Here is a 1153433-nt window from a genome sequence, read left to right on the forward strand (position 1 = left end):
TAATACTTGGAAGGTTCTCAATTTTAGCATTTTAGACCATGGAAGCACATGTTTAAAGAACAGTGCTCATAATGGTCTTTCCTCACCTCCAAAATATTTGTAAATTGTGACCATTCAAGACTGCAGCTAGTGCTGAATATAAGCTCCAAGCTTTATGCACATGAAAGCTGGTGATGTCTTTATGCCACAAGTTTCACTTGCCACTGTTCAGTAAGTGTAGTGTAAGGTTCCACTTTTAATAAAAATAAAGCTGGCTGTTTTACCTCATGCTGCATTGGAAGAGGTAGGTCTTCTGACCACTCCATGAAGAAGGCATGGAGAAGGATTCCTTCCCCCTTACTAGGCGCCAGTCTCAGCTGCATCCTGCTGGGCAAGGATGAAGAAGTTTGTTACCTTCTTTCTTTGTGTTGTATAGTGTTTATGGTGATTTTTGGGTGGTGGGTTAGAAGGGTTGTTACCTTTTTTTAATTCCTGATTCAGGAAAGCACCAAAACCTATGGTTAAATCCATCTCTCTTTCATGAATGCTTAAGCAAAGTACTAAGTCCCACTGACTTCCAAAAGATTTAATCACATATTTAATTGAAATTACGTGAAATTACGTATTTTGTTGAATCGGAACCATAATCATGTTCAGGTGCTTTTATTTGTTGATGGAACATTGTTGCTCATTCAACAATTTCATGTCAACTTTAGTATTGTGCTGGACTCAGAATCCTCAGAGTTAATGTAATAATAAATAAAAATAACTTTGTCAGTGTCTGTAGGTAGATAGCAGATCTGGTTGAATATAATCCACCATTTTCTGTTCATGAGTTCTTTCTGTGAGCAGGTTATGGTTTTGTAAAACATCAGTCATTCTCAGAATATTCTGTCATGCGTAACTCATTCATTCACAAGCAGTCTACTGTGAGTGTGAAATTTCAGCTGTGTGGAAGGTTACCTATATTCCATGCTATATTTCTGTTCTCCGTTCTGGAAGAATGCACCTCTTAGAATCAGGGCAAATGCTGCCTGACAGCAAATAGAGGCCACAATCCTGCAAAGGCTCAGGCAGGGGTTTTTACAATGTTAGAAACCACATGTGAGTTATCATCATGCAAGAACACACCTTTTTCCTGAGTAGAGACAAGACCTAGGTCAACTGTCTATACTCAACAGAAGGCTCTTTGAATCACAATGCAATAACATCCTATTACATGTTATCTTGGGCTAGGTATATGCCATTGAGCTCTGCTAAATTTAAATTCAGCTGTGCATTCTTTTAAATCAAATGTCATACATGGTGTTCTTGTAACTGTAGCACCCTCCTGGCCAAGGTGGAATCTGCTGTGCGGGCAGCTCTGACCAAGAGAACGCATGTGCAGGAACACAGCAGGAAAGTCCCTTCCACCCCAATGGCACCTGTTCCAACCCCCCCCTCCCTCCAAACGGAGTGAACACACACACACCACAATAGTTTAATGAATATAGGAAAGGGAAATATTTATTCACAGAGGGATGAATGGAGAAAAACAACAGGGAGGAAGATGGGGGAGAGGTAAAACAGGGTTACATGGTAAAACAGGCCCAGTGGTACCACAGTCTGAAAGGGCAGACACCAAGCAACACATCTGCACTCAGAATTCAGGACAAAGTTCCAGTCTGGGGGCGAGTCTTGGATGCACCGGGTTGTCTTTGGACCAGTAAACTTCCCCCAAAATCCCCTCTGATGCCCTCTTCTGCTGCTCTCTGCAAACACACACAGAGAGACATCCTCCCCGCTTAGCTAGCTACAGGCTCCTTCCTTATTCCCAATGCAAGATCACAAGCCCCAGTACTCGTGGCCCCATACATCTCTGGGCAGCAGTGATAGTGGGTCCAGCTCCAGTTGCTCCTTCTCAGGTGATTCCTCCCTGACACAGTTCTCCTGGCTGCTGTCCTTGGGCATCCCTGGTTGGCCACTCTGTCCCTCCTACATTTTGGGCAGGTTCTTGGCTGCTTTGCTATGTAAGGACCTGCTCGCGGTAGCCCTTCTGTCTGGAGCTCCAGACATACCAACCCTGTCACTCTCTGTCACTCCAGACACCCCCACCCCCAAAAACAACAATTCCTCTTCCTGGAACAATCAGCTTCCTCCACTCAGGAAAAAGATATAAAGGGTCCATGCTCTCTAAACCCCCAAAGGGGTTAAATAACTTTTAGAGAAAGCTTTCGAAATTTCAGAGAACATATCTAAAAAGCTCTACGGGAGGCGTGTCTTGTCACCATCTGAGAGAGATTTCTGCTTGAAGATGATCCGGGGTCAGTTAGGAAGGTGGGAGCTCTTTTCCGATATTTGTTTTTTAATTTCATCTGAAGATGTGAAGTGTAGAATTGCTTTAATGCCAGAGTACACCTATTTTCCATAATACCTGCTGGTATTTCTCACTGTGCCCTTCAGTTACGTGTATGCATGTTAAACTAGAGTTATTTAAACAGCAGGCCTCATTTCTCAGTAAAATCTACCTTATGATTTCAAAGACCTGTTATATCACAACTATAAATCTGCCCATTCTCAGTTTTCATTCCACAGAGTTGTCTTGTATATAATTTACAAATATTGCCTGTGAAAGTTTCAAGAAGTCAAAACAAACATAATATTTAACCTAGGTTCCAAATACATTTATTTTTCTCAGATGCTATTACATCTCAACATTTAAGAATCATAATAAACATCACAATGTATTAGGCAAACAAGGGCTGGTTCAGATTTGGAATAAACCTTGTCATACAGGTTTTACTTCTGCAAAACCAAAAGCTGGAGTGATTTGAATCTAGATCCATTTTATCCAAATGCCGTGGTTCAAAGCAAGAGAAGTGGGGATAGAAGAGAAGAACGTTCAGATAAATGGCCTGGCAACTGACTCATCTCTAATATTATTTTCACACTAATAAATGTATTATTTTGATAGAAATAAAACTGGTTTAAAATAAAGTGTCACATAAACCTAAGGGCCCTACCCCTGCATGCAGATCCATGTAGGTGAACTTTTATTCCCGTGTGAAACCCCCCTGTAGTCAGTGGACTCCTTAGTAGTGGCAGGCTCTGTTTGCACAACTTGCAGGAACAGAACCACAAATATTTGATTAAGTCCGGAAAGGAATGGAAATGGCTACTTCCACCTCTTCTGTAATAGCTTCTGTGGGAAGGGACTAATGGAAAGGAAAGCTCTATGAGGAGCCCATCAAAGTTTCTCCCCGGTCAGTCTGTCTGGAGGCAAGGTTCGTTTCCTGTAGAATGACCTACTGGGTCTGCCCTCAACCCCACAGATGCCCTGTGTGCCCCCAAACTGTCTGTCTCTGGTAGAACTCTTCCCTCCCCACCACCGGTTGTTACTTTGTAGGGAGCTTCCCACAACTCAGCAATGTAAGGGGGCAAGAAAGCTAATATAGCTAGTACCTTTACTATGTAAACTCCACTGGACCAGATAATTTTTTGACCTACAATATGTACAGTTATATATCCCAATATATGCTTAAAATATCCTGCTTCAGAGCACCAGCTGATCAACACAGGGGTCAGTAAGGAATGTTTTCACTCTCATAAAACGTTACACAGTTGACCAGGTGCATTAAGGCTGGTTTTTGCCTTCCTGTGAAGTATCCACTGTTAGATGTAGGATACACAAGTTGGTCATAACTCCCGATCTGTATGTAGAAGGGGATATGATACATGTTAACTTATTTTACTACAGGAGGGGTTGATCAAGTCCCATTGTCTTCAGGATTTTGAAGCATGGAAGGTATTTTTAGAGGTAAAAGTAAAATGTAGACAGCGGTAAAAAAATGTAAGTGGTCAGGCACGTGGATAGATATATTTCACCACAGCATGTGTTAGAGGGCCATCCGCTCTGTTATACAAATCTGCTGCAGATGCTATGCTTTTCAAATTCAGAATATTTATTGCAGACACACAAAATACACAGAGTTTGAGTCAGAATGCTCACACTAAACAGCAACCTCATTACTTTGGAGTAAATATTATGGTTCAAATTTATCCCTTGTAAAGCTCCAGTGAAATCAATGAAATTACACCGGGGATGAATTTAGTCATATTTGTCTACCAAAAAATTTTCCACCTATGTTGCTAAGATACTCAATTAATCCCAGTAGTGCCTATTCCATTGTTCAAACTAGTTTGCTACTCTAAAAATTAAGCATGAATTTGTTCTTAATGTATCATTGCTATATTACTGGTGATCCCAAACTGGATGTCACATAGTTAGTCAGCCAATCAAATTTGTTTTTTCTCATTTTATTTTGTAATTGGAGTTTATGTTGTTTTCAGAAGAAACAAATAGTGCATTTCAAAAGCATACCCTTCAGTGTATTGAGCTGTTCCTTTGTAAAGTCACAAACAAATTGAGTTTTCAGCTCTTTCTTCTCTCCAGATTTGTTTTGTTTACACTAGGGAAATTTTAAAATAAATTTACCATTGCTATTTCCAGTTCAGCTCTGTTGGTAGAAGCAATTTTGGTGTAGACAGAACACTGGTGTATTAAGCCAAATGCAATCTCTTCCTCCAGCAGACATGGACAAATGCCTTAGTGACTTTGGTGCCTAAATTCCATTGTAAATCAATGGAAATTAGGCCTCTAACTCACTTAAGGGCATCAGAAAATTTTACTCACACGGTACTTACAATGCTGGTGGATTATGTTCACCGGATTCCCAATGTTGCTACCCCTGATGGAACTGAACTAGCATAAATAATAGTGGTTTTGCAATAGTGTTTTGCAAAATTTCCCTAGTATAAACCAGGCTTAAATGTCAAGGGACAGATTACTGCCACGTGCCCATTCCTCAAGGAAGAGAGTAAAGAAACAAGTTACATCATTCTTGAATGAATCCCTGTGGTTGATCCTCAGAATTCTCATGTTTCTGTCTTTATGTCCACCAAAGTGAGCAATAACTAGGTCTCCTTGGCTGGCAGGAGGGTTGCTTTGATGGGAGGCTTTTTGGAAATGTTGACTGTGGGGAGAAAAAAAGAAGAGGAAATGAGAATTTGAGGCAACCTTACAAGCAAATTATCTGCAGGCTGAAATCAACTATGATATAAAATAATGAAAAATTGCTACAAATTGAGGGAGGCAGGGAGCCTAAAGATTCTAAACCAGTAGGCCAGATTGGCAGTTGGAAATAGGTTTTACTGCCATTAATTCTAAAACAACAAACCCCTTTGAAATCCACTAAGTAGGATGAGGATACTTTAAGAGTTTCCTTGTGTGGCTGAAACAGTTTAGAACTTTTGAGATGAGGCACAGCTTGTCTTGGACTTTGTTTCCTGTTCTCAGGGGAAGTCACAGGGTACTGATGAATGATACTGCTCATTTAGGCTGTAATTCAGTAAATTTACTTACCCTATTGGGGCCTAGCACAATGGGGTGCTGAGGTTGCCGGGTGCTACCATAATACAAATAAATAAATTAATAACAATTAACTTTGGGGGAAATATTGAGTAAGTCCCCATCATGGAAATTAGAATTCAAGCCATGATGAAATCTGATTTGTGATGACTAAACTACTCTTCTAATCCAAATCTTCTAAATAAATAAGGATTTTTTAGTTGGGTTGTTTTTCTGTGGGTGGGGAGGGGGAGGAATTACTGTTCTTCAGACCCTTTGACTGCCTTGCTGTTGCTATTTTTTCCTTTTCCTGGGTATTCTATGCTGTTCTCTTATATGTGAAGTTACAACCATCATCAAATCCACCACCACTTTGCGAGTTCTTACATTATTGCCAGAGTCTGAGTTCCTCGATTGTGACAAAATAATCCAATGCAGAATGACATTTCAAGGAAAGTAAGGTCCTTCATAATGTTGAATGATCTTCATTTTATTGCCATGGCCTTGAGACCAGTGATGTTCCCTTTTTGTGATAGCTAAATCTGCATTGGCTCTTGTCAGACATCCAAGGAGTCAGATTCATGTCTATCTTTATATTTCCTTTTTAAAATTGATTTTTGTATCCAAAATACCTGCAAGTAGAGACTTAATTTTCCACCCCCGATAGAGTCTATCCACCTTAAAATTTTCTTTAGCATGGTTTACTCACCCTCTGAAGATTTGCAAAGGGGTTTGGATGTCACTGGGAACGGTGCAGAAGGATAACATGAAGTTTATCAGTTGTGGGGTTAGGGATGCAGACTGGGCTTGTTTGTCATTAAGGAGGGCATGTGGAAAGTTCTGGAACCTAAGAAAGGAAAACCTGAGTCAGTTGCATCTCTAAGTCATAATTTTAGCACAGGCACCATATCCAAGTACCACTCAGGAGTCTACAGGTTTCCCCCTAAGAAATGGTTAGAATCTAATGTTGGTGATTTACAATATTGTTGCATTTTAGAACACACAATCTAAAAAAACCCACTATCTATTAAGAATTTCATGGAAATAACTTGTTTATAGAAAATTAATGAGTGCCTATGTTGCCATGGAATGGGGGCTTGGTATGGTCTGATCTTCCTTTCATCCTTGTACAGCCATAAATTAAGGGTACTTCTGAACATGCTCTTTGATGTGATAAAGTCACTGCGGCTTTAGCGTTTCATACTAGAAGGAGCATGAACTATGCAACCTGGGCACTAGAACTGCCCCAGTCTACATCTGAAAGTGCTAATTTGACAGCTGTGATCTGGAATGAAAGTCTTTCTATTTTGATCATTTTTTCCTGTAAGGGGTGGAGATGGGAGAGGTTCAATGCTCTAATAGGAAAATAACCACCATATGATGCATTGTCACTGGAAGATGTGGGGGGATTTAGCTACTAGGGAGAGGGTCAGGCTGAGAACTTGTAAAAAAGAGGATTTCTGGGGTGGGTGGACTGCTCCCTCATCCTTAGGAGAGTGCTAATTAGTAATCGATATCCTGGAAGACAGTTTTTTTACAGCCAGATAGCCTGGAGTTTTTAGTGAGAACAAGGAAATTGCACATGTTCTGATTCTAGTCATTTTCATTTGTATCACTGCAGACCTGGACTCTATTGTTTGGTCTCGTTACTGTCCTGTGAGGCAACATATTTTATTGCATGCAATAAGTTAATTATCACTGACCTGCCCCTATCACTGAGGAAGCTAGAACTCTGGCGCTTTTTTATATTTTGTAGGGCTCTTGTGAGAAAGCTGCACTAGTATCCTGCTTAATAATACTTACTAACTGGAACAAATGCTGAAAATGGGACCATTTTGTATTCCCTTTAGCACTAAATTTAACATAGATTTTTCAGAACTAGTGTGACATTTAGAAATGGGAATTCATGGTTCATTTGTGGATTTGCATATTATATCAAATGTAGATTACATTCCCTCCATCCCCATTTTCTAGCTCTGCAGATTAAAACTGTGCTTTATAATACTGTATTTCAAAGATGCATATGAAAGCAAGCTGCTGTGGAAGTAAATGCTAAAAGCTCAGATCTAAATTTGGAAAGAATTAGCTTTTGTTGCTATGGAAACCTACTGTACTTCTCTCACCCTTAAAGTATATAAATTACAAAGTGATAAAAAAGTAACACTATTAGTCCACTTGGTGGGGCAGGAGGCTCTAGAAATAGCTGTGTAATCTGCCTATGTGAGATTACTGTGTTTACAACATAAGAAACTGATGAGAAGCTTTTTCAGTATAATTATTTCATCCTTAATCATTTTTCCCATAGGTTCACATTTGTTTGCTTTGTAAAAATCAACAATTCCACATAAATAAGAGGTTTAGAAATTATGTTCCTTTTCTTAGCCATCAGTTAGGCTGTGAATTAATCTGTAGAATGTTATCTTTATTTCTTTGCCTTTCTAAAGTTTTAAATGAAACTCACATCTCCACATTTTCAGTCATATGGCTTAGAGAAGTGGAACTGTATGTTGCATTAGATGGTATTCTGAGCTTCTGTCAGGGGCTGAAAATCAGCTTTGCTGGGATGTCCATCCATTTTTTACTTCATGGTAAAGTACGTTGTTTAAAGAATAAGGTGTACCATATCTGAAGAAAGTGATTGTAACATGCTTAACAATTAGGCTCGCCTTACTTGAGGAATAAGGCCTAGGGAAGGAGAGAGAGTGTTTTTGTTTAATTTCTTCATAAAGCATCTAACTAACCCTCTAATATGCTTTTGGCAGCCTGAATCTGTCTTTAGGGTATTAGGTGGAAAAATACATGGCTACTTAAGTCTTTGAATTGATGTTCTAAATGTAAGCAAAAATACTATCCTCAGCTCTTTACTTATGATGATTTTAATTGTGACTACCATGCTGCCTTCCAAATGAAACACAGGTAGAGATATGCAGAACTGCACTTTCATTTTGTAGGGGTTTGTGCTGACCTTTTTGTCAGTTTCAATGTACATGGATTTGCACGTAAACTATGTTTGGCGTTTCAGGCTGAAATGAATATAAAAATTTAAAGTGAAAACTACAGTTTCACTTGATTTGCCAGGGAAGCTATACAAAATTGCACATTTCATATCATTTTGAAGTAAACCCATGAGTCAGTCCACCAGGCCAGTTTGAAAACTTCATAAACATTAATTATTATTAGGATTAGGATTATTCAGATGCTGATGTTCTCGGCCCTAATAAAAAAAAATAAATAAAAAAAAGGATCCCTGCCCTGGACAGAGAATAAGAGAGAGCTCACGAAGAGACCAGGCTAGCATCGTAATTTGAAGTGTTGGGAGCGGGTGTTCTCGCACATCATCACCAAACGATCATTGGGCTGAAGAGGGCATTTCACTGATGTGGGTAAGTGCTCATCATCTTTCTGAAAAACTTAGTCTGCCTTCCGAGTTTCTGAGGAAACCAGCCTAGTTTGAGGTTGGTTTCTAATTTCATTGTAAAGGGTTAGCACAGCCCGTGTTGCAGTATCACCATCGATGGTCTCATCCGGTTCTTTCAGAAAGCACCTTTTTCAAGAGACAAATAAGGAAGATGGTATGGCTATGACTAACTTCATAGCTATGGGACTGTGAAGCAGAGGCCCCAATTCCTATAGTAATGTCATAAGATGTTCTGATGCATTCCCCTCGTGTTGTCTTTTTAAAGGTTCACATTTGAGCTGCTCTGCACCCGTTTTGCTTAACTCTCCACCAAAGAAATAATACACTGTCTGTATAGCACAATGGAGCTCTCATCCTAGATTAGGGTTCCTAGCTATCAATATCATATAAATAATAACAAGGTTGGTGCTCAGATATTACAGTAATTGGCACTCTAAATATCCCATGTCTAAACTTTCTAAAAAGGAGGAAGTTGCAGGATGCAGAGACCATGAGGAAAGGAGGAGTGGCTATGTCAGAGTTTGTCAATTTGCTCCTTGAGAAAGTCAGGAAAGCCCTGTACAGAGGGGAGTGGGCTTGAGAAGGGAGTTAGATGTGATGAAAAGGTCAGAAGATGTTCTCACATATACATCATTTCAAGGAACATCACTCATTTTGAGAGTATTCCCTGTGCTCCACACCAAATGGGGATGCCCTCCCTTTCATTACTGAAAATAGTTTCATGAGTCTTTATTACTGATGTAAATAGAGGTTATAGGAAAAAAACCTGTTTCCACTAAAGAAATGGATCCCCCAGCCTTTGAAGTTTCCTGCATGAACAATATTTTGTCCCTCCATTTTAGGTCTACTGACACACATTTCACCCCAAATTAGGGCCCAGAGCAGATTGAAAGGTCTGACAGTAGGCACGTGCATGAGATAGGAGAAGAGAAATTTGCACAGTTTCTGATATTGTTGTAATGATACCTCCAGGTGTAATTGGTCTGGAAGGGAATATGTTCGTCATTACTTAAAAAAAGAAGGATTTATTTTAAAATCTTTTGCATAAAATTGCAGGGACTTTCTGTTCAAAAGGTCATAGCTTTAAGGGAAAACTCATCCCTTCTCTTCACAATATGAAATGTCAAAGGCCTCACAAAATTATCTTTGTGCAGTTGCCCACAACAGTAACTCTTGGAGGAAATGCTACTTTCATAAATTCTTAGTGGAAATGTGCTCGAACAGACTGAGGACTAGACCAGCAGTAAAATTGCTCTTGAGGATGTGCATGTTTTGAATGGCCAAATAAGCTGCTCTAGCCAAGGGCTGCCTTTTCAGTGTCTGTCATGTCACATAGCTCTGGTAAAGCTCCCTCTGCTGGACCTTCACTTGACTGCTGTTTGAGTTGTACCTCATTTGGCCCTGTATGCTTTAGGTTTTCTGAGTCTGAGCAGAGTCCAGGCACTGCCTCTGGTTGGTAATTTCTGTGTATACTCTCAGGGGTATAGAGCCTCTGTTAACAGCCCCTTTTAAGAGTTGAAACTTCACAGTCCACCTGCCTCAGCCCTGGGACTAGTGCTGATCCCCCAATAGCTCAAGAATGTACTCTTGGTTTACTCTTTGCATCATTAGACACATGATAGTCGTAGTACATAACACACACACAAGCTTTGCAAAGCTTTCCAAACACAAGTATTTGAGAGAGCGCAAAAATACAGATTCAGACCAAAATAATAGAGCATCTATATGTGTTGTCTCTCCTTGTCTCTGTTTCCTTACCACGCTGGAACATTCTTTGGGCTTAGGTCAAAGTGTCCTGAATCCCCTTTCAAGAAACTCCATTAATCATGGAGTCTCTTGCAACCCTGCTTGCTCTCCCACAAAGTGACCTTCTATGATCTCCTGTCCTTACTGTCAGGTGACCCTCTGATCCGCCTCATCAGTTGATCAGGGTCCCTTATCAGGTGATCCTTTGCTTAGTTAACTGTCTCCTGGAATTCAAACTTGAAAAACTGGTGTGCCCTCTGTGGCCGCCCAGGGTACACCATTTGAATGGACGATTGTCAAAGTTTAAAGATTCTCCAGTCTAAATCTGCAGATACTTAGAAAGTCCCCAATATCAACCCGAATTCATTAACTATACATAGACAGATTCCCCCACATCTTTAGTCACCAATCTCTCTCTCTCAATATACAACATAAGCATTCCATGTATGTTGGTATGGTGTCCATGTGGTAAATTGCAAAGCCATCTGATAAAAGCCATATATGTGTCTTAGACAAATAATAGACGAGATGGTCAATATGTTTATGACTTATTCTGACATTGACATTACATGCCAATAAAAGGATTCCATAACACTGATGATGAATACACTGCAAGTTTACAAGAATGGGGGGAGTGATTAGGGGGCAGTCTTCACGTAACTTAAATGAACCTTCAGGCATTTACAGAAGTGCTGAGCACCTGTGGCATTTAAAGTGCCCTAGAAATTTGAGCCTCCCCAAATCACTAGACACTAATGAAAATCTTGGCCTTTGGAAACACATTAATTATTAATAATAGTAATATATATTGTGCTAGTTCTGATGAGATCCAGTCATGAAGCAGGACCCCATTATGCTGGACACTATACAAACACTGAACAAAGACAGCCACTTCCCTGAAGTGTTTACAATTAAGGTTAACCCTGCAGTGTTACCTGCAGCATTTCCTGACTTTTGAGCACTTCACTTAAGTCTTAGAGTCACTTATTAACTCAGATGTTTTGATAGAATAGAATGTACTGTGCATGTACATACATAAGTCAAATACCATCACTAACATATTTTCCAGGTAATACGACCATGAACTAGTGAGATCACTGCAGCCTCAGAGCTGTAGTAGGACATACAAATATAATGTATTAACTCAAGTAGGGAATAGAGGAGAGTGACTTGAGCACTTGGATAGTGGCAGATGCACCATCCTTCCACCCTCAAAGTCAGTCTATGGCCAGAGTGCCCTTGTAGATTTCTGCTTTGTGGTACATGTCTCCTCACAACCCAGGCAGGTTCCTGGATTGCCAGACCCCTGTCAAACAGAACCACACATTTTAGGGGATGAGTGTGCAGTATTTGCTCCAATGTTAATTAAATCAAGCACAATTTTTTTTGTTATACAAACATAACAAGAATATGTAGCATCTAGGAAAACCTAGATGCTTTGTCTTCTCTCCACTCTTTTTGTACCTTCTGCAAAAAATCTATAAGAAACTGAATTCCTGCCTGTGGAAAAACTGTTATTTTATCATGGCTGCATATGTATTAGATTTTATTGAAGCAGATCTTCTAATAACAAAATCACTTCCGTCTTGTCCTACTCAACAGCTACCAAATTATTATGGTCTGCTATTTTGACAGCCAGAACCATTTATGATTATTGTACTGTCAAAAGAAAATACAGAAGCAATTACATTATCAAAAAATTCAGTGTCTGCAAAATAAGTCAGGTAAGTAGATGAAGGAAAAACTAAGATAATTTCCATTTTCATTAATGTTGGGAAGGCTTACATCTACAGAGTGAATATCGTCTATAGTGCCATTTGTAACTTCTTGAAAAGATAATTGTTAATTTCATGTTTACATAACTATCCTTTCCTGAGCAGAGAGAGGTGAATTATTCACAGCAAATAAATTATTTGATATAATTTAACCTTTTCTTTCTATTTAAGAATATCTATTAAAGAGATCTTGATTTTTGCTATTTTTGTTTGGCTGTGGATTGCTTTCAAACTACTCTTCATGATTATTATGGCCTTTAAATAGACATTTTATGGAGATGGAACTATATAAGTGGATAAATACTTAATCATACAGCACAAATAGTAAATCATTGGTCACCTAAGTCAAATAGGAACATTTCTGATCCCAAATCCTCAAATTTTTAGGGTTACCACATGAAAGCTTCTGGCATGAATACCTCAAGTATTTTGTGACTTTCTTTCCATAAGCATTTCTGCAAAAAAAAATCTACTTCTGTGGATGGTTGTGGACAGTGAATAAAAGGGGTAGCAAATACCACAGAACTGAATTTGTAGGTTTCATTCCAACAAATGTTCTTGAATGCCTTTTTGCAGTGTTCAATTAGCTCTATTCCTGAGTAACATAAGGTTTGTGGTTTTCTGATTTTTATTCTGCAAAACATATTGATAATGAGAACATCCAAAATTACAGAGTAATAAGAATTAAAAAACTAAGAGTTTTGAAAGAGATGTAAACCACCAGGCTTCAGCGCATATGCCAGCCTTTAACTTGCAGCAGTTAGGCAAAAGCTTTCCCAGTTGGCAGACTAGTCCATTAAACTACTTACTAGACTTACTAGCGTGGCAATTCCTATGACCTCTTCAAAGAAATAACAAAGGGAGTTAAAAATTCTCCGTTGTTGAGTTCAACTACTGTACCATATATATTGACTAACACAAGGTCTTAATTTAGTCTTGTATCTATAATTGTGTCTATAATAGGAGATGGTTTCACTTAAAAATGACAACAGATATCCAGATAATGAGGATACAGTAATAAAAAAAAGGATGAGGTGGCAAAATCTGAAGAAACATGAAACAGTATGTCCATCTTCACTTTTCTCCAATAACCTGATATTATTATTTCCATCCAACCTCTGTGATATAAAATTCCTACATCTTACATACACTCTGTGTTGCAGTAACAAATAATCTCTTCACAATACTGGGCTGGATCCTCAGATGGTTTAAATCAACTTAGCTCTATAGATTTCAATGAAACTATGTTGATGTACATTTATTAATCTGATATTTTCAGAGGGAAAGCCAAGACATCTCAAAGCAGCCTACTGTGGCTTAGAACACTGCCTGATCATCAGTGTTTCAGACCGGTTATTTTTGGTGAAGAACATTTCTTTATCCTAACTTGCAAAGGAATATAGGTAATATTAAAGGTGTTTCCTTCCCTACCCCCCCCCCCCACCCCACCCCCAAAAAAAAAGGTAATGAGAAAAAAGTTGACTTACCATAATACTGGGCTCCAAACAGTTTCAGGAAATATTTTATTCCTCTTACATACAGTAACAGGTTAGTGTTGGAAAACTCAAGGAGTCCAATGAGAGCTATGGCAGAGTAATTTAAATTTCCAGATATCTGTTCTTCTCATTTATATCTTCAATCTAAACGGATTTATCAGGTTTCTTTGTGTTACTCTGTCTTTGTACATGGGATATTAAATGGACTTCAAATGATTTGCAAGCAACAAGTTAATGAGAAAATGCATCTACAGCAATGGCTTGTTTTCTCTGAGCTAAAGAAATTTATCTTCTTTTTAATCTATTTACAGGAGTTTATGAAATAGTTCAAAGCTGAATTAGGTCCACAAGGCCATTCTTCCAAGACAGTTTGAGCAGTTCACATGGCATTTTAAATCCCTTCAAAAAGATCTCTGTTGGCACTCTGAATGAACTTGAGTGTTACTGCTTACTTTGAACTTCTTGGGCTTGTTTATATCCTGGGTAAGGGAAACTGAAGCGGGGTTCACCTGCAGTGCCTATGCCTGACCACAGGGTTGCACCCAGGTGGCCTCCACACCATTACAAAGTTTTAGAAAGAAAAGTAATCTTCATTGTATGAGATGAATGTCAGGCAAGAGTTTGATACTTGGTGGAGGGGTCTGTGGGCTTTCACTATGAAAGGAGAAACCAACACGTTGCTTTTTAGAGGTGTGTCTGTTTATATAGTACCTTCCCAAAGAATGTCATAAATATAACTGACATACAAACTGCTGTATATAAAATGATTTCCACTTCCTTCTATCACTGAAATACTATTACCTCTGTGCTGGAATGTAACAGCTGCTTAACAACACTTAGCACACTATGCAACAGTTTAGACAGGAGGCAAAGAATACCATATTCAGATGAAACTGTAGGGGAAGATTAGGTACTGCAAACAGAATGTAATTACTAAAATTGGAATTTGTCCAAGTCATCTGGATTAGCATCCCACAACAATGTTAATGACCATAAGTGGTCGTTACCAGTTGTGTTTCTTATCTGAAAGAAAGCATCTTCTGCAGCACAGTGCTCCCTAACATCAAACTTGCTGTTTAGTCTAAATTTTGTCATGTTGCTTTGAGGTCTAAATAGAAGTTTGTTTTATGAACCAGTTAAATGTTTATCTAATAAGTGACATTAACTACATAACTATCACAAATATTTTCTCTTCTATTAGAAAAGATGTTTCTGAAAGGTGCAGAAAAGAATTTTGGCAAATTTTGATATTTTCTATGTAAAAAGTCCTGTGTCAAATCAGAACTGATTTAACTCTTTTCTTTCTTTTCACTGTTTAACTCTAAAATATTGAACTGCCTGTTTAATGTCAAGACTGTTTTAAATCCTGGATGTAACTACTGCAGATGTTGCATATCAAAGTGGGGTCATGCATTAAGAGTTGAAGTATGTCTTCGGCAAAGGTCTACAAGTTGACAAATTCAGTACTTGAGTAAAATGAAGTTTAGGATATTTCCTTACTTCCTATCATTCTTCAATATGTACCTTAAGAATGGATTCATGTTACTACATCTTTGCTAGTGTTCCAATCTTTTGTTACTCGAATGGGAAATCCACACTTTTAACCTTCAAATATCCTGTGAAAACTAAATATACTGGACTATGCTGACCTTTTCGGTATACTATATGTTGATTGGTTAGCCATTCCACCTCTCCCCCACAGGTTAATGAGGCTGTAAATAGGAAGAACTGAAATGGCAAGCCAATCAAAAAGGTCAAAGTAGTACAGCACACCACTACAGCTGACAAAATATATGAGGCATTAAAATTTGGATACTTCATTCTTAGTGACAAAGACTGTAATGAGAACAGAAAAGGGAGCCCCATGAATCCATTCACATCAAAAAGAATATAATGTGGATGGGAAATGATGCAAGCTTGGGCCAATTGTATTCTAGGATTAAAATTTAAGCCCTTATGATACTTTTCAGGTACCCTCCTATAGAAAAGTTAGGTTTTAGACTATGTTTCTAGCTCTGGTAGTACATGTTTTTTATGTTCTTGTCATGAACCCACAATTACATCAGTTCATATTACTGTAAATATTAAAGGGGGAGGGAACCTGCTCAGGTTTTATTAGAGAGAATGAATATGTGCTCCAAAACAATGCTAAAGGATACTCTGTCAAATAACATAACTGAACAGAATACCCCCAAGTGGTGCTGGTGTGGTATTTGCAAACACATTCATTCAATCTCACTGTTAAGTGACTAAAAAGATTAGTTATAAAGCACGCAGAAATACAGTGAGATTATTGTTCAATATAACTGTTTATCAATTCAAGGCTTGCTATAGCTGTACTCAAACCATTGTTAATTACAATTGCATCACCAAATTTTGTCACTGGATATGACCATAAAATTATGTTACTCCACAGAAAGCAAATGGGGTCATCAAAGCAAAGATTAAGTCTGATACTTTTATTTCTGTCCTGTAATAACCACACCATTCTCTGACTGTTCATTATTGAATCTTATATTGTAGGGATACTTGCTGGCAGTGTGGATATTACTGAAGTGTTGTAATCCTCCTTACTGCAACGCCTTGTCTGTGTTCAGTTCAGCTACCTGCTCCAGTTTAATAGTGCAGACAGTTAGTTTTTAACCTATATTCCCAAGTAATTTAAAATATATTCAGATGAACCATGGTGGTTCGTTCAGTGGTTCCCAACTTGTGGCCCAGGGGCCAAAAGTGGCCCGCAGGGTCTTTCAAAGTGGCCCACTGCTCCCCTCCCACTGGCTGCAGAAGGGAGCTGCTACCTAAGGAGTGCATTGAGCAGAGTGCATTGTCGCCGAGCTACAAGACTGGTGCAGGCTCCTTGATGCAGCCAAGGGGATGGGAGATCAGCGCTCCCCCTCTCCCCCCGGCTGTAGCTGGGAGCACAGCAAAGCGCTCTGCCTGGGTCCCTAGGTACTGGGGTTCCTGCTGGAGCCAGAGGGAGGGGAGGACTGATCTCCCACCCCCCCTGGCTGCAGAAGAGAGCCACTCCCTAGGGACCCAGGTGAAGTGCACAGGGCTACAGGATGCATGCGGTTTCCCTGCTGCAGCCAGAGGAACAGGAGATCAGTGAGGAGGCAGCCTCCTCTCTGAACTCCTTCTGTCTGACTGCGGTGCAGGGGACAGCTGCTGGAGGACACTTTGCTAACAAGGTCAGTAGAAGGAAGCAGGAGGGGGAAATTTAATTCTATAGGCCTTAAAAACAATAGTGAGAGAACACGCTGAGTGATCTCTTCAGTATAGCCATCTCCTATGTCTGTGTGCACTGCTGCGACTTTTTGGGGTGTGAAACTTTCCTATAAAAACAAAAACAAAAAACACTGTTCACCCAAGAATAACTTAGAGTAGCTTTCACCATTGCTGTGACTTATTTATATTAGATGCATTGCTCTGTGCTTACTGCATGGGTACAAAGCTGAATGTTGTTGCGATAAATGACATATCTGCTCTTTATCCTGAAGCAGCACGACAGTTCAAAACCTGCTAAAACATGTCTTCCACTGGAATTCCTCACTGAAAGGGATGAGTTATAGGGAAACGTGCCAAGAGGTGCCTTCTGCTTCACTTTATCACTGCCTATAATCCAACTGTCTGAAACTGTGCCAAGCTAATTAGCTAGTTCAGTGCTTGTTATATGAAGAGCCCAAATAAGCCAAGAGGTCACACTTAGTATCAGGGAAAAGCCTTTTCATCTGTCTATCTGTTCTTGGGGCCCCAACACAACTCCCGTGTGGGCCAAATCCTAATTAATGCCTCTACTTAAACTTGTACAACAAACCTTTTGGAATGTCCACCATTTAAAACCTGCCTTTTTAAAATAGTTTTGGTTAGAACACCAGTGAAGTATATGCAGAGAGTAGCTCTGCTTGACATGGGTTTTATTTGCTTTTGTTTTTATGAAGAGCATCTATGAGTTATATAGTTTAGAAAAGTCCTAGCTTGGTTTTGCTTGATATTTGAGGGCAGAGAAAAACCTATTAAAATAGAATCATAACATTACTATATTCTTATTTATTATCTGAGGCACAAATCCTAGTCAGGATGTGTTAAGTGCTGCAAAAATACTTAGGAAGATATTTAAAATCTTTTTAAAGCCCAGATGCAACAAGTGAGTGTAACAAACAATAGGAAGGAAAGAGGCACGTGGTAATCATGATAAGAGGAAGGAAGGAGGACAGTAATAGTAATATGATTATTCTATATACAGTTGGACAGGCTAATATTTTACATTTGACTGCAGCTTAACATTGTGGATAATTCTGGCTCACGTGCATGTTCTAATATTTAGATTTAATAGCTTTTGCTATTTCTATTGTTTAACTCTTTAATATTAAGTTAATATCAGGTCATTTGTGTGGGGGGAGGAGGAAGAGGAAGGATTATGGGGTTTGGACTCAATGGAAAAATGAGAGGTAAGAAAGGAGGGATGGAGTGGGTAAAAGAGCAGGAGGCATAGTGAGGAAGAGTAAGTTATATATCAGCAAAGGTCAATAAAGTTGAGAACTGCAGCTGGAGGAATCTAGGTGCTGAGGGAAATTCATGTTCTGACATTTGGAGAAATGTCCATTCTGCAGAGTGCAAAGGAGTCCCTCCTGCCATCTTCTCAGTGCTAGCAGCCATATGGGGAAGGCACTTGCTGATGGAGGTGACAATGCACTGGAAGCTGGTGTGCTTGAATGGACTCCCCATGCATTTAGTTGATGTAATGGTGGCAGAATGAGGAAGCCCTTCTTTTCCTGCCTCCCCTGTTGGGGCTTTTAGAGTGCTGGGGACTTTTGACCTGTACTCCATAGGCTTGGTGCTGGTGGCCACATTGGGGTAGAAACGGGGGGGGGGGGGGGTTACCAGTGGTGTGAGTATGCAGAGGGGGTGCTAGCCCATTGGAGGCCTTGAGCGGGAATATTTTGTGGGCTCCCCTCCACACAACACATACTAAAAAAGTGAATAGGGGGATCCCTTGAGCTGCTCAGGGTCCTAAGCAATTGTTTAGTCTGCTTATGCCTAGTGCCAGCCCTGCCAATATGAAGTGTAAGGATGTGAATGAGATAGTCTGGATGCTCTTGCCTCTCCTGTCACACGTGCTGCTGAGGATGGGGCATGAGGAAATAGGAACACATAGAATGCCAGGTAGAGTATTACATAGTAACATGGAGCAGTCTATTAAGGTATTGCATCTCTGCTTCTGTCTAAATCTAGCTCCTGTATTGCATCTTTTTTGCTTCTCAATCACAGCACAATGAGACTATTTCCTTCTCCTCCTGCATTGTATGCTGCCACCTGGCTTCCATTCATTTTATTTATAGATACATTAGCCTCTTCCCTTGGCTCTACATTGTTTCATGATATATAAGGTGTTAACAGAAGTATTGATGGAGAGTCAGGATACTGGGAACCAAGGACAAATAGAATTATATCCAAAATAATCCACAGAGGCATGCAAATTTTAGGGACTGAGTCATTTAAATGTCATAATTTCCTACCACCCTTATGGATCAAAAAAGTGGGAAAATATCAGAATGCTTCTAAGCCCTGTGTGTGTTAAAATAGACAAAAGGAAGGAAACAAACATTTAAATCTCTCTCTGGTGACCTTGCAATGCACCTGCTATGCTGTTCCTCAGTTAACATGCCATTAAAATCCATGGATATAAGAACATATCTGTCCATTTCAGCTGGAGTTATCAGAGGTTTTAAGCAGCACTCAGTAGTTATCTTGCCTTTTTGTGCTTACATAGTCAAATTCCCATCATGGATGAGATTTCTCTAGCATCTGCAATAAACAAAACAACAGAGTAAAAAGCACAATATGGAGTTATGGATTTTCTTTTTGGTAGTTTATGTCATAATCTTTTTAACTAAGTTATTTTTTTAATTTTTGCTGAAGAAAAAAACAATTAGAAATGCAAAGGCCATCTCTTTAATTTCCTCCATTTGCTTTGATTTCAGTTCTCTTCATTTCTGTCAAGACTCTTTAGGATGTACCAAAGTTCGGTTAACTCCAGATCAATGTAGGATGTATTGAAAAAAAGAGACCTCAATTGATGAAAAATACTGTGCTTTTGACGTATGATGTATTATCAGTAGGCCCATAGGAGCAATTAAATTCCTTCATGGCCATTGCCATCGAAGTGTTTTAGAATACATATGAAAAACAGGGTGCATTTGTAGTTTTTGACAGCTTGGTTTGTTATCTATACGCATTTATAGCATATATACTGAAATGTGTCACTGAAATATATCAGTACATCATTACGTATTGCTATTAGCAATCTCTTGCAATGGCAACTTAAAAAGTCCTTTTAACTTTACCACTGTCAGGCCACCATAAAATGTTATGTATAATAAAACTTAATGATGGAGCAAAGCTTGCTCAGAGACCAGATGGGTTTGTAATTAAAACTGTTCAAAATATTTACAATGAAATGCAAAACAATTTTTAAAAATGAAAATACTCTTCTGGTTAAGAACTCTAAAATGCGCCAAATTTTATAGATAGCTTTGGTAAGATAAGCACACTTTTAACAAAAATGGGCTCATTTCTGTGCAAAAATGGGTGAGTAGTGAATTGATGCAAAAATCATGTGTTTCAGTTTTGTGGGTGAGCTAAATAATGGGCAATGAAATGGCAAAAACATTATTGCAAAATTCTGTTTGATTTCTGGTTTTGTTTGTTGTTTTTTGCTATTGAGAATTTTCAAAGCTTTTAAAACTGGCCTGCATTACTTGCTTGAACACATGTATATGCAAGTTGGCCTGTGTTCATTCTATCTACTTTTCTTGGGTGACCAATGTGAAAGTAAATACCAACACTGGATACTTCTAATACAATTCATTGACTGCCACTTATTCTCTGATACAAATATTTTTGAGTATTGAATAGGTTTAGAAATAACTGGTTCATGCAGGTGTTGAGAAACCAAAAAATAAGCCACAGTTCATTATAGGTGTCATTATAGGGAGGCAGTGATGCTCTAAGGATAAGTACTGGACCAGGAACCTAGACAACTGAATTCTACTCCCAGATCTGCCACCAGTTTGCTGGCTGACAATGGGTAAGTTCCATAACTTGAACCTCAATGTCCCCATTTGTAAAATGGGGATAACTCCTCTTTCAGAAGTGTCTTACCTCCTTTCATTTATAGCTGAAAGGCATTACATAGAAGCCAAGTATAGCAACATTAGTATAATAAAAGCCTTACCCAAAACCCACTGAAGTCCTTAAGCAGGCTCTGGATTTTGTATAGGCATGTGCTATTTTATGAGCTCTAATTGTGACTTTAAAATAGCTGTCTTTGTCATGAACCTTGGAAAAGCTCAGAACAAAAGATTTAAAACTTTCCTAAGAAAGCCCTAACAATCGGTTTTTTTACTACAAAGTACAAGGCACTTCTGCTGGATTGAGATTGCTTCAGATAAGTGGCTTTGGAAGTCTCATTATTTAGGGCATTTGAATACCTCATTCCTATTTAAAATGAATGAGAATTGGATGTACAGATCTCCTAGGTGGCTTTGAAAATCTCATCTAAAGTCTTTTACTTCCTCTTGGAAAAGTGAGACTTCTGTCTAGAATATGGATTTTTGCCACTCACCTCTGCTTTGAGGCTTTCTCCAGAAGCCTCTAATACAGCAGAAGATAATGTAATCAGTACCAGAGTGTGCATTCTGCTGATCATGGAGACAAGGAAATGAATCATCTTTTTTCTGAGCGGCAAATTTGGAGACTTCACTGGGCAAACTCAAAAGATTAAAGTATAAATATAGAGCTAGATTTAAGAGGGCTAGTAAAACACTGAGGTGGGGTGGGGCAGGGTGAGGGAACTGGTTACAGTGGAAATGGAGCTGTTGCAATATGAAGTAAATGGGAAGACCCAAGTATGTGGGACTGTCTTGCTGAAACCTACTCTGTGTTGAAACATTAAATTGTGGAGAAGGAAGGTAGTTTTCACCTAGAAACATGTTAATCGAAAGGAGGCTCAAAGAAATGATGAGTTTGTTGTAACTAAAAACTGCTGACAATGGGTTTTCTTGGCTTCTTGTGAGATTACAGAAGTATCAAAACAGACCAGAACCATTTTAAAAATGAAAGAAGCGGTCCATATATGAAACATATCTATCTTGCACTGGACAGTTTGGGATTGCCGTCCTCTTTTTGGCTGTATCTTTTCTGGATGCAGTTATCAATTCAGTCAGCACTAGTGCTGGTCAAAAACTTTCAAACAACATTTTTCTGTTGGAAAACACGTTTTGACAAAACCATAATGTTCCACGGGAATCTGATTTTGAAAGTTTTGGTTTTTGGGGAAAAAAGCATTTCAATAAATCAAAATGGAACATTTAAATATTTTCAGAACAGAATGGTTTATTTCAAAATTATGTTTTGTTTTAAATTTGTTTTCTATTCTCCAAAATTTAAAGTCAAAATCAAAACACAGTTTTGACCAGAATTATTATTTTCATGTTTCATTTCATGGAAAATTTCAAAAATCTTTGTGTTCACTCCAATTCAGAATTAAAAATTTCAAAATTGCAGAACTTCTCACAAAATGAGAATTCTGGTTCTGATTTAGTCAGCATGGCAGGGGTCACCTTCAGCAGCATGATATCCAGCCTTACTCTTGTGGTCAGCAAAACAAGTACTAGGTATTAAGACCCAGAAATCCATCATCACACCTCTTTTCCTGATACTATAAAATTTTCTGACCAAACCAGAAAGGAAAGAGAACTACTAACATTATAGTTTTCATGGCTGTGTTCTGAATGAGAAGTATGAACCCACGGTTCCTTCTATTTTTTCCCTCCCTAAACAAATCTGGGTGAGAGAAATGAAAATCAATTTCCATGAACAGTTGCCCAAATGAAACATTGCTCTCAGGAAAATTCTCAAAGCTAATAGAAGAGGTGCAAGAACAGTCAAAATGGAACTCTATTCAAGAATTACTTAAATGTTTGCAAATTTGTCAGTATTCATCCAATTCCTTATAGAGAACTTTCATGGAAAATATCGGCCCAAAGGGAATTTTTAATAAGTCCCAAGGGGTGGTTTTCTAGTTGAGTCTAAGATGTATTCTTGGCTATGCTGTATATAATTGTGCCCCTGTGATTAGCATCTTATGAGTATTAGGAAAGCAAGGATTGTTCGGGAACAAGCCCAGACAATGATATAAAGTAGTATTTTACATAACCAAATATCTACAGGTTTCAGAGAAAATGTAATGTTTTTAATTACAAACACAGACTAAAATATATGTTTTTTTAAAAATGCAATAATAGAAGCTTCGTAGTGGACTGACTCTGTAAAGGAGTCAAAAGCAAACTAATTTGATTATTAGCATGTGCAAGAGGTGATCCTGCTCCACTCATTCAGAAAATAGGAATTAAGCTGATTTGACAGCCCTCCAATTTTGCTTTCAATGCTATTGATTCCTCTCATCAAGGCTGTGCTTTTCTGTGCTCGATCTTGCAAAAAGGACTGATGGGTACACTCACTCTAATCACATTTCATTATACTTTCTCTGTATGTAATAATAATCTTGACTATCCCGATCAATTTTGGCCCAGTTTCCTCTCACAGGATGCAACTCAATGATTGCTGTCTATTTTTTTTTTTAAGGTACATTATTTGATCCATTTTTTCCAAAGAAAAAATCTGTCAAATGTAGTAAGCTTTGCTGCCTTCCCATATTTTTGTTTAGCTTCTTTTACTAAAATGCTATGCTTGATCTTCATAGTCTGTGGTTATTACATGGTGTATAATGAGGGAGTTTTTTGCAATGGCACTCAAAGCACTTAATGTGTTTGAGAAGCCTTCTTGAGTGAACAGTTAAATACAAATATCTCCATATTGTGTACTGTTCAACATAACAGGCAAATGAAAAGAGCTGATTGCATAATTTTGTTGGGCAATATTGCCGTGTATCTGAATATTTTCTGTAATGATCTTATAAAAGGATCATTACTTAACAGAGAACTTTGTAGATGAGATTAATACCTCCTTTTGTATTTGTTCATAGAAATTAGAAATGAAAAAAGTCAACCGGCCCATTCTCTGCTGGTGCTGTTTTTATGCCTGTTCATCTATTTCAAAGCCCAGGGGTGTGGCAATATTGAACCTGCCTATATAGTAGATTTTATTGTACACTCCTTACCTGAGTCTCAACCCATTGAAGTCAATAGTGTATCTCTCACAGACTTTATCTGTGCAGGATAACGGCTGCAATCCTTGGAGGGGGAAGGGAGACAAGATCAAACCAAGAAGCTGTTAACTCTGTGGTCAGATTTCTCATGTTGATGTATGTACATAATAATGTCTCTGTGGAGCTGATAGAGTTGGTCCAGGATTAAAGAGCTGAGACTTACAACTAAGATTCGTTTAGCATACAATGAAATAACTCTCAAATGACATGCATGTGTTAAGTAACTTAAATCCATTAATACAGTTGTTAAGTGAAGTCTAATTAAACATATTGATGGTGTAAACATGAGAACAGGAGTCGACTCATCTAGGGCATTTGTGCATTGGGAGAAAACTTATTTTACTGGGCAGACAAACGTTACCATGTCTAAGTGCAAGAGAACTATACTCCTATTTATCTTCAAAATGAAATACTTATAGTTTGACCAGAAAAAAATAACAGTTGAATAATTCCTTACCTCCCAGAAAATATACTTTGTCTGTACCAAAATATTAAAGCCAAGATTTTGAGGTTCTGGCAGCTTATGCTGTCTTCAGGGACATGAAAACTGGACGTATTATTTACTGAATTTCCCCAGACATAGACAGCACAATAGAAAGGAGAGAGGGAGGAGGTCAGAATCATTCCTTCATAGGATTTATAGTTTTGCTCTTAACCATTTGTATGTTAATAAACAGTAAAATAAGGTATTCTAAATACTCATGACAAAGTCCTAAAAGTCCCCTAAATGTTTTTCATAAGCAAGTTAATATAAATTCACTTCTTTAGGGGCCAATCTAGGTTCAGTTTCAGCCTCCTTAATTCCATTACACCTGGCTTTCTTCTAATTGTGCTGAGAAAGGAATTTGGTTCATTGTCTTTAATGGTACTTGTGGGGCTGAATCACTGTCTACAAATACAAAGATAAGTTTTAAAAGCCTGTCTGTAGTTTTTATTTGTAGGTTTTCTTCTGAAAGGCAATTAGAGACTTAGCTAGATGTGATATCAGGTTAAAAGGCCTTGCAAAAAAAACCATTGACTGCATAGTGCAACTTGCAATAGGTTCCCTAGGTGCCTAGTACAAATTATAATCAAGAAGACATGTCTGCTACATGTGACCAAAGTAATAAATACTACTTATTGATCCAGGGCAAAAATGTCTTAGGCCCAGACTTTTAAAGATATTTCGGTGTTGCTGCACTCAGCATTGCAATACCTACCTGATTTAAGAGTCTAAATTTCATTTACAAAAGTGATTTAGGCACTAAGGAGCCAAATTCCATTGGACTGTAGGCATTTAGCCGCCCTGAGTCCCACTGAATGTCAATGGGACTTAAGCTCCTAAATGCCTAAAGTAACTTTTGAAAATCATGCTTTTTGTTCTTATAAATAGAGCTGGCTTTAAAAAAAAGTGGAAAATGTCCTTTTTGTTCTTCAAATAACATTAATTTTAAAAAATCAGCCTGGATTTTTTTTTTTGAAAAATCAAAATCTGGAAAAATTTAACTATTTCTACTTATTAGTGTCTTTTCTTTCTTTCAGCTCAGTGAGGAACCAGTAAGCAGTTCTAGTATTGCTAATGACATCTCAAGGGGTTGTGGAGTGTCAACAGCCTGGAAAAGCAAGCTTGTTTTTGATAGAGGGTTTGAAAATATTCACTAAGCTGTAATGAAAGCTATAAACTATAATGAAACTAGCTTGGCAAACCAATCCAGTGATGAGCCACCTTCTCTGGATTTAAATGTATTTCAGTGCTGCTATTCATTTATCTACTGAATGTGGGGCACCCTTCATAGTCTGACAGATATCCTGTCCTTGCCAGGTAGCTGTTGCTTTTAGGCATTAGCTGCCAAAACAATTAATAGATTAATGAGAAAACATTCATAAATTAAAGTAAAGCCTTTCCATTTGCACTGAAAATGCAACATCTCTGAGATGTTTAAATGCTGTAAATGTCTTTATTTGTTCAAACACTTGCACAATTATTGATACAGACAGATGCATAATACACAGACTACAAGCATCTAAGTTAGCTTTAAGGGAAATGAATACAAGAAACTCAAAAAGTATTCCCAAGGAGTAAATTAGTGTGACACTTTATTATGACTTCAGCAAAAGATTACCAAATGTGTCTTTAATATTACATTTGGAAAACCGTAAAATAGATAGAGATAATGGATAGTGTAAGCAGAGGGAAATGGAAACCATAGACCTGTTTTGCTCGTAAGGATTCCCAAGTTAAGAAAACACTTGTCACCATGAATAAATCATTAAATATATTGTTTTTTCAACATATTAATTACAGTTGGCATTCGTGAGTCTAATGCTGGAGGCAGCCATCTTGCTAAAGAACACTGTCTCTTTTGACACTCTCAGTGGGGAAGCTCAGCAGAATTTACTGTAGGCCAGTTTCCAACCTGCTCCAAAATGCTTTGCGGGGTGCAGGAGAGGGACCCTTTATGGTTATATATTTAAAAAGTTAAACATTTATGTCCAGATTCACTTTAACTGGCCCAGGGGGATTGTAAATTATGCGTCCCTGTTCAGTCTGGTCCTCTATGCATCAGCGGGATTTACTCCAGGACAGGGAAGGTGGATCTCTGCTGCTGGTCTCTCATGGCTGGCTTAGTTTACAACTAGAGATTCTGTCAGCAGAGGTAGGTGAGGGGACTTGCTGGATAAGTATGCTCCCCCAGTCTTTGTGTCCATGTCTCTTGCCAGGTCAACACTGCTCACTACTTTGGATGCTTTGGGTACCTATGACTCACCTGTAGGAAGAGGTTCTTGCCACTGCAATCTCATCTTCTGCTGAACTTTTGCATGAAGGGGCATTATTGTGAATGGATGTGTGCTAGCAGAAGCCAATGTAAAACTTGACTATATTTACTCCTTTGTTACTGTCAAGCCGTTCTTTGTGCAGATGGGAACTTCATTTACAGTCCCTTCCACAGAGCTGTCAAATGACATCTCTCATCACTAAGATGACTCCCTCTAACTCTAGGCTCAGATATGCCACTTGTAATTAAAAATCCTTTTTGGTGATAACTGAACTGAAAATCATGGTGATAACTGAACATCTTCTTACTTAATGACTTGTTAGATGGCTTGAGAAGTGGATGTGGTTCTCTTTAAACTTAAGAGCCCCTCAAAATCAAGAGGAAAAAGATAACTGTACTTTTCAGGAATTTGTTGTTGTGTTGAGCATGATCTTTAAACAAAATGTATATGAGAATAGGTTCATACAGAATAGAGTGAATTATATCAGTATACTGTTTTTTAAAATATTAAAACATCAACCTTGTACATATATTTTAAAACTAGAAAGATTTGTCTTATTCTTTGGTTATAATAATCTCTTTCCTTGTGATAACACTAGTGAATCATCATCCAATAGGGATATTCCACTTAAAACATTGATCTTTAACTACCTCCCATTTTACACAATAAACAAACTGCATTTAGTTTTCTGCTACTCTCCTTTATTTAAAGTAGCAAATTAGGGTTGATTGGATATATTTGTAACTTCTTAGAAAAACTACAGGAAAAGATCCACACCTTCTTGGCATTGTGCTGTCCGTTATTAAGGTTTTATTGACTTAATTTCTTTATTTACATTTGCTAACTTTCAAAACATTCATATAATATATTTAAAACAAGAAAGTAATAACCATAAACAGAATTTCCATAACATATTGGAAGCATATGAGACTTATACATGGCTTATTACACTGTGGGGAACAATGGGACAAAAGGATCATGGTAGAAAATGCTGATAGGCTCCTTAAGGATTATTAAAGTTAAATTAAACATTTGTTATTAATTATCTAGAACCAACATCAGGAGAAAACCAAATATTGCTTTACTCTAAGCAGTTGTACACAGTATATATTTTGCCATTAGAACTCTTGTCATTCTGAACAACTTAAAAAATAGCACATCTGAACTGTCCTTTTTAGCCTTGACACTTAAAAGAAAAGAATAACCTAATATTCTACTGAACATTGTATTTGAAAACCAATTTTAATTTTACCATCAGTGTTTCTTCTTTGTCTCCATCAAAGCCTGGTGGACTCCTCATAATTAACCGATTTTTCCCCTCCTTCATGCCCATCAACCTCAAAGCCACACATCACAGCCACCACCTTACTAGATAATGAGACCAACATGAGTCTTGTCTCTTTTGCATGTCAACACCATTCTTCAAAAATTCTCCTCCTTTAGAGGATGCATTCCTTGCAGACCTAAGAACAAAAGCCTAAGAGCAAAAAAAAAAAAAAAAAAATCAAACTAGTGTATTAGACCTACATCAGCTGGCCCCAACATTTCAACTGTTCTTTTTTGTGTATTCTTTGGTCATGAGGCTATATATTAGCAGAATTTCATTTGAGTGTTCCATTATGTCACCACTTCCTTTATGGTTAAGTTTAATTAGTACCACAAAGTAATTGCTGTCAGATGCTGCCAACTTTTGTTTCCCACAGAAGTACTCTTTGTAAACTTTTCTAAATTATACTATGTGGTGAGCATGGGATTAAGTGGACCCTCGTGAATCCTTCTGCTAACTGATAGAAACAAGTTAAATTCTAGTTAGCCAGCAAATTGTCACTTGTTGGTCTCACACTATTATCATATGGTCTTTTCAAGTGGGGGGGGGAGTTGTTAAAAATAGAATCATACATGTAAGAAATGGGTCATCAAATTTATTCCTTTGCCAATGCAAGGTTGTTACCTACTTGCAGCATCCAATGCACTATTTAGTAACATATCTATTTCTCGGCATATCAACCTGTAGCTTAAATCAGTTTTCTTTAGAATGTTTATCTGAGGTATGAGTCATCTGTGTGTAGTGTGCAAGGTATAGAGTTAAGCGCTACTGCGTTAGCGATATCTGACCATCAGTTTAGGAAGGGCTGATTGTCTTTAAAGGCTCCGAGTTCCACAGCTCATTCTGACATGGACCTAGAAATGTTTATTTTAAAATAGACTGTCAAAACTTTAAGGGAGGTTTTCAAATCATGTCAACAAATGAGAAGAGGGGGAAAACATACAAAAAAAAAAAAAAAAAAAAAAGACAGGCTAAGTTGTGCAACCTAAATCCATTGCACTGGAACACCATTAAAGAGAGCTAGAGGTGGAAGGTGGGCTACATGCTGACAGGTAATAAAGGAATAGCACATTTTATGAATGAAGAGATTAATAATATAATAGCTGATTATTATGAAAGGTTATCAGCTGTATCTAAGGGGATACTTGCCCCAGATATCAAACAGTACAGACATGGACAACTCTATTTTCCCCATGATTTAAAATATTGAAAGTAACCTTTGGAAAAACAAATCTCTAAATATAAAATAGAGTTTGGAAAATGCAGCTATTAACTAAAAGTGTGCATATTGATTTTTGGAAAGAGATTGTTTTACCTTCACCCCTGCTAAAGTTATTCATGAGTTTGGCAGTGGACCTGATCAGAAGTTCAGCAGGGAATCCCAAGTTAAGCAGTGGAAATCACCTTTGGCATTTCAGGTTTATTTACTGATTATTTTCCCTAGTGTAATTAAAATAAAACATGAAGTAGTGAAGTCTTTGGACACATTCCCTTCATGCATATTAACACTCTCTGTAAATATATGTGTCTCCAAAGTGAACAACACTGATAGAGGACACACTCAAACAATATATCCCCCAAAGAAAATAATATAAATAAGGCAGCTCTTCTGCCTCCATAGCTCCCTGTCTTGTCTTAATAGGGGCACACTCAGCCCAGCTCAGGAACTGATGCAGAAATGGAAGGGAAGGACCTTTCACCTAACATATTCAGCGACTGCCAAATCTGCTGGTTCATCACTAGATCAGGCAAAGACAGCCTTGAGGATGCCCTAACTTACATCACGATCAAGTGTTCCCTATAAAGTTTGAATTGCCAGAGAGCAGATGCTCCTCAGCTGACCACCATAATAGCCCTCTATTTTCACTCCAAACTTGCTCTGCCCTGGAATGTTCCCTGTGCAGGGGTGTGAGTTCACCTCTTTAGGAAATAATCACTGGCTTGGTGCCTTTTGCACAAATGTCCTGTGTCAGTGTTGTTCACTTTGGAGAGACACTTTCCTAATAGGCACAAAGGGAAAGTAGTGTAAAGATTAATCAGGTTCCTAGTCCACAAACTTTATCTGTGGGATTTTCCCTCTAAAAGGAGCCCGGCTCTTCCTTTAAGGTTTGAATCAGTATAGGCTCAGTTGGGCCAGATTATTTCAAGGAGCTGAGATGTAACTCCCAAATCATTCTCAGTAGGCGTCCTACTACGAGCACTGCTGATTAGATTACATCATAGCTGTGAGGGACCACATTCCCCAATGATCAGTACAAACCATTATACTGAGAATATCCTGTAATACCATCTTGAGATATGTTTTTCTAGTAAAATATGACTCTGAGAAAATGACCATTTATTCTGCAATTGGGTTTTATTCTGATTTAACAATTTCTTACCTTTTTTCATGAATATTGGTTAAAAACTGGAAAAAAACAAAATTAGTGTTATCAGTAAGGAATGTTTGACTCATTATTATGCACGAAAAAAGAGATGGCAGCCTAACTTAAAATCTTCAGCTTTGCTTCTTATCCTAGTCAATGGCATGTAAGCTCCTTTATTCAGAATTCATGTAACAAAATATCACATGCCTGTTCAGTAGAAGACAAGGAAATCCTGTGAGGGATAAAATAGGGGTCAGTTTAGATGATATCAGGGTCACATCACTAGTTGGTTTCTTATAATGAGGCATTAGAGCCACTTTAGTTTATCCCTGTTTAAAAAACATCTGGACATGATTGATGATAAAACCTTAAACATGTAGTTTTTCAGGAAGAATACACTAAACGGTTAAACAAAAATGCCCTGCCCTTTGAGGTTACCGTTATTGACAGTTCACTTTTAATTTGGCCTCCAGCTGAAGAAAATCTTTTGGAAGTAAAATCAGTTCATACATCAGTAGGTTTATTGATACCATATAATTCTCCATTGGTAACAGGTTTCTATTGAGTTGAAGTGTAAAGGTGACTTTCACACTACTTAGTGGCTCTGAGTAACAGCCATCATTTTAATTAGAAATGGGTCCTAACCAGAACCATATCTTCCCACCCCCACAAACTGATGCAGATCATTTCAAAATCTGGATCTGAATTTTATGGCTCAGATCCATCTCTAACTTTTTACATTGCTTGTAAATATTAGCACAAACAGATCACATATGTACAATCAAGATGAAAACTGATGGTGGTAAGGATGAAAGGCCTATCAAAATTGCCTGCATATAATTGTGTACACAAATATGCTTGCAATTGCACGTACCAGTATTTATTTCCACATACAAACTGATTGATTGCACATCACTGGCCATGTGTGCACACAATCACAGTCACTGTACTCACTGTTTTGAAAATCAGGCCCTGTGTTTCTGATTTTAAAGAAGCAAAGAATCTGAAAGCATCTTAAAATAGATACAAAGTATGAAAGAATCTGTCATATACCATTGATCATATTTGAAGGAGAAGGGGTCATTAACAGAACAATTGTAAATCTATCTTTTTCCACAGTTAAGTATGTTACTAACATTGTGTGTATGTAAATGTATAACACCTTAAGAATAATCTGTGTACATATCCATCCTATGGAAAAAGTCTGTAAAAGTCAATACAGATGAAACCAAAATAGCTGTAGAAATGTAATAGGATTTTATAGAAATAATGCTAACCCACAATAATATTTAATTTTGTTTTTTGAACCCTATTATAAAATTCTATACCAAGGACAGAACAAGGACACTTTCAATGTAATATGATTACAGTTGGTTGGAATTCCCACCCCGCCCTCCCCCCATGGAAAAGTTAAACTAAAACTAAAAACAGAAAAATATCAATCAAAAGCTTTCAGCTGAAAACCAAAATTTTGATTTGGAACTGGTACTGCAGTGCATAATGGAGAACTGGAGTTTGGGTGCCTCATGCTCCCATTGTCCTCTATGGGCTGGGCTCCCTAGCCGGACTACATCTCAGTGATGCCCTATCGTCTCCCCTCTTATGGCATCACACTGCTTTGTGAGAGTCTCTGGTCATTTTGCATCAGTTTTTTGTTTTTCAGTGAAGTCACAGTTTTCTACAGGAAGCAGACACTTTTCACACAAAAAAGTATTTATCAAAAATACAATTTTCCATTAAAACAATCTTGGTGGAAAATGTTTTACTAGTCCTAAGTATGGTTTTTAAAATGGAGATTATATTTTTAAAAAAACTTAAAATCTATAATCTTTGTCATAAAGGACAAGCATTCCTGAGATACAGTGTGTGTGTGTGTGTGTGGAGGGGGTGAGTGTGTGTGTGTGTGCTCTGTTTTGACTGGTGCCTCCCCAGAAATCTGAATGTGAACTAGAGGGTGACTTTCTTCCAAATCACCACCACCTCCACTCTCTAATTCTCCTGACTCTTCCTGGCTGATATAGGCACCACTGCCAGTGGTCACACACCTCCATAGCTTGGTCTGCAACAGAAACTTTATTGTCAGCTTCCTGTCTTTCACTTAACAGGTAGATTCACTTAACAAGCTTAAAAAAGGTCCAGAACAGCCTCTTCTAGTCCACAGTTTCCTGTCCGATAGACAGAATGTTGCTGTAACATCCCCAAGCTGGCTGTTCTACTGTACTACTCAAACCTGTATCCATCTACTACTTTTATGCACGTTACATTCAGATGTTATATAAATGTTGAAGTTTGTAGTCTCATCTTTCATATCTAGGCAACACGGCAAGCCACTAGTGCTGATCTGTAATATATTCAAAGACTGAGTTTGCAAGGAGAAAAGCCTAGCACCTGTCTTATTCACTACTAGCCTGGCCAGAAGGAAGCTCTTCTTTGACTCACCTAATAGAGCCATTTCCTAAAAGCCCTGAAAGTTCTACTTTGTGTGTGTCAGCTTTGGTAATATACAAAATGCATGAAGAGTGAGGTCAACTGGATGGGGTTTCACAGGCAAGAAGATGATCAGTGTCGTACCGAAGGAGGGGCAAGGTGAGGCCAGGCCCCCGGGCGCCGGCCTGCGTGGGGCGCCAGCTGATCCTTCATGACACTCAGGAGGCAGGGGGTGCTTCCTGCGCTCCACATGCATTGTGAAGGGCTGGCCTGATGCTCTCCCCACAGCCAGAGGGTGAGGCCGTCCAGCCTGAGCCAGCGCTGGGCTGTGGGCTGCAGCAGGAGATCACTGAGGACAACTTAGCTGTTTTAAGTATATTCCTCTGTAATGTAAAAGGTGTAGTACTCTTTGAATGAACATTACTTGCACACCTGTGTTCACCAGTTGCCACACTCATTCTGTTTCTACACTCAGGGTATGTCTACACTGACGGCGGCAAAATCGCCACTGTCAGATCAACCTTTCAGGATCGATTGAGCGGTCAGTGAAGATCTGCTCAATCGATCCAGAAGTCGAAGCAGTAAAATCACCCACTGAAGTGGCATAGTGCTGCATCAGTGGGAACATGGTTCCCATCGGTACAGTTCAGTGAAGACATTGTGCAGAATGGAAGCACAGCAGTCTGCATAGTTTGCGTAATTCCCGTTGACTGCCGCCGAATCGCCAGGTAAGTGTAGACCAGGCCTGAGACAGCTGGTGGGTTGCATATCTTTTCTACACCTTGAGTGTAGATCACTTACTCAGGCATGTGCATTCTTCCTTCTTTGAGAGGAACAATGGGGCGGGGCTTCTAATTAAGCACCAGAAAGCTGAAAGTATATGAGAAGGTTCAGCTATCTTAAATTAAAAAATTAGGAGACAAAGGCTCTGGGCCTCCTTTTATTCTGATTCACATCTGGGTTTAATAATTGCAATCAATCATGAGATATCACAATCAGGACCCTGTATTCCATCCCCTAACCACCAACACACATAGCTCAATACAATCTCTTGAACAAAGATTATGGTCAGAATATCGCAACATAGAATTTTAACTAGTGAATGTTTTGTTGCTTTTTTTTTAACCATTAGGCTCTGTTTTTTATTTTAAGATAATTACTTTTTGTAAGCCTGACTCATTATTGCTCTTCTTGTCTCTAAGTACTTACCCCTCAATTTTATTAAACGAGCAAATTTATATTTCCTTTCCTTTAACCTGTAGTTACTGTTCTTAAGCTTCAGAAAACAATCACTGGGACAATGGGAGAAGATATTAAATATAATGCAGCCACTTTCTAAATATGCTGAAATAAAACAACTTAGGAAGAACATAAGTCACCCTTAGTACTTGCTGCTATACAAGAAAAATATAAAGGTTAATTTACAGCCAGTGACTCCAGAGTTCTACTTATTATGCTGCACCTTCAATAAGGAAAAGGGTGTGTTCTTACCTCCAATTAGCTAACTAGAGGTAAAATTCTAGTCAAGACCAAGTTTGTAGTCTGCTTTATTAGACAAATTTCAACTAACCCGAGGTAAACCCTTAATTTGAGATAAGAAAATACCTTTGTTTGGCCATGCTAAAAGAAAGACAGGAAATGATGGCTGTGGTTTAATTAACCACAACTTTATTTGCTTAAAATATCTGAGAGTATCCAGCAATAAATTGTACAGTGCATGTCATCATTATTTCCTTAACTGTTTCCACCTCTGGAGGGGGGTGGGTACTATCAGCCATCCCTCTTCACAACTGGTCCTAGCCAGTTTCCCCTTGTATGAGGATTAAGGAGGCTGGAAAAGGAGGGAGGTTAGCTCCCTGCTGTACCAGATGTTAGAAGCCCAAGCCCCTCTTCCTCAGCTCTCTTAATGGATGCTTTCCTCCAAATCCCCTTTCAATATATTTTATCTGATCACTGTATCCTTTCTGTCATCAGTACCTGCACTGGACATCTGCTTTTTGTTTGTTTGTTTGTTTGTTAGTTGGGACATTTTAACTTAATGCCCCCTGCACACCCCACTGGGTCCCTGACTTGCTGTGGGGAAGGTGAAACAACTCACCATACCTTCGCCAATCTGGGAGTGAGGGAAAAAAATCTTTCCCCACCCTCAAGGAAAATAGGTGACTAGTATAATGCCCACAGTGAATCACGAAGAAATTCCAAGAGTCTGTGTTGCCAGTCCAATCCCAGTGTGAGAGGACTATTCTGAAATTGCTGAGGGTATAACCTCTCCATTCCTGGTCATGTAAAGGTCTCCACCTTAAACTTTCACCAGATGTCCTGATTTTACAGGGATAGTCCCAATATTCAGGACTTTTTCTTATATGGGCACCTATTACTCCCCAACCATCCCAATTTTTCACACTTGCTATCTGGTCACCCTAACTTTCAGATGGAATTTTCTTAAGAAACTGTTTATTTGGAAATGGCTACTGAGTTGACTCTGTTTACCTTTAGGGTTGAGTCTGTGGCTTTTTCCTGGTTATTAGTTCTCTGATCATTATATTAAACATTGTGATTTGTATGTACTCCATGTTACTGTTCAAGCAGAGACTATCCTTGCCAGAATCACAACCCCCACAGTGCAGCCACAGTGCTATCCGATTGGATGACACTTTCTTAGGCAACCTGCCATTGCTTGTACTCGATTATCCAGAAGGTTGATGCTGAGTGCTGTGAAGCAACCTCCATTTCTCTGACCTGGTGTCACAGTCATTAACTTTCTTCTTGCTGTGAAAATGAATTATTTTTCCTTCTTCCTATACATCCTCTGCCACAACAGTCAACTGTTGGATAACTAAAGTATGCAAACAGGTGCACCTAAATTCCAGATAAGCAGAGCTCTGTGTGCAGCTGCTGATCATTTTCTAGAGTATGCTGGCAGGTTTATCGAATTAACGTGAATTGGGAGAACAATCCATTAGAAAAAGTGTCCACGACATAATTAAGAAGCATTTTTCCTCACTATCTCTTCTCTTCCATCCATGTTTGCGTTTTGCTTTCATGTTATATCTCTGGTTCGAATGATAAATGTTTAATGGGATAAGAGGGAAGGTCCTCTCCTGGATCTGTAACTGGTTAAAAGATAAGAAACAAACGGTAGGAATAAATGGTCAATTTTCAAAATGGAGAGAGGTATATTTGTAATGCTGTCCCCCAGGGGTCTGTACTGGGATCAGTACTGTTCAACATATTCATAAATTATCTGGAAAAATGGGTAAATAGTGAGGTGGCAAAATTTGCAGATGATACAAAACTACTTAAGATAGTTAAGTCCAAAGTAGACGCACATTGTTACAAAGGGATCTCACAAAACTGAGTGATTGGGCCACAAAATGGCAAATGAAACTCAATGTTGATAAATGCAAAGTAATGCACATTAGAAAACATAATTCCAACTATACATATAAAATGATGGGCTCTCAATTAGCTGTTACCATTCAAGAAAGAGATCTTGGAGTCGCTGTGGATAGTTCTCTGAAAATATTCACTCAATGTGCAGGGGGAGTCAAAAAAGAATGTTGAGAATCATTAAGAAGTGGCTAGATAATAAAATAGAAAATATGTATCGCCTCTTTATAAATCCCTTGATTTATAAATCTTGAATACTGCGTGCAGATCTGGATGCCCCATCTCAATAAAGATATATTGGAATTGGGAAAGGTACAGAAAATGGCAACTAAAATGATTAGGGGTAAGGAAAAGCTTCCATATGAGGCGAGATTAATCAGACTGGGACTTTTCAGCTTGGAAAGAGATGATTAAGGGGGGGATATGATAGAGGTCTCTAAAATCATGAATGGTGTGGAGAAAATAAATAAGGAAGTTTTATTTACTCTTTTTCATAACACAAGAAATAGGGGTCACCAAATGAAATTAATAGGCAGCAGGTTTAAAACGAACAAGAGGAAGTATTTTTTCACACAATGGACAGTCAACCTGTGGAACTCATTGCCAGGCCATTGTGAAGGCCAAGATTATAGCAGGATTCCAAAAAGAACCAAAACAGTTCATGGAGGATAGGTCCATCAGTGGCTATTAGCCAGGATAGGCAGAGATTGCTGTTTGCAAGAGGATGGGAATGGCCAACGGAATGGATCACTTGATTATTACCTGTCCTGTTCATTCCCTCTAAAGGCCTTGGCATTGGCCACTGTCAGAAGACAGGATATTGGCTAGAGGGATCATTGGTCTAACTGAGTATTGGCCGTTCTTAGGTTTTAATCCACCGATCAGACAGGTGCAAGTATTGTCAGTTTACCTTCTGTTAAATAAGGCAATGAACCATTTGAATGTATTTGTGCAGGTACCTAGGTTAAGTTTCATTAGAGTACCTGACTAGCTCAGAAAAGGAAGATGTTTATTAGATTTATTTGTATTAAAACTTATTTGGCTTTATTTAGCTGTCATTCTGCCTCTCCTGATATGTTAAGGCTCTTAAAAATACTGCACTTTCTGGATTGGAGAGTCATTAGAAGAATATTTATGTGAAATCATAAAGCACAGCTCATGAAAAACCCTTTGAGAACTGACCTCTAATGTTTCTGCTTTAGCAGGTACAGGTTGAAAAGTCTCAGATTAAACTATAAGCAGGTATAATAAAATAAAACCTCATGTAACTTAAATCTGAAAACATTTTTAAAAGGGTAACGGTGCTAAAGTCAATATAGCTTAATTTCTGATCATTTCTAAAATAAAAGTCGCCAGTTCTAACCATCTGCTTCTAAGTACAAAAAGAAGCACATGATGGGAGAGGAGGAGGAGGATACAACTAAATGCTAAGTCATTTTGAAAAAATATTATGGGCTATACTTTCTGTTGTTGTTGTAAGTGGGGCACAATTACATTGATGTCCCCTTTTTAAAGAGGGAAAATACTGTTTAAAGATGCTCAGACTTGACAAAAATTGGGGTCAATCTGTCTAGACACAAAGCTTGGTGACTTTACATTCATAACAATGAAAGATATTATGCTTATCTCTTCAAAATATTTGAAAATATAATCCTCTTAAAATTTAAAGTAACTGGAAAAGGAGGATCCAAGCATTAGAAGCACAATACTTCTAATCCTTTTCTGGAAGCTGGAAAGATACTTTTCTAATAATTAAACATTTTCATAAATTAACCAGTAATATAATTTTAATGATATGCTTAATTTTTAAATAGAGCAGATGTGTTCTGACATTTACTGGAACCATTGTTCTTTACAGAGAGTTTAGTTATTAACAGCAGTTTGCTTATGATCTGTGTCTGCCTTTGCCAATAGCATTTTAATGTTTCTAAAGAAAGAAATTGACATCTGAATCTGTTCTCATATTTAGGATTTTCTTCATTTTGGGTTGTATGATTTTTAATTAAATGTTTCCAGGAGACCTTTAAATATTTCAGCATTTTTAATGAAATTACCCCCCAAAATCTGGAAAAATAGTGAGGTGTGAGGGGTTTTTTTTATTTTGTTTTGCCAAGGATCAGACTCTTTGTGAATGAGCCATTTCCCAATTTGAGGTCACTGCCAATGGCATATTTGTCATTGAGGCCAGACTCCGATCTTGTTTCTACCTGTAAACAATCCAAAGTTGCTCACTGGTAGTAATTGCTTTCTATGAAGAGGTGACTGGCTCTGTGGATGTGGAGAAAGTGGTGGACATGATATACCTTGACTTTAGCAAAGCTTTTGATACGGTCTCTCACAGTATTCTTATCAGCAAGTTAAAGAAGTATGGGTTGGATGAATGGTGTATAAAATGGATAGAGAACTGGCTAGAGCATAGGGCTCAACGAGTAATGATCAATGGCTCAATGTCTAGCTGGCAGCCAGTCACAAGCGGAGTGCCCCAGGGGTCGGTCCTGGGTCCAGTTTTGTTTCATATTTTCATTAATGATCTGGAGGATAGGGTAGATTGCACCCTCAGCAAGTTTGCAGATGACACTAAGCTGGGGGGAGTGGTAGATACCCTGGAAGGTAGGGATAGGATACAGAAGGATCTAAACAAACTGGAGGATTGGGCCAAAAGAAATCTAATGAGGTTCAATAAGGACAAGTGCAGAGTCCTGCACTTAGGACGGAGGAATCCCATGCACAGCTACAGACTGGGGACTGACGAGCTAGGCAGCAGTTCTGCAGAAACGGACCTGGGAGTAACAGTGGATAAGAAGCTGGATATGAGTCAGCAGTGTGCCCTGGTTGCCAAGAAGGTTAATAACATATTGGGCTGCATTAGTAGGAGCATTGCCAGCAGATCGCGGGAAGTGATTATTCCCTTCTATTTGGCATTGGTGAGGCTGCATTTGGAGTATTTGTCCAGTTTTGGGCCCCCACTACAAAAAGGATGTGGAGAAGTTGAAGAGAGTCCAGCAGAGGGCAACAAAAATGATTAGGGGGCTGAAGCACAATACTTATGAAGAGAGGCTAAGGAAACTGGGCTTGTTTAGTCTGCAGAAGAGCAGAATGAGGGGGGATTTGATAGCAGCCTTTAACTACCTGAAAGGGGGTTCCAGGGAGGATGGAGCTAGGCTGTTCTCAGTGGTGGCAGATGACAGAACAAGGAGCAACGGTCTCAAGTTGCAGTGTGGGAGGTCTAGGTTGGACATTAGGAAAAAGTTTTTCACTAGGAGGGTGGTGAAGCACTGGAATGGGTTACCTAGGGAGGTGGTGGAATCTCCATCTTTAGAGGTTTTTAAGATGTGGCTTGACAAAACCCTCGCTGGGATTATTTAGCTGAGGTTAGTCCTTCTTTGAGCAGGGGGTTGGACTAGATGACCTCCTGAGGTCCCTTCCAACTCTATGATTCTATGAATAGCTTGGAATTTACCCTGGCATTACACAGGTCAGAACCTGACCCATGATTAAAATAGTTAAACTGTGTTACAGAAAATGTCCAGCTGCTCTGCACTCTGATGAATGTAAGTAGTTTATGGTGTTGGTGGCTAATACACTACTCAAAAAGCTAAAAGAATCAGCATTCTTTGTGTGCCCACGTCATTAGTCATTCAAAATTATGGCACAGGAAAAAAAAAAAAGGAAAAGATGTCACAGGGTCAAATCTGCCTGGCTCAACCATGTGCTGCTCCTTAGAAAAGTCTTCTGTCCAAATTCAGTAATTATATAAATAATAGTGTGTGTTTCCCAACAGTTGTCAATGATGAAAAATGGACATGATTAGTTGGGTATATCTTGCACCAAATTAACAGGCAGTGGGAATGCCTAGCAAGTATATCTTTATGTCCTCATCTTTGAAAGACTTATGCATGTGCTTAGCTGTATGTGCTGTGAGTAGTCTTCTTGGCAGACTATTCACAGTGAATAAAGTTAGGCACATGTGTAAGTCTTTGAAGGGTTGGTTTCTTACCCAGGATAAATAATCAGTTATGTAAGTATTACTGTATTGTTTTTTAACTAAAACTTTCAGAGGTTTTTGCTTTGTTTTTAATGAGCACACGATAGGTTCAATAAATAAATAAAAATAAGTCAGAGTAACATTGCTCCCTGGTGTTAACAGCATCTCAGGGCTGCGTAAAGAAAGAAATTTGATTTGAGATGCAGGCCAAATTCTTTCTATGTCTAGAGAACTTGATTAACTGCAAACTGATCTGGTGGGATGATGGTTTTCTCTGCCTTGTCAGATTAGTTGAGCCTAGGGACTGGATGGCCTGGCGGATTAGTAATAAAATATAGATCTTTTCACTTCTAGGTTACCAGTTAAAGTATAGCCCCTGTTTGTAATGACAAACACTTGTTAGTCTCTGGGATGTAGAAAAGGAGAAATTCTTACCTTTTGGTGAACCTTGGACAATCTGTAATTGAATTTAAAAGCAACTTCGCTCACACTCCCCCAAAGTGCGGGATTATTTTCTCCTCTCGTATACAGTGATCAGTCATCCACTAGACATTCTGAATCACAGGGGAAAAAATGTATTTCCCTTTTCTGCATCTTGGCTTTGTTTCTCTCTGCAAGCAGGTTTCTCTTCATGCTGGGGACTGGCAGATACTGGGCAAAGCTGACTTTCATTAATTCCAGTCCAACAATGAATTTACTATTTACAGTCAGGAGCCAGACATTTCATTTTCCTCATTTGAATTTTTGAGGAGGATAAATGTACCCACATACAACATAAAAACAGTGGTGGTTTGCGCTGGTGGACATCACACCCCCTACCTGGATATTGATATTCCCAAATAAGAAAGACTGACAGATACAGAAATTGGGTTCTGAATACCATATTCTTGGAAGGAAGTATATTGGCATACAGACCATGAAACTCTGAACTAGGAGAAGCACCATTCCATTGCTTCCCTCTGCGGTGCTTTTCTCTCTGTCTTATCCCTCATTCCTCTATTGGCTTTTCCCTCTGACTTACAACAACCAGTTGTAATGAAGTTTATAAAAAAAATAAAGAGTTCTGTAGCACTTTAAAGACTAACAAATTTAATTTCTGCAGGCATAAACTTTCGTGGTTGTAGACAAACACCTACAGGATCTCCATAAAACATTCTTAATACTACAATATCCACCTGGAGAGGTGAAGAAACAAATTGACAGAGCCAGATGTGTACCCAGATGTCACCTACTACAGGACAGACCCAACAAAGAAAACAACAGAACATCACTGGTCATCACCTACAGCCCCCAGCTAAAATCTGTCCAATACATCATTAAGGATCTACAATCTATCCTAGCAGATGATCCCTCACTGCTCAAGCTGTGAGAGGCAGACCTATCCTTGCTTACAGACAACCCCCCAACCTGAAGCAAATACTCACCAGCAACCGTGCAACATATAAGAAGATCACTAACCCAGGAACATACCTGTGCAACAAAACCCGTTGCCAGCTCTGCCCCGACATTGACTCTAGTGACACCATCACAGGTCCTAACCACATTAGCCACACCATAAGGAGCTCATTCACCTGCACATCTACTAATGTTATATATGCCATCATATGCCAGCAATGCCACGCTGCCATGTACATTGGCCAAACCGGACTGTCACTACGCAAAAGACTAAATGGACACAAATCAGACATAAAAAATGTACATAACATCCATAAACCAGTCAGAGAACACTTCAATCTCCCAGGACACTCTGTAGCTGATTTGAAAGTTGCTATACTTCTACAAAAAAAACTTCAAAAAGAGACTTCAAAGAGAAACTGCAGAATTGGAACTCATCTGCAAACTTGACACAATCAAACTGGGTCTAAATAGGGACTTGGAATGGTTATCTCATTACAAGAAGTAATTGTCACTGTTCACATACTCTCACCACCTAATCAATGGTTGTGAATAGGCCTCATCTACTCTAACTGAACGGACTTTGCTAACACCTACCCTCCCCATTGTTGTTCCTTACCCTTGGATGTATATATATACATCTTACCTGTGATTTCCACTTCATGCATCTGACGAAGTGGGTTGCAGCCCACGAAAGCTTATGCCTGCAGAAATTAAATTTGTTAGTCTTTAACGTGCTACAGAACTCTCGTTGTTTTTGCTGTATACAGACTAACATGACCACCCCTCTGGAACTTTTCACAATGGAGTTTATGGCTCCTTGTTAGTCAGACTTTCATGACTGTCTTTTATAGTTACCTGTCCCATATAATTTGAGTATGAATAGGTTGAAGGCATTCTAGCTAATGTCTCTTATGCAAATACCCTTCACAAACAAGAATGAGGCCACAGAAGATCAGTAAAATAAATGCAAAATTACCCAGAATTATTGTAGCCCAATACACAATCTGGAGTTTCAAGCTACTTTAGCCCTTTTTTTTTCTGCCTCAGTGCATATGGATAAGACATTTGTTAGCCATGCAATCCTGTATTTTAAAATGGACAATTGTAAGTGTTTTAAGAAAGAGATTATATTTTTTGTTGTCTGTACAGTGACTGGCACAATGCGGTTTTGATCCATGACTGGGGCTCCTGGGTGCTTTCACTTGGTTGCTGTTGTCTGGGAAACTCTCTCTCTTATTTCTAAGGACTTGCCTACATGAACATTAGTTCATGGCAAGCTGGGATGTGACTGCCACACACTAGCCTGCTGTGGAGAAATTGTCCAGGTGGATCCTGCTGATGTGCCTTGACAGTTCATTAATACGCTTTGATCTAGTCCTGTTTCAAAGAGGACTAGATCATAGCACATTAATGAACTATCAATCAAGGCACATTAGCAGGATCCACAGGGACAGTTACTCCACAGCAGGCTCCTTGGGGTAGATTCACACCTCAGCTTGGCATGAACTACTGTTTATATAGGCAAGCCCTTAATCAATGGTGCAAACCAGTATCACATGGTCTGGAAGCAAAATTGTGATAAGTTACTGGATGGGAAAGGAGTCAAAACTGAGGAAGATGAAGAAATATTGCTACAGAATATGCAGTTTTCTGAATATATACCAAATCCAACAGACTTGATATTTTTCCAGTGTTATGTTACTTCAATGAGTGGATACTGAGGTCAGTGGCTGTCTTGGACTGTGTAACTAACTAGGTCAGAAATTCAAGAAACTATTTTAATTCCATCATTATATTACACTATTCATATAGTTTTGATCTGTCAGACTATGGTGCAGAGAGAGAGAGAGTCTTATACAGGCAGTTTCTTTGTTTTCACTCAGTATGACTATTAAAAAATGAATGAAGGAGTTTACCCTGAGAAACTACTAAACAATACAGAAGGGACATTTTTAACATGCTTGTTGTCAGGAGGATGTTTGCAGTGGGAGCTTGCGTGCTCCAGCAAAGAATCTGAAAGACACATCAATGGTACCCCCTCCAAGATTACATTCAGTTGTTATTACTTTGATTCCTTTGTTCAGCTCACACTCACCGATGACTTTTTCATTCTCTTAAATTCTCATTTCAAAATGTTATGAACATCTAGGGACACTTTCTAATCTAAATGACTTCCCTCTGTAAGCTCTTTTTTGCCATATTTACTAATTCTTGAAGCTGTTTGTTTTTGAGCAGTGCTTGTTCCTTGTCAGTCTGTTTCTTCCTCTTCAATTCTGCACCAAAGCACAAAATACTGAATCTGTGACAGTCGTTTCCATGGCCACACAGATGTCACCAACACCAAATGATGCCTTTGCTGCATGTTGAAGCAGAAGGAATAGTTGGGTTGTGATTGTCAGGGATCAGGGCCTGCTGCAGTCACTCTCCGGGGAACCCAGCAAGTACAGCTGGCTTGCAGCAGGTCGGGATGTAAAAATTAGTTTAATTAAATATCCGTTTAAACGTTTTAAAAATAGAACGTTTAAACGGTTAAACGCATGGCGGAGGAGCCCTGCTGGGCTCGGCTCCTCACTGCCAAGTGAGAGCTGCCCAGCTGTGGCTCCCCTCCACTGTGCTTGCAGAGCCGCAGCTGGGCAGCTCTCACTCACTGGGAGCTGAGCCGCGCCCAGCTGTGGCTATCTCTTCCCCCTCCCCCGGCACTGTGTTCCACGACTCCCCGCCAGCAAGAGTTGCCCAGCTGCTCTCGCTTGTGGGAGCTGAGCCCAGCTGCCACTCCCTTCTCCCCCCAGTTTAAATGGTAATTAGCTGTTTAAAATGTTTAAACAGCTGATTAACGTTTAAACGGTTACACTTTTACATCCCTAGCAGCTGGCTACCTAATTGCCTTTACCATCTGACTGGTCAGGAAAAGCAGGTAGCTGGCTTTTAAGCCCAGCAGCAGCAGCTCTCTGGATGCTCAACATGTTCATGCCTGCAGCTGCAATCCACCCAGTGTATGCTGCTTTTTGCGTTGCTGCATCCCTGCTAGTACTTCTGTTCCTCCCTTGTTCCCACACCTTGCTCCTGCTCATTACCTGCTACCTCACATTTTTCCTGGTTGGCTTCTTCATCCTGCTTCTGGTTCCTGATCCCAGCTCTGACTCCTGGCATGGCTACTGATTCCTGGTTCTGGCTCTGACCTTTGGTTTGGATCTACTACCTCATTCTTGCTCTGACCACAGACTGGTCTCTAACAGTGATGGAGAAAAGCTGTAATCTTCAAACACAAATATTTGTGAAAGGAATATAGAAAAACTAATGGAAATTTCCATGTGAAGAAATATGTGAAAGGAGTGTTGAAATTATTGACACTGAAGTAATATGTCAAATCCAAGATTGAGTGTAGGTCTGTGGAAAACTGCCTGACTGTGTAATATTGCATGGCCTTTCATGCCTAATGGTCTAGGGAGCTCGTGACCAATCATGCCAGCATTCTGAAAGAGCAAATTATATGATGGGATACTGACCAGGGAAAATTCATACATATAAATGTTCACCTTTATGTTTTTGGTTCTTGAGTGAGATTACCAATTTAACATACAACAATACACTCATGCTCAGTGTTTATATTTTGAGTTCTGCACCTGGATGTGTTCTGAAAAACACTTGAAATTCCAGATCTGTGCGATGTCCTGTTACTAGTACAAAACCACTTATTAGAGAGATGCATGTTGTTGTTACAATACCTACTGCTATATGGTTCACCTTGCCTCTACTACAATATAAGTGTTTAAAAAGGACAATTCATATTTATCCTTCATGTTTTTACCCTACTAATGTATCATGTTCCCATGCCAATTAGATGATGGAGAGGGGCATTTGAGCTAAAAACTTTTCATGATATATACAGTTTTTCTTAGGATAGGAAAGGGGAATGCTTCTTTGCTGCTTTGTGGAAAAGTACATGCAAGTACCAGGCTCAAAGAAAATCACCAAAACCCCATCTCTCTAGTGGAGTTCAGGAAAGGGGTTTTCTCTCCATTTTCATTACATATCCTAACCTCCTTGGCTGTCTATCAAGGTGCTCCACAGCATTCTTTCAGTCAGTGGTCTGACCAGGAGTGTTCAGTGTACTGTGCAATGTAAACCTAATAAGATTCATGATACAGCATCAAACAAAAGTGATTTTGGAAAAAGCTGGTTTATTGGCCTAGGCCTCAGGTCTGATAAACCCAAAGTCTCTGAAACCATAGGACTGACTCAGTTCTTCTTAAATTTACAAACTAGATTGCATGGAATTTATGGTCTGAGTTTTGTGGGTAAGAGCTCTTTGTGGACATTAAGTAAAGTGCCATGGCATTCTGAATAGTGCAGAAGCTTATGTCTGTGGGCTTGACCAAACATTTCTCTCCCAGCAACTTCCTGTGTGCCAAGTGCATGCCTGACACCTGTTCTCACATTGCAGAAGTGACTGAATTTCAGGTTACTGCATGTATGCAGTTTGTGAAGCACCTTGGGATTCTTTGGGATGAAGGATACCACCAGTAACATTTTACAAAACAAAGCCCTCACTCCTATTACTCACTGGCACAGTGCTAACTAGAACAACAGTATAGGACATAGAAATAAATCCCATTTTAAAGATAAAATAGAACACAACGGTAAGTTAGCAGTGCACATTGGGGAATACGTAACATCTTCTTCCCAGGACCACCTCCTCCAGAAAGGAAGGTTTTGCTTTCTTTTTGTTCCAGCTGTTATCCTACAAGGTCTGCACGTTATGTTTATTTACCTTTTCAGGAAGGCTGAGGATATTTGATGTTCGTAAACTGTAGCAAAATGGTTGTTACCAAATTCTATCTTAGCACAACACCACTGACTTTAGAGCGGAGCCAGTAGAGAATTTGACCCTAAACAAAATTTTTGCAAGTTGCAAGTACATAAACACTTGCCTGTATTCATTCACAACAATAAACTAGAATTGTAAGATAAGGAAATGCTTTATCTGTGAGCCTCAAGTGCCTTATAGGTGACTAGAGACCCAAAATCAGATTATTAAGATGTACTGTAATGTCTCTTCTGAATCTCTGGCAAACTCCTCTGCCTTTCTGAGAAAGTCACTAACTTGCCATCCAGCTGGCACCAGGGCTTTATTACTTTAAAAAAAAAGAGCCTCTGATCCTATTATTAACATGCAAATTCAATGGAGATTGAATGGGTTGTTCACTTCCAAACAATAGGAGGTAGGTAAATTAAAGTTTTAGAACTGTAACAGCATCTCTCTTTGTGCTGTCTAGTTCAGCAATATGAACCTTGCAATACTTGACATCCATCACAACATTTCCTGAAGTTGCTGCTCTGCTACTTAGACCAAACCACAAATTCAGGCCTGCAGACTGTAATTTGGAGATGTTAAATGACTATAATGTGGAACATATCTGATGATGTATTGTGCTTTAGAATAATAAAACTACTGAAAATTGCAGCCCGGAGAACTGTAGCAAATCTATAATTATCTGTGTTTGCAGGATTTGCTCTAAGAACATTATGTTGTTTAATCCATGCCTTCCTTTCCCTTTGTTTCCTTACTTGGGTTCTTAGAAAAAAGGATGAAGCATTCAGTGATGTTTTTGCACTTAGTCCCACTCCCACCTGGTTGCTTGCTTTTTCCTTCTCACTGTCACATAACAAATCTCCTGGCCTTGGTTTCGCCTCATATTCAGCAGCAACAACGGAGATCTTGATGCAGAGCCCTAATTTTGAGTGTTCCATTGTTCTGTTCCATTGTTCCATTTCATTAGCTGCAGTTCTTGTCCTGGGAGTAGCCAGAATACCCTCCTGGGTTGGTGGCAAAAGACTTGCTGCCTTTATTTATGTATTTATTTTTGGTAATAGGTTGGTCTTCATAGTTAAATGGGAATGATCCAGTTTCAAGAATAAGCATTCTGGTGGAATGGAAGGAGCTTGCTGGCACACATTTGTGGTTCCTTTTTATTATTTTCTTTTTTACCAGAGGAATGCCATGCTCTTTTGGGATCAATGAGGATTTTTTTTCCCTTGCTATTTTCCATTTCACAGAGTATCTTATCCTCCAACTCATTGTCAGTTCATTGGTTGTTTTCCGGAATCATCTGAAAGAGACTTTCTGCAGAGTGATTCAAGACACAATTTCCCCTGACTTTCAAAGACTGCTTTTCTTCAGGGTCTTTTCAGCCCAAGGACTCCTGAGACAAGTTAAGGACGAACCTTCAAAGTTTCAGAACTTGAGTTGCTCCAGATAAGCAGCCGAAAGCTTGGGGGCTTTTCTGAACCTCCTGAGTCTGTAGAATTGATCTGGAAATCTCACAACAACAGGTTTCCTTGTGAGATTACAGGCACTTCTCCTCCTGGGTCCAGCAGGGAATTAACACAAGAGCACTTATCATAGGATTCTGACACTTCCCGTTTCCCAGAAAAGCACACGATTATAGGGGTTGTCAAATTAGTCTAACATTCCAGAATCTCAACAAAGGCTGAGTTTGTTACATTCTGAAAAGTTTCCTTATTTTAATCATTTATTCCCAGACATGGGACAAAGAATTAAAGCCAGGTGTCTAGTTCAGTATTTATTTTTGTATGTCAAAGGCTGTCCTAGAAGGAATACATTTTTAGCCAGAAGCTACTGGGTGTTGAGTTCTTTTGAAAATCTGGCCCTTTAGGCACAACAGAAGTTGTGTAGGTTGCTCAGTGTCTTTACATCATTTTAATCTGTGGTGATCCTCAAATTAGAATTTGAACATACAGCTCATCTGAATAAAAAAGCATGTATTTCTGAATAGTCCTAATAACTCAGGAGGTAATAGAAGTAAACATTTATAGATAGATATTCCTTTCTGAGATCTTTTGATTTGTACAAGATGCTATTTCATGGATGCTTGCATTAAGGCTGCACACTTGCTGTAAGTGAAATGTAGGTTGACAGATGTTAGTGGCAAGGTAACAAAAGCCACACATTATGGTCTGTCTCTATTTGAGAACTGAAAGCCATTGCCTAGCACATTTTAGTCACTTTTATTGAAAACATATTTTACTAGCAGTTCGCTTGGAGATGAGTGTTCTTTGAAGTGACACAGACTATTTGACTTAACACAGATGGACTCTAGCAAAGCATGAACAGACTTTCTGAACTTTAGTTCCTTTTAGGTCTTTGCTGTATTACCTGTCTTTCATTGGAGCGGAAGTTACAATTGCTTATATATTTTAGATGTCTTAATAATACACACAGAAACAAAAAGTTCAGTGTGCTGAAATTCCTTTAGCCTCTATCTGTATTGTATATAGTAATTTGACTGTGAACTATCAAAATGGAAACTAAGTATAGGAAAGCTCATAATACAGACTTTCCTTTTTGATAAAACTCTTCCAACGTAAGCAGAACTTTACGAAAAAAAAAAAAAATCCTGCTCCAAGCAGAGCTTCCTGTAACCTGAGAAGGAAAAGAGGCTGAAGACATGAAGGCCATGAAATCAGTGAGGATCCTTGCTATGCAAATTTCAATTTTGCTGGGTGGTGCTCAGGTAGTAGAGTGGAAATTGTTAGGAAGACCTAAGATCGTTGAAGACATTGGCTGTCACTACTCAGATTCTGCAACCTGTGATTTTATCCACATGGCTATGGATGGAACTGTGAACAAATGTAGGAGTTTGTATGTTGACCAGTTGCATTAAAAAGTACTTTATTGTTTGATGGTAAGGGAAGTGGTTAAGTCTAAGCTCAATTCTACAAGCACTGACATTAAAGGAAGGGGTGGGGGAGAAACATAATGGTGTATCTAGTCTTAAACCAGTGATGTGATTCTCCTCACTTCATTACATACATTAAGGAACTCTATACACACAGGTTGATGTAGGCCTGTACATTTTGGGGGCTTTTCAAGCTCTGGGGAATCCTTCCATGCTCATCTGTGATAGCAGACCCTGTGGCCATGTACTCTCTTTCCACGGTGAAGGATTGCTAGTAGCTACCGCTGCTCCTCCAGTCCCCAAAGGCCAGAGTAGACTTTGCATTGCTACTCAATAGCTTGCAGAGGGTGTACACCACTCAAATGGTGTCCCCAAATCCTGACATCTTTTCAGAAGTGGAGCTGCACCAGCTCTGCTGGGTCAGGGCCCTCAACATTATGTCTAGACTGCAGCTGGGAGCAAGTCTCCAAGCCCAGATAGACAGACTTGCTCTAGCGCAGCTTGGGCTATCACATTAATAGCATTCAGCTGACAACTTGAAAAGACATGCAGGAGCAAGCAAAATTTGCTGTGAAGTTGTCAGTTACTGCTGATGTACAGAACTGGGCAAAGTTTTTCAGACAACTTTTTTGGCGAAAAATGCAGATTCAGTGATACCGAATGATTTGTGAATTCATGTCAGGCTCACTTAATTGTTTTGCTCTAATTTTTTAAAAAACAAAATCCAAATGTTTCACTTCAACATTTTCAAAACAAAAACCTTTTGATGTTTCAGTTTGAAATGAGTTGGTTCAAAGTTTTCTTTAATTTTATTTTTAAAAAAGCATTCAAATGCTCTATATCAAAACAAAACATTTTCTTTGACCCAAAATGATTTTTTGTTCTGGTTGGCTGAATGATGAGAAAAAATCCATTTTTGGTTCAATCCCAAATAACTTTTTAATTTTTTTTTTCATAAATTGCCAGCAAACCCAACCATTCATTTTTCCACAGTTCCACTTATGTACATACGATTTCATGTTACCAGGTTGTTGGGGTTTTGACACTATTTTTTTACTTATTTTTGACACTACCATCATTTTGTCCTAACTGGTGAAAGCAAATCTCACTGATATACAATTTCCAAGGCAAAAAGACAGATTGCCAATAGGCATCGGGAGAACTTCTGGAATTCATACCAAAGTATTTCTCTTTGTTCTGTCAGTCTTTCCTCTTCCACCAGTCGTACCCAGAACTGTAATATTTGGTGCTGGTCAGAGAGTCATAAAAAATAGAGATGGAAAAGACCGATTAGATCAACCGTTATATATTGTTTCAAATACAGGATTTGTTTGCTACATTCCCCTCTAGTCTTCTGTCCTAGAAACCTCCCATGATATAGGGCTCCAGCACTTTCCTTAGGATATTATTGCACAAAAAGCTAGACCTCACTGTCAAGAAGTCTTTTTTTTTATTATTGTTCATATTATGATACTGCTATAGTTCCCAACTAAAACTAGGATATGATTTATTTCAGCCTTAATTTTCCATTCAAAAATTAAATCTTCCCATTGCTACTACTTAGACCTCAGTTCTATGGCGGAGGAGGGAATGATCTGCACAATTTGAATTGCACATCATCTCCAGTAATAAAGATGGAATCAGAATTTGGTTGGTAGTTTCACTGGTGATCCCAGGATCTGTGCACCTCCTGAGGGATGCTAAGTACCCTCAGTTGCCTCAAGTCTCAGCAATTTGCAGGATTGGGACCTACATAATTCTTCTCTCTCTCTAAGAAGCTAACACCCTTAAAATATGTATAGACTGTCTTTTAACAAATATTTGAATTGTGCCTAACACAATGAGGCCCCACTTCCTTACAAAAAATAATCTTGATTTATTCTGGATCTACCTTTCTTAAATTAGATTTTAACATGCCAGCATGCAAGAACATTTTATAAATATCAACATGCCAGTGGAATGTTTTATACATTATCAGCTTTTAAAGCCCTAGTATCCTGACAGCTTGTCAGAATATTACAGTAGCTGATAATTATTCACAAGCAGTTAAGCAGGTTATTGCCTAGAGCACTAAAGGAGAAAATAACACTTAACTTAGCCCAACATCTATCTCATCCCAACATCCAGATCATCACTTTGTGTATGAGCATTAACCCATTCAGTTCTACAGACTTCCAACACAGGGTCACTCAGAGAGCTTCCTGGTCAGTTGCTCTGCTGTTTTGGTCACATTATCGTAGAATATTACTGCTGTTCCCAGCCAGGAAGACTGTAATTAATGGCCCAAATATACACACATTTTCTTCTCCTGAGTAATCCCATTGTCATCATATGAGGCTATGTATGTGAGCGGAGGTTTTCAGGGTTGGGGTCTATATGAAAATAAACAAGAGAAGTTAATTCAGTACATAGTGCTTGCTTCAATACTGAACTTATGTTCTGCTGTGAAAGCAAGGTCCTGCAACTGCAGATATGTTTCATGCCTGAAGTGTAAACCCAAGTTCCTGACAGCCTGTGGACATTAAGGGCCAATTTCTGCATCCCCACCCCCCACACTGAAAGCAGTGGAAGAACTCAAGAAGTAAGACACTACTCAGTGTAAGTGTGGCAAAATCTAGCTCTTCATTCCAGGCATGGGGAACTTCATTAGTCCTCATTAAATTCCTACTCTAGTTTTAATTATATACATAATTGCTCTTCATTTCATATATGAAACGGTTGTGTAGTGTTTCTGGGTGCAGCATAACAGCCATAATCCTTCCCCCCAAAGCACAGCTGCATTTAACTGGCATGTGACTTGAGCCTTATATATAAAGTTTGAAGAAGACTGTAGCTAACTAAGGAGAAAAGATAACATTGTAAGAAGGCAAGAATAAATAAATGCTGAGGCTTCCAGAGAGCCTCTCCTAGAAATTTTGTCATATGTCATTTCATGCATTTTTGCAGGTTCTAAGGCATTAAATACAATTTCTTCTTCATTTACCCACACATCATAGAGTCATTGTTCCATCTTCTCAGTCATACACAAACTACTGTAACCAAATCCATATAAACCTCAGCAGTAGACACACGGTTTGGGTCACTCCAACCAGACCCTGCACCTGGCTCTGCAACCTTGTCTATACCATCCAGGACTCCCTTTACAATAGACCTCCCATCATCTAACACCAACCTGGCTACCTACTCCCTGGATATAAGTGCCCAGTTCAACCAGCAAACTGTTCCCCCAGTTCAAAACTACTCTTGCTCCTTCCATAACCCACTTTTCAGCTACTTCCAAATGCCCAGACAATTGAACATGTCCCCCCAGGCATCCTCCAGCAAACTTTTCCTCTACAATTCTGGCTCCTTCATCAGGTTGTCACCATATGACCTTCCCCACTTCAGCTAAGAAACCCAATCCTTCTGGCTCTTTCCAGCACATTCTAGCTCCCTCCACTGCTTCCTTCTTTTGAACTTATTGGCTTCCTTCACCAACAATATAATTCCCCATCAGACATGCACAAGCACAAAAACCAACAGACCCACCTATCTTATGCTGCCTACAACGCTTTCTCCTCCTGTCTGTTCCAAGCTGACCTCAGTATCCCTGACCTGAATATAAACTTCTCCAATCGGATTTCTTCAGCGCCAGGCTCAGTATCTACTCTGAATTTCTCACATGTCCCCTTTAGATCAGTTCTCTCCAATACCCACCCCCAGCTCAGCAAACCGAGCATAGCTCTGCTCCCTTAAAATAAATATGCCACTTCCCTCCAGCCTGATTTCTTTCCCCATCACTTGCATTTCCCTCGTTGACCAAGAGCAGAGGTGGGTAAAAGGGACACTTGGAGAGGCCACGGGTCAATGAAGTTTTAGGGGAAAGGAAAGTAGTATATGTAAATGCAGGAGTCTGGAGAGAGTGGGAAGAGGCACTTAGGGGCAGTAGCTGCTGAAGGGAGGGAGCAGCTTAGAGACACTGGATGGGGTGGAACAGGTTAGCAGGGAGGCAAAGAAGAGTGTTTTGGAGGTGCTGTTGTCTGGAGCATTGCCAACACTTGCAATTTCATTGCTAGTCTTGCAATATTTGGTGTTTTTCTTTAAGCCCCAATTCTCAGATTCATGTGATTGCATGAGAATCCCAGCTTTCTTACTTTTTTTTAAGTTTCTATCCCTCATATTTGCTTGAATACCTGACCTAAGTGCATACTACAGTCTCAGAAACCAGAAGGCAAGTATATATTTTTCATTTCATGATTAAGCAAAGCTCATGATTTTCTGGGAACTAACTCATTGTTTTTGAAGGTTTAGGGTCAGTAATTGTCTGTACAAGGAGGGTTGGGTTGTGCATAGAGGTCAGGGGATCAGAGTACAGAGCAGTGCTTCACCAAGACAGATGGCAGTGCTGCTCTGCATAACTGTAGGCTTGAGTAGTTGACAGGGTAAGGCAGTTGGAGGTGGAGTGGGAAGGCAACGTCTCCAACTCCCTGCCCCCCTCCCCAGCAACCGGCCTAGGTTGAATACATATTTAAATTTATAAAGTATTCTAGGATCCTTGGTGATGAAAGGTGCTATATAAATGCATGCTATTATTGACCATATACAACTATCTCTGATGTTATATATTTACTACTTTACTTTCAAATACTATTAGGACTTTGGCTGGAATCACAGCATAGCATAGAGTCAACCATTCTCTGCTCCTCACCTCCCACCCCACCAAAAAAACCCTTTGATATTCACTATCTAACCCTTATTCAGAATAATTTAGTAGTGGAAAATACCAGTGCTATCAGCAAATATTATATGTACACTCAGTACAAAGATTCAGATAAATTTCTTAGCCATAGGCTAAGAAGAGAGTCATAAATATTGGAGATTACAATCTCAGTAGCTATTGATGATATAAAAAATGAGCATTGTCTGTGTGTATATGGGTGCTGCCCTGAAACTTTATTTTACTGTGAAAGTCTTTTTTTTTTAAACACTGTATAAAAGCAGAAAAAACTCCTTGATCAGGAAGAAGAGGAGCTTAGTGCTAGATCATACATACATAGAGCATCACATTTTGTGTTGGCCTTGCTCAACTGAGCAAGAGTGAAGGGATTTGCAAACAGGCAAGAAAGGGTCAGGACCATGACTCTCTGTCCCACCTCTGCATCACCATGCAGGGTGAGGCTAGTGGGATTGGTTCAGACAAAGTACTCATGTATATTTCCTATGTACAGGAAGCAGCACCAGAGGTGAGTGTATCTCAGGCATGCTCTATTAGTTCATCTCTAGGGAAGAGGTGGCTCTGCACTGCTCCCTATCCAGGGCTGCTTCTTCAAGTAGTGTCCCTATAGGTGCTCCACTGTAGGTGTCTTTGTGTCCCTGCACCTAAGATGAGAGATTTTTAGTAGCAGTTTCCGTCTGGGCCGCACATGTGCTCTCCCCATTTCTCCACAATTTAGTCAGTTGGTTTGGCTATTGTTAGGGTTTAAGTCTGATTCAAGCCTTGGTTTTGTGTTTGCATTTGGATTCAATGGCAAAACATCCTGAAAAATTTTCTTAGATCAAAATCTTATGAGATCAGCTGTTCTTACAAGTTTTCTGCTATCATGAATGTTGAAAAGGATTCCCCCTTATTGTGGATTTGACCTGGAACAAGAATAGTAGAGTTGGGGTCATAGCTGGAGATTCGAAGGAGATGAGCATCCCTATTTGGCCTGTCCCCAAGACACACTACATTGTGTGGGAGTGAATAGTAGGAATCTCCATGCCATGGTAAATTATGCAAATTGGTGGTGGTGCACATCAGTGAAATAGTCAATAAAGAGAACCTCTAAAGAATCCCTTATTCTGGAGAGATCCAGTAATTACTGGAGACATCTGTGACAGTAACATTAAAATAATTTGTCTAAACATCAAAATATAGAAGGCTCCGATTAACTGGAACAATAATCTATTGTGCATCTGACAAGCAACTTGAAAAAGAAGCCTATACACAAATATGTTGAGAAACACATTAGAAAGTGTCCCCCTCTATACTGCTTATGATATAATGATCAGATCCTTTGCTTGTTTGACATGATCATTTGGTAATCAGTTCTGATGATGAGTTTCAGCTACATGCAGGCACTTACCCAGTAAAGCATCTCAATGCCTAGCTCCAACAAATAAAACTAAGTTTGAAAATAAGGGAGGCAATCCTAAATACAGCTAGCCATTGTTGTGGCTTTAAAGTAGCACCCCCCAAGATTAGAGGAAAGAAACTTGAACAGGTAGAAAGTGTTGATAAAATTATATGATCTGAAGCTTAAAAGATTAAATGTATTAATTCCAACTTGGGTATTTAAATGATTGCACAGAAATAGTGTTGCAGGATGGCTTCCGATTCTTGTCCATCCTCTGATTGCAAATGCCAGGTGTATGTCATAAATTAGTAATTGCTAGGCTTAAAATGAATTTTAGTTTACAAAAAATCTGTTATTTGAATTCAAAATGTAACTGGAAAGAGAAAATATTGATAGTGGTAAAGACTTAAATGTGTGCTGTTCTCTTGACCTGTAGCGTTCATGGATTTTAAACTCTAACTTCTGTAATATGGGTAACAGTAAAGAGTCCCTGGATCCACTGCTGATCCATGTATAAAGTAAATGATTCACTAACTGCCGTAGAGGGCCAGGTTTTGCCCTTTATTCACACACATGTGTGATGTAAGATGCTACTTAATCTGATTAAGGGTGGCAGAATCTGTCCAACGTAAAATGTAGTATGATAAGAATGACACTTCTTATGTGTGCCCTGACACATCTCATGATAAGACCCTTATGACTTTACCAAACTTTAGAAGTCCAGGCTAAGATTTCTCATGCTGGGTGTCTGCATCAGAAATGTTTTGTTTTGAAAGTTTCAAGAAAAAATGGTTCAGCATTTTCTAAAACGAGGTTAGTGGAAAAATACGCTTTGCCCCTGTTAACTCTTTTTTCTTTATAGCTGTTTCATTGAGAATCTCTATTCCCCTATTCTTTGGAACAAGGGCTTGAAATTTGGCAGGGAGGGAGTGGTGTCCCAGCATCACAGATGTGCCTTTTGCTGTTCCCGTGAAAAAACATCCACCCCTGACCAAGTTACGAGCCTTTGAAAAATGTCAGTTCACACACACTCAGTAGAAACATGTTGTACAGTTTGGCAGTTACATTCTGAAGATTCCATCTGTGCGAAGATTCTGAAGATTCCATCTGGGCTCCAAGGGCCAAGTGCTTCTCTATTCTGCTGTGGGCCAGACTCAAACGCAAAGGGGGCAAGGGCTGGATTTGTGGGGGAAGGAGGCAGTAGCATGGAGGGAGTAAGTTTTTGATGGGGAGACTGGGACTGAGAGCCGGAGTGGGTGGTACCAGTGGCAAAGAGATAGTAGAAGCCAGTTTGGGAGAAACTGCGGGCTAGATGAGGAGACTGAGATCAGAAACTCAGAATGGGAGACTGGGATTGGCTGGGTAAAGAAACTACTTCCTACATTAGAGAATTCTGATTTATTCCCAGAGCACCATCCATCCTATGCACTGAATGAGGCAGGGGTCCTGTGGAAAAATAAAATGTGATTGTGTAATTAAAAATGATATCATAATGCATAATTCAAGGATGCCAAATTAAGGTCACTGGGGCAACTTCAATTCCAGCATTTCCTAACTTCTGAGTGTGTGACTTGACACTCAGAGGGTTCTTTTAATGTCATTGTTAATGTCTGTAATATATAAGACAGCCAGATAAAGAATATTAATGTCTTAGGCCTCAATTCTGCGAGTTGCAACATGTGCACAGACAGTTGCACTTGTATGGAGTTCCATTGACTTTATTTAGTCTCCATCCTGTCACAGTATTCCATGCTGTTGTCAGTTAAAAGATTTGGCCCTTATTTTCTACTTTCAAGTTGTTTTTTGATCCCATGACAAGGCAAATAAATGTAAACCAGTGTAGCTGAACACCATATTCAAATTTAATTGTAAGCATCTATTTTATCTTTCTATGGTATATAATCCTGATTTCTTTCTTGCAGTTACTACTGGCTAATTTTTAATAATTGCTTAATGAACAGGATGCTCCACTATAAAAAGTTTTCTCTAGTTGTCATGACATTCAGGCTTGCCTTTGTCTTTTTCAGCTCTTCTGCAGCACTTTTTCATTCCTCATATTTCATAAAGGACCTAGACTTGTGTGAAAAGACTCATCAAATGTATTGCAATTTGTCTTTCATCTTACTGTTTCACATTACTCATATAAGTGATGCACGCTGGCAAGTCTTGACCGCTTACTCTTTAATATTTCTTATTTCTATGATGCAGAGAGCTCTGCGATAGACTCAAAGTCGTCATTATGATACATTTATCTGCATTGAACTGTCTTTGCCATCTATTAATCTTTTAAATGTTCAGAGTCTTTCTGTATCTGATTATAGACTTCTCCATTATTTACTGTTAAATATCCTCTTTATTTGATTAGCATTACTCTTGCCTTGTTTTTGCTACCATCTATCTTTTATCTTTTGAGACAAATCTCTAGGTATTCCTTGATTCTAATAGTTTGGGTCACTGGAATTAACTTCAAATAGAACACTTTTACTTTAAAAACCACTGATGAAGTTTATCACATTAGAAATTGTGCATCTGTTTTTTTTTACCACACACATTCTTTTTATTGTCAATCAGGATCACAAGAATGGATACTAATATTAATTTACATCCTGCTGACAATCCACCAAAATCAGCCTTTTATCTTTCTAACGGGGTTTATTTGGGGATAAGTAATTTCTCAGAAATACCTTTGGAAGTGTATTATCCAAGAAAATGTGCAGTTATTTTTTGCGACTTATTTGTATATTTCATCATCAAACAAGAATATCAAGCTAGTGGAAATGTTTATCCCACTGAGAGCCCTAGCAGCTGCAGTTTTGGGTTGGGTAATTTGTTTAGATACTAAAATCCAAAGCCAAAAGTGGTTGCTTCAAGTTAGGCTCTTAAATTCATATTCATGTATTCTAGTGAACGAGGTGTGATTTTTTTTCTTGAGACTTCTCATGGCTAAAACAAAGAACTCCAAATCATCCATCAGGCAGCTGTGTTTTTGCAGTAAAGGTGAGTCAGATTTACTGTTAATGTTATCTAGCTAAAAATAATGTAAGATTTAATTAGGGATAAGTGTGAGGTGGGGAATTCTAAGGAAGGAATCTTAAGCAAAAGCCTGTAGCTCAGGATGAAAGGTTAGATGTCTGATGTGTATTCCAGCCAGGATTAGATGTAGCATCCAATCCTGAGAATGGGAACTTGGTTTAGTAGTCTGTCTCTGAAAAGGGTAATAAGTAGAAGAAGCCAGCTGTTACAACATTGTCTGCTGCTAGTCAATGGCCAACTTTTGTGGTAGAAATCTGTCTGCTCTTCATATTCTTTGCAGTGAGGCCCCCAAAGTGGAGTGTTCCTGATAACAGAAAATGAAAACAGAAGACCCCAAAAAGATGAATGAAAGCCCTGCCAGTGATGTCATTACATCAGCAACTATCTTGGGAATATAACATTTACAAGAGTGGTCAAAGTTGCCTTTTCAAATGTAAATTTCTTTTCCCCTCCATTTCTCCTCCAAAACATGTGTTCTAATAACACATAACATTTACAAGAGTGGTCAAAGTTGCCTTTTCAAATGTAAATTTCTTTTCCCCTCCATTTCTCCTCCAAAACATGTGTTCTAATAACAAACTAAACACTGGTCATGAATTCCTACCTATTTTATACTTGACATAATACCACAGTGTATGATAAGTGCATTCAAGTGTAAATGGAACTCTTCACTAGGATCAATAACTATTGCTGTTAACCATGGCAGGACTTAAGATGCAGTGTCTACAATCTTAGTGCAGTGACTTAATTTCTCCGAAGGGAGCCTTGTGTTTATGCTTGCACAGATTTGCAGTGGCCTCAGTTCAAATGACTCTGTTGATGGATCAGGACCTTAATTTAATTTGGGAATATAGGAACTAACTTAATGCCTACTAAAGCCAATTGGAAGATCCCCGTCAAGTTCAATGAGCATGAATCAACAACAGAAATGCCAGATAAATATGGCATCTCTGATACTCCAGTCCATTTCATCCAGAAACTAGTAATTGCATTGTCCTATTTTATACTGTAGATCATTTTAGTAAGTAGCAAATTGACTGGCACTAGTCATAGTTCATTACAATAGACACAATTTGGGGATACAAATGTATATATCCCACAGGGCAGATTGTCAGCTGGTGTAAATTGTCAGATCTCCACTGAAGCCCATGGCATTACGACAATGTACACCAGCTGAGGATTTGCCCCTATATCTTCAGTTTCCAACTCCCTTGTGTGCTCTCCCTAGTATGCTAGTTGCTGCTGGCTTCCCTTATAACAAAGAAATGTATTGAAAAAAGAAACTTATATTATCAGGAGAGCTGGATGAATATTATTCATTGAATTTTTTGTTTTTAAAATAACTTATCTGACAATTGTTTTGTCATTATTCATCAAGCTTCATAGTGCTGGTAGTTTATTTTTCACAAATATCTTAACTGAATAAATTAATTAATGAATTTCACAGTCTGTTGAATACAAAACCAGACAAATAATTTTCTGTTAGTTACTTTGCTCTAATCATGTTGAAAGTTATGCTGTCATGATTATGAACTTGGTAGCCAGGCACAATGGTTCCTGACACAATGCCTAGATGCATATTCTGAAAATGTCCTTGTGCCTCAGTCATCTAATTAACACAGTCCTCCGGTCAGAAGATGATTATTTACCAAGTGACAATTTAGGAGGCTAGAAACACTTGTTTGTACTAAAACTAGAACTGGAGCCCTTCTGCTTTAGTTTTAGGGGTAAACAATGCTCTTAAACTCATGTCTGGTGACTTTTCTGTAGACGCTTTGTCTTAGTTGAAAAAACAGTGTTCTCTAATGTCAGATGTTTCATCATGCATTGTATGTTGTTGCGTTATGAGAATGTTTTTTTCATAAAGGCCTCACAAGCATGCCTAATCTTTATTGTACAGTACATATATTAACCAAAGTAGCCCTGAAGAAAATACATTTAGAGAAGAACAGAATGAACCAAAATCACTAAGAATGGACAGAAGAATATAAATTTGTGCTTCATAGTATAATGGAAAACTGGGGAAGAGGAGCAAAAGCTAACTGATGTGCTAAAAACATGACTAAATCATGTATCATTTTAAAAACCATATATACATGCACTAGCATGCTTTACTATTATACTATATATATATATATATATATATATATATATGCACTAGCATGCTTTACTATTGCAGTCCTATACAGAGTAGCAAGAGAAGAATATAGAATAATTTTAAACCAAAGGAATGCATTGTCCTTGAGATTCTTTCCTTTAAAATACTACTTCAAGTTTTTATATATAATAGATCACTTGTTTTTAAAAACCAGATCCTTCAGAATTGTCAGATGTTAGCACTGAGCTACCTAGATTAATATGTATCTGTCTATATTACAGTCCTTCCAGTATGTAGCAGGATCTTCAGATCGACAGCAGAGACCTGGATCATATGAGGTAAAGGAGGAATTCCACATGCTAACAGCTGTAGTAAACTGTTATCCTCCAAATATATAAATCTTTTAATATATATATATATAAATCTTTAAAACAAGTACTTTTATTAGGAGGAAAAACTTGAAGTAGTATTTTTAAAGAAAAGAATCTCAAGTATAATGAATTCTGGTGACCTCCTTTTGCTTAAATTATTCCATATTCTTCTCTTGCTACTCTGCATAGGATTGCAATAATAATGCTTGCTGCTGCTGTTGAGGTGGGGGCAGAAAGAAACCGAGGCTGGGCTATTTATTGGATTCCACAGAATCTTAGGCAATTTTGCATGATCTAGGTCCAAATGCTCTGAAATATTGAGTGTTTAATGTAAAGCCCGATTATGTACCATAAATATTTGTGGAAATGAATAGTCAAAGTCTGCAATCTAGATTTTTGTTGATATACAAGATATGGGCATTGACAGAACTATGTACACAGTATTACACAGGAATATTTATTGCTGTGTGTTTCATCCACGTAAGTTAGGAGTGAAGAGACTGAACAAAGTATTATTTTGTTTTCAAGGAGAATAAATATAAATGTCTTACTACAGAGTAAATTATAGTGTGGGAAGCTGCAGCATTGTCTTCATTTGTTACATTATCCTTTGAGGTGTTTTACTCAGGTTAAGGAGTGGATCCATATTAATGATAAAATAGAGTACATATCCATTGTTACATTGCATAATTTCATGTTTTAATGGCATACTTTCTGTTCATTATGAGATAAGAATGTGTAAAAGGTATAGCAAAGATGGCTTTTGCAATGATTTGCAAAGCTTAATACTTCAATTTTGATATAAAGGACTTTTAAATCTTCTGGACAGATACTTGAAAACTAAGATAGAAGGCTTTTGTGTAACTCACCATGGTCAGTGGAGGGGCAATGAATTTATATTAATAAAGAAATTTGCTCCAGTTTTCAGTTTAGAGATTTAAATAAATGCATACTTCTCACAGAAGAAAGCAACAGTTTACTTTAACTGCTTTACTGCATCCAAATGCTAGTTTAGACATTAAAACTTAGTCTCTGAATAACCTTTGAAAGCATAACCAGTACAAGTTTTCACTAGTATTGGCAGGCAGTAAGGTGATGTTATACTGCCAAACTATGGCAGCTGAAGTTTAATGTAGCCAGGCTGTTTTGACTAACATAAGAGGAATAAACTGCAGAAATCACAATTGTGATATCTTGGCTTTATTGTGTTTTTCTCCTTTCATGCCAAAGACAGCGTGTAATCAGTGTTTATTTTTCTAAAATTGTAGTTTGTTGATGTTCATGTCTTCAGTATCAAAGTACAATTTATGGTACAACCCAGGGCTGTGCTCCTGCAATTGATGGTGCAGGCAAAGATCAGCAGCCGCACGTATCCCTGCTAAAGTAATTGAGGAGCCAGATGGGTGGTGAGTTCCGACGATATTTATTGCAGGGTCAGGGCCCTAGTAAGTTTAGTTTGAGGACTTACAGTATACATGAAACAGTGTCTTCTACCGTCTGTCATTTACTAGTACTGTTTTATAATTATACCTATCACTGCTGTAATTGGGAATCTTCATTTATTTTAAACCCACAATTTTGAGACTTTATAAATTAGTTACAATATACTGGGAAAATTCTAAGATGAAACTCTAAATGCTGCAGTATATTTTTTTCATACTGTTTTCCCCTAAAACCTTTTGATGAAGTTTACAGACATAATTCATAAACATAAGTTCATCAGTTTCAGAGACTTTTTGCTCTTTTGTTAGAATTTTTTTTTAAAAACATTGATAAGGTAATAATGCATAACAAACTTAATGCTTAGATTTTGAAATTATAAAATAACTTTAAAATTTTCTGGCAATCTAGTTAGGATAAATTTAAATGTAAAGCTATTTACAAGGCTGTTGTAAACTGTCAATTTTTAAAATTTCCATCAGGTGTGTGTAGGGGCAGGGGTGGTAATACAAAAAGTATACAGTGGTCACACTTAACATTTGTCCAGTTGTTAGTGACGTTACTGGTTCTTTCAAATGGAACAAACTTTAAATGTTTCCACAAACCAGGAGCTGTTGTTTGTATCTGTGGTTACAATGATATCTAAATGGCCTTCACACTTAACTGGGGGCCAGTTGGTATTCACCTGTCTTAGCCCAGAGTATTCAATGTCCTCTTGGCTTGTTAACATTCTTAATTCAAAGGTGTCCACATCATAAAAAGGGTACTTGGCACCATCACTGATCATCTCTGCCCAAAGGCTAATATAATTTTGGAAACTGACTGTACTCTGATCACTATAGGTTGTCCCTAACTCAGGGTTGAGAAGCATGAACAGGACAGTGTTGGGAAGCTTGGACTGCAACTGCCTTCTATTGCATGTGTTCTGTGTAGATAGGTATAGGCACACATTGCAGTATTCAAACTTGGATCCAGACTTACCCAAAATTCAGGTGGTGTTTTAGATCCAGGGTTTTGGTTCAGGTCAACTTCTGGTTGTGTGAACAAGTAGATAAATAGTTTTGTTGATATTAAACTGGCATTTTCAACAGTTGTTTAGTTTTTCCATATAGTAGTTGTGGAATTAAGCTAAAGATACATTGTGTACATAGATTCTGAAAGTAAGTAAATAGTGTTGGATATTCTGTCAACTCACATGTCTCATCTTCAATTACTATATGACTGAATAATTCTTGACATACATATGCTAGCTGTGATAACATAATCTTTCCCTCTTTTATCTTTCAAAGATTTAGGATGTGCTTATTTATAATTTAGGGTAGCATTCTGTATCCTAAACACAATTCTTTGTGTTTTACAGTTGTATCCTATTCAATAGTATCTTCTAAACAGTAAATGGTAATTTAAAATCTGTGAGGCAGAAACTAGAAGTAATATTTCACAGATATAGGCTACTCTGTCCTTGCTTTATGTGCCTTTCTAGGCCTTTATGTACCAATTTATTGGAAATGAGTAGGATCCTGAACAATGCTTAGGAAAAATGGTCCAATGAGTTAGCTAATAAATATTCACGTCAAGTTTTCTTATAGTTGTAATTAAGACTGCTATTCATATTACATAGAATAGTTTACTAGCTGAAACCTGGGCATCATTATTTTTCAGACAGTGGAAGATTTTTCCCTGTCTGGAAGATGGCATTTGAGTCACTACATGATTATTAGCTTGTTATTAAAATTGGTTCATAGGACTGGATCTTCAATTGGTGCCCAGTGGCATCGATTCCATTATAGTCAGGGGAGCTACATATGTTTAAACCAACTAAGGTCTGAGCCCATCATGTATAGTTTTCTATTCCCGTTACTTACGAAAAATAATGAAGTTCTTAATATTTCACATATTATTTGAAAGAAAAGAATAGAATACACAGTATTACTTTGACCTTTACAATACTTTGTAATTTGATTTGCTGAGTGCCCATTGTCAACTTCCACAGATTCAGCCACCTGCATGATAGCAGAGAACAGGGACAGTGCCCCAAAGTACAGAATGTTTAAAGGATACCGTAATACAATCTGCACTACAGCTTTCAGGGTATATCACAAGCAGTTTCTAGCCATAGCAGTTCTGAGGATTCATTCTTTTGCCAATACTGAATATGTATAGCACACCATGTATCCATTTTTCCTGGACTTAACAGCAATGAGAAATTTTATGAACTTAACCCTTTCCTATTCTCCGTTGGGATTTTTTCCTAATAAGAGAAATGCAAGCATGTTGTTACAGCACAGACAGAAATGTATGCCCTCACATGCAATCATAGCAGTGCTTTTTCAAGAAATGTGCATTCACTTATCTAGGTAGGCTCTCAGCCTTGTTGATGCTATGAGGTATTTTATGTTTTGAGGGGAGGGTAATGGTGAGCTACCTTGAAAAGCTTACGTGGACAAAGGCTGCTCACCTAAGGGCTTATTTGTGGCCTTAGTATTGTAGCAGTTTTATTAGTAGTAGTATTTATTATTGTAATACACAACTTTTGAGGCCCACTATGCTTGGCACTGTAGAGTCGCATAATAAGGGACAGTCTCTGCCCGTAAAGGCTTAGAATTTAAATCAGTTGTGTCAAGCATATGGTTTGCAAGACAGATCCAGTCCCCCAAGGGTTCTTTGCTCCATAGTCCCCACCTCATCTCGTGCACCAGGAAGTTTCTGCTTTGCAGCTCAAGGGGCAGGAGGAACAGGACCTAGAGCTGGCACTAAGGAGGGTGCTCATATCTGGGAACAGGGAACTTACTGGCAGCAGGAAACTTAGGAGCAACCGGTGCCCCACAAAATAATATTACAGCCATGGTTCAGGAGAGGCTGCTTCACAGCATCATTTCCCCACCTCCCTGCTACCGTCAATGCTGAGCCTGAAGAACCGGACCCCTGTTCTGTGCTCATCTTTTGCTGTAGCTGCTGGGGTTTATATACGAGATTAAAGGGCGCTGCTCCTTCTAGACAGAAACCCCACTCATGAATGCCCAGAGCCCATGGCGCAGAAGGGGGACATATTTTTCCTTGCTCACGCCCAAACGTGGTATAGAAATCACTTTGGGGAAGGATCCTTGCTTGGGAAATTTCCATCGTTTGGGAAAGTTATGAGTGACTTAGAACAGACACATGCATATTTCAAAGTAAGGAATTGGAACCATTGTGTAACCAGCATTTATTACCCTATTTGGGGTAGATCCTCAGCTGGTGTAAACTGCAGTAACTCCACAAACTTCCATGCCAAGGAGCTGTCCTGGTTTTTCCTTTTCATTTAAGGAACCTACAAAATGTTCAAACAAAAGAATAGCGACTGGCTCTCATTCAAAGCCCACTACTCCACCTCAAACATAAATGTAAAGGCTTTTTTTTTCTTGGAGGAGTAGGTTTACGCAGGAAGCATTTAATTATAAAGTAACAGGGTGAATACAAGCCAAGTAAGATTCCTGTCATTTATTTAATAAAATATTTGTACAAAGTACATTAAGGAACAGATGACTTTGACATTAATGTACCCAATGCACTAATAGAGGAGGCTGCCTTTATAAGAATATTCTTGGTAGTCAGGGAATTGAAAGTGTTCTAGGAAGAAATTACACTATAGTGAATTTTAACTGAACAGTTCAGTACATCACATATAGAAATATTAGTTTATAGAGATATAAGGATATAGTCTTATTTCACTTTTGTTGGATTTACAAGTGTCTCTTACTGTGTACTGAGATAAGAATAGCAAAATAATACAGCACAGGATTTTAAAGGTTTCCAATAAAAATGATTTAATACCAAAGAGCTTTTATATAAAGTGAGGGCTGCCCAGTTTTAAAAGAAATGTTTATATGAATAAAGTCCTTATACTGACAAGTATAATAGCTTGACAAATTAATGCACTGAAAAACTTCACTTGCATTCCCAGGGCTACTAGTTGAGCTTGATATTGTTGGCTAATTCAAGGAGTGGAAAACCTGGCAGTTTAGAGAAATCACAACTAGCTAATGCTGCAAAATATGTGTCTAATATTTAAAAAAGTAAGAACCTGCACTTGGGCTCCTAAATCTGTATTTGACTTTCCAGATGTTGAGCACTCAATAACTCCTATTGATCTCACTGGGTGTACTCTGCACTTTTGAAAATTAGGCCACTTATTTAGGATTGAAATATAAACTCAGTTTAACTTTAGGCTCTTCTTTTTTTGAAAATCATGGTCTGTATCAATAAAAAGCTTTGCGGGTTAGTGATCTAAGGAAGATCACCATAGCAGTGATGTCTTAATTAGTTCCTAATAATATCTCTGCCAATGATCACACCAAACAGGATGGGTATGAAAAAAAAAAAGAATTTTGGAGACCACCTACTCCAACACTGCTTAGACTGACTGAATTAATGCAAGCCAACAACCAGTTCTTTGGTGATGCAACAAGGACTTAAATGGAAGAAGCAAAGGCAGGACCACGATGAGGACTACGGCTACACTAGAGAGTTTGCAGCAGCTGCGCCACTGTAAACTCTCTAATGTAACCGGTCTAAGCTGATGGGAGGGAGCTCTTCTGTTGACTTTGCTTGCAGGGCTGGAGTAGTTAGGCCAATGGGAGAGCTCTCTCCTGTTGGTTACATTAGAGAGTTTACAGTGGGACAGCTGCATCACTGCAGTTCCACTGCTGTAAACCGTCTAGTGTAGCCATAGCCCTCGATACCATCTACGCCCCAAACCCTCGAAGGCTCTGAGCATCCTCAGCTCTCAATGATTTCCATTGGAATGGAGCACTCAACATCTAAAAAAACCAAGCTTCAATGCTTCACTTTATCCATATGTAAATAGGTGAGGTATTTACTTACTTCACATGGATGGTGACTCTTTAATTGTACTGTGAGGTGATATGCAATCCTCAGATGAAGGTGACATAAAGGTGTCAAATATTATAACCAGTTATTATTAAGTTATTATTCCTCACAGAGGGAAGGGCAAAAGGATTCAGAAGTCAGCTAACTCCTAGAGATTAGGCTGAAGAGTGTCTACTTGAGTTACTGATTATTTGATGGGAGCCCTGTAACCTTGCATTGGGCCCAATTAAATGCCTAGTTGTCAGGGGGACAGGTGGACACTGCTCCTTATCATTGTTAAGCTAATAAAGTTGAAGCCTTATATCCTTATATCCACCCGTGTCTATCTTGCATTCACCTCCATGTCCTGATCAGTTTAGTGTATTTATATGAGCAAGTATTAATAAATAAATTGTTTATGGCATGTCTGTTCATATGTAAAATCAAAGTCATCTGAAAACTATCCTATAAAATCAAAATGACTGTTTCTAGGAAACTATGCCACATGGCTGAACATAAAATGGGCTAATATAGGTGCATTTTATTATGCATCCTTTTTATTACCAGCACACAGCAGGTATTATCCTCCTTTATATTGCATGAGTGTCTCACTTATTGCTTGTATAATAATGACTGCTATAATGAATAGGTGAGAATAACAGTGCCATCTGCTGGTTTTGTTAATGGAATTACGTCTCCCAGTCACCTGGTTAATCTGCCGCCCTTAAATCAAAAGATCACAGCATCATACATTTCCATATTGTTGTTCTTCGAGTGCTTGCTCATGTCAATTCCAAGCAGGTGTGCGCGCCGCATCCACAGTCGTCGGAAGGTTTTTCCCCCAGCGGTACCCATCGGGTCAGTGCAGGCGCCCTTGGGAGCGGCACCTCCATGGTGCTCTATATATGGGTCCGCCAACCCGCTGCCTCTCCAGTTATTTCTTACTGCCCATGGAGAAAAAGAGAGGCGGGGGTCATCAGGGCCCACCACCAAAAGTGAAGGAGCCTAAAAGACTAAACCTGTTCAGGAGGAAGGTCTACTCCACTGGGGGCCTGCAGCTGAGAATCACCAACCAACAGGTGATCCTCAGCCGATGTAACTTCAACTCATGGGACATGATGGCGAAGTTTAAAGACCACCTTCCGGCAGAGTCCAAAACAGAATTTGGTGCCATGGTGGAGTAGGGAAAAGCTGTAGCCAGGACATCATTACAGGCTGCACTAGATGCCGCTGACTCTTCAGCAAGGACTATGACTTCAGGATTGGCTATGAGAAGAAGTTCTTGGCTGCAGGTGTTAGGCCTCCCACCTGAAGTCCAGTCCACTTTCCAGGACCTTCCCTTTAAAGGAGCAGGGTTATTTTCGGAGAAAACAGACTCCAAGCTCCACAGCTTCAAGGACTCTAGGGTGACCCTGAAATCCTTGGAACTGCATATGCCCTCCATTCAGAGGAAGCACTTTAAGCCCCAGTCTGGGCAAAGGTTTTATCCTCAGCATCCTCAGCAGGACTTCTCCAGGTGGAGGGGAAAGAACAATGGGCATAGGACTCCATAGCTGCCAAACCCTGGCAAAGGCGCAGAGAAGCAGCCGCCAGGGCCAAAACAAAACTTTTGAAGGTGTGCCCAAGGACAGTTACCGGAGCCTCCCCCTCTTTCCGCAACAGATTATCCCATTTCTACTGGGCCTGGGCCTGAATAACATCGGACAGATGGGTATTGTACACAGCAGAGGTTGGATGCTTCCTCCAGTTTTGTTCTACCCCACCTTCCCACCCCCTTTCCAAGTCCCTCTTCAGGGATCCCTCTCATGAGCAACTTCTCATAGGAGAGGTGCAGGAACTGCTTTGCACTAGAGCGGTAGAAGAGGTCCCTCAGGAGCTCAGGGGAAAGGGGTTTTACTTCAGATATTTCCTAATCCCAAAGGCAAAAGGAGGACTCAGGCCTATTTTCAATCTGCGGAATCTCAACAAGTTCGTAAGGAAGCTGAAATTCCGCATGGTCTCCCTAGCCTCGATATTTCCCTCTTTGGTTCTGGGGACTGGTATGCTGCCCTCAACATAAAAGATGCTTATTTCCATATCTCAATAATACCCTCCCACAGGAGGTTTCTCAGGTTCATAGTAGGACACAATCACTACCAAGTCGCTGTGCTCCCGTTCTGCTTATTGGTGGCTCTGAGAGTCTTTACAAAATGCATGACCATGGTCGCCGCATTCCCGAGGAGACATGGTGTCCAGGTATATCCGGGCAATCAGGTTGGCATGCCATGTGTTCCAGTCTTGCATCATGGGCAAAGAGATGTCAGTATTCACGGACAACGCAATGGCGATGTTCTATATGAACAGACAGGGAGGAGCACGTTCCTCTCGCCTGTGTAGGGAAGCCATCAAACTCTGAGACTTTTGCATCACCTGCTCCATAAACTTGGAGGCGTCCTACCTTCCCGGGGCCCAGAACGAGCTGGCGGATCACCTCAGCCACTCCTTCAACACCCACGAGTGGTCTCTCCATGCAATATCCTGAGAACTATTTTCCCCAAGTAGACCTATTTGTGACGCAGTCCAACAGGAAGTACCACCAATTTTGCTGCTACTGGGGGCACAGCCCGGGTTCCATGGCAGATGCATTCCTCCTTCCCTGGGTTCACCGCCTGCTTTACACATTCCCGCCATTTCCTCTCATCCACAAAGTCCTCCTGAAAACCAGGAGAGATGGGGCCTCAGTTATTCTTATAGCCCCAGCATGGCCGAGGCAACACTGGTACAAAACACTGCTGTAGCTCTCTGTAGACACCCTGATAACTGTGCTGCTGGTTTCAGACCTAATTACACAAAACCATGGTCGGTTGTGTCACCCCAGCCTAGAGTAATTTCACCTCATGGCATGGAAGCTGCATGGTTGAGCCTGAGGGAGTCAGAGTGCTCGGAGCAGGTGCAGGAGGTCCTCCTTGGTAGTCTGGAATCTACCAGAGCGGCGTACTTGGCTAAATGTTGGAAGATGTTCTCGGTATGGTCACTACAAAAGGGCACTCCTCCAATGTAGGCGTTGCTGTCTCTTGTACTAGACTACTGCTGCACCTAAAGCAGTCAGGTTTGGCAGTTGCATCTGTGAAGGTGCACTTGGCAGCTATCTCCACCTTCCACCCGGGAGAAAGGGGCCGTTCGATATTTGCCAACCCTGTGGTGTCCCGTTTCCTCAAGGGCTTAGAAAGACTTTACCCTCAAGTACGTCGTCCAGTTCTGTTATGGGACTTTAACCTGGTGCTCAATAAGTTGATGGGCCCCCCTTTTGAGCCCCTAGCTTTGTGTTCTCTGTTGTACCTCTCATGGAAGGCTGCCGCCTTTGTCGCTATGTAGCAAGGAGAGTGTCTGAACTCAAGGCGTTGACCTCAGAGCCCCCGTATACAGTATTCCATAAGGACAAGGTGCAGTTGCACCCGCATCCAGCTTTCCTGTCCAAAGTGGTCTCTCAATTTCATGCTAGTCAGGAGATTTTCTTGCCAGTGTTCTTTCCAAAGCCACATGCCAACAGGAGGGAATGTAGTCTCCACTCCTTGGATGTCAGATGGGCGCTGGCTTTTTACATTGAGAGAACTAAAACCTTTAATAAATCGAATCAGTTCTTCATTGCTGTAGCAGAAAGGATGATAGGACTTCCAGTGTCCTCTCAGAGGATTTCATCCTGGATTACCTCATGTATAAGGGCATGTTATGAACTAGCCAAGGTGCCAGCCCCGTTTCTCATGGCACACTCCACAACAGATCTATAGGACCACAAACTGGTCTTCTATTACACATATTTACTTTGCATTATGCTATTACCCAGCATGCCAGGAATGATGTGGCATTTGTTAGAGCAGTGCTCCAGTCTGCAATCTCGTGAGCTCTGACACCCCCCCCCCCCCCCCCCCCCCCCCCCCGTTGGTCTGCTTGGAAATCACCTGCTTGGAATCAATGTGAGCAAGCACTCGAAGAAGAAAAAGTGGTTACTTACCTTCTGGAACTGTTATTCTTCAAGATGTTTGTTTGAGATGTAATGTCCATTCCAAGACCCACCCGCCTACCCCTCTTGTTGGAGATGATTGGCAAGAAGGAACTGGAGAGGCAGTAGATCAGTGGCCCCTATATATATCGCCATGGAGGCGCCAATCCAGGGGGCACCTGCACTGACCCAACAGGTACCGCTGGGGGGGGGAACCTTCCGATGACTGTGCACACAGCGTGCGCACACCTGGTTGGAATAGACATGAGCAACACATCTCGAAGAATAACAGTTACAGAAGGTAAGTAACCATTTATTTATTGTATAATTAGAATAGTCTTGAGTTACGGCATCACTTTTTTCATTAGTAGTATTAATGTCATACCTGTGATCTTTACTATTAAATGCTCGAACATATTAATTCCAATTCTGCAAACATACACATGTTTAACTTTATTGTACAGTACTACTACTCAGGGTAGTAAATTAAATGTGCACATTTTTAGGATTGGATCATAATGCATAAAAACAGTCTTTATGCTTTTTTAAAACAATATAATGAGCTATTTTTTACCTACAGCTGTGACTATAGTAATAAAAAATTAAACCCTAATCCTACAAAGATTTAAGTACGTGTTTAACTCTGTATACACTGTGCATAGTTTCACTGTAGTCAATGAATAACCATAGATTATTTTATTTACTGTAGCTGTTTTCTATATTTATATTCCTGTGTAAAAGCACACTATCTTTAAAGATTCAGAAACCACATGTACAGAGTTAAACTTACCTCCCTTTAATAATCTTACCAAAATGATGCAATTTTTAATTGAATTGTGGTTTTAAAAAACTTTTCTTAATACTGAAATTCAATAAGCTTTATTGTTTTACTGATCAAAAATCAGAAAAATGCGGTTACATCCAAACCAAAACTTCCCATAAGAAGTGTCGTTTTGAACATAACTTCATTTTGGAAAAAAAAAAATATTGAAAGAATGTGTATTGGTATCATTGAAACATTCAGTTTTTTGGCATTTTTGGAATGCAGTGTTCATATTTTGTTTGAAAAAGACTTTGTCTTGCAATCTTATTTTATAAGAATTAAAAAATTTAAAGTGTCAGATTCTGCACAATGTTTTGATTGACGCAAAATAAAATAAAAAATAAATCAAAGTTCATTTTGTGGGAAATTTCTAAATTTTTTGTCATTCTGATTTGTCAAAATCAGACTTTCCCATGAACATAAGAATGGCCATGCTGAGTCAGACCAATGGTCCATCTAGCCCAGTATCCCTGTCTTCCGACAGTAGCCAACACCAGGTGCTTCAGAGGGAATGAATTAGAACAGGTAATCAAGTGATCCAACCCGTCAGCCATTCCCAGCCTCTGGCAAACATCAATTCCTGCTATCGGACATTGGAATTATGGTTCCCACACAGCTCCAATGTGTGAAGTAACTGTTCCAGGGCAAAGTTTCAACAGTAGCCTTTTGAGTGCCACACCATTTGGATGCCAAATGGAGGACATTGGGAGTCTGATTTTCAGAAATGCTGAGCACTCACAATTCCCATTGGAAGTCATTTGGAGTACTGTTTAGATCTTTGAAAAATACCAATCCAAGTATTTTCCATAATAAAGTACATTTAAAAAATGGTTTTGTTTTTCAACATATGTTGTTTATTGAGATGTGAAATTCACCCTGTGCCTGAAGTTTTATTAAAACCCAAAGTCTCAAAGATTTTTAGAAAGCCTATGGCTTTTTTTCTTTCAGTTTTAATTGACATTTATGTGTCTGATGGCCAACTGACAAGATGCTTGAAAAAGATTAGCTACTTAGCTATCAGGAACATCATGTTTCTACACATTTCATTGCTTCAGCACACTCCAGTCATTTTAATGAGACACATTCTTTAGAATTGGCAAGCAGTACTCCAGGACCCAGAGCCTCACTCTGAGGTATTTTCATAATGTCACAGAGTTTTGTTATAATCCTTGCTAGCTGGCACCATTTGGCACATGCTTCCCTGCAGGCTATTTCTAATCCCATTACTGTGGAAGTGACTCAGTTTGTAGCCTTTTTAGCACATTTGAGGGAACATCTGAGAGACACTTTGGTCTCCATCAGAAATGTCTGCATTTATCTACCGTTTCCAGCTGTGTTTTGCTCAAATCCAGTGAGGAAAATTCAATTTTAAAGGTAAAGGGAGATAAAGCAAATTAAACATGTCCACCTTGATAATTAGGAATGCAATAGCTGAGGGAAAGCTATTCCATAGTTTTCAAACGTTAGTGTAGATTTTGTTTTAATCCATGAAATTTGTTTTTAAATCTAGCATTTAAAAAGAAATCTAATGGATTCTGTTAAAACTCCAAAAGCCCCTTGCAATATTAACTCCACATTTTGTTGAAAGTTATAATTGATGTATCCTTGTCACTGTTTATAATGTTTTTTTACAAATATTAGGTCACTTCAGTATTTATTTAAATTAATTAGAGAGAGAAATTGAAATCCCAAAACGTTCCCAAACTCTAGGGAAGTGTGTATTAGGATCCAAACTTTGTAGGTTGGGCCCATCTCTAATTTTAGAGCATGAGATTTTATCAGTCTAAGATAACTAATAAAAAGCAGTCTGTATTTTTATGGTCTTGCTGTTCACACCCAACCAATGGAATAATTAGAGTCCAACAGGAGAATTATTCAGTTTTTTGTTCACCTCACTTTCATTCCTGTGTGTCAGTGGATCACACTATATTTTTAATTCCTGATTATATTTACTCTGTAAAATGGTGCTGTGTGAAGGATAGAAATACAAGGGCAAACAAACTACAAATCACACGGATATTCTTAAATCCTTAGAATCAAGGATGGGTCACAGATCCAGTCAAAGAAGTAGAGGATTACAGCATCACCTGTGCAGGGACAGGGCTTCTTAGAAATGCCAGTCTGCTGTGGAAAGGTGGCACTTCAAATATGGGTGCCGGGAACATGATGCAGCACTGGGGTTATGGGAGAGGAAGATTGTTGGAGAAGGAGGGTTTTCTGAACTTTAACTCACCTGTAGCTATTGTGAATCAAACCCTGCAGGGTCTGTATTGTTTAACCCACACATCCAGAAGCCTCTTCTTTCTGTGCTACAAACTTATTGCAAAATCCATATCAGGGCTTGTGTGTCTTTACTCCTGAACAAAAGAGCACAATGTTCCAAGTTTCTTTTCATAGCATAGAGTAAGAGAAGTGCCTCATGACAGACTGCCCATGTTGATCAATATTCTGCTGCATTTAGCACTAAAAGCTGTCTGTCATATCATGTGCTAACAATGCATAGCATATTCAGATGGATGACAAGAAGTGACCCTCTATCCCTTCCGTCCCACGCCACACACAGTCCGTTACTTCAAAGAACAGAATCTCAATTGCTTGTTGGTGTTCACTGGAAATCACTGAGCAGTACATGCTTTCTTTTGGCAATAGGGTTTTAGAGAGATCCCATATAAGTACATGCGTTTGGGACATGATCCCCATACTGCACTAGGACTCAGTTGTACACTAATGAGTAACATGGGAAATCAAAGCTGTGCAGGCCTTTTATTTGCATTGACTCCATAAATGACTTGATAATAAAAACCTTTCTAGAACAAAAATTCCTGATCTACATGGAAAGCCTAATTGTAACTAATGTATACTAGGAGAGACATTGTTCCAGAACAGTTAAACCTAGTGCAAACATGACACAGAGGAGTCTGGCAAATTAAGTTTATAGTATTAGCCTGATTTGCAGCACTTTTTAACAGAGTAAGCACAAGTTTTCACTCATTCAAGTAGGGCTAATCACTGCAGATTTATGCTTGTTTTTTGGTGCTATAGCATTTTCCAGGAAATGACAGCAGCAGCACTCCGAAATGGATTCAAATTACAGAATTCTAGTAGTGTCCAAAATAGTATTACCAGTCAGCACATTGTTCTTTATTGTGCTTCACTTCACAGACACTTCCAAAAGCCTTCTTTGCAAACACTTGGTCTTAGAAAATTGATATCTATGGTAACTTACAACACAGGGATCATTGCATCCACAATTGGAATGCAGCACTTCCTGAGCTAAACACAACATATTGTTTAACAGTCCACAGTAACTACATATTACAGTGTGTGTCACAGAATGAAAAAAATGGTATTGAGCTGAAACATTTGGGGGAGTTTAGGCAGGCAGAATGAAATCTTTCCCATCGAAGTACAGACCTGGCTTATCCCTGTTTAGCTTTTATTTGTGGCTATTAATTATATCACACCTATCATGGTAATCGCATGTATAAGCATGATATCTAATGGCATCAGGGCACGAAGTTATGTGGCTGCAGATTCACATATATAATCAGTTTAAATCTTAGGAGGACAATTATCTTTTAAGTCTCTGTATATTATCCTTAAAAAGACTAGACAGTTCAAATTTGTGAATAAAACACAAAAGGGATATTGGAGGTTCAAATGGGAGGAGAGAGAAGTGGTACATAATGCTCAAGAAATATTGTACACTAATGTAAATAGACTTTTTTGAGTTAATTGGGCGTTTTACACATAACTGGTTTAACACCAGGGCTGTTTTTTATTTCTACTGCTCTGTCTCTTTAAGGCTTAGACCTCAATTGAGGGGACGGCAGCACATAGATCTGGTGAGGAAAATATGGTCACAATAAGGATTTGAGCTTCTTGCAGGTAATTCAACAGTGGAGTGTAAGCTAAGTTGTTACAAACATTTCACTAAAATGTTCCTGGTTTACACGTCCCTGTTGTCTAGCAGTGTAACAGGTTACACGCCTAATAAGGATCACATGATCCTATTCTCAGCATGGCACCCAATCACCACATCCGTTCTTTCCTCAGGATAGCTCCTCCTCATGGTTTTTTGGGTGGTAGATGAAGGGTTTGCCAGTAATTAGTAGGAAATTTTCTGGGGGGAAAAAGTGTGGATTCTTTCATTGGAAAATGCTGATTTGCTGAAATCTAAACATTTTTTGGGAATGTTGTAGCTATTTCAACAAAACTTCCAATGGAAATCTGCCTCATTTCCTGCCAGCACACCCACCTGTCTCACTAGGCTCTACAGCTTCCCAGCAGCCTGCCTGGATGGCTTCCAGGGGCCAAGCTCCATGGGATCCCTGTGGGTGCAAACTAAAAGGTTCCTAGTTCGCATTAACATAGTCCTCTCCAAACAGGACTACATTCATGTGAAGCAGGACTCTTTTCATTCACTTCCACAGTGTCTACATGCGGGAGTAATAGTGCAGCACTTTGGCGTGCACAGCTACTCACATCCCTGTAGTCCAAACCGCAGGGCCATGTCCTCAATTGTTTTGTCACACAATCTCAGAAAAAAATGTGCAACGTGGGTGCCAAGACTCCTGCCCAACTGATCAGGGATTAAAAATTGTTCCTATCTGATGCAAGTTTGGTAGGCCCTATGGGTATCACTGCACAGCAATCCCAGGTGTGATTGCAGCACGGGTAGACATATGCTAGTTTTACCCACAATACCTTAGCTCCAACTATCACTGTAGATGTAGCAGCATGGGATTTAGCACAGAAGTATAAGCATTTGAGACCCTCAATACATATGTTGCTAGCCCATGCCACCATGTCTACACTGCTATTTGAATATTTTCCCAAATATGAGAGGGTGTTCACCCCCACTGGCTAGGAAAGGGTTAATATCTATTGAGATGAGTCACAGCTGAGAGGAATCAGGTGGTTAAGTAACCCCCTAACAGTGAGGGACCTCCGCTGTGGAGGAAGTTGCTGGGCTGGATGTATAAAGAATGGAAACTGGAAGCAGAAATTGCTGGGAAAGTTTGTAATCACACCCCAGGAGAAAGAAGGAGTGTTTGGCGGCTCTCTTCAGTTTGCCCCCCCGAAGCAGAGGGAATTGAGAGGCTTGTGAACACAGAAAGTGGGGAGAGCCAGCAAGGTACAAAAGGCAATAATAGTTAGAAGGGAAGAGACCTTGGCTACGGACTAGAGAGTCCCTGAGTCAGAATGCAGAGGAGGGGGTGTGTTGGGGTTCCCCTGAGGATGTGCGGTATTAAGTGAGGAGACTGCTGAAGACTGAGAAAGTGGCAGTGAGGCAATGATTGAGAAGAATGCCCAAGATGGCTGAAAACATGAATAACCACCTGTCTGGAAGGCTGAATCATGAAGAGGTGGCTGTGGATAGAGAGAAAGAGAAACTGCATGCAACCATGACCCTGGTGAAGCTAATCCCTACCTAGAAGGACTAGGAGGAGGTGCACCTGCGGTGAGTAGCGCACCCTGTCACACGAGGCTGTAATCACACCTTAAATGAAAGGACTTTGGTGAATCTGAGTTCCAGCTCCCAACTCGCAGTATAAGCTCTTTAAGGCAGGGCCTGTCTCTTACTATATATTTTCAGTGCCCCCAATGGGGACTTGATCTCAGTGGGGACCCCTAATAAGAGCTTTAGTATTGGGGACCAAAACTGCCTCACTATACATTTTGTGAGAGATTCAATGCTGTGTCTCATCTTTAAGAGTGAGCTGCATGAGGTGAAAAATCAAAGGACTGATTAAATAGATATATTTAAAAATTTGTGTGTGTCTACAAATAATTAATGCTCTCTGAGCTAATTCATGGGTTTTGTGATCTGATTTGATTTCTGAACTCCTGTAATTGGCAATACAGTAGTAATGCTAGTGTTAGTTTTGAAAGAGGCATTCTATTCTTAACCCCCTATTTTTCCCTCCCTTAACTTTTCTAAAATGTGAGTGTCATTCCTCATGCTTAGCTAAGCTTGTACCCAAGGGGGGTGGTTTTTTGTTATCCTGATATTTAGTTTTCCCATGTACATACAAAGTGCTCTTATTGCTACTGCCTATTTTATATCTGGTTTGTGGATACATTAAGGCATTTAGTGTAATATTAGGCAATGGAGTTAGTGGATACTCCCCTGCCATGTGACATGAGTTTTAATCTCTGTCACCCTGATACACATCATATGACTGGGGCCAGGAAACAGTCTCTCTTTCTTTTTCTTTTCTTTTTTTTTTAAAACTATCATGCCTCTGTGTCACACCTTGATGGGAGTGTGGTAAAAGAAATCTGAATCTCTTAAAGAATGAACCAAATGCAGCCTCTCAAATCCCTCATTCTTGAAGGGAACCTAGCAGAAAACTGGAAAAGGTGTCTGAGGGGCTTCCAAATTCCCCGTGGAAGCAGGTGGCAATGTAGAGAAATTGACGAGGTAAAATGTTTGCCACTTCTGTACGTGGCACAAGTCTAGAGGCATTCAGGTTCTACAAAATGGTATATGAGGATCATCAAGGGGACTGACAACAACCCAATAAATAAATAAAATTAAAACCACTCTGGTACATGAAAGAAGGGCACTCACAAAACACACAATCTTGCAAGCTACTGGCTGTCTAGTTTGAGCAGTATGTTACCGAATAAAGCTGAACAAAGTGTACTTGTCCAGTTAACAGATGGACTATCTGGGGACAGAATTAGGGTGTGTCTACATGATAGGGTAATGGGCTTTATGGGGTGTGATTTCTAAAATATACTAATGTGTGTTAACTTGTCTGTGTAGACCCTACTGCTGCTTGTTAAAAATTCACTCATGCACTAATCCCTATAATGAGCTTTATATAAGAATGCCACTAATGATGCATTACACATTGTTTTGAGATTAAGCCTAACAAACAAGATAACTACTAAAAGAGAAATGTTCACAGCTTCTAAAAAGGAAAATGTATCAAGCTTAAAGATGCTGTCAGTACTATGTGCTCTCTAACTTTGTTTAGAATGTTTAGTCAAATTTTTCTGTTTAAATGCAGAAATGCTTTCTTTTTTTCACATTGCTTTTTAAAGACACCTTATCATAAAAATTAAGAATGTGAGGTAAAAGTGGTTGCAATAAAAGCTTGTGAATCTGATTTAACATCAGCTGATTCTTTCTAGAAGAGTATGAAATAGAAACTAGGTTATTGGGAAAAGGTGCAAAGAAAATATCAGCTATGAATATGGTAATGAGTGCTGCTATTTATAGAGCATAAAAAAGGTGTCACAGTAAATCTAGAGATCATTCCGGTTTAAGGTGGTTTGCTGAAAGCAGGCATGCTCTAGTGCCTATAACATTAGCAGCAGTGAGAAGGGAGAAATATTCAAACTCTGCCTCAATGACAAAACCCTACCCTTTATGAAAGCTTATTTCACTTCATAGCTTGCTAACAAGCTGTTTTCACTGTACTTTCTCTCATTTGCTTCTCCTTTTAAATTTCTCCCCAAATAAGTTTCCTTGAACACTCTGGCTTTGGTTTCTGTAGTGATACCTTCTCACTCACTGAAAAGCAGTGGACACCCATAAAATGAAGCCTGGTGTCCCCCGTTCATCTACTCTATCCCCATACCAAAGAGACTTCCTGGAGAAAGATGATCGAAAGCAATGGTTTAAGAATCCCTGAACGTCAATATTTAAAAACAGTAATTCCCAGGACATACACATGTTGACGTGTAATGTACAAAGAGAGAAACTGTGTGCAGAATACATGTCAACATTGCATATGTTACACTCAGAGGACATAGGTGTAAGAATTTTTAGAGTATTGGAGCATATGCAAGATTAATAGTTACCTGAATAAATAATTTTAGTTTGAGACAACAGCAGGTGAATTAGCCTAGTTGCTTTTAACCCCTTCTGTGAATACACAGAAAGGCTTTCAAAATGCTTATTGGCTAATTTCAGCAGGGGAAGCCTGGGGCTGCCATTACCATAAGATGCGTCACTGTGGTAGATAACAAAAACGAAGATTGTTCTGTAGCACTTTAAAGACTAACAAATTTAATTACAGCCCACGAAAGCTAAGCCTGCAGAAATTAAATTTGTTAGTCTTTAAAGTGCTACAGAACTCTCGTTGTTTTTGCTGTATACAGACTAACACTGCTACCCCTCTGGAACTTTTCAATGTGGTAGATAGTTTTCTCCACCTGAGTTCAGATTTGTCACATTACAATAATGCAACATCACACATGCATTCAGGGATCAATATGGGACAGTTTTGCCATTGACTTAGAGGGATGCAAGATAGGGCTCTCAAAACTAAATGTGTGTGTGTGTGTGAATACGTTACATAGAAAATATTTTCTAGATCTAAAATATAACTTAGAACATCAGAAAAACAGAAAAGGATTGCATAGTGAAATAGCAGATTTTGCTTCAAGGGAAGAGGTGATAGATGGTAGTTAGGGAGAAATTGTTGTGAAAAGGCAGTTGTATACTTTCAAGGGGGTGTACCTTTTAGGATCCTCTTGATGATGATGCTTAATGAATGTTGTAGTCAAACTGGACTGTCCGTTACACTCATGCAACTGTACTGCGTAAGGACCAGATCAAGCAAAGACTTGAGCTCCTACTAACAATTGCTGAAGGTAGTTGAAAGAACTTGGCTCCTTTATCAAAGACATTTAGCAATTCATAGGTTTGGCACCTTAATACGTTTCTCCGTTATCTTAGTTTATTGAAAAATATATCCCCAATTAGTCAAATATGGTGATGACTATGTAAAATGATAGCGTATCCCTTTAATTAATAATTAATCCTTATATACAGTAGATCCTCAGTTATAAACTGACCAGTCAACCACACACCTAATTGGGAACTGGAAGTATGCAATCAGGCAACAGCAGAGACCAAAAAAAAAAGCAAAAACAGTACAGTACTGTGTTAAAATTGAACTTTTAATAAATAAAGGGAAAGCATCATTTTTCTTCTGCATAGTAAAGTTTCAAAGCTATATTAGGTCATTGTAGAGTTGAACACTTTTGAAAGAACCATAATGTTTTATTCAGAGTTACAAACATTTGAGTTATGAACAACCTCCGTTCCTGAGGGGTTTGTAACTCTGAGGTTCTACTGTAGTGCTTTTCATCAGATGTCAAAGCACTTTACAAAGGAGTTAAGTATCATTATTTCCATTTTGCACATTGGGGAAACTGAGGCCCAAAGGCAAAGAGATATGCCAACCAGCAGATAAATGGTAGAGCTGAGAATAGAACCTAGATATCTTGAGCCCCAGTCAAGTAGTCTATCCATTCAGAAATGCTACCTCACCTATTTGGTTTTAATATAATGCAGTGCTAAGTTTGTGTGTTAAACCACTCTCAACTTTTGACTTTATACCAGCAATCCCAAAGTACTAGTCATTCAGAAATTATGGAAGTCAAGCACTCAGACAGTAAATGGAATCCCCTCCCTTCTGTCACCACACCTCAGTGGGTCACAGGTGAGAATACCAAATTCAGGCCAAGCGGCTGAGAAATAGGGCAGACTCACCCCAAACTAGTGATTCTATCATTAGATTATACCAAGCCAGAAACAAATATGAACTTCTCTCTTCCCACACTGGTTAACAAGGAGTGCAAAATGCAGTCTCCTTAGGCATTCCAGGCCTTGTCTTACCACCCAGACACTGAACTCTGATGAGTGGTTACTGAAAACCAGTTTCATGAAATAAGGTACTTCTAATCCCAAGAGATCCGCCACTTAGCCAAATCAATATAACTCAGATTTTGCCAAATAATCACGTTGATGCCAGTTCTTTAGTAACTAAAATCTAAACGTTTAATAATAAAATGCAAGGAGAGAGTTCATAATTTTTAATAGATCATATGTACAAATAATTGCAAAGTCCTTATGTGTAGCACGGATGGAATAAACTGCTGGCTTGTAAAGTCTCCCTGGTAATTTCCAAAGGATTGGAAGGTCCTCAGTCCATAGTTCAATATGCTCCTTTTAGTTGTAAATCCACTGTCCAGAGAATCAGGGCAGGAAAGAGGTAAAAGGTGGGTATCTGAGGGGTCCTTTATAGCCTCTGCCATGTGCCTGAAAATTTACTGTCTTAAACAAAGCTCACAGCCCAGGAGCATGGAAAATTAGTGGTCCAAGATGGATAACAGGGTCACATGAGCATATCATATGTCCTTATGTGCTTTGACTTACAGGGGCAGCCATTGTCCATGTTCTTGCTGAGGCATCCACAGGAAGAGCTATCTGGATGGAATGAGTTTCTTCTTTGGCCCACTGTGAGAGCTAAGTGTCCCTGATGGGCCATCAATACATACATGTCTCGCCTTAATGTAAATTTTACTTGGCGGGGGGGGGGGGTGTTACCCAGAAATACAACACATGTAAGATACCAGTGCATAGCTAATATTCATAATTTCAGATACAAAGATGATACCTGCATATAAACAGGAATATCCTACTTAGCAAACCCTAACTTTTCCAGTGACGCCTTACATGACTGACTTTGTTCAAGATTTGTTGCAATTGTATAACAGCAACAATTATATGAATGGTCATATTCAATATGCAGCATCACACCTTCAAATACTCATTGAATGGGAATAGTGATGTTCAAAATACTGACTCTCTTTATAGCAGGTAAATCAAGCACTCCTGTCAAGTTGAAGAATCTGACTTCAGGTATAAAAGAGTTAAAAGGGACTTTAAAAAAAAAAAAGTCTGAAAGCAAACACACAATGATAATGACAAGTACTTATGCAAATGAACTGTTAATGCTCATCCAGCCAGAGGTGATTAATTCTTCTTTTGGGTAGCAGGAGATTTCACCCAGCAGGAGCTATTTGGGAGCTAGTAAAAGGCAAAGGCTTAAATAACTTCCTTATGACTTGAGGGGTTACCAGTACTTCTGCTGTAGTTGTCAGACATCTCTATTATCCCTGAGGAGGTCACAGCTTCAGTCACCAGGCAAGTCTTATAACCTGTATGGGCTTTTAAGGTGAATAAGAGCACAGGAATCTCTGAGTGATACGTTGGCATTAAATAGATTGAAATAATGAGAGGACCTAAGGGATCCTCTGGTGTAAAAATACTTAATTAGCTAAACTAGAACCAGGAAGGAAAAAAAAAAAAAAAAAAGGAAACCTAGCTCCTACTAAGTCCTACAGACAGCCTCCTGAATTAGATTGTATTTTATATGCATTATAATTGTATACACGTTATCAAGCATCTTTATAATTTTATTTTAAAAAAAAATAGACAAACAAACAAAAATATACTAAAGCAGTAATAGAATTTAGGCCTAATAAAGGAAAAGGAGAAAAAGGTAAGTGGCTGTTCCTAAATCTTCAGGCACAGTGTCATCTTTCCCCAAACTGCAGAATGGAGGAATCAGACACTGAGATCACTTTTAAACTCTAAAGCAGCAATAGCTCCTCCTACAGTCACAACACTTGATTACTTACAGAATATGTAATTTTTGTTAAAGTGAATGCCATTGGAAGATAATACAAGCAGAAGATGTCACTCACCTTTTCCCCAGCTCTCTCTCATGCCTTGAAAAGCTGCTCCTTGCTAGATGAATCTCTGCCAGTGAGACTTCGAGCTATAGAGGGATTAAAGCAGAACTGTGGCTGAGGGGAGCATTAATGTTTGAGGGGGTATTGGGAAATAGGTTTCATATCATGATGAAATGGCTTGACATTTTTTCCACATGTATTCAGCTCCACTCCTAATTTTAAAGGCATTGTAGATTTTTTCCAGACAAATGATTTTCATTACAAGTTTTACACATACAGTAAACTTCAAAGGAAAATGTCACTGAATTTGTACCCAGTTTATACCATTGTGGCTATGATTCTAAAAACAGTTGTATGGGTAAATTATTTGGAGCTTCAACAGCTTCAGGAAAAAGCCAGTAGTTAACAGGTGTTACCAATCACTGCTCAATCTGCTCTTCATAGCTGGAGAGAACAGGATCCAGCTGTTTGAGGTTTTCTGATGCAACATTTATTCTTAATAAACTCCCAGTCTTATGCTTATACTCAATGTTTTATACTTTTTTTTTTTTTTTTTGTGGGCTTGGGGAAATGAATGGATTAGCAGTATCATCCCTCTGAGTCAGTAAGTTAATTAAAGGCTATGAATTATTTAGTGGATAACAAACATGATATAAAATTCCATTTATTGGTATTCCAAGTCAGTTTTTAATTCGGGAAGGTGTACATTAATATATTCTGGTATTATGTAGAAATAGTAATGTTTATAAACCTGTTAGTTCAATTTCAGGTGAAAATATTTCATGTGTTCTGTGCTTTCCTAAATTGTACCCACCGTCTATTTTTTATATATTTCTGTAACATTGAGAAGTTTTATCTAAATATAAACTCTGTAAGGAGTTAGTATCCAGAACTGCAATGCAGTCAAAGTCTAGAGATACTTGAATTGTAAATTAGAACCTGTTCAAATTTTGCAAATTGCCACTGTCTTCACTATTAAAGCAAACCTAGATTCACCTCCCAAATTTTGTGGAATGTGAATTTTGGCAGCCACCTCCACCAAATGTTTTTGTTTGTTCCTCTGCCAAATTCTGGCTGTGATCTTGCAAGCTGTTGTGTGCAGAACCCTTGTGATGCACAAATCCACACTGACTTCAGCAGAGCTCCATGTGGGCTCATGGGACTACTTATTAGAACACCTTGTCTGACATCCATTCAGTATAAAACAAAATTCAGTACTTATTTGCTGACTCTGGCTTGTGCAACACAAAATTGAAAACTAAATTTGTATTACGGACATGTAGAGTAAAAAATATCAAGTTTCAGTGATACTTAGACACTTGATCACTTAAGTACATACACCCTCTCTCCTCCGAACACCTTTGAGGATTTGGGTTTGATTTGGTGTCTATGCCATGGTGCTGCCTTTGGCCAGGTGTGGCATGGCACCTGATTTCTCAGCCTGGTAGGGCTGTTTATCTATTCCTGGTGCCCAAAGGTCTGAAAACCATCTCTGCTCTTATGTCAATCAGGGGGTTGGTAGGGGAACCCAGGCCTGCCCATTCCACTGTGATCCAGCACTTGGCTTCAAACTAGATAAGCTGAATCAGGATTTGCCAAATCTGGCTGTACCTTGAGCTCCTTCCTACCTCCCCTGGGTTTTTGCAGGCTCTTCAGCTTGCTGGTCTGGTAGTCTCTTTCTAGGGTGGTGCCCCTGAGAAGCTCTTCAGCAGCTTGCTGGCTGGAGGTTTCCTTCTCTAGCCTGCTCACTCATCTGGTAGTTGCCCCATTCCTCTGCTTCCAGTCCTTTGGCAGCCTCACAGTGGCTAGGAGGGTAAATCAGCAATGGCCTGCAGTGCCTGTTAACCCTTTGGTTGTTGGGCTGGTGTAGGGTACATGCTCCTCATGACAAGGTGCCTAGCTTGTCTTGGTTTCAAGGGCTATTAGGTACCTAAATAGCTTTTCACACCTGGAGCCTTCAGTTACTTCTGAAAATATAACACTCTTAATTCACTGAGGTCCTTTTGAAAATTGTATCCTTGAATTTGAGGATTAAAAGAGGCCAGATGTTCGTTATTCTGTTCCAACAATTACTCTTCAATAGGGCTACAGTTATTTTGACTGTGGCTTACATTGCCTACAGTGACCGCTTTTTGGTTGCCCAAATTGAGACATCTTGAAGAGGCAGGCTTTTCAGAAAGACTTAAGCCCAGCCCTCTGAACATTGAGCCTCTCCAGGGTGCCTCAAGCTGGGCACCTGAAATCACTAGTCACTTCTGAAAACATAAGCTTGCTATACCCAAGAATTTTCATGATGCCAAAATGGTTTGAGGTTCTTGGGGTGGAGAGGTGAGTTCCAGAAGCTGGCTGGCCTTTTAAGGCAAGTCAGGCTCAGTGCTTGACTACTCTTAACAGTGCTACAGGTGCACAGCTGTAGCACTTAGTGAAGACACTACCTAAGCTGACTGGAGAGCTTCTCCCATTGGTTTCTGTACTCTGTACTCCCTGAGAGAGAGTAGATATGTTGGCAGGAGAAGACCTCCTGTCGACCTAGCACAGTCTACGCCAGGAGATAGGTTGGTATAAGTGTGGTGCATAGAGATATGGATTTTCTACACCCCTGACCAATGTAGTTATATGGACATAAGTTTGTAATGTAGACCAGAGCTCAGATTTGCCTGTGACCTGGTAGCTATTCCCCAGCTGAACATGTTATGGAGATTTAATTATAGTTGACTGGAAGGATGAGAGTTTACAACACAGAGTGGAGAACTCAGAAGGCAGGAAGTTTTTCTCTCTGGCAAGGGCCTGCCAAAGGCTGGAGAGGGGGGGAAAGGCAGCCTGGAATGGAATGGGGCAAGAGTTTGGAGAACAGCTTCGTGTTAAGCTGTTGCTGCATGAAGGAACATGTAGCCTTTCAGAAAGAAGGAAGCCCTAGGGAGAGTGGAGACACAAGCCCAACCAGTGGTGGGCCCTAAGAGGGTCCGGGAGGATCCCCAAAGGGAAGGTACATGAATGCAGAAAAGACTATGGTAATCACAGATTAGGAGGACAGTATTTTTGAATAACTGTTAGAGGGAAACCGAGGACTGAGCCCAGGAAAAACCACTCTGGTCCTGAAGAGCCATGGGTAAGGGAAAGGGAGTGGAATGAATAAACCAGCAATAGAATTATGTGACATGCTAGAATGTGTTTGTGAGGTAATAACCAGGGAACCATGGAGCCTTTCTGATGAGGGGGGCTGTGGGTGTGTGCTTTGGTCTGCAGAGAATGACCTGGACAGCCTGACATCCTACAGGGGGGTTTGAAAGTAGTTTGATAGGGTATGCTCTAACAAGAGCTCTTTGTGTGGATTTAACAGACCTTTGAAGGATTTTGTATAATTTGTATCTTGGTTGTGTTGTACTTGATAGGAGGAGGTGATATGTTTCCCTCCATGACTAATAATTGAATTCCTAAGTGGATAAATTACTCATAATTTATCCATCCACTTAAGAATTGAAATGGGGGCGGGGGAGTACATCTTCCTATTATCCTCAAATATTTATAGCTCTGATGCATCCTTTTCAGGATAGGCTTGATACTGATTTCTGTTGCTTAAGTGCATTAATTCTCATTGAGTTCTATTCTTCACTCTTTCCCATCTTCTCCAGCTGTAGAATAATTATTTGAGTGACAATAAGTAATGGTTCAGGACTATGGTATTTAAGGGTGTTTTGCTTAGCTGTGATTTTAGTTTTCTGTTCTCTACTTGAGCTCAATGCTCATTTCTATAGGACAGTTTACATTTAGCTGTTTGACCCCTGGATTCTATTTACTTTTGACACCTTTTGTTATAAAACATTTAAAAAAAATAAGTTCCCATATTGTTTAATGCTTAACAATTCATATATAAGCCTTTTTGTGCTAAACCTTATTTCATGTTTGCTGTAGCATCTTATAGTTGCTCTTCTGGCTCTGCTATAGTCTGGTTAGCAGTGTACAGATGCTGAGAGTTAGGCTTTATGGGCCCCATTATTGTATTGTTACACTGATGTAACTCCTGGGAAACACCAGTGGTACTGGGTCATTCATGTAAGTGTTGTGGTTTTTAAGATTCCAAGCCCAGTATTTGGAACTGTGTTTTGCTATAATAGGTTTGTCATTCTTGTTTCAGCCAATAGCAGGTTCATCACCTGCAACTGAAGCAGAAATTGGTGCATTGTGCCAGCTTCATGCCTATTGTAATTCTATTGAATTTAATGGAGTTACACCAGTAATATCAGCCTTGAAACATAAATCAGATTACCTGTTATATGCAAAAGCTACCTTAAGATCTGCACAAATTTTAGTTTTCCTATAAGGAATTACCTCATTACCTTGAAACAACAAATCATGTAAAATGACTGCATAACGCAAGGCATTTTCAAACTGTTTTTTTTTTTAAATGGCTATTTCTGCTCAGAGCTCAGCACTTGCAATAAAAAGATACCCACTATGGCACTATAATGGGTCCAAATGATATAATTTAGACGTTTAATTTCTCAGTCATCTATAATCGGGTAGCTTGATGTCTAAATGCTACCACTGGTCACCAGTTTTGTAATCATAACTGATTGCAAGCCTCCAGGCTTTTGCAGATCCCATTCTTAGGCACCAAATGCTCCACATGTGTAGTGCAGGGAGGCTGAGTGCCTAACCGAGGGTTGTGCATTCTGTTAGGGAGCAAGGCACCTAAAGCTGGGCATTGCAATGATGAGTTTAAATGATCTTTTTTGGGGTCTAGCCATAACCTTAAGTGCTGAGGGAGCCTTCATTTCCAATAGGCATAGAGTAGAACATTTTAGAGGTTAAATCCTTTTCTTGATAGACGTACCTAGAAAAAACAGTCAGGACAGAAATGGGAAGTGCCCTGTTAATCTAAAAGCTTTAATTATGCTGATGGCACTGCTATTTTCAGGATCAAGAAGAGCTTTATTAAATGGTGAACATCTTTAGCAAAGAAAGTTTCTGCCAGACTGAGTAATGTTAAGCATTCTGCATTTATAACCTCTTTGCTTCACAAGCAAAGCTGCATTTCACCTTTATGACCTACAAATATAATTCTTTATTTTTTTGTTCCATGAGGATCTACATTATAGTAGGTTAGCAGTGTTAGCTGCACGATAATATGCTCCAAGTATATCCGGAATACATGGATTGACTCTTGGGTCAGTGCAAGCATATTTGACTGTTGGTTTCAGCTGTAGACAGAACCAAATTCTGCTAATGTTTGACCTCATTAAAAATTCATTGACGTAAGAGAGGAAACCTTGGCTTAGAAATTTCTTTTTAACCATAAATGGGAATACCATTTAACTTAATGCCCTACATACTTCTAAGTGGTTTTTTTGTTTGTTTTTTTTTTCCTGCTGTGACCATGTAGCTATCTTTATTAGATAACATGCAGGAAATGACAGTCTGGCTGCAGAGCCTGGAACTGGTGACAGTGCCCATGCATGGAAGATAAGATCCTGGGTTTTCCTATATCTAGTTGTCTTCTTCGGTAACTCTTCCCCCTACTAACTCCTAGACCAGCAGTTGACTGGGCAAGACATATAACTGCACCACTGAGGTTAGTAGAGTTCTGCACGGGTGTAGTCAAATGTGCGACCAAGATTTTACTTTGGATGTTATGTGGGTAATGCAACTTTATAGTCCAGGTTCTCTTAATTATATGGCTTTTGAAACCTCTAAGCAATTGGACTGCATCTTTCATCCAGGCCATTTGTATAAGTTTCCCCCTCTCAACAATCTTCCCTCTCCTTTTCTAGAATAATGCCTTAAAAAACAAAATTCAAGTTCTAGCATCAGGAAGAAAAAATTGTAATGTAAATAACAAGAGCTGCATAACATGAATTTTTTTGTACAAATTACAGATTGATCTGAGATACACAAAGGCAAGTTAGGGCCGAATAAAGCCTTCAAATGGATGTATTCCCTCCCATATCACCTCTCCAGATAAAGTATCTTGGGGAAAATAGATAATTACAATGCCAATTTTTATTAAAATAGCCAAGAATGTTTATGACCTGATAAATGTTCTTGGTTGGAAATTCTCATTTTGATGATCACCCTAAAATGAGTAATAAAGCACTTCTAATAGCAATAAACCATCTTTCTTTGACATTTCATGATAACTGTAACAACAAATAAAGAGGAGACTTCAAAGATTGCTTACTTCAAAAGCTCTAAAGTCCTTTTGAATAAAATCCATGACTTTCGCATAGGTGATGTTGAAAATGTCATGGAATTAAATTAATGATCTGTTTCTCTTGCTTCATATTGTCTGTTTTATTCATAATTTATTCTACAGCACATACTGCATGTTGTTGATTGAAAGAAATATTAAATCCAGCTGAGCTTTAGGCAATTTTTAAAGGAATGAATATAATTATACATGTTAATAGACTTGAATTTGCCTTTTTTAGTCATGTCTGTCGTATAACAGATCACTAAGCTTTGCCTTTTATATCTCTTAATCTTTCACTAGGATATCAGAAATTACCATTTATTTATTTATATATATATATATATATATATATATATATATACATACATACACACACACACCACTTTTTAGTGCTCCTATAATGCTATTTGAGTCAACCATCAAGACTTAGTGTGAATGTGTACTGGACAACATGCTGTATCACTTTGGTGTTGGTTCCATCTGTTTTCTGCGGAAGTCAAGCTTTTTCTACATAGAAAAATGAACCAATTTTATAGCCCCTCTGGTTATGAAGAAACCCTTCTGAATGAGAACTGATGAAGTCTTGAATCTGAAGCAGTAACTTTGGGAGATGAGCTTTGCGTCCATCAATCTGTTAGGTATTAATTCTGAAATCTAATGACAGTGTAGATGTCAGTGTTGACTATTTCACCACTGTTCATTTTAGCAGAAATATTTAGCTACTCCTGGTTTATGGGTACAATTTGTGGTGATTGGCGCTAGAGTAAAATAACTTTGCTCCCTCCCAGTCTGACTCCAGTCAGCCACAAAACAGAACTAAATTTTCAACTATTTTTCTTTTCTAAACCTACCTTTTACCATAATACCACCTGCTGTTTTAGTGGGAGATTGCCTGAGTGATGATCGAAAGACTTAATCCAACATTCCTTTTTAAAGGAACATACTTTCAGGTATAATATGTTTCTGAGTAACTCGTACTAGCATCTGTTATGTGATAGAACCTTGTGTATTCAAATCATTGTCACATGTAATTTGAATATTTCCCGGTAACTCCTATAAAGAAGCGTACACATTGTTACACTTACAAATTCTTCTATTGATTTGCACTGCACATACGATCTTTGGGCCTATTTCACAAATGGCTGCTACTGAGGTGCAGAGTCCCATTAAATTACACAGCTGTGTAACACTTGGCCCATTCTCCAACGTTGCTGATTCCAACAAAGACATTACCTCACCTTTCCTTGTCCCCTAATGCCACCCCTTCCTGCTCATTCCTCCCTTCACCCAGTACACACACACCCAAATTTCTATTTTTCTCTCCTCTCTTAATTCCCATAGCAATGGCAGCAGACTCTGCAAGTTTGGATAAATGGGATTCCAAAGTTTCAAATCCATGGGGAGGAGGTGAGAAGGGGGTGTTTGAGCTGAGAGTATTGTGGTGGTGAGTGCAGCCTCTTGGGGATTGAATTCTTAGAAGAAAGAGTGTTTGGGGACTGCCTCAGGGAAAGGTTTATCAAGAGTATTGTAGAGTGGAAGATGTGTGAGAGCAGCTTGGCTCTTCCTGTCCAGGCTCATCTTTCTCATGTTCTGTCCCCACCTGCTCCCCCTTCTTTACGTGGCTGTCACACTTAGAGCCTGGGATGAAACTTTCCCCAGAGGACCCAATCTGTGAGGTCACTATAAAATAAAAATGGATCACGGTGGGGAAATGCTATGCATTTATTAGTTGTGACTACTTGTCCGAAAAACCAGTGACTTCACTTTTCTCCAACCCTTAACCAAGTCTTTCTCTGTATCTTGTCTTCCTTCCTCTCATTCCTTGTGGCACGATTTCTTTCTGAGAATTCACCTTGACTAAATTCCTGTACCCAGTTCTCTTAATCGCTATCCCAGGTACTTCTGATTTTAAAGTGTGTAATGGAGAACAATATTTATGCTAGTGGCTGTTTGATTTTATTATCATAACACCTAGAGGCCACAACCAGGAATGAAGCCCCAGTGAGCTAGGTACTATCCACATACATAGAGGCAGTCTGTCTTGTTAAACTGTAAGCTTTTCAAGACAAATGGCAGGGGAAATAGAGGTGAAGTGACTTGCCCAACTTTTGCACCATAGTGTTTAAAGAGAATGCAGTGGGATAAAAGGAATGTTCTCAAGTCTTGCTGCTATCAAGTGGGGCTTTGTAAAGCAGGACCTAATGAGTTGTGTACACAATTTATTTCTTCAACAATTTCACCTATATTCTATCACTTCTGTGAAGTACTGAGCTAATATAAGAAGCTATATGAAATGACTTGACATTCCCTCTGAATATGAGAGTCCTGCTTAATGACTTACCTTAAAATACTCATCCTACTTTGCCTTACTTACATGGATTATGGGACTGAGAATGGGGTGCAATATTTTCAATATTTCAATATCCATTACTAGTTCTCTGAACAAGATCAGCCTTGTAACGTATTCACTAGAAAATAGATTGCCTTATAAGAGTGCACTTATAGTATTATTGCTTACATGATTAGACTCATTAGAGAACAGTTAAGATTTATTAGCCTTTCAAAAGGCATAAATATATTTACCTTTACTGTAAATGCTATTCTGAAAGTTACCTTTTCAGTTTACGCTACTTAATTTTCACTTGCAGTTTAAATTTCTGTACAATTTATTTGCAGTAACAAAAGATATTGAGATGCTTCTAAAGTCCCTAAGTCTTTGTATAGTGGTGCTAAATGGGCTCTCTGTTCCAATACCTACATTTTTCTTTGAGATCACATTGGCTCTTTCATAGAAAAGATCAAGATATTTGAGAGGCACAGAGTAAGAAAGCAGGAATAAAAATGAAGGAAATTAATACCATACCATCAAATACCCTTTTTATTCTAGTGTAACTACTTTAACAGGTGCTAATATGCACCTGTATTTATCTTAATTCCTTAAAGTCAGATATTTGTGAAACTGGAACATTATATACACAATGTACATTAGCAGAGATTCATTTGATGTCCACTATTTAAACTTCCTCTACTGCAGGCCCTCTGCTTCTCATTGAAAAATGTTATTCCTTTGGAAAAATCTGTCAAGTTTTGTTTCAAGTAAGTTGCACTCTGTTGCTTTGGCAATGCCTTCTGGGATGGATTGCATGAACACATTAATAAAATCAGAATATTTTAAGTTCTAAAGACACCTCAAGGTCTCATGCACTTGTTCAAGTCTATCTCTTATGGCAGGTCAACACTACAAGTGCTACATCGATGCAGCTGCACCAATGCAACTGCACCATTGTAGTGTGTCTGGTGAAGACGCTGTATGCCGACAGGAGAATGTTTCCTGCCAACACAGCGCCGGTGTAGACAGTGCTTGGGTCACTGTAATGTATGTCACTCGGGGGGGGGGGGGGAGGGGGGAGGAGTGTCTTTTACACCCCTGAGTGATGTAATTTAGATCGACTTCAGCATTAGTGTAGTCCTGCCCTTACTGTTTTAAAAGCACAAAACCCAAAAATACACTTCAGACTAAATAACAATAATGTAGTTAGCCATACGCTGCTGCTGTTTTTCTGAGGATGCTTTCTTAGGTGGCAGAAGCCATAATTTCTCCTTGAATTTTCATAGTCTCATTGTTTGCTCTTGATTAAGTTGCTAGTAAATATACTTTGGATAAAGGATGTGCGCATGATACCATGGGTAATGGGATACCATTCTTAAAAAGAGGCTTGTTTTGCTTTTTAAAAGAGGTTTTGTCAGCTTATGCATTTATATATATTTGTATTATGCATGTAGGAAAAATTATGTGAGAACTGAGGTTTTTTTCCACCCACTTAAGCAGCCACACTTGAATGCACAATGCAACCAGCTTGTCCTCTTCAGTGCTATGCTATTACCATATCTTCTGTTTGAAACACTGTTATGATAACACAAGGGAACACTCAACTCAGTTGCTGAACTCTCAATTTTACACCTCCAAAGTCTTTATTAATAAGAGTACATTATGTAGAATACATAACTTTGCACCCTACACTCAGTATAAAACTTCTTTATAAAGCAGAGTAGAATACTCCATTGACTGTAGGAGTAACATGGGTGCCTACAGTTGAGTATGTTTACGCTATAAGCTAGGAGTCTGACTTCCAACTTGAATTAGACCTACTTACACTAGCACTCCTCGAGCTATCATGCTAAAAATTGTAGTATAACTCCAGTATCAGTATAACCAGTATAACAGTGGCATGCACTAGCCACCCAATGTACAAACCTCCTGGACCTTGTAGGTACATACTCAGGATGGCTAGTCCATGCTGCCACTACCCATGTTACGGTGGCTACACTACTACTTTTAGCATGCTAGTTCTATAAAAATTAATGTGCGTGTCTTCATGAGCTGAGAGTCGCACCCCTAGCTCCAGGTGTAATCATAGCCTTAGCTAGCCAGTGTTAGGTTTTATGGTTTAAAAACAGCCCCATGTATCAGTTCTTTATATAATTTTAAATGGAAAATAAATAGGAGAAAAATCTTTTTTTTTTTTTTCCCCAATTGCAGCACATTTAGGGTTGTCTGCCAGTTAAAAACATAAGAAAAAGAGGGATGGCTTTTGGAAAAAAGTGGAATATATACATCTTGCACTATCTTCAGTAGGGAAACATTTGTGAAATGAGATCCTAGTCCATGACTCGGGCTCTGAGCATGCTATAAGAAAATTTAGTGGGGGCAGGGGAAAAGAGAAGAGATCTGCAGAGCTGGCAGTTTCCCAAAGACCATATTAACACACAACTGCAAACTATCCTGATGTGAAGAAAAGACAGTAAGAAGAATAGTAAGAAACTAATATGACTCCATCAGGAGCTCTTTAATGACCGTAAATCAAAAAGGAATCCTTCAAAAGTTAGAAAAATTAATAAATTATTGAGGAGTGCAAAAAAACAGCAAAAGGAACAAAATCAGAAATGCCAAAGCACAAAATGAGTTATAGTTAGGAAGGAACATAAAAGGCAATAAGGAGTTGTTTTAAATATAGTAGGAACAAAAGAAAGACAGGAAAGTTTAGGCCCTCTACTTAATGAGGAAAGAGACCTAATGGATGATATCAAGAAAGCTGAGGTGTTTAAAAGCCATCCGCCACAGGAACCTGGACAGGTGGTGCAGGAATTGCCGCTATGAGACCCTGCCCCACGTCCTGTGTAACTGCAAGCCCCACTCCAGAGCCTGACAGCTGTGCCACAATGCCATCCAGGACTGCCTGGTCAGAGTCATCCTGCCACTGACGAAGGGAAGAAGATCACCATGGTAGACGTCATGATCCCCTTTGAAAACAGGGCCCTGGCCTTTTGTGATGCCCGAGCTTGAAAGAAGGAAAAATACACACCCCTAGCCGATACTTTCAGAGCAAAGGACTATGAGGTTCAAATGCATGCGTTGATCATCGGAGCATGAGGAACCCCTGCAATGAGCAAGTGCTGTGGGGGTGCGGAGTCGGTCAGCGTTACACTCTGCTGATGAGGCACCTCGTGGTATCTGACACCATCCTGGAAAGCATCACCAGACATAGGCAATACCTGGAGGAATGAGCCAGGCTGGAAAAGCGATGCAGACAGACCTTTTGATTTGTGGATCGTATTTGCTAAATGGACTACTGATCCTGAACTTACCATTCAATGAAAGACAATCAGCACTCATTGTTATACTTGGTTGCCACTAACCAACCTCAGTATCTCCCTTGTATGAGTGGTTGTGATGTTTATATCTCAACTGTCTGACTAAATGAATAACCCTTAATCTGGGATAATGCAGGTAATGTACTGTATGACTTCCTAACAAAACCCTGTACCTTTTGGATAATATATGAACAGATGTACAGAATCTTGTCCCTTCAAAAACTCTGTATTTGATAATTTTATAACATTAGCTTTAATAAAAAAATTTACATCTATTTTTGCCTCAGTCGTCAGTAAAAAGATGAATGGTGACCAGATACTCAACATTATTAATAATGGGGAAGAATTACAAATCAAAATAGGGAAAACGGGTTAAAGCATATTTAGATAAATTGGATGTATTCAAGTCAGAAGGGCCTGATGAAATTAATCCTAGGGTGCTTAAGGAACTAGTTGATGCAATTTCAGAACCATTCGCATTTGTCTTTTGAGAACTCCTGGAGGACAGGTGAGGTCCCAGAATTCTGGAGAAAAGCAAACATAATACCTATTTCTTAAAAGCAGAATAAAGAGGACCTGGGGAATTACGGACTAGTCATCCTAACTTCAATAATTTGAAAAACAGCAGGACAATTATTAATCAGTTTGTAACTACCTAGAGGATAATAGGGCTGTAAGGAATAGTTGTCATGGATTTATTGAACAAATCATGCCAAACCAACTTAATTCCTTCTTTGACAGAGTTAATGGTCTAATGGATGGGTTTACATGTTGATTATTAGTAAGGCTTTTGACACAGTCCCACATGACTGTCTCATAAGCAAATTAGGGAAAGATGGTCTAGATTTCTTTCCCATAAGGTGTCTGAACAACTAGTTGAAAGAACATATTCAAAGAGTAGTTACCAATGGTTCACTGTCTAACAGCAGGGCATATCTAATGGGTCTTCCAGGGGTCAGTCCTGGGTCTAGTGCTAGTCAATATTTTCATTAATGACTTGCATAATGGAGTGAAGAGTATGTTGTTAAACTTGCATATGACACCAAGGCGGGCAGGGTTGCAAGCATTTTGGAGGACAAGATTTGAATTCAAACTGAACTTTGCAAATTGGAGACTTGATCTGAATTCAACAAAATGAAATTGAATAGACAAGTGAAAAGTACTTAACTTGGGAAGGAAAAAACGTGTGTGTGACTACAAAATGGGGAATAAGTGGCTAGCTGGTAGTAAAGCTGAAAAGGATCTGGAGGCTATAGTGGAGCAAAGATTGAGTCACTATATGATGCAGGTGCAAAGAAGTTTAATATCATTCTGGGATGTATTAAAAGGAGTGTTGTTGTATGTAAGACACAGGAGGTCATTGTCCTACTCTACTCATCAGTGGTGAGGCCACAGATGGAATACTGTGTCCAGTTTTGGACACCACACTGTAGGAAAGATGTGGACCAATTGTCAAGAGTCCAGCAGAGAAGAAGAAATAAAAGGTTTAGAAAATCTAACCTATGAGGAAAGGCTTTATATAAATATAAAAAAACTGGGCATGTGCACTCTTGAGAGAGGGCACCAGATAAGTCTTCAAATACGCTAAAGAGGATGGTAATCTATTCTTCATGTCCACTCTAAGTAGGACAAGAAGAACTGGGCTTAATCTGCTGGAAAGAAGATTTAGATAGGAGATTAGGAAAAACTTCTTAATTATAGGATTGCTAGTCTTTGGAACAGGCTTCCAAGGAAGGCTGTGGGATCCCTGTCATTGCAGGCTTTTAAGAAAAGGTTGGACAAACCTATCTGGGATGATCCAGGTTTACCTGGTCCTGCCAAAGTGTAGGGGTCTGAACTTGACTTCTTGACATCTCTTCCAACCCTACTTTCTATGATAAGACAAATAATAAATAGGCTAATCTTGAATCTGTAACTTTCCATTAGTGGAGATGGTTCCAAAACAGAAGTGGGGGTCATGGTAGATAATCAGCTAAACATGTGCTCCTAGTGTGATACTGTGGTCAAAAAAGCTAATGTGATCCTGGGATGCATAAGCAGAAATCTCCGGAGTAGAGGTTATTTTACCTCTATTTGATGCTGTTGTTACGGCTGCTGGAATACTGTGTCCAGTTCTGGTGTTGTCAATACAAGAACAATGTTGATAAATTGGAGTGGGTTTGGAGAAGAGCCACTAGGATGACTAAAGGCTTAGAACCTACCTCATCATGATAGATTCAAGGAGCTCAATTTATTTAGTTAAACACAAAGAATGTTAAGGGATGACTTGGTTACAGTCTGTAAGTATATACATAGGAAACAAGTATTTAATAATAGGCTCTTCAATCTACTGGAGAAAGGTATAACCTGATCCAATGGCTGTAAGTTGAAGCTAGATAATTGAGAGTAGAAATAAGGTAACTTTTTTAGTGGGAGTAATTAACCATTGGAAGAATTTACCAACCATTCTGGATTCTTCATCACTGATAATTTTTTAAATCAAGATTGGATGTTTTTCTAGGAATTATTTTGGGGGAAGTTCTATGGCCTGTTATACAGGTCAGACTACTAGAGGATCACAATGGTCCCTTCTGGCCTTAGAATTATCAATCTATAAGTGTTTTAGTTTTGTATCCGTGAGTGACTTTTAGTTCATGAAGGAGCCAAACTTCAAGTTCTGTTTTAGTGCAGATGAAATATCACAAGGAGAGATCTCAGCTCAAGTTGAGAGGGATTGAAAATGAAAAGCACATGAGATTCTAGTGATGTCTGTTAGAATTCATGTTTAAAAAAAAAAGAAAACTTATCCCTGAGCTGGATTAATACTGCATCCTCTAGCCACCCATTCACATGGTACAGTAGGGGTGAAATTCACCATTGTGTGGTTAGCCAGCTTTAGGCCTATGCTAATTAAATCCCAGGGAAGACTTCAAAATGCAACTATGCACAGTAGTTAGGTGGTGCAGAGACCGCCTTTGCTGACCTTCTGAACACAGGTGAATTTCAGCCTAGATGCAAAAATGAAAGCTTCCTTTGCTAATTCTTGTCTTGGTGGAGCATTAGTATTTTCTTTCCAAAAATATGAAGTTAGTATCACAAAAATACTAACTGGGTGAATACTGTTAACAGAATAGATACTTCCCCATTTGTAATACCATTGAATACTTCACAAAAAGCTAACAAAATGTTGGGAAGCATTAGGAAAGGGATAGATAATAAGGAAGAAAATATATTGCCTCTTTATAAATCTATGGTATGCCCACATCTTGAATACTTTGTGCTCCATCTCAAAAAAGATGTATTTGAATTGAAAAAGGTACAGAATAGGGCAACAAAAATGATTGGGGGTATCGAACAGCTTCCATATGAGGAGAGAGTAATAAGACTGGGACTTTTCAGCTTGGAAGAGGAGATTAAGGTGGCGGGGGGATATGATAGAGATCTATAAAATCATGACTAGTGTGGAGACAGTAAATAAGGAAGTGTTTGTTACTCCTTCTCATAACACTAGAACTAGGGGGTCACCAAATGAAATTAATAGGCAGCAGATTTAAAACGAAAGGAAGCCTTTCACATAACACACAATCAGCCTGTGGATCTCTTTGCCAGAGAATGTTGCGAAGACAAGAATAATAGGGTTTTAAAAAACAAAACAAAACAAAAAAACTAAAGTTCATGGAGGATAGAGCCATCAAAGGCTATTAGCCAGGATGGACAGGGATGCAAAATCATGCTCTGAAGTGTCCTTAGTCTCTGTTTTCCAGAAGCTGGGGATGGGTCACATCATGATTACCTGATCTGTTCATTCCCTGTGAAGTACATGGCATTGGCCTCTGTTGGAAGAAAGGTTACTGGCTGGATGGACTATTGGTCTGACCCAGTATTGTCGTTCTTATTTCTCACCTGGCTTCTCACTAATTTCAAATGAAACCCAGAATTGGGTTCACAATGAATATAGGAAAATGTTCTTATAAAGGGAAAATGTCTATTGGTCAATTCAAAACTTTAAGGTAATGTAATATATTGAGGTATTTTTTTATTCCAGTTTTTTGGGGGGAAATGAATCTTGCATTTCTAGAACACTTTGATTTTAAGTTATCCTAAAATACAATAATGCCACGAATCATAAATTCCTCTTAATTGAAAAGAATTTTAAAAAGTGGACAGAATTGAAATCAATGTGGGTAAAATATGTTCAATAAAAGACAGCAATGTACAAACAGATCTGCTTCAAAGCTGTACAGCTATACAACTGTATACAGTATGATTTACATGAAAATATATTTTGAGCTCCTTTGTGTTGGGATCATTGTAGGCAGTTGTTATTATTGAGAGAATTATAGGTCTGAATCTTAATGTTGTAGCTACTCTGCAGTGTTTGAAGAGCAGAAGAAGTGGAGTGGTTAACGTCTGCAGTTTACACATTGTAAATGAACTAGGGATGACAAATTATCATTTTAACTCTACTCTGTATATACCATAGGTGGTGTAAATATATAACATGTTGGGATAGTCTAGCTTTTTTTAGCTTGCCTTATGAGAAAAATGGAAACCAAGTAATAAATGGAGATAATTAGCATTGGGAAATTGAAACTGTTTTGCTGTTGTGTATGTGTATAATGTATACATCATTGGCCTCAAAATTTACTACTTTTAAAGGACCCAGACTAGGTGTTCACAACATTATTGGTTCAGTTCAAGTTTTTCAATTTTTTTGAAACTCACTATGTTGGCAAGTGAAGAGTCCTCAGCCTTTATCCACCATAGGTGCTGAAATTCTGACCACTTTGAAATCAATGAATTTTTCCAATTAACGTCACTGAAGCTAGGATCTCGCCCAGAATCTTTAAAAGCTGTTGGTGTAGGACTCTGATGCAAGAAACACTAATGCTAAACCTCTTGCCATACTATATATCCCATACAATGTTATAGCCACCTAAATTCAGTTGGCTATTTTGACTGAAGTTTCCTATAACTTCCATAGGAAGCTTTAATAAGTAAACACCTTCTAACTTACAAGAGTTGTAACATGAAGAAATACTAGAGCTTGATCCTGAAATTCCCCTGCCATGAGCTCTTGGATTGACTGCAACCTGATTGCTTCCCCCCCTCCGCCCCAACTGAACACAAGATTACACTGGTTGAAGGGAATTCACCTATAGGTTTGATTAATATTCACAGGCAACTGTAGTATCAACATAGTTCTACTATACACATTCTAATAAAATTGTTTTTCTGTAATGGCTTATAAAAATATTTAAAAAATCTGAAGGCAATAATCATAAAATATATGCTAATAGGACAGTAGTACAATGCTGAGAGTTATATGTACATTCAAAGAACATAACTCCCCATGTTATGGCAACTTTTCCACCGGCATGTCCCCCCCACTTGTTTTTGGTTTGGGACAATCACTGTATTTGGATTTGGTTATGTATTTATTGTGCGGCTGGATTTTTTTTTTTTTAAATCCCTTTCAGATTTTTTTCACAAGTTTGTAAGGATATAACACAATGCCTTTCTATCGCAATTTGGCATCCCGATCCTTATGGGCAGACCCTTGTACCTGTTTAGTGCCCTACTGGATTTGGTGGGGCTCTGAATGGGGTGTTAGTTTCTACCCACTTGGATCTAATTTCAGGATCAGTGTAATGAACATTTCTACATATGCCTCTTCATTCATTTATTTGTTTTGACTTTCCAGTGGGATACAGTTAGTGACCACAAGGAGTGGGTCTGCAGAAAGAGGATCAAGTTTCAGGAGTGACCTAGTTCGCTATGACATTGGGGCTACATTCACAAAAGAACTTGGATGCCCAAATCCCAGAATCAGGCTTCACTGGGACTCACATGCACCTGAACCCTGTAAGGTCAGTGCATGAACTTTTGCAGTAAAAGTTCCCTAGATAACTGTTTCTGCCTCCAGGCCTGCACATTGCAGTCCCTCACCGGGCCTTAAATACCTATTCTCCAGAATGATGCATGAACCAGGGGAAGAGAGGCATTCCTCCACCTAGCTCAGTTGTGGGACCTAATCCAGTAATCCTAAAGAGACCTTGCCTACTGAATTGGATCCTTATAAGTGAATTTATGCAAAATGGCTGGGGGTGGGAAGAGAGTGTGTGGAAGTATGAGTGACTCTCTAGCCTCAGGGCTAGAGTACTCGGTTGGGAGATCCAGGGTCTAGTTCCCATGCTCCAATGCTTAATTTTTTATCCACAGTTGAATAGTTTCCTCAGAAGAGACTGAGGAGGGAGCCCAACCTCAGAATATCCTATATCCAGTGGCTAGTGCATTCACCTGAGAGGTGGTAGATTCCTGTTCACATCCCTCCTACCCCTCAGGTGGAGGGTGTACTTGAACTGGATGGTCTCCCACATCCTAGATGAGTATCAAAAGCACAGGGCTAAAAGTTATGAGGGAGGTAATCCACTTCCCCTTCACTGTTCCCACACTGTCCTTCCCCACTTCTTGCTAAAACAACCTAGGTGACCAACACTGAGAAAGAGTTGACAGTTGAGAATCCCAGGCAGAGGGAGGTGCCTCCTTGCAGCCTGCATTTAGGCATACATCTCTGAGAGATGTGAGGCTTAGCGCACACCTCTCAACATGGCATCTCCCACATGCAAAGAGCCATACGTTCGCCTTTGTGAATCCCATTCTGAAGCTCCTACCTCCTCCCATTCATTGTCTACGGAGCCTAGGGGTCAAACTCATCCCTTGTGAATCCCAGGGATTTTTTCTAGGCACCTAAAAGTTAGATGTGATGACATTCTATATCACCGTCCCTAAGTTCGTTTTTGAATCTAGCTCTTGAAGGTCAGGAATCCAAGCTTGTGGCAAGGCTGCTACTGGATAAACAGTTTTCTTAGCACATAAAACTGGACTTTATGCATGCTCAATAAAAATTGTTCCTTCAACTTGGTCTGCCTCTTTGCCTGTCTGCTGCACCACTTAATGCTAACAAAGCCGTTGCCATCTTGGCTAGAGATTATCAGGTATAATTTTTTGTGCTGTTCCCTGTTGAACAATAGTTCAAATCTAGTTTTAATCAGGAGACTACTTCTAACCAATCAGATTATTCAAAAAGAACCTCAAAGGGTTCATGCTCATTATTCATCTGTGCACATTACAATATTTCTCAGAAAAGTGAGATCAATCAGATAGTTATGAAAGAAACACCTGCCATATTTCCAAAAACAGGCCTCCTGTGGGTTTGCAACAGTTGAGGAAAGTTTTGAAGGAACATAGGAAATCTGTGAGTAAAGACTTCAACTCACCTTGAATTTTTAAATGACTATTTCTTATGAACACAAGTTATTTTTATAAAGTGCAACATCAACAGATGAAATCTAAAAGACAACCAAAGAGATGGTAAAGATTAAACAGAATCAAGATGATGTATGTAGGAAACAGTGGTTCACTTTGAAAACTCTCAGTGAAAACCAAGTGTAAAATGGTCGCTGCTTTTTTCTTATCTTATTTAGCAAGTGTAGTTCATACTTAGACTGAAGAGATCTCTTCTCTAAGGGCCAAGCAACAGAGAATACAAAACATTAAAAAATAGGAAATATATTGTGTTCACTGTTTCAACTGTTCTTGTAGATGGATCTGTATTTGATCTTTCCTTTGATTCCTCTTTTTCAGTGAAAGATTTCACTGGTATACTGCTTTTCATAATACAATACCTCACTACTGACTCCAGTTAAATCTCAATTGGTGGTATTGCTTTTATTTACCTTTTGACTGTGATATTTTCTACAGACCATTTAAGTTTTTATTTCTTGGGAGTAGAAATGAATGTTCTTGTTAATGTCCTTGTATAACACTATTTAAAATCTCTCTATAATGTGCAATCTGTATACAAATATGAAATAGATCTCCACTATAGTTCTGTTACATTATCTTAAGTGCAACATCATTATCAGCTCCACCTATCACTAAAATAATAAAATCTTGAGGGTTTAGACTAGATGATGACCAGGAGACATTCAGTGTCTCCTCTAAGCCTGCAAAATGTTCTATTTTGCAAACACTGCAGTCTGCTGTGTTGTGAAACAGATGCAGTTTCTGGTTAATGGTCCATATAGGACTGTTTCTAAATCAATCCCAGTCATTGAAATGTCCGTGTTCTTGAATTTCTACAAATCCCAAGTGACTTAAAATCATTAAATTGCATTAGGATAACTTTGGTCTATTTTATCCCCACAGCAGGACGAATACTGCAAAAAAACAAAACAAAACTCCCCTATTAATATTTCACATTTTTAAACTAATTTTTTGGCAACATCTTGTTGGGAAATCTTGCTGAAGGTTAGTGATGGGAGTTCTGTTTTTGTTTGAAATGATTAACAGTAAGTGAATATCTGAGAATATTAATAAAAAATGAATTTTGAATCTGTTTTCCCCATGTTTCCAAATCATACCCTTACAATTAGGGAACAAAAACATACTAACAAATGCAGCTCACGTCACAGTATAATCTACTGTGTGCTATCTATACCCAATTCAAAGTATTCAACAAATACATTTAAGATCATAAGCAAGTTGTATGCAATCTGCAAACACAAGCTTACTGAAAATTTCCCCAAATTGTTGCTGAACCCTAATGTCTCGCACTGAAATTATTTGCAGATATCTTAAAAATAACATTAGATTTGTATTTATCTTGGTAGTAGTATATACTTTTGCACTTCTGAGTGAACTAACTAAACTGACAATCTATTAAAAACTAAGATACAGCAAGAGTGTGATCCAAAGCCTGTTGACATCAAAAGGAGTCTTTCCATTGATTTCATAATGCTGTGGGATGAGACCCCCCCCAATGCTTTCACCTTGCAAATGATGAGACCCCTTTTTGTATGCACATTGAGGAGTGTGCTTACTTTTTAAAGAATGCAGGGGCTTCCTCTGTTCTACATTAGCTAGGTGAATCGCTTTATTATCAAATTCAACATTAACTGCCTATGGTCACTTAATATGGCTGGTGAATGTAGCGATCTGAAACAAATTGATGTTAAAAAAGTGTTTGATCTAAGGCATATGTAAATGCACCAAAAACTTCCCTTTGGCTTTCCACAGATACAGTAAAATGCATTCCCACTTTGACGTATTTTCATAAGTAAGAGAATTGATTCTAGGTTCTATAAACACTCCTTGAAATCAACAGGAGGTTTAGTTGCCCAGTAAATGGAGGGTTGGAACCTTAACCATCAAATCTGTCTTGTAATTGTGGATGGTAAAGGATTTAATGTCCTCATTAGATTACAGTATTAATACCAAATGAGGACAGATGCATTCTGATCTAATAAAACTTAACTTAAAATAACAGGATTGCTTGAAAAATAGTGATCCATTGAAATCACCTTGTTAGATATTAATACTTAATAGTAGCTATTATTGAAATAAAAAGTAGTGGTGGTAAGGTCAAGTGTGAGAAGGAAGGAGTTGAAAGACCATACAGCCCCTTCAACATAACATAGCCTCGTAGAGAAAGTCTCATAAGCTTGATAAATATTCAGGGTTTGTGTGTAATGAGAAATGGAATCTGATGAATGAAATGTCATGGCAAAATCACTTTAATCAATAATGGAATGTGGCATTATTCATACCATAGTAATACGTCTTCCTCTTATTCTTTGCAAGGTGTGTGGCTTTTTTTCCCTCCAAATGGTTTTTTAAAGTTTAACTTGAGATTGGTTATGCAAATGTAACGTAGTGTTGCTATACTTCAATGCAACCTTTCTTATGTGCTGCTAAAAATATTGAATGTGTAATGCTACAATTTTAGATGTAACCCTATGAACATGGATTTAATACTAGAAGTTGCATGCATTTTCACTGGGTAGTTTAGCTGGCAAATTGTACTTGGAGTGAACATTATTCACCCAAATTCTAGGTGCTTTCAAGTACAAAATAAGAACTGGATTTTGTTTAAATGTCAAAGTGGGGAGGAAGGAGGTTGAGAGAGTGAGTGACATTTAACCAAATATTTGTATCATTCATGTCTAATTTTGTATATACAATTAGATGTGTCTGATGGAAAAATATTATGAATGTTTAGGCCTTTTGATACAATTATTTATACCAGACTTTGCTGTGGTATGTGTAAATTATTGCACTGCAAGATTTACTTTAGCAAAAACAATCCAATGGGATATTTATTTTCGCCTATTGTCTTCCTGTGCAGTGCTGATTTTTTCCTGTGGCAATAGAAACATTAATTTGCCTCTCCTATGGAACTTATCTGAGAATTTCGAGGTGCATTGAGAACATCTGAACTTTCAGACCATCATCAAAACAAACTAGGTGTGTTCTGCTGGGTATAAGTATGCTTCAATGAGTGTGGCTTTCTCTTCACCCCACCCCCAGTAGTTCAGTACTTCTAGCCAAAAGAAAGAAGTGCAGGGAGATAGAGTATTAAAGAATAGTGAAAGCTAACCACGCTTTTGGAACCTCACAAAGGTTGGTTTCGTTTCTGGACAAAGGTTTGTCAACTTACAGTATTTCTGAACCCCTTGGCAAGGCTTAGTTTATGCAGTATGAAAACAGTCACACTGTCACTTCATCCAGACATGAAGGAATAATATAAAAATATCTATGCAAACAAAACCCCTGCTGGCCCAGGTTTTTATTTAAAGTCTATATTAACGTATATTCTATGAATATCACATGCTTATTGGGAAGTTTCTGGCAAAGAAAATTCTCCTGCTGTGTGGTATGTTATAAAAAGCAAAACAGTCTAGAAAAGAAATCTTATCTGTGTTTATCTTTGTCTGTTTGCTAGTAGCTTATTGTCTTTGGCAATGCTTGAATTGCTTTTTTACCTCCACAACAAAGCAAAGATTGAATATAGAATTTATTAATATCATGTGTTTATATTTGTTTGGCTTAATTTGACTTAATGCCATCCATATCATTAACATTTTTCAAAAAATATTTGATGCAAGTTATTGATCTTTTGCAGAATCCATTGCATTGAGTGTGTTGATGCTTTATAATTGCTTGGTCATAAATTAGCCTCAACAATTGCTTGATGACATAGCCTAAAAGGCTATGTACAAATGAAAACAAGTAATGGTTGATTGGAGGAAACAGGAGAATGAAACACAGACACAGGGAGGGATTCTAGGCAGAAGACTACAATTTTATTAACTTTACTTGGTGAGCTAATCTCTGGCCCCTCCAAAATACCAGGCATTTCTTTGAGTCCAGTGTGCTGTTAAATGTGTCCCTGCTATATAAACACAATGCAGGACTGGCTCCCTGCAGCTTTATACCTAGGACTCAGCCCACCTCAGAATCCTATCATTTTCCACCTGCGAGGGGGAATGAGGGTGCATGTGATGAGAAGTGCATGTAAAGACTTAAGGTCTCCCCTTCTTTCTCCAGGCTAATGGAGTCTCCTAGTTACCTCTGTTTCATGTTTACCCCTTACAGCCTATTATCTGCATTGTATGCTGGCCAATTGCAAACTCTCACAAAATTACAAACTCATTTACAACCAAAACTAGCCAAAACTCGTGATTTGCATTCGCTAGAAATTTCAGGTTTTCAGAACTTGGGAACATCGGAACAAAACCAAATTTGTTAAATTTCAAAGCAAGTTGAGAACTTTTGATTCAGAGACAGGGAAACAAGGTGTTTCCAAAATGAAATGGACATTCTTGTCTGTCTGAGTGCTGCTGCTTCCTGAGTGGGCAACCCTGACAGCTGATCTCCCAGCAGTCTGCATGGCAGGACTCTGGCTTCTTCCGGTGGTTCTCCAGGCTTTCAGGCTCCTTGCAAAGGGCTGGGAGTTTTACCCCACTAGAGCTGGGGCTTCCAGAGCTTTCAACTCCAAGCAGAGATCTTGGCAAGCCCTCACACACAACTGGTTAGATGAAATGGGGGCATTCTTTGGCATGCCATTTTTACTTATTTATGCAGTTTTGTGTGTTTCAGTAACATGTCATATCACTTAAGCATACACACGAAGTAAAATTCCGTTGTAGAGGTGTACAACACAGGGGCTCTCTGTCATGTTAGCTGGCTAACAGAAAAATGTCGGTATCTGCACCATGGGAAATTAGACAACCATAAATGCTTTGCTCTTAAAACTTGCACTGAGTTTTCTGATTTAGTATGAGCAATTTATGATTTGTATAGATTTTAAAATATAAAGCTTTCTTTGTACGACTTTAGTCTTTAAGGTCTCAGATTACCAGCACTGTAGACTGAAGTCCCCTGCCACAAAAGAGGTACAACAAAAAGCAACACCAGTACAAGCTTCATGACGCTACCTATGTGCCTCAATCCTGACCTGCAGGATTCCCCACCCTAGGGACAAGAGAAGTCTTCTGTCTCCAAACTTGATCCACTCTTTGCTTTCTCTGATGTGACTACTAACAAGTTTAATTTTCATAGATTCCAGGGCTAGAAGGGCCTACTGTGATAATTTAGTCTGACTTCTTGTGATCATGTCTTTCGTGATGAGATTATTTATCCCAGGACAAAGCATTGTTCAAATACCCCTACCCCCCTCATCAATCCACCTGGTGGTGATAACCATATTAACCCACTTCAGTGTCACTTGTCTGTCTTTGGTTAATTCATCAAACATGCATAATCTACTGAGGCCCACTGCACCTGCTAGACTGTTCTTGTGGGGAGGGGACATTACACCAGGCGTCCTGTAGTGAAGTTTCCAGATGTAGATCAATCCTGTGAATCCGCACGTTTCTGGAGAGGTTATGTGTGTGACGCCAGGTAGGTTATGCACCCCTTCATGCATCAGCAAGGCATGTGAGAGACCAGTGTACTCAATATGTTTCTGTCCATTCCGGTGACATGGTGGAAAATCCTGAAATGCCACTTTTTAATACAAGAGATTGAAGGAAGGCCAGATCTGAGACTGATCTTTTGTGTAATGCCAAACCACTTTATGCTCATGACTTGGCTCATAACAACACACATGGAATATGTTTAGCAGCTCCAAGTCTGCCTGTAAGAGGGTCCATGTTTCTGATGCATATAGCAATACAGATAGAATGGAAAGATGGTATTATAGTGTCTGTGTACAAGGGCAAAGGATCTCGCAGCTAGTGTGGCAAGCAACCACAGGCTGATCTCATTGTTACTGGTCCAAGTCTTCACTCACAATGCTGCTTGATAGGATGCAGCCACTTCTTAACAGACTTCATCTTACACAGCAATCGGGTTTCGTTGCTGAATGGTTGACCATTGACACTGTCCTTACTCTTCTGACTGAGCTGCCCTGAGAATCCAACCACCTGTTTCACATGGTGCATATCGACATCAAAGCAGCTTCTGATTCAGTTGACAGGTCAGCACTTTGGCTTGGGCTGAAAGGAGTTGGCATTTCAGATGTTCTGCTCAATCTGGTGAAGGAAGGTGCATATTGGCTCATGGCTTTCGGCTGTGTTTCTACACAATCTCAAGTGTGCGGTAGGCTGCATTCTTACACTGGCACTGTTCTTTCAACTATCAACTGGATATTAGGACTTGCTGCTCTACATGTGGAAAACAAGATTGGTTAAGAAGTGTTCACTAACCAAAGCTACACTGATGATGCTGTCCTGCTTGTGGAAAAGTCAGTATTTCAGCCCTGCACTCACTTCAAAATGCCACCCCCAAATTATGGGTTTGAACATCTTATGGCAGAAGATAAGGTCCACAGCCTGGGAGCTGGGCCACCAGAACCCCCCAGTGCAGGTAGACTCTCCATAGCACCTTGATCCATGAAGAGTTCATCAACCTACAATGCTAGCAAAGTTCAAATGGTCACAGCAAACCAGATGTTTGACAAATGGATCTTGGCCTCCTACAGCATGAAGTCCATGTTTAGCTTAAGGATGCATAAATATCTTTGGGCTGAGACAAGTTCAGGATCTTTTGTTAACTGAGTCCCCCAATGTCTCTCTATAGCTAGTTCATTTGCTGCCAGTTGAAGAATCTTTGCCTACTGAGTTTCATCAGGTAACTGGCTCCCAAAAGGGATTTTGGTTCCTAAGGGATACTTTAGGTACCATGTCCAAAATGTAGAGCCTTAAAACCCTTGCTGAGCTGCTGCTTAATGTTTTAGTTCTCTAAATTTCCTAGGTGCTTAAGTTTCTTCCAGTAAAGTCCCCTAAGCACCTACAAGTGAGCATGACAGCATCTTTCAAAGTCCTGTTGCCCCACACCTAACTTATGCCTAAATTTCAGCAGGACCTCAAACTAGGCATTTCTCCACTTACCTTGCTGGCAGGGACTTATATGACAGGCATTCTTGGAGACCACTTAACAGAGTGGGCCCTGCACAAAACGGAGGGGAAGGTGGTGCCATTCCTTATTATGAAGCTTATACCAGTGATTAAAGCACTTATCCAGGATGTGGGAGTTCAAAACTCCACTCTGCCTGATGTGAGTCAGGGATTTGAACTCATGTCCCCTCTGAGTAACCTATCATCTGAGCTATAGGATGTTCTGGGCTGGGTCTCTATCAGTCTCTGCTATCTAAGCCATTCTAGTATGTATAAACAGTGACTGCACCAGAGAGAGTGAGCGAAAGACTCTACAGACTAGTTGTCAAGGCACTCATCTGGGAGAGGGTTCATGGCTGTGAATCCTGAGCAGCAGGAGGCACCTCCCTCTGGCCCAGACTTAGGGGCCCAATTCCCTTGGAGGGGCAGGGTATTAGGTCATACTCCTCTTTAGCATTTTATATACGCTAACTTTGCTGGTTTTTCCGCTCCAGCGTGCAGGCTTATGTGAATCCGTAGACCAGTGATTCTCAACTGGTGTTCTGGGGAACCCTGGGGTTCCGCGGGAACCCTGTTAGGGTTCCACGAGCAGCTGTTCCCCACGCCACCGAAAAAGGGAAGATGTCCCGGATTTTTCGGCGGAGGGTATGGAGTGTAAATGTAATTGAACTGAAAAACGACCTAGTTGTTTGTGTTAAGAGTTTGGGGGGTTCCACAATTATTCATAGAGTTCAAAAGGGTTCCATGGCCAAATTTAATTGAGAAACACTGCCGCAGACACAAAGATCTTAGGCGCTTAACTCTCCTTGTAGGGAGCCTGGGCGCTCAGCCCGAGGCTGTGGATTCCACTAAGTTGCAGGGCACCTAAGGTTAGAAGTTATAAAACTGTGCCTAACCAGTGTGGCATTGCACACCTCGGGTAAGGACAGCTGGAGAAATTGGTGGTCAGCAGATGAATGGCTGCTGCTCTGGAGTGACTCATCCATTTCTACCAGCTCTTTAGGGACATGAGGTGGCATGTGTAGTGATGGTAAGAAAGCTGACCCCACAGGTCCATCAGAGGGGAGATGGGGCAGACCTTGGTGCAGAATTGCCCACATCAGATATTGCTGGGGTGGATTTTATATTCATGACCTTAAAAAGAACCACCAACTCATTTCACATAGGCTTCATAGAACACCAGCAGATAAAGAGCATGGATCAAAATCCTAACATTTCTTCTTCTGTTAATTTTCTCCTCTTTATTGTGCAGTTCATATGCAATAGGGCAACACCGAAGGGATGTGTGGAGTGAGTTATGACAGTGATCCAGTCAGTACTTTTGAAGAGCAAATTTTCTTCTTTTCTTTCCCTTCCTCCCCCCCATGGTGTTTTAGTGGTGTTACATGATGCTGAAAAATCTAAAGTGCTTCATATGGCCTGTGTGACACCTTCAGATATTGTTCTAGCAGTTCAGTTGTTTCTACTTGAATTGGGTGTATTTTCCTTAGTGTTGCCTGTGAGTCAGTGATGGCGTCTGACTTCCTCTGCTGTGTTATACGTGGGTGGTCTCTGAAGAAATGAAATGATTCTACTTGGATCAGGCTGTGGCACCACAAGATATAATGGCACTCCTTCCCCTGTCATAAAAAAAGTCTGTTAAAAGGATTTTTTTGTCCTGGTGACTTTTTTTAAAAAAAAATGCCACTTTTGCTATGATAAACTGACAGAGTGGTCTCAGTGTTTCTATTGTGCTAACTAAATGGAATACTGTAAATATGGAGGTAACCAATAACTATCTAAGGGGAAAAGTAGCGAATATGAGTGATCATTATAGAACACTGATCAAGTTCTAGTTTCCAATGTCTTTACAACTGTTGAAAGCCAATTTGCTGTCTCACAGTCCGATGAAAAAGAGTAACCCATCTTTAGATAGGAAAGTATTAAATGAACTAAAAGTTCAGGAAAAAGTAGAGCACATAAATAGATTTAAAGAGTCATAGTAATTTTAATTCTATCTCCCCAGTCCAGTGGAAATTTTTCCTCAAAGCAAACTAGAAAAGCAATAATAAAATTCTGATACAAGACAGTTGATTCCAGCTACCTTCCAGGGGTTGCTACTGTGTTCATAAATGTGTTTAAATAGCTTGCTGGCTGACTTCGAGTCAGCCAGCTCAGACTCACAAGTGTTCTGAAATTTTTGCTATTAAAGGTTGATTGTCTTTATTCAACTCGAAGTGGCCGTTCAGATATGCTATTGAACTAGGAATCTTCTAGCCTTACAACAAAGCCCTTAATCTGGAAAGATGTATTACGATTGTCTTCTGTTTTCTAGCTCAAACACAATCAGTCAGCAGTGCATCAGGGCTTTTAATGGAAACTAATGGCACTTTTGGCATAAAATAGCAGACTTAATTAGCCTAAGCAAGGTGTGCAGGATTCTAATGTGTTTAACTGCTAGCCTGCCATTTTACTGATCTGAAATCACACATTTCACAAAGGGCTTATTATGTAGAGGAGTTGAAGACTCTTTTCAAATTCATTGTGTAAGTTATCATCCGCTGTGAAAAGATTGACTTCTTAAGGAGATATTATGGAGTAGAATGATTGCTAACCAGAACTACTGCTAGAATTATTTATGAGATAAGTAATAACTCTAATTCCTTATCCACTGAATAAATTGTTTTAATTTTAAAACACTGGTCAGTTATATATGAAATTTTGCTGAATCTAGGAGAAGTACTAGGTCTGGTTTTGAAGCTGAATAAATATTGAAGTGAAACATGAAGCATAAGTTCATGAATTTATGGTATACCATTGGCAATGAAGTTTTATTTTCCCATATATATTGCTTTTTTTAGGAGCAGAATATGGTCTAAAGCAGAATCATAGAATTGGTTTTGGAGGAAAGATTTGTCACTTAGTACTCAAATATCCTTGTAACATCTTTAAGGAGTAGCAGTGTGTTTGCAAAAATGTTCAATATAGTGTTCATTGTTTGACAGGGGCATGTTTTGTTTGTCAGCCAATCACGTTTAAATCTTAAGGGTTTAATTTCAGTTTTTGACATGATGAAGAGCATGATTGTCTTGGTCAACAATGACCTCAATGTCGTAGTCAGTATTAGGTCATCTAACTCAATTCTCCAAAACACAGGAATATTTATAGCCCTCTTGTGATGGCACCAAGGGGCCTGTGCTAATCATTTTAAGAAAACATAACAAAAGGATGTCCTCTGCCTTAATGTAGACCAGCCTTTAGTCATGTGACTTCAGTGGTATTGTTGCAGCATAAGCAGCCAGTTAATTTGTGTGTTTGGGGGAAATTTTTTTCCCTTCTGGCGGACAAGCAAGTATACTTGTTTTCTTTAACAAAGCCCTGGTTAACATCACACTTTTTTTAAAACAATCCAAGAATAGGTCCATAAGCTGCAGAAGGGTGAATATCCGGCCATATGTTGCTGCTTGCTTCTTTCTGTCTTCTGGAGGGTTAGTGTTTGGACTGCGTTATGAATTAACTGTATGTGGGACCCCAAGAATACACTTAACGCAGCATTGTATCTAACTTAAAGATGCAATGAATGCAGTGTTTTTAGGTGGGGAAAAAAAATAAAGGTATTAAGCCCTGGTTGTTGTAAAGCATCTTGTGTCGACCAAATTGCCAGTGTCTACACTACAGCCTTGCTCCCATTGATGTAAGTGCCCTGCTACACCGACATAACTCCATCTCCATGAGAGGCGTAGGACTATGCCGGTGTAGTTAGGGCAACTACACTGTGGAGCTGCAGGTTACTTACATCAGCTGTTGGCTGTCCTTGTCAATTTCACGGCTGGAGCTGTGAAATTGACCAAAAAAGTCACTCCTACCCCCCCCCCACACACACACTGCCCCTCTAATTCCGTGGCAGCACCCTTGTGAGGCCACACGTTGGTGACGCCATGCACCACTGACAGAAGGAGAGTGGTGTGGACATCAACTACCACAGTAATTACTGTAGTGGCTGTAGGTCGGTCTACACTACAAACTTAAGTCAACATATGTTAGACATGCCGTAAGATTAAATTGGCAATAGCTCTCTTTAAGTGCTACTGGTTTCTTTCTTAATCATCCACTGAATTTGAATTGAATGGGGGGTGGGGATAGGCAAACTTTTTTTTTTTTTTTTTTTCCAAACTGTCTGCCTAAGAGGGCATTTGTGATTAAGGTATGGGATTAGCAGCTAGAATGTAGCGCTGCTTGAAAATAGCTGATCCAAAGGTCAAATTTCAAAATTTGAAAAAAAAAAAACTTTATTAATGAATATTTCCCCACATTTTTCTACCAACAGTAGAACTGTATTTTCAGGTTTTTGGGGGGGAAGTGGGTAACTTAAGGGTGGGGGGGGGGAAGCTTTTCTATTTAGTCTCACGAGCAGAGGTCTTAAATTATTATTATTTTGCAAAACACCTTGAAACACTCAGAAGGTATAAACAGGCATATAGAGCTTTCTTAAACTCTACAGACAACCTCACTGCTTTACTTTCTCCCTCATGTTTTGTTTTATTTTCTCTCATATTTTAATGCACTGATGCTTAATGCTCATGAGACAAAGTTGGGTCCATTCCCTAGTAGTAACTTGTCTGGGTAGGAAACACCCCGGTGGACATGATGTTTGAGGTATGAAGTAAATGTTTGAGGGTTGTGTTGTCTGTTTTGTTTTCACTAATGAATATTTTTGTTCTATTTTATTTTCAGCTTTAGCTAAAAGCCTATATTCTTAGTGTAAGAACAAAATAGAGACTGAGAAATGTTAAAGAATGGGTGCCTTTAGGATTTAAAACAAAGCCAAATGACTGCCTAATGATCTGGAATACCATTATATCAGGAAATGGCTACATAGGCAACTCCCAATTAAACTGCAAGCTCTTCAGAACATTAATAACTGGTTGTAATATTTTGTCTACAGAACTAATCAGTCCAAGATAGAGACATCTTTACTTCCAGAGTGTAGTGCAGACAAAAGCATGCTATCTGTTTGCATTTTATAATCTCATGTCTAGTTCTTACATTTATAGTACAGATGTCCTAATTAGAACCTTTTTCCAGTTTTCAAAAAACTCCAAGTGTGAGTCTTTTGAGAGCTCAACAAAAACATAAACTTATAAATCAGGGAAAATGAGGGCATAAAAAGTGATCTTCAAAATAATCCAGAGGTGGAGTTGGGCTAATAGGAGGAGTAATCCTCCCTTAAATATATGGGGATATAATATTTTCTTAGAATCCTTAGCGGCTTGCACTCTCAAGAAAGGCATATTTGCATTTGGTCACTTGCTCCTGCGTTTTCACATAATAATGGAACATGATATAGAAAGCTACTGCCCTTACCATTTCTGGTAAATTAATGCCCCAACGCTTTAAAATATTCCACCATTTTCCAGATAAGTGTACGTGCTCCCATCATGCTTGCTTTGAAAGATGAGCCTACAAAGAAAATGTAAAAATGCACATGTGTGGAGCTGCTGAAATAAAACACATTCAGGATGACATAAGTGGAACACAAGTTTGGGGGAGAAGCTAGAATCTGAGGGTAGATGAAGGTTCAGAGCTCTAAATACTGAGACAGTGCTTTGTAATTGCTTTTGTGTGGGGCTACTGTATTAGAGTGCACTGGAGAAAGTACAAATGAAGGTACAGAGTATGAGCCATCTAACTTAATCTTTTTTCTTTAAAAATCAAAAACAAACTTGGGGCAGATCCAAAGCTAGTGCAAATTGTCATAGCTCCACTGAAGTCGCTAGGTATTTGATAACTTACATCAGCTGAGGATCTCCCTCATGGTTTTTTTTACTTGAGTTTCTAGTCTAGGAAAACTTCAAAAACCTGTCCTTCCAGACCAAATTGAGCAAAATCTCTCTGCTCTCTTTGTAGATAAAGGATTAGCTACAAAATAATTCCATTTCAGAAAAAATCCAAGGTTTTAAAACTAGTTTTTTAATGAAAAATGTTGCATAAAAAGAGTTGTGACCAGGTTTAGATAATTAAGTCTAGATTTGCAGAGGGTAGATCTACTCAAAACAGACCCTTGTATCATGGGTTTTTTTGAAATTGTAGGCAAATGTGCATAGCAAGTCATCAACTTCTTTACACCAATCTTTTCAGATGGGGGAATATTTGAAATAACGAAGAATCCTGCTCTCTCTGAATGAATCAGACTCTGGCTTTCTCTACTCTTCTAAACCTAGCATGGCCTGGTCACAAGAACAGAGCAGATGATAGAGCCGAAGTGTCAGCTCCACATCTTTTTGTGCTGAAATATACCAAAACTAAATTTGTAGATTTAATCTTAATTGCCCATCTTTAAGATAGTGGGAGAAAATAGATTTTAATTTTAAATGTCTCTCTGGGGAAAACTAAGTACTATCTCAGCCCTGTAAAAATAAAAAAACCTTTGGGAGACTAGAGATGGAAAGAGGAAATCTAAAATTCTTCCCTTTAACTTTAAAGTGCTTCTATTTCCCCGAGGAAATAACATAACACGAGGAGCTATTTACTCCCTAGTTAGTTGGTTAAGAATCATAGAAATGAGATCTGGAAAAGATTTATACATTTAATATCTTTGCCTGATATTGGTTACTTACAGTAACAATGAATTTTTTACTCCACCTCCCAAAATGCTAATTCTATCAGCAGAGGACCTAACAACTAGGACCAATGTGTTTTGTTATTTAAACTTCTGTTCCTTGGACACTTTGTCAAGGCCAGTCAACAATTCCAGTATGTACAACATTGGACAATACAACTCTGAACTGGGACTTGCCACTGAACACTTGATATATCTTCTTGTAGCTCCCCATTTGTTGCTGGGTCCAATTTAAAGCTCTGGTCCTAATCTTCAAGATCTTGGACCAAGCTTTCTTAAAGACTCTTGCTCCATCTGCAGTAACAAAAGACCTTTGTTACTTTGTTACTCACTCACTTGGGCCTCTAAACAAAAGTACGTAAGTGGAAAAATTGGGAGCTGGAGCCTTAGACTTCTCGATGCTGTCCTACACAGCGTAACCATCTACTGAAGGATATCAGAATGAGCTCTAGTCTGGTTGTCTTTAGAACGCAATATAATAGCCACTTTTTGGCAGAAGCCTTCCTAGAATATCTATTACTGACACATTTCTATCTATATATATGCACTTATGACCATTGTATCAGAACACCTCAAACATTAATGGGCCAAGTGAGGTTCAGAAATATTATTCCCTTTTTACCGGTAGGAAAGTAAGCCACAGAAATTAAGAAGTTATTTGCCCAAGATCAGACAAGAAGCCGTTAGTAGAGCCATGGACCGAACTCAGATTTCCTAACTCTCTGTCTAGATTCTGAAACACAAGACCAGGCTTCCTCCAAATGTGTTTTAAGGAAATGCTATGGGGTGGTAGAACTGGAATCCTTTTTGATAATGATGATATGGGTTGGGTTAAAACTTGTTGTTAGGGTTGGGAATTTCTGTGGTCGGGAAGGAATTTCTCCTAGGGCAGATTGGGAGAGGCCTTGGGTTTTTTTGCTTTCCTCTATAGCATGGGGCACAAGTCACTTGCTGGTAAATTTTCTATACCTTGAAGTTTTTTTTAAACCATGATTTGAGGACTTCAATAATTCAGTCATAGCTTAGGGGTCTATTACAGGAGTTGGGTGGGTGAGGCTCTGTGGCCTGCATTGTGCAGGAGGTCAGACTAGATGATCATATTGGTCCCTTCTGACCTTTAAATTTTGAGTCTGCTGTCTTTCGTTCAGAATGAATGCCAAGAAGTGACAAACAATAGCAGTAGCAGCTCAAACAGGGGGCTGCATTTCTGGGCAAAACCAAGGCATATCCAAGGCTACTTAAGAGTTTGAATTATATGGAGAGGGGCTTGCCTGAATATTGTTTGGGTAAGGGTGTGCAAGTGTATGCATATGAGAGTGAGAAGCAATAGTGAGACAGCAGTGGCCATAAAGCCAAGTGCTGGTTGCGACAGATTAACAATATCCTGAGCAAACCTTATGGAATAAAGAAGCTTTATTGAATTAAGTTAAAACCTTACTGAGCTAGGGTTGATACTTTGAGTACATAGTATAAAAATGCAGATGTGTATGGGTATTTGATATTGTATATACCTTCTCTAATAGGGATGGGAGATGCTAATGAACTACTTCTGTTACCAGTATTTGAAGCCAGTCCCCTGAGGTATGCATGTACTAGTTCAAACTGGAATCTCTAAAGACCAACAGAATTTTTTTTTTTTTTTTTTTTTTTTTTTTTTTTTTTAAATAAAAGCCTGGACTTTAAACTGATTTAGGGAGTTCTTCCTGAACCAGCAAATGGACAAAATCCCTGGTCCATAGAGAGTCCCAATCATTAGGATAGGGTTGGAAGGACTGGGCCTACCAGAATCCATGTTAGGGTGAATTCTGCTAAACTTATTAGCATGCATGTAGGTTCTCTTTTATTTTTACTATGTTTTCTGTATTTTTTTTTTACCTGAAGAATAAAGTACACTTGCTTAGAAAACTGCTATAAATTAAATTGGCAGCAGTTCCTCTTGTAAATTTCTGAAGAAAAAACAAGCCACTCTGGTCAGAAGGGAGTGAGACACTTCTCCAGTGAAGAGAGTCAACAGCTATGGAGCTAGACCACTGGGGGGGACACTGGTGGACACTGGAACATGGCCCTGTGAGAGCTTTTTGTGCACAGATTTTTCAAGACAAAGTCAGACTTGAAACAGTGAGCAAAGGAACTGCTTCCTGCTGTTTGATTCCTATTGTGTTCAGAGATACAGGATTCTATATATAATCTTTGTAAATAAACTAGATTGCATCACTACCTGACTATCAATTTCTCCTCCTGAATAGAAACAACCCTCAAGACCACGCATCTGGCTAATTTGGGTCAAAAGGGGTAATATACATATATATATTTGTGCCTCTACATTGTGGTGATTGGCATGGTATAAATACCTGAGGGAAAATACTAGTGTAAATCAGTCAAATAGGGACTTTAATAAACAGTTTACATCTACCAAATGCCTGTTAAGAGAGAGCCTTCCTTTCAAAGATGTACTGTCTGCTAGATATGTCTGTCAAGTCAAACTTTCCTGGAAGCCTGAGTTAAGTTTAATCATTAATAGCAGCTATAACTCTGATTTCTTATAACTACCTTTAATTATTTTACAAGACTATTTTTACAGAAATTTTAAATATCTTATTGTAATACTTTGATATAGTTCTGTCAGAATATACATTAATTCTTAGTTATAGACACGAGCAGGTAGAGATTAAATAAGGAAACTTGCAAAAATGTTTGTTTTTTGGGGGGGTATCAGTTAGCTTTGTTTCTCAGTCTATTTTCATATTTCCCCCTTCTATTTTTGTCCTAAATTATAAGAGGGTACTCTTAGTGTACTACAGCATTTATAGATTCAGATCCTAAAGACAAATAGGTTTATTTCTTGTTCAGATGGGCACTCTTAGAATCTGGATTAGAAAATAGGGAATACTACAGTAGAAGTCTGATTAGCAGCCTGAAGGCTTAGAAATGTTCATGTTCTAAAACTAACTTAGTTTTCATCATTCCTGTTCCAAAACATTTGAACCTACTGCCTTCCTTCCAAAACTGTATCAGGAGATCTCAGGCGCTGTCACCAGTCCATGGACTGGTCATTGAGAAACACTGTCTTAGGCAACCATGCAGATATCCATTGTGCCAAATGGCATATACAAGCGTGAGGAGAGTCCATTGGAAAAGAAATCACACTGTTCACCACAGCAGTTGTACATGGTTTTGTCACAAGCTAAAAGGCAGTTTTTCATTTAAGTACATTCATCACTACTGGGAGAACTAACTGCACTTAAAGGGTAAACGTCACTCATGATGTGCATTTGGTTGCTGAATACATTGAGTACATGTGCATAAGTGCACATATGAAGCAAGCTCTTAAGGACTGAAGAAACTTCCACAGTAGCACATGACCTTCTGTGTAAGAAGCTGCAAATCCTCTTGAAGCTAAAGTTCAAGTAAACAAACACCTGTTATGTGTGAGGGCTAAATGATTGTGAGCCCTTGCAGGCTTTGGAGATGTCAATAGTTTATGTGGACATTTTGTAGTAAACCTTTCAGAAACAGCTGAAAACAAAACTAAAATGTTGAGTGATTTAAAAGTTTTTTCCAAAAATCTAAGATGCGGAGGCCTCATAAGGCTAATGTGAAGGGGGATAATTCTGTTTTTCTCTTTATGGTCTTGATACAACAATATACCCTGTACAGGAAGGCTCTGAAGAACACCCAAGTACCATTGACTTCATTGTGCTTTTGCTGAATGACTGACTTGAGCACATTTAAGTGTTTGCTTAATTGTGGCCTATAAAGGTACATCTAAACAGCAGCTGAGATGTAATTCCCAGCTCGTGTAGATGTACAGGTGTTACCACTACTTGATCGAACACTTAAAAATAACAGTGTGGGTGCAGCAGCATGGACTAGGGTGACCAGCTAGCAAGTGTGAAAAATCCAGTCAGGAAACCATTTTCATTAGAAACACAAAAAGATTTGTCCTCTTTTGGGAGTAGAATTGGTTCAGAATTCAGTATTTCAGGTAAAAACTAGGTGGTATTATCACTGCCAATGATCAGTATATTTCCATGAATTACTTCACATTTCAATGCAAAGGTTTTCCTTTGATGGAATATGCACACAAGCTATAAAATGGCAATTTCTATAATTCATAATTGAAACCCAGTTTAGGCAAATAAAATGTCATGTGAGTTTCATCTTTAAAGAGCAGGAGCTGAATTGTCCCTCTACTTAGGTGTCTATATTCTATGTTTGGGATCTTGATATGCTCTTACCTTTGTTATTTTTGTGCATCAGATCATTCACTCCTATCTCCCGGGTTTACAGATGCCTGAGCATTAAAAGTGTTAACTGAAGTAACATTAAACTCTGTTCTGTTTCTGAATTATAACTTTATAGAACTTTTTACAGAGCTTTAAAATCATCCTCCTTTATTGTCTACAACTTGTACTGATGTGATGTTAGTGGTAAATTATGAGAATCAAACCAGTGTTGCAGCTGTGGGTTTTTTGTTTTTTTGTTTTTTTAGACACATTTATAAATGAAAATAGCAGGCATTCTAGTACATGCTGTCTTGCTGTCTTTTTTTTTTTTTTTTCCTCCGTCATTTGGAAAAAGAGTTGTTTTATGGTGTGATTTGGGGATTCAATGGATATTTATGTATATGCCGAGCAGTCATCTTTTTTATATCGTATTTTCGCTCGGTACTTTAATGTATGGCATGGATCTGCAATTCAGCCCTTACAAAATTTCTCTTGACTAAAGCTTCTGTTTGGAGTAGTCCAAAACTAATCTTCAATCAAGAGAAATGTTTAATGGCTGCATTTTAGATCTTTAGCTACAGTAATCATAAGAGACTTGGAAAGATGTACATGAAAGAAAAATCAATTGGTTATAAGAGTGCAAACAGTTACGAACAATTTCTCACAACTTTGATTTCAATTTCTTCAATAACTGGTCTCATTTTAAAAATGAATGTTTGGAGCTCTTAGAATACAGATATGTTTTTAAAAAAAAAAAAAAAAAAAAAAAAAAAAAAAAAAAAAACCAAACATCTTTTGGGTCTTCGGGGGAGGGAAAAAATGGCCAGCTACTTTTAAGAAACTCACATTTAATTATACTTGAGTGTAAATGTAATGAGGCTTTTAAGCACTTGTGCTTACCAGGCATGCATGGGAGCCAAATTATCCATGGCTTTAGGAGTCCCTTAGTACTCATTTAGTGATAGACCATAATTGCTCTTAGGAGGTATTAAATTGATCAGGTCCAAAATCAACTTCACATGATAAATTTCACACCCCTATGCCAGGCTCTCTTCTTCACCTTGTTTGCTACTGGGTGGGAGGAATAATCACTCTTGTTTCTAGCAAAACTATAATATCCTCAAATTATAGTATCTGCTTGGTCAAAACTTGACATTTCTGTGTCACTTTGCTATCAATCAAAATATTGACTCTCATAACCGCACTCACTCATTACAGAGACCTTGGGAGACAAGAAAGGTAGGATAGCTGCTAGAATAAAGACATAAGAAGGACATAAGAAGATAATGTTCTACAGGCAGCAAATATCTGTGCACCAATACTGTTGGCCTTTAGAGTTCTCTAGCTTTCATTGAGATTCCTTTGAGGTGTGTGGGTTTTTTTTAAGAATAGCATCCTGTTAAACACCATTTTGTGTTATGAGAAAGAAAGTGAAATGGGAAGGGAAGGAGGGGGAAGAGCAGGAGTGTTAAGGTACCCTGAAAAAAATTTGGACTCTAGGAAACGATATAAACTGGTCAAAAGGAGGTTGTTACCAAAGTGCCTAAAATTTCTGCTGGAAATGGAGGGATGAACATTCCTCTTATGACATCATCTACCTGTTCCTTGTTAGACACCTACTAAATATCACTCCTTGGAGGTGCATTCACTCTTACTTCAGCCTGTCTTTTTGGTAGTACCTGGGCTGAGTAATGTCAAAGAAATAAAGGGGCTGTAGGAAGGCGCTGTGGCCTCCCCCGTAGCCTGGACCCGAGGAAGGGCCGCAGTGACCCGGCTGGAAAGGCCGGGGCCCAGCAGACCAGTCTGCCCAGCAACCAAATGACCAGGCTGTGATAGGGCCGCCCGGCCAGCCCAATCAGCAACAGTGGGGCGGAGCCTCTACGGGAAGGGGCAGTATAAAGGACAGGTCCCATAGCTCAGTAGGGAGAAGACTGCTGTTGGAGGCAGATGTGCTGCCCCGCCGGCTGAGGCCTAGGCCAGATTGGAGCCAAGCCAACGCCAGGGCTGCTCGCCTCCCAGAGCCGTGACCCCAGCAGTTCCCCAACTGACCCGGGCCCCGAGACTAGGTAAGGCCTCTGGGCCCCGGTGGTAGGACCTGGCCACCAGGCTCCAGCGACTGGACTGGGCTACCCACCCCTGGGACTGGACCGGGGCCCCTGAACAACCTGGATGGGGGAGACCCCCTGAGGTCGGACGGAACCTGGAAGAGGTGCCCGATGCTGAAGCATCCCAGGAGCCCTGTGACCCACAGAGGAGCTCCCCGCCTTGCCACCGGTGGATGAGGAGGGACTGGTGGGCCTACTATGGACTGAGTACCCCCGCGACCCTGAGGATACAGGTACCTGGGGATACGAGGAGGAAGTGGCCCAGGAACAGCCATAGCCAGTAGCTTAGTCAGGGGCAAAACCCCACCATCAGCGTGTTGCAGTGGGAGCCCTGCTGACTCGGTGGCAAATGTCTTTGCCACTGATAGGGCCCTGGGCTGGGACTCGGTGGAGACGGGTGGGCCTGCATCCCCTTCCCTCCTTTCTTAGCCACCCCGGGAAAGCGAACTCTTCCCTACCGCTACAGATAGCATATCCACTGCCTGCTGGCCTGCCCTGCCTAGGGGCTGGGGCATTGAACTGCCTGCTGGCCCGCCCTGCCTAGGGGCCGGGGCCACAGACTGCTTTCGTGCCTTGCCCCCACCTGGGGTTGGGAGGCTAGAAGTCACAGAACTGTCTGCCCTGCTAGAGGGCTAGAGCTCAGACCCTCGCACAAGCGCTAATTGTACCCCATTTAGGAAGGTGCTGTGGCCTCCCCCAGAGCCTGGACCCAAGGAAGGGCCACAGCAGCCTGGCCGGACAGGACAGCTGTCCAACACGGGCAAACTGTAATACCATTGTAGCTGTCTACAGTGACAAAAACAGAGAGTGAAACAAATAATTGGAATTAGAAGTAGCTTCATGTGGGAAGCTGCCACCATTACTTCACTGAATAGCCTTCTCCTAGGGAAGATCCTTTGCTGGAGGCTTTGACTGTGTGGAATTATGGTCAGGGCTCAGATAGAGGGGGTCTTGGAAGTAGCCTCTCTCTGGGCTGCTTACTCAATGGTCGTCCACTCAAGTGTTTAATTTTCCATCAAGTAAGATTAATGCATGCAGATTGTCTCTATGGTTATTACCGTGAAGCTGAAGTGGGAGACAGCCACTAGTAGCATGGTTCCTCTAGGCAGAGGTGGGGAGCAGTTAAGGTGTTTGTGTGCAGATGGAGGAGGTATGATGCTCAAGGAGGCCTCTTCTCCTTGTAGTGTTTGCCACTGTTTTGGGGTAACTGCCCTTGTATGTCCTCCCTCCCTGATCCATTCCAGGATTGCCCAGCCAGGTTTCCAACTATCACCTGTGGCTGGGCAAGGACCCTTGTGGCACTCCTTTCTGACTGGTATTTTGAGGCTGCCCAGACCCCTGCCATACACTGATATCCCCAGCAAGCCAGTCTGCCTAACAGCCAGTGCCTATATGTTGCTTTCTCTCTAAGGGCTATGAACAGTGTTTTCTCAACCATTACAAGTTACCACAAAGCACTTTCTCGGGAGAATACATTTATTCTTAGTGCAAAAGCTTTATAGAGGAAAATGCAGAAAGGAACTGTCAAAATTCCTATATGCTCACTAAAAACTTACCAGAGGTCACCCCCAACTGTAACCTAGGGATCTGGTAGGTGTCAGCCTTTCAGCAAAGGTGTTCAGCAAAGGTTGGTTCCCTTGGGATGCAAGAGTCTTGTCAGTTTGTTGAATCAAAAGGGAGACCATGAGTCTGTTTTAACTCAGCCTTTTATAACAAAATCCCATTCTTTGCCTGATCTCTAAAAACCCTGGTTTGAACTAGTATATGCAAACCACCCCGGGGGATGGCACTTCTTCGGGGTTGCTTTTACAGTTTCACAGCTAGCTTTAGTCACCCTCTTTCCTCCCCACAGGTTTTAGTTCCTGCTGTGGTAACCCTTCTCCAGGGGTAGAACACAGTCATGCACTGACCTCAAAGACCCTGCATTGGGTTACAATATGTCAATGTTTTTTCCTGTCCCCTCTGTAGGTTTATCCCATATAAGGAGAAGAATATGATTTGAGTTAAATATCAAAAACCATGAACATTTCTCAAACATCAGAAGGAGAATACACCATTGGTTGGCCTTTAAAAATGCAAATGTGCAGATTACCTAGATGTCCATTTCCTGTCCAATACAGAAATAAGTTCAGTCTCTTCATGGATCACGGGGACCAAAGACGTTTTAATAGTATCAGGCCAACAGGAAACACAAGTCAAACGCCCAGATTCTGCCAGCCTTACTCAACACCATAACTTGTTCTGTAGATAGTCCAAATGAGTACTGCACAATAAAAATATTGGAATCTGGGTGACATGATCCACCCAGACCAGTAAGGGGTTTTGTCACCGCCTGTCCTGTAATCGTGGGGTGCTTTGACACTGGTAGCCTGCCCACAAGCACCAGGTCTTACCCTGGTTTCCTTCTAGTTACTCTTTGCAGGGTGACACCAACAGCCCTTCCTGACCTCTTATCAATGAGACACTCTGAATTTTCTCCTCAGGCATGTCACCTCTGAAGGTGTGAAACCACCCCCAAGCTTACTTTGGCCCCCATACTCCACCCAGTTTGCACGACACAAACCTGCTTGGCGTAAAAATAACCAAAAAGTTTATTTAATAGAAAAAAATACAGATTCAAAGATGAAAGAGTAAGACAGAGCAACAGTTTCCTAATATATCCTCCAACTATAGTGGGGATCCAGAATTTCACAGATAGTTTCCCACCTAGAAGCTGTCCCTCAGGGTATGCCTACACTGCAATTAGACATCTGTGCTAGCTGACTCAGGTTCACAGGGCTCAGGGAAGGGGTTGTTTGTTTGTGGTGTAGATGCTCAAATGTCTACATAGCGGAGGCCCCGAGGCCTAAGGTTCCATTCCCTTTCTTTTGAAATGTTTGGGTTTTGTTCCAAATTGGAATTAAACCAAATTTAGAAATATCAAAACTCTCCATGAAACAGAAGTACCTTTCTCCACCCAGCTCTACTCATGATCTTGGTCTTCAGCACCTGAAGGCAACTTTCCTCTCAGAACTATATATTCCACATTATATCATAAGGTATGATATAAGCAATAAGAAAAACAAGAAAAGGTGGAATTTTTGTTAATTTCTAGTGTATTAAAAATTAATCTTTGCAAGATTGCGGTAAACCACAAACCATAAACCAGGAAAACACAAATTTTGAAACTTCAGCCTTATAGATGATGGAGAGCAAAAATAACAGGTGTCATTCAAGAGTTATCAGCACCTGCCTAACTCTGCTGCCACTGAAGTCCATGGGAATATCACTATTGACTTCAATGAGAGCAAAGGTAGGCAATTAAACAGCCTGTTACTCTGAGCTCTTTAGCCAGAGTCAGCTGTCTAATTGTACAGCTGTGGCTGTCTAATTGTAGTGTACATAAACCTTCAGTTTCTAGTTTCTAGATGAGTTTCACCATCCGTTGTAAAAGGTTTTGTGGGTTTTTTCTTCAGTCACTATAGAGATTCAAAGTGAGGAAATCCTCAGTTGTTTCAATGTGTTTCCATTAACTTTAATGGCCCATCCTTCTCTTTTTTTGGTTTGTACAATGGATTATTACTTCAGTCTGGTTTGGTGTAAATACTTGGCTGGGGAGATGCCCCTCCCTGTCTGATGTGGTGCTGTGAGGGGGGCACTGATGACTTGGTAAAGTTGACTGGATGTTTTTTTAAGACCTATCACCTCTAGGGGTTTTTGGTTATCTCATGTGGGTTGAAATAGATTAAAAGTCACTGTTTAATTTTAATGATTTAGTTAAACAAACGCATTTCATCATTTAATCAAATTTATGGATTTTTTTCTTCATTGAGCTCTACAATACAAATATTGAGTTTGAGATAAGGAATTCAATTAGCATTTCAAAGAGGTAAGATTCACAGAACTCACAGAACATTGCTTTTATTTAGTTGGGATGATTGGTAGCCCTTTATGAAACTAGATAGCCTAATGAAATTAAGAGAAATTCTAAAAAGAGAAGTTAATGTCTATTTTAAGGTAAAACACAAGTGCTTCCAACCAATTGTTCATGGATAGGTTTTCTAAAAGTTTCTTGAAAAAATTGGGAAATAGCCCTACTAATTTTTATTTATACTAAAGAAGGCTAAAGAAATAGACCAGTATCCAGAATGATCACTTGTTAGAAAATTGTCCAAATTCAGTAAAGTATCATTGTATTGATATTTGACCTGGTATTTATCTTAGCATTTGCAGAACTCTGGATATTTCTTATAGTATAGGGAAGTAAAGAGTTACTGCAGTAATTTTATTTAAGGTAAAACTGGCAAATTTAAGGGACAGCGAGAAATCTTCCCATGCTTGTGTTTTAATCAATTGTTTCAGTTAGGCTTGTATTTAAAGTAGTGCCTAAAAATTAGCAATCCAAAAAATGATCCGTAGAGCTTTTGGGTGTTTAAAATTCTGGATATCTGAATGTTTGCCACGCATTAGGAAATAGATGAGCAAGGTGTGTGTCGTAGCAGAACATAAGCTTAGAGCCTTTAGCAGCAGTAAGCTGATCTGGGGCTCACTGGTGCACACTTCTTGGTATCTCTGCAAAGGTCAGAAGTGATCACAAAGTTGGTGAAATTGGACAATGGCAGGTGAATCCACACTGGTAAGAAAGGCAGATCCAACATTGTATAACCAGGCAACGTAGGTCCAGAGGATGAGTTACAAATTGCAGTACTTGTGCCTGGGGGGAATGAATCTACCCTCCTGCCTTCTGAATAAGGTGCTAAATAGATGTCTTCTCTGCCTATTTCTAGTTGCTATCCAGGTGGAAGTTAGAACCAATGGCAGCATGGGAAATTTTACTGGTATTTTCACTAGTTTATATCTCAGTAAAGCAAATGTTGACACATCTTATATGAATGACTGGTAAATGCATTGTTTTCCAATGTATAGCTGGTGCCTTGTAAAATAATTCAGAGAAACCCTGGTATCTGAGCCTAGGATGTGTTTCATCCTCCTTAACTCCAGGCTTAATGTTTGGTAAACCAGAATCCTATCCCCTTGAGGCAAAATAATTGATAGAATAGTGTGATCCTTGAGTTGATACAAAAAAAAAAAATTCTGACCCATTTTCATGGATTTCTCTTACTTGGAAATCAAATTTAATACATGCATTTTGTCCAAAATGTGCACGGGCTAAAAGTTTCCTAACCTTACACAGCTACTTTTCATACCAGCTTGTGTAGGGTTTTTTTGGTGACTTGTTTCATTTGTTCCACTTTTCATCTACTGTATGTTGGCTGAGCCCTGCTAAAGGCACTAGGAGGTGATCCTTGCAAAATATTTCCTTTATTCTATTTCTTTGACTCTAAGTCAAATTGAGCTCTTGTGTGAGTGAAACTATTATGGACTTCAAAGATGAATATAGTCCTAAGAACCTCCAAGTGACTGCCAGCTCTATTGTAGGAGTGAGTGTCCCAAATTTACTTCAGACATTTTCTTGAAGGTAGCATGTGTGCTGTTAGAGCCATCTGGCTCCTTCTCTATATAACTTGTACTACTATAAATAATCACATGCATATGGGCTCTTTTAGAACTGTGTGTTCCTCAAGCTATTTAAGGTAAATTATTTTTCTACTTTTACCAAGTGCTTTTGCCATGCATTCCTGTTCTTTTGTTTTAATGTGCTTATGAAATTATTGGAGGAAAAAAGCAACCAGCATAAGCCCTAAGAAGCCCTCTCCCCCACCCCCCAAGAAAGAGAGAGAGATTTGGAAAATTGAAAAATCTCTTCTGAAGTCATTGATTGCATGTGCCTGGGGTGTGTTTGTGTTTTCTTCAGTATGTTTCAACATCTGAAGTAGCCATTTAAAGTCTCACTATGCTGAACTACAGTTTCATACAGTAGTACATCAAAGCACACTACAGAACTTCTAGTTCATGGTAGCATGGTCCACATGGCAGGTTAGTGCTCTGTACATTCACACCCTGGCTTGCTGCTCGCTAAGTCTCCATGTAGACAGGCCCTAAGAAATTGGTTCTGATGGCATAAAAAATGGAATAAATTTAGGACTTGTCTACCCGAACACTTAGTTCATGGCAAGCCAGGGTTTGCATCTCCCCTGCCCTAGTACGCCAAGCACTGTCCACATGGACCCTGTTGGAGTGCACTAAAAGTTCCATAGCACACTTTTGATCTACTCCTGTTTGATCTACTCTGCTTTGAAAGTGAACTACAGAACTTGTAATGTACATCTTCACGCCAGTGTGCAAATGGTAGTGTACTGTACATTGACCCCAGCTTGCCACAAACTAAGTGTTCATGTAGACAAGCCTATAGAATTGGAAGAACTAGGAGCAGCCTTCACCCCAACCTCTTATTTTTCTGGAATTAATTCTTCCAAAGAGGGTCTGATCCCGCAACTCTTGTTCACCTAAATAGTCATTATGTACCAAACAGACCTATTGAGGCTGGGACTAGTCACATAGCCATGACTACTTTGTGAAGAAAGGTTGCTGTGTCAAGTCCTTAATTCTGTTTAATAATGGGGCTGTGCTCAAAGATAGAGAAAATGGGTCATGGTTTTATTTTTTTATGATACATCTTTTTAAAGTTAATTTAGAGCTCTAAGTGAATAATCCAGCATTCAGGGACATCTTTTATACTAGTGACTTTTCATGGAGGATTTTATGTCCATAATAGATGGGTGGCATCTATCCACAGTACACAATAGCCTTTTTATATATGTGACAGCTCTTTCATAGTCAATATTCTTCATCCAAGAAGTACTATACAAATACAATTTCATGCAATATAGGAATATTCTTCAGTTTGTTCAATGTTTTCAGTAGAGATGGGGAAAATCAATGAATATTTCTTACATCTTTTAAGTGAATGGGAACTATATAATTATTACACTTGATGTTTCAATTAAGGAAAAGGCCTCTCCCATTTGTCTTTTAATATGTAACACTGTTGAAAAAGCCAACTTAAGATATACTTCACTGAGACTTCACATGTCTTTTTATAATGGTCATGCTTTGGTTTAGTGTTGAGCTATATATGTAATTTAAAGTTTCAAAATGAATTGTCTTGTCACTTTTAAGCGTGTATTTAAGATCCACCTTTTCATTCATTCCTACATGGAATAGCTGTGAGATCATGGTAAGGATAGATACTGTGATTCCTCAGTTCTTTGTGGTGTTCACATAGGCCCAGTTCAGCAAGGTATTTAAATATATGTCTATTGTCAAGCATGTAAATTGTCCCTTTGACTTCAATAGAACTACTCACATGCTTAAAATTAGGCACATATTTAAGCACTTCAAACTATATTGTGAGATTGATTGGAAATGGTTAAGATAGAAAAAACTCATTTGTTTAGACTAGTATTTCATCCAAAGAGCATTTATTCTTCACAAAATACTAAATTACTATTTTAGTTTGTCGATATCTGGTGTTAGTAGTAGTAATAAAAAATGTCTGTGAAGCCATTCAGATTATAATAGCCAAATGGAAGCTGCTTTAACAAAAAAACCCAACCAAAAACCTAAATAAAAAGCCCTATACCTAAGTAGAAACACATGTATACTCAGTTAAAAAGTCTATAATTACAGAAACCTGGTTTAGAGAGTGCGCGCACGCGCACACACACACACTGTGCCTTCACAGCACAGTTAGCTTGAGTTACAACTAACTCTTATTGCATCCACATGCAAAAATGTCAAGTTCAAGTTAAGTGGTGCCTTAAACTCAAGGTTAGGCTATGGTTACGCTGCAGCTCAAGTCGATACAAATTAGCCACCCATCTGAACTACATAATTTCTGCCAATTTGAGCACTGGTTTAGACAGCTCTCCCACTGACGTAGCTACCACCACTCTCAGGGGCTGGAGAAATTAACCATCGTCTTAGACCAGCTATATTAGAGAACTGACAGCAGAGCAGTTGCCATAGCCTGTGATAGCCTATTGCTGTAGGCATGGGCTGAAACAAGAGCTAGTAATTCATTGGGGAAGCAACAGCTCAAGTGACAGCTCATCCACAGCTAATCCAGTCATTGTGTATAACCTAAATCTTATTTTGAAGTGTGGTCACTCTCAATAGGGCTAGGTTAGCTTGAGTGCTATTCATTTGACTGTGCTAACTTGAACTAATTTTATAGCAAAAGATGTATTGCCAGCATAGCATACTGCTCTCAATCTACTTTTTCAATATGCTTTTGTTAACAAAGATCATTGGTATGATATTTACCTAAAATGTCTTCAATTATAGTACCTTGGTATTTTTCACTTCAGGGCTCAATTAAGTCACCATTCCAAGGCCCCTAGTCTTGCAAAGAATTGTGCATGTGAGTAGTCTCACTGAAGTCAAGTAAAGTTAGTGCATGTATAACTCTTTGCAAGCTCAGGGCCCTAGTTTGTATTTATGGTTTCTCCTTTGCTTTTCATCTTTCCATATCTCTTGAACTTGTGTAAAGTGTCCTATAAAGGACTGAAAATTGTGAAAATAGGATTTTTGTCCAATATGCATGAAGTGTATTTAGCTCTTCTCAATAACTTGTATGAAAATGCTATGCTATGCTGATTGCTGCCAAGGATCTTTGAAGAGGCCCTTCTGTGTCAGAATTTAAAAAAAAAATTATGTTGATTTATGATTTAGCCAAAGAAAGCTGTCTTCAGAAATTTACAAGCCAACACTACTCTAAATGTGTTCTCAGTATCAAAATTTCTGTAACAAAGTAAATCTTCAAATAACAATGATCTTTGTATGACAGTATGTTGGTAGATTTGATCTGAAGTCATGTGTTAGCAATAGTTTATTGTGGAAAGAATGTGAAGTTCAGAATCAGTTTTAATATAATTTAAAAGTCTGGAATTCAGTCTTTTTGGCCTAGGCTTATCTACACAAGTAATATTGTAAATATCTTTATAAATATCTACACTTTAAAAAAAAAATTACTTCTGCCTCTTCTTTTAACTTAGACAGAAGTATCTGAATACTATTCTATATAATTCTACCTGATCTGAGTTAGGGGCAAGTCCTACCCCTACTTCTATGGGCCAAAGGGCCCTGGCAGTATCAAAACCAATGTGATTTTGCTTTGCATGGAGCAAAGGAGGATACGTGAAGCCTGAGATGGGGGGTCCTTGTACTCTGCATGACATGGAATATAGCACCATATAGGCTCTATATTTCCATTATGAAGAGGAAGTTAGATGTATTGAGGAAGGATCTGCAATTAGAAATCCATTTGCTATTCCCTGTGTGTGTGTGGCAATGGTTACCAAGAGGTACATAACCAGAATGAAGGCAACTGCTACAACAAAGTCTTGGTGCATCTCTGCAATCACTTTGTAAAGTGTCCTTTCTGGTTGGTCCTGATGAAGCTTTCCTGAGCACATCTTAGGTACTCATGCTACAGACTGACAAGCCCTGGGCAGCAGGGGGAGAATTCAATTTGTTGATATCTTCAGATATCTTTAACTATGATAAGGCAGTTATTTCTTGCATTTCTGTACTGTTTTCTGCCTGATGTAAATTTTAATGGAGGTTGCTGTAAATGGAATGTCTAAAACCAATTCAGGAGCCTCTTTAGGTACATTGTTGGGCACTTGCATGTTCAAATTTACATCAGAGACCAGTGCTGCAAAATGGTAGATGCTAACTCACAATCCTAGAACATCCGACTCACTTTCTTAGTGTCTTGGGTTTCAGTCCTGCAGGCGTGGTGATTGCCGTCAAGACGCACATAAGGGACTGAACTGGAGACATCCAGAACTAAAACCAGTGGTGTCTACATTTTTAAACTAAACAGACAGACAGCCTCTCAACAGAAGTTTTGGGGGAAGGGATCCTCAAGCTCCCAGCATCCTCTCCATCACTTGATATTGGTAGCAATTGAGGGCACTCAGTGCACTTTGTTGTCTTGTCTGTTTGTTTTTTAAAACAGTATGTCTCAAGTCCTTAGTGGGATTTAGTATGATGTTCCCTGGATGCAGTTGTGCTCACAGCAAGGGATAACTAGAGCTCCACTCTCCACCAGCTCTCATCCCATGGCTCTATGTATTGACGGCAATGTTCATTTTATTTAAATCCTTTGGTTTCTTCCATTAAACATGTGTATACCATTTGTACTTAAAATAAAGAACGTATAGTAAATGCCACCTACCTCCACCACCACCCCATATTTGTTCGTTTGTTCATTCTTTCTTATTACACTGATGTTGAATATTGAGATCTGACTATTTTTTAGTGTGCAGGGGATGGATGTTTTATTTACTTACATTATAAAGACAATAAAATGGCGTATAGGTTTTTCATGTTGGATCATATTTTTAATTACATCCTCATTTCCCCCTGGGACTTTCTTTCTAATTTTCTTAGGAAATGAGCAGTAATAGGCTATTGTATAGCACTGTAATACATCAGTGACCAAAGTGCCATGATGAATCAAAGCAATGACACCTATTAGCCAGGATTAATAAGTATGGCCCTATTTACAAGTCCCTGTCAGGTCCACCAAATTAGTAGCTTTGTCCCAATTTTATTAAATGTCTATTAACTTGCTGGCCATCTGAAGATGCTGCTGGGCAGCTGAGCCTGTGGAAATAACGAGCTGGCTGGAGGCAAGTACATCTCAAGAATCCTCCCCAACCAGAGCTTTTATTTTGTTGTTACCCTGTTCTCTAAATTCCATAATATATGTTAGGTGTCAAAGCCCTCCTGCTGACACCTCTGTTCCCACATACCTACACTGTTCCTGTACGGCTTCACTCCCCACTACCGGTGTCCTGGTCTTTAATTAAAAATACAATGTCAGATCTTCTTTCTGAAACATCGGATATTTGCATCCTAAAAAATTTGTCTCAATAAATATGGTAAAATGTTTTTTAAACTTTCCAAAAGCCCCCAACTTACTTAGCAATATGTATCATGATTGATAGCAATATACCGTGCATCCTATTCATGCTATTTGCCAGCTAATGTCCCCTGTGTGTTGCTGAAGATTCACTCCATATATCAAAAAACATTTCTAGATTCAATTTAAAAAGCTCTTGATTATTAGAAGGAAAAGGATATGCTCTTCTCCATATTCCACATGCCTTGTTGCCATATCAAACACTTCAGCACACTAATTAGTTTGCAATTGAGCATGCTAAATAACTTAATGGAACTTTGTCATTGGAAATTAACAAAAGCACTTAAAGTCCATATATCGATATTTATGTTTTAACTTAGAACAGCTAGTGAAGGATGAGGTAGGTATGCATTGCATCACCTTGAACCTTGCAGAATGCTATATTAATTACTAAAGTGCATGCATGTACACTTAGTCTTTCTCATCCATGAGATAAAATTCATCTTATAGTAAGACAATAGAACTATTGTCTTTGGAGCATATAAATTCACAGAACCCATTAGGATTGTGGCCAGTTTGATTTCCCTCCTGATGGTTTCAGTCACAGGAATGTCTGTACCACAACCTGTTTCATTCCCTAGTTGAAAATGCTCTATTTTTTCCCTATTTTTAACCTTTTTTGCTGGTTTTGATTCAACCTCTTATTCCTGTTACTTCCCAGTTTAATGAACACTTAAATCTATTTCCTTATTGCAAGAGACCACAACAAAGCTCTGCCCATGTGGCACAAGCCTGCTTTTCAGATCAGTTGCGTCTTGTATTAGTTATATGTCAAAATGAAGCAGGCTTAGCCTGGGGGGAGCGGTGGCAATAATATGCTTCTTTTTTTGTTGTTTAGTTCAGTAACCTGTCTTCCTGCTTCTTCTATTTTTGGAGCTTATAATAAATCTATAAGCCAGCTTGTAAAGTGACATTAGCACAAAGAAACATATGGATCATTGTGAAATATCTCCTTGAAATTCTAGGGGTGTGAAGTCATCTAAATTTGTACCAATTCTATGCATTACACAAATGATTCTTCTGTTCAGTGTGAAGTTTAATTTTTAAACAAAGTTTTCCTTTTTTTTGTTTTGTAACTTTTCACCTGCCACTCTCAACTATATGCAGTTCTCTTTGTAAAGAATCCATGCCTTCCTTCTGGTTTTATGGGTGTACTTTGTGTGGGTGGGGAGCACAGTTAAGTACAGCAAAGTATAAGATTATGTGCAAAAAGAAATTTAAGTTGACTACTGGAAAGAAATTATTGTTCCTATTTATAAAATTAATATCTACAATCTAACCTTATATCTTTCAGGCTTTCTTCACTAGCACACACATTTCCACTTTTATGTACACATGCCCTTTTGTCTGTCACTTTAGCTGCTGATTAATTATTGATTTCTCTTTGCACAATTCTCTTGAGTCACAATATTCATGAAGCTGCAAAAGAACAACATTCATTATTTTATTTTTCAAAATGTGTTACTCCTATATAGAGAGTTCCTTTTTCTCCCTGACTTCATCAAAATGATTCTGGACAGGAAAATGACTGTAATTAAGACTATCTGTGGCCTGAGTCCAAATGGACTAGTTTTACAAAACATCAAATAAATCACTGAAGTAAGCAAGAAGAAGCTATGTAGGTGGTAAATTTATTATATAGACGTTTTCTCCTTTAATAATACTAGAGGAGAAATATTTTTAGTAAAATACTTAGTATTTCTGTTAAGCTTTACTTTGCAATCTCAGACAGCCTCACAAAAAGTAATCAGGCCTAGTAAACCTCTTTTGAGCTAAACAGATTATGATCACCTCCATTTTACAAATCTTCATAAATATTTCCAGTTATTCACTGAGCTCCATTTAAAAAAAAAAAAAAAAAGTGAAGTGGAAGAACCAGGGAGAGAACCCAGGAATCTTAGACTGCAATCATGTCTGGTAGTCTCTCATTTAATGTTTTGGAACAAGTCCAAAACTGTAATCTGGGAGATTCATGGGGTTGTGCACAGACAATTGTAGAACTTTCTGTTGGATAGTAAGCCATGATTAGCTTAATTAGCACAAAGAATATATTAATACAGCAATCACCATACTGGATCAAAGCCTGTGGTCCATCTAGTGCAATATCCTGTCTCTGACTGTGACTGATACCAGATGCTTCAGAGGAAGGTTTAAGAATCCCACAGTAGGCAGATGTGGAAAAAATCTCCTCCTGGGTCTCTAAAAGAGTCTGATTGAAGCCCTGAATCATGAGGTTTCATATTCCATCCAAATTTTTGTTGGCACTAATTATGATAACATAGGATATTGTTATCTTTAAATGTCTAATCCCTTTTTTGAATCTTAAATTCTTGACCTCAGCAATTTCCATCATCAATGGATTCCACAGGGTATTTACATGCTGTGTGAAAAACTATTTCTTTCAGTTTTAAATTTACTACTTTTAATTACTTTGTCTTCCTCTTGTCAGTTGACTTTTGTAAGGGAAGTCACCAAAATTCCCTGACTTAAGTCCATTCTCTGTGAACAGTATAAATCCTTATTTCTTCATAGTCTAGGTAATATACAGGCAGGTGTATGAGAAGCTAATGATACGAGACCTGGAAGTGACCTCAGTTAAATGAGAATTGTGGAATAGTTTAAAAAGAAGCTCCTGGATTATTACATGTACTTGATTATGTGAAAATCAAATCCCAGAAAGTCTTATGGACAAGATTTTTAAAAGAGCTTTTTCCCTGAAAGGGAGATACCATTTGATGTCTGGAAATGGAATTTGACTTCTCCCTGCACTGAACTTCATACACGTTTTCACAGAAACCAAATATATTGTTTGACAATCAACTGCATGATGATAAGGAGATTTTAGAGCAAGTTTATTGTGGTGTTTAAACTATAAATAGCATGCAAGCTTCTGAGCTGAAAAAGCTCAGTAGAAATAATTATCATGGGTTGATCACAAATGCTTCAGAAGTAAACCGCATGTTTTTACAGATGGATGATAAATACTGTTTCTTTGGGGAGCACTTATTTTTCTTAATCTTCTACATCAGAAAAAGAATGAGAATTTATATTAAGGCTGTCCTTCCTGTCTCCCTGCCCTCTGTGAATCTGACTCACTTGAGTTTCCTTTTTTGGAAAGTAAAGTGTCTGTTAGGTTTTACACTTCTTATATAGTTAGACTATTTTTTAGCTTTTATATTATGCAGATGTTTGGAAGAGTGACTGTAGATCTGATAATTTGAACCGAAGTGTGGGACTTTACTCACCAATGTGAGCACTTACTCTTACATAGTCTCATGGAATTCATTGAGCTATGCACATGAGTAAGGGCTCACCAATATGAGTGAGTATTCCATAATCAAACCCTTAGATGTAAATTACAAAGTACTTCATAGTTGTGAAGACTGCTCTTTGAGCAACAGCCTTAGCTACGGCCTGTGCAAAATAAGTAACATCCCAAAGTTTAGCACTAGCTTAGTGTGTTCAACTATGTACAGTACAATAAAGCAAAGTTGCATTCCACTGATGAGCCACATGTTGTGAATTTGTACTTAATGAGTTTTCATTCTATGTATCCTGGGTTCATTCAGGGGTTGTTTATACTGGCAGTGTCTTGGAATCTTTCTTAACAGACTTTGTTTAACATAACTTCATCAGGAATCTGTTTATTTTTGGTTATTTCCAGTTTTATGCCTTCTTGATTTCTACTTCATCTGAGCTGATCTGCAGTTTCTCAGTCCCAATTCTGTTCTAATCAAGTTAATTTTTGTTTGAATATGGTTTCAGGGAACAGCCCTCATTGCAAGCAGTGCAGTGGATAGGCATGCTACGAATAAGGAGACTGAGTTAAAAATCAAAACATTATTTCTGTTGGCTATATATGAATTATTTCACTTTTGTGAGGTTTTTTCCTTTCCTCAATTCATATATAAACTAAACTTAAATTAAAATGAGACCAACATGAATTATTTTGAGCTGGAGCTTTACATCTTCAGAGTCCATTTCATTGACACGAAGGGAGCAGTTTGTTGTGACCAACAGAAGATACTTTCTTTACACACACAGTTCTTCAAAAGCCCGATTATGTAGTGGGAGATATTGCTTCAGCATATGCCTGTACCACAAGCTGCTGCTTCATCTTCTTTCCTTTCCTCCAAATGAGTGATCATTTTTCAGGTAGAAGTTCAACAGTGAATGAGGAGGGATTCATCCCTCATGTTACAGAGCAAGTGACATCCAACTGAACCTTTTTTTGTGTTGGAGTTGTGAAGCCTCTTTCCTGGTAACTTGATCAATTGCAATAGTACTGTCTTCAAGATCTTACAGAAAGGTCTGAGGTAGAGCTCTCTGATTTAGAACATACCTAACAGTAGGAGGCATTTCCAGGATTTTGTTATATCCCCTTGTGGAGTAAGGGCACAAGTATAATATTGGAATCCAGATTAAATTATTGAACCAACCACTAATTCTTCACGTGAAACTGAGTCTTTACTGGCAGTGGTGCAAAGTAGTTAGTGGAGATGTTCTCCTTTGTCTTTTGCAATTTAAATGATCCCCACTGTTGCTCTGATTTATGCTACAAACAGTATGTGTGACTTAACTCATAAGGATCACTCACATCTCCATGGCAATTGCTTTGCTTTGGCCAGAGAAGTAATTCAATTGTGGTGCTACTGGGAATAGAGAACAGCCAAATCACTCTTTCCTCTATCACCTCAGTTGAGGACACTAAGCCAATTGCATTAAAGGGAGACTGAAAAGAATGAACTTCAAACAGCCACACTCCTAATAATTCCCTTGCTTCTCCCCTGCCATTCCAAATATTTTCAGCAGCCTGAATACTTTTGAGCGTTCTCTGCTGTGGGAAACAACACTGAAGTGGGAGGTCCTCGCTCAAAGATTCTACAGAGTTACTCTGTTGTTTCTCCTCCTGACCATTAAGACTTGATTCCCTCCTCTGCTCCTCTGTATCCCACCTGAGGCTCATTCTTTCCAGTCAACTTCTTGAGTAGCCACCATTTCACCACCCTCATCCGTTTCAGGTTCTTCTCCGTAAATGGCTGGACCCGCTCACTAGCCTCTCTGATTTTGACACGTGCTTCCCTAGCTGGTCATCTATGGTCCCTATTCTTTGGGCCATATTACCTTTAAGTTTATAAAAGGTAAGTTCTCGGGCAGCAATTGTGAGGTTTTTCAGGTAGATATTCCTAGTAGGCAGGTAGCCAGTGCTGAGCAAACTACATAGCCCATGCTGCACTAGCATAACAACCGGTTATGGCTACTCAGTATTAAATCTTTTCTTTATGTACATGTAATGTGATGGTAGTTGTGGAAGGTGCTAGTGGGTCTGACACTCTTTCTGATGAGTGTGGCTTGATATTGTAAAAGAGTTAGGGACAGCTCCACAAGCTTGATTCTAATGTGTCCCTCTCAGTAGATGGTGCTGCAGAGCAGGTATGGCCGAAGGAAAAATTAACTTATTGTAATGTTTGTTTTATTGGTGACAACAGTGTACATAAATGATAACCTAGGTTAACGTAGGGTTTTATTTATTCTCTCCCTTTAAAATCCTTAAACATTCCTGTCCTCTGGGATATTCCTATCAAATATGGATAATTTTCATTCCACACACTCCGCTGCATTCACTGAACATATCCTCATAGCCTTTCTTTAAAGGATAGGGTAGTGGGTTCTGTCAAAATAGCAACTTAAAATTTTTGTTTTTAACTGTTGCACATATAGAAGAAGCCGCTACACTAGCTATGCTAAACTAGAGACTAAAAGCTCCAGGAGGAATCTCCTTACCTATATCTCCTTCCCATTTATTCAAGTAATTACATTTGTCTTCCATATCAATTTTAATAAGTTTAGTGTACAGTCATGAAATTATGCCTTCAGCACTTCTAGAGTTTATCACCTTGTCAGTCTGAAAGTGGTCTTTTGAAGCCCACTGTTTTCAGAGGGGGTTAAATGTTTTAATTGTATATAATTAAATAATTGGTATATCAATATTGAAAATATTGTGTAATATACATGCATCATCATTTTCTCCCCTTTTAATTGAACAGTTTAGGAGAATGTAGAGAAGGTCCCACCTCTCCTCGTTGTTAAAAGAATTGAGATCAGTGTTGCCAAGAGGAAGCTGGGATTGTATCTAATTGTAATTCTTCTAAAAAGTTAGCCCAGATTTCTATTGGAAGTGTTTTTGTTTTTTTTTTTAATGTAAATTTAGGGGAATATGGTCACTTTCACCCATATGACTCTAGCCATCCAAGTTAGTGATATCATGTCCTTATGAACATATGTAAGTCTTTTTAAATAGGCACGTAATGTGTATCATATCATTGTTGCAAATCGGCAGTAATATGCCCTACTATATATTTTATCAGGTATTTTTGTTCAGCAAAATCTGAGCCAGGTTCTTAACTGGTGTAAACTGGCATAACTGCACTAATCTTTGTGCTTATTTACACCAGCTGAGAAACTATCTCAGTATTTTCACTGTAATTATATTTGGACATTTTGATTGTCCAGTGCTAATATTTGAGATTTTGTTACCATTGACACCAAAAAGCCTGAGACCTTTCATTACATTCATAATATGAAGCCTAGAGACGTGGTGGAGGTCCATAATCTTCATTAAAATCTCCCCCTCCCATTGCACAACTTGCTTCCCCCCCCCTCCCCATCTGCACATATCGAAAGGAGTTGTACAGAACTGAACAGCTGAAGGATTCTAGAAACAGACAGGCTGGACCTTTAAACAGAACAAAGGAAACTTTAAAGAAGCTGGAACCTGGAACAATATGGTCAGTGTCCTGATTTAGTTGCATGACTGGGGGCAAAATCCTGGTTCCCCTGAAGTCATGGGAATTTTTGCCTTTGACTGTAGCAGGCCTTGGATTTCATCCCAGGAATTTCTATTCAGAGATCCTGGGGCTTGATTTGTTAAAACTGTCAACGAAGGAGTTTAATGATATTTACATAAAGCATAATTTATTCCAATATAAAATACCTTGACTTAGAATTCTGTAAATTTATTATTTTCAACTCTCAGGTTCTTTCAGTTTTCAAGTGTGAGATCGATAGCCAAGACTCTAAATTTTTAAAGTTCAAGTTTAAGGTCCTTCATATACTACTGACATTTTGTATTTATTAAATGTGTCCATGTGAGGTAACTGAAACTTAAATCTAAATGCAATAGGTTATAATATGCAAAGGGGCTATTACCATATAGAAATCACTTCCCAGGCATTAAATGAAGGGATTCCAGAAAACTTTTACTACCTCTTAGTGTAGGATTCTGTCCAGGAAAAATACACTGTGGTGCAACATGAGAACTCTCATTCCTGCTGAAATAATTTCCTCTGGTAAGACCGGGAGAAATTTACATCAGGTCAGATACAGAATAAAATGGTTCCCAAAGCAGTTGGAAGAGATGTAATAAGTCACTTTTTTGCCAGAGTCAAATGTTCACATGGTCTATGAATTGGAGAAAATTATTCTTCCCTTAATGTATTCAACTGGATCAGATTTCTCAAATGATATCCATTTTCTGTCTGTAAAATCAGTTGATTATAATCTTAGGTTGATCTTGGCAGACTCCTCCGATTATGAGGATTGGCTCAGCCACTCCAGGCATACAAGAGAAATATCACGTGACTTACCAAGTCTGACTGATCACCACAAAGATTTGAACTCAAATGCCATTGACCTTAAACTGAAAAAGTTCAGTTATCCCGTGAGCAAAATAGTTCAGAAAAGCTATGAGTTGGTTTAGACTTAAAATTGAAGCAAGCTAATACTAATCTAAGGATAGCTCTCATTAAAGTTCAGACTAACTTTGAGTACTATTATTTTTGAGTTACAGCCTATACAGACTCAGCAGTGATGCAGACAATTAGACAAATAGTTGATGTTCATTGATGGATTTACATGTTAAGAGAATGAGGTCATCATAACATCTACACAATCCTATTTAATCTGGCACATCACTTCCTTAAAATGTTTTCTGCCTCAGAATCCTGAAATCTTTTTACTTGTGGTTTTTTGGGGGCAGAACTGAATCTGATAGAATACATTCAACATTGGCATATCTTCTATGAATAAATTGGTCAAATGGCATTGGGCTTATTCTGAGATGGATTTAAGGATTAAGAAAATGTGTGCAGTGGATGGGAGGTGTTGTGGGGGAATGCTATTTTTCACAGTATCTTTTTTGGTAGACAAAAAATCTATGCCTTTGGCATTAGTCTTCAATATACAGCTTAAGAGTCAACCTATATGACTATTGATATAATTTTTAGAGTTGTAGTTAATTCTTCATTATATAAGGATACATTAGGCCTTCTCAGATCTATAAAAATGCACTGGTTAGAAAATTTTAGATTCTCTTGTATTCAGACACATTATTTCAACAGTAGACAGACAAAGCAGGGGATACACAGCATGTGTCAATAGGGTACACAGATTCAGACTTTTAGATGGCAGACACTGTGGAGCATGTTTTCACTGTGTTATGTGGGGAATTAAGTGTCCAGGAGTCACTTATATGGATTGGACACCATCCGTATCTTCTCATGTACCATGGAAAATACATAGCACTCCTGTGTCTTAAGTTAATAAAGTGGATGGGAGATGGGTGCAGGAATGGCATTACACATGGAAGTTTAGCTCATGATAAAAATGAAATAAGGGCTGCTGACCAGGTTTCAAATGGAAACTTTGATAAGCGTCACCATATCTTACCATTATAAAATTTGGCTATCTAGGAACTGGATTCTTGCTGTGTTGCAATCTTAAGGGAAGTGGGTTGTTTTGAGTTTGTTAGAAAAAGAGAAATATTTCTCCACTCTCTCCTTCAGATATGTCTAGAACTGAATTGTCAGTGACTACTTCTCTGAAACCAAAATATGTAAAAAGAAAAAGACGAAAATAATTTCCAGTTGCCATATGTGATCCGGTGTATAAGTTGTTGTTCAGGCATCTTATTGTTAATACAACCCATTTCCTTCATGAACTCTCAAACAGGAAAATCCACTGGAATAACTGATAAAGGATCTTTAATTTCAAGTCAAACTCCATTCTATTATGTCTTCAGCAAGAATGTAGCTTCTCAATTTACAGTAATAAATTAAGAGGTAGATGGTCCCCAAAGGTAGTAAACCAGTGTTTGGAATATATTTGATCTGAAATACAAGTAATATAGGTGGAGCTATTGGTCAGCAAATCAAAATCTTCTACAACTGTGATTTAAGAGAATGTACTGGAGGCCCAACAAGAAAGAAGAATAAAAAAGCAGAAGAAACCCAATATGTTCATCTAAGGGAGAACCTTCCCAATGCTCCCCAACACAGGAACTCATCCCACATATATTTAAATGGAAGAGAAGTATTTCCTTGGTAAAAATGCAATTTTTTTTCTTTGAAAATCCAGTGACAATGTGTCAGTCTAAGTGATGTGCAGTTCTGGGTGAAATTCTATGATGTGATAATGGAGGCCAACCTACATGATCAAAGTGGTCCCAACTTTCCTTTTAAAATTTTAGAGTTGACCCTCTACTTTTGCTGTTCTGATATTCAAGTAACTGTATAAAACACCTGAAATGCAGTGTAAAGTTTTTTTTCATCCATGCCCATGGTGCTGAAATTACAATAAATTAATTTGCTTAACTAAAATTCTTTTTCATAGAGGGAGAATTTCAAGGCTGTTTTACTGTATACTGCCATATTCTCAGTCACTTCTAAAGGTAATATTTCACTTATCTGGATTGGGAAATTTGCTGTAAGTCTTGGTGGGGAAAAAAATGAAATGACTTGTTATATAAAGGTTCTGATAGATCAAAGCCATGGTTTCATTTCTAAAGAGTTGCAGGCAACTGAATATGTGGCATGATCATATCCTATGAATGTACCTTGGATTCTATTCTGATTTAAGTGAAGATACTTGTGTGCTTTGTAGTTCACTCTGCAATAACCATTTTCTCTGAATACAGACTTTGTCAGCAGGTTTACTAGGGCTGTGTTCATATTGCTCTGTCCAGAAGTTCATGCAGCCAATAACTGATCTGCTATTTTTAGAGAATTGTCTACCTTGCTATAGTAAAATCTGTTTTTCCAACTTGTATCTTTACTTTTAAGAATATTTTTGTCTGGTTCTGTTTTCTCCCACTGAAACCATAAATAATAATTCAGGATGGTGGTCTTAATATCTTTTTCTTCCTTCTCTTTTTTTGAATAGGAAATGTTGAAGCTGATTTGTATTTTGACTGCTACTGGAATCCCTATCATTTATAAATTATATCCCTATCATTTATATTCAAAATGTTAATATTATGAATGTGAAGCCAATGTAGTTACCTGAATGGCTGACCATCTTAATGTTTTAGTATTTCTTCTTAAATTTGTTACTTATATTATTTTAATTAAAAAAATGTTTTAAAATAATACAAGGGATTAAATCCTGTTATAGACACGTGCACTTCAAAAACATACAGCTTCATTTTCATGCTGGAAAAATAGCTTTTAACAATCCATGAGTAAACAAGTGTGTAAAACAGGAGTAAAACCTCAGCTGCTGCCTTAAGGTAGCTTTAAATCCTGTTTGCTTTGCTAGGGTCTGAGATCTAGCCTGATATTTTTGGTGGGGTTGTAGATGTGTAAATTCAAACTCTAAATTAAATGATTGAAAACCACAATACACATGCTAAGTGTGTCACTTTGTTTGATGTTATTGGTATTAAAGAATTCAGTCTTCCCCTCTCAATCCTTTTAATTCTAGTTTTCATTTAAAGAACTGCATACTGGAAACCATTAGCAGTGCACAACTCATTCTCTTATTGGTTTTGAAAAAACGTAGGCACAATTATGCATATTCTTGAGTTCCATCTACTGGCTTATTTAATATGAACCATTTACGTATATACAAACATGTCTTTTACAGAGCACTCTTTTAGCAGGACACTTTTATGCCACAAGATGTACCTTTACTATTTATTTATTTAGGAAGTACAAGTCTATAAATCTTTGCCATGTAAATAGCAGAAGCAAAACAATGATCATTGCAACAGTGATCTCTTTTGTTGAAAGAGATACTAACAGGAATATAGTCATCAGATGTGACTTTAACAGAGTTTTACTATGTTAGAGTGCGCACAATTACACCTATGGCAAGTCACTTCTAGTGATTACACATTTAAGAACCCAGGTGTATGTCTATAAAATGTTAAGCCAAAAAATTGGACAGGTGTTCTGGTTTATTTGTCCTCTAACTATTTTGCAGGGTACATAATTGGCATGTCAATTTTTCGAAACACTCCTCTACAGTTGGACTATTTTTTTCTTTTTCCAATGAGATTCAATATAAGCCACCTTTTAAGTGCTGAATGGATGGTGCGAAGAGAAACCTGTATTGGTAATTGGCACTGCTACTGCTAGCTTCCACAAAGTGCATCTTCACCAACTCATGACTGCCTCTCAGGACAAATGAAAGGTATTGTTGCACAAGGCTAGGTCTGTAGAAAAACGCTGGGAACTCAATGTGCATATGTAAGGAGTAGTGTGACATCTTTCAAGTCAATATATCCTCCCCTTCTGTTTGGCAGGATGGCATAAATTGAATGGAGAGACCTGTAGTAGTGTTAGAACACAGCATGCTGTGTGAAGTAACACAGCACCATAATTTAAATATTTAGTGTGCCAGGGCTTGCTTGACACAATAACATGGCTCTTGGCTGAGAAATCAAGTATGATGCTCTCACCCTTCCAGTAAAAGACAAGATAGTCTCCACAGGACAGAGCCTAATTATATAGGAAGTATTATGTTATGCTTAGGCTGGAGATAACAATCCTGCTTCTGTAAGTGTATAAGCTCTTGATTCCTGCAAATTAATGCTGTGGCTAGAGATGAGAAAACCCTGACACATTAGGATTAGCAGCAACAGGAGAGCTTGTTTGCATGACCTATGACTAGCTGCATCCTTTCTATAAACATTATAGAATCCATAAATCCATGGAATATTTACCTTTTGGGATGGCTAGTCAAGCCAATTCTGTTCATATTCTGAATGACCCATTGCTATACCTTTCTATCAGTCTAATCGTAGATCTTTGGGAGGAAAAAATGTTGATCTAAGTTGATTTGTATCATAAACTTACAATGGCTAGACCAGTAATGCTTAGATATTAATGACATATGAAGTGTATAACAGTAAAAGATATTATTTCAACCCAATATGCCACTTACTAGAACTCTTGCTATTACATTCTAGTACTTACAGAAGTAGTAAAGGGCAAAAAAGACATGATGTATTCCAAAATTGGACTAACATTCTGGTTGGAATGTGACAAATGTTAAATATATATCTAGTTCTGACCCTTCACCATTAGAAGTAGAATGGAAAAGACATGTATTTCAATCATAACTTGGAATTGGATAGTTGGTGTAGACAGTATGTTAAACTGGCATGTCTGTCTGATTATTTCTCTTACCTATGTTTTACAGATGTCTTTATAAGGCTCCGCAGTGTAGGATCTGATAGTCTCACAAATAATGGGGCAGATCCTCAGCTGGTGTAAATTGTCATACCTTTATTGAAGTCAGTGGGGCTAAGTCAATTTACACTGGCTCAGGATTTACCACAATGAATTTACTACAATCTCTGTGAGGTAGGGAAGTATTATCTCCATTGTACTGATGGGCAAGTAGAAAAACATGAGGTTGTGGCAACACAGGAGTAGAACTTAGATTCCCAGTCCTGTGCTTTAATGATAAGACCATTTTCCTTCCACAAGAGCATGTTCATTTTTGTCCTCCATGTTGATGATGCACAGAAAGACTTTATTGTGTACGCTATATCATCCTCAACTGGCTCCATTTTAGAGAGACTAAGCTTTAATAACACCTCTCGAGTGAATGTTACAGTTTACAGTAAGACTAGCAACTTTTTTTTCCTAGAAATAAAAATGTAGCCACTTGCTTAGCAAAGGAGATATTATCAGTATAGGTATAATTTTGTCTTACTACCCATGGCAGTAAAAGGTGTGTTTGCTGAAAGATTGTTAATAGGTTTTGCATTTTGTGGTAACTATTTGTAGACCTCTGTTTACACTTCTCCAGCTCAGAAATTTTAGTGTGGTATATATATCTGGCAAATTAAAAGTAATGGTGTTGATTCAATTATTTATTAAGTTTAGATTTTTCAAACAGGTATGTAACTGCACATGTGAAGAGGGTGTACAGGCACAGATGACTGAACTGACCATACATTATAATGCATAAACAAAAAGCACACATGGCTTTTACACAATGGAGTTCAATAGCCTATTATAAGATTGGGCATCCTGCACATTGTCTACTAATTTGGGAATGTGTAATATTTCCCTGACATTGCACTGCCCTTGGGAGTGTAAAACTGTCTTCTACTGGATGGAATGTCAAACCTGCTCAAGCATTTCTTCTTCTTGTCCTTGGCTCTCCCACAAAAAAGATATAATATATAAAATGCTACTAGAGAGATGTTTCCTTGGATTCATAAACTCCCTGAAACCCCATCCGGGCTATAAGTGTGTATAATTTCTTTAATGACCAAGATGTCTGTGCATTTATTATAATCTGACTCAAATATACTGCTTTTGCTTGATTTCCCCTCCCCCCACACACACACACACACACACCGCTCCTCCTTATAAAGTCCATAACTCACTTTACTCCTTGTACAGTCTTGGCCCATCAAAGCTACTTCTGTTTTCCAAGGGTTGTCTTGCAGTTCATAATGAATTCCATTGAATACAAGTGAACTCCTTCCTCTCTTCCCCCCTCCTCACCACCCCCACCACCACAGGGGGGGAAAAAAGTTGCTTTCCTGCAGGATAGGGAAAAGTCTTAAATGACCAGGGCTGTAAATAATTTGGATAATTTTGTTAATATTTTGATTACTTTTAAAATGCACTAATCACAAATCTGTTAATGAATGAACAAAAACTAAAATGGTAAGGGAACAGAAACATACCAGTTGGCTTAAAAGTACAGAAAAGACCACAGTCATCTCCCAAATCTCTCTCAGGAAAGCCTGGGAAAATAAACAGGCTTTGATTTGCATAAAAGGGAGAATTTTTGGATCTTTATCTTGGAAGTCACAATTATAATCAATTATTTCTATTAGTGCTCCATATTTGATATAGGATATGCTTCTTTACACAGACAAAGCAGGTACATAATTTTTTTTTCAAGGAACAATTATAGGTGCTTAAAATTAATTTAGATTGGGTGTAATTTATTGAAGACTTGATCAGCTTTTACAGCTGAATATTTAGAATAGTCAATTTATACACATATAATGTTGAAGATACATTTAATATGTTTAGATGAATGCTCTGTTTAATTTTCCTTTAACCATGGTGCGACTTGCGAGTTGCTTTATTATGCGCTGAGTTTGTTTAGGAAAAAGTACAAGATTAATCACTTTCCCATATGTTGGTATGCTACAATCTCATAATTTGAAAATTCTTATATCTTAAGTAAATGGATTCAGTTTATTTTCTGGCTTGGGGTATGTTATTAGTTTATATAATACAATGAGAAAATTTTGATCTTTCAGTTATATAACACGAGATTTCCAAGAATAAGATGATTTGACCAGTTTTCATAAATCTTCAAGTATAGGTGTACTTGTCTTGGGGTTGGGGAGTGAGCATTTTAACATGGCTTGCTAGCTATATGGAGACTGACATTATTTTAATTTGCCAACCCAATCTACATCCTTACTGATCTCAGGATCTTTCATGTTTTCTCTTAGACGAAGTAAAGAATAGGAATATATGATGGATTAAGGGCAAAGGATCAACTAAAGTGGGGAAAAAAACCTGTTCTAAATCTTCAGAAAAACTAGCAGATGCAGTCAGTGATATGAGTTGAATAGTTGTCCCTTCTGCATGAGAATATGGCAATAGGTGGCTTAGCAGTATATCAAAGTCAAGACTTGTCAAAGCAATATCTGTGGCTAGTCAGGCCATGTCACTCTACCTAGATATCCAACTGTGCTGAGCCGATGGTGAAATTTGACATGTTAACAAGATAATACTCATCTCACTGGTAATATTTTCCTTAAGCTGATAAACTCCTGCTGAGTTTTTCTCCCCCTTCTTTCAACCTCAACTGTATGAGAGTATGACTTAAATGAGAGGAAGCGAGCTCTCAATGTTTGGTAGACGGAAAAGATGGCAGAAGGCAGCCAATTAAAATAAGACTTTTTGTGTCTGGATGGTAGAAAACAGGATTTGGAACATATCTGAAGGCCACTCAAGGATCATCATCCTTGGACATTTGTTCTTGGTAATTTAAATGTCCTCACCATTCTCTGGCCATTTAAAAAAAAATTAAAATGGATATGACCAGCACAGATTCTCACAAACATCTGTAACAAGATGCTTGCTACTTATTAGCCGTGTCTACATAGGGTTTCCACACACAGCAATGAAGGCACTCAATGAAGACGTAACAGTGACATATATGTACATTACATTATAATCCTTTAGACACCCCTATTTTTCTCCCTGAAAGCTTGTACTATGTTTAAAATGCATTTAGGCTCCTCCTGTCCAAACAGATGAATTTTAGAAATAGATCCCTATATCTAAGCCTACATTTTCAAAAGTGACTGAGTTTTATATTCATGTCTCAAGTTTTGGGTGCTCAGCCTGAGACATCTTAAGACTTAAAGGGTCAGGATTTTCTGTGTGTGTGGAATACCCACCGTAAATCATTAATTTGCTTCCAAGTGTGTGGCAGCTGCAAAATCTAGCTATTTTACTTTTTTTTTTTTTTTTTCTCTACCACTATTGCTGGTAGTATTTGAATACAAAAGTGAACCTTGGTGAAGGGTTCATAAGAATGTCTTCCTTTCTTTTGACTGCAACAGTGTGCTGCGTCTGTTCCATTCAGGTTCTTATTCCATACCTGTCCAATGTTTAATCTGAGAATCTTAATGTATGTTGAATACTGTCTGTATGATCACAATATATCTAAGTTACTGCTGCATTTGTATGAATGGTTGGGCATCAGATTAACATTAATAATGCTATGCAGACCATGGTCAGATACATTTTATTTGTCATTAGTTCGTTGAAAAGATTACCAATTACACACCAACACTCTGAACACCTATTTACAGTGCAGTAAATAATAAAAACAATCCCTCTGATATTTGAAATGCATAGAATCAAGAACACATAAGAATAATCATTGTTATTTAACTGTCATCTATACAAATCCATAATTAAATAAAGGCGCTAAGCATCCAAAATAATGTTTAATAATAATGTATTGATTAAAGACTGTCAGAAGAAAAATCAGCATTAAGATAGTTTGTTAGCAAATATTCTTGGAAATCATGAATCCCTGTGAAAATAAGTTTGATTGTCTTGGCATTTTAATAGCTCTAGTAAAATAAGGGATGAAAAGTTGATTTTATCCTAACTTGCTTTCATTCTTACTAATATTTACCTGTCATTTAAGAATAATTGGTTTCAGCCACTGAAACAGAAGAATTTAAGTTTAGAGTTTCTTAACTGGAATAAGAAAGACTTGAAGAGAAATTCCTTCTGAAGGCCCAGCCCAATTCATATTCCAGATGATGGAAAAAGACTGTTGACCTGAATGGGAGTTGGATTGTACCATAAGGGAGGGATAGTGAGAGCCTTCCATTTCTCAATAGTGGTGCCTTGTTAGCTGACTGTAAAGTTCTAAAAAGAATACTAAGCACTGCTTTTGTTTCTGGAAGTCAGCATGGCCTTCTGGAACATTCACTGCTTACGGTCAGACAGAGACACAAAAACAAGTTCAAATAGAAATGTCACTCTTTCCCCCTAGGCATGTTCCCTCCAGGTCACACTTGAGGTGTATTGACAGAACAGCATAAAGACTGTCATCCACACAGCACCTGTCCTGTGGATAGTTGCCAGGGCTGATGACAAAGCACCTATCACCGGCACTAGATTTACTTAAGAGCTCTTTTTACATTTCATTTTAAAAAGCCAATATTTTCTATGTATGTTAGGTAAGAGTTTTCTTTCTAAGACCTAATACAGTTTAAAAAAAAGGTGTACATTTAATGGGAGGGAGAAAACAGGTAAGGTACTTCAGACCTCTGTTTTCATTTTTATCATTTTTTTCCTGCAATGGAAATAAAAAGGACAGTAGTAGTAGTACTAGTAAGATAAAATTCACCCCCTTTGCAGAGGGCCAGCAACAGCAATCAGCTTATTTAATTTTAATGGTCTTTTAAACTGGGAATGTCAATAACCATTTTCTTCTACAAAACTAAATTCACATCCCAATTTCATATCTATTGGCCTGTTTGGTTAGATTTCTTCTGTACCCACTGCCTGCTCTGTTGATCTGCTACTTGTACAATCTTTTCTTAAATCAAACTTCACAATAATTTGCATTTATCATGTTGACTAGCTTTCATAGTATGTGAATACTTTTTTTTCTGTCGTTTTGGAGCCGGGGTGGGGGTGGGGATGACAGAATCGGAAAAGTCAACTGTATTGTCAGAGTTTGATATACACTTAACAAAAACAAGGGACAGCTCACCTTCCCTCAGAAAATGTCCCCTCTTACTGTAAAGAAAAATAGAGGATTTTCAAGTATATTGGTGAATTTGCAAAAAAATTTAAAGGGATGATAGTCAACAAATTTAGTCCTCCTCAAAAAAAGAGTTGTTAAAAGTAGTTTCAAATTCTATGCCTGTCCCTCAATTTCCCTGGCAATATCTGTAGTTTCCTATTTTCTCCAATTATTTTCTCTCCTCTTTTTGCTCATCACCTATGGGTGCAGCATGATTCCCTCCCCCATACAGCCAACCAGGTCTGTTGGGTGTCAATTTATGGAGGAAATGGTTGGTTGGTTGATAGCAAATGCATAAATGGTGTGATAAAGAGGGGGAAAGGTTCAAAAGACAAAATACAAGACAGGAAGGCAAAAAGGCTTAGACATCACACAAGTTTTAGCCAGTCAAAAGATTCAGGGTCAGCAGTATGGAATTAGGAAAATCCTCCTAATAGTCCAGCACAAAAGGAGCAGACATTTTGTAGGTATGCAATGTCCGCAACTGCACAGCAGCTACACTGATTGGGTGTTCCTGAGTCTCCAGGTGTAGTCATTTGCCATATGCCTAACCACCACACAGCTAAAACACTTGAGCTTGTATCAGACAGGGCATGGCAGCACAAAGTCAGGTAGTCTCTCCTCAGGCTAAGTGATGAGGAAACAGTGCCCTATGCCACTCCACTCCACATCCTGTTGTTTGTTGGTGTATGGTGGGGATTACTGGTGTAGCCCTTCAGTGTCTTTGGTGTCCTAGTTGTACTGAACACTGCCAAGGGAGTGTGAGGATCCTTACTCCAAATTATGCCCATACTTGGGTGTAGGCTGAGGAACCAGTCTGGCACTTTTTACTAGGGATTGATTTTTGGACACTTCGCAAATAAAAAGGAAGAGATGAAGTGGTATGAAATGATGATACAGTTCCTGATTGAAGCAGGTAAAAAAACCCAAAAACTTAAAGATAGGAGTTGGCACATTTCCTCCGGTTTCTCTTCCAAAAAGTGGCTGAAAAATCAGTTAACTGTTTTTGCATAGTTTGTTTAGAAAATGAGCACATATGGTATGCATGCTATTTGTATATCATTCTTCTATTTCAGTATATCATTAGTTTCTGTATGTGACAATGCTTGTCTGTATGAAAGTGAAATAAAAATTCAGTGTTAGGTTTCTTTTATAAATCTCTCATGGCTTTGGACACACTTTTGGTAAAGATTTTCAATGGGGATTCTTGGGATAAGTTGAGCTTGAAAATCTTACTGTCTCGTGGCAAATTGATGAACAGTAGCATAAAGAATAAGCATTTAAATGACCAGTGATCTTGACTGTTATGACAAATTGTGATGTTTTCCTATTGCTAAAATCTATTATCATGGAAAATAAATGCTTGTGTTTTAATGTTAAATCATTGTACAGTTACTTAATTTTGTTTAGATGCAAGAATGATCCATTCGTTAAGCTGAGGCCTGAGACCAAGTTTCAATTCCCTATTCTATCACAAGCTTCCAGTATGATCTTGGGCAAGTAAATTAGAGTAAAATTCCAAAGTCAATGTGAATTTTTCCTTTGACTTTTTAATGGGGCCAGATTTCCCCCTTAGTTTCTCTGTTCCTCAATTCTAGAGCTACCTGGGAATATTTCTTGCCTAAACAGGTTTCCATTGAAAAAATGACAATTCACCAACATTTTTGCTGCAAAAAGGGCTGTTTCAATGATACTTCCATCAAAAATGTTTCTCCAGTCCAAGATGAAATTCTTGAGAGAGAGAGAGAGACCAATCCACACCCTCCAAAAGCTTGGTGGCTATGGTGCATACCTGGGATATAAGAGGCATGGGAGGATGTTCCAAGTCTCTGTTCTGCCTGATTCAGTGCTCAGATTTCAATCCAGGTCTTCTACATCCTAGGTGAGTGCCCTAGCTACTGTGCTATTGGCTATTTTGAGGTGGGGAAATCTCTTGGTCTCTCCTGTTGGAGCTCTCCCACTTGGTAAAAATTAAATATTTATTGGGTCTGAAATATCCTGAGTCTATAGCTCAGTTGTTGGGGCACTCCACTGACATCTGGGAGACCAGTGTGCAAGGCCCTGCTCCCATGAATAGTCTTCCTGCTGCAGGACAGGAAACTTTTCAAAATTGTTGCTCTTGCCTTGGGTCATCAGATCAGATTCCCCAACCCTGAGGGCTCACCAAATAAGGCTCATACATTCTTCCTCAGTTCCCCAACCCTGTTCGAATTTGGCTTGTAGCTCGGATATGGTATTTCTATCTCCATAACCTCATTCCCATTAGCCACCCTACCACTATCCCCAAGCTCATCATTAGCCTCATTTAAAATGGAGGCAAAATATTTGTTTAGATATTCGGTCATGCCTAGATTATCCTTAACCTCCACCCCATCCTCAGTGCTTAGCAGTCCCACTTTTTTTTTTTCTTCCTATTTATATGCCTTTAGAACCTTTTTCTATTGGTTTTAATTCCCTTTTCAAGGTTCAACTCTATTTTGGCCTTTCTCACTTTATCTCTACATGTTCTGACCTCTAAGAGCTTTCCTTACTGATCCCTCTCATCTTTCACTCCTTGTAGGCTTTCTGCTTTCTCTTAGAATATTAGGTTTGGAAGGAACCTCAGGAGGTCATCTAGTCCCAAGCTCCCTGCTCAAAGCAGGCCAACCCTAACTAAATCATCTCAGCCAGGGCTTTGTCAAGCTGGGACTTAAAAACCTCTAAGGATGGAGATTCCATCACCTCCCTAGTTAACACATTCCAGTGCTTCAGCACCCTCCTCGTGAATTTTTTTTCTAATATACAATCTAGATCTCCACCACTCTAACTTGAGATCATTGCTCCTAGTTCTGTCATCTGCCACCACTGAGAATAGCCTAGCTCCATCCTTCCTAGAGCCCCCTTTGATGTAGTTGAAGACCACTATGAAATCCCCCCCCCCACTCTTCTGTTCTGCATACTAAACAAGCCTACTTCTCTCAGCCTCTTTCCATAAGTCATGTGCTCCAGCCCCCCAATCATTTTTGTTGCCCTCCACTGAACTCTCTCCAATTTCTCCACATCCTTTCTGTACTGGGAGGGACACAAATGTGGATACAGTACTCCAGATGTGGCCTCACCAGTGCTGAATGGAAGGAAATAATCACTTCCTTCGATCTGCTGGCAATGCTCCTACTAATGCAGCCCAATATGCCGTTAGCCTTCTTGGCAATAAGGACACACTGTTGACTCATATCCAGCTTCTTGTCCACTGTAACCCCCAGGTCCTTTTCTGCAGAACTGCTACCTAGCCAGTCAGTCCCTAGTCTGTAGCAATGGGATTCTTCTATCCTAAGTACAGGACTCTGTACTTGTCCTTGATAAACCTATCAGATTTCTTTTGGCCCAATCTTCCAGTTTTTCTAGGTCACTCTGAATCTTATCCCAACCTTCCAATGTATCTACCACTCCCCCTAGTTTAGTATCATCTGCAAACCTGAGGAAGGTGCAATCCCCTCCATCCTCCAGATCATTAATGAAGATGTTGAGCAAGCCAGCCCCAGGACCGACCCCTGGGGCACTCTGCTTGATATCGGCTGCCAACTAAACATCGAGCCATTGATCACTACCCAGTGAGCATGATCTAGTCAGCTTTCTATCCATCTCATAATCCATTCATCCAACCCATACTACTTTAACTTGCTGGCAAGAATAGTGGCAGCACTGTGGGAGACTGTATCAAAAGCTTTGCTAAAGAAATTATATATTCACCACTTTATCCACATCCATAAAGCCAGTCATCTCCTCTTAGAAGGCAATCTGGTTGGTCAGGCATGACTTGCCCTTGGTGAATCCATGATGACTGTTCCCAATCACCTTCCTCTCTTACAAGTGCTTCAAAAGCGATTCCTTGAGGACCTGTTCCATGATTTTTCCAGGGACTTAGGTGAGGCTGACTGGTCTGTAGTTTCCTGGATCCTCTTCCTTCCCTTTTTTGAAGATGGGCATTATATTTGCCTTTTTTCAATCATCCAGGACCTCTCCCAATCGCCACGAGTTTTCAAAGATCATGGCCAATGGCTCTGCAATCACATCAGCCAACTCCCTCAGCACCCTCTGATGCATTGCATCCAACCTGATGGACTTGTGCATGTCCAGCTTTTCTAAATAGTTCTGAAAGTGTTCTTTCACCACTGAGGGCCGCTCACCCCCTTTACATTCTGTGCTGCCCAGTGCAGTAGTCTGGGAGCTGATTTTGTCTGTGAAGACAGAGGCAAAAAAAACATTGAATACTTCAGCATCTTGTGGTTTATATACTTCAGGTATTTTACTATTTTTCAGATACCCCAAAAAGTCATGCCATGTGTCACATCGGTTACCATTTTTCTTGTGTTCTCTTCTGGGTTGTTGGCAAAAGCCTCTAATGCCTCTCTACAAAACTGAGGAAAATTCTTACAAAATAGGAAAACTGTTTCCTAGCTGTTTACTCAGTTTCCATTTGTAAAATGAGGGAAATAGCATTTCCCTACTTCACAGGGATGTTTTGAGGATAAATGCATAAAAAGATCGTGAGGTACTTGAGTACTATGTTAATGGGGCCTACGTGAGTACCTGAGATGAATTTAGATTGCTGAATAGCTGTTTCAGAATCATGTCAACTTTTGTGATAAAAGATAGAGGGATGATTATTTCATTCCTTCAAATTTTATAAGGTGTTCTCATATAGTAATAAAGGAACCCAGATTTCTTCATCTTCCCCTACATATGTCATTTAAAAAAAAAACCATTTAGCTTAAGAAGCTGCCATGTAAAACCCAAAACATCCCATTTCTTCCTCTAACCTAATGAGAGAAGCAAAAGGTAAGGCAAGTATTCTCTGCTAAGAGCACTTTTGCTACAGGTGCCTTTTGTTGCTAAAAACTGACAGCATTTGGGAAGAAATGTGTTAAATTACCCAGTAGATTGGAGTATACTGTAAAATTGAACTCTGTAAAATGGAAAACAGGCTTAATGAGAGAATAATCAATGAAAGGGTCCGATCTTAATCTGAAAAGCAGAGAAGATGGCAAAAAGATCATTCATAAACCAGTAAATAAGAGAAAATGTCAGTGCAGTCTGTAAGAAATGTGTAATAGGTATATTAAGAATTTTTAAATGTAGCCAGGATGTTCTTCATACATGCTGAATACATTTTAGTATCCCACTCCACGTATGGCACATATGCATAAAGGTGTTTCTTTAAATTTGGTGTGATATATTATGCTTTAATTCCAGGAGAAACTGCTTTTGTTTCTGTAACTCCTTATTAAAAACCTATTTATACAGTGCCTGCAGGAAGCAATTCATGGAGAATATGGGCAGTGGATAAATCAATACTGACTTTAAACTTCGTCAAACAGCATTGCTGTAAAACATTGAGAGAACAATGAGACAGAACTCAGTTTTAATATTTCCCTATTCTTACTCTCTAAATTCAATTGTCCGTTGGTTTCTTTTTGGGGTATCCATTTGGCAGTAAGACTGAAAATCCTGTTCAGGGCAAACAGTTTTTATTTCATCCAAACTAAACTCAGTCAGTCTTCAGCCCACAATAAGATGCAGCTTTTCAGATGTTTTGAAAAAGTTAGTTGATTTTATTTTTTCAAATCATTCCCCTTTTTACACATCTCCAGTATTTGCTGGAGAAAGCTGCCTTTATTGGAAACAAGTATTAACATATAGTTTGCAAAAGGATGTATTTTATTTCCAGTCTATGACCCGAGTCCTGCAAGCTGTTCCATACATGCTGACCCCTATGCACACAGACCCCCTCACTGATTTCAGCTAAGATGAAAGGTCTGTCCAAGTGGATGAACTTACAAGAATTTTGCACTAAGGCTATTAATAGAACCTGGAGAATATTTTGCATTTCATGTATCTTTATAATAAACCATCAAAATGAAAATGTTGGTACCAGTCTTGTGAACACATACCTATATTAATTCAATTTATGCATCATGAATTCTCCCCTTGGAGTCAATGGAACTATTCCTGGTGCAAATAGTGAAGTATTTGCACAAATCTTTGCAAATCTGGGGCCATGGTGATTCTCTGGCATCAATCTGTTAAAATGAATTTTACCATTCGGCCATAATTCTTCTGAGATTCAAATCACAGAATTAGTAGCTCTGCTTCTAATATGCTTTTTAAATTTGGGGGAAGTGATGGTCATAGAGGATAATTGATTAACCCGTCTATGAAATGGGACCCATGCTTTGCTATTTCATGGGGTGGTTGTGAGACTTATTTAAAAGCAGTTTCAGATTCTCAGACTAAGGCCACTTGAGCAGTGGTAAGTATTTTTATTAAAACATTATAATCAAAATCTTTCATCCCAAGCAACAAAAGGCTGTTCTGTAAATTGAGGTTTCCTCTTGTGTTCAAACAACTTAAGAGCAGAGAAGTCCTTAAAGAATTACTCTTGCATGTCATTCTGCCGCAAGGTGGTAATTAGGTAGTTGTGTGCATTGTTTCACATAAACCAGGAATACTACCTACAGTGTGTTGTGTGGAAATAGTGAGTTAAATGCAAAGTCCTGGACAATCTGCATATATAAAACAAATGTTTTCATAATATGAAAAATGAAACCATTCTTTTCTCACAAGATTGCATAATTCCAAGATCATCATCCATCTGTGTGTATCTTCTTTTTTCTTTTTGCTTACGTTAATAGCTTTATATTGCAAGTTAATGTTTTTCTTTTTCTTTCCAGCAGCAGGTGAAAGCATTCATAAATCTGTCACAAACAGTTGCCAATGAATATTCATATTAGAAATATCTGATTGCATTACTTTGATATATTTATTTGATTGTAGCGGGAGAACAAACTTACACTTGCTTCTTGTTTTGTAATGTATTCTAATTGGTACCTCTGCTTTGCACTGCTGGTTAAGTTAGCGTAATTGGTAGCCTCAAACCACTAATTTGAAATATAAGTCACAAGCAATGCACCTTTTTTTTTTTTTTTTTAAAGATGTCTGACAAAATGGCTGAGGGGACCAGATTTCTTTACTCTTAAACTTTATAATGGATAAATTTGGCAAGTAACTAGGAGCAAAGCTCAAATTTCTGGGGTTCAGTAGTGATAAGTGTCCACAAATTTGGAGGCTTTCAGTGGCATCCTCTAACATGCTCAAATTTCCTTGTTCCCTGCAGTTGTCTTAAGTTCCCATCCCACACAGAGAAAGGAAGTTTTTCAGGAGAAGATAGTTGGCCCTCCCTTCACCCTTGCTAAGGAGGATAACCTTCACAAGTGAGATCTGTGGCTCATTCCCACAGTTAATATGGGCCACAGGGTTGAAATGTGGGAGGCACAAGGATGGAGTTGATACCATTCAGTTAAGCCCTATTTGCCATTCCAGCAGTTCTCCCATTCTTCACTGGCCATGCAGTTTCAGTCACCAAAGGGAAAGCAAGGAGACAACAATTAGTAGTTTGTAGAAGGTTATTTTTTCTAGAATCTAGAAGATATGGTGGTTAAGAGCTCAAAGGAGTATTTTTATTTTTAAATGTAATGGGTCACAGACATTGTTTTCATTGGCTTTCTACTATTATTCCTTTTAGCTCCATCCTAGAGGCAAAAAATCCATGTCAATTTTTATTAATATAAGAATCTTTCCTGTGACTTGCTATGAAAATAAGCTTCAGTATTTTAAATTCTCCACCATATGTCTAAAGGCTGACACCATTTTGTTTTTTCTCAGTAAAGAGAACAGAAATAAAGCTGGGACTTACACTTATTATTTACAGTTGAGCTCACAATTAGAGTAAATTTGTAGGCCCAATCACCGCAACAGCCCTTTAGCTTCTGTGAAAATTCATAAGATATCACAATAACCTATAATAAATGTCAATGTGAAAAGGTGTGGGGGGGGAGAGAGAGACTGCATTAATCCAAGCAAAAAGGCCTATTGATATAACTCAAGGACTATGTTAAGAGATCATGTTTGGTAAACAAGAAAAGTGTGGAACCAGAAATCCATGAACCAAAACTGGCTGTAAGAAAGCAGTTGGTCGACAAAATAATGAGGGGATGTGCTATTCCAAAAACTACTCCCTTTTGGGGTCCTTAAGGAGAGATGTTTGGGGAGATATATAAATGGGTCTGTGTAGACCTGCTCAGTCAGAGAGCGCTTTCCAGTTGACTCAATTAGTCCACCTCCCAGAAAGGCAGAAGGCAGTGTTGACGGGAAGGCGTCTCCCATCAACACAGCACTGTGAGGACTCCGTGGTATGTCAACATAAGTATATTGATGGGAGAGTCACAAGCTACATTACATACCTTGCATCCTCTCATCTACTGCTGCCACCAGTGTAGACCATCCCTGAGAAGTGGCAATAAAACCATACCTTTTTGGTTTTTAACTGTGAGGTTCCAAGTGAGAGTCAACACCAGAGACAGAATCTTCATTTTCTATCTTTTGCTGTTCTTTTCTCTTGCCTCCTGTGTGTATTTGTCTCATGTTGTCCTCAGGAAATCTGGATCAGACTTTAATAACAATAGTAGCTCCAGCCCACTTTAACTAACTTCTTCTTTGCCCCAAAAAAGTACAGTAAAGTGCAGCAGTGTATTAGTGAATTAATGCTAAATGTTGAACTTTGCTTATGTCTGAAGTGGGAAAAATCCCTGATATACAGAACTGGAAGTATCCCAGGATTACTGGAAATTAATTGCTGCTAATGTGTGCTTGACCAGTCATAAGGTCCCTAGGAGAAGATACCAAGCTTACTACTTATGACACTGAAAACATAGTAATTCCCATAGATTGTAGGAGTGGGACGACGCAAGCAGCTAGGAATGCTTAAGTTGAGCTACTGAGAGAGATGTCATGATGCTAAAGGATGATCAGCGCTTAAACTGCTTGAGGGGAGAAGGTAGTGTTCTCCCCAGAAAGTCTTTTCCAAAACATCTGAGTTGATGAAAAGACAACTGCTTCTAGCATGATGGAAGAAGGCCTGTTCATATGTAGCTCAGGAAAAAACATGTGAACTTGAACTACTTGATAAACTAAAACACGGCTGATTACAACCTGTCAAATGAAAACTTTTCCCACCAGAAAATGTTTTCATCAATCAATGTTTTCTGGAGGGGGAGGGGAATAAATTTTGATGGAATCGTCCACCATTTAAAATGAAATATTTTGTGTCCAGTTTAGTTGATATTTGTGTCCTCTTGAGCCATCATAATGCCTTAGGGGAGCCATGTCCCTTTATAAGTCTTGTTCCCTGGCCAGACTACATTTCCAGTGCACTGTAGTCTCCTCCTCTGGCTGATGCAATGCACTGCATCATGGTACAAATGCCAAAATACTGACATTTTCTCTGAGATGGAAGTTCGTTATCAAAACTTGATTGAATTCAGCTTGTATTAGGCTTTTAGGAGCAATATCATGTGTTTATACAAATTGGACTAAATTAATCTCTGGTACATCTCAACTGAAAGATGTTTTTGGTTAATTTTCTTGAATATATATAATTTTTTTTTTCTCTCATGGATCTGCAAAAAAGACACTTTGGTCATATTAAAGCTGTCTAGGCCATCTTCAGAGTTTATCTCTAGTTCCAAAGGAAGGCAATGGGGAGTCATGGACCTGGAATGAACTGCTGAGCTGCTAGGTTCAGCCCTGGAGATTGTTCTGATACACACTCTGCGTGGGCTGGGCACAGAAATGAACTTTGACCAAGAAGACAGGAGCAAGTTAAATCCTTGAGTGACTTTTCTATTGTATATCGATCATATTGCATGTGTTAGGATTGTAGTATTCACAGGCTGAGTGGGTCTTTTTCAAAAAGACTCTGCACAGGGAGCCAGTAAAAATACTATAGCCTGAAATGTTAATTTTCAAAGACTGAAACTCCAGAGAATAGCATGAAATCACAGTGCAATATTTGGAACTTCAAATTCTTAAATGAAAAGTGTTGGGGAGATGATCTTCATAACTTGTTAACTGAAATTCTCTGTTGGAAAGCTTTGACCAGTATCTACTGAAGCATGTCAAAGAACAGAAAATGCGATGGGGACAATACTTGTTTGATTTGCTGCTTTTGATTATTTGGGGTTCTGCATTTTATTATGAAAATTATTGCAAATTTAGAAAGTTAATTTAAATGGTTAATTTAAAATTTAAAAGCACCTAATGGAATAGCCTTATTTGCTATTTACTACTCATAATTAATTCTCCATGTGATAGCAGAACAATAATGTGATTTAGGTGGCCAATCAAACAGAACTTAAAAAAATCAAAGTAAAGAGTGCACAAATGATCTAAAAGAGACTAAAATGTGTTGATGAATCATTAGGATACTGATGAATAGCGAATACTTCCACTGAAGCTGGGATTGGTTTGTGAATAGAAACAAGGATTCATATAATCAGATAATCTATTTACAATTAATAATTTGACCAGCTCCACTCCTTTTTACCAGTATAGGCCAAACCTCAGATGATTCAGCTATGTTTAGCTGAGTGATAGGACCTAATTGGGACCTTTCTGCTGTTTGCTGAATTTACAGGTCCTGATCTATTGCCAAATGAGGGTGCATTTTTCTGTCAGAGGATTGGGCCTACTCTAACACAACTTTAATTTCAATAACAAGATTTTACTTATTTTTCCCTGTGCAGTGGACAAATACACAGAAGTCTCTTAACAGATCCTTTCTTTTAAGTTTCTCCAAGTAAATTGCACTGTAATAACTTCTATTTGATCTTTCAGTACCTAAAATTGCCTAGAGGCTACATGTTTCACTCCATTTCATTGGATCAAAGGGTGAGAAGTCTGGGGTTTTCAAAGTGCCTCCAGACTCCAAGTTGTGAAAAGCATTCTTTTGATTTTAATGACCCAGGACTATTAGTGCAGATCTAGTTTGAATCCCATTACTCACTGCACTCCACTCCACTTAATAGTAAATTGTCCTTTCCACAATAGAAGTTATAAATTTGGCATAGAAGTTTCCCTGCTAAAACCCTGTTAGATGCTTAAAAAGAATTGTGCTAAAATAGAGTGAAGCAGATTGGCTTGATTTATATCATGATACAGTCACAAACACTTTCTCAGGATAAAATTGTGTTGTAGCTAGTCAATGCATATGTTACAGTATTTATGATGCTCACAGCCTGGTTGAGTCTGTTACTTAGGGATACTGATTCTTTGCTCTTCTATGTTGTGGTACCAGTGACTTCCCTCCTCCTCCCAATTTCTATACAGGTCTTAAGGAATTAGTGTTGAGAACAGCTCTACCAATTTGTGCAAAACTACTGGAATGAGTATAATTCTGGCACTTTACATTTACAAAAAAGTCTTCAATGATGCCAGGAGTCCTTTAAATAACACATGCTGTCTAGAAAGCGTTTTTAGTTACCTGACTAAAGTCAAATACAATGCGTATCATATCCTAACGAAGGCTGGATTGCATAGGTGAAAAATTCTGTGGTAAACCGGTTTCAGCATATTCAACATATAGTAATTAGAGGGAAAGTTAGGTCAATAAAACTTCTGGAGGCTTTAGGATGAACTTTCTCACAATGCATCAATCATCCCATCCAGTGAGATAAAATTAAGAAAGAGAGAAACTCACTCTGAACATCAGGGGTGGGGGAGTGACTTGAGGGTGAGATCTAATGGGCTCAATAATCTCTTCCTCAGGGAAATTATAAACTTTTAAAACTAAACTGCATGGAACATCAGAAAATAAACTGCAGAAAACATCTCTGCTTTGGCAGGAAGATGACCTGGATGATCTAATACTTATTTTACATTTCTAAGTTAATGAAATTGTCTACAGTGGCCCATTTGGAGTGCATTTATTTGACCTTTCCATAGTTGTTGAATGACACTGTATTCTTCATCTGCTCAAGCGTCATAGCTTCCAAAATTCCTAAGTAACTATGATAACACAATTTGGAAAATCAGGAATGAATGAGGAAAGCAACAGATTTAAACATGTATAATCAAACTGAATGAATGACTGCTAGAAGAGGATAATTTTCATAATCTGTAGAAATCTTGAGTAGTAGCACCTGCACATCTTAACTGCCACTCTCCGATTCCTCAAGAATTTCTCAAGAGTCTGATCTGCTTCACTCATTTAATGAATTCTGTTAATCATTCAGCCATTCCTACTGGTTTTATAGTGCAGAATCATTACATTACTTCAACTGTAACTAATGAACCATCATATTGACACCTAGTTAGTGGTTAAGAATCTACTTGAAAAAACTTCCTTTAAGTGAAGACATTGCTAAGTTCCCAAAGCAAAGCAAGACATGACCCCCTCAAACTTCCATGAATTAGTGTTGTTTGACTACCAAAACACACACATGAGAGAGAAAAACCTTTCAAAGATCCAGATGAAAACTACAGAAGCTCCAGTTTTTATAGATCAGTTTGACACTTCCTTCTCCTTACTTTACCTACGTAGGTAATGCAGCATATGCAATATAAGATCGTGTGCTTATGTGAAAGTTTTGCTGTACTGAGGCACAGTAAAGGGTATTACAAGTATAATGGAGTTGGGCCATCATATTGTAGTGGTATCTTGTACAAATTTCAGATCTCATCTAGAGCCAAACTATCACACATTTCTGGCCTGATCAGTTCTATGATCATTATTTGAGCTTATCTTCACTAAATTAATATTTGAACAATTTTTAAAATGTATGTTATGTGCTTTCTAGATCTTTATAAGTAATATTTTACGTACATATGTTATATGTAGACAAATGTTAAAATACTGAATTGGAGGCTTAAATGGCATAAATCTTCATTGTTCCATTGAAATCAGAGGAACTAGACTGATTTACAAAGATCTGATTGATAATCAGGAGGTATTACGGTCTAGTATGTAATGTGCTAATCTGTGCTATTCATCCACCATAGTCTGTTATGTTTGAACATATTAATTGCTATGGCAAAAATGTTTCTAAAATATGCATGCAGTGAGAGACATTCACTTTTTTCCCCTCAAATATCCAAAGGTCCCAGTCTCTATTATGGGAAAATTAAATTTTCCTTTAAAAACTCACATAAAACTGAACTTCACACCTGTTTATCCCACTCAAGGTAAAACACCCAAATAAACTTAAAATCAGCATCAGGATACTTTTAAAACTGATTTCCTGAAGGTGACCTGGACTCGTTGATTGACTTCTGTTTCTCAACAGCTCCAGCATTTGTGCATGTTTTCTTGGCAATGGCCACCTCTACTTACTGAAGTGATCATAAACAAAAACTCTTAAAGGTTAAAAGAAATACAAAGAACAGAAGATAATATTGGATTTCAAAAAATAAGCGAAAAAAGTTAGTTCTCTTCAGTCTCCTGTTAAATGAAAGCAAATGTGTTTTTTACGGCCTGATCCAAAGACCACTAAGTTCAGTAGGTGTCTTTCCATTGGCTTCAGTGGACTTCAGATCAAGCCCACAGATACCATGGCGAGGGGTGCTAAAGACAGAAGTTTAGACATGCAGAACTGAGGACCAGAAGTTTGAACCTGATGTGGAAGGTCAATGGGTAGCCAATGAAGTAATTTAAAAGGGGAAATGAGCTGGTCAAAGCTCCAAGTAAGCGAAAATATTTTAGCAGCTGAATACTGGGTGGACTGGAAGATGTGAAATTTGGGAGGACAGAAAAGGGAAGTTTGCATTAGCCAAGATGAGACATGGCAGAGATTTAGACAAGGTTTTAGTATAGCCTGGTAAATTTGCAACAGATATTTGTGGAATTAGTTTACGGCATGGGACACCTGTGAGCTGATTGTGATTTCATTGACTTTGAAAAGAAAAGTTGATTTGAAAAAACAACTGTGGGTTGATCATGCAATGTTCACCGTGACTATTGACAGTATTGTGATTAGTCAGCTGAATTGTATGTCATCATTTCTGTTCCCTCCATGGATTAAGCACATAATCTCTTCAGGTGCAAATACATGAGGGCAAAATTAATTTTTTCTGTGACTAGTGGCATACATGACCTTTTAATTGAATTTCCACTAACACATGGGACAGTAAAACTCAATTGTACAAACATACACAGAAAACATCATACAAGTGAGCAGAAGCATGACCAGAACTAACTCATCTAGGGCTTGATCCCATAAAGAGCTGAGCACTCCGGGGAGATGCTGAGTGCCCTTCACTCACTGGGAGTGTCCAGGGGAGCTGAGGACATGCAGGGCTGATTCCTTTTAAAATTTCAGTCATGCTCTTTCGAATATATTTTAATTATTTGATGATCTCTAGGTTTTAATTGAAAGATAAAAAGAAAAGACATCATCCTGCAACTGTTGTATTGATGATAGCTTGGATGTGTGGGGAGAAAAGGAAAGAGTTTTTATATTATTCACGTCTTCAATAAATAAGTTTACTGTTAAACACGCCCAACAATGACAGTATAATGATAGTCAGTAGTGCCACAGTTGTTTAGAAGTGAATAGTGAGACATATCCTAGGGCAGAGATTTTCTCATTGGGTACTGGCCTGGCTTTTTTTCCTGGGTTTTTGTCATTATTGAGTTGGCATGGAATTCACTCAGTAAGGCACTTCAGGAAAAGATGGGCAAAATCCATAAACTGCACTGGTATGAAGTGAGATAATTGGAAGATGAGAACATTGCCTCTCAATGTGTATCTATCTACAGTTTTGTGGTGTGTTTGTCTGGTCATATTTCATGTGAAGTTTGTTTTCTAACTATGACAATACTGCATTTGAAAAGTCCAGCTGTTATGGGGTGTTTATCCATAAGCCAGAGCAGGTTAAGTGAGGTCCTTTAACCTGATATGCTGCTACTAGAGGAGAGCCAGGATTCACTAAAGTCTAAGGGAAGATGAAGTTCAGCTGAGAAGGAACAGGTTGGGCCTGTATAAAAGGATGAAGCTGAAAACAGAAGGGGGATGCAGAGGAAATAGTCTTCAGTCACTCTCTGGGAGAAGGGAGGTTTGTTTGGGGCTACGGAGTCTGGCAAGATGTCAGAGAGGAGAAATAATCTATAGTTACTCCTGGGAGGAGGTGGTTTGGGCCAGTAAACCCCCAGGGATGGCAGCAGAAAATAGACAAGGAAAATAGGAAGAAGTCCAGGGAAATAGCAACAGGAACTGGGAACAAGCAGACCATAGTTGCTGGACATGGGATTCCTGGCTGGAACCTGGAATAGTGGGTGGACTCAGGTTCTCCTATTACCTGTTGGGAAAGTGGCATAAGATCTGGCCTTGGACAGGAAAATTTGTCTGGAACAGCATGTGGACAGCTGAGCCAGTGGCACTTTGATACCCTGGAAGGGGAGGACTATACAATGACCTGGCTGGAGGGCTGAGTCACAAAAAGTGAGAGTGAGGGGGAATGTGGTATCAGAAGGGGGATGTCAGTCCAGAAAGGAGCTAATCCATAGACATGGCCACAAGGAGGTGCCTCAACAATGAGTAGAACCCTGTGACACAAACCTTTGGCTTAAATCTAAACAGGACTGGCCAATTACATTATCACTGGATAGCAGTTACTGCAGATAGCTACAGAAAATCCAATCATGATGGTGGAAATAATGATAGGTCTGCAACCCAGCAGTTTGTCACCATTTTTTTTTCTTAAGCGCTGAGGCTCCAATCTTGCAGCAGAGATGGCAAAAATAATACCAACTGGGTTTTTGTCACAAATGTTATTGAAAGTCATTGCCATAATACAGAGACCTAGGGAGCTTTGTGATTTCCCTATATACTACACAGGCTGTATCTCTTCAATGTCAAAATAATCTAAAAATTGGTATTTATGCTGTAATCAGCAGACCATATTAGATCAGGAGTTCCTGAGATTGTCCTTAATGTCTCTTGCAAACTTGTAAGAACCCAATATGTTCTTTGAATGGGCACATGCATAACTGTCATTTAAGGATATCAGGTTGTCTTTAAAGGGCAAGTCTAGGACAGTGATTTTTTTTTTTCCTGTCAGCATTCTGAAGCATTCCTTTCACTACAGTGAATGCCCTGTTTACCCCCAACCTAGTATTAGAAGTGTAAAATGAGCTAGCTTGGAGTTCTGGTTGCTTGGTTTTTTGGGGGATTTTTTTTTATGGCTCAGGGCAGGAATGTTCTGCTGACATGCTGAGGTTGGTGGAACAATAGTCCTTTTCAAAATAGCCAGAAACCAGTTGCCTGAGGGGCTGCACATGCATGTACCCATTAGAGCATCTCCTGGGGAGCTAGCCAGTGGGGATGGAATAAGAAGAGATCTTTCACTCAGAGGTTGGAAGTAATAAACTCCCAACACCCTCTTCCCTTTCCTGCAACCCCACATGTTCAAAACCCTGCAGGTTGTCCTTGGATTTCCTATATCAGTAGCTTTCATAATCAGACCGAAGCAGCCATAATCTTTCTAACTTCAATGAACAGAGTATGTATTGCCCTAAGCTGTAGGATGGGAGGAGTGTCCATGCTACCCATACCTATGAGTTGCACCCATTTCTCCCTGTCCTTTGTATACATTGTCTATTTAGCTTAAGAACATAAGAACAGCCATGATGGGTCAGACCAATGGTCCATCTAGCCCAGTATTCTGTCTTCAGACAGTGGCTAATGCCAGGTGCTTCAGAGTGAATGAATAGAACAAGTAATCATGAAGTGATCCATCCCATCGGCCATTTCCAAACTCCGGCAAACAGCAATCCCTGCCTATCCTGGCTATTAGCCATTGATGGACCTATCTTCCATCAACTTATCTAGTGCTTTTTTTAATCCCATTATGATCTTGACCTTCACAACATCCTCTCGCAAGGAGTTCCACAGGTTGACTGTGTTGTGTGAAGAAATACTTCCTTTTGTTTGTTTTTAAACCTGCTGCCTATTAATTTCATAGGATGACCCCTAGCTCTTGTATTATGAGAAGTAAATAACACTCCTTATTTACTTTCTCCACACCAGGCATTTTATAGACTATCATATCCCCCCTTTGTCTCTTTTCCAAGCTGAAAAGTCCCAGTCTTATTAATCTCTCCTCATATGGAAGCTTTTCCATACCCCTAATCATCTTAGTTGCCCTTTTCTATACCTTTCCCAATTCCAATATATCTTTTTTGAGATGGGGCGACCACATCTGCACACAATATTCAAGATATGGTCATACCATGGATTTATAAAAAGGCAATATGATATTTTCTGTCACATTATCTCTTTCCGAAGGATTCCAAACATGCTGTTAACTTTTTTTGGTGGCTGCTGCAGCTGGAGTGGATGTTATCAGAGAAATCTCCACAATGACACCAAGATCTTTTATGAATAGTAACAGCTAATTTAGAACTCATCATTTTATATGTATTCTTGGAATTATGTTTTCCAATGTGCATTACTTTGCATTTATCAACATCAAATTTTATCTGCCATTTTGTTGCTCTGTCACCCAGCTATGTGAGACCCACTTGTAATTCTTTGCAGTCTGCTTTGGACTTAACTATCTTGAATAGTTTTGTATCATACAAATTTTGCCACCTCACTGTTTTACCCCTTTTTCCAGATCATTTATGAATATGTTGAAAACAGTACGGGTCCCAGTACAGACTCCTGGGGAACACCTCTATTTAGCCTGTAAGCAGTTTAGGTCAGGGACCTGCCTATACATCTGAAAAACACTCAGTAAATAATAGCTTTTGATGGAATATTGTTACAAGTTTCATCCTTCATTTTGGTGCCCAGAATTGCATTTGTTGCATGCTTAGTAGTTACCAGAATTTAATGACAGAACCATGAAAATGAAGTTTTAGGAAATGTTATATTTGCTAAAGAAATTAATCCTGTTCTTTCAAACATTCTCTCTTCCTATTTTCTTGTTGAAGTTGTGTCTTACTAGTCACACATCTGAAAAGCTGTGATACTACTTCTGGGTCTTGGCAGCTAAAGGACTGTTTTCACCTTAATATTAAAGTTCATAATATCAGTGTAGATTCACATTAAACTGTGTTCTCTTGCCATCCTACTGTAATTAAGGGCTGGTATTAACCCTTCATAGTATTCTGAAAACCCAGGAAATAAATACAGGAGAGCAGTATTCGACCAAGATTATTTGAAATGCACATTAAACATCACAAAGGTTAATTAATGTCATTTGGCAATGGATCAGTCAATATTTAAATCTCTGCTGAGGTAAAGTTCATGCGCAACAGGGCAAGAAAACTTCATAAATATTTTAATTGTTCTCTAAAAATTGATTTATGCTACAGTGAATAGTGTGCAAAGCTTCAAAAGTTCAGGCTTGCATTCAGTAAGGTGTAAGTGGGCTCCAAGAACAACAAATATTTTACTTTTCTCCTCTAACTTAAAAATCTACTAGGTGTTGTAGTAAAGTATGTTTTAGATTTATAATAGGTTGGATGATTTTCCCTGAACAATACAATACTGGTTTATCAAGCAGCATATACAGGGGTTATCCAAACAAGTGGTTGTTTCCCAAAAACCTTTGTTAGCCAATGTAAGTTTCTAGGGTACTATGAGAATTTTGGACTCCATTGTTTTGTATAAGTACATATACTCCTATTCAGGCTTAAGAGATCCAGGTTATAATTTACATAGGTCTGTATAGTAGCTTTATATCCCTAGAAAAGGATGGAGATTTCTGATAATTTACCACTGTTGTAGGCCAACAATGAAACTCAGAAATTATTTAGTTTGGTGTGCATAGTCAGACGATTTACAAAAACCTCTACAACATAGTGGGATAATCTGGCCCATATACATACAGTGACGGGGGAGCAGAGATTCTGGCCAATGTATTCTCATTATAGGTCCTACACGCTAGTGACACACCTCTGGTCAGTCAGAGCACTACACAAGTTAGTGTTACAGGGTACTCCTTGTCTAGCACTTGCTGATGACTGCAATAGATGCTAGTCAACTGTGGGTTCCAAGAGACTGCATATTATTGCTAGCCTTTCCCTTGGTTCTGAGCTGGCATGCTGTATCTTTCTCCTAATGTTCCCTTGATGAAAAAATCCTATCCTCCTACTTGCATTTGGAGGGAGGAGGTTCTCTATGCCATTTCCTTTCCACCTTGATTTGGACATATGGGCAAGACTCTGCCCATTCTTTTCATCTGGGTCTTTCATTTGGTATTACTGATTTGGATCAGAGCCACAATGTTCTCTTGTAAGTATAGAGGGAGAGGGGAAGAGTGAGGGGAGGGGAAAAAAACCAGAAGCAAGAACATTCTGAAATTCCAAGGAAGTGATATGGTAAATGGATGTGTGATACAATAAATACTGGTGACGGTGATGGTAAGATTCCTTCAGAAACCATAGTCCTCTTTGACCTTGAATTTCCTGGGTCACAGTATAAATTACATATGCTATAAATTACTTCCCAAGGCATTAATATCATTCTTATGATATGTACTGTAAATCACAATGTTCCAATGGTAAAATGGAAACAAAGGTCTAAGGCTGCAAGGCATGTGTTCAATTCCTGGTTAAATCACTAGGTGAAGTGGCTTTGCTAGAGGTTTTTTAAAAAAAGTGGGTAGAACTCTCTTGCATAGCTCTGATGTGTCAGTGGCAGGACATACGAGTACACAGCCCTTTCCAAGGCCCTAGGTACTCAGGCAGCTAGGCCAAGTCACCGTCTATGCCGACCCAGCCTCACTATTTTTAGCATGCTAGCTTGAACAGAGCTAGAGTGTGTATGTCTGTCTGAGCTGGAAATCACACCTCCCAAAGTAGACAGCTGAGGCTAAATATTCTCTGGGTTCAGATGTGATCACTGATCTTTGTCCTAAGAGCAGCTGGGGATGGGGAAGCATCTCTAGTGACCTTCCACGTCTCATTTAGCCTTTTTGCATTTCACATGAGAATTCCATGTGAATCACTTGCAGGATCAGTCTCAAAGGCTCTGGCTGTTTTATAGATTAAATGAATATGAGACGCTCCATTACATACTCTTCCTACCATCTTTGTAACCACAGATTAACATTGCAAAAGGATTAGAAGTCGCACAATAATAACATAACAATATCCAGCATCAATCTAGCACTTTTCATGAATACATCTCAAATCACGGTACAAAGGAGATCAGTTTCATTATCTCTATTTTACTGTGGGGCTAATTGAGGCACAGTGGGGTGAAGAGACTTGCCCCAGAACACCCAGCAATAACAGAGCCAAGACTAGAACTCAGGTTTTCTGAGGCCTGGTCTAGTCCAGAGCTCTGCTCACAAAGACCACACTTCCTCTCACAAAAGGATTCATTTGTATTTTGGAAATATTAACATCTTTGTACAGAGTGAGCTGGCTCAGATTACTTCAGCACATGATTCTCCTATCCCTAAGGTACTCACAGCTTGTGCACACAAGAAAATTGGACAGCTGTAATCCCTAAAGCCACTGGACTCAGTGGATGTTATTCCAGCCATATGACAGGGATGGCTTTTTGTAAATCTGATACAAGTCAGGTGACTGGGTTCAGGAGACAAAGATCAGCCTCTTATGCCTTGTGTGCCATACCCCTAAAACCTTTTTAAAATTCTTTATTCTAAATATTAGAAAAATATATAGGTCCATAATGTTTTAAATAACATCTAAATATAACTGGGTGGCACTATACCTACATAATAGTATCGAACAAGCCATATGGTAGAAGTAGGTCTAAATATATTTATTTTGAAATAATTGAACGTGGTTTCTATTTCCTTTCAAGCTGCTCAAATTTGCTCATGTTCCTGCTTAGACTGCCTTCATTATAATTTTATTCTGGCCCTGTTGAGCCATACAATCTTTTGCTGTCCAGACTCCAGATGGGTTTATATATGTCGAAAGAGTTGCTTGTTTTGATTGGTGTTATCCATGAACTTTTATATGCCTTTTATATGTTTGTGTCTATAAAACAGCTCCTTTAAAACATGGAGAATTGGAGGGTCATGATAAGATCAATGTAATTTAGCATTTCTTTCATTCACAATTAATTCATAAACATCATTTATAATAGGACTGTGCGCACGCAGGCAGTGGAGGGAGGAGATAAAGGGGATAGCTGGAGCCCGGCAGTCTGGCTCTCCTTCCCCTCTCCTCCCCCAAATCCCTTACCTGGAGGCAGTGGTAGGGCTCTGGTTGTCAACCCTGGGTACAGAAGTAAGGGTGGCAATGGGACATTAAGTTTACTGTGAAAAGTGATATTGACAAATATCGCTTTTCACATTGCCAACCCATCCTCTACTTCTTCAGAGCTGAGTGCCTGACTAGCAGCGGTTGCTCTGCACTCTGCTGGACAGCAGTATATGTACTTGTGTGTTGGGGTGGGAGGGATGTAAATGACTACAGACACAAAGAAGGGGGGGCACAATCAAATAAGTTTGAGAACCACAGCCCTAAATCATGCCACCTTGGAACTACAAAGCACATTAACAAGTTAGCTGAATGTCACTCAGAAGAAGGTTCATATCCTGCTTTATTATTGTGCAGATGCTTTTGGGAGGAGAAAGCAAGATCCCAGCACCTCTTCCCACCCTGCACCAGTAAAAAAAGAAACAAAAATATTTTTACTGCTTAGCACTGTGTTGGTTTTATGTTGTTCAAACCTTTTACACCTGAACTGAATCAATGGATAGGATATACTTCAACATCAGCTCCTAAGTATCCTGTAAACCATTAACAACCTCCTGCTGAATGGGGGAGAGGGGAATTGAGGAGTACCAGATAGCTTTGATGTCTATTTTTGACAGGGGAAAATTTTGCTGTGGGAAAATTGAAATATTGAAGCAAATTATTTATTCATTAAAAGACAAAGAAAAATAACTGAAGTAGTTTTCAAACTAAATGATTTAGGGGCTGAATTTTGCATGTTTTCCACGGGCCCTTATGCCTATAAATAATTCATGAACCTGTATTCCTGTAATGTTTGAGATTTCTTACCCTGAAAATGTTTTTTTAATGACTAGGTCACATGGCCAGAACAGTCCTTTTATGTATCTTTTTCACTTTATCATTTTTCCATTTTGCTGAGGAATATATTAGCCTTTGCTACTTACCCTCAAAACATCTACTTCAACAGTGAGCTTTGAGAAGAAAATGAATAGTGAAGCACTAATTGCATATTATGTAGTTTGAGGGTAACTATACAAAGACTTGTGAATGAAATCAGTTTCTTTAAGCTTTTATTTTTATATATATAAATAAAATAGCTACATCTCTTCATATTAAAGTAGTGTAATAAGGAGTTTTCTTTTTAGGGTTGACTGTAAAATTGATATATTTATGCATGAATTGACACACCTTTTCTTATTCTTAGAAAAAGAGTTTAGGTTTCAAAGTATTACTCAGGTGACCTTTTTTGTGTTCCTCTGATAATCCCCACAAAGTGGAGCCATTACATTTGTGGGCCAAGGGAACGGCTGTTTTTTGTTCTTCTGGGCAATCACCATCTAGTAGTTTGACCTTTCACTGATCTGATGGGCCCAAATCACTCATGCAAAGCACTGAAGTCCATGCAAACGCCCTAATTGACTTAAAATGGTTTTGGACCAGGACCCTCTCAGCAGCAGCCTTTCAAAATAAAACAGAAACCCCACCATCTTAAAATAAGTGTAACAGTTACTGGGAAAGATGGCCCAAGCCATACATCTTAACCTTTTGGGGTAATTTAAAATAAGAACCTGAATCCAGATCTGAATTTTGGCAGTTCAGGCCCCTCACTAGTTATTCAGTCTGGATCCAGTCTTGCGGTTCTTACTGGAGCAAAACTCCCATTGACATCAATGGAAACTTTGTCTGAATGACTTTCTATAGTATTGGTGTCTTTAGGAAGTAAGAAAATTAAAAGAAATTTGAAGCATTCATATTTTTGAAACTGTGCTCTGTCCTTTCTCCTCCCCTGGGAGAGTTCCTGTATTAATTGCCTCTGTGCTTAGATGCCTCTAATTATTAATCTGCAGGTGTCTCTAATCATGGCATATTCCCACTGGATTTAGGTCAAGGACCATTAGCTCTGATGGTTAAATACAATACACTGCTATAGTTTTTGATCTTTTTAGATGGCTTCACTGACCTCAGAAAATAGCCATTGACAATAATTTCCTACTATTAACCACAGTGCCCTGTACCATCACCACCATGACCATCACCTCCCTGGAGGCAGGTATTTAAACAGTCTCTAGGCTATACCTATAAGCATTATCTAAACATTATTCCAGAGAACCATACATAGAGTGAAATTCAGCTAAGGAATCCAAACACTGTCCATGCTGTCCAAACCTACATAAATCCCATTTTGGAAGACATTCATTGTCTTGCAAAAACTACAGACCTGAGACATTTGAAAATGCAAAGAAGCAATGGATTCTGTATTAATCTGTGTAGGGTTATGATGTAGTCATCAATGAAAGAGCATCTAATTATGTTGGTGCTAGACTGAATCTTTAATTGGTTAATTATAATTCACATGTAGATTAACAGCTTTTAAAGGTCAACCCCTTTTAAATTACACTGAGTACTTATTTTTTCTTTCTCTGTGACATGTAAACCTGGCATTCTATATTTAAGAGGTACATCATGAGTTAGAGTTTTAGAGTATGACAAAAAAAGATTAGCACCTTAATGTGGCCGTGAACAAGAGCATCTTATGCCCCCTCCTAAATCATTTGAATTAGGCCTGAAAGCAGTAGCAGGTTTTGACAATATAAGCAGTTCCAGAAGTAAATAGGCACGGCTTATATGCATTGTACTATTTTACTGAGCTATCACACTACAGTCAAATATTGTTTCTCTAAATTCTTTGACTAGCACAAGCTGCTGATGGGTTTTTAAGCTATGTTTTAAAAAACAAGATACTTACAGATGGAAAATTATTTAACCATATTTAATCAAATATTCCACTGTTTTTCTCTTCCCCTCACTCATTCTCACTATATATTCTATACTTATGCCACCTTGAGACCTCAAAGTGGCTCATACATATTGTTTCCACCTGCTGGAAATATCACTGGTGTTTCCAGCATAGTAACAATATTTATTAAAAATTCCAAGTGACAGATTTTTTTGGAAATAGAAAATAACAAAGGTTTCATTTGTGGCATAAATTAAATACATTTTGTACAATATGAAATTTGCCATTACTTATAAAGGAAAAGACTGCTTAATCTCACCACATTTTAGCTATAGGCAGACTGTGGGAAAGTGGGGATTATTAACAATCATTTTGTGAAATGTCTTGCAGCAATATATCCACTCTTCATTGAGTTATTTTGTAACCCCCTGAAACTTTTTTTGTAGTGGATGAAATTGCAGGACCAAAGATACTGTTCTTATCAAATAATGTGGATGACCACTTTAGCATGACGTTTTGTGTTTTCAATAGTTTGAGTGGGCGCTGGATAGGGTGACCTGATGTTCCGATTTTATAGGGACAGTCCCTCTTCCCCATATTTAGAGCTTTTTTTTATAAAAGCATTTATTACTCAACATCCCCCATCCCAATTTCTCATATTTCCTATCTGATCACCCTATGGATGACTCCCATCTTTCAAACTTTCCTTTTTGTGGGGGGGAAGAGGTGGGGAGGGAGTCAGTGAAAATTACTTGATTTTTTTTTTTTGTGTGTGTGTGCATGAAAAGTTATGCATAGTATTTTTGTGAAGGAGGATAGGAAAAAGGGAATAGGGAGCAGAGTACAGATTCATCTGATGACAGGTAGTGTCATGGATGCTTAAATCTGGATTAGAATTGTGTGTGTGGTGTGAAGGTTTAATCCTTTCAATGTAGAGCGAACATACATATATCCACAAGAAATGTGCATTCCACTTGTATTTGCGTGCTCAGACATATGCTCTACAAAAACAAAAAAGTCTCAAGCCAGATGCCAAGATACATGCATCTGTTCAACAGGGGGAGCAAAGCCACTGTGGGTACTGGAGGTATACTCCACCCAATCCAAATAATTTCTCACATTATTTAATTTCCAGCCAAAGCATTATGAACACAATCTATGCAGGCTGTGCTCATCAGGACTGATGATTAATGAAAGAAACTCAAAATATTAAGCAGGGAGGGTCGGTATATATTGTACCTCCTCAGGGACATGACCTGGAAGACCACCAGGATTTTCTTTTAAGAGATTGATATATCTGCACTGAAAAAAGTTGGCATGAACTCAACGCCTCCACTGAACTCAATGACAAAACTCCCATTGATTCCAATGGAGCCAGAATTTAACCCTTCATTTTTATTTGGCCAACAGGAACAATAATAAATTGAAGTGATAAATGAACAGGAGACCTAGGCACGTTATTTGAGAGAGACCGTGTAGGAGAAGCAGAAACAAGAATGCAGTAGCTGAAGATAAACATAGAAAATGAATTTTAAAATCAACTTTTTTTTTCCAAAATTGGGTTAAGAAATCTGTTTAAATTTTCCTTTAGGGGGGAAAAGCAAACTATTGTAGAAATTTTGCCTCCATAAATTTTTCCACTTTCCACACCTTTCTTTGAAGGATACCATTTTTGGAAACAAAAAGTTAGTATGAAATATTGACAGTTTATGGTAATAATGCACCATTTTTCTTGTAAATTTTTGGTAAATATTTGTTATTTTCACTCCTCCCCCCCCTTTTTTTTCTTCTCTACCCCTTTGTTTCATTTGCTTAATGTCTTTACTGCCTTTTCCTTCAGCCTGAAGAAATGATATCTGAAAGTTGAAGGGCCAGATAACCCTTTAAGGGGCAGACATCAGTGTTGGAGGTGGAGATGCTCTTAAATGGGCAAACATCTCCAAAGTGGCCAGGAGGAAACTGCACGTAAAAATGAGGCATCCTAGGTGGCTAACCAGAATGCCAGTCCAACACCTTTTGAAAGCTTCTCTTCATCTGCAGCTTTGTTTTTCTCCAGAAGTTCTCTTCTCCATCCTGCTTCCTTCTCCACCAACCCAGCCATCTGTGTTTTTTCTTTCTCTTCTTTCTTCCTATTCCATCATTTTCAGAACTGAGTAAGCATATATTGTAGAAACTATCCATAGAGAGAGAATTTGAGGGGAAGCCCCTGTTTATATATTGAGAGGACAAAAGGAAGACAACTTGGCAGGTGCAAGGCAAGTTTCTACAAGTATCCTGTGAAAACTAGAAAAGGCACAATTTCCTTGTGCTCACAAAAAAATCTAGGAGTTGGTCCTTCTAAAGTGTCTAAAGGTGTGTCTACATTGCAATAAATCAGCCACAGCTGCCCTATGTCAACTGATTCAGGACCACGAGGCTCTGTAAAATTGCAGCGTAGACATTCAGGCTCAGGTTGGAGCCTGGGATATCTATATTGTAATCCTATAGCCCTGCAGTCTGAGCCCTGCATGCCTGAATCAGTTGACAAAGGCCAGCCCAGGTGTTTTATTGCAATATAGACATACTCTGAGTGAGTTAAGACCACAAGTCCCATTGGCTTTCAAATACAGTGTATCTACATATCCAATACCTACATACCCAATAACATTCAACCTAGTGTCAGAATGTCTGATAGAAATGGATCCACGCTGCAAAATCTGGATTTGGATTTTCAACAGTCCCAAAGTTCATTTTTTGTTTGATTTGGTGTTATGGAGTGCAACACCCCACGGTGTGGTCTGGAAGCTGTGGAACAGCTGTGCCCCATTTAACTATCCAGCTATGGTGGGCTTCCCACAATGCTTTGCTGGAGACAAACAGCAAGACTCTCTGGACCCTGCTATTACACGGCATGACAACAGATGAAGCCAAACACCCAACTGGATTCCCTGGAATGCTCTCCCTGAGCCACTCCGGAAGCAATCCTGAATAAAGGCATTATCCAGTGCACTCCAGCTCCCTGCTTTTCACCCCAAAGTTGCTTCATCTTGCCCTCATCAGAAGCCTGACCAGGATAAGTTTATTACTCAATCCACTGCCCCCTCAGTGTGGGGAAGGCGTACACCAGCCTTTGTAACTGAGCTGAGATACTCTAAATGCTTCAATTCAGACACTTTGTTTTAGGTAAAATTATAAAAACCAATTTATTCACTACAGAAGAATAAATTTTAAGTGATAAGTAATTGGCTTAAAAGATCATTTAAAAAAAAAGTCTCACCCTTGTTAGCTGGTACAAGCCATTCCTTAAACACAGGCTGGCAGTGCCTTCCCTTCCTGGGGCTCCCTTCCCCCCTTCAAAGTCCATTTGTCCTCCACATGCTCCTTCAGGTGTTCAGTTGTGGGGGAGTGAAGCCAAGTGATGTCACTCCCTTTCTTTTATAACTTTTCCCATCTTGGGAAAGATTTAGGCATGTGATGTGGGAAAAAGGGCTATTCCTTCGCTGTAATCAGTCCGTTAGTGGGTTCTTTCCTTGAATGGGTGAGGGAGAGCCGTTAATGCTGTCTGGCCACTCCATTCTCCTACCTGAAAGCTGGTTTGTGTGTTTTTCCCATCTTACAAAATGTTCTAGTAGCATATACAATGATATTTCACAACTTCACATACAATAGTAGAACCCACACCCACCAGGATACTGTTTAGCAGATGAAGACTTTTAGAATGGGTCCTCACAAGGCATACTTTGTACCGAACATATCACATGGCTGTGGTGAATATGGGGCTTTGGGATGTTGCTTTCAGACAGTGTGTCACAGTTGATTTTGTTTCCTTGTTTTTTGGGGAGGGAGGTGTGGTTTGGAATTCAGCTTTGGGCCATAAAATAAATAAAGATATTAATTTAAAATAATCTAAGTAATATAAACAGATGAAGCAATATCCCTAATGTCATTATTAAATCTTAATCATATTTGGAATCTGGGATTAAATTATGCCAAGATCAGGATATTTAACAGAATGGCAGGGAGACTAATATGTGGTAGATGCCTGTGAACAATAATAAAATATTTAATAAAGTAAAGATTGCACTTCTGTGTATTTGCTCCCCTCTGAGGTATAGAAACATCAATATAAACATGTATATGATTCAGCCACAAAGTGACTACAATTGAATGTTATGTGACTGAATTAAAAAGGTATCCCACCTCTTGCTATTATATTCTTGTACGAAACCAAGGTATTTGTATTAAGTAAACATCAAGGCAAAGCAGACACCATTATTTTTCAGAGCAGGAGACAATTGCTATAAAAAATTAATTCTATCCATATTGTTATCAACCAAGTGATCAATTTTTAAAAGAAACTAGTGCCAGCAAGTTGGCAGAAAAATGAGATTGGGAAAGGGATGTTGAGATTATATATAATATAGTGTTAGTCTTCACTTTCTTTGTATGTAAGGTGCTCCTTTCTGTATTTTCTATTTGATTTTGGCTCTTGCTCAAAGAAGTTCTGAACGGATGTGTAACCTATAAATTGTCAATTTCTCTGGTGGAGGTGGGGACTAGTATTCTTTAGAAAGCTACAGTCATATGATTTGTTATCAGGAAATAGCAGTCAGCCAACAACTTGATTGGTTGATAAGAAGAGATAATACACTCTTCATTTAATAACACTTTGTTATACACCATTTACAGCACACCTATCTTACTCCAACTACAGTACACACAAGAATTCATGTCTTACTATCCAAGTGTGCATAGTTGCACAATTAATTAGTGAAATAAACAAAATAATGTGACTAATGAAATTATTTTCATTTATCAGTAATGTAAATTGTTTAAATATGTAAATGTTACTGTAAACTGGAAGGTTAATTAAAAGCATAAATCATACTTATGATTAAATAAAACTTACCTTTATGGTTGGAAGGCTTCTTACTTTCAGCTCCCAGCAAACTATCTAAATGACAGGAAAATTATGTACCATCAAAATTCTCAGGAACTAAAGTCTCATTTTATATATCAAGCACACGATACTGAGTTGACAGAATTGTCACTCACTTCAATTTAGCATTTCATGTTAGTGGGAAGTTTATAGACAGATGCTGAACCTATTTTACCTGATTTTGCCAGTGGTGGTTTAGTGGGGGAGGCAGGAGGTTCATAGGTTCAGTTGCACTCACAGAAATCATGAAACCAAGGTGTTTAAAAAAAAAAAAAAAAAAAAAAGGCAAACATACACTTCTCCTAGCATTGTGCAGCAGGGAGAGCCCAGCTCTGTCCCTGAGGTGGGTGAACCAAACATTAGTGGCTATGAGACTCTTTTAGCAGGACCCTCTGCTCCAGATCACAACACCAGGAGCAGAGAGCTGGGCCCAGCCCCATGGAACAAAGTCATTGCTGCAGGGTGATTTACAGGATTGGCTCTGTATCCAGGCCTCCCTCCCCGCAGGGCCTCTCCTCTGCACCAGGCTAATATTAGGATTGCAATGCCAAGGTGGAGAGGGGTGCTGCTGCTGGTGGTGGTTGTCCTCTTGGCAGTTTAGCATAGTACACCCCTTGAATCAGGTGGCTACACCTGCCTCCGTGTTTTGAACTACTCGCTATATAAGTCAGATTTTGATGTGTAAGAAAGCTAATCGTCATTCTGTAAATCAGAATGCAGTGGTTGCCATTAAATATTCAACACTTACCAACTTGTGTATGGCAATCTGTTACCTGTGCTAGTTCCCAATCTAAACATTAGAAAATAATATATAATATAGATCAATGTTTCACAAACTCCTGAAAGCTGAGTCCACACTTCAGAAAAATGATAGTAATCATCCTTACCCCACCACCACTACGCCACCTGTGCAACCCTTCCGTGTGTTTAGGCTTGCCTATCTTAGAGTATAGTGTAGATCTTATATATCTCCTCTCTTGGCTAATTCTTCTTGCCTCTACTGGATGGTGTATTTCACACTTTCAGAAATGTTGACATTTTTTTATAATTAATATTACTATGTGCATAGGTAATACTATGATAAAGTCCAAAGACTGAGATGCAATGAATACTGAATATTCTTGAGTTACAGATTTATTGTACTCTCATACTAATTTCTCATACAGATTTATTGTACTATCATACTAATGAGTACTGAAAATGTCTGTGCTATTCATTCTGTTTTTTGGGTTTGTTTTTCTTCCCCTTAACCCTCCAAAAAGGACCTCTTACATTTGGAAAACCACTAGTGATTTTTTTGTGCACCTAACTTGAAAAACCTCAAAGCCTGATTTTCTCCCTCCCCATCACCCCCAAAGTGCTGAGCAACTACACTCTGGAAAATCAGGCCTCTGAGATGTTTCAAGTTTAGCACCCCAATGGAGGCATCCAAAATCACTATTCACTTTTGAAAATGTAGGCCATTAAGATTATAAATTACCAGTCTGAGGACAAGGCGGGTGAGGGAATACCTTTTACTGGACCATCTTCTGTGGGTGAGAAAGAGAGATGAGCTTTCGAGCTCGCTTTAGCTCTTCATCAGGTCTCATTTTAAGCATCAGGTAAGCTATGCTGAGTAGGGTATAACAACACTGCAGTTTGAGGATGGGAAAGGGAAAGCAGGGAGGGAAGGAACGTTAAAATGAGATTTTAGTTCCGCTGTCTCCAATTTTGGACTGGTCATAAGGTTACATATTGACATCACTATATGATGAAATGCAAGCATGTCAGTTATAGTCACAATGCTCCAATATCTCTTCTTCATAAGCAAAGAATTGCTTAGTAACACTTTTTTTAAAAGGTACCACAAAACAACTATAGAAATGCTCCTGCTCTTGGTCCTCTATCTTTTCTATTGCTTTCTTGCCAAGCACAGAGTAAATGGCTCTGCCTTTGTGATTGAGAGCCATCAGTATTATGGTAATATATATTCTGTATCTCTAATGTAAGTACTTCTAAGGAAAGTGTATTATCAAGAAATGCCCTGATGTTGGCTACTAGATTTCCCTTGATTGTATGCATTTCCCATTCAGTTTAATCTCTGAAGTTAAGATAACTTTCATTCTGCTCCATGTGCCAATGGAGCTTCTATCCATGGAAGCTTGCCAGGTGTGAGAGTGTGAGAAATGCATGGCTGATGAGGTAAATATTTTCCTCTGTGAAGTCATAGGCATTTGTATAAATATCTGTACTTTAGCCATTTGCCATGATCAAAAGTTTTCAGTATTGTTGTAGCTGTGTATATGAGAATGTGAATATGAGAGAGACAAGGTGGATGAGGTAATCATCTATTATTGGACCAACTTTTGTTGGCTTTTGAGCTTCTTGGAGTTGATCTTCAGGTCAGAAAAGGTAACCAGAATGTCACAAGATGGGAGAGAGTGTTCAGCATAAAGGAATAACACAAGAAACCACTTAAAATGAAGTAGGCAATTAACTCCTCTGCAGTTATAGCATCATTCTCCTTTGTCTAGCACAAGACAAACTCCTTTCTCAAGCCTTGGGTTGAAATTTGGTGGTTCTGGATGTGCTTCATCAGTCATACTTTATTGTGTTTGTGTGACAAGATTAGATATTAAACAAATGTAAGGGGATGCTAGATAGTTGAGAATATATGCAAATGAGATTTAGATAATTATTTCATATGTTACTTCTGTTGCATATTAATATAGAAATTTTAAAATCACATGTTGAATTGAATTAGTATTTAGACTAATGATGATAGCCCCACAACAAAATAATCTGATTGTCTAAGGCATGGCTGAGTTTTCAAAATGATATCATAAATCTTTACAGTGTGTAAATCACTCTCTGGACCCCTCCCTCTCCCTAGAAAATGCCTTTATCTCATGTTGCTGGAAGAAACATGGCACTAATCAAAATGTGAAACCAAAAATAGAGAAGGATGGTGATTTATTAGCTATTTATCAAGTGTAAATGTTCACACATGTTGCATGCTTAAAATCTTGCCATCTCTGATTGCAGAAACCCTTTAAGTTCATTCTTTCTACCCTTCAATTTCTTCCGACCCTCCAAAAATAAAAGCCTCAAAGGGAAACCCTTATAGCCTTTAACCAGAAAAACTGTCTTTTCTGCTAAAATCAATTTACAACCCTTGCACTATAAATCTAGTGTACATTTTACATTCTTGCATGGTTTTCCTACATAAATGAAGCACTGAAAGTTCTCCTAAACATTGTGCATCCTGTTCTAACAATATTTCTGTGACAGTGATTCCTCTAGTGATTTCAAGACTGTGACCATGTTATAAGCTTCATTACAACAAAGCTTGACTACAGTTGGTCTGTCTAGATTTGGGATTAATTTCATATATACCTGTCTAGAAAGTTTTGCTTAAACCAGCCTGGTACTTTAGAGGTGGAGCATTTCTACAGAGCTGAAAGTACTTGTCATAACTTCAGTATATTTTTACCTTATCTCTGTGAATGGTATCTTTCCTCCTCTTCAAGTTAAATCAGTATCTTCATAAAAAAATTACCTACAAATATGTGCTAACTAGTGACCAGAATCCTAAAATCTTTATTTAGTTTGCCTATAGCACTAATCTAATTCTTTCACTTCATTCCTCCCCTCCCCCAGCCTTTCCCATCCTCAATTTTTTTTTTTGTCCCTTGGAGGAAAAAGAGAGGAAGCATCAGGATTGCACTAGCTTGCATTTTTTCTATTAAAATAAGCATCAGTTAGTGAAAAATGGTGACTACTTTTCTACCATCTGCTTAATGGCCTCGAAGACATACCACCTTGGACTGTGGGCTCAAAAAGTAAGATGTACTGGGTTTAATTAGTTCTTGTCTGAGAAAACGCCAAGTAAAACCCACAGGAACAAACTCTGTTAATCAGTTACATGGGTGTAAGACTGTAGTGCCTCCATTGAAGTTAAAACAGAGCAGCATTATTTCTATGAGGAGGGACTGGCAGAATTTGATTTTTATTTATGCATAATTGTGACAGAAATTGGTGTTTGTTTTTAAGCTTTTTTATCTTTATCAATGTAAATTTTTACAACTGGAGGAAATTGGGCAGGGTTGAAAAATAAGGGGATGTCAGACAATAATTGACAGTGGATGATGAGACTCAAAAAGTTAGCTTTATAACCATTAAAACAAATTGTCAAGATCACATCTCAAAGTATACACAATAAGTATCCTTAAATACAACTTTAAGTTCTCAAGCAGCAATTTTCTTTCTTAGCCTGTGTGTAAAGGTTGATCATCGATGGAAATATTTTTTGACAGTTTCTATGTATACAGTGAAATCGACATTTACTGACATTTACCAATAAATCTAATAATTCTAACCTTACCTATGAGTCAATATACAACCAGCCTCATAGTATTTACATTAAGAAGATGAGCATCCACTTGAGATATAAAGCCTTGTAAAACTTATGGCAATTAAAACTCCCCATTGAAGTTTTTGCCAAGTAAAAAAAAAAAAAAAAAAAAAATTAAAAATAGCCCTAGACTTCTGATCAAATTCCAAGTCAAATATTTCCATTCTTTATACCAGATTCCCTTTTAACTCCAGTTAAAAAGGTTGTTTCTCTTCATAGTAAGGACAAATTCAGTTCTGCTTGTGCAGAATGGCTGTTGCATTTCACTTGCGATTTCATGCTCTCTGTCGGTAGTCCTTTACTCTGTAATCGTTAGGATGTACTTAAATAAATGTGAAGTATCAATTAGTGAAATGTGCTCTTACAGACTCGCTCCTTGCTTACAGACAGTCCCCCAACGTGAAGCAAATACTCACCAGCAACCGTACACCATACAACAGGAACCTATCCCTGCAACAAACCCCGTTGCCAGCTCTGCCCCCACATCGACTCTAGTGACATCATCACAGGTCCTAACCACATCAGGCACACCATCAGGAGCTCATTCACCTGCACATCTACTAATGTGATATATGCCATCATGTTCCAGCAATGCCCCTCTGCCAAGTACATTGGCCAAACCGGACTGTCACTACGCAAAAGACTAAATGGACACAAATCAGACATAAAAAATGGTAACAGCCATAAACCAGTCAGAGAACACTCCAATCTCCCAGGACACTCTGGAGCTGACTTGAAAGTTGCCATACTTCTACAAAAAAAAATTCAAAAACAGACTTCAGCGAGAAACTGCAGAGCTGGAACTCATCTGCAAACTTGACACAATCAAACTGGGTCTGAATGGGGACTCGGAATGGTTCACTCATTACAAGAAGTAATTGTCACTGTTCACACATTCTCACCTTCTAATCAATGGTTGTGAAGAGGCCTCATCTACTCTAACTGAATGGACTTTGCTAACACCTACCCTCCCCATTGTTGTTCCTTACCCTTGGATGTGTATATATATACCTCCTATCTGATTTCTGTTTCTTGCATCTGACGAAGTGGGTTGCAGCCCACAAAAGCTTATGCCCACAGAAATTAAATTGGTTAGTCTTTAAAGTGCTACAGGACTCTCGTTGTTTTTACAGATGAATAGCAGCAACTCTTGTACATGAATCAGCTTGCCTAATCACTTTTCCTGCATCAGGCAAAGAGACATGAGCCCTCAATTAAGTCCCTATAGAAAAGGGGCAAAGAGGCTATTGAAAATAGGGCTAAAGCCAATGTTGCAATAACTGAAGCAACAGCATTTCCCCTCTACTGGAAATGTTGCCATGCTAATAGAAGTGAGGCAGATGTGCACCACCCCATTGGGCTTCATGTTGGGGGATAATCCTAGGGTTTGAACTATGGACTAACCTCTCCATTGGTGTCAGCATTAGAGTAGAGGAAGTTAGTGGTTGGCTTAAGTCCTACAGCATAGCATGGGTGTTTATATTCCTTATGTATGTTTATCCTGTCTCATGTAACTGTGGATATTCCCATTATCCACATAAATCTGGGATTGGGAGCCAGGAGTTCTGCGATCTATTCCCTGTTTTTCTACTGACTCTGTTGGATGACCTTAGGCAAAATGAATAACCGCTCTATACCTCAGTTTTGCCATCTTTAAAATACAAATAATACTTCTCTGCTCTCACTTTACGTTGGGATAACTCTGTATCAACTCAGTGCATGTACTTTAGGTTTATACAAGTGTAACTGAGAGCAGTCTTATCTAGGTTCTTATATTTTGCACATCATTGTGTCAACTGAGCAATTAACTAGCAAAATAAAGACATGCATGCATGTCTGTTTTTATAATGAGGAGTTCTTTCTATATTGATCATGGAATACTTTCCATGGTGCTGTGTGTTATCAGACCTCAGTAGTCAAAACAAAGAGCAGCTTCCTACAAAATGGAGCTTGAGGATTTGAATTTATGGAAGACTTTTTTTTTCTTTAATTCTAGCCTGTTAGTTTAAGCATGTTTGAGATCTTTATATGGGTGGTATTTTTCTACAAGCAGTTTAATCCAATAGAATTTAGAATGAAATTTTAAATGGGAGAAGTCCTGCTCAAAACCTGTTCAGGCAAAATATATGCACAGCAACTGTGACTTGAATTTAATACAGTGATAGATACTCAAAATGTTAACTTTTATATAATGCCAACACATTTTTAGGGATCAATCTTGCAAATTCTTTTTGACCTAAGAACATACCAGTGTACTCATGGTGATCTGGGAGGTTTGAAGGGAGAAGGCCCTAGAATCTAACAGCAGATAATATGAGGAGACTATTGTATATAGAATGAGCTTATTCAGAAGTAAATTAAAAGTTGCAATAAAATACTAAGAATTTTGTTCATTTTGTTTACACACTTTTTCTGTATCAAGCTAGAAAATGTAATGCATATGCATTTGTGTTCATTATAATATTATAGAGTAGTGTACCACATTAGGTAGCAAAATACCTAGCAAATATTCAGAATTTATTGCACTTAATTTGTGATTCATGCCAATAACTGGAAATTTTAGAACACAGCCTTTTGCCTCCATGTGATGTTTCCCCTGTCTAAAGGAGCACAATTCATGGTAACTCCAAAAAGTGCAAGAGGGATAAGTAGGTTCCTGCTGCTACATGTGTTTATCAATGTTCTGTTGCCAGATGTAGGGCATAGGCTGCAAAGGTTTTTCCTTTCCCCAAAAGGAAAAAAACTGAGTTTATTTTTTTCCTTACAGACATGTTAGAATAGCACTGAGACTAAAGAAAGGAAGCTTTTTTTTTTTTTTAAGCTTTGGTACTCAGACCTCTAAAACTGATGCATTTATTTAAATGAAAACTTTGAGAAAGTTTTAATTTTAAATGTGAAAAAATGATTTAAGCTTTGCATGTAGAAAATGAGTGTGAGGGGAGGGGGGATGAAGGGGGAGAGTTAGGTGTCAGGTGGGATTTTCTAAAGTGCCTAGGCACCTATCTGCATCTTTTGACACCCAAATACCTTTTAAAAATCTGGCCTTAGGTCACAGTCCTGGATGACAAGACAGAATTTCAAAAGCATGATACCTGATTTACCATTTTGTATCTGGATAAATGTACTGATCCAAAGCTCTCAATAATCAAACACTTACTCACCTCTGCACAGCTTTCTGTACACCTCAGTCATATCTGGATTAAGTTTGAGTCAGGTTATTTTAAAATTTTATCTACAGGGTTTTTCATGGTGCTCATCACTGTAATATCTAAGTAACTTACAAACTAATTTAGTCCCAGCATCTCTGTGTAGAAGAGAATGTTAGTTGGACAGAAAAATTGAGGCTGAGCAACTAAGACTGCACAAAGTCGGTATCAGATCTTGAAATTTAATTTAAATCTTCTGATTCCTCATCTACTTTTTTTTAAACCACAAAACCATCATCTTTTCCCTTGCCCCCAAGTCCTAATCTTTTCCAGACATGGGAAAAAGAAAAGCAAAGAAACAGCATCGTTTGCATTTTGTGAAAATGAGATCAAATACCATCTAGATAGGCAACAGTTCCCCTTTGTTCCACTCAGCTGTCAGTAGTTTAAAAGTAAACCAAATAAATAAAAAAGGCAGACCTATTAGGGTAACAGTCTGCATATCTCAATAGGTTTAGCAGTTCAGTTCAGATATGCTCCCAAAACTTCAGATATTTAGCAAAGTTTATTCAGATATCTGAGCCTGGGAATTTTAGTAAGGAATTTTGCAGCAAGAGACTCTCATGAGAGTTGGATAGGTGAGGAAACATTAGTGGTGGGTTTTTGTTTTTTCATAATACTGCATTCTAGTACTTAAGTTTAAAGAATTTGGTTAAAGCCATGAAGGAGAGGTGAGTGAAAACATCTCTTGTGTAATACACTAGTCTAGTGTCTGTTCATTGGCCCTAGAAACTACAATTGCTCACCATTTTCTCACAGCTACGGCAATAAATCACTATATTTTTGGTTCTCAAGGTCCTGGGTACTATCCTTCTGAAATGGTCACAGGTTCTGTAAATTGTTACACCTTCTGGTAATCTGATCCACCCAGATAAGAAGGGAATAAATAGATAACTTTAATAGAAATAACTGTACAGAATCCTGTTCAGATTCAAGAACGAGATGGGTTTGAGAGTGGAGGAGGTGCCCGTGCGAGTGAGTGTGCGCACACATGTGAGGAACCTTTCTTTTACATCATATCACATGTTTCTGGAATCTGGGAAGGACACTGAGACAGCGTGAGCGACATGAAAAATGCCACCCACCTACCTCAGTGGTTGGGGGAACCTGATGGGGCTGGCAGTGAAAAGGGACACTCCCATCAGCGAGGGAGGGGACACTCACTAAAGGACACTATATAGCTCCTCCCTCCAGGAGTCTTTAGCACTGATTGACTAGCTATGGGGGAGGGGCCAGAAGGGTGCTGATTGGCCAGTATTCTCCAGTCCCAGGATTTAACCAGGAGTAGAGACCATATGTGCTGTCCTCTTCCAGAGATCATACAAGGCATTTTGGAAACCTCAGTGCCATCTTTGTATTTCAACATTAAATATCACTCTGCAGTAATAGGACTTGCAGTGCTCTAGATAGCTTCCTCAGTACTGTGCATAGAGGTAGTCAAGCATGAAGATGAAACGGTTATTTTTTAAGTGATGTGTAAGAAAAGAGTGGTAAATGGCATGGGGGTGAAAAGAAATAAGCAAGGGAAAGACTAATACAGGGGAGCTAAGGGAGAGTAAGAAAGAAATATTTCTTTCTGTTGATATTCTTGGTAGATACAAAGCACAAAGTAAACTCAATCCTTCTTTCAAGTGGCTGAAAAGCTAGCAGTAGAGCTGATCCAAAAATAGGGTGTGGGTCAGAGATGCTTCATTGAAGTCAGTGGGAGCTTTGCCATTGGCTTCTTTGAGGCAAGGATTTCCCAAGGTAGATGGGCATCAGTGCAACTGAGGGAGTAGAAGATGACAATCCAGTTCTTTGATAGTTGTAGGGTGAAATTTGGGGGACACAAAATCTTCAGTAAAGGGGTATGTAATGTTTCTGATCAGCCATGCACCCCTAGGGTAGGATTTTCAAAAGTTACTGGTGATTTTTAGGTGATTAGGTTATTTTACATTGTATCAAATTTTCTGAGGGTATGTGAGCAGCATTTTTTTTTTTTTTAAATAGGCCCCTATCTGGTGTCTGAAACTGGGCACCCAAACTCTTGGACTAGTTTCTTTATCATTTATTTTTTGCATTACAAAAGGATCTAGAGGCCTCAAGCAATCTGGGGACCACATTGGACTATGTACCGTACAAAGATACAGTAAAAAACAGTCTGTGCCCCAAGGAATTCATAGTATAAATCATCAACACAGACAAAAGGTGTGAAAAAGTATAATCTCCGTTTTACGGATTTAATAGTGAGGCAAAGTCACATTGGAAGTCTGGAAAGTTAGTGTAGGTCTCCTGAGTCATAGTCTAGCACCTTATCACAAAGACCACCTTTCATCGAGGCCTTGAGGACTCATTTCCCAGCACAGTTTGGGCCAATTACCACTCTCCATTGTACTTGAAATAAGGGAACAGTGAAGTTAATTGTGATTATTTTGGGGCTGCTTCTGAACTCCAGAGATATCCAACACCATGACCAAAAGTGGGAAACCTGAGTCCATGATTCCCGGAATTCTATTTACACATTCCTTTCTTTCCTTGACTTTGTCTGCTCCTAATGAAGTGGCTTTTTGTTTTTCTCAGTCAACTGTGATATCCTGGCATTGTCATTAGGAGTGTTGTTTGTGCCTCTGGATCTCGTATGCTATCTCCTGCTATGCTTCAGCTGAGGCTCTGTAGCAGAAGGGTACATCTATGCTGCAAAGGCCTGGGCAATTGCTATCTTGTTTCCAGATCAATAGAAATGTAAGACTACAAAAAGTACTATAGTAAACCCAAGGAATACAAGTCTTGACATTCTTGATATTTCTAAGGGGTGAGTGTATGGGTGTGTGTATTCAGCTTTGCTTTAAATTTTAAAAAGAAACAAAGGGTAAAACTGAATTGTTAGTGGCTTTTTTGTTTTTAAAATACTTTGCAGGTCACATTTTTTTCCTCCCATTGACCTTACATGTGTGGTCCCTACTGTAGTTGCTGACTCTTGTCCCTTCTTCTGGGAGCAAGCTGCTGTGTTTCTGCCTATGTGTACAGTGGTCACCACTTAGTAATTTTCCCACAGGAACAACCATAGTTTCTAAGAAACCATAGATGTTTCTCCATTGCTAAAGTAAGACATAACAGTGATATCTCCAATGCCACTTTGTGCTAAATGTTGATTTTTCAAAAGGTAAGCATTATTTGCATATATCTATAATAATACAGTACATTATCTCAAAATACACTGAATGATCTTGATATACTGACCTGAATATATTTTGTTTGTTCAGAATGAGAAAATTGTATCCTAACTGCACAAAAACCCAAACCACAAAAATTACAATTACTACAAGTCTGAGCACCATTTTTTTAAATTTTGTGTTTTTAGCAGTTCAGTAGTTTTAGTAGTAGTAGAAAATTCCATTTTGTGAATTGTGTGGGGGTTTTTAAGCACAAAAAAAAATCTGTAGAGATTTCTCTTTCAGACATTTCTTCATTTCTCTGTTCATGGTTTGAGTGTTAAAACAAATAGGTAGGAAGCATATTTTAGTATTCTAAACATATTTATTTTAAGGAGTCCTTTGTTTTTTGATCGTTGCCCTATTGATGACCTTTTGTTGACCACCTTGCCTAAAATTTAAAATGTTTTCCTAGTATCCATGTCAGGTACATCCCCTTACTCCCTCTGAGCAGAAATCACCAGCTGTGCAGGTTTGTAACCAATTTCTATGTGTTTTTGTAGTGTGAATGACCATCAATTAGGAACTAAACTGAAACCATCAAACTCATTTTAGTTAAGAACTTTTATTGGATTTATGCCATGATCCCGAGCTCCTTAATACTGTCTTGATCCTTAATACTGTCTTGATTTGCGTGTGTGTTCACGTTCCTTGATATGGTGGAAGAGAAATTCATATACATACTAAAATGTCAGCTGTCCATTATTTAATTCCTGTCATATAACATTCCACTTACACAATGAGGCAGAAAAAGCAATTTTACGTCTCTCATTCTCATTCTATATATTGAATTCCTAATGATATTCAAAGATGCTCCATTCCCAAGGCACATTATCATCTATTACCACAATACAATATAATACACAAAATAATAGAGAATAATAGTAATAACTAATGTGTAATTATCAAGTGAATTCTGTCTTGCACATGTTCTCTAATTTGACAGTGATATCCTCATAATAGGAATGCTTTTCGTGTTGTTTCAAGGTAAAAAAATAGTGTATTTGTTTTTTATTTTTACCTTTGCAATTTATGATTTGCAAATAAAGTACAGTTATCCATAAGGACGTCTCAGAAATGCAACATCGTTTCCCATATAATTTGAAGAAATATGTGGCTATGTAGTAAGAAGGTATGGCGAGGGGCATGTGTGTAAGCATAGATACACAATGGGCTCTAGAATTGCCTTTATATTGAATAGCTCTGAGATCAGTGAACCTTACAAATAGAATTATAGCTCGTGGGATAGCTTTGGAGGCCACACACACACACTCTTTAGAATCCTATGTAAATAGCTTGAGGCTAGAGGAATTAGAGAGAGAAAAATTGACTCTGTGAGGGGCAATAGACAATTCAAATCATCGTGTTGACCCAATGTTACCTAGTACAGTAGTGGGAGAGTAGCCTGGGGACCTTTGTTCAGTCTCCAATTAGGTCATCCAATCAAAACATATTTAAGAACATATTTAACAGGCCAAGTTTCAGGATCTCTCAACCGCTGTCCCTCTTTTATCCTTTGATTACATTTCAATTAACTAGACTATGAACCAAACAAAGATGATATAACTTGGTTGTGGCATCTACTATGTTTATAGTGTAATTATTCCTTCAACTATAAATGTACATTCATGTTGATGTCATGATATTGAATCAAATAAGCAATAAGTTTTATTTGTAAGTGTTGAAATAGATTATTTTCCATGGATCAAGTCCCCCTCCCCTCCACACTACCTGTTACACACATTTCCATGCTTCTATCTTTCTCTTTTTCTAAGTACACTTTGTACTTGTGAAAGATGCCAGATTGACAGCCCTGAAGAGTCAGGTCCTCTATCTTTGGAACAGAATATGGCACAGGCAGTGTCAGTGCAAACTTTTCCATATTGAACCACCAGTAGTCACCCTCTCTGGCAAGAGGAACCATCTTTAGAATGGCTTCATGTCCATTCAATACTTGACACCTTTTCTGAAGGCACAAAGATGGATGTCAGTTTGTTCCAACTGGGGGGTGAGCATGAGAGTGAGTGAAAGATTGATTTTTTTTTTTCCCAGTGGGTGCATGGATCTGGATTCCCATATATAGCCTGATTGTTAGAGGTGGTGAACATACATTGAAGTCCACCTCTTTGAAAACTGGGCCATAATTCCTTTCACACAGGATACTAAATGACTGTCAGAGGTCAGACTCTGAGAGTCACCACTGTCTATGGCTAGATTCAAACTAATGACATAAGAATGAAAAAACCTTATCTGATAGCAAATCCCCAGAGACGTCCAGGAATCCTTATGCAGAAGAAATATGTTTTAAAATCTTGTTGTATAGAATTTTATTTTCATTCCATCTTCTGAAAAAATCCTATATTTGAGTTATTCTATTGTCTGTACCTATATGATCGGATAATTCACTGGATTAAGGTTTTTGAGAAGGCAAAGGACTACATCAGAGCCAAATACGCATCACAGCAAGGGTGGAGCACAGAAGTGTTTTGATTTGACAGTACTGGTTTGGGCCCATATTTAGTAATAAGTGAAAATGAGTTAATCATCTTTTTTCCAAGTAATCAACACCCTAAAACCAGAGCGAAATCTGGCCAAATTTGCAGTCCCTGCTCAAGAGAAATACAGAACTAGGGAAGGAGGCTGTTGCCATCCCTATACAAGTGTACTATGATTGATTGATTGATTGAGGAAACTAATGCAACAACCTTCCTGCACTTCTCATGATTTGAGCTAGGGCTAACTTGTCACTCACTTTCAAATGCTGCAAGTTCATTTAAGAGCAAAAGAAAAGAAAAACATCAACAAACTTGAGCACTGATAGATCTCTATAGAGCATCTTTCAAAAGGATTGTGCTTTAAGCTGCAATCCAAAATTTTCATTGTGCAAATGTTCCATTGTTCCTCTATGCATTGTAGCAGCATGTGATGAACATTGGTCAATCAGATAGCTAGAAATCTCAAAGTTGCTCAGAAAATGTATGCTAACTATATTTATCTATATATCCTGAATTTTAATGAATAAAACTGGTCAAAAGTGTTCAGAATTTTTTCACCTAAATTTAAATTTTTAATGAAAAAATTAAACACTAATACTTAGTTTGAAATTATCTAAAGTTCCAAATATAAAGCATACACGGTCAGAAAACAGCAGATTATAAACTAAAGAATATCATCCAGAGTTACAACAGACAAGATTAAAATACTCAAGAGTCTTGGATGAGATATAAACACTCATTCTTCAGGTGTAAGTCAACATCTAATTAATGGAGATTAGGAAGAAAATCTTCTCTGAAATCTGGTTATCCTTACTGCAGGATTCCTTGAACTTTCTTCTGAAGCATTTGGTTCTTTGAGATAAAATACTGAACTAAATGGAATTTAGGCCTGATCCAATATGGTAATTTCTGATGTAAAAATTTGGAGACAGCAAAAGTTGCTAATTGGAAAACTACATTCCGAATTAAAACTGTCCAGATCAGAATCTAACTCCTATCACCTTCCTAATAGATTTGCTAGACCAGAACTTTAGAATCTTGGAGCACAAACAAACCTTCAATCAAAGCAACACTTCTAACCCAAATGGAAACCTTTCTATTACTGAAACTTTGATTCAGTGGCAGTGACTTTCTCCACTGCTTTAAGAATCCACAATCGAAATAGGGAAATATTATGATATACAACAGAACCCAGTCAGTTAAGTCTACATTCTTTGTACCATGGGAGCTGGGGGAGTCGCATCTGTTGAGTCCAAAGGGTGCACAGAGGCAGCCTCTGAGTAACTCAAATATAAACAGGAAAGAAAACTGATAGAAAAGTCTCAGGCACTGGTCCATGTCAAGGCTAATTACTGCCATATCTTTCATGCAAAGTTCTGAATTAATAAGGTGGGAGGAAAGGACAAAAGAAGGTGGACAATTCTGTTCAAGATTTCCCTTTTCATCTTTTGAATATAGAGTCCTCCTTTTTAGAAGAATTTGTAAGAGCAGGTTTCACAAAATTGGCAGTTTGAAACAGTGTAGAAAGCTGCAATATTGTTTTGTGTTAGCTAGGATTTCACAGTTGTTGCTGTCTTGTATATTTCACAGTGAGACAATGGCAGACCTGATGTGTATAGTGGGTCAAATCTTGTCTGTCTAATGCTATGTAACTTTGAAATATTGTTTCTTCTTAAAGTATCAGTATTTTTAGAGAGATTTGCCTGACTCAGCATTATACAATAATGCGTATAATAATTTTAGTAAAATAACAGCTCGATTGTTTTTGAACTGGTTTAAACATACCTCAGATATTTGTTGATTACTGACAAAGGAAGATGGTTCCTTGGAAAACTTGGCATGACCAGGAAACTTGTACTCAAATTAGTCCTGACTAATTCTACTGGCCCGTTTGAAGCCCAGTGGGACTGTTCTCGTGCATGAGGGCTGCAGAATCTGAACTATAGTACAAGGAAACCCATATTTTCAACATGAGAGGTAAAATTATGGTTCCACTGAAATCAATGGCAAAATTCTTCCATTGACTTCCAGAGGGTCACAGTTTAACCTGAGGTATAGAAATATTTTCATCTTTTTTTTTCCCCCACAAACTGTACACTTTTCTGCTCTCATATGTGTGTTCATCACTAGGGGGAATAAAGGCCTGCAGGTGAGATAAGTGCATTGGGGAAAATATAGAGCTTCCAATTAAATAATACATTTAGTAGCGGAAAAGATTTCACTTGATATATCAGTGAAACGTCACATTAAATGGAGGAGGACTTGGCTTGTCCACTATGTGTGTGTACACATTAATATCTGAAACAACAGTTTTGCAGGTTGGGGAATTCGTTTGCTCATGATGCCTAAGCATGATCCTGGTGTAGATTTTTTTCATGTGACTTTCAGCTCCTTCCTACATGACATTAGTATAGTTTTCATTGTCTATGCATTGGGGGGGAAAAAATTCCTGGCATGAGAAACTTTTCTTCCTATAGGGAAAAAACTGAAGCTACATCAGTGAAAAGCAAAGAGTCCTTTCCCTCCTGAGCTTTTTCATGAAATGCAGAGAAAATTCATTGTAAAATGTACAATTCTTTCAAGAAGTGAGAAGCAGTTTTACTTGCAAATCTATTCCTGTATTTGACTAAAAAGGACATACTTGTATTAACTCTAGAAAAGTCATGGGAACTTTTGGATGATTACCAATTATCTGTTTAATTTTTTCCTTGAACTTTGTGCTGAACAAGTAAGGGTTCCTCAGTTCCACTTTTATTGATTGCTTTAGTCAAAATGGAATGTTAAAAAACCAGAAACTTCAAAGTTGTAATAACTTTGAATAATATGCATGATATCACTTTTTACTTTTTGTAGTTACACTCATGCACTGTATACTGTATATTAATAGCTTGAACCTGCTCTAAGTTGATTTTATATATGCAGACAGGCACACCCTTATGTATTTGAGGTCAGGACTAATCACTAAATGTTCAGTTTTTGAAATATCTGTTGCTTAGAAGTGTTGTTCAGAGTGACATCATACAAGCAATTTCAGCACATTTTTATGGTTAATATGAATTCCACATTTTAGAATTTAGCCAGGCCTCCTGACCTTTTTATGTCGGGCTGAAAATCACCAGAAACTAATTAGACCTTTTAGTTTCAGTGCCATTTACTCTTCCATACAGAAGAGGCAATGTGGTTATTATACAAATTTATACTTTCTAGTCAATGCACAAATTGTGTTTTCAAGGCCAGAAACATTTGACACTTCCAAGCAGCTTAAGAGAAAATTTAACAGCAGAAATACAGTACACAGTATGAAGGCAAAGACAAATCTACAGTTTTGCCAAAGACCATTAAAAACTGTGATTTTTGGCAAACCTATCCATTACTGTGTTAAACTATAACAGAAATATGTTCAGAGAGGAAACAGTATCCCCTTTGTTGGGCCAGGATAAAACATTGTTTCCAAGCTATACTTATAAATTCTTACTAAACTCTTTCAAGTAGTTTGCAAAAACATTAGGCAGTTTTAAGAGAACTCGGGGCTGTAGATTAATTCTTAATAAATTGATAGATATCATCACAAGCAAACGAGCAATCCCTGTGCTCAAATGCCAGTTAAGATCTGTTTATCTGACAGGTTTTTTTTCTATAAATGATGGTTTCATTGTTTTTTAAAAAAAAGTGTGGCACCTACATTAGAAGTCTGCAAGTGCTTACAGTTGGTTCACATTATACCATATGGTGTTAGTGTTATGAAGTAGTCTTTCTATAAATTATCTTGTGGGAGCCAAAGAAATCAGAGCTCTTCAGAGGCAAAGAGCAATTACTTTTCCATGTTTCCGTTTTACATTGTAGCAATGGGTGAGCAATTTAAAGAAACTATTGAAAACTGCCCTGACTTTCAGGTTTCAGACAACTTAAGTCTCTTTTCAATACTTTTTTGAGGTTTCATTTAAAAAATAAAATCTGAGGTAACAGGGTGATTTGCAGCATGTAGCAAACATTCCAAAGTTTGATTAAAAATGGTTGAGAGAGTCCCATTTAGCCTTATTTACATCCCGTGTTCTTTTCTGCTCACTTAATATTACATGCATGTCCTTGTATGGACTAGCAATGATCTCCGATATTATAGCTTACTCCTTGTCTACAGGTTGGGGTAAGTGAATCAGATGTACATTACCCAGACACAGACATGATGTCTTTTCCTCTCTCAACCAGTTTCACATTAAATCCGTTGTTGGGAAGAGGGTGTACAGACCATACCCCTCTCCAAGTAGCCATAGGGAGGACTGGACAGCTTATGCTCATGGCTAACTTTACAATATCTGTCCTGCTGAACGCCCTTTGAATGTTCCCCACTACACCATTTTTTGGAACAAGCCCCCTCCACATCAATTCTCTTTCATCATGTGGAGGGAGAGTTGTTTTTAGCTTGGGGTAGAGAGTACTAGTTCTTAACTTTTGGGATTAGGGGATCTCTGCAGTGACACCCTGGGGACTCCCTCAAATTCTTTCAGAGGTGCACAAATACCCTCTGAATCTGTCATGGCTTCTGCTCTTTGAAGCAACAGAATAGCAGCTGGCTTTTCTTCTCAGGCAGTGTTTTGTGTCCTTCAGGCCGTTTCTGTGGTTAGTCCAGTCTTTTGTGATGATGTAAAATCCTACCAGAGTAATGGGGGTGGCTAATCACTGTTAAAAGTAGAGAGGCACGCCAAAATTACAGATTATATATAATTCTTGGAAGCTGTGCTTGTGCGCGTGTCTGTCCATCAGATATTGACTCCAAATAAAATACATCTGCATTTCAACCAATCTGATCTGGATGCTAATTTGGGGTAGTTACTCACTGGTGACCTAAAGGATAGAGGAAAGTATTCTGGTGTCTTAAGATACATGGCGAAAGGAATAGGTAAGTACTTGGATAGGTAGTGAAGGCTGGTGAGAGCCATTGTGACTGTAGGGCAAACTACACAAAGGACAACAGGCACTGTTAAAATTCTACAGATGAATCCTAATATCACATAAGTTTCCAAAGAAAAGTGTAATGAAATGATATACAGAGTGCACAGCTATAATTGCTTTCAAACTTTTTTCATACTTTTGTAATAGATTTGAATTTGGAAACATTACTAAAACATTAAAGAAGACGATGCAAAATGAAATCTTATTGGGTCTAGCTACACTTGCCTTAGTAGTCGTTGTACTTTCCCAAAGCAAACACCTCATGGAGAGCCATAGAATACTATTTGATTTTTTTTAAAGTGACTTTTTTCCTATTAACTTGGAATTGAGGGTTTTTGTAAATATCGAACAGATAAATGATAGACTAAATGGCTAATTAAAAAAATATTTTTTTCTAAGATGAATCTTGCACATTGAAAGATAGACTGTCTTTTATTCATGATCAGAAATGGAGAAGGTAGAGAAAGAGAAGGTGATAGATAAAATCAATTTTATTTTACCCAAAAGGTGCTTTAACACTCCCTGAAGGACAGGTCTATGGCATATATCAAAATTTTATTAATAAATCAAACTATCATACATTTAAATAAAATGAGAAACAGAAATAAACTGAATCTTTTTTTCTCTGCACTTTAGAAAAAGTGCCATTCTTATAATATTCAGATTTTCTGTTCATAAACCTTTTCACAGACATTGTAATGATGTTGTACTTCTGTTTTAGAGGAATTGTATTTTTTGTAACTTTTTTTCAAACATTTACCAGTTCTTTAAGTTACTAGGCATTTCCTTTTTGAAAATGTTGTTTGGCGACTTATAAACTTGTTTTCAGCATATATTTGTTGACTTTAATGTAATTAAGTCAGTTTATACCAGCTGAGTGCATCAAAGTGTTTTGAGATTAATTTAAATATACTCAGAACTCCCGTATTGAACTTCATCCTGTTTATTTTACATGTAAGCCAACACCCACGTGCATAATAAAACAAGTAGATTAATCAAGATTCCCAGTGACTTGCACATACATATCTGGGATGGAATTTGTCTCTCTGTGCTTTACTTTTCAGTCTATAAAAAATTTGAGTAGTGGAAAAGACAGAGCCTAAACCTCTGGAAGGGAGACAAGGATTCCATTTCAGCTGCAGCTGCATGTGCAGCAGCAAACCTTTGGAATCCTGAGAACTATTGTTACTTTGTGGCATTGGCAGTAAAATATCCCCTGGTGCTAAGAAAATGAGTTGGCTGATAGGAGGGCATGTGTAAAGGCACCGAAACTGAGGCAGGGGTTACAGTGTTAGAAATGGAAAGGAGAGGACTGTGTGGTGGGAAAGAAGATGCAGGGGTAATATAGTGTACATAAAATGACTGTTCATTTTCAATTCTGATGTCAGATAATATTTTTGCAAATAAGATTCTGTGAAGAAGTTGTAAATACAGTTTTGCCTGTGTCTCCCTTTCTAACACTCTTTGGGGGTTATTTCCTATGAATTAATATTAGGACTATTAATTCTATTTTCAAATTTCATGAAGTTGTCCCTTTTGGCTTTATGCTACTAAGACTTATGCTAGTACCTAGGATCGTTTACACAAACTTTTCCCTGACATAATTAAATATATAGATGGTATCACAGAGATATTTCACACAACTGGCTTCTCCCCCTTCCCCACTTCCTCTAAGTCTATCGCAGTCCATGGTAACACTTGGGGGGATGGTGCATACTTAACACACACCTAGCATAACCATGTGAGACAGGTTGGTTAGTCTTGCACCGGGTCAAAATCACTGGGTTTCTGGCACCATATGTTTCCTTTCCAGTCGAGTAAACAATATCAACATGCTGACTTTCTTATGCACATAAACCAAAGCCTCTAAGTAAGCTAAGATACTGAGAGTTTTTGTGTGCACTTTTTCCATTTGCTTTATAGGGCCTAAAATAAGAATAAGATACTGCAAGGGCCTTTTTTATTGTCTTCTCGTAATGTAGTATACTTGATTCCAACTATTATTTTTATGGCAAATTAGCAGTCTCATGACAGATCTAAACTTCCCGATGTTAACATCAGGGACTTCCCTGCAAACTAAATACATCCCACATGGACAGAGAAATCAAAACATAGGCCTCCATTCCATTGAAGAGGGTTAATGTATGCTTAGTTTGTACACAGGCCAGGCTGCCTTGATCATAATCTTTAAATCAGGGTGGAGTAAAGTATCACATCTGGATATATCTTAAATTCTGATCTCATTTACATTTGGATAACAAAGTAAATATATTTTTGACATTAAATAGCTCAGTTAATTAAAAACTCTACTGTGAATGTCACTGTGAAGTGTACTTTCTTCTGAAGAGTTATTTCACCATCATTGTTAATTATCAGAATAATTTAGTGTTAAAGGCAGTGGCTGATTTGACCATTTTCCACTCCACACGAATGCCATTGTGTGTCGCTTTCCTAATTAAACTATTAGTATAATATCAATTTTTTTCACACTAAGTACATTTTGACTTTTTAAGTACTCAGGAATAAACCGTATTCAGGCAACAGCTAAATAAGGTTTTACTATCCAAGCAGAAATAGAGATGTCTAGACTCTAATCTGTACGTCATTACATATCTGAAAGTCTGCTACTGAACATGTGCGTACACTCATCTGCTTTTCAAATAATGAATCTTTCTATTCCACTTTCTTCTCCTTTTCTTGTCTTTTCTAATTAAAAAAATAAACAAATAAAAAACAATTAATTCATGGGAACTTTGCCTCTATTTCACAACACCGTGCTCCACATCCTTTCTTGGACACACAGTCTCTGCTTGTAGACTTGGGACTGCAACATGAGAGGGAAAATGCTGGAGCTTCCTTGGAGCTGAATGTAGTAAAGGATGAAGGGGGAAGGGGGTTGCACAGTGAAAATGGTTTGACTATGCATATCATGCTAGGAAACAGAATTAAAAGACTACATGTAAGCTGATATAAAATGGGAGCACTCTTGTGAAAAACAAAATGAAGAAAGACAAATCTGAGCCAAACAATCTAAACTGAATTTTTAAGTACTTTAGGCATCGGCTCAGGAACAGTAGGGAGCCTGTGATACCTAAATCTTTCTTCAGTTTCCTACAAAATGTGTTTTCAATTGAGACAACATTTTGTCCCTGCTCCACAAAACTAGAAACAAAACCCAGATCCTTAGTTGGTGTAAATTGGAGGTTTCCCTGAGTGGATTTACCCTCATTTGAGATAAAATAGTATATGTCTACACCTCAATAAAAAGCCTGTGTCAGCAAGCCTGAGCCCTGGTCAACTGAGCTAAAAAGAGTAGTGTGGACATTTGGGCAAGGCAAGAAGCTAAGTCTCTAAGACCCGCCTCCATTGCCAGGTTTAAGAGCCTGGGCTCCAACCCAAGCACAAATGTTTGTTTAATTTTAGCCCATAGTGCAAGTTCGAGTCAGTTGATGCTTACTCTAAGACTCACTGCCACAGGTTTTTAATTGTAGTGTAGAATGCCCTGACGATATGGCCTTTTCCATTTAGTAATTTCTCTCTGAAGAAAAGGACCTCTTCCTCACCATCCAGCAACTTCTTGGTATGAAGACTAACTTCCTTCATGTTTCTTACACTGTATGGGTAGTTCTGTGTCGAAAGCAGGTCTAAGGGACTTTTCCTGAGACCCCCTAGAAATACCTATGCATGTATTCAATAATTTTATGCATGAGAGTAGTCCCACTGAATTACAGGATCTGGGACTAAGTTATCTGTGATGATTTATTACAGGATAAATTATCTGGAAGCAGTATTTATAGTTAGTTAAATCACTGATTCCAATGGTTTTGGAATAAGCCTTCTTTTGTGTCAGTTTAATAATAGATTAATCAAGACAACTGGTGGAAAAGTCAGAATCCGAAATCACTGCATTAATGTGAGGAAAAATATATGCTGCTGAAGAAATGAAGATTATTCCCACACTATACATTGAAATATATACAGTATTTGTATAATTAAATCTACAAGCATTAGGTTAGTGTCCCTACCCACTGCTACAAAATACCCGAAGGTATTTGCAATAGCAGATTGTCACTGCTGAGAAAATACATGTGACATGTAATTTGATAACTTGCATTTACATCACTTTTTATAGGGATCTTTGTAGTAATGACCAAGAAAACAATGAAAAAACCCACCTTGAATGTTCCAGTAATACCAGTTAGAAAATTATTGTCTTTTTTCCAAGTGTTTGTCTACTGTAATCACAAATTATGCATTGAAATTAAAAAAGAAGCTATTGGCTTGTGTAAAATAATAAGTAATGTTCTGTGTTTTAGGAGCTCTACCTTATTCCGCACGCAGCTTTTCCTTTTTTCTAGTTTAATTACTTTTTTATTAAATTTAATGTGTTTGAAGGATAACACGCTACCAGCCTTGGGGAAGGAAGTCCTTTTGTTTTGTTCACTGAGTTCTAGCTTGTGCTCTTTGCATCTAGCCTGGGTAAGAGGTAACATGCAATTACATCAGTCCAGGTGGTTCTGCTCCCAAGATGTACTCCTCCTGCTGCTCTGGCAGGAGTAATCTACGTTAGCCTTTCTAGGACACATCTTACTTCCCCACACTCTCTTGATCCTAATCAGCTCTGACAACTGGTGACTCTGGTACACTCCTGCATCTCCCTACCCACTTGCTTATGAGGGAAGGGTGGGAGGAGGGGAGTGCTAGTTCTCTGATTTGCATAAGCATTGTGAGGGAATGAGATGTGATTTACCCCTGCAGGCCCATTTTAGCTTAGTAACAATCTAGTCCTGAACAAGTGAAGTACAGGAAGCAGTAGTGAAAATTTAGCCATGGTCCCTTAACTTGGAGATGACAAGCTCTAGAGGGTAAAGAGTGGATTGGTTCATTTTCAGTTATCATTTGGTCCCTCAAGAGTGACATATTGGTGGTACTTTTGTTACAGGACATCTATGTATTAGGAACAAGACTGAGGCAAACAGTGTCATATTGACTACCAAATAGCAGTCAGACAGTAGCAACTTTTGATCATTACCATCCTGGTCAAGGTTAGAACTAGCAATCACAAAGAAGAATGCTCCCTCCAGCATTCTGCTGAGCCATTCAGTCTTATTCATATTTCTGAGACTTCCTGTTACCATAAAGCCCTCGCTCTTTAGAATTCTTCTTTTCCTGCATTTGTGGAATATTCCTATTGTGCTAGAACGTAGAGGCCCCAAATTGAATCAGAGCCCCATTGTGTGCGGAGTACCATGCACACACAGGTCTATGTTCTGTAGGGGAATTTCCCCTGAAGAACAGAAGGAATTTGAAGGGTCCAGGGCTGCAGTATGCCAGGTTTTATGTGCTAAAGGCATTGCTTTGAAAGTTAACCCTTAAATGTCTGAACATTTCACCCCCAATAGGTATCAAATGATTGGAGGAGGCTTAAAATGATCAGATTTGAATAAAGCTTTATGGATGATGAAGGGGGAAAACTGTTGGTCAATTGTATTTAAAGCTTAAAAGAATCAGGTTCATTTCCATGTTTAGAGTTTAGTATAGATCTACAGTATAACTATAATTTGGTAAGATATACCATATACGGAGGAGTAATTGATTGCTGGTCAGCTGTGATTTGGATTTTGATTAGAATAATTTGCAAAAATCAGCTAAAGTATTTTTTAACACTCTACCAAAAAGCATTTTTGTAAGTTTGCTATGTTTGATTCATACATAATGTATACTCCTTAATGACCTGCATAGCCAAAGGAGGCATTTGAAATTGATGAGGATGATATAGTCATATGCTGAACAATTTAGTTTAAGGACAGATGAAGAATAGATGTGCAGTCTAGCTAGCACGCACTGTTATAATTATAGTGATTATTACAACCACACACTAATACCTCTCAGACATCAGATATCATTAAGTGTCAACATTATGGAGATCTATAAGCCTGCTTCCTCACAAAAATATTATTGTATTACAACAGTTCCATTTGTACCACTCTATCTAGGGTTGTACGAATACTTCCACTAAAAGCATCTATTTTTCAGAGGTTTTCAACTCAGCAGTGGAAACATAATCAAAGTTAAACCTTGGCAGACAAGTTTCCTCCACTTAAAATGGTTTGGGAATCTAGGGTATTAAGTTTTGTTGTTGTGAAAATCATTGAACACAATGAAAATTTCACTTCTATTCATTGGGAGTTAAGGTGAAATTGTTCCTTTTAAGCAGATGAAACTGTCTAAAATGTGTCACTCTTCAAGGACTGACTGACCTAAGCCTTAACAAACTAGGACACAAATCAATAATTACTGGATCTAAGAGCACAATCAGTTAGCATTTGCAATAGTTTAATAAACCAATTCCAAAACTAGCATAGTCAATTAGTTTTTAGATGCCAATAAGCTTTCTTCTATCTGGCTTCCCACATTAGTGGCCATGTTTACAGTGAAGTTCTGGGTGGTAGTCGATACTACTACTACTACCACTTTGACTTTAAGTACTTTATATGACACAAAATATTACTCACTTGTGTAACTTGTAGAATATTATGCACTTTATCTACATAATTTACATGTAAATTAGTCTGATGCAAGGCTTTTCTAAATGAGCCTTACAAATGTCAAAATCTGTCTTCAAAGAAAAATGACAGCTTGCACGATAGAAAAAAGTTAAAATTTCCACTCTAATGCTTTTACAGCATCTCTTTCCTATTGAAGCCAGTGAAATAACTTCCCTCTGTGAGGGATTCACCATAAAACTCTGGAAATGACACTTACCTTGCAGTAGTTGCTACTGAAAAGTCAATATTTGCCTAGAGTTAGCACAATTCTTTCCTATCCTTAAGAGGAAAAACGGGAGTGTCTCAGCAACCAACCACTATAAATGTACACAGACAGTAGTGATGCATCGAAAGTGGTGAAACTGATTAAAGGAATGCAGAGGTATCTCTGAGACACAACTGAGCAGAAAGACAGCCCCTATTGGAAGAGAGAGTGAGTAGAAAATTTTCAGCCAATGAAGTTGAGTTTGCAATATTTGAAGCTTATTTAAAAACAGATGATGCACAAAATGGAACAGAATCTAGATCTCTCTTGAAGCTGTGTTACTTTTGCAGGGCTAATGAGATAAATGAAGTAGAAACTTATTTTTGACTCCTACATACAGAGGAAATTGAGTAAAAAGTGACTTTACACAGTCAATTTGCACCTCCAAAAGATCTCACAATGAATAGCAAGAAACTAGACCCAAATAGTAAGTAAACCTTTGGAGTGTTTCCCTTTTTTTCCTATCCTGCCGGCAATAAGTTATTGATGCCATTCCCAGCTGTTTATTCAGTCATCTCCCAGGAAGTCAGGAAGGTCTGCACTGTTAAGTGCTGCTTTGGTGCCATGGGATTCATGTTCAAAAGATTCCTTTTCGCAATATTGTAACCCCCTTATCTGGAGTTGACATTACACACTACTCATCACTATCTGTGTCAGAAGCTTTATCAGCATCTCTAGCAGCAGCAGAAGCAGCAGCAGAATTTGCTGGTTGAAAAAGTCTGTTTACCATTCCACTCTGTATTCTTAGTATTCGACTTTCCTGTCAGTGAGCAGCAACCTTCCCTGCTGTACCAAGAAATAATACACTCTGAATAAAAGCTGGGAGGAGAATGATCCAAAGCATCTGACAGCAGTAGAAATCAAGGCAAGATGTACTTTTTCATTTCAGAAGCTAATACCTAAAGGGTTTGTCCTATCCTGCTAGTGCTTCATTATCATTTAAGTCAGCTTCCACCCCACAAAATGCTGGCAAGATTATAGTACTGGACTTCAAGACAGGTTTTTTGTTTTTTTACTTTCGGGTAAGAGAGAGAAAGCAATTACACAGAATTTTGGATTTTGGATACAGTGTACATTGTATTTATTTGTTGGTATTTTCATGGTTCCCCCGCAGTGTAATGTAGTGTATGCATACTTTGCAATAATTAAAAAATTAATAAATCTTAATAAATTTAGCCTCACCACATGGGTAGGCAACTGGAGGTATCTCCATTTTACCAAGGCACAGAGACGTTTAGTGACTTACTCAAGATCAGACAGGCAGGAAGTTGGTTTCAATGGCAGGAAAAGCCACGATGACAGCCTGACAACACCACATGATTGATCTTACATCTGGAAGGTGAGGGGGCAGGAGTCCTCCATTGGTCAATTAATCTGGCCTTAAAACAAATCTGCAGACAAGAGAATCTGGCTCTGTGGCTTCAGAGATCTCTTGTCTCTTCTCAAAGGAAGTTGAAAGTCTGTGACCACATTCCTAATCAATCCAATAACCTTATTCCTTAAGGTTTAGTAAATTCTTCTGATTCAGAATTATGTATTGACGTTTTAAGGCTGGGAGGTCAAATTTGACATTGCCTCTTTAAAGTATTCAGTGTATTTTGTGTATAGGATTTAATGTGACCTATAGAAGCATATTTTAATTGATATCACTTTTGGCCTCCTGCAATGGTTGCAGTTGCAAAAACTGCCCATCTCCCCAGGGCTAGGAGAACATATCTCTCTATGTCTCCTATATACCAGAGGCTTCTCTGTCAGCAAGTACAGACTAGGCTGCTGTACCAGGTTTTTCAGGATATGAAACTAAGAATTCAGTTGGATTGTCACTTGCTTCTTTAACTTGTGCAGCAGCAGATTGTTTTCTTCTGCAGTTCTCTACCAATTTTACAGGTCATTATTGGTTGACTAAAATTGGTGCAATTCACTTCTGCCAGCTGATATTTAATAAAAATTGTCATTCCTACTAAGACCGTGCATGAGCAGGTTCTGATAGTATGCAAAACATAGCACATGTGTGAATTTGCTATGTTCCGCTCCTCTGACAATTCATTTAATTGACATTGATTAAAAACCAAGGAGGGAGGGGGTAAACCTTGAGATGAGGTACATATTTGAGACTTTGATGCTACGTTGGCTGCTTTGCTTTTAATTCTCTGTTCAACTCATGTGCTAAAAGTATCCTGTTTCAGGAGCAGAGCTGAGGGCTTGGAGAAAGGACAGCTTCATCTGTTCTGCCAGTTACACTGCCTAACCCTAAATAAAGAACTAACAAGCTACACAATTCATTGTGTGACTGAAATGCAGTATGCTGAGGCAGAAATTGGAGAGAGACTTTTTTTTTTTTTTTTAAACTGGAAAAGTAGAATTTCTGGTTATTAGGGCAGAGGACTGGGAATCAGGACTCCTGGGTATTATTCCCAGCTCACTAATGATTCACTATGTGACTTTGGAGAACCTACATAAACCCACTGTGTCTGCTTACCCATCTGTAAACGAGCTATAATAGTACTTCAGAGGCTTGTTGTGAGACAGTTGATTGTTTGCAAAGTTCTAAATAAAAGGGGACTAAAGAATTTAAAAGGAAACAAACTGTGTGGATGGGTTTTCCCTACCTTCCCTTTTCTATCTAGCTATGTTGGGTGTCTGACAGTTCTCCTTTACTAGTCATTCTGTTCTGTTTGCTATTTCTTGATGCATTTGTTATCCTTTTCTTTGCAGTTTTATTTTGACTCTTTCCTTCAGTCTCACCATCTCCACATAATAAATCACTTCTATCTGGCATTCTAGCTAACTATTCTATATATTTAAGTACATCTTTACTACTTGCTGTATATGTGTTTTGTAGAGCATTAGTCCCTAGTGGATGTGTGGGTTCACACTTATTCTCAACTACTTACACCTGCTGTTGCTTTACTGCTTCATGGTCTGTTGGAGTCAAATCCAGACTGGAAATGTGTGAGAGCTTCAAAGATAGAAAAAGGTCATTTGCCTAATAGGCAGAATTGTGGGGACAGCCAGCCTTCAAAAGGAGCTAGCTTTCTTCAGTTTCCCTTAGAAAAACCAAATGAAAAGCAAATCAGTGATTCAACGTTTAATGGGACTACCCCCTGCAGGGTTGTAATATCTGCATGCTACTTTCTCCCCTCTCTGGTGTAAGAAATACAAGATAGAATACGAGTATATGCTGAGATGAGGGGGAAGAAGGAGAAAATTGGAAAGACAGATCAGTGTACAAAAATCAGGCTTCACAAAACTAGTTTGGATCATGTAGGCCAGCACAATGTGGTGGGTAGGTTTTAGAACTGGCGAGGAGGTTTGAGGTCTCCTAAAAGGACTCTCTGTTTAAAACTGGGCAAAACTTTTTAGACATAGTTTATTCACTGAATGATACAAAGTTTTGGCTGACCCAAAACTGTTCACGAATTCGACACAAATTTATCAAATAATTTGAGACCCATTCTTTTCCAGGCTAAATTCTTAAAGGGGTTAAAAGCTATTCATAAAATGGAGGAGAGACTGTACAGTCTTTGGGATAGACAGTCCAGTGGATCAATCACAAGCAAAACAGGCCCCATAGTATCAAAATACCAATATGTGTGAATGCACATGTAAAGTATGTATAATTACCTAGATGCATGCACATGCAAAATGTACGGCATTTACCAAAAGAAACTCTAAATTAAGTGGTACTTAGAAAGGCATGGAGAAGTATGTTCAATACAAGCAAAAGGTATGTACACTCTTGATCTCATTGAAAATGGGTGAGATGAGAGGAATTTCAATGTCAGACCTAAAATAGCAGGATCCTTACATACATACCTAGTGGATTTATTGCTTCTACAGTAGGAGCTACTTGAATATAAAGCTTTAATTCTCCATACTCATTGTTTTCTTTGTCAGCTACATTCACAGCACAATATACTTGGATAGACCTTCCTCGTCAGTGTGAAAAAATGCAGACTACTGTACTTACCTCATGTTTCCAGCAAAGTCTATGCATTTTCTATAAACTTTCCATTTGAAAAGTGAAAAATATATGTTCATTAAATGACTCAAGTTTTGCCATCAAATTCAAGTGATCTTTACAATAGTATGTCAACATCATTACCCTGATCTTTAGATTTCCCTTATATAGTTTCTCTTCATGCCTGTCACTACCATGGACTGAGAGAAAAAAAGAAAGAACTATATTATTTTATTACAGGACCCTTTTAAAATTTTTATCCAACTTAAGTCTCCTGAGACTTTGGTTGAACTTTTTCTTTTTTAAGCCCTTTCATTGTATACTTATGGCCTTCTCTTGGAACATAAGTTTAATACTTACTCAAAGCTGTTCAATGAGTGCTTTATCTTGGGAATTAACATTCTGGACCAGCTGAGCAAGAGATGCTGTGGTACTTCAAGGTTAATAAAATTGTGTAGTTAATAACCGGAGTTTGCCTTGACTGTAATGTCCTCCATAACATCATGCTGTTGAAGTTCCATCTGCAATACAGCTTAGCTTCCTTTTTCTACCTTCAAAACAATAAAATGAAAATAAATAAAGGATTTCACTGCTTCCTCTAGGTTCAGTCTAAACAAGTGGAAGCAGTTGTTCTGGTGATGAGCTTCCAGAGACACTGTTTCTATTCCTAACTCTACCAATGACTTGTTGTTTGAGCTTACATGTGCCTCTTTCTGTGCCTCTCCCATCTCTACCTTTCATGATGGGGGGAGGGAGGGTATGCTTTTCAGTCATGTTGGTTTAATTGAAAATCCCCAATAAGATGTAGTCTAACATGTTTCAAGCTATGTTATCTGGCTGTGTTTTAGCTTCAGAGGGGGAGAGGGGAATTGATTAAAACATGGCAACTAACATGGCTTCAAAACACATCTTAATAAGCTTGTGAAATGCTGTCAAGATGAAGGCTAACGTGTTTCAAGCTAAGTGTCATATACTCATAGGCCAGAAAGGACCCTCATGGTCATCTAGTCTAACCACCTGTGCATCACAATCCACAGACACTCACCTACTCCCTTACTCCTCCGTTAGGCCCATAACCTCTGCCTGAATGAGTAAAGTCCTCAAATCTTGACTGAAAGACTTCATTAAAGAGAATCCACCATTTACTCAGTCTTGTTTATTTAGATAGTCCATGCCCCCAAATAATTTAGTCACTCACAAGTTGTACATACTTCACATAGCTCAATGGGACCCTAACTTTGGTTAGGGCCTCTTCATAGACTTTAACATTACACAGGTCATAGGACTACATCCAGTCACTCCTGCATTGAGCTCGGTAGCTTGTCTGACTAAGTAGTAGTTCTCAGCGAGGGATACACATACCCCTCAGGCTATGCACATGTACATCAACTCGTCTAGACATTTGCCTAGTTTCACAATAGGCTACATAAAAAGCACTAGTGAAGTTAGTAAAATTAAAGTTTCAAACAGACAATGACTTGTTTATATACTATATACTGAAATGAAGTACAATATTAATATTCCAAATGATTTAGTTTATAATTATATGGTAAAAATGAGACAGTAAACAATTTTTCAGTAAGTGTGCTGTGGCGCTTGTGTTTTTATGTCTGATTTTGTAAGCAAGTAGTTTTTAAGTGAGATGAAACTTTTGGGGGTATGTAAGACAAATCAGACTCTTGAAAGGGGTACATTAATCTGGAAAGGTTGAGAGCCACTGGATTGAAGCATATCATCAAGAAAGGTATTGAGTGTTAGTTTGAAGATATCAGGTGATGGAGAATCACTTGGTAGTTTGTTCCAATGATTTATCTATTTAGAAATGTCACTTTTTATTTTGTTTAGAACACTTTAGGTGCTATTGCAATAGAAATAATGAATAACGCATCTATTTTCTATTTCCTTCCATTTTTCTGGTGCTTAAAAGGGGGGAAAATCCCCAAGAAATTTAAGGATCCGTGCCATGACTCTCCCTTTGCACTACTCCCAAACTTTCATTCTCCCTGATACGCATACCTAGGCTAATGTGAATCCAAGTAAATAAATAAAAACTAGAAAGTTGCTGATCAGAATGACAAGATCAATGATATGGTGATTTCGTTCTGAATCTTGATATCTTATGCAGTGGTGGTGTAGCCATGTGAGTCTGAAGATATTAGAGAGACAAGGGGGTGAGGTAATAACTATGATTGTGAGGCTCACCAACAGAAGTTGGTCCAAACGTTCAAGCTTACACAGAGCTCTTCTTCCGGTCAAAGCGGTGTGTAAGGTCAAAAGCTCATCTCTCACACCAACAGAAGTTGGTCCAATAAAATATATTACCTCACCCACCTCTTCTCTCTACCGTATCTTTAGCTCATATTAGAAGTTCTTTTTTTATGAGCGTGAAATGGTTTGAATTTTTCAGCAACAGCAATTCAGTTGTGCAGTTATAGCACAACATTTAAACTCATACCACATCACTCGCATAACAGGTAAATTGTGGTTTTTACTCAAAGCGTGTGTGCTTAAAAATAATTCCTGGATCTTACAGTATTTTTCATCTATGGATCTGAAAGCTCTTTATAAAAGAGGCGGCGGTATAATTATATAGATGGGAAGAAAGACACAGAGGTGAAGTGGCTTGACTAATGTCATTCGGCAAGTCAGTACTAAAGTGGGGAATAGAACCAAGATTTCCTAAGTCTTTGTACAGTCTTCTATCCACTAGGCCATGCTGCAGTATATGAATTTCATACTGCATTACGTTAGGAAGATCCATTCTAATTACATCAGGACTTAAGAATAGTTCACAAAGAAATTAATCTCCGCATAATCCACCTCCAAGTTTTACACGAAACCCAGGGCATGCTCTGATAAAATTTGGGAGTTTTAGTTCAAGCTTGATTGATGTTCATTCAGTGTGGATGTGTCAATAATGCAGATACGTGCTTCAATAGCTAGACTTCTGGTGAAAATACCCCTTGCATAGAGGGCCAGTACACAGCAGATGCACAACCTAAATCCCAGGCAAACCCAAAACAGCGTTTAAGTGGAGCTTTTAGTGGGTGTAGGCTTTCAGCTAGTCCTTTTCACAGCACTGACTTTCACCCTTTATTCATTTGGGTCCTGGCTTAGAAAAAGCATCCTATTCAGGAAAACACTTAAGCAAGTGCTATTAAATGCCAGAGCATGCTTAAAGTTAAGCATGTGCTTAATCTGTACTCAGGACAACATTTAAGTGCTTTCCTGCATGGGAGGCTGTAATTCAGTAAGAGCTATGTAACCTCAGACACTGCACACATCTACCTACATACAAACAGGCTATTTTTTATCCAGGAAGCTAGTTTGTGCATGTTGCATGTAAAAATAAAAAACGATAATTACAGTATATCACAAAGTATCCAGTATAGCTTTCTGCATCCTTTAATTCCCTATTACCTTTTGTTGTCTTTCCATTTATTGGCTCAATAGATATACTGCTTTTACCCTCTTTTGTACTCTATAAGATTTGTTTTCTCCTTTCTAGGTTTGAATTTTACAATTATCACCATAGCAACATTCGAGCTCTAATAGGAAGATACATCTTCTGAATGGTTGATGAGTTAACATAAACTGTTAGAACATAACATTTTTCATGTTGGAAACATCTGGAATTGGCAACCAGCAAAGATGTGTAAAAATGTTTGTGGCTTTTTAATAATCACCCAAGGCTGTGCTTGCAAGCTTTATTAGGCTGCATTTACAAACATTCCTTATTAACCAAGTATGGAGTGCGATAAAACTAAGCTTTATTTCAACATCCCTTTAAAAAAAACAAACAAAAAAAAGTTCAATTTACATTGCTTAAAAAAGGATTTGAATCACCCTTTGTGAAGAAGGGCTTTGTAAGAGAATTGGGCCATATTCCCTTGCTCTGCTATTAGCAGCCTATTACCTAGTGCACTAATATTGCTATTTACTGGCTGATTATATCCCCTGGCAAGATTTGGGACTGTCGACTTGCCTGCTGCAAACTAATCAGTTTTCAAAATTAGTTATTGATCCAGACCCCTTCTAGAGGACAAATTTAGTGGCTGGTTCATTGAGTACCAACAGTCAGATTGTTTGTTTCTATGAGCTGCATAGATGTGAAAACAAACAAGATATTCAAGCACATGCACATATACACTCATCTAATGTAAGGAGATACAAGACAAGTGCAAATACTATAGCAAGAGAAATCTCTCTATTGAGAGAGGGAGAGAGAGTGAGATGACCAAAGCAAACCTAAAACAGTAATACTTTCAGGTCCTTATTTTCCTTAGCTACATACACAGCTTGCGTTATACACTCCAGCAGGTTTATCTGACAGGTAAGAACGTGAGTCAATTTTTTAGTTACAAGAAGTCATCCTAACTTACTTTGGACTTCACAACTGGAGGGAGACCTTTCTTGAACAAATTGTTAGACATTTATTTGTAATAAGAGTTGCAGTTGGGATTTACCCATAGCTGCATAATATTTGTCAATTTCACTATATCCTTTACCTACCTCTATCCTTCTAACTGCAAAGGGCATTTTCAGTGATTCTGTTGTAGCAGTGTGTCACTACAAAACTGTTCCCTGCATTGTTTTCTGTTCCCAAACAAAAAACTTCCATTTGAACAGTATTGTTAAAGTTAAAAGCATATTTTGTTGGCGTTCCAGCCAGCATGTCTATCTGCTTCTAAAAATGTCATTCTTTAGAAAAGTCAATGACAGGGACACTTCTAATACTTTATGGGCCTTCACCATTTACACTGAGGGAGGAAAAAAACAGTTAATTTCTAAGATTTGTTTCTCAGCTTGTACAAACATCCATTTTCTAGCTCAGAACCATAACGCTCATAACAGCTGCATGTTGATCTACTCCCCCCCCCCCACCCCCCATGGGCTGCTTTATGTGTAAGATCAAATGGTATCTCTTCTGTGATATTTTTTTTAATGTGGTGAGGTCTGTTCCATACTGAATTAGAATTAGCAGAAAAATTCAATGAGACTAGGAATTCACTCAAAAAAATTTAAAAAAAAAATCTTATTTCACTTCACCTACATGAAAATACACTACAGCTGAACAAACATTCTTGTGTATGTGTGTATATATAATTATATATATACTGGCTCTTTGCCTACTTCCAAGGGTCAATCAAATAGAGGGCTTGAGTTTTTGCCTCATTACCCCGAGTCTGTTGTATGTCTGTAAATTCATTGCTAAACCATCATACGGAGTACCTGAATGCTGCACATTCCCATTATGCAGTAGAGCTTTGCCAGGCATTTCTGTGCACTGTGTATTTTTGTTGTGCTGCTCCTGAATTTTGCTTTAATGTTTCTGTTATAATTCACCCAAAACTAGAATGCCAAAACCATTTTTCTCCCTCTTTTCATCCAAAATTGTGTCCATAATTCTCAAAACTTGGCCCAAATTCACCAAAAAGATTCATGAACCTGAACTGAGTTTGGGATTTATAAGAAAACCCTGAGCCAGACATATATTCTTTGGCTTTGCTTGGGTCTTGATAAGTTTCACACCGGTTTTTTTATATGCACACAGCATAAAAGAGGAAAAGTTAGGGATTATATGAGTGGTGGTTAGTGGGTGGTCAGGGGCCTTGGCATATGCTCTCAATGACTAAATATCCTGGTTCTTTGAGTTTCTTGTATCATTACTGGTTCATATCTAATATAAATCAGTAATAACCAAGTGTTTTATTACAAGCTTATTCATTTAAGGGCTCGACCCTGTACTCCTACAGTTTTAAACAGCAACTTTCATGTAAACTATTGCCTAAAAAGCAAATAACATGAGGGTTTAAGATACAGGAGCAAGGCCTGCTTTGCTGTACACTCCCCTCTAACTTCTCTTACACCAATTTGGCATGCAAGACACAGGGCTGGTCTACACTGGTAGCAGCGGTCGAGAGCAACGCAAGCTACATAATGTAGCTTACGTATCTCCTGTCGACATACTTACGTTGACGTATCATGGTGTCTTCCCAGCGCTGCATCGACAGGAGACCTCCTCCTGTTGACACAGTCTTTCTTCTTTTGGGGGGGAGGGTGGTGGTGGGCTAATTGAGTTGACCAGAGAGCCCTCTCCAATCGACTGAGTGGATCTACACAGACCCACTCAATAGATGGCCACAGCAGTGTAGATGTACCCAGGGTTTACACATACTGAATGGCAATTGTGTGTGTTAAGTGCCTTGAACAGCTGTTTCTGACTGATTTGTAGCAAAGGTGTAACTTTTATCTATGCAGAATTTGTTCTAGAGTCTTCTGAATTATGCCAGCTTACATCTGTGACCAATTTTTGCTCTGGAACTCTAGTGTAATCCATTGAAGTCAATGTCGTTTAATTAATGTAGCTGAAAAGAGAATTGGCCTAGGTCTGAAATTTGCCATTGTTCTGCTTTCAGCAGCAGTGAACAAAATCTCTATTATTTTCAGCTGGCACATTGTTATGATGAGTCAGATTTCTGCTGTGCTGTGATAGTTCAGAATGTCATTTCTTAAAGCTACGAATGTGGCACTTGTTCTTTGTTTAGACTAGTAGGGATCTAGGATCACCTTGAGCAACTGGAAAATAAAGGTCAGCTGATATAAATTTTTACAGCTCTATTGACGTCAATAAACCCACTGAGCGTCTGGCCCAAAATCTGCCTGATCATTTTGATTCTTTATATTCATTATTGTCTATAGGGAGAAAATAGTGCAGAATAAGATCTTTAACTTAGATGCCAGCACTTGACTATTTCTCCTGCAACTGTTAGTGACATTGTTTTCAGATTTCTTTTCATACCCTCTACCTTTCAGATCAAAGAGAAGCCATATAGTAAACAGTTCAGATAGAGTTGAATAAATGAACAAAATCTGCATTTTCAAGGAGGGGGAAAATGTATCATTTGATTTTAATTTAGAGAGTGAAAACTGGATTCTAAAGCAGTAGATCTAGTTGTATTTCTGAACCAGTTAATGGAAGAAGAACTTCTTCACAATTGGATCTATACTTTTTGTGTAAGTAAATCAATAAAATACTGTTTTTCTGATCTTCATTTCTTAAGCTATACTGGTCACTGAACCAACCTTTCCTCAAGGGAATTAATTAAATTAAAAAAAATGAAATTACGTACTTATTTTTGGCATCCTTTGTGAACATGAAATAGAGCTGCATTCAGATCCATTGTGAATGCTTCCATTACTACAGACCTGTTATTGAAAGAAGGAATGAGCAGACTTCTGAAATACTAGCTAGCTTCATTCCTAGATCTACTAATTAGTTAATATTGCAGTGAAGAGTGATATGGTTTAAAAAAACTATAAAGGTTTTGCAGGACTCAATTAATATGGGTCACTCAAAATATCTAATATAAAAATGTAAGTTTAAAAAGTTATATATAAAGTATTTTAAAAAATCCCCCATAAAATCTCTATAAAAGGGAAGATACTTTAACCATGTTCTTGATCAGACCTAATTCAAGAAAGCTGAGTACTAATGTCTCAGACACTGTTAGTCCAGGTGCAAGCATGCTGGATGCCAGGACTGAGAACATAAACAATGAAAATGGCAAGAGACTAACTTAAAGAACTGAATGTGCTGGTGGCGTACTGCTTACTACTACACGAGGATATGCATTAATGATTGGAGGCATGCATTATAGTGGGAGATAACCTCAGCTTTTTCTATTGACTTTTAATTGTCTTTGAAATTGATTTTTCTCCCGTGATTTTCATTTTAATAACTTTGTGACTGAGTGCAAATAGGGGGTATTTTTTAACTTGTTCAGTTTTTTCTCTCCATTTGATGATTATAGCAATTCTATATTCTGTCATTTTGTAGTTTTTATTTTTTTAACTTGCCTACCAACTCCCTACTTCATTTAATCATGGAAATGTAGGGCTGGAAGGGATCTCAAGAAATCAAGTCCAGTGCCCTGATCTGAGGCAGGACCATGAAAACCTTGATCGTCCCTAAGAGGTGTTTGTCCAGCCTATTCTTCGCAACCTCCAAGAATGGGGATTCTACATCCTCACTTGGAAGCCTATTCCAGAACTTAGATACCCTTATGGTTAGAAAGCTTTTCCGAATCCCTAACCTAAATCTTCCTTGCTGCAGAGTAAGCCCCTCACTACTTCTCCTATCTTCAGTGGAAATGGACAATAAGTGATTGCACTCCTTTTTAAAACAGCCCTTAATATATTTGAAGACTGTTATCAGGTCCCCACCCCAGTTGTCTTTCCACAAAACTGAGCTGTGTGACTCTGGCTACTTTTCTGATGCTACCCCATTCACATAAACTCCATTAATCAGGAATCAAGGTGTCAGGAAATACTATAACTAAGACAATCATTTATGTGATAGCAATTAAAACGATATGTCTGTCTTCCCTTACCTAACCTGTATACCTCATTCAGTAGCAGGCACAGATGCAGGGCTAAGTCGAGTTCCTACAACCATAAAGACAGACCTAAGCTGAAATAGAACTACAAGAACAGCAAATAATCAGCCCCTTTTGAAATCAGTTTGAGTTGTGTTAAATGAGTCTCAGTTCCAAGCCAGTATATGTTAATGAATCTACTGTCCTTTGGCATTACACATCTAGAAATCCCCAATACACTGAGGGTTGGTGAAATGCCATGCTGTCTTTCTAGTATTTTCTTTAAAGCCTTCAGCAATGCACCAGTTTCCTAATTTTAGTCTGTCCTTTGAGCCAAACAAGTGGCTTTTCAGTCTGGACTGGATTAATCCTTGCTTGGATTTGAACCAAACATGATTGTATCCAAAACCAGTAGTTCTACCTCTTGAGTTAGAGACTCCATTATCTCTTGGTAGTGATTAGCACTAATGTCTTATCTGCAGGCCTCCCCAGTCATTAGACGGTGAGGCTGTTATAAGTGACCTCTTGGAAGTATTGAGCTGCCCAATTTCAGTCCACGAGAAGACTGATAAATCCATTTCTAAGCACTACTAGACTAAAGAAAATCATACTAGTACTCAAGCAGTCTGTGATGCGGCACTTGGCTAGACATCTCATTCAAGATATGTTCAGGCTTTCTTGTGTAGTGCCAGTGAGGTACTGAGTTCTTTAATCTTTAGCAATCTCTATACACATTGAACTGAAGTGGAGCAGGGACTCTGTTTGGGGAAGCCAACCTGCATACCCTCAGAAGAAAGACAGGATAACGTGGGAGATGTTACCTGTTTCCTTATCTTTAATCATTCTTGTGGGAAAAATCTACCCATGATGTCTGCTAGTGAACTGCTAGAGTAATAACTACATTTAATCCAATGTAAGATTTTAAAAGAATATCATAAACCATTAAAAGAATCACAAAGAATTGCATCTATCCTATTTCCACTCTTCCTTCCCATCTCACTTCTTTGTGACCCTCTCTCCTAATGAAAATATGGAATTTTAGGTATTGAATTTGGCTGATGATTTATATGGTGTATGCAATCCAGTCAAGCCAAGCCACAGCATTCTTATCTGCAATATTCAAGTCACAAAGACCTCTAGGAAGTTGAATCATTTTGCAGTTCTGAACAATATGTGTCATTGTTTGTGACTGCCCACATGGACATAGTGGACTATCTCTAAAATACCACTGAAATTTCACTGCAGCACAAATTCTGTATCTGGTTCAAAACCGGTTCAGAAGGCTATGCTGCCTTCGTGGTAAATCAAATCCAGGCTGACATTGAGTGGGGCCTGAGACAAGATAATTGTCATTTTCTCTGTAAACCATGACGCTCGCCACGCATCCTCTGCTATAAATCCCTCACCTGATAAATTTATCTACAATGGGCGCCATGAGAGCAGATGACTATGGGTGGATTAAACAAGTCTTTTATTAATGGTAGATGTGGCATAACATGCAATTTCATCACAACCTTTGCTACGTTTTCCTCTCTGTGAGCACTGGGCAGAGCAATATTGCAGAGAACTGGTAATCATGGTAAAGGAGTAGATTTAAGTGTGCCTGAAATAACACACATGGTGGAATTGAATTCTGCGTCGATCATCTTTGTGTGAGCTGAGCAAGCCCATACTGGAGCGCAGTGGTCTGCCATTGAATAACAGAGGGCCCAGGCTGAAGTGTGTAATGTTTGGGCATTGGCACTCCAGATCATTCCAGCCAGTTTTCCAAGCAGGTGGTGATTTGTTTTGAGCTTAGTCTGTCTTTGTAAGATGGTCATGATGTGTAAGATTTCTATCCAATGTGACACCTAGATAGACTGGGTGTGACTTATGCTTTATTACTGACCATTGAGAACATATTCAGCTCTCTGGTTGATGATAAAAGCAGCCTAAACCTGCCCGTATTTACTTCACAAGGCTTTTTATGTGAATCTTTTCTTGGTTTTGATTTGCATGCAATCAAACAAAACTCAGTCCAAAAAATAGAAAGATGTAGCTTCTGAAAGCAGGAAATGGACGGGAACTAGGAATGGGGTGCTCATGAAATGTACTTGTTGCCATGATATAATTCAGCAGACTGGTCACTAGAGGGAACTGAGCTTTACACGTTTCAATTAATGTGCAGCATGTCTCCTACGATGAGAAAAGGGTAAAGAAAATTATCATTCTTTCCAAGTGGCTGAGGGAAGGATTATGCTATTCTGCAGGTCTGATTTCAGTATATTACTGTCAATAACATCCTCACAAGCTCGGCAGAAATTCACTCCATTGCTGAATTCTGTATTCCCATGCTGAAAGTCATTATAACTTTTATAGAATATAGAGCACTTAATTTTACAGTAATAGACATAAGTATGATAGGCCAACCTGCTTTTTCCGCTACCTAAAAGTTATCTTTTCTTATTCTTATATGCAAATTGCTAGTTAATCTCCTTGAATATAAGTCATAAGTCTCTCCTCCTCAAATAACGTTGATATAATTGTCTGAAACTTTAATAATTTTCCATAAGGTAGAATTCTTTGTGCCACGTAAGTACTTTAGGTGTACAGTGTTTAACAGCAGGGAATGATATGACCCTCATCATATTAAATATACATCATCAGCTGTCTTCTGCTGTCCAGATAGGGTTAATAATTCTAGAAACTCTGTGCTTCAGATTTCACCACAGCACTGTTTGATCCTGGCATGAGCAAAGAAGTGGATTATAAATCACGCACAAACTCTAGCCATATTCCTTAACCGTGTGAGAAATTAATTCAATATGTCCTACTCCTTCTGATTTTAATTTTCTTCTATTTGCTAAGATTTCCCCCCCCCCCCTTTTTTTTTTTTTTTAACTGTCTGCTTAGTCTAATGGGCTCCACATTCAAGCTAGGTTCCCTGGTCCAAGTATTGCCCTTTGTGCAACCCAAACTCCCAGAGTTTGTGAATGTGCAAAGAATACTGCATCAAGCACCAACTTTATAAAAGATGAGTATTCATACACCCAAGTTGTTGGCTTTAAAATGTAAGGTTAGGCTGTTAAAAACACAATGTAGAAGTAGCAAGGAGAAGAGGAAATCTGATGGAGTCAAAGAAGCTAAGGTTTACTACAAGCTAACTTGAGTCACTTTTGTTCATTTTATTCCTGATCTTACTTCTAACTCTTATAACACATTTTGGTGCTTTTTTCTCTTTAAGTTTTGTTTCCCAATTCCCAGCCAGATGCTCTTTCCCAGTTTTGTAAGGCAGCCAGTGCTGACCAGCAGAGAATGCATAATATATAATGTGGATAATATCCTTCCCAAAGAGATTAGCACGCACTATTTTGCACCCTGCTGAGTATGTTATGATTCCCGTATTATGCTTGGCAGTGCAACACATGCCAAATGCACCACTGGGTGGTTTCCTATTTCCTTTAGTTTCTGCCTTAATCACATAGGTTGTCTCCCCCCCCCCCCCCGCCTCCTTGTTCTGCAGTCATCATTAATATAAAACTCTATGTGTAGTGATTGAAGCTACTGAGTGATATTCCAGATACCTTAAAATGTAAATTTGCAAACAACCTTCTAGGAAATTGTTTAATACAGTTTACTGGAAACCCTTAATATTAGCTGAATCACATCAAGCCTGCTCAGCTTCTTGAAAGAATAATCATTTTACATCTTCAATATCTAGAGTATGTTTTGTTTTAATATGAAATATAATAGACAGCTTTGCTTACCTGATTAAGGTCTTCTTGTAAGACTACATCCTACCAGCTTACATAGCCTTCCTCATAAAGTGTGGCGTTTACTAAATTGGAGTACAATAAGGTTAACAATGTATGCTCCACATTATGGCATGTTTGATCTAAGTGATAACTGTCTCTGTGATGGGAATAATCACCTTTGCTAAATCAGCTCAACATGTTTTAATAATGACTGCTGACACAACTAGTAAGTCTGATTTTTTTAAAGACATAAATGAATGGATCAGTATGAAAATAAATCTCAGAAATGTCAATAACTCAGTAACCATGAAACTGTTACTGGTTACAAGATAAATAAGGCGAAAGAGCTCGAGTCAAGTCCGTGTGAGTGGACCCTGAGCCCATGCAGAGTCACAGTGCGATCAATGGGACATAGCACAGGTGCAGGAGCATACGTGCATGGTTCTTACTGTACTATCAGGGCCTAATTGTCTACACTTGAATACTTGTGCATCCTCCATTCTCAGTGAGGTCTCCTGGTGCACAAGGAATTCAGGAACCCATGAAGTCTTGTAACATCATTGACTAAATGTTTACAAGCTTCTAAATGAATCCTTTTATCATACCCAAACTTCAAGAAAAAGATGTGTTCTGCCTGAAAAAAAATTGCTAATAAAAATTGGATAAGGTCTGATCCTAATGAGGTGCTGAGACCTCAACTCCCACAGCTTACCAATGAGGAAAGTCAGAGGCAATACTTTTTTAGGAGGCACTCAGCAGCTTGCTGCATCAAATTTATAGATGTTCCAGGTGTGAAATTCTGGCCTCATTGAAATCAATGACAAAGTTCCCATTTTCTTCAAGGAGGACAGCATTTCAACCCAGGAAACGTTAATTCAGGTTTGTACAAATAGCAGTGGTTCTCATTACCATATATAAAAAAAGAGAGAAATTATGCACATGAAGAGTATCAGGAAGACTGAGCGCTCTCACAGGAGACTGAAGTTTGAGAGAATTGTGCCAAAACCTAATTTGATTAGCTTCAGGGAATGCAAGTCTGCAGTGTCCATTCTGGCTTGTAATGCAGAAATACCAGATTGCCCACAGAAAAAAAAGCTGTTACAGGGAGGACTTTTTGTTGGTTCATAAATTGAATTGAAAAGAAATTTTAAAATATCTGAAGAATATTTAACAGCAATTTCATATCCTTTATAGGCCACATGCTGTTTCCTGCTCGTTCTCTTTATCTCTATCTTTTTCAGTCTTCTCTGCACAGCTCAGTTCAGGTATCTAAAAGAGTATTTTAGTCTCTGATAATGGCTTCCTTTATCTTGCACTCTTTAGTTGCACAGATTATACTGTAAATTATGGAGTATAAACAGATTAACAAGGGTTTCCTGAAGAAAAGTTATCATTAATTATCTATCATTAACACTGTCATAAAAACCTTAGAGCTGATAAATGGCCCATTTAATAAATAGCAAACAATTGATTAAAGCATGTTGAAAGTCTAATATTATTGCCACTGTTTGTTAATTTTCAAACATTTTTAAAGAGATCAGAGGATGCTAATTTAAAGCTCAGAAGCAAGAAGAACTCCTGTATGAATAGTTTTTCCTGGGACAATGCTCTAGATTTACAAAAGAAAAAACAGCCTACCTGGAGCTGAAGAATGGCTTAAATTTCCTGTGAAAATATGCAGATGGCACGCTGACTTGCACAGATCTTAACCAATCAAAAAAAAGAGAGGATCTGTACTGAAATATGTATTAGCTCAAATCCAGGAGAAATGCTGCTGTCCAGGAGCATGTTTTTTGTTCTACATTTTGCAGCCGATCCTGCATTCTGCCATGTAAGAGCTGATATTAGGATTTGGAGCTATATTCATAAATACTTCACTTGTAAACTCTACACTGGTGAAAATGAAACACTTATACAACCTCCATTCTTCAAAATATTAATGGATTGGACTAAAAAAGAATCTAGGTCCAACCTCCACTCTGTTCCTATTTTCACTCAACTAATGCATTTCTGTAAACTTTGAAACCACACCAGGTTTTCATAATCTTTCCGAGATTTTGTGAAGTGCCTACTATGTTTTTGAGTTTTACAAAACAAATAAATGGTGGGACAATGTTGGAGCCAGAATTTTGCAGTGGTGGAGAGGGAACAGTATATTAATTAGCTGCAGCTTTATGAAAGATGGTTGAATACATTGACTCAGATTATTCTTTTGGATGGATTATTGATTACGTTGTTTTTGCAACCGTAGTCAAAGAACTGTGAATTGTAAGAGCCATACTAGATTGTCATCTTGAGTGTACAACAGATACACAGTGCAGTTATGAATGAGTGCTTGAGCTCAATCCATTTATTGCATTTGTTCCTTCAAAAAGCCATAATCACGAGACCACTGAGATCCACTGATATAATTCACATCTCAATCACTATCTTCTCTGCTATACCTCTTCCAGTTCTAGAATTGATTCAGTAAAGTAGAGGAAATCTCTTGATGACATTGTGCAAATAACCAAGAAAAGGATCATTCCTTTATTGCTTTGTCATTTGTTTCATTTTCCAGTTGTTGACTCATCTCCTTTTTCTTCCCAGTATGCTCAGTAAGGTCAATGTCTGTACTCTGCACCTATGGTTCTCCAACTCATTTCTGTTAATAAGTGCTCAGAAGAATCTCATGCAGGGTTCTATCATTCTGAGCAATTAGTCTCTGACTACAAAATAGTGCTTCACAGTATTCCAGAGCAAGTATAGATACTGTACAGGAACGGTCTATTTTTATCCCCCTTATTAAGACTGATTGCATAAGCTGACTGCAAATAACAAATCTTCTATTAATGCCCACCAGGAAATCCTTTGCCAGCTCTTTGTTCTTGGGTCAATTGGTCCGGTTTGTCAGTTGGCCTAGTTGCAAAAATGGATGCTACCGATCCTAAGCATTTCTTAAATGGGTTAGGCTTGCATTTTAGAGGCACTTAATTAGGTGCTATCGGACTCTGAATATGTCAAACTGGAATTTGAAATGAGAGAGAGTCACATGAACCCCAGCCTCTTTCTGTGAAATAAGTAGTTAATAATGTTGACAATTAAATTGTCCTTCAGAATCATTCTTGAGATATAAGGCACCATTGAAATGAACAGGGGAGTTGAGATTTATTTTACAACTATCTGCAGATTCTGGCAGCACAACAGCTGTTACATTCAGAAGGTATTATTTGCAATTGTGATAGCTAGAGATATATTTTTCCAATGAAAATTTAGCTCCTTCAGATTTTAATGAGTAATGGGGAGAATCCACACCTATTTGGAGTTATCAGTGCCTCCCATAAAAATCAAAAGAAGCCATCTGGATGAAGCACCATGTAATTCTTTAAAAATCTGAGTTAGTGTAAAATTTTCTGAAGTGACTGGAATGGGTGGGACAGAGCAAGTGGAGCCTCTGGTTTTCATCTTTGTGTGCACACGAGTGTGTGCACCTTTAAGCCTTGCCTTGTCAGTGCCTCTGCAGCACTCTGTTCGGGCAAAGAAGTTTGGAGTTGTTTGTTTGTTTCAAACAATCCATTGGTCGGTGGAACTGTGGCATGTAAAAAAAAAAAAAATTCTAGTTAGAACAAAGGCTGCTGAGACTTTTAAGTTCTCAGGGGGTTATTTTAGCATGAGTTTGGCCTGGTCTATCTTTCCAATTTGCCTTCATTTCAGCAAACAGTAGCTGCGACCTGTGTAAACACACAAACCCATGATTTCTATTCAGCTTGGTTTCAAGCAAAGGTAAGTTTCACTGGTAGAAATCATTGCTTTCCCTATCTATGTGTGGTGATTTGCCATTAATCCTTGGAATTGGGGAGGGAGGTTGCCAATGGAGAAAAGACAAGTAGCTATTTAATGCACTGTAGAGGACAGATACCGTTAAATGGCAAAGCCAAAGAGGGTAAATATTATCAGAAGAACTACAGCCACTACCAGCTCCCCCCTATTCTTTATGAAATACAGGAAGAGTTAGGCAATGTGGACTGCCTAAATGTCAGCTTTTCTGTCTACTATCATTTTAACCAGCTTAAATCCATAGGATCAAGATAACAGCTAAATGTAAACTGACAGTGACTATTCCTTCCAGGAAGCAAAACTAGCTTGTGCAGCTGATGCATAGCTAATGCAATAAATGTGATGCTTGAATATCTGTTTGAGGAAGAAAAATATATTTATTTTTAACCATTTTTTACATTTCACAGAAGTAGGGATTTTTCACCTCATATGAAAGAGAGAAAATTGCCATAAGTCATCTTTAGTATTTTTGGGTACTTGTTTTTCAGCATAAAAAGATTACAGCTCTGTGCGCTGATATAAAAGGAGAGACTCATGGAAGTAGAGCTTTCCATCTTAAGAAATCCTCTTGTGGTAGCTTCTTGCACTTATATGTTTATAATTTATAAAATGTAATATTCACATAAAATGTTTTATTCACACTGTTGAGCATATTTATTAGCAAACTGTGGAAATTTCATTTAAATAGAGACCATTAGGGGTTTTTTCCTCACTTTCTAAAGTCAGTCTTGTTTGTTTGTGCATCCTGAGGTGTTTTGGAGTCCACATTTAGTTAATTTCTCAAGGGCTTTATAGCTCCTCCTCCTCCCCACCAATCTTCCACGCACAAAAGAACACAGAGGAAAGGCAACAGAGACCGATACTTTCATAAAATGAAAGACAAAAATTACATGTTTAAAGTCCAGAAAAAATATATCAGCAGTTCCAGTCAGAATTTTCAAAGCATAACAAAAAGATCTGACTGCACCTAAACTGATCTATTTAACACTTACATAAACTCTAACTTTATGCTCCTGCCTCAAGTTTAGTCACACAGTGGGCATATGTACTCAGTTAATTAATATGTGGTTTTATATTTGATATGATGCTGTATAACAAAAAGCAAATATATACAAGAGACATATCTGCATTTTCACTCCTGAAATCAGTCGCCGTCTGAACCCCCTTGGACGTTTAATGAGCCAATGTGTAGATATTGTTTCTGAAGTTACTTAATGAACAGTAGCAGCTTTGTTTGATACAGACTTTGATTATTTGGTGATATAAACAACAATTTAGGGAAGCTGACAGGTAGCTATTCCACTTACATTTTTATATTATTTACTGCTCCAAAGGCTGACATATTGGGCATAAAATATTCTATATAAAGGAAGAGAAATTTTTCATTTCTATAACCAGTTAATCTGAAGTTATAAGAAATCATTTTGAAAACACAATTTTAGCTGATTTTCACATGTTCTAAAAGGCTATTTAGAAAGTTACATTGTGATCCACTAGTGAGCAGTGATAACCACAGTACTGACAATCTGTGTCCACAGTGGTGATCTATGCTACCAACTAGCCAAAACCTTTGTGGCTAAAGGATACTCTTGCACTTTGATTTCCTCTCTACTTTGCCTACCCTTTCTGGATACTAAAGGCTCACAGCTTCCTAAGTGTGATTAGTGTAAACTAATCATCAGAACTGAGATTTTTAAGCCAGGAAACAGCAATAAAATCAGGGGTTTCTACATTGTCTCCATGTTATGTTCATCCACCATGTTGTACCCCCATCTTATTCTAAGTAGATTAGATTTATACTTTCCAGCCAAGCACAAGTAACTTCATTGTACTCTGCCTCTCCTTTTATTAGGGTTAGCTCTCTGCTATTCATTCTTCCTTATCTCTTCAGCAACCTGGTGATAAAAGCACACTTCTTCTGGTGGAAGGCATAGTGTAATTTCTGAACTCTAAGATCTGCCCTTGATTAGCTAGATGCATATGAAATAAGGTGGATGTGAAAATAAGACTTTAGGTGACCCGTTCCTCTCAAAGCAAAGGAATGTTCCTTAAAATATTCACCTTAACTGACATTTCTTGAAAATGTTGTAGCACCTCAAATCTGAGAGTAAAACAAGACCTGGGGAATATCCCTGAGATAGCATTGCCCACTCTTTTGAGACCGACATAGTATGACACACATTCATTGTTGTAAACTGGTACTGGGTACACCTCAGTGTCAGTTTTGCCCACCCATTTCCTAATATCACCAGTATCCAACGCTATTGTTGTTCTAATAATTTTCTATATGTCTCTGTGAACATTGCAGGCTTTAAAAGTAAACCCTCAACCAGTAATGCAAATTGGCAACAATAGCATCCTCTTATCGCCCAGTTTTATACATGACATTGGAGAAAATATTTGGTTCTGGCAAAGCAAATCTTTGGCCAAAATGATAAATGTTGTACAAATTCATCTGACATCTTTTATTGATTTTTTCTTTCTCCTTATCTATGTTCTTTTTGGTTTGAAGAATTAGCAGACTCCCTCACTGGTTCCAATGACATTATTCTACCCTATTCAGTTCTTATACCACATTCGTTGTATTTGATGTGGAGTGTCTAGTAAATATATAATAGATGGGTCCAAAATAAAATACAGTACTGGTCCCACTGAAGTCAATATTTCCCTCTGCAAATGAACACCCTTTGCCTCTGGTCAATTTTTGGATATTAAGTTGTAGATCAGACCCATCTCCAAATAATCTAAACCTAACAGCAGAACTTGGTGAATGCTAATATAAATACAAATAATATAAATGCAAATGCTAATGGGAGGGACAAACTTTTGAGCTTTACAGAACTCTTCTTCAGATATTTTGACCTGAAGAAGAGCTCAGTGAAGCTCAAAATCAGGTCCCTTCCACAGCCTGAAGTTGGTACAATAAATATTACCTCACCTACCATGTGTCTCATATCCTTGGACCAATATGACTACAACAACACTGCAGAAAACTTTTTAATTTAAATGACAATATATGTCACAAATTAATTTCAATTTGTGATGATTTTTATGTTGTTGCTTTATTTCTGTCACTTGTCTGACTTGGTTTACCAAAATAACTGCAGGTTATTCTGAAAGGTGAACTTTCATGCTGGAGGGAGATTACTAGTGGAGTTCCTCCCAGATTGGACTTGTGGCCAATCTTATTTAACATTTTTATTAGTGACCTTGGCACAAAAAGTAGGTATGTGTTAATAAAATTTGTGCATGTCACAAAGTTGGGAGGTACTACCAATAGAGAGGAGGAGCGGAATATCATACAAGAAGACTTAGATGACCTTAAAAACTGTAGTAATAGAAATGGGATGAAAGTTAATAGTGCAAAGTGCAAGGTTATGCACTTGTAGACTAACAACAAGAATTTTTGCTTTAAGCTTAGGACTAATCAGTTGGAAGTGACAGGAGGAGGAGAAAGACTTGGCTGTATTGGTTGATCACAGGATGACTATCAGCTGCCAACGTCCTAGGATGCATCAGGTGAGGTACTTCCAGTAGAGAAAGGGAAGTGTTAGTACCATTACACAAAGCACAAGTGCTGTGCAATATTGTGTGCAATTCTGGTCTCCCTTGTTTAAGAAAGATGAATTCAAACTGAAACAGGTGCAGAGAAGGGCTACTAGGATGATCCAAGGAATGGAAAACCTACCTTATGAGAGGAGACTCAAAAAGCTTGACTTGTTTAGCCTAATCAAAAGAATGCTGAGAGGAGATATAATTACTCTCTATAGATACATCAGAGGAATGAATACCAGGGATGGAGACGAGTTATTTAAGTTAAGCACCAGTGTGGACACAAGAACAAATGGATATAAACTGGTCATCAACAAATTTAGGTTTGAAATTAGATCAAGGTTTCTAACAATCAGAGGAGTGAAGCTCTGGAACAGTCCTCCAAGGGGAGCAATGGGGGAAAAAAATCTAACTTGTTTCAAGTCTGAGTTCAATAAGTTTAAGGAGGGGATGGTATGACGAGACTAACTACAATGGCAAGTAACTGATTTTTCTAGCGCAGGGGTGGGCAGACCTTTTGGCCTGAGGGCCACCTCTGGATGTAGAAATTGTACGATGGGCCACTAATGCTCCGGGAGCAGCTCCAGCCAGGCCGCTGTTGGGCCCATGTGGTGAAAGAGGGGCAGGGGGAAGGTGCGGGGCTGGGAGGGGGAGCGGCCACTGCCGTTCCACAGCTTTTTCCACAACCTTTCCATGGACCACCTGAATGGAGCTTGCGGATCACTGGTTGAACTGAAGAACTTGATGAAAAGCTCAGACGGGCTGGATGTAGCCCATGGGCTGTAGTTTCTCCACCCTTGTTTTAGCAGCAAATATCTCCAACTGCTGGTGACGGGAGACTAGATGGAGAGGGTTCTGAGTTGCTACAGATAGTTCTTTCCCAAGTGTCTGGCTGGTGGGTCTTGCCCACATCTTCAAGGTCTAACTGATCACCATATTTGGGGTTGGGAAGGAATTTTCCCCTGGATCAGTTTGGCAGAGATCCTGGGGGATTTTTGCTTTCCTCTACAGGAGGGGCACAAGTCACTTGCTGATTTAAACTAGTGTAAATGGTGGATTCTCTGTAACTTGAAGTCTTTAAATCATGATTTGAGGACTTCAGTAACTCAGCCAGAGGTTATGGGTCTATTTCAGGAGGGAATGGGTGAGGTTCTGTGGCTTTAATGTGCAGGAGGTCAGACTACATGATCGTGATGATCTTTTCTGGCTTCAAAGTCTGAGTCTAACTGGTTTTCCTGCGTCCTATGTACAAACTTCAAACGCCTTTTCATTGCCTTCAGTGCAAGCCATAACTGATTATCACGCACATCCACCTCACCTACAAACTCTCCCTCCCACTATTAAAGGTGACTGGCAATGGGATGGGAATGCCCTCTTCTATATTTTTTACAATATATAAAGATGATTTGAAAGGAGTTTTGATTTTTCTGTCTCTTTTTCATATTTATCTTTGATTGCACAGAGAGGGGCTTTGTTTGCCTAACAGGCATATCAAGTTTTGTTTTTCCTACATTTACTTGAGAGCAACAGTAGGAGGTTTATAATGCCTTAATCATGGAGGTGCTAAGCCCTCAAAGGGACAGGGATGGTTAACAATGAGGGGTTAGCTCCGAAGGGTTTGGCAAGTGGTTGAGTTAAATAAGTTTCAACCAAAAACAAAATAATAACAAAATGGTCTGGATAAATCATCTTTCCTCTCTCAGTTGCTCAGGTTTCAATCTCTTCGTGATGTTGTGTCATTGTTACAATGTCAGTTTTCCAATTATATGTAGCATCCTTTAGGAAATAGAGTAGACAAGGTATTTTATTAATGAAATGAGAAACAAGGAGGAAAAAGACTTTTTTTGAAAAAAATCAAGCCTCCTTTTAAAACATAAACACATTTTCCCCTTTTGCAGGTCATCTTTACAGCTCATTTGTTCAATAACTAATTCCATTTACATTGCCCACCAATCACCATATTTTTGTATCGTATTGTCCTGTTCCTGCATCAGGTCTCAGAACTATTAGCCGTTCAAGGTAGGCAATGTGTCACTTTGTCACTTTTTTGGCACCTCTTCCCTTTGCTTCAGCAACATGAACACTTTACAGTGCTATGTAAATTCTATTAATCAGGAGTAAAAATAATCTCTTAAAATCTTACATTTAATAACAATTGAAACTACTGTGCTGAGGATTTAATTAGATGGGTTAAGGGATTAAGAACCATCTTCAAAGGTGGCCAGTGAGTAATTTGAGGGATTACAGAGATATGTGGCTATATGCAGATAGGGAAATTCAGCTGGTGCCCGGAGGCCTTCTAAATATGTTTTATAGGAAAAAAGTCTAAAATAAAATTTGCTGGAAACTTAATTACCTTAGAAAATCTGGTCTTTGATATAATTTCCTGCCATAAAAATCAGTTCCTTCACTATTGTTTCATCCTTTTCATAAACGCATCAGTAATAGGGAGTTGTAGTGCTACCCCTGTTGCATTTGAATATGCAGGCATGCTCATCTTTGAGTGTTTCCATCTTGTTTGTAATTACAGCTTATATTGCATGTTATTTCCCAGGTGTATAATAGAAAGCTAATCATTTCTGCTCAGAAGAAATAATGTTCAGAGAATCACAGAAAAATATACATTCTGTGCTGCTCTATGTAAGATCCCTATTATAAATAGGATGTTTTTATTTAATAGACAGTGCTGCTTTGTTTTAACATTTTTGAGCATGCCAAAGTACATCTTGGAAGAAATCATTTACTTAAATAGCTTACATGGCAGGGAAGTATATGAGAGTTGATGGAAATCAATACAAAAAGAGACATTATCATTACCAGACTTTTGGGAGAGATGTACAGACAAGGTTGTTAATTGGTTTCAAATGGCATCATTTCAATAGAATTCATAGATATTCAGTAGTAGGTACTTTCAATCTGCTGTAACTCCACTTGCTCTTCCATCTGTTTTCTGTGGTGGATTTAGATGACATTAATATTAATTGTGTAGCAGGCAATTTTTTATAGACCGGATTTTTCTTGATGTCTGCAGATGAGTTAGTTACATAGTGACAAGTTATAAGTGTCACTAAATGTTTTATCATGTCTTTTTATAAGAAATACTTACTGGCCAAATTTTCAGAAATGGCTGGTAATTGTGAGTATATCAGTGTTTGGGTGCTCAACTTGACGCTTGAAAGGTGCTTGATTTTCAGAAGGGGTTGAACAGCTGCCTCTGAAAAATCAGGACCTTTTAAAGACTTTCAAGCTCTAGAAAGTTTAGGCACAAGAAATCACTAGTCATTTTTGAAAATCCTGGGTTTTTAGGCAAAAGTATGCCTAACTGCATTTCCTCCGCTTCTGTTTCTCTGTGTTCCAATCAAATTATTAAACACTGTCTTCAAAGAAAAAAATGGCATGTCTGAAAGCAATTCAGTTTTCTGCAGTTCGGTTGATATGTACTGTACATACAACTTAGTAGCTGAATTGGCAATGGTTCCCTCAGAAAGACCGAACTAAATTAGCACGGAAAATTACACACTTTGCTTCTGCTACAGGGTTCCGCTTGCCTTGAACACAGTTTAAGTGGCGGAACAGTGTAGGAATGCCTGCAGTGTAGCTGCCAACTCTCGGCATGTTAGTTTCACAGCCATTAAACTGACATCCTCATGTGTGTTATTTATAACTACCTGGTAGGATAGCAAATCCGGTATTTAGGTAAACATATTTCATTGGAAGGAATTCTGTAGAAAGGTTTTAGGTATATATGTTGGGAACAAGCTATAGTATTTTAAATCCTAGGATGGGGCAGAGATAAAAACTGCATTAGGAGCCAAAAAGACAATGAAATCTAGAGGAGTGCTTGTTCTCCAATAGCGTGCATTTTAAAAAATGAAGAATAATCACAAGAAATGGACTTTTTATTCCAAAATTGGACATTTGGGATTCATAACCAAAGTAGTTTCTTGATTTTGTCACTTATCCAGTAAGCTTAAAAAATGTGAAGTAGTTCTGGACTTTTAGAATTATATAGATAGATTATATGCAGCAAAATCAATTAAAAAATATTCTGATGGCAAAATTTGCAGATTAATTTTAAAATTATTCAAAAATATTTCATTAAGGTAGAGCATTTATTTACCATGGAAATTTGTCATAGCAAAAGATCAAGTTCTACCCTGCAACTAATAGAGAAAAAAATATATGCAACCATACAAATCTTTAAATCCTGCTTCTGAGAGTAGGAATGCTACCAAGTATCTAATTCAGCACGCCATAAATTACTGGAGCAAGGAGATTTTCTCCTTCTGACAATAAAAAAGGATACTTTGATCTTAACATAACAGGTGGATGAGACAAATAAGTGTGTTGAGGTGGGAGTAGGGAAGATAGGATGACAAATATATGTGCATAATTCTTCACTAGTACGGAGAATTAATTACCAATTGCCACTTCCTTAATCATTATCAGAAAGCAGTTTCCTGTGTGCATTACAGAAGAGGGACTTGAAGAAGATGGTGCCTTAACAGATTTAAACTGAAAGCTTTTTCCACTCGAAAGGGGTGGCGCAGGAGAAAATGCTAAAGCATTTGCCAGGGTAGTAGAGACTCAGGTAGGTGAGGCTGGCGTCTTTATGATCTTATGAGGAGTTCTTCATTTCTCATCCAGAAAGCTAATCATATTACAAATGACTCCTCTTCATGTAATGGTTGCGAGCAAAGTAATGTCCATTGCTCAAATAGGTTTGGATGTTTGTACTTCTTGTTTGGCCCAGGCAGGAATCATCAGTTTGACTTATGACCTTTGTTTTTAATGGGTGGTTTGAATCCCATTCAAATATTGAGGGTTGCTTTGGGGCAGTCTTAACCACGTGAGTTGAACCAAAGTGATTATATTTGTCACCTCACGGAAGAGAGAGCAATATTCTTCACCACCACCACCACCACCACCACCACCAACACCACCACCACCCTTGATACAGATTCTCATGTGGCTTGTGATTGTGAGGTTCCCAAGGTGTTCCTAGAGGCTGCCTCACTGTTTAAATAAATTTTAAAAACCTTTTTTTTTAAACCTATGGGACGTGCAGACATGTGGCTATATGCCTTGCTTGCCTAAACTCATGCAACTCTATTAATTTCAACAAGGTTAAATCTGTTTATGCCACCTGGAAATTTGGCCTAATATAGACAAATAGGTATGTCTCACTTCTCAGTGTTACAGTATATTAAAGGTGATAATACTTTTATGAAAGAGAGATTGTGTTGTGAAAGCCTTGACAATGAGTGCCAGAACCTCAGCTAGTGTAAATCAACACAGCTTCATGGATTTCAATGGAATTACACCGATTTACAACAGATTAAGTTGTGGGCTTTTTTCCTGGACTCTGATTTTTAAACTTCACACACAATCCATCAGTAATACATATTTTTTCCTATAATTATTTCTATCTAAAGGAAAGGAGACATTCTTTGTCCAAAGGCCAATCTTAAAGCCTATCTGTCCTATACAGGGATCCTATGAGGACCTTACCTCACATCTGGTTTTGTGTGTTTAGAAGGAAAGGAAGAAGGTAGTTAGTTTCCACAACACAGCTGTCCATTCTGTCAGCAATTTCTGTGCCCAGTTTCTTCTCCGGAATTGCACAGCTCCAGAGAATACAGTTTTTGTGGGTTTTTTGTTTTTTTTTTCCCTTGGATTGGGCCTATGGTTAAGTATTCATTGCATGTCTTTCAATTTTTATCTTGTATTGATTTTTTAAAAACAAACAATTTACTTGGTAAAAACTTGGGAGTTCTATATATTAACATTCACAGCTCTGCATAGAAATTGCTCTGCTGTTCCATGTCTCCTTTTTGACCAACACACATTCTATGGTCTCGTTACTTTGCTGGAGATAAAGATCTATATGAAAGTGAATTGGCTGAAACTTGATCAAAATAAAACTGGAGCAGTGTTTTCTGACAGAAGTAAGCATTAAGAAGAATTAGTGAAGGCGATCTACATGTCATATATTCAAGCTGACTGACAAGATAGCTTGCAGTGTCTGGATCATTTTAGTTCCATTACTGCTTCAGGATTCCCAGGTAGAAATGGTGGTCCATGGTGCATTTTTTTCCACGTATGACCAGATAATGGGTAGCAATTTCCTTCTTTAATTGAGAAGTTGTAATGGTTCCTTATCACTTTGATTAGACTACTGTAATTCATTCTAAGTAGCAATATCATTTAAAACTATCTGGGAGCTTCAGCTATTGCAAAAATCACTTGCCAACCTTCTTACGCTCTTATGCACATGATACCTCAAAGCTCTATACTAGCTTCCATTTGACTTACAGGTGTAATTCAAGGTATCAGTGACAATCTTTAAAGCCTTGAATTATGTGGGACCTGAAAAACTGACTCTCCTGTTAAAATTACCTATAAACAAAAGTTACACTCTGATGGAATGCTATTGATGTCAGTCCTTGGAATTGCATTCTCTAGCTCTATCCGCAGAGCTCTCTACAACAGCTCTTTTGCCTTTTTAGTTTTGGTCCAACACCATTTGAATAGAGCCCCACTTCCTAAAAGTTATCTCAATAAAGGACTGCATTGCCACAGGAAGTTGATGGACTTTACCTGTAAGGCAGAAGGAATTCTGTGGTGTCAGAATTGTGTGGGCCTTTAAAGCACAAAATAAAACTAATTGGTTTGGTTTATTTGATCTTTTTGCTCCTTGCCGTTTGGCTATATTGTGTATTAAAGCATCAATAGTTGTTTCCGTGCTACTTACCAATAGTAGCATAATATTTAATTTATTTAATTACATATTTTTGTATTTGTGCTTGGATGCTAATGAAATGGGTTCTATAAAAGTTTAACAACATAACTTAATCCAGACTCCTAGATCAGTTGGTGGTGGTTAAACCTCCTCACTACAAGGCAAAAGTATTATACCCCTATGTTCAAAACTCAAATGGAATAAATTCAATATTCACTGTTGACATCAAACCCAGCAAGTTTCTGCTCACACTTGCAAAACAATACCTACTCTTGAGGTAAAGAAAATGTCCTCTTGAAGGTTAGAGTGTGAAAGTTACAAGCAACAGAAAAAATGCCATTATGTTGGAGCTACTTAGGAAGCCTTAACTGTAACTGTCGCTACATGATCCAACTGTAATTCTATTAGCAATAAGACACAGCAGGGAGTTTATTTCCAGGCAATTATTATACTTGGGTGATTAAAGGAATTCTAGATATGACCTTGTCCTTTATAACACCACCAGAGGTGTGTTATAATCGAACAGACGTTCACTCCCTGTTCATCGTATTGATTAATTATAAAGAGCATACAATAAATGTTCCGTAGAGGGGAAATGGAGCATCATGACACAATTTTAGTAGTTGGCTAAAAAAATTAAAAGAAACTATTTTAAAAACTGGTTTATGTCGAATGATCAAATATACAATACTAAAAATTGGAGTTAAATAATCCATAAAATAATGCTCTTTCATTATATACATTCCCTTTTTACATAACAGTTGAGTAAAAATACCTGAAGATATGTACATACATTAAAAACAGCTGTTTTTAGATTAGAATGTTAAGTACAAATCTTTATTATTTACCATAGTAGCTTCTTTCATTTTATATTAAACTACATGAATAAGCCATTGCAGCCACAAATCAATTTTTTTTTTTTTGGAGCCACAGGAGGCAGGAGGGTGATTAGCTAACATAAAAATACACCTTTTCTGTGCTGTGTACTTCTCTTCTTTGTCCATTGCTCAAAGGCCTTTACATTAATGAAATGCATTTTAATCAATAAACTGTGGTCTCTGGCAAAGATTTTTGTTTCGCCTTGTATCAAAATTTAAATCCAATTCAGTGTAGACAAATTACATTCAGACCTCCATTTCTTTAGTAAACCTACTTGAACATTCACAAAACTGAGATCCCTAACTAAAACAAAACAAAAAAATAGAAATATATTGAGGATAGGTTTCCTCTGAGTTTAAGAATATATTCCTTTAGTATTGGAAAATATAAAGAAATGCAGTGAAGAAATATGTGCCCATGAATTGACAAATTGTCCTGTTCTTAGGAACTCTACAGACAGTAAATTACTATGTAGTATTGCGTACAGATTATGTACAAATTGGGACTGATCCAAAAGCCCATTGGCGTCAATGGAGCCATCAATAGTTAATGCATTGTATAAGGTGTATTAATAGACTAATATTATACATAGCATTATGTATAACGAAGTATCTTACAAGATTCTGCAATCATATTTATAGCATCAAAAATATTGCTGGCTATGGCACAAGTTAAACATTAATAATTGAGGCATAGGGCATCTCCTGAGGATTAATGACCAGCATAGAGAGCTGATGGCCTGAGGCAAAGCCCAGGGCCATTCCCCTTAGCCAGTCATGAATTCCCCTGGAATTGCCCTATGCCAAAGTAATTATTGCTATTACAACTTTCTTTTAAAATAATGTTTTGTTTTATTTTATCCTTTACAGTGTTATGGTTTCAAAATGCTGTAAGGAAAATGAGTTCAATAGCATTGGTGCTATTTTGACATCGCTATGGAATTGGGGTCTGAGCCAAAGCCCATGGAAGTCAATGGAAAATCTCCCATTCACTTCAATGGATCAGAATCTTAATGCCCAGTACAGTCTGATTTTAAAAAAAATACTGCCAGGGTTAAGAATGTTTTAATAGAAAATTGAGACATTTACGTTAAGGTAGAGTTACGTTAAGGCTGCTTTTCCCACCATAGTGAACTCCCCCATTTTTTCTTTTCTCTGAAGTTCAAAGTTATAGTAAAGATGTTGTGAATTCTTCTTCAAGTGATGGTCCCTATTGTATTTTACTGAGGGTTTATGCATGTGTACCCTGTGCCCAGAGCTGGAGATTTTGAAAGTAATGTCTGTTTATCCATGCATGCGCCCTTGGTTTGCCTCATGGTTTCATGTGAGGTGATAAAGAGCAGGACGGACCGACTGCATCTCTAGTTCCTTCTCACTGCCACATTGTCTGGATCAGAACTATTGGTGTCCTCTTGCATGTGTCAGACTTCAAAAAATATTTTTACAATTGCACATAGTTCAGTTTTTATCATTTTTATTGTTTGCTAGTTTTAGAAATAAGATTGGGGATCCTTTTTATGAGTTTGTTTCCCCATGAACACTTCCTCCCGCCTGCACATGGAAATATTGGACTATGCTGAAAACCCCTGGCTTTAAAATCTGCGCCTTCAGCCTCAGTCAGCAACAAACATCAACGCTGCCTCTACCGCTTGGGAGAAGCCCACATTTAATCAAGTTGCAGTATCTGCCAGTCCTTCCCAAGCTGTACCTGGGAAGGCCAAGCTCTCTACCTCCAGAAGCACCTTTTGGAAGTCACCATTTGGACTCTGGCTGGGTAACTTCTCCTCTCCTCTACCCCGCCTCCTGTATCTGCTTGAGGCTACCAGGAATGCACCTCCAGCTCCAGAGTCTGAGGCCGGTTCTGGCAGTACCACCATTATGGACTCCACACCAGGGCCTGCACATAAGCATGGCAGTAAGTCTTCCTTTAAACCTAAGAAGGGAAAGACTTACAGACTCTAAGGTCAGAAGGGACCAATATGATCATCTAGTCTGACCTTCTGCACAATGCAGGACACAGAACCTCACCCACCCACTCATGTAATAAACCTTTAACCTATGACTGAGTTATTAAAGTTCTCAGATCATGATTTAAAGACTTTAAGATACAGAGAATCTACCAGCAAGTGAGCCATGCCCCATGCTATAGAGGAAGGAGAAAACCCCCCAGAGCCTTTGCAAATCTGCCCTTCCCGACCCCAGATATGGCAATCAGTTAAACCCTGAGCATGTGGGCAAGACTCACCAGCCAGACACCCAAGAAAGAATTCTCTGTAATAACTCAGGATCTACCCCATCTAACATCCCATCACAAGTCATTGGTATATCTACCACCAGTAGTCAAAGATGAATCAATTGCCAAACTAGACTGTCCCATCATACCATCTCCTCCATATATTTATCAAGCTCAGTTTCGAAGCCAGCTAGGATTTTTGCCCCCCTGCTCCCTCCTACATGAGTTCCAGCCATGAGAACCAAACACTCTTTAAAGCACACAAACATGAGAAGAAGTGCATAAAGTAATGGATCCACCTGTACTGAGTGCAGGCCGCACATACAGTGAACATCAGTACCCCTCAGAGCTAAAGAGCCGTCCACACTGGGGAAGACTATTGCTCCTGTACCGATTCCGGGTACTGAAAAAGTGCCCTTGACTCCAGGGAGGTCAATTGTGTCAATGGTGGCGTTCTATGTTGTGGCAGTATCCTCCACTCCAGGAATCACTTGTTCCCAGTACCATGGAGCCCTCCTCAACACCCTCCAGATAAGTTATGCTGACCCTATTGGGGATCCTGGTCCCAATATCCACCTTCAGAACCTGTCTGTTCTGGTGGTGGCTACCTCAGGTATTTTGGGGTCCTTGTATTCCCCTTTCTTGACAACTGGCTCCTAGGAGAGCGGTCCAGAGATAAAGCCTGGATCTCAACCTCCATGCTGCTCAGATGCTGTTCCTCCCTCAGAGTCAGCATGAATGTCAAAAAAACAACTTTGGATCCCACACAGTCCCTACGCTTCACAGGGGACTCCATCAATTCAGTTATAGCACGAGCTTACCTACCAGGGGACATCCTGGAACTCAGGGCTGTACAAAAGGCATGCCAAGCATTTCTTTTATCCATCCACTCCCATCACATTCTTATCATGTTGGACAACACCACCACTGTTTATTACATCAACAAACAAGGGGGCATGAAGTCAACTGATCTGTGCAAGGAGATGGTCAATCTATGGAATTGGTGTATTGCCCACAAGATCCTGCTGTCTGCAGCATATCTTCCAGGGATCTAGAACATAACTGCAAACTCCCTCAGCAGAAGATTCATCACTAGTCATGAGTGGGAACTTCATGGCACTGTAGTGAGCAATACCTTCAGTCTTAGGGGACTCCAACCAGGGACTTCTTCACTTCCCCCACCAACAACAAATGCAGCATGTTCTGTTTCAGAGGGAGTTTTGGTCTCCACTCTCAGGGCAATGCTGTCATACTTTGCTGGTTAGACCAGATAAACTACGCCTTTCCCCCTCTGCCACTCCTTCTGCAATGAATACTCCACAAGATCAGGCAGGAAAGAGCTATGGTCATCCTGAGCATTCTGGCCCAGGCAGTTCTGATTTCCCAACTTTCTCTGCATGTTAGCCTGTCTCCCACTTCTCCTCTCCACTCTCCCCAAGCTACTAATGCAACACAATGGCAGAATCATACCTCCTGATTCACAGATGCTTCACTTCAGAATGGTATTTGGATGGGTATGTTCATCGGTCATCAGAAGTGCAAAACATCCTCTTGAGCAGCAGGAGAGTTCACAGGCACTCCTACAGGACCAAGTGGAAGTGCTGTCAACTCCTGGGACAACTAGAAAGAGCTTTCCCCAGAAGAGGTGGAGATTCCTCCTCTTTTGGATTACCTCCTGTCTTTGAAAGCATCGAGTGTCACCCCCAACTCTCTCAAGGTTCACTTGGCAGCAATTAGTGCCTTTCAACACCTCCCCCACCCACCCTTTGGAAACACATTCCGTATTTACATACCCGTTGATTGCTAGGTTCTGGAAAGTCTTCCCACCCATACAAACTATCACTCCCCAGTGGGATCTCAACCTAGTTCTACTGGCGCTAATGAAAGACCCCTTTGAACCACTGGCTTTGTGTTCCATGCCCCTCCTTTTCATGAAAGTTGCATTAACTGGGGCTATCATTGCAGCAAGAAGGGTAGGTGAACTCCCATTCACCACATGTCATAAGGAAAAAGTCTCCCTGCGCCTACATCCAAATGGATTTTGGAGTGCATTACACTATGCTATCAGTTGTCAGGACTGCCTCCATCCCCTGGGGTGAGGTCCCATTCTATGAGAGCCTAGATTTCAACCACGGCCACCATCCACAATGTACCATTTCAAAACGTATACAGAGTGGCCATGTGGCGTTTACTACATATCTTCATTATGCATTAGGCCTTGGTGTGGGACTCTGCAACAGATGCCTCATTCGGCACAGTTGTCTTCGGATCAAACGATGCATCCTCATCCTTGCACTCTTCTCCAACTTAGATATTTCATGGACCTAGGGACCTTGAAGAAGAGGAAGTTACTTGCCTGTAACTGGGAGGTTCTTCGAGATGTGTGGTCCTTATCTTTATTCCATTTCCCGCCCTCTTCCCCTCTGCTGTGGTTCTCTTGGATTACAGTGAAGAAGGAATCAGAAACACAGTTTGTCCGGCATACCTTTTATCACCTCTGACAAAACCATGAGGTGAACCAAGGTCACATGCGTGAACCAATGGATGCTACTCAAAATCTCTGGCTTTGGGCGCATGATGCATATGCATAAATACTCAGTGGAACCACACACCTCCCAGTTACAGGGAACTTCCTCTTCCAATAAAGGATTGACCTCACTTCAAGCACTAAAACTTTTGATTTTCTTTCACTCACACACACATGTACACATTGTCAAAGTAACATGAGGGTAAATTTATTTTCAATTTCACGTGAAATCTAATAAAAGAAATATTGGTAATCTGGGCTGGTGGCTATGCCATGCCATTTTTTGAAAAAATCACAGGCCTATGATGGTAAATGAAAATGGCAAATGCCAAAAGAAAAGTTTCAGGAAAATTGTTTTTCAACAACAAAATAAGTGAAATAGCTGCCCTAATCACATGTGTTCATATTCAGGTACCATTGCTTTTTTTTTTTTTTAAAATGAATCTTTAATGCTTTAAGAAATTCTGTAACTATCCATGGAACCTAAATAGAGCAAATGGAAGCAGAAATGCAAAACTAGACTTCCCCATCTATGCAGCAGCCCAGGACATGTATCTTTAATCAGTCAGCTGAAGCTTCCCTAAGTGGAATGGAATCCCAATATGGCTATCTATCTTCAATGCCCTCAGTGTAGGCTGTAGCAAGGAAAAGGAGCAGCGCTAGAAACTTCTGCACTCTGAGGCATGTGTATTTATATTTTTAGGTTAGGTTACTTTAGAACACTTACACACAATTTTTTGATAGCACTGCGTCATTTGACTTATGGTTGGTTGAACTGAGGAAATGTGATCCAGAAGAAAAATGGGAGGTCCATCATGAGTTCTAATGTGAGCTCTATGACTGACTCATTATTTGATCTGTGACTAGAGTAGCCAATTAACTTGTCTGTTCCTTAGTTTCTTCATCTGTAAAATAAGGGCCATCACAGAAATGTTTTTAGGACAAATTAGTTAATATTTCTACAGACCCTTGAACATGGAAGACATTATAACATGGGCTAATTAGTGGTCTTATTGCAGAAATCACTAGTCCTTTCTGATAGTCAGAGGTAGTTATATACAAATCTTTTTGTTAGCAATTTACCTAATCCCCTTCAAAACAAATGAGCTATCGTCATTCTACAAAAGTTAAACATCCTGCTTTTTATTCCACACCATAATAAAATGCAGTTGTGCTATGTGTGCTGAGCTGAGTAATTGGTGCTGTTACATGGTGGGCCAGCCCGTTGCAAGCAAAAGTCTGTTCAAGCCAGTTGTATGTCTTCTGTATAAAGTAAACCTTTATCTTTTAATTGATTTAATTGTGACTGAATACAACATGCAGTGTGGCACAGAATAATAGTGCATATGACTGTGATAAATGTAATCAGTAACCCAGAATCCAGTGCCAAAATAATGCTGAGGAAATTAAATGTTATGTAAAATGAACATGACATTACGGGGGGGAAAAACAGTCACGTTTTATTGTCAATAGGCATTCTGAAAGCATGCATATTAGATTAGACCCAACCTAATTGGGTGATATGGGTGGCTTGAAGTACAGTAATAGAAACTGGTGCTAATTTGTGTCATGATATGCTATGTCACTACCACTTGAAATTCCATTGGGCAATATTAATTCAAACAGAGGTCTTTGCCACTAATAAACGAGGTAAATTGAGTCAATTACTAATTTCATGCTTTTATGATTTTTTGTTTAGATAGATATCTGCAATTTAATACTGTCCTCAAGAGATCTTGACCACTTACAAAGAACATGTGTTATTTGTGCTATTCATTTTGTTAAACATCTCTCCTGTACACCGAGCAACATAAAAGGCCAAAGGAAAGAAAAGAAGCCATTTTTTCCAACTGTTTGCCTTTTCTCCTTGATGAATCTCTTAATCATTGTTTATGGTTGGTGTTATTGTCTTCAAGCAATTTTTCAGTTGTCCCTAGTCATCTCTTGTTCCCTTTTGGTCATGTCGTCGCATAGCAATTTTTGCATTAGCTGCATAAATCAGTACTTTCCAATCTACAGTTTATCACTGACATACAATCAATTCACGTATCCTTCTGTTATTTTAGTAGCTATATTCTGTGTGAACCCAGGGACAAGGAATTAGCAATTTAAAGTCATACTCCTTAGTCATGGCCATTGGAGGCTGATTATGGCCCCCAGCACAGACTGGGAAAAGCCTTGAAGTCTTCTCTAATTAGCACCCTGCCTTGTAAAGAATGTGATGAGTCTGGTGGCAGCTGGGGAACAGGTAGGAAGATGGAATGTGCCTTTTCCTGCCACTCTTCCCCGCCTCACTCCTTGCAATAATTCTGGAAGGGGTTATGAAGGCAATATAGTTGAGGCTGCAGCTCCAGCAGAGACCTCATCCACCGGGGTAGAGATTTTTTTTAATCATTTTTCGACCAGCTGTGCACTAGTGGTGTTCTCCTTGCACCAACATTACACTAAAAATATATAGGTCACTTCCTGAACACCAATCAGGTAGACAGTGTACTTGAATCAGTTCATCACTGCTTCTTCCAGTTAATTTAGTGATGGGAATGGGAGAAAGCAGGTGGAACATTAGATGTAGGATCATGAAGAGAAATTCTAAATATATAAATTAAGCCTGCCGGAGCTAGCATTTCTGCTTTCTCCTATAGAAGGGACTAAGAATTCCTTTTCCCTTTTAACCCTTTACTTCTGAGGCTTATATCTAGAATAACTGTCATCTTGAAATCAATATTGCATGCACAGTTGAGGGGGGGGTCTTAATTTACCAATTTACCTTTTCCTATTGCTTCTCTTTCTTAGCTCCATTACTGTATGGTACAATCCAATTGTGCATGTACCAGAGTTCTCTATCTTCTAAAGACACCGATGTCTTCAGCTCTGAAAGAATCAATACAGATGAACAGGCTAAATTAGATAGGAAAAACTTCTTTTCATATATAAATATTGTGGTAATCATTTCCTATGGAAAAGGAAATTCAGACAAATGTAGATAGCACTTAAATGACAGTTAAATGAGCTGTAGCCAATGTCCGATCTTTCATGGTTCAAAGCTGGTCATGGGCTGAATATTTTATCTTTTTTAACACTGGACTCATTGTCTGAATTTGTAAAATGAGTCTTCATGATTACCTCTCAAGGAGTGGTTTAAATCCCTACACCATGAGAACAGTTATGGCTATGAAGGATACCTATGTATTTCTTTATGACCAGGCCTTACATCTCAGAATTTTTTATGTGGCCATTTCTTGAATGAATATTAGTTTATTCTGAAAAACAGAAGAAGGAATGCACCATCAGAAACAAAACACACAATTCCTTTCTGGAATGCAGACTTCAGATTTGATATGGTTTTAAAAAAGGGATTAATTGTTCCCAGTATCCACATTTTATGTTATAGTTCACATTTGGCACAATCCTCCCGTTGCATCAGTATCTGCTACATGCTTAACCCTGCAAGGTGCTGAGCACTCTGGCCCCAATCCAGTGAAGCATTTAAGCACATACTTAACATTACTCGCATGCCCAAGCTTAAAGTTAAATGCTTAAGAGCTCTCCTGGATTGGGGCCAGAGTGCTCACCACTTTCCAAGATCAAGACCTATCTGCCTGGGCATCCTGTACCCAAGGCATCTGCTTTGACACTCAGAAGATCCACAGATAGATGATGTGTGTATAGTTAAGTAGAGGGATTCAAAGACTGTCTTTGAGAGACAGAGTTTATACTTACACAGCAATTCTTGGGATGTCCAGTTTCATTAAATCAAAGCATTATAGTTCAAAACCAACAACTTCCTCACACAGCCATGACATGATCATCAGGTAATCCATTGATATTAACCCATTTAAAGAAGATCTCTTGATATCAGTTACTATTGTTTCCTATGGTAAAAAAAAGGGGCGGGGGGAATCACCCACTCTCAGGTTATTGCTCTATTTATGTAATGCTCTGCAATATACTTATCTACTATACAACTTCTGTGGAATTCATGGCCACCAACACCAGTTAAAATGGAATCCTGTTGATCTCTTTATATCCTCCACTTAGAGTTTTAGTAAAACATACTTTATAAGTGTATAAATCATGGCTTAGTAATGCTTTAAGTCACTTTATTCCTGGCATCTTTCTGTGCAGTAATGGAAAGCTAAGGAGGAAAAAATAACTTTTCTTAACTCTTGAGTGAAATATTATTGGTCTTAAAATTGAGATAAAAATGAACAGGACAGTTTATTAATATGCAATGTCAACCTATTTGTATGTGTAATATGAGTATCTCAGCAACTACTAATACTCTAAAAGTTGTGGTATCCATTTTTGGTTTATCACTGTTCAAAACACAGGAAGGTTTTAAATACAAGGAAAAAGACAGTGAAACTGAATTGGTTCCCAGCTAGATCTGTATGTTTGTCAGGGTATTAACCCCAGTATGGGAGCTCTGTGCCCCTAATTACACACTCAGATTATTTTCAAAAGCTTTTAATTGGACAGTCACATAGTAGTGAGCATGAAAAATATACAGATAAAAAGGGGCCATGCCTTTGAATTTACATAGGCAAATAGTACTTTCAAGCCTTCAGCAGTGATTTTTTTTCTGTTGACATTGTAGATGTGAAGTTTACGCCATCTAGGTCAATAACCTCCTTGTTTTAAGAAAAATGGCTTCTTTTTCTGCAGTGTTTAACAGACATTGGATGAGATTAAACACAGTCTCTTACATAATCTTTTCATTTATATGTTAAAGAGAGACAGCCGGAAAATGCATATAAAATGGTATTTGTGGAATTTTAACTGGAGCTATCGTTGCAATAGAAATCTGAAAAATAAATTGCTTTCTTATTACAGCCATTCACATTTATTTTAAGTTCAGCAGAGTGAGGGGTTTTCTCAAGCCTGCCCAATGACTTAACAACTTCATGAAAAAGAAAAATACAAAATAAATCTCTTACCATTCAAATCATTGTCCCATCTACTTGATAGAACATATCCCCTTCCCATAGCACCTAGGTAAAAGAAGCTCTACAGGACTCCTAGAGTGAAATTCTGGCCCCACTAAAATCCATGGCAAAACTTCCAGTGACTTCAATGGGTCAGGCTTTCATGCCAATGTCTGCAATCATGGATACTAACCTTAATCTTCAGGATAAATGCTTTAATTTTTTTTCAGCATCTGCAGAGCAGAGCACCACATTAGGTATTCCACACACTTTGATCTCCATCATATCATTATCTCCCTCTGCCCAGTGCTGGACAATGAAATTTGTACTAGAGTCTGCAGTGGGGTGGGTAAGCCACATGTTTTCTACTTCACTACTTTTGTTAGAGGACAACTTCTGTTAGGTGGCCATTTTTTTTATTTATTTTTTTAGTTTCTTGAATGTTCATGTAAAACGGATTTCACAGTGAGTACCAGTCTAAGTGTAAAATTTATCCCCATGCAGAGAACCCCATACAAGGCCTGTGCATCACTTAGATGCTACTTGTTCTGAAATTATATAGGGTTAGTAATATAATATTAGACTATGTTGTTATGAACTGCAAATGTAGATGTATTATCTCATGTTCATGTGTTGGGATTTACAGATTTAATACCCATTAAGCCTTACCCTTCCTCCAGAATCAAGAAAAAAATTACATTAACTGTATTACGGGGAAAGTTTGTACCCCAAATACATTCAGAAATCAAGAAAAAGTCTTTAATATTCTAGGACAAAAAAATTATTTAAAATCTGATGTCATGAAAAAATTGCATTAACTGTTGTGGGGGACTTTTGTCCCCTAAATGCATTCGGAAACTAAGTTTTTTTTAATGTTTTAGGTGAAGAAAAGTCTCACAAATTGAAAGAACTAGCAGGAGTTTTGTTCCGTGTAATCTGATTTGCAATTTTCACACATCCCTGGAGAACCTTTTGGTGACTCTCTCAGCAACCACTGTCACTGCAATGCATTATCAATAAGCATATGCAGTGTCCTAAAGCAACATAACTGGATGGCCATTAGTTCATGAGTTACTGAAACATATATCCTCATTGGGTATAACATTACTCCGCAAATGCATTATCAATTAGCATATGCAAATTATATTTATGTAAAAATAAATAAATAAAGCTGGCTTACTGAGGGAGACAATTATCACTCTTACTAGAAGCAAACATATGCACATAGAACTACTATAAAGGATAACAGTGCAATACATATGGAATACATTTGTACCCCACATAGATTTTCCGGGAAAATGTTTTTCATGTTAAATTTAATTTTTTTTTTGCTGTATTGTGTACATGTGCCTAGGTGACAATGTCCTAAAACTGCATAACAGGAGAGCCAATAATTCATGAGTTATCACAATGTATATACTCTTAGGGTACAACATTACACATATAAAGGTAACAGATCACATCAAGTATGCCTCTCAGTAACATTGTAATGGGCTTCCTCTCCCTGGGGGGGTGTTTGAAAGCGAGTCTAGGGGAACAAGAAACTAAAAGAAAGTGTTCCTGTGGTGAATGGTGCCACCTGTTGCCAGGTCTAGGGGAGGCTGGCACTGGTGTGTGAGGCTTCTGACTGAATTTAGATAATGTGATCATATCCCATTCCTTCAGATACCACTGGTGTAAAAATATATAGTAAAAAAAAGGAATCTGTGCAGCATACTCATTGTTGCCGGCCCATTTCTGCTTTTTTCACCCTGAACAACTAAAATAGGTATCTGTTTTTAAAGCGTTCAGTGTTGTTTTAGCTATGATGGTCCCATTAAAATCAATGGAAACTGGAGAGCAAAACCTCATTTTGTAAATGTAGGGCAGCAGATTCCACTTGTGTGCTTGCAAGTCTTCAGAGATGCTCACAAATTTTGAAAGGGAGAACACTGACTTCATCTCATGTGCACATCACTGTTTGAATGGTTTCATTTAAAAAAACAAAACAAAGAAGAAAAGCAAAAAAAACCTGTATGTGGGTAAAAGGAAAGCAAGAACAGAGTTCTAACTTTGGAAACAATCCCATTCGCCAGCAGAAACCCAGACTGGAATGTTGGACGACGACAGTAGTAACAGAGTTCTGGCTACAAAACAGTCAGTTTATAGACTCATTAATAGTTCATAAAATGGAAAGGATTCTGCTGTTTCTTGTCAATGGTGAACATGCACTCTGAATTTACAATGGGCTCTGTAGCATCATTCCGTAAATACTAAAAATAGTTCTCTGATTATTACAATGGAAATGTTTCAAACCACAGTGGGAACCTGATCTTAAATAAAAGAACAGCATATCCTGTCAGACTTGTTCAAATGAGGCACAACATACCCAGGGCCCAAGCATAATTTTTTCAGGCCCAGTTCAAACGTGTAACACAGGCCCCCTCCCACACACACATCACAATCCCTCATCCCATACATACAATCTCATGAGCCATGAAAATATTTTTTCTTATGGTAATGGGGGTTGCAGCCTAGGCCGGGCCCCGATAAAGTGTACCCTTCCCTCCCCACCAAGTGGAGGCCCTGAGCCTACCCATGGAAAGTCTTCAGGAAGGATTTCTGATCACCCAAAACCTAGAAAGTTTGAGTTTCCTCAGTCTCTCTCATTAATGGGTTTTAATTTAATTTTGATGCTAAAATTATAATTAATTCAAATACTGTAAGAGGAGATTGCTTTGTTGATGAGCACGTTACCATACTATGGTTTCATAAATTTAACACCCAAATACTATAGCTATATTTATAACTATAGGTGTGAATTGTATATATTGTCCACTCCTTTACTGTACTTTTAGTGTGTGCCATGTAGTTACGTACATCACAGTGAACCACAGAAAATGGCATTCCCAGGATATTAAAAATCCTATGTAAAATGATAAACATTTTTATAACGTAAGACAAACTGAGTTAAGGCTTAGGCACCCTCCTTACTAGTGTTTATAATACATGTTACCTACTCAGAGGACCAGATTCTGGTAATCTTATTCATGTTGAATGGTAGTACTCAGTGTAAGTGAGGGAACTGGAATCTGGTGTGTAAGATTTACAGCCCTCTGTCATACCTAAACATTACAATAGGCATTATTAAATAATGGAGTGTACTAATAATTGTGATGTTCCTATCGTGCATGCATATATGCAGTGTAGATGTGCATTTATATAGTTTATAGTGCAGTGTTTGAAGATGTCTGTAATTGAAGCTGAGGTTCCCCTATTTACAATATACCTCATACCAAATTTCTGCCCAAAAGTATGTTTACTGTTAGTCAAGAAGTGAAAGTTTCATAGACAACAGGTCACCTGATTTCAAGCATAGAAAACGTAGAAAGTGCATTTTTTCAACTGTGTGATCTGTTTTTCAAAATCCATAGAGCCTCAGTGATAAGAATATAGGCCAAGATTTTCAAAACTGTGTTTCATTAATGGTCCACCAGTGGTGTATATAGAGGTAATACCAGCTCCCTACTCCTACGCAATATTTATGTTTATATCAGTGGGCTCTGGACAGTGCTCATATAATTAAAGACTGAAATGTAATTCAGACACCACAAGGGGCATGCTTAGCTTTGTCACTTTTTATCTTTGCAGTCCTTTACTTTGCAAACTTAAACAAATTTTAATTATGAGAGTTGATTCAGTAAATCATACTAATTGCTGAAGTATCATACAAATATTTCCAGTTTGTATTATTTACAGGAATGTAATAATTACATCAAAGTGGCTGCAGTCTGTTATATAAATGTAATTTTTAGAGCTTATTTTAGCTATCTGATGGATGAGGTTGTTGGACCTGTTAGATTTTTAATGGAAAAAGACAGATAGTAATAATGGGAATATTATCTGGTTGTGATTCAGACCACTAATGACCAAAATGTGTTAATATGGTGATTGTTTGGTCAGTGTGAAATGAGTGTGTAGTAGACAGGTGTTCTTATTGAAAATCCAATCATAAATGACAACCAGTAGCAGCACTGTTGGCAGGTTAATCTGAGACCAAGGCGCACTCAAACGATAGTGCAGCATAAATTCCTGCAATGGCATCAGTGCACAACTTTCACAAGCACAAAATACTTTAAAAAATATTGTTTAAAAATGTAATGTGAAATATTTATCAGATAACTGGAGTGGTGCACTTGAAGATTACCAAATTCTAGGGATAAGTGCCTCTTTTTATGTATTTTACACATGACAGATTGCAATAATGATTGCATCAGTCTTTGACAAAGTATCACATAACAAACCATAATGGCATTACCATATTCCTGAGTTATGTACATTCAAAAAGCTATGGAGCATGCAGCTCTCCCAACTTCCTTTCATAGCTCTATTTTTAGAAAGCGACTTAGACCTCCCAGCCTCTCACAGCCACTATCTGGTGTAGGGTGACCAGATAGCAAGTATGAAAAATTGGGACAGGGGATCGGAAGCAATAGGCACCTATATAAGAAAAAGCCTCGAATATCAGGATTGGGACTGTCCCTATAAAAATCGGGACATCTGGTTACTCTAGTCTGCTGTTAAACATACATGATATGGTTGCTTAAAGCCTCAAGATCTTTCACCTGGAGAGTGTGTTAGTGAGCCTAGAAGAGTTAGCCAAATGAAGCAAGAGTTCTCTGGTAAACTAGGAGCTTTGTAAAGGCCATCTTTTGCCTTTATGGTTCAAGAGGTCACCCCTCCTCTTGAACACTGTCTGTAAGCAGAGAGAAAAGAGATTATTTCTGTGTTTTTTAGAAGCACCATCTTAGGCCTCGTTTACACTGCCACACTGGGTCAACGTGAGATACGCTAGTTACGTAATGTAACTAGCATATCTTACGTCGACGTACTTACGTCTACGCAGCGCGACGTCTTCACGACTCTACATCAACAGGACAGCATCTCCTGTCGACACTACCTTCCACCTTTTGGGGAGGTGGACTAATTCAGTCGACGGGAGAGCGCTCTCCCATCAACTGAGGGGGTCTGTGTAGATCCGCTCAGTCGATCAAATCCACTGCATCAATGCCTGCTGATATGGCAGTGTAAACATGCCCTTAGTAGTGTGTATGCTCCACATCAGAATATATGCACAGAATTTTTTGTATGAGTTATTCCTTGGCTATTTTTAGTAAAAGTCCCATAGTAAAGCAGAAGTGAATTGCCTTACTGCTTTATATTTAATAGAGCTGGTCAAAAAATTGAATAAATTATTCACAGACATGTAAGCAAAAATGCATCCTGTTCTTTTGTCAAAATTCAAAATTTGTGATGAAAAATGTAGCCAAAAAATGGCTGGAAAACCTTGACCATCTCTAATACATAGTGTCCCAGATCCCACACTGTGCTCAGCACAAGACAAGGTAGGACTGATTCTTTAAGTTGCCCTTGCACTCCTTGATCCTTTGTCTAGCTACTTGCCTGGCTGGTCCTTGCAATAAATGAGAGCATCATGGCTGGCTGGCTGGCAGTGGCTCCAAGCAGCTGTTCTGTCGGTCAAGGACTGATAACGTGCAGGGGACACTAGCACTGCTCCTTTTTCCCTGCGTTGGGGTGGATCAGGAATAAGAATCAGTTGTAAAAGGCATTTTTGCACCAGTCTGCTGCCTGAGGATTCCCCTACAAAACTGTCTAAGCAAGATTGAGGCTCTGGCTAAATATTGTTGACCATATTTTTTATTTTTATCCTAGATCAGTTTTCATTCATTCAACACATTTCTTACCTCACCAGATAGAATGCACTACTAGTCAACAATTGCTCAATGTAAATAATTACCACATCAGTATCAGAATTACATATTACCAATAATTCGATACAGGCTCATTCTTAATCTGCATGCATCTCAGTAAAGGATTGATACTTTTGTTCAAATGATAGCGTCCAACCCTTAAAAGGTATAATTTCGGATTTCCTTAATTCCTTTTTCTGTGATTTGTGCAGTAAAAGTGGCGGCTTTCTTATTCAGCTTGGAGAAGTGGTAGCAAAACACTGGTCCATCAGTCATGAAATTAAGCTTTTACAGAAGCTTGAAGAGATAGTGAGGGTTGGGACTGGAGAGAAGACATGCATTGCAGTAGTTAAAATAAACTGATGCTTTTGATTTGGTGTTTGGATCATACAGTGTCTGCCTCTGGAATCAAAGGAAACAAATAAAAAAAGCAATAGCTCTAATATTACACAAGTCCACACAATGCCACTTAAACCACCTCATTAGTGTTTTATCCAGGAAATGACTCCTTTGCTGAAGTCTAATGTATCGAATGCATTGCAACCTTCTGAGCAGGCTTTCCATGCCAGGCAGACAGACTTCAGCTATATTCCAGTAGAGGCAAGCAGCAGTGATAGGTTAAGGAAGAATATGGAGGAAAGCCTGGCAAAATGAAATCTAAAACATTTAAATAAAAAAAGGTATCATAGTTGATTAGCTATTGAATATTTCACTCCGAAGTTCATTGCAGAGCTTGAGGCTAGTTCTGTTAATAAACTGCAAGGACTGTTGCAAGGCTGTAACCTGGCTCATCATGCCTCAAGCACGCTATTCTTAAACCCAATATCATTATGTGTTGAAAAACTGCTTTCCTGCTAAGCTATCTTTCACTAATAATGAAATATCTGTCCAGGGTTTTTTTTTTCCTCTGAGAAACTGTTATTAGGTGGAATTGGTTGGTAGTTAGGACTAGATAAGAGCTAAACAGGAAAAAAGGGATGTAAACTCCCCTCAAGCATAGCACATATTCCTGTGGAGAGCTCTCACCAATGTACTTAAAGCTGATGTTGAGAGAGAACCCCTGGTAAGAGAACTAAATGCAGAAGCAAGGAGAGTGAAGGCTTAAGTACTAACAAGTAATTTTAGTGTGTATGAAAGTCTGAACACAGCATAAATACAGCACAGGGAGTGGCAGTTAAAACTTACTTATACTTTTTTGCTACTTTATCTTAGCCCTACCCTAGAGAGAGACAAGCTGGGTCAAAATTACTTTTCATAACTTTTTTCCACTGAAAAATGATCTTTTTTTGAAACTGACAACTTTCATGAACACCTTTTTGTTTTCATTTTTGTCAAAATTTTCAAATTATTGGGATTTTAATTTTATTTCCCACATTTCCCTCCCTTCCACCCACAGAATATAACTGAATGAATGATTCTAGAGATATTTACTTCCACTTAAGTTTTTAAAAAAATCCTTTTGAAACAATGTAATTCTTCCAGAGTAGCAAAAAGAATAATGAAACTCTTAATTCCATCACTTTCACTTTTCCAAAGTTGAAGAAGTTTTTAAAAGTCAGAGTAGCCAAAGGGGAAATAATGCAAAACTGGACATCATTAATTTTATTACTTTTAGTGGCAAAACAAGAGAAAGGAGGAGGGGGAACCAACATTTTTTAAAAAAGGTTTTAAAAAGTTTAACACATTTCAATTAAAAAAAAAATGTTGTTGTTCCATTTGGTAGGCAGACAACATGAGTGCTTCTGTTTAAATCTAGAAGTGCATAGTTGATGGTATTTAGTCAATGTATTATATATTAACATGCTTTCAGATCTGTTCAGTGCCACCTTTTATACGTGCTACAAGTGTGCACATTTGTTACCTGGTCTATAGGCACCTTATTTTCAAAATAGAAACTAGAACAGATTTCGGAAGAGGTTTTTAGGCATATGAAATCAATACAAAAGGCAAAAGTAAACCTGTTTTGTTGACTTTAAAAAAAAAAAAAAGTCAGTACCACCAGCTTCTACTCAACAGGTCATCAGCAGCACTAGTATTGTTATTGGAGTGTATTTTCCCCCACAAGTAACTTAGTCTTTTGAAGGAGTTTCTCATGGAGCATGAAAAAAGTGTCATTAGCATTCACTTGGAGCACAGGAACAACTTCTTAATCACTCCACACGCTGGACACACCACACTGAATATATGTTCCACTGGACTGGCTGTTGCTGGTAAACACAAAGAAAACTTCACTTGATACTGCAATATATTTTGAAAAAATATTTAGATTTTTTTATCGATGAGATGGAAAAACTGGGACATTTTCAGTTGTCTTGATGCATAATACCAAGAGGTCACTTTATCTGTGTTACATAAAGGAAGGTGCTGAAGATCACAAAGGAGTTGTATTCATGCAGGAGGGGAAACTCTACCAGGTATCAGTGACCTCTTTTTATAAACTCTTCTTATTGACTATGTTTCAGGTAGTGTCACTAACGCTCATGAAAGTGAATGGGACTGCTGACATGCTTGAAGATGTGCACATGCTTAAATACCTTGCTGAATTGGGGCCTAATCATTTAACAACTAGTAAAAAACATGCAGTAAGAATCAGAAAAAGAAGGGATCCAGGAGAGAGTAAGAATAAAAGGCCACTAAATGATATGTAATACCAAGCCAAAATATTATCTCTAATTTAAAAAAAATGTATAATAGCTTTGTTACATAGAATCATAGAAGTGTAGGACTCAAAGGGACTTCAAGAGGTCTTCTAGTCCAGTCCCTTGTATTCAAGGCAGGACTAAGTATTATCTATCCCATCTCTGGTAGGAGTTTGTCTGAGCTGCTCTTAAAAAATCTCCAGTGACGGAGATTCCAAAACCTCCCTAGGCAATTTAGCTACCCTGACCATTAGAAAGCTTTTCCTAATGTCCAACCTAAACAGTCCTTGCTGCAATTTAAGCCTATTGCTGCTTGTCCTATCCTCAGAGGTTAAAGAAAACAATTTTTCTCCCTCCTCCTTGTAACAACCTTTTACGTACTTGAAAACTGTTATGTCCCCCCTCAATTTTCTCTTCTCCAGATTAAATAAACCCGATTTTTTCCAACCTTCCCTCATAGGTCATGTTTTCTGGACCTTTAATCATTTTTGTTGCTCTCCTCTGCACTTTCTCCAATCTGTCCACATCTTTCTTGAAATGTGGCACCCAGAATTGGACACACTACCTTAGTTGAGGCCTAAGCAGCGTGGAGTAGAGCAGAAGAATTACTTCTTATGTCTTGTTTGCAACACTTAAGCTAAACATGAATCAACTGTGTAATACTGTTGCAAAAAAAGTAAACATCATTCTAGGATGTATTAGCTGGTGATCCACTGTGACCCCCCAAATCCCTTTCCATAGTACTCCTTCCTAGACAGTCATTTCCCATTTTGTATGTGTGCAACTGATTTGTTCCTTCCTAAGTGGAGTATTTGTATTTGTCCTTATTGAATTTCATCCCACTTACTTCAGACCATTTCTCCAGTTTGTCCAGATCATTTTGAATTTTAATCCAATTGTCCAAAGCACTTGTAACCCCCCCAGCTTGGTATCGTCTGCAATCTATATAAGTGTACTCTTCATGCCATTATCTAAATCGTTGATAAAGATATTGAACAGAACCAGACCCAGAACTGATCCCTGTGGGACCCCACTCCATATGTCCTTCCAGCTTGACTCTGAACCACTGTTAACTACTCTGGGAATGGTTTTCCAACCCCTTTACAGTAGCTCCACCTAAGTCGTATTTCCCTAATTTGTTTATGAGGAGGTCATGCGAGACCATATCAAAAGCCTTATTAAAGTCAAGATATACCACATCTATTGCTTCCCCCCATCCACAAGGCTTGTTACCTGTCAAAGAAAGCTATTAGATTGCAACTTATTTGTTTTTCATTCCTGCAGATAAAGTACAGAATAAAGAAAAATAGAAAATTAAAATTACACAAATATCTCATGAACATCACTATATGATGTTAGGTTTCCTAATAACAACTTCTATATAAATTTAGCTTAATCTATCATCTTAGCAATAGCTCAATATTTTACTTCAGTAAGTGCTAGGGGAACAGATTTTTAATATTTAGGTGCCTAAAGATGCAGATAGCCATCTAGTGGGATTTACAAAAGTGCCTAGGTTCCCATGGGAGTTAAGTGCTAGACATTTCATAAATCTCACTAGGTGCCTAGCTGTATCTTCGGGCATCTTTGAAAATCTGGCTCTAAGTACCTGTGACCAAAATGGATGAGATTCCTAATTAAAATGGGAAAACTAGCCAAGTTTTGTTTTTTGTTTTGTTAAGTCCAGCTCACCATGAAAGCTCTAGGGAAATAACTTTTAAAATCAATTAACCAGGAAGGCAAAAATCAATTTACAAAACTTAGTTAATGTTTTACTAAAGCCAATTCTTTCTTTTTTCCTTAAACATGATTAATATTTAGGTGTTTGGTATTGGTGGTGTTACCTTTCTTTCTGTTTCTCTCTCTATAACCAGTTTGCAATGAAGGGCCTTTTGTGTATTTGTCTGGGATTTATGAGTTGCACACATAGAAAGCTAACACTCTATTAGAGATTATATCTCTTCCTTGTCTATGAATGATATATTAACAGTATATTCCATTTTCATTCATAGTCTCCTTGGAACATCTTTTCAAAGGTCATTGAAGGATCAGGCAATATTAAACTTTTTTTATCCATGAATCAAAGCCACACTATGCAAATTTTATTCTTCAGCCCCAAGTCTCAAATGCAGTGTCAGGTGATAATACATTATCAAATGTAGTACTTCTTCCTCCTCTTAGGTAGATATTTCATGTTTAGTTTATTATAGGGAACAAAGGGCAACCAAGTTAAAGGGGAGGAATCTCTCCTCCTGTGGAATCTCAAGTCTGAATTTCCCTTTAACTTCTTTACAGGAAAATTTCCACTCCATGTTTTGGACAATGAAGAAAGATTTAATTTCTTCATCAAAAAGAATATCTAAGAATAATTTAATTTCAATCACATTCTTGAAGAAAAAAATTACAATGATTTATTTTGAAAATTCAACATTCGTTGCCATTAAAGGAATGATCCAACTCCCATTAAAGTCAATAGGAGTCTTTCTACTTCAATGGGGGATGAATCAGGTCCCACACTGGCATATCTTCATTTTAATTAGAACATGAGTTAGCACAATCCTGGCAAATACTAAGGGTCAGATCCTCAGCTAGTGTGTAAATGGTCATAGCTTCACTGAAGCCAATGGACCAGCTGAGGATCTGCCACTGAGTGTTTGTTGCACCCACTGTACATCATCTCTCATATAGTTAAAAAAGTGCTGCTGAGCAAAATTAATACTGATCTATCTGTCTAGTAGGAGTTAATTTGTTGTCTTTGTGGAGAAACTGGTTGAGTTGTTCCCTGTGGCCTAAGGAGTGTCATCTTCTGAATTATTGTCCCCTAATGGAACTGATATACACCACCTCCCACAAGCAGTGATTTGTATTTTGATCAAGGTATGGAGAGAGAGAAATGGGATTTGAACCTCTACTATCTTGATGCTTCTCCTTCATTCTCCTTTTCTGCTTGCTATTTGGAAACTAAAGAATGAAGAAATTAAAGTAAAAAACAAAAGGAATTTATAAGGAAATAAGAGATTACTCCTTTTCAGTGGTATTAAGTGAGCATGGCAATATGGTAATTGAATCTAATTCAGCAGCAAACAAAAAGATATCTTCTTAGACTTGTGTCAGTGACTTCATTTCTGAACTTTCAGAAGAAAGTCATGAAATTGAGGGAAGGATCCAAATAAGTAGCTGGAAAACTATTATTGGTAATATCAATATATTTTATACCACCACTTCTCCTTCCCAGCTCCCTAATCCTCCCCCACTAAAAACAGAACATCTAATGAATGTCAGGATCAAAAGAACTATTTAAGAACCATAAATAGGATGTTGTTTTCTGCTACAAGTCTTCCAGATAAAGTGCTTAGAATTGCAGAAAATATTTGAACAATTTCAGTAGCTTTCAGTTCAAATAGCATAAATAACTCCTGCCTGGTTGAAATGTAAAAGAGGATAGTGTGTGACCATTATATATATATTCTTAATGTTTTAAGAGCATGATTTAAATTTCTAATCATAGTCAAGGAGGTAAAATGACTAACACAATTAAACTTGAGGTATTAATGAATTTGATGAGATGGCAAGGTAGCAAGAGTGTATTTGAGTCAAACAAATGCTCTTCTCTACCATCCAAAATCAAAGCCTATTTTCTTAGAGCAATTGCGCATCATGGGCATAGAAACCTTACACCATACAAATTTATTTGTAAAGCAGCCTTGTGTTCATTGGTACATACAAGTATTAAGTACTACAAGTTTGATGTGCAAGAATCAGCTGAGGACTTGATCTGTGGCAACATGTTATATATCATAGTACCTCAGTGGTTCTCAATCTACCTCTGTCCCAAGGAGACTGGAGGGAGAAAGAAGCAAAATTTACTGTGTTCATTCAGCATTTCAGGTGAATTCCAAACTTCAACTGAGCCTCTGGGGAGGCAAGGGAAACCAAGCTAGCTAATGCTGGTGCATTTTCACATCACTGAAAGGTTAAAACATCAGAGGCATATTGATTACTGCCATTCATTAACAAAATAAATGGTGTTTAGAATGAGCTAGTGAGTGCATCTTCAAAATGCAGGGCATCCGACTGGAAACCCAAAATGGCTGCTTCTTGCTTTGCTCTTCATGAGAGAGAAACCAAGTCAAATTTAATTGTTGATTTAAGGAATTTAGTGAGCTTGCTACTGTGGACTTCAGATGGTACATCAATTTCCAAAAGCTGGGTTCATGCTGCTAAAATCCAGGTGTTATCTCCACCAAGGGCCAGAGCGGTTAGCCAATATTCAGGCCTTGCAGGTTTGTTTTCAGTTAGGATGCAATCCTGCTATCTCCAAGAATGAACACACAATCCTGTCTCTTTGAAGACAACAGAAACAAATAGCAAGCAGTTCCTTGCTCAAAAGTCTCTAAACCTGCCTTTTCAGCACGTTCTGTGTCCAAGGAGCTTTGTCTCTGCTCCCTCTTGAAGCCAGACCTGCTCAAAACTGCTTCTTTCCCTGTCTGCTGGCTTTCTCTGCCCTACCACACACCCACTGCTTGCCAAACCATTATATAGCCCCTGCATTTGCAATCGGGAAACCACTCAGCCCACATGCTTTAACAGCTGATTAAGACTTGCCATATGGTCTATTGCCTTGGATATTGCCTTCTATTGTTTCCACCTATCTCATGTATAAAGGACCTTAATTGCTACTTCCATTTAGCCTGAAAGAATGGTGCTTAGCCCACCCATCAACTTAAAGAGTTTTGTGATTGATGAGATCTAGAACCCATTTGATGGCAGCTAATAATGGTTTCCAGCATAATAGTATTTAGTGACTAAAAATCCAGATAGGCACCAAATCGGAAAGTGCCTAGCTGAGTTAAGTGTGTAACTCCCATTGACTTTCAGTAGGAGTTTGGTATCTAACTTGCATAGGTATTTTTGTAAATCCCATTATACATCTGTCTACATTTTTAGGTGCCTCTTTGCAAATCTGGCTTCAAGGGAATAAGAAAATCACCAGAGACGACAATTTCAAGACCAAACAAAATCTTATACAACATGGGTAAAGCAAACAGTCGTAATGCGAGCTTCAGGTATAACTGAAAACAAAAATGTAACACATTTTAATATATATGGTTTGTGGTAATGTGCAGGATAAAATAACTTAAATGTTGTTTGATAAGGTGATGTACTTAACAGGAAATAGACAGTTTTGCAGCTACAGGTATGAAAAAACAGCATAGACCAAACAGAAATTACTGTGTAATATTGTCAGTCTGAACACCTACAGTAGCAGTGGGTGATTAAGTATCTGAGGGAAGTAGATTAGCATAAATTATAAATGGATTGAAAAAATAGGCAACTAGTATGCTGTAGCGATAACACAAATATAGTAACTCTCAACATCTATCTCTTTAGCTTTAATTTTTCAGAATGTTGTAGAGAGACTCATGAAATGAGCACAGTTCAGATGTCAGACATACAGTAGAGCCTCCCAATGAAACAAAAACCTAATTACAGTTTTAGCAACATTGATTTCCCTTAAAACATTTATTTGGAATTAAAAAAAAAAGAACATTTTCTACTGTAAGTGCCTGAAGTGCATATGACAGAATGCCTACTGCTCAGCTTAATGAGCCTGTCAGTCCAGAATATTAAGCAGACTAATTTAAAATATTCAGATTTGCTTAAAATATGAAGTAGATCTAAAAAGTTAGAGATACAAGAACATACATCTGAAAATGTATTAAAATATAATAAGAAACCTCTTTTCTACACAAAATGCTCTTGTAACTATGGTCTGTATTATTTGGCTCCGTAGATTTTTAAACATATTAGTTTATAAAATATAGTCTCTGCTTTAAAGAATGAGAAGATCTAAATCCAAATTTATCCAGTTTGTTCTAAAACAGTTTCCCTAACTCATTCAGAGCTCCTTTGTACCTCTTGTAATCTGTAATCCTATCCCTTCCATAAGAGATCTCTCTGCTGATGCATATGTGCCATAGCAAAGCTTTGTGTCTCTGCCCTCTCCTCCCATTTGTGTTGGTGGGTACGAGGTGTGGGGAATATCACAGCTCTACTAAGTCCTTGTGTCAGTGACTTGATGTTAGCTTTAAATGGTGTTGGGTTTGCATCCAGCCCTGAGGATCAAGGGAGCTATATCACCCCAACTGTCCTACCCTCACTGACTGGCAGAATTACATTATCAAAAAAATTGCCATTTTTAACAAGGTTTCCTAATATGAAGGGAAAATTGTGTAAAAGGGCCTCTTTGTACAAGTTTACTGACCATTGTTGCTTTCACACTTTGACAGTTGTGAAACTGGAAGCTTTCAGAACTATGATTGTTTAGGATACTTTAATATAAAGTCATTGGAGGGTAAACACTATGGACTGTTGATAGACAATAAATCAGAAACATTCCTTTCAGTAAGCCTCTTTTTGACTTGTAGAAAGTTGCATCTTTTAATTTGTGTTACACTGTTTTATGGTGGCTTGAAGACTAATATGTCACGGAACATATCCAAACTTGATTTAGCTTTTCATGTTTTGAATCATAGTCCGACTTCCAGATTGTATGGCATTAAATTTACTGCAAAGGATAAAAATCAAAGTCAGTGCTCAAGTATATACAAAGTTCCATACTAGGACAGCTATGATTAAATAATCAGCATCATGTTATGTCCTTGCAAACCCATTATAGATCTGTGATGGATGGGGGCAAAATACATCAGAAGTGAAGTTATTCCAAAGAATTTTTACCACTCCCACAGGGAAAATCTGCAGGGTGGCCAAGTGCATTATTTTAATGAGGTTTTCTTCCACAGGATGGTATGATGCTAATGGAAAAACTTTATAGTATGCTCTTGACGTGTGGGGATTTACGTGTGTAAGACCCATTAGCACTCATGGGAGTTACACACACAAATTCCTATACATTTAGATAAGAAACTGGTTAAGTGCTATTTTTAGCATGCACTATTAATTAATTTTTTTAAGTGCCCATAAAAGGGATACATCCAGTACAGACACACCATTTGGAGTTGACCTACATAACTGTAAATATTACCTCTTTTTGTATTTACATTTTTATATGCATTATTGTGCAACCTCCTCTTCTGATTTTAAAAACTACTTAGTGGCTTAGCTCCTTATTTTGGTTTGTCTACTTTGGATTTAACATTTTCATAAAAACTTGAATTGTAAGGCTGCTCTAACTTATGCCAGTTGGCCCTACAATATGGAGAGGTGCAAAGGGGAACAAACTTGCCTCCTCACTTTGTCTCACCCTTCTTTACCCAAATTCAGTGCCTGTACTGAGTGAAGTTCAGAAGAAAAAGAAAACTTACCCTGCCCAATGTCGTCTTTGTAATAAAAATGTAGTCATCCCACCCCATTTCCCTTTATGTGAAAATAAATGTTGTATGTGAGAAAATATAACACCAAATCCTTGAACCTTCCATCTCCACCACCTATCTGTAGCTTTAGGAATAATTTTGTTCTGAATAACATTCTCTGTACTATGAGTACCTGTATTACTGTTTCCATGAAAAAAGCTCAGTGACTTTGTGTATATAATGTTTGGCAGTCAAACTCTTTCATAGTCTTTAATTACGGAATATATAAAATACAGCCACTAAAAGAGTTAGCACGTACGCTTGCTGGTACTTGGATGTTTATTTCTTAATGTATTTATCATTTGCTTAAACATATGAATGAATGAAATAATTTAGTCCCTGACCAGGGTAGCCCCTGAAAATGCCAAGGTCAGGGAAGGCTGTAAAAGGAGAGCGGATTCTCCCAGCAGTGGTGGGTGACACTGAAGTCAGACTTCCCAACCAGCCACAAACTGTGCTTCTGATTCCCCAAACCAGTTATCAAGAAGCCAGTACACAAATACACACAGCCCCCTTTACTGCACTTCAGTCTCTGGCCCCCAATTAGCCACTAGGTTCAGTAAAGAGACCAGTTGTTTAAACTCTATGCTCTTTACCAAAAAGGTTCCTCCTGACCCCAAAGGGTCAGCCACAGTACCAGATCAATATAAGTTTGGATCTTACCCAAAATACCACACTGCCAGCCAATTCTTTAGTAACTAAAACTAAAGGTTTATAATAAAAAAGAAAGAAACAAACTATAAGAGAAATGTTAAAGGATTAAAGCAATCAGATACAAATGATTTGAAAGTCCATATCTATCAAGATTCTAGAAGAATTGTGGAGTTTGCAGGCTTGTATAGTCCCTCTGGTATACATCCAGTACCTGGATGGGTCTCAGTCCTTTATTTTACAGCTTCAGTTCAGTTCAGTTGCAGATGACTTGATCCAGAGGTAGACAGGTGGCTGAAGCTGAACAGGATTGAAGACAAAATGGATCCCGGGGCTCTGCCTTTTATGTCCTCTGGCCCTTGCCATTCTGCTTGTGGAATTTCACAAGAACCAAAATGGAGTCCAGAGTCACATGAGCAAGTCCTAGTGACTCATCAGGTATATCCCTGGCTTCTCCCCCTGGGCCCTTTGCACCTGTGAATGTCTCAATGGGCCATTAAGCAGGCTATTGTTCTGCAGCCATCTTGTCTGATGTGTTACCCAGACAGCACAATTTGAAATATTGATATATCAAACATATCCATAACTTCCATTACACACATAACACATGAACATAAACATTATCATCTTACTTAGCACATTATAGCCTTTCTAACAGTACCTGACATGGCATATCTCACATGAATCACTATGATTTTGACCTATTGATGGTAAATAATATAATAAATGCCCCCCCGCCCCAATCCAGCCATCATGACACCCCCAACGTGAGTTTGGTGTAGAAGGGAGTAATCAGAGCTCCTGAATATACCTCAAGGGCCCCCCTTATCCAGCCAGCGTCACAATCCCTATACTGCTGTTTGGGTTAAACTTTCAGATTGCTCCTCTCTAGGAGAAAGTTTCCTTTAGAAAATTGTTGCAGTCAAGAACGCTTATTTATCATGTATCACGGGGAGCATTTTTTCCAAACCATGGTACAGCAGTGCTTCAGTTTTTTAACAGCATCACATTTAAAAAAAAATCCTACAGCAATATGAAAAATTTAGATAGAAAACTAAATTACATCAGCAGTGAAAAAAAATTTATGACCGAAACATCAATTCTAATTTAAAGGCATTTCTGGAGAAAATGCAAAATGTAATTCTATTGCTGAAGTGAGACAAGGCTATTCTGGGGCAAAACTAATATAGAAGTCTGACAAATAATATTGTTAATAATCCACTTATGTGTGTAACTGATGACAAAAGTGCTGACAACATCATATTGCAAAAAAGAATCATCACTTGATGGGAGCATTACAGCACACCATTAGAACCAGGCAAGAGCCTCTAACGGTGTTATGGCTGCCACCACACTGATGGACCAAGTTCACAGGGATTGACATCTTCATAAACCAGGAGCTGCAGGTATCACACCAAAACCAATGTCTAGGTAATAAATTATTACAATTGAGGACCTTTACCTAGAAGAAATTAGAGTATGCAGTAATATGACCAAGCTGAAGACACCATGGAAGCCAGTGATAACAAAGGCCTGGTCTACACTGGCAATGGAGGTCGACGTAATGCCACTTACATCAACCCCTAAAGTATGCGTCTCCATTGGCACGTAAATTCCATTGATTTAAAGTGTGGTAAAAGTCGACCTAATAAAACCACCTCTGCAAGTGGCGTAGCGCTGAATTCAAATTCCATGGGTCGAATTTGCATCAGTGTAGGTACAGCACAATGTAAATCGATGCCATTGGCCTCTGGGAGGTATCCCATAATGCCCATTGTGACTGCTCTGGATATTCAAGCTCTGCTGTAATGTGGCCATGTATGCAGGAAATACCTCCTCCCCTCAAGCCCCGGGAAATTTTTAATTTCCATTTCCGGTTTAGACAGCGTGGAGAGAGATTTGTAGCTGAACTGCTCATGGTGACTGCACGGCCCAAATGTGCTCCCTCTTGGAGTCAACCAGAGCTCCTGGATCTCATTGGTCGGTGGGGTGAAGAGTCTCTTCTGGCTCAGCTCAGAGCCAGCAAAAGAAATTTAGATATCTGCGAGAAGATATCTCATGGCATGTTGGAGAAGGGGCATAACAGGGATGCGCAGCAGTGCCATGTTAAAATCAAAGAGCTGAGGCAGGCTTATCAGAAAACTAGGGAAGCTAACAGTCGTTCTGGCTCCTCGCCCAAAACATGCCGCTTTTACGAGGAGCTGCATGAAGTTCTTGGCAGTGACCCCACCACTGTGCAACCACGCAGCATTGATACCTCCACTGAATCCCAGTCCAGGATGAATGAGGAGGACTTTGTGGATGATGAGGATGAGGAAAGCAGGGTGCAGGAGAGTGGAGTATCTTTCATTCAGGACCTTTTCATTACCCCAAAGCAGCCCAGCCACACACAGGACAGCGGGACTGGTCGAGAGGCAGAGGAAGGCACATCTGGTGAGTGTGTGGGGCAAATCTTTTTTTTTTCTGTGGTTATGTCCCCAGTCCAGCTTCTTAAAAGGAGTTGTGTTTTTGAGTGGAGGGTCTTTCTGGGTATTGGCAAACTTCAGTGGAAGGTTACTCCTGGAATAGACTATTTATATGCAGAGGTATGCTCCAAGAAGCCTCTATGGATGTCTCAAAGAAACTTTCATGTAGGTAATCTGTTAACCTTTGCAGAAGGTTTCTGGGGAGGGCAGCCTTATTTCTTCCACCACGGTAGGATACTTTTCCCTGCCGCTCTGCTATTAAATGAGCAGGCATCATCATGGAACACAGCATAGCAGCATAAGGGCCAGGTCTGTACCCCAATGCTTGCAGCAAATCTTCCCTTTCTGCCTGTGTTACCCTCAGGAGACTGATATCACACATGGTCACCAAGGGAAGATGGTGCAAGTTTAAAGTACCCGACCAATACAGTCACTTCGTTTTATTCCTCTGCTGTGGATGAGGTCTCTGGATGCCTCTCCAAGACTATTCCTAGTCCTAGTACTGTTGCAATGGGCTTTATGGGTCGGGACACCGGTTGCCCTATGTTTTCTGGTGCTACAATTCACCCGCAGTTCCCCTAATCTTTTCTGCCCACCTCCTCCCATACTGGTCTTTGGCATCTTACAAGGGAGCCCGGTGATCCCTCTCCTTGCTCAAGTATGGATTGTGGATTTTTAGCGCTAATGAAGTGTTTCTCTAACAGATGCAAAGGCCCCTTGCTTACCATATCTATAACTCTAGTCTGACCCTTCCGAGATGTACAGAATGGAATGCAGGTCTGACTTAGCCTTGTGAACATGAAGGGGAGTACTTTTTACATTGTAACATTTCCTTTACTACTTTGAGTTGGCTAACAATGGCAATTTTGTGCTTTGCTTGTCTTATAGTAGACACCTTGGCCTTTGGCCCCCCTTGCAGAACTCCTGCTGAAAGACTTTCCCAGATTAGGAAGCGGAAAAACAAAACACGGAATGACATTCAGCGAACTAATTAACATCTCCACGGCTGCTGACACAGAGCTCAGAGCCTGGAGGATGTCCTTATCTGAAAAACTAGATATGCACAGGAGCAGGAGCATGATGTGCAACAGGAGATATTGTGTATTATGAGGGATCAGTCCAACATGCTGAGGCGTCTGGTAGAGCTCCAGGAAGAGCAGCGGGAGGATAGACTCCCTCTGCAGCCCCTCCAAAATGCTCCATCACCTACCTCTTAATCAGCCCCCATCCCCAAGCTGTCTAGGAGGAGACTGAACAGGGTGCAGTATGTGCTGCACTTCACACCAGTGGAGGCAAGCAGAGGGTCACAATGGCCCTTTTAAGAATTGCATGCAACCACCATTGCTTGCACAGTGACATTTTACAATGTTAAGTTATTCTCCTTTCCCCCCATTATAACGGGTCACAAATAAAACTTTGTAGCATTAAAAAACATCTGTCTTTATTCATTCATGGCATGGGTGGGGAGAGAAGGGGAAGGGGCTGCTGAAGCGAGGGTTGGGTATGGGAAATCGAGGAAGAGCACAGACATACATTACTGCAGCTCATTGCAAAACTGGTTTTTCAATGCTTCCCAAAGCTGAAGTGCTCCATCGTTGGCTCTGAGCATAGCACTGGAATCTGGCTGCTCAAAATTTGCAGCCAGCATATCAGCCTCCATGGCCGAACCCTGGTGGAAATTTTCCTCCTTCTTTTCACACAAATTATGGAGCACACAGAATGCAGATATAACTGATGGGATGTTCTTTTCACTGATGTCAAGCCTAGTAGGCAGACATCTCCATCTGGCTTTTAAACGGCCAAATGCACATTCCACCACCATTCTGCACATTCTGAGCCTGTTGTTGAAATGCTCCTTCTTGCTGTCCAGGTGCCCGGTGTAGGGCTTCATTAGCCAAGGGAGCAAGGGGTAGGCAGGACCTCCCAGGATCACTATTTGCATTTCAACATCCCCAATGTTTATTTTTCGGTCAGGGAAGAAAGTGCTTACCTGCATCTTACTAAACAGACCCAAGTTCCTAAAGATGCGCGTGTCATGCATCTTTCCAGAATACCCCACACTGATGTCGGTGAAACATCCCCTGTGATCCACAAGGGACTGCAACACCATTGAGAAGTATCCCTTCTGGTTTATGTACTCTGCGGCAAGATGGTCAGGTGCAGGAATAGGCATATGCATGCCATCTATTGCCTCCGCCTCCACAGTTTGGGCACCTCATTGCAACAAACCCATTCTCTGTCCTGCACGTTTCCTAAAGTCACTACCCTTCTTAGCAGAAGCCTATTGATGGCCAAACTTGTATCACAGCAGCTCCAATGGTGCATTTCCAACTCTGAAATGATTTGCAACTGATCGGTAGCAATCTGGTATTGCCAGTTTCCCCAGAGTGATGGTCACTTGCTTCTCCACTGTCAGAACTGATCTCAAGTGAGTGTTCACGCGCTTTAGGGCTTGGGGCAGCTCCATGCAAAACTCAAAGGAAGTGGCATTTCGCATACAAAAATTCTGCATCCACTGTTCTCATCATCCCAAACCTTCATAATGATGCGATTCCACCAATCTGTGCTTTTTTCCTGGGACCGGGACCAGAACCAGCACTCCATGGACTGAAGATGATGTGTGACAGCCTGCAGCAAACGGACATTGTTCCGCTCTATGGCTTGTAGCAGGGTGGCCTCAATAACATCGTTATTTTCCGTGCTGCGGCTCCTCTCCCGCCTTTGAAATTACTGCAGGATAAGCCATGAGGTATTTGTGATGCTCACAATGATAGTGCAGAGCTGAGCAGGCTCCATGTCTCTCTGGCAACGGTGTGCATGTGGCGTAGAAAAACAATGCGAAAAAGCGTTTGCAGTTTGTTTGGGACAAGAAGGGAGGGGGAGGGGGAGGGAGCATGTTGCATCATGGGAGGACGACAAGCTTCCCAAAAGCTTCTGCGGCTAGTTCCACTGTGGATAGCTACCCAGGGTGCACTGCTTTGAATGTCGACCCAACTATGGTAAGTGGGGACGCAAGAACTCGGCGCAAGGAGTGTGGTGTGATCACGCTCCTGCGACTTCTAAAATTCAGTGGGTGAGAGTCTATTTAAAATAAATTGACTTCAGTCTGCAGTGTAGACATACCCACAGAGAGTTGGAGGGTGAGAGGCTACTGCACAACAAGTAACTACTCCAAATAATATTATTTCAGAAACCACTTATGGCTAAAAGACCACACTGTACCTGTCATGTTATTTCCAGTACCCATGTTAACAGGAAGGAACTGGATAGTTAATGACATAATAAATCTTGGATTGCCCATATGATTAACATAAACATATTATACTGTCAAGAAGAAATAAACACATATTTCACATTACAGAAACCTCTGACCTATGAAGTATAGATAGATGCATACATACATAAACAAAATAAAAAGATATTGAGAGAAAATTAAATGGTAAATATTATCAGCTAATATGATTAGCAATTGACAATATAATTTTTGATTAAGTTAATAAAATTGCTACTGAGAATGTTGCATATGTAGTTTAATAAGAAAGCGTATAACATTAATAACGTTAGTAATGTTATGTAAGTGTATGTATGGGCTTCACTTTGAGACTTCTTAGTGTGTCAGTGTGTACATATATTTGTCATTCATTAGGTTTTGTGTTTGGCGTTTACTGATGCAAGAATAGCATTTATTTTTGGTCAATATTAAGGTGGTGGTGGTTGTGATGAAATATGCAGTCTTATAAATGTATCCTATTTACAAGGTATCTCTGATGTAGGCAGTGTAAGATTTAATGCCCTTATCCATTTCCCTGATTTTAGATGCTTGGATTTTATGAATGATGTGATGATGATATTGTGGTCACTTGGCAACCTTAGCTTTTTTTCTTTTTTTAAAAATTATGATTATTTGTTCATGTTGGAATTTCACAAATGTATAGGCTTTGTTTGTTTTGTCACAATTTTCATTTTATTTTTATTTTGTAAGTAAATACAGACAGGATAATATTGTTGGTTTTAATTTTTTTTAAATGGGATGAACAGGTCACCAGCGCTTATTACATTAAAAGAATGAAGGAACAGCACAGGCTCAGCTAACAATGGCTCTCATATGCATGTTTGCTCTGATCCAGATTCTGATGCCCTTATTCATGTGGAGTAATGTCTTACTACACAAGTGGTGTCTTTGACTTCAGTGAATTAGGAATGTGAATAAGGATATGTTAGAACCCGTCTCTATGCAGCTAAGTTAGTCAGGCATGTATGCATAGCACAGCTTTCCTTCATGAAAAACATCATTAAAATATACTAACACTTTAGCATATAAAATGAAACTCGGTAGTTGCTGGACACCTAACTCTTACGCAACTTAACAACTCCCAAACTCTCTCCAGTGACACCCCGGGCCTTTATTACACTATCAGAAAATGTATGTAGATCTCAAAGTACTTTACAAAAGTAGAGAGGCATTATTAGCACAATTTTCAGGTGAGCTAATTACAGTAGTGGCAGAAATTTGAAACAATTAGTATAAGCAATACTGAGATCTCATAGAGAAGTCTATGGCCTCACATAGGGGTTCAATTTCCGGCCCCAGTGCAAGTTTCGCAAGTTACCATTGGCAAATCACAAAATTCTGAGTCCTTCTTTTCTGAAGCTTTAAAAATTATTTTGACTTAGACTAGTGTGGTACCTGATTTTCTGCACCCCAGCAAAAGTAGTTCTAGCCTTGCCCCTCATGCATGATTTTCAATGTGCTGTGGAAGAATTAGGGAATCTTTTACCTTTTCTTCAGAGCCGCCTTTTTGATGGAGGCCAAAGCTTCCCATCTAGACTGTGGTTGAGCTTAAATCCAAGAAAATTAAGAGTTTGTCTCACAAACTGAATGTCCACGATTTATTATGCTGCTTGCCTGGTTCAGTCGCTGTAATTGGCATGGGTATATATCAGCGATACTATGACTGTCTTCCCAACTTTACTATTTACTTTCACTTTTCTATGGTATCCTCACATTCTTTTCCATGTAAATAGGTTCTTCTTGAATATTAATTTTCAAAATATTAAGCACTGGTTCATCCAAGAAAGCAAATCAGTACTGTACCTCTTTTGTCTACATGGTATCGTAGAACTTGAACATTTTGGGATCTAAAATATCATCCTGTGTCTTTAATCATGTTCCCCATTGACAAGTTTCTTTGTGACTGTTTGCACTGAAATGCTGTTCTCGTGCATATACATTTTTTTTCATTGAGTGCTTATTTGGCCAAGCAAAATGAAATCCTACAATGCAACTTAATGGCATTTCTCTGTTTGTTTGTCAGTCTGTCAGTTAGGATGTAACACAATAGATAATCTCTGACCCCTGAATTCAGTCAATTCCAAAATTTCAGGGAGTGTTCAAAGGGCAGAACACTATTGATTTTTGGAGTAAATTGGAAAACCAGAAAGGGAAATTCGGAGACATGCAGTCCCTGGCATCTGGTTAGCATAGCCATCAGCTTCAGCCAGGTCTGAAATTGCCTACAGCTGATCAAAAAACTGGTTGATTGCAGCTACTAAGACTTTCCAGGATAACAACCACCCCAAAAAATCTCTGCCCCCTGACCCAATAGAGTTTTAAATGTTGACATCCAAAATGACTGATCTCCCAGACAGAAAAAAAATAATAATGGTAGGGGAGTGGGGGACCCTGGAATGGGGGAAAAGGGGAGAATGAGGGACCATGATAGAAGGGGATAGGTAGGGAAGGGAGAGGAGAATTTGTAGTACATAGAGCTCCTGGCATGGAGAAGAGGAGTGAAAGGGGGAGACACGGAACCCCTGGCTCAAGTGAGGGGAGAAGGGGGATGCAGGGAGGCCCTGAAATAGAGGGGTATGGGAAGGTGGCACACATAGAGCTTGTGGGGAAGAATTAAAGGAGTCCCTGGTGTGTGCAGTGAGCATAATCTACAGAAGTAATGAAGTGTTCAGTTCTCTAGTCTTAAAATCTCTTTGCAGGTTTTCCAGAATAGCTAGTTTAGAAATACCGTCTACTTCGTTTTCTAGTATTGTGAGTATGCCCTATACTGGAAAAGAGTGCAGTTTAGACAGTACCATCTCAAGATTTCACATATAAATTCTCTTGTTTAAAGAAAAAATGGTGGAGGAGGAAGCCTGCAAGGAATTCTTACTTCTAGATATTTAGGGGAAGGTTGGTATTAGGAAACCATTAAGAAACACTCTTTTCCTTTACCTTTGATTATCTGGTTCCCAGTACGAGTAATTAACAAACAAAGCCTCTGGAAATAGCACAAAAAAAATCACTTGTTGCTTAAGTTTGAGAAAAATCAAGCAATTTTTCTGTTGGTAGGTAGCTTATTTGTGTGTGCAGTTATTTCATAAGAATGCAGAAATCAGGATTTTTGTATGCTTAAACAGCTCATTTGTCTTCATGGAAAATTTGATCTTCGATGCTCAACAGAGTTATCTTTATATGGCTTTGCCTTCAACAGTTTATAGTCAATGGGAGCTCAGGATTCTTGAAATATAGTTCTTGTATTTACTATGATGAAAGGTATTGTACCTTCCCTACTGCAGACTATCAATTTTAGCCAGTACTATTGTAGGCTGTGGTTACAAAGTTCTAATGAATGAAATTTGTATTCTGTTGTTGTAAAAATGTTGCTACTTTTGGCAACTCTACCTCAGCAATCTCTAAGGACAGTATATTGCCACCTTTTTCTAAATAGGGAAGTAAACAATTCTTATATGAACACCTTGCTCCTTCCATGCCAATTCTCTCTGTCCCACTACCGCTCCTCTAAAAAAAATCCCCTCTTTTTACATATAATACATTCTTTTACTAAGATTTACTTGTTTCCTAGGACTCTGTCCAACCTGCAAAATCAGAGAATCATAGAAATGTAGGACTGGAAGGGACCTCGACAGATCATCTGGTCCAGTCCCCTGCATGGAGGCAGTACTAAGTATTAACTAGACCATCACTGACAGGTGTTTGTCTCACTTCTTCCTAAAAATCTCCAATGATGGAGATTCCACAACCTCCCTAGGTAATTTGTTCCAGTGCTTAACTACCCTTGCAGTTAGTAAGTTTTTCCTAATGTCTAACCTAAATCTCCCTTGATGCAATTTAAGTCTTATCCACAGTGGCTAAGGAGAAAAATTTATCCTCCTCCTCTTTATAACAACATTTTATATACTTGAAGACTGTTACCATGTCCCCTCCAGTCTTCTCCTTTCCAGACTACACAAACCCAGTTTTTCCAATACTTTTCCTCATAGGTCATATTTTCTAGACCTTTAATTGTTTCTGTTGCTCTCCCCTGCACTTTCTCCCATTTCTCCTCATCTTTCCTGAAATGTGATGCCCATAACTGTACATAACTCCAATTGAGGTCTTATAAGAACTCAGAATAGAGCAGAAGAATTACTTCTTGTCTTCCTTACAACACTCCTACTAATACATCCCAGAATAATATTCATTTTTGCAACAGTGTTACACCATTGATCCATATTTAGTTTGTGACTCACAAAAAGCCTAGATCCCTTTCCGCAATACTCCTTCCTACGCAGTCATTTCCCATTTTTTACTTGTGCAATTAGAATCATAGAAGATTAGGGTTGGAAGGGACCTCAGGAGGTGATCTAGTCCAACCCCCTGCTTAATGCAGGACCAGCCCCAACTAAATCATCCCAGCCAGGGCTTTGTCAAGCCGCACCTTAAAACCTCTAAGTATGGAGATTCCACCTCCTCCCTCGATAACCCATTCCGCTGCTTCACCACTCTCCTAGTGAAAAGGATTTTTCTAATATCCAACCTAAACCTCCTGCACTGTAACTTGAGACCATTGCTCCAAGTTCTGCCATCTACTACCATGGAAAACAGCCTCGCTGGAACCCCCTTTCAGGTAGTTAAAGGCTGCTATCAAATTCCCCCTCATTCTTCTCTTCTGCAGGCTAAACAAGCCTAGTTCCCTCAGCCTCTCCTCGTAAGTCATGAGCTCAGCCTCCTAATCATTTTGTTGTTCATAATAATTGCTTATTCCTTCCTAAGTGTAGTACTCTGCATTTGTCCTTATTGAATTTCATCCTATTTAATTCAGACCATGTCTCCTGTTTGTCTAGATAATTTTGAATTTTTATCCTGTCCTCCAAAATGCTTGCAACCCCTCTCAGCTTGGCATCATCTGCAAACTTTGTGTACTCTTTATGTAAATTATTTATGAAGATATTCAATAGAACCGGACATAGAATAGATCCCTGAGGGACACCACTTGATGTGACCTTTCAGCTTGATTGTGAACAATTGATAACTACTCTCTGAATATGATTTCTAGATAATTGTGCACCCACCTTATAGTAGATTCATCTAGACTATTTTTCTCTAGTTGGTTTAAGAGAAGGTCATGTGAGATAGATAGGCCCATACCATTACATCACTCTTGTTTTTTACCCATTTTATCCTTACCCAGAGACTTTCAACAGGACTGCGTCCACTTCTATCTCAACCTCAGTGCAAGTGTACATCTTTATATACAAGGCAACACCACCTTCCTTTTTTCCCTTTTCTTCCTGAACAAGCCATCCTTTCTATACCAATATTTCAGTCATGTGAATTACTCCACCAAGTCTCTGATGCCAATTATATTGTATTTCTGATTATTCACTAGTATTTCTAGTTCTTCCTGTTTATTCCCCATACCTCTTGTATTAGCATACAGACATATATGATGTTTGTTAGTTTCCCCCTCTATATTCCTTCTTGTCTCTCCTTTACCCATGCTGTGATTTCCCATGTCCTCCCAAGACTCCAACCCTTCACCCAGGTCTCTGTCTTGGACTTATCTGTGGGCTTTTGTCCCCTGCCCCCATTGAGCCTAGTTTAAAGCCTTCCTTTCTAGGTTAGCAAGCCTGTATCCAAAAGTACCCTTCCCCTTCCTTCACAATGAACCCCATCTCTGATCAGGAGTTTTCCTTTGAACAGGATCCTGTGGTTGAGGAAGCCAAAGCCCTCCTTGCAATACCATACGCACAACCATGTATTTACCTCCAACATGTGTGTCTGTGTGTGCCCGGACCCCTACCCTTGACCAGAAGGATCAATGAGAAAATCACCTGTGCCACCAACTCCTTCACCCTCACTCCCAGAGCCTTGTAGTCACTTCTAATCTTCTCAGGGTCATATCTTGCAGTATCATGAGCAGCATCAGGTACTAGTCAGAGGGCTAGATGATCCTTGGCAATCCCTCCGTAATGTGTCCGATATGGGCCACTGGCAGTTAGCACCCCTGCCGGGATGCCAGGTCAGGCCTGCAGATGGATGCCTCCGTTCCCCTTAGAAAGGAGTTACTGATCACCACAACCCTGCATTCCCTCTTGGGAGTGGTGGCCATGATTCTCCTAGCCTGGGGATACATAGCTTCTCCTTCTCCACCTTTGGTGGAAATTCCTCATCCCTCGTTGCCAGGGCAGCATACCATATTTTTATCTCTATGGATAGCGTGTTGTCTGCTACAATCCACCAAGTGTGGCACTGAGGCCAAATTCTTTTACTGACTTGATTGCAGCATATTTTCTTTTGTAAGAAATAAAATCTCTTTTTCTAGGAGATTTATGAATGGTAAGTCCCTAAACAATCCATAGTTGTCCATTATGTTATCAGTCATCTTAATTATTATATCAACACTTGTGCCTATTTGCCTGCTAAAATTTCATTTAGAAAGTAAGCAAATTCAGTATGATTTTGTAAGTAAAATAGTCAAAAATTCTGACGTGTGTTTTATCTTTTAAAGGCTTTTACACAAGTTAATGAACTGTGGCTGCAGAAACTAGAGGTATCATACGCTGTGTGTCAAAAACAGATTAATTCAATATCTTTTCTTTCTTGTCCTGCTACTGCTATATATAGTTAATGCTGGCTAAACATTACTGCACTCTGCCAAAACTAGTAGCCAGTAGATATTTTAACTCATCTACGTCTGTCCCAGCCTACAAGCTAAACAGGGCTGGGCTTGGTCAGTATTTGGATGGGAACATTTTGAGGATAACTCCCATGATTTAGGAAGTGGTGGTGCTGATGAAATAGGTGGTTTTCTACCAAACAAGGGAAACACCTATGAAAGGGAAAGAGAGATCCACAGTTCTTAAGCTTTCATTCCTCAGTCACATCTTCATGCATTGAAGGGTGGAGCCATTTCTGAACTGGATCTGGGAAACTTCATGGTTTGCCAAAACTGTGGAAGCTGGGATTGACAGGGGAAAATGCACTGAACTTTCACCAGAGGAACCCAGCCTCTATACTTATCCTGCCTTCAGCAACATGGCTTCTTTCTGCACTGGGTGCTTAAACACCACACTCACACCCAAACCCACACAGACAGAGATATCCCCTCTCCCTTCTGCTTTTACCACCTTTCCACCCAGTGTCGAAAAGCTACACCAGGAGAATTATTGCTACCTTGAGCAACAGTAATTCATGATGGTAAATAAATTATAAATAATGACTTACCTGTAAGGTGAATGTGCAAAATATAGTTCCTGACATCCCTTTACCAACTTGATGCCCTCAGCTGCATGGAGAGGAGCATCATTGCATTGAAAGATGCCTTTCACCTCTTCTATGCCATACATGTAAAGTGGAGCCTACAGCTCTGAGTCACTAATGAACCAATATTCAGAACATTAGCAGGGGGCAGCATGCAGTTCAATGAGCCATTTTTCAGATGAGACTTAGAGTTATGTCCTGGACACTTGTGGACACTGAAGGTCTCATGCCACTTTCAACAAGAGTGACTTGTGGTGGTGACTCCAGTGTCTTGGACAAATTCCACTTTGGGGAAATACCTACCTCAATTCTCCCCTGTGCTTTCTGCTGGATATCTATCTAAAATACTTATAATCCTTTGGGATGGGGGGATTTCTGTGGAAGGAGAACTGAGTGTGCGCGTTTGCCTAAGGTCACGTGTGCTGTCCTAAACTGCTCTGTAATACTGTACTGTACTGTTAACTAGCCCAACATCAATAGGGGCTGCAATTCAGTACGGGTGAAGAGTCTCTTAAATATAGGACTGGAGTCTGCAAACCTTTACTCATATTACGCAAAAAAACTAGATTCAAAGAGCATTATTATGTGAAGTTGAGCACTCCCAAATTAGGATATGCCAGAATTAAGGTTGAATGTGTATCTTAATTCAGGCTCCTTAAGACAGTCTTTAATTACATGGTCACATCCTATTTTTGCAACATGACTGCTGCTGCATTCAATGCACAGGAGGACCTGCTTTGGGAATGTAGCAGGACAATCTTAATTGTGACATTTCCTAACGTTTTTTTAGTGCTCGACTTGGAAACCTTAATAATGTTCTTTGAACCTATTTTCTCTGTGTGTAATTTCCTAGGTTTTTTAAAAAAGCAAACTGAAAAAAAAAGTAATGAGGTGGTATCATAATGTTACCCACACTGGTTATCAATAGAGTTAGAACCTCTATATCCACTGCACACTTCTGTTACTTTCAACTAACTTTGCTCCATTCAGGCAGTTTCTTCCTCCTCACTGGTTGGGCCCAGCAGGGGGCCATTGAGAGCAAAGGCCCTGCTCTCCCTTCTGGTGCCTTGGACTAGGCCTGGCATGGTTTGGACCAGCCAAGAACTGCAACTGCAGGCAAAATCCTGCTCAGCAGTTTGTAGTCCATGCTGGAGTATATGCCTGGCACAGATGGATTATTTGGGGCAGTGGTTCTCAACCAGGAGTATACAGCGGTCTTCCAGGGGGTACATCAATTCATCTGCATATTTACCTAGTTTTACAACAGGCACTATAAGCACTAGAGAAGTCAGTAAAAACTAAAATTTCATTCAGACAACGACTGCTCTATACAATGACTGTTTATACTGCTCTATAGATATACACTGAAATGTGAGTACAATATTTATATTCCAATTGATTTATGTTATAATTATATGGTAAAAATGAGAAAATAAGCAATTTTTCAGTAATAGTGTGCTGTGACACTTTTTTGTATTTTTATATCTGATTTTGTAAGCAAGTAGTTTTTAAGTGAGGTGAAACTTGGGGGTATACAAGACAAAGCAGATTCCTGAAAGGGGTACAAGAGTTTGGAAAGGTTGTTTGAGAGCCACTGGATTGAATTAACCTGCTAAATCTTAATAAGTCTCTGCTAAGCACAGATTCATAGAAATGTAGGACTGGAAGGTTCCTCAAGAGGTCATCTAGACTGTTCCCCATGCTGAAGCAGGATGGGCAAACTGCAATTTTTTTCAGGGTCTTATAACTTGGCCAAATTTAGATGGATTTTCCCAGGGAAGGCAAAAGGAACAGCCCTGTTACAAAGGCCTCTCCCTGCCAAATTTCAAGTCACTTCTCCAAAGCATAGCCGCAACAGGGCTTTTCAGCAGGTCACCAGGATTTTTTAATATAGGCAAAATGCATTTTTCCTTAGCCCCATTCTCAGAAATTGCTGAACCCTTTTGGCTGAAATTTTCTAAAACAATTCAGACTGAGAGACATCCAGCTTTAAAAATTTCAGCCAAAAAGTTTAAACTTGGACAAAGTTATAAACACCTGAAAACAGGGTCTTATAATGGGACATGTTGGGCAACCTGAATAATAAAGCAGTAGTACCAGTCCCACCTATATTAAGCAGTCCCATTAACTTGAGTGGGAATTTTCATGTGAATAAATATAACCTGTGAGGCTAAGGGTTTGTAAGAATGTACCAACATCTGTAAAGTGATTTGGTATATTTCAAATAAATAACTTAAATTTATTAGAAAAAGCACAAAAAGGATATTTTAGTGCAAGTCCATTTTGATTTAAAATTCTCTATAATAAACAAATAAACTTTAAAATAAACTTTAACTGACAGAATCCTTAATGTCCACTGAAGAGGGAAATATTGTTTAATATTTCATGTTTTGTTCTACATATTGCTGTATGACAGGTGATTGATGGTTTTCCGGTACTGCCAATTTAGAAGTACACTGACAAAGACCATTTTGATCACCTTACCCTAATTATCTTTAATTATAGCCTCCTACACAAAGTCTTTGGATGTATTAAAATATATATTTATCTGCAGGGCATATCAAAGGATAATATTGTTCCCTGATTTACATAAAGAGGTTGGAGTTGGCATACAGTTTTGTACGTAACACTTACAGCTTGTTTAGAGATGGCAATCAATGCACTTTTCAGAATTATATTGTAAACACCTTTACAATGCCATTTTTGATGTTTGTATTATATTTGTGACCTTTTAAAGCTAACTGCAACTAGACTTGGACCTGTCAGTAAAAGATACACTGGAGCTCATTTAAATGAATAGTTGTGAAAGCTATATAGTTTACATAAAGGTAGTGTAGCTTCCTTTAAATGAGGAAGGAACTTACTAAAACAATAAACTTCTACTACATTTAAGAGGAAAATGCAACAGTAAACTGACCTGATAAAGTAAGATATATTCAGAGAACAAATTTACCATACACCAAGCAAAACATACATAAGAAGGTAAGAAAGTTCTTTTGAACAAGACAGCATTGGTAATCTGGGTGAAGAGTAATTCTACCCTTCCTTCCTGCCCACCTTTATCAGGTTTCTATTGCAATTCTTTAAAAGAATCTTGAGCCTCACTATCCCTATTACAAACATAAAAGCTATCTAAACTCAAGATGTGTGTTCATTTCTGCAGTACAATGTTCACAGAAAAATGAATGGAAAGTAATATATTAGTTTCAAGCTCTTGCACAATATGTAAAAGGCTTTCAGTGTACCATGACAATTTAGTACAATTTTCAGTTCTAATTCTTCTTCAGCACTAATATTTTCATTGGGAGTGAGCATATACTACTGTAAGTGGATCTGCATTTCGATTAGTATACAAACATATTCTCTAGTCAGATATGATATACATACATGTCTGTGTAAACAATCTATTATCACGGTAGCTGTGCAGTGGTGTGTGTGTTTGTGTGTGTAAGAGAACATGCTTAGAGTTAGTTATCACAAAAGACCCAAGGCGAAACAAAAGAGAGGATATTCAAGAAGCAAAGAAGAGCTGTTACCTGTAATGTTCCAGTAGGGGGAACTAAAGATTCATGGTCTAGCCTTCCTTTTGGCTCAGGGACCTGTGTGTGTTCCTGTAACCCACTGTCTAATCATCAGTGCAAACATCAAATAGCTACGAGCTAGTCTGTGATCACACGTGGTTTCAACCACACTGTTTACACTAAAGACACTGGAAACACTCAAACCCCTTTGATCTAAATGTGTCTTTACCTGATCACCCTGTGTTCTGCTCCGGTAGATTTTCTAATTTCAGGTTTCTGTCAGTGGTTCGGTTCCTACTTTAATTTGCCTTGTGTGTGTGTTTCCTGGTCTACTGAATGCTATTTTCTGTAGCCCTCCCTTCTCCTCACGTTTTGGTTGAGATGGTCCCGTCCCCTATGCTTTCGTGGGCGAAACGTTTTGGGTTTCATCCCTTTTCCTTCCTTATCTCCACCCTCCCGGGGATGGCATGTAGCTAAACTTTTCCCTCTCCCAGAGGGTTGGTAGAGCAACAGCGAGGTCTTGGGCAGACCTTGGGCCAGGGGTAGTCGGGGGTTTTGTTCTAATGAACAAAGTCCCAGAAGTACACGTCGGCGGGTCAGGCCGGCTTCGTTTTGCGGCGCGGTGCGGTGGGGTGGGGGGGCTATATCTGCGGGGTGGGAACTTCGGGCTTCGCTCACTCCAAGGCTGGGGTGTGCGTGAGAGAGGCGGACTCCTTAGGGAATACTGCCAGGAACTCGTTCACCTGCCCATTAAACAGGACGCAGCGAGGGGCACTCCTGTAAATGCCCGCCGTCCCTAATGCAGCGGGGAAAGGCGGCGGGCGGGGGGTGGAAAAGAAAGGGGCCGAGAGCTGCCTAATTGCGGGGCCACCCCCATCTCCCGAGGAGTGGGTGTGGAGCGCCGCCGTTTAGTCCACACCCCACCTCCTCCCCGTCTCAGGCAGACCGGGAGCCGCTCTCATTCTCCTCCCCTTCTTTGCAAGTCGCTGGGGCGGCCGCCGCAGCCGCCGCCGCCCGAGGAGGAGGAGGAGGACTGGGCCGCCTGGGCGAGCTCTGCAGCGGGAGGGTGCTGCGCTCAGACACCGACTCACGCTGTGCCTGACACATTCTCACCGCCCAGCTCCGCTCTTTCCACGGAGCCCTTCCCATTCACAACAGCGCCGCAGCCGCAGCCGCACAGCGCTCTCACCCGCCTGCAGCAGCCGCCGCCGCACGTTGGAGTTACTAGGCTCAAGCAGTTTGCTCTTTATTTCTAGCCGGGAGGGAGAGTTAGGACTGGGGGGGGGGGGGGCGGTTGTTTTGGGGTGGGGAGGTGGTGCTGAGGGAAGAAATCCCTGCTGCAGAATTTGCCTAAACAGCCCTGAAGGAAGTTAAAGAGAGGAACTCTGCAGATTGAACTGATCTGAGGGGGAGAGGGAGGCAAAATAGCCAAACTCAACCAATGTTTTTCCTGCCAAGTGCTGAGAAGTTTGTGGACCACTTTCTAGGAATCAGGTCCTTTCCCCAAGTATTTTCCTCTTGTCTTCCGAAGAAAGAACTTGGCTTTGGATTGCCATGGATCCTAAGGAGACTCTTAGACACACTTGAATAATTCCTCTGCTTGAGCTGGATTGGTGGGAATTTTGGAGGCAGTGTGCGCAAAGCAGAAGCCTTTGGAGCTCTCTTTGCTAATCTGGATGGATCTAAAAGTGTCATATTCAAGACATTTCCATCTGCGGCTTTTGCTTTCAAGATTGCCCCATTCACTTTAATTAACTGCTAGGAAAGTCTAAACTTTTGGACCTACCTCTTCATATTTTTGGGTACTTTTGGGGGGGTCATTCTGGTGTCTCAAGCAATCTGGATTGCTTTTAATATGTCAAAATGGGTCTGCTGATGCCACTGCTGCTCTTTGGATTTGTATATTTTCAAGTTTATGGTAAGTTCAAGAAAAAAAAATCTCATCACTTTGCAGAATGTCTCTTCATCTGAATCTGATCTGGGACAGCACATGGATGAAATTAGATAGCTTTAATATTACAGGATCTAATTCAAGTTTGTTTCTGGTAAAGAAATAACATTTAAGAAAAAGAAGGGGGAAGCATATATGTTTCCAATAAGCAGTCCTTTCTATCTGCCAACTTAATGGAAAATAGTTCATGAATAGAAAAAATCAGTGTAAACTAGAAAGGAGAGAGAAAAACCCACAGTGGTAAGTGTCTTGGAAGTGCCACTGTGTGTCAACTGCTGTTATTTTGCCTGATCCTCTTTCTGAACTTTTAGGTAGATAATCGACTGATTTAAAATAAGGTAACTTATTTTCCTTAGAGTCAAGTGAGGTGAATTAGAAATTTGTAGCTACCAGTTCCTAAATGATCCATTTGTATCTGATGCAGGCAGGGGAATGCACTCAAGTGTGGAATGTACTAAAGGGTGTGAAATCTGACTGTAAGATGTGGTGTCGGGTGAAACCATCAAAAAAGTAATGTGCAAATGGGTCGTGTGACTAAAGAAAAGTACAGTATTGAAGGCCGGCTGGCTACTGGGAAAAAGCTCTGATTTGAGTGTTCAAAGACAATGAGAATTCTGTTCAGGTGCTGTAGGTGTCTCCCCCTAGTCTGTCAAGGCAAATACTGTTGCTTAGGTTTTTTGTCTTTTGTTCAGCTTCTGTCTCTTTAGCAATTATCCTAGGATAATTTTGTCATTAAACTCAGCAGCATTTTGGAGAAGGTTTCTTTTGGGATTGTGTTACCGTGCTTGTTGTGGTGGTCAAGTAAAGGAAGCTGGGGGTAAAAAAGATTAAATCAGGATTATATGGAAACAGACAGTAACTTAATAGGGCAGAGACCTTGATAAAAGGATAGGACTGAAACACTTAAAAAACCCCGTGGATTGGTGCTATGCTGCACAGTACAGAAATACATAATATGTTACAGTATTTGTATGCACACAATTAGAGATCATATGCATATAACAACCAGTCGTCTTTGTGTGTGTGTGTGTGTGTGTGTGTGTGGGGAGGGGGGTGATAGCCAAACATTTGGTATCAGTCTAATTTTGATCAGTTGGATCTTAACTTTAAACAAGCTTTTGGACACTAGCTCAATTCAGTGTATGAGACACTGGCCATCTGTGGGAGCAAACTTTATTCCAGGAAGCTGCTACTTAAAAACATTTAGTATATCAGAATCAAAGTGAGGCCTCTCTATGAACATAATATCACTTCATTTTACTACTGTAGAAATTGTTTGCCATCATAGGCAGCTCGAATATCTCTGCCCAACAGGAAGCCAGTAGGCAAAACACACAAATCCAAAACTAAGAATAGGAGACATGAAAGTATTGCTTCACATGAGTCAATATTAGATAATGTGCCTTGCAATTGACTTCAATCAGTTTGGTCTGTTGATAAGAAAATAAGTTTCTGCATAAGGTATGTACATCCTAACCAGCAAGCAGCATCTCACAATAAAAGAATTTGATAAAACACCTACCTCTAGCATCATTTGTTACAGGGATGGGATTTTTTCCTATGAAATATACCACAATTCACAAATCTAAGGTAACCAATATTGTGTGTGTGTGTGTGTGTGTGTGTGTGTAACTGTAAAATTGTAAACACCAGCCTGCAGAAATGTAAATATTAGTAAGTGTTTAAAAACTGTCTCTGGTAGAGAATACAATTAAAGTGCTCAGTGGAAGTGACAGAGTGAACCAGAGGAGCTTGGTGCTACAGAATGTAATGCATGTACCAGGCTGTTTGGAGGTATATGAAACAAATGCAATTAACCAGCTTGCTGGAACTACAGAAGCAAGACATAATTTATTCTGTTTTTGTCATGGGGAACACAACTAGAATCTTTGTTTTGATTTAGCATTGTAGGACAAGGTAGCGGGCAGGTGAAGCAGATAACTGAGTCAGCGCTGAACCACTAATGATACAAAATTACCAAAAATAGATGTCTCTCTCTTGTTTCAGAAGACGATACTGCAGGGGCAGTGTCAACATTGCCTACGTTAACGGGCTTTAAAAAAATACTGTTGTGTAATGCTTTGTGGATAGCACATCATGACAAAATGCAGATAAGCCCTTATTGTCAAAATGACTAACAAGTAACTGTGAAGAAACACTGACATTCAATCTTGGCACGTTGTCACTTTTGCCCCCATGGATGCATAGTTGTTATGGTAGCATACTAGGGTAACATGGTGCCACCAGTTGCTTTGAAAAAAGGTATTACACACAACATTAAAGACAATTATAATGAAGCGCACACACATTTGGGGATAATTGATTTGTTGCTTAGAAAAAAAAATAAAAAATTGTTAGAAATAAAACAAAACTTATGTCAGCATCCATTTGGTTGCTAAGGCCATGGTTGTTTTTTCTTCTTTTTCTCCTCCTTAAAGGCTTACTCTTAACTTACTTACTTTCTCCACTTGAAATTCAGGCCAAGAAAGTATCCGGTAGTGGTTGAGACATAATGGCTATTCCTTCCCTTGCTGTGACATTAGTTTTGTTCAGTGGCTTACAGGTAGCATTACACAGTGCTATGATAGGGGTGCAGATTTAGATAGTAATTTTTCTGGTAAAGTTATTTTTTCTTTATGCTTTTGTTATACCTGAAAATTGCAGAGCTCCATGAGAATGGCAGAAAATGTGTGATTTTTATTGTGCTGATGATTTTCCTGCAGTCCTGCCCATATCCTTTTCAGTTTGCTCAGGTAATAACAGTAATTCCCCTTTTTTCCACTTGGCAATCAATGTTGGGTCCAATTCTGAAAGAATGAAATGTATCTTTTACCACAGTGCATACATCCAAAAGTAAACCGGTTGAAGTCAGGGTTAAAACTGCTGATTCTACGTAATTTTCTTTAATTGGTTTCTCTCTTTCAAGCTTCACTAATGATTTGAAAAATAGCAGCAAAGACCAATAGCAATAAAGACCATTCTAGTTTGTAAATAGCTATAATTACACATGAACATTAAGCCCTACACAATATTCTTACTGGGCCACATTGAGCCTTTGTGCAACTCTGCCTCAATGGAAGTTGCAACTTTTCATACCAAGACTAAGTTTAATCCATTGTCCCATTGGAAGCTGCAAGTGGAACACTTTCATTTGATCAATAGTGTTCTATAAACACATGTACAATTAATGCTATACGTGAAGCTCAAGTTTATGTTCCCCTATAATTCTGGAGGTAAATATTTTTAGACATTTAATTTCTAAATAAAGAATATGTATCTAAAATGGAAGTTCAAGCATTCTGCCTCCCTTTTGCCTAATCCTCCTTTTTTTAACAGTAGGGTTAACATCTGTGGCCTCATCCCAATCACACTTGCCCATCAGAAGACACAGATTACATATAAAGCTAGAATATATTCTTCCAATGGGTATTTGTGTTGACAGGGTCTTGATCTCTCGTGGTTTTCCTGTTGATGGATAACCTTTGATTCTGTGGAATGTATGCATTTTAATGCATTAAGAGTAAAGTGCTGTTTAAATATACAGTTTGCATCTTTCTTTCCTCTCAGTGGCTTTTCCTTCCTTAGGCCCAGATTCAGCAAAGCATTTAAGCACATGTTTTAGCTCTATTGATTCAAAGTCCTATTGAAGTTATTAGGATTTAAGCATGTGCTTAAAGGTTTAATTGAATAGGGATGAATTTATGTGCTTGACTGCTTTGCAAAACTGAGAACTTAATATTTTGCTTTCTCTACTTCCTGTACAGAAATTAGCTATCACAGCAGGATACATCCATGTTCAAAGAGGGGAGATGAGAAAATTATCATGTTGCAGTAGCATTTCCAAAAATGAGTGAGAATGTGAGCGTATGTCTGAAAGGCAATGTCTTTTCCTAGGGAATCTGTTTCTTTCCTGTTTTAGATAAACTCATCTTGGTGCACAATAAAAGGATATGGTACAAGCAGTTATTTTTTAAAATTTCTATCCTATTTCTTTTGCAACAGCTCAGTGGATTGCATGTATCATTAGATCAATCCTTGCAGAAGTAGTCTTCTGTGTAGGGAGCTGGCAGTGTTGCTTCTGGAAGTGTCATTTTAGCAATACAACAGATTAATGGATTAATGGGCTGTAACCAAACAAGTTGGCAGGCTTCAAAAATCTATTTAAAAAGTGAGAGAAGCATGAAGGGAAATTCAGGGGAGAAGAGACAGTGCGGGCTTGTTGGGATGCCTTCTGAATAGGCCATCCAGTAACTGTGCTTCTAGGACTCAGTATTCAGGGATGGCAAAGAATTTATATGTAGGGTCACAGCATGGCCCAGAACGTGCTTTGTCCACTGCTGAAATGTTTAGTTTAAATTATTAAAGTGAATGCAGCTTGATGCATTTTATCAATTTATTACCCTGGAATTACTATACAAATGTTGATCTCTGCTAAATATATTACTTAACAGATTCAGCACTTTCCATTTTATCCATCCTAACAGGCACACTGCTGTCAGATTTTTTCTGTTATCTCAACTGACATGGCAGAGGCTGCTCTTCCTTTGGCTACCATCTGGTTTCCCACCTTCCATCCCAAGCTTGTAGATGTGCCATTATTGCAGTTGGCCTATTGCTTAAAAATCATGTTGATTTCTTGACAGCAAGCTAACTTACTGGCGCTCCTTTCTTTTTTTCTATGGGAATCTCTCCATTTTATGTTGCAGAGGAAAGGATTCACACTTGCCAAATAAATAAGTGCTTTATTTCCTCAAGCAGAAATGTTCTTCCTTCTATGTGAGTGTGTGTTGGTGGAAATACATATTTGTTTTTGTGGAAAGCACTGTACACAGTCCTTACGCTTGTGATTTTTCCTCATGCACCCTCAGCATACCTTTAGAATTTGGGGTGTGCAAAGAATGCAGAAATCTGACCTTAAATCCTGACTTAAGCAATAACATTGGGGGGAGGTTTAAAAAGGGCCCAATCCTGCAAACCTTTACTCATGTAATGTGGTTTGCTTGACTTGAATAGGACTATGTACATGAACTAGGATTTGCTAAATCAGGCCTTATTTTTGTCATCCTTGGTCTCAGTCCCAAATCCTGTTCCTTAGTACACGCCATGAAATATCTGCTCTTGTCCAAAAATGAAAGCAAGTTGTAAATTTCTGTCCTTCCCTCCAGACCTTTCTCCAACAAAATAAACCATTCCCCTTCTGTTGTTTATACTTACCATTATTGTATAAAATAAACAAACAAGACCTGTTCCTTTAGGACCTGATTCCTGATCAGAATTTCGCCATTGATACAGTTGCAGCGGGACTTGAAATGGAGCTGGCATCTTGTATCAGTATAAATAAAGCACTGTTTTATTTCTGGATGTGACATCTGTGAATGTGACTTACCTGTTGCTATATCTCTGTAGCCCTGGCAGACGTGTTATCACTTTTCATCTGGTGCTCAGAACAGAGTAAACATAGGGTTCCCAACTGAATAAATAGTATTATGACCTGTAAGACTTGAAACAAGTGCATGAACATGCATTGAAAACTTTGAAACTAATTATCTCTTCCCTCTCCCCCCTTTTCTTTAGCTACTAGTCAGAAAAAATGTCTTCCTTTTATTTTTAATTTTTGGTCCACAGACTTCGTTTGCTGAATTATTTTTCTCATCTACTGTATTATTTTCTCATCTACTGTAAGCAAAGAGTCCAGGTTGAGATTTGAAAGGTTATACATAGTAGTTTAGGACAACAGGGTCTTTATTTTGATATTGCAGTTTTGATGCCAGCTTGACTAAAACCAAGGCATTCAAAGTCAATTTTTGATACTCTGATCGTAATTCACACCAGTGAGAGAAAACAAAAGGCAGAAATGACAGGCTTTTTGCCTTGAGTTCCTCTTCTGAAGCAGAGCTCATTGGAGAAGTGCATACTGTAGTCAGGACTAGATTGGGGCTTTTGCAGCCATTATTGAGTTAGGTGTGCCTTCCCCTCTGAGAGCTGCTGGGGGTACAATACATTTATGGGAAGCATGCTGAGGACCTGCAATGACTACATCCTTTAACAAGTGCAGCATGAACTCCCCATAGTGCTAGTAGTAGCCTCCAAATGTCAGGGGGCGTGATTTACCAGGATAGCCAGGATCCCATCACACCCTCATTACAGGTGTGGAGTACCTTCAGCTTCACCAACTTTCTCTCCCTGGCACTGAGACTGTATAGGCACTCATGTTCTTGATGCCTGCTCTGGGAGGGAGTGCATAAAGCAGGAAAGAGCTTTTTAGTGGCTTCTGTGCTCAACACGCTGGCTGTGCTATCATGCAGTCACATGAGAGCAATCACAATCTTGACTTCATTTTGTAAAATGAATACCTCATACAAATCAGTGTGTGAACAATAACAACACATACACTGCACCAAACTCATGCACACAATTACCTGATGTTGCCTATGTGGAGCCATTATGCTTATTTAGAATCCATGGACCATTGTGATATGACTATGTTAATTTAAAAACGTGCTGGCAAAAATTACTGAATTTCTGCATCTGTTTTCGATTTTGAGCCTTTATTTGGCTGTTTGTTTATCTGGTTAAATGGTTTCTTTGTTGTTATCTACAGCTCTGCACAAGTTAGCAGTTTTGCTTCACCAGGTATTGTTAACTTTCTCTTTGGTTTTGTTCCCAGGTGGATTTGCTAGCATCCTCTCATGAGCAGAGTTTCACTTTGAGTTCAAACAAAGCCCAAAACTTCAAATGCTTAATTCAGTTGAAACCACAGAATTTCACCTGGTTTTGTGGCAGCACGTGTTTTCCGTAGTTCCAACAGGAAAGCATGAATTGGCCTAGGTTTGCTGATAATTGAAGTTCATGAACATAAGAAAATCCTTTGGTCAACCCAGTGTGAGTTTTGACACAAAGCCTGAAACCAAGTGAAATTGTATGCTTTGAGTTTTCACTATGTATATTGTGCACAACTCCTCTGGAATAGTGGAAATGCTAATGCAACTTACAATTGCACTTTACAGCTGCTAGATCACAAAACATTTTCATACACATACCTCAGTATTTGCAGGGCCATGTTGTATTATGCCCCATTTCAAGTTCAGTTTGGAGCAAACTTCATGATGTGTGACACATCTCCCTCCTTGTTAGCGAGACATCATTGTACCTCTTCAGTTCCAGTAGACTTCTGCTACATGGCAATAATAATTTAATAAATACCTGGCTCTTATATAGCAGATTTCCATAGTAGATCTCTAAGTGCTTTACAAAGAAGGTTGGTATCACTATCCCCATTTTACAGATGGGGAAACTGAGGCAAAGAGAGCTGAAATGACTTGACCAAGGTCAACAGGAGGCCAGTGGGAGAGCTGGGATTTGAGCCCAGATTGTCTGAGTCCCAGTCCAATGCTCCGTACCAGTGGCGCTCAGACTTTCCATACTACTGTACCCCTTTCAGGAGTCTGATTTGGCTTGCATACCCCCAAGTTTCACCTCACTTAAAAACTACTTGCTTACAAAATCAAACATAAAAATACAGCAGTGTCTCAGCACACTATTACTGAAAAATTGCTTACTTTCTCATTTTGTCTGTGTGATATTTTAGTTTGTGTTGACTTTGCTAGTGCTTTTTATGTAGCCTGTTGTAAAACTAGGCAAATATGTAGATTACTTGATGTACCCCCTGGAAGACACGTACCCCCTGATTGAGAACCACTGCTCTACACTCAAGGCATTGATCTGGCATAGCATTCTTCCAAATCAGTCAGGGTCATTGTCACCATTCCCCATCTTCATTTCCTAAGATGGGTTTAACTGGAGCAAAAGCTTTCTTGGCCTGAGCTATGGAAATACACTGAAGTACCAAGATTCAAAGTACAATATCTTTTCTTACAGAAAGAAGCAACTACCTACATGATCAAGCCACCATTTCTGTTGTGGCTTACGGTCTTTTACTATGTATTTATGCATTGCCTATGCAACTGCAGCGCAGTGTGCCAACATAAGTAGACTTTATCAGTAATGTGCTTGTCATAAAAGTACATCAGACAAAATAATGGAAAGAATAAATGGCCAGCAGCAAGTTGTATAACACTGTAAGCTCTGTAGTTGACTTCTGTTAATCACTAGCCATTGATTGCAGGAGAAACTGAGTGGAATAAATTTAACCTTTTTAAAACCAAAGTGTCAGGTAACTTACATCAGACAACGTCTTTCTCATGCAAAGTGGACTAGAGGAATCCTTCATTTGGGAGTACCAGAAGTACATTTTTACTGCTGTGAAAATGTCAAGATTAAGTAGTAGTTATGAGAAGTATTTTAATGGTACATAAGCCCTGTAATCATGGATCTTAAAGCTGTAATTCCATACAGTTTTTCAAGGTCCTTATGCTTCTGCAGCCTGTACTACTTCTTCATTGGACAAAGGGAAATAGAAGTTTTAACCTATAGCATTCTATGTTAAATCTGGAGGCGATGTGAGGCTGTAGAGAGTGTGGAAGTTTGCTTTGGAAAGGGGGAGGAGGAAATACTAAACTAGACACAGTGGACCAAATTCTCTGCTACTATAACTCCACTCAAATCAATAGAATTATGCCAGCACAAAAAGTGACTCTGTGTTCTTTTTCATTTTTGCAGGTATACGGTTATATGATACAAATGAATTTCAGTGCATTAACTTACCTTTCAACAACAGGGACAGTCATCAAGTAGTGAACGTTTTGTAAAGAAGTAAATCTTGGAGAAGGAAAAACTATAGGCTATTATTGGACTTTTGCCTCAAACTATTGCATTTGAAACATTTCCAGACTGGAGCTTAAGAAATTTCAAGCCAGTCAATACGATGTGTCTACTCATGTGAATGTATGAACTACAAATTTGTTCTGCACTTTTCTTCTACATGAACTCATTTCATCTTCCTAAGCAGCACAATGTGGCATGCACCTAATAAAACCAGACAGTTTGTTTTTTAAAATTCAGCTCCACACAGGATAAAATCCAAGCTTTTGGAATATGGGGATTTAAAAAAAAAATCAGTGTACAAGCCTACTAGCTATAAAATTCTGCTTTTGAAAATGTGCTTCAAGTATGTATGTGCATGGTTGTGTGAAAGAGAATATCTCTAGAAACATAGGAGAATGTGTGCAATTACAGGCAAAAACTGTAAAAATAATAATGGGGATTGCTGGAGCATTGAATTAAAGGAAAATGAAATGTCTGACAAGTAGATAAATAGATATTTAGTTAATATGGATTGTTAAGATTCACATAAAACGGAATTGTTTAGTGTTTACTGAATCCTTTTTGACAATCGATCAATTTAGGATCAAATGCAATAGAACATGTGTCTGGCTTTGTATGACCCCAAATTCTTCTGTTCCCCCTTTGAGCAGACAACATGCCTTTTTCCCTAAGTGATATTGGTTGCTAGGAGAAGTGCAGTGGTCTGGCCGCCTGTTATCCAGCAGTAAAACCAAAGGGTGTATTGAGGTAGAGAGAGGCGCAAAGCACAGTATGGGCCATGAATCATGAGTTGTCTCTAATAGGTCCACTTTGTTCCCACTTTTTCTTCAAAAACTTTTGTTTTTACCAATACTGCTTCTTTTCAACCATCCTATATAAGCCTTTCAGAGAGGGGGAAAAAGTTGTGCTGCTGAGAGACCACTCAGAGAAACAAAAAAAGGGGTTGAGAGTTATTCATGGGGCCACATTCATGACAATGCACAACTCAATGAATAGCTTCAGTCAGCTGCCTTTTAAGTTGAGTGATTAATACCTTCTGTTTTTGCTGGGGTAAAAGGCACTCAGAAAGGTCTTCATACTGGTTCTGCCAGTTTTCAGCCTAGATTCTGACTGCATACTATGGAACTGTTTGCAAAGAATTTTCTCAAACTGAAACGTAGGTCGCTCTCTTGAGGCATATTTTAAGATTTCAAATAGTGGCATATCCAATTTAGTGAAAACTAAAAGGACAAAATTATTAACATGCTACAGTACAGCCCTTTTTATGCAAAGCCCTTTCAATTCAAAACTCTGTTTTATCTGACTCAGTCCTGTACCCTGGTGTGAATCACTTAACCGGTACCTCCCGAAATGATCTGAAACATATGTTAGCCAAACATTTTTGGATGCCCCTAAAATGTCGTGCCAGGGTTGCACTATATTGTATGGCTATACAGTCAGATGCCTATTAATTGGAAAAATTGATTTAGTAGTCATAATTCTGGCCATTCCCACTTTAAATAGATTGCAGAATGCTTAGACAGTCTGTTTGCTTGGTTTGCATAATGAAAACCTTGTTACAGTTATCTCAAGATTTTTGCGAAGAGAAAGCTACAAAGAGTTTCTCAAGTGCTGTCCTACGAAGAAGAGACCATATGACTACAAACAATTATGAATTGTGCTGCAGAACTGATGACTGACTGGAATTAGAACAGCCCTATGTATAATTTCTTACCAAGAAAGCTAGTAATTGAGGTGCAGAACCATATGCTGGTAAGGGATCTTATTATGAATTTGGAATGTCTTGGTTACTCATTTTAGTGATCATAAAGAAATGTAAGGCCAGTTTCAGTGGTGACATAAGTGATGGTGTAAATGGGAAAACTAGTGTAACTTCTACCAATCTGTTGTTCAGTGCTTGAGCAGAATAGGTACAATTTATCCTTATTTCTGAGGGTACCAGATTACCTCTAGGTAACAGATTCAGTCCTGGCGTAAATCTCTGTGATTTGTGCCTGTTCAGGTCAAGGCTGTATTTGCCCTCTGGAAGAGCTGCAGATGACCCAGATGTAAGTTAAATTAGAGGGAGTTTTTTTCATGTTACACTCTACTGTCAGTGGCTTTTCCTGCTACCCACAGACATTTAGAATGCCATTTACATCACCACTGATTTTACACGGGTACTTCCATGAAGACAGCATATGCTTATGGACGGAATTTGGCCAGGTAAATTGCAGGAGGATCTGTATTGTTTATATGCTCATTTTGCAGTGCAAAAGTAAATCCGGGTAACAATGATTTTGTTTTATTGGTGAGTTATCTTTATAGGTACTAGGACAGTGGTTGGCTGGCAACATTCAGCTGTGAACATTTTGGCTCTGGAGACTGCCCAATATCACCCTATGGACTCTGTGGCAGAGGCAGGGCTAGAATCCAGTTCTCCAGGGCAGCACTGAACTACCTTAACCATGAGATCTTCCTTGCTCTTCCTGCAGTCCCCTCTTATTCACCACACACCTTCCAACTTCCCCAAAAATGAAGCAGAGGTCCTACAGACAGCTGTCTCCTTCACTACACAGTCCTGATTTATCCCCAGAGAGAATTCTTTTCCAGAGTAAATATTAAATAGAGTATGTGATCAAAGACTGTAGCACAAGATAGCCAAATTAATGTTGTGTGGGCAACCTTTAATCCTGGCATTTCATAACTTTCAAGTGCTTTGCCACTTTAATTTTCTTTACCCATATTATTTTGTGTGTAATTTTCTAGATTTTTAAAAAAACCAACTGAAAAAACCACATTCCATTATACTGATACCCACATGGTTCATTAGTAGGCTTGGAACTACTAAATCCATCTCCCAGACCTCTGCCACTTGAGTTATCTCTGTGACTGGTAGCAAGCTCTTATCCTCTTTCCTGGTCAGCTTCTGAAAGGGGATGAGATGCACACTTTTGCTGACTATAGAAAAACGTTGGGACTATGAGTTCGATTCCAGTTTGTGGAGGGGAGTGTGCTGTTTCTATCCCTTCTCCCTCTGTCCCTGTCTGCTAGCATGTCTTTTTCCCATCAGAATGTCCCCTTCTGTTCCATGTCCTCCAGCTCCTGTTGCCACCTCCTGTTATTTTTCTCCTTCACCAGCTTGTGAGTGAGCATGCTCAGTAGAGACAGACTATTGGGAGAATTTTGCTCCCACGCTCTAACAAACATCTTCTGGGCATGTGCAAATGCTGATGTTTCAGAGGTTTATAACTCACCCAAATGGGTATTTTTGCATGGGGATGGCAAAACGTGCATTCCTGGCCCTAGGGTGACCCATTCCAAATTTTAAGTCCCTGCTTTGAAACATAGAGGAGCTAGAGATTCTCAATGAAATAATTCTAATAATTTTTTAACATAGGCAAAAACAATGTATTTTTCCCCTTAATCTTGCTCTGGCAAATGACTGAACCATTTTTGCAGCAGTTTACAAAAATAAAATAAATAAATCGAGGCAGACTCTGGCATAGGAAATTTCAGTTCAAATGGGTTAAAGTTTTTGCAATGTTATAAACAAATGAGTTTAGGATATTCTGATGGAGAGTGTCAGGCAACGTTAGCTACAGACTGACCATTCTGCTTATATAAAAGGAATGCAAGAAAGTACTTAAGTCCAAAACAATCTCCGATATAACTCCATTAAAGTCAATGTCATTACTCCCAAGATGACGTTAGTATATGGAGTTTCTTAAAAGTTTGTACCATTAATATTTTTGGGGCAAATGTTTATAGTTATATAGACTTGAATTTAATATTGATATTTCTAATGCTGATGAATTAGTATTGCTATCAGTAGATTGTAGGTATTGCTTGTAGTCTCTGGCATGATAGTGCTTGAAATCCTGACCCCTTGGAAATCCATGGGAATTTGTCAGTGATTTCATTGGGACCAGGACTTCACCCCGTGAGTGCACGATGTTTCTTTAATGTAGAAGGGCAATGCTGAAAATGGAGTTTGATGTTTGTTTTTTAATTACACAGAGTTTAAGAGATTGACTTAAAATTAAACATACAGCTGTAATCACAAGACTGTTCGATAAAAGAAGATTCACCGGGACTGTGTCCATTTTAATGAAGACAATTGGCAATTAGCTCTAATAGCAATGTAGTTAAAGCTATAGTCAACAGTAGGCAGCATAATATCAACCTGTAAATAGAGCAGCCCTGTGTCTATAACAGCATGAAGACTAAATTTATTTCTCTTTCAAATATAGGCTGACTGTTTCCTTACAAAGAACACTTTATGCCTGTGCTAAGGAGTCTAACTTCTAATATTAGGGAAATGTTTAACTATATATAACAAATATGCATGGAATAATATGCGGAAGCAGAAAATGGGATAGGTCAGACACAGAAGAGCGTTCTCAGTGTTGCCAGCTGATGTTGCTCTTCTGCAGTTTAATCCCACTGTCTTGCCAGGCTGCAGTGTGTTTGCGGACTGCTGACTACAGACAGGAAAAACACCACAGTGGCATTAATCAAACGAGGAATGATTCAGGATTCCATAGTGGCATGAAAGGGACAGAAAAAATCATTATTTAAGAAAAACAGCGAGAGTCCCGTGGCACCTTAAAGACTAACAAATTTATTTGGGCATAAGCTTTCCACTTCGTTGGATGCATTATTTAAGAGTTCACCTACACATTCTGCCTTGGTGATGATTCTGATTTTCTGGGAGGTTCTCTCAGAAGGGATGTGTGGGGGTGTGTAAACAAGGTATTTTGAATGTGTAGGTACGTTTTAGTGTGTGTATTTATATATGTGTGTGTGTATATATTAAAAATATATTGCTTTTATATAATAGTTTTCATTGCAAGGCACTTATCAGTTGACTTCAGTGGAATGACCCCACTAGAAAGCACTGTGCTAGAAGGGTTTGCAGGACTGGGTACTGATATACTAATACTGCTACTTAGGCCATACATAGCACACTCCTTCCAACAGTCCCCTAGTGCTTTACAACCTTTAAGGTCTATATCGTGCTGTTTCCAAGCGCCCAGAGTAGCATGGTGCATAGTTATATTGCCCTGAGGGGAGCCCCTGAAGATGTGCCTGAGAGAGACACAATGCCTTCTGGGCCTCCATTTGGAGCAGGATGGAGGAATAATTTGCAATAGTTCTGTATAGGTACAGCATCCTCCACCTCTCGTGCAGTTGACTCTGTTGGTTGGTACCTTAGGGGGAAGATTTAGAGCCATGGCTCAGTCTATGGTCTGCCCATGCCTCATTCCATTGCTTCCATGGGGGCACTGGGTGTGCAGCCCCTAGAACTGTGATCCAAGTATGTGGCCCTGCAGGCGGGTGAGGAAATTCTTATTCCTTCCTATTCTCCTTGTATGGCCACATAAGAACTAGGGATGATCTAGCCCTAAGAGATTAAATACCAACACGTTCCTGTCAGGCGGATGGTGTAATATTATTTTTATCTACATTGTACAGTTAGGGAAACTGAGGTGCATGGAGGCACTCTGCATTTCTTATTAACTGTTATATGAACCATACACAGCGCTTACTTCTCTTGCCACTAAAATGCAGCCACCTCTGCAGTGGAGGACAGCAAATGTTCAGGAGTGCACAGAAAACTGGCTCACCTGTTCAGAATAGGACATGTAGAATACCATATGTAAGTAGGATTGCAAGGGCAATTTTGGTAGATAAAATGTAGTTCCCAGAATTTGGAATTTGGCTGAGACAGGAATCTGACTACCCATATTTTTTAAATGTCTTTCTGTGTTTAATTACAAGTGGTCCAGAACTTGGTTTAACATTTCAAAGAAACAGCTCTCTGGTCTTTAGTGTGTGTGGTGAAGCTGGGAGGCTGATTTTAGTATTGACCCAGTGGGAAGATTGCTACCTAGTGAATCATTAATACCACATCCGGCAGCATCTTGGGTGTTCTTCCACGGTCTTCTATTCAAGTACGACTGTCCCTGTCTGCTTAGCTTGTCAGAGCTCATAGGTTCATAATAGTACGTCTACATGTGTGTCCTGGAAAAAACATTTAAACGTTGAGTTTTAAACTGGTTAGGGATTTTTAGAGCTAGCTTTGACCAAGTCTATTTGGAAGCGAGTTAGAGTTCAGCAGTGACACAAGAAGTTAAAATACTGGAATGCTAGATCAAAGCTGTTCAACCTGTATGTTGACTACTTGGGGATATAACTTAATCTTCTTTATACAAGCAATTCTTAAAGCTACAGTAAACTAATGGCCAGAGATTTGATCTTTGGTGTGTAGGTCCTAAAACTCACATAGGACTCTAAAGTCAAAAGAGGGTTAAAAAATCTAGGATTATTGTTTTTTAAGTTCTATAATTTTTAAGTTCTATAATGTGTGTACTGATAACACCCCCCCCCCATACTATCTGAGTATTGCAAAAGGGACTTAAGATGAATATGAACTGTGAGGTTTGTGTTTTGCAGTGTGTGTGTTAAAGCATTTTATATTATAACTTGATGGGAGATTGTTGGACTTCCATTGTAATATGACTTAACTAGATTTTTTTAATGCAGAGGTACAAATCAGCCGGCAACTTTAGTGCATATGGCCACAACAGTTATTCTTGAAAACTGCAAACATATTGTATGTTTCTTTTTCTCCCTCCTTTAACATACAAGCCAAACCATTACTTACAATCCTTAAAATAATCCACAGGGTATTTAGGGGTTAGAAAATATTAAGCAAAAAAACTGAACAATCCTGTTAAAATATTTGTGATCCATGTTTAAAGGCTGGGAACAGTAGCTGAGTTGTCAGTGCAAATGACTAAACAATATTATCTTGCCTTCAAAGGAGAGATTATAGAATATGTTTTATAAGCATTTTCCAAATACATGAGGGTATAGTTCAAGGAAGTTATAAAATGTTGGAATAGCAGTTGCAGTAAGAAAAGATCAGCCTGAACAAACTTTAAAGGGCAAAAATCACAGAGTTGAAAAATAAATAGCTATTCCTCAGACATCTCATTGCTTTATTCTACTCCCTTCCAAAAATGTTCAAATGCAGCTATGGTTTTAATAATGTTCTCTTAAAAAGTTGGACTGGCTCCGTCATTTCTCTTTGCCAGTGATGGAAGGAATTTTATTTTGTTAAGGTCTGGTAGGCTTCAGCCACTGATAGCGAAAATAGCAGGGATTAGATAAAAAGAACGGAATTCTTAACTCTGAGTGTGTTGACACTTCTGCTTCCCAGTGCGGGTAGATAGCCTTGTACTAGCTCTGCTCAAGCTAGTGTGCTAAAAACAGTAGTATAGCTGGAGCTAGGGTGGGCGGTGGCTTGGGCTAGCCACCCAGTACGTACCCCTAGGGTTCAGGTTTGTACTGAGGTGGCTATTCTAAGATGCCACCCATGCTGTGCTGCTATTTTTAGTGTGTTAGTTGGAGCAGAGCTAGTGTGTCTGTCCCTGCTCTGGGAAGCATGCTCACAGCTGCAGTGCAGGCATACCCCATGAGTGTACATAGATCAGGTACCCAAGATGATAATATTAATAGCCCTAACCCTCCTTTCCATCAAGGGAAAAAACAAAGATAATGTTTCATGCTTTGCTGTGAGGAGCTAACCAGTTACCTCCTCTTAGAAAACAGACATAGTATTGAAAGACAAAAATGTCAAGTAATGAGCCAGAAGTATCTTTGATGCTGACCAGGATTTTTGAGGTGTTACCTCATTTTATGTCTCATTGGAGTAATTCTGAAACCATTCATCCTTGATAGTATTTTGTGGCAAAATAAAATGTGTAAAGCAACTTGCAATGGCAATAGATTTGGATTCCATTTTTGAAAGCTCCATGGGGAATTGTTCCTTCTAAAACATAGTATTCCTGCCATCTGGCATGCTCTGGCCACTTTTCCTGTAATTCTATGAGATTCTTCAGAGGTAGACAGGAAATTTTTATGAAGCTCGACATGATAGAATCTGGAATACTGTCAACAAAGTAAGTCCTACTTTTTACCAACAGAGAATTAACAGGATGTTTGATGTTTTTTCCTTTATGGTAAGATATTTACTGATTTCAAGTATTATGGATATTAAATATTTGGTTAGGTCAAATACATGACTTATCTGTTCACTTTTAATGCATATATATGTTCATTTTAATCCTTTTCATATGGTCTAAACAAAGTAGATTTGGATAAACCCTGTGATAGTAGCTGCAGAATAATGGCAAATTAGATTATTGAGAAGGATTAATGAGGAAATTGTTCTGCTCAGTTGATTTTGATCAGAGGCTTGAAATTGTTAGACTTCTAAATCTCCTTGTAAGTAATGGAGAGTCTTCAAGTAAAGGTTTTTTTCTTTGTCTTTGTCTGAACCAAGACTTTATGGCCTAAGATAAACCTTTGTAACTATAGGTCAGTAATTCAAAATCACAAATAGAAGTTAAAAAAATAAAGATTCTCAAACCAGTTATAAATTTTAGGTACATTTGGAAAAATACGTATAAAGTTGATTACTTGCATCATAACTTACTTTGCCTTGTAATCTTGGTTAAAAAAAATCTCTGAGTAGAATGGAATCCATATACTACTAATCTTAACGATTAACAAATACGAGTGCTTGGTCATTATCTAAGCATAAGACTCTCCTGAAAGATTTTTAAAACTTCTATTTCATTTTTCACTTCTGTACCACTCACATCTGCAAATGCTAGGATATCATTAATATCTGATAATTACCCTAAATATAAAATTTTAGTTTTAAATAGCATCGTAAGTGTAGAGAGAAATGATAAAAAGCTGTTTTTCCTAAGCCACCAAACAGTGAAAACCCCTATCTTTTCTATGAGGCAAAAGAAGGTTGTCTTGTACGATCATGAACTGAAAGAGGTAAGTTTTCAAATTAATACAACTGGAATCATGACCATGTAGATATGACTGCAGTCTATGTATTGATGTATAAAAAACATAACAAACATAAAATATAAAATTAAAAGAGAGTGCTAAGGGGAGAGGTGGATTCAAGTTATATCTCAACTGCTGAGTTTAAAATTGATATTAGGTCGCAAATAAAAAGTAGGGGATTGATTCTTCAGTCTGGATAAATTACACTCAACACAGAGCCCACTGTTTTTTCTCAAAGCTAAGGTACAAGTTAGAGCCTTAGCAGAGCTTCTCTAACTTGCACTAGTTTATAACAGTACCCAAGTGCTTGTTATGCTGCCTAGCAATTGTCCGAGAGAGACATGCCCACTCCAACTCCCACTCCTTTGTGCTGTGGAGGGGCTGGGGCACAGTGACATAAGATGAACTATACCAGCTCTACAGCATCTGAGCATTATGCCAGATGGGTGGAATCTGCAGCTTCCATGTTAAAGCAGGTTTATACTCCCTTTGTGCCACCCAGCTGTGGGCCAGTCTTTGGCCCTTGTTTTCTAGTCTAGTATATTTATTATTTGCATATATGGCAATATCACTATAGGTATAGGATTTCACAAAGTTCTCAATTTTTAAATAAAAAAGGCCCAAGACTTGAACAAACAATGTTGTGGGCCAGGGTGGCTTGTTAATTGACAGAACTATGTGGAGAAGCTTGCCCCGTGCCTCCTAATAGATGGAGTTCCACTTTGAGTGGGTGTGGTTTGCACAAAGCCAGGTTTGAAGTGGCACTAATATTTTGATGGTGATTTTAAAGTGACCGAGAGTTTTAAATAAAAGTTTGCCTCGAGCTTATTTTTGATAGTTTAATCTAAAATTAATCTTACCTTTTTCTTTTATTCCAGAATCCTTATCCCTAAATGTGCTACAGTGCTACTTTGGTTGGTATATTTAAAAAATGCCCTCAAATTCAGTAAGCATCTAGGCTGCTTTTTTAAATCTGGTGTTGCCGGTTATTATTAGACTATTTGTAAGTAGAAATGGGTGCCTAAGTTGGGGAAGTTCAATCAATTGTCATCATGCCTAATATTGGTTAGGTATTGTCGTTTTAGCAATTGCCCATCTTTATTAAATGTCATACACAATGTTTGGCAAATTTAACCACTGATAAAATAGCACAAATAATCTTTTTTAATACACATGACATATTTCCATACATGTGGGCGTATAACATTACATGGAAATCTATAATTTGTGCGGTAAAAAAAGAGTAGCTCTCTGTAGAAAACATATGTAAAACTGGATGGTTTATATTTATTGCAAATAACACATATGGGTAGATTATTGGATAAAGCAATGGCCTTTCACCTTTGAGGCCATAGTTCAAATTAAGCCTTAGGTCCTAAGTAAATTAAGATGAATGGTTTCAGCTTTGTCCCTGGTGTAAAGTAGTCTATATTACAAAATCACCATACATCTGTTTCTGCAAACTTGGCATAATTGGCATTCTCTTAGGACTGAGATGGCATTGAAAATGAACTATTTCTTACTGCTTAGAAAGACGCTCACTCTGGGTCAGGGTTAAGGTCATTGTCAGGTCTATGAAGAAAATCCAATACTGTCTGTATTTAAAATGATGTCGAAGGCGCTTAAAGCAAGTGATAGGTGCTCTTTTTAATTCCACATTTTTATAATAAAAAATAAATAAATAAGTGAATGAATATAATTCCAGAGTCTTATGTAGTGCCTCATAAGCTTCAAGAGTTCAAATGTTCAGAGACATTAAAGACAGAAACAAAGTAATTTATCATGGCTTAATGACAGTTATCTTAACACTTCCATGATGGTCTTCTGACCTTTATGAGAAGAGAGAGACATGGAGAGAAATGTAGATTAGTACAATTTATATTATTATTTATTAAGGGTGAGATTGAGCTGGAATATGGAGCCGCAGGAGGAGCCCTAGAAATCTCAGTTCCTTCCATGCTCTTCTCTTGCTCCTAGGGGAAAGTAATCTGTGTCACTCCTCCTTTGGAGGATTTCTTCTCTTGTCAGACTTGCTCATGCTGGCTGATGCACTAGGGGTATTGAGCCATGGCTCAACCCGTTCCTTGTCAACTTGCCTGGCGGGTGAGGATACATCCTTACTTCCCTACTTTTTCCCCTCCTCCAGCTTGAGCTGAGGCAGTGCAGGGAGTGGAAAGGAGTCTTTCTATTGTGACTACATTATGACCAAGGCACAGTCTTCTTTACCTTTGTTTAATAGTAGTACCCAGAGGACTCGATCCGATTGAGCCCTCATTATATTAAGTGCTGTTTAACACAAAGCAGAGACTACCCCTTCCCCATGAAGCTACTACCTTAAAAAGACAGGATAAGAGAGAGGCTGAGATTATAGAACACAAGAACCAGAAAAATTGTCAGGGACTATAATACACACACAGATTTTAGTTCTTTTTTTTTAATGTCCCCAACAGAAGCAGCTTACAAAGACAAGGGGAAGATGGAAGCTATCTAAACACAATCAGTTTTTGTATATATTATGTGTGAGCTAATCAGGAGGAAAAATATTCTTATAAAAAAAATTCAAAGACAATAAAATTTTTTGAGTTTCCATCAAAATTTCTTGAGTCGTTGTTGAAAACAGGTTGCGAAAAGAAGAAGAAAAAAAGAAGAAAGGAAAAAGAGTTATTTTTGATTTCAGGGTTTCTGTTTTTGATGAAAACACATTTTTGATGAAAATTTTTGTGAAAATTTCTCTTTGTCATTTTCCCATTTCCCATTGAAAAATGTTTTCATGGAAAATTTTCAATCAGTATAACATATGTTTTTCTGCATGTACATGTTTATAAGGTAAATATGTAACTTCAAAGTGACTAGACAGAGAGAGAGACTACTTTACCTGCATACAATGTTCATGAGTACATAGGACAAAACACTTCTCTGCTATGTTCTCTTGTGCTTAGAAAATGTAGTGAACCTGTCTGTACTTCTAATTATAATGAGGCAGCAAAATAAGCAATTTAGCATGTTTACCTTAAATCTGAATAAATAAAATATTTACAGTAGACACTAGATCAAATGCCATTGTGTATTTGACAACATTCAACTTGAATTTGAGAATTCAGTTTAAAAGAAATATCGCATGATAATGAACTGGCATCCTTCATGATTCACACTGAGTAAACTGTCTAGTTATTTAATTTCTAGCACTAGTTGCTCAATATAATTTTGTGGTAATTATTTATAGGTGAACAGATTTAATAAAATACATATCTTGTACAGGCTGTTACTGTATCATCTGCATAACATATTGGCAGGAATGGGAGATGGGAGCTGTTGTAAGCCCTAAGTAGCTAAAAGGGATTAACTTTACACGGAGGATTTGTTAATAAAGACATCACATGGAAACATTAAAAAATAAAGGAAAAGGAACCTTGGTTGTTGCTCAGAAAATCATTTTGCACATTTGTCCTAATAATTTTTCTTATTATTTTATATCACTTGATTTGTAATTTTAGTAGATGCACTTCTGATATTTTTATCTCATGCTGTAGTTATTGATTGGCTGTTTTTCAGCAGCTGGCACTCGAAGTATGATCACTGGGCAGATAGACATGACAGACGAACAGGCTCTGGGCCCTGATGGCAATCTCTTAAATTGTTGTTTTACCAAAGGATTTTAGTTAAAGAGGGCTAGCTTCTGCCACCTTTCCTCTGCAAACAGGGCCTAAGAAAGTGATGGTGAAGGAAGTTGAACTATTAATTGGACTTTGCAAAAGCTAAATAAATTCAAATGGCCATAGACTTCTGTTGAGAAATTAGAAATGCAAAAACAGTTTTATAGTAGCTGTGAAGCAAATACAAAGTATTCATTCTTAAATGTTTTATTGACTTTGGGCCATGCTTTTCCCTGTCTCCACATTTCTTTCTAGGCACACCAATTACCCTATCATCTGGGTGTCAAACAGTTTCTGAAATGTTGGAAAACTAAGCCAAACTCAAGTAAAAGGACTTTGCTCAGTACTGAAATGTAATGGGGCTAAGGGACAGATTACCCAACCCCAATCAACCTCTTTCAGTGCAACTGGGATGGTGGGGACTGGAGCTGCTGCTACTACTGTTAATTGGGGGAAGAAGGCAGACATGGTGTGTCTTGCTGCTCTCCTCTCATTAGCTTTGTCCTAGAAGATCTATGCTGTGCATGGAACCATTGCCTCCTAATGACCTCCCAACTGTCCCTCTTCAGTCAGCTGCAGTGACTCAGCATAGAGAACTTTGCAGTTAGACCTCACTGCTTAGGGTTTTGACTGTTTTAGTCCTCTGCAGCAAACACACATTTTTTAGCTGCTTTGGACTTTCTCATCTCACATAGCGCACCCTGTGATTTGGCCCATTGACAGAGATCGATGCAACTGTTGTATGCTCTCTCAAATGTACAGTACTGCTGTGTAGTAGAAATCAATGCTCATTGCCTGATATATATATATCATTGTAATTAATGATATCACTGAGGTGCTGTAATTTATAAGTATTATTTTGTCTTTTATGGAAATATAAAGATGTTACTTACAGCAGAGCATATCACCTTGATTGGATCCAATATAAAATTAGACAGGCAGTTAAGTATGTTTAAACAAGTTATGGGTAAAGTTATTGCTCTAACCATAATGTGGTCATTCTAAATACGTAACCTAATAGGAATTGAAAGTCATGTCATATTTTGGTCAAAACTAGTTTCCCTTAGCTTCACAGTAAAGTATTGGATTTGACCTGTGATTTCAGAGTCACAAAATATTAATGATCTCCATATAGGTAATGAACAGGCAAATAGACACAATTATTTTCTAGAGCTGAAATAAGTATTTGTTTACAAGGATAACCCATTAGTACAACTGATTAGTTTCCAAAAATGACTGGCTTACTGTTTATGTACTTGTCTCCTGGGATCACTCTGAAAAGAAGTAACAGAACCATTCATGCAACCTGGACACCTCTACACAGGTCTATGGGGAGACAATCAATACTCTTGGTCAGTGGTATTGGATCTGTCAGCAGCCTTCAAGAGAGTCCCCATGGATATCTGATCTGTCACTGAGATGAAGCAAGATAATTTTAATCTTCATACCATAATCAAGTCTGAAACCTATCTGACGGGGCATCAAAAGAACTTAAAGAATCCAAATGATTCTAGAGTTTTCTTGACAGCCCATCTATAACTTTGTCCAAAAAGGGAAGAGACATGGAGACAGTTCTTGATGTTGAATATCTTACTTTTGATGATAATCTTTTACTTGAGAAGAGTTGGCACACTGGCTTCCCTCAGAAAGGGATTAATAATAGCAGACTCTAAATATCCCTGTTTCATTTTACTAGCAATTAGGGGCAAATATTAAACTCACAGGTACAGTAGCAGTTGCAATAACTCTAAGCCATTAGTGAGTAAAACTGGTTGGCACTCGTACTGAAATGACATGACATGTTCCCACCTGTCATAGGTCTGTGACCACTGATGCAGCCAATTTGGTCCAATTCTTGCTAGTTTTTACTCATGAAAAAAGCAAACCTCTCACAGTGAGGAATATTTCATTCTTCTTTTAAGGCAGCCAGTGGCAACATGGATTCACTAAACCATTTCCCACTGAATCAGTTCCATTTTTATGAGGCTTCCTTGATATGAAGAAAATTTCTTTAGAACAAAATCCCTCTCTATGTCATAATTAATTGTCTGTTCTCTAGCTGGCTGCTACTGGTGCTCTGATGCCTGCTTCCTAAGTTTCAATTGTCTCAAGTTTTATTAAGATGATATAAGAGTTTAATTCATGAGGAGAGAATATCTAATGATCACTACAGTTGTGATGGTCAAAGTCAACAGAATATCTTTCTGTCTTATCATGCCCCCTCAGTAGTGGGCCCTATTCTTGGATCTCCTTGAGATATCTGAAATAGATTTGTGACTATCATTCCATACATATGGATGAATAAAATCGGTTCCCTTCTTCCTCACCACTGTCTTTCATTGGGACTTTAGGCTCTTTATCTGCTAGGCACTTCTGAAAATTTTGTCCATGGTCTGCAATATCAGGAATGGAATGGAATGCAATTCATTTATTTAAAGTTTGCATGTGAAAATTAGAGAGTAAAACTAAATATAGGCTTAGACTTTGGGCCTGATCCTGCACTGTTTGATCAAGTAAACCTTATTGCTTGCTTTAATTGCACTTTTGTCTGAGTAAGGATCAGGCACATGGAGTCTAAATTTAAAACCAAAACAGCAAAATGCTGACAGGCCTCTTGTAAATGGTCTTCTAATATTCTAACTTGTTGAAAGAACATCTTAGGAATACCATGTGTCTACTACAAATGGAATAAGATGTTTGATAACATATGAAACAAACCCCTGAAATGTTGCTTTCCTTGTTGTCATTCCACGAGCAAGTGGCAGTGCAGTGTATAGATTTATACATTCCAGGGCTAGAAGGGACCATTGTGATCATAAAGTCTGACCTCCAATATAACACAGGTCATAAAACCTTCCCAAAATAATTCCTAGAGCAGATCTTTTAGAAAATCATCCAATCTTGATTTAAAAATTGTCAGTGATGGAGAATCCTTGGTAAATTGTTCCAATGGTTAATTACTCCTGCTGTTAACAAAATATTATGCCTTCTTTCTGGTCTGAATTTGTTTAGCTTCAACCTCCAGCCTTTGGATTGTGTTATATCTTTTTCTACAAGATTGAAGAGCAGATTCTTAAACATTTATTCCCCATGTAGATACTTATAGATTGAAATTAAGTCACTCCTTAAACTTCTCTTTCTTAAACTAAAGAGATTGAGCTCCTTGAGTCTATCACAACAAGGAATGTTGTTTGATCCTTTTGTCGTTCTTGTGGCTCTTTTCTGAATTTACTCCAATTTATCAACATCCTCTTTGAACTGTGAGCACTAGAGTTGGACACAGCATTCCAACAACAATCACACCAGTGACAAATTCAGAGAGAAAATAACCTCTCTATTTCTACTCTAGATTTTCTCATTTATGCATCCCAGGATCACATTAGTTTTTTTTGACCACAGCATTACTCTGGGAGCTCATGTTCATCTGATTATCTACCTCAATCCCCAAATGATTTTCAGAGTATTGCTTCACAGGAAAGAGTCCCCCATCCCGTGAGTAAAGCCTATATTTTTTGTTGCTAGACATATACATTTACAATTAGTCATATTAGAACATATATTGATTGCTTGTGCCCAGTTTAGCAAGTGGTCCAGATCACTGTGAATCAGTGACCTGTCCTCTTCATTATTTACCACGCCCCCAATTTATGTATCATCTGGAAACTTTGTCAGAGGTGATTTTGTTTTCTTCCAGGTCATTGATAAAAGTGTTAAATGGCATAGGGCCAAGAACTGATATCTGTGGAATCCCACTGGAAACACACCCACTTGATAACAATTCCTTATTTACAGGAACTTTTTGAGACCTATCAGTTAGCCAGTTTTTAATCCAATTGATATGTGCCATGTTCGTTTTTTATTCTAGTTTTTAATCATAATGTTGTGCGGTACCAAATCAAACATCTTAGAGAAGTCTAAATGTATTATGTCAACATTATAACCTTTATCAACCAAACTTGTAAACTCCTTAAAAAAAACCCTAAACAAATTATTTTATTGGTTCTATTTTCCTTAAACCCACACTGATTTACATAAATTGCATTACCTTCCTTTAATTCTTTAATTGTGTCCTGTATCAGCCACTCCATAATGTTGTCTTGGATTGTTACCCTTTTAAAAAAATGTTGGCACATTATCATCTTTCTTCCAGTCTTCTGGAACTTCCCCAGTGCTCCTAGACTTATTGAAAATCAACATTCAAGGTCTAGTGAACTCTTCAGCCAGCTCTTTTAGAACTCTTGGATGCATGTTATTTGGACCTGCTAATTTTAAAGTGTCTAAATTTAATAGCTTCTATTTAATATCTGTTTAACAGTTATCCAAAAATCTAAAAGTGAACATTCAATGAAAGGGAATCTTACTTAAAACTCACTTAAAAATAAAGTTTCAGCTTTTTTCCCCCCCTTTAAATAATGTTCTTGCTGGTATTGTCTTCATTGTTTGGTCTGTCAAGAGGGCATTCCCCATGTAAGCAATACTTCATTTTTAGTGCTTTCTCAGCACATTGTAGAACAATGTGGAAGATGAGGAAATGGATAGACTAAAAAAAAAAGGCAAAACAGTATCTAGATATAAAAAATGTATGAGTTGTTATAATCTCTGGGGATGCTGTGACTCAGAGTAGGGGAGACTTTATCCTTGGACTTACTATTTGTTAAACAGGAGAGACCATGGGGAAGCACTGATATGAGTGTAGTCTTCCTCCCCCCACCCCGTGAATTACATTTGCTGGGTTTTATTTATCTTAAATCTTAGCTGACAGTAGATTCTTTGTCTCTTTTTTAATCAACTTGTGTAATGTCAAGAGTGCTTTGGGTTTTATTAGATGGCTATTTTTGTTTGTCTGAGAAATAGAGTGGTGACAGTAAATGAACATTTAACTTTGGAGAACAATATTATAGAGGAACTATATGTATTTCTAAAGTCAAACAAACAAACAAACAATATTATAAAGAAATCAACATTCACTATAGAATATCCTACAATATCACTGTGTATACTGAATAGGAAATACTGCAAATACAGTGATAGTGTCTCATAGTGCAACAGAACAAAGGTTGATTTCATAGTGGTGTCCCCTACAGTAGTGTATGAAAGCATTATAGGGTATCAGTTGATCTCTTACCCACTTATAATGTAGGGTAGAGTACCAGTCATTCTATTTGGTGACAAAGGCCTTGCGCTTAGCACCATTTATGTCAGTTGCCAAACTCCTGTTTACCTACATAGGTACAAGAGTAGGACCAAAATTTCCAGAATAACTTTATTACCAACTAAATAACTGATGTGATATCATCAATTTCTTCAACATTCCAAGTGACATAATCTCTCATTTTCTCCATAAACAAAATGAGGGGCACAATGATGAACCTCTGAATCTGATGGAACATTAAAAACCAGATCTTCAGCTGGTGCAAATCCGCATGCCTTCATTGAAACCCATGCTGTTATGCTGATTTACACTAACTAAGAACTGGCTCCATGTTCATTTATGTATAATGGTACTATTGCCACACTATTTTTCTCAGCAATATGATTACTCCATTGTGATAAGTAATTCTGCCTTTGGCCTCACAGGAAGCTTAGGAATACTTGCCCTTCAAGTGAAGCGATTCCAACAAAAAAGTCTAAAAATTAGAGAAAAAACCATTAAAATGATGACTGAATATTGAGTGGGAAAAGAGAATTAAAAACTATGATTGGAAACAAATGGTTGGAAGAGAGTGTCTGGTATGCTGAGCTAAAAAGAAAATGTATTTTGTGCTTTCTAGTCCTTCTGTAGTCAGTAAAGTTGGGCCTAAGCTGAACAATTTGGATATGGATCTTGAACATCCAAAGAGAGTGACTTATTTCAGGCATAGTTAATAAGACAAGGAAGTGATCTGTGAATTTTCATTACATATATTCTAGAAACAGTTGTTAAAAATGTGAAATCTCCTTTTAGATATGTGCTGCTACTTTTGAAATAGCACTAGAAACCTAAATCATGGAAAACAGATTTAAGTGATATCTCAGCTATTTTTGTAGTGAGAAGAATAGAGGTCAGAGGTAGCAGATTAAAAACTCAGGGCTAAATCCAGCACATATCTGTGTGGGAATATGAGGAGAAAAAGTGTGTAAACAGCCCAAATTTTGTTGCAAATGTCAATGCATGCAAGATAGACAGCCTGATGATATTCTGCTAAAATGCATGAGAGTGCACTAGCTGATGCACATTGTTAATGTACCCTGGTGACAGGAACATGGCGTGAAGGCAAAGGAGTTTGTCTGACCCCAAAATCCAGCTGTCATGGTGTCTAATATCTGGATCACAACTGAGAGTGTCAATCTTAAGGCAGACTGGTAGAAAACAGGGTAGAAACCTCAAACTGGTGGTATATTATATAATTAGGTTCCATCAAGCCAGCAACAAATGTGTACTCCTGTACTACTACGTTAGTCTCACCATGGAGCCACTCTCAGTCCCTGTAGGTTCTCCAGAGCATCTTGCCACTCAGACAAGTTAGACTTTTGTAATGAAAGGTTATTAAAACCAAAAATCACCACACATTAGGTTACTCCCAGCCCCAAAGGACCAGTCATTTACACCAGGTCTATGGGTGCTCTGGATCGCACACCAAAAACAACACTGATAGTCAATCCTTTAGTAAACTAACTAAAGATTTATTAGCTAAGAAAAATAAATCAAAATTATTGAGAGGTTAAAGCAGGTAAAATACATAACAAGTGAATCAGAGTTGGTAAGTCCAATTGGTAGCCGTGATGTAAAGTCTGTTAGTTTCAATAAGTCTCTCAGGGTTGCCCAAAATGGCATTGGAGACTTCCACCCTGACAGCATCGAAATAGATCAGAGATGCAGAATTGCTCCTCCTTATAGTTCTCAGGGTTCCTTCTTATAGTTGAAAACAGTCTGGAAGGTGCTTCCAGCACAGCCTGGGCTCTCCCACTGTTGACTAAATGCAAACAAAGTTTGTGGATCTTGCATTGTTGCTTAATGGCCCTTTCTTTGAAGTTAACAATATTTTCATTTCCATTTCCAATCTCCAGTGGGTAAACATATGTAAACACAATGTGATAAGCAGAAACAATCCTTCATTAGTTTTCATGCAGTTTTACACATCAGGTAAATTCACATCTAAACACTAACACACATTATTGTTCTAGGGTTAATTAAGTACAAGGATAGCAAGTGCAGGAAACTTACAAGTGGACACAGTAATGTTAGTATTTCCTTTTGATATATATTATCAAGTGAATTGGCTTGAACACACTGTGACCTTTTAGCATTTCTTTGGTATTCACACACAAGTGAATTGATCAATTACTCTAATCTGAGCTGGTCTGCCAGCATCAGAGAGCTAGTAACCTGTTAGACAGCATCACACGAGCAAGTGCATGTGTTGCCATCAACAGGAAGAGAAAGATGGCTACATAAATGAAGCGCCCATAGCTTGTATGCATTCAGCTGTCCTCATCTATGATAGCCTTTCTAGAAGTGACAGGATTTCTCGTTCCTTGTGTGCATCTGATAGCATATGTGAGTTTGTGTTATTCAGACTATGCAGTATCTTAAGTGTATAACCCAAGGATTTGGCTCTGTACTAAAATACATCTTAATTAAACTTAAAGAACAAACACAAGAAAGATTGATGAAAACAATATCTAACAACAGTTTTAATGTGAAAATGTTGCCAGATGGAATCTTGTAAACAATATAAAATATCAAGGAGGTTATACCGCCTGTAACTCCAGCAAAATACCAAGATCCATTTTATGTTCCCCAGTAATTGGATTTCTTTTTAGATAGAAAATCACATGTTCAATTCTAAGGGACCATTTTACCTTTTTCTATTACATTAAAAGCCTTTGGAAATCAGAGTTATCAGTTTTGCTTTGAAAGAACACACTCTGCAGACTGTGATAATATTTCCTAGAGATAGCAGCATCAGGTAGAAGCAGAGGATAATGTTAGTAAATGTGAAAATTTAGACTAAATGACAATGTTCTTTTTAAAGATCATCTCAAACTAAGACCTCTGCACTAAAAGAACAGAGGAAATAATGATGCTAGCTTTCAAAACTCAGGTGAGGACAGTTATGCAGTTAATACAAAGGGGATCTAGAGTAGTTTACAGTATAGCTAGGAAATAAAATGGAATCCAACCCACAATATCAGAAATGAAATATTGTGCTTCAGGAAGAAATCCTCATACCCACTCATGTACAACATATACAAAAATTAGTTAGGTTCGTTTTTTGACTTCTGTAATATTAACACTGCAAGAGGCAGTATAAAAAACAATGGACCGATGGTCTAATCTTACATAACAAATCCTGTGTTCCAAAATGCAAACTAATACAACTGAGGAAAAATAATCCATAACAGATTTTCAGGGGGATGGAGTTAAAATGAGACTTGAATTGTGCACAGTCTTTATGCACTCTGCAAAGGGGTGAGTTTTAGTCTTGTAATACAAGTGCATTTCTAGTGTCAGAAAGATGCTCACAAGCTAGAGATAAGTCAGAGAAGACAACAAGAAAGGAATGAGGATTTGTAAGGTTTGTGAGAAAAGGTGAATGTGTTATAGACTAGTTAAATGAAATGGTAAAGTTGATAGAACTATTGCTGCTAGGTGAGTACTTATCTCAAGAATTTAGGTTGCTTCTTCAGTATTCCTAGACAAAAAACTGTGTTGAAATCAGGTAAGGTTGATAGTACATATCAGTATTTTAGGGGAAAATAAAATTACAGTGATGCTGCACCAATTTTATTTTAAAAAAAGCATTACAAATTTAAGAAATTCAGAACTGAGTTAAATTTAAATGAAATTGAAACCTGTTAGGGCATGGAATGCCACACTTAAAATGCAAATGTAAAAGACCTATAAGTGTCTACAAGTCTTTCAAGGGTGTAGATATTGTAGCAAGAAGAGATACTATTTAGGATGGTAAAATTGGGTATAATGAGGTGAAATTTAAGCAGATGAAAATTTAGTCCGGAATTCAGTGAGGTCTATTAAACTGTGGAATAATCTCCCAAGGGAAAGGGGTTGTCATTCTTTGAGTCATTCAACAGTAGACTGGATAAAGCCATATGATCCAGTGTTTGCAGATTGATGGATAAAAAGACATAATAGGCATTTAAAAAAAAAAAAAAATCTCTAATTTCTATAATCCATGGCAATTAATCCTTTTCTTTATAGCCAGCCACACCCAATATATTCTGGAAAATTATTTTGGGAAGAATATTTTAGATAGTAATATATCCAAGTGAGAATAATACTGCACAGTAATCACAATGATGGCCAGGTTCCCAGGCCCTAAGGTAGGTAGAGATTGCAATAGATTGTCTTTAGAGCTGTTGCTTTTAGGAAAGAAAAATTAGACTGGATTTCTGAACATTGGCTGGATTTTTTTTTTAAATGGGGCTAGGTGATTTTATAACCATAAATAACATCTGTTGCTACATAGGTTAAAATGTGGAAAGGTTAATCAAAACTCATGTTTTGGGATGTAAGCCGACCACCTGCAGGTGATTATGAGAAATCGTTTGCCCATGGTACAGCATTGTACAGCTACTGTATGTCTTCCCCCTCTTCCTCCATCTCTCCCTCTCTCCATCTAAGCATGATGCCAAACTAGATGGAAGTGTGGTCTGATCCAGGATGGCAAATCCTCTGTTCCTTTAGATTTTTCTAGAATAATTTGACTCTATTAAGTAGCCAGGTATTCCATGCTAATCAGTGTGCTGCTCATTGTGGGGAAAAACAACATATATTCTATATACATTTTCTGACTTCAATTTAAACACTTGTTAAGGTGGGAGAGAACATTCAAAGATGACAAAGGTAGTTTTAATAAAATAACCTGAAATAAATAAACTCTATGAATTGAAAGGATTTAAGAAATTGTTGATGGCAAATTATTTGGAATTTTCCTTAATTGCTATAAAGCATACATATTTTATTAACAATTTTACTTACTTACCTGGTGTATGAAACACTATGATCCATTGTTTTTTGACAGAGAGAGAGACAGAGAAAGAACAGGGTAAAATTAACATAAAGGTGACACTTCTACTTTCAGAAGGATAATTGTATGGCACTGCAACACCAGAATTGTGAGGTGAAAATGCTAGGTGATGCCCTTTTACTATAGACCTTCCCCCCCGCCCCCTCCAATAGAATTGAAATTTAATTAAAACAGATTCCTTTATCCTATAAGCAGAAAAAAGGTTCAGAATAACACATTCAGGAATGGAAAGACCAAGGAAACAGCATGATTAATCTGAAGTAAAAGTAAGGAAGTCTTTCATTATTCATCAGTTAATGACAGTTAGGAGCAAGCTGCAATGTTTCGATAAATGAGAGATGTAAAATGCTACTGTGAAGCAGCCGTCTTTCCCTCAAACTAGAACACAGGACTCAACTGAGCTCCTGAATGAAAATGCTAATTCCACATGATTAATCCTTTCTTCTTTTCTGTCAACATGAATATTAAGTAACTTCCTCTCTGGTGTCACTGTTAACTTGTACTTCGTTTATTTCAGGCTGTTCTCTTGGGAATATACAGCTTGACCTCAACACTTAGGATGACCTTATTGTGTCTGGTTTGAGCCCATTTGAATTGCACTTTTCTTTTTTCAGTATTTTACATCACATAAAAGAAAAAAGAATTGGTGTACTGAATTGAGCATGGGGTTTCATCCACTGGTTTACAATCTGCAAGGAGGCTAACCAATGAACGAAGCAAAAAGGAAAATGTTTCTATTTTAGCACAACAAATTTTCAAATGTTTGTGCCTAAGATGTGCACACCAAAAGTTACCACATTGGCAAACATTTACCGTGATCCTGATCTAATTTACACTGGTGTAAATTAGAAGTAGCTCCACTGAAGTCAGAGTTAAATCATTGTAGACTGATGTAGGCATTAGAATCAAACTGTGTGTCTGTGTGTGAGGATGGGTGACCTAACCTGATTTGTATATGTAAGTACCTCTTTGGCATTTCTTATGGTGCACAATAGATGTCCATATTTGAAAATTTGTCTATATGGGTCTAAATATTAAGGGTATTCCCAAATGAGACAGTCACTCACTCTGTCTCCCGTTTCTACTTTTGTGTAAGTATTAAGAATTGCACAGTAGTTAATGAGACCATACATTTCTGTACATTGATATTTAGGCATATTGATTTAAAAGTGCAATTTTGTTTTTACTTTATTTTGTGCCAAGTTATTTGCGTTTCAGACAATAGAAATCTGTACGTAAGCATATTTATCAATACTGCTGGTCAGGTGACAAATGTTTCCTTTATCATGTAATGAAAGGCTGATAAAACCAATTCATTTAAATAAAATGTCACCTACTTTGAATCAATCTCAGTTTATACATCCTCTGTCCCTAAAAGAAATTAGTTCTAGTCTAACAACTCAAAGTCTTCGACACAGTTCTTCATAGTGTGTAGAACATATCTATAAACTAGAAATATTAGATCAGTACAAATATGTCTATTATTTTTAAAAAAGCAATTAAACAGTCATGACATATGTGCAATGCATGTGCTTCAGATCATTTTTCCCTATTTTTCCAGCCAAGGGTTATGAATACCTGTTCTCCCACCCACCCCCAATATCCCTGGTTGTAGCTGTGGCGAACAAGCAGGATAGGCAAGTTCGACGCCTTAGAACAAGGATGCTAAGAAGTTGGACTTGTCTGGAAGAAAGATTTATTCCACAGCCAGTCTGCTTCTCAGACTCTCCAACCAGCAGGCATTGCTGGGGAGATACAATTATAACATTTGGGACTCTGTAGCCAAATTCAAGAACTCTCTGTCACAGGACACCAGGCAAGAGTTTGCGTCCATCTTGAAGGAGGGCAAGACGGTGCCTACAGCCTCCCTCCAAACAGCGCTGGACACTGCCATTTCCATAGCCAGGCCAATGGCTTCGGCGGTATCCATGTGACAGTGTTCCTGGCTGCAATTCTTGGAATTGTATCAGGAAGTCAGCAATCTATGCAAGCCCTCCCATTTGAGGGGAATGCTCTATTTTTGGAGCAGACGGATACCAGGCTTCATGGCCTAAAAGATTCCAGAGCCAATTTACGATCGCTTGGCCTGTATACACCATAGACGTCTAGGATACAGTTCCAGCCACGACAGCCACTGCCTAGATATTGGGTCAGCTGTGACAAGGAACCTATAAGAAAAGGGATAAAGATAAGGGGTTTAAGTGCCGTTGTCCCACTTCTTCCTCCTCTGCCGCCCAATCAAGTCCTGTGCACCATCAGCGAGGCCCGCAACAGGCATTTTGAGGGTGTGCCCAAGGACGGTATCCTAGACTGGCCTCAGGCTCCATCCACCATTTATTTTTTAACTGACTGTTCCCCTTCCTTTTTCTATGGGCCCAGATTACATCAGACCATTGGGTCCTCAATGCCATAACAGATGGCTACATCCCACAGTTTTCTTCAGTACCCTGCCTCCATCCTCCCTCCCCGTCCCTCTTCAGGGACCCTTCTCACAAGCAACTTCTCATTCTGGAGGTGGAAACCCTCCTACAGATGGGGCTGTGGAGGAAGTTCTGCAAGATATGAGAGGGAAAGGGTTTTATTCTCGATACTTTCTTATACTGAAGACAAAGGAGGCCTCAAACCCCATCTTGGACCTGCATCAGCTCAACAGATATCTCAAGAAGTTGAAGTTCTGCATGGTCACCCTAGCCTCCATCATTCTTTCTCTGGATCCAGGACACTGGACTTAACGGATGAATATTTCCATATTTCCATTTTCTAAGGCCACAGGCGATTCCTCCAGATTGTGGTGGACCAACGACACTACCAAGTCATGGCTCTGCCTTTCAGCGCCTCTTCCATGACAACGGTTTTCATAAAATGTATGGCAGTAGGGACTGCTTACCTGAGGCATCGGGGGGTGCAAATTTACCCACATGTCGATGACTGGCTCATCAAGGGCAAGTCGCAATCTCAGGTCCAGTGCAGCCTCAGTCTCGTGAGATCCACTTGTCAAAATCTGGGCCTGCTCTTGAATGAACAAAAGTTGACTCTGTCCCCTTTTCAACAGATAGAATTTATAGGGGTGATTCTTGACTCCACACAGGTTAAGGTCTTTCTTCCAGAGATCTGATTCCAAGTCATGGTGGGTCTCATTACAGACATACAATTCTGCCTTATCACGAATGCTTGGTCATGCTTCAGACTGCTGGAACACATGACAGCCTGCACATATGTGCTCCAGCATGCTCATCTATGTCTTTGAGCCATACAGTCATAGCTAACGTTGGTCTACTCTTCCAGCAGGCACGATCTGGACCTTGTGATCACAGTTCCACTGTATGTCTGGTCATCCCTAACTTGGTGGACTAATGCTCGCTAAGTGTTACAGGGAATGCCCTTCAAAAGGCTTTCCCCACTTGGTGATGCTGCTCTCCAATGCTTTGGATATGAGGTGGGGAGGCCACTTCAACCACCTCAGCGCAAAGAGACTCATGATGCAGGAGGACTGGTCCCTCCACATAAATATCAGGGAGCTCAAAGCGATACACCTGGCTTGTCAGGCATTCCTTCCCTACCTGGCTGGCAAGGTAGTCCAAATTCTGATGGACCATACCACTACAATGTTTTACATCAACAAACAAGGCGGTGCTCAGTTGTTTCCCCTGTGTCAAGAGGCTGTCTGCTTATGGGAAAACACCAGTCACAGTGTAGCTTCACATCTCCAGCAGACCTCTTAAGTAGGTCCTTTTTGCCTCATCATGAGTGGTCACTCAACCCAAAGGTTGCCAGCATGATTTTATGAAGGTGAGGGACTCCCCAAGTGGATCTGTTCGTGTCCTGAAAAAACAGGAAGTGCCACCAGTTCTTCTTCATCCACAGGCTCATCAGAGGCTCTCTGTCCAATGCCTACCTGCTGTCCTGGGCCGGGGTGCTGCTATACACCTTTCTGCTGGTAACACTGGTCTACAGGGTCCTGTTGAAGATCAAGCGGGACAGGGTGAACATGATACTGATAGCCCCGGCGTGGCTTGACCGCACTTGTTCAGCACACTGCTGGAACTCTCAACAGCAACCCCACTAGAATTGCCACTTTGGCCAGACCTTTTGTCCCAGGAGCATGGCCGTCTGTTGCATCTGGACCTAGCATCCCTATACCTGACAGCGTGTATGTTGCGTAGCTGAATGCAGAGGAGCAGGCTTGCTCAGCGCAAGTTCAGCAGGTGCTCATGGGCAGCAGAAAGCCTTCTACCAGAGCAACATACCTGGCCAAATGGAAGAGGTTTTCCTGTGGGCTTCAGACTGGAAACTTTCTCCTCACCAAACCTCAATAAAGTCTATATTGGACTACCTGTTACATCTCAAGCATCAAGGTTAAGCCCTCTCGTCACTTAAGGGTCACCTGATGGCTATTTCAGCCTTTCATCGGTCCAAGGTAGATCAGTTTTCTCTCATGACATGACGATCAGGTTCTTAAAATGCCTGTAGAGACTTTTACCCACAAGCCAGATATCCTGTTCCTACCTGGGACCTGAATGTAGTCCTTTCAAGGCTCAGCCTGCCCTCCCCCCCTTCGAGCCGTTAGCATCTTGCTCTCTGCTTCTCCTGTCTTGGAAGGTTTTCTTCCTGGTAGTGATCACCTCAGCACAAAGGGTTTCCAAGATCAGAGTACTCACCTCGGAATCCCCTTACACTGTGTTTTATAAGGAAAAAGTCCAGCTGTGACCCTACCCAGCCTTTTTACCAAAGGTAGTGTCACAGGTCCACAATAACCAGGATGTATTCCTGCCTGTGTTCTTCCTGAAACTGCACAGATCCAGTGAGGATAGTAGGTTGCACACCCTAGCTGTTAGACAGGCGTTGGCCTTCTACATCGCAAGGACTAAACCTTTCTGAAGGTTGACACAGCTCTTCGTCGTAGTGGTAGAAAGCATGAAACGTCTGTCGGTCTCCTCCTACAGGATCTCCTTGGGATAACCTCCAATATATATACATAAACACATACACACACACACACGTTTTCTTTGTTCTGTGTTTGTACGCACCTAGTAGTATGGGGTCCTGGTCCATTATTGGGTCTCCTAGGTGGTATCACAATACAAATAACTATAAGCAACAACAACAATGGATTGCTTTCCATCCTTTGCGTCACACTTAGAAGTCAAGATTTGTAGTCAGATCCACAGTAGCATATATATGGAGCCCTGTGTTATGTATTGTCTTTTCTGCCAGTCCTTTTATTCTGCATGGAATGTTTTCTCAGGCTACTCATTGTAGATACTAGTGCTGAAGTGAGGCTGAATGGCATTGTTTACCTTTTCTCCTTATATGGTTCCTACCAAAGGATGTTTTCTTCAGGAATGAAACTGTATATTAAGTCCCTGTTACATTAGTGCTTGAAGATACAAATAAAATTGCAACCTTGATATACAGTCATTGCAATGAGGAGGTACATTATTCCTCAATATTCTTATTTCTCTGCTGAATAAAATTGTGATGTCATCAAAACTACCTGACTCAGAGCTTCACTCTTATTTGCCATCAATTTTAAGGAATAAAAATAGCTTTTCTTTCTGCAGCCTTCCTACACAGTTCCCTCTATTGCTAATCCCTCACTTCAGGGCCAATTTAGAAAACTGTTAAACACATTAAATCTATCCCCATATTGCTTCTTCTAATGACTCTGCTACCCCCTGCCAGAGTTTGACTGACTGGTTCTGGGTTGTGTCACGAGAAGTGCTCACAGATGATGATGTGGATGTTTCCTGACTTGCATTCAGCAGTGAGGCTGACTATACTGAGTTTACTGCTGGGGAGTAGCAGGTGGAACTGGAGAAACAAAAAGAGATTAGATATTCTTTCATGACAATAACTAAGTGGCTAAAAGTAATGCAATATATGGTAGGCTGGGATCTGTAAAGGAGCTGAGAAGAGTTAAGCATCTAGTAACATACATTCATTTGATACAGAGTACTACACAATATTAGTTCGAAAACTAAGGCAGAGTGTCTTGGGATATCAGTGCTATCACATGGACCAACAACTGGTGGAAGGACTGCAATTAAAAGGTAGTGATAACATAGGTGCTGCCGCATCCCCTAGCTTGAAGTGATTTCCATTATGTACAGAGTTTACAGTTTGGTTCAATGGCTGGCAGCAACCCCACTATAAAAATTGTTCCAGCACTGCTGCATGATAGACAGCAACCTACTGATTTGGAGGATGGTGTTGGTTGGTTTGCCGCAGGGATTATTTTTTGGTCTGTGTCTTGTTAACATCTTTGTTAATAACCTGAAGGAGTGGGTAAACTGCATGCTAATTAAATTCACAGATGACACTAAATGGGGAGGTGTTGCAAACATAAGGTTTCCAGATTTTCTCGGTGAAAATCTGGACCACCTGTCATGGCAGGCACACCAAGGGAGGTTTTAGTAGGTATCAGGGAGAGGATAAGCCCAGAAATACTTGACAGATTGTTGGAAGGGGAAAAAGGCTGCCTACTCTTCCCCCTCTTTAACTTCCTCTCCCTCTCCAACATCCTGTGGCTCTAACCCTCTGTATCTACAGTATTCCCTATTCTCAGGTCATGAAAAATTCACTAGCTACCTAGCAGATGGAAGGTTAAACCTACCAGACAGTACTGGAGGAAGCAAAAAGGATTCCAGAATCATCTTTGCATTCCCCCCTATATGTGCTGAATTCTGCTTCAGCACAGCTGGGGATTGAGCTCTATATATTGAATTTACACAGTACATAAAACCCCTAGCTAATACTTGATACCGTTCCTGTCTTCACTTTTTCTTTTGTTGCTTGTTTTTAGCAGTGTGGGTTAGTGGATAGAGAGCTGAGTTGAGTCTTAGGAGATGGGGGTTCTATTCCTGGCTCTGCTGGATGACCTTTGACAAGTCAGTTTACTGCTTTGTGCCTCAGTTTCCACATCTGTAAAATGGAAATAATTATACTGACCTCCTCTGTAAAGAGTTTTGTGAATTACTGATGAAAAGCACTATATAAATTTAGGTATTATTATTATTTAGTAAATGCTGTCCCTGCTATTATCAGCTAAAATCACTGTCCAATTTATATATAAGGGGAAGTCTTAAATTACTGAATCCATTACACGTGATGATTGAGCTCCCCACAGAAGTGAAACTAGTGGGTGAGCGGCTACTTGGTTTATCACTTGTGTAATAGAGAACAACATCCAGTCATGAAAATGTTGTGTATTTGTTTTGAAAATGTAGCTTTGAGATATTTTTTCCAAAGAAATCTAGAGCTGTGTCCTGCTGCAAATTCAGTGGCAATGACACCAAACATCCTTCTGTCCAATACTGCACACAGATTAGACTTTCGGTATGTATTATCTGTAATCCATCCAGTACCATATTTTTACCCCCAAACAATAGGTGGTGCAAAGTGTAATGCCCATGTGACAAATGATGAGCATGTTGTGCTGTCTTCATGGAGCTTTCCACTCTGGCTTTTGTTTTCTAGGCATCTTCCCTGGCAGTGTTATGCAAATTAACCAATTAATGACAGACAAAATGGCCTTCCTGCATCGCCATGTTTGTAATAAGAAGGGCAACGCTGTAAGTCACGTACCTATTCAGAGTTCTGTAGGCCACTGCTAGGGCATGATTAGCCTGACTGTGGAAGACAATTGCAGAGGCATCTGCTCGGTTAATTTTGAGAGAAAATTTACCAGATGGAGGTTGAAGATTTAAGTGATTAGAAGGTAGTAGATTGGAATACAAATTGGATTAAAAGAAATTAGATTGATATAAATCGAATTGAGTCACAACAGTTTGTGTTGTTCGTACCAAGGGGCAGTGGATTATGGGAGAAGCAGATGCTCCAATGAGATAGGAATTAATGTGGCTTTGACAGTCCATCTGGGAAGGCCTGAATATCGAGTATATCCCTAATCTCTCCCTCCATTTATCAATGCCATAATGTTAATTAGTACTTCATTCATTAAGTTACTTACAGAGGAAAAAATCTCACCCCTAGCCTCTCTCTACTTGAGGATTTGTTACTGTGCCAAGAAATGGAAATCTTTCTCTAGCTGAGCTAGCTACAGTTGACTGTTACATTAAAGCTATGTAATTTTCCTCAAGCATGCTGCTACTTTTGGCATGCATGAAATTTATTGGGCTTTGTTTTGCAATAAATTTCTCTTCATAAATCCAGCAGCATAGTTATTTGAAGTCCTGTCTTGATCCCTAAAGCACATCAATCCCAAGCTACTAGTAATAAGCCCCCTTTTCACATTTTAATAAGGTACTGTATATACTGTACTGCATGTAGTTGTGTAACATTTTGTTTTATGGCCACGATGTTGCTGTGACATTAATGATGAGAGGCAGATTCTTCCTTGAGGGGGAAAACAAGATAGATTTGCGTGTGTGCATGAGCACTCTGTTGGAGAGACTTCTATGGACTGCACCTGAAATGTCTGATGTTAGACTGGTTTGTCCTAAAATCTGGAGAGATTGGCTGACAAGTGCCCTGTTGACTTTTACATAGTTCTGTCATCTAAACAGTATTCTAGGGGATGAATGCTTGCTTTGGACCTGAGACACAGCACAAAAAGATAATTTTGTGTTCTTTAGATTGGGGGGGGGAGAACCCTGAAAAACACTATTTCAAAATGAGAAATACACACACACACATAACACCTTGATGTGATTATAATAATCTTCTAGCCATGCTCTTCCAGTACTGAATACCAGGTGATGAAAAGATTAGCATTCTTAGTAAAGGCACAAAAATCAGTCTTTTTTTTTTTTGTTTTTTTTCTACGTCGCATAAGTATGATGCAGTAAGGTGGGACCATGTCATTTGCATATATTGCTGAATAGATGCTGACACACCAGGGCTGCACACCAGCATGTGAGTGGTCTGAACCCTTTAACATGTCTGTCCTTCTTAATATTTTAAAATAAGTATTTGTCCTATTGTCCTAAAACACAAAAAAGATCTAAATGGACCAGAACAAACTGTAACTATAATTCTAAATGCCCTTTCTTGGATTTGAATTCCTTTGGTAAATGATTCATAAATGAACTAGATTTGAAAATGTCTTCACCTTTACTGATAGAAGCAAGTAAGGCCACAGATCTTTACAAATACATCAAACAGATTAATATATGAAATAATCTTCCACTTTATCATTCAAGACTGTAGTGGATACTCAAAGGTATTTTCTTACTTACAAATAGTTTTGCAGAAGAGAAGACTATTTGTTTCGTCTGAATGTAAGTGATCTGGGAATGTGTGTAAGTGTGTATAGCTACATATGTGTTTACGTGTTTATATTTTTTAAAAACCTTCACATTATCTGTTTTACAAATACACAGTATTGACAGATAAAAAAGGAACCATATAAAATAATCTTCGTTTCCTGAACACTGTAATTTTTAGTGCTAGACAAAGAAAAGCTCTGTAATATTCAGCAACAGTAATGTGACCCACCCTTCTTTAGGTCCAGTTGCATGAAAGTTGAGTGTTGGAAGGTTGAAATATTTTTTTTTCTTTATTACTGCTCAGACAGCATGCATTACATTTATTGAAAATAATGATAATAAGTCAATTAATGTTTATGACCAGAGATGGTACCATCTGCTCCTTTCACTTCTTGTACTACTACTTTTACATCTCACTCACAAATTTATGGCTATGGCAGTAAACAATGTGAGAACTGCTTGCATGTGTGTGTGAGAGAGAAGCCTCTTTGGATATTAGCCTCTCTTATTCTTGTGCCCTTTGTGCAGCAGCTCACAGTGAAACAAAATAGATTAAATAAATCACATATCTTGAAGAAGCTTTTAAAGTAAACATTGTCATAGTTATGCACTCAGCCATTCTAGGACTCTTGCTTGTGGTGGTTTATTGGTAGTGTGTGATGCATTAATGGAATCAACAGAGATCCTATGCCAGTAAAGATATTTAGACAGAAGCATTGACCTACGCTGTACATTAAAAGTACATTCCTTGGAACAATAATTTTTGTTACTACATCAAAGCTAAAATAATGCTGGGACAAGATACTGTATCATGCCTTCTTTTGAAAGACAGAATTCTTCTCAGTTACACGTATGCATTGCATGCATATAACGGAGAACAAAATTTGGTCCAATACATTCATAGAAAGCTCGAGTGAGGCATTGGACTGGTGCCTTCAAGCTGAAGTATTACAAGCGACATCTCTGGTGTCTGTCAGCCTTGGCTATAAATAAATGAAGCAGGAGAGCTAAGGAAAAATCAGTAAGTACTGTCGAAACAAGTGCCAAGAGTTGGCACAATGACTCAGAGTGTTTGTGCTCTGTCATCAGGCCCAAGGGCATTCCATTTAATTCTGGCTGCACAAGATGGAGTTGGAGAATTCCAATTTACAGTTTAACAGGACAAATAACTGGATTACTGCTGGGTGGGGGAGGGAGGATTCACCTTGTAAATGGAAATGAGAGAGAGGTTGTCTTTTTGCTTTGGATCAGATAAAGAAATCATCATCATCTTAGCCAGAGACGTAGTCACTATTTGGTAAATGTGGGAAGATTGACCAATTTTGTTGATTAAATTATGTGAGATGTTTGTGAAGCAAGCGAAAATGATGGGCATAAAAGGATTCTATAGAGTGGAGAAAATCTTCAGAAATGCCTTGTGATTTTTCAGTGTCCCACTTTACAGTGGGTTTCCATAAGCAGGGAGAGTATATGAAAGAGAGATGTCTTTCAGGTATGTCTGCACTTTGAGCTGTAAGGTGTAAATTCCAGCTGAAGGAGACCTAGCTTTGATTGAGCTAGTGTGCTAAAATAGAAGTGTAGCTGTGGCAGCATTAGCAGCAGGACGGGCTAGATGCCTCAGTATGTACCCATCCATGTACTCAGGCATGTACTGAAGGGTAGTTAGTGCAGATATGTCTCCTCAAGATGGAATTTACACCTTCCAGCATGAAGTGTAGCCATACCCTCAAGTGAGGTAATCTGTACTCCAGGTGTACCAGGAGTGGTTAGATCTGGGAAAATTGGAAAACAGGTTCTCTGGAGCACAAATAAATCTTTCTTAAATCTTGTGTTTGGTGCCTAGATACTACAGTGCTCAGTGCTTTCGTTATTGCCATATTCCCCTGTATTTAGAAAAGGAAATAATTATTACCTTAGATGTCACTGTGGTAACCATTGAAATATCTTTATAATGGCAAGTCAGATCATTTTATGAAAGATGCCCTTTTCAGTGAAGTATTTTTTAAGCCATCCTCAGTGTGAGTAGTAACAAATGCTGTTTGAGCTTCATAAGAGAATATTAGTGTAAGAGCTTCTGGTGACCCCAGGGTTTGTAATATCATGTGTTCAACAAACATAACACAGTAGGTGACTATGCTCTCTTGATATGAAAAGGTATTGCTTTGATTTAAGAGCAACTGAATGGGTTCCCAAGTTGCATACAAGCAAAGAGCAAACTCAAGAGCAATATTTACAAATATACAGAGAAACTCACATTGCCTCACGTTTAAAATCCATGGTCTTAATCACTGAATATAATCAGTGTAAATAGCAGGGATGTACAGCTGTCAGGAAGCACATTGTGGAAAATGGTTTTGCCACCCTGGGGGGAAGATGCAGAGGATGCTATCCCTTCCATGACGGTGTGAAGGAGGAGAGGGAGTAGGACCATGGTTCCTTTGAGATGGAGTGATGTTGTGGGAGGGGGCAGACACTGCTGTCAGATTGTATTAGTACTGATTCTTGTGTAAGTGTAGTGAGAAAAGGAAAGCAACTTGTGCCCTTCCCTTGCAAAGCTGTCCAGAGGCCAGTCACAATCTGACTTTTAAAGGGAGCGTGAAGGCTAATGTGCTAGAAGAGCATAAAGCAAAATGTGCATGTAATGAGAGAGGTGATCTAGGCAGGAGCAGAGCTGTACAAAACCTGGATATTGAGGGTGAAGATTTTGTATGTAATGTGAGAGAAACAGCATTTTATGGGAATACAGACCTTTTATATAAACTTAATTCTTTTTATTTCTTCAGTGGGTTTCATCTTGAGAAGTTTTAAAGTAACTCTTCTCTATCAAGATGAAACTTGTAAAGGTAAGCTGTTTATATTTAAGAACTGGGCTGTAAGTCAAAGACTTCTGTAAGTTGTCTTGTTTGGGAGAACAATGAGGATGTGTACATAAGATGTTCAAATTTATTTTAAATTTTATTATGGATGAACATTGACTGGATTGCTGTTGGGTCTTCTTTTCAGTCAGTTTCTGGCCCAAACTTTCCATAAATTGGTGACACATCATCTTCAGACCTTTTTACCCAGAGAAGGCCATGAAAAGCCCTCAAAAGTAAACTTGTGGTTATATATATATATTTTTTTTTGGGGGGGGGGGGCACATGCTTATAGTGTCTGTAATACAAAACATTGAGTATTTTTTAATTGTTGGCTTAATCAAGACTTTTCCATGTTGACGCTAGCTAAGGACGACCAAGTTGCTTGGGTTCAAGATAGGCCTCACACCCTGTCTAAAGTCCATGGAGGAAGGCACTGCAAGATGAAGTAAGCAAAGATCATAAACCATAAAAATCAAGGGTAAGAAAGAGAAGCCTCATCTTCAGGTCAAAAAACCACTTGGGGGGGAAAACTGATGTTCCTGAAACCATAAGTCAAGAGAGAAAGTCAAGACATCGAGAAACAACAGGCTACCTGCCTGACAAACCAGCCTTTGAGCTGCATCAGAGGCGTGCTCACTAGTAAGAAGTGCTGTGCAACTAACATAACTTGTTTCTAGAGTGCAGTTCCAGCTATTAAGCCATCAGAGTCCAAAGGACTCTGGAAGCTAAAGTGTTTGTGAACTTCCTGTTATCTTAAGTGTCTTACTTTTCCTCTTTTCCATTTTTCTGTTTTTGTGCTTTGTCCCAGTATTTTCATTCTATCATTTTAGGATGTGAAAATATGATCGTGTGCATGCATGTTTGTATGAGCACCGATAAAGTGCACAAAGGGAAAGTACCAGAAGGGAAGTTCCTTGGGTTTAAACACCCTTAACCACAGACTTGTAAAAGATGCTCATTAAAGCATGTTGCATGTTGAAAAATCCTAAGAAACTTCAACTGTATGTGCAAAACTTAGTACATAAGAGTTGTCAAACGTCTGCTTGGCAAAGTATTTTGTAAAAGTCTGTACTGTAACATCTCTATTAGGGAGGAAGGGAAGAAAAGGGTTAACCACCCCATAAGAATTCAGATCAGAGGAGGAAGCTTTGTAATTGGCTCTGAGGTTGTTGTCCAGACTTTAAATGATCATTTGTTTTTGGTTTCAAAATACTTAACCTGCTGGGGTTTATAACCAACCTAGTTGGGGTTTACAACCAAACAGGTAGAATCTAAGACGGTGGCTTTCTTAGAATTTATAAGAATGAATTTGTTGTATGAATCTAATGATTTAACTAATTTGGTTATTTGATTCCAATCTAATAGGGAGACTAACTTGATTTATTGCTTTGAACTTGATTTGATAGTTGTTCTTTATTCTTAGTTTAATATGGTTAACAGTAGATTAGCTTTAGTGATAGGATACTCAATTTTATTTTTGCTTAATAGTTCTAATAAAATGTATAAAACTGATACTGTCATACATCTTTCAATAAACGGTGTGGGTCCAGGACCTAGGTGGGTAACGCCTAGCCTGACCAGTTCTCCCTAATTAGCCTTTGATTCTCAGAACGATGTGCAAGGAGATGTGAAGGAGATCACTCTACTGTCTGATAAGAAGCCATTGTTATCATCCTAATGCTGTGATGATATGTTAGTTCTGTAGCAAAGGACGGACTGGGAAAACTTGAAAAGATGTCTGTTGTTCTCCTCCCATCTTTGATCGGAAAAAGATCACAAAGGAGAGGTGCCGAGAGGAGTCAGGAATATACTTAACTTTGCTAAATTCCAGAAATGGCTTTGAGAGAATCTCTAGGGATGAGCTGTTTTGCTTCAGTTGCGCTGGATGAAAAGAGTGAGAAAACACCCATTGTCTTTGTGGTGCTCTTGTTACCTGTGTTTTTTCTCAGATAAGAAGCCCTTTTTTCTGAATTCATATGGCCTTTCATATCTCAGAATGTTCTTTCCCACTATATTTTCATTCTTGAAGTGAATTTATCATGTCATATTGTTGGGACACAGTGGAATATTTATGGAAATCAAACTTAAAAATGAGATTCTATTATTTTAAGCTCAAAAGCAGAAGTCTATAGATAGTAAAGCTTTTCTAACTAAATAAATATGAGTTTTGGAATTAGGTGAATAAGGATAAGTGTCTGTGATCTTCTTTTGATGAGCAAGTGTACAGTATATGATTAATTTCTAAACCAGACTAGCTTGCAAAGATAACATAACAATTAGTTGTCAAGAGAAAACATAGATCTGCGGTAACATTTGAAGGTAAAAATTAGGAAACAAATGAAATCCCTATCGTTTGAATAGATCTGAGTGAAATTCTGTTCAGCCAAACAAAGTTGATTCAATTTTTCTGTGCAATACTGACTTGTACTAATAATAGTATTTTACATCTCGAAGGACATGATTGATTTATAGATAAAGAAACACTGTGGGCTATTTACACCATTTTTGCTGAGGTTGTGAAATTGCACTGACTCCTGATTAGCATTGGTGTGTGTGAGAAATAGTTTTTTGCGCAAGGTTCACTCGTGCACCACTAACATGCAGTGGGCACTCTGGTGTAAATATAGCAAACTTTAAAGACTAATGATACTCTGCAAAAGTATTTTGGAAAAGAAAAAGAAGACCAACTTGCTCCAGTGTAAATCCAGTGGAATATAAATAGCCAGAATGTAATTACCTCACTTGCAATCTGGCCAGGGCTAATACACTTTCTGTGCAAAGTGCTACATGAAAGGGAGGGGCAGTGGCTAATTTGATCTCGAATGCAGTGAGAAATGGTCCATGGAGTATATCTCTCAATTAAGATGTAGCCCATCCTATTAAAAACGTTGAAAACCCCTGAATGGCTGGATCTGTTCCTTTTACTCTGTGCTGGGTATCCCTATTTTTGGCCTACAGGTCAACTGAATTCTCCCTCTACATGTAGTAGGTTTCTGTGTGCAGTAGTTTGTGCGTGAGAAAGTCTATTGAGGGAAATGTGGATTAACAATTTATTAAAATGTTAAATATTTAACTATTTCCCATCAAGGCTCTTAGTACAATGGACTGGCTGCTTATATTACAACTGAGAAATTATTCTTCCCACACTTAAAATGAAGAACAGGTTTGTGTGTTTACAAAATGTTTTTCTCCCATTAAAATTGGTTATATCACACTAATGAGTCAAAATTTTATATAACAGAATCTTAATAAAAATCACTTTTTCCATAATATTTGATTAAACGTTTTTAGTATCACATTTTGATTTTCTCTCCTGGAAGTTTTTGAAGGACTGTTTTATCTTTTTTCCTGAGTCTTAGGGAGACTTCCAGTGCAGGAAAGGTGGCATGTCTTATATAAACAGTTTCCTGAGGAAGGTGGGATGTGCAGCTTAATGGGTTAATTTTGTATTAGGAAAAACTCTCACAAACTTTGTCATAGCTGACACAGCTCACTCTCCGTGGAAACCTTCCCTGAAAACTTATCATCAGAGTCCTTCACTTCTGCCAAGAGTTGCAAAAACTTGCTCAGTATAAAGCTTACAAATGTAATCTTCACTGTGTCACTTTGTCTAGAGGAATGCATCTAGGAGGATCAGTTAGTCTGATGCCACTGTATCAGCTCACACTCCAGTTACATTTTCTCATTATCTTGAATTTTCACACTATCTTTTGTTCAAACTGGAATGTGACTGACTGGATCTCTATTTGAGATCTCTTGCTTTCTTTCAGCCAATTCTCTGGTAAGAGAAAGCAAAGTATTTATTCATTATATCTAGGAAATGAGGATAATAAGTGTGGCTTATAAGTACTTTCTAAGTGGAAATCAACATAGGCATATGAACGTAGGGTAGTGGGCTATAACTGTATGACTATCTTCCAATAAACTTATCCAAGGAGGCCTTTATTATACATTTGTAAATACAAATGTGTTTCCTTTTTCACACATTAATGCTGATCATAAATAGGTGTCATAGGTCCTACATATTAAAGAATAACAGACCATGTGATGGATTCCACATAGTGTAGGATTATATTACATGAATGGATACAATGGTTTCCTGGTCTGATCCACCTCTTACACTATTTCTTCTGCCTCCCCTCATACAGCCCTCCCAAAAGGCATTGCACATAAATAATGAAGTTCTGGGTTCTACAGAGCAACACTGGGAGCTTTCAAAGGGCATTAGCTATATCAGTATTTAATACTAAACAGTCCGTGCACACATGCATGTCACTGCATAGCTTTTATAAGGCCCTGACCTCTTAGTCTCAGTATTTTAGTCTCCAGGACTGTTACTTTGTCAACAATATGTTAACACTTTTTTTGTATTACTGGCTATTACTTCCAGAATCTTAAATATGATCTTTCTTTTTAGAGACTTACAAACATTATCAGGAAAGGTTACTGTTGAAATAGTAATTATTAGTTATAGAGGCATCATCAGCTTCAACCACAAGTAGCTGGTCTATGGGCAGGAATCGTTGAGTGAAATTCCACAGAATTTGATTTATTATGCAGCTGGTCAGACTAGATTAAAAATATAATGGATCCCTTTTGGCCTTAAAATATGACTGTGAATTTTAATTTTAGAAAGCCAGAAATTAATTTGTTTTTTATGTTTAAATATTACAGCCTTATTTTAATTAATAACAAAGGATTTTTCTCGTACCCTCTTGACGTTTTACAAATATCTTTTGGGCATGCCCGAGAGCAACACCAAAGGCACTCTCCTCCCTTTCTGTCTCTACTCACTCCTGCTTGATGCCTTTTCCACTGCAATTGCAACAATACATTTGCTGTGCCTGGGGAAGGACATGCACCATCACAAAACTGATGGTGTCTGCTCAAAATGCTGTCCAATGCCCAAAACGAACTAACCAACTTTCGGATATAGTCGTTTTAGGGGTTACTTTTAACAGTCACAGGCACAAAGTTTCCAAATGGCGTGATTTTAAGTGGACAGCATCTCTTTATCCTGTTTTTTTTATAGCAAAGAATAAATTATGAAGCAGACCTTGCAATACTATCATTTTATACTAAATTTATGCCATCCCTGCTACATCTTAGATCAGAAATATGGACTCCTGAAACTGAACATGTTAAAAATAAAAGGTATTTATCCTGAAGTAATATATCTCATCCTATTTTAAACTGCCTCAATGATTATTATTATTTATTTGCTTTCTTTATATTGGGTCTCTAGACTGCAACAGGTTTTTTTGTTATCTGTGTATGTTGTGATAGCTTCTCAAGTGTGGTAGGAACCATATAAACATAAATTACACCATTTTTGAAAAGCTAACAGTCTGAAAGGTAAGGGAACAGGATACAACCTATCAGCTCAGTAGTAAAGGTGACTGGTAAGCATATTGTAAACTTTTGCTTGTTTGTTTGTTTCTTAATAACTATTCCTGGGATGGGGTGGAACCTCTTCAAGGCCTAGAAGGTGTTAACAACCACATCTACTGCATCTCTGATGTAATGAGTTGCTTCTCAGCCAGCGAGGGCAGGAGTAACAAGTGTCAGGTAACAACTTACTGTACACCTGGGCCTCATAAAAGGCAGAGAGAGAGTTCAGTGTGAGGTAAGGAACCAGGAAAAGACTACTGTGAAATGGGCTTGAGGAGGAGTCTGCAGGAGTACAGTCACTCCAGGAAGACTCAGTCCCCGGGCCAGTGCTCAGTACCAGCACCTGGTAGAAGACTCCAGTGTAGCTGAGAAAGGGGAATGAAGACAGAGCTCAGAGGAAGGTTGAGACACTTTGAGCATCGGTCTGAACTTCTGTTACCCCAAAAGGCATCTGAACTAGTGCTGATTGTACACAAAGGCAGATGGCCTACAGAGAATAGTAGGGTGAGAGAGCCTGTAAAGAGAAGCTTTGATGGTAGGCGGTACTGTTTCGGGTATTACGACCACTTCCAAAACTATTCTTTCATCCAACTGTAATTAGCTAGTCAATGGTTTTTTAGATGCCCTGACAGAAGTCATGGGCTGTGAGTCTTCAGAAGGGATTTGGAAGAGCGGAGAAAGCAATGGCCTTACAGGTCAACTCAGGAAGGGCATTCTGTATGCAGAAGGGCCATGTGCAGGGAAGCTGGGGGATAGGTGAGTAACTAAATGGCATGTCAAGACTGGCATCATTGGTGGAATGGAGGTGGCAAGGGTACGAAGAGGGGACAAGGTCAGATAGGAAAAAAAGTGGCAGAACTACAGAAGGCCTTGACGGCAAGACTGAAAACTGTGCTATGAAGTACTTTCTGCATACGAACTTTTAACACTTCAACTAATATGTTATTGCTGTTTTTCTTTTAAACTGCTCAGTGCTTATAACACAATCAGCATCCTCCCTTGAGTGTAATCTGTGCCCGTCTAATAACTACCATTAGCCCAATAACCAAGAATGGTCTGGTGATTTTAGAAATAAAAATTGGCTATGAACTTAGCCTGGTTATACTACTGCTGTAGTATATCACATATGACAACCTGCTTTCGGAAGTGACTACCAACACGTAGCCAGCTTAATAAATCAAATCCACTTTTGTCTGAAAGTGATAAAATCAGAACTGGAGGAGCATGAAATGGGGGGGAGGGAGAAAGCAGTTTCTCAGGCTGTTAAAAGAAGATGAATTTTTTTTCTCAGACTCAGAACATTGGTATTGGTGAGTTATAAGGCAAATTGCCATAAGTCTTCCTCTGTGCTATATACATTTGTTGTTTCGTGTGAGATAGTGTCGCTACTTAGTTCATTTATAAAGTTCAGTGAAAGCACCTTATACTTCAGAGTACAAGAACGAGTCTCAAATGAGGGGGGTTTATTTACTTCTCTATTTCTTTTTGTGTTTTTCATAGGAAATCTATTGCTTTCATACATGGATGGAAATTATTTTGGTTTACTTGAAAGTCTTGCAAAACCATAATAAGCAGAAAGCAACATATTTTACTTAGTTCATATGCTAGTTCTGGGGCTATACAGTAGGCTAGTGACATGTTTTCTAGGAGACATGCAGGGATGCCAGTGTACCTTACAGCAAAGCTCATACAAAAACACCTTTGCCTTGATTTATCCAAGGGAGAGGATAATTTACAAATCTGAATGAATGTTGTGTCGCTTTTCAAATGTTGAGAGTAGTCATGGAAGTAATGACAGAATTTCTGAGAGATTGCTGGTCTGAGCAGTGGATTGGAAGCCTGGCACACCTGAATTGTAATATAATAATATGCCAGTCCAGGGCGTGCATTAGTAGGCTATTCTGTGGGTACGGGTTGAAGGATGAGTGTCTTCAGCCAATTGAAAAGTGACCAGTAGTCTACTAATGTACATCCTGGAGTGACTTGCTGCCACTGGAATATGCCTCATTCATTTTACATTTAAATGTTTTTTAACTTGTAAAAATACAGTTTTATGGGGATTTATATAAAGTATCCTTACATTATGGAAAGGAGGTTCTAGAATAGAGTTGGGAAGAGATTACAAATAACTATTGTACTATGTTTGTTTGGTTTATTTGATTTATTTCTCTTTACTTTGTTTAGGTTAGGGAATGTATGACTTTTATACCTAGATACAAATGGGAATGGGTATACGAGCCACCATTTGCAGGCATGTAGTGGTGGGAATGCTGCCTCTGCACACCTAGCAGCTAACGACATCATTTTGCTTCTTTGAAATAGAGACCATCCTATTGCAGCTTGACACCATCTCCAGCACAGGGCTGTGCATAACAGGTATGCGGGCCTGATCCAGGGCCTGCTATAGTGCTTGGAGTTCAACTGAAGTTATTAGTAACTATAGAAGAAATGATTTACACCAAGGTCGATACAAATGGACATGAATTGCTTACTCGTACTGTTAAGTGACAGCTTATCATCAATCCACAAATAAATATTGCAAGAACTACAGTATTTTCCATTAGTCATCTCTTAACAAGTTAATATTTCGCGATAGTTATCAGACTATGTAATCTGAATAGTGAAGCGTTGTGGTATAGTCTCTGACTTTTTAAAATGAAGACAACTTTATTCACAAGTAGATGTGTGACTGTGAGGGGGTCTATCAGGTCCTTTCTGCATCCCTGCAGCAGGCATAAGATCTCTGACACCTCCCAACCCCCCACCTAGGAAAAGCCCATTCAGACCTGCAAGATAAAAAAAAAAAAAGATTAAAACAAAAAATCTACAAGTTGAAGCATGAAGTAGCATACGAATGTTTAGCATTTCTGACACACAAATACCTTGCAACACTGGCTACAAAAGTGTCATGCAAACGCCTGTTCTCATGTTCAGATGACATTGTAAATAAGAAACGGGCAGCATCATCTCCCATAGATGTAAGCAAACTTGTTCGTCTTAATGATTGACTAAACAAGAAGTAGGACTGAGCGGACTTGTAGGCTCTAAAGTTTTACATTGTTTTGTTTATGAGTGCAGATATGTGAAAAAAATAATTCTACATTTGTAAATTGCACTTTCACAATAAAGAGCTTGCACTACAGTACTTGTCTGAGGTGAACTGAAACATACTATTTATTTTGTTTCTTTTTACAATGCAAATATTTGTAATAAAAATCATAATAGAAAGTGAGCAGGGTACATTTTGTATTCTATGCTGTAATTGAAATCAACATATTTGAAAATGTAGAAAAACATCCAAAATATTTACAATAAATTTAAATTGGTATTGTTAACAAGTGGTTACATAGTCCACCCTAGGGGTGACTACAAAGCATTGGCCCAGGGTAGCAAAGCATTAGACTAGGGCCAAGGACAGTGCTTGAGTTGTTTTTCTTCTTTCAGTTAATGGATTTGGAAGTGCTGTTTCTGCTGTTTCATGCTGTGATTCTCTGGTGGGCACAGCTCTTGAGTGCTTGGTTTGTCATGTTCACTTACTAGCATGCTATTGTGTGGTGTATTACAGGTTTATAAGATCATAATATATATACCATGGTTGCATACCTAAATACTCAAGCACAGGAGGCAGATGGATCTTTACCCATCTCAAACGGAATCCCCAATAGTTATGTTTCTGGACCCCTCTCTTCTCCATCAGCAAGCACCCTGGAGCAAAGTTCTGCTGGATCCTGGGCATCCTGTCAGATAGGAGTCAGATGAGCAAATCAGCGAGAATTATCCTTAATTTGTCAATTCTTGGAAGAGTCTTGGGAGATTCTAAATTCCTGGGGTCTTCTGGGAATTTTTCCTATCGGCCAGTCTGACCCTGTGGGTGCACTTCAGTGAGGTGTGATGTGATTTCTCTTTATAATTTTCATCAATCACATTATGATGCTTCATGATGAAAATGTTGCATATGAGTAATGATCTTTTTAGATTGTATGCTATTCAGGACGGGGACTGTGGCTTTCTATAGATTTGAATAGCCCCCAACATAGTTTGTCTGCCACTGCAATATAACTAATAATAACAGAAGACACTGTAACAGCCTTAGGAGTCTTTTTAAAATAATACTAGCCCCTTTTAAGCTAGAAAATGAAGAGGCGAAGCTGAAAAATTACCTGCCATGTTGGTTACCCTTCTAGCTTGGTGTGTTCATAAGATATATATGAAACTGTAATTCTGAAGCCCACTAATAAGTGATGATATAGGCACAATGCAACAATTACAATGTACTGTTTTAAATATATATTTAGGGACTTTTCAACAGCCTGCTTTTTCCCAGCTAAACCTTACAGGCATTTTTGGAGTAGCCATCATGGTCCATTGTATAAATTCATTATAGTGGTTTTCTGAAAAGGTGCATTTTGAGTCAGTAGAGTGTAACAGCTAATTTGGAATCATTGCAGTCCATCATAGCAATGAGTATTTAGGATTTCTTAAATCCAGAGGTTATTCAGCCGTTGTACACATACATTCAAAGTCTGGGTGGTGGAAATCCTTTGAGGACAAAACTAATGAAAAGGATCCTGCATGGATAGTTCAGTCCACAAAGTAAACTGCCTTCCTCAGTGAAACAACTTGTACTCTGAAATAGGTTGGAGGCAGAAATAAAATCCACTTCCCCCTCAAAAATAATATCCTAAATGACTCTGTACACTTTATGGACTGCCTGAGTAAATATAGTTAGTGTGCTTTGTTTTTTGTTTTTAAAAATTGGATGGTGTGGGAGTGTGTCTGTGGGAGACTATCATGGAAGTATTGATGCCTTAACTAGGAAAGCCCTAGTGAAGGCCATTGCCATACCTTTTAACGTTCATCATTTTTGAGGATATGATTTGGTCATGGAGGTCATTGATTCCATGACTTTCCAGGACTTCCGTGACTTCTGGGCCATGGCTGGAGCGCCTGTCAGCCCCGGGGCTTCTGTGCAGCTGATTGGCCAGCCCTCTGCTGCACAGCTGATTGGCTCACCTGCTGCTACGCAGCTGCAAGTCTCAGCAGCTCTGTTTTCCCCCTCTTCCGGGGTATTTTTAGTAAAAGCGTTGCGGCGTCTATGAATTTTTGTTTATTGCTTGCGACCAGTCCATGACTTTTACTAAAAATACCCATGACAGAATCTTAACCTTAATCATTTTAAATACCTCAATTTTTTCCAGAGAAAGCAGACAATAGTCTATTTAAATAAAAAAAAAAAAAGTCAGTGTTTTTCAGAATAGCTGCTTCTGTTCAGATCACAAGTGAAAATGTGTATGATACTCTGTGGGTTTTTTTTAATGTTTTCCTGAAAGTGAAATGAATCGGTACTGGATAGATCCAGGTAATATTATGTTCCCGGAAAGCATTGTACAAGCTTACCCACACCCGTCAGCCCTGACCAGCAATACCTGCGTTGCTCAAGTCCTGGATCTTTTTCACCAAAGACTCCTTAATCAGGCCAGAATGAGACAAACAGTATGTTAATTTTCTACACTAATGTGCAGCAGTGTAGAAGAGGATGGAGGTGGTATGAGTATTTCTTATTATGACCTTATGATAGGATTTGAAGTCAGCCTCATGAGGTGAAAGGTTGGAACAAATGCGAGCATCACTGAAACTAAAGGAAAGACTTCAAGAGGGGTTGAGTCAAGCCTTTAATCATGTACATCACTTTACCTTCTGATTTTGGTAGTCCTTTGCAAACGTTAGTGTGTCACAAAACCACCATGTAGTTTGGTACTTACTGCTAGTAATTTTTTTTAATTTAAATCTTAATTACAAAGTTTTGTAAAAAATGTGAGCTTTTAAAATATTTTCACCTAATTTGGTTGAAAAACTTTTTTGATCAAAATTTCAGAAATGCCCAAAATGGTGACTAGTTGTATTGGAAGTCCCCAGTGAATACAGAATTAGTACTGGAAAAACAAGAATTGTTCAGAGGCATTTATGAAATATGTTAACAAAGGTTGTAAGGGGTGTATTATACCAGTTTCTTGCCAATGTTCTTATTCTATGTTTCAGTCCTGTATACTGTATATATGAAATTTATGCTTTTTTATTTTAGTCAATATTTCTAATGCTTTGCATTCCTGTCTTAGCAGAGTATAATGATGCTTTCTAATTACAAATTCTCCAGCTAAATTTTAAATGAAATAAGGAACATTCTTAATATGCTCTTAGCATATCAATCTGGGAAATTCATAATCTGTTTTTGGCCTTTTCAGTGATGAACAGATAGTTCTACTGTATTGGCTAAAGGGCGTTGTGTTGTAGCCACTAAGAAAGCTCAGATTTTCAGCAGCAGTTGAACACATATTGCTAGGGCAAGCCTTAGTGTAACGATCCAGATGCCAGTAAAACAGAATTCAAAAATGGACAAACTTTGTGGTATGTGAAATACAGCCTTATTTCTCATAACTTTTGGGGCAAATGAGGCATAGAAAATATTTTCAAATTTATAATGTCGGAAACGTAGTAATGGTAAATCTTTTTTCTAACTATTATCGCACTGCAAAATCCTTAGTCTGAAAGTTCAAGCATACAAGCTATAACAATCTATGGAAGGTGAAATTGCAAGTCCAAGCAGCTCTGTACAATGGCATTAGATTGGCAGCTCCATTGCAAGGATTTTTAACCTCTTGAACTAGCTAAAGGTATTTGTCCTGGTAATTAGGAAGATTGGTTGCATTTTTCTGAGAAGGGATTTGGACAAAAACTAATGCACTTTTTCAGAATAAAATGGGTTTTACCAATGTACTGTAGATTCTAACTAAAACTGTGGGAAGTATGTATGTATCTAATAGTTGGAGAAGGGAACTAGAAGTCAGGACTTCTGGGTTCTAGAAACAACTTTGCCATTTACTCATCTGCAACATGGTGTGATGAGAGGCTTAACCAACTGATGTTTGTGAACTAAAAATGGGTTATACAAATACAATGCACAACTGACAGATGTAAGTGGTTTTTGTACTGTATAGTTTTCAGGGATTGCATTTCTCTTTGCATCTAACACTCCCTTGGTAAAGATTTCAGGGACAAAAATATGTAGAATGACCCACTGAAGTGTCTAGAGATATATTGATGTCATACAGCACCTCTACAGTAGACTCACGAACAATCCTGGGATCTCATTTATCATATGAAATGCTCAAAGTACAAGAATCAAAGATATGCAAGCCTAAATTACTATATTCAGGACTTAGGTACTACGATGAGAGGTGATCTCTGAATACCACAGGCCAGTTAGAAAGGGCATGCGAGCATGGAGGAGTTCAAGAAAGAAAAAAACCAGAAGAGTTGTAAATTAAGAAGGTAGTAGAAAAAGAACAAGGGAAAGGGACATGGAATCTCCTCTCATAGAGACCAATGTGAGAAATGCCGTTTTAAGCTGTTTTTTATTCATATAGTTTAACTAGGAATTTCTAAAGCTCGTAGTTGAGCTTTCTTTTAAAAAAAAAAAAGAAAGAGAGAGCATGTATGAGTCAGTACTCTTTGAACCCCCAAATCCCCCCAACAATTGTATTAAAATGAGCAAAGGAAGGGATGGCTGTCATGTTTCAGCCTTTGTTTTTTCCACACACTAGTTGTTTGTCTGGTAGGGGTACAAGACATAGTCACATATCTGCAGAGACATATTAACCAATACATCTTGAGGCCCAGGTATAAGATGCTGTTTTTGGGTGTGTCCATTTGTTGATTCAGGCAGGTGAAAGGGCAAGAGATGAGTGGAGTCTGGGAGGGCCTGGGTATCCCAAAGTATGTGTAGTTTAGAAAGATTATTAGACCAAGGAAAAATCCATGTGTATCCCACTGACGAGTGTGTGTGTGTGTGTGTGTGTGTGTGTTACAAGTCCCCCTCTGTGCCTAATCTGCAGAAGATATAATTCCGCTACAGTCTCAGCTACAGAGCCTTGGATTCAGCTGTAGCAGCTCATGCTTTTTAGCTCTGGAGGTCCCTGGTTCAATGTCCGGTGTGTCAGCCAAGATGGCTGCCATCACACATGCTCGATTGTTTGCCAAAGGCTGGGAAAGGCCAACAGGATGGATCACTTGGTGATTATTTGATCTATTCATTCCATCTGAAGCACCTGGCATTGGCCACTGTTGGAAGACAGGATATTGGGCTAGATGGACCATTGGTCTGATCCAGTATGGCCATTTTTATGAATGCTTAAAAACCCTTCTGCTGCGTTAAGAGAGACTAACAATGAGAAACCTCCTACCAAAGGTGAAAGATTTTTAAAAAAACTTCTTGGGTTTTTTTTTTCTATTCTTTGTCTCCAGGATCCCGTCTTCGCCAGGAGGACTTTCCACCCCGGATTGTTGAGCATCCTTCAGATGTGATTGTCTCTAAGGGAGAGCCAACAACTCTGAACTGTAAGGCCGAAGGAAGGCCAACTCCCACTATTGAATGGTACAAAGATGGAGAGCGAGTGGAGACTGACAAAGATGACCCCCGCTCCCACCGTATGCTGCTGCCCAGCGGATCTTTATTTTTCTTACGCATTGTACACGGACGCAGGAGCAAACCTGATGAAGGAAGTTACGTTTGTGTTGCAAGGAACTATCTTGGTGAAGCTGTGAGTCGCAATGCATCACTGGAAGTAGCATGTAAGTAATCAAAAATATGATCACTACCTTCTAAAATTCATGTAAAACTTTGCAGTTTCTTTGATGCTAGTATCTCAGGCAGTACCAAGTTAGCAGATAATAAATGTGGATAAGCATGTTGTTTTATCTTTAACTGATACTCTTAGCCAAGTTATTTCCACAGATATCTATACAGTGGCAATGATCATACAAAATACATGACTTATTCTGAGGTGCTATTCTAGTTTATGTATAATCGTGATTGACACTAGCGTGGAGGAAGACAAATCTTCATTTAAAGCATAATCTAACTTTGAAATTATGGATCAAGTTGGTTATACTGAATCTAATGTGAAAAAGATATCATTTATTATAAGGTGCACTATATTTTTTTCTTTCTCAATTCATCTGCTACTTCTTCAGAACCAGTCAGTTCCAGTCAGGTGACTCATATCCTGTACCGTTGAAAGTCACAGTTCCTTCAGATTGCCCGTCTGCCAAAAATTCAGTGCAGGTCTCATTTATTATGTGAATAGCATGTGAGAATTGTTAACCATTTCTCAAAACATCTAGAACAGTCTTATTGCTATGATCTGCTTTGTGTAACAGAGAAGTCATCACAGATCTTTCAGACAGAGAATCTGAAATTACTGAGACCATTATGCATGAGTGCTCTTCTTCCAAGTGAACAAACTGAAGCAGGGTCATTTTATTTGCATGTTAAAGAAGCTTGTCTTTCACGAAATGTAAAGTTGCTATGTGTTAATTGCCTCTAATAAATTATCTGGGTTGAAAAGGAGATGGGGGAAAAAAAGTAAATTTCAGCATAGAAAATGTGCTGGCTGGGCATTTTCACATAAATGCATTTTTTTAAAATAGTTAAAAAGCAAAAAAAAAAAAAAAAAATTATTAGACTTAATTTTCACCAAAGAGAGGCTCCTAAGCCCTGATTCAGCAAAGCACTTAAGAATGTGTTTAAGTTCAGCCCCAATGACTTCTGTGGGACTTAAGCACGTACTTAAGCACTTATGTGAAGAGGGATGGACTTAAGTATGTACTTAAATGCCTTGCTGACCTCAGACCCAAGCGTTTTGCCTACTTTTTTTTTCTAGGTGGCTAACGTTTTTAATCATCCAATTTCCAAATACTTCATTGTCATATAGCCATCCTTGTATGAGGATAACAGTTACCTTCTCCTTTGGCTGATATCAGCTTATCTTTGAATAAGCTAATGAGGGAAGGAGTTCATATCTGACACCACCAGAAGTAATTGAAGGGTATTGGAAGAACTGCTGCTTCAACTGACTAGTGTATATAATGGTAAATATTAGTTAATCTTGCTGGTTTGTCATTTTCTTCATACATTACAGAAAGGACCTTCCCTTGTACTAATCATCAGATGATGTGAGAGCTAAATAGTAGAGCAGGGCAGGCTAATGCATTACCTTTCACTTCATATAACTTTGTTTTAAATCATAAGTGAAAGGTAGTTTCTGGTTTTTATTCAAGTCCCTAATGGACAGTTGTCCACATCACAAAAAGCATCACGTGGTTTTGCACAATTTAGTAGGCAGTTTTGGACTGAAGAAAAGACCAAAGGTACCATGAGAAATGTTGCAAAGCTATGTGAAGAAACCAGAACTCTGTGTGTTCCTAGCTAACACTATTAGATTATTACTCTTCTGAGCACTTAATTCACATGCCTGATTTTTAAGATCTCTAATGAGAAAAGCTCTGTTGTCTTTATTACAGGTATGAACCTGTTTTGAAATTTTTGGCTTCTTAATTTACAGATTTGCCTAGTACGTGATGTTAAGATTGTCTGGATATTGAATTGAAAAAATGGTGCGGTTGCATCTTGAGTCATCACATCAAAATGATTGGTTGTTTCAAAATAATAGTGTGCTTTTATTGCATCAAATCTCACTGATCTGTACTACAGTGACTGCTATGAGTCTCTAGTTACGAACTGTTCAGTCTCCTGAGTTATGATTTTAACCACTGCAGCTGGTGGCAGGTCATGCATGAACTAAAAGTCAGATAACAGAAGACTGCAAAAATAATAAATCCAGGTTTTATTGTAGATAGTGTTTTGCGGAAGGGTCACAGAACATGAAATCTGAGAGCTGAAACCATAGCTAAAGTTTCTGTAAAGGCATCCTGCACCTGACATCAGATTATTTTACTGTTTTTGTACCTTTGAAGTTTAACTGACTGAATTCTCCAATTAAACTCTTTGAGGATTAAAGGGAACATTCCTGGGCCATTTAAATTAAATGGTGCTTTGTCTTTGCTTGAACTGAAACATAATGGTATGAGGGACTTCATCAAGGATGGAGGAAAAGGTCTTAAACACGTTCATTCTTGATTAAGGGCAAGATTCTGCCATCCTTACTCACTTTGTGAATAGGACCTATTGATTTCACTGGACTATAGACTCAGTAAAATACATTCTTATTTACTTTTTGACATAGACATCTTTTACAGCTCATGCAGCATTGCTTCGAAAGTACATAGTTATGTTGGACATCTGTGTAAAAAGATTGTCACTTGATGCATCTGAGTGGAGACTGATCACAAACCTGCTCAACTCTCCCCAGTTTACTGAGAAAGTTCACATATTTTCTCATTCAAATGCCTATTTTTTTGTTATTCTCTGTGGATATAAAATAAGTTTTCAAATGACTTGTATAGGCAACAGTCATTTTAAGGCTTTTCAAAGAGGAGCTTTGTGTGTCATAAATGTTTATAGGTTGTAGATGATAGGAGATTCCCTAAAAGTCCATCTCCATTAGAGAAATGTTGCTAGTAACAATTGTCAGCAATGTGTGCCCCTGCACCTCTCCAAATGCTGCCTTGAAAACACTTTAGCTGCTAGTGTAGATAGGACAGTACAGCACTGTTAAGCAAAAGTATGATAGGCCATATTCCACCAGGTCTCACTCAAGCTATCTTTAATGGTGTTTAAAACTGCCCTCTCTACATTAGTAAGTAAAAACCATTTTCAGCACCAGATAAAGAAGAACTAGTAGGGTCCTTGCTCAGAATCATTGCCACAGATCATTTTCGTAGTGTAGGTGGACCCTAACTGTAGCAAAAGGGAAAGTGCTGTTTTTCCCAGATCTAAAATACTTGCTTTTCCCAGATCTAAATTACTTGCGTTTTGGTGATTAATCAATAGTGAATTATTTAAATATCCCTATTAAATTGTGTGTCTCTAAAAATGTGAAGATGAACAATCCCTTTGACAAGGGGCACTTTGTAAATAAACATTTGTTTTTTATTAGTCTCACAAGTTACTGTTAGGGAGACTGTGTATGCTTTTGATCTGGGCAGAGATCCAAGTCAACTAACTGGTTAAAACTTGTCTCCTTTTCCTACTATGTTGCATGGGCACATATCACACATACACTATGTTTATAAATCCTTGAACTTATTCACATTCCTGTCTCTAGTTGAAATCCGTAGAATTATAAGGGGCTCTCATTCAAGGAAGCATCCCTCTTTAGAAAAGCACTTAAGTACACGTTTAACATTAAATTAAATTCGTTTCTGGACTGCAGCCTATAGCTGTTGTTTTTGTTTTCCTAAAGAAAACTAACAAAAAATTCCTACTCCTAAAGATTTTTTAAAATATTTGTATCTGAAAGCATAATTCATCATTGATGTGATGCACTTCAATCATGCTTGGACTGATGCTTGGGTTAATATTAGTCAGAACTTTCTACTAACCAGAAAAGTAATTCCAACCTCATTGATAGATCTGATATTTGTGTGGGAATTGTGTTGTGGCTTTTTCCTCATAATTAAACTATTAAATGTAGGCAGTGGGCTCTTAAATCAACAGAAAATGTTGTTTTATTCAAAAGAGAAAAATGTGTTTATCTTGAGTTTGTTTGTTTCAAATACCTCAAATGGAACTTTTATGCAATTTACGGTTGTTATTAGAAGCATCGTAAAAGTAATACCCAAAATTTGCTTGGGAGTGTTTTAAATAATCTGGCATAAAGGTAGGTTTGAAATAATCTGTCCTTTGTGAAATGCCTTCAGTTGTTTTTAAAATGTATTGAAAAGAAAAGCACTATTTTTTCACAAAGCAAAAAAGTGACTTGGCTGAGATGATGGTGCGGAGGTTTCCAATGGGAATGTTGTGAGACACATTTGTGGTAGCTACTGTAGGTAGAAATTCAGTTTCAAGCACTAGAGCGCCATATGTAAGTAACAGAAAGAGCATAAGGGGTCCTCGCACTGACTCAGGCTGTCTCTGATCTAGCCTGAGTCAGTGGCAGCCCCCAGAGATAACAGCTGTAGCCCCAGGTGTTAAATATGTGACAGCAGCTTGATCTATCGACCAGTGTAAGAGGGGGCTCTGGCCTAAATGAAAATTCATGAAAAATTGATGAAGTCCCCAGATTATTTTTTTCCTTTTTCAGTGCTATGCCAATGCAGTAAGGAGAGATTAAATGAGGTGTTGAACGCTTTAGTGGCAAAGAGGTTGTGGTTCAAAGGTTAGGGGTCATGAATAAAAAGATCATCTCCCTCCCCCACCCCTTGCTTTCTTCTAAAACAAAACACAAGGGCTTCTCAGATTAGCCAGGCTTTACTTTGCCTTTGATATAAAAATAAAAAAAGGATAAATGCTCAAAAGCAGGGGGTATTTTTTACCAGAGGGGAAGGAGTGTGGAGGTTGGGGTTGATATAAAAGAGTGAACAAACTCTGATTCATAATTCAACTGGAGAACCAGAAATAGATTGAATTCCAAGACTGCAATATAAATTTTGGCCTCCATCTTTCAGGGTTTGTGCTTAAACTGAAGTCATTAAGAGAAAGAAAAGGTCTTGCATTATTTATAGGTCAGAGATTGCTGGAATAGCAAGCTTTGGAACACTCTCAAAACTTAATGGTCCTGTTTGCGTTAAATCCAAAACTAAATTAATGCTTTATATGTATGAATAAGAGAGGTTACAGCAGTAGACTGAGATTAGCAAGAGGAGTCGCAGGTGTTCTCCAATGTAAGCCAAATTTTTTACAAACAAAATCTAATATTACAGCATGTCTCTCTTTTTTGTAAAATGTGAAGATTAAAAGATGAGAGGCATAAAATATTGACGAAACAATCATCCCTATATTGCAAAAATAATCCCTTCAGATATTCTATGAAGTTTTTGTAGAGGGCAGCTATGTGTTGATGACAATGAAATTAATTACATTCATTAATTGAAATCCAAAGCACCTGCAAAATAATGTAACAGCAACCTGTGCCATATTGTCATGGTAAAGTCCATCGATGACGTAGGTCTAGTCTGTACTGCACACATATTCCCATTTCTTTTAAAAATAATTATTTCGACAGTAGGCACTAAGTCTCAGTGTCAGAAGGGAAACCAAGGGCTCAGTGGTCAAATATCTGATTTGCTCTCTGATGTGTGGAGGACAAATGCTCCACTGCCGTGCACCCTTTTTAGTCACTTATATCTTTGACAAATGACTGGGCAACTCTACCTGTCCGAATGGTAGTTATCTATTCTCACTTGGTAGGGGTGTAAGTGACTACAGAAAGTGGAATGCAGAGGCCAGTGGTCCCTCAAGAACACAGCTGATGCAGAAGAGTAGGGCATTGGAGGAAAGCTGGTACAGTCTTTCCTATACTTCAGTTTTTCTGGGTATAAATATAGTACTCCCCGACTGTCAGCACAACACATTTCATGAATGCCACATTTCCTTTAAAAAGGGACATAAATAACAAAATTGTGATAGATGTGATAAATCACAACCACACATTTAAAGAAAAAATAGTTGAAATGTTTTAAGGAAAAAAAAACAAACTCAAGTGCCTGAATTTCATACTTGAAATGGGATGAAAAATAGACAAATGTGGCATCATCTTGTCTGACTGCTTTTTAGCACTGTTCACTGTCAAAAAATGTAGCTTATGTAGCTTTGCCCTCAGAGTCTCCTCAGTGTGAAATTCCTAATAAAAAACTCTTAGTCATTAACACACATGCACAGCTTCCAGCAACTTCCAGCAATAGGGATGCGAGGTGTATGTTAGTGGGTGCGTGACCTCTGCAGAACCTGTGTATAACATCAACGTTAAAAAAGCCAATGGCTTAAGAATTTTTTTTTTTAAATTCAATCTACATTGTATTTTTATGGTAGGAAACTGGTTATCTGGTATGATCCGCTGGGGGTTACCACTGCAGGAAGTTGCAACATGATAGAGCATTTCAGTAGATACACACACATTTATTTCTACAGTGGAAAGTATGAAGCTAGAGAACCGTACAACTAGCATTGAGTGAAACCACTTTAAATAAATCATTATCTCAATGAAAAAACAGCCCCAATTCCTTTTTGAGGGTTAAAGAAGTTTTCTAATTATTTCATTTGTAATTTAGTATGTATTTATAGTTCTGCTCCTAGTTCCAGAGGACTAGGATTGTGACCTATCTCGAGAGTGGCTGCTGCTGTGCTAGTTTCTATTTCCCCTGCAACCAACGTAGAGTGGAAATGTGATAGAAGAGCCTCTTCTTAATCTGATCTCATATATTTGGATCTCTAGTAAGTTAAGATACATGTCTGGACTTTTTCAATACTTTTCCAAACTGCACCTTCTCTGGTTAACACCTTTCTCACCCTTTGATTCGGATAGTGCTGTAGCTCCCCAGTTCAAATTGTGCAATAACAAGTAGATATTGAACAAAGAAAGTTAACCTATTTCAGTATACCTTTTAATGAGTAAGGTCCTCATCCTCCAATAGTGTTTGTGTGGATGTGGAGCCAACCTCCCAACCAGGTTGTCTCCACATGGGCACCCAGGCCCAGTTGTAGATTCAGGACCTAAAATGTTACCAACTATCCTGCCACTCCGGCTGGAATATGACTAAATGAGGCCTCAATCTATAAAAGTTTCAAGAACCCCTAAACAAAAGATTGTCAGTCATCTCTGGTCTCCTTGATCTTTTTCCTTGTTTCCCCTCCACTCTCTGATCCCCAGACTCCTCTCATAATGGACTCTGATCATCTTCTCAGCTCTTCGTATCTTGGATAGACTATTGGTTTCTCACCCCTTAAAATGTTAGGGGCAAAGCAAATTTCTTTAGGATATCTAGTTTTTCCTCTGAAATTATCTGTTCCGTGCCCAGTATTTTCTCTCGCACAAAGAAAAAGCTGGCATTACATTTTGGAAGCTTTTTGCAAAGCTGTTGATCTGATTCTGCTTTTTTAATAATCTCTTGCACATCACTTCATTTGATTTTGAGGCTTCCTTCTTTTCTTCGCCTTTGATTTTATCAAGCCTGCCGTTTATATAATTTCTGAACATTCTACCTGATAAAAGGTTGAAAGCTAAGCAACTGCCAATGAGTCATGTATTACTTTATTTAAAATCTCCCAGTCTGTGTGGGTTGATCTTCTATTAGTTTGTGTTTCATGTACTCATTCTGTGCTCAACATTTTTCTAATTTTAGTCAGTCCAGGAAATAACATAGCAGATCTAGATAACGCTGCAGCATCAAATTATTTAACACATTTGCATTTCCACACCTCTGCTCCCTTTGCTGAGAAACCTATAAGTGCTATTTGAATATTAATTGAAGTACTGGCTATTGTTGGCATATGCCTCAGACATGTTGTACTACTTTATGATGTCAAATCAGATAAAAAAATATTCATTTGAAGCAACACTCCAGACCTTTCATTTGCAAACACTACATGATCTAAATACTAACAAAGTGCACTATGCTGCTAATTAACAGAAATCATTAGGGTAAAGTTGGTGGATGTTATACATTAATAAGCTTGCATTCAGATCATCACTTTTTTTGTTCATTGAAACTAGAATCTTATTATTCTTCCCTTTTATTTTCAATACTCATTCTTTCTATCTTAATTCACAGAGTTCTGTGTTTCATTTTTCTAGTCTCTAGGCATTACAACTTCACCATGGCTTTTGATGATGATAGCCATATGAAGATGTTTCCACTGGTGTTTTTGATTGGACAATTTGATAATATCTGATGGCTCTTCAAGTGGGAGAAGGGAGAGGAACCAATTCCCAATAGATAGGTATCTGGTTCACATCTTTCAGTGAGCACACATGTGGACTTCTGTGGGTGCTTCTGGAATGACTCTCTCGTGTGTGGGGAGAGTAGTCTTCAAATAAGCATGTGGCATCAACTCACTCCTCAGCAGAATTCTAATATTCTTTTAGTTTCACACCTATATGCAAGTAAACTGTAATTTTCTTCCATCAAAAATATCTGCAGTATTGTACAAAAGGGCATGATTTCTTCTGGTGCTGCTGGGCTCATCCATAATCCTGCATGCCTAGGTAGAGATAGTGGCTTTGTCATTGTCTTCTTCCACCTTCAGTTTTCTGAGAAACTTTGCCCCTTCCATTTGTAATAGGATCTGTTGTTTTTTTTTTAAATTCATTCCGTGTACTGCTAAATGCCAAAGAAATATAGATGTTTCAGCTTGTAGAGAATTTGACAGCTTGTCCTCTCAATGGGCTGAGCCATCATGAGACCATCACCCGTGTGACTCCCATTCTGCTTCCATTACTGATTCAAAGCCCTAGTCTTGCTTTTCAAAGACTTCAACAACTCAGGGTGAAACTTTATTAGTAACTATATGTCCAGCTACGATCCATTACAAAAGATGTGCTTTCTGGAACAATACAGCTTGCAAGACCCAGGATTAAATGTGTGAGAACCAAAGATGAAGCGTTTTGAGGTGAGGGGTGTTAGATTTTTTAAATGATCTTCCGGAGGAATTTAGAATAATCCACAATCTGACTACTTTTAGATCACATTGCAAGGCCAAATTTTCTTATAAAGCTTACTTCCCATAACCAGAAGTGTATGCCTAGCACATCCCCATTTTATATCACCCCCATTTTATAGGTTGGCAGACAAGGGAAGAGAAATTAATTACATTTCTTAAGACTGTAGAAGTCGTCATAATGAGACAAAATTTGAATTTAGGAGTTCCTGTGTTTTGTCCACTAGAACCAAGCCTTCCACCGTGAATGTGTACAATTTCCCAGCCTTTCATTTTATATCAAAGAAATAAAATAGACAGCCTTCAGATTTCTCCTAATAACAAATATGAACTCTTTGTATATTTAAACTGCATAGACATATTTTTGAATAGACAGATTTTTTTTTATGCTAGTGACTGAAACTGCAAAGTTTTGGTATGGATGAGCACACAAAGGTTTTGAACCATATCTATTTTTTTTAGTTTTGAAGAAATGGGCCCCAGTCTCACTAGAAAAGACTTTGGGATGTTTGATCTTGCCCCAGTTGTAGCAGAAACCAGGATGTACAGACACATCAAAAGGGAGGAGGGGACAAATTTCCAAAAAGATTTGGTTCGCAATTTGAACGAAAATTCAGAATGTGTTTTACTTCAGATGAAGTAGTTTCCTGACGCTACTTATTTTCAATGTATTAGTTGGTTAACCTTAAATGAGATTTACTTCTGGTCAGATAAGCACTCAGCTGATTGGCTGTCAGTTTACACTTTATTAAAACTATCCTAAATTACTGGATCATAAAACTGTATTTGAAATCTTGCAGGAAAAAGGTTTCATGTGAGATTTCCACTACCACTTATATCTAGTCCATTGGGGAGGGCGGAAGTACACAAGAAAAGGCTATTAGGGTATTTTAGCACTTCCATGTCTCTTCCTGGCTGGAATCAGAAAAGTGCAGAGATTATGAAAAATAATGGTTAAAAGCATCTGGGTTTGGGTGAAAGATTAGGTCACTCTTAAATTATCTCTGAAACACTTTCCCTATCTTTAACAGAGAGACCATCTTCAGGGGAAAAAAATGTCTGTTTTGCAGAGTTCAGAGATGGAATATTTAATTTTTTTCTTTTGTAGAGAACACGTTGAATTTTTGTTTTCTCAGATTAAAAGTGAACAAACTGGTAATGTAAAACAATATCTGTGCAGTACAAACCAGTATACAAACTAAAAGTTGGTGAATTAAATCAGAAATGGATAGGCCTCCTAGGAAAGAAGCTCCTTCTGCCCCACTTTCAGTGGGTGGAGCTCACAGACATGAGTTGAGATTTAAAAAGGAAGCTTTATATTACACTCTTTTCAACTGCCATCAGTAGGATACTTGCCTTGAGTTGAAGTGACTCTTCTTTCTATCTAAGTATTTATGTAAACCCCATCACTGTAATATCTTAGCACTTCAGAAACATTTAGTAAAATTAACTCAAAGGGCTTTGTAAGGAAAAGGAAGTACTGTTATCCTCACTTTACAGATGAGGCACAGAAAGACTAAGTGAACTGCCCAAAGTCATGTAGGAAGTTGTTGCAGAGCTAGGAATTGACCACAGATCTTCTAAATTTCAGAGTAGTGTCTCTTCCCACTACCTTCCCCTGTTATTAAAAACATAAGAAAAAACAAAATCTGTTTTCACTTCTTTGTTCTCTGACTACACATTTTCTGGCAACATATAATTGTCAAGACAATGGGTAACATAGAGGCTTCCCTTACATTTTGTGTCTTTTACAATGAATTAACTAATTGTGTAAACTCTGTTCACAGTCTTCTTGTGCCAGGGTTATGAGACATTTTTTTTTTCAGTCGGATAGTCAATAGAGAAGTTGTCTCTGGGGGAAAAAATCATTAAAATCCAGGGCAAATGGTTTCCTTTATGTGTGTAGTCTAAATGCCCATATCTACCTTGAAGAATTAGTAGTGTGGAATCCGAGTTTGCATACTCAGGAGTAGAATCCACAGATTATGGACCTGGCTCAGTTCTCTCTCTCACTTGTGGAGATTAGGAGTATCTCCACTGAAGTCCATGGCATTCCACTTGTATAAAACTGGGGAAAATGAGATCAGAATCAGGTCTAATTTTTTCAATCTGGATTTGTCATATTTTCTCCTTATATACCTGTATAGTGAGCCAATGAATATAAGATAAGATGTTACCAAGCCCTTTCACTGTTATTTTTCACTCCAGCAGTGCAATGGTGTTTAAATCCAGGGTTTTCACCCATCTCTTGCAATTGATTTGGCCTTTACAGAATGACTCATCCCAGGCAATAGATCATAATTGAGTCACAGCTAACAGGTACATGAAGGGAGCAGTTTTATTTGAAGTAAGTTTTCGCTGTGAAACCAAGAACAAACAAGCTGTATGATATATCTGAAAATATCATTTATAATTCAAATATCTTTATTTGCCAATGTTATAGGAAAATATGTCCTCAAGTGATAATGAAACTCAGACAGTATTATTTTACAGCACTCTTTATAATATATACATTCTGCATAAATAACTGTTAATACCCTTAAAAGTGCTTATGCAGTGGACCCTGAAAGGAATGCTCATGTAATCTTCAAGATTCTAAATTATCATAAAACTCCTTTGTTAGGAACACAGTGAGCATGATTTAATTTCAGTATAAGATGAATATATTTCCAGCCTAATTAATTTAATTGGGTAAAATCCATTATATAATTTCATCTATAGTATATTTGCTCTATTTACCCTTTCCAGTTAGTCTCATAAATATGAGAATGCTAATAAAAGAAACATAACATAGATTTCCCCCCCAAATTCTGACTTCAAAATTAACGGTACATCCTGATCATGATTTTTCTGATTTAGTGGTCTTCTCTGGCAGCCATACGCTTTTGCTGGAGTATCTGTTACAAAACATTTATATAAATATTTCTGTCACCCAATAGCCCAACATCTTTTGTAGCTTAAGGACAGTATCAGAGCCTACGCTTATTTCCATATGTAGCAACAACCGCAGGAAAAATGTATGCATTTCTGCCAGCCATTTTCCATCATCTATCCCAGAGTCCTCAGTTGAGGTGACCTCTGGAGTGACTGGTGTGGTGAGTGATGTAGTTAATGAGATCCAGCGACATCATGACCCCGACCCCCTCATGGCCCTGGCTCTCCTCATCCATCTTCTTAGCCTCACAGACTGTGAGGCAGCGTGTGGAAACAGGATTAAACAAGTGTGAATAAACAAGTTCAAGAGCTTTCTGTCATGACTGCCATCACAGGACAGCAGCAAAGTGAGAGACTAATAACCTGAAGCTGGGGAGCCAGGTCACTTTACCATAGATGAACTTGGAGAAAGTATGACTTTCTATGTGGTTATTCTTTTTCAAACTTCAGGGAGAGTTTATATAAAACTCCTGTGATATCTGTGAGGTTTTCCTGCCCTTCCTTTTTAGTCACACAGCTGGTGGCACATGTAGTCCAGGGATGGGTAATACATCATTAAAGCCCCATCCAAAAAAGTGCAGAGGACCAACAACACTACCAAGCAATTAGGCCCTTGCCTTGTACTGTGTGCTACTTAAACTTTGATCTCTTCAGAAATAATTGGACTTTTTTAATATAAAAAAAGTAAACTCATTTGCTTACATGAAAAACAATTCAGGATGTAAGATCTATCATAGAAAATAATCATGGCATTTCAGATAGGAGCTCTAGCCTACTGATTTATTTTCTAATATGAAATTTGTTTTCCGTAATATAACTTCACCCTGAGTCTGTTTCTAAACATAAGATTCTGAGATAAGGCATACTTTTACTTTCCTGCTTGTGGCAATGGTTCAGGCAATGTCTGTCCTCAGTTTGTCAAGACCTACTTTTACCCTGTGGCATTTTTTGATAAGTTGACCAGTTGGTGATTAAACATATTTATTTAGTTCAATGGGTCAGAGCTGTTGCGGCAGATAGAAAATTACTGATGGATTATCAGTTTCAGCACCTCTGACATCTGGCCTTAGTGTAGTCCATCATCTGAGAATTCATAACACATTTGCCTGGACAATAACATGCTCAGCTACCTGTGTGATCAAGGATCTTGATATTGGAAGCATTTTGTTCAAATTAATAGGACAGATGTCACAGAAACGAGAAGGGTATCAGCTTTTTATGGTTGCAAAAACACCCATTAGTGTTGACTAGTAAATAGTACTATAGGGTCAGTAAAGAGATTCAGTTGTAGTTCACCAATATTTTAATTGTCTTTCTAGACTGTCAAAAGAAACTAAATGGGAATTTTAGAACTAAAGCAGGTTTGTCTTTCACACTATCACAAACATAGGCTAAGAGGACATTTATGTAAGAGGAAGTATATAACTGTCTGGCGTTTTTCCAGGATGCCTTTTCTATTACACTGTAAAACTGGTAAACTAATATATTTGAGTTAAGATATTTTATTTGTATAAGCATTTAGTCATATCTCGGTTTCTCTATAATCCCTGATGTTACTATTGACTGACATCAGAACCCAGACAATTTGCCTCAGATAAGCTGCCAGAGCCTGATCCTGAAAGATGATGGGTGTCTTTTGCCAAGGACTGAGGGACTCAATTCAGGACAGCACTTCAGCATGTTCTTAAGTGCTCATCCATAAAGGAGTGGTCTCCTGAACTGGGCTTTGTGACAAAGGTGCTATAGAAGCCCCAGTGCAGAAAGGGTTAACAAGGACTCCTGTCCGTTATATGGGTGATTGGAGGTGGGGATATAAAGGAAAAGGGGAAGTAGTTGTCACAGAGCTAGGAATTGACCACAGATCTTCTAAATTTCAGAGTAGTGTCTCAACCGCAGGGCTATCTGTCTTTTTGTTCTTCCTACTACCTTCCCCTGTTGTTAAAAACATAATAAAAAACAAAATCAGCTGGGTAAAGAAGCTGCCAGGGTCTCTGGCAGTTGGGACTCAGTCCTCTGAGTGATTTGGTTTTGTTTGGAATTCTTTGTTTATGAATCATGTGAGATAGTGAGGGCAGAGGGCAGTAGGAGAGTGCAGGAAGGGAGGTATGTGAGCCCAAGAATGCTCAGGGCTCTGTTCCCTGCAGATTAGCTAGGTGCCATTAGGGGGCGATTAGGGGCAGCTGGGGCCAGTGAAGGATCAGCCAGGAGCCTCATAAAAGCCCTCCGCCCCAAACAGTCAGAGCACAAGCAGGAGGAGTGTGCTGTGCTGTGCTGTGCATCGGAGGGACGTGGATCGGATTGAAGTGAAGGGGAGTGGTGAAGTGAAGGTGGAGGAACAGAACGGAGTGCAGAGGCCGGTGGACAAACGGAGGTATCCGGCTCAAGGAGCCAGAAGGAGGGGGAAAAGTAGCCCAGGGGAAGACAGTGCAGCTGGGAACACTGTGCCAGCAGCACATAGCTGCCTCTCCTAGGGCCCCTGGGCTGGGACCCGGAGGAGCGGGTGGGCCCAGGTCCCTACCCCCTCCTTAGGGAAGACGGGGTGACTGGACACGTCTGGCCCACTAGAGACAGTACAAGCGTGGGACCCACCAGAGGGGAGCTGACGGCTGCCACAATCAATAAAAGAATGTCCTCAGGAAAGAGAGTAAAACTGCCACTTATGGATATGCTCTCCGGCTTATAGGGCCTTTCATTCTTATGTGGTATGGCTTAATCATGTATGTTAAGACCTGATGCTACATTGCAAATGGATTTCACTGCATAGCTATTATTTGTTCTTTTGGGATTTGGCTTCTGGCAGCACAGCCATGGGATGTATCCTTCTGTCAAGGAGCTAATCTGTGTAGAGAAGATTTTGGCACAGAGTTTTTCTCCTCCTGGCTCTGCTTCCAAGTTGTTTCCTACCTTCCTCCATAAGGGCAACAGGAGTCTGCCTGCACAGGTTTCTTTACTTGCTTCATCTTACCCTATATAGCCTCTAGACCATTGTAGAGAAGCACTGAAAGCCAAGCATTTGCCTCTCCTGTTCCACTCTGCGGAACCCATGTATAGTGGAGCTAGTCTGTGCTGTGTCCAAGTCTTCTGTATGGTGCAAATGGCCGGCAGTGGGAATGTATGATGCTTTCTTGCTCAGCAGCCTAAAAGGGGACCCTCTGCATCCCTTCACCACCACATCAGCAGCTCCTTCCTCATTCTCCTCCAGTTCTTTGAGCAAGAAGACATTTCTCTTCCTGATGGGTGGCAGTGGTAATGGAGGAGGCAGTGGATTGAGAAATAATAAGATTTGTTGCTCCTTTAAAGAAATAAAAAACATGAGAATTTATAAACTGGGGGTAAATAACCCTTCCCTTCAAACATAGCAGTAAATTGCTTTATAACAAAAATAAAACAAATTCATTAACAATAGACTTATGTTAAGTGATACCAAGTAAAAGGAAAATAAAAAGTTTAAAATTAATCTGGTAAGGTTCAGGCTTTGTTCAAGATCGTTTCTCTCACCAATTCTCCTCCTTTCCAAAACTGGCTGACTTTCTCTCAGTAAGGACATTCCACGTAAGTACAAGATTCTGGCTTCCTTTGTCTTCCTAAGTGAAAGATCTTTGCCAAAACCACATATATTCAGTTCCTAGAGACTTCAACCTCTCCTTGGTTGAAGAACTCATCTTTCTCAGCTCACAAGATCTGTGTTCCTTGTGTCAATCCTTGTGAGGGATGCCAAAGATGGCTTCTCTCTTTGCTTATATCTTCCAAAGTTCAGTTAGCTTGTTTCAAGGGGCTGGATGACCTCATGCTGATTTTCCCTTTCTGTGGGCTTCCCAGCTCCCATATGTAAATGTGACTTCCATTGTTTTGAATATTCCATGCTCAATTTACATAAGAGATAGGACTTTCCCAAACAGGACAGCTATTTACCTGTTTCTTCCTTTGTTGGGACGCAGACTGTGAAGGCTAATATCAGTGAGCATCCATAATTCCTTATATCGTATTAATATGTACATTTTATGGTGTGTCATTAGCTTTCATAAAACACCTCACTCGATAAACTGTTGTTATACAGAACTATTGTACGCAATCAGTTGATTCAATTGCTTCTGACTCCTGTCTTTGTAGCTTAGAAATTTTATTCTCCTCCCCTGCTTGTTAGCTTTGTTTATCTAATATGTAAATGGACCTTCATTGTCTCTTCCTGATGACTAAGCTGGTCAAAAAAGCAAATACACATTACTGTTTCTAGGTCAGACCTGTTTACCAACACTTTCCCCCTTCCCCTCCCCCCTCCCTGACATGCCTGCTATAAACACACTTATAGGCATAATTGCAGCATATGTCCATAACGCTTAATATATTCCTTGTACGTATATCACTCAAGAATACTAATTATCAGTGAGTTAGTAGTTTTTTCAATGATATATTACATGACACTTTTTAGATGGGGGTTATAGCCATAGTGAATTAGGAGTATGAGTCTGTCAGGTCTGATGAGTTGCTGACACAGATAAGTGAACCATCAATGGGCCTCTGAGCCATGATATCCCAAGCACCTGAACCTTCTCTCTTTGAAATGTTCTAATTTGTCTGGCTCTGTCAGGTCCCTTACTCTTGCATTTGTTGTTTTGTCTTTCCATGGAACATGTAGTATCTGCCTCAGACATCTGTGATGGGCAGCTTTCAAACTCTTTTTGTTAGCCACTGCCTTTGGCCAAATATCTGCTTCATACAATACCATACAATCTGACCTTTGGAAGGATGAACAACTTTTGATCAAACTAAAAGTGCTTTTCCTAATCTCATATGAATGTTTTTGTCCCAGCCGCCTTCAAATGTCATCATATTTCCCTGATAGCAGAACTCTTCTACCTGTTCAATTTCCTTTCCATCCACGTACACCTTTCTATCTGTCATCCAGTTTCATACCTTCATCATCTGGTTTTCTCTTTTCTACCTCTGATGCATGGTCAATCATTCTGTTCCATGTAATATTTGTAAAGCAATATCATTGGCAAAGTCAAGGTCATGTAACTCATCTCTGCTAATCCATTTTACACCATCCACGATGCCTTTTGTTGCCTGTTCCATCACCCAATCTGTTGCTAATGCAAAGAAGATTGGTGATAACACACACGCTTGTTTAACTCCAATCACAGTATTGACCCACTCACCCTGGCCTGCATCCCATCTTACTTTGCATCTACTTACATCATATAAACACCTTATTATGTTGATCGGCTTCTCTGGTGTCTCATAATTTCTAACACTATTCCAGGGAGGGTCAACAATATTGAGCGTTTTCTTAAAGTTGGTAAAGTTCGTTTAGATACATTTTTGCCAAGCAGTAGTTTTTTTGATGATCTGTTGAAGAGTTAATATCTGTTCACAGCATGATCTATCTAGTTGGAACTCAGCTTGTCCTTGTAAAATTTCATCTCTGCCTTCTCCATTCTGTTCAGCATTATAGTAGCCAATACTTTGCTTGAGATTGATAGCGGTACAATACCTCTCCAGTTCACACACTGGTTGTGCCAGTCTGTGGCACTTGTTCTGTCACCCATATTTCATTACAGGGTTTTGTTAACTTCTCAGTCAGAATTTCACCTCCAACCTTTGGTACCTCTGCTTGAATCTGTCAACTCAGGACATTTTTCCCTGTTTGAGGCCTTTCATGGCTACTTTAATTTCATTGGGTGTAATTGGTCCCACTTCTGTTTCTAAATTAGTATTGGCATTTTTGTCTAACTTGTGCATCATCATTGGTGCTGAACAGCTTAATGTGGAATGGAAATGTTCTCTCCATCAACTGGCTTGTTCTTCATGCATTAACTAAACATATTAAAACTCATCTGAATTCATTAGGTATCCAACCTGATTTTGGGGGCTTTGAAACAATGTAGTTGCACTGAATTATCTAAGTTCAGGATTCTGTTTGTCTTATAAGTTTGAATTTCCTGGTTTTGGCTGGTACTGCATAAGCCCCAAGCCCTTAAAATTATTTTAATGTATCTTGTGTGTGAATAGATATCCATTCCTGGATGCATACTTTGTAGTCTGGGTAGTGACAGGATAAGAAGTATAGTTTTTCAGAACATTTCATCAGGTGTAATGATCTTTCACTAGTGGAATAAGAAATTAACTTTGGCTAAAGTTACTTCTTCTGAAATGGAACCCAATAAGACCTTAGGTATTTAACAGCTGCACAAAAAGGTGTAATATGAGTGTGCTCAGTGACACTGGAACAATTTTTATAATGGGGGCTTTGAGGGAAGAAACCATATATTTGAGTTGTTATTAATACTTCAAGACAGGGGGTGCAGTGACACCCGTAGTACTCTTAGTTCCAGCACCTACGAGTTTGCTGTCTTGCCTTGCTCTGGCTTAATGAAAACATCTGAAAAACCAAACCTTAATAACATATATCACATTTAGCCCCAGGTATTTTTTATATTGGTGGGTCTTCAGTGCTTCCATATTTAAGACATTTGCTGCATATACATACAAAGGTTAATCATAGAACATACATGTAACAAAAATCTCCATTACCAGAACCCAATCCTGCAAACACACTTGTGCTTCACTTAAACCATGTAGTACTCCTGTTGATTTCAGTGGAACTACTTGTACATGTAAAGTTATTCACGTGCAGGACAGAGACCTTGTTTTGTAATTTTTGCGCGCGCGCACACACAGATACACACAAAAACTAAATATGTCATATATACATGTCATATGTCATTTATACTATGACATAGTATAAAATAAAAAATATCAAACAGACACTGCTATGATTGGTTTAGAAACAAGTTCAGTAAAGTTAAAAAGGTTTTCGAACAGCCATATGTGCAGGGGGGGGGGGGGGAAATTAAGAAGGCCAAAAAAGAAGTGTGCTTCTTGTGGGCTTCGCTATTATTGTTTCTTCCCTTTTAAGTATGTTATGAAGCTAATTTATCCAATGTTTGCTTGGGGTGTCAACCTGAAAGATGGGATTATAATGATCAAGTAGCTGAGGTGGATTCTAATATCCGTAAATAGATTTCAGGTTTATTTATTATTGTTACTATTTATATTGCAGTAGGGTCTACAGGCCTAAACCCAGATCGGGGTTCCATTGTACTAGGCATTGGACAAACATATAGTAAATTGCAGTCTCTGCCCCATTTATCTTTATAAATTAAGATGAAAGGAGGCATTTTAGGTGACGAAGTTAACATTTTCTTTTTTAATATCTTTTTATATGTAGCTGTTTCTGTCAGATCTGCAATCCATTCATTCATGAACAATCTTGACATATATTTCCATTGTCTTAGAAATATATATTTTTAAAGTAGCCATCATCAACCTTGGAGACCCATTTACTATAACACTTCCATAGGAGAAACCATTTAATTCAGAGTCATCTACTAGTATGACATTTGAAACCTTTAATGTCACCTATAGCCAAAGGGGAATAAAGCTTTGGGAGGAGGTGAAATGATTGATTTTTCCAGAGGACTTAACTAAAATTTCATTGCTAGCACTAAAATAAAAGTTGGCACCCAAATGTACAGTTATCCGCAGCCACTGGATATTTATCTATATTTATAAAAATAATATCCTAAATGACTCTGTACACTTTATGGACTGCCTGAGTAAATATAGTTAGTGTGCTTTGTTTTTTGTTTTTAAAAATGGGGGTGTTTGGGAGTGCACTGGATATTTGCAATCTTGGGGTTGTTGCAATAGTCTTAAAATTTGTGGGCCAGGATCCTCAGCTGGTATAAATTGGCACAGTACCATTGACTTCAGGGGGGTTGTATCATTTAGCGGAAGGGAAACATAAGGAATATGCCACTTAAAAGGTTTTTATTTTACAGAATTGAAACTAACATTTATGCTGGCAGCGTGAAAAACTCTTGTACCATACTAACCCAAGACTTTGTTCTGCTATATACACTGCACTGCATTTTGGTAATATTGCAAGCATTCAAGTATTAAAACAATTCTGTCTTGTGTTCTTTCGTCTTGACAGCACAACAGTCCAGTGACATAATGTCACAAACCATGTCTGATAGATTTAAAATTGAATGTGGATGGCCTATATTTCCTTTTTCTTAACACCCCTCCCAACTTACTGCCCCCCTGGGCTAATACAAGCTTTCATTGTTTGCAATCTGTATGTGCTTCATAGACAAATATGAAAACTGCTTGTGGTGGTCTCCGTCAGTAGCCAGAGGAAATTGCTTCCTCAGAACTGTGCTACTTTATTATTAAAGCTGATTGGAGGGGAATCAGCAGCAGAGAATCAAGTGCTGTATCGAGAACATAAACTCTAAGCAGTTTGGTAACAAATAAATTGGCCTATCTTTATAATTGACTAGTTTTAAAAGAAATTTAACCACTTGATTCTTTATGAGCCCCTGTGGAGCTGCTTTTAAGGGAAAAAATGGTAAATTTAAGACATGACACGAATATTGATTTTTAGATCTATTACAGGGTTCTAGTGGGGAAAGATGATAAGCAGTGTATGGAGCAGAAACCTTAATGTAACCTTCATAACTATTTTGCTACTGCACAGCTTTGTTACTGAATCAACTAAGGTTGGTTAATCTTAGGCTATACAATCTGTTTAAGACTGTTTCCTAGATTATTGCTGTAAAAGAGACAGGTATGGAATGATAAACCAGATTAAGTCAAGTGCCCTTTGGTTCATTCTAATACTAGTGCAGGGTGGGCTTTAACAAGTAGTCCATGTTTTTAGCGTACAGCTTGTGAAATGGGCTAAAAGAAGATAAAACAGGCAAATTCATCTCTGGTGTAATAATGTAGTTCCATTGATTTTTTGAATGGTGTTACACCAGGGATCAATTTGTCTGCTGACTATGCCTGTCTCTTCACAATATTTTTATATTATGATTAAGTATATATGTATGTTATACAATGTTATGCATTAGTGAATCTCTGTTTAGTGTGTGTTACACACTATTAGAAAAATACAGTAAAAGATCATTAAGGTTGTAAAGTGAAGTAGTCAGAAAATAACAAAGATATTGCAAGTATTGCACAGAGTAAGAGATTTCTTTTTCTCTTCATAGATTTTTTTTGTGTGGTTCTTATGATCAAAACCACAAATGATGATATATCTTCACCATACCCATGAGAGGTCAAAAAATAGTATCTTTGTTTTACAGATGCAGTGTATAGACACAGAAAGTTGTGACTTGCCAAATGCCAGAGAGAGAGTCTATGGCAGAGGCAGAAAAAAAGATTTTAGTTCCCTTGGTTTCTAGTCTACTGTCTTAACTCAAGAGTATTTTTCCTCTTCCAATCTTACCTGACTCTTCAAACAAAGACTTCTGCACATAATGAGGAAGGCAAATTACTGGTATCTGTTTATTTGGAACATATCATTCACTAAAAGGGGAAGAGGTGCTTTGGATTCCAGACTGATTCTCAACATAGTCCACCCTCAGTCTCTGTCCAACATGCAAAGTAAGGGCCTGATCCAGGAACACACTTAAGTCAAAGAGCTTTGGTTGAGGCCCTGAATGAGCAGAAGTCCTGTAGAAAAAGTAGTATGTGACCATGTAATAAGACAATATAAGAATGTGGTGTTAAAATAGCATAGACAACCTTAATTTTTGTTATTTCCTGACTTCATAGTGCTGCTTTTTAATAGTTTTCTTTCTTGCTTTTTTAATGGAATTCCCTATATTAAAAATTCAGAATGATGAAACAATGAAACATGTTCAGCTATTTGCTAGACTGCAGTAGAATCCCGTGTATTGCATATACCTTTCTATAGCATATCTATGTGTATATCTCTGTGTGTATAAAAAACATAGAAGCAGGACTTCTTCACACCACTGCCTCCCTATATGTTCACCTTCACCTGCATAAAAGGATCTCTCCTGCATTTCTAACTAATCATAGAGAAATCACAATGCCAGCACTGCCCATAAACCTTCCAATGGTAGATAAAAATTGCTATAAAAGACCCATTAATTATTATTATTGTTGTTTGCATTTACATGCACAGCACAAGAAGGTTTGTAGGCTATTAATAGATTACATTAGAGAATCCAGTGAACATACATAGTTCATTTTTGAACCTTTACAACTTTGAGAAATTTTCACTAGAGTACTGATTGGTGCACATCTGTGATGTAGGGACCATCTCCAAATTTCCCCTTTCTGCCATTGACCATGGATGAGCTGTTCAAAATAATGTTGCAACTACTTTAAAATAAAAATAATTCAAAGTGTTTTTACCCCTCCCCATTTTTCATTCTTTAAAATGTCTGAATGCTCAAGCTTTTTAAACAAATATTTATTTCTGGACTGAAAACAAAAAACTTTTCAAATTTCAATCAGAACGGATAAAATGCTGAAGTCCAAAAATGGTCCCTTGAAATGAAAATGCTTGTGCAACCTTAATTATGAAAGACTGATACCTGCACGTGCTCTCTCTCTTTCTGTATGTATGCTGATGTATATGTATTTGTATAAATGATTATATATGTTTATTAACATTTTTGCATATCTTCATCATGTAAATCAGCTGTTAAGAGAAGAAATTCTGGAGACCCCTATAATGCTGAAGCAAGGGTTCATATGTATGCAGCTTCCAGCCATAGAACACATTTGACCCCCAAATGACAGAGTAAATGAAAGCTCTTTTTTAAAGTAATGCAATCAGTTCAAAAATATTGTGCTAATAATGTTATGCATTCTAATTGAAAGATTTATGGCAATCCATTTAGTTGTTACTAGGTTATTTGTGACAGACAGATGCAGAGTAACCTGATTAGAGTCAGCATTGTGATGACTTGTAGCTACAGAGGGGAATAAAGCTTCAAACCATTGTCACAGTCCATTCTCTGAAATGCAATTGGAAGATGATTTAAAGGAAAATATGTGACACACAAGTTTTGCAGCTCCTGCTAGAGGTTTTCACAAGCAAAACACTAAAAGAACTGGAACTCTCTTTTTGGCTGGTTAACTTTTAATTCATTAATCAGGTTTGCAGATTTTTTTTAGAAGACATTTCCAAAAAAACAAAAAACAAACAACCTCTTTCTCCCTCATAAACTCCAAACCAACAATGCTTCTATGCTGATTGCTTTCCATTCATTTTAAATATTGTTCCCTATATTTGAAATAATATATTTGGTAATGGATTTAATGGATGATTATTATAATGGCATTTTTGTTGAACTTGATGAACACAAAAAACTATGTGAAAATAACAGAGATGCTGTTTTATAGATGTATCTTTGAAAAATATACTATTGCTGTTAAGATTTAGATATATAGAATAAATAACAAATTATAGACATGAAAGCTTTAGTAATATTAATATATTATCCGGTATCATAGAATAACGGATGTTGGAAAGGGAATGAACCTATTAGGATAAAGCCCCCGCACATTTAAGAAATATGCATGTGATTAAAAATGAATGTGTTTTCATAAAGATGCAAACATTTTAATTGTTTCTGCTCCAAGTTATTCTGTAAATTAGAATGGTTATTGTGTTGTTTTCTTTGTTGACTCATTGCACAGAAGATAGAGTAACATTATATTTTTAATAACATCGTAATACCATGTGTCATGAAGTACACTGTAGTTCTAATTTCTGTGCACCTGGAGACAGTGTTCCTGAATGCTTCTGGGTGAGTACTGGCTGATAAGAAATAAAATGATCTAAGTTAACTCTCAGTGGTAAATGTTGCTGTAACATTTTCTAATTAATATAGGCCTTTTGTTGTCATGTGTCAATTTGTATCAGATCTAACTGTATTATCAAAGTAGGTGTCAGAGGAGACCAATTTGACAGAGCTTCTGTTTCATTGAGAATTAAATCATTCTGAGGACTAAAACCTTATAAAATGGTACAGTTTGTTTATTGTCATTGATTTAAGCAATACTTCATTGATGCTAGAGGGTAAAAGAAATATTTTTACCTGTATGTCTGAAGACACTGAAGGGTTAATTTAAGGAATCTGCCCAATAGGGTGTTAGTGGATTCCGTATTTATAAAGTGTTTGCTGCAAAATCTCTTTTGGCTATTGACTTTTAAATTCCATGATCTTTATCCTCCAGAGTATGAAGCTTTCTTTAGCAATTTCAAACACTTGGTAAAGAATTACTACTACTGCGATGCTAGGCAGAAAGAATATTTATATACATATATTTTTTAAATCCCTATGGAGGGAGATTGGGACTGAGAGCCAGTGGGGGCTGGGAAATGTGGGTGACTGGAATCCAGGGTGGGAGGGGGCAGATTGGATGAGGAGCGAGGAGAGACAGAAAATGTAACTGGGCTGGCCAATGAAACTGGGAACAGGGTGGAAGGGAACTGGGAAAGGTGGGACAAGGAGTCTGGGCGTGGTAGAGACGCTGTGGTTGTGACAAGAAGACTAGAGGGGTGAGACTACAACTTGGAATGGGATGAGGAACCTGAATAATGGAGACTGGGACTGATTAAATGAGGAAAATGGGACTGGGATGATGAGCCAGGGTGAAAAGAGATAGGCCTGGGACAAGGACAGGTTGGCGGGGTCAAGGCTGAAGGGGTCAAATTTGGGAGGAATAAGCAGAAGAGTCTATGGGCACATTCCCTTTCAGAACTCAAAATTCCTGAGTCTCACTACTGACACTGTCACATCCTGCTATACTGCTGGTCCATGTAAAGGATTACAATCTGCTACTGCTTTTGGGTTATATATATAATGTTGATTCTGGACATTTTGTAATGAGTGTGGATACCAGTGAGACACAGTACGCCCGATTTGCAGATCAATAAGGTGTCATGTGCAAGGTTTTCTATAAATATACTAGTTAGATACAAATCCTAAAATTAACTACAATATATCATACTCACTAGACTTGGAGAACTAAGCAGTCACTCAGAAGGCCGTATACAGGAACGGCTTTCTTCAGGGGTCCCGCCAGGGAGTCAGTGGATCCTCTGGTCCCAACTGGCAGCACCTCCTGCAGAGTCAGGTGTTGATGGAGCGCCCCCTTTTGTCTAAGTGGTGACTACTTATACCCTTCTATAAACAACCTTCACCTAATTATCTCTCATTATCATATATGCTAATTATCTACATTGGATTTCTACCCTTAACTACATTCCATTCTCACCATGATAATTCGGATCATCAAAACAACATCTGGTGATAGGAGGGACGGAGTAAAAATATGCCCCTTGGCAATAAAACAGTGTACCCCCAGATGTTCAAGGATAACTTGTTGTTCCCATCACCATTATCTATGTGCAGCTGCAAGCATACAGTATCTGTATTTTGTCTTATTATGTACCATGGTGTGCAGAAACTGAGACATCTATAAGGTTATTTAGTCTCTGCCAACTGGAAGATGTCATGCTGCAGAGGTCAGAATAGCCAAGCAAGCATCTGAAGCTATGCTAGGCCTGTAAGACAGTGGTCAAGCAACTCAAATTGTACTGGGTCTCCAACATATAATAGCAATAATTTAAGTGGAAGATTTTAAAAGGCACAAATTAAATTTAGACAGCATTGACTTACAGTTGGGGATGGGGGCAGTAGGTGCTTACCTACTATTCATGACTTTAAAATTCTCCCCCTCAAACTATAAAAATCTCTGAACAATCCAGAGCTAGAAGCTGAGAATTTCCCCTTTGACATGGTATAAGGTTCTCTTTTCCAGTCTCCCCAAATCACAAAATTTGGGTCCATAAATCTCCCATTGACCCGAGCTTGAAGATTACCTGTCTTGGGTGTCAGACCAGCGTAATTTGCAGTAGGGGAGAAGTTTGGTGAATTGGCCAGGGAAGGAGAAGAAATAATTTCTTTAAGAATATTTTTAAAGGTGTTTGTTTGAAGCTGTTCAAGGGTTGGAATATTTGAATAATTCCCAAGGTGATGGATTAGTGAGCGCAGAGTAGTTGTGGTGGTCAAAGGTGAATGATAAATGCAATTTATCACATGGATGTTACCGGTGCATCCTCTCTCTTGCTCTCTCTCTGAATAATATCAGCACACTTTAAAAGTTACCAGTTCCACAGATACTTCCTATTTTTTAGAATGGGCAGTTCTATTTATAATTAGTATAATCATTCAAAGTTATGGAACCTTTTAAGGATGTCACTGTGTTTATGTATGTGAAAGCATTAGAATTGTTATCACTCACCAGAAGCACTTATTTTACCCATAGAAATATTGAGGTAGAGATCCTCGGAGCTTGTAAACCATTCAGTATTCACCACAAGCTTGAATATGACCTTTACATTTATAATATAGAACTATGAGTAGCATGCATTGAGCTCCAAAATGTTGAAAATAGACTTTTCAATTATTTGTCCATTGCAAAAATCTCTGTGAAAGAGAAAGATAGGGGCCATGGAATAAACACACAATTATTTTAAATCAACAGGGGCAGGCCCCAAAGAAAATATTCTTAAAAATGTTGATCTTGAGGTCATTGCAAAATTAGTGGGGCAGGATCCTCAGCTGGTGTAAATTGGCACAGTATTATTGACTTCAGTGGAGTTTGTAACACTTTGTTGGTCAGTGTAAATGTTCCCTGGCATGGGCAGAGGGTGGTGGCCCTCCCTCACCTTCAGTCTCTGAGGGAGACCACACCTCCTGGTTGCTATGTCCTGTGGGGAGGCTTAAGCTAGAGGGGGGAAATTAGCAGTTCATGGCCCCTTTGGCCTAGGTGGGAAATCTCACAGTCCTGGGCCCCAACCCTCAGGCAGGGCGATCATGTAGACTGTGGCCCAGACTCTCAGTCAGGTCCGGACTGGCCAGGCAGATAGTTTCTAGCCCTGTGCAGGGTGAGCAAACAGTTCAAAGCCCAGGCCCTCAGGCAGCATGGGGCAGACGGGGTAAATGGGCTGTAGTTCTAGTTAGGGCAAGCAAATAGTCTAAAGCCCAGGCCCTTAGGCAGGGCGGGGCACTAAGCAAATATTCCCTGGCACTGTGTGGGGCGATCACCCCATGGTCAGAGTAGGAAGAGGGGAGCTGGACGCAGACCCACTCGACTCCACTGTGTCCCAAGCCAGAGCCCTGGTAGTGACAGCTGAAATGCGCTGACTCAGCTATAGGCCATAACACAGCTGGATGGGTGTCTGGCTTCCCTGGGCTCCTTCCTTCCCCCCTTTCCCTGGAGTACCTTGTTCCCTGAGTCATCCTCTGTCTCCTCGGAGTACTCTGTCAGGGGGAGGTTCCACAACCCTTCGGAATCATCGATTGGTCACAGGTAGCTCCTTGGGGCCATCAGCGGATGGCAGCTCCTCCATGTCGCCAGGGCAGGTACTTCCTCTAGTCTGCAGGGGTCCTGGATCCTGGTCACAGGGCCTGGGTACTTCATCGGGTACACCAGGCTCAGGTGGCTCCGGCAGATCCTCGGGGCCCCAGCCAGTGGTCAACTCTGGAAGTTTCTCTCCAGGGTAGCGGTCAGGCTCCAGTCCCAGCAGCCAGGGAGAGACGTCCTTCTACCTTGGTTGCTCTCTCCCAACTGAACTGGAAGGCCTGCCCTGTGTACTTCCGCTTCCTGTCCCGCCCCTCTGCCTCTGGTCAGATGGGGAGTGGACTTCTGGGTTCTGCCCCCCAGAGGGGGTTTGGCCTTCCCTTCCTGTCAATCTCCAAGGGATGCCACACCTCCTGGCCGCTAGAGTCTGCCTACATGTGTAAAGCATTGTGCCACTGCCTGCCATACAATTCTGAGTGCCTTAAATGCTAACAATAGCCAGCAAACAAGCATGCAGGTCATACCCTTGCTTCCACCACCCAGTTACTTTTTGCAGAGTGATCTCAATCATCCCAGTCCCAAATTTTCCCAAAACCATCTGCCAATGTGCCAATCAGCTGAGGTTCCCAGAATTGTGTGTTACTATGTTACCCCTCTCAGCCTCAGCTAGTGAGCTTTCCTACTGCTAAGCTGTGTGACAACTCCCTAATACAACAGCTTGTCTGACTTGCCAGCAAACTCTTTAGGATTCAGCAAGTCCAGACCTTGCGTTGAGGTAACTGACAATGAACCCCAACTCCCAAATTCCCTAGAGATGTCTCCCTGGAACGCTTACAGAAGTTGTTTGTTGCTCTTTTAAAGAGACAATACATTGCAGCTCGTTAATTTATCTGGGGTTTGATAAACTGGCAGGTTTCAATCACAACATCTGATTTAGTTTATAATAAAAGTAAAACATATTTAACAAGAAGACTTAGGCTTAAGTGATACCAAGTATAAGGAATAAAAATAGAATGCGTTGCAAACAAACAAAAGCAAAAATACCCCTTCTAATGGCTGAAATCTAACTTAACAAGCTACAGTCTTTGTTCAAGATAGTTTTCTCACCAGTCTTCCTTTTCCAGCAATGGCTGTGATCCACACACAGTCCAAGGCACTGATTTTCCTTGTCTCCTCAGGTTGAAGAGCTTAGGGTTCCTTGCTCCTCTCTTTATAGTCCAGTAGACCTTTGAAAACCATATCTGTCAAAGTTCATTGGCTCTGCTTCAACAGGCATGAAGGCTTCCTGGGGGTGCAGTTTTCATCCCCCATTGAGACTAAGTAAATGCTTTTTCCCTACTTGCACTCCTGATGGCTTTGTCTGCCTGGCAAACAAATGTGCTTTTCTTTGTCTTTGGTCACACCTGGCTCAATGTATATAGGAGACACATTCAAGAAGATGGAACAGCTTCCCTTTGTCTGGGAAAAATAACTGTTTATCAATTCCCCTTTGCATGCCTTGTTTAACTACCTTTTAGTCATAACAACAGCATATCTGTATAATCCTTTGTGCGTTGATCGCACATACATCACATAAGAATATTTATGATTAGTGAGTTACTAGTTTTCCAATGACATGTCACCTTTTGTGTATATATCGTGACAATGGTGTGTTAGGTGTAATGAGTACATCAGGCCGGACAAGCTGCTGGCACAGAATAATGGGCTTCTGTCACAGAGTTATGCCCATATATGTTACTGATGGTTTGGCCTAGTGTTTTAGAAGACACACACAGCCCTATGGTCTAATACTGGAAGTGGCTGAATATTGTCAACTCTTGTTCATTTGAATTGTAGTTGAAGATGCTGGGCACTCTGCAGGAGGTGTTCAACATCTTGGAGAATTAAACAAAGAATATTTCACACACACACAATTCTTCCCTGTTCATTAAAAATTCAGATTCCCTGGTGGGCTGTATTTTGTCTGCATCTTCCAAAATCTAATTTTCAAATGCCAGTGGTCCTCATATCTTAAAATGCCAGCTGCCCAAATCTTAAAAGTAAAACTTACATTTTGATTGGGGAGGGAGACCTATTTGAGGGTCTCTGCTTTGACAGCGTATCTCTTAAGTGCTTTTTCACCATCACTAAAATATTAGAGGTATGGGGAGACAGAAAAAAGGAGGGCCTTAGTGACTACATTCACCAGCCCTGTGACACAGTGGTCACAAAAATTGAATGTTAGCATCTTGTCTTTGTCAAGTTATACAAGCCCCCAAAATTGCACTTGTAAGTGCACATTTTTCTACCATTTACTTTGGCTACATTAAATTCAGAAAAATACAGTAGATTTCTCTTAAATAAAGCATTTCTCACAAGCTGGATTGGCTCAGTTTTAATTTGCAGCCACATTAGATAATGCTCTAAGTGATTAAATGTAACCTCTCTTTGGTGGAGGGGACTCCCAGTTCAGACCTAGAATTGGACAGAGAATTGAATCAGCACCTGACTGAAACCGCTCTGGGAGGGCTTGGGTGTTTGTAGCAGCCCTATGCTATTGCTGTGCTCTTTCAATTATAAACAAAAAACGCTGCAATGGGCATATTGTGAACATTCAAATCTCTACCTGTCAACACTTCTGAAACCTTTTCAGCACTCTGTCTTCTAGTGCTCCTTCTGATCAAAGCATGACTTGCTTACTAAGACTCTCATAAGATAATAATTTAATAACAGCCTTGAGCCAGAAGACAAAGGGAAAGACAGTGTAGGAGGCTTGCTGCTAATTTCTTTCCCAACATAATCAAATCAGTACAGCTATCCAGCCAGGACTCATAACCCTTAATAAGTCACTCTACTCGATTAAGAGAAATTGATTTTCCTCCACCATGGATCATAGTGATTATGATAAATATGGTATCTGCTGCTCACTTCCCTTTCTCCCCTGCCAGTGTCCATTTGTTTGCAGGACCGGCAGGTAAACGAGCTGGAGAGATGACACTATGTCATTAACTGCAGTGGGTGTCAGCACTCTGACAGCTGTGGAATTGAGTGGTTCTATAGATCAGTGCAGAGGCCAGTTGTGAGGGTCTCACACAGCAATTACACACTTCTGACAACTGTACTGACAGCCTTTAAATGCAGGAAACTATGGGGCAGAAATTTGTGATTGCAATTAGTTGAGAAATTTGTAGTTGGTGATGGTGTGGTGGTAGCATGTGGGCCATGGTTTACAGGTTAACCAAAGTGAGAGCAGATGGGAAGAGGGTAGGGAGAGGGGGAAGAGAGGGAGAGTTGGCAAGCTGCAATGTTTTAGAAACAAAAAATGTTGACCTGGTCTTCCATCTGAGGTTAGCCATGCAAATAGTTCTTGACAAGGTTACCTTTTTTTTGTTTTCTCTTTCTACTTTCCCCTTAGCTATACTGGCAGTAGAGTCTTTAATTGGTTTCTTTGTTTGTCAAGCTGGACTTTTGAAGAAAAAAGTAGGATACATTTGCAATGTAATTCAAGATGATTTTTAAAATTTGCCTATTTAAAAAAAATGTATTATAATTCTTGGAGTAATGTAAAAGCAATCAAAAAGTAAAAGAAAACAGTTAATTGTTTTGATTTTTTTCCGCTGTATGATGGCAATATTAACCTATGCCAGTGTATCGCCTATTGCAGAAGTTCTCAAACTGTGGACCATAAACTAGTCCATTGGAAACTAGATGGTTTTGGCTTTTCCTATTTATTTTCAGCTGCTAAGCCACTTTAAAGGATAACTAAAACATGTACTACAGTCAACATTTTCAAAAATAGTTTTCTGAAGTTAGGTTAATTAGGCTAGTTAGGCTAAACCAATATTTAGGAACTTAGGTAAGTGGCTTAATTTTAAAAAGTGCTTAAGTACATTGTAGACGACTACAGGAAACTAAGTGATTTTTCCCCTCTCTGAAAGTCTTTCGACCCTGTGACTGTGGCAATGTTTGTATTATATGTTATAGAAGATATTTGAATAAGCAAAGTCAAAATTCACTAGATCATTATAATCATCTAGTCTGATCTCCTGCATATCCAGGCCATAGAACTTCACCCATTAATTCCTATATTGATCCCAGTAATTTGTGGTTGGATAACAGCACATCTGTGTAAAGATATCCAGTGCAGATTTAGGGCCAGATTATGGTGCTTTTACTAATCTTGAATAGTAGCTTACTCCAAGAGTAGTTACTCAAGGACTGCATGTGAAGTGTTGACCACATCCCTTGGTAAATTGTTTCAATGGATAATTAAAATTTTGCACCCTATTTCCAGTTATTTTTTTTTAAACTTTAGCTTCCAGCTGTTGGCTCTTGTTATGCTTTTGCTAGAATAAAGAGTCTTGAAAAATAAGATGTCTTCTTGCATACATACTTATGAACCACAATCAAGTTGACTCTAAACCATCTCTTTGATGTGTTAAGAACATTGAACTCTTCACTTCTAAGGTGTGTTTTCCATTCTTAAAGCTCTTTAGCATCACACTGGAAGCTCATGTTCACTTGGTTATTTACCATGAACATTTATTTATTCCTAATTCCTTTTCAGAGTCACTGTTTTCCAGGATGCAGTCTCTCATCCTGTAACCGTGACTAGCAACCTATATTTCTAGAAATATGACCTTGCACTGGCTGTATTAAAATGCATGATGTTGTAAGGTGCCCAACTTAATAAACAATTCAGATGACTTTGTACAAATCTTGTATTTTGTCTTTATTTGCCAATGTGTATCATCTGCAAGCTTGTCCAGCAATGATTTTATATTTTCTTCCAGATTACTCATAAAGATATTGAATAATATTGGGGAAATAACCAAACCCTGCAGGACTCCTCTAGAAACATCCTTTCATTGATGATCCCCTTTTAAAGATTTTGTTTTGAGATCTATCTTTTAGGCAGTTTCAAACCAATTCACTATGTGCCATATTGATTTTGCATAGTGCTAATTTTCTAATCAGAATGGTGTGTGGTCAGTTGCCTTACTGAATATTATGTTATGGCCGTTTCCTTTATCAACCAATCTCGTGATCTAATGAGTCTCTTGACAGTTATCAAGTTTTTGGTATCTCTTGAACAAGAGACTCAAAATTTTCATTTTGGATTATTGGACACTCTGGCTTCAGTATAAAAAATCCTCTTGGCAGTGTAGCACTATCTTGGCCCAGAATACTCTTTCTGCTGGCTGCTTTTGAACACATGCTACTCATGTTCCAGTGGGCAAAACACGACTGTCTTCTACAATATGCCAACACTTGATTATGCTACTGAGAGTGTTTTAAATCTCCTTAAAACCCCGTTACTGGCAGGATATGTTGGAGAGAAACAGGAATATTGACATTTTATTAGCTGGGGATGATGGCGCGTATCCTAGATCACTTTAACTGCCTGAAAAACTGTGTACCCTTCAAACTGCTTCCTTTCTCAGTGCCAAGACAGCAGAGTAGTAGTGTAGTAATGATGTATTCCTTATTTAAAAGAATTTGCTGATATTATATTATCATAATGGAAATGGCATTTTGAAAAGAAAATGAAAAACTAAAAAAAAAAAATCTCCTAGGCCAGATTATTATCCCAACCATAATCCCATGGTCCTAAAACATGTATAGACAGCTCTTTGCCACCTGCTTCCCTCTCCAGGCATACAGGGCATTCCTGATCATTGTGGCCATGTTAGCTGGTTTAGCAGACTGCTCTAAATTATGCTAGTAGCTAGTTGGGGCCTTGAACAGCCGCAGGATCAGGGGAGCCCTGTTCTGCGCTGAGTGCAAGTCAGCTGGACCCAGGGATCTGGCTTTCAGAGGGTATCTCTACACTGCAGTTGAAACCCTGGGTTAGTACAATTCGAGTTAGCAGGTCTTGGATTTGTTAACCTAGTGCTTGAGTATCTATATTCATTGGTAACCCAGGTTAGGAATTGTTGAACCCTGGGTCCCATCCTGGAGCTTCAGCATCTGCACGGAATTATGGGGGCCCAAGTCCAACTGCCCATATCCCAGACTTACTAGAGCTTCCAAAATGTGGCCACTCTAGCCCATTGTGCATGGTGCAGAGTGGGAAAACTTGACTGTCCACCAAATGTGACTAAACAGAGGATAAAGAAAGTTGGCTCGTGGGATACTTTTGGCAGATTCCCAGAACACAAATTCAGTGGGGCAGCATCTACACTGCAAAGCAATAGAGCTTGACCCCTGGGTCACAACTTGACTGAGGCTCAGACCCTCCACCCCCATGGAGTCCTGGGACTCTGGGTCTGAGCCTTGGGTGAATGTGATTTGTATATAGATGACAAGAGGGTTAGGCTTGAGACTGAGTTTGAACCTTGGGCTTATATTGCAATGTAGACATACCATGAGTCTAAAGAGGAATTAGACAGAATGAGGTAGAGAGAGGGAGTTTAAAACTCCATCAGCAAAAACAATTGTCCATCCAGGATACCTGCCAGTAATAATACAGATATCAGTTTAGTACATGCGAGTATTAATTTGCACCTTGCCTGATACCATATTTTGTTTACAGCCAAATATGTATATTCATTGTTGAATGTGTCTGCATCAGCTAATGCTTAATAGTTAACAGTACTTGATACTGCAGGGTTGGATGCATTAGAAATGCCAGAGAAAAGTATGAAGATAAATAGGATATTTAAAAGGGTTTTTTCCCCGCTTTGTAAACAAAATATTAAAGTCACTAAGCCGAACCAAGGTCCAATGTTCTATGTGGGACTTCTGTTACTCTAGTGGAAATTCCAATATTGTTATGATCCTTGGATTAGTCTCTTTACTACTGGTATCTCTTACTGTTGGGCATAACTCGTTTTTTTATGGGACGACCCTGGAAATAGTAGACCATTAGATCCCATTTTTCCTCCCAAAACCTAGTTGCCAACTGGAGTCAGTATAAACTAGTTGAAATTTTTCCACTAGAATTTACATTAGGAAGAAGAGAGTGTCATAAAATCATCATTGACAGGACATGACCCTAGAGCATTGATTTTGCTCTTAGATGGACAGGCTTAAGAGCAGGACCAAAGAAGGTACAGACATGTTCAAAGGAGAGAAGAAGCCTGAGTATTTGCATAATTCAGTCTTTGAAATAGTCACTAGTATTTCCATAGTACATGCCACACACAAACACTGAATGCTAACAGTGAAAAATGCAGTAGATCCAACAATGTTTGAAATTGTTTGTTTTCAAAATCTAATTGGAAACTAGGTTGAGAATTTATGTGATAAGTTATAGCGACAGCAAAATATGATGGTTGGATTACAAGCCCTTGAATAATGAGTTCAGAGTGGAAACGCTGATAATCTTCAGTCTAGTGTAGAAAATATTGCTATAGAAATAAGTCACAGACTCAACAAATATGACCACAAAGGAATTTAAGGAATGGATGAAAAGTACAACTCCGTTGAAACCAACAAGATCCTTTCAGACTCACACATTTCCATTAGCTCATTTGACACTGTAAGTCAAGTATAGGAGTCTGGATGGGCGTTTGATGATTATTGAGGTACTTACTGAATTTTGATAAGAAACTATTTGGGATATAATTAATTAAATGTTTGTAAAGTGCTCCATAAATGCTGACTGTTATACAATAAACTGACAGTACGTTTAAGAACAATGGTGCAAGAGTTCTCATTACTGTAAATCATTATATTTACTGACAGAGTTCTGGTTTTTCTTAAAGAGAATTTATTACTGATGAAAGGTGCAACACTGACCAAGGGCCTAAAGTCCTGTATTTATTACAGGTACTAGTCATTAGTGGCAGAAGAAATATAGGCTTCCTATCATAGTGTGCTGTAACCTTGACCTATACAGGGGGCATCTCGAGGTGTGATAAGATAGCTCTATAAATTCTGGCCTCCATGTTTTGACTGCCACCAAAGACACCACTTATTGTCAGCTGTGAGGTTAGTTTTTATTAGTAATAGTAATTATTTTGTATTACAGTAATGCCTGTAGGCCAGGACTCCATTATGTTTGACTCAGTACAGCCATAATAAAGAGACAGTTCCTGCCCCCCAAAAGTTTACAGCCTATGTCATGTGATGGGGACATGTGACCATTCCAAACTAGCCTTGACTATCAATCTTTTCCCATATGGTTCACTGTACAGCCTTCAAATCTACATCTAAGTTGAAGTCCGAATGAGCAATACTGTTATAATAAGTGAATAATGTATTGGTGACATCACAGCAAAACTGCTCTCCAACAGAACAACATTAGTGATCCATAACTGTAAATCTCCAGGTTTGCATGGACATTCTTATTGCAGTGAAGGCTTTGAAAACCATTGCAGTTGGCCCTCTTCCCCGTGAATTTGGACAGCAGCAGCTGCTTTTCTCAAGTCACTTTTGTTCCCTTGTTTTGATAATTATGAACAAAGGTCAATCACTTTCCCATCAAGGCAGATACTGACAGCTTCATGTGTCAGCGAGTAAGCTACAGATGACATGCTTGTCAACATAAAAGAAAAAAATCAAAACCCCTATGATATATCTTGATTTCCTCGTGACCAGCTGAAAGTCAAAACCAAACCAAAAACAAAAGGAAGGTAGTGGAGGGGGCCTCTGTGTACTCCCTTTGTCAGCCACAGATATATAGTGCTAGGGACTATTTCTCATTTTAAGCTCTATGAATGGACAATTACATTCTGCTCGTTAAACGTGTGCTGAGAGTATTCTAAGAGAATGCAAATGCTCTAGTTAAAAAATGCACTTGTAGAGGCCTTCACTTGAAGTGTTGGCTTTATCAAATCATTTTCTAAAATCAGAGGCTATTTTTTCTTTCCAGATAAAGATAAAATATTAACATTTACGCATCATTTTCTAAAATCAGAGGCTAAAAATAATCTTGCCTTAGCAAAAATAGATTGTGTATTAATATTCATTGCTTGTATTAGAGCAGAGCCAGGAAGTTCCAACCAGTTTTGAGACACCATTATGCTAGGTGCTGTACGAACACAATATCAAGAGACAGCCTCTGCCCTGTGCCTCATATGTAATGTTTGATTTTGAAAGGTAAGATTTTAGTTGCCAAAGGTTAATGTAAAAAGGAGATGTATTTTCTCCTTGTTGTGTATCTTATACATATTTCTGTATGAATTACAAGGTTCAGCCTGTCAAGTGCTGCATATGGTAATGCAATAACTCTCCGATGCACCACCTGGAAACAATTCTAGATAGAAAAATGTATTGAGGTGTCAGTAGATTTATTTATTTATTTACTTGCTTACTTATTAAAGTATCACTTATGAGCATCTGGAATTCTGGTTGTCTTTTTTTTTTAAACTGAAGATAGTTAAACTAATACTGAACACAGTGGTTCACAAAAGACCACTCAAATAAAATGAGTGAGAGGGAAAAAATAGGGACAGGCTGATGAAAGAGGGAGGCTTAAATGATCCTAGAGTAAATAGATTATGACTAGCCCTAATATGGCTGTGCAGGGCAGTAAGGCACCTCCTCATGTCTTGCACATCCCCAGTAAGTCTCTTTGCATTGTGGCTCTGGATTCTCAAACAAATGGCTGGAGTGAGGGCAGAGTATTTGCTCCGTCTCCCTCTTCCCTCACCCCCCCTTTTTTTCAATACACTGGTCAACAAAGCTGGTTGTGCATGAGGGGGGAAGGAAGCCTGAGCCCATTGCAGGGCACTCATGGGGATTCTGAGTCAATTCATTCATGTGTTCATCCTGGGGTAGCAAAGCCCCCGTGCCTGTTGTTTACTTAGGAATGAGTTGAAAGACTCAATCTAGCCCACAGATAAGTTCCACCAGGCTGTGACTGGAGCTCCTGAGGGACTCCAAAGCACAAAGTATATATTTTGGGAGAGAGTTTCACAGATGGGGGCCCAAACAAAGCAGGCCTATCCTGAACCAAGTGTGGCTCTGGAACAAATGACCATGAAACCCCATTGAATGAAGGAGGACAAAATGAGAACATGGAAATACAAGTGAAGAAAATATTATCTTTGCATAGCACTTTTCATGTAAAGGGTCCTAGACTGTATTTACCAAATCATTACACACCACTGAAATGTAGCCACCTCTGGAATGAAAAACAGCAACTAGCTGAGCATATACAACAGTACTCAACAAGTTGCCAATCTGAACATTATAGAGAACAGTTTAACAGAAAGCAACAACCAGTATCATAAAACTGTCTCCCCCACACCCCATGGCACTTTGTGCATTTCTCTCATTGATGCACCTCTAATGATGTGAAATTGTAACTTTAATTTTAACTAGTTACATGCCCTAAAATTGGGTGCATGGTTAAAAATAGAACATTGAACTCACTTTCTGAAACTCAGAGACTTGATTCATTTCATTTGCTAGAAGCACATTGACATGCATGCACCTCAGTAAGGTTTTAAAGGGTTGAAGACATCCAATGACTTTGTTGTAGTTATGTGATGAAAACTGTCGTCGTCGTCGTCCCCCCCCCCCCCCCCCCCCCAACCTCTTTGAATATGTACTCCTTGGTGGAAATTAGCTTTTTTTAAAAAATAGGTGAAACCTCAATTTGGAGCAATATACATTTTCAAACTTTCTCTATGCAAATAAATCTGGTTGAGCAACCTTGGTTATCTTCCATTACTATCCATTCCTGTGTTCCTAAAGAACCGTTTTCAATCATTCACCTGTCATGGTGTCCACAGAAATAGAGTAAAAGACTTGCCTGGCAAATACACAGGTATTTTTGTCACTTTTCTCTTTTTTTCCTTCAGTTATTCATTATGGTAATGGTACTTTGTGAAGTGCAATTTCTGGATTTATGACCCTTTCTTGATAAGCGTGAATCCAGCCTGCATGTGCATCTTTGATAAGGTTCTAATTGGATAGCGGTGACCTTTCTGAATGTAATTCTGGGAGGAAGATTAAAAAGCAGTCCAGAAAGTGACAGGTTTGGGACAATAACGTATGAATTCGGCTCCACTGGCAGGCAAGAGATGTAAGCCATGATAAATTAGAGGCAGGCCAAGCAGGCTTGCTGAATGATTGTTCATTTCTTCTACATCCTTGGGTAAAATCTATTGCATGAGTAGTGCCAACAGTGCCATATTTGGCCTCTACACTACATTGTTTGTTTACTAATTGAAGATGCTGGAAAATTATGCAGCTAATATAGTTTCACAAAGCACTGAGAGTCATATGCTGAATTAGCAGCACATACACTTCAGTGATGCAGTCCCATAGTGCACTCAGGGAATTTACCTTCCATATTAAGCAATTGCCAAGAAGACCTTTTTGCTGTCATTTATACAACTGTAAACAAGTAAGCAGCTTCTTCTAGTTGATCCCACGTTGAAACGTTGGTCCTCTCAAACTAGTCAGCCATCCATTTCTGCTGATTCTTCTTGGAAACTAAAAAAGGGAACTGAGAAGCTGATTGCACAGAAAACATTTACAATGTATTCCATACTCTGCTTGGTAAGAATTGATTGGAGGTCTAAGGTAATGGGAAGGAGCTGGAAGAAGGGGAAGATTTCCTTTCAATGTACAGAAAACCTAAATAAAAGTAATAGCTAATTTAGGTCTCAGGTGAAATTCAAATATAAAGGGATGAACTCAAAAGTTGGAAAAAAGGCAGACTCGCTGGAAATAGAATAATCACTTACTACATTTCTAGAAAACTCTTTAGATCTTTGGGTGAGATCCTGGCCCTATGAAAGTCAATGGGAGTTTTTGTTCAATATCTTTTTACTATATAAAATCTTACTTCTTTTTTCACTTTCTGTAGTTGCATATGGATGGGGAGAATGAAAAAAATAGCCAAGCCAAATATCAATACCATTACAGAAGTGTTTACCTACTATAGTATCTTGATTTTAAATTCTGTACGTTTTCCAGCAGTTCTCACTGCCAGTTATTGTGAGGTGACAAAAAACATTAGAGTTCGAAGCCTTTTCAGTGGAGCCAGAAGTGCTATCTATGCTGTGGAAAATCTGAGAAGATCAAAGTGAAGGAAAGATCTTTGTCATTACAGTAAGCCTTTCTATGAATAACCTAGTTTTTAAGCCTTTTAAGCTATCTCTTTTCTGCTTCCTTATTATAAAGAATTCAAATGAACGTTGCTTTAGCTTTCAAGATAAAACATAAGTGAAGAGAAAAAGAAGTTATGAATATAAATGTGGTACTGTAGTTCCAGAGGGGTAGCTGTGTTAGTCTGTACACAGCAAAAACAATGGGAGTCCTTTGGCACCTTAAAGACTAACACATTTCTCTGGGCATAAGCTTTTGTGGGCTGCAACCCACTTCATCAGACGTCAGGACTCTCGTTGTTTTTACTGATGTGTAGATTTCTTTGTTTGAAAGATGCCTCTGACGAAGTGGGTTGCAGCCCACGAAAGCTTATGCCCAGAGAAATGTGTTAGTCTTTAAGGTGCTAAAGGACTCTTGTTAATTTTACTGATGTTTAGATTTCTTTGTTTGAAAGTTAACCCTTTTGGAAGAAAGAACAACCGATTTCTGAATTTGGAAGTCACAAGTTTACAGCAGACATGGATGCTTTGGGCTTTAAATCAAGTCCCCAATGTTAGTGATACTTGTGAGACTGAGATGCAATTATTTATTAATGCCCTAGCTCAATGGAGCATGATGATAAAAATGAGCAGTGGCTACCTCTCTGATCGTTTGTTTTGTCTTATTTTAATCTGTCTCGAAACATTTAAAAAATGGGTCACGGGAAGAAACTGTCAGAGATTATAGCACATTCATCGTTTGCCATTTGCTTTTAAATATTAATAATTTGCATAATGAAGGTACTTAAATGCGAATGGAAAAATAGGAAATATTTATTTGCTTTAATAGTTACAGACCCTAAAATCTACAGGAAACGTTTTAAAATTCAAGGTCAGATTTCAGTTCATCTAGCATGTGTGTGGTAGAGCACAGTGGGTTAACAAGGACTCCTGTCCCCAATCCCCCTATGCACCCAGTACACCTATCCATGAGGCACCTATAATCTAATGTGACCGGCTACACTGGAGACATGGGGAATGTGTGTATGTCAGACCTGAGAGTTCTGTGGGCGCTACTAGTCAGCCCCAGAATATATGTGTCTTGGCAGGGTGAGGGAGGGAGGCGAGCTGTCACACTGTTTGGCAGTGGAGAATGCAGGGTTCATGTTTTCAAAGGTGCAGTGAGAAGACCACACAGCACCCAGGAGGTTTTACATCTTATATAGGCAGATGCCAAAACTTTCAAATGGTGATGCCTAAAGTTAAGCCTCTAATTAAGCAGCCTGATTCTCAGAGATGTGGAGCTCCCACCTCAGTGCCGACTTCTGGGTGCTCAAAAGCTTTGAAAATGAGCACAGTTACGTGTCTCAATATGAATTTAGGTGCTTAGTGTGTTCTGTTTGTAAATTTTTAACATAAAGGGCCTGGTTTTCTGTGTTTTTGAGCATCCACAATATCAATTGAATTGAATGTGTAGAGGTACAGGTGCTCAGAACTTTGGAAAACCAGGATGTCTCCAGGCACCGCTACCCAAACAGGGCATCTACTTCTTCATAACCTGCAAAGATGCATAGTTTAACCCTATATGAAGAGAGGTCTCTGTTGCTTTGTGGGGGGGGGGCGGTGTTGTTTTTTTTTTGTTTTAAATATCAGCATTTGCCAAGTGTTTTGAAAGCTTGATTTTTGAGATCATATTGTATTTCCTATTCTTAGCTGCAGTAACCCTGATATCATTGTATGATAACTTTTGGAAAATGTTGACTTCTCTGTGGGAACCATTGAATGTGTCATGGGAGATCAAATAGAACAATTAATGAAAGTTGTCTAATAACTCTTAACTAAAAATAGCTGATATTCCCTGAATAGGTAAGTAAAAGAAAATAATATATATGATTCAGGAAGAATTCACCCAATTTTAAGGGTCAAACCCCTTGTTGGTGTAAATTTGTGCAGTGCTGTTGAAGACAATAAAGTTACACCAATTTGCACCAGTTGTGAATTTTTCCCTAGATTTTAAGTTACCTTAAGTAACAGTATCATATTTTTTTCGTCCTTAACTCTGGATCCTAACATACTTTGCTCGCATGACTAACCTTGAGCGAACATACACATTGAAAAGAAGACAATGTTGACTCTCTTACTGGTAGCATTTAGGCATCAGCAAGAGCTTTGTAAAACAGCAATGGTACACTTGAGTTTTTATTGCAAAGCGTTTTGGTTAGTAGTTTTCTTTTTTTTAATTTAATTTCACAACTTAAAAAAAAGTGTCTCAAAGGAAAAGAGAGAGAAGGAAGCTTGAAATGAATGTAAACCTGCAATTGTCAGACTGTAAGTGTAGTTAGTCTCTTTTTCATGGGAAAGACAGATTGCATACTATTCTTACCTTATAGATTTTATTATTATAGGATCTCGTTATTCTGCAAGGAAGGCATTCAAATGGAAAACATATAATGTGCACAAAGCCATTTATTTTATTATGAAGTTCCCATTGTTAATCATTTCTCCACTTTCAAAAGAATGAGGGTTTGAGGGCGTGGAGGTAAATACATGCTGATTTGCATTTGCCTTTCCATAGTAAGTAAAATAAGAAATGCAGAATCTGCATCCCAGATGCATCTTGAGTTGCTTGCCCCAATGCTTCAATGTTGTGGGGTGGAAGGACAGCTTTTTCTCCTCAATATGCAAACTCCCATGCTGCTGTTGTGTCAGGAGCCAGAAAAATCAAAGAGCCACCTACTGACCCTACCTATTGTCTGGCCTTGTCGTCTTCTATCAGTAGCGTGCCACAATCAGCAAGATACATATGTACCTCATGCTTGCTTGGGGTTTGGCAGACCCCTGTCCTTGCACCTGTTTGCTTATGCATGAGCTGTGCATGTTTGAATCCAAATAGCTGCTGGGGGAAGAAGGGAGGGGGAGAAGTCACTGTCAGAAGCTTTTCATTATCGTGCGCAGAGGAGCCAAGGCAGAATGATACTGTGGAGGCAAGGGAAGCACTGAGGGGAGTCCACAAGTGTACTATAAAATGGGGATAGATGTGGGCAGTCAATCATGGTATATTAGTTAATAAATTAACTGAACATGTGAGAGAGAAGATTATTTTTTCTGGTTACTTTCATTTGCAGTTTCTTTCTCTTATTGTAATAGATCAAATCATTTTGGACCAGATTCCACCATCCTTACTCATCTTGGGTAACACTTTATCATAAAGTAACGTCATTAGGTGCTGAGTAAAACACTACTCAGTGAGAGTAAGGATGGCAGAATCTAATCTGTTTCCTACTCATCTATCTAGTCTATAGGCCTGATTCTGGTTACTTACAGCAGAGATTGACAGAGTTTCTCCTGCTTTGCACCAGTGTGAGTAAAATTGGTATCTGGCCCTATCTATTTAATATATCTTCTGGTTAATTTTGTTAGTTACATTTCTTGTACAAAAGCCCCCATCACGAGGAACCCGCGAGGGTTCAGGGGCAGAGGGATGAGCACAAAGCTTTCCCATCACCTGGTAGCACTGTGCAGCTGGTGCTCACAGTAGCAGTCCATGTGATTCCAGTTCTCTGTGTCATGCAGGGGATCCTAGTTCTAGCTCCCACCTTCACCCCTTGCCCAGATCAGGACACTGAAAAGAAGACAGCAAGGAAAGAGAGTCATATCCTCAATTCTCCATGCATACTGGGGCCAACTGTGCTTTCCTATGCACAAGGAGCAAGTGTGCCTCTATAAGAACCAGGCTCACCAGTGCTCTGCCTGCAGTGGTGGAACTCTTTCCTGCTGCCCCCACTCAGGTCTGCGGCTTCAAAGCTGTGATCGGGCTCAAATTATTTATTCCAAAGTACTTCACGCCTAATTCTGCCACTTTTATTCACAGAAAGTAGTACTGTGAACTTATTGGACTAAGGTGCTACTCTATGTCAGAATAGCAGAACGGGACCCATAACCACACGAGTAATGCTGCAGGATCAGACTTTGAAGTAGTTTATACAAAATAATGGCTAGTATATAGCAAATACTATAGAAGACAATAGAGCGTAGGCTCGTATGGTGAGTAAACTAAAGCAATATATGGCAAAATTTTCAGACCCTGCCTAAATAGTTTCAGATCGTAAGGCCTGTTTTCAAAAGTGACTCAGGCACTTAGCAACCTAAGTAACAAAAGTCAGTGGGACTTAGGCTATTTAGTGCTTAAATTACTTTTAAAATGGGATTTAAAATCCTAAGTCAGATAGGTGCTTTTGAGAATTTTACACATATTGAGAAGTTCAAGAGGAAGATAGAAATGTTAGGTGTTAACATGCAGCCTTGCCACATATTTAATTGCTGAGCTGTTATGCTCTTCATTTTTTGTGATGCAATCTTTTTAACTAGGTGTGCACCAATGCAAATTGCATAAGATCATAAAATGTTATAAAGGGGTTTAAAATAGAGTATTTATTTCTTTAGGATATGAAATGTGATATTTTAAAAAATGAACTCCTTGTTAATAATAATGGATTCATATTGGTGTTTTAAGTATCACTGTAAAACCTTTTCAGAAAGTAACACTTTCATGCTGTTAAATGTAATTTCAGAAAGAAATTTTAGCATAGTAAAGTAATTTATTTTATATAATTTGTTATTGCTTCATAAAAAGCTCCAATATGTATATGAAATGTGACGGAGCTAATGCTTGCAATGATTGCACTTCATTCTCAATGTGTTTTTTCTCCAGTCCTTTATCTCATATAGCTGTTATCTGACAAAAGGGAAATAAAGAAGGGATAGGACAAATTCCTGTCGTCTGTCCCACACATTCAGCTATGCTGAGAAAGCATGATCTATCATTGTAGTAAGAAGAATAGCATTTGAAGTTTAACAACTATGAATTCAGGTTAAAAATTCCCCCTGAAAAGATACTTAAAGTTGTTGCTATTTCTCTATCCCATGCAGTTTGAGCAAATGAACAGTCTTGAACTTTGTACACAGAGTGTCAGTGCCTGGGCAGAAGGCCGTACATCTGCAGGTCTTTGCATGACTAATTTTGGGTCAGCAACTGATTTTATTACCATTTAAATAAGAATTTATAATAATAGCTGTAAATTTGCCAGATGGCTAAATTGGTAAATTTTAAAGCACATAAGCTTAAAATATTTAACATCCCCGCGCCTCCACATCAGCTACTTTAAATCATGATGAACAACAAGGTTTTAAACTACCTGGTGAAATCTCATTTGCTATATTTGATCCAGTTGTCTTCCAGTGGAAGTGCATGATAGCCATTTCAAAACAGATAGCTAGATTGTTTGTACATTCTAGGACTGCAACAGCAATAAGAAACCTGTCAATGGGTCAACAAGTCAACGGGTGAAATTAATTTTTCATTATGGCCACTTTACAGTGGAACCATTCACCACATAGCCACCATGGGGGGAATTCCCTGGACATAGGGTGAGTCCTAAACAGACCTAGTTTGTACAGCCAGCTCTGCATCAGCCTTGAAGGCATCCCCAGCTCATGCAGCATGTCAGGAAAGACATTGCATATATATCAGTATAAATTTTGGATAAGCTGTCAAAGTAAGAAGATCCTTTTGAACTTTTTAGAATGGACTCTGACTGATCCCTTTTGTTTTATGTATTGTTGACCATTTCAAGTTCTGGGTGTCCATAACATAAGAAAAGATGCACTTATCCTAGCTCTATGTTCTTGACATTGAAATTCAATCTAGGATTTGCCTTTTCCAGAACTCTGTTTTAAACTTCATTGTCTTAAAAGTTTATTCTGTTAGGCTTTACTTGCAGGATCATAGTACAGCTGGGGGCCTGTTCACTTCAGTACTCACATCATTAGTAATCAAGCACATAAATCAAACGTTCTGAACCCCAGTGTATTTTACATATCTTCCGAACATTTTTGTGCAGACAGTTGTATTTAGTATAGATTAGCTATGGTGCCTTTGGGGATTGGTCTCCCTGCACTTGCTGAGCTTTTCTAGTGGTGTCCACGTGCTGAGAATACACACACATGCTTTCCTGGCCTCCAACCTGTAAGAAAATAAATTTATCAAGAGTCCAATACTGGTCACCGGAGGGAGGGGGTGTAAATTCCCACAGGGCAGTGCTGGCTTATACATCTTTTCAAGAGATTTAGATCCTTTTGCTAGCATTACTCAGCCTCAAACATCCCTCTCATCCAATTCACAGCTTGAACTTCCTCACCTACCAATATATGTGTTTGCTGCCTAAAAAGCAAACTGCTGAAGGATTGCTTTAAGAAGGATAGATTATTGGCTTGGTTACATTCAGCCTTGTCACAAACGTGATCTGTATAAAATATTTTGGTGATTGGATTTTTCATTTCTGGTTTCTCTTTTTCCCTCCCGTCCAACTCTTGTGTTTCGACTGTCAGTTAATGTTGTCTTTCTCCCTTTTCTTTTGCATTCTACACATTTACTTCTTAGTTTAATCCCATTTAACTAGGGATGTAGTTAATTTACAAAATAACAGGGAACTATATAAAAAGCAGGAAAGCAAGAGAAAATACTTCCTTACAAAAATGTCAGAATTGTTTGGTTTTTCTCTCCCCCCTCCCCCATTTGATTTTTCCTCTTCACTGCATATATAATTACATCATTGTTTCAGTAATGTGAAACAAAATTAGATGCAGGGGGAAAATATCTAAATGCTTTTTTCTTTTTAAATAAAGAATTTAACTAAACCACTCTAAAGTCCCCTGCTGGGCTCAGGCGAGCTGAAATTAATTCAAGACGGCAGATAAAAATTTTAACCAGCCCAAGTGGAGATGACGGATGTGACAGCTCTCAGTTAAAATGTCTTTTAGTGGCAAATGCATGCGTATTAGTCAAGTGATGTGACATAACTGTCCCGCGTGAGAGACGATGAACCAGTGACCATTTGCATTGAGAACAAAAGAAAATACTTAAAACTAAAACATAGGAAAAGGGGGTAAATAAGTCAGCGTTATACATACAGGTTTTGGTGGATTTTTTTCCCTTTAGTCTACTACTTTAACTACTTTAAAGGGTTTTGAGAGTGACAAAAAATCTTTTATTCTGAAGCTTTTTCTTTTCTTTTTAATAGAAGAACTCAAAAACAAGGACAGATGTAACTTGTTTGAACAGGAAACCAAGGGAACATGTTCATGAAAACCATATTTGTTGTTTTTATTGCACTGAATTAAAAAAAACCCTAAAATGCAATGTGGTGTATGTTAAATAACACGGCTCAACAGAATATGTTCCATGAGCATTTTCTTTTGTGAAGATGGATTTGGCTTCTTCAGTGGTTTCTTAGGATAAGCAAATGTAGAGATGTTATAATTTGAGCTGGGTTTATTCAAGGATCACCCAAGGTTGTAATTCATTGTGAAACAATGCAGCTGCAAAAAAATAACATGAACAGGAATACACTTTTAAGAAGAAAATTATTTGCAAAGAAAATACTTATGAAACTGCAGTCAGTCAGTAAGTGAATTAACCGTGTGAAAGTCATTTTTAATATGCTTTAGGAGCAGATGTTACCAAGTCACAGTAGCTCCCAGTTAGAGCTGCCAGAGTAATTGAGTTTTCAGTATTATTCTGCTTATTTTCCCCATTATAATCAAATTGCGTTCTCATAATTTTATTATTAGGATGCACCTCTTACTGTGAACCTCAATAACATTCAAGGCCGCATATGGAACTTACTATACTTGATTTACTTGGGGTATGAGGAACTAGACTATTTCCTAATACTGTTTCAGTACTTAGAACCACAGTCACAGAAGGAATGCTACAGAAAAATTCACTTGAAGATAAGTCAGGTAAAATTAGTCAGACATTTGGCATGGTATCTAGAGGATTGTGTATATATACTCACAGTTTCCCTTACCTTTCTATATAAGAATGTACATAAATGAATTTTCTGTGCCTGTGTTTTAACAGCTAATCTAGAAATCTGTATTTTGTTTCAATATTCTATAATATTCCATATGCCAGAATACTGCTTCTTTTAAACAAAATACAATATTCATTAAAATGGTTTTAAAATACTGAATAAAGTTCTCTGGGAAAAGGATATAAGAAGGAAAAACTGGAAAATGCTGAACTACTCAAATATATTGAGAGTCAGCAAACTGATAGCAAGTTAGCCATTAACATTTTAACAAGGCTAGCTAATAACACTGCAGGTTTATTAACTATAGTGTGTACATGCACTGTGTTTTTCTATAGCAGTTTCACTTCTATTCCATGACTCTTGTGAAAATAATAATTAAAAAATTAGAAGGCTGAGATGCTGCAAGTTTTTTTTTCTGGAGATACCATCTCTGTCAAAGAACATTAGTATAACTAAAAAATTGTGAGGCAGTTAGCCTTATTATGGGAAGTGCTCAGTCTTCAGAATAATTCACTAGTATCTACCTCAGGACCTCAAAGTTCTGAAACTCACATTGTTTATTGAAATAAATTATCCATACATACGTCAATTCTCCTTCAAAAGATAAGTGTCCTTTTTTCCCACTGTCCCCAGAAAGGTTGGGAGGATAGCCTCGGACTTGGGAAGCCTGGGTTCAGAGTCCAGCTCTGGCACAGAATTCCTGTGTGACCTTTTGGCAAGTCATTGAGTGTTTCCGTGCCTCAGTTCCCCATCTATAAAATGGAAGTAATATCACTTCTGTACCTCCCAAGAGTGTTGTGAAGATAAATGTGTTAAAAACTATTAGGCACTCAGATACTGTGGTATTGGGAATCATATAAGTACTATAGCTAGAAAAATAGCTATACAATGTCTTTATAGGTACTACTCCAACATTATTTGGGCACAAATGATAGGAAGACTACAGAGGCAATTCTAAGACCCTAACTAGGTGGGTCACAGAGCTGTCCCTAGTATCTACCATGGGATTCCTCAGGTCTGGAACCCTGACTACTGGAGAAGAAACATTCAAAACTACACAGATTTCCAATTTTATATAATTTATCAGCTGAACTAAATAACAAAGCAAAAGCATAAAATAAAGTACATATAAATGAACCACATTAGAATGAAGTGGGCTAATCTCAAATGACCAAATTAATCTAATTATCAGGTTGATTAAGAGCTTTATTTAATAATGTGGGAAGATGGCAGTCTTCTTTAGTTTTCATCCCCATAAGTAAAAGATATTATCGGTCTTAGTGCTAATGGAAATACTTATATTCCAGGTGAAGGCTCATACAGGGAAGGACAAATCACTCCCAGGTTTAAATCAATGTTGAGACTACATATCTGATGTGAATTAAGGCACCTTGCCCAATTATAGGTAGTTATATAAAAGCCAATCTCTAGCCCCTGTTCCCCAAGTATAAAGTTATATGAAATATGCCAATACAATACAATCTGACAGCATGGTATTTTAAAATTCAAATGACAAATTTAGGTAAAATAGCATGATTTCTAAGAATTAAAGATACAGCTCCAACGTGTGTGATCTCTTAGAGAATAAGGATGTTTAGCATAGAGTTGTTTTAGGTGTTTGAAGAACTATTTTTATAGGCAGCACTCACAGATAAATTCTGTGGGTTCTCTCCACACCCACGGCTATGCACACACACAAAGGTTTGCTGACCGCCATTTACTGGAGTTAAAAATAAATAAATAAATAAATAAATAAAGGCAGAAACATTAAGGTAGAGACATCCCTATATTAATAAAAGTTGGAAAAATGAGCAGAAGTTAAAAGGTTGATACTTATGTGGGATGGTTGTCATGACTCTTGTGGTTACCTTTGGGAAGCTTGCATATGGTTGGAAAGGTTAGCTGATTGTCTCATCAGCTCAGATATTTTAATAACAGTGGTCTTGCTAGCTGGCTAGAGGTTACTTTCTTGTGTATGTTGAATCCCAGATCTCATATGTTGCAGGACTTCTTCCTCTTAGTGACCAGTTGGGATGATGGAAGCTGACCCCAGGGCCCATTGTCAGGCATATAGTGGTCAGCAGACACAATGACAGCAAGCAGTGGTTTGAAACCAATGACCAGAAACAAGAAATGGTTTTTTTCTTTTCCTTCATATTTTGAAGATGGTGGCTTGTTTCCTCCTGAAGATGGTTTTTCCTCCCTGGGAACTCTTCAGGCGTTTCTTTAGTGAATCAAGAAGGTACACTCATCTTCTGAAGTCATTGGCATCACCACTGTGGTTTGACTAGGTCACCTTTATGCAAAGGTGCATAAGAACCTCCCCATGCCAATAGTTTTTGGCTCAGAAAGTCCACAGATCCTTTCTTTCTTCTCCCACCTCCCCACCCCCGCCCCTCTAAATGGTCAATCAGCAGGTCTGTTAGGTATGTTGAGCTATCTGAAATCATAGGTCAGTCCACAGATGTTATCTCAATCTTTCCACAAAAGTCAATGTCAAAGCTACTAAGGCCTGGTCTACACTGCCCACAGCGGTCAATGGGAGAGGACACAAGCTACATAATGCAGTTTGTGTATCTCCCATTGTTGTACTTATGTTGCTGTACCGTGGTGTCTTCATGGAATTGCGCTGACAGGAAACGCAGCTTTACTCCTTTCAGGGAGGTGGAGTACTGGCGTCGACCAGAGAGCCCATCTGGGATCGATTGAGTGTGTCTCCACTACCCGCTCAATCAATCCTGCTGAATTGATCGCCAAAGAGCCAGCAGTGAAGGCATAACCTAAAAAGTGGGAATGGACATCTGAGGAAAACCCAGATTGCACATATAACTTTGCACACAGAGGAACAGTTCCTATTCTATAGACAGATGCTCATAACATCCCCTTTTATTTTTCTGATACTCAGCATTTCATTTTTGAACAGCATTGTTGATATAAAATTTGTATGAAAAGTTAGACTTTAACTTAGTTAAAGTTTTTTTCCTCTAAATGTATAGTTTTGCAATTTTATATAGAGGCCTATCTGTCTCACAGAAGTTAGGCCCACTCAGCTTTTGTCAGATTTACGGATTTAAAAGGAAAAAAATCCCTTACACAATTGTGATCATTGCAGAAGGTTTGGAACCAATTTAAGGGAGAGAGAGACACACACACACACACAAAAGTCACAAAGTGAGGGACACATGCAAATTCTCATAACAATTGATTAACTGTAAGCATGTGTTTCTCAAACATTGCTTTAAAAATGTATTTGTAAGATGCTTATTAAGATAAATAATATGAGAAAAGATATATACATCATGTTCCATAGTAACATCTGTTTTAAACAAGTGTCTCCAGTTATCTCTGGATTTTTATCTTCTGTGATGATTAGCTAACTGCACATATCAAGCAGAAACATCTATTGAAGTCATGGGTGACAAATAGACTGAATTCAGCAGAAATGCTACAGTCTGTTGTTCAGCACTTTTTATCAGCAGGTGTCATTGCCATTAATGGGGATTCCTAAGGAATGGTTAACCATTCAGAACCTGGAAGCCAAAGGAACCATTTGCCTTAGGCCTTGTCTACACTAGCATTTATGCTGGCAAAACTTTTGTCACTCAGGGGTGTGAAAAAAACACATCCCTGACCAACATAAGTTTTGCTGGCATAAGCGCTCGTCTGGACAGCAGTACGTCGGTGGGAGATGACATATTTTTCTCCAATTTGATTGGAATGCTCTTTGTGAATAGCAGCAGCTGCAGCTTAGTAAGAGAAAACCATGAGTGTTCTATGGTCACGTTTCCAATTCCAGTGTTTACTTTATTTGAGACCTGATCCAACTCTCATTCCGGTCAAGGAGAGTCTTTCATTGACTGAACGAGAGTTGGATCAGGCTTATGATTATTTTAATATTTTTGATTCACAGTATAAGAGGCCATAAAGGTGCATTTATATATAGCTATTGATTTATGGTCTTGCTAACCCAGATATTGACCTTTGATCCATCTCATTTAGTGGATCTTACTTCTGTGTAAGTAAATGAGGCCAAATTCAGGTCAGGTGTGAGGGCATACAGGTACATTGAATTCAGTGGAAGAAACTCTGACAGTTTTAATGAGAGCTGCACTGCACATTTTGAAATTCCACACAGAAGACTTTCCACCTACCAGAAGCATACATTCCCTTTAAACAAATAAAAGGAACACAGCATTAAGATTTACTGTCCGAGATGTATTAAAGTAACAGAAGAAATAAATATGGATGGCACAGTTTTGGAAATAAAGTTGAACAAAACTTGGTGGATTCAGATCAGATATGATGTCCATGTTATTTTGCAAGGAACTATTTCAGGGTACAGGAGGATGAATTGTAAATCTGAGTGGAAAGATTTATTATTGTATCATAGTGAGAAGATGCAGAAGCTGGATTAACATATCTGCAACATCTGTAGAGAAGTTTTCCACATATTTGTGCTGATCTTACAACTGCCAATAATAAAACTAATCAAGCTGTCTGTTGAAGAGAAGAAACAAGACACAATACACAGGTGGCCATCATCCCATGGTGTCCTAAGCTATTTGGAACGAGTTTACAATCCATTCAAGCTTGGTTTTTTTGTTTGGAAAATAAAATGTTTTAATTGCAATAAAGGCGGCACAGGTGGCATTATAATTCATTGAGTGAATTGTCATTTATTCATCATTCATATATACATGTTTAAACTTTGATCATTCTTCTCTTTATTCCATTCTTCAACCAGTCCCATATGGTGGAAAGAGATTTGAGAAAATAAGCCTTGTTTTTACTTGTTCCTGTTTCACAGGGATCAAAGCAATCCTTTCATTCAAAGCAAAGGAGAGCAGTTTCAGTTCCTAAAGCTCAATGAGCCTTGATCTGTTATCTGTAGATTTCTCAATAAAAAAAGAAAGACAGAAAGAAAGTCTTGAAGCTACATATGACTCTAGTTTTAAAAGTACAGTTCTCTCTGAAGTTGTACACTCTTATACTGTCAATTTAACATTAGATTCACATACAGTTTGTTATGTCTGACTTGCACTTACTGAGGTGTTCTCTACTTTTGAAGTGATTTGCTTCCTTAAAAATAATTCAAATGGCAAAAAATATGAAGTCCTAATCATGCTTTGCATTTGCACTAAATACCTTATATATAAAAATCTCAAAGCACTTGTAATTGTGGTTATAGCTCTACTTTATATAGATAGGGAAACTGAGGCAGAGAAACTTATCCAAGATCACAGGCAATTGACGATACAGGCAAGAATAAAACCCAGATTTCCTGAATCTCAGTGCTCTCTAACCACGAGGCAACACTGCCTCCCTTTATGGCAAGAGCTTTGCTGATATAAATTCTTTGAAAGAGAGGTTTTTTTCCCGTGTTACAGCTCTAGGATAGAAGGAAAGGAGATACAAGAATCAGTTTTGACTCCTTGATTCTGAGAGCTGGTCATGACCTTCATACAACTTAGACCAGCTGCTGGGGTGCATTTAAGTTGTGCTATTGGCATAGGGTCATTAATAGAACCCCAGATTGGTAATTTTGTAGACAATCTTTGAATTTAGGGTCTTTGAATTCAGCATCATCATTTTGCCTTTTATTTTTCATTGGGATCAAATCATTTACTAAACTCTTTAAGAAAACCAGATATGCCAGTCTTCATAGTCAATTAATGAGTCATTAAAAGTCCAAGTGAGAATTCTTAAATGTTAGAAGTGATCTGAAATTAGGAATATCAGCAATCCTTGCTAATGTTCAGTTGTTAATTTGGAATGCCTCAGACCGTGAACTCATTAAATTGGTATTGCTCCATTGACATCAATGGAACTATGTCAATTTACACTAGATGAGGATGTGTCCCAGTGCTAAATGTTTATATTCTCGACAGTGCAGTTACATATTAGAACCCATTTTTTTGGCTGTTGAGCATCTCATGGGATGTTTACTGGGATGGGCTGCAGACAACACTTGAAAAATCAAACAAATATTTTGTCATTTTAAGGAGACCTTCACTTTGGGAAAATGTAAGAGATTTAAAAGGTAGAGATTTTATTTCCAAGGTTATTTTAAGAATTAATCTGTTGCATTTATGTGTGTTCTTAAAAAAGTGTGGAAAGCAGAAATGAGGTCTTAAAAAGCTGAAAAAATCCATTGAAATTGGGGAAGCTGAAATGTTTATCGTTTTTACTGCAGTTTTTCATGCCTTGGATGTGTATCTGTTGGCCATTTTAGCCTTTTAAAAATCTTTGATATTATAGCTAAGAGATATAGATTTTCTTACTAAATTCAAATATTGCCCATTGTAGTAGACCTATAAAGGCCACTGATCCAAACATTGCTTCTCTGTTCCACAAAATACTTTTTATGAAGATTTGGGCTACTCCAACAAAAATAAGCTATAGTTTTGGGTTTTTATTTTCCCTGTACTGTATATTTAAAAGCAAACATCTTTGTAGTATTTCTGCTTATAGGGACTAAGGGAAAAAAGAGGGGGCTGACCATAGTAATAAGCAATATTTTATAACCATTGGCACCTGTAGTCACTCTCCAAATGGTTGGTATTGAATTTCTGTGTGATGGATGAGTGCTATTGGCAGGTCAGTTAATACAGGTGTTTCTGTGTTAACTATTTAAAGTGACATTCAAATGATCTCCCTGAAAGCGTTTGTGCCTGCGCATGCATGCACATATATAACACTGCGTAATGCTCAGTAATACGCTGCTGAGAGATAAGCATATATAAAATATTGTGTTATGCTCATTATAACGCTGCTGAGAGATGTTGGGATAAGCGAAAGGTCAGAATGGCAGCCTTAATTCTGTGGTCTGCAATCAGATTCTTAAAATGATTCATACATTTTGCGCCAGATTCTAAGCTGTGGACACCATCAACTTCACTGGAGTTACTCTTCATTTGTACCAGGTTAAGTGAGAGTAGAATCAGGGTCCTTTCTGTTTTGTTGTAATTTCCCTGTTTTATCCACCATTTCTTTTGTTATGAGTCAAATTGATTTTGTTGTGTCATATGTGGCTAAATTAAATTACTGTAGGTTCACGAAAGTAATACGTTCATCTTTCCATTCCCTTTATTTTGCCCTTATACTAATGGTCTTATTACCACCCTCAGAAGAAACCAACTCATTTAAACAGAACTTATATTTTGTTCCTGTGAATGTCACCAGCAATTCTCCTCCATCTGTATATCCTTGTTAAGAAAATCAATATATATCTTAGATTTTGAAGAAAACTGGCGAGAAAAAAACCTTCCTAGAAAGCAGATTCTGCTAAAGTTTTAGGAACTTTTTAAAATGTGGATTACTAGCTATAAATATTACTAAAATATTTTAAATTGTGGATTATTGTGTTCTCCTTTGCAGTCATTCCTTTCTGTACAGCAAATGCCTCCTAACGTAGGTTACAGTGTATTGACCCAATACCACATTGCAGTGACGTTGTCATTCTTTCATTGATATAAATTCTTCCAATGTATCAAATAGCTGTAGATGTAATGATTCCAGTGGATTATGGACACAAAACACCCTTGTAGCCCTTAAATTCTGTCCTGTCACTGGATATTTTAAGAATATCTTGAAATCTGCAAATTACTGACACAGTACATAATATAAGTATTATCACTGGATACCTATTTGAGTCTTTAGTGTGTGGATTATTGTATTGACATCCTTCAGAGCCCTGGTGGTCTATCATGTCAGTGTGTTTTGGAGGGGGCATTTAATCTGCAGATCTTTAGCTTCACAGATCCCTCATAGGAAGCTAAATATCTCAATCGATTTCTTGATTGCTTTGATATCGGGTCTGATCTGCAGACCTGCCTCATTCTGTGCTATTCCATTTAAACTGATAGAACACCAGGATTTGTCAGACCAGTAAATCATGGTAGGTGCGTTCTGTCAGCAATATAATTCTTCAGACGGATTATTTTTATTGTACAGCACCATGTGCCTCTGAGGTGCACCATAATGAACAAAGAAATGAAGAATGAGGTTCTGATTCTGAGCTGCATGTCTCAAAAGCCACACCCTGGAGGGGTGGTGACAATGTGCCACTTCTGCAGCTCCTGAATTCTAGAGGTGGTAGGGAACTGAAGCAGCCACAGCATAAACTAGAGCAGCCCTGAGGAATGCTCCAATGTATGTGGCCTGCATTGGCTCCCAATGAAGCCACTGAGCAGCCCAGGATTCAGGACATGCCTCTTCTTCCTTCCCCCAACAACATACTTTCTCCCTTCCATGGCTGTAGTATTGGCACAATGCTATACCAGATGCTGCATGGGGCCAGAGCACTTCGTAGTTGTTCCACTCCCTGTATTCCACCTGAGAATTCCCTCTAATATCAGAGGGATTTCCGAGGGGAGAAGCTCTGCCATCTTTGTTGCCCCTTAGGCCCTAAGCAATAGCTGCAAGAAGAAATGGCACCCGAAAGGAGGGGTCTAGTGCCCATACAGGATAGAGGTGAAAGCAGTAAGGTCACTTCGGTGGGTAGCTCATACATATCAACAGTTGTGCTGCTGTGCTATATTGGGCCCTCTTCTTGTTATATGAAACTCTAGTTCTCCAAACCTGTTGTTGAAGTGAGTTATTGTGAAAGGACTTAGGTGAAAAGCGTGGATGGGATCAAAGAGGAGTTTTCAGGAGTAACTTGAAAGATGGTGTGGAGTTGGGTCTGGGAGAAGAACATAGGAAGGATTCTACTATATCTAATATGTTAAGTGGCTTACAGAAGTTAAAAAAGAAAAATGAAGGTTGGTCCACAGTATGGATGAGTGTGATGGAGCGCTGCTCAATAGCAGCTGTACTGGCACCCTCATCACCCCAGAGAAAACCTAAGGGGCAAAGCTATACCTAATGATAGATTGGGGAGAGCTACAAGGCTAGTTAACCCATGTGCCCAGAAAGTAGAAAGACACAGGAAGGAAGCACTGGGGATGGGGGAGGAGAAGATGACAACTGAGACTGGCAGGTTTTTGCAAAGTCACAGCCAGGAGAAATCTCTCACGGGGAAGATACCTTCTGTTCCCCTGTCGTTGGCAGAGTGAGCTAAGGAATGTATGCTATTGTAAATGCTATGGTGGGTTTGTGAGGGTTGTGTGGAGAATACTGTAAATAAATTGCACAAGGTATTTGACCAGAAGGTCTCCAAGCGGTCTGTGGCTAGAAAAGAGACAGGAGTTTGCAAATATATGAACATGCATAACTTTAAGCATGTGAGTAGCCCCTTTGACTTCATATGCTTTAAAGTTAAGATCATGTGTATTTGCAGTATCAGCGCCTGATAATTCTCATTTTTCCTCTTCAATCTCCCTTTCCTCCCCTTTTACTTACTAGTCCTTCCATTTGAAGATGTACATCAATGCACATCTCAAGAAAGAACAAAAAAAAAAAAAAAAAGGGCCATGCAAAAGAGAGTGAAGAGCACAAGCTGAATATTATCCATGGCTGATAATGTTTGACATCTTTACAGTGTTGTCTAGAGAATGAGGCATGGAACAAGAAGAAGGGAATCTAATACCAGTTCTGACACTGACTCCTTCTGTAGCCTTGGTTAAGTTACTTTACTTTTCTGATTTAGTTTTCCCATGCTATTCTAGAAAACGGGGTCTGCTTGTGGCCTAAGGAAGCCTAAACATTTCCATGCTCATTGCAACCTTTTCCTGTACCTTTTTGTATATAGAGGAGCATACATGCAACTGCATTAATAGCCAACACTGAAATTTCACATGAGATTGTTCTATACATAGTAGCGTATCCTTCTGTAAAATACTTAGCCTAAGGCTTTTCTGGAGTCTTTTTATGTTAGTTGTCACAGCAGTAAGACTCTACGTGAGGTGATAAAGTTGATGATCTCTAACAACACTGCCCTGTGTTTTTGTTGTTCATATTGTGGTAGTGCCTAGAGGTCCCAGTCAGGGATTGGGGTTTCCTTGTGCTACATGTTGTCCGGACACATAGTGAAAAGATAATTCCTAATCACCATTATCATTGTGCTTCTTGATAAACCTCCCCTTCTAAATACCAGCATACTCATCAATTTTATCATTACTGTTACTTTTAAGCATTTATATAGCACCATAAATATGTATGGCACTCTACAAAACGTAGAAAAATGAGCCTCTTGCTTAAGAACTTCTAATCTAATGCTGACAAGAAAAGTAAGAGGGATCATGGTAGAAAAAGAGAGATGATAGGGAGATGGTTGGTGTAGAGGCCAGCATACAAATGATTAATGTAATAAGTGGGTTTTAAGAGAGGATTTAAAGAAGCAGAGGGAGTATGATTGGCCGACATGAAGTGCGAGATATATCAAGCTTTCTTTTATTTTCTTTTTAGCTTTCAGAAAAAGCATTCTAAAGGATAGATTGTAGGTAGTCAGCTCTGGAAATGGAATTTCCATTTCTGTGAAAAATCATTTGGAACCCATCTGTTTATATTTCACAGAAGCAGCAAGCACATGACAATATAAATGATTGTGTGACTTGCAAAGGGCCAAATGGTGAATGAGGTTGTCTGTTTTGCTTCATTTGGAAAGAGACTTGTATTTTATAATCCGATGCCTAAAAATGCTTACTTCATCTGCTGCCAAAAAATTCATTAGCATTAACACACCCATGGCGCAAATGTGAACAGGGATTTTCGAAGGGGTTTAAGCAAGTTAAGTATCTAAATCCTATTAAAGGTCAGTCGGAGTTGGGCACTTAAGTCCCTTAGGCTTCTTTAAAAATCCCAGTTTTAAATGTTAAGCGCTAGATGATGAATAGTGCTGCCCCAGGTGTGCCTGGCCTGAGGACGGAAGGAAGAGGGAAAGGATAAAAGAAGTCTTGCATCCCTTGTGCTCCTAAGCACGTTCCCAATCCTTGTGCAGAAGGACAGCATGAGGCTAGCACTAACAGCAGTACTAGTCACCCAAAGGGGGTGGAGGAGGAGCAAACCTACAGCCAGGGGCCCATCCCTTGATGCAGACTGTTCCATTCAAAGGGTACAACTGGGATGTCTATGATCCTTTTTTTTTTTTTTTTTTGCTTTCCATGCCTCAGAGACATTGAGCCTGAATCAGAACATTTCCCAAGTTTCCTGCTGTGGTGGTGTGTACCCTCCAACCCTAAGAAGTGGCTCTATAGATCTTTGTCAAAAACAAAGCAATGTATAAATAAATGATAGGGCCTACCCTCAGCTGTTGTAAATGTGCATAGCTCCATTGGCTCTGCAGCTGAACATCTAGCCTGTAATGCTCTGGCTGGTACTTTGCTCTGTTGTTTTTAGGTGTTGCAGAACATGGAGTACTATGTATCACTGGAGCATGGGATTTAACCAGGCAACGTCCCTAAACTTTTTCTTATGGTGTCACGATCTTTCTGTAGTTTTAAACAATCTTGTTCTTTAGCCTGTAAAAAACCTGGTGTCCTATGAAAAAAACAGGAATACCAGCTCAGTTTCAGCGCTGCCCAGGGGAAAAGGGATGAGTGGCTGCATGGGGACACAAAATGACTGAAGACTCATAGGATTTCTATCTGGGGAGCTTCTTGTTTACTTTCTGGTTCTATTAAGTTATTTTTCTTCCTATTATAAGCATTAAACCATAAGGAAAAGACCCCCCCCCCCCTTTTTTTTAAGGTATTGAGTCATTCTATCAGTTTGTACATTATTGGCAAAACAGTGAGATATGGTTCTTTCCAGAATATCCCAAGAATTCATAATAATATCACACTATAATTCAGATAGGACAGTTATTGATTTCAGTCTAATAGTAAAATTTGGTTTGATAGTTCTGAATGCCCAATTCCGTTACAAACTCTGAGTGTCTTCTTACATTGTGCTGATGAAAATTTATTCTTATGAATTTTTGTTGAGGGAGAAGTTGCTGCATAGGCAATGTTTTCTAAATAAAATAACATATTTTTAAACACTATCTCTAAAAATTCAACTTAAAATACAAATAAGGATGCAGAAAAGTTGCCATGAGCACTCCCTCCTTTGTGTGTGGGTGTGTGTGTGTCCTTTTCTCTAGTTTCTACATGACCCAATGAAAATATTTTTTTAAGTTACTGACCAACTAAGATTGTATATACCAGATGACACCATAACAACTTTAATGGAGGAAGGAAGCTACCATTGTATTTAACTTGTTACATGTAGTAAAAAGGAAATACTTTGCATGAAATCAGTTCTGTAGATCAGTGTTTCTCAACCAGGGGTGCGTGTACCCCTGGGGTACACAAAGGTCTTCCAGGGGGCACATAAACTAATCTAGATATTTGCCTAGTTTTACTATAGGCTACATAAAAACACTAATGAAGTCAGTACAAACTAAAATTTCATAGACAATGACTTGTTTATACTGCTCTATATGTTATACACTGAAATGTAAGTACAATATTTATATTCCAAATGATTATTTTATAATTATATAGTAAAAATGAAAAAATAAGCAATTTTTCAGTAACAGAGTGCTGTGACACTTTTGTATTTTTAGGTCTGATCTTGAAAGCAAATAATTTTTAAGTGTTGTGTACCCCAAGTTTCACCTGACAAATCAGACTACTGAAAGGGGTACAATAGTCTGCAAGGGTTGAGAACCACTGCTGTAGATACTAGGCTAAATGATAAAGAATAGGAACATCTTCCTATTTGTGTTAAAACATTTAGATTGGGGGAAAAAATTGCTCATAGTTTAGTTATAAAGTTTATATAAGCTTTAATTACAAGGTTTCAGAAATGTTTATTGAAGGAACACTGGCATTTTTGAGAGAACAGATGTGGGAAAATAGATGCCATATTTCATATTTTTAGCAACACCCTTCTCTGAGTTTCCACTCTCTATTACAGCACTGCACCATAAATAATGCGTTGACCTACTCTTAATTCACTTGCTACTATATTGCTAGCCAGGCTGTAATAGAGTCCAATATAATACATGATCATATCCAGGGGCCAAATTAATGGTTAAGGTGGAGCCAAACACTTACATATTAATTGAGAGTCTCTACGGTTGAATGACTTCATAATGCAAGGTTGCAAGTTGTATTTTTTTCATGGGCAATCATGTCTGGTTGCAGCTCAAGCTATTGACAAAACTACTGCTAAGAGACTGCTACTTATTTTATTGTTCTTTGGGAATACTATTTGATGACAGTTGCTCTGGGTAAACGTCCCAGTAAATTAGCTGTTTTAAGCTGGAAGGAGGTGTGGTCCAGTGTATTGAGCACAGGTCTGGAAGGCTGAGAGTCATGGCCCTGACAATGACTGCCCCTGTGACTTGCCCAAGTCACTCCAAATCTGCCCCAGGGCTTTAATATGGGGAGAGTTGCACTGGTTTAGGGTGACCAGATAGCAAGCATGAAAAATCGGGACAGGAGGGTGGAGGGTAATAGGCGTCTATATAAGAAAAAGCGCTGACTATCAGGACAGTCCCTATAAAATCAGGACACCTGGTTACCCTACCCTGGTTCAACTTAAGATGTGGTTTTTAAATGGATTTAGTTGAGCTAGTGCAAAAAGCTGTGTGGACATGAATGAAATCCTGGCCCCACTGGAAACAGTGTCTTTTTTGCCACTGACTTTAGTGGAATCAGGATTTCATGCACTTATTTTAGTTTAGTTACCAAACTGATGTCACTAAACTAGCACAAGTGTGTATGTTGGCATGGCCTTGGTTTACTCACTTGGAAACTGGGGATAATACTTTCCTGCCTCAAGATATGTTGAAGAGGTTAATTAATGTTTGTAGAGAACTTTGAAATTTAAAAATGCCAAATAAGCACTGATTCATTATCATCATCAACTTTAAGATTTTTCTCCTGTGCTTCAGTGCTCTTCTACTGGTGTTTAACTCTGAGGCCTTGCTACGTGAGAAAGTTGTATTGGTTTAACTTAAATTAGTTTTTAAACCAATTTAGTTAAACTGGTGTAAACCCTTATGTCTTTGCTTAAATTGGTTTATTTGCTTATTTTGGTTTAGATTAAACCACTTCCAGATTGATTTCAGATAGAGAAAAATAATCATGTCCACACAGCCTTTGGCACTGGTTTAATAATATTGGTTAAAATTGGTTTTAAAATCATACTTTTCATTAAAGCATAGAACTTTCTTGTGTAGACAAAGTTTAAGGATTAAAAAAAAGTCTCTCTTAGCCTCACTCTGTATCTCAGTTGAATACTTTGTACTGGTATCCACACGCTCAGCTGTCATCAAGATTTCCATGTGTAAATGAATGGAGAATAAATAACAGAGATCTACAAGGTGGACTGGAGAGAGGAAATTTGCTATAGCTGCATAATAGTAGAGTTGCTAAGAAAGATAGGAAATGTAGAAATATCCAGTCACAGAGTTATTTACTGTACCCATTCACTATTATATACAGCAAAACTGATTACCTCCGCAGTTCGTAGATTTTGAAGGAAGGGTTACTTTAAACAAGATTGAATTATAAAACATTGGATGGATTCTGGAAAATAAGAAAAGATAATATTATTTCATATATTTCATTCTTAATATTTATATCATTGTTTCTTTTATTTGAGAGGATGAAATAAATGTCAGACTATATATATATATATATATATATATATATATATAAAAAGGCAATTTACACTTATATGTTTTGTGTTTATAATTTTGTGTTTAGAATAATCCAGTCTAAAAATAATGATGATGCCCAGGTTGATTTCATAAAGAGGAATTATGTATGTATTTGTAAATCCATATGTGCATGCACATTAATAACTGTAAAAGTAGAAAACTGATTCTATAATGATAATACGCCTAGGACTGATAGCAGAAATGATTTCCAATCATGCAGTCTGCAGACTGGGAGCATCTCCTTTCTAAATGTCTTTTACCTGTACCCCTGATATATCCTACTGATGAAAAGGTATTTGTCATGGCATGTCATATTTTGAGACCCGTTTACATGGCATGTGACACAAATCATGCCATAAAAGCATGATTCTGAGAGAATATGACTAGTAAAAGCCCTTCTGGATTGCTTTAAGATGGCAGTATGTTGAATTCCTTAGCTTAATGGTACTTTTTACATGAATTTATAATGCTTCCTCCTACTTACGGGAAAGCTTACTGATTCTTATTTACTTGCTATACAGATGTGTTTTTTCAGACTGGAGAACTGCTTCAGCTTCACCATGATTCTTAATAAAACCTTGTTCCTATCATCAAACGTTACATCTTGCTAAACTATGAATAAGTGAAATTATCTCCAAGAATTTTTCTCTAACAGAAACTGAACTAAACACACCATGGTTAGTGTCACAACATGTTCTTGTTGTGATGAAAGGTCTGATTGAATTCCACTGGAGAAGAAAATTCAGAATTCAGATTGAAACTCCATCCTTAACTCTCCTAGTTGTGCCTAACTCCCCCTAGGTACTGCTGCTAATATGTCAGATCAGCCACTGTTTGACCTCTGTATTTGAATGCACATTATGTCAATAAACCTATTAAGATTTTGCTGAATTTGTGTATTGTTATTAATATGCCTTTAGCATGCACTCTGACTGCAATAAATGCATATTAACAACTGTACACATTTTCAAATTATGGATCCAGAATGCTATATCGTATGTGAAAAAATCCACAAGCAAAAATTGTCTCTGCACAGAAGGCCCTGGTTTAGACATTGTTTCAGCCATTTTAGATACTCTGGCAGATATTCTGCCGTGAGTGATTCATCTACATTGTAGAATAATAAACTGTTTTGATAGGAAGCAACATTTTTATGGACAAATTATAAACCTCTCTAAAGTGAGGGTTTGCATTAATTACACCATTATACTAAGTATAATTGGGCAATAGCTGTTTTAATGCTAAATCATGTATTTAATTTCATAGAGGTTGCGGGGCAAAAACTTGGGATAAAATGTCCATAGTGCTTAATTTTCACAACTGAGTGAAAGCCCATTGTAGGAGAAACAGGTATGTTGCATAATAGATAATGCATGCTGAGGGACACAGTAAAACTCCCCTAGCTTCTTAGCTGTGAAACTCCATTATAAAGCCCTGGGAATAATCAGCAGATGACACACAGTACCTCTCAGAAGAAAGCAGAAAATCCAATCATCATCACCATCATCAAAAAAAAAAAAAAAAGGATGATAGGAAAATAGAATTTCCATTCATCCTTACGTCATCCTATTTGCATGAAAATAACGATAAAGAAGAGATCACATGATTCTAATGAGAGCGGGAATGTCCCCTCTCAGATTGAAGCCACTTGTGGATGGTAATGAAACTAATCTGCAAATTAGTTTTTAAGGGGTGCAGTACTTTATCACTGGCACTGTTGTCACTGTGCAGGCGGCCTTTCCCTCTCTTTGGAGTGGAATGCGATTAGTTGCAGATTAAGAGTGATGACAGAATCGAGTGCAAAGCACACTCTCCACAGTGTCCACAGGCCTTAATGATAACATAGTACTGCTTTCCTTAAGGAGTTTCATGTCTTATTCAACGTAAATGGTGAAAATGTGGCATTTTAGAACCAATGATGTGTTTTTCTATTGATGCTGTCACAGTAGCCAGCTGCTGAAAGAAGAGCTGTGTGTCAGATCCCATTTTCCTCAGTGATTCATCAAACAGTGGCAGTTCATGCATGCAGGATCAGAATGGGAATAAATAACTTACAGCCATGCATTGAACAAGGTAGTGTTGTATTAAACTGCCACCAACTCTGATGCTATTCAGGGTGTTTGGACAAAGCTTTCTGGGCACATTCATCCAACCTTGTATTTGCTAGCCTGTAAACTAAATGCCTGCTTTCAGGAGGGAACTTGTAGAATAAGAATGTCATCTCATAAGATAGTATGGTTGAGAGAAGAGCAATTCTAGTATGTCTGTTATAAACAATATTATACTCATATCGTAAAAGGTAACCACCAATATAAATCTTTCTCAGGATTAAAAAAAAAATAATTATAGTTTTTTTAAGAAGAAAAACTCCATGCAATAATAGAATGTCTAAGGAGAAGAAATGTCAGGCAGGATGTCCGAGTGTCTCAGAGCTGCATGGCTTGACATAATAGTAGCACAATAGGCATTGGGAAAGCCTGTGTACAGATTGATGAAAAATCTCTATGTGATTGAAGTTGAAAGAAGATGTTTATTCTGGGAAAGGTTCATTGCTGGTGCAAATCAGAGTAGGTCAGTTGAAGTAAATGGAATTATACTATCTTAAACCACGTGAGGATTTGGCCCATAGTTTTAAAGTCAAATTCTGAACTTGGGTATTTGTTTGCAATTCCTATTCAGTTTAGTGAAAGTAGAATGTGGCCTTTAATTTAAAATACTCTTAAGGGATTAATTTAGCTGTAATATATATTGTATCTATCTAGGATATGACACTAAGTAGAGAGCTATAGAGGTAATAAACAAAAAAGTAAAGCAAAAAGGCTTAGACTTTTAAGATTAAGGGCTGATTCTATTAAGGCCTGTGTTGAGATAGTGTAGCCTAGTGGGAACTGAAGGAAACATTGGGTGGGATCCAGAAAGATACCTAGATGCCTAAACCCCAGACTTTGGCATCTAGGTATCATGTTTAGGTTCCTAAGTTCTACATTTTTAAGTTCCACTATCGTTCATTAAACTCCTGCGGAATCTTGTATGCGCCTGAATTCAACGCCCAAGTTTTCAGGGTAAAAGTTTCCTATGTTCCTGCCTCTGGGCATGTGCACTGTTGCTCCCTGTTAGGAAGCTGGATGTCCGTCTCCTGCCTAAGCCTCTGAGCTATTCACAGATAGGGAGAAGGTAGGCATTCGGCATCCTTTGTCACACACAGGATTGGATCTGGCTGGTGAGCTCCAGGGATTAGGCAATTTCTCCTGTTGAAGCTTTTCTACCATTATGAAACATTGACTGAAGCAGAAGTTCTGGACTTGGGTCTCCCATCTCTCTCTGTGGCCCAATGACTGTTCCACTTTGGATAAAGCATTGGGCCAGAGAAAGCGAGAATGACTTTGTAGTCCAACAGTTAGGGCAGCCCCCTATGGAAAATCCAGGGTCCAGTTGCCCTGGTCCAGTCAGTCTTTATTTATCCAGAGAAGAACAGGTTCAACAGGAGAAATTGAGGGAGACCCAACATCACAATATCCATAGCTCAGTGATTCAAATCCTTTCTCACCCTCTGGCAGGGACAAATTGAACCTGGTCTGAAAGTTATACGGTGGGTGGCAGCACCACCAAATCCTCCTCCTCCAGCTGTCTTCTGTGGGACGAAGCAGATGCTTAACTCATTCTCATAAGAAATGCTTTAGGCACTTATGCCACCTGTTTCCCATTCATGGGTTTCTAAAGAGAGACAGTTGCATTCCTGTATTCCAGACATAGGCATCTATCTTTGAGAGAGGCACAGGGCTTAGGATGCACCCCTGTTGCTGGCATCTCCCCTTCATTATCTCATGCAGCAGCTCACCTAGCATGCTGGCTTTTGTGAATCACATTCTAAGGTGCCTCTCTCCCTCCATTCATCATATAGAGGGTCTAGGCACCTAACTCAGGCTTGGTAGATTGCAGTGTTGTTTCTGTGATTTTTTTTCTAGACACCTAAAAATTAGGCGCTGTCAGTGCTCAGTGTTGCAATGCCTGGGTCCCTTTGTGGATCCTACTCAGTGTGCCTATATTGATTATTTAAAAAAAATTCAACCCGCTGTCTAGCTTTCTTTCTCTTTTTTGGTAAAAGTAAAAAAAAAAAAAAAATCAATTAAAGTTTCATTAAAAACTCACATTAATGGTGATCTCCAGCGAAAGGCGGGCATGAGTCCACCTCTTTTCTTCCTCTTCCATTTGAGGTGGCTGGTGTTTCCAGGGATACAAACAGAAAGCAGTTCTTGCACTCATGGGAGCACAAAAGATTCCCAAATTACGAAATTAGTTGAAATAATGACAAAGGGTCAGCAATGGATTAATTTTGTAGCTGTAAATTGTACTAATTTTCTTTGTTGCTCCATAGTAAATCTGATCTGTTCACTTGACAACTTCACAACTCTGTTCCAGTTCCTGTCTTCAGACTGATTGATTGCACAATAGAAATACCTCCACATCTTGTAATCAGAATAAAGCTAAACTGTTTCTTCTTTCTGTGGCAGCAGTCATGTGCTACTGTGATAAAAGCATTATTGTGCGGGAGGATTCTTTGCCTCTCTAGGACAATATTAATAAAATACTGATGATAATAATACAAATATTAGAGCAAAGTCGAAGAAATCAGTGTTTATAAAGGTATGTACTTTGGAAATAACTAATTTTTAAATGTAATATATACCACCAAGGAAAAAAATGTTGCAGTCTGGAATTCTACTAGAGGAAATTTATATTTAAAACAAGATTTGTACTGTTTAGCAGTCAGACCCTTTTCATTCATCTGTGCATAACAGCTCATGTGAATGTTAGGTGTAGGAGGGCTAAAAGCAAGTGTGCAGTCATTTTCAAAACACCTGTAGTAACTGTTGTTAGAAAACTTCCATAAACTTTCTAGCAATGCTTTGGACATAATGGGCTTGATCCTGCTCTATTGAAGTCAATGGGAATCTTTGCCATTCCAACAGAAACAGGATCAAGCTAACAACATCAATTCTTTAGAAGTAAACAGTGCCTTAGTAATATTAAAATACATGTAATACTGACAAGCAAAAAATGGGGATACTAGTGAAAATAATCAGTGCAGAGAAATAAGTTTTCTGAGAAGAAACAAGTGTATATTTGAATAAAATATAGTGCTCAATATAGAATCTGTGTTCTTTTGCTATTGCTTTACTTTAGAACTTGGATAACTATGCATTATTTTAACTGTGTAATTTCACAGTTACTATTTAAGACTATGCAATCTCATAGTCTCAAATTTTCTGGTTCTGTCTTTTAAACTATATCTAGAACATAAGCTCTAACCAATAAATTTTGTACTGTACCTGTAAGTACAGAGACCAAGTAACCTGCAAAAATATTAAATCAGTACTACTGTTTGCATGATATTTACCATGTAATTACAGTGTAGTTACATGTTTTTATAGGCCCTTTGAAATCAAGTGATTCTGCTCTTTCACAGTAGAAACTATAACTTAGACATGAAATTGCATTGGGCTAGAACTGCTATAGTGTGTGCTTTCTCTTCACAACAGTAATTCATATGTATGGGTTTCTTGGTTTTCTGTGAAATTATGAATATGTAAAGTGTTATTAAAGCATCATTTATGATTGAATGGTTAACTGGCTAGACAAATAGGTAAAGGAAAGAGTACTTCAGTGGATTGGAGAAGGCTGGTAATTACAACTCTACTTCAGAAAGCTTCATAGCAGGTGCTCCTAGAAAGATAGAGCCAATGAAGCATGACTGCCTAGGGCATGTATGTCCCAAAGGCTTTGAGTTGTTTATTTAGGTTTTGAGAAAAACATATTATGACCATAATAATAATAATGTATTTTGAATTGGATTTTTACATCCACATCACAAAATTCTATCTTGCATTAAAATGAAGCTTCAGCATAATTTTAGGATGCCTCATTTGCTAATGGAAGCATCATAAAACTATTTGAATACAGGCATCTAATTGACAGGGAATGTTATTACAGTTAATTTAGTAAATATGTTAAGCTTATGAATAATCTTTTTTAAAGAGTATTCATGGTCCATCTCGCCATGTACTCACTGACACATCAACGGTGTTTCACAATTTAGAAATATTTTGAAAGTCAAAGTAAAGTGTTTTCTTCCTCACCCCTTTAGGGAGACAGTATTGTTTAATGGCTAGAGCAAAAGACTGGCAATGAGGAGACCTTGGCTCTTTTCCCTACAGCTGTCACTGACTCCTATTGGGTCCATAGGCTTTATGCTATGCTAATTCAAGCCATTATTCTGTTTGTGACTCACTTTACCTGTCTATAAATGGGGTTCATAAATTCTTAGCCACTCGGGTAAAGTGATTTGATGGAAGGTATGACAAATGTCAAATATGATAATTGTGTGTTTGTATGTCTCACAGGTAGCTAGCTAATATCTTGCAGTCCCTCATTCCTTTGTTTACCTAATGTTGGCATTGACTTCCTTAGTAATGCTTCTGATTTGACAAATCACTTTTAAAACCTAGAAGTCAAAAAGCATACATTTTGCATTAGCAGAAGGTAGCCAAAAGAATTAGATCAGGCAATTCTGGAAATCAATAGCAAAATTCTTGTGACCTATCATTGAATTCTTTTGCCTTTTTCTTATGTATATCTCGGACAGTAAACTGAAAGTATTGGTATAAGAGGAAGGTACCAAGATTTTATTTTAAATGATCATAAAGAATTACGCCATTGCTTATGCAGGGCACAAAATAGTGTAATATAGTTTAAAAAAACACACAATCTCTTGGCTGAAATTGAAATATTCTCTTACTTCTGCAATACATTCTTGAACCCCTGTTCACACAACAGTGCACTCATTATACTGCCTTAGCTCCCCTGCCTCAAATGGATTCAGAGAGAGCAAGTTGAGAGCATAAATAAATCTCTTACAAAATGCATTCAGTGGAAAGAGGTTTGTCTCTCTTCTGAACCATGGCTAGATTGTCCCTGCTGTAAATCCCAAATTGCTGTTGGGAATCCACCCTATTATGAGAGCGAGTGAATGATTTTCTGATCAGATTAACCTTTCTTAATATGGTACATCAATTGGTATTCATATTGGTATTAATATTAATGTAGTCTTAATATTGTCGTGGTAGAGTTTATTTTTCTTGTGCAGGGGTTAGGGTGCAAAGGGAGGATTTACAAAGGGAGAGTGGAGATATTCTTTCTTCATGCTAGCAGTTAAAACTTGCCAGCACACGTTTCATGCTCAATGTTCTGCCTTTGAAAGGCAAACCCACCACTTACATAGTTTTGGGATATACAATGCATATCCACCATAAGGGCAAGAGAATGATGGATATCAAACTTACCAAGGTGCATAAAGGGTTAATAATAGTGGGCAGAAATTTAGATTGATGAATACTGGAACATTTACTTAAAATCCTTTCATATTCTTGACTGCCAAATTCCCCTGTTTTTCATGTCATCTATATTAGCCTCATCTTAAATTATTTGTAATGCGTCCAGACACTTTGTATGTCTTCTAACATACTCTTTGGAAATTAAGAACCTACACAAAGAGCCTCATTAAACTCCCCATTAAAAATCAAACACCCATGAAAATTATCTGAGTGAAAACTGACCATTCCTGCTAGTCAGAAAATATAATAAAACCAACTGATGGCTAAGACAGAGTATTTTCTCCAATTATTAAGCCACCGAGTTGAATGATATAGCAACTATACTGGAACAATGACTTATATTGCAGTGTAATGCCCTAATTAAGCTGTTCATTTTATAATGCCATATATTTTTTTAAAATCTATAATCAATTGTCATTTATCCCCACTGAAATTCTGAATTTGAACAGTCTCATTTATTTCCACTGATGTTTGCTTCCCCGGCAAACTCTCCCTCTTCCCCCCAAACATTAATGTTAAAACAGCCAAAGTTTATTAGTCACAATAGGAGACATTCTTAAATACCTCTTGCTTTGAATTTAAAGTGGGCTGTTCATCTCTTTGAATGTGAAATTAAATTCAAAATTAGTACCCTTGATTATGAAAGAGAGTGAGCAAGCAGTCAAGCATGATTTTTCTTAAATTAAACTTCCTTAATATATTAGGTACGGTACTCAATAGTTACTGACATTGGGATAGGTTGTGATAGGTCCTTAAACATATGCACAAAGCTTGTGTCGAAGGAGTCTCTCTCCCCTATGTTCTCAACACAATCAATTGACTGAGAATTACAGTGCCTACCCTCAGGAGAAAGCAGGGACAGGGACAGCGAGCAGTTGGGGCCATGGGTTCCTCCCACTCCGCAGTAGCCAAAGGAATGGGCTTGACTGAAAACAAAAGGGTGGGGGAAAGTGAGGGGCACTGTCCTAAAAGGTACTGTAAACTCTACATTCTCTTGGCAGTGGACACAATCGAGAATTCAGGGAGGGATTGTCCCAGCTCCCCCTGAAGCAGGTGTGACTGCACATCATTCTTGCTTGAGTCTGTCTTAAAGGGATAGCCTGTTATGATTAACAGTAACATAGCCTTAGTCTTGGGGTTTTCATTAGTTTTTGTATTAACCTTTCAATGTAAATTGGAAATATAAGCTTCCTTCCAAGTTATAGAATCCTTAGGAATTTATTTTTCATTAACAAACTTAAAGCCAGATTTCAATACCTGTACTCTGGTTGCATGTAGCATCTTACCTCATGAGTAGCCTCATTAACTTCACTTGGGCTATGTGATTGTGATGGAGATGGGGGGGTTCTAGGCCTTATGCTGCAACAGTCACCAAGACTAGCTACTTCCCTACTGGATTATTTGACCAGCAACAGCGGGAATGAAAGATGGCAGTGCAGGTACTAGTGAGGGGCTGCTCCCTGGGAACCTGAAGAGGACTCTGCAAATGATGAGGAAGTGGCATAAGGAGCTGGAACTTCCAAGGAGAAAACACTGGAATTAGCTGCTCTTTGAGAGAGGGGCCTGGAGGCAGATGAAGGTAGGAAGTGGACCAGGGAAGTAGCAAGGAGTCTGAAGGAGCAGACATTAGCTGCTTAGTACAGGGTTCTTGGGCTGGAACCCAGAGAAGAGGGAGGGCCTGAGTTCCCATACCTGCTGCCAAAAGAGTGTAAAGCCCTCTTGACAGAAAAGGGGCAAGGACTAATGAGCCCAGTTGAACAGCTGGCACAAACTAATTGAACTGTTTATTTGTTGGACTTTTTATTACCCCAAAAGCAGTGGGATTGTAAATGACCTGTCCAGATAGCTGAGCCTTGAGAAGGGACAAGCCATCACAGGCTGTCAACAGGCAGTGTCAGAGAAAGACTACTACCCCACAGCCGGCTAGGAGGGGGCACACCAGCTGTTGAGTGACCTTTCTATAGGCTCCTTGTGGCATAAGGAATGTATTAAGTGTGAATGAGGGTGTCAGACTCTCAACCACCAGACTTCTAAAATACTGACTGTCTGCACCAATACACTGAATATAGGTTGGAGGGACTGTTATAAGTATTTATTAATATGATTTGCTATGCATATAGCTTCGGGGTAGATATGTCCATAATAAATGCAATATACAAGTACTGTATTTTTTTTTTTAAAGTAAGCCTAGAGCTTCAATATGAGTAGGGGAAAGCTTTTGTAGGATATAGTTATGTTCCAAAGCCTGATCAAGCTTCTAAATACACTGCTATATAAAAATGAGAAAAATGTATCTTTAAACCTTTGAAAAATATTTTAATTAGGAACTTAATTTTCAGTGCGCAGGAGAATGTGGCTGTGTTTGTTCATTAAATGAAATTAAATTAAATAACACATTTTGGTTTTGTAGACTTTGCTTGTGTTGCGACAAGCGTGAATATCTTTCTAATAGGATAGATTAGCCTTTTGGCCTCTTTACTTAATATTTTTGTCATTCTTCTATGGAAGTTTCTGGATGCCTCCCATCAGGGTTATTGGAATTTGAAACCTTATCTGTAATTGTCTACCAATAGGAGTGACATGATGTGTCTCGCTGCATTAACTTTATCGTTCCCTGTAAACATTAGCACAGCAAAAATCTGAGCTTGTAAATGGAAGACCGGTCTTCATCTTGATCAGAGAAATGAAATTTGTAATTTAAATGAGAAAAGTTAATGAACGTAATGCACAGGCCAGAAAAAGTATTGTAATATGCCAATTTGGTACTCATAAGGATGCTTCCAAACATTCCCATTAAGGTATTGATTGTGTCAATTAAGCAAAACGAAGGGGGCAATGAACTCCTAATGGTCTGCACATCACACCATTAGTGTCTAGCCCCCAAAACAAAGGAAGTGACTTAATCATGCTTCTTAAACCCCTAAAATATTGGAATACAAACATAAGTAAGAATACAGATGTTAATGCTGATGTGATTCTTTGGAAGATAAGTAAAGGTTCTTAAGGATACTTGCTGCTAAAATATACAGCCTTTTTTTTGTTGCTAATATGAATGTGTACATCAGGTTTTACCATTATACCTCTGGAAACACAACTGGTAAGCAAGGATCTCTACCTAATTTTAGAGTAATATTCTGCAGAGAGGCGAGATTGTAAAATGACCGAGGGATGTTTTGGAATCAGACTTGCAATTCTATAGTATGGACTTTAGAATATGCTAGTTGTACCTTCAATCACATTTTATTTCCATATTGCAGAACAGTAATTGTCATGTCAGCCATTGTATATGGTAGCTTGTGCTATTATTGCTGTTCCTGATACTCCTCCTGTGTCCTCCACAGCAAGGGTGACCAGATAGCAAGTGTGAAAAATTGGGACAGGACTTGGGGGATAATAGGCATTAATATAAGACAAAGCCCCAAATATCGGGACCATCCCTATAAAATTGGAACATATGATCACCCCATCCACAGCCCTAAATTGTATTGATTTATCAGTCGAAGGATGTTTCTGATAAGATTATCAGGGTATTCATTTTTTCTTATTGTAGATAAAAATCATCCCTGGGAGTTGGTGTGTATATTAAAACTGTTTCAAAAGGTTAGTTTTAGCAATAAGGACAGACTAAGCAGTGTATGTAGGAGACCTGGGTCCAGCAACAGCCTCAAAACTCTTGGACCTTAGGGGGCTAGTGGAGCAAGACTTTGCACCTTATCCCTGACTGAAAATACAGCAGCACATCATTTGGTGAGACTGACACCAGTGCAGCTTTGCAAACTGGGGAATAGGATCTGTCAGGCACATCTTCTGTCTCCAGAGATGAAACATTTTGCGTCCATGAAGTATTCATTCCCCATCAGTGAATTGTGAATAACTTGACTTTCCCAAGCATCCTACATGGCCGCACATTGTTCTGTTACTACAGTACCTGGCTGATCACCCAAATACTTTTAAATTACAACGGTGGTGTATAAACAGATGTGGACTTCATGGTTAACAAATTGCACTGTTTACCCAGACAGCAGCTGCAGAGTGTAAATATAGTGTAGCTCACTTAAACTAAACCCAGTTTGAAAGAGCATGCATTATTTTCTCCACAGCACATCTAAACATAAATGAAAGACTGCAAAGGATATGTAATAAAACACTGTTTGTGTTATTTATTGTCTTTAGTAATGAGATTAAATAATAATATATAAAATTTAATTAAGCAAATAAATCTGCTAAATTTCCCGTAGACTGAAGTAAATATGCCAAATCAATGGGAGAGGGAGGAAAAATGCTTTAAACCATGCTTTATTTTCATTTAAGATGAAAAAGATAGTTAAGTAAAAGAGCCTCAGAAAGTGTTTGAAAGTTAGCCAGTGTTAAATGCACACCTTGAGCAGTGGCATGCTTGAGTGTAGAAGAAGTGAGTTTACTATTGATTGGAGTATGGTGGGATAAATGTGTGGCTTCTGCCCTTAATGGAAGCTGATTGTTCAGGGATGCGCCGGCAAGGCTGGTCGATTCTCTAGCTGTTGTTTACTGGGGAGGACGATATCAATTTTCCAGAGGGATGATTGGTGGGATGTCAAGGCTGTCACCCTTTTCTTCCCGACACTGACAGACAGCTGAGTGACAATTATAGTGATGGGACATTGTCTGCATTGGCATATACACCAGAGGATAAGTGGCAAACAAAAAAAGGCGGCAGTGCTTTAAAAAAGATATAATCAGCAGTTGTCAGGACTAGTTACATATATGATGTCTGAATAACAAGGCCAGACTGTCCTGCCTCAGCCATTGACACACACTGTACTGTGTATGCCTCATCCCATGTAGAAATTAGCCCTGGAAAAGTTATTGGCTCTCTCATCAGTAGTCAGTGAGAATTCTGATTGGGAATTAAATTAAACTCGTTTCCTGTGTGGCTGTTTAAAAATAAAGTAAAATGACAGTTTGTGCAGGATTTGATACATTGAAGGTGTATATTATAAATATTTTAAGTTAGGGACCACGCTCAAGTGGTATACTTAGCACACTATAGGGAATTTTGTATTGGTATGTCTTATGGAAGCCATAGGAAAAAGGTGTTTGCTGATGTATTGTTACAAGTGAGTTAACAGAAGGAGAGTTCTCTGCAAGTTTGTTACTAGTGTTCATCATGTTAGCAGATGTATTTAACATACTGGTAGAATAATCACACACTAGGCTGTATTTTTGTGCTCCTTCGCTAACAAAGATCCTGATAGGTACATATTTTATACTAATAGAGAGATGTGTACACTATCCTAATCTAGTAAACAACTGCTTGTGGACATGAGTCAAATATTTTATTTTAATGGGCGCTATGGGCTCTTTTCTGCTATGGAAGTCACTGATAAAATTCCCATTGATTTTTAATGGTGCATGATTAGGACCTAATGGGCTAATCCTGCAAAATGTTGAGTGCTCTCAACTCCCCACTGAGTTTGGGTGCCATGAGAGCGGAACCATCCCCTGCAAGAGGGAGGTTCAGGAATTACTTGTATTCAGTCATAAGGCACTAGAGATCCAGTGCAAAAAATAAATGGTTTATTCTGTAACATCAGTACCAGGAAAATTGGTTGAAATGAAATGACAGTAAAAAACAGAATTATCAGACACATATATGAACACAATTCATTGGGGAAGAGTCAACATGGATTTTGAAAAGGGAAATCGTGGCTCACCAATTTATTAGAATTCTTTGAAGGGATTGACAAACATATGGACAATGATGTGTGACACACTGCACCTCCCATGATCACCTTAATACTGTAATTATGTATTGTTTAATGCAAAGTATGTCATGTAATATATGTTTCTGGAATGCTCATGACATTCTGAACATTATTGTTATAGTAATATGTTTGTTGCAATGTCACGTGTATGGTTATGAGGCTTCGCTATGTGATATATCCAAAGATGTGTCTCATGGATTAAAACATATCCATGCAAGACTCTCTGAGCAGAGGGGCAGTTCGCACTCCATTAAAGATTGTATAGAACAACCTAACTCATCGTTCCTGGAACAAAGGACTGGCCTAGACGTCAACAAATGAATCCACAAAGGACCACAGTGACTCTGGCATGGAGGGAACCATACAAGGACATTGTTTGTCACTTGATGCTGAAAGGTGAGAGGGAAGAAGCAACATTTTAAAAAGGGGAGACATTTTGCTGCTCTCTCTCTCTTCCACCTCCATCTATAAACACCACCAGGCAACTGAAGTGCTGACTCAGGGGAAGAGGCTGGCTGGAAAAGAATCTTGCCAGCCTGTGGTGAGAATCATCTGCGTTTGTAAGATTGCTGAAAGTGTTAAGCTTAGTTTAGAATGCGTTTGGCTTTCGTTTATTTTGATAAACCTGAGGTGTTTTCCTGTGACTTATAATCATTTAAAATCCTTCTGTAGTTTAATAAATTTGTTTGTTTATTTTACATAAAACAGTGCATTTGCTTTAAGGTGTGTTAGAGACTCCATGTGAAGTGACAAGGCTGGTTCATATCAATTTATTTGATTGACGAACATATGAGCTTGCAGTGTTCAGTGGGCAGCATTGGGTTGCATCTGGGACTGGAAGATACTGACTGGGATCTTACCATTGCATAATCCCAAGAATGGCTAACTAGAGGCACTCATTCAGTGAGCTGGGAGCAATTTACATGCTATAGGCTGTGCATGAGCTACCCAGAAGTCTCACAGCAAAACAGGATAAGATGGGCTCCAAGAGTGAGGGATTGGAGTGACACAACAATTCACCTGTCCAGATTGCACTAGGGGAACGTCTCAGGATGATCCCGTGGATGTAATGTACTTGGACTTTCAAAAAGCCTTTGACCAGGTCGCTCACCAAAGGCTCTTAAGCAAAGCAGGCAGTCCTGGGATAAAAGGAAAGGTGTTCTCATGGATTAGTAACTGGTTAAATGAATGGCAACAAAGGGTAAGGAATAAATGGTCAGTTTTCACGGGGGAGACAGGTAAATAGCAGAATCCCCAAAAGATCTGGACTAGGACCAGTGCTGTTCAACATATTCATAAATGATCTGGAAAAAAGGAATAAACAGTAAGGTGGCAAAGTTTGCAGATGATACAAAATTACACAAGATAGTTAAGTCCAAAGCAGCCTGCAAAGAATTGCAAAGGTGATCTCACAAAACTGGGTGACTGGCAACAAAATGACAGATGAAATTTAATGTTGATCAATGCAAAGCACATTGAAAAACATAATTCAAAATGAACATACAAAATTATAGCATCAGAAGGTTGTTACCACTCAAGAAAGAGGTCTTGGAGTCGTTGTGAATAGTTCTCTGAAAACATTTTGCTCAATGTGCAGCGGCAGTCAAAAATGCTAATAATGTTAGGAACCCTTAGGAAAGGGAATAGATAATAAAACAGGAAAGATCATAATGCCACTGTATAAATAAATAAACTGTGTACAGTTCTGGTCACCCCATATTAAAAAAAAAAGGATATATTAGGATGGGAAAAGTACAGAGAAGTACAAAAATGGTTAGAGGTATGGAACAGCTTCCATATGAGGACCGATTAAAAAAGACTGGGACTGTTCCACTTAGAAAAAAAGGCGACTAAGGGGGATATGATAAAGGTCTATATAATTATGAACAGTGTGGAGAAAGTGAGTAAGGAAGTTGTATTTACTCCTTCACATAACACAAGAACAAGGTGTAACCCAATGAAATTAATAGGCAGCAGGTTTAAAACTAACATAAGGAAGTACTTCATCACACAAAGCAGAGTCAACCTGTGGAACTTGTTGCCAGGGGTTATTGTGAAGGTCAAAAGTATAACAGATCAAAAAATTATTAGATAAGTTCATGGAAGATAGGTCCATCACTGGCTATTAACCAAGATGGTCAGGAATGCAACCCAGGAATGTTCCTAAACTCTGACTGCTAGAAGCTGGGACTGTATGACAGAGAATGGGTCACACGATAACTGCCCTGTTCATTCCCTCTGAAGTAGCTGGTACTGACTACTGTCAGAAGACAGGTTACTGGGTTACATGGACCATTGGTCTGACCCAGTATGGCCATGTTTATGTTCTTATGTTGTTATATACTATTCACATATATATCTTCAAATGTTTTAAACTCTCGCACCTTGTATCTACAGGGAAGATTGCATGTGTGTGTTCTCCCTCAATTTAAATCCATGGTTTTGGTCAAGGGTAGTTTAGTTTAAATATATATATACTAGCAGAAGGACCATCCCATCATCCTATAACCTTGGTTGTTACAATTTGATGCCTTATGAAAAGCACTGTGTAAGAGGTGGTGGTGATTGTTCTATACTAATATATCCTTAACAATTAGAATTAATTTTTCTCTCATTTTTCCATGCTAATTTCTCTTATCTCTATTTTTCACAATATTTTTCATTTTCATTTTTTTCGGCCAACTGAACCCAATAACAATCAAGTGACTCTCAGGGTTAAAGTGGGTTGAAAATTTGGCAAAATGAGTTTTCTCATTCTTTTTGGTCCAATTCACTCCTTAAGTTGCAGGCCCTAATGATAGTAGCTCCATCAGAAAGAGGGACACTGTGGTGGAGGATGGCACCCACTTCCATGTTGGGCCTGGACATGGATGGCATAGCCCCTCAAACAGGACATAACTATCCCAAAATAGTCCTAAGTCAATACTTCTATTGGGCACCCTATGACAGATTGTGAAGGAAACAACGAGTTTAAAATCCCAGGTAGAATACAAATGAGATGGTGGCAGTGGTGCTAATATTGCCTTCAAAGGTGACCAATATCTCTGGTACTGCTGCTCCTTTCGGTGAAGGAGGAGATGCATTTTATACCTCCTGCTTTACTGCATCTGTTTTCCTGTGTTAAGCTTACATCACTTTGCTGGCTATCCTCAATTTTTCTAAGGTCTAAATACATTAGTCTGACTTTGTTTCCCTGTTTTCTAAATTCCTAAATTGTCTTTTTTTTAAATTAAAAAATCAGTGCACTGAAGTCTCAGAAAACTTCACAAATACAGGGCATTGGTTTCCAGAGCTATTGGTTTCCAGGTACACACAAATTTTTACAACAAATAGCACTTTGGGGAGAATTGCCTGCTGCAATGGAGATATATGATGTATTAAATTGGCTGTCTCCCAGCTGCATGGTGGTAGAGAATTACATCAATTAGTTACCTTCTCTTTTTCTGTTCTTTCTGAAAATGTATTTTCTTTGAATAAAACAGCGAGAATTCTTTGAATATTTTGTTTTTATATTACAGCTTTTTTGAGTTAAGTGACTGATGTAAAAGCCTGTGATTTTGATTTCATATTTTCATTTTAAATATGGTTCTCCAGGCTGCCAAATAATACACAAAATAGGTAATTAATATTGAAGTTTATTTTTGATAGGAATCATGAAAATGCCAAACAAAAGTGATTATTAATTTCCTCTTCCAAGACACTAGCTAATTGATTTTGTGCTGTGCTCATTAAAAATAGATATGCTGTCTTCTAGAGGACTGTCTCAGCAACCCAGCGCAGGGCATGACTTCTCAGGGACACCATCAATTGACCATTCCATCAGACGGGAGAGTGGCCACAGTGGTTGTCAGAGCTGAAATATATTTACCTCATCTCTCTGCAGATAAACATTAGCGAGCCAAATAATAAATTAGGCATTAGTCAGAAGAGTGTCTGTGTTTGATGAGCTCTGCATAGAGTGGGGATGTCAGGTAATGAGACAGAGTAAACTGACGTCATGTATTGAGTATGAGGAAATAGCTGCAAGCAGTTCAAAAATCTTTTGTACTCTGTTTTCAAGAGACTTTTACGGAGAAGTAAAAAGACCAAGGACATTTGTAGAGCGGGGATGATACTGGTTTGCAAAATGATTATATTCTTCAGTCTGCCTCCTTGTAATCAAATCTGCACTATTATCATAACATAAACACACCTGAGCTAGAAACACATTCCCAGAGATACGTACATAATAGCCTATTATTACCAATTTAGTCAAGGCATTTCTATGGCATACATTTGCACAGACTTAATGATCCACAGCCGTTTTTAGGTTAAAGTTCAAACATCTTGTTAGCAACGGTTTTTAAATATTATTTTCTAACATACTAATTAAGTATGTCATAAATAAGTGGTGTTCGCAAAACGTACCTGAGGAAAGCAGCAGGGAAAATTCTTCCCTGTTTCACCTAGCTATCCCTTTGAAGTCCAATCATGCATTAATGGCCACTTTTTAAAAAAGTGATAGCTGACTCCAGGTGCTCAACTCCAGAGATTTTGAGCCTTATGTTCAAAATTGCTAAGCATCATCTACAGGAGTTGAAATCAATGGGAGTTCTGGGTGGTAAAAATTAGGGCCAAGGTATGTCTCAAGTTGAGTACCCAATATCAGAGGCAATTCTCTTTCACTTTCTTTCTTAGGTGGTATAAGTAGAGCTGGTTGAAAAATTTTGTTAACTGGTTTTCAATGGAAAATTGGGGTTTTGACTAAATTCATTTTTTAATGAAAATTTATTTTTTCTTTAAAAAACCAAATACCTGAAAACTGAACTATTTCAGCCAATCCTCCCCTCCCCCATATTTTGTCTTGGAAATGCTTCCTGTGTGATGTCCCAGGTCTTGAACTCAGGCCTGTGAGTTCCCAAACAGCTGTAGCGTCCTGGCCTCTGCCCAGTCTCAGCTGAAACCTGCTGGGCTGAGAAACTACAGCCTCAGCCAAAGCATCACCCGTGACAGCCCTGACTGGAGGATTGTCTGGCTCCATTGATTAGTCCAACCACACTGATTAAGATAGAAGGAGGCACAAGAAGTTGTCTGAGCAGCAAGGTGATTTACTTGGGTCCCTGCTTGTGTCTGCACCCATCCCTGTTTCTGATTTCTGCCCTACCCTTGCCTTCACTCTTGCTCCCACCATGCTCCTGCTCTGTTCTTGATCCTTCCTTATCATCTGATTCCTGGCCTTATGCCTCACTTCCAGCCATGTTACCAATCCTGGCTCTGACCCCTACCTTTGAATTCTGACTCTGCCTTGACCCTTGGCTAAGACATTTGGTGTCTGACCCTCTTTGATTCCTGGATCTGACTCTGGCTTGATCCCTAGCTCTGGTAATCGTCAGTTGACTCTGGTGGTGGCCCTTGACTTCATTTCCCAACTGGGATGCCTTCTGTGACCACTAGACCTGACTCCTGCTTTAATTACTAGGCAATACCGTCAACATCCCTGTCCCTAACATGCTGATCATGGCAGCTATAGTGTGGTTGCCTCATGCCCCTATTATCCTCTATGCACTGAATTTCAGGGCTAGATTACATCTCCCAAGATGCACCATGGACAGGGATTCCCATATTGTGCCATCTCTCCTCTCCAACAAGGGAGGCTGTGCTACTGATGGGTAGATGCTGTGCTGCATATTCATTTCTGTGATAACAGAAGGAGTTATTAATTTGAAAAGGAGCTCTGTATGCTGCTTGTATAGTCTTTTTTTTTTAAGTACAGATAGGTAGCCTTTCCTTTCCTTTTTTAATGCTTGGCTGACAGGGAAAACTGCCATCCATTAGCCTTTTACATCTGCCTTTTGGTAATATGGGTCTTCACAGTGCAAACTCTGGCACCCTTAGAATCCCACTGAGACTGCAATTGTGATAGGACACAGTTTGATATAGACAGACCTCCTTCAGGTGTTGATCTCTTCCCTCTCCCCATTTAGGGTGGTGTATTTATAGAGGGATACGAATACACAAATCCAAATATAGTTGCAAGGTTTCAGAATAATGAATACTCAATACCTCTCATTTTCATCTCCACTTATTACCCAAGATAGAGTTTCTACATCTGGAGCTGGGTTTCCTAGAAGGCATAGCTTCTAGAAGGCATAGCTTTTAAATGAATCCTCCCTTATCTGTGTTACTATTCCCTTATAGTCTCCATCTCTTGGCTTTCCTTGACTCATGGAAGACTTTAAATCATTAATTTTAAATTAATACATGGGCAGCTCATTAGCACAGCCTCAAGCAAACACTGCTGTTAAATTCATTTTTAAGAGTAAGCTATTATATGTTTCTAGTTGCTTTTTCACTAAAGTCATAGGTTTAAAAGTAATAGATTACTGATTACTAGTATATTTTTGTATATTGTGCATGTGTGATTCCTAATGAGACTTTGACCATACTGGATACCTTGTCATAGTCATTCATGCTTGAGATAAGAATTATTTTTCTTCACAGTCCTGTAAGTAGGAGAAATCTGTGTAAATTATTTGGTTAGAAAATAACTTCATTCTTTATCAGGATTATATTTTTTTAAAATTACATTCCTGTCACTGATTGCTTCAACAACTTGAGAAGGTAGACTGTACCTTTCTAAAAAGTCTTCATTGTATCGTTAGGAAGCATCATTTCACTGTAGCCGGAAGTTCCACTGCAAGTGAGTGCTTTGGATGGGGAAATGTTTTTCCTTTAATCTCTTTTTTAATTTAAAAAAAAAAAAAAAAAAAAAACAAAACTTGTGCAGTTGTATGCATGGTTTATTTTTAGACAGAGATATGATTAAGTTGATGGTGGCCTGTTAACTCCCAGCCTTAAAAAGGTTTGCAAGTTTCTCAGTCTGCCACACCTCAAAGATGTGGCACTGGAGTTTAAACTGTGTACAAAAGCAGCACAAAAATAACAATAGAAATGTGAGATTATGTTGAAATAGTTCTTTCAACACATGAACATTTTTCATAACCTCAATTTGACGTCATCTTTGATATTCAGTATTCTAGCAGACAGACCTTTAATTTGGGTTCAAAACACCTGAGGTCCTGAAATGAGTCTACAGGCCCTTCATAAATTAAACCTAACTTCCATTACACTGAAAACCATGTAATTAAATATCAAACAGTATTACTTAGAAAATATAGATCATTTCATAACTGACTTCTGAAGGTTTTGTAGCACCTTCCTCTGAAGCAGCTAGTGCTGGCACTGTTAGAGACAGAATGTTGGACTACACGGATCACTGGTCTGATCCAGTATGGCAATTCCTATGTACTCTGTACATGTGGTTATTAATTTTTTTTTCAAAATATTTGGGTAAGTGGCTCTACAAACGACAGAAATGATTCAGGATTGTGGCACTGTAAATTAGCAGATGGAAAAAGCTATTTGCAATTTTGGTTTCATAGTGAGAAATCTTTCTGACTGACCCAAATATTCTCATACCATTTTTCATTAAAAAAATAACTCTTTCTGTCTTCTTGGAATTTGTGCTGTACACTGTAGTTTGAAATAGCACCAAGAAGTAGTAGTCTGCGCACAAGGAAGAATCCAATGTTATATTGCTTTTTAGCACTTGGCATCTTCAGTCATTACAGCCCTGCTGTTTGTTCCTTACATATCTCAGACTGTGTTGTCATAAGCAAGGTTTTGGCATTTTCTGTGATAACAAGTTGCTAAGAAAGAATGGAGTAAATTTTTCAAAAGCACCTAAAATCCCATTTTTAAAAGTGATGTAGGCACTTTGGCTCCTGAGTCCCATTGACATTCAATGAGATTTGTGGTAAAATTTTCAAAAGTGTCTCAGTGATTTAGGAGCCAAAGGCTGGGATTGCTTAACTCCCATTGATTTTAATGGGAATTGGATGCCTAAGTATCTTTGTGAATCCCACCCTAAATCTCATAGAAAATTAGGGAGTTAGGAGCCTATGTCATTTAGGCCCCTTAATAATTTTTACCCTGAATCTTCAGCTGGTGTAAATCAAAATAGCTCCACTGACTTCAATGGAGGTATATTGACTTGCAGCAGCCTGTGGATCTAGTCTGCTACCAAGCGGAAGTCTTTGAAAAGTATACACAGAATAGCAATGTTTTTCCCAGATGTTTTTTTTTTTAATTTTAACATATGCATTGTTTTGTTTCTGAATTTATTATCCTATTATATCATATTATATTATCATATTGGGATTTAATCTTTAATGCCAGGTTATTTGTTATTTATTAGCAATGTATTAAGTGGATAGAAATTAAATGAAATGCATTCTGTAAGTGGCAAAATGACTCCTCAAACCAACAAAAACATGAGGCCTATAGCCTGCTCAAAGCTGAAGTCCAAAGGAGGTTATGAGACATCAAAAACAAGTGACAAGAGAAAGCCTCTGAGATCCAGGGTTTCGTAGACTAGGATGACATGAAAAGCTTCTTTCAAGCAACAGAAGCTATATATGGGCCAACTTCCAAATGCCCAACCCCCTTACATTCACAGAATGGTTCCATCTCCTTAAGGATAATGCAACCATTAAACAATGCTAGAAGAAGCGTTTTGAGAGCCTATTAATCTGCAAAACTATGGTCTCTGAAGACACCATCAAGTTTATTCCAGCGTTCAGCAATGGAGCACTTCGCTGATCCCCCATCTTTTGAGGAAGTCTGACGTGCTATCACTGAGACAAAAAATCACAAGGCATCTGGCCCTGATGGCATCCCAGCTGAGGTTTTAAAGCTGGGGGAACAATGCTTCAGCACAAACTCCACCACCTCCTTGACAAAATCTGGACCTGTGAAGAAATTCCACCTGACCTTAAGAATGCCAACATAGAAGAAGGGACAAATCTTTATGCGAGAATTATAGAGGTATTGATCTCCTCTCCATCACAGGGAAGATTGTTGCCTGGATCCTACTAAACTGCCTTCTTCCCCTTGCCAAGGAATTTCTCCCTGAATTACAGTGTGGCTTCAGGCCATATCCAGGTACAACCAACATGATCTTCATGGCATGACAGATTAAAGAGAAGTGCAGAGAGCAACACCAGTAACTGTTCATGGCATTCATCGACCTAACCAAAGCCTTTGAGTCTATCAGTTGCGATGCCCTATGGAAGGTGCTGTGTAGGCTTGGCTGCCCACAGAAATTCATTTCCATCATTAGACTACTATATGATGGGATGACTGCCATCATTTTGTGCAACAGCTCAGAGACCAAACCATTCATCATTTGCTCTAGTGTAAAGCAAGATTGTGTCATTCTTCAAACACTCCTTTCCACTTACCTTGCTGTGATCCTGATTCTCATCTGAGACCCCCATCCTGATGGAATCAGGATTAAATATTGTATGGACAACAAACTCTTAAATCTCCGACATCTCCAAACAAAATCTAAGATTATGAGAATTGGCATAACCGATTTAATATGCAGATGATTGCATCATATTTGCACACACAAAGGCTGACCTGCAAAGCACCTTAAATCTTTTTGTAGGTGCCTATCACAGCCTGGGTCTCTCAACATTGGAAAAACCAAGGTACTCTACCAACCCTCACCTGCACAAACTAATCTTTGTACTCCACAAATCACCAGTGGCAGAGAACCCCTGAAAAATGTGGACTATTTCCCATACCTTGGCAGCCACCTCTCCCAAACAGCTAGCATTGACACAGAAATCGAATACAGGATCTGCTGTGCCAGCACATCATTTGAAAGACTACTTAAACGAGTCTTCAATCACAATCTGCAAACAGGCACCAAGATCTTGATCTGCAAGGCAGTTGCCATCCCACCCTCCTCTATGGGTGTGAGACCGGGTGAGCTATAGACAACATCTCAAGTGGCTGGAGTGGTTCCAGCGGTGCTGCCTGATGAGGATGCTCTGAATCAGTTGGGAAAACTGACGCAAAAACATCAGCGGTGTAGTGCAGGTCTTGAAACACAACTTCATTAGACTGGCCACCAGGTACATATGATTGACACTCGTCTCCCGAAGCAAGTCCTCTTCTCTTAGTTAAGTCAGGGAAGAAGGGCTTTTGGAGGGCAGCAGAAGCGCTTCAAAGAGATACTGAAAATACACCTTAAAAAGCATGGTATCAGGCCAACAAACTGGGAGGACTTGGCGCAGAAGAGAATGCAGTAGCGTCATTCCATACGTCAAGCTACAGCCCATTTTGAGGAGAACAGACATGATCATGAGATTGAAAAGTGACAGAGGAGGAAAGAAAGGACACAACATTAGCCAACAACTGTGTTTCCTCCAAGATTACACCTGTCACTTCTGGGAAAATCTGCAGGGCACAAATTGGGCTCTTTAGCCACTTAAAAATCCACCAATGAACTCTGTGTGCAAACATCATCCTCTTACTGGGGGATAGCCGAAGAAGATTAAGTGATAAGAGCAGACCACTGGCAGTGAGATATCATAATTATTCTGTGTGGTCTCTGTGAAAAATGACTAATCTGTAGTTAAAAAAATGGCTAATCTCTTATCTTTGCCTAATTTATTCTTGACACTTTAATTTTTGTTTGCATAAGAAAGTTGAATAAGCAGTGTCAGCCCTTGGGAGAAGACAATCACATAGGGGAGGAGACTGATGTATCCTGCATTTGCAGTTTTTAAATTGATCAAAGATAGCCTCTTTTTTGTAGCTTCTTTAATTTCACTAATTACTTCTTAAAGGCTTAAACAATGAGCTGGGGTGAGAGAGATTTTTTTTTTTTTAATTTTGAAATACTTCTTTAACTTTTTTTTCCTAATTAGGATTACAGCCATGCATTGTGGCTAATAGAACATTATAACACATTCAGGCATAAATATAATGCCATATACTTGAGTTACTCAGAAAATGGCATTTAGTTGGCTGAACCCTGATCTTGCATTGGTCATTTTTATTAGCAGATTTAAGATGTTGGTATCTGAGAAACCTTTTCCTTACTCTCTTGTTCTTGCCTTGAAAAGGGATCTTTGCAATTGAGAGATTTGTTAGTAAATGTGAAATTATTTTTATTTGTACAATAATGAAGTAATTTTTACATTAGATAATGAAATAGGAATGTGTCCCAAGAACACGGCCCCTAGTAAGCGATGGTGTTTTGCTGTGCCTCCTGTGTTACCTCCTGGTAACAGCTTCATCATCTCAACTGAGTTGGCTGAGCAATTGCAGGAGCAGGTCGGTCTACCTGTAGGTGTGTAGTTCTCCTATACATTTTTACTGGACGCTTAATTCTGCTGCACGTGGCTTGCCTTGGCTCCTTTCTTTGTTCTATACTTTGTTCTTGTGTCAAAGTCCCCTTGAGCTGCCTGTCAGTTAAACTTTTTACATCTCTTTATTCCCATTCATGTTTCTTCGTATTCTTTCCACTTCAGAAGAGAAACTTTATTATAGCACAGAATGTACCTGAGAGGGATTTTATTTTCCCCATACGACAAATCTAACAACATGACCCCAACTTGAGAAATGGAGAATTTGAGGTCATTGTGCTTTCTGAATTGGAATCTCATCAGTTTGCTTCTGCTCTTCTCACATTAGGATTTTAAAAAAAAAAAAAAAGAACAACTAGCTTTGTCCTCATTTTCTTACACCAATACGCAGCAAAAATAACTTCAATTCTAGATTCACTGTTTTTACTAGGAAAGCTTCAGGGAGAATATTAGCTCCACAGTTTTAGACTACTGGGTAACTTTTTACAGCACAGTAACATTTTAGGCAGTCATTTTCCTTTGCTTTGTCATTGACTAATCTGTTAGTAAGTTTAAAACATTGTAAAAAACCTCAGGAAGAATATTTATTTTTTCCATGTTAACTCAGCTCACCTTTTTTTCTCATTTTTTTTTCTCCACCTGATTTGCCAGTTACAGGTATAGTTGGATTTATCACCAAGAGAATGGAAGAAGCATGTGAGAGAGAATCTTGCTATCCTTTAAAAGACCCCCAGTCCATTCATTAAGAATCTATTTTCCCATCAGTGAGCCCACATAAGTCCCAGTAACTAATGGAAGTTAGATGTATGCATTGAAAGAACATGCCCATAATATTCTTCAGAGGATTTAGACACACATCTTCCATTAAAGTTGTCAAGATCCTTTAGACTATTTTAAGAATATCAGCCTTAATCATTATCTTCATATCTTTTTCTCTGTCAAATAGTTTTGTTTTTCACCGGTTCGCTTCAGTACCAGGAGGCACTGGCAACACACTTGGCTGAAGTGTACGAGACATCATGGTCTAAAGCAAGCCTTGCATGTTTGTTACTTTATATGACATTTGTCTCCCAAGACGGGTAATGCATCACTTTGATGTTTGGCTATACCTGTTTTAGTATATTCATTTCTTGAGCATTGCCAGCAGACTAAGAGCTGCATTGACAGAGGCAGACATATAAATGTTGACCCCTCCTGGAGTCCATTAGTGCTGTTTTATACAAGCCTGTCTCGTGACTCAGTACTGGTTGAGGGAAGCCCTGGAGTGGCTTTGGCCATTTAGACTCTGATGGCTTCAAACCCTGTGTGGTTTGGAACACACACTCTACAGCTGCCTTCAACACCATGCTTTTCTCAGTGCCCCAGACTCTCTCTTCCTCCATGCTCAACCCTCCCAACTTCCTTCCTGACTGCCACAGGCCCCTCCTCAGCTGACCATATTTCATCCATCTCCCCAGGAGTAAAAGAGCAGCCAGAGTCTCTCTTCCAGCAGATTCACCTCTCTACCCTCTGCTGACCCCCCACTGCTCAGCAAACTCCTCACATGTGGTCTCTTCCCCAAGAAACTTAGCATAAGTCAGATGCAGATAGTATCGTTTGATACATTTTAGTAAAACATTTGTCTGGAAGCAAGATCTGTTGGCCGCATCAATTTATACCAGCTGGGGATCTAAGCCTTTCTTTAAAGTACCTGACAATTCTGGTTATTAGCTTTACCCAGAGCATATTAGCAGTAGCAGTTGAATAGCCAAGATGACTGGGTATTTCATTCCCATCCCCGGTTTTGCCTCTGTAATGACCAACTCTTTGCTTATAATATATAAAAACTGTCAAAATGCTGGGTGTTGCCAGTGCTCCTGTATAGTTAACCAGCTGTCTGTTTTCCCTGACATGCCTGCAATGCAGAGTGACTTGTGGTTGTATCTTTGCTTTACAATATACATTCTGTAGCAGCTTTACAATATACATTCTGTAACAGAAATTGCACTGGTCAAAGAGGAAGCAGAGAGAGCTTTTTGAGGAGACAATCCTTGGCAGCTGCAAAAGGATAATATGGATAGGTTAATCTGTAAACTCACACTTGCAGCTGAAGTGGACTGTGTTAAGGAGATAGAGTTTCTTTAGCTGGAGCCAATTTGTAATTAGATAAGGAATACTGACAGGAACAGTGAGTTAGTGACTCCCCTCCAGTGACAGCTATTGACTGAACACTAGGTTGTGCAGGAGATGGTGATGCAGTCAATAAAAGCATCAGGCCCTGTTTGGAGTAACAATCACAATTACTCTGTAATTTGCCTCCTGGAAACGAGCCACAGTCATTTCTGCCCTGTGTTTAGTGTTGATGAGACCCAGAGTTTATGTTCAATCTTGTGCTTACTAGCAAACCACTTGTAATAAGGATACAATACCATTGAAAGAAAACTCTGATGGGGTCTACATCAGTGCAAGCTTTGTACTGGCTGTGCCAGCCAGGTTTGGACTGTTCATTTGGAAAAGTATGGCCCATGACAAAGCTCTAACCCTTTGATGGGGAAGAAATGAATTCCCAAGGATATCTGTTACTCATCTTTTGATTAAAAACAAACAAACAAATTAGAGTCATTTCCCAAACTACGTCTGGGGCTGCTAAGGTCAGAATCCTGTACGCTGCTCTGCATGAGTGGACCAATGCAGAGCCTCACTGGTGGGTTGCGTATGAACGTGCAGGATTGGGCCCTAAAGCAGAGTGTGCTCTCTCTCTGCTTCAGCAGACGCTTAGGCTGTGTTCTGCAAATGTGATCATTTCTTTAGTGTCATTCTCAGGCATGTAAAGATTTCATTTTCTAAAAAAATTGTTATCCAGTGTGTGTCTCAAGGGAGCGTAATGTGAGCACCATGCACCAAAAGGATACAGAACCTAACAGTAATCTACAATTTGTTGCATGCTATGTATACAGGCTAACAATCAGCCCAGATGCAGACTCAAAAGTCCTCTAAGCTTTTTACAGACTCAAAAGTCCTCTAAGCCTGTAAAAGTCCAATGCCAACCACAGGGGAAAAAACAAATATTGGGTTTTTTAGTTCTTAAGTAAGTACTTTTGATTTTGTTTCTCTTTGTAATATGCCTCTGTCCCGCTCTCCCAATACCCACTCTTTTCTAGGCAGCCGGTCTGCTGAAGTATCTCAAAGACAGATGTGCTCTTTCTTCCCACAGCAGTCTGGACAAATGCTATAAAATAGCTTCAATATAAAAATAAATAAAGGGGTCACGTCAACTCAGAAGACTGGCAAGGGAGATATAAAGCTTTTAACCTCTAGGCTGCTTGTTCAGTTCCAGACAGGGTCAGTAGAGTAAGTGACCAAATACTTCTTACTCTGTAATTACTGTTTGGAATCCTGTGTGAAATGCCATTGATGGTCTTACTGCTCCTTCCAAGGGACAAGAATCCATATTTAAAAACGAAAAAACTGAAACAACCAATTTTGAATGGTTCTATTTGGCATCCTTGCTGTTAGCGTTTCAAAAGAGGTCAAACACTTAATGGTCATAGAGATTTAATTCCACCGTTGAATTGACATGGAGACAGTTGCACCTGAAGATCGCCTCCCAAATCAGGGCTGTGGGATGGCATGGGGTCCCTGTGCTGTATTTGTTCTGGGAATGAAAAATTTCAGTTTCCAGTGTTGAACAGTATCTTAAATTAATATTTAAAACAAATTACAGCCTGATCCAAAATGCCCACTGAAGTCAGTGGAAAGATAGTCACTGATTTTTTTTATCAGGCTTTGGATGATGATCCTAAAAATAATTACAACATTGTTTTAAAAATAAAAAGCATTTAAAATTTTAACAATTTATTAAAATTTTTACAGTGTTTTTGGCATAGTTCATTTTTTACCGATGTCACAGATGGAATCAGATGAACAAAAATATCTTTCATTTAAGCCATGAAATCTCATGATTACATTAGGAGGAGCATTGCCAGCAGGTTGCGGGAAGTGATTATTCCCCTCTATTCCCCTCTATTCGGCATTGGTGAGGCTGCATTTAGAGTATTGTGTCCAGTTTTGGGCCCCCCACTACAAAAAGGATGTAGACAAGTTGGAGAGAGTACAGCGGAGGGCAACAAAAATGATTAGGGGGCTGGAGCACAGGACTTATGAGGAGAGGCTAAGGAAACTGGGCTTGTTTAGTGTGCAAAAGAGAAGAATGAGGGGGGATTTGATAGCAGCCTTTAACTACCTGAAAGGGGGTTCTAAAGAGGATGGGGCTAGACTGTTCTTGGTGGTGGCAGATGACAGAACAAGGAGCAATGGTCTCAAGTTGCAGTTGGGGAGGTCTAGGTTGGACATTAGGAAAAAGTTTTTCACTAGGAGGGTGGTGAAGCACTGGAATGGGTTACCTAGGGAGGTGGTGGAATCTCCATCTTTAGAGGTTTTTAAGCTGAGGCTTGACAAAGCCCTGGCTGGGATGATATAGCTGAGGTTAGTCCTTCTTTGAGCAGGGGGTTGGACTAGATGACCTCTGAGGTCCCTTCCAACTCTAATATTCTATGATTCTATGATTAATAATAATAATAATAATAATAATAGTAAAGTTCACATATAGTTCCATATATTTTTTCTGTGCTCTCTGCAAACATAAAGACACATTTCCCACTCTAGAGAATTTACAGTCTAGGGGTCTGAGTTGAAATCTAAAACCTACAAGAAACTAAGCTGAGATCTGCAATCTACGCTGTAAACTCTTAAGCAGATGCATATGCAAAAATATGCACATGCTTAAGTGTTTGCAGCCCCATATGAAAAGACAAATAAGCACACAAGATGGAAGACAGTAGTTGCATGCAAAGGAGGCTGGGGAGAAAAGGAGTGACACAAAAACTGATTTGGTAGTAGTGAGAGACACTTATAACTGGAGTACAGAAGGGTGGACTTGGTGAAGTGTAGGGAGGGGTAAATCAGTCAAAGATAGAGTTGAATGTACAGGCAATGAGAAGAAGGTAGTCAGGAGTTTAGGAAGGAAAGGGTTGGAAAAGCAGAGTCATTGGAGAGACAAAAAGACTGGAGATTATGAAAGGCATAAGTGAGGGGATAGAGTGGAAGAATGAACATGGGGGAAGGAGAAGATGTGCTGATTAGAGAGAAAATCTGTAGACGGGGAATAGAAAGAATGTTTGACAAAGTACTTACCACTTGAAAGAGAGTTGCATTAATATCCTCTATGATTAGATTAGCTGTATTTGATACATCTGCAGTGGGATAAATGTACAAGAATACCTTGTGTACAGAGGACGCGTATCCTTAACATTTCAAAAGCCATTCAGCCTATGTGGGCTTGAGCTATAACATCTCATCTCAGCCTGTGCCATTTGCAGATAATTTAAATTTTTTTCAAATAGAGGATACTCTAACTATTGTTAAACTTGTGCGTTTATATATCTTCTGACTCCCATGATTGCTTTGTCCATTAGCTGGTCTAACTAACCTAATTTATATTTGATATTTGGGTATCAATCACCACAGTAGCTAGGCATCAAATGCATTATTAACATAAAGATTGAGATTAAACAAAACAGAGTCTGCATTGCCATCCAAGGGTTCAGTCTCTTATACCTGGGACTTCCTACCTTCCCTTTTGGTCTTCCCTTTTCTGCAGAAAAAGTAGGTTTTGCACCGGCCTCTGAAGACACTCAGACTAGGTGTCATTATATTCTCCTCCAGTAGTATTTCACAGTTTTAGGACTAGGGCTTGAGAATGCCTTGCTTCAGCACTGGTAGTTTCCCAATAGCTAGTTAATTCTGTCATCTCTGGTAGGTTCCAGGTGGTGAGGCAATCACTAAAGTAGCCTTTTCCCCTACCACCAACAGCCTTAAAAATGAGGATCTGGACTTTGAATTGGAGCCAATGGAGGGGTGTGGAGCATCTCAGGAGCCAGTTCCAGGAGACAAGCTGTCATGTGTTATACAAATTAGACTTTTTGACTGGCCTTACTTGACAGCCTTCAGTAGTCCATTCTTGGGGTGTTAAATGCATAGGTCATAGTTGTTTGGGCCTCTTTCAAAAGAAGTAACTATAGCCTCTTAGTGAGACTAGGTGGAAGAATACACTTTTTGCTATTATCATTAATTGGATATCACGGAACATCGACAGTCATGTATTGTCTGAAGACCACGCTCTGTTTTGCCAAGCAGATGCTATAAATGGAGGTGTGTTGTCAGGGTTTTGGTTTTCCTTGGGTCTTTGGTCTCTGCCAGCATTTCTCTTTCTTTCTTTCTTTCTTTCTTTCTTGGGTTAAGTTTCACCAGCCATTTTTTATCAAGAAGCATCTCTTTCTCACAAACCTGACATCTGTGTAATGACATTGGTCATGTTAGATTAGAAGGTACAGAGCCTGGATGACTTCAAAATCTATTGATGGTAACACATCCCCTCATACTTATGTTGCAAAGAAGATGGGGCATGATTGATTATTGTGGGACCCCATATGCGAGGGCTTTTGAGGATGCAGAACAGCTGTCCATTAAAACTTTCTGGGACTTCTCTGTAAAAGAATGATCACTCCCACTACACTTTGTATGTGGGTCAGTAGAACCCTGTGATAGACTGTTGAAAGCCACAGTCAGGGCAAGCGTGTAAGCATTGAGGTTTGACCTCTGTCTTTAGTCATCCATCAGTACTAATAAAGCTATATCCATGCTGTGGCCCAGACTGAATCGAGATTGTAAATGATTCAGAAAGTCAGGCAGAGATTAGATATTGCTAAAAGCGTGGTCACTGCAACTATTTCAATTACTTTAACTAGGAAAGGGAGGTTAGGGATAGGTGATAATTAATGAGATTATTAGCATCCACTATTGGTTTCCTGCATACATAGGGTTAGGGTCAAGAGATTGCCTTCTCCAAAGGAGGCTGTACCAGGGTGACAGGGCTTTTCTGTTGACCTGCCCTGTTTGAACGTGCAAAGATGATGATTCGTTGTGGCAGATGCAACTTATTACCTCCAAACTGGTAATAAGATAGAAAAGCGATAGAAAAGTGGGATCTAGGACCAGCACTACCATGATGAGTGCCAGTATAAGAGTGCACATAGATAAGAGTGCACATAGGTGGAAAGGACTCTGAAGGGAAAACATCTGACCTTAGGAAGAAAGTTGAAACTAAGAGACGTATGTGGCAAAGGGGGTGAGGGGGAAATAATTTTACACTAAATACAGTATCTTTGGTGTCAAGCAGGAGGGAACTATCACCTGCTTGCAGTGGCATTAATGATTTCAATTGGTCATAGGCTCCGATTTTCACCAGCAATTAGAGAACAGAAACAAACTGAGTTGCATGTAGTGAATTGATGAATCTCTGAGTTTCCAGTGGCCTAAACTGTTGTGGAATTCAACAGGATGCTCCAGGATCTCTTTTCTAGCTTGTTGTCATTCATCCCTCAAAGACTGTTTGGTTAATCTTTCCCAAGAAGTAGTTCTAGAGCTCTTTGCAGCTGGTGACATTTCGATCCAAGGTTTGGCTGATGCAGTATGGGTTTATCAGCTAATTGACTATTCACAATAGGTCAGACAGCTATGCCTTGACATAGTTTATGACAGAGAGGAACAAGACTGTCTTGAATTAGTTAAAAGCTGTGGCCTACTTGTGCAAGGAATCCCCTATGTTGTTGTCAGAGATGATCAGAGGAGGTTTTGTGTCACCAGTCTTCTGGTCTTGCAGTTTTTTGCTTCTTCTGACACCTTTCAGTGGTGAAGCATGGTGGCTTTATGTTGTCAGAGTCAGGAGGAGATGTTCTGGCAGCAAAGTGCCACTGGTTGTGGCTAATATTTGGTTGCATTGTTCCATCAGGCCACAATGGTTTTGTCTTGTATTTGGATGTTTTTCTCTCCTAGTGCATTCTGGAAATTTGTTATACTTCAGAAGACTTCAGTTGGCTTTCATTTCTAAGTTACTATTCTATTGATATATAAATAAACACAGAGTTAGGATGGGATAAATTTCATACTAAATGCCATCTGCCAGTACATCTGTAAGTCTCTTCAGTAACTAACCTTTGAGTATTTGTGATATATATCAGGCAACAAATGTATAAATGTACAGTTTTATTGTGATATTTTACATTTATACATCACTTTTTTTAAATCACAAAATGCTTTACTGGCTATAAATGCACTTCACTCACCACTAACAAACAGACACGTTTAAGGTGGAACACAACAACTCTTGAACATCACCTACACAGCAACTAAAGAAGTGTAGAGTATTAAACTGAAACTTCAGGAGGTCATGTAAGTAGGCAGAATGTAATTAGATAAACTGGAATTTTGTCTGGATATTGAGATTAAGTGTCATGAGCTAGTTAATATCAAGTGAACTTCAGTTGTATATATCATCAAAAGGCAGCACTTCCAGAAACAGTGCTCACTCACACCATCCTGGCTCCATACCAGCATTTGCTCTGATCTATTGCCCATTGAAGTTAATTCAACCCCACCCCCCATTGTCTTCAATGGGCTTTGGATCTGGTCTTTAGAGGGAAAAGTGCCAGCTATTGAATCACCAAACCACTTCCTGCAGCATCTGTGTTTTCCCTGGAGGACACCAAGCCAAGTCCAGACAAAGAATGATCCTGCTCAGTGTGAGACATCTGCAAAGATCAGAGCCCAAGGTGTTATGGCATGAATTGAACAAAACAAACCTCACAAATGCAATCACTGTGCAGTAAGATTTCCTGTGGGAGAATTCTTCAATTTTATGTGGATGGTGGCCCAGCAGGAAGGATGAAAAACACAAATATGGAAAGAGGTTGAATGGAAGTTGAGGATTTTTTGGTCAAGGTTTATGCAAATAATAAATTATCCAGAGCGTACTATAACACTACCAAAACAAATGCAGGGTCTTGTAAAGTGGCTGAACAGACACATTGCTAAAACATTAGATTAATATCATACACTGTCTTAATCTAAGTATTATAAAAGTGATCACCAAATATTAGTCTCTAGCCCAGCCTCTGTCAATTTGTTTGCAGTCCTAAATGATTTTGAGTTTATCCATGGAATAAAGTCTGCTACATTTACTGTATAGTTCTACTTTCTGCAAGCCTGTGATAGCAAACCGTATTAAATCTTTCTAAACCACCTTATACCTAAAATACATATAGATAATTAGGAACCTGTTTGTTAAGATTGCTGTAATGAATAATCACTCTAGAGGCATTCTTATTACTGGACAGCACACCTGCATCTCCAGAGACAATCACATTAATTGTAAAGTGCATATTTTTTCCCTACACAGCTTACATAAGCCTACTTTGCAAAATCTAAAATAAGCAAAGCATTTTAGCTTTATAGCAATGATTTACAGACTGAAAACTGAGTTTATTCATGTTTGGATTAGATTTTATTTAATTTTTGTTAAAAAGCCTTTCTTTTGCAATCCAAGATGAGTGTGAGGTATATGAAGAAGGGAAGAATACATTTAATGGAAACTTCAGGTTTGTTCTTGTCCTCTGCAAACACTGGAGAATATTTCCTGATGTTATGTTTGCATAATGTATGTTAATTGATAGAATTTCAAAGATGTATGGCAATATATTTGGAGTATTTTGTCAATAACAAATAGTGAGCTCCTATATTACATTATCAATGAAACATTGCATCAAAGTAGCAAAAAGTACCATTTAATTATCATTTCCATTACAAATTTATTGTGTTAATCTTAATGTACAAGAAAATAAATAATGCTATCAATCTGAGATACTTATATTGTCAGTTACAATACTAAATCATAGAATAAGCTTGAAACATACAATTGTACTTGTATTCAAAGAGTTCTTTCTCTTAGACCCTCCAGGGTCCTATTTTAATAAATAGATTATTATAATGGCCTGTTCAGTTTAGGATGTACTTCCAATGCATTGCATAATGTTCTGAAGATCACAATGTTCAGATCACATATGCTATTCTAATAATCGATTTGAAATTATTTTCAGATAGCTAATATCATTTCTGCAAATACAGGCATCTATTTTTGCCAACAGTGTTTGTCTAGAATAACAAAAATCAACATGGAAGAGTTTGCATTTGGTGGAATATTATTCAGATTTGACACAGGGCACAAGGAGCCCACTTCCCTGCAGTTCAATAGAAGAAATGTTTTTTTTTTTTTTAACAATAGAATCTAATTTCTAGAAATACCATGTCTAAGAAGCTGCTTTTTTTTTTTTTTAAATACTATGGGATGAGCAGATTGTCCTGTCAAGTTAACAGCAGCTACTTTCATATACAAGGGGGTGCACCAAAAATGTTCCCAGTAACTGACCCTGTTACCAAAGTTCCTATTGAATCAAGAGTGGTAGTGAAGGTGTGGAATTGCATCTTCTTTCAATGCAGTTGTGGATAGCCATAAAATGGGAAAGTCGTAGTGTTCTGCCATTATGTTGCAAACCATGGGGCCAAATCATAAGCTGATGTAATTGATGTAGCATTATTATTTCAGTGGGGATATGCCAATTTACACTGGCTGAGGATCTGGCACTGTGGTACTGAGGTTTCGTATTGTGACTTGTGTCATCATAATCCGTGTATACCATATGATGCAACATTACAATGAAAACACCCCAGAGCATTGTCAGGATAGTGTGCCACGATTATTTCTTGGCTCATTCTGAGTCCAGCCGACACACCTTTCTCTTGCTCCTCTCCACTTCCTGCGTTCTTGTGAGCTAGAAAAGAATCCTGCTACCTACCCCACTTATTAGCATTCCCTCAAATCCTTATATGATAGGTTGCATGGAAGTAGACCTGTGATTGGTTTTATTCATTCTATTTGGCACTAGGCAAAACAAGATAATCTTCACTCATGCTTGTGACTCCATGAGAGCTGCAGTTGGGAATGTTGATTAGATGAAGGTAGCTCTAAATTCTGTGGCTGAATACATGTGGTATTGTTGAGACTGTTTCTTTATAAAGCACCCGTGTCAATATCTTCTAATGGAAATAAGAACTTCTTTTAGTCAGCCTCAGCCTAGGCATTATCCTGCCTTGAGTTCATCCATAGCAGCATTTTGTATGTTCCGCTTGTTCATTTGTCCATTTATTTCCCTTTCTCTTCTTACACAAGGAGGTCTTTATAAATGCATGACAACAAGGGTCATATTAAATGCAGAAGAAAAGGAGTTAAATTAATTACTTGTAGCATGCACCTATATTGAAAGTGAATCTTGCAGTTGATCTAAACAAAGTCCATGGGAAAATCCCAAATCTGCATAACATTTTTTTTACTAAATAGACCTATAGATTGTGTGTGTGTGTGTGTGTGTGTGTGTGTGTGTGTGTGTGTGTGTGTGTGTGTGTGTTTAACTGCCTTTACATTTTTGAAGGGTATTTTATTAATGTGCTCCATGTAACTACACGCACCAGTAAAGTACCAGAGCTTCCCATGAATCTAAGCTATTTCTAGCTGTGACCAATGCAAAAAGGATATAAAATGGAACTGTACTATGCACTGTTATTCTTCACTGTGAAAGCCAAAAGCCAACTGAAGAGGACTAATCCTCAAAACAGAACTGTATCTGATTTCCCCCTCTCATGCTCAACTATAGTATTAATAACCTGAAGGTAAAGCAGTGATATTTGTCAACATACTTCTGACTTTCCCAGAGCATTAATTTAGGTGGTAGTTTTCTTTTATATGCAAAATGGCTTGTCCCAAAATTCTGACACCTGGCTCCACACCGATGCCTCAAAGCAAAGGTGAAGCAACATGCTACTGAGCATGCTATTGCATCACTTACTTGGTTTGACTTAAAAGAGGAAGGCTGTCCTTTCCAATGACACAGGTTCCGCTGTAGAATAAATTCTCAGGTGGAGTTAAGACATTTGATAAAAGCAAAAACTAAAGTAATAATAATAAATAACTCAGCTACATCATCTCACTATTGGAAAGCTATTAATTAAATATCAAGAGCCAGTTAAAAAACCCTAAATGCCAAGATAAACTGTTCATTTGGAATAATTTGTTCAGTATTAATGGAAAAAACTTTTAAAATACATAGAGAATTTTTAATTAATACACAAATATCCAATTATAGTTTAAAGATCCTATCCAAGTTGTCTTTAAACTAAACATTGAGGCATCTCACACATTTGAAGAGCTTACCAGGACACCAAGGCCTTGTCTACACAAAAATGTTGCACTGATTTAACTTGAATTGGTTTTTAAACTGATATTAGTTAAACCAGGCAAACCCCTGTGTGCACACTTTTATTTCATTTTGCGTGGCTTACTTTGGTATATCCTAAATACATTTCTAGTCAACTTAAGCTAAACTGAAATAAGCCTGGTTTAAACTGAAGTAAATGTGCACACAGCCTTTTGCATTGGTTTAACTAGATCTGTTTAAAATCACACTTTTAATTAAATTAATACAACTGTCTTGTGTTGGCAAGGCCTAGCTTAACCAAAAGTTATGGTCTTGATGTGGCCTATGTTATGCAGGTGATCTGACTAGGTGATCATAGTGGTCCCTTCTGGCATAACATAATATTACCATGGTTGATGCCTCAGACCATAGACTGTCAAGGCCTACAGGTACTATCCTGGGCCCATTGAAGTCAATAGGAATTTTGCTATTGATTACAATACACCCTGGATTTCACCCTACAACATACACTATAAGAAAAGATTTCAGTGTACACTACAAGAAAAGACTCGCAGCACTGCTGTGGCTGACCTGGGTCATCTGACTCAGGCTCGCAGGACTCAGGCTGTGGGACTATACAATTGTAGTGTAGACATTTGGGCTTTGGCTGGAGCCCAACTCTGAGACCCCAGACATTCGGAGACTAGGTGCTGTGGGTTTTTTGTTGCAGTGTACAAAAATACCCTTGCTACTAATGGGTACACAGCTCTCCTCCCTGATGAGAATCACTTTTATCCACCCACAGCTCTGCAAACTCCACTAGCTTCCCATTCACTTCAGAAGAGAGTCCAAAGTCCTAGGTACCTCAGAGATAGCCTTGACATCCATCATCTCCCCAGGCAGCTATGCTCCACAGGCATCTAGAAGCTGAATTAGACCCTGGTTCCAACTATCAGGACAGAGCATTCCTTGCTGAGGAATTCCTTTCCAGAAGTGATCAAACTGAATGCAAGTCCAGCAGTGTTCAGGTTAAGGTTTAAAGCTAACCTTCTTAAAAAAAACATTTTCCCAGAATTGATGTTTTTAACTTAAAAAAACCCTGCACACACACATTCACATTCCTCTGCTCTAAGGAACAGAGAGAAATGCATTTTTGTTCTGAGCTTTGTGTCACATATTTTATACTTTGTACATTTTTTTTGTCTAATGTAGAAAAGAACATTTTCTCCATGTCACTGCCTGCTTTCAAATAGAAAGTATTTGTTATATCATCAAGACCACTTGAAAAATAAAGTATCTCCACTACTGGTACTGCAAGTTATTCCATGCTCTTTGCCATCAGATTGGTGAGTGACCTTATGCGCAGAAGTTGTCAGCACAGATGTTGAATTCCTTTTCCTCTTAGTTTAGGGCTTGTCAGTATTGTTTCTCACTGGATGTGTAGTCAATAAATAACTTCAAAGAGCTAATTAATTGTAGAAGAAACACTGAATTCTTATATGCAACAGGACGTGTTCAGAAGGTGATCTTATTCATTTCGCGATTTACATATATTTTAACAGTGGCAGTATTTCATGTACTAACTAAATATCATATAGGAAAAGCTGGACTTTGTCATGACAAGCATTAGAGTCAAGGATTTATACTTTAAAAAAAATCTTATTTCTATTTGTGGATTTTTGTATGAGTGATTGGATTGCTGTGAAGATAACAAATTTCATGGGGGGTCCTGTGAGCAATCTCCTTATTTATTTATTTATTTATTTATTTATTTTTATATTTTTTTGGAGTCATAATGCCTTTCTCCCAAACCACTCCCAAATGGGAAGAAGAATAAAAACAAAAACAAAAAAAACCTGAAAACACTTGAATGTGTCTTTTGAAGTTGGCTCTGGCATGTTGGCTACAGTGTTAAAACATAAGATTATTGTGAGTATAAAATAATGTGCTTGGCTTTTAAAACTAGATGTCCATATATATCCTGCCTCATGACTTTTCCTAAATATCTGTGACAAAAATCACAGTGTTTACCACAAAATATCTATTAGGAAACTGTGCATTGACTTGCATTTGTAAATCTTCTGTGCTTGCAAATAGGTGGAATGGTGCATTCCCTAATATATTTAAGAAGCTAATACAGTGAGGGCTGAGGTTGCCTGTGCTGGAGACTGATTTGGCAATTGTGTCCTTTTATGGGATTGAGTGAAAGAAAGTGAAAAATCTTATAATTTGGAAAACTGTCTTCCCCTACGTATCTGATGGCTGCCTTATGATATGTCTGCAGCAGGTGAAGTAACATGTTAAGTAGTTAGAGTGCCCAGCCATACAATGCTTCACTTAAAGCAAAAAGCTGTGATTTCTAGTCTATTCAACCAGAAATTTCTTAAGACCAGGATAATAGCTCTGAGAGCAAAGTACACAAAACCTGACCTACTAGCCTCCTTTTAGTTTTTATCTCTTGATTCAACTCTTAGAAAAGAATCCTATTTTCTTTTGAGACCAAATGTCATAATTCCTATTTAGACCAGCAGCTGATACATACAGCAAAATTCAGTGTAGTGCACAAAAGTCTATTGTGAGCAAATACTGGGTAGGGAAGGGTTTGTTTCTGGACCTCCTCTTGCCTTTTATTTTTTTTAAACCAATCAGAAAGAAATATAGAAGAAAAACAGAAATAACAGTAGCTGCCTTTCCTCTGTGATTGGCACATACATATCAAGCTGTTCTGAAGTTGTGCTGCAGGGGTGGATGAGGTATGTGGGAACATGCACAAGAAAGATATCTTGAAGTAGCATAGGAGATTATAAAGCAGGCAGCAATCCAATAATTTTGTCATGCTATTCTTCCAGGCAGCAGACATCCTCCTGCATGATGTCTGAAAGCTTTAAGGTGGCCCTTCTAGAGATGAATAGTACTTGTTGGCAAAGAGCAATACTTTCTCTTCTCAGATAAAATGTATTCATAACCTTGGAAAGATGGCTTTTATTGTGAACAATGACAGGTCTTTTACTCTGCTAGGATAAAGTTAATTAGAGAAGCTTTTTCAATCCTTCCAAAATTAGAGAGTAAAGTTTAGATATGAATGAAGATCCCATTTTAAATTTGAAGTTATAAATGTTGTTTAAACATGAAATATTATGTATGCATCTGTATTGAGATGGTCCAAATCCTAGACACAGACTTCTTTATCCCCCAAATACTGGGAAACCCAGGAGAAGAACATCACAGCAAATGTGCGTGTGCCACAGCCAGCTGGTTTCACTGTTCACTGGGAAAAGACACCTCTTGACCAAGACTGAGAATGGTCATATAAATTTATTCCCCAACTCTTGTCCTTAGAGGTTCAGAGTTTTCTTCTCCTTGGGGAGGTCATCATGAAATTACTCATAAAGCAGTAATCTTAATAAAAACAGGATTTAAAAAAAAAAAAAAAAGACAATGGAATTAAAAGAAAATAAACTGTTTGTAATATATCTATAGTCACACCACTGATATGCTAAGTTAAATAAGGCATTATCAATTTAGTTACAGAAAGCATCTTAGTGAATAGTTTATATCCCTTTCAAGGAATATCCTCTCTCTGATCGCTCTTCTGGTTTGTCAGCATCTAATGGTGTCTAGCTTATACCCTCCGTCCCCTTTTCCTGTGCCCATGACTCACTTTTCAAGTCCCTTGTTCGATGTGGATGTTCAGATATGCCCCTCCTGACTGTCTATGCAGCTGTCATTGTATGCAGTGCTGTTGTAGCCATGTCGGTCCCAGGATGTTAGAGGGACAAACTGAGTAATGTAATATCTTTTATGGGGCCAACTTCTGTTAGTGAGAGAGACAAGCTTTCCCGCTACACAAAGCTCTTCTCTAGGTCTAGGAAAGGTACTCTGAGTGTCACAGCTCTCACAGGAAAATGGTAAAAGACAAGAACACCGCATTACCTGTGGATGAACACTTTTCACAAAGCGATAACTCTATATCTGACTCATAAGTCCTAATCCACAAAGAAAACCTGCACAAAAGGCTCAAAAGACAGGTCTGGGAGCTTACATTTACAACTTTGCTGGGCACTAAAAATCACAGTAATAATAAAGCCACTGGATTTATGGCTTATTACAATAGTCTGTAACCCACTAACCCCTCTTTTTGTCCTATGACTACAGGATTATTAATGGGCCACATCATCTTGAATGGTTCCTTAGAATATGTGCTAACTACTTATGCTAAACTACCTTTCTGATCTTGTATTTAGCTGATATACTCTGAGGCAGTGTTTCTTAACCTGGAGTTTTAGAGGGGTCGCAAGTGCAGAGCTGGTATTGGGGGTGGCAAGAAAGGTAATTGCCTGGAGCCACAAGGGCGCCATGAAACTAAGTTACATGCCTCAGCCCCGTAGGGGTGGGACTCAGGCTTCAGGGGTACAGTAGTTTGGAAAGGTTAAGAACCACTGCTCTGAGGCCTGGTCTACGTTGTCGCCAGCAGTCAACAAGAGATATACAAGCTACATAATGTAGCTTGTGTATCTCCCCTCAATTTACCTCCATTGCCATACTACGTCTCCACTGTGCTCCCTTGACGGGAGACAACCTCTGGTCAACGCCGTCTTATTCCTTCCGGGAGGGGGGTGAATTAGTGGTGTCGACCAGAGAGCACTTCTAGGATTGATTGAGAGGGTCTCCACAGCCTATTTAGTCGATCCCGCTGCATCGTTCTATGCAGTCCCGGTGATGCAGACATACCCTGAGTGTCTTTCCTAGAATTAAGGAAGAGCTCTGTGTAGCTGGAAAGCTTGGTCTCTCGCCAACAGAAGTTGGTCCAATAAAAGATATCTCATCCACCTTGTCTCTTCTTAGGGCTTGTCTTCACGTACTGCACTACAGTGGCACAGCTGCCTGTAATTCTTTAATGAAGACACTCCTACACTGACGGGAGAGACCAAAAAGCTCTGCTGATTTCCATTTCTTTGGATGTAGTGTAATGATCAATTTTTGACCTATACTATTGCAGTTCTCTATGGGAGGTCACTCATGCTCCACAGCGGAATACACCCAATTTTCATCAGTGATGAATAGAGAGAGTTTGAGTTTCACTTTTTTTTTTAAAGTCTCTTAATTATCTTACCATAAAACAAATTATTGTCAGACCATAAATCCTCTGTCATAGTGATGAATGAAAACACCCTGTGACTATCCTCAAGTTTTTGAGAAATTTGGACTTAGACCATAATTTTTTGACTGGGTCTTATCTCCTAAATGCGTCCATAGTGGTCTTCCTCACTCAACAGCCATAAGCTCATGAGACCCATAAGCTACAAAACAGGAGAGAAGGGTAGCAGATTCCAATAAATTCATCCTCCAAAGTTCAGCCACAGGCCAAAGCTTCCTATTTGTCATGTTGGCATTATAAATTACAACGGAAAAATGGCACCACACAGAACATCAACAAACATAAATGAGGGTGTATCACATGGGAGGAGTCAGGGGGAAGCTACATATATTTGAGACAGTGGAAACAAACATTGAATGTAGTACAAAAGTCAGCTCAAGTTATGGCTGTACTAGGTTTCTCCTGTTGAGACAATAGTCCAGATTCTGTTCAGGCAGACGTGAAGAGGATTTGTTCAAAGAGTTTTAGATTTTTGAAGGTGTTTTTCCCAGCTCTATTTACACATTTATTTAATTTATTTTCTAACTAGTATATCTACATTTTAATTTGGAAAGGTAGGGACAAGAATGTACCCATGTAAAAATAGCAAATTATTAACCAAAGTTTGCTCTCTATGTATTCTGCATATATACTCTATCTACTTCATGTATTGATTAAAAATAAGTGTTACTACTTCTGTTAGGATTGAAGAATCAGCATAGCTATAAGAGATGAACCTGATTATTGTTTGGTTCATACATTAACAAAAAATCTATTAACTACAGTGATTAAAAAGTTTAACAATGGCTGCCTCAAGGAAGTATCTCAGATGCTGCATTTATTTCCTCTTCTGGATATAATTTCAATATATTTGATCTCTTATTGGTAACTATAGACAAATGTTGATGACTTAATGACAACCACTATAATTTCCTGTTGGAGAATCTTTACCCTCAGATGTACACCTAAACTGACTCTAACTGCTATAACACATCTTATTTGGGTCAGGGTGATATGGTTGATTAAGCCAGGTGGAAAAAAGCTTGACTTCCAGATCCTCAGCCAAGTTTTCAGGGCTGGTTCTGAGGAGGGAAAACATCTTTTACTTGCAAATTTGATATGGACATTTGGAATGAGGTACCTTAGAGATTACACATTGTACATACAGGTGAAATCCTAGCTCCATTGAAGTCGGTAGTAAAACTCCCCTTGATTTCAATGGGGCTAGAATGTCACACACAGAACTAAACAGAAGTAACTGAAAGATAATGAACATAGGCCCCATTGATGCAATTTTCAAAACTCACTTGAAATATAATTTTACATATTTTATTTGGGGGGTGATGTTACCTTACCCGCATTGTCTCCATAATGGATAGACAACTCAGCTCATGTGCCTTAATCCTACCCTGCAACCCACCCCCTATTTCTGTACTGGTCTCAACTTTAATAGAAAGAGCTAATTGTGCAGTTGCTTCATGACATGGCTAAATATCCGCTAGAGATTTAATTGGGATCACCAACCTCTTTTAACTTGTGACCTAGTACAGATATGAACCTTGGTCTCCACAGATAAAATGCTACCACTGTGCCACCTAGCCCTTTTTTTTTTTTTTTGGTCCTTGGTAAAATCTAGGGTTAATTGTACCTTGCAATTAAAATTATTTTTATAGAGATATTTCTCTAGTTCTTGATCAGTAAGGCAAAGAAAATAAAAATAAAAAAAGCTTAACAAAAATAATCAGAATTAAAAACACACCTCTAATTAAAAAACACATAGGGAAACTTACTACTCATTCCCATTTCAGACCATTTAATTTACTCAGAAAAATCTCCCAGGACTCAAGTTGTGAATGATATCTGTTCTAATATGGAAAAAACACTATGCAAGAACAAATCACTGGAATTTCATTGCTGAGCTTTTGAGATAGACAGAAAATGCATCTTTGTTTATTTGAGAATCCTTGTTTCTTACAATAGGGTTTATAGCAGACCTATAAATTCTTCACATTGGGATGTCAATGGGGATCACTTGAAAGAATGTGCTAGCACAGAATGTGTAAGTTATAACTAACATTTCCCCTTAAAATAAAGAAATGGCCTGATGCTATGTGGCATAATCATGAATGAATAAGTCTTTCTATCTGTCTCTTTCTTTGATGGGCACAGGAGATAATAGAATGTTTGCTAAATGACCTTCACAATGTTCAAGCAAAAAATAAACTGCATGTTGAAAATATTTTGGATAGATTATGAAAGAGTTTAGCAAAATATTGTTTAAGATTTGTCTGCCAACAAATGCATGTAGTGTGAAATAACAGCAAAGATTGGTCAGAAGAAGTGAGTAGAGACTAAAAGACCTGTTTCATTTTCTCAGACAATAGATTATGGTTTCTTTTTGTAAAAGTCCTTGCCCATCAGCGTTTTAACCAATATGTATCATAAAGAACTGATTTATAGACTAATGGTTGAGGAAAAATGTTAACTGAAACGGCAGAGTTGAACAAAAAAAAGGCTGGTATATAGTAGCACTGATCGGCTTATGGGGGTGCAGTTTTTTTAAATAATGGAGTCTGACAAAAGAGATGCCAGATTGGGATAGAAGCCTGAAATGCCATATAGGGTGAAATTCACCATGGTGTGGCGAGCCCACACAATTCCTTCCACATCACTTACACCCCACTCTGGGTCTCTGCATAGAAAGAACAGCTGTTGAGGTGGGTCTCTGATCTGATTCTATGGCAGCTCCACCGTGTGCTGCTCATTGCTCGGTTTTTGATAAAGCCACAGTTTAACCCTAAATAAGCGTTATGTCCCATTTTTTAAATATGGATGTCATAGATTTGTGAAAAAGAGTGCTGTGAATTGTGGAAGAGGTTTAAGGTAACTGTTAAGATATTTAAGCTATTAAGTTGACTGAACTGTTCTGTAATATTATAATGTCACTAATCTTCTGGGTCGCTTTTTTTTTAATAAGCATGATTAGCAGTTTGAATCTTAATTTATGATTTATGTATTTGCAGTATCTCTTATGATAGCAGAGAAAATAACCTGATTCAATTTTAAGAGATCTTGAAATTTTCAAAACTTAATGAGAAGGTTTCCAGGATCTTTGACATTTGCCAAATCAAAGTACTTCATCAAACCTGCTGACCATGGAAGGGAAGATTATAGACATTTCATATTTAATGTATAGGTTTTCATATAACTTTAAACATACATTCTTCATTAAAAAGGCCATTGAGATGATGATTTGTTTTCCGCTCCCCCCACCCCATTGTCATCCCCCCCCCCCCACAAAAGGCAGTTTGAATGGATAGTAAATTTTTAGAAAGAAACCTTGGTTTGTTTTCCTCAGGCTGTACATTGGCTTAAAGTTATGAATTTAGAAGAGATTCCTCATGGTTAAGAAGGCACTTTCCTAATGTAAGAGAGAACAATTTATTTCCTTATAAAGATGAGCCCTGATCAGGCTTGTTAGTTTTACTGATGAATCTGTTTTGTTTGTTTGACAACAAAGTGCTTTGAAGTTTGTAAGAACAATTTTATTTAGAATGGTTAGTGAGGTAACATGCCTAAAGTCAGGAAAGCACCTAAGCATATACCTAAATCCATTCTTTCAGGAGAACACACCAAAAACCTGCCTAACTTTAACTCTGTGTTTAAGATTAATTGAAGCAAATGGGATTTAAGGAGAGGCTTAATGTTAAGCACCTGCTTATTTGTCTGAATTGTGATGTAAAGCTCAAGTTGCTCTTGTCAGGTATAACTACCCTGCAAATGAAGGTGTAATGGGTAACAATGGTAGTGAAGGCACCAATTCTGGCCTGGGCTAGCAAAATGGATATGTACCCAGCGTCCTTGGCAGGCTTCTATTAGGGCAGCTAACCCATGCTGAAACCCAGGCTACCAAGTCTTCATTACTATTGTTAGCCATGCTAGCGAGATTAAATCTAGCACAGATATGCCTACCTTCACTTCAGTTACACCTTCTTTTGTGGTGTAGACATACCCTTTGTGAACAACTTCAACATGACACCACAACTGGGATGAGTAGACACTTTGACAAAGCTTCATTTCTTTGTAATGTTATCTTACTGAACAGTATACTTTTGTGTTGCCAATACCTGTGTTGTTTCTATTTACTTATTTTATAAATTTCATTTCACAGCACATTCTCTTCACTTCAATGGATGATTGAAAGGATAACTTATAAGACAGCTATAGCAAGGGGACTCACCCATGCGACTTCATAGTAGTGAGAGACATGTTACTAAATCTCCACAGAGAACACTGAATGATTATTCCTTAGTATCTTCAAAAGTTTAGGAAAAGGTATTTTTAAAATATGATGTGAATTCTATTATTGTAATAAGATCCTGCCTCTCATATGCAAATTAAAATGAATATTTATGATCCCAGGCACAAAATCTACTTGCCCACTTGTTCTGGTAGTGGTGATGATGATGAAACTCTGATGATATTTCCCTTGCCTGTCAAAAAGTTACTTTCCCTGGATGAATTGGCAAAGAGAATTTTTCCAAGGCAGTGCCACACATCATTTGTTCTCTGATTTTCCAGTTGAATAAGAAACTGCCTATCTTTTTTAACAAACACTTTACATAGGAATATTTTGCAGTTCAGAAGAATTTAGGAAAAATATTCACCCTTAGCAATCTTACCTCATCTTAAAGATAACTGAATTAGCTTAAGTGTCATTCACTAAAATCCACTCAACACTGCATTAGCATTGCAAAAGAGACTGGGAGGAAAATACATTTCAGAATTTATTTAAATGTATAATACAAATTCAGTATGTTGTGTTATGTTACCTGCTCCATCCAGGTCTCATTAAGTCAGAATCCTAGAGAGTGTACTGCCTCTTTAAGGCACAGTAGGTATTGTCCTGATGAGTCAGGGGGCAGCCCACCAATTGGCAGACCCATTGGGTGATAAATGTCCAAAGTCCTCCAGGCTGACTACACATTTTTCATCATTAATCCAGCCTATTGTGAACTGGTCCACTCACATTGATTCCAACTAGGGGGCATCATCTGCTGTTAAGAGGGTGATGACTCGCTAAAAATGAAGGCCTGAAACTAATCAAATATAGTTAAAGCCTTTTCTGGCAGCTTACTTGGATAGCTGTAGGATACTAATAGGAAAGCACCAGACATGTGGGCAGATCCCTTCAGGCACTGCTTGGCTTTGTATGGGAATGTGATGATTCCCTTTTGAAAGGACATCATGTGATTATAGCTATTAAGTCAAATGCTGCTATGAGAAATTCTTCTGTCTTTTTATGATTATGTTTTTTCTGGATGCTTTTGCACTATAAAAAAAAACCCAGTGAATTTGGAAATGTCCTGTCAAGTCAAGATCATACTAAATGATTCACTTACAAAGAGAAAAGAATTTCCTGTGCAAAAATCTTTGTCTGCCTGTCTAATTCATCTGCCTCTCAGTCTGTCTTTCTATTTAGCCACTTATTTATCTATTTATCTAAGGACTTCACTTCTTTTGTGTGCAAGTAAGACAAATGAAATACTTGGCTTGATGCCTTTGTACAGTGTTTGCCTTTGGATGGTTATGATTCATGTGTATGTAATAAGTCCAGTTGGAGGTAAAGAGTGAAGATCTGAATAAATCACCTCCTAAAGTGAAATTAGAAATACAGGCTTATCTTGGTCTTCAGCAACCTCCCAATGTTGCAAAGGCGTGGGTTTTCTCCTGTTCTTTTCTTTTCTTTTTTTCACGTTGCTAAGCATGTCCAATTTCTAAAACTTCACATCACTGGAGGTTCCCACTTGAGGAATTAACAGTGCTGAGAGAGATCCTTTTTCAAGAATGTATCCATTGTTGGTGTGAGGTCTTTCAAAGATTTCATATTGCTACAGGGGCCCTTTCTATTCTGAGATTTTTGCTTCTACTGAGAGTTCACATTCAGGAAACAAGGCAGTTTTAATTGGTGGTTGATGCAGCCATCTACTGTTTTTGCCCAGAGTAAAGGGGTGTCAATGTGGTGGCCAGGTCTCTGCTTTCTTTTTGTTTTGGAATGCACAGATTATTCCTGATGATGAATTTTCAGTGTCTAAGGCTGTTACTCTTTTTAAGCATTGATCCAGGCCCCTCAAAATTCATGAATTCAACTTGCAGATTGTTTTTTCATAAAAAGCTATTTGTGTCATCGGTTGAGTCTCCTTTTCTCAGTCAGAACTGCTAAGAGCGCCATATTATATCAGCACTTATACACTCATAGATGAGATAGAAGGGATGACTGTATTGCCCCAAAACCAGAGACAGCTGTTGATGGGCTGGCTGAGAGAGGCAGCAAATTTAAATTTAGCAAAGCTCAGTTGTTTAGTTTTGTTATTAGTAATTATTCTGGTTTTTGTTTTTTTGTTTTTTGGGGAGGGGTGGTGTAATTATTGCCCAAAAGAGCATTGAGGAGCTTTACAGCTATTTAATTTCCTGCCCCAAAGAACTTGCAGTTGAAGGCTATATCTACACTTGGAGCTGGGGTGTGATTCATAGCTCGTGTAGACGTTCTTGCATTAGTTTTCATTGAGCTAGTGTGCAAAAAATAGTAGTGTAGCTACAGTAGCACGGGCTAGCCTCCCCAGTATGTACCTACTCTGGGGCAGCTAAACCATACTGCCACTGTCTGTGCTACTGTTCCTGCACTACAATTTTTAGTACACTAACTTGATGAGAGCTAACGTGAGTATGTCTGCTCGAGCTACAAGTCACACTCCAGCTCCAAGTATAGACATAGCTGTAGGATTTGATTTTCAGAGACCCAAAGGGAGTTAGGAACCCAACTCCCAGTGAAAGCTTGTGGGAGGTAGGTACCTAACACATTTCATCATTTTTAATATTTCACTCTAAAGCCCCAATCCTGCAAACTATGATGCTGCAGTGCATATTGCGTAGATTTCAAATTGTGCAGAAAGAATACCCATTGTGTAGACTGACTTTGTAGACCATATGGACCAGGCAGACAAAATTGAATGCAATGACGCAAAGTCAGTGGGACTACTCACATGTTTAAAGTTAAGCACATGCAACTGCACTTTTCTGAATCAAAACCTTAGTCTCCACAATCTTTCTAATCTATCACTTAAGGACCATTCAGATATACCCATACGTAACTCCAAAAGGAAGGAATTGGGCTACTTCCTTAAATTTCGACAGTACATTTCTTTTCAAAATCCCCAGTATATTTTGATTAAATATGTATTGTTTGCATAATAAATATTTAGATAAAACATATACAACAGTTTCCCCCATTTTGCAAGAAATTAATTATTCAATTTGTTTTCATGGATGTAGTTCATAAATATTATCAGTCCTACACAATCGGTATTTTCATTCTGCACAATTTGGTTAAGTCATTGTCTTAGTTTTTACTTCTAGTTTATCTTGATATAGCATTGTAAATTCTTGTATGTGTATTTTTAAAAATGTTTATGACTTCAGTAATTTAGTTCAGAGATTATATGTAATTCTTGTCTAGTCATCATCTTCAATAAAGTCAGCTTCTTTAATTTCGCCTATACACAAGTAAATGAATGAAATATTACTTCACTCACACATTTAGAGGCCAAGGAAAGATTTTACAAATAATATCAAAGAGGAGAGAAGTCAGCCAACTGTGAAATTACTGATCATCAGGATTTTTGCCCTAGTTTTGACTGCATATACTGAACTGGAATCAACGCATTTTTCTGCAGTGTACAGCACTTCTGCTTCACAGTACTTTATACCAATTTGCTGCAGTTGATTACATGTCCATCTTACTAGAGCACTAGAGGTATGCTAGATGGTTTGTAGCAAATTTTCTGGAGGGACTTCACGGAGGGATAATACAGTTTAAAAAAATATTGTTATCTGCTAATGTGTGACTGCCCTTACCATCCAGTTTAAAAGAAGAAAAATTAGTCTCAAGAAAGGTTAGTTGAATGTTTTTCATCCCAAAAAGTAAAGTTTCTCTCCTCATGGTGTTTTGATAAGAATAATGTAAGCAATTACAGAACACCTGGTTTGAAATTATTCTTTCTTAGAATTTAAGAACTTAGAAGTTCTTTGTGTTGAATTAATTAAATGTTAACTGCAGTTGATCATTTGAAGGATGACATCCTCAAACATGAACGAATAACTGATCCTAAAAGTGATGAGAGTAGAAGGTGTTCTGCATCTCCCCAAAAGAAGCTCAGAGAATTCAGCCCTGCTATAATTGTTAAGCCTGGAAGACTTATTTGGTCTTTGCCCCTCCTTGTTTCACCTGTGGAAATGGATGTCACAAAATATGATTGTTTGGACACTTGATGAAAGGAAAGGTTTCTGAAATGTTTGTGACTCCGACCTTAGAAATTTTTATGCTAATTTTAGGATGATCATTTAATTCTCTCCCCCGCTACCAGCACGTTTATAATGTGATTGGGAGAGGTACTGTGTTATGGCTCCAATTCAGCAAGGCTCTTAAAGCACATGCTTAACTTTAAGGACATAAATTGTTCCATCAAAATTGGTTAGGGACTACATTCACAGGCTTAAAGTTAGGCATGTGCTCTAGTATTTTGCTGAATTGGGGCCCACATCAGCAGCAGTGTAATGGTACTTGAAACAGTAGAAGAAAATGACCTGATGACTAAGGTACCCAATTTTTTGAAAATTAAATTTACACTTAGAAGAGATTTGGCTTTAATTTGTATGTGAATTGCATATGTTACATTTATTTTGGTTTTCTGTTCTAACAGCACTTCATGTACAACATTTAGGCTTCTCTCGCATTTTGCTGCAAGCAATGGGCTAGATCCTTTGCCTTGCTAAGTACCTTTTGTGTTGTTTTGGTGATTCAAAAGGGACTTCTGTTTAGCTTTGAATGGGCAGCTTGAAATTGTCCTTGCATGCAGGGAATCCCCAAGCCCTGTAAAATACTGGCATACCTGGCTGTATGATACCCCCCTCCACTTCTTTGTTGAAGTGGGAAGTGGCACGACTAGCGTGTGCTGCACTCTGTCAATTCCTGCTGATGAGACACGATTTAGAGTGACCTCAGGCTCTAAGCTATCCTTTGGGCTGATTTATACATTGGCAGCCTTGGAGATTGGGGGCAGGGAAGAGGAAAACTACCAATTTTCTCCCCCTTCAGCCATGTGAACCAGATTCTGCACTAGCACATCCTCTGGCCCAGTAGTTCACATTTTAACAGAATCAGCTATATCTTTGCAGCAAGGACTATTTTTTTCAAATAGAAATACCAAAATATGTTGACATGAGGAAAATATGATTTTCTTACCATAGGGCATGTGCCCAGCTTTCACCTTTTGTGTGTGTGTGACCTGCTGGCACAATAGCCAGCGCATGAACACCACAACCAATATTTCCTTCCTCTGAGCTGAATGCTCCCCCTTCCCCCCCAAATGTGAACAGTGTAAAGACTCAAGGACATACCATCCACAGTGTCCAGCTGAAACTGCCCTTCCAGAAGAGAAATTCTAATATCTAGGTAGCCTAATTAGCCAGATCACTGGGCATGAAGGTGGGGATGTGCCAGGACCTCATATGAGCATCTATAGCCTCATATGGTCTTAAACCAGCTTCATAATTTGCACTATTAGAGGAAGCATTTTTCCTGTCTGTGGGGTGTAGGCAGAGAAATATGCTGTTGCTTGCGTTATGGACAGTGACACTAGAGGAAATGGCACATTTCCTTCTAGCTTTACAAAAGACATGCCACATTTGTTGCAGATTGCCTCGAAATGTGACTATTTAAGCTCCTAGCAAGTTTACCACTGACGAAACTGAAACATAAAGAAATACAGTATCATTGCCTTTTCCATCACAATAGCATCAGCGTGTTATTATTACTGTTTGGTTTCAAGAAGGCTATTTATGTACAACATAGTAACACAAGTAGTGTAAAATCATTGTATTTTACTCTGTTGCTGTGTGTTTATAATAGAAGAACAAAAGGTTCTAATGCAATGAAGCTATTCCTAGCACAACATGTGATGGGATGTAATAATTTTCTATTGTGCCAGCAAAGATGTCATAGCAGATGTTTTAATTACATTTTTACATTTACCTGTTAATTACATTTATAGCTGTTGTAGGTAAGCACAGCTTGTGAAAAAAATAATCTTTACAGGAGAAATCATAATGTTCAGTACATGGATACATGGGTAGGGACTGATTCTCCCGCTTGTACCTTGCACAGTTATCTATGCCTCTGTGGAGAATGCAAGGTGGGAATATGTTTGTGAATTCTCACCTGTGCACATAATGCAACTGTTGGAGCTGATTTGTTGACATCCCAATGGAGCCTGTGCTAAAATTAGTAAAGGTGAGAAAAGACAAAGGCTTGGATAGTAATGATAGCACTGCTACTGGTGTGACTGGGACCAATTCCTTGTCTGCTATAAAAGTGACACATGCATCTTGACTACCTTTGTCCTGTAGATTCCAAGGACTGAAGGGACCACTGTGATCATCTAGTTTGATCTCCTGCATAACACAGGCCATAGAACTGACCCAAAATAATTCCTGTTTGAGCTAAAGCATATCTTTTAGAAAAAAAAATATCCTCCATGGTCAGCAAGTGGCCAAGAGAGACCCCTGAGTTGTTTTAAAAAAACTACTAAAACTGGTTGTGCGATATTTACACAGGGCAGGGACACCCATAGGCTGTGTAATGTATCTTCCTTCATATAAATTGCCTTTGGTTAATGACTTCTCTTTAATTAGTGACTGTATCTTCAACATGTGTTTTTGTTAATAACCATTCTTAATTAGTAGCCTTAGCAAAATAAAATAAAAGACCATCCCTCTTGCAAGGAAAGAGCTGAATTATTACGTTTATGAATTAGTTTCTATCCCAAATGTGGGTCAGATTTTCAAACCAATTGTGGCCCCTGGGGTCCAGTCAGGAGACTCAAATGGGGCACGATCTGGAGGGGAACTCACGGGTAGCATAAGTGTGCTGCATCTAAGCCCTGTGCTTGAGATCCCTCCCTGGCATAGTGTCATGTCAGAAATATAGGAGATAAGATGTGACATGCAGGAAAAAATTAGCCCTATATATTTTAACAGTAACAGCAAAAATGTTGCATTCACTAAGGGCAGGTCTACACTTAAAAAGCTTTAGTGAAGATGTTACTACACCAATGAGAGGTTCTCCCATGAGCATAGTTACTCCAACTCTCCGAGAGGCAGTAGCTATGTCGACAGGAGAATAGCACTGTCTACACCGGGGTTAGGTTGGTATAACTGTGTTGCTCGGGTCTGTTTTTTCACACCCCTGAGCAACGTAGTTATACTGACATAAGTTTGGAGCGTAGACCTAGCCTATGCTAGTTATTCATCCATGTAAGGTCTATTCCCTCCCTTCGTTGCTGATAGGTACACCACTGTTTCCTTCAATAGCTACTTCATCAAGGGGATCATAGTTTTTTGAAGTCAGTCTCATTTTAAAACTCCAGAGAAGGATAAATTACATTTAATATAATAATTTGCAACTTCTAAACCAATATATAGAGGCTAAGATTTCAAAAGTGACTAGTAATTTTTGGGTGCTGCTATTTTTGGCTCTCTGACTTGAGGGGCTTGATTTACAGAGGATGGATTCTCAGCATTTTCTGAAAAATCAGGACCTTTTAAAGTGTCTCAAGTTGGGACCAAAAATCACCAGTCACTTTTGAAAATATTGGCCACAATGTATAGTGTAATCCTGATGTCCTTACGACTGTGTAAAATTCATCCTGTGCAGAGACTACATTAGGACTGCATAGCACTTCAGTCTCACTTGAAAACTGTTTTGAGAGCTCAAGTGGAACTTAAGTGGTGCATAGGCTTTATGTGGGCTTTTCTGCAGAGGGGTGAGTTTAACACTAGTAAGATGAAGAGTTTCATAACCAGTTTTTCTATAGCACAAGAACATACATTTAACCCATGACAGGAGCCCACACTGTCTGGTCTATGAACAACAGTTGAAAGGGAGAATATGAATGAATACACCATGTTCTTCCAGATACTACTGTGACTAGAACCATACAATAGTCTGTAGTAAAAATGAATAAATATTGGGTTTGTTTTCTGCTTATTCATAAAAGAAGAACAATTAGTAGGAAGGATTTTTTGGTTTTGCTTTTTTAGTGCACTTGAACCTATTTCATATATGTATTCTGCTTTTTGGTGTAAATGCAAGGTGAGTGCATTTAGGATGATCACACTTTTATTTTAATTTGGAATTATATCAAAGGCTTCCTATTGACCAATAACTGTTACTATTCAACAGCTGTTGGATAGTCTACATGCCATGAGTCCAGTTCCTAGTAGGATGCATGTCCATTTTACAAAATTTACCACCACAATTAATGCCTCGTGGTTGGTGCAGGTCAAGCAATGAATGGGTATGTGAAGAATGACCTTTCTTCTTATATTTAGCTGAGGTTAGTCCTGCTTAGTCCTGCTTTGAGCAGGGGGTTGGACTAGATGACCTCCTGAGGTCCCTTCCAACTCTATGATTCTATGATTATCACAAGGAAATGCTTCTAGAACAAAACACTGGCATGCTGGCTGGTTGGTCTCTATATTGAAATGTGCAGTGTTTCTGTCTCTGCTGTGCCTTTTCTGTGGGTGAGCAGAGGGCTTCAGTTCCCAGTGCTGCCAACCAGACATTTTCAGAGACACTAAAAATTGATTTAGGAATGTTAATTAAAATTGTGTGTATACATATCTGCTGTTTCAAAATTGTACTCTAATAGCCGATGGCAGCCTGATTTTCAGTATTTTGACTCTACTGTGTATAGTAAAACCCTTAGCAGTCAAGAAGCTGATAGTGATGCTCACAGGCACAATGTTACTGAACATATGTTTGCCATATGCATAAAAGCATTCTACTTCTAACAATGAACGGTGTACAGTATAATATCTGCCACCTTTCCACTGGCTCCTGACCTATTAAACATTCCGCTCATGAGAGCCCATTAGTCGTGATCTAATAAATATTAATAGGAAAAAGCTACTTATAATGCAGGTTTAAATGGGTAATCAATCTCATGTTTTGATCCAAACTTTACTGTTTTGTGCCTCACTCTCTGTCGATATTTTCAGTCACCTGAAATTGTTGTTTTAATTTAAAAAAGAAAAGCCTATCGTGTTTGTTTCTTCCAAATTCTGTTATCAGTGCAGTAAGAAAATTGCTGGCTTTGAAACCAACTTTCAGATGTAACTGCAAAGGAGGGTCATGAGGTGTCTGTTCATTTTGTTTTATTTCTCCCCTCTCCATTAAAGAGAAACCACATTTTTCCCCATCATCATTTGGATTCTTACATGATGAATATTCTGGATAAGAGGAAATTACTGATATATTATGCACATCAGATTCTACTGTACACTCATCACTGAATTTCACCACACTTTAACTTCATAGTCATAATCTCTATCAGTGGCATACCCCATTATTTTCGCTCAACCCTGTTCTCTTCCTAGTATTGCCCTTTTGATGTTCATGGTTCTAAATCATATTTTTCTTTGTAAAAAATTAAAGAGCATCAACAGTGCTAAGTATTGAATCCAAGAGCAGAAAGATTTCTAGCTCAGAAATTACTTACAAGCCATTTGCTTCTTTTGGTTGAGTCATTAATTTTAGTCCTTTCTTTCCCCTGCAAGCTTTAAGGATAACATCCAACATTTCATTCTGTGTTTTGCAGCTGTTTTGCATGAAAAATAAATATAAAGAATTGAGAAGCAGTGCAGTAGAGAGCACTGCAGCAGCGAATAGAGAAGAAGAAAAAAGCATCCCAGAATCTGATATTCATTTTGTAATTTCAGTCTCATCAGCTATAGTTCAGTGAAATCCTGTTTTTGCCTGCAGTGGGTGTAACAATCCATTGTCACATGCATATACACACAACAGGGGCTTCAAATGAACCAAATGCATGTCACATGGGGAGTGGAATACATGATTTTCAGCTCCAAAAAACAAAGCTTTTATCAGATAAACTGAAACAGAATCTCCTCTAGCTATGAGTAAAATAAGAGGTTATATCATATGATACATATATTCACAGCCACTAGAGGTCAACATAATTGCAAACACTTTGATCATTTTGATTCAATTCAATGAAATGCAATAATGACTTTGAATATAGACAGTTTTTTGGTCACCAGATAGAAAATCCTAAGTGCCTTAACTTAAAGACAGTCAGAAATTCTGAAAGTGTATAATACCAAAAAGAGGGTTTTTTTAAAACTTGGGGGAGACAGAACCTATTTGTTTTAGATATACAGTAAAGGACAAGACTTCTGTTGCTGTATGACAGACTTCCAAAGTTTCTACTTGTCCACTTCCCCAGAGCAAGTAGATGATTTTGCTGGAACAGTAAAAACTGCTTTTTTTTTCATTTCCCTCTGTCTCATGGTGGAAAGTGAAGAAGGAGATTTTTTGTGCCTAGTCATAACATGACAGTGGTTCTAGGCTGTTTTGTAATATAGTGAAAAAATAATGTATTAAACCTTGAAACTATTTTAACTAACTGTAGAGAATACCCATTTCTACTGACACTTGTTTTTCTCTTCATGTATATTTTGCAAACTATGCTGGAAGAACTGTAACAATATATTGCTTGAGTGAATTGTGTACAGTACAATTAATGCTGTTTATATTCTGAAAGCTTTTGTTCACATACAGGAGATACATTAGAATAGTTTTACTTGAATACAGTGTATGATTAAAAGGACAGTGTCAAGGTAATTTTTCAAATGATTTTTTCCCCTGACTGTTGTTTATAATAGCTCTTTGGAAGATTCATACTTCAGGCATATTCATTTGAAATCAAATAATGTCTGAGAACATTTTCTAACTTAGCTTGGCTAATTTTGGTGAGCTAATGAAGAGAGATTAATATCTGTTTCACCATTAAGACATTAATGAATTTTCAGTCCTGTGCACCCAAGTTACTCATTTGTCTTTTCCTAAAAGACAAATTATTACATACCTTTCAATAATGCTCCTGAGCTTTATTACATGTATAATGAGAATACTTGTTTAAATAGCAGCATTTTTATTATAAATGGCTAAGGTGCATAAGGTGCATATTCAAGCTGAAGAATAAATAACCTTAAAACTTGAGCAGTGAGGAAGTTCTTAATGTATAGCAATTAATGAATGTCTTGAGGTGCACTTATGGCCAAATTCAGCTCTATGAATGTTATTCCTGAATAGGGACGAAGGGTGAAAACTCTAAATTACACTTAATGGAGTTTTCCTTTGTCTCTTCTATGGGGAAAAATGGTTTTACCCACCCCTGGAAGAGGATGGGGGTTTCATCCCTTAAATCCTGAGGGCATTTGCCAGAGGCAAAGTGCATCTGAATAGATGACTCTAAACTGCATCACCCCTAGCTACTGATAGCTCCTGGATAGCATACTTTCTGCTGGAGCCTTGCTGCTCTGGGTTCCTATGAAGTGGCTGCCTCTGGGAAGAGGAGGATAAGGGGACAAGGAGGAATCCCACAGATCTGAATCACTTATTATAAACCGTTTTGGGAAACTAATTGGCTTTTTATATTGTATATGTGTGTACAGTGATTCTTGATGGGGACATCTAGGCGCTAATGCAATGCAAGCAATAATTTGTCACTGCAGACTCTGAAATAACTTACACTGAATTGTGGGCTTGAGGTTAGAAACCAGCTAGCCCAGCAGTACGCCTGCTCATGGAGGGACTTTCATGTGGTTGGAGCTTAAGTGGGTAGATGTATGTGACAGAGCCTCTATTTCCCTTTTTTATGTTCCTCTTGTTGGGATCATTGGACTCAGGCTTTCCTCCAATCATGGAGACAAGGTAGGGAATGTTATCCTTTGGTTTTTTGTTTAAATAAAAAGCTAAACATTTTATCAGTTAGATGTTTCTTTAATGTAGCTTCACTTAATAGTTGAGCATTGATTTGCTATTTTCATTGATTAGCCCCATCCCTTCCTACTGGAATTCTCTTTCATTCCTTGCATAGACAAATATTGTGAGATATAAAAGCAGTGTGGTCAAAACTTAGTTAGTTGTGGAATTGGCATTGATCCCATGCAAAAGTATGGTCAATTCATAAATTTATTTTCTTTTTCTAAATATGAAGGCCCATTAAATTGCGGATCTCTGGTGTTCCGGGCACTTAAAGCTACAGATCCCAAAGAGCTCCTTTCTTCCTGTTTAAATATGCATGAACTGTTGTTTAGGTAATCCACTTCACCCTGTCAAAATAGCATCAAGTATAATACATTTCTGTCCTCCTGGATGTTGAGGAGGACCACACATCTATTTACAGTACATGCTGCACTGGATCTGTAGCATTGCTCATACATTTTAATCTTTATTGAAAAATTTTAAATATTGCATAAATCAGAAAAGTCAGAACAGGTAGCTTAGCTAATAATTTATTTGCATACTCCATTCAATTTGCCACAAAAGTGATGATATATTAACCCTGTGTGATGCACTACAATTTGGATCTTAGGGAAAAAAATAATGTAATTGGACATTTTGTCGTATCCTAAGCTTTAGTGTTTTGGTGGTATCTGAAAAATACCATGCTAAAACTGCAGATGGAAAGAAAGATCGATCTGGAAGACAGTGGGCTACAATCTAAGGTCCAACTAAGTTGCACTCTGTGCAGGACCTGAAAGTAAAGAGGAGAAGCAAAGTGGGTATATATCACTTTCATGTCCTCACCCAGCCAGTCCCAGGATGTGTCTGATTTGGCCCTTGGTATCAGTTACAGAAACCTCAGTACTGATATAAGTTACACTGGGCTCCAACAACCCCCAAGGGTCATTCTGACAGCTGGTGATCTCTGGAGCAAGGCAGCACTTTACCCATGTCCGATTTCCATTGGTCATGTGCCCTACGCCAAGGGATGGTGGGAGGAGGTGACAATATGTCATAGGGCCAGCTATGCTGGTTTTATACCACCCAAGGGTAATCTTGAGGTAGCCAGGTAAGCAAGCTTTGTGGTTGATTTGTGCTATGGACTAGCAAGAAGCAGCCAAATCTAAGGATGGTGTTTCACAGAATTTGTATTGCATTATGGTCCAAATATAAAGGCTTACATAGGTTTGCAGTCAGGCCTGTGGTTTACCTGCCATGTTAACGTACAGCTTTCAGTGGAAATTACTATTTATGTCAAAGGAAATGAATGACGTCTCATTTGTCATGCTCCTAATTTTCTTGTGGATAACTTAGAGGTGACAGTGGCTCATAAGAGCTTTTCTTTTGCTTGTATTAATTTGCTTTGTTTGGGATTATTCAAATTTACACTGGTCAGGGGTTTAAATTTCTGAAGGTGTGATCATCCGCTGGCCTTGATGTACGTGTGGAATTGCTAGACTTTTTATTGGATAAAATACTAGTAACCCTATTACAAGGTCTGTAAAATTAGCAGTGTGTATGATGCTTGCAGTCAGTTATTCCAAGCCTGACCCATAAATATAATGGCTGACTTTACTTATTCTATCATTTTTAACTTTACAGTGAAAAGTATTGCTATAATGATAAATGTGATTTAAAAGATATGGGCATGTCCTCTTGTTGATGAACATATTTTTAATAGGCATTTAATCCTTGGGCAAGGTTCTGGATTGTGACAGCATTTGAAGATTAATTTCTGTATTTATCTGCAAAAGTGGTGCAGCACGGGGGCAGCAGTGCATGCTTCCTCAGCAAATATGCCTGAACCCTGACCTGGAGAGGTCACCTCTAAAGATGAGTCTCTATGCCCACTCAATCCTTGACCTCACTGCTGAGGCTTGCCATCAGGTTTGCCAATTTATGATGTGGACAGCAGACTGAGTACCAGTTAGTGTCATGTCAACTACCAAACTAGCTGTGAATGATAATGACCTGGAGGTGGGTTCAAGCCAGTTGCCTAGAGGCTTTACTGATCACAGGAGCCATCTGCTACTCCCAGTGGACACTTTTTTTTTTTTTTTGGTCTAAGTATTTCTCTTGTGCACGTGCTGTGCTAATGTTTACAAGGTATCCAGTATTGTGTCCCTAAACACAGGACTGAACTCTTCATGGAGCTTAGTTCTACAGCATGATCCTGCACCCACTGGAATAAATGAAAAAGCTCCCATTGTGACTTCAGTTACATAGGTTCAGGCTCTCAGCCTTGCTAGTATTTTCAGTAAGATTTCTTGAGATTTATTTAAGAACTCTGGAACTATTGTTTAGCTCTGCATATAATTCCCCACCCTTCTCCCCATTAGAAGGAACTAGAGCCAACTAATGCATTTTGTGAGATTTTTTTCTTATTCTCCCTTTACTAATTGATTCAAACCCAGCCATTTTTTTGCATGAGCTCTAATGGTGTCAGAGCCCTTTCCCCTCTTTCCCTTTCCAAAGCATTTGAATAACATTGCTCATTTGGAACCTGTCTCAACCTCAGCAATATGTGTAAGCTATTTGAATTCTTGTTCTATTTTTCCTCTTTGTTATTCACTGTACAATTTTTAATGCTGCTTCAGTCATGCATTACCAGTCAACCTTAGATATAAATTCTGTAATAAATTAAATAAAGCTCTGTATGGGTCAGCTTAGACTAGCCCGATTAAAAAATGATTTACCAAAGAGATAGAGGGATAGTAATACGTGCCTCTAAATCAATTATGAGTCCATTCACTGTTGGCCTATTGTGCGTAATAGTGTATTAAAATGCATTTTATATTGTTAAAAAAAAGATTGACTTTTTCATTGAAACTGAATTAACATTTGCAAGCACATAATAGTCTCTGAAAAGCTATAAACATTTAAATTCAGTCCCTCATTGCAAGCTAAGTATATACAACTAGAATTGTAATATCCAGATAAGTCTTTATGTTGTACTCATTTCAGTATTATAGCAAGATGTTCACCATGCTAAAAGGTAAAGCTGGGTCAGCACTTGTTTATATGCCCACAATTTCAATGGGAAAGTGAGGCTGCTGGACTGTGAGAATAAACTTAATCTTGATTTGAAACTTAATATATACAATCTTCCTAACATATGTCAATACATTATTGAAAAATCTTGTTTTTTAATATTCAGTATCTGTGGATGTAGTGTTGTTGTCCCATAAAGTAGCATTGGTTTGGCCATATAGCAGTAGATTAGTAGGTCGCATTCTCTTCCATTGTCTGGCTTCTTTGTGTCATACAGGTATCATAAAGGGGTTGACTTCTAATTACGGATCGCTGGCAGAGAATTTCCTGAGCACAGGGTGACTCCCTGCTGGCACATTTGAGCTGGATCCAGATCTGTACCTCTGTCATTCCATCTCTTCCAGCAACAGGGAGCATGTCACAGGCTGGGAGGGATGTAGTGGAACTCCCCCCACCATGGCAATCCTCCATTTTGTGAAAGCAGTTCAGTTTCAACTCAATTATTGATTTTTCTGTTTTCTGAAAAAAAATTCAAATAAAAATGGAACTAAAATTTTCATTTCTGTTTTAGGGATTTCTTTTCATTCAGCTTTTGTAAAGCCAAATAAACGAAGATTTCTATTTGAAAAAAAATTATTTGGGGTCAATTTTTTTCATAGAAAAGTAAAACATTTCAGCAAAAAATTATGAAGGCAGCTGTTTCTCTCTCATACACACACATACACACACACCGCCTTCAATACACAAATCTAAGCAAAAAGCTTTTTTGTGTTTGAGCAGATCTATTCGAGAATGTGCTTTCTTGTTTAAACATCAAACTACAGTGCAAGAAATCAGATTGTGTTTATAAAATATTAGCCGAGAAAGAACAAGTAATAGACTGTAGCACTGAGTAATGGGGGAAATAAACAATAGGTGCCTTGCATATGGTCTTGTGGCATTTGCTGTTGAAGACCAGTGTTGCCTCAAGTGCATGAGCAGTTCTTCCAGCCTTGTGAGTTTATCTAAATTTGTTCTAAAATAATTTGTGTAATTCAGGTCAACCTGTGGGATGTTTGCAGAAACCTCTGAGAATTATTCTAAATATTTTTGTAAAATCCAAGAGAGGCTCAGGCTTGACCTAACATGGAGACTGAATTATTTCTCGTCCCCTGAAGACATTTACCTTTTCAGGTCTCTGAAACTATCCATTGAGGATCATCAGGTTTTGTTTAGAAACCAACTGGAAGCATATATGTGGTGGGGTGTTCATCCCACACTAGCCTAGTAAAGGTTAATGAAGTTGAGGAGGGGCCAATTAAATGGATAGGCCACTCCTGAGGGGAATTAGGTAGTCTAAGGGTATGTCTATACTGACGGCGGCAAAGTCACCGCCGCCAGATCGATCTTTCTGGATCGATTGAGCGGTCAGTGTAGACCCTCTCAATCAATCAGGAAGTCGACTGAGTAAAACCACCCCCTCAAGTAGGCGGAGTGCAGTGAAGATGGCATGCAGAAGGGAAGCACAGCAGTCGATGAGAGTTACTCAAGCTACTCTGCGTAGTTTGCGTAACTCCTGTCGACTGCCACCGAATCTCCGGGTAAGTGTAGACCAGGCTAAGTAACCCGATTGATGAAGAAGCCCAGTTGAGAAGGAATGGGTGGGGCCACTATAAAGCAAGGGACCTGGCTGCAAAGGAGGGGTGTAGTGAAGGAGCCTATAGGCACTCTTGGGTCATTGGAGATGGAAGAAAAGGAACCTAGGAGGAAAGAGTGTAGGAAAAATCTCAGGGAAATGGCAACAAGATTTAAGAAGGTGCTGATCTTGGTTTCTGATTAGAGGATCCCTGAGCTGAAACCTGGAGTAGAGAGCAGGCCTGGGTTTCCCTACTAGCCAGGCAGTGAATGGGATGATTGACTGAGACGTTTATATGGAGAAACTTTTATACACTGAAAGGGGAAAACAAACAGTGACCTGGCTGGAGGCCAAGCCACAAAGAAAGAGCACCCTGAGTCAGAGAGAGAGATGCAGCAGGGATTACCAATGAGCAACAGAAGAGGACATTGGACCTGGAAGGAGCTAATCCCCAGAGCAGCCAGGGGGAAGTGCCCAGGTGGTGAGTGGACACTGTGACAATGTATCTTTATTCTTTAGATTTTGTAATTTAAAAAAAAAAAAAAAAAAAAAGGATGAGTTCCATCAGATATCAGTCACTGTTTGTGATATAAATTCTTCAACAGACAAACAATTTTGCTATGTTTTCTAGAGGTGGGGGGGGGGGGGGGGGGAGATCTGTGTAATGATGAAACTCTTAAGATGAGTGTAATATTTGAGGGCTCAATTCATGAAAAATATGTTCAGCTTCGAAGATGATTTTCCACGGTTTTGTGACAAGGTGCTAAAGCCCCGATTTTAATTGTTAAATACAAGTCTGAGTTTATTTAATCCCTGAATTTATATGGAGGTTATATTCCAAAAAATTGTAATTTTAGAGATTTGGCAGATGTACAGTTTCACTCCTTATATATTGTTTTTATTCTGCATGCAGAGGGGAGGGAAGGAAAAAAGTTGACAGATTTTGACAAGTTGGCATTTAATTTTTTTTTTCCCCACAAAGTTTGGGTGTTTAACCTCAGTTAGGTTTATAGTCAATGCTTATGGTGTGATTCAGGGACTATCCAAATGAAATAATTGCTTTCTCTGGCAAATAGATGGTCTCATAAGAGGACTGAACTGTATTAAGTGATTTTTTCCCCTGGTGATTGGAAGTATATCTCTCCACTGGTTCAGGTAATTCTAAGGTTGTGCCTTCATTCCTTCATGCTAGACTGCTTTTCCAATAAAATAAAAAATGTAGAACCTGTTACACAAATGTAATATTAACTTAGATTTCTCTGAGGACAAAGGTGAATGCTATAAGGCCTGCCAAAGGCAAAGGGGGAAATGATATTAAAAGAATATTAGTACTAGACTTGGATGCATGGGACTATACAAAAGTGATAGGTGCAGACTGGGTGTATGAATTTTATATTAGTTTACATTTCTATTAGACTCCTTGTGGTCTATTTGAAGCTGAATTGTATCAGATGATTTCTATCAAATATAAATTTGTGGTAATAAATTTCTGGGGGAGAAAAAAACTACTATAGATGGAATAGTAAGCATTAGTCATGTGATGGTAGAGGGAAACAAAGAATTTGAGAGAACATGCTGGTGTAGTATTTTAAGTGCAGTAGTTGGGAATCACTGACAACTGTGTAAGTAAACCCTGATGGTTCAGGGAAACTTGAAGTCATCAAAATTTTAAACGACATATTTTTTTTTATCAGAGGAAACCTAATTTTCAATGTTTTGGTATCAATGTTTTTTTACCAAAATTTTGAAATAGACTACTTGTACAGGGATGCTATTTTATTCCTATTCAATTTAGTGATACCAAGGCATTGTACAATCAGAAATCATATTTATTGTAATCATTGTGGAAAGTCATGAATCTGGAGAGATGTTTGGTTACTGTGGTGATGGGGGCCTCAGAAGTGCTTAGATTAGAATCTTTTGGTATGTTTTGTGTGAAATTATAAGATTTCTCTTCAGTTTTACACAAATTATGAAAAAAATACACATTTTAATATTTTATTAGTGATTAGTATGCCAGGGTATTGTTCTGGCAATATCCTTGAAAGATCTGATTGTATTAAGTTTACGTATTCACCTCTGTAGTGGGGAGATGTGACAGATTTTGCAACTCCATGCAGCATCTTTGGTGTCTATGGTTTTAAATGAATATTTATGTATGATTGTGTTTTAGTGCATTGGGGAGGGCTACCACAGCTCCTCCAGCAACAAGAAGCAGTGGCTGATGATTAAGGCAAATCAGCCTGGCTGAACCTCCATCCCTTTCTCCCTGGAGGGGTACCCCATCTCCTGAGGAGGATTGTATAAACTAGTTCAAATTTTGTATTCTCCAGAGGCTAACAGATAAAGAAAAGACTTTTGGATAATAGCCTAGGTTTAAACTGATTCAGGGCCACTTTTCTGATCCAGCAAACCAACAAGACTTTGTCCAAGAGAAACAATATTTCCATAAGTGTTGGAAATACTGATGGGTGATTTCTGGTAAACTTTGAACATGTATAGGACCTGTTGTTGTTGTTTTCTCTGTAATACTTTTACTTTAAGAATAAGGGTGCTTGCTTAAAGGGAGATCTGTGGCAACCTGTAACTATGGGCAATACACTATTCATAGCCTTCAGAGAGAAAACAAAGTACAAGTTCTGGCCTGTTGAGACAGTCTTGCTGGTTTGGGATATTATGGTGTGGGTCAGGGAGCGATGCAGCCTGAGTCATGGGTCGGTGAGAGACATGGGTCTCTATCTGAGAGGGGGTGGCTGGTAGATGGAAACTTTTAAGCCGGTGCCCTTGAGGTCCATGGAAGGAGACTGCAGGTGCAGTTACCTAAAACTGTGACAATTATGAGTAAATGCATAGCTAGACATCCATAAATTCAGGTCATGCCCCATGACATGGACCCATGCCCACAACTGAGACGCTAGTGCAGTATTCCAGCTTACCACACACTGTAATAGATCCCATTGTTCAGATAGGACATTAAACTAGAGGTCCCATTTATGTTCCAGAATTTCCTTTTTCTAGGGATCCTGACAAAGCTGTGTGAACTGTTGCTTGGTGAATAATGGGTGTTATGCTTGGTGACAAAATCAGAGCTACCAGTAACCTAAAGAATTTGGGGGTCCTTGGTATATGAAAACAGAGAAAAAAATCCAAAGTCCATGTTATTGTGTATGAATAATTTATTTAGAAATAATTTTAAATGATTAGCAAGTAGCGTTACAGGCACCCTTTATAAACCACTATGGAGAAATGCTCTGAAAGATGCAAGGAGAAACTCTTACTAATGCAAGACACTTCGTAAAATTAAATTCTCATTTCAATTGGCAGAGATTAAAAAGGGTCACTGCCTCAACATTTCATGTATCATTTAAGATCAAATAAATTAACAGGAAAACAATGTAACTGAAAAATCCTTGGCTGCTATTGGGTGTGTCTCGCTCCTCCAATCCCTTTCCATTCTTTTGAAGAGAACACTCCTTATGGAGTTCTGAACAAGAAAAATCACATCCCAGATTTCTAAATCCTTTTACCCTGACTGACTATATTGTGGATGTTACTAAATCCTTAACATTTGCTGCATATGGTAGAAACATTTACTGGATATTTAATGCAGAATTTACCAAATCTAAGCATAGATACCAGTGGAGAAACTTTGGCATGGTAAGCATCAAACACCAGTTCCACTGATTCACCTCTTGTCTCAGGTTTGCTGGCAAATCAACAGCGTATCTCAGCAAAAACACTATATCATCCTGTTGGCAGTACAATCAGCTTCCACTTCACTGCTGGGTTATCATTCGATGCTGATTTAAAAAAAAAAAGTTTGCAACTTATAATGGTTTCCACAGTCTGGAATATCATGCAGATGAACCAGGTTTGATCCATAGTTCTTGACAATCAGTGCCTAAGCCAGCAGGGAATTGGGAGCGCTAAACAAGCAGCATGCTGAGTTCCTGCAAGAAGAGTCTGTCTTGTCTGGCTCAAGAATGTGTCCTCTAGCCTAGAAAGGAATACAATTAAGGGACATTAAAGAGAGTCCTATCTAGTGTCTGACAGAAAGTGAAATGATCATAGTACAGAGCCTGGAGGAGAAGGAAATAGAAGCAGGAGGGTGTGTGGAGAGGATGAGGAAAACACCTTTAGAGTTTATGCAGAGATTCAAACCAACAACTTTCTGTGGGAGACCTAAGTCCTTTTTGTGCAGTAAGTCAAAAGGTGTGCAGTGTTCTTACTATTCAGGTTTCAGCACTGCTCCATTTGCAGCAGCTGTTATTGTAACAGGCAGAATTTCTTTGTTTACCACTGTAACACAGACAGTATAATTGATGGAAACCAAGAATATGTGCGTTTTCATTTTCTCTAAACAATGCCAATATTTCAATATGGCAAAAGCACTTATCAGAAGCTTCTATTTTATCAACCTGTTGTAAGAGGAAAACTTCATGGTTTACAGGCTGCCATTCACCATCACAGAAGATGCCGTTGCTCTGTAACCATTACACTTTTATCTATAATTAGCAAAGGTCTGACACTTTTCTAGCCATATGGAAAATGATAAGTTTGCTCCTGTCATAACAGGGCAGGAATTATTGGACAAAGTGTAAATATTTAAATATGATGAATAATGGTTACCTACAGAATCCTCTGCTGGATAAAAGTAGCAACTGCCTTTACTTTTTGGATAGCACACGTGATTAATCTGGAGGCACTGGGCTTCATTTTCAGCTGCACCCTGCATTCACTGGACAAAGGCCAGCCAGGGAGCTTAGCGCAGGAAGGGCATTGGGGGCACTGCCAGAGCTTAATCAAGTGTTTCCAGCTGAAAATTTGGGGGGGTTGGCTGAAAATTTTCAGTTAAAAAAAAAAATTCTTGACGAGTTGAAATTTTCCATGGAAATATGATTTTTTTTGTTTTGTTTTGTTTTGTCAGTTTTCCACAGGCAAAAATAGGAAAATGTTTTGTTTTTTTTTTCCTGCCAGCTCTGTCCAAATACAAAACATGATCACTAGTCCTCCACACCAGTACTTGCACACTCACTTTGAATCCCTGGAATCAGTCAAATACTTTAGAAATACTATAGTTCTAAAATCTGATTTCTAAAGGAAGTGGTGGGTAAGCAGGCATTATGCATCAGAACTTCCTAGCATATCAACCCCCTAAAGGATTCTGGTGTCACTATCTCAGCAATATCCAAAGACATTAATCATTTTTTAACAAAACAGGAATAATGATGACAGATACTTTTTTCTGCATGCATGGGTAAGGGTGAAAGGGGAAAGAGAAAAACTTTCTTAAAATTATTTACATGTTCTTTACTCATTCAGAAAACGATGGTAAAAAGGGCAACAGTTAACTGAAATACGCTTAGTGTTAGCATGTGAAATCTATTGAAACAAATCCAGCTGGCGGTCTCTAGTTTTCTGAAATGTTGTGCAGTGTATATAGAGGAACTGCTTCAGGTCCTATTGAACTTAATGGAAGTCGCACAATTCTGCGAAGTATGCTGACCTTGTTCTGACAAAATCAGCACTGACTTTTAGTGCCCCCTGTGCAACTGCAACGAGGCACAAGTCAATGTACAATTAAGCCCATTTTTTATTTGTTTGCTTACATATATTCTTAAATTTCTTCATGGGAAGGAACCATTTAGGTCAGTACTTTTTTATTTTTTCCTAATAAAAACCTAAGTGCGTACTAAAGATTTTGCAGAGGCCAATTTTTCAAGGAGTAAATACCTATCTAGCTGAGGACCATTAGCTTTCTTGGAGCCTTGGGACTTCACCCCTTTACCTCTGGAAATTAAATATTTAATATTGCTTTGTCTGTGCTTACTTTGAAAAGCAGCATCCCTCATTTGGGTGCCACGTCAACCTACATTGAGAAGCAATAGCTAATGTTGCCTACTGAAATGAAACCTGACCCTCTCACTCCCTTTTCACCCCCAGGGACTCTGTCAGCATTACCATCTCTTCACCCCCTAGGATTGTTGGTGTTAAAATGAAGTGAAATCAGGACCCTGCGAGAAGGCAGTCTGTTATTGTATGGAGAAATCTAGGCAGGAACCTCTTTTATTGTTTTGCTGACAATGAGATTCTTGCTTGAAGAATTGCTCCTGGGTGACAATGTGTATACAGACTAAAAAGAATAACAGTAGGTTAAAAACACAAATTTAATACTTAAAAAAACCATTTTTACAAGCATTGTTTGAAATGAAAGATGCACAAATTTAAAGGTTATCTCACCAATGAAAGGAGTATTTATTTATTTATTTATTTATTTCTCCGAGAAGAGTGGGGATTCTATGTAAGACACAGAATCAGTGAGAGGGGCAGAATGTTTTATTAATATATTTTAAATTATATTGTTGTGATAGTCTCATCTTTATTTTTCTCTCTCTAATTTTTATGTTTGACCGAACTGAGAGCTTTGCCCATGGAGCATCTTTCCTGTCTCAGTGATCAGATGTAGGAAACTTATAGCAAATGGTACATAATGAGTGGAAGATTGGTATATTATGTGATGAAGATTCAATCCATATCTGCATAGAGCTTACCTTATAAAGCTCTAGACTACAAAATGAGGGTGTATTAAATGGGCTCTTCAAATGCTTAGGGGAGTGACCTTAACATGAGCAGAAACAACTGTACCCATGGCATTTCTAGCTGCTGCATCAATTTCAAGTCTTGTTAGGTGATTTTAACATGATGGATTATACATCCTGAGACAGAAACTTATATTTTATGAGAGCTCAATTGTGTGCACAGTATTAAATAAAATATTGACTTTATAAAGATTTTTTTGTTTTGAGTTTGGCACTGTCAGTTCAGAAAATGTTTTTTAAACTGTCACATTTTCATAACAAAACAACTTATCACAGCATTAATTATGATACTGATGGATTGTACTCAGCTGATATACCTAATTACAAATGTTGGTTTTAAGTTTCCATATTTCACTAAACAAATATGAAAAAAAATTGATATGTCAATTGATACGACACTTATAATGAGGCCTCTCCCAAGCCAAGTGTATTTATATGGCATAGAACCCCGCTGGAGAACATGGGTATAAATGTATGTGATAAGCAGACGTTATACACGTCAGTAATTTCTGATTCTCTTAGGTGCCTTTGAAAAGTGTTAAAAGGTCTGGAATATTTTAACTGAAATTTCATGGGACTACAACTTCCTTCAAATATATTAATAAATCCAGCCCTTTATCTGCTTTTTCCATTGAGTTTTGGTAAATATACTTAGTGACCCATTAGGAGACATATTTAAGGAAGACTTGAGGAAACCTGTAATAGTGGAAGGGTAAGATTTTCATGCAGAATACCTGTCTAAATCTGTACTGAGAATTTAACAGTAAGGGCTAGATTGCACCTAATCCAGTGCAGGTGCAGAAGTGGTAGGAAGGCACAAAGATCCCCTTCTGTGTTTAACACATGCACCCCAATTCACGTACGTGGCACAATCCTAGACCTTACGTTATTGTAGCAGAAGGACTGAGGGGAATCTAACATAGACAGGGGGTGGGTAAAGTGCAGAATAACGGCCCCATTGGTCTCCGCCACCAACCAATGGATGTGGTCTGGGGCAAGGCCAGCTGGAATGACTTTCAGAGTCATTCTGCTTTCTTCAGGAAAAAATGCTCTGGGAGGAACCACTGACGCATAGACTTATTCCCTCCTTCCAGAGCATGGGCAGAGGTTTAGACAATGTACAGTGATTTGTTTGAGAATTTGAATTTTCTAAATGAGATTATATACTTTTTTCTCCTTCCTGATTGAAATGTTCACCTTTTGTGTCATATAACTTTTTGTAAAATGATTAATTGAATATTATGAAAGGTGCAGGTACAGTGGCTCTTGAGAATGAAGTCCCGTGTTTATCCACAGGGCAATTATATCATGTCATCAACAGTGCAGGCTGCCATAGAGTAATCTGCCAATGTACCTGAACTCTGTTCTGAAAAGACTATATCTAGGAATGAGAGCGTATTATAACTGCTGTTTCCACACAATTTTGGCCTATCTGCTGTTAGCTATAATTAGTGCTCTTAGTGATATGGCCACTTTCCCATTAGGAACTGGCCTGGGGAGTCCAAACTCAATTGACTGAAAAGTCTTCAGGGGGCAAAAAATTTTTGTTACAGACTCAAAGTATGATTGGATGGAAGGTACCTGGAAAGTCTGAAGAGCTGCTTCCAGCAGTGCAGTGGAGTCACAATAACCTTGATCTTTCTCACTGGAATGTCTTGTTGATCCCTTCACAGTAACAATTGTATGGTGAACCATTGCAACAAATTCAGCTTGAGACAAACAGAAAACAGCCACCCCCAAAACAGCCCACCAGCACTACCTTACGGAACACTTTGGGTCACTGAGATTGCGAAGTTAAGGTTTTCTAGTTCGTTAATATGATGCAAATGAGTAATAACTTGTCAGTTCCTTCTTAGCAAATGCAAAGTGTTATACACAATCTTGTTGGGATTTGAATCTGTCTGGTCCTTCCAGATTGAAGTCTGTCATCAAGTTTGCCATTAGTCTTGATGCATCATAACAGGTGCACCTGTTGCTCACCTAGTGCACCACTGAATGTTTAATGGATGGAGAATTCACTTTGAGAGGGGCAAGGGCCTTGGGTTTAAGACCCTAGAGTGGGAATCAGGAGTACAGCTCATTGGGAATTTTTCAACAAAATGGGTAACATTCCTTTGTCTTGTCTGTTTATATTGTCAGCTCTTTGGGGCAGGGACTATATATGTGTGCTATGTGTGTACACAGTGCTTAGCACAATGGATGTCGGATCTCAGCTGTTGCCAGTAGGTTCTATTGTAATAAAATTTAGATGATTTCAATATACTTTACACAGCCTGAGACACTAACCATTAACCTTACATGCTTTAGTCATCTAGAGAGATGGCAAAACACTTCTATTAACTTGATCTCTCAGCTCAGATTGTGTCTGGTTAGGCTTCTGAAACTATGGATCTGAGTGTGCTCAGAAGCTTAATGTAGGTTTTGGTATAGTCACTTCCATACATTACATCATATCACTAGTATTGTTAATACCATACTAATAGAGATTTGCTTTTATAATGTGCTGTTTACTTACTCACTCTCCCACACAGATGTAAGAGAGCCTAATGAGTCCTTTTTGTCTTATTTTTTTCTTTAAAAAAAAAAAAAAAAAGTGTGAAATGATTCCTTTGGCAATATCTGACACTCACTCCTTTCCTTTCACGCCATCAACTAAATCTATCTGCTTAGCATTACCTATGTAAAAATGCCAACACGTAATATTGTCAGTGCCTTTGACCATTCTAGAGCAATGCCGAAGTGACCACTAACATAGTAATGTGTGTAACAACTAATTAAAGACAGTTACTTTATGAAAAACAAAGCAAACACACTCCTTTTAAGTTACTAGAAAACAAAATGTTCTTAGGGTAGTGTTGCACCATACAGCACTTGTTCTGGGGGTAGTTCAAAAGAGTTGTGCTACAAAATGGAATGTGTTTTTTGTCTGTTCTGGTGTTTCAAATCTACATTACTGTGAATTGATCCCAAATGACAGAACAATGCAACTCTGCTACTAGCATGCCCAACATGTTAGTTGAAAAATAATAGGAAGCAGCTATATTCGATGCATGAAGCCTAGCGCTAGATAGAAAGAAACAGACTCCTTGCCAGCACAGAGCTATCTCTTAGTCTGATCCTCCAAATACTTCGGCAACCACTCATTGGCTGATTAAGTTCCTCAAATTATTGTCCAACCTAATGGAAGAATGGAGGAATCACACAAGTAGTGCCTCAGTATGCAAAAATGAACAATAATTCTGGGACATTTCTAACTTTTAGCTAATCAGGTTAATCTGTCCCTAAGGCAAATGATAATAACCAAACAAAATAAGTGTCAGGAAGAGACTGTACATTTTATCACTGATTAGCATGAAGTACTTTGTGGAACTGTTTTACTAACATTTTGAACATAAGCTCTTTCCTTTAACTTTTTTCTTTGATTATCCCCCACTTACTCCCCTCATTTATAAGATTACACACATTAGCACTGGAATATGTATTACCTTATGGGTTGCAGTTGGCACAAGCTCTGCTAGTGTTGAGCATTTGCACATTTTAAGCAGGACTTGAATCAGTTTATATTTACTGCAGGGGGAAAAAAAGAGTAACATAATCCAAGAAACTAAAAATCAAGTTAAAGTGGCAACAAGATGGTGTTTGTTTGACAAATAAAGATAACAGCATCCATCGCTCTGTTGGAATGGGCTTTTCCCCCCCCCCCCTGTTGATTTGCTTTTAGTGCAAACTCTTGGCAAAGGAAAATGTCACTTTCTGTGCATTATATAACACTTTGGTTACAGTTCCTAAAATAGGATTTGCATGATGGTACATTAAAGAATTGAAACAAACAAACACGGGGAGCTGAAATAAAGATTTGCACTTAAAAAAATGAAGTAATTGCTGTTTCATTTATAGCCCATATTGGCAAAGTTGTGATCACTGGCATTTTGGGGGCAGCTTATGAGCAATGCAAACCCATCATCTTGCTCTGTTAGTACCACAGGAGCAGTGATGCAGCTTGTTTCTGAGAATGAGTTGTCAACATTAAAACTTTCTAATTTTAAATCTTCCTTTTTTTACTTTAAAAATGGTTTGTAGGGAGGCAAAGCTGTAGGAGGCCATGAGTATAAGGGAAATGCAGCAAGTCAGATCTGAAGAACATTTGTATATTATAAAATATAAACAAACTCAAGGAGTTAGGTGGCTCTGTAGATAAGTGCACTGGCTGTAAACCCTTGTGGGGGTGGAGATAGGATGAAGTGGTCACAAATTAGGCGAATAGGAATTATAATGTGTCCACAATTTAAAAGAAGAAAAAAACAATTGGCCATGATTGTCCATCTTTTCTTCAGAGAGGCCTGGGTCTGGGACAATGTTGGAGGTCAACAATGCAGTGCAGTTGTAGAAAAGTGTGGAGATACTTGCACTGTTTTCACTCAATGGATTTACCCAGTCCTACTGTGATTGCATGAGAAATTTTACATAGGAATAAAAGTCACTCATATGGATCCAAATGAAGGATCAGGCATACTTAATCAGCACAAAGGTTATAATGAGAACTTTCTAGCATAGAGAGATAGAAAGAGACCGTTAAGTTGACAACTCAAGCCTCGAACCTGCAAATATTCAGCACACTAATAACTTTACTGACATGACTTTTACTGACATAGGTGGCATCACAGAAACTTGGTGAGATAATATGCATGACTGGAATATTAGTATAGAAGAGTACAGCTCAGGAGGGACAGGCGGGGAAAAAAGGTTGGAGGTGTTCCCTTATATATTAACCTCAGTCCAAGTGTATACATTTTTAAGATGGAAATAGGAGACAAACTTTTTGAAAGTCTCTGGGTAAGGATAAAAGGGGTAAAAAATGAGGGTGAGATCATGGTAAGGGTCTACTACAGACCACCAAACCAGGAAGAAGAGGTGGATGAGGCTTTTTTTAAACAACTAACAAAATCATCCAAAGTACAGGACTTGGTGGTGATGGGGGACTTCAACTACTCTGATATCTGTTGGGAAAATAACACAGCAGGGCACAGACTATCCAACAAGTTCTTGGAATGTATCGGAGAATTTTTTTTTATTTCAGACGGTGGAGAAAGCTATTAGGGGAGAGGCTGTCCTAGATTTTATTTTGACAAACAGGGAGGAACTGTATGAGAATTTGAAAGTGGAAGGCAGCTTGGGCAAAAGCGATCACGAAATGATAGAGTTCATGATTCTAAGGAATGGTAGAAGGGAGAACAGCAAAATAAAGACAATGGATTTCAAGAAGGCAGATTTTAGCAAACTCAGGGAGTTGGTAGGTAGGATCCTATGGGAAGCAAGTCTAAGAGGAAAAACAACTGAAGACAGTTGGCATTATTAAGAGACATTATTAAGGGCAAAAGAGCAAACTATCCCATTGCATAGGAAAGATAGGAAGTATGTCAAGAGACCAACCTGGCTTAACAAGGAGATCTTAAGTGATCTAAAAGTAAAAAAAAAAGAGTCCTACAAAAAGTGGAAACTAGGTCAAATTACAAAGGATGAATATAAACAAATAACACAAGCAGAGACAAAATTAGAAAGGCCAAGGTACAAAACGAGATTAAACTAGCTACAGACAAAAAGGGTAACATGAAAATATTCTACAAATACATTAGAAGGAAGACCAAGGACAGGGTAGGCCCGTTATTCAATGGGGGGGGGGGGGGGAAGGAGAGGGAAACAATAATAGAAAACGTGGAAATGGCAAGGGTGCTAAATGACTTCTTTGTTTCGGTTTTCACCAAGAAGGTTGGTGAAAATTGGATGTCTAACATAGTGAATGCCAGTGAAAAAGAGGCAGGATCAGAAGCTAAAATAGGGAAAGAACAAGTTGAAAATTACTTAGACAAGTTAGATGTCTTCAAGTCACCAGGGCCTGATTAAATGCATCCTAGAATACTCAAGGAGATGACTGAAGAGATATCTGAGCCATTAGCGATTATCTTTGAAAAGTCTTGGAAGACAGGAGAGATTCCAGAAAACTGGAATAGGGCAAATATAGCGCCCATCTACAAAAAGGGAAATAAAGATAACCCGGGGAATTACAGACCGGTCAACTTAACTTCTGTACCTGGAAAGATAATGGAGCAAATAATTAAGCAATCAATTTGCAAACAGCTAGAAGAAAATAAGGTATAGTCAGCATAGATTTGTCAAGAACTAATCATGTCAAACCACCCTGATAGCTTTCGTTGACAGGGTAACAACCTTGTGGATAGAGGGGAGGCCGTACATGTGGTATATCTTGACTTTAGTAAGGCTTTTGATACTGTCCTGCATTACCTTCTCTTAAACAAACTAGGGAAATACAACCTAGATGGAGCTACTATAAGGTGGGTGCAAAACTGGTTGGTAAACCGTTCCCAGAGATTAGTTATCAATGGTTCACAATCATGCTGGAAGGGCATAATGAGTGGGATTCCGCAGGGATCAGTTCTGGGTCCAGTTTTGTTCAATATTTTCATCAATGATTTAGATAATGGCATAGAGAGTACACTTATTAAGTTTGCGGACGATACCAAGCTGGGAGGAGTTGCAAGTGCTTTGGAGGATGTGATTACAATTAAGAATGATCTGGACAAACTGGAGAATTGGTCTGAGGTAAATGGGATGAAATTCAATAAGGACAAATACAAAGTACTTCATTTAGGAAGGAACAATCATTTGCACACGTACAAAATGGGAAATGACTGCATAGGAAGGAGTATTGTGGAAAGGGATCTGGGGGTCATAGTGGACTACAAGCTAAATATGAATCAACAGTGTAATGCTGTTCCAAAATAAGCGAACATAATTCTGGGATGTATTAGCAGGAGTGTTGTAAGTAAGACACGGGTAGTAATTCTTCTGCTCTACTCCATGCTGATTAGGCCTCAACTGGAGTATTGTGTCCAGTTCTGGGTGCCACATTTCAGGAAAGATGTGGACAAACTGGAGAAAGTCCAGAGAAGAGCAACAAAAATGATTAAAGGTCTAGAAAACATGACCTATAAGGCAAGACTGAAAGAACTGTGTTTGTTTAGCCTGGAGAAGAGAAGACTGAGAGGGGACATAACAGCTTTCAAGTACATAAAAGGATGTTACAAGGAGGAGGGAGAAAAATTGTTCTTCTTAACCTCTGAGGACACGACAAGAAACAATGGGCTTAAACTGTAGCAAGGGAGGTTTAGGTTGGACGTTAGGAAAAGCTTCCTAACTGTCCGGGTGATTAATCACTGAAATAAATTACCTAAGGAGGTTGTGGAATCTCCATCATTGGAGATTTTTAAGAGCAGGTAGGACAAACACCTCTCAGGGATGGTTTTAGATATTTCTTAGTCCTGCCTTGAGTGCAGGGGACAGGACTAGATGACCTCTCAAGGTCTCTTCCAGCCCTATGATTCTATGAGTAGTCCATTAAATTTCCTCATGTAAGTACCCCACTGATATCTCTCGGACTACACATGAGTAAGTTAACATATATATTCAAGACTGTGGCCTACTTTAGTTTTGTAATTAAATTGCTTTTCGTGTACACTGCACAAAGAAAGGTTCTGCTGTTCATGTGCATTCAGCAAAGTTGGCCCTCTCTCTATAATATCCATAAGGAAGGTTCTGTTGCTTTTTAAAAAAGCATGTATCATACAGAACTGCTGACAAAATTATTCAAATGCATGCTTAGACATTTTATTTTGTATGTACTCTGTTCTCAGTCAGTTAAGTTATAAATACATCAATAATAAATATATGTATGTTTGTTTATAAATAAACAAGTGATTGTCATTAAAGACTGTTCATGAAATCCTGGCCCCATTATAGTCAATGAGGAACAAATATTTAATAATGGCTCTTTAGTCTAGTAGGGAAAGCTATAACATGCTCCAATGGTTGGAAGTTAAAGATAGACAAATTCAGACAGGAAATAAGGCCTACATTTTTAAATGAGTAAGTAATCATTGAGACAATATGCCAAGGCTCATTCATGGTGGATTCCCCATCACTGACGACTTTTAAATCAAGATTGGATGTTTTTCTAAAAGATATGATCTAGGAATTATTTTGGTGAAGTTCTATGTCCTGTGGTATATAAGAGATCAGATTAGATGATTGTAATGGCCCCTTTGGTGTTAAATTCTAAAAATCTATGAAAATTCCAATTGGTTTAATCAGGACTAGGATTTTATTCTATGGGTGTAATTTTCAAAAGAACCTAAGGCAGTTAAGTACCCAAACCACATCTGAATTCAGTGGAATCTGATTGCTTAACTCCCTTAGGCTTCTTTTGACAATTCCAGCCTGTCTGCTAATTCATACATAGAAAGGAGCAGAGTACGTTTCTACACACAACCTGCACTTTGTCTTTTTTTAAAAATGTTTGACAGCTTTAATTCTTTGATAGCAATAGCTTTGTTTTCCTAGTTTATCTAATCCAAGAATGTGATGTGACCTCCATACTTGTTTGAAGCCCTTTTGACTTCAGCGGGGGGTCTGCATGGGTGCAGCGATGTGCCTACATGCATCACATTGCAAGGTGGGGGCTGTCTCATAGTGTAATCACTGCACAATCATTTGCATAGTAAAAGAGTAAATAAAAAATCATATTTTAATACCTGTGCAACATTTATGAAGGCTTTTGAACTACACAGTTCTTTGAAATAAAATGGATGGACTGTTTTAAACATTATACTGATAAACACCATATTTCCTAAGTGGCTATTTGATTTTTAAAAATGGTGAAACTGACAGCCAAAAATAAAACAAATTAAATTGTATGCATGTTGCATTTTAACAAGTCTGTTGTCTCATTGGAATGCACTGCCTTCTCATACTACATTTTATTTTTGGAATTTAATAAGGCGCCTGTCATATCTGCCTCAAGGCTAAAGGATATCATGGGGGAGAAATCCAAAGTACTGTCATGTTTGACTGACATGAGCCAATTTTGGGTTTTTTAGGGGAGATGGCTAAAATTAACAAGCTGTAGTGCTGAAGATGCATTGCTGTGCCATCTGCTTTAAAGACCTTGTTATGATGATCTGTTAATGACGTTGCCCGGTGACATTTATCAGGTGGATTAACTTCTGAAACTCAGCAGAGGCTTTTAATTAAACAAAATAATTCTGTTCATTTTACGGGGAGACTGTTGTCATGATAGATTCTGGTACAGTGCAATGTGTCTCCAGAATCTAGCTTGTGTGTGTGTGTGTGTTCCCTCAACACACTAATTCATTTAGCTCAAATCTCTACAGATCTAAGTCTATGTGAATATTACTGAGTCTTCAAAGTCATAGGCAAAAGCAATTACGGCTCAGTGGTTATGTAGGCTGGTTTACAAATGGTGGTGATATTTTGAAAATAAATGTCATCAAAAGTTTGAAATTTCAAAAAATATAAGCCAGCTAGATTCAGAAGGATGAAAATTTATGCTTAAAAATTAAGAGCACTGAGAACTGGGTGTGCCCCTGAAGCAATGAATTGGAGATCCATTTATGGGGCATCCCTGGAGGTTTAAAGCATGATATTGATATAAATAAATCATGATTTTTTCAATACTTTAAATTGTATTCAAATGCGTTCATTTTGTGGACTATATTACTTACCAGCTTAAAATTAGAAAAGTAAAACCTGCATGTATAGGAAATGTGGAACTATGAAGAAGCAAAATTGAGTGGATTGGATAGTTCAGAGAATACAGAGTCCTTTCTCCTACTCCTACTCTCCCTATCTGACTCTAGTGCAGTTCAATATAAACTGAGTTATCTTAAGTTATCTTATTTGATGGTTGCATTGGACTTTCTGGAATTAGCTTGTAGCCTTAAATCAATTCTCCATAGGTTGTCAGATCACCACCACCCAAGCTGTCAGTTACTGGCACATTTGTTGACAGTCTCGGGTGAAGGACCAAGGACTAAATGAACATAGAGCATAATCTCATCTCAAGAACTGATCATTTCAGGTCAGGGCTCTGGCATGCTGAAAGAGCAGCAGGGAAGCCACTTCCTGTTTAGTGGACAGAGGGCTTAGGGATTCATTGTATAAGATGCTGTGCATTCTGGCCCTGACAACCATGTAGTGCTTTGCTGCACTTTACATGTGAGAGTAGTCCCATCATTGAAGTCTCTGGTAGGTGCAATTGATGAGCCTCTCAGAATATCAATTTGTAGATCTAGTCAGAAAAGCTTTTTGGTGGGGGGATCCATTGAAAATTAACTATTTTGACAGTGTACATTTTCACAACTCCTCCCTTCCCCAGTTTTTCTGATCCATTTTCTATATGGTCAGATCATCTTGCTTTAATAATTTAATAAATCTTATGAACACTTTCACAGGAAAAAAAATTCAGTTAGCTCTTGTAGTTTGTTACCCAAATGCTATCTTGCAAGTTTAGCCTTCACTAGTAATTTATTAACTGACTTATTTAAAAGTTTCTGTGATTCCACAAATAATTATCACCTTCTCTATAGCAAATTAACACCTGGCTCTGGGACATATATATGAAGGAGAAGGTATCTCACTGATGGCAGCCTTGGAAGAATTAAGTTTGTGACCTATTGAAAGAGGTTCATTTTGGGATATTTCACATAGCATAAAAGTACATTCTTTGATCCATTAATCACCTTAATGCATACCTGCCAGCTGCACTATCCTGCCAAGGTCAGGTGGATCAGATCTTCAAGCAGCTCCTCTAATCAGGTGAACCATGGGTATCATTAATTTGACCTAATTTTAGCTGCTGCTGCTCTATTTCCCATACTCCATTTTACTCCTTACACCAATCTCACCCCCTGCAGCTAATGCAGACCAAAGGAAAATTGTTGTATTGCTGGGAGGGGAAATGGTTTATTGAAAGGTAATATCCTCCTTCAGATGTATCAGATTTCCAAACCAGCTGTTGTCCTCCCCTTCTGAAGTTGAAATGTTTCCGGCCATATACAGGTATTAGCCCTCCTGTTACCTTTGAAGAACACTGGACCCCCTGCTGGTGGTCAAGACAGAGTTGAATAACCGTATGGGCTGCCTGCTGCTGAGCTCAGCTAGCCAGTCACTCAGGACCCTAACAGATGGCTATGCTTCTCAGGCTTACAAGGCAATTTCTCTTTCTCTCCTAACAGTGAATTTGCCAGTGTCTGGAAACTGTTTCACCCCTCCTGCTCCCTACCCTTCTACACCCGCCACCCTCCCGAAAATATCTGGTGCTTGAACATGAGCCCCTCTGAAACAGAATGAAACACAGTTAAATAATAGATGAGCTGCACAGCAGAAGCCTTCATTTAAATATCAGTCTAAAACCCAGGCTGACTTAAACCACAAGAATTTGCTGGCTTCAACAAACATCCATTTGCAGCTCTTGCATGTTCATTTACTTGCCCAGGTTTCAAGGCTCTGCATGATTGTTTCAAGTATGTAGCAGAATTGTGAGAACCTTGTTATGTTGCTTTACAGTAAAGTAAGTTTCAATCTATGAGAGAGCTGCCTTTTTTCCCTTTAATTACCAGCTGCTGGTTGTGAGTGACAAGCCATGTCATACAGTATGTCTTGTTTGCATGGCTCATTCATTTAAAAAGAAAAAAACGGCAGAACTATTTTTGTACCTTTCTTTCCTGATAAAAAGAATAATGCAGATGCCATCTAGAAATTGACATTGTCCAATCTCAAACTTTTACCACAGATGTTAATTCTTCAGCAGTTCATCTCAGCCATACTTCAGTAACTCATACTTTTCATAACAGCAGGGCAGATTGCCTGAAATCCACAGCATGCTGGAACTGGGTTTGTGGACCAGGAGAAAATGACTTTCCTGGCGGGACAAGGTGCTCCCCCTGATAATTTTCTCTGTTCGTTCAGATGAGCAATAGCTGGTTGAGGCCAAATCCCAAAAGGGGGAAAGATTACACCCCGGTAGACAGTGGGTTTGGATTGGTGAAAAGAGAAGAGTTCTAAGGAACATAGATGGCTAACGTTGCTGATGATGAGTCTTCTCAAGAAATCCTGGAAGAAGCTTAAAAGCTAAAACTTACCACCAATCTGTGAAGGATAGCAAAAACCGGTAAATCATTACCACGCCACCTCTGTCTCCTTAAATTGGCCATTCATTACGACATTTCTGTTAAGATATAAGCAAATGGAATGATGGTGCTGAGGAAGAGGGTTGTCTAAATGGCTTGGTGGCCTGCTGTCAGGATCTTAAGCTGCAAGGCGGTAAGTGTGCCATTAATAAATAGTTTGTAGAACAAAGGGAAGAGTGACATTCAGAAATGCTAGCAGCACAGCAGTCTTCATGAGGACATAGAGTGCAGAACAGGAAGCAGCTTGAATAAAATGGAGGAAGCTTCCTAAAAGGGAAGGTCAGAAAAGGAGTTTGAGGTAAAAAGAAAGGGTCTGGTGAATAAGTGATTCTCAACTTCAGTTTCTTTTACTCTAGTGGCAAACAAAGTTCCTGGTGGTCTTGCTATCATGTCAGAGAGAACTAATAAAAACTTGGATGCTGAAGTTTGAGTTTATTAGGTTTTAAATTCATGGGTCTCAGTCATGTTTATTGTTACTTATGTGTAAGTTTCATTCTCTATTTGTCCATTTAGTGTTGTCATTCCCTAATTCTAATTGTGGAACTTTCATGATGTGTGGGTCAAACTGCAACCTTTCTTTTCCAGTAATGGCATGGTGTGACAATAAAGAGGAACAGAGAAGTGTGGCAAAACAGCCAGCTTCACCCTTGTGGGTTTGTGCTTCTACCCTTCGTAGTGGGCCAGGGAGTCGCCAGTTACCTCCTCTCCCCAGGCTGAACAAGTCTTTTATCCTGTGCCCCCAGGGCCGGGGGGGGGGGGGGGGGGGGGCACCTCACTGTGACTCCCTTCTGCCAGCTGGGGCCAAGGGTTGTCTCCTTCTCTGGCTGCAGAGAAGCACCATCTCCTAACCTGGGGGAAGTTTCTCCTCCAGCTGCTACAAGCCTTCTGGCAGCTTCCTTCTCCTATGCTTCCCCCTCTCCCCCCACATTAGGGAAGGCAGGGTTTAAGTACACCTGGACTAGCCCTTCATTGGGTCCAGGTGTCTCTAATTGTTCTGCAATCATCTCTCCTCTGCTTGCAGGAAAAAGGGCTTTTGGCATTCTTGGGCTTACATACTGGCTCTGGTATGCCCTTTTGAGGCCCTCTGGCCTGACTTTATCACAGAAGGCTCTGTTAATATATGTTTAATGGTGGTGGGGGGAGGTGGGAGAAACAATTTATTGGGTTGTGAGAAAGAAGTCAAAAGGGTGGTCACCCAATTCCTAGTGGGCATGAATACAAACACAGTTGCCATTAATTAACACCCTTATCAGCATTTTCAGCAGGAGAGAGAGAGGTTGAATGCGTCATGCATCTCACCCCTACCGGTATCTTTCCATGTTTGAAATTGCTTGCAAGGTCAGTGTTGTTTCCAGTGTGCTGTAGAAATGAGATGTCTGCGTGTGTATCAAAGCCTAAAGCTCTACTCCTCTCTGTTTGTGAACATGGGGAAGAATGGCCACAGAGCTGCTTTATTTGCATAAGCTATTTACCCAGAACATCAGATGGACTAAAGCTCCAGAGGAAAAGAACCTCTCTGTCACTATCTAGTAGTGAATAGAAGGAAGTACAGTTTCATTTGCATAAGCTTTCACCCCAGATTTCCTCCAGAGACATTATGGCAGTCACCATAACTGTGAATCCATAGACACATCCAGAATTCATTGAGCAGTGAACTGAGCAAAGTGAGGAGAGAGAGAGGCTCTTGCCTTACGTCAGGGAGTGCATCTCTGGAGGCAAGGACTCTGCTGAAGAGTCCTATCTGTTACTGGTTCACCTCCACTGCATTATTGGCAGAACTAACTGTTCAGTGAAAGATGACTCAGAAATGGCTGCTCCATGGGGTGCAATGCTGATTAGGCTTTTTGCTGAAGCCTCAGCAGAGCTGAATGGATTCTGGCTAGGTCCCCTTCTGCCCAGCCACTAAATAAAGCTGAAATCACTATAGCGGGGTTATGTGTTTGGGACAAGACCAAGCAGCACTTCCTAAGGGATTGGGGACAGCTCTGTCTGAGTATACTTTAGTACTCTGGGACTACACTACCCGCTGACACCAAACTGTGAATAGGGATCCACAGATGGGGGAGGGGGAAGTGATGTGGTAGTAATATTGCCTATTGGATGTTCACTCTGGTGGGTGGGCAACTGAGTTAATAGACTATTGCCTAAATTACCATGGGGGCGGGGGAAGGGTTTTAGTTAGCGTTCATATAGATTGCTGCTGTGTTTTCCCAAGGTGATGCTTTGTTCCCTCTTTTCCCTAATAAAGTTTTCCTTGTTTTGTACACAGACTCAGTGTGTGCGATTCGGGAAGTATTGACTATTGATACCAGAAGGTTTTCAATGATACCAGAAATTCTGGATTGAAACTGGAGCTAGTGGTGGTTGTTAGTATAAGAGACCCTTAGCTCTTGAATCCATTCCTTGTTGATGCCAGCAACCCCTTGAAGAATGACTATACATGTAAATAGTTAAATATACGGTAGATGGCACTCAGGAATACATAGCACAGTTCCTGGCTTTTGTATGTTCAATAACATTTGTTGTTGGCTCTGTAAATTACTTCCTTTGTGCAGTTCTTTATCTCGGCTCTTAAGTGTGAGGGAATTTGTGGATCTGCTGCTGCTAGGTCTGTCTTTTGTGAGGATAGAGTACTCTAGATCTCTGGCTAGCAGCTCTCATGAACTCTGCATTCACTTTAGTACTTAAATAAAAATTTAAAATGTGGGGAAGCTATCTTTTTCTTATAGTATCTTTATATTTTTTAAATTACTTGAAGCGGGGACACCATTTCTTTTGGTGCCTGCTCAACTTAATCCCTAATCCCCTAGGTATGGGAACAGTGCTAATGTCATTGATGTAGTCAACTAGGCATTATAGACTTAAAACAGCATCATTATAAATAGCTGCAGGATGGGGAGGGTGTGGCCAGTTAAGAACGGGTCTCTTCTTGTTCTGTGTTTTATATGATCCACCAAATGAAATCACTGTTTTATGGAGGAATTCTGCCAGGTAATTATTGCATTGATATTTATATTCCACTGGGGAAACCAGACATTGTTTCACCCTTTTTTAAACATGTAATTTCCTACAACTGCGAGAGTGATTTTCAGATTAAAACAATTTAAATTTCTGGCTTGATTATATTTCAATGTTTAATATACTTAGCACCTTGTGTATTTTTGCAATAGTGATTTGAAGACACTAAAATAATAATTAAAAAAAAACTAATAAATAACTATAGCATGGGCTGTTTGACCTTGGTGGAAAAAAATCTTTGCCTAAAGTCTTCATAAAACTGAAAATGTCTGGGATTAAAAAACAAGATGTGAGTAATCTGCTTCAGACAAACTAAATTCCTTCTCTCTCACCCACCCGTCACACTGACTTTTGTTATCCTTGACTCTTTGCCCACTTTCAGAATCTATCACAAACTGAACCTTTCTTGGGGTTCTGAAATATTTGACATGTTGTTTTTTCCCCTAAATATTTTATCTTGAATTTTCAAATTGTTGAGGTTCTTCAGTCACTATCCAGGACCCATTTGAAATAAACGTATCAGTTTAAAGAATAGGAGCCATTAGAACATCAGGCAATGCTCCTGCATGTCGTTTTAGTGCTATGGAGCGTGTGCAGGAGTCTGAGAATATTAGTCCACACATCAGGAGCCTGGTTCAGAACCTAGTGATGTTAATGGGAGTTTATACATTGACTTTAAATGGTCTTTGGCTTAGGTGCTAGACACGGTTACCAGCAGATTCTCAACAATCTTCTATTTTTTTCTTCATTTTTAATTTTGTCTTTCATTATGACTTGGGTGTATTATCTCCTTGATACACAGACATAACTCCTATTGAGTTATGATACACAGTTATTGATACACAGACATAACTCCATACTGAGAGGAGACTGACAGAAGTAGGCTTTGGAAGCATGAACTTTCCCAGTAGAAAAAATGGCCCCCACTGAGTTTTCATGTCTGCCTTGTGATGTTTTCAGGTGAGCTCTTCTGAAGATAAGACAGGTGCCACCAAACCAGTTCATGAAAGGGCAAACCAAAGTTGAATTGAATGGCTGAAGGACATCTGCCTCCACAGTCCCAATGAAATGTAAATGCATGCAGCACAAATACATTTTTATAATGATGGAATCATTATTTTATAAGAACTATTACACTTATTTGAAATTTCTATGTAATTCTCAATAAACTATTTGTGGTAGAATTTCTCCTATTTTCTGCTGCCTCCTTTCTCTTCTCCTTTGCTGAAGGTGAGTGAAGTGGTAGGATTAGATCTGGTGTATGGAGAGGAAAAATGGAGATGATGGAAAAACTGAACTTAATTTAACTGGTCATTGTTGACAATGCCACGACTTTGCATCTCCTTTAAAATAAGAACATTCCATATTAGATTTTTTTCAAAGGGTCTGCAAGAATATGCCTGCCACATTTGAAGTTGTGCTTATTTGTGTATGCAGAATGGACATGTATGCATATAAGTACTTAGTTTGCACACGTGCACACTTTACAGACACACTTCCACCAGGTGAAAAACCCTGCCCCTAACTTCACTTCATCCATATCCATCAAGCCATTGCTGTCTGGCAAATGGTTACCCAAAATTACTTGTGTTCTTCTGGCCCACACAGACAAGTGTGATTTTCTAAATGACTGTTTCTCTCCCCCACATTCTCCCATAATCCACTTTTTCTTAGACAAGTGGCTTGGAACCACACATGTGACAGTCCGGAAGTGAATGCTGGGCTACTTGATTCCAGCTGCCAAAGAGTAAGCAAGATAAAACCAAGTATCAATACAACACAGCTCTGCAAGAAAGTCACATAGTGAGAGCTACTACTCCTAAAGCACATGTGAGATCTAGGCTCTAGTTTCCCTATTTAAATGGAGGCTGCTTTTGGAAATGGGGATACTGGTGATGCAGATTGAAAAATGGATCTTCCATTTGTAAACCAGGGACATATCTGCTGTTAACAATTCTGACAGCAATGAAGTCACAATACACATGAAAAATTGTCACTTTAAATTTAATTTGGCACTACCACCTTCTATTATTGGGATGGCAAATGTGCTTCTATTTGAGCTCAATCTCTAACTGATCTGCCATCAGAACCAATATTTATGGCCACACATAAGGTGCACCTGGCAGCTGCAAAATCCAGATGCCAAGCTCTGGAATATATTTTTATGGTAGTGCCATCTGGGTCTCTGGCTGGTTTCTTATATTGTCTCTTGGCTGTTTTCACTCCCTGGCTTTACTGGACAGTGGAACAGCCTGTGGGCTGTTTGCTGGGTCAAACCATTTTAGGACTCCTTTGTCATCTTTGATGCTATTTTCCTTTGAATCACACTTAAGTGAGAGCAGTTTAACAGCTTTTATATATCTATAGCACCATTTGAAAGGAATAAAACAGGTGGTCCTCGTATACAGGAAGTCTACTGGGTATATTTTAATATTATAGAAATGTGAATTGCCTTAGATGTTCTGCTCTATAGATCTGTTATGGGTCAGGAATAAAATCCTTAGTCTGAGTGCCAAAGATCATTTGAAATCATAATCATATTCATGTATTTTAGTCTCTTATAGGTTCCATTATACTATTTGTAGATTTTTGCAGATTAATTTACTAACTTGGTTTTATGATACTGTGTATTTTATTTAGTATGTATATTAGGATAATAATAATAGAAGTGGTATCCTGCATGTGTTAGAACATCAGATTATCAATATGTAGTAGAGTGGGTCTGACCTGAATGAGGCAACATACATTCAGGATTCTCCATGTGTAATGTAGTCAATTCTATTTCTTATTGTTTTGCCATTTAAGAATGTGTAGCTTCAATATTTAATAGACTCATGGCACAGACCTATACAACTGCAGGAATTCAATTCTCCTTTTTTTTTGCAGTAGATTCTGAAATGGTTGTTTGTTCAGAACTATTGAAATTGGAAAGGTTGGGTCAAATGGCTAAAAACAGTAATAAAAATCCACACATTAGACCAGACTGTTTTTACTTAGGCCCTAATTCTGCAGATGCACATGCATGTGCTTAACTTTACTCAGTGAGTAGTCCCATTGAAACTACTGCAAAGTTGCATGGTAATGTAAATTAATGTAAAGTTAAGGACGTATTTGCCATATCGCGGCCCTAGTGCGCACCTTGCATTGTAATATACATATAAAATGATGGAGACTAAATTAGCTGTTACCATTCAAGAAAGAAATCTTGGCGCTATTGTGGATAGTTCTCTGAAAACATCCACTCCATGTGCAGTGGTAGTCAAAAAAGCTAACAGAAAGTTGGTAATCATTAGGAAAGGGATAGATAATAAGACAGAATATATAGTATTGCCTCTTTATAAATCCATGGTACATCCACATCTTGAATATTGTGTGCAGATCTTCATGCCCTGTCTCTGAAAAGATATATTGGAATTGGGAAAGGTACAGAAAATGGCAACAAAAATGATTAGGGGTATTAAAAAGCTTCCCTGTGAGGAAAGATTAATAAGACTGGGACTTTTCAGCTTGGAAAAGAGACGACTAAGAGGAGATATGACAGAAGTCTATAAAATCATGAATGGTGTGGAGAAAGTAAATAAGAAAGTGTTATTTACTACTTCTCATAATACAAGGACTAGGGGGTCACCAAACGCAATTAATAAGCAGCAGGTTTAAAACAAACAAAAGAAAGTATTTCTTCACACAACGCACAGTCAACCTGTGGAACTTTTTGCCGGAGGATGTTGTGAAGGCCAAGACTATAACAGGGTTAAAAAAGAGCTAGATAGGTTGATGGACCTATCTTCCATGAACGGCTCTTAGCCAGGATGGGCAGGGATCCAAAACCATGCTCTGAAGTGTCCCTAGCCTCTGTTTGCCAGAATCTGGGAATGGACGACGGGATGGATGACTTGATTACCTGTCCTGTTCATTCCCTCTGAAGCAGCTTGTCGGAAGACAGGATACTGGGCTAAATGGACCATTGGTCTGATCCAGTCTGGCTGTTCTTATGTTCTTATATATGGAACATCCCAAACTACCAAACTGGCTGCTAAGGGCTGCGTGTGTTCAGTCCCTGGGAAGGGAATGGCAGCAGCTGCACTTTATAATGAAGTCATTGGCTAATGCACAGAACAGAGGGAGTAGCTGGGCAAGCCTCTTCACAATGTGCTTCTATCCTGACCTGGAGAGATCACTTTCCAGGGTGAAAGAAAGGACAGTTCATTTTGCAAACTCAACAAGCCATTCAATCCATGGCTTGTTTTCTGTGACTGCCAATTAGTGGCAGCTGTATTGGTGTTTTTTGTGATGTGAACAGCTGACCTGTAGGACCTGAACCAAGACAATCTTCTCATTTCACATAGTATTTCTCCCCCTCTTTTACAATCTTCCTCCCTGGTCATTGGATAGAGCTGATGGCTTTTTTCGTTTGTTTTTTACCACCTTCTGATGCTGCTTATCTTTCTCCATTCAGTTGCTTTATGGGATGATGAACCTTCTTCCATTTGAATCAGGATGAATGCGATCCATCCCTAAGAATGGCTTTGAAGGGCTTCTTGCCTGGAAGCAGAACCATCACAATGTAAAACCCCTGAAGGAGGGAGTTCTGAAGGGGAAAACAGGCAATCCCAGAGAAGTCCCCCAAAAGGAGGAAAACCAAATTTTATTAGTTACTAGGGGAGAAAAATTACTGTATTGTGTGTTTTATTGTGAAATGAGATGATGAGGCGCAAGGCCAGACCCCAGTGGACAGACCACAGGAACAACTACCACAGCTGTCACTCTCTGCAGTATCAGCAAAGCAGCTAAAGACTGCTAAAATGAACTACCCTTCATCCTTTGAGATAGTCCTTCTGGGTAATGGTTGGCAGGGCACCATGGAGAGCCTTGTTCTTCTCCTGTGCCAATTCTGTAAATTAACATAATACTTCATTTTCCAAACACAAAACCTCTAAGGAAAATGAATTCTGTTGGTAAAAAGGTGCTGATGTCCTGATGAAGAAGTTTTTTTTTTTTTTTTTTTCGGAATACAAAGGATGTTTCTTTTTCAAATGCAGCCTTGACAGGAACAAAGGAATCCAGCAGCACAATGCTGTTTTCTAAAATAGTCAGTGGAGGGGAGCTGGGTTTTATTATAGATCAGCTCTTTGTGTTAAAGACTAAGCTTCTACAGCAAGGTAGTTTAACCAGAAACAATGAAAATATTGCTATTTGTATCTTGGCAGCCAACTAGTAAGAGGTAATAAAAAGGTGTATATTATCTCATCTGGAGGAAATGCTATAAACTGTAGCAGTTCCTCTAGGGTTGCTCTGATGCCAAGGAGCACATTTCAGATTTCATCTTGTTCATGAATGAGAGGAGAGAACAGTTTATGGTTTCTCTGAAATTTCCTTACATTGATTGGCACAGTCTCAGCCCCACTGAAAATAATGGCTTGAGGCTGCCCACATAGTAATTTTCACTGTTTCAATTTTGTACAGTCTGTTGCTAGCTGGAAAATAAATATCTTGCAAAACTATTATGGCTACATACAAATGTGTCACTAACTTCTGCAATGAATACAGCAGTTACATCTCTGAAACAAGCTTTGTGTTAGCAAAGAAAATCCAACAAAATAACAATGCTGGCCTGGATAATAACTTCTCAGAGTGACAGAAAACAAGGCGGTACACTTTTGCTCTCTAAAATATTGTTATGTCATAAAGGGTAACACAGAGGAGTGCTGGTAAAAGACTGTTCTTTGTTTCCTGGTCCATAACATATTACATGGATCAGGATTACAAAAGGTTATATCTCTGCCACATGACTGCTCTGACTCCAGTTGCTACTATTATACATTTTATCCTACAACCTTTTTTCTCCTCCTTCACACTGCTTTTCTGTTGAGCCAGTGCTTAAAGTGTGAGTGGGGGGCGGGGGGGGAACCTCAGCAAAAAAAAAAAAATACAAAATCGAACCGGGTGACTAAGGAGTGCACTTTAAGCACTGTTTTACCGGTACTGCTGTTCCCGGATTATGGTAGGATCATCCCCCCAGCACGCACACCCTACACACTTTTTTTTTCAGACCACTTTAAGCATTGCATTGTGCCAAATTCTGTACAGACTTATGGCTTGATCTTGCAAGATGTGATCACTTCAATGAGGTACTGAGCACACTCAATTCCCACTAAACTCAATGTATGGTAAGACTCCTACATAGAGCGGGTCAGCAGTTTTCAAACAAAAAGGAAGGGGGTATATCTCTTTTAAAAAATGACCCTTCTTTAAAGGCAATGTTTTGAGAACATTTTTTGAAAATATCATGAAAGCATCATGACTTTGAGTATTTTTAGAGCTTTTATCAAAAACGTCAAATGGTTATAAAACCATTTTTGTGCACTGAAAACTCAGCTAAATGTTTTTGATAAAAACATTTTTTTAAATAGCTAAAAGAATTCACCACAGAAAAGGGCCTATTTTGAACACTTCAAAATGAAAGCAACTTTGAAACACCAAAATGTTTCACTTAAATGGATTTTGATTTTTCAACCACCAGTAGCCCTCACCACCTCCACAGGAGATAACAGTACCTTGCAGGATCAAGCCTCAAGATACATGTAAGCCCATTGATTTCTGACCATGCATAAGAGGTTAGTCAGTACAGAATATGAACTAGCATGCAAAATGGGAGGAAAAATAAGGCATTTTACTATCTTTTGAACTTATTAGAATCTTCACATTTTAATATTGACCCTTATTTACTTTAATTTTTTTCTTAAGGATAACCTAAACATGAAAATTTAAAAAAAAATGCCTTTTGAAATAAACCCATGTAAATAATAAATAAAACCATGCCCATTTACAGTAGCATAAATCACATTCCTAGTTCTTTTAATCCTAATTTGATTTTAATATACCATGACATATGATTCATATGAAATACTTCTTTGATATTTCCATTTAGACCAAGGGCCAATGACCCATTATGATGCAAATCTTACTGTGCAAGCTCTTGTCTAATTCAAAAGGATTTAGAGTATTGTCCAATCCATATATGTGATATGAAGCATATTTCAGTTTCACATGTAGCACACATCAGACTATTTCTTAAAGAAAAAAAAAAAGTTACTCCTATACATCTCATTTATCTGAACTCAGTAACTTAACAACTTCATGTCCAGTTAGTTTTTGGGCAGGACACAATGAGGCCATTTTGGTTTTTATTTTCAATACCAAATGATATTTTTCTACTTTTTTAATGTGGGTATTGATTGCAGCTAAGTTGAACTGAGTTTTACACTTAAAACAGGAATTCAATGTCTTTGCTATGTGTGAAGATTATGCTATGTGTAATTCACCAAAATTACAGCATTTATTATTTGAGTACTGTATTTTTCCTTTGATCTCTGTATATAAATCCCATTGGTGATAGCAGGAGTGTCATATGAGAATAAAGACAATAGAGTTCCTAGTGCTTACAGAACTTGACTTGTCAATTTGGAGCCTTTATGTTGTGTAGGTGTATAGTAAGTTGTGTGTCTTCCTACAAGATATTTTTGTTTGTTTGATACTCTCTAGATCAACAGAGATTTATTTATTTATTTAGTGCCCAGGAAACGATGCTAGGTTATCATATCAGAAAACTGAGGTCCTGTGTCTGTCCACAATATAGATACATCACAGGAGTCTCAAACCTGACTTGAAGAGATCATCTTTCAGGGTTAAAGGGATTCCATATTTTTACATTTGAGTCCATTCCTGTTCAACTTTCTACTTGGCACAGAGTGTTGATTGATGACAGTCGTGATATTGGAATTTTTTGTGATGTAGAAACAGTTACACCAAGAATTTGGCTGAGACCAGCAACTCATTTTACATAGGACATCATAACCTATGGTCATTATTAAGCTGGGCAGGATTCTGAAACTGAACATGTTAAGCATGAATTACCCCATGTCTCATAGCCAAATCCACAACTTTAAATAATATTTAATATCACTTCAGTCTGTTCAGACACAAATCTACCCTACAGTATACCATATCACAAGACTATCTAGTCACGGCACTATATAAACTTATATAGTTGAGAAACTAGTGTAACTACAATGAAGTAGAAATGTTGATTTTAAAGAAGATCATACATATAGTTGAACGTGCTCTAAAGCAGTATTTCTTAACCTTTTTGATACTAAGGACCAGCTTGCTGCCTTCCTGAACTGCATCGGGAAGATTTCAGGGACCGGGTGCCAGTACATGGGCTAGTTGTTGAGGAAAACTGGTCAAAAGGCTACTGACTTAAGGAGTGTTATTCACTAGCATACAGAATAACTGATTTGCAATAGGTATTGCAATAGGTATTGTGAAAAGTATTGGTTACAGAGTATGTATGGTCTTACTCTTGAGCAAGGCAACTGTTTTGAATGCAACAGTTTCTAAATTCCATGTGGAGAACTCATTGGCGATTAATTATTCTGAATAAGGAAGCTATGGAGAAGTAAAGAGGATTCAGAACAGAGAAATAAGACAAGGTAATATAAAAACACATGCTTTCTGACTTGATCCACCTGATCCTCAGTCTGATCTAAGATATTAGTTTCACACTGAAGGAAAAAAAAAAAACCCAGATGCATGCTGTAAAAGAGTTAAGGTGCTTATTAGTATAGCTGCCCTGCAAGAAAATCCCAGTGTGGAAAAGATAGGTCACTGTGCAAGGGAGAAATGAACAAGAATAAATAAAGCAGTTCATTTGTAAGTGGGGTGATCCCTCTTGCTCATGCATTAGTGCTTGTACTTCAGAAGACTAGTAATTTATTGATGCAGATGGCTATGTAAAGTGCATGCAATTTGTGAGGGGGCTTGACCCTTGACTGATGGGCCATATGTTGCAAAGCCCCTGAGGCATCATCTGACTGAGTTCTCTTCCTCTCTCTGTCTCTGCACCTATGGTCCTTGTTCAATCACCACATATTGAACTATAGACTTACTAACTCTCCCAATAAATCTCTAGCTAATGGCTCACAAAGGCCATAACTTAACCCTTTCCATACAAAAGAGCACATTATTTTGCATCAAGTTTTCACATTCACTGAAATAAATGATAAATATTACATGACCTTACTAGTATAAAAAGCCGGTTGTTGAAAAATACTCTTCCCTGAAGAGTATTCAGAGTTTGGACACACTAAACTTAATTTGAACTCTCTTGAATTCAAATAATACATATTTTATTATTGGCAGTGCACTGCAAATATCATACACCATTGAGGTATAGAACTTAAATGCCATTGTAATGGAACATTTTATATTTTCAATTTAATATCTTTTGTCTTTTACTCCGTTTTTTATATTCTAAGGAGGTTAATACATTCTTCATGGCCAACGCTTATGTCTTTGGTTGACAGAGAGATTAAACAGACACTGTTAGCCTGATGAACAGCCTCCTAATAATCTCTTAAAATCTATCTTTTTTTTTCCCGTACAAAATCACTCGTTAAGCCAAGCTAATATATTCACATACAATATAGTTACCGATACAATTTATTTTATACAGTGTCCTTCATTCCTGATACTAGAAGATGCTTTACACAATGACTCATGCCTAAACTGAATGGATAAAATAGGATTCTAAGGCCTTATCTATATTAATACGTTGCACTTAAACATGTGTATCCTAATGTGGGTACAGTTATATTGCTATAAACATGCTTTATACCAATTATAGCTATTCCTGTACAGGAAGAGGAATAAATTATACTGCTCTAAGGCACTCTTTTATAGCCGTATAACTTCATCCACACTATGTCATGTAGCATTATAACTATTTTGGTAAAAATCACTCTCCTAACTGACATAGTTATACTTCTACAACTTTCAAGTGTTGAGTAGACCATAGTTTCTCGAAGAAAGAGTGTGCCATTGACATGGGAGGAACACAGTTCTGGATCAGTCTTTTCCCCCTCACTCCCTACCCCCTCCCCCGCCCCCAAAAAAAAAAAAAAAAAAAAAAAAAAAGAAAGTAAGGTGAAATTCTGGCCCATTGAAATTTAATGGAATTTTGCCATTGACTTTAAGAGGGCCAGGATTTCACCTGTGGATAGCTGAGTCATGAAAGGACTGACTTCTTTATTTTCCTACAACAATGAACCTTTGTGCAGTAGTTTCAAAAGAAAAGTTTATACTCATTCCTGCAGACCTTATTTAGACAAAACTCAAATTAATGATAAATAGGGGAGTTTCCTGAGTAGGCACTGCAAAATGGGGTGAGGTGACTTGTGTGTTTATCACCAGCAACTTGTGGAAAATATCAAAGGACAACTGAGAAATATCTAAATTTAGAAGAAAAAAAAGTCAGTGCTCTTGTTCCTCAATCTACTTCCTTGATCACATATGATGCAGTCAAGAAGTTAGGTTCTTTCAGCATAAATAATGTATACCCACTTCCCCCACTGTCCTTGTGGACTCTTTTCTGGATTTCAGGTTCTCCCCTCCACTCCCGCCCCACCATTTTTTCAGTATTTCACTTTGGGCCAAAAGTATTCCAAGTAGCCAGAAGTATTGCAATGATAAACATTCTCTTCTGAAGTTATTTCACCATTAAAGAGATGGCACTGAAAACACTGGTGATAGTCGGATTTGCAGGGGAAAGGTCCTTACTATAGCCTACAATCCAGAAAGACTTTACAACATCAGTTTTCAAATTTCTGCACATATTAGTCTTCCTGGAAGAAGGCTGTATGTGGTGTTTGGTCTACATTGGAAAATGAGGTGGATTATTTTATAATGCATTTCATGCATGTCATTGATATGCTCAATATTGACCTATATTTTAACTGGGATTCCCAATTATGTAGATATTATATTGTTTAATTCTGTTTTTATGTTGGCCAGATATACTCATGTTGACTAGTAGTTTACTCCCTGAGTGTGCCCACCAAAATCAATAGGAACATGCAGCGTAAAGTACTATCTGTGTAAATAAGAGGGCAAAATCTGGCCCAGAAGGAGGGGAGAAGAGAAACATATACGCCAAACATATTTATTGTTTTCTAGATAATACAAACTATACACATTAGACTTGTATCAAAGTATTTTAGTATCATGCAGGTAGGTCATGAACCATATAATCATATTTCTGAAAAAAGTTGTCAACCAAAATATAGAAGTGAGAACATGAGGTATTACAATGGAGAAAAAGCTGTTTGTTCCAGCTGATCATAATACAAGTTGTATATAGCTGCCTGTATAAAACTGGGTTAATGATCACGCACACAGATGAATATAGTTATCCTCTTCTGTTCCAGGTGTCAATTTGCATGTCATCACAATCTTTCTACATCTAGTAAATATGATGTCCTTAATGGGTTTAGATTAACTTTCCTACCACGAGCATTCAAGCATTGCTTAAATTGCAGTGCCCAATATTTGGATTTTATAAGCCTCAATTTTTTCAATAAAAATATTGGTAAGCATATTTTTATTTATTTATTTTGGTATACATTAACCATATGACTCGCTGTGGTTAGGTTAGAGAAGAGAAGGATATTTTATTGTATGTAGATTTTAGCCACCTGGAAACTGAGGACAAGGCATAAAAAGGGGGAAAACATTTTTAAAAAAACCCACAATAGCATATTCTTCAGTGGCCCATTTAATGTTTTACATGTTTAGTTGTTGCATAATTAGATATAAATCCAATACTGTGCCAGCACTTAAAATACTGCTTTGAGGGGGTAGCAAGGTCCAATGGATAGAGCACCATATTGTTGAGGTAGTCAGGAACTTTTTGATGAAACAGTTTTAGTCAGCAAATTTGTTGAGTCCTGTATGGAAATTAGAGCGCAAAATAGCCAATAGCTTTTTGGGATATAAGAGATCCAGGTTCAAGTCTGTGCTCTAAATCAAGCAAGCCTTGAACCTAGGTTTCCCACCTCCCAAGTGAGTGCATCTCTTCCTCTCATATCTTTTTTGCGAGATTTCTAAAAGTCTAGTGTTTGTTCCAAATGCAGAACAAGCCCATATGTTGAATTTTTATTCATTTATTTATGCAAAGTGGAATTCTTGTTTTCCAGTCATCCCTACCACACTGGGAGTCTAGAGCTCTGGGCTCTATTTCGTCTTCTGCTAGTGACTTGTTGTGTGTCTATGTGCTAGTCATTACTAATGTGTATTTCTCCATTTTCTCATCTGTGAATTACCTACCTTTAACAATTTGAAATCTATGACTGAACCACAAGTGTGTGGGGAGAGAGAGAACAAACAAAATACGTTACTTACAACTTTGTAAAATTATAGCTAGAGTTGAGTAATGGAGTTACATTTTGAATGGTAAGTTTCTCATAAAATAACAATAAGAATCCCTGATGTGAACACTCTCTCTTTTCATTCTCATCTCATTTCCAAATCATCCCCAGTGACAAGAGAAAACTGCAGTAAAACCCTGTGGTGGTCTTGGAACCGATTCAGTGAAAACAGGTTAGGCTACCTGAAAGTTAATTGATGTTGCAGTGACATTGTAAAATTAGTTTAGGTAAACCATTTTTAAAAATCAGTTTAAAAAGATTCCCAGTGTAGAGAAGCCTTTATTCTGTTGATATGCCATTGTAACGCCTTTAGTACCATTGGCTTAAAACCATTGTAAATTAGATAGATTTAACAGATTATAAAAGCAGAAGGGACCATATGATCATGTAATCTGAGCTCCTATGTAACACAGACGATAGTACCTTAATCAGTAATATTCCTGCATCGAAACCATAACTTCAATTTGAATTAGGTGCTTGAGCTTTATGTTTGCAATAGGGCTAGAATCTTTGTATGTGGCTTCAGTCCTGCCTCCATTGAAACCAGTGGTATAACAGACTTTAGTGGAATCTGGATCAGGTCCTATGTATGGAATAATACATAGATATAAAAATACATTGCAGAGATCCCAGCATCACACAATCTAATTGTTTCCACATCTGTGATTTATTCCTTTCTTGGTTCATCTCTAATTATAGTATAGTCGGAGCAAGCTTTTATCCTGAAGAACAAATAATTGAATTGGTCTTGAAGAGAAAGTTGACACATTTAAAAATAAATAAATAAGAACAACCTATGCACCTAAATGTTTTAGTAATGTATCTGTTGTGACCAAAGGCTCTAAACACATATGACAAGTAAAATTCGGTATGCTACTTCTTTGATCCTAATTTATTGTATCATAATCTTTGTTTTTGATAGAAGCAGAGAAGCTAAGTAATACCTAATAAATCAAGATGTTTGCCATAACCTGGGTTACTGTACTGTATTTTATATTATTTTTTTCCACGGGTACACAATTTAGTACAACTAAGATCTGTTTTACAAAAGTTAGATTTTTGTGTATGTACCTGAGTTCAGTGATGGCAAAAGGTATGGAAAACCAATATTAGTTTCCTTTAACTTACTACTCAGAGGATAAGGATTCTATTGTGTTACTGTAACATTGGTAATGAAACAGTATGACTTCTCTCTGCAAACAAGTCTCTCGCTTATTTAAGCAAATTACCAGTTCTGTGACCTTTGTTTTTCATTTGTTGGCTTGTTCACCATTAAATGAAGTCATTAGGGCATATGTCAAGCAGACAAGGAGCCAAAAAAGATAGCCACCCCTTTGCGAATTGGAAAAAGCACAGAGAAAGGAAACAAATGATTAGGATGATGGAACAGGAGAGAGCAAGACTGGGACTGTTCAACTAAGGAGGGATATGATGCAAGTTTATAAAACCATGAATGGTTGGAGAAAGTGAATAAGGAAGTGTTATTTATCCCTTCACATAGCACAAGAACCAGGGGCACCGAATGAAATTAATAGGTAGCATGTTTAAAACAAACATAAGGAAGTACTACTTCACAGTGTGGAACTCACTTTCAGGAATGTTGTGAAGACTAAAGGTATAATTGCATTCAAAAAGGATTAGATAAATTCATGGAGGATGGGTCCATCAATGACTATTAACCAAGATGGTCATGGAAGCAACCCCATGCTTCGGATGTCCCTAAACATCTGACTGCCAGAAGCTGTGGATGGATCACCAGTAAATTGCTCTGTTATGTTCATTCCCTCTGAAGCATGTGGCACTGGCAATTGTTGGTGGACAGGATACTGGGCTAGATTACCATTAGTCATTCTTATGTTCATGAGACGCTAATAATGATGATGTTAACTATCTTTTTTTCTTTTTTTTTTTTTACTTCTGCCACATCCTTCGTGCAAAAGAAGAGAATCCGATGGACAGAACTGCATATGGGTTATGTTTTTGGGGTTTTTTTGTTCCATACGTAGGACCTGATCCTGATTCCACTGATGTCCATAGGTGCTGGAACGAGGGGTACTGCTGCACACACACACCCAGTCTGAAGTAGTAATAATATGGTTTCCAGCTTCAGTACCCCCACTATAAAAATTGTTCCAGTACCACTGCTGAAATCTGTGATGGTTTGCCATGGATTTCAATGGAAGCAGGACTGAACCCATAATCAGTCATCTTTAATTCCAGAGTTACCTTTTTTTTGCTTACTTTGACAGAAATCAGCATAGCTGACATGGTTGCCAAGGTCCAAAAGAAGTGGGAAAGTTTGCTTTGCTGCATGATTAAAGCAGCTCTCAATGTTTTTTTTTTCCTTGGGTGAAGTATATAATAGAGGTCCTATGTGTATTTGTTTGTATGCCAGTTTCAAAACAGTGCACAATCCCTAGATAGAAATTAACATGTCAGGCATTGCCCCAATGAGTATTTATAAGCAGCAGCTGAAGGATTAAGGGAACACCAGTGTTGTGTAAAGCAAACAAGGATACACAATATGATTAAGTCTCTGCTCAATGTGCTATTCTTAGGCAGTTGTTTGCCTGAGAAATCCACTGATGTCTCCTCAGCTTTTGTGTTGGTTTTGTTTTCTGTGGTTGCATGAAAGGCTAATGATTTTAATAAGCAATGAAAGTCAACACCATAGGAAAACAAAGTAGAGAACTCATTTGTATATTTCAAATCTCTTTCAAGGTTAGCACAATATTGAGCAGGGATGCTGAAGCCTAGAGGATCAAAAAGTGGGTTTTTCCCTTTGGTTGCTGAGTCCAATTTCTCTCATTGTTTCATCATAGCATGAATTTCTTTATGCAGTCTGCTAGGCAAGATGTTTTGAGGGCTTTTAAGACTTCTGAAAAAGTTTATAATGCAAGAGCATGTTGTAGTATTATTTTAGCCTACTTTTATCAATGTCAAATGTAGGAATTTTTTTTTCATTTGGTGAACTAAAAAGCTTCCCTACAGAGAGTCTAAGGAAGCACTTAATTTTGAGCTTTTTATTTTGGCTAGCAGTGGTACAAATATTGGGCAGGTAGCAGGTGGCTATAATTTTACACTGTGTGAGAGAAAATGTTCCATTTATCTAAACTATCTTGTATTTCCAAGTTAAACTAGTGACTGAGGGAGTGCATGAATAAATATTTAAAAATAGTTTCTCAGGCCAGACTAGGAAAGGAGGAGAACCTTGTGATGGAATAATGAAAAGTTTGCTTTTATTTTTCTGACAGAATATTAACCAACTGAATGAAGTGTTATAGCAACAAAGGAATGGGTGCATCATCCTTTCTAGTGTGTAGGAGCAAAGGAAGGAAGAACTAGGGAAGTGGTGTTTAATGTTTTTTGTTTGATTGGTCTCCATATGATCTATACTTATGGAAAGAACATATTTAAAGATTTCAGTGGTAGTTCAGCAATTATTTTTATTTTATTTTATTTTTTAGATTTTCAAGAAAACAGAAAAATGACCCCCAAAAACATTTGAAAGATATAGCTGGAAGAAACGTAACCTCACACTAAAATGATGAAACAAAACATTCCCCTGTTAATGTTATCATTTTCCTGCTGGCTTCACTGATAGTAGACAGGACGTCTTTGGATATTGGAATTAAAAAGCAACCTTGGGGAACCTATGAAAGTTATGCTTTGAGCTGCTGGAAAAATGTCTCTCACATCTGTTTTAAAACACACATGCTCCCACTAATAGACAATGAAGTGCAGTGTTAATAGAATTATCACACATTCTCATGGTGAAGATGAGTAAACTGAGGCACACAGAAGTTATCTTGCCCAAAGTCGCACAAGAAGACAGATGCAGGGTTGGGAATAGAGCTGAGGATACCTATCTGCCAGATCCTTGATGTAACCACTAGGGAATACTCCTGATTGTGTGTGACCAATGATTATATATTTTTATTCCACAAGGTAGGGATGGCTATCCAGCTTGTACATGGCAAAGCAATCAGGTTAGGTCATTCCATCAATTTAAGCTCGCTTCCCACACGTAGGTATGTCTGCATGGCGTAATTATACTACATACTACACTGACCAAAGAGGTTTTTTTTTCTGTCGGTGCCAGAGTATCACCTCCCTGAACAAAATTAGCTATGTTGACAGAAGCTCATTTTCACTGAGATAACCCCCAGTGTAAATGCAGCTATATTGGCCTAGCTACATCTGATACATTGATTCACAGTCATGGCCGAAGTAGCTATGCTGATACAGACTTCACTCACAAACCAAGCTCTGCCAAGTCATGGTCTCAGAATGAGATACCCAGTATGAAGTCTGATTTTTAGCTCATGAGCTGCTCATCCTGGTTTTGGAATCAGTTATATATGTGCCATTCACTCGTTTAGCTCACATCCAGCTTAAGCTAAACATTAAGGTCTGGTTATGTTTCATAGTTAACTAGTGCGTAAATTATTTAAAAGATTTATTTCTGTCAAAATGTTAATGGAGGAGAGTTTGTTTTTACTGTTATGTAATCCATTAGTGATTTATCAGTAAAAAAGAGAACCAAAAAGAGTTTTACCTTATATCTTAATACATTGATTTGAGGGTTAAACTAATCAATGACTGCTGATCACCTATGAGAGGCAAGAGGTGGTTAGGATGCCCAGAAAGGAGGCTAAAGTCATTGCAACAGTGAAGAAGGAGCTGCTGTAGCAGGTAGCTAAAGTCATTCTGAATGGTGGCCTTAGCTGACCTTGATCAATCAGGAAGTAAGAATCACTGTGGTGGCAATTAGAGGCCCCATTTGCTTCTGTGATTAACAGACCTTTCTGGTGGAGCTACATCTCAATAATACACAATTACCTGCATGCATTAGAACCCTCTTTTCTGAAAAATGCTCTTTTTTAGATTACAGTGATTGCTATTAAATAATGGACAAGTATTTTCCACTGGTACCATATAATGCCATCTGAAATGTTATTTCCTGTCCTAAGAACAGAGAAATATGGTGGTATCTCAGATATCAACATGTTGTAACGGTTGGTAAATGGCACCATTTTAATGGGAACCACAATATGTTCCAAAGTGCAAGTCACTTAAATGAAAACTTCCCCTCTATTCAAATAAATTCCTGTTCCATTTGGAATAGTGTGATTATATAGCTTGCATCTCTGGGAAGGATATTGGGTGAAAGTAGAAACATGCAATTTTATATACAGTAAAGATTCAGATTAAGATTAACCTCTTCTTTGAAAGTCTGCATGTTACTTTACATGTGTGAAAGTATTTTAATCTTTGCAGGACAACTTGTATATCTCCCAAATGTTAGCTGCTTTTGAATCACCTATATACCTTTTCCCTTGGAATGTTGGCATACAGAAAATGCTTTGAATAAAACAGTACCTCTCCCCGCTCCCCCACCCAAAAAAACCCTTCACTTTTAAACAATCCTCAGACCTTTAAACTACACTAACTGAGCCAGACTCTGTTGAACATAATTTGAACATGACCAATATTGATTTTTATCAATAATGCAGAGTTGTTTAAACAGCATTGATTGATAGATTGCTTTCTTCACTGATTTGACTGATTGAATTTTGTGTTTAAAAGAGCACTTCAAGTACTGTTGTTTAAGGCTATATTTTGACCTCCCTTATCTTCATATCCTGATATGAACTATCCGACACGTCTTTGCACCTCTAATGTTGAACTTTGTTGGTTTGCAGTATCTGAATGGAAAACAATCTTTTAATGGTCTCACTTTTGTAAAATACTAACTGTGGTGAAAAGAATTTTTCACAATTTAACTATTCCCTTTCTAGCCAAAACAACATGTAGAAATATGAAACTACGTAGCACGCGTCATTATCCCTGGAGAAGCAGAACATAGTTATTGGGGTTGACAAACCTAGTGGTAAATTTTACATGAGTTATGGCAGAAGGCACTGAGATTGAGGTATCATGGGTAAATAAAGGATGAGTCAGGCAATGTCTTTCTCAGTCTATAAAAAGAAAGAACTTGGAGAACAGTTGGGAAGTTATGTGTGTGTTAAGGGGCTGGCAAATAAAATGAAGTCCTAGAAGTAAATAGAGGGAATCTGGAGAGCAAATCAAAGTAGGCTAGAATATCTGTTGTACTGTTGCTCCTGAAGATGCTTCTGTATATCTAAACTGGGCATCTGCTTTCTTGTTTAAAACATTCTGGTTACTTTGATTCTGATAATGTTGGCTTTTGACTGGGAATGAAGTCTCTCCTGTGTACCTGATCTAAATTCCATGTACACAGCCTACTTAAAGCAAAGCTAGCAAAAATTGCAGGCACTCTTTGCTGATTTGAGAAACTGTGCAGATAAGAGAATTCTTCTCATGTACACAGACATGTAGACATGCTCCTCAACCATTAAACCTGCCAGTGTATGACAGAAGCAATCAAATTGTTGCAAATGACTGAAATATATAACACCTGTGTTTTGTTGCATTTCATGCCATAATTGACATATTATAATAGTTTTTAATTATTAAACCTGTTTTTAAGGATGTTGTTTCACTACTTGAGTTAAATAAACCTATTATTTCAGAAAATTGGAAGGAAAAACATCAAGTTCAAGTCACCACTAGCATAGGTTAGTACCAGAGTTTGATCCTTTGACTTTCAGATCTCCAGTACAAACCTTTTACCATTTGAGGTAAAGAACTATTACCCATTATATATAGTCAACAGGGGTGGAAGCAATATGCACACTTTGCTTCTGCTTTACATAGCTCTTTTCTGGTTAGCAGTAGAATGTGGAGGATCAGGATTCTTGGATTCATTCTTGCCCCTGTAAGTGGGGGTCTGAGTTTTGCTGACAGGCTAAGTCACATTCATTCTGAACAGTAGTGTGGTGAAACTGATGAGACTTGCATTTATTTTAATGAAAGGCTGGGATCTGTTCCCATTTTGTCTAGAAATTTCAGCCTCTGGGTTGATTTATTTGTAAAATGAAGAGAATATTTGCCTCTTTCCTTGGAAGGAGTATTGAGGACTTGCTTAGTAGGGGGGTCTTGAAGTGCACAGAAATATAGATAGCATTCAGTGGAAAAGGTAAGTTTAGAACCCATGCCCTTGAAGTTCCTGGTGAAGTGTATCTTCTCCTACTCCTGAAAATAGCTTGAGAAGTTGTCTCTTTCTCCTGCCTGTGAACGTCACTTGACAATACTGTGGAACAGAGGGGATGATTTACCAAAATACAGTACATTCCCCTTAATGCAGGACTCTTTAGAGATACATAGTAGACAAGTGGTCAGATGACAGGCTTACATATGTGGGTGATTGCCCACTGCATCAGCTTTGAAGTGGGGAATTTGGACAAAAAGAAAGAGGGAGGATTAATAGCAGCACCACCCTGGAAAGAAGCTTCAAATATTTTTTTCTTCTCTTTAACATGCAAACCAACCATCTCTCTGAAATTTCAGGAGTATGAAATTACCTTAAATTAAATAGTTAAAAGAATATTGAGCAAAATGTTGTGGAATTTTTTTTATTACTATTATTTCAGATGGTTGGTGTAATTTTTTTTTATAAATTTGCTATTTATATTGTGCCAAAAGATCTCTTCCAATTGTTCAGTGAAGAAAAACTTGGAGAGGTGAACCAGATATTTGATACAATAAACCCTGCAATTAAAAAAGGAAGAAAGAAAGAAAAACACACAGTTATAATTGAGTTTGCCTATAGGACCCTTTTTTTAAAATCCAACACACAATACAGTTGCAAGCCTGAACATAGACACAACTGGGCAGATGTTCTTACTGCAGATCAGACCAAACATTCTGAGATTTAAAAATAGGATTAGTCTATTCAGAAAGATTTCAGAGTACAAGTCAGTGCAATTTGGGGGTTATATGGTCAAAGTGGAAGAGCACGAGACATAAAGCACAAGCATAAATGGGCCCTGTGCCTGTAGGCATCAAAAGCTCTGATTCTAGCAGATATCATATGATTCTCTGTGCTGGAGAGACAGGATGTCAATGGATCCACATCCCCTGCATGTAATGGAGCTGTATTCCATGGGTGGCTCTCTGCCCCAGCATGCAGGGTAAATGGAGAGCTGAGGTCCGGTAGATTCAGGCCTATACAAAATCTGGTGGCCATTTTCCTTGAGTAGGAGGAGTGGCAATGGTACCAGGAGGGGTACTAAGTCTGTGGTAGCAGATCTGGAGACGTTTTCTATCTGAAGGAAAGCATTCCTTCCCTTCATGGCCCTGGTTGAAATATCCAGAAGCACTACCTGTTTACACAAGCTTACTAATATTTATCTTTTACATGCATAGATGTGGCCAGTAATTGCTGTTGCTGTGCACGCCACTCTGAAAATAGAAGCATTTATTACTGTGCAATTTTTCTGGTAGTCAATTGCACAATATTTCTCTGCATAGTTGTAGGGCTGTATACTATTCTTTATCTGAAGGAAGTATTCACTGATGTCAATGAGTTACTTGTGTCATCTGAGAGTATCATACATCCTTTAACTAGGAAGAAGGATTATCAGCTAGGAAGGACTCTGAATGTTTAACTATGAGAAAAAGGGATAGGCATATTCATTTTGCCCAATTTTTAGCCCACTTGAACATAAAAGGATAAAAAAGAACACTACTTTTGGATTAGCTTTGCTCTTAAAATAGACTCGGAGAAGGGGAGGAGCAGGGAGAAAAATGAAAATACAGGGTGAAGTCCTGAGCCCAATTGAAGTCAATGGTAAAACCCCACTTTTTACAATGGGGCCAGGATTTCACCCTAACAAATAAAAGGAAACACAGGGATACAGAGAAAAGTTAATATACCAAAATATTGGATGGGGGTGGGAGGGGATGAGAAGTTCTAATGGAAAAAAAAGACAGCCTGTACAAGTGTAGTATATATAGCCTACAGCCAAGCATTTTTTTTCTCTTGACACACAAAATACAAAGTTCCCTTTAGCTAGAAAAAAAGATGGTTTAAAAATTAATATGTAGTCCCTTGTGAGTTAAAAAAGAGTTTAAATAAAAGGGGAAAATGGTTCATGAACTCAAGCTGGATTTGAAAACCCAGAAAAAGAGATTGAGGTTAAAAAAAAATCAAATTGCAGAAGGTTCATTCTCAGTGTAGGGAAGAGTGTTTATTATTGTTAACAATGTCTCCAATCTACTAAAGTGATTTTTCAGTACTGTACATGCCTCCTTTACAGGTTCTTTCCCTATCTTCCCCTTTAAGAGATTAGTGCACAAGAGATTATGCGTTTGGTTTTTGTTTTCCTTTTCCTAGTAGAGCACCTCAATTTTTTCACTATCATTCAAGGTTTTGTTGTGAATTTGGAATCTGAACAGCATGACTGTTTACTTTTATTTGTACATGTTTTTAATGTACCAAACTCTAAAACCTTATATTATAAATTACAAGGTCATTTTGTGTAACCACCTCTAACATCAGAACACTCCATTTTCTTCCAGTCCTGGTTTCAAGTGGCTTCACATGGCCTGTGCAATCTATTTGGTCCACACATCCTTACGAATATTTCTTGTAAATCAAAACACGCCGGTATCATATTATCTCACTCATTCTTAATCCAGTAACTGGAACTCTCTGATACCAAAGAAATGTGATTCAGTGTTACATATCTTGATTCCTGTGCAATTCTAAATCAAATTAATACATTTGATTGAGCATGAGAAGGACACTCTATTAAGACTGCACAATGAGGTTAATATTTGGATTCAGTCTCTTGGTTCCAAATTTATATTTAAATAGAAATATCTTTTCCGAAGTGTGAAATTCCATTGCCTTCCCTGTGTCTCCTTCACCACACCTCCATCCCTCTATCAAAAGGGGTACTTTTGACCTTTGAGCCTAATAGGCCATGTAAGCTTTTTCATTATGGAGAAGTTGTTTAGAGTTTAATAGGAATGGCTCCAATAGGGTTCTCACAAACTACTTAAAATGATATAGAATTTAATAGAGAGGTACCTTAGAATTCTAGAGATTGATCTATATATTCTATAGGAAAGTTATCAATCTATATTAAAGTATAGAGGACTTTTCCATACCAGTCATAATGGAGATTCCAAAAAGAAATTTACAAAGTCCCAAATCTTCCAAGCAACCTCTACTTCCTATTATCATCTTCTTCATCTTCCCACTCTTATGACCTCTAAAGCTAAATGGCCATACTGAGTCTTTGATGGTGCTTGTCTGGTTACGACCTTATTTTCTACCCTTGGAGTGGGGGGTTTGGAATTGGCAAAGGAAAGTGGGAGGAGGAAACCTCCCTTTCCTACTGTAAATGACTTTACAAACCACAGGACTAAGTCTTGCCTAATATGGCCTAATTTAGTAGTTAGAGAATAGTCAGGTGTATCCTAGCAACCATGTGCTAGGGAATTGACACCCTCTAGTTTCTAACTAGGGAAATTCAAAGGGCTCTTAAGCCAGGACTCGATAAATTTGTTTTGGAGCTAGGAGCCAGCCCAAAAATTAAGGAGCCAGACAACATGGGCTCAGCAGCGGGGCGCCCTGGCTGAAACTCAGCAGCCGCAGCGCTCCCCTCTCCCAGCACTGCCACATGAGTGCAGTGGTGCCCTGGCCCGAGCACGGCGGCCGCTCCCCCCGGAGAAATACCTGGCGCCCAGGGTTTGTCGAGCCCTGTCTTAAACTGCTGTACTGTTACTTATGGGGTGCCACCTGCACCGCAGCTTACCACAGAAGCAGTTGCAAATGGAAAGTGTCTCTTTCCCACTGCCCCATAGGGGTCAGTGTTGTTGTTTCCTTGCTGTTCCCCACAAGAAGACCCTCAGATTCGGCAGAGGGCAATGATCTTGCCAAAGTTCATGTTCAACCCAAATACAGAACAAGTGGAAGGGAGCTGTAGGAGCCAGCAGCTCTTGAAAGCCCAGAGAAAGGGCCACCAGGTCTAAGGTCAATAAATGGGCAGGCAGGCCCTCACTAAAGACAGGGGTCCTGAAGTTTGCTCTGGGTATGAGAGATGACAGGGAGAGATGGCTCATAGTGGGTAGATGGCAGTGGTATTTCCCTTGCAAGTGAAAATGTACAAGCTGGTTCATGGCATGTTCCCCTGCAAAATGAACTGCAATGTTGGTTTCTCAAGAATAAGTGTGTAATGGAATCCTGTTACAAAGCTCTGGCATAGATCCAAAATTTCTCTCCTCAAAATCTTTTCATTTCTTGGTGTGAGTACATCTAGTGCTACATTGCATTGACTGGTGACTACATAACTTTTGATCATATACATTGTTATGGATCCAGGGTATGCTTAGTCTTAATTTAATGGATAGGTAGTACCCTACACAGACACCCACAATCCTTTTGTATACCCTGCCATGTAACTGAGAGAACAATAGCGATTAAGGAAAATAAAATACATGGTATCTTGGGGGGTCAACACACTAATACAGTGAAAGAAAAGAAACTTTAAAAATGTGGTTAAAATCTACACCATGGTCCAGGGTCAAGGCAACTGCATACAGTCAGCTTATTCTTTGTCACTTTGGAAACAAAAGTCCATCTGCCTGGGGGTTGGTCTGTATAATTGTTGCACCAAAGAGCATGTTACTGTTTGCTTCTTTCCCTTGTCTTCCTATCAGACCACCCACGGCTGTCCAGTCTCCTATGTGTTATTTTAAAATACAAGTTGATGTGAAAATTCCAGTTTGAAAAATAAAGGGATGTAATTTCTCTTTTCCCATTTGCACAACTAAGGGTAATTTTACTGCAGACAACTCTTTTAGGATAATTATGTCCAATCAGCACAGAGCATGTTCACAATTAGGCAAGAAGTCTTACTATCCTTTGGTTATCCTAATGCCCTTTTTAATAATACAATTTTGAAGGACATAAGAAGAGTCATAGGCATGTGTAAATAATTTTGAACAGCTTATGTTTCTGGATGTATATAACTTTCTTGCAATGGATACACAGTCACCTATGATTTGACAGTTGTCAGGGCGCTACACCTCATGGCCATTTGGATCTTCACAGCAGGGATAGAACTCCAAACCTGCTTTTTTAAGAAGTACCTACCTACAACCTGAGCTATAGAAGAATCACCATTATGTGTTAGCAGTATAGGGCCTCTAACACCCAGTTGAGCAGGTCTGATGCCAGCAAAGAGAGGACAGTTGAATACATAGCCACTTATTTAGTTCGTTAGAGAATTACAGTATGAAATGTATGATTTATTTCAGATTATTATTAAATTTCTGATCTTATTTGTTAACACAGACAGGGTCATGTTGTTCTTTCTATTCCTTTATTCAACTTATATATTTAGAGTGCAGCTCTAGAATTTTTAATCTGTAATTTTTCCAGCTATCATCCTGATCATTTTAAGAAGTAGTTGTACTGAAATCAGTAACTCTATGTTAAACACGTGTAATGCATGCATTTGTTGAAAGGGAAATGAAAATGTATGAAAATATCTAATTGTGTATACTGTTTGGATAGAGAATTAAAGATGATAACCCCTTTTCACCATTCAACAGAGCGTGAAAGAGATTCAAAAACTTCATTAATTGCTGTGACATGACGTTACAAGCCACCTGCACTTCAAAGAATTTACACTGAAGCAGATGGATTGATGAATATGCCATCAAAGATTTTCTGAATGTTTGTTTTAAAAATAAACTGCTTTCTAAGTCACTGACAATCAAAGCATACAATTTGCAAAGATAACATTGCTCTTTTCCGCCCCACATACATGTAAGGACATAGTCTTTGGGAGTGGAGGCTAAAACTCACAATTCCTGTAAACCGTAATTGCAGTTACATATGAAACACACTGGAGATCATGAGGAGAATATACCCCCTAATGTTTTCATGCATGTTTAATAACCAGGGGCATGAGTGGAATGTCTGTTGTTTTTTAATTTGGATCTGTGTGTCTGGGGGCTCATACAAGTGAGGGATTACTCCCACTGGCTACAGCCAGGAATAGTGTGGCCAGATGCTGTGCAAGCTTCATATAGTTCTGATCTGAAACAACACACTTGTTCTAGTTTTGATTTTTTTTGAGCAGAGCAGAGGCTGCTGCTGCTTGTGCTAGAATATGCTTGTGACTAGATATTCTCTGTAGGGACTAAGATGAGACCACCAGTTTTTGTTTTTTTTTCACTTGTGACCTAATCCAGATTTAAGTGACTGAATTAGCCCATTGTTTTATGAAGTTAATATAATTTAATCCAATGTTTACTCTGTAGGGATCTGCTCCTGTGATCATATCCACATGAGCAGACCCACACTCCATGTGGAGCTTTATCATCTTCAGTTGGGGTGTTATTGCAGGGGATGCAGAAGTCCTCCTGCAATGGTCAGTTTGTAAAATCATGGTCAAGGAATTGACTCCACCCGTTCTGAGTTACATAAGTAGGTTATGGTTTTGAGAGGTGCCAAGCACCTGCAATTCTTTCTCAGATCATTCCCTAATGCAGTTAAGGCTTGATCCAAAGCACATTGTAGATAATGGAAAGACTCCCATTGACTTTTGTAGGCTTTGCAACAGGCCCTTATATAGCACTGTACATGCAAGTATCTCGGTGAGCTTTACAAAATGTAATTATTTAAACCTCCCAATACATGTGTGACATAAATATTATTCTCTTTGTATGGGAGGGGGGTAGATGGAGACATACAGGGATTAAGTAATTTGCCCAAAATCACATATGGAATCAGTGGCAGAGCTGAGGAATAATATTTTGGAATCCTGAATCCACTTTTCCCGCCTCTAATGATTAAACATCATTGCTATCCTTTCCCCACCTTGAGTAAATGCTGTAGTTGCCGAAAGTTTTGTCCATAGTTACTCATCAAAAATTTGCTAACATACCGTTATTGGTTTGGCTTTCAGCTTAAAAAGTCACAGTTAATGTGTTTAGACCCTAACTTTATTATGTTGTATAGGTCCTAAAAAATTATAATTTGACAAGATCTTCAGATTTAAAAATATTTTTTTTAAATGTCTGTGTATTGTTTACTAAATGAAGAGAGGTCAAAAGGAAGAAAAGCAATTTTCAAGCTCGTTTAAAAAAAAAAAAAAGTGTTGCCAGCTCTTGTGATTTGATCATTAGTTTCATGATATTTTGGTGTTTTCCTAAAGTGCCAACTCCTGGAGGCATGTGATTAGGGGAGAATCTCAGCTTTCGTTTAAAAAGAAAAATAAGTTTCTGTGCCTCATGGTTGTGGAGAAAAGTTCGAAGACATGACTAGACTGCCCTCTAAGGCTCACAGGACAAAAAGCAAATAAAAAGTATAAAAATACTAAATGTATTTTAAAAAGTCTCATAATTGTTTTCTGTGGGAAAGGGCAGACTTATGCCTGATATTTGAACATTTGAAGTTGGTAATATTGAAAGGAAAACAATGGACAAGGGACCTGGAATAAAATGTATTTAAAAAAAAAACAACACGACATTTGTCTTTGTCCTATTAATGTTCAGTATGGAAGACATTGTGAACATAAATCCATCTTTCTATTCTGTGACCAAATAGCACACTTGTCTAGACCCACACACTGGCAGAGCATTTTCATTCAAATGTAAAAGGATTGACCTCTCCAAGGATAGCAGGGCAATTTAGTCTTCAGGCTTATTCACTTTCATGCTTCTTTAAAGAAAAAAAAAATACAGATGAAATGTGTCAGCTTCAAGTTTCCCAAGGTTTAAAATATATTATTTCACTGTATCCTGCCAAGTGGCTTCATTTAACCTTCATTGTATGAAATTGTAGTAAATATTTAGTCAATTATGCTTAAGTCTTCACTACAGTGTGGTTAAACAGCACTGATTTTTGGCTTGAATCGCCAAAGGGGGAGCAGGTTGCATACTCTAAAATGCTCCAAGATATTACACAGTGATAGGACTTCACTGGAAAATGGTTTCATTCTTGATGTTGCTTACATGTTTTATTTCAGTGGTTGCAAAAAAAAAAAAAAAAACCCTAAAATAAAATAAGTGTTGTTTATTTTAACTTAATGGAATAAAACTGTCACACACTGCTTACTATTCTTGAGGAAAACACATAGGCTGTGTTTAGGATGCTGCTGCTAACAGGCATCCATTCCCTGGAGAGACTAGTAAAGAACAGAAAGATGCTTACAAAACGGAATTATTGCAAGATTTTTGTACTTGGTGTTTTGCAGTGTACCTCAGCAAATGACTTCTCTCTGCTGTTCTTGCATGAATTACTCTAAGCCTCAGAGACACTAGGTAAAATGCTAATTGTAGTGAAATGTTGCTTTTGTAATTAAAGATAGAGTATATGCAACAATTAAAATCTGTTTGCTATATAATGTGGAATGAGGGAGATAATTTCTTGATCACATGTTGATAGAATAGGCAACAATAATTTCTTCCCCCTAAAAAGGAGAGGAACTGATTTTTTGCTGGATATAAGTCACCAAGTAATTTAGTCTCCTGATGATAGGTCAAATTTGTCATTTTGCACTTGGTTAGGGTCTAGCAAGTTTAAATATTCTTCTCCAGTATATACCATAGTAGCTGTTAAGATGATAGGCACCTTTTTAAAATAGCTGAGATGTAGAGAAGTTCATGGAATAATGGTGTCCAAATAAAGCTTTTGCCTTACCTAGGCTGTTAGCATTTAAAGTGAAAATGCAAATGCAACCATCCTTCAATGGAGTTTAAGGAAATCTGGGGTAACAAAACCTATTGTGATGGAAAAGTATATAGGGAGATTAGAAGGAGGGAAGTAAGGAGGCAAAGGTAGGTAAGTTTTTTTTTTCTCTTGGGAGAGAAGGATTTGCAGAGAGAGCTTCTTTCCAATTGAGACTTTCACAGATTTTGCTATCTTGTCAGTACTTTGGAGTGTCATACTAAAGGATGACTGCAGTTGAGATGTGGTGACTAAGAGCTTTGATGTCTCAGTTTATCCTTTGCAGATAGTAAGCCATTTTTCCCCAGACTACCTCACACGGTGGCATAATTCAGCATAATTTATAGTCAGTGTTCAGAGAAAAGTCTGGTTTAAATTAACATAAAGGTGAACGAAACTGGTTAAGTAATGCTATGCAGTCTGCTTATTTCTTTCTTTCTTTCACAGAGGCTCACTTGAACTGTTGTATATGGAATGGGCTTTTAGTTAAGGTACTGTCATTCCAACATTGAATCTTCCAGAATTAGATTAAAAGTAAATATTTTTATATCTGGTAATTGTTTCCTGACAAGCCATTAACTTCTGTACAATTTGGCACCACTTTAATGTATCGGAAACCTCTTTTAATATATTTTCATGTGTTTTTTTCTTTCTTACAATAATACTAAGATCAAATACCTGACTACAGAACTGGCCAACCATGAAATTGTTTCTACAGTTGTGGGGACTGGTTCAAAAGACAAAGAATCAGAAATATTGTTGGTGTGTGTATGTGTGTGTGTGTGCGCTGTGCTGTGTTATGCAGAAAGTAGTGATAGGATTAAAACATCAGGGTGGCAAATGCACTTGTGTGCTGTTTGGCTGATAAACCAGCACCTTTAATGTGTGCATTTATCGGAAGCCAATGTTTATCTTAGACTATATCTTCGAGGCATAACCACAGGTGGAGGGCTATACCTTATGCTAACTGCCACTGCAAGATAATTAGAGTTCATTATGGCTGTGCTTATGCTATACTAATTAACATGCCTGTTGTGCTGTTTTCCTTGTTTGACCATGTGGCAGCCACTGGTCTGACAACCTCTGTGAACAATCAGCAAAGGAAATGCTAAATGTGGCAGATTTTGTATAGAGTGCGCCCAGACACAAATGTAATCACATCTTCTTCCAAACAATGGTATTAACAAAGTGTGTGTTTTACAAGAATTCCTGTGAATGAATATTAGTGAATTTACAGAAAGATTGAGAGAAGAATCCCTTATGTCCACATAATTATTTAACTCACTGTATTCATCTGTGTCTACAAACATATGATTATAGTGGTGGAGCAGTGCGACATAGCATACACACATTTTGCATAAGGTTTTATAACTTGAGTTGTCATTAAAGTAAACAAAGTGAGCAGTTGATGGGGTTCTGCATCCTATACAAGCTTTCCAATTGACAGACTCTTATAGCTCCATCTTGAGCACCCAGACTACATGGGAAGAAGTCTGCACATTTCCAGAATCCCATGTCTCCTCCAGCAACACAACCAAAAAAAGACATTCAAATCTGATTTTCCCTTTTCTGGTTGCCTGGGACCCCACTTTTGTTTGGGGTCTTGAAAATCATAAAGCTTGTCATGCAAATACTGGAAGTCATTAAGTTTTGATCTCAAATCTTCCCTCTAGTGGGAAGGATATTCTGTCAAATAAACGTCTAGCTTAATATTTTTGTTATACAATCTCAAATTTCTACAAAATTCAGGAGTCTAGCAGGCAGATGTGAGGGAAGAACTGGGAACATTGAACACGTTAGGTGAATGAATGAACGTTATAGGTTTCTGAAGTTTCCTGTGAAGTTTAACATGTTTTATATAAGTCATGATTAAAGCTTGAGACTTGTGTTTTGGATGGTGGTCGTAAATTTTGTTTGAAATTATTTTTTTCTCGGTGTTTGGGTAAAATTGATGTTTATGTAATTCAGGTACTGTGGTATGAGCCAGGTATGACACCGGCAGACAATGCATTAGCTTTCTCAGATAGCTTTACCAATGTATTTATTTCATTGCCGATTGTAAATGCAGAGTCATTCTAATGTGCTAGGCCTTTCCTGAGCAAAGGAATGCACAGACAACTGATCATGACAAATGGTTTAGCAATTTTATGACTGAGATCAAATGTTCACTATGGAATATATTACAGCTAACAAACACATTTTCACTTTAATTTCTGGAAAGGTAAACACTTTTCATTGAGTTCAGGAACTGAACCAAGGGCCTATTGTTATACTGGCTAATGAGGCCATGCTCTCCTCATCTGTTCACTATCATTATTATGCGCAGCTCTGTTTGTGAAGATTGCAGTCACCTAACTTTGTATCTCTTATTTGATTAGTTATCTAGGTGCCATGGCTCTGGCCAGGGGTAATTTTATTAATTAGGTGTGAGGAGCAGGACGAGTTGAGGACCAGTGAAAAGGTACTGCTGGAGAGGGATTACTAGAGTACAATATGCTGCTGCTATCTTACTTCACTAACAGGATCCCATAAGAAAGTACACACACAGTTATGGAGGAGGAAGAAACTCTTTGTTAGTCAGCTGCACTAGTGCAATAAGGGAGGCTGCAGGGCCTGCTAGGAACTATGTAAAATGTGGATAATGGTATTCATCATTTTCTTTCTTCTATCTTTCTCTGACTTGGCTACTTAGATTATAAACTTCAGGTCTGGAATTATTTTTCACTGTGTCTTTGCATGGTGCCAATGCTGCTACTAGCTCTCACGATTTTATCATGAGTCTTGTCTTGTGATATTCTTTGAGGTATTTTATTAATTTTCATGTAATCTCTCTATTCTTGCCTTCCATCATGTGAATTTTTTCCCTTATTCAAAATATTCACCATCTCCCATGACTTTCAATGGAGCTGAAGCCAAGCAAGATGGCCACCATTACCCTACATTGGAAGTGACCTGCCCTTAATGCTATTCAAGACCTATTACTTTCCATGGCATTAAAGTCTGGTTGCCCTCAGGATAAATGGCTGCCACTTTAAGAAGCTGGAGAGCTCACTATGAAGAGATACAGAATGTGAGAATCAGAAAAGAACTAAAGAGGGTCAGGAGGAGACTGAGAGGAGAGGGATGTGGAAGACAGGAGGCAGATGAGTGGGTTGGTAGAATATAGAAGGAAAGAGGAGATGGGGATAAGGTGCAAGAGAGAATGAAGTGAGTGCTGGAGGATGATGGTGGTAGGAGGAGACTGAAGGAGTGTAAGGAAGACAGAGGGTTCAGTGGAATGGGAGGGGGCAGAATACTGGACTGGTGACAGAAGTATTGGCAAAGTAGTGGAATAGCACAAAATGGAGTAGGAGGGAGTCATGGACTTGATCCAGGCAAGAAGAAGAAAAGTATTGGACAAAACACAGGCACAAGGATGTCAGGTTTCGGGAGGTATCCTGTTCCTTTCTTTTGTGATTAATCTGAGCAGAAATAGGTCTGCAGAGGCCAATGTGATGAATTTGCCAAGGGTGAAACTGCTGCTATTGTCTTCCTCCCACAAGAGAGGAGGGTTCTGTGGTACTTGGAAGGCTATTGGGAGAAGCAGGTGACAGACAGGGTACCTGGGGTCCCTGGGAAGTGTGTGGTGATTGCAGGCCGCTAGGGGGTATTGTAGACCTACCTTGTGCTGGAGCTTTAGAACCAAAATCTCTTGGCTGACTGATGCTAATATATTTTGTGCTACCAAGGACCATGAACCATTTCACAATAAAGTGTGGTACCTGCATAACTCTGAGGATCCCATGAGAGTCATTGAAAAGGCTGATACGTGGAGGTGGCTCACATCATTTCATCTCCCTGGCCAATTACTAAGTAGCATCAACTCTGTCTAAAGAATGATATCTTCAGTTCATCATAGTGTGAAGTACTGAGCCTGTGATGTACAGTGGTTAAAAAATTAGGATTGATCCTGAAGGCTCCGGCCAGAGGTTCTCTGGGGAAATAGTCTACATTTATACTGTGATGGGAAATATGCATGAACTTTATGCCCTGTACAGTTCAGTGGAACCAAAGGAGACGTTCAAGCCTACAGATTTCTTGGTGACCTATTGTGGCATCCATCCGTCTGCTAGTGAAAGCGTTGATTCCAACTCCCATCAGATATTGGGCAGTCTTAGTGTAACAGTTTCTAACAGTTGTTTTAAAGTTGAATGAGATTGAAATTTTTGATGAGGATTCTAGTCAAGCACCTTTTGTGTGGTTGGATGCCATGGACAGATGGATAACTTGGAAAGTGTCCATGCAGTCTACCGCCATGGGACTTTAAGGCATTGGGGCACTAGTTTAGATCAAGACATTTCCGAGGCTTTAGAAGGTCTCCGTATGTAGATTAAGATCTGGGGGTTAAGAAAGCCTCACCTGGAAGTTCAAAAATATTAAAATGTTTTAAAATCTGATCCAGAGAAGCTTTAAGACTGCCTGTAACAGAATGAACTTTCAGCTGGTTGTGAAAACATTTTTTAGTATAAAAACACTTATTTCACCATTGAGTTTGACACTTGTTTGGGATCCACTACAAAGAATCACTGATCGTTTGTAATTTTGATGTATTTAGTGTTTGGAGTAGGATGGACTCAGTTCAGGCCATATTTGTGAAGATCAATTAGAAAATAAACCCTTCAACATATGCAAACTATATATATGGCAGTCTAGGCCATCTTTATCTAATATTTCGATAATATGTGGGTGCCCAAAATAATAACTGCAATTAAAATGAAGTTTTTTATTTTACTAACTACTGATATGGACCTCAAAACCCATCGCCTCTGACTGCCTCACAAATATTAATGAATTTATTTTCACAACATCCCTGTGATGCAGCTTGCTCTGGGAGTAGACAAAAAATGGACTTCAAATTTGGTATTTTATTTCCCCCCCTTGCAGCATGTTGGAGAATAACTAGTAAATTTATTAAATGTTCTAATACACAATTAGATGATGGCTGGACCACTTCCAAAGAAACATTTAGATATGTCTATCAAAATCTCATTAAATAACTTAATTCAAGTGTTGATGCATGTATTGTTTTAGAATGTACAGTACTGTGCTGCACAGTGTGTTGTATACTCTATGTCCAGATCAATTGGTTTGCTGAAAAAGAGAAAAATACGTCTGCCATTATTTCCTCACATTCCTTCCTGACCCAACTTTATGTAACATGTCTCTAAGGTGTCCTTCTAGTTAGACCTATAAATAGTGCACCTCATTAAACATAAGGACCAGCAATGGACATATGCCACCAGTGTCCACTGTCCTTCAGAGATTTAGCATGATGAGAAGATAAAAGGTCTGCTTAGCAGATGGAGCTTGTCAGATTAGCAATTGGAGCAGAGTAAATAGCGCTGTCAAATTGGTGTGGGGGGTTTTAAGTACAAAGAACTCCCTTTGTAAAGCATGTGAATATTTTATGGTCTTTAGGAGGGGAGGGGGGAGGGAAGCTCAACAGAAGGTTGGCTTGTGGTTGTTCCACTAGCCGAGTAGCCATTGCCTCCAGGCACTTTCCTGCTTTTTTCATAATAAGGAACATTAGCAACCAGTGGCTCAGGAAAGGCAGAGTCAAATAAGTCTCTTGGGGACAAGCAGGCCACATGAAGTGAGAGCCATTAGACACAGCAATGAGATTACTGTGCCAGAAAGGGTTTACCACATATATTACCACACAGATTTTACAGGGCTGCCAGCTCACTCAACTTACAAATGTCAAACATGATTTAAAAGGTTATTATACTATCAAGAGGGAAAGAGGATGATTTTCCATCATGGAAATTTCTATTTCATTCTGTTGCACATACTGCATCTTGCAGAGTCCAGTGTAGCCAAATAACCTGCTTTTATCTTTAATATGTGTTTTATGGGCTTCAAATTGGAAGAACCATTTTCACTTTATTTGTATTAGAAAATTTGATCTCTGGTCTCATAACAGTATGATAAATATTGCATGTAAGTCTTGTATTGGAAGGTTGAAGATTGTTCTTTTAGGCTGAACATATTCGTGCGTATGTGTGTTGTAGGAAGGGGATGTATATATAAGCAATGTGCAGTTGCAGTTAAGTATTTGAAATACTTTAGTTCTTCAAATATATTAGACGTACTATACTAAATATATATTGTAGTAAATTGTTTAAAGGTTTTACTGTAGCTGATCTTTAAAACATAATTTTGTTTTTCACTTTTGACCCTGCTGGGTAATTTGTCTTGCTGAACAGTGACCCCCTGTTGGGGGATATGTTTAATTGTATTCCATAATTTCAGTTGTATTCCACAAGTTTATTGAAGGCAGTTGCTGCCCAAGAGAAATAAGAGGAGTAGCTTGTCAACAGCGATGAACTACCTTTATTCATAATGATAGCTTCTGTTGTGGTGTCACATTTTGGTTCCCAATTAGAACTCAGACTGAGATCTGTAAAACTTAGCTGGTTTGTACCACATCCAGTTACTTGCTGGCTCACAAAAATGTTACTGTATCGCACTATGCAGTACATTCTTATTTCACATTTTGACCCTTAGAAACCTTTGGAAAGTTAAATAAGAAGAAAGGCTGCAATCTGCGATCTAGATATTTAAAGTGAAATTTTTCTATTGTTTGTTTTCCCTCCCTACCAATGAGGCATCCTTTCCTTATTTTCTTTCAAAAAACGTGATCCCTCTCCCCCACCCTGTGCATAATCTGGTAAAACCAAAGGCTACACACCACTAAATCTTCAGCCAAGCCAAAGTGCAGCAGTTTATCAGGACTCTGAGACACTTCTGTGCTGGTTGGAGTCCTCAGGTGGGAAGTAAAGGACAGTAGGATTTAGTTCATGGTGCTCAGATAATATAGATTTTTTTTCTTATCTCTTAGCCCTTAAGCATTAAGTTTAGAGCTGCGAATTCACATAGATTCATATGTATACTATCAAGATTAAATTAAAGCATATGGCACAAATATTCTGAAAAACTGTAAAGCTCCAGTTCAGCATGAAATTGAACACTGTATTATTTCAAATTCAGCACCTTTATATTGTTTGTCTTCAGTTCCTATTGAGAATTTGGGATTTCTCATGTTACAAGGGGCAAAACTCTCAAGTTGCAAAGGAAGCTATTTTGAAATGTGAAAGTTCACTACACAGCACATGAAGGTAACTTAAGATGTGGAAGCAATAACTCTTCCTCCCCCTGTATTTCCCCCCAAAACTTTTCCTGCCAAAGTTATATACTGCACACTACTGACTTGTAAAATATTAGGAAGAACAGATCCCAAGCCTCTAGAGAGATGTGTATTTTTTCTAAATAGAATGGTTTACATTATATGCAGCGTAGGTCAGCAGGCAAAATCCACATTCTTCATTCTTGCTATAACTTGAAATGAAAACAAAAAAGAACTAGATGCAAATAAATTAGGACCACAGGAATGAGCTAAGTGCACTATTTTACCCTATTCCATTGATGTAGGAATTCAAGTGGTAAAAACATAGAAAACCTATTTAAACAATTGCTTGTAAGGATGTAAATTGCCTGCTTCATTTTGCTCGTGTACATAGAACATTACTTATTGAATAATAATGATACTTTGCACTTATATGGTACTTTTCATCTGAGTATCTCAAAGTGTGTTGCAAACATTGTCAAAATAACCCTCTCAGGTGGGAAAATATTATCCCAATTTTACAGATAGGAAAACTGAGACAAGGATAGGAGGGTATCACGAATGTTTGTTGCAGAGTCTGTGATATAACACAGAAGTCTTGATTCCTCTCCTCTAACCACTAGACAACTGTCCCTCTTATAAAATAATATCAATGTAACTTCCCTCAAATATGTGTGAAAAAATATGTGCAGCATATTGAAGTGTAAAAGTAGCATGTTTCACAGCAAGTAGGCATTTTGCATTGTTTAGATTGCACACCTTTAGCAAAATAATGTTTCTTTTTAAGTGCATATATTTCTCAGAATGCACTGTTACATTTCTGTCATGTTGTTTCAAGGGCAAATGTCTAGTAACAAGCAATTAAAATGGTCTCAGAAAGCCAAAGAGGTCTTTCATGAATTGTTTGTTGGGGAACAAAACACCAGGGCTCAAGCAAAATGTTTTCGGGCCCAGTACAAACTTTTATCATGGGCCCTCTCCCACACTCATACCCAGGGGGGTTGCAGCCTGGTAAAGTGTACCCTTCCCTCAATGTGGGGCCCTGCAAAAAAACACCTGGCTTATTAAACAAGTTCATATTGGCTTGTAAGTGAATTACTAAATGAGATCTTGCTTCTGAGAAAAATGAAAGAAATTAATGCAATCCTTAAAATTAGCATAGTTTAACCTTTCTCTCAGAAACCAATAAAATAGAATTAACTGTGTCATATTTTTAGATTTCCTGCTTGTGGAAATGTATATCACATTTCTACAACACCTTCAATTCATAGGCCTTAAGCCTGACAAAACCCTGTTAGTCAGATACAGTATTACACCAGAGACCATGTTGTACTCTCTGCCCCAATCCCAGAAGATACAGCTGGAGCACACCTCAACTCCCCTAATCATCCCCAGCCAATGATACTTGGGTAGGAATTGGTGATAAAAGCCCCCTTTGCCTGCTCCCCAAAGCCTTCTGGAGTTAGCCTCCCATCACACACAACACCATATGGGGGAGTAGCAAAAGCCACCAACATGGACTGTTTCTGCGGGTCTTCAGGCACTTTCACTAAAATGGGTACCATCTGACTGGCATTCATTTTTGGCCCTCATTTTCTTCAGTGTGGCCATCATGGTAGAAAGGAAGGCACAGTGGGGCAGCATTGAGTTAGCAGGATAGCTGGGCATTGGGACAGAAGAGGAGATGTAATGGGGTGGGTCAATTTAATACATTTTTAACATTTGGTTTGCGTGTTGTCTGTTCTGCCTATTTAGAATGTAAACTCTCTGTACAGGCATGTGGCTTACTGTGTGTTTCTACTGTGCTTGACACAATGGGGTCCTGATCCTGCATGGATTGCTGCAGTATAAATGATGATGATAATGAGGCATTAGATTTTGTTTTTCAGAAATTGTGAATTTAAAGGTCTCTATCAGTTTTTTCAAGGGGTAGATTCTTATGTGAAGAATAATTTCTTCCGGTATTCTGTAATTTTGCTGCACAGGGATTCCTGCAAACAATTTAAATCTCTGAAATTAATATCAACGTTGTATCTAATGATTTACTAAAGTTCAGATACATTAATCTACTACTTTCTAGTCATCCATTATTTTTAATTCATTCTCTCTCTCTCTCAAAACAAAGATTTATTAGGGAAGACCTATATTTTCTAAACTCAATCTAATTATTGGTGATGATTCTTTTATCCTTCCTTAGTTTGGTAATCTCTGCCCTATGTCCCTCCACAACTCCCTCTTCTCCCCAAATCCATGATTTTACTTGAAAAAAACTTAATTATAGGACCGCAAGCACTAGGATCAGTCTTTTTTCCTTTCTCAAATCCAGTACAACATTTGCTTTCGTGCCATCACACTGTTGTGGTGTTTTAGACACAACAAATTCTGCCTCTTAGCAGGGGGTTCGGCTAGTAGGTTACTGGGTGGCAGGTTAGTACTTACGAGCTCCTAAGAGCCCTTTGGACGAGCATTCAAGACCTACAGTCCCTGAAAGTAGGTGAGGTAATATCCTTAGTGCCTTGCAGTACCTTTTACCCTTATGACTCTGAGTCTGTCATCTGGTAAACAATCCACAATTTTCCATGTTTTTTTTTTAATTTATTTATTTTTTTGGGGGGGTGGGGGGTGGGGATAAATAATGGCATAATAAGTTCATCTGCAAATTATTTTCAGTACCTAAAATGAAGTCCTGATCCCTGAAGTAAATGGCAAAACTCTCTCTAACTTCAGTTGGGCCAGGATTCCACTCCTAATATGTATAACTGATTATGTGATTGTTCAAATTTTCCAAATGTTCCCTTTGCTACTCTTTATTAGCGGCCATTACTAGAAGGTCTCTCTCACTTCCGAACTGTGACTAGTAGGGCACCACAGGGATTGTTATTATTTCTAGTGTTTCTTAATACTTTGAATAATGATCTAGAAGACAGAATAAACTAGGTTTTAAGTAAATTCACATATGATACTATATGGGGAGCAGAGGAGTTGCAAACAGCAATGCAGAAAGAAAATAATACAGATTGACCAGTAGAAACATGGACATATAATAACAAAAGATTCTGTTTGGAAAAAATATAAACCAATCCATCTGGAGAAAATTAATCCAAAATGCAAATGTTCAATAGATAAATAAAACATGCTAGCTGTGTATGTGTAAATATACTAAAAGAGCAGTTCTATTCTAAAAAGGTGACTGTATAAAACTACACTGCTTCTTTCGTGTAATCAGAACTTTGCCTGCCTACTTAAATATTTTCTTTCATGTTCATGTTAGAATAGCAGAGTGCACTAGTTGCACGGGCCTGATCCAAAGCCCATTGAAGTCAATGAGGAGATGTCTGGAATGTCTTCAGGCTCTTTGATCATCAATACATTTTTTAACTTACTTTCTATAGGAGAGTCATATTGTATCTTCCTCTAGGAGGATACATTGAAGACAAATAATTACACTTATGCAATCCCATTGGACAGATTGTGGGTTACACCGATATTACTGAGGGTGTAATTTGGCCTGCGGAATCTTTTATTGGTGATGTTGATGCATGAGAAGGAAAGTACATAGCTTGATTTTCAGATCCAAGGTAGAGTCTGCAGGGCTATTAGCTAGGGGAAGATACAGTGAACTGGAGCACATTTGATATGGAAATTAAAGAGAGATAAATATGGAACCTCCATTGCCATTTTGTACTGACTCAGTTCTCAAAGCATAATGAAAATGGACTGCAATTTAGGCATAATAAGGCAGTATAAAAGCCCAATACAGCTTTTGGCTATAGTTGCATTTCATCATGGGATAAGGAAGTAATATTTTCACTCTATACAGCTTTGGTGCAACTGTATGTACAAAACTGTGTTCAGTTTCTGAAAGATATTGACAAATCGGAGAGAGTCAGAAACAGCAACAAAAAGTAAGGTGTCAGAGGGAATGATTGATGAGGAGTGATTGAGTTAAATATGTATAGCTTGGCTAATTGACAAGAGGAACATGATTCCAGTCTACAGCTATCTGAAGTGTGTCAATACCAAGAAAGGAGACTGCATAATTATTTAGCACAGTGGAAGTGGCGAATAAATTAGAAGTAATAGGATTAAATTAATAATGGACAATTGAGGCTAGACTGTCCATCTCCTTTGATTGCTGCACCATCCTTCTGTCTGGCTTCCCTCACACTTATACTTCACCTCCGATCTGTCAGAGATTATGATGCCCTTAGTTAGACCTGACACTTCGCTTTTTCCAGTCCCTCCAGTCGTTTTTTGTTGCCAATGCTAAATTGTAACATTTTTGTTCTTGCCTTCAAAACCCTGCAGAATTCTGCCCTGACCTACATCTCAGAACTTGCTTAGGAGATCTGAAAGTCAAACAGACTTAGGCTCCTAAGCAGCTATGTCACTTTTCAAAATGGGACTTGGGATCCTAAGTCCATTAGCTGCTTTTGAAAATGCTCACCCTTGACTCTCATTGCATCTGCCCTTAGCCCGCCCTTCCACTGATAATGCCAGTCTGAGTGCCCCGTTTGTTTTTTCTCCTTTTTCTGTCTCTGTACTTGTTTTAATATTTCTCCTTATGCATGGAACAGTCCCCCAAGACTCTCACTGGTTCATGGTCTCAGTCAATTCCTTTATAATAATTAATTTCTACAAAACCCTCACTAACAGCCTACACTGGATATCTTCTTCATCGCATCAGCTGTATTGCCAGCCTCAAGCATTCAAAAATCATCATGAGACAAGCCCTCCAAAATCGCAAGTTAGCTTTAAAACACAAGATTTAAAACTATATATATTTGAGGTTCTTTTCATTTGTCCCCTGGTTTTTGAACTTTGGGGATGGACTCAGGTCACATTTTCAAGCTTTCTTCCACAATCACAAGGTGTAGAAACTTAAATAAATAAATGAAAGTGAAGGTCTTCAACTAATCACTAATAACTCCATGTGATGGGACTTTAAGAAATACACCAAATATATGAGACTCATGGGAGCTGGCAACACTGCGTGACTAGAAGAGATCAAAATATAAAAAATAAATCCATCAAAGTTAACTCCCTCCTCTGTGTTTCTAGTGCTTTTTGTTGGCTTCCATCTCTGTGTCTGTCACTCAGAGTGTAAGATCCTTGGAACAGCTATTGTCTTTTTTAGTGCTTTGGACAGCACTGGGCATATTTTGGACACCTCACAAATAACCGGCTCTCTGTTTCAAAAAAATACTGCTGCTAAAACCACCACTTTCACATAATTTCCATCCAAAAAGGAAAAAAAAAATGCCCTAGTTTTGGTAAGGATTCAGACCTCTGCAAATCTTCTGGCAAATCTGGCCCAGTTTCATTATAAAAGTCCTATAATTATCTCATTTACAGTTTTATAATTTCCCCATTTGCAGTTTTCGGCCAAGGCACTGAAGTAATCATTGCATTTTTCTCAGCTAAATAAATGAGAGCCTGTGATATACCAGTATATCTTAGTCTATAAATATTTTAACAATATTTTAAACATACTATGTATCGGTATTTAAAATCAATAAATAACGAGTGTACTATAATTTGTAAATTATTCTTTGGGACAAAGCACCAAATCCTGTGGTGATGGCATTTTTTTAAAGCTTGTGCAGGATAACAAACTTAACCAAAACAGAGGAATCATGGGCCCCAGGAAATGCTCCAAGAAGTACTATTTATGCTCACAAATAATAAAGAAAAATAATGAAAATAAATCAAACTTTTGGCAGAGCCAGGTGAAAGGTTAGTCCTTCTGTTACATGCAACAGGAGAGTTTTAAAACTGGCATCAATGGTGCAGAGGTACATCTGTGTGGATGAGGAGTTGGCTTTATTTAGATGAAAGAAGATAAAAATGCATGGAAAGCCACAGTTGCAATACTTAGCAACCGAAACCTCAACTGAGCATAGTCAGCCATTGCATGTGCAGGTGGGTATTTATGTGCACAGTTAGCTGCTCTATGTGCACAACTGCCCATTTGCAAATAAAAAATCAGGTGTGCGTGTACGTATGTGTACACGGCTAAACTAAGACTTGGTTTAAGCTAGCACATCTCCATTAACCAGGTCTAAATTTGGTCATTTGTATGTCAGGGAGCTGTAAGAGGATGTCAGCTAGATAGCCTAATTGTGATATTTTTTGAACAGTCATGCTGGAGATACTGTTTTGATTCCTAGTCTTGGAATCTGTGCCCCGTGGACAGGAGTGCTGAAGACACGTGCTTGGCTTTTTAGCATGATGAAGTGTCTGTTTGTCCATGGCTTGACAGTTTGCTGTTAATAAACATAAATACTGATGGAGTCGAAAGGAAGTCCCTTTCAGACCTCACTGACAGAAGTTTGATACTTGTGAAATATGTGCTGTATTATGCAATGCTGGTAAGTGCAACCTGAAAAAAAGAGTAAACACAGAGTTATCAGGGCTCATTTTACTATGCCAGATAAGCTTTCGTTGCCCAGGAAGAAACTTAATAAAGAATTAAAACAAGTAGTGGTCTGTGTAAATATGTCAGGTTCATGGTGGCTGGCAAAGGAAAGTTACTTCTTCCCATGTTTCAGCATTTTGGCGTAGCCTGGCCCTAAGAGGTACCCAGGAACTGACCACTTAACTTTGAGTCACGTTCTATAGCACAGTGTTTCTCAACCTTTTAAGTAGCAAGTACCCCCTAATTTCTGAAAATTTTAATAAGTATCCCAACACTCAATTTTCCACTCTGATAAATACAATCTTTTTCCCCTTTACTGCTGGACGACTGTACTTCTCGTAAAGCAGGAGAGTTCTGAGTCCTGCAATGCTGTGTGGCTGTGGTAGATCACAACCCCCATGCTGTTTCTCCCCTCCTTCCTCCTCCCCTTCCTCCATATGGGAGCAAAGGTCAACTTAGAGCAGTGAAATTGACAAGTAAGCCTGTGGGTAGAGCCCAGCTTCAGGAATAGGCAAGCTGCTGGGCTCTCTGCCTGATTTTCTGGGCACCTGGTTTTGAGTCACGAAGGGGAGCTGTCACCTGGGCAAATTGCAGGTGGCTGCCGCCTGGCTGCCAGCCTGGGAGTTGGGTGACTGCCACCTGCTCCGAGCTGGGGTGGAGGAGGCTTCCATGCAGGCTGGGACTTGGGGATGTGGGCGGGGGGCAGGCAGCCTCTGCCCATCTTCAAGCCAGGGTGCGGGAGGCTCTTTCTCAGCTCATAGCCAGGGCACGGGTGGCAGCCACCCAGCTGCGAGCCCAGCTCGCAGGGTGCAGGAGGCTGCCACCAGGCTCCCATCTGGGAGTTGGGACCGGGCGGGACGTGTGGTGGTTGCTGCCCGGCTTTCCTAAAAGCCAGCGGCTGCTGCCCGGTGTCCCAAAAAGCCGGTGGCTGCTGCCCACTTTCCAGGACTGGGGTGGCTGCCGTCTACCTCCCAGCTGGGAGCTGGGATTGGGTGGGAAGTAGGTGGCTGCTGCCTGTCATCCACAGGAGTCAGCAGCTGCTACCCACCTCCCTTCACTGGGTTTTTCACCCCGTACTCCCTGCCTGTATCTCGCGTACTCCAGGGGTACGCGTACCACAGGTTGAGAAACTGTGCTATAGCAGACAAAAATGCAGGGGTAAAGGGCCTATTGACAAAGGCAAGGACTGCAAAGATGAATGAATGTGTTTAGCTTCTGTAGAAGTTTAAGTCTTTGCTGGATAAGGCTTAACTTATGAATATGATTACGTCAGCCAGTGGGGAAACATTTTTCCTTAAGCTTTAGGTATGTAAACTGCTGCCCTTGAGATAGACACTCGTGCTTGATGGATGACTTTGGACGGTCTTGGTAATATTTCTCCTCAGCCAACACTTCACAACTGTTGCCTGTAAAATCAGTCATCATTTGGGTTATAATATTTTGTGAAGATGAAGTGTAAAGTGAAAAACTTTGTAAATTGAAAGAGCAACTCTCAGTAGAATATAGTTTCTGAACTGGATGGCTAGTTAATGCTCAAGGCTGGTTATTTGTTTAAATACAATGGCTAATACTTTTCCCCGCCGCTTCAGCAGGAAAGTGAGGAAATACTCCAAATGCTGTTCTAAATGTTTAATCAGGTTGAATGTCTCAAATGCTTCCTGTAGGCTTGAGCCGAGGCACACTGTGTTACTGTGCTATTATTCATAGTGAAGTATGTATAATGATAACAACAATAATAATAGATAGATTATTGGTTTGTTTGTCTACTCTTAGTATGGTCACTGTGACTGCATGTACTAGATCTGTTTTGTGGACAGATAATTTTATTCTTCATTGTTATCAGTATAGAAGCATCCAAGAGCACCTAAACGGTTAAAAATGTAAGAAGAAAAGTGTCTGAAATATAAGTCCTCTCCATCTTCTCAAAATATGCTGCAGCACAGAGGTACTTTCTGCTGAGGCACATTTCTTTTATATTTAATGATCATTTGACTGTGTATTAGCCACTGGCTATCCAGTCAATATCTTGATTGTTGCCACCAAAACCTGTTGACCTGCCAAATAGGGCAATAGCATCACGCTTTCTTCTAGGTTATGTCGTTGTGAGCCAGCTGAGTTGTTTGACTGTCAAAAGATATAATGTGTGTATGAAAAATACATAAAAAGTGTGTGGAGAAAGAGCAAGTACATGATGGCTTAGGTCTTGTACAACATTTATTTCCTTGAGTGACTACACCACGGTCGTCTTATTCATGGGTGATCAAATGTTTTCTTAGGAGTAAACTGAAATGTTATGTCAGACCTATGCCACCATGCACTTCATTAGATAGCATATAGATCTGAACATAATCTCATACTTGTTTAATGTATTCTGTTTCGGAATTGGAAACAAGTAACACATTGAAAATGTGTTAGTAGGCAGTATATTTTTAAATATGATATCTTGTCCTTTTGTGCAAATGTTGCCACATTATTTTGTCTCTTGCTGTGTGTGTGTATTTTTGTAATTACACGAGAATATGATTTAGTTAGAGAAAGTCATAGATGGTTATATGAGGATTCCCATAAATGTGATCATGTGACTCAGGATACAGAACGTTTCTTCTCACGGTTATTGGTTAAATTATGACTTTTAGATTGTAATATATTTGGGCGAAGGTTCTTTTTTTATGCACATTTGTAAAGACTCTAGCACATAGTTGACACAATATAAATAATAAATAATAGATTGGCAGTACCAAAAGTTATGGTCCCAGGGCTATTAGGGGGCCTAGCTGAAAAAAGTTGGATTTGTCCTTCACGTCTACTGTCAGGTGTCCGTATTTCAAAATATGCCATCACAATTGGTGCCACATGCTGACCATCTCAGCAGACTGAGTCACCCTCTCAATCCTGGAGAGGCTACCTCCAAATGCAAGACATGGTGGTGGAACACTGTAAGGAGCTTTGCTCTGTTGCTGCCAATGCTATTCCTGCTTTTAGGATTCCTGCTTTTAGGATTTTAAGACTCTCAGTGGTACCATTTGCTATAAAAATGTAAACAATGGAAAAAAGTATTGGCTTAAATAAATGCATTTTCTGAAATACACCTAGTTATCAGTGAGAGGACATGAAGTTTCAGCTTAACTGGAAAAAGTGAAGTAACATTTTAAAATATAATAAGAAAAGCTGTCAATGACACAGCAAATGTGAAATAATTTTCAAGATGACAAAATTAAGAAGGTACTTAAAGTTATGTCAGTATTTAACCTAATGGGGAAAAATAGTCTTCAAAAATTACATTTTAAAAGGCAATCATAAACATAGTTGCAAATGTTTTCTGCATATGCACATGCTTTTATATATATATAAATGGTATTTATAAATCTAACTGATAAATAAGTACAGTCCTCATTGATCTTTTATTTTTTCTACAAGTTCTATAGTTACCAAAAGTAGCATTTCATCATTATAATCTCTCCCTCTAAGACTTCCTCATGTAGGTTGATGAAGTCATGTACAGACAGCCCTCCCTCCACTCCTACTCCTGTTCCTGAGGTCCAGACATGCTATGCCTGTCAAGTCTTTCACTTTCTCAGCTGTCAGAAGCTTGCTGGGTTTTGGCAGTGATGCAAGGTTTCCCTGACCACTACAAGTACAATTATTCTTTGACCCCTGTGCTTGCATTAATGCCAGTTAGAGTGGCACTGCTGAGCACATGGGTTGCTGACTCACAGTAAAGTAGGATCTACTTGAGGAAAGAGGTGGCTCAGAGACCGTGTGTTTTTAATCAGAGAAACCAGCAGGCACTTTCATCAGACACTATACAGTGCTTATGGAATTAAAAGAAGGGCAGGGCAGACTGGTTTGTTTAAAATAAGAACTGACTTAAACTTTCTTCCAAAACTTGAATCCAAGTTGGAGCTTTTCTGGGTGGTTTAAAGGATTTTTACTAATTTCATGATAGAACTCTGTCTGTCTGATGATGCCCACCACCATAGTATCCGAGTGCCTTCCAAGTAAAATTGATAGCAATAGTGAAGTACCTTGTGAACTTAATGGTGTCTCTGTTACTTCTCCCTTTTGGGGCTCAAAACTCTGCTTGGAGTAGGTTTTGGGGTTTGGTTGGTTGGTTTTAGAGTTTGTTAATGGTGTTATGGTGTTTGTTGGTTGGGTTTAGGACTAAACAGGATGGTTAGTGTTGTGAGTGCCATTCTTCCACTGGAAAGATCTGAGCTGTAGAGTGTGGGTCCAGATCCAAATTTCACCAGAGTTTGGTTTGGAAATGTTTATATTTGGTGTTCTAGTTGTGCATGTTGTGGAAACAGACCTGTGTTGTGTTGCTGGAGTTGTGGGGGCTGGAGTTGGTAGTCATTCAGTCCCCTGAAGAAATTTCCTAGGCATTTTGGAGAGCAATGCTCTATTTGCTCACCTGGGGCCTGATTGAAATACTACTAAAGACATTTGGGGTCTTTCAATTGACTTCAGTGGACTTTTCATCAGGCTCTTTTCTTTATCAAATGTTCATGAATGGGAAAACTGTCAGTCCTGTGAGCTTGAGGATCTCTGCCTAGTCTGCTTAATCATTAAGTTTCTCACTGATACCAGATGAATTTATGTCAGGCTGCAATCACCTCACCTTTTGAGGGTTATGAAGTGAAATTTCATCAACCCTGATTGTTACCCTAAAGTGTATTTCCTTTCTCTGAACAGGTTTAAAATATAGAGAGCGAGAAATGGTTTAACTGTCTACCACTAGATTTTTCCGTAAGCAAACAGAAAATACATCATTTATGTTTTTGTTTCTTAAAGCTGAAGAGTGCTGAAGACCCCTGAGAGGTGTCAATATACCAGTCAGATGACTTACTATTGCATCCAGAAGACTGACTGATTTCTGTTGCTATGCCACAGTTGAATATTGTCAACATTATGGAATACAACATGCTTTTACTTTAGTACTGCATAGTACTATAATTGATTAAATTAAAACTATGAGCTACTTAACAATATATATATATGATGTATATACATGCATGTATATTTAAACCCCCCATGACAAGCCTTCCTCTTAACTAGGCATCCATCTCTTAAGAGTTTAATACTAGCACAAATAAGGCATCAACTGGACCAATAGTGTTGGACCTTTGTCCTTGCTGTAGTTGAGGGTTTATTAACAGCTTTACCAGTTTTATGTGGCTTTTGGATGTTTATATGTAGCTTGATTCAGGATTCCATCTTTCTTCAGTGCTCATTAGTTGTAGTGGCCTTTCTAAACCTGGTCTTTTGGGAATGAAAATGATTGTGACAGATGGCGAAGGAACAGAATTGAACTGGGACATGGCTTCTCACTCTGTCTCTGCCTCTCTTTTGCCTTCCTTCCTCTTTTTTCAGTATTGATGTCAGATTCCCATGCATTTGCCCCTGGAGAGACACAAATTGCAGTAGTTAGTTATACAGCTCTTCACAGAGCACTTGTAAGAATAACCTCTTGTGTCTCTCCTTTGCCAAATATAAATCATTTGTTGTGTTTTTACTTTTTTAAATTGGATTTCTTTTTTTTTAATTTGCATCTTGTGAAAGATAATGCATGGAGAGTATTAGAAACCAAAGATGTCTTTATAGGAGTGTACCTTTTGTACTACAGCAAAAGCATCTTTCAGCTGCTTTACTAAGGTTTGTGGTTTGAAAGTAGACACTCTAGTGGAGAAAAGTGGTATATTTAATTTTGGCCTCTTAAGAGTCAGGAGTACTTGGGACAATATTTTTGCATCACTGACTGATATTTTGCCTTCAGAAATGACTGCTCAACCCAGAGACACGTGTGGGGGGGAAGACAGCAGGGTGCATGTCCTTTGAACTTGGCAGGGAGTGAGAAAGAAGAGAGTTTAAGTCCTAAGCCATTTATATCCTTTTCTTAAGAAAATGAACATCTTTCAAAGCTTCAGTTTTTTAAGACAGTGCTGATGTGTCCAGGAGATTTTCTTAAGATTCTAAGAAGGCCATGGAATCTCAAGATTGTATAAGAGTGACACCCAACTGTATTTTCTGTATGTTCATACACACGGAAAAAATCAACCACATGCTTCAAAGTGTAAAATACAAACAGATGTAAAACAATGTATCAGTTTTTTTGCCATCTGCATTCTCTATACTTTTAAACTTCATCTGTAGTTACTCATTTCTCTCTCACAAAAACAAAACAGAACAAAATACCCAGTAGCTGGCTCTCCTATACTTTGTCTTAAAAAAATCTAATACAGTTAGGCCTGGATTGTGTATAGTCCTGCAGAGACAGAAAGCTGTCTTCCTCTGTCCACTCCCTTCAGGGATTAGCTATGATCTCAATCCCTTGTGGTTTTTGCACAAAGAGGCTCTCTTCAATTGGCTAGCAGAGCTAAGCTGGCACAGATAGGGGAATGCAAACTGGACCTTTTCACAGAATTCTGAAATCAATTGAATACATCCATAGAAGTTTATGTGATTAGCTCTGATTAGGATCTACAGTATAGGTGGGAATGGATTCTGTGTTCTAGGGAGAACCTTAGAGACATGGAAATAACTCTGTGGTTCAGAGTCAATGCTCCATCAGCCTTGGTATACTCTCTTTTTAGTGCTTTTGGCTGGGGGAGGGAGTTGTGAGGGAAGGAGAGGGGAAATTTAATTTCTTAGTAGTGTCCTTATATCCAAGGGGGGCAACCTTTATCAAAGTTGCTGACTGGCACCATTAGATGAGGATGTTCAACACCATTAAGTTGTCTGTGAAATTACACCATTTTTTCCTGCATTCCTGATATAAAAGATATATGGGCATGGAATGAAATGGCATTCTCTTCTCTGCTTGCAATGTAGGTTATATAATAAGATGTATGGGCATGTGTATAATATTACAAGCTGTAGAAAATGCAACCAGCAATCTTGCTTCATATAGTCATTGTTAATGTGTTCAATTTCCAATCCCTTATGTGAGTGCATAATTCCTGTCTTGACTTCATTACATGCCCAGCTATTTGCAATATGTGTGCTTAATTTCTAGGCAGACTGAATCCTTACTGTAGGATCACAGACAAAATGAGGATACAATTGCTTAAAAAGCTATAGGATCCTTAAGGATGTTGGCACTGTGTTATCCGTTTACTGTAATGGACTGGAACTCTGGACATTGATTTCATTGACTTTGTAACCATGCAACCAACATTATTTTAAGCATTTTTATGTTGTTTGTTAGGTAACCCTAAATTCACTGCACTGAATACGGTATGTAATCAAAACATGGGAAAGTGAAGTAACTTTAAATACGGTAGGTGACGAGTGGAAAAGATTGTGCAAATTATGGAGAATTTAGTGCCCTTTTCTTTTTCTTTTGCTGCTTATAATCATAGAACTTGTTCATAAAAGAAAGATATGAAAGTGCTGTATTTTGCAGACATTTTACTGTAAGAAAAAGAACACTTTCAGACTAAAGGGCAAGGTAATGTTTTTTTATATTAGGACCCTAAAATCTACTCGTTCCATATGTTAAAAACAATCTCTGAACATGTTTTTTTCATTGAAATATGCTTGTAATCAGGTTTTTGCCACTTCTTCAATGGAGGTGGATCTTCTATTATTTGTGTAGTAATGTGTTGCCAAATATGTTCAGTTGAGGCATGTGTTTTGCGTGCCACATTATGGAATTTTAATTTCATGGGAGGCAGCATTTTGGTTTTCTTGTTCTTCACCAGGCCTTTTTATGGACATACTGGTGGAGTCTCCCATCTAATGGCACCCTTTGTGTAACCATCATATTATACATTACGATATGTCTATCTTGGGGGATTATGGGTATAGTGAGAGCAGGGGACTGACAGAGAAGCCAGTGTGTATGTGCACTTTTCAAATTGCTAGCAATGCCCCTGGCTATATTGCACTGTTAAAAATAGTATGCTGATAATATTGAATAGAATAAATGAGGTTGATGGTTATTTTCTTCTTCTTTTCTTCTTATTTGTATATGTTAATGTGCACTATCTACAGTTCTCAGCAAGAGCAGCATACTGAATAATAACCTCTCTATTGTGGAACTGCAGAGTCCAGAGTCACCAAGGCTAGTAACCATTCCTTGAATGCAAAAAGCAATGTTATAGACTTTTCACCTTAAGATTCAGGCAACATGACGAAAGCTTTATGAATTTCATCTTATAGAAGACTAGTTATTAGGGCAGATGCAACCAGGGAGTTGACAACCTCCTATACACATTGACTGGACTGACATTTGCTTAGCGGTAACAAGCTGCCATAGTGTGGTGCCATGGGGGCCTTTGGGCTTGATTTAAGAGTGCTGACACTGACTGCTTGTTGTTTCATATTTTAAAGCTGTCAGGGAAGCAACTTATGTCAGCATAAAATTATTTGATAGCTTTAAATCACAGACAATGTATGAATCTATTGACATCCCAGTCATAAACCAGAATTCAAATTGTTGACCCATTCAGTAGTGAGAAAACTGACAATTGAACAGCACTCCCAGCATAGAGGCATGCACACAAACACATAACAGCTACTCAACATTAAATCATAATTCGCTGTTGTTTATCTCGCATCACATCTGGATTATATCACTCTGTACCTTTAATCACCAAAATATCCGATATTGTCTTTGTTCTATCCATGAGCTGGTCCTGTGCCAGAATGCATTGTGGTTTGTCCTATCTGCAATGAACTTCTATTTGGCTTGTTTGATGGTAGTAATGTTCTCACTGCATATTGTACCTTTGCAGGGGTAATTCTTTATGTCTTCACTAACAGCCTTTCAGAATATTTAACACGGAATGGAGGCTGTTGAAATAGGGAGTATCATAACTAACTGAGGCACATTATAAATACTCTGACAGGCACTGCATATTAACCCCAAAAGCAATAGTAATCACCCTGGAAGTGTCCTAATAAAACATAGGTTGGATTCAGTTCACCACTGCGCTTCTCTAGTTCTATGGTGTAACTCCATTACTTTTTTCAGTGGAGTAACATAGTGAATCAAGCTCATTCTGTGTATGCCAGATTTTAAGCTTCATTTGTGGAATATTAGGCATACAATGGTCTTCAGTGAATGCAAAAACTGGATGTTGGTTTGTGGTAATTTTACTTCAGCCATGTCATTTGTTTGTTTTTCCCTCTCCAAGCCTGTTGCTTGGATCTTGAAGGCTTGTGATTCTCTTATTCTGTCTCAGTGTATATACCAATTGAAAGCATTTAGTTGTGATTAAAGCAGATTGAACGAGATAATCCCTCAGAGTGAGCAGCTTCAAACAGCTCAAACACAGCTCTTTGGGGACGTGAACTAACTCAACAAAAGCTAATTCCTGTAGCATGTCCCTTGTGGTGTGTTATGCACACCACTCTCTTTTTATTTTTGTTTACTGGGCTCCATTAGAATTATTGAATTTTGCAGAAAGCTTCAGCAGTCATATGGCATGGAACCCTACCTCTGCATTTGCCTTTCAATTGTGTAATGAAATGTATTTCACCTTGTTAGAAATCAGAGCAATGAAGTTCCTCATGGCAGCTATGGTGACTTGAGTCATGACCTTCAGGGGAAGGATGATAAGGTGAATTTACTTCAATTTCAACAATATACTATCATGGTTAGTGTGACAGAATGTACCTGGCCCTTCAAGGCCCCCCTGCTGGAGGCCCCATGTCTTACCACACCTCACCCCAGAAAAGGAGCAGCTATGGTGGATTCTCCAGGTCTGCCTAGAAAGGCTGCATAGAAGCAGCTAATCAGAGTGCAGCAGGATGAGATAAAAGGAACTGCTGGGGCTGAGCAGGGCAGTTCCTGGCTGGGACCAGAGGGGTGAGGAAAGGGGCTCTGCCCTGGCCAGAGGAACTTGATGGGATGATTTACTGGCTCTGGGAATGAGAGAGCCTGATGACTGTGATCCTAAGGCAATGGGTGAAAGGAACAGGGAATAGCAGTGAACTGGAGGCAGTAGTATGTGGCTGCTGTTTACAGGGTCCCTGGTTTGGGAGCCAGAGTAGTAGGTGGACCTGAATCCCCCCACCAGCCACTGGGAAAGTGGCCTAAGTCCTGAGAAGTGGACAAAGCGTGGTGAGAACCCAAGTGTTAAAGGGCCCAGAGATAGGTCTGTAGACCCTGGTGAGGGCCAACAATGTGTTGAACTCTTTGCTACCCCTGGAAGGGTTTCACTGTTTGACTTGACCAGAGGGCTGAGCCACTGAAGACCTACCAAGCAAGGCTGACAACCTACAGGCAGTGCCAGAAGTGGGGGGAAAAGATTGTGATAATGCAATAATTTGCACTTTGAATAAAATTATACCAAATCAGAATAGATGTATTTCATATCCGCTTTGCACTCATTTTCAGAGATATACATGACTACAAGAGGGCCAAGGCTGTTGGCTATCAGTGCCTTTATGAGTAAATGGTGTTACCAGTGTTGAACTGGGACAATATGTTGCACCAAAGTCTCTACAGCTGAGATTTACAGAATTCATTCCACTGATGGGCAGTGCCACAAATACTCCCTTTATCCCAATAGGACAAGTACTTAAACATGTGAGCTATTTTACTCTTTATCCTAAAGGCCAAATTCACTCTTGGTATTACCCTGAGGTCAGTAGAATTTGGTCCTAACAAACAACAAAGCAGCCATATATTTTTTCCCATTCCTGACTTGATAGTTGAATTATTTGAAAATCAATTTTGATTCAATATTTTTAATCAGTTGATTTTCTGAGACCTATTTATGTGTATTGATTTTTCCCCTCTGCTTTTGTTCCTTTCATCTCCATCGTGTGTGTGCATGTGTGCGCGCGCGCATTTGTGCTGTTACTGCTGATACACATAAATACATACATATGTATATCCACGACTTCTGTGGTAGTGATATGTACAGCATAAATGTCAGAGCCATGCATTGAGTTTAGGATCTTGCATTATTCACAAGTTATGAAGCCATAAGTGAATTATTCTTGTCATTCCAAGTGAGCACCATTAAAAACTAGATACCACACAGTCACATCTTCTGTATATGCTACATATTTTGGAACAGTTGCCTTAGATAGTACTTAGAAATGTTATTGGTTCTATTGCATGTGTCCCTAGAATGTAAAACCAAAAATGCCGTATTTACCATGAGTCTAAATGTACAGAATAAAATTTAAATGAAAACAGCTTAGAAACCTCAAAAAATCAGGTAAAGTGATTATTGTATACTAGTATATTGTAATTTTTTTAGTCTGATACTCAGGTTTGATATCTCTGGATCCTTGTGGTCTAGAAACAAGTATTATAGATTTCATTAGAAAGTAGGAAATCTTCCCTTTTCAGTGGTATAAAACCACTGTTTCTGGGTCCTAATGAGTTGAGATCAGATCCTCAACTTGTCACTGGTTCAAAAATGAATATTATCTCAGGCTAGAGGATGACTTTGGAGGGAGATGCCATATTAGAGGATGTGTGTTGAACTGGGGAATATCTGTGATTATTTTTATGAATATGTTGCATTTCTTTGTGTGTTTTGTTTATGATGGATTACCAGTCATGGAGTAACATCAAAAGGGATTGTTAAAGAAACCAAGCAGGAAAGATAAAACAATGGCCTTCTTAAGGAGCATCCCAACACTCAAAAACAATAGCCAGGATTGTAGCTGTGAAGAGATGAGCTCCAGGCTAGTGACATAGCCGTTTTGCCAAGGATGAGAAGAAAGATCAAAGGGAATTAAATTATGACAGGACACTGGGACCTAGGAAAGGATGGGGGTTGGGTCAGTTTCTAGAGGCTGCCCTGTGAGTGTCAGCAAAAGCTGACAGGCTGGTGAGGAAATAGAAACGGAGAACATGTTTGGGAGAGGTTGGAAGAGACTGTTTTGTTTCTCTCAGGCAGAGATGGGGGGGTTACCTGGGCTGAGGGAAACTTTAAAGAGCTGGCAAGGCAAGACTAAAGTGTAAGTAAGACCCATGCATATAGGCCTTTTATTGTTTTTACCCTTTGCTCTACATGCTCTGTACCTTCTGGGAGAATGAATGATGAATAACTGCTTTATTTTGAAGGCACTTTTTTGGAGTCATGTTAATCAACTCACTGCTCAGAGCTCCCCAGAGTGAAAGGGCTAACAAGTGCCAAACATAGTTGGACCTGTATCATTGACACAGTTGGCAAACAGGAGGGCTACAACCCAGAGATCCAGTATGAGTGATTAGACCACATGGTTCCACCCCAAGTGCGGTGCAGGAGGCCATGCCTATCACCTAAGGGGTGCACTAGACAGGCAGTAAAAAGGGGATCTCCGGCATAGTTTGTCCTTGTAACTAAGACAAGGGGAAAGAAGAAAACCTCTCCTTGCCTGTTTTAATTCACATTCAGCTTTTGGAGTTCTACAGGTATAAATAAAAAATCAAAACATTTTTCATTTAAAAACAAATTAAATTCACTTCCTTTTACATCCAGCTACAGCAAAAATACATACAGTTGAAATCTGAAACCTTGCATGTAAATTCTGTTTAACAAGGTTAAAAGTTTTGCTAGGTGTGGGTTTAGAGTTGGGTTAGAAGTACAAAATAAAGTTCTAAGCAATTGAAGAGTAACTTAACACATGGTTAACTGGCATTTGCTAAGACATTGTGTTATCTCTGCACAGTCTCTCTTCCCAGCCTGTTTGGCAGAGAGGCAACTGCTGGGACCGTTTGTATGTGGGAGATTGTAAATGTGTTGGTGAAATACCGTACACATCAAAATAAAAGACCTACCTTAACTTTTGTGAGGGGACAAATTCACAGTTATGTTTTGCTGTTGATTGCCACGACACTGAACAAGGGGTGAGTGTGCACAAGTTGACTACTGAGAAGGAAACTTTTATGGGTTTAATATAATAAACATGCATGTGTATGGATGCTGTAAGTTCCCAAATCAGGATATAAGATATTAAAAAGTCCAAAGTACAACTTGCAAATATATAACTGCTGCAGCTGTTGGACTCTTTGATGATCAGTGGATAGTATCTCCATTCCCAGTAATGATCATTTAGGCCATTCCCCTGTGCTGTACAGTGCACACATAGGAAAAAAATGCAGAGGAAAAAAACACAACCACTACTCATTGGTTTAGTGAAGTGGGCAACAGCTGATCTAACCAGCTTGTTCCCCTTGGGATGGGTCACAATTTGTGATGTAAAATGCATCAAAGTTACTGTTGCTGATGTATCCATTCCCCTTCCTTGTTCTTTACACACCCTAGAGTGGGCAAAGGGGCCCTGCTGGTAAAGAGGTCAACAAACAACAGCATCACAGGACAAAATAAATGTGACGAGAGATCCAGGATGTGATCGATAAAGGGGAAGAATACTCGTTATGGGCCTGATCTAGTCTCTATTGAAGTTAATGGGAGTCATGTCATTGACTTCATTGGGCATTAGATCAAACTTTATGTGATCCTGCTCTTGGATCTCTGCTATCCACCACTATTGGTGGGCCCCTCCCTTCCCTGGTCTCTTCTATTCTGCTTTGTGCACAATTTTCCTGCAGGTGAGACAGGCAAAAAGTGGATAAAGGCAGAAGATCTTTAAAGTAAGATCTCCCTTTCCTTATGTTTTTATGCAAGAAGTGGGAGGGAGAGGATTATAAGTTCTAATAAAATACATAAATATTCCTTAGAGAGGGTGAAAAGCAGGTATTGTGGCCACCCCTTAGATCCTTGCTCATTTTGCCTTCAGTAAATAGTTACCTCACTATTGGCAGTATTTTTGGTAAATGGAAACACAATGAATACTGTAAGTATTAAGGTAACTTTATTTGCTGAAGGTAAAATTAGCAACTGAAGTGTCCATAGCACCTGCTTATCATTCTCCTAGGAGGTGTTTTTAATTAAAAATACATTTCCCTTCACACTGCTCCATATAAACATATGGAAGGGGAAGTTTTGCTTTAAAGATCTATACCCCTATCACTTCACTTTACCGATATTTGTATATAGTAAATATGGGGAAGTACAGGAATACTGAAAATACTGAGGTGGTACTGCTTAGTTACATAGGGCAAATGACAGTTTTAAAGGTTTACCAGAAAACATGATCCACAAGTGTCCCCAGTTTGACAAAAGTAGTCTCCATTAAATAGTCACCATTTGTCATCAGTTCCTACGGAATGGTATCTGAGATTTTCATATTTTTCTTATATTTAGAATAGAGTCATCCACATTTAAATATTGACAACTGTTTACTTTTTAGTTGTATGGATTGTAGCTGGTAGGACCAGGAAATGGGAGTAATAACAGATGCATGAAGTTTGCATTCTTTTATCACTGGATAAATATTTCATGATATTACTTAGTAGGAGTCCTGGAACAAAAGCAACATTAAAATTGTTATTCAAAGCAACTGGAAATATGCCTAAGAACTTGCCTAAAACATTGGGTGAAATCCTGGGCACAAATGTGTATGGCTGTTCAATAAGGATTTCATTCTATACGTACGATCCTTGATATCAAATTTGGTGGTACCAGTAGAAACTTTGAACGGGTGGAACCTAACCTGACCTTGTCTAGCCCACTGATGTTCTTCCCCTCCTTCATTTATCTCTATTACACTGAAGAATGTGTGTCACTGAACAGATATCCCTGGGATGTCTGAAAACAGGATTATTGATCAACTACAATTTCTACCCTTTTTTTTTTTTGAGATAATCTCTTTTTAATTTGTCTTAGTGACAGGATCTAAGACACAAAGGTTGCATCAGGATCTCCTTATTCTGTGTAGACAGTTAGTGGAAATTCCATCCCCTTTCATCCCCGAATAGATCTCTGCACACATCCCAATTACTCTGGCTTTGGAAAGGGAGGGTGAATTTCACTCATAATAGAAATATAATTGTTCTGTTTGGGATGATTCATTACATTTTCTTCTGGCTGAAAGAATTTCTATTTAGAGTGTAGTATTTGCTTGGAATCTTTTTCCCCCCATGAATGTTTTATATAACACATAGGAGAATAGGCTTAGTTAAGAGCAACCAGCTAGTTAGACATATTAAAGGAAAATATTAAATGCTCACCAAATTGTCATTGCTGAATAGACTTTAGATATTACCCATATTTACCCAAAGCATCTATCATTCTATAACCAAACTTTATTACTTTATATGTATCAGGTTTCTTGTCTGACAGATCTTGATAAAAGCTGTACATGCATTGTTTAGGAAAAGGGTCCAGTTGGGGCTCCATTAATAATGGATATCATCCATCTGTCTCTTGAAAATGAATTTGCATGATCCCATTGTTTTGAACAATGTGGATAAAGCCCACAGTTCCTGTATATAGGAAGAAGGATTTACCCTACCAGATCAGACCATTGGTTCGTTAAATCGGGAATCCTGCCTCTGCCAGCAACCAATTCTTTGTGTACATTTTAGGTCCCCATTCTGAACACTAGGTATTGAGGAATTTAGTCTAATTTAAATGAAAAAGCACCATGATGGAGCTCTCTCATTTCCCTCTAGGATATTTGGGCACATCCCTGGAATGAGTCAATGACAATGCTGCATGTATCCTAAATCAGGAGAGAGAAACTGGTGAAAGAGCACCAGCCAACACAAACTGTCCAGTTGCATTGATGGTTTTTCTCCATATTTCTCTGAAATCTGTTAATATTGAGTTAGTGAGTAAGTAGCTAGAGCCCTTGAGCAGGTTTAACTTGCATGGCAGCAGTTCAGCAGCAGAACAGATAGCGTGTTACTGATCTTGGCAGCATCACACAAGCCATTTTGTACCTGTATAAAATGTTCTTGAACAATTTCTCAGTTGTGTTAGGCACAAATACTGTTTTATCTACCATCAGATCCATATGTTTCCTTTTTATCGTTAAGGTGGTGAATAGAAGGAAAATCTCCATTCACACTGAGCTAGATTTGTCCTCATTGTCTTTACTACCTTGTTTTAGGAAAGCAACATAATATATGATCTTGTTACTCTCTTGTCATTTTGGAAGGCAGCACTTACAATGCCCTGGAAAGGTCCCTTCTGTACTCTCAACAAGGGATCACATGCTAGCTCTATTGAAATCAATGGTTGCTTTGTTATTGACTTCAGTAGGATCAAGATATGTCCCCAGGATTTTGGCATACGTGAAGCAAGCAAAGTTTTGGAAGAATCCATGACAAGTTTTACAGGAGAATTTGCTTCCAGCAAACAACAAATCGAACCTGAAGAGTATAGTATGCTTCCTAGAGGAATCAGTAGGTCTTTCTGTGACTTCCAGTCCATCAGGATTGATAACTTCTCCTCTGCTCTCAGCTCTCTTCTCCTTGCCCCCTCTTCCCTTTCTTCTGCTGATGTGGTTGTTGATTATCTCCATGCTGCACTCTTCTCCACCATTGTTCTTTTGCCCCTCTCTCCCACTGCAAGGTTTGCTCTGCTATCCTCCAACGCTGGCTCAATATCAACATCCACTTCCTCTGCTCCTAGTTTCATGTCTTCGAGTATCTCTGGCAGCAATTCTGTGACCAGTGTGACATTCTCCTCTACAAATTCATCCTTTTCTTCTTGCTATCTTCCTAGCAAACAACTTTATTTCGCAAATGTATTTGACTCCCATGACCACATATGCATCTGTCTTGTCACTCTGTTTGACTCACTGCTCAAACCCTCTCCTCTTTCTGCCTCCATTTCTCTCTCCACACAGGATCTTGCTGATTTGTTCCAAGAGAAAAATGACAAAATACAGCATAAACTTCCTTGTCCCCTCAGCTCAACTTTCCTTCCTATATCTCTTCCCTCCTCCTTCATTGTCACTAACACAGAAGTTTCCTTTCTGCTCTTCTCATCTCATCTGCTTGCCCCAGTGATTCGATCCCATACCATCCTTGATCTTCCTCACATCCACTCTAATCTTCTCCTTTACTCTTCCAGTCAGACAGGCAAAGACACATTGCTTTGCCTAGAGCAGGCTGGGTTCATGCTCTGCCCTAGATATTTTAAGAACCTATTTCCAGCACACATCTATAATTCCTTGTGCACAACCTGGACATACATCATGCATATATGTATTATATATATTATGAAAACAGTGAGATGGGGCAATGCATGTGTCAGGCCTGCTGTGAGTTACAACATGGGGGGCCCTCTGATAGTTGGCATTAAGGGGCTCCCAGAGTCAAAGATATTAGGCAATTTGTATATATTGTGAATGGAAATCACAGCTGCTTTTCCCTAGAATGCTTACAGTTTTCTAAAGCATCTTAAATTAAGCTTTCATCTTTCAAAGAAAAAAAATATGGAGAGCTGGCTTTTGCTAAGTACTTCTTAAAGAAATGGTTTTTTTACTCCTGCCGAGTTTAAAGTGTGGACTTCTTGGGCTTCTTTACATCTTTAGCTAATGTAAATCAGTGTAGCCCCACTAATTTCAGTAGAGCTATGCTGATTTATAGGATCTGACCATTTAAAGTTATAGGTTTGTTTTGTTTCTTTGTTTCTCTTTGCTCTTCATTGGGTTTTTTAAAGGCAAATTATACTAGATTTATAAAATGTGGTGTTTTTTTTTAATCTAAGTAACAACAAAATGAAACAAAGAGAATATCAACACACCAGGTAATCTATTTAATAGACATATATATATGATTCTCACCATTGCATATCCCATGATGATAACTTAAGTTAGTGCCCAGGTGTCTACAGACCTCCATGATATAAACCGAAGACAGTAATGTAACAAAGATAAGAAAATTACAAAGCAAGGCAATGCACCCTAATGTAACACCAGAGCTAGAGTTGAGGAAGCTGCTTAACAGTAAACAGCTACTGTGAAGGAACGTGTGTGAAGCAGCAAGATGAGGGACATCACTTGCTATGGATCAGAGGGCAGAAAGCATTCCCCGTGTATGCACTTATGTGTGTGATTATCCTAGGAAATAACATTGCAATATGATGTTTCCATTTTTAAACTCTAATTTGCTGTCTTGGTGCTGCAATCGGGTTTAACCTTGAACGTACTCTGCAGTCAGTTGTCAGTTCATGTGTGATGCAGGATTGCTATTTATAGCAGCATTTACTGTTTACAGAATAAACAAATTCTGTTCTTTAACTTCAATAATAAATGAACCACCTGCAGATAATCATAGGCCCTTTTAAATGAAGATTTTATTGAAAAAGAATAATTATAACTCTTGTTTTCACTTTTTTCCCTAGCACCTTGAGACCAATCCTCCTCTCACCACCACTGTTTTTGGAACTGTGTAACTCCATTCACTTGAATGGGGCATCTGCTGATTGACACCAGAGTAAACTGAGAGCAGAATTTGCCTTATTGTGTAGAAACTATCCTATATATTTTCCTTTCTTTCTGTATTCTAATTACAGCTGAATAGGCATTTTTTAAACTGTTCTGTGCATGCTAGCGATTACTCTTTCTTAATATAGTAGGAGACATAAAAACAATCTATTTTTAAAGAAAAGGTAAATCACCAAGTTCATATACGATAGGATTGAGTCTGTCATTCATTGTTTAAAAAAAAACGCTATATGTCCTGTCACATTACTCTTTGCGGTCAGAGCTGACAGGTGAACAGCCCTGAGGACTTCAGGGAGAGTAGCCCTCCAAAAACATTTCAAGGATGCTTACCGGAGAAACTAAAGCATATTATTAAGAATACTTACCTTTTCTTTTATGTTGTTTTCAACATATCAGTAACGAAACACTTTTATGAACATTTATATAAAATCAAAGGATGTTACGTTCCCATGCCTAGGTATGCCTACATGAGTAAATAACATCTGAGGTAGTAGGCAGTTTCAGTTTGTGGTCTGTTGCCTTGGGGAGAGTCTTTAATGAGTTTATGTGAAGCCTTTTACAGTTTATTGTTAGTGACATTTTGAGGACACTTGCAGTTAGTAGAATAAAGAACAATAAAGTTGGGGTATTTTCCTAAATAGGGTTTATATGTCCACCAAGTATCAGGTATGTTCTGACAAATGAAAGAAGTAATATAATTGTTCCTTAGGATAAAAAGATTTACCTTCAGGAAACTATTTTCAGATATGCAGTAATAAATTGGTAGTAATTCAATAGACCGTTATACAGAACCAAGAAGCATGGGATTTTTTTCTGCATTATACATATCTGAATCTCTCCAATTTATCTTCAGTAGCCTCAAGAGTTTCTTTCTTTTTATTTTCCCTTTCCCATTCTCTTCTCAAAATTGTGAAGGCTAAGATGAAGAGATACAGAAGTTATTGAATAAAGATCGCTAACTACCAAAAATCTACCTGTTAATAAATGTTACAAGTACATACTGCAATAATCTGCACATCCTGGATAGCAAGTAGTTAAGTTATTAGGTTCTTATCATGTAGCTGGGTAACTTGATTATTCTGGTTCTTGAAAAATGCAGGTTGGGCGTTTAGCCTGGAGAAGAAAGTGTCAGTAAGTAAGAAAAAGAAGTAAAAAAATAAATAAATAGGAGAGCCACAGGGAGAAGCCATCTTCTTGTGTGATGAAAACTTTTTCTTTTGGGAATTTAGATTTCCTTATCTATCCTAAGCCAAGCCACATGCACATTTTCCATACTGCAACTCAATATACAGCAGCTCAGGTAATGAATTTTGTAAATGCTTGCAGGTCAGTAACAGTCTCCATGTATTGGGTAGCATTATGCACAGGTGAAAGAGAAAGTTGATATCTGGAATTAATTGTTGCATGCATACTTATTTTGATGATGATATCCTACAAACAGCTAGGAAGCATAAGCTCCTTTAACAATCAAGCTACATCAATACACTCCACTACTAGCTGCTAAAGCAATCTTGGCATTTCCAATAGCACACATTTTGTGCCTTTACATTCCATATCTAACTGAAACCCCAGCTCCACACATTGTAGCCATGTGCTGCTAGTCTGCAACAGAGTTCTATCTCAGAAATGTCAAATTTAATGAAAGAGAAACTCACAAAACAGAAGTTTGGCCAGCAAATACACTCCTGTGGGTCTCTACAACCTCAGCAGATTTTTCTGGTTCAGCCACTACACCTGTGTTAGAAGGGCAAGCTACTGCCAGTTCTGTAGCAGCTGCTGCTTCTCTTCTAATGCAAGTAGGGCACCATGCATCAAAGAACACCTCAAAGAATAGCATATCATCAGTGGTAGCTGCCAACCAGTGAAAACCTGTTATGATATTGAACATTACTAAGAGTGTACTGTACCTTCTTCAGAATACACCAGGCAACCTGCTAAATACCAACAGCTATTGTAGAGCTAATTAAAAACACCTTGCATTAAGTTACTAAACATTATAACATGTGCCTGTTCAGTCCCACCCAAAAGGATCCCCTCCCTGGGTGTGGAAATGGGTGCAGAATCTAAGAGTGACAGAATTCATGCTACAAACCTGTTATGAAGAATTTAATTTGCCTGGACCGAACATAAATAAATTAAAAGCCAAAGAAAGCAAGAAAGATAAAAACATTTGTTTTTTGGTCTTGTTGAGCTAGGAAGCTATGTGATTGCTCTGATATTAGTTCAGTTAAAGGGGAACTGAATCTAATGTACCTTGGCAGAAGTTTCGACAAACTGGAGAATAGCAAATAAAAATGATGATCCTAAATTCGATGTAATGCATCACTGTAGTTCACAGGTCTCTGTGAATTTCAAGGTGACATTGAATTTATTTATCAGGCTGGAATATTGCAGCAGCCCCATTTTAGTAACTGCTAATTAAAAGTGTTAACGTTGGGGAAATCTGGTACATTTTAATGCTGCACTTTTATCCAAGGCCACAGTGATGATTTACCGGGCCTAGACACTGACTCCACTACAATGGTGCTACCTTGCATGCCCCCTCATGACCTCACTTTCTCTCCTATAGGGCCCTGATCCTCCCAGCTTCTTTTTTTTATCTTCTTCTTCCTGCCTGATTATGGTCCTGGCCTTCAGTTTTCTTTCAACCTGCCTTTTCCTTAGGTCACAATTTTTTTCTGCCTCTTGTATTCACTGGCCACTTCTTTGCCTTAGTTTTTGATACCCCCTTTAATCCCTACTGCTTATTGCTACCTCCCCTCTGGCTTCCTGGTTTAGCTGCCTCTTCCCACATAGGAACATAGGACTGGAAGGGACCTCCTGGGACATCGATTCCAGTCCCCTGATATAATAGGCAACCCAGTCATATAATCCTGTTAATAAATTTATCAAGCTCCATCTCAAAACTAATTGAATTGTTTGCTCCTATGACTCCTCTTAGGAAACTGTTCCAAAATCTCACTCTTCTGATGGTTAGAAACCTTCTTCTAATTTCCAGGCCAAATATATTCATGGCCAGTTTTATACCCATTTGTTCTTGTGCCAAGATTATTCTTTAGCTTGAATAGGTCTCCCTCCCTGTTGTTTACCTCCCTGATATATTATAAAAAGCCACCAGTTCCGCTCTCAGCCTTCATTTTGCTAGGCTAAATAAAGGAAGGATTTTAGGATGTTTATGCTGCTCACTAAGTTCTGACTCAGGTTTGAGCCCAAGGCCCCCTTCTATCCATCCTCTGTCATCCTGTATAATTTTCCAATCCTCATCTATATTGTCATTTCCTCCCAGCTTTGTCATCAGCAAATTTCATTAGCATATTCCTACTTTATTTATCAAGGTTATTAATGAAAAAATTAAATTAGATAGGTCCCAAGACAGATCTTTGAGGAACTCAAAGATACCCAGTCAAAAAGCTAACAGAATGTTGGGAATCATTAGGAAAGGGATAGATAATAAGACAGAAAATATCATATTGCAGTCGCCCCATCTCAAAAAAGGTATATTAGAATTGGGAAAGGTACAGAAAAGGACAACTAAAACGATTAGGGGTATGGAAAAGCTTTCATATGAGGAGAGATTAATAGGACTGGGACTTTTCAGCTTGGAAAAGAGATGCCAAAGTGGGATATGATAGAGGTCTATAAAAATCATGACAGGTGTGGAGAAAGTAAATGAAGTGTTATTTACTCCTTCTCATAACATAAGAGCTAGGAGTCATCAAATGAAATTAATAGGCAGCAGGTTTAAAACGAAAAAAAAAAGGAAGTATTTCTTTACACAATGCATAGTCAACCTGTGGAACTCCTTGCCAGAGACTGTTGTGAAGGTCAAGACTATAACAGGGCTCAAAGAAGAACTAGGTAAATTCATGGATGATAGGTCCATCAATGGCTATTAGCCAGGATAGGCAGGTATTGCTTGATCGCTTGAGGTCATATTCAGGATTGTCATTTACGGAATTATGAGGGGCCAGATCCTCAGTTGATGTAAAATGCCCTACCTCCATTGACTTCAGTGGAGCTAGGAGGATTTTCACAAGTTGAAGATTTGGCCCAGTGGCTGCCAGGGAGAAACAGGCAAACAGAAAGTTATAAACCTCTTTTTTTTTCTTTTCTTTTTTTTTTTAAAAAGACCTTGTTTCTGTGTGAAAGTCTCCCAAATAATGAAAACTGGGAGAGGAGAGATAAAGAATTGTTGCTGAATAATTATATCAGTGGGACTTTTAAGATTGGTGCAGTACTTGTTGGAATTATTAAACATGCATACACACATGTGCCTACTCAGAGTCATTCACAACATGGGTGAGGGTACCAGGGACAGGAAGAGCATTGTTCTGAATGGCTAGGCCTTCCTGCTTCATGTAAGTCTTGGAATATTTGTATTTCTAAATATCAGATCATTTTCTGATTTGCATCAAAGTACATAGAAATAAAATTGTGTCAGAGTGATTATTTTTCTTTTTATAAAAGGCTGTGAGCGTGTATTTCCCTAAATTAGCAGAATTTTATTAAAAGTTTAGGCAAACAGTAAAGTTATCATCACAATCTGACTTCAGTTCTGCAAGGCACTTTAAGTATGTGCTTAAGCTTTATTGATGTCAATGGGACGTAAGCATGTGGTTAAGTGCTTTGCTGAATTGGGGCCTATAAGAACCTACATAGAATAGAGTGAGATCCAGATTTGAATCCTAAGATTACATCCTTCTACCTGTGAAGTTATATGGAGCTAAGCTTCTGTACTGCAAATGTAGAGGAGAACGACACAACAATACAGGGTCCTGACTTCTCAAACTTGCTATCTGGTCACCCTAACAGTGAGCCACCATTCCCTCCAGCAGCACTCGTGTTTTGACTGATGGATGTTTTGGTGAAATGGAAGGGGGCATACCAGAAACCGTGTTATGTCCCAAATTGTGAGAAACTGTGCATCTATCTGGGGCTAAGGGAGAAAAAAAGGCAATTAGTGTATGTGGGTCCCCTCTCTTCTTAACTTCTCCCCACACACACACACACACACACACTATTGACCATGTGGGCAATGGTCAAACTGAAAGCAGCTGGCATAACAATCTAAAATATATATATATATATGGCTCACATTTTAGATTGTTATATATATATATCCCACTTCGTTCATCCATGGACCTCAGTAGAATTGGAGTGGTGTATATTTGTTTGACAAATTTGAGAAAATTTCTCATAGATTTGCAGTATCTGTGTAGATTGGGTATTTGAAACAGACAAGCTGCAAAACATTATTATGTACTTATTATCATGAAGAAAATAAGTTACTGCTTATCAAGGGATATGTCTGCATTGTAGCTGGGAGTTTGCCTCCCAGCACAGGTAGACAGACACGTGCTACCTCTTCTTGAGCTTGTGTGCTAAAAATACCAGTGTATTTACAGTAGAATGGGCGGTGAGTCGGGCTAGCTAACTGAGTACAAACCTGCTTGGACCCCCTGGTTATGTACTTGAGTGGCTAGCCCAAACTGCCGCCCATGCCACTCCAATTTCACAAATATTTTTAGTGCACTGGCTCAAACAAAGTTAGCATGTGTCGGTCTACCCATGCTGGGAAGTAAGCACACTCCCAGCTGCAGTGCAGACATTCCCAGAGGTGCTGTTTCAAGGTCTGTATTTACCTGCAAAACAATGTTGTTGTTTTTTAAAAAAGGCTGTTAATCCTAATTTCCAATATCCCAAATTTTACTATGTGCTTCCCTGAATAAAAAAACCAGCACTGTTCAACACTGATTACATCATCTCTTTAGAATCACTTGCTATTGGAGGAGGGCACTTCCTTTTTCTTCCATATGCTTGCCATGACCCTGGAAAAGTCAGAGATTTGATAGATGTGCCCAGCCAGACTTGTTGAGTTTTCTAATGCCGGCCCAAATCTAGACAACAGCCTTTCAGTATGTTTGAGTCTGAGAGGAAATCTGATCTGACAACCACTCTGCAGTTCAGGTCATGTCTTAGAAGAGATCAGAGCTCTTCCAAATGCAGGAACTGATTGCAGTCAATATAACTTCAAAGAAGCATTAAAAATGCTCATGAATCTTTCTGAAGTTTTTGAAAGGCATGTCATTTCTATATCCGTTAGAGAGAGATGTCTTTTTCAGTATGCTTTGAGGAATTAAAATGTATATGTATGTGTGAAGCTTGATGAGGAATCATGGGTTTGGGTCATTATACTATATTTCAGAGAAGGGGTTGGAGGAGAAAGACACAGTAGAACAGTTTCTCATCTGGTATGAGGTCAGTGGAGCTACATCAGTTGACACTAGTTTAGGATGTTGCCCATTGTGTACATCTTTATATGGCATTTTTGACCTTCATTTCATTTATTCAAAAACTGTTTTCTTTAACTTGCCCTGCTGTGGCCATTCTATACCAGATAGCAGCTTTCCTTTTTGTTGCTGCACATTATGAATAATAGCTTTATTTGGTGCCAAATTAGATGCCCCAAGTTGTAAGCTTTCCATAAACAAATCTGAATTGTTCAATTTCCTTTTCATTGCATAATTTCCATGTTGGACCTCTTCTTGTTGATATTCAGATAAAGATTTCATTTGAGTCATTTACAAAAATGCTATGATAATGTTCCAATGTAGCCTATTCTCAAAAGTAGCAGTATTGTTCAATTTTTATTTAGGTGTAATAACAAGTACTGTTCCCATTTTTCTTTTAATGGCATTTCCACAACCATCTTGCTGTAATGATTGGCAAAAGTAAAAGTAAAAGAGTACTAGAAGTTAGTTCTCTAAACAAATATACTCCATATTAGAGGCAGAATGTAATCCATGGGCAACATGAATTTATGGTTTATTCTAATACGTTTTTTGTTTTAAGAAAAAAAAACAACGAGCTAACTCTTTCCTTTCCTTTTCTTTCATGTCATTGATGTGGATTTCTAAATTGCTGTCCTTTATCCAAATGACTGGGAATTCATATAACTCCAATAGGTAAGTGAACAAAATTTTATCAGAATTACTGCAGATCTGACATTGACACCTTTATTTTTCATTTTAAGTTTGTCATGTGTATATTAGAATAAGAATGAAAATCCTGTATTTTTTCTGTCAAAGTACTGTTAGTTCTACACTGTAGTGAAGGGTCAGTATCAAAATCTAATACCAAAGCCTCTACTCACAGAGGACAGACTCTTCATAAGTTTGCACAGGTGCTGGAACAATGATTCTTGGGAGTGCTACTGCACCCTCTGGCTTGAAGTAGATTCCATTATATACACGGTTTACAGTTAGGTTCAATGGATCTCAGCACCCCCACTATAAAAGTTGTTCCAGCACCCCTGGATGTTTGGAAAGTCATGGTAAAGGGATGATACTTCTCAGGGCTTGATTGGAGAAACCTCTCAATTCAATACAGAAAAGCTGCCTGACAAACCTTTCCATAGACAGATCTGCACAGAGGAAGTTCTGCAGAGTCTGGCAGAGACACAGCAGGGGCAATGCTGAGTTTTCAAAACATACAGGGAGACCCATTCCAGAAATCTATTATTCTCCTCTGGATTATGTTGATGCACCCAAAAATTGGGCTCATTATGTCCATTGGTGGTGGTAGGAAGGGAGAATGTTTCCCCTTATGATACTGTTAATAAAATGGCAATTAGGTAATGCATGTAATCTTCTTTCAAGTTTCTGGCCACTAAATTACAATATCCTCTTGAGCTACCAATGGGTGTCCTCTTTGACCCACAAGTATGCTGAGCCACTAGGTGTTTAAGATACTAGAAAGATAGGTATGATGTAAATACGTGGATAGAATGATAAGTGCAGTCCTGAGACTGTCATTTCAGTGCTATGAAAGTAAGTTATCTGACACAGAGAACTCATTTCCTAAAATCACACCATGTCATGGGGTGTTTCTCTCCAGTAGGTAAATAGTGACATGAAGTAGCAAAATAGTGACTGCATCATAGGTAGACATCAACCTGGAATCCTCCATGTCTCAAATGCTCCTGAATCATTGTGCTATATAGTAAAGATGATGGGAGAATTTGACACCGCTTCACCCCAAAGTTGTTTTTTTTTTTCCCAACAGAAATGAGGTTTTCTGAAGATTTTCACAATATTTCCCCCTTTTTCCAACCACTTCCAGTATATAGTAATTTACACTGCATGTCATTCTGGGCTAAATTGTACCTGCTAGACACGGCCTCTTTGTAAGTGGCGCCCCACCAAGAGGAGCAATGCTCCCCACGGCTTATTGGCTGTAGTTGGCGGGGCAGTAATTTGCTCCAGTCCTTTATGGGTGCCAACATTCTTACACAAAGACAGCCACCACTTTCCCTCTGCTCCCCTCACCCACCTTTTTCAGAGAGGTGCTCCAATGGGGTGGAGTATACTTTATAGAAGCTAAAGCAGCTCTGATTCTAGGAAGCCTTTAAGTGGGTGGCACAGGACCAACTGTAAACAGTGCTTTATGTGGCATATATTGAAACAGTCCCTTGAACTTTTTAGATGATAGGAATGGACAAACAGAGATAGTGGTTGGTCCAGATGCTGGCCTCAGGTATGCCAATGTATAGATGACCTCACTAGGACTGAGTGAACAGTCCCACTGGTGTAGCAGAAAGCAGAATTTGACACACTGTGCCAAAGTATGCTAGATCAACGGAACAGTTATTAATTAATATTTTGTGGTGTATTTGCCTTTTTTTACTACCTAGTGAGTATTGGGTACATGGATATATCAGTTTGCATTGTTAGCAACTGAAATGTACAAAAGGTGCTAGGAAACAAAGGATATACCACGGAATATTGTGACAGAAAAACTCTCAAGGAATGTGTAAAAACTGTAAGATGTTAAGTAGATGTATTATTTTTCTGGTTTAGACCACTGGGAAATAAAGCTTCTGTCTGTGCATTTGATATATACAGACAGGTAGAGAGAAAAGGCAAGCATACTGTACATATTCCAGTATGGTAGAGTTATTCAGCAGCGTTTTCCAGCCCTTTTTATGAAAATCTGTACCACAGACTGGAGCAGCGGGAATCACCAGGGAAAGAACAGCTGGATACTTTATTAGGTTTTATGTTGTACATAAGGAGGCCATGTTTTCCGCTGTCAGAGTATAAAAGAAAATGAAAGCTCTGGGCATCATTAAAGTCTTGAAAGCGTAGGATGTGTCAGCTCTGTTCCCCCAACACCTGGATTGAAAGCTCAGTGTGAGGTCACGTAGAAAACAAAAGCAGACCATATTCTATGGTTTAGTTTCTATGCATTAAGTTTCTAATATCTTTCTACTAAGACTGGATTAAAAATATTGTCTATGGTATTTCCTTGTACTCTTTTTTTTTGTCAGGGGGGGTGGGGCAAGAGCTGGGCTAGGCAGGGGTGCTGGAACAATTTTTATAGTGGGGGTGCTGAGAGCCATTGAACGAAATTAAACCGTGTACGTAATGGAAACCACTTCAAACCAAGGGGTGCAGCAGCACCCCTAGTTCCAGCACATATGGGTCTAGGGGAGTAACTTGCATACAGCAGGACCTACATCTGAGTAAATTTCTTCCGTATGCTGTGAATTGGAACTGTTGAGAGTTTGGGCTGAAAAATAGATGTTTTGATACAAAAAGTTTAACTTATTTTACATTTTCATGTATTTTGGAATGTGACTCAGGCTGTAACTCTTTAGACACACAATTCCACTCTTAGCAGTAGTTGTGTGCTTCCTTTACTGGACCATGTTAAGTGATGTGAATTGATGTGAGTCCCTTCTGAGACTAGTGATTGTGAAAGGCCACCCTGCCTTCTGAGAATCATCTAACATCAGGATGGAATGGGAGGGAGGGAGGGAGACTGACCTTTAAAAAACATTTTGATGGAGAGGGCAAATGTCATAAAGCTAAGGTCGAATGATGAGATCCCTAATAATACAAATGTTTCAGAAGAAAATCATTTTCCTCATTTTTTCTCTCCTATGACCACAATCCCAGTAGGCCAACTATCACAATCTGATGTATGTATGTTTGTTTGTTTTTCATATAGCAGTTATTTGAATCTATAATATGATACTTTTCAGAAATATTAAATTTTAAAGAACAAATATACAACAAATGTTAGAAACAGGAAATTCAGAGTTAAACTTGCAAGGAACCCGACCCTTTGGAAACATTGAACATAATATTTAAGTTATCTAAACTACTTTAATTTTGCTCCCTTAGAAAATCTAGCCTCCTATCTTTCATATTTGCAGGCAGAATATAAAAAATGTGCACCAGAGAATATTGGTTTCATAATTTGTTTTAAAAATGCATGTTTCTGATGTTAAATATCACTCCTTGTTACCTCACTAATCTTTATTCTGTTCATGGGAGTGCTATAATTTCATGACCAAGGCAATTGCATATATAGAGAGACACTGCTTGAGATTTTTAAAGCTTCCTAAGGGATTTGGATGCTCAGTTCCTATAGGTGGCTGAAAATCTCAGCTACTACTTCTATATATAATAATACTTGAGTCATCTGCATACACTATCATTGTACCAAATATTGTGAGGAGTACATCAAGTCTTGGGAGCTGATCAACACCTTACAAAATCACTCCCTTATTATGAAGTGGGGAGTGAAGCCTTCAATATGCTATTTGTGTAATCTGGAAGTTATAAAATCCCCTCCTCCCCCCTGTAGAGTGAGTGCTGGATTTGGTATATTTGCAGGATTAAGACTAAAACTTTTCATTTTTTGTGTGGGTGATAAAATAAAATAAACTTCTTCACTATTTGACCAGCTTTATAGATGGCTGAACAATCTGAATCAATTGTCATCAAAAGATGTCTATTTTTAAAATATTTAATGGATATTTTTCTGGTATTCAGCTATGCTAGTTATCAATTTACTAAAGTATAATACATCTTTTATCAGAAATATGTAGGAAAAATATTTGAAATGTCACTTAGATAAAGATTAAGGTGATTTTTTTATTGTGCAGAGAAAATGCACGTCAAATAAACTATTTCCCAAAATTGTGTGTAGTGCCATACAGGATAAACAAATGAATCATTAAACATAAATAAACTATTAAGAAGAATGATAAAATACTTCTTCCTCTATGTTTCTGAGCCATATTTATCTTCCTGGATATATGTTACTGCCAATATAGGGCTGTGGAAGAATAGAACCTTAATTTCAGTATTGATATTTGTTTAGGTAGATTACAATGATATGTATATTCTAGGAGCATGCTTAAAACAATGTTGAAATGAGTTTTTGTTGAAAGAGAAAGTTAAAATGGAATGTATATTTCCAAACTGGACCATTTAGGGAGGGAGGGAGGGAACTGTTGATTGTGGCTCCCATCTAACAACAAAAGCACCAGTCTGAGAAGAGGGAGAGAGGGTGGGTGGATGTGGGAAGGGGAAGGAAAGGGGCAAGGAAGTTGACCATGAAAGAAAAAGAGGGAATGGGATTTAGGATCTAGTGAGTGTTTGATTAGGTGATTGGGCCCTTTAAAATCACTAGGGGACTCCTCCTCTTTATTAGAACACTGGTTGAATAACTGGAGAAGCCTGGTTTAAAGGGATTTTATAGAACATTGTGCTCTGTGGAGAAAGGAGAGAGCTACCCATGGAATTTAAGGATCCAGCTGTAGACATGTGAGTGCTTCAGCCTTTATTGCAATAAAGTTCTGATCAGTTTTTCAACAAGGAGTTTGAGCCTGTGTGTTCCTCCCAGCATTCCCTTCCATTCAGAATACAGCACACGGGAAAGTTTCTTTTGCTTGTAATCTGAATGCAAACAGAATGAGAATTTCCATCACTGTCATTACAGTGCACACCGTCTGTTGTCACAGCACAGTCGTTCACTCCAATAATACTTCTGTAATTGAAGCAGAACACATGAGGTCATCGTTCACATGTACAAACTTTTGATTACTGTGACTTTAAACATCAGATGGGAGACCAGTTTTTTTCATTGCTGATTCACGTTCCTTACAGGAGCTTTGAGTTGCACTGTACAATGTGTTCTTATTTGCTGAAACTTCCACGATGCACTCCTTTTTTTATAAATGTCGAGTTAGCTCACTCCTGTGTCTTAATGTTTCTTGACACAGTAACTTATGCATTACAAGAGGCATGTTGAATCCTAGTGTATCATCCAGCACAGAAATGCCAAGAGAGGTACTACTGATTTTTGACTTGCAGTGAGCCCTTTCATCCTGTCTCTCTCTATGCATTTAATTTTGTTTCATTTATTTTTTCAGATGAAAACTTAGATGTATATATTGCATCATTAATAAATAATTCATATATGAGGTACCAGAATAGTCATAAGTAAAAGTGTTGACATCATGGTCAGTCTCAGAATCCTTTCTTGCCAATTTTTTCCAGTGTTCCATAGGATTTACTTGGTCCAACTGTACTCAAAAGCCAATTGCACTCAATTGTGTCTGATGGATTTTGGATTGGAATCCTAGGGCAGGATAAAAGGGTTTCTTACTTTTCTGTATATGGAAAGAAATGCCTCTCTCTGTTTGCCCATGTACTGGATGAAGTGAGGAGTAGTGGTGATAGCTGGGAGGATGGGGTGGTACAGACATAAGTTTGTTAATCTTAGTGATGGGGGAAGCTTTATAAATAATTTTGATAGATCTATCCTATAATGCTTTATTCTGCTTCATTTCTTCCTCATTACTGTGAGATAGTGAGGGCAGAGGGCAGTAGGAGAGTGCAGGAAGGGAGGTATGTGAGCCCAAGAGTGCTCAGGGCCACGGACGAGGCGTGGGTTCGTATCCCACTTCTGACACCACGTGTGGCAGCCGTCAGCTCCCCTCTGGTGGGTCCCACGCTTGTACTGTCTCTAGTGGGCCAGACGTGTCCAGTCACCCCGTCTTCCCTAAGGAGGGGGTGGCGGCTGCCACACGTGGTGTCAGAAGTGGGATACGAACCCACGCCTCCGAAGGCACTGCGTTCAGCTCGCAGTCTCCTCGGAGGCGTGGGTTCGTATCCCACTTCTGACACCACGTGTGGCAGCTGTCAGCTCCCCTCTGGTGGGTCCCACGCTTGTACTGTCTCTAGTGGGCCAGACGTGTCCAGTCACCCCGTCTTCCCTACCCCCCTCCTTAGGGAAGACGGGGTGACTGGACATGTCTGGCCCACTAGAGACAGTACAAGTGTGGGACCCACCAGAGGGGAGCTGACGGCTGCCACATTACTATTTGTATCAGTATAGTGGACCTCTCTAAACTCCCTCTGTCTGGTGTTATTTGTCATGTATTTTATTAATATCTATATTTAAACACTTAATAATTTTTATTATGCTCTCAAGAGTAGTAACAGCAGGTCATCACCATAAAGCAGCTCACTGCCGTTAAAATTTGAGCTATCTTATGTCAACCCACAATAGAGAATTTTAAATGCGATATTGTTTTTCCCCCTTCACCAAACTCGTTCACTTTTTATTTATTCCAAACAGCGTGCATTACAGAAAGCAAACAACTTAATGCTCAAAGACCTTCTTTTGTGAGCCTAAACTAGAGTAGGCTTAAATATCTGGTTCAAATCATCATATGATTTTCTGATTCCACTTGAAATGATGCTGTAAAAAGAGAATGATGAAATTATTTTCTTGATATTAAGTGATGATGAAGCCTTCCACACCAATAAGAAAAAAATGAGAGCATTTACATAATCAACTAGTGTTCATTGAAAGATCACACTGTAGTATTTAAAATAAAAAACATAATCTGGGTTTTATTCTACTCCGAAGATCGAACTACCTTTTCTCTGCTGAAAAAGCTGACTCACCTGGAAAAATCTGAATAAACGGGGTTATGAACTCCCTGGATGCATTTTCATGTTGGTTCTGAGAGCTATTATATTGTGATCGGAATGTGATCAAGTGAAATTCAAAGGATAAAGATAGTTTCAGAAACCTACTGCATAAAAATAACATAAATAAAATAGATGACGTACTTCGATCAAGCAGAAAACATTTGTTTTGGATACAGACTATTGTAAGCTCTGTGTGAGAAATGGAATATATCCATTGCAATGTGCACTGCACCTACAAATGGTGATTTGTTTTAAGAACCATATTTTGAAACTGATAATTTATTTCTCTTAGTATAAAATACACCTTTAATTAATTAATTATTATTGAGGTTCTGCTGTACGATGAAAAATAATTAGAACAATAATACGAAAGTGACTGTGTTTTTTAGTGTCAGATGCTCGAAAGCGACCCAGACTTTCTTTCTTTGTGTAACCAAAACTCCAACTAACATTTGAGAGACCTGTAGCTGAATGAGGAATGCAATGCACAGTCAGGCCCATGTTAACTGCATCCTATATTTAAATTTGAGGAAATTCCTTTTCAGATTCCTATTATTTTTGAGATGGTGATTTACCGTGGCAATATTTAAGTGTGGAGACAAAGAAACAAAATAATAGTATAGGAAGCATATAGTGATAGAGGTTCTAGTTCTTAAAAAGACAGTGGCTTTGGATGTTATGGACTAAAAACAAGAATTTTTGCTATAAGCCGGGGACGTATCAGTTGGAAGTGACAAAGAAGTAGAAAGACTTGGTTTGATCAGAGGATAACTATGAGCCGCCAATGTGTTGCAGCCATGAAAAAAGCTAATGCAGTCCTAGAATGCATCAGGTGAGGTATTTCCAGAGATAGGGAAGTGTTAGTACCATTAGACAAGGCCCTGGTGACATCTCATCTGGAGTACTTTGTGCAATTTTGGTCTCCCATGTTTGAGAAATGAATTTGAACTGAAACAAGTGCGAAGAAGGGCTGCTAGGGATGATCAGAGGAATGGAAAACCTACCTTATGAAAGAAGACTCAAGCAGCTTGGCTTGTTTAGCCTAACCAAACAAAGGCTGAGGGGAGATATGATTGCTCTCTATTAAGACATCAGGGGGATAAAAACCGGGGAGGGAGAGGAGTTATATAAGCTAAGCACCATTGTGATTATAAGAACAAATGACTATAAACAGGCTATCAACAAGTTTTGGCTTGAAATTAGGCAAAGGTTTCTAATCACCAGAGGAATCGAGTTCTGGTACAGTGTTCCAAAGGGAGCAATAAGGGCAAAAAACCTTAACTGGCTTCAAGACTGAACTTGATAAGTTTATGGAGGGGATAATATGATAAGACTGCCTACAATGGCATGTGTCCCATCTGGGACTGCTAATAGCAAATATCCCCAATGGCTGGAGATGGGGTGGGCTTTGAGTTACCATAGAGAATTCTTTCCCAGGAGACTGGCAGGTGGATCTTGCCCACATGCTCAGAGTCTAATTGATTGCCATATTTGGGGTTGGGAAGGAATTTTCCCTTGGATCAGATTGGCAGAGACCCTGAGTGCTTTTCACCTTCCTCTGCAGCATGGGTCACTAGTGAAAATGGTGGATTCTCTATAATTTGACATCTTTAAATTATGATTTGAAGACTTCAGTAACTCAGCCAGAGGTTAGGGGTCTATTACAGGAGTGAGTGGGTGAGGTTGTCTAAGCTACAATGTTCAGGAAGTCAGATTAGACTCTGGCCTTAGAGTCTATAGACAAGCACAAAAATCCTTTTTGAGGGAAGTGTCCATGGGTGCTCAACATATCTGAAATTCAGATCACTTTAGCTGTACACTGATAGATTGCGGTGCCTAACTTTGAGCAGTGGAGTTTGATACTGTTTGGTGAATATCTGTAACTTTCAGCTTCAGCATATTTTGATTAAAACACATTAAAATAATAGGAAAGGTGGTGACAATGGGTGAGATACGTTCAATTTGATCTAAAATGAGGGATGTTCTTTGGCATATGGGGAAGCAGCAATAGAAGTTAGACTGCTGCCTTGCTACAAAACTGCAGCAAATGCAGTGAACACATCTGCTTCTATTCTTGATTTTTTTAACGTCTTCTTGAAGCCATAGGAAGGCATGACAGGCAAATTGTGGTTATTTTTTCTGTACTCCATTATGGCAAAGTACCCAGTAAAAGGTTTTACTGGGGAAAGGGGAGCTGGTTAGAGGGTTTTACTTCTACAGATTAGGAGAGAACCTTACAGTGACACTGTCTGAGATACTCTAGAAACTCATTAAAAAAGGGGGAATGTTTTATAGCAATTGTATTAGATGGTTTCAAGCTTTTGTGTATTTGTTTGTGGCTAAAATACTGAACAGATTTTCAGTACCATATGATTTTGGTACTAATATATACATGCATGTACAGGTATTTTTGTACCACATTATGCTATTCACTAGACTGTTATGTTATGTGATATTAGGACATCTGCACTGTAGATCAACAGCAGTGTCAATAACTGAGGTTCAGTTCAGTTCAGATTCTGATGCTCTTAATTATGTTGCCTTGTACCTTACTCTGTGAGTATTACTATTTATTTTAATGGGAAGTAAGAATAAGAATGGTATCAGAATCTGGACCAGACCTGGCAGAGGTGATGCTTCAGGTGAGTGATAGTGTTAGTCACACACCTGGTCACGACCAGGTAGAGTGGTGATGCAGTCTTGGGAGAATCTATATTCCCTCTTATCTACAACACAAATCCTGTTTGCTTTCAAGTGACCCAGAGTAGAACAGTATGATAATATGTATATTGATATCACTAATTTTAGAGGGGAGGAACTGTCTGTCCCTTTGTATATGTTCTACCAAGGCTAGTTAGGTGCAAATGCACACATGCATGAGATCATCTGGAGACTGGCACAAACCTCTTCCAGCTCTCGCCTCACACTTCTTGGAAAGAAAAAAAGAGATAGTTGATATATAATTATGTATATTGCACCTAGTTGGAGAGTTGGAGCTCAGTATTTTAAACATAGTAATAAACTGGTATGGGCTAATAAGTAATAACTGAGATCCTGGCACCTTTCTTAGATGAGCAATAAAAAAGACATTCAACATGAAAAATTAAAGGTATTAGGGAGATGTTGAAAGTGATTTTCTGTGTCTTACTGAGGGATTATCAGGGTGATGAAGGATTCCAGCCTTTGAGAACAGGAGATAGTAATTTTCTGTAGTTCTGTGGGAGACACTATGCTTAGTAAAGAAACTGTGTGTAATAAAATCTGAGACTGAAATATTACCTCTAGCTTCCCGAACTTTATTCTGTTTATCCTCTCAAAGGAATGCTTCACTCAGGTTAACCATTGGAATACCAAGGCTCACAGTATTTGGTGGTTGGCTACAATATATCATTGTGGGATTGTTTTGGCAGGGGAGTGGGTGCATAGGGAGGAGTGTTTCTTGTCTGTAAATTGAATAATTTGAAATGGATAAGTTGCAACACAGAAAAGTAGTAGTGTGTGCATGTGTTTCATGTATATACATCATATTTTTTTCTCTCTAACATTTAGTTAATTAGACCATTAAATCATGGGTGAGCAGTGTTATTCTTCATCCATGTATATATTCAAGGGTCATACATATGTCAGGCATCTCTACTTGACTTTTGTGATTTTTTATTTGTGTATCAAAACTATTTATAATATATACACTCATATTTTAGCACCTACTAATAGCAGAGGAGCAAGGATCCTGCATGGATGATGTCAGGATCAGGCAGAGGACATGCAAAATGCGTAATGTTTACAAGGCATGACTTTGCATGTTCTCTGCATCATGCTTAGCTAAGGACACATTATATGTCTGATTCACTGGATACATGAAAATAGACTGATTTTAGTTTGAAACAATTATCATGTATGTATTTCTAACTACCACCTTTTCTTCCCCTTCATTTCTTTTCCTTTTTTTCCTCATATTTCCTGTGTCATTTTTCTTTTGTCTCTTTCCTTTGTTAACTTAGTTAGAAATAGTACAAAGGATTTAAAAATAGCATATATTTTTAAGATAAGTTTATTGTAGTAATATTTCACATGTGAGTAATAGCTTTCATTGCAAATGGCACAAAAGCACTTCAGAAGCTGCATTCCTAGCGCACTACTGAAATATAGCTGTCTCTGGTGCACCAAGCATTGCAAATACATCTGAGTTTCAGTGGCCTGATTTAAAGCTTGAACCAGATCTCATTCAACCCTACGGACAGATTTCCATTTACTTCAGTTGCTTTAGATCAATTAAGGACTCCTCGGTAAAGTTCTTCTTGTGTTTTTATGGGTACTTCAGTTAAAGCCTTTCACTTGAATAAGCTACAAGGAACTTGCATCTATGAACTGAAGCAGGACTATGTGGGAAAAAAAGAGATAAAAACAAGTCTTTGGACAAAATACACAGACTTACCAGTTCCTGATCTACTTTCTCCTTCCCAATCAATTGTTTTGATTAATGTCTCAACATTTGTTTTCCCTGGGGGAGAGACAATAACAGAAAACGTGGGAAAATGGCAGAAGTGCTAAATGACATTTTTATGTGTTTTCACCAAAAAGATTAGTAGCAATTGGATGTCTAATATAGTGAATGCCAGTGAAAATGAAGTAGTATCTAAAATAGGGAAAGAACAAATTAAAAATTATTTTGATGAGTTAGATGCCTTCAAGTCAGTAGGGCCTGATAAAATACATCTTAGAATACTCAAGGCTAACTGAGAAGATATCTGAGCCATTAGTGATTATCTCTGAAAACTCATGGAAAACTGGAGAGATTCCAGAGGACTGGAAAAGGGCAAATATAGTGCCAATCTATAAAAAAGGGAAATAAGGATAATCTGGGGAATTATAGACCAGTTAATGGAGATAATGGAGCAAATATTCAAGCAATCAATTTGCAAACACCTAGAAAATAACAAGGTGATAAGTAACACTAAATATGGATTTTTCAAGAGCAAATCATGTCAGACAAACTAATAGATTTATTGGATAAGGGGAAGCAGTAGATGTGGTATATCCTGACTTTAGTCAGGGTTTTGATACTGTCTTGCCCGACCCTCTCATAAACAAATGAGGGAAAAAATAGCCTAGATGGAGCTCCTATAAGGTGGGTGCATAAGCTGGTTGGAAAAACATTCCCAGAGAGTAATTATCAGAGGTTCACAGTCAGGTTGGCAGGGTGTATTGAGTGGGGTACCACAGGGATCTGTCCTGGGTCTGGGTCTGTTTAATATCTTCATAAATTATTTAGATAATGGCATAGAGAGTACACTTATAAAGTTTGCAGATGATATCCATCTGTGAAGGGTTGCAAGTGCTTTGGAGGATAGGATTACAATTCAAAATGATCTGGACAAACTGGAGAAATGGGTCTGAAGTAAATAAGATTAAATTCAATAAGGACAAAAGCTAACTACTCCACATAAAAAGGAACAACCAGTTACACACACACAAAATTGGAATGATTGCCTATGAAGGAGTACTGCACAAAGGAATCTAGGGGTTACAGTGGATCACAAGCTAAATATGAGTCAACAGTATAACAGTGTTGGGAAAAAAAGATATTCTGGGATGTATTAGCTGGAGTGTTGAAAGCAAGACCCTAGACGTAATTCTCCTACTCTACTTGGTGTTTATAAGGCCTCAGCTGGAATATTGTCTCCAGCTCTGGGAGCCACATTTCAGGAAGATGTGGACAAATTGGAGAAAGTTCAGAGGAGAGCGACAAAAATTATTAAATATCTAGAAAACATCACCTAAGAAGAAAGACTGGAAAAAATGTGTTTGTTTAGTCTGGAGAAGAGAAACTAAAGGTGCAAATTATAACAGTTTTCAAGTACATAAAAGGTTGTTACAAGGAACAGGGTGAAAAATCGTTCCCCTTAATTTCTGAGGATAAGACAAGAAGCAATAATCTTAAATTACAGAAAGGGAGGTTTAGGTTGGACATTAGGAAAAACTTCATAACTCAGTCAGGGTAGTTAAGCACTGTAACAACTTGCCTAGGCAGGTTTTGGAATCTCTGTCATTGGATGTTTTTAAGAACACATTAGACAAACACCTGTCAGGAATGTCTAGTTATTATGTAGTCCTTCCTTGAGTACATGGGACTGGACTAGATGACCAACTGAGGTCCCTTCCAGTCCTACATTTCTATGAATCTGTACTACCAAATGAAAAAGATCAGTGCATTCTGTCTGTACAGTCTCGTCTGTCATCACCAGAGTGGTGTGTGAATTCCATTCCTTCAACTCTATTTTCTATAAAATATTCAAAAAAACAAAAAGAAAATGAATGATCTGCTTTGCCTTTGTAGTAGAGGTAGCAGCAGAATGTTCTTCCTTTAGCCTTGGTAATCAGGTTCTGTGGATCCTGTATTTATAGTGAAGGAAGATCCCCTTGTGTACCAAGGAACAATCCGAATCCAAATATTTGCTTGTGTTTTGAGGGAAGAGTGAAAGGAGGGGAGGGGAGAGGAGGGGAGAATAAAAAGTATAGACTATTCCTGTTCCAAATATGAGACGTGTGTATCTAATTGCATTATCAGAAGTAGGTATCTAATTGCATTATCCACAGTAACACTAGTACTGCATTAATGAGGAAGGGTGGGGTGGGGAATATGGTTTTTTTTTGGTTTGGTTTGGTTTTGTTTTTTAAGAAATGAGTCAAGTCAGTCAGCTGAAGAATGAAACATGGTGATAGGAGGAATCTACTGGGCCATATATATATGTATCATTGACTCTTGCTCAGTAGATGTTTTTCCTTTGCTATTCCAGTAGCGATAGGTGTGGATTCTGTACAGAAGTCAAAAGGAAGAGGAAGTATTAGAGATACCACGTGTGGGTAGAGTAGTTCTTAATTTGGGTTGGTCTCAAAGGCATTTCTTTACTCATTGGGAAGATGTGAGATAATTATAGGGAAGGGAAACATTCATTTTGGTTTAAGTCCTTGATAAATGGCATATATTTCCTACATTTAGAAACTGTCTGAATTTAGATTAAGTAGGACTTTTGTACATTATCTTCTGAAATTTAGTTTAAGTGAAAAGGAGATTTCTCCACATTGCTTCTACATATATAGTGTACAGTATTTAAATCATGAGTAGAAGACATGACTTTTTGTTGAAGGGAGCATATAATTAAAGTAATCCCAGAATATCCCTTTAGAAAAAAATGTACTGGTTAGTGTTACTTATAGGCACAAAATATTGAACCCAGCAAATTTACTTTAATTAGACTTTTTCATAGCTATTTCATTAGAACAATTTATTTATACATATGCAATATATTGGTTGATTTCAAACCCTTCAGTTTATATCCTTATTTTGTGGAAATGTTCTTTTTAATTTAAAAATGATCACTGAAGAAGTTTATTTTAGATATAGAATCCTTAAATAGAGCCATATTTTAATGGGTTAATATTTTCATATTACTAGTACCAATTTACAGATGTATTAAGTAATAGCAGATATTTTATTTGATAACAGCATTCAAAGCTAAATTGCAGACAAATATAGAGAACATCAGTCAACTGAATTATTTCTTTCCAGTGCAACTACCCCCTGGAGAAAGGTGGTAGCTGAGAAATGTATATTTTGATTGTGTGTACTCCAGAAATTATAGCTGCCAGCAGTATCTCACTGCAGGGAGAAAATTCACAGCAAGGGAGGAGGAAAAGGTCATGTGACCCACCCGGAGGCCTGTTGTGCCCATTCACAGTGTTAGCAAAGCTTCATCTCCAAAAGGGGTCATTGTACACCAGTTATAGCTCCTTCAGAGAGAGATAAAATGGAAAACAGAATTAAAGAACACCTACAAATTCCATCATCTGTGAAATATGCAATAAGTACTCTGAACACGTGACTTCATAGACTGTACCTATGTATGTACACGTAAAAAGAACACATACACTTTTTAATTTAAAAAGTGAAGAAAACGTGTATGTATTTGATATAGTATAGTACTTGTTTACTTTTTCTGTGTGTGCGTGCACGCGTGTGCACAGAAGTTGGACAGAATTTTTAATCCCTTAATCTGTCCCCATGATCAATTGTAGTAACAAAGGTTTGGAGACTAACTCACGTGATCACCATCTTTAGCAAGGGAAAAAGGTGTAAACCAGGAAACTCTAGGTCTGTCTATCCTTCTACCTTCAATCAAGAGACATTTATGTATACTCTCATTAATGATAGACTAGTGGAATAGGTTGAAGATATATGGTTTATGAATGTGGACGAGCATGATTTTACACAGATTTATTTATAGATGATCTCTTTGTTTTAGGAGTAGAGTAAGGCTACTAAAGAATAGAATGCAGCTGATGAAAAAAAGCATGGTATTTAGACTGGCCAACATGCATGTGGAATCTGTTAAAAATGTATAATGGCATGTCAACATAATTGCAATGAGTAATAAGTATTAGTAGGATACCTCAGTGGTCAGGCTTGGTCAGTTTTGTTTATTAATGATTTTAAGACTAGTTTTGCTTATAGAATAGCAATATTTACTAATGACACAGGCATTGGACATACTGACAGAGGGCAATGAAAGTCTGGCATTCAGATACTTTGGCAGAATCTGTATGATTAGGATTCAAAGGAAAAAATGGACATTTTATTGACTCAAATGTTAGCTTTGTGTGAATGGGATTTGATTCTTAACCAGGGTTGTTGGTTTTTTCCCACCTACACAGGGTGAATTTGATCACTGAATTTAAGATCAGTGACATTTTCCCTTCTAAGGCATATCAGCACCCCTCCCTTTTTTCAAACCTTTCAGTGGAGCATTGAGATGGGGTTATTTGCCTTATCTTGCAGGGGTTCTGTCATTTGTTTTTGCATCTTAGTCATGGTTCTTAGTAAAATACAATAGGTTAAAGAATTTTTTGTTCTCCCAAGGATATTTTCAAATGCTTCTTTATAGAGATAATATGATTGTTCTAGAGCTAGAAACAGATTTTTTAAAAATACAGTAGAACCTCACTTATGAACACCTCAGGAATGGAGATTGTTTGTAACTCTGAAGTGTTCATAATGCTGAACAAAACGTGTTACAGTTGTTCTTTCAAAAGTTTACAACTGAACATTGACTTAATACAGCTTTGAAGTGTTAGAAGGCAGAAAAAAAATGCTACTTTTAACCATCTGAATTTGAATGAAATAAGCACAGAAACAGTTTCTTTACCTTAGCAAATCTTTTTTTAAATGTTCCCTTTATTTTTTTTAGTAGTTTACATTTAACACAGAACTGTGCTACATTTATGCTTTGTGTGTGTGTGTGTGTGTCTCTGCTGCTGCTTGATTGTGCACTTCCGGTTCCAAACGAGGTGTGTGATTGACGGGTTATTCGTAACTCTGATGTTCTACTAAACCTAGTTATGATGCTGAATACACAGTTAAAGTTTTGTAGCTGGAAAGCTGATCCTAGTGCGTTGCTGTGTACAACTTAAGTAGCAACAGTGGATTTGCAACATGCATAGCTAAGAGTTACTGCACATTACGATTCTTGGCAAGAATGTCAGGTCTGTGTGTGCCAAGTGCCTGTTAAAACAAACAGAGGTTATTGAGTTACTGTAGCAGAAGTAAGATATCTGATTTATGTTTGTATATCCATGCTCATAGTAGGAGCAAAGAGATTGTACATTTAGCACTTTTTGAATCTCTTGCTAGCCTTTTGCTACTGGAATATAATTTGGAAACAGAAAATACTACCGTTAGATATTATTGAATTGCTTAATACTGATGGGTAAGAGCACAAACTGTTGCACAGGTACTGAAACTAAGCAGGGTAGAACAAATTAACAGCAACAACAACAACAAAAAATCACTGACACGGCATACTTTTTTTAAGTTGTTGCTATCCCATTCTAAAGTAGTGAAATTCTATCTTTACACAATTTTAAATGACAGGCCAAAATATATTAACATAAATAAATAAATCCCAGTGTATTAAACTTGAAAGAATTGTGATGTTTTTATTTTATTTATTTTATCATATTTTAATTGCCACTTATGGTGTGTGTTGACTATGAAGTCATGTTGCTCAGAATGGAGAATAAAAAAATGATCAGTTAACTTTTTTCCATTTTTCTATCCCTGTGCTGTAAAAACCTGCAATATTTGGGTTGAACATGTCTCAGGGGAAAGATTCTGTTTCTTTCTCATAACTGTTTCCACTGGGATTATTTTAAAGTAATTTAATGGAATCATTTCTCTTGATCCTGGATTTTGTAAAAGCTTGTTTTTACAAAAGGTACATTTTGGGCCAAGTTTGACCTAATGCTGTTCCTGTAACTCTCTATCTTAGGAAAATAGCAGTTTTTATACCAGATCAGACCAGCAGTCTATTTAGGCCAGTTTTGTATGTCTGCTAGCAGCCAGATCCATGTGGAGAGTACAATATGTGTTTTCCTTTGTGCCAGCTCCCTCTGAGGTACCTAACAGCTCACCTGGACCATTGCTATCTAAAAGCCTGGTTTGCCTGAGATAGTAGGCTCTGTGTGACAGTGTTCTTCTATTGATCTAGATGCTGAAACCCTGTACAGAGATGGTGACTTATTCCTGCTGATTCACTATGGCAGGTGTGGCTTGTTAACTCCACCCAGGATATAAGGGAAGTGGGAACAACTCCCTTGTTTTTGGTCAGACAGAACTGGGCTTTTAGGATAGAGAGGTTGTGACCCTTCCGTGCCTGGGGTAGCCACCTGAAAATGCCAAGGTCAGGGCAGGCTGCAAAAGGAGAGCAGATTCTCCCAGCACTGGTGGGTGGCACTGAAGTCAGACTTCCCAACCAGCCACAAACTGTGCTTCTGATTCCCCAAACTGGTTATCAAGAGACCAGTACACAAATACACACAGCCCTCTTTACTGCACTTCAGTCTCTGGCCCCCAATTAGCCACTAGGTTCAGTAAAGAGACTGGTTGTTTAAACTCTATGCTTTTCACCAAAATGGTTCCTCCTGACCCTAAAGGTTCAGCCACAGTACCCGATCAGTATAAGTTTAGATCTTACCCAAAATACCACGCTGCCAGCCAATCCTTTAGTAACTAAAATTAAAGGTTTATTATACAAAGAAATAAGCAAACTATAAGAGAAATGTTAAACGATTAAAGCAGTCAGATACATACAAATGATTTGAAAGTCCATATATATCAGGTTTCTAGAAGAACTGTGGAGTTTGCAGGCTTGTATAGTCCTTCTATATACATCCAGTACCTGGATGGGTCTCAGTCCTTTGTTTCACAGCTTCAGTTGCAGATGACTTGATCCAGAGGAAAATAGGTGGCTGAAGGCTGAACCCAACTGAAGACAAAATGGATCCCGTTGCACCTGCCTTTTATGTCCTCTGGCCCTTGCCATGCTGCTTGTGGAATTTCACAGGAACCCAAATGGAGTCCAGAGACACATGAGCAAGTCCTGGTGACTCATCAGGTATATCCCTGGCTTCTCCCCCGGGGCCCCTTGCACCTGTGAATGTCTCAATGGGCCATTAAGCAGGCTATTGTTCTGCAGCCATCCTGTCTGGAATGTGACCCAGACAGCACAATTTGAAATACAGATTTCTCAAACATGTCCATAACTTCTGTTACACATATGTTATACCAGGCACTGCTGCCTGTCGGTTCTGGATGCCAGGTAAGGAATAAAAACATGCCCACACTGGTTAGGTACACTTATCTTTAATCACGTCTTATGCTCCAAACAGCAGAGGGAGACCCTAGGGCTCTGCGAAGTGGCTGCAGGGGAATGCCAGATACTCCTGGTGAGTTCATGGCGAAGTCTCTGGCATTGCTCGCATTTCAAGCTCTTATACAGCATAACATATTTACTCTAGGGCATAGCGGGGATTGGCTTATTTACAGCAGGTGGTTTGGCTAACACTTTCACTTTCCTTGGCACAGAACACAATTAGATAAATTGGGAGGAAAAATAGGTTATATAACTGTGCTCTGCTCAACCGGTCCTGACCAGACCCGCTGTGTCACTATCTCAAATGCGTCACAACATCTTCCGCAGCCTACACTACAACATATACCACATGAATATAAACATTATCATTCTAACAGTAGCTGACATGGCATATCTTACATGAATTATTATGATTTTGACATACTGATGTCAAACAATATAATAGTAATCAGAGCTCCTGAATACACCTCAAGGGCACCCCCTTACCCAGCCAGTGTGACAGAGGTTTCTGCAGGGAACTCTAGACAACAACCAAATGTGGGAAGAAAATTTAGTCCAAGGTTCATGTTTAGGTTATCTGAGTTACAGATAAAGCCAGACCCCAGGAAAGCAGGAAGTTTGGAATAAATACATGATGTCTAGATGCTGTCTAGATCAGACCTGCAACTCCAGCTGCATAGACTGCCCCTTCTGCAAATGTGCGAGAAGGGCTGGGGATCCACGTGCATACTGACCCCTCACCCCATTCACTGGGCATATGTGCAGGGTTAACAGTAATCTAGCCTTCAATGTTTTGTAACTGAGTGTGGTCACTGAATCTTCAGGTATAGTCATTTGCATTTGTTTGTGTTACCCATTAGGAAGTGTTCTGCAAGACATCTATTTCCAGCTCTCATCTGTAATTCACATATCCAAAACAGATGTATTTTCTTCAACCTACCTAATTTTTATTTATTTTTTTATTTGACTTGCTACTTTTCATCTTTAGAAACTCATAATTCTTTGGGGAGCGGTGCAGATGGGTGCATATGTTTTAGTACTTTAATTTTCATACATGGTTTTAAATGAATAATAAGAGATGTGTCCAAACTGTAAAACTTGTATCACGATTTTCAAGTTCCCCAGTGTTTGGGGGATGTTTAGATCCAGAATTATGATTCTCTTTGAAAGGGTACTTAAACTGGTTAGCAGAACTATGTAGAAAGTCTGTTTCCATGAAGAAACCTTTAGGAGTCAGTTCAGAGAGTTCCCAAGTTTTGATCATTGAGTCTAGAAAACTGGGCTGGAAATATGATAAGAACAAGTTGACTTGCAAGACTTCCAGTAGTCAGCTTTGAGTTGTGCCTCAAATGCAGCAAGAGATATCTCTGTTCTTCCATTCCAGTCCTGGGTGGAACTTGTGAATGCAGAGGTGCCCAAAAATACAAACTAATGGCGAGGAAACAGTTATTCATACCATGTCAATTTCTATCATCCTTATTCATGCTGAGAGTACCTTACTCCACAACCCCATTGAGTTGGGCTGCTCATGGAGTAAGGTACAATTCAGTTTGGGTGAGGATGGTAGAGGGTAGCCCCCTTTTTTTTAAGCTTGTAAACAAAGTACTTTTGGGGTTCAGTTTTGTGCAGGATGTTCTGGCTATTTCTCAATTTATTCCAAATACTTGAGTATAGAAGTAATTTCTACATTAATGTACATTTTAAAAATGGATTAAACACTTTGCACTTGAACACTCTGTCATTGTTCAAGGGGAAGGGTATTGAGAAACTATACCTACAGCTAGGAGAGTTCTTTTTAAACTCCTCAAAGTGTTTTTTGTCAATTTGTTCTATACTTTTCTTTTTTTGCATCCTTCACATTTTGGTTGGCACAAAAATTCAATGCAAAAATCTTCCTTTATCTTGAAATTCCAAATCTAGTAGTATTATGTGGAAGTACCATGACAGCTGTCTTTTGCAGTTTAGGGAGGTGTATTGTAAACAGGAAGAAACAGAATCACACGTTATATTTTATATGACCTGGGCTCCTCTACTCCCTCTGAGAGGACATTACCTTTCATTTCATTACATTTCACCTGAGTGAAAGACTAGCCAGAAAAGGCCCTGACCATTCAAGGGCCTAGCCCCAATACATTCTTTGTGCTCCAACTGGGAGATGCTCTGCCAAAACCCTACCTGACCAAAACCACTAGGTAGCACTGTTGGTGATTGTGCACCTTTTGCAGATGTGTTCGGTGTGCAGGGCCCCACGGACCCACATAGCTCCACAGCGGTATGCCTGTGGCCTCCAAGTCTCCTAGACTGGGCCTTTTGTCATTAGCATCCCCTGTCTCCATGGCTTCCTGCAGCAAATCCAGCCAAGCTAGAGTCCTATAGAAGACTTCCTCCTCCAGGGCGCAATGCTCTCAGTGAGTGTTTATAGTCACACAGGCAGCCTTTTTCATACAAGGTAACCATTTATTAGTCACCTGGCGCACAAAATGTAGATTAGCACATAGGGATGAAGGGTAAAGCATAGTCCCTTTTTATTAGCCCAGAACCACAACCAAGCTGTAGTGAACCCCATGCTCTGGTTCTGGCTCCCCCTTATTATCAGTTTGTCTGTCTCCAGGTGAAAGACCCCAGCTTTGTCCAAAATCCAACATCTTATCTCCCACCTCACACCTTCCAGTCTTTGTTCTCAAGCTGGGGGTCTGTGTCCAGCTTCCCTGCTGAGCGGTGGAGAAATACATCTCCCTCTTGGTCATTGGTTGCTAGGGATCGATGTCCTGATGATTGGGTTTTCCATTGTGTTCTTGGATACTCCATAGATATTGGGTTGGCCTTGACCAGTCCTTTGTTTAATGACACATTCAGGCTCAGAAGCTATATGACACATACCCACCTATCTCTCTTAGCCTGCCCTTAGTCCTCTTCCCCCTCTCCCACCATGGTAACCATACAACATATAGGGGAAACTGAGGCACACATAGGGTCCATAAAAATATTTCAGAAAATTCTCACTTCATCACACCTGGTCCATATCTTGCCAGCAATTTTTCATTGCTTCTTTATTTCAATGAGAGGATCTGTTATGAAGCTGATGGCATGGTATAGCATTGTTTGTTTAATATCTTTCCCATTAAATACAGGTCTGAAATGTATGTAGTAGTTAAGGTTTAATTTTCTTAGAAGAAGGAGAGTCATTGTTTTGGTGAGGGGAGACCGAGAAGAGAGAAACAAGACAAAATGGCCCTGATAACATATAAAACCAGGAACTTTAAATAAAAGAGCACAAAAGAGACAAGATTTGAAAGCAAAAGATGATAAAGAAAAAGCAGCAGATGGGGATTTTTCAGAACCAAAGTACTAACAGAAATAACAGTGCTTTGTTTTCATGTATTGCGTGGCCTTAAAGCTGTGTTAGGCTAAAGTGTCCTTTTTATCAGAGCAATGGGTGTTACAGAGATTATTTCAGTGGCGAGTCTGTACAAAGATGAATGTGCTCTGTTTCCCTCTGCTGATTAACACAGTCCCAAATGGCAAGTGTGATAAACCCTAGCCTTTTGATGCTTCTTTTTTTTCACTTCAACTCAAAGACTTTGAGATCACAGGGTACATTTTTTCTAACAAGACATTGGCGTTTTCCCCTGAATTCTTCGTAAATCAGACATTTAGAATACTTAAAACTCCATCCTTACATTTCCTCTGTTTCCATGGAATCTATAGAAGGTTTAAAGTATTCTAAGATGCCCCGCCAGCCCACAAAACCATTATCAGATTTTCAGTCTCTTGTGCCTCACTTAGATCTTCTGAGGTATATCGCAGAGCTGTTTTCAGCTGAGCAACTCTGCATGAGGAGCTCTTAAATGATGGCTTCTAAACTTCCTATATTCCTTTGATTTCACACTGTCTATTTTTGCATCTTACTGACATTTGTAGCTCCCTTGAGGCAATATTACAGCATCCACACCATCCCCAGTCCCCACAGTTAGATAATCACCAGTTTGGATACCTGTGACTACTCAGAGGCAGAAGTCTGTCTGAAAAAATAGTTTAAGAAAGTGTTCTTGTCAAGCCCAATGGAAAGGCATTACAGGAAAGACTGCCTGGCAGTCATTTTAAATAGGTATTTGTCTGTACACGTACACACACACACACACACACACACTCTGTCCCTGTCTCTCCATTTTTGTTTTTTTTATTAACATTTTCCTCGTCCACCATACCCTTCCTTTTCTCTCAAGCTGTGCAGCCATCTCTGGCTGATTGTGAGCAGTGTAGCATGTTAAGTCACGGGGCTATTACTGATCAGTGCAACTGACACCTGCATTTTACCAGGACTAAGGGAGTCGATGGGAGTTTTGCATTTACTTCAGTGCGGCCAGGATTTGACTCTAAGGATAAATGAGATACAGATCACTGTTAGGTTGTTTGGCACAGCAACACAGCATGATTCAGTCAGTACATTACAATCTTATTGCAAAAAGTTAAACTGAAAACATATTAAACCTTATTCATAGTGGTAATTTTTATTTCGACATATAACATTTTAATTAAGTTAATTATTGTAAGCTTGTTTGTGCGTTGTTTTCCTTTGTCTTTTCTAATGCATTGCACTAAAACAATAACCTGTTCATTTTACCTATTGTGACACAGCACGTATGCTAATGCACTGTGCTATACTAATACAGTCTGAGCCACATTTCTATTTGCTTCACTAACAGGGTTTATTGTGCTAATAGGAAATAAAAAGGTAAATGGGGGATATAGGCCTGCATTGCACTTAACCTTGAATTCAAATGTAGGTCTATGTCACAAGCTGAAACTGTGCTGGAAAAGTAGAGATGTTGCCGTTCAGGATCATGGTGTCTGGCAGAGAGTTAAGAAGACTGTACAACATGAAGTATAGAGAAGACTCTGTTAGGCCAGCCTTTAACTAAAAGTTGAGATACTAGTTAATTTTAGAACGACGTTTGGTTTGATTGTTTCCCTTAGACGGACTAATGCTTTTTAATGGTTTTTCTTCATATTTGTGAACTGTTTTTTATATCTAACTTCTTTTGTACTTTTTGGCTAGAAGTCCTGAGTGCTTCCTAGGAAGTGTTTAGCACTCTCAGCTCCAATGACATCCTCCCAGGATTTGCTCACCACTGTGCAGGATTGGCATCTTTGTTCTGTTTCTCTTTCACTTTGTGTTCCTTTAATAGAGTATTAGTGAGGGGGTTTTTTTTTTGCGCCCCCCCCCCCCATACCCTTCCCAAAGTCCCCATGCATAGAGATGAGCACTTTAATTGTTACATGTGATTCATTTGTACTTTCCTTGCTAATATTTGTAAACATTTAGTGCGTGTGTGGCCTCAAATTGACAGAGCAACATTTTGCAAAGTACAACATTCTAAAAAAACTCCTTTGAAATTCTGGCATCTTAAAACTGCTTAACCTACTGGAGAGTGCCTTTGCCAATCAGATCAAACTGCAACAGCAAGTACAAAGCTACCAGGTGAAGATTAAAATCTTTATCTCACCCATCCTTTTTTCCCCACCCTGCAGTGTTGTGGATATTTTTACATTGGGTTCTTAATATACCTATAACATCTTACATCAGAGTGTCTCAAAGTGCTTTGTACAGACTTACCATTGAAATAATCTCCCAATCGAGACAGATAGGCTAAAGGACTTGAGTGAGGTCAACCATGGAGTCCTGCCTCCCTGTCCCTTCCCTTAAATGCTCTGCCAGTTGTGTCTGATTCTGATTTCCATTATATTTAAATATTTATATTTAGATGAAATTCTATTTTGCATTAGGGTAGCTCCTGAGTTACACAGTCCAAATCTGATCAGAATCAGGCTGGTATTTATAGAGTTAAAAAGCAATAAACTTGTAGTACAACAAAAAACAAATACGTTAGACAATTGATTTGATAAAATAAGAGATCTGTTAAATGAATATCTATATTCTTTGAATGGTAAACCACGTGCAGGTTTCACATCTGAGCAGAAACCTTCTAAATAAGTACTTGTTATAGGGATCAACAAGATTATCCATTTAACAGGGGTAAAATCTTGGCCCCATTGAAGTCAATAGGAGTTTTGCCATTGACTTCGGCGAGGCTAGAATTTCACATCAAGTTTCTTCTGTCTCTAATAATATTCTGTATGTTTGGACACTGACCTAGACCATTCCAGTACGGGAATTAGCTCCTGCTACTTAAACATTTATAACATTTTTCAAGGTCAAACAAGAAATCATTCGTCAACTCTCAATATATATACTGTATGTTACTTAGTTTTATTTTTTTTTCCCAGTTACCAGTGGATTACTGGAAAAGACAGCTATAAAATAAGTCAATTAATCAGTAACAGCATAACCCTCTCTGCAGCGCCCAGCACACGTTTTCTATGCATTTGATATTTTTATAAGGGATGAAATAGGGCTATTTTGTAAAATTGCAGGACACAAGCAGGGTTCCTTTCACGTTTATGGTAGATATATGTTTATAGATGATATTCTGCGCTGTACTGAGAATAAATGCCAAGTTCCAGCTTGAGCTGGGAGGGAATGATGTTTCTTAAGTACTTTATCACAGCTCTTCAATTTGTGGCCTTTTACAACCACTGTAAATTGACTGTAAATCAGGAAAAGACCTTAATATGCCAATGGAAACTGCAAAAATCTGCCTGAAAGAGCAAAGTTCCCTAAAATAACTTAAATGGAAAAGGGATTTAGCATTTTTAAGTTAGTGTTTAAAGTGTGGAATGCAGCGTCAGCTCATGGCTTGGTATTGGCACTTCTTAGAATGATCTGGAAGAACTATATGTTGCTAGGTTTCGAGTTCTTTTCCTGATGATCTCATCAACATTTATCAATTGCACAGCTTTCTCATTGCCTAATTTCTTTCAATGACATTGTTTTATTTCATTCAGACGAATTTTCCAATTTTAGTTTTGCCAAGTGAGCAGTTTTACAACATCTCCAATATAACTTTTATATGAATTCCTCGAAGTACTAGCTTAATTTCAATTGGATACCTCCTTGGTGAAATCTTTCCAGCTCCACAGTTGTTTTTAGAACTCCAGATTGATTATTATGGCCTAGATGTGGTTTTGCAGTGGGGAATATACTACGGGTAGAAAAAAAAAAGGGGTTTGAAAAATTGAGTGTGGGGGCGCTGTCTAATTTGAAGGGATAATATAGAGGACACTCATCTCTTGAGTGCCTCAGAGCAGCAGGGGGTGGTAGCACATTCCTTTTCTTACCTCTGGTAGTCCCTGCAGGCTGCCAGCTAACCTGGGAGGGTCTTCAGGGGCTTGGCCATCTGGCCGAGTCACAAAGTCTGAATGAACTCCTTCCAGGTATTAGAGTCCAATAAATCAACAATCTATTTGCACTCGCTAGGATCTTCACCTCCAACTCTGAGCCTTTTAAATTCAGCTCTTTGTTCAGGCTTCCAGATAAGCTCTGGGTATGTCTATACTGACGGCGGCAAAGTCGCCGCCGCCAGATCGATCTTTCTGGATCGATTGAGCGGTCAGCTAGACCCGCTCAATCAATCAGGAAGTCGACTAAGTAAAACCACCTCCTCAAGAAGCGTAGCGCTGCATCGACGGGAACACTGTTCCCGTCAGCGCAGTGCAGTGAAGACGGTGCACAGAAGGGAAGCACAGTAGTCGACAGGAGTTACACAAGCTACTTTGCGTAGTTTGCGTAACTCCCATTGACTGCCACCAAATCTCCAGATAAGTGTAGACCAGGGCTCTGTCTCCTTCTTGGGGTTTTTGCCACTTTACCTAAGGTCAGAGGCAGAACCTGGGCCCACTCATTACTCTGGGTTCCAACCCAGGGATCCTATAAACAGCATCCACATACTGCTCGATTCAATTTGTTGCTGCTTCTTCCCTGGGCCTCTTCCTAACTGGCCCCTTTAGTTTCACCCTTATCTCAGGATCAGGTTTCTTAGTCCTCTCTCTCTCCCTGCAAACCCAGCAATACAAATGCAGCCAGAAACAAACTCTGGCTATCCCTCAAGTTCCTTTTACGAGAGAGAGGAATGCTGCCTTGCCCCTCTTGTCCCAGCCAGGCACTGACCTGCTAAAGGCAACTCATATAATCTGGGCCAGCAGGGTCCTGAATGGCTAGTGCTAGCTCCTCTAGCCCTTGGAAGACTGGAAACTTGGTGGTTTCCAAAATAGTTGCTGCTCAGACTCTTTTCTAGGCAAGCTTGTAGGACCCACCTTTGCTGCTTTGTTTTTCTCTCAGCCTGCTGCTTTTTGGGGCTTAGTGTAATAGGACTGCAGGGCCTCCAGAAGGGAGCTGCAGAAGTCAAATACACTGTCTCAGGTAGATATAGGGCACAATATTTTTCTTTGCCCTGTCTAATCTATAACGTATAAGAAAGGGAGAAATGGAAAGAAACAGTTTGAAGTCAAATGCAAGATGTCCTGCACTGCAAAAGAATTATTTTTTAAAAAATGTATCAAAATAAAATGAGCTAATAAATCACATATGCTAATATATCTGTAAAACAAAACAAAAACAAAACAAAAAACGAAAGAAGAAAACACTAGTTTCTCCAAAATATGAGTGGAGTAGAGGCACTTGAATCTGTCAGTTTCCCTAGATCTTGTCATCACAAAATTAAATTGGAATAAAAATAAAAAATCCACAGTGTAAAAGGGTACAGATTACTCCTGTAGGGCCAACCTGTTAGTGAGTATTGGAATTCTCCATGGAGATGCTCACTAATTCCTGCTGATTATGACTGAATTGACTCGTTAACTCTAGCCACATTGCAGGGTGATGGGAATGTCTCTTTGAAAAAAGTAGAACTGGGTTTGAAGGGCTACGTTTGGACTCAGTGCAGCAAATATAGATTCTGTTCTGAGTAGTGTGGACCATAGAAACTTGAAAGTCTATATGTATTTTATTAAGCCTGAAGTCTGCCTTGCTCAAACACTTCGATTTAATGAGCTTGGGCATGAAAGCACCATTCAAACTGTCTGTGAAACAGATCATGTTTGTGTGCATGATTTCCAAGTTCACTGCAGAAAGATTTTTGTCCTAATTCAGTGGCTTTGCCAGTTGGGTTCATTCAATGACCTCAACATTTCTATGGTGATTTACATGAGCTTAGAGTCTAGCCCAAATCTTGATACCACTGAATTCATGACAGAGCTTAATCTCTTCCTGGTATATAGTATTAAACATACCATGCAAAAGATAAATTCTGATATTGGTTACTTTCTTGCCACTGTTTCCCGAGGATCTACCAACCCAAAGTTCAGGGTGACTTTACTTGGTGCAAGGTGGTGTCAGGATATAAGTCAAATGGAGACACGGCCATCCAGCCGAAAGATGGACTGGTAGAAACAATGTAACGCACAAATGCTTTTACTACACAGCTATATTTTACTTAGGCTCAAATACAACACAACAGTGTTCTTACTTTAAAGCTATACTTTTACTTAGGCTCAAGCACTTACACACATTTCGCAACAGGTTAGTAAAACACCTCAACCCTTAATAATTACTGAAGTCTGGGGCTGCTTTCAAGTGGAAGCAGCAACAGCTTTCCGATTGGTCTGATCTTCCAGCTGCTGTTGGAGGATCCAGAAACTGTGTCCAAGAAGAGATCCCAAAGAGTCCAAGCCTCTGCCCCCCATTTATCCTTGTTAGTAGACAATAACAGCTCAAGAAATAGAAAAAAAAGTTTTAAAAGCTAGACCTAACATCGCCAGTGTACTTAATTAACTAGATGTGTTCCTATAGAATTTGCATACCTTGAGGACAAACATCTCCTAGAGGACATGCATAAATAAGATTATTGGTCTTTTTCTAAAACACAGAACCCAGCACATCCACCAGAGCATTAGGGAGGGGATGCAGGGTCAGGCAAAGGTTAAGCAAGAGGCTCCCCTCTCCTCCTGGTTTAATTATGTCAAGGCTGCCCAGGCCTGCAAAAAGGCCTACCAAGTTTGGCTGCTGTTCGCAACAAATATAATAATATTACGCTATCATGTGGTCTCTGGCCCTTTTATTCGTCTATCAAAATCTCCCTGTACACCACCTCATTGACTTAATGGTCAAAGTGCATATAACCCATAGTGTTCACTTTCTTCTATCCATTCTTTTTCTCCCCAAAGGACTATTTAAAATCATATACTAGTCAAATACATATATTCCTTCCAACATGGTCTTCAAAAATGGCAAGGCAGATCTAGATGTGTTCTAACATTGCCTGAATGGGTATGGTGAATATATTGTAAAATCACTGCCTTCCATTAAGCCTATGAAGTTTTTTAGGGGTATCTGAGTTACTTCAGGGACTTATCTGACAGTTCTTCTGTGTATCACATTTGTCTGAGTCCACCTAATCATGATTTCCTCTATCTTTCCTTGTGCTGTCCCTTATGATGACTGCTGATGAGGCATGATGTAGCTTGTGATGACTCAACATGTTGTAAATAACCTAGAAATTACACAGGACGTTCAAAAAGTAATAAGTATTTGTCCAGCTACAGATAGATACCTAATTAGTACTATACTGAATGGCCTCCTTCCTTTCTGCTTATTGTCATATGTCACTGGCACATGCTACAAGTTAATCTCTTTCCCTCTGGTCTGTTGCCTGTTTCAAAGCTCCCTTTGTGTGTGTGTCCATTTCCAATTATAATAATACATACATTTTATACACCATTTTAATCACTTGAAAGTCTGCATTAGTCTTTTAATTATTAATAAGGTGAAATCTATTGATTTCTTTCAGTTGTTCGAACATGAGTCTGGCCTAATCCCGCCTCAGGCTTGAAGGGAACTGAGATGAACAGCAAATCCTTGAGCTAAACATTAATTTCATGGGATTTAAAGTGTGCATGTGTGGGTGGTAGTGGGGTGTCTTTTTGTTTCTCCTGAAGCGGTCTTTTCTTTTGCCTTTTTTCTTTCTCAAATTTAAATATATTTTGGAAGTTAAGTTTTGTGTCACCAGAAAGGATGCTGATGAAAATAAGTCAGAATTTTGCAAGAAGGAGACAAAGTAGTTTGAAATCTGCTAAAGTAAATAACTGATTGTTTTAAGCCTACCCGATTTAGGTGCATTTCTCTACATAGCCGATGAAAATAGACTTGTGGTGCATAAGGTTGCACTTCATACAGTTGGTAAACCATTCTGGCTTGGGAGTATACCACAAAATGAAAAATGCAGCAAATAATATGAAAGTTTGATTGTGTTTGTGTGTTATTGTGCGATTAATGTCAGATGTTATCTTTTGTGTGAGGAATCTTGTTCACTAAAGCCGCTGGCTCAGCTGCAAATCAGTGGTTTGATGCAATTGACACAGTTTGTCTTTTTAATTGATCTGATCCTCCTTGTTCTGTACATATGACCCTAATTACTAAAATTTGGCATCCATCCCTCCTACAATTGTCAAATGATTTTGACTGTTCCCCCTTTTCCTTTATCGTTCTAATTTTCTTTGTTGTTAACAGAGGCTCCTTCATGTTGCATTAATAGAAAACCTCCTTTGTGAAATGCATGGTTTGACTCCAATCTTAAAAAACAACAAACAAACAAACAAACAAACAAAAACCTCCAGCAAATCATATCAAATATAAAAACCTGATAAAAATATGTATTAACAAGAAATGTGACATCATTGTTGTGATGCTAATATGATGCCATGCTAGCTGTGTTTCTTGAAATCAGCGTCAGGCCTTTAATCTTTGTTCTGTTCTCTTCAGAATTTCTGTTCTCTCTCTGAACAGATCCTTTCCAACTGCTCAGATTCCCTGGTCTTGGGAACTTAATTTCCAAAGTGATATAACCATTTCAGAAAGCATCCATGAATATAACAGGTTCAAAGTGGCAAGTATCAGCACCTCAGTTGTGCCAAGGAAGACAATATCCATCTTCTCTGAAGAGGAATAGTTTTTTTCCCTGCTCCCACTAAAGGGAAACCTCCTTTGGGACCTTGTTAGATGCTTTCATGTGAAGACCATTTGACCCATTTCTGATTAGTGAGCAGGCTTAGAAGGCAATAGTTGTTGGGGGATGCCTTTGGCTGATATTTTCTCCCTTTATGCAGTAGGAGAAAACTCTCAGTGGAATATATTAAGGATAATAACGGGGTAAAAATGTCAGTTAAAAGGAGGGTGACGGATGGAGCTCCTATTCTTAAAAAAATTCTACAATAGGCATACTTCCTTATTCACTGCAGTGAAAGGAGTATTAGGCATTAGGATAACTTTTCAAATAGTTTCTTTTTTTAACCAATAATATCTGTTCTATCATTTTTGGAAATGCTGTGAATGGCTGACTATCATGGAATACATACATGCAAACTTACTGCATAATGTATCATTGTTTTAACATAATTAAATCCCCTTATTATAATGCAAATGTGTCTATTCCATGAGAGGAAATAAATTAATACATTACAAAAGTTCATTAATTTTGGATGCCTCAGTTTTTGGATTTCCAATGTTAAGATAGCTTGTGTCTGATTTTCAGAGTTGCAGAAGTCTGGTAGCTTCCACTGAAGTCACGTTCTTTGTTAATAACAAAGAAAATTGGATTAATAAATGACAGTGGTGGGCTGGTAAATGCTTCTGAGTAGTGTATATTTCAGCTGTCAGTGGAGAAGATGAAAGGAAAGGCAGCCAGACAGTGTAGAAACCACAACTGGAGCCTAAATAATAATATTTCATAAGCCATACATTTTTAGAACAGTTACTTAATTTCCTCCTGGTTTAGGAGATTACCTAATTGCATTGGTCACATTGATGTTTCTTGGCCAAAATAAAAAATCTAGTACTTTCCCATGCTTATAGTTGTATTCTTTTGACCCGATATATAGTAATTCCTACATTTTCAGGACTGTTCACTAATGGTGGGTGTCTTGGGATTGGGATGCCTAGTTTGACACCTTGTGTCTAAGGTTCAAATGTGTTGAGAATCCACAATAATCCTATCACTTTTTTCCATAACACAGTGAAGCTAAACATCACAGGGCTTTTATGGGTATCAGAATTACCTGATTTCAATATCGTTATGACCTATGTTAGTGAAAACCAATATGGATGTAGCTTTTCTTTTCCTGAACCTGTCTGAATAGGCAACAAAATATACTGTAGCACTTACATGAGTGATATGGGGATACTGGTGGAGCCCTTGTACATAATATACTAGCTGAGCAAGAGGGGTGAGCTACAGATTAAAATATTTAAAGATTTTATCATTCCTTTTGGATTTCCTGAAAAAAATTCACAGTAATCAGAGTAGTGAATTTGAGAATTAACTATTCTAGGGATTTTGGGAAGGATTCTGGCTCCTATTCCAACCTCTATACACCTCTGTGCATATGGACTGTATATAAGAATCAAAAGGGCAAACCCCAGAGCTGCTCAAATTTCGGCCCCTGAGTCAGCCTAAAATCTGAAGGATGTACAAGTGATATAAAGACAACTGTGCCACCACTCCTCTGCGCTTTCCCCTGACCCCCTCTGTGTTCGTCCTTTTAGGAGCTGTAGGAAGGAATGTAGCCGTTTGTGAATATAAAGGGATGCAAAGCTCTAGTACCCCAGCTCCTACTATCCACAAGGAAACCCAGTTAGAAGGTTTTACAGAACACGATTATCAATGACTCAGGAACAAGTGTCAGTTTGGAAGGACTAACGAAATTAAATTAGCCTATTTATAACTACATCAAGCATGAAACAGCTGATCATTTTCCACTTTTCTGCTATATGGGTGGTCTTTAAGGTTACTCATAGTTAACTTCTATGAATTCATACAGAACAATGAACTAATGGTCACATCAAATATGGAGACAAATGGAAAGAACAGTTGGAGAGAGGTTATGAAATTCCTATAACAAACAATAGAAAATCACCTTCAAAAGAGGGAAGCTTATTACACCAGGAAAACTGAGAGAATTTTGCACCTAGAATGCTATTTGAACTTTGAACTCTCTGATCGTATTTGGAGACACAATTTATATTGTAAAAGAAAGAACAGGAAACATGTATAAAAGGTGAAAACCAAAAGAAGAATAGGTGCAAGTGAAGTACTTCACCAGAATCTTCTAATTGCTTGTGGCTGTCTTTCAAATAACAGTGTAGCTGAAATACCAACTCAAAGGGATACAATTTGATCACAGAGGCAAAGCAGAGACGATATCAGGCTTGAAAAATCCAACAGGATGCCAGAGGAAGACATCTGTAGCTGAATACAGACACTGCCTTTAGGAGATTATCCTGGAAATTGATTGCAGCAGCCACCAGAGAGCAGAAGTGCCAGATGCTTCCCCAGCCCACAGGGAACCAGCTATCCATGATGAGTCATCAGAGATGGCAGGGAAAGAAACGGGCATTCATATGGGGTGATTCTACAGCAAATGAAGGTGTGACTGCATCTTTACCTTTACTCTACCTAGTGCAGGTAACAGTCCAAATACAAACCAGGGTCCCTGACAAGCTTGTACTGGGGTAATTAGCCCACACTGAATCCCCTGCTGACACATTAGTCATTAATATCATTTGTGAGATATGTTCAATGCTATTTGAAAAAGTATATATATCTACTGATGTTATGCTTTAAAGTCTGTAACCAAACAAAGAGAGAATCAGTTTTTTTCCAGACAGGAGGGAAGGTACTTCTCTCTCTCAAATGTAAATTGAGGATGGTAAAGCTGACACATAAGAAGCCATATTTGCATGTAGAGTAAACAGGAAAAATAAGTTGAAGGGACAATGTGAACTCAACATGGCGCCAGCACCCTAGAGAACAAGCAGTGAGGGAGAAGAGTCTTATCTGGGGGTGCAAACCCAAAGAATACAGTTAAAAGATTTACTGGGCTATAAAAGGAAAGAAAAAGTACCCCTTTGTTACCCATTTCACTGAGGAAACACCCTTGGAGGAGGAGAATGATTCATGAAAGAATGATCCTGGATTCACTGAATCCATCCAGCAAGCTCTTCAGAAAGACTTGAAGGGTGAGAACCTTCTATAAACAACATCTGTAGTCTATTAACTTAAGTCATATTCTCTAGAAAGAGTGTTATACTTTTGTTGTACTGTAACCATTTGTTTCCATTATTCTTAATCAATACTGACTTGAATCTGTGAATTTCTGTTCTTTGTTAAAAAATTTATATTTGTTTTCACTATAAATAGATTACAGTGCTATGTTGACATAAAGTGTGAAACCTGAGTTGTAACCTTCTAGCTGTGTGTTGTATACTGTCTGTCTGGGAAGCAGCTGGCCTGGTAATTTCTGACTGTCCAGTGACAAGGGTTGGTTGCTACATGGGGATGCTCTTCACAGGGAGCTCAGGGATTGGGGTACAGCCAAGGAAACCAGCAAAGCAAAATAAGACTGGGAGAGTCCTGAGGAGAGAGTTTAAGTGGTTGATAGGCTGGTGCTGTAGAAGAGCTGACATCCAGCTACCACAAGATCAACTCCCTCATACTAAAGGCAGGGGAGTAACAAGGTGACACTCAATTCTGGGCATCCTGAGAAACTGTCATGCTAGGATTTTAGGGTTGAAATATTGTTGTTCTATAAAACATGTTCATATTGATTTGTTAATTGTATATTTTTGTGTATGGGGAGGAGGTTACATATAATGTGCTTTTATATGTTAAAGATGGCACTTTTATAAAGAAGGGATATGTTGCTGGGCCAGATAAAAATGATAATATTTTTGGTATTGATGCTTAAATAAGTACAGTATAGTGATATGAATATCCAAAAAACACATTTTGACATGTTTCATGTTAAGCATTTTGTTCAAACTTAAGTTAACTTGGGTAGTTGTTAGAGTTCCAAACTAGAATATTGGGGAAACTGTTCATTGTAGTTCCTGCCTAGTAACCACTCACTGCTCTGCATTCTCATACTTCCCAGAAAGCTGAACCAGAGTGGGGAAAAGAAGAGAGGCTAGTAAGAGTATGGGAGATGACTTGGCCTTTTATCATGACTGTGGGAATTTTCCCCTTTCCTGGGAAAATGGTTGGGCAGGTAGATAAAATAAATGTATTTAAGTCCAAACAGGATCAGGAGGGCTAATCAAGGTTCAAGACAGTACTCTACAGAAAGGAGCAATCTGGCCAGGGAAGTTAAAGAGGCACCAGGAAAAATTACCACAAATGACTATTTCAGTCCTTTTGCCAGAAAATTCTGTTCAGCTTCTCAAATGAGTTCCCTTGCCTTCAATCTGTGTTTCCCAGCAAAGACAGGTTGCACTAGAACACCTGCTTAGTTTCTCTTCAGAGGTGGATAACAATGTAATTGCTACAGTTGTAAGTTACCACACCGTTCTTTCTAAGCATGCCTACTTTATTTTTAAGGTAAAAAACCATTACAGAAAAAATATATTGAGAACAGTACACGAATTTGAACACATGCTAATAAGCTTTCCAGAATTCATCCCATCTCTCTCATGGGCTCAGGCAAGTGCAGTCTTTTAATCCCCACTCTGCGGTGGGAGGGGCATCTTTATGGTTTCAAGTTCAACAAAGCTTCAGCTCAGAACAGGCACACTCATAACATGTTCAGTTTCCTTTTTATGCAGTTCAGGGGTCTGTTGAGCTGGAGTTTCCAGAAGCAGGTAGATAGTATAAAAAAGGGTTTCTCTCCCTGGGGCATATATTCAAAAGGTTGGCTTTAGTAGCAGAGAATTTTAATTCTCCTCACCTCAAGGTATTTCCTAGGGAAATCCACTTCACACTTATTGTTCCAAAAAGATCTCTGAGCTTCCAGAAATTGCATTAATCTTGTCTTCTACTGAAGTTCCATACAATTTCACAAAAGTACATAAACATTTCCATTTGTAAATACAATGAACTCCAAGGATGTTAACCATAGTTCAATAACATTTAATTTAATTCATTAAGATATCTTAATTCCACAAGGTTTGTTCAGTACATTACAGGATATTATCGGTCTGTCACAATCATGTCCTCTAACAATGCTCTGATTAATGCAAAGATCCGTCCAACCAAAATAAAAAAACAAACAAAAAGCCCAACAAACACATTGCTGATAGCTGCACATTAAATTATACAGAAAAACTAACTGGTGCACTGGTTTCCCCTTCTAGGTCATGGAAATTCTTGGATATTATTATTACATTTTTCAGTTGTCCATTATTGGTGGCTTTGGAAATAACACTGGCGTATGATCAGTGCTTTGGGATGTATGCCAGTAATGCTCCAGTTGGTTAACCACAATCTAGATGACAGGTTTTATTTAGAAAAATGTTGATCCAAAACCTATAAGAAGCATATTTTGTTTTTCTGGACATTCCTAGATGGTGCATCTAAATGATACTGAACTGCTGAAGTTCCCTATGACCATTTTAGCTGTTTTAGTGCATTTTTAATAAGAAAGTTATATAGAAATAAAATTATTTGTTCCATTAACTTTTTGACCTTGTTTATCCTCTTGTGTTATCTCCCTGCAGCACTGATTGAAGCTTGATTTCATTGTTGCTGCAGACTTCCATCTATTATAACTGTAATAATGTCAGTTAATTATTTTGCCATGCAAGTACTGTTTCTGCTATTCAAAATTAACTTATAAACCTATCATCTGTACTGTTCTTCCCATTCAACATGTTGAGATCTCAATTTTAATATCTATCTCAGAGTTCACCACAATGTCATATGTCTTACAGGCAGAGTTTATAGAAGATAACTCATATGTCAGATAATAACATCACCATCCTATCCTGTTGACCTCACCCTTTGACCCTGCTAAGGATAGATTGCTGTCTTGCACAGTCACAGTTGCTCAAATGTTCTGTCCACTGCCAATTAGGATGGATGTTCTGAATTTTCCAACATATACAAAGTACTTTAGCCAATCAGTAAAAGGCTATCGTGCCATTTGTCTTAATCTTGCCAATTTCATTTTACATTGTTAGGCAACCAAGGAAAATTGAAACACTTTCCTGGTCAAGCCATTTCATATTACTATGGAAGCTAAGGGATGAACACCTATGAGGTTATCCTGTCTGTGCAGAGGGTGATAATCAGTTCAATATAATGATGGCAATTCTCAACCTTTAGGATTTAAAAAGAGTGAAGTGATAAACAAATATATGTGTAATTCATTTTAATATAAATATGGTCAGTTAAATCTAAAAGGGAAACATTATATAATTTAACATACAGTGATGTTTTTGAAGAGTTTGAGGAAATGTTGTATGTTTTATTTATTTATTATAGACCCTTGCCATAGTATTTAGGTGCATGATATAGTTTAAATTCTACCTTACGTTACATGAAACTGTCCTCAACAGAAAAGTTTAAGGCCTTTCTGGACTGCACTATATAGCCATAAATAACTAAAAGTCCAAAATTAAGCAAATACTTAACCAAACATATTTGTCTTTCACTACCCTCTGCAATCTATTTCTCGTAACCCACTAGAAAAAGGAATTTCCTGAACCATGGATGCTCAAACTAGAGTACTGATTTTTGTCATCAAGCATGCATATCTATGATTACAGTGCTTGTAAAATTGTTTGTAGCGATTGTAGTCTATACTATGCAATGTTTCATAGATTCGAACAAATACCTGCAATTGCTCCTGGAAGCAGATGGAAAGGCAGTTCATTTCACAGTGCACAGGTGAAATGTCCCCACACCAGCTTTCGCCATTAGATTGTCTGTATACTGCATGTTTCACTAGTTGAAGTTTGAATGAGTTCTAAGGATAGCCCCATGAAGATTCATTGCAGTAAGAGACCTGAGATGACCAAAAAAAAAAAAAAAGGATTATTTTGATGAAGTCCACATCATAGGAGAGAGGCTACAACTTCTTAGCTAAGGGTAGATGGAAATAGCACTATGCGCCATAGCTACTATTCAGGAATCCCACAGTAGTACCCAAAGATTGCAAAGGACCACTCCATCAACCCATTCTATCAATACATGGAGCAGTCAGAACCTTCAGTAACTCCAGATTCCTCCTACCAACTGTTTCTGCCTCTCTCCTTTCTAGACTCTTAGTCTGTGTGATATCTTTTACTACCCTTTACATCTGCAGTTGGCTAAAAGGTTTTATACACAATAAAGTTTTATGGTGCTGTTTGAGATCTGCTGAAAAGGGAATTTAAATCTGGACATTTTTCCTGTACTGCTGGTGTTGCTGATCCAAACATCTTGCAATCATAGCTGCCTTGTACTGAACAAAAGGGGTGTCAGAATGGAATCTCTTGAGACTCCGTATCAGATAGGGTTTAGAGGGGTGATCAGCTACTTTCTGGTAATTAATCCAACTCTGCCAGCTCTCACAGGTGTGTCAGAAGCATTTTATGACCACCTGCATCAAAAGCTACTGATATATCTCATCAAGTGAACATGGACATATGACCTTTATTGATCCTTAGAGACCATTAACGGAGGATAGAAATGCTGTCTCCATACGAAGATATGGGAGTCAAATTTTATCACTGAAATGGCCTTCTATTTATATCAATTTCTGGAGGAAACACTAACTGAGATAAAAGCAATCATAAGGTAGAGATGGAAGAAGAAAAAGATAACTATTAAATCTCCCCTCCCATATCTTTACCAGTGAAGGATCATTCCGTATTGTACTTTTTCCCTTTTTACCCAAACAGTTAGTCAAAGTTTGGGGCCCTGTGGGTGGTCCAGTTGGGATTAGAAATTGGTGGTAGTCAGGTATTTGTTTGCTTATTTATAAAGAATGTACAAAGTCCTATGGAAGTCAGAAAGAATCAAATATCTTCTTTTGTTTACAGAGCACCAACAGCCAAGAGCACTCTTCAGCTTGCACCCTACCTAAAAACCTCTCCACAGCTTTCTTCCAGTATCAGTCAATGTACTCTCAGCTGCGTCTTTCAGCTATTTGTCTGTTTTCAGTTTCTCTCCTCTCCCCTCCCCCAGTCCACCTGTACCCAAAACAATGCATAATAAAAGCTCCTGACCTGGTCCACACACACTTCTTTTGTCTGACATGGGATCTAAGCTATTACTCTTATGCTAAGTGTGAACTCATCCATCAATTATCAACTTCAATCCCATTACAAAGTTTTATTCAATACCCACCATCTCATCTGCCTGTTGTCCTGTGGAGACCTAAAACAGTGAAAGCCAACACCCCAACCCAAACAGAAAGAAAATTAATTTAACAAATTAACAATGATTAAAAATGATACAAGGTTAACTATTTACATATGTATGGTGTCTTTCTGTCACATGACCAACCAAAAAGAATTTTATTCCCACCTATATCTCCTTGGGGCTTTTTTCTCCTTGGGTTTCCTTTCAGTCAGCACCTGATGATCACCTATCAGTATTTGCTGGCTAAGGGAGACCTTGCCCATTTTGTCCTGATCGGAAGTTCACCTCTGTAACACTTTTTTTCAATCTTAACTTCCACAGCTACATTCTCAGATTTGGGGAGCAGCCAAGCTGAAATTCTGTCCCCCAAACTGTAAGCACAAGCATCTGTATCCAATATGAAAGGCGTTTGTTTTGAAACATGATTGGGCCAAGACAGGAGCAGTCTCTAGTTTCTTGTTCAACTCTTAAAATACTAAATCACACCCTACTGAGCACTAAAATAGTTTCTCTTTTTTACTATTTTCTGCTTGTCAGAAACATTTAACAAATGAACAGATCCACAAGAACATTAGCAACTAATATTGCCCTGAATTGCTAGGTGTCAATATAGGTTTAAACATTTTCCTGTCTTTTCTTAGCCGTTATAGTGTTTTTCCCCTGAGGGGCAAGGGGGGATAGGACAATTAGTTCACTGCAAACCAATAACAAACCATTTGTCTCACTTGGGCCATATCTTTTAAGGGAGCTTCCACAGGTTGAATTTGTAAGATGCTTTTCCTGGTATTGATTAAAGAGTTGTTAGATATACTCTCATTATTCTTGTTTAATTGTCCAGATCTAAACAAAAACTGTGGGGCTGATTCTAATACTTCCAAGCTGTGCCCCTACAGCTTGTTGTCCTCCTGTTCCCTGAAGTGGGAGACAGTCTAGAAGCTTGCAACAGTCTGTCTTGGCCTGCCTTAAATTTATAATCTTCTTTTTGTGGCCAGTTTTATCATAGTACCAGCATTTAACTGAACCGTTTTTCCTTTAATTTTTGCATTATTGTCAGTTTCCTTTGTTTTACAAATCAAATTTGTCATTTGTACTAACTGTTCAATATAGTCATGAACCAGATCAGAATCACCTCTTTCATCATACATATTGGATACAGAGCAGTACTTATAAGATTCATGATGATCAACTTCCATGTTTCCCACTAGCATCTGCTTCATATTCTGGTGCGCTGCTGCAAGAACAGATTCAAATTCTGTGGCAAATTCCATAGCCTCTGAGTGTCTTTGAACTCCCCTGGCTGATCTTGATCTGTAAGTCCAATTCTGTCTGAGCATTTATAAATGGTCCGTTGCTCATCTATCTTGGCATGCTTGGCGGTATCTAAGTCTCTGCAGGTCTTCTGCTAGTTCAAGTGGGGTTTCTTCTTTCCCTCTCTTCCTAAAACTTAGCTTCTGCCCTAGCCAGCTCAGTTTGATGGGCAGCTCCAAGCCACATATCAAGGGCGTATATCAGTTCTGGATAACTCTCTTTTTCGGGGTAAATTTCTGTCCATCTTCCCCAGCCACTGATTTGAGCTGTAATGTTTAATTTTGCTAAATTAGCCTCCCAGTTGGTTTCCTCTCAGGGGCTTTGCATCACTGGAGCTGGGACACCTGATCATTCCCCTCTGGGCATCTGAATGTTACAAATGGAGTAAGAAAACTGTTGCAAATGTCCAGTTTTACCCAAATCCTCTGGCTGGCTCAATTCCTCATCCCGGTGGCTGTCTTCCACTGTGATTTGTAATCCTTTGATTTCTTTCTGGAGCTGAATTTTCAGCTCCTTAAGTCCTTGCTGCAGCTCATTTCTGTGAGCAAGTTCCATGTGGACTAAAGCTTGCCTGGTCTCCATTATTTTGTGGCAGAACTTCTGGTCAATGGAAGTCAGGTTGCTGGTCACCTCTGTGATCTGTCCCAATGTTCCAGCCTGGGAGCTTTGCAGCTGGGCTTCCCAACCTCTCTGGACACTTTGTAGTTGTTGCTCCAGCAGAGAATTGACCTCTGCCTGCAAATCAGCCTTTTCTGGAAATCATCCAGATGCTGCTTAAGTTCCTTTTGATAAGCCTCCCAGTCTTGTTTTAAATTTTTTGTGTGAAGCTTCTTGTTTTAAGTTTTGTGTCAGTTCCTTTCAGCCATCACTGATTTCTGCAACCATTGCCTTAATTTGCTCCATCTTAGTTCAACAGGAATACCAGCTCACAATCTCTCTCCTTGGAAACCGGATCTCACTATTTACTTCAGTGCTGCCCCTTTTGACCCGAATGGCTAGTCAATGACTGAGCCCTTTAAGTGTTCCAGTTGGGAGCAGAAATTGGTTAGATAGTCAGGTATTTCTTTGATAGAGTTATGTGTTTGTTTACTATGGCAAACTGCCAGCTCTGTTCCAGTGGGTCTTGTGCTTTTCCTTCTTATGGTGGGTCAGGGTGCCCCGGTTACCCTGTCTCCAAGCATTGGGGCCCCTCCAGTAAGGTCCAGTTGGGAGAGGAGGGGGAAGGGACCCGGGCCCGCCCACTTGTCCAGGTCCTGGCCCAGGGGTCTTATGAATAGCAGCTATGCACTGCTGACAATGTCCGAGGCTGCAATTCTTTCCCCTTAGCTATTTCCCTCTCTGCCCCTTCAACTCCTTGTTCACTGTCCCCGCTCTTCCTGGGCAGGGTCTCGTCTCTCATGCCTCTGTGCCTGGGGTGTTTCCACTCTGCTTGAGCAAGTTTCCCCTCTCCCCCCTCCTAGTCGCTGTGCCTTTCTCAAGGTTCTCTCCAGTCAATAGCAGCACTCCTCCTACTGTACCTCCAACTTGCCCTCTTGCCTGTCTAGAGCGGGGATTTTTATCAAGCACTTGCTGGGCCTTAATTGGCCACAGTTGCTCCCAATTGCCCTGTTGTAATCACTGCTTAGTCTGCAGGGAACAAGGTCCTGATCATTCTAGGGCTTGTATATCTCCCTTCTATCACTCTCCAGCTGCTTCCCTTCTGGTTCCCTCTGTTTGAACCTTTGACCCCCCTCTCCCCATGCTTGTTCCTGTTTTTTTCATTAGTTGATGCGTCAATCAGTTGAGTCCCAGGCTCAGTGACTCCTCCCCTTAGGCTGGGGGAGGGGCCTTTAGCAGTGGGTGGTATGACTCTCCAGCTTCTCGGTAGCCCTGCTGTCTCACATTACAAAGACTGTACAAAGTCATAGAATCACAGAAGATTAGGGTTGGAAGGGACCTGAGAAGGTCACCTAGTCCAACCCCCTGCTCAAAGCAGGACCAACCCCAACTAAATCATCCCAGCCAGGGCTTTGTCAAGCCACACCTTGAAAACCTCTAAGGATGGAGATTCCACCACTTCCCTAGGTAACCCATTCCAGTGCTTCATCACCCTCATAATGAAATAGTTTTCCTAATATCCAACCTGGACCTCCCCCACTGTAACTTGAGACCATGGCTCCTAGTTCTGTCACCTACTACCACTGAGAATAGCCTAGCTCCATCCTCCTTGGGACCCTTTTTCAGGTAGTTAAAGGCTGCTTCTGTTCTGCATATTAAACAGGCTTAGTTCCCTCAGCCTCTCCTCGTAAGTCATGTGCTCAAGCCCCCTAATAATTTTTGTTGCCCTCCGCTGAACTCTTTCCAATTTGTCCACATTCTTTCTGTAATGGGGGACCTAAAACTGGACACAGTACTCCAAATGAGGTCTCACCAATGCTGAATAGAGGGGAATAAACACTTCCCTTGATCTGCTGGCAGTGCCTCTACTAATATGCTGTTAGACTTCTTGTCAATAAAGGAACACTGTTGACTCATCTCCAACTTCTTGTCCACTGTAACCCCCAGGTCCTTTTCTGCCGAATTGCCGGGAACAGTTTTCTTTCTCCAGTAACTTTTCTGCCTAGCCAGTCAGTCCCCAGTCTGTAGCAGTGCATGGGATTCTTTCAGCCTAAGTGCAGAACTCTGCACATATCCTTGCTGAACCTCATCAGATTTCTTTTGGCCCAGTCCTCTAATTTGTCTAAGTCACTCTGTAACCTGTCCCTACCCTCCAGCGTATCACCCAGTCCCCCCAGCTTATTATCATCTACAAACTTGCTGAGGGTGCAATCTACCCCATTCTCCAGATCATTAATAAAGATGTTGAACAAAGCCGGCCCCAGGACCGACCCCATGAGCACTCCGCTTGTGACCGGCTGCCAGCTAGACATGGAGCCATTGATCACTATCTGTTGAGCTCGATGATTTAGCTAGCTTTCTATCCACCTTATAGTCCATTCATCCTACCCATATTTCTTTAACTTGCTGATAAGAATACTGTGGGAGACCGTATCAAATATTTTGCTAACGTCAAGGTATATCACATCCATTGCTTTCCCCACATCCACAGAGCCAGTCATCTCATCATAGAAGGTTGGTCAGACGTGACTTGCCCTTGGTGAATTCAAGCTGACTGTTCCTGATCACCTTCTTTTCTTCCAAGTACATCAAAATGGATTCCTTGAGGACCTGCTCCATGGTTTTTCCAGGGACTGAGGTGAGGCTGACCAGCCTGTAGTTCCCCAGATCTTTCTCCTTCCCTTTTTTTGAAGATAGGCCTCTATTTGCCTTTTTCCAATCATCTGGGCCCTCCCCCAGTCACCACAAGTTTTCAAAGATAATGGCCAATGGCTCTGCAATCACATCAGCCAACTCTCTCATCACCCTCGGATGCGTTGCATCCGGCCCCATGAACTTGTGTATGTTCAGTTTTTCTAAATAGTCCTGAACCTCTTTCTAAAAAGTCCTGCGTCTCTAAATGCAGAAACAATCAAATAGCAGGAAACAACTTCTTTTGCTTGCAGCTCCAAGAGCACTCTCTTTCAGCAGGCACTCCTGATTCCAAAACCTTACATTTTCCAGCATGAGCCTCCATATTTTCAGCTGTTCCTTTTGGTGCACTTCCTTGTATGTTCCTAGTGTCTTTGTGTTCTCCCCTGCATAGTGAACCCAAACCAATACACAGCAAAAGCTCCTGGGCAGGTTCACACACTTTTTATTTTAGATGGGGCTTATGCTTTCAGTTACGTTAATTGACAGATGAGTTCACTCCTATCACCTTCAGTCCCATAACAAGGTTTAACCCTGCCTATCCCACTGCAATACGTTTGCTAGTGATTTGTCCAGGGTCCTTCTAAAAGATTCAGGAACAGGGATTCTACCATTTTCTGAGAGATATTCATCTAGTGTATCTTCCTGTCAGGAAGTTTGGATTCCCCCCACACCCTCCCTTCATATTTAAGACTATTTGGTTTCTTTATTTTATCCTATTACTACTTGTTATATCTTCATGTACTATCCTAATGTGTTCTATGTTACTCTGTGCCTTTGTTGTTTACACCCTTCTGATATTCGCAGATTATCATTTGTAGATATGTGTAGTCACTTAGCCTACTTCTACTACAAACTTGAAAAAAGATTTCTCAGTTTTTCTCTGAACTCCTTCCAATTTATCAATATCTTTATGGTAATATGTTACCCAGAAACGAACAAATTTTCTAAGTGTTGTCCCACCAGAGCTGTACTGAGAGTGAATATTACCACTCTGCTTCACAGCACAATGTGTTTACATACGTGGCCAAAAATTACATTGGCCTTTTCTGAAGCTATATTGCTCAGCAAATGCATATCTAATTTTTTGTGCACTAATGCTTCTCCATCTTATTGTATGTATGTTTTTAATTATTCTCCCTCAGTTGTCCTATTTTGTTTTGCAAGTTGAATTTCAGTTTTTCCTTCTCATGTTTCTAATTATGTAGGATTTTTCTGTCCTCAGTCACCTTCACAACTTTTCCAAATATAAATGGCTTCCATGGATTCCTTCTAGATTTATAATTAAAGAAATTAGGACAAATATAAACATTTTAATATTCAATAGGTAATTTTGCTAGTGTTGAGGCATGCTCTACTATTCTGAGACAGGAACCATCCTTGTGTGATGGTACTTGTATTAAGAATAATATTACCTGTTAAATAGTAATTACAGTCATTATGACCACAGAAAGATTGCCCTCCCACTGCCCCAAAAAATTAACTGTATTCTAGGTCAGTACATTTCAGAGGGGTAGCCGTGTTAGTCTGTATACAGCAAAACCAATGAGAGTCCTGTAGCACTTTAAAGACTAAAAAATTTAATTTCTGCAGGCATAAGAAGTGGGTTGCAACCCATGAAAGCTTATGCCTGCAGAAATTAAATTTGTTAGTCTTTAAAGTGCTACAGGACTCTCGGTTTTTTAGGTCAGTATATGTTTCTTTTCATTTAAACGATGGTGGTAGATGTTCTTATTTATTCTGGTTGTAGTTCTATTGGGAACCCAGGGATAGTTTTTGCTTTAATTCACACTGTGCTTCCCAACGTTCAAATTTGAACCAACATACGTTGTTTCAGTGTTTTGTCTTGTTTTATTTGCTTGCTTGCTATTGCACAATACTAGTGATGTGGTGCACTGTGCTGTCACTAACATTGGTGGATTTCTACTCTAGGGCCCATTTTAAAATGGCACATCACCATGCTGCTTTCCTGATATACATAACAGTCCAAATTTGAATCTTAGATGCAATTTATATGCTGCAAAACCTGTTCAATTTCCACAAATCCATTAGTGCACATGCATTCAAATTGCTGATATTCTCAGCTATGCAATTCGTGCCTCTTAGTTTATACCTGGGGAGATCAACAGGCATAAAGTAGTTTATGAAGACAAAAAATAACTGAAAAATTACATTTCCTATTCAGAAAACTGAAAATCTAGACTCTGACATTCTTATACCTAATTCCACTCAGAGTAGGTAGAACTGGCTTTGTTTGGTTATATTGATCAATATATAATTTCACAGTATCTCAAGGAAATAGCTAGAGTGCAAGTGTATCTGGGTCCAAGTAACAGCCTTGAGAGACCCACTGAACTTGCCTTTGTAATAATAATTTTAAAAAGGCATTATAAGGTCAATGAGGTGATGAAAAGTCCATTCTTGGATGCCTTGTCCTACTCAGTGGCAAATAGAAAATGTGTTTTCTAAAAGTGCATCATAAAACTCATAGAAACTGAGTCTGATGGAGGAACAAGCTTAACTGTGCAAAGAGGGGTAATTTGCTTTTAGAACAAGGACACAAGTTCTTGTTTTGTTATAATACATCCTTTCAAGCTGATGTAAGTTAAGACTCAGATACAGGATCCTCAAACACGAAGTAAAGAAACAAAGAGAAAATATCTGTCTAATCTTGCCATAGGGCCAATTTTTAAAGGTATTTAGGCTCCTAATGGGAAATCAGTGAGTTTCTGGCACCTAGGTGCTCTAGAAAATCATACTAGGTGACTAAATATCTTTGAAAAATCAGTCACTTGTTGTTGTGGTGGTAGTGATAGCACCTAGAAAGCCCCACCAGCATCAGGAACCCATTGAGTTTTGTTCTGAACAAATGCACAGTAAGAGACAAGGTGGAATTTTAATGAATAGTACGTGGAAAATTTAACCTTGTTGCAATTTCAGAAAGCTGTCTGATTTTTAGATGCTTATTTGCTATCACAAAATAAAGAAATAAAATTCCTCAGGATGAAAACACCTTAACCAGAAACATTGAGTACAATCCACATCCTATTGGGAATTTTGCTGTAGACTTCAGTAGGAGCAGAATCAGACCCTAAAACTCTAATCTGAATCATAATAGTTAAAATGAGTAGCTTTATACAATGTGGTACAGTTTGGGGGTTAGACTAGATGACCCTTGCGCTCCCTTCTAACCCTGTGATTCTATAAATGTCTACTGAAGTCTATGAAATTACCCCTTTATCTTATCAGGGAGAGGAGAATCAAGCACATTGTATCAAAGAGGTTCTATGTTTAATACCTAAATGTGGACTTCTGTTCTTTAGTGGATGAAAATCATTATTTTCCTCAATAAATTCACAAAGAGAAGAAAAAATCCTTGTTTTGTGTTTAATTCTGAGCTGATCCTTTCTAAATGTCAGTGCACTATATGAAGATCCTGGATTCATTAAAAATGCTCCATTGAGATCAATGAAGCAGACTGCTAGATATTTTAGAAATGCTCTGTTGGTTTCCAGGTGACTAATGACCTCGGCTGTCAGCTTATCAGATTTCACTAAACGGCATTTTAAATCTGCATTTTGTTTTCTGTTTCTGTTCTTTGAAAGTATTTTCCCTTAAAATAGCAAAGATCTAAGAAAAATAAAAAATGTGATAGAAAATAGCAATAATAAATCTCTAGCCTGTCAACAGGACCAAAATTTTATTTCTAAAGTGTGATTTTTTTTTTTTTTTGGCTTGGTACATCTGAGCAACCAGTTGTCTTGATGAAAATATTTTATTTCCCTCCAATTTTAATCTAAAAGTACTTTTAATAGTAATAGGTAACCCTCAGAGGGTTCAATTTTGGTGTTCACACAAATACTTTTTTTCAAATCTGGTGGGATTGCAAAATTGATGAAGAAAGTTTACAAGAAAAGTCTCTCTTACCTGATTTTCAGTATTTTTCCCCCCTAGACTGCCCTGAACATAAGAACAGCCTCTTTTAATTTATGTCACCACTTCTGCTTTGTTTTCTAATCCAGTACAGAAGAACACAAATTAATAATAATGGAGGAAATGTTTAAACTGAGATATATTTATTCTCCCTCCCGCAACAACACACTGACATCATGCTGGGGTATTGGTTCAATAATGACACTGAAAGAAAAGAGCCAGTTAGTGAATCAGTTTCCCCAATTGCAGTACCCTCTGAGGGTTTGAGAGGTCTCACACTGAAGTATTTTCTTAGCTCCACCCTGCTCATCATGTGACAGCTGATGGGATCATAGCTTGATGTAGTATAAATATAGGTAAAATAGTTTATTTAAAAAGATAAATATAACTCAAGTCATCTTAAATATAAACATATTGTAAAATCACAGCCCTATTTTTATACAGAATAGGATACCTAAGTTCAAAGCAGGCCTGCTTTGCATGTTTAAATGATAAAAATAATTTAAAACAAAACACTTTCCAAAGAATGAATATTACATATGCTCAGTTTTAAAAATATAGATTTGTTTGAAAAGTCTTGAGGCTGTCTTCTTTTTAAAATGTCCTTTTTTGTTTATTTACAATAAGATGAACATGCTTAAATTAATTAAATATGTCACAGATAATTATTTTTAAATGCCCAGATTGCTTATGGAGTAAGAAAAGACTTTCCCAAGTTGCTTATTGTTATGAGAAAAAAGAACACTATTTGAATCTATTCTTTTGGGTGCTTTTTACACATTGTTAACTCTGACTTGCAAACGCAAAGTCTCTCTAGACATTAGTCTAGAGTCTCTCTAGTCAAGAAAACTAAAGGGGATTCAATCTCTTCTGGGAGTAAAAATAGTTTAAACATGCATAAAAAACTTGTTTGTAATTTTTATTTCAATATTAGTCTTATCCAGAGCAAATGTTTTTTTTTTTGTTGTTGGAGAGACACTGATGAAGCTCTACGATGTATTCAATTTTTATTTAATTATCTTCAGAAGCCTTCAGAAGCCTATCTCCAGTAAGCCATTATGAATTTTTGCCCAGAGTGTAAGATGACACCACAAGTGAAATGAAGCAGTGATCCAGAATGGGCACCAGTCACCAGTGAAATTATGCTATCCCTGAATGAATGGCTTTTTGTCAACCATATGAAGAAAGTGAGGTCCCAGGGAAAGTTGTCAGTTCCTTCACATCCAGTGAGTAGGGAAACATCTCTGAGCCTTTTAAACTGGCAATGTAAATATCTTTCTTTCTGAAGTTACTACATGAAGCACGTATATAAGAAGGGTCATTGTGTAGTCATAGTTGCATCTTGGGAAGAGTAAAGGAAATCTGGATCTATCTACTGAACTCAGTTTAATATTGTAAAATGCTGTGTGGGTGCTGTAACTCATAACCTAACAGATCAGTAGCACCGGAATGTTCAAGACATATATTCTAATAATTAAGATTACAGTAAAATCCTATTCACAGAAACACTTTTCATTCACAAACGTCATCAATACTTCATTGTATGGATAAGATCTCAAAATTCTTGAGCTTGAAAGCACACTCAACACTTTAACTGATACAATTCGTTTGCGACTGTTCATCTTTTGATTTAGATATTTTTCTGAACAGTTTCTCAGACCCTGGGCTGACCCACAATTTGTATCCATCTTCTATTTTAGATTATTTAGTGTTTTTTGTTAAATCAACTTTATCTTCCAATGTAAACACATCATATTATTTTTCTTCACTGCATTTGAGTAAAGGGGAATTTTGAGTGTTCATTTTACTTTTAGTAATAAGGAGAAACTATGAAGACTTATTTTTAATGAGTATCCTTTAATATCAGTGGAGGGAGCAGTATTCTATTGTGAACAACCATTTATCAGTTTAACTATACACTGTTTTAAAAAAGGTAGTAATTTTCTGCTTAAATTCTGCTGAATTTCTCAAAGGCCTATGAAGAATAGATGTAAATTGATAAAACAGCAAATAAAAAAGAGTGCTGAAAAAAACGAATTCAGAAACACGGAAACTGATCTCTCTCTTTTTTTTTTTTTTAAATATATCAATATTTTCTGTGCTGGGTAGGGTCTGTCTCTTTTCCTTTGCTCTCCAACCAAAGATGCATACATGAGAGAGTGCCACTCACAATGCAGTAGCAGTTTGGTTCTACTGGATCAGAGTGAAGATCCTTTGTGTATTTCTGTATCCATTCATGTTCACAGTGGCTTTTATTGTGGACGATGTTGTCATAACCAAAGTTAGTTTCTCTTTCTTTGACAATTTGCAAATAAGCAGTGTGCCTCTTCAAGTCTTAACTGTGTATGAAAAAATATGAAAACGATATGTCTATTTTGGATAGCTAATCAATATGCAGTGTGTAGCCTTCAGCTAATCTTTTTGAGGAATTAAAGGAAATTCAAAAGAGAGATTATCATGTGTAAACAATGAAGGCTTAGATATCTTGCCTACTGGCCTAAGGTCTCTGCATAGATCCTGTAGAGTTTACCTTCTGTATCAGTAGTTAATTAAGGTGAAACATGAGGTAATTAGGGCTAATCCCAGTGCTATCCTGCTGGCCTATTGCCTCTCAGGCCATCCCCCAAACCAAACCGTTTTCACAGCTTGAAATGTGAAGTGTTGCCATTCTTAAAGCAAGTTTTAGAAATTGATGTCTATGTTTATTATAGTCATTGTTCCTAATCTTTTAAAGGTGCTACAATGAATGATATCATACTGGAAGGGCAGAAAGGATGGCACCATGGTTTTATTCAGGAGTTAATAAAACTTTACACTAGGATATACCCTGTAATTGACAAGGGATTAGAGGATTAAATTTGTTCTCCATCCTTGTTTCCAACAGTTTGTGGGAAGCTTTTATTATTCTAATGCTTTAGATTTGGTGACGCAGGAAAGGGATGCACACCCTTGGAAGACAAGAATTCTTACATAGATCTGACGATGTAATATAAACTAAAAAGTGTGTAATAGCCCTTGGAAGAGCTGCCATAGAACATCATCACAGGTGTCGTCCCTCAGGATCACGTTAGCCTTTATGAAGCAATAAACAGTACTGCTGTGTTACAACTGATCTTTTTGCTTTAGGATAAATACTTCATTTGAGAGCAGAGTATTTTGGTTGCTCTAAAGAGGTTATTTTATTACAGAAGAAATGGTTTCAGCTACTCATTAAGCTTCTTTATAAAGAAAGTTATGTCTTTTTTATAGGTAGTGTAACTTCTTTATTTAAAACCAATAATATAATAAACATTTGTCTCTAAGATATTTTATTAGACTTAATTTTTCAGTCTAGTTGAATGATCATGAATCACACATCTGACAAAACCACTTAGTTATCCAATTAGCAACTAGTTAGTGGAAATAAAGTATCAAGTAGTAATATTGTATTTTATTCTAACCTGAATCTAGATTGCCATGCAGAAGTCCTGAATTGCATCTTTTTATATTTTGAAAGAGCAGGAACTTTGCGATTCAGATCCCTGTATCAGAACAGGCTTCTATACTTTTGGTTCCAAGTTGAATCCAGAACAAAAAGGACTCTTTTTCTGGCTCAGATTTGAATACAGCCAAAATACAACTCTCAAAAATTTAATGTAGTCAAATTCGAACCTGTTACAAAAGAGTAGCTCTGATTTGGTTTTGAGTCCTAGCGTTTGAGATATGTCCTTCTCTGCTGAATATATTCAGCACTCATCTAGTGAGAACTGATTATTCTTTTCTTATTAGTCCTTATTTTTCCAGCATTTTTCTTTGCTTGGAATATCCACCACGTTATGAAGAGTGCAAAGTCTTTTTTAACTGTACATCTAGTTAGTGCTCCAATTTTATTTGAATGATCTGCTTTGAAAGCTTTTTTTGTACACCAGTTCTAGAAAGCATAATAACCATGAGCATCAGTTGTGTTCATTTTGATATTACTAATCTGACTGCTGCTGTTTCTGAATCTCTGTAGTAGATAGATAAAAGTAGGCTTAAATTTGTGGCCACCCATTTCATTTTCTCATGTGTAATGATTGAAATTTCTGTACCATTCTGTGTCACAATCACTGCATTGTGGAAGAATAGGCAGTAAAATTACAGATTTGAGAATAAAAGGGTCTCTTTCAGATTTATTGTTTGTATTCATTTTATAGCCTTTTTACTTGATTTCAGCTTCTATAACTGGGGGAGAGCATGTCCCGCTGCATAAATGCAAAGAGGATTTGCAGCATGACATTTAGAAGTGTATTGTATGAGGCTTGCTATTGATCCCCCTGGTGGGGATGAGTGCTCAGAGAGTAAATGGGCTGCTTTTATGAGGCTCCTTGTCATCCTGGATTTAGCTGTTTCATTTGCAGATTCCTGTAAATGTTTGCTTGATTCATGGCCAGTAATTTTCATTGGAGAAGGAATCGACATATCGTCAGCAAAGGACTCTATGCCATTAATACTTTCAAGTGGCATCAGAAAACGTTCACACAATTCCATTGATTCATACTGCTCCCTCTGCAGTTCAAAATGTTGTGGTAGTGTGTTGCTGTTGAGTATCTGTGATTGTGAGGGCACATTTAATTAGTAGGGCATAGTACTGCGTCAGAGCACAAACCTTGTGATACAAATGTACTGTGTGTCATGGCACAAGTAGAAAGTTGAGGAAAAGGATTATGTGCAACTTTAGAACTTTACAGTTCCACCCCATAGCGCAAATGATTATCTGTAAAGTAGTTGTGATTACATCTGGTTTTCCAATCCTTGCTTTCTAACTGGCTTACATGGTTAGATATTTATAAACAATATTTACTGATAGAACTGAAAAATCCCTTTTCAAAACAATATACAATATCCTAACCTACATAACAAAATTGGTTTGAAATTGAACAAAACTTTGACTTTTGTCCCTCACTGTAAACAATAAAATAGCTGCTGGGTTCGACTTTAAGAGGCTTGCTGCCTCATCTCTGGTTATGATCACCTCATATGTCATAAGTTAAGTAGTATTGAGTCTTGTCAGTGCTTGGATGGGAGAGGTTTTTTTTAAAGTAGTAGTAGTTCTGTTGGAACTGCTGCTGGTACTTCAGTGGGTGACATATTTCCCTTTAAATCTTTAAACAAAGAGAGGTCTTGGAGATGCTCTTTTGGTTAAACATAAAATAGAGGTTCTGATCATGAACCCAAGATCATAATTTTCATAGAAATAAGGGTTTTAGACTTACTGTCCTGGCCAGGTTCAAATCCAATTAAATATTTTGCCTACCTAAATTGCTCTTGCAATTTCAATGTTCTTCACTTTATAGCCTAAATTGTTAGGAAGTGTTAAACAGCTAATGTGTTCCACCCCAGTGGTGACTGCACTGGTACAGAAATTCATGTTTACATATTGAATTATACCTATAACATGATATTATAATAATATGTTCATTGAAAAAAATAGCAAGAATGCACTGTTACTGTTGAGAAAATAAGCCGTTCAAGGTCTGGCCTTAAAGTAAGATAACTATTACATACTTAGGTGCTTTACTTAAGTTTCTAAAAATAATGTTTAAGTTTGAAAATATTGGCCTGAGTATTCATTTAGGCAGGTACATAAGAGTGTGCATGTGTGGGTGGCAGTTATTTATTATTTTTAACTTACTGCTCATAAGTGGTTTAGCAGTTACTGGTTATTTTCATGTTTCATATTAGTAAGGTCTTCCATGACCAGAATATCCCACACTTTATAATACCTCCTTGGTCAATGTGTTGCAATAATAAATCTGAGAGTGATCAGCAGAGAGTTCAGAAGGGAATCACCTTTCCTTTTTAGTTTTCAGTACCCTCACAAAGAACAGCAATAGACATTAATTTGTATGGGAGAGCCTACTATAAGATTGCTTTGAGTAGTTATTTGTTCGCAAAAGAGTTGAGCCAGGCAATCCCACCAGATATTGTATATGTTTATAGGTGCCAACTGGTGAATTGTGTTGGTGTAGAGTGGTTTCCCACATAGTATAATCTCTGGGATGCTGGATAAAATCTTTGTTGTTGATAATATGTATTGTTATATGTTAGGTACAGAGAGACCTTTTAGGAGCTTGTGTCAATGAGTGTTAACATAGTATAAATACATGGGCATAGGTGTATATTTATGTACATATACATATATATTTAGGTATAAAGTGTTCTGAGATCCTTTGAGATAAAAGGCAGTATCTAATGTACACTAATTTCTTATTTATTGTCCAATATCCATGAGGTGAACACTGAAAACGATTGCCATGAGAAAAATATTTGCGCAGGATACTTTAAATGATGTAGGATTCACATCTTTATCATAAACGTAGCTCATAAATTGAGCTTTATTATTCAACATCTGATATGAATGACATGTGGTACTATAAGTGAGATGATCAGGGAGTGACTGACTCAGGCAGTTAATAATGATACAAGGTCTGATGACTTCTAGGTCATCAGTTTAAATTCAGTTCAGGACTGAAGTCTTTACCAGCTGAAATCTTAAGTTAATGGGATCAGTCTAGTTACTGGAAGATAACTATACAAAATTTGTTTCTAAAATCACTGACATAACCAGCACTCTTTTGATAATCTCAGCAGAAGCCATAATTTGAATATTAGGAAAACAGCTATCCTATTATCTCTGGAAGTGGTCCCTCCAACTCAGGGTGGAGTGTTGGTGGAAGTTTGCATTGTTTGCAAGTGTATGATTGCTACTGCTACTGTGTATGATTTTTTCCTAAATAAAGAGCTTTAGTCTCTATTGCAGTCAATCTGGTACTTTTCACAAACACAAAATGCTTTTTTGTTTTAAAAAACTGTCTTAAAGTGAGGACGCAGATTCACGTAGAAAAGAGGTAAATGGGGGGCATTTCTGGTGATGAGGGATATATTTAGTATTATATGGAATTTGATATAAATGTCTACAGCTCTTCTGTGCATTGAAGACTCCCCTTGTACAACCAAGAGCTATCTCTTAATTAGCCAGAAATTTGCTGCATGTGATCTTTATTATTGAACATCCCCTCTTCTCCACCTCTCTCTCCCTACCATCCCTCAACAAAACAACCTCCGCACCTATCCCTCCTCCCCCTCCCGAAGAAAAAGGATGAGCATCTGGAAGTGAAAAAGAGGATTATTCAGTGTTAGCAATTGTTATACAGAGAAGGGCTAATCAGTTTCAAGACTCCCTGCTCTTTCATATGTTGCAAACTCTCTTACAGTGTCTTAAGCTGCAGCTTTGAGAAACCAAACAACAGCAGTGGGAACTTTAAAAATAAAAGAGACGATAGACTATTAATCAAATAATAAATTATAACCAAAGTCTATATATTTCTATAATGACATGAAAATATGCTTTAGTTTACAATAAGAATTTGGCACTTCTTTAGCACCTTCTATCCAAAAACCTCAATGTACTTTATAAACATTAATGAACGTTCCTGGGAGGAATGTAAGTAGTGTAATCTCGTCCCAACACATGAGAAAATTGAAGAACAAAAGGATTAACAAATCCCTGATTTTCAAAACTATGGAGCATCCACTTCTCTCACTGTAGTTAATAGGATCTATGGGAGCTCAGAATGTGTGACCTTCAGGTTACTAGTGACCTGCCCAAGGTCATATGTCAAGTCAGTGACAGAGCTGGAAATAGAGCTCAGGTCCTTAGTTCTGTGCTCTTATCACTATGTTATGCTACTACACTGTCCAACAATGGGTCTGCATCATATAGGTGTGAAAGCAATTGTCCACATCCAAATTTTACAGTTGGCCCATTTGTCTATAAAGAGTCAAATCAAAACACTGCGTTCAAATACCTATCAACTTTGGGAGAAGATTTAGATTTAGATCTGAATGTTGTAGATCAAGCCCATCTCTCACAATTGTCATCTTTGGTAAGCTGCAGAAGACTGGAAACTTTCATGTTTTTTTCCTAATATTTCCCCAAATACCCTCTGCTCTCAAACACTGAATCAGAATATTTGTTTCACATCAACACTATAAGTGAATCGCACTGTTTGTACCTAAGTAACTTGAAAAGGTGAAGTTGATTATAATCCAATATGCAAGCTTTTGACTGGGTCAGAAGAGGTATGGATGATGAGACCATTCTCCTTGATGTAGAGCCAGTGGTATTGTTTCCTTCCCATATGCCTTACCAGTAAACTAAATAAAACCATTAGTTGGGAATCTGAAGCAAATCACCTCATTTATTTTACAAAAGGTGTATCTTCAATATTTAGGGTTATAGACTGACCTCTGACTATGACAGAGCTCCTATTAATAGTTCGTGAAACAAAAGAGAGAAAAGAGCCATACTTGACTATATTCTGTTATTGTTGATATGGGAATCGTATTTTTGTCTTCTCAATAATTAAGGTTGCCTTTGCAATTGCCTACCATGTCCGCTGCTCACAATTTCTGCTAATGTGTGAAATAAACAAATCATGTGTTGGCTGAAAATAGCGTGGACACACACACTCTTATCATATTGTTTATTGTGGAGGAAATATGTCTGCTTATTTTCAGATAAAGATTAGAAATCTTAGTTTAGCAATATAGCCGTAACACTGCTGCTTAAGAAAAATAATTGGACTGAGTGAGAATACATTGATATCATATGAGTAGGAGGGTAAAATATAAATACATTGAAAGAACAATATCTTTAGTTTAAATGTTAAAAATTAGTCTTATCTTACAGTAAACTTAAGTGTACAGTAGATTAGAGTTAACTTGAGCTTTGGCCAACCCAGTTATAATTAATTAAAAAGAAAAACTAAGGTCATATAGAATTAGGGGTCAAATCTTCACCTTGTCTAAACTGTGTAGCTTTGTGAACTGCAATGTATCTAACCTGATTTATACCACCTGAAGATATGCCATTTCATGTGTAAAAATTTTTGGCAAACTATCTGAGAACCACATCCTGACCTTTGGTTTGTGACAATTAAATGGTTTGTTGAAAGTCTGTAGAGGTGGGTTTTATAACTGGGGCTTTTAAGAAACCCACTGGTATGAACATGTTGAAAGGTAAGGCAGAAACTGTCCATCTGTGGAAGAGAGGTTCATTTTCATGGTTGCATTGTCCAGATAAACCAAGGCCACTCTTGAATGCTGGGCCAGGATTTGGCCCTGAGTTCATTGTGTATGAACAAGTAAGTGCACTGTAAATGGAATGAATGAGCTCTATTGCTGCCACAAAACCATGAGAGTAATGGTGCAATATTTGAACCACATCTATTCTAGAAGTTCACCTATTGCTGGCAGCAATTTTCACCCTGAACAAGTGCTGAAAACAGGTTTCTTGCTAGGGTAGACAATACCATTCTTAATCTCCTTACAGAAAGCTCTTGACTAAGATTTTTCCATGTCTCACCTACATAAGCACCAATTTTTAGCACCAATTCAGGTGACTCGTTGCTGAAATGGAGATAAAGATAAAAAGGGTAGGATTGATCTTGGAATGTGGTTCTGAGGTTCCTCTAGAGTGACCAGGACCTTTTTTAGAACATGGACTACGGATTGGCCCCAAACCTCTGGCTGTCCCCTTCAAAGGTGAGACTTGGACCTGCTTAAAGCTGTTGGAATCATATATGGAATATGGGCCTGCAAATAATGCAAGGTTACTGTGGCCTCCCATTGAAGCATTGGGCTTAAATTACACTAAATCTATTCATAGCCCCTTTGGAGACTGGACTTGGATTATACAAAACCTTCAGTTCAGTCATCTGCCATTGTTCCACCCTGCTCTGCTTGTACCTTTTTCAGTATTTCCTATAGTGTGTTTATTAAAACCCCATTGCTAGTAGTTGTGAAAGATGTTGCATATAGAATCCTTCCAGCTGGAGGGAAATGTTCCATGTTGTCAGTTGGCTACATAGGAGGGGAATAGAGGCTGCTCCAGGATGAAGCTGTGGATGTTGCCTGCAGTTAAGAGCCTGTTGGTGCCCACTGGCAAAAAGAAAAACAGACAAAAAAGCACAGCAGGTTTTTGGATCCATAAAACATCACCTTCCTAACTGTCAGGCTTGCAGTTTCTGCACCTGGTACTGTGCTGAGTGATTTCACCTGAATCATTCAGCCTGCCTAGTTTTGTTTGCAGGGTTTTCTAATTAACTCATAATAAAAGTACTGCATAAAAATGTAAGAAATCAATAACTGTAGTAGATAGGAAAAGCCATTAACTATCCTGTTCGTTAGTTTAGTGAAATTAAGAGACTGAATGCCTGGTTTTATCTATTTTTTACTTGTTTCTTTAAAGTCTACATTTGCAGGGCAGCCAACAAAATAGCTTAGCATAAATTAATGGTCTTGAAACCTTTCAGTTAAACTTCTAAGTACAGAAATCAGGCCAAAAGAATACAGGACTCCTTTTGTTCCTCTAAAGAATCTCCTCATGGCTTAGAACAGGCAATTCGTTTTTTTTCTCAGGTCTCCAGAAATCGTGTGACCTAATTCTTCCGGTGACTAATGTTAAAAGCACTGACATAATTACTTAACTGCAATGTTATATATGATATTGAGTGACATTTTTGTCAGCATTGAGCATTATAATCACAGTCCCAGTATTATTATTATTTTATTTATTATCTATTTTATTTATTATTATTTATTGGTGATACTCTATGCTGTTTAAGTTGCAGTGGTTTTTTTTTTTTTTTTTTTAGTTTTTGGTAGGATTTTTATGGATTATTTTCTTCCTCCAAAGTAGGGATGTCTGTTTGGATGGTTAGTTTGAAATGTGATGATTTTCACTACAGCATGGTGATCTTTGTATTATGAGTAAGTGAATTTTCATCATTGCAAACTCAACATAGTCACGTGTCATCACAAATTTCAGGACACCAGGCGTTTGGCTACCTTGTTCACAAATGGAAAAGACACAAGTGAATTATGTAGGTCACCCGAAACAAGTGTCAACAAAATTTTGGTAATATACCACACCATGTTTTACCATTTTCAAATGTTTCAGTGATTTAACTAATTATATTAGTACTCTTTATATCCTTCCACCTTTAATGCCATAAGTCTCTTTGTTATATGAATCTCAAAGAACAGTTTTCAGAAGGTGAAAATTGTACAACTGTTTTAACTTTGAAAACATCTCTAAAAATTACCTAAAGTTTCTTTTCTGTATAAAATATTCTGATGACTGTAAGGTCCAGTGTTTCCTAGCTCTCCACAGCTAGAAGGAAGTTCTGTGTAACCCATTTAAAAGCTGGGAAACTCCTATTGGCAGTTGGGTAGGTGGGAGATGGTGTGGTGAATGTGGGGAACATAAGAATTGCCATATTGGATCAGACTTGTAGTCCATCTCAAACAGTATCATGGTGTCTCTGTCAATGCCCACTTCCAGATGCTTCTAAAATGTGGGGAAAAAAACCCTGCTGTAGGCAGTTTTGGAATAACCACAAAATAGAGAAAATTACTACTTACTCCCATTATTTAGAGCTTGCTTTATACCCTAAAGCATGTGGGTTTATATCAGTTCCAAAACTTTTTCTTTTTTGGTGAAAGGCTTGTGTGGGAGGAAGTTTATGAGCTATTTAATCCATACAATTATAACTCTAGATGTTTTTGTTCCACATTTAAATATTCAGAACTTGCTTTGAATCCTCTAAGCTCTTGGCTCAGTGATACCTTGTGGCAATGAGTTACACAGCCTATTGTGCATTGTGTGATAAAGCATTTCCTTTAGTCAGTTTTAAATTTACTGCCTTTCAGTTTCATTGAATATCTCCTTGTTTCTTGTCTTATAAATACGATGAACAGAAATCCCTTATCTACCATTCCTTTCTTTCCTTTCTTCCTGCACTCTTAGGTGCGTACGGCATTCATCAGTTTCTGCCATTTATTTCGGTCTTGCGCTGGTGTGTTCAGGCTTCTGGATGTCATGTTGATGGGATTTGACTTCTTTCTCTATTGTCCTGCATAATGTTTCCATAGATCACCCTCTTTTTATCTTTCCAGATGATGTCCATGTTTTCACTTTAAGTGAAAGTAGTATTGGTGGCATCCTTAAAGTGTGTCCTAAATGTGGACCTTCCTTATACTTCTCATTATTTTGTATATCTTTATCACGTCAACTCTTATTTGTCTTTTCTCTGAATTAAACAGTCCCAATTTTTTTAACTTTTGCAATCTTTCCATTCCTCTAATCATTTCCTCTATTTCCACTGTGTTCTTTTTGAGATGAGATGACCAGAACTGAACACAGTATTCAAGGTCACAGGATACTATTGATTTATATAATGATATTATCCTATTTTCAACATTTTTCATTTCTTTCCTTATGCATCCTAGCATTTTGTTTGCTTTTTTTGACCTGTGTTGAACATTTAACAGTGTTGGATTTTTTTTCATTGAGACGTCAATAGGGTTTCACAGATTTTGTCCTGAGTGATTGCCTTTAATTTCTTATCAAATAAGATGTATTAATAGCTCAAATTATTTCTTCCAGTGTGCATTATCTTACATTAAGTAACATCACATACCGTTGCATTGCCCATTCATCTAACTTTGGTAAATCCCCCAATCTTCTCTGGGGACTGAAGGATAGAAAGGGGAGAGAAGAGATTCCACTTTTCATTGAGGGAAACTTTATTTTGTCAGATTGTTTTGTTGCTTTTTATCTCTTTTAAATAGCAGCTGTTTGAACCTGGGCAGAGGTTTCAAATGTTGGAAGTAGCCCCATTGGAGTGAATAGAGTGCTGGCAAAGTGGTCAAAGACGCATGCAAGTATGCAATTGATTGTCTATTATTTACTCTATGATGAGCATTGGCAATATCGACAAGACTGTAGAGAACAAAAAAGAAGGTTTGGGCTCTTCCCTAAAACCCTTTACTGTCTATGGGGTAAATTGGCCATACAGCTCTGCAGTTTCATTGGATGGAATGGCAAAGAATTCCCCTTGTTGTCTTAAACAATTGTATTCCATGACTGCAGTCCTTACATTACCTGGGTTGAATGGACTTTTCTCTTCATGCATCCCCTGGTGCAACAGACACCCTAAAGGAGAAAGGGAGAGATGGGGAGGGCCACAGCGCTAGGCGAGCAGGCTGGGTCTGTTGCAGTTAGCAGGCTTCACAGCATGAAGGTGGTAAGCAGCAGAAGCATCATTTTCCATGAGGGCTGGAGAACTCTGGGAGGAAGAGCTGTACAGACAGCAGCTGTCTACTTCACCCACTGTGGGACTGTTCCTTAAAACCCTAAGTAAGCAAACAAAACAGTGATGCAGATAGCAGAGTGTGTGATCCGTCGCAGAGGGAAGTGGGATCCCAGGGGACTTTTGCTTTTTACTTTTGCTAAAAATGTATTTATTTAATTGTTGAGTGGATCAGGGTTGGTATGCTTCATGGGAGAAGTGTGCTTTAAAAGTTTATATGTGTGATGCATAAACTGGCATATGCAATTCAGATTGACTTACTTTCTCTCTGGCTAGCAGCTTGGGAACTTGTGTTACAGTTTCAGTTCTGAATGCTGACAAATTAAGCTGAATATTGATTAGACACTGTGAGAAGAGGAGTAGAGGTGGGCTAATATATGAAATAAACATTCTTATATTCACAGCTAGAGCTGCATAATTTCCAGATTTAAAAAGAAATGCGAGAACTGCCATGCTGTGCTGCCTGTCTTTCATTAAATCTAGGACATCATATATGTATATACATACACATCTACGCACATCATTTTCACGGGAGAATTTAAAATGAGCTTCTTCCAAAAGTATCTAGTTATGTGACTTCTTGAGCTTTCTGACAGCATGAAAAACAGCAGTCTAAGTAGGATTAAACAAAACCAAAGGGAGTATTTGCATGTGGCATGTTTAAAGACTGGATTTCATGTATGTCATTTCCAAATTTGGAGTTAAAAAATAAAATAAAATAAATTAACTTTTGGCAACCTGTGATGGACAATAGTTTTAAACAGTTAGATCTAAGTGGATCCTAGAGATGAAACGGAAATTTTATAGGTCAGAATATTATGGAATGCAGAGAGCGAGGGAGTAGGGAAGTGCTTGAAAGGAAAGATGTAAGAAATTAATTTCAATTTATCTTATGAGGTCCAAGTGGATATGTTTTCATGCACAGATGCATAGAGTTTTACAGTCTTATCTCTTTTTCCTACTGAAAGATTAGAAATAAAATCAATTAGGTCATTTTCAGTGATGCATGGAACTTTTAAAGCATAACACTGAATGGTAAAAAGCAAGTTGTCTATATTTGATCTATTGTTGTGGCATACAGACTATCTCCAGACAAAAAAAAAAGAGAGGGAAGAACAGCTTTGAAAAATGTGTCACCTTGTTGGCGAATGCTGTGAAAAATAAGTATTTGTAAAACCCACATGTTTTTAATCATGCTGCAGGGGAGGCCTTTAAAATTAATTATTTTCCTAAGGAATGGCAAAGTGTTTAAAAAAAAAAAAAAGTAGAAAAGCAAATATTAAACTTAGAGTGTGCCAGAGGGACTCACAACATCAGCAGGGTATTTACAATTTTCAGATTATTTTTGAATGGAGTACTTGGATTAAAATATTTCCCTTTATCAATTGTGCTAATCTTGTTTTTGTCAGGGCTTTACTTTTATGGCCTTACTATGCGGTTTACTCAGTCAAAACACTTTGAAATCTTTGGCAGTTTTGCCTGAGTAAAGTTTGAGGCCTGTGTGCTCTTCACACACACACCCCCGCCCCTCCCTCCCCAGCACAGAGTATTGTAGAAGAGAACAATGCAATGTCTAAATTTTGCAGTTCCACTGATGTAATGGAATTTAAGCATTTTCCTACCCCATAGTTCACGGGACCAGTAAGTGTTAGTAGGTGGTGGGTCCAAAAAGGTTCTGGAGGGTCAAGGATATGCAACCGTCCCTCACACCCGTCACTATCCAGCTGTGTGAAGAAAAGCTTTATGATCTTCTGCAGCATTAGCTCTGTGGTACCAATAGTCATGCTGCCATTGACTGCCAACCTTTGGATGTCTGTGACTCTTTAGAGTGGAGTCAGATAGAACAAGATTCTGATATCCTTGCTCAGACTGACTAATATCTTACTCCACAAAGATTCCCACTGAAGTCACTAGGAAACACTCATGGATTAAGATACTACTCAGTGTGAGTAAGAGTATTGGAATCTGGACTACAGTGTGCTAAGGAATTAGTGCTGCTTGATGCATTCATAATTCCCATTTGGGCACCATTCAATTGGAGGGGAAAGACAGCTCTGACAGTCTATACTCCTATGTCCACGCCTTTTATAGGACTATGATAAATCCCGTACAAAGTGTCTTGTGAGGTATCATTTGAAAATCCATAATTTGCTGATCATTATTGTTCTGTTAAAATATGTGTGCCAGCATTGTATATAAAGTTATAAGATTTATTGTATGCTATTACTAACAGCAGCCGCAAACCACTTTCTCAGAGACAAAAGGCAAAATGACGCCTCAGTCAGGTGTCAACAAAATCAATTGGACCATCACCTCTTTAAATGGCCATTCTTTGGCAAGGGAAAAGGTGTGAGCGAGAAATTTACATCTTGACAAAGAAACAGCTGGAGGTTCCTATCCCCAAAGACTTTTGTCTCCTGATCCCCAGCTAGAGATGATTCTCAAAGAAGAAAAGTATAAAAATGGGGAACAGATGCTCCAAGTTACTCCTTCCTTTCTCTCTGCCCACGGCTTCAACCACATCTGAAGGACAAGGGAAATAACATTGAATTGGGGGAGGGGTCCTGAGTAAAAGGAATCCATTTAGTAAGATTGCTAGAACATGTGATGAGAGACACCTTTTGCTTTGAGTTCACTTAGCTTGTTAAGTTAGATATTAGTTGCATTTTATTTTTATTTCTTTATAATCAGTTCTGACTTTTATGCCTCATTTCTTATAATCACTTAAGATTTACCTTTCTGTAGTTAATAAACAACTTGTTTTAATGTTTTATCTAAACCAGTGTGTTTTGGGAAATTCCATTTGAGAGAACAGGGTTTGTGTATTTTATTTTCTATTAATGAAATGATGGATTTTATATGAGCTTGTGTTGTCCAGGAGAGGGCAAGGCAGTACAAGATGAACATTTCTGGGGGAAAGTGTGGGACTGGGAATTTGCTGGTGTTGCTCTGCAGTGTAATTCAAGAGTGACCAGCCATAGCACTCCTACAGTATAGCTGAGAACCATTTGCATGTTGGAGAATTGAGGGGGGACAGTTGTTCAGCAGTCCAGATTGTACTTTGGGTAATGTCACAGCAGCTTCCTTTTTTATACATCTCCTCCCACCATCTCCACCCCTGCTGATTTTTCCACCCAGTCCAGGTCTGCATAGACATGATACTGAAGGAGAAAAAAGTAATGGTCACATTCAGCTGTTTCCATGATTTTGTATTGCTATGCTCAGGCAGATGTAGTTACTTTGATAACAGTCTGTTCATATTTTCCAGCTTTTCTTTTCATCCATTAGAATTAGAAACATTTTAAAAAAAGGGAGGAGGGGGTACTCTGACATAATCACAGGACTTAAGAAGATGGGGGCCCTTGACTTGGGTTTAGAGTACTTATGCCTTAATGAAGCCCTGCTTAACTTGAGTAAATATTGCATGATTGAGACCTACATTAAAGTGAGAACTGTGACCTGTATATACCCAGAGTAGCCCATCTGAAAATGCCAAGGTCAGGGCAGGCTGAAAAAAGGAGAGCTAACACTGAAGCTAGATGCCCCAACCTGTCACAAACTGCTCCTGATTCCCCACACTAGTTACTAAGAAGCTAAAAACAAGAAGTTACACAGCCCCCTTTATTGCATTTCAGTCTCTGGCTCCCAATCAGCAACTAGGTCCTGTAAAGAGATAAGTTATTTAAAACTCTGTTCTCTTTACAAAAAGGTCTCCTGATCCCCAAAGGGTCAGCCACCTTACCAGATCAATACTGGTTTGGATCTTACCCAAAGTACCATGCTGCCAGCCAATCCTTTAGTAACTAAAACTAAAGGTTTATTATAAAAGGAAAGAAACAAACAAGATGAGAGATGTTAAATGATCAAAGCATTCAGATACATACAAATGACTTCAAAGTCCTTATATATCAGATTCTTAGCAATGTTGTGGAGTTTGCAGGCTTGTACAGTTCCTCTGGAGTATATCCAGTACCTGGATGGGTCTCAGTCCTTTGTTTCACAGTACTTGATCTGGAAGCAGTAATGAAGACACAGTGGAGATGGTTCAGCTGTCTTTTATGTCCTTTTGCCATGTGGCCTGTTTCAAACATAAGCCGACAGCACATATGCATGGAAAAGCACTTGAAGTTCCCTGTTCACAGGCATGTCTCTACATGTTCTGATGATTCATAGACACCACGTAGCCCCTAGTTTCTCTGCCAGTTTCATCAGCTATCATATAGTTGATGGCCCTTGACTAGCTCTCAATCAGGCTGGACGGTGCTGATGCTAATCTGTTGGGGTGTCATCCAGTAGCATAGCACAAATTTTAGATACAGAAATATCACACACATTCATAGCTTACAATACAAAGATGATATACACACATAGATGAACTTATCAGTAAATTATAACTTTTTGCAATGATATCTTATAAGGCATATTTGCAAGATTTGTTGTAATTTTGCAATATTGATATCAATAATATTAAAAATGGTCACCTCTAATCCAAACAGCATCACAAGAACAAAAAGAAAAGTTCACAGGCATAAGTTAGTTAGGAAGGACAAAGACACATTTTAAAAGCCTCTCCTACAGATGGCATTTAGAAACTAGAGTATGGAGACCTGGTGGAAAGATCAGAAAGAAGGAAGGCTCCAAGCCTCAGAAGCTGTATGAAGGAATGCACAGTGGTTGACATGAGAGGAGAACACAAAGGAAGCAGTCATCTGTGTAGAATGAGCTGAGTGAAGAAAGAAAGCATGCAAAAGGAGATTGGACGCTGGGAGACTAGGTGCCAGCTCATACCAAGGCTCCTGGGCCTCACTGAACGCTGACAAACACATAACTGAAAACTAGTCTGGCTCACCTGTGTGTTAGTGTTGTTAAAATAGATGTTAAGTGTATAAGACTGTGTTTAGGGTTTAGACTTGATAAAATGTTTGTAGGATGTTGCATAGATTGATCTCACTTATAACATCTGTATCCCATGGTATAAAGTTATATTGAGTGTTTGCATGGTAAACCTCTGTAACTATATAACTTACCAAATAGGCAAGAAGTATTAATTAATATAAATTGCTGGTCCTGCACACAAGAAGGCCAAATGAAACCAAATGAGCCATTCATTGTGAAGAATCAAAGGACAAAAACTGTTGATTGCCCCCTCTCCACACCCATGAAGAGGAGACAAATGCCAACACTTTCCCATCATTTTGATCTCTGATGGAAGAGAATAAAAATCCCTGAGGAGAAGAATCTTATCGCTATGCTACTTGGAATTTGAACAGGGCAATGTTTCTAAGCATAAGCAAGGGCTCCCCAGGCTGCTTAGCTTGGATTAGCTCTAGAGGACATGGAAAGTTTGCATACAATAGCAGTTTCTATTACCTTTTGAAAGCTAAGATTATAACCCATTTATCTGCTTTAACGTTGTAAATAACTTTCATTTCTTTTTCTTAGTTAATAAATCTATAGTTAGTTTATTAGAGGATTGGCTACAAGCTTTGTCTTTAGTGAGAGATCTAAGGCAGCAGTTCTCAACTGGGGGTCTGCAGCCTCCTGGGGGGGTGTGTGAGCCATTTCAGGGGGTCCCTGAGTCCTGGTATGCCACAGGACAGCTGTTGGGAGCCCAGCACCCTGTGGGGCTAAAGTCCCAAGCCCCCATGCCCCACAGGGCTAAGCCAGGAGCCCCAAGCCCTGGTGCCCCGCGAGGCTAAAGCTGGGAGCCCACCAGCATCACAACATTAAAGCCCAGCATCCTATGGGGCAGCCCTGTAGAGCAGAAGCCCCTAGCACCACAGGGCTGAAGCCCTGAGCCCCCCGGACCAGCGGCTGAGGCCTGGAACCCTGAAGCCCACCCCTGCTAAAGTCTGAAGTTCCCCAACCCCGCCGGGCTAAAGCCCAGCATTCCGTGAGGTAGTCCTGTGGGGCAGAAGCCCCCAGCACTGCAAGGCTAAAGCCCCAATCCCCAGACCAGTGGCTGACACCCAGAGCCCTGAGCTCCACCTCTGGCTAAAGCCCTGAGTCCCCCTGCCCCAAGGGGCTAAAGCCTGGCATTCATGGAGTAGACCCATTGGGTTGAAGCCCCCAGCCCTCCGGACCAGTGATTGAAGCCCCGAGCCCCGCCCACACCCCAAGTCCCCCAGACATGTGGGGCTAAAGCCTTGAGTCCTCCCACCCCATGGGGCTAAAGCCGGCTTTCTGTGGATTAGGCCCTTGGGGCAGAAGCTCCCAGCACTGCAGGGCTGAAGCCCCGAATCCCCTGGTCCAAGGGCTGAAGCCCAAAACCCCAAGCTCCCCAGTGTGGCGGCTGAAACCCAGAGTCACAACCCTGTGGGGCTGAAGTCCTGAGCCCTCCTGCTGCCTCCCCCGGAGTCCCGGCTGCCTCCTGCTGGGCCTCAGAAAGAAAAAAGATTTGAGAACTGCTGTTCTGATTTGAGAACAATTGACCTGGAATAAGTGACTGATCCTTTGGGACTGGGAGTAACCTGAATATTTTTGTGATTTTTGGTGTAAGGGACGATCTATCACAAAAGCAAGTTTGCCTGGTGGCAAGATAGACTGGAGTACCCAAGTGGACTGTCTATAGTGCCGAGGAGTTTACACTCGATTCTTGGTTGGTGAAGTCTAATTATAAAACATACAATTTGGGACTTGTGCCCTGCTTCTTAACAGTCTGTCTTGAGGTTGGCACTCATGGCTGTGAGCTACTCCAGACAGCTTGATTAGAGATGAGGTAAGTGGAGGCTAAGTGATGAACAATACTGAAAGAAAAAACTGGGAGTTTGACATATTGACTTGAACTCAGTGTGTGTTTTGTCTCAATAAGCACTGAACAAAAATGGAATAATGATAACCCCCATTATCCCACAGTATGCCATTCTGCTCCTAAGTCTTTCATGCAACCCATTCATTCTGCTCTTTTGCATACAATTAACTATGCTCAGCCTCAGTGTAGTTCTTGGAACTCCAAGAACTATACTGTATTTTCTCATTAAAATTTAGTTCAAACCCAAACTTTATTGGAAAGAAATATTGCAGAAAACAATCTGTTTTGTTTTGTTTTGTTTTGTTTTTTTAAAAAAAGAAGCATGAATTAAATTACAAATTACACAAATGCCTTTGTTGAAGGATTTTTTCTTTCGCTCAGATACAGAGAGTGATAATTTTTAGGCAGTTCCACATAACTATTGATGACAGTAATGGCAGATAAGCTTAATCTTTTTATTTTTATCAAGCTATAATTAGCACATTGCAATTAAAATTTGGAACCAGATGGCGTCAAACACATCATAGCAATAATTGCAGTAATGCTGTTTCCTTCAGAAGCTTCTCAGTTGTTACCCTTTTTAGTCATCTGTATGTTCTTAGGCAGAAATGGAATTTTAGTTGAAAAACTAAATGATTACAAAAAATGACTGCCACAGCCTAAATTGCTAGCAAGTAGGAGGTTTGATGGATTAAACAATATTCATTGGTGAAATTCTGGTCTGCTAACCAGATTTGATTAAGTGTTTCAGTTTAATCAGTAGATGACTTTTCATTATTGATGCAAGGTGTATAACTTTACATTTAATTACTTTGGCCCTGTTTTTAATTGAGTTCCTTGGCCTTTTATTGAGCATTTTAGCTTGTCCCAAATGCTACCTTTTTAAATATCCATAAGACATATGAGGGAATTTTGAAATCTTCTTTTCAACTAAAAATCTGTGCATAAAATTATTGTGCCTTGTTAACTAGCCTGAAGACAGGTACTAATTGCACCCCAATTTACAATGCATCAGTTTAGCACTATTGATCTGTTTAAAAAAAAAAGTAAGTAAACTGAGCAAAAACCAGTCTCATTACTAAGGGAATGATGTATTGATTCCATCTGACAGTGCTTTGTCTACAGATCAATGCAGATGCACAGTATAGACCAGTATAAAACAGGGTCACCAAAGGTCAGCAAAGGAACAGGGCATCCAAGATTATTGGAGACAATGAAATGAACATATCATAAAGTAGACCTGATTGGTATTTGTAAAGGAATTCAGCGGTAACAGGTTTTACCATGTAAGTTGGGGATAATAAGCTTTGTCTGGGATTCCAGACACCTAAAATAGTTCAGAAGGAATCTCTGCCTACTCAAGAACTGCAGCTATCAGGAGTCCATTGGAAAACTGAAATTGTGTGCAGTATTAGCACTGTGCAGCCTTAAGTAATTGTAAAATCTGAAACTTGCTTTTGTTAAAGATCTTGGCTTTTGCTGACCGCATCAGAAAATTCAAGTGTTCAGAAGTTCTTATTCCCCTGAAAGCCTCATCTGAGCTTTATTTTGGTGGTTCTAATTGTTGGCCTGTGCATCTGTTGAGAGCCTAGATCTATTACAGCTTTCCTCACTAAAGTAGACATATGTTGCTTTAATTTGACAACAGCACTGAAGTGTAGTTGTATCATGGTGTATAATGCGGCAATAGAGTACGTTTCTTGTGTCCTTGACATCCACTGGGACTGCCAAAGGCTTTATATTTTAAATAAGCAGAACCTTTTCTTTACTATAATATGATCAACCCCTTACAGCTTTCATGCCTTCTAATCCTCCCTTGTTCTGCTTTTGAAATTTCACTTTTAGTGAGAGAGTATGTTTGCACTACACAAGAATTACAGTTTAGGGATTAATACCCAAAATTAATGTTTAATCTGCATGGCTGTCTTGTCTGTAAGAGGTGTTGAATTAGTGTCATTCAGAACAGTTGCTTCCATGGTTTTCTAATCCATGTTTCTATTTCAATCCTGCAATTTCTTTAGGTTTTACCATATTTTGTAGGTAAGTATCTCATGCTGAGCTGATGAAAGGTTGAGAAGTACAAGAGATATCTTCTAGAATAATCAGAAAGCGCCAGATTGCCAGTTCTCCCTCCCTCCAATGGGATACAATTTAACATTCTCTCAAATTATGGATGCATATTCCATGTAATTCTTTAGGGCATATTTTCTACAATGCAGAGCTGATGGAAGTTGAGTGGTTTTTGCAAAAAGGAAAATACCCATCACAACATTTCTTGTATCTCTGACTCCTCCTTTCTTGTCTTCTGGGACAAGATACTTTTTAGGGATGATATGCAACACTGACATTTGGTACAACTGCTTTTAAGGATAAAAATTGGTATGAATTATTCATATAAAGGCCTTAAATCTCAAAGGCATTCTAAAGATGGTCAGATGGGATCTTTTGAGACAATGTAAAGGGAATGTTTAAGTATTAAGAAAAACATGTTTTCTGTGAGGATAGCAACTACAAACAAAGACAATGTCGTTTATTTAAAAAACAGTTTAAATGAGTGCATATGTGGTGCAAAATGCATGTGCGTTGAAAGTAACACAGCTTGAAAATGATTATTAACCTCTCCTTTTTTTTTAAAAAAAAAAGGAAATAATAGAATAGTCCTTACAACCGAACAAATGTTTTTATTTAGTGTTTTTCATTGAATCTCTGTTGGAAAATGTCTGGCAAATCAACTCTTCCCTGACTTTTTGTACTCAAAAACCTGCAAAAGAGTTTAAGAAAAAAGCCTGGAGGGAAGCAGGGAAGGAAGAAGCTGAAATGACCTGTATCCACAGGAGGTGTCAGTCAACCTTGAAGTTCATTGGCTATGCAAAGTCAAGCATACTGCATATTCTGTCTTTTCTTGATGTATTCTACCTGTGTTTGGCATAAAAAGTGAATTTAAATTTTTGGTATGATTAATTCTGTACCATTTGTATGTACAATATTCTCTGTGTTGAGCTAGGCAAGAAACATCCTTTCATTTTTCTCCTTTATGAACATTATCTTATTAATCAGGTTGGAAATATCCCAAATAATGCTTTCATTGGAGGTACACATTGTCTGAAATGATCATTTCAAAATCTGTCACACAGGGGGGTCTGTATTTATACTCAAGAGTTAAACACATTAAATTTTCAACATTCTACAGTTACTGGGAAGTGTTCATCAACCTGAAAATACTGTGGCCAAAATCTCACTGTTTTTTATTTTGTAATATTTGCTTTCATTTTGTTGCCGTCTCTAGCCGCATTATTCACAACCGGTTTAATCCTGCAAGGTGCTGTGTGCCAGCAACCACCATTGACTTCATTAGGAGTCGAGGGCGCTCATCACATCGCAGGAATGCTCAGCACTCTTCCTGGTTGAACACAATAATACAAAGCACATGTCTACAGAACAGCACATATAATGCCAGTAAATGTTCTGGCTATAGCGTGACTAAACAATTGACTCTGAACTTTCCTTTATAAAGGCTATTTATTGCTACACTTTAAAATAGTAAGTATAACTCTCACTATGTGAAGTGTAACAATCATCCTAAATCTCCACCTCAAAGCAGTACAGCCAATTACAGAATAAAAGTCCCAGTTACTATTTGCCAGCCAAACTTTTGTCACTCAAGGGTGTAAATCCACTCCCCCCCCCCCCCAGTGACATAAATTTTGTCAGGATAAGCGCTTGTGTGGACAGCTCTATGTCGGCAGGAGATGCTTTCCTGCCAACATAGCTACCACCTCTCATTGAGGTGGTTTTATTTTGTCAGTGGGAGAGAACTCTGTGGCTCTTAAAACGGCACAGCTGTACCACTGTAAGTTTTAAGTGTAGACTAGCCCTAAGTAGTGAATCAAATTCATCCTGGATGTAACTCCAGGACTGTTGACTGTAAAGATACTTCTTGAATGAACTCAGCCTACCGAGTGCACAGAATCTACTTATTCTGATAGGCATTTAGAGTCTGATCCTGCACTGAACTGAACACTTGCAGGGAGTGCTGAGTACCCTCAACTCTCATTAAAGGCGCCAGTACAGCAAGATGGTTAAGTATGTGCCAAATGTTGAGCATGTATGTGAGTGGGGTCAACGTCAGTGGGAAGCTGAGGGTAGTATTCAGCTGTTTTCAGAATCAGGCCTTTTATCAATGTATAACACCTGCTCAAATAAATCCAAATATTTTATTCTGCTTTAATTTTGTCTTGCTCCTTTATGCTAACAAATGTGCAGGCACTACAGTAATACGAATAGTCAATAATAATATTTATATCCTGATTTTCAAAGCTGTGGAGTACCCAGAATCTCCTTTGATTTGAGTAGGAGATTTGGATGGCTGCTCGGCATTTTTAAACATTGGATCAAAGAAAATTAAAATAGTAGGAGACTTTTTAATTTTATTTTATTGTAAGAGGTAGAGTTAGGTCAGGAGCATGCACAGAAATAAAAATTTGGCTGCTGGAGGAGCTGGCTCCCCAACAGCCGGTGGAGTTGGCTCTACTCCCTTCCCTCGGAAGCTGGTGGGTTAGGTGTTGTGGGGACAGTCAAACTCAAAATTCAGCCTGCTACATTTGAGTTAAAAATTGTGAATAAACTCCTCAGACTTCATAAAAGCCATGTAGAACTTAGCCATTTAAATAAATGAATAAAGACTCAATTTTTCTGTTGGCATAACTCTATTGATTTGAAGGAAGTTATTCTAGTGAAGAATTTTGACTGTAAGTGTTTTTGGAGAAAGAGAAACACACACTTTCAGTGACATTAAATTATAAGTCTTACTGCTATCTTAGTCTCTTTGTGTTTGTATGGATTAAAAGAATCTGCCACCCTATTTACAAACCACCCAAGAGCCATTTACTTAAATACTGGCAAATTATAAATCATTAATAGGCAAGTAACTCTATTTGTAGAATTTCAAGAATCCAGGCTTGTGTAATCATAGTAACTATCACCGAGCTTTATCTAATTCAGAAAGTAGCTGAATGTGTTAGATAATAAATATGATACAGGGAGAGAGAAAAAAACTGGGCCTTTTCGCTTGCTAGCAAGACAAGTTCTGTAGCTACTACTGCCTTGCCTCTCAAACACAGGGGCTTGTATACACACAACAACTTGTACTGCTTCAGCTAAACCAGTACCGTGAAAACAGAACAATCTTTCCTAGATGTAGTTTTATCAGTATAAATGTGCTTTAAACTAGTAGAACTTATTCCCCTGCCCATAAGAAATAAACTATACCAGTAGAAAGGCATCTTTACACTGATGTAGCTGTGTCCACACTATGGGTTGTGCTAGTGTAATTATTTTGACAGAAAAATCATACCCCTAAATGAAATAGTTAAATTGGTTCTAAAAACTGTGTGTAATCCATGTCCCTATCATTCTTGGTATTTTGATTAGGGAACAGGAATAAACCAAACTGGAAGGGCCTGATACAAAAGCCATTGAAAATCCATGAGAGACTTGAAGCTGGAATATGTAATTTGACCCTGCAGTTGAAATGTTACTAACAATCTTGTGGGTTTATGAGTCTGAATAGGGTGCCATTTGCAGGCTCTGCTGTAATAGTAGCAAAACTTATTTTTGTCTGTAAGGTTATAACAGCAAGCAGACACCACTCCATACGTAATACATGGGGCTTATTTCTTGCACAGAATGGTATCATTTTTACCTTGTCATTTTTCACAACAGAACCACAGTTTAAGGGATTGTAACTATTTTAGTCTTCACAATGAAAGTCTACTGCTTATCGGAGAGTTCACCTTCTGGTCCTTTTCTAAAATACATTTAGATGGCATTTTACAGAGGGAAATTATATAACCAATTTATTTTATGTATACATGGCATGGATTCTTTTTTTAAATTACATGGAATGCAAAATCTGAATCTATGCATTAAAAAATTATGGATTGCTTAAAAAGGGAAAATGTTGCAGACAAAATAAAAACAAAAACATCTTACAAGCAAGTTTGTTAATTCTTTTCTTTTTAATGGCATGATTTATCTCAGTTAAGTAGTCAGAATGTTTAATATAAACTCAAGCAATGGCATCAATATCATTTTCATTTTCACTTATCACTCTTCACCCAATCCCCACCAGATCTTTATGGAGGGTGGAGGTGGGGAATCTGAGTACTGGTGCAAGATTTTAAAAAATGGGTGCCTAAAATTATTTTGATAAGTGGCCTAAGTTTTCAAAAGTGCTGAACACAGAGCAGCACTATTGAGTTTTTGGAGAGTTGCTGTGTGCTCAGCAATTTTGGAATCCTGCCACTTACATAGGTATCTAAATATGGAGTTAATAACTTAACTGTAGGCTCCCATTTTCTAAACTATTGCCTAAAACATGCGTCTGGAATTGTACATAATGCCATGGGTGTGTAAAGATAGCTCTGAAAACACTGACTTCTTTCTAGGTAACTATTGGCCCCTGCGTTTGAAGTAATGCATTCAGTAAGATTAATAATAGATGTATAACCACTAAGTTTAGAAGCTCCTTGTTTTCAATTTTGTAGGATTTGTTTTCGTACATAGTTTCAAAATTACTAGGAAAAAACTGAACAGATAAAGAGCTGAAATGGTTGAAATAGTTTTCTTTTTTTTTTTAAATTAAATGATAATTGAGAATTTTTGTGTCTGAAGAATTATTATAATCTGCACAATTGTATTACAATATTTGTTTTGTTGTAATTTTATAATTAAGTTATTGTTCTAAATATCACATTCCCTGGATGCATAATTAAGAAAACGCTATAATTTTTGGCATCGTTTCCAACTTCTACAATCGTGGGATTCAAAATCTCTACAATGCAAATTAAATCAGGAACCCTTCTCTGTGAAGAAGATGTGCAACCTTAGCATTAGAGAGACAAACATGCAACATTGTGCTTGCATTATCTTATCAATACAGTCTAATCAAGCATGGGTCCATAAAATCAAGCTTTTGTTGTGTCTAACAACCACCTAAGAACAATTATTTGAAGAAAATAAATAGGTTTTTGTCAAGGCCATTGTAATAGAAGAGCTGGGAGCATTAATACTGAAGAGGTCATTTTTTTCCTGTTATACTCTAATATGAGGGTGACGTTGTAAATGTTGCACCTTCATAAGGTACGTGAGACATCACTTTGTTGTATTAGACACACAGTATCTTATTTTTGTGCCTAATCATTTTCACTATTTCTGTTCTCCGTCATCACAGTGCAGGTTGCTTCTCCATGTTGATGCTTCTCAGGAAGTTCTTTCACTGAGTAATCATGATTCAGGATGTTCATTTAATTGAAACTAACATTATATTGGTGTATGTTGCATTAAAAGCAAAAAGTGGTCTATATTTGTACTGAAAATCCTGATTTAAGACAGCTACATTTAATCCAAAGAGTAGAATTGTAACAATTAATTTCTGTGGTGAAATCAATGAAAACCGGAGATGGAAAAGGGCTACAATTACTAAGCTAAGTCCTCAAGGCCTACATTTCCACTGAAATTTTGACTCCTCATCCTGCAAAGACTTATGCATGTGCAAGTGTGTCTATTTACTTCAATAGGACTACTGAAAATGAGTAAAAAGCATGTGCATAAGTCTTTGTGGGATCAGGGCCTTCAAAGTTTTGCTTGCACATGGATTAATTAAGGACTTCAAGATTTAGCCCACTTGTTTTGTATGGACTAGTGACTGCAGTACAGAAAGCATCTTTCCTAAAGGCCAATAGGTGTATGTAGTGCCTTTCATTTATCCAGCTCACATTTTACCAGTGGGATCCAGAATTCTCACCTGTGATTGAAATTAACAGAAATTGGTACTTACTCTTGTTAATGCTATCCTGACTTTTTCTAGCCCATTTCCAACACTTAAAAACAGTATGTTGCACAAGTTATGTTATGATAATCCAGCTATATTACTAACAACCACTTCTAGCTTTTACGTGAATTACAGATGTTTCCTAATAATTTGACTATTATCAGTCCTGGATGGGATAGGACATATTTACCTTTGCCATTACAAGAAAGCAAACAATAATTAAATAATGGCAAGTCAGTACTGGCTCCACTTGTGCTATTTCTGATCAACCGTACTTCCTGCCTATATTACAGCCATTGTTATGGAGAAGAATATCTTAAAAGTGCATATGTGAATTATCATGACATAAGCTTTACCTAAATACTAAAGGTGACTTTTGACTAAAAACTATAAACTACTGTGCTTCAATACTAAAGATGGCTTTTAATTGAAAAGTATAAGTGAACCTACAAAGCAAGGTTAACACTTATTGCCATAATTTTATATATGCACTTTAGCAGTCATAATGGCTTTGATTCAACCTTGACTTACTAGAAGATTATAAAAGGCACAGAATAATCTCATATTAAAGGAAAGAGGAGTACAGTACAGATATGAGTGGCATAACAAATACCACAGATGAAATGGTAGCTTCCAAAGGAAAAATAACTTTTTATGCCAGTATTTCTCAGAGAATATTACCCCCCCCCCCCAAAAAAATAGTAACCTGCAATCCAATTTTTTTTTTTTTATACTTATAACAGTACTTAGAACTTTATAGCTGAGATTTCCAAAGTAGCCTAATGGAGCTCAGTGCCCAACTCCTATTGGCAACTGGGTGTCTAACTCCTGTAAGCAGTTTGGATAATTCCAGCCTACTTCTTGAAAGCCTTTTAGGAGCACTGACTAATGCTCACAAAACACTGTGAAATAGGTAAATAGCATTGTCCCAGTTTTACAGAAGGCAAAACTGAGCAAGATGTTTGTTACATGACTTCTCAAAGCCACAGAGGGAGTTTCTCCCTCTCCTTCCTGTGCTTAGATCACCAGATACCAGTTTTATTATATATTGGAAGTATGTTGCCAAGGAATACATAGAACTGCACAATCAGGACATTTTTTAGATAATATAACACAGACAAACCCATATTAAGAGTAGGCCATATATACTGTATAGGTTATATAATTACGAAGTATGACATATAGTAATTGGGTCTGTAACTCAATTACCCAAAGGCATTGGCTCATTTAGAGCTATGTCGTTACTCATCAAGTTTGTGAGATAAGCTCTTTGTTGAAATAGATCCAAAAGATCTTCAGTTGAACTCATAGATACCACAGTCCTCCTGTCTGGAGTACCAAAAAGAGATCATTGAATTATTTGCTAATTGTGAGCAAAATTTGTATTGATTCTTTTTGTCTCTCTGACTGATGTTAATAGTATCATACATTAGGACACTAGGTACTTTTCAGTACCATTTAATTGCCTAGGAATCACTTAAGAAGACAAAAATAGTGATAGCCAAAGCCAAAAAAAAAAAAAAGGAAAATGTGATGACATAGACATGGCTGACTGCATGTTTGATTTTCTATGGCTTAAAGCTTTCTTTGTATTCAAGGACTGTGAGTGGGAGAAGCAATTTATTCTAGATGACATTAAGAACCTTAACTGGAGCCAAATTTATCCCTTGTATGCACTGCACACACTTATTTCATTTAATGTGACTTTTGCTCTTCTATCTGAAGGCAAAAATTGGTGCATGCATTGGTAGTTTAACTAAGTTTCTCACTTTTGAGGCAAAAATAATGGAAAGATTCCAAGGTCCAGTTCTTTGAATTTGTGCATACATGTTTTGGCATGCAAAAATGCATCCACAATTTGTGTATCTAATTTATATATGCAGTTATCATTACTGAACATGCAAATCAGGCATTTTTGTGCATTAAAATGTCCAGTTAGACACACACAATTGTACGCATGATTATGACAATGACATGCAATATATACTTATGCAATTGCATGTAAACGGTTTTGGAAAATATGCCTCCAAAATCATGTAATTGTTTAACCACTTTAAAATCTTTGTCTGTTCCAACTGTAACCTATTTTTGGTTGGTGGGCTTTACTAATGGAAGCTGAAGAACTTTTTTCTTCAATGATGTTTCCTTTTATTTGTTTCAAACGAAGGAAGTCAAGTATTTGTTTCTAGTCTGTGTCTTATTTATTATGTACAAGTTGTGTTTGTTGACTAGATCAAGCTCATTGCCTGGTGTTATGAAGGTGTGGTGAATTCACTCTTGTAATTTGACTGTTGTTATAATAATGGTGTGCGTGAGCAACCTCACACATCAATGTCAGTGCACTAGTAAACAACAACTACATAAATTTCAGTAAATTTAGTGGGATATAAATATGGAGGAGAATAGAGAGAGATCCTGCTGCGTGATTGCAGCAGACTTTTTACACAGAAAAAGCTATTCCCATATGCCCCAAAATAGGCATTAAAACCAATGTACCTCTTCTTTGACATCTGTTAGAACAGAAAGAGGCCATTTGAAATCCCCAAAACATACTCATAGTGACAAAGTGTAGTAAATGGAGCAAAATGGTTTTGGGAAATGAGAGTGTGTAAACAAGACAATCAGATGTCATTAACTTTCCTTGATTTGTTGTGATATTTTTTCAAGACTGACTGAAGTAAGCCTTTGTGCATGATGCTGCATTTACTACGCAGAATGTAGAATTCCAACCCTGAAGGATAGAGCTGTTAAAACCATTGCAGTTTTGGAGCTCTTGCTTTCAAATGCATTGGACAGTGTGCCAAGGAGTTGTTCTTAAAATAAAACAAATATGCAAGTTCCTTTACTATTGTTTCCAGTTGTTGGACAGTTAGTGGGAATAATTTTATGACCATTTTAAGAAACGTATAGAATTCCTTCCCTCTTCTAATTTTTGGCAAAGCTTGCTAACTGGTGATTGATGCCTCCCATCAGTTTATTATACATACTTCAGCAACATACCATGTGTTTTCCATTTTGAATGCTTAGCACTGATTTCTATTACAGTTTTTGATAATGGCAGTGTCTGTGTCAACAGCATTGATCTTTCCACAGCTAGACATGAGTTAGACAAAAATCAGGATTCAGCAAATAGGAACAGAAATAAAATTATTGGGTCAGAATGAAGCTATGTTGATTTGTAGCAGCTGATGATCTGGTGATATGTTCCCCTATTTTTGTGCTCAGTACAACCCTTTTCATTTGAAAGAAAAAACTGATGCCAAATAGCACATCTTCCCTATCTACCTTGGTGCATATCTTGGGTAAAATTTGTGTATGCACAGGGAACTGTGAAGGAATCTGCATATATTTAAAAGGAGTAGGAGATAACTCTACTTACTTGTTTATCCCTAGAATGTGTTCTACAGCGTCTCAGAACAATCATGTGACCAGCCAGCAGGGCTTGTCTTGATGTATGCTGAAGAAATGCAATTTATGCTGAAGTTGGGAGCACCAGTCAGAATCAGGCCTTTGATACCTGATCAAATTCCCATTGAGGTCAATGGAAAGGCTCTCACTGACTTCAGTGGGAGTTGTATTTGGCCCCTAGTCTAGTATTATTGACCTAGGCAGTACTAAGGGGATAAAACTCTCTCTATAAGAACCATCTATAATAATCATCTGTATCCAATATCTTGTTTTCAGCAAACATACTCAAGGCACTCATTTCAGATATATTTACAATAATTCAACCATGCCTTATATGCCTCACTTAGTATTTTTCAGTACTTAGTATACTTTTCCAACAGTATGTTATTTAGTAAGTGGTCATTTGGATGACTTACTCTGTCAAGGTCCAGACTGTGTCCTCATCCCATCTCCCATGGATAGCTAATATGGCACTAATAGCAGAGGATGTAGAGAGGCAGGATCAATAAGTATAGTTTTTAAAGGGAGTTCCGCCTGCTATTTTGCATCAATCTCAGCGGTTTCTCAGCACTGTCCTCGGTTGGAGACTGCTCTTTTGGTTTCTATAGAAACATTCTATGTACGCTGATAACAGGCATGAGGACTGATACCATTTTCTATGACAGACCAGAAAAAAAAAGTCTTATATTTGAAATTCAGATTATTTTACCATCAGCCAAATTTGTCCAAAATCCCATGGTTTGCATTTGGATTTTCTATTACCTTTGCTATGACCCAGGAGACTGTAGGTGTGGACATAATGCATGTACCAGTGAAAGAAGAAAATGGTGGTAGAGATTCCTCAGATTCAAATAACTTTTCTAAGCATCCTCAAATTTGATTTGAGTTGATGGTCTCACTCTTAAGTTAAGTAGTGCCTTACTCTGCTTGTAGTCCCACTGAAATCAATGGAACAGCTTGCAAGTAAGGTGCTACTCACTGTGAGTAAGAGTCACAAATTCTGGCCTGCATTGTGTGTGTATGGATTGTAATGGAGAGAGAGCCATCTAGATGCCAGAGCAAAAAGCTAGGAGTGGGAATATCTGGATTTTCTTTCTACCTCTGCTATTATAGGACCACTAACACAATGAACCAGCTCAATAAACTGCAGGAGTTTCCATTTCCCCCTTGGCTGGACCAAGAAACTCACTTTGAGACTCTCTTTTATACACCAATACAAACAAATTATATATTGCCTCTGTGACGTGTGTAGTTGCCACCTTCTGACATGGTAGGATACCACCCTTTACCTTGTACGGGATGGTTTGACCAAAACATCTCTATCTGTTATATTGTCATCCTGACCTTAGCTTTAAGAGGGGTCACTGTGTCCTCGTTATCTTTGGGGGTTGAGCTTGTGCCATTCATGGTATCGTGATGTTCTGTTATCATCTTTCTGGAATGTGCTTGCTGAGTGTTCTGTGCCTAACACTTCTTTAGGAATATGTGTTTTTTGTAATACCAGCTCTGTTCTTGCCAGTTTCTGTGAACTTGGACACAGGTTCACGGCCTGACTTCTGCTAACTTAGCTTTATAGAGTTTGACTATTACTTTAGCTCAGGCCTCTGGCCTCATACCTAGCCTATAATACTAAGACTCATGTCTCAGGTTCTCACTTTCTATTACAAATTTACTTATTATTTAATTTACTAATTTTATGAGCTGTCTGAATGAAGCTGATTAACCATGCTCATTAATTACCATCCAAAAATAATGCATCCTACTGATAGAATGATCCTACTTAGAAGTATCGTTTGGATGTAACCAAAAGAAATTAAAGACCAATATGAAAATGCTTAACCTACTTTTTTTTTTTTTTTAAACAAAACTCACATTGATTTTAGTGGGAGCACAATGAACAGACTAGTGGTGAGACAAAAACCTCAGGGATTAACATGAGATGTGCTACAATTTAAATCCCTTTAAATTAAATAGTCTGAGTCTTGGATCAGGAAGATTGAAACTGTTAGGAATGCAACTTCTGTACTTTAATGACTATGAGAAGCACAAGATCTATACCAAAAGGAAATTTGGTGCAGAGCGCACAGGAGTAATAGAATGCAGAGACTGGGAGAGAAGGTAGATGCATTTAGAATCTAATCCTGTGAGGTGCTAGAGCCAATGGGAATTGAAGGCAATTAGCAGGATAGACCCCTACATTTTCAGCCTGTCTTTTAAGTATAATGTAATAATTGCATGTGCTGCTTGCCAAGTGTTTTAGGTGGCTGTTGCAGTAACTAATATATGTTGGCATATACCGTAATTATAAAAATATACAGTGAGAATAGAATAACTTTGTCAACTGGAAAGTTTTTGTTTTCCTCATAGTAGGTTCAGAGTGCTGTTTGTAAATGGAACTGTAGGATTACTGTTACTCAAAGGTTTGGGGGGTTTGGGGTTTTTTTTGGTTTTTTTGTTTGTTTTTTTGTTTTAAGGAGGTTTGGGGTTACAAAGAAATATGTTCAAAACTATAAAAATTACATTAAAAATGATATCTTTAATGTAACTGAATCAAGGGCCTACATCTCTCATTAAAATTTAGTCATGTGTCCATCACAGCTCACTGGGAAAGCTTCCTAAAACCATGTCATTCACTGGGTGATGGGTTTTGGTATCAACAGTACTGCAGTTTCTTTGATGTACTACATTTCAGTTACTTATGCCCTATGATCATGTGTTTTATATAGCATCCAGGGGCTTAGCTTCCAACATTTCAATGTATTTAAACAAAATTATCCGTGTGAAAAATGGCGGATGTCTACAGTCGGTCAAATTAAGACTTTAGAGAGAAAAATGAGCTCTAGTTACCTAATCACCCCTTCATTATAAGGGATTTTTCAAGACCTTTGAGACCTTGAGACAATCTTCCTGGTGAGCGCACTCTTCTTTTTGTAAGAACAAGAAAAGTTTCTGAGCCTAAAATGAATTTAAAGATTCCCCATCCCCACTGCTTCAGTCTTGTACTGGAAATGGTTTTAATCAGGGGTTCTCAACCTGGGCTCATGACCCCTCAGGGGGTCACGAGGTTATTGGTGGGGAGTCATGAGCTGTCAGCCCCCGTGCATGCCAGTAAGGGTGCATTGGCAATGGGGGGAGGTCATCAGTTTTTTTGGGGGGTGCGTCACAGTCTGCATTATTTGCAAAGGGAGTCCCAGCAGAAAAAGTTTTAGAACGGGTTTTAAGAGTGAACTGCATAGGATTATTTAAAAAAATAGAAAGAAAAAGAGAGAGATTCCAAATCACTAAGCTTGAAGTTAATTCAAGTCAGGAGGCTAATACAAGACTAGACTATGTACTGTTTTTGTAGTGAAACAGTCCAGGAGCTTTTTGGTCACTTTCTTTGAGCTGATGAAATTCGTCCTCACAGAATATATATGTAAACTCAAACATTAGAAATAAATATATTTTTAAAGGAATAAAGAAGTGGGGTGCCCTATTGGATGGTCTTTCAACCTCTCCACAGCCTTCTATTAAAAAGGAACTGCTGCTTACAACTTCCGTGGTAACGCTGCTGCCTAGGGAGCTGTTGACCCTGCTATGTTTCTGATTCTTCTTCTGCCAAAGTCAAAGGCAAAACTCACTGACTTTTGTGTATGGCAGGATCAATTCCTACATTAATAGACATGGAGTTGGGAGAAGGTGCTCTTTTACTGAGATAGGGATGGCTGCTGGCCCAGTAATAGGATCGGGGCAGTGCTGATACACTTGGTATGGCGGTCCTGTACTTGGCACAGAAGGCGCAAACTAAGAACAGGTGGTGGCATATAAATTTTCCACATTTATGGTAGTTATGGAGGGTAAGAAAGCTGTTAGAGGAGAAAATGGAGAGAAGTACCCTGAAAATGAGACACACAAAAGACCTAAGTGCCACTCAATTGCCTTAAGGCATTGCCATTAAACATAATTACCATACTTACTAAGTACCAATCATAGCTATTAAGTATCATTGGGTTTAAATTAGTTCCCTGGGAGACATCCCGTTTAAGCAGATTTCCCAGTTAAGCACAGGATACTGGTTTTTAAAATCAGTTCCTCATCCTATTATCTGCTGTAGCATAGTTTGTTTCATGGCTATATACTTCCAGCAGGATGATTTAAATCAAGATGATTTAAATCCTGATTTGAATCCCTATGTGGAAACCCTCAATTAAAATAATTGATTTTAATCACCTTTTCCATTTGTACTTCAGTTGTTTTCTAAAGAAAGGTACATTCTCATTGGTATAACCATTAAAACTTGTTGATTTACAACTAAATAGAGCCTTTCCACTAGATTTGGTACATATTTTTGCTACCTAGAAGGGTACACTAGAGCTATATACATTTATCTAAGCAATTATATAGGTTAATATTTTCAGCTTCTTATTAATTCTACATTTTTAGTATTTTAGAAACTGGTGTATAATATATTACTTATTTACTAGATAATTAACTTTACTAGACAATTAACTTTCATGATTTATCTCAAGCTGTATTAGTATGGTAGCTGCAATTTAATTAAATACACAAAACAACCTCTAAAATATATCTTTTTGAAACAAAACAACCATAAAGATTTTGGATACATAAACTTCAGTGTTTTTCCATGAGATGGAGAGTAAGTTTCCATGGTAGGTGGAGTCATAAATATTCATAATTTGAGAACTGAGCCAATTGGCGCTCAGGTAGGAAGACGCTATAAATTTAGAAGTATGAGACCACCCTGGTGGGCTCAGTGGATAGTTCAAATGAGATACATGATGGTGTCTCTTGGAGTCAGAGGTCAGGTCCCAATGCCTTTGCTGACTTAGCCAGTCTCTTGCACCAAGTAGCACAGCCACCAAGTTCCCCACAGGATCAAGCCTGTAATACCGAACATGAACTATTGTGCCATATTTACATAGCTTGACCTCAAAAGTTAGATGTTTTTCTCCTGATTCTTTCACTATATAGAAAGCAGCCTTTAGCTCCAAAGCTTTTGATAGAAGCTCCTGGATTCGACATATTCGTTTTATTTAAATGTTTTAAGAGGTTATTGTAAGTTTAGGCCTTAACATATTTTGTGTTAAATTCAGATTTCATTTTAAACAAGTTTATTTTTAAAAAGAAACACTTATTATAATTTCAATAACAAAATAAAAAACATCAAATTTAATTGAGAAAAATTCATTTAAAAAAATAATTAATTTTTATCCACCCTGGCTTGCAGTCAGCATTAGTGTCATAGATAAAATAACTATAGTAGAAGAACTACAGTGCTAGCATCCTAAATGAAGATCCGATACAACAAAGCTGTTCCTACTCCATTTAACCCATGAGAACACTGCATTGGTGATGTGTACAGAAGTTCTACACTGCTAAGACTAGAGTTCAAGATTCCAGGTTTTCCCTACAACAGTTTACAACATCACAAACATCTAAAGTAGTGCTGGAGAATATAGGAAATGCTCCTGGCTTTATTTTCGTTGTTTGTAATGTACCAACTGTTTAAATGGAAACACAGAATTATGAACTCAGGATTGAAAGCATCAAATTATATAAATTAGGGATGGAATACTTTGTATTATAGAATCATGGGCCATAACTTAAGCTGCTGTAAATTGGCAGAACTCTATTAACTTTATTGGACCTACACCAGTTTGCTCTAATGGACTTTCTTTCCCTTAATAGTTAAGGATGAAGAAGATTTATTAGACCATGAAGATAATTTTTCAAGAAGGGTAAGGATTTTGGGCCTGATCCAATACCAATAAAGTCGATGGGAATCTTTCCATTGATTTCAATGGGCTTTGGGTTGAACATGCAATTGTTTGATAGAGGACATGTATATATATAATAAATTGATACTACCTTTGATTTTATTCAGGAGTCTAAGAAAAAGTATTTTCTTTTTCTGAATGTATATATATATTTTACAAAAGTCTTTGTTAATTCATCTTTATGTAGCAAGTAAAAGATCTGGAAAACACACTGTTTTCCTTTTGTCTCCTTTTCCTTGCTGCGTTACTTATACACTGTTTTCCATATAAACAATATGACAGTCTTTCTTTGCCCTCTGTCCTTCTGTATGCAGAATCACACTGCAATTATGTTTTTCTTTTTACCTTAGCTCAGAGAAATCATTCGTATAAAAAGCCCACCCTTTCCCAATACCTTGCTAAGCTGACTGATGCTGTGTCAGATTCATGCATTCCTGCTTTAGTATCAGACTGTAAAAGAACATGCATTGATGATAGCAGCCACAATCTTTTTGATAAACTCAGTTGGCATGATGGAGTGAGTGAAAATCTGGAGGAACTTGTTTGCCAGGATTCCAGAATCTGCTCGCCGTAGTTTTTTTCTTTCTTTAATTTTCTTTTGCAGATGGGAGATGTGCAGTTTATGCTGGGAATCTCAAGGAACTGTTCCATTATTAAAGTGCTTATCTTCAGTGAAATGTTTTCATATGCTGATTGTTTTTTTTTTCTTTTTAATTTCAATGAAACTGAAACAAAAAGAGTGTTGTTTTTATGCCTTACTGGCCTGGGGGCAATGTTACTGATTCAGGAATATAGTAAGCATTATCCTAGCCAATAGGTGTATTACCTTCTTGCATGGAATGTAAAGGTGGACTCTAGTTGGAGATATTAGAAATAAACTGCTTTCTAGTTATGTTATCGTTATCATTTTTTTAATAATTTAGTCTGTGTTTGTGCCAGCTTCTGCTGGATTAATTCCAGAGACAAGCTCCAGGTTGAAACTCCTCTGGAGATAAGGTTGGGGTGGTGGAAAGCAGGAGCTGAATTACAGAACTAACAAAGAGGGCAACACTGGCTGGAAAGGTGTCTTGGCAAGGGAGCCTGGGGTATGTGCTAACAAAAATGTGCAATCTTTCATTAAAATTAGTTACTATACTTGAGAGCTAAAGAGTAGCGGTTATTGTGCCTATTTTTAATCTGTGCACTAGGGGCAATGCTAGGAATTATAGACCAGTAAACCTTGGTTCCAGTACCAAGAAAATTGGTTGATATGATTGGTTGAAATGATAACTAAATATAAGATTACCGACCACCTAAATGACCATGGATCTAAGGACAAATCATCATGGCTTCTCTTAAGGAAAATCCTGCCCCTAATCTACTAGAATTCTTTGTGCATGTCAGCAAACTACTGAATTTGACATTTAAATGGATTTGCAATAAGTCTTTTGCAAAGCTCCTTGCGAAAGGCTTGCAAAGAAACAAAGTAGTCGTAGTTGATAGGTAAAGTTCTATCATGGCTTCCAAACTGGCTGAGATACTGTGACACGAAGGCCCATGGGTGGTTCACTGTTCTGTGTGTCAGCAATTCTTGTCAGGCCTGACCTACTCACTATACCTGACACACTTGCCATAGACTGTATCCAGAAGGTGTTATGTAAGGTATAATATACAAACGGGTAACTTACTTGTCCTGGAAATCATTGTGTGGTGCATGTACAGGGTATGTACAAAAACTCATAAATATGTGCTAGAATTCTGTTCTTAAAATGTGTTTGGTAAGCAATGCATAAGACCAGTTTGCAACGCTATTTTTAGACAAATGTATTTGCTTGTCTGACCAGCCTGGTCATCAGACAACGACAATGAAAGTGTACTTTTACATATAAGATAAACAAAATTATAAAGCATGAGAGACAACAGTGTGGCATCTACATCCTAGCAGAGATAAACTGTATCTGGGGATACACTTCAGAAAAATACCTTTCAAAGGTTTCCTGGGCTATAGAGACCAGGGGTCTGAACCTCAGACAATAAGTAATTGAATCAACTGATTGAATACAATATTACTGCATTACAAATTAGATTGAGTAAAATCTTTTATGAAAGCCTGAGACACACTGGTGATTGATATCACTGTGAAATATATGTATTATATATCAGTGGTTCTCACCTGTGGGTCGGGACCACAAAGTGGGTTGTGACCCAGTTTTAATGGGGTCACCAGGGCTGACATTAGACTTGATGGGACCCAGAGCTGAAGCAAAAGCCCAAGGTCTTCAACCCTCAGCGCAGGGCTCAGGTTTTGGCTTCAGCCCTGGGCAGTGAGAATCAGGTTACATCCCCCTGCCTGAGGTTGAAGCCCTCGGGCTTTGAGCTCTCTGCGCAGGTGGCAGAGTTTCAGGCTTGGGTTTTGGTCTCATTTCCCAGAGTCGTGTAGTAATTTTTGTTGTCAGAAGGGGGTCTCAGTGCAATGAAGTTTGAGAACCGTTGCACTAATGAAGAATTATGGCTACTCACTGATGTTATGCTTTAAAATCTATGACCAAACACAGAAACAGGTTTTCTCCCAGACAGGAGGAAAGTTAAGTGTCTACCTGCCTCCAATGTAAATTAAAATTATGAAATCAAAACAATGGAAGCTCCATTTACATCTGTCTGATTGAGCAAGGGGATGGGAAGTTAACAGGAAGGGAAGAACAGCAGGAAGCCTTCTTGATGCCTTTAACAGGGTGAATGAACTTTGGGAGATGTAAGCAGAAAAGAGAGAGCCTTTTTGGTATCCTTCACCTGAAGAGACAAAGGAACCAAACCCTTTGAGATCTATGAAGTGGTTTTGGCCAGGGAGTCTGGTCAGCCGTGCTGGAAAAGACAGTTGGTGAGAAACACCTCTTTGAACAAGAGGATCTAATTTGTTAAATCAGGTTTTAGACTTAGAAGCATATTTCTACTTTTGTTTGTTTGTAAACCTTTCTATCTTTATTCCTTACACTTGATATCACTTAATCATATGTTCTTTTGTTAAATAAAACTTGTTTTATTTTTAATATAAACCAATACGGTGCTGTGATTGAAATAAGAGTGTTTGCCAAACCCCAGTTAAATTAATGAGCTGCAGCTTATTGTCTCTTTAAAGAAGCAATGAACTTAACTTCTGTGGGTGTTCAGTAAGGTGGCTGGACATCTCAGGGAGATGCCTCTGGGGAACTCAGGAGTTGGGGTTCACTGTTTGTTACTTGAAAGGCAAGGTTTGGACTAGCAGAGTCCTGGAGAGTTTGCTGGCAAGGTGGACAAGCTGGGGTTGTCCAAGCAGGGAGCTGTTGTGCAGCTTAGTAATAGCAAAATTCTTACTTGCTGAAGCTGACAGGGGTAACACAGTAACGCACAATTCTGGGAACCCCAGCAGATTATTACAGACACAATACTAAATATAGGAATAAATGGTCATTTTTTTCTCATGGCAGAGGGTTAATGGAATGTCTGGAAGTTCCATGCTAGGACTTGTGGTGGTAAGCATTTTTATTGATGATCTAGAAAACTGGGTGAATGATGTGGAAAAAGTTACATATGACCTAAAATTATTTATATTATTCAAAACTAGAGAAGACTATGAGGAACTACAGTAAGATCTACATAAACTAGGTGAATGTTAGAACAAAGGCAGGTGGCCTTGGAATGGCCTTAGAATATGCATAGGTTGCAACCATTTCCCTCAGTGTGTGAGCCAGTGCTCTTGCAGACAATGAGTTCTCAACAATTAATTGGGAATTAAATGAGATATATTTAGCAATACTAGAATGCTTGTCATTTGTGTCTCTGTTTGCAAAAATGTTTGTGATATGCACACAGCAAGAACACACCTGAGATCCTGTGAATAAACCAGCAGCAGCCCAGAATGCTGAAATCTCCCTGTGACACAATAATAAATATTGGTGGGATGACATCTGTCTTTGGTCGCAGGCAATATGGTTTCAGTGGACAAGGCAACAACTGGTCAGCCTCCTAGTGTTCTCTTAGTCATCTATGTGGGATCTGCTGTGTACTATATACCTTTGATCTCACATAAAATAATTTACAAACCACCATCAAGTAATTTCTCTTATCCAGGTCTGCCAGGATTCCCATCTGTAAGGGGGAATATCTAACATTTGAGGCAGTATGACTATTATGCTACCAGCATTTCCTAATTTCCTGCCAGTTTTTGCTTCCTTGCTACTTACTCAGATAAATCTGTTTCTTCACCAGTTTGCTGTCCTGACTTCTAAAATACATGGCCCGAATAGACAATTGAACTCCCTGCACTGACTAGTTTCTGGTTCCCTCCTCTGGCCTTCAGTTTCTGACAGAGTTAGGATTAGGTTAGACCATCAGAGAGGAAAGGATTAGCAGTTTGCATGTATGCAACTTTCCCATATCACCAGCAGGACCAGTGGGGGCGTGAGGGAAATGGACAGCTTAAGAGGTGAAAGAAGGAAAAGCAGCAGAAGAAAAATCCACGTCCCCCTCCAGTACTGTAGATATCCCCGTAAAGCTGCTGGAACTTGGCAGATTGGTATACAGGATATGAACATGCCCACAGTTACTGAACAGTGATGTCTGGAATATCGCAGTCATTTTCATTTACAAGACTGGAGAAAACTGTGGCATCTCAAATTCCACAGTGCGGTTAACAGCAAATAAATTATTGTTAATAGTGACAACTGTATCTATACTTTTCCATAGACATTTCAACATTTTAATTATTCAGTAGCATTCTTACTCTTCTCATTTGCTTCTAGTCCCTGGTTTGCCCCATTTGGGGGTGCACTGTATTCTCTTTTTTCATAAGACCCTGGTTAGTGAAGTCAGGAAGTAAGAATTATTTAACTTTCCATAAGTGATAGACTCTCATTTCACCTATGGTCTAACATGCATGCCCCTTTCTCAGTCGCGATTTGCAAATGCTAGCAAAAACCCCCCAAGCCTAATTCTTTTTTCTTCAACCAGTTTTACACGAGGGTAACTACATTGATTCCACTAGTATGTTAGTGGTGTTACTACTGTTTTATACTGCTGTGAAAGGAAAATTAGGCCTATATCAGAAAATGATGTTTAGGTTCCTCTACCATGTTTTCTTGTAATGGAAGTGCCATTCGTTATCTATCTCAACATCACTAGCTCTATGAATGATGGGCACAAAACACGCACATGAATATGTTTTTAATATAGCTTCAGTTTAGCCAAAAATTATTGTTCACAGTTGCAAAGTGCATAAATAAGTGGTTAAATCCAATATGATCAACTCATAGTTCTAAATGGCACTGCTTGCTAGAAAAGCTGTGCTGTGCATACAGTGTCAGTTAAGCAATTTTCATTTCATTAGCAGCAATGTATTAAATACGTTAACATTTCTCAGACGGGTATAACAGACACCTTAGATTGAAAAAAAAAATTCTTTGTGGGATAGCAGATGTCCTATCATCTGTCCCTTTACTTCAAAGGAAAGCATTTTGCTGGGAGGAAAAAATATAATAATCAATTGTACTGTCGTATTTTTTAGCATGAAAATTGCTAACTCAGCTGCTTAATGTAAACTACCTGTTTAACTAGTCGTGTTTATAAAATAATTCAAATGATGGCAAGATCTTTTTCACCTTTGGCAGGAAACGCTGATTCTAATTATCTTTGTTTAAAATTAAAAGCAGAAGAAGAAGCGCTTAACCACATGTCTGAAGTAAATTAGTGGGTCTGGGGGTTGAGACTGGAACAGAATCCATTAAAAAACCCTCCTTTACAAAGTGAATGCATCTCATGGTGAAGCTGAGAATGATGGTATATGATAGAAAAAGCTATTCATTTCCAGCAGAGAGTTTAATTAAACAGGTCAGAACAGGTAGTTCACAGATCTAAATGCTGATGTAAAGCACAGCAGAGATTATTTTTATTTCAGTGCTTTGGCAGGTGAAGAGTCCCATCCTGTTCCCTACCCAAACACACATGTAAGCACACACACAATTTTACCCTGTCAGTATTCTTCTTATTTATAAGATCTCCTTCAAGGGTGAGTTGAATGTTATGAAATTTGGAGGCTTACATTATAATTAGAGATAGGATATGATTCACACAATAGCTCTTACATCCACTTTGAGGCCCTTTTACATTGCTCAGGAGCCTTATTATAAATAAGAATAAGGCCCAAAATGTCAAATTTGCTCTCAGAATTTACCTGCCTTTAATACTGATATACACAACAAAGACGGGGCACAGGTTTCTAAATTCTTAATATTAAAAATCTATTACTCTGTTACTCAGATTATTTTTCCAAAATAGTCACTGTTTATATAAGACCTACTAGGTTCTCTGCTTCTGAAAAAGCCACCTGCAGGGGTATACAATGAATAAACAAGATTCACAGAGCCATACTCTCTGATGCAGGTGTCCAAACTAGGAAGTTGAAATAAATACTAAATAAATTTCAAGCTCCATTGGAAACAGGGAGAAAATTATATTTGCAAAATGAAATATGGCAAAAATGGCAGTAAAAGATACTTTATTTAAAATAGTTGAAAGAAAAGAACACAAAGCTTCTGTCGTAAGCTACTTGTAAATGTTCTGTTAAAAAGATAAATAATGGTATTTAACCCTCAGATAACTCTCTGTGGTACCAATCTTGCAAACACTTATGTGCATGCTTAACTTGAAACATTGGCATACTCGCTTCATCAAACTTAAATGTTTGCAGGATCAGGCCTCTATATTTTCAAATATTAACCCTTTAAGTTAAGATTAGAAATATGTTACTAGCATCGAGTAGGGAGGGACTAAATATATTTGTTATGTTTCATAACCCAGGCACCTAACAACATTTGAAATCTGTAAAAGGAGATATTTGGGAGGAGACATTTGATTTCATTGAACTATATAGGATTGGGTGATTTCCCTGTTGGGAAGAAATGGGGGAATGCTCAATATTTTTCTAGTTATTGTCTAGAATAAGCCTTTGTTCAATGCTCTGTATAAAGTGAAATGGAGGAGGTGATAGTTGCACTGCCCTAGGAAGAGCTCTTTTCATGTTGGTAACTTAATACAGCCTTTTATGGATACAAATTACTTTCTTTCTCATGCTGTCTCAGGCGTCCTGGCCACTGCATTGGGGAACAGGACCAAGGCTGTATCCAATCCCCACACCCTCTTTGATCCATTCCACCCAAGTGTTTGAGAGGAGTAACTGGATGAACAGCTGCAATGTAGGGATTGTTACCATGGCTACTCTGGGGTTGGGGAAGTCTTATTTATTTTTCGTTAAACTTGGGTTTCAGAATTGGCTGAAATAAAAAGATAGCATTTTTTCCAGGCTTGATGTTTAATTTTTAATTTTACAATTAAAATGTGTGTGTGTTGGGGAAGTGTTTTGGAGTTCTGTGGAAAAGGTGATATTTTATGTAATAACTGAAATGTGAATGGATTAACAAACATCATTAGTTAACTATGCTCTGGATGTTTTGTGTTGTGTTATAGTTTCATTCAGAGTCTACACTAATTTTTACACAATCATATTCATACATAAGACTGTAGGAACTGGCTCTAGCAGCAGCTGGAGTGCATGCAGCTCTGTTGTGGTGGTGATGGCGGTGGTGGTTTACATGTTTATTTGAAGTCCTTTATACGCAATCTAGGAGAGAGGCAGGAGTGAAAATTTGAGCTACTGACCATTTGCTTAGACAGTGGCACAACACTATCAGAAAAGTAAGATTGCAGCTAGAAATATATAAAACTCTATTTTTATATATGAATTCAAAGAGGGAAATATAAATATATACTTTGGGAATTAAACTTTAAAAACACTTTGTTCTTATAATACAACTAGCTAACTGTTCAATATTTTTGTACTGGACAACATGATGGACAAAACTAGTTGAATAGTATTAGATAAATATAAAATTCTTTGAAATTTGAAAGGTTTTGTGAAACAATCCTATTTTTTAAGAATATGTTCATTAGTCTAAAATACTGGACAACCATCAGAAACTAAGAATTGGCCATTTGTGGAGCGTTTGGAAAGCATCTGAAGGTAATACTTTGTTTAGAGTTTAGACACTGATTGACAAAGTTGCATGGGTTTCTTTCTGGGGATTGATTGCTTTTGTCACTGTTATTTCTTTTTCCCTACATTATTTTAGTATTCCTGAGTCAATTAGAATATATATGGAATTTATACTATTCTTCCCAATGTATATAAACTTTCCTTTAGAATACTACAAGGTAATCTGTACTTGCAATGCCCAGTCTCCCAATTTGGGTAAGTCCTTGTGACGTTTCTCAGTCCTCTTTATCCTTTACAGATGTGAAGAGTTTTATGTCATTTGCAAATTTTCTTTACCTGCTGTGCATCTGATCCCTGGGGTACGCCACTCTTAACTTCTCTCCCCTCAGAGAAGCAGCCATTAATTACAACTCTTCGTTTCTTATCACTTAGATACTTTTTAATCCACAACAGGATTTTATTTCTTACCTTAGGGTTATTTCTTTTCCTTAATACTCTCTTGTCAGGGATCTTGTCAAAGGTTTTTGAGAAACCAAATAAATTATATCTATCGGCTCTCTCATTTATCCTCTATTTTATTAACCCTTTCCAAGAATTCTAATAAGTTAGAAGCAGAATTTCCCAGTCAGAGAGATTTGACCTTATCATTTTATACTTATCCAAGTGCTGTGTTATTCTGTCCTAAATTATTCTCTCCATCAGCTTCTCTCAAACCAAACTGAGGCACAGGGCACTGTTATTCCAAAGTCACTTTTACTTCTTTTTTTAAAGATAAGCATCATGTTGGTGACTTTCTTCAGAATATATAACTCTCTTTAACAATACCTCAGCTATTTCTGCACTGAGATCCCTTCTTTGGTTCTGGTGATTTTACTGCCCTTACAATTCTCAAGTTTCTCTTTAATCTTCCCTTAGCAACTTTTTTTTAATGCTAAAGCATGCTTTTTTCCCTTAAGAATGTTGATGGGACAGAAGTATCCTCTTCCGTAATAAAAATGAATGCAAAAAGTGCACTTGCCTTCTCAGCAATCATGCCATCCTCTCTGATAGTCCCCTTTACATTTTGTTGAACTGGAAAACCAGAAGATTCATTCTGCCTTCTCAGTTCCATTATAATTTTACACATTCTTATTACTCACCTAGGAGCTGCACTGTGTGGTTACAAGGAGGGAGCTTATGAAAGACGCTGGCTAAGCAGCTAGCTAGGACAGCATAGAGATTACCACAAGACTAGCAGAGAACATAAGTCAACTAAAGTAGACCAATTGGAGATGACATTTTTGTTAGGTTAGGTTTTTACTTGAAAAGACTTGAATCAATAAGAAGTTGTAGGCCTGGCCCCGATAGTAGACAGGGGAATGCAAAAACTCAAGTAGAGTCAAGTAAGCAAAATCAATTAAACAACCATCTCTGCCTGTCTCAGTTTCCATGTGATACTCTTCATAAAGTTCTAGTAAGTACCTAGCAGAAAGCCATAACATGTAGACATTCAGAGGGTCAGGCCAGAGATTATCCTCTACTGCTTGCAGCCATATGAAATGTGCTGTAATCTTCTCACAGTTCACAAACTAAAAATAGTCTGTTTGGGTCAGTATTTGGATGTGAAAGCTTTAAGAAACACATATGTACTGCAAGAAGTGGTTTTAGCGATTCTACAACATTCTTCCCTCAGAGTCAGCACTGAACCAGTATGTGAGCATGGTGCTATGGTCTATTGTACTGCTAGAGGAGCTATCTTTCAGATGAGACCTAAAACTTTGTTTTTGGTCACTTATGGTTATTAAAATTCCCATAAGACCCCCTTATGCTAGGCCTAATTTCAAAATTAAATTCCAACTCATGTAATTACTTTCTGCCTATCAAAATTCCCTCTGCAATCTCTGCTAGATATATTCTTCTTCATCCCTTGCTCCATAGTGTCTTGTAGTATTTTTTTATGCTGTTAGAGATGTGGTGGGCCACTCCACAATGAGCTAAATTTCAGTAGAGACTGAAGTGATGTTTTCCTTACTGACTTCACAGGGGTATGCAAGGCTTAATTGGGCAATGTTTCCAAAGTTTGAAGTTTGTAAATATAGAATTATAGAAATTCAGCATACACATATCACTGTTCAAATATTAGCATTTACCAAAAATCTAAGATGGAAATAACTGTGGCCAGAGATGATGCATGGGTGGCGGCACACACAAGACATGTGCCCCTCCAGATTTCTGCCAGGGTGAAAGTCGGACTGAGCGTGGCTGAGGGGGATGTGCCTGGGAAAGGCACCGACACCTATGGTTCCCGCTGAGTCCTGTCCCTTCCTTGCCAGAGCTGCAGTTATCTGCTCAGCAGTAGGTGTCCAGAGCCCACTCCAGCCCACGCTGTGCCCACAGCAGGGAGGTGATGGGAGAAGTAAGCGGGGAAAAAGCCGTGAGGGAAGTGGGGGCAATGTGGTGCCGGCTTGGAGCGGGTATGGGAGGCACAGGGCGAGTGAGAAAGTTGCCAGAGGCAACACGTGGGGCAGTCACATCTCCCCTCCCCCCCACACACACACCATCAAGAGTTAGAGTCCTCTCTGACTATGGCATCTCAGATGCCTCAATGTGGTAACTATTGTTAAACTGTGGTTAAATGTTGCCATTTTGGTAGAAGCCACTGTCATGTTGTTGTTTTTGTTTGTTTATGCAATAATATAAACAGTAGGTCTGTGGCTTACCAGTTTTGCTACACTGCTCACAAGAGTGCCATTGTAACTTTAATCTAAATTCATTAATTCTTTTTTAAGGCTTTCTCCAGGCTCTTCCCTCCCTTTTCCTAATCCCATCAGGTACCATCTGTCCTGTTGTGGAAATTTCTGTCTTAAAAACAAACAAACAAACAAAAAGCCCTCATACTTTTAATTTAAAAAAAATAATTTAAATTATATTAAATTAATTTAAAAATGTACACATTCTCTTTGTCTAATTTATTCCATATATTAATTAATGTCACACCCTTTGAAATATCACTGGACTGTAATTTAAGTACCAGAATGGGGTAGGTAGCTGGAGAGTGTGTATTTGGGTACCAAGTTTGTATTCATTACATACCTTCCTTCTCTCTGAGAATTGCACTGTCTAATTATTCATTGTTTTCCAGATAGTCCTTGGTTCTTGCTGACACACTGAGTAGAGATTACACTCTCCTATTAGCCCTTTTAAGGTCCAACGTATGCCAGCCATGCAATGTTTGAGGAATCTGCGGGCACCATTAGCACTGCTTGAGTAGCTCTTGATAACACTCCCTGTGAAGTCAATTAAAGACATCAGGGGGTGGGCTGGACTGCTTTCTTTTTACCAGCATACTCATTCGGGGTGGAGGATAGGTAGATTGGGAACAGGTGACTTTAAGCATTTTAAATAACAGACTGCAGACTGTCCCGTCCATGTGTCATCACCCCCCCCCCTCCACCCCAACCGCCGCCTTTGTTTGGCATTTATTTTTTTCTTTCTCTCCCACTCCCCATTTTAAAAATATTTTTGACAGATTTCCCACTTCCCAAAGCAACTGAAGGAAGCCACATGACTGTAATTCTCAACAAAGAACATCCAAATAGAAGTCAAAGGCTGCACAAATCAATCAAATTTTCAGCATGGGAAACAGAAATGAAATCTTGGGCAGTCATTACTCAGGATATAGCCCTACCACTTGCTGAGAGTCCTCAAATCTCAGTGAGTTGAGAACACTCACCATCTTGTAGGAAGTGCTCAATACTCATGGTATTAGCCCTTTGAGGGGTTTTATTAATTTCTGTGACATAGTAGAACTTTGATACTGATTTACTACAACTTCTAATAATTGTGTTTTGTTTATTTATAAAATCTTCCAATGGCATTGAAACACTGCATGTTAGAGAAGACTTCAGTAGAGCAATGTTGATTTACGCTAGCTGACGATATGTCCTGAAATGTATGCATTTTAGGGACAGTACTAACAATAGTTGAATATACAGTATTCAACCAGCATTCATAAAAATAAATTGCTAATATGGAATAGGACACTGTAATTAACAAAGATTACAATGATATTGTCGCATCTAGGTGTGTTTTTCTAGTTGAGACCTAAGGACAAGTGCTGATAAGCACTAATGTGTCTCATCCGGCAATTATAAAATAGATGTATTTTATTGTATAAGAAAGTAAAAGTTACACTTTTATTTTTATAAGGAAAGGTCCATTTATTTTCAGCAGTTTCATTTTTTTCTGCTATTTCTGTTTGTTTGGCTTTTACACCATTATTCACATGATTTTTCTTATGGAATCCACATGCCCTTTGTCATCCTCTAATGGCTTGACCATGTTTGAAGTTAAAATGTTTAAAATGCTACTGCCTTTGACCTAACCAGTCTGGTCCTTCAGCTCAATTAGTACAGGATTATGCTTGTAGGTCTAAAGGGCTTGAGTTCAATCAGACATTTACAGTGATTTGAATTTCTGTGTGACTGATGCATAGGAAGATCTTCCCTGGCGAGGGGGATTGTATAACCCATACTAACACAGTGTGGCTCTTTGTCTCTCTTTAGTCGCTTGACAATGTATAACACAACCTTGATTAGGGTCTTCTGCAGCAATTGAACCTGGGATCCCCGTATTTCAAGGCATGAGTCTGTATTGCTCGTGCTGACGGACTCCTTCAGCTCAAAAGCAATAGCACACTTGTAAACTACAGTACATGTTATTAGGTGGACACTGGGATATAATAGAGGTCTATAAAATCATGATTGGTGTGGAGAAAGTGAATATTTAATATGGGTAAAACAATGTGTTTTGGCTGAAATTAAAAAAAAAATGCATCGGCCTGGGGCAGACATCTGGCATGTAAATGTATGATTAAAATCTGGCAAATTTATAAGCAACTGAAAACAGGATCTTATAATAAGACGTGTCTGGCAACCTTTTTTAACAGTGCTACCAGTCCTACTTATAACTTATTCTGTGAAATTCCTAACTGACACAGACACACTACACATTAGAAAGTGTTATTTATCCCTTCACATAACACAAGAAGCAGGGGTCACCCAATGAAATTAATAGATAGCAGGTTTAAAACAAACATAAGGAAGTACTACTTCATACATTGCACAGTCAACCTGTGTAACTCGTTGCCAGGGGAGTGTTGTGAAGGCCAAAAGTATAACTGGGATCTAAAAATATTTGATAAGTTCATGGAGGATAGATCCATCAATGGCTATTAACTAAGAGGATCAGGGACGCAATTCCATGCTCTAGGTGTCCCTACACATCTGATTGCCAGGGGACAGGGTATGGATCACTTGATACATTGCACTAGTCTGTTCATTCCCTCTGAAGCATCTGGCTCTGGCCACTGTGGGACTGGGCTAGATGGACCATTAGTCTAACCCAGTATGGCCGTTCTTTTGTTCTTAGGAGGACACTTTGTTAGTGGGGTTACACAGTATATGCAGCCCTTCATTCGTATTCTCCCCCAAGTCAACTCTCCTTCATATCCTGATTTTGACCTATTCTACCCCAACCCTTGCCTCCTCTGACAGATTCATTATTAGGCTCAGAGGATGTGATGGTGATCCAGGGAAAGGATGCCAGCAATTGTGTGTGTAGCGTGTCTGTGTCCCTACATGTGCCATGCCCACAGAGTGACTGAGAATGCTTCTCCAGCCCAGGTCTACAGAGGCAAAGTTGAAGTTTCCCTGTAATTGCTGTTTCAGGCCAGGGTAGAGCAGGGCACTGATGGCAATGAGCCTATGTCTCCCGTGCTCTCTGTGATTCCCCCTGCTGGCACCCTACCTGATACCCCTGCTGACACTACCTGATACAAATGCAGAAGACACTGACTGGCGGAGGGTGTGAGTGAGGGATCACGAGTCTCAAACCCAGGCATCCCCAGGCAGTGCTTAGACCATGGCCACCACCCAGCAACTCCCTGGAACCAACCATTGGAGAATTGGGTTAGCAGAGCTCTAGCTCACTAAGGGCTCTGCTCACAAAACTCCTTATTGTGAAAGACATCTGGCACCACCAATTGGCTCAGAAGGAGGCACAGGAAGTTCTCTGAATCAATAGGTGGATCCTTGGCTGGCTGGCATTTCCAACCTTGCCTACTTGCCTGACTCCTGAGTCTTGTTCCTGGTTCCTTGCTTCCCTCTTGTTCCTGGTTCCTCACTGCCAGCCTATTCCTGCCCTTCTTATTCCATGTCATCCTCCATTCCCGGTTCCTGCTTTCTTGCCTCTCTCCAGGTCCCTGTTCCTTTGTCCTATCCCTGATTCTGGCTTGACTTCAGCCTCTGACTCCAGCTTTGATATTTTGTCTTGATTCCTGACTCTATCTCAAGTCCTGACCCCTGTGTCCGATTCCTGGCTCTGACCTCTAGGTCTGGCCATCCATCCCCCAGTCCTCACAGTGGAAGGGATTGGGACTTGGACAGCGAGCCCAGAAACTAGAACTATTTGGGCAAGGAGACTAGAACTGAGAAGCATGAGGAGTGGAGGCTGGGACTGGATTGGCAAGGGAAGTGGAACAGAGATGAGGAATTAGAGATGTGGAACAGACAGGATTGGGACAGGGACAGGTTGTAGAGGACAGGATAGAAGGGGTGAAGCTTGTGGGGAAATGACTAAAGAGTCTGTACCCACTATAGCATACCTCCCTCTAGAACTAGGACTTGAATCCATAATCCTTGAATCCTACCATTCCTCTGATGTCAGCAAACAATTGTGGAACCCACTGGTGAAGTGTCTGTTCCATCACACTCTAGTGGCTGGTCCACAGATAGGATGACAACCTCCTTCTGCTGTCACTTTCTCTGTTAGCTGAAGCAGTAGAGGTTTGTGTGATGGATCTAAAGGTTCAGTCCCTACTGATGAACCACATTGATGGCCATGTAATGCTATGTGATGCTTTTTCAGTTTTGTTTTTGTTTTTAACTTAGAAAATTACACACAAAAACTATATTAAAGGAGCATTTTTGAGGTTGCAAAGTCAAGCACTCAACAGTTAAGAAATGTCAGAATTAAGGTTACCTATCAATGTTCAGTTTGGCCCCTCTTGTTTGCATTATGATAGACTTCATGCTCACATGCTATTTTTCCCACATGACTCCTGCTTCATTCAATGCACAGCATGGACATATGCGGGGATGAATCAGGTTGTGAGCTGAAGGAGGCTGTTGCCTGTAGGACCCCTTTGTCTTTGTTGCAGAAGTTGTAAGGTGTGTAGAGAAGAAGACAGAGGATTGCAGGAGGGGAAAGGATGGTGTCATAGTGAAGTCAGTTGAATGTTGCTCTGAAGAATTGCACTTTATCCCTGTTTTTGCCACAATGTTCCTATGTGATGCTGGACAAGTCACTTAGTCCATTTTTTTCATAGATAGTCACTAACTGTGTGAGCCCTGTTTTCTGGGAGCCTAGTGTGAAACCCTGGGGTGTGATTTTCAGAAATGCTGAACATTCATAGCTGCAGCTGAATTCAATGGGAGCTGTGCTTTGAACATATAAGTGCTATATAATGCTAAGTACTCTGAAAAATCAGGCCCTACTATCTCAAATTGGGCATCCAAAATGAATGGACATTTTGACCTTACTCCCTCTGTGCTTCAGCTCTCCATCTGTAAATGGGCATAATAGTTATTTACAAAAGGGTATTTGTAAAAATAAATTAATGCATGTGAAGCATGCTTTAGTGATGAGCGCCATAGAAAATCTGATGAGGAAATTAATAATTCTGTCTTTATAGCAGGATTTATATAGCATGCAGTATATAAACTATGGGGCCACACATTGAACAAGGAAGATACAACAAAATATTGAATAACTGCTCATGAAGTGAGGCCCATCTAGACTAAGTGAGACCAGGTCCTTTGGAGAAAATATGTGATCATGTAATTAAAGACTGTCTCATAATGCATACTCACATCTGTCATCTCCTAACTTTTGAGTGCTTCATTTTGCAACCTAATAATGTTCTTTCAACACGTGGCATGTGTGTTTATGTAATATTATATTTAATTTTCACTTCCTGGTGTAACAGTTGAAAGAAACCCTTTTTTATACACATTTCAGTTACGTGGCATGCTCTTTGAGTTCTGGTGTTACACACTGGCTAGACTGAAGTTGAAGAGGTATACTTCATACAGGCACAGATGGGGGTTACAGGAGGAGCACAATAGGCAGACCTGCTGCTGGAGTGCAGTTGGGTGCACCCTGCTGCTACAGCCAGTTGTGTCTCCCATTTCAAGAAGTGGCTAAGAAGCTGTAACATATTTTGTTGAAAAAAATTAAATTTGAACCAGGTGCAACTCAGAGTAGTAAAAGTAAAATTGACTAGATTCTTGCTGATTTCTATTAGTGTTTCTTGTTTAGCAAACCTATGAATAGCAGAAGGGGCATGGTATTTGCATGCCTGCAGACTCAGGAAGACAGGACTGGATTGGTTTGCATTTGGTTCATACTTGGACAGTTATTTTCACAACTGAAAAAGATAGAACCTCTCGTCTCCCAAAATTATATTTAAATTATTCAGACACGGATGACTTAGACTAGTGCCCTGCCTGGATACTTGTCTCTAACTAGTAGATGAGTGCATTTTTCCAGTGCTATTGCATAGATACGTAATGCACAAAATTGTTCAGAGAACACCACCACATTTTAGAAACTCAAGTTCAATAGGTTTGATTTTAAAAATTAATTGTATTGGTTCCCAATTAAAATTGTATCTGTTACATTTGTTTATAGATTGAGAAAATAAACATTTTTTAAAATTATACCTTTGAGGCTTGGCTGTACGCAGGACTACAATGTTGCAAATAATGTAAAATCAGCACTTGTATGCATGTGCTAACTAGTGGATTATGTAGGTTATGCAGTGATTTCCTGCCATGTATATCTGTTGAAAATTGAGCTTTTAGTGTTTTTGACTGGTATTTTTTAAAGTGTTTGTTTCTAGCTTTTAAATGTGCTTATGCTGGGAAATTCTAGTAAATATAATATGCAAGTACTTTTCTTTCAAATGTATCATCTATTGTCTATTTTGTATTTATGGTATATCATTTAATTTTGCTTATTCGATACATGAAAATACAACAAAGAAAGTTTAATATTAATGACTATTATGCTAGTTCTTATTTTCTGTCTGGGTTATTTATTTCCAGGCATGTCACACTGTATTTGAGAGAAATGACATAACTTATCTGCTGGTGAGTGGAATAAAGATAAAATGTGAGATTATTTTCTTGGCTAAAGAGCTATGTTATTTGTTTTCTTTTGAAAAGGCTCAGAACATGAAACGTAAAAGATTAGAGAAAAATGACAATGTAAATCTCTACCAGCATATGTTTGTTAAAGATGTATTAATAGGCATTTTAGAAACATGACCTGACTTGTTATACTAGACAACCATTTACAGGCCAATTTATTGTTGTCTTGTAGAGTCAGTATCCTATATTTGTTTTATTTTTGAATACTTTATTATCATTTGTATTACAGAAATATCAGCTGAGGCCCTTCTGCTGTGTACTTATAAGAGACTGGAAGATTTTTGAGCTAGACAAAATGTGGGTGAAAAAAATTATTATCCCTATTTTCCAGATGAGGACCTAGGGTCTGGAGGTTTAGCTGATTTGCCCAAGTTCACCCAGGAAATCTGTGACACAGTTGAAAATTGAGGCCTGTTTCTCTTGAATCTCAGTCCAGTTATTTCCCACAAGATATCATTCCTTTCCAATACATCAGTAAATGTGCTCATTAAACACAGGACGTAATAACACTGAATTAACCCAACTACTTATGCTATTACTGTACTTAGTACTCTTCAGGCTGTTTGTCTCTTTCTTCTGTCTACAAGACAAACAGCTTTTCCTCCTATAACACTATGTCGGTGTGAAGACCAGAGACCTTTTCTGTGCTGTGATTTTGTACTTAAGGTATTACATATTCCTGTGTCTGCAATCACAACATAGTCAAGTTCAGTTTTTGTCTTTGGCATGCCAGTCAGGCAACTCTCTCAGCAATCAGTTTTGAAACCATATGCAAGCTGTCTTAAACAAGCGTGTGTGGTGTAGGTGTGTGCACACATATCTATATGTGTTTGTATATAGTTTACGTACACACACAAACACACACGGTTTACAGAAATGGAGAGAAAAAATCACAATATAAAGGATTTGTACAGAAATAAAGGTTTCTAGTTGAATACTACTGAAAACATCACTTGAATGGGATTAAACTAAAATTGCAATAGGGCCTGAAAGCTGTCATGATAGAAAGCTCCTTGTCTGACTCACAACTTCAAAGATGTCTTTTTCCCCCCCATCTCAGGGTATGTCTACGCTGCAATTAGAAACTCATGGCTGGCTTGTGCCAACTGACTCAGGCGTGCAGAGCTCAGCTTGCATGGCTATTTAATTGCAGGTTAGACTTCCAGGCTCGGGCTGCAGTCTGAGCTCTGGGAACCTTCCCACCTTGCAAGGTCCTACAGCCTGGGCTCCAGCCTGAGCCCGGAAGTCTACGCTGCAACCGAACAGCCCCAAAGCTCAAGACAGAGTCAGCTAGCATGGGCCTGCTGCAGGTTTTTAATTGCAGTGTAGACATACCCTTAGGGTCCAGGCTCCGTGTCCTAGGAAGCCATGTATATGTCAGCACCTTTCGTGGTAACCTTGTTTAGCGGTGTAAATGCAAGTGTTAAACCTCAGTTATCATTACATCACCTTCTAGCCAATACTCACATGGCAAACATTGAGTACCAGGGTAAGTAACATTCTTCTTAGCCTGGAGCTTATGTAAGAAGCTGTTGCAGCATTATCTTTAGCCCACAAATACTGGCTTCATTTTTATTATATTTTCAATATTTGCTGCTCCCAAACAGTATGTCGGAGATAGGTCTGGACCTGTCACTTAGCCAGGTGAATTCCCCTAACCAACAGAACAATTTATTCAGATTGAAATTTTATAGACAAGTCTGATCAGTCTTATATTTTCATTTAAACCTGTAAATCATACACCTAGATGTAATAACATGTAATGTAGTACAGATAAGCTCTGTTCAAACTTCTGTATACTGGGCCAGATCCCTACTCCTGCCACTGGGAACTTTCTGCTGCTCTAGCAGTGAAAAGCAACCAAAAAAGATGGCATGCTACCTAGCTGGTAAGTTCCCTAGAGTAGGAAAAACCCTGCGTGATATAGAGTTCTGCTAACCCTTGTGGATTAGCCCACAAAAAAAGGGGTATGGCTAGAACACTGTTGTGCTGCAGCTATCCTGCTTTTGGACCCAGCCCCTTGAAAGCTGTAGATGCTGGACACAATTTAGAGCAGCCTCATGGATAATCTGACTTGCCCTGCTGCCTGAACTGTGCCCCAGCTGACCCCAGGCTTTAGTGTATGGGGGTTGTAAAGATGAGGATCTATACTATAGTCTGCACGGATGGTCAGTGATTATAAAGGGTATCAGAATTACAGTGATTTTAGTCCCCACAGATGACCAAAGACTGAAACCAAAAAATTCCTTTCCATTTATTCTATGATTCTATTTTAGAGGTTTTTGAGCTGCGGCTTGACAAAGCCCTGGCTGGGATGATTTAGCTGAGGTTAGTCCTGCTTTGAGCATGGGGTTGGACTAGATGACCACCTGATGTCCCTTCCAACTCTAATAATTCTATGAATCTATGATTTGTAACTTTTAAATTAGAGATTGAACCCAGGCTTCCAAAGGTGAAAGGCTGGTGATGTGCCTAAAATTTGATATCCTGGTTTCGCAAGAATAAATAAATATTGGATAGTATTATAATATAACTTCATTATAAAGTCTACATTTTATCATTAAAAACATAAAAGGCATATTGAAATGCAAGTTTTTCAATAGAAAATGCTTGGGATAAAATTTTATCAAGGACTGAAAGTGACTAAAATCTTTTTTAGTATCAGCTGCTCAAATGCTGGTGTATCTGTTCCATCACTTCCATGAACTGTATTGATATGTCCACTTTTCCTAATTGAAAAAACAACCGGGAATAGACAATAACATAAAATTATTTTTAGAAAATGCATTTTTAATTACTGAGCGGCTTAATGATTTGAGTACCACTGAAAATAGTCTGTGAACCTTATCACTATGCAAATGTATTCAGTTTTGGAAACAATTAAATGATAATAAAGCATTCTTTTTTCTTTTACAACATATTACCGTAATGAAGCTGTTACCTCTCAGTGTGCATTTTAATGAGTTTTAAGTAACATTTTAATGAGCTCAACATTACCATAAACCCAAGGATTAGACAAAATTGAATTTACTGGGGAAAGGGAAAGGTTCATTAAGAGTTAATTATATTGTTTAAGAAGGAATATAACTCATTTTATGATGTCCCATCAGCCAAAAACCCATCAGCAGATCTATATTTATTAATAGGTATAATAATATCATTATTATATTGATGTGATCATATGGATTTACTCGCTATTACTCTGAGTTTTTTAATAAAAGTATCTGATACTAGAAGCCCTAAGTCAACTTTATTCTTCTCCAGTTTATTACTAAATAAGGAGCAATGTACCCCAGACTCTGTGTTATCAGGTAATCCCACCTAGAAACATCAGGAACAATGAAAGTGAAGTTTAATGGATTTATCATAGTTACCAGGATCTGAAAACAGATTATAAATAATGGCAATATATTTATTATGAAAGAGGCTAAAAGAGACCCCAGACTTTAAAAATGGCATGATGGAAGAATCCGATCTTGATTGGACACAGCTCAGATGGTTAATTAAAAAAGAACATGATATGTTCAATATCTGAAGTACAATATTATTTGTTGTTCTGAATGAGCATAGCGCTCTTTCTCATATTGGTAGTAAATACTCTGACCAGCAATAAAACAAATGCTTGCTTGACAGTTTGCCAAATTTGGGCTTTATCAGACTATGAAACATGAATTCAAAAGGCATGAGCCCTTATATGAAAATTCCTTATTGCTGAGTTCTAGAGTTCCAGGCTAAAATAACCCAGCAGACCTCAACTGTCATAGCAGGATGAAAAGGAAGGGTGATCTCTTAAATAACAGAGGCCAAGACCGTTGAGGGGTTACAAAAGTTATCAACTAACTTGAATGGAACACAGAACAGGTAGTCAATGAAGCGTGTTGAGCATAGACAATAATGTCTGCATCTGGGAAGAGAGGTGGCAGTCTCTTGGTGAGCTATAGATGAAAAAAGGCAGTACTAGGCCACATCTGATATTCCATATATTCAAAAGCAGAAAAGAATTTAATGGGCCTCAGTGGCTATGAAACATACAGGAAACGAGAAGCACAAAGCTTCCAGTTCAGATGACAACATCACTCCTTTGTGTCAGTTCCAGCCATCTTATGCCGTGCTTAGGGCACAAGACGGCACAATACAGTCCATAAAACCTTACATTCTCCCCTAACAGCCTTACATATAGATTGAGCAGGAGAGGGCATGAGACCAAGTCCTCTAGCCTATATTTGAAAGCTCTTGGGGAGGAAGAAAAAGTGCTCAACCCCAACATCTGGAATGTCTCAGAGAGGAAGGTGTAGAATCACTGATGTTCACCTCTGTTGAGAATTTAATTCAGTTCACCTTAATTGAAACTATACAATCAATCTAGAGAAGAATTCCAGTTCTGTCTGGTCTCAGAGAAATTCCATCACACTTATATTCTGTGTGAGTTACATGAACCATTGTATTTTCTCAATTTCCCATTCGAAATACAGAGAATAAAACAAATTCTGCAGTTCAGGTAAATACTATAGTGGGATAAATGTACATTTTATTAAATTAAATCGAATCTAATAATCTAATCTCCGTCTATTTGATTGTTATACTGTGTTCATCGCCATGGTATCTGAACCTTTATTGTAGTCAATAAACTTCTTACTTGCTAACCAAATTGAAAAATGACAGTAGTTCCTTGGATGTATACAAATTAACCCAGGTGTCACTTGACCTGTTAGTATGCTTTATGTTAAAACTCCAGGCTAGCTGAAGTAGAATCAAAGGATCAATAAACCATGCATTGTGCCATATAACATGAATTAAATAGGCACCAAATTACAAATATTTGTAATAAAATACAGGCAGTTCATAAAATATGCACCTGTTGCTCCAGATCTTCAGCTATGTCAAAGCTACACATGGAAATGCTGAGGGGTGGGAAGAATTGTAAAGGTGGCTTTATTCCACATTTATCTCCTCTAATTCTTGGCCTGACTGGCCCTTTTTGATCTCATGACACTTTAGCAGCCATAGGGCTGCACTTAAATTGTGTTTTGCTGCTTTAACACCCAAAGGGCTACTCCAGGAGCTAGGGATTGCTGGAGTCTAGCAGTGTTCTGGCCAGAGCCAGACTCTCAAAATGAACCATTGTGTTTTCTCAATTTCCTGCTGTGCTGTGCGTTGGGATGGGGGAGCAGTGCCACAGAACTGACTATTCTGTCTCTTTGCCAGCAGAGGGATTCCCTTACGTGCGAGGAATCCACACACATGCAGTTACACCAGCTTTCTATTGCTGCGAACTGCTGGAGGATTCAGAGGGGCGTGGGGCGTGGAGAGTCTGGTCCTTTTTGTTCTAATACCATTGTGTGAAATTTGTTGTACATGAACTATCATGTTAGTTAAACCATCTAGGGAGACTAGAGGGTTCACTGCAATTCAAAATATTATGCCACAGCATTTCGCGAGCATCTACGGAAGCTGGTGGAACTAGTTAGCTGAAAATCATTTTGAGTCTCATGCACAGAGCAGTATTTTTGGAAGGTGGAACTGGACACCCAGATTCTGGCCTTTCCCAGAATGCTGAGACTCCCCTTATACATTGTTGCTTTAGGCTATTACTGCTGGCCTCTCCTGCTGCTTTAGTTTTTCTTCCCTCTTGCACTATGTTCTGAATAATAATTAGGGCAATGTGAATTCCTACGTCTCCTTCTTTCCCCATCTGAAAATAAATGAAAGAAAATTCTCCTTTTTTTTGGTTATAAGTCATGTTCTTGGAAATGCCTACTTTTCAAAACTTGCCACATATTTCCTGCAGGTTATGCTTTTTACGAAAAAAGGGACATATTTTCAGTTTTGAGACAGTATGTGAAAGACAGTAGCTCACCCAGTGCAATTCAGTGGATCACGTGTTTGGTTCATTTCCTAGTTTGCACTGCAGTGATGAAATTAGAACTTACAGGATTCTCTAATAAATACAACTGGATATTAGATGTATGTTGTAGCACATTTTTTTCCTGCAGCATGGTGTAGGTCTGTAATCTAAATACAATATTAAATGTGAGTAGAGGATTATTGGCAGATGAATTTCATGTATTGTCAATAGTGATCAGGCATTAAGAAGATGAAAAATGGTTCTTTGTTACCCCTGATAACATATTTTGCTCATTTGTTAAAAGTGTGAAAGGGCCATGTTTTGCTAAATATTTGAATAATGAAATAAAAGATACGGGGCCATTTCAGAACTCATAGGATGGATGCAATCTATTGTATATTGGGCTAGAGTTCATGTTCAACAGGTTTTGTGCTTCTCGCACAAACAAACATTAATTGGCTTGCTTATTGGCTCTATCTTTTGTTTCCTCCTTCCTTGTTTACCTCATACTGTCCTCCCCAGTGCATGTCTCCATGAAATCTTAGCATTGTTGGTGTGAGAGTCTCTTTCTCTGCAGCTTCTGCCATTTGGACCAGACTTTGAGTATTCTTGAGAAATTAAGAGACAGAGGTAAGGAACAGAAGCTATTCTTCAGGTGAAATTTGAAATGAGGTAGACAGTTGATGACGTGGGGAAATACTGAAAAACTAGTCCAAATGGTAGGAAGTGGAGAGAGAGAGCTCTCACACCAGCAATGTTAAGACACGGTAGCCATTATTTATGCCTACTATTGCATTATTTATAATACATAAGAGAGATTTTTAAGTCAGGCAAGCTGGAAGCATACATCTAAACATTCCAAACATGTTTGGATATTTTCCTGTACAGTTCTTAATTTGATGATACAGAAATATGTTAATTCATACTTGAATTATTTTACTTTACAAAGTATCTCAGTAGTACTGTGAGTACAAAATGAAAGCAACAATAGAAATGGACTTCTTAAATATGCTTATGACTTCCATTGGTGATCATCATGACTAACCTCTGAAAGGAAATGTAACTAAAATAGACATTCCACAAAGCTTTGAAGATTCTCACAGGTGATGCACTAAACACTTTGACAATACTGTAACATGTTGTCCGTTATCTGTGCTGCAAAAGAAGAGCTACTGTATTTCTCACAATCACTTCATGCAGATGACATGCTTTGAAGATGCAGCACTTTTTTAGTTGCGCATAGTGGCACGCACGATACACACATTAGTTGGGGATAAATAAATGGCTTGCCCATCGCTTTCTCAATATGTAGCCCATTAAGTCTAAAGAGCACGTAAAAGTTAATGTCAGGCTTCAGTTTAAAGGATCATTAAATAACTATTCTAGTAAACTGTTAAATGTCTGCTCCTTGTTAAATCTTAAGACTTCCAACAGCCAAGTACTGTACACGTTTGCCAAAGTTGTGTTTCTAAATCTTGTTACCAACTCATCTGTAAAGCCTCTGTGAACTTTTAAGTATGAAATAGATTTTGTTGTTGCTTTTGTTCTAAGAAAATATATTTTTTTCTGTAGCAGACTCCTTGTTAGCATTAATAATCTATTTTCACAGGGCATGCGTCAAAGGAGAATGTACTCAACAATATCAGAAAAATATAATTGCGCTTTCCATTGTGGGGGGAGGAATTTTCCAACACCTCACCTTGCACACACTGTCACAAATGTAATGTTGGGTTTCTGAAATCATTTAAATTTGGTCTTTAGGAAATCTGCATTCATAAAAAATGCTTGGATATGCGTATTGCTTCCCCTTCCCTTGCTTGGCTGTCAAAACACACTGATGCTTTTGAAGATTTATGGTAGATGGGTAATGAGATTGCTGAATGTTAACTGCAGCATTCAGAATTCATTAGGGGATAAAAAAAAAAGAGAAGGTTATTGGGACTTCAGTACAGTGCAGATAGGTGATAAAACTTTGTTTTCAATCAGGAAGCTTAAACATAAATATGTTACATTTTTTATTAGAAAATCCTCCAGTCTTTATGTCATCCTACAGTCAAATAAAATCTTTCACAGAAAATATGGAAATGTCAGGTTGCCTTCAGTTGAATACAGTGAATCAGAAGGACATTATACAATTTTTCAGTAGCACATTCATTCAGGAACTAAGCTATACTGGATGTATTTTATTCAGAACAATAGAGACATGTGAAAAATCAAAACCAGGTGCTAGCAAACAGGCTTCCATGCCTATATAATTTTGTGTGAGAGAAAATATGTTAGCCAGTCCCTCCAAAAGGGTTAACTATTGATGACAGGTTTCAAAGCCTGACTTGTAGGGGTTGTAACTAATGGCTGCAGTTCATGCTATAAATAAGAAAGGAGAAAGGTCAGGAGAATATAGCACCTTTGTGAAATAAGCTAGTTAAGGGCAAGAGCCCAGTGAAACTATGAAAAAAGTGTAAAGATTTCCCTAAAATTGTCCCAGATCCTGGGTTTCTTGATGAGTTTTTATGGAACCACACTGTTTTCAGTTGGAGTTTGTCGAGAAAGTACTTCTGAATTTGGTCCCCAGAATTATATTGCACTGTCTACATTAAAGTACCCCTTCTCAAGAAGAAAATCGAACTTAATGTCTGTATTAAACAATTTAACATATTCTGTATTTGGAAGTGAATCTCTTCTTTCGAAGTTTAGACATTAATATCCAACAAGACATCTATGTTGTGCAAATGTCTGCAGCTTTTGTATGTGGGCTGATCCAAGCTATAGTGCTACAGTCACTATAGGGCATTTTTTAGTGTTCTATTGGTCTTACCTGAGAGATGTAAATAAAGAGAATACTACCTTTAAATAACAGTATTAAGGAAGAAACTTAAGTACAGAGTTCAGCTGAGTATTTAGCAAGACAAAAAGGTAAAAAAAAATGTTCGACTTAAGGCTCAGCATAAGTCTATGACTTAAAGCAGGGAAGTAGGTGAATTTGTCAGAAACGAAGATCCAAGTTTTTTTGGCAAATAATCTTCCTTCTTCAGCTTTGTCCCTTACTATGATTTCCACTGGTCCTACTATTAAAGTCAGTGGGTGCTCGGCGCCATTGATTTTGGTGCTTAATTTTAGCACTCAAGTTTGAAAGTTTTGCTCCATGTGTTTAAATATTCCGATGATAGATGCCTTAGAAATATCTGTTTTGTGGGAGGACAAAGAGGTAGATTCCAGGGAGAGAGACAAATTAAGATGTATAGGTAGAATTGTTTCTTAATCGCATGTTTTTCAAAGTTTTTCATTTGAAGTGTCTGTCAACAACTCTTTCAGGAAACAGTGCTACATCTATACAGGCCCATACAGTAATATGAGTACTTCTCATATCTCCCTACTACGAGTACTGCTGTGAACCTTGTATCCAGGCTACGTTGCCTCAATGGAGCACATCTGAGCCAGCAGCCTAAGCAGAAAGGTAGACCAGATATGGCCTCAAAGAAGGTGCAATATCCTTCACAAGGCAGGTTGATCAAGCCTGCTAATTCTCTTCCTCACCCATCTCATTTCTTCAGACAATTTCAGATTGTTTCTGTGTCCATGTCAATTGGTAATAAATAAAACAAAACATTCTCGGACAACCCTGACACTGTACAGTGCCTAATGTGTAATAATCTTTAGACTATTGAGTTTATAAGTCATGACATCTGGCGGTTATTTAGCACTATAATTCATGTTGATCATGCATATCAACATACTTCATATGAGAGAAATGCCAAAGCAGTGATGGAGTGGGCTGAGGAGTGGAATTGCCTGATTTGGTTAAATGCATGTGGGACAGTGTCTCAGATCAGGAAGAGACTGACCTGCATGCTATGTTTCCAATGCGGTCATGATATAAAAGTGTAACATTTCAGATAAGCACTAAATAAAATAGGAGGGACAAGATAAACGACAAGGACCCAGACTGCAGCAGAACATTAATATTTACTTGATATGTTTTTATATCCTCTAATCAGACTGACAGATGTAGCTGTAGCTGTGTTTTAAGGCAGTATCATTCAATGAGAAGGAAAAATTGACAGGGTTTTTTTTGGTGTTTTTTTTTTTTTAAACACATCACCTCAGACTTCATTATGTGAGGGGAAGGAGGGAAGCTGAGCACTTGTGGGAAAAGAATGCAATTATTCCAAGCCTCCTGACAGGCCTGTACTTCTTCCTTCCAGCTTAGCTGCTTTGACCATAGACTTGGGGCTCGTGGGACGTAGACCAGATTGAAAAACTAGAAGCAGACAGATGGTTATTTGTCATCATCATGTAAATATAAATCCTATAAAAATGTGGGTTTTTTTTCCTAAGGGCTTGAAAGCTGCTCTACTGGAAAGTAGGATTAAGGGATGGTTATCTAGCCTAGAATAATTTTGACCCCTGCACTTCTTCCCTCATAAAATGTTGTTTTTTCTCTGGGTCTTTAAACAAATTGTTAGAGCCCTGACTGAAGAAATGAATTCAGTTTCTATATTTGAGTTTATGGGTATCAATTTGACCAGGGCCCGGATTTGGGCCTAAGCTGGCAGGTGCTGGTAAGCAGTTGCCTTGGTAGCGGGACTTTTTTTGTTCATTATAGCAGGTGCATTGCCTGCAAGTGTTTATCTCAATACTTCTATTGCTGGATATGGTTCCTGCCATTTAATATACTTGTGCATACTTCCCAAGTTGCCTTTCAGAACTTTAAAAATGATATGTTTCTTCACAGACAGAGAAATTGTTTGTTTGAGCAGCATCAGAGACAACAATACATTAAAGCTCCAAAGAAACTGATGAAATTTTAATTAACTTTTGTCCACAACATCATCATCAAACTATATGTACCATATGTGTATCCTTTTCAACCATCAAATCTCCCTACCTTTTCAAGCAGTTAAAGTTTCTACTTAGTGGTGCTGAAGCAAAATGCCAATCATAGGCTTCTGAATCTCAGATGTAAGGAATATGCCTACCTCAGGCTGGCTAGATGGCATGGCACTGATTTGTGCTGCCAGAATTGACATGTGGTCTAAGAAGTGACCTCAAGATTCTTACTTCCAGAGGATATCAGGTGAACTGTAGTAGATATGCTGTGGAGTCACACAGGGCCAGATGTTGGCCATACTGCTCCTCAGCATCCTTTGTGAGATGTGGTGTAACACTAATGGCAAACATAAAGGAGGCTGCACATCCTATGTTACATGCCAAGATGAGGTCAGCTAATGCTCAGAGGATGAGAATAGAGCAAAAAAGAACACTGGATGAAGAAGTTGGATCTGTCTGTTGCCTTTCACCTCTTACCTTTGACTTTTTCAAAAGCCACTATTTGTAGATTGCCAGAAAGACACTGAGAAGTGCTGGGTTCTGGAATGAACAAAAAGGCTCCTGTCACTGTCAGGAGATGGTGTTCTGCTAAGACACACTAATAGTCTCTTGAAAGTATGGATACATTTTGGGTAATTTGCTGAAAAATATTCTGCGCTTCTCAGCCTTTTCTGTTTTCACAGAGCATTGTGCTACTGCATATGGTGAATGCACTAAGCTGAGGTGCAACTTTTCCACATGCCTTTCCATACTAGTAAATTTGAACTCAAATTTCAGTTGATGCTGGTTTCTTCCATTGATTCCTGTGCTGCTTAGTTTCTTGCTGCTGCTGGGACATTTTAATTGCAAGTTACCATTCTGAAATCTCTGCCCCTAGGGCCTGGTCTACTCTATAAACTTAGTCACCTTGTGTCAACCTAGTTGTGCATGTGTCTGCATTTAAATTTGTCTCCCACCAAGGTAAATGCTCTATTACAGTGACATAGTAACACCACCTCCGTGAACAGCTTTGAGCAGTGTTTGATGTACAGAGGTTGACAGAGTGAGAATGTAAATTGCATTACTTATGTCGACCATGACAGTCCTCCAGTACCTGTCTCATAATGCCTGACACTGACTGGTGTAGTCACAATGGTGAACTTCACTGCCCAGGGGTCACAGAGACAAGAAGCCCCCTCCCTTTTAAATCCCTGTGAATGTTTGAAATGCCTTTTCCTGATTGTCCAGCTTGGTGAGTGCACCTAGCAGCTGCTCCATTCTTGTGTGCAACTGCCCAGCTGACCATGTTGGCTACATGCTCCAGACAAGCTCTGGCTTGGAGTAGACAGACGATATTGGATCACTTAGGCCTGTGGGGAGAAGAGGCTGTGGACCCGCTGAAGAAACATGGACATCTATGAGCAGATTGCACTGGGGAGGTAGGAGAAGGGGTACAACAGGGATCAGCTGCAGCGCTGCATGAAAGTGAATCAGCTGCAGCAGACATATCAGAAGGCCAGGGAGGCCAAAGTCGATCCAGTGTCAAGCTACAGGCCTACGACCTTTGCAAAGAGCTGTGCACCATACTTAGAGGAGACACCACCACCGCTCCCCTGCATGCCACTGTGGGTACCTCAGAGGAGCTCAAGCCACAGGTCTCTGGTGTGAACAGTGAGGAAGAGGAAGATATGGGACCGGAGAGTCCAACTAGCAGTCCAGTCACTCCCAGTAGTCAAGCACTGGTGAGCCCAGTGCTGGGGAAGGAACTTTGGGTAAGTTGTAATTGTATTTACCATTATAATGATTACTGTTGATGCCCCCAATTTAACAGGACACAGCTACTGACTTTTCATTAATTACTCATACTAGAAAAGGTAGCAGTACAACAGAGAGAGGTTGTGTTGTTTAGCAGCTTTTCATTCCCCTCTAGAGTTGGGGGGGAACCATGGGGAGCATTTTGTTTATGTACATGGGGATGGCCTTGATTCCTCCTCAGAGATCTTGATGAAACTTCTATGGAGGTGCTCTGCAATCATCTCCTGAAGATTTCTAGGGATGGCAGCCTTATTTCTTCCTCCACAGTAGGATGCTGTCCCATGCCAGTCAGCAATGACTTCAGCAGGCACCGTTGCAGTAAACAGGCTAGCAGCATATGAATCCAGATGGTTTTGGTGGCCTGCTTTTGTTACCCTCAGGAGTGAGATATCAGTTAAAATCACCACCACCTGTGGAAAATGGTGCCAGTATTCAGTGTCACTGCCCTATACTCATAGTTTCATGCAACTGAGCAATTCCTTCCTCATTTCCATCACTCCTAGTGGGCTATTTTCACAAAGGCTGATGCTGTTAGTGGCATGGTGCACAAGCACTCTGAAGCAGAAGTGTCAATAAGCATGCCTTGTTTAAATCTTTAAGGGGGCAAGGAAAGGGAGTTCTGAATCTTAACTTTCACTTTCAATTGTGACAATTCTGGCAATGGTACCTCTGTGTATTTTATCTGTAGCTGCTGCTGTTGCGGACTTGGGGAGTTCCCCCTCCACACCTGCAGAATGCCTGAGTCAGATAAGGAGGATTAAAAAAAAAGGACTCAGGATGACATGTTCAGTGAGATCCTGCAAGCTAGTGAGTACGGCATCAGACCATGAACAAAGCAGCTGGAGAGTGAATATTGCAGACAGCTTGGAAGAAAGAGGAAACCAAAGAAAAGCCCAGGAGTTGCAGCAGGAAAAGGAGAGGGACATACACCAGGACATAATGGGACTTCTCCAGCAGCAAAAACAGATGCTGTAGACTCTTGTGGACCTACAATCCCAGGCTTGCTTCCCTTTGCTATCCCTGGAGAACTCCATTGCAACATCTCCTTATCCCGCCCCCCAACTTTCCACATGGAATCAGGAGCTGCAATCCTACACTTACCACTCCACACCAAGGGCCATTAAAGACAACCACAGCTTCAAACACACTGACCTGTGAGAGCCAAATGTGTTGTATGTGTTGCTAAAATGGACACAAATGTACTTCCCCCTTATTAGGTTCTGTTCCAGTAATTTATTAAGTTTTTAATGTATTTGCTTTTAAATTGCACAGATTTTTCTTTGTACTGGTTTTGTTACTTAATAAAATTCTATTATCTGAAAGTGATTAACTTTTATTAATTCACAACATATGGTGCAGAGGGCCTAGCAGTTCTGAAAGCACCCCCTTACTTGTTACTGTACAGTGTGACATGATTCATAGGATCAGTGAGAAACAGGGTAATAATCATAAATGTACAGCAAGCACCACAAAATTCATAGGTGCATTGACACTATTATATTCATAGGTGTGCAACAAGTACTACACAATTCCCAACAGTCCCCAAACAGCAAAGCCAGGTAGAGAACAGTACATTGTAGCACATTACTGTGACTTGCTGTTAAAGTGCTCTTTCAAAGCCTTCCTGAGACGTATAGCTACACGTTAAGCCCTTCTAATAGCCCTGTTAAAACTTGTCAAGCAGCAGTTTCACCTCTGCCCTCCACCCCGGCAGCAACGTTTCCCCTTTGCTTCACAGATATTATGCAGCAGACATCTATAATCATTGGGATTTTTTTCATTGAGATACCATCTTGTAAATAAATATCGCCAGTGTCCCTTCAATCTACCAAAAGTGCATACAGCTGTCATTCTGTACCTACTGAGCTGGTAGCTGAATCTTTTCTTGGTATTGTTGAGGTGATCAATGTATGGCTTCATGAACCAGTGGAGCAAGAGATAGGTTGGGTCCCTCAGGATCATTACTGGCATTTCAACATCACCAATCATAAACCGATGTTTGGGAGAGAAAGTCCCTGTTTGTACCTTTCTGTGTTCTTAAAGATGCATATATCATGCACTTTCCCTGACCAGCCAACACTGATGTTGGTGAAGCTTCCTCAGTTATAAAAGCTTGCATAACTATAGAAAAACAGTTGATGTACTTTCTGTTGCTGTACTCTGTGGCAGGGTGGCCTGGAGCCAAAAAAGGGATATGCATGCCGTTTATAGTCCCAACACAGTTCAGGAACCTCTTTGCTGAAAATCCATCCATAATGTCCTGCACACAGTTGAGAGTCACACTCCTGTGTAGCAAGAGACAATTAATGGCCCTGCACACATGCATGACAACGGCCCCCACTGTGCATTTTCTAACTTCAAAATGATTTTCTACTGACTGGTAGCAATCTGTTGTTGCAAGTTTCAAAAGTGCAATTACCACTCGCTTCTCCTCTGTCAATGCAGCGCTCTTTCTGTGTCTCTGTGCTGGAGGGCTGGGCCAACCTTTGCATACAGATTCAGGAATGTGGCCTTGTACATCTGAAAGTTCCGCAGCCAGTCATCCCAAGCCTGCGTTACAATGCGATCCCACCAGTCCGTGTTTGTTTCTCAGGCCAGAAGTGCTGCTCCACCATCTTGAGCTGCTCCATGAATGCCACCAACAACCTTGATTCTCACTATGTCCCACAGCAATCTGTCCTTCAAGAAATTGTCATATTTGCCACTGATTCAGTTCATCTTGCAGCTCTGCAAATACTGGATGGTGCATTTTGCGTTTGCAATGCTTATGAGAGTAGTGCAGAGCTGTACAGGCTCCATTCTTCTGTCAGAGATGGGAGACAGCAAGGAGGGCCAAGTGGGTCCATTGGGTTTTTTAAAAAGGCACAAAAAATTATGGGATAGAGATGGCATTATGGATAGAGATAGTTGCATGCTGGAAGTTGACCTCTTGCTCCGGGTCACCTCGTGCAACTTTTTCTTCCCCACCATGCATTGCAAAAACTTCCCAAAAGACAGTGCACCAGATGGTGGCAGGTTGCAGGCTGGAATACCTACCAATGATCCACCACACTGTGCATTGACAAGTGCTCTTGGTTAGCACATGCACCACAGATGCAAGGAGCCATGTATGCCCGTGCACAAGGGATATGCTAACTTCAGAAGCTTTATGCCAACATAACTTGTGGCAGCAAAAATTGTAGTGTACACATGGCCTAACAGAGCAAGTTCCCTCTTATCTCCCAAAGGTGATATTTTTGGAAATGTTTTGGAGAGCCAGGATGATCTGATTGATGTTTTTGTTTTGTATTCTCATTGTTATAATGAATGAAGAAGCACTGACTCACCTATTCTTCCTAACTGGTATCAAGTGATCTCTGTTCAGACTTATTCCTCCCTTTCTTTCACTCCATCCTCTTGTTCTTCATCTGCCTTATTCTCTTCCTTTTATCCTCATTATTTTTCTCCCCATTTCTCCTAACTCATTTTTTCTTGCTCCCTCTCCTTCATAATTTCTGTGTTCTTGGTCATCTTTATTTCACATCCCACCACTATTATTCCTCTTGTCTCCTCTGTTTTCTTCTCTTCCTGTTTTCCTCTTTTCCTTATTTCTATTTCCTCTCTTGCATTTTCCAAAATGTAAGGCACTTTCAGAGGTACATAGTTAGATACATCTATTACAGCTGCAAGAGTCAAGTTTCAATGCCCCCCCCCCCCCCCCCGACTAACTCTTAGTTCTGTGTTCTATCAAAGCCACACTTGGTAGAAACAGAGTAGGGGGGAAAGGGGATTTCCAACCTTATTCTTGGCTGGCTGGGTCCCTTCTCTGCTCCTGGTGTAAGTCAGAGAAGCTTCCATGTTGCTGTAACTTACACTTACCTTCCTGTGGCCCTAAGAGACTGTTCTGGATGCCGAAAACAGACACAGTGCTCCAGCCATGTTATCGTCCTCAACCCCTGTTTCAGGAACTGTGATTGGGTGATATAGAACTGTGGGGAATGTTTTGGAGTCCAGATCTGCTAATTTTATTACCCCTTTACGTCGCTGGAATTGCATAGAAGGGCTGTAATATAATGAAGAACCAGGCCATATGTATCTGTTTAACTTTTAAAGTAATCATAAATTTAGTAGCCTATGTAACGATGATGAAAACCTCTTAACGTTGTCCATAGGCCTCTTCTAAAGTGAATGTCTGTCACTTGGCAGTAGTTTGATTTTAGAAACAGCTGATGCTTGGCAGCAGTTTACCAGTTGCACAAGAGGATATTTCTCCTTTCAGAAACATTTCTTTGTAGCTCAGATATAAGAGGCACATCCAGAAATGGTGGGTTTTTTTAAAGTTCCTTTTCTGGCCTCTGCCTTGAAATTGTTGCTGATATTGCCTTTCTTGGCTTCATTTGGAAAATACTGTCTTTCTGATATGATTGCCACAAACACATGTTGTTGTGCCAAATTTTTAGCAGCCCATAATCTTCATCGTGTTATTTCTGTATCGTGTGTTACATACTTTATGTTCCATTTTATCTCAAAAAGACAAAAGATATTATTTTCACTCATTTTAGTTATTGTGAATCCAAAATTGGAATTGGGCAAGCAATTTGCATTAGTCTGAAATACCTTTTGGGTTGAGGCTTTTGGCAAGCAATTTGTTGAGAAAACAATACTAAAGAATGCCCTTCAACCTACCAGACGTGCTACTTTGGAAAATGTTGGGTCTTTGCCAAAATGCTGTTTGTTTCCAACCACTTCCTATCATTTTTATTTTGTACCTCTAAAAATGGCCTAAATAGCTCCTCCTTTTGTGTTATATTTATATAAATCTGCTGCATATAAATAATTTCTAATTAATTTCCTCCCCCCATGAGAATTTACTGGTATATCTCAAAGTGCTGAATGATAACTTTAACCCCACACCTCTATTGAGTTCCATAATTATATGCACACTCACCTTAGCCCATTCAAAGGCTAATCCTTGTACATAAAAATCATATTTTCTTCTTGTCTGGTGCAGAAGAGAATGGAAAATATGCCATTTAAAATGTTATTTTTTTAACAGTAAAAGCAGTAAATTAACTCTGTCTATAAGCTGAGAGTTAACAATTTCTACTGAACTCTTACTGGCTGTACTTTCACTAGGATAAAGTGTTTTCTAATTTCTCAGAGGGCTGTGGTTTCATTAAGGGTGAGAACTGTGTTAAAGCAGTAATGAAGCCCATACGCAGCTGAAATTCAAGACGGGGAAATGCCCTAAATTCAATTTCAGTAGTTCTTCCTAGAGCTATTTTCAGCCTGATGTTTTATAAGAATGTCAATTAACCTAGAATGAGGACACACATGGAAGAATAACGATGAAGTGGATATCATTTCAACACAGACAGAAGCCAGCTAGCTGGACCTAATCCTGCTTTACAGTAACATGATTTACATAAGACGCTAACACGTGTTGCCTAATTTAGTTTTCAAACTGCTTGGCAATTTATATGCTTTTTCTTTGAGGCATTGTGGGACAAGACTGGTCAGGGCTGCAAGAATATCGAAAGAACAGAGGAAGCAGGTGCACTGTTAGGATACTGTACATCAACTCAGTTTCTTGGCATGTGTTGAAAACGCTTATCGTTCAGCACCAATTTGATCATAAAAACTAATCCTTCCCCAATAAAGGCAAAATTTCACAATTCGATACCAATGGTGTCACATCTAGAACCTTTTCACCTACCCAGTAGTAGGGTAGGGGGGAGAAATCATTGCCAAGAAAGCTGCCAATTGAAGAGCCAGCTACACAAAATTTTCAAAATGTTACAACCGAGATCCAGCATGCTGCTTTCTTTAATGAAAAGAGTTCAGCGTCAGGCCAGAAATACTGCTATAAGGGATATTTCTCCTCACAACATCCGGTGGGCCAGATGTCACTTGGCAGGTGGATCTAGAAGAGAAGGATTAACGGAGCAGATCCTATATTGGTCCTTCTGCATTTAAATGATGAGCAATGCATTTTCTTTTTAAAAATATAAAGTAAAAACATGCACACCTTGTCTGTATCCATTTGATGAGAGGCTATCTGTGAGTCATTTTTCCTCCTACCCCTTTCCCAAATAACTTATTTTGAAAGGAGTTTAACAGTGCACTTAATAGACCAAACTGTCATTTGAACAACTTAGGACGCTACTTTTACTGAAAAAAAAATTGTTTTCCTTTACCATGTTTCAGTTCCTAACAGCTCATTTTCTTTTCCTTTCCTTGTTTGTTCCATTAGTGCTACGGGATGACTTTCGCCAAAACCCTACTGATGTTGTTGTGGCAGCTGGAGAACCTGCTATTCTGGAGTGTCAGCCTCCTCGAGGACATCCTGAGCCCACGATCTACTGGAAGAAAGACAAAATCCGCATTGATGACAGGGAAGAGAGAATCAGTGTAAGTCCTATCAAAATGCCATTGATGTCCACAATGCTTTTAAAATTGGTATTCCTTCATGGATTTGAATGAGCACTGAATAATTTACATAGCTGTATCCATAAATATATCAACCCCCATCATCTAATTGGCTCCACGAAGGGATATTCCTGTGCTTGTATGGAACTTCACTGATGTTACTGGGACAGTAGGCAAACATTGGGTGTTCATGTGCAGTTTTGATTTGTAGGACTGATGGCATAAGTACTCATGTTGGCCCTGCCCCACATCCCACAACTCAACACTCTGGAATGGGAGCAGAATTTCCCAGATTGTCTCTGCCTCTACAATGGGCCAAACCAAATTCTCCAATGCTAATCTTTAAAGAAGTTAAAAATTTGCACCACAGGTCCATCTCTAGTCATAGGCAGATCTGTTACAAATGTCTATAGTTAAGGTTGCCTAATATTTTCTACTAAAATAGTCTGTTTTTAGTTGCTTTTAACTTTGCCAAACTTTAACTATTCTGGCAGCAATTTTTTTTATGCTGGTTATCTGCCCATAGGCAGAATGTTTTGAAAAGTTTAAGCATAAATGGGTCAGCTGTTTCTGAGAATGGGGTTAGGAGAAAAATCCATCATTTTGCCCATGTTAAAAAAAATTGTTACAATTATTTCTGTGAGTTACTGTAGTTCTTCCATGCTTTGGAGTTGGAGTTGCCCAGATGTCAGGGCTGTACCTTTGCCTTCCTTGTGAAAAGCTACCCACATTTTTCCAAGTTATAAGCTTCTGAAAAATACTAGTTTGCATATGCTCAGGAGAAATTTGTTAGAGTTTGGCAGCAAAATTCTCTGAACATTCCATCTCCATTGAGCATGCCCCAGTGTGTTAGCGCCCAGAGGATGTGAAGGAGAACAAGGAGTACAGTCTGACTTGAATTCAAAGAAGTGAGAAGTGACAGAAAGTGGGGAGAGAAAGGAGCCAGTTGGAGGAGTTGGGCGGAGGCATTGATAGGGCTGAGGATCAGGAGCCACAGACTGTAAAAGAGCAGAGGGGACAGGCAATCTTAATGCTGGCATTTCTTACCTTTTGAGTAGTTGGCTTCCCATCCTTAGTATTCCTTTAACATTGTTATTTTGTACATAATAAATTTTGAATTTGTTTCGTGCTGGTATCATTTGATACAATGGTGGCCTTTGGAAACTTGATTATATTTGATGTGTAAGTATTTGCAGTTAAATAATCTCAATATATTTCATATTCAAGGTGTTGTGGGCCAGATTGTCTTCACTAAGTTCTGCTCAGACTGAGGGAGTAGAAAAGAGTAGCAAGGAGCTGATTACAGTTCCCTGCAACTCAAGTTGTAGTGGTTCCAGCCCTGACTTAAGTTGAAGCAACCTTTTGGCTGCTCTAACTTACAAAAGCTACCTAGGGACCCAAATAGTACATATATTTGCTGGGAATTTGCAGAGCTGAGTTGTGCCCTTTCCTCCAACCAACCTAATTATTCTCTCCCTCAATATGCCCCTTGTGCTGGGGTTGAGGTCAGGTTGATATAGGAGCCAAGGGAATTCTTAGTAGGTCATCTGCAGCTTGATTCCATGTCTTTTGCACCTGTCAGAACAAAGGAGAAAATCTGGCCTTGTAAGTATAAAGAGTAAAAGGGAATTCTGCAGATTTTGAGCTCAATTTACTGTATGTAAAACTGGCTTTCTTTTAAAGTTCCATCATGTACAGCATCTATCATCAAAGAAAGGTAGCAAGAAATGTAATGGTTCCAAAATTGAAGGGCATCATACGAAAACAAAATATTGAGACAAGACCAGAAGTGATCAAATATACTTCAAAAGAGCCTAATATCAAATTAGTATCAGTATTTTTCAAAACCAAATAGATGGGCTGACAACCCTTAAACAACAAAAGTCAAAACTTTTCTTTAAAAAAAACAAAAGAAAACACTCTCCCCCCCCATATTTTGGATGTTTGCAATCTGAGAGTTTCCTTTTATTTCTGATTGTGTATGTGAATTAAAATGTATTTTCTTTGCTTCAAACAGATACGAGGTGGGAAACTAATGATCTCAAACACGAGGAAAAGTGATGCTGGCATGTACACTTGTGTCGGTACCAACATGGTGGGGGAACGAGACAGCGATCCAGCAGAGCTCACTGTCTTTGGTAAAAATACTTCCTACGCTTTTGTTTTATTTTTACTATAAATGCAAAATATTGAATTGATTTAACTGAATAGCCAAAACAGATGATGAAGGCAGGTAAGAAAAGATAGCATAACTGCTTATGTACAGGCTACATTTCACAATATTCCATGAAGCACAAGTCTCAGGGGTTGCAGTTTATAAGTAGGGAGCTGAGATGAAGCAGTCATTTTTTCTGAGTTCATAGTTTAAATCTAATTGAAGGTCCTTGATTAAATGCATAAACTCAGAAACCTTAATCCAGTAGATAATGCTTTCCCCCACAAAGTTACTGAATATAACTGAGCCACATTTAATACAATGTCTGCTTAATGGGGGCTTGGACCAACATAGCCTGTTTAAAAGTTTCTTATTCCCATTGGGCTCTGAGATCAAAGCTTTTGTAGCACAGCAAAAAGGAGCTGGATCAACTGCACAGAGTATTTAGATAAAAAATATCTATATAGATAAGAAGCTGATCTCATGAGTTTATCACATTTTCCTTTAAAATAGCACCAACCCCAAAGCCCGCTGTCCACTCTTCATCCTTTAAGACATACACATCAATTTGATTCTTGATGCTGCTGAATGAATCAGAAGCTAATGAGGTAACTGGATGGTGGAGTTTCCAAACTTTGATGGTTCAAGCAAGGAATCATCAGGATTATTTTGTCCTATGGGGAGAGTACACAGGGAGAATACTGAAGTGAACTTACAGTTGTATCCATCCAACTAACAACTGAACAACAAAAAAGACTGTAAAATCCTGCTGGGGCAAACTCTGCAGAGGTGATATTTCTATCCACCATTAACAATGTTTCTGTAGATACCACTTAAGAGGTCTTGGACAGATAAAATGAAAAAACACTAATATTTGCTCATGTCACACTCTCTTAAAATAATATGGGGACTTTAAGTCTTGCAGTAAGTCTTCCAAAATAGAACACCCACAGAGAAAAGCAACTTACCTGCTGCATCTTTTTCTGATGCAGTTTTGTAGTTCAGCTCTAGTTTTGTATCATGCAGCATATATTCTAAGGAGAATACCTTTTATCTAATGTCATCGTCATTTCCTTTTTCCAATACCAAGATTGGCTTGAGTTGAGGTTATGAGCAGATTCCATCTGCATTTGTTTGAAGCTGCTGTTTGAGCCTGTTGTTGGGTTGTTTGGGTGGGTTTATATACAGTGTGATGCCACTGTCTCCTTGGACATCCACATCCTCTCTCATCCTGCTGTCTTCCATAGAGAACAATTTTAGGGAATTGGTATAGGGTCATTCTAGCAACACGGTTAATCTGCTGTAGTTGGTGCCTTTTGATGATTGCAGTCACTCACTGCACTTTCAGTCTTCTATGGCTGTTGTCATTTGTTAATCTATCGTGTCTTGCCATGCCTAGAATATGGTGCAGGCACCTCATTTCAAATATTTGCAGCTTTTGCTTTGGATGCTTTGTCAATATCCATGTTTTGCAAAGGTAAAGTAATGTGCATACAAGAATATAATCTGGTTTTAACTGTCATGGACACTGTTTTAAGGTTCCAAAGGTTTTTATTCAGGCATGTGAAAATTCTGCTACAGGCAGCTATCGGGTTGTTGAAGTCATCTTCATCTTGTCATGTGTTACAAGGGAGTCCAAGTAGCAGCAAATGTCTACTTATTCAATGTCTACACCATTAATGAATAATGAAGCCTGTTTCTTGATTTTTGACATTATCAGTAGCCTGGTCTTTTGTTTATTCAGTTTTAATCTCTGTTCTCTGGCTGTTGTGCACAGGTTAATTAAAGCTTATTGGTTGCATTCCTCTGTAGGCATTATCATTACAATATTGTCTACAACATCAAAGTGATTTATAATTTGCCCCGATATCCTGCAGCCTCCATCAATGTTATTAAGAAAGTTGGACAAAATATTTTCAATGTATAGAGCAAAAAGTATTGGACTGAGCATGCATCCCTGTTTGACTCCAGTTTTCACATCAAACCACTCTGTCAGCTCTCCGTTGCCCCTTACTGGATGCCGAGTGAGGCTATACAAACTTTGCAGTACTTGTCAGCTTTCTGCTAGATTTGTAGCACTTGAGTACTTTGCACAAAGCCTCTCAGTTAACAGTCAAATGCTTTCTTAAAGTCAATGAATATGCAAAATGGGGGTTCGTTGAATTCTGTGTATCTCTCCAAGGTGTGACTAAATCAACTGTCTGATCTACAGTGTAGGGTCTGGGTCTGGTGCCAGTGTCAGAAAGGATTTCCTCTTCTTTTCTTTTCCATTCAGCTGTGAATCACTCTACAGAATACCTTGCTAGGAATGCTCCTAAGACGTATTCTTTGGTAGTTATTGCAATCAGTCTTTCTTTAAAGAGTTGATACAATGATTGAGCATGGCTGGACATCAGGGACTTCACCTTTTGTCCAAATTAGATTAACGGTTTGTAAAGGAGCATAAGTATGTCTCTTCCAACATGTTTTAACACTTCAGATAGTATGCTATGTGTATCAGTACCTTGTTGTTTTTCAGGGACCTGAATGCAGCTTTAATTTCTGCCTCCAATATGTGTTGTTCTTCATTGTTGCCTTCGTAGTTGATGACCTCAAGGACATCTAGGTCTACTTGACTATTCATGTTCAGTAACTGATGAAAATATTCTTTCCATCTTTTGAGCTTTTGATCTTTACCTACTGTGTAGTTCCCCTGAGCATTGCTTAGCTGATTTGTTACAGGCATTAACTTCAGTGATAGTAATCTAACTTCTGGAAAAGCCCTCTTACATTGCTTTTCTGCATGTTTTTCAAGTTCTTTGTCTTCTCTCTCTTTCTCAAACCATTCTTTCTTAGTTTTTTTCACCATTCATTTTAGTTCCTTGGTGAACTATTTGTTTTTCTGCTCAGTGCAATCTTCAGTTTTCAGATGTTCTTGATATGCTCCCCCCACCCCCATGATCTCTGGTCACCCAGTCTTTCTTTTTTGGATATAGCCTCATCCCTAAAATCTCGCTCGTGGCATGAACGATGTCTTTCACTTTGCCCAGATTTGTTCTAATGTATCATCTAGATCTAAGGGAAGGGCAAAGTGGCCACTGATGGTGTTCTGAAAGGACACCATAGTGTCTCTATTTTTTCAATACTTTAATTCTTTCAATACACTATAAGCTGGCTTGACTTTTATTTTTTTGTAAATTTTGAAATATGAAGTCTGATCCTGAATGTAGTGATCCTTTGATGGTCTGAGTCTGCATTCAGGCTTCTGTAGACCCTACAGTCAAATATGCTTGTTTTCCAGTATTGTCTTACTAAGATGAAATTGATCATGTTTTTTGTAATAGAATTAGAAATCCAAGTTTCATTATGGACTTGCCTGAGCTGAAATGATAAGTTTGTTATAAACAAGTTGTTGATCATGCAGAACCAAAGCAATTTCTCACCTCTCTCATTTCCTGGTCCTAGTTCTTGTTTTCTCATGATGTTCTCCCAGTCCATGTTATCACTTCCAGTCTTGGCAGTAAATCCCTTCATTATGAGCAAAAGATTTCTAGATGGGGTTTGTGAAAACTTTGCTTCAAGTTACCTGTAAAATTGGTTTGTGGCACTATCTGTTTTATATAATATGGTATACAGTATTATCAGTCATTGCACGTACACACAGACCAAGATTTGTTTCTCCATTTCAAACAAATTGTGAGCATGAAATGGTTCCCGTTAGTGAAGTTCCATGATTACCTGTGGATTTGTCACTATGCAGTATTAACAGGACTTTAAACTACCATTCTGCTTACTGCATTGAGGAAGCATGAAACCACATGACTTTTTTAAATGGTGCTAATTTGCAAGAATTGGTTTGCAATTCTTGGTATTGCAAGAAATACCAGTATTGGATTATAGTTTCCATTACAACCAGGAGATCAAGGTTATAATTATTATTATTATATACATAGAAAGACAGGATCTCTCTTCTTCATCTTTGAGTACTAGTGATTTGTGATAATCATCCTTGTTGATACTAAACAGATTGAAGTCCAAATTTACAAAGCCCTAAGGATCCCATAACTTGTTAAAGGAACTAAATTCTAGGGATAAAATCATGTGAAATATACATTTAAATTCCTATCCTGCAAAGGCATGACAAGTATTAGGTTTGCCTTAATATGCAAACTTTTATGTAGTCAATCACAATATTCTGAAAAGCAGTCAACCAGTAAAGTACATTCTATGTCCGTTTTCCTAGTTCTGTATAAAAGCAGTGGTAAATGAAATTAGCAATTCTGATCCCACATAATTGAGTTAGTCTATATAAGGAAATCTGTACTTAGATTTTCTTTGCTCTCCAAATTTTTCTAGCTCTTCAGAAATGTTTTGGTTTGTGTTGTTTTTTTTTCCTGCTGCAGTAGGAGTACGGCATAGGCCAATACATTTAAAGTTGGATGCTGGAAGTTAGGCACCAAAATCAGTGTTTAGATGCCTCCGTATGGATTTCCTGATTGAGTTGGTTTGAAAATGTTGGCCTTGATACTTAAAATAAATCCAGGACAGGAAATGAATCTGCCTTTTCTAAGAAATTAAAAAGATTTATTAACATTACTGGTAAATATACAGAAGGTACCGATAATGGTAGGGGAAAATTCATTAATCAGAGGATTTACCATTCTTCTCCCCTTTCAAAAAGCCCCAATGCAAAATAAAAAAAAAACCTATGATGGACTTTAGTGTACACTGCTACCCTGTTAGGAAATCATATAGTTCCATTCTAGTTTACAAACATTTCCAGGAATCAGTTGCTGCTTATTTTTTACTCTGAAAGTTTTTCTATAATACCTGTAGTTAATTTTTGCATGTCACTCCTTATAGTTTTCTGGTTCCCTGTGCAGTGAATTTAGCTTGAGGGATTGCCTCTGGAAAAACTGAGTCAGCATGATAGCAACTGGCTTGATGGGAACAGCAAGGATGTCTGATTGATATATTTAGATATACCTACACAAAAACCCAACATCTTAAATAAAACAATAAATGAAAACACAATAAAAGGGCTAGTAAAGGAATGAGAGGAGAAGAGAAAAAAAGGTAAGAAAGGGGTGTGGGTAGGTTTCAGCATGCATAACCCTCCCCCAGGATGCACACGTATTACTGACTTATATTCAGAGACATCCCAATTAGAACTGTTTGCAAAACAAACAAGTTATACTTTGCCCTTGATTTACAAAACTGATATATTTGTGAGCATTTATGAAATGGAGCCACAACAGCATTTTAATTTTTTTTTTGTAAAAATAGGGATTTTTTGCTCCCTAGTCAAATCCTGAATCCTCTGCAAGCAGAACATTCTTTCAACTTTTCACAGGAAAATGTGATAAATGTAACTGGTTCTATAAGCAGTACATCCTAAAATTAGTCATATTCTTTGAGTGGTGACACCACAACCACATTAGGTTTTGCCAATCCTCTCTTCCAAGGATCACTGCTTGCTTGGACCTTCTGAGGCACCTAGGTGTAATCTCATATCAGAGCAAGAAGACTGTCACGGAATCTAGGATCAATGGATTATCAATTAAACGATTTGCAATCAAAAAGGCAACCTGCTACTTTGTTTTATTATGGATTCATTTTTTTCTAAATTCTAAAGGTCAAATTCAGAAGTGTAAGTGGTATAAATTAGTCTGACTTAAATTGTGCCCAGGTCTGAACAGGCCAGTATAAAAGTGACTTAAAAGCCACCTTTACTCGCCTCATTCCTGTGCTGAGCAGAGCTCAGGCAAGATGGAGAAAGTAGCCAGACAATCTTACACTCAGTTGTGCTCTGTTAGCAGTTAGGCTCCCTGTGACGGGGCGCTTGCCCCGCACTGGGCCGGAAAGGATTAAGAGGGCCCTTAGAGAGACTGCATGAAAGATAGCCAATAAGAAGAGGCTGCATGGCAGCCAATCAGGGCCCATGAGGCCGGTATAAAAGGGAGCTGCAGAGCAGAGCAAGCACAGTGCCTTCCAGGAGCTTGAAGAGGGAGGATTGTCAGCACCCTGGACAGCGTAGTGGCTGGCTGCTAGTGCTCAGCAGAACCAAAGGCTCTGAAGCAAGGGCAGAGAAAATACTGGGGCTGTGGGGAAGTGGCTTAGGGAAATCTATGGAGGAATTGTGGGGGAGATGCAGCAGCAGGCTGCCATACACAGGATCCCTGGGCCACAACCCAGAGTAGTGGGCAAGCCTGGGTCCCTCCTCCAACCCTGATCGCCATAGGAGTGATGGCAGGACTGCAGTGGCCACAAAGGCCAGTGGTAAGGATGAACTGCAGAATCCCCTGGAAGGTGGGGATCACAGATTGTGACTCAGCCAGAGGGCCAAGTCATGAGAAGGAGGGTCCAGTGGAGAGAGGACTGAGGGTGAGACACGGTAGAGAAGTCCATCTACCTGGCTGAGAGCTGATTTCCCCAGATAGCCAGCAGGAGGAGCCAAGGTGGTGAGTCCAACCGTGTTACAATTCCCATAGAGTCCCTTGCCACCACTCACCAGTGTGTAAGACATCTGAGGAACCAAAAGGTATAAGTTAAGTACCATAGAAGCTAATATTCTCACTGTCTTCTGTCAATTGCTTTTCTTCCTACACACTTCTCACCTAAGACTTCAACATGAATTGCTCCTTTTTATTGTCTTTGACTCAACACATATGCTATGTGCTCTGTGAAAAAATTGTCAGTAAATCTAAGGGCCTCATCCAAAGCTTGCTCATTGGGAGTCTTTCCACTGACTTCAGGAGGCTTTTTCATCATGCCCTGAGAAAGTCAAAGTTATTTAAAGGCTTTGAGAGGGAATATAACTTGCTGAAACACAACAAAAGAGGGTGCCAGTAGAATGTGTAAGTTATGTCAGTTAGACTCCTCTAAAACACTCGTCTCTGAAGTTAGCCTTTTAGTTTAAGCTATATGAACTTTCTTATTCAGTCACCATGGAATAAGGAAGTTTGTTAGAAAGAAAATGCCTGGTCAACTGCCTCAGGGAACAGAATTAGAGTCCATTTAGTCCATGTAAATCAATCTGATATTTGGAAAAAGCACTTTACTGAAGATATTAGATCTCAATTTTCACCTTCTTATAGCCCTGGAGGAAGCACCACACTCTGTGACTACAAGATGGACCTTGCTAAAGTATCTTGACAGTTCTCTCTATATCAAGGGTTCTTTAGTTCCAGTACAGGAAGATTTCTAACCACACTATGGCAACAAATCTGACTAAACAAACCTCACTGTAGTCACAATTCAATACAGTTCCCTTAACAGAATGAGAGAGAAGTTGATGGTGTATGTCTTTCATTCTTCATAGCAAGGTCCATGATTATTTTCCTCATCTTCAGTCATTTTAATTGCAATTACTTATTAAAATGTTCCCTATAAAGAACAGAAATATACCGTACTCATGATACTTTTTGTAAAGACTTGATCTCAACAATATTTGCTATCCCACAGATACTACAGAATATCCAGATGTAAAAGGATAATCAGCCTAGTATGTAAGAGGTACTGATCATAACTTAGATGTTTGAACCTAATATTCATAAAAAAGTTATCACTCAAATCCATGGAGGTGTGTGTGAGAGGGGCAGGGATTTCTAACCTTTAATAGTAATGGTTCCAGTTCATTTGCCTGCACCTGTCAGAATGCTCACCATTTTTATTGTGAAAACTCACAGCACCTTGATAATGTGTAAGGCATAGAAGCTTACAATAGCTGCATAAATGGTGTACTGCCAAGATAACAAGAAAAAAATAACTTAAGAAAAGACATATCTGTGCACATTGGAAAGAATATCCTGAATATAGACCCGCCAGCTTTTGTCGTCATATTTTCACGTGTTCACTCAGCATACTGTAAGAACCTTTAAAAATAGAGAGTGACCCACACTCATCCTTTCTTCTTCTATGGCCTCATTTTTTGCCAATGAGAGCTTTGATGCTTTTAGGATGGAAAGTAATCCAAATCAAGGCACAATTAACTGAATATTCACTCCACTGGCTCAGATATGGAAAAAAAATGTATCTCATGTTCTCTCTTTGTGTCATAGCTCCAGATGAGAGAGAGTTTTTTTTCTCCTACTTGCAATATTTTTTAAAGCATCTTCATACAGGTTTGTCACATGCTTCTGACTAGAAGATGAAAACACTTTAAAAATGATTATTTCTTTCCAATAAAGAAGGAGAAAAACATTTTATATTTGAGTCTACATAGTACAGGAGACATTACATCCTTCAGTCCATCAATTGCCTTGGCAGAAAAAGGTATTAAGGCAGTTAGGATTGCTTTTATTAGATTTTGACTTCCTATACATGGTCATCTAACTTTTTTGAGGGGCATACAGAGGGCAGTAATACATATCTGAAGGCCATCAGGGCCTCTCTAATGGACTGCTGTATGCACACAATTGATTAAATAAAGGAAAAGTAAGTACTGGGTGTCACATGCCAAGGTGCAATCCAGACCAGTGATGGGCTGTGTCACCCCTGCCCTGCAACCTTTGATGCCTCACAATGCTTAAAAACAGTCATATTGGCCAGACCAATGGTCCATCTAGTGCAGTATCCTGTCTTCTGACAGAGGCCAGTACCAGGTATTTCAGAGGGAATGAATAGAACAGGTAATCAACTGATCCATCCTGTCAGCTATTCCCAGCCTCTGACAAACAGCAATCCCTGCCTATCCTGGCTAATAATCATTGATGGACCAATCCTCCATGAATTTATCTAGTTCTTCTTTTTTAAACTCCATTATAGACTTGGCTTTCACAACATCCTCTGGCAAGGAGTTCCACAGGTTGACTGTGTTTTGGGTGAAGAAATACTTACCTTTGTTCGTTTTAAATCTGCTGCCTATTAATTTCATTTGGTGACCCCTATTTTTGTCTTATGAGAAGGAGTAAATAACACTTCATTTTTTTTTTTTTTTACTTTCTTCATACCAGTCATTATTTTATAGACCTCTATCATATTCCCCCTTAGTCATCTCTTTTCCAAGCTGAAAAGTCCCAGTCCTATTAATCTCCTCATATGGAAACTTTTCCATACTTCTAATCATTTTAATTGCCCTTTTCTGTACCTTTTCCAATTCCAATGTATCTTTTTTTGAGATGGGGCAACCAGATCCGCACGCAGTATTCATGATGTGGATGTACCATGGATTTATAAAGAGGCAATATGATATTTTCTGTCTATCATCTATCCCTTTCTTAATGATTCCCAGCATTCTGTTTTTTTGGTTTTTTTTTACTACCACTGCACATTGAGTGCATGTTTTCAGAGAACTATCCACAATGACTGTCACAATCTTTCTTGAGTGGTAACAGCTAATTTAGACCCCATCATTTTATATGTATAGTTGGGATTATGTTTTCCTATGTGCATTGCTTTGCATTTATCAACGTTGAATTTCATCTGCCATTTTTGTTGCCCAGTCATCCAGTTTTGTGAGACCCATTTGTAACTCTTTGCAGTCTGCTTTGGACTTAACTATCTTGAGTAGTTTTGTATCATCCGCAAATTTTGCCACCTCACAGTTTACCCCTTTTTCTGGATCATTTATGAATATGTTGAACACTACTGATTCCAGTACAGACCCCTGGGGGACCCCACTATTTATCTCTCTCCATTCTGAAAACTCACCATTTATTCCTACCCTTTGTTTCCTATCTTTTAACCAGTTACTGATCCAGGAGAGAACCTTCCCTCTTATCCCATGACTGCTTACTTTGCTTAAGAGCCATTGGTGAGGTACCTTGTCTGATAGTCTAAGTGCACTGTATCCACTGGATCACCATTGTCCACATGCTTATTGACCCTCTCAACGAATTCTAATAGATTGGTGAGGCATGATTTTCCTTTACTAAAACCATGTTGACTCTTTCCCCAACAAATCGTATCCATATATGTGTCTGATATTTCTTTTCTTTACTATAGTTTCAACCAATTTCCTTGGAACTCGGGTTAGGCTTACTGGCCTGTAATTGTCGGGATTGCCTCTGGAGCCTTTTTAAAAAATTGGCATCACATTAGCAATCCATCAGTCATCTGATACAGAAGCTGATTTAATTGATAGGTTACATACCACAGTTAGTAGTTCTCCAATTTCACATTTGAGTTCCTTCAGAACTTCATCTGGTCCTAGTGACTTATTTCCGTTAAATTAATCAGTTTGTTCCAAAACCTCCTCTAATGACATCTCAATCTCGGACAGTTCCTCAGATTTGTCACCTAAAAAAAAATGGCTCAGGTTTGAGAATCTCTCTCGCATCCTCAGCAGTGAAGAATGATGCAAAAAATACCTTTAGTTTCTCTGCAATAGCTTATCTTCCTTGAGTGCTCCTTTAGCATCTCAATTGGCCAGTGGCTCCACAGGTTGTTTAGCAGGCTTCTTGCTTCTGATGTACCCTTAAAAAAATTTTTGGTGTTACATTTTCAGTCTTTGACTAGCTGTTCTTCAAATTCTTTTTTGACCTTCCCAATTACTTATTTACACTTTTTCCAGAGTTTATACTCCTTTCTATTTTCTTCAGTAGGATTTATCTTCCACTTTGAAATGAGTTGCTCATGTCCATTCCATGACCCGCCCTTCGTCCCTGCCATCAGAGTTGATGACAAGAAGGAATTGAGAGGGAGCAGGGCTGGTTACCCCTCTTATACCGCTGCATAAGCGCACGATACCAGAGGGCACCAGAGCTGGGTCTATGGGTACTGCTAAAAGGAATAAAAGTTCTGGTAACTGTGCACATCGGCACGTGCACATCTAGTATGGAATGGACATGAGTGACACATCTCAAAGAACAACCGTTACTACAGGTAAGCAACTTTTTTTTTCCAATTGATACCTCACAGGACCTATTTTGTAGAAAGGTTATTACAGTAGTTTTAAAGGTGTACCTATAGGGTGCATTCAGTCGCACTAGGGCTAAACTATGGATTCATCATTTTCCAAAGAAAGAACAGGATTGTCCTCCTGATCTGGGTAGGATCAATTCTGCAGGCTTTTGCCATAATGTCCACTGAACTCCTTAGCCCAAATTTTATCAGTCTCAAGTGCTGCAGCATACTGCAGGCGTCTGTCTAGTTTTCTGATTACATTAACAAGCCACTTTTATAACTGGAAGCAAAGTTTATTCTGAAGTTATAAAGGTCACACTAGTAATAGCACAACTAGCTGATAAGACATATAACCATGACCTATTTTATCGACCTCTTCAAAGATTATTCATCAGCAAAGCATAGTCTGGGCAGTGGGCACTTTATTTACTCAGTTGAAGCTTTTAAAATGGCGACATTAAAATTTTTATATGTGGCTATTAATTTTTCACCCTTTCTTGCTATTTTCTCAGATATATTGTTCTGAATATTGTTGACAGAATTATAATGTTTAATTATAGCACAAACCTTTATGGCCACAGCTTTTTTTTTTTAATCATATTTTCCAAAGTTCTGATCTGAAACTGGATTTGACTTGTCTGTCTGAGAAACATACTTTATTTAGCACGCACTGGCAAGCACTATTCTGTCTCCTGAGAGATTAATATTGTAAGCAAGTTATGCAGGTGATTCAAATCCAGTTAATCTCACATAAAGAATGTTATTTGCATTGCCAATGGCATTCACTCTGATCACTCTATAGCTATATAATTAGCTATTGGACATATTCAGGGGACTGTATGAGTGATACAAATGCAGAAAACAACATAAGAGAACTTTTTCTTTCCTGATGCACACTGCAAAATGCAGAGATGATGGCAAAATGGAAATAACTTGTAATTTGCATGTCCTTGATAATTGTGTCTGCACTTACGCAGTTATTTATTTTTCCAGCAAATTCTTAACTGTCATGGAAAATGTGCAGTTTTGAGATGCTGCCTTTTTAACATGCTTTCTAGCTATATGTGGTCCTGCCTTAGTGCAGAGAGCTGGACTCAATCTCTTGAGGTCCCTTTTAGCCCTATGTTTCTAAGATCTTAAACTGCCTGATGTAGAATCAAGTATTCTTTGATTCAGTTACTAACATATCAACAAGGTTCTCTTGAAAGTGTGATAGGATTTTTTTTCCCCTGGCCCTTTCTGTATAACCACAGATAAGAATTTAATAAATATTATTTTTCCATGTAATATTGGATATCTGGACCTTTATGCTCTTTTGTATTGGATTTTGTGCTTGCAAATCTGCACGTATTAGCTGTATGGATGTGCATTCTGTTACAATTAAATACACACTCCAAAATGCAAACAGATTTTACATGGTATTTGCAAGCAAACATTACACAGATGTGCATGCATACGCATATGACGTCACATGAATAACACAGGTGGGCCAGAATAGTGTTTTTAAATCCCTTTTTTCCTTGAGGTAATTTAGATCCAGATTTTAGTTTCCTACCTTGGAAACATCTCTGTAAGATAGTTCCAAATGGGTATTGTAGAGCTAAACCTATGAAACTTGACATAAGTTCAAATAAGTGTCTGGGTAGGACTGTATATAGATGAGAGTCTGACCAAGATTACCGAGGCAAACTTATAAAAAAAAATTTAGATCAGAGTCAATTTTTAGATTAATCTCTTACAAACAAAGCTGGTAGTGTCACCTATTATTGAGATTGCCTGATATGTGCCCCCTATTTTCAGTTGCATATCATTTTGCCAAATTTTTAACATTTGGACCAAAATTTTCCATGCCAGGTATGCCCCAAACTGATTATTTATATTTCAGCCAAAATTGTTCAGCCTTTTCTAAGAATGAGACTGAAGGAAAATATGTTGTGTTGCCATATTACACTCTGGAAAGATCTTTTTGAGAAGATCTACTACACCCATGCTTTGGAGCAGGAACTCAAAATTTGGCAGAGCTTTGTGTCAAGGCTGTGCATTTTGGCACTCCATGAAAATCTACCCAAATTTGGCCATGTTACAAGCCTTTGAAAAATTGGAGTTTGCATGTATTTGTACACTGTCTAGAATTTGGTACCTAAAATCTCTCAAGATTCCATCCTCACTGAGCATGCTTCTGCCTGGGGCACAGCAGAACTTTCCTTGAAACTTCAGCCCAGGTCTCTTTCAGGCTGTGCTGGGTGTAGCTCTAGGCACCTGAACTGAGAGCAAAGAGTGTCTCTTCTGTGTTCACAATACCCTCCCTGCTAAGGTCATAAGGAGGAAGCTGCCTGATTTGAATGCAGCAGTAGGGGAATAGATTGGCACAAGGATACTTGGAAGGGAGACTGAGACTGAAAGCTGGCAGGGTTGGGTGAGAGGGTTAAATTAGGACTGGGAGTTGGGGTAGGGTAGACCAGGACTGGCTGGGCAAGGAGACTGGGACTGGGAACCATTGGAGTTGTGTGGAAGAGGGGGAGACCGAGGAGCATGAGTTTACAAGGAGAACTGCCTTTAGCTAAGCAAAGAGGCTCGGACAAAGAGGTAGTGAGAAAAATGGAGAATGGATGAGGAGTGCAAGGAAGGAGCCTGGGACAGAGAGCTAGCGTGGAGGTGGGGGTATGTGGGCAAACTTGGAGTGACTGGAAGTTGGGGCTGGAGAAAGACAGACTGGACAAAGAGTAGGGATGGAGGGAAATAGCTGGACAAGGAGACTCAGGACAAGGAGCTGGAGGATATACTGGGAATGGCCAGGGAAGGAGACTGGATGGTGAGTGACTTGCGAAGACTAGAACTGAGCATCTGGAAGGGGAGACTGAGACTGGCTAGGTGAGGAGAATAGAACTGCGATGAGGAACCATGGTGGGGAAGACACAGGCCAGGTAAAGGTTCGAGGGGACAGGGAAGAATGGTCTGTGCCCACTACCCACTCTCGAATTTGCAATGGAACTCAAGATTCCTAAGTCTCCCCATTCCATTGCTGTCAGCAAGTATCTGTGAAACACATTGGCAGAATGTCTGATCCCCCTCTAGTGGCTGGTTCACACAGAGGATCATAACCTACTGCTGCTCTCAGTTACGCCATTGGCTCAAGTGACAGAAGTCTGCGTGTTGGATCTAAAGGTTCCAGTCGTGTTGGTGGATTCCAAAACGATGCCACATGATGCAATTTCGGGGGTTTTCAGCTTGCTTTTTTAAAAACGAGGAAATTACACACTTAAAAAAAAACATGTTAAAAGAATATTATTAAGATAGTAAGGACAAGCACAGAAAACTTTAATTCAGCCCCTTGTACGTATGGTACTATTGGAGGCCTAACTTGGCCTGAGTTGCTTGACCAAGTTGTCTTACCACTGATGAGTCACTCAACCACTGTTTTGAGGCCTAGCCTCAGCAGCCTGATTGCTTTTTACAATTGGCAGGGACCAATCGACTGCTGAGTAACCTTGTGGTGTCTCAGTTTCTGTGCACCACAGCAGATAGTAAATAGTGTGAGTTTTGTACAACACAGTAAACAGTTTGTTAGTTTATAGTTATATATAGATAAAGATGAACAAGGAAAAATGTTTATACATTTTACATTAAGGCACATTCTTTCCCACCACCTCTCCCACTACCAGATGTTTTGCTCCAACTATTATGGTAAGAACATAAATATATAGTTAGTATTAACAATAAAGTATAGAGAAAGTAAAAGACATAAGAACGTCACCAAAAATAAGTGAAGGAAAAACTCTTTGGGTCTAGTGAGTATGATATATTGTAGTTAGTTGTTGGCTTTGTATTGAATAAAGTATTAAAAACATTCTTACACGTTAAATCTTCTGATCTGCAAATCGGGCGTACCATGTCTCACTGATAACTTCCCACTGATCACAAAGAATGCCCTGCAACAGTATATTCTGTTGTTTCCACAGGATCCCTGCCTTATTCAGTTCACTGGATAGACCTGCTCTGGGGATGAAAAAGGGTTGAATAGTGAAAGGGAGACTCTTCTGCAGGACCCTTGTTTCCTTTGTTGCAAAAGTTGGAATGAGTACAATGAATGAGGCAGAGGTCTGCACAAAGAGAAAAGATGGTCTCATGGTTAAGGCAGTTGGATACTGCCCTGCAGGATTGGATTCTATCCCTGCCTCTGCCACAGAGTTTCTATGTAATGCTTCGTCAAATCTTTTAAACCAATCTTTACCTTTCATAGGTGGACACTAATTATGTGTTCCTCATTTTTGGGGTGGCCTGGTCTGAGAACCTAGATCTGATTTGCCGAAGTGCTGAGAACTCACAGCTGCAACTAAAGTCAGTGTGAGCTGGGCTTTGAACATATGAAGTCCTGTGTAGAGCTAAGTACACTGAAAAATGAGGTCCTAGGGATTTCAAATTGGGCTCCCAAAAGTAGTGGATATTTTCAAACATATTTCTTTGCCTTTGTTTACTTTCTGTAAAATGCATAATATACCCTCATCCCACAGGGTGCTGGAAAAATAAATGAATTATTTTTTGTGAAGCACTCAGATACTATAGTGATTAGTACCATAGAAAAGCCCATGAATTTAATAACCAATGAATAAAGAAAATAGTAATTCTTTTTTCAGAGCAGGGTTTGAATGGTATGCATTAAATAAGATCATCCATTAAACAATGAGAATACAACAAAACATCAAGTAGCTGCTCATTTAGTTAATATTGTCCATTCTATGCAACGTGGAAAAAATAGCCTATGACCATATAATTAAAAACTTTCCCCTAATGCATATGCAGAAGGGAGCTGAATTAAGGTTGCATAGGCAAATCTAATTCTGGCATTTTACTGACTTTTCAGTGCTTGACCTTGCGACTTTAATAATGTTCTTTTAATGCAGTTTTTATATGTAATTATACATATATATCAAGTCTCAAAGACGTGTGTGTATGTATAATGTAGTCAGTCTGTGAAATTCATTGCTGTAGGAAGTCATGAAGCCAAACCCTGTGGACCAGATTCTGATCTTACTTATAGTGTAAATCTGGATTAATTTAATGTAACCTCTCAGCTCACTGAGGCTGAAATGTGGGATTCAATATGTGACAAGCACCTTTATTTTTAAATCCCTTTCTTTAGTGTAAATAACTGTTACAAAAACCTCTTTAATTCTGATCTATCTAATTTACAACAATAAAAGTGTGTGTTTTGGTGGAAGGAGGATTGGAACTAAATTTGGGTGAAGCATAGGCAACTTTGAGACTAAAATGAGGGACATCCCTTGAAAAGAAATTATCTTGGATTTGTTCCAAGTTAGAATTTGGCTCTGTGTCTAGATTTGAAATAGGCATGGATAATATTTTAACAAATAATAATATTTGTATCTGTGCAGGCTAAAATAACACGGGTAAACAAAACTCATTATTCAGGGCATCATTTAGTTTCTTGAAGTGGAGTTAGTGATGGAGATGATGATAGTGAGAACACCCTGTAATGCATCTAGACCTCAAGTACTGATTATCATGAAAGGCAGGATACCACAGTAAATAGACTACTAGATTTGTCTTGCTTGACAAATCCTATATTCTAAGGCTAGACTAGGTTTTAAAACACACCCAGCATATGGGGTGGAGCAGAGCAAGGAGGAGCACTCAGACACAAGGGGAGAGCAATAAAAATGATAAAAGATTTAGAAAAACTGACCTATGAGGAAAGGTTAAAAAAACTGGGCACGTTCAGTCTTGAGATAAGAAGACTTGGGAAGGGGCTGGTAAATCTTCAAATATGTTAAGGGTTGTAATAAAGAGGATGGTGATCAGGTGTTCTCTGTGTCCACTGAAGGTAGAACAAGAAGTAATGGGCTTAATCTTCATCAAGGGAGATGTAGGTTATATTAGGAAAAGCTTTCTAGCTGTAAGGATAGATATGCACTGGAACAGGTTATCAAAAGAGATTGTGGAATCCCTTTCACTGAAGGTTTTTAAGAACAGGTAAGACAAACACCTGTCAAAAATGATGTAAGAGTCCTGTTAAGCTTTTATCCCAGATGATGGGAGATGCTGGTCATCCCCACTTATTTACACTAGATGTCTTAAGTTCAGGCCCCAGTTTCTTAGTCCTTGCAAGGGGGACCCTGCCCTTTGCAGGATGCCTTATGGCTCTTCTGATGAGGGATCAAAAGGAAAATAAATGTGCCAATGTATCTGAGAATAACTTCTACCTGGAGCCAACTCCAAGAGGAAAAGGCCAGCAGTATCTTGTTACATAAGAGCTGTCTGAGTAGCAGTTTTCTATGAGTCTTTCTGCCTGGGTAGCTGAATCTGGCTCACTCTATCAAGCTTACTTTGGGAGTCTGGTGCATTCTCGGTAGGATTAGGGGTTGTGAGTTCCTGGATGGGGGTTCCTATTGTGGCTTCAGAAATCGCTTCAGCCGTTTCCTGCTCGGGGTGATCTCTCCCCTGAGCTGACTACAGTTTCCTCCTTATCACACATGACTGACAGGGCTGGACAGGCAGGGCTAGCCCCCCCCACACAGAACATTTCTGGTGCCTTCCTCATTGGTGTGGGATCTATGCCCTGTCAGAAATGGACTAGGTTTACTTTGTCCTGCCTCAGCCCCAGTGGCTGGACTTGATGAGTTTTCAAGTTCCCTTCCAGCCCTACATTTCTGTGATTCTTTGACCCTGTGTCTGGGCTGCTCCTTGTACATGGTAGGTGGGCAATCTGACCCATTTGTTAGCAGATTATAGGTCTGGTGCACTGCAGAGACGGAGGGCAGAGTCCCCGCTTCTCTGTCTAATTTTCTGATTCTCATTTCCCCCGAAGGGTCCCTGCACTACGCAGAGTGCAGGGAATGCAACTGTAGCTGTGTGCGTGGCAAAAGTGGGATGTTTGTTTCTTGTCCTCTTTGACCCTTCCTGGCTGCCCACAGTCTAGCTCATAGACTTAGTCTTTCTTAGCCTGATGTTGCATATTTGGAACTAGAGTATATTCAGTTAAAATATTTGTTCTTTGTTTAGCTACTCCTTCTGTGACAGCTGATTATGTGGTTTTGCTGCTCCTGTGGCATGCAGTTGTTATTATCAGAATATGTGGTGGCAGCCACTGATTTTCCTTCCTTGTTCTCAGCTATTTAGTGTATCTGTGCGCATTATCATCAATCACGTCATCATCAATTCATCTGTATCTATACCCATAATGTTTTAACTTAGTCAATGCAACTCACTATATGTAATGTTAAAATCTCTTTCAAGAACGACCCACGTTTCTCAGGAGACCAATTAACCAAGTGGTTCTGGAGGAAGAGGCAGTAGAATTCCGATGTCAGGTCCAGGGGGATCCCCAGCCAACAGTCCGGTGGAAGAAAGATGATGTGGATTTGCCAAGAGGAAGGTAAGAGCAACCATTCCTATTCTCATTGTTGTCAGTCTCTCCTCTCTGGCTAACCCTGATTGCTTTGTTCTCTAGTGTATAACCCTAGTAATCAGATACAATAGGTAAGAAAGTTTATAGCCTGTTGGCCAAATGACCCTATCAGATATGCTCCTGAACTGGTGCAGTAAGGAAACCCACTTGGGGCGTGATCATTCAGGTAAGAGCCAATACCGGCATTCACGCCACTTGAAGAACATATCTGATGAGCCCCCAGAAACAAGAGTGATAAGTACTTTAGAAAGGTGATGATAATAGTCCTGAGAATAACTTACAGATGCCCTATAGGGAACAAACAGACCAGAGAGTTACATATCACTCGGAAACGCTAGTTGGAAGGCATAAAAATGAGGCAGGCTGGAAGGGTTTGCTGGCTTTTCTCCAATCTTATGCAATGGCTTGAGGCTGGGAAATAAGTCTTTCTTTTCTGGAATATTTTGGAAGTAAATAACAAAATGCCAGAAGTAGAGAAAAGAAAATTAAGAAGGTTCAGTCCTCCATAACAGATGTCCGGGCAGGAAGAAAGACAGGAAGCCACTACCATAGCATAGGTAGTTTGACTTGAAAACATATATATTTCCCCAATGAAAGGTGAAAATAAGGTAACACCTTGAAATGATAGCTATTAAATCATAGGTGAATGTTTGTTTATATAATAATTTCAAGTGCTGGACCTAGAAAGGACTGAGCAAATGAAGGAGGAGAAAAGGACTCCAGCTGTGAACACATTAAGGGTGCACTTGTGCTCCCATTGAAATTAATTGCAAAGCATCCATTGATCTCACTGGGAGGAGAATCAGCAGGAGCAGTCATATTCAGCCACTAAACATTCCTCTTTACCTGACCAGGCACAAATGAAGAGGGGGTGTTCATATTTCCAGCAATGGTAAAATGTTTGGTCAGAAATTGGTTGTTTTGTGACATGAGGTTGTTGATATACAAGTAGAAATAACATTAAAGTTAGTTTGCATTCACCATCTAATCCACTGTTCATCTCCCACCTAAACAATGTACTGTATCATACTCATTCTAGTGTCTTTTCTCATTCTTTCTAAAATGTTCTGGATACAGACAGGTAAAGCGACATGCAAAATAGCACAGAAACGCATGTAGGTATTACGTTAGCATGTATCTAGTCAATAGAATAATACTCTCTACTGAAAATGGACGTTGATTGTATTAAGAGTTTTGTTTTTTCTGAAATAGCAATAAATACATTTCTGTTATTTCCAATACATTATGCCCAGTATGAGCTTGCATTTTGTTAGGATGTCGTGAAAGATGACAAGAACATTTTGTTTGACATGTAGTAAACTTTCCTTATTTCTCTGCCCCCTCACACCGTACCTGAAGGCCTCTTAACATCTTCACATAGTGACCAAAAGTGACCAGTGATTCTTACTATGCCTACACTATGAGCTAAGGGTCTCATTCCCCTGATCATGTACAAATTCATGTAGTAGCTTAATAAGAGCTAGCCCAAGCATAAATAGAAGTGTAGCTGTGGTAGCACAGGCAGTGGCAGCAGTGCTGAGTACAAGCGCTCCTGAATTGGTAGGTACTGTAGCGCGGCGTCCCCTTGCAGTGCCTCTCTTCAGTGTCCCTCTGGACTACAAAGGACTCAGAGACCCTCAAACTTGCAGTCACCAGTGGTTTATTTACAACGTCTCCTACCACCATTCAGGGCCTTCCCTGGACCAGCCGTAGCTGCGGCTGCTCAGGATCCAGGGAGACAGGCAATGCCTCTGCACTCCCTCCAGCTCCTTTTCCCTCACCCTCCTCAAACCCTCTGGGGCCTGGCTTATAAACCCTGCTGGGCCAGGGAATGATCATTGTTGTGAAATGTAGTATTTACTGTTGTGCACCGTTCTATTGAAGTCAGCGGTAGCAACTCATGGTGCAACAATACTTTTAGTCATGTTTGCAAGATTGGGTTTTTAATTTTCTCTCCCCTGTCTCCTCTCCCCAGCGTTTTTTTAAATGACACAGAACAGGACAAATAATCCAGAACTCTTTACATGTGTTGAACTTGCCTTTTGAATAGGATGTATGTTCATAGCTATTAAATATACATCTTTACTTTGCAGTTTAAAATAAAAGAAAATTTTTGACAGAGCTTTTGTTTCAAATGCAATAATATGTGTGTATGTATCTAGTGTGAGAAACACCACCAGGGAAGTTTATGATTGGAATATTTACATTAAAGTTGGGATTTTGATGTCTGGGCAGATCAAAATGTCCTTTTATTTTTGCTTTTTGTTTCACTGTGTATACTTTCGTGCTTAGGAAATCTATTGTGTTCCAGTGTGTTTTTAAAAACTCATTGTTATTACTATTAAGTCAGTCATGTAAATAGAAATGCCACTGATGATGGTTTGCAATTAAGTTTTATTTCGTTAGATCATGTTCATTCACTTTCTTGTCATATTTTAACTATTGTGAAGTGCATCATCTTTAACTTCCTATCAGAATATGATTTCTTAGTAAAGTTTTATTTTTGAAACATCCACAGGGTTAATATATATAATATGAAAAAATGAAAGGGAGATGTACACTAACATTCTGATCATAACCAGATTTAGCCAACAGAGAATACTCCAGATGTTTGATAGTATTTTCACAGTGCAGTTTAACATTGCATTAACAGGTTTTTGCATTTATAAATGGCAGGTACAGTGATAGAATCTTCATTTTATTCCTTAGAACATCACAAACTGCTACAATGGCACTTAGATTAATAGATTTTAAGGCCGGAAGGGGACACCTGTGGTCATCTAGTCTGACCTTCTACATAATGGCCAAGTCTTTTTTCACAGTTGCTGCTTCCCAGGATAGATTCTCCATCCTATAAGTGTGGTCTGTATTCTTAGATGTATAACCTTGCATTTGGCCCTGTTGAAACAAATATTGTGCCCAGTTTACCAAGTGATCCAGCTTACTCTGTATCAGTGACCTGTCTTCTTCATTGTTTACCCGCTCCCCGAATCTTTCTCATCTGCAAACTTTATTAGTAATAGTATTATGTTTCTCTTCCAGGTCATTAATAAAGATATTAAATAGTGTAGTGCCAAGAACCAATCCCTGTGTGACCCCATTAGAAGCACACTTACTTGAAGATGATCCCTCATTTACAACTGCATTTTGAGACCTATCAGGGAGCCAGTTTTTAGTCCATTTAATGTGCCATGTTTATTTTGTATTATTCTCTATTCTTAATCAAATATTATGTGATTTCAAGTCAAATGCCTTTCAGATGTCTGAGCGTATTATATGAACACTGTTATCTTTATTGCCCAAACTTATAATCTCATTTTAAAAAAAAAGATAAAGTTATTCTGGCAATATATATTCCATAAATCCATGTTGGTAACATAATTAATGCCGATCTTCCTTTAACTCTGTCAGCTGAGTCCTTTGGTTTAGTTAGTTAGTATCAGCCATTCCATTATTTTTTCTGGGATCAGTGTCATGCCAATAGGTTAACATTTGTCAGCAGTGAGAATTTGGAGTGAGAATTTGGAGGATGTGGAAGTTGTTCTCTCTACACAGAGGACTAGAGCATCCTGCACCTTCCATCCTCCATTGTATGACAACATAGCTTCACTGAAGTAAATAGATCTGTGAAAATTTACACTATTTGGCCTAGATTCCTTAGGTCAAGACTGAGACACATTAGTGAGGCAGTACAGGGAAGACTTGATGTGGACACAGCAGCAAAATGAAGACCGACACATGCATGGAATTAAGCGGCAGACGTCAACTTTTAAAAACTTTAACACAGGGAAGGGGCACTACCTGCCCATCACCCATATTCTCCTATATGAGACATTTAATTGTTTCCACTGTGGGAGTTACAGGTCCCCACATGGCCCCCATGCCTGGGAGCTGGGGAATGCTGACCAATCACCACCTTTTCCTCCCCAGCTGGCCAATGAGTGCCAGAGAATCCTGGGGGAAGCTACCTATTGTCCCTTGGCGAGTGCTTCCCTCCCTTCCTGTTGGGACTGTCTCCCTTCATTGCCAGCCCCATCAAGTTTCTGCTACCCCTTCCTGTGCTTTACATGTTCACTGAATAAGCAGATTACTTTAGTTCCAATTCTTTCACTCTAGTACATTTTATGAACACTCAGCTCCTTTAAGGATGAGGTAAAGGGAGGAGAAATGTATCAATTATATAAACAAAAGCTTAAACTGATGTCTTCATCACTCAAAGAATGGTTTGGGACTCTATAACCATTTTAAACTGTGTTTTATCCAGGCAGCTGAATTTGGAGTAAATCCAAAAGCGCAGCTTTTACTATAAATACTTTTCCAATGTGGGCAAAGATATTTGTCTAGCTGTAGACCAAATGAATCTCTAAAAGATGGGTTAATGACAGAATGATAGCTCTCTCAGTTGAGGTGAAGATAACTTCTGAGCATTTTCCCTTTGACTGAATGAAAGATTTTTTTTAAAGACAAAAAGAAGCTAACTCACATTTTCTGAGCACCTCTACTCTAAACATTATATATATCTACATTTCAGTATGAAACCTTCAGAAAGTTTTCCCTTTGTATCACTTATTACATAAATAAACCCCTCCTCTGAGCAGATGTTCCACCCATCTATTTGTCTTACAGCTTAGAGTGTCAATTTCCTATTTCCACAGCTGATGACATTCTTTATGCAGCTGCCTAATGTTAGTGTATGTTCTATTTTTAAATAATAATCTCCTCTTGGCTTCATCCCAGGATTACAATGGCAGGATTATAGGAGGCACCTACTAGGGTGACTAGTGTAAAATGTTTATTAAGGGTTCTTTTAGATATTTCAGCTTTCAGAAGTTTCTAGTTCATTGATGCTTAAACATGAATTTTGTAATGGACAGTGGGCCCTGATTCTGCCTCATATAAAGTACTTGTACACAACGATGTGCAATATCAGGATCTTAGCCTACAAGAATGCAAAATATATCTCTCTCAATCTAAATTCTTCTTAAAACTTTCTGTTTATTGAGAAATCTAAGAGTAAGGAAAGCATAATCATGTGTCATACTTAGTAGATAATACAGTCAAATTATATAGCTATTACTACACTAAACTTTGTGTTGCATAGTAATTGAAAGGCACTGCCGCTCTTCAGAAAACTTACTATTATAGTTTTAATTATAAAGATCCTTTTCTGAACAATGTGTACCTCAAGTTGCAGCTGGATAAACTTAAGAAAAGCGAGCAACACATAACTTTTGAAGAAACACTGAGTATTTTAAATTATGATATTAACAATAAAGTTGTGATCTAGTATTCAGATTCCTATTTACAAAAATAAATGACTGACCTTATTTTTAAACTGAATTTAAGTAGAATTGTGAAGTACAATTAGTGTTTTTTAGCAAGATTTTCAAAATTAGATGCCTAAAGTAAGGTTTCTGTGCTGGATTTTTCAAAAGTGTCTGGTTTAGGAGCATAAATCCCAATGAAAGCCCGTCACTTGTGCTCCTATGGTCTTGTCTACACTACCGAGTTTTGTCAACACAAGTTACGCCAATGATCAGAAAGTGCTATAATTACAGCACTTGCGCATGTTCACACAATGCTCCTTCTGTTGGCTGAGCGCATCTACAGTTGGTGCTCTAGCATTGATAGTGAGAGTGGTACACTGTGATTAGTTATCCCACTGTGCAACTCGCCACCTTCTGCAGCTAGGAGTTGTGGGAAGGCAGAGTGGATCTCAATACATCATTGGTGTGGGCTTAATCTCCCATGATGAATTTTTTCCGTCCCATCATTACATGGGTTTTCAACTGTTTCATGGAATTTTTCTATGGCCCCTGTTTACTGTGCATCCACCATCTCTGTCTGAAAGGATGGATCTTGCCCTGCTCTCCACCATTGTGGTCACTGTTATGAACACCTCATGGATGGTCATGCAGAATATCATGAACTCCCAATCCAAACAGAAATCAGAGGTGCCTGACCTGCTGCGTACCATGGAAAGAAACATCAGAATACTGTTGGCATCCATGGAGCAGCTGCACACGGTGGACCGTCACTTTTGGGTGCAAGAAACAAGCACTGAATGGTGGGATCGCATCATTAAGCAAGTCTAGAATGATGAACAGTGACTGCAGGATTTTCAGAAGCAAGAAAGTCTAACTGCAACAGTTCAATAAATGGCACACATCCCAATTTTTGGTCCCAGACCAGCTTGAGACAGAGTACATCAATAGAAAAGGGTACTTCTATATGGTATTGAAGGCCCTTATGGATCACCGTGGGTGTTTAACTGACATGAACGCAAGCTGATCAGGGAAGGTTCATGACGTGTACATCTTCAGGAACACTGGCCTCTACAGAAAGCTGCAAGCAGGGACTTTCTTTCCAGACCAGAAGATTACGGTGGGAGATGTTGAAATGCCATAATGATCCTGGGGAGACCCAGCATACCCCTTTCACCCATGGGCAACCTGAATGGCAACAAGGAGCACTTCAATAACAGGCTGAGCAGGTGCCGAATGACCAGAGAATGTGCATTTGGCAGATTGAAAGCTGTCTTTAGGTTAGATCTAAATGAAGAAAATATTCCCATGGTCATAGCTGCCTGCTCTGCACTCCTAATATTTGTGGGACTAAGGATGAAAAGTTTCCCCCGAGCTGAAGCATGGAGGTGGATCTCCTGGTGCCTGGTTTTGAACAACCAGATATCAGGGCCATTAGAGGAACACAACGGGGGGGCCATACGATTAAGGGAGGCATTGAGCTCCATTTTGAAAATGAGCACCAGTAATGAATCTTTCTATGCAGCACAATGCCATGCTTTGTTAACTTGCCACTTTGCATGAACGTTTGGATGATTCCTTACCGTGATTTTTACTCTGCAAATGATCCAGTTGCCACTGTATATCAATTTCAGCAGCAAACCACCATGTGTTGGAGACAAATAAAGATTGATTATCTTTCAGTGAGTATGTTTTTATTAAATAACAGTTAACAACACATACACACACACACAAAGCTTGGTGGGAAGGGAGAAAACAGTGAAGGGTAGTGTAGGAGCTCATAGCTGTGTGTAAGTCCAGCTATCATTTTGGAAGCTGTCCAAAGGGGTGGAGTGAATGGAGTACCAAGATGGGCCAGGAGGTTGCAAGGAATGTGTGAGTGGAGTTTGAGGAGGGCATGACAAGCAACTCTGTATCTGCTGCGGGGCAAAGGGGAGGGGAGAGCCTGCATGAATTCTGTCTGCAGCATGATTAGGGACTTCAGCATCTCTGTTTGCTCCTCCATAGCTTTTATCATCCACTCCTGTCCTGCTAAATTTTGTTCTTTTCTCTCCTGCCTATCTATTTTTATGATTCTCTTTTACAGTCTCTCTCCACACCCTGTGTTCTTGTTTTTCGGCATCTGGAGGATTGGCGAACCTCTTGAAACTTATCCTCTTTGCTTCTCCTCGGTTGCTTCCTTATCAGGCGGAGGCACATTTCTACCCCTTCAACAACTCGTAGAAATAGCAAAGCAAAGGACAGCTCTACCTCATATAATTGAGCAGCATCAACTCAAAATAATCACTTACCAGAGATCCCCTCTTCTGCATCATGCATCACAGAGACTGGCTCCCCATGGTACTAGATGATCCTGTCATGTGTCCCATCTCGTCCTCTAACTTGACCTCCTTGTTCACGACTTTGTCCTTGGAATTTAGTCCATTGTCTGCTGTCTCTAGCCCTCCTTAAGTATCCATGGGGCTCTTAGTGGTGCAGATTGGGTCATGACCAAGGATGGAGTACAGTTCTTTATGGAAGCAGCAGGTCTTCAACGCAGCTCCAGAGCAACAGTTTGACTCCTTAACTTTGTGGAAAGCCTGCATCAGTTTCTTGATCTTCACATGTTCAGTTTGAAGCCCTTCTCCAAAAGGCCTGGAGAAATCTGACCCTAGGTATCAAAGTTCCTATGGCTGGAGTGGAGCTCGGACTGCACAGTCTCTTCTTCCCTTAGACTCATCAGATCCAACAGCTCCAGTGTGCTCCGATCAAGAAGGCATTTTCTGTGTAGAGCTGCCATGGTCAGCTGAGAAGATGTAATGTGATCTCTCCATGCTGAGCAAACAGGAAGTGAAATTAAAAAAATTCCAAGCCCTTTAAAGGGGGAGGGTAAGATGCCTATGATCGCTGATCAGAGCAGTCAGGATGGGCATTGTGGGTCATCTCCTGGAGGCAATTTACTGTGACATAACCAAGCACGGTGTCTACACTGACATTTCATTGATGTAACTTTGCCGCAAAAAGCTCCACGCATCTCATTGAGGTGGTTTTATTTTGTCAGCAAAGCAGTTTTGTCAGTGGGAGAAGTATTGTAGTGTGTACACCTCCACTGGTTTGTTGATGAAAGCTGACTTTTGTTGACAAAATGCTGTAGTGTAGGCCTAAGTCATTTAGGTATTTTTAAAAAAAACCAAAACTTACCCTTAAAGTCCTTTAGTAAGTGCCTAAATAATAGGCCTGATTTCCAAAAGTTCTGAGAAATAAGAATTAACAAGGTAAGTGGTCAGGACACTTGAGACCTGGGACACCTGGTTACAAGTCCTTATTCCACCATAGATTTCCTGTGTAAATTCTGGCAAATCACTGAGATGCTTTTGAAAATCTCATTAGGCACTGACCTGCATAATTAGATGCAGAGATATCTTTTTTTTTTAATTGGTCTTTAGCGTCTGTATAATTCAGTTCCTCATCAGTAATATAGAGATGATAGCACTTGGGGGTGTTCTGAGGGTAAAAATAAAGGGCAGGTCTACTAGAAGTGCATCCGGTGAAGATGCTGCATGCCGACGGGAGAATACTCTCCCATCGGCATAATTACTCCACCTCCATGAGAGGTGGAAGCTCTGTCAAAGGATGGTCTTCCACTGACATAGCACCTGTGTAGACAGCTCTTAGGTTGCTGTATCTAGAATCTTTGGGCCAGGGAGTTGTCTTTCTTACGCCCTTTAACAACGTAAGTTAGATCAACTTAAGCAGTAGTGTAGACCTGCCCAAAGATTGTGAGGCACTCAATACATATAAGTATTTTAGATAGGTTTATTATTTTAAAGTAGGTACTGCAATGAAAATATGTAAAGGTTTTGGTACCTTATGCACTTTTCTAACCACGTAGTTACAATACGCTATATTTATTTCAAACTGGGTATGAATTAAGAAAGCTCTAAGAAGGGCTTCATGGACACAGTTTAGATTATAATGTTGCTGCATACAACCACATCTTAGATTTCTCTTACATTATTTTGATTATATATTAACTGAGTTCTTCAGCATTTATACTCTTGTAGATGATAAACTACTCCCAGCAGATTAACAATTTTCTATATTACAAATTTTGGTACTAAACCAACAGGAAAAATAATAGTATGGTGTGAAGTCTGGGATGTGTAAGGCTTCATTCCAGAGGCTGTCCATTTTGAATCAATGACCCAAGACTGAAATGCACTGTGAGTCAAGGATAGAGGCACACAGTGCATATTTTATTTTAATTGCTCTAAAAATTCTACATCAATCCATAGCTACCACACTGCACTGAGGTTAGGGGAATAGTTAATCAAGTATGACTCATATCAAACTACTGAAGTGAACAGGAAATTGTGGAGTCACTAGCCTGATGTCCCTAGGTAAAATATTAGGTTCACTATCTCATGAATAAAGTTGGTTTGCCATACAAATGATACTGGTAGACAGAAGATAAAGATGATTTCAAAGCAACTGAGTGAAGCAGAGAGATCAGGACAAATTGGGGAAAGAAAAAAAAAGTCAGCACACCACACACTTTTTCTCCTTGGTACAAGCTTGGCATAAATAGAACTTATATTTTCATACTGAAGAGCAACTAGACTCCTAAGACGTGGGAAGTAACAGTTATGACCTCTAACCAAACATGGCCTGAGTCAAATCATGACTCTGCTCCTTTTTAGTCCTTAGAACAGAGGGCATATTTATTGTTTGAGTCTCTGGTGTGTGTGGGGGGGCATTTCTTTGGCTTTCCATTTAATACAATTTGAATAGAGTTTGTGCAGTCTTTCATGTCTTAAAATTTACTAGTAAAGTATAAGAGAGCAGCTGCATAGCCTGTAATTATGTAGCAAGTAATACAGGATTTTTTTTTCCTGTGGAAGTGAAGAGATTTTCAATTACAAGTTAAAAATTATGACACACTGTAATAACTGTTTAAACCTTTTACACAGAAGAAGATACCCATGCCAGGTCTTCATGAGAGTGAGGCTTGGTCAGAGAATATATTTTTCAGTTGCCTTTAAAATGTCTTAAGTAGCAATCACATGGGTCTTTGTTTTTTGTTTTGTTTTTGTTTCCAGCCTGGAACAGCTGGTTGAGCTCTGTAAATACCTCTTTTTTGAAATTACAACCTGTCCTTGTAAGTTGCGTTTACAGGCACTGTCTGATTAGATGAGTATTGTACTGAGGAATGAAAGTGGCAATTGCACCAGCAGAATTTGTTTTAGATGTCATCCACGCAATGGGAGAAGGTAGGAAGGGAAACCTTAAGTTATACTTTAGAATTTAAGTGGTATGCAGCTGACACAAAGTTCATTGCTATGTGTTATGAGATTGAGGTTTATTGTATGAAACACAGCAGAGAAAATCATAAAAAAGCAGAGATATGGTTTGTTCACTGAAAGTTGACACTGTTTTTTAAAAATTATTTTGGAAAAATATATTCATTAATATCTTTTGAAGGATAATCACTTGTGTGTGTGTATGTTAAAAAAAAAGTCATTATTCAAATCTCTGATTTTATATTTAATTTGATTGAGCATTTGGTGAAGTGACAGCAAGATGGGCACTAACATCAGTCACAAGGGAGAATTTAGACTTAATTAGAAGTTTTCTTTTTGTTCAAGCGTGAATTTGGCTACATTTTGGCCACAACTACAAAGCCCTTGCAGCGGAGGTATTCATGACACATTTTTAAAACTAGTATCTTTTTTTATTGCCTGAAAATAATTTCAAACACATTTTGTGGGCATAAATTCCATCAGTGAGATTTCTGATTTGCATGCATTGTCAGGTAGAGATGTAGTTTCCAGGCTTAGCGTTGGTAATTTCTGTGGGCACAAAACTACAGATATAAGATGGGATTTTAAAAATCAGCCCCTTATCTACAATAGAAGGACTCTGCAGAAAAAGTTTCAGATAATACTTGTATCTGTTCTTTTTAATTGAATAAAAGTCAGAAACTTTCAATTTTAAAAGGGATTTAGGTAGAGCCTGATCCTGAGCACATACCTTTCCCTCTGACTCCAACATCTGTCAGGAGCGGGCCTTAAAAGCTATTTCAATAAGAAGTTAAAAAACTGTGTAATTGTGAATTGTATTATACAAAAGAAGCACAATATAACAACAGTTATATTTTGTGGATGGAATAGTTAGGTTTAACTGCTGCCTCCTCTAGATACAAAAAAGTGGAGAATGACCTTTCAATGAAATATGAGTTCATAACACTATTTTGCTGAGTGCTTTGGTTGAGTTAATCTTGGTGCAGATTGTAACAAAATTAAGTCTAATATTTACTGAAAATGAATTGAAGGAAATACTGTGTTTTAACGGATGGAGCTAATCTTTGGTTACATCAGCAAATTTCTGTTACAGTTAATAACAATTAACTGTCTTAAATAAAGGAATGAGGGAAAAAAGGAGGTTTGTCCTATAACTGTAGCACTTACGCTATATCACCTTACATCCATTGTTTTCCATTCTCAATGTTTTACTTCCTAAACTAACCATAAAGGAGAGACTGACTCCATTTATGAGGAACATAGAGGAGAAAACAGGATGTTCTTAATAGCTTGTCAAAGAAAGATAGTAAAAGGAAGAGATTTAATGTGCTATTTGTATACCTATGTGCAACTGGAGAGACTAGAGGCAGTTTCCAGAGGATTTTGTTGACCAGGGTTAAAAACACCACAGGATCTGATACATGTTGGACTATAATATAACTTGTGGATATTTCATACAACCTAAGAGATCAAAAGTAGCGGTCCAAGACTTGCAATACAGAACATGTTTATTTGCCGCTATCCTAAAACAGATGAGGAGATTCCTCCAGTAAAGTAATTTAAAACTGGGGAGGAAGGTGTTTATATATAATTCCTGCCATGTATCAAAGTGGCACCCCCACTCACCATGACTCTCTCCTTTTGGCCCATCCCCTAAGGATTCCCTCTCCCCTTTGTATTTAAAAGTCAACTACTCTCTAAAGAGGTGAAGAAGGGAGTGATATTATTTCAAACTGTCTGTTTGCAGATTCACGATGGCTATCCTGTATTGGCTTAGATGTGGTTCAAGTTTGGAAGAATTTCTTTACAATCATGTGGCTACAAACATAAAAGGGACCCCATCAACTAGCAATCCAGTCCCAAGGTGTTCAATTTTTTCCACACAGCCAACCGGTGATCCGTGAAGCACTTGGTGGTTCCCCACTGAGAGCTGGTTGGTCACCGGATGGTACTTGTTTTTCCACCTTTTTAATCCTTTAATTAAATTAAATTCTGTTTGATATCAATAAAGTTCTGGAACAGCATTCCAGCCCAATGCTATTAACTTCAAGCACTAATTCTTCCTTCACAACTTTTCTGGTTTTCATTGGATAATAAATGCTGTTGAAAACACCGTGATGTAGAATTGCATTCAATTAGAAATTTTTTAGGTAACCTGTTCCAGTCTATTACCCTATATAATATTGGGAACTTTTGGCTATTCCAAGTAAAAAGCTGATGATTACATTTTTTGTAACATTTGCTTCTAAAATTCAGAAATGTTGAGCAGCTCCTCAGAGTTCATGCTAAGAGTCCTCTTTCAAGAACATGAAGTAATTTGGATTTCTGATAAATAATTACACTGATTGGGTTGACTAATAAAAGACTATATATTTTTTTTTTAATTGTGTGAAAAGAATTGCATGGAAAACCTTTCAGAAGAAGAGGGAAAGAGAAAACAGATGGATTCTCCACAAACACAAACAAGAATTAGGACCAGTAACCACAAGCTCATTGGTACCGTTGGGACGGTGGGGCACAGAGAGATTTCCTTTCTTATTTTAAGCATGTTCCCTCCCTGTAAAGGATATGAAGGATGAGTTATCTTCTTAGAAGAAATCAAAGGTTGCCCATGAAACCATTGTGGAAGAATTTGTATACTGTAAGAACCAACAAACCTCTGACATGTGCCAGCTCCTGTTGGTAGATCATATGCTGAGAACAATTCAACAATAGTGAAACAACTGATTTTAATAACATGATTTTGAGTTCAACATCAAAATGCTTGAATTAGAACATTAACATAATTTTCTCTTTAGTGACGACTTCATACTTTGTTATTGATTTACAATAGAGGTTAGAAAATATTTCAGTTAATTTCACTGAAAAGACTATCATAGTTAATCATCATGGTTAAGGCAAAGAAGCATAAATTCTGTTCATTCTGAATATTAACAAGCAGCATGTTCAGCTTTCTAAAAAATGCCCCTTTTAACTGTATAAAATCATATTTAGTGAATTCAAGATGCTGAACTTGGCTCAGGCTTGGTTATTGGATTCCAGCCATTGCTATATCCCTTTAAAAATATATATATATAAGCAGAAATGAACCAAAGTAGTGTTTTCCCCCTTCTTTAAAGTGAATTTGTGGCTGTGAAATGTGCTAGATTGACAGCCATGAGACTTGAGAGCCCTCATTTGACAGATGAATTACAATTTGGGCAGCAGTAATGTCCCCAGTGCCTGACAAATACACTTCAACTCTGATGTAAAGAGCCATTTCAAGAGATAGGAGGGTAGGCCTCCATGACAATTCATTGTGGGTATTCTATGTTGTAGCTGGGAACGAGCCTCCCAGACCAGGTAGATAGACTTGTGGTAGTGGGGCTCATGCTAGCGTGCTAAAAATAGCTGTGTGGATGTTGTAGCACCCACTGAAGCGTGGGCTACTCCTGGGTGTGAGCCTGAGTGGCTGGGCTGAGCCTCTGCCAGTGTCACAATGTCCACACAGCGATTTTTAGTATGGTAGTCACAAGTCTGGCTCACTCCCAGCTGCAGAGTATACATACCCTCCTATCCCTTGATGTGGTCCTTTTATATTAGAGTTAAAGTATATTTGTCAGGCACTAGGGACATTTGTATTACTGCTGCCCAAGTATCCTCTTCTCTCAGACTACCAACGAGGGTGACAACTGATTCCGATTTTTGTGGTGTGGAGAACAGTCTGTCAGGAATTGAAGTGAGACCGCTAAAGCTATTTCATGTAGTCATCAGGTGGTAACAATTTCCAGTCATTACTGACCTTGTCTGTAATTGAAATGGTGATATAGAGGTGAATGGCTCCATATCCTTTTAATAAGCTGTCGGCCATTTAGTCAAACACAAACTTTTTGTCCTTTGCATGTGTTTTGGTGTTACAGATTTACTTCAGTGAGAGAACTTCTTTGAGGAGAAAAACGGCATCATCACTCTCTTCTCCCTCCCATCTGTTCTGTTCTAAATCAGTGGTCCCCAACCTTTTTGGCTTGAGGGCCATGAATATCATTTTTACAACCTTGAAGGGCCACCAGTCTCCGCCAGCAGGTCTCCCCCCGCTAACTGCAGCCAGACAGAAGGAGTTCAGCGAGGAGACTACCTCCCTCCTCGCTGATCTCCCATCTCCCTGGCTGCAGCAGGGAAATCAAATGCGTCCTGTAGCCCTGTGTGCTCCACCTGGGTCCCTAGACAGTAGTTCCCTTCTGCAGCCAGAGGGACGGGAGATCAGTTCTCCCCTCCCTCTGGCTCCAGCAGGGACCCCAGCACCTAGGGACCCAGGTGCCTAGGTGGAGTGCTTTGCCGTGCTCCCTGCTACAGCCAGGGGGAGGGGAGCGCTGATCTCCCGTCCCCTTGGCTACAGCAAGGAGCCTGCACCGGTTTTTTAGCCCCGTGGAAACGCGCTCACCTGGATCCTTAGGCAGTGACACCCTTCTGCATCCAGTAGGAGGGGAGCCGTGGGCCACTTTGGTGTTGGGAACCACAGGTTGGGAATCACTGACCTAAACTTTTTGGCTAGCTTTCCGCCACTGACCATGTCTCTTACTAGCTACTCCTAATTTTTAAAGAAAGAAAATCCAACAAGCTTTTTTTGTTTTATGCTGTGGATTATCCTTCCCATTCTTTACCTATTTTTTATCTATAACCATAACCTTTGAATTTTATCTGATTTAGATTTTGAGCTCTCCAGGATGTATGCATACATGCATATGTGTGTGTGATTTCTGGCACTATATAAATATCAATAACAAAAGAATACATGGCTTTCAGCGATGTTGGAATATCAGACATAACCCGTGTTACTTCAGAACTTCAAGCAATTTTGCACAATGAATGTAACTGTTAGAATTTTATATTATTTTAACATATTTCAGGCCACTCTGTCAAATGCCAAAAGCATGTGTTGGTTTAAGGCGTAGTGAGCATGTGGTTCTGTACTTTATATTGCTGCAATTAATACTGTAAATGGTACTTTAATGATAAAAATGTGCTGATAGCAAACCATAAATGTTTTCAGATGAAGCTAAAACATTCTTTCCAAGTATTTAATGTACCAATGGCAGATGTGAATAATAACTTATGTCACTTAGCTCTGTCCCTGAGCCAGATCCTGGGCCCTACTGTGGCCACTTTACCTGATCTGCCAGTGCAAATTTCAGAATCAGAATCACCCAATTTCTATTAGAATTTCCTCACCAACAATGTTTTTTTCATTTGCTCGCTTTCTCTTTTTTCTCATTTATTAAAGCCAGACCCATTCTAACTGTTACTTGTAGAACACAAATAAATGTATATGATATTTTAAAGTGTCTGTTTTGTATCCACACATATATAAGATAGCTTTAAAAATGATCTTTAGCTGTGTCATATATCTATCCATCTAGATAGATATTCTCTCTTTCTAGCTATGCTAGGTATAAAAAGGCAAGCAGCTGCTCCCTCACCTTTCCCTTAGAAATCTGTAAAACTCATGTTCATGCTATATGCGTCTTATATTCATCCCATTTAAACATAAGAATACTGCCAAAATTACTGCAAAATAAAAAATGTTTATTATAGGATGACCTAGTAGCGACCTTAATATTGCCTAACACTTTCCATTATAAAATAATTTCATTTTCTTGGAACTTTTCATTTTAAATTTGTTAATTAGCCTGATAAACAATTAAGCTGTAGACATAAAATGGAGCAAAATAGCTCACTTTTTGTAAGTCGCTACAAGAAATGTTCACACAAACTTTCTTTTTAATAAAGATAATTGCACAAACATACTTTGCAGAAAAATCCTCAAATGGCATAAACTGTTGTGACTCTGTTTCACCAATTTGCACCAATGGAAAATCTGGTCCTTTTGTCTGGTAAACTGCTCTCTGCGGGGACCTTGACTCTCTATGGGCCAGATTTGCAGAATTGTGTGAACACTACAATTCATGCCCATTGATGTGTCTAATCTGCATTCACAATTACAATGATTGAATACAGTCAAAGGAAGTGCACACTCACGTTACCAGTTAGACATTTACCAGACCATCTACGAGTGTAATGACTGCAGCTGCAGACACAATTGTGCTAATTGTGCATGCAAAGTAGGCATGTAAGCACATGTGTATTTTCTATGCTTAATTGTGTGCACATTTTTTGAAATCTGGCCTTCAGTGTGTTTTGTAATGAACTGTGTACATTTATTACACTCTAATGAAATAAAAGATAGCAAATCCAAAAACCTTCATTTTAACAGTCACCTACACAGCATTTGAATTGTCAAAACTTTTATAATTTCAGTACATTATCTATTTTATTTGTTAAATGCAGACAGATGATTTGGTGCTGAACAAAGCACAAATAAAGTTTTAGAAAATGGGACAAAATCATTAGTACCTGAGAAGAAAAATAATTTAACTCCAGATTTGTTTTGTTTTTACTAGTGCATGACAGTAACCTTAATATATTAACTATTTTTAAGTATTGTAGTTTCATTTGTTTTGTTTTATTCATTATTTGGTGAAACAGATGGTAATGGTTTGTCACAGTTTTTCTTTTTCTTTTCTTTTTCTTTTCCCCACTTTGTCACAGCTGGTTACCAATCAATCTCAATTCACGGTACAGTGATGATAGCACATGTTGTCCGGGGGCCAAATCTGATTGGGTTGCATTTTTTTAGCAGTGTTTCATATCAGGAAAAAACGTGTCTGCATGGCAGGGACTGTCAGCACACTATTGTACAACTGTCATTAATCAAAACCAGCAACAATGAGTGCATTCATATATGCCAGAGACTGCCAAATTTCACAATCAGAATCACCCAATTTCTATTAGAATTTCCTTACCAGCAATGTTTTTTCATCTGCTGCTTTCTCTTTTTTCTCATTTATTAAAGCCAGACTCATTCTAACTGTTACTTGTAGAACAGTAATAATTTCATATGATGTTTTAAAGTGGCTATTTTGTATCCACACATATGCTGACTGCTTATTTAAAAATCCTTTCTCAACTCTGTACTGATGGCTGAAGAGTAAGTTAGAGTGAAAGGTTAAGTACCTCAAACTGTTTAACAAAAGAACTATTTAAAAGCTATTAGATGACAGTAAATATATATAACAGCACCAACTACACATTAAGGGCTACATGTTATAGTAAATTTTTGCATCAGCTTGGATAACAGCCAATAATATTCAGGTAGTATATTGAAAGATGTTTCTTGACACTATGCATATTGTGCAAGCACCGTTTGTGACTCTGTAGTTAATTAAGATTGTGTTGATTTTTTTTTTCTTAACGTGGAGATTGTCTTTTTGCTATCCATAATGAGAACAATGTACCATCCCCAAATTTACCCAACTTACTCTTTGAGCATAGAATGAATGTTCTAAACATTTACAAGTTCATCTTTTAATAAGTTTGAGTTAAAATTAATTTTAAAATGGGTTCTATAAGAAATGTGTCATTAATTATCAGACCTTTTTCTGCCCTGAATGATCTTCATAATGGAGTAACCTGGGCCCTTCAAACTTTGAATAAAGTTAAAGCTTCTTGAAATCTTGTGTATGGGCTACATTTGAAGAAATTATGTTGTAATTAAGACAAGTTATTAATTGTTGTTGTATTTAATTAGATAGGTCTGGATCAGTGGCTCAAGTGATTCTTAACTGTAGCCATGGCACAATCAATCATCATTGCATGCTAATATTCTATTGGTAAAAATTAGTCACGAGGAAGTCTGTGCACGTGTCAAGAGTTTTCACTGATAAATTACTCGTCTGCCAGTTGTCACTGCTCTTAAAAGTTATGTGTTGCATGCTAGCAAATGAACGACCAAATTTCCCGGTACGTGCTGACTTCTTTGCACTGCTCCAGTTTTGCCCCCAAAAAGCTTTAAGATATCTCTTCAATTTACTAGAGATATCACATGGTAGCATTCTCTTTGGGGCTGTAGGTTAGACTTCAAAAATGACATTTTAAATATTTAAGTACTTGTAATATACCTTTCATCGGTAATAAGGGGTAGGGGTCCAGTTCTCATGTGGTAGAATGGATTATCCCAGAGCCTTCAGAACCTCCAGGTCAGAGAATGTCCCTAACTTGGTCAGGTTTGATGCTCTGATCCTGACTTCAGAGGATCAGTGACATTAATTCAAATGTAGTGGATCTTGCCTGCAAAGTTAGATGCAAGATTTTTATAATAGGAAAGACTGGACTTTGGCACTGGGAGAAAGCAGTTTGAATTGGTTAGATTGTTCACCATCCACAGCCGTTCAACTGGATGTGATTTTTCAGAAACTGGTGGAGAAAAAGAAAAAATCAGTGCCCCACCCCATATTGCACAGGGTCGTTGTGCTGCTGTGGCTCAGATAGAGCCAATTTTCCTTCAGTCCCCTTACTGCCTGCTTCATCTGTCAAGGTTCATCATTTAACCATGGTGACTTGTGTGGATGGAACAGATGACTGAGGGGCATTGCATCAATGTTTTAGAACAGCAGATGGTTGTAATGTCCCACGAGTGCCTCCATGCACTGGTCTAGTTGCTAGATGGCATGCCCTTTCAGGATGGTCCAGAAACCCACTGAGGCACTGGCGAGTGGTCAGGCAAGAAGACCTGGACCTCAATTTGAAGTAATTGATGATTGGACCATGATAGGCACATGTTTATTCTATCCTCCATGTCAATACCCAAGTGGATGATTAAGGTTGTGTTCTAGTTCTGCGTTCTGGCATGCTAGGCGGCTGGCTTTTTCACCCAGCAGTCTTTGCACAATCTGCATGATGGACAGGTGCAAGCATAAAGGCTGCTGAGACTTACAAGGCAGCTGGCTGGCATGCCAGGACCAACACATCAGTGAGACGAAGAGGAGCGAGTCAGCTGCAGCCCACAGCAGACTGCAGAGTTGTGTCCCAGACTGCTTGCATTAGAGTTCAAACAGTCAGTCAGTCATCGTCTTGCTGCCTGTCTGGTTTTAGCCCAGCAGTGATGACAGCACCACTTGAATGTTATCTTTCCTTAAAAAACAAACAAACAAACCACTTCGGCAAAATAAATGGCCAGTTGCTGCCCTGCTCTGTAGATTTTATTTCTACCCTCAACTAATCTCTATGTGGTAGCAAGTCTTAATTTCAGAATATTTTACAGGAGCTGAATATGTCCCCACATGTCTGACTCCCCTAGGGCTGGCCCTGTGTCAAGGAAATAAGCATTCACTCTTGTCTGCAGCACTTTGGTTGCCAAAGACAGTAGCTTCTCCATCAGTATGGGATACGGCTGTAGTATTCTTGTGATTTTATGAAAGTCATTGCTTCCATTTGCCTTTCTCTCCTATGAAAACAGTGATTTCAATTTGCCATTGACTAGTGCAGCACAGCGTGCAAAATTACATAATTCAGTGCAGCACCCCAGAAGAAATGTGCCACAACTGCATATGGCTTTTAAATGCATATTTACAATAGCTTAGTGCTGCTCAAAGAACTGAGGGCCAGAATCTCTGCTGTCATAATTTTTAACCTCAGTGGAATTATGCCAACAGAGAATATGGCCCTAAATTTCTGGAGTACACAACAGCATCCTCTGGCTTTTCCCTCTGATATATGATTGATGCATCAGATATATCTGAAATACTGAATAAAAGTACACCTAAATGTGTCTCCTAAATAGGTAAGTGACAAGTACTTCTGCAGCTATCCTCTCCATCAGTGGTAGAATGGTTAGCTTCAGTTCTTTTTGTTAATTTGTATATGGCTGCTTATCTAATGAATTTATTGAATATGAAAGGGAGCAATCTCAGATCACAATAAAAGATCTGCTGAATATGAAAAACAGGGATTCTGATTTCTATTTATCTCTTAAACTAATAATTATGTGTTAATTAATATTTTGAGCTTTACTTAGCAAAACTGATCTTTTCACAGCATTTCAGCATGTAGTTTTCATGGTTTAAGGTTCCACTAATTTTGTTAGTACACTATTTAACCTTCGAGTAGCTTTACTATATGTACAGGTTGACTGCATCTACAAAATAAAGAAGTAATAACAATAATAGTTTGCATGTACACAGAAATTAACATCTGGGTTCTTAAAGTGGTTTACAAATATTAATAACCTCAGCCTCACAACACACAACATCACAACACTCCTGAGGCAAGTGGTTGAAACATGTCCTGATTCAGCAAAACATTTACACATGTGCTTAAATCCCATTTAAATTATGCAAGTGCTTAATTTCATTGCTGAGTTGGGACTATAATCTCCATTCTACATATAACAAAACTGAACGACAGAGCAGTTGAATCACTTGCTCAGGGTTACACAGTGCTTTTTTGAAAACCTAGGTGTAAGAGCCAGCTCCCCTGAGGTCCAGTCTCAAGAATATCCTTCCCCTTGGTGTTGACAAATCTGCAATTTAATGTTAGGGTCAAGTTTAGTTAATTTCAGGTATAGTAGGGCTGTTCTCTCCAAAAAGAATATGTATTAAAGTTCTTTAAAGGGAAATATTTCAGGAATAAAATATAACTCATAAATACCTTTGTGGGACTGAGTAAAAGACAAAGACTCCCATTGACTTTGGTTCAGGTCCTAAAACATCCATAATATTTTATCAAGCAAGTGTTTTGCAGGTTGACAGCAATTTAAATCTGAATGTTTCAGGATTTAAGTTCTAAAAGTTTTACAAATGAATATTCACTGCATCCTGAAATATGTGCACTATGCAGACACATTCTGAACAGCTTTAGAGCTAGTATAAAACTAAGTAACCAAAAGAGAGAAACAAACGAAAGGAGAAAATGCAATGAAAATTTTTCTTTCTTATGTGTGTTTAAAAAAAAAAAAAAAAAGTTCCTTTCCCTATTCTGTTAAATTATTATATTGTGCTTCTGGGAAACTGATGTGTGTCTTTTTAATATTGCATCCAGACTGTCGCCTTGCAAAGCCTATGTTTACCATGTACATTGTCTACAAATAAGTGTGATGTAATTTCCCACCCCCACCTCCTCCCCCCGCGGGCTGTTAATTTTACTAGGAGCCTATTGTTAGGGAAAAACTGTTGTTAAAGTAGCAGAAGTAAAATATGCAGCTCATGTAGTTAAAGCTACAATAAACTTGAGCTGTCATATATTGATAACTGATGCCTGATAGCTTAATTTTATCATTGCTCTAGATCAAGGGCATAGTGAGTGATATTATTAATAAAGCGCTAATACTGAGTGAACATAGCAATACTAATTTTATGGCTGTAAAGTTTTTAACTAATGCATAGTGCAATAAAAATGTCATGAAGATTAATGCCTGGTGGAATTATCTAACTCTAGATAATAAATTATCTTCCAGAGATGTATCCCAGATAGAATCACATTGATACACTCCAGGTGAGAAATTTTGTTATGTATATTGTCAGCTACATAATGTTTTTCTTTGTCCTTATTTCTGTAATGCAGATATGATGTCAAAGATGATTACACCTTGCGCATTAAAAAGTCCATGAGCACAGACGAGGGAACCTACACATGCATTGCTGAGAATCGAGTTGGAAAAGTGGAAGCCTCTGCTACCCTCACTGTTCGAGGTGAGTGATACAGTACTTGAGAGAGTGTCATGTTTCAGTGTCACTTGCTGGCACAGTGGGCCAGATCCTCATCTGGAGTAAATTGGCATAGATCCATCACAGTCAATGGAGCTACACTGCTTTTCACCAACAGTGAAATCCTGGCCCCAAAGGAAAACTCCAATAACGGAGAAACAATTTCACCCCAAGTGAGGATCTGTCCCAATATTTGTAAGTAAAAGGACAAATACATATGTATGTGCCTAGTTGTACATTTTATTCTCTTTCCCCCCTGTGTTGACTGTTGGTTCATGTTCTATTTTGTATTAAAATTAGGAACAACTTAAGTCGTATATTTATTTCATTTTTTAAATGTCAAACATTTCATAATGGAGATAGCTCTCCAATAACTGAGCCCTCTGCCATTGGTTTTCATATGAAAGACTAGCACCATCATAAGAAATAAAAGATTTGGTTAAGTATAATAAGTTAAGGCATAGCATTTCCACCTATTGTTTACATAGTAGAGTTGGATGTAGTGAGGAGGTTTAAAAACCCAGTAGTTTTATGAGTTTTTAAAAACTACTTTGTGACAGAACATACAGAGATGCTAAATATTATGGAGCAAGAATAAGTTTTATAAAAATGTATTTTCATAAAAGTGAATAAAATATAATAGTTACAATATTTTGTTATTTCATTCAGAAAGATGAAGTAGCAATTTTGATACATTGGGTATCACACAGATACTATTTCACAGTTTATTGGTGCATGATGAAGGTTTTCAGTAGAGCTGTGAAAGGTTAATAAAAACATTTTTAGCTTTATCTTCTCTTTTTTTTCTTTTTTCCCCCCATCCACATTAAATCAAATGTTCAAAGTCTCTATGGATTGCTTTATTAGAACAGGGGTCAACTGACCCAAGAGGCTGTCTTCCATTTCCATCATTTAATGCATGGACACAGTTCAGTTTAATTTGCTGAATTCAAAGAAAAAAAGTCACCCAGTGGCTTTGCAAGGGGGGAGATGTTAGTATATAACAGAGAAAAAAGAGTATTGTGATAATCCATCTGCTAAAATATTGCCAAAATGTTCATTTTAGATAATAAGTGATAATGTGGCTTTCCCGTTTAAGCTGAAAAATTGCTTGCTATTTGTTTGTGATGAGGACTGTTTTTTCATTTTGTAATTTGAGAAAAAATAGGCAGAAGAATTAACTCTCAAAAAGTATACACTTCCTTTATCACAGAGGGAATCACAATGCCCAATAAAATTTGGCCATTAGTTTAGTGGCCTTTAAATTCTCCTAGAACTGTGTCCACTATATACATTATTGGGTCAAACCTTTCTTTTTTACTAGCCTAACCTTGTGATATGAGCAATGACTAGAACAAAGCAAAAATCCTTTGAACTCATTGGAGCTTGAACTTGACCAAATTAAGGTGGAAAAAGGAAATACATAATTTAATCGATTTTCCTACACTCAAGAAGATTTCTCATTATCTTTTTTCCTGGCTTTATCATCTACATGCCATAGGCAGAGTGTTTATTCAATACAAAAAAAGCCACTATATTACAAGCATACTAAACATTCAGGATATAACAGAAATGAGAAAAGCCAAGAAATTCAATGGTGTATGCTCAGCACTCTAGGCTTTTGGAAACAAAGGACCCCATGGTAAACTCCCTTTGACTTCAAAGGGATCAGGAGTTGGTCCAATTTAATTAATTAATTAATCTTAATCCTGAACTTCCAAACTTTTGTCATCACTGTATTTAATATAAGGGTTATTATATGAAATTACCTTACTTTCATCATATTCACTTTTTGTCCCGTGAGAAGAGGGAAAACAACTGATACACTTTAGAACTTACTGTGTGGGGTGGCCCTAGTCCTGTGTAATCCCCGTTTCTATTGAAACTCCAATGGTGAAGTTACATGCATGCACGTGCACACACACACAATCTGCGAACCAGAGCTTAATCTCCAGCTCCTATCCATGGCTCCATTTGACCTCAATGGCCATAGGTGATGGCAGATTTTGAATTCCCTGACTGTACCATCCTCCCTGTGGTTGGGAAGTTGCAATTCTGTTCTCTCTCTTGTCTTTCCAGTCCATGAAGGGGGAAGATATTTCATATTGCCGAAAGCCATGGGGCCTCACAAACAGATGAGGGGATGGAGGTTTCTATGCACTGAAATGTGTAGCAGACAGGAAATGGCTAAAGGGAGTGGTTGTCACTGTGCAGGGTTGTGGACAAAGGAGGGGTGAAAACTGAATAGACCCTGGACATATAATTTTACACGGGGCTCTTCAAAATGTAGGTTTGACCCTAGACTGTGAACCCTAATGAGCAAATGAAACTGGTCGCTAATGAAGTCATGTAGCTCAAAAGTGGGTAACACTCATTCTGTTGCTAAAATAAGGTAAATTTAATCTTCCCAGATATAATCTCAAGTGAATTTTCTGTCCAAATGCTAAACTCCTCTAAAGGGGATGTCTGTATTTTAATAACCGTGGGACTTGACAGCCCTTTTCCCCAATTCAAGTGCAATGAAGGGCTGCTACTATAATCAAGAAATCACTTGTTGCAGCAACTGCTTTCAATCTCAATATCAGTCTGAAGCAGAATTAACCTGTCGATCATTCAGTGGCAATTTTTTTAGGAAGTTGAAGTTTATCTAAGCAGTAATTTGGGAGGCTCTGAATTGAAATCCCTGTGGCCATTCCAACCTATTTGTTATATTTTCATCAGCCCTGTCAGTGAGGAAAAAAGTGATGTGCTGTAAGCTTTCGTAGATGGGGAAAATGGTGTCTTGGGCTTTTCTCCAGCTCTTACTGCAGTACTGACTGCCCATGCTTAAAATTCAATTGGAATTTAAATCAGACAGTGATGCCTTTCATTTATTGGCATGACATTTGCCAGTCTGTGGCTTGAATGGATGTATTCATCAGGGCCTAGAAGTTTGTGCTAATGCAAAGCTATTTTACTTCAATCAAGCATTAACAATGATACTTGATGACGACATATGAACCTATCAAAAATGTTTCTAAGATGATTTGGTTCCAGCCAGCTTATTCTGAAGCTGTGTAACTACTGTCTCCAAAAAAAGTAATAACAATAACTCTCAATTAAACAATAAAGCCGAGCAAGTTACTCACACTGACATTTGTGAGTTTAGAGATCACTGGAGTGTCCATAGTTAAATGTAACATTACACATCATGCATTCTGACAGATTTTTCTTTCTTTTTTTAATTTCTTTTTTATGTTCTCACCACACCATTGTAATGTCTACAGCTCGCCCTGTTGGTAAGTAACCATCCTTCTATCCATTTAAGCATGGCTTCACGCAATGCTTCATCTTTCATTTGCAGCAGCAATTGACTAACTTAAGCACAATTATTAATGACCAGAGCTTAATAGTGCTAACTTTCTAATGCTAGGCAAATGACTTTGACTGGGCAAGAAGTACTTTGAATTTGTAATTACTTCTAGAATGTCATATATAATGGCATTTGCCAAATCACCAACATATCAGCAATTAATGTAACTGTGGGGTGGGATGCTAATGAGCAAGAATTACTAGTAGGATAATTCTTAACAGTTTGTGGATGTGTGTTTAAGGGCTTGATACAAAAGCCATTGAAGTCAATGAAAAGACTCCTGTTGACTTCAGATAGCTTTGGATCAATCCCTAAATGATCAGCCCATTATGTTTTTCTGATGAAAGAAAAGAAGCACACATCCTGTGTGTTTAATACTTTTGTAAAATCTTTGAAATGATATAGTCAATTATACCCTGTGCTCAAATTGAAAAGAGAATGGAATGTAATATATGCCATCATGTGCCAACAATGCCCTCTGCCATGTACATTGGCCAAACCAGACTGTCACTACGCAAAAGAATAAATGGACACAAATCAGACATAAAAAATGGTAACATCCATAAACCAGTAGGAGAGCACTTCAATCTCCCAGGACACTCTGTAGCTGACTTGAAAGTTGCCATACTTCTACAAAAAAAAATTCAAAATCAGACTTCATCGAGAAACTGCAGAGCTGGAACTCATCTGCAAACTTGACACAATCAAACTGGGTCTGAATAGGGACTTGGAATGGTTCTCTCATTACAAGAAGTAATTGTCACTGTTCACACATTCTCACCTTCTAATCAATGGTTGTGAATAGGACTCATCTACTCTAACTGAATGGACTTTGCTAACACCTACCCTCCCCATTGTTGTTCCTTACCCTTGGATGTATATATATATATACCGCCTATCTGATTTCTATTTCTTGCATCTGACGAAGTGGGTTGCAGCCCACGAAAGCTTATGCCTGCAGAAATTAAATATGTTAGTCTTTAACGTGTTATAGGACTGTCGTTGTTTTTGCTGTATACAGGCTAACACGGCTACCCCCCTTGAACTAAAAAAGTTAAGTTTACCCAGCTACATTGCTCAGGGCTGTGAAAAATCCACAACCCTGAGTGACATAGTTAAGGCAGTCTAACCCCCCCTTCGTACACAGGGCTTAGTTGATTGGAAGAATTCTTCTGCTGACCTAGCTGCCACCTCTTGGGGAGATGGATTACCCTACACCGATGGGAGAACCCCTGTGGTTGGTGTATGTAGTGTCTACACTGATGTGCTGCAGCTGTGCCACTATAACGTTTCAAGTGTAGACAAGCCCTTAGTCTCAAGACCATAGTACATCTGCTGACAATGGAGCGTGTGAGGTTAAAAAAGCACTACTAATAAACAATAAACACCCACATTTTAGTTCAGTGAGAAAGCCAGTACAAGAAAAAACATTTTGTTTTGGAAAGCTTTCTTTTTTCTCAGACTTAAAAGAGAAGGAAGAAAAAAATTCGTAAGCTAAGGCTCTTTGGACTCTGTAAAGCCTACATTAAAGAAATAAAATCTAGAAGGAAAGTAATAGACTTTTGCTGTTTTGATGCTGCCTATTATTTCAACACATTGATCCTCTGCTTTAGAATTCTTTAGATCTTGGGGTCATGATTCCATCTCTTAAGCTTATACTGAATCTCCTGATCTTAAATTACTCTGTTTCTAAGCACGACTCCTTCATAAGGGCTGTGATCAACTTTACATTTCTGTACTAAAATTGTTTTATTTTGTTACAAGTAGTCATTTAGTACAAAGAAAATATCTTCCCTATTTGACTTACTGAGATGGCTATAAAATAGTAGTTTGTTTTAAAATAATTACTGTTTAGTACAGAATTTATTAAATTATTTAATTCACTGAGAAGACTAAAAATATCAGCACTAAGACCATCAAATGTATGGCGTATCAAGCAAATTGACTGTACTAGTGGTTGTATATTGCTTGATATTTTTTATCATTCATGTATAATTGAATAATTTTACAATAAGTCTCAATAACAACAAAAAATAATTTCCCCACAGTACAATATATGCAATTACTGTTCTTGATCAGTTAGCTGAAGTGGACCAGATTCACAAGGTTCAGATCTCCATTTTACTAAGTTTAGTAAATTCACATCAGGGATTTTGGTCAAGCCAATCTCTATCAACAGAAAATAAGATTATAGATTATGACAAAAGGTGATGGCACCATTGATTATTAATGTGAAAATACCCAGAGCTCTCCTAGTAGTATACACCTATTTTTTAATAGTGGTATATTTGTATGCATGTATAACCAACAACAGCTGCATGCAGTGTATTGTTTGAAGGATTTTGTTTTCCCATCTCATCCACGCACCAGAAAAGGTCCTGGCACTCTATTTCTACTTATTCTTCAGGAGAAAAGCATCTTTAAAAAAAAAAAAAAAAAAAACTTACCCAACAAAACCAGGATATTATTTAATGGACGGTACCTTAAAAGAGCAGGAAGAGGAATTTTAATACTCCAAGAGAATGTAATTCTTATTGCAAAATGACTATTTTTAATTTCAATTCAGTTTTTTCCATGATTGTTTCAAATATTTAGTTATTGGATTTATTTTTAATAGTTTTGTTTTAATTTCAGTTGGAGTGGAAAAATTCAGGGCTGAATTATTTCTGTGGGTCACCATCTTTTGTTCAAGCAGCTAGCAGCATATATTATATACTCCATATAAAAAAATGAAGCATGGTTCTGCCTGTGGAGGATGGCAGCTGGTGAATTTTTAATAGTTCTTTACCAAGTTACTCATCATGTTGTGATTTGCTGCTTGAAATAAATGTGTTGCCCATCTCCCAAATAGATATTCTCTATATTTATAAGCTTTTGCAAAGATTTCCTATAGGAGTTACAACAGATGGGTTTAGGAAGCAGGATAATTATGCCTATTTAGACCATTTACTTTTGTTATTTCCTTTATCAGATGGGTTTTCCAGATGAAAAAGTTAATATTTTCACACATTCTCATTTTTTTCTGTATTTCTTGTGACAATCACACATTGAAATAACTATGAAAAGCCACTGCCAAAGATGGGAGGAGCCAAAAAACTTCATGAGTCCCACTAAAAAGTGTCATTGGCCCAGTCTTCAAAAGTAACTGCTAAACTGTTTTGCCTGAGATGGAAAACTTACATCAATAAAGTTAAATTCAAAAACAAGAAGATCAACCATGTGTCTGCTTCTGGTTACCTTCCTTCTTCCTGATCACGCAATAAGTCATTTCAGATCAAAAACAGTAATCAGTTTTCAAATTAATTGCCCATATCTAGTTGAAAATTCTTTGCATTTCAGTTGCACTGTAATATGTCGAGCTAACTTGATTTATGATATGACTCAATTTCCTAGAAAGGAATGCATCAAGTTGGATTTTATATTCTACTTGTATAGAAAATATCTATCTGGAATTAACTAAAAAATGGAGTGTAAGGAGAGACCAAAAATATTAAGAAAACGTCAGGTTCCTTCCAATGTGGGGAAGGCAGATGCAGATAGATAAATTGTCTATTTTCCATTTGCCATGTTTAATATTAATTAGATAGATGTATTCAAATGTAACTTTTTGATGCATTGTACTCTGTTCTGGGAAGTTGTCATGTCGTAAATCAACCAGGCACAACTTAATGGCCTATCTGGAATGTCGCAGCACAATACATCTGAAATGTAAAGAACTGTATTTTAAATTAAGTTCTCTTTGTGGTTTGAAGTGACTTTGGTTAGTTAGCAAACCCTATGTACTGTGAACGCTGTTATATTTTAGTGCCAGTCATGGAAATATCAGAGTTCACATGGGACTTTCAGGAATTATACATCATCATCAGAAATGGTGATTGGTGAGATCCCACTTGGCAAGGTTGTGCCATCTCTCAGTGGCAGAAATTCTGATAACTACATCAAAGGGCGACATTGCTGCTGCTGCTGTCTATAGAGATTTGGCAGTTAACCAAGGCCACAGCAGACATTTTGCAGCTAGCTCTTCCCTAAATGGAAAGTGAGTGGACTAGAATGAGTCTTCATTATTTATCAACTGGCAAACACTTTAGACAAATCAGTGGTGAAATCAGAAAATAGAGTAAACCTAATCACAGGGCAACATTTACATTTCCTTGTGTTTTAGTAAGAAAACAAAACAGTGAGTCAGTGTGTCCTGGCAGCTGTTTTACTGGCCAAATCTTTATTTTCATATGCAGTTTGTGCTCAGGCGAAACTCCCATTACCTTTCAGGGGAGTTTTGATTGAGTGAGTATTGAGTAAGGACCTGAGCATTTGGCATGCAGCAATACAGCATTCATGACATGTCCAAACTGGCTATTTATTGGCTAGTAGTGTCATAATGATCTGACTGGCTCAGGTAAGAGTCAAAGCTAACACTGTCAGTCAAGGAGACAGCAAACTGAGCACCAACCATGAAAATGCTGGACCACAAGCCTTTCCACCCTAACTATCCAAACTTCCCATCTGCTTTCTCTGGTTAGGCTTTCATGAGTGTTTGCCAAATATGTGCCAAAATCATTAGAGAGACCCAGATTGCCACAAAGCACATGTATCCATGGAGGGCTTCATTAAAGATTGTGGGACCCCAGAAGGATTTATGCTTTCAGCTTGGATCCACAATTTGGGATGCTTATTATCTGAAGCTTATTTGAACTTAACCAACTCCATTGTGGCCATTGGGAGTCTTTCCATTGACTTCAGGGGGCTTTGGGTCAGTCCCTCGAGGCTTGTCTACACAAACATTAAATTCACAGCAAGCAGGAGTATGAATCTAGCACACACTAACCTGTCGCAGACTAACTATCCATATGGACCCTGCAGGTGTGCATTAACAAACTCTTAATGCACTTTGATCTGCTCTCATTTGACCTTCTCTCTGTTCCCTCAAAGAGAAAGGGGTTTGTGTATGTTTCTCCAAACTTTCAGAGACTGTCTGAACCACTTTTTGAACCACATAAAATCAGATACAAAATCAGACCAAGATAAGAATAAATATTTTATTATTTGTCAAATTCAGACTCTGAAGTTAAATTGAAGATAAAAACAATTAGTCTAGGAATCAAGATGCTTTCCTTCTGATGTGAGAATAGATGTATGATCTTTTCCAAATATTTTATTCTTTTACTCTTACTGTAAAATTCCAACTGTGGAAAAATCCACCCAAAATCCCTGTTTGAGTGCCATCATCTGGCTGGGGCTTTATTACCTTTTCTAGGTAAGGACCCAAGTCCAGTGGGAGACAGAATATATCAGCTGCCTGGTCCTCATATCTAAAGAAGAATAACAGGGAGACAAATATATGCAGTGAACTTGGAAACCTGTCATTATTCAAGAAACAGACTGTGCCCAGAAAAGCAAAATCTATGTAACTGCTTCAAAGTCACAATGTACCCATACAGACTGGAGACTTCAAGCATTACTCCTTGTGCTAACCTGACACACCGCCCCATTCAGGCAGAGCAACAAGAGTATGGATATTCCAAACAACTCCATTAGTACTGACTGGTGCAGCAAGATGATCTGCATAACAATACTAGTTGCTTCCCTACTCCATCCTGGAACTGCATTAAATCCAGTATCAGAATGGGAAACCCTCTAAATGTTAATGACATGGATTTACCATCTCCTCCGCCCTCCCTTGTTTCATGTTGAACAGAATAACCAGTCAAAGATATCTGGGTTAATAATAAATCTACAGTGTCATCCCTTCAGTTCTCTGTTCTGTCTCCCAAGTGAGGGCTTCATCCATGATCATATCATGGTTGATAGTGATTGTGTTTCATGAAGATCAGAGAGTAGAGTTGATGTCAACCAGCTCTGTATTTCTGAAAATCAGAGAGTAGAGTTGATGTCAACCAGCTCTGTATTCCTGAGAAAATATAGCTGACTCAGTCAATGTACCCACTATTTAATATTGCACTCTCAAGCTGTATGTTGTTTGTCTGTATCTGCCTATCTCCCTCTACTCACAACAATAGAGATCAAAGGTACCAAGTCTGCCTCAACCAGTCCCCTGGACTGGCATATCCCTAACTCATGGCAGCATTGTTGGACACTCTCAGCCATATAATGGATACAGTTCAACAGCCAAGTGCTTAAATAGGTATTTCAGTCTCCTTTTAGCTCTATGTGGCATAAACATCCAAAAATGTCAATGCAATCCACACACAACAGAGATCTTACACAATGTTGGGTAAGAACCCAGTTTCTTTCCCTCCTTCCAGCAATTTCTAAAGCACCTTCACAAGTGCTCTCACCTCCCTGCAATTGGATAGTCAACATCCTACAAATCCCATTCTCACCAAAACCAGAGTTGCAAGATTACTAACAATACAATCATCCAGGAAAGCAGTCATAAAAAAATAAATTATCCTAATACATAAAATCCTCCAATTTTCTTTGTTCCTCCTCCACTTGCCATACCATAATCCCAATTTCAGCCTCAACCAAAATTTATAAAAAAGAGGTTGGGAATGCCCATCATCTGAGTGCCCCTATATATATATTTTCAATATGTAATGGACTCCACCCAATAGGGTATACATTTAGACTCTTACTTGAATTGCCTGACTCCAAATAGAGCTAAAGAAATTACCATTCTTCAGGAAAACACCTCTATGTAGAGATGAGGCTTGTTCTGTGTCATGGCAAGACTCTGACTCAACCTGTATTCTAGAAGAAACAATTTCCAAAGCACCTAGTCATCTACTGACAATATCATGATCTCCCTACCAACAAAATGTGCACCTAAACTCACTGAAATGTTCGTAATGAATGCCATTAGTGCCAGGAGAGTTGGAGAAAGAAGTCCACTGAGGTCTCTACAGATGAAGACCAGGACCTTGAATTGGACCTGCACCTAGACAGACAACCAGTGGAAAGCACACTTATGATATTGTTCTTACCAGACCATCCTGCGCTGCAGCATGTTTTATGAGAAATAATCTCTAGGAGGCCTTCACATATAGTCTTTGATACAGTGCATTTCAATGGATTGTCCTGGATGTGGAGATAGGCATGACCCACTATAATTTGGTGATCTTTTGATGGAAAAGACTGCAATGTTTTGACCAGTCAAAATTTCTGGCTGGTCAGAACTACATCTAGAAGCTCAGGAGTGTTACTCGGCGGCTATGGTATCACTTTGACAGCTAGGTGAACCCCTGACCTCAGCTGAGGGAGTGGTCCAGACCATTTCTTTAGAGTTTCTTGCTGTCAATTAGCAGCACCTCTGTTTTGCCAAGAATGAGCCTGTCTCACCTGCTGTTCTTCTATGTTTCTATTTCACCCAGTTACAGGAGTATCAGGGAAATTCATCCTTGTCACGCATACTAAGAGTCATCTTGTTTTTCAGCATCATCCAATCCCTACTTCCAAAAAAAAAAAAAAGGACTGTTAGGAATAATATTACCTATTAGAAGAACAGGTTTGATCATTGTAGGTGTAGTAAAGGTGAAAAGATTTTAGGAATTAAACTTTCACGCCACTTGCAGACGGTAGACCATAAATTAATAAAGTGCAACTGGAAAAAGGCCTTCTGAATGAATTTGTTTTAGATCTTTCAGCCTGGAGGCACATATGTTCCATCATGAATTAGAGATCTCATCTGGTACACCATTTCCTTTTGAGGTAAACATTGTGTTAATAAATCATTAAAGATTCAGATAAGCTTCTATTTTTTTGAAGTTTAAGCTTTTCCAAAGTATTAGTCATGCTGTATGTCACTGAACATGGATATAAAATAGCTGAAATTATATATTATTAAATCAGTAATTCAGCTTGTGCTCTGCAAATAGTAAGTGAATCCATTTTAGTTATAAATAAGCCCTTTTAATTTTGCTACTGTCACTCTTCTCTTGTGAATGTTATTTTCATAAGGGGGGTCTGATCCAAAGTCCATCAAAATCAATGGAAACTCTCCTATTGGATCAGGGATTATATGTCATCGTGTAATTAAAAACTCTATCAAAGTACGCATAATTAAAAAAATTAATTAGGTTGTCACCATTTGATGCATTGCTTGGTGGACTATGTACAATGAGCTAGGTTGCATAGTAGCTCCTAGTGGATAATTGTGGACATAACCCCCCACACCAGTAATGTTTGTGTTGATTTTATTTCAATTTTAGTTTCCAATAGCAATTATACAGGATATTTTACTACAGAATCTACTTTTAATTAAAATCAAGCATATAATATATAAACTCCAAGGCATATAGTTTGTGGAAGGTGCCAGTGAGGCGGTCATGACAGTACAAGTCCCTTAGGATCATTGATTTCAGTGGGAACTGCAACTACACAGCACCTCTGGGGAGCAGGCTAAAAATTTCATTTTGATATTACGTCCTATAGGGCCACTGCACTCTTTATTTCTATGAAATTATACATTTTACCTTGATGGTTCTCATCAGCTCCCACCTTCTACAATGCATGTTCTGCCACATTTCTAATTAGGAGACTAGCGTTTCGGCTGGGAGAAATGAACTGATTCAGTCAAAGTTTTCTACAGCTGATGCTTTATAAGACCCCTGTGACTCAGCATAACTTTAGAATTTAGTAACACCAATGGTAGAAAAATGAATGGCTTGCAATCCAGCCCAATGGGCTCATTCTGCTATCTAATAGGCTATGAGAAATGCTGAGGAATTCCTTTGAAATGCTTTGCAATATTCATTGCTTCCCCCCTTATTAAGGTTTTTTAACACATAAGCACAGGCTACCTTTTATATACCTTTATTAATATAGCATAAAAGAGCCATTCGCTCAGGCATGAAAAGACATCCAGAAAGACAGGGTGCATCAGAATGCCACCATTAGCATCTTGAGTAACATACTAATGCTCACAGTTGCGGCTTCGCTATCTCCATTTTAATTCACACCGTAGAATACCATCCTGTGCTGTAAAAACAACTCTGAACATGATGAGATTAACCTTAGGGTCCCCCTACCCTCATCTCAAAGCCCACCTCATACATGGCCTGTGCTTTCTATTCATGTTCAACTGTTTGATTTCCATATCATCCTACTCGCCCTCACAAGCTGCTATTAGCATAACAGAGCTTTAGCGTGACATTGATTGAAGCTAGTGCTTGCTGAACGCAGTATCAAAGCATAATTTGCCAGAAATCAAATCTAATTTACTGTGTACTGTATTTAAATTTCTCAAAACACTGTTTCAAAAAATCTGTCCTAGGCCTTTAATCTTAATTGTTCTTTTTTATATTCTTGTCTAGTTCTCTGGAATTCAGGCAATAGACTTTGTTTTAGAGCCATTGTCTTTGACTTGCGAATGTCAATTACTTGAGAGTTTCTGCACTCTATTTACTCTAACTCTGTTAATGTTACAGCTGAAGCAATGAAGGGTAATTGCTTGATGGGCAAAACACTTGCTTTATCACACCACAACAGGTTCTTTTGACAGGTTTTCTAATGCGCTGGGTTTTTAGGTAGTAGCAACTACGTGTTATAGCAGTGCCCACTAGGACTGAAACATTTCAAAGCCTGTTGCAGTTTCTCTGATTAATATTGGTTTTAAGGGTTTATAACCAATGATCAGGACAATGAAGAGGGAGCTGAGAGACCAAGATTCTGTTCCCAGCTCTGCCCCTGGCCTGTTGACTTTAAGCAAGTCGCTTAACTGCTCTGTGCCCCAGTTGCTTAATCTGTAAAATGGGGATGACAATTAATACCCATTTTTGGAAACTGCTTCTATATCTGTGGATGCCAAAGAACCACCTTTCCAATGAGTTAAAAAAAGTCCTAGGGTCATCTCAAAGACCAAGGTAGAACCAGTCCCTGCTTCAGGGTGCACACTGCACTCTGTAAAGGTGTTAGTACTACCACTTTGGTGCCCTGAAAGTGACATTCGATCAGAATTCCTCTTGTGAATGCTAAATTTTATCATCAAGTCTCAATTATGGTTGGCCAGCCTGGCTATGTCAGACAAATCTGTTCTATTATTGTGAGTCATGGGTTTCATCCTCTGAATACCATTAACATCAGAGGGGCCCTATTAACAGAGCTGCACTACCACAGTGCGGTGCACTTGCACAAATTGGGGTACTCTTTGATTTCCTTATAAAGAGTTTAATTACGTCCTGTAGAGATATTTCCCTGTTTAGGGATATTGGAAAAGTAGGGTTTAGTTGTTTTAGAGCTCATAAAAAGCATCTAAAAGTATAGAATAAAATAGCTTAGCCAAAATTTGGCTGGAGTGGATGGTTTTGTGCTCTAATTATGAGTACCAGATGAATGCATAAGTACTATAGGCCAACTCCAGATGTCATGTGATGACAACAAAACCTCATCTTTTATTTATTTATATTTTCAAAGTACATTTCTAGGCCTCATAGTTGCAAAGAAAAGCTAGGAAATGTGAACTGAGTATAATCAATGCAACAGCGTCTGCTTGAGTCTGCAGAAAGCCTGAAATACTTGCTCTGAGGGTGTGAGCAGCCTTATTAATCTCAATGCATTGTCACCTCCAAGATATGATGAGGTAGGGAGCCTTTGCAGTACCATTATGAGACAGGATTCTGTGTCTGGCAGAAGAAGAATAGTGCGGAAGGCCAAGTCCTCCCACCCAAGCAGATACGTCAGCAGCTGGGGTGTAAGTTTAACCCCTGTCTCTAACACTTAGGACCCCTGTCCCTCTTGGAGGGAGACAGACCCTCTGTTGCTTCCTAGGGTTGAGGGATTTCTGCTGATGATAGTCCCCAATACCATTGCCACTGCCTCTGTGGGAGGGCGGGGGATCCCTGTCACCAACACGCCAAGTGTGGGGAGGTGGGAGCTGTGACGCAGTCTTTGTGATATATTGTCCCTTGAACCCTGGGTTGCCTTAATTCAGCCCAGTTTTGAAATATTCACTACAACCACAGGTTCAAATCCCAACTAGGTCTGTCATATCCCTCGCTTTAAATATAGCAGATGGATTGACCTTGAATTTCAGATTAACCTTGAAAAACCTACCTGCTCTATGCAGACATTATGGCACTTTTTCTAAAAGCGGGGTTTTGATTTCCTTGGCTGAACAGTCACTACTACTTCTCCTATGTGGATGTGTTCCGTTTGGTGTTCATCAGGTTGCTGCTCTTGCTACCTCAGAAGTGGCTGCATGAATGTTCATTGGGTGCGAGAAGTATGGTGGGGAGGGAGTCATGCTACAACTAAGGGCTCTAGGAGCTCTAGGCTGAATTGAGAGTCTAAGGGCTGTACACCAAAGCAGTACCATCACTGCCAATACACAGGCCACTCAGAGATGGCTGGTGGAAGCTGAGGGAAAGTTCAAGGCCCCAACCGCAACCTCAACCCCTCCCTCGGCACCCCTTTCAGACAGCTAGCAAAGGCACTAGGAAGATGCATAAACTTCACTCCTCAATAGGATTTGGAAAATGCATGCTGAAGCATGTGAGAGGGAAAGAGAGGCTTCTTGTGCAGCTCTGTACCCTGCACATCAACACAGGAGCTGATCATATTTGTAGTGTGTTTTAGGAGAGACACTTTGGAAATGTAAAGTACTGGGAGCCCAATCATAAAACTCCTAAGGAACAGCAGCTATCATCAAAGTGAGGAGACTTTGCATGTCATGCATTTTAAGTGTCACTTGCTTTATTGCACCATGCTTATCATACCTAAATTCAGCTGCCTTGTCTCCACCCTCCTCCTCTTCTACCTTATCTTCCTCACCTCCCTTCTCCTCAACATCATTTCTCCTTCACTCGTTTCCTCTCCACTCCTCTCTCCAGCCCTCCTCCACTTCCTATGCTTTCTCTTCCCCTGGTCAATTCACACTGCACTTTTCCATTCTCCACTGCCTTCAATTGCTCACCTTTGGCATCATTGCCCCTGCTCTTGGTCTTCCATGTATCCCCTCCCTCACCACCAACTGCATCCCTCCCTGCCAACTGTTACCTCTCCTTGGCATTATAATCATCCCCTTCTCTCTTGTCCTCTATGTCCTCATTTTCTCTCCTGTCTCCTCTTTCTGTTCTGTCTGGGATGCCTGCTCCTTCTCAACAAAGATCACTGCCATCCACAAACATTTAGCTCCTGCTGCCTTCATTTCCTTGCTCTCATTGAAACCTGTATCTCTCTATCTCAGACTGCCACTCCAGCCACTCTCCTTCACAGCTTCCTCTCCTTCCCACACATATTCTGCTCCCACTCGTCCCTAAAGAGCCCTAAGGGAGACATTGGACTTTTCCTCTTCTGCCTTTGTCACTTCCAGACCCCTCCCTTCTCATTCATTTTAAAAAGTGTAATGAGATAGACTGAGATGGATGTTGGGGACGTGCCAGTTCCATACCCTAGGGTGCATGCACCACAGCAAAGTACAATTGTCTCTAGATGTAAGGCACAATGGTGAGCTCTCTAAAGTGCAGATGGTGTGTGAGTATCAGTATTGGTCTAGAAGAGGCTTAAGGACAAGGTTAGAGCATAGCCCACTCCTGCAACATAAAGGGCTGATTGTTGCTCCTCAGCTTTTATTGACATCAAAGCTTCAACAAATATGTATGATTATAACACTTTCCTTCGTACAGCTAATGGAGATCATACATTAGTGTTGATGCTTTCTTTTCTGTCTCTTTTCTTGTATTTACTAATTTTGTATATACTAATTAATGAATCAAGGATTATGTCCTCTGGCATAAAAATGTATCTATATAATGCTACCTTTTCCCTTTGATGTTATACATCCATTCTTTGAGAAATCTCTTTTAATTTTACATTGTGTTTTTTCTCTTACATTGAAGCTCCCCCACAGTTTGTGATAAGACCACGAGATCAGATTGTAGCTCAGGGTCGAACAGTAACCTTTCCCTGTGAAACTAAAGGAAATCCCCAACCTGCTGTTTTTTGGCAAAAGGAAGGCAGCCAGGTGAGTCTAAACACTTCATCTGAATCCAGACTTCTTTTTTTGAAATGGCACATTAGTCAATATTCTAAGCAACTTAATCTACTTACTGTTTTTCACATGCGTTGTGCACCTTACCAAGAGATCTGTTTTATTATATCCCATGACTATCTTTCAATAATGTTGTTGTTATTGAACATTTATATTGTGAAGTGCCTAGAGGCCAATCAGGCTGAGGTCCCTTTGTGCTAAGTGCTGTACAGACATATAGAAAATCCCAGTCTCTACCCCAAAAAAGTTCTCAATCTGAAACAAAAGACAATGTGTTGGGCTAAATATGGATGGGATAAGTGTGGTGTGGAACAAAGGAGACAGGGTAACAAAAATAATAGGATGTATACAATGCTTAACCAATCGGATAGTAATTACAACAGGGTACCTGTGTAATCATTATCAGGTAGTTGTAGATCTCCCTGATTTGCACTTACATGTGCCACAGTGCTTGCAAATGCAAATTTTGAACATGTAATTGTTTGCCTCCATAATACTGGCATACACAATTTCTGAGGCTCATTTTGGAAAAATTTCCCCTGGGTATTTAGTGTCATTATTTTAATGACTGAGTTTCTGACATCACCCTGGCTGCTCTGCGCCAGTACTGACTTCCTTAGCTTTAAATTTGAATGTAATGCTAATACATGTAAATGTAAATTTGAATGTCACAGATAAGTGTTTGTGTAAATTTTCAATGTTGTTGCTTTGCCAATACTAGTTATTTTGGAAGATAGGCTCTGTCTGGATGATTTTCCTTCTGATATGTAAAGTTTGGATATTGCAAACCATGGCCCAGATTCTCTACTACACCTGAGCGATTCTAAGTACAGGAGAGGACAGCATCAGGGGGCCGATTATGGTTACATTCGTGCAAGTAGGGAGTATCTCACCACTTGTGGAATTCTCTGCTGCCCATTTGTGGATAGTTTCTAGTCTTTTTGTGACACCTGAACTATACAAAAGCGCAAGATCTAAACATAGCCTCAAATATTGATATAATTTTTTCCTGGAGTCAACTGGAAATATTTTCATATGTAACCCTTCAGCCAGGTGGTTAATTGCAGTTGGAACGGCCAGATTCAATAGGTTAAGAGGCCATCTTCAACAATAATATAATTGGATTTAGTCTCCACCTAGAATTCTGGGAAAAATAAATCCTCTTTCTGTTGCCCTGAGCAAGCAGAACTTCATCATCACTCCACCCCCAAACACTCAGGTATGTCTTATGGCAGCGTGTAGAGTACATACACTGCACTCCCACCTAGCATTGGGTATATATAGTAGTGTAGACAGCGAGACATGGCTTAGGCAAGTAAAGACACACCAAAACCCTAAGGTATGTACCCAATGTGGCTCTCTTCATGGTGAAGCAGTGCTTCCCCATCTACACTGCTGTTCTTAGCAGTGTAGTGTTCCGCTGCCTATCCATTGCTGGAGCCTTTCCCTACCACAGGGAAAGGGACTGGAAATGGAGAGGTGGAGGCAGCAACAGCGAGGAAAGGCTCTGGCAGCTCCCCACTGCTTCCCCCCTGCCAGAGCCTGTAGCTACACACTATAGTGTGGATGCAGCCTGCTTTTCACTGTGGCATGTCCTACATGCTGCCATCAGTGTAGACAAGGCCTCAGAGTCTATATGCAAAATAAGGGATTCTTTTTATGAGAACATATGTGGGAAATGGGGACATAGACTCTTGGAAAATGCAGCAATACAGTAACATTCAAATAAAGATTAAAGCAATAAGGAAATCTGCAGTAATCCATTGAAATCCCTCCTCACCAGACTCAGTGAATTCCCATTAGCCCTGGGCAAGAATTCTCTAGTCACATCTCCATCCACAACAAACCTCACTCTTGGTTGGGGTCAGTTAATATTAGTAGCCCAGTGTTCACTGCAGATCTGTTTCTGTCCCTGTTGAAGCTGCTTGCCTACTCCCATTTTGAGGTGCCACAAGCTGACCTCACTAAAGTCGCATCAGCTAAGTCACCATTCCTCAGGTCTCTGCCAAGGAGTCTGCTCTGCACGAAGAATGCGAGTTAAGAATGGAGAAAGTCTGTATAACTAGCATAAGCTATCCCGTATCAAAGTTCATCTTTTCATGAGGTCATCTAATCTGTTAGAGTGTGGGCTGGTATGATTCTGCGCAAAGGTGTCCAAAGACATACCTTTATTATCGAACATATTATTTGTGGCCCCAGTCGTGCAGTCAGAAGATCTACATTAGTGGAGCCTTGTAACTGTGCAAAGATGTACTTGCATGAAACCACATTCAAATTAATGGAGCTCTGCACAGGCACAACAGTCCAATTACAGGATCAAGACCAGAGTCAATACCCTGTGCTCTGAAGGTTGTACAGCTGCAGTGTACATTACTGTACCCTTGTTACATTGTTTAAGTCGATTCTTCACGCAATTTGATTAATCTTATTATGCAACGTGTAAGGAACTTCAGGTCTAACCATGAACTACATGGTTCTGATACTTGCAAAGTGCAGTATTGTGGGCCTCACTAAGGAGCAAAATTGTTCCAGGAGGAAAATATAATAGCATTTTGAAATTAAACTAGGAAGTGCTGATGTGCTAGCCTTCTTGTAGAGGGTTTTAATAACATGGTAATGTTTATGTAAAGTGGGCTTATAGTGTCACGCTCGAATCTAATAAAGTGGACATCCATCATGTTGTAATAAAGAGAAGAGCTTCTAATTAAAGTAGGGCATCATTTGCAGGATTAAAGTCATTTAGTGTAATTGAAAAGTGTTAATACTCTATTTTATCCTCTTCCATTGGTATCACTTCAAGGGTAAAAACATTTTAAGGTGAAAATGTGTCTTCTGTCTTTAATTGAATGTTATTACCTACTGATTGTACCATGTTGAAGCTGTTTAATTACAAACCTGGAAAATTAATTACAATATTGAGAACCAGGTCCCGTAGGGTTAGCATGTTCTTTTTTGGCAAATAAATGCAACATAAAAATTGATATCTTCGTTGTTTATAATCAAACCTTGAAACATAGCTCATTGTGATTCATTATACCCACATGTTGTTCTTAATTGAACAACAATGAAGCAACACAGATTAACCAGGTTAATGTTACCATCCTAATGTAAACTTTCCAGATTTTCTAGTGAGACATTGTCCCATTAAATAGCAGACTCTCCACTTATTGTATTTTATCATCAAAATGAAGAGCACAATACTTTGGCCACACCTAAGGTTAACATGCTGACCATAGGGTCACTTTAATCTCTGAGTATTTACTACTTGTCATTTGGGCTTGCAGTGCTTTCTTTCCCGCTCATGGTATGTCTACACCACAGTTAAAATACCGTGTCTGACCTGTGCCAGATGACTCAGGCTCACAGGGCTTGGGCTAAGGGGCTGTTAGTTGGAGTGTAGATGTGTGGGCTTGGTCTGCAGACCAAACTCTGGGACTCTCCCACTTCGCAGGTTCCTAGAGCCAGGGCTGCAGCCCAAGCTTGGACATCTACACTGCAATTAAACAGCCTCTTATCCGAGCCCCATGAGCCAGAGTCAGCTGGTCCGGGCCAGTATAGGCATACCCTTAGACAAGAAACTATCTTCCTTGCAATGCTATTGTTAGTGGTTACTGTAATGTTATGTAGAGCTAGTTAAGCTAGCCCACTCCAGTAATTACAGGGGCTTTTTCATTCTGGACCTGTTTCTCCATCCTGTTTTATTAAGTACAGCCATCTGGAAGGGAGAGGAACAATTCCTTCTGGAGTTATCCTTGTTCCAACTTGTGCATCAGTGGCTCGTCATTTATATTTGGTATCCTTTTCCCCCAAAGCTTGATGGCAGCATTCCAATGAAATTTGGCAGCTCGAGGCAGGGCATTTACTCTTCCTAGTCTCTAACCCCTAAACACTCTGGGAAAAATTCATCCCTGGTGTAACTCTATTATAATCAATGGAGGTAAACCAGAGATGACTGTGGCCCAGCATGTCACCATTAGGCCCGAATGAGCAAAGTTTGTCAGTTGAATCCCTTACATATTTTAAATTCTTTTAAACTTACAGTGCGGTCAATTTATGGCAATTTATAACCCATGGAGTCTGATCCCGAAGGGTGATGATCCTGATCAATTCCCACTGAAGGGTGGAATTCACTGGGGCCCAGTGCCCCTTAGGATTTGTCCCATGCTGAATAATTAAAGAAGGAGAGTGACACAAAATTAAAAACAAATATTTTGAATGCAATGGTGAAAGTTATTATAAACCCTGATTTGAGTTTAGTAGGGATTAGGGGCCTGATCCTGCACAGCCTTGTATTTTGTATTGTCTTCTAAAAATCCACAAGATGAGGGGCTGCAAAACTCTGCCAAATCAAAATTCTCAGTTCACTCACACAAGTGGGCTTTTATGCCCATTCTTCATTCAGCGCTTGGCTACACCATGGCGCCTTGATCAGTATAACTATTCCAGTAAGCCCTCTAATGTAGACACAGCATAAGCCTGCAGAAGGACTTCTCCTGGCATAGGTACGGCACCTCCCTGAATGACATCAGGTAAGCCAACAGAAGCATTCTTCTTTTGGCACCATTGCATCTACACTGGGGGGTTTTGCTGGCAAAGCCACGTCAGTTAAGGGATACAATTTTTTCCAGAGCCACTGAGCATTAGCCTAACTTTGCTCTCATGGAAGTCAGTGGTAAAACTCCCATTGGCTCTATTTGGAACAGTGTTAGTCAACACTCAACACTTTTGCAAATCCCATCATACCTGTTTAGACTTTCAGCTTAGTACCAGAAGGCAAACTTCAAAATGATAACTTAACTTTTTCAAACGCCCATTATTAGAAAGCCAAACAAAACTACCTTACCCTAGAGTAATGATCAATAGCTCACAGTAATGTTGCTGCAGTGTTTGGGTATGTCACAGAGGTTAACAACTGGTTCAGTTCTTGTTTTACTTAAACTATATCATACAGTCATAAGTCATGGTTCCATAAATCTTATAGATTTAGTTAATTCAGACAGTTTTCCTGTTTATGTACTAACTTCTCATCATAACTCCTAAACCCTCCCCTCGGCTCTTCTTTTTCATCCTCCCCATCCCCCCAACAGTTTCACTAACCTCTCTTTCCCCAAGGGTTGTCTGTCGCTCTTCCCACCCTTCTTTCCTCACATTAAGACCATTGTCAAATGTTATCACTTTTCCCTCTAAAATTTGCCCCCTGGTTCCTGCCTTGGTTATCTTTTTGTGTTGATTTCTGAATCCTCCTCCAATCTAGTTTCCCCAATTCTCAACTCTCCCCTGCCAGTCTATTAAAAGAGCTTCAGCTAAAATAATCCCCCTCCCCTACAATTCTAAAGTGTCACCCTGTCCTTAAAACTATTGACTTCCTGCTAATTTTCATCTCAAAATATTTATACTCCATGTCCTCACCTTCAAGTTTCCATTCTGCTCTGTCTCTTGTCTACACTCAGTTTTCATTTACTTCTACTTCTCCTTTCATCTCCCATGCTTTGCCAACCTCTATTTCTTTATGATCCTTTTGTAACCTTCACCACGTCTGCTTTTCTGCGTTATTCATGCTTCCCCTTCCCCTCCCTCCATTGCCAAGAACAGTATTCATTGCCAAACAATTTCAATCTCCTCTTTCAGATTTCTACTCATAACTCATTCCTTTTAAGTTGCTTTCTAACATGCACTCTATGGTTACCTCCTCCTGGTCTAACACCCAACTATGTATGTTATTAAAATAAAATTCAGAGTTATCAAGGTACATATAAAACAAATTCAGAACTAATGAGATACATATGAAACAAACAAATCACCCGCATGTATTTATTGAAATCGTTCTCCACACCTCAATCCCTATCAGCAACACAATTGTCTGTTGTCATTTTTCAATGGTAACTGTGTCTAATTTAAAGTGCAAGCTTCCCAAACGTTGATTTATTATGTGCCTATAAAGCCCCATGCACACCTATGATACTATATAAATAGTAGTGGGCTTTTATTTGTGTTTATACATAATGCTTGTATAGAAAATTATTGTGCTCTTGACTTGTATTTTGCACTGATGTGATTTGAATTATCTCTACAGAATCTACTCTTTCCAAACCAGCCTCTCCAACCCAACAGTAGGTATTCAGTAACACCAACAGGTGACCTCACTATTACCAACATTCAACGATCTGATGCAGGCTACTACATCTGTCAGGCACTGACAGTTGCTGGAAGCATTTTAGCAAAAGCTCAACTGGAAGTTACTGATGGTGATAAATCATGTCTATTGCTTTTTTTTTTTTTTTTTTTTTTTTTTTTTACCAAAGGCTCTGAAGAATTAAAATATAACTTGTAAATATAAACACGTCAGTTTATGTAATTCATAACTGCAAACATATAGGTTTCTACAAATTATGAATAATACAAAAAGGACCTCAGTGCAGAGTCTTCTACATTAACACAGAAACGTGGGATGCAGGTTTGCCCATTATATGAAGTTTTGAACCTCTTTAAAACAATTAATCAAAAAGGAGGGATACACCAGCTCAGAATATGATTAGTGTTAAGGGACACTGTTCAATACACTGGAACTGAAATCTAAGCTGCCTGTATTCTAACGCAGAATGAGCAATGGATGGTTTTGTGGCTAAAGAGCTGAATAGCAATTCAGGAATAGTAGATTCAATTCCCAGCTCTGCAACAGATTTCTTGTGTTACCTTAGGAAAGTCACTTAGGGACATGTCGTTAGTTCATGTAACTTGGCATAACTCTGTTTAAATCAATGGAGCTATGTCTATTTACATCAGCTGAGGACCCTGGCTCTTAGTCTCCCGGTGTCCCAAATCCCCATTTGTAAATAGGGGACTGTAATACCGCCTTACCCTCACAAGAGTGTTTTAAGGATAATTAATGTTTGTGATGCACTCAGATACTGCAGTGATGGAAGACAGACAGATTGACTAATACTATAACACACAGTGACTTGTCACTAGCCATTTCAACATTTTGTTTTAGAAAAATACTTTAAATGCGTTCTTGCCTACGTAGCACCATATATCCCCCTCCATTTAATTCCATGAATCCAGTTGACATCAGTGTGAGTTCTGTTCATGGATCTAGGGCAGAATACATTCTTTATATTACTAGAGAAAATGGGGCTGAAATTCCTATTTGCCTAGCAGATCATCACATTCCCAGAACTTATTATTCCCTATCTTAACTGACTCATTAAATATCTCCTGACAGACTTTGATGAATTTTTACTGTTAACACTGTTGTTATATGCACAGATCCACTATTACAGCTCCCTCAGAGACCTGCTTACATCATGAAAGTTTGAAAAGATGTCTAATTCTGAACAATCTGGCTTTTCACAAAAGCATATTCATCACGAGTGACAGGTAGAGAGGTTCAGACACACACTATAGAGGTTTGAGCGTGAATTTGATGCCTTTTTTTGTTGTTGTTTTCCAAAAGCTGTCTATATTTTTATGACAAGGAAAGATAATTTCTTTCTTATCCTTGCATCTTTACAAGCACACACTGCATTTCCTTAAAGTAGTTTCTAGGAGATTAAAGCCTAACCTTCGCTCTGTGACCTCTTTAAGTCTTCCCTTTCTCTTACTCTCTATGACAAAATGATGCATTTTCATACAATTCAAATTTACATGTAGATTAAAAGGTCATTTAAAATTAATGGAAAGGCAGTATTTTTTAATATCTGTCCATGGCGCTGCCTGATTCAATGCCATGGCTGTGATTGGAATAAATAGAACACACAAACATTGGCTGATAGGACATTGAGCTGTTAATGGTTGCACCTGCTGTTGTTGCAGAGATTTACTGCAACAGGGGCCGAAAGGAGCAAGTCAGGTTCAAGGGTATCAGTGATGAGAAATTCTTCCTTTAGACAGACAAGGCCTCTGGTTTGGTCCATTTTAATCTTTATTTATTTCTGTTTATGAAAAAAGAAATCATAATTGACCTCTTCTGAATCTGCATCAGCTTATACAGCCAGTCAACAGAAAAGCTCATTACCGTGTCCATTCCAAAAAGCAAACTCAGCTTGAACTAATTACATTCAAAAGTATTTAACATTCTACATTCCTTAAGAAAATATTCAGTGGTGATTATATGACTAAAGGAATGAAAAACCTGCATTCCTCAAGTATTTCCCAGAACCTGAGAGTCAGGACAGTCAATCGAATATAGTATAAGATTATTTTATAGAAATATGAATTCATTGTTGAGTTGAGGGGTGGATGAGGGTCATGAGGAAGGTACCACTATCACAGATAATTTTTGACATTGCCTTTAGTTAATGAATTAATCATAAATAGCTAAATATTCTCTGTCAGCTGATGCTGAGTATAGGTTATAGAAATTAGTGACTTTATCAGTAGAGAAATCTAATTTCAGGGTTTAAAAATATATTAAAATATAAATATTGCAAATATTAGCCATATATTTAAGCATTAGCTTTCCAGTTTTTGGCTGGTGATTTCAGTTTTACTACATAGCCCAGAATTTTTCTGTTTGGTTAATGATTTAATAATAGTGTCAAGCCATCATTTTCATTTTGAACACATTTTTGTTTGATCCCAGAGTAATTTGGATTCAATTGAAATTCCAATACAGAATGAAAACATATATCATGTGCAGAAAAACAAGTGCTTAATTATACCATATATAGCAGTGTTTCAGTTGTTACATTTTTGCACTTAGAAGTCTTCACTAGAAATATTTTTAACTCAAGTGTTCATATGAGAAGAGATTACTAGCTGTGATGAAATGTGCTGAGTTGAGTGATAATTTTGCTGATTATGGACTGTGCTAAGAGCCTTCAATATATTTGAAATTCAAATCTTGTACTATCTTGAAAGATCATCACATAAATCCAGTGTCTAACTCACATCTGGAAAAGTAACATCATTTTTTAAAAAAATGAGACAGTCTTTGCAATCTTTTCAAAAGCAAAAGAAAGCATGCGGCTTTCATTCTTATAACAACAGGTCATGCAAATAAACTAAAAGCTACCATCTAACTGTGTCTCTCTGTGTGATAGAGAGAGAATAATTCACAATTAGTAATTTATTCCATAAATTTAGCCTATTTTTCTGTGCACGGAATATACAGAAGTAAATCTCAATTTCCTCCATTCTATTTATTATTCATATTTATTGATTGAACTTTTTGCCCACTGTGTATTTTTTTAACTCTATGGATTGGTCATTAATAGTTCACTGTGAGTATTCAGCTCTCACTGCTTGAAATTCAAGTTGTATTGCTTAGTTTGTGACGGGTCAGATAAGGCCTATGATATTGTTTCCATCACTAGATTACATGCGTATGTGATCCTTGCAGATATTCGTTTTAAATTCCGTTTCCATGAATGCATGCGCATATGACTTTGAAGATACTTTCTGTGATTGTCATACCTGTAGAGCTCAATTTCACAAATGTTTGGAGAAAATGAACAAAAAAGGGTTTGTGCTTGGACAAAAAGGATTCACTTCAAAATTAGAGCAACAATTCATGGACTTTTTACAGTATTTGTGCATATTTAAGCTAGCCCCTCATACATATACAAACATATTTCCAAAAGCTCTGATTCTTGATTCACTGAGAGACCTATATCTTGGGAATCATGTTTATATATTTATATAACTGACAAAACCAGGAAAATTTAAAAACATTTTATAGAAGATTTACAAGACAATACAGTTGTTCACAGATCACTGGAAACCCAAAGTGTTCATTTAACCTTTAGCCTTAGTGTCATAGAAACCTGTAGTAGTCTTTCACCCATAACACCCTTGAAAATGAAGATACCTTCTGGCCAGGAGACTTTCAATTACGTTATTGATCAAACCCATTTAAAGGATTATGAGCTACTCATTTGGACAGTAAAAAAACTAATTAGATGCCAAAGAGCAATGTCTAAAAAACAATAGGCTTTTAAAATACCTATATTGCTGCCCATAAAAAGGCAATGAGTTGCTACAAATAACTAAAGATGTATAGTTATCAACTTAAGCAATTATATGTTTTCATTCTTAAATCTATACCTACTCACCTAGAAAACTGAAGATTCATTGCTCTGCATTAAATGTAAATGAAAACTTATGTGGCCTACTTGTCACCTGAATATACTTTTGCTGTAGGTACTTTGATGGGCCGTACACGTATTACAGCATAAAATTGAGATCAAGTTTTTATTACTTAAAATAACTAGGCTGTATTCTCTCATCAACACTTGTGTGTAACTCTACTTAACCCTAATGAGGTGTAAACATGTGTTTTGAGCTGAAAATATATCCAGTTCAGAATTTCCAAGGCAGTTTTCATTTCCTGTGACAAATGTTGTAAATTAGCTTTCAATGCACTTTCAATTTCCTTAAATTTGTTGAAATCACAACCCAAGATATTATTACAGCCGGTAGATTCAGCAGCATTATTTCACATATAAAGAGACGGATTTAGGGTGGTGGCAATGTTATAGTTCCAAAAACAAACATTTTGAATAGAAAACCAAGTGCTTACATCAGCCCTCCTCTTTCCTATATATTAAATGGTATAATGAGAGTTCTTTGGAGACTTGCCTGTGCTGTGTGTGGGCTCATGTCTTGAACAGCTCAAACAGAATGCAAACCACATTGCTTTAAGACACACTTTACTTTGTTTTGGTTTCATTCAGAGTCATGTACTGTATGTTAAGTACATTGGGCCAAACCCTCAGCTTGTGTAAACTGATGCAACTTATTCTGACATCAGTGGAGCTATGCGAACCTACATTAGCTGAAGAGCATGCCCTGTATATCAAAATATTTTCATTCAGATGCCAAACATGCTGTTCAGAGATTTAAACTTATAACAGTGTGGAAGCTAAACATCTGAGAACTGTTTCTCAATTCTGTTAAACTGGTGTTATGCTGAGGTAACTCTATTGACATCAAAGAAGAATCCTGCTCCTTGTTTATAATCTAATATTTTACTCTCTTTTTTGCAAAAACAAGTCTTATAGAAACAACAGAGCTATGTTTTTCTGCTTCACAGATGGCACAGGCAATAGGTTCAACATCAGAATTATTTATGAAATTTTTTTTCCAAGAAAAGTTAACATGAGCATTTACCTCATCTTCAGGACATCCCACTGGTATCCCACCAGAATAAGACTCAGATGCAGCCAAACGCTCACTAGTTACAGAATTTTTGATGAAATATTTCAAGCATGCAAATATAAAATATTAGGAGAAAAATAAGAGGTTATGGTTTAAAAGGTGATGAAATGATTTGTTAAGTAAAAGTTAGCTTGATTAAATCTGAGCCATTCCCCACTGAAGAAAGTGGTGCAATCAGTTAGATCGCTCAACATTATGGAAAGATTTTGTGTTATTGTTAGATTTTTTTTTTCCTAATGATGAACATTTGCACATTGAATGGGAAACATGATCAAATGCATACTTTTAATTAACAATTTTTGTTGATAGGCATATGCTTGAGTGCTTTCCTGAACCAGGGCCTTAACTTTTAACCAATCCTAAGGTAGGTCTATATTGCAATAAAATACCCGCCTCTGACCCGTGTCTGCTGATTCGTGCTCGCGGGGCTCAGGCGGCAGAGCTGTAGACAGCTGGGCTCAGACTGGAGCCTGGGCTCCGGGACATTCCCTCCTTCTGGGGTCCCAGAGTTCAGGTTCCCACCCAAGCCTGGATGTCCATGCTGTGGTTTACAGCCTCACAGCTCAAGTCCTGTGAGTCTGAGTTGGCTAACGTGGGCCAGGTCTGAGTGTTTTATTGTGGTGTAGACATGCACTTCCTCAAATAAGTGTGATAACTTTTTCAATGTTTGTTAATCACAAACTCACATCTAAGTGCTATTTCATTGTAGCTAAACACAACCCTTTTAAATATGACAGTCCAACATCTCAGTTGTTGCATGCATAATGAGCATTACAAAAATGAGTGTTTTCAACCTCCCTGGATCTCATATGCGATATTGTTAAAATCTGTACCCCGGTATACCAAATACTAACTGCTGAACATGATTTTAAAAAGTAGAGAGATTCAGTAATTGTTGTGTTGTCATTTAGTTTTGACAGATAGACCTCCACCCATCATTCTCCAAGGTCCAGCCAATCAGACGTTGGCAGTAGATGGGACAGCTTTGCTGAAGTGTAAGGCCACCGGTGACCCACTTCCTCTTATTAGCTGGTTGAAGGAAGGATTCACATTCCTGGGCAGAGATCCTAGAATATCAATACAAGAGCAGGGGACCCTGCAGATTAAAACTCTACGGGTAAGTACTGATTTGAATTAAACTTTGTTGGGACTGGGTCATTATTGAGCTGGTGAGGAGCAGTCTTTGCCTTCAAAGTTGATGTGTCCCTCCATTTACAATAACATCTTTCACCATCAAGCTTTCGCTGAGCAAAAATCATATCCTACCTCTGCTGGAGAAATGAACAGGGAGATATGATTTACGATCACTGTAGAGGGTTTCAGGCAACACATTGGATTCAGACACAATGTGTTAAAACATAGTATCCACCAGCCGAGGCTGGCCAAGGTGCAATCCATGCAGGGGATGGGAGGCAGGGGATGGGTCACCAGCTCCATCTTGTTTGATCCTGGGTGCCAGTTCATTGAGTGTTGCAAGTTGGAGCAGCCTCATTTGTTCCAGCTGATAATTATCTCCAAGGAGCTGTCACAGCAACCAGGGATTCATAGACTGCAGCTCGTCTTTGGCTACACCCTTCCTTACTACATCCACTACACCAGGTCCTGGAAGAGAAGCTGGCTACCCTGGTTCTGTCCTGTGTGTGCTGAGGTTTCCCCTGCTACCTGGTTAAGGCAGTATTTCATCCTACTTTGGCACAGGGCCTGGTACACTGGCCAGTACAGTTTGGAGGTATCCGAAATTCAGATGCCCTGAATTTAGGCGGGTAGAATTTGGATAAGAAGAAGAGACAAAAGGAAAGGTTGTCAATATTTTGTGAAATTTTATCTGAAATGAAATTCTGGTCTCTTGATCACCTCTTGTCAAACATTTTCTCTCTAAAAATTAAAAATAACATATTTGAAGCATGTTTATTTTGCAAAGAATTAAATTAATAGGACTTTTTTATATATAATTGGGTCCATTCCTGCAGGCATTAATCATGCCTGTTTTCCTTACATATTCAGTTGGTCACAATGAAGTCAATGGCACTACCTGCTTAAATAAAGCAGGATTGTGTTCAAAATCTGCTGGTATAAGAAAGCAAAATTATTTAGGGTTAAAGTGACAAAGTATAGGTTTGTGTGGACACATAGGACCGATTCTGGAATCAGATCTATGTGGTGGATCTAAGTTATGTCAGTTGTAGCGGTTCCAGCAGGTACTGTGTGCTCCAGCCTGCCCCTTCCCTACTTGGGAATGCCCTCTATGGGAAGTGTCAGGAACAGGTGGCATGGGATAATCTCTGGTGGGGAGTAATCCTTAGTTGTTCCTTTAGGGCAGTTTTCTGCTGCGGTGCAGATCAGGGATGGAAAATTGATTCTATGATATATCTATACTCACATACGGAGTGGTTGCCATTCAAAAGGCAACATTTACTAACAATTTAACACATTGGTATCTGAGATAACACTGTTTTGTCTTATTTAGAATACAAGGGAAATCTGGAGTATCACAGATGCCACAGTGCTGAATCTTGTTGGCAAATGTTATTTTTCTAATTAAAACCATTGTATAGATGTATGTATTTATATATAATATATAAGGTATAGAGATACTCATTATAGATATCAAAATCTATATTAAATACAGTAAAATTCAGAAAGGTAAATATAGTTATATTAATCATTGACTGTTTACAAATAATTTTAGGAAATATTTAATTTCATCAACACTAATACTTGCACTTCGTTTTATCAGGAAAAAAAAAAGACAGTCAGCAGAACTATAAAGGACAAGAAATGAGCAACAGTTTAGTTTTCTGCCAACATCTCATCAGTGATTGTAAATGAATTGTTAACCTCCTTGGAACAAAATGGAATTTATTTTAAAAATTATGTTAGCTTTCCTTGGATAAACAATTTATCCTCCCTCTCTGGGCTAAAGGCAGGCTTGGGCCATGAAGGTTAATGCATTTTTACTGTAGAGCTGGATTAAAGAGTGCGGTTGAATAGTCAAGATTCCCCAGTAGTGTTAGAAAGCATCAATTAAAGGTGGAAGCTTGGTGATTTCAAACAAACTTTCAGAACACTGATGATGGGCTTTTGTGGAGTGTCCATGAGGCAGAAGCTCATGGGATGCCTGCATGCATGCAGTTATGCAAACAATAAAATACATGTTGAATCGTGGCAGCACATTAATGTCTTTTTTAGAGGCACATGGTCTATAAAGGAGAAAAGAAATAGTGGTAGGGGAAAGGAAAATCCAGCATTAAGTGTGACTTTAAAAGACAAGGAACTTTTATTCATACTTGAGTGGCTCATTCTTTAATATGCATTTTCCTTAAAGGCTCAGAAAGATACTCTTTAAACTTTCTCAATGCAGTAACATGCATTATTTTAATCAGACACACCAGGAAGAAAGACACAACACCATAAATTGCTTTAAAGTGGAAGCTGCAATTTCTATGAATTAATTTAAACTGGAAGGTTTGACTCTTCCCTTCAGGCTACCACAGCAACAACTAGTCCAGTGCAGATCCAAACTGAAATCGTTTAGGCAGGCCTAAACTCAGTGCAAGCTGCAATTAGCTCCCCCTCACATAACCAACTAATACGGATTTTAGTATCCTTACCAAAATAGTTGTCACTACCTTTATCTCATGCAAGGATTCAATGTATAGCTCAAGGTAGCTCCTTGCTGTACCAGCCATTGGAGCCCACTTGCATCCTGTCATCTAATGGGTATGGTCCTTCTTCTAGGTCCATGCTGCTATTTACTCTGGAGCCCCTACATCACCATGCTCATGCTCCACAGCAACCACACTGGACCCAGGCCAAAGTTGTGACAAACTCTGAATGTGAACCTACACAATCCCCCTATGTGCCAAATATCCAGGTTGTTGAGGAAGTGAAAAATTCCATAGCCAGGTCAACAGTGATGGGAAAATTCTTTCTCTGCTCCAAAAAAGCAGCTTACTTGTTATTTATAGCATAGCCAGAAACCCAGTGTTAACCAGGGAAGGGAAAGCTTAATGGCCATTCATATATTCTGAATTTCAATGGTCTCCCTTCATGCGCTTAAAAGCAGCCAGTTGGCTGCAGACATTGGGAGGGAGTAGCTCATCCACAACCTATGCAGATGTTAGGTTTTGGTCTCTCTGCCAGTGGCATAATCTACCCTTCCCCATGGAACACCTATCTACCATCCAGCCAAGTCCTCCAACACCACTGAGATGGTAGGGAACATTAAAAAATAATGGACTGCCATTGATTGTCTGAGTTTTCTGCTTTTTTGTATTTTAATAGCACAAAAGATTAAAAGGCAAACAATATTATCATACAATTCACTAGGGTATACGTGCAATCTATTCATAATCTGTTTAGATGGTAGTTGATTGCATGGCCTGCAAGAGGTGGAACACCCTCAGCATTCTTTATATATAGTATTTGCCTTCTAAGTATATCTACGGTGTCTAATGTCATACCCCACCTTGCCACAGCAATACACAAATGCAGTTAAGAAACTTTACCTTAAGAAAGAGTTTCCACTACCACATAATGAGGAGTTCCTTTTTCCAGCCAACAGCTCAGAAAACACATAGTAAAACAGTGTAGCAGAAAATGCTCTACCGTTCCCCTTCTTTGCTAATAAGGCTATCTCACATCAAGTGCCTTTGTCTTTCCCTAGCAGCTGCTTCACATTTTAAATATTTTTGCCTGTATCAGAGGGCCTTAAAACTCTTTCTGACTTAAGGCAGCTGCATCTTCTTAAAATTCAGGCCTTGCTTATACAAATCTACTAAACAGTTACATCACTAATTACCTGTCATGCCCTGCCCATAGCAGTAGTATGCTGCAGTGATAATGTGTCAGAAGCAGAAAGTGCCAACACAATTCAAATCTGATAAACTTCAAAAACAATTAAAATATATATCAGCAGATATTGTAAAGAGCATCTTACTGATTTGCCTCACAGCCATCTGGAAAATCAAGCTATGAGCACATTGATTTCAGTTCCAATTTATTATAGTATAGAGCGCACACATACTATTCCCTTACAGTCCAATCATTTTGGATTTAGTCCTATATCTGCTGAGATGTTCCAGTGAAGTCTTCCCACAGTGAATATAATTCTTCTTTCGTATCACCAGAGTCAGCACTCTCCTCATTCGATTTCCATTTCTAGACTAACATGCTTTACACACAGCAGGTTGGGGGCTTCTCAGTATACTGTCGGCCAACTGCGGATTTCCATTGATCGCAGTAGATCTCACCAGAACAATCAGGTCTTATTCACTTCATCCGTTAGCCTTCAAAGTGAGAAATAACAAAATACCAAGGGAAATCAGTCAGTGTAACAGAAAAAATATAAAAAGAAGTGGGGGAAATGTAACTCTGATATTGTCAATGTGATCACAAACAATTTCCCCAAATAAACTGCATATTTGGTAAGATAAAGAGATGATTATTTATGTGAATATAATGCTTTTCATCTCAAAAAATCCAAAAACACTTCACAAACTCCAGACATACAGCACCGTTGAAATGCAACCACTCCTGGTGTGGAAGGCAGCTGCCAGCTCATTAACAAGGTCTCACCACTCTGCATGAAAGTGGAGAGGGGAAGGGGAAGTTTGGCCTAGGACACTGACTTAACCTTAACCTTTAGAAAATGCTGTGCCTGAGGACTTTAATGTCCATACTAACTAGACATGACTGGATTTAAAGTCTCATTTTAAAAGACCCACACATAATAAGCAGTGTAATAATACTTTCTCTACCACAGAAGAATAAAAGGGGATAAGACAACCCTGCTGGGATTGGAAACTGTAAATCAAGGGAGAGATTATGAAATTGAGGCTTAATCGCCTCTGAGAAGTGGAATCTGTACTCATTTCAGAATAATTTAGACGCACTTTAAATTATAATGTCTGTCAAATGTATGTTGTATTATGTTATTACTGGAATTCACCTGGCTCTTTCTTCATATATGAAAAACATTGCTGACATGTTTTAAATTAGCCATTCACAGATTCCCATACCCAGCACCAGTGGCAATAACAATATGAGAATTAGAATAATGGGGGCAAACCAGAGGGGAGAAAAAAAGAGTAAAACGACTAGTAGCAAATAATCTTATTATAGTTCTGTAAAAGTAAGCCACATTTAATGATTATTTGAGAACTGGCTGGTGTCTTTTAGTGATGTACAGTGTAGGCTAAGTCCTTATTATTTTACATTAAAAACATTCAGAAAAAATTGAGAGCGCTGTGCCCCCTGATGTAATGGTTTAGCACAAATGCTCTTAACCATTTTTGTATGTCTAGATATCTGATACTGGCACTTACACATGTGTGGCCACAAGTTCAAGTGGGGAGACATCTTGGAGCGCTGTGCTAGAGGTGACAGGTAAGCCGTAGCAGTGGCTCATTATTCTCCTGGCACATAATGAAAGTGTTGACTGTATTATAGCAATATCCATCGAACAAGAAAATTCCCTATTGTGTTTTTTAAAGGGAACCATGATTGAGACTATTATATTTTAGGTAGAAAGGCTGGACATCTTCACATGCCTTAGCTTTTGACATTATTTTCTCTAAATTTCCATTGATAGCACAACCAATTGAATTAGTATCAAGCTATGTTAGAGTGGTGTATCTAGTCTGAACTGGTGTACCAACAAACGAGGCCCCTAATCCTGTAACTGTTTCCATGCGGGAAGGCCCCTAAGGCCATCACTGAGGTTCCATGTGGGGGTGAAAGTCTACCTGAATGGATCTTTATATAGGATTCGGGGGGTTTCTTGTGCCTTCTATTGACTGAAGTGTTGACATTCCAGTTATTAAAAATAAATTAAATAGACTAGGCTGTCTCCTTCCTCCCCTCCTTTTTCTTTTATTGATGTTGCTTTCTCTGGCTTGTTTTTTTATGAGCAAAAGTTCCTATAAAGACCGACATCCATCATCCAATAACATAAGGCTCAAAATGTAAACCTGACTGACTATGTCTTTATTGTTAAGGTGGGTCAGTAAGCACTGGGGCCATTGTGCTGATTATTATAATTCATTTTTGTGTTTTTTTATCCTTACTCTCCTTTTTTAATCAAATTATGCAGTCAAGAGTAAAAGTTAACTATTTTTATTTACCCTTTACAGAGTCTGGTGGAGCAACAGTCAGTAAAAATTATGATTTGAATGACCTTCCTGGGCCACCATCCAAACCCCAGGTCACTGATGTTACTAAGAACAGTGTCACCTTGTCCTGGCAGCCAGGCACCCCAGGAAGCTTACCAGCTAGTGCATATATCATTGAGGCTTTTAGGTATGTGAAAACTTCCACTTCTAATCTCTTTCCTTTCTAATTTTGTTTTAACTTGAGTTTCAGCTGTGCTTCTGGTATGATGGTACATGTGTGGACATCTGCAAATTCAGTTAACTCACTAAAGGCTTTATCTTTGATGGCATGTAGTTCATTCTTGATCTTCAAGAATTTCTCTTTTTTATTATTAACCATCTGTTTCTAAGTAGAAAGTTTAGACAAGCATTAGACTGTTTCTTCAGGTCAGCGGAAGTATAACTTGACTCTGCGTTCACTCATCTGTTTTTTTTTTTCTTAATTCTGATCATCACTGAGGGTTTCAAATGAGAGTGTTGACATTCAAATTGGACGGTTTGGGAAGAGAGAGTTTAATTAGGGTTGAGCAAACCAGATTTTTAAAAAAGTTAATAGTGGAATTCTCTAAACTTTGAACATGTTGGACTATTTTGTGTTTTTAAAGTAGAATGTAAAAAGAATAAAACCTTTTGAAATTCCAGTATGTTTATGCCATATGAAATAAAATATACAATTTACAAAAACAAATATCTGATCATTTAGGGTTTGATCCTGCAAGTCTGAAGTTGATAAGACTTGAGATGCTGATTTCCTCATAGGTGTGCACAGCATTTTGTAGGATTGAGCCGTTGGGGCCTGATTCAGCAAGTTAATCAGTGGATTACTTGTGTGCTTCAAGTTACAGTCGTGTTTAAGTATCTTCCTGCATCAGGGTCTTAAAGTAACACACATAAAAGAGAAAATATATTTTGCCTTTTAGTTAGCATGGTAGTCCATGGTCGTCTAAAATATGTGGAAGCTCAAAGGGGCACAATGATATCTACTCACCCGTCTACAAAAATATCTACAATTTCTAAATTTTCTAAATGCCATTTCTAAAATATGCAAATAAATGTTTTCAGTAAAAATTATTCTGTGACTTACAATATGTCTTTTGTCTCATGTATGAATTAATTGTTTAAATGAAACAACTGAAACTGATTGAAAATAGTGACCATTTTTAATCACCCCAAATGGAAAAAGATAGAAAACCATACAACTGACAGCTATGAAATCAAATTCTCTCTTTAGCCTTAACTAAGGATGCCCATTTGGCCTTACGTAAGCTACAATGACATCCCACCAATGACTCTAGAAAACATCATATATTCATAGAGAGTTATTTTAAACAATTACACTTGAAATCTCTGTAGATGCAAGATGCTATATTCTGTTTATAGAACAATCTAACTGAAAACTTAAGTACTGGAAAAAGTATTCATACATTTTTCTTCTTTTACAGATGAGGTTTTGAAAGGCTTTGTTGTAATTCTGCATATGGATTTAATTCAAGGAGAACATATTCTTTTAGCAGGACAATTTATTGGCATAATTTACTCTGTAGTATAGAAAGTTCTTCTTTTAACAGGTTTATTCTTTTCAAATATTTGTTCAAGAGAACCCCATTTATTATTCAAATTTACTTTTCTACTTTTCTTATCTGTTCCTTTTCCATAGACTTTTTCCTTTTCCTTATTTTAGTGGGCTATAATGTATTAGCAAAGACTTTCACTTCTGCTGTGCTGAAATATTTTTATGGTACGATTGTTTTGTTTTATAGTGTGGTCTACTCTCTTGATGAATTAACTAAAACCAGCAGAACTGTTTCATTTTTTTTTATTGATCTTACTAATTTTTTTCCCCAGTGGTTAACCTTGGCAAGAAATTGAAACCCAACTTCTTTTACAAATCCTTTCTCTCTCCAGAATGTAAAAGTTTGTTATAAAGAGGATGGTGATAAATTGTTCTTCTTAACCACTGAGGACAGGAGAAGTAGTAATGGGCTTAAATTGCAGCAAGGGAGATTTAGATATTAGGAAAAACTTCCTAACTATATGGATAGTTAAGCACTGGAACAAATTATCTAGAGAGGTTGTGGAATCTCTGTCACTGCAAGTTTTTAAGAACAGGTTAGACAAACATCTGTTGGGGATGGTCTAGATAATACTTCGTCTTGCCTCAGTGCAGGAGACTGGACTATTGAGGACCCTTCCAGACCTACATTTCTATGATTTCTTTTTGCTTTAATCTGTAGTCTTCAACCATGTTTTCATTGCAGCCAATCTGTGAGCAATAGCTGGCAAACTGTTGCTAATCATGTAAAGACAACACTCTACACTGTAAGAGGATTGCGACCGAATACAATCTACTTGTTTATGGTGAGAGCAATCAATTCACAAGGTCTGAGCGACCCCAGCTCTATGTCAGATCCTGTCCGCACACAAGGTAATGTCAATCATTAATTGTTCACATGATCTTCAACTGTATCCAGAAAGAGGGGTGGGAAATCTCTGAAAAGTGGGCCAGTTTACTTCAGCTGCTTTGCACTATTCTGGCGACTCAAGCACCGTGAACCCACCTCAGCCAGTGGGGAGGTGATAAACCCAGGTTTAATTCTCTGTTGCTCCACAGACTTTTGTGTAACCTTAGCCAAGTCACTTAGGGCCAGATTCAGAAAGGTGTTGAGATGCCTTAAGATGCAGTAGGCACCTAGTGAAATTTTCAAAAGCACCTTACACACCCAATTTACGCTCAGACTTAGTTGCTCTTTTTAGCTTTTAGCCCTGAGCGCTTTTGAAAAATCACACGATGCCTGTTTGCATCTTTTGGCACCTTAATGCCATAACAGATCTGGCCCTTAGTCTCTCTGTGCCTCAATTCCCCATCTGTAAAATGGGGATAACAGCACTTCCCTTCCTCACAGGGTTTTTGTGAGGATAAATATATTCAAGGTTAATGGTGGACATATAAATATAATACAAATATAGAAGCCAGGTTTACAGCTAGTTTTCATCACCACAGTGGCACAAAGCAGCTCAGGTGGACAGATGAATCTGGCCCAATATTTTCGCAGAGAATTAATATGAATCTAATTGGTATTCTGAGATGTGTGTGTGTATGTGTATATATATTTAAATATTTATACATTCCCTGCATTCATCCACTAAATACTAAACTAAAAAGGGGTGGCATAAATAGGACTTTTCAACTGTAGGATAGCTAGTGCAATTAGATGAAGATGATTCTGATCCTCCATTGCCTCCCATCACTTACACCTATACAGAAAGGATGTGAAATGCTTACACTCACTATGCTCAGTCTAAAAGAATATGGTAAAGATGAACCAGCTTCTCTGAGGAGCACAGAGTGTGGCATAGTTTTGTCAATGCATTGACCAAATTCTGCAACCCACAGCATAACTCTTCATTGAACAGATTGGGAAACAGTTATGAAGAATTGTTTAACCAGATTTATTCATGTCCACAGATGATTCAGCATAATCTCCTACGATTCATTTACAGAAAGGCTTTTTCCTTGCCTTGTGTGGGTGTGCAGTGGGGCAAGGAGAGTGCAGATAGCCTCTTCACTCTTGGACAGCCACCCAGAGTAGTAGCCACAGCACTTGGGGGAGACACCAGGCTGTTTTCTACAAAGGGTAGGGAAGGGTGGGAACAGATGGGGAGTGGGCAGAGGTTTGGTTTTTAAAGATCTCTTGTAAATTATTGCTCCTCCCTCCCCTCCACTTCATCAAGGAGATTCCAGGTGAGATTCTGCTCTGAAAGCAGTATGTCTCCCATCAGTTCCCCTGGGGATTGCGGCTGTGCACCAGCCCTTATTCTAGGCTCCATGCTCATAGCACGATCTAGTTCGTAAGGACACTCATGTTCCACATCTTTACATCTGACATAAAGACAAGAGATTTGAGTTCAATATAAACAGTTCTTTTCGTTAGCTTCAGGACATCTTACAGTTTCCATTTCCACAAGCTGTTCACCAGCCACACACACTGCAACATGGAGAGTATGTTTAGCCTCTTTGGTATCTTACCATTTAGTGGAATTAAATCATAAAATCAATTGAGAATTAGCATAATGTTTCAATGTGATTTCTAATAATGTTTGGATTCAAGTCAGGCTCACAAAGGAAGCTGACATGCAGTAAAAAGCCTATTTGTACTAGCCATTGCAAAGTAAAGAAGCAATTAAAGCAAAGATACAGTATATTAATTCACAATAGGTATCCATGATACCTTTTGTATATTAAAATTTGGCTTCATTAAATAAAAATATGGCAAATAACATGCAGGGCATATTGGGCAAATTTACACCATTGGATTGCAAATCCCTACACTGAGCAAGAATTCCTCATGCCTACTGATCGCTTTGTATGTTTAATAACTGTATATTCATAAAACACCCTTACAGAAGCACTACTGAAATAAGAGACTCTAAATACAATCAATCTCCAGTTTACTAGGTTCATTGGGAGTTGTCGAGGTCACGCTAAAATAAAGTCCCTTGTAACTTCCAAATAAATACACAGTTCTCACTGGCATGTTGGCCATGCAGAAGATGTCTAGCTAAGATGACTTGAGACTGGCCCTCCCATTCTGAGGGGCTCACAAACACCCTATTGTGGTTTAGCTTCTGTCTCTGGTTTAGGTCTCTGGTCTGGTATATCTTATTTCCAGGCTACCCCATTGCAATACCTTTGAGGATGGCTTGGGTCTGATCTGATTTCTCCTTCCTAGACTATCCTGCTCTGATTTAACTTCTCTATGGCCAATGCCAAGTTTTTCAATGTCATGAGCATTGTTGTGCATATATGAACAAAGTTTCAATTTCAGTGATTCCCCTGGCTCCTCCCCTACCCCAAATTTCCTTTCCTGAGCTCATCCAACCAGCCAGAAGTCTCTCTAGCTATGAGCCTGCTAAGGGGTACAGAACTGTCGCCTCACACCTCTACTAGTTATCAGGTCTCCTTCTAAGACAAGTTCACCTAGGGCAAGGGCTTTCCTCTGGCATGATAGGGACTAAGAAAGGAGGCACTTAGTAGCTTCTGAGGTTTGCAACAGAGTCATTCCCTTCTGCAGACTGTCTTAGCCACATGGCATAGAACAGTCCAACCATGTCTGACCAATAGTTACACATTATAACATTTTTCTTTTCTATTTTTTTCATCATAAAAACCTAGGCAATTTATTTTAAAAGGATGTTAAGAAAGCATTAAAATTGAACAATTAATCACTTGAAAGTCAGGCAATGACTACAGTAAACTTGCCCATACAGTCTGCCCCTTTGTGGCTCTAAGGTAGTTTTTAAATAAGTCATACCTTATTTCACAAATAATACAATAGAATATCACACTCTAGCTGCTATTCTACAGCTTTATATACATCTTGTAGGTTAGTGCACTGCTCTGCGTAGGACTGAGAAATCCATGAACAAGTTTATATGAAAATCACACGCACAGACTACTCCAAAATAATTATACCAACACATGATGGTGTGGTTGCTTAAAAAAAAAATGTATTGGTATGAGTTTGGAAAAGTTGCCTTACTTGTGAGTTGGAAAGTATTTTATTTAGTGTAGGGTAGATATTTTGCAGAAAAAATATTTTAACATATTTTAGAGAGCAATATTTATTGGCACTGTATTTCATTTTCCTCCATCTGTAAAGCCACATGTTTTAGTGCTATGAGTGACAGAGGAAAATAATTACTCTAATTTTAGAAACCTCTTAAAAATGACCTAAAGCAAGTTTTCTATAGCTAACAATGTCGTGATTTGAAGATTCAGTGTTCCTGAGCTAGATCTTTCCCACTGGGAATCTTCCTATCTCTAGCGTTGAAGGATTGCGAGACTTTATACATTAAAGCTGTTATTGGTCTAGAACTTACTATTGCCTGCCCTGGTCATCAGGTGAATGTAATTCTGGGGGACAGTATGCATTTGCAGGTGAGAAGGACAGATTTCTCATTCAGGTCGATTTTGAAAAATGCAGTTATCTGAAGTTGCTAAAGGTTTAAAATGCAGTCCTTGGGAAGATGGATAAGTAGGCAGAATGCTGGTATGGAAGTTAAAGTTGCATACAAAATGCAATTAATCACATAGATTACACTACCACATGTGGGTTTTTGTGTTTGTCTGTATAATGCACAGTACCACATATATAGTGGTGATATCCCCATGTAGCTCTAATTAGTACATTTTTTAGTTTATGGATATTTATCCGTATTAGAAAGAAATATACACACACTCTGTATATACTATATATTTTTCCCTCCCAAGGGGAATATAATCCTAGCACACTGTTGGTTCTATATCATACATAGATAATAATATGTTCTAAGATGTAATCATGGATAGCTATGGAAATTGTTTTATACCAAATATAAAAGTGTTTTGTAGATAGTATAAGTTACCTTTCAATAAACAAATCTGAGTTGCTCTGTAACAGATTTATCTTATTACCTCTTTGTCTGTCTTTCTCACTCACTTTGAATAGGCATATTTTGCTCAGCACACTACTTCTGTACTCTTGCTAATTTTTCCATATTTTGATTATATTCCCTTTGGGAGGCCCAAAGAGTCATTGACATTTGCAAATCAATAGAAACCCTGTTAGATAGTGTCTATTTGGTGAATCAAAACCCATAATATTGCTTGACACATGATGCTGTAATATGGAATATCAAAACCAGATTTTTATCAAAATCCTGAGGATTGTGCATCTGAGACATGCTTTGAATGTTTTTCTTTCTTAAGAGCAGTGTTCTCTCTACTTTACAATAATGTTTTTTCCTATTAAGAGAACAAAGATCCACATACTACTCTCCCATACATAAACCTATTTAGATAATAAAACATGTCACCTTGATTGAGTCTTTTCTTTGTGAGGGGAGGAGTTTGAGTCAGCATACATGGGGAAATAGGTGTGGCCAACGAGACCAATAGCTACAGTGGATCATCTGGGAAATCTGAGCAGAACTCATGAATGCTCATCCACTTTATAGCAGGCCTCTGGGCCCTCTTTCTCCTCTAGAAGCACAACTTTTGTGAAGTAGTTGAATCTGAGCATTGTGCCTTTGCCCCAAATCCCTTCCCTTCAGGGAGGGAAGCAGGCCCCAGGGGAGTTAGTGATGGTTTCCAGTAGCTGTAATTCCTGCATGGATTTCCTCTGGGATGGAAGTGTGCCATGTTCAGTGGCTCTTCTCTGACCCTCAACCCAGAATCACACCTCAAGATCCTCAGAGTACTAGACTTACATATCTCAATTTTTTCGAAGGGCAGGTTGGAGGAGAATGTGATGAAGGTGCAGCTACTGCTTCCACAGACCTAAAAAAGGTTTCTACACTGACGCTCCCTCCATACTATGTAGTGGAGAGGAACACGTGGCCCAATATTTGAATATGTGGAATTTTGAAGACCCTCGGGCAAAGCAGTGTTTCTCACAGTGCTGCGCGCTAGATCCACACACAGAAAGCCACTTCTCTGTGCGGAAGGGCCACTCAGTCACCTCTTGAGCACTGACTCAGCAGATCCTTCTCTACATGGTCAGGGATCTGTTCTTGGGGATGGAATGCAGACTGGGTAGGCTCAGAGGAAATGTGAACAGGATGGGGAATGAGTAGGTAGACCAGAGGCTCGAAGGATTCACATTTTGGGTCCATATACCATACCCTGCAAAGATAATGCAATTTCAGATTGCATAACTTTTTCCACATAGCCCCACTGAGGTCCCTGGGGGCCACTGTTGCCAGGAGCAAAGCCAGAAGTGGTGTGGTGGGATGGAGCCTCCACACAGATTGTCCTGGCTTTACACAGAGCCCCTGAAATGTACCTGGTTTCAGGTGGGGGAATGCATGTTTTTCTCTCTTCCCCCCACTCTGAAAGTATGATTTGGAGTAATCTCTGCAAAGTAATCCTTATGGAGGTTTTCTCCCATGTCTTTTTTATGTGAGAGGAGGCAATTTAGCCTGACAACTTTATCTCATTTTCAGACATGCACACCTGGAAAATGTATACATTTTTTGTAGAGGAATAGGTTTAAATAACAGGAAATTGCTATTTTTAGTACGGTTCACTGGCTTCTTTCACTTTCTCATTCTTAAAGTGTCAAATTGAAAAGGAGGGAAAATTGTGGTGCATATTGAAAAGGAGGGAAAAATTGAAGAAGCATAAAGGGTGTAACATACACAGTTTAAAAACAAGTAAATGTTCATATTTAGCTTCTTCAATATCATATGCTTAAATTATGCAAACCAGATGTGCTCTAGACCTGTAGGCACACTGGCACATCAAGACTATTATCATCTCTGAATATTTTAAAGCACGTGAATATGGCATCTCACCAATCACCCACTAGCCGTTAGAAAATGTTCCTATCTAGCCCGAATAGTCATTTAAAACATTTTTTCTATTTGGTTAAATAATAGAAAGTGTGGTGTTTGTTTATGGCAGTGAATGTTTACTTGATGCTCTTCATAGTTAATAGTTCAATCTTACCCGCGGTATTGTTTTTTAAAGTGATCCAGCCAAGAATATTTTAACCCAGGTCATTAAGCCCTAGCTTCATCCAATGAACTGATGATATAAGTGAGCCTCCTTATTAAAATAATCATTTTGTGTCTGTGGTTGGCCTGGCAGATATCAGCCCACCAGCACAAGGAGTGGATCACAGACAAGTCCAGAAAGAGCTAGGAGATGTCATTGTACGACTGCATAATCCTGTTGTGCTGACACCCACTACAGTTCAAGTCACCTGGACAGTAAGACTTCTCTAATTACTATCTTTCATTGATAGCTTTAATCTTGTTTACTTGTCTCTGCAATTCTTTCTCAGCTCTGAAAAACCTAGGCCTGACCTTAGTACAAGTGCCCAGATTAGGTTACATTGTACAGACAACGAACAATGTGCTAAATGAATGGATTCTTTCTTTCTTTTTCTCTTTCTTTGTCTATCTGTCTTTGTTAAAGTCAATCAGGTTCAGAAACTTCAGCACATTGCACAAAGCATGTTAACTGACTGATGAAGATCATTTAGCAGAATGTATGTCAAACCATAATACAAAACATGACTGATCCTTACACTATTCTTCAGTGTGTAAACTCAGCACAATAATCAAAATTAAGTATCAGAATTAAGGATAAATTGATGTTTTCATAATCTCTCTCTACTTCAATCCATGGGGCCTCCCACAATACCCCATTGCCTGATGAGCTTTACTTACAATAATGATCTTCTTAGAGGGCACTTGTGGATAGAGGTGCATACTAATAATGCATGATCTAGGTATGTAATGGTGTTGTGCTTTATAGCTTTATACCTTCATCTGATGGATAGATATTCCTAGATTATGGAAGGCCTGAATCTCTTTGGCGTTACCTGCAACATTTCTGTTTAAGAGCTCAAACTCTTGGGTTAGTTTATATGACTAAGTTTATAGTATGTAGCTTTCAAAATGCTACATTTCTTTTCCTGGCACTTCAGGAAAGGGATTAGTAACCATAGAAGCAGAGAGTTTCTAGGGCACTACACACATCTTCAGACAGTTACCCTGTGGAGACGAATACCAGAGAGGGGAGAGAGGACTAAGCACCACAGCTGTGCACATGCCTTAAATAATTATTTTATATCAGATGAATTCTGCTGCAGGGATACAGGCAGTGGGCACAGCAGTTTTTGTTTACACATGCAATGTCACTACGGCCAGTGGCAAATGCATCAAGAAGACTATAATACAGAAGAAGAGACAGAAGATGAGAGGTGTGCATGTGTTTGGCGAGGTGGATTTTGCAGTGCTGGTGTAAAGCTTATTGCCTTTGCACTACAAAGCCTGGCTTGGTGGGACTCATACCATATCCCTGTTCAGACATTTTGGGGCTGAGGGAGGGCAGAGACAGGCCTAGACTAGAATGGGGTGTTCACCGAGTATAGGAAGTATTTTACAGCATCTCAAAGGCTGGGAATAGGGAAAACTCATTTATCTTGAGTCCTCATATAATGCCTCTGTAACAAGCCCTGATACTCTGGAATGGGAGAGGATTTATCCCTAAACAAGGCAGTTAGTACCTTCATGCATATGATCCACAGAATCAGGTTTTACAAACTGGTCCCCGTACCCCTGTGGTTATCAATGTGTTGCAAGTGGATCCAGATGAAGGGCCTCCAGTGCTTCAAAGACAACTGGTCTGGTCAGAGTCTAGTCACCATCCTAATTCTGTGTCTGTAAGGCGCTCTTCAAAGCTCAGACTTTTTTTCTGACACCTTTCTTTGGGATGTGGGACTTTACACTCCAGCCATCCTGAAACCAGTTCCTTAGACCTCCCGAAACCCCCAGTTAGTTACAGGGTTTCCCCAGAGCTCCATCTCAGGGCTTCTAATCAAACCCTTTCATGGACAGCATGGCTTTAAAACAAGGAGCACGATTTTAGGAAAGAAATATCTTAACCGTGCACTTTTACTCGAGAAATATACATAACTCTGAAGAATAATAAATATCCTGAGGCACACCCTCATCACGTCTAAGCCTCACCTCTTCTGTGAGTCTGAAGTCTGTTAGCATTTTAGGCTGGGTGGAGTCTCTCCTGCCCTCTCTCTCTCTTCAGCCAGTCCTGTTTACATGTGGTGATGGTTGGCCTCCAACTCAGAGCAGAAGCTCTTCTTAAGTACAGACTCTGTCTCCTTTTGACATGTGCTCAGCTGAAAAGCTCCAATCCCTCCCTCTCCTGGAAGGCACCTGTGCAGAAAACCCTTTGTCCCACAAGAGTGGGTCCGTAGTAAGAGTGATTCAAAGTTGATAGCCCCTGCTTGTAGTGCTTATGGCTTCTCTGAGACAGTCCTTCAGTGAAGTGTCAAGAGCCTTTCTTGGGCAGGATAGCTATCAGGAATGCATTTCAATTTGCCTTGGACAAGGTTAGATGTGCTCAGTAAACTATACAAACTATACAAAATGATGTGTGATTTGTAAACCTTATATATATATTGGATATAATATTGCATCCAAATATCTATGTCAAAAGAAGTTTGAATTTGCAAAATCAAGCACTCAGAAGTTAGGAAGTAGCAGTATTAAGGTTACCCTTGCAACTTACTTTGCCTCTTTGTGCATATGCACCATGATACTGTCTTTAATTATATAATCACACAGTATTTTTTCCTCAGGACCCCCGCCTCGTTCAGTGAATGGGTAGTTGTTCAATATTTCTTTTCATCTTCTTTATTCAAAGTATAATCTCAGGCTTTATTTAATATATATCATCAAAACCTTATACTGAATACAAAATCATTAATTTCCTCCTAGGTGCAGCTATAGTGCCCTCACCATAGTATCTGAGTGCTTCACAAACATTAATTAATGTATTTTCACAACATGCCTGTGTTATTAGATGGTATTGTTATCTCCATTATATACATGGGGAACTAAGACACAAAGATACTAAAGCTAAAATTATCAAAAGTGTCCACTAATTTTGGGTGTTCAATTTGAAATAGCCGGTACCTGATTTTTCAGAGTATGTAGCATCTTTATATATTCAAAGTACACCTCCAGTTGACTTTGATTTTAGTTGTGAGGGCTCAGCACTTCTGCAAACCTGGCCTGAGGTGTGTTTCTTTGGGCAACCAGAAATTGAGGAATGTGCAGTTAGCGGCCAACTGTGAAAATTCTGGAGTAAGGTACCTCTCCAGCATCATACAGAGACAGGGATAGAATCCAAATCTCCAGTGTAGCATTCAGCTTTCTTAACCATGAGACCCTTCTTTATCTTCCTGCAATCCCCTGCCTCATACATTACACATCTTCCAACATCCAAAACAGGGTAAAGCAGGGTTCCTACAGACAAGAGTCTCCTTCATTACAAAACCCTGATTCATCCTCAGAACAGGTTCATTCTGTGTACCGAATGAGGCAGATGTCATGTGGAAAAAATAGTATGTGGTCATGTAATTAAAGACTGTACCATAATGCATACACATAAGGAGCTCAAATTAAGGTTGCACTGGAGGCAACCTTAATTCTGGCTTTTATCTAACTGTTGAGTGCTTGACTTTGGATATAATTTGTTAATTAATATTAGAACAAATGCAAAATATTATATCATGAAGCCATATGGATCCTCAATTTAGGACATCTGTAGGGTGCATCAGTATCACTTTTACCTCCTCAGCACAGATTTCTACCATTTGAGCTAGGGGAGTTACTAGTAGCATTAAAGGAGTCTCTTATCCTATATAGGGATCAGCCATGAGGGAATAAGGCACATTTGGTCAGTGAATTCCACAGCTATTTGGTGACAGAAGAGGAATGCAGAGATTCAGGACTCCTGGGTTCAATTCCAGAATCTGGAGGGAAGTGTGTTCTAGTGATTATAGACCTTTCTGTCCTGTGCCTCCAGCCTGTCTCAGTTCCTCTTTGCTCCCCTAACCAAGCTTCTATCTCCTATCTGTTCTCCCTCTGCTCTGTCCTTGCCTATCCAGCCCTCCCCAGTCCTTCACTTCGGCCCCTCTACCCTCTCTCCAGTCAACACCCTGATACCAGCTCCTGCCACCCTCCCCCTTTACAACTATCTAAGCTCCCGGTCCCCAGCTCCTGCCCTTTTTCTCCTCTGAATCCATCTCACCCTCCATGCCCTAGCTACTGCCCCACTCTGCTTTGGCTCCTAGCCACTCCCTCCTGGTTCCTGCCTCCCTTTCCCTCTTCTCCTATCTAGCCCACCATCCTGACTAGGGACACCCAGAGCATGGGATTGCGTCCCTGACCATCTTGGCTAATAGCCATTGATGGACCTATCCTCCCTGAATTTATCTAATTCTTTTTTGAACCCCATTATAATTTTGTCCTTCACAATATAACAAGTTCCACAGATTGACTGTGCATTGTGTGAAGAAGAGACTAGACGTTCTCAGCTAAGCAGTTGTAAGAATTTTTTCACATGGGCAAAGCAATGTATTTTTTCCTAATCTCATTCTTGGAAATAGCACCAATACAAAACAATGGGACTTAAAGGAGAGCTTGTACTAGAGCAAATTTGGAAATGAGAATATATAAAAAAAAGAAATCCGTGTACCTGGGTATCATTTTTGAGCTTTCTGCTAGGTATTATTATTAGAGCTGGGTGAATAGGGAGCATTTTTTTCCCAAAAATTTCCTTTTGTTAAATTTTAAACTGTTAATTTCTTTTGATTGTGAAAAAGAAAGTGAAATGACAGGGAATGTACACTCACGTCTTTAACATTTTGAGTCAGAGTTGTTATAAGAAAACATCTGAGATCTGATCCCACTATGAGCTTCATGCAGATGCATCCCTCAGACTTCTAAAGTCTTCAATAGACTCTACACTGGCAATGAGGTCTATCTATGCAGAACTGACAGTAAAACAGGGGCCATATTAAGGAAATGGAGGACGTGATGACACTGAGACTGTGAGGAGTTAGCCTTGTGTTTCTTCATGTGAACATTTAAGTAATGGAGTTGTACAAGCACAAATATTTACATAAAGCAAATCTTAAAGTCACAGATACAACTATTTGTGGAAACTGAATTTCATATTCCCACGTGTGACACAGTTAGAATGTTCAGTAATACATTTATGAATGATAAGCACGGCAGTCACTTGCTGGACTAGGGATTACTACCATATTGGTGCAAAAGGATTAAAACGCTGCCATTGGGGCAGAACAGGATCCACAAGGTGTCTGTAGCTGTCTAGGGTGGCATGAAGGGGTTGTTGAAGGATTGGCTGAAATTGACCCATATCAATTAATGGTCTGGAAAGACAATAGGAACACCAATGGCTAGGACATCCGACAGCCAAGAGGAATGAAATTTTTCCCTCACGTGTTTGCAGGGAAGTGAAGCAAAGGCCCTGAGTGGGAGAACAAAGGGGAAGGGCACCAGGTGGCTGTGTTAAGAGCTGAGCTCACAGAGAGACAAGACACAGGCACCTGGAACAAGAGAGAAAGGGACAGAGGGAGAGACAGAGCCCAAATGGATTCTACAGCAGCTTGACTTGGTAGAGCCCTGATATTGGCCAGTCTGAACCGTCTTCACCTTTGCTTCTCCGTACTAACCTAGGCACTTCCTAATGCTGTTTTCCAGTTGAGTAATAAACCCTGCTCTGTTTTGGAAAAAATTCCAAATACTTGCTGAGGTGTGTTGATCCCTGAAGAGGGCAAAAAGGCTACGTTCAGAGACTATCTCAGTTGGACTCACTGGGCAGAAACAGGAGTGCTGGAGTACAGAGGCCCAGTCTCAAAGGTGTCAAGGTTGCATGGTCTCTCCTTAAGGAAGAACGGGGACCCCTTGAGAATCTGGCACACTGAAGTGGTTCCTCCAAAAGACTGTTTAAAATCTGGGAAGTAGCACTGATCCTTTGGATCCATGACACCATATGTGTGAGCATTCACGTCAGCTGTGCTTGCACATTCATATATCAGGGAACTGAAACTATAGTATGTGCCTTGTCTAACTAATCATAGCTAGCCAACACAGCACAAACTACATATACTCACAGAGAGCTGGACATGATTAGTCTACATGCCATTAAAAAATGGCAAAACATTGTTGAATACTTTTGAATAATGAATATATTTGAAAAATGGTTGTCTGCTCGTGGATGTCTTGGGACAAGAAAAAGAGTCTACATGAATCCAATAAATTATGCTTCATGAATTATTTGCTCAGATCTAGTCACCATTGAAGGCATTTATGATACTTTCTATTGAAAAAGTTCTTTATTGGGGTGTGATTAAATATAAGGATGTCATGTACTCCTTGTACATGGCAGGTTGCTAGGCTGCTACTAGCCGCGCAGGCTTCTGCAGCAGATATGAACTGGCTACAGAGCCTTCCATCATGGACAGAGATACAAGAGATGTGTTCTATATGAGGTACATTAATGCACTATGGTCTATAATGGTTGCAAGCTCAAGGAAGGTATGTTATAGGTGGCACCACCTAGTGTCTATACATTATAACAGGGGTGTCAAACTCGCTGATGGTGACGGGCCAAATTCTCATAAATTGCACTTCACAGGGGCCATGCAATACCCTCCGCCGAAAAATTCGGGACATTTTCCCCTTTTCGGCAGCACAGCATCAGCCCTTTTCGGCGACGGGATTTCGCGGGGGACCGTGTTGCCAGACTGAGTGCACTGTCGCTTTAAGGGATTTCTCTGCGTCCAGCATCAAAGCTTTAAGACATTTCACGGACTCTTAAACCAGCAATGCCATAGGCAGAGAAATCTCTTTAAGTGCCAATGCCCTCACTTTGGGTGGCAGCACGTCTCAAAAAAAACTGGCCGGACGCGGGCCAGATCAAAAAGGTTCGCAGGCCGGATGTTTGACACCCCTGCATTATAATATAGTTTGAGCATTCCATGGCAGGGATTACATTTCTAAATCTCTGGAAATGATGAGTAAACTCTCTCTGCTGACCGAAAGAATTTGTATACATAGATGATAGAAACGTGTTATGATCTTGAACAGGGTCTCTGCTATTTTTATGAGTTAAGTCCTATGTTGTGATTCTTTTTATTTTTCCCTTTTTTTTCTTTCTAATGGTATCACCTATCTCAGAGCTCAGCTGAGCTATCAGAAAATGGATTTTCCATCCCACAAAAAAAATTGAGATTTCAAAACAATGCTTCATCTTGATTTGATACAAAAAGACAACATTTTGATTTTTTGGGGGGGAAACGATATTCTGCATTTTTGTTTCAGATCAAATTGTTTTGTTTTGATAAATTCAAAATGTTTTTTTTTATTTTGACCATTTAAAATGAGGTAAATTTCTAAACAAAAATTTGTTTCAAAACAAAAAATTGAAACTATCCGTCCTAAAAATGGCAAAATGGGACTTTGTTTATTCTTCCCCTCCACCGCCAAATGAAGTTTTGTCAAGCTTGATACAATTTCATGAAAAATTTTGGTTTAATCTTAATGGCATTTTCCAGCAGAAAACTGTTTTGAACAAAAATATGTGTTCAGTTCTAATGCAGCACTATTCTGCTGATACATCACTTTAAGAATGAAGCTTAATTCTCCTACTCTGGTCCACTCTGCATTCATACCCCTTTCCATTTCTCCTCTTCTGTTCCCCAATATTGTTTTCCCTCTCATACAAGAGCTCATCTGGCCCCTATAATGTCTTTTCTTCTCTCTCCACCCCCTGTCCTCTGTGCCTTCCATGGAGTGTTACAAAGCTGGCTCTGATGACAGGTGGATGAACCAACTGATTGATTCTCTTTCATCTCATTCCCCCTCACTCTTCTGCTTTCAAGTCACAGCATAAGACATGGACTCATATGCAGCATAGGAGCTGGGAGGCAAGGAATTGAGACAGGAAGCCAGCTGGCTACCCATCCCATAGTTATGCAAGTATACTCCATGTGGAACATGGATTTTACAGGAGTGGCAGAGATAAGAAATAATGAGCAGCCCTTTAAATATTAGGTGTATCCCACTGCAAACTTCAGGAGTGGTATATTTTGAGTGATCTCCTAGCAGACTGGGACTCTGTATCCAGACCTCATGGATATTCTGAACAGGTATGAATGTTGGTGAATTTCTAAGGTTATGGTAAGTTCTTACTGTTGAACGTTAATTTTATTCAGGATATTCTGGTAAAAGAATCTACATACAAAAGAGTATTCTGCAAAACATCTTTAGACTGCAGCTTAGTGGGCTCGTCCCTAAGAAGTCATAGTTGCAGGTTATGCTAAATTATGAATTTCTGTGCCATATTTTTAACACCTCCTCTCCAGCTTTCCTCGGGTGGATAGCATTGCAATTTGTATGAGCTAGGAGTGGTCTGTGGCTGGATCCTGTGTAGGACAAGAGAAGAGAAGCTTATCCTTGTGTCCTCCCTGATTTTTCTTGCATATGATTGTGGGGCCAACTACAGTCTGACCCAAATATGTTGCATTAACAATAGGTCAGGGATGTTTCAGGTGACAGTGCATAAGCACATACCACATGTGAAATAGTGACACTATAGAAGGTGCTTTATTAGTTGCATTATTGGGAGTGTTGTAAAATGGTTAGCAAGGTCTTCTGTTCTCATTATTAGTAGTACAGCGAATGCTTGCAATACCTCAAACTTCAGAATTGAAGATATTTAACGGCTAAAATCTGGTGATCTGAATTAATAGTTATAGTTTCATTTTATGCAGCTTTATGAACATTCAGTTAATTATGAGATGTCCTCTCTGTGGGTAGGTGGCTGCTCATACACATACATATAGTTTGTGTGCACAAACATAAATATACTCATCTTTTGTGTATAGCTTACTGATTTTCAGTGTAGTATTTTGCAAATTTTCACTCTTTGACAACTCTGCACCCATCAGTTCTTAAAGATACAGCAAAAAAAAAAAAATCAAAAGTCAGATAAAAAGTTATACTGTAGTATTCTGAAGTGTAGAGAGAAATCAAATTTAAAATGTGCTTTGGATTATCAAATAGCTCTGCCATATACTATAGTTTAGGTGAAGATGATGTATTATGAAGTATGCAATGGAGTTAATTCTGCATTTTGTAGTAAACGTGAGGTTCATAAAGTCTTTACGTCTGTAAAACATTTAATTAATGAAAGTCAAACATGGATAAAAACAATTTACCCTGATTTACAGACTCCCTTCATCTGGAAACAGCTGCTTAATGTTCTTCTTAAAAACACAGCTTGATTCTTTCAGTATTAACAAGCTATTATTGTGAGTTATGTCCCTCTTTCAGTGCATAAATTCACTTAAAGTGAATGTAGAGAAGTTTATAAAATGCAAGCTTAATGTTGTTGTAACATATGTTGCAAGGTTTTTAACAGTGACAGTTTTGATTAAAGACATTTCTGCTTTGCTCTCATAAATTAAGATTTCTTCTTCTTGTTTGCTCTGTTTTTTAATGTTATAAGAACTTGGTCCGCAGTGAAGAACTTAATGACTACTAAGTGAGGGTATAGTAAAAAGTAGCAGAGGTCAGAAGATCTTGGTTTGTGTCTTCAGTCTTGGATCTGCTTATTCTTGACATAGACAAAACAAGCATAGCTCTAATTCTGGAAAATCTTTGATGAGTTAGCAAGCTGTCAAGAGGGTGAAGGAAATTGTTTTTGTCAAAACTCAGCTATAAGACTAGAGTTAACAACCCAGCCAGCTAAATGTCCAAACTGACATACAGAACATGCTACTTGTATTATTTTCTTTGGGTCTTTGCTTGACAACTGCAGAAGTGAAAATCTTCTTTTAGCATGAAACATTTTTGACTGTAAGAGAGATTAAACTACAAATTCATGCAAATGTTACATTACCTGAAAATACCCCAAAGTTACTTGATATGTAACCTTTAGTTCCAGATAAAAATGCCTGTGACTATTTCAAAATAATAAACTTTGAACTACTTTTCTTTCAATTGCAGTAATGTTTATTGTTTTGAAAGATGGGGTAGAATTGTTATATTACTGCCATAATCCCAATCTTGAATTCTGTTCACACGGCAACGAATTAAATACAAACAACAACATTCCATCCCCATCTGATGGCATGAGTCCTTTATAACCCCAGAATGCAAATCGACTGCTTAGTCTATGAACACAGGAAACAACAAATTTTCTTGGTCATTGTTTTTTTCTGCATCTGTCTATGTTTATTTTACTTTCTTGAATATGTCATGAAAGGACCAGCCATAAGCCAAGTACTAACTAAAAGCATTTAGTACATCTTCAAAGCCTTGTCCTTTTTCTGAAAATTAATTGTTTTTCCTTTCTTTCTCATATTTCAGTACATCAGCAACCAAGTTGTTTTAATTGTTTTACATGTAATACTTGTTATTCCAAATTGCTAGAAAATTATCTATTTATGATTTTTCTTGTTTGTTTTATGCTTTGAGATGTAGGTGCGTGTATCATTCTATCTAATGTGAAAGAGTAGAAGAAACAATGAGACAGATATGTATGGCTCTTTAAAGAAAATTAAATGAAATGACAAACAACCACAAGAAGTTTTAATTTTAGATTTAGGAGAAGTCAGTAACACAGGCAACTGACGGGTTTGCTGTAAACATATGAATACAGCAGGTAGCCTTTTTGGTTTCATTATTGGATTATGCATTAAAATGTGTATTAATGTACTATTTAATACCATTTCTAGGTTGACCGCCAATCCCAGTTTATTCAGGGCTATCGAGTCTTGTATCGCCAAACATCAGGCCTGCCTTCTCCAATGGCATGGCAGAATTTGGATGTCAAAGTCCCCACTGAGCGCAGTACTGTCCTAGTCAACTTGAAAAAAGGGGTTACTTATGAAATTAAAGTTCGACCCTACTTCAATGAGTTCCAAGGAATGGACAGTGAATCAAAGTCTGCCCGTACCACTGAAGAAGGTTAGTAAAATTGCCAAAAAATGTCTTGTCTCAGAGGGAAAATCATTATGTTCACTGTGAAGATAGTGCAAATAATTTTGCTTTAATTGGTTTCCAAAATATCTATATATAATGCACTGAAGATTTCCGTGTGTTCTGACTTTAGGATTTCACCTAACAATCTATTTGGGTGGTATAACATTATGGGGTATGCATTAGCCAGTCTTATGCCTCTCTTCTCCAGAAGAAACTAACTTGTGTCTCTTCAACATGTGCAACAAGCAATTTTGGGTTTCTGACACATGTTCTACAACAGCCTGTACCTCTGCTGCAGGTGCAACAGACCCTGGTCCATGCTTTGCAAGTAGAGAAACCTTTTGCAGATGACTACGTAATAATAGGCATCCTTTTCTGAGTGGGAAATAACATGGATGGCAAGGCTAGGAGAAGATGATGGGTGAAGGACTCCAAATACTGCCTTTAATTAGAGTGCAAAAACACCAAGACTAGCCCTTTTAGCACACCATGCATGAAGAAGCCTTGTATGGTGATTTACACAATGAAATTAGGTATCTGTTACTCAGTGTCAGGAAAATATCCTTAAAACATAGATCAAAGGGTTGGCTGGAGGAGAAACTGAGCTGGCTTTGACATAACTATTTTTTCACTTAGAAATGTTTAAAAAATCTGTCTGTATGTCTATCTAATCGTCCCTATTTTCATAGTATCTGAGCCATTATTGGAATCTCCTGGATAGTCCTGTGGCCAAACTACAGGCCTGGAGTGAAGAGATCTAGGTTTTCTTCCTGGCTCTGCCAAAAATTTCCTTTGAAGCCTTGGGCAAGTAATGTAGGCCAAGAGTTTCAAAATGGGCATCTGTTTTTTAAAATCTTGACTGTAATCTTTTTGTGCCTGCGTTTTTTCACGATTCAGGTGTGGCTGTATATGATCTCCATTGCTCACAGGGTGTTGTGAGGAAGTTAATTCAATAATGCTTTGAAATCCTGGAATGGAACACATCGTCATTATTATTATTACTATTATTATTATTAATGTGCTAATTTTCACCTTCAAATATGTTCTAGTTACTTCATTAGCCAACAGTTAAGTAACCAAACCTCTGAGCAATGCTGTGAGTTAAGTAGTTGCTGTCCCTAGTTTGCAGATGCGGAAAGCGAGGGTCCTGTGAGTTGCTTGAGAGCATACAGGGATTCATGGTCCAAGGTAGGATTAGAAAACGGGAGTACCTGACTCCCGTTGTTTTGATTAGATCATAAATCCTAAATTGTTCAGTAAAGTTTAGCTTTGCTGTAGTATGAACAAAGTTTGTTTTAAAAGATTAAAAAAAGAAAATTGGAAAAAGCTTGCTAGGTTGAAATTACTTTGATAGAATTTAACTGTAGGATTTTTCTCCCCCTCACTTGAGGATTTCTCCTTGTCCATTTTCAATTGATTTTTGTTGTTTATTTAGTTCACCTAAATGTCTCCTGCTAAATTTTAAATTAAGAATCGGTAAAAAAGAAAAAAGGCTTTTTGTATCTCTAGTTTATTTCTGTAAAGTACTTCAGGAGTGACATTTTCATTTGTAACCCTCATCTCCCAGCAGAACCTGTCAGGTAATTTCCTACTTTAAAGGCCACTTTTTCTTCTGGAATAACTTTCTACACAGTAAAGATTTTTAGAACTTTTCTTGCCTATCGATACGGTAAAGTCACAGTCCATGTGTATATTAGTGTAACCTTCAGCCATTCTGTTGACTAGTGTTTCCTTCAGAAAAACAAATAGCTGTCACCCGTCAAATGTCAACCATTGTAAAAGGTTTTTTTTTTTTTTTCCAGTATTTATCTGATTTTGTGATACTGAGTGTGTTTGGGTTTTTTTTACCAAAGCAACAATAGGTAACATAAATGTCTATTAGATAATAAGTGTATTTCAGTGCTCATTTCCTTTGATTCTTCCAATTATCTTTGTAATTATCTTGTTGTTCATACTTTTGTAAAAATAGTCCCAGGTAAATTTTTGGTGAGTATGGTTTACTTCTCATTCTAGACATAAAGGGAGTAGTATTTTTAAAGGTATCACACTTGGAAGAGTGCTGTGAATACTGTACATTTTTGCAACATCCAAATATATAGCTCTGGCAAAGGCAATGTACTACCAGAAAGAAGTATCAGCTTTTTTACCTGATTTAATTTTACATAGAATGTTACTTCTGAGGCTTACCTCCAAAAATCAATTTCACCACAGTTAGACTTTTACTCTAGATCAAACATTTGTTACAATTCAGTATCCATTCATCTCCTACCTCTTTGGGCTTGTGAAAGTAACAAATGGAATTCTGTTTGGTTGCATCTGGAAAAGATGAGCAGTGATTTGGATTCTTTCATATGTGTAGGAAGAAGCTGAGCACTGGAATAATTGACCTGTCAAGAATCAGGCAAGGTGTTCTCCACAAGCCAGCAGCAAGGGAAATGAGAAAACAGTTTTAAAACTGTTATTTTTCAGTGTGGTCTATTTAATAACTACAGCACTGTCAGACAAGTGGTTTAATTTATATCATAGTGCCAGCTTACAGAGTAATATTATCAGAGAGAGAGAAGTCGATGCTGTTACGTATATAAAAACGTATATATACATGTCTCTATACACACATACAAAAAGAGAGAACTGGACAAATAATTAATAATGGATAATGTATTTGATAATTTTTGCTTTTTTTGTTGTTCACAAATTATCCAAAGGGCCAATTGAGATTTTTTTTCAAATTCATTCACTTCTTTGAAATTCCTCATGGAATAATTGAGGTGATTAATACTTAATATATGTTTCTCATTTCTACCTCTGCATCTGACGAAGTGAGCTGAGCCTCACAAAAGCTTATGCCTGCTAAAATTAAATTTGTTAGTCTTTAAAATGCCACAGAACTCTCGTTGTTTTTACTTAATGTATGTGTTATTTGTGGCCAATTCATTGTAAATGTATGATATTCTAAACTTGAGCTCTCTTGTTTAGTTTTCATTGGACCCCATTTTCATATGCTGTGTGTCCACTTGCTGTTTGGATTAGTTTGACTCTTAGAATCAGGCCTCTGATTGCGTTAATTCATTCCAATTTCACTTTCCATTAATATTATCCTATATCCCCTTAAAACTTCCTATTTCCATTAACATAAATTCCAGTAAATTAATTCACCAGAATATTCACAAAATATAAACTCAAGGAAGATGTGAATGCAGTTGAAGTGATGTTTTTAAAAAAAAAATCAAAATGAATGTTTTTTAAAAAATATCTTGCAGTATTTGCCCAGTTCTCTATCTGTACATACGTCTGTACAATGTTTGTGTGTGTATTTATATATGTGTGATATATTATCTTTTCATATGCCTCGTGTATTTTTGTAAAAAATTGGACAGTACACACTTTAAGGAGTGAAGTGAATGCATTTCAGCAAAACAGTCCATTATATTTCAATACAAAGAGGATAACCAGCTTAGTTTTAATCTCTGACATTATTATTTTTCATTATATTTTAGAACCAGGCATGCATATGCATAAGTTTATTCACATTTATATTATAAAGAGATAATATTTTTATATTGATAGTGTTTTTATTATATGGCTTAGTTCTGTTTCAAGTGCTATAAAATTTAGGTCTCTGTCTTCACCTGTACCAATTTTATACTCAGCATGGTTGAGGAGAGTGGCTCTAGGCCACGTTTCTGCTCCACTGATTTGGGTTGGCCTTGGGGCCAAATTGTTCCTGGAGTAATTTAGAGCAATTTAAGTGCTGCTTCAAGTTACATCAGCTACTGCAGCCCTGTAGAGACAGCTGCATTGCCATGGGTGAGAAAAGGACTGTGGTATCACACGCAGCTGCTAGGAGGCACTCAAGATGAGTGCCCCATTACGATTTGGTACTTGAAGTGGGATTTTCAGACCAGCCCCTGAAAGAAGGGAAAGATGGAAGAACTCCAGTGGATCCTGCAACAACAAGCAGCAATGCAAGAATAGCAGAAGTGACAACCATAAGAGAGGTGGATGCTACAGCCAACCTGATGCTAGTGATCATGGTGACAGAGCAACAACAGGGAAGTATAGCAAGAAATCCAAAATGCACAGATGTATACTTCCCATCATAATTTTTTCAAACTGTATGGGGAAAGGCACTGTTCTGAGGCCTATGGAGAAGCCCAAGTTGGAGAAGTCCCTTTGGGAATATCAAGCAGGGTAGTCCTGTGTGTAATACAGCTAGGGGATAGGATGGTGGCAGTTAGAAAAGTAGATAAGAGGGGACTTTGTGTAAAGAACCCTAGGGCCTACAAAAGTGAAGTGGCCTCACACTTGGGGGGGACTTTTCCACCAAGGTTGCTAGAAGACAATAGCAGTAGGGGTGGTTCTACCAGTAAATGGTACTGGGAAAAAAGAAAGGAAACAAATGAAGATCCCAATGAAGGGTAGTTATGGAGGGAAGTGGACTCTGGGTTCATGCTATAAACATTCAGGGAGCTTGGGGTAGGTCAAGACATCACAGGCCAGAGCTGCTGGGGCAGTAGCAAAAAGGTGGTTCAAGCCAAGGGTGTGGAAGAAATGGGATGCTCGAAGAAAAGGGGTCCCAATTAGTGGGTCGAATGTCATGTTTTCCTCAAGGTTGGGAGATCTAGAAGAATGTATAAGTGACATTCCTTAAGGAATGTAGGGCAAGAAACAACGTAACAATGATGAATATGAGTCTAGGAAGGGGAGCTCCAAGGGACCCTGAATTTCAAAAGCTCTCCAGGCAGAGAGCCTGATGGAGAAGACCCTGAACGAGTTTGGCAAAGACTGTATAAGAATGTACATTACCCTCAGATGGGGACCCCCACCGCCATCCTATTTGTGGTGGGAGGCATGTGACGGGGTGTATTCGGCCTTTGCAGCTCCTTACAGGAGGTCCCACAGTCCCACTGCAGTCCACCCCAATAAGCATCAAGCTCAGAGGAAAAGAGCACTGAAGGTGGGTCCTCCAGGTCTGCCTAGAGAGATTTCACAGAAGCAGCCAATCAGAACACAGCAGGCTCAGCTAAAAGGAGCTGCTGGGCCTTAGCAGATCAGTTTCTGGCTGGGAACAGAGGGGAAAGGTAGAGTTCTCCTCTCTGGCCACCAGAGCTCGGTTCTGGCTGTGTGTTGCATAGCTGGGTTTGCAGCAAGAGAGAGGACTTAAGAACCTTGACCCTGAGATAAGGGTGAAGCTAAAAGGGGCTAGGTAGGAAGAGGCTTAGGGAAGAAGCAGCAATAAACTGAAATTGAGCAGTACGTGGCTGCTGTATACAGGGTCCCTGAGTTGGAACCCAAAGTAGTAAGAGATCCCAGGTTCTCTTACCAGCAATAGTGGCACAAAGAAAGGGACAGGGCTTATTTGAGATCCTGAATCCAAGGCTGAATTTAAAGGTCCAGATCTGTGGCTGAAGTTCCTAGTGAGGGCAGGGGGACTGTTCCTATACTGAAACCCAGAAGAGATTCATTTGGATTTTGTGACTTGGCTGGAGGACAAAGCCACTGAAACCCCACAAGGTCAGCTGGCAGCCTGCAGGGAATACCAGGCATGAGAAAAAGACTGTGGTACCACACCCAGCCCATAGGAGTCCCTTGTCCCTTGTCCTGATTACAGTCACTTAAAAGGAGCTGAGTTAAAATCCCTGAATCCAGATTTGTAGGTCATGTTCTGCATAGCATCCAGCATAGTAGCGAAACCATAAGAAAAACTAAGGAATCCTGGATTGACTCAGGAAACTTGAATGATCATGACATCTCAGCTGTTCTGGGGCATTTGGGTAACCATGGCATCAGAAACCAGGGAAGACCAAAAGGTGAATAGGGAAATGCCAGTGACTTTTGGCCCATTTTCATGGTCCAAGGGTGTTTTAACAATCAGGAAAACCCAGAAAACAAAGGACTTTTCCAGAGTTTTGGTGCCCTCAGAACTAAAGGAACAATAAAATGAACCAGGTCCCCTTCGGACAGGATACAGATGCAAGAGGAGAAAACTGAAGGAGAGGGTTCAGCTGAAAATCCTGGACCTCAGTGAATTTTTGACAGAACAAGACAGAAATGTTCCAGAGGAAAAACCGTAGACCTAGAGGTTGCCAAGGCTTTCAAAATGGCATCACAGCAAGAGTGAGAGCTGCTCGAATGACTGAAATCAGTGGGTTCTCTAATGAAAGTGCTAATGGTGCTGTAGAATTGATATGTTAGCCCCTACTGTAACACCTTTAAAAAAATAATTGGTGGACCCTGCAGTTCACACATTCTCACTTGGGAAATAAAGGTGTCATGCCGAAGGTGATGACATTCTTTCCCAAGGAAATGTCTTAATAATACAAATGACTTTGGTGGCTTGGTACTGTGGCAACACTTCTGTATTATTTGTTTGGGACATGGATGTGGGAAAAGGGACTGCAAAAGAATGAGAAGTTGTCAATTTTCAATATCCTCAAATGATTAAACATGCAAAAAAAGCATGTGTAGGATTTCTATATGCACGTAGTATGACTATAGCTATAAATATTGCATGAGTTTGTGTAGGATTTCTATATGCATGGGTAATTGTAAGTTTACTTATTGCTTTAATAAACCTTGTAGCATGGATAAGACTTTATACTTGTGATTGTGTCTTTGGTCATTATTCTTGGACTTCATGTGTTCCTAGAGTTTCCACATTTGAGAACAGCACCAGAGGCAAATTTCACTCTATTGAGCTTGAAACTGTAGCAAACAGAGCCGAGAGAGAGAGAGAGAAGGCTTTTTGGGCTGAGTGATGTCTGAAAGAGGCTTGGAATTGTGAGCAAAGAAACTGTCATTTGACTGATTGATTCCTGCTCTGTTCTGGGAAACAGGGTTTTGTTCATTCTTTGGAAATAAACAGGATTGCTTAGAGAAATACCTGACTCCATCATCAATTTCTCCCCCTAACTGGAACAACTCACAAGACCCCAGATGTTTGGCTAATCCCATGGGTCAAAAGGAGTAATAATATATATATTTCCCATATATCTTGGGCAGTGTGAGTGAGATTAAAGCCCCATGTGCTTTAACTCTTTGGCCAGGCAAAAACTGGAACATCCTAAATTTAAATACCTTCAGGATATATGTCTTTAAAAATATCCCATTCTATTTATCACTAGGCAATATTAGATCATGCAGGGGCAAGAGGGAATGGGGGTGGGGATCAAAACACTGTTTAGGGCAGACTGATTTAGCAGAACACTAGGATTTAATTGATGTATGCAGTCCCAACCGCGTATACAAGAAAATGAACATGAGTCTGAGAATAATTCTAATATAAACGTGAGGCTTGCTAAATAAATGAATAAAAAAGAGTGATTTGCATTGCTTCTACTCTGCCACAACTATTGCATTTTCATTCAGTGCTACGCTTCTCTTTGGAAAGGCATTTTTCATAATTTCCAGTGCCCAAGAGTGTATGCATCTCCAAGGCTGTGGGAATGTGAACTTTTTAGATTCTCTGCCTCCTCTTACACTGTTTAAGCAAAATTAATGCCCCAGCAATTAGACTAATGTCTTTCTTCTATTTGTACCTTCTATCCGGAACAGCTCCAAGTGCCCCTCCTCAATCTGTTACTGTTCTGACAGTTGGAAACCACAACAGCACCAGCATCAGCATTTCCTGGGATCCTCCCCCACCAGATCATCAAAATGGAATCATCCAGGAGTATAAGGTAGAACTAATGTACAATGGGAGGGATGTGAATTAAAGCAACGGTGTGACTGAATTATAAGACATCTTTTTTTTTGTGGATTTAGATTCTGACATAATGAAATATGCATCTGTATAATAACAAGCAGAGAAGTCTGAGCACTTACCCTGCCACCCCTTTTTTTTTTTTCAGTTAAGCAGCGCCGGCATTATGTTAAAAACAAAACTGACCTAGGTTGGGGCTGAGGCAGAGAATCAGGGAGAGCCGTAAGTGGTTGTTGGTTCTCAGCGCCTTCTCTTTTAGCTCTCTAGCTGAGTGGGGGAGAGGAGCCATCTTTTATTAGGCACCACTCTGGGCTCGGGCAGAATCAGTCGAGTTCCTATCCTAGTGCTCCCACAGCCTGACAGAGAAGCTGGCAGTGGAGCAACCAGAACTACTCCTTCCTTCTTGCCCTGCAACAATGCTGACTGAAACATTTCAGTGTAAAAATCATAGGGCGTGGCTCTGGGAACAGAAGTTCAAATTTGTAATCAAATGCAAATCATCTTCCATGGTCATCTTCCAGGGTGACCAAGGAAGCCACAAGCAACACCACTAGGTAGTGGTTGAACATCACTAGTGTACCCAATGCCTGATGTATCAGTGTTCCTCAGTGGGCTAGTAGGACACTTTGGTTGTCTTTTGTCCTCTGTCTTTGATGTGTGTCTGCAAGGTGTCCACTCCCTATATGTCATCCTCAGAGGCTGCATCAGTCAATGGTCAATTCCATGCTCTGACCACTTATGCATAAATAAACGTTTACAACATGGATACATCACAAAGTGGTATCTAATGGACTGTTCATCCTACTCCCATAAATAAACACCCAGCAGCATGCAGAATAACAGAGAAAGAAAGCCCTGAAGAGCGGGTGTAATAATAGTAAAACCCCATCAGCCCTCATCACATCCTCTACCCAAATGCCAGGGGGAAATGATGGGCTCGGTAACATACAGGCTATAGGTTAGAGCATAAACTTGAGAGACCATACTCTTTAGAGCAGATTCAGCAAGGATTTCTGCCAGTGGAAGGCAGTGGGAACCCAGGAACAAAGCTCCAGAAGCAGAAAATCTGCTAGCCAGGGAAAGTTGCAGCCGGGGAAAGTGGTCACAGCTTCCCTTCTTCAGGGAGAAATCATACTGGGGATGTCAACTCTATCCCAGAGGGTTGTGGGTAGGAGATACTCACTGAAATAGTGAATATCTTGAATAGCCTCAGCTAGTGAGCTTCATATGGCGCCTCTGGTTGAAACAGAAGCTGAACTGCCCCAACAGAAGCCCCAAAAGAGTGGAAGTGTTGGCATTGCCACTTGTGGTTGAAGTTGGGTCATCTCACACAGGAAGAGATAATTTATACCTCACTGCTGCAATATGGGTGAATCTGACTCAAAGATGGAGGAGGGAGGCTGGCACTTGCTTTTTAAATCAGTGTAGTTTCTTTTGTGTTTCTCTCTCTTATGGCTGTCCCAATATATGGAGTGGGAGTTATAAATACACACACATATATTGTATATATGTGTAATAGATTAATTTGTTTTGTTTTTTAGTCAATATCACAGTTTTCTGTCAATATCACTCTGTTGACCTCATTTTTACATCAATTCATCTTCATACTAACTCCAATATGTCAATATTTGCTTCATATAAAGTCCATAAAAAAACTGTTTTAAGAGAATGTTCTGACTTCATGGTGAAGCACTAAAAAGTCAGAAAATACATAAGGGTTGTCCACACAACTTTAACTCTGACCTTGGGATATAAGCTAAGATTTTCAAAATTAGGAGACTAAATTTGGGCCCTTAAATCCATTTTTATGCACCTCATTGGCACGATTTTCAAAAGTGGCCCAGTAGCTGCCATTTACATCAGTTGCAAGCATTGTGTGATCAACACTTTTAAAAATTAGATATCTTATTTAGGTGTCTAAATAAATTTGAATTTAAGAACCTAACTTTATGCACCTATTTTTTGAAAAACTTGATTAATCTTTGATTACTTGTTTGTGATATTTATCTAAGCATTTCTTCTACAATCTGAGCTACATACACATCTGAGAATTTTATTTCTTCCTTCATTTATACTTACAATAATTTCATTGTCACAATAGTCTGAAATGCCTTCACTAACTAAGTGCTAGTTTGCAACCTTACAGTCTATATTAAATTAGGGGAACCACATAGCCATACTTTCCCAGGACCAGGACAGAGAACAAATCCTGACAACTCCTCCCCATTCCCTCATGTACCTGTCCAGCAAATAAACTCTGATTGAAGCTAGGGGAGCCAGGGATTCTTCTATCCCCTACGCCTTGCCTACAGGGAGGTGTATCAGGTGAATAGCCCCTGGTACTGTGCAGCTGAAGTCAAAAACTGAGCAGGACCAAGTATAGGAGGAAAGGGGACGTTATTCCTGTTTTACTCTTCTGCTGAGCCAAGTAAGGTCTGTGATAATCCAGCCCTTTGTCAGTAACCGCATGTTGTTTTCAACCAGCAGCACCTTCCTTTGGTATTGTAATTACATTCATGCATATATGGGGGTTTTTATGTATTGGTTCCCTTGAGTGGAATTAGAGTGGTAGTTAATGCATTCTTTAATATCATAGTAATAGTCTCCACAGATCCCTTCAACTAAAAAAGAGTCCCTGAACATCTCAGTGCTAAAATGTCTCAGGAAATGCTCATGAATAAATATAAGAGAGGGAAGCAAAAATGCTTTGAAATAATATACCACTCACACCACAAAGTGCTGGTTTGGAATATGGCACATATCAGGATACTTAAGGAGCAGTTTTTTGTGTTTGTTAAATTACAGGGTAAAATAAATCAGAACCCAAAATCTAGATTCCTGAACAATTTCAATTATGATGGTAACAGCATAGCTTAACATAGCATTTTAGAAATTGCACACACCCTTTTTCTATCAGGAGAGAAAGCTGAAAATACTTCCAAGGATATTTTGTGTAGTACTGTTAGGAGTGTTTCGCCTTGCTTCTTGTTGTAATATTTGATGCCTATTTTCTATCCATTAGGAAAAAAATGAGACTAAAAAAGTAACTTTAGGAAATGTTAGATTACAGCAATAGTAACTGAACAAGAGCCTGACCCGACAAAGATGCACATGGTTAATGTTATGCCAGGGACTAGTCACACTGAAGTAATTAAAGTCAGTGATGAGATTCTGGGCTGTGTCTCTAAGAATTGCAGCATGAAACTTACAGCCCAGGGACATGGGGGAAAGAGGTGATTTTAAGCAATCTTTGCACCCTCCTGATCCTGGGCTGCTTGGGGGTGTTCCGCATTATGCAGCCCATCTCCAGGTGCCTCGATACATGTGAAGCATTTCTGCCATGTGATGTGCCCCATCTCTGCCCCCAGCACTGTTCCCTGCATTCCCCCTATGCCAAGGCCCTTAAGTGGGTCCTTGGAAGAAAGCCTCTGTCAGTCTTCCTCCATTCCTGCACACTAGTTGGATCTGAGACTTTAAGAGAACCCCTTTATGTTGTTCTGGCTCTTTTACATGGTGTAAAGAGGCCAGAGCAAGAATGAGAATTTTTACCCACATGTGTAAAGTTAAGCACATGCATAAGTCTTTGCAGAACCAGGCCTAAAAGTTTAAAGGAATTTAACTGTTGCATTTCAACATATCACTATATGTATTTCCAATGTAGTATGTTAATATATAGACTTTGTGCAACATTGTTTGGGAGCATGGTTATTTTCATATTGTTTTATTTCTCCAATCCCTACCCCAGATCTGGTGCCTAGGTAATGAGACTCGATTTCATATCAACAAAACAGTAGATGCAGCCATTCGCTCTGTTGTGATAGGTGGCCTATACCCCGGTATTCAATATCGAGTAGAAGTTGCTGCAAGTACCAGTGCAGGTGTTGGAGTAAAAAGTGAACCACAACCCATAATAATAGGTAAGTGATTGTCTACTCTGGTTTTTTTACCTGTTTAGTATTTCAGAAAAGCTTTCATCAATCACTTCTGAAAGCATAAAAATCCAGTGGAGCAAAAAACAAGGTACAATTCAATTTGAGCTATCTAGTTAACTTTAAATATACCACTGCCTGCCAACATTGCCTCTTCCTCTTTTGTATAGTTCTTACAGCTAATAAGATGAAACAGTTCTTCCTTTCTTGAAACATATTAAAAAACATAGATTACCCTGCACAGCTGATTTAATATTTTATTATGAATATACACTCCTGCAGGTTGACAGATTTATAGAACTAGCAACCAAAGCTCTCTCTTATCCTGTTAAGATGCTTGTAGTATTGCCTTATTTGAGCTGCTGGTGCCCAAGGCACTGTTTAAAGTTGGTTTTCTGAGCATTTGAAGTTTAGTGTTTCTCAGCTATCCCAAGCAGATGGGCTTCCTTCTGCCAAAGAACAAGTGGCCTCCAGTCCAAATAGAGGAAAGCTGGTATTATCATCTCTTTCCTTTGAAATTACTGTTTCTTATTAGTGGTTTCCGTGCTGAATTAATTTCATGACCTGAGGGAAACTTAGAACCTGATCCTTCTGAGATTCTTCCAAAACATAAATTGGGGATGGAGCAGGAAACCTTGCTCAACAGAATTGATTTGAGCCTTTTTGTCGTAGAGCTGCATTAAAGCGATTTGAGTGTAGTAAGTTGTTTATTAATTTGGACTATGGCTTTGGTCTAACCATTAATGTTGCTTTAAAAATGTGCTATTTCTAGAAGAGTACTGGGACACGGTTTTGTAATCTCCTCTTCTATTTCTTGTACTGTGCCTTTAGGACTTTTGGCAGAGACTAGTGGACAAAGTGAAAAATGTAACTAAGGCAATGTCTTAGACTCAGAATGTTCATTTAAGTTGGGGTGAAACTTACCCTTCGCAGAAAGCCAGTACAAGACCTATCTCCCACTTAAGTCTTACCCTAATCTTCATTTTAAGTGGTTAATGACATTCACATTACAAATATAGCCACTCAAAAGTAGGGCAGTTTAAAAGTTTAGATTTAGATTTAATTTTTTTATTGTATTTCTTTTTGGAGGGGAAGTCTAAAAAGGGAGATTAAGGCCATGTCTACACTAGAGAGTTTACAGGAGCACAGCTGTGCCTCTGTAAGATCTCTCATGTAGCCCCTTTATCCCAGACCGGAGAGAGCTCTTCCACTGACATAATAAAACTACCCCCAATGAGCGATGGTAGCTATAGCGGCAGGAGATGCTCTCCTGTCGACATAACGCTCACTAAACTGGCACTTCTGTTGGTGTAACTTATGTCACGGGGAGGGAGGTATTTTTCACACCCTGAGCAACATAAGTTATACCGGCAAAAGTGGTAATGTAGATATGGCCTAAGATAGAACTACCTTTAGGGAGAGTCTGTTCATGGGAGTACGTATAGCAGAAAAAGGAAACAATCTTACAAGACTGAAAATAATGAACGGAGCTATTACAAAGACCTTGAAAAGGGCACTAGATATGAATTCGGGGACTGTCTTTAAATGATCCCTACCGAGAGACTGATCTTTCACTTTTGGTTTCATTACTTTTGAAAGCCTGATTTTGTGAGGTATCTCCAAAAGTGCTGCTTTAAGGGTTCAATCCTGCAACGTGCTGAACAACTGGTGCTCATCCAGCATAGCATTTAAGCACAGATTTAACTTGTCCCATTACTCACTTACTTAAAGTTAAAAACATGCGCTATAGTGCTGTGCTGGACTGGGGCCTGAGTGCTCAGCACCTTGGAGGACTGAGCCCTCCGTCTTTCTCTGACTTACAAAAATGCTTAATATACTCCAGAGCTGAATATGGAAAGATGTGTTTCCATATTTGTGGTATGGAGGCGCAAGAGACATGAGAATGTAAGTGCATTATAAACCGGAAAAAGCCACTTGAAAGTTAGAGACTTTTCATTTATTCATTGTTATACTCATGATGTCATTTTATTCTTTCTTTAAAGATCTCATAATATCTGCCTCAGCGATCTTGTCTGGTATCACTTTCTGCATATTTAATACCCTTTAGATGAAAAGTGACTAATAAGGTCTTTTCTGTTTTGATTTTGGTTTCCTTTTTCATTTACATCTCCCCTTTTGTATTCACAAAGCTAGATACAGTTACCAGCAGTGACATTGTCTGCATCTCACTTTTCTTTTGTTTAGACCCTATCTTCTTTCTATTTTTTGTAGACTATCTTGATATAATTTTTTTCTGAGATTACAAATTTGGTTGATAAAGGCAATAGTGTTCATGTAATATACTTAGATATCCCTAAGATATTACATGGTACCACATGACATTCTGGTTGAGAAACTAGAATGATACAAAATTAATATGGCACACATTGCATGGATTAAAAACTAGCTAAATGACAGGTCACAAAATATAATTGTAAATGAGGAATCATTATAAGGTGCAATCCTAAATACTTATGCAAGTAACTTTACTCATGTAAATAGTCTTACAGAGAGACTTGCTAACAGTTGTCAAATATGTTAAGGGCTATCATAAAGAGGATGGTGATCAATTATTTTCCATAGCCACTGAAGGCAGGACAAAAAGGAATCAACTTAATCTGCAGCAAATGTGATTTAGGCTAGATATTTTGAAAAAACCTTCTAGCTATAAGGATAGTTAAGCTCTGGAATAGGTTTCCAAGGGAGGTTGTGGAATCCCCGTCATTGGAGGTTTTTAAGAATAGGTTAGACAAATACTTGTCAGGGATGGTCTACTTGGTTCTACCTCAGTGGAGGGACTAGTTGACCTCCTGAGGTCCCTTCCAGCCCTGCGTTTCTGTGATTCTATAATTTATGCCCCAGGGACTACTCACATGAATAAAGTTACTCACAGATATCTGTTTGTACAGAATAAGATTTTGTTTACACGGGGAAGGGACCATAATGTGATTTTTTAAAAATTATCTGAACAACTACAATGCAGTATAAATAATACCACAGTGATTTCTTACCTTGCCATTCTAATGACATAGCCAGATATCTATTAAAAATTCTTCCCTAAATACATTAAAAATACTTTCTTACTGATTTGTAATTTCCATCTTGAAACTATGCTTTGATTGCTTTGGTCTAATATAAAGAGACAGCTATGAATTGTGTTCTTTCCATGAACTGCATGTGTCTTGAAACCCTGCAAAGCTTCTACAGAGAAATATGTGTCAAATTTGTTATTTCTAGGAAAAAAAACTAAAATTATGCTCTCCAGTGTTGAGACTGCTAGAGAAGAAAATGTAGTTGGATTATAAGAAGAAATAAAATTTAAAATAATATTGGTTAATAATATAGCTATTATTTCTGTTGGCATGTTCATACTTACATTTTATAGTTGGTATAATAATATGAGGAACAGCTGCAAACTTTCACAGTAATAGGTACAATCGAATCTGATGTGTCTAATTAATTTTTGGTCCAACAAATTAGTTTTGTTCTTCATTACTCTCCAATGGGAGGAAGACATATTTCATTATATTTTTGTCTGCAAGAACAATGGAGCGTTACAGGTCACACAAATCCCTCGTATGTGTTCTAATTAGTAAAATTGACAGTATTGTTATAGAAACACCTGCAGTATACGAAATAGTACATTGATACCTTGGATGACACATATATTACTTCTGATTAAATATCATATAAAGAAATACAAAATTAATTCAAATTTGTTCCCCAAGCTTCTTCCAATTACGTTAATTTTGTTTTGTGTCAATAGGAAACATGCCTCTGTGTTCATTTACTTTGCAGCTACTGAAATCACAAAGCATATGTTATTTTGACATATAAATGAATTATTACTTTTGCACATGTAATTGCTAAGCATTGAAGGGTAGAACAAACATCCAGACTGCTAACTTGGAAGGTAAGTTGACCTAATTTGGAGACAGATTGTGCCTTTCTCTGGAAGAGGCTCTGAGAGGTGATAAAGCTGTCTGAAAGCTCCTTTTAGGTTCTCCTTGCAGAGTTTCTTGTGCATCCACTACTCACAGAGGACCTGTTTCTGACCTAATTGAGGAGGCGGGATGTCCAGCCCAGGGCCTAAGACTTCTATTGAGAAACAGGATTCCTTTCTGTAATCTTTTTGCCAGGAATAACAAGGCTTTGTTCACATCTAGGGGTTCCTTTTATTATTACAAAATGGAAATGGCTTGTGCCCCCACCCAGAAATCTAGTAAAACTAATCATCATGCCTGGGTGCATCTCAGAGGCAGTACCTCTCCACTCACAAACACACAGTCTGTGTATAACAAAAGAAAATTTTTATTAAGAGGAGAGAGACCACATCAGTAATTTGGGAAAACACCCCAGTGATGATTCAAAAGCAGGGAAGACATAAGTAGAATGCTGACCCACAGTATCTTGGGCGGTAGTCCTTTGCCTCAGTTTCCCACTTTGTCGTGTGAAAGCCCAGTGGACAAATATCCCTTTAGCACAGCACACCCCTTTCCCTTCCCTTCACTGCACCCCACTCATGATTTATTGTCTGACATCAGCAAAGTCCCAGAGTACAGGGTTGTGTTCAGATGAGGGGTGAGGGAATGTTGGGTTTGAATGATGCCTCTGCTTGCCGCTACCCACCACTATCACTGCCACTGCTCCCGCCTCGCTCTGCTCCCTTTAGCTGCAGTGCTGTGTTCTGATGTTCCACCACCTAGCCCAGTCCTTAGCGATTTCTGCTTTTCGTAATTTCACTAGGAAGTGTGGAACATCACTGCTGCTACCTCTTCTGTGTCATCTTTCACTGAATCTCTGTCCCCCCATCAGGTCCAAGGCTCAGCCCTTTAGATCAGCTTATTAGTGCTTTCAGCTCCAGTGATCACTGGTAAAATCAAGGACTCTGTATTGAGTCTAATCAGCTCTTTCTTTAAACACCGGAGGAGAAGGGTAAAATGGCATCCAAGAACTTTTTAACAGAGACTACACCAGCAGTAGGAACCCCTGTCCCCACTCCCTTTGACATTCACTTGGGTTTAGCATCACAACCTGCCTTAGTAAGTGAGGTTATCGTGCGGGCCTATTAAGTACAGTTCTTCTGTCTTTTAGTTATACAAGATAACATTTCATCAACTCTCCATCCAAGATTTCAATGAATTTTAACCCAAAACAGCCACAATTAATCACTTCGACAGAGCAGGTGTTTCTGCTGATCACCTAGACAGAGTAGCTATGAAAATAAGGTCTGCTCCCGAGGCCTTTTCCCCCATCAGCAGATGGCAGGGACAAGCTCATTCAGACCACTCTTTTCTTTGGATTCTAGACATCTATTCAAGCAGCCAGCACATCCAGAGTGTTCCCTTGGCCTTCCTTTCTCCATAGCTTCTTCTGGAGCAGCACTTCCATTGCCTCACCATCTTGTCTTCTCTATGCAGTGCCCAAAGGGGTGGGTGAGGCTGGCCTCAGCAGAAATTAAGAGCAAGTTAATGCTGCTTGGAGCAACTTTAGCTCCCAAGCAGATTTCTACTAGAAAATGCCCTACATCAAAAACACATGCCCTAGAATACATCTGCTCCCTTGTTCCACCCCAGCACAGTCTCTTCTGGTCCTTTGAGCCCTAAACCTGAGGTGCACCTGAAGAGGGGTTCCCAGGGTACCAAAGAAGGGGAAAACATCTGATGGAACACTGGTCCCTCCCATCTTTTCCTTACCCAAAGGTTTCAACTGAGTTTTTGCTTCTCTTATCATATAATGGGTGGGAAGCACTGGGGCTTCGATAATTGGCAGAATACAATTTTAAAGTTTTGGAAAACACCACGGCAGGTTTTGTAGCCTGTGGTTAGTAAAACTTCCAAGTTTCAGGCATGATGCAATACAGTGTTTTGAAATTTCCAAATATATATAAGGGATCCCACATGCTGTCCTTTCCCAAACTAGTAGCCATAATCAGTCAAGGTCTTTTCTTCCTTGACCTTGCTCTCCAGTGTTTCCTAAAATTCCCTGGTTTTTTCTTTTATAGTACAATTTTCACTGATTTTTTTTAAAACAGAATTACTAAAACCAAGCCAACGTCCAGCATAATGTTTGAACTATTTGTTCACAATGTCAGACAGTCAGAATTATTAAGTGTTGACGTGAGTAATAAAATAAGGGAAAAGCATAGTAAATCACATGGATTATTAACAGTAGTTACAGCAATTTAATACGCTACGTCACATCTCTTAATAAATAACTTCAACCTCTTCTGAATTCAGTATAAGGCCTAAACCTAGCTCGTCTCTAAGGCATTGCTGTCACTAACCTCAATGGGGGTGCAGACTCTGAAAGATCCAGTATGGTGAGACACAAAAACCATAATAAAGTAAAGTGAACTCCTGCGTTTTCTGGACTTGATTCTCATTTATATTGAGGCCCTATTATACTGCTTTGGGTATGAAAGGGAGCATTAATGAGGAAATTACATTTACACGCACTCCATGGCCTATATACACTGCTGGAGTGGTGTAAAGGGGCATTAGTGGGAATAAAAATCAGGTCCTTCGCCTTTTCTCTCTACTTTAGCAAATGACCTTGTTTGTTTACTTTATACTGCAGCCAGAACGCTGACACAGCAGCAGTTGTGTTCCAAGAAGTGAACCGTGAATTTAACCATTGCTGATTTATAGAAGAGGGATATATACATGTTCACAGCAAGGCATAATGTTACAATATTTATAACAATTTTCCTGAAATAACCACTTTATTGCCACATATATTCTACTTCCTACGTGTGTGATAGGTTCCTATAATTTGCTGATTCCTGTAATTAAGAGTCCAAATATTTGGTTTTTAGAATACAACATCTGCATCATTGAATCGTCTCCTCTACATCGAAAAACACTGTAGGTAGTTTCATGAATGGGGGGCCAAGGTATGTCTATGTTCTAAACATTAAGGATGGATAACTTCAGCATCGTTTTTTAAAAAACTGCACCCATTAAGATTATTTACACCAAACATATATAAGGTTATTACTCACATTTTTTTTTTGTAGAAAATGTTATCTGATTTTCATGTTTTTTATAACTGCTGAATTTTTGAGTCTGTGTCCCAGGTTGGAGAGGTTCATTATTTCTGGAGAGAGTTTCTAATAACTGAGTAAGTGTAAGACGGTGTTTGTCAGTTCTGGAGCTCTACACTTTGGAATTTGTGTGATGTCCATCCACAGATAACAGTTTAGATTCGGGGCTTGTTATCAAGCCAGATATTGAGCTACCAGCTAAGTTATAAAATCAGAAGAAAGAAAATGGGACATATGCAGGAAGTCAATAATTTCTATCATTAGATACAATCTAGACAGCATATAGTCTATGTCTCCATCACTTTTGCTGCTCATAAGTTTTATGGGTTGTACACATTTAATAATTATTACTCTAAATATTAGGTGTCACTGATTGTTTTAAACTCCTGCATCTCTGTAATATGTTTAGATCTCACACTTGGAAGAGCCTTCTACAAAATAATCACCTTATTTATTTTTTGGATTCTATTTGGTAGCAGCCATTCTCTCTTTGTGGTATGCTGCTTATAACCACATCAAGAATATTTCACAAAAATAGACTGAGCTGTCCTCTGTGAGTTTATGGGGACAGTAGTATAGTATCTGTCTTTTTCAACATATGTTTGAATAACTGCAATGCACTGTAGGTTCCCTTGCAGGAAATACTGCCTTCAGATCTGTTTGAATACCCTATGTACTGCACCCACCTGCCCGTCCCCCTTATTGAGGCACAGTACTGGTTTTTGTTTATTTTTTTTCATTTCAGGTCTCTGATTCTTGGTTACATTACAGAATGCGTCATAAACATGTGATATTGATTTTCCTTTATGCAGGAGGTCGTAATGAAGTTGTCATCACTGAAAATAACAACAGCATAACTGAGCAAATCACTGATGTTGTCAAGCAGCCTGCCTTTATAGCTGGCATTGGTGGGGCATGCTGGGTAATTCTGATGGGTTTCAGCATCTGGCTATATTGGCGTAGAAAGAAGAGGAAGGGTCTGAGCAATTATGCTGGTAAGAACAGTAACTATTTACTACTAACTTGTCCGGTTCTATCATGAGCTGCACAAGTGCTGTTAAAACTAATTTAAAAAACCCAACCCTAACCATGCTGGTTTTACCAATAAAGGTGGAATGAATGACTGCTGTATGCCTATTTAATGTGTGCTGTAAAAGTGCAAGTGTATGAGACGCTTTAAATGCATTGCTCTGGACCACATTTCATCATTACTGTAAGACAATCTTTTACATCTCCAGCACATCTATCATAACAAATGTCCAGAAAGGATTAACTGTACCTCTCATCCAACTTCTGTCACAAAAGACACTCTGTCAGTGGTCCCAGCTCTAATAAGGAGCTAGATTTGAATCAGACTACATAACCACATGAGAGTAAGAGGGAGTATGAATCCCTCACCACCTCCACCCCTTTACTCCTATGCTCTCCCCAGACTTTGTAGTAAGTAGAGCTACTCACCCACTTACTCCTTATCTGGAGCTTGGGGGTTGAGGATGGAAGGAGAAGGGAATGGGCAGAGCATTGGCTCTCTCCACCCCTGCTCACTGACAAGAGGGGAGAGGGACTGAGCCTGTAGAGGGGAAGTGATAATTTAGTGCTGGTATAGGCAAGTGGTAAGTTACTAACTTGCAATAGGTGAGGAGTTGTGTGTCAGACGTGTGTCTATGAAGCAGTGTGCTGCAGCTCCCACATCACATTTCGCTCAAGGCTCATTTCGCCTACAGTCACAACCTAGCCTAGGAGAATTAAATTTGGAAGGGAAAAGGAGTTTATCAAATAAATATTCTCTTATTTTCCCCATCAGATCTTTTTATTCTGTGTTTTATTGGGACTGTAACACTTCAATGGCTGAGATACCTCAAGTTTCCTGTGGGTTGTTGAGAAGTCATATAATTATAATAAAATTACATACAAATCTATTCAACACCTCTCCAAAAAAAAAAAGAAAAAAGAAAAAGAAAAAGAAAAAGAAACGGATGTCCAGCTTTTGGCCAAGTTTACATGAAAAGATAACTGTTAAAATATCGGGTATTTTTTCCAACTAGTGTTGTTACACAATATATTAATTAATTTTAGTACATTATTGGTTTCAAGAAGAAAAACACCTTTCATGACTTGATCCAGGTTAAGCACAGTTGGATTTCACGCATATTTACTGCTGGCAGCATTAGCAGGCCAAGCATAAACTCACTCCAATATATATAGAGTGAGCCTGAGTAACCACAGTAGTGAAGCTTATTAATAGGCTATGTTGTTTGCACATGGTGTTTTTTCTTTTCTTGTAATTAATAATGTACATATACATGATATTAGTTTCTACTCTGAGAGATTTTGTTAGTTCATGCAGATAGATACAGATCTATCTATCTATCTATCTATCGAGGATAATTAACAGTAGGATATAGTTACATTATTTTATCAGTCTCTGACTTTAAACTGATAATGCATCAGGGTTTTAACAGTCTCATTTCCTTATGGATGTATCATACCTTTTCATGTACTTCAAATGCACTAAATACACACTCAGCCTAATTTTCCTAGAAGAGGAATTTTGTCCTATATCTATGTGAGTTGGCATGGCACATTTTTTGTGAGCAGTCTTGTGACCATTGCATTGTGACACAGAATTACCATTATCAGAATTGTGAAATCATGTATGCTCTTAACAATGAAAGCTCGTTTCAGAACTCATCCTAATATTTATGATAAGGAGGATAGCATGTCTACCTGAGAACTAACTTCCACCAATTGTAATTGTCAAAATTCACTGTTCACCTTTCTTCAATCTTTATTTCTCATTGGCTGCTGGCTGACTAGTGCTTTAAATCTCAATTGTTATAACCTGCATATGATTTTAGACCACAGATGAGTGAATTCCAAAGGAACCTTGTGCCCTGCAATTAGTACTTGTTATCAGGGTCTGTAACTCACAATGTGTTTGCTTTCTTGTTTTGCAGTTCAGTCCTTCACCTTCACCCCTGCAGGTACTGTCCATTAGTCTGTCTCTTACCTCACCAACATATCATGGCAACCATTAGCATAAGTGTTAATAATCATTGCAGGTATACAGAATTAAAATCAAGTGCAAGGAGAAACATTTACATTCCCCATCTGTTACAATAATGTGGTATTGACTCTGCCAGTGATTTCAGAAGAAGGCTACAATCTACCACAATTAACTTCTCTTTCATTATAATTCTTCATAGTTCTTACTCATCCAACCCTTCTAAATTATGCAGTTTTGAAAGGTAATTTTCAGGGCAATGCTTGAACTAACCTAACTACCATAGGGAGATATTAGTCACAAAGGGTCAAATTTTGCTTTTGAGGATTCGTGTATTTAACTTGCAAATTTCTTAAGGCCTCTGCACCTGGCCAGAGAAGCCGAACTTATCCGCTCTTTGGTTTACATGAACCTGTCTCTGCATGGGGTTTTCAGATCTGCATTTTTGCCAAACCTGGGCAGTGATTAACCCATACACGCACATTGATACACTAGGTGATAGGCCTTTACGGCATTTTAAAGCTTTTTTATTCATTGAAGCATTTGCCTTTGTTCTGCCTGTCCAATTCAGAACCATCTTCATGTTCTCATTTCTTTACAAGGCATAACATATGGTATACCATTACCATAAGTGTGATTAAAGTTATGTGAAGAATAAACGAACTGTGGCTGAAACAGCAGGTTGCAAACAGCTTTGCCAACATATGTATGGTCAAGAGATACAGTGTATCCAGTTAATTGTAATAATTAATACAAATAACTGACCTCAAGCATATCTAAGAATGAGTGTCACAATCTCAAAAATTCTTACATCATCTCCGTGCACTACAGTGTACCTGGCTAGTGTATTTCATTGTTTTCTAGTATGAGCGTGCAACATTTTGTGGCATATAGTATGCCTTTCAGTCATACCTGCCAAATGCCAAGAATTTTGACAAGGGACATTTTTCCAAAAAAGTTGGTGGCTTGTGGGCCACTGGTCTTCCAGCGAATGGTAGGCTGTGCGTGCTCCTTGGTGAATTTTAGGTTATCTTTTCCGTGTTAAAAAGTGAAGTGGAGTAACCTAAAACTCACCAAAATGTATACCTCCAGTAGCCTCCAGACTCCTGGCTTGTTTGAAAACAGGCCCTTTAAAATGATGCTTCTGCTTATCCTGCCATCATTCCTCCTCCTTCCCCTGTGCTAATGGTTCCCCTTCTTTCTCCATTTCTCACAGTATGCTCATTGCTCTTTTTCTGCCTGCTGCTCATTGGAACTTTCCAGTGTTCCCTTCTAGCTGCTTCTCTGCACTTTTCAGCCATAACTGCAATTGTGTGCAGTTTGGCAAGGGAGCCCAGCTGGCCATGAGAGAGGTGACAAGATACCACTTGTTCACACAATCCTTATATCATTGTTATATAATTGTTGAATAACTGTACCCAAAGAGAAGGTTTGAAAACACATGAATTGCTCAGCCAAACCAGCACTATTGGCATGTTTGTTCAGATAAAAGTAAGATGTGGCACAGCTTGACAGATAGTGACCACAGCCTGAAATGCTTTTCTCATTTCATTGGGAGGCACAGCGTGAATGCTTAAAACCCTAATCACATACTACTGTAATTTAACTTGTGTGTGTTCTGAACACATTGGGCTAGATGCTGATCTCCTTCGTGATGAGTAAATCCAGAGTTACTGCAATGAAGTCCATGTACAGTGGAGGAACAGTGATCGAAAACTGATCCATGGTCTTCAGAAATGGTCACAATTAGCCCAAAATCAAAACAAAACAAAAGAGTGTGTAGCTTAGCATAATCTACTGATTTATTTCTAGGCTCAGAGTTCCACATGAAGTTCCTGACTGTATGGATTTGGAGTTGGTTATATGATCTATAGCCACAAAATGTTTAAATTTTCACTTAGCTAAACACCTCCCTGTAGGACAGATCTGAGAAGACTCATGGTTACCCTTCCATAGTCAGTTGAAACCCATATATACTGAAATCGATTTCAGGCCTACATTTTTAGACATCATAGGACAAAATGCAGCTACTTTAAAGGAAAATTTCAGTGAAGTTACATTGGAGGTGAATATGTCCTAACTTATTTGTTTGTGAAAGAAATACATTTTTGCTCAGGCCAAACATCTGCTTTGAACTGTTCCTTCATGAATACATAAAACATGAATATCCGGATATGTAATAGAAATGGTCACATTGCTCATTATGTATATTTGTGATAAATTCAGATTTTTACTTTGCTTCATAAATAGAACTGGTTGGATAGTTTTGAAAAAACAGAAAAAACATTTTTCCAATTTTTTTGTGAATATTCTTTTTTGTTTTCTAACTCTATTTGCAAATCATTCACAAACTGACACTGATTTTTTAAAAAGTGGTATGTATTCATTATTTGAAAATATTTGCTAAATGTTTGGACTGATAATTTTCTAACTGGGTTGTTTGTTAATTGTTCACTTTAACTATTTTCTATTTACATCGTGTGATTGGCCACCTAAAATATATTATTTCTGCTGCATGTCTGAATTACTGAAATATTTTAATCAGAAGCATAGTAAATAGAAAATGGAATGCTCCTGGTACATACTTGTGCTGGAGATGAATAATCTGTAGGGCTAAAATTTAGGTAACTTTCTGGATTTGTGAACATTTTCACATATTCACAAATAATGAATAATATGACCTCATACATGATTTTTGGTTATTTACAATGGAACAGCTGTAGTTTGTATGCAGTCTACTGGTTCACAGGCCCAAGCACCACTTGTAACAACCCCCACAGCATGATTCATCAGCAGGGATTGAACTTGAGACTTAAAGCACTGAAGGCACGAGCGTCTACTTTGTGAGTGAAATAAGTGACTCCACTAGCTGGGAAGCAGTAGTAACATAACCAGAACCAGTGGGTTAAATATACATTCTTGGAAGATGGCAGAATATCAGCAAAGCAAAAGCTTGGCACAGGAGTCTCTCAGCACCACAAATACAGGATTTATTCCTTATTTAGCAATCTGCAGTGCAGATTGTAGAGGACAATTTGGCCTGACAGGTCTGTGTACCTTTTGACACGCTCTAGAAGAGAAAACATTGCTGCTATGCACACTGAAACTGAACTATACACTAATTTCCTGTTTTTCATGTTCATCCTCTACTCACGTTCCCCAGATACAAATATGCACCACAGGTTTGCTCATGGCACAAAGAAGGGGAGCTGGCATAATACAGGTATTCCTTCTAAGTACCATATGCAAGTTTTTTCACTCCCATTCATTACAACCCTGGAACAGAATTCATTCATTTAGCAGGAAAAATTACAAATGTGTCATCACATTTCTACACAGGTTCCTGTACAGTAAATTCACATAACTCGTGTGCGGAAACAAGAGAAACGCCGTATATCTATATATCTTTCATGTGTCCTCAGACTCATGGGTGTGCCAAAAACCACTCACTTGAATACTCAAGGTGTTTTCAAGAGTGCACAGGCTAGGAATCATGCAAAGAAAGTAAATGTTTATGTTCATGTTTATGAGTAGGTAAGCTTATTTAGTGATTAATGCCCTAAGGGATTAAAGATTTTGTGAAACTTAATAAATATAAACAAATTAAAAATAGAGAGGAAATTATGGCATGCTAAACATTTCATGCACAATTCGTAAAATTGTTAGAGAAGTATAAATTATTTGACAGAATCATCCAAAGGCAGGCAGAAGATTTGATGGAATTTTTATACGCTGATTATCTGTTCTGAGTTAATGCTTATTAAAAGAGGATTAATCTACATTCATATTTGAGGAACAGCTTATCAGGAAAAGGAATGAGACTTGGCTGGCAACATTAAAGTTTTCATTTGTGGCAGGAAAATGTGGCCTACTAGAGATAGGCACACAGAAAGCTTTCTAAAGCTTTCTTGCCTCAAAATGTCAACTTACTATATATTCATATTTTTCCAGTTCTAGCAGGCATAAAGATTAGGTTTAACCTTGTCAGATAGTATTAGTAAATAGCATAGGTACTTCCCTATATATTTTTTAAAAAACATGAAAAAGCTCTTTAACATATACTCTTCTTCATACAAATATATACTATAAAATTCATTACATTGTATGCATTTTAAATGCACTTTGGAGTACACTCTGCATTTTTGCAGCTCTTGTAGCATAGACTGGTGAGAATCCCTTAGAAATCACTGTTCTTTCTCTCCCCCTCACCTCGTCCCCATCTTCTTTTGAAAGCCAGTCTCCTCCCCACACCTAATGCAGGTCTTCAACCATTCTGAGAACATATATCAGATATAGATAATGCTGAAAGACCTTTCATGCTTTCTCAATGATAAAAGGCAAGAGATGGGTTGGATCACTGATAGAGAGAGACCTTTCCCTTCCTCCTCTCCCATTACCCCTCTAAACTGTTCAGCATTTATTTGGAATGGAGACAAGCTGAATAAAGCTAGCTTGTCTGGGCATTTTATTTTGCATCGACATCTACAAGACTGTATTGCATTAAATATGCTCCTTTTCAGCATTTAGACTTGTTTTGTAATTTCAGAACTCAAACTGCAGGCAAAAAATGCTGAGAAAACATATGGCTGAAGTGATAAAAAAAAGTGCTTATTTTGGCAGCCTGACCGTGTCTTTTGTGCCATTAGCCGACTTTTCCTTCTTAATGTTGATTCTAAGAGAAATGGATGTGCTCTTGCCAACCTCAGGTAGTCCTGTTTTGAAGGAGATCAGAAATACAAAATAATTTTGTGATCTGCCAGTAACATCCTCTGGTTTAAAAAAAGATACACAGCCTTGGGCCATAACGTTTTGCTGATCAGCAGGAGCCTGTTAAGCAAGAACAGTGACTGTGGTGTTTTCTTGTTTCATATTAGGGGAAGGATTATAGCCATTCCTGCATCAGCATGCAAGGTGGAAGCAAGTATAAGGAGCCTCCTCTCCAAGCCACATGCGCTTACACAAACCCAGCCACAGCCTGGCCCATAAAAAAACCAACAACACTGCCATAACTCGTCCTTTTGGATGGGTTTCTCCTTTTCAGTCAGAACCTAGCTGTCTCTCTCTCTCTGAAAGTACAAGGCTTTTATTGGAGGGTCACAAAGTGATGTTGTGAATTACCACTAGGTGCTAGTCACCCAAAGGCAGGGTAGAGCAGTGGCATCCATCCCTCTTCTGTGCCAGGTGGCAGACTACAGCAAACTGTGGAGATCAACTACAGCTTTATACAAGGTGTAGGAGCCACTTCTTCTCATGATACTTTCCCCAGCATGCTCAGAAGTATCTTGCGTACCTCACGGCTCTGGGGACAATTGTTGGTATGTTCTCTTTTTGCATCCCCTCCTTCCCCGCTGTGTGTGGTAAAAGCCCAGAAGAGTCTTACAGATTATAAATATGTAGCTGACCAAACCTATTATTTTCCCCCGATTTGTCATATTTAAAATTTCTCTCTCTCTCTCTCTCACATACACAGTGGCAATATTTCTTTTAAAATTAAAATGTTAATATCAGTCTGTAGCCTACATAAACATATTAATCTCAGATGTAAAATAAGTTTCAATATGGAATGTATGATCTGAAAAGCCCCCTTTAAAATACCAAACCCAATTCATATAGTTCATTATTGAATACATTAGTGGTACTGTTTCTGGGTTTATATCTTTACAGCAACATCACTTGTTGTTTTGACAAAAGTAGAATGTCTGGAAGGAATGGAAGATGGGGAAGAAAAAGAACATTAAATTAGCTTCTACTAATACATTGCTTAACAACATGTTTTGAGACATAGCCAGACAGCACCATTTATTTGCATATTCATAAATAATATCTACAGCTCTTTAGTCTTAGCTTATTCACGTTTAGCAAAGAGTGATACAATCACTTGATAGTCCATTAAAAAGTAACATAACTGGAAAGTAGTGTCAGAGCGAGAGCTAATTAGCTGCAATGTTTTTAGCATGTGGTGTTTTTCTAAGCAGGCTTTTATTTAATACTTCCCACGCTTTTGATTTTCTTGTCATTAATTGTTTCAGATTAACTCTTTTCAAAATACAGTTATTAAACAGTTTGATGTGAAATAGAACTACAGTAGCTTTCCAGTAGAAACTGTAGTCCATTCTGTGGTAATGAATAATTAATCATCAGCCCCAAAAGCACTTTCATATGGGATCCTAAAGGGGTCAGTTTTGTCACCTTTAAATGTTGTTAAAGTGTATTGTAAAGCTCCTTAGAAAACTGATAAAGTGACTAAATATGAGATATCACCAGGATGCTGCTGTTATACAGATTTATGTCAGTTTCTTTGCTAATCATGACATTTCCATCTTGGTGCTGTTTTGTTGTCTGGCTGAGATTGCAGTGTATGACAGAGAGCTGGTTAAAGTCAGCCTAGATACAACCATGGTATTCCTGAGTTGGTGGGGGTAATATCTGGAGAATCTTGCAAATACTTTAGTGACTGTATATTTATTGACGAAGATGGCTAGCCCAGGAAGGTGGTCAGAATTACCTATCTGGGGATTATTTTTAACTGAGCTGACTATACAGCTTCTTACTATCTGACATTGCAACTTTCATTTTTAGATGTGGATTTTGTTAAAGATCTTAAGGATCCAGGCCAGACCACTAAAACAGACTGCTGTAGGGGACTTAATTGGAACTATCTCTGAAAACCATTAATAAATTATTGTGCCACTGAAGGACCAGGACTGCTCATTGACCTTATTTCACAATACCTAGTGCTTTCTGCAGTACATGAATTGCAGTTGCTATTCAGCAAGTGTGCACCAAAGGTTGGCTTAAAATTAGTATATAAAGGAACTAATCACATAGGACCACAATATAGGACCACTTATATTGCCCTACATTTCAAAACAGCAACAGAGAAAGGGTATTACAACTGTAGGCCATCCTGAAATATACCCCTGTGAATATACAGTGGGTGTGGCAGGGACTTTTCTGTCAAGCGTTCATTAATGTATTTCTGTTATGATTGATAGACTTCAGAGTATATCCTTGGCATCCTTCAGGGCAAGACTGAAGAGATTTTCTTTCATGTAATGCTGATGTGTATTTGTGTTTTTATGTGTGATGTTTTTATCTTGAATGTGTGAGGGAAGTGAGGTAGGATTTATACCTGTTTTCCCTTCTCTATAACTCTAGCAGGGCTGCCACCTCTTTGCATTTATCCTATGGGACAAAATATTTGTGTGGAGACATTATGCTGCTGCATCATGGCGCTGATGTCGTTAACATACTGGTATAATGTCATTATATACTGACGCAGAAGGATGCCAGGAAAACACAGTTTCACCGCCTGACATAGTCTCATATCACACACAGTCCTGTCAGAGGACACACAGTAAATTCAGGATTCTTTAGCCAGCCTATGCTTGTTTGGCTTACAGAATGCAGGGCCGATTGATTTAAATCTGTCCAGTGGTAACCCCTCTTTGTTGTAACTGCTGCCTTATATATCGTGTTATGATGCCCAGAGGTTTTAGTCTTGGATGATGAAAAATCTGATTTATTATTATTAATAATTATTACTAACTGATTTTATTTGCCTCTCTTGTGTTTTTTGTTTGTTTGTTTGTTTTTGTTTGGTTTTTATACCAAAACAGTCACTTTTCAAAGAGGAGATGGAGGACTAATGAGCAATGGAAGGTATGTTTGTTGTTAAAAAGATCTTTTTCCATCCTATTTCTTTTTTGACTAGGAACTTGAACTGTTCTATAGGTAAAGGACTATTATAATAAAAGATCATTTATAAGACTGACAAGTCTAGGAGGAATTAAATGGCTTACCACAAGGTTTAATGATCTATCTGTTGGGCACTTTAGAGGAATCAACTCCAGATGTTTCATATCTCCCAGCTGCCCAAGAAGAAATTAGTAGTAAATATCACAAAGAATGTGTTCATTTGTTACCAGGATGCTTATTGCATTAATTAGACATTAGCAAATGAAGTTGCTGTTGTTTAAGACTCCTTATTGGCTCCACTAAATTGCTGTGAGTGAACAATTACACATAATCGATCACAAAATAAATGATTCATGGATGATAAATAGGTTGTAGATTGATAGAACTGGATTCCACAACTTTGGCTACTCAATTGAAATTGATAAAAGCTGATAACAAACCCATATATCCTCATCTATTTTCTCTTTGCCAATATGGAGATTGTAATTAGGCCCTGGTAATAACTTCCAATCTCCCATTTAATCAATATTTTAGCAAAAAGAGATTAGGCCTAATGAGAGCTAGTGGATGTGGCAAGAAAACTGCTAGATCTTCTTATTGCTGTTTCCATAGAAACCCATGTTTCTCTTAGGGATTGTACTAGAAGGGGTCTATCAGAAAAACCACAATGATTATAAATGTTGCTCCTTTCTCATAAGTGTGCTAATAATCCGGAAAAGCTTCAGAACTGTGCTTTTCATGTTAAGAGATTGATTTTCCTTTCAAAACACAAAACACTGTCCATGTTTGCCATGCTGAATTTCAGGATAGGCCCATACTATTTATCCTGTGCTTAACGAGTACACAGTGCCTGATAGCCAAAGTTCACTTCCCTTTTTGAGATATTCAAGTTTGAATACAGCTCTCGAAGTTTAATATTACAAGAATATGAAAGCAAGTTGTAGTCACAGATAAAAATACTGTTGTGAACTTTACATTAATCCCACTCAAACCTATTTGTCTCTAAACTATACAAGAGTACTCAGAGAAAGAGCTACCAGCCTGTAAATGACAGACGTACATTTGGGATTCAAGGAGTGAGGAAATAGTAGCCCAAAGTCCTGGAAATGGCTGTTACAGAGCAGTCATTTTGAGTGATTGTTCCCTTGAGGTGGCAATTGATCATTCAACCGTAGTTTAGGATCCTTCAGTGGTACAGCCTATTCCCTGTTTCAGACAGACAACAGAGTTCATTTGGATTCTGCCGGAATCACGACTGATACCTAGTTCCATTTTCACTGGCAAAGTTGATTTGTATATAGTCTTAATTAACTGCTGAAGGTCTTTAAATCATGAAAGCCTACACAGTTTTAATTTGAAATAAATTGAAGTCTCCTAAACTGTTTATTACATATTGTGGCAGGAGAAAAATGATGGTCTCTTCAATCATTATGTTGTCCAGAATTGTCTGACAGACATACTTTAATGTTCATTTCCTTTCCCTCCCCTCCTGCTTTAGTCGACCTGGTCTGTTGAATGCAAGTGACCCCAGTTATCCTTGGCTTGCAGACTCTTGGCCTGCCACCAGTCTGCCAGTAAACAACAGCACTAGTGGACCCAATGATCTTGGGAATTTTGGTCGTGGAGGTGGGTTTTACTCTATCATGTCACCATGCAGTGAATAATGCATATTGTTTTCACTTTAGTTTGTTTTTCATGTAGGGTTCTGTTTTGTGTATATGTATATATATTGTGTGTGGGGGTGTTTAATCCATCAAAGAGCTTTAGCTGTAAAATCGCTGCCTGGTACAATACAGTATAGCACGACAATACTGCTAATTAGTAATGTTGGGTTTTTATCTGCATTTTAGTCTATTTCTAGTCCTTATATGTTCTTCTGATATTGTTCGGTCTATCACAGACACACCATTACAGCCAAAATTTTCAGAACTACTGTCTTATTTAGGGTCAGTTTTTGGGTGCTCAACGTGGGCTTGATTTTTAGAAGTGCTGAGCCCCCTCAGGTTCCATTGAATTCATCTGAACTTGTGGGTAATCTGTAGTTCTAAAAATCAGACCCAACATGTCCCAGATTGGCATCCAGTATCAGAGATTACTCTTGAAAATATTGGCTTTCGCCTCTCTCATTTCCCCAGTGTGTAATATTATTGTTATTATTACTATTAATGTCAGTATTATTTCTTTCTTTGGCAAATTACGCACTTCAGTCATAGATATTAAAACACTAAGTGAGAATATAACAGCTCCTATCACACCAGAATGTTGAGGATTAGTTAGTTATTTCATGTTTGTTAAGATCTGTGATAAGTACTATGTACAAAGTATTTTTATTTCAGCGTGGTATAAAGCACAATTCTTTCTGTGTGCCATGGCTGACTAAAAATGAAATGTTCGTCTGCTTTGAGGGTGACTTGTAAAGAAAAAATAATCACATTTGTGCCTCTTTCTGCTTCTTTAAATATAGGGCTAGATTGTGACTTAAGCTACATCCCAGAAACATGCATGGGAAGGGATGCATCACCTCAGATGGAGCACATAAGATGCTCTCTAGGCGCTGCTCCTTCCATATGAGGGTGAGCAATCTGCCCCACTGTAGTGTAGGGGACTAGGAAATGTCCTCCCCTCTTTCTCTACCCTTTTTGGGGGAATGGGTTATGTAGGATAGCAGGACTGAGCAAGGAGCTCAGAGATGACTGTTCTGAGCAGCCCTTGAGCATCTCCATAGAGAAGGAAACTTGTTGTTCACCTCTCTGTCCCTGCATAGCCTCATTAGTGGGGCTGTTCTAACTCTGGGCCATAATGTATAGAGAAGGCCACAAAGATTTTTTTATGCAGGTGGGGACGGTATTGGGAAGAGGGAAGCTGTTTGAATTTTTAGGATCTTTTTTTCTGCTCTGGTTTCATTGGAAGTCCTTTTTTGGACAGTCTCAGATATCATTATTTTGATGCTAACTCCATAACAAAGAGAGCTTTTCTCTCGAGTGTTTTAGTCAAAAGGATGTTAAAACACAAAAGACAGAGTTTTAAACATGCCAAATAATAATCACATCCCCTCTCATTTCCTTGGTTCTCTGATGTCATCCTACCAAATCGACTGTCTCTATACAGCCTTCCAGGGTACAGAACACCTGAATTTCTAATATTTAAAAAAAAAAAAAAAAAAGAAGAAGCAGAAATAAAAAAAAGTATGTCAAAATTTCCATATGACGGGTCACTTCTCAATTTGTTTGTAACACTTTGCTGTGTTGTATAACATTCTTTCTCTAATATTATACCATGGCTCCGAACTATTTTAAAACACTTTATATTAACTTTCCATATAGCAAAACCATCTTTATGTACTCATATTACAAATATGGTGTAATAGAGAGCATGTCTGTAGAAAATATTGAGAGGAAAGCTGTAGTATTATACGTACATCCGCCAGCTTCTTGACTGCAGATGCCCTGAAAATATGATTCTTGAGCATTTCCAGATCTTTGCATTAGCACCCATTGTACAAAAAATTAACATTTTCTCATAGCATTTGGCCCAAGTTTAGAAGTAGATTTTAGAGATTTTTGCCTTCAATGTTTAAGGGGAGGGGAGGACCAGATGTCTCAAAAGGACATAACATTTATTCTTTGAATTTTAGTAGCTAAATGGCATTCATAACTTGATGTTTCTGCTATCAGTCCCTTGATTTTAACTCTAGGGGCTCAAGTCAGAGAATGATACTTATACCCCCCCCCGCCCCCCCGGTGGCCACTTTCCATTGGGTAAAAGGAATGGAGTGGCATAAAGAGTTTCTAGACTTTCTAGACATCTTGGATGTGGCCAGGGGATGGTTTCTTTGTGCAGAAACCGTGAACGATGGCTTTACAGCTGTCTTACAAAAACTCCCTTACCCTTGCAAACTCTGGTGTAGAGGGTATGCCAGGGCAAGACACTGAGTGTGAGGGACATATTGAGGGCAGGGCCATATCACAGAGTACTGCAAATATTTTGAGCAGTGCTTTGGCCCCGTAAGGCAGAGTGAAGAGACCGTTGTAACTTAGATAGGACCCCAAACTAAATTACCTGAGGATCTAGAGTGCAGGATAGGATTTGGAGTATTTTCAACAGAAAAACCTTGACTATGGAATATGCTTCCCTCTATGACAACGTGATGGAAAATTCATTTGTTTTTTCAGGCTTTTCCACAAGAGATATGATTGAATGAGATGAGTCTTGTGTGGTAGTGCTTGATTTTTTACTATATAATTACTTTGTAAATTGACAGTTAAAGAATTGTTCATGTGCTCAACGTGCATTTTATTAAACTAAAGAACCCCAATTTATAATAAATAGTTCTATTTAAAATTTCCAATACTTATGGGCAACCTATGCTTCACTGGTAGTAAGACGAAGTGACAATTTCCAACTATCAGGGAGGTATGCACACGGACCCCAATATTATTATTATTATTCAACAGTGATCTGCTCTGTGCATATATTTAGAGTCATGTCTGATTATGCTGGATACAAGTATATTTTGCTGCTTTTTACTCCTATCATCTCTACAGCAGAGCCAACACAGGCTGATGGAGCTGGATGCTGGGTTTTTTTTTTTTTACATCATTAACAGAATTGTTTACTAGCTTTCAATCCATTGCAACTTCATGGAACCATTTGGGGGCAAGATAGAATCTTTATTATTGGTGATGATATACAAGTCAGATAGGACCCAGCTTGACTCTCAGATCTCCGGCTCAGTTTATAGCTGCAAACCGAGCATTGAAAGTACATTAGAACACTGTAACTAGATGCTAATGGCCTGATTTTTGAAAGATTAACTCTAGTTTTGCAGGTGGAAGACTGTGCTCTTTATTGGTTATACTTCACTTCTGTGCCCATAATTAATCTGTAGTCATGATAGAATTTAGCCATTTTATATACTTGATTGTGCCTCACCAAATAGATCATTGGCCATCTAAATCATTTCACTGCTACCTGCAAAAGTAGAAAATACAGATGAGCCCAAACCAAATCCTCATTTCCAAACACTCCTGAATTTTTGTGTATTTGAAATTTGAACCCCGAATAGTCGTTGTTGTTAGTGATGTTACGTTAGTGTCCAGAGGCTGTAACCAAGGTCAGTGTCCCATTGTGCTAGTTGCTGTACATACATTCTCACAGTAGGAAATAGTCCCCAAAAGCCATCAAATGACCTTGATTTTTACGATGGTTTACCAAAACCCCAGGTCTGAGCATTCTGAATTAAGAAGTATTCATAATGATTATGATTCAAATTTTACAGTCAGAGTCCATGTCCAATAGTTGGCAGTCATTTAGCATGTCTTCCATCAGTTGGATTCCACACTGAGTACCACTCTTCTGAACTTAAACACATTAGAAAAAGAGCCATGTTTGAAATATTTGGCTCTGAGAGAGTGTTATAAGCTGATCAGTGTTTCTGCCTGTGCCATTGTACCAGTCACCATTCAGGCATCTTTTCAGGTATACTTCAGAGGTGTTAACTTTTAAAACTAGTATTCTGCCAGTAAGTGTCACTGTGAGATTTCAAAAGGAGAGAGACTTCAGATCTAAAGGATTACAATTATAAATCTGCAATATGTAAAATGATTCGGCATGTAAAAAAGTGAGTAAATATTTTGTTTAATATGCTACATGGTTTCCAAGGTTTAATTTCAATCTACACATAGTACAGTTTTCGAACTGAGTTGTTTGTTCTCCATTTCCAGCAGTGTACTGTATCATTATAATTGACTGATCACCTGAATCTCTTCAGTGTAGCTGAAATCTTGTCGCTGAAATGACTTATTCATGTCAGTTTTTCTGAGTTGTTGAGATGAAATGTCTTGTTTAGGTTCTAAAATCAAACCGGATAAACTGATGGATAAAACTTAAGAGAAATGCACTTTGTGTCCTGAAAAGAATTACTTTGCGCAGCCATGGCATTCATTCAGTAGTTTTGTTAGATATTTGCATGGAGATGGTTTCCACTGTGATTTGTAGATTCACTTCTTTCATCATTTCCCTAAAGCCCAGACAGTTTCATTGATTCTGACATAGAACGAACAATTGAAAACATTCTTCAGTAGTGAAATATTCCAAACTTCACCTTCCGCAGTTGAAGGTGTGGAAGAAAAAAGATGGTTTTAGGCCATGAAACGTGAAGGACAAGTAGTGGGCCTGTCACAGATGCTGATAGCTTTGGCAATGGTTGTACATCATCTCCCCTTCGTTGGCTCATGGACCCCGTCGCAGCTGAAATGCAAACGTGCAGAATGACACATTTATTTTTCATCTTAAACCTTGATAGTTTCAGGCTTCCTGTGCATCACTGATTTGTTTCATTCCCCTATGTTCACCACAGATGTGCTGACACCAGTGCCAGGCCAAGGTGATAAAACTGCCACTATGCTTTCTGATGGAGCCATTTACAGCAGTATCGACTTCACTACCAAAACTAGTTACAACAGTTCCAGCCAAATCACACAAGCTACACCATATGCCACCACGCAGATTCTGCATTCCAACAGCATCCATGAGTTGGCGGTCGACTTACCTGATCCTCAGTGGAAAAGCTCAATTCAACAAAAAACTGACCTAATGGGATTCGGTTACTCTCTGCCGGACCAAAGCAAAGGCAACAATGGTGAATTTCAGCTTTTATTTTCTTGAGTCACTGTTTATACTAGATCTTCTGTGCATGAATTAGAAAATTGTAGTTTGTGATTTACTATTCATATTTACCTTAACTAATAACATGCACCTTGCATGCATACTGTTCTCTACACCATCTCAAAATAAATTGTTCTGCACTTGAATGCTCTGTGTCTCATCGTAATCTGCAGCCCATCTGTATTTCCATTAGGACAGGCTAGGTAAAACATTTCCCACAGTCCCACCACATCTGCTTCTGACTTGCTAACTGCATGTTCTGCATGTGCTTGTGCTATAAACTAATCACATGATGCCACTATGACCTTTGCCCTTTAACTCTTAGCCTTACTTTACATCCCTGACTACCGATTGGCTGAGGGATTGTCTAATAGAATGCCACACAACCAGTCACAGGATTTCAGCACCACCAGCTCTCACAACAGCTCAGAAAGAAGTGGCAGCCTTTCAGGTTGGTTTCATTACAACGTGTGCAAAGAGAAGTATTTGTGTTTGTAAGCAGCTTGCTCTGTAGTCCTGATTATAACCAGGAAAGAGAGATTATTTCAATAATAGTTTACAGTCAAATATTGTGTTTGTCCATTTAGACATCACTGCACATGTCATTGTAGTCTGTTTTTGTTGAATTTATGTTGTCTGATTTTGTTGAATCATTATTGGATCCCAATGCCTCTGAACCATGTTATAAATGATATTTTATATCAACAAACCCACCAGAAACAGCAAAATATTCGGGTCCAAACAAATCCTTCTTAAAATGGTTGGTATTTCAAAAATTGTTTCAAGTCTGCATACAAACATAATGAAAATATTATGCGTGTGCTGCATGTTATGTTGGAAATATAACACATTTTCACTGAGCAACAATGAATTTTGTTTCTTTATGATTATTCTTTAATTCTATATTTTGACTTTGTTAAAATATTATTATTGTAAAATTATGCCATTTTAAAAGAAAACACATAACCAAAAAACTTGCAATTAAAGTGAAAGTATGTCGTTACATTTAAGCACAATAGAAAAGAGTTCTAGGGATTTTAACTAGAGGTACATATTTTTTTCTTGCAACCTTTTGGACTTCTGTTATAAGCTGAAGCAACATAACAATACAGATCTACTTTAGGAGTAGGTCAGTTTTAATGATGATTCAAAATAAATGTTGGCCTGTAATTTAAATAGCCAAAAGTATTCTTACATTTTATGGGAAACACTAACTGATTCTAGTTAAATGGAAAAATAAGCTTATTGTGCTGGCAAAAAGAGACTATAAGTTAATGTCCTGTAGTACTTTACAGACTTGTTCTTCACCTCTAATCTATAGGGTGCATTGACACGTTACTAAGAAAATTAGTTCCTCTGCATGCATATTTTCAAGTGCAGAGATTTCTATGCTGAGATATGACTCAATATGTGTTAAGTATTAGAGGACAATATCAAGCTTTTAAATGTGTTGTCTGTTCTGAATCAGTCCAACTGGCAGACTGTGTTATAGGGCTGGATTCGTTCAAATATTTGATTGTAGAATCATTGAAATTCAAGGTGACGAGACCTTTGAATTTCTGGCCTGACTGGCATGGGAAAATAAGACTTGAAAGGAACAATATTAAAAATAGACTAGATATTACATTCTAGTTCTCTGTTCCCCTGATCATGCACTGGAGTACTTTTGCCTATAGAGAGTTAAGAAAGGACAAATCCGTTTCCACACAGTACAATGTGGCCCATGTCCACAAGGATCTCAGTAGTACAGGTTCCCACCCCACATCCTCCCTTTCTCTCTCCAAACATCCTCCTTTTCTCTGTACAAGTCACATTCTCTCTCAAGCCTCATATTATCCCTCTCCCATTTTTTTCCTACCAAGCCTGTATTTCTCTCTTCATTTCCTATTCTGCCCTCTATTCATTCCCTGAAATTCCCTAACTGTCCCTTCTGTAAACAACTCAAGTCTTTTCTTCCTGCATGTATGCCATTTTAGTTTGGTCCTCCAGGTCCCTGGCTTTTATTTCTTTAATCTCTTTTCTTCTCCCAGATCCATCTCCCCACTAGTGTTCTCCTAGACTTTGTTCCCCCTCTTCCAAGATCTCTCCCCTCAAACAGTCCCCCAAGTTTCTGCCTCCCCTTCCCACTATCATCAAGGTCTCCCTGTACTTGTCATTTCTCACCAAAGTCCCAGTTTTTGCAGTGTCCCACACTCTCCAGCTCTCCTTGCCTAAGGTCCTCTTCTAGTACTTGTGTCTAAACTGACCCTTCCCACTTTCCTGGGATCCTTATCACATTCTGGGGTGAAATCCAGACTGATGAAGGTTGTGTCATTGCCTGCCCTGTAATCCTGAGTGCCTCAAAATGCTTGGCTTCTCCCTTGACTGGAGGCTTCCAGACAGCATACAAGCCTGCACTATGATTGCTTGTGTGTTAAGCAATTCTGACTAGGCAACTGTGATTCCAGCAGTCTGCTTGTTACACCACTGTCACATTCTGGCCTCCACCTGGATTATGCCTGGCAAGATGACCCCAACCCTTGCCCCCAGTCCTAAATTTTCCCGAACCTCCGTGCTCTGCAATGTCCTGCCCTCTCCTGCACCACTCAGAGAGATACTAAGATTTGTTTGTTCCTTCAATACCCCGCAGCTTTCCACATTTACTGGAGTTAACCTTTACTTTAAATCAAACCTTGCAGTGGGTTGATTTAGATTCAAAGTAAGACAAGAGTATTAACAAAAGGAGGTAGGATTTTAAGTGAGTTCAAGTATAAAGGATAGAGTTAGAAATGGCTACAACCAAAGAAAAGTGAAAAAATGCTTTATAGATGCTAAGGCTTAACACAACAAGTTACAGCTTTTGTTCAAGGTAGTTTTCTTACCAACCTACCTTCCAGCAAGATGGCTGATCACCCCCTTGGTCAGGATCTCCCACAAAGTACTCAGTTCCTTTATTATCTTAGATGAAAGATTCCTGCAGTTCTTTGCCCCTCTCTTTTATCATCTACTGAACTTTTGAAATGGATTCTTCTGAAAGTTACCCCCCAACATAAAGTTCATTCAAAGCAACATGGAGCCTGTTGATGAAGGAAGTTCCATGCTGGTTTCTTTCCCTGCTTGTGTTCGCTAAAATGCAAATGGATTTGTTTACTACCATCTCCTCCCCCTGCTGTGATACTCAGTGGTGCTCCCCTGGTTTGCTTGAAGTGCCTTCTATGTACATTGTATTCCCATTATCTCTTATTGTATCTTGGAAATATCTTTAAGATGTCAGATAAGGTGTTAAGGTAACTTTTGCCCTGCCCGGCAGACACACTTTAATAACACAATTTCCAATATGTCTGTAATTTTGAATTATTCCTCCATAAATACACCATGCAATAATATTAATGATCAGTATGTTATTAGTGTTCTATGGATATCCATAGGACACCTTTTAGATACAGGTTATGACGTTAGTGAGTTGGGGTACACTGAGCTGGTCACGACTGCTGAGACTTACTAGCCGATAACAGTGAGCCCTTGGCCATCTTGCATTGGGATGCTGTTAGGGTCACACACCCCCAATAATTATCCCCAACGATATCCCCTGCCTTTCCTTTGCCCAAGTTCCTTCCCTGTTCTTGTGTCACACAGGTACCTTCCTCCCTATGGTGCCCCCTATATCTACCTTCCCCAAGATTTTCCTTCTACCTTTCTCCACTGCCCTCCCAAAGTTCACCCTTTTACTGGTTCCCCTTCCCTCTGAGGTCCCTCAGGTGCCCCAGTTTATGGCCATCTCCTGTACTTGCAAGGTTCCAAGTCCCTATCCTCCCCTTCCCAAGGATCCATTTTATCTATTCCCTGCAAGTTTCTTGTCCCCTTAAGCTGCTCCATGACCCTGCAACCCCATTTTCCTTCCTGCCCCCACTAAGGTTCATCTTTTGCCATCCAAAGTCTTCCCTGTTTCTTGAAAGTTCCTCCTATACCTGTCCCCAAAGAGGGGAAGAAGAAAAAGAGACTGCTGTGCCAGTCTCATAGCTATAAAGCCTTCTAATCAGCTCAGTTCCCATCTAGCCCTACCGGACTCCAGCCTCTTACCAGCCTCCAGACCCTCCCAGACAGAAGAGGAGGGACCCTGGTAGAGAAGGCAGAGAGCTGAGTTGGCTACAGTGGGTAGTCTCAGCTGCAGGCTCCTTCTGGCTGGGGTGAACTGAATCCCAGCTGGGCAGCCTGCAGGAGAGGGGAAGAGAGGTTACTGAGCACTCCTGTATAAAGCAGCAGCCTGGTTTCTGTGGCAGTCTCTGCTGCCTCTCCTCTCACCCCTCTCGTTAGCCCAGCCAAAAGGGGCTGTTTTTCCTTCCAAGCTAAAAGTTCTGGTGTACTTGTGCGCTCCCTCCCACCTGCCCCCACCTCTGTCATAATGCCCTTTGCTGGGTCGCTTTGCTCATAGAGCTCGAACGAGGCAAGCAGGGCTCGATGCATGGTTGGCACCATCACCTACATTTCAATCATGGCTTATAAATCCTGCCTCGCCTGTGTTATTGTGACCTTTGACCTTATTTTGGCTGGCATTTGCCCAGCTGCATACTCAGATCATCATAAAATGAGGCTAAGGTGGGTAGGTTGGATTAGGCTGTGCTTTCTGAATCTATTCTTGTGGCTGCTGCATCCCAAATATGAGCTCATTTGAATTGGTCCATTTTTCTATAGAATCAGCAAACTAAGAAACCAAGGGAATAATTACTTCTCTGGATTCCTCCAAAAGATGACTGACTGTGTAGAATCCAGTACTGGAATCCTATAGACTTATTTTTCTGGGTGATGCTTCTGGGTTTTGCTCAGACTCTCCTGGCTTCCATGATAGCCACAGGTTTTTCCAAGTGGTTGCAGACTAGATTGCATCTTCTCTTTGGGCTGGAACAGCAAAAAAAAATGTGAAGATATTTGTCTTAATCATGCTCAGAACTTCCTCTCCCCTGGGCTGGGATTAAGAGAACCTATCCTTAAGTCTGTTGAGATGGAGTAGGGACAAAAATGTGTGGGAAAGATGTTAATGATGGGCCTACAGATGCTGATGGCTTCAGGTGTGGTGTAGGCTTCTTGGAGCGATGCTGTTGACTATTCATTGAAGCACTATTCGGGTTCTTTAGCTGACTGTTATGATAATCTTTTATCCACCTCCACTGATAGACTGACACCTATACATTATCGAGCCCCTGCATTGCTCCCCAACCACCACTATTTAGGGGATGACATGTAATGGTTGATGTGACAAGGGAGGATGCTGGAACACCAGTCCTGGAAAACTCACTCTGATTTGGACTGATCAAAAGATAGAAATTTTTTTTGTGGCTGTCAGGTGCGTGGAAATCTTTGTTTTCTTCTGCATTGCTATTGGCTGCATCTCACCCAGTGCAGGTGTCAGATGATGACTGACTGATTTACCTCCATTGTAATCTCACAGTAAAGGAAATATCAGACAGCAGAGTGGCAAGGGATTGGAGGAGAAAAAAGGACTAGTGGATTGGAATAGCCACCTCATTTGTACCTGTCCTACCTCCCAAAATTGCATTTTTCATAGGGAAAGAGAGGATCAAATGAAAGGAGGACAAAAGAAAGAAAGAGGGTATAGAGGAATGAGGAAGCAAAGAAGAGACCTGTGTAAATTGACTTATTTCCATGGAACAAGGAGTGGTTCAAATGGAAGTAGCACAGAAGGTGGTAAAGAGCTAAGGAAAATGTGGATGAAAGAGGGTACAAAGAAGGAACAAAAGGATTAAAAAAGAAGGACAAAGGCAAAGAGTATTACCCAGCTAATTTCCACCTGCGTCTTCCCAGTTTTAAGTTGCACATCCAGTTGTAGACTTTTCCATTATGTCCACAAACTAATTGCATGCTTTCTACAAAATAAGCCATGTGAAGTATATGCTCCTAAAAAGATTTTAAAAGGCTCATTGATACTTTTTTTTTTTTAATTGAACTTGCTAATACCATTTCGGCAGAAACCCAATTACTTTTACCTTTACATTTTGACAACCATGCTTGTCATTCTTGCTGAAAGAAATTGACTCTAATGGCAAAGTTTTAGGCTGTGTCCTTAAACTCTCTGTTTTCCACAGAGATTATGCAAAACAGTATTATAAATACACTGAAATCTGACATTTGAAAGAATTTGCTGTGGTCTATTATTTTTTCCAACAATGAATGCATGGAGGCTTAAAGCAGACATGAATAAATCAATAAATATATTTTTGATAAAGAAAACTGTTTTTATTTTATTTCGTTTATGCACCATTGTGATGAGGTTCTATGGGGTTCATATTTTTTAAAAGAAGCAATTTTCAGCAATTATGCAGAATATTTTCCCATTCTATCCTATTATTATTTAGAACCGTGTAACAACCTTAACATGTTGATGCTGATGTTGCTAAGATATAAATACATCTTCTTTTTTTGGGTATGCCATCTGGAATCAGAATTCTTCCAAAGAAATGTACATAGCCAACATTTTTTCCATTATATCTCTGTAACTTTTGTTGCTTTTGCAGGTGGAAAAGGAGGAAAAAAGAAGAAAAATAAAAATACTTCCAAGCCCCAGAAAAATAATGGGTCTAACTGGGCCAATGTTCCCCTACCACCTCCTCCAGTGCAGCCGCTCCCAGGCACAGAGATAGAACACTATGGAGAGGACCAGCAAGAAGCAGGGTGAGCCCCTTTCTTCTGTTGATACAGTCAGTGGTTTTTTATCACAGTTGTTTTTGTCTTAATGTGAATAAAACATCCTTATTTTAGATTGTCTGCAAGTCATGGCAATGCATTCCCAGTTATAATATTGCTTATTGGTTTGGTAGAAAATATGACATCTCTGTGAAATAAGGACCTTATCTTGCAATCTTTCCTCGTGTAAATCATCTTATTGAAGTCCAGTGGGTCTGCTTCCATGAAAATGGTTGCATGATCAGGTCTTGTGGATTCGCTTGAGAATGTCTGAAAAGGGCAATAAGGATAACCTAGCCTCATAGTATTTAGAGCTGATTCTGCCACCCTTATTCATGTGGAGTAGTACCTTACACTGCAAGTAGCTTCACTGAAGTCAATCAGACTTCTTGCAGAGGAAAGTGCTTCTGAGAGTGAATAAGGGTAGCAGAATCTGGCTCTTGGACTTTTTCTAAAGTCTAGCCATAGTAAAACAGCCACCAAAGACACACCAAAATGGAATAATTTTAGAAGACCAGCCAGTAGGTGATATTCACCTTTCATAAGAACTTGCAGAATTGAAAAAGGAGGTAAAGTTATATACACACTATAGTGTGAGTTTCTGGAGTTTAAACATTTGGCTTGCTAAACCTCATTCCCAAAAGACAGAAAATCATTCAATAATTTTTTTAAAGTGGAAATGGACATTTCATGTAAAGAAAAACAACCCTGCAATTTTTTTCATAACTTGTTTGTTTATTGAAAATTCTTCAGGAGAACAGTCAAAATATAAGAAAAAAGAAATTATAACAAATGTAGGAAAACAGTTGGAAATGGTCAAATTAATCTCTGGTGGAGCCTGTGGAAGTCAGTGGAGCACCATCAGAGATAAATTTGGTCCAACCATGTGTATTGATAATCCAATATTTTCAGAAAATGAGAAATAATTTTTAAAATAATCATGGCATCCTCCATCTTCTCTTTTTAATTTAGAAGCTAATCCTCTTATTTTTTCTTGTTCTAAGTAAAGGTAATATAATATTTATTGAATCATCTCCCAAAGCTATGGTTGATTTAAGTAATGTTTAGATAGTACATTTTAACAGGCAAACTGTATATTGTTCATGTATTTGCTAATGTTGGCATATTTATCAGAATACATACCTAATTTTTTTAAAGCTCACATTTCTCCCTTCCCACTGTGTTATCCTGCAGTCTCTCCTTTATCTCCCCCATCCCTCTCCATTTCCTTTCCAACAGGCTCACACTTCCCCACCCTTTCCGCGGTCTTCCATAAACTTCTTTTTCTTTCTCCATGTACATCTTACACTCAACTTCCCCTTTTCTCCTAGTTGCCCACCATAGCAACCAGTTTCTCCTTCTTTACCTGCAATTTCTCAATAGGTCTCACCAGCCCCTCTCCCATCCCTACAGTCTTGCTAGGTGGAGATAGTTATCTATTTCCTTGGTTCATATTTTTCTTTATCCCACCTCACACAGGTTTTCTTGTTCCTGACTCTCCTACACATTTCCTTAATTTTCCTTCCTCCCACTTCCCCTTTTTTCACACACTGATCTCTAGCACCAGCATCTCTTTTCAATACTTATTATTGATACAACCTCTTAGTGTTTGGCACAACTGTTTTGGCTGCTTCTCTCTAGGCCACCAGCCCCAAAAAAAGAATTCAAATTTCCATTTTCTGAGTTATGTTACTCAGAATGGGAAAGTTGAATTTGGATATGACTTTGGCCTAATAGAGAGACTGCCAGATCAGCTGTGCCCCTCAATCCAGCAACAGACTGTGCAAATGTGTGAATTCCAGAAAGGGAGGTGGAAATGGAGGCTATTGGAGATGAATATGTTGTGCAGCAGCTGGAACCTATTAGCATGTCGTGGAAAAAAAGTTTGTTACAGAAAGGGAAAGAAAGTTTATCCATACTACTCTGATATGGGCACAAAAGTTTTGATTTGGTTCCTTTCAGAAAATGGGGAAAGACTCAGGTCCTTTCTTACGGTTTTTTTACCCCAATCTGTCATTTAATCTGTATCATGCTTACAAGGATCTATGTGTCCCTTTAAACTACCCTCCTTCTGGAACACCAAAATGTAGGTGATCAAATAAATCTAAAAACTTGACATTAAGCCCAGTCCTGCCACCCTTATTCACATTGAATAACCCCAGCTCTATGGATCTATGGGATGGCTTGCAGAGTAAGATTCCATTCAGCCTGAGTAAGCATGTCAGAGTCTGTAAGACTGCATACTCTACCCAGAGCTATTCAAATATGTTTTCCAGCCAAACGAATTTGGCAAGTTCATCAAAAGTTCTCTAAACATTTCAGTTGACCCCAAAAGGTTTTTTTTGGGGGGGGGAGGGGGGGAGGGGGGGAAGTTTCGCCTCCCCCAAATTTCATCCAGTTCTCAGTATATCTTTCACATATTTTGGACTTCAAAGTACTATCAATATTTTAATGAATTTTTTCCAAAAATGCAATTTACTTTACTATAAAAATTTAAGATATGATTACTAATAATAATTCTCTAGATCAATTTGGTATTCATTATTTTTAAAAATAAACAAGTGTTTATATTTACCTGAAATAACTCTGCAATAATAGGCAGACACCTTCCATTTTCTTTAAAGGTGACAAACTGATAAATAAGACAGGTGAATTGAAGTATCATCCAGTGAAAGCCATTGTGACATAGGGCTTGACTCCTTAGTTGCATAAAATATCTGTTATCTAGCTGGAAGAAATTATATTAGTCACCAAGACAACAATGGTTATTTAAGGGTAGAGTAATTAGGGATGCTGAGAGCACAGATCCAAGTTCCACACAATTTTTGCTGAGTTTATCTCTCAAATTACACTTTTCAGTTACTTATAATGTCATGTTGATAGTAATTGCAATCAGACTTTCTAAAGTACAACTTACCAGTCAAAATGACAAAAACAAAATGAAAATTAGACTTATACACCAGCTGGAGCAAATAGGCACAGCTCCATTGAAACAGCAGAGTTACATTGATTTATACCAACAGAAGATCTAGCCAGCATATTTTTGGCATTTCTGCATTTTTTTTTCTTTCAACCTACTAAAGTCGAATTAAAGTGCAAAATCAAGATTGTATTTCCTATGTCAGCGTTAATATTGACATACTGAATATTTTGGAGAGGAAGGTGATCAGGAATAGTCAGCCTGGATTCATCAATGGCAAGTCATGCCTGACCAACCTGACTGCCAGATTGACCAACCTGATTGATGGAATCATCGAAGATTGGGGATGGAAAGGACCTCAGGAGGTCATCTAGTCCAACCCCAACTAAATCATCCCAGCCAGGACTTTGTCAAGCTGGGCCTTAAAAACCTCTAAGGATAGAGATTCCACCACCTCCCTAGGTAACCCATTCCAGAGCTTCACTCCCTCCTAGTGAAAAAGTTTTTTTCTAATAGTCTAATCTAACAGTCTAGACCTCCCCCACTGCAACATGAGACTATTGCTCCTTGTTCTATCATCTGCCACCACTGAGACCCCCCTTCAGGTAGTTGAATCCCCCCTCACTTTTCTCTTCTTCAGACTAAACAAGCCTAATTTCTTCAGCCTCTTCTCATAAGTCATGTGCCCCAGCCCACTAATTATTTTCATTGCCCTCCACTGAACTCTGCAATTTGTCCACATTCTTCCGGTAGTGGGGAGCTCAAAACTGGACACCATACTCCAGATGTAACCTCACCAGTGCCAAATAGAGGGAAACAATAATTTTGTCTTGATCTGCTAGCAATTCTCTTACTAATGCAGCCCAATATGCTGTTAGCCTTCTTGGCATCAAGGGCACACTGTTGATTCATATCCAGCTTCTTGTCCACTGTAACCCCCCAACTCCTTCTCTGTAGAACTGCTGCCTAGCCAGTCAATCCTCACTCTGTAGCAGTGCATGGGATTCTTTTGTGCTAAGTGCAGAACTCTGCATTTGTCCTTGTTGAACCTCATCAGGTTTATTTTAGCCCAGTCCTCCAATCTGTATCCTATCCTTACCCTCCAGTGTATCTACCACTCCCCCTAGCTTAGTGTCATCTGCAGACTTGCTGAGGGTGCAGTCCACCCCATCCTCCATATCATTAATGAAAATGTTGAACAAAACCAGCCCCAGGATCAACCCCTTGGGAACTCCGCTTGCTACTGCCTGCTAACTAGACATCGAACCATTCATCACTACCCAGTGAGCCCGATGATCTAGCCAGCTTTCTATCCACCATATAGTCCATTCATCCAACCCAAACTTCTGTAACTTGCTGGCAAGAATACTGTGGGAGACCATATCAAAAGCTTTGCTAAAAGTAAAGGGATATTATGTCTACCACTTACCCCACATCCACAGAGCCAGTCATCTCATCATAGAAGGCAATCAGGTTGGTCAGGCATGACTTGCCCTTGATGAATCCATGCTGGCTGTTCCTGCTCACCTTCCTCTCCTCCAAATACTTCAAAATGGATTCATTGGGAACCTGCTCCATGATTTTTCTGGGGACTGAGGTGAGGTTGACTGGCCTGTAGATCTCGGCTCCTCCTTCTTCCCCATTTTAAAGATGGGCATTATATTTGCTTTTTTTTCCCAATTGTCTGGGACTCCCCCAGTCACTTTGAGTTTGCAGAGATAATGGCCAATGGCTCTGCAACCACATCAGCCAACTCCCTCAACACCCTTGGATGCATTGCATCCAGCTCCATGGACTTGTACATGTCCAGCTTTTCTAAATAGTCCTGAACCTGTTCTTTCACCACTGTGGGCTGCTCTCCTCCTCCCCGTACTGTGCTGCTCAGGGCAGTAGTCTGGGAGTTGACCTTGTCTGTGAAGACAGAGGCAAAAAAAGTATTGAGTACTTACTTCAGCTTTTTCCACATCATCTGTAACTAAGTATCCTCCCCCATTCAGTAAGGGGCCCACACTTTCCTTTACCTTCTTGTTGCTATCATACCTGTAGAAACACTTCTTGTTACCCTTGTCCCTTGCGAGCTGCAACTCCAGTTGTGGCTTTAGCCTTCCTGATTTCACTCCTTACATGCTCAAGCAGTACTTTTATACTCCTCCCTAGTCATCTGTCCAAACTTCCACTTCTTGTAAGCTTTCTTTATGTGTTTAAGCTAACCGAAGATTTCTCTGTTAAGCCAAACTGGTCGCCTGCCATATTTGCTATTCTTTCTGCACATTAGGATGGTTTGTTCTTTTGCCCTCAGTAAGGTTTCTTTAAAACACAGCCAGTTCTCTTGGATTCCTTTCCCCCTCATATTAGCCTTCCAGGAGATCCTAACCATCGGTTCCCTAATATAGTGAAAATCTGCTTTTCCGAAGTCCCGGATCCGTATTCTACTGCTCTCCTTTTTTCCTTTTGTCAGGATCCTGAAATTGACCATCTCATGGTCACTGATGCCCTGATTGCCATCCATTTTTACTCCCCTACCAATTCTTCTCTGTTTGTGAGCAGTAGGTCAAGAGGCACACACCCCCTAGTTGGCTCCTCCAACACTTGCACCAGGAAGTTGTCCCCAACACTCTTCAAAAACTTCCTGGATTGTCTGTGCACTGCTGTATTGCTCTCCCAGCAGATATCAGGGTGATCTCATTGAAGTCCCCCACGAGAACCAGAGCCTGTGATCTGGAAACTTCCATTAGTTGACTAAGAAAGCCTTGTCTTCCTCATCCTTCTGGTCTGGTGATCTGTGGCAGACACCCACCATGACATCACCATTGTTGCTTTTGTCTCTCAACTTAACCCAGAGACTTTCAACAGGTTTTTCTCCATTTTCATTTTGGAGCTCTAAGCAATCATAGTGCTCTCTTACATACAGTGCAACTCCTCCACCTTTTTTCCCCTTCCTGAATAGTTTATACCCATCCATGACAGTGCTCCAGTCACGTGAGTTACCTCATCAAGTCTCTGTTATTCCAGTCACATCATAGTTCCTTGATGGTGCCAGGCCTTCCAATTCTTCCTGCTTTTTTCCCAGGCTTCTTTGCATTTGTGTACAGGCACCTAAGATAACTAGCCAATTGCCCTACTTTTTCAGTACAAATCAGGAGGCCTCCCCTGTTGCACCCTTCTCCTTCTGCTTCCTCCGGGTGTCCCACTTCCCCACTTACCTCCAGGCTTAGGTCCCAGTCCCCTGGCGAACTTGGTTTAAAGTCCTCCTCACAAGGTTAGCAAGCCTGTCTGCAAAGATGCTCATCCCTCTCTTCGTTAGGCGGATCCTGTCTCTTTGTAGCAATCCCTCTTCTTGGAACAACATCCCGTAGTCAAAGAATCCAAAGTCCTCTCTCTGACACCACACATTTACTTTAATTTTAATTGTATTTATCTTAATTAGTTTAGGTTTCTAACATAAATACCCAGCATAATATTACATTTTAATATTAAAAATCAAAATTAAAAAATATTTGGAAATAGCCATGTTGCACAAGAAAACTCAAAAGAAAACTTAAATCCGTTCAGACAGACCTTGCAATGTGATTTGACGATGAACAAACTTAGACCAACAGGACAGTATCCTGGAGAAAACTCTACTTCCAACCCTTTCTGCCTCCTAATTTCTAAGTTCCTCTTTGTTCATGAGCATGATCATCCCAACTAAACACAGCTGCAAAAGATTTCATACATCGAAGTTAACACATTAAATTGCACCTGGAGACCTATAAGTAGGCAGCAGCCTGTGAAGAACATGTATATTAGAATCTACATCAGCTTTGCCATTACATTAGCAGGCAACACCATTGCACATTAGCTTAAGTTTCCAGATTGTTTTCACAGGTAGCATCAGATGAAGGGAATTGTAGAAATCCAGTCCAGAACTAATTGTTGTGATGTTTGCAACCAAGAAGAATGGTTATGATCATCTAGTCAAATTCTTAGCTCTTTTGCTTTTAGCTACACCAAATTACCTGCTCTCCAGATGTGTACAAGGGTCTAAAATCGGTCCCATACTCCCCCCAAACTATGAACCTCGTAACAAAAGATGGATATGTTGGGCCAAATTCTCAAGTTAACTAAGGCCATTTTATGCCACATAAGTGGTGCAATGTGACCAAAGACAGCCAGTGGAGAATTCCCCCAGTACAGGAGAATTCCCTGCTCACGGAGATGACTGCTGCCTGCTGTGCCAGGCATCTGTAACACAAAAGTATGGAGAAGATGTGCTCCAGAAGTAGGGAAAGAAGTGGGTGTGGCACAGCAGAGCTCAACTATGCCATATTCTCCACTGACCTAACTTAGTGCTGCTCCTGTGTGACTCCAATTTGTACAGGACTCGAGTGACTGAGGATTATAAAATAGCTTCAACTGACTATGTGTGGCAGCTCCCAGCCCCCACCCAACCCTTCATTTTGCTTGACCTATGTTTGATGAGATAAAGAATCTGTTCTATTCTTTCAATTGAGGGAGCAGATATCACCTCCAAATAAAAGCAGATTTTTATATGTCTATATATTTGGGCTTTTGTGTAAGCTATTCAGAAAGTCCGTTTGTGCGGATATTTCCATCTCCCTTTCCTGATCTTCCACCAACACCATCTCCATTCCCTGCTGTCTTCCCTAACTTTTCCTAGTATCCCCACATTTCCGTTGCCCCTTCTCTCCTTTCTCTCAGCTATCCTCAGTCAAGCACCCTCCTGATTCCCCTTCTTGAGAAATTGTTTTTTCCTTGCTTCAGTTAATAATCTGGACAGTGGCTATACTGAACATTGATCGCTTAATTATTTTGCTTGTTTATTTTTTATCACTAATAATATGCATCATTCCACCCAACCCCATGAAAACTTTCATTCAGACAGCTAGTCATAAGACAAGTTTAATTATTGCTATTGATTATTCCTGACTAGAAATAAAAATGAGATGTTAATTAGTTGTGATCAATGTAATTGTTAGCCATATTACTTCTCGAGGAAAAAGTAATGAGGGTAATAATATGATACTCTTTAACTTCAAATACATCCTTTTTGCCAGCATCTGAAAAAAGGGACATTCCTGGTTTGAAAGTTTGTGTATTATAACATTTTTTTTGGTAAAAAGACCCATCACATTGTCTATCTTGTCTAATTCATATTGTAAAGCGATGGCAACATGTCAACAGGGTATATATTAACTAGCTTGTTAACAAGCAAAAATAAATAGGAAGTTAAAAAACATAAGACTATAAAGTGGCAACAGTAATGAAAACATACAGATTTGGGGTTTTCCAGGACAAGTTTCAGACATAGACTTAAAGTCAATTACCAGGGAATTGCTGCCAGAAATCCCTGGTGATATTAAGCACTAAGACTTTATAGATAAGTACTAGGAAAGTGTAAAATTGTATTTTACTCAGAAAATATGGATGTGAACAATATTTACTGTGCAACAGTTTAATCGGCTCCACAAACTAAGCAAAGTATATCAGATGAAATGAGTTAGCTGTAAAGGTCATTACGGATAAATGTCAGCAATATCTTGATACTATATCACACTATCATGCATTCTGTACATGTTATATTACATTAAAATGATAAAAGAACATTAAGGTTTCAAAATCAATCATTCAAAAGTTAGGAAATGTCCAAATTAAGTTTGACTGTGCATATGCATTATGATGTAGTCATTAATTACATGGTCTTTTCCATCCAAATTTTTGTCTGTAAAGTCAGTCCCCTTTAACTATTATGTATCTAAAAGGTATAGACTTCTATACAGGGAAGAGGAAATTGTTCTTTCATACATTTTAGAAATCTCTAAATATTGCGTAAAATAGCTTTTCTGTCCATACTGCAACTTTAATGTTCTCTGTCTCATGATATGTTAGAACTAGAAACAACAGCTTTACTGGAATGGAAGATACAACTTCTAGCCTTGACGGGTCACAGTATATCAGATCCTACACCTTTCTTTGGTCCAGGACTAAATATTGCACTCTGACCAATGTAATTCTAGCTGAAAATTCCTTATATGAGAGGAAGGAAGGAAGGAAGGAAGGAAATAAATAAATAAATAAATAAATAAAGGCATATATTTTTTAATTTTGTAGCAATGTGTTGAAGATGTTTAGAAATTTAAAATGTCATCTAAGCAGTTTCAGTAGAGATTAATTAGTAGGTGTGGTGCTGGCAGAGAGGTCCAGGTGCATGATAAATGCAATTTATCAGATGGTTCTGTAATTTATCATGTATATATATAATTTATTCCCTGGTGTTTAGGGTGAACTGCATGTGTTGCTATTGCATGCATTTAATATTTTTCCTAGAATATAAAATACACATAGGCAATGTGGACAGTTCACAATCTCTGTGGAAACCATAACTTTTGAATTCACTACATTTAGTGCGTTGAAAGACAAATATGTAACACTGAATTAACAAACTATAGTGTTTTACATTTAGAGCCATATTCCCTTCCCTGTTTCTGGCTCCTTTGTAATGAGCAGGCAGCAAAAAGGAGCTGGAATGTAGACTGAAGGGCCAGATTTTTAAAGGTATTTAGGTGCTTAAAGATGCAGATAGGCACATAGTGCAATTTTCAGAAGCACTTTGGCACCCAGCTCCAGTAGCGGCTGGGCACCTGGACTTCATTGAAAATCCCACTGGGTGCCTTTTAAAAATTTGACTCTAAGGCTATGCACCTGAATACCCATGGCAGCTCCAGCTTGAGTTCTACACTGCTGTTTTTAACGCTGTAGCATGTGCCTGAGTCTGTAGACCTAGGCTCTGAGATTCGCTGCCATGTGTTTTAAAACACCATGTAGACACATCTTAAGTGTCCAGCTGAGAATTTCCCCAGGGTAGATATCTTTGTTTACATGAAACCAGAATAGACATCTCCTATGCCAACTACCCTCTCTCCCCCCTACCTAGGGGCTATATTAGGGTTAGTGTGGAGTGGAGCAGCTTATAGAACAACATGTGAAATGGCTGCTTGCCTTTCCAGTTACAGATTAATTTATCAACTGTGTGGGAGTAATGACTGGGTTAAATGTGGAATAATGGTAACAACAAACCTTCCAAACTTCTCTTGGCATGGTCCAACACCTTTAGTCACTGTTTTAGAGATGCAAGGAGAGACCTAACACATGCTTGTTGGAAGGAAGTTGGAAGTACGGGAGTGCTATGCTTAAATATTTGAGTTCATTCACTGTCTTTTAATGAGTGGCTTGGGTTTTCATGTCCAGATGCAGGTAAATCTTTAATGCATTCTCTTAGTTTAATAATCCAGAATGTGAGTTAGTTCATTTCCTTTGGTAATTGTGAGGTTACATTATATAATCAATATTAAAAAAACACGATAATGGACATGTGGTTTGTTGTAGCAAATTTTGTTCAAATTACTTAGCTATTATGAGGAAAATTGAACAAAACCAATTGACAAATTTCAGCAACTATTGTCCTAATTATATTTAGAATAATGATTAAATCTCAAACTACATGTTGGGGTGGGCATCTCCAAAACCAAAATCTCCAAAACCTCATTATCCTTCAATTCTCTCCTCAAAATGCTGCTTTTCTCAGTTTGTACACCACTTAGCACAATGGATTTGTCGTCTATAACTAATGCTCCTAAGCTCAACGGTAATGTGAATAATAAATATATCAATAAGTAAGATATCTATCTTTCCATCTAGTATAGAGAGGAGGCTAGATTTGGTTGGTGCTAAATTTACATGATCTTGATTTCAGGTATGACAGTGATGGTTGGTGTCCTCCTTTGCCAGTTCAGACGTACTTACACCAGGGGATGGAGGATGAGCTTGAAGAAGATGATGACAGAGTCCCTACACCACCAGTCCGAGGAGTGGCCTCCTCACCTGCAATCTCCTTTGGGCAACAGTCCACTGCAACTCTCACACCTTCTCCACGAGAGGAAATGCAGCCAATGCTCCAAGCCCACCTTGATGAATTAACCAGGGCCTACCAGTTTGACATAGCAAAGCAAACATGGTAAATATTTGAGCTAGGCAAATGTCATTTTAGGAAATGAAAACAGCAGTAATAATAATGTCCAGTGCCAAAATCCTTAGCACTATACAACAACTGAAACTGTTAATTGAAAAAATATATTAAAAACAGAATCCTTATGGTCTGAAAAATTTATTCTAAAAATAGGCAGTGTATTACATTTGTACTAAAAATACATCTACAGACGATATTCATCTAGAATGCTGGTTATATGCAAGTTGGTTAAATCCATCAACTGGTAACTTTTAGCCACACATTTCAGGATTGCAAATAAATTGAATTTATCAGGGCTTTAGAAATAACAAGGCACTAAATCACCGTTTAAACATCAGGTCAGTTACCTTTCATATCTGCACAACCATTATTTTTCTGAAGAACTAGCTGCATTCACATGAGAATGAAGTTTCCACATCCTAATTGTTTTGATAGTGTGTTGAAATATCATCTCTAATTTTAATAAAAAGAAAATAGAAACAGCAGGAAGAAAGTTATTAAATTACACAGAATGGATCCAGTCGTTTAGACTGTTTTTTGCCTGTTCAAAGGAAGAACAAGGAAATATCACTGTAACATTTTCACTATAAAACAAACATAAGAAGGAATCTCTTCAGGCACTGAAAAAGAACTTTTCAGTTGCATAGGACAAGGACTGAAGGTCAGTTGCTTTTTGGATGTCCCCTAAGTAGTAGTTGTCCTTTTAAAACTTTTCCATCTATATAAAATAAAAAAGAGTCGGAGAATCTTAGAAGATAAAGTATATCTAGTTGCTGAATGGCACTCCACCAGCAAAGAAGTGGGAAAGTTTCATTGGCAGACAAAGGCCACAACATTTGCTATCATTCAACATTTGCCATCATAAATAGAACAGACAGGTAGACAGTCCATGCCAAATCAAAGCCAGCTTTTTTCTCTTGGAAGCCTCTAGGCTCATTTGCAAGCTGCATTCAATCAACAGGGTAATTGGGCCCCACTGCAGTACCACATTGCCTATCATAGGCCCTGGCCTGCCCATGGGATTGGCCCCAACCTCAGGCAGCAGCTAATTCTGACCCATTCTGGTATCTAACTTAAGCCAACACACACGTGTGCCCTGCCTGTCAAGCCAACCAGGCTGTACTTTGCAGCTGTTATGCTTCCAATGGCTTGGAAACTGCAAGTGTCATTTTGGTGTCAGATGACACTGTGAATCTCATTATGACATCTATGCTCTGTTGCAAAGATTATAAAAATCTTGTATAAATAAAACCTGTATAAATATAAATAATACCCATAATCCATGTGCACTAACCAAAAGTTCATTCTCTCATACCATCTAAAGCCCTTTTATACCAGCAGGCAGGCAAAATTGCTTACTGTAGCAGGGAAGATGACATCTCCCTACCTACCTACCTGCTCTGTAAGTGCCCTTCACAACTTCCAAATAAAGAGTATGGAGGCCATTTTGGAATTTTGCTACCCAGCAAGCAATATAGTCTTCACATAGCCTGCTCAATTGCAATCAGTTGACCCAATATGGCCTAATGCTGGTGCTGATAAAATGTTTTGAGTGTTAGCTTCCCTAACTAGTTCACTGTGGGACCTATTACTTTCACAAGAAGGAGACCAATTCTGGGCTTTGTACATTGCTGACCAATCATGATCCACTTCACAGTTAGCCAACCGTGAGCCTAGCAAAGTCATAACTGGCTTCTGAGGACTCCCTACTGGCCTGTCACAGTGCCTTCTCAAAGAGATTGCTCAACAAAGCAACTCACAGCTAAGAGACTCGGTCCTGCTTCCCTTATTAGAGTGCTGCAGAAAAAGAAATCATGGCCTGTCATAACAAACATAGTTAGGATTCATAGATTTCAAAATTAGTCTTGTGAAAGGCCACAGTAATTGAGCATGAAACTTTGGAAAAATCATCCTTAACAAGAAATGAACAGATTTTCATATCCACACTGAAATCTAGTGGCCAGAAATCTGCAGTACTTCAACTAAAGATAGGTGATTTTACCGTGGTTGTGACACTTGGTTGCTCTGTGGTTTGCTAGCACATAACTATACATTTTCTGCCATCTTACGGGCTGATCTTACCGATCTGCCATTGACTTAAATGGGAGTTGGACTACCCTTAAAAGGCAATGTTTGTCACTTCATTTTCTTTCCACAAAATCATCTGCTCTGAAAAGCGAGGAAGAAAACAAAGGAGATGAAAAGGAATTAGATAAATTACTGCAAGAATATTGGGAGAGGAATTCAGGGACTGAATGACTAGAGAATTAAGAGATGATTCATTAGAGATGACTGGAAAAGTGCATAGTCGTTATGGCCTTGATCCAGCTCAGCAGTTAAGTATTTGGTTAACTTTAAGCACATGAGACGATCCATTGGCTTCAATGGTTCTGGTCATATACTTAAAAATTAAGCATGTGCTTAAATTCTTTGCTGTCATGGGGCCTAAGCACACTGTTTGTCAAGAGTTAAATTCAGAGGCTAGGTTTTCTTTGCATCTGGTGTCCATACAGGAGGAAACAAACTATAAACCACGACAGTTTGTAAATCAGGATGGAAGCATTCAATCTCTAAAAGCACTGCAGAAATAACAATAATAATAATTTAAAAAATATTAAGACAAAGAGACTCCATTTACTCTGGTACATAACATATACCATGAAATTCTCCCGTCCTAGAATGTCTGCTACAAAGATGGTTAACTTCTAAAAACAAAGGGGAGTCTAACTGAATAAAAAACAACCAGTATATTTGATAAAGGAGGATGGGCAATAATATGTTGTTAAGTTCTGATAGAGACCGGCCTTTAAAAGAAAACGTCAGAGCAAATTCAAGGTCACCAAACAACTGACAACTATCATTTGCTCTATTGTTAGAGAAGAAGACCGGAAGGATCCTCATTGATCCATTGATATACTCTGTGAGCTGAATCAGGTCAGATGACCTCACTTTGCTCTAGATAAATTAGTTCTAGTTGGGCAAATTAAATACATGCTTGCTGAAGATGAGATAGACTCCATGTTACCTGAAAATTCTTCTCCTGGAAGCCACTGCCTGCTCTTCAGGCTGAATTCCATTATATAACATCTAGTTTATGTTAAAAAATACATCTTCTTCCTGCAATACAAGTTGAATTTAAAAGTTTTTAGCTTGTATTGAAAAGAAGGATGTTCCAACAGTTAGGGTGCTAGCCTGGGACCCAGGAGACCCTGCTGTGCCACAGATTTCCTATGTGACCTTGGGCAACTCACTAAGTCTCTCTGTGCCTCAGTTTCCCATCTGTAAAATGGGGGCAATAGCACTTCTCCACATCCCTGTGGTGTTGTAAGGGGAAATACAGTAAAAAGAGCGTGCACATACTATGGGACTGGGGACCATGTAAGTACCTGAGATAGATAACCTTCATCGGGCAAATAATTTACAAACAACTTTGTAAATACATTCAGGGTATACTGGAAGATTTGTCTCTTTACTCATTGGCCCAGCAAAGCAATGTCTTACACTCAGGTCAAAAGCATTTTTCTGTTTGTTTGTCTGTTCGTACAGGCACATCCAAAGCAGTACACAACCTCCTCTGGCCCCAGTTCCACCACTTGGATATGTATCTGGAAGCCTTATTTCAGATTTGGAAACAGACATTCCAGATGATGATGAGGATGATATTGAAGAGGAAGCTATAGAAATCACTAGGCCACTACGAGGTCTAGAACATACTCCAGGCTCCAGTATGGACAATCTAGACAGCTCTGTGACAGGTAACCGAACACATTTAACAGTGAAATGAACCTGTTTGTAATGTTAAAACACCTCCTAAATAGAATACCCTTTTAGCAAAAATTTATTCCACTCTATTTCTGTGACATTTAAAATGTGTTAATATTAAACACTAAAGTTAAAGAAGGATTTGCAAATACTTTTGCTTTGGTGCAAAATGATAAGAAAATTCATGAATTTTAAAAAGCTTTAAAGACATGAAAGAAAACTCAATTATATCCCGTCTTTCATGAAAAGTTCACTCTATTGGGGAAACGAGTCTATTGCATAAAAACGGGATGGGTGAGCCCTCAACTTTGAAATGATATACTGTATTTTGTATATCAGAAGCAGCATAAAAAGTAAATGTTATCTTAAAATGTTTCTAGATATTTTGTTGTGTAAAAGCATGCACTGATGAACACAGAGAGGGAAAAATACTTTTCAGAATAAGCTTGTCTAGACATTTATTTGTAGACTGAAGAAAATGTATATGTGAAACATATATTTTGTACGCACTTCATATTGCTGGATTTAATAATTGTTCCCTTTCAGTGAAGACATTTAATTATTCTGTCACCTTTTTCTTCACTGTTTCATATTCCTTGCATGCTTAGAAAAGTTACAGTGGTGATCAACAAAGAGAGACCTCAAAATGCATGCTAAACTATTCCACAGAATCTGAATTAGTAATATTGCTGTCAATGAAAGAGAGAAAGCCATGGAGTTTTCTGAGAAAAGGCTGTTTTTACAGGAACATTATGAACCCTTTCTGAGGCATCAGCAAACTCTCCTTTAAGCGGACAGTGGACATGTACGTAATGTACTGCATGCATCCATGATGACTGAGCTCTATTGATGGCTCAAATGTCCATGGTCTTATATAGCTCATTAAAAATACTGTTTGTCTCTGCAGTCATTGATCTTTATGTGAGAGCACTAATTTCTAGATATACCTGCAGGATACACTTGCTCATTGGGGACATATTAATGTAGCACCACTTAATTTTATCTCACCTCTCCCTGCCTTACAAGTTCTGAGAATTTTATGCTCTTATCTGAACATTGCAGCTCTGAAAACACATTGCAATTCCCTCCGATGGAGGCAGGAATGTGACAGTGATGAAGCATCAGTACCTATAATTTTCCTCTTCATTCCTTGTTGAATTAAACGGTGTGCTGCTCTATCCCCCTCTCCGATTTTCCCCTTATCTTGGGGCTAGACTCCGTGCCAAGCTAATTAAGATTTAAAAACTGTAGTTCTTCTGTTGCAATTTGAAATCCTGATTCAACTGAAAGCTGTAGAGTTAAAGTTTAAATCTTTGAATTCAGAAGGCTGACTTATTAGTGCACGAATATGTTAAGCCACTTTGCCTGAATTTCTAGCATAATCTCCCTCAGGCTATAATTCTGCATATTTTTGCATATCTCACTAATGGCTCTGAAGCCGTTCCATTAGGAATGCAGTAAAGGTTTTACACTGATAATACAGGAATAAATAAAAAAATCAGCTTACTATATATTGTCCCTTCAGTGTGTATTAGTGTCAATGTTGATATATCTGTATATCAGAAAAAGAGCATTTTGCGCATTTTCATTTTCAACTATTATTACTATCCTACTCTACCTAATATGAATGAAGTAAGGATAGCTGCATTTCTGCTGCAGTTCTCATACTTTTGTGTTCTTTTCAGCTGATGCTTTTATGAATAAAACTCAAACCTGCTTTCCTAGATAGAAGTACTGCTTGATTATTAGTGTGTTAAAAATCTCAGTCAGTGAAGGAATATGCTTCAGGAAGAAGTTGTGCATTACCTAGTAATCTATAAAGAATACATCCATTTAGTACAAATGACCTATAAAATCTCAGTCATCTAGATAACAAACTGTCCTCTGCCTTCTTCACTGACTGTATGGGGAAGTACGATCAACACCTTCATTTTCTCTCTTGGATTTGAGTCTTCTAGCAATAGTATAACTTTCACATGAGGGACTGCATATTATATTTGTGGGGAATGTTTCAAAGGATAATATTTTGACATTTTTGTGATCTCTTTAACTCCATAAGCCTGGATTTTTTAAACATATGTAGAACCCATTGTTTCAAAGGTTCCTCAGATTGCCTGATTGGCTTACCTTTGATATGTTAGGCATTCCTGAGGTCTCCCCACACCCTGCAAACAAAATAATGGATGAGTGGTCACATCCGTGTCCCAACATTAAAATACAAGCTCATTCTTTGCATAGGGCTTCAGATACCTTAGAACAGAGATTTCCTGGGATTTTTATAACATTTTTTCACTTATGTAAAGATACTGAATATTTTAGAACACTGAGAAAAAAGACAGGGCCTGGTCCCTAGGAACTCAGAGGTCAACATTTATTTTTTTAAAAAAGGGGTTTCTGGGAGGTTAGCACTTGTGGAAAAATATTGGCTCACATGATTAGATATTGAAGGCCTCGAAATAGAGAGACAAAAGAGAGAGAGCAGCAGTGTCTTGAAATCAGCTGCTTCAGCCGTGTGACCTGGAGATGCCATCTCTATGAGTGAGGGTGTAGTTTGATCTTCATAGCTGAGTCAATCCTTATCCTTTCTGTTGAGGCTGCCAACTAGGTTTCCATCCAGCACCCACTAAAGGGGGAGATTTTTATGCTATACAGACTGGCTCAGTGGAAACTGAACTCAAACTGCCAAATTCGTCTGACATGAGGCATGTTTACATGCTGGGATTTATTGCTAATGTTTCTCTAGGAAATCTCCGATTATGGTAGTTATAAAATAGACACTTCTTGTTGTTCTGCTTTAATATTATATAGAGACTTAATTTTCTAGGTCACTGTATGGGGATTTGAGCCACTTTTCATTGAAGTCAATGGAAAAACTCTTAGGTCTTTCCAACCTTCCTCCACCCCAACCCTTAAAATTCCACAGCCTTGCCACCCACAGTGCAGAAACAGTGAGAGCTCTAGTTAAAAATAAGGCACAGACATTTTAACAACTTTCAGCCTTTGTCATCTGTGATAGACCTATTCTGGGAAGGGGTAGACTACCCAGGTGTTCTAACAGCAGTGACTATTGTATACCAGGGTTCATGCCATTGCTACATCTGTACTGATGTGGAAGCTGAGAGGAAAAGATTTTAGTGTAGATGCAACACTTTTAACTCCAACAGGAGTTTAATCAAGCCCATTGACTTCTCAAGTGAAACAGGATAGGTTTATGGAGGGGTGGATCACTTGATGATTGCCCTGTACTGTTAATTCCCTTTGAAGCATCTGACGCTGGCCACTGTCAGAAAACAGGATACTGGGCTAGATGGACCATTAGTCTGATGCAGTATAGCCATTCTTATGTTCTTACGACTGAAAGTAGAACACAGTTATTTTTGCACATGGGTAACAAAAAAGAAATAATCTAAAATTCTAATAAAGATGCTATGAGGAAGTGTAGCACAGAGAAAAAAACCCCTCTGTTTTGCATGTTTTCAACTTGATTAAAATAATCACTTTGCTTGGTAGTTTTATGGTAAAAGCTGTTTATTCAATGAGTCTGAGCGCAAATGGAATAACTCTGGAAAATTAAACAAGATCGGTTATTTTACCAATATTTTACCAAGACAGAGGTCAATATTTATATTGATTTGCTCAAGGATACATATTGCTAAAGATTTTATTTTACAGGCAGTTAAGCAGATTGCATTTAATAGGAAGAATGTGGTTCATGGATTAAATATGTGCTCAGAAAATAGGGAACTGCTAGTTTTTGTATCTCATAAAAATGGTAATACAACAATTAGCAGGGTCATACTATAAAGCACAGACTTTATCCTAGCTTAATGGATCTGGGGATACGCATTCATCAGCAAGGGTGGATTTAGCATAAAATGACATGTAAATGAATTGATGACTGATCATAAATTAATTTTAGTGCTGAAGATGTAGTAGAGACACAGCAAGATGCCACTTTATCATAGTATTTTACTGTTCAGCAACATTTGAGCAACTACTTAATGTTCTATGTGCATTTCTTCTCTAACAGCTTGAATAAATTTGAAAAAAATTTAGGTCTTTCAGCAATATGGAAACCAAAACATCTAGAAAGATTGAAAATACAAACACAAATAAATTTGGCTAAGTGGCATAAATTCATTTTTCATTAAATGTTTATAGATGCATTGATTATGTTTGGACCCATAAAGTGTCAAACTCGTATGAATGGCTTGTATTCTTTTATTAAAGATTCCCTGGCCAGAAAAGACAACTTTAAGAACATAAGGATTTAATTCCCTACTTATAAGTTTAAATACTTGGTAGTGGAAAAAGTCACTCATGTATAATGTACAGTATAGGTTAAGGTCTTATTTTCAAAGTGGAGTTTATACATATATATATATATTGCACTTTTTTATTCACTATTCAGCATTTCCCATAATTCTTTATTACTCAGCATAGCCATAGCATCCCACCATTCCATGAAGCCCCCAAAAAGTCAGTGCTTTGTATTTATTAAATAAATATGGCCAGATAAGTTCCTAGGCCTGCTTCTGCATAATCTAGACAATGAGAGTTTTGTCATTCACTTCAACTGAAGCAGGATCAGGCCCAGAGAGCTGTGCCCTGCAAAAGCACAGGACACTCTGGCCCTGATCAAGCAAAGCACTTAAGCATGGGCTTAATTTTAAGCATGTGAATAATCCCCATGTTTAAAGATAAGCATGTGCTTAAGGTGCTCATTTGGAGAAGCACTTAAGCACTTATTTAAGTTCTGTTGGCTTCACTGATTAAAATAAAGGAATGTTCTTACAAGTGCTTTACTGAATAGGAATGCTTTGCTAGATCAGGGCATAAGGGTCAGTTTTCAAAGGTATTTAGGCACCAGAACATGTAGGTAGGTGCCTAGCTGGATTTTCAAAAGGGCCAATGGGAGCTAGGACACCTGGGCCCTTTTGAGAATCCTAGTGGGCACCTATCTGCATCTTTAGGCACCTAAATGCCTTTGTAAATCTAGGTCTAAGTGATTTGACACACTGGGGCCAAAGTGCTCAGCACCTTGAAGGATGAAGCCTTAAATGAATACACCTGGATTAGTACTAGTGAATAGCTATGAATTTGTTTTGAAGGCATCTGGACCAATGGGCAGCTTTCTGTGAAAAGAAAGGTTGGTTGTATGTACCCTTGTGTTTCACAGGCAGGGTTGACTTAAAAACAGTACAAGAGGTGTACTGAGAGAAATGCACAGAGAAGTAGCTTTTTCTTTGTCTGTAAAATGTCAGGAAATAGTAAAATCAGTAGCAAGCAATCTGCAATAGACTAACAGTTCTATCCCCCCAACCTTTCTGTAAGAGCAAAGCAGCTTCCTGTTTGCCTTACAGTGCAAACATGTTTTATGGAGCAAGAAAACAGAGTTCAACTTTTCAGATAGTTGATTTTGTTTTGCATAAAACGTTTACTGCTGCTGTCTGCAAGAGTAAAATTTACAGTTGCCAGAAAACATAAAAACTCCAATGTACTCTTGGACAACACAGAGTGAGCTGCATGTAAAGGAGGTACACCTACCAAAAGCACATTTCATCCCATTTGGAAAAAGCACAGTTGATCTTAGAGGGATACCCATACCTTTTATTCTACCTTTATTTAGAAAACAGAGCCAGTGGGCAGCATTAAAAGGCAGGCATCATTTACCAACTGTGTTAGATTAAAGCAGCTGAGTTATGGCCTGGAGGGTGTTTGTACAACAAACCAAAGGTCAGTCTTTAGGTGTGAATGTCTGCATGTTTGTAGAATAAACAAAGGAACATTTTTTATTTATATAGATTGTGGTGAAGAAAAATTTTTGAAGCAGTGGGCCGGAATAACTCAGGAGACTGGTAGTATTATATGGATACTTCCACCCATAGTTCCCAGTTCACCTATAGCCCAGGTCAGTGAAGACCAAAAACTCATTACAATTTGATAGCAGTTTGCTGATCTATATGAAGCGAGCAGTGAAACTTAGTTCAGCCAGCAAAGTACAGGGAACAATCAGCTAGAGGACTGAGCTACCCTTTCACTCCTAGAGATGGTCCCTCCAAAACACAGTTGAAGTCTGACACATTAAGGGGTAGTGCAGTGCTGCTGACCATGCCACTACTTGTTCTGTGTTTAAAATGGAACTTCAGTCTCCAGGGCTTGCCAACATTTACAAAAAAGGACACGTGAACAATAAGGTACTCTTATAATAATAAATCTGGCAATAATTAAAATCTAGGTATTGCTAAATTAACCTGGTGCATATGTCTGTGTTATCTGTGTAGGTATGTATAATATATATTGTATAACTGCTTCAGCAAATTGAGTGACTGGTACGCAAGTAGATGGAACACTATATGCAAATAGAAAGTATGGTTTAATTTTCTTCCTTAACACATGCTTACATATTCCTATTGTACTATTTACATTGTTAAAAGTGTAGGCCCCAATTCATCAAGGTAACTAAGCAGATGCTGAACTTTAAGTCCTTGTGTATCACCATTGACATCAACAGAGCTACTTGCATGCTCAAAGTTGGGCACAGGCTTAAGTATCTTGCTGAATCAAGGTCATCAGAAGCAATTATTTTTAAAGTGTCTTCAGCTATAGCATCTCATTTCCTTTTGTCTATGTTCATTGTTTTTATATCCTTGTTTCTCATATTTCATATCAATACCCATTGCCAAGATACTGCTCTCCTTTCTGTATGATGTTCTGTGCCCCCTTGATTGTTAGTTTAGAAATTGTGCTCTTGGAGAAGGTTCACTTTCAGCCTTCCCTTGCCATTAGCTTAGCTTCCTTACATCTGTCTGTGTCAGGGAGAGTCTGTTTGGAAAGTAATAATTTTGTGTGTGCTCTTGGCAAGGAGAATCAAACTCTGTCACTCTCTGTTGCACCTAACACACTTTCTGACTGTCAGACCTCCGTAGACCTCTTCAGTTTCTGTTCTTGTATCTTTGGAGTGCACGAACCTGTGTTATTACAGCCTGCCACTTTGCTGATGTTAAAACATTTGGTCACTGCAGCACTGCAAAGTAACCCATTGTTTTCAAAGAGTTAGTGGATCAGGAATTTCTCCCTTTTCCTCTTTCTTATGGTGTGGTGTATGCTATTGATTGAATTCCTGATTTCAATTATATTTTTCATTTATTTTTACCAGATAGCTTTTCATAATCTACAATACTGCAAATATCTATCCTATCTACTTAGGCCTAATAAGCAACTCATGATTTAAAGGTTTTCTTTTAGACATTAGGCTTTAAATAACTCCCTTGAACATGTAATTTTTAAAAGAGTTTGTCGGTCAGGTATTAAAATTGTACTGCTACATTCGTACTTGACTTTATAGGCATACATAAAATTCATAGTTACTAAGTGTATAGTAAACCTAAGGGAAGATTTATCCCTCCACATGTATCCTTGCATATCTTGGAGAAATCAGCATTTCTGCTGATGCGCATAATACTCAGTGATAGCTTTTGAAAATGTAGTACATACCATACTGTACAAACTGTATCAAAGCCCTGCTTCAGATACTAAAAATTACAGATAAATGAGGAGCAAAAAGGATGTATCCTTACATCAATATTAAGTATTTATACTTGTTATGTTCTCTCTCTTTCTCTCTCTCTCTCTCAATTGGATATGTTGTATTTCAGTTGGTATCTATTTCTGAATACATTTTTGTCACTTTAGTGGCACTTTTTTCTTACAATAATGGTAGCCCATGAGCATGGCAGAAAGGCAGCATTTGAATGAGTGACTCAATATTCAATTCAGAATGCATTCACACTTTTCCTGCAAATCTATTCCTAACAAAACTTTAAGACAGAAACTCTTTGAATTTGCTCAAGGAATTACAATGAACTGCAGTATGTACTGATTAGTATTTAGTTTTGACTTAAAGATCACATAACAATTTTAAGACCTGCATTCAGAAAAGCATAGTTTCTTAACTCTGGTCCTGTTCGGGACAGTATTTAAGCATATGTTCGATGTTCACTTTAAGCAGGTTGAGAGACACTTATGCATATTCATGGTCTCATTAATTAGGCTATGTGCTATTTTACAACATATGGAGTCAGATCATAGGGCAACTGATTTCCTTTACATTGCTGTAAATCTGGAGTAAATGCAGTAAATTTGATGGTACATAAGTGTAGAGGTATCAGAATTTGGCCCATTTTGTACAGATGAGTGTGAGACAAGCTATGAATGTGATTCCATCTACTCCTGAAAGATTCCTTTCAGATATTGCTTTGATGCCAGACTCTCCCAGATAAACTTTTGTTTTCCTGATGAGAGAAAGTAAACTTGATGGGCCTTTGAGTTTTAGATAAACAGATACGATATTAAATGTATACAACTCACTAGACCCCTACATTTGTTTTTAGGTTCAATGGTAAATGGATGGGGTTCTGCGTCTGATGAGGACCGTAACTTTTCTAGTCATAGATCTAGTGTAGGTAGCTCCTCAGATGACTCGATCTTTACCAGCGGCAGTTTTGCACAAGCACTGGTTGCAGCAGCAGATAAAGCTGGGTTTAGGCTGGATGGAACCAGCCTGACAAGAACAGGTTTGTAGACTCAAAGTTGATGCTTTCTGCATGAAGGGGATCTCTGCCTTTTCTTTCTCTTCTCCTTTTCAATGAATCTGAATCTTACTCATATTTTATTTCACGTGCATGGAATAAGGAGGTTGGATAGTTTTTCTCTGCATATCTTTAATCAAATCCTTACACTGTGTTTTAATTTTAGTGCTCCTAAGCAATGAATAGCACAAGCTTTTAATCACCAGCTTCAATCTGCTATTTCCCTTTACACTGACTTCACTATAGATTTACTGACATGTGCTCCCTTTTCTACTGCAGCAAAGAGACTATTAATTTTGCCATGCAATTTTTGATGATTTATTTTTGCAAAAATCTTCTCTCAATCAATAATATTTCTAGTGATGAAAAGCACACTTAGCCGTTATCTCCATTACTACTCTTCTAGTGCATCTCTTTTGCACAATGTATTTTCTTGGAAAGCTCTCTAAGCATGGGGTGAGCTGGTGTAAGTTTATCACTAACAGCCTTATTAATCACTTGCTTTAATGGCCCTTTTTGGAATAACTTATATTTGGATTGCAGGATATCAGTTAAAAATATACCAACTGCATCTACAAGATAAATGTAAGAGTGACTATTACTTTTAAAAACAACACATTTTTTCCTTCTGAAACAAATGAGTAGTAAATATAATTTACTTTGTGTAAGTCATAATTCACAATCCTCTTATGTGTCATTTTTCACATGTTCATTTCTAGCAAAAAAAGAGATAAGTAAAATTTAACAAAAGTGTTCTGGACACACAGACACATAGACTCTAAGGTCAGAAGGGACCAATATGATCATCTAGTCTGACTTCCTGCACAATGCAGGCCACAGAACCTCACCCACCCACTCCTGTAGTAAACCTCTAACCTATGACTGAGTTATTAAAGTCCTTAAATCATGGTTTAAAGACTTTAAGATACAGAGAATCCACCAGCAAGTGAGCCATGCCCCATGCCACAAAGGAAAGTGAAAAACCCTCAGAGCCTTTGCCAATCTGTCCTGGGGGAAAATTTCTTCCCAACCCCAAATATGGCAGTCAGTTAAACCCTGAGCATGTGGGCAAGACTCACCAGCGAGACACCCAAGAAAGAATTCTCTGTAATAACCCTTCAAAGGCCATTGGCATATCTACCACCAGTAGTCAAAGATCAGTCAATTACCAAACTAGGCTGTCCCATCATACCATCCTCTCCATAAATTTATCAAGCTCAGTTTTGAAGCCAGCTAGATTTTTTTGCCCCCACTGCTCCCCTTAGAAGGCTATTCCAGAATTTCACTCCTCTGATGGTTAGAAACCTGCATCTAATTTCAAGACTAAACTTCCTGATGGCCAGTATATATTCATTAGTTCTTGTGTCCACATTGACACTGAACTTAAATAATTCCTCTCCCTTCCCGGTATTTATCTCTCTGATGTATTTATAGAGAGCAATCATATCTCCCCTCAACCTTCTTTTGGTTAGGCTAAATAAGCCAAGCTCTTTGAGTCTCCTCTCATAAGTCAGCGAGAATGGATTTGTGTATGCTGGGTTTTATCAAAACTGCAAAATAACCTTTACTATTTAATTAAATTGAGAAAAACTAATAGCACAATATTAATTAGGGAACTTTTTTGTATTACACATTCATTTCACATTCATGCCTGCAGGTACCACTCTGTTTTCATAATTTTGGAACTTTCAGTACTGTTCTCATATAAAGTTTGCACGTTAGTACATTATTTGCATTTAGGAAAATTGCCATAAACATAGAGGCTGATCCTGCAGTCTATGTGCATGCAAAATTACCTCAGTGACTAGATGGCAAATGCTACACCTTAGAAATAGAGGAAAGGTCTGTGGTACTCACCCAAGCCACCCACAAAGACAGAGGATGAAATCCTGGATCCATTGGCATCAATGGGAGTTTTGCCATTGACTTTAATGGAGCCATGATTTCACCCAGTCTCTTTAGTCAAATTCATCAATCTTTAAAACAGTTATTTCACTATTAAAACCAGACAAAGCTCTCCAGTTGCTTCCCTATAGTAGTGAAACATTGATTTGTTAAGTCTGTCTTTTCACAGGGAAACAAATAGACTCTCTGCCTTCAACTGTGCCAAATGGGTAGAATTTGGCCAAAATAGCATTTAAACGGATTATTTTCATTGAAGACCCTCTTTGAAAAGCCTTGTGTGAGAGCATCAAAACTTTTGCACCCTTTTTAGTTTTTCTGTGCTCTTTCTGGGCTTTATTCAAAGTCCATTGAATAAGTCAATGAAAAGACTTCCATTAATTTAATGTTGTTCAGATCAGGCTCATTAAGATGTACAGACACTCTTTCCTATCCCACACAAAAGCTTTAAAACGTATTATTGTGTAGCATATCCATGCAAGAAAGGTGCATGTTTCTGGTCAAGTATTGGGTGTTTCCCAATCTTGAGAAATACCCAGTTAGGTTTTGACGGTGGTATTATGGTTCATCAAGTGATTGATGCACATTTTAAAAAGTGCATACTTACCTATTATCTATTTGATAGACCATTACAGTTTAGAACCATGCCAAAGTATCCTGTTGTCATCATAAGACCATTATGGCAAATGTTTACTGTTCTACTTTCTGGGTCTGATGAAGCAGGAAAAAATCCTCCATTAAACTATTGATATAGTTTGATGACAAAATGATGCTTTCAGTGATACTTCCTGGTCTATCATGGGCTATCAAATAGTATATTAATGCAGTTTTGAAAATGCATATAAATTACCTGATGTACCATAATGATACTTCACAGGGTGTTTCTCTAGCTGAGAAGAGGCAATATTCTTTATGACTGTCATTCAGGGATGGTGTCTCAAGGCCTGATTCTCCACTACCTTGTACCTTGCATAGTCAGTAACACCTATTCCAAGTAAGTGTAAAAGACCATTGCTGGTGCGAATGGAGCATTCTGATGTGGTAGCATCTTACACTCACTTTGCCTGGGTGCCTTTGACTATGCAGGGGGCCAAGCACTGGTGAATCAGAACCAAAGTTTCTCTCCTTCATGACATGCTCACTCAGGTTACCAGGTGCCATCTTGCTAATTGTCATAGAGCTCAATGAGTTTGGGTATATTTTTCTTTTCATTTTATAACACCCTGTAATTGGACAATTATATCACCAATACAGACAGTCTGACACAACTGAGCAGATTTTACTCAAGAGACAAGAATAACAGAGATGCCACAGGTCAGATATGAGGTTCACTCAAAGAGTTAAGCTGGGAAGCTTGCACATCGCCTGCCTGCTCTATGTTTGACTCAAGTCAGTGCTATTGTTAGCCTCTCTCTTTCATGGATACTTAAGTTGAACACAAACATGTAATTTTTTTTTCCAGAGCCTGCGTGCTGAATTGAGGGTCAGGCTTACACCCAAGAAAGCAAGAGAATTCAGTTAAAGATGAAATTTCATCTCAGACTCAGAGCTTGTCTACATGGTGCTTTAGTTTGCACCAAAGAGGTGTAAATATTAGTCTGAACTAGTGTGTCATGCACTGACTGACCAGTGTGGACCCTACCACTGTGCGATAAAGGTTCCCAAGTGTTCGTTCCAAACAGTATTACCTTAACACACACTAGAACACTTTGACTTTAATCTTCTCTGGCGCGGATTAAAGTGCCATGTAGACAAGCCTTCACTCCTCGGTGCCCATGTGCTATAGGAGTTTATTTTTCCAAAACATCTGTGTTGCAATATGGGGTGAATTAAGGATAGGATTTCAGACTCATCTCTCAATATATTTTTGCCTTACTATTTTAAAATCAAATGCTTACTATTTTGGCATGTGTTTGTTTCTGATTGAATTTATATCTAGGGAAAATAAGAAATCAAATGCTGAAAAAGCAATCCTTGCAAGTATGAATTACTAAAAATCAATCTGCAGGAGATTGTGGGACAGAACTTGATTCCTTTCACACAGCACCTTTGCACCACTCTGGCAGTGCAAAGGGCTGTAATGCTCTACCAACTAGCAAATAAGCATCACCTTGTTAGAGAGGAAACCCAGATGACATAAAGCCAAAATAGCTGGCTCTACACTAACCCTAACAAGGCTCTACCAGAGTAGAGTATGTGCTAGGGCACGGCTAAAGGCAGGGAGTCTGTTCTGAATAATACAGTACTCCAATGCCCCCCTGCAAGCATACTGGCTCTTTGGGGGATTCTAACAGCCAGTTTAGATTAGAGCAGCCCAGGGTCTTCCCAAGCAGCCTGGGGAGCATAAAGGTGGCACACAGCCACTTTATATCTCCCATCAAGTCCTGTGCAGCTTGGCCAGACCTAAGCACTGACCCTTCTAGGTTAAAAACAAAAACAGCAAGTTTGGTTGCCTTAAACACATTCCACCCTGGATAAAATTAAAGAAAATCAGAATAATCACCAGTTCAAAATACAGTGTTAAAATTCCTAAGGTGCTTATTACAAATGTCAAGCAAGTGAAACAAGAATAAAACATTTCTGAAAAGATTCCAAATGGCTCATCCAATCTTATTAGAAAATAAGCAAATGTATTCAAAGACATTGGAGAATTTGACTGAATTAATACATACATGTAAAAATGAAATGAATAAAGTAACTGAATTGTACTCAGACAACCCTTGCTATGATATTCTTGAACACACAGTTAGAATAGGTCAAGCAGAAGAAGGTGTTTTTTAGAAACATCATAATTATCATGTAGTGTAAACAGAATTCTGAGTAATCAATTCAGTTAGCCAACATGTGTTAATTCAGTTAGCCAATACGTTTTTACACACAAATGCATACTCACAAATAATAAATAAAGTAATGGGGAAATCTTTACAAGAATAAATGTTCTTGCTCTTTATTTGTTTGGGTTCATAGATTTACAGACATGAGTTAGTATATATTTTGGAAAATCAGTTACATTAGAGTCATTGAAGTTACATCACATATTCAGTACATGGAGTCACTGAGATAAGAATCTGGCCCAGTCTGTGTATGCTATACATGGAGAAAGAGATGGTGTATGGTGAATAAATGTTATAGGATTTCAAAATTATTTTCTCCCCTTGTAAGAGTAAGAAATTCTTCTGACATGTCTGTTTAGCATACAAAGGAAGTATGAGTTACACAACATATACTAGTGTTCTCATAATAGATGGAAATGGTTTAATTAAAAATGTAAAGGAAAATATAATGCTGAGTTTCTCACTTTGCTTCCTGTGGTGTATTTTAAAGTGATTGTCATCTGTGGGTATTTCATCAGAGCACCTTTCATCTTCATCATGATCATTATTATTAATATTACCATAGAGTCTAGGAACTCTTGTCCTAGACAAGAACCCCATTGTGTTAGTCTCTGTACAAACACAGAACAAAAAGATGGTTCCTACCCCAAAGTGCTTACAATTTTCACGTGAGAGCTGAAAGGGAAGATATGCCGTATTTCAGATCAGACACATAAGAGGACAGTCTACTTCACTGCAATAATGTTTTCCATTTTGATTTCCATTTTTTTCTTTAGGCAAAGCATACCCTTCCTCTCAGAGACCTCGGCCAAGCAGCCCATTTTCAACTGACAGTAACACTAGTGCGGCCCTGAATCAGAGTCAGAGGCCTAGGCCTACTAAAAAACACAAGGGAGGCAGACTGGACCAACCCCCATTGCCTCACCGCAGGGAGGGAATGACAGACGGTAAGTTCTTTGGTTTGAAGTCAGTTCTGTACGAGTGATACATTGCTTGCATGCAGGATTGAAAAAAAATGTAAAGTGTTTCCTTAAAGAATGTGTGCTGCAATGAGCTATATGTGTCACGGTGTAACATCTCTTAAGTCATCAAGTGAATAATGTTGAAGTGAGATTTGTGTGAAACTTGCTTGATTCATCACTGAGCTGAGCTTCAAGCAAGCCTTTCTTTGGTTCATCTATGGATGGGTTAACACTTCTCAAATTTCATTGCAAGCCACATCTAAAAATGACAGAATTTCATCTGGTTTCACACCAAAACCGTGTCTTTAACTAATGCATGGATGTAACAATATTCAAATGGATTTCTGAAGAGCAAATTCAAAGTGGGCCTCACTGTGTTCCACTTTGCTCATGCTTTTTGTGCCACCCATACAAAAGGTCTATATTTACCCATGCCGTGGTTCCTTGCCCACTTGTCTCACTGCTTGGTAATGCTGTCCCATTCTTGAATTCCTCCCAGCTCAGCTTTCTAGCAGCTCTGTCTTTCTCTTCAATTCTCTGGCATCTCTATTTCTCTCTAATCTTCTCTTCCCACCTGCAAATCCCTGGTGGATCTGTTCCCTCTCCACTAATCACCTGAACAACAACCAATCCCATTATCCCTACCTCACTCACACTTGTGATTGGCAAAAGAAGCTACCACCATCTCCTACTCCTGTGGATGGGTGTTTTACCACTTTTGCTGTTGTCATAGCTAGCTGGCTACTGTAAATGCTGAAGGATTAGGCGAGGGCAGCAGGCAGACAGATAAACAGCTTAAAAGAGCTGCCAGCCACTTCCACCATTCCTGTAATGAGGGTAGGGATGTGGTCGCTCTCCTCGCTCTTCCTGATTGTCCAGGTCTACCCTTCAGTATTCTTTGATGCTTTGTAGCTTCCCTCTCTTCCAAACAGGCAAATCAGAGCCAGAAAGAAGGGCATCCCTTCAAGCTGCATTGTTCTCCTTACTTCAGTGGGTACCATAGGATCAGCTGAACTTCTTGTCCCTCAAACAATGTTGGGGTGGAATTTATGCTTGAGAGTCTATGTTCACCCAGAAATGAGTCTCTGTTCTTTCGAATCGTTAATGAACCTTAACAAATCTTCCAACAAATGCACTAGTCAAGAGGAGTGTGGTGTCAGGTTGTGTTGTGAACATTTCTCAAAGCTCTAATCAAATTTCATTAGTGAACCCTTCCATTCCTTACGGTATTGGGATCTCAGATACCACATTGTAAATAGATTATGTAGATCTTGTTTATTTTTGTTTAGGAATAATGGGCCTATATGTTACTCTAGGCACATGTACAACATTTATTAACAATATACCAATTGGACCAATGTCTACATTGACACCCTGTAAGCTGTAAGTCTCCCCTCACTTAGTTAGTCTTGCCCCTCAGAAGTAGCCTAGAAGAACAGATAGGCTTATAATATGCTTTGAAGATCAGATTCAGGCTGTGTCAGAGACAAATTCCAGAGCTGAGGGAACACCTCAGCAAAAATACCTTGTCACGAGCCCACTCTTTAAACCCAGGGGTTTATTAGCTCAAGCACTGCAGCTGATCACCACCATCCTATCATGTGAGGAAAGAGGTGATCTCCAAGGTAGCCATGACCCAAACTGTATAGATCTTTATTGGTTGAAACCTTACTACCTTCTCCCTCTTCAAAATTTTCCTCAAGACCCACCTCTGCCACAACACTTATTAAAAATCAGCCAATTAATGGTGGCTAGGTGTGTATTAAATGGAACAAATACCACTTACTTTATTTTTATTTTTGTCATGCAAATGTGCATTCATATATAAAACATGTATATATTTAATTTCATCCTTCTTCCCCACACTTTGTAGGTCACGTGTCATCTTATACTGTAAGCCTTTTGGGGCAAAGTCTGTGTCTACCTATATGTTTGTACAGCATTGAGTATAATGCGGACTTAAACCTGATTGAGGTCTTTGGGTGCCAAGGCAATATAAATGTTTAATAATAATGCTTGCACGCAGAAACACATTGGAAGTCTATGTTCATGGAGCATAGGTGGAATATGTTCTCCATGGGAAGCATTGCTAAGTACTGTATTTTTCTATTCATGCTACAGTTTAAATTAGTGAAGGAGATCAGATTTTTAAAAGCCCCAATTTATTAAGGAAGATGCTCCTGCTTGGCTTTTTTAATTCTTTCCTCATAGTAAAAAAAAAAAATTATCAGGGAGTTTCCTTCATAAGTTTGACTCATAAAGCCACTTATATGGCCTTCTCCTTCAATCATCAATCTCCCAGTTTTAGGCAATGTCATATAATTACTGTTCTTCATCTTTGGAGATCATTAGTCTGATCTATTAGGATCTTAGTTTAAAATGTGTACAGTGTGGTCTAAAACGAAATGACACAATGCATGTTCTAAGAGTAAGAAAGGAACCCTCTTCTATCCTATTTCCCCATGAAAGAATGTCACACTTTAATGTGTTTCTTCAACTGTTGCATAATATGAGTTAATTAAAGTGCCTGGGTAGGGCTAGGGGTTTTGTAATGTGTTTTTGCTGACTTTGGAACACTTGCCTTCTGCTGGAATAATATTATGTCAAAGTGAGTTCAAAAGGAGAAATACAGCTGATATGCTGTTTAGCCCCTTCACTCTAAAGCTGTTCCATGTATTGATTTACAGAAGTAAGAAGCATTACTGTAGTCCCTGATGAGATTTCCAAAAGCATTCAGATTCAGCACCCACTGAAGCCAATGGCAAGGCTAAATATAATACTATCTAGGTCTCTTAATCAGTAGATTTCAAGGTGTTTTACAAAGAGGTCAGAATCATTAACCCCTGTTTACAGATGGGAAACTGAGGAACAAAGAAGTGACATGACTTGCCCAAAGTCAGCCAGCAGACCATTGGCAGAACTGGGAATAGAATCCAGATTTCTTGTGTCCCACCACAATGCTCTACCCACTTGGTCACAAAAGTGCTTTTGTAAATCCAACTCTTGGCCTGAGATTTCAAAGCTGGGTAGGGGGATTTAGACACAACTCCCATTAATTTCAATGTGAAGTGTGACTTAAAATCCCCTCAGTGGTTTTGAAAATCCCACCATTCAAGCCCACACAAATATTTATTGGAGCTATTGGATTCTACATATTGGGTCCAGTCCCATTTCTACTGAAGTTATGGCAAAATTCCTTTTGATTGAAAGGGGAGTAGATTCAGGCCAATGGGACTTAGTTTTTAGTTACTTTTTTAACTTTTTAAATTAATACACTTACAAATTGCAGAGCACTGGAAGCTGTATATTTTAACCATACTATGGTACCTACCTGGCTGATTTTAAATTTACATCTTTAGTAGAACATAATACTTGACAAACCCCTAGAAGAAGGATCAGAGAGGAAGTAGGTCTAGGGCTCTGGAGTTAGTGCTTCAATTCCTTCCTCATCTTTGCCATTGACTTGCTGTTATTTGCTATTACCCAGTCTTTGCCTCTGCTCACCTCTGCCTAAGACACTGTAAGGAGGACACTCACACACTCTGATTGCAAAGCACAGCGCATAGGCTGCAGCCTTATTAAATATAACAGTAATAATTACTCTTGGGAAAAAAATGAATAGCTAGATCTTGCAGAAAGGGATGTCTGCAGCTTACCTTCCAACCATTTGCGGTGCCTTAGCACAATTGATAATGACAGCCCAAGAGCCTGGTTGACTGGTCTCTGCAGTTGACTTGGCCATGCAAGCCAGCCATCATTCTACACTCATAGACTAATCCCAAACTAACCCTCCATTAATCTCTGCGTGGTGGTTGTGTTGTGCTAAAGCATCCGAATCCCCAGTTCCTCATTTAAGCAAGGCCATCAACTGTCTTTTTCCCCTCCTCCCCCATTTCAATTATAAATTGTCTCGCAAATATATCCTGTAATGGTCCAACCATTATATGCTGCTAGTGGTGGGTTGGCTGGCATCCCACCAAACTAATCAGCTGCTAGTTAGAGCTGGATAGCCAAGATAAATATGTGGTACCTGGTGTCAGAAAGATTAATCCCATTGCGATGGGTCAACTAAGATACTAGTTAATACCAAGGTCTCCCCACTGAAATCCCCACATTTCTTGGTTTATAATTTTCCTGGAGCTATTGACTTTAGGAAACAAGTTGGCTCCCTTCCATGTGTGCTGCGGTGATGCAGCTAATCACACTGGCCTGGCCATAGGGAAGTGGGACTGTAAATCCATCCTGTCTCTTTTATCCATTGCTGGTAGCCTGAATCCCAGCCTGTTGACTGGTCATCAGAAGGTGTTTTTATATTCAGTGGAGTGCTGCTACCACTGATTTACACACCGAGCAGTATGGGGGGAAATGCTGTGAAATGGGAAGAGGCTCATCATGGCTCTAGATGCAGTGAGGTCTTTATATAGGCTCAAGGGAGACAGCATAGTGTGTCTGGTGAATTTAACTGAGACCAAAGGTAAGGGGAGGGATCATTAATGCTGCAGAAGACACAAGAGGCAGCCACAGGAGGAGAAGGGAGAGGCAAAAGGGGCCCCACTTTCTGCAAAACTTGAAAAGGGAGTGAGGGGAATTGCTTTGCCAGCCAATCCTGAACCAGAGAGCAAGCAATCAGATGGCTCAACACTAAATCAGGCCATCAGTCCTTACAGTCCTCCCCTGGCACCCCTGCACAACATGGGCCCCACAACCCTGGACTCAGGGTGGGGCCACCCTCGATGGATTTTGTAAAACAGACCTGCCTACTTCCAAAAGTGTGAGAGACTTCCTTCAAAAATAATTCATTTAACTTCAAATTGCCAATATCATCCAAGGATCTCAAAGAGCTTTACAAACATTAATATTTACATCACTGCTATTAATTATTATACCCATTTTACAGATGGAAAAGCAGGAAAGGCTAAGTTAAGTGGTTTGCCCAAAGTCACAGAGGAAATGGGCTGTAGGTCCAGGAGTTGTCTCCAGATCTCCTGATTCCGAGTCCATGCCTTAAGAACAAGGCTTTCTTCCTCTCCAGTGTTTGATTAATTAAAGTTTGCTAAGTGTATTGGGATTGTCAGATGTAAGGCACTGTATACAGTAAAGTATTAACACTGAAACAATTTTTGAGTTTAATGCTCTTTTTCTGTGCTATTGTCTGTTGCAGATGTAAAACTTACACATTTGTTGCTCCTTCTTATTTTATTTTATTTTATATTATTCATGTGAAATTGTAATAATTATATTTTGGAGAATGCCATTATCAGATTCCGTATTACAGACTGCTTTTACAGAATTCCATGGATGTTCAAATAGAGGTTATAAATTACAACTTCAATAATCTGACTTTCAAATTGCATAAGCAGATGCCAATGTTGTGGTACTGTAAGTTAACTGGTTATGATTGCAGTAAAATCAATTATAAGAAATGCCATTTTGGAAGCTAACTCTATAAAGCAATTTTAACATTGGCAGGCTCCCATACCTCTCCGCTCGTCCACCCACAATAACTCAAACACAGTCATTGGCATGAAAGGTCACATTTATATTCATAACTAAAAAAATCTCAAATAAATTAGCACTGAACATAAAGTATACAACAAGCCCACTGGCAGATTATTATAATGTTGTGCTAGCCAGAAGAGAGAGATCTCAATCTGGGAGTTAGCACCTGATTCAAGTACAGTGCTGCTACCACATATAACTCTCCTTCCACATACACTGATACAATGTTATCCCAAATAACCATCATTTCCTCATTTAACTATACAAGACAGAAATGCTGAGTGAGAAAATGTCTCATCATCTTTGGAGACATCACTGTCCCACACATAGGAGATGCAAGTATCACCTCTACCATCAATGACATGAAAATGGGAATCTTACCCCATATAAAGCTGAAATGCTGCCAGACCTTTAAAATAAATCTGTTGACCAAGACCTCCCCTTCAATATGTAAAAATCACTTCAGTCCCTTAATAGCTACAACCCTGAGACTCCTCTGCAGGTTCTAAAAGCAGAGGAATATCCCTCCATACCATCCATTGTTCCTGGTCAAGTTCTAGTGAAAAGTCTTCAAATGCTATAATTTCTGAAGGGTAAAAAACAAAGGGCTATAGCCTCAGCTCATGTAAACTGGCAAAGCGCCCTTGGAGTCAATTGAGCTACTCTGTCTGGGGTTCTCTCCAAATATATATGTATAACTTTCCCAATACAATTATTTGACCATAATATAGTAGATAACTATGATGACTACAGGCTGGTCTATATACACTATAGATAGACAGCATGGGGCAGCTTCTCAGGGGAATGTCAGATGGACTTCAATTTTTTTTAAATCCCTCACAATCTGATTTTGAGGCATAAAATCTCATGGTCTAGTGTTTTCCTATTGTATAACTTTAGGCAAACTTTTCTGAACTATAATTTTCCAAGCTTGATCACTATCTCAGGATTCTGTGTGGTGAGAAAAGTATGCTTTTGTCATCACAAACATACTTTGAATCCTTTTTTTTTTTAACTGTACTACCACTTTAATGGTTTGGTGTATAAACTTGAAATGTAGCACACAAATTAATCCTGAGACATGTGCCTTTTAGTCTTCAGCCGAAAATTTGTTTTGATTTGTGTAAACTATATGTACTTTAAACTTAGAAGTGGCTAATTTTTTCAAAAATAGTAAGTTTTGACCGAATGTTTTTCCTGAAAAAGTGAATTTTTTTTGCAACTAATATTCACCCTATTAAATGGTTCTATTTAAAATGTAGTTTGCACATTTATACTAATATATTATTAATGATGACAGATTTTTAAAATAACTTCATATTTTGCAAATTTATGTGAGATTTGGTGGGATTCGATTCAGTTTTACTTTCAGTTTTGGTTCTGAATGAATGCAAAATCTAAAAGTGAAACTCAAAGGTAGGAGCAGAGAGATAAGCCCCAACCAGACTGAAACACAAGAAACCCAGTCAAATAAAACAGATTAATTTTTCACAGCTTTTGCTTATTTCCTTGACTGTTGCTAAATAAGCCTAGTACAGTACATCCAACAGAAATACTCAAGTACTGAGGAAAACAAATCAGAGCTTATATTCTATTGATTTCCCTGGACAGTTGAAGAAATTAGTGCAATTGCTGGAGGTAGAGGCAAGTAGTGAGGGTAAATACACTGCAGTTCTGACTAACCTGAATTTCCTTTTTTTAAAAAAATCATACTAAGCAATTCAGACCCTTTTTTAGGGGAGATTTCTTTCCTCTGAGTTTCAAACAAAACATGTGTATCGATTCAATATTAGTTTGTTCTAAATCTTATTCACATTTTTTAGATCTTCCACCACCACCAGATCCACCCCCTGGTCAGGGTTTAAGGCAGCAAATAGGCCCTGGCCAACCCGGAGGCTCGGCAGAGAGAAAAGGAACCTCTCTTGAGAGGCAGCATACATCCAACATAGATGAAACAAAGAGCTCATTGGATCGTCAAGCTAGAACATCGTTAGAATGGCAGCGACAAACCCAGGAATGGATAAGCTCCACAGAACGTCAAGAAGATTTCAGGAAAGCCCAACATAAACAAGCATTTGGATCAGGTGTGTGTGCGGCACCAATTAAAGAAGTGTAGGCAGCTCCTTGAAACATTTCCACTAGAGGTTTATAACTCATAAGAAATAAATTCACCTTAAACCAACAGTCCCCAGCATTGCCAAGGCTTATATTAGAAGAATAAGAACATTCACAAATGAAATAAAAGCCTCTTAATCTGCTGTGATGCAAGTACAAGGTTCTGTGTTTCTTCCTCCAACAATGAGATCTCATTAACTCCTAAGCTGGTGTATTCTTTACACTATTTAGGGAACTAATAATTGTCAAATATAGCAGCAGAAAAACAAAAGCTGAACTTTGTTCTTGATGGGCAAGGCAAGAGGAACAGAGTTTTCATTATTTCCTTTTAGAAAATGTATTTAATTGTACATGTCAGACCATATATTCCAGTGTCTTCAACCAGCAACTAAATTGGCACTCGGTGTTTTTGCATGCCTACAGAGGGCTGACCCTCCTTAGCCAAGCATTTCTTCCAGCTATATTTATAAGCGTCCTTTCCTCTCTATTCAAGTATATGACAAATAACCTTCTTCTGTTAGGCTTAGATTGATGACAGTGCAGACTTTAACTGGGAACTTGTCTTTCCTGAGTGCTAAACTTGACTTCTAAATGGATGTAAAAACATGTACAGGAGGTGAGATTGGACTTGAGATTCAGCTCTACAATATTCACAGCTTCCTTCTGTCAGCCTGAATTCAGCCAGTAACGGCTCCTGTTTCAGGACCCCTAACTATTTTCCTTAACCCACTTCTCACATCTTAATCACCAATGCTGATTAAATAGAATGATGCAAGGAGACAATTACACAAGGGACATACAGCATAGAGTCAAGGCATATGCAGGACTTTTTCTTGGGCCATGCTGGACCTTCATGCATGTATTAAACTTCTAGAATGACACTGGCAATAAGTATTTAAATATTAATTCTCCTAGCTAATCTACCCACTTACCTCATATCTGTAAAAACAATGGTATAGTAGGTGCACATGACCTAGAGCAAGCATTTCTGAATGGTCGCTCTCTGATACCTGTATGTTACCCGTCTTTATCTCCTTGTCAGGACAGATTCAGAAGAAAAATGACTGGTCAGTTCAGTTCCAGATAAAAGCAAAAAATGTGCTAATGTCCAGTTACAGTAAATACTATAACCCATATTTTAATAAATAACAGGAACACTGCCATGAAAAACACAAACACAAACAATCCTTCAATTGTGTGGACAAGCAAAAGGTAATTTATATGACTGTTCTACCACCTTTGCAGTGCAGATATTTGTTTAAAAATAGTATTAATATGTGATAATTCACCTGAGTTGGTCCAATAACAACCTTAACTCTGACCAACAAGACATACTTACAAACTTTTTCAACATATATACCACTAATAAACTGTATGTATAGCTCTGCTGTGTGACGTTCCTCTGCTACCAACCATTGGATTCCACAGCAACAGAACTCCCCATCTCCACTCCTTAGTAAGTGCACAGGAAGAGCTGATGAGGATGTCAGCTATTATGTAACTTAAAGGGGTCTACAGCAGTAGAGCTCTCATACACACACCTCAGATCAGAGCCAAAACCCACTGAATACCATGGACTGATTTCCACTGGCTTCTGTGGATGCTGAATCAGGCCCTTCAGAGTTCCTGTCCTGTGAACCTTTTGAGATCCAAGGCAATTGGCTTTTCCTCATGCATACCTTAGGAGGTGCATTGAGAGCTGCTGCAGCCCTCTCCTTCAGTGAGAACCAGGCAGAGATCTGTCTTCAGGTGCTTTCCAGGATGGCCTATAGTTGAGCTCAGAGTGCTTTTCTGAAGCTGTGCCAGCAATTTTTACTACTCATATGTTTCTTCTCTACTCCAGCTTCCTGTACTGAAGCTTTCTGTCTCCATATTCTTTTCTCTGTTAGGTTTATCAATGGATAATCATGCATCGTTTTTTATAATGTTAATTATGCATGTATTTTTTTTCTTGGAAATCTGTCCTGAACTATTTCCCCAGTTAATAATGAAGGTCACTGAGAATCCATTCAACAGATAACAGGGTTAGACACCTAACAAATATTTCCGAAAGAAGGCATTTTTAATAGTTGTTTTTCTGAAAAAACTATTTGCTCTATTTCCTTGACATCATTCAAAATAATGTCTACTGTTACCAAGTGTTAGCCTTAACATTTTGAAAGCATGACTTTTAGTTTGAAAGTGATGAGAGTCATAATCTGCTTTACAACAGAAAGCTAATTGTAACCTGTTTGCAAACACTTGCATATAGCAATACATATGTACAGCAGAAGAATCAAGAAACATGCATAAGAAACCACAGCAGCTGCATGACTTTTTTGTCACTCTCATCCTCGCTTCCATTCTTTCCCAATTTCATTGCTTTACTCAGTGCATCATGTCTACATTTAGACCTGGGTCTTACAAACACTTGCACCTGGGAGTAACCTGAGTAGTTCCTTTCATTTGGGTCAGAAATGAAGTCAGTGGGACTACTCACATGAGTAAAGTTGTGCATGCGCATAAGTATTTGCAGGATCAGAGCTTGAGATAGGAAGCTCCTTGGAACTGGAGTCATATGTACTTTGCCTGTGAAACACCATGCCCACTTTGGGCAATAAGTAGAGCTAGCTCAGTACTGTTTGAGGAATACATGATTCTGCATTATTCTCTTTTACATTGATTGATTTATGCAATGAAAATTTTGCAGTGTTTGTCAAATCATTTATTCAATGTATAACAGTAACATATGTCAACAAATATTTTAAGTACTGTATTAGCTATAATAATAACCTTAATTATTGTACATAGAGATTATTATTCTTTCTCTTATAGGGTCCCACATAGGGCCTGCTCCAGCTGCCATTGATGTCAGGGGCATAAACCCCATTGACTTCAATTGTGCCAGGACCACGCCACTAATTCCATGTCTTTTTCAAAAGAGCATGAGTAGTCTAGTACCAGCAACCATATTTTCACTGATGACTTTTGAGTTCCTGCTAATGGTTCCATCCTGTAGAGCAACAGCTGCAATACACTTAAATGCGATATGTTCAGCAACCCCACTGATGGACACACTGTATAAACCAGATAAGAGTAGTTCTGAGAATAAGGAAGACATTGCTGTCCAGCTGAGGTGGGGCATACAAGCACCAGTCTGGACATACAAACACCAGTTTTGTACATGCAAATTAAAGCCTTGGTTCTGCAAAGAGAACCCCATGGGCAGAAACTCGCTGAACTCTTTGCAGAATCAGGGCATAAGAGGTTTGGGGGAGGGGGATGGCCTTCAAACCTGTCTACAGAATTTAGATAAATATCCTCCAAGTTCTAAAATGTTTGAAAAAACTCAACCCTATTTTATATTGTACTGTTTATTTTATGAATTACATATTTCTAAAGTCACATCATACCATCATATATTCTATTATATTATTGACAGAATGTTGATAGGGCATGGGGTTTTTGGAGGTTGTTGGTTCTAAATACTTCATTTCACCCTTAAAGAGTGGTAAAGGATGGATTATTCCTTGAAAACTTAGTCTTCGTCCCAAAATTGGGAAAACAAACCAGTTTATAGTATATTTCATCCTCCTAAACATCTGCAAAACTAATGTCTTTTCATTCCATCCTCTAGAAATGTATCCAGCTAAAATTAAACTAAAGCTAAACGAAACTAAAGCTTAAATAAATTTCCTCTACTTGTGTTTATTGCTGCCTTTGCAGGTTGCTCCATATTTCAGCCAGCTTTTGGAGAGAGAGTTTCCCTCTGATCCTATTGTTAGGATTTGCTGTGAAAAGAGCTGTTAATAAAATTTAAAAGTCCTTGACAGTTAAATGCCGTCTTGCTATGTCTTTTAAACGTTTGCTTACATTTCAGCAAGAATGGCACAATCATAGTGTATGAAGCTGATATCCTGCAGTGCTAGTATTCTAGATCTGTTGGCCCTCAGATTATGGAAGGGAGCCAAATATAATATCTCATCTCCCTCTTTCTTTTCCACCAGTCCCTATCTACTTCTCCCTCCCTCTCTCTGCCTGCTATTAAATGAGGTATGTCTTGCCCAGTTAAATGGTTAAGCAAAGGGTCGGAGTGGGGGGGAGGGGAAACTTACCCTGATTCAGGAAAGTACTTAAGCAAGTGCATGCTTTAAGCTTGTGAGTTGTCCCATTGTCTTTAGTGGGGGCTACTCATGGACTTAAAGTTAGTCATATGCTTAAGTACCTTGCTGAATTGGAGCTCTAGTTAACAAGGTCTCTTCCTCAAGAGTTAGTCAAGACGGCTAGAGTGCTGTGTGTACAACAAGAAAATAAAAAGAGTTCCACAAAAGAAACAGATAAACTTGGGAGTCAAACCAATTCTGTTGTTTGTTGCTATTGCTGCTACTGTTATTACCATAATTCCCAGAGGATCCAATCACATTTGAGATCCTGTTTTGCTAAGTGCTGTATAAACATAGAGGTGCAAGCCTACGATCACTGGGAATCAATCCCTCTCTCCACAAAGATATTTAGTCTCTTAAGCAGCGTATTCTTACAACCCTTCCTCTATGCAAGAGGAGGGGTAAACTGAAGACCATGTAGTGCCCCTGAAACAGAAAGATTTATTCCCTCACAAATATTTAATAGGATTATTTGTAAAATAAAATTTTCCAATGTACTTTACATCCTTGGAAATTACTGAGCTGCAGGAAGCTAATTAAATTAGCTGATACCACAGTTCTTTATCTAAATTGATTGCGGTGGTGTTGAGCAGATAAGTTCAACAAAAAAGAAGAGGAAAAAACACTTCTAGAAGCTTGAAGTAAAATCTAATCATTGCATTGTTTCAGAAATGTTATGTGCAGCTACTTGTACTAAGCATTCTGTGATTCATCATCTATTCAGCAAAAACAACAAGAGTTCAAGAGTTCTGTAGCACTTTAAAGACTAACAAATTTAATTTCTGCAGGCATAAGCTTTCATGGGTTGTAACCCACTTTGTCAGATGTAAGGAATAGAAATCAGATAGGAGGTGTATATATACATATCCAAGGGTAAGGAACAACAATGGGGAAGGTAGATATAAGCAAAGTCCATTCAGTTAGCCATTCTCTTAATGGCTTTTCATGCGTCTCTGGACCCTGTTCAGTTGTTGAGCCCGGACGGTCGGAGGGGTTGAGTCCCCTCCCGAAGAACCTGAGGGTGAGGTGGGGTGAATAATTGGTGCCGGAGAGATGGCGAGAGCCGTGCTGAAAGTATCTCTCCGTAGAGTCCGAGTTCTCTTCCACCCTCCCGTTAGGGCTCGGCATTAAGCTGGCAGGGACCCCTCATTTGAGGAAAGCCTCTGATTGGCAAGTCCAACCGCAACCTCCTCGTGGTGAGAGTCGGTAACTGGCGGAGTCCAGGCTGATCGCGGAGGATGAACCCCCCCTGCTGTGTGGGGGGGGGGAGGGCAGCCCTAACACCTAACTGCCCCCCTGGTAAGGGTTAGCCTCCCCCAGGCACGGGTTAGTCCCCCTGGTAACGGGTTAGTTTCCCCCTGGAAAGGGTAGCCTCCCCCTGTGAAGGGTAGTATCTTTTAAATCTATGGAGAAAACAGAAATTTTATTTCATACCGGATTGGCGCTGGACCGGGTTAAAAACGCCCCCGCTACTAGTTTCGACGCCCCGGCTAGTAGTGTTAAATTGATTAGGGGTATTATTCATAGAGCCGGACCGATGCTATCTCCTTATGCTATAGATAGAGTAAAAGATGGAATAGCTGGTTTTATGGATGATTTTAATCTCCGAGTTGGAGAGAAGAGTGTTGTTCGGGAGGAACAAGAGGATTTTAGTGAGAGCCAAGTTTTAGATTTTAATCTTTTACCGATGGCTTTTACGAATGTTTTATATAGTGACCTTAAGATAATCGATTCTAAATCTAGCTTTTATGACAAATATTTAGATTCTTTTGATGATCCATATTTGATAGAATTTAATAATCTTAATAATAATAATAATACCAATTTTAATAATTTACAACATGATTCTATGGAAAATAGAAGAAATATTTTAGGAGATAATTTTAATACAAATTTTATGAATACAGCTAGTTTTAAAGAGAGTAGTTCATTTAAAGAGGGAATATTTTATTTAGAATATCCCGTAGATTGTTTTAATTGCCCTATATGTTCACAAATTTTAGCTAGTTTCGGTAAATGGGCGAAGCATATAAATAATGTACATAAAAGCACTTCAATAAGAGTTATTTGCAAAAAATGTGGTAAATATTCGCAGTTCCATAACATAGCTTGCCACTACCCCAAGTGCAGGCCCAAGGAGGTGGATAACTCAGAGAAGAAGTATGCCTGCACGGTCTGTGGGTCTGCCTTCTACACTCGCTCGGGGCGGAGTCAACACATCAGACATAGGCATCCTGCGGTGAGGAATGAGGAAAGAAAGGAAGCTAGAGTGGTTGGGAAAGCAAGTCGCTCTCGGGTATGGACAGAAGAGGAAATTGAATTATTGATTCAGCTTGAAATAAAATATGCAGGGATTAGAAATATTAATAAGTGTATAGAAAGTGAATTAAAAACAAAAACAAATAAGCAAATATCAGATAAGAGGAGGGACCTGGCCAAGAATAAGGTTAAAAAGGATGACGATTCTATGGTTTTATGGGAAGAGGGTGGGATGGGAGATATTTTAGAAGATATTCCTCCACGTGAGAAAATTAAACCTTTAAAAGATAAAATTTTAATTGATAGGTTTTTAACAGGAGTTAGGTGTAATGGGGCTCGTATTTTAGAGAAATTGGATTCTATTGAACAGCAATTAAATGCTTCTGCCACCGTAGCAGAAGGTTGGGGATTATTTGAGGAATTATGTAAATTGTTGATGAACTCTCCTCATGAAGATGTAGAGAATTTGGAAAATAATAAAGAAAATAATATACAGAATGATAATGGGAAACAAGGAAGAAAAGTGGGTAAGCCTCCTGATAAATATAATAGAAATAGAAAATATGCTGGGAGAAAAGCTAAATTTAGATTCTATCAAACCCTCTTTGAAAAAGATAAGAAAAGGTTGGCTAGGATCATTATGGGAGAACCTGATAAAGCGACATGTAAGATAGCAGTTAAGGAGATTGAAACCTATTATAAAGAAATTTTGGGTAGAGAAGGACATGGGAATACCAGAGGATGGCCAAAAGTAAAAGAAGTGGTAGATAATGAAATTTTAAATTGGCCTTTATCAATTGATGAAATTAGAGAAGCCTTAAGAGAGATTGATAATAGTAGTGCTCCTGGACCAGATGGAATTAAGGTTAAGGATTTATGGGATATTTATAATTTAGACAGTAGGATTTTAGTAAGGATTTTTAATATTTGGTTTTTAAATAGACAGATTCCAGAGTGTTTTAAAAGCAATCGTACAATCCTAATTCCTAAAGTCAAGGATCCACAAGAGTTGAAGAAAATATCATCTTGGAGGCCATTGACTATTGGTTCGATTTGGATTAGGTTGTATACAAAAATTTTAGCTAAAAGATTATCAAGTGCTGTTAAATTATGCCCCAGACAAAAAGGTTTTATCGCAGCCTCTGGCTGTGAGGAAAATATATCGATTTTAGAAAAGTTAATTAAAGGGGCCAAGAAAAATAAAGACGAAATAGCTGTTGTTTTTATTGATCTTGCTAAGGCATTTGATTTGGTTGGCCATGGTCACATTTTAAAGGGGTTAAAGAGATTTGGGATATCAGAGAGTTTTATTGATAATGTAAAGGATTTGTATACAGATTGCTACACTGAAATTAGTGTTGGTGAGGATAAGACAGAACCTATTTTAATTAAGAGTGGAGTTAAGCAAGGTGACCCGCTCTCCCCTATTTTATTTAATATAGCCATGGACCCTCTTTTATATAAATTGGAAGATGAAGGAGATGGTTTTATAGTGCAGGGTAGAAAGATAACTTCATTGGCCTTTGCCAACGATATCGCTATATTAAGTAGGTCCTATAAGGGGATGGTTAAGAATTTAAAAATTCTTAATCAGTTTTGTAAAAATTCAAGTCTAAAAGTAAATGTTAAAAAGACAAAGGGCTTTCATATTTTCCCAAGCATGGGAACATATGTTATCAACCCAAAAGATAAATGGGGATTAGGTGATGAATTAATTGATTATATTCAACCTGGTGAGTCTGAAAGATATCTAGGTGCAAGAATAGATCCCTGGGTGGGAGTGGCTAATAATTCCCCTAAGGAAAAATTAATTGATTGGTGAGAAAGTTTATGTAAGGCTCTGTTAAAACCTGCGCAGAAATTGATAATTTTAAAAGTTTACATTTTAACGAGAGTTTTTTATGAATTACTTTTAATCGAGCCGCCACTTTATATGTTAAATGAATTAGATGTTTTAGTTAGGAACACTCTTAAAAAGATTTTACATCTTCCCCAGTGTACAACTGACGGGCTGTTCTATGCTAGAACTAGAGATGGGGGTTTAGCAGTTACAAAATTTAGTACCCAAATTCCAAACATGTTAATTCGTAAATGGAGGAGACATATTGTCTCCAAAGATGATTGGATAGATTTCTCGTTTTTATATGCTGGGGAAAATTTAGTGGAGAAAATTTTAATATATAGTGCTAAAACGGCTAATCCTAAAATGTGGAGAGATGAAGAGTTTTTAAAATGGAGTAATTTAAGATGTCAGGGAATTGGTATTAAATATTTTTAAAATGATGGTATTAGTAATTCATTTTTAAAATATCCTTGCTTGGCCAAGCCCTCCTCTCTGATTGCGGCATTGCAAACGAGAGTGAATGTTTTTCCCACCAGGGAAGCTCTAGCAAGAGGACAGAAGATGGAGGAAGGATTATGTAGATGGTGTGGTAAGGTCAAAGAGACAATTCCTCATATCTCTGGTCAGTGCATAAAAATGAAAGAAGCAAGAATTAAAAGACATAATAGGATAGTTAAAGCACTAATTGATAAAGTAGGAAATAAAGGATGTAAAATTTGGATTGAACCTTACCTTCATAACAAAGAAGGGAAGTTGAGAAAACCCGACCTCATTATTGAAAAGGAAGGAGTGGTAGCCGTTGTGGATGTCACAGTTAGATGGGAAGACAACGCTGACAGTGTGGAGGCAGCCCACATTGAGAAGGAGGCATACTACTCTGTGTTGGAGGAGGAGGTGCTGCAGCTCACTGGTGGGAAGATCATCCACTTCTTTGGATTTGTGGTTGGGGCGAGAGGTAAATGGAGTGAAAGAAATGATGAAATTTTTAAAATTTTAGGTATTGATAAATTTAAAAGTTTTAAAGAAAGTGTGTGCAGACTTGCTATGTATGCTACGATGGATATGTTGGCTCTTTTTAGCGATAAACAGTGAACCCGAACATTCATTTCGTGTATCCTGTGGATTTTAGATATATTTTAGATATAGATATATTTATTCTCCATATTTTAAATTTTATCAATGGGCTTTAGTTTTCATACTATTGACCTGTTGACTATTCTTTAACTGTCCTTTCATGTAATTTAATTTAATTTTAAAATTAATTGAATAATAAATATTACTTATAGGTTAGATCTTGATTTTAGATTATCTTAGCTACTGAATTCTAGATTGGATGGCGGACTGGCCGCATAGTAACCAGGAAAGGGCAGGTATTTACGCCTGTACAAGAGTAGTTGAGGCCTATTCACAATAGAGAGTTGGACTGGTTATCTCATTACAAGAAGTAATTGTTACTGTTCACACATTTTCACCTCCTAATCAATGGTTGTGAATAGGCCTCAACTACTCTAACCGAATGGACTTTGCTTATTTCTACCTTCCCCATTGTTGTTCCTTACCCTTGAATATGTATATATACACCTCCTATCTGATTTCCATTCCTTACATCTGACAAAGTGGCTTACAACCCATGAAAGCTTATGCCTGCAGAAATTAAATTTGTTAGTCTTTAAAGTTCTACAGTACTTTTGTTGTTTTTGCTGTATACAGACTAACACGGCTACCCCTGTGGAACATTAGTTTCATTATCTGTAGAAGCAGTTTGGGATGCACATGGAGACTTTTTGGTATTACAGCCATATGATAAGGCAAACTAAAAGGGAAAAAAAAGTTCTAAATGTAATATGCATTGGGTGAATATGATGTTCACCCTGGGATAATACTGTTGTTAATAGATTTTTTATTTGTTTTTTCTAGAAGAGGCACTGGTGCCATATAGTAAGCCCAGTTTCCCATCCCCAGGTGGTCACAGCTCTTCAGGTACAGCTTCTTCTAAGGGATCGACTGGGCCCAGGAAAGGTGAAGCCTTGCGAGGAGGTCACCAACGCAATGCTAGTGACCTTCTTGATGTAGGATATATGGGATCAAATAGCCAAGGACAGTTTACTGGTGAATTATGTAAGTAGCTTTCTCACTACAATTCAAATGTTTAAAAAAAAAAAGACAAGAACTTTATTACAATTTTCAGTGTTACAAGATTGAACTCCAGAGAATGGGAAGCACAGTTTGACAGTAAAATGTGATTCTGACCCAGATCTCTTGTCATCTCTGAAAGGTCACTTCCCTGTGACAAAGACGAATGATTGAAATTCATCTTTCTGTGCCTTTAGATTTATCTTAGACTGCACCCTGCAACACGATTTTTAATCCATGTTAGTTCTGTGACTCATGCCAGGGTCATCTATTTAACACATCCTTACATTTGTGATGCTAGTGTCAGATGCTAGCTGGTTAGAGTTCCTCATTATGCTTTAGAATTTTTTTGGCCAAGTTCAAGTTACTTGACCTGAAAGAGTCATTGGTGATGGTGTTACAAGAGTGCATTAAAAAGAGGCCTTTGTGCTATGCTTGGCAGGTTACAGCAGGCAAGCTTATCACTCCCCGTCTTCACCCCCTCTCTTTCCCTTTCAGCTTTTTCTCTCCTCTGTGCCCGCGATTCAGTCTCCCTTCTTCTCATCCCAAATAAAGTGCCCCCTTCCTTTTTCTCAAGTTCCCCAGCCCCGCAGAACTCCTTCCCAAATTTATTACCCTTATGTATGGGTCATACCTGGCACCATGCTATATGTACATCAGCTAGATGACACTCACATGAGACCTCAAAGACTGTTGGGCCATAGAAGCTGACCTTTTAGTAACTGGAACAGCAAATACTGTGGTGTTCTATCTGCCTGGGCAACACAGTGAGAACACACATGGGGCCAGAAGTCTTGAGGGAGGTTCTGGGACTTTCTCACCCCACTAGCAACTCTTTAGAGGAGGTTGATAACAGACCTCTGCTGGTGTTCGTCAGTGCAAAGCAACCTCACTGGTGTATTACCCAGTGCCAGAAGGATCTCCTATACATAGGGTATCTTAGTCTAGGCCTACACATACAGTAGCATGTAGAGTACATACATAGCACACACCCCAGCACAGGGATAAATAGCGGTGTAGACAGTAAGGCACAGGCTTAGGTGAGTAGACACACCAGAACTTGAGGGTATGTATCCTGTGTGGCTTTACTCATCCCCAAGGAGTACCTCTCCCATCTACACTACTATTTTTAGCCGTATAGTATCCCTCTTCCCCCCCTCTGCAGGAGCCTTTCCCCACCACAGGGAAAGGCTTCAGCAGTAGGGAAAGGCTCTGGAAGCTCTCTGCTGCTGGCATCTTTCCCCACTCTCCCCCCTTCCCAGAGACTTTCACTGATCAATGTAACTATACACACTGTGAATACAGCCTGCATTTCATTGCAGCATGTAGCTACACCTACATTACATGTCACTGCCAGTGTAGACAAGGCCATAGGGTGAACCATCATGCAACCAATGTAGGGAATGTGGCCAGAGGAAAAGAGGTGGCTGGGATTTTAGAACTCTTCAATGAGCCCCAATTGTCATGACGATGCCATGGTGCCATAGGCAGCCAGGAATCCAACCCATCATGGTGACCCAGGATCAGAGGATTGCAAAGGTGCCTTTAAGCCCTCTTTGCATCTCTCTTTCTGAGCTCTGCCAAGCGCTCCTCAGCTGTGGATCTGGCCCATAGAATTGGTCTCTCACTCTGGTAAAGAACATGTTCATAGTTTGCACTTTTGACACACTGGCACAATTGGAGAACACTTTGAAGTACATAACACAATAGCCAGGTTTTGCTTGAGATCCAATCTGAGCCTTAGGTCTGACTTCAGCACAGATGTTCCATTTTTAAAAGATACAGCCATCATTTAAACATATTAAGTATGTCGCTCTTTCCCACTTATGTATTTCTTTCACTTCTGACTATTGTTTCTATCTCAGGTAAAAGCAATAAATACTATAGCAATAACTGCATAACAGATGTTACCTGGATAGCAATTACTGTGGGGTAACAGAATATTCTTTACAGGTCTATTCAGACAAATGTTTCTTAGCTGCAATTAACCCTACTGTACCCTACCCTGCTTAATTGTACCTACACCAGATTCCTCTAGCTATAGCTGGGCAGGTACATGGGTTCACTATAAGGACTCCCTTTGTCAGTGGAGCTCTGCAAATAGTTTGTGTCTACCAGTATGGATCAGACTGAAGAATTAAGGCCTTACGCTATGTCTACACTACCACTTTTATTGGTATAACTTATGTTGCTTAGGGGTGTGAAAATACACCCCCTCAGCGACATAAGTTACACCAATAGAAGTGCCGGGGTGGACAGCACTATGTCAGCGGGGGAACGTCTCCCACCACCATAGCTACTGCTGCTCGTTGGAGGTATCTCCGGAAGAGCTCTCTCCCGTCGGCAGACAGCAGCTACACGAGTGATCTTACAATGGCACAGCTGCATTGGTACAGCTGTGTCACTATAAGCTCTCTAGTGTAGATATGACCTTAGTGTCTGGTCCAAAACCTATTATGTCAGTGAATAGACTCTCACTGACTTCAGTGAACTTTGGATCAAACCCTTGGTTAGCACTTTCACTAGTCCCATTAATCAGGGAAAGATTCTTTCCCCCTCCCCCCACACACTTCCCAGTGGGCTCTCAGCACAGGCATGTCACTCCATGAGGCTCAGCATAGAACCAGGCTCTCAGTGTTTACCTGCAGTTACCATACAGTGGTAAGAGAGAGATGGCAGTTTTCTCATACCTACACACACACAGAAGGAGAAATTTGGTATCTTTAGTACAACTGGTGGTAAGAGTGGAATTTTTAATGTCAACCACTTGTGATCTTAAAAGTAATTTTTAAAAAATCCAATAAGTCTATGTGATGTGCTGTAGTAATATTGCCAGGGGATTTGTTTTATTTATTGTATTTTTTCTCTTTTTCTTTCTATAGAGTAGTTGAGAATAAACATCCCAAGCTGCTCTGAAGGACCATCAGGTCTGAACTCATGGAAGTGATGACACTAAACAGTGCAATGAACATTTTCTTTATTTATGTACTATTAAAAGAACTGTAAATGCAATGTAAAGACACACAGCCACACATATCCCACAGATACTTGTATTCGTCTCTTTAATACACCATCCACCTTAAACTATTTCTTGTCAGGAGTATATAAAAAAAGAAAGAAAAAAAATCACCCTCCAGGATGAAAAGGATTTCCCTCTGTATATAATTTCTTTTGTTGCATTGCTATGCAAGCTCACCCTCTTTTTAGCAATGTTCATATTATTGTCTGTTCTTATTGGTCTGTTGTACTATATGTGAATTAATAGGCTGTGGTGCCATATATTAACTTTTAATTGTGTAACTTTTATGTTTAAAGTTTGCACTGCAATTTTATTTGGTGATAAGCACAAAACTCTACTCCTCGTGACATGAAGAAGAAGAAGAAGAAGAGACTGAATGTGTGAAGAGCGTTTGTGCTGTAAGCTATGTTGGATAATGCTGGATGTAATGAGTATGGTAGCTGGTTTTCCATTTGCGGTGTAGAAATAGGAAGATGACTGGCAAAATCGATGTTAGCAAAAACATCAGGGACAGGATTAAATCTTAATAACAGGCAACATGGTTGCTTTTACTATTTAAAAAAAAGGGGGGTCAAAAGATGAAAGTGTGAGTTTCAAGAGAGAATATGAAAAAAGAGTCTATAGAGTTGAACTATGACCTCTGAATAGAACTGTAAGCTTCTCAACAATTAGGATCAGTTTTTATCTGCCTAATATAATTAAATAATAGGGGGCAAAAACTTGCTACAAACAAAAGAAATGAAGGTGTTTCACTAAAGCTATTTTACTTTACATTTTAAAAAGAATGACCATAATTAATCTCTCAACCCCAGCATGTAATGCAGAAATTCCCCCAGGAAAAACAAACAATATAAACTCTGGGATTACGTAGCAAGTAGTTAAGGATGCAGTTTATTATTGAGACATATTCAAGATGCTTCCAAAAAATGAAATATGTTGGACTATCTTATTTCATATTTCCAATACATGTACAGTACAATAGATGATAGATCTGCACCACTGAAATTCATTACATTAATTGTTTTTATGCAGTCTAGAAACTTTTGAGTTTTATTAACTGAAGTCCTCAATAACTGAAGTTGAATCCACAGAATTTGTAGTAAAATTCTTAGTGTCTGAAAAAGAAAGCAATGGTAAAAATTATGTTCAGTTTGCAGTAAATATTTTTCTTGCAATGCAATATGTTCTCAGAAATTGGATATAAACAAAAAAACTTTGATCTACTTTTAACGCGTGAATTGAAACCCTACTATAATGACAAAGTAACGCATGTTTATACACTTTTTGAATAAACCAAACTCTGTAAGTCGACATTAATAACAGCATCCTGTCTCATCATTAGTTTTCATTACTTTCTCTAGATTTTCTGCACCTACAAAATCCCAATGAGTACATTTTTCAAATATTTATTAGAATACTTTACGTATATACCACATTCATTCAATACTTAATTTAATTATTACATCCTACAGCTTTTTTTCTGTTAATCACCTAATCATAAATGCAAGTTTGCATTTAAACACCATTTAAGCATATGCTGTCTATGTTGTTTTGTATATCACCTTGGAATTCACCAGTATTAAGGGAAGTATACTTTTAGTGATGGCCAAGTCCTAGGACAAGTTAATTACTCTGCTAAATATATGTTTCTTTTCGTTTTATTTAACTGTTCCATTATAAGATAAAACACTACAGTTTTCAATTGTATTCAGCACTGTCAAATATCAAAAACTGTTATTTAATTCACTTAAGGTCAAATCTGTTACTTAGCAGGTTTCAAGACAAAAACAAACAAACAAGGAAAATGTATGAATTTATTTATATATGTAACGAATGAATATATGTAATTTTCCTGCTGATTAAATGGATATAGTTAAAACCATTGTTTATAAATGTACAGAAAAATGCAATGAAGGTGGAAAGGGCATCAGATTTTTGCTGACTGCGATATCATCATGTGAAAATACAGATTCTTGAGCACACATTACAAAATTTGCAGTTCCGGAAGACATTTTCATATGTCTACAGAGGATTTTAATTTGAACACTTGTGCTGAGCTTTGGTGGAACACCTTTCTCACTATATTTTAAACTTGGAATCATTAGAAGTTGACAAAAGCCATCCCAATTACTTTCAGATGTGTGTTTTATCTATTCCACTGGAAAGTAAATGTGTGTCAGTATTAAAGCTGTGCGGTACCATGATATTCACTAACTTGTCCATCTGCTTCTGTATGTTTTTATTCATCAATAATTTGCTTACAATATTACATAAGAAGTCAGTGTGTGTCTCAAAGTGTCTCCATTATCTTACAAATGATGTTTCTTTTTTTTTTTTCTTTTCTCTTTTCTATTCAGTATACTTCCAACAAACCAGAATACATATTTTTTAAAATGCCATCTAATTTACTATCTTATAAAAAGTATTATTTCATTTTTTTTAAAACTGAAAACATTTATTGTGAATAACTCGCTTTTAAAAAAGGATGTGGTGGCACTTAGTTGTCCAATTTGTTTTTTTAAATTTGTTTATTGGCTACAGTTTGTTCACAAAAAAAGTATGATCTCTTAATGTGTTTCATTGGTATTGTTAGTGCAGCAAATTTTAATTGGCATAAGAAGTTGGTTAATAGTACTGTTGAAGTGTGTATTGTATATTTACTGGGGGGGGGGGAAATAAAACATGATCACATTTCAAATTTATGTTAAAATAATGTGAGTAGGTAGTCAAGATGTGAAAAGAAATTGAATCTAGACAAATTCAGACTGCAAATTTTAAACTGTGAGAATAATTAGCCATTGGAACAATTTACCGAGAGTCATGGTGGATTCTCCATCTCTGACAAATTTTAAATCAAGATTGGACGTTTTTCTAAAAGATCTGCTCTAGGATTAGATGATCACAATAGTCCCTTCTAGCCTTGGAAATTATAACCTGGGAACAAACAGGGAATTATAACATACACTGAGCTATAATGTTCTCTGTCCACTTACAGATAACAAGTATTGCTGAACAAAGCTACTAACTCTCTTGGGAACTCTGGGACTAATTTACCACCAGTGTCAGTGGCATGACATCATTTAAATCAACTCTGCTGTGCCTGCTTAGGCCAGTGGTAAATATTGCCCATCATGGAGGATGTATAGCTAAGGTCCCACCTATACAACGATGGTTATACAGACGTAACTACACTGATTTAGCGATGTTGGTGCCAGTATAGCTGTGCTGTGTCGGTGTAATACAAGGCTTGCAGTTGTGTGACTTACTCTGGTTGGAAACTCTTTTACATTGATGAAGCACATTTACTGTGGGGATTTGCACTGGTGTAGCGATAGCCACACTGGTACAAATATCCCCAGTATAAACAGGCCCTAAATCAGTTATCCCTGACGCTTGCATAGAGTAAATAATTTAATCAGGAAGAAAAGATTGAAATAAAAAAAAATCTGTGTGTGTGCTTCAGTGGTGCAAGATACTTTATGGGCAGCTACTTCAACGATACAAAACAGAATTTTTATTAAACGTTCATCCAGGACCTGATCCAAAGCCCATTCTAGTGAATGAGTCTTTCCATTGATTCAAATGTGCCAAATCACCCCAAATCACCATTAACTTTAATTGGGCTTTGAAATGTGCAAGGAATACAGGACCCAGATTGCAAATATCTTCTTAAAAGCCTTAAATACAATAGAAGCAGTTTTTTTACCTTCTTTGTAAAAGGCTGGGAGGAAAAAAGAACATTAAAATAGCAGCCTGGATTCTTTTAATGTATTTATTAAACTATACTGAGAGCTAGACAGAAAATTATGAATCAGTCCCAAATATTCTAGCTTGTGCTTACCTCCAACCTGTTGCCAGGTTGCTTGACACTGGAAAAGTTCAGTAGCAGAGTTGAAGGAGAGGCCTGAGAAGTGAAAAGGGGTGGGCTGAAACTGGCTTTTTAAAAAACTTCACAGAGTGTTTTTGGTTTATTTTAGGCCATTTCCATTGTTAATTTTGTTTTTTCAAGTTAATCTCTTGTGGAAATTGAGCTGAGGTGCTCAGAAAAACAAAAGATGGTCACTCCCACTTTAACGCTTTTCTTTAAAAATTATGATCTATTCTGTAATAGAGTTTTGAATTCATCTGCATGCTTGTCCAGAAGTTAGACATGTGTAGGTTTCATGGTCTTAAAAATATAGTTGATTTTTTTTATTAACTCATTCATCACATCTGGAATGCTTTAGCTAAAAATAAATTATTTTTGAAAACCAAATGGGACATGGACAATTCATTCAGGATTTCTATTAAATTTGGAAGAAGTGTAGCAAGCAGTAAGTAAAAATATAAAGGCTATCAGATTGCTTTACTATAGTTACATTAATCTTAAACTTCACTAAAAATGGGAGGTGACAGGATAACACTTTAAAAATCCTTGAAGGGAGCAAACATCCAGGCAGGAGAGGGATTACTGAGTGCATCAAAAAGTCAGAATTTTGAGTAATGTGATGACAGTAAAAGAAAATACAGGTTATTCAGGAAAATTCTATTATTGCACTCAATAATTCCTCTCCTTCCTGGGTGTTTTCACCCATCAAAGACTTTTCCTATTACCACTACACATTTCCGTATCACTGTTATTATAAGGGCTCCCCGCAAGGAAATGTTCTACAATGGAGATGAGGGAAGGTCACATTGCCCAGTAAGGTCTCTGGAAGGTATGAGGTTTCCCATAGTGTACTTTTCCTTAGTGCAGAGAGTGCTGTGGAGCTGTGACGCCACCTCCTCTTTGTCCCTTTACTGTGTGTAACATTCCTCATAGCTGTAGCCTCACTCAGTTATTTGTGCTCAACAGTGGACAATAAAAATCGAGGTGACCTTCCCTCCTCTTTTGCGCACACACAGGGACAGAGTTAATTGTAGCTCATAGTTTTTAGCTCTTTATTCTTGTCAATTCTTCTAGCCTTGAAGCTTTCTTGCTGCTCTTTTCTGTTTTTTTCTTTGTGGGCGTTTATTTGGGTTTTGTTTTTTTTGTCAAGATCTTTATAGTAGTGAGGTGTGAAATGGAGGCTGGTGCCAAAATAGCTAGTGGGGCTGCGATTAGCAAGCTGCGTCACATACACACACTCGCTCTCCAGGTTAACACACTTAAAGCCATACGGGTTAAGAAACCTATGCCCGGCCTCAGAATTCAGCTCCACCTATCTGGCATCCTCCATCAGGCGCCGAGTTCCCCCTCTGCACAGAACCCCAACTTGGCTTAGAAACCCCTTGGCAAAGTTACAGGGCGAGCTGTGGATCAGACCCCATTTATAGTCCCTCTGAAGGGCACCCTTCATGTGACAGGCCTCACTTCTTTCACTCAGAGGTGGAATCCTATGTATCAACCACTCTATGCCCGGATCTCTGTGTCAGCGCTCCCATTCGGGGGGGGGGGGGTTCATTTTCCACAGGCCAAGAGGTGGGGAGCATTTTTGCACATCTGTTTGCTCCATTATGGGTTCCACTTTTTTTTTTTTTTGCTCCTTCATTGTCCGACTTCGCAGAATATAATTCAATATGCTGACACAATTTTGTTTCCTGCCCCCTTGAATTTTTCTGAAATGACACCTTTGCCTCAGTTTCTGACCACATTACCATGACACATATTTACCATCTGTAAGACTCACACCCCTGGGCCCGGCAGCTCATTAAACTAGAATTGTGAAAAGAAAATGAATAACTTATTCATCCAAAGGCATATAAAAGCAGCTACTAGGGTTAAAACAATAAATGGCTATAAATAAATAGCTATAAATAAATAAATGGTTATAAATAAATAAGTAATAAATAAATAAAGCAGCTACTAGGGTTAAAACAATAAATGGCTACACATCTTGAGCTTACATCTTTTTGGTAAATGCCATTTAGCCAAGGCACATAGCCTCCCTCCCCACCCCCCCAACAACACACACACACACACACTTCTGAACTGCAATTTCACTGTGTCTCCCACGGTGTCTCCCCGCTGAGCAGCTGATGCCCACTCAAACCTGCTTTTCCCACACACACACACACAGAGGGGTATTTAATGGTTTAGTGTCCTTTGCACTTAGGGCCCCCAGCCTTGGAAAGATATGCCTGGTTACCTGGCTGGCACCAGGCAGCTAGGTATGTAGCCTACCCATCGGTCTCTTCTGGATCCTTGAAGTATTTTCTCCCAAGACAGCGAATCTCTAGTCATTGTTTCAGTTCCTACTTGTTTTCCAGCAGCCCTCAGTAAAACTGAACCAGTCCATTCACACATCCCAATATGGTTATGCACTAACTATCTTAATAGCTAGGTCACATATTTATAACATTATTACAGATTAACCCCACATTCAGCCTACTTGTTGGACCTGAAGAAGTATTAATAGAGGATTCAGGGTACAGCTGCAAAGACCTATATTTTGCCTCTGTGGAGCTATTGTGAAATAGTCCCACAATAGTCTGTAGTCCCTATTCTATGTCACCTCCTACTGCTGCCTATATTGTTTGCTGGAGAGGCCAGAGGCCCTTGGTGGCAGCCAGTTTTACTGCATCATCCAGTATTTAGAATAACTTCAGCATGCTTTGTCCCCCATCCAGCAGCAGTAAATGGGGCTGCACTCTGTGTTAAATTAGATAAAACAACACAGTGATTATAATGTAGCTGACAGATGTGGCATTATTGGTGTAGTTTAGCCCATAGGGACAGGCCACAACTGCAGGTATGGTTGTACCAAAGCCATAGATGGCTGCTGCGCCATCAGTTTAAAGGGGTCATAAAGTCAGCTAATCCAGGCCGCAGGAAAGTACACAGCTGTGCTTTGGCTATTCTTGGCTGCTGAAAGAGTTCCTTAGGGAATATTGTAGACTAGTGTAAATTAGTGCATCCTTAAGGCTGCACATGTGCTCTAATTTATGCCAAGCACTTGCCCCAGAATAACGGGAAACACAAAGGTGAATTAACATTGCCTTTGTCCTCACCTCATCCTCCATCCTTTGGGTCCTGTGCTGAGCATATCTTGGTCAGAACTAGCAGTCCTGGAGGGGCATATGGTAATAGATGCAGCACAGAAATGCCTTGGTTTCTCTGTGTGTGTTGGGAGGGGGTGGGCTGGGGTTGTTGTTTTTGCTTCCATTTTCCATTAAAAATTCACATCTAATTACTGCATTTAGGTATAATGCTAGACTTTTGAAATCAATGCAGATTAGGTGCCTACATACTTTTGAGGAACTAGACATTTCAACATAACTGCTATCCAGATTTTAGCCTCCCACTCACTGGCTATTTCTGATTCTTTTTCTCCAGTTTTATTACTCTGTCTTTTTCCACAATGGATTGCATGTTCTGCCCATATTTCTAATTTTTCTAGGTCCCTTTGTGTAACATCGCTGTATTCAATGGTGGTCACAGCTTCTCCCAATTGAATATCATCTATGAGTTTGATTCACATGTCAGTTACTCTCTTTTCTAGTAATGAATATAATAAACAAAGATGAGGCCTAATGCTGCAGTCACCCACTAGACTCCCCACTCCATATCATTACCATTTCCTTTTGTTCATCATAGTTTAGCCAAGGTCAAATCTACATGATTATAGTCCTATCCATGACATTGGTCTCATGGTAAAGAATCTTCACTTTAAAAAACTGATGTTTTATTATGTATTCTTTTTGTAGGCTTTTTTGCTAACTTCCTTTGATATTATTCATTTCTTTCTAATGTGCAAAAATTAATCAGCCCATATTATGTATCTAACCAAATTATCACTGTTCAGAAGAATTACAGCAAGTAGCTCGTTTTGTTTTGCTTCCCAGATTGAAAGTATCAACCACAAAATGCACATTTGAATTTGGCTTTACTGATGAAATCCAGAATAGGGATTACATTTAGTTTTTCCAAAAGCCTTTTGAGCTGCTGTTTGCCCCTCGTTTATGCTGATCAGTGCAGCTTTTGACTTCAAGGATCACATTGGTGTGTCTATGCTGTGTTGAAAAGCAGGAAACCAATGTGCACCAATTTGAGAGCCACTCGGATGCAGGTAAAGAATATAACAGCTTGAGCAAGTGCTAATTAGAACCAATTAAACTTAACTGACCTCCTTTGGCAGTAAAAAGCATACTAGCACTCACTCTGTCCTTGCAGAGTGGAGATATTGCCTCTAAGCAGATGTGTGATGCATAGTGTCATGTCACAGCCTCTAATGATGTGGGTTTTTTTAACAACCAAAAAAAGACTTGCCCCGCTTTGTCCTTAATAACAAGTTCTACTGTATTTTGGGCAATACAATGTAAGTGAAGACTCTGCCTTGGGAATATTTAAAAATCAATGTCTATAGTGTGGATGAGTATCCCTAGATATGAATTTACTGCTCTACTATGCTGTTGTCTCCTGGAGTGAACCTGCAAGAAAAACATGCCTTCTTCCCTGGTACAGGTAATTAGTGACATAGGCAGCCCCTCTCCCACAAATTGTGATGGTAGATGCAGATGGAGCTCAAAGCCAAAGTATGACAGATCTCAGTGAAAGTTAAAAGAAGCTGAGATCTTGAGATGTTGAATTCTGATGCCCAAAGCTGTAACAAGAGGAGGCAATGGAATGTGAATACTTTGTATATTGTGGGACAATTGATACAGGTTACATGAGAAATGAAAAAATTCCATCTGAACATACTGGGCATCAGTGAGATAAAATGGGGAGGGAATGACAAGATAGGATCTGCAGGAGGAATGCACAAAAGAGGTGTTGAAATTATCCTCGATAATACCACAGCAAACTATCTTGGGAGCCAGTGAATGACAGAATAATACCAGACAGGCTAATAACAAGACATTTCAAGTGTATAATAATCTAAGTAGATGCACCAAGAAACAAAGAAGGCAGCAGTGACAAGAATACATTGTATGAGCAGGCGCAGCAAGTATTGGATGATGTGCCTAACCACGACATCAAGTTGATGACAAGTGCCTTCAATGCACAGATCAGCAACAGTTCTACTGCTGGAAAGGTATCATGGGTTCAGCAACTGATAATGGCTGATAATGACTTATATCTCTGAGGCACAATATAGGAATTTAGCTCTTCAAGACAAGAGGTGTCACAAACTCAAATGGAGATCTCCAAACACAAGTATCAACCATTTAGCCCACATGTGGATATTTGTAGGCAATGGGCGTCTTCTTTGAGGGATGTCAGAGTCAACGGAGGATTTGGATATTGCTAACCGTAATGTTCTTTGTGCTCCTAACCAAAAAACATATCTCTGAAATCTGATGTCTATTTTACACAATCTTTGCAGGACAACATTACAACAGACAATTAAACTGAGGAGTCAAAACTGCTTCTCTTTCAGTCCTATGTAGCTATTTCAGTTCACAGTTACCCTTGTGTTATCCAGTTAATCCAGTGGGGTTCATTTCAGCAAGGAAGGGTGGTCCAGAATTTAGGGAAGTAGCCTGGGATCTGGAAGACCCAGTTGCAAATCCAAGCCCTGCCAAAGATTTCCTATGTGGTCGAGAGCAAAGTATTTAGTCTCTCTGATTCAGTTCTCCATCTGTAAAATGGGGATAAGGCTGCTGTGAAAATAAAGACTGTGAGATACTCAGTTACTGCTGTATTGGGGTCACATAGACAGCTTTTTTCAGTACTCAAAAATCTATCTGTCCCTTTAATATTAATAACAATAAAACTTTTCAATATCAGTAGCAGATAACTATTTCTTCAGACTGATGATGAGGTGTACCATTCTTTCATAGCTAGAACAGTGATACACAGACTGATGCTCGTGAGCTGGAAGTGGCTCTTCAATGTTTCTTCTGCGCCTCTTTGCAACACATGATATTAAAATATTGTGTAATTTTATTATTAACCAATCTAAATTATTAACCAATCAGGATGCTTTTACTATGTTATTAACCAGTTGTAGTTGATAAAATAATACTTGGACAGTCATTTTGATATATATCTATATATATATAGATTATATATATAAACTAAATATTTCCCCAGTTATACTCTTTAAATATGAATATATATTACTATAGTAAATTATACAATGAATTCACACTACCCTGGCTCTTTTGGGTAATGCTGATCGATAGTTTGATTTCTAAACCACTGAGGTCTGACTATCACTGTTCTAGATTGAAATTGTCCAGATTCTAAAAACTTTCCATTATATGAAAATAATCTAACCTATAAAAGGGTCGGTCAAATGTTCCCATTCATGACAGCATGCAACCTTGGTAAGTTACTCAGTTGATAAAGCACTGTATGTGTTGACAGCAGTGTATAAATGTTCTTTTAGAAAATATTGTAAATAGGACATTTCCCCCATTCCCTCTGTAACCCTTGTAAACTCAGTAAAGGCAATTTAAGGTTCTGGTTTTTTAGTAAATAGTGCAGTACATTTATACTTGGCTTCTGTATGGGACCAGTCCTACAATATTCCAAGCACTCCCACTGACACTGTTGGCACCTGGCAGCTAGCATCCTGCAGGAAGAGCTCGGCATTACAACTGATCAGAAAATGTTGACCAAAAATACAAAGAAAATATTTCTACTTTCTCACCAGGCTTATTGGACCCTTTCAGGGTCAGTCAGAGAGAAACCTGAGAAAATATTTATTATTTAGTAATATTTAGTATTTCTTTTAGACTTGGATGAAACCAAGTAGTTGGCTCAGTAAAACAAACCTTGAAAATTTGATTACAGAAAAACCAAGGTTAGCTGCCAATAGAACATAGTTGCCCTTAATTCAATACTCTGGTCATCACCTCTGTTAGGAAATGTCAGTAAACTGATTGTAATTAGTGGAATATTCTTAGTGCTGAGAACACAAAGAATACAGCTTTCTAAGGCGAGAGTAGGTCTACATTTCAGCTGTCCCATCTTAGATAGACAGCCATGCACTAGCTCTGCTTGAGTCAATGAGCTAAAAATAGCACAGGTAGCATGGGTGGTAGTTAAGATTAGCTGGCTGAGTACAACCCTGCCCAGATGCCCTAAGTACATATTCAGGCAGTTAGCCCAAAACACTCATGCTACCCTCAGCTACACTGCTATTTTTAGCATGCTAGCTTGAGCAAAGCAAACATCTTTCTGTACTCGGAAGCACGCATCCAGTTGCAGTATAAATTTACCCTGTTAAGCCTCTGAAACAAGACCAATGAGATCTCAGTATGGTGAATAGTTTCTTTTCTCTTACTACAAGTCTGTGTTTTCATCACAGTCTTAGGACTGCTTTGATGTTTCATGTGCCCTATACATGCTAAATCTACTTATTAGATTGAATGTTGTTAAACAGGACGCTAACAGTAGGTTATTCTCAAGCAGTTTTTTTAATAGCTTCAGGGTACTTGTTTTTGGAAGCAATGTGTAACACTACAATGTGTCCCCTCTCCTTTTGCTGGAATGTATTCATACTGTATAGCTCAAGAAGGACTGTCAGAATTGCACATCTTTATTCAGGCAGACCATTGTTTATTGCTGAAACGATATTCTTGGAGATTTTTCAACTATGGCACGGCTGCCAGTGGTTAAGATTGCAAAACTTCATAAATGACTGTGCTTAGTAAGATCAGTCCAGCTGGCAAATTGACTACCTTTAAGATTTTCAGTGAAATCATCAACAGAATTGAGGCAAGCCAATAATTTTCACTGTTTGATGAAGTCTGCATTATGGCAGATTGAAACCTTTATGTTATATAAATGACTGTGAGATCTGTGACATTAAGAAAAGGGCAGAGGGCAAGGGGCACCCCAATATCAGGTAATGAATTGCAGCTGGCTTAACTAGTTCACGTGTACCCCAATTCTTTAATGTCATGAAATGTATCTGATAAGTATCATGCAAGGTGTCAATGAAAAGCTCATGATTCTCTGATCATTAATATCATCATACAATATAGGTGCAAGCAACTGATGCAACATGATGGACATAAACTGAAATTATAATTATTAAAATATGTTTGTCAGCCAAGAAGGAATTACCCCACCCTAGGAAAGGAATGTGATTTCCCCACCTGGGGAATTACTTCCAAAGTACTTTGAAAGACAATGTACTTATCACATAAATAGACCAATCAAGCTAACAGGGGGTGGAGACAAACCTCAATCTAACACAGCAGGGGAGGAGATTGACAATCACATGTCTAATGTTCATTCATCAGCACTGAAGGTGGCAGGAATTTAAAAAAATGTCATATTATCAGACACAACTTTGGCAGGGAAGACACAGTAGGAAACTTCCTTCAAGTCAGGCTCCATGTTGACTGGCTGGAAATAGGCTTGTATCTGTAGGTATCCTTCAGAAGAATCCATTTCAATCCTGCATTTCATGAGACTATAAAAGAGAGGGGCCAGGAAATCCCAAGTTATCTATCTTTCAGCTAAGAAGACAAAAGTATCAGACTTTTGAATTTTGGGGGATAGATCCTGACCCAGGAATTTGGTCAGCCATCTTGATGGAAACGTGATGAAGATTTTACCATGAATTAAGACTAGCTTTTTAAGTTTTAGTTACTACAAAGCATTTTATCTTTATTTCTCTTGTAACCACTTGTGACTTTAATCCTTATAATTGTACTCATTTAAAATCTATCTCTTTGGAATTAAATAAACCTGTTTTATTTTTAATCTAGACCAATCTAGTGCTGTGTTAAACTGGACTAATTGGTAACTCCAATCAAAGCCATAAATAATTGAATATTGACTCTTTAAAGGAGCAATGAACCTTAATATTGCTCTGATTATACCAAGACAAGTTTTGGGGAAAATTTGAGGTGGGGGAGAGTGTGGAGTCATGTTACCAGTTGTTAACTAAGGTTGGGTGAAACCAGCTGAAGTCTGTGGTATTGCTGGCATGCTCTGCAATATAAACCATTGGATAAGAGCTGCCCAAAACATGGACATAAACTGCCTGCTTGCTGCTGACTGTGGGCATCCCAGGAGGAGAGCTACAGTAGCAAGGCATTGTGAAGCACTAGGGGAAACAGGGTAAGAGGTGACACAGCCCGTCAGTGCTCTGGATGGCACCCCAGAATGTGACGACATTAACCTTTCTGCCTTGTGCCTACATTTCTAATAGTGATCACACATTGAGAATACATTATCACTAAGAGGCTCAAAGACTTCATTTTCCACTGGGACTATGTGGATACCATTTCCTTCAGACATTGCAAGGGCTCCTCATATTCTGTAAATGTCTTTATTTCTCAGCTCCTTTTTAATATTAAATCACTGGCATATAAAAGCTGGTGAATGTCAGATAAGATAACTATCAGCTTGCAATCAACACACACTACAGGAATGTATGTCTTGTAGGACACTGAACAGAGCAGGTCATTCTATAATAAGTGAGTGCTGAGGGAGGACAAGTTAACTCAAAATGCTTTATGTGTTTGTCAGATTTAATTTGAGGGTTTGACTGTTTGCAGATTCAGAAACACTTGTCACAGATGGTCAAGACATGCTGAAAGGTACTGCAGTGAATAATAAGGCCATCCTGCTATAAAAGTACTATAATCTTCAAAATTGCTTGTATAATACTGAAGTCAAATTATATGATTTAGATCTGCTAATGGATTCTGTGAGAGTGAATCAACATCACTAACACTTGTGGGTTGTTTTTGTTTTGCTTTTTCCTGCCTATACTCAGTTTTGTCTCACTAGCTGGGACATTAATAAGAAGCTGACAGCCCATTATCAGCATAGCATTGTTGATAAAGCACTGCTGGATAACAGCACTGCACAAAAGGTTTCCCTTAGAAAATATTGTTAAAAGCAGAAACAGTCTATTTTCCCAAATATCGGTAGCTCTCTTATGGCTTGTCTACAGGGTGAGATAGTACACGTGAGCCAGGATGTGAATGTACAACACACCAGCTTCCCAGCAGTAATGTCCCAGAGTGCAGTTGTATGTCTTTCAACAAGAAATACGGTCACTACAAAGTGAGCTAGTGCAGACTATTGTTTGTGTGCACACAATGTTTCTGCATGCTGTTTGGGCAGTCTTCCATCTGCTAGCCCACTCTGCTTTGACCAGATAGCCTCTTCCCCATTTAAAACCTGGCACAGGGCAAGGATCAGCCCATTTGCTCCTGGAATCAAATATATCAGACTTAGCGTGATATTACTCCTCATGGAGCTACTTGACATCATGTAGAGATCCTTGATCTCCTTGTCATCTGGGGAAAAGTGATGGTACAGCAAGTTCTTGCAACTGACCACCACAATAAGAAACTTTTTGAGGACATCACTAAGCAGATGGCCAAGAAGGTCACAGCCAGGACACTGCAGTGCAAAAAAAAGAGTGAAGAGTTCAGGAAAACTTACAAGAAAAGCGGGACAGTAGAAACAAGTCTTGCAGTGCTCATTGGACCCGTCCATTTTATGAGGAGCTGAATAGGCTTTTTGCCATCATGCCACCACAGACCCAATAACACTGTGTATTGCCACTGCCACTGCTACCACTGAGGAGACTGTGGCCCCTGAGAAAAATCATGAGCCATCAGAAGAGGACAATGAAAAGATCTCCGACACCAGGATCTCTTCAAAACTCAGGGTCTTGAGACTGGCTGTGTAGGAAGCCATCCCCAGTCCCAAACCCAGCCTGGGACACAAGAGAAAGATCCTCTTGTTGGAAGCCCAGCAGGTAAGTACCTATCTTTACAATTTATGATGATGATGATGCTATATTGCTGTACTAACTTCTGTTCCAGGTACCCGATAGAAGCTGGTATTTTGGGTAGATGTGAGCTAGAAGCCTTTCCAAGTCTCCAGACCTCACCTCCCTCCCTTACCCCTTGTTGTCCCCCTTCTTTCCATCCCCAAGCATATGTTTTCAAAATGGCGGCTGGGATGGTTAATCAGCTTCTAATTCATGTGCTGTGTCGACCAAGCCCATGCCAACAAGGGCACATACCTACTGTGACAGTCAATAGCTCTATGTTTACAATTTTTATAAAACTATAATGGATTTTGTACAAAGGATGTCTTGTGAGATGCACATTTCTTGGGGAAAATCTGGGATTGGGATTCTGATGGTGTTACCCTGCAATGTAATACACAAATAGCTGGCCATGCTAATCATACAATATAGCTGGCAGCCATTTACATGCTGGAGGTTGTGTGTGAGCAGACCAGGAGTGGTTGCTCTCACAGTGAAGCAGTGCAAGAGGCACCCCAGTTGACGAATTGAGGGAACATAGCTATCCATCCGTCCAGATTATACCTTGTGTAATTTCACACACACGTTCTCATTTTCTTTTCCCTCCCCTTTCTGTCCTGCCCAGCAGAAGCCTACTCCTACCACTAACAACTGCATCTGAAAGCTTAAAATGGCATCCTCATGACACAGCCACAACCTCCCCCATCCTTCCCCTAGTACGGTGAATTCAAATAATGAAAGTTTGTTGTTGTGGCAAAATTCAAAAGTTACTGAGACAGTCATTACAGAAAAAAAATAAGGTTATGTTAGTTTTCACTGTTTCCATGAGGTATACGCAGGCATACACATTGCATGCCCATACAGATAATAAGGCTAATATTCCCAACTGAGGTATGTATACCTGTACAGCACTGCAGACAGGGTTTTTTACAGAAAAAGATTAGGTTAGGGATTGCATAGCCATGCAGCTTTTAAGTCTCTCAGCTGAGGTATATCAAATATCATTTTCATTATTTCAATCAAATAGACAAAGGTGGCATAATGGCTTTTCACGGGCTTACGTATTTCATAGCAGAAGACTGGGAGCCATTAAGGTTTTAAACAATCAGCACACAACCTGATCTATTTTTCTTTGTACTTTCTGCATGTCTGCAGAAGAGAGAAAGCAGAATCTAAGGCTAAGAAATTGCTTAGTTTCAATATGGGCATTCGGCAGCATGGCAGCATGATCACTGCTCAGGGCATAGCTTGCAACTCCCTAGCCCTCCTGCAGCACTTATGGGGCACCATCTTGGTGAACAATACCACAGCATAGCTTGTTAGTCTGTCCCTTGCCTTTTTGAATAAATCCCTTCTCTGCCTTCTGGTCGCCTGCCCTAATGTAATGTAACAGAGCCAGGACAGCCTAAAAGGGATTCAGAGGGGATTGCTATCCAGCACTCCCCACACTCACTACAGCCCTGGTAGCTCCCCCGACCCTGATCTTAACCATCCTAGTCAGGAATGGCCTACCTCCATAACAGTACCACCAAGGCACAGCATTAACTGCAAGTCCCAAACGAGGGAACAGAAATCCCATTCATACATGGAGTAAGTATCAACACCACTTACCATCTCTGAAGTCTGCTAAGTCTAGGAGGAGTCTCTGAGGATGGAGTTCAGAAATATAGGCTAAAAATGTTATCACTGCTTCTATGGAAACACTGGCAATGTGATCAATAACTACTTGTTTTTTTCCCTTCTTCTCCCCCAGCCATGGCACCTGCAGTGGTGAAATCCGCAAGGACAGTGCCTTTATCAGCATCTTGTCAACTGGAGGAGGAAGAAATGAAGGTCCAGAGAAGGCATGTTTGGAGCCCTCTTTACAGACTCCCAAAATAACTGCAAACTACTGAGAACTGTAGGGTGTTTTTGATGTATGAGAGGCAGAAAGAGAGGCAGCTAGTCAGAGGCAGCATTGCAAAGGTCTGGGACAGCTTTTCCATGACCAAAGACACTGTGGAGGAAGACAGGAACATTCAGAAGCAACTCCTGAATAAATTGTCAGAATGCTCTGCTGGCATGCATGCGGCTGTAAGACCATCAGACAACGCAGTGTCCTCACTCAGGAGCCATTCATTTTCTACAATGCCAGGGTAACGCAGGGGACTGGCAACATCAATAGATGTTCTTTACTGTAGCCACATAGCTATGGTCACAGAGGCCATTCCCTCACCTGCCCCAGCACAGGGAAAAAAGAGAAGCGCATGGGAGGCCCATGTACTTGAGCCCTCCAAAGCATCTGGCAGCTTTGAGCCCCCTTTACACACACACATACTGAACCCCAAAAGGACTAGAAGCAGATGCAAGCTCTACATCCACCAGTGAACAGGAGTGGATGTTATGCCCCCTGCACACATCCCATTGTTGAAACTTGCCCCCTTTACCGCACTGTATGTGAATGTCACACTTTGTCACCTTAAAGCTGTGTTTCATTTTGTTTTAATCACGTTGAGCAAAGTTTGAAATATTTTAAGTTTTATTTGTGTAGTTATTTACTGACATAATTTGTGCAATAAAAACCATTAAAAAGTCAGAAAGGGTTAATTTTAGCAGGGAGCAGTGGAGGTGAGTCCTCCAAGCAGCCCAGAGAGGCTGCGTCAGGCACAGCCAATTAGGGAGGACTGCAGGCTCAGATAAGAGGAGCTGCAGGGCAAAGCAAACTCAGTCACTGCTGGGAACTCAGGGAGTGAGGACTGTCTCTCTAGCAGGCTGAGAGCCCTGCAGCATCTTGGACAGAATGACTGCTGGCAAAGACTTGGGGAGCAAAAGGGAGCTCCTGGCTGGCTGCTGGGTCTGGATAGTTGCATATCCTGAGGCAAGGGCAAAGAAGGTGCTGGGTCCGTGGGAACATGGCCCAGGGAGACACAACAGCATAGTGAGAAGTTAAGGAGTTGCTTCAAGAAACTGCAATCTGTAGGGTCCCTGAGTCAGATCATGGAGTGGTGGGTGGACCTGGGTGTCCCCCACGCCACTGGGGAAGCTACAGGATTGCACTGCAATACTAAGTGGCCCCCACCACCACAGAAGGGGGAAACACAGATGGTCACACACCTGCAGGGCTGAGCCAGGAAGAGGGTGCTGTGGTTCCTGAGAGTGTGAGAGGGGCTTCAGGCAGTCAACAGAGCTTGAGTGATGGTGTGCGAACTGCAGTCAGGAGGATGTTGGCCTGAAGCTAATCCCCAGAATGACCAGGAGGTGCCAGACCAGCAGTGAGTGCTGTGTTCTGTGACAGCATGCTAGGCACATAAACACCAATTTTAAACTTAACAGCCGTGTCATAGGTTTTACCAGAGTATAAAAGCTTTCACACAACATAAAATAAAGAATGCCCCAATGTGCCACTTCTAAATTGACTTCTGTGCACATTTTCAGGCACCATCCTTAAAATGAGAACAAAGGCAGCCCTGACAGCGTTGATCAGGGAGTTTACACTTCGCAAGCGGACACCCTGCTGGCTGCTCATGCCACTGAGCCAGTCTCTGCACCTCAGCCTCTCAGCTATCATTAGGATTTTCTCCTTTAATTTCACAAATACTGTGCCAAATACATCAGGCAGCTATAATCCTAGGTAAACATCCTTCTGCAGTTTGTAATCTAGTCATAAAACAGCACAGTCTTATTTTCAAATGGTCAAATGCACACTTCACTGTCATTCTGCTGCTGCCAAGATGATAGTTAAAACAGGTCCTTCTGACCAAGGGCCCTGTAAATGGCTTCATTAGCCAGGAAAGCATAGGCTAAACCTAATGTCCTGGGATGACCAGGCCATTCTCTACACTGGAGTGGCCAAACTGGCTTGTGAGCTGCATTCAGCTCTTTTACATTTTGCAGAGCTTCCTATGACCTAGTCTCCATCTAGCAGACTGTGGCGGGGAGCTTGGTGCATCTGCCATGTGGCAGGGTGGTGGGGCTAGAGGATTCTGCCCAGTGGGGAAGGAGGACTCAAGGGGATCAGTAAATTTGGCCACCCCTGCTCTACAACATCAATATCCAAATCCAACGCCAAAGACACTCTGCACTGACAGCTCAAATAAGGCCCCAAAAGCTTTTGTGATTCCACTATGTATACTAAAATGTGCACTAAGAAAAATCCCAGAATGCACACAATTCAGCAGCAAAGCTAAGGACCATGGGATATCCACCCAGAATGCAATGTGTTTAGTGTGGTCCAAGACCCTGTCAAGTGTAAGCAATTATGCAAATTGAAATAGGGCCCAGCAGTCCCGTGTGCACTCTATTACTGTAACTTACATGCTATGCACCAGGTAGTGTCATCACCTTGCCATGCAGTATACTTCCTGTGAATACAAGACCTTAGAGGTACATTAATCCATTGCCATGTGGTGCCAGGTTCTGATACCCTGACTCATGATGTGTCTCACCTTGCTCCACAGCAGTCCCACTGAACTCAAAGTGTCTACTAGCAGAGTAAGGTGTTACTCAATGTAAGGAAGGGGATCAGAATCAGTCCCATAGTAAATCATATATTGCAGGCCAATTTGACCCTCTGTGTGTCCCTTCATCTTTTACACATGAATGTGGATACCTTTAGATCACTAAAGACCCTCCCCATTCTATGTTTTTGGAAAAATTGGATTTTCTCCATTGGTTTCACTAAAATTTATTTGCTAACTGTTTCTTTATTGCTCTTTCCTTTCATTTCTTTGTTGAGGATATTATTTTGCTTTATTTGACCCAAGATACAGATTATATATGGCCTCTTTGTTGTGTAGATAATGGAATTTTGAAGCTTCACAGCCAACGTGTTCCCTATTGTACAAGCAGATTCACTTACAGGCTGTGTGTATGTATGCACATTTATGCCTGCTAAGTTAGGTTGTGTGTTTTCAAAAGTATGTGTTGGCTATCTGTTCAGTTGTTCATTACTTTGGTACATTGACAGACAGACTGATGAAAAATCCTGACCAAAAATTACTTCATCCATTTTAGAGGGTTCCTCATCTTCTAGAAAATCCTAGCTTCCTTCTCTGATATGCTATATTAGCTCATATGTACTTTATAGTTGAAGGTTTACTCCAATATTTACCTTTTCAACATTTTCCTTCTACTGTGGATGTTATTGCTGCTAATTGTACCCAGGAATTCAATAACCAACTTCTCTATTTCTAAAGCTACTTTCACTTTGCCAGCTAGCTATTTGGAATGGTTTCAATTCAGAATAACTAGTTATGGAGCACCAAGCCAGCATCCTGGTTCAGCTGTAGTCATAAATCATCGTACAACCTGGCATTGATTAATTGTTTTGGCCTAGAACATTTAGGGGCTTTGTGAGAATCCTGGCTACAGCATGGTTATAATATTAAAAGCAGGTGCACTGGGATGTGTTTTACACCTGCTGGCTGGAGGTGGATATGTAAACAATATGCTTTGGGGTCAAATTTCCAGAGAAATCTATTGAAATTTAAAATTTGTCTTCAATTATTTTTACCAGAGTTTTCTTCCAATTCAATTTCTATGTTTGATCTCCCAATGAGTGTGAGCAAGGTGGGCCTGGAGCATAAGTCAGACTCACCTGTCAATAGTCATATGAGGAAAAATAGTAGACATGCTGTAATTTAGTATATGAAACGTCTTTGTAATAGGATGGCCAGCTTGTCAAAGATTGTTGTGAATTACTTGGATTTCCAATGGTAATTTAGACCAGTATCTGAATTTGGTCCTAATCAGACTCCAAGGCTGAGTTGCTGTCACATATAATAAATTTTAACAGAGAATATGCTGTTGATTCTGACAATAGGTTGACAATTAATGAGCTTTAATTTGAAGACTGATGTCTCCTGAATACTGTGTCCCCCTAGTCTGAGATATCCCTTTGTTTTGCCAGGCTCACCTGCTTCTCTTTACAAATGACTGCATCTCTCTCTCTAGATTTCTTTCTCTCAACAAGCACCACTGGAGCATATTAGAGCATTTGTCTGCATTTTTATATGTGGTTTAAATTGCTTGAATTTGGTGTTAAATCTGCTAAAGTATGAATAAATGATGGGCAGGGGGGAGGGTTTGATGTCCTAAACATATAATAACACTTTATCATTGAACAGAAAGTATCATTACATTTAAAGATTATAATAATACATTTAATTAATTATTGTCAACAAAATGCTTGTTTCTTATTTTTACCTTATGCTACTTCTACTAGCTTGTAAGATTCCTGTCTCTTTCTTTTATTTTCTAAATCTTTTTTTCCATTTACCATTCCCTCAAATTCCCCATCCCTGTCCCATCTTCCAATTTTCCCACTGGTATCTCTATTTTTCTTTTCCCCAATTTATCCTTGTTCGTCCCCTCCTTCCCCCAGAATTCCCTCATCCCCTCACTGTCCAATCCCAGAACTTTTCCCTCTCTTTCCTCACTCCAGTACTAGAATTTTCTCCTTCCCTTAGGCCTAGGATTTCCTATCCTCCTGGACCTAGGTTTTCTCCTTGTTATTCTGCCAATCCTCTTCTATAGTAGGGTTTCTCCCCATCCCACCTTCCACTTGGCTCATACCATGTTACTAGCATGGCATTCACTATAATAATGAAGTATTGTAATTCTAATATAGGAATGACTGTTCATTAAGTCTTCATTAAGTCTCTCAGCCTGCTCATTGAGAACTTGATGTTTCCAGAAGCCTGAGCAGATTCAAACTGAGTTGAATGCTCATGTAGTTAGTAATAGTTCTCTGCTGACTTCTGACTCAAACCTGATTTCTGCATGCTCAGCAAGCATGATAGGGTTTCAGAAGTTATGTCAAATCAAAACTGGAATAATTATTTCATCCAAGTTCATTGGATTTTCCAGGAAACATTGCAGGAAAATAGCTTTAGTGGGGGTGCAAAGGAAGCAAGCTGATAACAATGTGTCTCTGTAGTGGTCTCTGTGGTGGGAAGAAGATTTGGCACAAATTATAGGTATAATGGGGAAAGCTGTAACTTTGGGAAAATATTAGTTATGTAAAATATTGTTTTTATTCCCAATTAAAGCATTATGAGCTTGCTGACATAAAATGTAACGCTAAAATGTATAAATTTGAGGGAACTGTCTGAATCCCTAACAATAGAATGGCTTGTATGTAGAATAGATAAAGTAGCAATTGAATCTGATAATATGGAAAGGGATTGAGTTACTGGAAAGATACAACAATTTAAAGAATGGGTTAATTCATTGGTTGTAATTGACAGTCTTAGTAAACTAGGATATTAATCCTTGTGATTTGAATAAAGCTGTAAAATTTAACAGCTGATGATGAATTGGACTAAATGTTTTCAGTTTGGGACTGTGATGGGGCAAAAAGAGTTTAAGGAGTTGCTCTGAGCTCAGCCAGCCCAGCTCAGTCCAGCCCACCCTCACCTTACCTCACTCCCCACTCCACCTGCGAGAGATGCACAGGCTGGAGGAGGAGTTAAAAAGGGAGCAGAACATCTCACTGATGGGCAGACCAGGGAAGAAAAAAAGACCTCTACATTGTAGCTCCTGAGGAAAAGACTGAGGGAAGGCAGGATCTCTCCCAACCACAACTGCCTGAAGGTCCCTCCCTGAAGGAAGGGAGTTCCTGCTTCTGATAGACTCTGAGAGAGAGACATTTCCCCTCAAACACACCCAACCCAGTTTGCTTGGGTTGAGTCCCTGTGTTTTGTTCATCGACTACCCCAGAACAGGAGAGACTTGGAATTGACCTGGCTGGAGGGCCAAGGCACGAGAGGAGGAAGATGCTGCCCCAAGAGAGGGAGAGAGCTACCATGCCATGAAGAGGTGCCAGGCAGTGAGCTGACCCTCTCCACACTCTCCTGTCACAGACTATGAACTGTGGACAAGGGCAGGGTGGTAGGAAGTGGACCAAGGAGGGCAGCCTTAAGGTGCTTTTGGATGTCAGACCTTTTGTTGCCCTCACAGGACCATCCTGGGCTTGAGCCTGCAGTGCCTGGGCTCCCCTACTACTCCCCCACCCTGCATGTTGAAAGACCTTCAGCCCCTGAGCACTAGGCAACAATCCCTATGAGCAAAGACCATCACAGGGACATAATAATGATTTTTGCAGGTGACATTATAGGAGTCATGTTTTTGATAACACACAGTGCCAAAATGCTTAAGTGAATGCTGTTTGGTATTAGTTCTGTTCCTGATGTATCTCAAGAAGCAATAGCAGAGATTTTTTTTTTTTTTTTTTTGAGAGGCAGCAGTTAACATTTTTTTAGATTTTTTTAAAGATTTTTTTTACCAGGCGCAGCAGTTAAAATGGATGATGTTTAGGACCATAATGAATACAGACAAAGAAACAAGCAAGTTTTGTGTAGAGCAAAAGCAACATACCTACCGCTGAACTTTACAAAGTCAAAATTGTCCTAACACAAGTTATCTACTTTGAAATAAATCAAGCTTTTAAAATATATATATATTTAGTTAGTTTCCTGATATAGTGTTGAATCCTGCAAGCTGAAGGTACTGAGCTACTGGTATGGGTGACTATGCAAATGAGATGCTATGACTATTCTAATTCCTGTATTAAAGCCTTTGAACACACCAAGAGTGAGCTAGATAATTGTGGAAGCCTGAGCAGACTCCAACCTATCTAAATGACTATGCAGTTCATAAGTTAAGTGCCTTCTTTCCAAACAACCAGATTCAAAGTGCTTGCTAAACTTTACACCTCCTCCTGCCAAAAGATTTCTCATGCTCCTCTGCCCCCAACCTGTCCTAGCATACCTCCCCATACCGTTCTCCCCTTGTCCCAGGATTTCTCCTCATTGTTCAACCCCAAAGATTTCTCCACTTCCCAGCTCCTCCCCATTTCAGCCTGTCAGCAAGGATATCCCCCACCAGGATTGCAACTGTCATTCATATATGTAATGTACTCTTCCCTACTACCTCCCATGCTCCCCTCTCATTGGAGAAACACCATAGTTTATGGGTTTACCTGACTCTCACATGGGTCTGTTTGTTGGGGTGGCCCATTGGATTGGCTATCCTCCCTTATATTCCAGTTTCCAGGGGAAGGGCAGCCAATCAGAGCATATCCATGTGCTGAGTGACAGTTTGATCCCTCAGTACATGCAACCGCTAGTACTCTCTCCCCTCTCCCTCCTAAAAATTGGAGTACTGCTTTAGGAGAGCAGAAAGGGGGGAAGGTCTTCCAAATCCTGTTCCCTTCTCTACAATGCTGGCTTCTCAAAGGTAACTGGAGCAGGGATGCTATGAATTGTTGGGGGCGGGGAAAGAGAATGCGAATGAAATTTTAGTTTGTAGTGTGAAGAGGGAGAAAAACGCTGAAATGCTGATGGGGAAAGCAATTAGAGAGGGAAAAAAACCGAACAAAATGCTGTGATCTCTCTATTTGTTTCATACACTGCATTCTCTTTTCACTCTCTTCCTCTTCATTATCTGTGTCTTTATATACATTCATGTAAACTTGTATACATTTATACAACTATATCACCTACTGGTTTTTGTTTTCTGGATGTTGGCAGATATGCCTAATTCCTGGTACAAAAGATGAAATAGTAACCTCAGTGCATAGCTGAAATGACACATCCATTTTCCATTTCCTCACACAAGATTGCTGTTTCTGCATGGAGTGGAAACTACATAATCACACAGACAATCCCCAGAGTGTTTCTGACACTGCTAGCCGCAGCTCAAGTGGTGATTCATAAGGAAAACTTTGAGAGCTCTATGAAGAATTCAAGTAAGCTGCTACAATATATGTGTGTGTGTGTACAGAAATATTATTTTAAAGTTACATGAGTGAAGTTTCAGATTGGATGGGTTTATGGTTCACATCAGATGTTATGCCAATTCTTCAAAAAAATAAATAAAAAACTCATGATACCTATTCATTGCAAATTGCTTGGCAGGCATTTTCTGTTGACATTAAACTGGTTAAATAATTAGGTGAATTATTTTGTACTGTAGATTAGGGATTGGCAAACCAATATGCTAAACTAGGCTAGCTAGTGAAGTAGTCATCTGATATTCACAGCATCCCTTAGCAATTATAGCACATTAGCCATCAAACTGGAGGGATCAGGTTTTTTATAATGTATAAGATGACATCTGGCATCCATGCTTGTTCAGTTCTGGGCCTCTCCTAGTTGAACACAGTCAATTACACCAAATTATGCTGTTTGGTTTAGGGAACAGGGATTAAACCGGACCTCCAAAACGTATTTATCTTAAAACCACAGCATGAACCCATACTGAAATCATGTTTAAGAAACCCCATGCTTCTCTTTTTCTCTCATGCTTTCAATAAAATGCCAAGCGTTATTTAGTAAAACAATTTTATTCTGAACCTATAATGCATATAAATATTGAATGTTGTGAATACATAAATATACTCAGTATGGTGCAAATACTCACATTCAGAAGAATTAAGTAATGTAATAAACACTGTTACCTGCTCTACTACTGTGTTGTCAAGACTGTAACTAATGAAACCACGTTGAAAAGAATCCTCAAAAACGGGTTTAGATTTAGATTTTGTCAATAGAACGTTCATAAAGGCAGACTTCATGAACCAATAAAGTAATTCAGTGGATGTGTGAAATACGGAATTACCTACTAAATGAAAAACTAAATGCCAGAGCTATTTGTGACACTGGGTTTGGTGTCATTGTCTGAAAAATTTGTTATGAAATGTGAAAGGATTAAAAATGATCATTACTTAGGCTAGGATTTGTAATAAATAAGCAAAAGCTTTTTGCAAAAGCCCTAGGTGAACAATGGCACTTGAAAATGAAACACTGGCAAACTGCCTATCTCCTCTGGGAAAAGACCAAAGAGGCAGCAGTTTCTCTTTGTAAGCAATCAGAACACAGAATGAGCTTTTTCCTGATGCATTAAGAACATCTCAACAGGGTACATGGTATTTTGTGAAGTACACCAATTTAAGCAACAATCAAATTCAGAGAGAAACATTCAGATATTGTACAGTGGTTTGCCTGGGTTTTTGGATGCTGCACACCTACTCCTAAAATTGCTCTCTCTCTCTCTCTCTCTCTCTCCGTCTCTCACTTTTTTTTAATTAAATTTTCCTTTACAAAAGTGCATTTCATAGGAATGAGAATTGTAAAATGTAACAGCATAGTTTAAAAGTTTATTTTGCTTACAAATGTGTAGCTTTGTTTTTGGTGGTAGTTTTTTGTTTTTGTTTTGCTTGTTTGTTTGTGATTTTGAAAATTATTGGATCCAGGCATATTCCACTACATAAGCAACAAAAATTCCTGGTGTGTAATGTTTGAAAGAGATGTTTGGACAATTGTGAATAATCATCCACCCGTGGAAATATGTATGTTAAAAAAAAATTAAAATCAGAGTGTTCAGCATTGTGTACGCTAAGAACTTTTAATTGAATATCATATTTTGTTCTGGGAAAATACAAGGGAATTTGTGATTATCATGGATTTCTTTTGGTAAAAAAGTTTCTACAAAATTATTTGTCAGAAGTTTTTTAGGATATGGCCATTGATTTTTTTATTCTCACTTTATAAAGAAAATTCAAATGGCAAATAAATAGGTGTCATGTACAAAGATGACCAATAAAGTATGTAAAGCTCTCCACTACATCAATACAAACTGCCTTGTTATATTGGAAAGTGTTCATGTTTTTATAGGAAATTCAGCCTGCTAGTCAAGAATATATAAAGTACATGAGCACTACTGTCTTGTTCTTGTACAGTATTACAAGCAATATAAGGTTATGGAAGAGATGTACCAGAACCTGCTGTTGCCTGTACTTTATCATCTAATGCTGATGTTCAAAACTATGCAGCTTTTTTTGCTTCCACTGTTCTGTTATTACTGTTATCTGTTGTTATTCTATTATCAAGGGAATTCACTGGGTCCACAGTCTGAGTCTTTGTCTACACAGACAAGAAATTGAAGACCCAGTTCAGTCCTTAAAGGCTGAAATATTGATGCAAAAGCTAATCATGCATTTTTAACTGCTTTATAGTATCAGAACTGGGAAGGGAGATCCTGTCAGAAAACAGGGGCAATGGAATGGGACCAGTGGGGTACTGTAATCAGGATAAGAGGAATCTAAAGTGTAAATGAATGGACTTCCAGATGGTGATGAAAAAAAGATGACCACCAATGGAGCTGCTACACAAGCAACCGGAAGGAAACCTAAAGCATTTTAGCCTGAGTCTGGTCAAATGCTTGGCTGAAAGATGTTTTCAACCATACAGTGAGTTAGAAGACAAAAGTTTGAAAACTTTCAAGATAAGTGTTATGAAAATGTTTCACAAAATATAAACCATAACACCCTCCTCCACCACCAGTGTGACACATGTTAAAACAAAGTTGGTACATTTGCATACAATGACATTTACAGCAGATGTATGTGCTACAACCACTTGGAGTCCTAGAAAGTCTAATAGAGCTCAATTTCATATCAGAAATCCCTCTGATTTTTTGACAAAAAACAGAGCAAATGGACCAGATTATCATTTACACTAAGGCAGCATACAGGGGCCTCCAAGTGGGTTCAACATATTCTTGAAGGCTATTTACACCTCTTAATTCACTTGTGAAGAGAATTCAGCTAAACAAAATTAAGGCCACTTTAATTCTGAATAAAGATGTTCACATAGGGGTTTAATACCGTTTAATCCACTCACACCTTTACTTAATTCAGATTAAGTTTCCTGGATGTCCCTGTAGACAAGCCCATTTAACACAGAATCCAATTGAAATTAATGGAGTTCTTCCATTGATTTCAAGTGATCTTTGGATTAGGTTCCTAAAATCTAAATATTTCAGTAAGTGGCTTTTATCTTATGTCCTTGCCTATCACCCATGTTTTGGTGTGGTGGTCTGGTTTCACTCCTTGAGGTCACTCAAGACTGGTTCAGGTCCAGGTCTTTATCAGTTGAAGGGTTTTTGGTTGTAGAACGTCATCTCTCAAGAAGATCTGTTGAAATCTCTTGCCAGTTGCTGTTCCAATATGCTGAAAGTCTCATGTATAATTAAATCCTTTTCATTAATTTTACACCTGTTATTTTTCCTCATTCATCCTGCTGGTTGGAAATATATCCCTTTATGGGATAAGCAGCATATGAGTAACATAATAGGCTCATATGAGATAATATACAAAAGTGGGTCCTTATTTGGGTGTAAGCCCTAGGTCCAGAAGACTTAGAAGGATGGAACTCTCTACTGCCTCTGTAGGAGACACTGTTCAAGCCCCCTCTCTGTAGGAGAGAAAGGGAAAATTCAGGTCTGGTCAGCTGGTCAGCTGTTTACCCATAATTCCACGTACTGTGTTTTGTTGTTTTCTTGGAGTTTGTTTGTTTTTGTTTGTAAATGTGATTATTATTATTACTTATTATACTTGTGAAAGGACACAGAAATTGTGCCAAATATGTTCTGGAGTGAGAGAGTCACCCTGACTTTACAGGTAATGGGTTTTGGTTTGGTAATAATCTCAATGGCAGTAGGAAAGAGTGGGATAAGGGGTCTGTTTTTAGATAGTAGGAGGACTACCCCAATAAGCAGAGTTTCTGTCTGAGTGGCTTTTTTAACTCTGTGTTCCCTAGATGGCAATTCTGCACTCCTGTGAAAAGTGAATTTGTGGGCCTGGACTGCACTTGACTAGTGGTAGCGACGAGCTGTTTTGACAGTGAGGCTGGCCCAGGCCATTTCACAAGTGGTGGGAGCATTGAGATGACTTTGCATTGTCCACCACCAGGTCATAATGAGCAGAGTATCACAGAAATGAACCAGGTACCCGCACATCACAGCAGGAACTTGTGGAATTTTTCTCTCTATATTTGAGCAGAGCGGCAGATCAGAGCTGCACCTTCTCATCTGCTGACCACTACTGAATCTAGTTGGAAATGTGAGTGGGGTTTCAGGTGGGTACTATTTTGGGAAGAGACTAAGAGTTCTGGACCTCCATAAGTCAGGCAATTGTGTGGTTGACCAAACTCCTGAAACATTGATTTGGGTTGTTCATTTGCTTACACATAAATATATGCAGGGTTTTCATGTTTCTTTTGATTGTTTTCCATTTTCTCCACAAAAAAAGATACCCATGTTCCTTATTCCCGAGGACTCAGAGTGTTTGTGAATGGGGAAGAAACACCTGCAATGTTGTCCAGGGAGATTTTATTTTAACTTTTCAGAGCCAGAAATAGGAGTTAAGGTCTGAGTCAGGGCTTCAGCTTTGTTTATTTTTAGAAGAAGGACCTCTAGTCAGAGTAAACCTGGCTCTCGTTGTTGCCATTAGCAGCTGGTAGAAGAATTACACATACATAAATATATAGGCCATATTATCTTTGTCTATAAAATGCACCAATGTCTTGTACTAGACATTTTGATGCTGTCTGATTGTGAAGTGTATGGGACTCACTGTTAGTTCCTCTTTGAATTTTTTATTTTGTGTTTTGTTTTTATTGCTCAGAGCTTAGATGTCCCATGATATGCAACCTAGAAACAGTCTTAGAGCAATAAGGCAAACAACTAGTGCTGTAATACCATGTTTTTCCCTTAAGTTTTCATTACAAACTTATAACCTGGAAGCTGCTCTAAACTACAGCTGCCACCAGCTGTCCCCCAACTGACTGTCCATGAGCTGAGACTAGCCAGAGGGTAACAATGCTCTGGTCACTTCTGTTCCTGCCCTGATGCTTCCTCCTTAGGCTATTGGGTTCAGAGCTAGCTACACTGCTTCTAGATAAGCTGAGATCTCCCCCATGCAAAGTGGAGTTCTCACATAGGAGATCCAGCCAGGTTCTGGGCCCTTTGGATTGCCTGATTAACACAGAGGAACCAGAATGTAACTAGATTCTGGATTTCCTGTGAATTAGTCTTTCCCAGAAATAACTTTTATATTAAAACTGGTGCTTCTATGCACTCTCACACGTATACAGCTGGTGCAACTCTTACTGCAACCCATAGAAATGGTGGAGCTGAGTTAGTGTCAGACATTTGCAGTTTTCTAAAGGAAAATTCAGTGGTCGACTTCCATTATTCTTGAGGAAAGCTGTTGAGCCTGTAAAATGTCTTTGGTGCTTTGGATTAAAAGGAGAACCCTTAGGAAGATAATTAGGTATTGCTTATTATCCATGTTTGATTCAAGCAGAATTGTGATTTTTTAATGGAAGAGTAATGCCTATTTTTGACATTTTACTCTATATTTTTAATTTAATTCTTTTGATGGTGTTAACTATGTATTCTGTGTGTGTAGTTTTTACAGTGTTCGCCCCCTATACACACGGTACATATATCTGCTACAGATAGAAATCTGTTTTGGGTAGAAATCTAACACCGTACAAAGAAGAATGCTGAATTACTATTGCACAAGCTGTCATTTAAGTGATAGATGGTAAACTGGAATTTTGCCATGCAAATTAGTTAATGCTCAAATGAAGAGAGTGTTTAACTATTCAGATGAGAGCTCACTCTTCATCAGCTGTTTCAGCTTATATCTCCAGTGAAAAGAGAGCTAGCATTCAACTGGAGCTGACAGCTAGAACTCCCTTTAACCATCAACTATATTCACTTAGTGCCATCTCAGTAGATCAAATGATGCTTGAACAGCACTGATCTGTAGCTATCAGCTGCAAACAGTCAGAGATGCTGATTTCTTTGGGCAAAAGAGTGTGATATCTGGTGGTATTCTAAATTATTAGTCTACTGCAGAAATTAAGAAAACAAAATAAAAAATGCCTTTCCTTTTATGGAAAGCACATGCATACTGAATATACAAAGTTCTATATGATAGAGGCAGTTTGTAGTAATCCCTATATAAAAGTTGCCTATCGCACTTCATTATAAAATATTTTGACTTTTTTTTTGAGAGATAGAGAGAAAGAGGCTCTAATACTTCTGTTGTTTGCAGTAGGCCTTTGAAATTTAGCTGGAAGAAAGTCCTCGGGCTAGAGAAGTGCCTTGTCTTTGTCTGATGAAGTTCTTTTCAGATTTAGCTGAGTTATACATTCATAAAATATCTCTTTTTTCTTCTTGCTTGTGCTCCTTTGGAAAATGTTGGCAGCCTGCCACATATCTGAATACAAACGCTCTAAATAGCCAGGCCCATATTGCCACGAAAGCAGCAGCACAGAGTGTACTGGGAACTCCTGTGGGGACGGAGGAGAGGGCTCATCCCCTCCACCTGGCCCCAGCATCCCATACCCACTACGGGAGCAATACATCGTGTAGAAATCAGTCATCTCCCTGGGGTGGGGAAGAAAGAGCCATACCAAGCTCCTCATTGACACTAACCTGGACCCAGTAACTGGCCTCAGTGACTCGTGACTCGTCCCGCCTCACTGAGTTAATAGCCCCCCCTTTCCTTCTGCCAGTTAATATAGTTATAACCCTCTACAGGTAATCTAATTAGTATTTTAGCTCAAGTGGTACAGACTGTGCTGAAGATTCAAGGTACTAACTGTGGTGATGATGCATGATAGAGGGGATCAGGGAATGTGACAATTGTACACAATATAAATTGTTTTAACCCTTTTCCTTTAAAAAAAAAAACCCTAAGAAATTACATACAAAAAACTACAGTAAAAAACGATTAAAGTTGCAAAATCAAGCATTTAATTCTGTCCCTTGTGCATTGATAGTCATTAAATACATGATTTTTTTTTCTATGGACCCCTGCTTCTTTCAGCACACAGGATGGATGCACAAAGGGCACAAAATATTAAGGTTGTTCAAGCAACTATAAATGTGCTTAACTTTTACACTAAACATTAATAACACATTAAAATAATGTAATTTTTATTATAGGTGGGGCTGGTAATTCTACCTACCCAACACTTCCCATTTATAAGAATCTGTTTTCAGTAACTTATAATTAACTCTTTGGGCTGACAAGCTGTGCGTCTGACGCAGGATAAAATATCTGTGGCAAATTTCAGCCAAAGTAGTTCAGCCCTTTCCTAGACAGGAGGTAGGGGAAAATACATGATTTTGCCTATGTTAAAAAATTCAGGGGACCTTTTCTTTGAACAACATTAGCATCCTATGCTTTACAGGAAGAACTTGAAATCTGGCAGATTGGTGGCATTTGCTTCAGATACATTAGAAAGAAGAGGAAAATCAAGGACTAATGAAGAGAGAAAGACAATAACAGAAAATACAGTAATGTCCAGTTTTCACCAAAAAGGTTAGCAATGATTGGACGACTAACATAGTGAACATGAGTGTAAATAGAGCAAATAAATCTGAGGCTAAAATAGGGAAAGAAGACGTCAAGAATAACTTAGACAAGTTAGATGTCTTCAGGTCATCAGGGCCTGATGAAAAAATACATCTTAGAATACTTAAGGAACTGACCAAAGAGATCTTTGAGCAATTATCTTTGAGGATCTGTGAAAGACAGGAGAGATCCCAGAGAACTGGAAAAGGACACATATAGTACCTACCTATGAAAACGGAAATAAGAACAACCCAGGGAACTGTAGACCAGTCAGCTTAACTTCAGTTAAGATAATACCTGGAATAAACAATCAACCAATTTGTAAGGATCTAGAAGATAATAAGGTAATAAGTAACAGTCAACACTGTGTATCAAGAACAAATCATATAAAACCAATCTGATATCTTTATTAGCAGAGAAACAGACATGGTGGATGAGCAGAAGCATTAGATCATAGTTGTGATAATCTTGACTTTAGATGGGCTTTCGATATTGATTCACACAATCTTCTCAGAAGCAAACTAGGAAAAATATAGCCTAAATGACTCTACTATAAGGTGGGTACACAACTGGTTGGAAAAGAGTACTCAGAGTAGTTATCAATGGTTCACAGTCAAGCTGGAAGGATATATTGTGTGGGGTCCAGCAGTGATCTGTCCTGATTTTGGTTCAGTTCAATCATTATAAACAAATTGGATAATGGCACAGAGAGTACACTTATAAAGTCTGCAGACAATGCCAATCTTGAAGGGGTTGCAAGCACTTTGGAGGACAGGAATAAAATTCAAAATGATCTTGACAAAATAGAGAAATGATATGAAATAAATAGGATGAATTTCAGTAAGGACAAATGCAAAGTATTATACTTAGGAAGAAATAGTCAATTGCACAAATATAAAATGGGAAATGACTGCCTAGGAAGGAGTACTGCAGAAAAGAATTTGGGGTTATAATAGATTACAGACTAAATATGAGTCAACAGTAGTAGTACTGTTGCAAATAAAGCAAACATCATTCTGGGATGTATTAACAGGAGTGTTATTAACAACACATGTGAAGTATTTCTTCCACTCTACTCAGCACTGATAAGACTTCAGCTAGAATATTATGTCCAGTTCTGGGCAGCACACTTTGGGAAAGATGTGGACAAATTGGAGAAAGTCTAGACAGGACCAACAAAAATGATTAAAGTGCTAGAAAACTTGGCCTACCAGGAAAGATTGAAAAAAATATTGTGTTTGTTTAGTCTGGAGAAGAAAAGACTGAGGGAGGACATGATAACAGTCTTCAAGTACATTAAAAGATTGTTATAAAGAGGAGGGTGATAAATTGTTCTCCTTATCCAGTGAGGACAGGACAAGTAATGGGCTTAAATTGCAGCAAGGGAGATTTAGGTTGGACTTTGGGAAAAACTTCTTCACTGTAAGGATAGTTAAGCACTGGAACACATTTTCTAGGGAGGTTGTGAAATCTGTCATTGGAGGTTTTTAAGAACAGGTTAGACAATCATCTGTCAGGGATGGTGTAGATAATACTAAGTCCTGACTCAGTGCAGGGGATAGAACTAGATGACCTATCAAGGTTCCTTCCAGTCCTACATTTTTATGATTCTAAGATGTGTCTCCTGCTGTCCGATGAAAATCAAACCAAATTTAGCCATGTTATATACTTTGAAAAACCTCGGTATTCAGTAGACACAACTTTAGCATTGAATAGCTAAAATCTATGAAGATTCTATCCACACTGAGCATGCTCAAGCCTCTCCCAACTCCTAGTGCTGACTCGCGATGTAAAGTATCAAACGGTTAAACGGTAAGCGTTAGTCTTACTGTTTACAAATTGCACTAACTGTTTAACCATTTGGTGCATGGGGGGGCTGGCTGTGCACTTGGGGGGGTGAGTGTGGACATGGTGTTGCAGGGAGGGAGGCACGATGGGGGGAGGGCTGTGACATGTGCAAGGGTAAGCCCTGGCAGCTTAGGGGTTAACTTTGGTGCCAGGAGTGGCCCCAGCATGAACAGCAGCGAGATGGGCAGCAGCTGAGGTGCGCCCAGGTGAAGGATCTGGTGGGGTCAGGTGGGCATAGAGAGTGTCCCCGGTCGTAGGGCAGGGCCATGCGCACGGCAGGGGGCTGATGGGCAGGGCATGGCAGATGGGGGTGGGCAGGAAGCAGAGTGCTTTATTGCCCCCTCCTGCAGGCTGGGGGTCAGCGGGCTTCAGGGACGACGGTGCCCCAGATTTGGAGGGCCCACTCTGGGGCGATGGGTGGGCTCCGGTGGTGGTGGCGTCCCGGATCTGGAGGGCCCTGTCACGCTGGCTGGATTGGGGGGGAGGCATTTATTATATTATTTAACATCAGTATGTCAAAATCATAATAATTCATATAAGATATGCCATGTCAGGTACTGTTAAAAAGGCTATAATGTGCTAAGTAAGATGATAATGTTTATGTTCATGTGTTATATGTATAATGGAAGTTATGCATATGGTTGATATATCTTTATTTCAAATTGTGCTGTGTCTGGGCAACACCCCAGACAGGTTGGCTGCAGCACTGGCCTGCTTAATGGCCCATTAAAGAAATTCACAGGTACAAGGGGCCCAGTGGGAGAAGCCAGGGATATACCTGATGAGTCACCAGGACTTATTCATGTGACTCTGGACTCCATCTTATTCCTGTAAATTTCCACAAGCAGCATGGCAAAGGCCAAAGTACATAAAAGGCAGCTGCACCCCATCCATTTGTCTTCAGTCTCCAGAATACCTCTGGATCAGCTCATCTACAACTGAACTGAAGCTGTGAAAAAAAGGACTGAGACCCATCCAGGTACTGGATGTATACCAGAGGCACTGCAAACTCCACAGTTCTATTAGAAACCTGATATATATAGACTTTCAAATCAGTTGTATGTATCTGATTGCTTTAATCCTTTAACATTTCTCTTATTGTTTGTTTCTTTCCTTAGTTTTAGTTACTAAAGGATTGGCTGGCAGCGTGGTATGTTCTCATATGTTTCAATAGTTATGTGCTGCTTATCCAGTATTTACGTTACAGACAGATGCTATATTTTCATCTGCTGTAAATTGACCACTGAAGTTAATGTGATTTCATAATAATGAGATACATTCTTTTTCTTTAGGGTGTTCAAAGAACCTTTTTTTTTTTAGCGGATAATATTCAATATGCGCTATTGGCACCTTTTACATCTCTCTACAATATTTTTCTTTTAGAAACTGACAACAACAAAACATGGCAGAATCCATCTACATTTTTCTCATTCAAGTCCAGCCAATTATATCATTTGGGCTGCACTTGATTAGCAAGGACACAGGTTCAAGGCACTATCCATTGTCTTTATATGTTTCTAATCATGCAGACACTTATTTTTCTTTTATGTCCCCAAGGTTTATAACTCTTAGTGGATATATTTCCTGTACCACAGATAGTACTAGTTCCTTTATAAGTAAGTATTGTTTTAGCACCTGATCTTGCAAGGTTGTGCACACTTTCTGAAAGGTCAGACACACAAAATCCACTTAGCATGTTTTCTCTTAAATTTTCTTGCTGTGGAAGCAAACCTAAAACCTTCAGTCATGTGAGTAGATCTATTGATTTAAATGGGATTATCTGTGAAAGTAAGCATTATTTGCATGAATCAAAGTTGCAGGAGTAGGCCCTATTTCTGCTGATTATTGAGGATTGTGGAATTACTGCAAGACCTGAGACAGCTGCTTAGCTGTCTGTGGATGCACTGCCCCTGGAGCAGAACAGGGTGTTGCAATTCCCTCCCTAGCTTTTCTCACTCAAGAGGGTAAATAAGCTCTACTATCTCTTTACCTGAAGTGCCTGAATTTCCCCTCTACACTGGCTCATCTGTGTTGGCTAGCACATTAGAGAGCCTGTTCTCCATCCTACTCTGTGACCCATGATTGAAGCAGCCTGTGCTGGGCAATATGGGAACACCTTGTGTGGGCACATATTGTATGGTATAGAAATGCAAGACCGGAACGAACTGTGAGAGGTTATCTAGAGTGGTAGCTAGTTCACCAGGAGAAAGCTGATCGGTGTAATTAAAGGTAATTAGCTAATCAGGCCAGTGGGCTGGGTGAGTTAATGAGCCAATTAGCTCATCAGCTCATAAATGATAAAGAGGCACAGGAAGGAAGCATGAGGGGGAGAAGAACAGTACTGGCATCACAGACGTTGTAGGGGAGGGAGGGGGATATCTCTGCTCCCCTCCCCTCCGGTCCTGAGTAGAGAGCCAAAAGCACAGGGGATATTGTAAATAGTACTGTTACAAGGGACTATGAAGGTGTTGGTGGAGGGGACACAAATTGCACAGAGTATACACAGCCAGTGTAGGCTGAGCTGTTTTTATGGGGCTAAAAGACAGGAGCAGAACCTACCTAGCTGTATGTGGGGGCTTCTCTGGTATCATGATGGTGGCTGAGGACCAGATAGCAGGAGAGCTGGTTTGAGGATTTGGCATGAGGATAATGGAGTGGACTCTACAGTGGTTAGTGGTGCAACAAAAAGAGATACAGAAAACCATGCCTTTGTTCAAGGTATCCTACCAGATAGAAAGGCAGTCTTTCCTTGTGTGGCAGGCTGAGCAGCAGAAGAACCTGTGTAAAATGGGCCCAGCGGATGACACTGATGTGTCTTTATTAACTTTTGATGTGTCTTTTATTAACAAATTGTGGGCCCTCCAGGTGGCACCCTAGTTGTCATGGAATCCTGGGCCTATAGGCTGAGTGAAGAGTAGGCCTGGGACTACGATGGGGTAAAGGCAGCCATTTTGGACAGGGAAGACCTCTTGATTGAAAAATACTAACAGAAATTTCAGGTTGCTAGATGTACTGGAGGGGTATGGCTGAGAGAGTTGTAGAAAAACTCACTGCCTGGGTGAGTTGCTGGCTGAGGCCAGACACTCAAAGTGTGGAGGAAATAATAGATATGTTAATATTGGACACATTTCTCCAGATCCTCCCTGGAAGTACATGTGTTTGGAGGCACCAGCCAATGTCTCTCGAGGAAACGGTAAGGTTTGCAGATGCAGCCTTTCCCAAGAATACAGTCTGGACATTTCAGGGGCTGGACTCAGGGAAGAAGGGATGTCATTTTATCACACCAAGAATGACGGAAAAGAAAAATGAGAAGATGAAGGGGGCTCCTTCAGGGAACTGGGGCATGATTGCTATCAATGTGGGCATCCAGGGTATATAAAGCGAGACTGCCCAGTTATGGAATTTAGGTTCACAGAATTCTGTGGGTGGATTGTGAGATGGGTGGACAAGTAGTATACCTACCATCCTTGTAAAGGTGGGCAGGAGGCATCAGAGGGGACTGGTGGATACTGCTTCAGGATGATCACCAGTCTGAAGGTATTTGGTGAATACTCTTTGGATGCTGCTTGGTGGGAACTTAAAGCTGGAAAGCAACCATGGCAAAAGGATACTCTGCTCAATGTTAGAGAGACCCCTGGAGATTAAAGGGAAGTCTAAGTGGAAGTGCATAGGGGTGGTGGATGGACTGCTTCATCCAGTCATCATAGGGACTGACTGGCGTCCCTTCCTTTACAAGAGAAAAATGGAGGTTTGGAGTATCCTAAGGCAGGCAGCAGGGCTAACAAGAAATCAGGTAAAGGGGTTTGACATAGAAAAATCAGAAAATCCTAGACCTAAGGACACCAGCCAAGAGGCAAATAGGACTTCCCTCAGGAATGGGAGGCAGGAAAAAGATGGACAAGATGTCAGGGGAAAAAATAGCCTTACTTTGTTTTGAGTACAGTCTGTCAGCCAGTTTTGCACCCACCTGATCTGACCCGAAAGCTTCCTACGTTTAACATGGCAACAGGTCCGAAGTGGAGCATATGATCAGAACACCTTTCCCCATATTTAGGGAAATTATGGTTCAGTTACAAAGCCGGGTCTGAATCGGGAAGCTCAAGGCCATCTCTAGATGAAAGACTTCCCCCCAATGTATTTTAGGCTTCCGTTATCTCCCTCAGTGAAATAATAATGCCACATTTCCAATAGCAGAATCATTTTTATAGCTACAGTGTGGTGTCAAAAAACACAGGATTATAACTTCATTCTACTGTGGGCTCAGCAGAAGGGAGATAATAGAGTGTGAGGAATGAAGCTCAAATATGCCATAAAATTAAAAATACTGATCAAATAAAATTCCTATTTATATAAACAATTTTACTTGAGTGAGGGCTCTAAGATGCTGTGCCAAGAGTTCGTCTGTAAATGTAATAGATTATACCGACAGCTAAACAGAACCTGTTTCATGAAAGGATTTGAAATGTTCAGCTTCCTGCGGTACAATCTTGTGAAGTGACATTCATATCACACAATGAAAAAGGGTTCATTTGAGCAGTGGAACCTTTGTTTCCAACTTTACTTGGGTTTGTGTCAGATTTTGAGAGTTATACCTGTGTTATATACCTCAAAATAGGATTGAAGCAGTTCTGTAAGTCAAAACTTGATTTTCAACAGAGGGCCCCAACTACATTTTCCTATGTGTTTATACAAGGTGTAACAAAATGGTCCCTGATCCTCACTGGGGCCTTTCTGTGATACCACAGTACAAGTGAATAATTATTATTAATTGCTGTGGTTTCTTATATTATTTAGTGCCAGATTCTGATATACTTACATTGCATAATATTTTATTCTACAGTGAGTTTCTACAAGTCCTATTGAAATCAATAGTTTGTTTTTAATAAATTGTGTACATACATCTAGAGATATTGTAATAGTTGCTCAACAAAACTCCTCACAACCCAGGGACCAGATATATTTCCTTTTATGCCCTTTCTTTCTAGTAATGCAACAGGATAGCTCAAAGTGATGGGAAGGGTGGCACTGAGTGTTGTGGAGGAGATTCTGGGGGGTGGGTGAGACCTTGATACTGAGGGAGAGCCTTGGTAAAATGGCCTTTTGTAGGACTTAAAATCTTTTCTGTGGTGTGAGCACTGTCAGATCACGAGACCTGATTTAAAGCCTCTGGAAGAGAACAGAAAGACTTCAGTTGACTTTAGAGGCTTTGGATTGGAGCCTATCTCCCTTCTCCCTGCCGCACAGATGTAGTAGGTAAGTGCTGAGTTCGGCATAAATAAGCTCAGCACAGCATGGTGAGCAATGCTGCTCCATTAAATAGCCTGATTGCTCACTGGAGTGGTGAGTAAGAGATTGCTCCTGATGAAACCCGAGAAGCAGCTATGTCTAATCCAGTGCAAGACCAGGCTCCAAATCCAGACCTATTTATCACCCTGTCCTGGACTCAAGTGTTTCTCACCTTTTTGTTCAAAAAGTAGTAAAACATCACTGGGTGCATCAAAAAGGTAGGGTTTTTTCAGTTTTAAGGTGCTACAATGTTTCCTGAAGGATTTTAAACAGTCTTGGTCAGTCTGTTGGTTGTCAGTGTGGTCTTTGTTTTTCTACTGCTGCTTTTGTTCTGTTTGGGCTCTTTATAAGTTCTCATAAAGGTGGCCCTAGGAAGAAGGGACCACCACTGATTGAAAGCTGGCTGACTTCATTTTGCTGACTAGAAAATCAGTGTAGCAGCCCATGCTTTCATTTAAAGACATTTCCTTATTTGTGTTACTTTCCATTTGAAGGTGGTGTTAGTATATTTAAAATGTAATTCATTCTCTTTGTTTCTGACACTTTTCTCCCATGTTGGAAAACATAAATACAGTAGACTGTTTTCCTTCTTCTAGTCATTGCCTTCTCAATTGCTCTTTCATCATGACCTACACTGGCAAAATGCTGTAATATTATAGTTGCAAACAGCATGAGACTGTCAGTCATATTAGGGCTTCTTATATGTTTAAACAGCCACTGTGTTTATACTAGAATTTCTTTATTCATGGAAAAAATTTCTGGTAGTCCTAGATTTTATAAATGAAACATTTATTTGGGAGTTAAATCTGACCTGACATTATCTCCTTAGGTGGCTCAGGCAATTTATTTAAGGCATGTTTTACTATATTTGCTTTTAGAGCAGTTTCCTCTGTTAATGGGCACTGCCTTTTTCTATTTTATCTTGTATTTCTTGTGAGGATGTAGAACTGTGATCTATTGTCACTAGGCATTGCTTCAAATTTTCTCATTACTGCAAGACATTAAGTTGCCAGGATATGATTTACTCTAGTAAGTGGCTTTTGTGTCATCTACATTTGAGAGTTTCTGAGTTATTTAAATTTCTATTTTCCTGGCAGTCTTTCTCTTTTAAAATTGATGCTGCAATTGACTACCATACTGAAAGCATTAGGAATATGAAATTGCCCTGTTAGGCTAACGTAACAACAGCATAACACCACATGAGACCAAAGCAACCACCTGGAAAAGGAGGAGAGGGGAGCTCAGGTTTTTTGGCACAGACTTTGAAAATATTTTGTCAACAAAATATTCTCACATTTGACTGCAGAGATAAGGACAGAGAAATGAGAAAGGAGAAGATGCAAATGTAATCATAGTCTAGAATAAAAAATGTTGGTTTTATTCTTTCAGCCATTTGACATCTGATCCTGCTTTCATTGAAGTGCAAAACTGCCATTGACTGGATGGTAGCTGGACCATGCCATTAAACAGTTTGAGAAATGTAACTATAGAAGAATGCGAGTAAACATGGAATGTACATATTGGTAGGTTATGGGTAAATCAAGACTGCTATTGTAATCTGCTCTTCAGTGTGTTGTGTCCCCATCTAGTGGCTGATCCACAGATGCCCACTACAACAATCCTTCAAATTGCTTACTCCTTTAGAACGGAAGGTCATGCTTTTAGCATGAGGTCACAAATTTAACTCTCATTGATGCCCAGTGAGGGCGGTCATTAATGTTACAATGTATTTATGTTCTGTGAGGGACAATGAAATGGTTTAGATAACCTGAAAGGATCAGGTAAATGTTTGTTTAACTGAGGCCATATGGTGTCATAAAATACAAAGAGATAACAGCCAGACAAAACAAATGGAGTCTGGTATTTTATTTCTGGACTGATAACATTTTCTCAGAAAATGAAACATTTTGAATATCTCAGAGCTATATTTTCCACTTGAACTCAAACCTCAGTGTGTCCTAAATGGTTTCTTCCCTCCTGAAGTGCATTGTGGATCATCAAGGTGCAGTGGCCCTTCTCCAGCCAGTCAAGGAGATATTTTCTGAATATCGTCCTGGTCACTGCAAAAGAGGCAGGGCCCAGTTCGCTTCATAAAGTAGTAGAAGCCACTCTGGATTGGGCACTTTGGAATTTTTCTCTCCAAGCCCCCTTTGGTGCTTCTATGCCCTCACCATTATACCATCATGGAGTGAAGCTCAGTGAACCAACAGAACAGGAAGAAAGGAGTCAGCAGAAATGGTTGCTCAAATCAGCAGCAAAGGTCTGTGGGTGCCAGAGGTGTGTATTGTTAGATGGGGTTTACTGAGTAGGCTATGGACTCTACTAGCCACAACTGGCACAAGGCTGGTGGAAGTTACATTCTGCTCACATCTGACTGGCATGATCCAGTGCCCTACAGGATCCAGAGCAGGAAAATGCTGGAGGAGTGGGCACAGACCGAAACCAGGCCAGTTGACATTAAATGCTCTGTCATTACTGAGATGCTGGGAATATTGACACTGGCCTTACCAAAAAATTGTCAAAATGATGAGGAACTGCTGCTGTTTGGGGTCATTTTCACAGAGTCTTTCTTTGAGACTTTCTGGATGTGGGATCTTGGATCATATTGGGTCCCTGTTACTAGTTAGCAATGAACTTTTTTAGTTTAGCTTCTTGTTTATCTTAAATAGTTACTTGTCTGAAAAATTTAACACCAAACCTAAAAATTGAGTAGTCCTCAGTAAATCTGGGCAAGGGCTAACTGAAATGCTGACTAGTGTTTTTGTGGGTGTGTTTAAAAATGTATTCAAGATTAATGAGCAAGCATTGTCAACAACATACAACATCCGTGTCCTAGAGCGCAATGGCCCCTCACCTCTTCCCTGATAACCTTTTCTAGATTTAATTTGTTTTCTGATGCCTCAAATGCATCATGAAGTTTAATGGATTCCTCCACCTCTATTTTACATTCAACTTGCACAGTAATAATGTAATCTAAGGGGAAACTGTTTTTATAGGGAATCCCCACATTTTATGGCACTGTAAAATATGCATATAATTTCTAATTTAATTACAAATAAGTACTCAGTATTTCTTTTCACACTGCACAATATAAGATGCTGAGAATGCATCTGGAATAATGAATGCCATTAGTATTCTTCAGTGAAAAGACCTGTCCAATTGTCTTCTATCCTATCTCCTCTTTGCATGGCATTTCATCAGACGTTGGGATATTTAAAACAGTGGCCCTTCACACGCAGAAGGACAATTTCAATATAATTAATATGGCAATTCACAACTTATTTTCTTTAAAAACATAGTGGCATTTTAATCTCTTGAAAACATTTAATTGGAATTCGCTTTATCTGAGAGCAGAGTAAAAATCAATTTTTAACTTTCTTTTTTAGCTGTAGGGAACAAAATCCAACAAGTTAGTGCATATTTTTGAAGTTTTCCCTCAAAGGCTTTCTTCATATCGAAGAGAAAAATGTATGCAGAGATACATTACCTACAGGCTTATTATAAAATCCTGACTGTGCAGTAAAGATGCAGCTGCTAGCAATTCACCACCTAACTTTCCTTAAATTCTATTGGTGGATCATTTTAAAAGCCACAATTTTACCAGATGTAAAACTGCCTGCATTTACATGCCACAGTTTAAAAAAAAAAAAAAAAAAATTTAACTGTGTAAAGCATATAGTTTTGTTTATGCAACTATTGTTCCCTCGAGTTTTTTGGCCTCTAAAATTGCTTTGAAATTACAGTCTATAGTCCATTAAGCAAGTTGTGCCCTGATCTCGCAATGCTATCCACTCAGGTCAACCTCTGTACCTGTGCAGAATCCCATTCACTTCAGCAAGACTCCATGGAGGTAAAAAGGTCTGCCCACACAGCTCAAACTCCAGGATTAAAATGCATAAATCAGGATTCAACAAAGGAACATGAGCAGATGCTTAAGACCATCTATAGATCAGCATTCCCGTTGATTTCAATGAGATTTGAGCATGTTCTTAAATTTAACCATGTACTAAAGTTCTTCTTGAATAGGGATGGAATTTAGAAGATTAAAGTTAAGTGAATTTAAGTCCTTTCCTGAATTAGAGCCTAATTTTGTTGATTTTTAAAATTGTTAATATCTTCTTAAACATTATTTTTGTTTACCTCTCTATATATTACATTGATAAAACCTTTGGTTTTTAAAGTTTTCAATATCTGTATAATGTTTCTTAATGTCTGCCTTTATTTCTCATTTTATTTATTCTTTGGAAAAAAAATTTTTTTTGATCAGCTGTAGTGAAAACTCTTAGGCACGATAGGTTTCCAAACAATTTCTCTTTTTATGTGCTGAACTGACAGAAGGACTGTGCTGCTCACCCAGTTGAAAGTAATTTGGAAAAATCTCATTCTTTTACTTGTGATGGGTCTGAGTCTCTGACTGCAGTGGCAGCCTCTACAAACAATGAGCTGCATCTTCATTTTGTACAAATTTGGGAAATCAATTGCCTAGGGATATAAAACTTGGACATATTTTTGTCTAGAGCAGTAAGTTCAGCTCCTATTCTAGACCCTGCTCTGTTAGTACAGTCACATAGTAAAGCTAAAGTATGCCTGTAAGTATGAGAAATATAATTATATGGGTGAATTTTCTCTTTCCTTTATATGCTATATGTACTGTGCAGGCAGATGTAAACAGGCTCCAGAGATCTGCTGTAATATAGCCCCTCATCTTAGACCTACAGAGAATCACTTGATGGGGCAAGAGGATATTCTTATTGTGTGTGGCCACTCAATTTTTAATTTAATTTCTTTAAAAAAACCAAAAACAACTAATTATTTTTGGATTAAACACATTCACTATAGACCACAATTTACTAGAAAATCTACTCCCAACTTAATTCCTGTGATTAATCTTTTATGGATTTTCTTTTGTTAGTCAATACAATGGACTAATGATTATTAATACCACCTGGGAGAGGGAGATTATATAACACTAGAACTGCATGATGGCTGTATGCCCGATGTTTGTTGGTCTGCCAGGCCCCTGGCCAAAAAAAAAAAAAAAGGAATAATGCTACTTGTTAGAGCACTGACTGTTCTTTAAAATAACAATAAAAAAACAAGTACTTCATCCTTGTCCAATTCTGTTGACAGAACCAGGTAGGTATAGCATTTGGCACTTCAGTTACATTGGCCCTTATACATATTCAGATTCCTGATTGCTTTCATGTTTTCTGGTTTTAATATTAACTTCCAAGACTGTATATACTTAAGAAGAATTACTTCTTCCTTATTTTAGTTAAATGTTTTCAAATCACTGGTGCCTGATGAAATACACCCTAGAACAGTCTTTCTCAACCTTTTAAGTAGCAAGTACCCCCTAACTTCTGAAAATTTTAATAAGTACCCCAACACTCAATATTCCACAGGATTTTATATTTACAGACTAATGTGAGCCATACGTTGGAAGAAGGGCTGAGTATATAAGGCCGTGATAGGACAGATGTCAGATCTGGGGTGCACAACTCAAGTATGTGCCTGGGCTAGAGGTGATGATGGCCAAAGCGAGGAAGCTTTGAGCGTCATGCCAATGCTGGGAAATATAAAGCGTCGCGCCAAATTTTTTGCCATAATTTGAGAGGAAGAAGGGGTGAGAGAGAGAGACAGGGAAGGAGGGCAAGAGAGAGACAGGAAAAAAGGGTAACTAGTGAAACCTGGGGCTGTCATAGTTGTCAATTTCACTGCTCAGCTAGAGCAGTGAAATTGACAAGTTTTCTGGGCACTGGGCTTTGAGCCAGGGAGGGGTGCTGTCACCTGGGCAAGTTGCAGGTGGCTGCCACCTGGCTGCCAGCCCAGGAGGTGAGTGACTGCCACCCACTCCGAGCTGGGGCAGAGGAGGCTTCTGTGCCAGCTGGGACCCAGGGTTGTGGGCAGGCGGCTGCTGCCCATCTTCAAGCTGGGGCGCTGGAGGCTGTCCCTTGGCTCGGAGCCGGGGCGCAGGTGGCTGCCACCCAGCTGCAAGCCTAGCTTTTGAGATGCAGGAGGGTGCCACCGGGCTACCACCTGGGAGCTGGGATCTGGCAGGAAGCAGGGGGCTGCCGCACGCCTTCCCCAAAAGCGGACAGCTGCCGCCTGCCTCCCAGCTGGGACTGGGCGGGAAATGGGCGGCTGCAGTCCGGCTTCCTGGGACAGTAGCGGCTGCCACCCGCCTCCCAGCTGGGATCAGATGGGAAGCGGGTTGTTGCCCCCGGCTTCCCCAGAAGTTGGCAGCTGCCGCCCGCCTCGCCTTCACTCTGTTTTTCCCCGGGCACCCCCTGCTTGTGTCTTGCATACTCCCAGGGGTACGTGTACCAGAGGTTGAGAAACTATGCCCTAGAATACTTAATGAGATGACTAAGGACATAATGGCTAATGGCTAATATCTTTGAAAAGTCATGGAAGATGGGTGAGATTTCAGAGGACTGGTAAAAGGCAAATATAGTGCCAATCTTTAAAAAGGGGAATAAGGACAACCTCGGGAATTACAGACCAGTCAGTTTAACTTCTGTACCCAGAACGATAATGGAGCAAATAATCAAACAAGCAATTTGCAAACACCTAGAAGATAATAAGGTGATAAGTAACACTCAATATGGATTTGTCAAGAACTAATCATGTCAAACCAACCTGATAGCTTTTTTTGACAGATAACATGCCTTGTGGACAGGGGGAAGTGGCATAGGTGGTATATCTTGAATTTAGTAAGGCTTTTGATGCTGTCTCCCATGACTTTCTTATAAACAAACCTGGGAAACACAACTGAGATGGAGCTACCATAAGGTGGGCGCATACCTGATTGGAAAACCTTTCCCAGAAAGCAGCTATCAGTGGTTCACAGTCAAGTTGCAAAAGCAAATCAAGTGCGATCCTGCAGGGACCAGTTGTAAGTCTGGTTCTGTTCAATATCTCCACCAATGATTTAGATAATGGCAGAGAGAGCACACTTACAAAATGTGTGGATGATGCCAAGCTGGAAGGGGTTGCAAGTGCTTTGGAGGATAGGATTACAATTGAAAATGATCTGGATAAACTGGAGAAATGGTCTGAAATAAATAGGATGAAATTCAATAAAGATATATGCAAAATATTCCATTTCGGAAGGAACAATCAGTTGCACACAAACAAAATGGGAAATGACTGCCTAGGAAGGAGTACTGTGGAAAGAGAACTGGGATGTTATAGTGGATCACAAGCTTAATAGGAGTCAACCATGTAACACTGTGGCAAAAAAAGCAAACATCATTCTGGGATGTATTAGCAGGAGTGTTGTAAGCAAAACACAAAAAGTAATTCTTCCGCTCAACTGCATACTGATAAGACCTCAAATGGAGTATTGTATCCAGTTCTCGGTGCTGTATTTCAGGAAAGATGTGGACAAATTGGGGAAAGTCCAGAGAAGAACCACAAATATTATTAAACGTCTAGAGAACATGACCTATGAGAGAAGATTGAAAAAAATTGGGTTTGTTTAGTCTTGAGAAGAGAAGACTGAGGGGGGGCATGATAACAGTTTTCAAGTACATTGTGACAAGGATGAAGGAGAAAAATTGTTCTCCTTAGCCTCTGAGGATAGAACAAGAAGCAATGGGCTTAAATTGCAGCAAGGGCCGGTCAAGTTGGACATTAGGAAAAGCTTCCCAACTGTCAGGGTGGTTAAGCAGTGGAATAAATTGCTTAGAGAGGTTGTGGAATCACCATCACTGGAGATTTTTAAGAGCAGCTTAGACAAATGCCTGTCAGAGATGGCCTAGATATGATTTTATTTACTCAATACCTTGAGTGCAGGAGACTGGACTAGAAAACTTCTTGAGATCCCTTCCAGTCCTACGATTCTATGATACTATTTTGAAAATAAATGATACCTAGACATGTCTATAGCTGTGGAGTACATTGAGCAATAAACATATTTATTATAGTGGCACGGCCGCATCACTATAGTTAAGGTTGTATCAAGACACTAAGTTAAAGGTTTACTTTTCTAAGTCCTCTAAAATTGACATGCTTAGTGGGAGTTCTTTGAAATCTGGTATACGGCAGGATGGTGCAGGCTGAGGTTAGTGACCCATATTTGGTGTCATTTGAGTCAGGGTTTATGGAGATTTAATCTTGGAAAAAAATAAACATTTAAAAAAAAAAAAAAAAAGCTTATGGAGGGGTATCTTTTTTTCCCTTCACAACTGGAGATCAAAGTATTGATAGGATGAAGGTCACAACAGTTTCAAGAGCTTGAGTTTTACCCAAGGCAGAGTATGGCACCAACTAAAGCTTTGGGGGACCCAAACTGAGAATGGTATTTAAGAAAAGGTACATTCTTTTACACTGTGCATGCTACAATACAGAGAAAAGGCCAGATAGTTTCTATGTACAATAGAATTATCTAAGGAGAAGTTGATCACAAGCCCCCACTTAAGACAAAAGGAATTTTGGACCGAGAGGCTGTAAGCTGCTAAAATTTGTGAATCATAAATAACAGATTTTTTTTTTTTTTGCGGGAAGTAATCAAAGCATTTTTGTGGGGAAAGAGACATGTGACTATTCCCTGGGCAGGAAGGGCTATTAGAGTGTGGCGAAGTGAGAGAATCAGAGGAAAAGGGGCTTAGGGTTGCAGCGAGAGGCATGGAGAGGGAATGAATGATGGGGAAAGGGGAAGAATGGTAAGAGTGGTGCAAGATGTTGGGTGGTTCAGGTGGAGACATGGCATTCCCTGCTCTGCCAGTGCTCCGAACCCTGCAGTTCTGCCATTGGACCCCAACACTGCATGAAAGCTATTAATAAAGTGTTAGAAGAATGTTAATTGGGAAATCGGAGGGGTCATGGCTGACTGGAAAATGAATACTGTATGGTATAGAAACATTACAAGCTCTGACACCTCAGTGATGGTGTGTGTCTATTGGACTAGGCTCAGAGGAACTTTCTCTCAGACAAAATTATCGATATTTTGGAACAGAATCTCTGTCTGTGATTTCTCTTGCTGCCCCTGCCACAATGTCAACCCTCCAACCACTGTGAAACCCAATCAGGTACACCATTGTACTGTAACAGCGTTGTTCTTCACTCCAGGCACTGTGTGTGAGTTCGCTTATAGGAGATGGGAAATAAAGGCAATAAAAATACTTGTCTACCACTGAGTGAAGACTTCAACGAGATGTGTCTCCCTAACATGGCAGAGCTGGGTACAGTAGTGGGATGTGACTGTGTTGGACAGGTGAATGTTTTAAATGGGTCAGGGGCATGGTTGGGACAGTGTGTGGGAGCAGGGCTGGTGGGGGGGCAGAGGATGTGTACTGAGGGGGCGGTGGCTAGCTCAGTATACTAATTGTGGGAAATAACACGTACAACTGCCTTAATGACTAACTTCTAACAACAACATAGCTTTTCCTGTTTAAAAAATAAGAAATTCAATGGCAAAACACTATGGTAACAGAATTAAGGTCCTTTTGCAGAATGTTGAATTGAGCAAAACTCAAACTTCTAAGAACCAGGAAATGCAGAGTTAAGGGTGCCCATGTAGTCATAATTCTTCTCTCTTTCAGCAATGCCCCAGTACGCCCATGTAGCACACCTACCTTTACTCTGCCAACCCCAGAGTTGCTGAAACCTACAAGCTCTTCACCTTCTTTTACAACCCATTCACTCTCATCCACAAGATTTTGTTTCACATTATTACGGAAAGGAAAAACAGTTGCCCATTTCCTCTTCTCTCTACCCTCTTTGAGCAATGCCTAGCTTTTTTTAGTTTTCCATTTAGTCAAAATGCCATTTTTCATAGAAAATGTTGATAGAAATTTTTTTGCTTAGCTCTGTTAGGGAGTCATTAATGCCCTCAGGTCTTTCAACTTACACAGATATGGCTATCGGACATTTCCCTTGTGAGACAAGAAAGGGAGCAGAAAGAAATACCTGTGGTATCTGAGGACTGAAGAGAATGAGAACTGCTGAAGAAGAAGAAGAAGGGAAACAGTGCAAATGAATCACACAAATCAAGCTGTGCACTAGCTGCATTAGGCAACTTTGTGATCATACCATAGCTATCCTTGTCTTCCCTTCCACCTCCCTGCCTTATCTTTCTTACCTTTCTTCTACAGACACCCTATCTTCCTATGTGTTTGTCAGTGCCTAGCACAATGGGGCTTTGATCTTGATCAGAACCTTTGGGGTACAATTGTATCATAAATTAATAATGAGGATGATATAAGGTCAAAAGGTCACAGGAGGTGTATGTTATGGCACACACATCCACAGAAAACTTTGAAGGCTTGGAAATAGATTTTTGCTTTAGAGTCTGACATTAACAAGAACACAGAGAAGACTTCCAGGGATCCAGGTGATTGGTATGTCTCCTTTCTTTGGATGAATTCTGCAAAACAGTTAAGCATTTGCTTAAGTCCATTGAAGCCAATATGATATAAGCATATGCCTAAAGTTAAGCATGTGCTTCAGTATTTTGCTGAACAGGAATGGAATGCTTATTCAGGGCCTAATTATTGTACAAAGATGAGCCACAAGTAATCTGATTTATGATTACAGGTATATTCTAGTGGTATAGGTGCTATTTAATATATGCCACAATGGAACATTCTTGGCCTTTCCCATCCTGTGTAGTCAACCTTGTCTTCCTCTGTGCTTGTTTAGACCTGACACTAGTATCTTGAAAAACTTTTGTGAAAGAGTGCCTAAGAATGGAAAGACAAAATATTTTAATATTTTTGTATAGAGTGTGGGGACAATTTCCATATTTCTGGGATAGGATTGGCAGAAAGTGATCTCAATGATATTTCAGACTTCCAAAAACAATAGAATTCTGTGTGCTTTAATGTCAAAATAATTTTATTACCCTCTTGCTGTGTGCAAAACATTTTAATTATGACTCTTCAAATAGCACTTTTTAGCCTTAAAGAATCAACCCAGCAGATGTCTTGTCGAAAATATGAATAAAAATTTAGTTTGGGATCTGATCATGTCTGTCTCCAGCAGCATGAACACTGATATTTAGCATGCAGTAGTTAATGTGATTGTGAGCTATTAATGGACGTTAGCATTTCCAGCCACAGATAATATTAATAGATATCTAGTTCTTCAAAAAGTCTATGGATAGATTTGATATTCTTTTCTGATATTTGTTAAACACTTCATATGAATATTTGTTCCTGTGTTTAGGTGACTCAGTAACCAAGAATGCATAGGGCTAGATCTGACTCCAACTATACACCCATGCAAAGAAGTACTAAAAAGACATATGGCCTCCTCAATACTTATGTAGAGTACTCATCTGTTTACCTCCTCACTGGAACAGATGTGTGGGGCAGGTGGTGAATGGGTGGAGTCTTGGTTCCACGCATTCTGCTCAGAAGTGTGTTTGAGTCTGGCGGGAGTATATGGCTGCAGAAAATGGACACACCCTGAAGCAAGGAGAAATCAACATTTTTGAGTCATAATGCTTTCTGGGGCTCCTCCTGGGTTGGTGCAGCTTATGCACCAATATTTGCTCAAGCTGGGCCTTACATCAGAATCTAGTCCATGGAAAATAAACCAGAGGGTAGGTTTCTCCCAAATCATAAATAGAGTTCTTTCTTCTCATTCGTAAAAGCACTAAAAGAAAGTAGAATAATACTTCTGATATGTCTCCCCGATTGTCCCTGTTTTAGCAAGGTCTCAGAATTCAGTCTTTCATGAGTAAACGGGGGGCAAGCTGGCTAGCATATAAACAGACCAAGTTATTTTCATTCTGACACTAAAAATGCAAGGAATTCTTTCCATTAAAAAATCAAAACAACAGTAAAAAAGCCCTGAAAAGTTCAAAACCTATTGTCTTGATGTTTTAATTATCAAGCCAAAATATAGCCTGAGTTTGTTAAAAATTTTGCAAATCTTTCAGCTACATTGCACCTTCTATCAACAGATTCTGGGCTGATTTCTGCTTTGGGTCAGTAACCATGTGCAACTTGGTAGTTTTCATGGTTTTGATTAAAAGATTCCAAACCAAACTATGGGAATGGGCGATGGGATGGATGACTTGATGATTACCTGTTCTGTTCATTCCCTCTGAAGCACCTGGCATTAGCCACTGTCAGACAATACTGAGCTAGATGGACTTTTGGTCTGATCCAGTATGGCCGTTCTTATGTAAAGTAACTGAATATTAATTAGTTGATCATTTTTTAGAAACTGATTTTTTATCATTTGGATTCACTTGAACCTGAAACACTGAGTGAAAGTCACAGGGTACACATCCATATGAACCAAAATCAAGAAGGAAAAGTCTTTGGCATAGAAATGCTGACTTTCACACAGCTCTGCTTAAAATCCATTTACGAATTACAGTTGATATCCAGAGCTTGAGGCAAAATTTGAGGAAAAGAAAAATAAGAAAATAGGTATAATCAATGTTTGTTCTCTTTCTCACCAGAGTGCATTATTTTAAAAATTGAATATATGTTGTAACTGACAATTGGATCTCACATGTCCGCAAACTTGAAATTGCGATAAAGATGTTTAGGTCTCATCATGCCTTCATTTTGTTTTTTACTCTTACAGTGCAATGATGCATATAATGTGGTGATGTTCGGTGCAGATGGATTCATCTTTATAAGGATGGTATAATATTATGATAATATAAAGCATTTTTTTATGACAAGCAAGGTATGAAATCATCATGTTAAAGATGATTTATGATGTTTCTTTTGCAAGAACTACCCGTCAGTCCCTCTTCCATCAAAAGAGGTCGAGAAAGTAAAGGAAAAATAGGAGGGATAAAAATATATTTACCCCTTTACAGTGCCTGCTAGTTCACATCTTTGTGTGTGTGTTCAGGAATGAGTAGGGTACATGTACAAATCATATATTTGGAGCTCCATTTCCATAATTATTTCAGGACATTCTCTTTTCATTCCTGTGTTCAGTGGAGGGTTTTTGTTTGGTTTTTTTTTTTGTTTGTTTTGGTAGAAGATGATGTTCTCTAGGAATGTGAAAAGCTTTCTTATGATGTTTAAAGCTTAATGTAGTACCCTTTTAGGCCATGGGTGAATAGTTAAGATATCTTAATAAGACATCTTATTTGTGCTACATTGTGCTACACCATGCAAACACATAGTACAAGTCAGTCCCTGGCCAAAAGAGTTTACCATCTAAATAAACAGGGATAAAGAGAGGTACAGAGAGGTGACATGATTTGCTCTAGGTCACACAGCTGGTCTCCTGATTCCCTGTTCCCTATCCACTAAACAACACAGCCTTCCATAACATATCCCTCACATCTCGCTGGAAAGCTGCACTAGAAGATTTCAGCTGGATAGTGATGAAAAGCATCAATATATCGCATAAGGGATTTGACCCATTGCACATTTCTCTTTTGTTCTTGGAAATGTAGTCTAATGTTACTACTCACACATGTAAAATGGCTGACGTGAGTAATAGATCCTGGAGAATTAAGCTGTTGGTTGGTACAATGCTTTTTAGACAAAGATTTGAGATAACATAAATTACATTTGAGTTACTTTTGAGAACAGAGCCAATTAGTGAACAATTGAGAACAATTAGTGGCACTCTGAAGACTGCTGAATTTGGAGCACATAATAAGTGAAAATTGGTGGTTGATGTTCCTCAAGCAATTACTCCCAAGAGACCCATATCTCTTAATTCAGATAGAAGAACATCTGCCAAAAAAGATCTACCGATCATTAGATACATGTTTAGAGCTGTTGTAGGTGTTCAGCTCTATCACACTCTGCCCTCTGAAAAAGCTTCTGCTATATTCATCATTCTGTAAAATAGTTCCATGATGAATGTCCAAACCAAGCAAAACATAGCTGACTTCAAGTGCCATTGCAAACCTGAACTCAGGCTGCATTTGAATGGTGGTCTGAACCCTTGCAATCTTAAACAAACAAACTTTATGAATCCCATCATGAACAAAAAACATCCACATTTCTCACAACTCTAAACCTGTGTGAGCCAGCTGTGTAAAAATTACAGGAGCCAGATTATCAGTTCCATTGACTTCAGTGAAAGCTGTATTTTACACCAGCTGGGTTTCTGGTCCACCATTATTCTTAAAATCATGAGAGTCTATATTTTCAGTCTTCTATTCCAACCTTCTTGGAATTTTCTCAAAGTACACACACCAGTGTACCTCTTACCTGCACACACACCAGTTTCAAAAGGGTTAGAAACTTTGACTAGAAATTTGCCTCTGATTAGGTTTGAATCCTGCAAGATGTTTGTCTGGGTTACAGAGTCATGTTCACAGCTTTCAAGATGCCACCAGGCACTATGGATGAGTACAACACAGCGTCAGAAAACAATGTGAGAACAACTGCATTTTTAACAAAAGGTTAATTATTTTTGTGTTCTTCAAGGTCTTTGTGTATGTGGATTTTTGTTCTATGTGTAAAACATTCTTTATCTCCTTTGTGAATGATTGTTTTTGTACTTGTCACACTAGCTGGATTGGGGGGGGGGCATTTATTATATTGTTTAACATCAGTATGTCAAAATCATAATAATTCATATGAGATATGCCATATCAGGTACTGTTAGAAAGGCTATAATGTGCTAAGTAAGATGATGATGTTTATGTTCATGTTATGTGTGTAATGGACGTTATGGATATGTTTGATAGATCTGTATTTCAAATTGTGCTGTCTGGGACACATCCCAGATAGGATAGCTGCAGCACTAGCCTGCTTAACGGCCCAATCAGGAAATTCACAGGTACAATGGGCCCAGGGGAAGAAGCCAGGGATATACCTGATGAGTCACCAGGACTTACTCATGTGACTCTGGACTCCATCTTATTCCTGTAAATTTCCACAAGCAGCATGGCAAAGGCCAAAGGACATAAAAGGCAGCTGCACGACATCCATTTTGTCTTTAGTCTGTCTTCTGTCTTCACCTACCTATGGATCAACTCATCTACAACTGAACTGAACTGAAGCTGTGAAACAGAGGGCTGAGACCCATCCAGGTACTGGATGTATACCAGAGGGACTATACAAGTCTGCAAACTCCACAATTCTACTAGAAATCTGATATATATGGACTTTCAAATCAATTGTATGTATCTGATTGCTTTAATCCTTTAACATGTCTCTTATAGTTTGTTTCTTTCTTTTTATAATAAACCTTTAGTTTTAGTTACTAAAGGATTGGCTGGCAGTGTGGTATTTTGGGTAAGATCTAAACTTATATTGATCTGGTACTGTGGCTGACCCTTTAGGGTCAGGAGAAACCTTTTTGATAAATAGCATAGAGTTTTAAATAACTGTCTCTTTACTGGACCTAGCAGCTGATTGGGAGCTGGAGACTGAAATGCAGTAAAGGAGGCTGTGTATATTTTTATTTTGGCTTCTTGATAACCATTGTGGGGAATCAGAAGCACTGTTTGTGGCTGGTTGGGAAGTCTGACTTCAGTGTCATCCACCAGTGCTGGGAGAATCTGCTCTCCTTTTACAGCCTGCCCTGACCTTGGCATTTTCAGGTGGCTACCCTAGGTACAGACGGGTAACAGTAGTCTATCTTGGTCTTTTTGTTTTCTTTTTAACAGAATAGCCAGGAGTGTGTTTCTGCCTATGATGCTTGAGTGTTGGCCCACCATGACAGGTCACCAGCATTCTGGACTCCCAGAGGAAAGTCTGAGCCATCTGTGCCTAGCCTTGTGGTTGGATGATTTTAAGCTAACACCAGTGGTTGGTTGTTTTCTGCTAAATACTGTTTTCTATCTCTTATGGAATGTGTGCTGACATTGGAGAGTCTGACACCGGAACTTGGCATACATCTTTGGGTTAACTCGGCCCAAGTGAGTTACAGCTGTTTATTCATAGCTAGCATCCAGTAGTCTAAAGTGCTGCCCAAGTCAAATCCCATTTGGGGAACTCTATGTGGTTTGGGGCTCATCTATGCTACAGCCATGGTTGCCCCTGGGGCCGGTAACAGCACCATTACAAAGCAGTAATTTGATATTTCTTTTTCATTGTCATTCTGGCTTCTTGAGTTTTTAAACATGGAGAGAATTTTTAATAAACATGGCAGAAAAACCACTCGCAATAGAAGCAGACAAAACGAAGGACCAGATTCGGATGCTATAAATCACAATGAGCAGTTTCATTGCAATCAACTCGTGTACTAAAGAGCTATTCTATTTGAGGAAGCATATATTTATCTGGCCCTGTCTGGCTATGATGGCACCTGTCATTCGATGGGATTGACTGTATTGATTTGTATCTGAAATTCCAGGTGGGGAAAAGGAAGAAGAAGGAGAGAGAAACTGTCTTTTAGCTGTGGGCCAAACTGAATTCACATATTGTGATGTAAGATGCAAGAGAAGAGTGAAAATCTATTATCTAACTGGAAAGCTACAGTATGTAGCTGACTTAAAAAATAAAAAGAATGGCCAAAATTGTACACATATTTTTTTCACAGTCTTACTCCATTGTCTACATTCTGAAAAGACATTCAGTGTTTTAATGGACTTCCTTACTCCCCAAATACATAGAGCCAGATTCTGGCCCCTCTTCTGGCAGTTGGAATGCCAGCTTGCCTGCTTGCCTGAGAATTCCCCTTTCATAAGGGGACTCTGTGACATCCTGTGTCTGAAAACAACATCCCCAAACCCCATATTAACCAATATCATATAATTATGATATGTTCTGTACAAAGTATGCCTTTTTTGGTATTATTTTAAAAGTCTTGATCTGCCAAACACTAACATCCTGTTGGATTGTATATGCTACCATAGCATGTGAAGTTATAAAATATTGTTATAAGTGTTGTGAGGTGGGAACCACCTAAACCAGATTTTCAAGTACAACAATGAAGTGGCCAAACATGCTAATGGGCCATCAAGGGAAGTTTTTACTACCAGAGATTGCTTACAAGTGAGGCTTCACTGTAGGACACACATTCACAATGGTGTTGCTTGAGCAATAGGAAGCAGCTGCCAAGTCACATTTATGGACTGTTCTAGCAAGCTGACTATAAAGGGGGAGCATGACATCATCACTTGGCTTCTCTCTTTGCCCAGCTCAACACCTGAAAGAGCATCTGAAAGACAAAGAACTTTGGACTGAAAGAGGAGAGTCCCAGGCAGGGAAGGTTACCCAGCCTGCCTTTAAGAAATTGCTTGTACCAGCTATCAAGGGTGAGACATTTCTAATTCAAAATCTTGTTACTGTGTAGAACTTAGACTGTGATCTTATGTTTATTTCATTTGGTCACTACTTTTAATCTCTTTACACTTGCCACTTATCACTTAAAATCTATTTTTCTGTAGTTAATTAACTTGTTTAACTATAAGAAAGTAGTTGTATTTAACTACACTTATTAATGAAGTGTCTGGTAAATCTTGGCTCTAATAACAAAAGTTGTTGCATGCCCTGCCCACAATGAGGTGGGAGAGGGCTTGTTAATATAACTTTGGGGGATGGACTCCTTTTGGTGCAGTTCTTGGAAACTGTGGGGTAATTGGATGTCAGTTTACTCTTTGGTGGATTCGAGAGGGGCTGGCAAAGCACTCATAGAACTCAGTTGGGTGTGTCCCTGCCTGTGAAAATCTGTGTAAGTGTAGCTTGTTGACAGCATCACAGAATGAGAGGCAACCCAGGTAAACATTCATGCGATCTGGTTGGGTGTGTGGTGCCACCTGCTGTTGTGTTGGGTGATAATAGGGTCTGAAAAGGCTGCCTGTGTGTCACCAATAAAGGCATTGGTGGGAAGTCAGCCCAAGCCAACAAAAGTAAAGTGGTCCAGCAGTGCCCCAGTTCCAGGTTGAACTCAGAGGGTCAGCATTCTACTGTCACAGACTCCTTGGGCTAAAACTTACAGTTAGCTCTACTCCTACAACCTAAGTGTGAGGGATGTTACCAGAACCTGTGTGAGCTCTGACTATCCCTGACTACTTGAACAGCTTCTCGGGACTATAAGTAAACCAAGATTAAGTAGCCTTCACCACTACCATCTCTGGTTCTTCACCAAGTGCAAGTTGGCTTTGCCTAAGAATCTGGCTAGTAATGTTCATCTGGTATGTCAGACTTGGTCATCTCTGAGTTCTAATACACTGGTAATAAAGTGTTACAATCCCACCCCTCTAATTTTCTCTACTAGTCAGCATGAAGCTTTCTAATTTACCATTTTGAGACATGTAGGCTTTTTGCAATAATGGAATTTATGGGTTTTACATAAATGTAGAAACATTAGGACAGGATGTAAACAGTTTAATAACAAAAGCTGTGCATGAAGCAGGAAGAAAATCTCACCAGTAATCTCCTTATAAAGAGAGAGAGTGTTTTGTTCACCTTCCCCGAAAACTGTTTTTGCAATGCAACTGATCAACTATACTGCTTATATTTAGCCATTGCTACCAGTACGGAGGATGTTTATTTGTAGACGCTCATTAGTAGCAACATATCGGTGCTCTTTTGCTATGTTGCTCTTAAGCAGCTATTGCTGTTATGGGGAGTGTCGACAATTCACAGTAGGGAAGTGTTCGCAGGGGAAATGTTGCGCATAAGCAGCAGTTGCTCTTACAAGATGCTGCTGCAAACAAGCGACAACTGTAATTTGTATAATATAATTATATTTAGCAGGAAAATATATAGAAATGTAGTATCTTGTATGTCCCCAGTATGTTACATGGATATCTTTTAAGAAAGAAATTCTCTGTTTAAAAAAGAAAAAATAATAATCGTACCATTGTAGGCCCAGTTTAGGAAAGCACTTGAACATGTGCTTAACTGTGAGCACATTTAAGTGCTGTCCTGTGTAGGGATATTTTCCTGAATTTTTATGTAATACATATGTCCAAGACTACATTAGATAGAAAAAAGTGTAATGGGGAAAGAACACAAATGATTCCTAAATAATATAATTTATGGTAGTTATTCCCATACTGTGGTCCATGAAGTCATCAGTGGTTCACAGAGTGGAACATTTAGAACAGGGGATTGTGGTGTTGGGCAGTAACTCTCTCTCTCTTTCCTCACGCTCTCACCCCCCCACTTGAACATGCTCTCCCTCTCTATCCAAGTAATCCCAGAATAAGAAAGGACATTGATATGGATGGCGTGTATATGCGTAGCATTCATCTTAAAGTGTAGCTGATTCTTTCAAGATTCATAAAAAATGCTTAATGAAGGAGAATAATAGTTTTAAAATGCATAGTTATACTTGTGAGGGGGCATGAGGGGAGAGAATAATTTGAATGGATTCAGAAGGTCACCACATGAATGAAGGTATTATCAAATAATTGCAAATGTCTTTAAGAACATTACGGGAATTTTTCACCTTTCTCAGAAGCATTAAGCATAGGCTATAACCAAGAACTTTGAACAAGACATGCTGTTAGTTGCTTGCCTCAGTCTAGATAGTAAGGTGACGGATACTTGTGGATAGACAAGAAACCAGAATAGTCGGTAATCTGTTAATATAATAACTTGAATATGTTTTCATACTTTGAATGTGAAATTTAAATACAAAGTAATCTCAGTTCAACTGTATTAACATTCCACTCTATTTTCTAATGATGCTGAATGGCTTTAAAAGCTCTTTTTTTAATTGAACGTGCAAAATTATGCAATTGTTTAATGTTGCATTGATCAAAATGATTTTTTAAACCACAGAATAGATGAATAATGTGTGTATTTGCCACACCTGTTGTTTTGATCTGTAATTAGTAGAATACTTTGAACTGTGATTTTGATTTAGTAAGTTGCAATGCTTTCTAGCTGATGACTGTCTGGAAAGCTCTTTTCCCCAAGAAGTCCACCAGCGAGGCGTTGCAGTGGTAAATCTCACTTTTGTCAGTAAAATCTGTTTAGGAGGAAAGATTTATGTTAAGCTTTTTTGTGTTTGTATTCCCATATGAAACTATAACCAGGTTTCCTCTGCACCTACTTTCCACATTAGAGTAGCTGTTGCTATCATAACCCCTCCTTCCTTTTGCTTGTCTATTGTCTGTTTTCACACTCCTCCTTGCTTTGTAATCACTCACCCACACTCATTTATCACTGGCTTACCCAGTCCTGCATACACTATCTTCTATTTTTGTCATGGTGCACTGGTACATTACAAATACAATTAAACCTTTTACGATACTGCAGCTTTTGGCTAACGCATCCCAGCTTCAAGGTTGAAAGACTTCTGATATTACCACTGATATCAGTTCTCTCCCATTTATCGGCAGTGTCTGGACTAATGCAGAAGTGGTGCATTAATTAAAGGAAGCATCCAGTAAGGCTGCTGTTTTTGCCAGTCTGACACTGAATTGGAGCCCGATGCCTGCTCATGTTTTAAGAGTCATTCATCACACATGTCATCCCAAAGCAGCCAGCTGTCTGAGCAAAGCCTTATTTGCATTTCATCAACTACAGTCTCCCTCTTCTCCCCCTTTACCTTTTGTATGGAGCTTTGGTTTTTAAAAGATCACAGTCCTCAAAAGCAGCTTAGCTAAAATTAATATTCCATTTAGAAAGATGATTTTACTTTAGTTCAGCGATTGTAGCATTAGTGCTGGGGAAAAATGTGTCATATGAACATACCCACACAATCTGTGCATATCCAAAATATTTATTATGGAATAAAGAAAAGATTTTGTGATGGATGGACTGATGTGTAGATGTATACACTGATTCTCTCCATCAGATTGTTGGAGGTACATTTCTTCTTTTGTTTGTTTGTTAAGGTTCTTTATGGATGTGCAATTGTAAAACTGAGGAAGCTACAAAGGTTTCTAAATTATGGATTTAGATTTCCTCCATTGCTAAACTGAAATGGTCCATCTCAAGTTCTATTGCAACCTTATGAGACTACCTAAGAATATCATCAAAAGCTTTGGGTACAGTGTGTTTGCTGAACCAATGTGTCCCAAATGGCTTGGAAAAAGACAGGGTTTTTTTAAGTGAAGAATAATTTCCCATTTTTATTCAGTGATTGTCCCGATGAACTAATTGGTTTTTGTTGCTCAACCGAGTGCAACAGACTCTCCAAGCGCGCCTAATTCTACCAAAAAGTGAAATAAGATTAACGTAGAACTATGTCTGCATATGGATAATATATAAAGACATGTTGGATATATGTGTGTAGATGGTAACCTTGGCTTTCCAAAGTATGTCAGGTTTTGGTTTTGTAAAACAAAACTCAGGGCTGGCTTGGATCCCAGACACATTTATCTGAGTACTCGTAATGTAATTAAGAGGTGAGTCAGGGATGTTTCAGATAAATACTTCTAGTTTTAAGCCATATAGATAATACATAGGCAAGCATTTGGCCAAATTCACTAATGGTGTAAGTAGGTGCAACTTTTTGGAAGTCAACAGTGTACCAGCAGTGAATGTGACCCATTGTATATTATATTTCACACACTGCATGTGTATTATAGGCCAAGCTTGGCAAAATCCAGAAATATTTATCTGAATCTGGCACATAGATTGAACCCAAGGCTTACAAGGTTCAGAAGCCTGTGTAGAGAGTGCCTATATAGGTATTCAGTTCAGTGAGTGAATATATATTGAATAAGGACCCAGTTCAACAAAGCACTTCAAGTGCATGCTTAAATCCCACTGAAGTATGGAGATTTAGGCTTGTGCCTAATGTTAAGCATGCATTTAAGTTAAGCCTGAGCTTAAGTGTTTTGCTGAACAGGGATATATTGCTGAATTGTGGCAAGAGGGAAAATGTGTCTATATAAACACACTTGTATATTTTTGCTGTACAAATTTTAACTTTTGTATATTTGTGCATATCAATGCATAACTTTTGTACTTAATTTAAATATTCCAAAATTATTGACTTTTAACTTGGTACCAAATCTTAACCTTACCTTCTGCAAGAGCAAAGGTCCCAGAAGCCTGATTTATCCTGAAAATTAATATGGGACAGGTCCACTGCAAGTCTGTGGTTGAAATCTGTGAGCTACTCAGGTACACATCATGGCTCTCCCTTCACCATAAACTTGGCTTGTATGGTTTTTATCCTCGCTCACTTAATGCAATCCCTTTGGCTGCAGTTGCCTAATCTGTTTGGAGCTACCCCAGGGAGTTAAGCAGAGAAATGGACAATTAAATGATTCCATGAGAATAGAAGTTCTGGAGATGGTCATGGAGCATGTGTCATGTCCCCTGATTATCTATAGAGCCATGTGCTCATCATCCTGGCTGACCGCTCTCTTTTTGAGCTGTATATTCTATTTGAGCTAGGTTGTAAGCTCCTTGCAACAGGGACATTGTTTTAATACATGATCCCTAGATGATTTTCCTTTCTTCCTTGGCTGTCATCTTCTGAGAACCATCATCTCTGAAGAGTCAGGTAAACCCTGTGCGTCTGCATCATTCCTATTGAGGGAAAGGTGTGGAGGGACAGAGGAAGGGCAGTTATTCACATAAGTTCATCTGAAATTCTTTTTGCCTATGGTCCCCAAAAGATAGCTTCAACGAGGTTGCTAGCCAAAGGTGGTAAGTTAGTGGATCACAATCCATTTTTCACTTCCTTGTGTATGTGTACGTGCATTTATTCTTGTTTACATATCAGAGATTAGTGAAGTCAGAAGAAAACTTATTTTATTTCTTTATAATTTTTCCTCTCAATTCCCAATTCAAAAATTATTTAAGTGGATTCCTAAGACCAAGGAAGAACCTGAGATTCAATATTGTATTACGTGTGTAAGTCACTTCCTTATTAGCCATCAGCCTTTTTCTTTGTTTCTTTTCTTTGTAGGACCTACTAGCCAATGTTCCTTCAACTTCCTTAAGGACTCACAAAGTCAGAATTTGATTTGCTTTTGTTTACAGTTCAAATTATTGATATGCTACTATCTGATAATCTAAACACTTCTTGCATAGATATTTTATTATTGATGCATAGTTATTTTACTGCTTTGGGAGCAATGTAAGGTGCAATTACTTAAGCATATACAGTGATAATTTCAGTTCTGTGTAAGTAATACATTTGTAAAATTATATGAAAACAAAAAAATATTTTATATCAAACTGATTTCATACTGCTATTTTCATAATATACAGGGCTCTATCCTAAATGTCTTTGCAACATTCATATGCTATATATTTTCTGTAAATTCAGGGTATAGTGTTCTCATTATTTCATATTTGTCTCACATTCAGTGCTTTTGTATGAATATCTTTATTTTCCAACTCTGTCCTGTCAGGTTTATCAATTAAAATCTTCACAGTCCCTGAAATAGGAAAGTTTCTGCCTGACTCTGACACATACAGATAACTTTGTACATTCTAGTCCTTCTAGATTCTTTTTTTTAGCATATAATTAATATAATTCCTTATTAAAATATAGGGATTATTGCTTAAATCAAATCATTCTTTTAAAGTCTTCAGAAGTAACTCTCCCTTTGTCCAGTTTATCCAATACGCAATAATTAACCCTTCTTTCTGAATCTTGGAAAAAATCTTATCTCTATCTCCAGCTGGAAAATAGGAATTATTTGTAAAAGTAATTAGAGGGGATTGGTACCTAATCATGTTAGAATATTTGGAAGCCAAATTCTGTGGACTCAGGCCACTGAAACAGTGCACAAGCTTCTGAATATTTACCAGCCTGGGCTCAAATTTATGATGTAGATTGAAAGCAATGATTTTGACCTTTTATAAAGTAAAGACACATGGAGCTTAGCAAACGTGTAAAACAACGTCAGAGTCATGAGGATTTTACAGTCTAACCCCAAATACTATATGCAGGATCAGACTTCAAATGTAAAACATTGCGCAGACAGCCTTTTGGGAGGCTTGACAAAAGAAGGCGGTGGGAGGTTGAGGAACGCTTTAAAAAAGGAAAGGAGGGGGATCTTGCTATAGCATGTGGGAGGCTTTTTCAAACATAAGACAGCTGAAAAGAACATGAGAAATTTGGAGCTAGGGGAAGGGAAGGAGACTACATCCTGAGTCCATTGAGTCCACTTGAAAGATTTTAATCCTGATCAAGTCCTTTACTGGAGCAGTTAGAAAAGTGCAATTGCTGGTAGGGAGCTATGAGGTGCATAAAAGGGAATGAAAACAAATGTTGAAATGGGTTGAGCTGAGCATCACGCTTGAGAACAAAGAATTTAATGTTAAAAATGAAAAAGAGAGAGACAGTGTTGGGGTTTAAAGAAGGGCTAAATTGTTGGAACACCTGGAGAGAGCAATTACATCAGCAGTGGGGTTTTGTTAGAACACAGGAGTGAACAGATGTATGGAGGCTGGAGAAGAGGACACAGTCACAACAGTTATACAGGGAGAGATCACTAAATATGTAGAAGAATTTGATCAGCATGGGGAGAGAGGATCTTATAGCTGTTACAGAGAAAGTAGTATCAGGATGGAACGAGAACTTTAATGTGTGGGGACAGTGAACAAAGTTGGCAACAATAGGATGACCTACCAATTTTGCTAGTAGTTTGTCATGGTTGCTGATGTCATATGGTGAAGTGATATTGTATCATATTGTGAGATAAGACACAGCATGGTGAAGAGACTGAGGATAAAGGAATAAATGTATATGAAGGGAGTCTGTGTCCTCATGCAAGTCCAGATCCAGCAAACCAAAGTGTGTGCGCGCATTTGTAATGTGGAACTATGTAAAGAAACAGCTTCTATACTACTAACCACACCTTCCCCAGACCCACCTACTCTGACATACTAAGAGGGAGAGGAAACTGACTGAGCCATTCTGTTTCCCCTAGATTTTGAGTAGGAAATGAGAAACTGAGGGCATAGTTCCTGCTTTTTCTCTGTAGTGATCGGAGAAGTTGGAGTGAGCTAGCTCTTTCTTGCCTCAGAGGAAAGGGAAAGAAGGCGGAATCAGGGAACACATTTTCATATAGAACAAAGTCGTATAGGGAATGATTCTTCTCCCAGGAGGCAGTAGTACTGCTCCATCTATTGGCAGGCAGACTTAAAGCTCCATAAACTCCCTAGGCAGAATTCAGAAGCCCTGAATGCTCTCACTTCAGATTCTTCTGCCTGCTGAGTAGAGTTGGAAGAGAAATGGCTTTCTTATCATGCGCACATTTTTGAATATTGTTTCCATGCTGCAATGAGATGAAAATGAGACCTTTTGAGAAGTTTTTCTACAACCCTCCCTCCGCCTATATTCTAGAATAGCAAATAGCTCTGTAGTTCAGGCATTTACCTAGGCTGTGTGAGTTCTTGGTTCAAGCTCCTACCCTGCCTCATTGAGTAGGAATAATTAGTCTCTCTCTTAGTCTCTCCTGTTCTAGATGTTCCACTTTGTATAAATGATTAAATATTCATGGGGTCAGATAGAGAGATGGTATGTTTACCATTGTGCCCCCCTCCCAAAAAAAAAAAAAAAGAAAAAAAAGTATGCTAACTTGGGTTAGCTACCTAAGGTTAAAACAGTAGTGAAGAGACAGCAACTCAGCTTTCAACACGGGTAGCAGATTGAATTAAAGCCTATAGAGGAGCCTAGATTTGGACTCAAACTGCTAACCTGACTTAAAAGCTGATTTGCCATGTCCTAACTGCTATTTTGATCCAGGTTAGCTAATGTGAATTAAGAGCACACCATTTTTTTAAATTTTTTTTTTTTTTTTTTTTTGCGGTGTAGACCTAGCTAGATACTAACTCTATAGTTTAGTAAGCAGAGCAATCACCTGGGATGTAGCTGTCTCAGTTTCTGGGTCTACTGCAATCCAGAAAACTCCTGCCAAATCCTGTAGTTGCCTGAACCCACTTGGCACCTACATTTCTGCTGTAAAAGTTTCCTTGGCACCTACGTTTTTGCCTCTAGGCCTGTGCACAACTGCCTCCCTTTAGGCATCTGTACACCTATCTCTTATTCACAAATTCACAAATTGGGAAAATAGGCTTTTTCCTGCTTATCTGAGCTGCATGACCTGATCCATTAGGCAGTCTCAGAAGCCACTTATTGGACTTGGTCCCATTCAAAATCCAGCTGGTGGAAGTTCCCATCTTATAATTTTTAGGCCACTCAGTTGGGATGTGGAAAACCCAGGTCCAATTCCTCTCCTTTGCCAGAGGAGGAGAAAGAATTTGTACAGGGGGTCTCCCTCACCTATCCAGAGAGTGCTCTAGCCACCAAGATATGGAATATTCTGACTGGGGACCCCCTCAGTTTCTTCTGTTGAAGCTGTTCTACTTTGCATAAATAATTAGAATGGGGGCCTGGACTCCCTATCTCCCAGGTCGATGCCCTAATCACTGGACTATCATCATTCTTGACCCGACAGGTTAATGATCCCCGAGAGACAATAATGAGTCGGTTGGAAATTAAGGGTTTATTAAAACAACAGGAATATAAAAACTAGATTACCTTTTACTTATACGGTTGGAGAGGGGGGGGGGTTACGGCTATTACTTTTAGAGCAAGTTTTAAATGAAAGCTAAAAGGGAGAGAGGAGAGAAAGGGTTAACATCTTACCAGCATCAGAAAGAGCTGCAACATGACACCCAGAAGCTTGCTGAACAGCAGAAACACAGAAAGACGGCTTGTACGATTTGATACGCGCTCGGAGTCAGTCGGGAGCGGGAGAGATAGGGACGGGCCAGATGATCAGTCTGGCGGACGGTGAGCTCTCTCAACCGGAGCCTGGGGCGTGCCCCGGTTTTATACTAGGGGCTTCAGGTAGCCAAGGTTGCTCCGGATTGGAGGGGAGATATTTGAACCAGGACAAACCTTTGGCTGGGTGATGAGCCGACCGTTAGGGTGGCTGTGCTACAGGTCACGTAGACAGCTGCTCTCGGTCACCCGATCAGTTTCAGGAGGGGCGAGGAAATGGCCTAATAAGGTCAGGTCGAGGTTTTGCTGATGCACCAGGTGGTTAGTTGGGGGTGAGAGGTGGACATATCAGGTACTGTGTTGCAACAATTCTCTCTCTTGTGCTCTCTCTAGCTCTGGCCCAATGCTATTAAGTAGTTAGCCACAGTGGAACAGCTACAATAGATGAGATTCAGGAGCTCCCCTCCCCAATCAGAGTATACTATAGGTCAGTGGGATGTGGGAGACCTAGGTTCAAATTCCCCCTTTGCTAGAGTGGGAGAAGAGAGACCCCTGTTCAAATTCTACTTCTCAGGGTAGCACTCCAATCAGTGGACTAAAAGTTATAAGGTGGGCATCACTTCCTCCCTCTCTGGTCATTTTGTAATGTTAGGTATTTGCATAAATCATTCTCACAAAAACTATTTTAGGCACTTCACTCCAGGAGAGGGGTTCCTGGTTGTGAATAGCTGTCAGAAATCAGTGGCTCGCTGCAGTCTGGACTTGGTGCCTATCTTTGTGAGAGGGGTGGGGCTTAGCCCGCACCCCTCTCAATGCTATCTCCCATTGGCTAGCTTAGGCAGGAAGCCACCTAGCATGCTGGCTTTTGTGGATTGTATTATAAGGCACCAACTTCTCCCCAGGCATTGTATAGGGAGCCTAGGTGCCTATCTCAGGCATGGTGAATCACAGTGTTGTTCCTGTGATTTTCTAAGTGCCTAAAAGTTAGCCATTGTGACATTCAGGTGACTTCCTGCTCAGCTTGCTGGGGTTCGTGAATTCCATTCTTTGGTCCCAACTCCCCCCCATTCCCCTGCCCTCCCTTAGGGAGCCTGACCCTAGCTTTCATTAGGTGACAGTGTGTTTGAAGTTAGCTGTTTCAATACTAAGTCTCACTCCTCTCTGTAGATCTAATGGCTAGCCCCTACTATCTTCAGTGGGCTTTGGATCAAGCCTTCTGAAGCATTTTGCAAGATATACCTCTTTTCCAAAGAAATTCCTTCAATAAAGGAAGGTACAAAATAGTTGGTGAGCTTATTACTTTCCCTAAATGTTTCTCACAGTGTCCCATAAATTGTCACCTGACCAAAGTTGGTCAAATGAAAGATATTACCTCATGCACCTTGTGTCTCAAGTCACTAACTTCCTGCTCTATTGTTATCATTGGCGATATTTGTCTTATTTAGACTGGCAGTTTGGGGGTATCCTGGACATCAGTGCCACCAGTTTTAACAGTTGTATTGTGTATTTAGATATTATGATAATGGGCACATTTGAGAGAGAGGAGAGAATAGCAGAATGCCTGGTGGCAGTCCAAAATGAATCCTAGGTCAGACCTTAAGCATTAAATCTGTGCAATGTGAATCTGTTGAAAAGAATATTTGAAAGCAAGATAAGAAGCAGAATATTTAGCTGCACTGCCTAAGGGGGAAATTTGTTTGCCTATTTTAAACTTACAAGGGAACATTTTTAAAATAAAGATGAGCATCTGATGGAACATTTGCAGTGACCTCTTGGTTACAAAAAGTGCTAATTAGTAACATCAACTTTAGAGAGACAGCATTGTCAAGTTAAGTGCCAATAATGCTGGGAGCAAAGCGCTCAAGAGTTCTAGTGCTGATGCTAACATTCTGTGTGGCCTTGGGACCCCATTTTACTACTGTTTTTATTTTCTCCTCTGTGAAATAGTGTAATCTCTAAGGAGTAGTGTGAGGATAAATTATTTAATGCCCTACATAAGCAAAATATTTTGGCATCATGCAATGTTTTTAATTTGCTTGCATTGGTATATCCTGGAGGAAGTAGCTCTGCACCTAAGAATGATTTCCATCACAGAGATTTGGGTATGTAAAATAGACTTTACTGGTGATACACTCAGCTGGAATAAAAAAAAGGTGCACTACAGCTAAGAAAAAGACATTTCTCCTGGATCTATCAACCTGTACAATTTCTGAAAAGAATTTATAAGGATATTTGTAATTAGATGATTTTCAGTAATATAATAAGTGCTAGGTGTTATTTGTCAGACTTTTGCACCTTCTTATGACAGTTGAGCATTTGCAGTCTTTGCTATAAAACAGTGACTGCGGCAAGCCAGGGGCCTATGTTGATGCATCAGCTCTTAAGTCTCAACTGCAATGAATGCATTCATTATGCCATTCACTGCTAATTTTCCATTCACTGTCAGTTGAGAAACAGTGATTTCTGAGAAAGAAAGAGGGCTTGCTACTTCTTCTATCCCCTAATGAATGTACTGTTACAGAGATAAAAGATGGACAAGACATGTCATACATGTCACGCCTTGGTTGCTGAAATTTGTTACAGACTATTAGCATTTGGCAGCAGGCTAGTGAAAGGAGATTTTGCTATGGTATACAGTAGAACAAAGACATTATAACTGTTGAAGTAGCTTTAGCTTGGCTATACATCACATTGAAATACCTTATTGTGAAGTCTAAATCACTGTCCATTATAATCTTGGTATAGTACTTGTCTTCTTCTTTAAGACAGATTTTGTCTCTTCCAAGTCATTACAGAATAATAAAAGAGAAAACCATTTTTAGTTCTTCTAGAGCTGTAAATAATTAAAAATCAAATGGAAAAAAAAAGGAAATGCACCAAATTAAAATAAAATGTGGAACAAGAGACATCCACAATTCTACAAAAGAAATCACATGAGCGTTATCTTTTGTAGCCCTTCACTATCACCCACCCTCCTGCTCAGTTGTCTGTCTATTGTTGTTATTGGTGGTACTTGTCTTATATAGACGGGAAGTTCTTTGGGGTTGGACCTCTCTGTTAAATCTCTGTAAAGTGCCGTGCATTTACAAGACTGTGTAAATAGTATAAATAGTAATCATAGAATCATAGGACTGGAAGGGACCTCGAGGGGTCATCTAGTCAAGTCCCCTGCACTCATGGCAGGACTAAGTAATATCTAGACCATCCCTGATAGGTGTTTGTCTAACCCGCTCTTAAAAATCTCCAGTGATGGAGATTCCACAACCTCCTTAGGCAATTTATTCCAGTGATTAACCACCCTGACAGTTTGAAAGTTTTCCTAATGTCCAACCTAACCCTCCCTTGCTGCAGTTTAAGCCCATTGCTTCTTGTCCTGTCCTCAGAGGTTAACAACAACATTTTTTCTCCCTCTTCCTTGTAACAACCTTTTATGTACTTGAATATATATAGAATACTTATAAATAGTGAAAATATGCTGAACAAATAAGAGGCACTGATTAAAATAGCTAAGATTCCAGAGGCACAAGTGGATAAAGTGCAGTTCACAAAAATGCAGAACAAACCTATAAAGGGGTGTGGTCATCAAAGCTGGGTCATGGAATAATAATACTCATTAGATTTAAAAAATCTGCTGACTTTGTAGAACCCCTGAAGCAAATGACACAGAAAATGAACAATTCCTTTCTAGCCCAATAAGCTTTACAACCTGCAGTCTCCGTGATTGTGCTGTTTGCTCATAGATTCAGCACCCAACCTCTAAAAATATTTACCAACATAATATACATTTTAAAAGCCTGTCCTGCTCTTTGTTTTGATATTTATGCTTTCCTCATCCACATCTTCACTCATCCACAATCTCTATGCCATCAACTGAAAAAGTGCATTGTTCTCATGGGATCATCTGCAGGGCTGACCCCCATCATTGTGACTATCCCCATCAGTCCCATTAATGTTTTCTTTCTTTGGTTTTAAACATTTCTCTTTGTGCATGATCGGTGCCTCAAGGGCAGATTGAACTAAACTAGAACTTTTTAAAAGGCTAGCTTGTGGCCACCATTTTGAATTCTTTCTGGCTGCATTTGACTTATTTGAGTTTCAAAAACAGTTTAAACTTTTTATTTAGCAAAGGCTTATCTCAAAGATTCTTTAACCAAACCATCTCTGTTCCTTTAGTCTAATAGATAGGAGAGAGGAGTAGGCTCTTCAATCTGAGTAATGGCTCCAAAATAAGCGCTGTGAGCTGTTAAGCTCCTAAATTCTCCTCCACTGTCACCAACCTATCTGGAAAGCGGGGAGATGCTCTTGCTCCTCATATCATCCTCCAACATCCCCATCCCTGTTTAGGGGTGGTACAAAAAAGTCAAGGACTCCACTCCTGCAGAGATTTGACCATCTCTGGGTAATTTGTTTTTGGAGAGTAATGCAAAGTGGAAGCAGGAGTGTGCTTACTAACCAGTGCCATCACATGGTAGAGCAGAGAAGTGATTGCCTCAGTGACACATATATACTAGACATTCTTTAAGTGTGCACAAATCCCCTTTTTTTGAAATTAATCCTTAACTAGATCATTCTGCAGGAATAGAAGTTTTTAGGAATCTTCTACCAAAAAAACCTGTATTTTAAGTCGTATGTTTTTGTACCAATTTTTTTGTGGTTTAACTGGTATCACTTAAATATCCAGCTACCTGAATGTGCACAGTGCCCACCTATAAATTACTAAGGTATTTAGATGACAAACAGCACCCACAAAATTTGTGAAGACAAAATTGTGTCTGCAGTTATTCATCTGAATCCATGAAAAGCAAGCTGAAATATAGTTCTTCATATAAAAAGTATATTTTACCATATTTAAACTACAAGAAGTTATTATATAAAATACACAGACTCTGGCTGATCAAACAGCATGAACTGTGTGCCTGTGTGTCCCGAGGACCAAAGAAGGCTCTAAGCTGGTTTTGTGAATACATGATTCAGTGTCTGGTAAGTGCCTGCCTTGATTCCTAGTGTCAGAGTAGCCTCAGGACACCAAATAGATATAACAGCTTCCTGTCCACAACCCCTTTTGCCCAGCCGGGTCCCTTGAGCTGAAGCAGGGAAAGAGTGACTCTGCTGGCCTTATACCACCTGAGAATCCTCAATGCTGGAGGAATCGAATCACCAGGTAACCAGTTAAGCCAACTTTAAAGCTACTTTGTACCCTAGGAGCAGCACAGAGCTGTCTTAATGAGCTGGCGAATCTGTCCCTTTTACTCTTATGTGACAGAGTAGATGATATTATCAGATAACCCAAAAATAGTATTCAAACTTTAATCCAGTCTTATTTTAAAAGAGTGTTCTCTTAAGTATGGCAAAAGTGTAAACTGGAAACCAAGGGAATGGATTTGTTCTGGAAGTAATATCTCAGTTTTGTATCTTCTTGCTTTTAAAATCATATTGTTCTGGTGAAGGATATCATGTGCCATCAGAAGATCTATAACTCTGTTTGGAAGTCCCCTGGCTTTAGATGGTAGAGCCCTAGACCAAATGGCTCCCCAAGCGAGAAGCGTCTTCTGTTCCCCATCTCCATTTTGTTAAACTTTTGAATACCTTATTTTTATTGCATTTGTAGCCCATTTCACTACTTTTATGTTTGCATGCATGATTTATCCCTGCCATATAAAATGATAAATTTGCATGCTAAGATCTGTAAATCTGTATTTATTCATGCTATATGGAAGCAAATAAAAAATTCATTTCCTCTAAGCTTATAGAAACTTTTTAATTTGAAGAATAACAGAAATGTACTAAATCAAGAAATTGAATTGTGCACCAACATTGGGTGATCCAGTATTAAATAGTGTTACAGTAGGTGGCCGCCTTAGAATGTTAACCTTAGTCCTTTAGTTCAGAAGGTTGCTTTTCTCGTCTTTGTCCTCACGAACTGAAGCACAGTGTCTGAGAGATCCAAAGGCTGGCCAATGGCATTTTCAAGCAATAAATTAGCAAGCGATGTCAGTCTCTAATCAGCCATCGTCATTTGGAAGTGCAGTCTATTATTACGGAGCAGTACTTCGCTTTGCCACGTTACATGAATATGTTATCAAGCACCTTTCTTCCTATAAGATCAATCAATTCATTTTGAATTGTTTTGCTGTAGTCATGGTCCATAGTTTCTTTACAAACTACTCGACGTAGGTGCTCACATATGACATTGTCGTTTTTCCCAATGAGCTCTACCAAACCAAGGAAATTACTGTTATATTCAGTGAACAACAACTTATCTCTTGAGACCCAGAAAGCCAAATTATTCTTTGCAAGGAGGAGGGTAATTGAGATCAGATGCTCAGACATGTTCCTCTAATGCTAGGTTTCTACACCAATAATGCGCTGGTTTTCTGTGTCTATGCATTTATTCATCTTGAGCCTGGACACAACTTCCATCCATTTGGAGTAGGCCGTAAAATGTCTGAGTGACTTTTCATGTTGCTTCTGAGGATCAGCTAAGTGATGCCAGTAATCGTTCCTGGAAAGCACAAGTAATGATTTGGAATTCTTGTCAAATATTTTGCAGCAAAAACAGAACACTGTCAGTTGATTTCAAGTAAACTAGCCAATGCTGATTCAGTTTCTCACTATTCTCATATGCTCTTTCACAATGTGACTTTGAGAAGTGTCTCTTCTGTTCATTTACTGGAAATGTCATATCCTCAATTTTGCCGAGCCCATTCAAAATTGTATGATCAATATCGGCAGAGTTCAGGATTGCCGATCATCAACCAGGATCTGATATATAGATTTGTGGTGTTCAATTTTTCTTATTGCTGTTTGTCATCGTGCTGGGCTGATTCTTCTTTATCGTTTCTCTCCTTTTTATGTAAATCAGATTTTTCTTTGTCGTTCTCTCCTTTTTCACATGAGCCACATTCTTCTTTATCATCACTCACCTTTATGCCACCTGGAAAACTGGATGATTCTTCATCACTTTCCTCACATTTTCATTCCTTATCTTCAGGTAAATCTGCTAATTCCTTAGTAATAGGATTTTCATCATTTACACTTCGCTCCTCAGTTTTTTACGCACTGGGATGATCGCTACTGGCTAAAACCCGGTCTATGTTGTTCTATTTCACATATTTTTCCCATCCGATTTGCCCCTCGCTGCAAACTGCATTGCAGCTGAGCATTTTGATTCCTATAGTGAGCTCCTGAAGGCTTCTTTGGAGGCATCTTTTATTTTCTAGATGGGGAAATGGGCAGTATTAGAGAGAGCAAAGGTCTATGTTCCGCAATCTTAGAAAGTCATCAAACATTATGAGTTGATCATGGCAAAAGAAGTAACAGTATTTTTTTTATATTGGGGTTTTATAGATATCTCTTGTATCTGATTAAGTATGTCCTTTATTAGTTGCTACTTACACTCTCTTTAAGTCTTAAAACACAAGTACACTTTTACAATTACATAATATAACAAGGCTCATAATATTGCAGCTGGCTCTCACTTCACTTCAGTTAGTTTTTTTATCTCACTGACTGACTGGCCACTCCCTACCCCTTATACATCTGTGAGGGAATGGCTGACAACATTTTAGGATGTTCAAGGAAAATGTAGTTCTCAGAAAGTTTGGAAGGTTCCACAAGATTCTGCAAAGGTGCAGAATATTCAAGGCGTTTAGTGAAAAATGAATCCAGATACAGAATACCTGAAACATTTTACTTCAAACATTCTATTTTCCCCTTTTGTCGCTAACAACTAAACAGCACCCCAAACCCGGCATCTCCTGAGCCTGGCATCTCACCAGTTGCCTGGGTCGCTTGTCCCTAAATCCAGCCTTCACCCTAACTGCACAAAAAGTCTTGGCTCTGCTAATGAGTGATCTGCAAATAAAAGTTGATACATTTGTCCAAGAATTCCCTGTGCTCTCCTTCCTTGAGGTTCAAAAGAGTACTTGACAGTACAAAGGTTATAAATAGAGCTGGACAAATAACAGATTTTTTGGTTGGTTGGCAATTAAAAAAATTGTTTTGGGTCGAATGAAACATTTTGTTTTGATTTAGAGCATTTAAACAGGTTTTAATTCTTTTATTTTAAAGGCAATTTTTAAATGAAAGTCATTTTGAATAGAAAATTCAAAATGTTTCATTCAGAAAATGTCGAAAACTTTTGAGGTTTCTTTAAAAATTTATTTTAACTTTTATTTCAATCAAAACAATTCAGTAAAATTCACATGAATTCTCAAAATGTTTGTGTCTCAGAATCTGTATTTTTCACCAAAATAAGATTTTTTTTTAATTGAAAAAATTCACCCATCTCAAGTTATAAGCCTTCACATTTTGTATTTTCCTGATAGTTGGGTGGCCAACCCTCTAGGATTATCCTGATGTCTCCTGGAATTAAAGATTAATCTTTAATTAAAGATTGTTATGTCATGAAACCTCCAGGTATACGGCCAACCAAGATTGGCAACCCTACCCAGTCCCATGGAATGTTAGTTGGTCTTAGTCTCTTTGAATACAGTTATTAGTACCACTTGACCGAAAGTTGTATATTGTAAATCATTTGTTTCTAGATCTGATGCTGTTGCTCTCTCTCTCTCTCTCTTTGTAAACATAGCTTCAATCTTATCAATGCTTTCCTGTAAAGTGTCCTACATTAGATGTCCACTGAGAATTTCATGTGTTATAATGAACGTATGCTTCATTTCTTTTAAGTCTTCGAAACTCCTACAGCTTCAGGGCAAGGACAGGAATGGAAGGTAGACATAGTTAGACACACACACATATATTATATATATATATGACAGTAAACTTTTACCCACCTTAAACATTTATTATTCTCTTCAATTTGTCTTATTACTTCACATAAATCCAAGGCAATTTTCATTAATGTTCCATTAACCAGTATAAAGTATATGAAGTAGTCCATCATAAACACAGCACAAATAAATCTAATATTACTTTTTCTTCATATTCACCATTTTATCATAATACCCATCAATACCAAATATTTAACTGCAAGGTATATAAATGTCTTTTCTCTGAATAAGTATTGGCTGTATTTTTATAGCAATGAAGTCTGGTTACATGGCACTTTATTATAACCTATAAACATCTTTGTTTTACATGAGGTTAAGTTTCTTCTGATTGTGAGGAAAAAATATCATAGATAATATGGACAAACTATAGATTTATACCAGCAGAATACAAGAAAATCAGAGTCACTTGGGATTGGTCTAATGCTGACTTGGTGCTCTACTTCTTGGCTAAAGAAATAAGAGGAACCACTAAAATGGTGACACAAATTGATGTTAATAAATTAGTGGATTCCTAAAAGGATTTCAATTTTAGTGCTAAAAGCACACCATTATATGCAGCATAATGAAGTTTAAAAGGCATACTGATAAGTGGCTGTATTCAAATCCATTTCTGTGGCCTTTTGTGTGCTTATCTACCCTGGGCCAGCAGACAATCCAGCTTTTCACTAACCTTTGGCACTCCACCATCAGCAATAAAATGTGAGCTCCTTTATATTCCCATGGCTTTCTTAATTAGCAACACCTGTGGTATGCTGTACTTGGAACTGCATCATCAGCAGAACACACCTGCTTTGGTGCCTGCAGGTAGAAAAAGGCTCAGTGTCTTAGGACTCATGGGAGTCCATCTGTGTGCCCTAAAGCAATACTGGAGCAATGGCCTAATACCTATCATGTTCAAGGAGCCTTATTCTAGCCTTTAATCCCAATAATTGTTGCCTTGATTAAGTGAAACAATAAATAATGTCCTGAATGGATATACAGTGGCATTCCTGATTATAAAAAAATTGTTTGCCTGCCTTGCATTTGAGATGAACTATTTTTGAGTCAATTAGAACACAATGGTAACATTTCACTTGTACAATCATTAACTGTCTAAAAGCAGTGTTAAAACATTCAAAAAGTTAATTTTTGAGTTATTTGCGTAATTAGAGTTTTTATCCATCTTGCACATTTGGAAGTGCATCCATAATGAAATTGGAAGCAATTTGTTCTTATAGAAATGAATTTCTAATGAATAGACACACACACACATATATGAAGACACACACATTCATTTTTCTGTATATGATATCACCATATCTATATACAATATAACCAGATTCTAATTATCTATTTAATTACAAACCAATTCATTCCTTTATTTAATAACTGTAGCAGTTAATCATGAATAGCATTTTAAAAGGATACTTTGCAGCCAATAGAGAAAATGTCAACAGTTGAAAGACAAAGAAATAGAATTCCTGTTGTCCAATCTGAGTTCTTCTCCCTTTTCCTTTCCATATGTGTTTTCTTTTCCCCTGAAGAAGAATTTAGCTGAGACACTTAACTGCATTTTGTTAGGGCTAAGGCTGTTTTAATGCACACTGTTATATTGAAACTTGCACTTATATAACAAAGATGGTGCCAAGATTTCTAACAAGTAGGTACTCATTCTTCGTTAAACCAGAAAGGCACTAAAAGAAAAATCTTTGTGTTAGTAGACTGATGTGTTGAAAGATTTGCAATTCAGTTCCATAAATGTACCAAACTAAACACAATGTTTCTGAAAGTAGAAACTGAAGAAGATTACTAGGGCTATAAAACACGTCCTCTGTCTCAGTACACAATTTATCATAAAAACAGATATTATTTTCCTTTTCTGAAATGTGATGAGACGTAGCAAAGAAATACTGTAGTTTCAGCTGCCAGATATGTTTACCATATTTTACGCATCTTATTTGAGATATATCATCTTATTTTACTTTGGACTTTTCCCAAAGAAATATAAGTATGTTTACAAAACTTTCCTTTTAGAGATGAGACAAACATTCAGTCATAATATGGTTGAGTCAGAAAATAGCATTGTCTGAATATCCTGGTATTTGGTGTTGAATGTTTAATAATATTTTATCTATCCCAGCCCATTTCTGAAGGTCCTTATTTTCTCATTCCAAATTATGGGAGAGGGGAATTAATTAGCACAATACAGGAATCACACTAATGTACTGCCTGCCAACCATATTTTTTAATTAATAGCAATATATGTACAGTGAGTAGACAGTGCCAGAGGGAACCCTGGGATCCTGATAATCTAAAATATTTATTACTGACTAAAGGAACCTGCAACCTGACAACTCTGAGTCCTGGACATTACTCAGCCAAGAGCATAAACAACAATATTGCGATTAATATGCCACCCACTGGTGTAGAGGATTAATGTCACAATGGTTTGGTCCCCCATACTGGCATAAACTAATTCTGCCTAGCAGGTGAACAGACCTCTTTCAGCTAATGTGCTCATCAGGAAGGCAATTTATACTTCACCACTGTCTTGTAGGTTTAAAAGTGAGCATCTTAATTATTTTATAGACATAAAAAAAAAACCTTAATTTTTATTTCTTTTAAAAAAATTACAGTGTGTGAGAATGACAGTGTCAGACGGCCAGAAAAAGCCACCACTAATGCATGATACTATTCCATGGTCAGTGATCCATGTGATCATTCAGGCAATGGTGATTAAGAAAACACAGATTAAAGACATTTGGGGGCAAACATGCATAGAGATATTTATTTACAACAGGTATCCACAAAAAATCCCCAAGGATAACCAACATGTGCAAAAAATGTATAGTGAATAGAAGGAAAAGATAATGGGGCAGAGGGAAGAACAAAAATATTGTGAAAATACATTGACTCTAGTGACACCATCACAGGTGCTAACCACATCAGCCACACCATAAGGAGCTCATTCACCTGCACATCTACTAATGTAATATATGCCATCATGTGACAGCAATGCCCCTCTGCCATGTACATTGGCTGAACCGGACTGTCACTATGCAAAAGAATAAATGGACACAAATCAGCCATAAAAAATGGTAACATCCATAAACCAGTCAGAGAACACTTCAATCTCCCAGGACACTCTGTAGCTGACTTGAAAGTTGCCATACTTCTACAAAAAAACTTCAAAAACAGACTTCAGCGAAAAACTGCACTCATATGCAGACTTGACACAATCAAACTGGGTCTGAATAGGGACTTGGAATGGTTATCTCATTACAAGAAGTAATTGTCACTGTTCACACATTCTCACCTTCTAATCAATGGTTATGAATAGGCCTCATCTACTCTAACTGAATGGACTTTGCTAACACCTACCCTCCCCACTGTTGTTCCTTACCCTTGGATGTATATATATATATACCCCCTATCTGATTTCCATTTATTGCATCTGATGAAGTGGGTTGCAGCCCACGAAAGCTTATGCCTGCAGAAATTCAATTTGTTAGTCTTTAAAGTGCTACAGGACTCTTGTTGTTTTTGCAGTAACAAGAAAATGTGACTATGCAGACTGGTGATGTGAAAAATGTGCAGGTATGCAGTGTTGTTGTTTTTTGTTTATTTGTTTTCATTGCATAAATAAACAAGAGACATAAATGATCTTGACAGGCCCTGCTATGCCCCTGCTTAGACATATGTTTGAGAAATGTATACAATCCACAAGGAAGAAATATAGTATAAAACCACAATTTATGTTTCTAATGAGTTAAATCTTTATTAATCGTCATCCAGTGTAGAAAAAAAAGTTATAATAACTGTGACGTGGGGAAAGTTTGTACTCCAGATTTATTCAGAAGCCAAGAAAAATTCTTTAATGCTTTAGGTGCAAAACCAACTTTATTTAACTAGCAAAATGAAAGAACTAGCATGAGTCACATTCAATGTGAGCCTATATGCAATTTTCACACATCAGCTTTAATGTGGAGTGGTCAGTGCATACAAATTCACTGCATCCTTCACATTGCTTGCGGTTCTTCTGGTGAGCTGACCTTGGGCAAATGTGGCAGTGTCTACTGCTGAGTTTGCTAAGTGAGACTAGTGGCGGGTAGCACTGAAGCTAGCACTGGTTAGATAGGCATGGTGAGATGATGGGCATCAAAGATTCTTCTCTTCTTTTTATATCTTTGAGTCATTCTCCTAGACTGACAAGGAACAGGCACCTTTATCTGGGCTGAGTGTGGTGCTTAGCAGGATTGTTGCTGACCCAAATGATGAAACTTGCAATGGCAGCAACATCAAGCATGCTGAAGAAAAGAACCATTGGCCACCCATTTGTCTTGTGCCTGAAGGTGTACATTCTTGCAAGATGATCCATGTTATTGACTCCACTTTTAGTGTCATTGTAATGGAGTATTATGTTGGGTTTTGTCTCCTTCTACAACCTTGTCGTAATGCATTGTCAATAGCATTTTTACCAACTTTTCCTTCTTTGGAACATAGGAAACTAGAGTGAGTGGCCCAGCAAACCCAAACAATGATGACATATTTTTTCCTGCTACGGTTGTGGATGCCTCTCACTGGGTATATCTGGCTTGTTTCCTTGGATTGTTCCAACATAGATCAAATTTTCATTGAGTAGATCTTCAGCAAGCTGACTACTTGTGAAGAATTTATCCTCAACTATGTTTCTTTCAGGCTTATACAAGGGATGAACACAAGCATCTCATTGTCTGAAGATTAACTTAATGAACAATCATTGGAAAGATGGTTTTCATTCTCCAAGCAACTCCCAACATACTCTAGCACAAATCACTATGATGAAGCAGTGAAACTGCCAGCCAGCACAGCAGGGGTTAAAAAGAGCTTTTGGTCCACACTAGCCCCGCCCTGTTAAACCTGCAGCCAATGCCAGGCCTGGAGTGGGGAAAAAAGGAGAGAGCCTGGCCCAGTTCAGGGCTGACTGGTGAAGAGGCAGGAGTTAACTGCCTCCTTACTAGATGGGGGGAGGGAACAGCCAAGACAGGGAGAAAGCATAGTCTCCCCAGCCAAAGGAGACTGAAAACGAGACCTAGGAGCCTCCAGAACCTGAGGTGGCTGAGTGAAAGAATCCAGGAGGCACTGTGGGGCTTTCCCTCATCAACTTGCAGCTGCCCTGCCCAAAGGTGCATAGGACCACAGCAAAGCACCACCCAATATCCAAGAGAGGACCCCGTGATAAGCAATCTGCCCATCAAATTGTACTACAGGGGCCACGGCCCAAACTGAACAGACTGGTAAGTAGTAGCCCAGGGCAGCAGATTTTCACTCCCTGCTGGGAGCCCCACCCCACCACCATTCAGGGGTTGATGCCCTGGGCTGGGACCTGGTGGAGAGGGAGGACCTAGTTCCCCCTGTCCTTCTGGCTTTAAAGACTGAGGCTGCTCAACCAAACAGGGGGCTGAGACCACACATTCTAACCACTAGGCAGCCCAGCCCTCTAAGCCACTTGTTACAGTCACTGTCATCTAATATTTTGTCATTTCATGACAACTCCCTTTCAGAGTTGCAAATCATTTTAAGCTCAGAAGCAGAACATTATACTTGTTTGTTCGCCATCTTGAATTGTGCAACTCAGAAAATCCCCTTGAGTCTCCTGAGTCTGTAGTGTTCAGAGCACAATACCTGGGTAGAAAAGAATATAGAAGAGTGTTAGGCAAAGTGTTAGGATACCTAACAAGTCTGGATTTGAAAGGACCAACCTCCCTGGAGTACCTTCTACCTTAAGATGACTGTATGGCACAGCCGTTGTCACTGGAATTCATCATCAATTAGCATATGCTAACTATTACAATACAAGATCTCACAAGAAGCAAGCATGTACATAGACCTACTAAAAATACAGGCTAAAAGTGTAACACATTTGAGGTACATTTACACTTCATCTATTTTTTATACAGAAAAAAACGTTTTTCTTGCTAAGTTAAAAAAATTTTCACAGAATTTTTACATGTGCCTAGATGACTATGTCCTAAAACAAAATAGTTGGAGTGCCCCTAGTTCATGAGTTATTGCAACATATATGCTCATGAGGTACAACATTACTCCATGTAATGGAGGAGGATTAATGTTCATTTGTGTAAATGTAAATCTTAGCTTTTTCTAAACTAGCAACTGGCAATTTGAAGCAGGAAGGGAATTTTCTAGGGATAGTTAAGGTAGCACACTTGGAGAGAAATCCTGGCCCTATTGAAATCAGTGAGAGATTTGCTTTTGACTTTACTGGGACTAGGATTTCACCCTTTGTCTTTTGTGTAAAAAAAGACTCAAGTTTAATTGGTTTGGGTTAAAATGGCTTAATTCATGCTTTCTTGGAATAAATTAACCTCCCTGATGAATCAAGGCCATTCAGTCAGCATTATAACTATAGAAATTAGTTGCATATTCCAGACTAATATTTCTATGTTCATTATTTCAGTTTCCCTTCATCATGCCATTGTGCATTTTGAGCAACCATGATGTTTCGCTTGTTGTTTCTCCTTGGCTTCCACAGTTCTCTTGAGCTCTTAATGGACCAACCATTTACCTTAACTAGCAATACTTGACCTTTCTTTGGTGTTTCTGGAATGGATCTCTTCACTGTATGCTGTTTTTCTACCATTTTATTCTGTAAAGAACTCCTAGTCTATGAAACTATCTCCTCATTCAGGAAGATTCAGAGGGTTGCTGTTAGAGAGCTTTAAAAATGGCATATGACATAAAAACAATAGCATGACCTTCAGTACATTATCTTTCTATCACGCTACATAGCTTGACAGCATTGTGATGAGTTTCTGCCATATGTGTGGTGATAACTCTTCTAAAATGGAGAAAGCCTTGCACTTCTTTGCTCAACATGAATAATATTTTTTTTTAGATCTCTCTTCTCCTGCTTTGCCATCTCTTTCGGGAGCAGTGGGTGAGATTCTAGAAGAATTTTCCTCTCCTAAAAGATTGTTAAAAGAAGATGCCTATGTTATTTAATGTATAGCCTGTTCTGTAATTAACTATGAATGTATATTTCTTTATAACAGAGTGGATGGAGGCTGGAGTGATCTGAGATGTTGCTGGGATATATTAGAATTCACAGACTTAATGTAAGCAACTACGAATCCTCTCTTTTTTCTGATGTTGAATTTCTTTCAGTTGTATTTGGAACACTAATCTTAACAAGAGAAAAATATATTCTGTTCTCCCCTTTTCCCATTTGAACTGTGAATTTACTTACAGACCTATTGTTACCATATCATTCACAGGGAGGGGGAAGGTAGGAAACTGTTATGGTGTTCCAGATGTTTTACTTCTGGCTAGACTGAAAATCTCACTGTGAACTTTTTCAGTTCAAACATTCTTATTTTTTCCCCAGGATAATTTAAAACATTTAACCTCTTCTTAAAATACATTAAGAGTAATTTGGAATTAAAGTTAATGTCAGATGGATTTTAATGTGAAATCTCTTAGAAAAAGCTATTGGAATTCAAATCTTAAATTAATATTGATGTAATTAAAATTTCTACAACAACTAGAGAGAGAAGAAAAAAGAACCAATCTTTCTGTAATTTAGAGCTTTAGGACCTGGTTCTTTAGTTACACAAATGTAACGCCTACTGATTACCACAGATGTGAAAAGGAAAACAGGACCTTACATATGAAAATACTTTAAAAGAATCTTGGATCACATTACACCAAGTGACAGATCTGATTAAAAAACATTTCACATTTTCACAAAAAAAAATCGCCTAATAACCAGCTGGAGAACTTAAAAACCTGGAGGCAAGTTTACCCCTTCCAGTTCCTTAGTATGTTGCATTTAGAATGCATGTTCTCTGATCAAAGTATTTTGCACCTAACCTTTTGCAAATGTAATTATTTTTGTAGATGTGACATAGCTTGTGTTGTTTTGGCCACCTAAAGGAACCCATATGGTTCCATGAGTCAAACAAATATTGATATTGCAACAAAAAATAGATACACTCTTGAATATACTAGTAGGTGGCTAACAGTTCAAATGAATGTGGCCCTTGGATCCTACAAAAGTCTTTGTGGCTGTTACATTCATGAGAGTTAAAGGTAATTTACTGTTTTCCTTCTATCTTTTACTAAAAGTAAGTTGAGGAAGAGCAGCAAGATATTCCTACATTCTGGCCTCAAATTTCTCACTAACCAGTTTTTTAATGTTATTTTTAAGCAATTACATTTGTAAAATACACACACACACATGAACAAAATAAATTTTTTTATACTTGGAGTTGTAAGGGCATTTCCCCAGATTTCCTATTAGATCCTCTGCTGATGGTCAAAGAAAGCACAGCATAGAACAGTCAGTGTGTCTCTCAACTTTACTTCCTTGGGATTTTCTATAAAACTCCATACTATATCTACATTCTTTCCTTCAAAATACTAATAGAAATGTGGAATAGAAATTCTGCATTCATTGGAACTCTGCATGACATAAAAGCAACCAATTGTAGGTTTGGGATCTATCTAAGTATGTATTTAATGTATGTTTATGTCTGTAACATATATGTAATTACACATTAGAAAAATCATGTGAACAGAACATCATTATTAAGGTTGGAAGGTCAACCATTCAAAAGTTAGGAGATGCCAGAATTGAGGTTGCCTCTACAACATTAATTTGACCCCCATGTGCATATGCATTATGCCACAGTCTTTAATTACATGATCACAGACTAGTCTTTTACAGGAGACCCCTGCCTCAATCCAGACTGTTGATCCCAGGTTTAGTCTCCCTTCCTCATCCAATTTCAGTCTCCTTCCCCTAACCCCTTCTTGGCTCCTTGCCCCATTATCCACCATCCTTGGCTTCTTGTCCCATTTTATTTGCATGAATAGTCCCATCCCAGTTCCCTAGCAGCACTCTAACTACTTATCAGATTTTTCCCCTTCTTCCACCCTCCCAGTTCACAGAAGTCTGGCTTCATCCCTGTAGTCCTAGGCTGCAGCAAGCTCAATTCCTCTGTGGGGATGATGCATGCACCGTCAGGTCACAGGAAGGAGTTCTAAGGGGGTGGAGTGTGTTCTGTGAAAATAGAATTGTTGAGATTTTAGATACTTAAATCTAAGTAAAGTGTGAGTGAACTGAGATTTTTCAGATTCTTTTAACTTGGCCAAATTTCATCAGATTTTCACGAGGACAGCAAAATGTACATACCTGGCAAAAAGGCCACCCCTTGCCAAATTTTAACTTCCTGCTCCAGAGCACAGGGCACTTAAGTGGTTAAAAGATTGCCAGAATTTTTTATTGTGGGCAAAACAATGTACTTTTCCTGAAACTCATTCTCAGAAATGGCTGAAACCTGGCTGAAATTTTTCTGAAAAAAAATCAGCCTGAGGCAGGCACCTGTCATGGAGCATATTAGCCTAAACAGTTAAAGTCTGGCACAGCTATAACCAATTGAAAACAGGGTCTTAGGGACAGGGAAGGGTGGGCAATCTTAATAATAGGCCGCACTACTAGCTCTGCCTATAATAAATAGACAAAGCCTCATGTTGTTATTCTCTCTGACTGTTGACCCAACTTCCCAATGAAAGTGGAAAACCACTTGTTTTAGAGCATTTAAGTCAAAACTGCAGAGCGTCAGGATTTGCTTCTACTTTTATTAAAATGGGTCTGAAAGGATGACTTTGGTGATGGGCTGTATATAAATGCATTTAATTGTAGATATATTTCTTTTGCTTACTATAGTGACCATCAAAATTGAAATAGACTAATTTAAAGAGTCTCTTATATATAAATAATAAGTATGTGTTGGACATCTCCTGTTTGTTACAGGCAGGCACATTGCCAAAACCTTCAGATTAATGTGCAAGTTCCTAGTATAATCACCACTATTTATTAAGTAATTGTGCCTTTATTTTAAATGGAACAGAATGTGCTAGTTAATAAGTTGTTTGTCATTCTCTTTCTTTACCAGATCTGCTGCTTTGCATTATTGTAAGCGCTGTGATAGTTTTGGCAGTACAATTGTTGATTTACAGGATTCAAGTTGAACATTGACTTACTGTAAAACATAAATGTTTTAATTGATTGTCACACAATGATTTAGGATTAGTGTAATGTTCACAAGCAAACCTCAGAGTAAACTAAAGCTCATAGAGATTAACCATGAACTGACCCTATTATCTTTCAAATAATTTTATTTAAATACCAGGCACCTCACCAGAAATAAAGCTGTGGCACATTTAATGCACCCTCTGGTCCTGTGAAAACACAAGTACTCAAGTGGAAAAGATTTTTACCATTCTTCCCTGGTTTGGATCCCATTCACTATCAGATTTCACATAAGTATGCATACAATGAGAGCAATAGATCCACACTGTGTTTTACATAACTCCAGGGTATGGTTGTCTAGTTTTTTTCACCAAAAGAGAATTCCCGTGGCTCCTTTACCCACCATCCTGTCCTGCTGGTTCGTTTGTTCTATTGTTTTTCTTGTGGAGTGATACATTGCTGTATCTTCCCTTGCAGCAGCTGAAGTAGAGCCATCCATCATCCCAATCACTGAAAATAAGGACCTTATGGACTGGGAGTAAATTATGGAGCTATGGGGGGGAGACAGAGGTACAGAGAAAGTGCCTTTTTGCAAAAACAGCTATTTTAGTGTACTATTCATCTCTACATAAATATTCCTCTCTTGCTTGGGCTCATCATAAGATAAATGAAGGCAAAGCAGGTTTATTATTCTCAGATTATAAATGTATTTTAATCAATATAAATGTGTTTAACAAATCTATGGCTTACTTGACTGTTGCTTGGTTCTGAATGCAAGTTTCATATGTGGTTTTCCTTTGGACTTTAATGTAATGCAAATGAAGAGTCCATTGACATGAACATCTGGTGAAGGCATAAACTAATGCTGTATAGGTGTTAACTCTCACTTGCTGTTGTAGGCCAGTCCCTGTTCCTATTCAGATCTAATAAAATCCAACACTGTTCTGGTATTTAGGAGCATAAAGGATTCTTCTCTTTTTACCATGAATACATTAAAGCCTGAAACATCACCCTAAAACTTAGCTATATGTTGAAACCTGAAATATAACCCTAAACCTAAAACAAAAACTTAAGCCTAACTCAAATTTCTCAACAATTTACCCTATCCAACTAACTTCACCAAAAATGAATGAAAGAAGCTCCTAACTGTTGACTAGGTTTTTCATTTTAAAAATCTGATAAAAATCTGTAGTGGGGATATGTGGAGAGCAGTTTTTTACCTACAAGTCCCAACACAAATGTTGACACTAGTTACCATGAGTGCAGCTAAAGAAATCCTTAAGGCTCCTAGCTCTCCAAAGTACTTAAACACATGCTTAAACCTGACTTCAGTACAGCCTGTTCAGTTGCTTAAAGTTTGATGCCTGCATAAGTTCTTTGCTGAATAAGGACCTAATTTAGCAATAGTACTTCATAACCCCAAGCCAGCCTTTTATCCTTCTTGCTGTCTCTCCAAATAGTGGAGTTTGGAAAATCCTCTCTACCCTTCAAAATTATTTGCCCTACAAAAAGCACTCTAAGATTTGACAATTATGGCAGACATTTTAATTCTAACAAAGCCACAGTAGAATGGATATCACAAGCTATGTTCCAAAATTCTCTTTGTTTAGTTGGACACATCTAAGATGAATAAACAAAGGACTAATGAAACCCAGTAGTCAGAAGGAAATGACTTGGTTTTGTTAAAGACTTGTCATGGAAATCACATGTAATAATACATTTTTACAAGCGTTACTGTTATGTTTAATGAAACAAAAAAAGATGTTTGTATAATATCTTCTGGTAATTATCTAATTGGAGTTTTATTGAATCAAAAAACAATTTTATTGGGTGGGTTTGAGTGTCTCAGTAATATATATGAGGAGAGAAGGATAGGGAAAGGAAGTAAACCTGTGAACCAACAATCTCAGAATGAAATTTACAATTGTTGTTTAAGCTAACAATATAGAAAACGCAAGAAAATGGGTGGCAGGGGGCAGGGAGAAGGCAGGTTAACCTGTGTGTGTGAGTATACTATGTTAGGTGCAGGGTGAGAATGCCAGTTCTCAGTTCCAGTTCCCAATTCAGAATGCCAATCCTCCTGAAGAGATTGCTCAAGTAAGATCTGGGTAAAATTGTTGTAAAAGGATGCATTTGTTGTATCCTTACAATTGTTGTACCCTTTACAATTTGTAAAACTGTTGTAAAAGGATTGTTGGGTAAGGACCTCAGGATCTATAAAAGGCATATTTCAAATGCTTGTATACATACTGGAGCAAAGATATAACCTTAGTGACATCAATTCATCTGTACCACAGAGGCATTTGATTCAATAAGATGCTTCTTCTGTGACTAGATTATTTAATTAAAATGTTTAATGTCTTTATGAATCAGAAATTAAAAATATATATGTTGATTTGGGCCCAAATTGTGCCCCTTTGTATCAGTGAGCACTGCTCACATGCGAACGTTTTCACTGTCATGAGTAAGGCTTCCAGTGTCGAGCCTTGGTGAATTCAGTCTCCCACAGTCTCTGTTATTTGCCAAACAGAGTAGTCCTCTATTCATCCATAGAAAAGGAACTATATGGGTAGGGGAAATTTTTTCAAACCACCCTGCCTGTATGTCACATCCTTGTCCTGGAGGGGTAAGAGGGTAGTTTAGTCGACATGTTCCTCCAATATCTGGTTTTCTACTGAAACTACTAGAAAAGCTATTAATTAGTACCATTTCTGTTGACATGAATGTCTTTCTACTAGGACCTGAACTCAAACTACAAAATCCATTTCACATACACTATTGAATAGCCATCAGATGGTTATAACTGAGTCATTGTCATTCTGGACTGGATTTGAACCAAATACTTGGAAATGAAAGACACTGTTACTAGTATGAAATGCCTTTTCCATCATAGTCCTTTCTTATGAAGTCACTGATAAGCATTTCAATTTCTCTGTCATGTCCCCTTTTATCTTCTGCAATAATTGAGAATTTGTTGATTTAAGCATCTCGTTGGCTCTTGCCTTATTTTTCCCCTAAATGTTTGTTCGCTTTTAATACTAATTTCTTTGCAGAAACTTGCAAATTTAGTTTTGTATTGAAAATTGAGTAATTACTTCTATGTTTTGTTCCGGCTCTCTTGTTCTTGGACTCATTCTGTTGCTGAACTGACCTGGAATGCTTTCAGCAAAGAAAGGAGTGCTATTAGCAACTCTAATGTACTTCTTTTGCAATTGATATGCTTTTTACAAAAGTGAATAAAATTTATCATAATGAAGAGGGCAATACTGATCCCTACAGGACAGTTACCCTCAGAACAGAAATAACAATGTCAACCTATCTCATTTTCTTTTGGAAATCTTTATTCTTTGGAGGGACTTCATAGTAAGAGATGCTTTGGTTTTATTCCACTGTTATCTCTGACCATTCTCCTGGCTCCATTTTCATGCATAACACCCAAATATTGTTCCTTCATCTTCAAGGATTTTCCTGTGCTGCTAGTTTTTCTTCCATGAGTACGTGAACCACTAACATGACCAGTGTTGCTAACTCTCATAATTTTATTGTGAATTTTCTGATATTTGGTTTTTCTCTTGATGTCCCAACACTTTGAGTCATATTGTTATCGGGAAGGGGGAAATCCTAGCTTTTTAAAAAGTAATTTTCTAGCCCTCATGGTAATGGTAAAAGGCTTGAAAACATGACTTCTTAAAAGCTCAAAACCAAAAAGGCAAATAAAAGAGAACTCAACACTTATGATTTTTAAATCTCGGTTTCATAATTTGGGGGGGGCCTGATTCATGAATTTTGAATGTTTGCGTTTGACAATACTGCCAGTCTCATTTCTGGATCATATATACATTGGTTCACAGGATGTGGGGTCCTACTCTCTTTTCATATTGATTCTATATAAATATATAAAACAAAAATGATATTTTGATGTTAACATAACACATATCAGAATCCAGTCATAGTAAGATCAGTATTACAAATCCACGTTCTATAAGGCTGCTTAATGGAAATCTACTTCTGTAAAATTAATCTAATTGCAGTGCAGTGTTTTCCTTTTACTTAATTCTTTACAACTGCTAATAGTTTTAGTTACCTTGACTAAGGTGTCTTCCTGAATCCTCTGTAAAGTAGGCAAGTATAAGTAAATAGACTCATCTCCATTCCACACATGGAAAAATTGATACAAAAAATGAAAGTAGGTTCCCATCTGAAAGGTAGCCAGCAAGATCTAGGAGTAGAACTCAGGAATTCCTTGCTGCTAGTTCTGTCCTCATACCAATAGATTTTAAAAGCACATACACTGATCCAAAAATTTAAACTAGTTGGATACTGATAGGTAAAGCACATGAGGATTAATGAAAATTTGTTTGCATCGAGGTATATCAAGAGCTTTTCAACAACATCATATATTTAAACATTCTTCTTTCTTTTTAGTCTTTACCTAGCTTCGTTCAGCATGATACTTGTAGTGCAAATCAGATTCCATATCCAAAGCATGAACCTTAGGAGTTGTTCCCATCATCCATTGGGGTATTATACCACTTATAGTTAAAAGTATTGCATTTAATACAAAGGAGGGAATGCTGGATGCATCAAGGACAGTTGGGTGCATAACTGCCATTTGTGCCTTGGAAAAATCTCCTGCAAAGGTCTTTGACTTCACTCCCACCACATCAGGCAGTTACAGCAAATATAGAGCAGAGCATACAGTTGGTTTCTTTTTAATATTGACAACTATTTTAACTAGAGTTGGTCGGAGGAGGCAGAGTTTCAATGTGGATCTGGCTTAAGTTTGAATGGAGCTCAGTTCCATAGGGAGACTCTTTGTACAGGACTAGAGAGGTCAGGAAGGACAGGATATGATTAGGCCAGGGGCAGGGGAGAGGCAATTTGCTGATCAGATTCCTCACTTCCTGTGCCTCTGGATGACATGTATTAGGGACCCTCGTTTCTACCTCTGACATTGGCTTGGTGTAATCTCACAGCTTTTCTGTTGCAGTATTTTATTTGATTTGATTTTATCTTATCTTATTTTAATCCAAGGAAAGGGAGAACAGCAATGTGAGTGTATGTGGAGTCAGCTGCAAATACTCAGACACAATCCAGAAGAAGGGAGTGGTAGGTTTTTCTTGAAGCTTTGTATAGAATGCCATCCTTATGGGCAAGCAGTTCTGCATGTCCTACAGATCCTTAACTTGAGGTCTTGGCCAATTAGAGCCCAAGGGGAGGGTGAAATGTTATAATAGGAGCTACTGAGAGTCTAAGAAATGGATATTTTAAATGCTGATGTCTCATACCTGTAACATTTTTAGAGTAGGAAAGATGTCCTATCTGACCACATGACCTGAGGAGAACAAGTCAAGCCTTACTAGGAGACTAAATCTTCTACCTAGAGCTGTAGTCATCAGAGTTTCTGCAGTTTTCATTCCAGTTCTGAAGAGTCCAGATGACATAAAAAAAATGGTAAGCCACACAAAAGTGTGAAAACAATCTCTTCGGAAGATCAGAGGGGAAAAGTGTGGCTATGTGTGTGTGCTTAAGAAAAGGAGTGTGAATGTTATGCTGAACTGCTCCATTGCAATTGCAGCAAAAAAAGTGTGTGAAAGTCCACAGAGCGAAGTAAAATTTCTACCTAATAGGTTTTATAAAAGTATTTAAGAGTATTTCATAAGTTTCTTTCTATCCCATGATAATCAATCACCTGGCCCATTACTATGGTATCTGACACCTCACAATGTCATACAAAATACATTGATGTATTTGTCCTTACACCACCCGTGTGACATAAGGAAGTGCTATCATCCCTATTTTAAAGATGGAGAACTGAGGTACAAAGAGGCTGAGGGCATGGATATGCTGTTTTGCAGTTTGGACTACGAAGGTGTAAAGAGCAGTGAGCACCAAAGTGCTGTGCTGTGACTCCCCTTCTGTGGATCCCGTGGGCATGTCCTAAAAGCTTCCTACTCCACATTAATGTAGTCCTGTCTGAAGAGGACTACAGTCATGACACTTTTTAGTTCATGCCCCAGCATCCATACGGGGGACTCAGAGTGCAGCACTTTGGTGTTGGCAGTTGTTCACACCCCAGTAGTCTAAACTGTGGGGCATTGTAGACGTGATTTGCCCAAGGCCATGGCCTCCACAGGCGAGGAGCATCTTCAGTGCCACCCTCCATCTGTTAAACTTTTTAATACCTTATTTTTTATTGCATTTGTAGCCCATTTCCCGACTGTTGCATGATTTATCCCTGTCATATAAGATGATAAATTTGCACACTAGGATCTGTAAATCTGTATTTATTCATGCCATATGTAAATAAATAAAAAAATCATTTCCTCTAAGCTTATAGAAACCTTTTAATTTGAAGAATAACTGAAATGTACTAACATCAAGAAATTGAATTGTGCACCAACATTGGATGGACTCATATTAAATAGTGTTACAGTAGGTGACCGCCTTAGAATGTTAACCCTAGTCCTTTAGTTCAGAAGGTTGCTTTTCTCATCTTTGCCCTCACAAACTGAAGCAAAGTGTCAGAGAGATCCAAAGACTGGCCAATGTCATTTTCAAGTGATAAAATAGCAAGCAATGACAGTCTCTCATCAGCCACCATTGATCAAAGATATGTTTTAATGAGCATGAGCTTCAAAAACCTGCGTTCATCACTTGCAACTGTGACTGGCAACGTGAGCAGAATCCTCAAAGCTATCCATACATAAGGAAAAGTATCCTTTCACTCCGTATCATGAATGAATTGGAGAGCTTGGAGAGGAAAGTGCTTCCCATGTGGGAAAAACATGATGGATGTTGTCCAATTCAACACAGAGATCTTTATCATTGACGTCTGAACATTCCCTGTATCTCAGCGTCCAGTGAAGATGCATACAATTGTTCACAAGTATTTTCCTATCCAGCAGCAGCTTACTACGGTCATACAAAATCCCCCAGGTGTTTTTGTGGTGCTTCATTTGTCCAAATCTTTCTTCAATGGACACTCAAGCAGTGTCAACAAGCAACCAAAAAGTCTCTTACATTTTTCTTCTGAGCTTCCCATCACCTCAGTTCTGCCCTCTTAACCACACTGTCTGTTCTTCCAATGAATATGAGTTTCCTTGAAGACAGGCTCAACTTCTAAGTTTTCTGCCATTTCTTTGGCAGCAGTGATGGCATCTTCAAATCCAATGTCTCTGTAGGCGACAACAAAATCAAGGCAGCTTTTCATCAAATCAGTAATGGTTGCAATGCCCATCGACAGAGTCTGTAGTGCCTTACTTACAACATTTACTTGGAACACACCAAACCACAATTGAAACAAAAAAGTTAAAATCAGTAATGTGGTTTGCCAGACTTTGTGCCTCGTGTCAGATTCTGGCCTCAGCTTGATTCAACCGGGCCAGTTCCATCAGGGTGTGGTAAATGTCAGTCACTTGGTACCTTGGTACCTCACTGGCCTTACACTGTCAATGCAGCTTTCCCAGTGAGTATCGCTTAGTGTCTTTATGGCCAGATTTGTAACATTGTCCATGAGGATCTTCCACCTGATAGTTGATGCTGAAAATAGTACGTATATCCTTTGCAGTACTCTGAATGGAGATACTGAATCTAAAGATGCATCTGAACAACCAGGTTAAGGGAAGGACAGCCACAAGGCACAAAGAAAGCTCTTGGATTCAGTACAAGAATTCTTTCCTGGATGCCACTGTTTCTTTCCTTCATGGTTGTGCCGTCGTCATGGTTTGGTAATAGCAGTCCTGAAGCTTTATTTTATTCTCCATTCAAACATTCAGAAGCAGTTCTGTTCGTCTTTTTCAAGCAAAGTTGTCCACAGACCGGAAACAAAGTGTTCTTTTACTTGGCTACAACCATCCTTGTCATCAACAAATCTCACTGTAAATGACATCTTTTCACTGTGACTAATGTCAGGAGTGCAGTCCATTACCATGGGGTAGTACTTCATTTGCCGAGCCGCATCAATATGTTATCAAGCATCTTCCTTGCTATAAAGTCAGTTAATTTATTTTGAATTGTTTTGCAGTGGTAATGGTCCATAGCATTTTTATAAACTACTCATCCCTTATATACCCATGAGGGCAAGGCTGACAACATTTTAGGAGGTTGGAAGAAAATGTAGTTCTCAAAGTCTGGAAGGTTCCACAAGATTATACAAAAGTCCAGAACATTCTAGGAGGTTAGTGAAAAAAATGAATCCACATATGGAATACCTGAAATATTTTGCTTCAAACATTCTATTTTTCCTTTTGTTACTAGCAACAAACACCGCAAGCCTGATGTCCTCCAAGCCCGGCAGCCAAGGTAAACACCTGGGTCTCCTGTCCCTAAATCTGGCCCTACCCAAAGTCACAGAGGAAGTGTGTGTGGCACAGCAAGAAATTGAGCACAGATCTCACAAGTTTCAGGTGAGTGACGCAACCACTGGACCATCCTTTATCCTTTTTCTTTCCATTAAATGTAATTATTTGTACATTAAGAAAGTATGTGACACTTTTTTGAAGGTGACTAGCAGCTGTTCAGATGACCTAAAGTTAGACTTTTTTTATCCAGTAGTCATGAGTCTGATTCTATTTAATGCATTCTGAAAAGTCCTGAAATCACATAACTGTGGTCTGTGCTTCAGAAAGAGTTATGCTTAGGTGTAGGAAAGAAAAGTATGTAAGTATTTGCACATATATAACCCACCCATGTTACAAGAGTTACTTGAAGGGAAAGATTCTTTCCCTTCCCAGCCTCCCCTTATAGCTACCTAAATGCGAAGAGAAGCCAGTCATCACATGGTTCCAGAGGTACTTCTTTTCTTTCATTCCTTCCATTCCATGATACAGTGGTTCTCAGATTTTTTTTTTTTTTTTTTTGTGTGTGTGTGTGTACTACAATTTAATAATGAAACTCTTTCATGGGCACCTCAGGATCACATGAACCATCCCCCTACTCATGTAGCATCTGTGTAATTGCAACAGTAACTGCTTACATGGACATTCATATTAGGAGGATTTATGCATTTTTAGCTTCTTTTAATATGATTTGGCAGCTGAGCCCAAGGAAAAGATCCAGCACCCTGTGACCAGCCAATTCTCCACAGACCATGGTTTGGCAATCTTGGCTATATTGTATTTTGTTTCTTTCATTTCTCTATTTGGAAGTCCCTACCATATTGTTCATCTAGGGAGAGCATAAGTATTCATATCAGCCTATACAGTGAGATTACTCAATACAATTTTGGGGTACTTTCTATCCATTTTTTTTTTTGGTCTGATGTCCAGTAAGATGAACTTTCTGGCTTTCATCTCTACAATCCCCAGCTGTGGTTTACCCCAGATGAGGATGCCTCTGGAAGTCCAATTGAATGTCTCTTGCCATATCTTAAAGGCCATTTATTTATTTATGTATTTATTTATATTTACTTATCTTTTCCCACACCCTCCCCCCATTTTACTGTTCTTGTTTTTACTTTTCACTGTTGTCATACAAGAAATTCATCCCCTCCTACACATTTCAGTGTACCTGAAGTTTACCAGAGCGACATAGAATCATGGAACAGTAGGACTGGAAGCGATCTGAATAGGTCATCCAGTCTAGTTCCCTGAACTCAATGCAGGACTAAGCAACAACTAGACCATTCCATAAAGGTGTTCGTCTAACCTGTTCTTAAAAATCTCCAATGATGGAGATCCCACAACTTCCCTAGGTAATTTGTTCCAGTGCTTAACTACACTGACAATTAGGAAGTTTTTCCTAAAGTCCAGTCTACACCTCCCTTGCTGCAATTTAGGTCCATTGCTTCTCATCCTATCCTCAAAGATTAAGAGGAACAATTTTTCATCCTCCTCTTTGTAACAACATTTTATGTACTTAAAAACCATTATAATTTCCTCATAGGTTATGTTTTCTAGACATTTAAACATTTTTGTTGCTTTCCTCTGGACTTTCTCCAAGTTGTCCACATCTTTCCTGAAATATGGCACCCAGAACTGGAGTCAATGCTCCAGGCGAGGCCTTATCAGCATGGAGTAGAGTAGAAGAATTACTTCTCATGTCTTCCTTACAATCCTGCCGCTGATACATCCCAGAATGGTCACTTTTTTTGCAACAGTTTTACACTGTTGACTCATTTAGCTTGTGATCCACTATGACCCCCAGATGCCTTTCTGCAGGACTCCTCTTAGACAGTCATTTCCAATGTTATGTGTTTGCAATTGATTGTTTCTTCCTAAGTGGAGTATTTGCATTTGTCCTTTTTGAATTTCATCTGTTTATTTCAGACCATTTCTACAGTTTGTCCAGGTCATTTTGAATTGTAATCCTATCCTCCAAAGCACTTGCAACCTTTCCCAGCTTGGTATTGTCTGAAAACTTTATAGGTGTATTCTCTTCATTATCTAAATCATTGATGGAGATATTGAACAGGACTGGACTCAGGACAGGAGTGATCCCTGCAGGACCCCACTTGTTATGCCCTTGCAACTTGACTGTGAACCACTGATAACTACTCTCTGGGAAAGGTTTTCCAACCATTTATAAACCCACCATATAGTAGCTCCATCTAGGCTATATTTCCCTAGTTTGTTTATGAGAAGGTCATACAAGACAGTGTCAAAAGCCTTACTAAAGTCAAAATATCACCTCTGCTGCTTCTCCCTGTCCATGAGGCTTGTTACCCTATCAAAAGAAGCAATTAGATTGGTTTGACATGCTGTTACTTATCACTTTATTATCTTCTAGGTGTTTGCAAATTGATTGATTATTAGCTCCATTATTTTTCTGGGTCATGAAATCATGCTGACTGGTCTGTAATTCCCCAGGTTGTCCTTATTTCCCTTTTTATAGATTGGCATGATATTTGCCCTCTTTCAGTCTTCTTGAATCTCTCCTGTCTTCCATAAGTTTTCAAAGGTAATCGCTAATGGCTCAGATATCTCCTCAGTCAACTCCTTAAGTATTCTAGGATGTATTTCAGCAGACCCTGCCAACCTAAAGATATCTAACTTATTTAAGTAATTTTTAACTTGTTCTTTCCCTATTTCAGACTCAGATCCTACCTTATTTTCACTGTTGGTCAGTGTGTTAAATGTCCTATCACTACTAACTTTTTGGGGAAAACCGAAAACAAAATAGTTATTTAGCGCTCTGCCATTTCTATATGTTACGTTATTATCTTTCCACCCTCACTGCGAAATGGACCTACATTGTCCTTGGTGTTGTCTTCTTGTTTCTAATGTATTTGTAGAATGTTTTCTTATTATCCTTTGTATCTAGCTAGTTTAATCTAATTTTAGCCTTTCTAATTTTCTCCTTACATGCTTATGTTGTCTTTTGGTATTCATCCTTCATAATTTGATCTAGTTTCCACTTTTTGTAGGATTCTTTTTTGCGTTTCAGATATTGATGATCTCCTAGTAAAACCAGGGTGGTTTCTTGTCATCCTTCCTATCTTTCCTATGCAGTGGGATAGTTTGTTCTCATACCCTTAATAAAGTCTCTTTGAAAAACTGCGAACTCTCTCAAACTGTTTTTCCTCTTAGATTTGCTTCCGATGGGATCTTACTTACCAACTCCCTGATTTTGCTAAAGTCTGCTTTCTTGAAATCCATTAGCTTTATTCTTCTATTTTCCCTCCTACCGTTCCTTTTAGAATAGCAATCTATCATTTCATGATCTCTTTCACCCAAGCTGCCTTCCACTTTAACATACCATTGTTAAATATGTTTCTGCCTTTTTTGTCTCTGTCTAGACCTTTGTAAGCCTCCAGAGTATTGCTGAGGACATGTGGCAGCTTTTAAAGAAGAAGTTGCTTACTCCCTTAAGGAAACCCTAAATGAATCTAAAATGGTAATGCATCTTTTCAACCCATTTGATCTAGAAGCTTATCTAGGTTCCTTCCTCTGTAGCTTCCCTGTAGGAAAGGTTTTAAAGTTGCTTATGCCTGCATTTTTGTTCATGTATTCTGAATTTTTTTTAAGGGTGATACTTTTGAAATGTTATAACTAACTGCTCAGAAGTCTAGCTACGTGCTCAGAGGTTAAAGTCCATGTCACTTAAAAGTCTGTCTACCTGTAGGAAGAGCATGCCTTTTTTCCACACTGACTCAGTAATAATGAATAGAATTCATTTTGCAAAGCAAGAAATTCCATGCCAGGCAGGGGGACTTCTAAGTAACATGGCTATAGTTAGACTTAGCAGCTTTGTTTGATCTGAGAATAAATCAGGTGTGAAAACTGTCACTCACTTTGATAGTCGTGAATGTTGCCTTTCCCAACAGAATCATTCTCAAAGCAACACACCTGGTAATGGGATATCAGTCTGTTCTATAACTCACGAATGCAACATGTTTGTGTATGTGAGACCAAAACTCTAGTTGGAGCACAAAAAACCCTAGTGGGAGCCTGTGTAAACCAAAACCTGAGTGGCCAATTAGGTTTCCTAGTGTCACCTGTGAGAGAGAATGGAGGGGAGGGTTCCAGGGTTAACTGAGAGTGAAGCCCAGCTGGGGAAGGGCTGGGATAGCATTATAAAGCTAGGAGACTGAAAGGAGAGAAAATAACAGGGGAAGGAGTATGCAGTTACTTTCTAGGAGGAAAGAGGGACAAGGAGGAAGTAGAGGGGGAAAGCAAGTCCTGGGATCCTGTTCTGGAATAAGGAGCCTGGTAAGAGGCTAGAAGGGGTGAAGTAACTATTAGAAGCAGAGTAAGCTCCAATGATAAACTCAGAAATAGGCAAGAAAACAGAAATGGCAACAGACTGAGCAAACCTAGACTTCTGGTTGTAGTGTCCCTGGGATGGAACCTGGTGTAGCAGGCTCCCCTGCTTGCCACTGGTATAATGGAATAGAGCCTGAGCTGGTGCTGAGCACTGTTCAGAGATGGTATTTGGACAGGGGTCCTGCTGGATTTCATAATCCTGGAATGGGTGGACTAAATGGTGACCTGGCCAGGGGGATATGTTACCAAAAGAGAGACTGTGGCAGAGAGAGCAGAAAGTGCATGAACTGCTTTCCCAAATCTAGATACAAGAGGCATAGGAATGACCATATTGGATCAAACCAATGGTCTATTTAGGCCAGTATCCTGTCTTCCGACGGTGGCCAATACCAGGTGCTTCAGAGGGAATGAACAGAACAGGTAGTCATTAAGTGATCCATCCCCCTGTTATCCACTTCCAGCTTTTGGCAATCAGAGGCTAGGGATACCCAGAGCTTGGCTAATAGCAAGGTGCACATCAGTGAATGATAACCCTCTTATAGAGCTATGCTGAATTATACCAGCTGATGATCTGGTTCAGCAGCTTAGTGTACTTGCAAGTATGAAGTGTATTAGAAGACACTTTGTAGAAACTTTTTTTTTTTTTTTTTTTTTTTTAAGGTATCTCTCACTAGGCTGGTGTCCCTAAAATATTTGGAGTCACTCATTCTAGCTTTCTGTGCATTAAAGAACATTTTGGAGATGAAATACAAACATATTACAGACTCTAAAGTTAACTTTAATTTCGTAAATCAATGGAAAATAATGGTTTAATATAGATAGCCTTCCTTAAGACACAAATAAATGATTATATCTGATCAGGGCCAAATGATTACTATCTTTACATTAGAATATGAAGGTCTGCATTTTCACTATTTCACTTTCTCATTATAATCTGAGAATTACCCTGAATGCATTAAAAAGGTAACATTTTCTCTTCTTGTTACCATGTGGAAATAACATGTGGTACATACAGCTGTAATTCAGCTTCCTGAGAACTTCACCTCTCTTTGTAAGAAGTCTGCCTGTCTAGAGGGCAGGGTTGTAATGGAATTTAAGATGCAGAATTTACAGAGAGACTCCTTCTGATTTTTTTTTCTCATGGAGATTTTATGTGGTGGTGTTTATAAAAGCTGGTCAAAACAATTCTAACTTCAAAATTTTTGGACAGAAGCTTTCCCTTTTTTGTAATAACCTGTTCATACAGGGCAGGGCTGCTACTGCTGTCTCCTATTAAGGCTGCCCAACACTTCCCATTTTAAGACTCTGTTGTCAGCCAACTATAACTTTGTCAAATGGTAACTACTTGGGCTGAAATTTTTCATACAAGGTGTCTGCCTCTGGCTGAAAGTTTTGGGGAGATTTCAGCCACAATGGTTCTGCTATTTCCAGCAACAAAGCTTGGGGAAAATACATTGTTTTGGCCATGTTTAAAAAATGTTGGCACCCTGGGATTTTGAATCAGAGACTAGAAATTTGCCACTGGTGTCAGTGATCCATCTTTTGTCATCACTGTGAAAACTCTTCCCACATGTGGCCAAATTATAAACTTTGAAAAAAAAAATCTGTTTGCATCTGATCAGTAGAATCTTGTTACATTTCAGCATCTAAAACCTCTGAAGATTCTGTCCTCAGTACTGAACAGGCTGTGCATGCTGCATCCCCACAGAGCAAATGAGCATGCACCAACCCTCACAGCTCCTACCTGTGACCAGACTCTGCATATGCAACCTTCATAGAGTAACTGAGCATGCTGTAGCCTGGGGCTCCAGAGACAAATCTGAAGCCAGGGTAGGGCAGGGCATTTTAAATGAGGCCAGGGAGGGAAGCCAGGGCAGCACCTATTAGTCATCAGGACATGTAGAGACATGTGTATGGTCAGGGGGGCTGCAAGTGCCTTCCCTGCCCATGTGCTGTGGGCTTACATTTGAATCAAGCCACATGGCAGACCAGAGACTATAAAATTCAGCTTCACTAACTGCATCTTGTCTTCATTCCTGCTTCCTACCTCTGGATCAACCCTTCTACAACTGAAGCTGAGAAACAAAGGACTGAGACCCATCCAGGTACTAGATGTATACCAGAGGAACTGTACAAGCCTGCAAACTCCACAATTCTGCTAAGAATCTGATATATATGGACTTTGAAGCCATTTGTATGTATCTGATTGCTCTGACCATTTAACACTTCTCATTTGTTTCTTTCCTTTTATAATGAACCTTTAGTTTTAGTTACTAAAAGATTGGCTGGCAGCATGGTATTTTGGGTAAGATCCAAACTTATGTTGATCTGGCAATGTAGCTGTGGGATCAGGAGAACCTTTTGGTAAAGGGCATAGAGTTTTAAATAACTTATCTCTTTACTGGACGTAGTTGCTGACTGGGAGCCAGAGACTGAAATGCAGTAAAGTAAAGTAAAGGGGCCTGTGTAATTTTTTTGTTTTAGTTTCTTGATAACCAGTGTGGGGAATCAGAAGCACTGATTGTAACTGGTTGGGGAATCTAACTGCAGTGTATCTACCAGTTTGGGAGAATCTGCGTTCCTATTGCAGCCTGCCCTGAACTTGGCATTTTCAGGTGGGCTAACCTAGGCACGGATGGGTCACAATAAGATGGACTGGATGGAGGGAAAGGAATAGTTTGGGATGAGGAGTCTGAGATTTGGACTGGAGGGTGAAAGACAAACTGTGAATCATAGTTGTGGGGAGACTAGGTCTGGGAGCTGGGGGTGGAGCTGGAACTGGAAACCAGTAGGGTAAGTAGGGGTACTCAGGGCAAGTAATGATGGACATACTAAAATGGGGAGTTAGAAGGGGTTACCTGGGACTAGCTGGATAAAGAGACTGGGATGAGAACTCTGAGATGTGGACTTAAGGACTCGATAGGCAAGGAGAATTGAAATAGGACAAGGAACCAGGGGAGGGGGAAGAGACAGGACTGGGACAAGAATAGATGGGAGAGGTTGAGACAGAAGGAGGTCTAGGTTGGGGGAATGGACAGAAGAGTTTGTGGCTCATAAAGAACACTTACCTCTAGAGCCTAAAAGGGAACCCAAGATACCTGAGTGTCACCATTCCTCTGCTGTCGGTAAATTTGCACTGGCAATTTGTGTCTAATTCCCCCCTTCAGAGCTGATCCGCAAAGTTACTACATTAGCTCAAGTAGCAGAGGTCTGTGTGGTGAACCTAAAGTTTCCAACATTGCTGATGAACCATGTGGGTGTCAGTATAATGCCACATAATTAAATTTTGTTTAAATTTTGTCTCTGCCTGAACTAGAGGAGGAACTTGAATCCACATCTCTTACCTCCTAGGTAAGTGCCTTAATCATCAAGTTATTCATACTTGCCTTCTCTCTCTTGGAACTGCTTCAACTGGAGAGGTTGAGAAAAGAATAGTTAGGTGGTAGAGTATTCTCCTGGCAGGAAGGAAACCAGAGTTCAAGTCCCTGCTGTAATGACTATTTAAGTATTAATATAAAGTAGAAAGGCTTCAACAAGAGAAAGTCAGAGTACCACACCCCAGACTACATAGTCTGGTGGTTATGATGCTCACATAACTAGGGGGTGGGGTTAGGGGTGGATATCTGAGCTCAAGTCCCTGCTCTAGAGTGGGGATTCAAACCCCATTCATTGTCTCAAAGGCATAGGTTCTTCTGAGCTGCGAGAAAGGCTTCCTTTTGCCTCATAGTGCAGATACATGCATATACATATATAAGTGTCCTAACCATTGGCCTAAAGGTTATAAGGGGGATGGACACATGTTTCTGTGAAGAGGCCTGAAAAATCTCTTTCCAGCCAAAACTAATTGGGTCAAATTCATGAATAGTTCCAGGTTGACTAAAACTGCATTTTTCAGCAACCAAATTATTAGTCAAAAAAAAAAATTGCCAGCTGTAATGCTAAGTACTCTGCAAAATAATATTCTAGTCATCTCACACTGGGGCACCCAAAGTTAAGAAATTTTTCTACCATAATCTGACAGTTTCCCATCTATAAAATGGTGAAATCTTTATCCCCTTACCCCAGTGGTGCTGTGAAGATAAAGTCATTGTTTGTGAAGCGCTCAGATACTATACTGATAAGTACTATAGAAAAGTCCATGAATTTAATAATTAATTAAAAATTGATAATTCTGTATTGAAAGACTATTTGAATAGTGTGCAATAAATAATGCATGGGGTAACACATAAGGATTGTGGTGATTTGGTGAGCTGTACAATTTATGAATTCTGTTTGAGATTATGAACTCTTTAGCTAGATCTTTATCAAACCACAAACGCCATTTTGATTGTAAACCAGTCTGCCATATCTGATTTCTTTTCCCTCCATTTTGGGATAAAATGTCCAGAGGTGTTGATGCAGGGCTAACAGTGCAGGATCCTTAATAACTTTATAATCTTCTATTCAAGGGGAAGCACCTTTGGATAAAGACTGTGGCCAAAACAAAAGCTCAGTCTGCCAATGGACTAGTAATTAAGCAACAGATCACCTCGTGCGGAACTTTGGTCAGCGGTCACATGACAGAGGGAAACTGTAACTTTATAAAGGAGGACTCTTGCTAGCTATTTCAGAGAGGGAGAAGAGACCAGAAACAGAAAGACAGGGTTCATGGGATGGGAAAAGCGGTGTGGCATGGCATGCTTTCCTAGCAGTAGGGCCCTTCTTTTGACTGTGGGACCAACCAGGTAAGAAAGAAGCTCAGTGAAGGGGAAATAGTGACCAGGAGGACTCCATATGGTCAAGAGGGGAGATCCTGGATTGCTGAAATGACATTGACCCAAATCCCAAAGAATGATCTAGAGTGGTGAGGAAACTGATTCGGGATGGAATATTAGTGTTTTGTGTAGATCAATATGTATAGTGTGCTGTCTACAATAAAGAGTGATTTATTTTTTAACCTTTTGCAAAGTCTCTGTCATGTTCTTTGGGGACACATGATGATAAAACTGTAAACCAGAGTGCCCAGCGAGTTGAAGCTCTGAGAAAGGCTGTACTTAAGCTTCTGAGGTGTCTTAGGAAGAGGGGGGATCAGCACTGGTTCTGGTGGCCTAGGGCAGCTGGATTATGAGTTACCACTTAGTAAAGGGGTTCCAGACAGTCTGTTTCCAGGAAGTGTGCTAGTTAGGCTAAAGAAAGTCTTTACTGGAGCCTACCCAGACCAAAGGCAGCTTAAAAGCACGCAGGTCCAGCATTGTGGGACCCACACACAGAAACTGGTGAGTGTCCAACAGAGGGAGCCTAGCTAGGGCTTTAGCAAGGATAAAGTAGCTATTGAATAAACTGCTCATTCTGTGAGCACTGTACATTCTGTGCTCTCAATGAAGCAGGAGTCTTGTACTAAAAATAGTATGTGACCATGTAATAAAATTGTGCCATAAAGTATACACACAAGGGCTGAAATTAGGGTGCATATGGAACCTTAATTCTGTTATTTCTTAGCTTTTGCGTGCTTGATGTTGCAACCTTAATGCTGTTGTGTGTGTGTGTATGTGTTGTGACACCTATAGTTCTGACCAAGATTGGGGCCCTATGATAGGACTTTGACTTAGAATCTCCTGTTCCTAGTGGCACAGGAGGCAATCACTGACTCTTTCGTACTCTTCTCCATCAGTCACACTCATTCACCAGTGTTGATAGCGTTCTCTCCTATCTCCATGGTCCTCTGCATACTGATATGAAGTCCCACTTTAGCAGTTTTTCCTTTTATGATCATTAAGAGTCTTTTCATTCCATTCACTGTGGTGTCCAATATGACCATATCATCTGCAAAATCTAAGTCTTTCAGCTTATTTCTTGTACAGACAATACTAGTGCCCTTGGCAGCAGCCATTGCTCCTCACATCACAAAGTTTATGGCAATGTAAAAGAGAAGTGGGGATAGTATGCAAACTTGTCTTACACCAGTAACAATCTTAAACCTTTCCATGTCTTCGCTCTCTGTAGCAGCAGACAGACTCCTCACACAACCTCTTATGAAATTAATAAGTTTTGCTGGAATTCCATAGTGTCAGGATCTTCCAAAGGGTCTAGGCAGGTATTCTGAAAACATAATAAGAGAGTCACTTACCCAGAAGAATTTATAATTTAAAGCGTTAAGCCAGACAGTACAGGAAGGAAAACAGGGCATTTGATCAGGACTCCAGAGATCTACGTTCAGTTGCTGGCTCTGCTTGACCATGGACAAATCACTTCAGTTGTCTATGCTTCTATCTACTGAGCTACGTTACCTCTGGATTAGAATATCTCTTTCTTTTTATTCATTCTAAAATAGCCATCTAGCCAGTAAATAAATGTGAAATGGAGAAAGATAAGACTATATAGTCTGTAGCAGCTGCGTCTTGTGGGGCCAGGCGTGAATAACCAAGGAAGGGAGAAGAACAGAAGCCTCCATAAAGTTCACTAGGGACCCTGCCATGTTGATCTGAGTTACCTTTGAAGTGCTTAGTTTGCTGTTGTGCTGGTCACCATAGAAAACCCTAAGCCAGGCCAGCAGGAAAACTTACTCTCATTTCCCCATTTTGTGCATCAACTTTTAGAGTGTGCTAAGGAAAGTGTAGTGTGACACCCAATAAAAGATTAACCAGCTCTCAAATTGTTAGCCAGCACTAGCCAACAGTTGCTCAGATTCAACAAGGATGGGTGCCAGATAAAGCCTGCCCTTTTTATATTGAAACAGTGCAAATGTTCTAGTGATGTTATGATAACTTAATGATTCTGTTAGGTTCTGCTACTGCTCCTGTTGCTCATGCAAACACCAGCTGATGGGCACCAACAATTTAGATGTGTTTGGATGGGTAGATGATAGTACTAAAACTGCATTTGTATTTGCTGGACAGAAACAAACCAATCTCTTCAGGGTCCCCTTGGAGGTCTGCATTTCCTGAACACCTTCTAATGCTGATTTTTCAAGTGGCAATTACAACTGTATGGCAATATAGAAGTTTTATGCAGACATGTACTATATGTGGTGACCTGTCGAGGACACATCTAGCTTCCCGGGGGGGGGGGGGTTACAAGGACCACTGAGTAATACAAACAAAAGCTAGAGATATTCTATCACATTTTTGTTCAAATTAACCTAACACTCTGAGACAGCTGAAACCAAGATCTAACTAGGGGTCCCAGCAATGAAACAGCCAACCCATCAAAATTTACAACATTGAAAAGGTCATCTCAAAATGGTATAGGATATTTTATTTAATAAAATCTAGGCATTGCATTTCTGAAACCTCCTTTGTGTGTCAAACTCTGACAAGAACAGAGGTTGGCACAAAATCAATATACTCATATAGGGTCTGGAATAAAGTTTATGCCGCTCGTCATTTTTATTTAAGCAGTTCTCATTACAGGTTAATGTCAATCTGATTTCCTATATAATTTCTAGGAGCTGAATAATTTCCAAAAACATTGAGGGAAGGTGTGTGTGTGTGTGTTTCATTTTGGCTGGAAGGTGCTAATACAAACTTTAGATGTTTATTACCTTCATTTACGCCTGGATGTAACTAATAAGAAGAGAACAGTTGAATCGGCTAATGTGCCATGCAGCTGAGGAAATATGTATTATGGGGCAAATTTGGTCCTCATGTCCATGGCTGTGTAAAGAGAACTGATATGTTGCTGCACTGTACATGAAGGACTGAAGACAGGGTTGGGAACCCTGCAGGGGTTCACACTCCTTGCAAAGCTACGCAAAGAGTGGAAGGAGTTTGGCAGAGGTAGGCTGGAGGAGAAAAGAGAAGGAAACGTAAAGTGAGGTGAGCCCAGATGACTGATCACTGCATATATCCCCTGGTTTTTCCACAGTGAGGGCTAAGTGGCAACTTCACTCCCAGTGGCTTCAGAGCAGCTCCATGGCCTGGAAGTGAGCCCCCATTGTGGAAAAACCAGGGGATATATGCAGTGACTGGTTATCTGGGCTCACCGCACCCTCGCCTCACATTTCCCTCTTTTCTCCACCAACCTGCCTCTGCTAAACACCTAACGCTATACAAAGAGCTGAACTTCAACCCAGTGCTGAGCCCAGCTACTGAGAAGGTAGCTATCATGAGGAATTAGTCCTTCCTGAACATTGACTATAGGTGGCACAGATAGCATTGTCCATCACTAAGGTTGCCCAACACTTTCCATTATAATACTCCTTTCAGTTGCTTACAACTTTGCCAAAGGAATGAAATCTTCCAGGCTAGTTGTCGGTCTCAAGCTGGGGTGTGAAGAGTTTTTTGTTTTTGTTCAGCTAAAACAGCTCACCCATTTCAGAGACCAAGATTGGGGGTGGGAGGAAATGTTTTGTCCATTTTTTTAAGAAATAAAATCATACAACCCTTAGCTGAGAATTTCTGTGCTGTGGCACAGGGACTTGAAACTTTAGATGGGGTTTACCTGAGGTCAAAGATATACCTTTTCTAGCCAAACTCTGAGCCTCTGAAAAAATGTTTGCACATGCTCAGGTGAGACTTGTTAGAATTTGTAACCTGTAGTCTCTGAAGATTCTGTCTGCACTGAGTATGCGCCATCCCCGCCTCCCCGCCCCCCGCTCCCCATATTGTAAATGAACATGCTCCATTTTGGGACTGCAGGGGATGAGTTTGACTTCCTGCCATTTATTTTCCTGCATACAGGGGACTGCTGTGGCACCCACCAGCAGACAGAGAGTAGAATCTGTCCTGTCCTCTCTGTATGCCTCCCGTTGGTGCCCAGTCAGTGAGAGGGAGAAGGAGGAAGCTGCCTGACTAGCGTGCAGTGGGATGAGGAATGGGGACAGGATCCGAGAGGGCAAGGGAGGATAGGAGTCTCGGTGGGAGGAGGGTTAGAAACAGGAGCCAGGATGGGGTACAAGAGCAGGAGCAGAGGTAACAGACTATTTTGGTGAGAGGGAGAGGGGAAAGGATGAGAGGGAGTGTGGGGGTGGGGAGAGACAGAGGTGCTATAAGCAGTAAATAAGGCCTGGAACCACACACTGAATGATGGGGATAAAAATCAACATAGAAAACCTATCCCTTTAAGGAGCATCATTCATCCTGTACACTGAATGAGGCGAGGGTCCTGTAGGAAAAAAGGAAGTGATCAAAGCTGTCGTCATGCATATGCACAAGAGGGCTGAATTAAGTCTAAATTAAGAATTTGAGTGGTTGAATTTGCAACCTAAAATAGTTTCTATGTAATGTATATTAAATCAGTCAGCTTTATTGCCTAACTTCATAGTTCTCTGCAAATTTTGTATCTAATGTATAGCCGCCTTATCTCTAAATGTACATTTCTGTATATTTTCCATATATTTAATCCAAAAGGGGGTTAAGTCTCTTTAGTGAAGTAAGATATTCGTATAAGATTAAATCCCTGGGCTATAACAAATAGTGTAATTTTGTTTTGGAAGTCTTTTAGAGGTTTGATTGAACTCTTGTCAATGGAGGGGGCTAATACACTGGACTGAAATATAAAACAATAAAATATAAAATATCTTGAGTGATTTAAGCTATATACAAGCCATGGATGTGCAGATATTGTGCAAAAATCAGAATTTTATTCCAGTTACAAAGATAGTTCTGTTGCTAAGCACCCAGAACTGCCTACCCACTCTACCGACCATTGACAATCACTACTATTGAAGACCATACTGAATCCAAGTCTTGCAACCTTCAGGCCATCATGCAAGACTCACATTCTTTCAGAAGGCATTCTGCTAACAGCTGCAGAATGTCCCCAGCAATATGTCCCTGAAGGAAACTGCACAGACTGAATATGCAAGTAAGCAGATTAAAATTGAAAGGAGGAAAGTTAGTTTCTTTTCTTGAAGCGATTGATACAAATCAAATAGTAGGTAAGAGAGCTTTGACACTATGGTGAGGGGTACTTCAGAAGTGTATATCATAATAGTAATGCCTTGCTTTAATTAATGATGAAATCTGCAGTCTTTACCATAAGTGCCTGGCATAAATATTACCCTCTAGCTCTCCCTACTGGATCATTACAATGAATTTCACATATTTAATTTGTGCAATGTTATATCCCTGTATTACAAAATTAATTCAACATATAATGCAAGCATCTCACTATACTATATAGATATAAAATATTTATGTACATTAATGAATGTTTAGGGCCACTTTTTTTTGTTTCTTTTTAAGCCATTTCTGTTTTTGCAGCATCTCAGAAGAAAACCAGCTTATTTATCCCTTTGCGCGTCATGAAAGTTCATTAGAAAATATGAAAATATTTCTCACGGTTTAAATTTTTTTAAAAATGCTGAGGTACTTTGGCTCCTAAAACCCATTTTACCATGTCACTATCATGTGTCAGAGTGCTGAGTTCAGGTGCCAAAAGTCCATGATAAATGCAATTTTATAAATAAATGCAATTGAATCTTCTGTTTATCATATAATTCTGAAATTCCTCACATGCCAGCATGCCTGTGTGTCTCTGTGTGCATGCATTGTGTAAAAAACAAAAAAGACATATGTATTTCTAATTGTGGAGGAAAATGGTACAGAAGAAAATCTGAGGTCCTTACTTTGTTTCATTTGAAATAATGAATCCTTATTTAAGACAAATTGTGTGAGAGATGAGAAACCGTTAAGAATAACCTTAATTATTAATTACTATTAATTACTATTATTATCAATTATTAAGGTTGCAAATTACAGTAACAGAAGTAAAGAAACTCCAAAGTTGTCTTCTCAGAGCCTTTACATCTGCCCTACTCAGCATATGCAAGTAGAAATTTTGTTACATGATCACATGCTTTTTTAATTTAAATAGATTTTTACTGGATTAAAAACTGTATGTCCAATCTAGAGGCTATCTTTGTGCAAATTTCAGGTTTCTGATATCTCCAACTGAGGACCTAGTGTTCTTCCAAACAAATGATAGGTAACTTAAAAAATGCCTTGGCTATAATTTTCTGTCTCCACAATGTCCTAAAAAAATGTGCAGCCAAGTGTAGTAATTGTGTTTTGCTGGCACCCTGGGAAATGACTCCTGTAACTCACTTGCAGCTCTAGTACACATGCGTAATACTCTTCTCAAAAGGGTGGCTATACAATCTGTCACACTGCAATATAATGTATTCTGTCCAAATGAGAGAGACAGTAGAGACTTCTGAAAGGTTCATGTTTCCATTAGGGTCTGCAGTGAGAAATGTTACAAAAGATAGACAATCCTTCAATGAATTTAAAAAAAATATTGTACAGTGTTCAGTGGACTATAGTATTCCACTGAAAAGTACATAAATGCAGCATTTTGCTTTTTCAAAGTGCAAATTACCTAATTTTAACAAAGTCAGTATGTTATTATAGTTTAACTGCTTCCTCAGTGGAAAAAATCAGCATAACAAAAGTATCATTTACATGTTTATGGTCTAAACTGGATATATGCGAGAGGAGACCAGTATTGTAATTTTACCATCTTTGTAAAACACACAGTAAATATCAGTTACTAGACCAAATTTCCACTAAATAAAATAGGGTGACCACATGATTTTGCTGTAAATCTCATATTATTAAAAATGCTAACTCATCTTTTACTTTGCGTTCACAACCATTATCTGTACCTTAAATACTAGTTAACCTTTAAAAATGCTCCTAATCGGTGTCTATTTCTACATTTTTCATTCCATGTGCTTGGTCAACAGCAATTTAAGTTTAAGTGCTAGTGCCTGCATTGTCATGAATTAGGCTATTTGTATAAAGAAATCCAACAATTACCCCAAATGTAAATAAATGTTATTTTGTTTTGGAATTTTTCTGAGACTGGGTCACACTAGTACACTGGCTGTAGATCTGGAACTTACAGAAATATGTTTAAAGAATGGCCAAAGAACACCATCTGAGCTCCCAGTTTCATGCTGTGGCAAAAAAATGTGAACTTTAGCTGTGTATGAGCAGAGAGGTGATTTTGCCTCTCCCTATGGATGGCATTGATGGATGGCACTGATACTATAATAACATGCCCAGGTCTAGTGTTCGCATTTGAAAGAGGGTGTTGAAATATTGAAGAGGCTACAGAGAAGAGCCACAAAAATGACTTGAGGGTTGGAAAAATGCACTGCAGTGAGAGACTTAAAGAGCACCGTCTGTTAAACTAAACAGAAAAGTGAGAGCAAAGGTGCTGAAACTAGCGGTGTTGCACCTTCCTCTGGCTTGAAGTGGTTTCCATCATATATTGAGTCACAATTTGGTTCAATGGCTGTCAGCGCCCCCACTATAAAAACTGTTCAGACATCCCTGACTGAGAGGTGATTTGATTATGGTGCATAAGTACCTTCCCTAGGAGAAAATACTAGGAACTAAAAGAGTCTTTAATCTAATGGAGAAAAGCATAACAAGAGAGAAAGGATGGAAATGAAAGCCAGACAAATTCAAATTAAAAACAAGGGTCACATTTTAACAGTGAGGGTGATTAATCATTGGAACAAACTACCAAGTGCAGTGCTGGATTCTCCATCTCTTGACCTCTTCAACTCAAAACTGTGTGTATGTTTCTAGAAGATAATGCTAGTCAAATCAAAGTTACTTTGTATTGAGCTCTGTAACTGCAGGAAATACTATGGCCCGTGTTGCTTAGGAGATCAGATTAGGTGATCTAATGGTCCCTTCTCACCTTGTCTCACAGACTGGCTGCTTAAGGGGAGTCAGGCCCAGCTGTGTCTGGGATGGTAGCAACTATCCTTCCCAGCTGATCCCAGCTGAGTGGGTGGCTTAATTCCAATGATTGGATACAGCTGGAAAATGGTCATGAAGGCCTACAAAGAGAAAACTTAGGTAGGCAGAGGGAGACCTAGCAGTGTGGAGGTTGGGAGTTCCTTCTCATAGGGAAAGACATGATTGATGTTAACCAGAAGAACTGGAGAAAGCCACAATGTAAGCGTTAGCTCCTGTGGTCAGCCTCAAAATAGAGACAAGACACCAGGGAGGAGCCTAGGTATTCAACTGAGGAACATAGTGCAGGGGAAACAAAAGAGGAATGAAAGTTCAAGACCAAGGAGATCAGAAGTGGTCTGAGTTTTTATATTTTCATTTGGGATTGGTTGGGGGACTCCAGAAGGAAGACTGTGAGCCTCCTTGCCCCTGAAAGAATTGTGAATGTAAAGGAGCTGTGGGCTGATTGAGGGATCCTGGGAAATAAAAAAAACAAACAAACCCAGGTACACAGTGGGCCCAGGAAGGGTCTGGAAGAAAGGCCTGCTGACAGCCTGAGGTAGGAAGAAGTCTAAGGAGGAATGCCAGTGGCGTCCTGAATAAATAGACCTTACTTGCTGGCTACAAGGGCCCTGGGCTGGAACCTAGAAGAGGAGAGGGAGGGCCTGGCTTCTCCTGCAGGCCCCCTGACAAAATAGTAGAGACCCAGAGAGCAGGGGTGGAAGGACTAGTGAATCTGAACTTGGATCAAAGACTCCATGTGAGGCTACTGAACTTCAGTTTGGACTCTCTTACCACAGAAGGAGTGAGACATGAAAGTGACTTCATGCCCGGAAGGCAGTTAAAAGAAGAGGCAGATCATCACAGAGCCAGAGCAGATGTCAGTTGGGGACACTAGATATGGAGAGTCTGCTGTGACTGGTGAGACTTATCTATACCTTAATTTATGAATCAAACATTTATTTATATACAAGTCACAGCTGCATGTGTTCTGGGCCTGATTCAATGGAGGTGTATAAATCAAGGTAAATATGGCTCATTGTCTCCTCAGCATCAGAATATACATAGACTGTATTCATGGGCAGCAGGTATCATAGGCTAGGGTGGGGCTGGAGCTCCTCTGGCTGTGTTAGGGGGCTTGGGGCTCTGGCAAGGGGAAGGAGGGGTAGAAGGGGCATGCTTCAGATGGAAGGGGCAGGGCCATGGGCTAGCTTCCTCAAACTGGGGGTTCACACTCTTCCCATTCTGTTCTTTTTGATGCAGAAAGCAATCAGTTCTTCAGTAGACTTAAAACTAAAACCTTGTCATGATTCACTACAAAGGTTAATTGGGACCAAACACTCAATGTCTTATTAACAACTAGGGTGAAGAATCTCAAGCCAAAACGGGGAAAGAACAAGTAAAGAAAATTTAGCTAAGTTAGATATATTCAGGTCAGCAGGGCCTAATGAAATTCATCCTTGGATATTTAAAGAATGAGCAGAAGCAATCTTTGCACTGTTAGCAATTATCTTCAATAACTTGTGGAGGATGGGTGAGGTCCCAAAGGATTGGAGAAGGGCAAAATAGTATCTATCACTTAAAAAGGGGAACAGAGAGGACCTGGGGAATTATAGACCAGTCAGCCTAAATTTGTTACTTGGAGAGATACTAGAACAAATTATTAAACAATCAATTTGTAAGCACTTAGATAAGAAGGTTATAAGAAATAGCCAGCATGGGTTTGTCAAGAACACATCATGCTAAACCAATTGTATTTCCATCCTTGTCAGGGTTACTAGCCTAGTGGATGGGGGAGAAACAGTAGATGTGATATCTTGGGGGTGTTCTGGAGTTTCTTTAGTAAGACTTTCTACTCAGTCCACATGACATTCTGATAAACAAGGGAAATGTGGTCTAGATACAATTACTATAAAGTGGATGCACAACTGGTTGAAAGACCATATTCAAAAAGTAGTTATTAAAGATTTGCTGTCAAACTGGGAGAACCAATCTAGTAAAGTCCTATAGGGGGTCAGTCTTGGGTTTGGTAGTAGCCAATATTTTCATTAATGACTTGGATACTGGAGTGGAGAGTGTGCTCATATTTGCAGATGACCCCAAACTGGAGGGGTTGCAAACACTTTAGACAACAGGATTAGAATTCAAAAAGACGGTGACAAATTGGAGAATTGATTTAAAACAACAAGATGAAATTCAGTAAAGATAGGTGCAAAGTCCTCTCTTAGGAAGGAAAAATCAAACATACAAATACAATGGGCCATAAGTGGCTATGTGGTGGTAGTGCTGAAAAAAATCTGGGGGTTATGTGCATCACATAGCAAATTTTGAGCCAACAGTATGATGATGATCTTCAAATATATTAAGGACTGTTTTAAAGAATACTATGTTTTTCCTCACCTTTGCAGATGACCAGTACCTGGATAGAAACTAAGAACATTTTCCATATATAAACATAACTCCTTACATATTATCTGTACATACATTTCACAATCATATTGATGACCAGAGTGACACTTTCATTTGAGACCTCACATGACATTCTTTGGAGAACTAGACTGTACACCTCAGATTTGAGAGATTCCTATAACCCCCTTTCCAGTTGTCATTAAAAGGTTTTTTAGTCACAATGACTTCCAAGCCATTCTTATGATTTGTTTGGGGTAAGAGTAGACTCTCTCTTTAAAAACAACCAAAAAAAAAACCTTTGGTGTGACAGTACTACAGGGAAAGCGTGAGAGGGAAACTGAAAAGGGTAGTAAGGAAGAGTGTGTGAAAGGGAAAGAATGAGTAGTAGAGAAGAGGTGGTAATGAATGTGGAGTATGGAATGAGGCTCTGTAACAGGGTATGCTAACACAGGGGCCAGCCTGTCCCTCAAATCTCTACCTGTTTACACTAATTGAGCTGTTACTGAAAGACAGGCAGTGGGCAGAAGCCAATTAACTGAGTGGAGATAAATAGGGTGGAAGTATCCCAGAAGCTAGGTTTATATAAGCAGACAGGGCGGAAGAGTTGGAAGCCTGAAGGAAGGCAGAAGTAGGCAAAACTGGCTCCTTCTCCTTCAGCAGCAGCACCACCCTTCCCCAGAAGCAACTGGGGAAGGTGGTGAATTACTCTAAATATGACATACCATAAAACAGTGGTGAAGAAGAGCTGGAGTGGTTGTGGTGTGTGGTAAGGCCTGAAGGGAATCACAGGAGACCACCCCATGAGAAGCCACACTCCATCCAGCAAAACACTGTTGCACTCTTAAGACTTTAATAGAAGTACTCATATGCTTAAATTTAAGCATGTGCTTAAGTGCTTTGCTTGATTAGGACTTAAATGAGGAGGGAGGAAGGAGTGGAAAAGAGGTAGACCGAATGAGGGAGGGGAGAGAATAGGCACACTCCCATTGTTGGTACCTTTTATCAGTTTTAAACTTGATCTCTGGCAGTACTGCATTCTGTACACAAAAGAAAAATAGGTTTGAATTGCTTGGGACTTGTGTAAGCCTTGCAGGGTGTCTTTATTCCTTTTCCTCTAGCCATCTCTTTTTGTTAGTATTTGGGGACAAGGTAGGCTGAAGGAAGAAGGTTTGTGTTTTTGCTGGTTAGTGTGCTGACTATTAACGGGAGACAGACTATTCCAGCATTTGAACAGTTATCATATAGCAAATTGTACATAAGCATGCAGAGTGTGGGATGGTAACATGTTTCTGTTTTTAAGAAATCAGACTGAATGAAATAAACAGTCTGCAGACTATCCATGTGGCTCAAGCGATATCAGGATAGGTAGGCACATAAGTGGGTCTGGGGAATACTTTGCTGGTGAAGGGAGCTATGAATTTCAAATATAGACTTTCTGTTTTATAGCCATGCAGAGCGTGAGCCTGACCTGCTGAAATTACAGTATGTGCAAAATATATGAGGGAGCTGAATATTCTCCCATTTGATTGATCTTTCTTTCTTGAACCTTTGCCTTCTGCTGAGTTGCATACCCAAGCAAGTATACCTTGCAGCATTGATGCCTACACAGTCAAATTTCATTGCTGAATAGGGTGGGAGCAACAAATAACATTATATAATGGATGGGAGAGAAAATAACACATGCAATAAGCTGAGCTCTAATCTACACAAATTGTGTACCAGTATAACTATTTTGATTAGCAATTGTTTATTGCTTTTACTGATCATTGTACTGATACCAACCCCCAAGTGGGGAATAAGTTATATTGGTATAACTGCATCCATACTAGGGGGTTATACTGATTTAGATATACTGATACAGTTAAAGGGGTATAATTTTTGTGTAGGCAAGCTCAGAGAGAAGACTCTATGCCCTAATTTTGAGTTTCCCCAATTTCCCGTTTCCCAACTGGACTTTTCCTAGCCTCACCTCATGTCTTTCCCAGATAGATGTGTGAAGCTTGGCTCCTTCTCTAAACTTAAGTGCCCACTTCTTGTTATAGGGCCAAATTGAATGAGTAAGGATGAGACCAATGCCTCCCTCTTTGGGATAGCTAGTACTTGCAGGGAGCAATTTTTGCATAGAGGGTACAGTGCATGCAATTTCACAGAAGTCATGCAGAAGGACTTAATAAGTCTGGTCTGTTTGTGCTGGAGATGGGTGTGCAGAATTTGAGGAAGGGAGTGCTGGAAAGCTGGCATCTCTACAGGGCCAGAGTCAAGGTTGTCATGCATTCTCTCTGTGTGGTAGTGTGCCTATGGATGCGGAAGTAAAGGGCATGCATTGTTGGTAGTGCCTTGCTTTTTTCTTTTGTGTTAACTATATTAAATCTAGAACAAACTTAACTGGCGTGCAACAAAGCACTTTGGTGCATTAATTTCCTAGGTTGTGGTTTTTTGGTTTTTTTTCCCCTAAGATAGGATATTTGTGAAAGCAACAATTCTCTTTATGAAGAACTGGATCTTTGTAAAAGAGCCCCACTGACTTAGAAGGTGGAGTTTTAATGAAGACTATATTCTGTGAGAAAGGAGCCATTACTATATCAAAGATCCTGCTCTTCTTTAAATTGTTCAGCTGGCCAAAGTTGTCTGCTCCCAAACTAGCTGAACAGTAAAGCTGCTGGGAATTTTTTGATTGAAAAGCATTTTGCATCCAGTCTTTTTCTTCTGAAAATGAACAGTTTTGCTATCCAACTAGATATTTTTCAAAATTGTTCTCGGGGTTTTTTTTCCCAAAAAAAGAGACATGTGAGGTTGTTAAATGTTTTTGTTTTTAGTGGAAGAATTTTGTCCAGCACTTCTCTTCATCCAATTCATGAGCCTGAGCTAACTGAACAGCTTAATAAAGAGCAGGATCTTTGACATAGCAATAGTTCCTTTTAGGTAGAGCAAGATCTTAACGTAAGCAACAGAGTACTTTTGAAGATTCTGATCTCCACAAATAGTTCAGCCACACAAGACACAGGCCAAATTGTTTCATGGATCAACTCAGGGCCGGCCCTAGACCAAATGATGCCCTGGGCAAGAAGCATCTTCAGCCACCCCTCCATTTGTTAATCTTTTGAATACCTTATTTTTTATTGCATTTGTAGCCCATTTCACGACTTACATGCACAATTTACATGCATGATTTATCCCTGCCATATAAGATGATAAATTTGCATGCTAGGATCCATAAATCTGTATTTATTCATGCCATATATAACCAAATAAAGAAAATTCATTTCCTCTAAGCTTAGAAACTTTTTTTTAATTTTAAGAATCACTGAAATGTACTAACATCAAGAAACTGAACTGTGCACCAACATTTAGTGGACCAGAATTAAATAGTGTTTACCTGAAACATTTTACTTCAAACATTTTATTTTCCCTTTTGTTGTTAACAATGAAAACGGCACTCCAAGCCTGGTGCCCTCCAAGCCTGGTGCCCCAGTCAGTCGCCTAGAACGCTTAAATCTGGCCCTGCATCAACTAGCCCTTGACAAACCAGCCAATACTGTGTAGAAGATCTCTTCTCCGATGCAGCACAAATATCCACAGATTGACAAAATTCATTCATCACACAACTGATTTTTAGATGCAGAGAGCATTATTGAGGGCATATCAAAAGGCAGTTTTCTGTCTTCTTCTCAGCTATTCTAAAGGGCGTCCCTGTACCATGTCAAGGAATGGAAGTAGCTGTTGTAAATCTTGTTCTCCATCGGTTCATCATTATTATTAGTTGTTCCTAAGAGCCCCAGGAATGGTCCAGAATCTCATTTTGCCATGTTCACCATGGCATATAAAGATTCTGTTGATAATATTAGGTTGGACACTATTTATTTATTTTATTTATTTATTTTTCTTAATGCACGGAATACCCAAGAGTTCCCATCAAGTCCCACTGTCTACATATCTTTGATTATCAACAGTTTGTATGTTCTAAGCAAGGGAGGCCTGAAAATCATGACTGAAAATGTAGGCTTTTTTTGGCTGTTTCAATTTTAAATTGATTAGGACTCAGAAATGAATCAACTGATTCTCTTGAAACTCCTCAGAACAAGCTTTACTCATAGATTAAACACTGAAAATTTGAGGCAGATACAATGTATCTTTCATACAAAACAAAGAATCCTCACTTAAAGTGCAAACCAGAAAGCACTCTTAACTATGATATCACAACAGCTATGTAACAAAAAGCTTGTCTACACAGCTCCATAATGTAGACTACAGGGTTATGAGTTGCAATGTGCACTGAAGTGTTGCAACTAAAATGTACCTGGTTCACATTTACATACCCCTGTTTCCTGCTGTGTCCTGCTCCGTGACTGGGATGCTTAGGAGTTACTGCTAATAATTATTTAAAAATATATTCACAAATGAGGAGAAGTTAAATACTAAGGACTTGTTACTGTTTCCACTGGAGTTACAAAACTCCCCCAGCTGAACAAAGGATCAGTTCTTATTGGAGTTGAGTAAACCTGTAGTGAGTGATGTGATTGGGTTAGAGATCTGAACAGTACTTTTAATGCTAGGGAAGGAGCTAGGGTATGTGGTAATATAAGTTAGTGATCCACTTCAAGCAGTGGATAAGGATGATTCTTAAAAAAGAGAGGTATGGAAATATGAAGTCAGATTGAATTGAATTATTGAGAGGAAAGGAGAAAATGTTTACCACCATATAGTTCATGGTAGTGAAGCACTCTAAGTTAGTTAAGCTAACAGCATTAAATTAGAGACTGAAGTGATATCTAGGGACTTTTAATTTGCCTCAGATATTTAACCATCCAATAATAAAAAGGACTAGGATTTTGTAAAGAATCCATTTTATATCAGTATGTGTTAGAAGCCACTCACTGAGAATACTTTAGACTGAATTTTGTTTAGTAAAGTGGATACAGTAGATGCAGTGATCAGCGAGAGGTTTCTGGTTATAAATACAGGTACATTACAATTTAAATGTCCCGCTTTGATAAAATCAGAAATACATTAAGCAAAATGGATTGCCAGTGTTTGAGCCAGAAGTACTGTAGACAAAAGGTGAATAAAGTTTAAGGTGGTGCTGGAATTGGATTGGGGGACTGTGTAGTGTTAGGTAAAACCAAACATGTAAAAAGTTTTAAAACCATTGTGGATGAATGATAGGTTGTGTTCTGTTTTTACTTTTAATTATAAGAAGCCAAAAGCAGTGGCATAGATTTTTATGGAAGGAAATATAGAGGATATCTGAAGAGCAAAATGGAAATATCAAATATGGCACTACCCTTTCCTGGAAGGGTAAGTGGGAGAAATTCCATTCTATTGCAGCTGCCCCAGAAGGAGGAGGTGATGCAGATTGAACCTTCTTGCATCTGTGGGGGTGAAACTAGCCCAGTAAATGGAACTCAGGGAGTTATCTATGAGGAGAGATTGACAAAACTGGGTTTAGTTAGTCCTTCTCCCCAGACTGAGAGAAGGCCGTTAAGAGATGACATGTGAAGCATTTCAACTGCCTGAGGATTAATTAAAACAGCAGATATAAAATTAAACTTGATCTGTTGAAGTTTGTTGGAAAGATCTGATGAGGTAACCCTTGAGGGTGAAGTTAAGAGGGAATATATGCAAGAGGAGTTTAGAATAATAGTAAGGAGTAGAAGAGAGTGGTGAATACATAGAATGACTCCCTGACCTCAGTCCAAATCCAATCTGCCTTTTCTCCCATGCTCATCACCATAATATTTAAAACATCTCAAGTGGAATCAATATATTGAAGAAAAAACTAGATAGCTGTGTGCAAGTTTATAAATTAAAGGGATGTTAGACAAGTTTTGTTTGGCATAACCTATCACTCTTTCTGGATGTGAGGAAGGAAACTTTCACTGATTGTGCTTTATCCCCAGGATGGATGTGGAATTTTTGCATCAGTGTTTTTTTTCCCCCTGTCAGTTTGATAACTGCCCTTTTTTTGCTATTACAGACAGCTAGGGGCTACATATCTTTATTAACACTAGATCCTATAGTGAAACAGTCTTGGGACAGTCTAAAAGAAAACTTAAAATACAGACTCCCCTACTGTTGAAACACAGTATAGAACACTGAAATATAGAACTGTGTCCAGTAGCAAAACTTAACAGATGGCTAAATAGACACAATTCAAAGCCAGCTTAGAGGCTCAGACCCCAGCCATAGTTCTAGCGGCTTTATGCCACAGAGCAGCACAAGAGAACCAGAAAGCTGGTTTAAATGATTACCTGTGGATTCCCCCTGTATAAGGGGAAGTCTCCAAGTGGTGTAGAGCTCTCTTCTACTTCCCTCCTGCACCCTGGGCAAAAACAAGTGCAATGGCTAAGCAGCCTCCATGATCTCACCAGGACAGCACTTGGCATATGTCTACACTGCAATTAGACACTCAAGGCTGGCCCATGCCAGCTGACTTGCACACACGGGGATGTTTAATTGAGGTTTAGATGTTCAGGCTCCGGCAGGAGCCCAGACTCTAAGACCTTCCCACCACACAGGTTTCTAGAGCCCAAGCTTCCCCACCCCGAGCTGCAACATCTACACCACAATTAAACAGCTCTGTGAGCCCGAGTCAGCAGGTGTGGGCCAGCCATGGGTGTCTAATTGCAATATAGATATGCCCTAGGTGTGTGAGAGCGGTGGCAGAGACAGCTGCCTTTGCTAGGCATGAAGACCTAAACTGCTGTCCTTCAACTAGTGCATTATGACCACCAACGGATCACAAAAGGTAACTGGGGAGTTGCAAGTTCTTGAAAAATTGGTTACATTTCTAAAGGAAAAGAAACTTCAGAATAACTTTGGGGTGACCAAAATCTTTAAATCTGTGAGGTTAAATGTAGTAGTTGTCTTCTAGGCTTATCATTGATATGTTTTCACTTATAGTAAATGTTAGGAGGTTGTGAACATTTTTCATTTTTAAACAAGGGGTTACCAGTCTGAAAAGATTGAGAAACACCATCATAAAACAAGCTATGCTTACCTTACTTCACCCAGGGACACCCCTATGCCAAGGAAATACCCAGCTCCCTGCTTAGGATGGCTTGTGCAGCTGGACTGGGGACAGACAAGCTTAGTGGGGGCCAAGGATTTGAACCAGTACTTTTAAAAATTCCTTTATAATCTTTTATAAAGTTCAAGTGGCCTGTGAAATTCCAGATAGAGAGTTTCTGTCTGGAGGAGTTAAGAGGAACCACAAAGGGAAGCTAACATCAATCTTAAAAATGATGTAGCAATTCCCTAATTAAACCAACCTTTGGAATGGCTGCAGCTGCTTGGTTACTGCCTCAGTTCTAGATCTCTTCTGTTTTTATTTCATCTTTCTGGTTTGATTAGTACCAGGCCTCTCACCATTGTCTGCAGCTCCCCTGGGTCTATTCTTTCAATCACTTAGCACTTACATGCAGTCTTCCTGTGTATTCACTGCTGCTGGGGATATCAACTCTGATTGATTTTTACACCAAAAAAAAATCCACCCAGTGAAAAGAGGCAGGAAGTAGCCACACAGGCTGAAGAGGATTTAACGTGTTTCTTTAGTCAAAAAAGCTTTTGGAAATATTGAGAGACCTGGACTGGGTAAAAAGGCCAGTAGTAGGAATTGTCACCAGTTGACAAAATGGAACCTGAGACAGAAGCTAGTCTACAACCATATGGAAATGCTTAACATGTTTTATGAATCATTGGTTTCCTGGACTTTACTTTCTCAAAAGGATGTAGGGTTTGGATAAGGTTAAATAGGTGAGGAAATGGATTGAAAGCATGTGGTATTAAATTCTGTTAAATGGTGATTTTACTTTACTTTTTTATCTGCATCTCCTAAAAGCAAAGAAAGGAGAACATTTGTATTTGTATTTATTTAAATGTTTGGAACAGAATTCTTCTTAGATCAGCAGAGCAAGTTGTAACACAGGCATTTTGCACTTCTGACATGCACATAAATCTATAGGTAACCACCATGACATCAACTGATCCTTGCACACTTGAAGTGCATCATTAAGTTCAATAGCACTCCATACAGACAGAAGGGTACACCTTCACAGATTTGCCTGAAGGACTGAGGTCACAGTGAACAAAAAGCTGGTGATTAATACCAGGGTTTTTTTGAGGGGGAGGAACGGGGAGAGATGCATTTAAACTAGAAATATGGTGAAGGCTTTCTTACTCATTTTATTTGGAGCATGAAACTCGGTATGCTAATATGGTGCATGTTTTTGTTTGCTGATTACCATATACTGCACTCACAGTCAAAAATAACTTAGTGTATAGAATATTCTGGAACTATCATGTGAGGATCTAAGAAGGAATTTCTTGGTGACATTCAGAGGTTAAAGTATAAATAGCTTCAATGCTCCTTTAATCATGGGAGAAATTCCAAATGATTTGCATACAAAGGGAAGTTTTAAAAGCAGATCAGTTTTATGGCCATTTCTAATTTGGCTTTGTGTATGCAACAAGTGTATATGATTCATAGTGTGTAAACAAGCATCTCATAAAGAAAACACTATATTTGATATTTTGTTGAATTCCTTTTAATTGCTTGTATTCAGAGAGAAATCAGCACAGGATCACAGAGATGCAACACAGAGAGCGTCTTTTTTGAACTAACACTAAAACCAATCAGGAATGGCTGAGCTATCCCCTAATAATCTAACTCTATTGCTATGGGAACAAGATAAGTAACCTAGGCAATTAGGCAAGACACAAAATGCACCACATACTCCTCCCCCTTAATAAAAACGCCCATTAAACAGAACAATCACTAAACTAGGAAATAAGGATGGATTGCCTCAGTTCCCTGCTAAATCTTGGGGATTATTCTGCCCCATAACATGGATTTGCTCTAGCAAAAGATCTAGCCATTGAGGAGGCCTTCTCCGTCTAAGTGGATTACAGTAGACTTCAACTGGAGATGTGTCTTTGGGACATGTATGACCTGGCAACAACTGATCTACATGCCACCACCTGGTGAGATCATCTGCAGTCTGGACATGATAGGAAACAGCTCTTGTTTGACTGTAGCAGGGACCCATTTATCTCCAGAAGCATAGTTCTGAGCTAGCACAGGCTGTCCAGGACTAAAGATTCGATCTTTTGCTCTGTGTGCACATCTGATGACTTGTTTTTGCTGTTGACATTGCACAACTTGTCATGCTTTGGCGAGTTTCAGCAGATCAAAGCAACTGTGCAGCTGTCATCCCATCATTAGAAAGGCCGGGGATGCTTTGGTATAGCATGAGGTGTGTTTCTGTAGGATAGTAAGAAGGTGTCCAGACCCTTTTGAATGGACAAATGTCCCCTTGCAGATCTTAAAGCTTGTTTCATGGTCTGCACAAACCTTTCAGCTAATCCATTGGTGGATGGATGATAAGGTGCTGAAGTAATGTGATGTATCCCATTTGCTTTCATCAAATTTTCAGACTCCTGAGAGATGAACTGCAGTCTGTTGTCACTCACAAGTTGTTCTGGCAGACCAAAATGACTAAAGATTTCACGCAATGTCTAGATAGTATTTTCAACAGTAGTGGACAGCATTACAGAGACTTCTGGCCATTTAGAGTGGGCATTTACAACAACCAGGGACATGCTTCCTTCAAATGGGCCAGCCAGCAAAATCAATGTGAATACACTGCCATAGGTTTTCAGGCCACTCCCATGAGTATAGGGGTACCAACTGAGGCACGTTCCTCACACTCTGACATGAAGTACAAGCTCTTGCCTTCTCTTCAATGGCACTGTCCAGGCCAGGCCACCAAAAGTAGTTTTAGTGCAATTTCTTTTGTGTGCGCTATTCCACAGTGACCTAAATGTAGCTGTTCTAACATCTGTAATCTCAGTGGTGGTGGAATAATGACATGCATCCTTGAAAACATGCAACCAGAATGGATTGATAACGCCATCCTCTTGGACATGTAGGGAAGAATGTTGGGTGATACTTGAGAATCCCGTAGAGATGTTCCATGTATCACTAGGTCCATAACTTGGGACAGTACTGGGTACTAGGACTCCATTTTTGACCAGGCGATCCAGGTCCGCTTCCACCTTTGGCCTGATGGCATATGGCACGATTCTGGCTTTCAGACATTTAGGTTGGCTGTCAGACTCAATGTTCATTTTCACAGTGATTCCCTTCATGCTTCCTAGGTCCTCTCCAAAAACAGCAGCATGTTTCTTTAATACGGTTTCTTCTTTAGCCATCCTGTGCACTTCTACCCAGTTCAGCTGGATTTTCCTAAGCCATGGCCTTCCCATTAAGACTGGGTAATTGCCTCTGCCACAAACAGTGGCAATTTAGCAATCTGTCCATTGAGCTCCACCTTAACATTAGTAGTGCCCACCATGGGTACAGCTTCTCCAGTGTACGTCTTCAGAACAACTTTTGTCAACTTTAGCGGGAGATGCTTTAGCTTCTCCTTATACACAGTGTTTGAGAACAGCGAAACTGCTGTGCTGGTGTCCCGTTTCATGCGTACAGGTTTACCTTCCGACAGCGGGGTTACCCAGTATTCATGTGAGCCAATTGCCATGGACAAGACATGGAGTGGCACTTCTTCTGACTGAGTGTCACTTTGATCATCCTAAATCTGCTCTACCACTTGCAGATTTTCCTTTTTGGTCCGCCAGACAACAGGGTTCTTTTTTTCTGGTTTGCCTGTCCTGTTTGACTCTTCTTTCTTTTGTTTGCGGCATGTTCTGTGTCCTTTTTTTGCCATGCTGTCGACATACTAGGTCTTTACACCAGCATTCCAATGCATGGTGACCCGGCTTTCCACAGCGGTAACATTCCCAGCTCCCCACTGTCTTGTGGGCAGGGTCTTGTGACATCTTATGCACTCTGGTCGATGCACTGAGTTGTTGGGCTTCCTTTGCGGCCAGCATCCGTAGAGACTGCAATTTCAATGGCCTTCTGCCAGGTGAGGTGGGCCTCTGTCAATAGGCGCTTCTGTATTGCTTCATTGTGCAGACCACACTAACCTATCACATAGGGTGTCATTTAACAAATCATTTAATTCACAGTGCTCAGCAAGCTCCTTTAAAGCTGCTAAAAATTGCACAATTGTTTCACTTTCTTCTTTATTCCTTTTTGGAACCTAAATCTCTCTGCAATTACTGGCAGTTTTGGAGAAAAATGTGCCTCCAGGATTTTCACTATGTCACTAAGATTTTTTTCCTCTGGATTATCAAGGTGCATTAAGATGTGCAATAAAGTATAGATTTTAACTCCTACAATGCTTAAGAAAATGGGCACTGTCTTTGCATCTGTAATTTCATTTGTAATAACAAAAAGCTGAAAAGGCTCAGTATATGAGTTCCAATTCTGTAGAGTCTCATCAAAAGGCCCCAGGGGCCCCGTAAGTGTAGCCATTGCTGCCCCTCTTTTTTCCCCCTCTCCCCCCGCCCCCCTTTCTCTTGTCTTTTAGTGTCTTTTATTCATGTATATTGGGGTCATTCACACACAATTGCTGGTGGTTTTCATTCATTGGCACTGCTTTGTTTCTTCCCTATTCCCAGTCTGTCTGCTTCACTTTGGTCAGAACAAAGCAAAGCCTGTTTTAGTTTCAGTTTGAACCCTCAGTGTAAACAGCCCAGCCCCCAAAACAGCAAAAAGTTTTGGGTTTTGTTTTTTTTACATTGACTGACTGACTTTTTTGCTGGTGCAGCATAGATCGATCCCATCCTCTGTCGCCACTTTTGTTATGTTGAATTCCCTTTAATTGCTTGTATTCAGAGAGAAATCAGCACAGGATCATGTATTGCTGCAACATAGGGAGTGTCTTTATTGAACTAGCTCAGCCAGTCCTGGCTGGTTTTAGTGTTATCCCCTAATAGTCTAACTCTATTGCTATAGGAACAAGCTAAACTCTGTTGCTACATCAACCTAGTCAATTAGACAAGACAAAAAATACCCAACAGATATGTTAGAGAGAGGAGAAAATAGCTAGGGGAAGTCTTTCTTAAATTTAGAAAACAGTGTGGTCGGGAAAGTTGGTAGGGGTGGGTGAGGGAGGGTTCATCTGAATTAGATTAATATAGATTATAATTAGGCACAATTAATTGACTGATCTAATAGATTTTTGTTATTGGCTGTGATTATAAAACAGATTAGTGATTAAAGATAATCTCCTAAAAACTGAAAATGTATGTTCATTTGTCACTGAAATTTATATTTTCTCTAGTTTCAACCTGAATCTAGTGGTGATGGAAATTGAGTATTGAATTAAAATCAACTGTTGGCAGTACTTCAAGGATCAGGGTCCACTTTATAAATATGGCCCTGGTGACTAGAGCTGGGAGTACAATGGATTTCTGGATCATTAGAAATCTTGACAAAATTTGCTTTGGGTTGAACAAAATATTTTGTTTTATGGGAAAAGAAACATGGTGGTTCAAATTTGAGAATTTTTAACACTTTTTTTAATTTTATAAAATTAAAGGAAATTTCTAAACATCATTTTGAACCAAAAAATCAAAAATCTGTTTTGAAAACATTGAAATGAAAGGCTTCAATTTTTTTTTCCAGATTTTTCCTAAACTAAAAATATGGTGGAATCTACACAAATTTGAGACATTTCAGTGTCATCAAATCAGCGTTATTTGCCCCAAAAATGTTTTGTTTGAAAAATTCACTCCATTCTACCTGTGACTGCTAACAGAGCTTAGGATCAAGAAGAAATCTGCCATATGCCTTCAAAATATGTTTATAAGCCTTAAATACTGTAGTACAGAACATGCAGCCCTTATTAATAGAAGCAGTCCTTGCTGTTCAGTATTGGGACTGAACCCACTGCAGGGTATTGTGTACTGCAGGCCGCAGCATTCACAACTAATTCATTGTTGATGCTCTGGGCACCACGAGATGGAGGCAAGTGCAATAGGTACTCCAAGTGCTCCACTGTACAGCCCCTCACCCTCAGTGGATTCCCATAAACACAGACACGCAGTAAGAAAAATAACAGAAGGACTTTACTTGGGCTGACAGAAGTAACAAGGGGCAACCGCTTTAGCACAGTTTAATAGCTGCAACAAAATATGAAAACCACAGTTCCCAATCTGGTACAATACAGGGATTATGTGTAAAGGTAAGAGTCTTGTAGTCCCTCTACACCGTTCTTTTGCCTGCAGGCCACTGCCCTGCATCTTCCTGTGGCTATTGCTATTCCCCTGCTAGTAACAGGGTAAATAAATCCAACTCTCAGCAGTCCAGGGCCATTTCTCAGGGCTCAGAATACTTCCTTTTTCCTGTACTGGAAGGGATTAAGAACCCCTCTACTAGCTGGGCATTGAACTATCTGACAGGATAATGAGCCAGTAAGTTGGTTACGGTATTGCAACCAACATCCCAATAGAGTATTGCTGAAATCTGTTGCCTGGCCACTCCTACAAGGAACAAATTCAGGTCTTGGAGACTCTGTATTGAAAGACCCAAAAGTTTTGATTCTGTAGTTGCAATAAATTAAATTTATAATTGCCTATGCATTTAAATTCATAGAAGAGAAGTTTGTTAACTTCAAAAGTAAGAGATGATGATATGCTTGATCAAGAGCCATAGGAGGAGTAGGGGTAGCAGGCAGAAGTATAGGAAATGGGCCTGGATGAATGGAATTAACTTAATGACCACAATATGATTTATGGTATTTGGGGAAAAACATCAAATAGCTGGAAATACCCTTCCTCCCAAGCAAATTAAGATATGCTCTTACAGGCAATACATTCCCAAGAGATCTTTAGTGAGAATGGCAGATCAGAGCTCAGCTCACTTTTAAAGTGTCCCAGATGATGAAAGTGTCTGCACTAATCTGCATTCAAAATGTTTTCCTTTTGTAATTAAAAACCTGTATTTAGATGCATTACCTAGGGACAACTACTGACTTAATCAACCCATTTACACAGTGGCATGATCCTAACCATAAGATGAGGCTGGCAGACAAGACAGAAAATGGATGCTGTTAGTTCTAGCAGAGATGTCGCAAGTAAAACTATTCTAATAACAGATTTTTTTTTGGTTCACTAGCAGTTCTAACGTTTCTTTTTTTAAAAACTGTTGACCTGAAAAAATTGTTGAAAATGTTGGCAAATCAAAAAGTTGGGGAAAAAATTGATTTCAGGTCAAATGAAACATATTTCAAGTGGCTTTTTTTTGTATTTTTAATAAAATTTCAAAACAATCATTTTGACCCCAAAATACAACATTTTTTTAAACAAAGTATTTTATATCAGAATGTTTGTACTCTTTCAGAATTTTTTCAACATGAACAGTTTGGTAAAACAAACATAAATTCATGAAGCATTCTAGTGTGCTAAGTATGAATTCCTTGCCAGAAGAAAGTCTCAGTTAAAAAATTTCACCCAGCTCTGGTCACAGTTAAGATTTCTTCATATCATTCCAGCTGAGGCAAAATAATAGTTTACATCCTTACCCTCTCATATGACATCCACTCTGCCAGCTACACGGGTTGCCTTTTCCAAAAATTGTATATGCCATAGTGGGACAGTGTTGTCTAGTAGTAGATAGATGGTAGAACTGAGAGTCATGGGCTAGAATCTAGTCCTAGGTTTGTTGCTTTGGATGAGTCAGATCATTTTCCTATACCCCCATTTCCTTTTTGTATCTCCATTCCCCGCATCTACAAAACATGATAATACTTGCAATATCTCAGAGGATGCTGTAAGACTTAATCAATTCCTGTCTGTACAGTGCTTTGAGTTCTTTTATGGAAGATACTGTCTCTGGAATATCATTTTAGTGAGCCAAGGGAGGGAAAAACAGTAGGACTGTGCTAAGGGCATTTTGTTACCTATTTAATATTTGGAGGAGGAGGCAAAAAAAACCTGTCTTTTCCATTCATTGGAAGTCTTCCCTTAATTTCTTCACTCCCCCTAATTATTTACTTTGTGAGAAAACAGAAACGGAATCAAAATCCGCTTTTGAATTGTAGTATAATTGTACTTTTCAGGGTAGATAATTAAACTGCTATGTTTTTGGGAAAGGTTCAGCACGTTTGGGTAGTCTATATTCATCTCTCTAGGTCATTTGCTCTCAGTAGCCATGAATCACTGTTTCATAAACTTGGAGCCTTGGCTATGCTCCATCTACCCTAAAATCAGAGCCAGATTAACCTTTTGTGGGCCTGTTGCCAAACATATTTGCGGGCCCCCATTGGACACTCCAGCAGGAGTGCCAGGAACATCCCCACCCCGCCTTGCCGCTTTCCTCTGAGGTCCCACTCCTCCACTTACCCGCCTCACCAAGGCCGCCCCCACTCACTGCTCTCCCTCTTCCCCCTTCCTTGTCACTCAATCCTCTCCATTCCCCTCTCCCCTTCCTGGGGTTTAAGCAAAGTGAATGAAGTCACTGTATGCTTTGCCTTTATTTGTTCATATACTTCTTTGCTGACAAACAAGAAAACGTAATCATGTGGATCAACTATCCACTTTCAAGAAATTCAGGCATACACATACATGAAACTTTTCCCCGTAAGTGAGCCAAGTTTGGTGCTTCAGAAACCAATACAATTTTTGACCACCCATTGCATGGAACTTTCTAATGCCAGACCTTAATTACATTTATTTCTAAATAATGTCTTAATCTGATAAATAAAAGTACTGTTTAATTTCTTTGGCATCCAAAAATCAGAGACTTAAGAACATAAGAATGTCCATAATGAGTCAGACCAATGGTCCATCCAGCACAGTATCCTGTCTTCTGACTGTAGCCAATGCCATGTGCTTCAGAGGGAATGAACAGAACAGGTAATCAAGTGATCCATCCCATCGCCCATTCCCAGTTTCTGGCAAACAGCAATCCCTGACCATCCTGGCTAATAGCCATTGATGGACCTATCCTCCATGAATTTACTCAGTACCTTTTTTAATCCCCATTATAGTCTTGACATTCACAACATCCTCTGGAAAGAAGTTCCACAAGTTGACTATGCATTGTGTGAAGAAATACTTCCTTTTGTTCATTTTAAAACTGCTGCCTATTGATGTCATTTGGTGACCTCTAGTTTTTGTGTTATGAGAAGAAGTAAATAAAACTTCCTTATTTACTTTCTCCATATTTTGGATAATTGTGGGTATTCCTGTTGTTCACATTAATGCCAAATTCTTTTTCAAATATGGATAAATTCTTGGTGTCATGGATATATTCTGGCAGTGAGTTCCACAAGTTAATTTCATGTGTGGGGGGGAAAAAATGTCCTTTTATCTTCAAACTTTTTGCCTTTCAGTTTCATTGAACGACTTACTCTTTCTTGTATTATGAGAAGGTGAATAGAAGAGCTTATCAACCTTCTCCATACTACGTATTTTATTATATACTTGTATCATACCAATCTTCTTCCTCTCCACTGTGAGGTTAACAATAAAAAACTTTCCAATCTCTCCTTAAATGGAATTTTTTAAATTCCTGGTCCCTGTCAGTAGACACCTCACCCCTAGTCTCTGCTAAATCCTTTGTGAGATAGCAGCCATTGCTGAACTCATTATTTCAGGTGAGGCATACTATTGATTTTATACAATCGTATCAGAAGATGTCCATTTCACACACAGTAGGCATTTGGGACCACAAAATCTGCAGCTGGACATTCTGCCAATGGGGAAACTAGACAATATTCACAATTTTCGTTTACCAGAAAATGTGCTTTCCCATTGTGAAGGATAGGATTGAAAGAGTGAACTACGGCTAACTGGTTACTAGGGTTAAACGCAACAATCAGCAAGAATCCACTTCTGCAGCTGGAGGGCATCCAAAATTTTACTTACACACACTCACTCTTTTCATAAAATGAAACAGTTTTATTTGGAGACTATCCGAAAAAAACCCACCTGCTAATCCTGCCCAAAATCCTTATACCAGAGCAGTATAATCATGGTGGACAAGAGTTTGTGGACGAATTTGAGAGGAAATGGTAGAGAAGTTGTTCTTCAGGACTCCCAAAAATACTGAGGTTACCTTTGACGGTGCTAATTCACTATTGAGAATGCTCTTGATTGCAGTGGTGCTCTATGCCTTCATTGGAAAGATTAGCTTCCCTCTACATACTGCACACTCTGATGTTGCACTGAAGGGGATAGATGCTGCTGGAAATCCTCACCGCTCTCTCCACTGCACTGTTGGGAGAAGGGGGCAAAGAGAGGTATCTGCTGCAAACACTTTGTCTTTATTTAAAGGAGAGAGGGATTTAGGGGTTTAGCACCCTTAGCCCCTCATTCCCAGCCACCATCTCAAAGAGCTTTCTTTACATTGTAAGTGAGGTGCCTATCCCTTGGTAGCATAATACCAAGTGAAATGAGGTAGACTCCCAAATACTCTGTGCTATAAATTGATGATCTAGCAAGGGAGTAGAGAATAAACAAAAAGGAAAAACAAGGATAAATGTTAGTTTAATTTAAGCACCTAATTCTTGTTGGTACTTACAATGGTGTTAAAATGTTACATGTCTGCCATGTAAAAATAATATTTCTGTGTCAAAATTCTTGAAAGATTTATTCCCGTGTATTTTAGGCATGAGGCTGTTTTTTCTCAAGTTTAGGGAAGCTAAATAATTTCACAAGGTAAAACCCATTCTTTTCTCCATTTTGCTTGATTTATCCCTCACTCCCCAGCATCCTTCCCTTTGTCTGGGAGAAATTATGGAACACAGGATATTGTTCCAAATCTATAACTGGATTATCCTCAGGACTCCATTCCACTGAAATAGCTTGTGGTTTTTAATGACTCTGCAGTGTCCCCTGGGCGGGCTGGAATGGATTTTCTTGTCTTAGTGTTCGACAGAACCAGAGAATGCCCCTTGTCCTATTGCCCTTACTGTGCATAGTGGCAACAGCAGCATTATCAAAGCAGCATTGTCCAGAGTATCAAATGTCAGCAATGGGACTATCAGAATGTTAAGTAGACTAGCTAGGAACATTTCTTCAACAGCAGGGGTTCTTAGAATTTTCAATGTGTACCATATTTTAATAGAGAGGTTATCTTGTGGATAGCTCCGCTCCGATCACCATTGTACGGAACTCCTCCTCTCCATTTGCAGTCACAGACCATTCCTGTGGCAGTTATAGGAAATGCTTACATAAAAAAAAATTGCAAAGGTATTAATTTTAGCTTTCTCTCAGTGCAATTTAGCAGCTGGATACGAGAAGATGAACCATCACCATGTGCTCTATAGCTGAGTGGTGGCCACGGACCAAAGTTTGGGGATCTTTTTCCAGCACTGTAAAACCAGCTAATTAATTCCCATTGTTTCAAGGCCCTGTACAACTCCACCTCTGCTCTGTGTCTGATATACTATTCTTATATCTTCCCATTCCCACTGCTTTTTACCAGCGATGGCAGTCTCAATGCCCCATTTGTCTGCTTTTCCCCCAACCGCCTTTCCCCACTGACTTTTTTTACTACTCCATTAAATGACCTCCCAGTTCTGAGATGCCAAGCTGTTACTCTCTTCTCATTCAAATCGCTCATTGACTTGCTTCTTAGATGCAAAAAGTGAGTCAATAATTATTTTTTAAAAACTTTTAATTAAATGATCATGAAAAGCATATGTCTAAACATATGACTGTATGATACAATTGCTGTAATTCTTGTCAATCCTTATTGCACTTTACCCCAGTTGCTGCTTACCTCCACTTGTCATATATAAACATTAGGACTAGATTCTGCCATGCTTAAAAACAGTAATTAATAGCTTAGTTCACAAGTTGCTCCATGAAGTCAAAGGAACTACTTGTTGGATGTGTTACGCTAGCTCATGCTGAGTATCAGAATCTGGTCCCTAGGACTGAATTGTGGCTTTACTGAAAATCAGAAATTAAAAAGTACAGTGCCAAAAATGAAATCCCTGCAAGCTGCATGGAAACTTTTCAAAGACACCAAAAGAGAGACTCAATTTAAACGTATGTCATAAATTAAAAAACATAGTAAAAGGACCAAAAAAGGGCTATTGTGGCTAAACAACAAAGTAAAAGAAGCAGTTGGAGGCAAAAAGGTATCCTTTAAAAAGTGGACGTTAAATCCTATGGAGGGAAATAGAAGGAGCATAAAGTCTGGCAAGTGAAGTGTAAAAATATAATTAGGCAGGCCAAAAAAAGAATTTGAAGAACAGTTAGTCAAAAAGTAAGTACATCAGAAACAGCAAGCCTGCTAAACAACCAGTGCGGCCACTGGACGATCGAGATGCTAAAGGAGCACTCAAGGAAGAAAAGGCTATCGTGGAGAAACTAAAAGAATTCTTTGTATCAGTCTTCACGGCTGAGCATATGAGAGAGATTCCCAAATCTGAGCCATTCTTTTTAGGTGACAAATCTGAGGAACTGTCCCAGATCGGGATGTCATTAAAGGAGGTTTTAGAACACATTGACTAATTAAACAGTAATAAGTCACCAGGACCGGATGGTATCCACCCAAAAGTTCTGAAGGAACTGAAATGTGAAATTGCAAAACTAACAACTGTGGTATGTAACCTATCATTTAAATCAGCTTCTGTACCAGAAGACTGGAGGATAGCTAATGTGTTGCCAATTTTTTTTAAAAGGCTCCAGAGGCAATCCTGGCAATTACAGACCGGTAAGCCTAACTTCAGTACCAGGCAGATTGGTTGAAACTATAGTAAAGAACAGAATTATCAGACACATGGATTAATACGATTTGTTGGGAAAGAGTCAACATGGTTTTTGTAAAAGGAAATCATGCCTCACCAGTCTACTAGAATCCTTTGAGGGTATGTGGCATGTGGACGAGCGTGATCCAGTGGATGTAGTATACTTAGATTTTCAGAAAGCTTTTGACAAAGTGCCTCACCAAAGGCTCTTAAGCAAAGTAAATGATCATGAGATAAGAGGGAAGGTCCTCTCCTGGATCAGTAACTGGTTAAAAGATAGGAAATAAAGGGTAAGAATACATGCTCAGTTTTCAGAATGGAGAGACGTAAATAGTGGTGTCTCCCAAGAGTCTGTACTGGAACCAGTGCTGTTTAACTTATTCATAAATAACTGTTTACCCCTTTTTCCAGAGTAAGTGGCAAAATTCACAGATGATTCAAAACTGCTCAAGCTACTTAAGTCCAAAGCAGACTGTGAACAGTTACAAAGGGATCTCACTAAACTTGGTGACTAGGCAACAAAATGGCAGATAAAATTCAATGTTGATAAATGCAAAGTAATAACATTGGAAAACATAATCTCAACTACACTGGTAAAATAATGGGGTCTAATTTAGCTACCACCACTCAAAACAAATCTTGGCATTATTGTGGATAGTTATCTGAAAAAAACCACTCAATGTGCAGCGATAGTCAAAAAAGTTAATGGAATGTTTGGAATCATTAGGAAAGGGATAGATACAAAATATCATATTACTGCTTTTTAAATCCATGGTATGTCCACATCTTGAATCCTGCATGAAGATCTGGTCACCCATCTTGAAAAAGATATATTGGAATTGGAAAAGGTACAGAAACGGGCAACTAAAATAATTAGGGGTATGGTACAGCTTCCATGTGAGGAGAGATTAATAAGACTGGGACTTTTCAGCTTGGAAAAGAGATGACAAAGGGGGCATATGATAGAGGTCTATAAAATCATGACTTTTATGGAGAAAGTAAATAAGGAAGCTTTATTTACTCCTTCTCATAACACAAAAACTAGGGGTCACCAAAATAAACTAATAGGCAGCAGGTTTAAAACTAACAAAAGGAAGTATTTCTTCACACAACACACAGTCAACGTGTGGAACTTCTTGCCAGAGGATGTTGTGAAGGCCAAGACTGTAATGGGGTTTAAAAAAGAAGTAGGTAAGTTTATGGAGGATAGGTCCATCAACAGTTATTAGGCAGAACAGGCAGGGATTGCTGTTTTGCTAGAAGCTGGGAATGACAGGATGGTCATGTGCATATTATTTCTATTAAGGCAATAACAGACTTTATACAATTATATTGTGTGCAGAAAGCTGAGCAGTACAGGACATACATTTCTGGGGGGAAATCTAGGACTGAGTGTGTGTTGGGGTCACTCTGCAATATAACCAAGGTTGTTAAGAGGCAAAGTGTGGCTGACTGGTGGCAGCCTCCCCACAGACATAGCTGGGAATGATTTGTATGCTTGAGGCTGTTTGTGAGTAGTCCAGACTGGAGGCTACAGCAGCAAAGCATTGTAAAGGGCACCCCAGGTTAGAAGGCAGGGGGTGACACAGCTACTCATTAGTCTGGATTCTACCTTGGGCATGCCACAGCAGCATAATGTCAGGATGCTGTAGCTGTGAAAAGAAATTGTCACATTGTCCACCAGTTTGTCAGAAAACTTTAAGACCTAACTTTTCTGCTGGTTCACACTTTTGAAGGCCACATGAGAGAGGTTTAAATGAGGTTGCTGTGAGACTTGGCAGCCAGTATCCACGCTACTGTGCGAGTGTCACAATCTGCATGATGTATTAGCATGTCAGCACAGAGAAATTCTAAACACACAGTTAACATTTCCGAAATAAACTTTTGTCATTTCCATTTCACTTACCTGCTACAAACGGAATCACATAATATAAGAGAAAAGTGGTATATACACATTGGTAAGAATACAACAAGGCATATGCCTGCTAGAGGAAAGCTTGAAGGCTTTACTAACTCATCTGTACTCCTCCCATCCAAGGAAAAAAGGAGGGGTGGGGAAAAGCCTCTGAAGATTAGAGATCGTCTTCGGGAGTCTCCTGGTATGCATGCTCCCTGAAATCAGATATTCTTGATTGAAAGCCCTACATTGCTCTGAAGCTATACTTTTTAACAGCCTGAAAACAATTCTAACACACTACAAGCTAAATTTGAGTGTGAAATGAAAAATCTGTTTTAATAACACTATTCTTTTTAATCATTTTTTAAACCTAGATCACTTGCCCTGTTATGCCCTGTTATGTTATGACTTAGCAGGCCATCAGCTTATTTATTGATATCACATTCCCAAAGTGTTGAATGCAGTGATGCTTTCTACATTTGAGCCTGCAGCACAGGAAACATGTATGAAGGGAATTTATGGAAGTGGTTCTTGCAGGTGGGGGGGCAAGAGAGCAGTACATTTTTTAAACAGTGGAAAATAAATGCACAGAATTACTATGAGATACCTTACTGTCTTTACTTTGGTGTTCTATAGCTTAATGTTGATAGTACCAACTTGGGCTAGGACCTGATAAGATATAACAGGCTAGACAGAGTCTGACCTAATCAGTACATGAATAGGTGACCTCCAAAGAAAAATCTAGGATTGGCGTTGCTGATTCAACAGGTGGCACTTTTTCCTTTGAAGCAGGATGGGAGTTGTTATAACTTAATCGTCATGTGCAGCTTTACAGAAGAGATGTAAAATGAAGTTTTCCCAAACTACTTATCTCGGTATTTCCTGTGTTCCATAAAAGCTATTATGAAGTCCAATTTTTAAATGATTTTCTCAGCAGATTCAAATGTTGCATAAGTCTAAAGATAGGAATGATTTGGTTCAGAAAGATATCATCAGGGGACATTTCCCAATTGCCTCTTTCATGGGGACAGGAAAGGAAGCAGATGTTTTCCATCAACAACTAACGTTGAAGAGCTACCATTACTTCCTCCCTAACTACATGCTCTAGGCCATAATCATGTACTCCCTTCTTCTGCTTTCATAGACGCAGTAGCATGTAATAATTCAAATTCTGTCTTGATACAGCTTGCTTCAGCTGTTTCGCATTGCACGTTATTTGTACACTAAATCTATGGACACATCAGCATTTTGTAAAGTGATTAAAAGGAGTTGCTGCTTTCTTGATGGTTGTTGCAAATGTTTGCTGTGGCCTGCGAGTCCAGAAAACCTGTGGGCGTAAGTTTAAGCACTGCTGAACACTGTGGCACTAATATTTGCATTAGTAGAAATAACAAACTTCACCTCATTCCCTTGGGAATTAATGTAAAATAAATCTTTCCTCCCTATTAATTTAGGAAGTTGCTTGTTTTCAAAAAATGATGCCATATTTTTTGGATACTTGATTCTAAGTAAGCAATGGCAACAATAATACGGCCGACTACAGAGATCAGTAGCCCTGCTCCAGAACTGTGTTCTGTAGCATCAGCTATGGGATACAAGTGACTAGCAAGTAGACTGTTCTGGTAGTCTGTAGGCATCCATGTAGTAGTATGACAGAATATTGTACGGATGCCAATAGTTCACCAATACAGGATTTTTCAGCAAGCATAAAGCATTTTTGTTGTGTATATGATGATCCTAATGCATTCCATGATATCAGACATAGCTAATTCTCTATATAATAAGCATGCCAAATGGGTTTATCTTTGTTTGTTCATTTTTCTAACAGCTATAGTAATTTGCAGTTGAGATTCTACTTGCTTCATATTTATAAATTCCAAACATTTCTCTAAATGAAAGATTTTAAACACTAGGAAAATAGTTATGTCGTTCCTTGGAAAATGGTGTGGAATAAGGCGCTGTGGTCTTCATTACCAATGCAGAACAAGGCTGTTTGAAGTCATGTCAAATGTTAAAAAGAGGTCACTGATTTTGCATGCTATTATTTTTCCTTGCCCAAGTTGAGATAGTTACTAGAGTGGCTGGGGCAACAGGAGAATCTAGGTGACAGAGAACAGGAGAGAGCAATCAACCTTGGGGCTGATTTTCAGAGATGTTGAGGACAAATTAATGGAAGTGAGGATGCTGGGCACCTGTGAAAATGAGTCCCATGTATATTTGCCCCAATACCTCCAATAGAGCCATGAAATCAGACTGATTCTGAACATCCTAGTGCTTTGCACTTGAAAATATCACAAACTTGGACAGATCATGGGAATTAGAGTTAATACTGTGTCTTACATGTGAGTTCTCAGACTTCTGTATCAGACTCTTGTTATAAGCCCCTATTGAAAATAAGAATCTAGGTATGAAACCCGGCTCATGTAGAAGTCAATAACAAAACTCCAGCCGACTTCTACAGGAGCAGGATTTCACCCTGTGTGGTTTTTTTAGGTTGTTTTTGTTTTTTCCCCCTCCCAACTGAGAATATTTTTTATTTTTATTTAAAAATGAAAGTGCAATTACATAGATACATATCAACCATGGTGGTTTAGGTAAAAGGAACAATATTAATGCAAAGAAAAATTTAACTCTAATAAAATTAAATTTTCAATAACAAGTGCACTGAAACAGATACTCCCTCAACAATATGCCCACATGCAAGGATTTGCCAGTGAGTGTGTACTGAAGAATGGAAAGAGAAGAAAGCAAAACTAAAACTGAAATATTGAATGATTAGTCAAACAATAGCGTGGGAATGACTACTATCCTGTTATTCCATCCTCAATCTAAAAAGGCCTTACATAAATACAAACAGTTAATTTGCCACATATCCATGTTCTCTGTGTCTAAGCACAGAGCCACTGCAGGAATGAGCTTTTTTTTAAATTAGATTCACAAACGCAGGCTTTGCACTGGTTAGGACAGTCATCTGAGAGGTAGGAAACCTATGTTCAAATCCCTTCTCTTCATCCTCATCTAGTGGTGGATAATGACCCAGGTCCTCCTGCATCCCAAGTGAGAGCCTTAACCACTAGGCCAATGGCTATAAAGAAGTACCCCATTCTGTTATATTTCTGGAGCCAACAGAGAAGGACATAGACAGATGCAGAGGGAGCTGATGAACACATAGCTGTCTACTGCAGTAGCTTTATTGTTCTGGATGCAAAACTCAAACAAACAGGAAAGTGTTACTTTGCACTGGGGAGAGGGGAGAGTATAGAGTCACCTGAACATTTAAACGGACAGGTCATCACGCAGCCCTTTTGTGTGGAATTAGGTGTGCTTTAAGAATTGCCCTGCAGGTGAGAGTGAGCATTAGACCTAGTTTCAGGATCCCACTGAGGCTTAGGTGCCCAGTTGCCTAGACTGAGACAGGAATGTGCGTGCTCAGAGACAGCCACCTACAGGACTTTAAAGGTTGAAAATTAGGTGTGGAGGGACTTCAGGTGCCTACAGTGTTAGCCAGAAGCTGAGCAAGAGTTTTGTGAATGCCAATGGTGTCTACATGTTTTACTTTTGTGCCTAAAATGGAAGTGTGAATATAGTCCTCGGTATTTTTCTGATTCTCTCCATTTTATCATGGTTTACTACTTATATATGTATGTCTTTATGTTACAATGTTAAGTGTGTCTCTATGATAAATGGTATCTGCCAAATACAGTGATCAGGACTTTCAAAAGTCAAATGATCATGTTGGGTGCCTCACTTTGAAACACTTTAAAGGGCTCTGGTTTTTCAAGAGAGTCATGTGCAGCATTTCTGAAAAATCAGACCCCAGTAAAATGCTTCAAGTGAGCCCTCCAAAATTGCTAGTCACTTTTGAAAATTTTGGACAGTATATTTTATGATGTATTTATTTTATCACTTAGAGTATTTAACAAATATACCTAGATCAGTGGTTCTCAAACTATCGGGCAGGCTTCCCAAGAGGGTACAGGAATGTGTCAAGGAAGACATGAGCTGTGTACTTTAAAAAACATTTTTTAAGAGAACTCTGGCTGTCATCCCTGGGTGGCTGGGGCTCATTCAGAAGGGCTGTGCGCACCCGGGAGGCAGAGCTGAGGAGGATAGCCAGAGCCCCGCTTGCTTGGCTTTCTTTCTCCCCCCCCCCAATCCCTCAACAAGAGGTAGCTTGGGGGTTCCTTCCCCCCCCTCTCCTTCAATCCCTCACCAGGAGGCAACCTGGGCTCCTTCCCTCCCCACCCAATCCCTCAGCTGGAGATGGTGGGGCTGTGGCTATTGGCATCAGAGAGGCAACCGCAGCGAAAAGTAAGGGTGGCATTGGGGCACTAAGTCTGCTGTGAAAAGTGATATTGACAAATACTACTTTTCACGTTTTCACCCTTACTTCTGTGCTCCTGCTGGCGCAGTACTGCCTTCAGTGCTGGGCGTCCAGCCAGCAGCCAATACTCTCCTTTCTGCTTTCAGGGTTGAGTGAAGGTATATGTACTTGGGGGGGATGTAAACGACTACAGACACAAAGAAGGGGGGCCTGATCAAATAAGTTTGAGTACCACTGACCTAGATTATATACAGTGATGTTAATTCACCTCCCTGTTGGGGCATCTTTGAAGCTCCATCATTCCCCTCATTTAGTCTTCGTCACTCAATCTGTAAACTGTGGATAACTTTCCTTTGATGAAAAGGGCTGGCTACATAGATCCTCTAGAATCGAACACCAGCCTCCATTACCCAGAGGGAAGCCATAAATGAATGGCATTCCCACATGCGAAGAGTACGTTTCTCCATCTAGACTATTTCCAATTAAAGGAAAGAACAAATATGAGAGAGAGACACACCCACAGTGACTCAATGCACTGGAGATAAAAAGCAAAACACACCTGTCTCACAGTAGCCCTTTAAGCAGACAGGGACTCCTCTGCTTGTAAGTGTGCAATATACAGGAATATGAATGACACCATCTCCTTTAAGTTATGCAGTTGCACATGCCAGCAGCAGAAACTGCTTTTTGTTCACTATGTAGCTTTACTGGTAGATCGGTGATTGATTGATTCATATTGATTATGGATTTATCAATTAGACCACAGTGGTCAATAGCTGTTTGGTCTCCTGAGGTCTACAGCATTAGGAATATTATTAGTATCATTAGAATAAGAGAACCTAGAAGCAACTAGAAACAAATGCAATTTATCATAAGTCCCTTCATAAAAATCCCACTAAACAGACACACAATCCCAAAATACTGAAATATGATAGCAGACAGAAAGGGAGTGCAAAGTATTTAACCCTATGATTAGCACTCACATCTCCTACTGGGAATGTCAGTCATTGTCTTCCTCATCAGCACTTTCATCATAATCATCTGTGGTTGTCATCCTGGCATCCTACTGGTCATTCCCTCCTACCCCCGCACCCCACACATTTTTATCCTGAGTTATGCCTATACCTGCTATGGCTCATACATATGCATAAGGGTTCCAACCCTTTTCTCCTTATCCATAGTGCCAGACCCCCAGTAATTTAGGGGTGTCCTATTTCTCATCCCCCTTATTCTCATTAACATTTACATCAAATAGTTACCATAGCAATCTGTGGTCAAGATAAAATTCCCCGAGATATTACCACTGATTATCTTAAGATATAAACTGATACATAGTGGCATATTTTCTAGTTTATTGCTGCATAGTTTCCAGAACATCAGCACTTAACACATCTTTTAGTACAATCTTACTCTTTACTGGTACAGGGCTGTCTCTCGGTCAACTAGTCATGACAACTTTTTCAGGCCTAAGACCTCGTGTTGCTAAACTGAGTATCTTACCACCTGAGACCAGTAGGCCCATTGTTACAACATTAATTCTTATATTTCATCTCTATATCCTAAATATACTTAATATCTTTTATCCTTGCCTAAACCTGGGAGCAATCATGCTCACACAACTTGTTGGCCTGGTTTGTGTTTACTCTAGATGGAATTGGTTTAGATTGTTGTCTAAAATAAAGTACTTTCTCAGGCTCAGTTCTGAACCTACACCGGTGCCAACAACTCAGGAACATTTTACGTTAATTTCCAGGACACTAGGTTTCAGGATTTTCTTGTGCAAAACTCCGTGCTAGCACCAGACACTTCAACAATTGCCAGCTAGAAGGGGTTAATGTTCAGGGAAGAACTGCTGCAAAACACTCTAATTGCTACTGATTACTTTTATGTTGTAATGATGAAGCAATAATAATCGAAGCACAGGGCATTTCTTGGGAATTCCTGACTGCTTAGGTTTGCTTCAGGCCATTAACCCCAGTCATTAATATCTCTGGAAATGTACTTTGAGGAGGTCATTATTGTTAATGATTGGAATAATGCAAAATGTTCTCTCACACACACTATAAAGTGAAGTGGCTGAATCCTGTGCACAGGCAAGTTTTGTGATTTGGATTCAATGTTTAAAAGAGTGGTTAGGTGTGCTTATCATAAGCCCCAGGGGGAATATATAATATGTAGGGTGAACTCTTAAAGACCATGGAGACATACATTTGTGCATATATGAGTGCATTTATATATCAGGTGGCGTATGTACTGTATGGAAAGATACAGTAAGTGCCTATGGATTTGATTTTATGAACATTTTGCATCCTGATAATCAATTTCTTAAATTCCTTTTTGTCAGTTTCTTCTTAAAAATCCTTCAAATATTTGGGCCAGGTTCTCTCTTAGGATCTGGCTCCTTTGCCCGGTTCAGGTTCCCCTGGGTGGAGGGGAACACTCCACTTGCATAGAATGCATATCAAGGGAAGGGTGGGGATGCATCAGGAGAAGGAGGGGATGTGGAGAAGCTCTCACTCTGGTCCTTCATTGATGTAAAAGCTTTTGGAGACCACAGGCCACTGGTATAAGCGAGAACAACCCCTAGTCTGTTGTCTGGGCAGACCAGCCCCCAGCTTATTTAACAGCGGGGAGAGGAGAGTCCATGATATACCAGGGTAGGTCTGACCTTCAAGCTGGGGGTGTGATTCCCAGCTTGAAGAAACGTGCCCTTGCGAGCCCTCATGGAGCTAACACCAGAGTGCAGTTATAGCAGCGCAAGAGCCTGGCTGCCCTGAGTGCTCACTGCTCCTTGGCCTGGTTCATCCTCAGGCAGGCCCACCAACAGCAATTGTGGGCCCCGGGGCAGAACAGTCAATGGACCCCCTAGAAAGGGATGGCTGAGATCCGAGTGGGCTTCCGCCGGATGTTTTTGCTGATTTATTGTGTGTCATTTAGGTTCCCCAGGTAGGCTGAGGAGGCAGTGTCTGCTACTCAGCTTCCCGGGTCCCTTGGATTCCCCAGGGAGATTAATGATGAACCTGGGAAGCTGTGTAGCAGATACCACCTCCTCAGCTGTCTGAGAACCTGCATGGTGCACAATAAATAAGCTTGGCTTGGGGTGGGGCAAAGAGGGCAAGCGATGGGGACCACGGGGAAACGTGTGTGTGTGTAGGATATGTATCTATCCTCCCATCCAACCAGGCCCTTTTAAATCACTGGGTCCCTAGGCAATTAGCCCTCTTTACCCCCACTGTCGGTGGGCCTGGGGGTGGGTAGGCCCTCTCTCCGCTCAAACCCCAATGGCTATACTCTATTTTTAGTACACTGGCTTGATCGAAGTTAGCATGGGCACATCTCTCTTCAAGCTGGGAATCACATATTCAACTCCAATGTAGTCATATCCTTTGTTTCTCATTGCACTTCCGTTCCCTCACAGTGCCATTGGGATGATGAATATGCCATATTTGGGCAAAGTCATTCCCTATTCAGCAACTAACAAAAACTTATCTTTGTTCTCCTACTTACAATTCTCTGAAATATGTTATAACACTGTTTTCCAAGGCACCACAAAAAGCGCTTCACAATGTATTTTGTAGAGAAAGGAAGTACACTGCTGTTCTCTGGCCCAATGAAAACTTTTAAGAATGGTTCATTTATGGCTTCTGCAAAACCACATTATAATTGCAGACCTGTGTGAACATGGCACAATCTGTTAAAATCATGTTTAAAAGCTATTTATTTGCCACCTGGCCCTAGACCATGTTACATGGTGCTTTTGCTACTCTTCAACCATTTTTAACAGATTTTTAGACATGGTTATGTTGTTGATGAAGATGATGCCTCAGCATCAGAGTCAGATGGAAAAGATGATTGCATATAAAATGGTCAGTACAAATTAAAGAGCAACTCTCAGATGAAGAGATGCATGGTATAAAATCGGAAAAAAACAAAGGGTAGTATAGTCTTGAAAAACAGAGGTACAATTTTGAATTTGAGTTAGAGATGGAGGAAGCCACAAAGCAAAGGTGATAAGAGAACTGGAGTCATGCGGTTCTCGTTTACAAAAGAGCATGACAGCACTCTGGGCCCCAGATATAGAGAAAATAGAGATTTAAGAAGACCTCAGAAGAGGAATTTTGGCCACTATTTATATTAAGGTCTGATTTTATAAACAGTTTATAAAGGATTAATGAATGGTTAATGCACATATTAATACACAGTTAATCAATGGTTGTAGATTCTTATAGAGCGCAAAAGTCAATAAGTTGCTTATAACTGTATTAATTGCTACACGTATGTAGCATGCTTGTATCATTTATTAACCCTTTGTATGCCACTTATAAATGGAACCTTACTATTGTGCCAGGAATTGAATTAATAGACAGGAAATGTGAAAGGCATGAATTAGAATCTCAACTGTAACAGGGTGAAGGTAAAGTAATTTCATTAGAAATTACAGCAATTAGTGTAGACAGCAATTGCAGCTATCTCTTGTGGGAAATTATCTTGTATCACCATGGCACAACGTATATTTTGAGAAGTTTTTTTTTAAACACATAGACAGTCCAAAAAATCTTTGGCCACATAATACATTATTAGAAGAATGGAGGAAGAGGAGGAGGAGGAACAAGAAACCAATTTTAATAATTTCTGCAAAGGTTACTGCTGCTCCTGGATGTTTTTATTGGATTTACATGACGTGTTAGAAACTGACATGTCTTGTAAGGGCTAGTTTACATTTTTCGTGGAAGGTTACTGTATTCTGGACTTAATTTATTTAAAGTCTTGCACAAGTAATGCAAATATTTATTAAGGGTTTAACTCATTACATTTTATGCACCCTTTGCACTCCAAATGTCTGTGTGATTCATTGTATATTGAAAACATGAATAACACCATTATCTTATGTACAGTCACAAAGAAAAAGCACATCAGCTATTTCACTTCAACTCTTTACCTTAGAACAGATGAAAAAAGGAACCCAAGAGGAAGCATGCTTGTGTCAGTTAGGAAATTAATTCACATTGTTCAAAAATACATAGGCATGAACACTAAGCAGGTGAAGAGGGCAAATTTCAGATACCTGCTCTAGAACTTTAAGTTAGCACTTCTGTTTTACACACAACCTAACACCAGAGTAGGAATAAAGAGATTTTTTGACAGCCTGTTATCTCTGCTGTTTTGATAACCATCCATTACGGAGTAATTATATAAAAATAGTATATCAGAACTGATGTGATGTATTCAGAGAGTCAATTCTATTCATGCTGCATAACAGCAAGAGTGGTCAATGCCATTAAGTTGTTATTGTATATGCATAAGATTATCAGAATCTGGACCAGATGTTGGGTTGTTTCTGCGACTGATCCAGTGTCCACTGAAGTCAAGTGGCATTAGATTTGGGAGTAACATTAGAATATGTGGGACCAGATCCTCAACTGGTATAAATCAGCATGTCTGTTGAAGTCTATGATGATTACAGCAGTGGAGGAGCTGGTCATTATTTGTAGTCATTTTGCAGAGGTCTTTATTTTTATATTTTGTATAAATGCATCTTCACAATGAAAGCATGTATTAACACACACCTGCACCATTACCTCAGGCCACCAGATAAAAGTACTGTTGTGTACAAGAAAATCCATCTTGAAACTTGAAAGTTTAATTAAAGAATAATCTGTCACTGACAAATTACTAAGGGGTGAAATATGTCATTCACAGCCTTTGCACATAATTTCAAAGAACATGGTTTTAAATCACAAGAGAGCAACAAATCAGTCTGTTTGTTTTTAATCAACAGACAATGATCACATAATTGATAGGAAGCACATTCTAGAAGTTTTCTGCATGAGAAGATTAAATAGGAATTACTTCAAAATGAAAGTCACTGGAGTCACTGCTGCTTTGTGAAATTTTTTTTTTTTTAGAAATCCTAGTAAAATGAGCAATCACTTGCAAGTTTAGAGCTCTGGAGCTAAAGTGATGGTACTTAAAATTGGATACAGGCTTATCAAGTGCCTTCACTGGATAAAAAACACAGCCTTTTACTTGGATTCATGGCCACAATGTACATAGTTCAACGCTGATTATTTTTTGAAATAAAGGAACTAGAGACAATGTGTGAGATAGAAGAAGCATCTTCCAAAATATGGAAAGATCTTAGTCCTACCATTCAGAGATTTTCATCTGTTTATGTTCAGATCTGTACCCATCTACAAACCTACCACATCTTTATTCTAAATTCCTATGCAATCACTATAGTATTGGTACATTACAGAATGTGCAAATTATCATTAATGGTGAATCTGTGACAAACAAGCATTGCACAAGGAACAGTAACAAACAAAGAAGTCCATGCACCTGATGTCTAAAGATATTTTTCATTTAAAGATCTCAAAGCACTTTAAAAAGTATTAATTTATTATAGCCTCTTAACTCCTCTGTGAGATAAGTATTGTCCCATATTTACTGGTAAGTGACTAGCCCAAGGACACAAATCAAGTCAGTGGTTAATGGGGAATAGAAGCCAAGAGTCTAACCATGAAGGTAATTCATCTTGTATAGCCCTTACTAAGGCAAAACTCCCACAGACATTAAATAACACCAGGAGGAGCTTTTCCTGAGTAAGAACCCAAACAGTAAAAGTTAATTAGTGAATAGTGGTTGTTACTCATTGTCTACCCCTTTTCTGCAAAGCTGGCATTGTTTCACCTTCACATCTTCCAAAAGAACCAACTGGTTACCTTTCTCTCCAGCCCTCCCGCCCAAGAAAAAAAAAGAAACTAAAGATCTGGATGTTTCATTTAGCTCTGATGTAGCTTGCAATAGGGACAGAGTCCCACTGACTTGGTCCAAAACATTGTTTTCAAACCACCTTGAGCTGTGGAGGAAATCTGTCTTCAGTTGCATCCCTATAAACATCTTGGACTCTCTCTTTGTTTCCTTTTCTGTGAGATTCATTAGTCTTGTTTCTTTCTCTCTCTTTTTTTTTTTTAAATTGAACAAAAAGTTAATAAGTTGGAAATTCATCCATCAGAAACTGTTAAAGAAATAAGGAAATGGAAGCAAGGAAATTCCCACCCAAGGATTAGAGCTTCGTCAACTATAGGCTCAAGCTTGCAAGATGCTGCGAGTCCTTAACTACTTCTGACTTCATTGGCAGCAGAGGATGCTCAGCACTTGCATGAGTAGTCAGCACATTGCAGATATACAATGAGATGCCATCTTAGCCTTCTGGGTGCAGCTGTGACTGGGAGTTGGGTTGTTTCATTTTTAACAGTTAAAGTTCTTGCTTTTTTTGATTTATCATTCTTTTTAAATGTAGTTTGGCTAAAGAGAAATATATAGTGAAAGCCAGTATTTTGGGGAAATGGCCAAATGCAAGTGATGCCTAACAGAATTTTAATTTTCACTAAAAGATACATTTACTGAATCATCTCAAATTATATAATGTTAGTTTCAGTGTGTGACTTACTTTTAATTAAATTATATTAATAATGACCCATCTCTGTTACACATGACTCTATAAAAGGTGTTTGATAAAGGTCTGATATTGCTTTGTTAATTAATTCCCTGGGATTAAAGCTTCCAAATTATGGGATTTTTCCATGGCATGCTGATCCTACATAATAGACTATCATTCTAGCAAGACTGTGCAGCTATTAACAAGCTTCGCTATGCTCACTGGGTTTCTGCTATTAAGATTTTTAATAACTATAAATAATATTGGCAACACACACTGAGGTGTATCAATTTAGAATTCTACCTCAAAATAGTGACATCAGATCAGTTATTAAATGGCATCCAATATAATCATTAAACAGGAATTGAATTGCAAAGATCAGAACTGCTTTTAATTGCTTTTAAGACTCTAGATCCCTTTTATATGACAAAAATAAAACAAAACAAGGAAGTAATGGTAGCGAGTTTTTGTATGCAAACATTCTGTTAAATTGTTATTTCCAGCTATTGTCCTGACCACAGCTGATTTCCAGTGACTCAATCAGATTTTGTTACTCTGCTCAACAAAATGGGGTTCATTATAGCTCCATTTCTTTCTGGGAATCGAAGTCAGAAGTGCAAGAGTCTGGATTTTCATAGTCATAAATTCCACATTCTATGTTACGTTTACAGTTTCTAAAATTGACCTTTCATTCAAAGATGTGAAAATGTTTGTTTAAAAATGGAAGGCGAGATAAAATGCCCATTCTAATGTCATATCAGTTTTAATGGGTACTTTGTGTGATATTGTTTGTGGCGAGGCAGTATATAAACATTTTTATTCCTATTAATTATATTGTTATAATTGAAAATCTTTGACTAAGATCTTGGGTAGTGCTTCTGCACTGATGTCACAAAGTGGCGAGGATGGCTGTCATGCCACCAGAGAAGGAAGCTATGGCTCTGTCTCAGGGAAGACACTGGCTTCTGGTTACTTCTGGCAACAGGTACTGCCACCCAACATAGTGATGAAGAACCATTATGCTGCCCTGGCAATGAGAAATGAGGAATCACCTTCAAAGATGGAGGAGGAGGAGAAGTCATGTACCCCCAAGGCTGGAAGGATCACAGCCACCACTCCCAAGAGGAAATGTACGCTAGTGATGGTTGGTGACTCTCTTCTGAGGGGGATAGCAGCACCCATCCGTCAGCCTGACATGGCTTCCCGGGAGATATGCTCCCTGCCAGGGCCCCATGTCCAAGACGTTACGAAGGATCTTTAGGCCCTTGACTACTACCCCATGCTATTCGTCTATGTGGGCACTAATAATACTGCAAGGTATGACCCTGAGCAGATCAGAAGTGACTACAAGGCTCTGGGAGTAAGGGTGAAGGAGTTGGGGGTTTAGGTGATGTTCTCTTCAATCCATCAGATCAAAGATAGCAGCCCAGGCAGAGATAGATGCATCTTGGAGGTGAATGCCTGGCTGCAAGGATGGTGTTGCCAGGAGGGCTTCAGCTTCCTGGACCATGAGAAGCTGTTCCGGGAAGAAGGACTGCAAAGCAGCGATGGGATCCACCTATCGAGGAAGGGGAAGAGCATATTTGGATACAGACTGGCTAACCTAATGAGGAGGGCTTTAAACTAGGTTCGGTGGAAGCAGGTGACAAAAACCCACAGGTAAGTTGGAACATGGAGACCTGGGAGAAAGGTCAGAATCTTGGGGGAGCATGGGTTGTTACAGCAGGGATCAAGAAGAGACAAGAGAGAACATACTGGGGAAATCAAATCAGTATCTTAGATGTCTGCATACTAATGTGAAAGATTCATGGCGAGGGAGAGCCAAACCCCCTCTGTGGGGGCAGAACTCGGGAATACACCCCCCACCTGACCAGAAGTAGAAAGGAAGGACAGGAAGTATAAAAGGAAGGCCTTCCAGTTCAGCGAGGGGAAGGCAGCTGAGGGAAAAGAACGTCTCTCCCTTGGTGCCGGGGCTTGGGTCTGGACCAGACCATTGCACTGAAGAGAGGCTGTCAGAGCTGCCAACTTCCTGAGGACCTGCCAGAGCTACCTGAGCCTGGAGAGCCAGAGGATATCCCTGGACCTTGCGACCTAGAGGAGCTGCTCTCCACAGACGGCTCTGAAGAGTTCCCAGACCTGCTGTTGAGCGACAAGGCCAAAGGATTCTGGAACTTCCCTTGGGCAGAATATCCCGAGGAAACAGAGTGACTCAGGGGGCAAGGTACTCTAGGGAAAGGGGGGAAGGAAGGAAACCAGGGAAGCCAGACACTCGTCCGGCTGCGTTATGGCCTGTAGTTGAGTCAACACATTTTGGCTGGAGCCCTGCTGACTCAGGGACTGCCAGGGCCCTGGGCTGGGACGCAGTGGAGTTGGGTGGACCTGTGTCTCCCTTCCTACCCCAACGTAGGGGTGATCGCTCACTAAGGGCCAGAAACTGTTCCCACTGCCTGCCCAACCCTGCCTAAGGGCTGGGGCCTTGAACTGTGTGCTCAACCTAAGGAGGACTAGAGACTGTCCCCTTTTACTAGAACTCCCCACAGGGTACAGGCGCCAGGAGGTGTGGCATCCCTCAGAGATTGATGGCAAGGGAGGGCCGCCAGCCCTGCCCACACCAGGGGTCTTTACAGTATAGAAGGGTACAGCTTTCTCAAGAATGACAGACGAGGGGGAAAAAAGGAGGAGGTGTTGCCTTATATATAAAAAGTGTATACACTTGGACTGAGGTTGAGATGGAAATGGGAGACAGACTTGTGAAAGTCTCTGGGTAAAGATAAAAGGAGTAAAAAAACCAAGGGTGATGTCATAAAAGGGGTGTACTACAGACCACCTAACCACGAAGAAGTGGATGAGGGTTTTTTTAAAACAACTAACAAAATCTTCCAAAACACAGGACTGGTGGTGATGGGAGATTTCAGCTACCCAGACATTTATTGGGGAAAAAACACGGCAGGGCACAGACTATCCAACAAGTTCTTGGAATGAACTGCAGACAATTTTTTATTTCAGCAAGTGGAGAAAGCTACTAGGGGGGAGGCTGTTTTAGATTTGATTTTGACAAATAGGGAGGAACTGGCTGAGAATTTTAAAGCAGAAGGCAGCTTGGGTGAAAGTGATCATGAAATGAGACTTCATGCTTCTAAGGAAAGGTAGGAGGGAAAACAGCACAATAAAGATAATGGATTTCAAGAAGACAGATTTTAGCAAACTCGGAGTTGGTAGGTAAGATCCTATGGGAAGCAAGTCTAAGAGCAAAAACAGTTCAAGAAAGTTTTCTCAGACATTACAAAGGGCACGAGAGCAACTATCCCACTGCATAGGAAAGATAGAAAGTACAGCAAGAAACTACCCTGTCTTAACTAGGAGATCTTCAATTATCTGAAACTCAAAACAAAGTCCTACAAAAAGTGGAAACTAGTTAAAATTACAAAGGATAAATATAAACAAAACACAAGTAGATAGGGACAAAATTAGAAAGGCCAAGACAAAATAAAAAGATTAAACTAACTGGAGATGTAAGGAGTAACAAGAAAACATTCTACAGCTACATTAGAAGCAAGAGGAAGATCAAGGACAGGGTAGGCCCATTACTCAATGTGGGGAGAAAAATAACAGAAAATGTGGAAATGGCAGAAGTGCTATATGACTTTTTTGTTTGTTTTCACAGAAAAGATCAGTAGTGACAGGACGTCTGATATAGTGAATGACAGTGAAAATGAGGTAGGATCTGAGGCTAAAATAGGGAAAGAACAAGTTAAAAATTACTTAGACAAGATAGAAGTCTTCAGGTCACCAGGGCAATACATTCTAGAATACTCAAGGAGCTGACTCAGGAGATATGAGACATTAATGATTATCTTAGAAAACTTATGGAAGACAGGAGAGATTCCAGAGGACTGGAAGGGGGCAAATATAGTGCCAATCTATAAAGAGGGAAATAAGGACAATCTGGGGAATTATAGACTAGTCAGTTTAACTCTAGTAGCCAGAAAGATAATGGAGTAAATAATCAATCAAACACCTAGAAGATAAGGCGATAAGTAACAGTCAGCATGGATTTGTCAAGAACAAATATTGTCAAACCAACCTGATAACTTTCTTTGACAGGATAACAAGCTTTGTGGATGGGGGGCAAGTGACAGAGGTGGTACTTTACTTTACTAAGGATTTTGATACTGTCTCACATTACCTTTTCATAAACAACCTAACATAAACAGGGAAATACAACGTGGAGCTACTATATGGTGGGTGCATAACTGGCTGGAAAAATATTTCAGTGGGTCACAGTCAAGTTGGGAGGGCATACGAAGTGGGATCCAGCAGGGATCAGTTCTGGGTCTGGTTCTGTTCAATAGCTTCATCAATGATTTAGATAATGGTGTAGAGAGTACACTTATAAAGTTTGCGGACAATACCAACCTGGGAATGGTTGGATGTGTTTTGGAGGATGGGATTAAATTCATAGTGATCTGGAGAAATGGTGTGAAGGCTGATTAGGCCTCAACTGGAGTATTGTGTCCAGTTCTGGGCGCCACATTTCAGGATAGATGTGGACAAATTGGTGAAAGGTCAGATAAGATCAACATATATGATTAAAGGTCTAGAAAACATGACCTATAAGGGAAGATTGAAAAAATTGGGTTTATTTAGTCTGGAGAAGAGAAGATTGACGGGGGGGCATAATAGTTTAAGTACATAAAAGTTTGTTACAAGGAGGAGGGAGAAAAAATTGTTCTCCTTAACCTCTGAGGATAGCAATGGTTTTAAATGCAGCAAGAGTTGTTTACATTGGACATTAGGAAAAACTTCCTAATTGTCAGGGTACTTAAGCATTCAAATAAATTGCTAGGGAGGTTGTGGAATTCCATCAGTGATGAATTTTAAGAGCAGGTGTGACGTTCCCCTCTACAATCTGGACTGGTGTATAACTGTGTTGCCCCAAACCCTCACTCTTGGGGCCTGTCTTGCATTTGCCCCACTGTGTGAACCCCCACTCCTGGGTCATCCCACACACAGCATCCTGCAAGCAACTGGACCTTAATTTAGTGAGTGAGTGCTTCTGGCCAGCCACTCATGGGATTATACAATAGACTGACCCCAGCAAACACCCCCAGTCCCAGATGCAACCCTAGGAACTGCCATCTTGCTATGTTCAGTGCTGCCCACTGACCCTTGCAAACTCATAATCAGTTTATCAATTTATCAAAGAAAGTGATATGCACCAACTCTCACTTTAAATGAAGTCTCTACTCACAGCCAAACCACATGCACTGGTTTAGATAAAACAAACAAATAAATTTATTAAGTACAGAAAGATTTTAAGGGATTATAAACCAGAGGAAAGTAGGTCAGATTTAATAAAGTGTAAACAAAAGGCAAATTGCATTCTAAACTAAGCTTAACACCTTCAGCAACCTTGCAGGCTTAAATGGTTCTCACCACAGGTTGGTTGGTCGGCCTCCAACCAGGCTCTCCCCTGTGGTCAATGCTTCAGTTGCATGATGATGTTCATAGCTGGGTTGCAGGAGAGAGAGAGAGAGAGCAAGACCAAAATGTCCCCCCTCACTCCCGCATTTCAAATGTCCCTGCGCCCCCCTCTGGAGCCTCACCTCCCCCCTTCAGTGTTAGGTGACCAACAGTATTCCTGCATGATCTTCTCCACATCCTGAATCAATGAGCATCACTTTATCATATGCTTAGGCTAGTTCATTGTTCCTGGAAGAGCTGGGTTGTTCTATGCATGCCTTGGTAAGGCATGAACTACCTCTCTGCTTTTAGTGTTTCCCTCCATCTGCTTCAAGCCATGTGAGACACACATTTGGGAACATTACATAGCAAAGCTTCCTAACCATACCTATGACATTGAAAGAAACATACTACTAATGTTCAGTATCTCCTGAGCACTCCAAAAACATCTTACATGACATACTTTACATTAAACAATACAGTTACACTATAAGGGTGAACATGAATGATACACAATCACACCATAAAGGTTTACATGGGGTGCAGTGTGTCACAGCAGGTTAGACAAACAGCTGTCAAGGATGGTCTAGGTAAAGCCTGATCCTGCCATAAGTGCAGGGAACTGGACTAGATGACCTTTCAAGGTCCCTTCCTGTCCTACAATTCTGTGAAAGTAGCCTTTAAGATGGCATAGTGAGCCATGGGCAGATCAGCTCAATGTCAATGTACTTCACTGGAATAGAGCAAGCATGATTGTTTCTATGGAGCACAAAAGCACCCCTCCTCCTCAAAAGGTGTTCCTTCCACGTACATTCTTCCTAGGAAAAGGCCATGATTTTGCAATTTTGCTCCCCCTCCCAGGGCAATGCTTTGGAAATGAATCATTTTAAGCTTCTATCCAAATTAATCAAACTTGGGTTCAGCCCGATCCCTTCTGGCCTGGAGCTCCACAGCCCAGGTTTTGCCAAGCGTGTTTTGAAAGTAGGGTCCTGTGTCTATCAATCATCCCTACAGAGTATAACTATGTTGGGGAATTGTAAGGAAATCTCTCACAAACATTCATCTGCCGAGTTCTTTTCTCTTATGTATTTTGACTAGTATATAGGAGGATGTGGTCTAGTGCTTGAGCATGTCTAGGAAGTTGTGTGCTCTTTTACTGGCTCTGATACTGATTCCCCTTGTGTTCTTGTTCCACAAATTAGACCAAAATTTCCCACTTGTTTAAGGATCCTGCAAGTTTGGGTCCTTGAAACTGAAAATATTTAGGGCCTGATTTTCAGACATGCTAAGAACTTGCACTTCCTTTTGACTTCTGTTGGAGCACCTTTGAATATCAAATCGTAGGTCTTGTAAGATGAGTACCCAAAATCAGCACACACTTTTATTATAATTGACTTGCTCCAGGCCACAGCAGAAGTCAGTGTCAGAAGCAGAATTAAAACAATTTTAGAAAAGATGTCATCTTTTGAAATCCAAACATTTGGCCATCACTAACCATCATTTTTCACACTTGATATTTTACTTACACGCAGAAGTCCGAGCATAATTCATAGTCATTTATTCAGTGACAAAGTCTGACAGAATTTATAAATTATCATAGATGAAAGTCTTGGGGTAAGATCAGTGGGAAGGTAGGTTTAAGAAAGGAAACCTCATCCTTGCAGACTTTTACTGGCCTAGAATGAGGATATTCTGCCTTAACTCGTCAGATGAGGAGTGATGTTAAAATAGCCTTTGCCTCAATATCCCTGGCTGTCTCTGATAGGCTCATACAATACAAATGTTAGGTTTGTTTTGTTTTTACTTTTTGAGGACTGGCTGTATACCAGTTTCTGGGGGGGAAAAATGTGCCCACCACATTCTAGCACTGCTTCATTCAGTTCACATTTGTCTTCCTTACATGTTAGATTAGTAGCTATTGGTCAGTCAAATATCACCATAAGAGCTTGACTGTGTACTTCCTGAGTTTTGCCAAAGACTAAAATGTCATCATTATAGTTAAGAACATTGGGAAGGTGCTGAATTAGTCTCCAGATTATGTTCTGAAAAATTTCAGCTGAGCATATTTCAGACATTAACCTCTTGTACCATTTCAAGTCTATATGATTTTGCTTCATGGGCCAGAGCCTCTGCTAGCATAAGACAGGAAAGCTCCACTGACTTTAGTGAAGCTTTACCCAAGGATCTGGCTCTATATATTTATTTAAAGTTATCCCTAGGTTTTAAGGGGGCTTTTGTGAAGTAAATTATGCAAGATCCTAGAAAGTCTCTCATATGCCTATCTTGGTGTCCGAAGATTTGACAGGTGGACAGATCGAGAGCATTTGTCTTCAATGGGATCTTAGAAACTAGGGGAAAGGGTTACTGTGTTTGTAAGAGACATGACGGTCAGAAGGTTTCCATCACTCAAAAGAAAGAACAGAACAAGTTTAAACAACTGGGAACAGAATTGATTCCCCACAGTTAATCATTCAGTGTGAGGAGAGAGGTCATAGAAGGCTATCTGGTGGTGGAGATCTTGTCAGTAAGATGGGAAGGGGTATGGAAAAGTGTGGCCCTTAAAAACATGGGACACAATGTATACCATAGTCTTGGAATACAATGAAAGCAGCTCCTGTATATATATCTATCTAATCTAAAGTATTTATACAGCATGACTAACTATAGTACTAAGGTGTCTTATAAAGAACAAACATTTACTGAATCCACACAGTGGCTGACCCAACACAGTGTTGCTGACACCCCATCCCTCCCCCACCCCACACATGTACCCAGCCTGCATAAAGCCAGCTTGCTTTGGTGAAAACACAATCTCAGAAAAAGATGAACTGAAAATATAAGCTTTGCCATATGCCTGGATTTTGGCTCTTGAATGTACAACCTGGTAACACAAACAAAGGCCCCACAGCAAGTGTCTTGCCACAAGTCCTGAGTGGCACAACTAAGAAGAGATATAAAGAGTAACTCACTAGATACCTACTGCTTCAGCATCCCAATAGAAAGAAGGGAAAAGAGGTAATATCTCAAACACATTGATAAAGATCATTACCAATATTTTGAGCTGCACTCAGACTCAAACCTACTGGAGAGTTTGGATCACTGATTCTGAACTCATATCCACCTCCAATTCAGCTATACTGACAGGACTCCGCAGCTGTCTGGAGCCTCTTGGGACTTTCCATTCAAATGTGGGGTTCACAACCATGGAAGACAGGAGTTAAAAGATCAGGGACAGATTTAAGGGCAGGTGACCTAGGTGACTGGCAGGGGTGTCAGGCTCAGAGGACACCGGGCTCAGGGTGCTATTTCTGTTATTAGTGAAAAAAAGGGGAAAATAGAATGTTTGAACTAAAATATTTCAGATATTCCATATGTGAATTCATTTTTAACTAACTCCTAGAATGTTCTGGACCTTTTGTAGAATCTTGTGAATCCTTCCAGACTTTTTGAGAACTAAATTTTTCTCTCACCTCCTAAAATGTTGCCAGCCATGCCCTCACGGGCATATAAGGGATAGAGCATTGCCAGTCAGTCAGTGAGATATAAAAACGAAGTGAAGCTAAGTGCAATATTGTGAACCTTGTTTTATTGTGTAATTGTAGGGGGGGAGGAGCCAAAGCTGGGGAGCACCAAAATGGAGGTGGAGAGCACTGAAGACACCCCTCATGTGGAGCATTTGGTCTAGGGCTGTCCTGGCAAAAGAATAATGGTTTTTAACCCTGATACATTTGCTTGTTTTTTTCTAAGTTAAATTTCATATTCTTATATCCTGCCTTTGGTGTATATTGTTATGTTGGGTGTTGGGCGAAAAGTCATTGAAGCTGATGGGAATAACAGCTGCTCTTCATCAGGATAAACGTAAGAAGCACTTATGCTCCTTATGGAGTATGATAGCTGAAACAGTAGGAGCCATCACCCAAAATATAGTCCACATGCAAGGCTAGTCAGAAACTGAGCTATGTGGGCAGAGGGGGTTTGCTGGGTATTGTTTTGCTAGAGCTGTGTTTATGACAGCAAATACAGCAGAAACACCACAGAAGCAGACTAAGAAGGCAACAGAAAGCCAACGACAGCCAGAGAAGCACTTGTAGCATTCCTGAGGGAAAGCTAAGCAAAGGATTTTTAAGTAGAGTACTGGCTGTAAAAATGAGAATTGGAATATTGTGTAAGGAAACTGTTGCCTGTTTTTTTTTATTCCAGCAAAACAGGACATCATACGTTCTTTGTAAATAAACAGGATTGCATCAAAGAAATACCTGACTTTATCATCAATTTCTCCTCTTAATGGAAACAACTTACTATGATAAAATACATTATAGAGCTGTTGTAATTATCCCCAGATCCAGCATTATAAATCCATGAGATTCAGAATTAAGGTTAAATTTGAAAGTAATCCAACCATGATAAAGCATGGAAATGCACAATTAAGGCCTCCAAACAACCATATCTGTGCCCTGTAGTGACAGCATGAGAGGCAGAAACCAAATATGCCTTTCAAAAGCAGTTTTATCTAATTTGGGACCACAAACACTAAAATGCCTTAATTATAATAAAAAAGTTATTGCATTGCAGGCAGAATTAAGGTTGTTTGGGTGTCCTTACTGTGCACTCCTTTAACATGTTTACCATAAACATAACAAGACCTTTTATGAGCAGTTTTCTAAAGAAGATGAAAATATAGTTGTGTGCCAACACCCATTTATGACCTGAAACTTATGTCTGGGCACCCTCAATCCCCATTAACTTCAAGGAAGGTGAGATTGGTCATCATCTCCTAGGATGGAACCCTTATAGAAACGTAGGACTGGAAGGGACCTCGAGAAGTCATCAAGTCCAGCCCATTGTGCGGAGGCAGGAGCAGGTAAACCTACACTTTCCCTGACAAGTGTTTGTCCAACCTGGTCTTAAAATGATGGGGATCCCATAACCTCCCTTGGAAGCCCATTCCAGAATTTCACTGCCATTATACTTAGGTTTGATATTGGAAAACTTTCTAAGTCCCTTGCTGCAGATTAAGCCCATTACTTCTTGTCCTACCTTCAGTGGGTATGCAGAACAACTGATCACAATCCTCTTTGTAACAGCTTTTAATATATTAGAAGACTGTTATCAGGTCCCCCTTTAGTCTTCTTTTCTCAAGACTTAATGGGCCCATTTTTTAAATCTTTCCTAATCGGTTAGGTTTTCTAAACTTTTATCATTTTTGTTGCTATCCTTTAGACTCTCTCCAGTCTGCACATATCTTTCCTAAAGATGGGGGCCCAGAATGGGTCAGTACTCCAGCTTAGGGCTCACCATTGTCAAGTAGACTGGGAAAATTACCTCCTGTGTCTTACATATGACACTCATGTTAACATACCTCAGATGATCTTAGCCTGCGTAACAACTGCATCATAGATTCATATTCATATTCAGTTTGTGATCCACTATAGCCCCAGTTCCTTTTCAGCAGTACTACCACCTAGCCAGTTATTCCCCATTTTATAGTCGCGCATTTGATATTTCCTTCCTAAGTGAAGTACTTTACATTTGTCTTTATTGAATTTCATCTTGTTGATATCCTACCAATTCTCCAATTTGTCAAGGTCATTTTGAATTCTAATCCTTCAAAGTGCTTGCGACCCCTCCCATTTTAGTGTCATCTGCAGATTTTGGAAGCGTTCTCTCCATTCCATTATCCAAGTCATCAATGAAAATATTGGCTAGTGCTGGACCCAGGACTAAATAATCGAACCTCCCTGTTTGACAGCAAGCCTTTGAAAACTACTGTTTTGGTGTGGTCTTTCAATCAGTGATGCATCCACCTTTATAGTAAATTCACCTAGCCTGCTTTACTGCATTTCCCTAGTTTGATTATGAGAATGTCATGTGGGACTATGTCAAAAGTCTTACTAAAATCAAGATACCACTTCTACTGCCAATAACCCCAACAAGAAAGGAAATTAGGTTGGTTGGCGTGATTTGTTCTTGACAAATCCATGCTGGCTATTCCTTATAACCCTATCATCCTGATTGTTTAATAATTTGTTCCAGTATTTTTCCAGGTATCGAAGTTAGGCTGACTGGTCTATAATTCCTGGGGTTCTCCTTGTTTCCCTTTTTAAAGATAATTACTATGTTTGCCCTTCTTCTGCCCCCTGGGTCCTCACCCATCCTCCATGAGTTCTTGAAGTTATTCACTAATGGTTATGAGATTATTTCAGCTACTTCCTTATGTACCCTACGATCAGTACCCTGCTGACTTGAATACATCTAACTTAGCTAAAAATGCTTTAACCTGTTCTTTCTGTATTTCGGCTTGTGTACCTTCCCCTTTGTTAGTAATATTGATTGTTTTGAATATCTGGTCACCATTAACTTTTTGTGCCTACATCTACGCTACCCACCACTTTTGGCAACATGTAGTGTAGGTGTAGTTACATGTCACAGTGGAAAAACAAGTTGTGTCCACACTGTGGTGTATAGTTGCACATGTCAAAAAAAGGCTCATTGGGGGAGCTAGTGAGGAAAAGCTTTAGCAGTCCCCCCCTTCCACAGCCTGCCTCTCTCTCTGCTGCCAGTGTCCTTACCTGCAGAGAGGGAAGTTCTTCAGCAGCAGGGAGCTGCCAGAGCCTTTTCCTACTGCCAGAGCCTTTCCATACTGCCTCACCCCTGCTAGAAAGAGTCTTTTCCTGTGGCAGGGATTGGGGAAAGGCTCCAGAGGGGAAGCAGAAGGCTGTTACATGGCTAAAAATGGCAGTGTAGATGAGAAAAGATGGCTTGGGTGAGCAGGAAGCCGTGTAGCATATGTACTAAACATCTACACCCACACTCCTTCAGGTGTGTCTGTACTGTACTCACCTAAATTGTGCCCTGTCATCTATACTGCTACTTAAACCCAGGTTAAGGGTGCTACCTAAGGACATACTCTATATGCCGCCGAAACAAGCATGCAGTGTAGACATAGTCTTAGTGAAGACTGAAGCAAAATAGGCATTGTCTTTCTCTTGCTACCAAGAGAGTCAAGGAGAGTGAGGTAATATCTTATTGGACCAGCTTGTCCAAATATCTTGCTTCTAACGTATTTAAAAGAACCTCCTCTTATTCCTTTTTATGTCCCTTGCTAGGTGTAACTCATTTTGTGCCTTAGCTGTTTTGATTTTGTCCCTTCATACTTGTGCTATTCTTCTGTACTCCTCCTTCACAATTCATCAATTTTTCCACTTTTTGTAGTTTCCTGTTTGATTTTCAGATCATTAAAGAGATCCTGATGGAGCCATCTTGGGCTTCCACTAATCTTCCTATTTTTGCTTTGCACCATGATAGGCTGCAGTTCTGCCTTTAATATTGTCTCCTTGAGAAACTGCCAGCTGTCCTGAACTCCTTTTTTCCCTTAGATTTTCTTCCCATGGAATTTTACCTGCCGAGTTTGTTAGTCTGCTTTTTTGAAGTCGATTGTCCTTATGCTGCTGCTCCCACTCCTTTCCTTACTCGCTTTCACCCAAATTACCTTCTACCTTCAGATTCACTACCAATTCCTTCCTGTTAGAATCAAGTCTAAAATGGTTGTCTCCTTGGTTACTTCCTTCATTTTCTGAAACAAAATGTTGTCCCCAATACATTCCAATAACTTACTGGAACTTTTGTGTTTTGCTGCATTACTTTTCCAGCAGATGTCTGGGTAGCTAAAGTCCCCCCATTACCACCATTATCACCAGTGTTTTGGATATTTGCTATTTATTCTAGAAATGCTTCATCCATTTCCTCTTCCTAATTTGGTGATCTATAATAAATCCCTAATATGACATCACCCTTCTTTCTTACCCCTTTTATCTTTACCCAGAGACCTCCTTCTGGACCTCAGAACAAGTGTATATATTCTTGATGTATAATGCAACGCCTCCTCCCTTTTTATCCTGCTGGTCCTTTCTGAACAAGCTATACCCTTCTATACCATTATTCAAGTCATGAGATGTAGCCCACGAAGTCTCTGTGATGCCAGTTAAATACTAATTTAGTTTATGGATTAATACTTCCAGTTCTTCCTGTTTATTCCCCATACTCCTTGTATTTGTGCATAGACATCTAAGCTGTTGAGCAGATTTCCCTATTGTTGCTCCAGTGACCCAATTAACATTTTCCTTTAGCCCCAGAATCAAGCTCTCTGATAAAGTTCTCTTTTTTATCACTTATCCTTTCTTCTAAGACTCACAACAACTGTTCCAGTTGCAATGGAAACACTAGACTGTAATGGGGGGAACTGAGATCCAATTCATTTCCTATAGGCCACTGATTGCATTCTTTCCCATTTTACTTTCAATTTCTGGTATTGTCTCATAAACATAGTGTTATTTAATTGGCTGCATAATGGAGTAAAAAAAGCTGTTTTCCCCTTTCAGGTCAATTATATTGATTGTGATCATGACATTTACAAATGTATCTCTCAATTTTCTCCAATTATAATAAGCAAGATTGTTAGCCTGAAGTCTCAGATTTAGGAAAGTCATACAATGAGTCAGCTCTCTTGTACTCATGTCATTGTTAATTCATTTTTCTAAATCTAAAATGATTAGGAATGCATTCTGTATTCAGTTTTGAATTAAAATCACTTTCTCACTGCAATGCTATTCAAAGTGAGTATTGATTCTTTTCTCAAAAAAGTATTAACTTTTATCCCAACTCTTTTAACCTGGGTATGTCCTAGCTTTGAATGCTTTCTTTCTCCAGGGGTCTGATCCAAAAGACTGAAAGACTCACATTGATTTCATTGAGAGTGGGTTCAAATCCCAAGCTCCTTTATAGTTCTTTTTAGATTTGATAGTTTGTAGGTGTTACCTGTCATTTATTAAGTATTCTGCTAAGTTTGCAGTAATAAAATCTCTGTGTATATTTGTAGAATATGTTAAGGCCTGATTATCTCAGATTATATGAGGCAATGAAGGGAAAATCTGGAGCTGCACAGGTGTCACTGGTGGCCAGTTTTGGATTGCACCTTATTATTTCTGATAACATGCAAAATGGAAAGAACAGTTTCAAATGTTTGACTCTCGAGCACAGACTAAATTTGCAGAGCTGATAGTTATAAAATAAATGTTTATTATTCTCTTACTCAAAGCTCATCAAAGTCAATGGGCATCTTTCAATGAACTTTTGAAAACAAAAGAAAAAAATTCAACCAATTCTAGTCTTTGGGCCAATTATTTTAAACATGGCCTCTGTTTTCACACCTACAGTTGTCTGAATGATCTATTATGGTCAGTTGGCTGTCTGAGTACTTGATTTATAGACACACATAGCTATTTAGATATCTTCAAAGATGCTGAAAATAATTATACCCACAAAATTGCAGGCATACAAATGGATGCCTATTTGAGATTAGGCTGAATATTTGACCCTTTAACTTAAAGAAATATAAATCACATATAAAGCACTTCAGAGTGCTAGGACCAAAAGATGTTATCATTTGATGGCTGTTTGGAGGTCTAAAGTGAAATGAGTTTGGCAGTGTCATTCCTGTTCCCGATGGACAAGATGCTGCATCACACAAACCACCATAAAGTTTGACATTATAATCTCTCTTTCACCTCTATAGCGGTCCTTCTAGTTAAGGCACATTGGTAATGGTGGCATCAGGAAGCTTGCATTCTCTTTGCTTGTACTATGCTTCAGTGGAAACATAAGAGACTTCAGTACCCATAACTGTCAATCAGGCCTCTTTATGCTCACACTAAATTAACACCATTTATTTTAAAGGTGTTTTGTGCATAGCGCTAAAAGTTTAAAATACACTTTGCACCTGAGAACATTATGTAGTGTTAAACATTTCTATTTGGGGTTTTTCCTTCGTGTTTAGTGTCAAGGATGCTGAACTGAGCTCAAAAGTTTAGATTTCACTTGTTGAAATTGACCCCAAGAAGGATGTACTTTGTACATTCATTTACTTTGCAATTTATAAGTTAATTATATATTTATTGTAAGTATATTACACTCTTTCATTCTATTTTTATAAATCTTCATGTGCATTCTGCTCCATGCATCCTTTTCCCTACGTTGTAATTTTATTGCTAAAAATTAAACTAGTAGACATATTTGTATAAAGTCCATGTTCCTCTTTCCTGCTTTTTCAATGATTTGCTATCTGTGCGCATGCAAGTCACTTAACCTCTCTGTATTCCATTTTCTCCACCTGTAAAATAGGAATAACAATACTTAACCATAGAAGGGTATTGTGAAATTTTGATTAATTACTTTTTGTAAAGTGCTTGGAAATGCGGTATACAAGATGCAATAGACAGGAAAATCATTAGCTCTTACTCTGTCCCATGCTCTAGCCACTGGTCCCTGGCCCTGTCCTAGTCACAGAATGAGTACAAAAATTAAAACAAACCAAAAACACACCAACCCCTATTGATATAAGTTAATATTCACCCCACTTCAGGGGAACACACAAGAATCTACACATCAGTTAAGCCCCACACTATGAAACCAAATGATGTGTAAAGGTTTGTATATGCCCCTACATTGAGTGAATTTCACTTATAGAGCCATATGCAGGTCAAACTCCTATCCAATTCGATATAAATTTGTGCAGTTTAATGACTAAGGGCTTGAGTCAAAGCCCATTGAAGTTAACAGGAGTCTTTGGACCCAGAGCTTTGGATCAAGCCCTACATAATATAAAGATTATAGGTTTCGCCTATACTTTCAAAATATTGTTATTCATTATATTCATATTATGAGTCTATTAATTCATGTTACATAAGCCCCTGGAGGCCTTCACCAAGTTTACAGCCTCATTGTGCTAAGTACTGTACATCCACATAGGAAAGGACAGTTCCTGCCTTGAAGAGTTTACAGTCTGAATAGACAAGAAAGACAAAGGGTTTGTGGGGAAACAGAGGCAGAGTTGAAGTGACTTGCCCAAGGTCATAAAGCAGCTCTATAGCAGAGCTGGAAACAGGTCTCCCATATACCAACTGTGTGCCCTAATTACTGGGTGGGAACACTCACTCTGTTTTCTTTCTGAGAAAGGGCTGACCGTGTTTTGGCACCTAACTCTTGGGGAGAGATCACAGCTGTGAGTTCCACATGGAGTTATCCATCCAAATATCATTGAGGGAAGGGGCTTCAGCCCTGCATCTCTCCTCCGTATTTACTAGTATATAGTTTAGCATGCTCGCTGCTCAGTTGGCTGTCTTGTGTTAATCCCATTCTTAGGCACCTAACACTCCCCATGCACTGTATAGGGAGCCTGGTCTTCTAATTTGGGACTGTGGGCTCCACTGTGTGGCAGGACCCCTAAAAGAATGCACTAAAAGCACTGAATGGTGCTGCAACCCCAGGCACCCAGTTACAATTCCACACCTCAAACCCAGGAATAACCTGAGTGGCCAGTGGGGCAGCCAGCACTTCTCTTTGCTGCTGCCTTGGGGACAGTTCCTGCAATAGAATTCCTCCCTCGGGGGCCTGCCCAGCCTTGCCCAGCTTTCAGAAACTCTCAGTAACAGCCTCAAGACCTACTACAAGTACCTGAACCAGACCAGCTGGTTTGCTGCCATCATCCAGGCACTAAACATATGCGGTGAGTGCCCAGGCAGGGGAGCTGGCCAGGAGAAAAGGGGTAGAGAGCCCTGGCAGGGCAGACATGAGGGGGTTATCAGGGCAGTGTCCCTTGCAGCAGGAGCCAGTCCCTGACTAACCTAGATACGAGAAGATTAACTGAGCAACATCCATGCAGCAGGAGCTAAATGTGCTTGGGTTAATAGAACATTAGTGCAGCTATGCTGGCCAGGATAAGGTTAATATAAATGCATCCATACCATGGCAGCATCTAGTTTAGCTGGACAGCAAAGGGTTAATAGAACAATACTCAAGCAGCAGGACCACTGCATAATCATATGGAAGGTAGGGCTGCAGAAGCAGATGTTTGCTTAGCGCCCAGTGATAGCTTAATCTGGCCCTGCACAAGGTCCCTGCTCCCTTTAATTTTACTTCTTAAAATTTTTGTTTCAAAGTGAATTTAGTGAGGGTGTAACATGCCAGATTGATAGTCCTTAACATAGACATTCCCTTCCCATAGTGCATTCTCCCCACCACGCTGCCTTCTTGATGTCTCAACCCTGAATCAGAAGGGCAAACTCTAGGGATGAATAGGTTGTTTGGTCTTCATGATCATTCCATCCTTGACTATTCTTCTGAGGCTGCCAGCCAGCACTCTAATTATTATGAACTGTGAAGATAAGGGAGACACTTTTTACCTGGATCTGGCCTCAAACCAGCAATTTCCTTATAGGACCAGCAATGTTTCAGTGTCTTGATTGCTAGGCTTTTTTGCACTCCCAGATTTGCTATTAGCAAGTCACTTACTGTCTTTGCACTTATGTAACCCACATGCTTTATTCTGCAGCATTTGATATTTATGGCCCAAAGAAAGGGAGAGAAGCAGTGGGGAAGAGACATAGATTTTTGTTTGATTATTGTGTCTCTGCAGCAGGGCAGGAGAACTCAGCTGGGAAGGGCATCCAGAAGTAGGTTATGACAGTTGCTAGTGATGCTCAGTAGCTGTTTCTGAAGCTGCATGGGGAAACTTTCATTAAGTCCAAGTACCCTGGCAGGCCTTCATTCTCTGAGATCTGAGCCAAGCTGAATGTGTGTGGGCGGGAGGTTATAAATATAGTAGCTAAAGAAAAGCCCTAGGAGTTAGTGGCTAATATAGGTAGGATCAATGGATGTGTCCACTGTGAGGGTTGGGTCCCAATCCCCAATGAGTGCTATTCCAACTTTACTTGCTAGAGATTCTTCTATAATATTTAGTCCACTGTGATATGTTTTATGGATCTAGAAAAAGAGCTGGGAGGGGAGCATTTGAGGTTATGCAGTCTGTGAAATATTTAATTATTAATTAACTGCTTTTAACTGGGATCCTGTCTCAGTTAAAGAAAAACAGGGGCAGGATGCATTGAAATGAAAATTTTACCTGACTTAGCTGGGCTTATGGGGGAAGAGAGAGTGCTATATAGAATGAGAGCCTTATAGAGATCCAGGGAACTGATATTTTATATGCTGATTCTAATATCTGTATCACTTTGGATAAAGGCTACAGGTTTCCTCTCTTACCTGAAGGTAAGGAGAATTGTCAACTCTTAACCCAAGGACTGGAATGCTGCTAGCTGTGGAGAACCTCAGGCTGTTTTCTGACAGAGTTCTGAGGAGTTTGAAAATAACTGATGCCTTTCTGCACACTTGGAAGAATTCAGGTGAAGAATCCAATACACTATATATTATGGCCACACAACAGAGACTGAGAAATCTCCTCTGAAAGAAGAGCAGAGGGGAATATGTTTATGCATGTGCTAACAGACACAAGTGCACATGTTATGTTGATACCTTGCATTTAAATATATATAACAACAACAAAGTGGGAACAGAGGTGAGGAACACGACTAGATGCATGGCCTAATAATTTGTTTGGTTTTTTAAATACTTGTGAATTACTTTTATTTACAATTTTTGTGCACTAAATGTTTTTTTCTAAGGAAATGTAAAATACTTTTCCTTTGAAGCTGTCTAGAGAGTATTAGCACCTCCATCAAGGGTTCTACATGCAATAATTTTATGATATGAACCCCTGTGTAATGCTTTCTGGAAAGACAGAACTCTGTTCTGTGCTTCAGCAAAGAGGTGCAGGAAATACGGGAGTGTAATAGAGTTCAACACATTACCTCAGGACCCCCTTTCCTGTTACATTTCTGTTTCCCTATTTGTAAAACATGAGATCTATGAATACAAACTACTCATTCACAAAGAAGTGGCAAGGCAGTATTTCATTATACAGAAGATCCAGAGCAAAGATACTAGCTGCATGTGGTTAAATCGATCTACTTAGTATTCAAAAAGTTAGTGGCTCAGTTAGTACCCAAACTTGCTATCAGCAAGTCCATCATATAAATAAATGGAATGACTGTATAACTTTAGAAAGTTTAATCCTTTCCTACGGGACAGGAAAAAGAAGTTTAGCTGTAATGATGAGGTTGTGAGCTGGGTTAATCTTTATTATGGATTGAATTAAAACTGTGCTCAAGCTGATGAGTGAACTCATCTTTTTCTTAAAATAGTTAAAAGAAACCCTGAAGGGATCACATCTAAAGCAAGACATAATAGCATCTTCCCAGAAGCTAGCACCATCTGAGCAGGGAGTTCCACTGAGTATTGTGACCAAGTGTGTGAAAGAACACACACAAACTGGAAACAGTCAAGAACAGAGAGAGGCAGAAATCCAGAAACCAAGCAAAAAAACATAGGCAGCATGTGACCCTGGAATACACTATAGAGAGAGCTTTTGGATCTATTAGCTAAAGAAGCTTGGGGCTATAAGCTAAGAAACGGCTCCTTTTGTTCTTGGTTCTTCTTGCTTTCAGAGGAGCAAGAATGTGTATATTCCTTGTAAATAAATAAGTTTGCATCAAAGAAAATATCAAACTCCATCAATTTCTACTTCCAACTGGAATAACCTCAGGGCCCAAAACTTGACTAACATTCAGGTCAAAAAGGGGCAACAATACTTTAAGCAAAACAAATGAAAAGTTATTAATTCAGCAGAAGAAAACTCAAATTTGATGTCTTCTAATTATACACACACACATTATTTAGATAGTGCTGATGAATTACGTGTGAAGGTTTTCACACTTTATTGTATTGGAAAACAGAGCAAATGAAGAAAAATGGAATTGCAGCTTAATATAGCTAGTATTTGTACCATAAGTGGTTAAATAGATTAAAGTATAGTGATAGAATAACGACGAATCTTGAAGAACAAAATAGTGCTTATTAAATGGAAAAGTGCTACAGGATAGAGATAAGGATTTAGAAATTAAAATATTTTATAAAAAAATAGCTGCTGCAAGAAGTAGTTTGATGCCGTGGCTCTCGGAGTTAGTACTGAAACAATGCTGCAACTTTGTTAGGGCCGCTTCTTCTACAAGGTCATCTTTCATGGAGGGTATTAAAAATACTTGCCTTTTTCCTCTCAAAATTTAGGTGGGCTAACTCTAGTATCCAGGCCATTTTAAAAATGTGTAATTACATTCAAGTCTACTTACAGTTGGTCTGAAATTGGTTATGGGATTCACTTTGTATCCTGAAATAACACAGCAAAACTGTCTAAAAGTTATCACCTACCACCCCCAAAGGCAGCTGCAGTTAGGTGAGGATTTCCTCTCTCTATTGTATGCACATGAAATGACATAATTTTATTTCTGTATAGTTGTAATATGGGCAGGGGTATTAGACTAGGACTCAGACAGTGAGTCTGGTGGGGAAGACTAAGACTGATTGGGCAAGGAGATTGAGATTGGAATGAGAAGCCTGAAGAAAGGAGATTAGGTAGGTAAGGAGACTGGGGCTGGAACAAGGAACTGGGGGTGGGGAAGAGACAGGGCTGGGATGAGTTAGAAGGGAATGCAGCAGAAGGTGTCAAACTTAAGGGAAATGGGCAGACGAATCTGTGTCTACTAGAGCACACTCCCCTCCAGAACCTGAAGAATGGAGTCCCCAGTTCCCAAATTTCACCATTCCTTTGCTTTCAGTCTAGTGCTGGTCCACACACAGAGGATGACAGCTAACTACTACAATCAGTTACTGTTAGTTCAAGAGGCAGAGATCTGTGCCATCGATAAAAATGTCGCAATCCTGTTGATGAACCAACCATCTGGGTGTCAATATGTAACGATGGAATTACTGATTTTCAGTTTTATAAACCTAGGAAATGACACTTGCGTACACAGGCTAAAAGAACATTTTTAAGGTTGCAAAGTGAACTTCTCAAAGGTTAAGGGAAATGCAGAATTAGGGTTGCCTGTGCAACCTTACTTCAGCCCCTTTGTGCATATGCATTATGAAATTGACACACTGTGTGACCTTGCAGTCCAGTCATTTCTCTGCATTTATGTGGGGGGAGGGGAGCAGGTCCCTGCCTCAAACGTCTAAGTGTGTGTGATTCCCTGAAGTTTTGCCTAGGGTGGCAGATTGGCTTGAGAAGCCTCTGCTGGGGAAAGACGACAAAAGCACTCACATGTACCCTGCTCTTCGGATTTCTAGCCCTGGTACCTAAACCACTTGGACTCTCTTCCCCATATTCTATACCGTCCTCTTTTTCCTTCCCAGGGCCTCTTCCGATGTGCTCAGCCTTGCCTTTTCCAAGTTGGCTCTTGGCTTTTAATGGATTATTCTCTCCTTGAAAATTACAGACTGCCCTTATATCTCTTAGTCACATGCTCCCCTTTGTCAAGTGAACTCTGCACTCATTCCCTTCACCTGGTGAGGTAGCTAAACCTGGCACAAGGGGAGATGCCCCACCACTCCCTTAAAGGGCCAGCTCACCCTGTGGCAGTCTGAAATTGGCAATATTAAGTCTAACATTCTATCAGAGGTGCTCAAGACACAATTGAAGAGTAAATCCTTTTTACTCTATTTCAATTATTCCAAAGGAAAGTGAATGATAGCAAATATGTCCAGATTTCTCTCAATAGCAGCAGAAAAAACATGTAGGTTTTAAAGGTAGCTGGGACCATCTCATCTCACATCCTATATAGTGCATAATATAGGCTATAGGGTTTCACTAAGTGATTCCTCCATCAAGCCTATAAATTTTGAGTGAGCTAGGACACACATTTTGGAAAGACATCCACATGCATTATAGCCAATTGGCTAACAGAAAACCCTTCTTCTCTAGTGATGTGGAGTTCAGGGAAATGGGAGAAAAAGGAAAAAAACTTCCAACTTCAGTCACAGCTCAAGTGGAACAGAGAGGCCAGGAGTACAAGAGATGGGGCACAGGACTGGCAATCAGAACACCTGCATTTTTCTATTCCTAGCTTTGCCACTGAGTCACATTGTGATCAAATCACTTCACCTCTCTGTGCCTTAGAGGAGTTTTCCCATGTATAAAATGGAGATACTCAAGGTTGGGCTTATTATCTCCATTGTACAGGGGAAACTAAGACACAGCAATGTATGGACTGTCTACACTACAGATCTGTAGTGCATGTATAAGCAGGTGCCTCCTAACCTCCCCCTGCCAATGTTCATACCCCCATGGCAGATATAGCTCCTTAAAATGTGTGTGTCCTGTACTTTGACCCCATGCAACAGGGTTGGAAGCCCTTTTCTTGCTCCACGGAGGAGAAGAAGGTGTCTGGGGTCTGAAAAAAAAACCAAACTGAACAGCTAACATTTTTTTCAACATTTTAATCAATGATTTGGAGGCTAATATGAAATCCATCCCTGCTGATAACAATTGCAGTTTACCCACAGATTGGTGGAGTGGTAAATAATGATAAGGACAAATCAGTCATGCATACTGAACTTGTTGGGTTCAGAATACCCTCGTGTGATGTTCCCTATTCCTTATGGGTAAAATCCTCAGTGTGGGAATTATGTTAATTAAGCAAAATGCTTAAGCTGATCGCCATTTTGAAATGGCGAAAGAAGAACTAGGACTCCATCTTGGAGGTCTTCTTCCCCAGTGGTTCCCGCCCGTTCTGGGAAAAAGACAGGAAAGGTAAGGTGGAAAGGAGTGTAATCTGCCTGGCAACAGGACTCTATAAATGGTAGCGAGCCAGTCAGTTCAGGGCTGTCCGCCCTAGAGGCAGCAAGGTGTCGTCACATGCAGGAGTCACCGAGAGAAGAAGAGAAGCCTCTAGGAAGAACATCACGGATAGCCCCCACACAAGGAGATCAGCATACCTACCTGCAAGTGGTTTCTGAGTCCCTCATCAGATCCTGAGTTCCTGGCTCATCATCCTGGGAATCATGAAAAACACCCCAGGAGGGTGACGAATGACCTTGAGTAGTTCTTATTAACTTTGGGCCTGGGTAGTTTAGGTTTAAGTTGGGACAAAATCTGGAGTAAAGCTCCACTTTGTTAAATCCCCAAGTGACCCCTTTATTTGTTATTTGCCCCCTGAATAAATTGTTCCTTGTTTTGCTTTATTTACTCACCTGACTACTCCGATGATCGAAGCGGAAGGGGGACCTAGATACTTACTTTTTTTAATTGTTGGCGGGAGGGTTAGGTGTCTCCCATAGAATCCTGTTTATTTTCTCCAACAATCTGAATTGGTTGGGGAGCTGGGCTCATTCAAAGACGTGTTTTAATAAAGCCCCATACAAAGTCACATCTAGGAACAAAAAATGCAGGCCATGTCTACAGGGTGTAGGAGGTGGGAGGTGAGACTGCACTGGTGAGACTGATACTGGTAGTTCTGGAATCCATATTTTTTAAAAGTTGTTGAAAAATTAGAAAGGTTGCAGAAAAGAGCCATAAAAAAATGAACTGGGGACTGAAGACAATATGTTGCAGTGAGAAATTTAAAAAACTCAGTCCGTTACACTTAAAATATCAAGAGGTGATTTGATTATGATATACATGAGTGACGAGAAAATACCAGGTACAAAAAAAAGGGGTCTTCTTAATCTAGTGGGGATAGATATAAAAAAAGCGAATAGCTGCAAACTGAAGCCAGACAAATGCAATTTGCAGATAAGGCACAGATTTTAACAGTAAGGATGACTAACCATTGGAACAAACTACAAAGGAAAGTGCTGGATTCTCCACATCTTGATGTCTTCAAATCAAGACTGGATGCCTTGCTCGAGGATATGCTTTAAGCAAACACAAGTTACTGAGTTCATTACAGGGGTAACTGGGTGAAATGTAATGGCTTGTGATATAGAAGCAATCAGATTAGATGATCTAATAGTCCATCTGGCCTTAAACTCTATGAATCTGAGAAAAACTATGTGGCATGAAGAACAGGCGCTGCTATTTTACTGTGTAGCCTATTTGATCAACAGTGGACAAGGGAGTGATACAGGGGAGCAGTTTAAAATCCAAATGGGGCTGGCCATGGACTGGACATCAACGCTGCAGGAGAGGGAATGGATGTGGCAGTCACTTCACAGGGCCATTTGGCAGGATGTCAGCCTATTGGGCAAAAATGCTGGGGAGACAATCTCGCAGAGATTCCCTGATGTCATAGACTCTTAGGGCAGAAGGGACAATATGATCATCTAGTCTGACCTCCTGCACGATGCAGGCCACAGAACCTCACCCATCCACTCTAAGGCCACCCACCCACCCTAGTACTCAAATAGATATACCCTTTTGTCCAGTCCCAGCCCTCCGGCGCTTTCCATCGGGCCCCGCGAGGCTCCCAGCCACTTACTCCCCACATCCCAAGCCAGCTGCACGACTTGCAGCCGGTTCTCTTTTGAACCACTCTGAGGGTCCATCTTTACACGCCTCATGCTCCATACCCTTCACTTCCTCGCCCTCGTGTCCCACCCTGAAACCGAGTGGCGGGACTTGTTGCTACCTGTGGAGGGCAAGGACCCCCGGTGGGCCAGTCTGTACTCCACCGTGACCCCACGGCCCGCCAGGGACATCAGTTGGCAGCTCCTCCATGGATCCATGAGCACAAGCGTGTACCTGGCGCAGTTCACCCCTCGCCCCAACACCTGCCCCTTTTGCGGCATGAGGGAGACCCTGGTGCACGCTTATCTGGAGTGTGCCAGGCTGCAGCCCCTCTTCTGGCTCCTCCAGAACCTCCTGCTGAGGTTCTGGCTACACTTCTCCCCACACCTGTTCATTTACACATGCCCCGTCCGTGGGCCAACGAAGTCACGGGACCTCATCATCAACCTCCTCCTTGCCCTGCCCAAAATGGCCATCTATGAGTCCAGGGAGAGGAGGTTGGTGGGGGGGGGGGGTGCTCTGCGACTGTGGGGCCTACTTCTGTTCCCTTGTGCACTCATGCATCTGGGCAGAGTTCCTCTGGGCAGCATCCGCCGGCTCCGTTGACACCTTCTGGGAGCAGCGGCCGCTGTCCGGGGCTATCTTCTCGGTGTCCCCTTCTGGTTCCCTCCATTTGACCCTTGACCTTCACGCCCCTTCCTGTTTTCTCATTTATTGCCCCCCACAATCAGTTATGTCCTGGATCCGGTGGCTCCTCCCCCTAGGCTGGGGGAGGGGCCTTTAGCGGTGGGCGGGTGTAGGATGGTTGGCCGTCCCTCCCCATCAGTCTTGGAGGGAGGCCACACCTTCTCACTACCCTGCTCTGGCAGGGATAGTCCTAGCTCGGGGCTGGGGGAACAGTCTCCGAGCTGTAGCTAGTTCAAAGGCCCCCAGCGGGGCAGCAAACAGTCTAAAGGCCATCAGGGTGGTCAGAGAAGGGGGAGGGGTACGCAGGCCCACCCGACTCCACTGCGTCCCAGCCCAGGTCCCTAGTTGTGGCCATGGGGTCAGCCACGGGGTCCATGGAGTATGCCACGGAGTCAGCGGGGTCCCAACCGCAACACGCTGAGTCACCGTCTGGCTCCCCAGTCCCCAGAGTGTGTGGCCCCTTCCCTGGGCTACTTCCTTCCCCCTGTCCCTCAGGTACCTGATATCCTCCGTCCAGTCGTCCTCGTCAGGGTAGATGCCCAGGGGCAGGTTGTAGAACCCCTCAGTCTCATCGGGGTGACAGGTCGGGCAGCTCTTTGGGGCCATCTGAGGGGGGCAGTTCCTCCAGGTCTGACCCGGTCAGGCCCCGCGCTTCACCATCATCCTCTTCCAATTCCAGGGGCAGCTCCTCCAGGTCTGGCCCCAGTAGGGCCACGTCCTCCATGTCTGAGTTGGGCAACTCCTCCAGGTCTTCGCCCCTCGAGATCACCGGGTCCAACGGCGGGGGTGGATCCGTGGGTACTGCTGGGCCCCAGGTCTTGTGCTGCTCCTTCGCCGGCACCCGGATGTCAGCCCTGGTCCACTTCCCTGGCTACCCGGTCTCAGTCGGCTCGCCTGAGAACCAGGCCACAGGCAGAGCTGGAGGGACATTCTTCCCCTCAGGGAGCTGGCCGCCAACTGAATTCCTGGGCCTCTCTTTTGTACTTCCTGTCCCGCCCCCTCGCTTCCGGGTGGGCAGACAGGCAGTTGCTGGCTCCGCCCCCACAGACCCCACCTGTTCCTCCCCGTCAGTCTTGGAGGGAGGCCATACCTCCTCGCTACAGTGGCTTGCGCCTGCCCACCCACCCTGCACTCAAATAGTATACCCTTTTGTGGCCATCTGGCCTGACTTTACCACACTGTACAACCAGTTCTTCTTCCTCACTACTCACCAATACCAAATCTAAAATGGCATCCCCTCTTTTTGGTTCAGTAACTATTTGGTGAAGGAATCCATCAGTTATCACATCCAGGAAAATCTGGGCTCTATTATTACTACTAGCACTTGTCCTCCAGTCTATATCTGGGAAGTTAAAGTCTCCCATAATCACACAGTTCCCAGTAGTATTTACTTCATTAAAAGCCTTAAAGAGGTCTCGATCCATGTACAAATCAGATCCCGGTAGTCTGTAACACACCCCCAAGCACTATCCCAGGGGAAACTCTAGTAGTTTTCTTCCCCAGTGTGATTTTTACCCAGACAGATTCTAACTTATCAATTCCATCACTTCTAATTTCTTTACAGTCTACCTCATCATTGATATACAATGCTACTTCACCATCTTTGCCTTTATATCTGTCTGTCCGAAACAACACATACCCTTCAATACTTGTACATCTGTCGTGACTACCATTCCACCATGTTTCTCTTACTCCTATAATAACTAGTTTCACTTCCTCTACCAGTAGCTCTAGTTCCTTCATTTTGTTACCCAGGCTCCTCGCATTGGTATACAAATATCTTCATTTTTGCTATTTGGCACAGTCATTCTACTGCCAATATCACCTATTAGACTGGTATCTACACTACCTTATCTCTTAACATCCATTCTCCTCCCCACTGCTGTGGCCTTTCTTACTTCATTTTCCTCTCTCTCAATGTTAATATCAGGCATGGTGATTACCTGGGCATTTCCCCCAACGCCCTAGTTTAAAGCTCTCTTAATTGTGCCAGCCTCTAACCCAGAAGTGCATTTCCCTCCCTACTCAGGTGAAGTCCATCCCAAGAGAACAGTCCTCTGGCCATGACTGCCTCCCATACAGCCCAAAGCCCTCCTTATAGCGCCACTGCCTGAGCCATCTGTTACTAATCAGAATCTTGTCACACCTTTGTTGTCCTCCTCTAGGGACAGGCAGAATCCCACTGAAGATACCTGAGCCTCGATTTCCTTAAGAATCTTCCCCAGCCTGGTATAGTCTTCTTTGATATGTTCCAGTGAGAATCTAGCTATATCATTTGCACACACATGAAGGACAATCAGTGGATTCTTTCCTGCTCCCATTAGGATCCTCTTCAGCCTCAGGTCCACATCCTATATCTTAGCACCCAGCAGACAGCACAACCTTCTGTTCTCCAGATCAGCTCTGGTTACAGGCCTCTGTTCTTCTCAGGAGGGAGTCCCCAGTCACATAGACCTGCCTTTTCCTGGTGAGGGTGCAATTCTCCAGCCTGTCCCCTGTTCTTTCTGGCTGCAAGTCATCTTGTCTACTATTCTCCTTTGCAATCCTCTGCAACCGTTCCTGTATTCTTCTGGGGCTCTTATTTGGCGGTATCTTTATTGACTCATCCACTTTTCATATAGGACTAGCTGCTCTTCTCTTCTTCCTTGCCCTACCACCTTCAGTAATCACCTGCTGTGCCCCTTTTTCATTTTCCAGCTCCGCAAACCTGTTTCTGAGCTCTATTTCTCCTCACTAGCCCATCTTTTCCTCTGCTGGGTTCTCGCAGTCACATACTTCCACTGGCCACTTTCCTCACTCAGCATTCTCCCCTCAGAGTTCATTGGTCCTGCTTCCATTTGCAGGTCTGGGTTTTTCCCTTCAGCCTCCTCATTCCTTTGCTCCAGCATCTGCTCGAACCCCATTCTAAATTCAACCAGAGTTTCCACCTGCATCTCCAACCCTCAAATCTTCTCTTCCATCAGCTCTATGAGGTGGCACTTCATACAAACGAAGCTCTTTTCCAGGATCACGTACATCCCACAGCTTCCAGATCAGACATATAAAGCAGGGACAACCCTGTAGACTGCTGTAGTTTTGCAGCAACAAGTCTCCTTCTTGTAGCTGTCCTTGGGGCATTTGTGTTCACGTACCTGAAAGAGAGAGAGTGAGGCACCTCTTCGGAGTTTTCTCCTTTCCTACTGCTGATTTTCGTTGAAAACTGCTGTCCCCTGTGTACAGAGTAAGAGCCTTCTTGAGGTTTGGAACCTGTTCAGTCTGAGTCATGTATTGCCAGATGAGCTCTAGGCATGGGAAATATTAGTTTAAGATAACAGAAAAATTTCCCATCTAGGACTCTGCCCCTTAGAATCACTAGGGCCCTTTGGAGTTTGTCCATCTTTTGTGAATCCCTTTCCCTCCATCTCTTCTTTTCTTCATTCTTCTTTTTTCCCGCTTCTCTACCTTCATCAGGAGGGCAGGACTGCTCTTCAGCTCTCATTATGGGAGGCTTTCAGAAAGAGGTGCAGCTGGTCTACTGCTCTGACAGTGATCCTCTCCATTAATCAGTGCCATCTTTTTGGCCATCTAATGAGAATGCTTGGCCTCCAGCTCCTGAGGTCATCAATACTGACTGAGCAACCCTGGAGTTATTATTGAGTTAACAAGAAGGCAGTTGGGTCCTTGTAATTCTCTTTTAAGAAGATGCAAACAATTCACAACAGATCATTTGATTAATATGACTCCATTAACTATCTGTGAACAATTTATGATTCGCTTGATTGTATTAATCCTTTCAAAATACTTACTGAATAATGTCTATGACCAGTTCTTGGTCTACAGCTTATTTCAAAGCACATTGCTAGCATTCAATGTTTGAAATTTGAGCTGTGTTGGTTAATTTGAAAGTAAGGACTCCTGGGTCCTATTTCTCTTAGACTCTAGGATAGTCAACAGAGGCAAGGATTTCTATGTTCTATTCCCAACTCTGCCACTAGCTGGCTGTGTGTCACCTTTGACAAATCACTTCACCTTTCTCTGCTTTAGTTTCTCTATCTTTAAAATGAGGACAACAATGCACCACTACTTATCACCCAGGGGAGCTGTGAGGATCCATTTCAGGGTGTCTGGGCAGCCAATAGAACATGTCCTGCTTATAAGACGTGCAAAAGGCTACAGCAAAATGTAGTAAAATCTTTTCTCAGCCTAGAAAAGATGATCTGGTGAGAAGACACAGGATTTCTGACAGCTTGTAAATGGAATTAGAGCAGGGGGCTGGGTGTCAAGACCCCTGCCTCAAGGGAAGAATTGTTTATTCATTGGATCAGGACTATTGTGTTCTCTACCATCACCTTGTTTGTGACCATGGGTAAATCACTTCCTTTCTTGGAACCTCAGTTTTCTCATCTGTCCAATGGCAATAGACACTTTCTACCTCCTGGCAATAGTGAGATTTTAATATGATAATCAGCATTGATCAGATAATAGGTGTTAAAGCCCATAGAGCTCAGAAGGACAATGGGAGATTGTCCACACTAATCCACTCTAATTTCCTGCTATTCATCATCCAACACCAACAACACATCTTTGGGTCTGGAATCAAAGGCTGGAAATTCCCAGCGACCTTCTAATTTTGATGCTCAAATGCTAATGGGCCTGGAAGTTGTTGTGGGCTCCTGGATGACAGGTGCCTGGGCAATGAGAGTCTCCATCTGGCCTCAGACGCTAGAGATGGAAATGTTTGTTAGTTCATCTTGCGACTCAGGAAAGGCTGAGCTGCCTCTGTGGTGCCCCCTGTCTCTCAAGTGAGCTGAACTGAAACCCCAGCTTCAGACACATCACACTCTGGGAATCTGGCTTTTAATGGGCAAATACTCCTCAGCAATAACAGAGCTTATTTTCCTGGATCAATCTCACAGCACTTTACAATAGCAGGTAAATATCAGATTCCCCTTTTATTGAAGGGAACTGAGCCTCAGAGTGGGCCAGACTTGCCCAAGCTCCCAGAAGTCAATAAAAAAAAAACAAGAGAACACAGGAGTCCCCATCCTGAGAGGACTTTAGGGAGCAGCACGGAGGGGCATCGGCCTCCCCCAAACTGCAGCATTGTAACCAGAGCAGGACAGCCCCAGGGGCAGTTACTTGCATGCACGCCATCTCCTTCTCCAGGCCCAACCTGGAGGTCAGAGGTTGGAAGCCAGCCAGAGCCGGGCAGTGTGGGGAGTCTGCTGCTCAGGCTGGTGCCATAGAGCACAATCCCCCATCTGCGGATGGTGCCTAGGCCTCTGGCTGTTGTTTAGCTCCCAGCCCCCTTTGACTGCTCACGCAGCTGGTAAGAGCAGCCCCTGATCAGCAGGGGAACCTGATCCTAGGGCTGGCAGAGCCCTCGGCGAGCAACAACTGTGGGGGGATCCTCCGGCACACAACCCCTACCTACCCATAGCCTGCACCTGAGCTACCTCCTGCCTTCACCCAGCCCATACCCACCACTGCCTACACCCTACGATACCCCCTGCCTCCACATACTCATAGCTACTCCCCACCTGCACCCTGAGCTACCCCCTGCCACAACACAGCCCCCAGCTATCCCCTGCCTGCACATCCCTCTAGCTCCTCTGGCCTACATCCTGACTTATGCCCCTCAGTGCATCCCCCTCAACTACCCCTGCCTACACCCCGTGCTACCCCTGCCTTCACACACACCATACTTACCCCCTCAATGCACCCTGAGTCCCTGAATACCCCCCCTGCCTACACCCTACTCTGTTACCTCTGCCTGCAACTTGAGTTACACCCCTAGTTACCCATATGTCCAACCTGAGCAGCCCCATGACTCCACACAGTCCCTAGCGATCCCCTGCTGCACCTTGATCAACTACCATGCCTGAACACCCTAACTATCCCTGCTTCCATCCTGAGCACCCCCTGCCTGCACCCAGCCCATAGCTAATCCCGCCTGCACCCTGAGCTACCCCCTGCGTGTACAGAGTCCCTAGCTACCCGTTTCCTGCACCCTGGGCTACCCCCTGCCTACACCCGGCCCCTAGCTACCGCTGCACGCACCCTAAACTACCTCCTTTCCTGCACACACCCCCTAGCTACTGCAGCCTACAACCGCACTTACCACCCCCCTCAATGCACACCCCCGCAACTACTACCCCTGCCTACACCCTGAGCTGCCCCATGGCCTTCATATTGCCCCTAGCTATCCCCTGCCTGCACACAGATAGTAGCTACCTCCTCCCTGCAGCCTGATCTACCCCCCGCCAGCAGAATTACCCTAATAACCCCCTCCTCCACCCTGAGCTACGCCCTTGCCTGCATACCCCCACCTGCACTCTGAGGTGCCTCCTGCATGCACAGAATCCTCAGCTATCATTTGCCTGTCTTCTAAGCTACTTCCCTGGCTTCACACAGCCTCTAGATACCCGCTCGCTGCACCCTAATCTACCCCCCGCAGCCTGCACCGTGAGCTAACCCCCTTGCCTGAGCACCCCCGCAGCTACCTCTCTGTGCATCCTGAGCTACCCCCTGCCTACACCCCGCACCCTGACCTACCTCCACCTGCACACGACCCTTACCTACTCCAACGTGCACCCTTAGCTGCCTCACTGTCTTCACATAGCCCCTACATGCCCCCCAGACCCTGAGATACCCGTCTGCATATGCCCTCTAGCTACTCACTCCCTGAACCCTGTTACCCCTTGCCTGCACACACCTCCTAATTACCCCCCCTTACACTCTGAGCTACCCCTTGCCTGCACACAGCCCCTAGTTACCCCTTTTTACCCTGGGCCAAGGCTGCACGTTCCCCTGCAGGGCGGTCTCCAGATAAGCACCTGCAACCTCCCATTGAAATCAGTGGAACCAGAGCGGGGGCCTTGCATCTCATAATTGGGACCTTCTGAATCTTAGCCAGAAAATAGTTTCCCTGGGGCAGCCTGGACCCCTAGGTTCTAGTCTTTCTCTTGCCTAAGGGCAAGGAGAGGCAGTATGGCCTGGGGCTGGTGCAGGGAGTTGCTTCTCCGAAATAACGGAAGCTCTTTGTGACTGATCCAGCTGCTCTAAGAGCATGAGGCTCCCCTGAGGTCACAGTGTCGGGGATGGTTATTACCGGGGCAATTATAGGAGCAGTCTGGCTTATGAGCCATCTACTAGTGCATGTACACTTCTGTTTCAGTGCCCCTTAGCATGCTCAGGGACAAAGCTCCACAGGGAGCAAGGAGGCAGCTGCTGATTTCCCCAGGGGGAGAGTGGCCACCCCGTACCTGCCGACTGTGGAAGCAGCTCCTGGGATGGCTAGAAGGTGAAGGTGCCCAGCCTTCTGGTGAAGGAGGAATGCTGCTCCCACATCAGGCGTTGATGGGGTAGAGGTTCTCTCTGGTCCAACATGGAGATGGCCCGGGATGCATCTGGACAGACAGGGTGGGAGCTGGGCAAAGCCATTCTGTGGCTTCCGCTCCATAAAGCAGGAGACCAGCCTTGTGGCCCAGCAGGAGGCATCTTCCTGCCCACTCCATGGAGACTTCCCAGACCCACCAGACGAGACAGTCCCAGGCGAGCACCAGGAGCTACCCCCAAAAGGACAGCAGCAGCGCTTCAGAGGTTGGGAGCATCGAGACCGATGGCTCCCAGCAGGAGATGAGGGATCCTTGCCCCCTATAACTCATCCAACTCCCAAGGAGACAGCAGCTCCCTGGAGTCCAGCAGTGTTGAAGTTGATGGCTCCCGCACTGCAGGTGAGGACCCACCCTGTGTGCAGGGAGGAATAAGGGACTATTAACACGCTAAGCCCAGTCACTCTATCTATGTTCTATAGCAGTAGAGGATCCCAGCCAAGACATCCAGACTGAGCCGTGTGAGCCCATTAATGCTAGTGGGACCTGCGCAGATGCACCCTATAGCAGGGCATTGTAGGGACGGGAGGAAGCTGCTGCCACTTATGGCCATGACGCTCCTAGGGAGCTGGGACAGTATTGGGCACTCTCTGCCATAGGACCCTGAATATGAGGGGACTGAGGGCATCTCTGGGATGAGGCATTTGGGGCCTGCTCTGCCATGGACCCTTATGCAGGAGGGAGAAATATTAACCCTTCTCTGCCCATCATGCCCCAGTCCTTCATCCCAGTGGCAGGAGGAGTTACCTCTGCCCTTCTTGCCCTGGTTCAGGGTGCCTCGGATGACTGTCAGGCCCTCGTAGATGATTTCTTCCCCTTCCTCCCTCTATGGCCCTGGGGTTGGAAGCTTGCCCCCCCCCCACCCTCTTGTGCATGCCCTTGGCTCTTCCAGAGTGTGTGTGGATGCTGGAGCTGGTTTGAGTGAGGTGGGAAGGTCCCTGGGTAACAGACATTCTTCCCTCCGATGACCTCCTCCAGGTGGGTGCAGGATGAGGCTGAGCAGATCCACCTCCTGCATGCCAGCCTCACCATATGCTTCACTGCACAGAAAAGTAAGCAGGACACCCTAAAGCCACACTGCTCCCAAGCTGCCTTGCTGCAGCGAATAAGAGTGAGTAAGACAAAGTGCCTGGGACCTGTGTGGGAGGAAGCAAAACATAGGATGAGTGGGGGGACTTTCCTGGGCTAGTGGGGTGGGGATTCAGTGGGTTTGGAGGGGGTTACTTTGTCACATATTTATTATAGGTAGGATTGATAGTGCTGCCTATAATTAAGGTTGTCTGATACTTTCCATTATAAGACTTTTTTTTTCCAGTTGCTTATAAAATAGAGGATCTCCCCACTGTCTCCCTCCTGCCAGAACTTTTCCTCACTCCTGTGAAAGACTCGAGCTGCCAAAGACTTTTCCCTCTGCCAGGGTCTTTCAGTGACGTGTATAACTACATAGCACAGTGTGAATACAGCCTGTTTTTCAATGGGGCGTGTAGCTATACATACAATACACATCATTGGCAGTGGTGTATAGCATAGACATACCTTTTGTCAAAATTCAATTGTCCAGGTTCAAATTTTCTATCCTGGGGTCTCTGCCTCAATGTTTCTGGAAAATTACAGCCAAATGGATCTACAATTTCCAACAACCTCGGGGTTTGGAGTATTGACAGCAGGTGGGATTAAGGTTCAAGCTAGTGAAATCACTGTTATGTTGATACACCAGCCTTTCTTCTCCACAGACTAGGGGCTTAAGAACAACATAAGATACTGTGGTATGAGGATGACAGTAATGGCTGCAAAGCAGCATGCTAGCCGCTCTGGGTATGCCTACTCTACTATTAGAAGCATGATTGAAGCTTTACTCTAGCTAGTCGGGGTACTATTAGTCAAGCTAACTGCACAAGTTCAAGGCCGCCATAAAGCATGAGTACATATTTGTGTGGCAAACACAAGTTGCCACACTTCATTGCTATTGGCACCTGCTAGCTAGCTTAAAGCAAGCTCAGCTATGCCTACACATAGAATAATAGGACTGGAGGGGATCTCGTGAGGTAATCTAGTCCACTCCCCTGCATTTGTGGCAGGACCAAGCATTATCTAGACCATCCCTGATAGGTGCTTGTCTAATCTGCTGTTAAAAATACCCAATGATGGAGATTCCACAACCCTCTAAGCAATTTATCCTAGTGTTTAGCAATCCCAACAGTTAAGAAGTTTTTCCTAATGTCTCATCTAAACCACCTTTGCTGCAATTTAAGCCCATTTCTTCTTGTCCTATCCTCAGAGGTTAAGGAGAACAATTTTTCTCCCTATTTAGCTTGTGATGCACTATGACCCCCAGCTCCCTTTTTGCAGTACTCTTTCCTAGGGAGTCATTTCCCATTTTGTATGAGTACAACAGATTGTTTCTTCCTAAGTAGAGTACTTTGCATTTGTCCTTATTGAATTTCATCCTATTTACTTCAGATCATTTCTCCAGTTTATCCAGATCATTTTGAATTTTAATCCTATCCTCCAAAGCACTTGCAACCCCTCCCAGCTTAGTATTGTCTGCAAACTTTATAAGTGTAACTCTATGCCATTATCTAAATCATTGATGAAGATATTGAACAAAACCAGACCCAGAACTGATCCCTGCAAGTCCCCACTCGACATGCCCTTCCAATTTGACTGTGAACCATCAATAACTACTGTCTGGGAATAGTTTGCCAATCAGTTATGCACCTACCTTATAGTAGCTCCATCCAGCTTGTATTTCCCTACTTTGTTTATAAGAAGGTCATGCGAAGCAGTATCAAAAGCCTTAACTAAAGTCAAGATATATCACATCTACCATTTCCCCACTATCCACAAGGCTTGTTACCCTGTCAAAGAATGCTATCAGGTTGGTTTGACAATATTTGATCTTGATAAATCCATGCTGACTGTTATATATCACCTTATTATCTTCTAGGTATTAGCAAATTGATTGCTTAATTATTCGCTCCATTATCTTTCCTGGTACTAAAATTAAGCAGATTGGTCTGTGATTCCCTAGGTTGTCCTTATTTCCTGTTTTATAGATTGGGACTATAGCTGTCCTCTTCCAGTCCTCTAGACTTCCAGTCCTTCTATCTTCCATGACATTTTGAAGATAATTGCTAATGGCTCAATTATCTCCTCAGTCCTCTCCTTGAATATTCTAAGATCTATTTAGTCAGACCCTGGTGACCTGAAGACATCCAATTTGTCTAAGTAATTTTTAACTTGTTTTTTCCCTATTTTAGCCTCATATCCTACTTCATTTTCACTGGCATTCACTATGTTAGACATTCAATTGCTATTAGACTTTTTGGTGAAAACTGAAACAAAAAAGTCCTTTAGCACTTCTGCCATTTTCACATTTCCTATTATTGTTTTTCCCCTCACACTGGGTAACTGACATACCCTGTTCTTGGTCTTCCTCTTGCTTCTAATGTATTTATAGAATGTTTTCTTGTTATCTTTTATGTCTCCACTAGTTCAATCTCATTTTGTATCTTGGCCTTTCTAATTTTGTCCCTACATACTTGTGTTGTTTGTTTATAGTCATCCTTTGTAATTTGAACTTAGTTTCCACGTTTTTGTAGAACTCTTTTTTGGGGTTTCAGATCATTGAAGATCTCCTGGTTAAGCTAGGGTGATCTCTTGTCATACTTCCTATCTTTCCCACACAGTAGAATAGTTTGCTCTTGTGCCTTTAATAATGTCTCTTTGAAAAACTGCCAATTCTCTTGAATTATTTTTTCCCCGTAGACTTGCTTCTCATGGGATCTTACCTACCAATTCCATGAGTTTGATAAAGTCTGCCTTTATGAAATACATTATCTTTATTGTGCTGTTTTCACTCCTTCCATTCCTTATAATCATGAACTCTACCATTTCATGATTATTTTCACCCAAGCTATCTTCCACTTTCAAATTTTTAACCAGTTCCTCCCTATTTGTCAAAATCAAATCTAGAACAGCCTTTCCCCAATAGCTTTCTCCACCTTATGAAACAAAAAATTGTCTCCAATACATTCCAAGAACTTGTCAGCTAAACTGTGCCCTCCCGTGTTATTTTCCCAACATATGTCTGGATAGTTGAAGTCTCCCATCACTATCAAGTCCTGTGCTTTGGAAGATTTTGTTAGTTGTTTTAAAAAAGCCTCATCCACTTCTTCTTCCTGGTTAGGTGGGCTGTAATAGACCCCTACTATGACATCACCATGTTTTTACCCCTTTTATTCTTACCCAGAGACTTTCAACACATCTGTCTCCTATTTCCATCTCAGTCTCAGTCCAAGTGCATACATTTTTAGTAGATAAGGCAACACCTCTTAGTTGCATGCTGCAGTCACATTCCAATTGCAGTGTAGACACACCTTGAGTGGCTTGAGGGTTATGATGGTTTCCCTATTGGTCATTCTCTTGTTACTCATCTATTATTTTTATCACTGGGGGGAATATGCTTGCCCCCTACATTGCTCATAGATGCCCCTGCACCAGCTCCATCTAAGATTCAGTCTTTTCGTTAGTAAAGGATACTCACTCACCTCTGTTTTGTCCCAAATCCCAATATCAGTCTTTGTGTGTCTCTACTAAGTCAATGTCACAGCAACTGCAAAACCAAGAAAATGAGGTACTATGCTAATGATAGGCAATCAGATTACAGTGAAACTCTTCAGGCTCAATTTATTAGTATCTGGTACATCAGTCAAAGGAGGTGCATAAAAGTTGTTCATCAAATTAATCTTGCATTTTTATAAAGCCTAACATTTACAGTACCTATAATATCCTTATACATAAAATTAAATGTGAATTGCCAATGTTTGCAATTATCTGGAAAATAGCACACATGATTATTAAAGCAAATACATAAACCCAGGATGACAGAAAACACAATTTTACTGCTATAAAGAGATAATTTAATGTATGGAATCAAGATAGCATGCTCAGAGGATGGTTTTCAATCATCCTTATGAACACTGAAAACCGGTACTATGGAACTTCGGAAGGAGAGTGTTTGACTTGTAAGCAAAGGGAATCACCTGTAGAATGTCTACATGCTGCTTCTCCAAGGAATTACAGAAAATGTTGACCACACCAAGTTTTTTTTAATATATAGAAAGAAAAGGGAAAATTTATTCATGTTCAGTACAATACTGGGGTCGTAGAGAAAGTTTCCAGATGTGGGTTCTTAATGTTAAGTCTTTAAAATCAGTGAGCTCTATGGGTATTCAATATCTCATTCACTGCCTAATTTGGAACACCCAGTCATTGGCAGCGGCCCTTCAAAATCGAGGATGACATCCGTCAGACTTGGTGACTCGTCAAATTACTGGGGAGCTTGATTCTGGATGCACATGGTCTTGGGCAGTGGGGGCATATTGTTGCTCGGGAGAGTGGGATTCACAGCCCGGATTTGTCTCCTTCTCCTTCCTCTGTTCCTCTGTTGATGCCGTTCTGCCTCGATATTGAGTCATTGGGCCTCAAAGTGGCATGTGCCTTGATGAACTAGGTAGCGCCACGATGTGCGGTCGGCAGCTTGCTCCTCCCACTCATTGGTGTCGATGCCTCGGTGCTTGAAGGTGACCTTGAGCATGTCTTTGTACTGTTTCCTTTGGCCACTCTGAGCATTGGGCAACGGAGAGCTGGGAGAAGAGAATCTGTCGAGAGAGAAGGTTCTCAGGCATCTAAACGCAGTGGCCCATCCATCAGAGTTGATTTCTCAAGAGCAAGGCTTCAATGCTGGTGGACCTCCTCTACTGCAGCAAAACCTGGACCATCTTCCAATGCCATATTAAGACCTTTGAGAGCTTCCACCAGCGGTGCTTGCATCGAATCCTGGAGATCAAATGAGAGGACCACCAGACCAGTGTGAAGCTGCAGAACACCCAATATGTAGATAATAGAATCATAAATCATTCATAAAAATTATACTAATAGAAGCTTGTGGAAAGCAAATATAGCAATGAGTGGAGATTGTCCATCAGTGACTGAGAATTTTAGAATAGATTGTCCCTCAGTAAATACAATCCATCCAAAAAGTATTTCAGTTACTTTCCTGACTTCACTTCTCAATGGCACTCTGGCACATTTCTCCTGGTATTGCCGATGTTCGGTGAAACGTTCTAAATAGATGTCCCTTGACCACATGATGATGTCGACACCATGAATTACTGTATCAGCCTCTGTGATGTTAAAAAATATTATATTCAATCTCAACCAAATACTTTGAGCCTTACTGAAAATAAGAAATTTAAATTGTTAAAGCTAATTTGATTAGGCCAGGAAAGAAAATCTGGGATGAAATACTGCATAGAGTATGTTATTGGGCAGATACCGTCTTTATTTGTTTCCCTTGAAGCTTGCTGTATCATATGAAACCCCTCTGGAGTCTGGAAATGGTGCGCCTGAAATATCACACTGAGTGTCTAGGGGACTCGCCCTGCACTACAGCAGCAATGGTAGCAAAACGTCAGGATTCCATTTCCCAGATTGCCTAGGGTCCAGGGTGGAGACTGGAGATAGAACTGGCTAGCAACACTACCAGAATCAATCATAAGCCAGAACTCAGAGACAAAGGGTTTGGTTTTACCTTCAGTATTGGAGTGTAGTAGGCAAAGAAGTATCACAGTCAGGAAGGACCTTTCTACCCTTCACATTCCTACCCAAAGAAAGACTGAATCCTTTTGTGATTTCTGGAACATTGAACATCTTATCTCAGCAGAGGCTAGAAACCCAGGAGACCTTGGAGAGAGTCACAGTCAGGCTACCAAGAGCCAGCCTAACAGCATACTGTAATCCAGACCAAAGAGTCACAAAGACCATTTTACCATTCTGCATGTGCATACTGTGTAAAAACACCCGTCTGTATATTTTGATGTTTTAAATCAGCCAGTGATTTCAGCACTGCACCACTCATCAAAGACTTGGCACACAGTGAGTTTAGGCTCAGGCAAGATCTGGGAGGGAGCACAATGTAGTTTATACTGGCTGCACAGTTGGGAGGGCTAGATTTAATATGTTGTTGTTATTGTTTTTATTATCCTGATCCTTTTTTCCCTTGTCCCCTATTGTGAGTTCCCAATATCCAATAAATCCCCAATTATTGTTTTATTATTCTGGGAATTGGGATAGCTATTTTATTTTTGTGCTCTGATTGACACATCGTTGTAACAGATTGTGTATTAAATATTTTCCCACGGAACAAGCCCTCTGTGTTCTCTGCAGTAAGAGGGGTTTCCTTAGATGGAGGCACAAGGTGCCTTTTAGGTGAATCCAGGACCCATAACCCTGAGGAAAAAAGGGATAGGCTGCAACCATGCCTCAGGGCTGGGTTACAAATATTTTCTTTTACTACCAGAAGCCTCACTGTTTTAAACCTGTTTAAAATTGTTCATGCAACTTATACTTGAAGTGGTGCGGCCTTGTCAGAACGCTTCACCTGATCTGAGCTAGGTGGGTGTGATGGGAGACCTCACCGCTGCTAGATGTGATCATTTGGTTAAGACATAAGACTGATATCTGGGTCAGGGCTGTGCAAGAAGCTCACCCTACAAAACTAACCTCACTGGAAGTCTGGGCCAGTTCAAGATTTAATGCAAATCTATGAACATCAGTGCAGGTCTACAAATAGTCATAGACTCTGATGCTCTTTAAACTGTGCTGGGACCCTCACTCCCATACACATTCCCCCCAGTATCCTCCAGAGGTTCCTATTTTTATATGCTGGAATTGCAGCGGCACTGAAGAGAGCAACATTTGGCCCACTGACTATTTTAGACTATGAGAACTGAAAATCTGGGCTATACTATGGCAATTATCTATAACCGTGAGTCGGGACAACGTGGAGCTACTCCATACCAGCAGGAGCTCTGGAAGAGACTGCTACTCAGTGTAGGAGAATGCAACAGTTGCCTGAACTGACTGGTTGGTGTGAAGGGGGCTAGGGTTGTGGACCCACTGCTTCCCCTCTCCTTCAGAAAACTCAGTTCTCCTGGCATACCCACTCAAAAGGCAAGTGTGCAAAGATTTCTTGACCAATCTTCTCCCTTTGTGTACACATACAAGTCCAGGAAGAAAATATACCACTTTAAGACCCATAAACCTATGTATATATTTTAACACAACATACATCATTGAACATCATTCAAGGGTTTTGGATGGCTGCCCAGCAGTGTGCTGCAGTACCCAGAAATAATTTTGGGAGCACCAAACTTTCCAGCTCACTTACTGTAGCACAGCGCTTGTACTGAATGATGAGCATTACACTTGTGTGTTCTTCTACTTTACATTTTCAGTTAGAATGTTGCTTGTAAAGTAACTGACAAGGTCAGGTCACCATCACAATGTAAATTCTTATGAAAGTACTGGGGCAAGCGGCTGGCTTCACCCTATCGGGTCTCGCGCTTCTGCCTCTTGTAGTGGGCCAGGGCATCTCCAGCTACCACGTCTCCCCAGGGAGGGGGTTAGGGCCCGCCCGCTCCTCTGGGTCCCAGCCCGGGGGCCCTATGATTAGCAGCAATGAGCTGCTGGCACTGTACTTGCAGCTGCCATTTTTTCCCCTGGGCTACTTTGCCCCCTCAGTCCTTCTGGCCTCTCAGGCCCTGCTTCCTTGCTCCCTGAACTGGGCTTCCCTACCCAGGACCCTGTGCCTGGGGGAGTATTTCAGTCCTGCCAGGGGTGGGTTTCCCCCTCTTGGGCCCAGTACCTTTCTCTGGACTCCTCTGCTCTTCCACGCAACACTGTATTTCTGTCTGCTCCTTAGCTAAGCACAGCACAGCAACTCCTCCAACTCGTGCCCTGTCTCGCTGGAGCAGAGAGTTTTTATCAGGCTCCTGGCTGGGTCTTAATTGACCTCAGCTGCTCCTAATTGCCCTCTAGTGACTCAGGCTAGGCTACGGGGAACAGAGCCCTGAGCATTCTGGGGCTTACATAGCTCTCTTCCAATGGGAGGGGAAAAGGACTGTGACGCCCTGATGGCCTTCGGGACAGGCCATGGGTTGCTGCCGAGCCTGGCGGGAACTGCTAGTGCTCCTGCCAGCGAGGATCCCTCCCAGCCCTCCTCCTAATGCCTATCAAGTTTGCCACCTTAAACACCAGGGACTGCAGGATGGGTCTCCGCAGGTGCCAGGTGCTCTCCTTCCTTCGGGAGGGAGGGTATTCCGTGGCATTCCTGCAGGAGACCCATACGGACCCAGCTGCCGAGGCCAGCTGGCGGCTAGAGTGGGGGGACGGGGTGCACCTGGGTCACCTCTCCACCCACGTGGGCAGAGTGGCCACCCTCCCGCAACCTGCAGCCCAAGGTGCTGGGGGTCACTGAGGTCATGCCGTGCCACCTGCTGCACTTCTGGGTCCATATGGAAGGGCTGGCATTGAACCTCGTCAACATCTATGCCCCAACATCGGGCCCGGAGCAGGTGCACTTCTACCAGCAGGCGTCTGCCTTCCTCGGTACCCTGGATCCTCGCGAATGCCTGGTCCTGGACAGGGACTTTAACACCACCCTCGAGGAGCGGGACCGCATGGGGACTGAGCAGTGCCAGGCTGCCGCAGACGTCCTCTGGGGGATCATAGACCATCACACCCTGGTGGACGTCTGACATGACCACCACCTGGACAACGTGGTCACCTTCACCTTTGCCTGGGTTGGACAGCATTTACCTCTCTCATTACCATCTCTCATAGGCCCACTCCTCCAGCGTACGGCTGGCCCCATTCTCGGATCACCACCTGGTGACCGTGATGGCCTCTCTCACCGTGGAGAGGCCAGGGCAAGCCTACTGGCACTTTAACAACAGCCTGCTGGAGGATGTGGGCTTCGTGGCATCCTTCCGGGTGTTCTGGCAGGCCTGGCGGGAGCAGAGGAGCGCCTTTCCCTTGGCACACCACAGGTGGGATGTGGGGAAGGTGCGCGCCCAGCTCTTCTGCCACGACTACACTGGGGGGGGGCCAGCCGGCGGAGGGACGCGGGGATAGAGCAGCTGGAGTGGAGGTCTTAGTGCTGGAGAGGCGTCTGGCTGCCAGCCCCGAGGATCCATCCCTCTGCGGAGCATCCTGGGAGAAGCGGGAAGTGCTCCGGGTCCTCGAAGACCTTCGGGCTCAGGGTCCCTTCGTTCGATCTCGCATCCATCTCCTTCGGGAAATGGATTGTGGCTCCTGCTTCTTCTACATCCTGGAGAAAAGGAAGGGGGCCTGGAAGCACATCACCTGCCTCCTGGCGGAGGACGGCGCCCCCCCCCCCCCCCCCCCCCCCCCCCATGGATCCGGCGGAGATGCACGGCAGGGCCCAGGCCTTCTATGCCAGTCTTTTCTCCCCGGATCCGACCGATGCCGCCGCCTGCAGGATGCTCTGGATCGAACGTCCCACGGTCGGTGCAGGTGACCGGGACCAGCTGGAGCTACCTCTCACTCTGGCTGAGTTCTCAGAAGCCCTCCGCCTCATGCCCACAAACAAATCCCCGGGCATTGACGGGCTGACCGTGGAGTTCTACCGCGTGTTCTGGGACGTCCTCGGCCCGGACCTCGCCATCGTCCAGGCCGAGTCCGAGGACAGCGGAGCGCTCCCCCTCTCGTGCAGGTGAGCCGGGCTCACCCTGCTGCCCAAGAAGGGGGACCTCTGCGACCAGCGTCCCATCTTGCTCCTTTGCATGGACTATAAAATCGTGGCCAAAGCCATCTCGCTGAGGCCGGGGTCCATGCTGCACGACATGGTCCATCCCGACCAGACCTACACCATCCCGGGCCGCACCATCTTTAATAACCTCTTTCTGGTCCGGGACCTCCTGGAGCTCGGGTGTAGGGATGGATGTCCCTGGATCAGGAGCAGGTGTTCGACAGGACGGACCACGGGTATCTCCTGGGCACCCTGCAGGCGTTCGTCTTCGGGCCTCGCTTTGTGGGTTTTCTCCAGGTGCTGTACGCCTCTGCAGAGTGTCTGGTCAAGCTCAACTGGACCCTGACTGAACCAGTCAGCTTCGGGCGCAGCATGCGTCAAGGCTGTCCACTGTCGGGCCAGCTGTACACCCTGGCCATTGAGCCCTTCCTCTGTCTCCTCCGCCAGAGGCTGACAGGGTTGGTGGTCCGTGAGCCAGCACTGAGGCTGGTCCTGTCAGCGTACGCCGCCGACATGCTCCTCGTGGTCCAGGACCCGGGCGACCTGGCGTGGCTGGAGGCCTGCCTGGCCATCTACTCGGCGGCCTCCTCCACCCGGGTCAACTGGGTCAAAGACTCTGGCTTGACGGTAGGGGTCAGGTGGCAGGTGAGCTCCCTCCCACCCACGCTTCAAGCCATTCAGTGGAGCGCGGGTCTACTGCTCTATCTTGGCATTTACCTTTCTGCCACCCATCCCTCCCTGGCAGGATTTGGAGGACAGGGTGTTTGGGCGGCTGCGGAGATGGACAGGACTGCTCCAGGGCCTCTCCCTTCTGGGGAAGGCGCTGGTGCTCAACCAGCTGGTCCTGTCCATGCTCTGGCACCAGCTCAACACCCTGGTCCCGACCCCGAGCTTCCTGGCCTAACTCCAGAAGATGGTTCTAGAGTTCTTTTGGCCAAGACCGCACTGGGTCTCTGCAGGGATCCTGAGTCTCCCCCTGGAGGAGGGCAGGCAGGGTCTGTGCTGCATCCGTAGCCAGGTCCACGCCTTCCGCCTCCAGGCCCTGCAGAGACTCCTTTATGGTGCAGGCAGTCCGGCGTGGAGCCACTTGGTGCACACTTTCCTTCGCCACCTCCAAGGGCTCCGATACGACCGGCAGCTCTTTTATCTCCATCCAAGGGGTCTTCCACGAGACCTCTCCGAGCTGCCGGTCTTCTACCAGGACCTCCTCCGGACCTGGAGGCTGGTCTCAGCCTCCTGGTTCCCTTCGGTCCCCAAAGGGGAGAATCTCCTCGCGGAGCCCCTGCTACACAATCCCCAACTTGGTGTGCAGGTGGCAGAGGCCCCCTCGGTGCGACAGAGGCTGGTCCTGGCAGGAGTCACCAAGATCGGAGACCTTCTGGGCTACGACCAGGGGGACTGGGTGGATCCCCAGGTGCTGGCCCAGCGCATGGGGCTCTCCACCCTTCAAACCCCCTGGCACATACTCCAGGAGCTGAGGGCAGCCTTGCCCCCCACTGCTCAGGCTTACCTCAAGCACGTCCTGCGAGAGGGTGCTCCCCGCCTGCCCCTCAGCTCCAGCTCTCTGGCACTTTTCATCGTGCCCCGGCCTCGTGAGCCCACTCGGCCACCCCCTCCCCATGCACCAAGCCAGCTGCACGACTTGCAGCCAGTCCCCTTTTGAACCGTGCCGAAGGCCCATCTTTACACGCTTGTGCTCCATACCCTTCATTTCCTCGCCCTCACGTCCCGCCCTGATACCAAGTGGCAGGACCTGATGCCACCTGTGGAGGCCGAGGACCCCCGGTGGGCTTGTATTCCACCTTGACCCTTTGGCCCGCTGGGGACATCAGTTTGCGGCTCCTTCATAAAGTCATGAGCACAGGCGTGTACCTGGCGCGATTCACCCCCCCCACCCTGACACCTGCCCCTTTTGCAGCATGAGGGAGACCTTGGCGCATGCTTACATGGAGTGCGCCAGGCTGCAGACCCTCTTCCGGCTCCTCCAGAACCTCCTGCTGAGGTTCTGGCTGCACTTTTCCCCATACCTGTTTATTTACACGCACCCCATCCATAGCCCCACGAAGTCGCGGGACCTCCTCGTCAACCTCCTCCTGGCCCTGGCGAAAATGGCCATCTATAACACCAGGGAGAGGCGGTTGGCCGGGGGGGGGCGCTCTGTGACTGTGAGGCCTAATTCCGTTCCCTTATGCACTCCCGCATCCGGGCAGAGTTCCTCTGGGCGGCATCCGCTGGCTTCCTGGACACCTTCCGGGAGCAGTGGGCGCTGTCCGGGGCTCTCTGCTCGGTGTCCCCTTCTGGTTCCCTCTGTTTGACCCTTTGACCATCACACCCCTTCCTGTTTTCTCATTTGTTGTCCCCCGTATTCAGTTGAGTCCTGGATACGGTGGCTCCACCCCTTAGGCTGGGGGAGGGGCCTTTAGCGGTGGGCGGGCGCACCCACCCTGGGCTCAAATAGTAGTACCACTCTCCTACAGCCCTCTCTCCTCACTATATCACAGTATCCACAAGGTAAAACTGACAGAAGGATTTTTGGAGTTTAAAAATATTTTACAACATCCTTCATGTGTCTGTATAAATATTACACCCTTTCTATTTACAGATTATTTAATGTCTGCCATAAGTCAAGAACCAGTTGGTACTGTAGTTATGTTTTCAAGTGTATCAATATTTGATAAATATGAACTCCAGTTTAATTTATGAGAGGATAGGAGAGTGCAAGACCTTGATATAAATGATACATGAATGACCAAGATCAAAAACCATAATAGACTTTTGTGTTTGGTGCTTAAATAATAACTCATAAACAGTACAGATAGGGAAGAAAATGAAGGTCAAAGGCTGGTAGGGGGATTGAAACAATAAATGCAGGTGTTAACTCAAACTGACAAAGAGTAAATATTATTTCAGTAAATGGGACATATTCCAGAATTTTATTTTTTGTGAGATACAGTAAAAATCTCTCTCTTGCTCTCTCTCTCTCTGTCTCTCTCACACACACACACAATTTGAGAGCACACCCACTCATCATTGCAATAACGTGGGGCTGGATCCCTGCTTTCATGATCTCTAGCCTGAATTTTCATCAACCCAAACAGACTAAAAGCTTAAAGTTATTTTCCAAATAATTAAAAAGAGCCTGTCTTTCAATGCTAGAGGCTTCCACACTTTTCTACTGTGTGAACTTTGATTAATAAGTCTTTTGTTGAAAGGAATTTTTACTAAGAGGGACTCAAGGGAATCTTTTCCTGTGAAATTTGTTTAATGGTGTAAAATGGTATATATTTCAGAATTCAATTATGCACATGAAAGAAGCGAAGACTGTCTTGCCAAAGAAAATGGCACTGAGTGCACTTGCTGGAATTCTTGATCATTTGTTTGCTTAAAATACATGCTGAGTGTATTGACTGTGTAGCACATAAAAAGGTTTAAGTGAGGAGCTTGTGTTCATATACATATGAATGTTTGTCTGATGCGTGTGATCCGTAGCACAGGGCAAGACCTCAGGAAATGGGCAAACCCTCAAACAAAGCATCCACCAAAATACATGCATGAGAAAGAAAAACAAGGTGTTCATTAAGGAGAAAGAAAAATGATTCTGAATCATGTGACACTGGCACAATGTCCTCTCTGAAGTCAGCAGCATTGTAAGAAAAAGCCAAAAATGAGATATTCTGTACTGTAGCAATAAACAACTTTAGTCAACTAACTCCAGAATAGCTGATCAACAATATTAATGAGCATCACCAAAACACGAAAGCTGGGGTAGGGGAGAAATTTTATTTCCTCTTAATGTTTACTGTGTGATTGGGTGAGCATGATTGGTAGAGTTTCTTAAGGCTAGATTTTCTAAGGTATTTTGGCAGTTAATGATGCAAACAGGTGCCATGTGAGATTTTCAAAGGCACCACATTTTTGAAACTCCCACATGGCACCTGTCTACATCTTCAGTTGCTGAATACATTTGAAAATCTGACCCTTAATTCTTCTGTGCATGTGTATCACAAGTTGGTACAATTACCCCTTATTTCTTTGCTTGTTTGTTTGTTTAAATTGCTCTTTGATTTTAAAAATATATATTTTAAAACCTTCCGTCTACCCAAAGCAGGAACTAAAGTTTCAAAAGTATCAAGCCCAATTCTCTACAGCCTTATGTCCATGCAAGATTATGAAAGTGTGTGTGAAATAGCGTTTTTATACACACTTTGAACTGGTATAAAGATCCCTGTCTGGCAACCAGTTTCGTGTGGGAAGAACCCCATGCTTGCCTCAGGGTATGTCTACACTGAGGCGTGAAGTCGATTTAATTTAAACCAACTTTCACTCGCCAAATTTTAAAAGTTGCAGGAGCATGATCACACCATGCTCATTGTGTCGGGGGATTGCATCCCCATTAGCCATGCTTGGGTCGACAATCAAAGCCCTGCATGGGTAGCTATCCCACAGGTGAACTAGCCACATAATCATCCTCCTATGATGCACCATCCTCCCTCCCCCTCCCTTCTTGTCCTAAACAAACAGGACTAATGCTTTTTCGCACCATTTTTCTAAACCCTTCAGTCTCTGCCACGTGCATGCCATTGCTCGAAAGACATGGAGCCCACGCAGCTCTGCACTATCATTGTGAGAGTCACAAACACGCCACGTCTTATCCTGCGGTATTTTCAAGGGCAAGATGCAGGCCCCAGCGCTGAAAATTGTGATGTTACTCAAGACGCTCTGCTAAAAGCCATGAATAAAACAATTCCTGTTTGCTGCTGGCTATCATGCACCATCTGCAGTTAGTAGAGCGCCAATTCTGGTCCCGGGAAACAAGCACTGACTGGTGGGATCGCAGCGTTATGAAGGTGTAGGATGGTGAGCAGTGGCTGCAGAACTTTCATATGCAAAAGGCCACTTTCTCTGAACTCTACGCAGGGTTGTCCCTATCCCTGAACCACATGAATACTCACTTGAGACTGTCTCTGATAGTTGAGAAGTGAGTGGCCATCACTATGCGGAAGCTAGCAACACCAGACTGCTAGCAGTTAGTTGGGAATCAATTTGGAGTTCGTAAATCCACTGTGGGAGCTGTGACCTGTCCCGTGCCTAGGGTAGCCAAGGGCAGGGCAGGGCTGTAAAAGGAGAGCAGATTCTCCCAGCACTGGTGGGTGACACTGAAGTCAAACTTCTCAACCAGCCACAAACAGTGCTTCTGATTCCCCAAACTGGTTATCAAGAAGCCAGTACACAAATACACACAGCCCCCTTTACTGCATTTCAGTCTCCAGCCCCCAATCAGCCACTAGGTCCAGTAAAGAGACTAGTTATTTAAACTCTATGCTCTTTACCAAAAAAGTTCTTCCTGACCCCAAAAGTCAGCCACAGTACCAGATCAATATAAGTTTAGATCTTACCCAAAATACCATGCTGCCAGCCAATCCTTTAGTAACTAAAACTAAAGGTTTATTATAAAAAGAAAGAAACAAACTATAAGAGAAATGTTAAAGGATTAAAATAATCAGATACATACAAATGATTTAAAAGTCCATATAAATCAGGTTTCTAGAAGAATTGTGGAGTTTGCAGGCTTGTATAGTCCCTCTGGTATACATCCAGTACCTGGATGGGTCTCAGTCCTTTGTTACACAGCTTCAGTAGCAGATTACTTGATCCAGAGGTAGATAGGTGTCTGAAAGCTGAATAGGATTGAAGACAAAATGGATTCCAAGGCTTCTGCCTTATATATCCTCTGACCCTTGCCATGCTGCTTGTGGAATTTCACAGGAACCAAAATGGAGTCCAGAGTCACATGAGCAAGTCCTGGTGACTCATCAAATATATCCCTGGCTTCTCCCCTTGGGCCCCTTGCACCTGGAAATGTCTTAATGGGCCATTAAGCAGGCTATTGTTCTGCAGCCATCCTGTCTGAGGTGCCAGTCAGACATCACAATTTGAAATACTGATATACCAAACATATCCATAACTTCCATTACACATATAACTCATGAACATAAACATCCTCATCTTACTTATCACATTATAGCCTTTAACGGTACCTGACATGGCATATCTCACATGAATTATTATGATTTTGACATACTGAAATCAAACAAGATCATAAATGCTCCCCCCAAATCCAGCCAGCATGACAGGAGCTTCTGTAATACAAGTTTGCTGGACCATTAACAGACTTCTGCTAAGAAAGGTAGTGACTTTGGGAAACGTGCAGGACGTAGAGGATGGGTTTTCTGCAATGGGATTCCCAAACTGTGGCGGTAGGGGGAGATAGATGGCATGTATATCCCTATGTTAGCACTGGACCACCTAGCCACAGAGTACGTTAATCAAAAGGGATACTTCTCAATAGTGTTGCAGGTTCCTGGGGATCACAAGGGACACTTCAGCAACATCAAGTTGGGGTGGCCTGGAAAACTTCATGAGGCACACATCTTTAGGAACTCAAGTCTGTTCCAAAAGATGCAAGCAGGAACTTTCTTTCCTGACCAAAAAATAAATATTGATGATGTTGAAATGCCAATAATGATCGTTGGGGATCCTGCCTACCCATTGTTCCCTGGCTGATGAAGCCGTACACTGTGCACCGGGACAGTGAGAAGAAGTGATTCAATAATAGGCTCAGCAAGTGCAGAATGGTCGTGGAATGTGCATTTGGATGTTTAAAGGCTCTCTGGTGCAGTTTACTCACTAGGCTAGACCTCAGTGGAAAAAAAACATCCCAGCAGTTCTCTGCATATTGTATGCTCCATAATGTCTCTGAGACAAAGGAGGAGATGTTCCTGTTGGGTTGGATCGTGGAGGAAGATAGGCTGGTTGCCAACTTTGAGCAGCCAGACAGCAGTGCAACGCTGAGAACCAACCGCGGAGAGCTGCACCTCAGGGAAGCCTTGAAAAATCAGTTTTGCAGTGAGACCTAATGTTTCTGAAAAACCTGTGTTCTGTCTTCCATTCCCATCCCTCATCCATTCCCCAGCACTACAACACTGTGCTATCCCCCCTGCAGTCTCAATCCCACGGCCTCAATAAAGAAAGAGTAATGATCTGAAAGTAGTACATTTTTATTGTTGGTCATTTACAGTGGAAGAAAAGGAAGTTATTTCAACTCTGTGCATGCATTGTAATGGGGTTGTGAGGTGACACAGAGCAAAGTTTCAATGTGCAAACAGCAAACAACACAATCCCATTTCTTAAAAAGGCTGCAGCCTCTTTCTGCTTCCCTCATCCGGTGTGGAGCGGAGCACGCACCCTGCTCAACCTTCTCCTAGATTGCTTGGGGTTGAGGGCTAGGAAAGAGTGTGTGAGTTGAGAGTTTTGCAGGGGCTGCAGAGGGAGTTTATCCCGCTGCTGCTCTTCCTGAAGCTCAACCAAATGCCTCAACATGTCCAACTGATCCCTCATTATGTGCAGCATCTCATCCTGCATTGCATGCTCACATTCTTGGGCCACTTCCTGTTCTCCATGTCCATGTCCATTTTCCTCCAGGCTCTTAGTTCTGTGTCAGCAGCCTTGGAGGCATTCATTATCTTAGTCATCCTGAGGTTTTTTTCCCTCTCCTCGCTTTCTAATCTGCGATAGGCGGTCAGCGAGAGTAGTAGATGCTGAACTGAAGGTTGCGCTGTCCACTGCAAGGCAAGCAAAGCACAAGGTATCCATTGTTAGCTGGCCGCATTGACAAAAAGCAATGTTATTACATAAAAATAACTCCCCTTTATATTCCCAAGGGAATAGCAGACCCGGGTACGAATCTCTACCTATTGCAGGGGTCGTAGTGCCATTCCAGCCATGGTAAGTAAGGGGCTGATGCAGCCATTTCAGGGAAATCCCCCTAATTCATGCTGCATAAGTCCATAGTTCCCCAACCACAGGACTGTTGCACCACCACCAGCCCCTCCCCCGACCCTCACAAAAATTGGTTTTTGAAAAGGTGGAACAGAGGATGTGCATGAGGGGGTGAAATTCTGCCAGGCGAAACCATATGTGGGCACCCGTCTCGCAAGCCCTAAGACCAATCGCAGTCACGTGTTGTCAAGTAACTTACAGATTACGTACCCCAAAAAACCTCCCATGGTAGAGGGGAAAAAAAAACGATTGCATGGAGCGGGTACTGCAAATTTGTGCCATCTTCCCTAGGTGACCATGAGTGATATCAGTCTCCTGTGGGCAACAGGTGAAGAAAGGGAGGATTTACTACAAGCATCTGGGTACAGGCCTGGCTCTTATGCTGCTATGCTGTCTTCCACAATGATGCCTGCACACTAAATAAGACAGTGAGGAGGAAGTGTCCTATCGTGATGGAAGAAATAAGGCTGCTCTCCCTAGAAACCTTCTGCAATGGATCACAGGTACCTAAATGAAAGTTTCCTGAAGATATCCATGGAGGATTCTCAGAGCATCCCTGGGTACTGTGGCAAACAGCCGGCTTCACCCTTGTGAGTCTCATGCTTTCGCCTCTCGTGGTGGGCCAGTGCATCACCAGCTACCCCGTCTCCCCCAGGAGAGGGGTAGGGACCCAGGCCTGCCTGCTCCTCCGGGTCTCAGCCCAGAGGCCCTACGAGTAGCCACTATGAGCTGCTGGCACTGTGCTCGCAGCTGCAGTCTTTTCCCCTGGGCTACTTTTTCCCCCCCTCGGTCCTCTGGCTTCTCAGGCCCTGCTTCCTTGCTGACCAGACTGGGCTTCCTTACCCAGGCCCCTGTGCCTGGGGGAGAAGCTCAGCCCTGCCAGGGGCCAGTTTTCCCCCTCCTGGGCCCAGTGCCTCTCTCAGGACTCCTCTGCTCTTCCACGCAACACTGTATTTCTGTCTGCTCACAGCACAGCACAGCACAGCACAGCACAGCACAGCACAGCACAGCACAGCACAGCACAGCACAGCACAGCACAGCACAGCACAGCACAGCACAGCACAGCACAGCACAGCACAGCACCTCCTCCAGCTTGTGCCCAGTCTGTCTGGAGCAGAGGGTGTTTATGATGCACCTGGCTGGTCCTTAATTGGCCTCAGCTGCTCCTAATTGCCCCCTAATGACTCTTAGCTAGTCTGCAGGGAACAGAGCCCTGAGCATTCTGGGGCTTATATGCCTCCCTAGGTTGTAAATAGGAGCACTCTCCTACTGCCCTCGCTATATCACAGTACTTAAACATTCTTTTCTGGGGGGAACCTCTTGCTTAGGTGAACTAACAACGAGGAGGCCCACCCCCACCACCACACTCTTTTTTTTTTTTTTTTTGCTATGACAAGAAGCTGGACTCATAGAAATGAGATTTGCAGCACACACTCACCAGATGTGCCTTCCCCGGCATCTCAGTCACACACGGTGCCCTCTGTCCTGCTGGGCTGTTCTGGGGTTACAAACAGCTCCTGGCTTTCAGGGAGAATGGATTCTCCAGTCACCTGGCCCCTGTTCTCCTCCTCATCCACAGAGTTCTCCTCATTCATCCTGGATTCACCTGAGGTATCTGTGCTGTATGGCAGTACAGTGGTGGGGTCACGGCCGAAAATCGCATGCAGCTCCTCATAAAAGCGACATGTCTTTTGTGATGAACCAGAATGACTGTTCACCTCCCAAGTTTTCTGATACACCTGCCTCAGCTCTTTGATTTTAACACAGTCTTCTGTGCCCCTTTTCCAACATGTAAATATCTAAATTCCTTTTGCTGGCTCACAGCTGAGCCGGAACAGATTCTTTGCCCCACAGACCGATGAGATCCAAAACTTCAGGTTGACTCCAGGCTGGAGCGTGTTTGGGGTGTGTAGTTGCCATGATCAGTTCTGCTGGCAAGCTCTCTCTACACTGAGAGAACAGGAAATGGGAATTTAAAATTTCCTGGGACTTGAGGGGAGGGGCTGTTTCCTGTGTATGTGGAGGGAATGCAGCAGAGTATGAACATGCAGAGCGGTCACAGCAAAGCATTGTGGGATAACTCACAGAGGCCAATTACATTGAATTATGCTGCACTCCGCCTACACTGCTGCTCATTCAACCCAAACAATTCGATTTCATTGCTATGCCCCTTGCAGAGGTGGTTTTATTATGTCGAATTTTCCTGTGATTTAAGTCGACAGAACTGACCAGCCAGTGAAGACGCATACATTATGCGGTTGACAGAAGCTGCATTCCGTCAATCTGCCTTCGCAGTGTAGACCAGGCCAAGGTTTACGGGGCACCGTGCAGCTTCAACAATCCTCTTGTGTGGAACCAGTTGCAGGATCAATGCCTGAATGTCTACAAAAGACAAAAGGCAATGGATGAATCAGGCCCATATTCTGTAGCATGCCCACTTTCCTCACTGATCTTTTTTAGTGCTGTACTTTCTATTCCCTCTTGCTTCCATTTTTTTTTCCTGTTTCACCTTGGTTTCCCCTCTCCTGTTGTCTCTGTTTATACTGCTATTCCCAATCCCAGATCCTGTCTTCCCGCCCACTTAGTTCATCAGGTTATATTTCTTTAAGATGCCTTTGCAGTCAGGAAAACTTGAAATTAAAATTCTGTAATAAAATAAAAATAAAAAAGGTTTAAAAAAATTCAACATCTAGGACACACACACACACACACACACACAAAAGGGTGGTAAAAATGCTTGAGCTCCATCTATAATACATCTTGTACTGTTTCTACCACTAGTGGAGCTCTACCAGTGATTAATTATGGCTTAAAAGTTTGCTGGTGTAGATTCATCCACAGAAATTATGCAAAATGTGTAAACTAGAGACAAACACAGGGAAAACACTCCTATCCAAGCAAGCATATGGGCGCACCACTCATGCACATCAAAGAAAAGATTAATGTGCAGTGATATCTCAGAGGGAATACACAGGAAAAAATTGTTTTTACCTATAGTATAGAGGAAAAAATGAGAGACCATCAAGAAGTGATAACACCTTGGTCATTTGCTGACAGGCTTATCAAGAAAGCTTTTTTTAATTGCCTATTTAACATTATTGCATATCACTTACATGTTAGCCTGAAGACTGTTAATTTTTTTTCATTCTGTGTTCCTGTGTGTGTGAGGAGAGAGAGAGCCTCTAATACCCCATTTCTTGGCCCTCAATGTGTTTCTCCTGCAGCCTGCCAGGAAGGGCTCTCCAGACCATGAACCAGAGTTTGAATATAAATGGTTTTCAGTTTATACCAATAAAAACATCTGTCCAGATTCTAGCCACCCTGAACATAAATGAAGGGGGCAATTCACCACTGGGTGGAGAGTCGGCAGCACAAAGTCTGTGAACCACATAAATCTTATGTAAACACTCCAAATAGACCTTAATTTCCTCAATTTTAATTAGTGAATAGCACTTGTACTGTCCCTCCACCTAGAGGTGAATTTCACCCATAAAGAATTTTTAAAAAAAGAAAAAGAAAAGAAAAGCAGATTTTCTTTGTCCCAAAACATAAAGGGTGTAATCCACAAAAGTACTTAGGTGCCTCAGTCCAATTTTTAGGCATCACTGCAATCCATGAAACTCCTAACTCTCTAAGTGCCAAAACTTGCTTAGTGCATACGTTTTGTGGAGTAAGAGTTCCCTAGGTGCCTACGTTTGTGCCTCTGGGCGTGCACACTGCTGCATTCCTGTGCGCGTCCACACACCTATCTCCTGCCTATAGCACTGGGCAATTCACAAACCAAAGGAAGACAGGCATTCGGCCACCTAAGTCATGCATGGGGGCCTGATCTAGTCCCACATCAGAATATCCCCAAGCTCAATGGCTCGGGCACCCTCTTGAGAAGTGGCAGATCCTTGTTCAAAATCACTTTGTCCTCCCTGGAGGAGAGGGTGACTTGAAGTAGGGTGTCTCACATCCACTATGCTAAAGGTTATAAAGAAGTTAGTAAGGATAGTGACCTGGTGAAGTGTCCTTTCAAAGGATGTTCTGCCCAGGTTGGAGCTGCATACAGTGAACTTTGCTTTACCATGCATGTATTCTGAGGTACCACATACTTTAACTGAGGGATCATACCCATCATTTATAATACAGGTTCCAACACAGGGATCTTGTTGAACTCCAGGCTGCTGTTGGTGGTTCAGGTAGCAGATATGACCAACAGCACTATTTTAGCTACTCACTTGGTAAGGTGAGTGTGACCTCAGTAGGTTCATCTGTGCCTTTGCTACCTTGAGGATAGGCAACTATTGTAATATACTTTTCATAGGGCTATGTCTTGGAGACAGCTGGGAACTCAAGCTGGTGCAGAATGAAATTAATTAATGTGATTTATTTTAAAAGTATATAAAAATTTCAAATAAAAGAGCTCCAGACAAGGATGCTTTAAGAAACATTGTATAGTATGATCCATAATGAGGTAGGACTGCCCCATCCCCAAGGTATCTTAGCAGTAGTTTCAGCTTCATTCCTCCTTTGGCCATTGAGATTTCCCAAGAAAGGCCAATAGCATTGTATTGTCCACAAACTCAAGTTTAACTCTATTTTAGCTAAAATGCCCCAAGCAATCACATGAAACTGAAATGCAGGGAGGCCAATTCAGTCAACTCTCCTTGCTCTCCAACAGATGATGGTAGAACTCTCTCTCACCAGTCCGTAAGCCGCTCTGGGTCACTCTTCTCCCATTTCACCAACAGGTGGACAATAGAGAGTTCTTTATTCTCGAAGGCTTCAGGCCACAGGGCTTACATCTGTAACTAAGTTAAAACTTCTTATCTGTTTATCTCATGGGAAGTGTAAATCTAGATCTGCTAAGGAAACCATTTCTTTTCTGTTAAAAAAATACAGAGAAAATGAAATTATTAAGATCTTGTTTTGCTATGATTACTTTGTATGGATAATTTCATGCAGATGTTCCCAAAGAGAAGAGGACCATGTAACATTAAGGCAAGGTGCTGAAGGATAAAGAGTTGTTAAAACCTATTCCCTCACCTCAGTCTCTGTCCAGGGGCATGGAGAGAGATGTCTGCTCCCAATCCGTTTGGTTGCCAGCAAACTGTGGCAAGCAAACACCAGAGGAGAAACAACAGGACCAAGTGGGAGATGAGAGTTGGTGAGGTGTTGATGACACATACAATTACAAAGTTTTCTCTGGGATTTACTGTAGCTGAGACATTACTGGAAATCAGGCAGCTAAACCCTACACAATGGAATAACGGTTGGAAAATCTACCCCCAAGAACAAAACTGATTACAGCCTTTCAGCTGCATCTTACTGCTCCACATTTGTTCACATTACAGAATACTGCAGAATACAGCATAGTTCCCCTTGAACCTCACATTGTAGTGTGAACCATCTTGGCAATGTTAGCCTTTTTGGACCCTATAAATTTGATGTCAAGCTTCCTAATGGCGTTTTAAAAAGCACCCAGCTCCCCCTCCCCCCTCCCAACATACACAGCCAGCTGTCTTTATTTTCAGGGCCATCATTATCATGCAAGCAGAGATCAAAATTGAATTTTCATATGGATGTACATTGTGCCCAGATGGTTGTAAATAGATCTAATGCTATTATCAAGTACTTAAAGTTCATATATAAATCTTTGGGTGCTCAAATTAATTTCAGGCTGGACTGCACAATCTTGCATTTACCTGTCTCCAATGTACCTGATTTTTAATTATTTCTCCCTCTGACATAATGAATGCCACAAAGAAACCCTGAAGCACTTAGTTTTCATCATAAATCATATCTTTATAAAAAGGAAAGTACAATTACAACAAAATAAGCATTCAAAACTGCCTACAATTTACTTCTTACCTTTGACAAATAGCAGAGAAAATAATTGCCTAAAGACAATGTACAACATTGATTTAGATAACATGTTACGCACACATAGTGCACTCTACTTAAGCAATCTACATTCCAGAAAAAACTGTTCACACTGCTGACAAATTTGTTCTGGCCTAAAACAGTGTTCATTTATAACCCCGTTGTCTTGTCTTTAAAATCTGTGTGTCACCTCTCCACTTTGTTTGCTTTTTTATTGTTTTAAAGAAAGCTTTATCCCATCAACTTACTTTTTAAACTGTGCCACTTATTTTTTAGCTGAGGTGTCTTTCTGTTTTTTTGCTTTTTTTTTTTTTAATGGCATTCAGTTTCAACAGAAATATAGAAAGATGTCATGGTGAAGTAAACCACAATGTAGCAAACACAGTAGTGTTTGTTTACTGTCTTGATTTTTTTTATGCTGTTCAATCTCACAATACAGTTTGTGATCTGCCCCTTTGCTGTAGGCTGTTTGCAATCAGATGAAATAAGATTATCTTTAGAGATGTGACGATAGCATATAATTGCTGAAAGTCTGTCTCATGAATTATCATCAATTGTTTGTATTTCAGTAGCACATAGAGGCTCCAACCGCAATAGGATTATACTAGGTTTTATATAGCAACATAGTGAGAGACAGTTCCCACACTGAAAAGCTTACCCTTTACAGACATGAGGTAGGACGGAGAACAGATGCACAAAGACTTGTTCAAGATCTCACTGCAAGTCAATGGCAAATCTAGGAACTGAACTCATGTCTCCTGACTACCAGTCTAGAGTCCTAATCACTAGACAATGCCACCTCACATTTGTATTTATATATTCATATATGTATTTATGCAATTTTAATAAAAACACTGACATATTCCAATGCAACCCAAAATTATGTCACTGTAGTTATTTACAATCCCAAAAGATACTATTAATACACTATTAAAGTTGTCAGATAAAGTATGGATGTACCCTGAAAAGTGACTCACTTTTTTAGGTATATCCCCTTTATGAATACTAATAATGATGTCCGCTTAATATTCTGGGGAGAAAATATCAAAACCACTCCTTTGCTCCTGGTAGCACGATATGGTTAATACAGCTGTGGAGAGAAAGCTTGAATCTATTTTGGGACATGCATTATCACCAACATAACTAGGGAAAAGTTTGCTTTTATTCACAGTTGTGCTACTCCATTAGCAACAATGGGTCACAGGTGAAATGAGGGTAAAGCAGATTTGTTTGCTGACTATTACTGATGTAGATTCATAAGCCAGAGAGAACTCAGCTTGACTTTCACTTACCAGGTTAATTTATAGCACTGGTTGTAAGAAAAGCTTTTTTTTATTATTTGTAACTTAATAATTTGAGTTGGGGTTATTGAGACAATAAACATGGAACCCTAAAATACTATTTGTTTGGTCATTTTTCATCATAGATTTGAACTTTAAGATTTCTAAATAATGATAACTTGGTCACCTTGCACATGTTCTATATTTTGTGGTATACATGCAGTAATAAAGCACCAGTTTATTAAGGCTTTTTATATTATTTTAAGAGAGATCACTGGAAATTACCATGTGATTGAGTTGATGCTGAGTCAGAATCCTTCACGTTTTGAATTTCCCATCCTTGTGTATTTGTTTCTCACCATTTAATGTTCAATTAAAATGACCTTTTAGCATTTAGTTTTTAATTACACAAGGCAACTCTGAGTGGGGCAAGATGAAATCAGACATGCTAACATCCCCAAAGGGAAAAGAGTTAGGCACCGGAGAGAAAGGATCGGAGTGGTCTGATTGAGCAGCTTGGACTGGGGAGCATGGAGGCGGACAAGTGCAGCTGAGGGCATGATTTGGTGACTGGGAAACGGGGCCCCACTTTTAAAAAAAATCAGTGTGGGTTGGGCAGTTGGGAAGGGAGAGCAGGACTGGATCATCAGAGAGAGTCGGGTTAATCATTTCAGAGTAAAGGTTTTGGAGCTCAGTGGCCCAAAGAAAGATCAGGAAGCAGGTCATATCATTAACCTGTGGGATTCATTGGCGCAAGAAGTCATCAATACAGACACCGGGGCTGGATTTTTTTAAAAACAGCTGGATGACCATTAACAATGTTTCTGGGTATGTAGGCTAAGATAATAAGGTTAATAAAATATCATGCCTCCCCTGTCCTCAAACAACTATTTACCTAAACTAAACTCCAAAGTGACACAAATGAAAAATCCATTAAAGCAATGGGCAACAAACTGTCAAATCCTTTCCAGTGTACTTTTTTCCCATTTGTTGTCAATTGAATTTTTTTGTCCTATCATGTAACAGGAAATAATTTTGTGATATTGACATATACATGCAAAGCCTAGCACGTGCTGTTATCAAACAAAAATAATTTATTGTTTTGTATATCCCTTTGGCCATGAACACTTCCCTTTAAGTCAGTCAGAACTTTGCTAATGGCCAAACCAGCAATAAGGCCCAGTTTAGAGATGCATTTTTTTAATGGAAAAACAACAACTGAAATGAAGCAACAGTAGCCACAGAACAGATCTCACTGTGAAAATGAGCATTTCCTAATAATGTGTGGGTGCAGAGCACAATATATGACCTTGGATATATTACTGCAAAAATGTCCCTGCTGAGGTATCATTCTGATGACATTTTGTAGCATGGCTTTTCATCATCAGGAGGTTTTATTTCCTGTGCTTATTTATTAACTGTGGGATTTGGCGGCAAATATTATAAATTAATTTTCCAATTAAAAAAACATGCTTTCTTCATTTTTAATATTAGGGGCAAATATAAGTACCTCTATCCTCTGCCCTATCCCCACAGCCAAAAGGCTGATACATAAAATAACAAAAACTGATATACAGTGGTCCATCTAGTCCAGTATCCTGTCTCTGACAGTGGCCAGTACCAGCTGTCCCAGTTCAGGATAACTACAGCTGTATTCCCCCTCCATGGGCCATTAAGGGCACCCACTTAAAGGCTTCCAACTCCCAGCTGTCATCTCTCTTGGTCAGGAGGGAAATGCTGGTCTCTGCCCAATATGTTACAGCTAGAGTGTACCCTGATTTACATTGTGATATTTCCAGCAGGCCAGTCTGCCTAAACAAGCCAGTGCCTGCTCTTTGCTCTCTCTCCAAAGGCTATGAACCATGGAATTGCTGACAGTTACAAATTGCCACACAGCTCTTTGTAAGCAAGCACTTTTATTCTTAAGATGAAAGCATTAGAGAGAGAACATATTTAAAAACAATAAAAGAGCCAGCACACATGCTAATAAGCTTACCAGAAATCAACCTAATGTCAACCCCAAGTTCTGGCTAGCTGTCAGCCCTTCAAAACCCACTGCAGGATTTTCCCTGTGGTTACAAATTCCTAACTATCTCAGATTCAGAACCAGAACAGAGATTGGGTAGATCAAACATTTCTTTATACAGCTCGGGGCTTTGATCCTGGCCTTCTGTAACAGGTAATCAACAGACAAAGACCCTTTCCTCAGGGCATAGCTTCAAAAGGCTGGGTTTTTGCATAATGGCGTGGGTAATTTGCATTAACCTCTCCCTGGGGATTCCCCAGAAAATGTACTTAACACTTATTGTCCCAATAGTCCATACTTGTCTGGCACATTTTCAATATAGTCTTTGAACTCCCAGATTTTACATCTGTCACTTCTCCCCCCTGGAGAGGTTACATACAATCCCAACTGACAATCATACATAAACTTAATACAATAAGATCTTTCAGGAAATTGCTCTGTCATATCAACTAGGTCAGAGAATGGTGGAAGAAACATTGTAACTGAATAACATGTTTTAGAGGAAGTTTCTTCCCAATCCTTTTCAGTTGGTGGTTGGCTTATGCCCTAAGCATGAGGCTTTATAGACCTTCTTTAAATCAAAAGTTCTGTGGTTGTTTTCAAAACCAGTATCAAATATCTATTCATGTCCACTGGCAATTAGCAACTAAATGTTTCCTATTTAACCCAGTAATGATCAAAATTAAAGATGGTCCTGAACCTAAAAGATGGATCCAGCACATGCTCATCTTTTGGCAGAGTTTAGAATCTGAATTTAGATCCATATCTGACTTTTTATAGCTGGTTCCATTCTCTATAATGAGCTGAACCACAGCCCTGGATCAGGTCTGGATACTTTTGGTAGTTTAGAGGAAGGCTGAAATCCAGGACTGAATCCACATTTTGAGAATCAGTCCCAACAAAGATGCTTAAGTCTTTTTTTAATGGAAAGTGATTCAAACTGAACATTATGCCAGTGATTTTAGCAACAGCAACAAGGGGAACAGACACGCATGGTTGAAAATGTGTTGAAGTTTACATGAGAGAGGCAGATATTCAAGACCCATCCAAACTTTGGCCTTCTAAGAACTGCACTGGCAACCTTGTGATTGTACCTAATTAACATAAAAAGAAGAAGATTGTAGCTGACCTCATCTTCAGTAGGGAGGGACAGGAATCCAGTGGAGGTGGCATGGTGTGCTTTGCCTCCCCTGGTTTATGATATCAAATCCATTGAACTATCACAAAAGTCTGAGGAGCAATATAGAGATAAATAGAAGGTGATGGAAATTAAAGGGAGAATAAATAGACAGGCAATGAGCATAAACCTATAAGTGAAGAGTTGACTGTACAGCCAATCAATCAGAATTCTCTTGCTTTTTCTCTCATCTGGTCCTGTTGATCTATTTGCACTCCACCACAGCTTTATCTACCTAACCGATTCACATGTCTATGACTCTATCTTCATGAATCACCCTTCCTAAATTCTTGTCCTTGCTTTAGGATATTCTGACTAAATTTCCAAGCTTGTTCCACAGGATATGACTGCAGAATGCTTTGGGGGTATAGGTTATACCTGTAATGTTAAGTCATCCACTAAGAATTTTAAGCAATTTCCCCACCATTGTTCTAGCACTTGTGCAGATCATTTATTCTAGCAACAGTGGGAAACATAGTGGAGATCGTCCACAGGAGTTTTTTGCCTGATGTTCTCCTAGTGAAGCTGAGTGCTAGAACAACAATTAGAGATTTTTAGTGTAGATGCATCCTTGTTTTCCTCATCCACTTTCCATGGTGTGAGAGAGAGTGTTGATGCACCAACATTAGGACGCAGCGAAGTAACATTTTGGTTACGTGAAGTAATGCACAATATTCCCTCCAAAATGTCCAGGTTGGGCCTATGGATGGGCAGAATTTAGGTGTTCACTACTAACGAAGCACAGCCTGTTCCTTTAGTACCTAATAGTCTGGAGGAAGAGTGATGGTTGACATGACTTCAAAAACTTCCCAGACAACTCCTTGGCAATGACTCAACCTTACTAGTCCACATGAAGAAAATCTACATTGCCAGTCCCCATAAAAACCATGCTCCCAAGCTCACGCCCATGCATTTCAACTGAAACACCATCCATGTCCCATCCACCAAATGGATCAATTCTGCCTCTCCAGAAAGTGGTTTCCACCCCTTGCTTAAATAAATGGTTGCCCAGTCAATTTCATCACTCATCCTATCAATCGGTGAAACACTGGAATGGGTTACCTTGGGAGGTGGTGGAATCTCCATTTTTAAGATGTGGCTTGACAAAGCTCTGGCTGGGATGATTTAGCTGAGGTTAGTCCTGCTTTGAACAGGGGGTTGGACCAAATGACGTCCTGAGGTCCCTTCCAACTCTAATCTTCTATGATTCTATGAATTCTGTACCACTAAATAAATCCATCACTTCTATCCCGCTCCCCAACTCCATCCCCCAGCTAAAATAAATTCTTCCATCCCACACAAGCCTTTCTGGCCCCCAAATATGTTAATCTGTTCTGTCTCCACAATGATATCAATCTACCCTCCCCACTCAATTCTGCCACTCATATCAACCATGATTTTCCCTACTCCTTTCCAAATAAAATTAATTCTGCCCCTAACTAAGTTGTTCAGTTTTGCCCCCACTAATCAATATTGCTCCAGCCAAACAAATCAGTTAATTCTGCCCTCTCATCAGACCTCTTTCCAGGACTCCTTTGCTGCTGCCAATGCCCAAAACAGTCAATCAATCTTCATGATTCTGATCCATCAAGTCTTTGCTCATTTTGGTACCCCTAACTTACGTAACCAATGCAGGAAAAGTAACCATAATGCCAGATGGCAGAAAATGAGTGGAATTGAATACACCAGAAACAAATAAATATTATTAAACTACATTGGCTCAAAGGATTAGTCAGACAGACATAGAAAATAAGACTAAAAATTGAAATAAAATAGTGGGAGAAGAAATACTGCATGAGGGAGCCTTTTTTGGACATTAATACTACCCATACTCTGAAAATAAAAAAGTATTACTTGCTGGAAATCAGCCCACTATAGTAGTTCATACTGGCAGGAAGAGGAAACTAAAAGGAGTGAATATTAGAGTAAAATTTCATTAAATTCATGTGTCAGAAAAGTTCCAACTTTGTATCAGACAAGATGATATCAAATAGAAAACACAAAGATGGCTTCAAACAAGCAGTATCTCAAATACGTAGCTACTTTTAGTAATGCATGTTCATCTTGAAAACATTAATGCAAAAAGTAAGAGATTAAAGTAGTCACTTTGCATGCTTGGCGATTCCCAGAAAGCTTTTCACTCCAGCGTGTGTGAATGTGTATGCTGGGGCATACCTAAGGCTCTTGCTTTCAGGGGTTCATTCTCATGGAAATTTCCAACTGAATCCCTCACTGAGCACATTTGCATGGTAAAAAGATGGGGGGAGGGTGGGAGCGCTCCCAAAGCCAGAGGAAAGTTATACTGCCAAAACAGTTAAGCCCTGCAATGGCTTTCCAAAGAAAATGCTGTTGCTCTATTGGATGCCACTTGAATGAGTCAACAATAAACTAAGGAACTAGTAACAGAAGTCCTTTTTAATATAGAAAAGCATCTTTCAGTTTCTCAAACAGCAATCTCCTTGGGAATAAACTGAAAGGTGAGACTGATGGAAGGCTTTGTCCAGTTTCAACCCTGTGCCTTTTATATGTTTTAGAGATGCATTCTACTTTAGCTGCATTGCAAGTTTTGTACTTATTGTCATTTCCTTCAGTGACATGGAGCAAAAGAGGCATTTATTTGAATTAACAGAGTGGTTCTTAAAGTTTTTTATGTTGTGGCTAACCTCCTAACACAGAGGTCCATTCATGGACCACTTTCACTCCCAGTCTCCTATGCCTTTTCTTTGGGCAGTTATGCTGTTCGGTTACACGAAAAGCTCACATTAATACAATACAAGATTCAAATAAACTTCCATCAATGCAGTGGCTGTGGTGGTTACTTGATTAATTTCACAAGGGTGTTCATATGCCTGATATTAGTTTATAATCTTCACAAATTCATCTGTAGGTTACTATTAGTAGTCTGGATGTCATAGTGAGATACAGGAAGTACATTTATTCAGAAGAAATCCCTGAAGTAAATTTATTTAATGGTCAAATGTGCTAACTCTTGATGACTTCAAAAAAGCAAGTTACCCATGATAAGCGGAAGTACGTTAATCAGGTTGCGCATGATGAATAGTGCCATTCTTTCCTCTCAGAGACGTAAATACATCCTGAGCTAAATTCTTCCTTCACTAACACTAATATAAAACCAAAAGTGAATTGTGAATTTCTTAAAGGATTCAAAATTACTTTGACACACCAATGATATCTCAAGACATTACTTCAGTGCCATTATACAATTGCTAGAGAAGAGCGGGCTCCCCTAACTTTACTCCTAATAGGCATATAATCTATTAATGTTTTCTTTTTAGTGACATGAAAAGGAAAACTATTAATACAATAAGAAGAATTGTGAGCAGCACAAAACCATGACAGAGTCCTTCCCTGTGTCTGTTGAACTTTTACTTCTCAAAGAACAATTCTAAAGTCAACCAGAGAGCTTTTGCCAGACTATATGATGAACCAAGAAACACATTCTTTGGCATGTAAAAAAAAATTAATTCTGCCAGCATGCTTGGAGTATCCATGACAAATCATAAGATGCAATGAATATATTGAGCACCCAGATATGTTATTTTTAAAATTATATTATAGGATTACTTAATGCAGAAAGTTAAAGCATTTTATTAAACACACACAGGTCTGTAATAATGCTGTCTAAGAGCAGTCCAAGTACTTTGCAAATGCAGTGCTAGTATTTCAGCTTTCCCAAGCTAGGCAGTGTTTTCATCAGGATTTATCACTGAAGTAAGATTACACTTGGATAGGAGACACTAAGGAGCTGCAAGAAATGGCAGTAGTGTCTCAGTAGGTGGCAATCTTCCCATTGCCTCAATATTGAATGAATGCCTCCGCCTGGTGTTTGGGGGCACTATGATGCTAGAGATTTTGTCTTTTTGATTAGACATAAAAACCAAGGTCCAGAACGCTGTAACTGTTCGCTCATGACACTTTTTGCAAGAGTACAGGTGTTAACCCAGTATCCTTACATTCTACCTAATTTTCCTTTCAATTGCAATTGGATACAATATTATTATTCACTGTCTGCCTAGATGCTTTGTTGCTATTTAAATTTTTCCATTTGCAGAACAGAACAATCTGGCAAACAACAGCCAGAATTAACATATTATGAATACAGAGAATGAACTATACCTAGGCTTCTTACAAACAAGAATAAAATCTGCTGCTAACAGATCTTCAGGATATCCATAACAATATTTGCAAAAAAACCCAAACATTTGTTTTCAAAGCAATTTTTCATCTTGAATTCTCTCCCAGTCAAGAGGTGTGTAAGTGTGTGGGAGACAGTAGGGCACTAAAATAGCTGAAATGTAAAAGATTACCAAGATATAGACAGGGAAAAAAAACAACAACCAAAAGACAACTTATTTTAACTATCAGCCAGTGCCACGCAATTTCTTAGTGGTATCTGAAAGACATCAATATTGCTGCACACATATATGCCAAACAGAATTTTGGGGAAAACATTATGGAGATGTCAATTTTTGGCTCTATAGTTAGGTTGAATTTTGAATTTAAGGCTGGAATTCAACCTTTTATGATGCATACAAATAGTGTTTTCTCTGCAAAATTATTCATTGAATTAATTTTTGATGCACAAAATTCACAGAATTAATTTTTTAGCTAAATCTATTATTAGTTTAAGAATTAATCCTACCAAAAAAAAAGGCTTTGGTTGTAACCTACACACAAGATTTCAATGAATTTAAGTTATATGGGACGTCTGAAGCATTTTTGTTACTAAGATCATTTCAGGGCACCCCTATGAAAAGACCCCCGAAACAAAAGTAGTTTCTCTTTTGCCAGAGCAATACAACATGACTGGAATCCACACTCCAAATTCTCTCTCCCCCGCCTGTTCTCACACCCCTATAAACACACTCTTCTAGTTTCACTTTCCTCTTACACCATCTCAATTCCTCTATGCACATGTATCAAATTCCCTCTCCTTCCTCCATCCCCTACATTCGCCTGCTTTACGGGCATGCATATCCTATTTTCCCATTCCCTCCTATTGAGTAGAACTGGTGCAGTAGGCAACTTTTGGAAAAAATAGTTAGGATTAATGACCATTTTTGCCACTGTTTGTCATAACTAAAGTTAACTGTCAGCTTGTGTTGGTCACAAACTCTTCACCTTCAGAGAAACAAAGGATGTCCTCTTTCAAAACGGCCACCACCTCCCATTATGTCCAATGAAAATGAAGCCAGGGAAGATGGCAGAGATGGATGCTTTCCCCTCCACCCCCAAAATAGCCAGCTAACGGCAGCCTGTAGCCATTCTGTCCTATTAATGGACAATGTGAGATGGCAATCATTTTAAAGTGGATTCTCTGTAGAAGAACTTTTTCTTTTTCCGCAGAGGCTGAAGAACACTTTCCGTTATGAATAACAACAAAGGGGAAATCTAATGTGTATTTAATAATTGGTTTAATCTAGTCCGGGACCACAAATACTAAAATGTTTTAACAGAAATGTATGGTTATTGAACAGTGTCACAGCAGGGCTTGGTTAAAATTGTTTGTGTATTGTAACTTTTGATATAAAAAGCCTCATTTTCGCCATTCCTCCCAAGGTGGAATCTGAGGTCCTCCTGCCCTAAACATTTATGCAGTGGTGCTGTCTGCTATTAGTACTTGATACAAAATTCTACCCAACAGTTCAGTGGTGAGTGAAGTGATATAGAACAATTTTAATATGTAAATAAGCATACCTTGACTTTCAAAGGTGGTGAGTACCCACTGATCTCATTTAAGTCAACAGAAGCTGCAGATGCTCAGGAGAAACTGAAAACTCAGACCACATTTAAGGCTGAGATTTTTAAAGGCACCTAAGTATCTAAACATCAGTTTTAGTGCCTAAGTGTAGGCATCTAGTTTTGTAAATGTTGGTCCCACTGCATATTTTATAGTTTCTTAAACACTAGGGGATCCTCTGGATAAAAAGCATGATACCATTGTAAGAAATTATTATCTTTGTGCCCCTAATGTCATATAATCAATGGGAGAAAAAACTGTTTCTCTGAGAAATATTATGGCTGCCAAAAAATTAATACTGATGAAGGAGAAAAGCAAAACTGCATCCTGCATACACCTATAAACATTTAAAAACAAGAGTATATGGGGAAATTTACTTATGATGAACTAAGTATTTTCAACTTTCTAAGGAATCATTTTCTGAATCCATACAGGGAATACGTTACCATTTTCACACATCTCAGCAAAGACTTAAGAGAAGGAAAATAGTTCTGATTTTATGTTACTTAATTCTTTCCACATATTAAAACCCACTACTTTCCTCTAACTTTAGTACATTGGAAACTAATTAAGATACAAATCAAAATGAAACGTATGTATTGTAAACTGGTGACTCATGGTCTTCTCTGGCTACCTACTGAATTTCTTGGTGATATTCAAGATGTTGGTCTTAGGCCTGGTCTACACTACAAAGGGAGGCTTACATAAGTCACCTTGCATTGACCTATTTGGGCATGTGTCTAGCTCAAATTTGTCTCTGGCCTACGTAAGCACTCCATTTAGGATACAGTAAAACCACATTCCTTAACAGTGTGGAGTCATGGTCAACCTAACAGGTCAATGCAGTGCAAGTATAGCATGACCTAGACTGACAGTAACAATCCTCCAGCTGCTGAATGTATAGCAGTACTCAAAGCATCCAGGACTTGTAAGAGTACAGCACAACAGAACTCATAGGTTCAAGAAAACACCTAGTCATGTGTTTAAAGGTACAGTAAGCACCATGTAATTCATAGGTTCATTAAAAAGAGACAGTGTTATATGTATTAATATACACCATGTACTATACAATCCTTAACAGCCCAATAAGCTCCAGGACCAGACCGCAGTCAGTCAAACACTGTCCATGAATATGGTTCACCATTAGAGTGCTCTTTCAAAGCCTGCTGATAGTGCATAGTTCCAGGTTAGCCAACACCTGTGTTAGATGAGCATATACCACATGATATAAATGCCTGACAGTTATAAGAACTGAATTGGCCTATGTTCATCCCAGAGTTCCAGTCACTAATGCTAAGCTACATCCCAATTTACTCTGCAATATTACAACTCAGCATTTGGCATAAGCAGATGGGCAATATTTCAAACTCAAAACATTTGTTCTAGGTCTTAGTACAAGCTAGGGAAGTAACTTGACAGACCAGTATCTGGAATGCTAGGCTCCAAAACAAAGGTAAGGAAAGGTACAGAACAACAAATAGGACAGACTTAGGGGTTGGATTTAGTGACATATAAAGAGGTTTGAAACTTGTAATGTCATCCTAAAATACTCCTCACTGAAATGTGTAACTTGAGAGCACACTTCCTACACTAGGTGAATGTAATGATGCTGCACAAAATGGCTTTCCGGAGACTGATGATATAGTGAAACTTTCTTCTGTACTATATTATCAGCAGCAGCAGCTTTTAGCAATAAACCTGAATGATACTAGTTATTTTATCTCTTGAATGTTTCATAACAAACTAACATGTGGTCAAAGCAATTGGCTATACAATTTATCAACAACCACCTTGGATCTTGTAAGGGCCCTTGTATTTGGCTGTTGAAAGTCAGCAGACAGCCACTCCACCTTTAACCTGGCGGCAACTTTTCCTCTCTTTGCCTCATACAACAGGCAGCTATAACCATTTGGATATTTTTCTCACTGAGATCCAATCTTGTGGGTAAACTGAAACAATACCACTTCAATCTACAACCACACATGCAATTGTCATTCTGCACCTGCTGAGCGGGCAGTTGAATCTTGCTTTTGTGCTGTCAAGGTGGCCAGTGTATGGCTTCATGAACCAGGGATTTTCTGGGTCCCTCAGGATCACTATTGGCATTTAAATATATCAATGGTAATCCACTGGTTGGGAAAGAAAGTCCCTGCTTGCAGCTTTCTGAACAGTCCTGTGTCCTTCAAAATGCAAGCATCAGACGTATTCCCTCACCAGCCATATTGGTGAAGGCCTTCATATTGGTGAAGGCCTGGTAAGACATCGGTGTTTGCATAGCCATAGAAAAGTGGTTCTTTCCGCTGATATACTCTGACAAGATAGGCTGGTACCAAAATCAGGATGTGTGAGCCATCTATCACCCCGTCAAAATTCAGAAAATTTACTACTGCTGAAAATCTATCCACTATATCCTGCACACTGCCAAGAGCTGCAGTCCAGTCCTGCCTGGCAGGACAGGATTAATGGCCCCACACACCTGTATGGCAATGGCTCCCATTGTGGGCTTCCCAACTCCAAAATAATTTCCCACTGACTGGTAACAAATTGGCATTGGAAACTTCCAGAATGTGATCACCACTTGTTTCTCAACTATTAGTTCTGCTTTCACATTAGTGGTGCCTCTGTGAATGAGCTAGAGTGAGCTCGGCCTACAGATTAAGGAATGTGGCCTTCTTCATCCAAAATTTCTTCAGCCACCACTCATCATCCCAAACCTGCACTATGATGCAAGCCCACCAGTTAGTGCTTGTTTCTTGGGCCCAGAAGCAGTGCTCAGCCATCTGCAGCAGCTCCATGAATGCCAGTAACTACCTTGAATTGTTTCATGCTATGCCTCTTAATCTGTCCTATAAAAATTCATCACATTACCCACTGTTGTGGTTCTGCTAGCAGGTCTGCTAATGCCAGAGGATCATTCATCCTGTATTTGCAATGTTCATCAGAATACTGCAGAACTGTACGGGTTTTATGTTTCTGTCAGAGATGGCAGATAGCACATAGTTTAAGCTAAAGATGTGTGTGTGTGTGGACACGAGTCAAGTTAGAGTTAAAACTCAAGTTATATCTTGAATTAACTATGCTGTGAAGACACACCCTAAGAGCATATCTACACTACAAACACAGCTGCAGCATGGCAGCTATGCGACTATAGCACCACAATGTAGATGCTTCCCTATGGTAGATTTTTTTCCAGTCAATCAATGTAAGGCCTGATCTACACTACAAAATTAAGTTGCCTTAACTATGTTGCTCAAGTGTGTGAAAAATCCACACCCTTGAGCAGTGTAGGTAGGCTGACCAAACTCCCAGTGTAGACAATGCTAGGTCGATGGACCCAGCTACCACCTCATGTGGAGATGGATTACTTACACTGATGGTAAGTGCTACAGCTGTGCTGCTGTAGCATTTTAAGTGTAGACAAGCCATCTCCTTGAGCAGCAGTAGCTAGGGCAATGATACTCAGACTGAGGCTCGGGAGCCACAATTGTCTCTTTAATGTGTCTCCCATAGTTCTTTGTGGCACTTGATATTAAAACACTGATCTAATTGACAAGCAATCAGGATACTTTTATTATGTTATTAATCAATTAATTATCGACTTCCACTAAATTATTTGTTGTGAGATTAATATATCTAAATTAATATTTCCCATCATACTGTTTAAATATGACTAGTACTATAGTAAATGAAACAATGAATTCACATTACTGTGGCTCTTTGGGTAATGTTGATCACTAATTTGGCTCCTGAACCACTGTGGTCTGAGTATCACTGAGCTAGGGGAAGTTCTACACTTAAAAAGCTGCAATGGCATGCCACTGTAGTACTTTAGTGAAGGTGCTACTATGCTGAAGGGAGAGCTGCTCCCATCCGCATAGGTCGTCCACCTCCACAAGGGACAATAGCAATGTCAATGGGAGAAGCTCTCCCATCGACATAGCACTGTCTACACCAGGGGTTAGGTTGTCGCTCGGAGTGTGGATTTTTTCACACCCCTGAGTAAATTTGTAGGGTAGACCTGGCCTAGGTCTACTAAAGACTTCTTCCATCCACATAGCCACCTCTATACAGGGTGTTTGATCACCTTAACTACATCACTCAGGCAGCCCTGAGTGGTGTCGCTAGGTCAATCTAAATTTTAAGTAGAGACCAGGACTAAAAGTCTTTTAATTAACAAGCTTCAAGTCTCTTCTATTAAGGTTTTATCTGCACTTCACTATCTATTAATTTTGAGTTAATTGATTGCTAATTAACTTGAGGGTATTAACATATTTGTATAGGCTAGTGTGGACACACCCCACATATTTGTTCTGGGCTACAAACATTTGTGCTGTACACTAAAAGATTCAAACCTACCATCACCTCCTACATAAGGCCTCAACCCCATACCATTTGAAAAGGTACCATTTGTTTATCTCAGCTTTTCAAAGGGTAAAGCACAAACGTTGGTAATCTGGATCAAACAAGTGTGAAGTGTCCACTAGCCTTTACAGAGGTAAACTAGCTTAATGTGATCAGTTAACTCAAGATAAAGTCTAGTATAGACATTCCCACAGTGGGACATTTTCAAATGATTCGTGGTTGGTCCCTAGAAAGTAAATGTAGGTCTGCATCTTCTTGAAGTGTGTAAAAACCTCAGAGGGGATCACTATGGGTGGGGTATGGATCTTTAAACTGAAACAACAGGAGAACACTGCTGGAGAATTTTGTGGGGGATAGGTGATAGAACTTTGGCAGCGATTATCTACACTACAATTTAGATTATCCAGACATCACTGGGGACGTTGCATAAGGTTAGATAGAGATTAATAGACTTCAATTTAATGAATAGACTTCAGAACCTATTTGAGAACATTGGAAGTTTTTGAATCACTGAGGTTCAAATAACTGAAGCTGTATTTAGAATGATCTTTTCATGGATATAGATAAAAACCTATGAGGATGAGGTTGGTGTATCCAACATGATTAATATCCTGCAACTACATTAGGACCTCAGGAAACAGTGGCCCTCAGTCCTTCCCACTTTTGGTTTTTCTGTTTAAAGTCATCATCAAGTGCATCCAAACATGAACAGAAAATGAATTTTCTACAAGCTAGAAGCTTTGTGAGTGGTTTGATATAAGTGGAACAAGGGTCACTAACTTCTAAGCTCCAGCAGCCTGATAAGAATATTAAGTCTACCGTTTATTCCCAATGAGTGCTTGATTAGCCATACAATGCTCTGCTGACAGAATTCACTAAAAATACATTATGATAATCACACTGGAGTGCCAGCAAAGCTGGAGAGGTCTGAGTCTCAACATAAGGGATGAACCATTATGGTGTTCATCTGACAAACACACTAATAAAAGGTGCAACATTCTTGTCTTATATGGAATAATGCCATTAGAAACAGGTATCCAAGGCATTCCTTGGAACACACAGGAGAACAAGCACCAAAGTGGGTCTGACACACACAGCTGCCTCACATTACCTCACTAGTGTTTTGCTCTGCCCGATCTAGCATTGACTGTGTTCCTTCCCACTGAGTAGCCAAATTATAGGCTGAAATATTCATTGACCCATGGTGGCTTCTGTGTATTTTCTGGCAGGCTATCATTGCTCTCCCCAGCTCTCTTCCAGTGTTCATGTTCACTGCTCACAAGACATTTTCTCCTATGTCAAGAGGCTTTTTTAAACAGGGAGCTGAATAATGAATACCTCCAGAAATGTCCAAATTATTTAATAGTATCCAATAGAGGAGGATGAGGAGGCAAAAACTCCACCCCAAAGCCAACTCAGAGAAACTATACAGAGTCTTCTCAATGCTAGACTCCATCATCTTCTTCACAGTTCTCTCCTCTTCTGATTCAAACTGGCTGTAGCTATAAAAAAAGACCTATCCAACTAGAAATCTATCCAATAGGCCTACAGACCTTTCACTTGAATGTACTCTATAGCAGATTACTTGGCTGAAGTCTGTAGCATAGGCAAGTTACAGTACAGTACCTGATTATACTTCGTAGGAAAGGCAAAGCTGATTTTAAAGCCTGATCCTGAAGTTTCCAAAGGCTTGTAAACAAAGTCAGCAGGAGTTATATATGAACAGGAGCTACAGGACCAGACTTGGGGAAAAAGGCACATTAAATTGGCCCTCTGCCCCCCCAAGGTTTTTATTGACAAAGCTACATGAGACTTAAGCCAGGTCTACACTGCACACTTATTCTGGTGTACCTTCATTGCTCAGGGGTGTGAAAAATCTACACCCCTGAGCGACATAGTTATGCCAACCTCAACCTCCCTGTCCAATAGACAGTGCTATGTCAATGGAAAGGCTTCTTCTGCCAAAATAACTACCATCTCTCATGGAGGTGGAGTTACTAAGCTGACAGAAGAGCTCCCTCCCATCCACTTACAGCATCTTCACCAGAAGTGCTGCAGCTGCACCAATGCTGCACAGATGCCCTAAGATGCTACCAGAATACCCGGATACAAGTGAGTTGTAATGGTGCAGCCATGGAGTAATAACTTCACACAAAGTCCAAAACAATACGGAAATCAGGAGTTGATGGAATGGGCAAAAAGATATTAGGATGTGGCACAGGCCACCATTTTCTGACACTTCCTTCACCATTTAATTTCCCTCTTTATTCTCCTTTTGTTTCCCTTCTTTCCCACCTTTCCTTTCGTAACCCTTCTTTTTATCCTCCCAACTCCCTCTCTTCTGTCTCCCATTTTTCAGTTCACACAATGTAATAATTATTTTTCAGAAATTGCAGTTAATATCATCCAGCTACTACTCTCACTTGCTTTCTAGCTTTGTATTCTCATTCCCCAACCCGGATGAATGTAAAAGAAATTGGGGGGGAATGGGGTGGTTTCTGATTGTTTTTCAAATACAATTAACTAATCTATTGTACACATTTTCTTCTCATCTGATACCTCTTTTTTTTGTGTGTATCCTTCTACCCTTATCCCCACCCCTTCTACTCCACTTTGGATGAATAAGAAGACCCTTTTACTTCTGTTTCTTATGCTGTTTATCCAAGATGTAATCGCTTGAACTTCACAGTACTTTTATAGAATTCTTAGTATGCCTCAACCATCGCTATTACACATCTAATGAAACAACCTGCATAGCTGTGAAGGTTAAAAACAGCCTACATAAAAGCAAATGGTAGGTGTTCACATTTACCACTTATCACACATACAGGCACACACCCCTAAATATAATAGAAAGCAGGAAGGGAAAAATTGTGTATGTGTTTATGCAAACAGTTATATTGTTTATATATTACACACACACACACACACACACAGGAAACTAAAGGCCTGTAACAGTGATTACCCCAAATCCTGTCTTCAAAGCACAAAAAAAAAAAAAAAAATTAAAAAAAAAACCTCTCACTCCAGAAGGAAATTTTCTGTCTTATCTCTTTTATATTTCACAAGAGCACTTGTTTTTGGCTGAAATATATCTTATTTAATGCTCCCAGCATTTCACACTTTCATCTCAAATCAATGAAATTCAGAACAATAATGAGAAATAGCAAAGTGAGACTGAAATGCAAGCTTAAAAGTGAAATGTCTGAGAAATGAGGAGACTTATTTAAGAGACAACTATAGTCGAGGGTCTGCCAAACTTTTTGCTACCCTAGAAGTGTGATAGTAACAAAAGGCAAAATCCTGTCTGCCTTTGCTAGGATGTGCCAAAGAGAAGTAATGGCTGAGCCACACTTCCAAAATCATTTTGTGGTTATGCAGCAGAATGGTTCAGGAGAATGATAAGAACAAGAGCAATGTGAAAACCTTGAGCATTGTGGGCAATAGCAGCATATGGACGGGATATCTGGGGTCTACCTATGTCCCCAACTGGCAGAACGTGCTCCTTTGGCACCAAGGAATGTCATCAGATGCTGCTCCAGAGCCATAAATGTCCAGGCCTTTGCCCCTTGACTCTGCAGACCCTCCTTCTCACCCCTACCCCTTACCCTCTATCTCCTTAATCATCATGCTCATCAAAGTCATCAGGCATTGGGGTTCTCGCTATAAGGTTCCACTGTGGAGGATAAAGTATGCTAGGGATAGCATGCTAACCTTCTTAACACTATACAATACTATCCCCAATATAATGTAGGCACAAAAACTGAAACTTTACCCCTGTGCAGCTTCAGCCCATCCCCGTAGAGGAAATGATACTTTAGTTAATTCTGTGGAGTTTCTGAACAAAATCTTCAAATTTTACTCTATTTTCTTTGCAAGAGGTGATCCTACCTTAGGGTAGGATTTTCAAGAGTATTCAATGTTGGCCTAATGCTGATCCTACTGAAGTCAATGGACATTTCATCACTGACTTCAAGGTGACAGAGTTAGACCAATGCCAGACAACTTTGAGAATCCCACCCTTAAGTTTTAGTAAAGAATAGCTGTGTATGATAACAAATAATAGTTTGTGTTATAGTGTGCTCTATTAAGTATACCGTGTATCCACATTTTAAACACCAAGTGTTATATATTTCAATTTTACGTAGACTTGTTTTCATGTTGCCTACTATACCCACTAAAAATTAAAATAAAAAGACATAGTAAAACTTAAAGGCCAAACCCTACATCTCTAATATATGTGAGTAGTCACACTGACCGATTACATGTATGAGTAAAGGAAACAAGATTTGTCACTGACAAACTCTGTAAGAGAAAGTTACAAGGGTCAGACATATTAACAATATAATTCTAAAGAAACTCTTACTTCTGGATGAATAAACTGCTGAGATTTGTGGAGAAAGATTTGCACTGCTTCAGCTTTGATAGCCAAAGCTATAGCAAACTCACAATTTATAATTTACCATGAATAGTACTTAAATTGCAGAAAATTCAGACCTAACAGTGTGTGATGTATGAAGCACAAAATACTCTGCTAATATAATAAATGAAACCAGGAGGGAAATAATCAAACTATATTCTTCACTAAGCTGTTTATTCATCTTACCACTTATAAACAACAGTAAATAGCACCATGCTACAATTGTTCCCTTCCTCACTTTATTCTTTACCAGATATACTTCCCATTACCAGCATTTTCCTTTTACATTTTTCCATAGTTCTGATTATTTCTTCTTGGATTTTTTTGTAGTGCTGGTTTTTTAGTTTTGTTTTATAAACTATTCTCCCAGCACTAAAGGTTCTTCAATATAAGTTTTAGCATAAGCTAAATTCATCCCTGATATATCCCTGATCAATTCCCATTAGATTGCATGGGTTTAGTTCGGGACAGAATATGGCTCTACATTTATACCTTATGGGTGTTATTTTCCCACTGCACCTTGTGCGGTCATTTAAACCGGAGCAAAAGGCTTGTACAGCTCTGATCTTAACATTCTACACCCACTTTGCAGATGTGCAAGAGCTGAATACAACTACACTTCCACTGACTTCAATGGATGTTGGATCAGAGCCACCTTCCATTAACTTTTGGGGGAGTTGGGAGCTCATATGTGAAGGCAGAATTTGGCTCATTTTATATATTAGTTTAAAAATCACTCATTCGATTTTCTGAAATTTCCGTGCTGTGTTCTTGGCAATAATAATGGTCACGTTAGCAGTCTCAGAAACAGTAATTAGAACCATTCATATTAATGATCTGGCCTGTTTCTTCTCATTTCTCAAGTTCCTTCCACAAGATGTGTTTATAAGCATAAACTGTTTTATTACCGCTCGTTTAATTAACACCTTCCATTAACATGCAGGCAGAGTGCAAGGAACATTCTGAAAGAAAGCACCGTTGAGAGTAACTGTGACAAAAATCAACAGAAACATGTCCTGCAAATTGCAATCAATGCAGTTTGGATGATGTTAATAAAATGAGATGCATATATGGGAGATTGATGTGCTTATTAAGATTCAAGAACTACACAAAGTAGTTTTTCATTATTATTATTATAATCAAGCAAAAAAAAAAAAAAAAAAAAAGCATCGCATTGCTCTAGCAGTGTACAAATGCTTTACATTTATTTATTTTGTGATGCTTGGGTTGGGGGAGGTTCTGATGCACACACTGGCCTGCTGACCTTGATGCTACTGACTCCTGGGTTACGTTCCACTGCCTTTGTAATATTTCCATAGTCTTAGTTATTTCTTTCTACCACAATACTCAGAGTGGTGGAATCAGCGACAACAATCACACCTATACCTGTGCAAAAGAATGTTTAAATGTCCTCCTCAACTTGCTCATTTAGTACACTGGTTTTAATTGAGCCATCTGTGGGTCCAGGTACATCATTCCTTTTAGACCCAATTCATTGTTTAAAGTCATCAGAAATTTTTCCTGCTAGAATGGGAGAACTGTATGGGTGCTAAGAAAATGAACCTTGACATCACTTCCCACCTCTTACTTTGTTATTCCAGGTTTGTCCCTCAAAGCCAAGTTTACAGTATAGTCTTAGAAGCAGGAATGCTTTAGAAATAAATATGCCTCCAACTGTCAATTACTCTCAATAGAATCTGGTCCCCCTTTCTCTGGAGACAGGCCCTGCCACACTTACTGAAACCTCAGAGCAGGAGTAAATTCTATGGCACTCCCATCAGGGAGAGGAAAATGGGGCTGTTTTTTTAAAATCTCTTTACATATTTTCTAACACCTTCTTACCAGTCTTTCTGTTCTATATGAAATACAAATTAACATAAAATTAAAACAAACATGCCACTGGATGGTTTTGCATTTCCCTTCAACTTTGAAAGTCAGACTAAATTGGTCAAAAGGTTTGCTACTAGCAATCAACAAGCTGGATTCACCCCAGAGTTGATCTATGATTTTGAATAAAATCATACAAAAACTGTCAGGTTTTGCCTTTAAAAAAAAACAAAAAACAAAACAAAACAAAAAAAACCACCCAGGTGGCAAAAAAATCAATCAATTATTCTAATTGACCTTCACTTACTGGAAACTCAAGGGTGTCAATCCACAAGGAATTAGACTGAACAAAATGTTCTTATGACCCAAGGGGCAGTGAACTCTGCACCATTGTTGTGAAGCTGAAAGCTTGACAGTTAACTGTAATTCACAGTTTGGGAAGGGGGGTTGTTATTTTTAATTACACTTTACTGGAAAAAAGTATCAAAAGCATCAAAAGACAAGATTGTCTTGGAGCTTTAAAGATAGGAGTTTGTTTTGTAAGTTCAAACAGAGAACTAAAACTGTTTCCTGTGTTTACCTATGTAATTAATGAACATCCAAATTGTTCTGAGCCAGCAGGCAGTAGTTATTTCAAATGGTGAATTAATCCAGTGAATTTGATGATTTGCAGTGATGAGGATTTTCAATGTAGATGTCAACTCTGTAAGTGGATACATTAAGCAAAGATTGGCAGAATGATATTGCTAGATGATGCCATTTACTTAGGAAGCTATTTTTCAAATTATATTTTGAAACTGGATAAAAGAGGGTTAATTTGGCAAAATCTTTGATATATTGAGGTGTGAAAGATTCAGCCTCACAAAAACTGTAAAAATGTGAAGGTCAGAGAATTAAGAGGGGCTTTCTTGCCTACATCAGAGGAAATTGTGTTTGCAGAGACAGAGGTGTCCTAATTTCTAAAAATATTATAATGAACACTATTCTGCAGTGTCAGGACATGGAAGCTATATTCTGCTGTCCTTACTCAGACTGAATAGCATTTTATTCCTCGTGTATGATATCCCATTGAAATCCATGAGACTACTCATTTTGTAAGGTGAATTCTAAATGAGTAAAGCAGAATCAGGTTCTTGGTGAGTACCCTATTAATTGTCTACTATTATTTTTTTGCAGACGATATTGAATGTGAAGGCTTTGGGGTTTGAGCGATGACAATATTGAGGGTTTAGAAATAGTTGGTATGCATCCTTACCCATTTTTGCACCTCTCTGAAACTTGTTGTCCCGAATCTCAGCTTTCACTTTAAAAAAAAAAAGTCTCTCTCACAGTTATGGTTGTGAAGCGAACCTCAGAAATGTGAATAGGGTATAACTGATCTAGAAATGAATCTGCAGAGAGCCTGGAATGTAGAGCTGAGAAGTGTGAACAGCCCCATTCATCTCTCCAAAGTAAGTACTCAGATGCCCAATGATGAACCTTTAAAACCTAAACAGTCTCACATAAAAGAAAAAGGAGGGTCACAGATATGCACAATTTACTAAGAGTTGCATCTCATTTTGGTGCCACAAGGAGGTGACATTTGGAAGACACCAGCTCTTCTCTCTCCCTGCCACAGACCAGTCAAGAAAAGGTCTCAGCTAGTCCCTTGGGTATGTTCAGTTCCCCAGATAAAGGATTCCAGTTGAGCAAAATGGCATCTACAATCATATTTTGGATGTTTTCACAACCTCCAGTGAACAGGATCTCATTCTGACATACCCTTGGTTGGAGCTTATTTTGCGGGCAGAGCTTGGATGAGTATCACCACTTCTCTCCTTCGCATTTGACTCCTGAAAATCTCCTAGTAACTAGTGGGGATCCCTAAACAACTTTTTGGAGAGCCTGCTGGGATCTGCAAACAGTCAAAAGAAAAAAAAATTGAATTAGCAAAGCTATTCCCATTTTGTAGGGTTGCAAATGGACCCATTTTCTTCCCCTCCCCATCACATTTTTCTGTCAAAATCATTATATACGCATTTTACATTTATTGACATCTGGAATTGTAGTAAATGAAAAGTTTGATGACATTTTTTTTTTGGTGAAAATGTAATTAGTAATTTGATTAAAAGTGTTATCAAAATGTTAACAGTTTCACCTGAATTTTTTTTGTTTGCTCCATTTAAAAAATTAACAAAACAAAAAAAAACCCACACAGTTTGAAAATTTTGACCAGCTCTATTGAAGTTCCCATAGGAGATCAGATGCAACAATTGCTAAAGTCAATGCAAAGAATCTCAGTGATTTCACTCGATTCTGGATCAGGGCCATATGCCTCTATCCTGAATGCTATACCCCCTATCCTCAAAGGTATTTAGGCACCAAACTCCCATTGGAATCAATGGAGTTAGGTACCTAAATATCTTTCAAGGTCTGGGCCTAAATTACTAGCTCCATGACACTTGGTGGGATTCTTTGCTATATATATATATATATATATGCTGGAGCTTTCATTATGTAGTGCTTTACAGACCTTCACTCAGCCTCCAGTGCTGTGTGTCATATAAATCTGGTTTTAAATTATTACGGGCTGGGTTCCCAATGGCTTTCTTTCTAATTTTATAAACTCAGATATCCATTACATGTTAATATGCAGTTCATGAGCAAATAGGAAAAGCTAGCACAAACTGGTAATAAGGCACATATTTCTACATTGGCTTTTAATCTTTTCAGATGGCTTGACGCTTACAAAGAAACAGGGTTCAATAGCTATTGTAAATTGTGCTGCCAATAAGAAATAGCACAGGACCATATGGCAGCATCAGTTTTTAAGCAGAACTCTCCATGGAAGTCAATGGGGAGCTGTGCACAGAATTCTGGCCCATAGTCTGTGCGTGCACGTGCGCGTGTTTAATCTGGAGACAGAGTCTGCCACACTTACGGTGGAGTAGCACCTCGATCCATGAATACTAATACGGAAGCCAGGGACCTTTTGGCAGAGTAAGGTTACTCAAGGTGAGCAAGTATGGGTGAATCTGGCTCTTTCTTTTTTAGTGCAAAGCCCTTGCAGCACTGTTGCAAAGAACTGACTCGGCCTTTTTTGGTTTCAGTTGTAGTTCTTATAATTGCCTAAATATTACACGGTCAACATTGATTAATGACCCTTCATGAATTACATGGAACCCATACGCACAAGTACTCATTGTTTGTTTTTTTCAAACAACATAATTTCCCCTATCACCTTCCTAAGGGCAGGTCTATACTACCGCTTAAGGCCTTGCCTACACTAGCAGTTATGTTGGCAAAACCTTTGTTGCTTGGGGTATGCAAAAACACCCTCACATGACATAAATTTTGCCAGCATAAGCAGTCATGTAGTTGCACTATGCCAATGGGAGACATGCATCTGTCGACATAATTAAATCAGCTCAACAAGTAGCAGTAGCTATGTTGACGGGAGAGCATCTCCCGCCAATATAGTGCTGTCCACACGAGTGCTCGTGCTTGCAAAACCTTTGTCGCCCAGGGGTCTGAAAAAGCCACCCCTCAGTGACTCAAGTTATAGCAACCTAAGCACTCTCCCCACTGGCGCTAGGTCGACAGAAGACGCTCTCCCACTGACATAGCTTCTGCCTCTCGTGGAGCTGGAGTATTTATGCGGATGGGAGGGAGCGCTCCCATTGGCATAGAGCCTCTTTACCAGATGTGCTGCAGCTACACCGATGTAGCGCTTTGAGCGTAGACTAGCCCTAAATCAATACATATGCAATCAGGTGAGTCCAAACTACCAGAAGCAACATCAACTATATTTTAAGTCAGTTACACATTGAGTACTTCTACCCTGTGTCTGAAAAAAAATGGAGACAGACTCTAGAAAGACATTTTGATAAATACAAATAATTTTAGTTTCCCAGCTTTCATGAAAATTACAGCTCTCTTACAAAGCCAAGAAATTTCCAAAGAATATATTGGTTTACCTCACATGCGATGGCTCTGTCACAGCCTTAATTACATTTACAAATAGATTAATTTGGTTTCCCTGGTTAATGGGTATTCTCGTTATTTATTAGGATAATGTTACAAAGTCACTGTTTATTCCTTGCAGGATTTAAAATGCATCAATTGGCTAAACAAACTAGTAAAAAAGATTCCATCGCCTCTCTGAAAGCCTCAATAATATTTCTACATCTTTAATAGAGCTGAGCAAATAATGCAAAAGAAGTAAGGATATAATTTTCAGACATATTTATTCAGGCTGTATTTATACTCTTTACTTCTGGTGATTATTCTAGTGAATGAGTTTGCCAGCAAAACCATTCATGGAATCAGCAAATTTTAAGTGAATATTTGTGGGAAATGATTTCTCAGGTCCCCGTTCAGGAAAGCACATACTTACCTGCTATCCAGAATAGTGATCTTTCTTGAATCAGGACCCATATTTGTAAATGTAAAGGCTTGTCTACATATTTAAAGTGCTGCAGTAGCACAGCGACACCAGTGCCGCTGTAGTGCTTCAGTGAAGACACTACCTACGCTAATAGGAGGGCTTCTCCATTTGGCATAGGTACTCCACTTCTGAGTGTAGGTAGCTAGGTCAATGGGAGCATTCTCCTGTCAGCCGAATACTGTCTACAGCAGGGGTTAAGTTGGTTTCACTGCATCACTCAGGGGTGTGGATTTTCCACACCCCTGAGCGACATAGTTATTCTGACCTAATTTCTTAGTGCAGACCAGACCTGAGAATTCATACCAGAAATCTGATCTAAGACCTTGTCTACCAGTATAGTTAAAACAGTACAAGCCTCTAGAGTAGACACAGTTATACTGTATAGCTGTACAGGTATAAGACAACTGCATCCACCCTAGGGTCTTGTATCAGCATAACTATATTGGTGTTAAAAAAAAAAAATCACAACCCTAGCCAACATAGTTATACTGGTATAACAAATGTATTTAGACTAGACCTAAGAGATATTCCTCCAATAAAGGAACAGAGACATATGAAGAAAAACAGCATATCAATAAAAAACTAATCAATAGAGTCTGAATGTTGAATATGTGCACTATACTCTGCTCATGAATGATCTACAGACCAATAATTATTTTGAATAACAAAGGCATCTCAATCTGGTCATGGAGTACATGCAAACAAAAGATTCAAAATTAATTAAATAAATTCAAAATGACAAATTATTAGTTCAAATATAGTTGTTGGTATCATCCCAGATGTGACCACATGTTTCCAATTATTCCACTATGCAGTAACTTTTAGATACAGGGCTGTATTTGTTCACTTAAGGGGGATTTTCATCAATTAAAGAAGGTTTAACCATAAGGCCTTGTGGTACTTTGATTAGCAAAAAACTATTGTGTGGTATGGTGTGCCTGACTTGCAGTCTCCTACACCAGATTCACAAGCAACTATTTTCAGAAAGCTATTCTGAATTGGGAAGCCAGCTGAATATGTGACTTATTACATTTATTCAAATGACTCTTACATAATGACTTACAATCACTGTTCTCTTTCCTGTTTCTTTTAACACTGGAGTGCCCTTTCTAAATCGTGTAGGACATCTCTAGGTAGGTTAATGAGAGCACTTTAAAGGGAGAGAGCAGTGAATTTCTTTATAGTACAACAGGCAAAACCAAAACCCAGATGCAGATACACCTGATTAGTCAAAAAATCTAGATCCAATTCATGTAGCTCAAGTCCATCTAACATATTATGAAGAGAAGAAACAACCAAATACTTTAGTTAAATATTGAGTCTAACACATAACTGCTATCAAAAATTCAATCCACTGCAAATGGGTTGCAGTGAGTTGCAAATCTAGTCCTCTCCACTATTGGTTTGGAGGCTCCTCTAGCAATGGAAACAATGCAGTTCTGCTGTGTAAGCACTGGATCAGGTGATCTGCATATCACATGAAAGGCATGAAGTTCAACTCTGCGCAAGCTTCCCACATGACAGTCGCCAGTGGTCAGGGCATGGGTGGGCTTGTTAAGTATTCCACCTATTGGATTCCTCCCCACCCCAACAAGCATCTGCACAGTGCCTGGCCGGATATTGAGGGTAGGCACTGGGCAGAGGAAATGAGAAGATAGGCAGGAAAAAAAGAAAGCACTAGAAATAATTTATATAATGTATTTGTTTAACTCATGTAGAACCCAACTAGCAGACATTTTTTTTTCCCCCAATGTGGCCTGTGTAGGGAGAGCAGAGGTCACATCACTAAGGCACATAATAAATAGAGCCCCATCTGTGACAAACTGGGAAAATGTCTATTATTTTTTTATTAAGAATCGGTTCCCTTGTTCAATTTCGAACTGATCTCTGCCTGTATGTATAGAGTTAAGTCACAAGTAGGTGTAAAAGGGTTGTTAAAGACCCCAGGAAATTGTTTCATGAAAGTATCTCAGATTCTCAGCTTCAAAGGAGTTAAGATAACAAATCGCTGGGTTATCAACTGGGGGGAGAAGTTACCTAACTGGCTCCTTCTAGGCTGGGATCACAGGAGACCTAATACTTCAGACATTAGCAAAGGTAGGGGGAGGGAATTGTGTGTGAGGTGGGAGAGGTGGTCCTGGGTGCCTGAGTGAAAAAGCCGACACGCAAGGAAGTGTGAGCCAACTTTAAACTAAACAGACTATATGGATTAGACTTAGCCTATAGTAACAAAAAGGGGTTTGTCCATCACTGTTGGAACATCACTTCCTCCAGCAATACTAGCTAAGTCAATAGAAGCATTCTTCTGTTACCATAGTTGCATCTGCCCCGTGGTTAAGGTTAGTATACCTACAATGTTCAGGGGTGTGGATTTTTCACCCCCAAGTGATATTGCTATGTCAACCTACATTTTCAATGTAGACCAGGCCTTGCTCAGAGGCAGAAGGTGGAGGCTGCAAGCAGTATAAGCTGGTTACCCCAACACAGAGATAGAGAAAAAGCCAGGCCCACCTGAACTATGGGTAAAGAGGTTGACCTTAGGTAACAGAGTGTGAGTTGATATTTTGTTTTAAATCCACTTTTTTTATTTTACCAAAAAGTACACAGCATATAAATAGGCTTTGTTTTGCAGAAGCTGTTTCTTTCTCACCGCACATATGTTGTCCCCAGTGCTGATGCCAAGCCTATCGGGTCTGCTAAATAATACAACTGGCAGACAAGGAAGCAAAACCTAGAGATCCAGTCAGAGGGTGGTTGGATTGTGGGATCCTACCGCAAAGAAAAAAAGAGGTTTGGGCCTGCCACTTGAAAGGATTCCTGGAAAAGGCTCTTAGCAGAGGCAACCTACCCAGGGATTGTCATGTCCTTTTACCAGATATGAGCTGGACACAGAGCTTCCTTCTGAGCAAAGTACACACCAGATGTGCTCACCACAAGATCCTTTAATGTTCTGCCAGGTATGGCTGAGGTTGGCTTAAATAAAGCCTGTGATACACAGCACCACCTAGTGGCTGAGTATAATACAGCTGAGTATAATACAGTTTAGCATTCCATCTATACTCACTTCCCCAGAAAATTTAAAGGTGGCAAAATTGTGACTAAGAACACATTAGATCTTCAAATGCTCAGTTTTCCAGCTCGGTGCCGCACCCTGCAGTCTCTGTGCCAACAGAAGACTATGAAATAGGACCATTGATACAGGTGTAATTTATGGTTGCTTCTGCATTATTTTGGGGGCAGAGAAAAACAAGGGCTGCAAGGAGCCCTTTCACACATTCACAAACACATTGTAGCTGTATGTATCTCTGGAGAGCAAAGGGAATAGGTGCCAGCTAGGGACTGCCCACATGGGCATGTCTGGGAAGGGAAGAATCAAACATGGTTCTACTCCCTTTTGCACCAGACAGCACCAGGATGAGAGCAACATGGGGCGCATTTTCTGTGCTTTAGCTACAGATGCAGCAAATGCTGCTGCTCATCATTTTATCCAGAATCCCTGCTGGCACTGTGATTTCCACGGGCACAGTACTTTCAGAAAGCCTCATGTGAGCGGTTCTCTTCTTTCCCCTTCCATCACTTCTCCCTTGAGCGTACATATCTTCCCAATAGACACATGCCTCAGCCATTAAAATATTAAGAAATCATGTTTTTCTGAACATTCTAATAAAGATTCTTGGGAGCCAATCTCATACTAGCTTGCATGGTGCACCTAGGGAGGGGCTTTGCACACATACGCACACACACACACACACACACACACACACACAGAGCAAGGAGACAGCACAGTCTATAGAAGTCCATATCCAGCACAAACTGCATACATCTCCATCATCCCTTCACCCTAGATTGCAACTTAGCACATAAGGGAGAAACAGGTTGTGATTTGTGTGGAGTGGGTGTGGCCACAGAAAAGCTTTCTTATGTGGATATGCAATGTCCATTAAGTTGAAAGACAGTTACTCATGAACCCTTAGGCCTGGTCTATGCTAGAATATTAAGTTACCATAACTAGGTCGCTCAGGGGTGTAAAAAAAAAAAAATCAGAATTCTTCTGTCAACCCAGTCTACATAGGAATGTAGGTCAAATTCTTCTGTCACCCTACCTGCTGCCTCTCAGGGAGGTGGATTACCAGTGCCAATGGGAGACCCCACTCCTGTCAGTGTAGGTGGCACCTAAACTGAAGCTCTACAGAAATGCAGCTGTGCTACTTTAAAGTGTGGACAAGCCCTTTGAGATGGAACAGTGTGAGCTAAAGAAACGAACACCATCCTGGAAACCAGAGGCCCCACCTCACCACAGTCCAGACTGTTCTACCATAGACTTGCTGTGTGCCCTTGGGGACATTGGAACAACAGTTAAATAATTCACAGGTGTGTTGCGCTAATCAAGGGCATGAACCAGAATTCATTAAGATCTTTCCATTGATTTTAATGGGTTTTGGATCAGGCCCATTCATTAACATTTGTTAAGTGCTTTTGGCAGCTTAAATAGGAGACAATACAGACATATTGCTAATTAGTAAACACACTTCAGGCAGTTGGTAGTGAATAGTATAAGGAGTAGAACTGCTACTTGCTTATGTTGTATATAATCTTACAATGGCCTAGTTGGTCCCAGGATATTAGAGATGCAAGATGGGTGAGGCAATAGAAGTTGGTTCAATAACGGATATTATCTCACTGGCTTACTTGTTTGTCATTGTGCTGCTGTACATTTGTCTCTGTTTTTTGGCCAGCAAAAGATCTGGGTGTAATTTCACTCTGTAATATAGCAAAACCTTGCTTTTCATTAGATATATATGTTCCTGTCTCTGTCTATGTTCTTTTCCTCTTTTCAATGTTTAGCAGGCAGTGATCATTTTATTTTTTCAATTCTATTAAGATGAAAAACATTAATAGCATAAGCATACACTTCATAGCACTATTATTTTTAGCCTAATTTACTTTTTTAATTAGAAAGCAACAAAGTTAACCACAGCAGTGGGCTAATTTCAGACCACAATAAATTCCTTAGCACTAATTTTGATAAAGATTTCTAGTTACATTGCCTATGTGGTAACTTAAAAAACCCTCTAATTATAAATTTGTTTTCACATGATTCAGGCATACAGTACACAGGAAAGAATATTTTTTCTGTAATATTTTTATACCAAATAACTTTTACTCAATATACTGAATTTTTATACATTAAGCTTAAAAATTACATCTACATATTTAGGTGTAAAATAGCTTATTTGAGAAGATCTATTTAAATATCTGATCATATGTCTGCTGTCTTGGAAACTATGTACAGTGCTTGCAGAGATTTGGACTTTTTAAAGTAGTTATTCTCCTCCTCATGTCTAAATTTTAATCACTTTATTTCCAAAATAGGAATAATGATTTACAGTGTGCAATTTCAGACCGAACTCTAGCTTTTATACACCGTTTTTTATCCAAAAGTGCTTTAATACAAGGAGGTCAGTATCATGATCCCCATTTTATAGATGGGGAAACTGATGCATAGAGAAAGTGATTTGTCCTCAGTTACACTGAAGATCAGTGGTAGAGCCAAGATTTGAACCCCAGCCTGCTGAGTCATAGTCCACTGCCCTAGCTACTCAGCTATATTTCCTAACAGCTTAGCTACATGGCAAGTTAATACATGGCAAGTCAGGATGCGAATCTACAGCATACCAATTGTGTGAACTCTGCTATCATGTACTAGAAGTTCCATAACACTTACTGTACGGTAGGAGCATCTACACAGGACGTTACTTCATGGAAAGCCCACTGTAACTTCACACCCTGACTTGCTGCACACTAATATCACATGTGGACAAACCCTGAGCATCTTTGGTTTCCTTTTGCTGATCTTGATCCAAATTCAGCTTTTGCTGATCTTGATCCAAATTCAGCTGAGCATCTATAAATTAGTAAATTTACCCTGGAAGCCCTCCTTGGTGTCTAGATATACCAGGAACACGAGTACTATCTGAATACATTCAGTGTTCACACTAAAATATTAACATTTGCCACTTTATCTATAGATTTCAAAGTGCTTTACAGAGATGGATATTAGCCCAGTTTTACAAAGAGGGTAACTGAGGGACAGACAGGTTAACTGGACACTCACGGTATGATTCCCAGCTCAAGGAAACATTCAGTGCTAGCACTGATGGAGCTAGCATGCTAAAAATAGAATGTAGCTGCAGCTGTGAGTCGCATAAAGAATTTGACACCTCAGCTAATGTGACTAGCATCTAGAACAACTTGGTAGTCAGAGTGGCTAGCCCCGCCTACTGCTAGGCTACACTCAATTTTGAGTATGCAATCTCGATGAGAGCTAGCACAGGTACGTCTCATTGAGCAGGGAATTACAACCACAGCTCAAAGTGTAGACATACCCATTGTGAGCTGGTGAAAGACCTGAGGTGTTCTAATGCCTGGCTCCCAGTTCAGCCATCTAGATCACGGCTGCCTGTGAGGTTTGTATATAATGTGTGTATGATTAGCCAGTATTATATCTGGGTTTTGATTTCAGTATACTGGATGTGTTTGACAGTACTATATGATGCTTTCAACATACAATGGCTGCTTTTCCTATAAGATACAAGTGGACATGGATTTCAGCATGTGATGCATGCTTCTGAAAGTGAACACTTCCCCAACATCATGCAGGTTGAGAGCATACAATGTATATCAAGCATTTGTCTGGATGCCATTATAAACCATTCAAAATTGGCCTGCTTCCACTGTAAGTAAGATAACCTTTAACTGCAATGGCACTATAGTCCAATGTAATAATTTACTATTTCAACCAAACTGGATGTAGCATCAAGAGTGGTTGTACAAGGGACAAAATTATCTCCCTATGAGTAGTAATAGCAATTGAAAGTTGAGGAATGGCCAGGAGCTCCACCCCACGGTACTTTTTACTTTGCACTCTGGAGCTGAAAAAAGAAACTGACCATCAGTGTACACAATTAAATTGAAAATATTTGAAGGCAGCATGAGCTATAGATGAACTAAAACCGATGTGCTGAATATATTACCACCAAAGAGAATTTTCACATATTCATGTTTCTAAGAAAATCCATCTCCCCACCTTTCTCATGTTATATCCGAGAACTTTAGAGAATGGATCAGCAGAAACCTGCCGGAATTTTTGAAGTGGAACAAAATTACAAGTTGTGTTGGGCACTACTGAATTTATTTGTTCTCCATTTAGTGTGTCTCTAATAATAAACCTCTCACATCCATAGACTAATCATATGAAATAACTTTCTAAGGTAAGTATATAATCATTCTAGATTTGTTACTTACTTTATCTCAGAAGCTTCACAAACATTATCCATTATTTTAAAATACTTCTTCACTTTCCTTCCAGATGCACACACTTAAGAGATGAAAGTATGAATTAATGTTAACATTCATGTGAAAATAGACAACATTATGGTCCTTTTTAACTTCCTTTTCAGATTTCTTCTTTTCTCCCTGGCAGGTTTTAAAGCAATTTTATTGACAGATGATTCTGAGGCATCAGAGGTGAAACGTAAAATAAAAAACAAACACGTTACATCTCCTTATCAGATGCTATTTTCAGGTCTTCTAATAATTAGAATATAGAACACATCCAAATGTAATATTTATTTCTTTACTAATGGAATATTTCTTATTAGAATGACAGATTCCCATTTTACATTTCCTCAGTCTTTTCCCAGTGGAATTTCAAATCCTTATTTCTAGACATCCTAACTTTAATCATGTTCATTTCTATTCTGTGATCAGAATATAAATGGCTTATCTGCAACCCAGGCATATAAAGAACTACTTTTTCCTCTCCTAGCCAATCCATCCTCCTAGAATAACAATGACTCAAGTTCATTGTAGAGATGGGACTGTTTGTTGCAAGTACCCCTGCAAGCATTCATGTACTTCCAAAATTTGAGGTACCTGACACCCCAGGTATAGCAGACAGATATTTGTCTTTTCATTCTAAGTATTTGTCACAATAAATCATATTTTATGGTTTTATCTTCTTGGAGGTGTGATTTACACTAGCTTTTCTGCATTTTCACTCATGCTGAAATAGAATTGTAGAAGTACTTTTCTAGAGCTATTGAATGATCTCAATTATTTAAATGTCAGTTAAAAACACATTCCTTTTCTTTAAATGTTTTAAGTCAGTTTAGTGTTGCCTAAAGGTAACAGATTTGCAGTACTGAATATAGAAATCCTCCTGTAGTGCATAGAAGAGCTATAATGCTTGGATCGGAAGTTTCCCTTCACAATCTCATCAAAGTGCTTCAAACCCTAGCCTTCAGGGCTCATATTTAAGGATGATAAGATAACCAAGTTTCTATATCTACTCATTTTTGGACCTCACTTAGATACTGCCTACAAGGATAGCCAGATTGTAATGGATTTGTGGGGTCACTTTAGATTTCTAGATGTCATATGCATATATCCATCTCACATTGGTCAGATAATAGCTATCAAATACTACTAAGTACACAATGACCAGTTTAGGCCAGTGACCTAGAGGTGAAAGTCTCCATTTCCTTTCACTCTCCTGTTTTTCTTTTCACATGGCTGGGAAGTCTGACTGGGCTTCAGCATAAGATATTTAGAGGTAGACCAAACCTCTTAATCACAATGGTGAACAGTTACTCTCAGGAGCAGTCCTATTGATTTCAGATGGGAGTACTGGTGGAAATAAACTGGTCACCTGGGTGAGGAAGGGATTCACAATCCAGCTGCTAGGAAAATGACAAAGCATTGCTTCATTACCCTCAAAAAGTACAAATGTACATTGCCTGCACAGTCTGCTAGAGCTCCATTATCCTAGTGAATTGCTCCATATCTGTAATATCCATATATTTGGCATTTTGAAAAAAGGAAGAGCAGAGTATACTAAATGCTGCTCTCATCTACATTGGTGTGTATCTAGATTCAGTGCATTCAGTTTTTTAGATTTACTACAGATTTACATTGGTGTAACAAAGTAGAATTAGCCCAAAATATTGTGTTATGGGGTTGAAGATTTCAGAGAACTGAACCAATTAGTCTGACATTCTGCATTTCTTTTTAGAGTGCCAAATGCAAAACCAAAGCAATTCAACAAGGTAAGAAAGGACATGCATATTTTGTAGACAGACTTGGTCTCTTTTGACGTTGTTGAGGCAATATGTCCACTCCCTAAAACACTCCATACTGCAATGCAATGTGCAGGCAGACTCTCCTACATCAAGCAATGGGAAATGTTGAGAACTGATGAATATTACACACACATTCACATGCTATCAGCGCTAAGTTATTTAGCAGAATTGTTCCAGTAATTTGGAACACTGGGACTGTTCGGTGTTCAATGGTCCTCGAAACTTCCAATTGGCTGATGATGGGTTCTGTTAGCAGTGTACAATGAGCTATGAAATCCTGCAGCACATGTGAGAATCCCAGAATTCTCAACCTCCACCAGAAGGTTTGTGTGGTTTTTTTCATGACAGTTATCTAAACTTCTAGATCGATGCATTTCACTTTTGCTGCACTGATGTGTAGCACATGTCTACCAGTTCCAGACACAGAAGGTGAATAGATGTTTTAAATGTAAATCGAGTGAAAACAAAAAATTCGCAGGGATAGCCATTTCAAGGAATCTGGAATTAACCAATTATTTGGCGTCACCCTTGAACAAACAGGTTAAGGCTATTTGAAATGTCACAGTTACAAAATTGCTGCCTTCTAACCCATTTTCCTTAAATTCCCCTGACTTGTTTAAACAATCAGCAGTGTGCACAAAAAAGTTAAGAAAGAAAAAGGAATGATTCTTCAAGTGTTAACAGCATACAGCAGTTGGATAACATGTTGTAACAACTAAGCCTTTTTTCAACCAGGAGTCTTCCTTTCTGGAGCACTAAAGAGGGTTGTAGTCAGTAGCTCTGCTGCCATGAGAAGTAGCGTCTCTACAACAGCAGCTGGAAGGGTGCTTCTTGGTGCAGGAATACAGACACACAGGCTCTGCTCAAAGTAGCACGGTAAAAATAGCAGTGTGGCTGTAGCAGCACAGATGGGCAGTCGGCCTAAGCACCCGAGTACAAGCCCATCCAACCTCCTGGGTACATATTTCGATAGCTGGCCCATGCTGCCATGGCCACACTACTATTTTTAGTGCACTAGATCAAGCAGAGATAGTGGAAGTCTACCTACCCTGGGAAGCACCCCCCCCAGCTACTCTGGGGACATATCCTTAGAGTGGGCTACAACTGTGTCCTCTCAAACTAGGGGTATGTCCACACTTAAACACTACAGCAGCATAGCTGCGCCTGCACCATTGCAGTGCTTTAGTGTAGACACTGTCTACTCTGATGGCAGGGATTTTCCTGCTACCATAGGCAATCCACCTCCCTGAGAGGTGGCAGCTAGGTCAATGGAAAATTTTGTCTGTTGACTTAGCACTGTCTATACAGGGGTTAGGTTGACATAAAGAAACTTTTCAAAACTGTCCTATACAATAAAAAAACTGCCTCTTACCTCACGTCACCCTACATGCTGATATGTAGTCTGCATTCTTTTACAGGGACTTCTGGTATTTGTGACACATAGAACAGTGCATATTGGGAAACTGATACTAGCTGGTGAGACTTCAGAGGAACTAAAGATTTGTTTTTAAAAAGCTCAGTTTTCAATAACTAATGTGGGCCAGATCCTCAGCAAGTGTAAATAATCGAAGTCAATGGAGCTATTCTGATTTACACTAGTTCTGTCTCTCTAACCTTTGTTCAAGACATTCAGTACAGATTGTTTGGGTAACTTGTTTTTAGAAAAAGGCAGATCGCCTTTAAGGATGCGTGATATAATCTCAATTATTTCAGTCACCTAAAACTGAACTGTGAAGTCATTAAAACAGCGTGTATTTACAATCATCGAACCAGAAGAAGATGTGACTCCAATAAGGATAATCACCCCTCTTTAGCAAACTGTCTGGGGGGAGCTTTTCAGAGGCACAAACGGCAGGTAAGTGCCTCAGTTCCACTGAGAACTCATTACAGAGGACAAGCCAGCTCATATGATCCTCCACTCTCTCCATATCCTAATAGAGAGATGTCAAAAGTCCTGTGAAAGTAATTTCTAAGCCAAAATGACTGTCACCTTTCTTTACTGATCAAAGACAATTTCTCAGTTTAAGGTTCAGCAGGGTACTTGGTACTCAGGTAATGGCAAAAGATATTATACCAGGGGTTCTCAAACTGGGTGTCACAACCACTCAGGGGGTCATGAGTTTATTATGTGGGGGTCATGAGCTGCCCAGCTCTGAAGGAGGCACCGCTGCCAGCAGCAGCGCAGAAGTAAGGGTGTCAATGGGGTGCTAAGTCTGCTGTGAAAAGTGACACTTACCAAGTTTCTTTACAGCCCCCAGTATTAAACAGTAACTATTTAAAAAAATAACTTTTCTGCTTTCAATAATAACTCGATAAAAATATGTTTGTCTTAATTTAAAAGCAATAAGAAAAGGTAAATTCATTTAAAAACAGAGTAAAAAATTTACCGTTTAAAAATTATTAAATATAAAATATGTATTTTTAATTTACAAGGGGGGGTCGCACTGAGAGGCTCGCTGTGTGAAAGGGGTCGCCAATACAAAAAGTTTGAGAATCACTGTATTATACCTTCTCCCACCTGGTGGACTCTTGTAGTACTCCATGCATGGCAGTAATGAAGACAGATTCATGGTATTTATTTACTGACACTGACAAGAGTACCTGTGTTTTATCATTAAGGTCTTGGTCTTCAGCCTTTTATAGTCCTGAGACAAAGCACTGTAGTAATTAAATTTAAAAAAAAAAAAAAAAGAGTTTAAACAACATTGGTAGACTGGATGAAATCAGCAAAAGCCAAGAAGTTCTAGTCAATGCTTACAATCCATCCTTAGCTCACTCCCGTGGGATGGGGAGAGAAATAGAGTGAGAGTTTGTCTATATATAAATGTTGTACCACTTTAACTACATCATTACAGATAAAGCAATACAACCCTACCTAGTGTGGACACAGTTATAGTGGTACATATGAGTTTATACCAGTATTCCTCTTCCTTTAAGGGAAAAAAAAAGCTACAACTATATTGCCACAGCACTTTTATGACAAAATATGCCCACACTAGGGCTTTTACTGGTATAATTGTATCAGTAAAACAAAATCATCCCACTACCCAAAATAGCTAGACTGGTAAAAAAAAATTAAGTGTAAACCAGGCCTCCGTTACACTAATGAGGGACAAACTTAGCCCCTGACCATTACACACATGAATAAAGTTACACATATGTTTTAGTGTTTGCAGGATCAGGGCCTTAAATATGAAATTCCTGACTTATTTGTTCCAAGTTTTCACTTTATTTACCTTGATGTAAGATCAGTTACGGACAGTTAGCAAGCTTATCTTTATTACTTCAGGATCAGCCTTCTGTCGGGATAAACACATGCACTATTTAGGCTTGCAGAGCCAAGTAAGGCCTGTTTTTAAAATGAATATTATTTACCTATTGACATAAGGGTCACTGCCAAGATGTTCAGAACAAAGTCTGAATTAGCTTTTAACCTCCAGCAATTCCTTCTCCACCCCTATTGCTGATCGACTGAACATTTTGCCAGCAATGACAGCCTTACCAACTGTACACCCTGGTCTTTGATGCTGTACCATAGCAAAAGGCTTCTTCAAGTCCAAATAGATTATGTCTATCGCTTCACTCTGGTCAGCTGCTATTGTCATTTCCTTGAAGAAATTAATCAGATTTGTTCAGCTTGACCTCTACTTTAACTAGCTTTGAGCTATCTAAGTCTGTACCTATTCAAGTGTTCTATTTTTCCCTACTCAAGAAGTCTGGAATCTTTGTCAGGACTGAAGTTAAACTTTGATCCCATCCTAAATATGAATGTCCCATTAGTTTCCATTCCCTCACCCTTTGTTCCCATTACCTTCCCAGCAGGGAGTTAAAAACCTGCCAATAGTTCTTTTATTTCATCTTTTAGTATTTACTCAGGAGTGAAGTGCTTTCTGCTTTGGAGATTCCTCAGTCATTCACCTATTTTTTTATATTCTTACCAATTTCAATCTCCCTTCAACCCCATTATTCTTTTGGAAATGTTACCTCACCCCCTTTTAATTTGCTGTATTTGTTCACTACCAATAAATAACTCTAAAATATTCAGTGCTACCATTTCTATGTTACCTTTATTGTAGCTTTTGGTTTTTCATTTCTTTTCTGCTTTATTTATGAAGACAAATTATTTTTTTTAAAGTCTTTATAATTTGGGAAATCCTTCTTTCATTTTAACCACTTGTTGTCCAGTCACTTCAGGCCATATCCTCAAAGCTATTTAGGCACTTAACTCCCACTGACCTCAATGGGTGTTAGACAATGTAACAAGGTGGTGCTCTTTCACCCTGTACAACTTGCAGTAAACAGTCCTCATGCACTCCCCTAGCAAGTTCAACACGACGTGCTTTAGTTACAGCATGCTATACAAGTACTTATTCCCCCTGGAACAAGACTTACCTTTTCCCCAGGTAGAAGGCAGGAGAGACATCACCTCCCCAAAATCTCAGACTTCACTCACTTGCTGGCTCACCCCTCTAATTTCCTTTTGTCTCTTTTAACCGTCCTCAGCTGAGGAGCTGTATCACCTTGTAACTGGTTAATCACCTACTGCTCAATTAAGTATCTCCTCAGTTTGGGCCACATTGGACTGTTTACAAACTGCACAGGGTGGTGTCAGCCTTAGGCTACTCATTTCCCTATAGTAAGGTTGTATGTGCTTATTATACACAGAACTAGTAGCAAGGCTTAGAATGAAGGTTGCTTAACACTTTCCCTTATAACCCATTGTTTTCAATTGTTTATCATTTTAAAAAGCTTTAGTCATCCTGGCCTTCATTTTCCATGCTTGATCTCTGCCTCAAGCTGGATGGATTTCATTAGAACAGTTGGGCAAAAAGGACACAGGCATTTCCATGAATCAAATTAGTGGGGGGGGGGGAAGTATTTTTTCCAAAGTTAATATTTTTCTAATTTTTGTTGTTCTGCTCAGCCACCTCCCTAGTTTGGAGTAGGAAGTTAAAATTTGGCAGGAAGATGGTCCCAAAAATTAGTGAGGTATCTTTAACAATCCCAATGAAAATCCATCCAGATTTGGCTGTTATAAAACAAACTATCCCAATGTGTACCTGTAGTAGAACCAGTTATACATTTGCTCATTTTCTGAATGTTCCAACTTTTCTGGCCCAAACTTCTATACCCCATTCAGCCTTCTGTATCATATATGCATACAGAGCTAAAACTTCACATAGGGCAATGGCAGAACTAATCCTCAGTCATCCTCCTGCTGCTTCTCCCTTCCTCACCATGACAATGTTCTCTGGCATAATGAAGATGCACTGGACTCAGAGTCAGGATACCATAAATCCTAATTTTATCTTTTCCTCTGACTAGCACTAATAATTCTGTGAACTTCACACCCGTGATTAATAAATTAAGCATGGCCATATCCCTATCCTAGGTAGAAGACAAGTATAATTCCCCCACTTTTACAGATAGATCAACTGAGGATATCAGAGGTTGTACAAGGTCACATCTAGCAGAGCTGGGAGTAGAACCTGGTAGAACATCTACTCATCCATCCAAGCACTCTGCCTCTGACAAAGAATAGGCCAAGTTACGTGTTTTTTGCAGCAATATCATTTGCTTGCAGCACTGAAATCTTGGAAATATTTGCCAGACCAGTGTGGAAAGCCAAGGAGCAACTGCTTTCCAGGACATGATCCTGGAAGAAATATCATGGAAGAAGTCAGTGGAAAGTAATGTTGCTTTTACTTCACTACTGCACCTTGTACCCTCTTTGAAAAGGAAGCTGTCCCCAAAATGGTCCATAATCCTTTGCAGTAGCTGCAATAATTAAAGGACAGGCTATAGCAAATGGCATAAAAGGTTTGGGGAATAGCAAACCCTAAATTGGTCACAGCAGGCAATGAGGCAGAAACAGGTACAAACATACCCTTTGGTAGGGAATGCAGAGACAGAAATTTCCTCTGAGAGGTGCTGAGTACATGATCAAATACCTGCAATTGCCTTTGATTACAGTAGGAGTTGCAGGTGAAAACTGAGTGCTCCGCACTTCACAGAATATGGCCTGTCGTTCCCTTGCTACTGTTTACCATGACACAGCTACTCTCCTCCTCATACTGGCTGACCCTCTTCCAGCTACACTCTTTTGTCATGTTCATCAGTTTAGAAGTTTTACACTTGAACCCTTCTCCTTTAATGCTGTGCTGACAACTAGCCCTGAGAGTGCACAAACAAGGTGCTCAACAAACTGGAATTCTAAACATCTGTCATCTTTTCTGCCCTCAGTAGCAAAGCAGGGTATTATGCATCAAGGGCCAAACCTTCCTTGCCTCAGTCTTGCCAGTAGTTCCACCGATGCTGCTTGTAAAGCACACAGGCTCCAGCTTTGATATTATATGTAAGATAACTTACTGTTCTGACTCAACTACAATACCTAGGTACAAGGATTAAAGTGGCAGCCTTCACTGTGAAGTTCTCTGCTTTTGTTAGGTTAAGACTCACTTTATCCTTATATTGCAGAATGTGTGTGTGTGTGTGTGTGTGTGTGTGAGTGAATATAATAATATTGTTGGGACAATAGCTACAGGGGCAGAGAAAGATGGGGCAAAAGCTACAGAGGATGAAAAGTTAGACAAGAATGTTCATTCTTACAGAGAGCCTTGGGAGCTTGAGTCAGCCTGGGCCACAGCATTAAGCAGTTCAGCAATGCTCTATTCATTTGTATAGCTAGCCCCACTATTATGAAGCCTTATGAAAGCAATTCATTCATGGTAAGCTTTGTATATAGCTTCCCTCAGGAACAGAAATGAAACCTCAGAGAACTTAGGAAAGCAAAAGGAGCAGCAACAGAATCAGAGAGGAAGGCATATAAAAATGAGCTCTTTTGTGATTTTACTTTGTCATTATCGGTGACATGTTTAAGAGTCTGAGCTGCGTTCCAGACTAGTAGCCTAATGCAGCGAAGCTGGGAGAGGAAATTTCACTGAGATTCAACACACACACACACACACACACAATCATATAAAAATTGAACTGACAAGGTTGTGTTGCTAATTTATGCCAGAATTACAGCTGCCAAGATAGCCTGTTGTATTTTGATGTAGACAATTTTAGGTGACCCTCACTACTGCAGCATTTAGCTAGACGGATGATGAGCAAAAGATAGGCAATCTTATATGCTATGGACAAGTGAAATCAAAACTCCACCTGATCACAATTTAACTAGATAGAGCTTCAAAAGAAAACCAGCAGCAGCAAAAAGTTGTGTGTGTGTATTTTTTAGTAGAGATGCTATCCACAAAATAGGTCTGAAATGACAACTACATTAATAATTATTATTTGATGATACTCTGAGATTCTAAGCATCTCTAGGTTTGTTTGTTGGTTGTTGTTTTTAAACACCATCACTGAGACATTAAACGACAAAAAACAAACAATGTTTTGTGCTCCCTCTGCTGGTTTTGAAGCAGTAGGTAGCTCTCAAACATTATGTCCAAAGCTGTACTGATTGACAAATGAGTGACGCTGCATCTTAAACAAAAAATGTGGGCATTAAATTGTTGTTGTTAACAATTTCTATATAAATTGAAATGGTTGTTAAGCAACAAACTAAAGAATAGCTGCCTTAAATTTATCTTCCTTTAAAAAAAAAAAAAAGACAAAATTATATGTGTCAAATAAAAAGGGACAAATCAACCAATTTCATGCTTCTGTTGAATTTCAAGACACAATGCAGCAACTGTCTACTTATAGAACTTTGAGGCAGGGCTGAGGGTATTATAAAGTTCGGACTGGGCTGGAATGGGATCTTGCTTTGCGTCAATGGTTAAGTTAATTTATTTTATCATGTGTAGATGTTAAATTACTGGGAATGAGATTTTCAAAGGTTACATTGTAGCTAGAGGTGTGATTTCCAGTCTGGGTAGACATACACAGGCTAGCTTTAATTGAGCTAATGTGCTAAAAATAGCAGCAGAACAGGCTAACTTCCCCAAGTACAATCCTGTCCAAGACTCTAGGTCCATACTCAGGCAGCTAGCCTACAAGTGATTAAAGAAGTCAATGGGTGTTAGCTCAGGTGCCTTTGAAAAGACTAGAGTTGGTTAGTCCCACTGGAGTGTAAATTTAACTTATTATGAAGGTGCCAAGAGCATCCACATAGGTCTTCCTTTATTAAATCGCAACAAACAAGAACTGTAGTGACAGAGGACAATAACATGAAAATTAAAACTATACTTAATATTGTCCTTTCATGTGGTTGCTTGCTGCCAGTGTAGCTTAGTGAAATTAAACTTAAACGAGGCTGATATATGTTGGTGATCCATTTATCCTTTCTTATAAATAGACAGTGTTTGCTATCCCATATAGTATTCAGAGGCACACACTTCACAAATAAGACAGAGGGCACTTTTGTTGGTAGTCACAGCAGAAAGAGAAAGAAAAGGACCTGAACACTGAACTTTGTCACTCCTGCAAAGAACAGGGCACTTTTTAAAAAGCATTTAAAAAATATTTTTGAGGAAGAAGTCTGATGAGACATTTTGGGGAGAGATAACAGATTTTACTGAAAAATTAAAGGGAAAAGTCAGTCATCTTAAGAAGTATTATTTCTTATACAAACAGCAGTTAAATGTTGGCAGATATTTTTAAGTCTGATTCTAGTTTAAATTAAGAGCTAACACGTGCATCTTAAGTACAGACCATAGCAGGGAGATATGAAGAGTCAATCTCCTCCAAGAAATACCATCCCCAAGCAGTACCAGAAAACATTGTGCTTCCCAGAGCAACCTATCTGGGTGTGTGAAAATAAATTGTAACACTCCTTTAAAGGGTAGGGCTTATCCCCACTCCACCATGTGGCCAGCCAAAACATAACAAAACAAAACAAAACAGAACATGGGGGGCCTGGAGACATGGCTTTGCCAACTCCCCATCCCTGTCTACTGTATTCTGGGACGAAACTTGAATTAATGCATTAAGAACCAAATCCTCTCCCTAGTGTCCAGCCTGAGTGCTGGGTAGATGCACAATTGAGGAGAAAGGAATCTTCTCACCAAGGATGTGGAGCAGTTGTGGATCCATTCTGCAGAAGTTACTTAAGCCAATGCATAAGCATCCACACAAAGGGTGTAGGATATGTTCTGCTCGGTGCTCCATCTCTTCCAACTGCCCTCTCCCTAGTCTACCCCCTATATGATGCCTCCCAGGAAGCATGTACTTCCACAATTTTCTCCCTCTCCATTCCTTTTATAGCCTTTTCTGAAGCAGGGACCTATATTTGAACCTAAAACTTAATGTTAAAGTAAATAATTGTTTTATTGAAAAAAGTTTCCACCACATATACATCTGCACAAGCACTATCACATTCTAACTCCCATCCGAGCACGCACTGGAGCCAGGGTAAAATCAGGAATAGATTCTTATGGGAGGGAATCTCTTCCTGGTTACAAATTTCAGCTCAACATGGGTGTGAAAGATCAGCATCTGTAGAAATAGATCGATAGCTACATTGAAGTGCCATATCTGCATGTGAAGTGTCATTCATCCATCCACTGAACTATGTCCTTTAACTATAACACAGGGTTTTCTTTTTAAATGTCTCATACTACTGTTTCTTTAGTAAACAATGACACTAATTAAAGCCATTATGTCTCCTCCAGGCAAAGAGAGTACCTGTAATAAAGTTGCAAAAAATATGACCAAGACTTTAATTGGCTAGATTTGTACTTCAACTGTACACGATGAAATGTTACTGCACAAAAAAAAAAAAAACCAGAGGTAGTAAATTCTTGTTATTGCACAGGAAATTACTGCAGCGCTTACTTTTAAATGCAATTCAAAGTGAAATGTTATTAATAAAAGACTTCTGATAGGAAAAGTTTATTTTAGTATGGCATCATGTAACTTCTATTTTTTTGAGTAAGCAAAGCTACCTCACAGAGCAGGAAATAACTATGGCTGGGGAGAAACTTGAAAATGAGGAGGATAATTTTGGAGATATCAGTTTAAATCCAGAGCTCAGTAATATCAGAGTGAACTGTTGCTCTCAAAGGAGGCTCACCAATGAGTAGAGAATTGGGGAAGGATGGGAAGGAGGGATGGAAGGTTTATAATACAGTGACCATTTCGTGGTAAAAAAAATAATTGCTTGGATGAATGGAAGTATTTGGCTTAGTTTTTTCAAATACCATCAAATATCTGATGATGCATGTCCTTTTGGTAAATGGATAAAATGGAAAAGAACAAAAATAAAAATCTGAATCCATGGCAACTGGTGTCCAAAAATAGAATAGCTTATTTTGTTATTTAGAGCCAGCCAGCAAATTAAGTGAGAAATTCTACCCTTCCAAAATGGATTTAGGATGCACTCCTAGTGGCACCTATACTGAATGCTATCATTCTGTACGCCTAAACATTTTCTCAGAATACCCATACATTGAGAATCTTATCTCTCATTTGAGATCTCAGTTCTGTTCTGAGATGTGCATAGACCATGGTTAATCTTACGAAGCACACATAAATACATATGCTGGTATTTAAAAGCAGTATTGAAACTAGAAGATTTCATAGTCCTCAAAGCAATTTTCCTTCTTTTGGAAATTTTTGAATCATGAGATGAATAGAGCCTTTCAAGATACTTTCAAAAGGAAAGCACCTCAGAATGTTGAATGTATTTCCCATGTCACGACCGAGATGATTTATACAACTGTGGACCTCACATTCTCCCACTGTTGTTTTTATAAATCAGATTTTTGAATGTCAAGGAAGTGGCCTACAGGGGGTTTGTTTTATTTTACAGGTTTATGTAGAGTAGTTCAAATGAGAAAGGGCTAGAATTGAAGTATCCAGAGAATATTGGTAATTGTACCCTGGGGATTGTAAAATAACAACAATAATAAATAAATATTGAAAATTGTACGACCCAGCAGAACTGGCCTAAAGATAACAATTAGAAAATTGTTTATAATACAGCATTACTTGTGCCTCCCATTGAAGGTTCCCCAAGTGCTTTACAAGCGTTAATAAATTAGTGTGCTGAATACACTTCTTCTAGGACACTAGCACATACTGGTGATGTAAATGGGTCTTCCTTTTTATTCTGCAGAAAATCTTTATGCACACTGGATTGGTCTCTGGTATTATTTACCACAGTGTAAATGAGAAGTCAAACCACCCCATAGCCAAATTCTGCTCTTGCTTACATAGGTGTAAAACTTGAGTAACCCCATTAGCATAGAGTCACTCCAGACATATACCACAGTAATAGCAGAATTTGGCCTAAGGTGTCTGCCCATGCTTTGGCGCATCTGCATAACTCCACTGTTTCTCCATTTGTTTGGGAGGCAGTTGCAGGTCTCTTCCTCTTATATTGAGTGCTTTAGCCAGTTGCATTGCTGGCAATAAACAAAACTTTCTTCCTCTTCAAGTCAATACTTAGTAACAACTTATGGTTGGAGAACTATTATTCTAAGAATTTGGAAAACACTGTACAAAGAATATTAGAAGACATCTTTTTTGCAGCTTGACCCTTTTCTAATTAATCCCAGCAAATATTCCTGTTGGACTCCTGTTGAAATATACAGTCCCACTTCCAGCCAGACACAATTTGACCCATAAAATGAAGTCCTGTGAATCAGGACATTTAATAAATCAGAAGTGGCTATTTGGCTATATCTGCCTCATTTACAAGCACAGTGAATTCCTCCTAAATGGACATAAATTGTCGTGTTAAAAAGATTGCTTTCTCCTTGGATACTTTATTTCAACAGATCGTGAGACCCCCTTGCAATCAGATTCTTCTTGATAAACAGTTTCTTGAATTATGTTTGCTACTCATCGTGGTGCACGTATACCATGTCATTTAAACTGTACTCACTCTGAGGAATTAAGCCAGGATATTTGTGTTTCAATCCTGATAATTCATTTCGTTGCCAGATGTTAAAAGGACTTAGGAAATAAACACTGGAAAGAAGACAGAAGCTGTGAGAGTCTGGTTTATTTTCCTGCTGCTTATCCACATATCAGACACTTGTAAAACACATGGTCAAAGCTTCTGAGAAATAACTTTCAATGTACCTAAGTATTTTTCTAAGATCCCAGTTATTTCTGGGCAGTTGACAGCTCTAGTTTATTGCAGTTAAGGAACAAACAAAGTAGTCTCAAACAACATAATTTTTTTAGACAAATTACCTTTCTAGAACTCCAAAAAAGTAATCTCACTCAGACACAGGATGATCTATTGTCTTCTTATCCATGTACACAAGTTCCATTAAAGCAAATCAAGAGAATACACCTCCTGGTATTTAGAGCAAAAATAACTGAAAGCTGACCCTGTGTAAAATATAGGGATGTTTTACACAGGTGAAAATATAACACATGATAAGAAAGAGTGATAACATACATTTTACTGAAAGGAAACAATCATGTATTAGCTTATGGTGCTGATTTTGACCAGTGTTATGCTGGTATAACTCCAGTTTACTGGATTCAGTGCAGTTACTCCTCCTGACTTACCCATCATGAGCTCAAAATCAGGACTTAGGTCTATAATATCAGAGTGATTATCGTTGTATCACTAGATTTCGTTGTGGAAAGTTTATCAATTAACTGGAAAAGCCATGCAAATAAATGGGGGCATCAAATTAGTGGTATCAGACACACACTAAAGATAGCCTTATATATACATGATTGACTTAAAACCTTCTAATCTATTTATAGCTACAAAATTTCAACAGCCCTAAAATATGAACCCCCTGGCTCAACAATACAGTAGACATAATTGTTTGAAATAATAGTGTTTTGTATTGAAAACACCAGTTATTTCATCTCACAAGACCCACATTTTATTCATGTTTCTACATACAGCTTCTTCACAATCCTTTGTAAGGGTGAGATAATCATAACCTCAGCATCACAACATCACCAAATTGCATTGCAAAATGGGAAAAAAGGTTGAGTAAACCTAACATTTACCTTGAGAAAACATTCGCTGGAAAATAAGACTATCACTTTCTGCATTTCCCTATTTTCCCACCTCTGTTCTGATGTCCTATTACAACAGCTAGCTGAAAAAAATCTATTTCCTTTCTTTTCATTTATAAAGTGAACAAAGCATATTCAGTTTCCATAGACTGACACTTGTTCTCAATACCCTAGAGTAACTGCCCTCTCCATACACTGTTTGTCTTGGTCCAGAGCCAGAGAAAACACTTACTGTTTAAGTTCTTTTCTCCAAATATTTTCACATTCTTTTCCAGGATATTAAAAGAACCCAAAACAAAACACTGTGCAATGGTCTATTAATACTATAGATTCCTTGTTCATGGTAAATTGGAAGATGTCTGTGAATAAATCAAAATGTAGGCTACTTGACCTAGTCTTATGACTTTAACAAATTATTTTGTTCCATACAACTGTACATAAAGTGCACAGTACATTACTTTTATGTTACATCAGCACTCACAACCACCCTTCATCCCCTTGTTCTAGTACATCATTTGAGAAGGCACAATATAGGGTACATCTACACTGGAGCTGGAAGTATAATTTCAAGCTAGAGTAGAGCTCTGATTGAGCTCGTTCATTTAAAAAAAAAGTGTATTTGTACACAAACAGCAGGATGGGTTTTAATAATAATGACTGTCATTCATAGTCAAGTATACTACGACTGGAAATCAATTTCCACAAGTAGGGTTCAGAAGACATGCCAGGGCAAGTTTGTGTCTATGTTCCCACCTTCTGTCAGCCACAGTGGCACGACGATATTCTGTTGCTCATTTTTATCCATATGGGATGGATTGGCCGCCCAAATACGCTCCCGTCTGAAATCAAAGGCATGTTCTTGGGGCAGTTTACTGTCCTGCTGTTCATCACATTGCAGTTACTCTTCCATTTTTAGTGCGCTAGCTTGATCAAACCTAGAATGGGTATGTCTACCAGAGCTAGAAATTATACCTCTAACTCCACTGTAGACTCTATTCTTAAGGTCTGATCTAAAGATTAATCAAACCATTCTTTAAGTTGCCTGTAGCCTAATTTCTATTGATAGTAATATATGATGGGTTGTGTCTTTTCAGGTTTGGTTATATCTCTTATAAAAATGATACCCCATATTGTTAATAATGTTGACTCCTGGCCTGAGGGGTTAGCCAATATTCAGGGCCTTATAATTTCCAGTAGATGGGGAAAATTGATTATACAAGTCAGGTGTTGCTTTGGTGTTTATTTATAAAAACCTGTTTCTCTGAACGCAGGAGGAACAAATAACACTGGGGAGTTTCTTTGCTCACAATTTCCAAATATGCATTTCCAGCAAGTCCTGTGCCCCAAGAATCTTTGTCTGCACTCCCTTTCAGCAGCATCCCCATGAATGCTCCTCTCACTGTCTCCTTTTTGTCTCTTGGCTTTCTGGTTTCTTTCTGCTTCTGACACACACACAGCAGCAATAAGTCAGTGCCCCAGGCCCTCCATTTGCAATCAATCCCCAGAGAAACCCCTTGGCTCATATGACTTAGCAGCTGCTCAGGACTTGCCATGCTAGCCAGTGCCTTGGAGAAGCTTCTATTTTTCAGCTATCACTACATAAAAAGGTATTTAATTGCTTCTTCACTGAGCCTGAAACGAAGGGTGCTTAGTGCTGTGTATTCTGTGTCCTGTCTAGTCGCGAAGGTTGCCGTAGCAACAGAGCCTAGCACCTTGCCATAGCAACAGTTAGATTATTAGGGGATAGCTCAGCCCATTCTGGCTGATATCACTTGTAGTTCAATAAAGATTTTCCATGGATTGACATCTCTCTGTATTCTGTACTGATTTCTCTCTGAATACAAATAATTTCCAAGGATTTAACGTAACAAAAGTGGCGACGAGGACGACAGACCTGTGCTGCATCGGCAAGAAGCAAAATGAAATGCAAGAAAATCTTTTTGCTGTTCTGGGTGCTGGGCTATTTGCAGTTACTGTGAAACTGAAAGTAAAGCAGGCTGTGGTTTGTGCTGAGGGAAACTCAAGCACACAGACTGGGAAGGGAGAAGAAACAGAAGAAGTGATAGTGATAGAAATCACCAGCACTTCTGTATGAATGACCCCAACACACATGAATGAAAGACACTAAAAGAAAAGGAAATAAAAAAGGGCAGCAATGGCTACACTTCCGGGACCCTTGGGACCTTTTGATGTGACTCTGGAGCAATGGATTTCATGTACTGAGTGTTTTCAGCTTTTTGTTATTGCAAATAAAATTACACATTCAAAGAAGGTGCCAATTTTCTTATGTGTTGTGGGAGCTAAAACCTATAGTTTACTGGGCAGCTTAGTGAACCCTGATAAGCCAGAGACAAAATCTTACAGTGACATTCTGAAAACCCTGGAGGCACATTTTTCCCCAAAACCACTCGTAATTGCAGAGAGATTTAGGTTTCACAAAGAGTCAAGAAGAAGATGAAACAATTGTGCAATTTGTAGCAGCCCTGAAGAAGCTTACTGAGCACTGTGAATTTAATGATGTGTTAAATGACACCCTATATGATAAGTTAGTGTGTGGTCTGCACAATGAAGCAATACAGAAGCACCTATCGACAGAGGCCCAGCTCACCATGCAGAAAGCCATTGAAATGGCAGTCTCTATGAAGCTGGAAGCAAAGGAAGTACAACAGCTCAGTGCATCAACCAGAGTGCATAAGGTATCACAAGAACCTAGCCACGAGACAGTGGGGACTCGGAAATTTCACCGCATGGTCACCATTCATTGGAATGCTGGTGTAAAGACCTAGTGTGTCGACAGTGAGGCAAAAAGGGACACATTGAGCATCCCTAAAAACAAAATAAGAGTCAAACAGAACAGACAAACAGGAAAAAAAGAACCCTGTTGTCTGGCGGACCAAAGAGGAAAATCTGCATGCGGTAGAGTAGACTCAGGATGGTCAAAGTGACACCCAGTCAGAACAAGAAGTGTCACTCTACTTCTTGTCCATGGCAGTTGGCTCAGATGAATACCGGGTAACCTCACTGTTGGAAGGTAAACCTGTACACGTGGAACTGGACACTGGCGCAGCATTTTCATTGGTCTCAGACACTGTGTATAAGGAGATGCTAAAGCATCTCCCACTAAAGCTGACAAAAATTGTTATGAAGATGTACACTGGAGAAGCTGTATCCATATTGGGCATACTGATGTTAAGGTGGCGCTCAATGGACAGACTGCTCAATTGCCACTGTTTGTGGTGGCAACCTTAATTGGAAGGTCATGGCTTAGGAAGATCCAGCTGAATTTGGCAGAAGTGCACAGAATGGCTAAAGAAGAAACTCGTCTGACAGCTGTATTAAAGAAAGATGCTGCTCTTTTTGGAGAGGAACTGGGAAGTATGAAGGGAATCACTGTGAAATTGAACATTAAGCCTGACAGCCAACCAAAATGTCTGAAAGCCAGAACTCTGCCATATGCCATCAGGCCAAAAGTTGAAGAGGACTTGGAGCGCTTGGTCAAAAATGGAGTCCTAGTACCAGTTACGCACAGCCAATGGGCAAACCCAATTGTTCCAGTACTGAAGAAATATGGTTCCATTCAGATTTGTGGGGATTTTAAGGTCACTGCTAGTGATCTGTGCAGAGCAATGTCCTTTTCTCCGCATCAATGACCTCTTTGCTGGCTTGGCTGGTGGACATAAGTTCAGCAAGACTGATTTGAGTCAGGCATATTTACAGATGCACATCGATGAGAAGTTCCAAGAGCTGTTGACTATCGTGACGCATAAAGGGCTGCACCGATACTGTCGCTTGCCCTTTGGAATAACGTCTGTTACAGCTTAGTTCCAGAGGGCTATGGACCAGATCTTGAGTGGCTTGCCAGGAGCTCAGTGCTATCTTGACAACATCCTGGTCACTGGCAAGAATGAGGAGGATCACCTTAAGAACGTGGAGGCTGCCCTACAAAGACTGGAAGAGTACTGTCTATAAGTCCACAAAGACAAATGTGAATTCTTTCAGCCCTCTGTTGAATATTTGGGACATATCATAGATGCTACTGACCTTTGTAAGGCTCCTGCAAAAGTCCAGGCTATTGTGGAAGCTCCACCTCCTCAAAATGCAAGCCAACTTTGCTCTTTCTTAGTGCTATTGAACAATTATGGAAAGTTTATTCCACAGTTAGCAACACTGCTAAAACCACTACATGAACTTGTTGTCCAGAACAAGGTCTGAAAGTGGACTGAAGCCTGTGATGTTGCATTTAACAAGGTTAAATGTGCATTGCTAAATTCAAAGGTTCTGATGCATTTTGATTCGTCCTTACCTCTACAGTTGACCTGCAATGCCTTCCCTTATGGAGTGAGAAAGGTCATGTCACACATTATGCCTTCAGGAGAGGAAAGACCCATTGCTTTTGCCTCATGCACCTTAAGCAAAGCAGAAACTAACTATGCCCAAATCAAACATGAAGCACTGGGAATCGTTTTCAGAATTCAGAAATTTCACCAGTTTCTGGTTGGATGGAAGTTCACACTTCTCACCAACCATTGACCTCTAACATCAGTTTTTGGAGGATGCACACGCATTCCACCATTAGCTGCTAGTCGTATGCAACAATAGGCATTGTTGCTTTCTGCATACACATAAAATCAAATATCAAAAATCCACTCTGCAGTGCAACACAGATGATCTCTCAAGACTGCCTTTATCAGTTAAACATCAAGATATTGACCAAAAAGAAATATTCTACTTTGGACAGGTAGAGTACACACCCATCACTGCTACTCATGGAAACTCGCATTGACCCAGTACTATCCCCAAGTTATGGACCCAGTGATGCATGGAACATTTCTATAGGACTCTCAGGTCTCACCCAACCTTCATCCCTACCTGTCTAGCAGGATGGAGTTATCAATCCATTCTCATTACTTGTTGTGGGGGTTGCACATCATTAATGCTCCTCAATGGCTGAATCTTTATCTAGGGCAAACCCATGTTTATGGGGCAGAATAATCCCCTGGGTTTAGCCGAGAAATGAGGCAGGATACTGTCATTCCCTAGTTTAGTAATTGTTTTGTTAAATGGGCGTTTTCATTAAGAGGGGAGGAATATGTTGTATATTTTGTGTCCTGCCTAGTTGCCTAGGTTGCTTTAGCAGCAGAGCCTACCATGTTGCCATAGGAACAGAGTTAGAATATTAGGGGATAGCTCAGCCAGTTCTGGCTGGTTTCACTTGTAGTTCAATATAGACTTTCCGTGGGTTTACATCTCTCTGTGTTCCATGCTGATTTCTCTCTGAATACAAGTAATTTCCAAGGTTTTAACAGAACACTTAGTACACCCATTAACTTTACGCAGGTCTGTGATTGATGGGAGCCATTTACACCAACCAGCATACCAATATCAAGGTTGTGCTGGATCAAAATCATTCACTATATTGTTTTAAAGGTTTTTTTCACCTAGTAATCTGTAATTTACTTGGTTAGCCATGCTAATTAAGTATGGTCTACTGTAGAAAAAAAATAGCTTCTACTTATATTCATTAAACCTTACAAATGTAACCCAAGTCTCAATAAACACCACTTTCATCTTCCTCCCATCTCAACATAAAAAATTCTGCAAGTGTTTATTAAATGTGTTATCTAAATGTGAATAGCTGGGATTATTTTATCACCACTTCATAGAAGGTAGGAGGAAAAAATAAGGACACTAAGAAAGAGAAATTAGACACTTCCTAACTCTATTGAATGTTCTTTAATCACTTTCTCAGGCCAAAAATTGGTACCTAAAATTGCTAGTATTCTGTAAAAGTACTCAACAATATCACAAACATATGTACAGAACCAATTTCTGTTCTCAATTACTCTGGTGTAAACCTGCAGTAACTCTGTTGACCTCATTAGAGTTACTCCAGGAAGCCTATCTACCTATGGTACACTATCAAAACTGAACTACAATGTACTTTTCAATCCCCTTCCACAGCATTCTTTTCAGGATCTTCCACTGAAGATCTTCATTTCTTCATTTTCTCAATTGCTAAAATCATCAAATATTTTTCCTACAATACTAATTGCTGTTACAACTCTGTTCTTTACATGAATGATTGTGCCTTCTTGTAATTGTATTCTCTCTTTTAACCATCAAGAAAATGGTACCTAAATGTAAATGGTAAAACTAGAGTTTTATATAAAGTTTATTTTTATTACTCAATGTCTTGTTTTATATTGAGAGAAATGGAGAATTATTTCATTTTTCCTTTGATTCTGTCAGTCTTCTGTAGCTCTGAGATGGACCATCACTGGCATAATTTCCAATGCTTATTTATATACACCTGTTAAGGAAAAGGCAGGAAACTCATTGCACTGAAGAATGCATTGTAGAAACTAAACTATTCTGTTGTATGTCAGTCTTGAGTATGATTGGATATTGTACACTGATAATACTGTTGTCAGTTAAGGTAGCAATGTTTTAATGTAGATCCTTAAAATAGGAAGACAGGGAAGAGTTTCAAGTGTGCCTATGGGATTTTGGGAGAACAAGTCAATGGGATTTGTGTTCCTACATCCCTTAATTGATTTTGAAAATCTCCCTCAAATTTTATAGGATGCAAAAGTTAAGAGGTTGATGTTGGTGAAGTGTCCTGATTTAAGGTCTAGTCTACCATAGAAAAGGTTTGCTGATATAGCTATGCCTACAAACCTTCTAGTATAGTCACAGCTTCTATTGGGAAAAATGTGCTTTTGACGGGATAGCTGATACTAGTTCTGTGAACAAAAAAAAAAGCTATACCATTAAGTACACTCCCCCCCCCCCCCACTATAACTGTCTTCTCCCAGTATAACAGTGTGAATAAAAAAAATTATACCCCTAATTAATATTACACCAGCCAAAATTTCTGTGTAGACCTGGTCAATGATTGGTGTTGAGAGGTCATTTTTAGTGAACCTGGCAGCAGCTTTTCACAACTGAGAGTCAATACAGGATGGCTTTTGTGTGTTATCTCTGATATATGTGAAACAGCAGAAATACGCAAGGATCTTCCTGTTTTTCTTGTTATTAATGTATATATGAAATTTCTTGCTGAGGTAAGTGCTAACCAAGAATCCAGCTACTGGGAGGCTTACTCAGTGAGATTCAATCCTCTTTAGCATCTTGCTTGTTAATTAATGATTCGGGTTAAGAGCTCTGGTGTGATACATGAACATACCTTTGCCATGGAAAGCCTCACATCCAAACATGCTATTTTTTTTCCAGTTATGTAATATATGCAGACTGTATCATTTATTTATCCCATTATCACGTCATAACAACAATGCATATGTGCTGATGACCCTGAGATAAAATTATTGTTATTCCACCATTTGTTACTGTGTAAATATCCTGACATTCCTTTCTATGGTGGTGGTTGTCTAAATAGCCAGGTTAGTCATAGGAGCAGAACAAGTATTACTATATTTGTGACACATGTATAGATAAGATGGGAAATGGCTTGTAACCCCCAGTAGTGACCACACTGCCCAGGTAAGGACTCACAAGATAATTCTATCTAGTCCTCATCAACAGAAAGCATGATAGGCAAACATCAGGGATTGAAGATGGGCTGTGTAAAACGGCGAGAACTTCAGAGGGCAGTTGAGAATGAAGACTAACAGTGAGACCAAAAACCAAGAGAGAAAGTTCAGTTTGGTTCTTCTGTCAAGGTTTTTCCCACTCCTCTTCCGCTGCTGAATGGTTGATGCCAGAACCGCAAATTTAAAAATCACTGCATACACTCCACTTTTTCCTCAGCTCATTGTAGGAAATTTCAGAGCTAAACATTTTTCCCCTCACAATTTGCACCTCGTGTTCCTAATATGTGTTCTATTTCAATTTCTCACTTTTCCCATGCACAGCTATAGACTGGGGACCGACGAGCTAGGCAGCAGTTCTGCAGAAAAGGACCGGGGGTAACAGTGGATAAAAAGCTGGCTATGAGTCAGCAGTGTGCCCTGGTTGTCAAGAAGGCTAATAGCATATTGGGCTGCATTAGGAGGAGCATTGCCAGCAGGTCACGGGAAGTGATTATTCCTCTCTATTCGGCATTGGTGAGGCCGCATTTAGAATATTGTGTCCAGTTTTGGGCCCCCCCACTACAGAAAGGATGTATTCAAGTTGGAGAGAGTACAGCGGAGGGCAACAAAAATGATTAGGGGGCTGGAGCACAGGACTTATGAGGAGAGGCTGAGGGAACTGGGTTTGTTTAGTCTGCAAAAGAGAAGAATGAGGGGGGATTTGATAGCAGCCTTTAACTACCTGAAAGGGGTTTCCAGGGAGGATGGGGCTAGGCTGTTCTCGATGGTGGCAGATGACAGAACAAAGAGCAACGGTCTCAAGCTGCAGTTGGCGAGGTCTAGGTTGGACATTAGGAAAAAGGTTTTTCACTAGGAGGGTGGTGAAGCACTGGAATGGGTTACCTAGGGAGGTGGTGGAATCTCCATCTTTAGCGGTTTTTAAGCTGAGGCTTGACAAAGCCCTGGGCTGGGATAATATAGCTGAGGTTAGTCCTGCTTTGAGCAGGGGTTGGACTAGATGACCTCTGAGGTCCCTTCCAACTCTAATATTCTATGATTCTATAATTCCTCCTAGTGAAGAATGCTTCAATCTGACACATGAAGGATTCCATTCACAATAGAAAATCTTCCTCTTGCCTTTTGATTTTTTTGCTCTTCCTGCTAACTTTCTGGGCTTTAAATTAATTGTAATATATTTCACCAGAATGCTTTCACATGAAAACACGTTTTTTTGCCACAACATCTTTTAGATAAAGACAGAATCTAAATAGCCCTTCTTTCACTGTGTGTGCTTGTATACATGTATAATCTATAATAAATTTGGTTAAATCCAGAGTCTACATACTCAGCTAGAATGCTTTGATTCCCAAACTTAAAAAAACCTGTTCAGATCTGTTCCCCTGCTGTCATAGTTTCCTTTGGATACATCCTAAAGAAAGCCTTTCTGAGATTCGAAACGTTTTACAGTGTGCTTTGCAGTGCCTAATTTTCATTTTATTAATACTAATAATATAATGCATTTGAGTGCTCTGCAGTATTTTGATAAGATTCCATGGGAGGTTTAGCCTTTTCCAGCTCTACTCAAATGTTCAGAGAATGAAGCACTGGGGGCTGAAATAGATGGCCTGCTGACCATTTGTACCCAAAAAGATTAGAATCAAGACTGTTCTACGGACACATTTTCTAAAAGAAAGATCCATACAGCACTCTCTCATTAACTTCTAAACACTCCAGATTGAGCACCTGGACAGGGGATTCAGTTCCTTGATATGACCAAAAAAGACTTGTTAAAACAAAATACAACACACAGGGATTACTAGGGGCAGAAGTTATTGATTGGCATTCACACTAGTGATTAGGCTAGTTTTAACAGATTTATTTTAAAAGACATTTCTAACTTTCTAGGTGAGTAAAACAGGAAAAAAGAAATAAGTGACATGAAGGAAAACTATTCAGCCTAAGTCTCCTTTGGTTTCACCGAAAGGAGGTACAGAACTGCTGTAATACACACCTAACAAAGAGAACAAAAGGAGTATTTTAAATGCACGCTGAAAATAAAACTCAGCTATGACATTTCAGCCTCCAGGAATTAGCTGTTAAGGAAAAGTTATAATTAGTGAGGTTTAGCGTATGTGCCCTAATAATGGCAATTGTGAGACTGTAGAATATACAGTAATGTTAGAAGGGGCTTAAAAAGCCACTCCCATGAACAAAAAACACTTTCTGGAGTTTCTCAAATAAATTTTAATGGCTTTTCAAAATTCCAAAATGCTTTTTTTGGATCATCATAGTTTTGTGACAAGCCGCAGAACTAGTTGAAAAACCTGAAATATTCTGGCAAAGTTTTATTTAATCAAAAATTTGAGATTGAAAAAATGTCAACCATCTCTAATTAATTCACTAACATTTGAGGATAATGAATTAGCCCCCTGTTTTGGACTACCTCCTGGTTTCCCTCTCCCTTCCCCATTTGACTTCATGAGAGAAATCCTGACCCTACTGATGTCAATAGCAAAATTCCCAGTGATTTCAAAGCAGCCAAGCTTTCCCTAGACTTTATATTATAAGAGGCAATGATCTTCATACAGAGAATAAACAGGCAAACTTACAGATGTTAATACAATTCTAGTTAATTTACAAACTTAAAAAGGATAAAACTCAATTAGGAGAGCTCAGTAATTTCCTATATTGTATTTATTTATACTGAATGTAGTTGGTACCTATTACATAAGTGAAGTAGTTATTTTTACCCAAGGGAAAAAATATAAATCAAAAGAGTAAAGTGCTATTTTTCTGGCTTACTTCACAAGTATTATGTTTAGATGTATGGCCTACTCCCTTGACTGAGGATCATTTATCATAACTGGAAGACATGGGGGACATTTGCTTCTTGTGGAATAATACTACTGTGCAGGAGTCATTGACACTTCAGAAGAATATAGCAGTAAAAATCAAATTTTGTTTGACACCTTGATTGCTCCTGGAGGCTATAAATCTGATGACATTTGATTGGAACCACATCAGTAGAAACTGTTGTGGGTTGTGAATAGGAGAACAGGTTGAATATGACAATCTGAAGCATTTCTAGAACAAGGGCGGAGAATAAATACACTTTGAGGACCCTGACAGGTGCTTCAAAGAGATAACTGTAATTACTTCAGTCTCAAGCACTCTTCACACATGAAAGAAAATTTGGTCATTCATTGGCATTGTGACAAATTGTACTTTCAGAAAGTCCAGTGTTCAAGAACTGCTTAGGCTTTCCACTCATTGTGCCAATGGAGAGATGTTATGTGTAAGTCCAAGTTTGTAAGGATGGTGGATGTCTTGTTAAGAACTGACTGTTTACACAGGAAGATCCCACAAGATAAGCATAGTTAGCACCTACTGAAATCAATAGGTGCTGAGGGTGTTTAGCGCACCAATGGAGGTGCTCAGGAGACAAACAACATGAATGGACTCTTATAGATAAAAAAGTTACCGCTTCAAAGAGTCATACAGCCAACTAAGCACATGGTACATCAGGGATAATTGAAGGGTATCAGGAAGAAACTCAGATCCTGCATTGCAGGGAGCTGCACTCAGTGAAATTCAGAATACAGGACTAAGCTATATTTGCAGCCCCATATCCTAGGGCTGTTCTCTGTGTACCAATCAGCAATCTAAATTAGAGTACCCTGAGGGCACTGTCTTTTATGCCAACTGTTTATAGCCCCAGAGGGTCATTTGGCATCTGGGATTACTGGGATGTAGGGATTCTATGGCTATGCATTCTTTTCCTCCATTCCCATTCTCTACGTGGGAATACAGAGGTAGTAGCAGTATTACAAATACCTCAGCAGCTCTACATCACTCATGAATCCCTGTAAGCGGGAGGAATTATCCATTTAAGCCTGCTTTAGGGCTGGACTTTTTGGAGAAGTCAGGGAGAGCAGCAGAAAGCAGGTGGATACACTAGGATCATGTGGAGAGGAGGGAAGGGAAATGTTTATCTCAAAACAAATCCAAAATGAAATTCCATGAACAGTACTTCTCCTCCCACACATAGTGAATAATCTTAAAAGTAAAGGGAAATAAACCATAGCATGATTTACTATCACGAAAGTGAATTGCTTCTTTGAGTACATCACATTGTTAATTATCGCAATCTTTGAAACAGTCCAGATTGACCTTTTATGTCCAGGTATATTAATATGTTACTACCAGAAGTAACCCTTTCATGCATGTGTCCTCCAAAAATCTTAGCATATCAGGCTTGTATAAGACAAAAAAAATCACAAATTAAAGCTCCTGCTTTTCAAAAATAAATTCAGTGAGAAAATCTTTCTGCATAGTGTAATGATCATAGAATCATAGAATCATAGAATATTAGAGTTGGAAGGGACCTCAGGAGGTCTTCTAGTCCAACCCCCTGCTCAAAGCAGGACTAACCTCAGCTATATCATCCCAACCAGGGCTTTGTCAAGCCTCAGCTTAAAAACCTGTAAGGATGGAGATTCCACCACCTCCCTAGGTAACCCATTCCAATGCTTCACCACCCTCCTAGTAAAAAACTTTTTCCTAATGTCCAACCTAGACCTCCCGCCCTGCAACTTGAGACCGTTGCTCCTTGTTCTGTCATCTGCTACCACCGAGAACAGCCTAGCTCCATCCTCCCTGGAACCCCCTTTCAGGTAGTTAAAAGCCGCTATCAAATCCCCCCTCACTCTTCTCTTTTGCAGACTAAACAAGCCCAGTTCCCTCAGCCTCTCCTCATAAGTCCTGTGCTCCAGCCCCCTAATCATTTTGGTTGCCCTCCGCTGCACTCTCTCCAAATTGTCCACATCTTTTTTGTAGTGGGGGGCCCAAAACTGGACACAGTATTCTAAATGCGGCCTCACCAATGCCGAATAGAGAGGAATAATCACTTCCCGTGACCTGCTGGCAATGCCCCTCCTAATGCAGCCCAATATTCCATTAGCCTTCTTGACAACCAGGGCACACTGCTGACTCATATCCAGCTTTTTATCCACCGTTACCCCCAGGTCCTTTTCTGCAGAGCTGCTGCCCAGCTCGTCGGTCCCCAGTCTATAGCTGTGCATGGGATTCTTCCTTCCTAAGTGGAGGACTCTGCACTTGTCCTTGTTGAACCTCATTAGATTTCTTTTGGCCCAATCCTCCAGTTTGTTTAGGTCACTCTGTATCCTATCCCTACCCTCCAGGGTATCTACCACTCCCCCCAGCTTAGTGTCGTCCGCAAACTTGCTGAGGGTGCAATCTACCCCATCCTCCAGATCATTAATAAAGATGTTGAACAAAACCGGCCCCAGGACAGACCCCTGGGGAACTCCACTTGTGACCGGTTGCCAGCTAGACATGGAGCCATTGATCACTACTCGTTGAGCCCTATGCTCTAGCCAGTTCTCTATCCATTTTATAGTCCATTCATCCAACCCATACTTCTTTAACTTGCTGACAAGAATACTGTGAGAGACAGTATCAAAAGCTTTGCTAAAGTCAAGGTATATCACATCCACCGCCTTCCCTACATCCACAGAGCCAGTCACCTCATCATAGAAAGCAATCAGGTTGGTCAGGCATGACTTTCCCTTGGTGAATCCGTGTTGACTGTTCCTGATCACCTTCCTCTCCTCCAAGTGCCTTAAAATGGATTCCTTAAGGACCTGCTCCATGATTTTTCCAGGGATTGAGGTGAGGCTGACCGGTCTGTAGTTCCCTGGATCCTCTTTCCTCCCTTTTTTGAAGATGGGCACTATATTTGCTTTTTTCCAGTCCTCAGGGACCTCCCCTTGTTGCCACGAGCTTTCAAAGATAATAGCCAATGGCTCTGAAATCACCTCAGCCAACTCCCTCAGCACCCTCGGGTGCATTGCATCCGGCCCCATGGACTTGTGTATGTCCAATCCTTCTAAATAGTCTTGGACCCGTTCCTTCAGCACTGTGGGATGTTTGCCTCCTTCCCATTCTGTGCCACCCAATACAGCAGTCTGGGAGCTGATCTTGTCTGTGAAGACAGAGGCAAAAAAGGCATTGAGTACCTCAGCTTTCTCCACATCCTCCGTCACTAGGTCGCCCCCTCATTCTTTAAGGGGCCCACTCTTTCCCGAATCTTCCTCTTGTTGGCAACATGCCTGTAGAAACCCTTCTTGTTCCCCTTCACGTCCCATGAATTTCTTGTTGTTAATCAAATAGACAAATTTGAATCCGATGTTCTGATGCCAACATTCCTTGCCCTCATTTTACACCAATATAACTCCTCTGATTTCACTGAATGATTCCTGTCTTACACCAATGTGAGACCAGAATCAGACCCTACCTCTCATTTCCATGTTTGTTTATTCATTTTTTTCTTAATTTAAAAGTAACTATTAAAATGTCATCGTATGGCTTTGTATCTATTTTTTTTTCTCTCTCTGTCTCGCTTACATCCATATAAAGTTTGTAAGGCAAAATAATGCCATTTCCCCCCCCTTATGTTCCTGCTCTACAGCTTAACATGGGATCTGAAAGTTAAGCTGTAGTCTCTCTGTACTGTTTGTATAACTATCTATAACTGAAACTAAACTGACAATTTTACTGCCAATGCACAAAGCAGGACAGAATCCATCAGGCAGTAGAAAAAAAAATCTATTTTATCATCAAAAATGTGGCTATGACTTGAGAACACAGGAAGCTTCAAGTGTTGAGAAGAAGAAAGTGAATAAATCATAATGCAGGTACTGCCAAACCCAAGCATTGTAAGCCCAACCCCCCCAAAACTTATTTTTAAAATGGCAAATTTGGGGCCTTCTGATATTTTGAGATTTTAGCAGGAAGCTACCAACCACCACTTTATATATTATCATTTCAAGTTCAAAATTAAACCATAAACAATAATGCAAGCCTACCAGCTAACTTGGGAGGGATGCTGCTAACCGCTAGTGTATGGGGAGCTGCAATTTAATCCCTCTCTATCTTCCTTCTTCATTGATGACCTGTTTCCCCGCCCTCACAATCTCCTTACCTATATTACCCAATCTCTTTTCCTATTCACATTCTCCCTAATGCTCTCCCATAGTCATCTGTCCATCTATATTTTTCCTCTTATATGCTCCTACTTATCCATTTCTCTTCAGCAAATCATACTACTCCCTTGTCCTCCCTTTAGACTACTTCATCTCCTAACAGTTCCCGGCAACTCCCCTTATACTCCCTCCTGCTTCTCATGTTTCTTGTCCTTAGTCTTACTCCAGCACTACATCTCCTCCCAGTACTCCACATTCCCCTGTATGCACTTTAATCTTCCTGTTGCAGCCCACATTCTTCTAATTCCTCACGGTTTCCTGCTCAGTTTCCTAAAACAGAGTTCAAGCATTCTTTTCTGAAAGCAGCCTGGTTTCAGTCATGTTGAAAACAATAGAAGCTGTTGACCACCTTCACTAGGGGCAGCCTCATTTTCACAAGCAAAGGAGGAAGGAAATAGTGACCATTTTGACAGAGTGCAGATTTAGACTTCTAGAAGTAATGGCAGATGGCAGCCATTCTGACTAAGGGCAAATTAACAAGTCTGATAACAGAAGAGATCATGAGAAACACACAAACCCTGTATCAGCATAGCAAGACTCATAATAGAGCTATGAGAATTAGCAATTCTGATCATGAGAAATGTAATTAAAATGTATCCTCTTTTTTTCTATTTGTTATTTAATTCCCTATTGTATTATTCACCAAAGTTATTCAGATATTTAGTCTACAGATTGTCGAAGACAGCCTATTGTAGGTATTCAGTACCCAAAATTTTAGTAACATTTATTAGTTTTGAATGAATGTTAGTCAGATGGTATTCTTTCTGTTCCCTTATTAGATGAGCACGATACTAAGAGGTATATTGTGCAAATATTCATCATTATGGCTTCACATTTTGGTAATGAATTTACGGAAATCAGGAATTTTTTCAGAGTGCATCAATCTGGGTTCAATTCCCAGCTATGACTAACGTTGTGTTATCTTGGACAAGTTGTTTGATTTCTCTATGCCTCAATTTTCCATCTGGAAAGTAGGGAGCATCCTTTTAAATAGAAAAAGAAAAAAAAAAAAGACAAATTGTAAATGCTTTGGGGGCAGGGACTACCCTAATGTTTTTGTACAGTGCTTAGCACCATGGGACTTTGACCTTTGTTTGAACCTCCAGGCAATGCAGTAACACAAAATAATAATAATGCAGTGGGCTCACATGAGACTTTATACACCATGATACATGATGGTGGTGAAGCAGTCAGTGTATGCAGGAGAGCAAAAGTATATATTTATGCCTGCCTTTGATTTGTGGGATTCAAGAGTGTGTGTCTTCACAATCTTCTTGTGCATCCATGCAGGTGCCATTGCAATCTGCTTCTACAGTATGAGTAGACTTGGGTTGTTTGACTAGGATAGGCAACTCTTTTTTCTGCCCTTTCTGAGCAAGCTATACTAAACATCCAAGATATGCACATAGTATGTGTAAGGCAAGATGACAACCCACAGTTCACATAGGCTTTTAAAAATTATTGTAAATAGTCACGTGCGTGGCTAATACAGCTTGAGTTGAAACTAGTTTATTTCCTATGCTCTCTGGGACAAAGGACAGATAGCAAGCTGAGGACAGTTGATGAAATTTCTTGTCTACAATCTTTTCAGATAAATCAAATAAATTACATGACCAAAAGGTTACACAAATTATTTAAACATCTGAGTGAAGTCTTCTGGGACCAATAAACATTTCTCAGTGATGAAACATAACAGTACATTTTCTTTGTGGAGGTTATGCTGAGGTTCTCTTGGATTCTTTATGTATAAAACCAAAAATAAGAGATTCCTGTGTGATAAGTATTTTTCCTTTGTTTATAATTAAAATTTCACAAAAAATCTAATGGCATTACAGCTGCAAACAATAGTGTATACAATGAAGTATAGAATGTTTACAGCAGCACAAAAATAAATATCTTTAGTTATATTTGCTAAAGTATCAACATTGTGGAATGAAAAAGATATAAACCTTTAAGTATAAAACAGATTATAAAATCAGTGGGATAGGGATTGTCTTTTTGCTGTGTGTTTGTACAGCACCCTGTACCATAGGGTTGTCATTTCTAGATACTACCGCAATGCAAATAATATATAGAATCCGGCCCATAGCAACTATTCATAGAATATCGTTGCAAAAGCAGGGGCCTGATTCTGCAACTTTTACTCATTGAATCATCACCCTGGCTTTCAACGTATGAAGGCTGCACAATGAAGTCCTTGAAAGAGGAAATGCGAAAAAAATTAATGCACAAAGACCAGAGCCATAAAAGCTCTATAGTATCAGCTATTCTGTCAGACATTTTCCCGTGGTCTTGGACATAAATTGGAGGGAAAAAACCCAATATTGTGCTACTCTGTCACAAAATTATAGATTTAAAGCCACTAAAATTCAAGACCTAGTAAATGAAACTATTTTTTCTTGTCATCCCTCAGGACCACAATGTTATTACATAAAGGAAAGAGAGCAATAAGATGTATTAGCTCTGCAGCTAATCAGAAACTATTTATGTATTTTATAAAAACTAAGTCTTCCAAAGATTGTCTTATAAATTTAGTTTCCAAAAATATATTTGCAATATCCTTGTTTTGTATAACACAGCATCATCTAATTTCTCTTTTCCCTCAAACTATAGATCAGCTTTTTTCCCCGTCATCTTGCTGCTTTTTGGTTACCTTCTTGGTTAAAATACCTACACACAAGTCCAGCATATTATAGATATAATTATTTTTATTTCTATAAATAAAAGCTAAGCAAAGGGCTTTTAAGGAAAGGAGAGTAAAAAATCTTGTGGAAATGAAAATCTCTCTCGGAGGGTTAAATGTAACAAGTAACTAACACTCCTGCTAAATCAATTGCAGAGCAACATCAATATGCTAGTATAGTCTAAAGGCATTTTATCAGCAGTAAATATATATACACATATACACACATATATATATACACATATACACACATATATATACACACACACACACACACACACACACACACACACACACACACACACACACACACACACACACACACACACGTGTGTGTATATACTATATATAGTATAGTCCAAAGGCATTCACTTTAATGTTCTTCTCTGACCGCAACGTCTACTCTAGGATTTAAAGGTGTGATGGTAGTCCCCATTAGTTAACGTGCTAGCCAATAGATTTTAAAAGTTGAGTGTAGACAAGGTGGACAGCCTTTAAAACATGCTAAACTTGTCTACAGTAGACTTTTAAAAACGTTTGCAATATTAGCTGCCACATACTAACATCATACCTTAAATTCTATTCCAGACAAAGCCAATTGCTGAAGAGATCACTATCCAATTTCTATAAAAGGTCACAAAACAAAGAAAGAGCACGGACAAGGCGTAATATGTCATTTAAGTGTGGTTTAGTGGTCCAAACATAAGCCTAGGAACCTAGGAATTCTAATTGGAGATGGTCCAAAAATTGTTGCTCAAAATTTGTTCATTGAACAAAAAATTCTTTTTTTAAAAAAAGAGGTCATTTTGCTAGAAAAATCCCCACACACATCCACTGCATTTTACTGGAACAAGGGAGTAGTTGGGGAGTTGAAAGGTGAGACAAAGTACTTCTCTACTGAAACAAAAATAATGTAATTGAAAATGACAAATTTCATGGAAAATTTTGAAGAAAATAAACAATACGCATTTCTTCCAAAAAAATTTAAGTTCCATTTGTAATGTTGGCTTTGGCACTGACCCATTCTATAGCTTTGGACAAGTCAACCTCTCTGCCTCATTTTCTCCATCTTTAAATTGTGATAATGTTTACCGGCCTCATGTGGGTGTTGCTGGATCCATTGTTTGTGAAGCACTTAGCAGTTTCACACTGCTTTTCATCTTCTAACTAATATTTAGTTTAGTTATGGGCCTAAGCTACAGTTTGGATCTTGAGCCAAAAAATTCTAGGAGATTTGGGTCTGCTGTTACTGAGACCTATCAATCAATAATGATTATTGATTATTAGTCTTATTAGACACATTTTTACTGGAGATGGGTGAGAGGATTACTATCTACTGACCACAGGTTAACAGCAAAATAAAGCTACAGAAACAGAATCACTCTTTAGAGGGTTGGTAAAAAGGCAAATACTATATGTGTGTGCCTCTAGACCCAATTAGCTCGCTTCCAGCTGTCTGCAATAGCAGGATAATTGATTTTGTGCTCCTCTGGTTACATCTCCACTCTGCCTTACAAAGTAGAGCCTCTTAGGGCCTGATCCTACAACCCTTATTCACTCATGTAATCCTTATTCATGAGAGTAATCCCATTGATTTAAATGGGATTATCCGCATGGGTACAGGTTGAAGGGCTGGGCCTTCAGCCCCTAACAGGAACAACTTGTCATGTATTGTGAATATTTGTGTAAATTAATACGTTATGCTCATTTGTTAAGGTGACTATTTCAGGCACAGCATGTTCTATAGTCACGTTCACTGACTCTAAATGATTTTCTTGTTTGTAACATGAATTTTGCTCTCATAATAAAAGTTGGATTGACAGAATTGAACCCTGATCTTAGATCACTTAAGTCAAGGGGAGTTGTGCCACTGAATTCAATGGCACCCAGAGACTCAAATAGAACAGAGGACCTGATTCTCATCAATACCAAGACCTCTTGATGCAACTCTGGCTATGTCCTCACTGAAGAAGAAGAAAAAAAAAAAAAAAAAAAACACACATGATAGATCCACATCAATGTAAGATTCTAGCAGAGACAAAGCAGAGGTAGCTTTTATACCTCAATATACTCAAAGTCACCTTATTAATCTCCTCCCTCTGGTTTTACCATGACTACACTCAGTTGAGGAAAAACTACAGTGCCTTGTCTTCACTAGGATTTTACAGTGAGAGAGGTCTCTTACACCTTTTTTACAGCAGTGCTATAGCCTCTAGCAATGGAATGGGGCTTTAAAGCAAGGATAAATTTTATCTGCTCCTATATTAACATCCCTTTATACTACCAGAGTTGTAATGGAGATCCTGGCCCTATGTCATCTACTTCTCTGCAACACAAGTACAAAGTAATCAGAGATACAAGCTTTCCACACATACCCACCCATTTGTCTCCACATTGACTTGTGGGAGAGTTGTTCAAGCTCCATGTCCATTCAATCTTTTCTGTCAGCTTTTTTGACAAGTGACAGTCAGAGCACTAGTTGTAACAATGATTTATTTTGTTTGTAATATGAACACCTATTCTTTAGGAATAATACTGGGATCAGTTGCTCAGTTCATAGCAGGCCACTGAACAATCAGGTGACAATTTCTGCTTACTTCCAACTTGGGCTTTTTTAAACTGGTGATAACTATGGTTAAAAGGCCCCATAACCAATTGCCAATCCCATAAGCCATCTGAGTCTTGGGGACATTTATTAATAGAATGACATCATATAAGTAGCCCTGATTCCAAAGTCCCATCTATAGTACTAGCATATGAATGTGCAGCTTTTTTTAAACAAGAACTAATTTTGTTTTTTAATTGACTTGCATATGAATATTTTCCTCAACCTAGAGAGAATAGCTCTTTACCAATCGTGATGAAAGGGTATACGTGAATATCCAAAATGTATACATTAAGGAGATGGGTCGGAGGAAAAATAAGCTATTCAGCACCTTTACTGAACAGGTGTTTTGCTGGAGCAGGGAAGAGCATCGTACAAAAAAAAAAAAAAAAATCTCAGTGCACTACAAATATGTTTCTTACCCATGCCAGGGGTAACACAATAAATAGCCCATAAAGGATTAATTTGGAGACCACCAACATGTTCACAGGACATTTGTGAAGAGCAGCTTTCTCCCGGCTGCCAAAATTCTTAAGCTTCACATATCTTCTGGGGGTAAACATACCCCTGTTGCCTGAGTAATGTATACGGAAATCGGCCAGATGGAAGCCAAATAAGCTGCTTCTTTTTGAAAAACTGGATACAAGTATTGGATTTATAACTTTGTAGATATAACTATCTGAGTCCTACTGACTTTAATTGGAACTAGATTGAGCACTTACTTTGTATACAATGGAAAGCTATATACCATATCCTGCCAAATAAGGGAAGATTAGTGCTCCACTTGGACTATGCTAAACTGTTACAACACAGAGGTGATTAAAAGGAAGTGATGGTGATTAATATCCAGTTGAATTAAACCAGGATGAATTAGAAATATGAAAGGATTAATAACTAATAAATATAAGTGTTGCTCACAAACAATGTCAAAAATTATCAGCTCTTTAAAAGCGTTGGAATCAACCACTCTAATGGTTCAGCAGTAAAAAATGTATTCTGCTGTTTCTGTTATGAAAATTGTGAAATTTAAAAATTAGAAGAGAATGATGTTTCATTCACATTACTTAGTAGATTACAGTCAAGGTCTGTAGCAAGCTTGATCTAAATAATTCAGCAAGATCTCTTGATTCCTGCAGCACTTAGCTGTTAAATTCTACAAGAAGTGGGAAATTCTGCAGCACCTTCAGATAGAGGTTTTTTTGAACGAGGGAGTAAATGTTACAAGCAGTATAATGTTCAATTCAAAATGTAATTCAATGTTTTTATGCTATCCCCAAATTTGCAGTTCAATCTTTACCTCACATTTTGCATTGACAGCACATAATTTAAATAGTAGAAATTGCCAGGAAATAGAGCTGATCATCAATATTTCAACAGCAACAAAAATTAGATAATTTTTTCACAAAAGTTTTTCAACTGGGTTGTTTGGCAGGGGAGAGGAGTGCATGGCTGTAGTACATGTAGTATTAGTTTATGCCTCAAGAGCCCATGTACTTCGTGCCTTGTCCTTTTGTGCAGCAAAGAGAAGAATGGAATCGGAATAAATGGGTTGAATGTTGAAGAAGGTTTAATGTTATCTTCATAATGAACTTCTCCCTAGCCTTTGCAATCCAGGATTGTTAGCCAAATAAACCATATGGCATAATTGTTGCTTTTAGCACTCAGGAAGTCTCACGAGGTGCTTTGGTATGTAAGAAGCATTTGAGATTTTGAGGAATTGAGAGCTGATGCATCTCTTCTCACCTATCTCTTGTGGTCACTGTTGGGAGGGGACTTGAGCCACTTCTCCACCTCAGCAATCCCTGACAGCAATTAAGTTGTCCCACTGCCTTCCTCCCTACCACATCCCACTCACTTCATATAATAATGGATAGGTACATTAGCTGGCTGTTTCTGCAGAAACAATCGGGAAAAAGTGAATTAATAATGTTGACAAACTGTTATTGCACTTCAGCGTCTACACCCCGATGAGACGCATGGAAGTATTGTGTATATTTCTCAGAGCTACACTTCCAGGCAGCTTATCACAGATATTGCCCCCCAGGTTTACAATATGTTCACATTTGGAAAGCTATCTTTGCAACCAATGAGCTAAAATCTGAAAGTTTAAAAGAAGCAGATGCTTATATTCTGTTGCAAGATTCTGAAGCCAAGGTGGAGTCTGCACATACCGTGATAAGAGAACTGGAGAGTACATAGAAAATTAGTGTGCTTTGAAAATCACCAAAAATATTATCTTCTAGTTCCATTTCTTCATGTTTAGTTTTTAGATCCAATTAACTTTACAGTAAATATTAAGACATTATTTGTAAAAATCTGGCTCCTGGGAACTTCTTGGCTCCAACTTCTGTTGCCTCATGATTAGACACTGTTATTTTGGAAGTCTATGAGTTACATTTCCCCCCATTCTACTTTGCACTTTGAATTTTCATAAAATCTTCCACTTCACACACAGGGATAGAAGCCAGACCAGATTCAGCCTGTGGTTTACGTCAGAAGCCACTGAGTAGCAGAGCATTTACCAGAGGGCCAGCACAAACCAAAATGAGTAGCACTTGTTAAAGGAGAGTGGTTGTGATGCCTTTAAGGGCTAAGTTTTCCAGACAGAGAGTCTGGGCAGGGTGCTCTGACACTCTTGTCATGATGCACAGTATATTGGAACCAGACACAGAATAAAGTAGAGCTCTTACAAGCACCTTACTCACTAAGTAACCTCTGAACACCACACAATACAAGGAGCAACTGGAAGAATGAGGCAGTTAAAAGCCCCATCAAAGTGGAAATCCTCTGGAAAATAACTGGTGAAGATTTAAACAATGTTTCGCTTTATATCCGCCAACAATGACCAGCAAAAAGGAAGACAGTCCGCAGGTAGCCTTATTTCTGACAATAACTTGGTTCAGACACATTCAATAAGTTTGATGGTTTTCTGTTAATCCAGGCAGAGGAGGCGAACTATGAAACTATATTAAAAGAAAATTTAAGGAGTGCACTCCACATAAAAGTTAAATATGAAAGACATGTTTTTAAACAGAATGCAGAAGGTGAAACCACAAAAAAGTTTGTGAGTGATCTAAAGCAAAAGAGCCCACAGCACAGGAACTATTATTTCCTAGAACAAAGAACACAGATTTTTTTTATGTTAGCTGGGGAACAAAAAAAAATTCTGCAGTTTTTCTAGACTATTTTTCTCACTTTCCTGAGATAGCCTTATTAGAGGATGCTACAGCTGAACAGGTGATTATGCATCTCAAAACCATTTTTGCTAGACATGCTATGCCTTACATAATAATATCTGACAATGGGCTACTGTTTAGTAGGCATGAGTTTAAGCAGTCTGTAGTGAAGTATTGTTTAAGATGTAACTGCTAGTCCTCGTTATCCCCAATCCATTGGGTTGGTGGAAAATGGTGTCAAAATAACAAAGCACCTAATGAAAAAGGGTACAGAATCAGACTCTGATCCATATTTGGCACTTGTATTACAGAACTATGCCAACAAAGCATGAGCCATCACCTGCTGACATTCTGTTCAACAGAAAACTGAAAACAAGAATGTCTTCACTGGAAAAAACTGATGTCAGAGTTACTGGGGACTCACAGATGTATAAAGAGACAGATAAGGCACACAAAAAAAACCCTTGAATATATATTGGGGTGCCAGCAGCTGCCATCACTTCATGAAAATGACAATGTGTATACCTACAATGAGAAACCTGGTCACAGATAGCAGCAATGTCACAAGACATAGATTCACGATCATGTGAGGTTGTCACCCTGGACAGATATATACTACAGAGGAACAGGGGACACCTTCATGTACCCAAGCATTAAGGCACACAATGGATCAGACATTTAAAAATAATCACAGAATATTAGAACTGTAGGGCTGGAAGGGGCCCGAAGACAACATCTTGTCCAGCCCCTGCTCTCTAGCAGGATCAATTATACATAGACAATCCCTGACAGCTGTTTGTCTAACCTCCAGTGATGGGGATTCCACAACCTCCATTGGAAGCCTTTTCCAAGCCTATTAATTATCCTTATAGTTAGAAAGTTTTTCCTAATATCTAACTTAAGTCTCCCTTGCCGCAGATTAAGACAATTACTACCTTCGCCTACCTTCAGTGGGCATGGACAATAATTGATCAGTCTTCTTTATAAACAGCTCTTAACATATTTGGAGACTTTAAATCTTAAGTCTTTCCTCATAGATCAGGTTTTCTAAGATTTTGGTCACTTTTGTAGCTCTCCTCTGGATGCTCTCCAATTTGGCCACATTTTTCTTAGATCTGGACACAGTACTCCACCTGAGGCCTCCCCAGTGCCAAGTAGAAGAGACTATTAACTCCCATGTCTTACATATGACATTCCTGTTAATAAACCACAGAATGATATTAGTCTTTTTTGCAATAGTGTGACATTGTTGGCTCATATGCAATTTTTGATCCTCTAGAATCCCCAGATTTTTCAATAGTACTACTGCCTAGCCAGTTATTTCCCATTTTGTAGCTGTGCATTTGATTTCTCCTTCCTAAGCTCAGTACTTTGCACTTGTCTTTATTGAATTTTCTCTTGCTGATTTCTGACCAATTCTCCAATTTGTCACCGTCTTTTTGAATTCTAATCATGTCTTCCAAATTGCTTGCAACTCTTCCCAGCTTGGTGTCATCCACAAATTATATAAGCATACACTCTAGTCCATTGTCCAATATTTTCATAAATGACTTAACTAGCACCAGACTGAAGATTGACCCCTGTGGGACCCCATAAAATACAACCTCAATCAGACAAACCATTGATAACTGATTGAAAGAGTAGTTAAGAACCTACTTTACAGTAATTTCATCTAGACCATATTTCCCTACTTTGCTTATGAGGATGTCACATGGGACTAATGAAATGGGATTGTCAGACTAGCAAAGGAGATGGTTAAAAGAAGGATCTCTGTGGTTCATAACATGTGAAGGTTTGAGAACCACTTTCAGTTTTAAAATACGGAACCAATTAAAGTAGTAAGAATCTCAAGTGGGACAAAATACTCAAGAAAAATCACTAACACTGAAACCTTCTCTATAGCAAGAGGTCAGGTATTTTGAACTCTGTTTGCCAAACCCAGCCCCAAAGACTATTTTCCAATCATGAGTTGGAATACAAGCTAGCTGATAATTCCTCAAAGAGCACATAAAGGAAGAGAAGACATTCCCTGAATAAATAATATAGATCCATTTGGGCCAAGATTAAAGAGCTAATTTATTTGGGCTGTTCTCCTCTTTGACTGTTCTGCATCCCAGAGCTGCATAAAATGTAGTTAAAAATACTATTGTCAACTTTGCTCACAATCGTCCTGCAAGTCAAGCCGATTCTCTGATGAAACAAGCAGCCAAGTGGAGCACCTAAGTATGCACGCATATAAACTTCCAACTGCAAACTCTCCAGTTTATTAAGATGTAGGCTATTTTTAGTTATAGGTTAAAGGCCAGATCTAGCAACTCTTAAGTATGCCTAACCACCACTGAAGTCCTTTCCTTGTGAAAAGACTACAAGATCAGCATATAACTAAACAAACATTCTTGGCATCCTAAATGTTTTCCTTTTAAAAAATGAATAAAGATATGCCATTGTAGCTCGAGGAGAACTGCAAAGGAACATGAACAGCTGTGTGCAGGGGCATTCACCTTCCAAGATCTACAGAACTGCTATCACCACAAATCCCCTGCTTCTGATGCCTTGCATCCCGTCTTCTGCCTATGCCCTAGCCCCACTGGACCTGTGGCTTAGGCAAAAGAATACACAGGCTCCTCCACTCCAAAAGATTGGTGAAGTGCAATATTTTTGCCTGCCTACGTCTTTTTGCATGGAAGGCGAACGTGTGGGCCAGGGGAAATACAACTATTGCTGTGAAAATTCACATTGATGGGTTACAAATGCTTTAAAAAAATCTTTACTGATTGGGAGGAGAACAAAGTGAGTAAGAAGGTTCTCTAGGAACAAAAGAGGGAAACCCTAAGAGAAGTCTTCTTTGAATATCAATGCAATACAAAGGACTGAAGCACAAGCATAAAAAAATTATATATAGTGCCAAACACAGAAATCCTTACTATACCAATCAGATTCTAAATCCTACTCCACACCACTGTAATGTCTGAGTGACTACTGACCACGCCTGGGTTTTTCAAAATAGTCTAAGGGCATTTGGATTTCAATGGGATTTGGGCCCTTAATACCTTTAAACTCCTTTGAAAAAATTTCAGTCTACAACCAAAATTTTGTCTGGGTAATAACACAGAAAATATGGCATAAGGCTGGTACTTCTGCATTTGATCCACACTGATTTAAACATTCATATAATAGGCCACATTAGATTGCTTTTAAAAGTCAGCATGAGGCTCCTTTACAGAACACAAAAGCATGTACATGAAGGAGAACAGAGTCTACAAAAAGTAGAAACCATATGGTGTAGGGGGAGCTTTAGAAAAAAAGATGTTAAAGAATTGCTCCCCAGATTGAAATATGGATCATCTTTTTTAAAAAAAAAAATTCATATTGCAGATGGTGAGGCTCAGGCTAAAGAAAATTCATTTATACCAGTGAAGCAAAGCATATGTTCCAGAGACATACTATAAATAGTAGGAACTGGGTACTCTTATGGGATATATCTGCATACAGAAAAGCAGTGATAAAAATAAATAGCCAATATGCATGTGTGGGGGTCTTTTGTTTTAATTTTTAGTTTTCTACATCCATCCCGTTGAACATTGCACATCTAGTTGCAGCACATTTTTCTGCTTATCATATGTGCTAAAATCCAGTGTTTGATTCAAAATAAAGCTAATTTGCATTGGCATTGTGACTTAACTCACTGGTGTATTATTACTGTGTAAGCAGGTGTACCAGCAACTGCAAATAAGTGCTTGCTGATAGAATCCCAGCAGGGTTTCTGATGAGTTTTCATTTTGTTGAACCTTACCCAGGAAATTACTCTGTAAAAAGCTTCGCTATTAGTTCTTTGCCTGGAACATCATTTAGCTACACCTGGCCAGATTCATGGCAATTATACTAACTATACATATAGGACATACCAAAAATCCCATCAGCCTTTTAAAATAATCATTTCAAATCCTTCATAATAGTGAAAAGAAATCCAAACAGATTAATATTCACGAGTAGATTTACGATCAAAACATTGCAGACCCTATAAACAATATAAGGTAAATATCAAATACATACTTTAAGGTAGAATCTAAACTACATTTCAATCTAAAATACCTTAAATAAAGTATTGTACATTATAACGTGCTATATAAAAGTAAAAGTATTGTTATCCCTTTTGACCTGAGTTGCTAGTCAAAGTTTGGAGCCCTAGGGTTTGTTTATATACAAAGGAATATTTGACTCCTTGTAGTGGAAACAAGATTTGCATCAAAGTCCTGTTTCTCTGATCATCAAAGGAGTCAAAGAATCAGACATTGCCCAAGCTTCTTTCAAAGAGTAGACCTGATCCAAAACCCCTCTCAAAGCTTCTCCCAGAGCCACTACAGACATACAGGAGGTGTCTATATTTCTCTATGCTGCTTCAGACAGACAGACAGCATGCCAAAACAACATCAAGTGAAGTCCCTTCCACCAAATCCTAAATTTCTGAGCTGACTCCCTTTGTTTTGGGCAGATACATATGCTTAACTGTCTTATGGTTATCTTGAGTGAATGATAGTGGTTAAACCTATAACAATATTGTAAGATAGTTATGGTAAAATAATTGTGTATGTCATTAGAGCTGGTTTTCCTTTTAATTAATTGAATGTAAAAGTGCTTGTATATATTGCAGTTTGGAGGTTTAACATATCCTTCGTAGCTGTTCAGAACATTCCAGAACTGCTGCAATAGGTGGATTGTGTCCTACATTCAGTGCCTTTAATTCAGGAGTTATTCAGTCCACAAATGTAGATGAGAACATCTTTCTTAGCCTCTCCTAGGACAGATAGATAATTGATTTTGGTAAAAAGCCTATGAATAGCTTTCTATACAAAATACTTTATGCAGATCCCTCTGAGGTAGCTGTCAAAACCATGTGCAAGATGTACTGCAAGTAATATATACCAACAACCCTGAATATAAAAGTCATCTTCAAACATTATAAAGTGAGATTATTTCAAATGACCTTAAAAAAAAAAAATAGTCGGCCCACTCTTGTATGTTAAAAGTGTGTGCTTGCCAAAGAAAGTGAATTTAAGAACAAAAACACACTATTTTTCTGCCCACGAAAGCTTATGCCCAAATAAATTTGTTAGTCTTTAAGTGACACAGGACTCTCATTGTTATGCTATTTCTAGGAATTGTCACAAATGTTTGTGGATTCTCCTAACTATATTTTATCTACAGCAGAGAAAACTGATAAAAATACACAAGTAATGTGAGGAGTCATGGGATCTACAGAGGTACCCCTTGGTTTGTCTTTAGTGATTGTATTGCTTTGCTGTATCCAAACTACTTTCCCAATGTAGGGAGAAAAGAAGGCACATTAGCAATGAACAACTGCCAAAACCTGTTGTTTTTTTTTAATTTAGCACCAAAAGCTACTATATTAAGCACTCCAATTTCATTTGTGAGCTATATTACAGATTCATTTTCCTGGTTTGACTCTGAAAGGGCCTAATATGTAAGTGCATGATTTACTCACTTGTGGTGCAAAACAAACATGTATAGTAACTGTCTAACTACTGAAAGATGACAGTATAGGTATAATACCTGTTATAATGTGACAGCTGCCACCAGCTATAAGGGTCTGCATCTTAATATTGTTGACATGATTTATGTGGGGCACCACATCAGACTATATTCAGTTAGATCAGATATCACAACAAAATGCAAATCACGTGCAGAGACATTTACAGATTTTCCTGGCAGTAAAACACATTTCAGAATCATCCACAAGTATAACAGGATGAGAATTTTATACCAACAAATGTCTAAATTTAAAAGACCTTCCACATTGTAATTTCATTGCCTTTAGGTGGAAATGCTCTAAGGGAATAATCAAGAAAATAGAGCAAAATCACTACAGGCTATATTTTGCTACGTGTACAGATTTTGAGTAGTATTTTACTCTACTTGCTGCCCCTTCAAAAGGGACTGCTCAAACAGCATGGTATATATTTATTTCAGCATGAGTAAGAGTGACAGAATCTGAAAACAGAGTGACATAGTAGCACATAATATCATAGATATCAATATACTTCTAAGGGAATTACTTCCAGTGCCATGAGCTATAAGATAAGAATGTTATTGGGTATCCACAGGCAAATATGGCAATGGGAGAGTGTAGAGCATAATCAATTACTTACGTCAATTACTTAAATATCTGTAATATATACCTCCCCTGCTTTGATTAGTATCCATTTGAAAGCTCCATTCTGAATATTTGCAGGCAGCCCATTTATTTTATGGCATACATACGGCACCATGTATACATTAGAAACTTAAGTCTAATATATCTTCCTCTCATCATTCCGCCCTAACCCATATGCATACTCTGCTTCTGAAGCTTTATTAGAGGCAAAGAAGGAAACATAAGCTAGAGATGTACTTCTATCCAGGATTAAAACAATTACAGGGATATACTGGAACTAGCAGCCTTTTGTAAATTCTGCATTATTTAGAGAAGCCAACCACATCTTACTGTTTTGTGAAGGGAATTTGGAAGATGCTTCCACCTAGTTTCTTGCCAGTATCACAGAACTGCCCTATTTTCCTAATCTTTAAACTAAAGCTTGTTCTGCTCTTTTCCATCATAATTAGAAAGGTGAAATACCATTCAGATTTTACAGTATTGTTTCATATTTTCTTTGCAGTATTTAAACCTCTTAAATTGACACCTTTCATTCAGCGTGTATTTCTCTTCTTTAAGAGTCAACTGTGATAATTCTTGATCTCTTGTGTGAACATTATCACCAATTTACTGTAGGCATTATAACAGAGTAGACAGCTGTAGCCATGCTTTTCCAATACCAAACAATCTTCATCATTGTTCTTGTTCTTTCTGTATGGATTATTTCTGTTTCGTTATGTGTTCAAAATATGGCCACAAGGGATATAACATTAGTTCACCTGCAGTTGCCGTACCGGAGTTTCTCCATGTGTACGTGGAAAGCCAAAACATGCAAATCCTGTGTTATATGGCTAACATAAATCACATTTGTTCCTACAGTGCAACTTTCAACAATGCTAAATATTCCTGTCATGTTTATTTTACATAACATTGCCATTATACATGGAATACATTTAGACATTCTGAGGTGAACATAATGGATGTGATGATGAGGAATGAGAAACTGTTAGGAACATTTGCTGCCTAGGAGAGCTATACCTAGTGAGATTGGAAATATAAATAATCAATTAATAACTCAGTCAGTCTACCATGCAGATCCTAGTAAGGTAGTTAAGACTTTTTGTCAAGTTCATTATGACTTCTGGGGGCTGTCTTGATAAAAATATAGCTATCCTGAAAAGCACCTACATCTCTTTTTTTAAATAGAGCTATTTTGCTTGCATAGCAGCTTATTCTTATCCTAACTGACTTAAAATCTAATATCTTTGTAAATGAAAATTATTTTTGTACTCGGTCACATTTCATACACTACAATCCTCACTCTTATACCTCTGTGAGTTATGATTAGATAGGACTATATCTAACATTTTTCCTGGACAAAAAAGCCTGCAAGACAACGCACATAAGCCCTTTCCCCTTGGGGCCCTGAAGGGACTGGATTTAGACGGTGGACCAAAAAACAGTGATTTTTCAGCTGTGCTCACCAATTTTCAAAGCATTCTCACAGACAGAGCAGAACCTTGAGTTTCCTCTGAATTGAACCAAGTCCAGGTTGAAAGACTGAATACGAAATGCCACTTGAATCCATTCATAAGACAACATCTGCTCTTCAAGTTTCTCCAACTAACTCTGAGAAGAGACCTGCACAACTTCTCCCACCCCAACAATAAATCCTGCCAAAGAGAGGCCATGAAGCTCTTTAAAAGAAACCCCACTTAGTCTGCCAGATATTCAACAGATACTGTGTACTAAATTTTTCTATCAGATACTCAGAAGTATTTCTCTTGCTAAAACACAGGACAAATTTTCAAGAGCACTGAAGTGACAGGCTCCTAAATCCCATATTCAAAAAGTGCTTGGGCTTCTAAATCCTGTAGACTCCTAAGTGCCTAAGGCACTTTGGAAAATTTGAACCTTATGTCAGATGTGTGCTTTTTGACACATTAATTATTTGATTCACCCAAACTTACTGCTGCTATCAGGCCCAGAGATTGACGAAGTCTTCCTTATACAATTTGATACATCAGTATTAAATCTGTATATTGCTTTAGGATGAAAGACACTATTATTTATAAGTGCCAACAGTTTCCTAAACATGCTATAAGAGAAGCATGAAAACAGGATTCCTGCATGGGAGAGTTAGTAAACTAAACAGACTATATGCAGTTGAAGGATGGTATTAAAGATAAAGCAAAGTGAGAATGCATCATGTATTATCTCCATTCAATATTTTGTTTAGATTCCCCCCTGCCCCCCGTTTCCTTCATTCTCTTGTTGACACTTCTCTGAAGGAAGGACTAGGGTTTTAGGCCATCTGAAAGATTTTACAGAAGCTTTTAGAAGAAGGTTAGCATGGAGGCATTGTAGGCTGGGTCCAAATTAATTAGGCCAAATGGAAGGCAATAAGGAGACAAGAGAAGAATTATTATAGGCAGAGCTGGGCTGCCTATTAAGGTTACCCAATATTCCCATTATAAGACACTGTCTTCACTTGCTTATAGCCTTGACAGACTTTAACAATTCAGGCTGAATACTTCCATACCTGCCACAGGGTAATTTTTTTCAGGGGTGGGGGGAGGAATTATAGCCAATAATATTCAGCTATTTCTGAGAACAACAATAAAGAAAACTGTTTTTCAATGTTAAAAAATTCCCTTGGCATTTTATTCAGAAAGCTCTAGAACCTCCATGTTTTGGACCAGGGTCTTCAAATTTGGAAAGAAGGTCAGGCCTTTTGTTATTACTGTGAAAATCCACTGAAATCTGCCAAGACAAGCGTTTGAAAAAAGAAATCAGGTCACACCCGCTCAGTAGAGGTTTGCTAGAGTGTAATAGCCAAAAATCTCTGAAGAGTCCATTCTCACTGAGCGTGCTTGAGCCTCCTACAGCTTCTGATGCGATTCACTGTGCACGAGTCATCTCCACATAGCAACTGAACATTCTCCATCCCAGGGCTATAGGGGTGAAGCTTGTCTTTCCCTGTAGTAGTTGCTCTATGCCAGGGTGGGGCTGGGCACTAGAGCTGAGAGCAGTGACCTCCCTGCTGGACCCAGGAGTGTGGAGAAGAAAGCTGTCAGGTTTAAATGCAGAGGGAACAAGTGCTGGACCTATGACATTGGGGTGGGGAGGAGTTTTGGGGGGGTATAGACTGGAACAAGGAGCTTGGGGGCAGAGTCTGAGACTGTCAAGAGAACAGAGACTGACTGGCTGGGCCAGGAGACAGGATCTAGGGAGATAAATCATGGGGGAGAAGACAGGTAGCCATGGGCAGGGGTGTGGATGGATTTGAGATCAGACATGGAGCTAGGCGAAGGAAAAGGGATACATGACAAGGAGCCACGGTATAGGCAAGGAACTGGGACTGTCTGGGTGAACTGGCAAGGACAAGGAGCCTGGGGAGGTGAGGACAGATTGGATGAAAAGCCTGAGAGCCTGTGGGATGGCAATTGTGGGTGGAGATGAGAGGGGCAATAGAGAAAGAGTTCTGGGAGTGGAGGATGGAATTGGAACTGGCTGAGCAAGGAGGCCAGTGTGAAACAGTGTCCACGTTCAGTGGTCAGGCACAGAGAGACAGACAGTACAGAGCAACAATCAGGAGTTATTCCTTCCTCCACATATGTGGAGCTCTCTTATTCAGCCCTTCTAGAAAGTGCAGTTCTCTAAGTTCCTATAATAATCCTATATTATCACACCCCCTCTTGGAAAGCCATGTATTGTAACAGTTTGGATTACCCTAAGAATATATATAACTGAGAAGGCTTTACAAGTACGGGGCCTGTGCACTTACTGCAAGTTATTAAATAAATCCTATTTATATTCATGATATATTTCTCGGACGACAATATTTAGCTCTTCTTCACAAAAGATGAGGGATATTTTTTCACTCCTGCATATTTCATTGTTAAAACTTAAAAGGAGAAATATGAATGGAGATACTGGAAATCTAAGTCTTTGGCTTTATCTTTTTCAAAAAAATAAGACCCTTGAAGTAAAAAAGAAGAGCAAAGAAACTTCTTATCTTGGCAAACTCCTTCTATAGAATAAAAAAGATATAAGTCAGAAAAAAGATTGTCATAGCAACCATTTAAGAATACTTTCCCTGCTTGAATGTAATCTGATTAGTCTCTTTTTTTTTTTTTTTTTTTTTTTATTAAGAACCATTGTACAAACTGCATCAAATTCAGTAACAGTAACTCTTTAAGAAAGGTAGTGTACTAAAACTCAATTCATTACGATACATACTTTATTCACTGGGTTCTTAACTCCTTCACTTCATGTTGTCTGATTTACAGGACCAATCAAAACTTCATCTGTTTTCTGCTTAAACAATCTGAATTGTAACAAATGATCATCTTTGACAGAAGATTGACACAGTCAGAAAGGAAGTTTCATGTCACCTCTAAAGTTAGGACCAGAGCCTACTCCCATTGAAGACAATGGCAAAACTCCACAAATCTAGACCAGGGTAGGAGGCCACAGAATGTGTACTCTCTTCTCTCACTCTTCTTCCAATCAATTGGGGTCCCCACGGGGAACAGACTTTGTGGCACTATCTTCACCTCAGTTCTACAAGTTTTACACTGAGGAAGTTTTGCACTGATAGCATTAATTTACCCAGCATGGCCCATACTGAAGTTAAGGGCTGCTGCAGCTGAGGAAGGAACAGTCAGGGGTTAAGAGACAATGCAGAAGCATAGGCACTTCAACATGGATAGTTCTGGTCTATGCAGATTCCACACCATCTGTGCTTTTACAGGCCTGATTCCCTGCCATTACTGTGACCCTCATATGGAAGAATTCCAAGAAAACATCACAAGTAGAACTGATTAAAAACTGTCTCCTCCCCACCCCAACAGGCAAAATTCAAATTTTATGTTGAAGTTTCTTGGGAAAATGACAACTTTTCATTAAAAAAAACAAAAACCCAACAATTTTCAACCAAAAACTTTGGAGGGTTTTTTTTTTGTTTGTTTGTTTTTTGGTTTGTTTGTTTGTTTTTAAGAAAAGTTATATTTTCTACAGAAAGCAGGTACTTTCCACAAAATATTTTATTTAATCTAAAACCCACTTTTCATTCAATAAATATTTCAACAAAGCCTAGTCACAAGCCATGAATTTCTAGCTGCCTCTGCAGAGCTTAGGGACAAATTGTTCCATATTGATAGATCTACAAAACTTTTGGTGTTTCGAAAGGTTTGCTAGCATAACTTTAGAAATATATGAAGTAAACAGACTGTATGAATTCAATAAAAATATGTTGCCTCTATTATTTAGTTGAAATGTACAATTATTTTCTGTGAAACCGAAGACTTTTAGTTATTTCAGACTGATCTAGATAAAAAAAATACTATGGTAATTATGAAAAGCAGTATATTTCTGAATTCTAAAGTTTTGCCCTCAGGGCCTCTCTTCAGCTGCAAGAAATCAAAACACAGTAACTTCTCATGGCAGGAAAGACAGCTGTTAGCTTTGAATTCCACCCATTGAGTTTCTTCAGCACGATATTAACTCATCCAAGACTTAAGGTCTAGTTCTCCTCCCCTACCCAAACCAAAGCCTGAGTGTTTACCAAAGATTTACTTAGACAATCTGCACAGTAGGATAGGGGAGGAAATAGTACCTTGCAAACCCAGACCCAGGAAGCAGAGCAGTCGCTCAGCAATTTTCCTTCCAACTTCGCATCATAGTAGCAACTGAGTCCAATTACGTCTTCTATATGTAGGGTTTTGCCAAGCAGATGCACATAATTTACAGACATATTGGCTTTATGCTACCAATCATCCCTCCCCCCATCCTGCTGATATACTATAGAACTGTAGGGAAAGTCTGGCTTGAGGTGCAGAGCCCCCTGTGCTTTTCCTGTTTGTGACTTCATTATTACATTTATGTAACACTACAGGCTGCATTCTGAAATCAGGGCCCTATTGTTCTAGATGCACAAATTTAATAAACACAGCCTCTGCCTGAAGAAGCTTACAGTCTCATCCATCCACACAGAAGGACCCCTCTGGTTCCACTGCTTTGTGATGGACCAAGAGATGTAACATAGACTTGATATATTTAATCTGACGTGAGATATGATCAGTTTTTCCATATGGATGGAAAGGGTCTTTATGTTCTGAATACTGATCTTACCACACCAAAACAGCAGGGAAGCATAGCCAAAAAAATCCTAGTGAAAAGTATATTTGCATGAAAGTGGTGAACTCCCATCATTTAAAAGTTTGATGAATTGTTTATAGAGTTGCAGTGTTATTCAAATGCCTCCTTGCTGTAGTGACAAAGTGAGATGGAAGCTGTGGATAATAATACATTCAGCCTTTTTTTACTGTTAGGTTGTTCCCCACCTCCCATTCTTGGTTGGCAGTGGGGGGCGGGTGAGGGAAAGAGAGTCATTTTATAACGTCTGTAAACAGCTTTAGGGCCACATTCTGATACCCATAGAACAGCATCTTATTCCACGAGAAGGCCTAGTATAAAGTGCTGCTCAGGGTGAGTAAGGGCATCAGAATCTGGCCCTTACATTTTACCTGTCAGGAGACCTAGATCATTCATAGAAGAATACCTCTCAGAACTTCAGTCTCCAGGGATTCCTAATTTGTTTGCATTCCTGGAAATCCTCACTACAAATACCCTCTAATTCTTTAACCTCTCTCTCCTGAAACTGTTAACAAAAGATTGTATTTAATGTCATAATAGTGGTAGTTATTGTGCTCTGGATTCTTGTCCATTAGCAACTAGATTAAGACTATCAATTTATTTCTTTGAAAAGCTATCACAGGGTAAATCCTCTTAGTCACCACAGAATTGGGGTGGATTAAAATCAGTAACTCGGAAATAAGAGATCCCACAACCTTTTGACAGCCCCTTGAGCCATCCAGTGTCAGACATCCCACAAACACATAAAATGTACTACTAACATACTGACAGAATGCTCTCTAGGATCCCAGTTCAACAAAATATTAAGCATATGCTTATGTCTGTTCTTATTCAGCAAAGTATTTAAATCCCACTAGAATTAACCACATGCCTAAGCATTTTGCTGAATCAGGGACCACAGCAATGGTTCTCATAACACCTAATGCACCCCAGTTACAACACTAAAGTACTTGGTACAGCCAGTGGATTCTTGTGCTGAGAAGCCAGCCTATGCACTACCTGATTGCAGCTCACATAACACTGTTTGTAAACCACTGCCTTAAAGCAATCCTATTCTCTAGATGGTGGGTCTAGGGAAGAAAAACACCGTGCATATAGGAACTAAATCAACATTTTATTAAAATTAAGGGAGAGCTCCTCACTCCCATTCCAGACTCTTTAGGCCACATAAGGAGGCAAGAGAATGACAGAAACAGGCTCTAAAAGATTCTTCTCCCTGCTGGGAGAGGATTCTTCAGACACAGGAATGAAGGAAGACAGCCTCTGGCTGCCTTTCCAGGATTCCTTCACAAGCCCTGACATAGGGGTCAAATCAGCAGTGGAGAAACCTGGGAAGCTACATCACCTTCTGTAGGCCCTAGAACTATCTAAAACAGTGGTTCTCGTGCTTTCCAGACTACTGTACACCTTTTAGGAGTCTGATTTGTCTTTCATACCCCGAGTTTCACCACACTTAAAAACTATTTGCTTACAAAAATCAGACATAAAAATACAAAAATGCTACAGCACACTATTAGTGGGAAATTGCTTACTTTTTCATTTTTACCATATAAAATAAATTGATTGGAAGATAAATATATTTATATTTCAGTGTGATAGTTGAGCCTGTTTTTCACTTGTGAGCCTTGTCTGCAGCACCAGCCCCAAGCAGTGGGGCTGAAGCATGTAATTTAGCTTTGCAGGGCCCCTTGTAGCGTGGGGCCCATGGCAGTTGCCCTGCTTGCCACCCCCTAATGCTGACCCTGCATTTGTGATCCCCCTAAACCTGTCCCATCAGTGACACCCCCCCCCCCCCCCCCCAGGGGCTGCAAACCCCAGGTTGAGAAAGACTGATCTAGATGAGTTGAGTACCCCCTGGAAGACCTTTACGGATACATATCCCTGGTGAGAACCACTGATTTAAAATATGCACCAGGAGGCATGAAACAGCCTAGTATCAGGAGGGCAAAGACATGCATACCTTAGTGCCACCATAGCCTCCACTCCTGCAAACGTAGGGTTCTGTGGCAGCAGCACCGACTCTCATCCATGAAATGTCACCCATGAAGCGATCACTGAGTTACCCCCTCATTTGTGTTGTGCAAAATTAAGCACTCGGGACTTTTTCAAGGGGAAAAGGCAGTATGCCGCATTTATTGACAGAAACTAAAGTAATAACTAACTTAAACCTACACACACACACACACACACACACACACACCCACCCACACCCCCCCACCAGAAAGCGTTCTATAGTTATATATAGCTACCAGTCCTGATTGTGGCTTGAGATCATAGCTAGGGTTCGTTGCTGGAATTCGTGGCTCGTGGCAGCTACCTGGCCAGGGAAGCTGGGCACGAGGAGAGCAGGGTCCTTGTCGGGCGCGCACCGACGCTCTTCTTTAGATGATATGTAGAACGCTGTTTTTCCCCCAAAGCCTTGAAATCTCACCCAGTCTTTTATAGGTTTTTCAGTTCTGCTGTGTCACGTCGCTTCTCTGTGACCCTTGATTGCTGGTACAATAGCAGACGTGACTTTCAGCTTGTTCTTTGATGTCTTTGATTAAGTTTGATTAAGTTTTTCTGGGGTGGATCCTTCTTTGCTTTTTGGGGCTATGTTCACACTCTTCAGCCTAGGATGGACTTCACACTTCATCAGGACAACTTCATCAGGACAAGCTGGCAGTTTGGGTCTGACTCACACACACATACACCCTCCATTCATACCTTGTTCAGATAACTATCTTATTCATCTAAAGGTTTAGAAAGGGTTTGACACAAGATGGAGTACATAGGGTCAAAATGGGGTTTTTACACAAGATGGAGTACATAGGTCAAAATGGGGTTTTACATTCACAATATGGAGTATGACTGAGAGAAGTTCAAATGTTACATGATTTCAATAATAACCATATAGAGGTTGACACAAATAAGGGTATGAATTAAAAGATATGAATTAATCTACAGGGTTACAATTACAATTAAAAGCTATGAATTAAGCTACAGGGTTACAATTACAATTTTATTCCTACAATTTGAAGACACACTTAAGAAGTTACAAGCATTTCTTCCTTAGACTTCAGGGTAACTGATTTTTTAAAAAAAATGCAATGGACAGTCATGCCAAAACAGTATGTCCATCACGTGATAGGAACATAAAGAGTTAAAGATGTATGCATCATTATTAAAGGATAAGATTAGGTCTAGGATTCCGTGACTTCTGGAGACCTCTGACATTATCCCCATCAGCCAAGGCTGGGGCTGGAGCTGTCAGGGGCCTTGGAGCTCCCGGTGGAAGGCCCCACCAGGCGGCAGGCTCCACAGCTTTCAGCCTCTGTGAGCAATGGTGGAAGCGGAGCTCTGAGCAGTCCCGGGCTGGGAGGGGACCGTGGAGTTCCCGCCTCCAGCCTCAGAGTTCTAAGCCACCACCCTGGATTCTGCAGCTCCCGCAGGGTCCCCCGAAGCTCTAAGCCACTGCGGGCAGCAGAGACACCAGGCAGCTCGGAGCTGGGTCCACGCAGCTCCAAGTCACTATGGATGGGGGGGGGGGGGGACGACACGACCCCGCAGCTTCCTGCCGCCACAGGTGAAGGAGGGAACCCAGAGCTCCAAGTGGCCGCAAGAGACAATGGCCTCAGCTGGCAGGGGCTCTGAGTGGCCCCAGGCAGCCAGGGGAACCCGCCTCCCCCATTGGGATACCCTGATGTCATGGGGGCACTTGGAGCTCCTAGCTGGTCCCCACAGATCCCAAATCAGGGAGCACCTAGAGCTCTGACCTGCCGGGGGGGCAGGTGACCCAGGCAGTGGAGCTCTGAGCTTTCAGGGCAGGGGTACTGGACCCCACCCTTCTCTATTCTTCTCCCTCAGCAGGAATTGGGCTCTCATCCCTGTCAGCCCCATTTTGTCATGATTATTTTTCGTAAAGTCAGGGACAGGTTATGGTTCCGTGCATATTTGTTTACTGCCCGTGACTTTTACTAAAAACAACCATGACAAAATCTTAACTTTACTCATTATTCAAATTGATAGATACACCAATCTGCTAAAAAATGGACATCTCTCTCTGATATTTTAAGTTTCTGTCCTACATTTTCCCTATTTATAGTCACTTTTTCATAGCAAAAAAATTGGCTAATTCATGAATGAAATGCACAGTTACCGGATATTTGTTTGTTTTGTTTTAGTATCTGCTGGAGATTTGATATCTGCAATACTCGGATGAAAAGATCTAGGCTATGCTACTGTTACTCCTGGGTTGCACTCAAAGTATGCAGAAAGAACAGGTTCTCAAGTATTGTTGATTTGTATCATTCCTATGCTTTACATTACCTTAGAGAAAGTGTATTTATTTGTTCCTTATACAAACAGATTTCCAATAGATTTATGTTCTACTAATATGAAACCAAGGACAGCTGAGTATGTGAAAATGATAGAATACAAGAACACTGAAGAAAAATACTGTACACGCATCAACATGACAGGATGCAGTTGTAGAGAGTAGCTTTAAGCAGCAAGATCAAATTATTCAGAGGAGCTTCCCTATTGATAGAATTTTGTATTAATAACATAGGCATGCAAGCGCACGCACATGCGCGCACACACACACGCGCACCCCCCACCCCCCGTGGAAACCTATGGAAAAAGCTTCTCGTTTGTTTTTGGTAAAAATGTCTGATTTTTACATAACATTACGGAATCAATTTTCCATTAAATTGTATATCTGTGCTTCAAACTTACTTTAAACAAGGCACCAATAGAAATATGCAATGAGTTTCCAAAGATTCTGCAGAAATTTTCACCAAAAATCTGCAGAAATCTTTTTAAAACAATCTTACTAGATGAGAGCCACTTCTTCATCTACTGTAAATCTTCAGTACACTTGCAAATGACAATACACTGTAGTACACTGAAAGCTTTTAAGCAACTACCATGGGACCAAGGGAAAATCTGTTGCCTAGCAAAGACTATCTGATTAAATGTCCAACAAAGTTGTGCTGGAAAGTGCACTAGGTCACTTTCAAGTGGTCACTAAGGACAGGGCTGCCTATTGAAGATGTTTCAACAAAGCCTGCTGTAATTTCAGACCTATGTACCCAGCACTAAATAGATTAAATATTAGTCCAATATCTTGATGGAGATCATTGGCGAGAGAAAAACAAAAGAATAAAAAACAGTATCCCAATGGGTGCCATCTGTTGGTAAAATAAACCTATTTTTAAATGGAACTAAAGCTGAGTAAATTACCCAATTTCAGGAAAAATGTGCTTCTGTGAGTAATGAGTTAGTTGAGTGCTTGTACATCTTTCACTTACAGTGCAGATATTTCATGCAGACTCTCCACTCATCGATGTGAACGGCAATTACCCAGCACAAAACAAGTATATAATATGCAGTAGAAGAGATCTACATACAAGATCAGAGATGTTACATTGTCTCTAAATTGATTTGGAGATGGTCAGATTATTCATTGCTAACAATTGATTTGGATTTAGCTCTTTTTTCTAGAGATGAAGTTTCCATGAACAGATAGTGAGTTAAAAATGTGTTATTCATTTGAAACACACTAATCTAAAACAGTTGTTGCCCACTTTCCATGACTGAGGGAAATAAAATTTAAAACAAAGCATGCAAACACACTCATTATCAATGGAAAACTGTATATAAGGGCTTGCTGTAAGCTATCAGCTTTGAAATAATGCATGTAGAGCACACTGTAAACCAAAATCAGCTCTGGAAAAGTGCATATTGCTTCCAAGCACATAGTTAACCAGTCACTATTGTACACATTCATAAGACGTGTAGCATATCAATAACCAACTGCAGAAAACATTAAATAAACCAGTCTCAATACAGAAACATCCATATGAACTACAATAAACCACTAGTTTATTCAAACACAAAAAGAAAGAGCTAGTACTCAAATTACAGCAGCTAAGCAGTTTAGAAGCCAGCACATTTCTCATTTTCAAGCTGCTGTTCCATATAGGTCATTGTTCAGATTGAGCATAAAAGAGTGAAAGATAGAACTTCAGTTCAACAAACTTTCAGATTTTGTATGTTCCCAGCAGGCACTCCTAAACTATACTAACACATGAGGCACTTGGGATGGAATTAACAGGATTTATTCCAAAATTTAGATAATCATTCAGCTGGCATTTAATCTGAAGTCACTTAAATTCCTGAAGCACTTAAGTTTCCATGGGTAAACTCTCCTAGGTGCCTACATTTCTGAAGTGCATGTATGTACGCAGCTGCTTCAGCACCTAAACCCCATCAGGATTCACAAATTAGGTATTTCACCACTAATCCCAGCTGTGAGGTCTATCCAGTGAATGTGCTTATAGGTCTTCTTAGAACACCCACACAAGAGACAACTTAAAGAGGAAAGGCAGCTGCCTCCCCCATTTTACCAATAGCACAGTGTTAGATCACTGTCCAGGATTTTGGGAGACCCAGGTTCAACTCACCCCTCTGTCTGAGGTAGCACAGGGACATGAACCTTTGATCTGCCCCTGGTCCTGAGAGTGTCCTAACCACTGGGTTATAAAGTGGGCCTCGTACAATGACCATCTAAGTATTTATACAAAATGGGACAGCTTGAATGAGAGAGAAAGGGCTACTCCCTAGAATAGCTCATAACCAGTAGTTAGGGCACCCACCTAAGAGGAGAAGACCTAGGTTCAAATCCCTGCTCCACATTAGACAGAGGGGGATTTGAACCCAGGTTCTCCAACAGTCTGAGTGAGTGCAATGTTGGGGGCAGTAGAGTGAACGGGTTGCTGGTGTTTTTACTATTGCATCAGAGTAAGCACATATTGATCAGAGTAAGCACATATACAACATGATGGTTTAAAAAAAAAAAAAAAAGTCAGCACATTATCTGATCTTCATCAGCAACCCTCCCATTGGCAGCATCAGTGGAGCTGCGCTAGTGCTACATTAATAGCAGGAGATTTTCCAAAAAAGCTACTGTAGACAAGCCTAATTGTGGAGGAAATTGAGAGAATTAGGACCCTGGCACCATGCATGGTGATTTTTAAAGGCCCTGCTCACACAGGGATTCAACACACACTATCTGCAAGTATGTTTAAACATGTAGTTGCTAACCCATCTGACCCATCTTGACTGCCAGTCAAAACCTTGCTATAGACTTCCTGCCTCCATGAGTAGTCTAAAGAATTGGCACACAGCTTTAACACATTGCTATCAAAATAAAACAACACTGTTTATGCAGTGTTTCCCATCCCACCTACATATTTCTAGAGGGCTTGGTCAATGGGAAAAGCAGCTATGGCACATCCACTAACCATGGTTCTGATCCCAGGATGGTTATGGCCTTAAATACCTCTATACTGAGGGAAATGGAAGATTTTGTTTTGTTCCAATATTTTGAAGTTTCTAATAAAAATGGCACACATTTATCCCATTCATTGCACAGCACTGAAAGCCAAGTCACTCTTTTTAGCATAGTAAAAAAGAAAGAGGAACAGAAAACCTGTTTTGTTTGAGGGGTTCTGGTTGCTTGAAAGTACTAATGTGTCTGAGCACTTAAGCAAACCAGACAACACTTCTCATTGTTCATTAGGTCTTCTTTGCATTACTGCGACAGCGCAGTCATATATCTTTAAGTCTGCACATAAGAAAAAAATATATGAATTGTTTTTGCTTGAACATTCTTCAGAGTCTCTGTTGTAACATAGATTTGCCAAGATGTCACTGCTAGGGAACAGCTGCAGTACTGAAGAGAGGTATGTGGACCAATAATATGGAGCCCCCAGTGCTGACATAGAATGTTTATGCTAGCATTGAAAATACTGCCACCAGTTTCATTCACCAGATACTAATCTGACAGCAAAATCACATACTTTCCCCTCCTTAATAAAGGAGGAGAAGGCAATGGAGCCAATGCTTAGGCATCAGATTTGATAAAACACTCCTGTTTTGAAACTTAATTTTCCTTCTGTTTTAACACTGCCCTCTGTTTTACTATAATTTTGGTACTAACCTCATTCCTTCTTTTCAAACCATGCGATTCTACCATGGAGACAGTCAGGGCTTTTAAAAAACATTAAAAAAGCAAATCTCAACATCAGCTCCTGCCCTCTCGGGGGGAGGGGGGAGAGGAAAAACAAAACAAAAAAAAAAACCACCACACACACACCACAGGAGAGTCACCCAAATAAACAAGCACATTGAAGGAAGGCACTGAATCTCTACCTGGAAAATTGGACTGGATGTTTTGGACTCTCATAATTGGCAAGAGGATCAGCTGCTGAAAATGCTCTGACTTCTGCAGATTTACATCTGCCAAGTAGTAGCACAATATAGCTGTAGTGGCAACCGCTTTCCTTCCTTGATGGCCATATTCATAGCTTGCCAGAACAGATTTGATTTGCATAAAATGATCAGCATAAAATGGGGATTTACTGTGTGCTCATATATATATATATTTTTTTTTTCTATGATGAAAGTGGATGACTTCATTTTATTTTCTGAAGAGACCACACTATACAAATCAGCATTACCCTATTAACATGAAAACCATACAAGTGTTGTTCAGAGTGTTAAAAAGAAAAAGAATGTTTCATCAAAAAAAAAAAAAACTGAAAAACTGGTTTCCATTTTGGAAGAGACCTATAGACTTTAAGAAAGGGGACACCAACAGGGTTCTATAGAAATTATTCGGGGGGGGGGGGGAGGAAAATCAGTACAGTATGCTAGCTTTTCCATAGATTTTTTTGTTTTGTTTTTTTTTAAACCATCAAACAGAATGCAGCATCATGGATTTAATTCACCATTAAATTGTCTGGCTATACCGAAAGACAGACAAGAAACATGTGAGATGGTTTTATTCAGGCTGCAACTTTATTATTAGATTGCTGGGACTATCCAGCAGATAAAAGCATACAGTGTAGGTAAACACATGTTCATTTAATAATTACCCAGGGGGCTTCTGCCAGCTTCCCCCCCCCCCCCCCCCCCCATTTTTTTCCATCCTGGTCCCCTAGCCAATCTATGCTGGGACCTTACCATCCACCACCACCCCTCCCATAGGAGGGTTTAGGTGGGCTAAAAGAAAAGGGGGTTGGTTCCTGCCTTACCATTCATAGAAGCCCCAAACCTACCCCTATGCCCGTTCCTTTAATGAACGCCTTTCTAAGTCCTTTTCCAAGCCACTTATCTGGTCACTGTATACCTTCCCTATGGAGTACCTGCACTGGACATCCACCCCACACTTATATAATGAGTTGTGACATATAGCCTACCTTCCTTCATGCC

At 39.1% G+C, this 1153433-nt stretch overlaps 1 protein-coding gene, 1 long non-coding RNA gene and 1 pseudogene across 3 annotated transcripts; all 3 read left to right on the forward strand.

The window, feature by feature from the left end:
- The first annotated feature begins 263855 nt into the window (after positions 1-263855).
- On the forward strand, positions 263856-265514 carry LOC137149826 (uncharacterized; annotated as a pseudogene).
- A 14331-nt stretch (positions 265515-279845) lies between these two features.
- ROBO2 (roundabout guidance receptor 2) lies at positions 279846-863291 on the forward strand. The gene is made up of 29 exons (XM_067543334.1): positions 279846-280380; positions 337455-337781; positions 669637-669794; positions 671830-671950; positions 690046-690184; positions 712194-712321; positions 715603-715614; positions 728483-728607; positions 734708-734879; positions 740703-740908; positions 746097-746178; positions 746925-747090; positions 749201-749367; positions 755572-755693; positions 766067-766298; positions 773868-773992; positions 777761-777932; positions 785802-785984; positions 795613-795655; positions 797190-797317; positions 802050-802331; positions 802683-802808; positions 808867-809023; positions 819709-819969; positions 823528-823736; positions 837847-838017; positions 845355-845615; positions 855808-856008; positions 858906-863291. Coding segments are annotated over exons 1-29 (4533 nt in total). The 5' UTR covers positions 279846-280325; the 3' UTR covers positions 858908-863291.
- Positions 863292-968831: 105540 nt separating this feature from the next.
- LOC137149459 (uncharacterized) lies at positions 968832-1024074 on the forward strand. Of its 2 annotated transcripts, none has more exons than XR_010918779.1 (3): positions 968832-968915; positions 969494-969614; positions 1022912-1024074. It is a non-coding gene; the product is annotated as an uncharacterized lncRNA (long non-coding RNA). The 2 variants fall into 2 exon arrangements; XR_010918780.1 differs by having other exon boundaries at positions 1022939-1024074.
- The last annotated feature ends 129359 nt before the right edge of the window (positions 1024075-1153433 follow it).

Source organism: Emydura macquarii, unplaced genomic scaffold (assembly GCF_026122565.2).
Source record: "Emydura macquarii macquarii isolate MOO-44397 ecotype Brisbane River unplaced genomic scaffold, CSIRO-AGI_Emac_v2 contig_75, whole genome shotgun sequence".
NCBI classification, from domain to species: Eukaryota; Metazoa; Chordata; order Testudines; family Chelidae; genus Emydura; species Emydura macquarii.

Coding starts and splice junctions, on each gene's coding strand:
- ROBO2 (XM_067543334.1), top strand. CDS start 280,326: ATGGGTCTGCTGATGCCACTGCTGCTCTTTGGATTTGTATATTTTCAA. Junction 728,608..734,707: donor GGCAAAAGGAAGGCAGCCAG/GTGAGTCTAAAC, acceptor TTATCTCTACAG/AATCTACTCTTTCCAAACCA. Junction 819,970..823,527: donor GACATAGCAAAGCAAACATG/GTAAATATTTGA, acceptor CTGTTCGTACAG/GCACATCCAAAGCAGTACAC.